General features: G+C 42.1%; 49 protein-coding genes, 8 long non-coding RNA genes, 16 other non-coding genes and 1 pseudogene across 115 annotated transcripts; 36 read left to right on the top strand and 38 right to left on the bottom strand.

Moving 5' to 3' along the window:
* The first annotated feature begins 32013 nt into the window (after nt 1-32013).
* Nucleotides 32014-41175, top strand: adgre5a (adhesion G protein-coupled receptor E5a). The gene is made up of 18 exons (XM_086184005.1): nt 32014-32256; nt 34363-34434; nt 34555-34707; nt 34781-34933; nt 35309-35431; nt 35605-35642; nt 35762-35833; nt 36067-36220; nt 36630-36752; nt 36842-37032; nt 38250-38414; nt 38518-38715; nt 38946-39163; nt 39247-39307; nt 39400-39491; nt 40015-40183; nt 40284-40379; nt 40919-41175. Exons 1-18 carry the CDS (start codon nt 32226-32228, stop codon nt 40958-40960), a joined length of 2151 nt encoding a protein of 716 aa, XP_086040131.1. The 5' UTR covers nt 32014-32225; the 3' UTR covers nt 40961-41175.
* A 2063-nt stretch (nt 41176-43238) lies between these two features.
* Nucleotides 43239-47812, top strand: ptger1c (prostaglandin E receptor 1c (subtype EP1)). 2 transcript variants are annotated; one of them, XM_086184004.1, is made up of 4 exons: nt 43239-43410; nt 44027-44140; nt 46195-47113; nt 47225-47812. In XM_086184004.1, exons 3-4 carry the CDS (start codon nt 46274-46276, stop codon nt 47471-47473), a joined length of 1089 nt encoding a protein of 362 aa, XP_086040130.1. In that variant the 5' UTR covers nt 43239-43410; nt 44027-44140; nt 46195-46273; the 3' UTR covers nt 47474-47812. The 2 variants fall into 2 exon arrangements, with proteins under 2 accessions (XP_086040130.1, XP_086040129.1); XM_086184003.1 differs by lacking the exon at nt 43239-43410 and adding an exon at nt 43421-43579.
* Nucleotides 47813-48137: 325 nt separating this feature from the next.
* On the top strand, nt 48138-55914 carry slc27a1a (solute carrier family 27 member 1a). The gene is made up of 13 exons (XM_086184001.1): nt 48138-48546; nt 48855-49022; nt 49116-49510; nt 50014-50181; nt 50915-50984; nt 51076-51167; nt 51256-51365; nt 51474-51683; nt 51762-51888; nt 51976-52113; nt 54112-54276; nt 54771-54917; nt 54996-55914. The coding sequence occupies exons 2-13, from the start codon at nt 48856-48858 to the stop codon at nt 55151-55153; spliced, it is 1947 nt and encodes a 648-aa protein (XP_086040127.1). The 5' UTR covers nt 48138-48546; nt 48855; the 3' UTR covers nt 55154-55914.
* Nucleotides 55368-58448, bottom strand: trim35-13 (tripartite motif containing 35-13). Its single transcript, XM_086184002.1, has 6 exons — nt 58189-58448; nt 57326-57421; nt 57018-57248; nt 56921-56943; nt 56702-56820; nt 55368-56623 (listed from the first exon to the last, which is right to left on the bottom strand). Exons 1-6 carry the CDS (start codon nt 58405-58407, stop codon nt 56085-56087), a joined length of 1227 nt encoding a protein of 408 aa, XP_086040128.1. The 5' UTR covers nt 58408-58448; the 3' UTR covers nt 55368-56084.
* On the top strand, nt 57258-58503 carry LOC147244973 (uncharacterized). The gene is made up of 3 exons (XR_015109941.1): nt 57258-57290; nt 57377-57460; nt 58361-58503. It is a non-coding gene; the product is annotated as an uncharacterized LOC147244973 (long non-coding RNA).
* A 3792-nt stretch (nt 58504-62295) lies between these two features.
* Nucleotides 62296-66034, bottom strand: vac14 (vac14 homolog (S. cerevisiae)). Its single transcript, XM_086184305.1, has one exon. It carries the CDS (start codon nt 65438-65440, stop codon nt 63071-63073), a length of 2370 nt encoding a protein of 789 aa, XP_086040431.1. The 5' UTR covers nt 65441-66034; the 3' UTR covers nt 62296-63070.
* On the top strand, nt 65620-69755 carry LOC147244971 (uncharacterized). The gene is made up of 4 exons (XM_086184306.1): nt 65620-66041; nt 66148-66266; nt 67617-67704; nt 67815-69755. The coding sequence occupies exons 1-4, from the start codon at nt 65774-65776 to the stop codon at nt 68591-68593; spliced, it is 1254 nt and encodes a 417-aa protein (XP_086040432.1). The 5' UTR covers nt 65620-65773; the 3' UTR covers nt 68594-69755.
* LOC147244970 (uncharacterized) lies at nt 69573-73880 on the bottom strand. Its single transcript, XM_086184307.1, has 4 exons — nt 73455-73880; nt 72848-72987; nt 72218-72323; nt 69573-72143 (listed from the first exon to the last, which is right to left on the bottom strand). Exons 1-4 carry the CDS (start codon nt 73735-73737, stop codon nt 71530-71532), a joined length of 1143 nt encoding a protein of 380 aa, XP_086040433.1. The 5' UTR covers nt 73738-73880; the 3' UTR covers nt 69573-71529.
* An 840-nt stretch (nt 73881-74720) lies between these two features.
* Nucleotides 74721-77457, bottom strand: LOC147244969 (uncharacterized). Of its 2 annotated transcripts, none has more exons than XM_086184309.1 (4): nt 76773-77457; nt 76610-76691; nt 76434-76521; nt 74721-75888 (listed from the first exon to the last, which is right to left on the bottom strand). In XM_086184309.1, the coding sequence occupies exons 1-4, from the start codon at nt 77066-77068 to the stop codon at nt 75227-75229; spliced, it is 1128 nt and encodes a 375-aa protein (XP_086040435.1). In that variant the 5' UTR covers nt 77069-77457; the 3' UTR covers nt 74721-75226. The 2 variants fall into 2 exon arrangements, with proteins under 2 accessions (XP_086040435.1, XP_086040434.1); XM_086184308.1 differs by having other exon boundaries at nt 76434-76530; nt 76773-77454.
* Nucleotides 76726-80478, top strand: pgls (6-phosphogluconolactonase). The gene is made up of 7 exons (XM_086184310.1): nt 76726-76913; nt 77005-77562; nt 77903-78171; nt 78314-78421; nt 78512-78613; nt 79623-79763; nt 80121-80478. The coding sequence occupies exons 3-7, from the start codon at nt 77908-77910 to the stop codon at nt 80265-80267; spliced, it is 762 nt and encodes a 253-aa protein (XP_086040436.1). The 5' UTR covers nt 76726-76913; nt 77005-77562; nt 77903-77907; the 3' UTR covers nt 80268-80478.
* Nucleotides 80479-81360: 882 nt separating this feature from the next.
* colgalt1a (collagen beta(1-O)galactosyltransferase 1a) lies at nt 81361-93824 on the top strand. Its single transcript, XM_086184255.1, has 12 exons — nt 81361-81787; nt 87515-87625; nt 87700-87817; nt 88351-88485; nt 89241-89445; nt 89523-89642; nt 89810-89886; nt 90019-90125; nt 90215-90347; nt 90429-90556; nt 91507-91713; nt 91801-93824. The coding sequence occupies exons 1-12, from the start codon at nt 81564-81566 to the stop codon at nt 92066-92068; spliced, it is 1833 nt and encodes a 610-aa protein (XP_086040381.1). The 5' UTR covers nt 81361-81563; the 3' UTR covers nt 92069-93824.
* Nucleotides 93825-93970: 146 nt separating this feature from the next.
* Nucleotides 93971-108038, top strand: gmip (GEM interacting protein). 2 transcript variants are annotated; one of them, XM_086185529.1, is made up of 21 exons: nt 93971-94276; nt 95391-95481; nt 95961-96051; nt 96252-96312; nt 98708-98833; nt 99860-99924; nt 100032-100139; nt 100242-100322; nt 100496-100657; nt 101083-101220; nt 102083-102273; nt 102422-102513; nt 102617-102679; nt 102791-102868; nt 102955-103097; nt 103206-103382; nt 103459-103596; nt 104168-104367; nt 104457-104763; nt 105314-105416; nt 106694-108038. In XM_086185529.1, the coding sequence occupies exons 1-21, from the start codon at nt 94207-94209 to the stop codon at nt 107317-107319; spliced, it is 3111 nt and encodes a 1036-aa protein (XP_086041655.1). In that variant the 5' UTR covers nt 93971-94206; the 3' UTR covers nt 107320-108038. The 2 variants fall into 2 exon arrangements, with proteins under 2 accessions (XP_086041655.1, XP_086041656.1); XM_086185530.1 differs by lacking the exons at nt 93971-94276; nt 95391-95481; nt 95961-96051; nt 96252-96312 and adding an exon at nt 96329-98258 and having other exon boundaries at nt 106694-108036.
* Nucleotides 108039-108127: 89 nt separating this feature from the next.
* On the top strand, nt 108128-125740 carry lmx1al (LIM homeobox transcription factor 1, alpha-like). The gene is made up of 9 exons (XM_086184334.1): nt 108128-108569; nt 110409-110497; nt 111129-111318; nt 121953-122185; nt 122797-122960; nt 123109-123186; nt 123335-123455; nt 123535-123690; nt 124176-125740. The coding sequence occupies exons 1-9, from the start codon at nt 108526-108528 to the stop codon at nt 124331-124333; spliced, it is 1233 nt and encodes a 410-aa protein (XP_086040460.1). The 5' UTR covers nt 108128-108525; the 3' UTR covers nt 124334-125740.
* A 376-nt stretch (nt 125741-126116) lies between these two features.
* On the bottom strand, nt 126117-127984 carry chchd5 (coiled-coil-helix-coiled-coil-helix domain containing 5). Its single transcript, XM_086185084.1, has 4 exons — nt 127860-127984; nt 127523-127663; nt 127294-127445; nt 126117-126458 (listed from the first exon to the last, which is right to left on the bottom strand). Coding segments are annotated over exons 1-4 (318 nt in total). The 5' UTR covers nt 127862-127984; the 3' UTR covers nt 126117-126435.
* A 313-nt stretch (nt 127985-128297) lies between these two features.
* Nucleotides 128298-138043, top strand: atp13a1 (ATPase 13A1). Its single transcript, XM_086185294.1, has 25 exons — nt 128298-128789; nt 129848-129937; nt 130221-130484; nt 130583-130738; nt 130847-130916; nt 130994-131100; nt 131206-131335; nt 131471-131526; nt 131610-131736; nt 131851-131988; nt 132083-132203; nt 132307-132464; nt 132664-132839; nt 132921-133031; nt 133135-133260; nt 133346-133454; nt 133579-133772; nt 133936-134032; nt 134138-134322; nt 135197-135311; nt 135423-135619; nt 135912-136054; nt 136138-136249; nt 136328-136471; nt 136559-138043. The coding sequence occupies exons 1-25, from the start codon at nt 128436-128438 to the stop codon at nt 136667-136669; spliced, it is 3591 nt and encodes a 1196-aa protein (XP_086041420.1). The 5' UTR covers nt 128298-128435; the 3' UTR covers nt 136670-138043.
* A 169-nt stretch (nt 138044-138212) lies between these two features.
* Nucleotides 138213-142536, top strand: dsn1 (DSN1 component of MIS12 kinetochore complex). Of its 2 annotated transcripts, none has more exons than XM_086185295.1 (11): nt 138213-138505; nt 138743-138779; nt 138856-139135; nt 139246-139319; nt 139507-139579; nt 139700-139781; nt 139886-139942; nt 140047-140118; nt 140201-140348; nt 140875-140962; nt 141063-142534. In XM_086185295.1, the coding sequence occupies exons 1-11, from the start codon at nt 138402-138404 to the stop codon at nt 141143-141145; spliced, it is 1098 nt and encodes a 365-aa protein (XP_086041421.1). In that variant the 5' UTR covers nt 138213-138401; the 3' UTR covers nt 141146-142534. The 2 variants fall into 2 exon arrangements, with proteins under 2 accessions (XP_086041421.1, XP_086041422.1); XM_086185296.1 differs by lacking the exon at nt 138213-138505 and adding an exon at nt 138515-138664 and having other exon boundaries at nt 141063-142536.
* A 1343-nt stretch (nt 142537-143879) lies between these two features.
* Nucleotides 143880-173135, top strand: pbx4 (pre-B-cell leukemia transcription factor 4). Of its 4 annotated transcripts, none has more exons than XM_086183900.1 (11): nt 143880-143898; nt 144544-144754; nt 146858-146971; nt 149632-149705; nt 165444-165688; nt 167164-167354; nt 167499-167634; nt 167775-167931; nt 169459-169529; nt 170492-170578; nt 171708-173135. In XM_086183900.1, the coding sequence occupies exons 2-11, from the start codon at nt 144570-144572 to the stop codon at nt 171795-171797; spliced, it is 1350 nt and encodes a 449-aa protein (XP_086040026.1). In that variant the 5' UTR covers nt 143880-143898; nt 144544-144569; the 3' UTR covers nt 171798-173135. The 4 variants fall into 4 exon arrangements, with proteins under 4 accessions (XP_086040026.1, XP_086040030.1, XP_086040028.1 ...); XM_086183902.1 differs by lacking the exon at nt 143880-143898 and adding an exon at nt 143973-144061 and having other exon boundaries at nt 169426-169529; XM_086183901.1 differs by lacking the exon at nt 143880-143898 and adding an exon at nt 144011-144155 and having other exon boundaries at nt 169426-169529.
* Nucleotides 169439-179617, bottom strand: lpar2a (lysophosphatidic acid receptor 2a). 2 transcript variants are annotated; one of them, XM_086183905.1, is made up of 4 exons: nt 178959-179251; nt 177727-178479; nt 175696-175958; nt 169439-175127 (listed from the first exon to the last, which is right to left on the bottom strand). In XM_086183905.1, exons 1-4 carry the CDS (start codon nt 178990-178992, stop codon nt 175026-175028), a joined length of 1152 nt encoding a protein of 383 aa, XP_086040031.1. In that variant the 5' UTR covers nt 178993-179251; the 3' UTR covers nt 169439-175025. The 2 variants fall into 2 exon arrangements, with proteins under 2 accessions (XP_086040031.1, XP_086040032.1); XM_086183906.1 differs by lacking the exon at nt 178959-179251 and adding an exon at nt 179428-179617 and having other exon boundaries at nt 169442-175127.
* Nucleotides 179618-183101: 3484 nt separating this feature from the next.
* On the bottom strand, nt 183102-201620 carry aclya (ATP citrate lyase a). The gene is made up of 28 exons (XM_086184625.1): nt 201464-201620; nt 197764-197965; nt 196445-196567; nt 194097-194159; nt 193780-193970; nt 192479-192558; nt 191812-191942; nt 190960-191078; nt 190382-190518; nt 190249-190310; nt 190052-190169; nt 189798-189952; nt 189118-189211; nt 188049-188190; nt 187776-187944; nt 187597-187701; nt 187320-187516; nt 187165-187246; nt 186973-187083; nt 186759-186886; nt 186408-186501; nt 185948-186102; nt 185711-185861; nt 185477-185620; nt 185053-185166; nt 184719-184801; nt 184404-184480; nt 183102-184309 (listed from the first exon to the last, which is right to left on the bottom strand). The coding sequence occupies exons 2-28, from the start codon at nt 197920-197922 to the stop codon at nt 184215-184217; spliced, it is 3279 nt and encodes a 1092-aa protein (XP_086040751.1). The 5' UTR covers nt 197923-197965; nt 201464-201620; the 3' UTR covers nt 183102-184214.
* Nucleotides 201621-202592: 972 nt separating this feature from the next.
* cnp (2'',3''-cyclic nucleotide 3'' phosphodiesterase) lies at nt 202593-208318 on the bottom strand. The gene is made up of 4 exons (XM_086185688.1): nt 208164-208318; nt 204546-205967; nt 204308-204435; nt 202593-204006 (listed from the first exon to the last, which is right to left on the bottom strand). Exons 2-4 carry the CDS (start codon nt 205933-205935, stop codon nt 203542-203544), a joined length of 1983 nt encoding a protein of 660 aa, XP_086041814.1. The 5' UTR covers nt 205936-205967; nt 208164-208318; the 3' UTR covers nt 202593-203541.
* A 1066-nt stretch (nt 208319-209384) lies between these two features.
* On the bottom strand, nt 209385-214194 carry odad4 (outer dynein arm docking complex subunit 4). 4 transcript variants are annotated; one of them, XM_086185556.1, is made up of 11 exons: nt 213953-214194; nt 213010-213141; nt 212741-212816; nt 212580-212641; nt 212224-212368; nt 211477-211701; nt 211193-211400; nt 211016-211102; nt 210688-210884; nt 210275-210375; nt 209385-210177 (listed from the first exon to the last, which is right to left on the bottom strand). In XM_086185556.1, the coding sequence occupies exons 1-11, from the start codon at nt 214076-214078 to the stop codon at nt 210142-210144; spliced, it is 1395 nt and encodes a 464-aa protein (XP_086041682.1). In that variant the 5' UTR covers nt 214079-214194; the 3' UTR covers nt 209385-210141. The 4 variants fall into 4 exon arrangements, with proteins under 4 accessions (XP_086041682.1, XP_086041683.1, XP_086041679.1 ...); XM_086185557.1 differs by having other exon boundaries at nt 212734-212887; nt 213988-214122; XM_086185553.1 differs by having other exon boundaries at nt 209389-210177; nt 212734-212887; nt 213953-214193.
* Nucleotides 214194-235889, top strand: LOC147244954 (uncharacterized). Of its 3 annotated transcripts, none has more exons than XR_015110131.1 (5): nt 214194-214270; nt 214359-214408; nt 217034-217255; nt 231952-232219; nt 234781-235889. It is a non-coding gene; the product is annotated as an uncharacterized LOC147244954 (long non-coding RNA). The 3 variants fall into 3 exon arrangements; XR_015110130.1 differs by lacking the exon at nt 234781-235889 and adding an exon at nt 232496-233506; XR_015110132.1 differs by lacking the exons at nt 231952-232219; nt 234781-235889 and adding an exon at nt 230428-231014.
* On the bottom strand, nt 215227-223280 carry dnajc7 (DnaJ (Hsp40) homolog, subfamily C, member 7). 2 transcript variants are annotated; one of them, XM_086185551.1, is made up of 14 exons: nt 223171-223280; nt 222396-222484; nt 222191-222315; nt 221462-221575; nt 219929-220003; nt 219723-219841; nt 219448-219601; nt 219070-219234; nt 218020-218111; nt 217804-217877; nt 217269-217415; nt 217006-217158; nt 216368-216430; nt 215227-216251 (listed from the first exon to the last, which is right to left on the bottom strand). In XM_086185551.1, the coding sequence occupies exons 1-14, from the start codon at nt 223242-223244 to the stop codon at nt 216214-216216; spliced, it is 1482 nt and encodes a 493-aa protein (XP_086041677.1). In that variant the 5' UTR covers nt 223245-223280; the 3' UTR covers nt 215227-216213. The 2 variants fall into 2 exon arrangements, with proteins under 2 accessions (XP_086041677.1, XP_086041678.1); XM_086185552.1 differs by lacking the exon at nt 223171-223280 and adding an exon at nt 222576-222858.
* On the top strand, nt 223058-226817 carry nkiras2 (NFKB inhibitor interacting Ras-like 2). 4 transcript variants are annotated; one of them, XM_086185558.1, is made up of 4 exons: nt 223058-223320; nt 223770-223888; nt 224118-224359; nt 225053-226816. In XM_086185558.1, exons 2-4 carry the CDS (start codon nt 223795-223797, stop codon nt 225293-225295), a joined length of 579 nt encoding a protein of 192 aa, XP_086041684.1. In that variant the 5' UTR covers nt 223058-223320; nt 223770-223794; the 3' UTR covers nt 225296-226816. The 4 variants fall into 4 exon arrangements, with proteins under 4 accessions (XP_086041684.1, XP_086041685.1, XP_086041687.1 ...); XM_086185559.1 differs by having other exon boundaries at nt 223318-223448; nt 225053-226817; XM_086185561.1 differs by lacking the exon at nt 223058-223320 and adding an exon at nt 223321-223344 and having other exon boundaries at nt 225053-226817.
* Nucleotides 230387-360736, bottom strand: znf385c (zinc finger protein 385C). 3 transcript variants are annotated; one of them, XM_086185549.1, is made up of 10 exons: nt 360630-360736; nt 314443-314772; nt 256304-256446; nt 250494-250604; nt 245892-246099; nt 239746-240108; nt 238784-238971; nt 236993-237091; nt 236414-236503; nt 230388-233707 (listed from the first exon to the last, which is right to left on the bottom strand). In XM_086185549.1, exons 2-10 carry the CDS (start codon nt 314768-314770, stop codon nt 233477-233479), a joined length of 1761 nt encoding a protein of 586 aa, XP_086041675.1. In that variant the 5' UTR covers nt 314771-314772; nt 360630-360736; the 3' UTR covers nt 230388-233476. The 3 variants fall into 3 exon arrangements, with proteins under 3 accessions (XP_086041674.1, XP_086041675.1, XP_086041676.1); XM_086185550.1 differs by lacking the exons at nt 314443-314772; nt 360630-360736 and adding an exon at nt 282544-282858 and having other exon boundaries at nt 230389-233707; XM_086185548.1 differs by lacking the exons at nt 250494-250604; nt 360630-360736 and having other exon boundaries at nt 230387-233707.
* An 18002-nt stretch (nt 360737-378738) lies between these two features.
* dhx58 (DEXH (Asp-Glu-X-His) box polypeptide 58) lies at nt 378739-384138 on the bottom strand. The gene is made up of 12 exons (XM_086184191.1): nt 383531-384138; nt 383154-383341; nt 382590-382794; nt 382272-382462; nt 381546-381659; nt 381327-381459; nt 381033-381218; nt 380683-380933; nt 380290-380601; nt 379833-380020; nt 379649-379745; nt 378739-379548 (listed from the first exon to the last, which is right to left on the bottom strand). The coding sequence occupies exons 2-12, from the start codon at nt 383328-383330 to the stop codon at nt 379363-379365; spliced, it is 2040 nt and encodes a 679-aa protein (XP_086040317.1). The 5' UTR covers nt 383331-383341; nt 383531-384138; the 3' UTR covers nt 378739-379362.
* Nucleotides 384139-388155: 4017 nt separating this feature from the next.
* LOC147244951 (uncharacterized) lies at nt 388156-388968 on the top strand. Its single transcript, XR_015109953.1, has 3 exons — nt 388156-388174; nt 388253-388384; nt 388506-388968. It is a non-coding gene; the product is annotated as an uncharacterized LOC147244951 (long non-coding RNA).
* Nucleotides 388969-389954: 986 nt separating this feature from the next.
* On the top strand, nt 389955-391690 carry LOC147244950 (uncharacterized). The gene is made up of 3 exons (XM_086184195.1): nt 389955-390498; nt 390643-390809; nt 391471-391690. The coding sequence occupies exons 1-3, from the start codon at nt 390312-390314 to the stop codon at nt 391657-391659; spliced, it is 543 nt and encodes a 180-aa protein (XP_086040321.1). The 5' UTR covers nt 389955-390311; the 3' UTR covers nt 391660-391690.
* Nucleotides 391691-392461: 771 nt separating this feature from the next.
* Nucleotides 392462-396069, top strand: LOC147244949 (uncharacterized). 2 transcript variants are annotated; one of them, XM_086184193.1, is made up of 2 exons: nt 392462-392922; nt 393150-396069. In XM_086184193.1, exon 2 carries the CDS (start codon nt 393846-393848, stop codon nt 394521-394523), a length of 678 nt encoding a protein of 225 aa, XP_086040319.1. In that variant the 5' UTR covers nt 392462-392922; nt 393150-393845; the 3' UTR covers nt 394524-396069. The 2 variants fall into 2 exon arrangements, with proteins under 2 accessions (XP_086040319.1, XP_086040318.1); XM_086184192.1 differs by having other exon boundaries at nt 393145-396069.
* A 2695-nt stretch (nt 396070-398764) lies between these two features.
* On the top strand, nt 398765-398955 carry LOC147244948 (U2 spliceosomal RNA). Its single transcript, XR_015110267.1, has one exon. It is a non-coding gene; the product is annotated as a U2 spliceosomal RNA (small nuclear RNA).
* A 956-nt stretch (nt 398956-399911) lies between these two features.
* On the top strand, nt 399912-400075 carry LOC147244947 (U1 spliceosomal RNA). Its single transcript, XR_015110257.1, has one exon. It is a non-coding gene; the product is annotated as a U1 spliceosomal RNA (small nuclear RNA).
* A 697-nt stretch (nt 400076-400772) lies between these two features.
* On the top strand, nt 400773-400894 carry LOC147244946 (U2 spliceosomal RNA; annotated as a pseudogene).
* Nucleotides 400895-405457: 4563 nt separating this feature from the next.
* LOC147244945 (U2 spliceosomal RNA) lies at nt 405458-405648 on the top strand. Its single transcript, XR_015110266.1, has one exon. It is a non-coding gene; the product is annotated as a U2 spliceosomal RNA (small nuclear RNA).
* A 208-nt stretch (nt 405649-405856) lies between these two features.
* On the top strand, nt 405857-414199 carry LOC147244941 (uncharacterized). Of its 8 annotated transcripts, none has more exons than XR_015110014.1 (4): nt 405857-407602; nt 407689-410093; nt 412887-413015; nt 413660-414199. It is a non-coding gene; the product is annotated as an uncharacterized LOC147244941 (long non-coding RNA). The 8 variants fall into 8 exon arrangements; XR_015110016.1 differs by having other exon boundaries at nt 405857-407834; nt 407975-410093; XR_015110017.1 differs by having other exon boundaries at nt 405857-407858; nt 407975-410093.
* LOC147244944 (U1 spliceosomal RNA) lies at nt 406606-406769 on the top strand. The gene has a single exon (XR_015110256.1). It is a non-coding gene; the product is annotated as a U1 spliceosomal RNA (small nuclear RNA).
* On the top strand, nt 411055-411245 carry LOC147244943 (U2 spliceosomal RNA). Its single transcript, XR_015110264.1, has one exon. It is a non-coding gene; the product is annotated as a U2 spliceosomal RNA (small nuclear RNA).
* LOC147244942 (U1 spliceosomal RNA) lies at nt 412228-412391 on the top strand. Its single transcript, XR_015110255.1, has one exon. It is a non-coding gene; the product is annotated as a U1 spliceosomal RNA (small nuclear RNA).
* A 261-nt stretch (nt 414200-414460) lies between the features above and the next one.
* Nucleotides 414461-431588, bottom strand: LOC147244930 (uncharacterized). 2 transcript variants are annotated; one of them, XM_086184742.1, is made up of 7 exons: nt 431465-431588; nt 418976-419054; nt 418766-418897; nt 418093-418644; nt 417822-417991; nt 417511-417677; nt 414461-417243 (listed from the first exon to the last, which is right to left on the bottom strand). In XM_086184742.1, exons 4-7 carry the CDS (start codon nt 418560-418562, stop codon nt 417055-417057), a joined length of 996 nt encoding a protein of 331 aa, XP_086040868.1. In that variant the 5' UTR covers nt 418563-418644; nt 418766-418897; nt 418976-419054; nt 431465-431588; the 3' UTR covers nt 414461-417054. The 2 variants fall into 2 exon arrangements, with proteins under 2 accessions (XP_086040868.1, XP_086040869.1); XM_086184743.1 differs by lacking the exon at nt 431465-431588 and adding an exon at nt 420519-421088.
* LOC147244940 (U1 spliceosomal RNA) lies at nt 420048-420211 on the bottom strand. The gene has a single exon (XR_015110283.1). It is a non-coding gene; the product is annotated as a U1 spliceosomal RNA (small nuclear RNA).
* LOC147244939 (U2 spliceosomal RNA) lies at nt 421186-421376 on the bottom strand. The gene has a single exon (XR_015110268.1). It is a non-coding gene; the product is annotated as a U2 spliceosomal RNA (small nuclear RNA).
* On the bottom strand, nt 422080-422243 carry LOC147244938 (U1 spliceosomal RNA). The gene has a single exon (XR_015110282.1). It is a non-coding gene; the product is annotated as a U1 spliceosomal RNA (small nuclear RNA).
* Nucleotides 423219-423409, bottom strand: LOC147244937 (U2 spliceosomal RNA). Its single transcript, XR_015110263.1, has one exon. It is a non-coding gene; the product is annotated as a U2 spliceosomal RNA (small nuclear RNA).
* Nucleotides 424611-424774, bottom strand: LOC147244936 (U1 spliceosomal RNA). The gene has a single exon (XR_015110272.1). It is a non-coding gene; the product is annotated as a U1 spliceosomal RNA (small nuclear RNA).
* Nucleotides 425750-425940, bottom strand: LOC147244935 (U2 spliceosomal RNA). Its single transcript, XR_015110262.1, has one exon. It is a non-coding gene; the product is annotated as a U2 spliceosomal RNA (small nuclear RNA).
* LOC147244934 (U1 spliceosomal RNA) lies at nt 427142-427305 on the bottom strand. The gene has a single exon (XR_015110265.1). It is a non-coding gene; the product is annotated as a U1 spliceosomal RNA (small nuclear RNA).
* Nucleotides 428281-428471, bottom strand: LOC147244933 (U2 spliceosomal RNA). The gene has a single exon (XR_015110260.1). It is a non-coding gene; the product is annotated as a U2 spliceosomal RNA (small nuclear RNA).
* LOC147244932 (U1 spliceosomal RNA) lies at nt 429175-429338 on the bottom strand. The gene has a single exon (XR_015110258.1). It is a non-coding gene; the product is annotated as a U1 spliceosomal RNA (small nuclear RNA).
* LOC147244931 (U2 spliceosomal RNA) lies at nt 430313-430503 on the bottom strand. The gene has a single exon (XR_015110259.1). It is a non-coding gene; the product is annotated as a U2 spliceosomal RNA (small nuclear RNA).
* A 666-nt stretch (nt 431589-432254) lies between the features above and the next one.
* On the bottom strand, nt 432255-442997 carry kat2a (K(lysine) acetyltransferase 2A). The gene is made up of 19 exons (XM_086186064.1): nt 442875-442997; nt 442505-442786; nt 442054-442177; nt 441786-441931; nt 441575-441664; nt 440483-440664; nt 439247-439438; nt 438862-438968; nt 438225-438329; nt 437990-438126; nt 437697-437905; nt 437499-437625; nt 437253-437363; nt 437015-437158; nt 436818-436932; nt 436703-436739; nt 434962-435025; nt 434487-434571; nt 432255-434380 (listed from the first exon to the last, which is right to left on the bottom strand). Exons 2-19 carry the CDS (start codon nt 442727-442729, stop codon nt 434187-434189), a joined length of 2394 nt encoding a protein of 797 aa, XP_086042190.1. The 5' UTR covers nt 442730-442786; nt 442875-442997; the 3' UTR covers nt 432255-434186.
* Nucleotides 442998-443726: 729 nt separating this feature from the next.
* On the bottom strand, nt 443727-454638 carry rab5c (RAB5C, member RAS oncogene family). Its single transcript, XM_086186066.1, has 6 exons — nt 454494-454638; nt 447814-448138; nt 446276-446427; nt 445976-446098; nt 445784-445877; nt 443727-445166 (listed from the first exon to the last, which is right to left on the bottom strand). The coding sequence occupies exons 2-6, from the start codon at nt 447977-447979 to the stop codon at nt 445039-445041; spliced, it is 663 nt and encodes a 220-aa protein (XP_086042192.1). The 5' UTR covers nt 447980-448138; nt 454494-454638; the 3' UTR covers nt 443727-445038.
* A 1560-nt stretch (nt 454639-456198) lies between these two features.
* kcnh4a (potassium voltage-gated channel, subfamily H (eag-related), member 4a) lies at nt 456199-473203 on the bottom strand. The gene is made up of 16 exons (XM_086184127.1): nt 472827-473203; nt 467316-467549; nt 466941-467072; nt 466657-466790; nt 465450-465696; nt 464574-464731; nt 464243-464450; nt 463339-463533; nt 463054-463253; nt 460817-461066; nt 460530-460744; nt 460301-460330; nt 458842-459209; nt 458630-458712; nt 457558-457634; nt 456199-457288 (listed from the first exon to the last, which is right to left on the bottom strand). The coding sequence occupies exons 1-16, from the start codon at nt 472900-472902 to the stop codon at nt 456311-456313; spliced, it is 3585 nt and encodes a 1194-aa protein (XP_086040253.1). The 5' UTR covers nt 472903-473203; the 3' UTR covers nt 456199-456310.
* A 2567-nt stretch (nt 473204-475770) lies between these two features.
* Nucleotides 475771-477442, bottom strand: hcrt (hypocretin (orexin) neuropeptide precursor). Of its 2 annotated transcripts, none has more exons than XM_086184695.1 (2): nt 477170-477442; nt 475771-476143 (listed from the first exon to the last, which is right to left on the bottom strand). In XM_086184695.1, the coding sequence occupies exons 1-2, from the start codon at nt 477224-477226 to the stop codon at nt 475787-475789; spliced, it is 414 nt and encodes a 137-aa protein (XP_086040821.1). In that variant the 5' UTR covers nt 477227-477442; the 3' UTR covers nt 475771-475786. The 2 variants fall into 2 exon arrangements, with proteins under 2 accessions (XP_086040821.1, XP_086040822.1); XM_086184696.1 differs by having other exon boundaries at nt 475771-476140.
* Nucleotides 477443-478254: 812 nt separating this feature from the next.
* Nucleotides 478255-551544, bottom strand: LOC147244925 (inactive phospholipase C-like protein 2). Its single transcript, XM_086185800.1, has 6 exons — nt 550669-551544; nt 506105-508591; nt 499974-500177; nt 496432-496507; nt 485362-485471; nt 478255-481150 (listed from the first exon to the last, which is right to left on the bottom strand). The coding sequence occupies exons 1-6, from the start codon at nt 550966-550968 to the stop codon at nt 480713-480715; spliced, it is 3615 nt and encodes a 1204-aa protein (XP_086041926.1). The 5' UTR covers nt 550969-551544; the 3' UTR covers nt 478255-480712.
* Nucleotides 551545-558984: 7440 nt separating this feature from the next.
* Nucleotides 558985-619830, bottom strand: stat5a (signal transducer and activator of transcription 5a). Of its 2 annotated transcripts, none has more exons than XM_086185802.1 (19): nt 619682-619699; nt 578457-578553; nt 578004-578160; nt 575999-576088; nt 572901-573075; nt 572504-572634; nt 572147-572298; nt 571550-571705; nt 569848-570027; nt 568268-568355; nt 567517-567639; nt 567336-567428; nt 565122-565328; nt 564260-564354; nt 563831-563973; nt 562487-562642; nt 562300-562351; nt 561655-561765; nt 558985-561434 (listed from the first exon to the last, which is right to left on the bottom strand). In XM_086185802.1, exons 2-19 carry the CDS (start codon nt 578504-578506, stop codon nt 561311-561313), a joined length of 2283 nt encoding a protein of 760 aa, XP_086041928.1. In that variant the 5' UTR covers nt 578507-578553; nt 619682-619699; the 3' UTR covers nt 558985-561310. The 2 variants fall into 2 exon arrangements, with proteins under 2 accessions (XP_086041928.1, XP_086041927.1); XM_086185801.1 differs by having other exon boundaries at nt 558986-561434; nt 578416-578553; nt 619682-619830.
* Nucleotides 619831-624007: 4177 nt separating this feature from the next.
* Nucleotides 624008-639437, bottom strand: stat3 (signal transducer and activator of transcription 3 (acute-phase response factor)). 2 transcript variants are annotated; one of them, XM_086185763.1, is made up of 24 exons: nt 639216-639437; nt 635733-635882; nt 634702-634945; nt 634487-634579; nt 634314-634395; nt 634115-634215; nt 633306-633457; nt 632717-632875; nt 632367-632459; nt 632201-632260; nt 632039-632068; nt 631834-631927; nt 631698-631745; nt 631476-631559; nt 630674-630772; nt 630447-630582; nt 630308-630360; nt 630130-630224; nt 629869-630008; nt 629561-629779; nt 629441-629483; nt 627795-627854; nt 625789-625886; nt 624008-625100 (listed from the first exon to the last, which is right to left on the bottom strand). In XM_086185763.1, exons 2-24 carry the CDS (start codon nt 635858-635860, stop codon nt 625060-625062), a joined length of 2352 nt encoding a protein of 783 aa, XP_086041889.1. In that variant the 5' UTR covers nt 635861-635882; nt 639216-639437; the 3' UTR covers nt 624008-625059. The 2 variants fall into 2 exon arrangements, with proteins under 2 accessions (XP_086041889.1, XP_086041890.1); XM_086185764.1 differs by lacking the exon at nt 627795-627854.
* Nucleotides 639438-639811: 374 nt separating this feature from the next.
* cavin1a (caveolae associated protein 1a) lies at nt 639812-658325 on the bottom strand. 2 transcript variants are annotated; one of them, XM_086184125.1, is made up of 6 exons: nt 658278-658325; nt 657873-657940; nt 657245-657343; nt 657021-657090; nt 655960-656464; nt 639812-643197 (listed from the first exon to the last, which is right to left on the bottom strand). In XM_086184125.1, exons 5-6 carry the CDS (start codon nt 656446-656448, stop codon nt 642430-642432), a joined length of 1257 nt encoding a protein of 418 aa, XP_086040251.1. In that variant the 5' UTR covers nt 656449-656464; nt 657021-657090; nt 657245-657343; nt 657873-657940; nt 658278-658325; the 3' UTR covers nt 639812-642429. The 2 variants fall into 2 exon arrangements, with proteins under 2 accessions (XP_086040251.1, XP_086040250.1); XM_086184124.1 differs by lacking the exons at nt 657021-657090; nt 657245-657343; nt 657873-657940; nt 658278-658325 and having other exon boundaries at nt 655960-656683.
* atp6v0a1a (ATPase H+ transporting V0 subunit a1a) lies at nt 658280-669750 on the top strand. 4 transcript variants are annotated; one of them, XM_086184121.1, is made up of 22 exons: nt 658280-658435; nt 659452-659613; nt 660115-660193; nt 660316-660413; nt 660494-660622; nt 661312-661394; nt 661932-662058; nt 662153-662235; nt 662335-662428; nt 662707-662919; nt 663612-663762; nt 663893-664032; nt 664153-664319; nt 664421-664511; nt 664692-664810; nt 664909-665125; nt 665207-665314; nt 665400-665507; nt 666119-666136; nt 666593-666710; nt 667062-667233; nt 668489-669749. In XM_086184121.1, the coding sequence occupies exons 2-22, from the start codon at nt 659497-659499 to the stop codon at nt 668580-668582; spliced, it is 2526 nt and encodes an 841-aa protein (XP_086040247.1). In that variant the 5' UTR covers nt 658280-658435; nt 659452-659496; the 3' UTR covers nt 668583-669749. The 4 variants fall into 4 exon arrangements, with proteins under 4 accessions (XP_086040247.1, XP_086040245.1, XP_086040249.1 ...); XM_086184119.1 differs by having other exon boundaries at nt 666092-666136; XM_086184120.1 differs by having other exon boundaries at nt 658311-658435; nt 659467-659613; nt 666092-666136; nt 668489-669750.
* An 11363-nt stretch (nt 669751-681113) lies between these two features.
* On the bottom strand, nt 681114-711792 carry stk17al (serine/threonine kinase 17a like). 2 transcript variants are annotated; one of them, XM_086184883.1, is made up of 7 exons: nt 711740-711792; nt 691203-691415; nt 686038-686182; nt 684619-684745; nt 684490-684538; nt 684081-684260; nt 681114-682864 (listed from the first exon to the last, which is right to left on the bottom strand). In XM_086184883.1, the coding sequence occupies exons 1-7, from the start codon at nt 711775-711777 to the stop codon at nt 682573-682575; spliced, it is 1044 nt and encodes a 347-aa protein (XP_086041009.1). In that variant the 5' UTR covers nt 711778-711792; the 3' UTR covers nt 681114-682572. The 2 variants fall into 2 exon arrangements, with proteins under 2 accessions (XP_086041009.1, XP_086041008.1); XM_086184882.1 differs by lacking the exon at nt 711740-711792 and adding an exon at nt 694693-695031 and having other exon boundaries at nt 681123-682864.
* On the top strand, nt 695202-699737 carry LOC147244920 (uncharacterized). Its single transcript, XR_015109935.1, has 3 exons — nt 695202-695218; nt 695790-695853; nt 699258-699737. It is a non-coding gene; the product is annotated as an uncharacterized LOC147244920 (long non-coding RNA).
* A 7091-nt stretch (nt 711793-718883) lies between the features above and the next one.
* hsd17b1 (hydroxysteroid (17-beta) dehydrogenase 1) lies at nt 718884-722696 on the top strand. The gene is made up of 6 exons (XM_086184317.1): nt 718884-719058; nt 719142-719303; nt 719386-719565; nt 719674-719767; nt 720008-720191; nt 720786-722696. Exons 1-6 carry the CDS (start codon nt 718959-718961, stop codon nt 720939-720941), a joined length of 876 nt encoding a protein of 291 aa, XP_086040443.1. The 5' UTR covers nt 718884-718958; the 3' UTR covers nt 720942-722696.
* Nucleotides 722697-723262: 566 nt separating this feature from the next.
* On the top strand, nt 723263-726290 carry LOC147244917 (coenzyme Q-binding protein COQ10 homolog, mitochondrial). The gene is made up of 5 exons (XM_086184923.1): nt 723263-723511; nt 724664-724816; nt 724955-725147; nt 725255-725356; nt 725797-726290. The coding sequence occupies exons 1-5, from the start codon at nt 723405-723407 to the stop codon at nt 725947-725949; spliced, it is 708 nt and encodes a 235-aa protein (XP_086041049.1). The 5' UTR covers nt 723263-723404; the 3' UTR covers nt 725950-726290.
* A 1394-nt stretch (nt 726291-727684) lies between these two features.
* mylk5 (myosin, light chain kinase 5) lies at nt 727685-737993 on the bottom strand. Its single transcript, XM_086184922.1, has 17 exons — nt 737642-737993; nt 734839-734988; nt 734540-734692; nt 734205-734387; nt 733829-733864; nt 732898-733025; nt 732648-732801; nt 731620-731919; nt 731425-731527; nt 730749-730952; nt 730454-730671; nt 730256-730379; nt 729508-729660; nt 729308-729434; nt 729131-729218; nt 728861-729001; nt 727685-728208 (listed from the first exon to the last, which is right to left on the bottom strand). The coding sequence occupies exons 1-17, from the start codon at nt 737769-737771 to the stop codon at nt 728003-728005; spliced, it is 2598 nt and encodes an 865-aa protein (XP_086041048.1). The 5' UTR covers nt 737772-737993; the 3' UTR covers nt 727685-728002.
* A 10023-nt stretch (nt 737994-748016) lies between these two features.
* Nucleotides 748017-751007, bottom strand: fzd2 (frizzled class receptor 2). Its single transcript, XM_086185073.1, has one exon. The coding sequence runs from the start codon at nt 750811-750813 to the stop codon at nt 749176-749178; it is 1638 nt and encodes a 545-aa protein (XP_086041199.1). The 5' UTR covers nt 750814-751007; the 3' UTR covers nt 748017-749175.
* A 1724-nt stretch (nt 751008-752731) lies between these two features.
* meioc (meiosis specific with coiled-coil domain) lies at nt 752732-760627 on the top strand. Its single transcript, XM_086185355.1, has 8 exons — nt 752732-752898; nt 753199-753310; nt 753957-754129; nt 754341-754442; nt 754760-756257; nt 756826-756960; nt 759073-759250; nt 759327-760627. The coding sequence occupies exons 2-8, from the start codon at nt 753245-753247 to the stop codon at nt 759515-759517; spliced, it is 2343 nt and encodes a 780-aa protein (XP_086041481.1). The 5' UTR covers nt 752732-752898; nt 753199-753244; the 3' UTR covers nt 759518-760627.
* Nucleotides 760628-760630: 3 nt separating this feature from the next.
* ccdc43 (coiled-coil domain containing 43) lies at nt 760631-764171 on the bottom strand. The gene is made up of 5 exons (XM_086185356.1): nt 763868-764171; nt 762852-762945; nt 762172-762307; nt 761480-761535; nt 760631-761346 (listed from the first exon to the last, which is right to left on the bottom strand). Exons 1-5 carry the CDS (start codon nt 764150-764152, stop codon nt 761159-761161), a joined length of 759 nt encoding a protein of 252 aa, XP_086041482.1. The 5' UTR covers nt 764153-764171; the 3' UTR covers nt 760631-761158.
* On the top strand, nt 764064-837899 carry LOC147244912 (uncharacterized). 2 transcript variants are annotated; one of them, XR_015110091.1, is made up of 5 exons: nt 764064-764238; nt 767679-767743; nt 791979-792038; nt 793328-793537; nt 837771-837899. It is a non-coding gene; the product is annotated as an uncharacterized LOC147244912 (long non-coding RNA). The 2 variants fall into 2 exon arrangements; XR_015110092.1 differs by lacking the exon at nt 837771-837899 and adding an exon at nt 794627-794835.
* A 4523-nt stretch (nt 837900-842422) lies between these two features.
* c1ql1l2 (complement component 1, q subcomponent-like 1-like 2) lies at nt 842423-862828 on the bottom strand. The gene is made up of 3 exons (XM_086185190.1): nt 862680-862828; nt 861748-862501; nt 842423-843688 (listed from the first exon to the last, which is right to left on the bottom strand). The coding sequence occupies exons 2-3, from the start codon at nt 862354-862356 to the stop codon at nt 843509-843511; spliced, it is 789 nt and encodes a 262-aa protein (XP_086041316.1). The 5' UTR covers nt 862357-862501; nt 862680-862828; the 3' UTR covers nt 842423-843508.
* On the top strand, nt 862106-873693 carry LOC147244910 (uncharacterized). Of its 3 annotated transcripts, none has more exons than XR_015110070.1 (5): nt 862106-862539; nt 870062-870130; nt 870249-870399; nt 871081-871180; nt 871519-873693. It is a non-coding gene; the product is annotated as an uncharacterized LOC147244910 (long non-coding RNA). The 3 variants fall into 3 exon arrangements; XR_015110069.1 differs by lacking the exon at nt 862106-862539 and adding an exon at nt 868582-869201; XR_015110068.1 differs by lacking the exon at nt 862106-862539 and adding an exon at nt 868582-869313.
* Nucleotides 873694-903837: 30144 nt separating this feature from the next.
* On the top strand, nt 903838-905909 carry LOC147244909 (uncharacterized). The gene is made up of 3 exons (XM_086184707.1): nt 903838-904003; nt 904191-904299; nt 905232-905909. The coding sequence occupies exons 2-3, from the start codon at nt 904196-904198 to the stop codon at nt 905659-905661; spliced, it is 534 nt and encodes a 177-aa protein (XP_086040833.1). The 5' UTR covers nt 903838-904003; nt 904191-904195; the 3' UTR covers nt 905662-905909.
* A 501-nt stretch (nt 905910-906410) lies between these two features.
* Nucleotides 906411-908071, top strand: apnl (actinoporin-like protein). Its single transcript, XM_086184788.1, has 3 exons — nt 906411-906550; nt 907027-907135; nt 907224-908071. The coding sequence occupies exons 2-3, from the start codon at nt 907032-907034 to the stop codon at nt 907678-907680; spliced, it is 561 nt and encodes a 186-aa protein (XP_086040914.1). The 5' UTR covers nt 906411-906550; nt 907027-907031; the 3' UTR covers nt 907681-908071.
* Nucleotides 908072-914486: 6415 nt separating this feature from the next.
* Nucleotides 914487-919143, bottom strand: ramp2 (receptor (G protein-coupled) activity modifying protein 2). Of its 2 annotated transcripts, XM_086184571.1 has the most exons (6): nt 918947-919143; nt 918458-918523; nt 918298-918333; nt 916094-916126; nt 915825-916002; nt 914487-915726 (listed from the first exon to the last, which is right to left on the bottom strand). In XM_086184571.1, exons 1-6 carry the CDS (start codon nt 919005-919007, stop codon nt 915477-915479), a joined length of 624 nt encoding a protein of 207 aa, XP_086040697.1. In that variant the 5' UTR covers nt 919008-919143; the 3' UTR covers nt 914487-915476. The 2 variants fall into 2 exon arrangements, with proteins under 2 accessions (XP_086040697.1, XP_086040698.1); XM_086184572.1 differs by lacking the exons at nt 918298-918333; nt 918458-918523; nt 918947-919143 and adding an exon at nt 916347-918288.
* A 3642-nt stretch (nt 919144-922785) lies between these two features.
* On the top strand, nt 922786-937967 carry ezh1 (enhancer of zeste 1 polycomb repressive complex 2 subunit). Of its 3 annotated transcripts, none has more exons than XM_086186263.1 (20): nt 922786-922943; nt 925006-925189; nt 925391-925516; nt 925962-926084; nt 926693-926810; nt 927017-927235; nt 927796-927898; nt 928173-928336; nt 928427-928518; nt 928611-928773; nt 930453-930637; nt 932680-932771; nt 933525-933553; nt 933664-933789; nt 934869-935047; nt 935135-935230; nt 935318-935399; nt 935824-935904; nt 936051-936177; nt 936284-937967. In XM_086186263.1, the coding sequence occupies exons 2-19, from the start codon at nt 925010-925012 to the stop codon at nt 936137-936139; spliced, it is 2247 nt and encodes a 748-aa protein (XP_086042389.1). In that variant the 5' UTR covers nt 922786-922943; nt 925006-925009; the 3' UTR covers nt 936140-936177; nt 936284-937967. The 3 variants fall into 3 exon arrangements, with proteins under 3 accessions (XP_086042389.1, XP_086042387.1, XP_086042388.1); XM_086186261.1 differs by having other exon boundaries at nt 936051-936135; nt 936284-937965; XM_086186262.1 differs by lacking the exon at nt 922786-922943 and adding an exon at nt 923097-923531 and having other exon boundaries at nt 936051-936135; nt 936284-937965.
* Nucleotides 937968-938309: 342 nt separating this feature from the next.
* On the bottom strand, nt 938310-958407 carry cntnap1 (contactin associated protein 1). Its single transcript, XM_086186260.1, has 24 exons — nt 957561-958407; nt 953299-953400; nt 952647-952840; nt 952211-952364; nt 951699-951902; nt 951299-951483; nt 951061-951210; nt 950721-950982; nt 950440-950589; nt 950183-950357; nt 949705-949811; nt 949461-949583; nt 948350-948553; nt 948104-948260; nt 947899-948026; nt 947637-947810; nt 946851-947069; nt 946534-946773; nt 946182-946421; nt 945923-946050; nt 945687-945780; nt 945342-945572; nt 945214-945258; nt 938310-941906 (listed from the first exon to the last, which is right to left on the bottom strand). The coding sequence occupies exons 1-24, from the start codon at nt 957619-957621 to the stop codon at nt 941722-941724; spliced, it is 3912 nt and encodes a 1303-aa protein (XP_086042386.1). The 5' UTR covers nt 957622-958407; the 3' UTR covers nt 938310-941721.
* Nucleotides 942089-952855, top strand: LOC147244905 (uncharacterized). The gene is made up of 3 exons (XR_015110239.1): nt 942089-942325; nt 946700-946787; nt 951692-952855. It is a non-coding gene; the product is annotated as an uncharacterized LOC147244905 (long non-coding RNA).
* Nucleotides 958408-959003: the final 596 nt, after the last annotated feature.

The following is a 959003-nucleotide window of genomic DNA, read 5'->3' as shown; positions in this document are numbered from 1 at the left end:
CCACTATCATTGATTATACTAAGCTAACTTGCGGCCAGCTTTGATCTCATCTCTCTAATCCACACACACACACACACACACACACACACACACACACACACACACACACACACACACACACGCACAAGAAGGGTATCCATCTTCTTATCTGGCTCTGGGGAGGAAATCAAATCAAAGGCATTTCCTAAAAAGTTAGCTTCGAAGTAGTTGTTAGAGATGTGACATCTAATCATAGAATGAAGAAAATACGTTTTGAAATCAGGTTAACAGCTTTGTTGCGCGTGACCCCCTGGTGTGTATTTTGGGGGAGCCGAAGCACACTCTTGGAAGATACTTGCACCTTTCTCTGTGGAAAGATTCCAACTCCCCAGCTTGCACTGAATAATGAAACAGCTATTATTGTTGTACCTTCTCTGCCCCACAATCAGCCTCTTCCCCTCCTTCCCTCCCCCTGCTCTATGATCTGTCTATTACTTTCAGCCCGCCTCACTCTCTTATTCCAGCTCTTCTACTCCCACCTGCTAATTTTCACTTCTTTCTGCCTTTCTCTCTCCCTCACTATCTGCTGCCTTCCCACTCCTTCCCGGCACATTTCTATCTCTCTCTTTTCATCTATCACCTCCTCTGCAATGTTCTCATTTAATCATCCCCTCAAGAAATATATTCACCTCCGAACAACTGGGCTCCTATTAGATCATATACGGCTGTTTTTACAACACTTATCATGGCCAATTCCTGTGCTCTCGGGGTGGCTTGGAGCTGCTGTGTAAACAGCCCACTTCAGGAAATGCACACACACGACACACACACACAAGTAAAGACGCGTACAATATGAAGCAGCCTATTTAAAGAACAATGGCAGACGACTGTTGATGTGAATGTGACTGGAACTCAGAGCAGCACAAGTGCAAGACAGACCCAGATGTGTTGACATCTCAGTGTTAACAACATTCTGGAAATCTGTACTTAAACGCCATATCAGCTTTCGCATCTTTTTCACAGCTCTTATCTCTGTATCTCATGAGAATTTAGGGCTAAAAGTATCTACCTGGTAGCATTTTGGTGTTTTTATATTCATAGTAGATGGCAAGGATAAGACTTTTTTTATTGATTTTTTTTTTGGCAACCAGAAACACTTAATAAAACATGTTCAGAGAGGTGCAGGACCCACGTGCTAAGTGCTTGTTGAGTCACCCTTGCATGTGTGGGTTGGAGTGAAAATGTCATTTTCCAGTCCACAGTCCAATGTGGAGTTGCGCAATATGGGTTGTTCTCCCACAGGGAGTCTCCAGCACTCCATGAGGCAGGTAGAGATCACACCAGGAGGAGGGGCAGGGTGAGGGGTAGGGAAGGGAGGGAGAGCGGGTGTGCACTCAGTCCCTCCAGACTGGCGTAATGAAATATCAGCTCTCCAAAAGGCTCGCATTGCCTTCGGGGTGGTTAGCCAAGGCTCGGGCTTACTTGACGGAGAGAATCTCAATCCCTGGCCCAGTCCTCCGACCGTGAGCTTTGCTGTTTTTAATATATATGGATCTGCCTTTTTAATTATGTCCATGTCATGTTGCAATTCCTTTGCACCTCCTGTGAAAGTAAAGACAGGCAAAGCATGGTTGCTCCCACTGCAGCCTTCCCAGCTTTAGCCACCCGAATCCCATCTGTGCATTTATTCACACTTGCACAATTGGCACTCGGCAGACACACCCACACACACACACACACACACACACACAAACACATACACGTTGTAGAAATAGTAACAAATGTACTCTTTGCAGCAAGCATACAACCATGCAAATGCGTATGCGAGAGCAGACGAGCATATGTAAATCAAACACATATCTAATGTGTTACATGGTAGGAAACCTGATGAACATAGGATGAGCACATTAACAGCGTACCATGGGCATGAACACGGATCTAAAGGGGAAAACTAAAAGCATGTGCAGCTTATAAACTGGCAGATATTCAATGGAGATCTTGCAATAATGTATCATGTGTGGCTAATCCAAGCGCATGTAGCTAATATGTTGCCATGTAAAGAATGTTTTCAGCTCTCGGCTCCCCCGTGATGTATCATAACAATAATCACTGTCATGCCCAGAATGAAGGTGTTTCTTTCAGAAAGGGGGGATGAAGGCAGAACTGTAGTAATTATGCAGCCGTAATAGAGTCGGTGCCTAGTGAGAGCCTAATGAGCTTACTGAAGTCATTCTCAGCGCCATTGAGAATTGATTCCTGGGAAAAGAAAGAACAGTTGTGCTTGCAGAAGGGGGCCAATGGAGGTGAGCTTGTCTCCATTGTTGTGCACTTAATTGACAGGAAAGCAACATGCACAGAAATTCCCCACGAGCAGTTAATAATAATGAAAGTGCAGACATTTTTTTTTTACACATGGAATGTATTGATCCAAAGGCTTTCACAGTACTGTCACCTGTCAGGGGGAGGGTGTCTAATCACACTCTGAATACGTGTGCGTTGATAAATCCCCCCCCCCTCCCCCCGTTAGGCTTTGCCTTAATGTACAAAATAAGATAAAACTGTCCGTATGAGCAGGGGAAATGGAGATGTCTATTTCCTGGTTGGGCAAAGCTGTCATACAGTTACTGCAGAGCATGAAAGGAGGAGCACTTAACCCTGAAAGCAATGAAAATTAATCTGACCTCTTTAAACCCGCCAAAGAACCAGCAAACAGATACTGTATGTATTCTTTTGCATTTGTTTGTGTTTATATAATGCAGACATAAACCTGTGAATGTATATGTTCAGGTTTATGTCGGTGTGTCTGAAGCGATTTCATACTTGCTGCTGAGATTCATATGGTCTGATTCTCATGTTGCAGGTGCGCATGCTGTGAGCTTATTTTACCGTCATAAGATGAATAACGTGATAAAAAGAACATCCTCGTTACCTGCGCCATTATTGTGTTTTCACCTGCTTCTGCATCTCGAATGTTAGAAGGATTACACAAAAACTATCAGAAGTACTTGGAGGGGTGGGGCACTAATTTGGAGCATTATTGCCCAGCCCTAGTTCAGAAGCTAGGGTAGATGACATCACACACACAGCTGAGGGAAAGGTGTCCAGTTTCTATTTAAGTCATCCACGCAAAGTGACTTTCTGTGCAGACAGACTCTCACCATGAACCCTCACAGTGACAGGACTAACCTCCAACTGCCCCTGAGCCTCCAGTGTTACGTGACATCAGCAGGGAAACTGAAAGGGAACTTTTAAAACTTTCTGTATTTCCCACATTTTTTAATGTCACAAACTACTGTATATCCCTGAGTTCAGGAATGTCTCACGCCTGTCATGAAAGACAAAAGCAATCTCGGTTCAGTTCCTTGTGAACCGTCTTTCAGCTGAATCTTTGTCTCACTCTAAGCACTTAGCATCACCACTTACTGCTGCAGGAGCTTCGGATTCAGACTCAGACATTTCTGTCAATCCAACTTTGATGTGAACTCATGTTATTGCTTAAACACATAATTTCATCATGTATGACTTTGAGGAGGAATGAGCTGGAGTCAGCGACCAGTGGGACCTGTCTGTACTCTGTAGAAAGGCATTGCTGCTTCTGCTCTCATGTATAACACAGTATACTCAAACATAGATATGCCACTCAACTGATATATTAATTCTCATAGATATATTAAACATGTATGATTCTTGTCTCTGGACGTTTTAATTAATTTATCAGGAAATATTACTCAGACCAAGCAGAGAACAGTGCCCTCGTCTTTCTCCATATTTTTAGTCGATGGCTTAGCCTGCTTGTTTTTGTCACTTTCCCAAAAAACAGGCTTGTATGTTACAGGCCGAACAACCTCGCTCTCAACACATTAGCCAGGCACAGACAAAGCTTTAAGACTCTATTTTCACACATACTTCGCTCAATAACTGCTCTCAGCTTCTTGCACCTTTTTCTTTCATTACCAGCCTTTTCTTTTTGCCTGCTTGCTTGCCCTATCTCAACAACTCTCTCACCACTTGTGTTTATCCAATTTACTTACAATTAGAGTGAGAGAAAATGAAAACATTTCTTTAAATTAAGAAAACTAAATTATGAAGGGACCAACTCTGGGGTGGCGGTGAACATATGGACACTGGAGATACAATCCTGCCAAGTAGGCCGGGAACAGATGCTGTAGACCAGTTTATTTTCCCTGAAAACAGGGATTCAAAGCAGATTTAGTGCATTCTTGTTAAGGATTTGCTTAATTTTGAGAGATAATATTTCAGAGGAGGAATTATTTCACTTTGGAATAAAAAAAGGAAAAAAAAACAGGTGTCGAGTTCCCGAAAGGGGCATAGTCTTTATGAGTCTGTTCACATTTGTTTACTGAATCAACTAACTTTGTCCTGTAAACCAATACAGGCATTAAAAACCAAAAGTTATATTGATCGCTGTAATAGTTATAAGCCAGTGCAGCTTATAAATTAATCCTAGATGACGTGTTTTTGGGGTAAACGTGAAGCTTAGGCAGTATTTTAGTGGCTTTATCAGAGGCTTTGCCGCACAAAGTCACATCCACTTAAACAGACCCCGACCCCCCACAAGCTCTTCGCCTGAAGCTCAGAAATTTCAGATACACAAAGCAAAAATAACTCAATGAATGCTTGTATATGTGCGGTGGGTATGAGCCACTTGACGGGTTAATTGGGGACACGTTGTGGATTTGGGGACAAAAGCTGTGTCCACAATTGGTCAAATGTTGGTTAGGGTGAGGGAAGTGTTAGTCAACTAAGTCTAAAATATGTAAATACCCCCAAACATGCCATGAACAGAATATTTTTCAAATATTCCATTTTCATGACACTGACGTGACCATGTGACTGTGGGACCATGCAAGGTGTCTGAAAATATGCTAAACTGAAATTATGTTCAGTGACCAAAACCTCTTAACATCACGTTTCATGGTGGTGGCGTGTTATGTGCTGCAGAGCCACAGAAACAATTCCAATGTAAATCAACTGGGTTCCTTTCATGGTGGACACATAAATTCCCTGGGTCAACCCCCTCACACACAAGGTGATTAGATGTTACAGATTCCAGTGCCTCTATCGATTCCACTTATTGGTCTGATCCCTTAACGATTCCCCTACAGATTTCTGATGAATTCTGGGCCAGGTGAAGCATTGCCTGCCTGCGCAGATTTTTCAGCATCAGCATAATTGTTTTATTACATGAGACTGACCACAGAGTAGAAAAGACTGCATTGTGACTCAGGTGTGCAAAAGCTCCGACAGCTGCAGGCTGCAGCCAGAGATTCTACTCAGAGAAGGAATATCTGCCTAATAGCATCTTAACATAAATAAAATAGATTAAAACGCTGCTCACTGCGAAAGGAGAAGGAGCTAATGGCCGACTGGAGATGCTGCAGCAACAATTGGACTGCTTCTTCACTCCATTGTTTTGCAATGCCGTCAATAAAATACGTTGAGAAGCAAGCAACTCTGATAAGATGGGACAATTTGGAACTGGTTCTTGATCTCAATTCCTATCGTTGATGTAGTTAACACAGAAGAAAGTCTGCACCAGGGGGCAGGTTGAGGGTCGGTGCACACCAGACTTTGCAGTGGGACGGCCCAATCCAGAGGAACCCGAGCGTTTCAGGCTACTAAACCTAACTTTGAAGCAGGAGACCAGCGGCGTCGGGAGCCCCACTGAAGTCCTGCTTCCAGCACTGTTTCCCAGCATTAACTTACCTGACAATATTTTCCGAACCCGTTGGGTTTAATACCCCATTCAAACCTGAACATAACTTTATTGATAGATCATAAAATAGTGGATGTAGTTTCAACAAGTGTTGTCAGCAAATAATGATAAAATGAAAGTTGTTGTTGTTTTTTTAAGACTCAAAACAATATTTAGTGATGCCCAGAACATGATGAATCATGGTGCCGATGTGTAATTTCAACAGATGTCCTGTGAGTTTGTGGTCATTTCATGTATTTTTATTAGATACGGTTCATCTGTGAGTGTTGAAATGCTCATACTGGGGTGATGTTTGGAGGATGTGTGTGTGTGTGTGTGTGTGTATTAATTACGCAAGGGTCTCCCCCTATGAGTAACACCACAGCACATTTTCAAGGGAATGTTATTTTCGCAATATTGCCAGATATGGCCATAATATATCCACAGGGGGTCTTGTGTGGTTTTTTGATCAATACCAGTGACTAAAAGATCCTTCCACTCCCACCAATATTCTCCTTTTCAGCTGCTAAATTATGGACGATGGCGTGTTTCACAATATGTCAGCTACAAAGGCTGAAAAGTCAAAGAAAAGCAAATGAGACGGCACTATTTTTAGCAATATTATTGCAGTGTATTTTGATGTTACCTTTATTCTTGTCTTTTGCAGGCTATTTTTGTTGGGGTCTCTGCTCTAATTAGCTCCCTGATTTATCTCACATGTGAATAAAGAGCTTTGGTGTTTGTTTCAGTTACAGACCACCTCGCACCAAGGGAGCTGCAGCAGTTTGGGATGTGTGGGGGTTGACTGTGTAGGACATGAGCTCTATTAATGTTATTGCAATACCAAGTGTTTGCCAATAGAGGTCGATAAAGGTCATACATTACTTAACAGCCTCTAAAAATGAGTCTATTGCTGTCTGAAGGGTGGAAACATACATCATAACACCGTTGAGGTTTTTTTCTCCTGATTTTGAATGTACAGGTTAGATGCGAGTACAAAACAGTCCTACAGATTAGCTGTTGTGGAGGAAATATCCAGGGTAAAGAATAAAAATGTCAACAGTGCAGCAGCAACAACAACAACAACAACAACAACAGAAACAGCTCAAGCATGGTGAAGACGAGTGTTATTATTTCTGCTAAGTGAAGGAGCACTTGAGGAGGGTGGCTATCGGAAAGCAAGCGGAGCTGATTTTACACGTTGGTGCATCGAGCCACAGAGGCGTGTTGCTATAGAAGCAAGGGCAGGTTTTACAAAGGGACATTGCACACCTACACACAAAAGAACTGTTCACTTAATGTGCTCCTGAGGGACTAGTTCGCTGCTGCACACTTTACCCCCCAGCCCCTTCTCCCTTTCAGTCATCATCTCCTGCTCTTTCGCTATTGCGCTCTCCCTTTTCTGTCTTTTAAGGATGCATGTGTCTAATTCTGTGAATTTAAAACTGCCTCCGGCCTTAAACTCTTCATATTTCATTTCTCTTGAATTCTTCCTGTTGTCTAAAATGTGTGTGTGTGTGTGTGTGTGTGTGTCTCTCTCTCTCGCTCTGACTCCATCTTTAAATTTGCACATTCAACAGATATCAGCTGTTGTGATAACATTTTCGTTTTGATCATATTTCCATATTTCCTCCCACATGCTCCTTCTGAATGAAGCTAACTGACAGCTCTGACGGCAAAAATACTTCACTATTGTGTGTGTAATCTTCGACCAGGTTATTAAATGTTTGAACAGGGTTCTCCACAATGGCGTGACTGGTTGGTAGAGGTTTCCTGCACGTGGGTGCGTCAAGGCCAAACGCTCATTATGACCTGAATGATTAAAAGAAAGATGAGAGCTCACTCAGAATATTAATCCTGCGTAAGAATTGACACAAGACTGGACAGCTTTTACAGTCTGGCCTCATCCTCCTTCAACAAGAGGAAAAATATACCAATCAAATGAAAAGGCTTTTAAAAGCTGAATTAAACAGTGTCCCTGACTTAATTAGGTTGCCTGTAGATACCAATGGTTTTCATTAAGCATTTCATTGAATCTCCCCACCATTCTCCAGTTTGACCCTGACTATTTCAACCTGCAGACTTTGTCCACAGGTTAAAATGCTATTCATGAGCCATTTCACTTCTCCATTTATAGAACCACTTTACCCCCTCAGGTACAGTCCAGTTCTTGGCTTCAATTCCATCCTTCCACTTCCATCAGGCAGGAGGAGGAGGAGGAGGAGGTGGAGGGAGGGAAGGAAGCAAGGGAGGGACAGTAAGGAGAGAAGAGAAGGTCTGGGGAAGTGCATACCCTTGTTGAGTCAAACAGGCACAAACATTTCAGGGATGCATTATGGGACCCTGCGGGACCACTGTGATTAGGACCAGAATGAGAGGGAAAGCGAGTCGCGGGTGGCAGTCAATCTCCTACAGGTCTCTGAGTCTCTCATTACTCATTGATTGGTCACCTGAAGCAGCAGCAGCATCATTCTGCAAAGAGCACCTCATAATTACACCACACTGGAAAAAATAATGCACAACAAACATCAAATCATACGTACGTGCGCACACACACAAACACACACACACACACAGACACGACACTGAGGTCCACCTGGAGATTTCCTGAGAGAACAGAGAAGAAAAACTGCAGTTAAGAGGAGATAGAAACATCATCTGTCACAGCAGGTACCAATACAACGCTTCCCCTTGGGGCTTATTTTTTTATTTATTGTTTTTGTAAATCTGTGTGTTCTGGGTTTTTTTTTCTTTCTTTCTTTCTGGGCTTCTTTCATGGTGGAGATGCATTGTCACGAGGATGTGTTTGAAGGTTGCAGACCCGCGTGGGAGATAGTAATTGGAGGACCTTGTGTTCTGATTTTTTTTTTTTTTTTTTTGGAAAACACTAATTATTTTCTCATTATAATCAAGAATAAGCCCAGTGTTTAGCTTAGCTCCAGCACTGATGAGGGTTTCATCTCAACATATTAGCAGCATAATTAAAACCGTTAGCTTGAGTCAGGGAGTTCTTTCAGTTAAAGTTACACGGGAAAGCATGTAATCATTACATAAAGAGAATTGCAACAAGCAGGAGTGTTACTCATGTCTTCCTCTTTTTTTTTTTAATCCTTTTTTTTTCCCAGAGATGAGTTGGATCATTTGCATGTAATGTAATTTTAATATGCTTAAAAACTCCAGGGAATTTTGTCACTTTGCAGTTCATGAGAGTTTTCGAGGAGGTGACACATATCCATTATTAATGATTGACCTGCGCTGCTACAATACATCACCTGTGCCCTTAACATGGCTAATTACGCATTCATGGCCCATAAGTAAGCAGGAAAAATGAACTGTCTGTGCTTGCATTGCTTCATACTAATTACCACAGTAAGCCAGATGCTAATTAGTTTTATTACCGTCCATATGCTTTGTTTTAATTTATCACAAAACCGGCGAATCTGTGCTTTGTCATAATGACCCGATACAATTAGAATATATATCCCAAGTCTAGAAGTAGTCACTCTCCCCGCAGATGAAGACATTTCAGGTCAGAATTTGGATTCACTGTAATTCAATTAAGACGAGGTCATGACAGACGCTCGCTTGGGGCAGCTCCTGGTCCTGGTGGCACAATAACCCCCACCCAGACAACCTCAGTGACAGACTCCCAAAGATCTCTGTGAGCACACTAGCTGCAGAGATAGAGGTCAGCCATGTTAACTGGCTCCTTGGAGAGCAGAACAGATCTATACCCCCACAGGCACAATGAGAGACCACCAGCTGCGACGGGAACCACGAATTACAGCTGACGTATGACAGAAAATAGTGGTCCAAGGTGGACATGAAGGCGATATGATGCACACCAACCCCTGACCGGCACAAAAACACTCAAAACATTGGAGGGAATAGAACATGGAACCCGGTGCAATGATAGCGTGGTGTCATTGTCAGACTTGAAACTTGTATATCCTAAAACCATTATTTGTCAGGAAAACAAACAATTGAAAACATTTTAGGGGGTCATTCATCTCAGAACAGTCAGACACAATCACTTTGACACTGCTCAACTTCCTCCAAGATGGAAGCAGGGTGGTGCAATGTGATTATGGGGACAGGGTATGATGGAGTTACCAGATTTGGTTATAAGCTTCTTTTTTTCCCCATCTTCATTGGATTAATATTTATAAAATACACAAACAGATGTTAGGAGTGACCAATACCACTGATTTTTTGATAAAAAACAAAGAGGCTTTTGGCCCGCGGCGATGAAAAACAAAATTAGGCAACAAAACTTGTGCTATAAATTAATTTTTCTCCCCCAAACTGTCACAGCATGAAAAGCAAATCTAGACATTTGCATTGGTGCATGGATGCAAGTTTCAGCTGCCATGCTGGCAGGAAGGAGCAGTTGCTGACAGACTTTGATTAAGCACCATACTTGATGAGATTGCAAATTACACATGTTCAGAGGGACCCCATCACAACCTGCTTTCACTCTCAAACTGACCAGTTTGTGGGCCAACCCCAAACGCATATGCTTTTTGGCATCCCTGTTCATGTCTAAACTGGATCACTTGTCACAGAAAACGCCGTGCTAATGTCATCGGTAAGCACCGCCGACTACCGGACTCGAAATGTCCACCATCGACATTAGAGGCACCCGTGCACGCAGGGAGAGGAGAACTACCAGCGGTGAGGTTTAAAGTCACTGCACAGCACCACCTGCTGGCTGCTGATTGTAGTGTTACAGATTTTACAGGAAGACTTTTGTCTAACAGAAAAGATTTTACTCCTGCAACGGGGCTGGTGTAAGATTACAGTTATCACTTACAATGGACATATTTCAGCCGATGTATTAAAATGATGGTTGAGTAAAACTTCTTTATTCATTTGGTCATTACCGACATGTTGACGTCGGCTGTATGACGACAACAAAAAAGAACAATATTCTACAGCAGCAATGAAGGGACTTTTCAGATCTAACCCAAAGATGAAAGCTCAGCTTACTTTTCTTCGGCAGCCTTCAAGTGAACTCCTTCAAATATTGTTGTTTGCTGTTGTATACAGACCAGACTCTGGAAAGTTACTGACGAAAAGTGAAAGACAAAATTCCATAATTTTCTGGCTATTTACCACCACTGCTGGCAGGTTGGTATATTCTGATTGGTAGCAGCAACATTATTTATTCTGTTAATAGTTGTCTCTATTGTGTACGTTTGGTTTTGGATCCTCTGTCAGCAAGACTGCCTACTGTTTGGTGGGCAAACATTTGAGGTCATTGGCGTTAGAGAGAACAACTGAACAGAGTCCACAGCACCAGATTAAACATTTGTTGAGTGCAACGAGTGTAGATTATTTATTCTATACTTCCAGCATGTGTTGCGACATGGTTTGGGAAAGAGCACGACTGTCGGACACAGGGGCGGAACAGTTCTATCACTTTGATCAAGAACGTCAGACCTTCTGTTCGTGAATGCTTCAATTGTTCCACGTGTCCAGGCTGCCCGTTACAACATTTTTCCCATACAAACTAGCATTGTATGAGTGTTCTATTGAGTTTAATGGATACTACCTGGTAATAGCATTACATAATCAACATTATAATGCTGTATTTTCTTCATTTTATTGTTCATAAGAATAAGTGAAAGTATATTATTTATTAATCTTAATAGCTTAGAGAAACTGTACAGCTGACGCACACATATATGTACAAGACCCACGTCAAAATGGTGATGGTAAAATCAGTTTGGGACATTTTTTTTTAAATCAATATTTGGATCACTAGGCTAGTTGTGTTTCCATTTAACTATCAAGCTCATTTTAAATAAAATTTGGAAATGTCTCAAAAACAGGAATTTATGCAACTAGGCTCCGCGATGGCTTCTTTCATCCGAATATGGCGGTCTGGGAAACGTTGCGTACGGTCCTAAAACATGGTGTTGAAGAAGAGGTTGTAAGGAAACAAAACTGTTATGAATTCCTTGAGGCCTCTTCCCATTTTTCCGTTTTGTCAAGCTGTAAACGTTCCTTCAGAGAGACGGGAAGACAATGGGAGACTCAGGGGGACACTCTGGGATGACTCCAGCAAAAAGAACAGTTAAGACACGAAAAAGATTCAAAAGGAGATTTTCATCTCCCATTTTATGTATTTATTCCTCCAGAAAAGGAAAAATCCATATCAAGCTAGCATAGAATTTCCATTTTCATAAAGAATGCCTGGTGTATCATATACAGGCCAGAGTATCACGATATATCCCAGCAGTCGAAGTTTGTCCCGGTGTGAAGACGATGCAACTCTACAATTTCTTATGACTGAAACATAAAATGAGATGTCATGTAATTAATTCTGAAGATGCCGAGCAACCATCCCTGCAACACACCTGAGCTGCGCTAAAGGTTAAGAGAGAGAAACAAGATGAGCCACTCTGGGCCCGAGGGCTAAAGCATGATGCGTCAAACCAAATTAGGCGGTAGACGGCGGAATGGGGAGGTGAGCTCTGAGGGATGCTGAATGCTGGAGGGCCCCTGGTCCTCCGGTCCAGCTCCCTGATGGAGGCTGAGTCTGAACACTGGCACTCTAATTAAAGATTATGGAGATTCCTCCACCTGCCCGAGCAGAGAGCAGGGCAGGACAACAGGGATACATATGTTAAGAGATACAATTACTGGAGCTCAGTCTGCAGTCGTGAGGGCCAGATGATATGAAAGACACTGAGGGTGTGTTAAAGTTTATAGAGGGAAAAAGGAATTAAGGAGTTTTTTTTTTCTCCGTTACATTTAATTGTCTCTTCAATTTATCTTTTTCATCTCCTCCAATGTGAGTCACCCAGACAAAAATTAGTTACCATGCAAGTTTCAGTAAGATACCAAATTAATATCAGTCCTGCTGTGTCACAGTAGCTGTGTGTGTGTGTGTGTGTGTGTGTGTGTCTTTCCCATATGAGGCCACAGAACTGTAAAAGTAGCTGCTTTTCCAGGGTTTAAGGTGCCTGTTAATCCCCTGCCTGTGTGGTTATGGAAGTAAAACACATTTCCGTGCTCATGCTCTGCAGCACCCTGCACTGGTGTGTGGCTTAAGCTCCAAGCAACAAGGAAGGGAAGATTCAGGGCATTTTTTTTTTCCTTGAGAGAATTTTTTTTTCCCGTAGTGCCGTGCTGTTAGACGCGTGTATTTTGGGGATTAGTGGCTTAATCGACCTTGTAATGGGGAGATCAGAGTGGCATGCAGGCATGGAGAGAAGTGCACACACATACACTCACTCACACATACATGCTGATACACACATTTACTGTATTCTCTCATGCACACAGTCATATTTAGGCAAACACACTTTTGCAAACAAATCTGTGTCATTACTTTATTAAAAAAAAAAGCACACGCACGCACGCTGTCATTGGACGTTCTCCTTTATTTCATAGGCTGCTGCACTGACTGAACAACCAACAGGGAAATACACACACACACACACACACACTAATAACCTCATACTTCTCCCCAACAGGCAGAAAATGTACTCTCACACCACACAGTATACTAGAGTAGAGTAGTAGTTGGACACCTTATCGCTGCTTCCACCCACTGCTCCCTGTGTAATATGCTGCGGCTGCACAGGGTACATTGCACTGCAGACTGAGGGCACTCCGGGGGTTCAGTGTATTGTCTCAATGAACAATGAGCAGTCTGGCTAATGCTTCTGTGGACTCCAGAGGTCAGCCCTGTGAGTCACCCTCCATGAATTTCCTACAGTGCACGTCCATCTCCCCTCTCTCACACTTTCTGGCTCTTTGTGAGGGTTTGCTTGCTCACTCTTGCCCTGTTCACTCCTATTTCTGACTGGTGTTGGTAAAATGTTTGTTTTGTTTTTTTGTTCTTTTTTTTTTAGGGGGGGGGGGGTTATGGGAGTAATCCGAGTGTTATCTCATATCAGCGGCAGTTGTGGAATCCAGTGCGGCGTGGCTGATAAGATGAACAAACAGTTGGGATCATTAGAGCGAAGACATTGTGTAATCACTGCCCTAATCTCCCTCTAATCCCAACATCTCCAACCTGCCAGGGGCTCCCAAGCAATGTGGGCCTATATGCACCAGTCCACCAGCTAGAACCTCTGTTCACACACACACACACACACACACACACACACACACACACACAATGCACAGGCAACATAAACATGCAAAAAAACAAGTAGTGAGCTAGGCAGCCGACACATGCACACAACTCCCTCCACATTTCTTTTTTTTTTGTTTCTAAACTAATAACAGCCTGTGCGCACATGGCCAGACCCAGAGGAGAAAATCAATACTCTCTCAGACAAAATCAAGATTTCTTTTATCCTCCTACTTTTTTTTCTCTTTTGCTTTTTCCCCCCATCGCTCTGGTTCCTGTCGTGCTCTCCTTCTCCCCTCCCTCAATTGACACTGGCAGCTTCTTGATCTCAACGGGAACTATTCACGCCACTCGCTGATCTTAGCCGGTACAACTCACTGAAGGTTGATCGATTAAAAATAATAAGCTTTCTTTTTCTTTTTGTTCCCATGATGCTCATCTTGTACGTGCCCTCTATTCCTCGGCTCAGTCCATTGCCGGTTCATCTTTGTGTAAAGCCGACTGACTCTAGGTCAACCCTCGAAAGCAACACCAGGATCACTTGCCCATTCATCGCCTTGGGAAATTAACAAAAAAAAAAAAAATGAGATTGGAGGAACACGATGGAAAGAGGACTGAGAGAAAGGGAGATGTAGACACCCTACAGTTGCGTCCAATCCATCTAAACTGGCATCTTTTCATCTCTAATGGGAACGACAAATTGAATATTTCTCTTTAAGAGCTCTTTGCAGATGGACAATAGAAGAAAAACACCCAAACAAAGGAGGCGCTGAAGAAGATGGGCAAGAAGGAAGGAGATAATTTTCTGCTGGCGGTAGTGATAGCGCACTGGCAGGGAGAACGCAGCTACGACAGGGAGGCGAGGAGGACATGAAGAGGCAGATACAGCCTGTTTTTTCTTTTATTTTCCCTCTCTCTCTCTTTATTTATTTATTTTTTTTAGGAAAGCACTGGCATCTTCAAAATGCTTCAGTCATGCCAATAAAGCCAGTTTGAAATTAATTGAATTGACAGAGTCAGCCAGCGTGACAACGGCAGAGAAGAGAAGGGAGAAAAGGTGTCAGAACGGCGGAGAAGGAAAACTCATTACAACTCCTTTTTATAATATATAGATCTCTGGTGTTTGTCTCTGCAGTTTGTTTTATTTATTTGAAGTTAGTGGCTTAATGAGATCCCAGTGGTACTACAATAACTAGAATGAGGAGGAGAGAGAGAGAGAGAGAGAGAGAGAGAGAGAGAGAGACGGGAGACAAATAATCTCAGGAAAAAAAGGGAGGGAGGGAGAGATGTAGGCAAGCACAGAAACACAAGAGAAAGTAAACGGCTGCAGATCAAAATAACAGGAGGAAGTGTGATGTTGGGGGGAAAAAAAGAAGAAAAAAAAAAGAGGGCAGGGAAAAATGATACCATAATGCACCAGGCTCACTGTTGAGTGCATTACAGTTAAGCTCAACAGTTGCTTTTAGTCTTAGCCCGTGCTGACAGATATACATCCAAAACTCCGGAGGAAAGACAAAGGCAAGTTCGGGGCTGTTGATGATGAAGCCCAATGCGGATTTCATACCTCAACTCCGGCTGAGAGCAATCGGCCACAATGCCACGGCACGCCGCCAGCTCTTTGAGCCGAGCAAAGGAATGGAAAACAGATGCCACATAAAATGCCCTGGCATGAGGGCTGTTTATTGATTCTGTATTTTCTCTCTCTTTAAACAATGCTGCTTTATTACTTAGCTAAACACACAGTATGGTTGCATGACCATGTGCGTGCGTGCTCGTGAGCCGGCTTCCGCTCGCGTGTTGATGCTTTGGTGTGTATCTAAGCTTCTTTGTGTATGCACAAAAGAGCTGTTCCAAAAATTCTGCAGCAATTCGGGGGGGGGGGGGGGTTTGAGGTGTCTGTGATTAAGCTGAGCATCGTTCCTTTTAAAGATCTGCTGGTTGATATTCCTACCTGTAATCTTTAAAATGCTTCTCTGCAAACTTGTTATCTAAAGAACAGGAAAGAGGTGAGACACCCTCCGGAGAGAGAACACTCTCCTGGAGCTCTGGGTCAAATCTAGAGTGACTAATTCTCACACTCTACTTCAATGTGTGTGTGTGCGGGGGGGGGGGAGGGGGGGGCGTCTTCTTCTTCTTCTTCTCACATACTATGGGAAAATTTTCTCCTCCAGTTACACTTGATCATGTCGACCAGAACTTTCTTTTTCCCTTCGTCAAGAGAATCTCTATGGCCTCTTAACATGCTTTTTTTTCTCCCCCCTTTCTCCCTCATCCTGAGTAATTGCCTTCCACCTGGCTCTTCAGTGACGTCCCGTTCTCTCTTATCACCTTCTTCCACTCTCACGCAGCACTCCACGCCGTGTACATTCATTTCCTTCGCCATCAGCTGGGTTCATAGCTGTCTCATAAATGTCAAGCTCTCTGTTTTTCCACCAGTAAGAGATTCTTTGATGCTTTTGCTACCTCATGTTGCAGCTCTCCATGAAGAGAGGAGGTATAGAGGGAAGTTCTCTTTTTTCTGTTCTTTTTGGAAGGGGCAGAGGGGGTAATGAAAAAGTGTGTGTGACGAATTGAGGCAAGGGGCAGAGAGGCAACGGGCAGAGAAGCAAGCCAGCGAGCGAGAGTGAGATAGAGAGAGAGAGAGAGAGAGAGAGAGAGGAGATGAGGGCACAGCAAAGGGGGAGAAAAAAATGCAGAGTTGAAAGGTTCTGGAAGAGCAAAATCAGCACTTATGCAAACACTCCACGGCAATAGCAGTATACACACTCACACACCTGTACACAACCTTCCCGCGTGTTTTGCTGTACGACCAATATCTTCCATATCAGGATGTCAGGCTGGGCAAAGCTGGTCCTCGGAACAGCGACTCCCTGTTGCACTGTGAGGCTATTACGTGGTCTAACAGAGCTCAACTAATAACACGGGCCGGATCAGCCACTTCCCACTTCCTCCTCAGATCATCACATATCACAGGAGTTTTGGCATTTTTACCACCCACTCATGCCTCTCCCAACCTTAATCCCCCCCCCCCCCGCACACACACACACACACACACACACACACACACACACTATTTGCAGCACACATCTTCTAAAACCAAGGCCTTGAGAGTCAACACTGGTGGGATCAAATCAGTCGACAGGTCTGCTCCCACACGGAAAAAAAAACAATAAATCAAATGGGAAATTTCCTGCTATTCTGAAGCATAAAAAGACTGATGTGATGTCATTATTTGGTCTTATCTATCAACACATTCACCCCATGTCACCTGCTCTCCCTGCTGTGTCGGCATGCTGCTCTCTCTCCCTCTCTCTCTCTCTCTCTCTCTCTACTCTGAAAGCACCGAACTGAATATCCATCCATCCATCCATTATCTATAATCCATGTACAATGAGGAAATTGGAGCCAATCCCAGCTGACATTGGGTGAGAGGTGGGGTACAGCCATGACGGGTAACCCGTCAATCACAGGGCTGTCAAACATCTCACACACACACACACACACACACACACACACCCTTGTACTTGTATGTCTGTGAGGACTTTCATTGACATAATGCATTCCCTAGCCCCTTTCCCTAAACCTAACCATCTAAATTGGCTGCCTGACCCTAACCTTGACCCTAAACCTAACCAGAGCCTAATTCTAACCTTGGCCCTAACCTTGACCCTAAACCTAACCACAGCCTTATTCTGACCTTGACCCTAAAACCAAGTCTTGACCTCCAAATGGCCCTTTGAAGGTGTGAGGACCGGCTAAAATGTCCGCATTCTGTTGGTTCAGTACATATTCTAGTCCTCAATATGTAGCAAGGAAAAGACCACACACACACACACACACGCACACACACACACCAATGTGGCCACTTAGATGCTCCAGCTAACTACTACTACACACAGGTTAGGAGTTTATCAACAGATGTTTTTAGAAACTTTTGCGTTAGTTAGCCATCAGTCTCCATTAGCTTCAAGCTAAATACACATGGTTGGCTCTACCTGCATTTTGGACAGACTAAGAAGTGATGCAGGAGAAAAAAAAAACATCTAAATGAACACAACACACCTATCTGTCAGTACTTGGAAAGAAAAACAAACGTTATTTTGGAGAAATATCACTTTAAAATTCAGCCAAAATTCTTAGAGAATAATGCAAGGACCTAAAACTGAAAAACTAAAATTTCCTGAATGTTCCTTCATATTCCTGTGAGCCATTATTATACGTCCGTCCATGTCAACTCTCCCCTCTGAAACTTCCGAGACTTTACTTTCGGGCGATGACGTCATAGAGACGCTTCCTGATGAAACCTGCAGCTAATTAACGCGGCCTACTGACAGCTAATTGATTAGCACTCGCGCTTCACGGAGAATGCACCACAAACGAAGTTTCACTCCACTCACAAGTGCAGACGTCGACCTACTCATTACCACAACAGTTCCAACTCCAACGCAAATGTTTTACCTTTAAATGCGTCTCCTGGCTGAGGTGAGGCGTCGTCATAGGTAGGCGTCGTCACGGGTCCGGTGTCACAACAATAAGCGTCCCATCAACAACTGAGGGGAATCTTGAAGGATCCTCACCAGTTTTCCGAGATTTAGTTCGTTCGTCAATGAAATATGTATTTTGACAGTAATATTTCTTTCTTTATGTGTTTGTTTGTTTGGTTTATTGTCAGGCTGTTTCAATCAGTGAAACCAGTGTTATTAAGATCAGCTGTCTCATAAATGTTAGGCTTAATGATGATTATGACATTTGAAAACAATTATTTTGGTTGTTGGTTGCATGTCACGCATCGAATGGATGATTTTTTTTAATAATTCTGTATACAAATTGGATATTATTGTATTTAGGGGCAGATACTTTGAGCAAATTTTGTTTTAATGTGTAGGGGGGGTATCACAACACACACACACCCTTCATATCATAATTCCAGCTTTGACTAAAACATGGGTCAGCTGGCGTCCATCCCCTGTCACTGTGTTATTGTGCTTTGTTTGAATGTTTGCTGTCGTTAATCTCTTTGGAAAGCTGCAGACAAGCTTTCCAAAAGCACTTTCCGCTGAATTTACTGTCTAGGTGACTGAGCACACATCTGTCCTTTCCTCAAACACAATTCAAACTCACAGTCCAATGTGCATGAACACCTCCAAAACTCCCAATCCCTGTTTGGAAATCTGTGTGTGAGAATTTGTGTGTTTGTGCATGACAGGTTGTGAGATGCTGTCTGTGTGAATTCTATTTGCCACTGAAAAGGTGATTTCTTTTTCTTTCTTTTTTCTTTCTGTCTTTCTTTCTTTTTAGTTTGTCTTATGCTTTGCTGCTGATTGAATCAATTTTATTGACTGACCTGAGCGATAAAGAGAGATGACACGTGAAAATCATGGTATTAAACAGTGAAGTCTCATTGACTCCCTTAATGTTGCAATTGCACAAAGCCAAAATGTCTCCTTGATTAGTTTTTAGATCACATGTACGACTAGCATGGCTATTAAAGGGATTCTCAAGGTTTGCTTCAGTGCTCTTTGTGGTGCCAAAATGAACCTTGAGACACAGAGCAGGGAATAAAGGCATCTTTTTTTTCTCTGCAAATAGCACACGAAGACGCATCGATATGACAGCTGAAAATGAGGTAAATATGAGATGCAGTGGTCTAATTAATGGCTTTTTCACCTGCGACACAATGCACTTGGCTTTAGGTGGCACAAGATTGCATAATAAGACAGTGGAATTTGACTACTGTCTGTGTGTTTGCACAGAAAGAGGTCCTTTGGGAGATTGTAATGGAACGCCATTAGTAGACTCACAAGCACCAGTCTGGATGGCTTTATTGCAAGTGGTGGCACACTAACCGCTGAGTGTCTTTCACCAGGATGGAGCATTTTACATGAGACGCACCCGCAGGCGAAATGTCTCTGTCCCTGTCTCTCTCATCACACTCTCTCCTGTCAAGTCCCCCCCACCCACCCTATCCCTTGCCTTGCCTCAGACCTCCATTTTTTCCTTCCATCAACTCAATGACACCCAGCAGTGGGCCGTGACATTACAGAAAAACAGAGCAATGGCAGGAGTTGGAGGGAGGGGTTGGATAGAAAAAAAGAGAGAGGGGAACATTGAGATTAAAAGAAAGGGTTAGAAGGGCGGAAGCTTAGAAAAAGATTGAGAGGGAGCAAGTGATGAAGTAACTAAGAATTAAGTGAGGGACGTGTGAGTGATTTCTTCAATGTCATGAGGCAACATGGGGGTGGCTGCTGCCATGGGTGAAGGAGCGGTGAAGCAAGCTTGATGGCCGACGCATACGATAAGAGGAACTGGTCTCCTTGAAAGAAAGAGCTCAATAATTCAAAGGGAGGTTAGGAAAGAGAGTAAAGAGGGAATGGGAGTGGCATTAAGAATATACTCTATGTAAAAGGCTGGAAGGTGGGTGTGTTGATCACCCGCAGGTTAAGTATCATCAGTCAGCACCAGACGTGCCAGAAACAGCTTGCAGGTGTGCCGGTGCCTGTGGTCCAGAGGTAGAATTCCTGGCAGAGCTGTACTATCGGTTCCCACTAAGATCTTTGTGCATTGGCATCACTTAGGAACAATTAATTCACAACGGCAGCTGCACACTGTGGCCACACTCGGAGCTGCCACCAGCCTGCAGAGCAGACACAAGCAGAGGAATTATACTCTTATGAAAGCCGCAGGGAGTCTGCTCAGGCCCCCGGTGTTCAATGCACAACTCTATTCTGTATCGCAAATGCTTTTGTGTTCAGAATGAAAGTGAAGAAAATTTGCTGCAGATGTAGTGAACTTCCATTTGCCTTGTGAGAGGTAAGACGCCCAGGACTTACATAGCATGTAATGAGGGTGCAGGAGAGTAGAATGAAGGGACGTTAATTCAGAGATTTTGCTCTTAGCTAAATTAATGTCGAGCAGGATGAGGATGAAAAAAGAACGAGAAAAAGAGCCACGGCGGGTGAAGCTGTGACAAGAGGACATAGATTAGAATTCCTCTTAATGCTGTAGCTTTAAATTTATTTCTAGGGGACAAATTCTATTCTGTTGAGAAGATTTAGAAATCTGGAATTGTTCCTAAGTTGCACGATAATAGGCAAGCTAATTATAAGCTGACTTCAATTAAGCATTAAGCAACAAGATAATCTCAACCATTTCTCCAAGCTCTAATTTGAGTGCAGATATTCATTTATGTGAAAAATGGTATTCATTTTCCCCACATACATAAATATTCATCTCAGGCTCACTGAAATGGTGCTTTTCAGCTTGATGGTTTTCCTGACATTAAAGGTGGTGCGTGACGGGGCTGCAGTGCATCCTGCTGGTTGAACGTGACCACAACAAGCTCACATCCTCCCAGACTGACTAACAAACATCTGTCTAATCCACAGTTTGTCACTTACAGTCGCAGCTGACAGCAAATAGATAGAAGCAAAATGCACAGCCTGATATCGAACAATAATCGAAAGCCCTTTTTTTTTCATTTCTCGGAGACTGTTAAAAATTGAAAGCTTTTGAATTATTTTTGAGTTGCGCTGCACTGTGAATAGATAAAACATAGTGACACCAGAACTGTGCTATTGTTGTTCTTGAGGTAACACCTACAGCGAATCTTCTGACAAGTGTGAAGCGTCTCCATTAATCCTACACGGAGAAAATGTTAAACATGTGACGCTTACATAACAAGAACACCAACAAATCGATGCCTCAGACATGAATTCAGATGCAATTTAAGACTTATTATGCAACAGCAGCTCACGTCTAAGGGTGAGATTAGAAAGTACAAGCACTTCTCAATCTAGTAGGAACATTACTTTAACATTCTTAAAATACGTCCGATTCTTATCGAGACGGAGCATCAAGATAAAGTTTAGAGTCTAATATCGAGGTTGACAGCGCAACATTTTAGGTAGAGCAAGCAGAATCTTGAAGCCTCTACCAGATTTAAATACTTTAGCACTTCTGACTCCTAAAAACATCAATGGCTGCAGGGCTGTGATATCCTCTTTACACACTCATGGTCACAACCGCCACTGTGAAGGTGAACTGCAATGAGGATAGCGCACTGGAAATATCACAAGTATAAAAGTTATGTTATTTATCCCTGGAGCCGTCCAAAGACGAGCAAGATGGCACAGTATGGCACGCAGTATGTGCCAGTATGGGCACAGAGGCATCTCTCTGTCCTTTGCACTCAGCTGTTATCTATAGTTGTTTTTTTTATGTCTACGTTTTTGTGATATTTCTTTAAATTTTGCTGGAATATTCACTGGGACTCAACCACTGACTGCAAAGATTTTGGTTGTCAAAGGTTGTATAAATGCAACAACCCTTGAGGGAAGTTCTCCAGTTTTGCCACAAGCAAACTAGTGGTCAAAGGTCACCGTGACAAACACCCATCGTGGAGGCTACAACCATTATGCTGCATTTTTTATTGCAATGCGCCTTGTTTTTGTCACCCGACTCTCAGTTTATTTGAATTTTTGATACTCTTTGAATTTTGTTATTTATTACCCAAGTGTTTACTTTTAAACCCTTGTTGTTGTGTTTTGTGGTATTTACAGTCGTCTTACACCTACACTGGCATTTGGACCCTCCTGTATGTGCTGTACCATCCATCGTCCATCCATCGTCATCTTCCGCTTATTCCTACACAGTAAGGGTCGCGGGGGGGCTGGAGCCTATCCCAGCATCAACGGGCGAGAGGCGAGAGGCGGAGTTCACCCTGGACAGGTCGCCAGTCCATCGCAGGGCCAACATAGAGAGACGAACAACCATTCACACTCACATTCATACCTACGGTCAATTTAGAGTATCAATCAGCCTCGTCCCCTCTTGATGTCTTTGGACTGTGGGAGGAAGCTGGAGTACCAGAGAGAACCCACGCAGACACGGGGAGAACATGCAGACTCCACACAGAAAGATCCCGTGCCCGAGCCGGGGCTCGAACCCGGAACCTTCTTGCTGTGAGGCCACAGTGCTAACCACTGCACCAGCGTGCAGTGTGCTGTACCACAGAATTGAATTTAAAGTGGACCTGAATTTGATTTTTTTGGTCATTTGTGTTCTCTAAAAACAGTACTTTTGCATTATTTCAGTACACGCTTGCAATTATTTCGAGGGTAATCAAGTTCAAATGTCTTTAGAGCAAAATGCAGTTCATCAGTTCATGGTGAAGAGGCTTTCTCTGCGTTGCTGCAAACAGCAATGAATGCTTGAATCCACTTTAGCAGCGGACATTGTTGCAGAGTAATGTGCAACTGATAGAGCTGTTAGTGGTTCAGTCTGGCTTTAAATATAGTACTTATCGCCAGAGATCCCCACTAATGTGACCATAATCATGTAATAATTATATTACTTTACATCTTTAGTAGGGTGTGATCATTTACTCCATACCTTAATGACAATATAACAGCTCCTAAATATATTTTAAGAGCAACACAAGAGCTTTTGCTCAAATAATACGGCCAGTTATTCCTTTTGGATCAGTAAGACCTTAGATATCCTAGTTATTAACGATTAAAAAATATGTACCGTTCAGAAAATATAAATCAAATAGATAAGAAGCAATAAATCTAGTAAAGTTAATCTGGCTAATAGCCTTAAACAAATTTGTAAAAAGCGTTTTGTGAATTATTTTCACAAATATAACTCAAAACAATAAAGTATGCATTGCACATAACTGGTGCAGGATTAGGATGACATGAATGTGGATAGTTGTGATTTAGAATGCAGCCATTAACATGATTACAGAACATTATTCCGCAGTTAAACTGGTGCTCCTGCCTAAGTCTGTAGTGCACCGAGACTTATGGATGTCCACAGATATCGAACAAATATCATATATCAACAGGGAAATTTGTTTATAAGATTTGTTAATCTTAATGTCTGCGTTCAGAGCGTATAATAAAACACAGAGAAATACAAATTTATGAAAGTCGTAAAAACCGGAAATGTAATTGTGAGTCATCAACCAAATCAACCTGCCTTGTTGCTTGGTAGTTTTGCTATAATGTGATTTATCATACTTACCTTCTCCTCCTCAGTGAGGCACAGATCCATTCAAACCTGCTATTGTGTTGTTGTCTTATAGTTACAGCATGCATTCCTTTAGGGGTATATTGTGTGCTCAGGCTGGCTGTCTGCTTCCTACGTACCCTCTTCCAGTCAGAGATGGTGTTTGGCAGAGCCTGAGGCTAGCAGAAGTAGTCCATGTGGATGAAGGCTTCACCAGAGATGAACTTGTCTCTTGAGCACCTCGGGGACGGAGCATAACCTCCGAGCCAATACTGTCTGCTCTGACAGCCGGGTAAATTTTGCAGCCTATGCGGTTCCTGTTCACATGTATAACAGATGTGAATATGGATGCAGGTTCATGTGTTATAGTATGTTTTGCTCAGCAAAAGAGTTTATGTCTTCAGAGGCATGTGTTTATCTGTATTTATGTCTGTTTGCATGACTTTCAGCAGGTTACGGCATCAAACTTAGTAGAGGGGTGTATGAGCCAAGCGCAGACTTGTCATAGCGCCAGCAGTTGGCAACAGGAAATGGCATTTGTTTTACACTTTGGTCCTCTCTTTGTAGACCAGATCCATCTCAGATGTGGTCAGACAACCTCAAGCACTAGGCGATGGGTGACTGTGAAGACAGAGAGTTTTTGTTGAGTGGTGTTACTATCGCACAGTTGTGCCAGAGAACAGGAATTGTACAAACTGGACTTCAGATTTTTTTCGAAACATCACCAGCTGGTGAGAGTTCCTGAAAACATCTACAAGTTAAATTACAGTCGTAGCGTCTCCTAATGGTTACAGGAAGTTAAACTGACTTAACAAACGTCACTGGATTTACATCAGAATTACATGATGCAGAGCAACATAGTGGATGCAGGATGTGATATTTGCACCATGGTGCATGCATTAGCCTGCTCCTTCATTTAAAATCCATATGTGATCAAGTTTCACCCCCCTATCAGTCTATGGAGCAGCGGCTCACCGCGGTGTGCACAGAGGGTGCGAGGACCCCCTCATTACCGCCTGTAGTTTATTTAGGGCTCAAGCACCACAGTGCCAGGGGCTGTAAGTTCACCTTGGCACTCTCTGAGTGCTTTCTAGTTTGATGTATAATCTCAATTAGCAAAGAATCTTCTGCCCCAGGTTCCTTTTTTTTTTTTTTTTTTTTTTTTTTGCAGCTCTCTGCAGATAATGACAGTACAAGGGAGGGTAATATCTGCAGCACTTCTCTGATTCATGATCCGACTGAACTGAATATAAAGACCCGACTGCATTTGAAGAAGATTCAAAATTCATCCACATTCATATCTGAGAACTTGGCCGTGATCCTCGGAGCAAATTGGACCAGTCCAGTTCAGTCTCTCTGTAGGGAATTAAAAGGGCATCTGCCACACAGCAAAGCCCTCTATTAACAGTAAAAAGCAGTCTTTAATGTTTCACAGTGACACGGGAGGAGTTCAAGTCAATAAGACTTGAAAAGGCCAAACACCTACTCTTTTCTTTCCGTTGCTGAGAACACGAAGGACAAGTCAAGTTCAGCAGCGATACAAAATCCTCAGAAGGCCCCTGCTTGCATTACAGAAAAAAATCCACCAAGGGAGTTCAAAGGAAAGCACAGACATTCAATCTGTTCCCTCGCTTATTCATTCTAACCATTTACCGGCCTTAATCTGTGGGGGAATTATACCTGCAATACAGCCCTCCGGATGCCTGACGTCACAGAATACATCAGTAAAACTACTTCCCATTACCACTGATTTTTCTTATCTAAATTATCAGATGAATATATGCTGTCTTCACACATAAGGCGGGAAGCTATTTTTGACCATAGAAAATACATACTATCTAATAATATGCTCTGATAACCAAGTTCAGTCTAAGATGTTCTGTTTAAGGGTGAGGAGTGTTTCCCTGTTAACATAAAACACGGTTGATCATTTGCCCTGGAGCAGCCCTCTGGCTCTGCTACATGTAAACTAGCATCTTGCTCAAAGCGCTTAAGTCAGCATTTTAAGAGTTTTATTTTATTATTTTACTTTTATTTTTTTATTTAAACTTGCCGAATTTGCTGAGTTGGTGGTTTTCTCCTAATTTCCGTCCCAATAACAGGAGGCAAATTGTTGTTCCGCATCGTACCTAATAAGAATACATTTCAGAACTGGAAATTATCAAAATATGATATACTGAGAAACCAGCTGCCCTCATCTGAACCACCAAGAATAATCCAAACAAATAAGAAATAGGGTGATAAATACATACATAGATGCACAACCAAACAACACGGTGGTAAATATAACCCACATTCACTCGACGCTCTTGTGTAATACCTGCATTTGTCCACAAGATCATGCTATTTTACTATTTCAACAAGGTGAGGAACAGTCACGCATTTCGTTTTAGCACTAATTTTAACTGGCTTGATGTGTGACTTTACTCATCGTTATAAAGCCTGATGAAGGTTTGAGGGTTATTTTTTTTTCTCTCCCTTTCATGAAATAATTTGTGATTCCAATGCAATCAGAAGAGAGGCCGAAAACCATGCCTGGAAATACTCCCAAATCGATTTCACGTCTTTTTTCATTCAAAGCTAACATCATGAAAAGAAATCAAGGGGGTAGAGAGTCTATTATTTTTAATGATATAAGACTTGTATCACTAATCAGTCGGGAGATAAACAAATAATGTTAATGTCAGAGAAGCACTTTTGCTTATTGAGCAACCAACCAAAACCAGATCTTTTAATAACAAATTTCAGTAGCTTCTGGGTATTTTACATTTAGAAATATACCTTAATTTGTGTTCATCACCTCAGAGCACATTTAGAAAAGGCAATGAGCTTGTCATCACTTCCTCAAATTTGTCAGCGCTCTCTTAAAAACAGAATGCATGGGAAAGTGGAAATCATTTGAGAACAGTTTGTCAGAGCTATAGAACAGAAATGCGATTCTATTGTTCAGCACATAATGTGACAGCAGTTGAAATCAAAGACACATTTGAGTTTTGGTGTCATTCAGCATTCATGAATATGGAAAAATCCGACATTTGAAAGAAATGCACTAAAATACATTTAGAAATGTAACTACTCAAGAAATACAAACAATAATGCTGACTTTATCTAAAAGGAACAAGCAGGAGAAAATTCTCCTGGCAAAGGGTTTGAAGTGTTGCAAGACATATCAAGGAACAGAGTATGTCAGCGTGCGCGAAGGAGACGGCACCAGTCCAATATGAGCTACAAATGTCATCATACTCAACTTCAAAAAGTACACAAATAAAGAAGAGCTTCAACTGTTTAAGAACTTTGATGCCCACATGCTGGCAGAGACCAGGAGAAAACACATGAACCCTTAATCTAACAAGGAGATCTCAAACGGTAACTTCAGCAAACCTCTAAAATGGCAGTGCTATTTGGCAACCACCGATTCTGCAACTTGTCCCACTTCAAAAGATGAGAGAGGTTTGTAATGATCATCGTAGGGACACTTCATTGTGAGGGACAGAATGTAAAAAAAAAAAAAAAAAAAATCCAGGAAATCACATTGTGGGATTTTCAAAGCATTTATTTGTATGATGGTGCAGAAAATAAGTATTTAGAACCTACAAACAAGCAAGAATTCGGACCCTCAAAGACCTGTTACCTCTGCGTTGAGAAGCTCTTCTATCCTCCACTCGTTACCTGTGGCACCTGTTTGTTTATATATATACTGTACGTGTGTGTGTGTGTGTGTGTGTGTGTGTGTGTGTGTGTGTGTGTGTGTGTGTGTGTGTGTGTGTGTGTGTGTGTGTGCCAGGCTAGTTGCCGGGCAGTGTTTGGATTATTTCCCTCGTCTCTAAAACATCTCGTGTACCAGCCTCATCTAATATGCTTGCCGGAACAAGCCAACCCATCAGCTTCCCTGGAAAAGGAATTTTATCAGTTAAACTTTCAAGGGACGGGACTTTCATGTTGATGCCTGTAAATATGTTGGAACAACAGACAGCCTGAGGATCTGAGAGCTGCGCGTCAAATGTAAAAAAAAATTAAATTAAATTAAAAAAAGCGTTTAAAAAATGCTTTTAATTAGTTTCCAATGTTGGAAACATCACAATGAGGCAATAAGGGAAACTGAACGTTCTGTCTTTATTTTTCTACAGAGGCCATCTCGCGCTCACGCTTCCATATCTAAACAGCGCCTACATTGTGGGCAGGATGTAACAGCTCAGCCAGTAACACCCTTCTACGTCAGTCATACAGCAACGCTTTATGCCACAAAACATTTTCTCTACTCTTTGTGAAGATGAGACAGAGTTTTCATAGCCAAATGCTGCCACATCCCTTAAAAAAGGTACAATTTTAAATGTTTGTGAAAGAAAAAAAATCATCGTCAAATTCTGTTTGCTTGTCATTCTTAAAGCTGATTTTACTGCCGATCATGACTCCTTTGAAAATATATTTTTTGATGCACTTCAGACAGCAGATCTTTGAAACAGAAATGAGTCTGAGCTGTGGTCATCACCAGACTCGCCAGTCTCCATCCTGACCCTTTTTGTCCACTGTTTGTCAGGAAGTTGTTGAGACAGCTGGGCTGCATTGCCGTGCCTCCTCATTGTTTAAGATTTTAGAAAGAAATAAACACAGCCAACACAAAAACGTCCAAAACTCTATATGCACACTATCTATGTATGGGCAGGAAGAAGGTCGTCAGATAACAGGATAAGCCCTGGACGCTTGCCACCATCATCTATTGGCTGGGAGCTGCAGCTGAGCGAGTGAGAGACACGCCAGCATTGAACTGAACGACGCTGGTTCACTCAGCCAAGTCAAGGAGAGCAGATTCATTATTTGAATACAGAGTACGAACAGGGGGGATATTTGGCATGTGGGCTCTGACCTCATCACCTCATGCAAAGATTCACTAGTGCAGCACAGGGGAGTGACCTCTGCCGTTTATCATTACACACAGCGCCAGACAATGACTATTATGATTGTGTGTATGGGTCAGCGATATCCATCACACAGTCGTTTCAGTGGCCTTCCTTGTCGTTGTGTTGCAGTGAATGGAGGCAATCCTGTAGTACTAATTTGTCCCCTTGTAAGGCATCTTCTTGCATAATTCATTGTAAACAATGCTCTGGATTCTTTTGTGAGAATGAGAGCGAAACTATACTCCTGGGGAGTATTTGTCCCTTTTTTTCCCCGCTAGCACTGCCTCATATGACATCTGTCACCAAGAGCGTTTAGATACAGGTTCTGACCTCCATAAAAAGGTTAACACCAGGACGTACCTAAATAAACAAACTGAGTCGGCGTACTAGATGCTGCTTCCAGGACAACCCTGGAGTGGCCACAAAGACACAAAATATGTTTGGTGTCCACAAGATACAGCTTGCTTCCTCTATTTGGTTATTTTGTGACCACAAGATACAACTTGTTCCCACAATTTGATTATTTTTGAGGCCAAAAGACCTTCATAAACCTTGCTCCCTCAATGTGATTAATTTGTGTGGAAAAGTTATATAAACATGGCTGATAGTTAATTAACTCGAGGGAACAAATTATACCTCACTTTTACTCACTTTTTTTTAATCTTATTGTTGTTATTGTTTATTTGGGTTATTGCCTGCTTCTGCATCTCCCCAGGTTCATTCGTACCATCATGAGTCATACTTTTTATTATTATTAATCACAAACAAAATTGAAAAAAGGCTGAAAAAAATTGTGGCCACTAATTAAATAAGTTAGGGGAACAAGTTCCATGTTTTCTCTCTATGGCCACTTCAGGACTCCATAGCTCCCAGTATGTGATCTCACCACATGTATATGCAACTTTTCAGGTGTAAATCGCCCTCATATGATATATATTATATATCACCCATAAAGACAGCTGATTGAATACATCAGGGGTCACCTGATCTGCCAGAACCTGGGAAAAAAAAACAATTTATCCAAAGTCATGAAATGTAACCTGAAAGGTTCATATAATGAAGTGAGTAATCTAGGGAATTAGTGGCAAAATGTTACTACACACAGATAATAGCAGCCCACATTGAGAAATAGCAGTTAAGCAAAAAAAAAGAAAAGAAAAAAGTCTACAGTTCTAAAAGGAATTAAAACACTGAATGATGATAGCATCTGGTGTGAACTTCCATAATTATATCTAGTGATAATTAAAATAAAGGAGAAGGAAAATATATGAAGTTTCCAGTTCAATATGAATACAGTCGTGCTGAGAATAAGAATAAGAATAAGAATAAGAATACTTTATTTATCCCACTCTGAGATAGTTTCAGCAGCACTGAAAGAGTAAAGAAGAAAGGATAATATTAATTAAAAAGAAAATACTATCGTAATAGTAATAGTAACGATACTAAAAGTGTTAGCCTGAGCCTCTTCAGATCTGCAGCCTCCTCCAGCACGAGACCACCAAGAGACTCAAGTTTAGTAACATGCATGTACGGGGTATGAATGAGTACAAAAACAGGTCAACAATATTAAACGTCAACACAGTTCGATTTGAAATCTTTATCAAAACATTTCGTGATGCTTGTTTTACGCTTGTTTCGTAATAGCTCTTCCTGATCTGCGATCGCCTGCCTTTTTTGAAGTAATACACTGTTAGAAAACTGACTTTACTCAGTTTGACACCGTAGGTGTGAATCAAAACACCCATGAATACCACATCACCAGTGGAACAAAAGTTGTAAAAACATTTTGAACACACACTATTTTAGGACTGGAGGTTGTTGTTTTTTTTGTCAGTATGTAATATAATGTCAGTACATTTCAAGGTCCCAGTGACACCAGCCCCCAAAGGCCTGCTGTCTGTACGCTACTTGTTCCCAGGCCCACCTCATTGTTTTGAAGTGTGAACTAATTCAACAACCGCCCTGCCTGTGGGTGAGCGCTGGGGCCGTGAGTTCATGCCTACAAATGACCTTGTCACTCTGTACAGGAGTCAAAGTCACAGGGAAAATTAAACCCTTTGTTTTCATTTCTTCTTTTTTTTTTTTTGAAACAAAAGAAGAAATTGCACTCACAAATGCCTACAGCACATCAGCAACAAGGGAGAATTTGTTTTGCGTCACAGTGAGGTGGCACTTTGTGGAACAGCTAACATTAAAAAAAAAAAAAATTAAGATATCCGGAAAAAAAAAATGTGGTCGTGAAAACTCAAAAGTCAAAAGATGTTGCCGCCTAAATATTTCTGCCTTGAAGGAAATTCTTGAAATTTAGCACGGGAAAAAAAAAAAAAGTCTCAAAGATTAACTGAAAAGATTCTGGTGGTCAAAGGTCAAGGTCACTGTAACCTCACATAAGTGGCATATCCACACACCACTGCCCACATTGCAAAAGCACACAACCATAACGTCCATCCATCCAGCCATCCATCCATACATACATACATCCATCCATCCATTTTCTACTGCTTATCCTGTTAAGGGTAACGGGGGGGCTGGAGCCTATCCAAGGAGCCTTTGTGCGTGAGGCGGGGTTCACCCTCAATAGGTCACCAGTCCATCACAGGGCCAACACCTATAGACAGACGACCATTCACACTCACAGTCACACCTACGGTCAACTTCGAGTATTCAGTTAACCTTGGCCTCTCTTGCGTGTCTTTGGACTGAGGGAGGAAGCTGGAGTACCAGAGAGTAACAGCAAAAATCTAAATTTGAAAATGTGTCGAAAACACAAGAGTGGCCGTTTTCTTTGTTCACGTTTTTCCTCGTGAAGCTCAACATAGCTGCCATTGTTACATTGTCTCAGACAGACGCATTCATGGGCAACAGCCGTATATATGTCATCATCATAGTTAGCAGGCTGTGTGCCATAACACTACTTATGGGAGTGTGTCCACCAGCCAGCTGGACTCTGTGGAACAATGACTGGTCACAAAGTCAAAACTCCTCATGAGGCCCCTCCCCCCACACCCGCATGGACTGTAGAGGACATAGATGATGCGTGGAAACACAGAGGAAGAGATATTATCAGTGCAGTTTTACACAATACTTGCTCAAGGTGTCATGCAACTATACTGAAGTTGCAAAGTAGACTCAGGTCTCGCTGTAATATGAGCCGAAGTTCTTAAAACGTAACTCCCACCTTAGCCGACCTAACTTATGTGTTGGAGAAATGACCTCGGAACCCCTCCCCACCCACCTACCCACCCCCCCACCGCACATCCCCTACCCCCACCCCCCCAAAAATCCAGTCATCTCAGCATGTTGCCTCAGCATTGAGAACAGATTCAAAGAGGAGGAACAGAGAGCGAGGGCAGCTCATGAGACGGGAGAGGAGTAACAGTTTTATTCTGTTTGTTGGCTTCAGCCGATAGAAGACAAGAGAGAAAAAAGAGAGCAGAACAGAAGAAAAGAGAAGAGAGATTTGCTTTTCCTGAATGAAGATTTATCTTTAAACTTTCATCATACAGATCTGGATAGTGTTGCCCTTTCCACCATGGCAGCCAGAACGAGCCTCCTGCTACTAGGTGAGTCATACCTGTCATCCATTTACACAGCAGCCAGAAAAATCAAATAAAATCATCTCTTTTGAGAAAGTGTGGTGTTCTGAGGAGGGAAACCAGGTAAGAGTTTAATCTAAGTGGCGTTGGGTGACATTAAAATGGAAAAAAAGGAAGTGGTAACATATGTTACTGTGTGTGGATGATCCATTTTTAATATTTACTCATTTTGACCTCAAAAACATCCTTAAAACATATCTTAAATATCATAAAACCTTATTATTTTCTCTTTGACAGAGTTGAATCAGATTACCCTAATTGACAGGCAAAGGGTTTCACAATATCAGGAATTTTCATTGTTACACTACATATCTTACACCCACATATGTAAAATCTTGGACATATAAACTCCCTGTCTACCTTTTTACCTTAATTACCTTTAAAAATCTTAATTTATGTTACAGATAGAAACATGAATTAAAAACAACAACAACAACAACAAAAAGGTTTGGCTTCTCTGTCCTTGCCGACTGTACTGCTCGTTAGATATTTTCTAAGAGAAGTAATGCTGAGCACATCAGCCTCCCCACAAATGTCTCACTCTCTGGGCTGAGCTGCTTTTAACGTGACATTTATAACACTATGAGGTCATCACCCTGCATTCACTTCTTTTTTTTTTAACGCCTGTAGTCATACACATCTGACCACAGAGAAGTTTAAAAAAACCAAAAAACACACACACACATTTTATATTCCAATGACACACGATAACAAGAGTGAGACACTTTTTTATTTGCATATACAATCCCATGCAGAGACTGTGCATCACAAGAAACATCTAAAGAGTTTGTGATTTTATAATTTAGATGATGAGTGAGCAACTTAGTCCAATAAACAGTTCAGTCAACAGTTAGTCGCCATACCAACAGTTAGTTGCCATACCAACAGGTACCCTCAAAACAAAATAAATACTGAAAGTGTAGAAAAGATTAGAATCACAGAAATCATCTTTCAGATTCTATACAGATTCTGTGTTGCCTGTCACTCACATCACAACCAGTTCAATTGAGGTTTTGGGGTTTTCTACACATCTGGTTTGATGTCTGTCAGTTTTTTGTATTTTCTGTAGTTCTTAGTACCATGATGTCAGGTGTACACACAGTTACATCAGCCAGTACAACTACAAAAGTCTGTAGAATCTGTTGAAAAATTCCACACCAAAAATAAGCCATCGTTTAATGTTTTACCACCTTCGTTCTGCGAGAACTTTCGTCGCCTCTTCCTCTAATTTGTTCTGACCCTGACTCGTTTCACACCACACACATAAACACACCAATATTAACCAATCAGAGGCCGAGCGGGGCCATGGGTGGGTCTACTGGTGATGTGCACCCAGTAGGCTTAAGGTCATTTCCTCTTAGGTCAGAAAAAAAGGCCCTTTTGCTCTTAATAAGTTGCAAACTTGTTCAAATATAGAGAAATGGTTAAGGTGATCTCATTCACCCACGGGAGCAGATCAGCAGCTGAAGACAGATTCACAGCTGTCAAAACTGTCCTCTCCTGGGCCTCTTGTGTCATTTCTGACAAAGCTAGCATTAATGTTAGCGGCACTGGCCTAGCCACTGGTCGCGCTAGCATCACCTGTAGATGAAGTAGAGGGGGTACATAGCAGGAGGTTGAATGTTTCTGACCAGTTTCAAATAGTTTCTCTTTATCTTCATAGATTAAAATGGATTCATTAGCTAAAGACATACTGAAAAACTCCGAACTGGTTAGCCCCGTCTTGAGTTATCTCGTCAAACACAGAACTGACATTTTGTCCTTGGAGAAGAGGATGTAATGCTATTTTATGCTTGCACAGTGCCAGTTGAGGTTTCCTCTCACACATGAGGAAGCAGAGTTCTCCGGACACCCTTTTGAATTATGGTGCAGATGGTGTTGGAACAATTTAAGGAAATGAGGTTAAAGAATGAGAACATTTACCTTTTGGACATTTTTTTTTTGGTGTTATTAATGTGGTGAGTGAAATATTACACAATGATTAATCAGGAGTTGGTGGAGAATAATCAGTGTGAGTTATCAACGTGAGGAGGTGATGAACTACATTTTGATGGTTCCTACCTTTCTTTTCAGCTCTGTACCTCCAGTTCTTCGTGGCACTGTGCTGTCCCCCGGGATTTGAAAAGGTGAATAAAGAATGCAAAGGTATGAACTTTTCATTTAGAAACCAGCACGGACTGACAGCATGTTGCTGCATGTATGTGAATATGTGAATATGTGATAGATGCATGAAACTTCTTCTGCATTTCTTAATTTCGGCTGAAGATATTGATGAGTGTACTGAGCATGACGACCTCTGCGGAGACGATGCTATCTGTCTCAACACCGACGGCAGCTTCAACTGTCAGTGTAAGGATGGTTTCATCTCATCCGAAGGGACTCCCATTTTTGAACCGGACACATCAGCAAAGTGCCAAGGTAAGTCAATCAAATTTAATCAAAGAACCATTTGTATAAGATTCTAATTTTTGACGCTTTTTTTTTTTTTAAGATATAAATGAATGTGCGGACAAGAACGACATCTGTGGACCGGGAGCCAAATGTTCCAACACAGCCCCGTACTACTTCTGTACTTGTGAAGCTGGATTTATGTCCTCAACAGGAGTAGAAAGTTTCCAGCAAGGTGATAATGTTACATGTGAAGGTGAGATGCTCATCATTAAAGCAGATTCATATATATATATTCATATATGTTCTAATTCCAAATTGCAGACTTTTTTCCAACATGTTTTTAAGGAGGATCGCTACTTCAGATTTGAACTTAGTAAATCCAAATGTATTCACTACAACTCCATATGGACAGTCCTGTTTAGCATATAGGGTGCTGCAAACAAAAATATTCAGAAATCGTTTCAAAAATGGGTTTAATGAGTGGTTGTCTTTAAGCCTGTTTTATGTATTGTTATTTTTTGATCTTCTTTTAATTTGTTCATTATTTTTACACATGAACTTTCTACAGCACCAAAATGTTTATCATTCCATTAGTGACCATTTTCCCACTGGTTTGTTTCCATTTTAGACAAATGTATGATTGATAAGACAATCTGTGGAAATGGAACCTGCCGCCCAGGACACAGCAGCCATTCCTGTGAATGTCACAAAGGGTTCACTAACTATGGCAAGGAATGGGCTCGATGCACAGGTGAGAATGCTGAAGCGCTTGTGTTTTTAGGGCCTGAGCCTGAAAGTACTTCAGGCGAAGACCCTTTTATGTTTTTCCAACTATGTTTGTTCAGTAATAGATGTGATTATTAAAAGAACAAATGAAGTAAAAGTATGTTATATATTCACCAGCATTTAAACCTCTTTCCTCAGCATTAAACTGCGACGTCTTCAAAGATCATCTGGAAGAGGTAAGTCTGCTCGTGAAGCGACTTTAAGCATGTGTCACATATGTAAAATGTCTATGTCCTCCTCAGCGTGTTTCATTCTCCTCTTGAAATCTTACATTGCTCCCGGTCTTGTGATGCAGTTGCACAGCAGTTGTCTGAAGCTCATCAACGGTGAGACTCCAACAGACCTGGATGCCATGTCCATGCTACAGGTATTTCATCACAAACATGAGCTGAAATGCAAGTTCTTTACAGAAAAAGATAATCTGGTTCTGCACAACTAGCATAGAAACAGGAAGTTCAACCTACTCCAAGCTCTGTCACGAGGTGTTTTGATCTTTCAGTGTTTATGCTGACCTGAGGTGGTGCAGCCTGAATGTCTGACTCATCCTATTCCTGTCTCACCCCACCCATGATTATTCCGACTCCGCTCGCCTGGCTCCAGATGCTCTTGTCTGTGATTGACAAGCTCTTGTCAAGTGGATCCTTAAATAATAACAGGAAAGTCTCCACCTTTCTTGACATAGTGGAGAATGCTCTGAGGCTGATAGGACCTTTCATGAAGACCCCCAGTTCAAGGATGAGCTCCAACCACACAGGTAATATACAGCATTTGAGTGCCAGACAGATTTCTCTATTGGAACAGTAAATTAGGGCAGCATGGTGGTGCAGTGGTTAGCACTGTCGCCTCACAGCAAGAAGGTTCCTGTGGAACTCTGAAGTCTGTGGAGTTTGCATGCGGCTTCTTCCCACAGTCCAAAGACATCAAGAGGGGACGAGGCTGATTGATACTCTAAATTGACCGTAGGTGTGACTGTGAGTGTGAATGGTTGTCTGTCTCTATGTGTTGGCCCTGCGATGGACTGGTGACCTGTCCAGGGTGAATGGATGGATGGATGGACAGTCGTCCTGAATCATATTATATCATACTGTTAGGTCAAAGTTGTTTTGTATTCTTATTTTGTGAGCAATGTTTATACACTAAATACTCACACTGTCTGTATCCAGAGCTTGACCTCAGGTTGCAAAGTGGGGTCACGTTACCCAAGGGAGATGCGACTTTATCATCCAAGCAAGCACAGTTGGACATCAAGATGGAAACAGCTGCAGGAGATCCCTCCATTTACCCAGGTAATGATTGTGTCTGTTATTAAAACAATTAGAACCAGTTTGCCTGAGTATCTTCTAAATCTAGTCTTGTGCTGTTGTTACCTTTCCAGGCTTTACAGTTGTGTCCTTGCTCAGCTACACAAACCTGCAAGACTCTGCAGAAGGCTTTTATAGTGGGATGAAACCAGAGAAAGACCAAACCTTTAAGATCAACTCCAAAGTCGTGACAGTCACCGTCAGTAACAGAGACACAAGCCACCTCAAGGAGTCTGTCATATTAACTCTCAACCACCTGAGACAGGTATTTTGCCTATGATTGAGGATTCTGCTGTTGTAACCTATCTCTGCAGAAAAATATCATGTAATGCTTTATCAAACCCTCTGACTTTACTCTTCCCAGTTCCCAAGCGCACCATGCAGTCCTCATATGTATTGTTCACAATTAAAGTGAATATTTTGGGGTGAACTAAAAAAATGCTAGTTAGTTCAGTCTTTGATGAATAAGTCATACATACCAAAAGAATAACAAAAATCAGCGATAAGCTGTTAAGCTCAAATAAGAGATATTGCATTTCACACTTCGCATTGTTTTATAGAATTCCATTCTGTTCCTCAAAACTACAAATACTAAATCGTAGTTGTATGCCTCCACAACGAGTGCCAGTCACAGTGACTTTTGACCACAAAAATATTTTCAGTTCCCGCTTGAGTCGCAGTGGACAAAAACTCGATAAAGACATTCCTGAGATTTTGAGTTAACGAGACTGGGATGGATCTCAGGCAAGCTGACATGCATGGTGTCCATGGGAGATGAGGGAGGCTGCCCTTTGAACAATTAGTCGTCAGTCTGGTACCAACAAAAACCCTGGAACAACTCATACACACAATAATTTACTCAGCCAATCAGAGAGCCTCACCTGCAGCTAACTGAATGAGTACCAACAAGTCCCCTAACTCAAACAACAACTCCTATTCTGACTCACTGATACAACACTCATGTATGTTTCTATGTCATAAAAGAGGACTGAGTCACATTCTGTCAAGGTCTGTTCAGGTTTGAGCACAGAAACTCTTGTGAAAGTTCAGAAAACATCATGACATTTGTTTCTGATAAGCACAAGTTAAAGTTAAAATCCTGATTTTTTTTTTTTAAAAAGACCTTTGTGACTGAAGTGAATGACTGTCGCCTAGTGCGCCGACTGAGAAACCGCAGGTGTCCACCCACTCCTGATCACAGGAAAAGATCAGCATTCTGCTGCAACAACTCTCAACACGGCATTCTTTCCTCGTCGTCGCCTGATGTTTGTGTGACCCATCCACCAACCCCCAACCTGCGCTCCCTAATTAGATTTTCTCACCTTACATAGATCTCGTCTACTTTCCTAAGATCTTAATTATGACAACGACTTGATTGCATCTGTTACTTGAATGTCCATATAAGCTGCTTTTTTTAAGTATCAGAGGACAACCTCAACGATGTACAACTGCTGGTCCTTAACTCTCAATTTTTTTCCTCAGGACAATCAGACCTCCCACATCTGTGTGTTCTGGAATGCATCAGAGGATGGCGGGTCGTGGTCCACGGATGGCTGTAGTGTGCTGGAATCCAGCTCTAACTATACTGTGTGTTCCTGCAACCACTTGAGCAGCTTTGCAGTGCTCATGGCCCTCTATGAAATTGAGGTCAAAACTCTACACAGACATGATGATGTACACCAAATCACAAGACCAACACTGTAGTTCAGTGTCATGTGACGTAAGCAACCTCTCTCTTTGTGCCTCACAGGAGGACAAGTTTGCATTGCAGCTGATCTCGTGGGTGGGTCTGTCCCTTTCACTCATTTGCCTGTTCCTCTGCATTCTGACGTTCTCGCTGATCCGTTCCATCCAAAGTCCAAGAACTACTATCCACTTGCACCTCTGCATCAGCCTCTTCATTGCCATCCTTATCTTCCTTGCAGGCATATCTCGCACAGAGAACCAGGTAAATATGAGCCCTGGAAAGTCCTACTTGCAGTAAAAGTTCCTGACACTCACAAACACAGCGGAGGAAAAGACAGAAACTTAAAAGCACAGATACTGAATGATTCATGTTGCTGCTGAAGATTTATAAACAATCATTTCACGAGTAGTTTCTCCACATTCTCGTGCTTCCTTTGTCCTTTTCCCCACAGCTGTCATTCTGATCCTCATCTCTCTTCCCTACGGCAATAGGTCGGCTGTGCTGTGGTAGCGGGGCTGCTGCATTTCTTTTTTCTGGCAGCGTTTTGCTGGATGTGTCTGGAGGGTGTTCAGCTCTTCAGGATGGTTGTCCTGGTATTTAACACCAGCTTCAAAACCCTCTACATGATGGCGGCTGGCTACGGAGTCCCAGCTGTTATTGTGGCAATCTCTGCTTCAGTTAACGCCAAAGGATACGGCACTAAGAAACAGTAAGTCGTCTACACTGATGCCTCACTTCCAGGTCACAGTACCTTGCAAGTGTCTGCTCAATAAACTCTCATTTGTATCGCAGTTGTTGGTTAAATCTGGAATTCATATGGAGTTTCATGGGCCCCGCCTGTGTCATCATCATTGTAAGTTACGAAAATAAATTAGGGAGTCGTATAATATCCCTACAAATTGAATCCAGACTTCTATTTAAAACTCTGTTTCTGTTGCTTTACAGATAAACATTTTCTTCTTTCTCATCACGGTGTGGAAATTGGCACAGAAATTCTCAAGTTTAAACCCCGACCTGGACACCCTGCATAAAATAAAGTGAGTCAGCGTTACTGTCTAAGCAGCACTGGAGTGGCATAAGGAAGAAAAAAACAACAACAACACTTTTAAAGCCACAAGATATGACTTTTTTCCCCGATGTAGGTAATTTGGACCCATGACATATGACTTGTTCCCTTAATTAAGTTTTTTTTTTTTTTTTTTTTTGGTTTGTTTTTGAAAAAGTTGTGTTTGTGGCCAGAAATGAATTAAGGTTAAGGGAACAGGTTATATCTCATGGCCTCAAAATAACATATATATATATATATATATATATATATATATATATATATATATATATATATAGTGTGTGTGTGTGTGTGTGTGTGTGTGTGTGTGTGTGTGTGTGTGTGTGTGTGTGTGTGTGTGTTTATAAAATGTAAGTGTATTGTGTGTTTTATATGTGGAACTAAACAATCTCTTTATCATTGCTTCTCCCACTTGAGGGTAAAATGCCATAAGTGAAGATAGAGTTTGTGGTACCTCAGACAAATGGGCTATGTGTCTTTGCTGCCTCCCGCAGGGCATTTACCATCACTGCAGTGGCTCAGTTGTGCTTGCTGGGTATCATGTGGATCTTCGGATGCTTTCAGTTCGAGGAGGGCACTGTTGTCATGTCGTACCTGTTCACCATCTTCGGCAGCCTCCAGGGGGTTATGCTTTTTGTCATGCACTGTCTATTTTCTAAACAGGTCAGTCACAATTCCTCTAAACACCAGAAGTGTTTCACGTACTAAGGCTTTTCAGCTCTACACGAGTGGTGTCAAAACTCATCTTCTATTCTTATTCTAGGTGAGAGAGGAGTATGCAAACATCCTGTCCAGATGCTGTGCACCTCAGAAGAAAAACTACTTGGATATCAGCCACTCAAATACTGCCAAAGCTCATGTAAGAATTTATTTGATATTCACTTTTTGTTTCCGGTGCAGTGACAGGCACTCCTGCAATCAATCCACTGTCAAGAATTGTTTTCCAAAAAAAAATCAAAACAAACAAATTTATTTAAATTGCAATACGCATATGTTCTGAATTCTTATTGACATGGTACGATGCCTAGTCATGAAACATATATTTTCTAAGTCAGACTATAGACACACTTCTTGGAGCGACATTTAAATGATGCAGTTATTGCTCTCTGAGCCCCACTAAAATTAAATCAGATAGTTAGTATTCATGTGGATAGCATAGTTCAACATCTGATCTGTAATGAGATTCCTTATCAAACCCAAGTTTTGTTTTGGACTCATTCCAGAAAGCAAACACAGTGTTCTTTTCAGGGTTTGAAGATGACAAGGTATGATATAGAGTGAGAGGACGTGTGAAGTCAGGCGTATTTTATCTCAGTGACAGCCTGTTTCGATAATAAATGAACACTGAAATTGTCTGTTGTGACTGATTTGTTTGTCTCTCCCTTCTGTTGTCCTCAGGCATCCAAGAGCAGCCAGGACACAGGAGAGTCTCATATCTGAGGAGGTAAACGGCAACTTGGAAGCAAAGTCGGACCCATGTGTTGAACTACTGCCCCCCTTTTTGCAGCTAAAGCACCAGTGAGCTTCTGTAGAAAACCTTTCATACACAATTTTTTTTTTTTTTTTTTTTTTTACTAGATTTTGTCCCTTTTTCAAAACTATCACTGTAATCCATCCTTCCATCCATTTTCTATACTGATTATCCGTTAAGGGTCGTGGGGGGGGGGGGGGGGTTGTCTGTCGCAGGGCCATCAGGAGCAATTAGGGGCTCTGTGTCTTGCTCAAGGACACTTAGACATGGTCACCAGGGGAAGTTAGGATAGAACCTGCAACCCCTCGGCTGCTAGACGACCACTCTCCCTCTGAGCCATGCTGCCTCATATCATCACAATTTCAACTGAGTTATTAATTTTTAAATGATCCAAGCGTGAGTCTCCTGTGCTCTATGTGCAAGCCAACAATTATTTTATTAGCATATTGAAGGAACACACTAACTTTTGGGAAATACACTGATTTGCCATCCTCCCTTTAACCAGACAAGGAAATAAATATCCTTCTCACCTCTGTGCATAGCAGCTGAGACCAACAAAGACCCCCTGACTTCTTTTAGTAGAGCCCAATGAATGGTAGTGGATGCTAAGTGTTAGCATACTTCAGTCAGTCAGCCAGAGGTCATTAAATGCACTTTTCTTCAAAACACTCTTTGCCTTCCTTAGTGGAACAAGACTTAGCATAATATTCTCAATGAAATAACAATTTACATGATATTGTAGTGTTAGAGTCAGACACATAGCCGGGACTGCTTTATAATTTGAGGCAGCGCCTCTTGTTGATGACAAGAAGAGTGGCTGATGCTGGTAATCTTTGAAAACTTCATCAGAGAGGATGAGGAGGATTACTTCATGATAAACTTATATCCTGGACCTTATCTACTTGATCAGCTCTGACAGATGTACGCAAACACTTCCCATCCACTACCATACATTGTGCTAAACTAACTGGCAATCAACTGGTCTCTATGGATTTCCGTTCCCAAATGAATACATGGAGGAAAGAAGGGTATCGATCTTCTTCTCTGGCTGTGGGGAGGATTACAAACAGACACATTTCCCAAAAAGTCTGTGTGTTCCTTTAACCAAATGGTAAAAGATGTCACTTACTTTGGAAGACAGAAATTTCCATTTGTTCCTTATTTGTGGGGGGAAAAAAATCCAAATAATAAATGACATTATGAGGCCTGTTGTATCAGGTTTATCTAATTATGATGTCATCAGGTACTATCACCACTCAGCAAAGATGACATGATCGCTACTTCTGAGAAAAGCACTTTTTTTTTTTTACTGTATATATAAAATTACAATTTCTGAAAATTGCCTCCAAAAGGAAGGCAATTATGAGATGATATTTTCAATGTATGTTCATGTATACATGTTGCTGTGCAATTTATATATGATGAAAATTTGTTTCTGCTCTATTCATTGTACTTTACCATGTGAAATATTTGCGTTATATTGATTTTGTCATTACTTTCTGTTAGAAAAGTTCATTTTAGCCTTGTACTGTTAAAAGCTCTGGTTCAGCACGTCTTTCTCACAGATGTTGGTTGGTTGAAATATATCTTATTTCCATTTTATGAATACTTTTCAGCATTTTTTTTCCAACTGTTTAAAACTAAATAAACATTTAAAGTGCCTCACGTGTGAAGGCTCATTCAACTACAATGTTAAGTGGAAAGTCAATTTGTTTTGAAAAGCATGACATCAAAGTTTTTCTTTGCACTTTATTACATCACAACTGAGGTTTGGGGGAAAATCTGTTTTTCTGATAAGTTTGAGGCGTTGCTAAAGAGCATACTTTGTTCCTCTCCTCCTTGAATCTGCATCTCTGACACTGTCACAACTCCACTTCGAGCTTGAACACTTATCTGCATCAAATGGATGTCTGCCACTTCCTGTGTATGTGAGGGCATAACCATGATAGTCTCAAAAACAACTTTGAAATCTCAATCGGCACTTCAATCTTTTTACTAAGAGCAGGCGAAACTGAGTTAAATATTTATCTGATAGTCACTGTTGATGTGTTTATACACACCTACTGAACTGTTTTTGACATATATAAAATATTCATAAATGTCTGTCAGAGAAATGCTAAGGGAAGAAAAAGAGTAGCACACAACATCATCCAAATTCCTTTCATATCTGTCTCTGTGCTTTTGTTTACAAGCTAGGAATGATGATAATGATTTTCAAGGTCGTTGTCAGATTCAGTCTCTTTTTGTTTAAGGAAATACGAATAATCAGACATGAGTAAATACAGTTTGAATTTTATCCGTCCAACTTGCCCAGTACTGAAAAATCCAAGTGATTGATGAGGTTCAAAGGATCAGCAGAACGGATGAATAGATGGAGGGTACATCCGGAGAGGGAAGGAGCATGGAAAATGCAAGTCCGGTAAGTCGAGGTAAAGTAGCTGCCAAGCCTCCAGAGAGAGAGAAAGCCTGACCAGGGAGAGATAGAAAGTGTCTCTTGGAGACAGGGAAAAGAAGGGGAGGAGAACGAAAGCAAATTATGTTGGACAATGGTGAAAACAGAAATCTGAGCCATTCGGAGACATCTTAAGGTACGCGTCATCTATTATTCATATCTATGTACAGCTTCATTTACTTCACATGTAGCACATTGTTCTTTGGTGGTAGATTACTATGAATACAGGCTATACAATAATATATAATAGTTGATTTCTATCGTCAATACAACGTTTTCATAACAGTTGTCAGATACGTTAATGGGAGACTTGAGGAGATCCTATCAACCTGATAACTGAGGTACTTGAAATATGAGGCAATAGCCAAGTGTTCTTTCATTATACTAGAAATGCTGCTTTGGTTAAAGAAGCGTAACAGGAAAAAAATATTAAACAGTCAAACAACAAGTCTCCTATTGTGTAAAGAATGTAGTAACAAGGCTGACATCTTCGTGATGATCATACTCTTTCATTTCTGACTGTAACGTCTGGGTTTGTTCAAAACAAATGTTCTCTAAATTTCTCCTTTTTCTGTCTATTAAGGGTAGAACAGAAAACCACTAAGGGAGAGGTAATGGTCTTTTATGATGGATGGACTTGTGATGCCCAATCTCACTCTTCGCAACAGTGCGAACGTTGCACATTATTTTCCTTAATGTAAGTGATGATTTAAAGTGATACTTCACAAAATGTGTATTTTTCCTTTCAAGTACTCACAAATAGGTCTTGAGTTCACAAAGATGTCTTTTTTTCCGCCCTGTTGTATCACTTCTACGTGACTCCTGAATGCAGAAAGAGCCAGCCACGTGGAGCTCCAGGCTTGTAGCCACCAACTTGACCAACCACTGAAAACAGCACAACTGCCCAAAAATGTCCGTTTGCAACCTTTCAAGTGCATCGTCTGGAATCATCCACATTTTCTATATCCCGCATTTTGCTCAGTAATCCAAAAACCCTTTGACTTGAGCTAAAAACTAACAAACGTTAGTTGACTTTGCTGGTTCAAACGCTAAAAGCGAGCACATTCAATTGAACCAGCTCATACGTTGTCATTCATGGGAGCACCTAATTGAATGTCTTTGTGCCTGGCTCTTTCTGCCTTCTGGAGTCAGACTCAAGTAAAGAACATTGGGGGAAAACATCAACCTAAAGCAAACTATTTGTAAGTACACGAGGCAAAAAACACACACATTTGGGCCGAATTGTTGCTTTAAACTGCATCGTGGAGCTTTTATTTATTTTGGAGTGCAGCAATTTCCACTTTCTCTGTGTTTTTGTGTGTGTGTGTGTGTGTGTGTGTGTGTTGTTGTTTTTTTTTGTTTTTTTTTTTGCTCTACATAATTCTGTAGCTGAGCACCCAGAGCTAAACTGGCAATTAGGGGATGTGCACCTGCTCTGCATCTTGCACAAACAAAATAATTTGTAAAATTAAAACCAATAAAAACTAAATGACTGTTTGATCAGCTGTGAATTGTTTGCCTGTTGCTGTTGTTTTATTTTTGAAGAAGCGCTATAACATGTCGAGGTTGCTATCCAAGCAGACTGGGATCAAAATAGAGATTCAAATGAATTTGTTGGTCATGTTGTTTCCAAGGAAGATAAGATAACCAGGTGCCATTTGGACCTCAATTTTCTTATACAAACACAGCTGCTGGAGCCTTTTGCTGTGAGATAGTCCTTTAATATCATCACCAGAACCAACGGGATGAGATTCTGGAAAGTGAGAATCCATAAACCTTTTTCAAATGTCAAGACCTTTTGAATCTTGTCAGACAACAAGATGAAATTTTCTTATGACTGTCACAATGATTTAAATTCAATCATGTCAAATATGATGTAGCAAAAACCTGAATTTGCAGTTTTAAATGTTCAAGTTGTCATGAGATTAGTTGGCATTATATTGGATATCTTAAAATTTAAAACACAATTCTGCTTTCATCATAAAATTGCGAAGCACATCACACGTGCAAACTGCTGCGACTTATCATGGCCGACTTTGTAAAAGAGGATGAGAAGGGTTACTTGTGGACAAACCAAGATCCTCAGCTTTATCTATTTGATGACTTTGGAGGAGGTATTCCGGTACTTACCACCGACCACCATTCATTGTGCTAAGCTAACTAGCTAACCGCTAGAGAGGAGTTAAGGGTGTCGATCTTCTTTTTGAGCTCTGGGAAAGATTGCAAATAAATGTATTTCCCAATGAGTTGATGTATTACTTTAAACCTGGCTAGGACTCGTATGTGTTCAAATCAACAAAGAATTACAACACATTAAAAAAAAAAAAACCTCTAACAGGCCTCATCTACAGCTGAAAAGTTGGAAAATACATGCCAATACAAGCATGCCATTCTGCTAGCTTGTGCTTGCATTGCAAGTAGGACAAAAAAAAACTGCTCACCCGGTGCTCTTCATTATTGCCTTGGCAGAAGTAGCTCTCCTAATTAAGGTCTAAATCTCAAGTGTCACTGGCAGAGTACTGACAATCAAGTCAAGCATGTATCATAGCATTCAGTGGTGCATGATTTTGCAATTAAGACTCCTCCCTTGTCCCCCTGTCTATGATTTACTGGAGACATTTTAGATTAGAAGAAGATGACGTGAGGATATTAGCTAAAAAATGATTCCTCTGAGGATTTGTACTAATGGATGCAAAGATCATATAAAGCACTTACTCAAAGTATTTTAACTTTGCCTGTTACTCCCTGCAGATGATGCCGAAGATGAGGACACGTCTTCAGTCATGACTACATTTTCCTACTCCCTACACCATCTATCCCCTGCCGCGACATGAAGATCAACTCCTCGTACCAGCCTAGTCCCTGGCTGAACAGCAGCACCACATCCACTAGGTCTTTGAGTTTGGGGATGTCCTGCTTCACAATGGCATTTGGTGCCATCTCCAACCTCACCGCTCTGGGCATCTTAGCTAAATCTCATGTCCGATTCCGCCGGCAATCCAAAGCTCCATTTCTGCTTCTAACAGTGGCATTACTATTGGCTGACCTTGGAAGTCATGTGATCCCAGGTGCCTTTGCCTTGTATGTGCATATGCATCAGAGGTATGAGTTGCAGACTGGAATGCCCACCAAGGTATTCTGTCAGTTTTTTGGGGCAAGTATGGTCTTTTTTGGCTTATGCCCATTGCTGATGTCTTGTGCCATGGCGATAGAGCGCTGTATAGCCATCACTCTGCCATTTTTCCACGCTGCTATGATCACAGTGGCTCATGCGCGGAGAGTTGTATTGTTTCTCTCTGCTCTTGCACTCGTGTTAGCAGTTCTACCATTATTTTCAGTGGGAACATATACTATTCAGCCTCCTGGAACGTGGTGTTTCTTGCCGATCAGTGGTTCGCAATCTAAAGCGGATAACGATCTGGTCCTAACCTTCTCCTGTCTGGGCCTTACTGCACTCATTCTATCCCTGCTCTGCAACATCCTGAGTGGTCTGGCATTGCTGCAGACCAGAATGAAGTCCCAGAGGGGTGATAGAACCTCAGCAGCTCACTGTAACCGGCGTGCATCATCTGCATCGTCTTCCTCTTTGTTTTGTTCACTAGATGTGGAGATGATGGTGCAACTGGCAGTCGTTACTGTGGTTTCCTGTGTTTGCTGGAGTCCTTTCCTTGTGAGTACTAACAGACTGCAAAATTTGTCTCTACAATATTCTGATATTTCTCAAAAATTGTACATGAAGCTGCATCTCATGTGTGAATGTGTGTTTCTGCTGCATTAATAGGTCCACATTCTTCTGATGCAGCACAACCAAAGCACTGGTGGATCAGTCCATCTCCCAGATGGGTTTATTCTTCTGGGTTTACGTATGGCCTCCTGGAATCAGATCCTGGACCCATGGGTGTATATCTTACTGAGGAGAGCTGTGCTTTCCAGAATTTGTTGTTTGTCTACACACCGAGAAACCAACATGGCAAATAGCTTTAAGGCAGACACACTCTTGGCCTTAACCCTCACAAAAGATGAATTGTGAGCCATGGATGAACCCATCAAAATTTGGAAGATATCTGAGTGAAAGGACAGTTGGTGTCATTTTTCTTATTTTTGTTTCATTTTCTGTGCAAAATAGGCCATTTTTAAAAAAAATATTCTTTTTGAAATATCACAAGGATAAAGAATGAAACTCATTTCCAGACTTACCACTTTGATATTTCTGTTAATGTATAACGAAGTATCACATGGACCTCAATGAGAAAATGAGAGATTATGGAGAATATTTATTTACAATGTTTTTTGTTCATATTTCTATAAAAGGTTATTTGAAAGTGGGCTGTTACACAATTTCTATTTCCTGTAATGTGATGTGTCTTGTGAAAAATGTAAAAAAAAAAACAAAAAAAAACTGACTTTGAAAACGTTTTTCAACTATTTTCAATAAGACTGATGATGCTCATATTCGGCAAGAAAAGAGACACCAAGAGAAGAGACTGAAAATGGCCACAGACTTTCACAACACTTATTTAGTAGTCTGTGCCGGTGCACTATCAGTAGCAGCCTCCAGTAAATCTAGTGGCTGGGTAACAGGGCGGGATTAGTATAAACCAATACAAATACAGGATCGTCTGAGGAGCGCTGAAATTAACCAATCACTGAGCTGCTACACCAGAAGTGGGCGGTGCTTCTTCCGGCAATGGATCCGTTCAATATGGAGTACAGAAAATAGCCAGGACCACTCATCTGCCCTCATTCAGATTTCGGTTTGTTTAGCCCACCCGGGTGAAAGCAATGACGTTTCGCCTGTATTAGCAAGTATAGAGGACTACCTCACGTATGCTTTACGTTTTACAAAGTACCATTTCTGTCTGTTTATTTGCAACAACCGCGTTCACGAGCATTGAGATGTGAAACTGTTTGAACTGTAAAAACTACGCGTTTTCTCAAAGACGCCCTACGTGTTATAACGTCTTAAAGTGAGCAAAACACGATTAAAGGTTTCAGTTAGCTCGACTTTTTTTTTCCACTAAAGAAAGGAAGTAACAAGTTGAGGATACCCGGGGCAGGGTTATCGGGTGAAAGGTGACATCACATCAGTCTATAGAGTTGTAGGTAAGTTTTGTGAATGCAAATGTTTACGTCAATATTTTTTTTTTACACCATGTGACCTGGAGTGACATCTGTGAGTATGAGCTGTTTGAAATGAGCTGAATCAGTTGAATCAGCTTTGGTGTGAATCTTATCCTCGTTCTGGATGTTTACACAATTGTTCTAAATGAATGTTTCTTGTAATTATTTTAAGCTACTTGTGAGCGTCAGCTTCTGTAGAACTGATATTCAAAGTTATGATTGAAACCTATTTAGGATTAAACTTGCCCTCTGTCCCAAACCCCATCTTCCTTCTTATCCTCCATGACCAGAATGCACAATGTGGCGAGTGTCACAGCTTCTCTGGGGTCCATGGGACTGTTGCGTCTCTGTGGGATGTCCTGGTCCTGGAGTCTGGCAGCAGGTCTTGGAGTCTATCTGGGCACAAGAAGCTGGAAGTACTTCTACATCGCAGCACGCACGGCTAAGAGAGACCTGAAGTGAGTCAAGTATGTTCAAATAAAGTTCTGCTCACTCTTTATTGGGTCTATTACTTACTTTCTTCTCATTTTCCTTTTTCTGTCCCTCTCCAGTGGCCTGTATGTGCTGCTGAGAGTGAAGCTGGCGTTGTGGCGTTACATGCGAAATGGGAGCAACATTCCCTCCATCTTTGCCCAGATAGTAAAACGCCACCCAAACAAACTAGCACTGATTTATGAAGCTACAGGGGAAACATGGACCTTCACCCAGCTTGACCAGCTGTCTAACGCAGTGGCGAATTGGGCCAGAGGGCAAGGATGGGTCTCCGGAGACGTGGTGGCCATCTTCATGGAAAGCAGGCCATTGCAGGTGGCGCTGTGGCTGGGCTTGGCCAAGGTTGGGGTGGAAGCTGCACTCATCAATTTCAACCTCCGGCATGATTCCCTTCTGCACTGTATTGGGGTGTCGGGGTCGCGGGCTATTGTGTTTGGAGCTGAGCTTGCTGATGGTAAGACTTGCTTGGTTAAAAAAAAAAGTTGATGCAGCTATTAACATTAAAATATTAAGCCAGTAGAAATGGTTGAAAACAAGCAAATGGTAGTTAGTAGTCAACATTTCCTCCTGGGTGTTAATATTCTCTGTGTGTGGAACGTATGAGGTCACTGTGTCCTGAGGTCAGTACATGCTTTCTGTGGTCACGTTGCCAGTAAAATTCCTTCTCTGCTGTCTATTTGTGAAGTTAACCTTAGCTCCTCTTTGATTCTATAACAACACACACTCCTCCACTTGTTGCCCGTGTGAGCTCCATCATGTCCTGCATGCGTCTGCTTCGGTCTGAATAACATTGATGGTGCCAACTTAACTCTTTAATGTTTTCATATATCTGTTTTTTTAAGCATTGTAGTTCTTCTGTGTAAATTATCAGGTGATGCCGTTTTTTTTTTCCTCCTTGGGCTTAATTTTACTGACACTAAGTGACCCCCCCCCCTTGTTCCTCTTCCTGAATGCCAGCCATGAGGGAAGTCAGTTCCTCCATCAGCCAGTCCATGGTACGGTTTTCTACAGGAGAACTCAGTGCAGAGTGTGTGAGCTCTCTGGGTGCTCTACCTCTGGACCCAATCTTAGCGTCTGCATCCAAGCACACTCCTTCACCCTCAGTTCCCCCTAAAGGCATGAACGGTGAGTACTTAGTGCTCCAAGGTAGCTGGAGGTAATCCAACAACTTAACTTTAATCAGCAGTGTCAGTGGTAAACATCTTCACGTTGTGACTGGTGGATAACTTTTAACATTGGATGTCACAAGATATCATTCTTAGCTACGATGTATCCCTCCATTGCTCCCTCCATTTATGTTATATCCTGTGGCCCCAAATCATTTTAATTAATGGAACCAGTTTTATTTTATGGCCTCAAAATAAGTACATTTAGGGAAGAAGTTGCGTCTTGTGGCCTTAAAAATGTCCAGGGCTCTTAAAATGTAGAACTACATTTTTGTATAAATGAGCATCCCTTATGTTGAAGCCCTGGCCAAACATGTCCTTGCTTTGCTCATTAAGCTCATCATCGTTAGGTAAATCTCTCTGCATTTCACACTGGGTTGAAATTAGATCTGTGGTGGCATTCCCACGCTGCTGGTCGGGTGCGTACTGAGCATGGACACCAGACACTCAGCTTGCTAAGCTGTCTACTTCAGGTTAGCCCTCTGCTAACTTGAGTGGATAAATAACTTCTAGTTCTAGCTCTTCTAGCTTTTTCTAAATGTTGTCAAACTAAATTGATGATATTCTGATAGTGAAACCACATTCAGAACTGTTCATTCACCGCTATACCACTGCTACAGTCCCAACAGTGCAGCCGAGTGCATAATTCACCACACAATAGCCTCACTGCTCTGTTGTGTTGTCCTCTGCAGACCGTCTGTTTTATATTTACACCTCTGGCACCACTGGACTACCCAAGGCCGCTATTGTGGTACACAGTCGGTACGTTTCCTTCAACACTCACTCAAAAAAAAAAAGTTTTCTGCCCAGCTAATGTGAGAAATTTAAAGATATGCCCGTGTTCCTTCAACAGTTACTACAGAATTGCTGCTTTTGGGTATTTTGCCTTCCGCATGCGTCCAGATGACATCATATATGACTGTCTGCCTCTCTATCATTCAGCAGGTACGTGACCCAAAGCTCTTCAGCTCTTGAAATACAGTTTTCACTGCAAGGTTAGCGGAACTGAAATGAGAGCTTTCTCTCCTTACAGGTAACATCATGGGAGTTGGTCAGTGTCTGATCCATGGCCTCACTGTTGTGGTGAAGAAGAAGTTCTCTGCCAGCCGCTTCTGGGAAGACTGTATTAAGTACAACTGCACTGTAAGCGCTTATAAAATGTTTTCAGTGCCACATCAAAGAATCGATAAATATAAATTATTCATTTCAGTCCACAACTGCCCACAATAACAAGCTCTCTCCCCTCTCTAGGTGGTGCAGTATATAGGAGAAATCTGCCGCTACCTCCTGTCTCAACCAGTGCGGCCGTCAGAAAAAGGTCACAAAGTTCGGCTGGCAGTGGGAAACGGTTTGCGCCCGAGTGTGTGGGAGGCTTTCACGGAACGCTTTGGGGTGGCCCAGATTGGCGAGTTCTATGGAGCAACTGAGTGTAACTGTAGCATAGCCAACATGGATGGCAAGGTCAGAGTGAGCGGTGTTACTGGTGGTGTGTTCGTGGAAGATACAGTGATTAGAGTCAAGCTCATTGTGTGTCTTCAGGTGGGAGCTTGTGGATTTAACAGTCGCATTCTCCCCAACGTATATCCCATCCGTCTGGTGAGGGTGGACGAAGACAGTATGGAACTGGTCAGAGACAGCCGGGGACTCTGTGTGCCTTGTCGCCCTGGTAACCAATACTGCAATAATTTCTTGCTCGATGAAGTGTGTCAGTGTCAAATGAAAGTACTTTATTATATTCTTCCATGTCTTCTAGGGGAGCCGGGGCTGCTGGTGGGACGCATCAACCAACAGGATCCACTACGGCGCTTTGATGGCTATGCAAACCAGGACGCTACCAGAAAGAAGATAGCTCATGATGTCTTCAAGAAGAATGATTCTGCGTATTTGTCAGGTTACCAGCTTTTTTTTTTTTTTTTAATAAAAAACAGTACTACTCAAATACAGCAACGTGGATGTACTGCATATTTAAGCGAAGGTAGAAAAGCGCTATATAAATTGAGTCCATTTACCATTTAAAGGAACATGCCAATGTTTTGGGAAGCAGGATTATTTGTCATACTCCGCAGAGCCAGATAAGAAGATAGATACCCTTCTCTCCTATGTGTGTGTGCATTAGGGAACTGAGACTAGGGTTGAGCAATTTTATCGCAATTCTGAGATATATATCGATAGTTTGTTTCCCCAGAGAGTATCGATACATGAAGCCCCATTCAAATCCCCCGTGTTCCGCACTTTACAGGAAGAGCAATTAGGTCTGCTGGCCACTAGTGTTGCTGTAGAGCATTTCTAGTTACCCCGACACCAACGCCTTTCTCATCCAGTTAGAGCTGAGAGATTCAGGAGAATGGCAGCGAGCATAGTTCCCTCTAATTTTTCATGTGTCTGGACATACACACAAGCAAGATGTGGCCACACACCTGTTCAACACCTGGGAGCATAGCAGGGTACATGGCTTATTAAAAGAATCAAATTACTGGAGCAACTTCTATTAGTTTACTTTTAATATATTCGGGGGTTTACAACTCAACCACTGGGCTAGCGTTGCCGTCTCTTATCTCTGCCTCACTGTGCTAACCCGCACGGTGCCACGGTGCGTATGGGCAGGGCACATACGCAAGCACTGTCACTGCTATGATTGGCTGCGTCGACTAAGTGAACCGTATCGTATCATTGGCTGGACACCTGTCACTCACTGAGTTTATGCGCTGCATAGATTTTCTTGTGCGCTGAAAATTTGCGAGCAGTGCGCGATTGCGCAAGTGTGCAGCTTCGAGAGAACATTGGCTGCAAGTATAAAACCAGCGCTTGCATCCTTAAACGCAGATGTGCGGGAGCATTTTGAGTTCAAAAACAAAAAAGGAAAGCGACGATTTCGACAAAAGTATGGCGGTTTGCAAACTGTGTCACACAAACGTTAAGTACTCAGGAAATACCACCAACCTGCGAGCCCACCTAAAACGTCATCACCTGGACAAGGAAATGCTAACTGAGACTGAGCCCAAGAAGCTGCGGTGCGACCCGAAACAAACCACACTGGACTGTGATGGCGGTGGTTGCCACAAGTTCCCATCTTCTTTACCGTGGTTGCAGAAAATTACAGAGTGCATTGCCTACTTTATTTGTCAGGATTTGTGACCTTATTCAGTGGTGGAAAACACCGGCTTTAGGCGCATGGTGAACGCAATGGAGCCCCGCTATGCTATCGTCACCCGCGAATTGAATTATCCAAACTACAGTTTGCACTCAGTTTCAATAAATTAAACCAATTTTCTCACCACATCTTTGATTCATTTTGTCCAGCATTTGCAAGCTGCCAGTCAGAGCCATATATTGTGTAATTGATGCTCTCAGTTCAATTAATTCAATCCAAGTCAGTGGAACACTCACAAGATGTCACCAAAATCACTTTGTCCCTTTAAAGTCTTTCATAAAAGGATGTAAGTGTATTGAATTGTATCGTGAGCCGATTATCATGTATCGTGGAGCATTGATTTCACACATCTCAAAAGCCGCAATGCAACTTTGGCCAGGAGAAGAAAATGTTTGTTGACAATTGATGCAGTTATGCTAGCACTGAACACCTGCTACCACTCACTGTGCTCAGCTAACCAGTAGTTTCTCCTGGAAGAGATACAGGTGTCTATCTTCCGCTCTGGCTCCAAGCTGTATAGCAAACATGCAAATCTCCCACAAAGTTGGCATGATCTTTTCAAAACAATCCCAAGGTTTTTTGTTAAAGATATTTTTAGCTTCTAATTCTTGAAAACTGAAACCATGAACAAGAAATGCAACACTGGATTTGCCCAACATTGCAGTGAAACTAAGCTGCTATTTCAGAACTTATGTCAAGCCACTCGCATAGATGATTTACTTTTCCTTTCTTCCCCAGGTGATGTGCTGGTGATGGATGAGCTGGGCTACATGTACTTCCGGGACCGCGGCGGTGATACTTTCCGCTGGCGAGGAGAAAATGTCTCCACTACAGAGGTGGAGGGCATACTCAGCAGCCTACTGGGTCAGACTGATGTGGCTGTGTATGGCGTGGGGGTACCAGGTGAACAAGTTCTTTATTACAATTTACCTAATATTGCTCTTCCATTTTCTTCCGCTTATCCTGTTAAGGGTCGCGGGGGGCTGGAGCCTATCCTAGCTGCCTTCAGGTGAGAGGCGGGGTTCACCCTGGACAGGTCGCCAATCCATCACAGGGCCAACACATAGAGACAGACAACCATTCACACTCACAGTCACACCTACGGTCAATTTAGAGTATCAATCAGCCTCGTCCCCTCTTGATGTGATGATGTGATGTGATGTCTTTGGACTGTGGGAGGAAGCTGGAGTACCAGAGAGAACCCACACAGGAACAGGGAGAACATGCAGACTCACACAGAAAGATCCCCTGCTGGAGCCAGGGCTTGAACCCATAACCTCCTTGCTATGAGGCGACAGTGCTGACCGCTGCACCACCGTGCCGGCCCTAATATTGCTCTTGTTTTGTTTGGGTTTTTTTTGTCCTACTTACACAAAGCTACCATGTCTCCTATCCAGGCGTTGAAGGAAAGGCAGGTATGGCGGCCATTGCAGACACTGCAGGGAGTTTTGACTGCAACGACTTCCTACAGAAGGTTCAGACAGCTCTTCCCCCATATGCTCGCCCAGTGTTCCTGCGCATCTCCCCACATGTGGACACCACGGGTAGATTTAAATCTGAATTCAAAAATTTTCAGCCGTCACTGATGACTTATAATAAAAAATTTCCACTTTCCTACACAGGTACATTTAAAATCCAGAAAACCAGGCTGCAGAGGGAGGGATATGACCCACGTCTCACAACTGACCGGATCTTCTTTTTAAACATAAGAGCTGCATGTTATGAAGCTGTAGACGAGGAGCTCTACAACGCTATAGTGGAGGGAAGAATGTCTCTATGACTTGGAAGATCTGGAAGGGCGGTTATGGGGTCTCAGGTAAACAGATGCTGTGGAAGGAGGACAGGATCTCGTGTCTACGCTGGAGTCGGCCTCAGTCTCGCCTCCCCGATTTGAACCATTCAGGGTTGAGAAGACTAATTACATAGGCAGAACTGTTACAGATGAAGTTTTTAACACTGTATGAGTAACACACCAAGACATAATGTAAGGGCATTTATTCCCTTTAATATGTATAATCGGTAAATCAACACCTCAAAAAGCCTTCAAGCATCACTGCACAGAGTGGGCATCTCCCGCAATGAGAAAAGGATACCTGTTACAAGTTTGTTGGGACTGTAGGTTAAAATGACGTGTGAAGCTATGGCGTTACTGCTGTGTGTTAGGATGAGGCTATAGTGATCAAACTTCAGGATGTAGTACAAGCAGGCTACTAGATCAAATACTAATCATAGAATCTTTTAATGCAATGGAGAGAGAGAAAACTAACCTCCGAGCAACACCGGCACAAGTTTGCAAATAGACAGAAGTTGTTACTGTACGTGCCTTATGCAAGTTCAGATCAGTTTTGTTTACTGGTTTGAAAGGAACTCAAGAATGTGGTGGTTTAGTTTCATGCAAAGCTAAGCTAAGTCACACATAGTGGCTGTTTTATGTAACATATCCATATCAGTGTAGTAATATATGGGTGTAAAAAGGTTTCATTCTCTCAGACATGTTTTGTCTTAACTCAATTAAAATATTTTAAAATACATCTTTAGTTTGTCAAGTCATTATTTTAAATCAACCGATTAATTCGTCCTTGTTTGTGACGTAGACTCTAATTAACACCCCACAACCTTGCAAAATAAAGAAAACTGCATCATTCAAGCGGAAGCGGCCCTTTGCAATTTCATATACAAACAAAAGTTTGGCAGCATGTCTGCGGGGGCAATTAGTAGTCCGTTGACAGGGATATCCTTGATGGTAGGATTTTTAATGGGTGGTCTTTGCAGGCAGTGCAAAAGTAGGGAAAGGCCCTGGGTGTAATGATATCCATGAAGGTGTAGAGGGGCTGCCTCACTCCAGGGTCATAAAAGGTGACCTTGGCACGGTCCATGTCCAAAATCACTCTGATCACTTCTGGCGCCTTGGTCATGTTGAGGGGCTCCCAGGGAGCTGTGCAGGCCTTGTGTTCTCCATTACGAAATCTTATAGTCCAGAATCCCTCTGCTGGTGTCAGCACGTGTTTGCCCTTCCTGCCGATCGATTCGCTGGCTACTCCCACTACCCAGTAGGTGTTGTCCTTCACCTCCACTTCCCAGATGTGGCGACCTGAGGTGTAGCCCTCTGCGGCCAGCATCTCAGCGCTGATGTCAAAGCGTTCCGGGTTGTCGGGTAGCTTGAAAATCTGCGTAGAGTTCTGCAGAACAGTGAGATCCTCAGACAGGAGGAAGCAGCTAGCAGCTGTGTTTGGATCCAGAATCACTGGGTCTTGTGACAAAAGAGAGGTAGTTTGTGTCAGTAAAGAAACTGGCCAAGAAATTAAGTGTCATCGTGTAAGAAACTCACTATATTTAACAATTCTCTTCATCCTCTCCCAGACTTTGTATTTCAGAGAACCGAGGTGCTTGGCTACGTCAATCAGAGCACCAGATATCATCTGTGGCTCCAGGGAACTTCGCCAAGTTCTGCAAAGATATTTTAGGAGTTAGTGTCAGCTGTTGCTGTTAATATGTATAATCCTAAAATGAAGATTAACTGGATCATTGTCATAGAAGAGGCACTTACCTCCTTATTGTGTCTTTGTATCTCTGAAACAACATTTAAAAGAACTCTTACTAAATTCTGCAAACAAAAACAAATCTTTTAATGAATTGTCCTCTACCTTAAGGAAATGGACATCTGGAGAGCTCATCTCCTGTTCCACTAATCTGATCATGTTAGAGAGAGACGATACTTCATGGCTCATATCCTCAATCCTCTGGTTAATCATCACATTCTTCAGATCCTCCTCAGCTCTTAAAGCGTAAAGTCTATCAGCTTCCTGTTCTCTCAAGAAATGGTGAAGAGCCTCGAATTCCGCTTTGATCTGTGTCTCCGTGTGTTCAACTTGGCTCTGGAAAGAGACGTGTTTAACGGACAATCTTCCACGCCTGAAGTTCGACTACTAAACACTGATTGGAATGATCGTACCTTGACATGCTCCGCCATTTCCTCACACACCATTTTTGCTTTTTTGCACAGCTGCAACTTCTCTTTCAAAGGCCGCAGTGCACTCTTCAGCTCCGCCTATAGAGACGGTGGGATGGCGTCACCATTAAAAACAAGGTCAGTCTGGCAGCTGGCCCAGCTGTCGGCACAATGACTGGTAGGCTGCATTCTCGTGCGATTGCATCAAAAGAATGAGACACATTTATGGAAAAGGATCTAATACACCTGCTGGTAACATAAGTAAACTCAGCTCATGCAACTTAGGTTACAAATGTATTCATTTCACAGCAGTATTTACACAGCAGGTTTCCAATTCTTGGGGGTGGAGGGGGTCATGCAGTAAAATCGATGTTGTGTATAGAAACCTAGAGAGGAGTCAAGTTTCTCTCCTTTCAGGACCCCAACAGCAACAGCAAACCAAAAATATAAATCTATTATTAGAATGTTAATAAACTCCGCCAAATACCTTCAGCACATCGGACTGTAAAAAGCACACAAATAGTTGTGTTTATTTAGAAACCCCATTAATGTATTTTGGTTGTTAGTCACAATAATCCCCAGACACAATGTGGTACTTTGTAGTTGTATATGACAACTTTTCCAAGGTAAACTTGGGCTGATTTTTGTCCAGTTTCCATTTAGATTCATACATTTGTTTAAATTGATCCATAAATAACTTGAAATGCTAATTCGTCGTTGAACCGAGTATCAGTGTGACATCGAGGTAAAAGCTTGTGGTACATTTCCAAATAGCTGAAGGCTCCAGTTATGCTATTCATCTCAAACAATCAAAGTGTGCTTTCATTGTTTAATACTGGAGGGAGCAACTATGTAACAATGCCTACCTTACAGTCCTGAGCCCCTTCCCCAATGGGGTAGAGCTTGTGTCCCTTGTGTGCAGCTGCTTTCCCACATAAAGCACAGATCGGCTCCAGGTCCTCCAAACAGAACAAGGTGAGCTTGTCTCCATGCTCCTTGCAAGCCTCGAGGTCATTCTTGCCTCTGTCGACCTTAAAGGAATCACAGGCCTTCTCCAGCACGCTGCCCACCACTAGTTGATCCATGGAGGAAAGACACCAGCACAGAGGACAGTAGTGTGAGTCCTTGCTGCTTTGTTTCTCCCACTTCTCTTTCAGGCAGGCTTTACAGAATGTATGACTGCAAGTGAGCACCACTGGCTGACTCAAACTATGCTTACAAATTGGACAGGAAAGGTCATCCCCTAGATGAGCTCGCCTGGTGGCCATTCTGCCCCACAGGACTTTGATGACATGGCAGGATAGGAAGCCCCTCCCACATCACTGGAAGACAACCTCATCTTAACCTCGGAAATAAGTGTTAATACCTCAAGTCCCAAAGGCATATCTGGTGTCATACTGTGTTGTTTGACTATGCACATTGCGCGTTCTCAAATAAACACCACACGTCCAAGTTAAACAAAGTAGCTTTACATGGAAAATACTGTGTTTGTGCAGAAGAGATCCCGAATAACTGGCTGACAGCAGGAAGTAGGATGATAGTGGAAAAGATGGTATTTTTATGACAGTTGTGACGCTATGATCACTGGCATGCTATTTGAGAAGTGTGTTGAAAAACTCTACCACGGTGTAAATTAAGAGTTTACACAGAAGCGTAGTCCAAAATAAGACTCTGGCTGAGGATACAGACAGAGACAAACTACTGACTTGGGCTCCCGTCATGCAGATAAAACAAAATCCACAAGCTGATTATTTTGACAGATTTAAAGATTCAAATCCCCCCTCTGATATAAAAACATAGTTCTCTTAATTAGTAAATTGGGATAACAATAAGAAATCCTTTATTTTCCTCAAAATAACTTTTCTAAGGGAAAATAGAAGGTTTTTTTGAGGTAAGCTAGGATAGAAGTATCTTTAAATGTCATTAACTGACTCATCTGACCTTATTTCTAGTAATGCAGTATTTTGTTGTGTCTGAAAGCGTTCCTAGAATGAACTCTGCATCATAAATATAGATAGAGATACATTTGAGGAATATGATCCAGCATTCCAAAACAGTGTTGACCAGCGCTGCTGCTGCTTCTGCGAACATCTCACACATGCTGGAGTGGAATTCTAAGAGGTTCCCTCGTTCAAATCACGTTATGTTAGATTTTATCGAGCTGCAATATATTCACAATTAGATAAAACTTTTAGCTGCATCTTCTAATCCCTTTTTCTTTTCGTGCACCATCAGATTGACTTTTTTCTTTGCCAGGTGTCGATTCTTATAACAGTGAAAATAAAAGTAAATTGAGCTTATCGGTGGAATATCAGGATTGATAACTCGATAACAGCTCGTGCGATCGATGTCAAACTTGTACGTGAGGGAAGTGCAGGACTGAGTTTGGAGTCTGGCAGCTAAAGCGGCTCTCAGGACCGAGATGACAGTCGGACTGGCAGACTGAGCTGATCAGATGGATCACTGTGATGACGGAGCTTTTGAGATGACAGACTGAGAGGACAGACAGGAATCTGGATAGCTCTGATGTTGGTCTGTCTGAGGTGATCAAAGATGACACAACCCGTGGCCCCGCCCCTAAACAACAGATGGTTGAAATAATGAAATCCAAAGTATGACGCATTCACACACAAACTGGCTACATACATAATAGCATCATAATATTAATTATTAATGTGTTTATGTCAGTTGAGGAGAGGCCAAAGCAGGAGACCAGAGGGTCAAGTAGAAGGCAAGCCTTAAAAAAACCCATCATCACAAGCATGAAGATTATATAAACTACTTGTGAAGAGTCCAATAAGAGTAATTTGATTCTGTGTAGAATAGTAAGTGACTTAGTCACTGGCCCTCGGCAGTCCCTGACCAAATTAGTCATCGAGTCCTGCTGTAATGCCAAAGTGAAAATTTGATTTGTGACCATGCCAGCAGTTAGAGCCAATGATAGTAACAGCCAAGTGTCAACAACCCCCCGTCACTCACACACACAGACACACTTATCCACATGCCTGTCATTGGTGATGCACAATCTTTTAACATATATTTTTGAATTCGATCATTTTGAAATATGTAACAAAAGTCCACTTGTGCAGTGACACAGGGTTGATTTTAAATATGCTCTGTTTGAACCAGGAATCGAATGAAATTCAAAAACAGTCGTGATTTGGTATGAATGTCAGCGCTTTTTAAATCTTCGGGTTCGTTACATGCTGAAGTTGATTTGGTTTGTATCTAGATCCTTGAGGGGACAGTCAGCTGGAACAGATGGATTGCTTTGCTCTGTGGGTTTACGTCCTCACACACATCTATGTGTGCATGCAGGCTTGTCACACAGATGCAATCAGAGATAACGAGGAGACTGAAACGTATATCACTACTTTCTTAGCTTACGAAGCAACAGGGTACAAAACAGAGTCTTGGAGGTCTAATTTTCTACATCCAGCATTTAGAACTATTTCATCATGGCTGAAAATAACAACCTAGTCTGTTTCCCTGAATTGAAATGAAACCTACAGATAAATGGGCTGGATCTTTACATACATGAATCTTACACTATGCCATCTCTACATATGTGAACCCTGTCAAAGTCATCAGACAACAAAAATGCACGCTGGAAATTTCTCAGTGAATGAAAGAAAGCTGAATTCTGATTATCCAGCTTACCTCACGGTCCTTGAAGGCCTACTTTATTGACTATACTCAATCCATGCATGTCGGATTTTTGGCAGCCAGGCTCCAGATCAGCTGCACAGAGAAGAAACACATTCTCTCTCTTTGCATTCTGATAATTCACGTGAGATGTGTTGCTGTCAATAACTTTCTTCTATCCAGAACTGCTCCAAACAAGAAAGCAGCAGCCATAGAAGAAGACCACTGAGGTAGAAACACACACAGCGTCCACGCACCGAGCAGACACGTCAGCCACCATCTGTGAAATTCAATGTAGCGCTGATGGCTGACCTGCGTTCTGTTGTTTATTCAGGCTATAGTGGGTTGCAGGGGGGTTCAACTACACACGGCCCTGAGGAATGGAGGAAGAGGAGGGGGAGCCTTCTTTGGCTGCGCCATAAATCGGTATGCCCCTCCAAGGAAAACCATTGAAGTCATGGAAGTAAAAGTGGAAATAATCAATGACAAAATCAGTGGTTTTGTTTGTCTGAGCCAGTTATGGTGGAAAGATATGCCAGACATATAAGCAACTCAAATTTTGAGCTCTACAAATAATTTAGGCAATGTTTTGACATTTTTCCTTATTAAATTTGAGTTAAATGTTACATCAATATCCAAATATTCTCTTTATCAACAAAATAGTTTGCTTTCAATGAAAGTTAAAACTGTCTCAGATATCAAATCACTATTAATTTAGATAGATTTGTGTAACCTTAACATGGTACTGTGCAATAGCCAACACTTATGCTGCTTTGATGGTGTATTACAGTGTATTCTAGTTTTTTACTGTAGTTTTTGCTATTTATTGCTCTGTACTTTTTCTGCTGCTACTTCAGTTTCTGCTGCTGTAACAGAGCCAATTTCCCCACTGTGGGACAAATAAAGGCTTATCTTATCTTACATTTTTGCCAGTATAAACATTGCATTTGTTGATTCAAAGTTTATAAAGTAATTTAGACAGATAATTATCGTTAATCATTAGTTCTGTAACAGATTTATAAAGACTGACAAAAAAAGAATTCAACTCATTTTTATTTTGGCTTCTTTGTACCAACTATAGCCCTTTATATTGTCATGACGTTACAGCAGCAAATGCTGTACTTCAAAAACAAACAAACACACATCCTAATCTTAGAGAACGGAATTAATACGTTTCCATATTATGTGATCCAAGGGGTGATTAACTGAAAAAGTGACCCAAACCAGAGTTACATTTAATTATGCACCTTCTTTTAGCGCCTGAAGAATAAAGAGCCCATCAGCAGTACTAAGTCCACATCAAAGTAATGACCACACTGAGGAGTATCTTCTTAATCACATGGTCCACTTTATTGATTTTGTTGTTGTTGTTTTTTTACACAGGAATGACAAAAGTGCAAATCTTTAAAAGAATAAACAGCTAAAACAAAGAGTAATGCACATATGTAAGCAAGACAAAGAATTAAAAGCTTCAGGTGTGAAAGGTAGTTTCTGATCAGTCGCCAGTAACGGCGAGGAGCGTAACATCATTCAGACCTGCAAACTATATCAATGACTTCCAAGCTCTCATTCCAACTCAGTCACAACTCAGCATGTGACATCTATTTTCTGGCTCATACGAGATTAAGGCGACCTTGAGGGCACACTCTGCTCACGCGGAATCCTTCACATCGTGATACGCCATGATAATGTGATGGTTTGCATGGACATTAAATAACAGAAGTGAGCTATTTAACACTGAAATGCATGTCGGTTTCACTTAAAATGATGTAACCTTTTCGTTTAGCTGGAGAGACTCTCAGCCGCAGACAGCACACGATAAGATACGGATGATCACAACAGTGTAACCAGCAGTGTCTTTTAGAGATTTTCTGTACATTCTCAAAATCTTCATAGAAAGCGGTTATTACATGACAGTCTCATCTTCATAAGCAAAGAAATTTACAAACTTCTTTTATCTTGACAAGTTTTAGGACAGTTTTTATGATGTGAACTAACATTTAATACTTTTTGGCTTCAAGAACATCATAGTGAATCAAATTTTTTTATAGTAAATGTCCCTTAGCGCTCTTCTTTCACGCTTCTCTAGCTGAGTCACGGGCCTCACATCAGCTTCCTGTCCGGGTGATCAGAGGCACGTCCGGAGCGCTGGTGTCTGACCTCTAGGTGTTTACTCTGGACACAGTCAAAATGCTGCAGCAGCTCACTGTAATCCACGTGAGTGTGAAATGCCCGTTTGATTGCCTGCTGTTTAGAGTCCATGTACTTGGACTCATCAACAGTCCTCATGAGATCTGGATTGGGGACGCATTCTAAACGGTGGGAGAGAAGCTGGAAGGCCTGGCTCTGAGGCAGCAGCATCAGCAGGCCGTACAGCGCCTTAATCAGGTAAGGGTTGTTCTCCACATCCAGAAGCTGCAGACGCAGGTAGGTGAAAATGGGGCTTTCGATGAGCTGCACCAACTTGTCGACCTCCATCAGGAAGTCTACCGTCACCTCCAGATCTCCGAACTTCTGGATGAGATCATAGGCGTGTTTGTAGTTCTGCGTGAGGAAACAGAGCGACACGGTGGCAACGGGATTGTGACACCAGGAGCGATACAGGCAACAAAACAGGGCGCAGCTCTCCTGTGTACGCAGATCCTTCAGCTGGTTGCGTAACTGGAAGAGCTCAGCAGAAGTCAGCAGGATGGTGTTGAGGGTCTGAACCATGGTGGAGGCAAATTTGAGATCCTCCTCCTTTAGCAAGATGTCAGCCATGGAGTGGAAGATGTTCTCGGCGTGGAGCAGCAGACACAGCTGCCTGATGATAAAGGCTCCTCTGTTCTCTAGAAGCTTCCTCTCTAGACTGAAGCGTTTAAGCAGATTGATCATGAACTTGTAAAAGTAAGAGTTCATGCTGGGGGTGGAGGGGGATGAATCCACCGCTTTGAAGCCTGTGCTGGCCTGCTGCCCTGGCTTGGTACCCTCTGGTACCTTGAGCTCCAGTTTGTTGTCAGTGCTGTCGCAAGATCCACCTTGATCCGTCTGGCCGGCAGGAGATGATGCAATCTCAGCTAACACTTCCAGATCTTTCAGTACGACCTCGTCAGACTCATCTGAAAGCGTTTTCAGCAGCATGGGAAACAGGCTGTCAGTGTGGCGGAACATCTTGCGTGGCGTCTTGATATAAAGATGGTATAGCCATTTTAGAACGGCTATGCGGGTCATCATGCCGGTGGAGGAGTCGTGGAGGTGGCGGTCCAACACCTGGACGATACCATCCAGGTCCAGAGTTACCTGAGGTCTATCAGAAACCACAGGAGTAAAGAAGCTGATATTATTGAAGCCAACGGATTCTTGTGATGCGTTCAGCATGTCACTACCGTCTGTCTCGGTCTTGGGTGGGCTGTCCTCCCTGGATGGCGACTCTGTGCTTCCATTTTTCTCCTCCTCCTCCTCATCATCATCCTCAGGTGTCACAAGCTTCATCAGACTATGATTACAAGCACTGGCTGCTTCTTTGGTGTTTTTCTTTCTGTCATCGTAAGAGAGACACGGCAGCACTGCAGTGAGAATCCCAGAGGAGTAGGGGAGCATGACGCGGCCTGCTAGCTGGATAAACTCTCTCATCCAGGTCATAGCTGTCAGCTGGATCAGGTCATTGGTCAGTTTAGTCTCATCCGCAACCTGGCAGTGGATGACAAGAATGTTGGCCATCTCTGCAAATTTCACGCTGGATGGTGTCTTCTTGATCTCCTTCAGGAATTCTCCCAGCACCACTTCACATGTTCTACGGATCTCTTTGCTGTTGTCTCCCAGAATCTGAAAGAGCCCATCTAGAATCTCTGGAAGGTAGTCTAGCAGATTGATATCTGGAACAGACTCCAGGACGTGGATCCAGGAGATGATGAACTGTCGGGCATATTGATTATTGGAGTAGATCCGCTCTCTCAGCAGAGGTACAAACGCCACAAGATCAAACTTGTTGCTTTCTGTTACTATGTCTTTAAGAAGCCTGTCCAGGAGTTCTGATCCACTTTTAACGTTGGGGTCTGGATCAGCTGCAAGCTTGCTGAGACCATCAAACAGCAGGTTGAAGTGGGGCAGCACAGCTCCCCTGGCCACTTTGACTATATTATAGAGAGCTTCACACGCATAATACCGCAAGCGGCTGTCTGAGTCGTTAAAACACGTGAGTACGGGCTCGATCAGCTCTTTCAGATACAGACCCGAGTCTTTGCCGAGGGCGATGGAGCAAGCTGCGAGTCCTATGAGACCTCCCTTGCGGCTGTGGGGGTGCTGGGAAAGCGCAAACTCCGAGGCCAAGATCTGAATAACATGACGGATTTGAGTAGAGTTGTTCTGAGCCACAAACTCCCGCACCAGCTTTTCAATTTCCAGAGCTGCGACTTTCCTCTTCTCGTACAGTTTGTCATTCAGCGCTCTGACAATATTGGGCGTCAGGGGCGAAAAATCCTTCTCCGTGTTCATGTTTGCGGTAACGAAGATATTCCCGTTTATTCAGTCTTGAAAAGCTTCTTTGATACGCCAAGAATCCCTCTGCATTTAGGAAAATGAATTAGACAAAACAGGGCTGCTTCACTAGCGGACCAGGAAACGTTTCACAGCACAACGCAGCTGACTGGCTGCATCCGCCGGAAATACCTCACGGTTGCCACATTTATTTAGGTCAGTAGTTCCGCTATCCTGCGTTAGCTTCTTTAGCTACTCGCTTTGGCATCCCATTTTCGTTTCTTTTTAACACCTTAATATTTAAACTCTAGGTGGAGCATAGGGCTTCCCTTCCAACCGCCGGCGTCAGCGATGGTAAGCCGCCTCTCGCTCCACTCCCAGCTCTCCTCCATCATGGAGACAATGGCGCGGTCTGCCCTCAGCCAGGTCTGCAAACTGGTGGACGAAGACTCGGCTGGGCTCCGGTTGGAGTTGTCTCGTCTCCTGTGTGCTAATTCCGCCCTGGCAGAGAAAATTAGCAGTCTTGAGTATGAGTTGACGGTGGTGAAAAGAAAAGCACCCAAGTTGTGTAAAAGTGTGGCTGTCCAAACTGACAAGGATGCCCCGGATGCTCTTCATGGTATTTTTGGTTCACGATAGAAGTGTCTTTCAACACCATCCATTAGCATGTCGCGTCTGTGTTTTGTGTTCCCTTGGTCAGGCCATTTGTTTTGACTTTTCCTCAGTGACCGGACCTCCAACTATAGAGGGGGTCTTTGGGAAGGAATGGTGCAGAGATCTATGGAAGAACAAAGACCCCTTAAGCTCTGAGAGAGTCATAGATCCCCCACAGACCAGTGACAAGGTGAGAAGCAGGCTCAGCTCGTAGTCTGTTTGGATCTTTATTCTTTTGATGTCATTTCAACTCTTAAGCGGCACTATAAAAAGATGAGATGAGTTTCTGACCCTCGAAAACTATCATCAAATAAATACATTGTAATGTAAAATGCTTTGTTGTGATGTGCAGATGTCATCATAATTAACACAAGATCTGTCGTAGACTGTTGATAGTCGTTCACGATTAAAATTCACCAGACATTGTTTGGATGTTATCAAGTTAAACTCTGAATATTCTTACAGGAAGTAGTTAGTCAGTCAGTTAGGTAGTTGGCTAGCATGTCTGCTCCTGGGTGAAGCATGTTTGGTTGCAATGCACCAGTTACCCAGGAGCCAAAACTCTGTCGGTTAGTTTTGAGTGACGGCTGTCGAAGGTCAACTGCATGTATTTGTGCGTTGTCAGAAAGGAGAGTGTGTCAGCGTTCCCTGCAGACACAAGGATTGACACGCGTCACGTCATCAGACACTGGCAGCTGCAAAAGAAGGAACTTAAGTCTCTCTACATCCTTGTTATTGTTAGCAATAGCCAGTATTTTTCTCTTGACTCAGTGATACATGGCTGTGCAGCCCTGGAGTCGCTGGTTGAATAAATTGGAAGAAGTGCAGCTTCTGTGTGTTCACCATGATGCGGTTAGTGGTTAGTTTAACGGTTAATTGGTTAATGTAGGCATCCTTGCTGTGTAGAAAAGAACTGAAAGGCAACACAAACATTGACAGTGATAGCGATGAATACTCCCAATCAAACGTCCACCCCAAGGGAAAGTATTTAAGTTTACTTGAATTATTAAAACAAAACAAAAAAATCTCAAGCATTCACAATTACATTTAAAGTGGACTTTTGAGTACTTTCAAAAGGAAAAGCTCCAGTACTGAACCTCAATTAGAAATCTGAGTGATATACTTTTACTTGGGGTGGAGTAATATTTGATCGGGAGTATTTACACTTTGACTCAAGTACTGGGGTTTGTGTACTTTTTCCATCTTCATATTCTGGGTGAACTAATCACTTCAACTGTAATCACGACACATGACTCTGCTCTCAGCGTAGTTGTGGATTCGTTGAGCTCGTTGTATTTGTAGGGCTGCACCATTTTGGAAAAAAAAACCTTTAATTGCAAATATTTTGGCTGATATTCAGATGTGATTTTTCTTATTTGACAGGGAGTGTTCATTTTTACGTTTTTTGCACATTTTCATTGAGATCCGCATGAAAATGACAACGGTGTGGTTTTGAACTGGTATTCTTACACACACTTAGTCTTTGCAGTGGGCCATATTACAATTTTGATTAATTTAGCAGCCCTAATTTATTTTTCAGTCTGTGGCAACATTGTCTGACCAAATTATTAAGGTCAAAGAGGAAGAGGAAGAGGAGGAGGATGCCAGCAGCTACCAGCCGACAGAAGGTAAATTACAGCAGAAAACCAGCTTTGGGGAACAAGCCTGTTCAGATCCACCAGCTTTAAATTGCTTTTTAATTATTTTTTTCATTTGTCATTTTATTTCTGTGTTGCAGAACGTGAAGAAGGCTTAGCTGACAAGCCAGAGTGTCTGCCGGTTGATGAAAGCCCCCGCAGCCTTTCAGCTGAGCAGGACACGGAGAAAAATGTGCTCACAGGTGGTGGCGAAGAACCATCGATGCTGCCGATATCTGACGACGATCCAAGTGAGGCCTTCAGCGCCCCAATTGAAGATGAGGATGATGTGGAGTTTGTTGAAGAAAGTCAACAAGAGAGGACAATAAATGAAGCCAGCTGGATAAGTCAGAACAACCAGGAAACCTTGTCAGAAAACTGCAGCCTTCTGGATAAAGAGTCACTCGACAGCAGTGATATTCTTGATCTAGAGACCAGCAGCGATCCAAACAAAACCGAATACAGTTGTCCAATTTGTGGCAGGACATTCTTTCATAAAGGCACCCTGACACATCACATGAGAGCACACAAGTCCAACTTCTGTAATATTTGCAAGCAACACTTCCCTGCTCGCAAGAACAAGCTAAACGCACACACGTGTGTTCCTCCGGCGTCTTCCCTTAGGGTCAGCAAGTCATGTGAGTTGTGCGGGAAGACCTTTGCCAACCCGTCGGCTCTGAGGATTCACTACGTTGTCCATACGGGCGAGAAACCCTACACATGCAACATATGTGGGAAAGGTTTCACCCAGAAAGGTAATTTGAAAAGTCACCATCAACGTATCCATTCTAGCGAGCGACCGTACAGCTGTGGTGAATGTGGGATGACCTTCACGCTGAAAATTAACCTCAACCAACATCTGATGTTACACAGGAAGTGATTGGAAATATTTGTGAAAGCCGTAAGTGAATTTGGGGGGTGGGGGGGTTGACCTCGGGCGGCACGGCAGTGCAGTGGTTAGCACTGTCGCCTCACAGCAAGAAGGTTCCAGGTTCAAGCCCCGGCTCAGGCATGGGGTCTTTCTGTGTGGAGTCTGCATGTTCTCCCTGTTCCTGTGTGGGTTCTCTCCGGTACTCAAGCTTCCTCCCACAGTCCAAAGACATTCAAATGTGGACGAGGCTGATTGATACTCTAAGTTGACCGTAGGTGTGACTGTGAGTGTGAATGGTTGTCTGTCTCTATGTGTTGGCCCTGTGATGGACTGGTGACCTGTCCAGGGTGAACCACACCTCACACCTGAGGGCTGCTGGGATAGGCTCCAGCCCCCCCAAGACCCTTAACAGGAAAAGTGGTAGAAATGGATGGATGGATTAAGCTCAGAGACTAATGTACTGATTCAAACGTGAGTCAAGTGTATTTAATGTCATGTTTTGATGTGTTGCACATCTTCAGTATAATAATCCAGCAGCCAGATGCATCAAACCCACTCGTGACTGGCAAATGCTTGCTTTTCTAACCTCATTTGTATGCACTGTTCTGTTCTACAACTGTCACTCATCTGTGTACTCGTGTACAGGTACACGAGGCTAACATCCACACACAAAAGGAAAATTGAGTTAATTTTCCATGTGAGTTGCTGTTGAGAATCTCTTCAAATGGTGGTTGCAGAGGCGGGAGGTTAGACTAGCCATCAGCGGTGGTATCGCCAGTCACAGATTAATTAAAGTTGGGGGAAATGACTGAAGATATGTGAATTCATAAGTCGACTTATACAACGTGGCACAAAAAGGTATAAACGACGGACCATTTAAACATAATGAATATGCTTATACAAACTCATACACTCAAGTCGTATAAATACTGACATTTTACAATTGAAATACTACAAATTCATACCTTTTGTGGTTTCGTTTGTACACATCGGTTGTGCATCTGGCTCAAGGAATGTGTAGCTACATTTCCTGTTTTATAACCCTTTTTTTAAACTTAGCACTTAATCATTCACTTTTTTTGAAATGAAACAATCTTGAATGTTCACGTTGAAATCTTAATTTTATTAAATAAAACATTCCCTTTGAAGTACCAATGGTTTTTTATTATTATTATTATTCAGTCCAAAACTTTGCTTGCACTTAAATAGTCAATCTTTACATATTCAGAAAGTAGACCTTTTAGGGGCTTTATTAGAGCATGCAGGTGTGAGTGACAATGGGGGGGGGGGGACAAAAACAGCCTTCACCCTGTGCATCGTTTTTTTTCTGGCCAGCTGAAAATCACAACTTAGTACATACAAGTGCTTTTTGGATTTTTTTTTTTTTTTTTAAAGAAAAACAGTAACAATATCATAGTGTAGTTCATTGGACATAAATGTTTAACATTTATGAAAATCAAACATTTGTATTTAACGTGAGTGAAGCAGCAGCAACATAAATTCATATCACTTAATAATTTGATCATTATCTGGAACTTGTGTGAACATTTCTGTTTTTTAATAGTTTCTACACACAAAGCTTTTAATGCCATAAAATGAGACTCCATATGAGAGAAACTCAAAGGACCTGGACAAGCTAGCACCTGTTAGCCTTGTCTCAGTCGCTGCAGCAAAAATCTCACAATTTTAAATTATTTCATTAAAATATTATGCAAAACATTATTTCTATTAATGCGGTTCAAGAACATGAAAAGTGTATCTGAATGCTTGACAGAGGTATGCTAACCTGCCCATCCAATACCATTCATTGTGCTAAGCTAACTAGCTGATCTCCAAGGGTCTGGGTGCAGCACAGAGGAGAGAGTGGTATGTATCTTCCTGTCTGGCTCTTAGGAGGACGTCAAAAGTTGGTGTGTTCCTTTCATCCCCCAGTAGAGTTTAAGCCTCTGGCTCATGCTAAGGAATTTAGCATTTCCCAGTTCCTAAAATAAGGCTCAACATCCCATATTTCTGGCCGTACGCTGCCTCGTTTGAGTGTGTATGAATACATGAATGAAAATTGCACTTTTAAGCAAACAGTGAGGCTTTATGAAGAGGTAGTTTTTATAGGTTTATGCTACATGTGTGCAAAGAATGGCGCAGTTGTCCAAAGCTTTTTTTAACGAGGAACTTTGTTGGCCTGAAATGACACTGAGGTATGCGAAACTTGAAACGGCAGACAGATGATAACATGCTATACTATTTAAAATCAGATTCACGGTATCTTATCAGTCACGTGAAATGAATATCTGTGACTTGTAACATTTGTAAGGGACCCTCTAACGGAGTTTGCGCACAACTGAAAAAAAAAAATCACAGAATTAGAAAATGTCCAAATTTTTGTTTAAATAATGAAAGCCAGAAAATTTCCATAAATGTTTCCATAAATACCTGAATACAACAGTGGAAGTGCTTCAGTTCAAATTAACAGAAAAATCTCATTTCGATTATTTTCATACGCATTTAAATTATGATCAAACCAGGTAGCTTGTCATTAATTTCAGTTTAATATACTGGTGAATTGCGAAAATGATTTCTGCATTATTATTTTTTTTGGAAAGTTTACACAGGTGTTTGTGAGAATCTGTGGTTGTGAATTATTTTCTGATGCGTGGAAAAAGTCATGGTAATTCAATTAAATCAACCAAAGCCCAACCAGTCTAACGGCACTCTTTGACATAAAGACTTGATGGCTGCTGTGACATCTCTATAGTATTTTTGGTTAAGCTAAAAACAAACAACCAAGACATTACAGCAGCACCGTTCGCCACATAGGGCTGTACAATATATTTAGAACTGCAGTGTTTCAAATCTATATTTTTCCATCCAGTTTGAGTTTCTTGTGTATGCTGGCACAAGCTGAGAGCACTTGAGTAACACTTCTGGTCATCGCGAGGTTTCACCGCTCAGTTGAAACACTGGTGGTGATTTAAACCATACTTATACGCATAACACTTCCCACAATCCACACAGCTGTAAGGCTTTTCACCGGTGTGTGTCCGAAGATGTATGTTCAGAGAGCTTTTCTGGGAGAAACTTCTGCCGCAATCTGTACAGCTGTACGGTTTCTCCCCCGAGTGTACGCGCTGATGCAGTTTCAGGTAGGTCTTCTGGGCAAACCGCTTCCCGCACACTGTGCAATTGAACGGTTTCTCTCCCGAGTGTCGTCTGATGTGGACTTTTAAGCTGCTCAAATAGTTGAACACTTTCCCGCAGAATAAGCACTCAAACTGCTTCGTTGGCTTCATGGGTTTTGGTTGCATGGTGACTTCTTTGGTTGGGTTCATGTGGGCGTTGTTAGGGAAGTCCAAGTATTCACCTGTGGCTGCAGGAGGGTTTGTGTTGTTGATCAACGTGCTCATGGTTGCATCCTCTATTAACTTGTCCATAATGTTCGGCTGTGAGCGGTGTTGCGTTTGAGGGTCAACTGCCAAACCGAAGCTGTTCAAGTCGTCCGAGTGTAGCTGCAGGTCACTGTCGGATCTATGAAGCATGTTGTCTGCTTCAAAAATACCAACGCCTGTCAAAACAGGACAAATGCATTTATTTCACAATAAAAGATTCATACTTTGAAGAATTAGAATGCAAGCTTACCTTTTCTGCTATCTGTGAGCCTCATCTGCTGTCCGATGGGATGATCGTCATACATTTCCTCCTTGACAAAGATGAGATCAGGTTCTCTCTCCATCAGATCCAGCACCTACCAACCAAGACAAGCACTTGTTATACACAAAGCCCGGGTTTTATGCTGTTTTATCAAATCACTGCACCCAGTCAAGAAAGTAATCCAGTCTTTAGTCCGACACTAAAAGTACAATTTCTGGGAATACCCCTCAACATGCACAGGTCTGATTCTATTAATGCAGGCAAAGACTGTTTTAGAGATAATTGTATTTGACGATTCTTGACAGAAGTACGCTAACACTTCCCATTCACAATCATTCATTATGCTGTGCTAATTAGCGGTCCGCAGGTGTCTATGACGAGAGAAGAGTATCAATCTTCTTGTGCATTCCACAAAAAGTTGAAAGCAGCGTATCAAATATTTATGTAAACATTGTTTATGTTTCCTTCTTACTGACATTTGAAACTGATTTGTTTGCAAAGGTGCAGATGAGAATAACATTTTCATATCTGATGTGATAATTAAGAATACATGTCATGGTATGTGGGGTGTCCTTGGTGGAAATGTTCATGTTACTGTGCAGCTATTCCTGCAGAGACCTGCGCTCCCATGCTTGACATTGTAGCTTGCTGCAATGTCTCCTTCCTTTGAGGGGGGCCTCCCTTGTCGTCTCTCCACAGGTCCATGCACCAGTCCTTCCCAAAGACTCCGTCGATGGCTGGAGCAGACTGCTGCTGATCTGGAAGGAGAAGATAAGTAATTATAATCCTTCAAATATAACTTTCCCTTCTTTGTCAGGTGTTCTAGCTTACATGAATGTGCTGCTGGATGGCAGATGTCTCCTAGTTCTCTATATTTGTCACTGTTTGTGCACTGGAACCACTCAAATTCTTCATTTCACTTGTGACTGCTGAATTTTGGATCGACTGCTACAATACATATAGTCACAAATCATGCTTGAGGACCAGTCTCTTGTAATCACATTTTCAAAATTTACACTTCCGCCACTGGATGTAAACAGTCCTCCATTGTCAAACTGCACCTACATGATCCTGCGTAGTGAAGCTCAAACATTCATTAATAGGAACAAGAAGTAAACACATCATAAACTTGAAGTGGAATCCTAATGATACACATCAGTACTCTTGACTTTTATATTTTTACAAGGAGACGTATCGTAATGGATGTGTAAGCCTGGAGACCCACCAGGTTTCTGGCCATCCTGTCCCCCGGGGTGACGGCGGCCACCGCTGTTGACAGGAGCGGGGTAATACTGTGCCTCCCTCGCAGCTCTCAGCTGGACCTCCAGGGAGTAGCACCTCTTCTTCAGGGCCTCGTTCTCAGTCTTGTGCTGGGATATTTCGGTTTGAAGGACGGACGAGCATTCATCGGCTAGGTTTCCTATTTCAACTAAAGCTGCCTTCGTTAGCTTGTCCAGTATCGCGGCTAACTGCGTCCGGAAACTTCGGTTAGTGGTGTCGCACATCATCTCGACGACGAGGCTGAATATTTAGAAAGTGTGTCAAGATTCCCCCTGTAGCGACGTTCCCCTCTGGAGTGAACAAAAGCTCTGCTTGAATGCTATTCTTACAGATAGGACTGTTACTGTATGGTCTGATTTAGCTGCGCCGCAAGGGATTGTGGGATTTGCGTCAACATTTTCGAGGTGTACTTGAAGGCAACATAAAGAAACAGTCAAAACATGTCGTTGTTTTTTTGTTTTTGTTTTTGAAAAAAACGGTAATTTTTTGGATTGCCAATAATACTTCTCACCCATATATTAATATTAATTATAATTAGATGATGTATTTAGTTAGCAAAATTCTAATACGTTGTCTTGAAGGCACTTCAGCACATATTTATGCGACAGCTAATTATCTGTAGTAAGATTAATCAAATTACTTCATTTATAATACTTTGTTTTGCACATTCTGGCAGTAACTTCTCTTGTGAAAATTTAGGAAGTTTATTATGAAAAATTTGACAGGAAGTGTCATTTGTGTATCGAACAGTTGTTTTGACTGCACCCTTGCGGTCAAAGTAGAAAATTGCAAGCCAGCATAACTCTTGTCATCGTGAGTGATAGTGACGAGTAGCATCATCATAATTACTGGCTATAGCTGAAATGCTGGTGTTGTTTAACATACTAGTTTGATATTCCAGGGATAATTTGCTGTTTTAGTTTGAATAGGCTGATATACAGACACTCTTGAATACTTTCAGAATGTCATCGAACCCGGCATAAAAAAACAACAAACAATTATGATTTAAATAAATGTTGTCTACTGGTGCAGTTAATGATTATACACCCCAAAATTTTTTTAATTCAAAATATTCTATTAAAATGTATAAGAAATACAGATGTGTGGAGCCAGAGCCGTTCTGCCAGTGAAAAACATAGACTAGCATATTAACACTTCTGCTCATTTTCCATTTTTTAAAAGAAATGTTTATAAGCCTTGTGATGTCACACTTTGTTTATTTGCAATAACAAATGTTTCTGTACAATGTCTCATACCAAAACTTTGAATCAATTTCCACCAATAACTTCAGCTGAGATGTTGCTCCTTTATAAAGAAATGTGGATGATTTCTGCTTTAAAGCATCATATTCTATTTACTCAATTTCTAGTACCTAAAGGACTTCAACTATGGCTGCATTTTTTAAAATTTACTTTTATATCTTCAACTGCTAATAAAACGAGAGTGTAAATTAATTCCCAATCTTTTTTTTTTTTTAATAGCTTACAAACAAAAACGTTTTCACGTACTGCAAATAAAGTGTTGAACTATGATATCAGGTCCCCTTTGGAGAATGTTGTGAAAAAACAAGATGTGAAAGTCAAGCAGTAGCGAACACATGACTGAGGTGTATTTTTTTAGAACAGAACATATTTGTGACCCAGACCTGGAGTAAATATCGCTTTAATAATTCATTGAGACGGCTAAAGACGTTACATCTGACTGTGCTACAACATTCTAAGTGGTTCCATTTATGAAAGTCCCACTAAACGTCGATTCACTCACATACACAGGCATCTCAGGCTCCAGGTGGACTGAAAGGTGTTTTTTCAGATTACAGTTTTTGGTAAAACCCTTCCCACATTTGATACACACAAATGGTTTCTCTCCCGTGTGTGTGCGCTGATGCATATCAAGAGTGCATTTCTGAATAAAGCCCTTCCCGCAAATAGGACAGCGGTACGGCTTCTCCCCGGTGTGTGTGCGCTGGTGTGTGTATAAATGCCCCTTTTGTGCGTATCTCTTTCCACACAGTGTGCACCTGAAGGGTTTCTCTCCTGTGTGACTCCTCTGATGTATTTCAAGCTGGCTAAAGCACCTGAAGCTCTTGCCGCACTGCAAGCATCCGAACCTCTTAGTGGTCGAGTTCCTCAAGTTGTGGATCTTCACATTTCTGAGCACATTGAAGTTTTGGGAGGCAACATTTAGAACCGTGTTTTTCCCAGCCTCTAGGTTTGAGTGTGCCGGTGGGAGATGTGGACTCCACTGTGTGTGTCCCCTTGCTGATCCGGTGAGAGAGGATGGTGTGTTCAGGGCCACAAAGCTGTCAGTAAACATGGGCCCCTGATGCTCAGAGGCGAGTTTGGACTGCTGGATCACATCTGGACTCTTCTGGGCATCTGTTGACAGTTAAAAATTGGAAAATTACTTATTGAGATGTCTTGAAAAATGAATTAAGGAAATACTCTGAGTTAGAAATTTGTTTTTACACACTAGGAGTTTTTGATCCTTCGATTTAGTCTTCCTTTTTTGAACTCCTTGCTCCTAACATCTATTGTTTATCTCTCATAACATTAATGTATTTGCAATCCTGGGCGTTTGGCCATTGCAAGTATAAACTGACAGACTTCATTTAACTCCCGGCAGCCATTACTAGAACTGAACCTTCATTAGTAGTTGAGGTCCCACTCACATGGTCCTTCTTTGAAGTATTCAACTGTTTTGAATGACCAAGCGCACCTCAGGCTTTTTGAGGCGCTGGCAAACCACCCTGACCCCTGAACCTTGTTTCAGTTTAAGAGCATCAGCTGCAGGTCCAGTGCCTGTGACCACATCTGTTCTGCTTTTGGTCCACTTCATGATAAAACCACGACGGTGTGTTGTTCCCGTGTCCCATTCTCAGGCGTGTTCACTGCTGTACAATCTAAACATGGTAAAAACTCACTGTTTTCATTGGTCCGGTGATGGGCAGCATCTCCATCGTCCACCTCTGTCAGCTCTTCTTTTATCACTATCATCTCATGCTGTTCTTTCTGTGGGAGCTAATGAAGAGACACATCAGTGTCAATAAAAACACACCGGTACATCGTGACACTACCGCAGGATAAGAGCTCATCCTACCTCAGATGCAGCTGTCTGCTCGTCATCTTGCAGCAAGCAGCTGGACTCGGTGGAGGAGCTGATGCTCTCCCACGGACTCTCACTAGGATGGAATAAACAAATAAACCACACAGCTGTGAGAAAAGCTCACCCTGATGTGTCACGGATCTGGTGAATCACGCACCTTTTCATGGCATTCCTCGTCCTGTCGAGCTCCACTCCTGCGTTCTCTAACCCGTCTCCCACCACCGAGCATGTGGCCGCCGCGTCCTGCCTGCCCCGCTGCGCCATATGAAGCAGTTTCTCCATCAGATGCAGCTTCTCGGTGAGGGAAGCGATTTCATTCCTCCCTCGGGTTATCTCTATTTTCAGCATCTTCGACTCGATCTCCACCAGTTTGCCTATTTCCATTGCAGCTGCTTTGGACAGAGCGTCCATGATGGACGCGAGCTGAGCCTGGAAGGAGAAGACTGTCGACATGTTTGTGTACTGTGCCACCCTGGACGCGGCGGGTTGTGGTATTGTTGACGACAAAATGTGGTAACAACAATGTAAAACACGCGTGAGTAGCTGCGTGTGTATCCACACAGGAAGCGCGCGAGTGAGAGTGAGGTTGGCCAGGAAGTAGCGATTTCCATCTGCCGGGTGGGGGGGCTGACATTCTCACACTCACACACACACGCGCACGCACCCACGCAACTAATATCCATATGATAATTAGTATTGACCTCGATATATGTGTATGGCAGCAAATCCGAGGGAGAGTCGCTTTAATGGCATTTAACACGCTACAAAGCTGACTTCGTCCCAGCAATAGAGTTGGAAACTCAATTAACCAGAATGCAACGCGATCTAAACACTGAATATGATTGGCTGCAGAAAAGCAGCTTCAGGAGTTTCAGGAAGTAGCGCATGGAATTTCATTTGCCGACTGAAAATCCTCATGTACATCCCCTCTTAAGACTCCACACTGGGTAAAACGGCGATTTGTTTTTGTTTTTAAATGAAAAAAGCTAGAGTTTGACCACAGTGCAGGATTATTTAAGACGACATGACATTTGCATCGCTCCTCCTCAGATTTAGCGGGTGATTGTAAATTTACGTCGTTGTAGGAGCTTTAATTTGAAATCTCGCTCATCTGCAACTTTGTCACTGTTGAGTTTGATTCATGATTTCACGCGTTTTAGAATATGGAGGAATATCCCAGCACCCCAGCTGAAATGTAGTGGAGGATCCAGTGCAGCAAACATCATGATGACTTGCAGAATGGTGTTGTTGGGTTTGACTTCCTCATGTTCCTCCTCCATCATTCAGGCAGCATGGCAGGTAGAAGAGTCGTGGTCTTCCCCTCCTCAGAAGAACTCGGTCCGGTACTGGCCCAGTTTGTGACGTCTCGGGCTGAGAAAGCCATCGGGTCTCACGGCAGGTTCACGCTGGGTCTCTCCGGAGGAAGCCTCGTGTCCATGCTCAGCAAAGAGCTGCTCGCCCTGCCAGACCTGGACTGCAGCAAGTGGGTGGTGGGTTTCTGTGATGAGCGAGTGGTTCCCTTCCATGATCCTGAGAGCACCTACGGGCTGTACGAGGTACCTGCACAGGGGTGTGTGTGTGTGTGTGTGTGTGTGTGTGTGTGTGTGTGTGTGTGTGTGTTGTGAGCTTGCATTTGTCATGGCTGCATTTGTGTTGTCATATAAGGATAAAATGGAAATCACTGCTTCTTTTTTGCAGAGTTGTCTTTTTTCTAAGGTCAACATCCCCGAAAGTGGAATATTAAGCATCGACTCCTCGCTGCCGGTGAATGAGTGTGCAGAGGATTACACCCGCAAACTGAAGAAGGTGCAGCATGTGTTTGATATCATATCTGTAGAAGGTTATGGCCGCTCACAACACATTGATTCTGAAAGTTGGTTACATCTGTCCACACAGGCCTTCCCGGATGATGACATTCCCATGTTTGACTTGCTGCTGCTGGGTATGGGACCTGATGGACACACCTGTTCTCTCTTCCCAGACCACCCTCTTCTAGAGGTGAGGACAGGGTCTCCTCTATAAAAAAAAAAGAATCCTGTGTCCAACACATACAGCCTTGATTCTTCAACACTGAATCTGAACTACATAAAAATATTTTTACGCATTCACTCCAGCATCATGAAATGCTCATACCTACATATTAGTTCTGTTGCATTCTTCATACCAGCAGTGTGGCAAAGACTTTGCCTTCCAAAAGAGGATGTGTCAAGAGAAGGGCCTGAACGATGCGGGGGTTTTGAGCCTCGCACTGATTTTAGAACAGAAAAAAATCAGGGTTTCTGATAAGTGCAACCAATACAGTGAATATTTGTGCTGGTTTAAAAGTAGACTGTCTTTATCTATAGTGCACCATTTTTTTTACTGAGATAACAAAGTGGAGGCTTATTTCTCAAACAGTAACTAACTTTATCAAAAAAAGTGTGTGTGTGTGTATTATGTATGTATGTATAACATTGTCCTACATAACGACTGAAATATGGATCAAAATTAAATAGTAGAGTTAACATCAATACTTTCACTTAGCGTTTTGAGTCCAGCAGGGATAGTTTTGTCTTACTACTGGAAGACAAAACTGAGGGCGTGAAAGACTTGTCATATAAGAACGCGGCCCATTGTTTTTTTATCCTTTCAGGAACGCCTATAAATTAGATTTTTCACAAACGTCTGTAAATGCTACCTCTCACTTTTAAAAGTATGGAATTTTCTAACAGCGCTCATTATAAAACCCCTTTTTTTTAATTCTCGCAGGCCCGCTAATTAAAGGTCTGGAAGCATGCCGGGGTTTGATGTGGCTCCTATTCTTGTCTGTACATTTCCAGACATTTCCGAGGCTATGTATGGATCATTGATAGGTTTGAGCAGATGTTGGACTTTGTGATCATCACTGTCAACGCCGAATCACAGATGTGACAGTTACAGTTTAGCAGGTTGTGGTTGTCACGCTGACACTTTACTACGATTGTATAGGTTACGTGTGATGTATAGTTTGGATGCACCCCGTATTTAGGAAACCAAGAAGATTGTGGCTCCCATCAGCGACTCTCCCAAACCACCGCCACAGCGAGTGACGATGACTTTTCCAATGGTGAACTCTGCACGCTGTGTGGCTTTTGTGACAACTGGCGGAAGCAAAGCACCTGTTTTGAAGGTACAAACAGATTTTATTGAAAATTCTCCCCTCTGAATCCTCCTGTTTTCCTAAAAAAGGAAAACTTCACGAGGCCATGCTAAGATACAACTTTTAATAAATATGAGATCAATGTGATACAGATGGGCTCTTAAATTGCACGGCTTGATAGGCACAGTTGATAAATTGCCTCTTAACTGTAAAAAAGTACAAGCCAGGAGACTAAAAATACACCAATTAAGCAAAAAAACATGAATATGAGTATACAGATGACTAAAACCACTAAAGCAATGAAGGGATGAACATTTTTACTGCCAACTGGCCCAACTGAAAATAGTTTCTCCTACTGAGTTATAACACAGTGACATTTTTATGCAGGAGGTGCTGGAGGGGGGAGAGGGCGCAGTGTTCCCAGCAGCCCGTGTTGTCCCAACTAATGGCGAGCTGTTCTGGCTGGTTGATGACCCCGCAGCTGCGTCTTTAACTATCCAGGTGGAGAGGCTGGGCTCTGGAGCCAAACTCTAACAGAGAATAAGGCAGGAAGACGGCGAAGTGACGGGAAAACGTACACGGTGCATTCCTACGTTTATTTGAAACAGTTTAATTGCGTAGAGAAGATGATAAACTACAAACACTGAGAGGTCTGTATTGTTCTGTGTGTGTGTGTGTGTGTGTGTTTGTGTGTCAGAGCTGAAACTGTATCCACGTGTGGTTTAATAAAATGACTGGAATTTGAGAAATACAAAGAGTGCTTTGATTTGCCTTCACACCTTTTGTAATATAACTAAAAGAGCTGTTAAAATACCCATCCAATTTCTACATTGCTTATCTGTGGTGGTGGTGGTGGTGGTGGTGGTGGTGGAGGTGGGGGGGGGGGGGGGGGTTGGTGCCTATCCCTGCTGACATTGGGTGAGAGGTGAGGTTCACCCTGGACGGGTCACAAGTCCATCCCAGGGCCATCAGGAGCAATCAGGGTTCAGCATCTTGCTCAAGGACACTTGGACATGGTCACCCAGGGAAGTGAGGATCGAACCAGTGACCCTTCGGTTACTAGACCAGACAGCCACGGTACCTCTGAGCCATGCTGCCCCTAGATTAAATATTATGATGCTGCAGAGATTTCTTGCTTTAACATCACCATCTTTATGTGATGCAGATACACAAAAAAGATCACACCTTGATCATTTCAATGGGGTTTACAATAAAATTATGATCTGGAAAGGAAATATTATCTTAAATGTACTGTAGTGACGATTATAAGATAATCACAATTCAATATGTGTTTTTTTTTTTAAATCGTGCAGCCTTAATTACAAGCGTAAAAACACTCTTAAAGATCATTTGGAGGTCAGTGAAAATGTTTTCATTATTTTTCACTTTTTTATCCACTTGATGATGATTTACGCTCTCATGAATCTCGACTTACTCTTCTCCCTACATAAAAGTCCATCAAATAAATCTACCTTGCGTTTACTTTGCGTCAGAGGCAAACGCTGCGGTCCGCACACCTCGGGTTCTATCAGCCTTCTTGATTTTTGTCAGCCGAGGCTTTTCTCAGCTATGTTTTCCACCGCTGGCAGCCCTGCGTGGTCCCTCCCCTTTAACAGCACACGCCCCTTTAACGCCGAACTTTGCAGTGTTGTCACATCATGAGCTCTCTTACACATTTTGCTTTTTTATGATGACCGCGCAGAGTAAGGACACTACTTTTCTGTAACGGTCTGCCACCACGGGTCACATTCTATTAAGATTTTTTTTTTATTGATAATTATATATATATACATATACATATTTTGTAGTACTTCTTCATTTATTTCTACCATGCACGGGCTCGCCTGCCTCCCCGCCGCCCTGCTACTCTGGCTGCTGTCCTGCTGCACACCGGCCCGGGGATACTTCGCGGAGGAGCGCTGGAGCCCCGAGTCTCCGCTCCTCGCTCCCCGCGTCCTACTCGCTCTCATCTGCAGGAACTCCGAACACTCCTTGCCCTACTTCCTCGGTACTATTGAGCGTCTCAAGTACCCTAAAGACCGCATGGCACTGTGGTAAGTTCATTAAGAGGAGTTATTAAAGTCAACGTCCCTGCTGCTAACGTTAGCTAGCATGCTCTTGGAGTCCAGGCATCCTTCCCGGGATTCTTCTTACAGCAGAATAAAACCGCATTCCTGATAGCTTGGTTGAGATGTCAGTGGAAGTGGGGTGGACCCGTGGAGATTAGAGGAGGAGGGTTTTCGTTTGTGGGATAAATGGTGTCACAGATTTCTTAACAAGTAGCTTAACTGTGAGGAACTTCTGCAGAGTTCTCCTCTGTGTGGGACACATCTGCATGGTTACTCGTTGCATTGATCTGTATACGTGGAGGGGAGGGGATTCCTCCCACAAGGAGGGGAGCTGACTAACTGCTGAGCCTAACCTTTCCCTCCATCATTGCCCCCAAGCCAACAGCCCCTCCTGACTACCAGGCAGCCCTCTGGTCCCCTCCTTTACCCCAGGAAACCACAGAAGACAAGAGCTGTTGCTTGACTCCGCATTCAACTGCAAGTATTTAGTCCAAAATGATGTCACCTCGAGGCAAAGTCCAGTAACCTTGATAGTAATTGATACTGGATGTATTGGGAAGTCCAGTGCTCAAAAAAATGGGGTCTGGGGGCCAAATTTGGACTGCCACTAACGTCAGTTTGGCCCATCAAATGTAATAAATGAATTCATACGCAAATAAATGTCAATTACAAAAATAATGATAAGAAAACAACAAAATAAGTTTTAAATATTTTTTACAACTGTGCTTGTTTTTTTGGGGGGGGGGGTTTGGAAATTCTCTTTCAATATTTTAAATTTTTCTCATATTTGGAAGCAGTGCGACAGTGACAGTGGGACGCAGACAAAAGGCACACGAGCAGCATGGGTTGTGTTGCTCATGTGTTGCTTTTGGCCCGGGGGGGGGGGGGGGGGGGGGGGGGGTTAAAGATAAAGTGCTCAAAGTGACAACATAAGTTGCAAAAAAGCAGTGTAAATGTAAGAAGCAGCACATGTTTGATTGAAAAAAGACTGGAACAACGAATGGATGATCAAAGTTCGTCAACTGATCGCCAGCTGTCAAAAGGATGGATAAATGACGTTGAGTATCACAAAACCCCAACAAAATGACTTGTGTCACTGCCCTAATTTGTCTACTTTCAGAATTTGGTTTGAAATGATTCGAGAAGTTTGAAAGTGTTGCACAATTGAACTATTTATACGCTTTCAAATTAGCGAAGCACTAACTGGAAGTAGCTCCAGCTGCTGATAGAATATGGCAGCCACGTACACAAATGCCATCTGGTGTGAAGAGACTTACCAGATCGCGGTGAGATTAATGAGCGTTGTATGAACTCATTTAATGAGAGCTGAATGTTGGGGGCGTTTAACATAAGAAGATACGACCCACTCTTGTAGCTGTCATCGTAGCAGCTCTAGCTAGCCCCACATCCTGAGAGATTGAGAAACCTGCTTTGATGTTGTACTATTACCGTCAATAAATGTGTTCCTTGCATCATTTTTCCTGCTCGTGCAACTCTTTGGAAGGCGTTAATCTAGCAGGAAGATTAAATTGATGTCAGGTAAATGCTTAGAGAGCTGAATGGGTGGTGCTCCCGAGCTATTAGCTAAACAACAAGCTGCAACAACCCACCCCTCTCGCACCCTCAGAGCATGACCGGCCTTGGCTCTGAGAGTTATGCTCTTCACCCCCGGACAAGATTCCCGTCCTTTAGCTGCTTCGTATGGGTGAAGTGGTTCAGTCTCTCCTCTAGTGGTTATACAGCAGTGTTGTTAATGTGTTTGAGGTAAGGACACTTTTGTTATGACCTGCTTAGACACATAACGCCGGGAGAACGCCAACAGCTGTGTGATGCTGTAAACACCACACACTGTATGTTGTTTTTTTTTTTTTTTTAAGCTGATGTTTCATGCAGCTGTCTGGCAAACGTGCCAAACTCTCTGAGCCTGAATTAGTCCTGATGTGATTTAAATCTTCAGCACCTGCAATTATCCCTGTTCTACTGGAGCCGTGTGAAACCCAACGTACGTGGAACAGCGCTTGTAAATGTTTGGTGCTACTTTCAAAGAAAAAAAAGGGCCTTATTCATTTGAGCTGAACATGGGGCGGATGTGTTAATGTTTGAGGATTTGGAATGCTGGACAGCTGGCGTGAGGGAGGAGGTTGTTTTAGCGAGGAGCTGCAGTGTTCTTACGGATCCATGTGAAATCTGTCGACAGGCTACTGCCTGGCTGTCGTCCCTTCCAGCCAAAAATATAAACTCAGCTGATTTAAGTGATTCCTGTGAGTAAAGACCTCTAGTAAAATTAGGGTTTTGGTTTTGCAGCATGGCTCTTATCAATATTCAGGCGAATGGAAAATACAGGATTTTCAGCAATAATTATAAATCCAGTGGGCATGTTTTGGTTGAGGAGACATGTTGCAATGCTAATTTTTGGGTTGGCCTACAAAACGACATCATCCGGCATCACTGCCGAGCTCATCCTCTTCATTGCAACCCCTGCTGTTTCACCATGCTCCCTCTCACTTATAATCTCCTGGAAACAGTTGGCAAAATCATTGTTTTCCTGACTCCCAAACTGCCACCCCTCATTAACACCACCGCCCCTCACAGAGCGTTGACCCCTGCGGCCCCCTCAAAACCCTCACACCCTCATATACAGATGAATACGCTGCAAAAAACACACACTTTGGGAGGATTTTGGCGCCCTTAGATATCCCTGTCCTAGATAAACTGGGCACACTGTAACCTGCTCTTCTGTGAATACACTATTTTTGTCTTTTGTGCTCAGACAGCACTTTTGTTGGTTCCCACCACTGCAGACAATGAGCTTACAGAAAGTTAACATTGTCCTGGTGTTACTTGAGTCGCAGTATCTACTTTCTGTCTTGTTGCTTGAATCCAGGCAGGTACTTGTACTGTATTCAGCCATCGGTACTGTATTCTAGTCATCGATCTCTGTTGGTGATAGCAATGACATCTTCTCTGATGTCAAATGTAGGTTTTTTTTGTTTTCTTCTGATAGCTGACTTTTGCAGCTATTTGTAATAATTCCCTGGTTTGCACGGAATGAAAGAGTTGTTGAAATAACGTCTACAAGGAAGGACAAAGAAGGACAGCGATAAAAGAAAAATAATGCAGGAGTTCTAACAAAATAGGGATGTTGCAGATGTTTGATGTACACTTGAAAAATCCCAAGTGTGAGGAAGGAAGTTTAAAAAAAAAACGGAGGAATGGGATAAAGAAAACAGGATTTGGGGCAAAGAAGTTAAATTACTAATTTTTAACCAATGTTAAACCAATACTGGTAATGACATGGTGATATGATCATCAAACCTTGCCAGTAAATGTAACCGAAGGACTACACACAGTATAAGATGACATCCTGTGTATTCATTAGTGCAGAGGCAGAGAGCTGCTCCTCTTTCTCCTGCTGTCCCCTTAAAGGAAAAGCATGATTTAGATGCACGGCTGGGAGGAAAAATAAAGTTTGTGCAGTAGTACAACAATCTGGGTACTGTTACTGAGCCTCATGTGGATGCCGTATGTAGAAAAGCTCAACAGTTCTTCCTTTCATCTGAAGCTCCGTAGCTTAGGCAGCAATCATATGAAAACGTTTTATCTATCAGGCCTAAAATTCACACGTCAGATGCAAAAGCTCACTTACCATCAGACGTATGAACAGGCTGCATATCAACAATGCCTGCAGCAAAACAGCAGGCATGTCCTTATATGACCTTGCACATCTGTATGAGGGCCAGACTCTGAAGAAGGCCAGTTCCACTTGGCTGATCCTCACCACTCCCTGTGCAAGGAGCTAAAGTTGCTTCAGTTTGCCTGCACATACATGCTACCAACCTGAAGAATCAAAACTTTAGCCCCAGCTGCCACTGGCCTCTTGATTTACTGATTGTGATTTTTATTTTGTGTCGGCCGTTCATGTATTTATTTCTGTTTATTATTGTCTAACCGCTGATCCTTGACTGTGGGAGCAGCTTTTACAATCTTGCTCCAGACTTCCTAAGCGTCTCAAAAACACCATCAAATAGGGCGGTTCTAATTTTAAAAAAAGGAACAACTGAAGGAAAAAAATCGACTTCTTACACTCTAAAACTGGCTGCAAAGTTATATGAACCCTTAACAGGGAGCCACATGGATGAAGGGTTACAGTTGGCACAGCCAAGCAGAGCTGCAACGAAACTCCTCTGTACCAGCCAACAATGTGAAGCCTGAACCGAATGAACAAACATACAGGGGCCTCGAAAAAAAGAAAGGAGGCACGTACCAGGACGTTGGATAGTTCAACACTAGTACCCCATGTCTTTACCATGTAGACTTTACAGTATTTATGGGGATCCTCTGCACCAGAGGAACTTGATCACGGCATTTGAACTGCTACATTTCGGAGCAGTTTACGAGGCGACAAGCAAGTCCATTTATGAGGAGTTGTCACCACTTGATTTCTGACCCCACATTGGCTGGAGAGTTTACAGCATTGTTAATCCTACCAATTTTGGAAAAGCCTCCCATACTCTGTTAAAATGTGGGATTTGTGTTGGAGAATGCAAGCAGAGGTCCAAAACCACATAATTAATTGGCCCAGAAAAGGAGCTGTGCAACTTCCTAGTTAGCTCAGTTATCTCTGGCTAATATCACCTACGGGAAATCTATTGTTTCCCCTAAATCAGTTCCTTAAGCCTACACAGGAAATTATACCTTTCTCCCACAGCAAACTTTTAGCATGGCAAAACAGACTCATGATGTTTGTTGTCAGACAGTGCAAGCAAAATATCAATACTTGTCTGATGCACAAGTTCTGTTATCAGGAAAGAAAAAAACAGAAATTCACATCTCTGTTTTAAAAAAAAAAATTGAAGCGATACTTCATCTGAAATAAATGATTTTGACTTTCAAGTACTCCCATATAAGTGTCTTGGCTGACATGGTGGCACAGCGGTTAGTACCTCACAGCAAGGAAATCTTGGGTTTGAGTCCCAGCCCTCCCAGGTCCTCTCCGTGTGGAGTTTGCGTGTTCTCCCCGAGTCTCTGTGGATTTCCCTACAATCAAAAACATGGTTGCTAAGCTAATTACCCCTGTCTGTGCTCCTGACCAGGGTGCTGGCAGAAAATCTGGAGTTGGTCTCGGAGCGCTGTGGCTCACTGCTCCGTAGAGGATGCAGGCAGCAAATTTTGCTGTACAGTGCACATGTGACAATAAAGGACTTGTTCACTTTTTTTCCTTCCTACATAACCTGTTTTTAACGTTGAGCTAATGGCGCTCCAGTGCCACAAACTACAACAACAGCAAAACTATGCAAAGCTCAAGCATTTTACATGTCATCAGAATAAGAAACCATAGAGTATTCTGGACAATCCACATTTTGCTGCCATTTGCATTATATGCCTATGGAGCTAGATTGGTGTCACACTCATTCTATGTGGCTAGCTCTTATTGTGTTCTGGAGCCACGAGGAAGTGAGGCAACAGTGACAAAACTTTGCTGTGAGCCCAAGAAACCTTTTTGTGAGTGCCCATTCTACCCAGAAGGGTCTGGGTTGGTTGGCAGCAAAGGTAGAGGACATGACATTGCTGGGAGTCTTAATTTTGTTTGTACCATTTGCTATTGTAATGGAACGGCTTCAGCGCGAACCGACTAACAATCACAAAACTGCTTTCAAACTGGGAGAGACATGGAGACTACCGGTAACGCTGATGTGTGTTGTACTTCAACAGGGTAGCAACTGATCATAACGAGGACAACACCACAGCTATTCTGCGCTCATGGCTTGTCAAAATGCAGAACCTTTACCATTATGTGGAGTGGAGGCCAAAAGAGGAGCCCAGGTCTGTTTCTAGTGTTGTTTGGGACATTTTGTGGTGTTAAAAACACTCAGCCAATAATCAAATATGTCTTGCAGACGTTATGAGGAAGAGGAGGGCCCGAAACACTGGACAGATCCTCGTTATGAGCATGTTATGAAGCTACGGCAAACAGCGCTGGAGTCAGCTCGAGAGATGTGGGCGGACTACTTTATGGTAGGTTAACAAAAAAGACCAATGATGCTTTTCCATCTTCAGCACGGAGCCAAAGGCCCCAAGCTGAAGTATCTTTAGTACATGAAAAGCAGGATAAGTACAGGGTCACTTTAAACTCTAGAAATTGTGTTAAAAATTGACCCAGTTACATTTTTCTGTTGCTTATGGTTAACGTTTATCTGGTGCGGTTCATGTGGAGTTCTTTACACTGACACAAGCATTGACCCAACATGACAGTTTTTTAAAGAGAGGTTCCTCTCAGATTTCTTTATGAATGCGCCAGGCCAGCCCATGCCCTGTAGCTTCAGTGGTGTATAATTTTCAAGCATGTTGCATCCAGAATGGCAATATGTTTGCACAACAAATCGTTAGAAATGCTCAGAAACGATTCCCTTGAGGAGAGACTTTGTCACAAAAATGAGTAGTTTGTGGGCTTTTTTGACGGTCGGTTTTATTGCCCCTTCGGGAGCTATGCAGCATTTCAGAGGAATCAATTGATGTTGCGCTACACGTGCTGTTCTCTCCATGTCTAGCTGGCTGACTGTGATAACCTCCTCACCAACCCTAATGTGGTCTGGAACCTCATGCAAGAGAATAAGACCATTATTGCTCCAATGTTGGAATCCCGGGCTGCTTACTCCAACTTCTGGTGTGGAATGACTTCCCAGGTACTGCTCTGATGATTGGTTCCAGATGTCCAAAGATTTTTTTTTGTTGTTTTTAAAGGAGCATGCAAACTTTTTGGGAAATACACTTATTTATTTTACCATTCTTCCCAGAGCCAGACAAGAAAATAGATACCCTGCTCTCCTCTGTGTGAGCGTCAGGGAGCCGAGACCCACAGAGGCCAGCTGGCTGACTGCTAATTAGCTTCGGTTGTGGCTGGGTTGTGTAGCATAACTCTGTCAAAATTCACCAGATACACCTCTTTGCCTGCATTGATAGAACTACAGCGGTGAATATGATTCGATATAAAATCATTTGAAATTGCAAGATCGTGTCATTTTAGTAGCGGATACATAGCTGGGTCTGCTCTCTTCGCTGGGTGCAGTAATGTGATGCAATACCGCAAAACTTCAACCAAGAAAACACAACGTTGCTGGCGGCTAGAAGCGCGACTTTATAAGGGGGGGTGAGGAGGATTCCTTTTCGACAAAGCAAGATCCTGAACTTGATGTGTGTGATGACATTTGATGGCGGTATGCTAACACTTTCCATCCGATACCATCCATGGTGCAAAGCTAACTGACAGTCAGCCGGTCTCTGTGGTTTGCAGTTCCCTCATGCACACACAGAGGAGGGAAGGGTGTCTATCTACTTGTCTGACACTGGAGACGACCGTGAATAAGCTTGATTCTCCAAAATTTGGTGAGCACTTCAATAAGTGCTCTGTCACAACTCAACTGTTAATCAACCTCCTCAGGGTTACTACAAGCGTACCCCCGCATATTTGCCAATGAGGAAGCAGATGCGAAAGGGCTGTTTTGCAGTCCCTATGGTCCACTCGACATTCCTAATAGACCTCAGGAAGGAGGCATCCAGGCAGCTGGCCTTTTACCCTCCACACCCAGAATACAACTGGGCTTTTGATGACATCATTGTGTTTGCATTCTCTGCTCGAATGGCAGGTACGTACATCTGAAGAGGTCACTTGGCATTTTAGCGCATCCAATAAGAAAGCGTTGACATCCTCTGCTCTCAACAGATGTTCAAATGTTTGTATGCAACAAAGAGACGTACGGTTACCTCACTGTGCCGCTACGATCCCACAACACTTTAGAAGATGAAGTTGACAGCTTCTTGCACTCCCTACTGGAGGTTAATGGTGAGTAGCTTGCATCCTTAATGAGGGCGCTACTTTTGCATTCAGCTTCTCTCTTCCAGTGGCTCTGCATTCTCCTCTCCACTGCTTTTCAATTATCTTGACTTCCAGCATGGGTTTCTATATATAATTTATACCATCCCGCATCCATCTTCCCCCTCACTGTGTAGTGCGAAATCCCCCAGTGATGCCCTCCAAATACATACCCGTTCCTAGCAAACAACCTGATAAACTGGGATTTGATGAGGTGAGTAATGAGTGATGTGAAGATGGTATGTGTATGCAATGGATCGCTGTCCACCCCTGTGCTGAACATCTCCCCCTGCTGATAGGAATATTGAATTACAATGACTGGCTCTTCTGTCGCCCCACATGCCAGGTGTTCATGATAAACCTGCAGAGGCGGACTGACCGCCGAGAGCGCATGCTGAGGGCGTTATATGAGCAGAAGATCGCCTGTAAGGTCATGGCAGCCGTAGATGGAAAGTGAGTTCATTCGCATATCATACTCATGCCTTAGAATTCACTCGTCTGATGAACATTTAGTCACATTCTGTTTTCTTGAATCATTTTAGAGCGATGAATATCAGTGAAATTCATGCTATGGGCATCCACATGCTCCCTGGATACAGTGACCCTTATCACGGCCGCCCTTTGACAAAGGGAGAGCTGGGGTGCTTCCTTTCACACTATAATATCTGGAAAGAGGTGAACCCCCTGCAGATTATTCAACGATCTGATATTTTGAGAAAAATAATGGTTTATAACTCTTCGACTGATCGTTCTCAGATTGTAGAGCGACGCTTGCACACCTCTCTGGTGGTGGAGGATGACCTGCGCTTTGAGGTCTTCTTCAAACGTCGTCTGATGAACCTGATGAGTGAAGTGGAAGAGGAGGCACTGGACTGGGATCTAATGTAGGTCAAAAGCTCCTTTGCAAAGATTATCTTTAATATTACTTTGATTCATTAAGAGATATTTCACCCAAAATTTGCTTTTTGTTGTTGTTTTTTCAATCAAGATACCTGTAATTGATGAAGAAGATTTTTTTACGCCCCTGCATGACTTCTTGGTTGCTGGACAGAAGATTTTGCAACAGCGAGCATTCAGTTTAAAAACACAATAAAATCAAAATCTTTCTTAAGTCGTAACAAGATCAATACTTCATTAACTCTTTGATTTGCTCTAAAAATGCCCTAATTAAAACGGCTCCCGTTCCGCACTCTACATGACAGTAGCCAGGCGCCGTGAATGTGAATGTGGCCAGTGAACAAGCTGGAACTGGAACATACTTTTTGTGTCAAATCAAAGGCCTCGTTCAGACTGCAGATCTTTTTCTGTCCGCACTCGGATTTACAAGTTATGCGATCAGATTTCTTGTGTCCAGACATCGCCAACCTATCGCCCGTTTCCATGTTGGACCATGCCGGGAGTGACACAAAAGAAACTTTAAAATCCTGTTTAAGCCTCCAGAGAGGGATGCGTCTGCCAAGATCTGCATTGGGTCAGATTAACAACCTCCTCCAAATGTGGTTTGGATCATGTGGTTTTTGGCTGTTCAGACTGTCTAGAATCAATGTGGCCTGGCAGTCTGATCAAGGTTGAAGTGTCTGTGAAGTATTGAGTGTCCAGCTGCATAAAGAGGACTTGGATTATAATGGATGATCTGTTTGAGAATTTGTCAACACATGTTTTGTATGAGGCCATTGTTTTCTGAATTCTGGATTAACCAATATGTCATGCGGGGGGGGGGGGGGGGGACTTCTGGATGAATTCAAGATTCAAGATGTCCACCTGCAACTACTGGAAAAATAAATGTCGCGTTAAGTGTTGAATCTGACCTCTTTTTCTTTTTTCTGTCTTCCAGCTATATTGGCCGTAAGAGGATGCAGGTGGATCACCCAGAGAAAGCCGTGCCTAACATTCACAATTTAGTGGAAGCTGATTATTCCTATTGGACTCTTGGATATATGATATCATTACAAGGTGCAGAGAAGCTTTTAAAAGCAGAGCCATTAAAGAGGATTTTGCCAGTGGATGAGTTTCTTCCTATCATGTACAATAAACACCCCGTGTAAGTGGCTTGTTTTTTTTTGTCAACTAGGACACAAATAGCACCTTATTTCCCTCTGATGCTCATGTTTTGACATTTCCTCTACAGGTCTGATTATGTGGAACAATTCGAGACCAGGGACCTAAAGGCGTTTTCTGCGGAGCCTCTTCTTGTCTACCCAACCCACTACACTGGTGACATGGGCTACATCAGCGACACTGAAACCTCCACAGTGTGGGACAATGAGAAGGTCCGTACGGACTGGGACAGATCACGCTCGGGAAAAACTCACAAGCAGGCCGAGATCAGCTCCGAGGCCCAGAACTCAGACGTGCTTCAGTCCCCGTTGGACAGCGCAGCCCGGGACGAGCTATGAGAGGAAAGGACTGAAAGAAAAAAAAAAAAGAAAGAAAGCCCTCGGAAACATTAAGAGCTGCATTGAGGTGCCGCGCTAGTTTTTACTTCTGTTTTTGGTACTTTTAATTTTGCATCACAGCAGGGATGGATGTAACGAGTTAGAAAGGGATTAGGTGAGTGTTCTCTGGTCTTTTTTTTTCATATTTGCTTCATAAAGGAACTAGACTTGCCATATTGAATGGCATTTGCAGTACCCGATGTCTGTCTGTCATACAGAAGTGAACCTGAATATGAGCAAACCTTTAAATCGGACTGTTACAGTTCATTCTTGACCTTTTATTGTCATAATGTGACGTGACGCAGTGAAACAGTAAACACAAACATTCAACCAGCACTTGGTCTAAATTATCGGTCACCATCGTCATCACAACCATCCGCCGACTGCGACAGTTGCTGCAGCAAAGGTTGCTGTTAACTCTGATTTACAAAGCTACGTATGTTGTATCGATCGTGTGTGTGTGTGTGTGTGTGCGCGTGTGTGTGTGTGTGCGCGTGCCTTCGCGCTGCAGTGTTATTGGTATTTTTCAGGGACAAATTTGGATCAAATTCCTTCAGTCTGGTGAAATTGTTGAAAAAGGAACATTTTAGGTTTCTGATAGCCATCTGGATCTTAGTGTGGGTAGACCTGTTTTGGACATGACGGTCGATATCTATAAAAACTGAAAGCATATTTTGAGGAAATTTACTAAGACCATCTATTTTGACTGGAGAGACTGAGTATTAAACCCCCCAGAGGTGGTTTGGCTTGTGTTCTGGATCGGTGATAGGACTGGAAGATCTCTTTCTGGTGGTTGGAAAGCAAAGTTAGGAACAGGTTTTGATGATTCTATGGTCTCTATCCATCTCGTAGCCTCATTTGTGGAAACATTCGTTCTTCTGAGTCTTTCAGACTTGCAATTTTTCTGTCCCTGGCTGCCAATGTGGATTGTTTCCAGATCGAGACCACCCAGCAGCTGTTGACAAGAATATGGGCAACACAAATCTGCCTCAAACTTTGTTGATTTGGGAGCAACATGGCAACAGATATCTGCACATGTAAATCCTCCAAAGCTCTGATCAGAAACCCTGCAAAGGATTATTTTTTTATGTTCTAGTCTTCCTTCTTCTCACTCAGTGTTTCCTCTGTTGTGTTATAAATACTGTGATGCCGATGCAACCACTCTAACTACCGATCTTAATGCACGCTGTGCCGGTTTGGTGATAACGCCAATAATAAGATGAGCAAGTGAGGACCAACATTACTCAACACAACCTTATTCTTGAGTGCAAATGTATTGAACTGTGTCAGAGCGCTGACTTAAATCCAAGTAGTTTGAGATCTGCTAACCACACACAGAAATTAATTTTCACACTCATGAAGCATTCAGTGACACCCCTCCGCCTCTCTGCACTTATTTATTCAGTTTTTTCCCTTTTTTTGTCTCTAAATTCTTCCACCACTTTAAATGCTCCTCAACAGTGGTCAAGCCCCCATTACACTCAACATGAATGATCCATGGATGATCAATGAAGCCGTCATTCTGTCTCTGCTGTGTGTTGTACTGTAAATGAGCGAGATGACAATAAAGCTCTACTTGAACACGATATCACTTATTTTTATTATTGTTATTTTTTTGTCTGATGTCAAGTGTCTTGCTGAAGAATACCTGCCGATATCAGTGTATCTGTAATTCGTTCACATACACAAAAAGCCCCTGAGGTCAGAAACACAATCTGAACACACACACCAGTATCTTCTAACTGTGTGTGTGTGTGACACGATAGAATAGGTGGGGCTTATCTGTATTGACAGTAAGACACACTTCCTCTTCTTCTGGTAGTGAGAGAATTAGCCAACCTCCACTCAAACAGAAAAGATTTGAAGAGCAGAAAACTCAGCTGCATTCTGATATTCTACCAGAAGTGTTTTTGTGTGTGTGTGTGTGTGTGTGTGTGTGTGTGTGTGTGTGCGTGTGTGTGTGTACCATGACGGTCACTATTATCACAACTACACTATGTGTCCTGTAGTGTGACCCTGAGGGTAGATGATGTGTGAGTGGTGTTAGTAGGCTTTGGTGAGATATATTTATATATATAAATATATATATATATATTTCTATGTATATTTATGTATACATAGAAATGGAGGAAGAGCAAGTTCCAAACAAGGATTTATCCCAGGATACAGGTGAGCACAAAAAGAATTGTTTTTTATAATTTACTTCTTCTTCATGAATAGGAAGAAACTGTTCCACATCTCCTATGAGCTCTACAATTCTCCTTTTTTTGCTTTAAAAGCTGCCACTCGTTCATGGAGTTTTATCAGTTGTAATAGCAAATGTACCATAGTACATGAATCTTGCTTTCAGACATGCATCACGTGGTTGTAGCATGTATAGAAAATAATGTGAGAATTTGTGGTGCTCCACCTCGGACGAAGGAATGTGATACTTCCTTAAGTATTTCTTTTGTTCCCTCACATTCTGTTTCTGCACATTTTTTTTCATGTGAATTTTGTAAACGTACTTCAATCTTTTCAAACTTGTCATTGCTAATTTTGGAGCATTAAAAGACTTTCAATTAATTTTGAACACCGGATTTTTTATATATATATATATATATATATATATATATATATATATATATATATATATATATATATATATAATTTTATTTTGTATTTGCTAAAACACATTACCTGATCTCAGTTAATCTATAAAAGCCAACCAAATCTAGCAATTAAAACAAGACTTATTATGCAACGAGTTAAACTGCAAGCAGGATGTGGTTGACCAAAATGGAGTTGTCTGTGACAAAGATTGCATTTTCTCATTTGTTGCACCACTTGTATCGTAAATCATTCGCCACTTTCTGCGGCTGTAGTATCCCTCACAGAGATCAGTTCAAAAAATAGAGCAAAACAGGTTTCAGTAAGTTTCATTTTATTCCTTGTGTGTGTATGTATATATATATATATATATATATATATATATATATATATATATATATATATATATATATATATATAAAATTCTTTTGTTCCTAAGAAATTGAGCAGAACAGCATCTTTTTAGCACAATGCTGCATGAATACTGCCTGGTCACGGTGGTGGTTTCAGTCTTCTGGTTGATTCCTTTCGTAGAGAACTTAGAGACATGGTGTGAAGGCAGATGAGGCCTCAATAATCTTGGATTTGAAATACTGCAAATGTATTTTGAGTGGTTTTTGTTGTAGTGAGAATAACACAAGAAAGTTGAAGACCAGATCGTGACTTGAAATAGCTTTCTCATTTCTGATTGCAGATGTAAAGAGGGTGCCGCATAAATCAGAAACCAAGAGATACAGTGAGATCTTCAGAGAATTTGATAATCTTGAATTATCTTTTATCTCTCTGTAAGTATGTGCAAAGTCCTGAAACATTCTCCTTGCTTAGTTTGATCTGAAGACTATGATGGAAAACCCTTTTTTTATCATTGGCAACCTAAGAAGATGAAACTCTCAGTGTACAGAATATTTCATCTGGCGTCTTTACTGAGTCGTTGTTTAGTGTCGTGCTTTGCAAGAATGGTTCATTTCTTTGGATATTTTCAAATTTAATGACAACAGTTGGAAGTCGCTCCTTTATAGGAGCTTCACAACCACCTGCTTGAAACGTTGGACACTGATATTTGGTGGCTTGTAGGTTGTGGGATTATTTTGATTCGAGTCGCAGCAAAGAATAACTTTAATATTCTACTTTCGAAAAGCTTTTGATCATTCGAATGACATGTGCACTCACTGTGTTGCCCTCCATCAGTTTGTGTGTTCCTTTGTATGAGCTTTTGTTTTGCTGTTTGTGTTTTTCTCTCTCTGCATGTTGTTTCTGTCCTCAGTGAAGGAGACGATCTGCTGTCAGACATTCAGTCCAACTGTGACTCCGTCACTGAGGAGAGCGCAGGGCTCGCAAAGCCGCAAGAGGCATCTGTAAGGACTTATTTAATTATTCTGTCTGTTGCTTATGTCAGTCATTAGGATTCTGCTTCTAAAATTACTCATCCGTCTGACACGATTAATAACTATATCTATATCTATGTATATACACATATATACAGTATATATATATTTTTTGCAGTGTTCAGGGACACTGATGCTTTATTGAGTTCACATCTGTACTCTTCTTGCAGTGTACAGATTTGCATCCCCATGTCCGCCCTGTCCTCAATGAAGTAGATGAAAACTCATCAGGTATGAGTGTGTGTGTGTGTGTGTGTGTGTGTGTGTGTGTGTGTGTGTGTGTGTGTGAGTGAGAGAGACCTTTTGTCGCGTAAACACTGACTTTATCGGGTACAGTAGTCCCCATGGAGCCCAGAAACTCTAACAACGTGACATTTCTGTTGTTTATATTTGAAGGTGATGATGGTTTGGGGTTGTGTTCAGATTCTAATGAGTTTGGTTGCCCAAGTAGGGGTTACGTCTGCCAGTGACTGGTTCAGTTTGTTTGTCTGTTTGCAGGTTTATGTAAAAAAGTTATGGTTTTACCAGGAATGTATTTGGGCCTGGAAAAGAAGCCATAGAGTGATCTTGCCTCTGGATCTAAATTGTTTTTGTTTTTGTTTTTTCATGGACGTCAATTGCGACAAATAAGATTTAGTTTTAATACTTTTGAAATATTATCCAGACATTAAGGAAAATTCTGGTCATTTTCAACCCATATTTTCCCTTTTTTAATGGTTGCAGCCATTTGTAGTTTTTTAACATCCCCCTCTGTCTCAATATTGGAACAATTCATTTAATTTTGGTGCTTGTTAATCCTTTTATGAGGGAGGATCTGGCCAAAGGTTGAAAAAAATACTTGAATTGTTCTGTTTACGATGACTCCAGTCCTGGACATAATACAAGGGTGCTCTAGTGGCCTCGGTGGATGTGCACACTGTCTAAGTACATTTCTAGTCAGGGCAAGTCCCAAGGAAATGTTCACCTGTGGGTCAGTGTGTCCAGTTGCCCACAAGCTCCTTCATGCCCCTTACTGGAGAGGATGAAGTTCCGCCAGGTTTCTGTCTCACATCCCATCTTACCATAACTGCAGAAGCTCGTGTCCGTTTGTGAAACTTGATGTCTCCCTTCAACCTTTATTTGTTTTACTTATAACTGGCCGTGAGTTGTAATTGCCCTGTTGTAACAAGATTAGGATAAAGAGAGAAGATTAAGCCGGAGACAGCTGCACTCTTTCACCTACCGAGGTGTTTCTGTTGTACTGGCTTGGGCAGTAAATACAGGGGAGGCTGAGAAAAACACAACACTTACTCACAGACCAAGAGGGGAGTGGCTGCCAAGTTCTCCAACCTCAGGTCACACAGCACTGTGGGAGATTAGCAATTTCAGAGAGACCACAGTGGAGCTCTGAGGGAAGAAATAGCTTGCACGATTTAATCTTGCAGCACAGAAACTCTGGTATACACACACATACACACACATACACACACACACACACACACACACACATATGACTTAGAATCTATATTCACTTTTAGATAATGCTTAAACTCATGTAATTGATAATAAGGTATATAAGTTCTAAGCAAACATTAAAATGTAAGTAATCCTGTTTTTTGTGTTCCCTTTGGTTGTGTTTAACACCGTCCATGCTGTCACACACCAGGAGGTAAACCTCTCTATGCTCCTGTAAAGCCCGTCACTCTACAATCTGGGCTTGGACAGACTAATCCTCAATCGCAGGAGAGTGAGGCCATAGCTCAGCACAGAAGCTGCAGGGAGGCTGATTTCTAAATATGCTGAGTAGGAAGGATGCACAATCTAGTCACAAGGCTATGACATTTTTAGAGCTGGCTGTTTTTTGTGGATTTCTCTTGAAAAGTCCTTTTTTTTTTACTGGATGTGGTGATGAACAACAGTAGAATAAAATCTGCAAGCCTGAGAGAGGAACTTGAGAAAGAAGTGCTCTTTGGCAACGAGTGCCTAGTCAGTCAAACATGGCTGAATTTTCTGAGCTGCGGACTCTAGGATGATGTGGAAATGTGCTCTAACCTTTAACTTATGGAGAAAATGGAGATTTGTTTAAAAGTGTGACATGTTGGTGAAAGCTGTGCTGAGATCGGAGGACTCACGGAACGGCAGGGAAAGCATGGGGCGGAGAGATCTTTGATGTGACAGATCATCCACCCTGTGTTCGTGTGAGTCAGAGACGGAGAACCACAGTGGCTGTCATATCAACGCCCTGTTGCATAACTTTCTGATTGGTGACTCTAGTGTCTAACTTTCTAGCTGGAAGTGAACAGGTATCTCTTCTTCCAGAGAGAGGAAGAAGGTGGAGGAGGGAAGTTATTTCACTAAAACTGTACATGGTACATCCCCATTTGTGCCCATTTGGACATATTGAGCTTGTTTGTCATCTATCACTTGCCACATGAAGTCATTACTTCCTGTTTTGTTTTTTTGTTTTTTAATTTGACTTAATCTGAAATTAAGGCTGAGTGGCTGGGGTCTATGTTAGATCCATGTGTTGTTGTTGTGTTTGAGTCCTCCGTGAGGGACAAACTGTGGGGTGCAGCCCAGTGGACAGCGTGTCATCCCTGAGGACGGCGTGCGGAGCCTCCAGTGATGCTGATGTACTCCCTCTCAGCTCAGGAAGGCGACCTGGCCCTCTGTCGCTGTGACGATGGAGTGGAGACGGCGCTGCAGTACGCTAAGATGTGGTGCCGCTACGCCAAAGACCTCCTGGCCTGGATGGAGAAGAGAATCAGCTTGGGTAAGCTTACGAGCTCCTCTGGACATAGTTTAATCATGATGAGCACTGTCATATCTGCTATGTATAATATCTATTATGTTGAATTACTGACAATTGGTCTATTTTTCATTTAGTTCTTGACTTATGTTGATTGTTTAATGGAAATCTTGTAATTTGGAGCAAAAAACATGGCAACAAGTTTTACATGGGTTTTTTTCTAAGTCAGTTACTTGTACATTACTACAACATCTACCACTGGTACAAGTGTTTGTGGGTTGAGTGTAATATGGATCATAGCACCATGCTGCAACCTGCAGTAACATGATCCGATCTTATTTCACTCAGTGTGGACATCTGTGGATTCACACACACACACACACACACACACACACACACACACACACACACACACACACAAGAATTAAAGGGTGGATTAATCTGGCAGGCCAGAGGAAGGACAGGATGAATTTGGAGTCCTTAGACAGCACACTGGGATGCCAGTTTGTTGACAATAAGTGCAGCTCTAGACACACTATTCACTCCCATATTCTGTCCCTGTTGTCTGGCACATTCAGTCCTTAGATAAACCTCTGTCTCCCAGAATCTGTCCCTAGATAAACCTCTGTCTCCCAGTATCTGTCCCTAGATCAACCTCTGTCTCCCGGAATCTGCCCTTAGATAAACGTCTGTCTCCTGGATTCTGTCCCGAGATAAACAACTGTCTCCCCCTGATTTTGTCTTTAGATAAACTTCTGTCTTATAAAAGATGTCTCTGGATAAACCACTGACCTGCAGAATCTGTTCCTCCCTCCCTGAGGTCACTTTGTTGTTTCGCATTAACAGCTGATGCAAACACAAAACCAAAAATATTTCCCAGACAACCGATTGCACTAAAGCGGAAAAACTCACACAGACTGAATCTGCTGGAGCTCCTGCAGGTTTGACAAAGGGACATAGGAATCTACATCATCCATTTGTGTGTCACTCACTTGTGAGGCACAATATGCTGACATAAATCAAACACCATTTTGATTTTTTTGTCGACAGAACAAGAATTTGTCAAAAATGTCACCAAGTTATCAGAAGGAGCAAAAGCCAATTTTGCATCACAGGTAGGACTTTATTTATGGATTATGTGATACATTAGCAATGGAGGAGTCCAACATTTCACTTGAATTTGCAATAGAAAAACTGACTAAAGTTGTCGTTACCTGTATAGGAAAAGATGCCCCTTCAGTACATCTACACCATGGCACTGGAGCAAGACATCAAGAACAGTTCCATCTCCAGAAAGACTTCAGAACTCATTCAAAACCGCTGTTACCAGGTAAAGTTCATCTGCACAGATCAACATTTCACTGAATCGTTTCTATCTTTTAGACCTAACTGCGATCTAAGGTGTCTTTAATCCTGTATCTCTGTCCCACAGGCGTTGGCGGCCAAGAGGAATGAGATTGACAAGTGGCGCAGAGAATTCAAGGAGCAGTGGGCCAAACAACAAAGGAGAATGGTATGCGTGGCGGGATTATTGTTCGGCTTTAAGACATTGCAACTAACCGGATACTTGAACAAGAATTTGATGCAAAAAAACATTTGTTTCTGTGAAGAAGTGCCGTGATGCACTGGGTAAACAGTCTCATCTGCGTTGTTCTCCTTCTATGTGTCTCCCTCCTGTGTTTTCAGAATGAAGCGGTGACGGCTCTAAAAAAGGCTCAACAGCAATACCACCAGCGCTGTGACGAGCTGGAGAAAGCTAAAGCCGTCACAGCAAAAACAGTGGATGACACAGCTGGAAACAAAACACTGGATAAGAGGAGGAAGTCCAAAGATGAAGCGCAGACGAAGGTGAACATCCCCCCAAAATGAAGTTGAATGCATTTTTAATATATTTTCCAAACTGCATAAGAGAGGATTAAGAATGACAATGCCTGCCTTTATCCATGCATGTTATGATCATGACAGTTTAATTTCAGACATTATTTGAATAATTATTCTGTGTCAGATATTCTAAATTTTGAGTTATGCCTATGAGAAATCAGGTCAGCTGAGTGGAGGTTTGCTCAAAGTTTTATGGATAAAGGAAAGTTTATTTGTTGGTAACATCTGTTGTAATTTGATTCTGTAAAAATTCACAGGATTTAAACTCACTGCATTAAAACCATTTTTCTTTTTTCTAATGCAAGAACAAAAACATAAAAATGCTGTAAGTGAGCGTATTTTGATGGAGTTTATAATCCCAGAGAAATCATCCAGCTGTTTTCTCCCCTCAGGTGTTGGAGACAGAGCTTCTGTACCGGCAGTGTGTGTCTGACGCCAGGATTCAGCAGGATGAGTTAGTGAAAGTCAAAGAGAGAATTATTTCTCACATCCGTAAGCTCATCTGTCAGGGAGACACCGTGCTCAAGGAGGTTGGTATCCGTGACACTGAACTTCTCTCTTCCTGGTTAGACCTTGTTATACATGCAGCATCCGTACACACGCTCGCACATGCGCGCGCGCACACACACACACACACACACACACACACGTGATAGTACTACCAAGTTTCAGTTGAATTATTTAAGCCCAGATACATACATTTATTATAGCATCAGGTGGAGCAGATATTCCCGGTGTTTGTAGCCCCGGACCCCAGAGATAAAGGTGCCAGAGACCCTTGTGCCAGTAATATTATCCAAACAAAATTCATTTAAAGTCAAACTGCTATTTGTAGAGCAGTTATGCAATTATTTTTATCATCAGAAACATTGAAGGTGTCGCAGGTTCATTTGCATTTAACTGTGGGGTCACGTGTTTGAGCCTCACCTCCTATGGTGATCGGGCTGAACTGCAGCCCTAACTATTCCAGATGTGGTTGAAAGGTGCTATGTAAGTACAGTCTACTCACCTTATTAATAATTTCTTGATCTTTTTTGATTTCTTCTCTTGCTACCACTCCCCACCACCCTCTATTGAGCGTTACAACTCCCTTTTTGGCAACCCGAGAACTAGAGATATTAAAAATCAGATGAAGTTCAAAAGCTTGTAGGAGCCTCACTTGTATTTGAAACAATCTACACTTACGTCTGAGATGGAATGATGGTAAACCATGTCTGAATCTTCACTAATGTGCATATTATGCGTCATACTGGCAGGATTTAGAAATCAACTGGAATTCTCTCATGATTTCACCCTTTTTGGTGAGAGAATCAATCAGCAAAGCAGGGTTCTATTATTGTAGATTACACTCATTATTATCATGCTATCTGCTCCGCCCCCTCTGTGCATCAGGCTACTGTCAACATGTTTCACTACCAGCGGCAGCAGATCGAGCCTGTCCCCCTCGGCTATCACAACCTAGAGCTGGCGTGTCGGTCCCTTGAGCCTGGCGAACCCTATCTGATGTACATCCTGAGTAAACGCCGACCTGAGCAGCAACTCCAAACCTTCAGCTTCCAGGAGTATATGGGTCAAGTCAAAAGGTGCGATCGGATGAGTTGTGTTTTGATGGCAGTAAAATTGGGGGAATTTTTTTTCTTTGATGTACACATATTTTGATATTCTATAAATGTAATGAAATTCACTTCTGGTCATTAACTAAAATGTTTGTCTTAACCCTTAATTTGAAAGGACCAAAAGGAAAACCAGTAATCCTCCTGGTTCCGTGCAGGATTCCTCTCCTATGATAGATGAAAGTCCCTTGAAACAACTTGGGGAATTCAGTAAGGATTACACATGATAATATATATAATAATAATATGATACACACATATTATCATTTTGTTTTTTGGGTTTTTTTTTTTAACACGTTTTGCTGCTCTTCAGGGAGAATAGGGTACAGCGACAGTGAAAGTATGGGAGGTAGCTTAGAATCTCTGTCCAGCCCTGGTAAGAATATATTAATGTCACTTTTATTTCATATTCACATGAAAACTTGTAAAGATAAATATATTTTATTGTTTCTATCTCTGTGTGTTCTGTGGGAATACATAATTGAAGCTCACACAAATAGAAGGCTGCCAAAAACCACTTTGTTCTCAGATGACCTGGACGACCGTGAGATAGCGTCAGAATCAGGTTGGTTGCAGCCTGTTCATATAAACATGGTTGGGTTTGTTTTTTTAAACTAGACTAAGCTCCGCGAATGTACCGTCTTCCTACAGAGTGCATCGATGGCCAGCCAGTCAAAGTGCGCATGTTTCCACGAGCTGCACTCACACACCGACTCAGGAAGATGAAGAGCAAGATGATTAAATGTAAACAGTGTGACAACTACATTGTCGTCAACGGGGTTGAATGCGAGGAGGTATGAAGCCAAATGGGAGATATATATGATATACACACACACATCAGTTCAGACTGAAATAGACAGAATTAATGTCGTTATTGCACTCTGTTTCTGTTGCACCACCAGTGTGGCATTGGTTTGCACAGGAAGTGCATGGAGGTGTGCCAGCTGGAGTGTGAGTGCAACAAGGGGACAGTGTTTGGCACTGACCTCTCCCTGCTGGTACGAGACAAGCCAGACGAAGTGCCGTTTGTGGTTCTGCACTGTACGTCTGAGATTGAAAGTCGCGCTCTTTCAGTCCAGGTATTATTTACCGACACCAAAACATGTAAATGGTCAAGAGATATGGGGGTCTCAACTGTTTTTGATTTCCTCGGAGGGGGTGTATCGTGTGAGTGGGTCCAAGCCTCGAATCCAGAGGCTCTGCCAGGCATTTGAGATTCAGAAGGAGCGGGTGGACCTCTCTGAGCTTTCCCCACATGACATCACCTCTATCCTTAAGCACTTCTTCAAAGAGGTACAGGAAATGTTGACACATGAACTTCACCAAATTTCCTATGATCACAGTGGTGGAAACAAAATTTTCCCTTCCAGTACTCACAAATACGTGTCTTGAACTCACAAATACATTTTTCCATCCAGCATTTCTTCCAGCCAACTGCGTATATTTAGCTTGAAGCTAAGTGTTGACTGACTACAAACAACTTTCTAAAAATGCCACTTAAAAACCTCTGATCATCCAGTATAAGCCACAGCTTCATGAAACCTACAGTTCAGAGCCAAAGTGTTACAATTTGATTTGTTTTTAGCTCGACTCAAGTGTTAATGGATTAATGAGCATAAGGCTGGATAAAGAAGATGTGAATGACACCTGACGATATACTTGAGGGTATATTTTTGGACAATTGGTAACCTTCAGTTACCATCAGGTTCAAGCTAAATATACATGGCTGGTTCTTTCTGCATTCTGGAGTGACAAATAATAAATGCAGGGGAGAAGAATGTAATTATGAGCTCAAGACACCTCAAAGGCAAAATATATTATTGGATTACGAATCGCTTCAACTTAATTTTTTGCTTGCTCTCAGCTTCCAGAACCTCTCCTAACCTTCGACCTGTACAACGATTTCATCGGGATGGGGAAGACCATTCAGCTCCTGAGTGAAAGGGAACCAACAGCAGACACTAATGAGATAATGGACATCGTTCACAACCTGCAAAAGCTACTACAAAAACTACCTTCTTATTGCTACAGCACTTTGCAGCACCTGATATCTCACCTGCTAAAGTGAGCGTGAAGCCGACGGAGCTCAAATGTTACTTTGGGGTTCTTTATCAAACTTTGCCTCAGCTTTCTTTGAATTTGTGTGTCCACAGAGTTTCAATGAACCTTGAAAACAAGATGTCCGCCAGTAACTTGGGTATTGTGTTTGGTCCGACCCTATTGCGGCCGCCGATCTCTACAGACATGCCGATGATTGCCCTGCTGGAGACCAGTTTCCAGGCTGTACTTGTAGAGTTCCTCATCACACACCATGACAAGGTTTTTGGTGTTCCTCAGAGACCGAGTACACCCACTCCTCAGGTGCCCACTGCCCCCTTTCCACAAAGCCCTCCTAAACCTCCCAGTCCTCCAGATGAGGGACAGGGCACATCCTTCAGAGACCGACCACATTCGCTTGAAGTAAGTTGTGTGACAGAGTTGTTGAAACTGCGGGAGGTTAGATTATTCCCGTCCGAATACTACTACTACTACTACTACTACTACTACCACCACAGAGCAGTTACATATATATATATATATATATATATATATATATATATATATATATATATATATATATATATATGCAGGGAGGGAGTTTGCACCCGAGTTACTTTTCCTGCTTAACTTGTTGTTTTAAGAGCCTTGACACCTGGTACTTTAACTACATGTTTATTCTGTCAGGATTAACAATCTGGACAGCTGCTGCTTTCCTACCGCTCTTCCTGCGTTCACTCTGTCCTTTCACACTCTATTATGTGGTTGTTTCACTGCTGGCGAGTAAAATCTGAGCAAAGTAAAGTCTCAAGGGAGGTGTAAATGCGGTCAGTACTGGTAACAACACAACCTCACAGTTTAAAATGTATTTATCTATAAAGCCGTGAATTGCTGATATAAATGGGTCAGTCGTCTGTAACAATGCAGTATTTTCGGTTTCGAGGGAACTACTCAACCTGTGTCATTCCAACAGAATCGAACAATCAAGAGAGAGTCAAGCGAGGGTTATATATCTGACAAGTCGTCGTCCAATGAGGCTGTAGACCAGCTCAGCCCTGAAGCCACTGACAGAGCAGGTAGGCGGGGATGTAGTTGAGAGCAGGATCATGATAGAATTCAATCTGTAGGTGTGATATCTTCGTTTTTTTTGTACATGTTGGTTTATTAAGATTGTTGTTGTAGTTTGTACCTTTGTTGCTTAAGGACACGGTTTAATTAATTCTGTGTGATTACTGTGTAGGTAGAAAACATTCAGCTTGTAAATTGTCTCTTGGTTTGTCAGTAACTCAGTAGCTGAGATGTGTGGGTGCAAAAGCGTTGGTTGCACTTCCCTTTTTTTCGCTGTTTATACATTTCCTCTAGTTATTTTTAGAAATTAGACTTCCTTCCATCTTTCACTGTTGCTACCTTCTGTCAAACTAGATGAGCTGAGTTCTTAAATGTTCTTTGGGATTCTGTTTTTCTGTGACTTTGCTTTTGTTGAAAAATCTTAGAGTTATTAAGAGAATATTCAGACAATTTATGCCACACAGCACAGACTTTTTCTTCAAGGAAATACTGTTAGTGCTGACTTGAAAGTCTCAGGTTTCATCTCCTGTTCTTTTGCTTTGCTCTTCTTGAAGTTCCGCTCCCTTCACTCTGGCAACCACAGCTTCCTGGCTTCAAATAAATACATGACACTGCAAAAACAACAAATACTGCAGAGTTTTTGGTCCAATTTTAGTTAAAAACAAAATCTAATTTAGAGAATCACTTAATAAGAATCCCATCCCAGTAGCATCAGAAGGCTTAAAAAAAGACAATACATCTTATTTCAAGAAATCTTTATACAAACACTGGTAGATTTTACATACAAGCAAAAACTAGTGGTTGTGTATCTTCGTGTTGTGTGGCTTACTGTCATTAAAATGTAATTAAATTGACCTAAATAGGACATAGTCCTGTAAATACTGCATTCTATATTAGTCTGTAAGTGTTTGAAAAGCCCGACATGTCCAAACATAGTACCTTACAACGCAATATATTCCTGCCATAAAATACACAAGACATGGATGTGGACATTTGTGTCAGTTGTAATGAAGTTTCCCCCAAAAATCCCTTGATAACCTCGACCTTTGACCACCAAAGTCTTTTCAGTTCTCCCTTGAGTTCCAGTGGACGTTTTTGCCAAATTAGAAGAAATTCCCACAAAGTCTTTCTTAGATATTGCAGTCATATGGTGCCACATTGGCCTTAACCTTTGACCTTAGGCCACCAAAATACTCTAGCTTGGGGTTACAAACTGCTCAAACAGCCTGAAAACAATGCGCAGATTAAGTTAATCTTTCAGTACTTTGATGTTCTCCCTCTTCAGCTCCAGTCCTGGCTATGAAGGGAGCATCAAGTGACATTCAAGGTGTGAACTCAGGGGAATCCATCTGTGTCTCGGTGACCAAGCCGCACTACCGCTTCACCAGACAGCCTGTGAAGTATCACCGTCATCATAAACCAGGACCTCGACCCTCCAGCCTGAGTCGTGCAGCCAACCAGGCGGCGACTCCAGTGAGGGACCTTGCAGGGAGTGCAGACAGCAGCCGCAGCTCCTCTCCTGAGCCCGGAAAACCGAGATTTTCCCAAAGCTTGGATCTCTCCTGTGAGAACAGCTGCCAGTCCCACCAGGCCTCCGTCACTGCAGAGAACAGAATGGACGTCCCGCTGAGCCCCCGTGAGGTGGTGCAGTACATGCTGGGACTGGACTCATCATTCACATCTACTACAACGTCCTCCAGTGCAACACAGGAGTCCTCTCAGGAACTGATGGCTGCGAGTCCAGAGGATCTAAATCTGTCCAATAATAGACAAAGTCCTGGGCCCAGAAAAGCTTTATGCCGGGCTCCAAAGACTGCTGAGCAGAACCTGACTTCACCGGCCCAGAAAATCCTGTCTGGTCTGAAACTGAGGCGCAGCCACTCGGGGAAGGACGAGCAACTTTTTGTCTGAAGGATGTAAAATCATTTCTACTGAGTATATAATAACTGCTTGTACAATGATATTTTCCTCACAAACTCCCTGCATCTAACACAAATTCCTCTCTTCTCACTCTCAAGTCACACTCTAATAATCTCCGTTTAAAAGTGTGTGATGCTGCAACCATATCACCACTAATCCACGCTAAGATTTTGATGTGCCGACCATCCAGCTGTCTGTGACGCACAGCAGATGTTTCTATATGTAACTGGTTTGAATATTTCTAATGTATTTAGGAATAACAAGGTATTTGCGGTCTAGAGATGCAAACTAGCTCATCAGCATCCATTCCCACCCCCCCCCCCCACCCCCCATGTTTATCAGATTATGATGGTTTAGAAAAAGGGCAAAAAACATCAAATATTGTATTGTAAACATAGTTTTATTGTCCATTCGTGTTTTTTTTTTCTTCTTCTTCTTTTTTCAATGTTGTATAGACTCCATATGTGCATGAAATCCCAGGCGGGCTATTGCACTTCTCCTAGTGTGACACAAGGGGGCGATGTTCTCTCGGTGTGAAGGGAAAGCAGATGGTAAAAGGGTCAATAAACCATGTATTTGTTGTTACAAGCGCTGTGTTTCTAGACGTCACCTTTTCTATCAGCCTTCTCACGCTTTGGTTTCCAGTTTCATGGAAAGGGATTTCATATTTAATGGCGGACTTTTATTGAAATGATCTTCAATTGTCTTTGTTCTTCTGGTCGTATTTTGCTTTTGTAGGTAGTTAATATCACCTTAAACGCGCAATATGTCGTCTTCTAAGTGGACTGGCGTTAAGATCTCACCGCGAACTTTCAGCTGCGCCCCTTTAAGTCTCCCCGTATCTTCGAACGCAAATCCAGGAGGAGAAACCCTCCTCATCTGAATGATCAATAGGCTGCATCATCGCTCATCTTCCCCACCTTTTCCCTCCCTCTCTGTCTGTCCATCTCCTCCCTCTGCGCCTTTTTTTTTACGCACAAAACAATTCCGAGCGCACACACGGCAGGCGGAGGAGAGACAATAGACAATAGTTTTGGGTCATCATGGTACTTGGATTTTTTACCTATAGCCATTATGCGTACCGGATTGTGAGGTATGACTAATCTGTGAAGGTGTCTGTTCATTTACCGGCCGAAAGTTTCCCCCAGTGTGTGTGGGTTTTTTGTTTTTGTTTTTGTTTTTTTGTTTTTTTTTTAAATGTTGCCAACCGAGATTTCAGGAGGAGTGTGTTTCACCTCAAGGTAAGAAGACAACTCAGGAACAGGTTGGCAGAGAAGACAGACGTGTGATTGCTATTCATGAATTAGCCTCTTTTTTAAAAAAAAAAAAAAAAACAATAATAATAATTATTATTATAATAATCTTGAGTAGATATTTTATTCATTCCTGCATCCGCACCTGCCTGTCGCAACGCAGGTTCTCCAAAAAAAAAAAATACAAAAAAAAATACGCAGGTGAAACGATTGATTCTGATCATTCCTGGCCTTTGGTTTGCTCAAATCACGTAGAACGAAACCCACGAGAGGTGGAGTGTCAGTCTCAAATCTGTTACTTCTGACTTTTACGGTGGAGAATATTTATAACAGCTGGGTCAGGAGAGGAGCAGAAGTTGTGTGTGAGACGCGGAAGATGCTCGATGCGCGGCTTCTCGCCTCATTTTGGATGTCAGAGGAGGGATGCTGACCGTTCTGACGGCGGCTTATCGCTCACGATGTGGCTTTTCTTTAAACACCTACATTTTAGTCTTAAACCTTTGAACTCCGAGGTTTGCGTATAGACAACAACTTTATACAGCAATTTTTCTGTGCTACGACAATTTTCTTTTCTTTTATCGGGAATTATTTATTGAACTTTTATTCTTTCTTTTTTCTTTTTTTTTTTTTTGGTCTCCCCAACAGTCACTCTGAGAGTTTCAGGCTGTTAGTCTCAACATGTAATTATTGATGCATTACACAATTACACAAACGTGTCACTAATGTATTCACCCGCCGGTTAGGCGAAACACCAAATCAGATTAGATCCATTTACATAATTCATTTCCTTTATTATTTCATTACCTAATGGCAATTCGACAATCAGCTAATATTCCATCATTTATTTTATATTTATTGGTTGGAGTTTACAAGCTCGCCGTAAAGGCCAGTCAGACGTTACTGTCGAAGTAATAGTCTATCAAAATAAAAAAGAAATATTAAAATAAATGTCACATTCAACCGGATTATGGGGATAAATATTATAATTGGAATGTAGAGTAACAGAAAAAAATTGCAAAACAGTCTAAATATCTCGCTCCTCTTAACTAGACGTGTGTTCCCTACGTTATCTTATTTCATGTACTTGGTCCTGTTGAAATAATTTTGCAAGATACAAATTCCTAAATGTCTGTAATACTTATTTTTTTCTGATTAAAATCTTTTTTTTCCCCCTCAAATGCAACGTTTGCGGGCCCAATAATAAGAAAAGCTGTGGTTGATGTGATGCATTTAGACAATTCAATTTTTAGGGGAAAAAAATAAACAAAACGTGCATATTTTCATTTTTATTTCAAAACAAACAAAAAAAGAGAGAGAAATTTGAAAAGTAGCAATTAGAAACCTCAAAAAATACGTCAAAATGGCGTAGAAGAGAGGCCGGTGTGTTGTTGTTGTTTTTTTTTTAGACTATACTGTTAACTTATTTATTTTAATAAAATTGTCTGATATCTAAAATACTGAAAGTGACGCAGTAAAACATTCCATCGTTAAATTCATGATCAGTTACTGCTGACTGAATTTCGTATAAAAATGAAGGTTACATCATTTTCTTACATTGATTATCAGTATTTATTTGAAAAAAAAATGTCTTTTTTATTCTTATCCTTTTTTCACTCTTGCTTCTGTTTTCAGGCCCAAAAACTGGTTGTTGTTGTTGTTGTTGTTGTTGTTGTTGTTGTTTCCGTGTGTACTTTCTTTTTTCCATCTCCGTTTTCTCCTTAGAAAAGAACGTGTGCGTCACCTCACGTGACATCACTTATTCTCGTGGCTTCATGATGCAGTTGTGAAGCCGAAGTCACAGAAATAAATTTTGGTCTCTCTGAATAGCGATCACACCGAGGGAAGGAGAGAAGGGATGAAAACAGAGGAGAGCCAGCAGTCCTGTCTGCAGCAGCCTCCATCCTCGACACCTTTTGGTGAGTCCAACTCAAATAAGCTCTTATCAATAAACTACAATCATGCCGTCCTGGGTCGTGCTGACATTTCCTAGCTGCCGCCCATGAAAATGAGTGTGATACCTGGGGTGGTAATCATGCCACGCTTGTTGAGAACGGACTCGGAGGAAACTCGTGGTGAGGCTGGACTGAATGTAAATAGAGGAATGTCAGTGACGCCATTTCAATACAAGCAGTTGATTTATAAGACAAAGACAGTTCAAAGTTCAGTGGAAATTGAGAATATGAGGTATTTTGGAGGTGAAACTAAAGCACGAGTTGTCTACACGAGGTGAACGTTAGAGGAATGAAGTATTATCTTTAAATCCCGAGCATATCAACAAAAACTGGACTTGATATCGTTTGTCTGCAGGAGGAGGGAAACAAGAGTTTGGTGTTAAATAATGTGAACTACTTCTCTAAAGTGAGGAGTGTGAAACTTTTCCAGTCTTTAAGTATAGTGACAAATCCAGGAGTCCTAATTGAAATTTGGGGCGGGGATTCGGACTCCAGTGTTTTGAATATCCGGGCTCCGGCCCTGCCTCTCTCTCTCTCTCTCTCTCTCTCTCTCTCTCTCTCTCTCTCTCTCTCTCTCCATCAACGCTTGCTCCAGGTCCGGACTACGCGGGAGGGGGAGAGGTTTGTGCGGGCTGCGAGTCTCCCATCGCCGACCGCTTCCTACTGCGCGTGAACGAGCGCTCCTGGCACGAGACCTGCGTCAAGTGCACCGTGTGTTTGAGCGCACTGACGGGGACCTGTTACTGCAGGGACCGGCTGCTCTACTGCAAGCACGACTATGAGAAGTAAGAGAGCCAACACACACACACACACACACACGCACACGCACACACACACACACACACACACACACACACACACACACACACACAAACTGAAGTCGGAGAAAGTGTTTGTTGTTCCTCCAGTGTGAGAACAGAAACACATCAGAGGGAAGGGAGAGCGACTGGGGTTCTCTGATCATCTCCTGCCTGGATTACAAAACCAGTGTTTTCAGAGTTTCTTGACTTCATTGATGCCTGATTTTTGTTCTTATCAGGGCTTCACGACATTGAAAATAAATCCACAAAACAACAGTTCTCTTCATCAAATAAATGTGGAGAATATAAGTATTCCCCTTGAGCAGTGAAGTAAAACATAGGCTCAAAATACTGCAAACGGCAGTGACGCATGCAGAACACTATCTGCCCATCACGAGCAGAGGCAGATGTTGGTCCTTTTCTAAATGTGTTGCTGTCAATTTGATGTCTCAGTCTCAAGTCTTCAGCTTTGTTCAACAGCTGATGAGAAGCAAACAATGAGCGGTTCTACTGTTTAAGGGTTTTTCAGCTGATTTGGAGATTTAGAACAGTATAGAACAACGTTTTTATGTGTTTTTTCAGTATGGAAATATCATATAAGCTTGTTTTTACATGGATCATATCAACAAGGGTAGTCCAAATACTAGCTATCAGTCACATTAGTTGTAAATAGTGTTAGAGCAGAAGGGGAAAAAAAATCCAATCCATTCCATTGCGCATCCCTGTGTTGTAGAAGATGAAGAATAACACCGGCCAAATTAATCGATTAGCAATGAAGGGGTGGAATTTTTTTTGTTGAAAAGCCTCAATAAACTGGAGACAGAAAGAAGCTGAATACCTCCAGTCAATAAGAAGCCACATTCACACGTTTGTATCAACAGCAGAGGCGTACTTCTACTCTCATCGTCCACAGCAGTCGGTGCAGGTTTGAGGGACAGTGGTTTTTAAGTAGCTATGTTAATGCTGCGAGTGTGTGCTTGGGGTACGGTGCATTTGTCATTGTTGATATGTTGCGGTCACACCGACACATACAACTACACACACACACACACACTCTCTCTCTCTCTCTCTCTCTCTCTCATTCTGAAAGTGACCCAAAACTAAACCAGAAAATCTAAGTGAAAATATGTCTCATATGTTGAGGCTGAAGTCACTTAAGGAGCTGGATGAGTCGTTTCTTCTACTTTCAGCACGCAGACTGACTCTCCAACGTACCTACAAACTGACCAATACTTCTGTCAAAAACATGTCTTTCTCTTTTTTTTTTTTAAATCTGGAGACACTCGCCTACGATTGCACGTCACTGTTGTATTGTTGTTAAAGCTGAGAGAGTCTAGGATCAATGACAGGTGCACAGTTCAGTCGTTTCAGGGTCCATGAGCCAGGGTAGGAATGCACGCTCAGCTTTGATTCAGAAATGTATCGTGCATATTTATTTTGAGAGGACCAACTTTGCTGAAAATGATTCAAGTTCAGAGTAAAAACTTCACACGTAGATGAGCCTTGCAGATTGTCTTTGCAGTGTTGACGTCACTTAATAGATTTTAAAAACCGCGCTCAAGAGATCCGGCCTTAGGAATTTTACAGTTTAGCTGCATATTGTTGAGATAACGTTGGATAAGTTTGTCTAAAATGAATGGAAATTTCACTATTATTCAGAATATGACCAAGATTGAAGTAGAATATAGGTCATGTGCTGTCAGATACAAATCCCATGTCATTTAGGAATTTCGGGAAATTTTGTGAACTTAAGGTTTTCATCTGCTCATGCTTTTTATGAACTCCGAAGAATTGCAATAGTGTTTTTTGTAACACCATTGCATGTGTGTGTGTTTTATAGTTATAGATTGTGGAAACGTACGTACATTAGTTTAGGGGTTCAAAAATGAGGGTTGGGAGCTTCTAAGGGGTCAGGAAATCATTTCCAAGCATTAAAAAAAAAAAATCAATACCATTATTATTGTCCCTAAAATTGAAAAAATAAATAAATACTGCGACTAATATTGAAATAGAAATGTAAATCAATTTAAATTTGACTGTGTGAGGATAGGGTTATCGATGCGTGTGTGTGTTTTGTGTGTGTGTTTTGTGTGTGTGTGTGTGTGTGTATATGTGCAATATTTGTGTACGTCAACCCAGTGAGGCCTGTGAGTGTCTTGCACCTTTATTTTGGGCTGAAAAGTTCAGGGATCCCTGCTAGTAACATTTCTACGGTGTGTATATTCACACTCATTTGAATCAACTGCATTTAACATTGTTTTTACATGTATAACAGCACAGCATCTAAACATGCATCATAATAATCTTTCGGGTAATTCCTGAAGTGCGTGCGCGAGTGTTTTATGTTCGGACTGTGAGCGTGACGCTGCTGTGGGAGCTTTATGGCGCTGGAGGGCTGAAGGACGAGCCTGCAGCTTGTTATCATTGTTTTGAAAAGTGTCAGACGGCATCCAGCAGCTCCCACTGTACCTGACATCTGGAGTAGCGAGACACGCACACACACAGACACACACACACACACACACACACACACATACACCGACACACACATACACACACAACCCTGGCTGATGATGAAAGTCCCATTGTGTGTTACGTTTATCTGGAAAAAATGAGTGGGAATGGTGCAGCGCTGGGTGTATTCCCAGTGATGGAATGAAAAAGCGTATTTGCTCTCCTCGTGTAATGACTGTAATTGAAGATCCAAATTAATAGTCAGCGGCTCATTCACAGCGCTGTTGATTTAGTCCCCTATACATTGCATATGGAGAGTTGCCTTTTTGTGTGAGTCGGTGCCAGACTTGGCACACAACTGCTTGTGACCTTGAGTGGATCAGCAACAATGTCTCCTTGTTTTCCCTGCAGTCTGTCCATCAGCGCCTGACACTACACCCCCCACATGTAGAGCAGGTGTGTGCATTGTAACACATGTCTACGAATTTGGACCATGTATAGAAATGTAGGTGCATTTAAGCCATTATTAGAAGAGGCTTATTTTTCTTTTAACACACATGAAGCAGGTATAATATCCCTTCACATCACTGTACTTCTCTCAGATATAAATTCATCAAATTATCCTTGAAGAAAGTGTATCATTTTACAGGCTTTTTTCTTTCTTTCTTTCTTTTTTTTTAATAGCTCATTCTGGGATATTTTCCATGTATCTGTCACCTTGTATCTTTGCCTTGTCCAAATATTTTTTTAATTTACTCTTTGCTGTGATTACATCACCCAGCAGACAGGCAGACCTCTCCTCCCCCGGCTCTCCCTCAACATGAACTAACGGACATATTGTAGTATTTTCTACGATTGTATTCCGTAGTTTGAATTCTCAAAAAGAACAAAGATTAGAAATTAATTCAAAATAATTTCAGGGAGATGAATGCTTCGATCAGTATTTCATGTGATGTTAGCAAAAAGGAAAAGAAATTAGTTTAGATTTTATTTTGAATTAAATGTTTGGAGCATTCGCATAATCTGAAGAACATTTTACTCACTCTTCATGAACATATTCAAGCACTGTACCTTCAGTCACATCCAAGTGAGTCAGGTAATAAATAAGTACCCCCCCCCCCCCCCCCCATCTAGCTGCTCATTATCTATGTAAAAAAACAAGAGGTGTGCCTTCAAGTTTTCCTGCTCTCAATCTGTTATGGAAATGAAGGGATTTAGACACCACAAACTGCATCTTGTGGATTTATTTTTGTTTTCAAACCTCCAGAAATTCTCTGGAACTCCATACTGTTATGGACCAGATGTTTAACAGGAAGCTTTAGTGAAACTTTTAAGGCAAGATTTCCCCCTACACTCTAAATTCTCATCAGTATGTTTTGAAGCACAGTGCGGGCGTCTTATAGGAAAGATGGGCAGAATGATAAAAATTTGGATGGGAAACACCGACTTCATCATATTGATAAACACGAGGGGGAAAAAAGTTGGATTCTGCACATTTGAGTGCAATTTATTTTAAACGACAACTTTTTTAATTAAAAGTTGCAGGGTGGCTGAGAATCATCCTGCTTGAAAATAAGACCAGAAAGACATGCATGAACACAGTCGATGCCTTTCACACAGTAGGTCAACATCATGGTTCCCAGCCAAACGGAGCAGCATAAGGCCAGTGTTTCCTGGTCAATAGTGCTGAGCCCAGACCAAATGGAGGGTAGCCTGGCTGTGAGGAGCCCGCAAGCCCCCTTGTAAGCCCCATAAAGGCAGCCTCAGCCCTGTGAAAAACAGGTCACCAGGGTGGATATTCACTAAACCTTGGGTTTAATACCTTACTCTGTGGGGTGGAGGGCACTGAGACGACATCTAGGTTTACAAACTCAGTCTCTGCAGACAGAGACTGAGAGAGAGAGAGAGAGAGAGAGAGAGAGAGAGAGAGAGAGAGAGAGAGAGAGAGAGACCCCACCGCTGCTGCCATTGGAATGGAATCTCCCTCTGCTGACTAAATAGCTATAGTCTAACAATAACACAGCGCAGCATATCTTCTCTTAGTGTGTGAGTCTAAGTCAAGAACACTGACGGTAGAAACTGCATCTTCTGTTCTCCAAACCCCTACCAGCATTTCTCTTCTACTCTCTCTATCTGTTACCTCATTCATCACTGTCTGCTTTCTAATAATATTTCTTTATTCCAAACCTCATTTCCTTTTCGTTGAGATTGATAGCAGCGATGACACCAAACAGTTTATCTCCCCGATTATCCCTTGTTTTCGCTTAATCACCCCCTCACACACGTGCGCGCACGCGCGTGCATACACACACACACACACACACTCTCTCCTCCCTCCACATCCTTCGCTCACATGTCCCTTTGTGTCTCGGGATGGCAGGAGGAGGGATGTGGGGAGGCTGATTGGGTACGGTGCTAATTACCCAGCGTTCTCTGGCTGTCCTGCCATGACAAGTCTGACGCTGGGCTGTAGGGAAATACTTTTAGAGAGAATTATGCAATAAGACGTTAACGGGACAACAGGGCCTCATCCCTGTCGGCTGGCTCCTAAACTCTGATGGATGAATGAATCCCACGTGTGTTACTTAGAGTAAAGTCACTAGGAATACTGACATTATAAATGGTGTCTCAGCTAAAATGCACATATTTCTCACTTCAAGTGTGTCTCTTACTGGTGTAGAATTCCCAGACTTCGAGAGTGGAAACAGGCATCCCGTAAATTGAATATCTAGCCTACTTTCTGCATATAGAAACATGAGAATTAAAGATTCCCTCTGCTCGTGTATTGATATATACAAAATATTCTTAACAAATTATTTAATGTCTGTCATTGTTTGTGTAGCTAAACTATAATTACCACATTCAAATCTTTAAAGCACATTGTACTTCTATATGTTGAATTCTGGAACTGGATGAGTTTCCAGAAGTAGACCCGCCACTTTTAATCAGATTTTCAATGAGTGCAGAGAACATTTGTACTTTCACGAAACAATGTAAGAACAATCTTTCATTGTCAAATGCTGCACCTGTATTATTCTACACAGTGAAGCTCCAATATTCAACTGTGCCAACAAGAAGAAAACCAGATTTTTACCTTTCAATTTTCTGCCTGTATTTTGAGTTGCAACTACACTGACAGCTCAGTTCTTTAACTGCTCTTGCAAGGTTCACCTAACTAACACATTGTAATACACCAGTCCTGTAATAAATCCCTCCCTCTCTCGTGAGGATTACACTGTTATGAATCTGTGTGATAGAGGTGTTGATATATTCTAATAGTCATTTTACAGGCTGGAATTTATGATGCTTTTGAAGTGCTCTGGGTTACGCTGGGAGGATTTCCTATTTTTTTGGCAACCTCAAATCATGCAGAATTTTTGGATGAAGAAAGAGGAACACCACTTCCTTCAACAGCACTCCAAATACCAGCCTACAAAATTAAAAATAAATCAACACCTCTCTTGATCATCCAATAAAAACTGGACAATATAATCCTCATGAATAGGGGATTTATTTTAAGGGTCCTGTATTATACTGGGTTAGTTTTATCGACATAATATGTTGGAAAGTGAGTGTATATTTATATAACTCCCAGAAGACTCCACATTAACACGTGCATGTTCTTACCCTGCAGTCTTAAACCAGCAGCTCAACAGATGATGGCTGGAAGTGTGTCAAAAGAAAGAAAGTACAGATGTTTATGTTTTATGGCGTGAACTTGAAGCACTGCATGTTTCTAATTCTGTAAATGATCGGGGATAAATGTATGGAGCAGTTCCAAAATGGGCTAAAGAAGGTAAAGACAAGGTGAGAGTTTTAGGAGCCACATGGATGGGCAGAGTGTGTGTTTGTGTGTGTGTTCATGGGGGAGAGGGGGTGATATTGCCACTATTTTTGCATAATGTGAGATGAGACCCCATCATCTTTCCTCCCCCACAACAATTTTATAACAGACAGCTAATAAATGTTTCATGGCAGAACAAGCTGCTCGCCTCGGCTTTATTAAATCTGAGATAATAAAAGCAGAGAGGAAGAGGAAAAAAAGAGAGCGGGAGGATAGGGGGGTCGCACTAGAGAGGGAGAGATAGGGAGATCAGCGAAGACTTTTCTCAAATCGACCGGCTCTATCTTCTGTTTCTGGGGAAACGGGTCCCGCTGTCCCCCGTCACCCCCACCACCCCCCCTCCCTACTGCTTCCCGCTCCGCCAGAGACAGACAGGAAATGAGAAATGGGCAGACAGGATATTGCGTTCTGGTGGCCTGGGGATTAACTGTTTTATCTAAACTAACACACGCACACGCCCACTCACTCACGCACACAAACACACATCTGAGCTACGTCCTGGCACATAGCATTAATTCGTGGTAGCATCAGGTGAAAATCACAAATACCCAGAGACATGCAGGTTTTTGCTGTTACTTTACTCAGGTACATTACATTTGCTCTAGAATGTTACAGGTTTTTCTTGTCGCTAGAGCGAAAGATTCACAGTGAGACATGTATTTAGATTACAATTAGAAAAAAACGTTTTTTTGCAAATTTTGTTGGGCGATCATTGAGTAAGAGGACTGTTTATGATGTTCATTTATGATATGGTGCCCAAACAACAGCATCTGTCAGTGTTTTATTGATGTTTGTGCCCAGGCACCTTATCTGTGTTTCCACAAACTGAGCATATTTGTGTTTATGTGTGCATTTGACTTTATATACTCCTAAGTGTGTATGTGCGCCTGTGCTGTTTAAGTGTATTTCTGTACATGCTTGTGTGTGTGAGTGAGTGAGTGAGTGAGTGAGTGAGTGAGTGAGTGAGTGAGTGAGTGAGTGGTGGCAGGGGTAGCGAGTATCGTGGGGAATGCTGGGAGATTTTAATAACACAGAAGCAGTGCAGGGAGATTTAATAAAAGGAGATGATGTGATTACTGAACCTTGGCTCTGAGCCATTTTGCTTCACAGAGCAATATCCGCTGAAAGTACGCACACACAGACACACATCCTTACGCACATATCTAAGAAATGGATACTAAACAGAGAACAACTTAAAAGTAAGGTTGTTGCATCTCATTTGTTGTTGTTGTTGTTGTTTTCAAGGTCCATATAACATGAATCTTGAAGTACTTTTATTTTCCCTGCTGACATGGCCATCCTAAACATGTGGGAATCATAAGCGAGGACATGAACGCCTCAACATATGACATGTTTAGATGCACAAATGCGCCATAAAACAAAATTAGTGATCAAACGCAATAGGAATCACTCCAAAAATTGAGTTAGTACAAGCAAAACGGCATAAATATTCATCAATTATCAAAGCAAATGCAGCAACTGTAATCGCTCTGAGACATATACATATTTATGAAATTATTGTGTTGCAGTCCAGACAATGTCGCGCTTGTCAGAGCTCACAGGCAAAAACAATGCCACATGACACGGCTTAGGGAGATGACAAAGATTCCGTTTGTATGCCTAAGATCTAAAATGCAGCTAGAAGGAAACTATAACCACCCAATACATCACCTTTTTTTCTGCGTGTTTACATTTGATCTCATAATCAGTGGGCTTGTAATTAGCCATGCCCTCTAACCCCTCTGGAATCCACATGCACATGAAGTTTCCCGCAGCCAGGCTTCTCTAAGATTATGTATATCACAAGCTCTGAAGACCGAATTCTATAGGCATTTCTTTGTTCTTTGCTGTGTGTATCATATGCAGACTAAAGCGCACACAACTTACATTTAGATCTGGTGCAACATATCAGCCACTCTACCTCACGGACTGGATATGATACCCTTGTTGTTTTTATTGACTTCTTTAAAGAAATGTATTGAAGAAAAGGGAAAAGGCAAGCATTTTTAAATAGAAACCAAAGGTGTATCTTTCTTTCAATTATTATTTAATCCCCCTGTCTGCTACGAAGGCAGAGAAATTAATGTCTTCATGCACTTGGCCACAGGTTTTTTTGTAGGGCCTAAATGTGTTTGATTTTTACAGACCTGGTCAATGAAAGGATGATTCTTTTTTTTAAATTTTAAATACTGTGCTGTTAACAGGAGATAAAACCACACACACACACGTACACACACACACACACTCACACACACACACACACTTCTATAGTATTTAAGTTGCAAATGACTCAGAAAAAATGTGTGTTTGGGGCTTGGTGGTAACTAATCTTAAAAAAAAAAAAGAGAGGACATCTAAATCAGAACCAGAAAAGCACATTTTACGGCTGTAACCATGGCGATGCAAGGGTGACCCTTTGAAAATAATTTCTATAGGAAACTGCAAAAAAAGTGTGAAAGTTATAGACCATAAACACGGAGTTTGTGTGTGTGTGTGTGTGTGTGTGTGTGTGTGTGTGTGTTTGTGTGTGTGTGTACCTAATTCACGTGGCTGCTCTTTAACCATTATGTCCATAGTGATTTATTGGAAGCGGCACCCTGGTCAGGGCCAGTGTGAATGATACTTCTATTAGAGGGATTAGGCTGATCTACTTACAGACCCCCCTCTGTGGCAGTTGCCCCAAGTTGCCTTCATTTGCCATGTTGAGTAAATTCCTACCGTGCTGTGTGCACCCCTATTAGGGAGTGTGGGACTTAAACACCAACATCATCAGTCTTATGTCAAGCAATCCTGTGATAATTCTGTTGCATTTTGTTCACAGTGAAAGGGAGTGTGTTTAAGTCTATTTAGATGGAGAAAGAGAGAGGGGGAGGAAAAGAGAGAGGAAGAGAAGACGGTGGTGTGATGATGTGACAATTATGGGTGCCATGACACTACAAGAATGAGTAAAGCTACTTTATCACTCAATGGCCTGTCACAATAGATCTGTGTAGTGCTGCTAACAGGTATACACTGGATGATAGGTTAGCAACACTGTCATTTGGGGAATTCGGGGAGCGTTTGGCAGATGGATTGAGAAAGATTAGCTGTAGCAGCTGCGTTTGGGACAGAATCACAGATTAGGAGCTCTAATGTGCAGACCTGGCTCCTTCTTTACACTCCAGATTTGGGCAACAACACCTTCCTATCACTCAGTCAGGGAGCAACCACACTTCTGTCTTCTTCCCTTCCTCCCCCTCTCCACTCCCCTCTCATCCCCCCTTTCCTCTTGTCCAGGTTTGTTGTGGCGTTACTGTATCTTCATCCAAATCTCCTCTCCTTGCAGAGTTGGTGATCAAAAATCTATACCTCCTAAATCTAGGTATTTTGCACCTTAAGCATGATGATATTTGGTGGCATGGTAGGTAACAAGCTCAATCGTGCAAATCCATTCATGAGCGTGCGTGTGCGTGTGTGTGTGTGTGTGTGTGTGTGTGTGTGTGTGTGCGATTGCCTATGTTTGTGTGTGTTTTAGTGTGCATAAGTGAGAGGAGAGAGATTAACCCCATGCTATCCCCAATCCCTGGTTATGAGTTTACAGCGTCTGTCTGGCCATCGCACTGTTTAAACAACAATCTAATTAATCCTGTCTTTATTAGTTTCAGTGAACTGGGGAGGCAGGCTGGGAGGGCGTGAGGGAGAACTCGGAATGCTGGCAGAAAATACTGGAGAGGGAGGGGGAGGAAACCTGGTGCAAGAGCAGGGATTTGAGAGGAATTTAATGGCAGAGGCCCTGTGAATGGAAAAGTGAAGTGATGGTGTGGCGGGAGAGAAATTGAAGCATCTCAAGAGGAGAGATGGACAGACAAAAGGAAGAAAGTGGTCATGGGGAAAAGCAATGAACCTCCAAAAAACTTATTAAGCTTTATTCATCGTGTTAAATCTGAGCTTTAAGACTGTGGGTGGGATATGAAGAGATTGCATTAAACAACATTTAAGGAAAGTCACAACAGGCTGCTCTAACATCAGCTAACTACTGCCATCTACTGTCATGAGGGAGAAAAGGAAATACAATATAAATATAATAATTGTAATTCCTTCTAGCAGATGTTCACCTTGTTGCTCTGTGAATTGGGTAATGTTTATACGACCTTTAATTAAGAGACTATGCTAATCTTCAAAATCATTTGAGCTGAGTATAAATGTGTCAGAGCTCTCTGTCTGTGCTTCCATCTTTAATTACCTCACCTTTCCTCCACTCTTTGACTGCCATCGTACTATGTTTTACAATTTATGTCCCGCACAACAAAGCCCATATGTCTCTCTTTCTGTGCACCTGCAGGCTGTTTGTGAGGAAGTGCAGCGCCTGTCTGCAGGTGATTGGACGTTCAGAGCTGATAATGCGTGTGCTAGGCCAGGTGTACCACCTGGGCTGCTTCAGCTGCTGCGAGTGTGAACGCCGGCTGCAGAGAGGCGACGAGTTTGTCCTGAAAGAAGGCCAGCTGCTGTGTCGCATGGACTACGAGAAGGAGAGAGAGATGCTGGCTGCCATCAGCCCTACACCAACCGAATCAGGTGAAGTCGGTTGGTTGTTAATCACGCTGCAAAAGAAAGCAAAGCTGCCAAATTTTATGAAAACAATCTTTCCTTTACAATCACGCATCTGCATGCATCACAACTCTACGCCACACACAAGTGAGCAGCTCCTGGAAAGCAATTAAAGCATGACAGACTAAAGCTGCTCTGTCTTTCAAAAGCTCGGAAAAAAGTATATATTAAACCAGATGAAACTGGCACTGACTCAATAATCAGTAGAATATGACAGACCGGTGATGTACAACACCAGTGCTTGGCATTAGATCATAATGCCAAGTAGCCTTGAAAGATAAAACCATGTTTTAATGTAGCTATTAAAGTATATTCATGAAATTCTTTCACATTTGGATGTTACTCCTAATTTTGGTTCTTTGGCAAAAATGTTTTTCAATGCATTCTGGGAATTCTCTGCAGTAAATGGAGCATGAACAATACTGACAAATAAAATTATAGAAATTCTTCAGTTCCTTGCTGCACTAAAAGGAAAGAGGGACTTTTTTTTTTAAAATCACGTGATTTAATACATCCCACCTGTTTTCTTTTGAATGTAACAAAGAATGATTTCTCTTTTTTTTTTTTTTTGCCTGCAGTGAAAAGTGAGGATGAGGATGGGGGAGGGGGCTCTGGTGGCGGGAAAGGTGGTGATGAAGGCAAGGAGCATAAGCGTTCAAAACGACCACGCACCATCTTGACCACACAGCAGCGCCGTGCTTTTAAAGCCTCTTTTGAAGTGTCTGCTAAGCCTTGTCGCAAGGTGGGTGGATCAGCTTCTATTGTCTGTGGGAATGTCTGCCGAGAAACAGTCCCTTACCTTAATATCTTTATTGTTCTTGGGTGTTTTAGGAGTTGATTCAGTCTGTCTTTGATGCTGTTGTTTTTATAAAACTGGCAAAAACCTGCAGGTGAGAGAGACGCTTGCTGCTGAGACTGGGCTGACAGTGCGAGTTGTGCAGGTGTGGTTTCAAAACCAAAGGGCCAAGGTTAGATGACTCATATTTCTTGAAGACACGTCCAAATACACAACACAGAGAGATTTACAGTGTGTGTGTGTGTGTGTGTGTGTGTGTGTGTGTGTGTGTGCGTGCGTGCGTGCGTGCGTGCGCGTGTGTGTGTGTGTTTGTGCATCAGATGAAGAAGATAGCTCGCCGGCAGCAGCAACAGCAGCAACAGCAGCAGGAACAAGAGCAGCTGGGAGGGACCAGGAGAGGACCGAGTCGAGGGGGTCGCCAGAGCAACGATGACAGTGAAGGTAAGAATAGAATGAAAGAATGAGTAAATATGAGGATCAGAGGCTTGAGGATGACTAAAGTGACTCTCCTCCCATATAGATGGCTCTAGTACCCACGGTATGGATGGGATGCTCGGATATCCTTCTCTGCCACGGCAGCAGCTACTCACTCTGGACCCAAACATCTACGGTGGAGAGCCATTTCGACACGGCCTGACACCGCCGCAGCTGAACAATGAGCAGCTCCACTCCTATGGTAAGAGAGCTGCAGGTGTAAAGGAAACAGTCACTTCATAAAAACTATTTGTTAAAGGGGAGGACTCTACAAATCCAAGTATTTCAGGGCAGCAGATTTGATTCTGCGGTTAATTTGTTGTCATGAGGTTTCAAAAGCTATAGTAAAAATTATTTTCTCTCAAAATATGGAGAAGGGGGATAGTGGGGGGTGAGGGAGCATTTAAACTCAGCTGTTGGTCAATGTTGAAGTATCTGATGGGGCTGGTTTCCAAATATTTATTTATGTCAGGGAAAGTTACATTATGATTAAGTTAGAAATTGATTAAACTCAGAGAGCACGTACCTCTGACAAGGTGACCTCAGCCAAACTCAATACAATAATGAATTTGCCCCAAAATTGAATGGCTTCCACCTCAGCCCATGCTACACCCCTTCACCACGTTTGGTGAAATGTTACCAAAAAATTATGGTTTTGTGTTTAGCTCTCCCTTTTGTTCACCACAGATTCAGAGACAGTGTTCCACGACCTGGACAGCGATGGAAGCCTCGGTCACCTTGGCGACTGCCTCTTAGCAACAGGGGAGGCCGGCCTCCTGCCAGGCCGAGTGGGAAACCCCATCGACCGTCTCTACTCCATGCAGAACTCCTACTTCACCTCCTGACCCTCATAAACTCTCACCCCCCCCCCCCTTCCTCTTCCACCTCTCACCTCAGAGATGCAGCTAATGGAGTCTGTCCATCAACACGTAGCCCGTGGGACCACTCTTCATGAAACACAGCGAACACATCGCTAACCACAGGCTAAAATCATCACAAATCATTGTCATAACACCACTTTGCAGCAGATTAGCATAATGTTTCCATCATCCTTCCTAGATGAGAATCACATGCTGGAAATACAGACACTGTAAATGTGCGAGACATGTGGAAGGACCTCAGTTCCTCCTGTTGTATTTATGGAATGAAACAGAGTTTCATGGCACTTTTAAACAACAACAAAATTTAAAAAAAAAACACACACACAAACAAAATTCAAACCTAATGATGTGTAAATCACGAATCACAAAAGATAATTGGTTGTTGAAAGTGAATTCATCAATCGATATATTTAAAGGCGGAACTTATGAGCAGCTGAGGATCTAAACTAGATGAGTATAGTGCATAAGATTTTTGACAGGACCAGTGATTAGTAATTGTGCGTCAGCGACTGCAGTGTATACAATACTGTATATTGATTGGAGTACAATTTTGCTCTCAGGTTAGTGTGTATGTTTGTGTCACCTGAGCCAAAAACTCAGGATATTGTGTTGGATAGGATTACAATGCAACATGCCCAAGGATTTTAAGCATGTTGATCGATAAGAAAGATGAAGTAACACTCTGCATAAAATTACTATTTCAGACTGCAATATTAGTTTTAAATGCATGACAGACATAAAGACAAGAATAACAACCACATTGTTTTTTTAAGCGTTTAGACAGGGTCATTTGAAGAGCCTTACACGGAGACAGGGTTGTAAAAGAGATTGTTGCTTTACCTTTTTAGCGTAGTAAACAACCGATGGATCTATATCCCCCAAAACGTAGGACACTGGGTACACAATACTGTGCTCCAATTGTAAATGTGAGTATGACTGTGTTATATTTAATTGTTGTAGTCCCTTTCTGTAATAATTTCCTCCTCAAACATCTCAAAATAAATGGTGTTAGGTAGGTATTTTGTACTTTCTTCTGTGCTAAACAACAAATATTTAATCTGTAGCATGATATTTGTCACAAAGTAGGTTTTTAATACATAGCCTCCAGACAAAAGTTGGCTAGCAAATCTTGCAGAAAGCATTATGATCCATGTGCGGTGCAGAATAAAATAGGATTAGAGTGTTTTATTTAGTGACACCTGAGTGACTGCTACAGCTTCTTTCATGACGTTATGTTCGACCGATCACTGACTCATGGCATTTTTACAGTGATACTTTTGTGAATGTAACTTATTTGTGTGGTATTAGAGTTTTGTTTATTTTTCAGTGACTACCAGGTGATGTGCTTTGAATGTAATGTTGCCGTATCTTCAATACAGTCTGCGGTTTCATCTTTAATGTGCCTTGTTTTTCCTAAATATGAGAAATAACGATACACTGAACACATCTGAAACGAGACACTTCAGAGGACTCTTTCTCTCTGTTATCTTCTTCAAAGATTTAATGATTCAAGCAGAAAGAAGTCTGTTCAGCTCAGTGGTCACAAGGCTCATAACTCAACATCCTCCCACCGTCTTGGTCAGTTGCCCTTCAGATTAGAAGTGGACGGTTTCCTCCTTTTTCCAAAACTCCCTATTTCTAAGTCATTGAGTCGTCAGGAGATTTTGTGTGGGAGTGGTACACTTTAATATTTGACTCTGACTCAACGCCGTCCGGAGGGACAGACTTGAGCAACTGAAAACAACAGGGGATAACCACACCGGATCAGTCACACACATTAATTTTAATGAAATATTCAAGAAAGGGCAGCCAAACTTCATCACAAGAAAGAGTTAATGTTCACATGAACACATAGGGAAAGTAAAAGAGCATCAGAACAAACAGCCATGCTGTATTGCTTTCATCTTTTATATATTTCACATTGAAAAGAGTCACATTGAGTCAAACTGAAAAAGGAGGCATTCTTCAAGTCACTCTGCAAAACACAAATGTGACTTAAAAATCAGCCATATCTGTGCTGCACTGGGACAGGCGAAACACCTGACATGATGGTAGATGGTCCAGTGCTATGATGGTTCTGGGTTTGTGGCTGGAAAAAGAAGAGAACTATGTTGGCCAGTAAAAACACAAAAAATTTTGCAATTTAAAATGATGAAGAAATGAAAACTAAAACTTGGAAGTTGAAAAGTCCAGTGCCCTCATCTCAAAGTCAGTGTTTTTTGTTTAGGTTTGTTTCAATGCCTGAAATATGCTTAATATATTTTCATGTTTTGTTCTAAGCATAAAGAACATCTGTAAACACCACCGTAAGCGTCTTGAAAAAAGATATTTGCTCACAAGTAGCTGCGCAAGACAACAGAGGTTGTGGGGGATATTATACGTCATCACGCCAAAACAGAAACATTAAGCTAGCTGAGGTGAGGTAGAAGTCATGCGACCGCAGGTAAGTTAAATCATAGCCCAGCGTTTGATTTGAACTTTGAATGATAGCATCCATGCTTCAAAAATCATAAATGTGGCGTGTATTTGTCGAGAGTATCTTGCCAAACTAAATTTGTAAGTAACTTACACTTGTTTATTACAGACCATATTTTCTCTCTCTATATACGTGCACATATATGTATACACACAGATACACATACATAAATGTATATACACATTTATATACATATATATGTATATATATATACATATATATATATATACACACACACATATATACCCACATGTATAGATATAAAAACAATAAAACTGACATTTTAACTTGTAATAATATCATATTACACTTCTTGAAACGTTTTTAAAGTTGTCACACATATGTCCATGTTCAATATGTTCATTTTTTGTAATATCTGGTGTGCAGCAAGCCTGTAGCCCAAGACAATTCTCTCCAACAGGAGACATCAAAAGGAACCTTGACTTACCGACTCCACTGAGGTCTACGGTCTCTGCACAGCCCAGAAACCGAACCGCATGAGGTGAGCAGGAGACCGGTGTGGTCGGGTTCTCTCTGAGACAGTGCTCAAACTGCATAAACTCCTTGGAACAGCTTTGTCTGATCTTCTGAATCACCGGCCTATCAAAACACACCAATGCAAGTATGTTTAACACAATTATTTATTCATGTAGGATGTCATCATTAGAGTGCCTTACTGAGTCGATGTGCACTGTGCAACCTTCAGCTTCAGTTCATAACACTCCTGCTGCCATGTCGTTGGGTGGGAGGCTACACAGGACCCATAGGCCTCCATCTCTTTTTGGCAGTACTTCGCCGTGATGTCCAAAGCTGCCTGCCTGAAAGGTAACAGGTGATAACAGGTCAAACAGGCCTTCTCCAGCTTTATAAGTTCACCGACAGCTAAAGGCTAACAGAGAAGTAGATGGGCATGCAGACATGAGCAGCAGGGTAGCTGTTTGTATCTACGTCACTGTCTGGACTAGAGAACAAACTGTGACATTATTGTTAAAATAAGCTGATCAAAATTCTTACATGTTGCTATTTTTGTTCTGGTCTCAAACGATGAAGCTGATCAATCAAGGTTACTACACTTCTTCATGAGGTGCCATGTCTGCGTGGTTTAAAAGAGCCCACACCTCCCGACGATCCTATTCGTCGGACGAAGAAAAAAATCTACAGGAAATATAGCTTTATTTTCATTGGTTAAACTTGGGGTCAATCTCATGTAGGCTCCGCCTTCTTCGTGACGATACATGTGTTAAAGAGACAGGTACATCTTGATATAATTAAAGCAATAAATGACAAATGTCAATGATATTCAGCCACATCATCATATTTGTAAGGTATGCACAGTTTAACACGAAATATAAAAGTGTGTGAAAGTTTAGAAATGTGTATTGTTTTTCAGTTCACTCTTGTTACGCCAAGAGTGTTACGTGTCTTTGCGTGTTTACGTATGCGGAAGCCACTGTCAGAGAAGGAGCGACTCGGTAGCGGATTCTGAGGACTGAACCGAGCGACGGTCCTCGGGTAGAATTGCGTTTGTAACGGTTGCAGCACGACGGGGTGGTGAATGATAGAGGGGGCCAAAGAGGTGAGCTAAGTACAATGAACGACGTAAAGAAAGAGAGCGGAATGGCTGCAGATGGGATCGGTGGACCAGATGAGCTGCAAATGGCCCCCTCTGTGAACCACAACCAACATGACAACGGGACCGGCGACGAGTTGGTGAGCTCGGTGACGCTGTACAGGCGTAGGCCCCGGCTGCTACATGGCACTGTCCTCCCGTTCCTGGCTATTCTCTACCCGGGCTGGCTGTACGTGTGGTTAGGAGTGTACGGTGCCTCCGAGTATCCGGAGGCAGGCCTCCTGGCGCTAGCCGCTATCGGGATCGCGCACGTCCTCACAGCTCTCTCTGGTTATTGGTCCGTCCACGCGCACTGTTGGCTCACTTGTTCCAAGGTAAATACTTCTGAAAGCAACAATAATACGGTGGTAACCCTCTGTCATTCATAGGGAACCCGGTGCTTACCCCCTCCTCTGTACACAGGCTTCAAATGCCAGGGTCAGCATGGTGTGGCGGTGAACCCAGTTAATGGTTCTGATGAATTTCTCCGTCCTCAAAAACACTAGTCAAGCACCCACTTAATTTTAAAATAAAAATGTCTTTGATTTGGACACTTCCTATTATCAATTGCATATTGTCTATCACTGTTTGTAATATACGTAGTGTTAATTTTCTGGGACTTGTGAACATTAGGGTTCAAACAGTCACGAAAATAAACGAAAAAGTAATCGAATTTGAAAATAGCAGTTTCCGGGCTTGGAAAAGTTTTTAAAAAATCTGGGAAATGTCATGCAATATTCGTCACAAATACTTTACCTGGATATTAGAGTACATGTGGTTCGGAATGACAGAGTGAAATTTAATCGATTTTCCCATGCATGTTTAGCTTGTCATGAGTTTTGATTAGATAGAAGCTGGAAAATTTTGATAAGAATTTCTTGGGTTCTTTTTCATGTGAAAATGCACTTTTCAGAGATTGTATGGTTATGAGAATTCCCAAAAGTCATGAAAATCTATGTGTGAAAATCTTCATGAACCCTGGAGGATAGTAGAAAATCCTATATCAGAATATTATGTTTCTAATCTGCAAAGATGGTGTAAAAAACTGTATTATTGTCCAGAAAGAGCAGCCTTGTGCTATCAAATTGTGAGGGACATAATTTGTGACGCATAATATTTGATGATACAGAATTCACCATATAGCTCCGTGTGTGAAGGCTTCCTCATAAGAGAATATAGCTCCTACAGATGTGTATTGTAGATTTCTGTCAACTATTTCATCTGGTGAAATTTCTCAAAGATACAGTGAAACGTTTTGAAGAATCTGCCTGAAGTTTAATTTGATCACTCACCTGTGTGTCGTGATGTGTGTGATTTTGGAGGAGAAAACAACAGCTACACCGAGATAACATTGACCTACTTAAGTGTGTGAATTTGTCTCCTGTTCTCTCAGGAACCGGACCCAAACAAGGCTACGCTGGCAAAGGTTATACCCACCCCCAATAATGGTTCTGCAGAGCTTGTCCCACTGCAGAGGGACCAGGTCAGTTTGCAGTTTTACTCTACTTAAGCCCTAATTGTTTTAAATGGGAACATGTAGGGAAATTGTTGTTTTCCTTGTTGATTATTTTGCATTTTTGGCAGAAGTGGTTATGTTTGATTTAGGATTTTACCTCAATGGTGTCTGAAAGTTTGGTATCAAACCTTTTGTTTCAAATGAAAATGGAGGACTGACCCTTTGTCTTGTTGTTCAGGGCGTAATCCTCCAAAATACTAATGCTGGTTTATTTATTTTTTTTATCTCCTTCCCTTCTATTGACCAACAGGATGAAAATGGAGATGGGATTCTATGTTTTGAGTTTCAAAAGATCCGTTACAACTTTGACCATAAAGAAAAGAAATGCTTCTTTCCAATAGCATTTCCCATCAGCCACCCGATGGGCTACTTTCAGTCCTGGCGTGGCTACCAGGAGGAGGCTGATCTGAGAGCTGCAGAGAAGCGATACGGCACCAATCGTGCTGAGATGGTTGTTCCAGATTTCCTGGAGCTATTTAAAGAAAGAGCTACCGCTCCCTTTTTTGTTTTCCAGGTGTGTTTTAATTCCTTTTTAATACATGTTTTTTATTTTGTATTTTTTTTCTATGTATGCCCACTTGAAGTTATTTATCCTTCCTCTGCTTCCATCAGGTATTCTGTGTGGGACTGTGGTGTTTAGATGAGTACTGGTACTACAGTGTGTTTACGCTGTTCATGCTAGTGGCGTTTGAAGCTTCCCTGGTCCAGCAACAAATGAGGAACATGTCAGAAATCCGCCGCATGGGGAACAAGCCCTACATGATCCAGGTCAGCTTGCTCAAAGCCACATTCGTTCCTGAGTCACAAAACTCTTACCTACTGCGAAGCTGAGATGTCTTTAAGCTTTCCAGTTTAATTTAGTGCGTTTCGTGGCAGGTGTATCGTAACCGCAAGTGGAGACCCATATCAAGTGATGAGCTGGTCCCTGGTGACATCGTCTCTATAGGTAAGATTCCCGTCGATGTTCTTTTTATGTTCTCAACAACGACATCCAGCTGAATGAGTGTTCCACATGATTTCCAGGACGTTCTCCCCAGGACAACTTGGTGCCTTGTGATGTGCTTCTACTCAGGGGCCGTTGTATTGTGGACGAGGCCATGCTGACTGGAGAGTCTGTCCCCCAGATGAAGGTTAGAGGCAGACTGCAGTCCCGATGGAGATACAGAACATATATATAAATGCAGTGGACTTATTTTGGGATTTTGTAATAACCGCTGATATTATGGGATGTGCAGGAGCCGGTGGAGGACTTGGATCCAGAGCGAATTCTTGACCTTCAGACAGACTCTCGACTCCACATCATCTCTGGAGGGACAAAAGTGGTCCAGCATAGCCCTCCATTAAAAGCTAGTGCTGGACTCAAACGTAAGGAACACCCTTACTACTCCCTTTCACAGACCCCTCAAATCCAAATGTGGAAGCATTTGGATTTGTTATAGTTCTGTAATTTTTTTGCAGTTTTAATTTTCCGTTGGTCTGTATTTTCTCTTCTATATGCAGCTGTAGACAACGGCTGCGTGGCCTATGTACTGAGAACAGGATTCTACACCTCTCAGGTTAGAATGTCTGTATTTTAAACCTCATGTGTCACGTAGAGTTGTAGCTGTGTAATAAATGTGGGTACAAATTTTCAATCTAGGGCAAACTGTTACGGACAATCCTCTTTGGTGTGAAAAGAGTGACCGCAAACAACCTGGAGACGTTCATCTTCATCCTCTTCCTTCTTGTGTTTGCCATTGCTGCAGCTGTCTATGTGTGGGTAGAAGGTGAGGAACACAGAACGTCCTCTTTACTTAACAGACATACTTATAGTCAAAGTGATAGCTTATGGATGTGTGCGTATGTTATTGATTCCTCTATCTTTGTTTTTTCTTTCTCAGGGACCAAGGACGTCAGCAGGAACCGCTACAAGCTGTTTTTGGAGTGTACTCTAATCCTCACATCAGTGGTCCCACCAGAACTTCCCATAGAGCTTTCTCTGGCAGTGAACACTTCTCTTATCGCGCTTGCCAAACTATGTAAGCCGCTGTGTGCTCCTCCATCGATGAAGAAGCCTATGTTCATAACAGAAGAGGCTCATCTGACACTTATTCTTCTCCTCCTCCTCCTCAGATGTGTTCTGTACAGAGCCCTTCAGGATACCATTTGCTGGGAAAGTGGAAGTTTGCTGTTTTGACAAAACGGGAACGCTGACTAGTGACAGTCTGGTGGTACGAGGAGTAGCAGGCCTCAGGTATATCCTTACCTCAACTCTTAGTGTTTTATTCTTAATGTAATTTTTGGGGGTTAATAGATGCCACACGATGCAATAGGGTTGATATTTGCATTTATGACAGAGAAGGAAAGGAGGTGATGCCAGTTTCTGAGATCCCAGTTGAGACACATCGGGTAGTGGCCACCTGTCACTCACTGGTCACTCTTGATGATGGACAGCTGGTGGGAGATCCTCTGGAGAAGGCCATGCTGACGGCTGCTGACTGGACGCTCACTAAAGGTACAAGGAGATGACAAAGGAGATTTTTGACTTTTAGTTGTACCAAACTTTTTAGATTGATGTAAGAATTTATTCAGCACATCTCAAAGAAATGCTGGTTCTCAAATGCTAAGAAATAGCTACACTTTTAAAATAAAGATCATGGAATCTTTGCCCTTAGAGGAGCTAGGTTTTACTGACTCGCTGTCTCTTTGATCAGATGAAAAGGTTTTTCCACGTGGCATCAAAACGCAGGGACTTAAGATCCACCAGCGTTTCCACTTTGCCAGCGCTCTCAAGAGGATGTCTGTTCTGGCTTCTTATGAGAAGCTTGGATCCACTGAACTCTGCTACATCTCAACTGTCAAAGGAGCCCCAGAGACCCTCAGAGGAATGGTACAGATAGAAGCCATCTTTTTTTAATTCTCCGCCTAATTAAGTGTTCATACTTGAGTATTCATGTGTTTGTGATTGTAGTTTTCAGAGTGTCCAGCGAGTTATGATGATGTCCACAAGGAAATGTCTCGAGAGGGGGCTAGAGTGCTGGCCTTGGGTTACAAAGAGATGGGACACCTAAGTCATCAGCAGGTTTTTATTTCACTTAACTCAAAAACTGCCAGATTTTCTCTGTGTTCTACTCTGATGAGAACAGGTTCTGTTTGAAACCAAAGTGGAGTGTTTTGTCTTGTAGGTGCGGGAGATGAGTCGGAGTTCTCTGGAATGTGACTTGAATTTTGCCGGGTTCATGGTTGTGTCTTGTCCCCTCAAGAGTGATAGCAAGGCTGTTATCAGAGAGATCCAGGAAGCATCTCATCATGTAAATAAACTGATAAAACACAAGAGTGGATGCAAACTCCAACTGCTTGATTTTTATTTTGATAATCTTCTTCTTCTGCTGGCAGGTGGTGATGATCACAGGCGACAACCCCTTAACGGCGTGCCATGTAGCGAAAGAGCTCCATTTCATCAAGAAAGAACACACACTTATATTGCAGCCGGGTCCCAGTCAGGGTATGTTAAGTTAAAAATCTAGAGATTCATGTATATTCGAGTAAGCTTGTAAGAAAGTAAAAAGCACAAAGGTTATTGGAGTGAATCTTTTGCAGAAGGTCATGGCTTCTTGGTTTGTTTTCAGGCCTGTGGCAGTGGGAGTCCATTGATGGTAGTGTTCATGTGCCACTGCCACCTCCCTCTATTTCATCATTCGTGCATCAGTTTGACCTGTGTGTAACAGGTGAGGGGCTGGCCAGACTCTGTTTTGACCCCCAGCTACTACACACCCTCTTGCCTCACATAGGAGTGTTTGCCCGCGTTAGTCCAAAACAGAAGGTAAGTGCTAAAGTAGGAGTTCCTGCCATGTTTAGAAAAGCCTACCATAGAGGACATAAATCACTACTAACATATCCACATTTGTGTGTGTCATAGTCTTCATTTTTTTCTTTATACGATCATTGATATGTGGCTTAACACATAAAACTCTCTTGTGTTTCAGGAATTTGTTATTACCAGTCTAAAGGGGCTGGGGTATGTGACACTGATGTGTGGTGATGGTACGAATGATGTTGGAGCTCTCAAACACGCTCACATAGGTAAGACTTAACTGTCACGTGGTGCCCTATTTTTTTTTTTTTTGGCCTCTTCTGATTTCATAATTTCAACAGTGTATAATTTTTACAAAATTTTCCTTTATTCAGGTGTTGCCCTGTTAGCCAACGCCCCTGAGCGCATGCCTGAGAAGAAGAAACGGGGAAGAGAGAAGGAGGTGTCCACAGTAGATCCTCGACCTTCACCACCTGTAGCTTCAGGAGGCAAATTGAGTTCTAGAGCAGCCAGACAGAGAGTGATGGCCCAAAGAGAAGAACAACTTGCAGCTCAAAAGGTGTATGTCTTTATGACTTGGTGGAAATTCTCCTTTGGGACATTTATTGTAGAATACTTCACTAGAAGTTAGCTGTCTTATTCCCGCATCCTAGTGGGTACTCCTCATATGCTCGTCAGTGCCTCTGAATGTAGCATATGCAGTAGCCTGCACAATTAATCAAAGTATAATCAAACTCACAATATTGCCAAATGAAATATCCAAATGCCTGGAACTGCAGTTTTAATTTGCTGAAGGTATTTACCGTCATTAAAAATGGAGCATCGTGGCGCTACAGAGGTGCCCCGGCTTTGAAATCGTATTTCCCAGATGTTAAGGAACAAGGCTGGTTTGGCACAGACCCCAGAAAAAGTCACATCATCATTTTTGTTGTCAGAGAAAATGAAAAGCAAAACTACTATTCCTACGAACATAATCAGTCATAATGCAGTACCTGTCAGATAGTCTCAATACAGTTTTTTGTTTTTTTGTTTTTGCATATTCTTCAGTTCTGCCATGCTCAGACATGACAAGGTCATATGCACTACTACCCCCAGTTTAGTCCTACAGACAGAAATCAAAGCCTGGTGAACCAGCTTTTAACTCCTTACCTCTGACATCTATTTTGTTCCTCTTGTGTCATTAAGGTCTTCATAGGCTTACAAGAGGTACACGATGGATGTCATAAACAAGGAGTTACACATTGCCACCAGGCTTGGTTCTCCTGTTCGTCAGACTAAACCGAGGGTTCAAAAGTTTACAGAAAGGCAAAGACATTTTGACGCAAGAACATTGCTTGAACGAGGCCCAGTTTTTCTCAAAGTAAATTAACCTTTGTTTGAAATGAAAGCATGGCAGGGCACTGTTCTGAACTTTGTGGTATGTTCTGTACCAGGAGAGGATCAGTCAAGTGCTGCGGGAACTCGAAGAAGACCAGGTACAAATAGTAAAGCTGGGTGATGCCTCCATCGCTGCCCCGTTCACCTCCAAACTCTCATCCATACAGTGCAGTAAGTAACATTCCCTCACTATTTTAGGGTGTAACATGGTTCACAAAGATCCAAACATAAAGGTCCTTCCACATTTGAAACCTGTTCCTTGCGGCCTTTGTCTGCCCCCAGTCTGCCATGTCATAAAGCAAGGCAGGTGTACACTGGTAACGACCCTGCAGATGTTCAAGATCCTCGCTCTGAACGCCCTGGTGCTCGCCTACAGCCAGTCTGTGCTGTACCTAGAGGGGGTCAAATTCAGTGATTTCCAGGCGACCCTGCAGGGGCTGCTGTTGGCTGGCTGTTTCCTCTTCATCTCTAGGTCAAAGGTGAGAATGTATATTAAAACAATCAGTGGTCCTGATTCACAAATTGTTTTTATGTACAATTTACTCTTGTACATTTTTTTGCATTGCAGAGATTTGAAGATTAAAATTGTATCGTAATGTACGATAAAATTGCTAAAAGAAAGTCCTAAAGCCTGTAAGGAAAAAAAAAAAAAACCTGTGCTAAGATCGATCTTGAATCGTCATGGATGCTTATATTTCTGTTAAGGTCATCTTTTCTGGTATGCATTTTTTAATAACAACAACACTGTTATTTTTTCTCCCTTTCCCTCAGCCTCTGAAAACATTGTCTCGGGAGCGGCCGTTACCAAACATCTTTAATCTTTACACGGTGCTGACAGTGCTGCTGCAATTCGCCGTCCACTTCTGTAGTCTGGTGTATCTTTACAAAGAGGCGCAGAGCAGAAGTCCTCCGAGGTAAGAGTAGGCAGAGATTGCTCAGCAGCCCTCTTCACCAAATAAAGCATCCCATTTGTTCCATTGTCCTTTCTCTGTTGCAGAGAGGAGCAGTTTGTAGACCTTTACAAAGAGTTTGAACCCAGTCTCATCAACAGCACCGTGTATATTATGTCTATGGCTATGCAGATGGCCACATTTGCCATAAACTACAAGGTACTTAATTCTGTTTTAATAGGTGGTTTTTGCACACTTGATGGTATAATTGACTGCATATATGGTTTTGTTTGATAGGGTCACCCTTTCATGGAGTCTCTCAGTGAGAATAGACCACTTCTATGGAGTATCGCTCTCTCTGGTTTAGCCATTGTAGGACTCCTTACAGGATCTTCACCAGAATTCAATGAACAGTTTGCTCTTGTAGATATTCCAACCGAGGTAAATTGACATTGTTTTTTATTTATAACATCTTTGTAATATTTATGTAGTTACCATGGTAACCTGCTTCCTCTTCCTTCCTTGCAGTTCAAATTAATCATTGCCCAGGTTCTGGTGATGGACTTCGTCACCGCTCTGCTGGTGGACCGTGTCCTGCAGTTCCTGCTTGGCAAAGGAACTCTAAGGCTGCCTTCTTGAACTCAGTGCCAACAGCAACCGCTGCCCTTACGAACCAAACCCTAAAGGGAGAGAAGACTTTGGAGAAACAAGAGAATTGAAGCTGTTGTGACATGCACAAGACAGCTGAGATAGTCATGGCGTGTAGTACTGTATGCTCCGTGCACCCGCTCCCTCATCCTGCTCTGCTCACCTCTGTTTCTGTATTTTCATCAGCTCTGTGTTTTGATTAGTGTCTTTCCCGTAACTTATACATTTTCTCTACACTTCTCGCTCCCTTCATCTTTCCCTCCCCCGCTGCTACACAAGGCCATGAAGACAGCAGTATTGAGTGGAGTGCAAGACTGTGTGCCAGCCAGAGTGAAACACACAGGGGGCACACGAGGGGGCATTCTCCAAGAGAATTACAAAGTGTTTTGTTTTCTTCTTTTTTGACTACTCTCCCTGATTTTGTAAAAAGTGAAAAACATCTAACAGACTTATAAAAGACTTACAGATAAAAAAATTAAGTCTGTCAAGTGTTTTGTCAAGATTTGATCTGCATTTGCAGCTGATTTGAGTTATTGTCAGAGATGGTAAGTCTTTGAATGAATGGGAAATGTGAATTCAGTGTAATTGTAGAAAATGGAATTGACCTGATGTAATTTTTCATCTCTTGGGACACACACATTAGGGCTAAAACTGAAAATGCCATTTCATTAAATGTTTTATTTCTAGGAGTTCATATTAGTCAACATTACCGTAAAAGCACCGGTGATTGATATCATGTCTCTTGACCAGAATATTCATAATATAATAATGAAACTTGTTATATAAGAATTTTAAAAAGCAGGGTGGACATTGTATATAATTTCCTAATTGGAAGCTGATAAATTTAATCAAAATATATTACACAAGACAATGGGACAACAGAACATTTAAGTATAATTTAGATGAGCCAATAACTGGAATCTGTAAACTGCTGCTCTTGATCTTTGATATGAACAAACATGTCAAATCATAAGAGCTTAAAATAACCTTTCCTCTGATCAAATGATTCTCATTTCCATGTCTGTAAGACTTCAGGAATATCACCAATGTCCATGGTATGAATGAACTACCTGTTAAAAAGCCTCAAGGAAAAAAACTTCATCACTGGAATCAATATTGTTGCACCCAAACTAATCAAAGCCAGTGTCCACTGTGATAAGAAGATGTATGTCTAGTCTAGAATGTATGGTTGCTGTAGTCTCACATCCATAACAGTCGACTTCACCATTATTGGGGCTGCTTTCTCACACTTTAAAAGACTGACATTTATGTTAGAGCCCAAATTTTGTGACTTTACACTTATGAGTATTATCAGATGCCTAACACCCCTTATTATTTTGTAGAACCAATCATAAAAACTCCCTGTAATCAGGAAAATCTTGGCCAATTTCTATATGAATCATTCAATATTTGATGCATTTTTTCATAGTAAAGCACTGGTAGTCTTGTAAGGATGTCATGTCATCTGGGTCAATGGAAATGGAATCTATGAAGCTTCACTGGAACTTATGCAGAACTGATCAAAGGTTCTTGGTACTTGAGAAAGTTGAAAATAATGCCATATTGAAACGGGGGAGAGAAAAAAAACATTTGCCACCCAAGCAGCATCAATTCTCCCAGGCAGATTTGAATACTTCTTCCCAGTTGTGTACCATCAGAATGATAATGTTTCTCAACCGTGCTTCGTCATAACAGAATTTACAAGTAAACTACATTTCCCAGAATGCGTAGTTCCGTAAAAGGGCTTGGCTTGTTAGGCGCGCGCTGTAGAGACAACAATTTGAAAGAAAAAATGGCGGAGAAAAATTCGTCCATCGGAGGAGACGGGTTTGTAGCTTATTTTTCATCGATGTAATACGCGAATTAACAAAGTTTTGGTGGTGTTAAGGTAACATTATACCAAGAAGTAGTTTTTTTCAATTTTTTAAAGTGTCATCTGAAGCTAACTGTTGGTTTGCAGCGCTCGCTACAACGTCAACATTAAATGTCAGCGAATGAACACAAACTTTTGTTAAAAAAGCATCTTTAAAATAGTAAGTTTGAATAACCATAATTGTGTTTCAGCTGTGAAGGTGTTGCCACTGCTGAGGCCAAAGATGAGGTAACTTTTTAAACTGTCATTTAATACCAACACTGTTCTTTCAGGCATCATAACCGATGCTACTTTGCTCTTTCAGTCTGCACCCATCCAAGTCAACTCAATGAATATGACACCCAAACGGTGTTCCTCCACGAGCCCAAGCACGGCCCCTCCACGCAAATCTCCCCGCACCGACTCACTGTCACCCACCACACTCACTTCAGATCCTGGAGAGGGACTTTTAGAGACAGACAAACAAGAAATACCATCAGTAAACACGGAAGAACCGTCGGTCAGCCCCTCCGCACGGAGGAAATCCTGGAGGAGAGCCACCATAACCCGACGTTCTCTCCCTGCCCTCCCCAACCCATATCAGAGTGAGTTGAGTGGCTTTTTTGCCCTCCTTGCAGTCAGTAAAGAATGGTCACTTGCTTTAATTTGTCAACTGCATCATAACTAATTGGGTGTTTTTTGTTTGTTTTTGCAGCTTTGAGCAGGAACATAAGTACATCCTTACCCCAACAAGAAAGGCTAGAAAAACTGATGGAGGCTTCGGTGAAGGTGAGTCCAGTTGAATGTTTTACTCTCACCCCCACTATAGAAGTGAGGAGGTTAACAAAACAGTTGGTCTTCAGAACTGACATTATTGCTTTTTTTTTTCTTCTAAGGCCACATATAGTTAATTTAAACAGGTCATAGCTAAAATTACTAATGTATCACTGTGTAATAACTAATGCTTTGTTGTTAGCTGGCAATAGAGCGACTGCAGACTTCACTCAAGTCGTTGCCAAACTCCTCACCGGAGTCTTTTCAAAAACAAGGTTTGTGAATAGATAATTTCATTTGCTACACATTGCATTTGGCTTTTTTTTCTAAATTGCATGGCTGTTATAGAAAATGTTATGAAGTCATTTCCGTGTTCTGTTCCTTGATTGGTGTAGTTGAGAACATGCAGAAAGAGTTAAGCTCTCTGACCAAAAGCACTGAATCCCAGAGTCAGCAACTCCCTGTTAGTGCAACAAGGTAATGCTCATGTGACTGTGCTTTCCTCTGCATGTATAGATTCACTTGTGCTGCAGCCTCCAAATTGGTATTTTATAATCTGTTACTGTGGCATTTGCTTTCAGATCAAGTGATCCTTCATTACAAAGAGCCATGGAAAACATCCAGACGGCCATCAACAGGTTCTTTGGTCATCTTTTTTTTTTTTTGTATTGTAAACCACTTATTCAAACAAAGATATTGTGAGCCAGGACATTGCTTTCAAACAGCCTGTGCTGTGTTTTAGGCTCCAGGCTGAAAGTGAGTCCTGGGAAGCACTATTAAACAAACACCGGAGCAGAGCAGAGGAATTAGACAGGTGTGTTCTGTCATTGAGAAATGCTGCACCATTGCTTTGGCTTCTCAGATTTGGGCCGATAAGTTGTCCTTGTTTGTTACAGGAAATTGGCACAGGGCCCAAAGAGTGTTGTATCATCAGATTGTACAACTATGGCCCAGTCCTCCCAGTACCAAGTCATTCAGAGTAAACCTGACTACCGCAGTCTCCTCTCAAGACAACAGCCTGTGCTTCACACCATGGCGATGATTGTATGTATAATACTGAATTTTATAGAACTACTAAAAGTCATTAAGAGCAAAAGCTGGAACTTAGAGTGAAAAACTATCCACAACATCAGTTTACCAACTCCCAAATGCATCATGTAGAGCTTTTCTGGTGTGGCTCCAGCATGACCAGCTGGCTCATTCAGCTGAACCAGTTCACTCATTTTATGTATTTTTAGCTCAAATCAAGGTGTTTGTTTCTTTGTCTACGATTATATTGTATATAATGATATTGCCGTCTGTCCTAGATAGAGTTGCAGCAATGATTATAGCCATAATTGACCCTGAACATATCACCGTATACAGAATTACACAATAACGATTTATGAGGGGTCGTTAGGTTCTCTGGCTGCAGTTGTTATCCTAAATATCATTAAAAAAAATGTACGCTATATGATAATCGTCAGAGTTTATATCATTGTTTACTATGGCCTGTACTGCTTCATTCCTGAATGTATTTAGATTTACTTTATTGTTTCATGTAATGATTTATTAATTTTCTAATCTATAGATGGACACTCAGTGTAAGATGGTTCAAGAGCTTCTGTCCATCAAGGAGCAGGCACGGTTAATGGTGAAAGAGGCCAGTGGCCGTTTGGGTAATGAATATTTCTGCCTTCATTCCTAACAGTAATTATTTTGTTACCCTCACCAGTAATCTCACAATTAAACATTTAATCTGGTTACTTTTCTTCCTAGCGGCAGAGGCAGGATTCCAGGATCTCTCCCCCAATGTCATTAAGAGCTTAATGATGGCACCTCTATCATCTGCAACCACATAGTCTCTCTAGCTGGAGGCGAGCAGGAGCGACCAATCTTCATTGGATTATTTTTTTTATGATCTATATATGCAGCTGATAGGTGTACTTCCTGGTAATTTTGTGAGCTGAGAACATAATTTTCTTGCTCTGTTTTTTTTTTTTTTTTGTCTGATTTTTATAATATCAAGAAAGGTCTGGCTTTTTCTGTATCAAAACAGGGTTTTTATCAATACTTTGTTGCAGTAATTCATGGGTTTAACCAGCAGGTGGCAGTGGCTGGCTATATAAAATTGTTACAAGCTTGCAGTAGTTTTTTCTGTTTTACCTTATGAAACAGTCATGACTGGACTGACAGCTGACAGAAATGGAAAAATATTCAAATGTTTTATAAATCTGTCAATATCCTGCAAAGCCAGGGTTCTGGCCATTCCTTTAAAGATGTACATCAATTCCTCACCTCTTGAAAATGATTATCTTACGAGGTTAATACCTGAGTAGTTTGAGTACAGTTTTATAAATGTCCCCAAAAGTGCTTAGATTCTATAAGAACACGAGGTATAATTTTAAAGAATAAAGGAGGAAAAAAAAGACATCTGACCTTTTGAAGACATTTATTTTTGTGTGAACTGAAACGGGAACATCAAACTAAACAGCAGCATGACTCTAGAAGGATCCTGCTCTTCAGTTGCTGTGTAGTTTATGTTCATTTCTTGTCCGTGCTCATCCTCAGTCACGTTTACTCTCTTTTTGGTGGTGCATCTATTTCACTTCATCAGTGTCCCCTGACCATTCAGGAGGAGGCCCCTCCCCCACAGTGACTCACCCCCATCTCTTGCATTTGGCTGGGTCACTGATGCAGAACGAAGCTTTGACATTGTACCAGTCAGTCAAAGCTTTGTTTGCTATCACTCCTATCTCTTGGAAGCCTTTATTCATTAATGTTCATACTTAATTTATTTTGATTCCAGCAGGAAGAAACACCGCTCCTTGACAACAGTAAATAAGAGTAAATGGCTTTTCTCCGTTGTGCTGTTATGATCTACAACATGGTGAAATTTCCTTGGGCTTTTATTCAAGGGAGTGACTGGGACAAGCAGAGAAGACAAGTGGGGTTGTGACCGTGAGAGTTGTGTGTAAAAGGAGGATGGTGCACAGCAGGAGAGATCGATTCTTATTTAGATGAAAATGAGGCTTGATGCTTGTGGGGTGAGAGGAGGGCAGCTTGAGCATCCAAATGAATAGAAGTTTCACAGAAATGATCCTTAAATGAATCACCAACAATAAAACATGAAGAAGTTTACAAAGCCACTGTTGTCTCTTTACTTTTGAGGAAGATTTCTCTTGACAGTGAAATGCAATTACCTCTGTATTAGATGGTAATCCCTTCAGCTTTTCACTTAAAATGGTGAGACCAACACTTAAAAAAAAACCAAACTCAGTGACCTATTTAAAAGTCAAGTGTTTGGTTTATGCATGTGGATAAAAGGGCTTGGGTGTGACCAGACTTTACTGGTTTCTTGTGGACTGTTTGAGAGAAAGAAATAGATATTTTTGTTGTTTTCTCAGTTTAATATTTACATTTTTATTGAGATGTTGATGTTAGAAAGATTACTGGTTTGTCCTAACTTTCTGAAAGCCATTGCTTGGTATACCTTACCAAGAGGCTTGAACTGTGAGTTTTACTAAATGCACATCACTGTATTTTTTATTCCAGTTGTCTCCCACTTTAGATTGATTAGCCACAGATTGTAGTGGATGGTTGTGTGGAGAGTCAGCATAAACCACTGCCAGTTTGGTCCCACTACCTTATGCACACCCATCATCTCTTCATAGAACAGCAAGGCCGGCTGCAGCTTTCCTCCACATTCATTCAAGCAGCCATTCGTCTTGGAAAGCTGTCTCTCTGATCTGAGTGATAAACTGCTGCAGAATTGTCCTGTTTGCAAAAAAACAAGGACACTTGTTTTCAATCTGTGCTGTCAACATTTTCATACTGAAAACAGATGGGATATTTCTTTCATCTGAGGTTTAGGACTAATATTCTTAGGACCTTTGAGATTGAGTGCTGTGTTTGATGTAAATGATCACAATTTGACCACATTCATTTTTGGGTCCAACTCATGAAATGACTCAGATGAGATCCCTTGTTCATTTTTCCACTCAACACTGAGCAGAAACAGATTACTGCGGTTTATAGTAATAAAGTTCCTCGTTTTGAATATCTTTTTATTTTGCAATTTTGTTTCACCTAAATTCCATGTACACACTCAGAGTTCATTTTCACAAACTGGTTTCGCATGTACCAATCAAATGGAAAACAGATTGAAGTGTGATGAATGAATCCTAACAATCATGCAAAGTCTAAAAATATGCACTGAAAATGAAAAGAATATATATGAAAAAATATATTAATAATAAAACCTCGTAAGTTGCTCAAAAACAAACTTGAGTTCTCTTCATAAATGCAAAAACTAGCAAACACAAGTACAGATGTTTACTACCATATAGTTGGTGGCCACAATATCCCCATTAAAACTGATAGATTAAATTAATATTAATTGTGAACGTGTGTGATTTCAGCCACCATTAATAGGAAAAATATTAACTTCGGAGAAATAGGCTTATGTTAGGACAAACGGTGATGACGTAAGTGGCTATCCTTATATATGTGAAGAGTCACCTGGAGGAATAATAGGAACATAGGGTGAAAATATTTTTACTTCTGTTACACCACATGACGCGAAGTGATACTTGGAAACGTATCTGTTTTTGGAGTGTGTATTCCACCGGGTGTAGTCTACCTTTCAAACCCACCCTCGAGCTCGTCGTTTTGTTGAGTTCAACGGTCAACGCGAGGCACACCGCCGCTCGCGCAGCCCAGAACATCCCACATACTCGCGCGACAGCAACAACAATGGCAAACCGTAGTCTGTTTTGGTAGGAGATTTCTGATTGGAGCTAGACGGTCCGTCAGCTTAGTCGCTGCGACTACGTCCTTTTTTCCCCCCCTTATTAGACTTTTATTTTTAAGGCAAGTGTTTGCCTGCTGGTATTTTTTTTTTTTTGGGAAAAAAAACATTTTTTTTTTCAAAATGTGCGAGGCGCTGTTGGCAAGCTTACACAGTCCGTGCATGTGTGTCCCCGCTGCTTTGCTGCTGGGTTAACGTTACAGCTACTAACCTAGCTGCTTTTCACTCGGTGGTTAGCTAACATTAGCCTGGCCGCGTTTATTGACTTGTGGGCAAAAAAAGACAAACGGATGTTTAGCGTATTCGTGTGATTTGTTTCATGACAACAGCTCTCAACTATATGCTAATCGTCGCTGTCGGGTTCGATAAGAAGTGTTGCATGATTTGTCGTGGAAAATAGTTTGCTGGCTAGCTAACAGGCTAGCTATTTGTGTGTATTCTTCGAATAAGGAAAACGGCGAGTTTCCTTTGAAAGTATGGATGACCAGACCAGGATGATGACGGGTCTCACCGGGCTCGGTGGACTACAACCAGCCGATGTAGGAGATCCAGACTCGGTTAGGAAACAGCAATCCCTCGGTCAGCCTCAACAAGACATAGGGGATATCCTACAGCAAATAATGGCCATCACCGACGAAAGCCTGGACGAAGCACAGGCCAGGTAAGAAAGGCGAAGAGCCATTTTCCTGAAATGATGGCTAAGCTAAACTACGCTCTGTGTCTCTTATTTTGCTTATGGACTTTCTGAGAAACGCAGGGTTATTGCAGCATTAATACAACTTCATGTTACACTGTAAATAAACAACTACGTTTAGTTTCATAATAACTTATTAGCATATCCACATTATTGAGCTGTAACAAAAAGGGAAAAAGAGACGGTTCTTTGTTAATATATGTGCTTTATGGCAAGTTGTTTGTAAAAATACACACTTGCTTTTGCAGAGATAATCGTTTTATCAACGGAGCGTTAACAAAGTTTGAACTTGTGTAGACACTGGTGGCCGTACAAGACTTGAGGTTGTACTTGCTTTACGTGGATCATAATATTAGGCTTCAGCAGTAGTAATACCTTAAGGCCTTCCATTAAACGTTGCATACAGGAAAAAAAAGTCTTATTTCAAAATTCGTTCTCTATATGGCTACATATGATCAGATTACACTGTAAAATCAATAAACAGTTGAGATGCCTGTCAACAAGCAGAATGTTACTTTAGTAAAATCGGGTACTCGTCATGTTGTCAAAAGTTTCATATAATATATGTTTGTGGCTAGTTAGATTTTTCCAGTCACAACAAAATGTATCAGATCCACATCAGTTGAGAATTGATAACCGTCACAGAAATGCAAATGACTGGCTAGATTAAGGTAAGGATTACTCAATAGCTCCAATCCAGGGTTGCCTGTGATGACAGCAGCCACTCATTCATATGACTCCTCACCTTGTGTGTGTGTGTGTGTGTGTGTGTGTGTTACTCCGTGTTTGATTGTTGAGGGGAGTATGTGCTGCAGTGAGTGAATTGCCCTCACTCATCTGCCATGTGGCCCACAGAGCATAAGGTCAGTTTCAGATGAAGCGTCAGTATCTCAACAATAGAAAACGGTCCACTGCAAGACTGTGGCCACTGTGTGATGTGTCATTAGCTAGTGATTTTCCACCCAACATTTGACCACCTGGTTCTCTTAATTAATTCACTCCTCTTTCACTCCCTCCCTCCCTGGTGTTCATCCTTTTCATTGTGTGCTGGGTGCAATCAATTCTCCTATAATGTGTACGCGAGTGCAGCTGTCCGCAAATCGAGTTTCTATTAATGAGGTGGTGGTGAGGGGGAGGGATGATGTTATACTGCCAGCCAGCACTGGGATATTACTTTTCTTCAGAACAAGTTTGAAGACTTAATCAAGCCGCATTTCATGATCAACTGCAAATATTTTTTGCTGTGGAATAGCTCCTGTAGTCCATTATTTTTTTAAATTTTTCTTTTTACCTTGTGGTTTTGTGCACACCATTTACCATAATGAGTAAAATGCTGAATTATAATTTCACGGATTTAAAAGGACAATTATATAACTGGAATAGCTATTCTGGAAAAGGAAGAAACCAATTAAAGGTGCTTCGGAATTGCCAGAGGTGTCCTTGTCATATAATGGTATTGATCTAAACTCCCACTCAGAGCATGTCCTCTTCATGCCATACGTGTACAGGATGAATACATAGGAGAGTGCAGCCTGCTGTAGTTAAGGGAATGTGACACTCAATGTATGGTAAATCCACCTTGTTATGTAAAATATGTACTGTATATAACCAATAACAGCAATTCCGTTGCTAAAATATTCATTCACCGTACTGTAGGTGTTTGTTTATGACAGCCTGGCATGCAAAGTGTGAGAACATTTGGCTGCTACCTTATTTGTCTCTTAGGTTTACTTGAGGTAAGAGGCCAAAATGTACCCAAACTTTAGGACTGCACATAACCTGTTGTTGTTATAAAATGGTTATTTACAGCAGTTTGTCTTAAACTGTGTAGTTCATATCAAAATAAGAAAATACTTTGGTCAAGTTTGTCAACTGCACATCAGTCTTTCAATCATAACCTACAAATGAATGTGTGAGATGGCTCACATGTGACCATGACACCCTTGTTGTGTTGGGTGGCAGTGAGTTGGGATGGGGAGTGGTCAGGGCAATGCAAGAAATGGGTGCTGCAGAGTATGCTTCCTGCACACCATGCGCCCTCATCCTCTCACCCTGTCGCCATATGTTTAGATGCTGGCCAGAGGATTCGCCGGCGCATTGGGGTGGATCAGACGACCCCACAGAGGGAGGGAGAGCAGGGGGGGGCATGGCAGGGGGTGGCCTGCCACTCAACTTCCAGCACAGGTCAGTACAGGACCGCATGAGCACCTCCTTCTCCCCCTCCTGCTCATACCCTCCATGCTGATGGCAGCCCTCCCCCCAACTCAAATCCAGCAGTGACAGAATTGGTGGACAAGCGATACATTTAATACCAGACACATAACACCTTACTTCATTCTGCCTCCATATACTCACAAAGAGGCGGTCTCTGGAGGCATATTAGGCGTGCTATTTGCTAGTCCCCACAGTCCCATCATTAATTCTGTAGTGGACATTCACAACTGGAATTGGTGTTGAGGTCAGGTGTAGCCATCTCATATTCATCTGTGGTTGTTTAAATGTGTGGTTGATGATCTTTTTTGGAAAATAAATGCTTTATTTTAGGGTTTTTCATCCTTTTCATTTCATTCTTATCATAACCAAAAGCTTCATGCTATTTTATTTTGTTTTGTTCAGACATTTACTGTATATTGCACTTTTTCTTCAAATGCGTATTAAAGATGTTACCAATGCAACATGTTTTCTCTTTAAACGATGTCTGTTGTGATTTGTAAATCTCTATAGAATGTGTGCTTGTGTTAGCTCAATCATAAGGGCTAGTCGTTAAGAATACTGGCCACAGAGTTACCATAAAGATGAAAATTCATCAGTAATGGAGCTTTATGAGCTACACAGTGGAAATATAATTTATTCCATGCGAGAGGTCTTTGATATGTGTGCCTATTACATTTTAAAATGTGAAAAACCAAGGCAGTGCCATGTGCTCAGCTGCTAATATACATCTGTAGGCACAGTCATTGTAGTTTGCAGACCAGTATGTTGGATTGAGGGGGAACTACCTGCACAAAAGGACTATGTAGTAGACATCAGTATGTTTTAATCACCTGAAACACCTTTTAATTTTTTGGCTTAGAATTGGAGTGGTGTTGTCCACAGTTGCAAGGGTCTGAGCATAGACTTTCTGATAACAAGCGCTGACATAGCTATGAATATTTTTTTTAATTGTTGAAAGAAACGTGCAGGATTTTTAGTTGTTTCTACATCTTCCTTTGGTACAGAGACGCAAATGAGGACATGGTGCCACCGTCTTTCCATCTCTGAGCTCCTAATGTCTGCTCATGCACTATGTAATTAAAGTTGAACAAAACTGCAGCAAGCGTTAAAGGTGAAATGTGTCTTTGTATTGTGTAATGAGTTAAGTTGATGACTTTCTGCTTTTTGCTGCAATGACTCAATGTTGCGTCTTGTGGAACAGCAGTAGTAGTAGACATGAGGCAACATTGCTAGCTTGTTCTGGCTAAAAGTTTTGTAAATTACATCATTTCATGCTGCTTTCAGGTTCTAGAAGTTCGCGTGATCCTCATAGTACAGACCTGTGGATGGAGGCAAAAAGACATAAGAGAAGGAGGGAAAAATACATTTACATACTGGTAGACACTTGGTGTTACACTAGCAGTTAGCAATAGAATTTTAATTTTTGACAATCATAAGATTGCCACAGTCACACCAACCGAACTCAAAATATATTTCCATTTCTCTCTGTCCCAGTGAAATTGGTTGTTTCACTTTAAACACATATTTCAAGAGATGTTAACTCCGTAAAATGTAATTTTAAAACAAACTTTATATGCGCTGCTATATTCACAGTGATTCTTCAAACTTATACCCTGCATGCCACCAGCTTTGCTGTCAGCTCATATTATACTGATGTGTCTCTACGGTTGTACAGAAAAAAAAATAAACCAAATACTTTTGTGTCTTTGGTTTCTGAAATTTACAAACTTGGCAGTGGATTTGGTAATGTTACTTAATTTGTTTGAAGATAACAAAGTGGTCGATTGTGCTTGCTATTGACCCATATTTTGATAATTGAGGATCATATACTCTTCTAGGCAAACAAGGGACAATTTTCATCATCATTGAAGCAAAAGAAACATGAATGAGCAAAATTAATATGTTGCATGCAATTGCTGAAAACAACCATAAGCATTGGTTTATCATTTCCCCTGAAAGTCATGAAGGCACTGTCGATCACCAGACTCAAAGTCCTGCACACTGCACCTTTAAATGATGTCATGTCATTTTGGTTATTAATATTTTTTTTTACTCTTTGCTTGTAACTAAGTTTTAACACTTGTGTATATATTTCTATGTGGGTGTATGACTCATATGAGCAGGACATTTTGTTGCTAGGTTTTCCTGATTTGATGGCGGTATATGTCCACAATTCTCATTTGCCTGTTTGCCAATAAAAATGACTAATTAAATTAAAATTGCCATTTACAAAGATTATCTCTCACCTTCCCCTTCCATGGAAATAAGTAGTTCAGTAAAAGTAGAAATTACATGTTTTTGTGTTAATTATAGAATCTGGTGCTCGATAATTATGACCTTGAGTTTTGGCATCCTTACCTGTCCCATGGTACAAAGCATCCAGATGACATTACTCTTGTTAGCTCAGATTGATGCTTTGGGGATGTTTCTGCACTGACGAATACATTTGGCTGTTGAAAATGTCTTTAAACTACGTGGCTCTGTTGCTCGCTCTACACTTTTGAAATGCCTCCTGCGTACAGCTTCTGTATCTGGGGGAAGACTTGGAACAACTTGAGATGGAGGTTCTGTTTATTGTAATCCTCCTCACTCTCTACACTTCTTATTCCCTTTTCTCCCTTTTCTTACAGGAAGCATGCCCTGAACTGTCACAGAATGAAGCCAGCCCTCTTCAGCGTTCTCTGTGAGATCAAAGAGAAGACAGGTGAGTTTCTACTTCACTCAGTTTCTTTGTATTCTCCAGTCTACACGGGTTGTAACCTAGTCTTGAGATGAAGTATGCCTCTGGCACTGAGATACTTTTTTGGCCCCACAGAGAACTCTTTTGATTGAACATTGATTGTATTTGTTGTAGAACTTATTGCTTTGGTTCTAGCTCATTCTGTATGTGCATTATTATTTGTTGTTTTGGCCTAGTAATTATGCAAACCTATTTTTGGCCTCTGTGCAGACTTCAAACTGAAACTGGTCTTTATGGATCAGCAGAACATACTACAGAACGTTCTAACCTATCATTTATTATACAGTATTATCATATACATATTTATCAGATTGTTGAATCTGCAGACAGGTCATTTTTAAACATAGCGGTACTGGTCGATACCAGTCTTCTCCTCTGTATTCATCATTTGTTTGTGATGAGGTAACAATCAGGCAATTCCAAAAACATTGTTTTTTTTATTGATAATATTGATATTAGTCATCAGCCAAAACGGTTGTGAAAATATCAATATATAGAATATTGATTTTAAAAAATCCCACATTGTGCATCCCTAATGTTTAGATTAATTCAAGCCTAATCCTGACAGAAAATGAATACATAATAGTTGACAGCATTCAGATATGACAAACTCCACAGGGGCTGATTTGCAGTCAGTGTTACACAGTGTAGTATAATTAATATCTGTGCATATCAATGCTGTACCTTCATCCGGACATCAACAAGAAACAATTCAGACACTGCTTTAAAATAAAAGCTAAATTTCCCATAAACTGTTGGAACTCTTTAAAATATTTTACATTTGCTCCTCCTCGTGAAATTATTCACAGTAAAACAAGCTGCTTATTCCCATCTTGTTAGCTATTCAAGTCAGCTATCTGACAGATTCTAGTTTGGCTCAAAGGAGGAGGCCTGCGATGGATGGCAGATTGATGGTTATGGTACTGTGGATGGGGTGGGTTTTTGAAGCCTCTCCCTCCGTGGGTCTCTCTCCCTTCTTGTCTTCCTCTGAGCTTCCCTCTCTTTCGCTTGCCTTGTGTATCTTCTAACTGAAAACCTCTCTTGTTCAAATACAATTTGAAAATGCTGCACTGCTGCCTGTTGTGGCCCTCTGTCAATAATGTATTATTGCTCTCCAGTGATTGGAGAAAAGTAAAGGCTAGGCTTGAGTGAGTGGGGCAGGGTACACAGTTTCCCAGGCAACCAGTGGTCTTATTTACCTTAATGCCATTCACTTTGATTTTCACATTTAGTCTCTCAGCAAACTGGCGAGAGCGTCGGTGAATACTCATACAGTAAGCCGAGCAGAAAAACAGACAAGACATGGTGGTAGTATAACACTACATGGATACTTGAGGTGAATATGCCAACCATGAGATATAGAGATCTTTGGCTTTGGCTTTGCCTTTACCCTGCTGGCCATCTGCCACGTAGTGCCCCCTAACGACACTGTGTACCTGCTTTGGCATTTCTGTGCTATTCCATCAGACCCCCTGCAGGCTCCATTATGTGCCCCAGGAATTTGAATTGACTTCTCTTCAGCACAGCTTTTGGAAGACCCAATCAGTAATCCTCTAGTATCTCCACAGATTTTTATGCTGTCTTTTTTTCACTATCATGCACTTGTCAGCACATTCACATACACATTCTGTCTCTCTTGCACACATCCGTGCACACTGAAGAGGGATAAAAGCAAACTCGGTCTTGGGTCTACTCCTACTGCTTCGGTGTTGTCCTCTCCCCCTCTCTCCCTCTGCCTCGCTTCCATTCTTGAAAGAGAAGACTTGCTTTGAACTCGGGGCTTTGATATGGTAATGTAATGGTGGTGGTGGTGGAGGAGGGGAAGAGGGGTGTGGGGGATGGGAGGTGAATTCCTCTGAGTGCTGCAGTTGGTTAGATTGTTTTCATTGTAAAGGAAATGTTCTGCGCAAATGCCAGTACCCCCTTCTTACCATCACCGCCCCAAACCACCCCCCTTCCCATTTTCCAACAGTGCCTGTGTTACCCGGAGCTCTCACATTAAACATGACCTCCATCTGCATGAAATTTGCTTCTTAATACTTTATTAAAGATACACTCAAAACAAGAATTAAAGTACTCTGAGAGAGACAGGAAATGATCAGAGTTGAGAGCTGGTGGCTTTGCTTCAACTCAGTTCTGTTCTCCCTTGCTCTCATGGGTATTTACTGTAAAAATAGCTCTTGGTGCAATGGGACAGCTTATGCCAAAATCTCTCACAAGCCACTGCAGTCACTCTCAGAAGTTTTTCATTTAGTTTGGGCATGTTTGAGGTGTTTCTCTTTACTTTTATGTTCTTTACACATGACAACAGTGAATCTGTCACTCACTCTGTTCTGTCACCCAGCTCAAGCCTGAACATTCCCGGTTGTTTATTTTTGGATAAATAAGAGTAAAATTGCTTTTTAAGTGGATTTAAAGCTACAATAGGCAGTTTTGTAGTTCGGAGATGGTACTGTGTATTAAAAATCCCCTTTTACCTCCTCCCTACACATAAGAAAGTTCACACCCCAATACTTGCCACTCAGCTTGATAAGCTGTCGAATATAAATCCTTGTGGACTAATGTCGCTAGTTATTACAGAAATTGTTGAAAACTAGTGAACATCCCATCTTTCTAAGACAGAAATAGCTGGTCTGTGTCGCCTCCTATTATTAAAAGTTAATGTGCTAGTCATCATGCTTACATATGCATGTGTCAGAACACCAGCATTGACATGGGCCATGTTTCCCTCAGGAACTACAATTCCACAATTTCATTTGGCAGACGCTTTTGTCCAAAGTGAAGTAATAACACAAGCAAACTACGATGTGGTATAAGAAGAGCATTGATGGAAAATCTGCCCTTAACCAGTAACAGTTTTGCTATTGGACTGATTGTTTAATTCATTCTATCAAACAAAAAATTATAAACATTGCCTTGTAGAGTCAATAAAATTTATTTGTGCATTTTCTGTTCTAAAAAAATCTAATATGAGTAATGATTTCTGTACAGCTTTTTCTATTGTGGACAGCTTTCATAGGCTATTTTTTGTAACTGAAAAGATAACATAAGCGTCAGCCCTCAGTAAAGGACATCCAGGTAGACTGGCCGATATTAACTTGAACTGATTGGTGTGGTGTCCAGCTGTCCCATGAGTGTGTGATGGACAATGGTTATCAGCTCATATGCGTCTTTGAATTGTTTCTGGTACTCACATGTTTTGAGAGCACATGTGTCAATATTCCAAAATTGACTAGGTAGCTATTGGGTTGGAAATACTATAACTGATTTGACTGTGATGTCTAATCATTCTAGCTGAAATCATATAAGCACTGAAACCTCTGTATCTATGTCCATGTCAAAAGCCAACAGCACTTAACTTGTATGTTGGCCAAACAATTAATGACTATCCATCATCACATCTGTGCAATGTTTTGACGAGATGGATGAGTGGTGAGACTTGGCAAACTCTATGAACTCGCTGATTTATGCTCTTCTGTGGTGGTTTAAGGGCCAGTTTATTTTTCGTTGGATGATTTAAATATTGTCATGAAGATTTATGTCAATTTGGGCTTAATCAAAAAAAAATATGGCTTGGGTGTAAACTTCCCAGAGTTCAGTACAATCCTACCTCGCTGTAGTAAAAGCCACCATGCAGCCTTCAGAGTGGTTCATATTTTATCTTCTGCCTGTAACCTGTAGCACTAACAGTACACACACATTGGGTATAATCCCTTTGTGTCTTGTAGTGTTAGGTTTATCTGAAGGGATTCTTATTGTTTCCTGTTAGCCTGAAGAAGTACGCCATCTCAGAGAGCAATTAAATATATTCACAGCACTCAAGTTCCTGGTATGCATTACAAATACCATTTCAGCCACCAAATGGCCCTAATTACATGTTAATTGAATTACAGCAGGCTTACAGTTGTAAAAGCACCAAAACAAACTGTTAAGTAACTCACTTGTTTATTCACAGGCAGAATAGACTCTTGAGGCTTTAGAAATCTTGTTTTAATTAGCGTACCTTTCATTTTCAAGTCCATGTGTGACATTTGACAGCAAAACTTCACATACATCAGAGGTTAACAGCTGGTAAAATCATTGTTTGTTTTTGTAGTAAATCTTCTCAGAATCACATGATTGACTTAGATCTTTCCCACCACTTTGATGTACCATTGTACGGAGTCCAATGAATCACATGCCTCATTATTGCAACTTAATTATTAGTTTTCAAAGAGCCCATTTTGGAACAGAGCTATAAAATGTTATTGTTGTTAGGAGCCTATGGGATGTCTTAATTAAATTTTCAAAAAGGAAATCATAAAGAAAGAAGATGGAAATAATTTTGGACTAGTCATTCTTACATGCAGATTTTGCAATACTGGCTTTTTTCTTATCTCTACATTTTACAGATAAGCTCTTTTCCTTGAAAGTTGATGGTGAGAACTAAAGCTGTTGTTTCCCTCCCATCAAGTTAAATATTACACAATTCACTGATTTAACAGTTAACAGTTATAATTTCTCCTTATGTGATTTCATAAAAGAAAAGAACGTACTGTGAAATGTTACCCTACTATTGTTTACTTTGTTATGACATGTTTAATGGTTACATAGGCTTTTGAATGTATTTTGGGACATCAGAGGAGTTATATTGCTTCTTAGCATTCTATATGGTAGCAATAAGCTAGCGCATTTATGCATTTGACAATGACGAGGTAAAAAGCAGTGTGCTGCAAAGTCTTAAACTGATGTTCAAACCCAGGATCAAGACGAATATTCCAAATAATTCTATGTGGATGTACAAATAAATGGTCCCTAAAACCAGCCTAATATTGGCAAATCCCACCTCGGACAAATTTGTTATGTGAGGTTTCCAAACCCGAGTTTTCATTTTTATCAGCACAGAGAACACTGGCTCAGTTTTATATGTACACCTATGCAGTGCTGCAGAATTATCTCATTGGGTTGTGAGGCATCTCAGTTGGAGGAAGAAGTGTCCTGCCAATCAATCCTGTTATTTTCCCCTCTCCCCTGCTTTGCAGAAGAGAATGGGAAAAAAAAAAGATGGTGTGTGTTGGGGTGGGATGGGGGGGGTGGGGGTGCTGGAGTGATACAAGGAGATTGATGAGGCAGTAAGAGCAGGAGTAATTACTCGATGTCCATTCCCCAAGCCAGATTGGCAGACGGCTAATATCACACAGACCCCTGGCCCTGACAGACGCCCCACCCCCCCTCGCCCCAACCACCACCGCCTAACTTAAAGTGGGGAGGCATAGCACCTCAACCTTCAGCCAAGGCCTGATGGTGTGGGGTCCAGCTGATTTCCCCATGTGGCGTTATTCCTGTAGGAACTGGGCACCTGTATATTAACAAGGGCAACTGCCGTCTGGGTTCGTAGCCCGAGACAAGCTGTGGATTTGTTTACCTTTAAGATTGCCTCAATATGATTTTGAATGTGATTTTACACGAGCCTGGATGTGATTGTTCTGTCACTCAGTGTTTTGAGGGGCATCACAAGTCGCTGTCAGACATGCACCACCTAATGCTAATCTAAAGGCAGTTTAACCCGTCAGCCTCACTTTCATACAATCTTAGGTTCATCACACTCATGTAACCTTTCCTGCATGAAACAAGTCATGTTTTACTGTTGTGATTTTTAGGTAGAGTGTGAGAAATGAACATTTGTTCCACAGTGTCCGATCAGCGTAGTATACTTCCATCGTCATCTCTTGTGCATAAAAGTACAAGTATAAAGTGATTTAATTAAGCCATAAAGTACTTTGTAAGGGTCAGTTTTAGTTCCTGATGAGGTTCTCCTCATTTCGGATCAGTCTATAAAAATGATTTCCCCCTTAACCCTCCAATCTTCATGCTCTTAATTATAGCCAGACTGATACAGGATTTTTGAGATGATTAGAAACCTGAGCATGACATCTTTTGTCTATTTATTTGTGACAAAGAGTTGGAAATGTGTTACATTTTTTATGTTTGACAAACCTGCACCAAACAACGTCTACAGTCTACTGGTAAAACCCCACCTTAGACACCCTGTCTGGCTGGCATTCCTCTGAGTTCAGATCATAATGAACTTGGACTGTGTATATTCAGTCACTAATTAATAAGGTTTGCAGCAGTTTGAGTTGGTGCCCTTGTATGCAGACAAATCTGCACAGCTACAACAAATTGCCTAATGCATGGTTGTCTTCTGGTCAATGTGTAAGTCTCGCAAACTGTCACATACTCATGGAAGAAGAAAGTAACACTAGAGTAATCCATATTGATTCAGAATTCTTGGCTATGGCATTTATTCATTTTTGGATGAAAATACCAATAGTTGGTTAAACGTCTGTGGTCTTTCACATTTTCAGTATTGGTAAAGTAAGACAATGTTGTGACCACCAGGCCTTATGCCTTAAAACCCACTTCTCTTCTTATTAGCCACTTTCCAGCGGCCTGCCAAAGGGCAGCAACCCTCTACTTGGTGGGCATGCTGTCCCTGGAGCTGACGACTCTATAAAGACAACAGTGAAGAGCTGGCAGTCGGCTCGACACTGGAGTAGAGAAAAAAGCCCTGTCAGAACTCAAGTGTTCAGCAGTCTGAAGCCTGAGTGTAATAGGTTCCCTTTATTAGCTGACATGCAATAATGGCATTATCAACTGATCACGTTTGCCAGTTCTGTGACATAATGAATCAACGTTTGATGATTGTCTTCACAGTTGGAAAAAATTATGGGGGTGGGGGGGGGGGGGTGAAACAAAACATGAAGTGGCATTTTGGTTTATTTGCTCCATATTTCCTTTGGGTTGCTTTCAGAATTGTGAAGGGCAGCAGATAACACTCAGCAGCCATCTGGAAGTGGACTCTCGTGGACACTGCTTTAACTGTACCGACCAGTGGGACTTCAAAGGGAAAATGTCCTGAAACTGTCCATGTTTAGTTCACTTCCAGCCAGGATTTGACAGCATTTCAACTGCAGTTAAATACTTACATAGCATAATTTGCTTACATAGCAACAGAGGCACATTTTTTTTTAAACTTTTATCCCATTATATTTCAAATGGAGAAAGTGTATCTTTTACCTCACTAATATTGTCTCAGCTGATGCACTACAAGTGTTATGTCTTAACTGAAATATTCCTTCATCTGTTTTCTTTTAAATGTGGAAATTCTAAAGCAATATTTCACCTCATTGTGATTTTCTTAATTCCCCAAATGTGGCTTTAAATTTACAAACAAACTGTACTATTACTTTTTGCACTTAAATCCATTTGATAGGTCTGACTTCACATCTTTTAGTAATGAATTCTGTGAGAACTTGATACTTTAACTGAAGTCACTCTGCAAAAACGAAACTGTAACTTAAGCAAAGACTGTTCTTATCTCTGCTGATGAATTATTTAAGAATCTACCCTTTTATGCCGAACAAGTAACCAGGAGACGATTGGCACTTTTACACTGAGATTACACAATACTTGAGTAGAATTATCCCACAATGATGACACTTTGCTTGATTACACAAAAATAAGCAATACTGGTGTGATTCCTTCCCAGTTTGGGATTTTAAATTACATTCTGGCATTTCATAGTCAGAAGCGGGGACAGTGTTTTTTTTCTAGAAGGAATTGTTCCACCGTTCTGGCCGTCCATTTCACACAGATGTTGATTCGGGGCTGCACCTATCTCCACTGTCAGCTCTGCGATGGAATGATCTGCCACGTCCCCGCCCCCCCCAATTCTGTCTCCATGCATTTTCATACAGATGGTGAGGCGTAACAGTGCAACATTCCCACCTTGAACAGACTGTGCAAAGGGGGCTATTGAGTGACCCATCACTCTTGGGCTAACATCAGCCACAGGGCGGCCTCCTACCTCTTCATCTCATCTGCCCTCCCTCTCAGCAGGTTTATGCCTCTCACACTGCTTTTAGGCTTTCCTCTTAAAGGAAGGTCTCTTTAATTAAAGATATGTAAATGCGGTCTCAGCTGGATTGCATTAGTTTGGTGGTGGAGGGGTGGGAGAGTGTTGGAGCCCAGATCCTAATCCTGACTAATTAAGGATTAATTATAATTGATGGGAGCCTTCCTCCCCTCTGCAGTAGTGCACATTGCTGTCACTGACAGTATGTTTATATATTTCACATTGTGTCATAAATGCAGGGCAGGAATCCAAACATAAGGGCTGGGGGGTTATGGTAGCCATTCTCTTGAGTATGTGGTTGAGGTTTTTACAAAAACTGATTCCCATGCTTCCTCTGAAATTCATCAGACCGAAGGGATTTATGGCATATTGTTAGCTAATCAAAAATAAGTCCATATTCTTGGAGGAGAATTTCTTTCTCTTTCCATAAGTTTGCCAGTGATGAATGAACTGGTTAGTGAATTAAGGACACCCTCCTGTAAAACTGCATAAACTCTTATCCTGATCAGCCTTACATATCATTTGTGCGTAGATTTTATTCATCACTAATTTTGTGTATCGGACCTGTGTAGACTAAGCATGTACCCACAGCTCTCTCTGACACTATCTGACTGTGTCATAATGCTTGTTCACTTGTTATAAATGGGCACTGCTCTTCTGATCTATCGCTTAATTGCAGCCTAATTTGCATAACAGTGCAAATTAACGACCTCTCAAATGAGCGTTCATTTTTCACAAAGTCTTTAGGAGCTCCTTAAGAGTCTGTGCTAATGAGCACAGGAGGCAGCTGGCCTGATGAGAGTTGACTGGGGGAAGATCCGAGCACCGCTATAACAAGCCTCCTGCTTAGGTGCTCTTCGTCATCCTCCTCTTCCTCTTGTGACATTTCAAATTCTTTCTTCCATGTCTCTATCTTTCTCTGGAGCAGCACTGCACTGGATCGGGGGCATCATATTAGAGATTCAGTCTCATGTCCTCAACAGCGCTGGATATTTATTTATACTTTTAAATTTGTTTTGGTACTATATAACACTCCAATATTTTCTTGAACAAGATATTACAGCACTCACTCACCTGCAGTAGTATATCACCGTGTGGTTGGTCTCTTGTTAGGCTGGCAGTATGCTCCCTGTTAGATTGAATTGAGCCTTTGAGCAAATACCTGTATACTCACTGTGACTACACACATCTGTTTATGACCATCCAGGCTTTCTGGAGGAGCCTGCAAGTCCGAGGGAGACCAAATAAAATATCCGCACAAACATTAGTCAAATATGAAATATACTGCGTTAAAATCATTCAAAATTCAACCACCTTGGCTGTCAGCTTGAGCATGCTCTCAAGCCAAGTATTTGATTCGGTTGTTTTTGATCATTTTCTGTTGCAATCACACAGAAACAGATTATCTTCAACATGCTGGTGTGATTTATGCAGCAGTATTTTTAAATTCAAGAATTTTAAAATCTACTTAAACATTTCTCTCATAAAACTTTTAAAGTTGCTGTCACTGAACATGATCATAATTAACAATCAAAATATGCATGTCCACACAGGAAAGCAAAAACATGTCAAAATACCATTTGATACATTTTGGTGCTGTAGAGATTTCCCTGCCTGCAAATGGTGATCCACAAACTTAATAAAAACATCTTTGTTTGGTACACAGGCCTGCAAATATCCCACCATTATCATTTAAATATTTTTTGATATAAATATGTGAATTTGGATTCCCTGGAATATTATGAAACTTTGCAGCCTCAGTCAAAATACTCGCAATTGTTAATTTTTTTTGAAATGGCTCAGCCCTTATAGACAGTACAAATGGATAATACATTATAAGTCCTCTTTTGCCTGAAACGTGTGCAGAGAAAGTGACAACACAAATTGATACATCTCTCATTGGTGTGTGTGTGTGTGTGTGTTTGTGTATGACCATTCAAGGACTCGTAGTCATCACTCTGGTGTCCAATTCTCTCTCTTTAGTTAATTAAGGGCTTGATTAATGATGTGTTGGGCTGAAGTGTTGTGTTTGCCCAAGGTGTGAGTTCTCCAATTCACACCTTAATCAGACCACGCTGTGTTTACTCTGAATGCTTGCCTCCTGGTGTGTGTGTGTGTGTGTGTGTGTGTGTGTGTGTGTGTGTGTGTGTGTGTGTTTATGTGCTTAGCCCAGTTCAGAGCTGAGTGATCTGATCACAAGTGGACAGCTCTATGTACGTGACTTCACACTTGGCATTAAAATTTGTCTCCATATGCGTCTCGAGTGACCACTTGGGATTTCTTGTTCTAGCTCTTTATGCAAGTAAACACTTGAATTATTTCCATTTGCAAAGGCTAAGCGCATTGTTGTTTTTAACTGGCACTTTCACCAGCAAATGTTTATATTTATTAAATGCAGCCCATGTGTGTATATTGTTCAAATCATTTGAAATCAAACATAGTATCCTCGTCTTGTCTATTTTTCACTGTGGGTGACTAACACATCCATTCACACTCACATTTTAATTTTGTTTAAGGAAATACCATCTTGTTTGGATGATCTGGCTGGATTATTATTTGCTTAAGTTGATTGTAGACAGAGAGAGAGAGGGAGATCTGATGGGTGAATTAGATTGACTTTTAATGAGCGAGAGAGTGGTACAGCAATGCTTTTAAAGTGACTTGGCAGTTGGAAATTTCAAGTAGACGGGCGATATCAAAATACAGACTGTGTCCATAATTTGCTCTATTCCAGACCAAATAAATTGACCAGATAAAGACATGTTCGGCACACTCCTGATATTGGAAAGCCTAAAGAGATGTATCACAAGATTTTGTGTACTGATAATAAAAATAATAGTATGCAGCCGCTGGCATGTAATGACCACACACTAAGTTTAAACAGTGGACAACATTTGATGATGCAGACCTTCATTGTGGCTCAGGTCCCATTTGTGTTCACACTGCTTTAACACTGAGACCCCATGTCACCCAGACCACCTCAGAATCTGTCTGATCAGTCTGAGTGATTGGATCTCAACTCATCATGATTGTGTACGTTCACATCTGATTGCTGAGTAAAGGCGTTTGTTAGTAGCAGGTCTGAACATGGTCTTTGTGTCAGTGTGGAGGGCTGCGTGCAACAGGGCTTCAGTCAGCTCCCCAAACAGATGCTGATTAACGTGAGCTGCTTAAAGTAGGAATGGACATATGGATTGGGCTTATTAAGTTGACTGTACTCCACAAAAGACACCAAAATGGGTATTTAGTTCCATATGAATATTACACCCCATCCAAGTATTCATTTGCCAAATACTGATGAGGGAAGCATCATATTTTATGTTTTGTTTTGTTTTTTTGTGGTTTGAATGTCAGATTAAACACTTAATTAAAGTCAGCATTTTAGTCACCAAAGCCCCTTGATTTGAGCGTTCTACCATGAAAATAGTGTGCAGAGTGGAATTTGTAAAACCTGCAGCATCAAGACTCAGATCAGTTCAGGTCACTCATATGTGCATGTGTGCATACACAGAATTTGAATTATTTGTGTTGCCTGGATGCTATTATATATCAGTTTTGCCTCTTTACGCCGGTTTTACCTGTTACGTCTCCAGAAATGCGGTTGAGATTTGTTTTTGCAGTTTTTGTGAGGTAGATTTGCATATTCATCATGTTCCATATTTTCATTGTGGAAACCATCTCTCCTTGGCCCAGTCTCTTTATCTGAGTTCTGTCTGTAATGAAAGGAAAAACTGTTTCCACAGTCCTATCTTTTCTCCCTCTCTGGCTCGCTCTTTCTCTGGCATGTCTGTACTCTGGATTCTGTATATTTCTGTAGCCTCTCTCTCTCTCTCCCTCTCTCTCTCTCTCTCTCTCTCTCTCTCTGTGTCTCTTCGTCTCTTGCACACATATCTTCTCCTGTGACTCCTTTTTCAATTCTCCTTGGTTCTCCTTCTACCCTCACTCTCTCTCTCTCCTCTCTCTCTCTCCTCTCTCTCTTCTTACCTTTTTTCCCTTTTTTTTCCCTTCCCTATCCTCCTCTCCCTCTCCCGCTCCCTTGCTCTCTCCCAGTGAAAGGCTGAGAATACCCAAGGGAGCTGATGCAATTAAAATGCTAATCCTGTCTGTCTACAGAGAGAGGGAGAGGGGGGGCTGACAGCATGAGGGATTGCGGCTCACATGGAGAACTCGACTGAAATGGAGAACAGAGGGGGGGAGGTGGGTGGGTGGAGGGGTGCGCTGAAAGGGAGAGGGGGAGGGGATGTGTGTTGGGGGGGCAGAGTGAAAAAGGGGATGCTAGCGAGGGAAAAGACAGACAAGGATAAAGCTTGTGCTGTGAGCTGAGCAATGATATACTGACTGCGTTTAAGTCTTATCTATGCCTATGTGTGGAAGGCATTACAGTTAATGTACATCGCTACAGTATTGGTTAGGTTGTTCACCCTTACTTACACCACTTCATGTACTGTGTGTTGCGTCTGCACGGCGCTCGCTTTCCACATCGCCAATACAGAAATGAGAATGATTATGTATGCAGCGAAAGCCCAGCTGGATACCCTGAATATTTCATAGTATATGTTGCTCGCTCAGTCTCTCAGTGCCACACAGCCCAGCGAGGGTGGTAACGTGTGCATAATGGTGGGGTTTCTAAGGACCGTGGATGCAGGCTGTGGGCCCTAAGCTGTCTTCTTCCTGGAAAAAAAGGAGTTTAAGTATCATTGCCTACAGCATCTTGAGTTTTAGTCTCTGAGTAGCTGAACCAGCTTACTGGCGGTGTCAAGAGACAGTTGATCAAAAGAAGACACTGCTTAGATTTAGAAGCAAAACAGCCTGCCAGCTCAACGACCTGTTGTTTTTATCATTATTTGTAATTTTCAGGGGATTCTGATTTTGGTTTGTGTGTGTTTTTTGTTTTTTTTTTGTTTTTTTTTTAAACCTGCGTCCACATTGAGTAGTCCTCATCTGGGCATTATCTTAACTCATCTAAGCAGCTGCTATAATACCAATAGACCACTAGACTGTGCATGAGTGCAATTGTGGGTAATCACAGCTTAATTGGAGTAATTAGGGGAATGTAGGGGCATTAGGCTACAGCTGGGGGCCATAATGAGGTGGGGGCAATGGGGAGGGGGGAGTGTTGAGAAGTTTCAAGAGCCACAGTTGCCCTCTGTACTGTATATCAGCTGTACTTTAGCAATGATACTAACCCCAGACACCACAACAGACATTCAAAACTGTCTTTAGCAGTGTGGGCTAATCCCTTTGTCACTACATGAAAAACTCCCTCAAAGTATCCAGATTACTTTCAGCAGTGCAACAGGTACATAACAAATACTTTTGGTGCTTGATGTCTGAATTATCTATAGGTTATCAGGCCAACTAGAGAAGAGATTGCTTTTGAATGACTGAAAGGAAAGAAAAAGAGGAGGGAAAAAGATGGGCGAATCAGGGTCATTAGTTCAGGCGGCAGGGTCTGCTGCATTCCTGAGCCCTAAGATGGGGGAGCAGCAGAGCAGGAATGTGCCTTGGAAAGAGAAGAGACCTAAGCAGAGGGAAAGAAACAGGCAAGAAGGAACAAGAAAAAAAAAGGGGAGGGGGAGTTGGACGCTTTGCTACAAGAGACCATAAATGGTGGAACAGACTCATTTATCAAATGAAGTTTGAAAAAGCAAAAACTCATCCGCTCCGTGGCATTTGGAAAGTTTAAGCAAAACTGTTTTTGTCCTCATTTTTTTCCACATCTGTTAGTCCTACAGTACAGCTCCGCTCATTTGTTCACTCTGACTGCTCCATGGCTGCAAACTTGTTGTTCTGCTTCATTCTGGATGGTGAAACTTTGACTTCTCCATAATAACTTATAAGATTGTTAAAGCTAACAAGGGAAGCTCTGAATGAATGAGTTTGTGCCCTTTGATGAGCTTTGACTAACTAGCGTAATCCTTTAGGAGGACAAGTGGCTAACACCACCCAGTTTCCACTGGGATTAATCTCCTCATCCATATTGTCACCGTCTGTCTCCTTTAGATGGACACTTTGCCTGGTTTCACTGCAATTTAAGTCGGCTTTTACCAACCAAATTTAGTCCTCCATAAAGACCAATATATACACAGGACTCTATATGTGAGCACTGTTCATCTACCTCACATGTACTGCTCGGTCATGATATTACTTCCTTACTGTCTTCCTACAGACATACACTAAATGCATTTATTGTTACAAAGTCAAGGTTGCATGTTATGATGGATTACTACTAATAGTTCATGTGGTTGATGAACCTGCTGGTGGAGTTGGTCAACAAATTGTTAAAGAAGGGAAAAAATATCCATCATGAGGTTGGAGTTGCAGCTGCAGGGATGAAACACAACTTACAATGACAATATCCACCTTCAGAAGTCATCTAATAGTGAGTGTGTGTTGAAGTGTTTGCTAACATTGAGGCTAATGGGCAACACAGGCGATCTTGGGAATTCACTAACTACAAAACACAGCTCTGCTACTTTCACAGCTTTAACTTTTATCTGTATCTTGATACTCAATACCATACATAGGCTCTCTCATTTGACATCACTCTCCGTATAATGTACCAAGGGAGTTTGTTTTCAAGCAGTTCGCCACGCTCTTATTAGAGCTAAAAAAAAATACATCATTTATATATATATATATATATATATATTAAATCAACCTCTGGTGAATATAATCTTGAGTCTGTGATCAATATTGCTTTCTTCATTGTCTCCATCTGCTAAATAATTGTTGTTCAATAATTGTGTTCCCATTGTCTGGTTAATTTAGTCATTGATATGTTTTATTGTGAAAATAGAATCAAGGTTAAACTGCTTGTTTTGTGTGACCAATAGTCCAAATCCAAAACATAAACATATTCATTTTCTAGAAATTCCTCAAATTCAACAGATTTGACCTTTTGGCTGTTTTGGCTTTTGTCTTTCTTGAAAAATGTTGAAATTGTCAGTGTTTGATTAGTTACCGTGCTTAAAATATAGGTGCGTTATATGTAGCAGTATGGCTTTTGTAAATCACAACTGCAATGAAGTTTTCCCTTGCAATTTTTAATTCCAATCTTTTGGAACTCTGCATTGTCCCATGGCTGCATATACCCTTATATTTACAGAATAAACAAACTGTTTATGAATAATGTACCCACAGCATTGAAGTGGAACACAAGGCCTCTTCTCTTACTTTCTGAGTTTGAAAGATTGTAGAGGCAACAACAACAAAGAATGTCAAATGCTTCAGGCTGTGAATAGAAGATGGTTGTCTGTACTAGAAACTTTCCAGTACCAGACTGTTATCTGTTGAGGGTGTATGTGGGAAAGAGAGAGATGAGAGCAAGGCTGCAGGCTGACAGAGGTCCTGGTATAATACAGTGGTGGAGAGCAGCGACTGATAACTATACTTATGGCCACTGGGGCTCATAGTGACAGCACATGCACTCCCATTACTGGTCCCATGCCTCATGCCCTTATCTCTGGCAGCCTGCCACCAAGGGACCACACTGCCCTCTGCTGTTGATATAGAAGAAGTTCAAGCTCATTGAGAATTCAGCGAGGCACTCATTGCAACAACTCAGGGGAGAAACTTGACTGGATTTGACAGGGCTGCACTTCTTTGAATTTTAGCAGCGATAAAGTGTATTCCTCTGCATCCCCAGCACCCACAGTATAGACGTCTCCTTGAAGGGCAAATGTGTGGTCTGTCAGTTTTCAGAAACTTTTAACATCTGGTTTTTGACTATTGTACAAAGGTTTTTCTGGTGTTATACTACATGTTTCTTCACTAACTTTGATTTTCCCTCTTCTCCTTTGCAGTGCTGAGTATACGAGGTGTGCAGGAGGAGGACCCCCCAGATCCCCAGATCATGAGGTTGGACAACATGCTGCTAGCAGAGGGTGTGTCAGGACCAGAGAAAGGTGGAGGATCGGCTGCGGCGGCTGCAGCTGCAGCAGCAGCAGGGGGCTCACCCACAGACAGCAGCATCGAACACTCCGACTACAGAGCAAAGCTCGCCCAAATTCGTCAGATATATCATTCTGAGCTGGAGAAATATGAGCAGGTGTGAGCAAAGAAAACGCAACAATAAATGTTTTTAAAAATACAGTAAAGTCAGTCAGTCATGGTAACAATCATGGGAACTATAAGCTCATTTTATTCTTAGAATGTAAGACAAAGAATGTTATTCAAACCATACAATATGAGAAGAATTACCTCTGTTTCTATGCATTGCAATAACTGTTATTAGCTGCTGAGATGTTTTAAAAAAATGCAATCACGTGCCTCAGAAATGGACAGTGTACAGGTGTCATTCAACCAAAGACCTTTCCTTTTTTTAAACCGAGATCCATAAGCCATTAAGACCCCTCAATGTGCCATCTTTGCTTGTTTACACGAAACCAAACCTGAAGAGATTTTAGATATCATGCACAAAGTCCAGAATCAGAGTCATGATGTGTATATCATATTTATGACACTCTCCAAATTGTGTATTGGTGATGCAGAGTTTAGCTCTTATGTCATCCAAATCCATATGTAGGCATAAATTATCCACCCACTACCCAAAGTTTCTGCAATTTATAACCTACATCTGCATGCATGGACATTTCATGCCTTTTCCACTCTGCATAGCAGGGCATGAGAGCCTAGTCAGCATGAGACTTGTGCACTTCTCAGCAAAAACAGACAGTGAAATTGATCTGTAGATAGTTGTATTGACATCCAACCACCAACATTGCACCTTTTACCACAGTTTCAAAGTCCATAGAATGTGAGAAAAACATACGGTTTTTATTTATTTATTTGTTTAGAAAATTAGTTGAAGGGAGAATTGTCCTGGGGCTCTCCCGCTCTGAAGGAGGGTACATTAAAACCTTGTGACTGTTTTCTGGTTGAAGCTCACCATTTTTCTGACCGCAATTTAAAATGAAATGAAAAGAAACATTGTAATATTCATGATCACAGTGTAGAAAGATGTAGCCACACTGTGTGTGTGCAGCAGTGTAGCCTTGGTGTTGTTTGTGTCAAAGTAAATCTGACAGCAGACTGCAGCTCCACATCTTGGACTACATGTGTAGTATATGAGCTCTGCCCTCTGTTCACATTTTTAAAAATTCTATTAATGATGTATCATTTCACCGCCCACTACCCATCTGCTATTAATCAGAATGTAAATTTTTATGACCTGATGTGCCTGAGGATATACCTTCAATCCCTGCCTCACTAGTGCGTTATTCTCCAGACTGCAGAGTTTTGACTTGAGGAGTTGGCCCTCCTATGGCCATTCCTCACTGTTCATAACAAGCAAACCAAACTTGCTATAAAGCTGAAAACCAAGTGATCTAATACCACCTGAGAAATCCAAACACGTACTATCTTCCACTCAGAGAAGGTGAAAGCATCTCATCTACAGAGGAGTCAGAAAGCTGAGACAGTGTCATTAAAGCCATGTCATGGCACTGGAGTGAATCTGGTCTTGGTCTATATATATTTTTTTACTATAGCATTAAAGTCTTCTCTCTCTGTCTCTCTCCCTAGGCATGCAGTGAGTTCACCAACCATGTAATGAACCTGCTGAGAGAGCAGTCTCGAACACGGCCCATCTCTCCCAAGGAGATTGAGCGCATGGTGGCCATCATCCACCGCAAGTTCAGCTCCATTCAAATGCAGCTCAAACAGAGCACCTGTGAGGCCGTCATGATCCTGCGCTCACGCTTCCTTGACGCCAGGTCTGTCTGTGTGTGTCTAGCTGGTGATTTAACTCTGTGGGTGTGGGTGATGGGTGGCTGTTTTTTCTCTTGAAGGGTGAAGTCATCTGAGTGACTTGCTGTACAGGCATGTCGGTGATAATCTCGTTTTTCTCTGTTTGTCAGACGTAAGAGGCGTAACTTCAACAAGCAAGCTACAGAGGTGCTGAACGAGTATTTCTACTCCCACCTGTCTAACCCTTACCCCAGTGAGGAAGCTAAGGAGGAGCTGGCCAAAAAGTGTGGGATCACAGTGTCTCAGGTGAATGACACTTAAACTATTGTTTTACTCTATTACTGTTAAGTAGAACCGACAAGCACAGCGATAATATTTTTAACTGTGGGGGTTTTTAACAACAGTGAGGCTACAGGAAGTTAAAGTGACATCCTTCTGTGTCCCAGGTCTCTAATTGGTTTGGCAACAAGAGAATACGTTACAAGAAGAACATTGGAAAATTCCAGGAGGAAGCAAACCTCTACGCGGTTAAAACAGCGGTGGATGCTGCCAATGTGTCTGCGCAGGCTAGCCAGGCTAATTCTCCAGCAACGCCCAACTCAGGTACCACATCCTTCTCACTTACTCCAAAAGTTCAAGAAATTCAGCCAATGTAGTTCATAAAATAATTTTATATAATCTGAAGCCTAGGCAGTCTTTACTCATGTTGTATAACTGCAGGCCAGTTGTTTTAGCCAAGCTGTATTTATGCATCATTTTTCATTTAAACTTAGACTTAAAATAAGGAATTCTAGATCTGCAAAAGAGGCAAATGCATGATTTGATGTGTTTGGCTAATGATATGCAATTATTTCAACTAGTACATCTTGATCTTCATTTTTTTTACTTTCGATTGTACTGATTACCTACCAAGTCTTTATGTCAGTGTCATTTTGTAGAAGTTAGTTTATAAAATGTTTAGATTGTTAAGCACATTAATTTGTTGGTTTTTCCCATCATGTCACAGATGCTTGTTGTGCATGCTGGGCAGCCTTGGTCTTTGCCTGTCAGTCAAAATTGTATTCATCTTTTGCTGTTTTCTCTGTCATTGTTTTCGACCATTTTCTTAATGCTTTAAAACAGACATGATTCTCCCAAATATCACAGGGACACGCTTTGAGGGCTTTCTGGCTTTCGTGGATTTATTTCTCATTACCTGCTCATCTCTTTTATTTTTATATGACCGCCAATCTATAAAACAACTCATTTTTAATCAGTTAATTAATACACACCACATAATGATATTATGACCTCAATGGGCCTTGTGATCATCAAGATGTTCCCATTAATTTATTTGACCTTTCTAAGAAAAAAAAAAAAAAAAGATCTTTATCCACTGAAAGTTGAGCAGATTCCGTTCCCAAAGATCCCCCCCCAGCAGTTGATCTCGCTCCAATCAGTCTGAACGTATGTGAGCAAGACACATCATCCAAAACAAGATCTTATATCCTTCCACACACAAAAAACAGACACACTTGATACTTTGTCATTGTGCTCGATATATGCAAGATGAATTGTAAAACAATTTTTGTAATGATTATAAACTGTCAGGTACAAATACAGCAGTTCAGTTCAATACAACAGTGCATTAGTAACATTAATAACGTAGGTTTTTATTTGCATATGGAATGGGGATGTGTAATATGATCACATTGGTTCCTCCTAGACCCGTGATCTGATCTCAGGACATATGTTCATGTATTCAGGTATGAGCTGGGACCGTCATTTATTTGGCATCTGTTATATAACCATTTTGCAAATATTTAAATTACAGTTTTAAATTACGGTTGTTTAGTTTATTAAATGAACCCTCAATGTTTGTGTCAATTTGTTTGAAAAACCCAGATTTTAAGCTTGTGAAGTGGCCTTTTAGAGACGCTGATACTGAAGCTAGTAATTAGATGGGATTCACTTCTATTTCTGTCAGTGTACATGATCGATAGTGACCTTTTGATCCCAAAGCACTGCCCTAGGGCTGATTGGATATATATATATATATATATATATATATATATATATATATATATATATATACATATATATATATATTACCTGCAGGGTCACCGGGGTCATACAGTTTGTCTCACACAGGCGACTCCTACCTTGGCCTGCGTTTGCTCAACGGGGAGGGTCTCAGCATCACCCCCTCTCTACAGCAGCAGGTATGCACTGAGGACAGCTGCAGAGTTGACCTCAATGCCATCAGCTACCTAGCATCCCAGGATAGCCACCCTTAGCTTAGCTCCTTTTGACTTCAACCTCTCCTCAGATCCTGTCCTGGCTTTACCTTTGACCCCCAGTATCTCTCCCAACACAAACACACACACAAACGGACCTGATTTTGTGTCATACAGTCAGTCCTGAGGAGTTTCTACTTCGCTACTTGAGATGTGTGTTTTTGTACTAGCTCTACTAGTACATGCGCATGTACTTCTTCAGAAAGTACAGGGTCATCCTCAGTTTTGGGACTTCCACAAGACATTCAGCTGGCAAATGTCTGCCTGTAAGTGCAGGAGGGTGCACCAGCGACACGCCTGGTTAATGATCCGGTTCTCTACCTCTTAGGTTGAGCTGCCCCTCTGAGAACACCTCTGCCTGATTAATCCTTGTTCTTTCCTGCCCATCCAAACATCCCTCCTCTCCTGTGTAGACCGAATAGAAATGATCTGAAACATCCCTGTGGGTTGTGTTCTGCACATCTCTACTGTGAACTCCACCTATTCCAGTATATTTTTGACTAACGACAAAAGTACAAGATTGGCTTTTGGCTTCCGTTGCAGTCTTTTATTCCGCAGGAATAAAAAAGAGAAGTGGTTTAATGGAGCGTCATTAAGTTGATGGGTGAGCCATAATGTTTAGTGGTTACACTGACCTGAAAGACAACAACTCTTAACTACAGATGTGAAAGTTCACTGCAGTGCACCACAACGAAAACAGTCCTGATGAATTAAAAAAAAAGGCTCTGAAATATGCTTTCAGTAGAGATTTGTGGACACACTCACTCCTCTGCTCAGTCTGTGGTTGTTTAGTGTGAAAACAGCCTCCAGTAGCATAATAATGTGTCTAGTTTTCACAATGAGGAAAATATGTATTTACATTTCCTGGTGTGTTTCATGTCTGAAAGGTGGATACCCTGCACCGTGCTACACACCTGACGGGCGGCTATGAGGAGCTGTCGGGTAGTGGCCTCTACACCCCTCATCGCCTGGATGTGAGTACCGGCTGCGTCTTTTCTGGTGTAACTTGTAGCGTCACATAAATGAACATCCCACACATCCTCTACTGGTGGAGTTCACAGGATGCTCATTAACCTCACTACCAGCTACTTCCTGTCAGCCCTCTGCTAGCGTGATTGTGGTTATAAATATATCATAATAGATCTTTTTATTAGGAGCTGTGTGACGCCAAAAACAATGTTCATACAGTCGTAATGGAAACCATAGCACATCCTATGATGTGAAAATACCGTACAAGGCCTTAGTGAGTCATGTTACCTTTGCTCAGTTTTAAATAAATTCTGAAAGATGTGACGATACAAATAATAAATTTTTATCTATAAAGTAGCCCCTTTCATTCCATAAAATGCTGCAGAAACTGCTTTGTAATGAAATCAATAAAACAATAGAATAGGTTGCCACAAAGGAAATACTTGACCTTCTGTCTTGGTGAATTGCAAGCTAGCACTGATTTAGCAAATTTCAGGTATCTTAAAATCCATCCATGTAATGCATGTACAAGAATTATTTAGGAAATCTGTATTTCAGCATAAACAACTGCTCTCATCTACAACAACAAAAAACACAAAATCGAATAATTTAAATTCAGTTTTTTGACTAGAAGGTTAAAGCTGTATGGACCCTGAATTATAGCTCATCAGTACGTCTGTGCTGAAGCTGCACCCAGCGGAAGGTCAGTCAATGTCCAGCACTAGTTGGCTCTCTTTCTGGCAGTTTCCCTTTTTGAATGTTGAATACAGACTACTGCCACCTGCTGGTGTGGAAGGGTATTTCCTCTCACACAGACCCTTGGCTGAACTCCTTCTAGACACCAACGACGCGGCGCAACAGTCAAGCTTTATCGGCACCAGTTCTTTGATGCTGGTTTGGTGTGTCTGAGCGCCTACTGGGATGTGACAACAAATCAATAGGTCTTGTCAGGAGAGGAGTTTGTAGACTTTAATCTCAGGATCATATTACTGGAGGCTGAACATTATAATCAATCAGCAAGTTTCTGTCATGTTTAATGAACCATTTAGCGGCTCTTAGAATGAATAGAATCCTTTCTGCTATCCCACGTTTGATTTTTAAATTCTACACACTCTCCCCTCTGACTGTTTGCAGGCTAACAGCTGGCAGGACACAACCAATCCCCCCTCTGTCACCTCCCCTCCTGGTCCTCCTGGCAGCGTCCACTCCGACACCTCCAACTGATCCAGTGGCTCATCCTGCCATCACATCATTCCCTCTGCGGTCCGCTCTGACAACCATCGTCTGTCCCCATTTATCTCTACTTGTCACAAACCCACACTGTGCTGGAACACAGGACAGCCGAACACCTCCACTTTCAACCCTACGAGCTCTGTAACTCCCAGTGAAAGAGGGACGGAGTGGTGAGACGAATAGGAACCATCTTTACTACCGAGGACTTTTTGAAAAAGAAAACAAAAAACCAACCAACCACTGACCCAGCTATGTAGATGATCATGATGTCTGTACATTATGTGTATATGCACGTTAAATTCACACGATACTCACACAGCTTGTCCATGTGACCTCCGCACTCAACCCTTTGCTTTGGAAAACTGTGTGTGATCGCCTGTATCTCTCGAAGCCTTGGCGTTTGAGCGCCAAACTGTTGATACGGATCACCAGGGAGCTCTGCTCACCTTTGCTCGTACCAAAGTGCTGCCCCACTAGTTGTCAACACACCCGTTCCTCTGAGATCTCCCTCTGCCAACTCAACCCTCTGCCAACTCAACACAAGACATTGTCGTATCCTCCTGCTCCTTCTAGCTTGACCTTCTGTTGGAGATTTCAAAGTGAAGAGAAAAACACACCCCTCTCCCCCTCCACAACTTCTCAGTCGTTTCCGAGTTGACATGAATGATGTGTCAAGCACAAAAGTTAGCATCCTTGTTATGGGTGTCTCTACCTGTGAGAGGGTAGTAAAGGGGATCACTTGGGCTGGTGAGAAGACGAGGAGAGGGCAGCGAGAGGTTGAGTGGATGTAACTAATCGCCCTTTTTTGTCGCTAACCAATAGAGGGCATCGGTAGACAGCTTGTAGACCTAACTTCTTGCTTTCTGTCCACTAGTTTATTTGATTGTAGGCTATTTTCTAATGCTGTTTCACCAAGAATGCACCAGCCACCACCAAAAATGAATAAAGCATCTAAATGACATTAGAAGGGTGAAATATTGTGGGGCAGTGATGTGTTATTGGGGACAAACATGACATGAGTTTAGAAACGTGACTGTCTTCCATGCATGTAGGACTTCTAGGCGTGATATTATTGTTTTCATTTAACCTTCCGAGTTTTTAGCTTCGTTTTTATTAACAAAAAAAATTAATAAAAAAAATAAAGGGTATAATTATTACAGTCAGACCAAAAATGGAAAAAGTGCATCATGTATTGCTATGATGTGTGTGTCTCTGTGTGGGCGTGTGTGTACAGTGTTCTTGGGATGTCTTAGTGATACTGGCTGGTGACCTCTGAGCTTCGTTACAGAGCGCTTCCACCGGCTAATGACACGCTAGGCGCCGGGGGAGGGAGGGAGGGGGGGAGGGAGGGGGCGGGTGGGCTGCTGGGTGGGGGGTTTCACCTACGATCTCCTCGCCATCTTGGAAGCTTGTGAGCCCCAAGGCAACACACGACAACCTTCTGTTGTACCAAAACCAAAAATACCACATTCAGTAATGTAATAATGCTACTCTGTGTCTCTCTCTCTCTCTCTCTCTCTCTAAAGTCGGTGCGCAGCCACGTTTTCAGTTTGAGGAGAGGAGGGGATTCTATTTGTATCTGTGTCTCTCTGTGTGGTGTCGTCATGCATCATTTGATTATTTTTAAGGGGGGGGGGGGTTGGTTGTTGAGGGGCTTTATGAGACTGACGTGTAATTTGATTGAAGGTAATACTCCCCTCCTCCTGCTCCTTTGAAGAACCAGTGAAACCATAAGGACATTTTTATTTCTACGGCCAATTGGGCAAGGGCTTCTCTCTCCTCTGTTACCAAAAAAAGAGGCAGCACCGGGTGAAGTAAACAAGACAACCGTCATTTTTTTAGTTTAGGTTTTTTGTTTGTTTGTTTGTTTTTTTCTTTTTTGGAGGGGAGGGGGGGATTTTCATTCTTTGGAACTGTTTTCTACATAAACTGTGATGTTAATTACAAAGCATTTTTGATAGTAAGGTGAAGCCTTATGAAGATTTCAGTGTCCGTCGAGACTTCGTTGAACCATGTTACAGAACAAAAACTGGTCAAAATGTGATAACCTACATGTAACTACTTGTTTTTGTTACTCATCGCAGTTCATACGACTGTATTTTATGAACAATGTTATATCGCCACACCAAATTATCACATGCCCCCTCCCCCTCCTCCACCCCTCCTTCTCTTTTTCTACCTGTTGTAATGGATGTCACTGTACAGTTTGTGTAATGTTTCAGTATTTTTTTTTTCTTTTATAAATTTCAATGTTTGGTTAAGATACCAGTTTTATTTTTGGCCTTTTTGTTTCACAGGATTCACTATAACTCTGTATTGATTGTTTGTTTATTCCTTTGGGTTTTTTTTCCCTCCAATATTATTTAGGTCTTTTGTTACATAACCAGGTGGAAGTAAAAGGTTTTACAGCTATTTGGTACTGTGGAAAAATATATAGAAATATATTATTTGGCACATTTTTATCTGGTTCTTTGCTTCAAATTCTCCTAAAGCTGCTGAGGTTAGTCAGTGGAATCGTTTCTGTGGATTGGCAAAAACAAGTTAATGCCTCTGCTCACCTGAATTAAGCAGAAGTGACGTTTGAGGATCTACAAGTGTGTAAATGTCTTCCACAGCACTAAAGAGCTGCGTAAACTCTTTGGATTTCTTTTTTATTAGTATATTTGTATCTCCCCTCTTTCCCGTGTATTTACCCCTCTCTACCTCTGTCTTTCCATCTCTCTTGTATATAACCCCCCACTGTTTTCAGACTTGTGAGTCTGTACGAACTCCTTTTATACCTCAACTTTAGAATTGTTCTAGAAAGAGTAAAAACACAAAAGGAAGAATGACAAATTGTAGTGTTCTTATTAGAAAAATTAATAAAAAATGATTTAGTGTGATTTTTTTTTTTTTCCCAGTATTTGATTTTCAGATTTTAGGAGTGTTTCATTTCATAATTTGTCATAAACGCTCTTGTGATAGTCAAATGTAATAAAAGGAGAGATTGCACCATCTGATGGTTAATAAGTGAATCTTATATGCAACCTTGATACAGAACACTTTCAGCCTTGCTTACATCGTTGGGAGAAAATAGTTTTCGTAGATTATTTTTGAGTTCAGGTCACAGACGTTGAGAAGAGGTAGTTTGGTACAAGTTGGCCGACGTCCTGCGAGGAAAACAAACGACTTCAGTTCTGCTGCCGCGCGCGAGTCCGTTTAGTTTTGCATGTGCAGCCTTCAGACCCCCAGTGTCCAACTGTCTTCTGTCTGTCTAGCGTCCGTATCCAGGTGTGAACAGCTGGACTCGTCTTTTGACTTCTGTACGCAATCAGGCTTGTCCTGTAGAATGGAAAAAACAAAAAACGGGATTATTGCATGTGACGAGATGCCGAAAGGAAAATAGGGATGGATTTACGATGCTTTCACAAAGAAAGGCAGAGTTTCTGACTTAACAATAATTTTAAAAAAAAGATTCAAAAATTCTTTTTTGTTCTCTTGATGACACAAATCTACCCCTAACTGCCACGTTATCATCCTCATGCTACATCTCTCCAAATTTGGGGAAAATTTGGTCAATGAAATTATTGCAATCCTGACAGACCACCAGACGCGGGTGAAAACATCGCGGCTGGATTGGGAAAAATTAGCATTATGGCCCAATTTTCTTTCAGTGATTCAAATATCAAACAGATGCAACATTTCTTCTTGTGGCAGGAGCCAGAAGAAAAACAACTTCTGAGCTTACGTCTTCGACAGCGGTAATCACAGATCAGACCTGCATATTTGTTCTAGTTGATCTACATCTGCAGGTACTGATAGAAGAAACATGACGGAGGACCGTTGCTATTTCACAGGTTGTGTCCTGCACCGCCTGGCAACGAGCTCAGCCTTATCTCGCTCGCGCTACCTCTGCCAGCGGGAACTCGATCTCCACTGCGGAGGGGTCCCTCTTCTGGTCTCCGCTCCTCCGACACAGACAACACAGGATGCTCTTAAACGTCCTGCTCATCTCGTCATCCCGTAGGGAATAAATGATGGGGTTGACCAGAGAGTTGCACTCGGCGATGACCAAGCAGTACTTCTCGTATGTGTTGGCGTGGCTGGCTTTACCCAGCAGCCCGTCCAGTAGGAGAGTCACAAGGCCGGGCGTCCAGCAGATAACGAAGGCTCCTGTAGATGTGGGTGAAACAGGTCAACAGAGGTGAAGGCAGAGAAACCGGTACTCTCAAAGTACAAGTACAATGAGTCATACTTGTACTCTGACTGCTTAATAAACCCGATGTGTCATTAGATACGTCATTAACCTCAAGGAGCACAGTCACCTGGGCAATCCTACGTGTCTAAAGAGCATAAATGGGATTTTAATTTTACCGTGGCACACAGGAAACTCCCGGCCACCTCAGGGAGAGAAAGCACGTATCAGTCTGGTACCCCAATAGGACCAGAGCGGCAAAACTGGTTTGTGATGGAATGCAAGAGTCCTAAGAAGAGTTTGTGCAACAGCAGTCTGAGCTGTGGTGAACATGGAACTGTGGTGCAACTCGACAACAACATGTCCCTGTGGTTCTGTGCTTGAGCGGACGAGTGTTTTCACAGAGGCTCACGCCGCCGCGGGCTGAACCAAGTCTGCCCTTCTTCACGTTACCCGATGCCACAAAAGCGGTTAGAAACCAGCACTGTTTTCCCCAATGAGCACACTCGTGTGAAAGAGGAAACGCACTCAATTACACGAAACACCATCATAACCGTAAATGTCAGGCTTAGAGGGAGACGCGGGGGAACAGTGAAACCAGCCAGTGGTCTTACAGAGTCAGTGTGAAAGCCTGAACAGAGCCAGATGCACAGGGATCGAATACCACGCGTCTGGTGAATATGCAGGTCTTTAAATACAGCACATTTGATACTTTCAACATCAAATCAGTAGAACAACTCAGTGGCTGCCAGGCAACCGAGACGTTCAATCCTCCAGTCCTGCAAACACTGAATAAATAAAATAAACCCAGCAACTGTCTCGCGAGCAAGAGCGGAGAGGAAAAACAACTTCCAGGCAGAAACCTGGAGCAGAAGCAGACTCGGGGGTGGCGGCCATCCACCTTGTCCTCGACCACCCCACGCAGCTGTAGGACCTGTTACGCAGTGCGTTCCCATCAAACCGACGTCCGTGTGAACAGTGCAACAGCTCAGAAACACAATAAAGACAGCACATTTGTACATCTGCATTTTAACAATTGTTTGTAAAACGCACACTTATTTTGGATTGGCACCTCTCGCACTTACAATTTCTGCTCGAGCGGCTTGGTTCCGAACACAAAAAAGATATAAATCTAAAAGAATGTGGTCGACTGGCATCTGTCCACCTGTTTAATTTCTTTCATAATTTAACGGGAGCTTGAAATTTTTTTTCTATGTCTGGTAAATAAAGTTGCCTCTGGTTACTCTGAACTGAGGCGATGGAACAGGAAGGGAAAACCTACTGCGCGCCATCGGTGTCGTCAGGAATCCTGTCAGGAATGAAAGGAAGTGCAGTAAAAATGCAGCTCGACCAGGTTTGCTGCAGGAAGTGAGCAGAGTTCTATGAACTCGTTGCTGCTGTCCACTGTGTTTTGTTCGGTTTGGTTCATTTTTGCTTTTCATTTGCCTTAAATGTGCAGTGTTAGTTCGATGTTGAGCCCAATCAAAGGACCGAATGATGTTGCTAGGCGATGGAGTGCATCTTATCATGGTGATTGTGATAATCTGCTGCTCTTATTGGCTTTCCGGTCATAATATTCTCCTGTAGGAGCGATGACAGAATGACTAACTACTACTAATCAGATCACACTTCCTCAATTGTCCTTAGTCTTGCTAGTTGAAAAAGCTTTTGCAAAACTTGACTTTTGACCTGCAGCTAGCCAACTAACACTCAGCAGCAGGTGACTGTGGAGGACAAAGGTCTCACCCAGGACCATGGAGATGGTCTTCATCAGGTTGACCACCGTCCGGCTGTGCAGCAGGTCGGAGGTGTGCTGTGACGAGTACCGACTCTGGTACCTTACGTAGACGAAGATGCGCGTGTAGACGGCCACCATGATGAAGAAGGTGAGCAGGTTGAGAACCGCCCAGAAGATGAGGAAGCGGCGGCTGTAGAGGGGAGCGACCGTGGAGCAGTCGTTCAGATCGCACTCACAGTTCCAGAAGGTGGAGGGCACCAGGCCCATGACGATGCTCACGGCCCAGATGCCCACGATGAGCAGCACCACGCGCCGCTTGGTCATGAGGCTGTGCAGCTGCATGGTGATGATGGTCTGGTGGCGCTCCACAGCCACAGCCAGCAGGTTGGCGACAGAGGCGGTCAGGCTGATGTCTATCAGAGCGCCGCGGATGTACCACTGCTCCTTGGTGAGTATGCTCGTCCAGGGGCCCGTGTTCAACATCAGATTAGCATAAGCGAGGCCTGCAAACAGGTCTGCAGCAGCCATGTTGCCCAGGAGATAGTAGATGGGGAAGTGGAAGCGGCGGTTCATGAAGATGGCCACCATCACCATCAGGTTGGCCAGAACCACAATGAGACACAATGTCAAGCCCAGTCCGATCACCACGTAGTCTCGAGGTGTCCAAGTGTCGCTGATCTTCTTTCCGACCCAGTTGTAGTAGAAGGTGATGTTGCGGCTGTAGTCGCAGGCATTCCACACGCTGCTTTCCATGGCAACCGCTGTGATCACAACAGAAACATACACGGCTGTCACACGTCTTAAACACGTGATGCGTTTATGTTCTCCTCACAAAGGATGTTCATGAGCCCGTGTCTCATCCTCACATCTCAAATATTAATACTGAAAAAGAAACCATGATGCAGTTCAGTCACAGCAACAGATAAAAGTCATTCCTGAATTTATCAATGCTTCACAAATTTAATCAATATTGATACAACTTATCTTTGAAACTAATGTAAAATCTTATCAAATTACCAAAAACACTGAATTTTTATTTTCAGGACTTTACCTGTTGTTATTCTCGACCACTACTCTACATCACGGCATATTAGAATTACTCTGATTTTATCTAAATTCCAAATGCAGAAATAAAATATAGTGTACATTTTAACAGCAGCTCTCATCCTGTAAAAATCTGTCGCGCTTAGGTCTTCTGTCACTTGTCTTTTATGCTTTTGCAAATGAAACGTTCACTTACGGTCTGAGCTCAACACGCGTGTTATCGTCTTCATCAGCGGATTCCAGAGGAGCAGGTGACTAATTTGCTCTATACTTCCATAATTATTTGATATTAACGCGTGTATGTCAGGTTCAATAGCCTTTACCAAAAAAAACAAAAAAACAAGCCCAATTCCCCAGAAACAAGAAGTGATATAGTCAAAGACTCCCGCGCTAACGATCCAAAATATTGATATTTGAAGACTAAAAGAAAATGTAAATCTTCATTTCTGATTGGACGTTAAACATAAAAAAAGCCGCGATGAAAACATTAAGTCTGATAAAACATTTTAAAGAAAAAGTACCCGTCAAGTTGTTGGTGCTTCACGACTCGGCGAAACACGTGCTATTTCTGCTGTTCTACGTCACTCGGTTCAGCTGTAATTCACGTGACGGTTTTTTATTTTAAAACTTTCATGAGAGGGTAGGTTGAATTTGACGGGACTTACCTCCGGTTCCACGGCCGCCTCCATCCAGACTGATCCCGATATGAAGTCGTAGTTGTTTCCTGCCGTTTGATGAAGTAAGCGGCGTCTCTCCCGGGTGCCTGCCGGTGTCGAACGCGGAGCTCCGAGTCCCGGTGAATCACTCACTCTGAGCAGCTGTACCCCGCCGACAGGTAGCTGACGCCTTCACGTACACGTTCATAAAAATCGGAAAATACAGGAACACGTCCTGGTTTAGTGACTTTGTGGTGCCCGAGAGAGATTTTTTTCCTTGAACACCAGTCAGATATTTAAGCAATGATTTCGCCATCTGTTGGGTAAAAATGGCTTCCTACTAAACATTATAACAATTAAAGTCGCTAAAGCTGAATGGAAATAGCTGGGAATGAAACAACGCCTAAGTTTTTGATGTGAATGATTAATATTTACAGTATTTCCGAAATACCAATAGAAATGTTTATTGTCGTGATAGTATAAATGTTATTAGTTTTACTTAATTTTTTATATACCGTTCGTAAATAACTTGAAATACGTGAGACAACGTCATTGGCGTGTTTATGGTGACGTGTTTTGTGTTTTGTTTTGGAGGTACGGACTGGAAGTTATCATATAGTATAATTTCTAATTTGATGGTATTTAGAATCGTGCGTGTTCACTGCCCTCTAGCGGTAAAAATGAAGTATAGCAACACCAAACTGGATTTGTGGTTAACAGTTGATTATAAATATAACTTCTATTAATATCAGAAGACTGTGGACAACAACAAATACTTTTGAAATGTATTAAGAGAATAGACCGGGTTGCACTTAGTCTAACCAAGGAAGCAATTAAAAGAAATTATGGCATTCAAGGACAAAAGCTGGACAACTGTTTACTTGAACTTAAATGTCCTTTTGACTGGATTGGACTATCAGACATAATTTAAGGACAAGATTCAATCTTGGTTATGTATTTATTTACAATATTTTATTTAAATGTTCAAATGCGAAGCACGTCATTCTCCTTTGTACTGAAAAAACAAGATTAGTATTTTTTTTATAGCCTCGTACTATATTTTATGTGAACATTTTAGTGCCAAATTCAGTGTTTTCATTAGTTTCCATGGCAACTGGGACTCCAAATCAGAACCAGCTTTTAGTGCTAGACTAGAATTGTAGGACCCTTGTATTTCTTATAATCATTCAGTTTTTGTTCTCCTTAAAGTAGCTTCTGTCACGTGACCTACCAACTCCAAACAAGCACAGTACTACATGTCGTGCTAAATGGTATCATCTGCTGCTTGCACACTGCAGGAGGCTCCTCTCGACTTACATCTCACCAAACAAATCTGAGCGTAGCGCCATCTTGGAGGAGGCAGACCTGGTGCAACTCGTCTTTGACGTAGAACTCCCCTGGACCCTGCAGAAAGTCATTCAGGTTCTGACCTCGGTACTAGTAGGAGGTTTTAAAACATTATGGCTCATCATATAGCGCGAGATGTACCGTGAAGTTATTGCCCTACGGGGCCAGAGTCCATCACCACTGATGCTGCTGATTTTAGCTGTGTAACATTGCTTCTGCTGCTGTTCACCGCCGGCAGGAGAAGCTCACAAGCTCTTGACAGACAGAAATTTAGTAGCACCAATAGAATCCCCACACAGGCAGCAGCATGACAACTTAAGTAACTTTATGAGAGCTGACGCCGCCAGTGAACGTTGAGGGCTTGCGGCTGACACTGCAGGCAGGCCGGGTTCTGGGGTATTGCTGGCAGTCATACAGGAAGTGGTAGGTGACGCGGACATGGCGGCCAAGGCTCCTCAGCAAGGAAGAGGCATAGGTGGCACTTCCTCGCTGCACAGTAGCGGCAGGCTTCCTTGTGATGGCGAGTGTCTACATTGTCTGAGTAACTCCAGCCTCTGATGATGAAGATGTTGTCCTCAATGTGGCGGGTGGCGGCACCCCTGATCCTTGCAACCTCTGATGGAAGGCTCTCCAGGATCTCATCAGATGTGCAAGCTGATTTTCTGTCTGGCAACCTTATCAGGCACTGTGCAGCTCTTTGGGCAGCAGGAGGCCGTGTGGTAGAAGTAAGCGGAGGCCACAGCCATCTGGAAGATGCAGTAGTTGTCAATGAGAGGCAGGGAGTCAACACCCTGCCACTCATGGCTCTCTGTGTCATTGCGAAGCGTCACTGTCTTCAGTCCATCTTCATCATCCGTTCTGGCAGGCGTGCCGTGCCGTACACATAGCGCTCCTCCACGCTCACGGCCTTCACATCCATCGGTCCAGGGTGTCTGTGTGTGCTGGACTGCACTTTCAGACAGTTGGTCAAGATCAACTTCTTCTTGAGACACCATAAAACTCCTTAAGCAGGATGAACCTGGAGCTGGTCTTGTTCTCTGCAAAGCCCCCCCAAGAGGAAACAGATCACACCTGTCCGCTGGTTTATGTACTGCATGCACATTGCAGGAGCTAATACACATTTCTCCAGTGTACATAAACTGGATGATGCTCTCCACGGTCTGTGGCTTCATCCCAGTCTCTGAGCTCCACTCCCTCATCTCCCCCCTTCTAGACAAGGACTCTGAGAACTGGCCTCCCAGCAGAGGGGTTAAATAGTCAGTTGCCGCAGCCAGGACTGAACTGTAGGCTGAAAACTAACGTCTGGACATCCACAGTGTCCAACCTTCTGCTGAAGGACAGCGTCACTTCGCAGAACACACCCTGCTTCCTCTGCTCATTCTGCAGCCGAGAGCTCCCAGGAGTGAGAGGAGGTGAGGTCCTCGTCCTCCTCCATGTCCCCGTCTCTGGCAGGGACTGGACTGCTGCCCCTGACCGATTCCTTCGAGTCAGGGGTTTTTACTGCCAGTGTGACGGTGAGCAGGTTTGGGAAGTAAATTGACAAGTGGCAACCTTAAAGGCTGAAGTCCAGAATTACCAAAGAAAACAAGCATGAGTTTGTTGAAGGCTACAGCATCAGAGTAGATCCTAAAGTGATCCCACTAGCACACTTGCTGCTGTTTCTTCACAGACTGAAGGAGCTGAGTGTGTTGGTGGGTCGTACATTGGAGCGCAACGTCAGACCTCTGAGACCAAAATCAGCAATTAGCCAACGACGACCACATCACTCCATGTCATCAGGGGACTGTCACATGACACAACTATCACTACTTGGGTAACTTCAACTTTAGATCTCTCAGAATGATGGTTTAATGCATTTCTTTTTTTCTTTTTTTTTAAAAAAAGGGTGTGTACAAAGACACTTGGTTACATTGTTCCTCCAACATCATGAAAACAAAATGCTAGAGAAGCAATGTGGGAGCAACTTTCTACCTCGTTCCCTGACAGCAGTCAGCTGTTCTTGTTTCTTTTTTTTAAGCTCGCCTCCAAAACATGCATCATCTCAAATGAGACCATTATCTCTAATTAGGACTTTGGGATTTGTCAAGGCGGCTCGCACATTAAAAGAGCTCACAGCTTCACAGCATAAATCTCACGAGGTCGACCTCCTCCAGTCTGTAATAAATTGAAGAACCTCATATTCCCTCTCTCAAAACTCTCATAAATATCAAAAAAATAAAAATCCTGTGGCTGAAAAATCAAAACAAAACCTGGGATTGGATCAACCAACAAGGTAGAAAAATGCTGTCTTACTGTAAATGGAACCCCAGCACACAAGACACAGGAGTATTCTAGTACTTGAATTTTATTTCACTTGATTACACAGTTATCGACAGACAAGTCAGTCAGTACAGAGGCACGTCAAACTCACACTGAAACACAAACATGGCCACGACTCCCATGGGGCTCCTGCTGTCCACAGTATATTTCAACAGTTCTGTAACCTTCAGTTACGGTAGCCGCCATGCAGGTTCTGGGACTCATGAGTTGTGAGAAAATGTATCAAATCTCTGAAATGTGTGTCAGTTTTTAAAGAGATTCACCGTTATTGGTTTTCTTAAAATACAATTAGCGAATAGATGTTAAAACATTTGCTGTTCAGTGGCCTAAAATCCCACTCAGTTGTCTTGTATTGTTAGTAAACATAGTAGCATTTTATCTTATTTTGATGGTATTAGAGCATTGATGTTGCAATCGAAAGACAGAAGAATTGTATATTAATATTTTTCCTGGGGACCTCTGGAAAAATACTTTCTTCTACTTCAATAATTATCGGAACAAAAAAACCTCAAAATAACACAACACGTTACTTGCACTTGAATACCACATTTCGTACCGACAGAGGAAAAATGTTTCCAAGAGTGACTCTTGAAGTTGTCCCTTTTGCTACAGTAAACTGACAGTTTCGACACAGGAAATCAAAACTATAAGGTTTTACCGTACAATATTCACAATTAATACAGATATACATAAATAAATCTATCATCTACAGTATGTTCTCATATTATCTGAGTTATTGCACTACATGTTCACCCTGTGCAAGCTCACGACTCTCAAATGTGCTCAATGAGGAGAGCTGCACAGACACACAGACAACAAAGTGATGGAGGAGTTGGAGCAAGTAGCCGTGGATGTGGACTCACCTGTATACATGGAGGCTATGTCAACAACCCCCCCCCCCCCACACACACACACACACACAAATACACACACTGCGCAACCCTGACAGGATGGTCATAGTTTAGCATGTTTCCAGTTTTCAGCTGCAACACTAACCGGGTCACAAAACTAAAAGTATCTATAGTGCCATCAACGTCTCTATAAGACGCTAATGTTTTGAGGTGATCAAATTAGGGGTGCGGGGGGGTTTACAGACGGGTGGAGGGGACGTGGAGCTGCCTCTCCCTGGCTTACATGGACATGTGCTCGGGGAGCACGTAGGAGATGTCATCCCAGGGGTGGCGGTACAGGCCCTGTTTCAGCCTCTTCTGGTCCAGGTAGTGTCCTGATGAGAAAAAGATTTAAAAGGGGTTTCTTGTTCAATGTTGTCAAAGGGTTACTTTACTTTCATGGATTGCCTGTAAGCAGTAACGTCTCACCGATGAATCCCATGCTGCGCCCCAGGACGAAGATGCCATTCAGAGCTCCGATTTCCACAAACTCATCAGCTTCATCCCTGCGGTTGAAGGAAGGACTTTTGACTAGCATATCATCTACATTGCTATTCATTCAGTCTTGAAAGGCTTGCTTGGCACTGAATGAGTTCAAGGCATGACACTCCATAATCTAGGAACAAAGCAACGACGTGCGCCGGTCACACTGACCTTGGACTTCTCAGAAAATACTACATCATCAAAAGCTGTTACCTTTGTGAAAGCAGCAGTAAACTACATAAAGAGCCACTGTAAATGTACCGTGTAAATCCACCACAAGTCCTGAGCAAGTCCACGAAGGCCACGCCGATGAAGCCGTCCACGTTCAGGATCAAGTTGGGTTTCTAAGACAACACAACCAACGCAGAGGTAAAAGACTACGACTTGCTTTATAGTCATTCAACAAACACACCATGGGTGCACACAAATGAAACGTCGTTGCTATTGGCTCATAGCATATATCTAAAAAAACAAAAACAAAACCCACTATGCAATATTCACAGAATATAAAGACAAAAATAAAAAGAGGAAATCGTGGAAATTAAAAAGGAAGCGCGTTAATATTGTGCGTGAAACATGAAGAAACACATCTTACTTTAGAAGTGGTGATCTTCTCCACATCGAGAGCGTAGTCCAGCAGCTGGTTGGAGGGAAAGTGCTGCTTCACAAAGTCCTTCAAGATCTGGACTCTCATGTCGGGATTGTTAATCTGAGGTGGTACAGAAAAATTTACCTCGATTTAAAAAAAAAGGTTACTTTAGTCCCTGCAGAGTTTCCTGTTTGAGTAGTAGTCGATATTTCAGGCAATCATATCAATTTAAATATTTAAAATGTAGACGTTCATGACACATTCTCACGCGCAAATTATCTAAACCCTCCAGAACAGGAAGTACATCTTGATGAGCATTTAAAAAACAACAACAACCACAGCTTCTTTCTCCTGACGTCTATGGTGACGTCTATGGTGACATCTATGGGCATCTTTACAAGCACACACACCAAGGATCCCTGCTACTCACAGATTTGACTCTGTGTCCGATGCCCATGATCAGCTTGCCATCTTTTTTCATCTTGTTGACAAACTCCATCGGTAGCATGCCGCTGTCGAAGGCTTTGCTGAACTGCTTTGCTGCAGCATCCAGAGCACCTCCGAAGCGGTCACCCTGAAGAACAACAGAGGGATTCACAGCAGCTCATGGTGGACTCCTTCCACTGAGCACTGTAGAAAATGCAGCTCAACGCTCGTGTCTTACAATGGTGAGGAGGCCGGAGGTGAGGCTGGAGATCAGATCTTTACCGGCTCGTGCACACACAATAGTGTTGTGGGCCCCAGAAACAGCAGGACCGTGATCAGCCGTCACCATGAGGCACATCTCGATGAACTGGCAGGCGTATCTGGGCAACCTGAGGAAACAACATGGAACCGTTACCACATTGCAGGTTTTCTAAGGACGACATTCATCATGACACGTGGGTTATTGATGACTGACCTCCTCTGGAACCAGAGTAGTCCCAGAGTTCCTCCCAAGCCTATCTCAGACTTGAAGACCTCAGTGATGGGCATGCCTGCATAGATGAGCTCCTGACCCCTCTCATCACAGATGCTCGTCATGAAAGAAGCTGGTTTACGGATCAGACCCAGCTCCTGCAGGACGGACACACACACACACACCACACAAACCTCTAACTGCTTGTGTACAGAACTAGGATAATGTTTATGACTTACACAAGTTTGTGAAAAGCAGTTGAAAAAAGTTAAATCCATTCTTGCTAAATTTCTTACATGTAGTATTAAGTTTGTGGTTTGTGGTAAATATCTGCTCTTTCAGTTTATTGTATTTCAGTATTTCCACAAACATTCATCGGTCGATAGAAAGATAGATACAAAGAACTGCTTGTTTATGTTGAAAATGGTGCCACTTGAGGTCAACTCGAGGCTGCGATACTCACTCGTGCCCAGGAGTAATCCATCGGTACAGTAGGAGGAGGAAGCTCCTCGGCCGGTTGGATGACTCCTTTTCTGACAAGGTCGTCATATACAGATCTACCAGGATGGAAAAGACATAAAGACCAAGAATTATTAGCAGAGAAACATCTGAGAATTATACCAGGAGAAATACTTCTTCTAAGCTGCGCAGACGCTGTACTGTTTTAAAAATACTGCATGCCAACTCAGAGTGTACAAGTGAATAGATGCAACGTAAAGCCAAAGCTCAGGAGTCACTGTTGGCACATAACAGACTGAAAATGACAGCTTACAAGGAGTTTTAACATAAACTGAAGAAGTGAACGTGCACTGACTTGATGATCTCTCCCAGCTCGTCAAAGCTCTTGGGTACAAAGGCACCGGCCTCCTTCAGAGCTTTGTTCTTAGCCACCGCCGTCTCAGAGGCCTGGTTGGCGCAGGCTCCTGCGTGGCCAAACTGGACCTGAGGTAGTAAAAAGGAAGGTCATATAAAATAAAGATACTAATCTTCTCTTATTTGGTAGCTGCCTCCTCTATCTGCCCTCTCACCTCTGAAGAGAACATGGTAGCACAGGTACCGATACACCAGCACACCACTGGCTTTGTGATCCGGCCCTGTTTGATTGCTTGGCAGATCTTGTATTCCTCTGTACCTCCAATCTGTAGAGACAAACACAGGCAGTGGCAATACAAACGCTGTTCTAAGCTGCAGGTACCAGTATGAGAAGAGCCATTCCTCACCTCTCCCAGTACAACAATCATCTTTACACCGGGGGTGTCTTGGTAGCGAAGCACGTGGTCGGTAAACACAGAGCCGGGGTATCTACAGGAGAGTCCACAATTACACACCAGATCAAACTCATGTGATCAGGTACTGCAGCAAAACAAACCCATACCTGTCCCCGCCAATGGCCACACCTTCAAAAACGCCATCAGTGGTGCGTGAGATTATGTTATTGAGCTCATTGGACATGCCACCTGAGCGGGACACGTAGGCCACGCTGCCTGGACGGTAGAGTTTAGAGGCGAGGATGTTATCTAGCATGCCTCCCGTGTTGCCAATCTTGAAACAGCCTGGTTTGATTCCTCCAACCTGGACAAAAGGGAAAAAAAGAGGTTTGCTGGTTTCCATGGTTGAGAGGAAACACTGACATCCTGAGCAAAGTGACTTACAGTTGCAGGTCCAATGATGGTGACGCCCTTCTCATCCGCTGCCTTAATAATCCTCCTGGTGTGGGCCTCAGGGATTCCTTCAGCAATTATGGCAATGGTGTGAATCTGAAAAATACAAAACATCCACTCTGTCAAAGACTTTGTGGCTTCCAGATGGTGCAGGAGGGAACAGAAAGTACCTGTGGGAACTGCATGGTCTCCATAGTGCTGTCAAATGCTGAGCGCAAAGATGCAAAGTTGATGAGCACATCCACATCTGGGTGCTTTTTCATGGCATCGCCCATGTTCTTATACACAGGGAGGAGGATCTCCTTATGGCCCCAGTAGAACTTCTGTTTATGGTCGCCTCTGAATGACAGCAATGTCGAAAAGTGATTGTCACACGGATGGATGGCACTTTTATGAGGAGATTCTTTCAAAGGAAACGCAAACTAAAAGAGGGGCGTGCTTACGTGAAGGGATAGACCATGGCTGCCACGGACGGCTCGTCCCTGGAGCAGACGTAGTCAAAGTCCAGCATGCCTTGGACTGCCCGTGTCTGCATACCCCAAACTATGGACTTGGTGTGTTTGCTGAAGAGGGTAGTTGCCTTGGCTACAGGGAGAAGAAACCTGTTACTAGTAGCAATAAATACGAAAGACCATATTTACTGTGCGGCGTCATAATGTGGGATTGCACATGAATGCACAGACGCAGGTGAGTGACTAACAAGCCAGGTCCTTATTATGATTCAAACAATCTACCAAGACTTATTATCATAATTACAACAGCACATAGGAACATGTTTCTCAAAACGCACTGTGGCACTGCAGGTTCCAGATCCCATTTGAGTGACCTAAGATAAATAGAAAAAGGTCCGTGTTTACACGCCGTGTGCTCAGTTGTTTTTAAACGAGGCACAGGCGTGTGCAGCCACACGCTGCCGCCTCAAGAGCGCTACACCCAGCAATTTTTTAAATAGCGCTTAGTCTGTAGGGACTGTAGGGGTGAGGACTTACCACCCTGGTAACTGACAACAACAACTATACATGTCTGATCCCTTAATAGAGCAAGAAACGCCAAAGTGTGGAAGCCAGATGAATGTTGGGAGGTTTGTGTGATGATCGCACGTCCACCATGTTCTACAGCTGGCAGACTGTAAAATTTCATACATGTCACCACTCTTATCATCATACTATTAGTTTTTTCTACAGAAACTGAAGAAGCCATTTTTTTCCCTCCTTCATATGTGAACAAACAGAAACTGTCAGCACCACAGGACCCAGGGTACTGCAGAGGTCTGATTGTCCACTTGTGATAACAAAGTCTTGATGCATAGTTGTTTTAAAATGGATAAAAAGGGAAATATGTTTAGTCATAAGAGCTCGTGGAGTCAGAAGTGCAGTGTCCTCTTGCTGTCTACAGAGGGAGCTATAAGTCAATAATGCAGTGCTTCTACCTCCCATTTATGCTTTCCCAGGGGGAACTAACGGTGAAAAACACGTCCAAGCATTCACAGTGCAGTGATGTGTGTTCCCTCACCAACTGGATGTCCACTTTTGACCTTTTTGGCTGGCGAGCCCTCAACTCTGGCTCTGTTTTCAGAGAAAGAGGCTGTCCTGCTGGATGCTGGGGTCTGAACATGCCGAAGAAGAAAAAAAAAAAAAAAGAAGCAGGAGAGCTCAACAGTGGTCCTTTATGTTTTCAGATTATTTTATAAGACATCACCCACAAACGAGGCACACAGTGAGTTTTAGTGTTCCTGATTTTCAGTGCCACTGGCCAGACAAGTAAAGCTCTGTGAAGGAAAATGAAAGACTTTATTGCTTGGAGCTGTAAAAATAGCTGACTTACATAGTTCTATAAAACATGGAGAAATGGGGAATCCATTGGAAGTAAGGAGGTAAATACATGCACGTATGTGCACACGGTCTCTTTGCTGACTGCATGCTGAACATTCTTAATGGATGCTTGAGGGCAAACCCGTCTGACTGTGGTCTCAGAAATATCTGAGTAAGAGGAGGCAACAATACCCTGAATGCACTTATACAAAAGGTCCACTCAGATTCTGATAACCTCACTGAATTCCCCTGTTCACTACAAAATAAGACAGACGAGGCTGTGGCATGTACGTCTCCTGGTCACGACTTAGATAAATGGAACAGGGAGCCCATACGACATCATGACAGCCTATTTGTCTGCACGGAGCCTCAGTGTCATACCGATGTGCTGCCGCTGGAGTTGAGAAGGAAGTTGGCAGTGTGGGCGGCAACAGGAGGCTGGTTGGGGATTGGCCGGTGGCCCAGTGCCATGCCAACAATGGCAGTCATGTGAGTTTCTGTGCCAAAGACGTGAATGGGGATCCCAGTGGTCTTGCCTGAGAAAAGGGTTTAAGAATTTGGAAATGAGCAGGGGTCTGTTGATGTACTTTCAAACTGAACAGATGATAGTATAATGACTGAATGTAAAAACGTACCAACTTCTCCCATCACTCTCAGGCCTTCTTGGTAGTTGGGGCCTCCACGGCGGACAAAAATGGCTACTTCATGCTCCTTTAGAGGCACCTGGTAGTCTCGAATAGCCCGAACAATTCCCTGCCAAAGACAAGGGAATGCATTGTGAATATTTTGAAATTTACTGAGGAATAATGAGTCAGAAAGGACGATACTGTACCTTAAATGTTGCAGCCACATTTGTGAAGTTTGCAATGCTACCCCCGATGATCAGAACTTTTCCTGAAAAACATTACAGAAAAATTACTTTTGAATGACACTTTGACTACAAAAGAAGCTTCAAGTGTCCCTACCATCAGGATGCTTCTCCCTGGTCATCAGAGACAGGATGGTCTTGGCGTAGTCGTAGGTTTGCTGTTCACTTGGTGCACCTGAATACTCCCCGTAATTGGCCAGCTCGTTGACCCCACCCAGGTCACAGATTGTGTCACTGTGAGAGGATCACACACAAATGCAACTATTAGAGCTGTGAAACTATCAAACCTTACACATCATTTTAACAAAAATGCCCAGATGTTAATTAATCCTGCACTGTAAACAGCAACTTTACAGGGCACAGAGGGAATAATTAGTCTTGGATGACAGGCCTGCATGCGTCACACTTCACCATTCATTCCTCCAGACTCTCACAAAAAAAATAAGGTAAAAAAAAAAAAGAGACAGCATTCAAGAATCCAATTTAGTAGGCAGCTAAATGGGCTGCAGCACCATCACTCACACAACCGCATTACTGGCATACTCTGCTAATGCTAAGCAGCCTGCAATCAATATACAGAGTCAACAGACAAGTTCGGTAACAGGGAGAAAAATTAGGTTCCAGATACATGGCTAATGGTGGCTTATCTATTCAGGCTGCTCAGTGATCCAGTACCTGTACACCACTGAAGCACCCCCCCCTGCAACCATGGTCCAGATCCTGCCTTGGGGGTTGAGCAGAGTCAGTTTGAGGCTGGCGCCACTTTTGGCATCCAGGTCGGCGATGTAGGCCTCCTGTAAAAGACGAGGTAAAGGTCAATGAGGAGGTGAGAGGATGATTATATGAACACAGCAGGGTGGAGTGTGTGATTAGAGCCTCAATCAGAGCCTGAGCGAAACAAGCTCCAAACCACGGAACTGCAGCTCATCATCAGGACTAGAGATACTGTTAAGAGCCATGGTGGATGTGATGCACATCAGTTTTTGTTTTGGCAGCCAGGACCACAGCTGGGGGCCAAGATGAAAAGCCTCCAATCAAAAGCTCCAACATCTCCACTCTACAATCACAGCAGTCCAATTAGACCAGCCCGTCTGGTACATACCGTCTGTCTGAGAGGAGCTGCTACATGCACCAGCATGACCCCGGAAACTGGCAGTTTTCTTTATTTGAACCCAATAATCTGTTAGTTACCAAACAACAGACCCACTTTTAGCAACAGTAGCTAACAATATATCATAAATGAGCCTTTTATTTGAAGTGGCCCTTTAGAAGATGCATTTTAACTCCCACAGAAATCAGCAGTTGAGCCATAATGTTGCCCTTTTCTCCTCTATGTACAGAATTTTAAATGACTGCTCCAACTTTACTTGTTTGCAGTCATATTTCCCAACAGTTTTTATCCTGACAGAGTGAAATGTGATGCATCTCTTTTCTTGCTGTGATGAATGTTTTTGTGCGCAGCCTTTTGGTGCACATGTGAGTGGACGATGCATTGCTAGCTTTATTTCCCAATGCCCCAACACTCACCTCAGGATAGGCCTCCCTGCCAAAGGGTGGAGGGAACTCTACGTCACCCCACTTAGCCTTGCAGATGTAGTCAGCCGTAGCGTCAATCTTGGCTGCCATGTCCAGCACGTAAACTCCATCTGTCGTGACCACTACGTAAAAAGAAAGACAAGGTATCTGGGTCTATACTTGGACAACACGCCCACCTGTTGAGACACACAATGTTTCCAAAGCTTTAAATAGGTCGGGGGAATTTGCTGGAGCCCACAAGCTTCCTGCTGTTCCTACAAGAGGTGGACAGCATGGAGGGAAATGAGGATGGAGATGAGTTCTGTATGACTTCAAAGCAGCAAGAGCCAGTCTCAGCAGCCCAGTCCCATGCACAGGAACAGCTGCCAGAGGGCATGCACTGGTGCCCAATTACTCCATTACAAACCCACAGTGCCATCATCAAACAGCAAGTGCATGAATTATTTACTCTTTTCCTCTCTCAGTGTTGGCAGAGTCAACTTCTGCCTCTGGTTTCTAGATGATAGTTTATAATTCGCTGATATTCTCTTCCTCAATTTCCTTTTGATGTCCCCATTTCAATTTCATAATCGAATAACATATTCATGAATGTTCTGTAATTAAGAGTGTCAACCATCATTTATTAAGTAGGATCTGGGAATAAAACAACAAAACCTACCCAGTGGGTTGATCTCCAGGTATGTGAAGAAAAGGTCTTCATAGAGGTTGAAGAGTCCAACGATGAAGCTGGCGAGGACCCTGCAGAGGGACCAGAGTCAACATGAGAGACTAGAACCTCAGGACCACTGGCTTCAGCTCCAGAACCCACTCCTATCATGAGACCAGCTCCTTCTAAATTTCCCTCGAAGTAATTTAATAAACTTGAGTCAGAAGTATTTACATCCAAGCTTTGGTGGAATTTAATATAAATGCTAAAATGTATATTGTAACATCCAGGCTGTGTTACATAATTGCCCTGTACGGTTTGCGGTGGTCCCAGTGCTGTTTTTTGTCGTCTAATTTCTTCATGACTCAGACTAATGACTACCTGCAGGCTTCATCGATGAAGGGTTGTTTAGACACAGAACAGTCAGCCTGCAAATTGGCTGCAAAGGAGGGAAATCTAATTGGTTTCCTTCCTCCTTCATGTGTCAAAACAGAGCAGTGACGGGTGGTTGGGGGTTGCTGTATGAGAAGGAGGGCTGGGGGAAGGGGGGGGGGCAGCGGCAGTATTTTTCTCTCTGGTCCTGCCTGTCAGTTGTGCAGACAGACAGCTCACAGCCTTTGTGACCACGTCAGCCGGTTGTCAGGAGTGGCTGACCCAGGAGAGTAACCCTGAGTGACTCAGCTTCTCATGGAAAAGCAACAAAACTGCTGCTTTTGTTTTCAATCAAAAGTGTGACAAGGAGGATGAGGAGAGAGTCCACAGAGCAAAGAAGGTGAGTTGAGGTAGGCGCAGGTATTCCTGGGGCAGCTTAGTCAATGTCAGCCAAGACGGCCAGCTCCAGCCAGAATCAGTGGCACTGCTGGGAAGATGGATGGGAGAGGTTGGAAGGGCTGAGACACACTATCATAGCCATCAAACTCAAAAGGACGTGCTCTGAATGTGGCAGCAGTGTTGGAAAAGAAAGGTCGGCGGGGGGGGGGGGGTGATTGAAGAAGGGCGAAGTAGCGGAGGGAGTTTGTCATTTGTCTAATGGAAACCCACTGCTCGCCAGCTCCTGCTCCCCCCCATTTACTGCAGTGTCAGAGCGCTCTCTCTCTCGTATGATGTGCTACTGTTGTTTCCTACCAGTGGTCAGATTCTGCAGCATTTCAGGAGGATTATTCAGGTAACGCCCAGCGCAAAAACCTCACGGTCACGTTCCTTTCAAACGGTGACTCTTCTAGCCATAAATATATGAGATTCCAGAGGTATCGTTTATTCCTGACAGAGCGCCAGAATCTTTCTACTCTGCCGTTTCAACTCCAATTACTCACACTTTCTTGTCACTTGGGACATGAGTAAGCAGCTCCTTCGTCACAGAGTCTTCAGTGATCTTTTCATCCACCCCAATTAGCAGCTTCTTTGCCTTGGTATCCACGTCCCCTACATCCACCCCTCCCTCGTGGTGAAACAGAACATGGTCCCCCTCCCGGGTGGCATAGATGCACACGTAGAACTCCTCCTCCTGAATGATGGAGAAATACAAGAATTCTTATTTAAAAAAAACAATGAAGGTAAAACTAAGGAACATTGGAGTTTTGTTTTGTTTGTTGTTGTTTTTTTTATTTAGGATGTGTGATGAGTGATTTACCTGTTTATGTGGGATGAATGGCTCGATGAGGAAGTTCTTGAGGATGCCTTTTGCCTTTCCAACCTGAAGATTAGCCAGAAAATAAGATGAAAACTCACTTGTTTGGTGAATAAGATAAGATTTGGCTCATGTCTGGAATGGTCTGATTGTTTCAGGTCAGACATGCTTTCCAAGATAAAAACTTTTTTTTTTTTTTTTTAGACTGCAACGTGGCCGAATTGAACTGACATTACAAAAAAAAAAAAGAAAATAAAAAAAGAAGGATCTTGATTCATAAGAACGAAAAGGGAAATGTTGTCACATCTTACTCCAGCCCGCTAACGCAGCTCATTCAGCAAGGCTCTAACCATTTCTGTTTAAAGGCCAACGGGCAGAACGTAACTAGGGACTGTCTGAGAGCAGCCAGCCAGAGAGAACAACAAAGAAAAAGATAGAAAGGACCGAGGGAGTTGCCATTTTGAAGAAGATGGTTGATGACTGGTGAAAGCCTATTTGACTGAGCCCACAAAAGGGCTCGGGCCACTTCCATCACTATCTCACAGAGAGAAAAGGAAAAGACAAAGAAATGCATGAATTTTGTGAATGAAATTTGTATGAGCATGATCACGTCTAAGGGTGGGAATCTAAGAGATTTCTCAATAGATGCTAGACTCGAAAACATTTCATCAGAATTTCATCCTAAAAAGGCAATAAAGTAGGAATTGCGCTTTTCTTCAGCGCACTGCGGTGTCAGGGTTGCATTATTTGACAACTGAGATAAAACAAAGTACAACAACAAGCAGAGAAACACAAACCCAACTGTTAGTGATACGCATTGTGTGTGATCAGCATCTTTATTCAGTTTTGGAAACAAATCGTGATGTTATTCACAGAGTCATGCACGGACCAGATATTGGAACGATGCTGCCGATCCACGAACGATCCCATGGATCCCGCTGGATCATGAAACTGCCATCATGTAACATGAGACACAGCACCGATTCATACAGTTTTAATAGACTTCTCTGGAGTGCACTTAAATGTCTTGCATTCGTGTAGATTTCTTGCTTGCTTTCAGAAAAGCTGTGGGGTTCACCTCAGACTGATGATGTATCTTTAAACTTCATACCTAAAAAATAAAGAGTTCTGGTATGGGACTTGGTATTGGTATCATCAGATGTGTATTCCTACTGGATTTTAACTGAAAAGTGCATCAGGGTAGAACTGCGACAAGCATTTGAATGTCCACTGTGGGCGGAGTTAACGGCTAGCCACAGCAGCAGGATCAGCACCACGGAGAGCGGTCAGTTCGTCGGCCCTCCTGCAGGCTGCACTCCTTCATGGCTCGAAGTAAAACCAACGCAGTTTAATTCAGTGAATGTATAATATATATATAATAAAATGGGACACTGAGACATTTACGGCCTTTGTTCTCGCAACGAAACCATGTATTTATAGCAAACTGTCAGGACTTTTACAGGCAAGTTCCTGGTGAAAAAAATGCTTCCTGTGATTCTTTGGCATTTAAAAAAAAACAAAAACACACATAGGAAAAGCACAAGTTTGGGGATTTGCAGATCAGGCTTGGCTAGTTAATTACCAACTGTTACAATAAAAGCATCCATATCAGTTGGCCGCAGCGCCATAATATCGTATCTCAAGAAGAACCAATCGAGATATATTGCCCCACCTTTACTAAGTTCTCCTCACATGAAAATTGATTTGATTTATTCTACTTAAATGCACGTTACATAATTGTAAGGCACTGGAGATGAAAATACACATTCAATCAATATTTAGTAGACATCGACTGTACTAACTGGAACTCTACCAAATTACTTCCCTGCCTTTTAAGTACAATAAATCCAAACCAATCACAAATATTGTGGCTCTATTTATCTTGATGATTTAAAGCCACAAGCTGCAGACAGTTTCATATCTCATGCGTAGAGAAATACACCCCCCCCCCCCCATCTCAGTGATGCTACTCTCTTCTTCTTCTATGGTTTATGGACATCTCTCTATTACTCGCGTCTTGGTTTATGAGGCAGGGCAGCGCCTCAGAGATGAATCTTGTGTGCTGTGTGCTATGCTGACTGGATGGATGGACTGTTTATTCAGTAGGAGCGTTTCCTTCGGCTGACTGGGCTGATTCACTAGCAGAGGACTGCGTCAACAGCAGGATGTGCAGCTGTTAAGAGACTAGCAAATACATACAAAATGCAGCAGGGCAAAGCAGGGATGGAGGGTGAAGAGACGGGCAGTGGGAGGAGGGTAGGAGTAAAGCTCCAGGATCATATTGATTGAAGGAGTGTTTGGCAAAGTGCACACTCTCAACCAGCAGGGTGGGGTGAGGGTAGATGACGTACCATTGTCTCCTTCATGAGGCGGGGTTTCAGCCACTCTCTGACGCCATTCAGATCCAAGTTGACACCAACTAGGCCCAGCTTCCCTCGCCTCTTGATCAGCTGGTCCGGCTTCACCACCAGCCTCTGGGGGAGGAAGACAAAACACCAGTGTGTGTCAGGATGAAAAAGCAGAAAATCCAACAGAGGATCCATTACCTCCACCAACTCAAAACTGATGGGATGGATTTTTATGAAATTTGGTGCAAAGATAATAGTACAAGGAACAAGTGATTACATTTGTAGATCCTGGAGACTGTGCTAATGGCTACATCTTGCCAACGCACTTCAGTTATTTTTCCAGACATGTAAGAGCACTGAATTCATGCATAATATTTGAAAGAACATTTCAACAAGGCCTATATTTGTAGGTTGGAGAGAAAATGTACGAACAGATTTTGACAACAGTACGTTCACATCACGTATCAAAGTAGCTTCCTTGAAGGAGGTATGTACTCTTCATTATTTCCATTTTCAAGTTAATTAGAAAAACGCAAAATCTGGAAAGAAAATTCTTTTCACGCAGCTCTACTGCATTTACACTGTCACACAATATTTGTGTGAGAAACAATCTGAAGGCGGCTCAAGCACCAAGACTGTTTCACTCATCGCTGCAGTCATTCTTCAGCAGACATGAATTCTATGTCTGAAGACCGAGGATTCTCTCCTGTACCCTTGTTTCAATGTGACGCAAATGCAAAGTCACATCCCACCCCCACCATTAGAGCCAGTGAGTGACTTATGACCGTGGAGCCATTAGTATCTGGGTGCTGGCCAGCAAGCAGAGGGCCGAAGTTAATGCAATTTTGTAATCAATTCCACCGCAGCACGTATCTCAGGGTATCTGCCCTGCACTCGCTCCTCCTGCCTCCGAGATAAAACCTTCAGACGTGAGTGAGGAGATCCAACATGAGTCACAGCGTAATTCACTTAACTTCTATTAGAACCTGTCTCTCTGCAACGCTATGAAGAAAAGTAAAAGCTGATCTGAGAGCAGGGTGATGCGGCAGGTAAGACCTGGAGGGGTTGGAAGCTGAGCCCAGCTCTCCCGTGTGATGAGGAATAGAAAAGAACGGTGTTCTTCTCTTCTGAGTTTCATGAGCTGAACTTGCACCAAGAATGTGACAGAGCAACTGGATGCGTCTGTGACGTCAGCTAACTAGCACCCAGAGACCACTCTGCCGCCAGCCTAAGTGATTGCTTCCATTAAGAGGAGATAGTTCCCCCGCTATCTCAAGAACAGTCTGTGCTTTAGACATTAATAAGTCATCCACAAGCCTCACCTCTGTAAGCAGCCATGGGTGCTCTTGTGCCAGTCGATCAAAGTCAGTTTCAGGAGTCACGTTGGCATAACGGAATCTGTTCTGGACGGCGGCGGATGTGCAGATGTACTTGTAGAGGAACTCCTTTCCCGTCTGCTCAGAGATGGCTTTGGCAGACATGACTGCTCAGGCACGACCGGCCGAAAAGGAGGAGTAGATGGACCTGGAGATACACCGACGCACAAGCAGTGAGAGATAAATGCAGAGCAGAATTAGTGATGTGGAGAGAAGGATGCAAAGAGAATTCAAGTGATGGACAGAGACGAGGGACGAGAGAAGGGAGGAGTTCTAATTAAAGATCTCCCTGTTGAAAACAAACACATAACTTCCTCAGTTACAGACAGCTAAGGTTTTCCTCCAGACATGTCTTTTTTTTTTTTTAAGTAGGCCATCAGGTGTAACTACAGCACGAGGAAACATCATCAAGCTATATTTGCCTACCTCAAGTAGCACTCTAGGATGAGAAATGTAGTGAATAAACTGTTTCAGTTACAAAAAAAATTGCACTGAATTAAAACCTGCAAAGATCGATTGAATGTCTTTTCCTGCAAGTTTTGTACGAGCCTTTTTTCAATTTTGCTAATTGTCTTTTTGGATACAAATGCCTTCGAAAGTGAACTGATTGAGTCCTCGCAAGCGTTTCAACTCAGGCTTATAAGTGTTCAAGCAGAATTCCTAAGCAGAGATGCATTTTTCTCAGTAAAGGCTGACACAGACACACAACCTTGCTTTTTTTACTCATGGAATCAAAAAAAAATAAATTGTAGTTTCAAAGTGAGCACTTTGTTTTTTTTTTTAATCCAGATTAACTTGTATTGTATGACCTAAACAAAGTCTTCATTTGTGCGATAGGACTTGCATACGTGACACAGCATGAAAACAATGACTCAGTGAGGCTTCCCACTCATCTGAGACACACCCAAAATCTTTCGGCCATAAGTTTTTATAGCTGCATCACAGTCAGGGGAGACATGTGTGATCATTTGTACGGTCTGAGGAGAGTTCTTCTCCTGCCAGTTGCATGCGTCATTTAACAGCACGTAGTGTCAAAAGTATGTCATTGTGCGGGATGGATTTCAGCAGCAAACACTAGCCGTTTGAATTATTTAAACCAAATGTTGCTCATTAGAGCTCCATGCTTCGACCTGAGTTATGTTTTCCTTTTTGAATGATGGCCATGTAAATCATGATCCCGTGAGTGTTAGCCAAAACCAGTCAAGCAGCAGGCAGGGTTTGTTTGACTCTACTGACATGAGAGGGACTCGCCTGCCACACAAATGATTGGATTTTATATGAGCAACAGAAGGAGAGTGATGAAACTACACAAATGCCCCGCTGACTTCATGTGACCTGTTATGACTTCTATTTAAAAACAGAAAAGATACAGGCAAGGAAAAAAAAAGTATCCATTGATTTTTGTTTTTTTGTTTTTTTTTGGGGGGGGGGGGTGCACAGACTCATTTCCTTGTTTGGGAGAACGTCACAAAAGTAAAGCAAGAAATTCAATGATGGGTCATAGCATCCATAAAATTTATTGCTCAAGGGAGGAGTTTTTGTGACCTTTGCACTCACTGGCGCGGCTCGATGAGATCACGCAATTTCTCCTCACACCGGGTACCCTTCCAGGATGAACAGCTCACATTAAAAAAAAAAAAAAGAAAGAAAGAATGAATCAAGCCAGCTGCAAGATTTTTTTTTTTTTTTTTTAATGAGAGTCATAAGCAGGAATCCTTTTGTTTAAGATCAGGAGAAACAGGAAAAGCAATCAATTGCAAAAATGGCGTGACCGACCGAACCGTTAATAGCCCAACAAACACCACATCTAACATCTGGCAGCCTGTAGGACTTGCAGGAAGCATCAACTCTACTCCTTGGAAAAACAAGGCTGATTACTGTAATAAAGGCATCATAGCCAGGCATCATATCAGCCATCACTCTGGGTACATTTCCACCATTTAAAGACGGTTTACACTTTAGTAGAACACTTACTCTGTAACACCTACAACAATTTGTAAAAGATAAAAAGTATGACTGTTCACTGAATTATGAATACAATTATTGCTACTGCCGAGCATCTGATGATTGTCCTGAGTGAGCGGCTTGCGTCTCTCGAGTCTGTAGTGATGTGATTCGTGTTTTACTGTCCTTGATTACTAGCGATGCGTCAATATATCGCCGGTGTTGTCGACAATATTTGCTTTTTTGGACTACAATCTGAAAAGAAGGCATTCAGTGATGGCAGCAACCAATGTTGATGCCTTGATGTTAAAAGGTTGTTTTGTTTTGTTTTTGTGACGCTCCCACAAAGCGGGATGAAGGTCAACATAAACAAAAATAAAAAAGCAATCAGGTTAAGTATCAGTTATCAGCCAACTTATTTCATCGATATCAGCCCGGAATTTCACAATCGCCTGCCATATTCCCATCGTCATTTATATTTACCATTGTAAATATTTGTGCTATCATAAAAAATTTTCACTGCTCTCGGATGCATAACATCAGGCAAAGGGACTGCCATTGAAAATGAGTTGACTGGCTAAGTGAAGTGCATTTACTTGGATGTTGGTTAATGTCCATTCTCCCTTCTTACAGACTTAAATATAGTTACTGCAGATACAGAAATAACAATCTACTTTAAACATTTCTAACTGCAATGATTTCAAAAGTATAGATCAATCTTCCTCTTCTTTGACTGAAAACATACTTTAAAAAAAAAAAACAATATTTGATCCAATCTGCTCAGATCAATCTAAATGTTCATAGACAGTTTCATAGTAAGCATGCTGTTGTATTCTCGCTAATTCTGCACAGACTCAGATGTTATCGCTGCATCCTTCCTCAAAAGTAAATGACAGCAGTACTGATAAACCAAGTCCTGTGACAATTTCTGTTTATTATGCAACCTTGAAGGGATGGAATACCTGCTCTGCCAGTTTCTCCTGTGTTTTTCATTAGGCCGAAAGCTGATGTCGGCTCAGGAGTCCCTCGACTACACAGCAGCCCTGCCAGCAATTTCTTAGAGGGAATATAAGGTCCTTTCTCTCTATCGATTATCATTGTCCCCGAGTCACTACAATGCTGCTTTCATAGCAGGTTTGTTCCTTCCAGCTGAGATAGATCAGCTATTTTCTCTCTTCAGCCATTCAACGTCGCTGTTCCACAACAAAAGCAGCAGCAGCAGCAGATGCACAATAACGTTTGTGAGCAGGAAAAACTGGTGGTTATCGGAAGGCAAGACATCGAGCAGCACAGGTGCCCATGAAAGCAACCAGGCAGGCATCGTGGAAAAAAATAGCTAAAAGTAAAGAATGTACTCCAACAAGTACTTTCAACTTTACCAGAAACATGCCAACCACCGGGCTTTAACTGAGAGCAGGGACACCAGCGATCGTAATTCACTCACTCATTCATTCATTCACTCGAGCAAAGCAGCCATGCGAGTCACCTGCACATCAACATCACTGTTACCAACTTTTTTTTTTTTTTTAGAAGAAAGATTTACGGAGAGTAAATTCTAGGTACATGTGGGTAAAGGTGGGCCGAGCAAGTTCAACTTGTTTTTATATCTTTTTCATCTTTTACCACCTCCACTGGGAGAAAGTTAAAGGCGGTAGCTAGCAAAACAAAGTTAAACATTATCCAAAAACCAACATGTACTCACCTTGTGTTTGAAATATGTCTTCCTGGGACAGCTCCAACGAGGTTAGGCGGTTGAATGAATCCGTTTTCTCCGTCGAGGAGCTCCAGCGTCACCTCCTACAGGGACCAGGGGTGCAGGAAACAAGAAGCCGCATGCAGTTTTGTCTTCTGTGTCCATCAGCCGACCTGCTTGGATCATGTCTGCTGGCCTCTGATTGGCTGATTCCACACCCAGTGTTTCTTCTGCCTTCAGGGAAAGTGGGAATTATGAGGACGTCGAGTCGTAGAACCAGCAACAAAAGTGGAACTGTATTTAGTTTTTGAAAATAAGTGTGACGCAGTAATGTGTGGTAATTTTAGAAACATCAATAATCTATCTTTTCAGCCTCAACTAGAGCCGATTGGGTTCATATATGATCGTTTTTCAATTTAATTTTAGTGGCTAATGCTAAAGGTGGTATTTCGCCTACTTGGTCTTGAACGTCCCATACAGTCCTCACACCCCTGGCTCACACACGCCACTCACACTGAAAACAAGGCAATTATTCATGGTTGACAATGATTGGTTGACAATTTTCTTTATGGGAACAACAGCCAATGAGCTAAATACTTGATCTTACACACAACCAACACGCTATTGTATTATACAAGCACTTTGAGGGTTAATGAATAAGTAGTTCGGCAGAATAAGTAGTTCATGGTTAGTTGGTGGTTAGTTCTTTCCTTGGCCTAAGGAGCAATGCAAATTATCTTATGTGACTGTTTAATAATAATTCATTTTTAAACATTCATCAATGATTCTAATCAAAATTGAGAGCAGTTTTGCCGTGAATGTTTATGCATTTTTATACTGTGAACAAATTTTCTTGGACTGAGATCGAACATAAAAACGAGAATCAATTCACCCCCAATCCAATGTTGATTACAGCTGTGCACTCTTGATAGTTCAGCAGCTGTCAATTACTGCACTTTGACTGAGATGGTTTAACCCACTTTTGGTTCAGTTTGTAGCGTGTAAGCTCATGGACAACGCATTTATTTTGCAGCAATGAGTGCCACCTGCTGGTTTACAGTATCACGTACAAAGGCATGCTGTGAGAAAACCACCTTATCTCCCAATAATCCTGAATACTAGAACACCAACCTGCATCATCAGCGCTCAACAGATGGGAAACAGCATTACTGGAGCAAAGCATGTTCTTTTTTATTAAGTGTACAAAACAAGTGCAAAAATAGTGATTCATAAGAGCTACACAAAGTGGAACTTGCCCTTCAAAAACTACAATCACAGAGGATACAAACCAAAATACAGGAAGTGCTGTTCAAAGAGGATAAAAGAGATCGATGGTGCAGTCTTGCGCAGTAGAAAAGATTGCCAAACATGGACTTCACAGCATTTGATAAGTGCTAAGTGCAAGCTGCTCAAACAAATGCCAAATTCATCAATTTTCCTTTTAAACGATGCACAGTGCAACGATTTATAAAGGAACGATCTCTATAAATGACAATACACTTAATCAAATAGATAACTTTGGCCCGTATGCCGCTGTAACAATTACTTTCTGGGCGGTGCGCGCGCAGGCGTTTGCAGGGAGATGACAGCTCATCTTTTTTTTTTTTTTTTTCTTAAACTCACAACTAAGCCGGAGACAACTATACAAATTGTATCAGAGCAATTTTAGCACGTCAGAAAGATGTTGATACCTGGGATGCATGCAATGAAAGTACATAGTTTATCATTCACATTTGAATATTGAGAAACACTGAAATGTAGAGAAGATGAAATCTAAGTTACAGATGACTGGCGCGGTGGGAGGAGCAGGCTATACTACCTTCATCTAGAACTGCAGCTAACAACATCTCAGCAGATGACCAGAGACTGCAACTCTGGCACCGATATGTGTAAGATTAATGAACAACATCAAGCCTAACGAGACTGAAGGCATTTTGGGTCGTGGTGCAAATAAACAGTAAAAAAGGCACACAGCTTGTGGATTTAGGGTGGCTACAACTGAAACCCTAAACACAGCACAAACACACAAACCCTCCACAGAATAAGCCTACATCAATTCAGTCATCCCAAGCATCGCTTCCTCCCTTTTACAATATGGTGCACTTTGGCTTCTTCTTCTTCTCCGGTTCCCTTTTGGTCAGCCCAGGCTCCTTGCGACCATAGAAGCTGGAGAAGCAGGCTGGGGCGGTGATGGGCTCTCTGAGACTGAGCAGCCACCTTCCCTCGCTGTAATAGGTCAGCGTGCCCAGCTCCATCTCCTCAACCGGCTCCCCCTGCTGGCCTGCCTGCTGCAGCGCAAGTATTTCCAGCAGATCCAGACCTGTTTGAACTGGCTCGACACCCTCCGCACAGCCTAGAGTAACATGGGCGCGGCTTCCCAGAGGCAGGGAGGCAGCTGCAGGGACAACCGACTCTGCCTCCTTCTCAGCATCGGCTGGCCACAGCTTCAGCTGCTCCTCGGTGAGGGCCACACGGGCACCGAAAGTGCGAGGAGTGACAAAAAGAGCACTCAGTGACAGCTCAAATGCTGAACCGTAGAGATCTCTGACAGCCTAGAGAACAGAGAAAAAAAAAACAGGAAATAATGAGCAAATACTGTACAGCTAATTTAGAAATGCATATTTACAGTACTGTCATTAAAATGTTTACGGATAGCCATTTCTGCAACATTTAAATATAAAAAAAAAATTGACGGTTGTACAACAGCTGTGATTCGATTAATCGTGCAGCGCTAATAAAAATTTTACACGCTCATGATGTTACACTAAATTATTCATTTAAAACTGCACAAAATGATTGCCTGCAAAAATACATTCATCAGATATGCAAAACTACATTTCTATGGTTCCTTACGGGCTTCTGTGCATACTCTTGGGCACCCTCTGCCTTCCCGTAGTTACAGAATTTGGTAGTGCAATGAAGGGTTCCTTTGGCTTGGAAGTACTGCTCCAGATCCACCTCTTTCTCAGCTTTTCCTGAGACTGTGAATACAAGCAATGATGCGTTACAACGTAGCCATATTATAGGTCTCAATTGGCCCTAAACATGTCCCAAGTATGGAAATACAGTAAACAACTTTAAAGACACTCACAGTCATTGGAGTTTTTCTTGAAGGCCTCCAAGGTGTCCAGCGTTTTCAGAAAGTCCATTGATGTGCATCTAACTTTTTCTTGGACTGATGACAGAAGAAACCAGCCAAAGTAAAGAGGAAGGGACACTTCCTCCAGTTCTTCGCTCATGGATTTCATCTGGACCTCTTCTAGTCCACGCTTGGTCTTGGGGGTCAGCTGTGCTAGGTCTCGGCTCCATTCTGTGCGCGGCTCCAAGAAGACAGCAACAAGATGGTGCTCCTCAGCAATCTCCCCCAGGCGGGCCAGCCGGTCCTGGGTGTGGTTGGTGTCATCCACCACTATCAGCACAGAGGAAGCACTGCAGCAGGCCACCACAGCCTCATCCAGAGCCTTGTATCCATCCGCAGACGAGCCTGGATTCTCTGGGGTTATACCATGGTTGTCAGCACAGATAACCGAGCAGTGGTCTTTGTAGGCGTCAGCTATGGCGCTGGCCAGGAAGCTTTTACCGCTTCCTGGAAGGCCTCTGAGGATGATAAGGGTGCGAGAGTTTCGCAGGGCGTCTTTGGTCTGCTCTTGTTCCAGGAGGGCAAAAGACAGGGAGCCGGGTGCAGGCACAGTATCTTCTTCCTTTTCAGGCTCAGCAGGTTCAGCCTCACCAGATTTTTCCAGTTCATCTTCCTTCTTCTGGTCCTCTGCCGGCGTCACAGTTTCAGCCACTTTCTCTGGCGTCGTCTCCTTCAGTGTCAGAACTTCTGCTGGCTCCTCTGAGGCAACCGCTGTCTCTGATGGTTTTTCATCTTCCTTCTTAGGTTCCATCACCTCTACTTTGACAACTTCTTCCACCTTTGTATCCATTACAGTCACCACTTCTTCTGCTTCCTTCTCCTCTTGGTCGAGAGGTGGTGCGTCTACTTGCTGCGGCAGCTTAGCCGGTTCATCAAATGTTTGCTCTGGTAGTTCAGCTTCTGGAAGCGATTTTGGCAAGTCATCTGGCTCTGGTACAGGAACACACTCTGCCAGAGGCGTTTGCTTGGACTCTGGCTTGTTCTCTGGCACGGGCTCTGTGTCCAAATCTCCAACTGGGTCAGTTTCAGATGACTCATCTGGTTTTGCCACCACACACGGCACAGACTCAGGTTCAGGTTTTTCTTCGGGTAAACTTTCCTCAATTTCATTTTCTGTCTTTTCATCAGACAGTGTCACATTTTCTGTCACGATCAGCTCTTCTGTATCGTGACCGTTTACAGCCAGCTGTTCAGGATCTTCCACAGCAGCTGGTGGCTTCTCAGGCTCCATGGATTCCTCTGGCGTCTCCACTTTTGACACAACCTCTTTTTCCATTACAGCCTCCTCTCGCTGCGGAGACTCTGACACATGTAAAACATCACCGCTCATTTCAGGATCCATTTCTTGCTGGGAGTTTATACACCAACATGTACCTTGAATAGATAATTAAAGAGAAATCGCTCAGAGCAATAATCATAAACGCTTGCATTTTCATCGCCTTTAGGAATAAAAAGACCTTAAGTTCTTTATTACTTATTTGACCATTCACAGGGTTACATACATTTTCATGACTGGGCAATAGTTTCATGATCATGCGTTCTCTGAGACATCTGTTTACGTATGAAAAACAAACATCCATGTCAAGTTCTACGTTTAACTAAAAATCAACAGCAGGCTACATAATCATGTATCAAAAACTGAACCACACATACTCCAGCACGCAGGTGTCGGTGAAACAAGTTTGTTTAACTTTTCCAAAAGTTTATTTTTCAAAAACTTCTCCAGGATGTGAAATGGCCACATTTAAATTTCATGACTTTTCAAGGTTTTTCCCGAAACTTTAATTTGGCAAATGGACAGAACACCCTGGAACAAAGGCAGGAGCTGGGTGTTACGACCATCCGCTTCTACTGACTTAATGGATCAAAATCGTGTGTTGAAATTGTTGAAAATTTTAAGTTTCGCAGAGTCACAAGTGATGATGATACACCAGCATCATGTGGATGTGTGAAGAACAGAATATCGGCACAGTGGTTTGAAGCAGAAAACACATTTAGGGCGGCAACTAACATTTACATTCATCATAAATTACTCTGCTAATTTCAAAAATTAATGGTTCAGTCATAAATTTCTATATTTTTTTTAAATGCTCAATACAATTTCAAAGTGACGCGTTCAAATTGCTTTTTTTCGTCCATCCAAAAGGTCAGAATTGGAAAGAAACTGTTATTTTCTGCTGTAAATGACACAAAAGCAACAAAAACAGAAGATATTGCTTAAAAAAAATAAACCCCTGAGAAGATTAATCATACAAACGCTGCAGGGTCATTGTCTTTAGACCAATCAATTAACTGCTTCAGCCCTCAACACAGTTGCCATTAATATGCATAATCTTAATTAATATGGCTATTTAATAGTTTGTAGTCAAACTGCCTCAGTGCACATCGTGAAACTAATGGTTGACGGGCCCTTTTTGAGGCCTTTATAAGAAAAATCACTTCTGTCGACATGTTCATAGTTCAGAGAGGAGATTATGGCCTTTATGTCACAAAGAAGGAGGTTAATCAGTATCCATTTGAAGATAATTGATGAACACATGGAGTATATTATGATGCATTCTACAGAGGGCTTCAGACCAAATTTTATTTCTGCATTTTACTTCAATTTGACATTTGAAACCTCATAATCTCTGTTACGGAAAGTGCAATCATGAAATCAAAAAGAAGGGGGGGGGGATAATAAAAAATGTTAAAAAAAATCTCCGTAATCCGAGTCAGCAAAGCAGACAAAGACAGGAAAATGTGATTACTGCCCATTGTAGCGACCTCCACCGGGCGTGTAGCAGGTTGTTTCGCCAAAATGCTGATAAAGGCTCGGTTTCACAGGAGGTGAAACAACATCGTGTCATGAGACAGAAGGGGAAGCTCTCACAAGACAAACAAGAGGAGCAACAAAGACTAATTAAACAACATTAAACGCGGTATCTTCTGTGTGTGTGTGTGTGCGTGCGTGTTTTTGGTAAAGTTTACATTGCACATTCAAGCGAAATACAAATGATTCCACGTTTTAAAAAATAAAAATCACCTCACCGGATTAAATTCAGAGGAACATCTTTTGATTCTTTTCCTTTTATCGCAAAGCTTAAGAGCAGTAATGGCGCAGTGTGAGAGGATTCTCTCTTCGAGCAAGTTTGGGACTACATACATTATTAACAGTTAATTTTTTGTCTAAGGCAGCTTCCAAGTGAGCTAAAAATGTTATTAAACAAATAATATCGATGTACGTGTTACTATCAGCACAATGTGGCCAGGCTGGGAGTGGCGTACCCCCACCGCTAGCATGCCAGACACACACACACACACACACACACACACACATATATACACACACAAACACACACACACACACACACACACACACACACACAAAAACACAATTTAGCCTGGCAGTCTAGAAATTTGGCTATGACAGTAGCATCTCCAGCGCCACGTTTGATGCTCTCCTGGCGTCCGTAACTAACGTCGTTTAGCTAAAACACTGACTTTTTAAAGCGTTTCTTTGGTTAAACATCAACAGGCGACGTGTAACAACGAGCGGAGGGGCTTTTGTCTGCAGAAATGCCGGCTTACCAGTGAGGCTGCAGGGAAGCTGTCGTGTGGTGCCGCTGACCACGCGTTTCTCTCTGGATACAATGACAAGGCAATCCTTGGCACCGCCACGCACCCGCTCCACTCTTCAAGGAGAGAAAAAAACTGGACATTTCCGGGAACGCGCAAAATGGGCGGGGCCGTGAGGGCACACCCTTTAGGACCGGAAAATGAAAATAGATAAATAAGTACAATTAAAATAAGATACAAAAAAATGTATGTGAGGAGTTGTTTTGCAAAAAAAAAAAAAAGATGTCATTGTTGACATGGATGTAAAAGGAATAAAACATTTTATTTGAATGAATCGTATCAAATCGATCATAATGAATTAGCGTTTTTTTTTCTTCATAATCTCTTAATGTTTTAACAGGCTGACTTTTAACTGCTTTTGCGTCATGAGTTTTATAATAATGTGGCGGCATAAAAGTTGGGGTTTACCAAGGCCAGGCGTGAAAATTATGTGAAGAGAACCAAGAAGCATACCACCGTCATCACCACCACCGAGATGCCCCTGAGCAGGACTCTCGATACCAACTGTCATAGCAAAGCAGTGGCCAGTAGATCAGACTGCGGTTGTACTGGACAGACTGGGTGTGATTGTGATCTGGGCAGTTGGTATCCTCTGAATACTTTAATATTCTGGGAAAAAAAATATGTTTGCACATTTCTGATTTTAGTTTTAAGAGCTTTCTTAGATAGTAGGATAATGATGGGTTACTCATGGATGGCTCTTTTTTTATCTATATTATGTAAAAATTCAACACACACACACACACACACACAAACACACAGGATGCATTGCGGGTACAAAACACAGTACCCTGTACTATGAGACACTACATCCCACTGAAACCCCTTACAGCTGCAGTTCTGTATCCCACTGCCACAAAAGCAACATTGGGGAAAATAAATGGAATATTTTTCTCTCTTTATTTACAGTATTTATTTAGTCTCTACTTGATTATGGAACACTGCAGGTCCTTAATATAAATATATGTAATTAAAATGGTGTGCATAACAGTATTTTTAATTAGTGGTTGTGTGCAACATAACATTAAAAACTACAATTCATGTGATTCAGTGGGCCTGAACCACCTCAAGACTCAATCACAGCAGCAGGTGCCGCAAACTTCAAACTTTCAGTGTTGACAAATCCCAGCCCCTGCCGGCTCCTGCGTGTGTTCACAGAATAATGTTCAGATTTTCTTCTTTTATTCCATACAGTCGCACTTATGGCAATTCTGACTTTTTGGTAAAACACAAGTGTGTTACCTTACATTTTGATAAAAACATTAATGTACAGCAGCTGCACGGTGGTGCAGTGGTCAGCACTGTGGCCTCACAGCAAGAAGGTTCCGGGTTGGAGTCTCGGCTCGGGATCTTTCTGTGTGGAGTTTGCATGTTCTCCCCGTGCCTGCGTGGGTTCTCTCTGGTACTCCGGCTTCTTCCCACCATCCAAAAACATGCAATTGGGGACGAGGCTGATTGATACTCTATATTGACCGTAGGTATGAATGGGAGTGTGAATGGTTGTTCGTCTCTCTATGTTGGCCCTGCGATGGACTGGCGACCTGTCCAGGGTGAACCCCGCCTCTCGCCCGTTGATGCTGGGACAGGCTCCAGCCCCCCCACGACCCTTAATGTGTAGGAATAAGCGGAAGATGACGATGGATGGAACATTAATGTACAGCATTCTGTGGATATTTGTTGAACAGGATTTTGGAAATTTTTTTTATGGATAAGAAAATGGGAAAAACTACTCAGGTGTGGCATGTTACTTCATGTCAGGTTCAGGTCATGTTTTATTGCTTCAGTTTGATTGAAAACTCAAATATCTTAGAGACCCATCTGAGGGAGATACAATTTAAGGGGCTTGTTGTGATGTAGCAACTCTCTTGTTTTGTCCTCTACTTTTCCTTCTGAAGTTCCACGCCACTTTTAGTTGGAGCTGTAGACGTCCTCATTGTGACAGGCGCTGCTTTGTTTCCTCAAGAGCCTGAAATTTTTTTTTTTAAAAGGGAGAAATGTCAGCAATCAGAAACATTTTCTAACAGAACGAAGAAGTGGAATCGCTGTGACGACAGAGAGGAAACCTTCTCAATTGCAGCCGTGGCGGAGTCGTCCTCTTGCTGCTTGGCGTGAGTCAGAGCTCTCTCGAAATGTGATACACACGATTCAAAGTTTCCGAGTTTCACTGAGATGAAAATGCAAGAAATTCACTGTTAAAAATCAGTAAAATAACAGCAGTATCACAACATTATAGTAGTTAGGGATGTACCTACTGTACTCTTATATTGTGGGACAATACTGATGTTTAAAATAATTTGGGTGATACTATTGGAGGTTTTTTTGTGTGTGCATTTTATTTTTGTTGTTAATACACAAATTATTGCAGCCATCAGTGACTATTATTTGTGATAGGTCTTGGTAGGCCTTCAAGACATACGGCTGATAAATCAGTGCATCTTAACAGTAGAAAAATGTAAGTATTAAAAGGACCACCTACACTCTGACTGTGCCACCAAAACGTTGGTGTTTATCAGCCACTTCTCATCTTTAGCTTCGTTAGCTGCAGCAGCTGAACGGATGCCGAAGTCTCGGGCTTCTTCGTAGCGATTAAGCTCCAGGTAACACCAGCCGATCTCATGAAACAACCAGGTCTTCTCCAAACCTCCGTGGACCAAGGGGATCTTCTTTTCCCAGCTTAGTTCAGAGAAGAAAATAGAATTTTACCATGAAACTTATCTTCTATCAGCACACTTTGGTATTGGGCGAAGACATCTGACCTGATAAGATATACGTACACACACAAGATTAACAGTTAATTAACTTACAACTCAATCGCCTGTGTGAACTGTCCAGTGATGGCATAAACTCGGCCGATGTTATCCAGAGCCCTGGACATTGCATCAGGGAGTTTGCTGCAGACATGAAAGATGACTCAACCTTCAAACGCTCGCACTTCTTTATACAATCACTCCTCTTCCTCTTTATTTCTCTCAGGTTCTCACCATTGTTCAGCCAACTCCAAGTCTTTCTGATGGTGGTCAAGTGCTTTGTCTGTATCTCCCAGGTCGATCAAAGCATTTCCCATGCAACTGTGCAGGCTTCCCACAACCTCTTTTTTATTAGGCACCTCTTTCTCCGTCCAACCTTGCACTTTCCTCATGACTTCTTCAGCCTTCTTGAGACTAAGTTTGGCATTTCCAGACGTCAACGCTAAAAACAGAAAGCGTACGACACGAATTCTTTTGACTAAAGAGAAAAAGCACCTTCAGAGGAGCGCGTACTTTACCTGCATTAACTTCTCCCAGCTTCTTCATCAAAAACTGCGCGGGTTCAGAGGGTGCACACTGGCGGGGCTTGCTGCATTTTTTGGGTATGGATTTTGGGCGCTTTTCCTGAGAACGGATCGGTTTCTCCCGGTTCCAGAACTCAGTGCAAGTGTCAAGGTACGTGAGGGAGCTCCGAATGACATCCTGCACTCGCTCTCCTTTTTTTGTCTTCCCTTTAACCAAATCTGCAGATCATCATACATCAGGTTCAATAAGTGAAAACAAAGCAGAATTATAACAGCCTTCATACAGATGTTACCACTAAATTCCTATGACTCTCTTTCCTCTGAGGAATATTTTCATAAACAGATTTTCTCTGGACTGTCTGTTTACACATGAAAAATGGAATTGATGATGGGTTACTTACTGAGTGGTTTTATAGAACAAAAACATGTACAAAACTGAATCAATGTTAATCAAAAGAGGTATTTCCAACTGAACCACATATATGCGGGTAGTTGAAGCATATTTCTGTGATGTCAAAAGGTTTTTGCATTTGTTCATTTTGCAAACAAAAAACAAAGCAAAATCCATACCGGGAAATTGATATTTTTAATGATTTTTTTTTGTGTTTTTTTCATTGAGGGTAGATTAAGATACATACACAAAAACAAGCGATATAGAGAATCAAAACCATAGTCATGAGAGGACAAAAGAAAGGAACCAAAGAAAATGTTAAAGGGCTAAATGAAGAAAACACACTCTACCTTCATCTTTCAGCAGTTTTTCCAGATATTTCTTATCATTGTAAAACTCTCCCAGCAGCTGTTTGGTTGTCTTCTCACTTTTAGGGCTCTTTAGGTGTTTTTTGGCTCTCGTCAGATGTTGAATAGCCGTCACCGGGAGCACTCTCTTTACCGGTCAGTCAATCAAGAGGCAAATACCGAGAGTGAGAGGGGAAGACAAGGCTGAGACTCATGTAGGTGCCAAATGTAATCAACAGGTTAGAAAACTGATCCTGTCTCATATTGGTTTTCAGTAGAATTGCTTGTTGGACGCGGGCCGGCTCCACCTGACAGATTTGTCCTTAAACGCTGGGTGATTTAACCTCATAAACACTCACCTCCTCATCTTTTTGGAGGAATGACAGGTCTCCCTTGATCTCTAGCTTTACAGAGGAAGGACCTGAAGAATGCCAAGAAAGAATACATATTTTAGATTTTTATATGTCAAGACTGAACTATAATATAAATCATGAAACACAATTAAAAACATACTACCAACGGAGTTTTCTATGGCCTCCTGTGCTTTCTGGATACCCAGTCTGAACTCCTGGATTTGAGGCCGCAGTTTTTGTCCTCTATGATAAAACACCAGCGCAAATTCAAATTCTCCCATGTAGTATAAAGCCTCTGCCTTCTGGTAGAGTCCCTTAAAAATACATTACAGGTTTCCATTTTCACAAATTCTCCCAAATGCTGTCATTATGCACGCAGACAGCAATTTCTTTACAGACAGTGGAAATCATAAACATCTCTTTGGCTGACTTTCACCTCAAAAAATGACTTGTCTTCTTTCAGTGAGGCCTCAGCATCTCTTAGTGCATTGTCACACTGTCCCATCCTCAAATAACACTTGGACCGACCCACAAAGCAGTTCTTGTCATCAGGCTTGAGAGTCAGTGCCTAAAGGAAGAAAAGTCGCACGTCATCTTCAAATTCCAGTGACCACCGTGAATTATGTGCTGCTGTTCCGAATCTTCATGAGGTCATTAGTGGGAAATAGTAAAATGAGTCATACTTTGCTGAAGGTACTTTGAGAGACTTTACTTGAGTATTTCCATTTCTGCTACTTTCTACTTCCACTGCACTACATTTTAAAGGAAAATACTGGACATTAATTTTGTTACTTTTTTTCAATCATGTTATCAGCTTTTGAATTGTAATACGTTGTTAAATAACAGCATCTTCCAGAGATCAGTGCGTGACCATGTCAGGTGTCGATTCCTTAATCTCGTTTCATTTCAACAACTATCTAAATGATCCATATCTCACCAAAAATAAATGAGAGAAAAAGAATGAGAGGGAAAAATAAATGCTCCTCTGACTGTGGTTTTTAACATCATTTCATGAACCCGCAGATTAATTTGATGGGTAAAACTGTATAAAACATAATCTATTACATCATCTAATGATATCACATTTATGAAGTCATCAATCAGGGGAACCAAACCTGTGCTTCTGTTGACTGATTCAAGCTGCTTGTATGCTTTTACTTCAGTAAGAGTTCATATCCAGGACTTTTACCTTGTGATGGAGTTTGAGGACAGGTTTTTGACAAGCTTTTGTTTGAACAGACAGTCGGCCTCGTTCATGAAAGGTTCTTACACAAAAAGTCCATAACATGAAACTTATAGTGCTCAATTTAGTCTTACAGCCAGAGAGCAACGCCCCAGGACTCGTATATGTGCTGTACTGTTGCATATCGAGGACTCACCGTCGTGTAGCTGTCTATGGACTTCTTATACTCGCCTTTCTGGAACAACCAGTCTCCGTCGGCCACCAGAGTAGAGAATACGCCCTTTGGCTTTTGGCCTTCGTGGTCTGTTACTGTCTCTGACATTTTTGGACAACTTATTTTCCAGGAAAATGCTAGTTAGCAGTAGCAGACAATTATCCATCCATCCAGCGTCCCCTGCCAACTTGTATCCTAGCAACCGCACCAACACAAAAGCGCGCCCTCTTCCGTTCAACACATCTGATACACATTGGAGTTCCCTCACCCTTTTCTCGAGGCAAATCCAAGCACTTCAAGGTACATTTTCAAGCTTTTCCAGACCCTTACAGATGTGGTCTCTGAATCTAAATCTCTCAATGTCATAATCCCAACATGAATTTTTCAGAGGTTCTCCAGCTGAACTCCCCAGGGGGACTCGGTGACTGCAGGGGAAAGGTAATTATTTATCAACAGGATAACGTTATTCAATGTCATTTAGTAGTACAGCAATTTCAGCCTACTTTCTTTTTAAACAATTTTCCCCCCATTTTCCAGGGTCAGAAATGTGTCAATTCACTAAGGATAGACTGTAGTGTAAGCTTTGCTTAGAGGGCCATGATGGGAGACTTTGAAAACCACTGGTCTATGGTGATCCTCACAGTCTTGGTGTCTTTAACGCAGTATTTTCGAGGGATTTTTGACAGCTGTTTCTTCTCATCAATTCTACAGTGGTCAAAATAGCTTCATTTTGAAGTGAATCTGTCTAACAAAAAGTGCTGCAACAACTTTCAACTAAGTTTAAAAATGTTTCACTGTCACAGAAACGTTCTATGCCAGCAGTGCAGTTACAAGCGCTTCACTCAACATTCAAGAAATTTGACGCCTGAAAATTCCAGATAAATAACACACTGATAACAATACTAACCTGATATTAATCTGCCAATACAAAAGACAAAAAAAACAAAACAGTTTTCGGGGAAACCCCAGGGAGGCCAACTTTATTGACATGGCAAGATAAAGACAGGAAGGTTTCACCGTAAGGGCAAAAAACAACGAGCGAAGTTGAGGACGCCTTCCTTGCTTCCATGAAATGCACCGACACACATGAGGAAGTAAATGAGCAGCCTTGATTCCACGATCACACGCTGCCTGTTTCTCTTGGATAACAGCAAACCCAGTCATAGTCGTTCTAACCATGTGCCGATTTGTGGCGTTGAGTTAAATAAAACTTACGTCACTGTCAAGGGACTCAAAGAGCATCATGTGCTTCTGTGCAATATTCCATGCAGACCGAGCAAAAAGCAACTTTTCTTCCTTTTGTGTTTAAAAATATGCCATTACTTGGTGTCTCTTCTAAACATTAACAGAAGCGCGTCCTCGTCTTACAATGACGTTCCTAGACAGCAAAATTTACAATAAATATACATAACAAAGTATGAAAAAAAATGTCAGCACAAGTCAACACTTTACATTCCAGTAAAATGTGCAATGCAGCAATCTGTGAATGGCAACATCAAACAAAACAAAACAAAACAAAAAAAACCCTATGACAACAAGAGGGGAGGGGAGTTTTGCTGGCAACATAGCCAACACAGCTGTCTCCGCTGCCATCTTTCTAATGTGCTTCGATACTGCTAGGCTCCGGCTGTCGTGAATTCAAAAAACACACACAGGTGATCCGTTGGTTTGTGACAGGGAGGCAGTTTCAGTGTGAATTTGTAGCAGCCAACTGTCTTTATGACAGATTCTTCAAAAAACATTGGAGGGCTGTTGCTTGCTCACTGATTTTCTTCAGAAATCATTCAGCAAGTCACTAAATTTCATGCAGAGAGTTTCAGCAGTGAGTTGAGACGAGCCAGGCGACAGCTTCGCATGAGTTTCACCAGGACGCCACTTCCTGTACGGATCCCTAAAAACGTAATACAATAGCTGCACAATCTCTCCTACCTCCAAAATACAAGAATGTTTGGACCAGTGTTGCTAGCCATTACTGACTTTCAAGTTTTTTTCATTCTGAGAGAAGAAAACCAGTAACGCTTTTTATCAACTTAGTCTGGGCCATCCAGGTGTCCTTACAATATGGGCGTTAAATATTTGCTGCATGTGGTTGTTGGTTTGCATTCATTCAGTCAATGGCATAGACAATAACCTGACTTGCAATCAGTCAGTAAATACAGATGTTGGGACTGGGGCAGGGTTGGGGGGTTGACATTGTTGAAAAGTCCTGATGTGGTAACTGTTAACGTAGATGAATCCTCCAATTACCCAAACTGGAAGAAGAAATTTCCTGGTCCAGATGCTGAAATGAGAGCACATGTCAATCACTGACATCATTTTCTCTAAATGTGAAGGTTATTCCAAATGATAACAACACATTTCCTGTTGCTTTTACGACATACAGAGGACAAACATTACCTTCAAAACTAAAACCTCCGGGGCCTCCAAAGAATGCTTTGAAAATATTGTTGGCATCAAAATCTGATGGAGACAAATATCAGAACCCTTAACAACTGTCTAGAGACTTCTCATCAGGAAAAAAGACAAAGACACATAAAGGCAGGTTACAGAGCGGCATATACACAGCAATGTTGAACACTTGGTTCCCTCGTCTCAAAGACAACAGGCTTTTTTGAATGGGTTTTCTACGGCATAAAACGTGTCAATAGACGCCATATTTGTGAATTTTATGTGTCTTAAAAAAATGGCGGTTGCTAACAAGTGGCTAAACGAGACGACTGAAGTCATCTTGGATATTAAATATCATAATGAAGCAGGGTTAAAAGATGCACAAAACTTTCCACTTCCAACAATTGCATTTACACTTCAGAAAAAAAAAAAGAAAAGTTAATCTTGCTCAACTAAACTTAGAATCTCATTTGGTTTGCCATGGAGCTTATTTTATACAACAGGCTGAAATCCAATGTGAAGATTCCTTTTGGCTTTGGTTTGAAGGAACCCTTGACGATGCTTAATTCTGCATTGGCAAACAGAAATACATCATAGCTGCGTCACTCTGTTGCGTTCGACATCGGTTCACAAGCCTGTGGACTAACCTCCCATGTTCATGCCGTCATCCTCCAGATCCTGACCGCTGTCGTAGCGAGACTTCTTCTTCGGGTCTGAAAGCACGCTGAAGGCTTCACCCACTTCCTTGAACTTCTTCTCCTCTTCCTTCTGCACCTCTGGTGTGGCTCCACTGTGACGGTCTAAAAGGAGGGAGAGAAAGAAAAAAAAACCCACACGGATGCACTTGAGCCATTTGGATGTGAAAACAACATCAAGTTGGAAGATGTATAAATTGTGGTGAGTCAAGCACCTGGGTGATGTAAAAGGGCCCGTTTACGATATGCTTTCTTAATCTCATCCTCTGTGGCGTTCTTGTCCACCCCGAGCACTTTGTAATAATCTTTTCGCTTGCTTTTCTTTAACTCCAGCTGAGCATTTTTTAGGAGGTGTTTGTGTTCTGAGGGATAAAACAGAAGTTAAGACGCAATATCATTAAGCAGTGGAAAGCGACGGATTGGAAATACAACTAAAGAGTTTGTGATGTGGGGCTACACTGCCAGCAAGAAGGAATCTCTGGTTGTTTGTATTCTTCACTTTTTTCATCAATGCATGTCTTTTTTTTTTTTCTTTTTTTTTTTAAATCGCAGTTGTGAGTATTTCAAGTTGTTTGGATAGGCACCAAATATTTTTGTAATAAGCTGCTTCTTTTTCTGTTACAGTTTCAAGTGGCTAACTGCATCTGCTAGCTATCTGGCCATTTTTCCTTAAAAGTCAGAAAACAGTTGCACTGTTCCACGCGCTGTGGAGTTGGGTGGAGTTGGGTGTACGCAAAGCAGGTTTCTCACCTTTTGTCTTCTCTGTCTGGTAAACTTTCTCATAGTCACGAACTGCCTCTTCATACTGTTCTGTGTCCATGTAGCTGCAACATCATAAGCATTTATGCATTAGTATGCAAGTGTTCATTGTTTCTTTACCTACTTTGAACAATGGAACATAAGTGCAGATGATAAGAACGAACTTAATGCAACATAAACTCTTGTCTTGATAAATTCTGCACCTACCACTGCGCTCTCCGTAAATACGCCTTGATATAGGTCTCATCCAGTTTGATGGCCTTCGTGCAGTCTTCAATGGCCTGTTCTAGTTTCCTCAGCTGTGAGAGAAAAGGTGCAACCATGCAGTGAAATATAGAGGAAAGGTGTATCGGCCTACTTCTGTTGCACAACAAAGAAAAGTATACCATGGTAAAGTGTAGCAGAGGTAGGGGACAGTCACCCCATACTGGTCTCAAACCCAGGCCTACAGGGTGCTTAACATACTCACAGACCAACCACTAAAGAGCCAGGCTCATTAGCATGCACGTTTAACTCTGGTGATGGCGTTGGCACACCACCACGGAGAAAATAAAATTCTGTACTGTTAAGTTTATGTGTGACTGATTTCTAATCTGTGTGCCTACTTGAATCCTAATTGTGAATGACAACGACAAAGATTGAGGTCAACTGTGCAACTTTGCTGAGCTATTAAGTCCAATATCCCTTTCCAGCACTTCAGAGGAACACATTAGCCTCTGCTATGTTTCATTCTACTGCTGATCACCTGGAGGTGTGGTTCCTAACACCCAAACCCCTGAAAAATTCAACCTGCTTCAGCTGTGTACCCCTTCAGATGGAACTAACACCACTAGTTGCTTGGTCAGTACCTCTTCCGTTGTTGCTGGCTCTGTCAGACATAGCACTGGAAGCAAATGGTGTTTGCCAGTCTGGAATGTTTCTGCTGCCATGGTGTGGGGTGAGATTGTTTCAACCATTTGTCAATATTTAAGCAAGTTAGGCAACATATTTGGGGCTAAAGGGCCTCTTTCTGACCAAGAAGGAACTGGACAAAGTGCTTACTGAGTGCATATCCCCAGAAGACCCATAGCAGCCCTACTCTGCCTCTGATTGGCTTGTACCTGATTATGTGTGTGGAGTGAGGCAGACGCTGGTCTTCCCACGTTTAATTTCACAGATACTCAAATGGTTTTTATGCCCCATGTTTAGGCATTACGCATCCATAACTTGCCAGATATTAATGCAACCAGCGTTATCGTTCCCATGCATGCTGCTTACCTTGGATCCAACCGTGGCCCTATTACAGTACAGCTTGGCATTAGTCTTGATGTTGTTTGGGTCTATTGTTAATGCCTCCGAGTACAGTTCATAGGCCGCCTCATAGTTTCCCTCCTTGAAGGACTTGTTTCCCTCCTCCTTCTTGGCTTTTAGTGCTTTGGCATTCTAAGAAACAATATATATATATATATGTATATATAGCATCTTTAAAAGCCACTCTGAGCTACTTTAGCAGCAAAGTCAGTCACAGTTCAAATGCTGCATCTTCTTTGGTAATTAAACAGTTCATATGAAGATAGATATGCCATGGCTGTTTTTACAGAAATTGTTACAAAAGAACAGTTTAATTATTAAACAGTCTTTCACTGTGATACTGACTCTACATGCAAGCCGGGCTTTGTCGTGATCAGGAGCCATACGCAGAGCCTGGACAAAGAACTGGACCGCCTTGTCAATGCAGTCCTCATAGTACAGACAGAGACCACGCACGTACAGTGCATCCGCATTAGTGGAGTCCATTCGCAGAATATCACTGAATGGAACAAAATATTTAAAACCATGAGCAAACAAACATAACGCTGGCATTTTGTGTCATGTTTAACTTAAAAGATTATGATACAGAATAGGGAGCATCTATCAAAACGCTGCCTTACCTGGCAACAGACTGAGCCTCTGGGTAGCGTCCCAGCAGGGCTAAGCACTCTGCTTTCAGTATCTTGAACCTGTGACAGGCCAAGGCAGACTCCAGAGCTCGGTCCATGCAGAAAACAACCTAGAGACAAGAAAACCACAGCGTATTTCCCATCTCTGCTGCTTGATATCTCAGTGCCCATACGAATGGAACCAGCGGCTAGCTTACCATCCTGAAGTCCCTCTTCTCAAATCCGATCTCTGCCATTCGCTCATATTCAAGGATGGATTCTGCATTCTTCAGCTGAAAAAGCAATAAACACTATTCACTGAAACTGTAAAAGATCCCCTGCCACCGCTTAACGGTCGATGTGTTGTTTTATGTCACAGTTTACACTTGTAAAATCTAATCAATCACACTGTAACAATAAACTAGCCTGCTCAATATTTAACAGCAGTAAAAATCCTCCTCGACGTCCAACTTTTATAATTCATTTGAACAAGCTAAACCAAATCCTTTCAGGCAACAGGAACATGAGTGTGACATCTACTTTGACTTGTATTTTTCATTTGTACACAAGTGCATTGGGCAGGCAAGTGCTGACTTCCTATGCCTACATTACATTCATAGCTTTGGCTAATCGACATTTATCAGTCTCATTACTTAAGTTTTAATCAGGTAATTTGTAAAATAACCGCTACTTTTATCCCGTCTTACCAGCACCTAGTTGAGGGTAAGGGCCTAGAACCCCCCAGAGGAGGGATATATACATATACAGTATATATACACTATTACTACTAAACTACTTTGCCTCTTATGTATTATGAGGCCTTTAAAATATTCCTGTGCCCTAAAGCGAAGGTCCCTTCTTGAGTCCTGATTTGAGCTCACAATGACCTCAGTGCAGGAAATGGGAACATCAGTTTGTCCTGAAAACAGTTGCCCTTAACGTGACAGAGGAAACTTAGAGTTTGTCCTGTTGTACAATCATGCAAGTGACATGAATGCTAAGTGTCAGTAATATGTGTTGTATAGTCATGACTGAACAACTGCATAATGCCAGGTTCCTATGCTGATGTTGTATATATTTTTTTTGTAAATGAACACCAGGATCCCTCAGCTGCCCGAGTCACTCGGTTCACACACACACGGTACTAAACATGCCTCCAGGGTGATCTGGTCACAGGTGGATCATTCAGAGACCAAGTGTGAACACACCAAAGAAGCATACAGAGGTAGTTTTGGACCACAGGAGGTCACATTCCTTTCGTAGTGTAAACACAAATGTGATCTGTGCCATACTGAAAGTCATCCAATCACCAGTTTTCTCTTGTTAAAATGGAAACACAAACTGTTTAACATGCCAGTACCAGCATATTATTATTTTTATTATTACTATGATTATTATTATTGTTATGATTATTCCTCAATCCTAGAACATTTTTGAAGTCCTGTAGATTCGATTTGTCCTGAAACACGAAGGACGTGACCTGTCTTCAGTGTTCTAATTTGTTTTTTTTGCTTTGTAGTCAAGCCCAGACGAGCATTTTAGCCTCCTACCATCAAAAAAAACAAACAAACACATCTTTGCAAACAGATGTGATACAAGCCTTTACTTGCATATAGAGAAAGGAAGTCACATATGATCGCACTTCGAGATAGCCACAAGTGACAGGATCCACTACTGCACGTTACTGCCAGGCCTGAACAGGGTCTGTTTCATGTTATCAAATACAAGTTCAGATCATGAGACAAACTCACCTCCTGCAGGGCTTGGCTGTTGTCAGACTCCAGCTCTAGAACCCTCTGGAAACACCGGCTGGCAGCCATAGCATTTCCAAGGGACAAGTGGCACTTACCCTCTCGCAAATGGCCCTGTGATTGGAAGACATGCAGTAAACACATGGAAGCGATAACATCCCTTGAGTCCCATCCACAATTTTTATTACATGAATGTCCTTGTTAACTCAGTTGGGCCCTGGGAATCAAAAACTAACTAAGTATTGACTTTACTTCTTCTTTGTGTGATTTGCCTGTTAGGGTACTTGAACTTCAGGTGCTGAATCTTATGTAGCAGCAAGCTACGATCACAGCAACATGTACTAGCATAAAACTACTTATTCCTGCAGATCAAAAAATAGGTAATTAATCAAGGCGCAGTGGATTCAAACTAGTACAAGGCTCAATTTCAAAGTGTTAGATTAATTAAGTAAATAAAGTCTTGCTGTGAAAATTAGTCTTTCATAAAGTTTTCAAGTTTGTTTTAAGAACAATTAATCCTTGTGATAACCTCATCTTTGTTTTTACTTCTGTAATTATTATTATTATTAAAGCTGCGGATATCTACTCACTCAGGCCTCTAAGGCTTGTCCACAGCATTACAGTTAATATAGGAACATTAACAGAAGTATTCACAAATTAGAAAACATTTTCATCAAAGACAATTGTACAACGGAGTGTACCTACTCTACAATGACAAACACATCATACCTTCATAAAAGAGTTATCTAGTCGAACTGCTTGTTGGCAATCCTCTAATGCCTCTCTATACCGACACAACATCATTAGTGTGGCGGCTCGGTTTCCATAGTAACTGGCATTCTTTGGACACATGTCTGCAAACATAAAAAGTTACTGTTATCCATTTAAGACAGACAGAATCCAAAGAGAGAAAATTATAATAAGAAATAATTACCAATGGCCTTGGTGTAATAGTTGTATGCTTCTGCATAATCCTTCTTGATATAAAAAGCATTGCCTTGCTCTTTGAAGCCCTCCGCTTCCCTGTGACAGAGACAAAAAAAACAGGTAAATTCAAGTGCTCTTGGGTACTTCCGATTGGCTGGGTTTGTACACATTTGAGGTGACAAATCACCTTTTGAAAGTATAATGCTGATCTCATAATTGCGAGTCGAACTTCACATTCATAGAAATGAATGTCTGTCGAGGATTGTGAGTGACAGTGAGTAGAGAGCTAAACATAGAAAGCCAAATCAGCCGGACAGAAGTGTCTATACCAATCAAACACATAGCTATTTATTGAAGCAGCCAGGGAAAGCTGAGCCAGGAACATATGACACCATGCTGTGGGCAACTGCCATTACTTTTTTGGAAGCTTGTCATATTTGAACGTAAAGCTTCATCACCACGGTGTCATAATGGTGATTATCAGGCAACAACTGGAAATAACACAATCATTATAAATCAGTAACCCTAACATGCTAAACTTTCATACAATGACAGAAACCTGTGGACTGTCAAGATGACAGGCACAGGAGCTCGCTAGAGGAGGACACCCATGCTAAACGCTAACCGGCCAAATATATCTTAGCAGGGCTGGTGCACTAGTTAGCTTCCATAAGTGTGAGAGCAAAATGAGCAAGACTGTGTCTGGCAGATTCACGCATGAGCACACGACTTTGTTGCGGCTGTATTTCAGGTGTTGTCATCATAAGCTTCATTTCTGGTACCTTTCTAGTTCTTCGTCACTGAGCATTTCCATGTCAGGGTCCATGTTCACAGCATCGCAGTGCTCCATCGCCATTTTGCAGTGGAGAAAGAGGGGCGGAGCCACATACTGCAGTCGTTACGTAGAGTGTAAACAGGAAGTAGTGCTGTTGGTAAGTCAAGCGGCTAGCTTGGAAGTAAGAATATTATGTTACCCAATACATGTCTGGCTTCTGTCAAACAAAACCAGCGCATATGATCTTGAATATACAATTTACATAGAGGTTAGCTGTTTCGCACGGTAAGCGGTTTGGTATTATATTGTGACTTTGTATCTCCCCGAAAGCTAATGCTAAGCTAATTTTAATGTCGCATATCTGGAGAGTTAAGTAGTTAACATTTCGTTCTCTGATAGCTGATTACGATTGATGTCACGTATAGCTTTTTTTTATATTTTCTTGCTTGCGTATAAGTTTTAACCATAAATATGGAGTCGCAACGTAACCCCCAGGTAAACGTCTATCTAACCCACGTACAACGCTATGCACTAGCATTGCTGTACAAAATTTGTTGCAAGTTCAGTAATTGTCCATCTTAATACGTTGTCTTTTCAAATGTGCAGATTTTCTGACCTGAGGGTGACAATCATGGGCAAAAGCTGTAAAGTGGTGGTGTGTGGCCAGGCTGCAGTTGGGAAAACAGCTGTTTTGGAGCAGTTACTCTATGCCAATCATGTTGCAGGTATTTCTACTGTTACACTGATATTACATAGTTGACAGCTGCATGAATATAAAATCACAACACTTAAAAAAAAACAAACAACGCAAATACAAGACTGTCTTTTTAGACCTGGATTTGTGGGGAAATATTTGATATGTTTATGCTTAAAATGCTGTTACAGTTTCCTAATTACACATACCTTTCCATCACATCTCAAAATGCATGCCTGACTCAATACATCAACTGTTAGGGTCCGAGCCCATGGAGACCCTGGAGGATATTTACATCGGTTCCATAGAAACCGACCGTGGCACACGAGAGCAGGTGCGCTTCTATGATACCCGTGGACTCCGGGATGGGATGGAGTTTCCTCGACATTACTACAGTTTTGCCGACGGTTTTGTGCTCGTCTACAGTATCGATAGCAAAGAGTCTTTTAAGCGGATGGAAGCCCTTAAGAAGGACATCGACCGTCACAGAGACAAGAAGGAGGTGAGCACTGAATGAATGTATGAATTTGGAAAGCTTCTTGACTATAGCTGTGTTATTAGAGGGAGATGAATGTCAACATTTATGTTGGTACACACACTTGTCTCATTAAGATATATATATATATATATATATATATATATATACTGTAGATATAGATATATATAAATTATGTAAGCTTCCTCATAACAATGTTCAGAAAAGAGACTCTTTTGGTTACTGTTATTTTCACATAGTCATGTGGGTCAGCAAAGTATGTCTGGGCTGTTTTGAGACAAACAAATTGAAAAAATAGAGCACAAAGAACATCAGTCCCGCTGTGTCAATCTGCCCATCACTACAAAACATACTTCATTAACTTGCTTGTCAGTGTTGTAGTCTTGAGGGTTGCTCACTAGACTTGTGTTCTCAAACCGGAGAAACAGATTTTTTTTACAAATTGATGACCTAAAGCGTTAGATTTTTCAGGCCCAACACTGGTTTCTAGAATTCAAACAGAGTAATTCAACTTCATAAATATTTAATGATCTTCCCTAGGCATCAGTGTGTGCGATCCATAAATGATTCATTTAAACCATTTCCTCAGTTCTCTTAATTGTGAATATAGCTGTTGCCATTACTAATTCTTTGGCTAATATATTTAAGTGCATCAGTGCAAAATATTTCGCTGACTAACCTAATGATCCTGATCCACAGGTGACCATTGTTGTGTTGGGTAACAAGCTGGACAAGCAGGATGAGAGGAGGGTGGATGCTAACATGGCCCAGAACTGGGCCAAGAATGAGAAGGTGCGTCTGTGGGAGCTGTCAGTGGTGGACCGGCACACACTCATCGAACCCTTCGTCTACCTGGCCAGTAAAATGACCCAGCCGCAGAGCAAGTCCACTTTTCCTCTTAGCCGTAATAAGAATAAGGGCAGTGGCTTGACAGACAGCTGAATGATCCGACACCCTTCATGTTTGACAGGGAGAGGAGCCGTGATAAAGGGAATTATGTTTTGCAAAAAATGATTAAGGACTGAGAGTTGACTTTGAGAATGTGCAAATGATGTCATGAAAGGGCAGACTGATGGTATTTATTTACAGAGGGCCCTGTTTGTAGCGATACAGCATTCCTAGTGAGGCTTTGATTATATATTTACTGAAGAATTTCAAGCTGTTTTATGTCGTATTCTTTTTTAATTTTTTTTTTTGTGGTATCATTTCAGCTATTATAACCACATCATATTTTAGTGATAATGGGCCACACTACTAATTCAGGAACTAAAGTGGCAAACCTGGGGTCTGGACTAGGAAGCAGGATTAGCAGGTTAACTTCAGGGTCAATTTGGAGCTTTCTGTGCTACTTTCAACGAGAAAACTTTTCAGCTGAGCTTATCATGGAAACATACGCTGCAGACCTAACGTGCTCCTGCTTCTGGCTTCTGTCTCACTGCCCCTGGTGCTCATAAGCATATATGTCTTGCGCAAAGGCAATAATCAAGGAGTTATTATGCCCTTATTTTCCACTACTGCTTATCAGCACTAATCTCTAGACTCATGCCGTGAGGGTCTTGAACTGATGAAGCAGCAAATCATGTCAGTCTACTGAGAAACTATATTTTGATCACATGACAATTTTATGACGGAAACTTTGGACCAAGCACAGACTTGTGGGCCATTAACCTTCAATGTACGCGCCACTAAGACCGAATCAACAATCACAACAAAAGTTACCTGATTTTTGCTTCACGCAAATGCTGAATTTCACATGTCGGCAGAGACATAACAGGATGTCTCACCTGTTACGTTCTTGATGTACAATACATATGCAGTTGGCGGCTGTGGAGATTTGTTACACTGCATCACTGTCGGATGTTGTTGAGTGAATTGTTGACATTCCTTACCACAAATGGCCTTGTGTGCAGGCCTTTGGAGCTGAAAGATGTTCAGATGAAAAGCATTCTCGGCAAGTGTTGCTACTTTCTGTTGCACATGAGACAGAGCACAGTATAAAGTGTTTAATCATTAACAGCATGTGACAGTCAGTTGCAAGGCTACTGTTGAAGTTGGTGCTGAGCTAGTAAATAAAACCCATGTACACAGACACATCATTGGATTGTATGGTTTTATTCAGGGAGGTCAAGTATGTACAATTCAATGAAAATGGGAAATGTATTGATATTGAATATTCAAACTTTTTTGTTAAGATTGACTGTTAGTGTATCTGTTATTGAAATGCGCTCACTTGATATTTGTTTGCATGTTTTGTAAACAAATTAAAAGATCTGTTTCTGTGCCTGACCAGAATTGGCCCTTCTGTCGTTGAATAACAGCTTCCCAAAAGTTCTTACCTCTGAGTTGTGGCCAGCTGAGGAGGGACTGGTGAGTTGTCTGTGGACTGAAGCGGTGGTTGAGTTAAACTGGAGCGTAATTAGAGAAAACGTCACGTATATCAGTGCAACACGTGAGAGTAAACAACCTCTACTGTTTTTCATTTGTCATAAGATATCACATGTCTTCCAGTAAAACTGTGGATATTCTCATGAAAGCAGTTGCCCCTGGAGGCTCTGAAGCGTCTTGTCTGAGTTTGATTTTAAGGGAAGTTTGTTTTGGATCTCTGCATTAGACTGTAACTCTGTGGCAACACCAGTCTCTGAGGAAGTGCTTTGATTTGACAGTTGCAACGGAAGACCGATAAACATACTTCATATTTTCATCACTGGACACAACTGTCCGTCCATCCTGGTTGTATATTAGACAACAAGGGTGAATTATTAATGAAATGTCCACATTATATGAAAGAAAGCTGATTAAAATCCAACATTTACATCGACTAACATGGTTGCTAGACCTCTGTAGAAGAGAATACAAATTTTTGTCATTTTGTATAGAAATATAAAATGAGATTAGGAGTGTGTCTCCTTTTCAACGCAAAACAGTTCAATTTGTGGTGCTAAAAAAGACAAGCTGTTGCACACAGGATGACATTTTTTTCATTAGTGTTAGTTACTACACTAAAAATACTATTTTTGAATTGAGATATGAATTGTATGTTTCTATTAGTAATAATCCCTTTAACTAACAACACATTGGTATCAGCTTTACACTGAGGCTGTTCGGTAAATGTAAAAACAACCCTTTCCTCCCCTCCAGTGGTCGTAGACAAGAACTGCAACACTGCGATGTATCTCAACACATCTGAAATTGAGCTAAAACACAATGTGTCTTCAGCGCAGTCATGCATCACTTAATCGTTGTGTTCAGGCATCCACGATGATATGGAGGACATCACGGAATGTTATTTAAGTGAGTGGAATTTAGTATCTATTTGTAGTATTCCTCTGGAGCCCTAGACACTGTTAGAGCAGATAATCTGTACCTAAAAGATTAAAAATATCTTAAGAATTCTCATTCTTATAATGACAGGCCTTAAATTTAGGGTGCCGGGTGACTACATGCGACATAACTGTTTATATTCTGTTTGCCTGTTGTGACTGAAAGGGCAAATCTTCTTAGGTGTTCTTATTTTACCAACACTTTCAATGTCTTCTTCTTCTTTTTTTTTGCACCAAACTATAGCAGTGGTAGTAGTATAAGCTTATCCACAGGCAGTATCAATATGATCTAATCCTAACTAACTAATGCACTGATGTGCATTTGTTTTGCTCTAGAAGGGCATAACATCCTCTATTTTGGTCTCAAAAAGCTATTTATGTCAAAAATTTAGTATGTATGTGAAAATGAGAACCAGTGCAGGGGTCCTGGTGAATTGATGGCATTCAGACAAGGTCAAACATGTTCAGGCGGTGAAAACCATCTGCAACTTCCACATATGCCAAATTGACTATAGAGGTTAATGCATGATAATGAGAAAACCTCAAGTGGAACATCTATGAAATGACCCAGTTTCCCCAGAGGGCGCTATCATGTACCATCTCATTTCAATCATGATTTTTTTGTAATGAGTAGAAGTAATGCAGGTGATGTTACTTCACCATTGTATCACAGTGGACTGAAAACACACAGCCATGTTAATTTCATGCCTCTGAATTCAAACGGCGAGGAAGAGAATTCTGTAAATTGTCAATATGTTCTATCAAAGCCAATCTGTGTAATGACTCCCGCAGCTGGTGGAAAACAGAAGATTCACCCAACAAGATGAGAAATTCTCACTGACTGAGGCAGACTTAGAGATCGATATGTCACTCGCCTGTGTGATTTATTAACCTCCTCCTTTCTTTGGACTACGCCGACAGAAGAGAAAACTCCACTTGCTTGTCAGTCTCAGGGCAACAAGGCGATGCCCCTCTGCTGCTACCAGTAATACTCTTTTACAGTTGCATTAGTGTGTCTCGTCACCGCAGGTCTCCCGGGGAATCCGGCAAGTAGAGAACATTTTAAGAGGAAATAGATCTCAAAGCTGGAAGCTGCTGTATTATAGTCACGGCTCAGCCATCATGAAGTGTCAGATTAACAAAACAATTCCACGCAGCAGTGAACACACACACACACACACACTTTTAATGACAGCACCACCTTTACTCCCTGAGAAATCAGACTGAACTGGAAATATCAGCTACCCTGAAGCCATCAGTTATGTCAAATGTTAGCTGTCATGCTAGCTGCCCACAAGCGTCTGAGACAGATCATTTGTCCTGGGAGCAGCGAGTGATTTCATCTGGGATAAGTCGAGCTTAAGGCCATCTGAAGCGTGCAGAAATTGGATCGCAGTTGTTGCTTACAGTGCGTGTTAAACAGCACTGTGTTTGTGCATTCACTGAGCATGTTTGGTACATTCAACATCATCCAGACAGGCATGTTGACACATGGCTCTCCACCAATCAATAGAGATACCTATCAAACTCAATAAAGGATTAAATAAGGTGGAAGCTGAAGAATAAATGGATTTATTCCTCTCAGCAACAACTGTGTTCGCCTTTTTGACCCCAAGTGCAAATTTGCAGTATTGAGGGTGATTGTGTAATTCATGACATAATAGAATGTATTTAACATTCTCAAGTAATATGCAAAAGATGAACTACCTCTGGTAAATACCAAAAACATAATAAGTCATACTATTAAACAATGAATACCTGCATTTCACACAATGACATACAGTCAATTTAGGAGTTAGATTTACCTAGTCAGTAATCTTAAATAAATTGAAGTATCTTGTAGTCAGGGGAGGAGTTCATTTCCAACAATAAAAAGCCAATCCCATTTAATAAATATACATTTTTGTTGTCTTATTTTGTCGTGAGTATAACAATTTCTGAGTAATATGCACTTTTATATTTATCAATTGTAAGGATGGCTCTTATCTGATTTACACAACTTAAACAAATACACAACTTGCTAATTAGTGTATTATCTTCACATCTTTTATGCTGTTTAGGTTAATAAACTGTGGCACATCGATTATTCAGTTCAGAGAGGCTCACATTTGTGTGCCGAATCTGTTTTTATATGGGGGAACTCTGGACTGATGGAGCTGCGGCGAGCCATCACTCACGGAGTGTATTAAGATAAGATAATTGATCAATATGGCGGATACTCCGGTGTCACAGCTTGCAAGGGCATCATGTCCTTCTGCCATATCGCTGGCTTTGGGGCTGCAGATCCAACAGCTTTGCTTTGATTGGCACTTGATGTTGTGCTTATCTGCGGTTTCATTGAAGGATTCGCTGGCACAAGGTTGCCGAGAACATCATCAAGATATAATCTCAGGGTTTGGCTACAAATTAACAAGACGACTGGAAAATTAAGACAGAGCCCACTGAGCTAAATACATGATTGTTCAGTATGATAAAAGCACATCTCATCCCACTTAGGAGTAGAGGGGACAGATAATCCTCTTCTCAGTTTAACTGTGTCAAAGTTAGTTTGACAGGGAGCTCCACACAACCGGATCAGGTTGGCTAACAGCGGTCCAGCTCCACAATCCAGGAAGACTCTGTATTTAGTAGCAAATCTTCCTGCTGGACTCTGGAGATAAAGCAGATTAAACAAATCAGCCACTGGTGTATTTTATTTTATTACTCCTCTGTGTGTACCACAGTTGCTCACACACATTTTTTTTTTCCCCACAGTTGTGTACGAGCTTAACAACACTCCTGCTGTCACATGTTGTTTCTTAAAATGGCTGAAAAATTAGTAGCTGCGTGAACAGACGCTGTGAAGGAGTCGTGCACATACAGACCTGCACCTGCATCCTCAGGATCACCGTGATTTCTATCAAAGCTGCTTATTTCCAGACCGGATCTGCACCAGCTTTGACAGCCTGATTAATAAATGGTAGTTTGAAATGTTGTACCGAGAGTAATTTTGTGCATCTTTTTGAAAGTGAGCATTCGTGTCGTTTTCTTTTTGTTACACGCCCACAGACATATTGCTATTTCTCACTGATCCGACTCAACTTCTGGGTTACTTTCATTTTTTTGCCCATAGACACATGCACACACACACACACACACACACACACACACACACACACACACACACACACATTTACTTGATTTAAAATAAAAATAAAACCTTTTTACCAAGTTCTAAAAGCTTTATTTTCCAAAATCCATCCCTTATCCTCACTATGGTACAGCACTGTTTTATTATTTTTTTTATTTATTTGAATCCGTCCATGCGTACAGTGTTTCCTGCTCTCTAGAGCTATGGAGGGATACCCTGAATGGATGGTCATGTCAGCATTTGCTCAACCTGTCACCCCTGAGAAGGCCTGGTTAATGTGACTTTAGGATATTTTCTTTAAAATAAAAAAAGGCCTTGAATTATATTATTAATTCAGTCACCATCAACAAGGAAATAAAAGATCACTCAAAAAAAATTGCTTTAAATATTTTCTCTTGTACTTAAAAAAGGGTAACATCATGTAGATAAACAAATGAGAGAAAAAAAAACATGTTTCCTTTCCCTGTATGCCGTACAGAGCCTACAATAACATAACCTACTCTCATCTATGATAGCTTCTGATACAGATAACAATAGCAAATCTGATAAAAGTTCTATAGTTACTCTATGATTTCTACATATAATTTGCCTTCTCTAGATTCTTTATTTTTAAGAAAGTTTCAGTTCTTTAGGTCAGAGTTCCCACTGAGCAATAGAAACAAACAAACAGTGAAGATTAAAGGCTGGTTGGTTCACTGAGTTGTGCGACTGGGGTGGTGGAGGTTGGGGGTCTTTCTTCCAGAAAGACTAAGGGGGTTGTTTGGGGGGGAGGGGGTCCTTAAACAGAATTTATAGAAGCACTAGTACTCGCTATTACAGGGTTTTCACGACAGATGGCACTGCTGCATCACAAACAACTATACATATTGCACAATGAAAGATGCATAGGGTTTTTCCTCCATTACTGTATTTAAGAGAACATGATTTGGTGTTGAAGGAAGGATGACATGTGCGCCCCAAGTCGTCATGAGACCTTGCCGACAGTCTGTTTTGTAGGAGAGAGGGTTGAACGTCAGTAGATAATCCCGCTCGGGTGGGTGACACAGCACACGTGGGGTGGGGGTGGGGGGTGAATATGACAGCTGATGTTGCACTTGTGACTTCTTATCTCCAACGTAGCAATTTTTTTTTTTTTTTTTTTTGCTCAGTGTAAGTCGTACAAGAGTTCTCCTCCTGCTTCACTAATAAGTGAAAACAGCAATGTCATACGGCGCTGAAGTACCCCTTCCCAACCGTGGGAGAGCGGCTATAAATGGAACTGCTCAGCCCAGAGTCACAAACAATGTGGAGACTGACCGTGAGCATCAAACATCAAGGGCAGCTCTGTCAGGACAAGCCATCACTTCCAGTGACTCCTCCACGCTGACAACTCAGAGTTGGCCCTTGGTTGTGTTGGAGTCCATAATAACATTACAGGTGTGTACAGTATAGAATAGATAAAGCCACTGACACTGAAAACACAACATAAACATATTGAATGTATTGCTTTAAATGTGAGATTTGTCTTAGATATTGTGATCATTCTCACCTGATTGTTTTTTTCCCTCCAAAAAAAAAAACATTAAAAAAAATAATTAAAAAAATGAATATCAACACAAATGTCATTGCTTTTGTAAGTAAATCAGTTTTAAGGTGCTTTTAATGTGGTTGCCATGGCACTGTGCTTTGTTCCCTCCCACGTTGTGTATGCAGATGCCGCAACAAGATGTCAATCAAGTTGGGACTTGAGCAGCACCCACTTGTCATCCGAAACTTTACTCCCAACAAGTCTTCAAGTTATTCTCTGTGGGTTTTCTTATTTTTTTATGATGATGGTGAGTGGATGCTGTGCGCATGTTTGTGTGAGTGTGTGTGTGTTGGAGGGAGGTTTTTTTCCCCCCGCCACTCCTCATCATCTCATAGCGAGGATAAGGTTAGAGAGCATCAAGGGCAGCAGTGAGGTGATGACAGCGGGGTGGAGGAGAGGAGAAAAGAAAGAGGGGATTGTTAAAGGAGCTTGTGGAAACAGAATTTGGGGCTTGAGGTGCAAAATGGTGCAAATGGGGTGTTGAACTAATGGACATAGAATGTTTAGATAGAGCTCCACATCCGGCTCACAATGAGGACTCACATCTGTCCTTTGAAAGCTGAAAAAGAGTGCTTGTCCAGTTTGATAATCGGGTCCAGCTGCTTCAATGACCTATTCTATATCTATCGTATATGATCACCCCAGTTTTCATAAAACCCTCCCAGACCAATAAGTTAAAAATGTTTTAAAAGAGCATCAAGTAAAGGGACCTTATTTTGTGGCAACCACACTAAACATACATCTAGACTTGTCTATATTTGTTCTCTAATAAATTACACATAAATCCAAACGATACTGACCCATGAAATGGCTATAAAAGCGGCCTCTGTTTACCAGTCACTGTCTGGAGGCCTGTCCTGCTCCTTAGGTCATGAGAAGAGGAGCAGAAAGAAGGCATGATGGGGGATCTTGGCCTTTACGATATAGGAACACCTCTGAGGCCTCGTGGCCGACCGAGTGTCATGACTTGTGCACTCTTTCCATCTTAAGTCAGGCAGACTGCATAGTTTGCGTGTGGCCTTTGTCTTGTGGGTCACACTAGAGGAGGGTTTGATAAAGGGATGGGGGAGGAGAGAGGGAGCTCAAAGGGGAAATGAGCCAAGTCTTTAATAGGGGGAGAAGATGATGGGGGTATGTGTGGCCCGCAGTGGGCCGGGAGCAGGCCGAAACAGTGCCGGGCCCAGGAAGGGGGTCTGTATGAACGTGGTGGTGCCCACTGGGTGGCGCAGAGCCAGTGGGTTAGTTGCCACTGTGCACAGAGTTGGCGGGGTGAGGTGGCTGGGCAGGAAGCCAGTTGTCAAGCTCTTGGTCAGCTGCTTCTGCAAGGCCAGTTTGGTCTGGAGAAGACAGGAGGGGCAACGGTGAGAAGTGAATAAAGAACACAGTAAGGCCATGTTTACTGTATGGGACCGTGGTTAGAGTGAGAGCGGTGAAATATGGACACATACACACTGACACATGGACATGAACCGCCTTCACACACAGCATGATATATGCCAGTGGTGTGAGTGTGTGCTTGCATTAAAATACAGGCAGCACTGCATATATCCGGCAGTGTGTGATGGTGTTGGGGGTGTGTTTATGAGATCATATTTCAGTGCGTATATGTCCGTATTTGAATTCTTTGTAGTGTTGCAGTAGGAATGGCAATAAATTGACTTCTGGACACCCTGAAAACAGTCTGGCACAAGCTCCAGCACATTTTATAATTCCCAAGTTTTATGTTTCTAATAGTAAATATTATAGGTATTGGTGTCTTGATAATATAAAAACATTTAATCTTAAACCATATCATTTAATGGATATAATATTGTACGAAGATATTAATCTAGTTAGAATACTCTGCAGGGAAATAAAGATGAAACGAGTTGTTATGGTTTCTTTTCTTTTTTTCACTGTTGTGTTGTCTTCATGTCGACTATACTTGTCCCCCCTGGTCAAAAATGACTCATCATGATTTGACGGTTTACAAAGCATGAATAATCACCAAATTCAGTGTTACACCATTTTAATGAACTTCGGAATTCAGGCTGAAAATATCTCATTTATATGAAACTTGACCTCATTTTTTTCTTTTTAATTTTTAAAAAAAGGCGTCAAATTTGACCAGAGGACAACATGAAGGTTCAAGGTTCATAAATTGTCAAAAACTATTGGATTACTAGATTGATATTAGTTGGAGATTACAAATTGAATCCAGGTGATAAGCAAAGATTTAACTGCCTTCCGTTGCATCACAACAACTGCGCTGATTTTACACGCACATGCTCAGATACTCCCGCAACACGCACACAAAGAGCATATGGCATGTGAAGGTAGTGGGATGGGGGGGTGGGGGGCAGTTGTGGGGTTCAATGCAAATGAGCTCATATTTCAATGTTTTCATCCTGATTTTTCCTCCCATATTTAGCAGGAAAACATGTTCCCCAAATTCATGGCCCTTGTTTCAACACACTGCTGGAATACATCGTCCGCGGAGGCATGAGAGGTTCATACCAGACAGAACCGGATTCCTGATAGCTCTGCTGCGTGAACACTCATCAGACACACATACAAGCTATGGACCGCCGCGCTGACATTCCTACGCCGGCTGGACAAGTGTTAAAAGGCATGCATTTACTTGAAAGCTCTCTCATAAAAAAGGACATATAATCTAAGGAGGTGTGATTTACTGACTGGCTGTAATAGTGTTACAGGCTGGATAAGAGTGAATAGTGCTCAGACTTCAGCTACACATGTACGGTTTTGCAGAGTGCAACATTTTTTTTGGGGAAAAAAAAAAAGATTTCAGGAACTTTCTTTTGATTTTCCAGCCAGTCTCCTGAGAAGGGCTCAAACTACTGGTCTGCTTGACAGTCGTGTGCATGCTTGTCAGCTTTTCTTTGAGCGCTTTGTGCAATCTATAGTTACCCATGACACCCTTGTGGAATAATCAACAGATCTTGCTGGACACTAAGAAGCCAAAAGCCTTTTAAACCACGACAAAGCTTTGTAGGCTTTGAAGGTGCCTCTGATAAAATTACTGTTTGTAGTTTGTTTCCTCGCAGAGGAAGACAGCAACGGCGCCAATAATTTCTTAGCTCAGCATTCATAAATTCACCCCTTCTGTGATTCTGCCTTCTTGAGGCGTCCTTGGCAATATTGTACCTGCAAGGCATGAATGTATTGTGTATTCTGTTGCAGGAGAGATTTGAGAGGACTTTATATAAATGTGTCTTTTTGTTTTATCACTGTTTAAATCCAAAGTAACTAAATAGACTGTTTGTTGCTCAACACAACATCTTTTTCATGGTAAGCCAACAGCTCAAAGAGATTATGTGCTTGGTTAAGTTCGTTTGTTGTTGCTTTTTATTGTCTGATAGGATTAAGTGAAAATTTCAAGGCCGATTTCGACAACACTTGGTGGAAAGGTGTAGCACGGGCCACTGAAGACCCACAAATTAATATTTGGGCCATATATGTTTGGCATAGCAAAAGGCAGGTTTGGTGGGGCTTTTTCACACCCTGGACTGTGTTAGTATGAATAAACGCAGTTAAGTGAATTATTTTCAGTCTGGTTGTTATGGTGCTGGAGTACCACTGGCTTTGCTAGTTGTGTTTCAATTCAATTGTCATCCACAGCCGTTCACAGTACAGTAAATATTTAGAAAAGGGCCTCCATCTCTCTTATCACAAAACTCTTTTTCCGAAAATGGACAAAATCCCCCTCAAGTGAGCATAAAAACTTTTGAGAATAACCGAGGGAGTTTTTATGCTGAATTTTGCCATTTCCATCAGCTTATTCTAATTTGATATTTCAAATTGTTTATATAAATGTGCTGATGGAAACACGACTAGTTTCACAAAGCTCGTGCTGACGATGGAGATCCTAATGCACGTGCACTGATAATTCCACCATGAAGCAACAAATATCCCTCTAATAGAAAGATGATCTCTTCCTCATCTTCACTCAGTCCCCCGACCATGTCCAAGCCTAAAGTTCAGCCAGCTGCGGTTCTCGCCCTCCAACCGAACCCCCGGGATGAGCCTCTCCTGCCACTGACCTGGGAGGAGAGCGAGGTGAGGTTGTGCTGGCTGAAGGCTTTCTTCATGGCAGACACAGCCACACCTGCATAGCCACTCCATCTCACGCTCTGTAGAATGGAGGAGGAGGAAGAAGAGGAGAATTTTGGAGAGAAGGAGAGATGGAGAAGTGCATGTGACAGGAACAGAGAAGTGATTAATCTGGAGTGCTGATTCAGGCTGCTGTTGTCAGAGCTGGTCAGTTGGGGTGAGCTGGACTATTTTAGACCTGTCTCAGGGGTAAGGGACTCACTGACTACATGTGTGCACTTAACCTTTAAAACAGAACAGGCACAAAGGCACACACACACACATGCTACCACAGTTAGCGTATGCTTAACTGAGTCTGTCAGGGTCATTCAGTTAACTCTACATTAATAAGCAATAAAATGAAGATAAATTAAAACTTGTATGTATACAGAATTGAATCCAACAATTGGGCATGTGTGCAGCATTTTCCCTCTAAAAGGAAGGGAATTATGTTTTGTTTGTCTTCTTGGAGTTTGTGCATCCGTATTTGTGAGGCAGCGTTTTGTTTGTGTCTTTATTCCGAGACTTACCGCTAAGCTGGAGCTTGGCTGGCTCTTGCTGTGGGGGGTAAATTTAGGTTTGGGTGGTTTTCCAGCCAGCCTATCCTTGTGCCTTCTGCTATTCATGTGCTGCCGAGACCAGAAGAAATACCATTAGCAAGCTAACAAGCATCTGTTATACCACAGTGGAACAACTTCAAATGTTATCTTCTGAATTAATAATGGATACACACTGAGTATGACTGAAGTGTACAGAAATTACATCACATTACTTTCTACCACCGCCATGCAATCTTCCTCCCCGGCTGCAGCACTAACAGGCTTATGTCCTCCTGGGATAGGGGATGTTTATATAAGGCCCGCGGAATGCAGTTAAATCTAAAGCAGCCTGGATGTTCACATATTCCAGCATATCCTGCATCTTTTTGCTATGGCACAGGCAAAGTTTCCAAAACAATCCCTTTACTCAGGGATTTAGTATTTAATGAACATCAAAGGGGGAGAAATTACTTTCCCAACATGATTTGATGCCAACGTAACCAGAAAATTAAATGCAGGAGACATTAGTAGCATGTAATAATGAATGGTAATACAGTGATGGGCTTCACAGTTAGTTAAAGTGTCAGTTGACATCTGTCTAATATGGAAAAGTAGCTGCTGCTCTCAATGGCTTCATTTATGAATCCGCTGCTTCTAACAGCTGACCTCAGCACACACACACACACACACACACACACATCCCTGATCAAAGTGGCGTTGAAACGGCTTTTCTTTACAGGACTCGCATTTATCATTTATTTCCATTTTTTTACATTTTTATTATTGTGACATCAGAGGTTATTCTAGTCAAAGACCCATGTGGAGTATCAATCGCAGTCAGTTCTGTTTTCTGATTTATTCTGTGGCCACATCATCTGTTTGTGGTTTGAGGGTATTATATGCACTATTTTTGCCACCGCATGATGAGTTTGGGCAAGAGTGTTTTTCTCTATGGATTCAAAAATTCTGCTACGGTCTTTTGGAAGTTATTTGCCCTCCATTGACGGTTTTCAGCTGAAACAGAAGGACACACATCTGAAATATGCAGGTGATAGGCTATCTATCATGCTACAGTAGGCAAAAAAACTGCCTTTTTTAAAAAAACATGTTCAATGTCTGAGTGGCATAGCGTTTGTATCGGCGTGGGTAAATTGCTCATACTGTGCAAAAATGAATCGTATCATATCGATGTTCTTTTTTTTTTGCTATGGGTTGTGCAAAAAAAAAAAAAAAGCATCCATGAACTTGGAACACTGACATTTTGATTAGATTTTTAGAAATGCCAGCTTGTTTGCATCAATATGAGATCCAGGAGTGTTTCTGGTTTACAGCAACGTGAAGCGTGTTTATGTTGCAAACAACGGATGTAAAGTCCTTTTCTTTCTTTGTTATCTGTGGGAAGCAGTCTTCCTTTTTGCTCAGTCATTTTTTTTTTTTGACATGGCAGCAGTGTCAGATTTTTTTTTTCATTATGCAGTCAAACAGTACACTGAATTATGCTGCAGAGAGAAATTTTGGATGAGAAACAGGCAATGAAGTTACATAATCCTGCTTCATATTGAATCAGTATATGCAGTTTGATCGGCGTATTTTGAGCTGACTGCCCTGTGCTGGATGGATTTCATTCATATTAAGTGTGAATTATGCAAATCCAGATACATCAACTACTGTGTTAACTTGAAGTGCTGTATCCATCATGGTTGGATCACCTGATCTCCATAGAAAATGAAGAGACTGATTCAGTGTCCCCGCACCATAAAACCAGACAGAGGACAGACTCACCTGGCTCAGCTGTGTCTCAGAGTTCACAAAGATCTCACACACTTCACACTGGAAATTCTTGCTGGGCACCCCGACACTGCCTTTGCTGCCCAGCCTCTTGCTCTTACAGCCGGCACGAGACGCCACCACTTTGCCCCTACGTCGGGGCAGGACGCTGTGACCTTCCAGCATCAGTTTGTGCTTTGTACCTAGTGGAGGGAGCAAGACCACTGGTTGATTTATTGTGGTAAAAAAACATTTTTTTAATCAAATTACAGTGCTAGGCAAGTTAATTCAAAGTTAGTTATGTATATATATATATATACATACACACACACACACACACACATATATACATATATATATATATATATACACACACACATATATATATACATATATACACACATATACACACACACACACACACACATATATATATACACGTACAAAAATAGTAAGGAATAGTAGAGGATGGTAGGGATCGATTAAATACCTCTACTTGTAAAAACATAAATTAGTAACTACACTCAATTACCCAGGATTCTTTGCACCTCAGGCTGCCTCCTGTAACAGCACCGCTTGGTGGACAGTGTCATGTGATGCAGTATGGCGGTGTCAACAATGATTTAAGTGGTAAACTTGTGCAAAAAGTGGATCAAGATTCGCAAAAGATGTTCAGTATCATTACGGATCTGTTAAGCAACGACTCCTAAATTTCATTCAAGTTCCAGGCTGCATTATAAATTTAGAGGGAAATGTATATAAAAATAGTGCAGCACGCAGCTTCTGGAAGCATTGTGCTTGTGCATTGGTTATTCCATTGCAAAATAATGAGTTAACAAGACATGTATTCACCCCATTTTGTGTGGTAACATGTTATTGGACACAGTACAGTAGTAATATTAATGAACGTTTACTAGAAACATTATTTAACTCTAACATTGTCTAAATGAGGTTTCAGAGTTGAGGTATGCTCTTACCGCTGTTATGTGCTTCCAGTTGAGAGACAGAGTTCACTGTCACCTTACAGACGGGACAGTGGAGGTGAGCTTTGATCTTCTTGTTGTCCTCATCTGTCGGCGCCTCCCCGTTTGTGCTGGATTTGTCCGCATTGCTGCTGGACTCCGTGGTCGGGCCAGCGGCCTCTGCAGCCTCTGAGACGTCAGGGTTGCTGGTGTCTGATGCGGTTTCGGAGAGCTGCGATGAAGGTGAAATCTGAGGAGGGGAGAGGGTGACCAGCTCCATAGAGGACACGTCAGATACCGGCGTCAGCATAACGGAGCTGCTGGGACTCTCCTCCAGCTTCACATCCACACTGGCTGGTTCTAGTTCAGACTGAAGACCTGCCATGACAGTAGAACAATGCAGAACATGAGCACATAATGTTATTGTGATATTTTAAAGCTTTTTTCTACTATGGTTAATCAGTCCAAACAGAGAGCATGGTTTTGTATTTCAAAAAAAGGAGAAAAAAGCACGATAATTACGAAAAGCTTAACTAACTTTTTACACGTGAAAGCAAATTGAAGTCGGCAGTTTATCTCAAAATTACCATTTCGCTTTTAATATTGCAGCCACCATTAAGAACCCTTTTCAAGTTCTAGCTTCGTGACATTTCCTGATAGAACATCAGTCTTTGTTTTCAACCATGTGGAACAGACTTGATTAGTGCTGGTTTTGCCTCCTTCAAAATGCACACATGCGAGCTCCCACACACACTCACAGGCATGCGCACGCACACACACAGATACACGCACACACATACACACTTCACCTTGCCTTTATTCTCCCTCTCTATTCAAATAGTGGACCCGGAGTCTCAGTCAATATAAACAAACCTATCGACTTGCCAGCCGAGCCGATAAGTCACTGGAGTTCCATTACACATTTCCCCTTCACCCCCTCGCCCTCCCCAGAGAGTCGCACACTCCACCCCAGAGCAGTGAGAGCTACTCCCACCGAATATCTCCATTTCATTTGGTGCTCTTCCTGCCCACACACACAACAAATGTTGCTGCATTGATTTTCCCTTTTAGAGTAAATTCATCATTGGAGATAAGGATCTTCCTCTCTCGTTCCCGCCACAGAAAATGAACCTATATAGGAACAAGATTAGACAGAGCAATGAGAGTGACCCCTGGAGGATTCAAGCTGCTGGGGGTGGGGGGTATGAGTTTGAGCTTATGAGAGAGAGAAGACCACCTGAGAGGTCTCTCATGGGGAGTGATATTGATCGAGGGAGTAACCAGGTACCTTGCATAGAATGACATGGAGGGTAGTAAAAAAAATATCACCCTCCATGCTTGGAGCATGACAAAGTTCATTCAGCAGAGATGCATTTCAGAGGATTCTTGAGGTTTTCTCTCTCTCTCTCTCTCTCTCTCTCACTCTCTCTCTCACACACACACACACACACACACACACACACACACACACACACACACACACACACACACACACACACACACACACACAAGTCCCCACGAACTGCCAGAGCTACAAGCCAGAGGACTGAATATCTGTAGAGGCAAATGAGAAAAAGTAGAAGGGCATCCGGAGAGTGCAGAACTAAACCAAGAACGATGGCCCACTGTTGAATGCAAAATGTCTCCTGGGAATTCTGCCACATCACGGTGGTCCTTCTTACCTTTGCTTTCTCACTAGATGCGCACTTGGAGAGCACAGACCTCCACCAGGGTCATTTCCCTATGAAATTAATGAAAATCTCTGGATCTGTTTCCCCGTGGTCCATGCTTCTACTGAGCTTCCTGAAAATCAGTCTAGCGCATAATCCTCCTGATGGACAAATATACACAGACGGACACTGAGGGGGTAAACAGAACCTTCTCAGTGGAGGTAACAGTCCTAAAATAATTAGTTACCTGCATCAAACAGACTGTTTTTTTTGTCTGTTAGCAGAGTCACGTAAAACCTACCAGGCTGATTTTTACCAAACTTGGTAGAGGTGAGTACTGTAGCACGGGCAAAGGGAAAAACCCATTAAATTTGGGGGCAACTCTGTTTAACTTTATGAATAATTGTATTTTACTCACAGTACTTTGGGTTAGGCTGAATTTGGCTTGGTAGAGATATGTGCTGTTCCAGTTTATGAATTGGTTCCCGATTCTGTGGATATATTTTTTTTGTCCATTTAAGTATTTATCAACCAAAACGCTCAACATTGCTGGTTCTCACTTTTCAAGCGTGAGGAAGAAAATAAATGCTCTGCATATCTTTTGATCCAAATGTTTTCTAGTACTTCTAACATATTAAAGGCTAAACAAGTAACTGATTTGCCACCAAACGACTAAAAAACAGCAAAGAAAATGGTCATTTGGGACATTAATCTTTAGGTGCAGGCAAAATCAAAAGGAAGCTGATTTGAAGCAGACTGGGGTAAAGATCTAGGACTTTCTCTTCCTCTGCTTGCCGCTCGTCTGTAGTTGATTCATTCATCTGGCCTTCAGAGCATCTAAGTGATGGCAGACATCATTGTCAGGCCAAAGGCCAGCACATTGGCAGTGCCAGCACCTCTGAGCAGTCAACTACACGGGGCAGCAAAGGATAGATATTTGAATTGATATTGTGTGGGTGATCATTAGTTTTCTTTAACTTACTACATGATCAATCCACATTTTAACAGTTCAATTAAATCTGGCAGGTTTTGCGTGTGTAAACACAACTGAAGAAACCTCCATTCAGCAGATTAATCCGCTGAGAACTCACACCACAGCCAAGCAGCAAATGAATATGAATACTGAACTCATTATGCACACATACAGATGCCGAGCACTGATCCAAGGCAGCCTCAGAGCATAAACCACTTCCCTGGGAGAAGGAAGTCTTTCTTTACTGTAAATCATCATTACTGTGGTGACACAGAGAGTTCCAGCGAAGACAGATTCAACAGTGGAGTCGATCAAAGCCGAGGGTGATTGATGTTTGTCACTACTGGTGCAGGCACTCTGTCTCTAGGCGTCGCGCTCCTTCGCTTGCTCACTTGCTGTCTGCTCACGCCCTCTCTTTGTTGGCCAGGGACTTGCTTTATATGCATCGATTTGTCCCTTTGTAAGATTGAAAATGTTGTTTCTGCTGCTCCTCCATGATTTTGTGTACAAATTATTGTGGTAAACCAATAATCCGAATATCTGCTGAAGCAGAAGGGGAATTTTTTTGCATCTCCCAACATGGGAATTCTGATTAAGAAGGGAAAAGTAGTTGAACTGAATAAGTAGAAGGGCAGCAAGGCCACTGGCACACTGTAGCGTTTGGCAGAGAGTCTCCTGGGAATTCTGCCACATCACGTTTGTCGTACTATATCACTTTCATTTGCCCAAGCTGCCAAAAATTCCTTTCACTCACAATTCCGACGTCACTTTATCTGACCAATCGGCTCTTTGCCTGTGTTCTCTGACCCCGATGGGCTGTGGTTGCTGTCCTTTAAATATCTTGGTGTCAATTCTTCTTCATGTAACTCATCATCTCCGTTATCTGGTGTAAACTGGGGTAGCTGATGTTTCCTGTTACTGAGCTGCTAATAAAACAGAACGGAGGAGTATTGATTGGTTATTTAATTGAATCTCCCACATTCAGCTAAGATACGAACTGATGATAGGGTAGTTGGTGCGCTGCTTACAGATCAAATCAAAATGGATCTGCAGAAATGTTGTCAGTGCCGATTGCCTGTTTGTTAACAGGAGGACACAAATGAGACGGCTTTTCTACAAGCTTGGTAAAGGGGTGTCGTACAGGCCAATAAAGACCCCACTACATTTGGGAATAAAGATCCCACTACATTTGGGAATAAAGATCCCACTATATTTGGGAATAAAGATCCCACTATATTTGGGACAGATCTGTTTCAAAAAATTGAATTTCTTTTACATTAGAGTTAGCTGTGTTCACCATGGGGGAGGTATGCACTCTCTACTTTAAATGTATTTGGTTCCACTGGATTAGAACTTTTATCAGTATCGACAAATGTACACATGAATGCATCATTATAAGTAAGACTGACTTTCCTCATCTTAGATTTTACTGAACAATTCCAAATTTCTCGCAATTTGAAAAGAAGTAAAAAAATTAAATTCATTCTTTCTCGATCTGTGATCCAAGCCTCCATCAGCTTTGATGTAGTATTTGTGTAATCAAACTTAGAACAAAGAACCTCTTGGTTCTCTTGGGATATCCACTTTGATGTAGATGTCTTCCTCTAATGTGCCCCCCAGAATTTATTGCCATTAATTCCATAGAAATGTTTCGCTATTTTCCTCAATTACATCTTTGTCTCACTATTACATGCAATTTGTCAGGCACTTACACTTGGAACTCCTTGCAGCTTAAAGTTGCTATATGAATAGCAGCGGCCTCCCATGTCTAAATATGCATTAGCATAAACTGTAATGGAGATGAGGAAGCTGACCTTGTGGGAAGCCTGTTTATTCAGAGTCCGACGGAGCGTTCAGAGGAACAGCCGACAGGTGTGTCACTGGCAGACAATGTGGGCATTACTCTTCGTCAGCTCTCCCCCAGCTTTCACTTTCGTGACACACATAACTCATTTCATAGAGTGTTAATTTGGAGCACTTTTCCATTACAGGTTGGCATTGTGGTGCACGCCACCACTGGCTCACACTTGCTGCATTTCAATTTCACATGAGGCCAATCCTATAATTGGGCTTATTAAAGAGTGTTCCTTCTCACAAAATTGCCCTGGAACTGTAAAATTATTCACAGCATAAAAAAATATCTACGACTTATCTACTTTCTCTCTCCACTGACCCCCTCCTTCACTTTTTCAATTCTCCCTCCCTCTTTCTCTCCCTCTCTCTCTCTCTCCCCTGCATTCATTTAATCTTATCTTTCATTTTCCACTCATCTTGCTTCGTCTGTGCTGCTGCTTTCCTCTCTTTCAGAGCTCTGCTTTGCAAAGGCAGAATATTAAAATGAGATTTGATGAGAGTCTTATCAGGCTCCGAGTCTTTTGTCCATTTTCTGCTTTCTGAAGGAGACTCTTAAAGCTCAAGGCAAGAAAAAGTGTGCATGTGTGTGAGAGTGTCCATGTGCATATAAGCTGGTCCATGAGCTGGAGCTGAAGTCTCCCTCCTCCTTTCGCTTCATATTTCTTCTGTGATATTCTGTCTCGCATCCAAGCACATTTTTAAAATTCTGCTCAGATAGGAATCTTCTCTGGGGCAGGGGAAGTGAGAAGGGGTATGAAGTAGGAAGAGAGTGGGAGAAACTGCTTCACCACTCCCGCACTCCCATCACCTAGGATGGATAAATGAAAAGTGTGTATCTAGACAAGTGCAACATGAGAAGGTAATGGGTTCTAGTCAAAATGCCAGCGGAGCAATTTATGCTCTTCAAGCTTAAGTTGCAGCCTCGTCTTGTGAAAAAGGCAACATTCATACTAAGGAGGAAGAAAACTGATGCACTCTTCCTCCTTTATCAGAAGTTAAAATGTCTATATTTAAACCACAAAAAAGATAAGAGCCTCTTTCAACTTTATTTGACAGACCCTTAAATTAAACCTCTGTCACCACCCTTTTGCTCCCTCTGATGTCAACCAGCACTGTGTCATTCTTTTCATGCCAAAGAAATCCATTGATTCTGGTTCAACTCTCCAACCACAGAAAAGAGAAAGAGTTTGGAATAAATGTGAGTCAAGCAGTGGAAATTAAGAGACCAAAGGGGTAAAAACAAAAATGACCCCGAAGGCTCCAAACGATCACAGCCAATGCTTTTATTTTCACATCTCTTGCTTTCAGATATTCCCTAGCTTCAGAAAACCTCCATTCATCACAATGTAAAGGGTCAGAAGGCCGGAGCAGTTTGGGGAATGGGGGGCGGGGGGGGGGGGATAGTTAGGTTTGAAATTGCTGAGGGGATAGGAGGGAGAAGAAGATGTAATCTCACGCAATGGCACAGCAAGACAGAGATAAGGGATGCTCTGCTATGGAGGCAGATGAGCGCTCCCAATGATGTGAGATAGAAGAGGAGGAGTGGTGGAGGAGGTCTGAAAAGGGGAATTAAAGTATGCAGAGTGTTAAAACCTGAAAGGAAGTGGAGAAGTGACAAATAGCAAACAGTTTCCTTCCTCCAATCTCTCTGTTAGGTTACGTACTTGTTCCCTCTGCTAAGCTTGTATCCACGACTGTAGACAGTGCCGTCTCGGACGTCTTGCTCCTGTCCCGCTCCCGGTCTCGATCTCTGTCTCTCTCCCTCCCCGTGGATGAAGCTTCCCCGGCTCGTCGTTGCCTGTTCTTCTGGGCCTCGATGGCTTTGAGCTTCCGTGCATGCTTGTGACCCTTGTAGTGGGCCTCAGCTTGGTTCTGTTGGAAAACAGAGAAAACAAGGTTAGAAGGAAAAGGGTAGAAAGGCGGTTTTATTGCGTGCATTATCTAATGGACAGACTGGAGCCCACGTGCAATAAATGTTAAAATACTTGCCTGAATTCTCGCTCTCATGCCGACATACACAACCTGCAAGAGTCTGTTTCCACCTGATAACAGCACCAACACACTGGGAGGCCAGAGGTATAATTGCATGTGTAATATGCAACAAGAGAGAGGATTCCATCTCTGCAACTATCCTATTAATGTGCACTATGTGAGGTAGCCTCTGCAAATCCTAGGCAGACATGGCAGTACATACTAATGTCACACACATGGATCACCAATAGTGAACACTTACCCCAATAGAAACACATTCAAACTGATCGCGACGCTACAATAAACACACAAATTTCCCCCTGGGTGGATCATGATTTACCTACCAATCATTCTCACGGCCCCATAAAATCCGAGAACAAAGCCCCTGTTGTCAGAGCAAGTACAGATACACAGAAGTAGCAGGGAAATCAATACAGAGATCACTCATTAAAAGCCAAAACAACCATCAGAATCAGCTCTCATCAGATCCTGGCCTGTTAGGATACAGATGAAGGAGCAACTCTGACCCAGGCAAAGTGTGGGAAAAAGATTTATGCCAGTTTTTGATTAGTAGATTTCCATAGTATGCAACCATTACTCTCCAGATGGGTGGACCAGGCAAGAATTACATTTTTCTATTCATGTTTTAATGTTTAGTCTAGTTTGGGGTGATCATCACAGTCTATATTCTCCATCCCTTCTGCCCTCCTCATGAAACAAATACCTCTGAGCCAGTTAGCAGTCGCCCCATACATGCTGAAAAAGGCATGATTTGACAAAGATGTGGATCAAGCAATAAGGCAGGTCTGCTCCCTTCTTTTGGTGAAGAATTGTAAGATATACACAGAAAATATAAACAAGTTTCCGTGTAGATTCCTTTGACATTTGCAAGGGCTGCATCATATTTATCCTTTTCTCCACAGTTGTACATTTTCAATACACCCTGACAAGTTCTCCTCGCCGGAGGATGCAGAGTGCGCAATTTCTATTCCGTTCCTCCATGAACAGGTGCCCAAACAGACCAGAGGAGGCACTAGAGTAGCAACCCTCAACCAACTTTCCCCAGACACACAACCAAGCTGGGGGCAAGCCAGGGGGCAGAACCAGCATCTTTCATGATGGCAGCCACCCTACTGTAGCAGAATGATACCATATTGAGCCACATCACCTCCAGATGCCCTTTCTTGCAATGCGAGACTACATTTGGAGCCATTCAAGTGCAGTCACTCCTTCAAAGTACTACTGCTTCCATCTGAGAAAGAAATAAATCATGCAAATCCACACGAGCTAAACAACTCAGGTGAAGGATCTGGACGAAGCTTTGAAGGACTCCCACTGAAGAATAATTAGATGTAGAAATGACAAAGAGACTTTCAAAAACACATGATGAATTTCTCATTAGAAGGGAAATGTGGATTCCTCTTATCAATAAAAAATTAGGCTCCATATTAAAGAATAAAAAAGATGAGTGAGTGCACAGAGATGTGCACACACCGTCACCACCAGCCGATGAAAACACCAGCAGTGGGAGTTAATCACGTACACTTCACATTATCAAGCCTAATGGTGTGATATACTGAAGGCTGAAAATAATGTGGCTGTCAAAGCATCTGTAAAAACAACTTGAATACATCAGAGCATCGTGCGACTAATCTGCCGTGAAAAGGCTTCAAAGATTAGTGTAATGTGACGAATTCACCCCCGGCCGACTCCACTGGCAGTCTCTCTCGTCCATTTGAATCTCAGTGGAGGCACAGGGGACAAGGTGTGAAATGAGCTTTGGTTTTCACATCGCCAACCAGCAGGACTACAGGGAAATACAGTGCTCATGTAAAGGGTTCCCTTATTGTTCAATAACTAAACGATTCCTGGGATAATGTAATTCCTGTACATGCTGGGGGATGCGGGAACTGTCTCGCTACATAATGACCTATATAATGTTAATCTTACAGTTGATTGGCTTTCTTTATGGCACTCTTAGCTGCCTGTTCTGACGGTGGATGAGTTCCTAAGAATAAAGGATTGATGTAAAAACTTCCTGCCTCAACAAACCTGCCACTCAGGTTTGCGAAGAGGATATTTTTGCTGATTTATGCTATAAATAAATGCAGCCTAAATGTGTTGTGTTCTGTTATGACAGTGTAGAATATATGTAGAGGGAGGATAAAGAGTGAAATGAAAACTTTTGACAAGTACAAGGGCATAAGGCAATGAACCCAAACTGATACATTTCTAGTCAATACCTACATCTAAAGTGCCCATGATTTTAAATCAACATAGTTCCTGGACAACAATATGCAATAAGCTTCTGATAGTTGCGTAGCTTCAAATATTTTCATATTTTCTAGTTCCCATTTTTGTTTGGCGGTTGCGTTGCTGTAGGTATGACCTGACCTTATCGTGCTTACTTATCACTGAGCTGTAGACACATACTCTAAAGAAAGGTGAGATGTTTGCCCCCCTGCATCATAGCCATGAGTAAGGGTTAGGAAGCACTGATGTTCCTCAATGGGTTCTCTGGCCCTCCACAGCGTGAAGCAGATGGACTTCCCAAATTAACTGCAAAATTGTAGGTATTCTAATTGGTTCAAGACAAATTATGTAGTGAGACAGCGTGGAATGTATCCTTTTAGTGGGCTGAGCTGCCGTATTACGTCATGTCCATGTTCTGCAAGACTGCAACAAGTCCCCCTCTTCCAACTGTGCCCAGCCCAGAAAACATTCTGTACCTGGATGCTAAATGAAGTGAACGCGAGTCAAACAAATTTGACTTTGGAGGACAACAGATATTCCAGTGTGAGGAAACCTGCAGTAAGGCTAAAATAAAAGGTCAAGTTTGAGAGTCAGAGGACTCCTGACACATGCCGCTAGAGCATCTGCAGTGATTAAATGCAAAGAAGGCAATGAATACATGATCCAGGAATTAAGAGTTGGGAATAACAAATGTAAAAGGCTGAAAGCTGACAAGATGTGGTTTAGTCAAGGCAGGGATCCTTTTGTCTTTCGCCGTGATGACTGAGAAGGCAGCATTCACCTTACAGCGTTTCTGGTACAAAGTATTCAACCAGGAAAGTGAGCCTAAATGAATTTGAGGGTCGGTGACTTCATATTGTGTTTCACAACTCTGCATTCCTTGTTGGAGTAACTGTGGACCAGTGCTAACATTCACCTCCCTAATAAAAGAGAGACGCAATGACCTGCCTCATCAAGGTACACATGTTCTACTTTTTGCGCTCCTGAAACCATCCACACATACTGAAGCAGATGCCTGGCAGTGTGGTGAGATTTAAACCACTGGAGGTGTGTAAGAGCAAGAGTTTCAGTTCCTGTCGAAGGTCAGGAGTAGATGAAGCTTACTTATTTCCCCTTAGAGCATTACGCATAAAGATAACTTGGTATAATATCTGAGCAAACTCTGAGGAGGGTACATGGAAGTGTTAGGGAAGGATTCATGCTCTCAGAGACAGATAAGGCTACAGTCAGACCTGACAGTGCTCTTTAAGTCTATGTGTGGAGGCAGGGAATGGGATTTGCTCTGGTGTGAAAGAAGCACGTCTCCCCCCGCTCCAGGTCTCCTGTGTCTTAGCCCTTCTTTGAAGATGGAGAGTAAAAAAGAAGCGTGTGCGTGTACGTTTTACTGTGCCCAGACCTGAGATGTCTTCAGGCTGTCTGTACGAGTGTATTTGTTTTTGTGAATATGCATGAAATGTTGTGAGCTATTCAATTCATTTTATGCGTGTGCGTGTGTGTGTGTGTGTGTGTGTGTGTGTGTGTGTGTGTGTGTGTGTGTGTTTGTGTTCATGCGTATACAGTATGTGTTTGTATTTGTGTGTGAATACGACCTCCTGCTGTGGTCGCTGATTGTTTCTGCTCTTTGCTGATAAACGGCAGCTCTCCCCGCTGTCTAATTCCTCATGCTAAAACAACAAAAAACAGGCACTGGCTGAAAGGAAAATCGACCAACTTTTATAACAAGAAAAAAAAACTTTTGATTTATGATTTAAAAAGGAACATACATTTGTAGAAAAGGACACACTTACCGTTTGTTTTCTGAATATGCTCACATTTGCTTAGCTGCAGGGTTGATGCAGGCAGAGTGAGCAGATTTTCAAAAATCAACATTCAAAAAGAACAAAACAAAGAAATGTTCTCTGAGGCTACACTCACTTTTTGCTAGATTGTTTTCATGTGGTAAATTATACAGTCTGGTACACTGTTTTGCTTTCTCTTCCTTTTTGTTTCTCACCCTGTTTAGTGTTCTCATAAACACCATCATAGGAATCCACTTTTCTTACCGTTGAGTTAAAGCGCAGGTGGCAAATGTTGCAGGATATGATCTGTTTCTTCTTGAGGGGCTGTGGGACACCAAATGTGTGGTTGATCACTGCCTTCTGGACAGGGTCCATCTATAAGACAGACAAAAATGACCAGTGAAGCCAACATTACTTAGGTAGAGTGAGACATTTCTGAGCGGCCAAAAGGTGAGATTGTTCCGAAGCAGATTCAGTCTTCACTGGCCTGGTGGGTTAACGTCTGGGTTCACTACTTGAAAGTTCAAGACAAAAGTGCGAAGGAAACTACTGCAAAGAGAAAGAACCAATTTTCTTTTTTTGGGGGGTGTTCAGAGTAAAAATGCCCAGGCGTGCATCACAGCAGTGATTTTGTTCTTTATAATTATTATCATCCTTTTGGAATTCTTGATGTTATGGCCACATTTGACTTTTTTGTCCGAAACCCTGACGTGTGATTTTTCTGAGGTCGCTGAAGATTCCTAGTCATCCAGGTGAAGGTATATCTTGAAGAAGTTACCCCTTCTTCTGGTCCACATTTGATTTTAGATTTGATTTCATATTGTATAGACAACAGCTGTTGTTTGTGTGGAGGCCTTGGGGTTGTCTGTCTATCTGTCTGTCTGTCCGATGTTCAGTAACGTGATATCTCAAGACTGTCTTGATGGAATTGCTTTAGATTTGGCAAAAACACTGGCTAGGATTCAAGGATGAACTGAAAAGATTTTGGTGGTAAAATATAATGGTAGCGGTGCCAGACGCACATTGGAAATCCATTAAAAATTCTCTTTTCTGGAATGTTCCTGTTTTTTTTTGTTTGTTTGTTTTTTGAAGGATATTTTGGTGTGTTTGTAAATTTCCATGTATGTGTCGTAACTGATTTGAACAGGCCTCTTGGTGAAGTGTCCCCTACCCTCTAACGCCTGCTAAAATGAGACGCAGCGTAGCGAGGTGGGGGATGAAACACAACAATGATAGCGATACTTATGCTAACAGGATAAACAAGTTTCCTTACACTGCTTCGTGCTGACAGAAATGATTTACTGAGATGACATTAACATCAAGACTTGACAAGACTTCTTCTGAAGTTTACTGGGTGCAGTGCTCCTCAGCAACTACCACATCAACTGATTTGTAAACAGTAAGCCTTCATGCTACACTGTGCACAGCTGTTTGATCACTGCACAACAGTCGCATCCTGCTGGTAAAACACTAGCTACAGAATGTATTTTGCTCTCATAAACGTGTCTGACTAATGCATTAGGAGTCATCGCAGCCCGCTGGGACATGTTTCTGGAGAGGTTATGGACAGGCTAATAGGGAAGTTGAACTGTGAAAAGATTGCGGACAGTCCCAGGACAGCACGCTATTAAGAGCAGAATGAAAGCTGAGGCTTCATTATGAGGTCTGCATTCCTTGATGACAGTTGATTTCACCGCAGCAACCCTTCAGCATGGTATCACATTTAACAGACATCTTGGATGTCTTGCCAGGCTGGAATAAGGCCAGTTGGTTAGGTTTGGAAATGTTTTTTTGATCCGTGGAGGCTCTGTATTTGGAATCTAAATGGGGAAATATGACAGTGGTGTTTTCTGCATTTATACTGAGTCACAAAAAGTGACCAACACTGTGTTTTGTGGTCAGTGAATGTTTGTTATCTACAAATTTGGTTTTGTGTTTTTTAAGTGGTTGCAAAAAGACATTGTGATCTCATGATATAATGATTCTCTGTAGATTTACTGCCTCAGGTGACATTTTCCTAATGAGTTTATGTTGTCATTTGATGGCGACAAGTGTTCTTCAGCACAGCACATGGTTGCTTAGTTTATTACGGTCTAGTTTAGAGTAAAAAAAGGAACAAAGCTGGATATCCTCGATGGCATGGCTACTTTGGGAAGAGGAAAAAAGCCAAGATGGTTAGACAGCAAACGTTAAGACACCAAAACAAGGTTTCAAAGTGGGAGTCCACAAACCAAAGGATGACGTCAATATGAGAGACACTTTTGTGACTCATGAGTTAGCGGAAAGGCAGAAAACCGTGGTCAGTCAGTCCCAAACCACTACCATCCCACAGGTCCAAAAATATTCTAAACTGCTCTCATGCCTGATACACTCCTTCTCAGATCGGAGAATGTGTCAGCACTCACTCACTGGGACCAGCAGCAGTGCAAACAGACCCAGCAGCCTACAGATAAAGGTGTTGGTTGGCACACGACCTTGCTTTCTTTCTAAAATACACACCTGAACATCAGCTTTTTCCTTAGTACAAAGAACTGCTCCATGCATGAAGCAGCTGCCTCCCCTGCCAGAGGGAAGTCTGTTTACTACGGATTCCTCAAAGCCAGAAAATAAAGGTAATATAAACACACCTGACATTGAAACTTCCACACTGGTGGTACAGCTTTCCCTCAGGGCTATCTTTGTTCCTTTATTTTGAGGTTTTCCACATGACTCAAAGCTACCTCTGGGAGCAACTGACTTTTCACTTCACATGCCGAAGCCTGACTATGGAAACCTCGCCCTCTCGCTCCTGCTGCCCTCTGTCCACCTTAGCAGGGCAGCCTGCACACAGCTATTTGTTTTAGGAACCCAAAGAATGTGCTCATTGTCTGTCCGCAGCCATCCTGAACTGACTGCTATAAATGCATCTTTTGTCTACAGCCTCCACCCTCCCCCGCCATCCTAGTGCAGACAGACCTTATCCTGCGTAGGGCAGCCTAGTAAGTGATGAGGTTTCAGGATACACACACACGCACGCACGCACACACACACACACACACACGCACACACGCACACACACACAGATGAAGAGTGAATGAGGAGGGGGATGGAAGAAAAAGGGACACCAGAGGAACCAGATATTTCATTTTGGAGACAGGTGCATACACCCCCACCCCCGCTCCCTGCACACGTCCGGGACAACATGGACTTTATCAGAGAAAACCTGAGGCCCCCTGATGAGTGGATGCAGTGATTCACGCTGCAGCTGAGCCGTCACGCTGTGTGTTCAGGAGGCTAATCATCTCGTTCAGGGACTGGAGTCACACTAGTTTGATGTTATTGCTGCACTTATCATGATTTCGGCATCCTGGTTGAGGTGGATTCCACGTTCTACTGCCAGTTAGATTCTGCTTAACAAAATACATCAATTAGACTTCCGCTGTACATTTCTGCTTTATTCATGATTAATGGAGAGTTTTCTCACAAGATTAATTTAATTTTAGTAATGAAAAAATGAAGAATAAAAGTACTTTAAATTTTAAAACAGAATTGCTCTGCGGTGTCGCTGATTATTCATGTCATTGAACTTGAAAATAGATCTGAGACGAAGAAATTTTAATTTAATGGATAAATCTTCAGCAAAACATAGACGAAACCTGTGTGGAAACTTTCATAGTTTTAACTGAACTGATTAATAATATTTGGAATTATTCTCAGAATAATGGTTCAGCTCAACTAAACTTTTTTAAGAGGAAATTCTTTTATCAGCTAACTAGAAACAGTGTATTTTGTTTTGTTTGTGGATAAACTTGAATTTCAGTACAAGCTAAAAGTACCTACTGTTGTCCTGTACTGAGTAGAGAAGTGAATGACTGAGAATTGCTAATGTTTGAGTGATTTGCACAGTTTGGAATGCAATTTAACTGGTAAGAGACTCTCCGTGGTAGACCTAGAAGATTCCTGAGGGGCTGTGTGTTGCTGAGTAGGAGGTCGTTGGGCTACTTCACTCAATCAGCCTTTGATTTAAAAAGAAGTCTCCCCAGACTAGACTGAAATAACAATAAAGAAGACTAAAACTAAACAGCATTTTAACTGAAAGTCCAAAGAAAGCAATGCTGCTAACATAACAATGATAGTGTTGGAAGAATCGGTGTTCTCCGTGCTGCCTTCGCTGCCAGGCACGCTCAGTCCTCCGTACAGGTGACACCATGACCCCAGAACAGTGGGCGGTGAAAAAAAAAGAATAAACAGCACTTTTAATTCATCAGGCTGAAGACATTTAATGTCCACAAACACATGTCAAACAGTGCATGGTTATGTCTCCTCCACCCCCTCACATATGTGCTCAACAGTAAACTCCAGGTGTCTGAATGGCACCTACCTTCTTCTTTTTCTCTCTTTTAGTTCTCTTTTGTTTGGTCTGAAAAGATGTGGAGTTTATGTTGGAGTAAAATCTTCGGTTTAAGCTTCATTTAAAGACCACTGAGGTGGGGATGGTTTCGAGAAGTGAAAATACACACGCGCGCGCGCGCGCACACACACACACACACACACACACACACACACACACACACACAAACAACAGGAGTTGTGAAGTTGAGTCGAGGATCAAAGATACTTTAATTCCAGGCTCTGAGGCAAGGTGAGCGTCAAGGTGCTTCAAACCTACACACTTTACAACTGACGTTCCAAACAAAGTTATGAGGCTCCTGTAGAAACGCTGAGAGGTGAAACACAGCTTGAATGAGTATTAGCGTGCCAACTGCAAGATACAGCCTCTGCACAGAGACGTTGCCAGAGTTAACGCTGAATAGCAGCATGCAGCTAACATAACGGAAATGATTTTCTCTAAACAACCCAAAGCAGCATGAAGTTGGAATGGTGATGCAAAATTTATATGGAAGAAAAAGACCGAGCTGTAACTGTTTATAAGCAAAAAAAAACACACAAAACAACCTGCAGGCATGTTTGAAAGGTATATTTTCTTTTCTTAAAAACATATAAAAACACCAAATTACACCATTTATTATAACCAGAACCTGTAAAACACAGTTGCATCAGAATTTCAACTTTCAAACGGTCCTTGAATAAATCTCCTGTCATAACTCACTCCTAGTGTTAGATAAGAGAAGAGTAAAATCCAACTTTCACTGAACAAAATAAATCTTTTGCATGAACCAGATCTTGTGAACAAAACATAAAATTCTGCACTTTGTATCGCAGCTGGTAAGCCATGACTGACACAACTAATTCTGAATCAAGTCATGTGACAAAAACGAAAGGTCATATTGGCTTCAGACTGTGAAAAACTGTGAAAACGCTTGTAAAAATGTAAATCAGTGTCATTATTCAGATACGGGTAACACTTTTAGGCACTTGGAAAAAACGTTATGTGTATGATTCCATGTTTTCAAAAAGTTCTTTTAAAAATATACAAGAAAATCAATCTTTTACATGACTGGTAGCATTGTAAATGTGATATGAAGCTCAAGAGATATGCTTGAGTTCTTCTAGTGATGATTGTGCTGTTTCCACTGAGGTCTTCATATCGCAGCAAGAAAGAAAAAAAAATGTTGGAGTTCAGAGGGTTAAAGGTATGAATGCTGCCTGGAGAACAAAATTATGTTAATATGGCTGTTGGATGTTGACAGGGTTCCTTATGAAAAAAAAATACTGACTGGAAGAATTTTTTTTTTCCCAAGCAATTTTATCCTTTTTACTTTCACTGCTCCTGACTTTTTTTTCCCCCCAACACGTTGCATTTTCAAGTGCGAGATGAAACGAGACAAAATGTTGAAAGATATCTTATTCTGAAGCTGAAAATAGCACGTTACCAAACAGTATAATCATGATATTTTTCTGTGGTGAGACGGAGCCACCTCTATACATGATCTTTCTGCTGGGTTTCTGCTCTAATTAGCTACCTTTGACTTATTTTTGTCATTTAAAGGAATCTTAGCCTCAGAGACCTTTACTGTTGTTAGAGTAATTGGATCCACTTCATTATCTCTGTTTATCCAATTGTTGTTTTTCATGATATCTAATGAACAATGCTTTGATTAAAGCAGCTGAAGAAGAGAAACTATCAGACTCACCGTGTTAAAGTTAGGGAAGAGGCTGAGGGGAGAGGAGCCGTTAAGTCTGAAGGGCAGGAGGTGTTTGAGGTCCAGCTGGGGCTGCAGCGGCCGCCCGGGGACAGGAAGGGAAGCGAGGAGGGGGCTGCCCTGGGTTGATGTACCTGGACATGAAAAGAAAGATGGATGGTAGAAGTTAAGAAGCAACAGGAAATGTTAACTTCAGGGCCTTTTCACTCCCAGTGTGATTGCAAGAGTGGAACTGAACTGATGGTTTCTGAGAGGTCAGGTGCTGCACTCGGAGGATTCATTTGATGCTGGAGGCACTGTCACTGCTCCAGCTGACATCCAAAACACACTCAGATATGTGTGTGTGTGTGTGTGTGTGTGTGATTCATTTCCATGTAGACAACAGGAGGTGTACATATTTTTTGGGGGTTGGGCAGTTTGGCTCGAGATTGAATACCCTCATCACCCCAATTACCCGGTCTGATCCCCCAAGGACATGCCCGTCCCCCTCATGTAAATACACACACACAAACACATCATTTAATTACTGATTTATTGGCTTGCAAAAGGTGGGCGCATGAGAGGACGATGAGAGATATCGGGTTTCAAATGGATCAGGGATGAAGAGATTTCTAATTTTCCGCCTGGCTGCGTTTCAGTGGAGCGGCGCACTCAGTGGTGCGCAGACACTTATCCCAGCAGCAGGATCAATCATTGATGTCAGCTGCAGGTCACCATGGCCACCCAAAAGTGCGTGCGCGCGTGCGCACACACACACACACACACACACACACACACACACACACACACAAAATCACACACACACAAAATCACACACACATAGCAAGGGCTGAATTTTGTGACAAATTACGACAGAGAAAAAAAAGAAATGACTGACCTTACAATAATAGCTTTGTAGAAGAATAAAAGTTTAAAAAAAAGAGCTCAAGATGGGAAAAAGCGAGAGATATCAGAGACGGAAGGTTAGATTACAGATGGCTTGAGGCAAACGCCGGCATCATGATGAAAAAAAATCAGTGACATATTTATAACTGGGTGCGCATTTTATGGCATTATTGTGTTACAGTGAAATTACTGAAGCACCATAATGAGAACAGAGTTAAATACTGAGTTTTATTTCCACTGACCAGTTTGTGGTGATTGTGGTTGTGTGCCTCCAGCCAGCCTACCTCACTGACCTCGACCTTTGCCGTTGAAAATCTTTTCGATTCATCCTCAGCTACCAGTGAATGTCTGTGCTAAATTTGTAGAAATTTGAGAACAGGACAAACTGAACTAATAAGAACGTGACACTGGCTAATTCCTGGTTCACCCAAAACTTTTGATCACCAACTCCTGTCCAGAAAAAAAGCCTGTGTTTGCAAAAAAAAAAAATCGGATTATTTTGTCCGTTACTTCAACTGTGATATGATTAACACCACTAGAATAAATCACTACTCACATTTAACCCAAACTAAATTTAGATTATAAGTATTCATTTATTATAAATAAATTATTATTGCCACACAAAATGTTTTCTTAAGTCTGTAAGATACAATTTAGAAGGCTGGCTATCATTGCAGCATTAAAATAGTTCATTTATGCTGGGATTTTGGCACACCTCTGATATAATTTCGATTGCTGGTTCAGCTCAACTCTAGCTTCCAGCACAAAAACAGACCTTCTCCAGTTTGCGCTTAACAGAAATCCAAGAAAGAATTAATGGGCTGCACAAAATATGGAAGGTTCCACTTCCTGTTCAAGCTACAGCTCAAACAAGATGTCACATTCAACAAAATAACAACAATGGTTAAGAGAGTGCAGCAGTTCTTCTGTGTATTTTTATTGTGGCATTATACAGCACTATTTGTTCACTTAGCACTAGCTTGCAAGCTTATGGCATGACGGTGATACCGCTGCATGTTTTTTGTGAAGTAAAAACAGTGTGAAAGATGGACAAATCTGTCATTAGTCTTGGCTGCTGGCTTTCTGCAGCTCGGTGGAGAGGGGGGTGGAGCGGTGGGCTGAAATGCTGATGCTCTGAGCATATGCTCCTGAGTGCTGGGCTCCACTGCTGTCTATCTGACAACCGGAGAGTCACAGCAGAGGACGGTTGCAGCCTCCAGACATGTGGGCAGCAGCCGGCGGTAGATCACTCACACATGCAACACAGAAAAGTGCACTCAGAGAGACCTCCACTGCGTTTTATGTAAAATGGATCTGCCCCCAAATTTAACAGGTTCTTCCTGAGCTCTTCACCCCCTTCTACCAAGTTTTGAGAATATAGGCCTTTTGGATAATCCTGCTGACAGACAAACAAACAGCAGCGAAAACCTCCTTGGTGGAGGTAACAAGGCAACGCAAAGTCTTCTCTTGGCAGGGCTTTCAGAGAAAAGCTGGGCTTGCAGGGAGGACGGTTATCAGCTGATAATGCTTCCCCACCTCTCTGTGACTCCCGAGGCAGCTTATTAAATCAGGGGTTGGCTGTTTGCCTCTTTGGATGATAAAGCTGCCACGGAGGCACGGCCCAAATTCAGGCATGTATGACAGGAAGCAAAGGAGTGTGTGTTCTCCTCACATGTACTATTTCACACACACACACAACATAAAAACATGATGGTCTACGGACCTCAGATAACAAATAGTTCCTTGGGGAAGAGGAAGCTGGTGTGTGATTCTGGTCAAACACATTTCTTATATACATTTGTATGTGTGTGTGAGTGTGTAAGGGTGTGTGTGTGTGGTGGTGGTAGTGGTGGTGGGGATTTTTAGCTCGCAGCTCTTGATAACCTCTTTCTATCACACTGCTTCATTTTCCACTCATCTAAAGTCATACATTACACGCATGCATATGGTGTTATGTGCAAATATGCTCTTTGCCACGTCTTGCATCAAAGCTCACATTTATTTACACTTCACTTGTGGTCCAGACAACCTCTGGCAGTTGAGACATGGCCTGAAACCAATTGTCCAGCCTTCTTTCTCTCTTTCTCTCTCTCGCTCTCTCTCTCTCAGATGATCTGACTGTCTCTGCCAGTCTTTCCCCAGGCAGGCCTCTTCCTCCTCCTCCTCCTCCTCTGACCATCACAATAACGCATGCCTCCCTCTCATGACTCACTGGGCTTGGTTACACAACAGCCGCCGTCACATCGCATCTACATGGATGTGAGCGTGTTTGTGTGGTTTACCCCAGTGGTAGAATTCAAAGGTATTAATTATTTTCTACTTGTTCATGTGAGAAAATAATTGATTCAAACAAGCAAATGCATTCTCTCCTCCTCATTCCTCCTTACAGAATTAGCAACTCAGAACCTTCTACTGTAATTCTCTCGTCATCATTCCAGTGCTCCCTTAGCTTCCTGACAAATTACCTCACTTCTAAATAACCCCCCCATGCACCGTGTTTCCCTGCAAACTGCAGCTGAGTGTTGAGAGAAAAGTAAAGGCTTAAAGACAAGAGAGAAGTGCTTCTTTATTTGTGCCCTGGTGTAATTATGTGGGATAGATGCTGGCGCAGCAGGGTCTTGGAATTGGCTGAGTGGATCTCCACCTTTTCCTTCTGCTGGTGTGGTTTCTGGCAAACACAGTCGGCTAATTCCTTTTCTTGTAAAGTTGCTTAAAGCAGGTTTTCAAAGAGACGAGATCTCTCTTCAACCCAGCCCCTGGTTTTACAGCCATAACGCCACTACAGGAGATCATGAAAGATCTTTAAATTTCATAATTATCACTTCTAAATATCTATATTAGATACAGATCGAGAAATGAGGTAGTACTGAACTCAATCAGCTCGACTGAAAAACAAAAAGTGGATTGCGAACGAACAAGAATACAGCGGTGAAATGAGAAAACACTGTCGTCAGCAGTGTCGCCTTCCAAGGTTAAAATGTTTTATCTTTTTGTTGTCCTCTGGAAATGAATTTACTCCCACACAAGAAGAAAACATGGCTGATGTGTGCAACAGCAAGCAAATCATTTTGGTGCAACCACCAACATAAAAAATTATACAATAAGAAATTTAGACCCAGGCACAAAATGAGTGCAGTTTCTGCTTTAACAAGCCATGTTGCAAATGTATGAATGAATGAATGAATGAAACTTGGAGGGAATTTAACATCTCATACATTTTTGAGGGAAACAAATAATTTTGTTTTCAATAGAAAATGAAAAGAAGGCTTCCTTTTTAGCGATCACGTAATGTAGACCCAAATATTTTTTAATGAATTTGATTCCATTAGCTTCTAAATGTTTAAAACTAAATGATTATGTATCACTCCTAGCATAATGTATCTGTTCTGGGCCTTCAAGGTGGTTTGAATTCATTCAAATGAAAAAACTGAACATTCTGTTGGCTTTATGGCTACTGAGGAAGTGTCCATACACCGTTTATTTATGGTGGGGTTAAGTTAAGCACAAAACCAAGGTTAGAACAACATCAAAGCTTGGGTTAATAACTTTTTATAGATGCATGACCTTGCCGCTCAGGTTTCCAGCAAAAACAATGTTTGGTTGCAAATGTGCATCTTGTAAATGTGACTCAAACAGCGACTTCACACTCCAAAGCTGTGTGTTTGTTTGACCCACCCACCCAGGCTAGTCTGAATTTCTTTTTTACCACAAGTCTGCACTGTCCAAGTACTGTAGTTTGCTGCCATTTCCTTATTTGCATCAAACATATGGCCACTAGGGGTCAGTATAAGGTGGCGGGCACCTACTAGCCCGTAAGTGAGGCTGACGCAATCGTTTCCAGCACAAAGTGATTGGACAAATAAATATTTCTATCACTGATGTGTGCTGCTAACTTTTCGAGGAGGAAATAATTTAACTGTATTTCTGTTCCAATGATAAAATATTGCATAATATTCCAAATATTTCTATGGGAGATTCTGACTGTTGACAGTTGAAGCAATAAAGTTGAGATGTTCTCTTTCCTTTAGAGGTTTGTTGTGCTCATGCCAGCCAGGACAAACTCTCTACAATGCAATTTTGTAGCACTCAAGAGACTGAAAACACATGAGAATTGTAGCGGCACTTCTTGATGCGCCCTCGCGCATCCTCTAGGACCCCCGATGGGACTTTGCTCATAAAAGCAGACAAAAAAAAAAAAAAAAAAAGCTGCTTGGTCAGGTAAAATAACATGCAAGGCTTTGTTTAGCGAAGGAATAAAGGGAGTAAATTTGTCTTGCTGTATCCTTTGGAGACAGATGGTAAAAAGAGGAGGGTTGAGGGACGACTGGATAAAAAGCCGCTGTCTGTATTGATATCTGCAGAATTCAACATCTCTGCTGCACAGCAGTGATTCCCTGCTACGTAACGGTTCGACCCTCGCCATCAGGCCTCTGATCTGATTACCCAGCTGTGATAATGAATATCCCCACATCTAAACATGAATGTTCTCACCAGGGAAGCGGTTGACTGGTAGAATGATTAGCTCTAAAGTGTAGGCACAATATGAGCATCATTACTGTACCATGTGATTCTGCATGTGTTCAATAATGACCTCCCTTTTTGATGATGCAGTCCACACATGCTGCTCTCAAATGTGCTTCACGCTCTTGACAGTGGGAGTTGTTGCTCATTGTGCATCTGCCTCTGTTTTGACCATCCCCCAGCTGTCCCACTAACTTCCAATAGCAGTCGCTGGCATGTGATGGGACTGGATCTGACAGCACCGGAAGAACCAGCAACTACAACTCATAGAACAGAGGCCTTTTTAAAAAAAAACTGAAGCATGGAAAAACCTCAAGGCATTCTGTACAAATGGCTGTCCCACACATGCAGCGTCTGGAGGCTGTAAATTAGAGGCTGACAGCCATTTGAGGATACCAAATGGAACTGAATGCCTTTGGATTTCTGAACATACTCGAGTGAGTGAGAAAGATGGAGAGACAACGAGAGAGAAATGCAACAGCCAATTAGCTCACGCTGGAGCAGAGGTTGGTGTTAGAGCCACGGCGGGAACCATCATTGCATGGTTGGAGAGCACTGAGCTTAGTTTTAATTAAAGAGCGACAATTTTTACTCCTCTCCATCACATGGCCAATCCTCCCCCGCTCCGATGATCATCATCTGTGAACCTGATTTGATGCGACTCGAAAGGAGCTTCAATCAACACTTGATTTGATTATTTAAATTTTTATGAAACTGGTGAGAATTCCTAGCGTGTATCGCTACGGCGGAGGATATGGAACAGCATTATTGTAAACATGAGAGACAAGCTAGGAAAAGTGGTCAAATAAACACAGTATTGTAGCTGCCTCTGCATTCAAATATTCAAATTGAGCATTTTTTTTATGGGAGACTTCCATTTCAGCGAGCCCACTTTTCTATTTCCCTGGAGAGAACTATTTTGAATGGCATGCAATTTAAAAACCCTCTCATTTTATCCATCCTCTTCTCACTCCCTCATTTCCTCGCTTTCCCTTAAAGCTTTTTAAAAGTTGTTTATTCAAATTACATTTTATCTTTTTTTTTTTTCCCCCCGGGTCAATCGGCGTGCTGTGCTAGCAGAACTGTGAGCGTATATTGTGTAGTGCAGTGTTTAAGTTGACGACTACTGTACGTGAGCTGCACATGACGGTTCTGGTGTGAGGCCCTCAGGCAGATGCGGTTTATACAAATGGGAGTGACGAATGTTTGGGTCGTGACTTTAGGAGACTTTGTCGTATTTTTGGTCTGAATTTTGTCTTGGAAGCTCCAAAATGAAGAATTTCAAACTTTATTAAACAAACTAATGCTCGTGAATTGAAGGCGATGCAGTCACACAGGTCATTCATATACTAAACAGGAGATTTAAAAGTGGGAGAAAAATCCCGTTGACATGGATAACAGTGTTCTGCAATTGCTTTAATAGCTCTAATTATTACATCACATTACATGAATCAAAGTGCAAGAAGATAAACTAGATAGAAGGGACTGGAATAATTAAAGACCGTATATTGATTAGCGCCGCTGTTCATCAGTCCTTTTTAATGTCTGATGTAATTAATTACCTCACTTCAGCACCTCCTCTTCTCTGTCAGAGCAGAGCGCCCCCATCCATCCCGTCTCTAGCTGCAGTATTGGTTTCAAATCCACAAGACTCCGTGTTTTATTAGATATCAGGTCCAGATTATGGTCTCACCTGACCAGACTCTGGTTCTCCTAGAAACTCTACTTTTCAGGTTTGACTGAGTGGTCCGACCTTCATTCCCGCCGTGCAGCAACATGTAATTTTGCTTCAACACCCTATCATGGAGAACAGTTCCTGCCTTTCTTCCTCCTGGTAAAAGTGTTAGGACAGTTCTCCTGATTGAGGGTCTTAGGACAGATGATGTTGCATTGTCTACAGCTCTTAAAGCCACTCAAGGCAAATTCAGATTCATGATTTTGGGCTTTATAAATAAAATTAGGTTGATTGATGGATCGTGATGAATTTTCAGTACATCTGCAATATAGAAAGTTTTATATTTTATTTTATTCTATTGGAAAATGTCTTGATAAAGCACTGGTATGTAAAAACAGATCTCTCAAAATCAGAGGGTCTCTGAAAAGCTTATTTTCAACCTCGCTTTTAAACTTTAATTTCTATGTGTCTATAAAAAAATCAAAAACCAGAATAAAGCTTCCACCTTTGGCTTCGATGTAAAATGACTAGGCTTTTCACGGTTTTTGAAATATTATATTTAAATGTTCAAAATCTATCCATAAATTGAGGTGAATATCTAATCACGTGTGCGTGCAAACATCGCCACAGTTTGTAAAGGTATACAGAACATTCTAGTAGCTTCAGGTCCTAAATTTCTGGTGCTTGAGACTTCATGGTGAATTTAAGCTAAATTGAATTTGACATAAATGCCCTTTTGATGAGATGAGATATTTCCATCTGATTCTTTTTCACTCACACACGTTTCTTCTATTCAGGTTGGAAAGCTGGAAATCTTAAAGATCCCCATAACTCTGACGGATAAAGAGGCAGGCCCAGATACTTCCAGCCAAGATGATTCCTATAATAAGGTTGCAGAGATTTTTTTTCTCTAATGAGGATTAGATTATCATAACGTTTAATCTCAGCACTGTTACCGCTTTCATGCAACACTATTTTAAAGTAATCTGCTCTCATATGTAGTTTTGCCCTCCTTTCTCCTTCTCTAGATTGCAGGAGGTAGCAGACTGCTACATGTGGCCTGATTATATGCAAGGCTAAGCACAGTTTGACCCATCACTGAAAATAGCGCACTCTCACGGTGGGAGATGACTTCATAAACTTTCAGCACTTTACCTCCAACTTTTGTTGAGTTTATTTCTGTCAATCCTCAGCAGCAGAATGGCATCATATGAGGCGAGATAAGCGAGTGTGAGAAATTCAAGAGCAAGTTTGGCGGTTAGGTTGCAATCACAGAACGGATAAAGATGCATAGAGGTACTTCAGACATTGATGTCTAAATAAACGATGATGCTGCACTGACTTGGCACTTAAGGTTAATCAAGTTTATCCATAAGTTCCCTCTTATCAAATATTGAATCATAGTTGGAAGATGTGTGGAGACTGCTTGAAAAGCCTTAAATCAGCTTGTATTTCTCTTCATTTACTGAATTTTCCACCCAGACATAAAGCTCATCCATGAGTTTTCTTTTAAATATCCTCTTTCATTTTGCTCCTACTTTGGAGTTAAGTAATATCCTGTATAGATTTTAAGTTTTCATGAAGCATTATGTCGTTTTTTTCCCTCTACTGATTCACTCTAATCTGTTCATTTCTGAACTGTCAGAGTGCCACACTTTTTTTGATCATGCTTGATCGTACAACAACACATTTTGACAACAGGACTGTGTCTGGACTGTGAGGAACAGAATCCCATTAATCATGAAGTAAAATGACTTTTGGCTCTACTGTGACGTCCTTCCTCTTATGACTGATCGATGCAAAGCAGATTGATGTGATTTCTGGAGAACAATTTTGACTAATATGTCTTCTAGTACCTGAAAGCAGCAGCACAAGCTAGCAGGAGTTTTGCACCTGCTCAAATCACTTGCAAACAAAGACATATGGTGCTCAGAGGAAGAATTAAAGAAGTCGGTGCGCCATCAACGCGATGTTGAAGCTATTATTTCAATCTAAAAAAAAAACAACAGCATTATGCCAATCTAATGGATTTAATTCATGCATGTATTTGTTTTTGTAATTCATGCAAGGAAATATAATATTTCATTGCTTTATTTTTACATTGGTTGGCAACTCTTTTTATTTCAGACCGTAAAACACTTTGAGCTGAATATTTGTTGTATGGAAGGTTCTGTAAAAATCAATAAAGCTGAGTTGAATTGAGTGGCAGTCCCGCGGTGGAACGAGGACCGTGTGGAGATGCTTCTTCTCCTGGGGAGTGTCTATAATGAGTTCTGTCAGGCACGCAGCGAGAGGCGCGTTACTACCGAACCCAACCTGAGCAGAAGCAAAGCCCATCTGTCAAACAGAGACAATAAGCCTCAAGCCATTCAGAAACAAATTGCTCGGCTTCCACACTGTGAAGCCCTGTGAGGCGGTCGGCAACAGAGATGCTACTAATTCCTGATGCTACTCAGGAAAGAGGAGGAGGGAAATATCAAACACATTAATCTGCGCGCATGGAGCCAGTGGCCAAGCATTGCTCTGCAGCAGCAGAAAAAAGAAAATGATAAAAAAATGTATTCAAAAAAACTAAAAACAAACAAACAAACAAACAAACAGAAAAGAAACACTGTGATTGTTTTTTTAAATATCCTTCTTGTGTCTCAGTGTTGCGCTTTCATAACTGAAGATAAATCATGATGCAGGGTTTAAATTAATGATGCAATCATCTCCTTCTTCATGTCAAGTAACACTACCATCTTGCGGAGCTCTTCCCAACCCTGCGGCATATCAAAACACAAACAATGATCTAATTCAAAGTTGTGCACACTCATTTGCAACAAGCCATGTTTAGGAATCTTGCGGGATTGACAGGAGCTAAGATGAGGTTCATTTCCTCTGCAAATTGAGTCATTTGTGGAGGCGGCATCTAGTGTGACACCATTTTTAACATGAATAAATATCAGGCTGGTCAACCAAGCGTCACACAGCCATCATGCCAAATGTGACAACTCATTATCAATTGATTAGATATGGTTGGTGTGCCGGGCCAGGTGGATGTGGTGTAACGGAGTGAGTAAGCGACACGACAGAGGCTGCTTTCTAATTGAAACTCCTCAGTTGATGAGATGAGAGGAGCAAAAACATGAAAACACAGAGAGGGAGAAGGTGGAAGCATTGACGAATGTGCAATGAAAAAAAGCTGAAGCTCTTTTGAATGGAGTAGAAACGTCGTCAACTTAATTCTCAGCAGACACACGCAGAAAAGAAACAAGCAGCTTGAACTGTGCAGTGTTTGTGCATTATTAGACTCATTGTTAGGGCATACGAGCTCTTGCTAAGCCGGTTGATTTTGCAGGGAGCCAATAAATTGCCTTCAAGAGCAGTTTTTTTTTTTCTTTCCTTGCCATCAAATAGTCTGCAGATCATGTGCCACCATTACACCTGACTTTGTTTTTCAAAAACAACAAAAATCTTCTGATTCTGTGAATCCACTCAAGGTGACCCCAGGGCGTGTTACATGATGTGTGTCACATGATGCGTGACACACAGTATAGCAAAGAGAAGTTGCCAGATTTGATGGATTTCCAACACATTTTGACTTAAAATAGCCTTGATTTATGTGTATAAGCGGACAGGAGGTGCTCTTTATGCTGCGTAATTGCAAAACCAAAAAACGCAGACACTGACATTTTATGGCTACAGATACACGGATACAGTTTCTGAAAATGTATCTTCATATGTTGAATATTATTGTTACTGCAATGATTCTTCAACAAGTTCCATTCAACTTCAAGAGATAAATATTAGCCAAGTGACATGTCTTCAGTAGTGTAACTATTATAGGCTGTAGCTGTTGCCTCTTAGTAATATATGTTGAGTGATGTAGGAGATGTGTGTCTCAATGAAAACCATTCAAACAACTCAGTTGGACCATGTGATTGTGAGGTGGTGGGACCCAAATACAGCCTGTGAATGGGAGACTTTTTTTTTCTTTTTTTTTAATAATAAACCTAATTTGTATTCTGCTGTCAGGCATGTGTCTTTGTCCAATTAAAACTATTAGTAGAAATATGTACTTGCTACAAAAAGACATTTTCATGTTCTGTGCATTAAGGCCCGCAGACAAATTTCTGCTTCTTAACACATAGCAGGGAAGAGGGAGACACCTCTTACACTGACATGAGAATTATAGCATAAAGGCAACTGTGGTAATAAGGAGCCTCCAGCTGCAAAGGCTAGTATGGCGGTAATGCATAAATTAGCATAGTTTCTATAGCGTAGATAATAGCGGGGAAAAAATTAATGCAGTGACAATTCAAAGACAAATAAATTCTCAGATATTTTTTCAATAAACTGCATGAGCTCACAAAGTCCTAAGACATATCTAAAGCAAATCTGACAGTTTTAAAAATGCCCACGCTCAGGTTGAAAGATTGGCTGAAGGGTAGCTGATGTTAAAAACCAATTAGCCCTCGGTTGCATTTTAAAATGCCCTCACTGTCAATCGGCGACAGCCTTGGGAAATGAACGAGCTAATTTTGCCCAACCTGGGCAGTAATTGTTTCAAATCAGCCTCATGCCTCAGCATCACTGCTACAGTAATTGCTCATGAGCAGGAAGATTAATCTACAGAAGCACATCTGTGGGACTTCATTTACGGGACTCAGCGCCATGCCTTCTGGATCTGTGTGACACATTTGAGTTTCATTCCCGTACAGCATAATCAGCTGAGCAAAGGTGGAATAATGCGTGGGCGAATGACTGGAAACAAGCAGACACAACGAACAAACGGATCAATATTTGTACACAGTCACGCATGCAACACATGCATGAATACGTGCTCCTTAAGTCAGAGGAAAGAATTCTCACTTGGCCTTCCTTTCTTATTCATGTTGATAATCAAAAAAACCTGCTTTGAGAGGATGATCTGACCTTTGACTCAACCACAAAAATGGAATCATTTTCCCCCGGGTTCAAGTAAACCTTTGAAAGAAATTCTCTTATAGGAGGAGGCTCTCTGTGGAGCCCAGCCTAAATGGATCTGCCATCACATTTAATGAGTCCTTCCTCTATCCATTCTACAGCCGAGCTGTGATAATCGGCCAGGTAGTTTCTGTGTAATCTGGCTAACAGAGAGAATAGCTTTCCAAACCTCAACACCTGCTAATGGATGATAAAAGTCAGACGGAGTCAACAAATTCTTACAAAGGCAGAAAAGTCTCATCTTTTGCCAAACACTGGCCTCCAATCAGCATCAGCAAAGAAATCAGTGTTTGGATTGTGAGCTGCTTTTCGCCTGACGAGCTCTCTGAAGGGAAACAGCTGTGAGCTGAAAATTGGAAAGGCTTTGTGAGAACGGGCTCGGCCCTTGTTGGTCTCCTTCCTCTTCTCCTCAAGACGCTGGCATGCAGATGTCTCCTCTCATTCCTCATGTGTAATTACAAAGATAAAGGGATGATTCTTTGTGTGAGGTATTGTGCAGCAGGCGGCACACCAGAGCTGTTTTTAACTAGGAGAACATCGCCACAGCACAGGATCTAACACATCCTGCTGCAGCTGCCTACTTCCTCGTGCTTCCACACCCTCTCAAATGTGACGCTGAAAAGATAATGTGGTTGAAAAACAATCAATGTGACCACCCAAGGTGGTTTATACACCCTCCACAGAGGCTCTTGCTCGCTTGGGTGCAGAGAGGAGACACGAGGCTGAACAGATAAGGATTCTTATCAGAGTCTTTGCAGGTGTTTGGTGGAGCGAGGCCATAACAGGATTCTTAAGTTACTACTAGCCAGCAAGATGAGCAAGATGAGAAGAGTAGGGAAAAGAATCACAGTGGGATGGATTGCCGGAGTGTGTGCGTGTGTGTGGGTGATGGGTGAGCCCGTGGCCAGAGTGTTATAATTGTGAAACCCCTTCGAGTGCTGCAGTACAGTGTGTCTTAGACACCTGCTGGTGAGGTGATAAGGAGTGAAAAGCAATCACTCCGGCTACCCGCCAGCCCCGACTGGCATCTTTCTGCCTCTCAAACTGCTACCTGGGTATTTCTCTCAAATATAACTGGCTCTCTGATATAGGTCATCTCTCTCTCTCTCTCTCTCTCTCTCTGTCTCTCTCTCTCTCTCTCTCTCTCTCTCTCTCTCTCAGGAGACACCTCAGGGGAAAGGAGTGAGAGGAGAGGTCTGCTCCTTCATTCTTATGTTGACACAATCTTGAAACTTTATAAAATGCAAAGCAGCGCCTGTAGCAGCAGTTTCTCGTGCTTCTACACTGCCATTTCAAACTAACTTTATCACCCACAGAGGTCAAGGACATGCCGTCTGGTTCCAAGTGGGTCCTCAGTATCTGTGCGGAGCATTTCTTATTATGATGATTCCAGTTGAGGATTATAACGCGAATCCTTGGGATAAATCTTTGCTCGTCACGGAGGGACCATCAGCTGTTGCAGTCAACCAGCACGCTGACTCTTGAATTATTCATTTCCTGTTTACAGCAGGCGACAGGTGCGTGACCTCTGTGATGAGAGCCCATGGGTGTCTGAAGAAGTGGTGACAAGGGAAGTGGTGGTGGTAGGGGCTGGCAGGGACAGCGCTGGAGACAGAAGGAGGAGGAAGGGGGATTCAGAGGAAACGGCCAATTTGTCAGACTCAGGTGCCTGCTGAGGTTTGGGGCTTTTCATTGCCTTTAATTTGAATTCTGTGGCATGAATACAGAACACAGTATTTACCAGACTAACATCGATAAATATTTTTGGATGGAAAGATGAAATGCAAAAACATCATGTGAATGTAATGTTCTACAAAAAAAATGTTTGAGTGTGATGGGGGGGGGGGGGGTCACAGGGTTGGAAAGGTCTGCCAAACTTGAGCTGCACATCAGCTGTGTGGCATTTACTGTAACCTTTCACCTGGCTTTCACAACTGGCACAGAAACACCTGAGACACGGATCACTGCAGCTTACTGGGAAAAGCAGTACACAGATACCACAACGTTCCTGGACACACAGAGACAATAAACCCTCACGAATGGAGCAGTGGAGCCGCTTCACTGACCACGGGAGTCCCCCCAGACACACGCCGGGGGAAAGCAAAAATGACATCTTTCATATAAAATAACAATATCATAATAATTTTTTAAAAAATGCCATACCATATTGTATCAGAGGCATTACAAGAGAAACTAAATCTATGTGCTTCATAATAGTGTAGTTAAAATAATCGATTTAGATGCAGCACAGCTGATAATGTCTGTGAAAGACACTAGTAAGCAGCAGATGAGTCTCCTGCTTCCTCAGTAAAGCCCTCAGAAGTCTCCCAGAACCGGTGTAGTGAGTAAAAATGTGCCGTCTCACAAATAAACTCCCAATGTTGTCACACCTTCCTTCTTCAGTCCCCTAGATTTAAACTCCGATGCATTTTTCCTGCTTGGTCTTTTTGTTTGGTCGAGTGTCAAACTGGGTCGAGAGCTCTTCAACAAAGGTAGGCTAACCAAAACGGCTTCTGTAACCAAGTGTGCTTTTCATTGTTGGATGCAGCAGACCACAACAGCATTTGCAGTAGAAAAAAAAAAAGTTAAAAAAAAAGAAGAAGAAGAAGTATGCGGTAGTCCAGAGCACAGGACCTTCTTCATGTATTTGTCATCTCTCTACGGTCCTGTAACTTCAGCGTGAACATTCTCCCGTGTCGTGTCGTGACATATTTGGGTTTTGCTTGGATGTTTCTGAGTATAAAACGAAGGGAAAACATTACAAGTTCACTCTTCAACTGAATCAAACCACAGCAAACAAACTAAAGGTGCAAAAACGCCACGTTGAGTGTACTCAAGTACAAATTAGATTCAAGGAGGTACAGCAGCAAATAATAAGAGGAGTGATGCTGAAAACAAACAAGGAGTGATGAAGAGAGGAAGAGATAGAGAGAGAGAAAGAGCAGAGGCTGGAAATAAGCGGATGTTGTCAAAAACCACAGGCAACCCATCCAGTTTGTTTAGTCGAACACCGATGAAATACCAAACTGGATTAAAGGAATTCAGTCTGGTTCACTCAGGCTGAACAATAGCCTGTGACACGACATAGCTCAAAAATAAACCCACCATTTATGCACCCTTATTGATGTGGACATCTGCATGAACACGCGCGCACACAAGAATGCATGCAAAGCAAACAGACGCGCACGCTCTCTGCAGAATGATGCACGGCTTTAACCTTCAGGCAACACTGGAAAGAGACATTTCTTGCTTTCGGCCAAGTCCTGCTTCAGGAAAAATAAACAGCTGAATGATATAGTGAGCTGTCCCCTCTGGTTTCAACGCGGGACTGGAACCACATTTCTGAGACGGCAGCTACAAATGGCCCATCTCTATAACTGCCCTGCCTCCCATTTTCTCAGTTGTGCATCCACAGAGACCTTGGCACATCTCAAAGACAGATTCATTTCGATTGAAAGCTGCTGAAGTGTCCTCAAGCACCAAAGCATTACTACTTATCAAGAGAACGTAATGGAGATGACGCGATGAAAAGACAGAAAATAAGCTCTAGGGTCATTTAGGATGGATGAACACCCACAAAGAAGTTTGTAAATTGGGCACACATACTAGATTAAGTCCTCGTCATGTGAGGTGAACTTCCTCCCTGCCTGCCTGCGGTAAGCCTTGTTGCTGCTGTCAGAATGGCAGGAATGTGACGTTTCCGCTGCTCATGTCAGTATCTCGATTCTCAGCTGCTGAGAAGAATCTTCTCCTCTGTCATGATGTGACATGATGTCACTCTAAGCTAATACCGCCCCATACCACCAACTGCAAACATCACAATTGTCCAAAAATCTGTCAGTTTACAAAGTCTCAAATGCCTCATCCTGTATAATCCATGTGTTTTTTTTATCCGGCTGTATCCTCAGTAATCCACAAACACTTCATGAACGAGTGTGAATGAGTTGGTTCACTTGAATTCTCCAGTTGGTCAAGCTGGTCCACTCCTGTCGGAGGCAGTGCCAAACCGGGTGACACGCTTGACAGTTTGTGAACTGACATTTCTGGACGGTTTTGCAGTTGTTTGTCGTCACTGGCGATGAGGTGCCATTTGCTTCAAGCTAAATACATGTGGTTGGCCTGGTCTACATTCTAGAGTCACAAAGACGCGATGCAGGAGGGAGCTCAAGACTCTTATTAATGAATACTTGAAAGGCAAAACACACTTTTTGGTGTCACCTTAAATAACTCAATTATAAGTAGAAAAAATGTTAAATTTGGTTTATCCAACTGATACACCGTATTTTAGTCTATCATAGACAGTATGACATCATTATTAATAATGCAGCATTATCATGTTAGCATGCATGTTACTGTTGTAGCTTCTGGAGTGAAACTAGCTTAAATTACTTTAGAAAAGAATTTTACGAACAGGGCACCGGATCAATTAGAGGTTCTGATACAAATCTGTTTTTCAGATTTGGGGCTTTTTCCTCTGTTCTTTATACTCAGATTATTTTAACATTTTTTTGAACAAAGAAGTTTTTTTTTTTGGGTGGGGGGGGGGAGAGAATATCAACATAAACATGAAAAAAGGCTTTTTTTCGTAGGACATCACATCAGCCCCACAGGTGTGAAAGAAGTGATATGAAGAATAAGTTTATTCAAAAAGCTTTTTTGTATCATTCAGAGTGTGAAACATTCATATGCAAAGTAATTAAACCTGCCATATAAATTTGTGGAGTAGAAAGAACAATATTTCCATCTGAAATGTGGTACAAGTATAAAACAGCATGAAATAGAAATACACAACGTGCTTATTAAATGTACCTTGTTCACTCGATGATTGTAGCTCTGACTTTACACTTGCTGACAGGTTTTATATCCTGCCTCCAAAGCTCTAGATCAGAGACAAATCTGTGTTTGATTGGTTCTCACAAGTTGCTGCTGGATTCAAATCGATTGTGGCATCTAATCCTGGACTATACCATATGTTTAACGACAAAAAAAACTACGCTATTTGGCTTAAATGGATCCACAGCTTCTTGTCTTTAGGCTGAGCTTTTATGTTTCCGTTGATGAAACGAGATGAGTTGATTTCGGACTCATCATTTTATCATCCTCGCCGATGAATTCGGAAGGGAAGCGCGAGGAAACAGACAAAGAAACATCAGGAGGATTTTACCGCAAGTACAAGTACAATGCCCATCATCAAAAAATAAATAAAATAAATGAATTTGCCAAACACACATAAGCAGCAACACTCTTGATCAAAACTATTCATTACCACTAACTGCACATTTTTACACTTTTTCTTTAGTGTGAGAGATGTTTTCAATCTCAACATCTGTTGTGATGTATCATTATTCATTAGTTACTGACAGGTTTGTGGGATTAGTATGATATATTCGGGCCTACACCAGGCTACAAGTGAGACTGAAAAGACATCGTGGAGTGTATTGCATGAAATTTTGTAGTTAATTTCTTCATAATTGATTAAATATTAGTATATTATATAAAGAAAATGAGTTTACCTTTGATCACACCTACTTTCAGATCTAATCCTTGTTTTTGCAGAGACACTTTCTTATAATTTCCTCTCATACAGCACAGATACAGGTAGGCTAATGTTCAGTTGACCTTTGGTAGCCCCAGTGTGACAGCGCTCACCTCCGCTAACTCACTCTAGTGCGTCTGCTGGCGTCTGCTTAGACAAAGAGGATTTAACGTTAATCTGGCCGTAACAACAGCAGGAGCGCATACACTCCACAACAACACTCCAGAGAATAGCACTAATCAAGACATCATGAACATCAAACAGGGAACAATTACTTCTAATAAAATCTATTTTACTGATTGACTGTGAGGAAGAGAGAGCTGACACAGTTATTTGATTAGATTTGATTACACTGGAGTGTTTTGGAAAGGATCATGCAAAAAGAAAAAAAAAAATCCCCTCAACAAAAACAGGATTTGTGTCCAAAAAAATGACCCCGGCGGGGAATCATTTGAATGCAACAGAGCTCACATTTATGCTGTTTTAAGATAGTCAGATTTATTTCAACATAAATCAGACAGATTTTCCCACTCATGCACGTTGGAACCTACAAAACAACAACATATGAAACGAGCTCGGCTACCAAAAAGGCACAGGAAGCGGCTGATGAGGTGACAAAAAGAGGTTTGATTGTAATGGAGAACAAACGCATTTGATTGTAGTAATTAGCAAACGGTTTTAACAGGTGGAAGTGTAGCAGGGGAAGTGTTCAATTCACAATCCCTTCTCATTAGTAAGCAAATGAATTCAATCACCTCTCTTTGGTAAGCGGCTTGATAAATCCCTGCAAAGTGGTGTCTGGCTTCAACCGCCGCAAACAGCTTTAATAGATGCAGAGCTGCTAATGCATCGCTCTCATTGACTCTGCACTTGCCATTCCACTACCATCAGCCTATTGTTGGCCTCAAGCAAACAAACCCCAGTCAATGAGGTCGGCGCTCCGCAGAGAGCAGTGAGGAGTATTTTTCCGGTGCTGGTTCCAACAGCTTTACAAATTTTATTCATATGTCCCTTGAGAGAACACTGTGCTTGTGCCGGAGAGGAGGGCAGGAGCCCCAAGCAGGGAGGGCAAGGTTGGAGAGTGCAGATCTAAGGAGACAAACTGTGTCGAGAGCTGGGGCAGACAACTACAGGAAGAGAGGTTTACAGCCGGATCAGAGAGGACCACCTGCTGCACCGATCTATGCTGCTCTGTAAGACATGACAGGCAGGTTTAAACCATCGGAGACGGGAGACAGAACAACGGTAAAGTACATAGAATAGAAGCAGGCCTAATATTCAGACATTAAGATGTTCTGAAGGGTGTAGCATAAAACACACCTTCAAATATTCTCATTCACTCACTCATTGTAATTGACAAAAGTAAAGCACTGTCCTTCCTTATATTATCACACTATTTCTTATATTACATTATCTTATGATATTCCGTATATTCCTGAGCCAGAGGCAAGATACAGTAAAACCAGCTGTTCTAAGTGAGATGTCAGAACACTTCCAGACATTTTTTATTGTAACTCAAACCACGATTTTCCCTGGCCAGGTGTTTTTATTTGTTTTTTGTGGCTACACCAGACCTGGTCTTTACTACATCATCATCACAATGTAACATTTCCACTGAGAATAACAAGAACGTGCGGCATTTCGCTTTGGTTTCCTACAGCACAGGTTTGCGCAGATCTCAAACTTGATGACAATGGTCAGTGTCGCTGCTCCAGCTGAATTCAGTGAGCACCCACTGCTTCAACAACCTTAACGCTGATGTGACGCATCGTGGGTGGTGGTGTATTACGGCTTAGATATCCCATGACCTGAATGATGTTCTGTTACTTCTGCAAAAAAAAAAAAAAAAAATGTGCATAACAATGATAGCTTTGACTTTTATGATGCTGGAGGCCAAATCGATAGTTCTGTTGTGTTGGAGAGGGTAAAAAAAAAAGTGCAGCATTTGGCAACGGCTCAGACCGAGTCAAACACAGACAAAACTAATCTCTCCATGCCTGGCAACAAATCCACTCTGCAATCTTAATCAATTCGTTAGACAGCTTCTTCTTGAACGCACACACATATGCACACACACGCGCGCGCGCACACACACACACACACACATACACACACACACACATGTGAAGCATGGTGATGATTAGCTTGTCCCACTTAATCACTCCCTATTAGAGGCACCTGCGAGGCTGCAGTCGTCTCGTGTGATTATAATCATAGAAATGTCACATTTGAATGATAAGCAGCATGAGACGATGGCTCTAAACATGATGATGTGCTGCATATTTACACCATAGAATCATCAGCTATTCTCACACACACAGGAAAGACTTAGAAATATAATCTCTCATATGTAATTTTGCATGTATATGTGCAGGCGTATAAATACACACCAGCCTCCACATTGGTTTTGAGGTTGGGAGGGATGGGGGGGGGATAAAGCCTATCCGCTGTGGATAAAAGACGTCCCTTATCAGCTTCCTCATAGAGGCGCTGGGAATGAAGGCATTTACTCAAATGAAAGAGGCAGCTTCTGGAGATAAGCCGAGAGAGACGGAGCTCAACTAAGCTTTCTGATTGGACTGGGCCTACAGAGGGAACAGAGGGAAAAAACGGGGGTGGGGGGGCGGACGGGCGGACGGACGACTGGATGGACAGGTGGATGAAATGACGGGGGAAGGATCTAACAGCATGCATGGGTTTTGTCTGTGATCAGACAAAGTGGGTGTTAAATCTATTGTGTTGACCTCAGTCTTTAGTCTGTGCAGGTGTGCACATTTGCTGTTATGCCATCAGTCTGTCCCTGCACCTGCAGTTGCCCCTGTCTGCACACAGAGCTGGCACATCGTCTCCTCTGCGCTGGGCTGTGAGCCGTGCCAGAATAACCCACTTCAAAGAGACCCATTGTCACACTCTAATGTGGCGAACGGCAGCTAGCGCTACAAAAATCAGCACACACAGACTGGATATTCCCTCTGAGTCTCACAGAGATGGGTGAGGAAGGGTGGCGTGGGAGGGGATGAAGGGGGGGAGCGAGAGAAGGAGAGGGGGGGGTTTGTTAACAAACACACTCCCTTGCCAACATTAATCATGTAAACTCTCATAAAATCATTAGAGCTGATCATTCTCAGTCAGGCTCTCTCGCTCTCTCTCTCCGAAGCAGTTCAGCGCTGACGAAAAGGAGTGTGCCAATTCCTGTCAAAGATACCAGCCAACACACACACACACACACACACACACACACACACACACACACACACACACAGATGTGTGGAGCAAAATATCGACAACGGTAAGTGGACAGCAGAACTAAACAGAATTATTAGATGTTCTCATCATGTACACATTCTATTTTTCTTGCATAGCTTTTTGGTGCCCCCCAAAAATTACATTTACATATACTCACATCATAATTGTTGTAATCCAGTTCTACAAATCGCATTCACTCACTTTCTCTTTAATTGCATGCGTGTGAAAACAGCGATGTCAACATGTCATGTCAATTTCACATATACATTCATACATATACATGTATATCTATGTTATTTCTTACACACTCTCCACACTATTGTGTTCATTTATTAGGGCAGCAGTTGTGGTGGTTTTTGTTTTAATGAGGAACAGATCCTAGTGATCTGAAAGGTCCGACATCCACACTCCAGTTTCAGCAATTTCTGTATTTCCTCTATCTTTTCTCATACTTCAGTGTGTAACTCTTTAAGGCCTTTAGCTCCTTTCTCACTCATTTACGTCAAGGTCAGGCCTTCAAGTGGAAGACTTGACAGCCTCTTCAGCTGAATGCTCGCCTTTCCTGCAGAAGACTGATGAATTCACAAGTGTAGACAAAACACACACTCGCACCAAGAGGTGATGCGCCGCTGTTTCCCTTCAAGGCCTGCATCTTTAGCTTTAGCACCTAGGGAATGAAAGGCTAAGTGGTGAGGTTTTGCTGCTGCGTGCATCACGGGACCATTTCTCATGTTGTCAGAGCTCCCGCTGGGCCTCACATGCGCCTGCAGCTCTAAGCATCCAGAAGCCCTCACTTCAGCGGGCGGGCCAATCAAACCCACACTGTCACTTCAATCAAATGACTTGAACTGTCATTCACATGCAGGCATATGCACCACGGGGGTGTGAGGGAGATGGGGGGGTTGGACCAGAGGTGAAAGGAGGGGTAGATATATGACAAATGCTGTAGATGCAAAAACAGACATATGTAGCTTCTGAGATGATAAATCCCTCATTTCCACACGAATAACTGCCGAGATCGTGCATTAATGTCTCTCCAGAGGTACAGAGATGGTGGTTGCAGCAAACAAGCATGAAATTAGCACCTTTTCAGGAAGTTCACTGACCTCTGCTTTTGTTTGACCTTTGACCTGTCTGAGAAGCCCTTGTGACTCCCTGCAGGCAGGTCTAATCATTAAGGTTAACACCGGCACACCTCGCCCTCCGCTCCAACCTCTTCTAATGACTAATGCATGAATAAAAATCCAATCACAACATTTTTACACAGATGAAATTTGCACAGTCACAATTCTGCAGTGCAATTTACTCATCTTATAACACATCATTTATTAGCCCTGAAATGGGACCCTGTTACTTTCCCAGTTATCTCTAACTACATTCAGGAAATTAAATCGTCTTTACTCCTCTAAAAAAGTAGCCTACACAGGAATTTGTTATGTGCTTCCTTCTGCAATCATACTGCAGTACAGTAGATTCTTGGAATGTAACAGCCTGCCAGAGCAAGCGAAATGTCATCGACGTGTCCGGTATCAAGGCTGTAGTTTGGAGGGTGTCTGCTGAAGCTCTATGGCTGTATTTGTCCCTTTTTTTACATCAATGGTGGCACCATATCCCTTCCATACAGCATGTGCAGTTATTCCGAATCAGGAACATCTCTCTGTACTTGTTACATAGTGTGTAGTGATTTTATTTGGATCGGCAATCAAATTTCCAAAGCACCTTCTGTCAGGTTTGTATCTGCTGTGCTCCACTGAACCACACCAGGGAGCTCTTCTTCTACACTCACGCTTCATATTTACAACACATTCTGTAGACAGCCACAAAAGATGGATGCTAGGCTAATAAGAAAGTTCCAGCTAAAATCACAGCTAAGAACAAAACTTATAAGTTTATAGCAATTATTCAAAATGTGCGGTCGCTTTTTTTTTTTTTTAACCTTGCACATAATTTATCATTTCAATAATGTCCAGTAAATAAGGTTGCAATTTATCATATGTAAAAACCTTTGAAATGGCTGGTATACTGTTCATATGCCGGAAAATATAATGTGATGTGGAATCAAAATGGTTGAGAACATTCATTCGTCTCTTCATGATTTATAGATACTGTAAATCCCATTGGGAATTAGATTGCAATGGTTTTTCATTTTTTAAAAGTAGGACATCTAAAAAAAAAAAAACAAGCAGGAGACACTGGTGCTGTGTGTCACTAAAAACTGTGGAACAACACTGTGGAAGGAGAACATTTTTTTTTTTTTGGTAAATCTTGGAAACAGCCAGCCTTTTAAATCCAAAGACAAAAAAGGAAGGAGTGAGTAATACAACATTAATGGTCAACATCAGGATTTGATGCAGCTCAATCATACACAGATCAAAGTCTCCATTCAATAATGCATTAACAATACAAAAACAAAAAAAAAATCATTGGGAGAATAGTCAAAAATAATATTTTCCACAATAGTCCCAGCAGACAAGAGAACAATGCCATATGACATGCTGTATTATGAGCAGAAGATATGACTCATGCTCGAATAGCGACGTTTTATCACAAAACAACTCCTGAAAAGCACTGAACATCAGAGCTTGATGATATACTGTTCAACGTGCTGAGAGCAGCCATGAATAGAATCCTCTGCTAAACTCACTCACCTCCTGGACTGATCTCTACAGGGAAAGATAAAACAAAATCAAGAACAGTGAGTATAGCAACAACGGAGAGGAAGGAGGAAAAAAAAGAAAGAAAAAGTACGGAGCGGAAATGTTTTGGAGCGATAACAAATCCCATCGTTCCTGTACCTGGAAGCGGTGGCTGACTGGCACATTAAAGTGAAAAAGAACCACACACACACATATTGACGACTGAATAAAAGTCGAATAGAACTTTACTCCAGCAGGACAACTATAAAACACAGCAGAAGGAGAAATAATAAATACTAAATAATGTATACAGCATCACAGATTCATTCTCTCTGGAGTCTTAACTGAAATGATGGGAGAGGTAATGAAAAATAAAAATATGACTGCAGATTTGTCATTTCAGCTAAGGCGTTTGTTAAGCTAATAAAGCAGTGTGCCATTAGTCTTTGTAGTGTGTGTGTGTGTGTGTGTGTGTGTGTGTGTGTGTGTGTGTTTGTGTGTGATTGTCAAGAGGTGTAGAACAAAAACCGTTCTCATCCACAAGGAGACATTTAGGAAAAACACACACTTGAGGACGAGCTCGTCTGATGTGGAGCTGGTGGGAAGTGGACCAGAGCTCTCAGTCTAACAGTGCTGCCTTTTCATTAACCTCATCATTTACAACACCCCCCCCCCCTCCCCCCGACTAAAACAGCCTAACTGCAGCCTCAGAAGTGAGGGCAAGAGGACGCAGATGTCTCAAGGTCAAGAATGTATGTTAAATTGGTACCAAATTGTAAACATTAACTGAGGATCAAACCTGCTTTTCAACCTCCTCCCAGTCCTTTTTCACAGCCGCCCTCTCAGGGTGTGGTCAGCTCCCATTGAGCGGTCACAGACTGTAACTCTAACCCCATGTAATTAGCCCCGATCAAGCTTGGGGACCCTGTTTAGTGCAGATTAACCCTGCTTCCCATGCCTTCCCACCCCCCACCTCAGATCCTGCAGATAAAAAGGTGCGGAAGGGGAAGAAATGGCACCCACTCCCAGAGGAACAGGCCTATAATCAGGCCTCCTGCAGTACCACAACCTGTCCCCAGCCTGGGGGGTGGGGGGGGGGGTGGCGGCAGGGGGTCGCAGAAAGATGAGTGAAGTCAGACAAGGTTGAGTCCTCTCCAACCAGATCCTCAACTCTACTGACTGGAGGACTAAAACAACAACACAGTGAGAAGAGGACACCGTGGCCACACCACTCCCTCATGACCTGCCATAATGGTGGAAGTGAAATCAGACTAAAGGGAGCACTCAGCTGTGAGAGGGAGAGAGACAGCATTTCATTTAAACTCCCACGTGCATCCGTCTTGACTGCTGGAAGGTGAAGGAGGCTGCGTTTTGGGCGGAGAAGTAAATAGCTAGAAATGCTAATGTGGCCTCCATTTGCAACAATCATTGGCCCGTGTGCGCTGAAACCATTGGAGCGCACCGACATCTTTAAGCACCCCAAATATCCATCATATCCAGAGGGGTGTGTGTGTGTGTGTGTGTGTGTGTGTGTGTGTTTGTGTGTGCGCGCGAAACCGTTACAACCAAGTCAGTGAACAATATCAGAGAGGCCTCTTTGGATATTTGTAATAATCTCATTTTTCTTTGTGTTTATTTCCCTGAACTGGAAGGCACGGCTCCAAGCTCAGTCAGAAATGTGGATATGAATAGTCGCAGAGGCAGCGGCAGCATTTCAGGTGAAAAAGGTCCATTAGTTACACCTCAGCTCACTGCTCACAGAAGAAATCTTCATCCTCTGATGTGATTAGGACGGGACTCGCAATGCAAATGAAGAGAACTCCTCTGTTGTGAATATTGTGGGTCAATTTTGTGTCAAATAAAAGTAGGAAACATCAGAGATTTATACTTTTTCTTTCACCATTACAAAAAAAACCCATTCCTTTTAAGCTCGTCCTCTGAGTGATAGATTTCTGCCAACAAATAAGCAGAAGGGACAAAAAAACCCTTAAAAATCTTAAAGATAAATGAATTTATTAATAGCGTGTATGAGAAAAGACAGCCTAGTATATGTATAACCTCCGTTGATTCCACACAGTCAAATCAATAATTCCATTCACTTCTTCTATTATTCTACTAATTGAGAAAAAAATAATTTTCATTCTTTGTCTGACTGGTGACAGATTGTTTCGGCCTATTTTCCAAAACTCATGATGAACTTTAATCCCTGAAAGAGAAAAGAGTAGCCCCCCCCCCCCCCCAACAAAAACCCAAATACCAAAAAAAAAAAAAATCCGAGACTAAACTGATGCTTCCGCAGCAGCAGCAGGACGCAAACATTCTGTTTTCACCGATCCATCTACCTGAACGTCTATCGTCCATTATGGCAGGTGTTCCGTTCTTCACACTAACCGTTAGCATGGATCCAAGTGACCGAGGTTACTCAAACATTTCCGTACATTCAATCACGGACGGACTTTGAAGCCTCAGCGCGCACCCCGGCCAACAAGCGACACAATCTTCTCTACTTCCAGATATTGCCACACCGACTTTCACTTCACCTCTGCCGCCCACTTGTGTGTGTGTGTGTGTGTGTGTGTGTTGTGTGTGTGTTCGATGGGTATTTAAGGTCCAGATATTTCTTAACACTAACGCCTTCATTGCTTCTGTCCACGTGGAGCTAAATCCGTCATATTCCATCACCAAATTCTCCACACTTACACCGACGCGCCGCATCCTCTCCGGGAAAACAGTGAACAGGTACTGAGGATGTTTTCGCACTTACCGATCAGCATCGTTGTGTCCGGCTCCGTGTCCGCGTCTCTCTCGAGCTCACCGTTCTACCGTGCGTAAAACCCGGCAGATTTTTACGCACCTTTATCCCCAGAGAACGAGAACATACACGGCGCGCAGGTGCGAGTGTGAGGCGTCCTGTAGTTTGTATCGACTTTGGTCCTGACTTATCTCTACAGTGACAACTCTTTTCTCTGCGATGATGTATCCTTTGGAGACCAATCCCAGGCGAGAAATGTCAGATCCTACTGATGCGCGTTATCCTCAGTTAAAAAATCCTGCTGCTGCTGCTGCTGCTCCGCTCGGCCTGAAGGAGGCGAGGAATGGGGTTGTTGGAGAGAAACTGGGTGTAATTGCCTGCTCGCTCGCTCTCTCTCCCTCTCTCTCTCTAGCTCCTTCCTACTCGCCATCCCTCTCTTTCACCAGCCCGTCCTCATACTCCCCTCGTCACATCGCGCACCTTTACATGTGGATATTAGTTGGCATTTTCTCAGAGTCTTGATGCCTGTGCAATATGACATTATATCAGCATTATTCAAACTATTTCAACACATGCCTGACATATACGCGCAGAGTAGGGAAAAAAACATCAAAAAGGTGGAATTGGAGGAAGTGAGAAGCTTTGGGTAGCAGAATCATAATGGCCGCACTGTAAATATGAAGCGAGTGAAAAGAATATATTCCATGCGTGCTTTGATAAGGATGATTTGTGTGCACTTGTCGAAGCGGCTTCTTTGTGTGCACGAGCGTGCGAAGGAAGAGTGATGTTGGAGCGACTGCCAGTGATGATTTCTCACAGCAGCCACCTCTCTTTTCAGTCTGCTCCTCCTTTGTGTCTCTTGTCGATGCATCATTTGGTGAAGCTGACACATTTTTCGAGGATTTCGGAATTGGCTAGAGAGCAGAGAGAGCTTGCTCGTATTGAATTTGTGTATGTTCACATGATGTGTGTGTGTGTATGTGTGTGTGTGTGTGTGTGTGTGTGTAAGCAGAGACTGTGGGTTGAAGAGCCTTGGTGCAATGCTTAGCTGTCCTGGAGCTACGCCAAAGAACATCTCCCAGGGTGCTATCAGGAACTTAATTACAGCATTAAATAGCTCCCTCTCCGCCCCTCTCCTGCTCTGAATTCACTTCCTCTTCTTTCCTCTTTTCCACCCCTTCCTGCTCTTCTCCTCTCAAACATCATCTTACACTTGCCCCTCTGTCTTTATCTTGTGTTTCCCCCTTTTTTCTCTCCCTTGCTTTCCCTCTTTCCTCTTTGCACTTGCAAGCCCTGTGAAAATGCTTGCTGGCCCATCTGAGTTGACCATCATCTCACCACCGTGAGAAAAGGCTTTTAAAAATGTGTTTCTATTGTCTGACACTCAGTGTGCAACCGGAAACAATAAAGAACCATCTGCTTTACTGTTGCACCTCGAATGGCCTAATTCGACTCATTCCATTCATCTATCCATGACACTGTTTACCCATCAGCTTGTAATGATGGAGTTAAGGGTGCTGTTCCACAGGGTGACATTGCAACTGGGAATGTGGTGACAGCAGAGATCAGATTGCTGCTGGAGAGTTCCCTCCAACATGAAATATTGCCTGTGACAGAGTGTTAAGCTGGGTGTGAGCTACCTTTCCCCTCTGATGCAGGTTTCTATTCCTCGCCACTCACAGAGGGAGCAGTGGACCCAGAAACTCTCCCCTGAGGCGGAGTGGAGGACACATGGGGCAGCTGCGCTGTCCTGCTGCTTCATGCCAGCCATCAGACTGCTGGCTGGCACGCCAAGGCTAATTGGAAACACAGGAATGGCTCCGAGCTTTACATCAGCCAGCCTCAGGCGAGATGATTTGTTCTGGCCTATTTGTTCTATATTCTAAAAGATGGTCAATCCACCGGAACATGGCTGCATATAAAAAGTCTGCTTAATATCACCATGAGAGCTCACTATTTATCATACAGAACGCTCCTCAAGCTGTATTTCGTTGTGGAAAAAATAACACAAGTCATATGAACATTTATATAAAATGCATTATACACACCGTCACTGAAGGAGTCTGAAATATGAAGTGCTAGCTTGTCCAGATCACCTACAACTTGTGTGAAGACTGACACCAAGTTGGAAGCACTGTACTGCATTGAGGAAAAAAACCACGAGATGTGAAGATAACGGTTACTGCAAGGGTTAAAATAGTATTATAGTGAAATGTACGATCTGATCGTCATAGCTTATCCTTGCGTGTTCAGGGGGAGCAACAGTGTGAGAGGTATCGTGCAACGAGTCAGCTTGTTAGATCAAACAAACATGAGTGGGGAGGGTGTTAAACCCACATTTAACAACGGTGGACTTTGTTAACACTACTGGTATTTACTGGGTTGCTGAGAGCCGAGTAGCTACGGTGATGGGTGAAGGACCCTGGAGAGAGGAGAAGGTCAAGCTGTCACACTCCAGTCTGGCGAAATCGTGTTGTCTTTGCACAACTTCATTATTTCTTGGTTGTTCCTGCGCTCCTAAAACCTACATCCGATAGATAAGCTGCCTCTGGAATGTGATCACAGCGTGAGAGGAAAAAGCACATATTTTTATATGGTATTTTCCATTGTATATATTGCATATTGTGTATTTTGTTGTATATTGTGTCTTGAAATACTAATTTGATCCTGATTTTAATTCCCTTTCAAGATGGTAGGCGATCTAATTCACTAGAGATATTGGCTTTTTGGGGGTAGAAAGGCAAAGTAGAAGAGGTGAGCGGCTTGTAATTATCATGCACCGTGTGTTCTGCAGCGTGCCAGCCATGTCACCACGGTGGACTGAGTTGTTTCAAGGTAGAAGGGCTGTGTGGGTGAGGTGCTGCGGGACATTATGACGGCGAGGGCACAAGACCTGAAGAGAGAGTGTGAAATATGGAAATGGCAGCTCAGAGCAAAGCCATGTGGCATCTTTTTAGTGGCGGCATCAGAGCTTCACGACAGCGCCCTTCCTTCCCTCCCTCCCTCCCTCCCTCCCTCTTCTCCCTGTCCTCACATATCACAACTTGCACTAAAGCGATACTTCACCTGAAATATTTTTTTGTATTTTAACTTCACACAATTAAGTGTCTTGAGCTCACAAAGATGTTTTCTCATCACTTCTTTGTGCCTCCAGAATCCAGAAGCAGCCAGTCACGTACGTATAGCTTGGAGCTAATAGCGCCAAATAGCTATCAGCAACAAACAAAACTGTCCAAAAACGTCAATTTACAAACTCTCAAGCATCCTGTCCGTTATAATCCAAGTGCTCTTTATCCAGCCGCATGCTCAGTGACCCGCAAATACTTTGATTTAAACTGAAAACTGCACAAACAACGGGATGAAAAAGACCTAAAATGCAAAATACGCATTGTGAATGAAGCAGGGCTTTAACAATGAAGTGTCTCACTGATGCGACCTGATCAATATGTACTCTACAGGTCAAGCTGGGACAGTTTTTGATATCCTAATGTTTGCTTTCCCACTAAGCAAATGACATGCTAGAATGTGATGAGAATGTTTTTGATGTGTTGGTGCGTAGTAGCCGGAATGAAAGTCTGGAAGTTTCAAATCTGCCTGGGTCAACAGATTTTGATGCAAACCAGGGCTGCAAATAATCATTATTTCAACCATCGACTGAGCTGCTGATCGTTTAAAAAAAAAAAAATTTTCATATGTCAAGAGAAAAAAGAAATTCTCGTCACACTTTGCTTGTCCACAGTGACTTATTCAAATTCCTTCTTTCCATTCCAACAACCAAAGACCAAAAGTTTTGTCATAAATGACCAAAAAGAAAGGTGGCACAGTGGTGCAGTGGTTAGCACTGTCGCTTCACAGCCCCGCCTCTCGCTTGAAGGCTGCTGGGACAGGCTCCAGCCCCCCACCCCCCCCCCACCCCCCGTGACCCTTAACGGGAAAAGCAGTAGAAAATGGATGGATGGACCAAAAAGAAAGCAGAAAATGTCAATATTGTAGCATCTAAACGTTGTAGATAATTAACATGATCAACGTAATTTATTTTCTTTCAACAGACTATTCAATTAGTTGCTGCAGCTTTAATGCAAAGGCCACAAAATGGCCACTTTATCCTGCTTGAGACAGAGTCTTTTGTGGAAGTTAGAACCAGCTCACAGTAAATTACATACCAGGGAATGTCTATCCACCATGCAGCTAGGGCATATGAGCTACGTGGACACGTGACTAATGGCAACAATTTTAGAAACGGTGTTTTCTGATCCCATCCACATGCCAACAAGACATTATGAGTGACACACTAATTGATGAACAAAGAGGAAAGCTAGCCACGCTTCTCCTGTCGCCGTTCCGAGCCACCGGCCTCTTCAATTAGAGCCCACTCTGCCAACCTGCTGCCGTGGCTCGACAAGGTAATGACTGGCAGCAGCAGCCATCTATCTTTCACCTGGACCCCCCCCCCCCCCCCCTCCTCTCTGCTCCTCTCCCCTCTGGACTAATCATTTTCCTTTTTCTTGCTTGCTTTCTTCACTCTCCAAACTAACCGCTTTTCACTCACCCTCTTTTCTTTAACAATCAGCTTTCTCTTTTGTAAATTAAAAGCTCAGTCAAAGTCAATTCTTTTGCTTCTCTTTCAAACTGTGCTTTTTTACCCTCTAATTTAACACTTCTCTATCTACCTTTCTCACCTCTACCAATTTCACCAACTTTTCACAAGAACGAGGTCCCGTGTTTTTTTTTTCTCCTCGCTCTCCCTCTCCACGAACCTCTCTCACCTCAACTCCTTCTCTGAAAAACAAACAAACGAATAGAAGAGCAACGGGAGGGAACAAACCTCAGAGCGTAACGACTCGGACGGCAACCTGACTGACTGACGGAGAGTCTAACTAACTAAGTGACAGAGAGACTGACAGGAGGTTGGAGGAACGTTGAGGGGGTTGACAGTGAGACGCTAAAGTAATTTAAAGATGGGCGGACAGGGAAGACAGATACTGATGGGTGATGGCGTGTGATGCCCAGACCTATAAGAGTACCTGAGGCCTACACTTACAGCCGTGATGTTGAAGAAAATATAGGCTTTACTTCAGAAGGAATACTAGCAGGAAAAAGTAGAAACACACAGATAAACCAGTATTCGAGGAAAAGTATCTATTCAAAATTCAACTTACTGTACTGTAAGTAAAAGTGGATCTGATAGTGAGTTTAGTTAAGCATCAAAAGTCTACATGATATCCGTGTATTCCAGTGTTTGGGAGCGTTCAGCTTTAAATTTTGAAGTGTTGTGTGTTGGTCTTGAAGTTTTCAGGCTTCAAATACCAAAGTACATCATCTTCATTACATAACACCAAGTTCTCGATGTATAATCTTCAAAATACCAAGTAGATGATAAATGTAGTGGAGTAAAAAGTTCTGGGGCTCCAGCTTTCACTACACGTGATTCTTGTACAGCTGACTGCACTAACTATGATAATTCTTGACTTTCTTAATATTTCTTGCAGTCTTAGTTTTTACTCTTTTCAGTTTTATTATATTTTCTGTTACATGTCTGCATGATCCTTTTATACAACTGCAACAAGCTGAAAACAAAAAAAGGGAGTTGTGGTTTCGAGGCTGTAAAACTCTTGCAGTGCTTTGTTTTGTGAGCTTAAATCATTTAATCACTTAATTCACCTTCAGTGAACATCTGTATAAGAGCTGCGGAGAAGAAAGAAGTACACTCATTAACTTAGAATAATAATTTGAGATGCCGACGAGGAATCATCTTGCACAAACGCTGCAGCAATACCTTCTTAAAACATGTAGTTACAGTGGTTTACAGCTGGTTCATGCTGATGTATCATAGATGGTGACCTGTGGTTCTCCCAATTGATCCAAAGTCATTCATAAAACTACGTGGAAACCAGTAATGACGCCTTTAGAAAGAAAGTGGGCTGCCAGTGAAACGCCTTTGTGGCACAGTGATGAAGCCCGTCACTTGTGCTCATCAGTACCATTAAATATGTACAGATAACATAATGTTTGGATTCACCAGGCTTCCCCTGTTTACATAAGACACAAATGTTGTGGGCGATGGCCAGTGAGAGTGTGAGCAGCCAACAGTCGCCCTGCAGGGAAGGAAGGAGCAGACTGTTCCAAATATAAACCTCCGTGCCTAAGATATGTGGAGTTGATGCTATTTAACAGACTAAATGTGAAAAAACTAATATCTGTCCGTTACTAAAAGAGCCTCAGATAACACACAAAAGGAAAAAAATGGCGCTAATAGTGTCTGGATCACACAAGAGAAAGAGGGAGAGAGAGACACAGACAGAAAGACAGAGAGAAAGAGAAAGAAGGAGAGAGAGGAAGAGAGAGAGAGAGAGGTGTTTGTGGCTCTTGTAAGCTCTGCCACCTGCACAACAGGAGAGAGGACGCCCCATTTAGCATCACTGTCACATATGGTTTAACAGACAGACAAACACACAGAGAGACAGAGTGAAAAGTGTGTGTGAGTGTGTGTGAGAGTGAGAGTGAGTTGTAAGGAAAAGAGAGGAAAGATGGGTTCCCTAACATAAATAAATCATCAATGTGTTTCGTCGCCTTGGCTGGGTTCACTAGTGGAGGATGGAGGATGAGGATGAGGTGAGGCAGAGTTAAAGAGATCAGGAGGAGAAAAGGGAACCGCTCGAGCTGAAGGGGAACGAAAGGCAGGTGGGAATCCTATTGTCTGCTTTGTTCTTCAAATGAACAGACACACACATACACACACACACACACACACACACACACACACACACACACACAACAAAAAAAGCAACACAGGAGCATCTGCAGTCAAGCTGACGTAACTGCTCCCAAAAATAACCGGATGATTTGGCTGATTAAGATCTGTTTGAAAACTCATGCAGACTCTTATATAATATTGTAAAAGCAAAGCAAACATTTGGTTTTGGATTAACTCGACCACCTCGTTACCTTTTTATCTTGGTGGAAAAGATCCTTTAATGAGGTATAAGGGGAGTGCGAAATCTCAGAAGGATGCAGAGTTTCATACGATGTAATTCATTATGATCTGTCATGGTTCAAGGTGGTTTTCCAGGGATTTGAAGCACTGTCGTCTCTGCTCACAGACTGTCAGATGCACTGTGATGGCTCCACAGGTCGGTTTCAGGGACATTAGAGTTGGCAGTCACGGGGACGAGTGCTTCAGAGGGATTTCTCTGATGTTCTAGTAATTTCTTTACGACTGTCATCTCACTAAAATGGCTCAATGGCCGACTTTTCATGTAGTAAAAAGAATCTTGTTCTTCATCTCTTTCAGAGGGTCCTCTGAACCGGCGTCACTGCGCTAAACTTTGAATGTTAAGTTTTAGCCTGACAATTAAAACCACAGCTTCAAATATGAATAAAAAAAAAAAGTTCAGAATTTTTGGATTATTCTTTTCTAATTTCCAGAATATTTTCCTCCAATTTAATGGGGTTTTTTTTAAGCTAATTAGCTTTTGCCTTTTTCCCTGTGTTTTTGAGAGAAATCAAGAGAATTGGAAATCACTAGAGATTTACAAAAAAACAAACAAATAAAAAAAAAACCTTAGCAAAAACAAGACATTCCAATTAGGAGAGAACCTGACAATACTGAAAATGTCTAAAAAACCCAAAACAAAACAGGAAACATAAAAAAATCATTAAAGAATTGGCAAAAGCAAGACATTTAGCCAACAATTAGCAACAAAACATGAACATCAGACAAGGAAAAAACAAAACGTAAAGACTTTTATGAAGTGGGTTTTGTTTTCTGGGTCAAATCAGAGACGCTTGATCAGATTTCTTTTGATTAAAAGCTTGTTAAAGTCTTCTGTACCACAGTTTCTCCACACAAGGGTCCCTGTTGAGCTAAATCATTTTAAAAAGGGGTCTGCAGCTTGCCGGCCCACCTTCAGACCACGTCAAGGTTTAGGACCCCCTGCCTAGTGGATAAAACCTGATGCTCGTGGGGACCCTCTGACCTTTCCTTTAGCGCAACAATTAACGCCACATGACGTTTCAAGATCTAATCGACAGGTTGCCATCAAATTTGATGGGCACATTTACCGTCCCATTAACCCATTCCACTTTTAATGACCCGGTAGTAATTCCTCTGGCCCCAATCAAGAGCAAATCCAACTGACGACAAAGATAACGGACTATATTGATGACGAGCTTGTATCATACAGCGTGAGCAGCCCGTTCACCTCGGTTATACCACCTCCTTACAACTGAAATTGTTGCGCATCAAAACTAGAGCCACTTCAGAAGCTTTTGTTTTGTCTTGTGTTCTTTACTCCCGAGCCATTGTGAATCTGTCTTTAAAGTCCAAAAAGATGAGTTACTACAAAGTTTCATGTTTAGAACGTTAACTTGACCATGTGGCTGGTGTTCTTGTTGCGCTGACTCAGCCTGACCCACGACAGGCCTGATTTCTAACACTGCTAAATTCATTCAAGCTGTCGTACAGCAGACTTCTGCCTCGCGGTTCGAGGTTCTTTTGCTCATATTAAAACGCACGTCTCTCATACATGATCTCAATCTAAACATTATCACACAACATATAACAACAGTACAATCAACAGGAACATTTATGAGCTCCTAGCTGTACTAAGTACGAATTCATTCTATCTCCGACCTGGGCAGTGGGAGTGAAGTCACACCCAAGTTGACCATGTAGAAGTGGAGTAAAGTAAAAAAATACAACCACACGCACCGTTTTATGTCTCAGCCGTCAGCAGCAGCAGTCGGTAGCTAGGTTCTATGCTGTATTTTGCTCATGTAGACGTCATATAGCAACATGTCTATGGATCAAATATGAACACTACTCTGTGCTTGACCGATTTCATGTGAAAAAATTATACATAAAAGTGTTCAAATCAATTCACGTGACTGATGCACAGAGCGGCCATTTTGAATTGTGATTTCAAGGTTGGTCAGAGTTTTCCAAGTAGGAAATTGGACCTCAGGGTAATGTTTGGGTTGGAATTTCCAACTGGGAATTGGAAAATTCCAACTTCCTCCTTCAGCTGCAATGCAACATATCTAACTGCGCCCACATTTTTGAATATTTTATCTTAACCGTCAAGTGCAGAATGGACACAAGCAGTTCCGTCAAGTGTTACTGCCTGGTGCATCCGAATTTGAGATAGCAGGATTAAAAAATAAAGCTATTTTATAACCTGAAATTTGGAATACAAAACATTTCAATGATCTAAAAAAAAAAGAAAAACACCTCTATAGCTCGGTATTTATTAAGAGCTGGTTCAGACATCTTTTATCTGCCAGCCTCCTCGTCCATTTGGGCCAGCGAGAGTGACAATTGCAGGACCATGACTAAATACTGCTGAATTGTACTTTTATTCCTTAATTGCTGCCTTAGTGCCTCCAACTGTAATTGAAAGAGGTTATTCTGGCTTCTGCTATGCTGCTGGAATTAAATTGAAAGGGAACAATGGGAAATTGTAACCTTACAGGGCTCTATTATTATGTATTTGGATGTCTCAGCTCATTTTATCATACATTTATGAGTCTAAAAGCGAAACAAAAGACTGGTTTGCTTTGTATTGTCAGGTATAGCGCTCCCATGTGTCTGTTGCAAAATATAGAAAGACGTTGGAATTGCTTATTTCATGAAGACATACACTGATGACAGATCTTTGCTCTATTAACGAGAAAAAAGTGGATAAATGTCTGTTCGCGTGGTCATACTTTTAAGGGTTTTATTGTCTTAAGGCTACAAATTGAAAAAAAAAAAAGCTCAGAGACTGTTTTTGGATAAAATCAAAGGAACAGCAGAGAGCATATAACTTCTGATGATAGACGATGGTTGTGCGAGTGTATAGATTCGGTAAATATATTTAGGCCCAGTAATCACAAAAATATTTGTCCATTTTGGTGTCATTCGTGCTGAAAGTGCTTTGTCTTTGGGTTCAATAAATAACACAAAGAGGCTGTCAGTGGATGCTCGTTGGCTCAGATACGAGGGAGAGAGAGTCGTTGTAGTGGCAGAATGCTGCTTCGCAGTCTCAAGATAAGGCTATTCAGAGTTGAAAGCAAGGGTTTGCACATAATAAATGTGTCTAGTGTCTATCTTCACAGCAAGCAAGGTCAACTTAACATTTATCTAGGTAAAGTGAACGTAATAAAAGGGACCATATGAGGCACGGCAGGCACTAAATAACAGCTAACTTATGCTCGCATGCAAATATTTACCTCTGGATAGGATCTAATGGTGAGTGTCTGTCAGTGTGATTGTGCACTTGGCAGATTTTCATAAAACATAGGTGGAAGAGTCGAGCATGGCTCAAGCAAGATTCCATTTTGGAGTAGATACGTTTAATAAAAACAACTGCATTTGTTTTACATGCAGCTCTGTGCTCCAACAGCGCAGTTTATCCTGATGATGAGCACCATTGTGGTTTTCAAACATATATTGAACAAGGCTTTGTGCTTTTTAGAAAATACTGCACACTCAAAACTACCACGGAGAGTTATTATCGCTGTATAGTGGTTACTGTGCACCACACACATCAAAACTACAGCGGGAGTGACAGTAAAAACAGAAGAAAAGAAGCTTCCTCCATCTCCCGGTCTGAGACTTATACAGTCTGTCAGTATGGAAGTAGACCATCATACAGTGGACGGAAAGAGATGCGCAGAGAGAAGAAACAGCTACCATTTGAGATGTGATTCGGTCTAATATGAAGAAAGAGGATATTGGAGGTGAGAGGGAAAAGAAATCCACTGAAGGGTATATACGCAATGAGCCACGGACACTCCAGTGGAAACACACAGCTCTGGAAATATGACAGTCTGACGCACCTCATGGCAAGCCTGGAAAAGTCTGTAAAAAAAAAAAAAAAGGGGGCCCATAAATGTCAAAGGCTATAGGGTTTAGGCCCTGGAAAAAAACCCATACATGCATGGTTTAGCTCCCCCACCCAGCCTATAACTCCCGTGTTTGAGGAGGCTTGCACTGATGGCATTTTGCTGCACTGGGAGACCATTTCTCATGTTCCATCCATCCATCATCTTCCGCTTATTCCTACGTTAAAGGGTCGCGGGGGGGCTGGAGCCTGTCCCAGCGTCAACGGGCGAGAGGCGGGGTTCACCTTGGACAGGTCGCCAGTCCATCGCAGGGCCAACATACAAAGATGAACAACCCTTTCACTCACATTCATACCTACGGTCAATTTAGAGTATCAATCAGCCTCGTCCTCAATTGCATGTCTTTGGATGGTGGGAAGAAGCCGGAGTACCAGAGAGAACCCACACAGGCACGGGGAGAATAATGCAGACTCCACACAGAAAGATCCCGTGCCCGAGCTGGGACTCGAACCGGCAGTTATCTCAGTTACCGGCCATAGGGCTCTCACTCAACATTGAAACAATTCAAATAATTTTGATACCCATCAATCATTTGACCTGAAAACATAGGAACATGAAAAATACCCTAATTTTCCCGAAGGTTCCAGAGATTTTAACAATCAACGCAACCTATTCTTGCAGCGGAGGTATGCTTTTGTGTCCATTTCATAATTTGATTTGGTGCAATTGTGTTTGAGCTCTCGTGTGTGTGCATGTGTGTGCGTCTGTTTTGGTATGAGTTGAAGCAGCTGAGGCATGTGAAGACAATGGCACAACCCTAAAGGTCCAGAGTCAGACACGCTGAGATTCATTTCACTGTCATCCAACCAGATAAAATATCGCAGCAGTTGTGGACTGGACCTAATGTCATTGTCTGTGTGGGTCTGTCTGTTTGTCTATTTGTGTATATGTGCATGCCAAGGTGTTGTGTCTGTGTTGTGGCAGGCAAGGCTATGCTTTCTTCCTCCGCATCAGCGAGGACACGTCGCCTTGCTGCCTTCTTGTTTTTCCATCACATCCAACAGCTCCCCACTCGCCCCCTGCACGCCCGATCACATGGGTGCTGTGGGCAGTTTCACATCCCTTCATTTCCCGTGGCTGACTGTCGGGGTGGATCAGGGTGCCACGCAAGTCTAATGCTGACGAGCTGAGACAGCCCCACTCTGACTGGGAGGGGTCTACTGGACCGAGCACAATCTGCAACCACCACCCCCTCCTCTACATACAAACACACACAAACAAACACACAGCAACAGTGTTTTAGCAGCATAGTGCAAATCCAGTGTGTATGCATGCGTAACTGTGTCACTACAGTACAAATATGAGTCATTCCGGAAGGCATTATGGCAGTTTATAAATCTGGATATATTTTTGTAGTACTGATTACCAGTTTTTACTGTTTCTGTTTGCATCATCATTGCAGTGATAACATTTCATTTTCTGGAGCAAACTTGCAAGTTGCATTACTGCAGGTCAAACAGTAGCCAGACAACAACAACAATAACACAACTCACTGGCAGACACACAGTACCGTTGTATCTGAAGGAGGACATGGAAAAACCAAACTGAGAGGCAACCACAGAGAGTGAGCTGTGTCACTGGAATCCAGCCTCGGCTGTTACATATTACAGACTAGAGGAGACAAAGGCCTGATATCTGGACTATGTGACATCTTACACCTGCACACCATCTGTGCATTTGTGCAGCGAGCATGCGTGTGTGTCTGAACTTGCATATGTGAACTCATCACCGGGAAGGTCCAGGACAGACACATTACTGGGTTGTGGGTTTGCAATGACAGATGCTGTTATATATGATACAACAGGCCCTGATGTAGAAACTAAGCAAGTGTCTGGACCGAGAGCAAGGGGACGATGTGAAGACAAGGAATGAAGAAGTGTTTGACAGAAACAGGCTAACAGCACGCAGAGGAAAAGGAGAGAGCAGGGGAGACTGATAGACAGATGACTTCAAATAATGGATAGAGGCAGTGACAGGGAGTCAATGTGATGGTGAGACAATAGACAGATCGACGGTTTCTGTCAGGGGAGAGCGGTGGAGGGAAGAGTGGCAGAGGGATGCAGTGGCTTTTTGTTGAAATTTTGATAAAGTACGTGAAGGGCTCCATCTGCCCTTGTAACACTCTATTATAGAAAGACAGAGGAAGGCTCGGGACTACAATGCCATCACCCCATTCCATCCTCTCCTCTTAAAGGCTGTTATGGATTATTGATTAATTAGCTTGAAGAGAGGACAGTGAGCGAATTCTGTTAGGGTGTCTGTATCGACTGGTATTGAATCACTGTTGCACTCAAGAGCCTTTTTTTCTGAGAAGGAAATCTTAAGGTTGAGCAGAAAAAACATATCCTCTTGGGTTTGGTGGTTAAACCTTATGTACTTAAAAATAGCAAAAGTGCTTGCTTCATTGCCATCATGAGATAAGTCAGCTCTGCATATGATAATTTTCTGGATTTCATTGGCTACATGATACGTCATCTGTACAGTCAGCTCCAACTAGGTCGGTCTTTGCATGAGAGAAGTCGGGTGGGCTCTGTCATTCAACAGAGACTCTCATTGGTTATTGTAAGCTGAAGATTGGACATGGGAGCATCTATTGGCTTAAATGAGGTCTCAGTGAAAAGGGAAATTGTGCACGCATGTTTGTTTACATGTACATGGAATTAAGACATAGAATACATGCATCTGTCAGCTAATTTGAAAAGAAGCATCAGTCAGTGAGTGCGTGGGTTACTGAGAAGTATATGTGTGCAGGGCTTTCTGCTTGTGCACCAGCAGGAGTACGACATGGAAATACATGTCTTTGATGGGAGGGGAAACTGGAGCACCTGGCAAAAACATGCAAACTTCTCCAAAAAAAGAACCTGGGATGGCCAGTACTCAAATCTGAGACCCTCTTGTTCTGACACAGTAGAGCAGATGGTTTGCATCAGTTGAAATGCCAGGATCTTAGTTTTCCAACAAGATGTTGCATCAATGACCCTTCAAACACAGCACATCTGTACACAGCATCGTGGACACTGTACTTCCAATGGCTCACGAGTGTCAGTTTGTCAAAAGGTTAACCTCTAAACTACTTGAGTAAAATTAACATCCTCCTTTATTTACAAGGGAAAGGTGATGGTTAAAGTGGAACTGACCATCGATTTGCATGAATCCTTCTTGCATTGACACCTGATAATGACATTGGATCTTCATTTTTCATTGCAGCAATTCCTAAAATAATTTCAGAAATGGAAAAACACAAACATTCCAGTAGTTGTTAGAGGAAGTATAAAACCTAGCCTGCCCATGACAACAAAACCCAGTTCATGCTTTGTGTTTTGAAAGCTGGGTCTAGTGTAAATGTTTGTTCCATGTGAAGAGTGACTGTTAAGATTGGGAGTGCAAGAGGGATTAAAACTGCATTTGCATTAGTTTATCTATCCATTTCTCAGCTTTGCTCAACTCATGCTAAAAAGCATGAGATGAAGGCGTGATGACCAGTGGCCTCCTCCTCTGAAGAGTGTCTGATTAATCTGACTGGTCAGAAATGAACGGTGCAGCCTGACATAGCGCGAATGGCTGTGACACACAGTACACGCCAACAATCACCTCGCTGCAGTGTGACATCTGCCAGCCATTTTAAATGCAGCTCTTGACAGGCAGGGAGGGAAGAGAAAATGGAAAAGCTGCTTTTCTGTGAAAAGTTTCAAATCATTTCAATGCAACACGCATGTCCATTTGAGGCTAAAGGATCTGATCGTATGTCATGACATGAAGCCTCACAATAGCGTCATCTTTTAAGCAGCTAGAAGTCCTTTTCCCTGATTACCGCTCTAGAAGGAGACTGGGCTGGAGATTAGAGAGGCAGTGTAAAGAGGATGGGGATTGCTACATGACAGACAACGACTTTATTTACTCTTCTCCCCTGCTTCTCTTCCACAGTCACTGTTCTGTAGCGAACCACTGAGAGAACCTTAGATTTCTTCTTCACTAAAGGTCTTGCCTGTTTTGCACACATGGACATTCACTAGGGGAAAAACACAGTAGGTCTTACATGCAGTGGAAAACCTTTCTTGTAATTTTCGTCCAAAATAACATCAAATTCATGGGTCAAGTGAAACCAAACAAATTACCCAGTACAGGTCTTGGCAGGAATGCCACAGTGACATGACGACGTTGGCAGGTACATTATATTCTCACTGGGAAGAAAACATAGAGACGGTGATAGGATCTTTGTACTTCAGAGAGAAGTAAAGGTAGCTGGAGATGTTGGCATGCCCAGGACCTTTCCCCTTGTGTTTTCTGGAACTCTGCCCTTCCTGAGAGCATCCCAGCCCTTAAACAGTTGCACTGAAAAAAAATATAAGGATTTTTAAGAGAATTATTCTGAATCCATGTGTCTAAATTGACTTTTCCATAATATCAGACAAAACAATTTAGCCTGCAGACCCAGAGAGACTGGAAATTGTGTACAGTAAGTTTCCCCAAATTTCTTGGCAGTCTGAGATGGCAGCACAGAAGTGTTGACGATGGAGATGTCTGTGACATTAAAATCTTTCCCTGCAATCTCCATCTACCAGGAGGAAGTAAAGCTGAGATTAGTCAGCATAGCAGTGGCAGGAGAAGCAATGAGCTAAGCTTACATGAGAAGGAGAAACCTGGTTAGAAAGTAGGACTGTGCAGGTCTAGTTACTACCAGCTGGTCGGAGACAAAGATTTGTTGGTTGGCTTCAATGGTGTGAAGAGCAGTGGCAAAAACCCCTACCCTTTATGACTGATCAAGAGCATGCTTTATTGATTGTTACTCAGTTCCCATACTGAAGTATAATTGAGACATGAGAAAAAAATGTGTTTTGTTTTAAGGTGGTGAATATGCTTTGCCACAAACATGTCAAACATCGACAAACTTTGAAGGGGTTTGCTTCAGGGACTGCGACTGGGTCATGCAACAGTGGATGTGTCGCTGGTGGGGCAGTGTCCACAGGTACAGAACGGCAGCATGTCACCACCCAAACTTGAAGGGCCACCCCAAAGACTTTGGATTGGTTCTGCAAATGCGCTTCCACCCCCCAAAAAAAATTCTGTCATTGTTCTCTCCCATCAGCAAATCTTTGGAGGAGGTGCTCAGTCTCTATGAGTGAAGTGTGATGCGAAGTGTTAACCTCCCATTCTGGAGAAATAATCAAGATAGATCATCAGTATGAGGCCTTTTCTTTGTTGTATTCAGGTTGAGGAAGATCATAGTTGTCTGCATCTCTGACCTGGGAAACTGTTGTTTTTACAGAGAAAACTAAGATAGCGTGTGTTGAAGTTGGAGAGAAACATGTAATATTCATGGGGAACCTACTTCTGGACCTTGACATGACCTTCAATCTATTGGGATAATCATGCTTGATTGACTCTGTACTTCAGAGCCCACTCTTGATACAAATGTCTGTCCTTGTGTAGTGAATACACTACATAGCCTCTCTTTCAGAGCTCTGGACAAAATTGTGTTTATAATTGGAAAACTATAGAGGTAAAAATGAAATGAGGCTTTGTGCTGCGGAGGCAAGAGAGAATGAGAGCTGCTCTTAGACCTTCTCTGTGGCGTAGGTTCGTTGACAGGATAGAAAGGATTGACTCTGAGTTAAAATTACATCCACACACATACAAACACAGACTCTCACATGTATATAAAAAAAAGCCTTGCTGGCTAATCCATGCTAGCTGCAGCAGGCCTATAGGGGGCTGGTCTAATCCTGTTATCAGGCCCAGCAGATGCTGTTGACAGAACAATAAGCAGGGGGCCAATACGGCAACACGGCCCTGAGGAGGTCATGAGCCAAACTCATCACAGCAGCAGCCGGATCATGGGCTGGCTGGAGCAAGCTGGACCCTGCGCTAGTCACACACACTAGACGGTTGAACGAAGACACTGCGACAGCCGTTCACAGTGATTCGTTTCTTGGTATGCAAATCCCATTTTGTTTTGACTGCAGTGTTTGAGAGTGTAGAGCGTGGCACCTCTGAAGCTGGGAACTGACCTGAGGAATGCTAACAAAAACAATAGAGAGCCCAGACATCCCACACCTGATCAGTCAGAAGCACGCATGAAACATCAAAGTAAAAACAGCAGATGAAACACAGTGTTGGCTATCATTAGGTCTGCATCTGAGAAATTCCACAATTACATCAAAACATAGAGTCCTTTTTTAATGAACGCTTTGCTTTTCTCGAGTTGTGTTGTAATTTGAGAGGACAACAGCTGAAATATTTCACTTGCAGCAAGGACTATGAGTGCAAGGTATCAGCCCAGCAGTTTTTCTTCACTAAAACCTGAATGAACTGTATTATGCAACAATACCACTGTATTGATTTTCTCCTTTCAGACATTTTTTTTATGTCTCAGTTCAGTAAAACTGGTGACAACTGGCCCGCAAAGCAAACATGGTGAGTGCTTTAACATTCCGCGGTTCACCTTTTCTTTTGACGAATGGCTTAAACCCCAGTAATCACTCCTATCAAGCAAACCCCATCAGCCTTAATGAATTCCCTCCTCTTCGTTCCAGTCACGTCTATTTTGAAACATCAACAATGTCGTATACAGAGTCATATGGCTGTAGCATCTTTTATGTAAGTTGGCGCCTCAGTCGAACTGTGATGTAATCTCAGACAGACGCTGCCTGCAACTGTTATCTTTGAGTCTCAAGTTCCAGGAGGAAGGTGACACATCCACACAATACTCTAAGACTGTGTAAAAAGATTAATGTCCCTACAACACATGGGATACTGGGTATACAAACATGATTCCACCTTCAGATCTGTGTAGCAGAAGAACACATGTGTAGATCTGAGAGTCTGGACTGCCAGGTCTTTGCCTGAACTAAGCCACTCTGATGTGCCAACTCACCCTTCAAATTTACCGCAGTCCCTGCTTGTTCACGGTTGACAGAGACATGTGAGCAAGGAGAGGGGAAAAAAATGACCTTGTCTGTTGCAAAAATAAACTCGTTTTTATATATATATTGTTGGTGTTGAAACAATTCCTAGCAAAAACAAAAGACAATTTATCAAGAGAGATCGTTTGCCTTGAAACCTCATTTAATCCATTTTACTATTCAGCGATGTGTTCAGTGGTCATGGCGGATATGGTACATCACTCTTACACTCTGGATAAAAGATGTGAAGTACAGTTTCAAATGAAAGTGAGGAGCACGGCGAGAGACCTGACCAGAGACAATGAGCAGTGTCCAAAGTTTGACCTGCTTTTACGCTGAGCTTAAGCTTAAGCTTATAGTAACAGCACAATCTTAATGATTCTTGGCTAAGCTAACTCTAGCATTGCAACTTACTCTCCTAACCGATGACTGGAAACTAGTTAGCATGCATTGCCATTGTGACTGTCTTGTATAACCTGTAGATAGAAGGTCCAGGTGCACTTTGCTGTTTCTGGGGCTATGAGCAGGTGTGTTTACACGGCAGCCAATCTATATTGCTAATTAAGGTGTGAAAATTTGCAAAATTAGCGCATCCATGAAGCTGCCCATCACTCCTCATCGAACCTTAAGTTGATACATACCCACAACCAATGCAGTCACTTGACCCAGGACCAGTATGAAACTGAATTAGCCACATTTTGTTGAAGAAAATAACCAGTTTTAGTGAATATTATACGCAAATCTAAAGAAGAAACCCTTTGTATATACTATTGATCTTTAAATAGGTAGATGTATGTGATTACTCAATTTATCAGTGGAATACTAAATCCATATGCACAGCCCTACAGGCTATAGCACGCAAGCATGTGAGCCAACAGAGCAGAAATAACAGTGACGTCAGCTGTGACAATGAGGAAGTGTTTTTCTCCCCTCTCCATGACTTTCTGGTTTGTGTCCCAGTTTAACTAAATCCCATTAAAAAGGCTTTCATCTCACTGCACTTCATTACTGGCATAAATGCTACGGCTCACCACAGAGAGGGGAAGGGATTAGACAAGACAAGCTCATCTAAAATGTTACGCTTTCGAACCCCAGCAGCTTTTTTTTTTAATAAAAGACACTCACTTGAAATTCTCCATATTGGATTATCCAAATAGACCCTCCAGAGTAGAAGGTGTCATGAAGGTCAGACTTGTTGTGTTATGTATAGACGAGCGAGAGAGAGAGAGAGAGAGAGAGAGAGAGAGAGAGAGAGAGAGAGAGAGAGAGAGAGAGAGAGAGAGAGAGAGAGAGAGAGAGAGAGAGAGAGAGAGAGAGTCTGTCCTTATGCCCTTGTACACAGACTGGATTAAAACTGAAGATATGTTTTCTTTAAAAATGAGGCTGAGAAGACCAGTATAGTATAAAATGTTAACATATTCAGAGAAGAGACAAATGGAGAGAAGGGAAAAAAAGACAAGCTTTGTAGGCATGAGGGGAAAGCAGGAGGGGGGTGGCAAGTAAGTCGAGCTCGGTATTGTGTGTGTATGATTGGATGCAATGGGTCAGAGGCTTTCACACGCATTTATGAATGCTTATTTTAAGCAGAGCCCAAGCTGGGCTAATCTTTGCTGCTCGCCTGAATGAGGGTGCTGATTAAAAACTAATTATACGCTACAGATTTGGCCTCTGGTGAAGACTCCACTGATTTGACACGGCTTGGACTCTGGCCTGGGTGCATGCCGGCGGGCTTCAGCTCCAGATAGTCATGCGTGTGTGTGTCTAAAAATCTAACGGAAACAAGACGTCAGCTTGCATGATGCTATGAGGTTTACATTTGTAGTAGCGATGTCCTTGCATAAAGGAGTCATTTGTAAAAAAACAAAATGGTAAAATGTTAATGACTGAATGATATACCTGAGAGTTTGCAGGACTAGGGTGAATGGGCATTTTTATTTTCTCTCAACTCTTATCCTTTTTCAAATCACATTCATCCCTCTTTCCTTCCCCTTAAATTCTAAATAGCTCCGCATGAGGACTGACTTTCATCTCTGTATGAACCCTCCCAGGACCTCCTCTCCCCTTCGTGTCCTCTGCAGCTGCCAACGCTCCAATCATGCAGACACGAGGGGGTTAATAACGCTTATAAATGCAGCAGGAAGAGAAAATAGAGAGAATCCTTCGCTGCCTGTTAGCATCTTGTCGTTGACATCATTCCTCCTCCGGCATGGCAATGCTCAGCGTCTATGACCCTCCCTCAGGAAGTAACCCTGGTGCCACACCACAACACACACAGAAAACAACATGTCTCACAGCCAATTGCCTACTGGGAGTCTTACAGTCGCTGTTTATTTATGTCCCGGGCAGTGACACAGTCAGTTTGTTCAACTGCTTATTTCCCTTCCAAGGCAGCACTACACACAGTAAGCATCTCAATAAAGCAGCACATAAAAATGTATTAGCATCTTAGCAGCTGCCTGACGGAGATATTAGTTTTATGTATGAGCTGAGGAACAACAGTTGATGATCAGAAGGGTCAAAAACGCTCGGCTCACACCCTTTAAGTCTCATCATGGGTAAATATAACTGGTGGTTGACATATTGAGTGTGAACTGTCCCATGGGTAGCAGGTTATGGGTTCGCCAAGTATCTTGAAGTGTTTCCACTTCTAAATCAGCGTCTACAGACCGATAAGAGGATGAGGAGCCTGCAGCGGCTTGTTAACAATTGAGGGGGGACAACTGTACACGCTCACCTTCATGTCAAGGACACAATCCTTCACAGCTAGATCACACCTGGGCACTGTTTGTATGTGCTTGTGTTTGGAGGGAAGGGGGGGGGCTGGTGTATGACTGGAGGCATCTTGACAACTCCACCCCCCCCCCCGACCCCACCCTCCCCTCCTACTTTCTTCCTCCACCCTCTTTGCCTGTCTTTATTATTAGTGGCAGCTAGAGGCAGTGGACCGGAAAATTCCCATCGAGAAACAAACCCACATCTGCATATTACAGCCCTGTTTCACGTCTGCCATGAGCGAATAAATTAATACATGAATAACAATGAAAATCATCCATGAGTTACCTCGCTCGCTCTCTAAATGACAGTGTGTGTGTGTGTGTGTGTGTGTGTGTGTGTGTGTGTGTGTGTGTTTGTGCGCGCGTGTGTGTGAGAGAGTCTGCAGGAGTTGCTGTTGTCTTTTTTGGCCATGCTCACCAGGGGGACTGAGTGCATTTGCATATAAAACCTCCAAGAATTGGCAAACTTACATCACATACGATCATAAGTTGGGTGGCGGTGAATGTTTGGACTCAGTTCCTGAGAAACAGAAGGAGCATCACAGTCGGACCGAACCAATTTCCTGAAAATGATATTTCCCTGGTTCGTGATGATTTCAGAGTTACTTGTTTGAGCTAATAATTGTGTAAAAACTACATCAGTGAGTTTCAAGAAACTTGAAGAAGTGGAGCAGGGACTAGGAAACAACCGGGGGGGGGGGGGGGGGGCATTTCCATCAATTAATTAGGAAATATGATATGGACCTTTATGAAAATGATAAGGCTTTTTTTTGCATTGATAATACGCATTAATGTGAAAGATTGTCACAAAAATTCTCATACGTTTTCCCTGGATGTGAGCAGCATACGTAGCGTACACTGTTTCATCCCCTAAGCACTTCTGGCATTTTATGTGTTAAAGAAAGAAAAATAAAAATAAATATAAATTCAAATCACAGATTTCAATTTAATACCAAAATGGAACAATGAAGGTTGTAAAAAAAAAAAAATTAAAATAAAAAGAAGAAAAAGTGGTTATAGATGAGCAGTCATCCCGCACATATCATTCTCCTGGCTCTAACTTTAGCTCTTTTTTATTCTCAACTAAGGTCGTGGTAGGTGGTCTTCCTGTTTGATAGGCAGGAGACTCACTTCATGGGTCTTGTGGAAGTTTGCACTGAATGCATCTTGTGCAGTTGATGGATGGATTTTTTTGTCTTTAAGTACATTTGACAGAACTACTGCATCTTAGCTGTATTGAAACTGCATTTCTTGTGTTGTTTTGTATGTTTTGTATTCTTCCCCTATTAAAATCTTGAGACAGTTTTTCATTTTCCAGTACAGTCTGCAGTTTATACTGTATATGTATATTATATTGTACTGTACATTGTAAAACTATACTTTCACTATAAGTATTTATATGTCAAATATGACATACAGTACACAACATTCTCTTATATGTCCTTAAATATACATATATGCATAAATATACACACACACATATATATACACACATTTATATACACAAAATCATACAGATGATCAGAAAATGTGCTATTTTTTAAAGAGTAAAACAGTCTGTTAATATCTCATTATTTTGTTACGATTTCTAGATCATAAAGCATTTTTATCGATTTTATAAATGTATTCTGTGGGTGGACATCTAAAGGGGGTGATGCCATCATTTTCCCATGTATCCTGCTGCATAAACAGTACAGCGATCAAATATTTGGTGCATACACACTTGTGAAAAACATGTTTGTTTGTCGGAAATGAAGTAAATGCATCAGGATGTGAGTGTTGTGCTTTGTGCAAGCGATAATCTACCATCACAGGGAGCTGTCTCTTCCTGTATTTCACCATGTGCCCTCCTCTGACACTCAACTCTTGTCCCATTTCACCTACTTTACATATGTTTACTAAACCGTGTCTGCTTCAGTTTCCATGTACGACACCATGAGGGTCTCTGGAGGTCCACCATGCTGCCTGCTAGAGAACGCTCAGACACTCCCGCTCATTCTTCATCACATTACGAAACATGATGTGTGAGAGAGAGAGAGAAAGAGAGAGAGAGAGAGAGACAGAGAAGGAGAGAGAGGGAGAAAGACAGCTCAGTGACCAGCACCACGCTGGATCTGGCTTCCCATAGTGCTTCCTTGCATTGGCAGGCATGAGTGAACTTTAGCAACTGTGAGACAAACTTTGAGAGGCCATATGTCATGCATCCATTAGCAGACAGTTCTACCTCTCTTGCTCTGTCAACGATAGTGTTTGTCTGCTTCTTGCTCTCCCTAACACCATCAACTCTCTTGGTCTTCAATCTCATTTCAAATCATGCCTCTAGCTCAGTCTTGCAAGATGGGATCCCTCCCCTCTCAGGGCCTCCATTTCCCTTGTTCCTCTCCCTCATCTACTTGATGATTCTCTATCTTCGCTTTCCTCCTGCCTACCTTTCCTAACCTGCACCCCTGTCTCTAGATACAGCTGGTAATAAGTCACTCAGCTGTAATTTTGCCCTTCTAAAGGTCTGCAATGATAGGGTTCAGGGGATGGCTAAGGTGGAGGCGAGATGAGGGGATGGGGGGTGGGGGTGGAGGGTTATCACCTCATCTGCCCAGAAAGAAATCCTTTCATGGGCCATTTCGCAGTCGACCACTTGGAGAAGAAGGCAAAATTGACAAATGGATGTGAGTGAGATGCTCATCAGGCTGCATTGTTGTTCTTTCTTTATCAAATGAGCAACATTTTCCACCCAGCTCCATCCATTCAGCCATTTTCTATACCGCTTATCCGTTAAGGGTCAGGGGGTGTGGGCTGGAGCAGGCTGGACGGGTCGCCAGTCTGTTGCAGGGTCATCAGGAGCAAGGAGAGTCTCAGTATCTTGCTCAAGGATACTTTGACATGGTCACCTGGGGAAGTGATGATCGAACCAGCAACCCTTTGGTTGCTAGATGGTCACTATACCTCTGAGCCATGTTGCTCCCTATCTATCCACCCAGTTCAAAAATTAATATTCTCCGTGACACACACACACACACACACACACACACACACACACACACACACACAATCTGTTTGTGCCAATGACGCACAAAGAGATGATGTGGAGCTGGAGAATAAAGAAAATGAGAACATGACGGTTATATCAGGTGACCAAATAGATAAAATGCTGTCGAATTATTTTCTGACATTTAACCCTTCATTTCACTGATACGTGTGCTGCTGTATTGTTGCACCAGACATGCCAGATAAGAGCTGATGGCCAGATCAGCTCCTGCATAGACAGAGGCAGTTGACCTGACAGAACCTGCATAAGCACAGACGTCCGACAATTTCTCAGAGAAGCGCCCTTCTTCTCCCTATGGCCCTATGAGCGTCGTTTCTCGCTCCACTTGGCCCTGTGCGTCGACCTGGTGTGCCTGTCGACCTTTTCCAAGAGTTTGAACTGCTGTCACACGAAAGGGCGCCACCTGGGGCAAAGGAGGAAGGAGAGCGGAGGGGGAGGTGGATGCAAAGGGCAGGCCTCCATAGCCACGTTGGATTTCAGGAGATTTATGCACACGCCAACCTCATGAAAATGAAATGAAGGTGTGATTAATTCATGTAGACATGAAATTGGTCACTGCAATCAAGTGTGTTTTGTTACGTATTTATTTTTGCAAATACTGATTTCACAGTTGTTATCCAAGAGGGAGCGACTGTTTTTTGGAATTAGATACTGTTGTACACCATCAGAACAGTCATTTCTTCAGGAAATGATGAACTGATAACAAATTCATCAAATACAGCAATCAAAAGACCTAAACACCTCACACATTCATTTCACTCTGCTGAGGAAAAAAAATAGGAAAAATGGCAAGGCAGCACGAAAATATAACACAGATGCGCAAATGGATTCATGCAGAAAATCCTTGCCTTTAATCCAATTCCTCACGCTTTATTAAAACAGAGCTGGAGAGATAGCGTCAGACAGGGACCATGATGTGGAGGTTCACATAACACACACACACACACACACACACACACACACACACACACACACACACACACACACAGAAAGAAATTGCAGAAATCAAAGAGAAAATGAGATATGGAGGACCGCGGATGAAAAAACCAAATGCAAATTCTCTCTCCTCCTCTCACTTTCACAGAACACATCCACACATGACACATTTATACCTCCTCACAAAGCTAAAGAAGATTAACACAACAAAAATACACAACAGCCTAACAGTGTGTCATCAGACTCTTAGATTTATAGATGCACAGGCACCGCTGCCAAGTCATATTAGGCCCGGCTGCTGTCCACTCTCTTATTCTCTCTCTCCACCCTTCAATCATCCTTTGATCATCTGCTCTGAAGCGGAGGCTGATTTATTGTAGGCCCAGTTCAGCCACTAGTGTGTGTGTGAGTGAGGAGGGGGTAGGATATGAGTGTGCGAGTGCATGTACGAGGCCATTCCATCACAGTGTGAGTGTCAACATGTGTTTCATAGGACAAAACTCATAAAAACACTAATTAGCTGTATAGCAAATTGAGGGCTGAGTTCTTCAAAGAAGAGGACTCAACCAATTATTGGTTGGTCAGAAAAAGTTTCTGCAGGGAAAGACAGCACTGGAGGACAAAAGGACAGAGGTGAAGGGGGAAAAGGAAAAGTCTCTGTCGTTTTGTCTTGGATGAATTTGTACTTCGAATGTCAACTAACACAGACGAAGACCAATTCGTAAAGGTTAGTTCAGATAGCTTTACAGCTAATGTGCTGATTCTTCATCATTTTAACTGGAGCGACAGTGTTTTCTTTACTGGATTAAAATGTCAATGTTTTGTGTTCGTGATAGTAATTTTTTTACCGTAAGTGTTCGAATATAGAGGCATTTTTTGGGACGCAAACTTGGGCCTTCACTGAATGTTGGACAGGATGAAAAGTGGGGTCTGATTGCCCCTTGGACCCCAGTTTAGGCCATGTGAAGAGCTTGTTTTGATCAGAAGTCAAAAATCCATCAGTCTGATCTGGCTTTGATCCAGGATCAGATTGGTTGTTTTATTTGATCTGTTGTCACACAACGTCAAAGCTTTCCAGGCAATCCCAATGTTTCACCTGGCTACACGCTGCACCACAACTGATATCCGATTCACTCGCTCAATCCCACACTGGCCCCTATCTACTTGCCCTTCACTATGAGTGTCAATCCGTATGAAGTCACACTTGTGGCCACTGAACGATGCTCCTTACTGAGAGGGAAGGGAGTCAAAAATGTTGGCAAAATCTTGACGCTTTCTCTCGGAAACAGGAAGAAGTCATCACCATGGATATGTCAAGGTTGTTTGGTTCCAGCCCCCCTGCCATGACCCCAGACAGGATAAGTGGTATAGAGAATATGTGTATACTTTTACTATTGGTCAAAAGCAGCAATAACTGCAGAACAGTCAACAATACAAAGGCTGTTTTGATTGATGCTGTATGTTGTCCAAGTCAAGTGCATTTAGGGAGAAAAGTGAAACATCCCAGGCACCATGGCAGAAAGGGATGGACAAAAGGTATTACACGTTATCATGATTTGTTTTCTATCACCAAGTTGGTCACAAGTTTGTTTTCTAAAACACAGTTTATGAGCAACGCGCTAAACTCCCATCACTCAATTTAAAGGAATTAAAAGGATATACAATCAAGGTTTGTTTAACACAATCCAGAAGAACCCAATTTCACAGGTAAAAGCCTTTATCTGGAGAGATGAGATGTAAATCTGGAACACAAACACACTGCGTGTCATTTGAAGATGTACTGTAAACATGCATGTGTGTGTTTGTAGGCACTGCAGCTTCACATCACACATACGACTCAGTGACACGGATCATGCTGCAGCAGAGAAATCTCAAGCAAGACGTTCCCCCTCGAGACAAACACACTGAGATAAGGAGGACAAGAAATAGCATCTGGACTCAGTTTCTCTTATCAGTTTGAAGTTAGATGGCGAGCCAGATTCCGTGAGTCACCCGGGTAACCGGGACTTCTCTGCTTCTATTTTATGCAAATAGGAGTGACAAAGGTTGGCTGGAAAAAGCAGCCAAAGTTTCACCTAACTTCAGGAGGAAAAGATAATAGTTGTTGGTGAGGAAATGCGACTGTAAAAGTGATGTTGACACACTTGTCAAATAAATATATCTTCATCTGTTAATTACCATTCATCCACTTGCAGCTCTGGTTAAAAATAGCCATGAAGTGGCATCATAATATTGCTATTGTTGGATGAGATCTATCCATCAGTGAGGGTTTAATTTCCGAAGGTTTGTGTGTGTGTGTGTGTGTGTGTGTGTGTGTGTGTGTGTGTGTGTGTGTGTGTGTGTGTGTGTGTGGGTGGGTGGGTGGGTGGGTGGGTGGGTGGGGGGGGTAAAGAGGTTTTTTTGTGATATCTATAATTATGGTGCACTGCAACAATCATCACTGCAACATTGAAAGATCTGATATACGATGACCTTGAAAAGAAATGTTAAATAACTGCAACTATGAAACTTTTTTTTTTTTTAACCTCTATCTAGTTGTGAGTATCTGTATTTGTACTGCCAGGAATTCAGGTACTAAAGTTCAAAAGTCCTTTATTTTTTCAGCACTTTCTTGATAACACAAAAACTAATTTTAGTTTTAAACAAAAAGAGTGCTGCTAAGTTAAGAGGATTAAACCCTTCTATTTCAGGACAGAGAGCGGCATGGCTCAGAGGTAGAGCGGCCGTCTAGCAACCAAAGGGTCGCTGGTTCGATCCGAACTCCCCCCCCCGTGACCATGTCCAAGTATCCTTGAGCAAGATCGGTGACCTGTTTCCCCCCTGACCCTTAATGGATAAGCAGTACAGAAAATGGATGGATATTTTAGGACAGTCTTTGTTTTATTGGATGTTTTCTCAGGTAAGCCCTGACCAACTTGCACCAGAGACATTACAAAGTGTTGTCCAGCTCTTTCTTTATCTAACCTAAACTCTCTAAATGCTAATATGTCCTGAAAACTGGCACTGACCGATTTATAGTGATCGAAGTTTACTTCCAACTTGACCATCAAGAGTCCTTTCTTTAATCTTTGAACAATCATTTCAACCATATTTGAAGAACTATTCTTAAAAATCCTTAAATGACATTTTCCCTGGCTTATGCAGAGGAGCATGTTCATCATGCCTGAGTCACGTCTGTAATCACCATCAGCCTGAGTTAAAATCTAGGCCAAAATAAAAAAACAAAACACCCACTGCTTCTCTAATGCTTAAATTTCTGAGAGTGAATTTAAATAACTGATGGTGACTCAGATGATCATGACATATTAATCAACTCTGACCTTCTCCCATCTGGAATAAATTCTGATTATATTTCATTTGAAGCAAATCTTTTGGCCTCAGTGTAGTTGATGGAAAGACATTGTTCATTTTAGAGTTTTATTTCCCCATAATTTCAAGTAAAAGCTTGTATATTACAGTGAAAAACAAGCCGGCCGGAATTCACTCTGAATTGTTAATGTTAGTCAGTGTGAAACATTCCGATATGAACGGGCCTACAATGCATAAATGAACAGCTGAAGTCATCTAGACTCTGACATCAGTTCATCATTAACATCTTTTCATGGGACTGTCGACCCCACATGCTGTCCAGCCCAGCCGACAGAAGGAGGGGAAACGGAAGTGTGCGTGCGTGCGTGCGTGCGTGCGTGCGTGTGTGTGTGTGTTGGGGGGTGGGGGACCAGAGGAGCCCAGACCTACTGTCAGCTCATTGAAGCAGAGCAGGGGAGAGACACATGCCGACATAGATTCACTGAATACACGCACGCACAAAAACACACACACACACACACACACACACACACACACACACACACACACACACACACTTACTCTGAAAATAAAAGTGTGTCTTGTTGTTTTAATGTCAAATCAACCAAACTATAATCACACCTTACTGTACCAAATCACTTATTTATATTTCCACAGCACAAGTTAGAGATGCTGCAGCATGAAAAAAAAAATCTAAAAATATCTGAAGCAGACATGCAGGAGGCGCACATACACACACAAAACAGGGCAGAGGAGACATGGTGGAGCTGAGGACACAGCAGGGCTGGCAGCCTGGGGGAGTCAGCAGAAGGTGAGCAGAGATAAGGCTATGTGATTGTGACTGCGTGTCAGAGAGAATCTGCACAGCACAACAGTTCAGCATGCCCCACGCCTCACACACACACACACACACACACACACACACACACACACACTAAACAACACATAAACACAACCTTTTATACATGCAGATTACATCACCTGCAGCAGTGCACCAAAACAGGGAATTTTGACCAAAAAAAGCATGTGCTCTGTATGCAAAAGTTACTAGTACACAATATAACTTTATTATAGGTGTACTTTGCCTTTGAAGTACTCAAGTCAGATGTTTATCCACCTCTGCATCACTTCTCTGAACAAGAAGTGTCATGGTTTGTTTGTTTTTGGCTCAAAAGTGGAAGTGACTTACTGGGCATACAACTGAGTAAAGATGAATTATATTGGCTGATGCGTTTGAGAGTTGGTGACCAAATATTTTCAGGCAGGTTTTCTGTTCTTAGCCATCGGTTGCCATTAGATTCCAGCTAAATGTACGTGGCTGGCTCTTGCCTCATTCTGGCATTAGAGTGAAATGATGCAGATAAAAATTCTCTGCAAGGTCGAGACACATAATTGTAAGTAACTGAAAGGTAAAACACACTTTGTGGATGCAATATTGCCTTGAGTTCCTTCCATGTGTGGCTTCATGTAAATTTTCTGACACATCAAGGCCACCACAAGGATCAAACACTCTGCAATGCCTCATTTCTTCCGTTAAAACTTGCTACTAGACACAGAAAATACTGACAGTTTGGTGCAATCTGACATACACTGGAAAAATAATCCAGTAAGATGATTTCGAACTCATTATCACAGACAGAAAAACATAAACAAAAGCCCATAGTCCCATTTGAGAGCAGACCCACAAATACTTAATTGTTTGCCCTTTTTTTTTTAAACTGATACGTTTAGTTAGTTGCCTTTTTATTGTGAGAGGGAAAATAAAGAAATTATGGAGAAGAAAATCAAGGCGTTTTTGCAAACAATGAAGTAAAGTTGCAGATTTGTGAGGCTGAACAATCAGTCAGACATCTGCATCTCACCCCCGCACCAGATTCAACACGCTTATCAGCTAATCAGAGACAATAGTGTGTGTGTGTGTGTGTGTGTGTGTGTGTGTGTGTGTGTGTGTGTGTGTGTGTGTAAACGCTAATGTAGATATGGTGAACAACTGAAAAGAAATGAGAGCTAATTGATCGCTCCATTGCAACATCGACAGTACAGCATTGTACGCCAATTCAGAAAAACTTAATTACACAAATTGGCAAATATGCATTCGCTTATCAAGGAACATTACAGACTTCTGTCTCAACATTGTGTTTTTGGTCATCTCATCTATCACTCTGTAGATGTTCTGTGCTGTTCCGTTTGGCACTGAGACCATTTTGGACTGAATCCGTCAGAGTTTCCCCTCTTGAACTTGTAGTCTCTTAGGTTTTTTTTGTCCAGTTATGTGACTTTGTACCTCAAGAGACAACACATAAAGATCCGCAGCGATCGCATACTGCAGCGTGTAGCAGCCGTGGCTGTAGTAGTTCAGGGACGGTTGAGCCCTGGTGTTTTCCCTAATGCAGCATCGCAAAGGAGCAGTGGTTAAGACCAGCTGACTTAGAGAGAAAAAAACAACTCTACAAAAATTAAAAGTTCATATTCTAAATAAGTCAACATTTCCTGCCATACTGCCCCCTAAGGATTTGGAGAGGATACTACAAGTATTTTGGGCATCCCTGATTGAACTCTGCATACCCTTGGTGATGTGCCTGTCCTAGTTCAGGAATCATAGATTTATTCTTTTTTTTTTACAAAATGCACTGATAACTACTAGATACTGTGATTAATACCTTTTGCCGTTTTGTGACTGTCACAAAATGCACTCCAAAGTGCTTCAGAATTAAAATCCATATTTTGTATGAATAAACAGTACCGACCACAGGCAGAGAGACAGTACCCAACAGGTGGCTTTTTAATTTTGTCAACACTGTATGCTTATACCAGGATTTGTTTTGTTTTCTATCTGCAGCAAAACATCAGTGGGAGAAAAAAAAAGAAAAAGAATGTTCAAGTCCCTGTCAATTAATTTGAGATTATTTGATATGACATACACATTAGTTGTGGAATTCCTGAGTTGTTGCCAGAATAAACCAACAAAGCCTAAACTGAGCTAATCCAGGCTAAAGATTGTGTATCAGTGATTTACAGTTCAATCAATTCACCGGGGGGAACAGCTGGCCCGTGCGAGAGAAGCTTTCCAATTTCACTTAAGACCCACTGATTAGTCATTCACCTTGGTACAAAATTCATTGTCATCTTTACATCATGAAAACTCCAATATACTGAATACTTGTGCTTTTCTACCTCATGAGTGTATGCAGGCATTCGACGTACAGTTATTTTACGGTCTTGAGTCATAAAAATTTCTCAAGAAATGCAATTACTACAAATCAAAGTTGCTGAATCCATGTGACTGTGTTCTTCACCCAGGTGATTATGGCTTTGGATACAGTACATGGCATGAAGTAGCAACATCGAGAGAAAAAATAGCACCCAGAAAACCTGCAGTGCTGAATCACTATGTTTCTTCCTGTCAAGAGTGTACTAAGCAGCCAACTGTGACACTTAAGTCCTACAATGCAGGATAACCTGTCAATACTCATGATTGTACTTTCTTTATATATTTTTGCAGCCTATGAACTTTTTGCCTGTGTGCACATTTTGATCGTACTGTATGTTGAGGTGAATTTTTTTGTGTGTGCATCCTTCTGCAAAAGCAAAAGGAGGAGTCAAACCTAAAATGCTTCTCATGGAGCAGCGTCCTAATCGTGGCTGTGACCAGAATGACAAAATGTCCAACTCCACTTCAGCTGCATCACTCCCAGGAACACAACCATCAAACATGACCAGTACTTAATTAGCTTCTCACTTGCTGACTTCCCTCAGTTGTGTGTATGTGTGTTTTGGTGTGTGTTTTGGTGTGTGTCCTCAGCCCAAGGCTCCGTCTGAACAAATTTCAGCAAATAGAATCCAATTTGTTTAACTTCTGTTGAATACAAAAGGAATGGGTGTGTGTGTGTGGGGGGGGGGGGGGGGGGGCAAAGAGACTTGTGGCAGTGCACTGTGAACAGTGTGTGGGTTTCTGGCCTTATTGTACAAGACAGTGTTCCCAAATCCCATGACACAGCATTATATCCACTGTTCTGCTTTTATATCACAAGTTGTCAGTCAAGCAGCGCTCCAGGCCTACCTGTGGTACTCGGCACCTTTCCATTGCTGATCTGCTTGAGTCTTTTCTGGTGGGATTTGCCATTGTAGTGAATCTGGGCCTGCGCGGCTGAGTTGAGTTGGATGTTGCAAACATCACACAGCGTGTAGCTCCGCTGCTTTCTCTCCCTTTTGGGTCGGTAATGCGCAGAAGGCAAGGCGCCCCCTGGTGACTGCTCATCTGGTGCTGCAGTTCCATTCTGAGTAATGCAGCAAGACTCGCCGTCCATCTGCACCTCCAACCCAGCATCAAACACAGTCCTGTCCTGCTCGGTTTTGGTCACAGCTGACTGGCTAAACGGGCGTTTCATACCTGTAAAGGAGGAAGCGATTAATATCAAGAGTAACAACATAATAGAGAGCATCATGTAGGGGTTATCACTTCGCACCATCGTTGAAAGACCACATGTCTGATGCCCCCCACCAGCTTATACTGCGTGCAACAGCATGCAGCAGCTGTGTGCCCAGTGGATGTAGGTGTCATTTTCTCAAGCTGGGTCTGACCTGGCTCAGCTATCAAACGAAACCTTTCTGGTAAAACCTGATATCCACAGAGGACGCGCTAGCGAGTATACCCCTGATTCCCACAGCTTTGTCGGTGCATGTATGCAACCTGACCCCATTCCTGCCCCTTGTAAGTCATGCTTGTCAGCAGACTCCAAATACACTTACACCCACAGAGCTCCCACACACTTAAAAGACAGCCCAGGCACAAATGATGACACTGTACTACTTCGAGCAGCAGGACTAAGTGGCGGTGGTCCTGGGGTGCAAAGAGGCACCACTTGGGGGAGACAGAGTGCTGCAATGTGGCTCTCTGAGGACCAGTGAAACCCCTCCGTCAAGTTGTTACACTTGTCATGACTCCATGTAGGCCTGCTGTCTGGGCACCCCTGCAAGCCAAAATGCTGCAGCAGCAGTGAGGCTGCCTCTGCAGAGGATGTCAGCCAAGTGATGTCTGGATCAGATAGAAAATCTGGAAAACAACTGAGAGTCCTGTGAAACAACTCGGCTGATGTTTGCCGACATGACTACTTGGGTTCACTTTACATCAAAGGTACATTATAAACAATAAACTAAGTATTAACTAACAATTACTTAACAGTTCACTGTGCATCTAGTAGTCATTTCCTAATCGTATCTATGTTAAATTAACAGGTTACAGCAAAGATGGATGGAAAAGCTGGGGTGAAATGTTACTTGAGGGTTTCATGTTTCCACTTTACAATAAGGGTCAGAAAGAGCATTAATAAATGCTTAACTGTGTATGAGTCATGCTTATTCACCAATCGGACAGAAGAATGAACTCACCATTATTATGTAGCCTTCGTGTAAAGTGCATCTTTTTACTTGTGTGAACATTCAAAAATGAAATGAAATCAAAAATGAAAAGCATAATATAAATTTGACATCTTTGAAAAAAAAAGAAAGACAAAGGCTCCTTATAATAATGTAATACTTTGAATTACTGACAGTAAAACAGGAAACTATACAGATGTGCAACTCAAAGCTACTGAGGAAGAGCAAATCAATGCAGTGATGAAGACAAACCCCCCAGCTCTGAAAGTACCTCCGGATAACAAGAAGCTAGAAGTACAAATCCTTTAATACTGTACTTGAGTACATTTTTCAGGTGTCTGTATTTTACTTGCGTGTATATTTTTCTAACAACTTTTGACTTTTATCACTTTTACCTCTATTTTCTACCTCTTACATTTTCAAAAACACACTTATTAGAACATAATTACTTTTAATTGGCACAATTACACCTTCCAATTTAAACCACATGGGAACAAACAACAGACATCATCTAAGCTTTTCTAAGGCTTAATTAGAACTGGCTTTGCCCAAAAAAAGTCTGTCAAGATCTTATTTATATTTTCTGGTGACACATTTTGATACTTTTGTACACTCTTTTTACTTACTGATTACCTCTCAGAGGCTGTACTTTTACTTGGGTGGATAGTTTGAATAAGTAGAACTACTTTCACCAGAGTTATTTCTGTCTATATAAGTAGAGAATGTGGGTAGTTTTGTCACCTCTGAGGGTGAGAGGGTGAGATGTATGGAGGGTCAGGGGAAAGCAGAGCAATGATAAGGGAGACGAGTCAGAGTGGCAGTTGAGTCAAACAAGGATGCTACTGGAACTCCAACGTGTTTCCAAGGAGGGCTGCGGTCAGTGAGGAGACCTTTCCAGCTCAGACAGCCAGAGAGAGGGGCTGTTTGTTCCATATGCAGCTTCTGTCACTATGAATAAATGAAGAGTTAGGTCTATCATAGCACCGTGTGTGTGTGTGTGTGTGTGTATGTGTGTGTGTATGTGTGTGTGTCTGTGTCTGTGTGTATGTAGGATTGAGACATCACCATTGGAAAATGTCCCTGAAATACACCCAGCTGTGCATTTCTTATTCTGGCTTTTTGCCTCCGCCTGGAGTTATTTACGTAAATACCCAAACCACTTGTGCCCGCGCACACTCACGCACACACAAAAATTCTACGACGTAAACATACCGAAACTCATGAAAAAAAGACACACAAATGTACGCGGCTCACACACACACACACACACACACACACACACACACACACACACACACACACACGCAGAAACACATTAAGGCGAGCAGTCTCCATGAAAAGCTGCTATTCATGTTGCCAATCTGGGAGCACTCAAGAGGCTCCATCAGATGTTTTCTCAAAAGCTTTGAGCAATGCTGCACTCTGGCACTGAATGAAAAAAATCTCTGTGGTCCTTAACCACGCAACCTCCTCAAACTCTGCCAAACTACTCAGCAAGCCACCCAAAATTAGCATGGTTGTTAAAACAAAAGCCTCAGTGAAGACCTTCACAAAAGAACATACAGAGACTATTAGCACCCTCTGCCCTCCATCATAACCTTTTATCAAGACACAGCTCCTCAGAGAAAAGCTCTACATTCAGATATTTATCTCGAAGGCGGCGTGTGAGGTTAAAGATTACGTCCTGTATCTTTGTGCATGGCTCTTGACTGCATTATAATCGCAGGTCCTCTTGTATCAATGAGCTCTTAAGAGACAAAAGGCCCTACTGGCTGGTTTGTTGTTACTTTAGCCACTTTAATGTGCACATGAATGGATTATTGAGGAGTTTGGGAGGTGAACCGAGGGACGAAACAAAACATATACACATGGGAGTATTTTGTATGTTTACTTTGTGTTTTATCATTTTGAAGACTCTGTACCGGCACAGCTGTGGGCCAAAGGCATTTTGTTTTCAAGTAGCCTGTCCATCCATTCTTTCATCCGTCCATACACCGATTCGTCCATCCATTTGTTGATGTCATATTTGAGACGATTTCCTCAGATTTGGTTGGCTGGGATTCAAGGATGAACTGAAAACGTTTTGATGGTCCCACTATCTCGGGAACACCTGAGGGAATTCCTAATTTGCCAGAAACTTCCACTGGGACTACAGGATGAGCTGAATAGATTTTTGTGGTCAAAGGTTTAAAAAAAACAAACAATCGCCTGGGTGGTCCACACCTCACTAGCATCAGCTGTGACTGCACCTACAGGATGGAGGCTTTCACCTGCAGGTGTGTCATAGCTGTATATGACAACACAACTCTCAAGACTCTTCAGGCTCTAGGAAGAAACTGTGCAAGACCAGAGCCAAGCCGTGTCTGGACACATGGATCTGATCTACAGGTCCACACTAGGACAGGATATAGTCAGGGTGTCACGTTCGGGGAGGAGGACGAGGGGAGGAGGCTCTGCCAGCATTGCCATGTCTTCTTTTTCCGCTGTCTGATGTACCACCCACCTTCAAACACACTTCAACTGTGCCCCCTCTCACATGGCAACCATCAATGCCTGCTGCGATCTTGCTGAAAGGCCCAAGCTCACTCAGCATAGCAGCTCAGCAATAAAAACTCTATTTATGATCTTGTGTCTGCTGCTATCTGGTCCTAAAATACTATAACACTTCCACCGGCTCAAACCAGCTCCAACCACCGGCCCACCTTGAAGAGCACCCCCACCCAGCCACTGCGGCCACAGTTGGTGCGGGGGCCTCGGTTTTTCCTGCTGCAGGCTGAAACGGGCCTCCAGATGTACCAAAACAAACACTGAATGGGCATGTTAGCAGCTCCTAAATCACTCTGACCAGAGAGGGACAGCCACAGCAAGTGCACACCAATGGCACGTTGAGATTATGACAAAGGTCACATGACCACATGCAACGCGAGCTGCCAGGAAAAGCGTTTGTGTTCAAGCTCCAAGCGAGCAATTACAAAAACATAAATAAATAAAGATTTGAGTGAAAATGTAAATTAAATACATTCTCTGGAGTCCTGGAGTGCATGAACTGACAACTACAACACAGTAAGTTGTAAAGAAAACATGAAATCCAATACATTTAATCTCTACATGCAGCATTAAGAGATAAAGATTGCCCTGTTTTCCCATCTGCTGTTGCCCATGTAAACAGGGTTGACCCCCAGATGCCACTCATCACTTGGTTCCTTCTTGTTTTTCTTTGACAGTGCGTTATATTTAGGTACACAGAGGCATTAATTGTGTTGTGTATATTGTTTCAGCTGGAGATTTTTGTGAACAATTGTATGGCTTATAACATAAAAAGGCCCTTCAGTGTTCTTTATAAAGCTCCTCCTGTCCCACCAAAGCTACATATGTCCAAACATCGTAGCAGGAGTTTTGTTCCACTTTTGAATTGTGGGGGAAAAAAAAGAAAAAAAGCTGCAGCTGCTGGTTGTTGCGTTCATGTTACGCCTGCTTGTTCCCTTCATTCATTTCTTTGACTTGCTTTCATGTGTGGGTCATTGTTAGTGTTCATCCATCAATCAAGGGGCCAATTTTTGTTTTTTTAAATTTTTGCCCTTCACTGAAGCGTTTACTTGGCTAAGGGGGCACATGATGTCATCATATGTTGCCATGTTTAATGTCATATGGTAGGCCAGTGTGGTCCCCCGAGCTTAGTGTACAATCACAGACACCTCCTGTTGCTAATTTGATGGAACAGTGTTTCACATTTCCAGATCCAGGGTTGTGTACTAGCAGATTTCTTTCCATCACACACAAAGAAACTGCTTTGTGAGGTCTTTGATGAACTGATGAGTTTTGTTTGGCTGACTCCACCTTTGAGCATTGAGGTCTGTAAACAATGACTGCAGGTGAGGACATTTTGTCTGGTGTATGTCAGATAAGTAAAGAAATCGGACAATCAGCTCGACTTCAGGACACCTCAATTATGTAAATTAGACGGAAAGAGAAACACAGAGGTGATAGGAGGCGGTGAGATGGTAACTGGAGTACAAAGGCTCAGTTGAAATTGGTGTAATCAAAGTATCATTACCGTTATCACTGCTCTATCGTCATTACTGCTACCATAGAAGGGGAGCAAGGTCTTAGAATCATGTCTTTGTGTCCAGTGCATCAGAATAGATCATATAAGGGTCTGACTGTGATTCTTTAATGGGTGTAATTATACAGGAATGAGTTTTTTTAAAAGCAGCTTCAAAATATTGTGTGGCTGGCTCCAGAGTCCAAAGCTATGACTTGGCACACACCCCCCCCCCCACACACATACACACACACACACACAAACACACTACCAACCCGACCCGAGCCTGAGAGTGAATGAAATTCAGTGGCACATGAATTGATGTGTTCGCTCTAATCTTTGTTTGCAGCAGTTCTTTGGCAGCACACACAGAGGGCATTTGCTCACTGTGTGTGTTTAATTTTGTCCATGCGTTTGCTTGTGCATGAGGTTGTGCTCTTGTGTGTCTAAGCAAAAAAAAAAACTAAAAAAAAAAAAAAAGAGAGAGGACAAAAAACCCAAAACAAAGCAAAACATCCCTACCAAGGGAAATGCAAAGAGCTAACACTGAGACTGGATGTGTGTGTGTGTGTGTGTGTGTGTGTGTGTGTGTGTGTGTGTGTGTGTGTGTGTGTGTGTGTGTGTGTGCTTCCATATACCGTGTGTGTACACTGCTGCAAGGTGACACACATAGGTGTGATGTAATGGAAGACACATAGAAAAAATAAATTAGTGCAAAAAAAAAAAAAGACACTCATAAATCCCAATAGAAAAATCTATAATTTTTACAAGAAAAAAACGCAAACACATCCGTTGTCCACTGATTCATTAGAGAAAATTGTGCAAATATTTGAAGTGAAAAAAAGTTTAAAATTTATATTATTAAAGAACATGTTATACCAGCGGGATACGGAGGAGAGCGCGTTATAATTTACTCCATCAATTCATACTCCGCTACCATTCATTTTAGCTAACTAGTAGTCAGGTGGTTTTCCAGCTCCCTGATACACAGGGGAGAGAAGAGTGTCTCTCTTGTTGTGTGGATCAGGGAACATTTCCAGAAATGTTGGAGTGCTCCTTTAAGTACAACTCAAATGAGCAATAGAATCGTATGAATAGTCTCACAGACATGGAGTATCAGGTATTTAACAGCACATCTATCAAAGGTTGATGATACACATGTGCTCATTTGCATGTAATGGAAAAAGACCAAATCAGTGCCTATAGTTCAACTTTAACAATGCACGTATCAGATCTAACCTTAAATTATGCTTCATAAAGCTGTCAAGGTTTCATAATTTGTAACGCCATAAAACCGCCTCACATCCATTGTAACCCAAGTCATTTTTCCCACTACTATCCAAACATCCGTCGGGTATAAGAGCGCTAAAGTTAGCCCGTACAGGAAAACAGACCTTGTTCACTTCTCACCACAAACTCAACTGGGGAACTGCCCAAAAGGAGGAACCACGGAAATAGGGAGAGGTTCCATTCAACACTCGATATACATAGACATGTTCAAACCTCAGAGAAGCCACAGTCACAACACACTGCACAGTCAACCAGCTGCACGCCCACACACACATACACACACAGATGAGAAGCTCACTGGAGGTTTGGGATAGCAATTTGTGCAAAGGCCTATCTAAGTGGTGTTTATTTTACGATTCAGTGGCTGTAACATTTTTTTGTCTGTCTCAGCAAACACCTGACACAGTAATACATGGCTTTATCTTTACAGGAATGGCTCCTATTAATATCTCAATAAGAGGTCACACATTCAACCCTGGAGACATCTGTTAGTTCAGGTGTTACCCAAAAAGCTGGTGGTTGTGTTAGCCATGCCAGCAGTGTTTGGCATACACTCAAGTATTCTGATAGCCAAATTCAGAAATAGCATAAAGCACATTGGCTACCGCTGGCTTAAACATGGAGGGCTCAGATAATCAGTCAGAATTATTAGTAGTGACAAGCACTGGCTTTCCCTTAACTCCCTTTTACTGTAAATCATCCCAGTAAAAGCTGTGTACAATCCCAGAGGGAAGTCTTGATGCTAGTTATTTTTCTCGCTGTAACCATAAATTATATAAATGTACAGCCAACTGTATCAGTCTGCAGATTGAGGAGGTGGTGTGTGCCAGTCAGATGTCTGGGGAGTGGGATTGAATCAGCTTCCAGGACAGAGATCTTGCAGAAATGGATTTGTGCTTTTAGATAAAAGACACTAATCCTATATATAGAATATATACAATGACAGTGGAAGGAAGAATGATACGCCTCTATCAAGCCATCGCCGTCTCTAACCACCAACGCTCCAGTGCTGCAGTTATCTGCTGAGCCCATACAAGCTCCCACACTTGAACAACAGGACCATGTAATTTTCAAAGACAGCTTGTGTGACAAAGATGTAATACATGCACTCGGTAGAAAACAGAGAGCCCTCGCCTGGAGTCCATGACTGATGGAGATGGGAGGAAATAGTTTGCCTTCAGGAGAAGAGTGAGGAGGAGGAGGAGGAGGAGGAATGTTGGCCAGGTGCAGCGCTATGTTTCATGCTGTTGTGATAAAACCCTAAACAGTTTTTTTTTTCCTCTGGGAATTTCCCTTTGTGCTTTCACAGTCCTGCAGAGGTGGCAAAAGCACACTCATTCTTTACTTAAGTACAAATACTAGGGTAGTATTCCTCTGAAGGACATTCTACTTGCAGTTTTGTGCTAAGCTAACTATCAATATATGTTTAGACATCATCTTTTCTTCCCCTTTCGGATTCTGATACTTGAATTTATGTAATAGCCAATACAAAGTTTGTTAAAAATTCTGTATGTGTCAAAGTTTCTGTACTACTACACCATAGTACCTGACACAGGCTCTGGCTCAGACATCCGGAAAATGAAGAAAGAGAACTTTGTTTTGTTATTTCTGTCGACAAACTACAACCTTGATCGCTTCCATGGTTTATTGGTGGCATTTTCAGATGGAAAATATTGCCCGACAAATGTTAAATATCAATAAATTATTCTCGATTGCTAGAAAACAGTCCCTGCTAACCAAAGTGGAGAATTGATTTCCTGCACATAATATTAGAAAGAGATAATTGAGCATAGAAGATAAGATAATATAATGAGAGCACACTTCAGGTCTAATTAGCTGAGGGGGGTAAGATGTGGATGCATGACATACAGTAGACTGATGGATCAAAGCAGGATATTATCCACCTGTTACTGTAATGTCCATTTAGCAAGTAATAAAGTAGTTTTTTAATTAAAATAAAGACTGTTTTGAAAATGTAAGGAGTAGAGAGCACCGATTTGTTGAAACCCAAGTAGTTCTAGTTGTAAGACTAAATACTGAACAACAGATACCTGAATCCACCCACCTACATTTCATACACACACACACACACACACACACACACACACACCTTTCCTGTAAACATGTTATTCCACTACTTGGTTTTAAGTGGGAAGATGATTATGTCCTTGTTTAAAAATACCCCACAATGAATCACTTTTTCTGCTCAGTTGACAAAACGTGTAAGACAAACATTCTCTCATCCATTCACTTGGGAGAGATACAATTACTGCAAATATCTGATTACCTTCACTTCATGCCCACCTGTTGTTAATGACATTGGTTCAGTAGGAGGGAATTCATTAAGGGCTGAGAGTACACACGCGTAGTTGGACACACTGACAAGTTGCCTGCTTCATTGTAAACAAATGTAATTTATGTGTGTGTATGTGGGGGGTGAGCCTCTGTGTGTGTGTGTGTGGGGGGGGGGAGTTATGCAACAGCAACATAAATATACAACTCAAAGCATTTGAAAACAATAATGCATTATTTACGGGAAAGGAAGCAACATTGCTGATGTTTCTGATGAGGTGTGTTCATATGAAACACATGGATGCACACACAGACACACACACAGACACACACACAGAGAGTCAGAGCTGCAGGAAGTGGCCTCAGAGGAAAGACCAAAGGCAGAAATGTCCCAATGAAGAGAGATAAAAAGCATTACCGTTGCTGATGAAATGCTGCTTCAGCACGTGGTGGGATTTGGTTGTGTGTGTGTGTAACAGTATTATACTGGGATCAACTATGGTGTTGCATGCGAGCTGTCCTTGCCAATAAGCTGCTCCTGCATCCATCAGTCCCACCACCCTCTCAGAGCCAGACTGACACCAGAAAAGATTACCTGAGCACAGCTGCCAGGGTTTGTTATTTATGTCGCCTTGTTCCTCTGAGGGACAACAAAGAATAAAAGAATGTAAAGGCTCTTTCACACCTATGTTGCCCTGACCCAAATCAGTCCGTCAACCTGGTGCATTTCCCTCTTAATATGTGATCAAATCCAAGCCGACTAAAATGTCACCACAAATCATATTAGATGGCTGTAATGTTGGTTTACTGACTGCCAAAAAAAAGGACGGAAAGAAAATTCTTCCACTTGTTTTACTGGTCAGATAAGTCATGGACAGAGTGAGAGTCAGGAGGAAGGACAAGAACAAACGTCACAAACTTGTGTGACGTGACTATGCAGAATTCTGATGCGTCCAAAAATGGTAAGTTCCAGGTGTTGTTCAGGCTCTCATGCACCAGGTATCAGTTGATGGGTATCAGAGGCAGCGTCACGGCAGAACAAATAAGGTAACTGCAACATCTCTAGTGGACTTCCGTCGTTTCGAAGTAAATTAAAAATATGAATTTGGACTGGAATGAAATGCCTACAAATTAGCATGTAGATGGCCACGACAAAGCCCTATCAGACATTAAAAACATGTAAAAAGAAGAAGAAGAAATTAATTCAAAAAATAACATTTATGAATGAGAAATGAAACCCTTGAGGCCAGATTCTCTGATGTATCATTCACAATTTAATATCTTCAAACGGGATGACAAAGGAAATGGTGCTTTGATGGAGAGTTATAACAGCGTACAATGTACAACACCCACCCCCCCACCCCCGTCTGATGAATCAGGCCCAGAAAAGTTCCCAGGCCAGATCAGACGCCTCCAGAGTATTCTGGGTCAGCAACAAGCCCTCTCACCGGTTGGATGTACCTGGACCACCTTCACTGGTTGATGCCCTCCTCACCACATACCTGAACCACCTCAAACCGACTCTTCTTGACATGAAGGAGCAGCAGTTCCACTCCAAGTTCTGATGTTCTCATCCTAAATCTCAGATTGCCTCAAGTATGAACACCTGTTTTTTTTAAACTGAAACACAAGTCGATATGAGACTATTAGAAGATATCTCAGCCAAATGTTCCGTTTCCTTTCTGACTGATTGTATCGTGAATCTACTTTACACATCTATGGCAAACTTGAAAGGATAAGAATGACAAAATAAGAGCAGAGTCTCTTCAATAGATTTTTTTTTTTTTTTTTTGCTGTGTATCCAAGAGAGGGAAAAAAAAACCCAGCAGGTTAAAAGGAGAACAATGGTGGAAAAAGAGAATGAGAGTATGCGTCACTTCAGTAGTGATGCATACTCTCATCTCTCATTCTCTGCCGAGTTCATTTCAGTGGACCAATACACATACTATCACTGGCCATGGAGCTCCCACAGCACGCACGCACACACACACACACACACACACACACACACACACACACACACACACCACCAACCATACAGAAAAGAGTTTGGCACACAGTGGTTCATCACTCTCATGTTCGCCTGCATTGCTGTTCTTTTATAATGAGGACATACGTAGCTCTCTGACACCATCATATAAGTGAACCTAATTCCTGATCAGGCTGATTCATCCGGTCCTTTGTGAAAGGACAAAGAATGACGCGCTGCCACTTATGAGTCGTTCAAGCTGGATCTGAAATAGCAGAATGATAGCATTTAATATTAAATGTCAATTATGTACAAAAAAAACATCATTATTCAACAGCTGCTGCAGATTTTAAATTATGATTGTATATTTGAGGACATAAATGGCCTAGAATCCTTATTACGTTTCATAATTCTCAAGAGAAGGTGCCATATCGCCAGCTTTCTCCCTTTGAAAAAGAAAGAAATCAGCAGCATTCACTTTTTAAACGTGTAGAGGAGATTATAATCAGGTCTCTGGTAGTTTGAGCCTGAGCTTTCCCCTTGCTGTGATCGACAAAGTCACAGCAATCAGAGCGAGGCTGCCGGCTGCAGGGAATCTGAATGTAATGGCAGGGATGGAGAGGTGGTGGAGAGAGGTGGGAGTGAGGGTGGAGGGCAACAAGCATGCTCCTGTACTCACAGTGGCATCCATGCTTGGGCGTTTTCACAGCTATAATTTGTTTGTTCTGTTCCGAAACAGTTGATGAGTTGGTAAACTCTGAATCGCCTTGGCTCACTTTCTTTATGTGCGCGCACGCACACGCACACACACACATATAAACACACACACACACACACACACACACACACACAAACCACGTGAGAACATTCCTGCTGCTTCTTACTCAGATGCGTCTGGCAGGCGAGAGCAGTACCATTCATAGAAGGTCCTGTGTTCTGGACTGGTGAATATTTCTTGTTTTTTTTTTCTACTACACAAGCTGCTACAGTTTGTGTGCTCTGCCACCCCACCCCTCACCCCCCCCCCCCCAAAAAAAAATTAAAAAAGAAAAACACACCTGGTTACAGGAGCCATTTGGAGTTCACCTGGTAGCTGGATCACTTTTAAAACTAAACACAAATGGTACCGAAGTTTTTTGTAAGTGAACCAAAACTGCCTCCTTGTAAAGCATTTGGCCTGAGAAACAACTGCAGTGCAATAACTGGTTTCACGCCTATAAAAAGAATCGCACCAAAAACACACCAGTTTGACTCAAAAGGACTAAAGACGGCAGTGGTGACAACTGGGCTCATTGTGTGTTTGAAGGGTTTCCAAAGAGTCTTGCAGTAACTTGTGCGAGGTATCTGGGTCACACGCAATCATTCTGCAGAGAGAACCACGGCTCGTCTTGGGGACACTGTTTTTCAAAGATTGATGGCTTGCAATTACAGAAACACACAGATGAATGTCTTAAACACACATCCACACGCGCGCGCACACACACACACACACACACACACACACACACACACACACACACTTGAGCTCCTGCTTAAGTCCTTCTGTGACTTAAGCCAAGCTGTCATTAGAGCATAAAACACACACTGGTCAATTAAGTGAACATTCCTCGCTGCACTGTGACCAGATCTGTCGCTCAAAAGCTGAACGTCGTGTCTCACCCTTCACTTGGTACGCTGGACTCCAAGCACACGAGAGGAGTTTGCCTCCAAGGCTGTCAGCCAGAAAGACTGTCTTTGTAATACGTGGTTAACATTGACATTGATATTCCACCGGAATAAAGCCCAGTATACGCTGATATGATTAAATGTGGCCATGTCTTATGGTCCTACATCGCCCCTGCGAGAGGGATTCAAAGACTGATGTCATCACGGTTTTGCAACCAAACATCCAAATAGCTGACAGTGGCCAAAATTTAGGGTCGACCCATGTGTGTGATTTTTTTTTTGTGCGTGTGTGTGTGTGTTTTCTTTCCATGAGCATGAACGCCACCAATGCTTGATGACAGGTTATCGGCAATGGGATTTACCATCGCTGTAGCAACAGAATACATACCGATGATGCGAATGACACAAGAAATCAACTTTCCTTTGATTCAGTAGGTCACCCACAGAATATGCATCAGATTGCTGTTCCAACCCAAGATTAGCAGATCCTTGTTGTACAGAGTGGCTTGGTGGAAGCATTACACAATCCTCTGAATCCACACACTCTCAAGTAGACAGAATTCTGTAACGGCTGACGTTTTTAGTCGGAGTAAAGAACAATCAAATTACGATGTGAAGTATTTCAATCTTAGCCACATTACTGAAATAGTAATAGTACACACCATAATTGTGTGTTGAAATCCTACCGGCGTTTCAGCAGAGTTTTGAATCACAGTTTTTCAGTACGTTAAAAAAAAACTCACACACAAAAACACTCCACATACCACCGTAGCAACATGACGGTTACATTTCAGGTCAAATTATGGGAGAAAACTTCAATGTAAAAGACACAAAGTAGGAAGTCCATAACATGTACAATGAATATAACTGGAATACTCTAGATCCATCCATCCATCCATCCATTTTCTATGGCACTTATCCGTTAAGGGTCACTGGGGGGGAGCCTATCTCAGCTGTCAATGGGTGAGAGGCAAGATTCCCCCTGGACGGGTCACCAGTCCATCACAGTGCCATCAGGAGCAATTAGGGGTTCAGTATCTTGCTCAAGGATACATGGAAATGATCACCGGGGGAAGTGAGGATCGATCCAGCGACCCTTCATTTACTAGACAGCCACGGTACCTTCAAGCCATGCCGCCCCTGTTCCAGAAGAAACTAATTTACAAATCTTTAGTGAAACATTGTGTTACTTACAATAAATAATTACTACTGTCCACCTGAATGTGGCCATAGAAAAAAGCTGTGTTTTAACCCAAACCACAATGTTCTCCTAAAGTGGTTTGGTTGCCTCTGTAAGAGCTACAGAGAACATTAAAGCTATAGTGTGTAATTTTTGTCTCCTCCTGCTGGGCCTGAGTGAAATCACAACCACACGATGTAAAATCCTGGTCACGGATCCACCAGAGAGCATCCTGGTGCGTTTCATGTCACGACAGGCGATGTAAACTCAGTTATTCAGCTTGTGCACTGTCAAAGAGACGGAACAGTTACTTATTTCCTCAAAGTTGCCACAGATAAAAAACATTCAAAATTCCATTTAACGTGAAACGTTGAGATATTTACCTGGCGGCGATAAGCTTAATGAGCTGGGTGTGAATTCAATTGATAAGAAATGTACACATTATAAGTTTGAACAGAAAGAAAGAACAGGCAGAACTTGCAGCTGAAAGCCTCACAAAGGATTCAAACCACTGTCTTCAGAGCAAAAATCCTGTGAGATCCTTTACCCACATGAACTGCTGGCAAAGGGACTATTTATAATTTGTCACCTGACCTCCTAAAGTCTTCCAGATTGAAAATCTCAGAGACAAACCTCTCCCATCAAGGCTTACTGAGCCTTTGGGCATAATGCAGAGGTCGAGGGACATGCTAAGAGAGGGGTCAGGTTATACTCAGGAGGAAAAACTTCCGAGCATGTGTGTGTAATGAAATGATGCAGTACTACAAGTACCAGCTGTGCTCCTACATGATATCACACACTCACACACACACCTACATACACCAGCACACACACCCTCCCCTTCTCTCCTTGCTGGCACATCTCTCCCGTTTCTATCAGTGAGTTAAAGACCCCGAGGAACCTATTATCAGTGTTAAACTAGGCTAATTATGTAGCAGACACTTTTAACACTTGGAAAGTGTGCAAGGAAAGTGCGCGCACATGAAATGGGTGTGCGTCAGGAAGCTTGCCTGATTGTGTATGGCATGTGTTAACGTCTGGGTCGCTGATTGCTCTCACAGCAAGTGAAGCGAATCAGTCAGGTTGCCACTCACAATTACCAGACCATTAATATCAGTTGTCTGTTGCCTCCAACGCAGCCCAGAACGACTCCAGTAGGAAAATAGTTTTAGCACAATATCAATTATTCAACACTTGGCAGTAAACAAAAATTTGCATGCTCTTGGTGGCTATAGAGAGAATTCACTCTTGGTTATGTATCTATTTGTTAATGTATTTTTGGACAGCAACAAGGATCAAGGGCCCCCTCCGTCACTGTCTTAGTCGTAGTGACACAGCCAACTGGTGCACATCCGTCACATGCTAAACTGGAGCAGTGGGATAAACATAAGAGGAGCGATTTGGAAGCAGAGGAAAAAGGGAGTAATAAAATAGTGAGCGCGTACGTTTAAAGGACCTGCGTCAAATGGATCGTATTTCTATTTCATTAAGCTATTAGATGAATTAGGAAATAAACAAATTCTATTCTGTTTGACAATTAAAAAGCTGCCCAGACTACAAACTAGAACATTAACTTATGAATAAAACCATTCCAAATTATAAATGACTGAAAGATATGTCAATCACAACCCTGCACACATTTTTTATACTATTCAATAAAAAAAAGAACAATCAGAAAATATAAACATTTTAAAATGCATCGAAGTGAAAAGAACACACAAGAAATGACAGGAGTTTATTCATCTTTTTTTTTTTCTTTTTGCATTTGGTCCCATTTCATACAAAAGGCTGAGAACAGCTGTGCTTGTAATGGTTTTTGTAATGCTGTTATCTTTTAACGTCCTCCAGATAACCAAGGTTGTTTTCTGATTCCAACAGGTACATTTATCTGATTATCTCAAGAAAAAAGAAAAAGCTGCTTTCACAAGATTCATTTTACGCTGTAATTAATTTGTGATATTGCGATAACAGCACCAGAAGAAAAAAAAAATCATTTATTAGTCTTTTTTTTTTTGGAGGAGGGTGAATTTTCTGTTCTACAACCGGCCACCTGAGGGCGATAAAGATCTTTAGGCTTCACTTTTGCTGAGCTAGCAGTTGTCTTTCTATATACTGTAAATATCTATGTTTTCAGTTCAATTTTAAAAAGGCGATGATGATTTTTGACAAACTATTTTTAATGCTGGACAGTTAAAGTTTTTAAGTCATGAAATGTCATGTCGTATTACTATGATTACACAGGATAAAATCCCAGCAATTCAACACAAACATTTTTGACAAAACTCTCAAGTTTTCATATTACTTATAATTTGACCCAACACCCATTTATTTTGTTTATATTCTGAATAATGAATTTCTACATCTCCGTATTTTAACTGCATTTTTAACCCAAACAGTTGGAAGGTTTCTTTTATCCCCAAGATTAGTGCATACGTGACTTTGGCAGCAAATCATATGGGATAATCAAAGACATCTCTCCAGACTGTCTGGCTACCAGACGTTTGCCACACCAGGAGGTCAGTGTGACAACAACAAGCTCTCGTTGCTGTTGTTGTTGCACATTAACTGGCTATTATACAGGACACGCTCTTAGAATAGTGTGATGGATCAGCGGATACGCTGGTGACAAGTGAGAATGTCACCGAGTGTCTCAGCAGGCCTATACTTAGGTCCTGTGTGATATATAACTATACCACCCCGGAAATTTGGCTTTGCCTCACTGCTGTTGGATGAACAATAAATGCAACACGATCAGGCAGAAGCGATGACTTCTGCAGTTACTGGGAACCTGACGGCCATTTTTATTTGATTGATTCTTTGGGGGTTTTGGTTTTAAAATGGGGGGGGGGGGTCATTAGTTTACACACATACATTCACGAGGAAGGCTAAGATCTGAGCTAAACTAGCCTGCTGGTACGCCACTGTAGACAGGCAACAGAGTGTATGTATAAACTCTCGGTGATAGGGTTGGACAAGGAACAGACTCTGCAGCCATTTCTTGATCAATACCAAAAACACAAAGAAATGTATTTCTTCAGTTGATGACATCAACTCTGTCTGGACATTAAAAAAAAAGGTGACTACTTTAATCACTGCCTCACAGCCATAGATGTCAGTCTCTCTCGCCAGGACCAGAACAAACCCTGGAGCAAAACCTTCCAGGCCACCTGCATGAGTGGAATATCAACTAGACTAAGACTGACACTCTGTGTTTGCCTTTTCTTTAATATCTAATACTGAGAAGCATTGCTGGCTGTAAATCTGTTCAACGGGGAAAACGCACCAAAGCTTGAGAAACCCCAACCAAGAAAAGCCCCGAGGAAAACCAGCAGAAAGCAGAGCTTTAAAAGAATCAAATCACTTGTCTGGATTAGTTGGTTATAATGTCTGCATCCATCCCATGAGATTTCTGCCTTGTGAGAACTAAGACAGACATCTTATCAGTCAGCGTGAGTGTGGGTTCCTTTTGAAAGATGATATAAAAAAATAAAATCAAGGAGATGAAGTCTAGCATGAGTCTCCCAGCCCTCCAGATGTTTATACAGAAGATTAAGCCTATGACAGCATCCTCCACCCCTCTGCTACTCCACAAAGGAGATCTAACAATTCCACTACCTGCTGCAGTCTCCTTTCTTAATGAGCTTTTGCCAAACTTCATCTGTAAAGCCGTTACTCTTAACTGCCTACGGCCATGAAACGCCAGGGGTGGATTCTTTTTAGCCACGGTCCATCTCCGTATCTGGGGCAGCACAACACATGAGCATAGAAATTTGGTGAAAAAATGACGTTGAGCTCCTAAACAAACATTTAAAATACCCATTTTTTGCCTCTGAATTGTTGTCACCGGCTGAAAGGTTAAAAAAATGCTCGGCAAGCTTTGTGTCCAGAGAAGGGAGTGCAAGATTCTTTTCAGGAAACGGCTGCTTGCTGCAGCCAAAAACCTTTGACGGAAATTTGCTAGAAAAGCTGTGTGAAGCCAGGGAAGCAGCAGCTTCACCCACAGTTCTCTGCTGGTTTGTTAGAGTGGCAAACAGTGCTGGTTGCTACGGTGTACCATTCCACTAAAGGTTAATTAACATCTGATTAACTAAAGTAAACCAGTTTAATTTTTTTACCTATAAACCACCAGTTGCCTTTTTATTTTGTTTTTCTATTTTTTTACTATTACCAGCAGTAAAACTACTTACCTGTTGTTTGAAATGTAAACATTTGACCATGTTGAAACAATAAAAGCAACATTATGCATCATTTTTCAGCTTAAACTGTTTCAACATCATTTTAATGGTATTACGGTAAGGTGTGGTGTCTGGTGCTTTTGTATGCGATGTGCATGAAAATGAAAACAATCATGCTAAAAACTCGAGAGAGCACTGAGGAGAACACATTCCTCCACAAAGGAAGAGACGTGGATCCAGATTATGAGCACAGTATCACCAATATCATAGTTGTTTTTTTTTTCAAAACAATCAAATCAGGCCTTCTGGGTCACTTGATCGCGACCCACACCAGTACCTTTCTCACAAAAAGGAATTAGAGCAAAATATGCTCAGATTCTGAGGGATGGACTGTTCACGATGATTTCAATCTATCCATTTCCTATCGCTTTAAAGCTGACATTGGGCGAGAGGCAGGCTTCGCCCACGACAGGTTGCCAGTAAGATGATTTCCCTAAGGCCAAACATTCTTTTTTTCCCTGTGATACACAGACCCAAGGGATTTGATTCAATCAGATATGAAATGTCAAAAATCAAAAATACCAGCTATCCTGCCTGTGGCCTGCAAGGCTTTTGAGACACTATGACAAATGAAGATACTTGAATGTAGCTTAATCTTACATTATGCATGAATTTGGGGGATGCTTGAGCAAGTTCTGGTAACACTGGGGTGCAAGTCATTGTGCGTGCGCATGTTTTGAAAAGGAATTTACATCCACAGATTGAAAATGGATTCTCTCTCTCTCACTATCTCCCTCTCTCTTCTTTTTTAAAAGCAGAAAAAATATTTTAAATCCTGGCATTTGAACAACTTCATTATGCTCCAAAGACCCCTCATTCCATTTTAACAAGCTTCTTCTCATGAGACTTGTTGGCATGAGCTGTCTGGCTTGATTGATCAACAACTTTTCAGTATCAGTATTGATCAATACGGTTACACAGACTGCAGACAAATGACGACAGACGGTTATAGAGAGCGACTGATACACAACTTGAGGGGTAATGATTATGATAACAATAGCTGTCAAAGTAATCGCGAAAATGATGATGATGATGATGATGATGATGATGATGATGGATGGATGGATACTCACTGCACTGTCTACACCCAAATGGCGGAGAAAGATTTCCCATGTTCATAACTCGCCGGCTGACAAACAATCTGTCCAGACACAGTGAGCACATACTAAGTCTCCAACCAATTATGCCATTATCACCCCATTACTCATGATCTCATTCAATTATTATCCCAGGTAGGAGAACAGCAGTGCATAGCCATTACAAGCTATTTTGCAGTACAAATGATAACAGCAGTGGGGGGAGTTTGAATGAGAGGAACGAAATGAAATCACTTTTCCAACACGAAATGGACTGTCATCTACAACCAGGAGTGACTGTGATTGTGTCTCTCCATCAGTGAGAGAAAGAAGCAGAGGAAGAGGCTGTATGAGAGAGAGAGAGAGAGAGAGAGAGAGAGAGAGAGAGAGAGAGAGAGAGAGAGAGAGAGAGAGAGAGAGAGAGAGAGAGAGAGAGAGAGAGAGAGAGAGAGAGAGAGAGAGAGAGAGATAGAAAAGAAAAGAAGGGAGGGTTGGACCAGAGAAATTAGATGCCGTCGTACAGTGATTTGGAGCAGTCCAGGAGTGATGAGCAATTGTGATTGGCTGTGGCAGATGCTGGACACACACACACACACACACACAGATGAAGAGAGCTAATGATGTGTGAAAGAGAATTACCCCTCTCCTCCACAGAGGACAGTCACTCGGCTTGTCACATGGACAACACTTATTTCAAATGACCCTACTATCTATTCATGAGGTCTGTGTCTGTGTGTGTGCGTGTGCGTGTGTGTGTGTGTGTGTGTGTGTGTGTGTGTGTGTGTGTGTGTGTGAGAATACATCTCTTGGGTACACGACACACAAACGTCTCTCTTACACCCATATTACACTGAGATTTATGTCATGGCTTGAGAGAATTAATCTTTTCGACATTTATTTATTCAAATAGAGTCAAATATTCAGAGTTGCTGTTTCCAGATCAAATGACCAACAATGAAGTCATCTTTAGGCATTCATGGGAAAATCTCAGGCACCAGTGTTATACATACATACCTACGTCCTATATTAATTAAACTGGTTACTGCCCTCTGGTGCAAACACCTATTCTTGATGCAGTTGGCTTGTTAAGGGATTAACAAGCTCCAGGCCTAGTTGCAGCCCTCCTGCTCAAAGAGACACGCTCTCATATATCTGCACAAATCAATAATCCCAGCCTGAAATAAAAGTAACAACAATGAGGTGTCTGTACAAGCGTGCCAATCAATACACAGTAGATGTTATTTCTTCTCAATAAATGCAGCGAGACCCCCGGGCCTCTAACTCGGGGACTCTGGGGATTCAACAGGTCAAAGTTACTGTCAGCATCAAGAAAACCAGATAAAATATCAAAATTTTATTTAGATGTACTTTAGAATGTTTAATGAAGAATAACCCCAGACTTTTCAGCATTCTAGGGACCTTTTTTTGTTTTGTTTTTTGCAAAGTTTCTGTAATTTATATGCCTGTAAGGCACCGAATGGTTAGAGGCGCAGTTTGTATTACAATTTTTAGGGCATAGATTTGGTATCAGTTTGGTTTATTTGTAGATTAAGTAAAAGAAAAAGATTCCAAGTGAACAAGTGCTGAAATGAGTTAATCAAATGAATAAATACCACAAAAAAACATGGTCGCGACCGTGTTTGGTGTCACTGGTGGCTGCCATTGCACTGATGCCTCAAGTATTCGCTAAGCGTGTGTGCCGTTAACCTCCACCACCTCAAGGAGAGGCAATAAGCAACAACAAGGGAAGGGTCTGACACATTTGGCATCACGTTGTTTCAAAGAGGGGTTAAAAAGCGGCATGGGAAGAGTGTGTGACAGGAAAAGGGTAAACCAACTGTCTCAAAGCGTCTCAGCGTGATGGCTTTGAGGGTAAACTGTCCTTGAGATACTGATCTATTGCTTTGCTGCCAAGCCCACAAACACGTTGATGAAACGTTGCTCAAAAAATAGAGGATGTCTGTCCCTGAAGCCCATCGGACCATCCCCGGTCTCCGTCAGTCGCAGGAGAGCCTGAAAAAGCAGATGAAGTCACACAGAGGGCAGGAACTCTGATGACAATTGATATGTTTGTAAAAGCAGTTAGGATTTACGTGGATGTATCATGAGATAGTTTGGGCAAAAAAATCATACGTGGAAGTAAACACACCCTGTGGATGACTTTTTCCAAGTGAAGGGCAGGGGATTACAGGCTGGTGGGAGCTTAGCATGTAATTCAAACCATTTTCCATCGCATTTGTACTCACTTCAGTGATTAACATGCCAGAGAACGGGGAAGGCACCTGCTGTAGTGACTGGGCCATCAGCGTGGAGCGCCGCGGAGCAGAAACAGTGACACATGGGTGTAAATCCAAGCGGATAAACATATGTCATCATTTTAACCACAATGATAAAAGGTTTACTGATCGTTTAATTCACGGCGAGAGGATTTTATGCCCGAAATACCTCCTTTATTGTGTCTTTTATCTGATTCAAATCACACACCTGAAAGGGATAAAGTAGTGAACTTCTATTTTAACTTTTCTTTTTCTTTTTTTAAACGTCTCGCCTCCATCTCAACATCATCTGCACCTCACTGATGATCAACTCCTCCGTCCTGTCAAACCACAACCCTGCAGCCAAGCATTTTCTAGTGGATTATTCTGGTTTAAATTCACACACACACACACACACACACACACACACACACACACACACACACACACACACACACACACACACACACACACACACAAGGGATTAAATAAAAGAGTGCGTCCCTCCAATCATTTTCACAGTTATTACAGTCTGAGAATGTGGCAGAATCAGATCACAAGTACAACATCAGACATGGAGCACGCTGGCATTCCTGGATGATCCTGACTGTATTTTAGGAGGCTGTTTTGCCAGTTTCATTATAGGACGGTCTCTCTCTATATATATACATACTAGAGCCAGTGATTATCGTTCATATAAGTTTGGAAAGACTCTGGAAAATTGCTTCCCAGGCGGAGCTCTCTCCAATATGCCTATGAGGCTTCGGCTTACATTTCATCTTCAGCGCGCGAGCTTAGGGCAACAGTCAGAGCCGCATGACCTCAGTCAGCTAATGGTCCTTGCACATATGGGGAGACTGCAACAATAAAAAGGTCAGAAGGTAATTGGTTGTATTAAGGTGGGAGTCTGGAGGGGTAATAGCTGGAACAACACGACAGCCATGGAAACATTAACATTTAGACACGTGTGTGCCTGAGAGACAAAGTGGAGAAAATGAGTTTGCAAAGACAGCGTGGGCAGTGAAAAGAGCTCCTAAGTCTATTAACCAACATACAGTAGAGTGCGTCCGTGCTGACTTAAGAACTTAAGATTCTGCTGAGGAGTTTTGAACCGTATGTGTTTAAAGATGCAAGGACTTGATATACGTAAAGCCTGTTTGTAAAGTCAATTCTCTTGACTGCTGCCTCTTTGCATTGCATCATTATGGAACGTGTTGTTGCCCTGTTATCATCCCGTTTTCCTGACAGCCTCTTGGGAACGTTTTAGAAAGTATTGTCACGATACAAGACATCAGAAATCTCTGCCTACTGAAGTATATGAATGCAAGGTACCTGCTAACAGACCCACATCTCTTTTATTCTGTCCGCAACAGGCTTGACTAGAAATCACAGTCAACCCACTTGCTAATTTGTAAAATGGAGAAGGAACTAGTCCAGCTAGCCAAACAAATTGCACCCTACTAGCATGTTGTGCCAGGCAATCTTGTACCAAGTGTTGCTGGTGAACGGTCTTCTTCTGCATGTTATGGCCTAAAAACTTTGGATTGGTTCAACATTCCAAATTCCTGTTTCTGTATTTGCTGCCTCACACATTTACTGTAGGACATTGTCCTCTAGGAGCACTTAGAGCGTGGACCTGTGAGTCTTTTCGGAGAATGATTCCGTGACTTCTGCTCCGATCGTTTTCACGCTACAGTGACAATGCTGTCGCCTCTTGAGGACAAGTTCAATGGTGGAAAAACAACAATCCCATGAAAGATTTACAAAAAATAACTGCACTTTATAAAGTAAACCTATCAAATAACACAACTATTCAATAAGTGCATCTTAAACTCTTCTAATTGCATGTTTAACACAACTGTCATTGGTCTGGAACAACACGACTGACCCAATATGAAACATTTTAAAAGCCCTTTCCTTGTGTATACATACGAACCAAAGCCAAGCTGACATTACACGGTGTGGACTGGTACATTCTCTACTGCTGAGGAGACTGAGTCACACATGTCAGACACACAACCTTATTGTAGAACATCTGCTGGCACATTCAGTGCTCCCTCTCTCAAATGATGTTTTTCTTGCTTGACATTGAAGCGAGCAGCTGGCTGCGTCACACGATGCTAGCTGATGGGGCTGAGGACTGGCCTTGTGCAAAAGAGGCAGGAAATGAGTTAATTGAGAACTGTGGCAGAGGTTGGGGTAATTGATATTAATTGTGCTGGGTAAATAAATAAATGATGTCATCACTGAATTAGTCGGTGTGATTTGGGGGGATGAAGGGTTACACGACTAGTGAACTTCTGGTAAACAAAAAAACAAAAAACAGAGAAGAATATTATTTTACCGTGAATCAACACGATGCAGCGTATCTGACTTAAACTAAAAGTTTCGACATCATTCTGACACGTGAAGGAGGAGAGTGGTGTCACTTTACCTCCTCCTCTCAGCAGCATTTGTCTTATCTGCACTAATTTGAGCTTCCCATGCATGAGAGAGACCAGTGTTCACATAACCCTGTTTAAATTCATCTAACATAAGCACCACATTAGGTAGACTGTTCATTCTTCTTCTATCCTTTCATTGCAAGTTGACATTAATGTGAAATACAGAACAGATACCACAATGTGCCGGAGTTGCTCTGCCAGCCTTTCAGACTGGCGCTCAGTCGCTGTCGAGTCTCAGAGCATTTGCACTAAATATTTCAAGCATAGTACCATACTTTTGATGACAAAACCATGTTTTATTTATGTTATCTAAAAAAACAAAAAACTCCTGAAGAGAGTAAACTTTCCAGCTTTATGTATTTAAGTATCACAGCTTGATTTACATAACTGTTTATTCCAAACACATGTTGAAATATGAATTGCCGCCAAACCGTCCAGCAATAAAAAGGAAAAAAAGCATGTTAATTGGGGTATACATCTGGCAATAACTGATATGGATAAGTTGCAGGAAGAAACTAATGCTCTGGGGGAAAAATCAACACGTTGAATGAAAGTTTTGAGTCCCATTGAAAATATCAAGACATCAGTTTCAGTCATAGGTATGAGGTACTTAAAGCACGAGTCCCTGCAGTCTTTTGTGGAAGTCAGATCACACAATGTCAATGTTGAACGCACCATCTCAGTGCCAGCACCTTGTCAAACTGCAGGTCCCAACCCCCAGGAGTCAGAGGGCACAGGGCAGACCTGAGAAATGGATCTAAGCCTCCCACGCTACTTCTCCTCCTGAGGCCTCTGCTCTTTTTCTAATAGACAGAAACACTCCACTGAGTCAACCCACACTCTGCCGTCAAAGGAAGATGCTCCATGAGCCTTCCACGGTGCCAAAGTTTTCACCCAGCTCCGCGAGGGAGTCAAAACACTTCAACAAAAGGATCAAAATTGTACAAGTCGGGTTCTATAAAAGCCGTACAAGTCAGAATAAATACTGAAGCTTTGAGATACGACGCATGTGTGTGGGAGACTGTATGGACTATAAACACTCGAGACCCGGCACACCACAAGACACGGCACCATTTGCTTGGAAGGACTCAATATCAACAGTCTAAAGAGGTGGAGAGGTCATGGTGAGACAGAGAAACTTTTGGAGATAGCGACACAGCTTTAAAAGTTGCCTGATCTGACAGTTTGATAGAACACATTTCTAACACAATCTGGTTAAGTTTAGACGCAGAAAACATTTGGTTAGAGTTAGCAAAAGATCCACTCCCCATCGGTGACCGAATGTCACAGCTAAACTGCCCCTTAGTGGCCATGAACATGAAATTCCATGACTCTCCAATCAGTAATTTCAAAGTCTTTTGCATTGAAGTTGCCAATCCATCCATCCATCCATCCACTGATTCCTCAACCTCTGGATACAGGCTTTTGACTTTGAGGTGATTTGGGCTTCAACTACCTTTATGCACATTAATTAATTCTCACAAAAACAGAGCTTTCCTTAGCCCCACATTTAGCTTTAAAGACAGGAAATAAAAACCTGATACCCATTTGTAACTCCTTGCCGGGACATTTATGTTGTACCTCTTTTGGCTGGCAATCACCCAAGCTTTAATGTGGCGTAATTCAATTTTACCTACGCAAATAACTCTCCTTTATAGGTGCAAATTACAGATGTATTTAAAGTCTTTCAATCCAGTGTGTGTTTAAATATACAAATAAGACAGAAATAGGAATTCAAATACACTCAGTGAGAAATTTGAACCATTTAACAGTCTGAACAAGACTGAGTTGTGTACCTTGTCCTTGGGACACTGTTGGACAACACTGTGGTCATAGAAATTAGTATGTTTTAATTGTTATATGCTGCAATTAAATATATTATTTTGACATTTGAAGGAGGTTAAGTGATGCCAGTTACTTGAGGACTCTGTTATTTACCTCTGTTTGACAGGATGAACATGATCGCCTCCAAAACCATCCGGATGCATAAATACAACCGGTCACATTGCAACATCTTCTAAGCCTGGCTGTCAAGATAAGACCATTTCTACGACTAAAAACCTTCGCTCCTCACACACAAACATCCTCACGATTTACAGAGAACAAGATATAACAAGCGTGGAACATCAAGTGCGATCAACGCCTATAAGGAAAAGTTTTGTCAGGATTCAAACTCAATCAAGACAAACCCAAACTGCTTTTCCTTTGGATGACAGGCAGCTTTTGAAATGACATTAACAGTTGGCTTCATTACGCTCGCCCCCTAATGAGACCCTTTGCACAAACAGACGAAAATAAACAATTAAAACAGGAAGCATGCAAGCACACACCCAGACACATGCACTGCTCCTCTGTGTATTTCCGTCATGTTAAATCACCCTCACAGCACCCTCAGAAACATGGGTGTTAGATCAGGCCGTTCCCTGAGAATGGACATAGCATAAGGGAGAGGGAAGCGCAGCCCCTCCCCGCTGTTTGTTTTTTGCTGGAAGTGGAAGGCAAAGGGGCTTTGACAGTCAACCATGCATGCAAGGCCGGTCTGTTGTCATTTAAAGGCTCACTTGTTTAATAAGCTAGGTCGTCTAAATTTGTGCGCTGTGCAGAGAAAGCAATGAGGAAAGGGCCAAAAAGTTCAAGGCTGAAAACTTTTTTTGTTTGTAAAGTTTCCTTCAGAAAAATCAGGAGAGTGGAAAAAAAAACTACATTTGCATTTTCACTTTGAGGAAATAAATGTGTCACACATCACTTTCCATATGCAGATAGGCAGTGCCGCCTCCACACTCAGGAGCTAATTAGACTTGATGTTCCTCAGTGCATTTTTCCTGGACACACAAAGACACACATGGAAACTGTACACATTATCCCTGCGCCTGAGAGCTGTTTGCTAACCACAAAACTACAGACCAACATCTGCTAATGTACAAAACACATGTTAACTTTTCCTTTTACTAGACCTGCTTTATATGTAAAGTGCTCTGGGATAACTTTGATTAATAAATTGACTGGAAGCATCAATGGAGGCGCTGAGATGGTACGAGGAAGCTAACTTGATAACTAATGGCTAGTTCCCATTAGCGGATCCAAAAAATGGACTCTATCAGTCTAGCCCCCCCCCCACACACACACACACACACACACACACACACACACGATGAGGTCCCAGGAGACGCCGAGGTAGAGAGTTCTGTGTTTTTATTAAGTACTAATAGCAGCAACGCCTTCTCTGTTCATATGGAGTCAAACAATTGACACGTGAGATCCAGCAATGCCGAGAGATCCTCATTACACACATTAGGATTCCACTGTGCTCTCTTCAAATCGCTGGCCTCTCTGGTAGCATAATGCTGCAGGCACGGTCAAGCATTGTGGGCCAGCCACCCAGCTGGGACAAATGTCTCCACATGAATTTGCTTTGAACTGAGCTCAATTGAAACCTACATTTTTCTAATGATAATGTTACTGCATAGCCGTCTGATATTTACCTCAATATGGCATGGAAAAAAATAGTTTTTTTTACCTCTATTTATAGTTAATAATGTGAAAATAGAGATGAGCAAGATTAAAATCTACCTGTGGCCATGATTGAATGAATGAGTGTCAAAAACAGTGACACAGAGGCAAGTAGAACCTGAAAAACAATTGAGTTTATTAATTTAGCAATGTACACTAAAACCTGTTTGTTTGTTTTTGTAAACTAAATAATCTGACTGTACTGGGATGAAGCATGTGGTGTTAATATTGACATTTCTACCTAACACACACACACACACACACGTTTCCATCTTATGGGTTGAAAATCACTCCGTGCACCTTCGTCTACTATTCTCAAATCAGCTCTGAATCTATAATGTGAAGTCTGCTGACTCTCCACATCATGACTTTCATATAAAAAAAGGAATGTCACCATCCTTCTTGGCTGTGCTGTGATGGACTCTAATCAGAGGAGGGCGGTCCAGCTCTCACCCTCAAGTGGGAGTGTGTGACACGTTTAACATCAACCGATTCCATCAAAACACTTCACTCACATTTTGCCCAGCGATTCTCAACTGAAATAACTTAGAATCTGTACAAGGAGGAAATGTGTCTGTCATGGCAATTGTGACATTTATGTCTAAAAAAAATTAACTGACTATTAGGATTCCCTTCATTTTACTACATCCATCCATTTTCTATACCACTTATCCGTTAAGGGTTGCGGGGGGAGAGGGGATGGAGCCTATCCCAGCTGTCATTGGGTGAAAGGCAAGATTCACCCTGGACGGGTCACCAGTCCATCACAGGGCCATCAGGAGCAATTAGGGGTTCAGTATCTTGCTCAAGGATACATGGAAATGATCACCGGGGGAAGTGAGGATCGAACCAGCGAGCCTTCGGTTGCTAGACAGCCACTCTTACCTCTGAGCCATGCCAACCCTACTCCATTTTATTTTGTCACTGAAAATGCAAGCACACAGTCCTCCCACCTCGGCTTCCAACCCATCCCAGCACCACTTTTTTTAAAACATTTTTGAAGATTATTCAGTGGCTGAGGGGCGGCTCAGACCTGAGGGTGAATTTCCAATTAGGAATCCCTGCATTTGAGGCTGAACTGAACTGGAAAATTGAACAGAGAATGTGACAAAAGGAGAAGGAAAGCGTGGAACTGAAACACAGACTGACCTGACTACGACAACCAGAGACAAGTGCGGGACGTGAGGGCAGATGAGGAGCTGATAGGGTGAAGGGAACAGAGTCAGGACAGACAAAGACTGACAGGACAAGACAAAGACCACAACTCACCAGTCCTCAATGAAGAAAGTGAAGCCCGGAACTAAGAAATACCTTGGGTCTGCTCATATTGTTCCCACAGAACATTTGATTTGATTGTTTCTGTGACAGAGAAAACAATGTAATCACATTTTTAAAACAAAACGAAAAAACAGCAGCCACTTTAAAGTTAAAGTTCATTGAGGGTAAAATACTATTTTCCTGTGAAATCTTATAAACACATTTACAGTTACATATTCTGTGACTGACTCAGCAATATGCTCCCTGGTGTCTATAATCCCTCCAGATAAGGGATGTGCCTAATATCATCCCTGAGAAGATGAAAGTTTTCATATCCTGACTGAATACTGGAGGAACAGCGGCTTCTTATAATCACACAGCGAATGTGCTGAACAGTGTTTCACCTACAACTGATCCAGGAGCTGCAGCTGACAGCACTTTAGCCAGTCAGCCTACCTGGAAAACACACATGTGCAGCATAACCACACACAACCCACACCCCAATTTTTTTGCTCTTCTTCCACAGCACACCAGTCAGTGTGTGAAGAGCCAGGGCCCACACTTATCCTACTAATTAGTGCAAGGGATGGGCAAATAATCATACAGAAATCCAATCTAATCATTGTCAGCCTGGCTGCATCTGTTGTTCAGCCTTGTTACAGTTATTGCAAGATCAAATTTGGAGAAGTAAAGCAGCAAAGATGTACTGCAACAACATAGTTCATCACATTTGTTTGTATTTTCAGTACGGAGCTTGTTAGGACAGCGAGGGGGAAAGTAGATATTTGTTCAATCCTCAAATAATCAAAGTAAAAATTTGAATCAATCGTGACAGTGATTGTAAGTCATATCGCCAAGACATTTTATCAAGCAAGCTGGACAAGACAGAAGGCAGACAGAAAGAGTGACCCTCCCAGAGCTGCTGAAACAGCACTGCAGGCAGAAAAGGACAGCTAACGACAGAAGGATGGAGAGTGTAAGGACAGAATAATACACAGTTGGTGGTTTATGTTGTCTTTGATGTTCTTCTTTCCCCACATTTTAAAATTAGACACTAATCATCTCTGTGTTTTGTGTTCGCCTAATCACTGCGCCCCTCCACCTCTTCCTCCACGCAGTTCCTGCTCCCTCCCTCACTCTTGTTTCACTCTCTGGATGATGAGTCAGAGAAGTAGCAAGGGGTCCAAGATATATGCATCAGTACCTCACCTCATTTTCTTTTCTAATAGGACACAGAAATAGGGGATTGTGGGGGGCGGGGGGCAGGTGGGAGGGTGTGGGGGGGGGGGGTTGCAGGTGATAGATAAAGTTAGAGGGATGCAATAGTCAGACAGACTGAAAGATGAAATGTGTTCAATAGGCTGGTGGGCACCAGAGAACACATTAGCATTAAAATAGCAAAAAAACAAACAAAAAAACAGCAATGCAAATGATGCATGTTTCCACAAGTGAGTCATTTGTAGCCTGTGTTGATTAAAATTGAGGTAACATTGTGATTCACTGCTGCTTGTGACTACATCAAGCTGGACAACCCCTCCTCCTCCCCCTCCTCCTCCTCCTCCTCCTCCACTTGGAGATGCTAGAGAGTTCACTGATTCATCCAATTAGATAGTTGCTAGTTCTACACGAGTACTTGTGTGTGCGAGCATGTGTGTGTGTGTGAGATGTAAGCTTTTTTTGGTGGTGGGTAGTGAAGCACCGGTCATCAGTTCACTGCAGGAGAGGAGAGGAGGCCCACACATCATCCCCATGACAACACTGAGCTTGTTTGCCAATATGAGTACCTCTACCCATCGAAGTCATTAGGCATGTAGCCACTGATGCAGCACCCATTATCAGATGGCACATAACAAGCAGCTAGTCTCTCGCAGGAGAAAAAAAAAAAAAACAGGCACCAAAAACAACAAAAAGCAATGCAAGCTGACAGAGACGACTGTTGAGATGAGCCACATTCTGAAGATCCCCTCCAATCATGTCTGAAGGCATTCAAACACTTTACAGATAAAACACAGACATTCCCCAAAGCGGGGATCCAGACCCCCTGAGGGCTGTAGAACACAGATGGAGGATGTGATTTCCAGAAATAAGAAATATTGAAAAAAAATTAAATATACATACGTTATCACAGCTGTATGCCTCTATCACGTGTGCCTAAACTTTGACCTTTCACCATCCAAATTTTTTTCAGCTCACCCTTAAGTTCACCATTGATGTTTGTAGCTGGTTTGGAAAAATTCCCTCATGGTTTTCCAGAGATGTCGTAGCATGAACAAAAATGTGACAGATATTGTGCACACGCGAGACCACAGCGACCCTGCCCTTTGACCTTTGACCACCATAATGTTTTTTAGTTCATCTTTGAGACTCAGGGGACATATGAGCCAAATATGAGGGAAGTCCTTCAAGACTTTGCAGAGTAACTGCTGGCTTTTGTCACAACAATGGCATCAAATTCAAGAACAATTTTAAAAAATATCCATTTAACACAAATTAATTTAAATCTGTCTGTGTTTGGAGAGGCCTTTTAGTGAAGGGTGGGTACCGTTTATATGCTTCAACCACCTTCAGGGGTAACAGGAGTTTCAAGTACGGTGTCAAGTCTCAGATGAGTTTGGGAACCCCTGATTTAATAAATACTATCATATCAATGGTTTTACAAAAAAAAAAATAATAATAATTTCAAAAATTCCCGCTGAGCAATGGATTGTCCTACAAACAGTTAATGATGTCACAAATCGTGCTTGTAAGCCTCCCTCTTAAAATCAGATTTCAAAGGAGTATGGAGAAATTTTACGCTTTAATCAATGAATGTGAAAACAGCCTTCTGGCGTCCGCACGTATATCATTCGGCACGGTGAAGCTCAACTGTGGGAACAAGAATAAACACTTTTTGGACGGGAGGGGGATTTTAACAACCTTTATGGTTCCTAACGGTGTTGCTAACATAAAACAGCAAAATAGATGCGATAGATCCCCGTCCACATGTGCCACGCCAGCCCCTTTAATGGTCTATCACCCGGCTGCAGGAAGAGGTTTGGACCTGGCAGCATCCCTGTCCGCCATCCATCTGCTATGACAGTGCTTGGAATGTATTCAGTGTGTGTGTTTGTGTGGTTCTGATTGGAGCAGTGGACAACTGCCTGCCAGAACCCTGGGGCTGCCACCACATAGCATTATTGCCCTCTGAGGCAAATGGGGTTTGTGTGACAGCGCACACACACACAGCAGGCAATAGGTTGGAGGGGAGGGGGTATAAGTGGAGGGTAAGGCCTCTGTGACGATTGCAGGAAGGAAGGGAGGAACCGAACACGCTGGGAACATCCATCACAGGCTTCTGATTAGTCTCTGGATTGGGAAAAAACAAAATCCTCCTTCAGACCACATCGCCCCATTAAGCCCGGAAAAATGTAATTTAGGAATTCAGTATTGTAATTTCATTAAATTAAGGCCCTAAAAAGAGAAAAAACAAAATGGTCAAAACCCCGTCTGTGTGCTACTGAGGATCCAACAGTAACCTCAGCATTATTGGAACACGTTATTGCGCACTATTTTTGCCTTCAAAATCTGTTGGAACTCCAAAAATGGGCAATGTTTTAGTGACACTTCGGTTAAATCTTTTTCCAATACCAGTATCGAAAAATACCCCAGTTCTGAATCTGAGATTGTACTGAGTATGCAAGTCTATGCATTGATTAGATATCACGTAATTTATAAGACCTGAAACAGGATGCTGCTATTTCCCACTTAGCTCAGTTATCCGACTAACAGGAAATCAATTCTTCTTCGCAATTCTAAAACAGTAGCTTAAGCAGGAAGTTGTGCTGTGCTTCCACTGCTGATTTAGAACAATCTATGTTCATTCGAGACAAACAAAAAAAAAGCTTTGGAATATTTTTAATTTGAAAAGCTTTCTATATATTAAGCCCCAGCTTTTTCTACGTTTTCCCCAAGAGCCACGATTCAAGTGTTTATGCAGAGTGGTACTCCGATCTTAAATTATAACTTTACAGAGGTCTTTCTTATTTATCTGTTAGTCATCAGGTAAACAACAAAAAATGACACTGAAGGTTACACTCAAACATCCTTAAAAGCTGATAATGTCTACTGCATCTTCAGCATCGTGCTTGTTCCCAGTTAAATATCGCCTCCTTGAACCATCTTTAATTGGGATTGACATTTAAATGAAGTATTTAATGTGTGCCAAGGACAGAGTATGCCATGTTAAACAATTAAAATGCTGCTTAATGGGGCATGCCAGAGCTATTTTGAGTGCATGTTGTGGGAGAAAGAATAGGGCACAGTCTATTAGTCAGAAACCAGAGCGCTTCCCCGAAGTGGGCCAAGGTCAGAGGCACTCCTTCGTTTCTAGGCTAGCTGCTCATCATCCAGGTACTTGAAAAGCTCTGACTGCAGTCATTAACATAAACAGCAACCTGGGAGAAGGCTTTTAGCTTACAAAGAGTGGCCATTGAGGATATTTTGTCATTTATGTAACACCTCTCTTGGCATGCAGAAAGCAAGGGCGAGCAGGCTTACATGAGAGCTGAGAAGTGCCCTCAGGACCCATTACTCCTCTCTTTGAAAGACAGGCCTCCTCTTCCTTCTCACTCTGTCTCTCTGGTATAAAGCCATAACGCTGTTGGGAGGACTTCAGCTTGCTTGTACCAAGGAAGTTGGATCAACTTGGCTGGAGCTTATGGGCTTGGGAGATCACACAGAAGACATGAAGAAAAGGCAAGAAAGCAGGAGGTACGGTTCTAGGTGTATCAAAGGTGTGTGTGTGTGTGTGTGTGTGTGTATGTGTGTGTGTGTGGACAGAAGGGAAATGGGATGAAGCAGAGAAAGGCCAATGCCAGAGAGAGGTGGAGGAGGAAGTTAAATGCAAAAAAACACAGAGCTCCAATGTGTGTCCTTCCCGCCAGCCATGTCCTCCGCCCCTCATCCATCTGAAGGCTCCAGTGTGCCTCCACATCCCAGGCCTAAGGGGGAACAGGGCTGTTCTCTGTGTTTGCTGTATGTTGCGAGGGGTCAGCCTTCAGTGTGTGCGCATTTGTGGTTAGACTGGTCCCAGGGAAGGCTGTGTGTTCATGTGCCACAGAAAAGTTTAGCCAAGAGGAGCACCTTGATAGGGGCTGTGAAGTGGGTAGGCTGCAGAGAACCAGCAGCAATAACAGAGTGGTGTTGACGAAGTATTTCACTGCTGAAAAGATCCAGTAGAAATATTTTTGAAATTGGTACGGGAGGGGATGTGGGAATCCTTTTTGCACTAAAAGTAGCAAAACTGCAACAACTAGAATTCACCAGGCTTGTTTTCCTCCAAGACAATTCGAAAGTCAGGATGCTGTAATACTGCCATTTTATACACAAAATACTACTGTTTCGTACTCAGGGAAGTTAAACATTTGCATAAAATTGCCCCCACAGATAGTTGAAATCACTCCCTTTAGGAATATTAAACACATTTCTTGCACTTGCTACATGTTTGCATCATGTTGTCAAGAGGATTTTAGGCAAACTCTACATTGCAAAGCGTCCACAGAAATTAAAGAGACCCATGACAGTAGATTGACTCCATCAAACAAGGTGATACTGCGCTTGAAACCAGCAGAGGTGTTTGTGTTTAATGCATTTGTTCTCCAACCTGCTAATAGAATACAAGAATTGATCATTTTTCGTATGGGGGCACTGGCCAAGACAGTTCCAGCCACGCTCACATTAAGGCTGGTGACAATAGAGGGGAGCGTACTTGGACTAGCGTGGGCTCACATTTCCATACTATTAGGGCTTTTTGTGATACGTGTAACCTTTGCATCCACAATCGTTGAGAATCACAAACAGATTTTTCCTTTCTCCCTTTTCCTAATTTTACCTCAACTTTCTTCATTAGCGAGTTCAAGAACATGCTTATGCAGCAGTAGGAAACAGGCTTGTACGTGCAAACTACAATGAAAACCAATTGTCAACTGCCTACTTTGATCTCGTACGACTCGATGCTAAAAGGACGTGCTGCCACCATTCATTCATTGTACCGACGGGTTTCTTTCTGCCAACAGGAACAGGCTTTATCGAGAAAACATATTCAAAGCTTGTCATTTTTGTCAACTTACATTTGCCTGTTGTAACCAGCACTGTTTTCATACCATTTTGTGTGAATATAGAATATTTTATTTTGGTTTGTTTATTTTTTTAAAAAGGGAGAGGTGGGGGGTTCAGTTTGTTTTTGTGTCTTTTATAAGCTCTAGAGGTGTAAAATGAAAGCTGTGAAAATAAGAAATTACTTACTACAACCGCTCCCCAAATAAATTGTGATATAAGGGGATTATGTCCATCTAATGCAGTAAAAATATAACAGGCCTTAAATAAATAAATCCACAAGTTTCAGTTGTTATTCGGTCAGTCTTGAGAGAAGTGCTGATTTATTGCAATGGTGCTGTTGAACAGGTTATTTAAAGTGGTGTTCCTAATACTTTTTTCAACCCTGATGGATGACACTTCTCTCAGATCGGTTCTAAAATATATAATCCTCATGAAAGGAAGCTTCATTTAAAGGGGGGGGGGTATTAAACGTCAGTAGTTTGATCTTACAAGCAAACACGTAAATAATGTGTGTTCAGCTCAGCTCAGCTCCAACCCGCCGACTGTCTGGTTCAGATGTTTCCTTTTCCATCAAAAAACATTGGCCAAAACCAAAGCAAGCGTATTCTCTTGCAGCACAGCCATATTGATTTCCAACAGACTTTTGTGTTTCATTTTGGCTGTCAAGAAAAAGAGGAGCACCTTGTTTAGGCTCTTGCTTTGTTCCTAAGACCAGGGTCACCGAGGCGTCGCCAGGCAGAGGCTCCTGCACAGCCCCGTTCACAGCACTGGGATCATTAAGACTCAATAAGCTCCCTCTGGGAACAGGAGGTTTTTGTTTATTTGTTTGTTTGTTGTTGGGTTTTTTTTGGGGGGGGGGGGTTCTGTATGTCTGCTGTAACAAATAAATATTTTCACTGTGAGTAAAAAGTCTGAATAATATTTTTGGAGAGTAAATCTTAGATGCTACAAAAAAAAAAGCAGAAAAAAAAATCAAAGCTTGACCGTGGTGTGCTTGAGAGTTTGGAAGTGTTCGCATTTTTGCTGTTGATTTGTTGTAGTAGCTGCTGTGAGAAGTCAGTAACCATTAGCTTCAAGCTAATACGTACATGGCTGGCCCTTTCTGCATTCTGGAGTCAGCGAGAAATGAAGCAGGAGGGAAAGCAAGCACAGTTTTAGAGGGGCTAAGTCCACTTTGGTGAGGTATTGCTGTGATTCTGCAGACCATCTAGCAGTCTGACCCCCGAATACTCAGTAGGCCTGTCATTTACTGTATTGCACTGGAGTTCAGATCTCAAAAACACACCATGTAATGTTTTGTCAATTAAAATAAATGTGAGCTAGTGCTTGAAGTTGGGGGGTGGGGGGGTGGGGGTGGGCGCTAATGGCTTCATCTCTACTCCCTTCCCACCTACTCCCACTGAGTGTGCCTGGATTTTCTTGCTAGGTGTATATTTTATATATATATATATATATACACACACACACACACACACACACATACATACACACACACACACACACACACACACGCACACACACGTTAAAAGGAAAACAGACACTTACCACTAACAATCTTGTAGAGTTGTTTCTGGAAGCTTTAAGTCAGTATTTTCCTCTCAGCCCTCACTCTTCCCAAGGCTCGGCTGAATTAACTATTATATGGTTCTCTCAGAGAAGAGATGCATCCATCTCTCTGTTCCCTTTATCTATATTTTCGCTGTGCCCCCTCTCTGACAACAGTGTCATTACGATTGTTAACCTGACCCCAGCAGGCCCTGTTTTGTCAGCAAAAACACTCCCCGGAGAAGGACCCTGAAAGATGCCCCTTCATCTTTTTACTGAGGAGAAAAATATATGGCTCAATTATAGCGTCTGTCAGGCCAGTATGAGTATGTGATGGCTTGAACTGAGTCAGGGAGAGATAAAGTCAAGCCATTATCTAAAGGAGTCTTGACAGGTTCAGCTTTTGCCGCTTCATTCAACACAGTTTCGTTACAAAACTAGAAGAAGGAGAAATTAAAAATGAATCAATGGAAGAAGCACTCTTATTCCACCAGTCGGCTCTGGGTATGCTGCACAAGCTCCGACTACCCGAACAGGTAAGAAATGAAGAGAGAAGCACTGAATCAATGCAGGTAACAGAGGTGATTTAGCAGCATCAGTAAGTGGATGTGTGCAGGAGCCGTGTGAGTTGAGAGCTGATGTCCTGGCTGCTGCTCAAAGACTGCTGCTACTACTGCTATTAACGTCAGCACAATTAATGATAGCAAGGGGTGGAACGCTACACAAAATCCATCATTGAGATTGAGTTCCAATCACAGCTTCGGGATCATGGTTTTTCGTTTTTATGTGTTTGTTTTTGTTGCTGTTTTAATGCTAAAAATACAATTGATCAGTTTACGAAATACAGCCTAATAATCCAGCACTTGTATTTTGAAGTCTGTCATTTTAAAAAGGACATGTAATGTAGATAATTCTTTTTGTGCTTGTGCATGTGTGTGCATGTGTGTGCGTGCTGCGCACGTGTGTGTGTGTGTGCGTGAGTGTGAGCAGCAAATAAACACAATCATATACAACTTTTGGGTCCCTTGGGTAGGGAATCAGCATTATTACTTCTCTCAGTGTATCAGCATTATCAGTATTGTATTGATATCAGTATTATTAGCACTTTGTCTATTAGCTTTGCTTTCATATTACTGTTATCATAAATACTGAATTCATATTAACATTATTAGTATTGTAAGAGCATTAGCATTATTGGATTACATTATAAATTAAATTATATTTATTAAGATCAGCATTAATATTGTACAAATATCTGTAATAGTAATATATATTAATATAGATATTCATAATTGCATATTATGCTTGAGAATGTTGCTGTTTGTAGACATTCTTGTTAGCCATATTTCTGTTATTACAGCCACTACTGCTGTTGGTTTTTGTTGTTGTGTATCAACCCCCTGTCCCATCTCTTTGTCTCTCTCTCTAAGTCTCTATTACTCTCTCTCTCTCTCTCTCTCTCTAAGTCTCTATTACTCTCTCTCTCTCTCGCTCTCTCTCTCTGTAAGTCTCTGTTACTGTCTCTCTCATTCTCTTTCACCCCAGCCAGTCAAAACAGATGGCCGCCCACATAGAGCCTTGGTCTGCTCGACATTTCTGCCTGTTAAAATGCAGTTTATTGTCACCACTGTCACAGAACTGCTTTCTTATGGGAGATTTTTAGCTCCCTTTAAACTAAATTATTTCAGAAAGAATGGCTCTAGACCTACTCTATTTTAAAGTGTCATGAGATGACTTCTGTTGTGACTTGGCACTATATAAATAAAGCTGACCTGACTTGCTTTTGCCTCTCTGAGGCTACGGCGGGTTTTTAACTGGATGGGGTGCTGAGGGAGCGGTGGAGGTGGCCTTGCTTCCTTCATCCAACTCTCAGCCCACCACTTTAATACAGATGATAAGAGGCACCAAACAGTGCAAAAACACATCACCCCCACACACACTTGTGCAAGACAGAAATGAAAACAGCAGCTGAATGATATAAGCAGTTCTGAGTCAGCTGCTACGTCAATAGTGGCATCACAGGCCCACTAAAGCTTGCAGGCTATCTGGGGCGACCTGAGCCACTCCCATCAATATCCAGCCTGCGTTCATCACAGCCTGCACGGTTCAATAACAGACACAGGCAGACGAGATTGTGTGCCTCAGACACAGCCCTCCAGACGGTAGAGGTTACTGTGATCAGCATGGATTAGATGTCTTTCCAGTCTGATCAATGAGAGAAGGGACGGGGGGGGGGGGTGGCTTGGAGGAAGCTGTGGTACCAACTCCGGCCGGCTGTAATGACTCTGATAGCCGATATCTGTAGTTGCGGGTGCCCGATGAGAAGCTGTTTGCTGTGCAGGAGATAAAACAGATGCTTCTCCCAAGAGGATGAGCGTGTGAATGTAAGATGAAAAACCACAGAAAGACAGCAGCACTGTGGCTTATTCAAACATGATGGAGCTGGATAAGTAAAAAATAAATAAATCAATGAAGAAAACATTAGTACAATCATTTTCAAATGCAATTTCAACATGTTTTGTGGGAGATCTGTCCTTCATCAAGATATCAAGTGGAAGCCGAGCGTGACACTTGAGAAAATTACACATCCGCTTCCCTGACAAGGTAACGACGGTTGTCTGCATAACCTCCAACTTGACTGTTTAGTTCAAGAGCAAATACTTGAGAACAGGAGATTCCCCCCCTCTTTTTTTTTTGTTGAAAATACCTTATGTTTTTTAACAAGATTTCATAACTGCTCCACAAAGTTGATACTGTGATTTCATGTAAAAGTTCAATTCTAATTCATCTCAAGCCCCTGATAGCTGAATGTTAAATAGATGCTGGTACAAATACCAGCGGGGTGCCAGCCGAGCCTGATGGCTGCTTGTTTTACATATTCATCATCACCTCCGCCGAGGAGGTTAATGTGATCACCGGCGTTGGTTTGTCTGTCTGTCTGTCTGTCTGTCTGTCTGTTGGAAGGATAATTTAAAAAAAAAAAGTTGTGGGTGGATTTTGTTGGACCCTGGTAGGATGGTTGATTTGAGGAATAATGAGGTCTGCTGCATCTGGTGACACCGTATCACCTCGGGGGAGCCACATCCTCTCTGAGTTTGGTGTCACGTTTGGATGACTGCAATGACAAGAAAATGTCTTCAACCCCCTGATAAAAAAAAAAAAAAAAATCAGGCCTCATTCACAAACTATTTTAAATATTAAATTTCTTCTCATACAGCAGTCGACACAAGCCCAGCTTTCTATCCAAATGCTCAGCTGATGGCACTCTGCTGTCTTTCCAATAACCGCTCTGACACGCTGGTCCGGACCAGACACTCTGAGATGTTTACTGATAGAAACCCCAGTGAGTGGAGATTGCAGATTTACTCTCTGTATGCATTGAAACACATCATCGACAAAAATGGATTGAAAAAGTTGCATTAGCTACTTAACCTGATGTGGTTTGTTTTGAGACACAGACAAAAAAGAACAGAGACAATCAATAATACCTAGCAGGTGATATAATGAACCATTTGTCCGTATTTCTGTCCGTCACGGGTAGTTCAAGATCAGTGAACTGACGTGGAAACCAAAGGAGGTCAGCAGAAGAGCAAAAATGTCCGTCAACATCGAGAAAAGCCTTAAGCATTGCTCTTTGCTCTTCCTTCAACAAAGAAATGTCCTCCAGTTCTACAACAGCATCGCCCTCACTCGTGCGGAAGCAGCCACTGTTGTGTCGTAGTCATCACCTAGATCTCCTCAAAGGATGCTGATTGGTCGAAACAAGGCCATACGTGCATAACAGAAAGCTGGAGGAGATGGCTCCGAGTGCAATCTTAGGAATCCAGCTGCCAGGCAAGGTAACACAAGCAGTCAAGGAAAGTTAGTTTCTGCTTTTGTGAAATTGCTGTATTTTACATGAAAAAAATCCATTTACATTTGAAGACTCGATGATGTACTGACGGTGAGCTGAAACCATAAACTCATTGGAAAAAGAAATTGGGAGATGATGAATCAAGAGAAGTTGAGTCATTTTCTCAAGGACCAGATTTGCTTTTGGAACAAGACGAATCGCCCCCTGCTGGCCGGTACAAAGAATACAGCGTTAACCCTAAGTCCCTTCTAACTTTTGCTTTTCACACCACTAAAAATAATGTGTAGGCACATGTTAAATACGAACCTTCCATGAACTGACATAATCAAGTATCACACTGATTTTATTTCTAAAGCTTTTAGATGGAAGCGTGACCCTCAGCTGCTGAGTATCTTTTATCTAAAATACTACATGTGAGTCTTTCACATGTAACCATCGAGTAAAGCTGGCTCGTGATCAATAAGAAGATTATTTTTGTCAGTGCAGCACTGCCCTCTCTTTCACAGTTAGGTATTTCCTACAAAACCACATGAAATGCCTTCACTAATGTTGCCATCATAACCCTGCCAGTGAAAAACCTGCAGCGCTATCAGGGACATGGGTTCAACACAAACCGTCAAGACTGAAAAACATGTCTTCTCTGCTATAAATAATCCTGAGAGGAAACAAATTCACTTTTTCCTTCTGTCAATATTGATGACTTTTACACCCTTAAGCTGGCAATTAACCCACAGCTGCTTCTGAAAGCTAACAGTGAGAGACTGGCTGTACCGGGTGGCTCGCAGGTGTCGATGTGTGTAAAAGACGGAATTAGGGGGGAAAAAAAGTAATGCACGCTCATCAAGCCTAACCTCCATAAATACGTGTGAAAAAATATCAACACCAGTTGCCACACAGATTGCTGCTCATAACGTCCTGCATATTCATGAAAGCCACTTATAGCAGCATATTTCTGATCAAATGATTTGAGCCTCCACCCTTCCTGCTGAGCGTAGCTGGACCCAAACAAGAGCTCTATTTAGTGTTTGTTGTTTATGCAGGGCCGGTTCACGAGGCTTACCTGGGCGAGCACACTGAACCAGTGTTCAACCTCAGAGCACCTTCATTCAGCCGCAGCTCAATGGCACAAACGCTCCACTGTGTGCGCACGTGTTTGTGTAAGTGAATGCAACACTGGGGACACTGTCCGTGTGAGTCACAACTGACTCACATCTGTGCGTATGTACCTACGGCTCACGGCAGTCAGGCAGACTTCTGGTGCAACAAATCAAACGAGATCAAAAGAAGCTCAACGCAGAATGAGCCACTGATGAGATGCTGGCCTACGCTTCTACTGGAGGTGAGAGGCTCAACTCCTACTCTACACCAGCTCCTGTTCTCTTCTGCTCCAGCTGGAAGTATGAATAGGTTTCATGAAATGGGTGAGGTGGGGTAAAAACTAACCAGGTGCGCTTGGCCCGGCTGCCTTCTACAACTCAGAGGTGTGATTGTCCCTCCTCTCCGCTCCCCCGCCGGGCAGCACTCATGTTGTTCTGGGACTGAACGGGCCTGAGACTGCTTACGTCAAAACTAAGCTGTGAACACTTCACTGTGTGATGAAACTTCCTGTTTTGAAGAAGGGTGATGTCTGAACAATGGAGAGCAGCACAAAGCTCATGATTGTAACATTACTGACATTCAGGATTATTTGGACTCCTTTTAGTAAGAAACACCACTCTTTCCCACCATTGTTCATCAATGGTGTCACATCCAAGTTCTGTACTGTTTTGAAGCCCACATCTTCCAACCATGCCAGGGGGGCAAAACTGAACTTAAGGCACGTTTGTAAAAGTAGTCCCTTAGAACTGTTTTAAAAGGAACCGTGGAGGTTCTGTTGAGGCCTGTAAACACCTGAGCAGAGGCACCACAGTCGTGCAAACTGCAGAATTTCAGCGAGATAGCCGTCACACTAAGGTGCAGGTAGGAATGTACAGCCCAGGTGTAAGTCTGTTCTCCTCTGGGTCAACAGTGTCACCTCTCCAGCTCCCTGCTGCGAAGCAAGCCAACCTCTGCTGAGTCTTTCCCTGGGCTGGTCACCTCCATCCGGGCCTGCCAGTCAGCCAGGCAGGGGGCTGAGGGAGGCGGGGGCTTACAATGGGAAAAGGGCAGCCTGCATGCCCTGAGGCAGGCTCTGCGCAGCTGTCAGAATCCCTAACCCCCATTGAGTGCACCCCCACTCTGCCTACTACCTCCAGCCTCACATAGGGCACCAACCAGCGGAGGGGCAAGAGGCCGGGAGGTTACCACCACTCTGTCACTCCTACCGGGACAGAGGGACAGCATGGCTAGGGGGGGTCATGCCTTTTAGATATTTTCCTTTTTCATTTCACCCAGGATGCAAAGTTCTGCACAGCTGGTTACTTGTCTGTCACTCCAGCCCGACTCCTGGGGGGTGCTGGCAGGATTCATAATTTATTAGAGCTTTTTTGTTCAAGATATTTCTGATACATCAGAATAAATATGACATGTGGGAATTTATCAAGCGCTTTCACTTTCTCCTCATCCTCCCTCAAATGACATGTGAAATAAAACCCTGTGTAGATAGCTTAATGTTTAAGCAATGACTTTTCAAGGAGTAGAACCTTCTGATTAAGCGTGCTTCAAATAATAAAACCCCACATACAAGTATGTCATGAACCAAAGCTATGATGTTTTTGTTGTTTCTTTTCATGTTGTGTTTTTACATGAACAATTTTGTCCAATCATGCAGAGCAACAGGCTGGTCATGACAGGACAGCGATGTCCTCCAGAGCCAAGTTCCCCCGGGATAATTGGGAATTAACTGTGTGTTTGTACTGGCAATTGAAATAGCGACCAGCAGGTGCGTCACAGTTTTAGTACAAAACTTTTCACGGAATCCCGCTGAAGGTCACTACCACTACTCTGATCGTTTTCAGCGAAGGATAAAAATCGAGACTAGCTGTCAAAGAGAGAGGTCATCAAACATCCAAAACTCTATCGTGGGCCTCCAGCTGTGTGTATGTGTGTGTGTGTGTTGATCAGTGTCACCTTGGCTCAGCAGGTAATGATAGCAGTATGTAGAGGGACAGAAGGTCAAAACAAAATAGCGAGAAGCAATTTGAGCAGCAGCTTAGCAAAACGACAGAGAAAATTATAAGGTGAGGCAGCGACATGAGTGACAGCTGACAGAAGAGCAATTATATATACCAGAGAACATCACCCTGCTATACCAGCGGGTGGGAACCTTCTCTTCTCTATACATGATCATTTCTGTCACTACTAGCTACTTTTAAAACACAGAAGGAAAAGGAAATATGAATTATTCAGGATTGAATAAAATAACAAGAAATGGGAAACTTGAAGTTTCTTTTTGCTGTCACAATCTTTTAAAAACAAGAAAAGACGCAAAATGTTTTAATTCAACTTTACAGAAGCAAAGATTCTTCAATACTTAGGATATGGAATTTGGGGAAAATTTCATGTTGGAACCTCTCAATGGGAATATACTGTATGAATATCTTTCTAAAACCTACAGGAATTATTTTCAAAGTATCGCTGCAACTCTGCTTCCTATTTCACGATATAAAATTAAATAATAATTCCAATTTACACAACATTAAGCATCATCCCGCCACCCGCGTACGCCAGCTCAGGAATCGTGGATTTAGAGGATAAGTTTCCCACTGATCACCCAAAGGTTCGAGGTGAGTCTGAGGCCACACTAGCAAGACAGAGGTGCTCCATTACATCATCAGATCAAACCCCATTGAACGCCAGTCCCCCCCCCCCCCCAATTGTGATGAACCAAAGAACAAAAGCTTTGTTTTTTTTTATGCAAAACAGGAAGTCGACTACAAAGGTACCTGAAATGACGGTTCTTATGTTCTTCGCGATGGATGCAATTACACGATACTGGAGGAATTAGAGTGCGCGTTTGCGAAAGAGGTCAGTTTTTGAGTTTTTGTTTTTGCCCAGAATGAAAGTACTAAAAACATTGGTAAGTATTCAGTAAAATAAGCAATTACGTGCGATCCAGCTGGCATCAGCTCCAGGGGACACAGCAGCAAAGCTCAAGCTCCTCTCCAGGAGAATACGCGAATGCGGTTTCCACCAGTACATGTTTCTGTTCTGCTGTAATTGACTGTAAGTGTAACAGCAGCAGGCAGGAGATGGAACTGGTACGAGAGGCTCCTCTCATCTCTTCTATCTCATTTGTGGTCACCATAATTATACCTGAGTCGACCAACTAGCGTTTCTCAGTCACAGCCAACCTCTCATACGGGGCCAAAACTCCTTCTGGATTTATGATTTTTGCTTGTCAACATGTACTGTATTTAAATTTTTTTTTTAAAAAAGGCTTATAACTGACAGCTCCAAGCTACTGGACTACTAGACACCATCTTTCTTTGGGTAGGAATTGCTCAAACATCACGACAGCAGATGACACAAAGAATTGCGGTCTACCAGCATATCTGACTTTTTCAACACGGAGCGATATTTGCTTCAGGAAAATACAATTTTGTTTGGTCCGGAACCCTGCAAACAAAAGAAGAAGAAGAAGAAGAAGAAGAAGCAAAACCCCCAGCATTGTCATTTTAATTTGATTCCCTCTGTTATGAATCACTGCAAGTGACATATCAGACAAAATAATCTGAATTAGACATTTTCCTCAGCATCGCTCAGCCTTAAAAACAATAAGAAGACAAAAGACCAAGAGAAATGTAGGGCACACTTTATCAAAACAGCAAGACAGATTGCAGCGGTTATCAGCCATTCGGCACAGAAGCCAACTCAAAAATCTGCTGCCTGTACAGAGCCGCCGCCGCCACCGCGCCACCGCCGCCGCTATGACAGTTTCTCTTTATCACACCTGTGATTTCTCTCTTGATTTATCACACTCATTTCTTCTGACAGCAACAAAAAAAGGAAAAAAGAAATTCAATATAATCACATTTCCACACACTGGAGATGATGTCCTCAAATGATCCTCAACCTGTGTACACAAACAGATAACTGTCTGTGCAGCTACGGCTATAAAATGTCCTTATTAGTTACTTCCTGTTTTGTTGTTGTTGTTGTTGTTGTTGTTGAGATAATCACTGGTGGAACTTCAAGGATTCCTCCATGAGCAGAGGTCTGTTAATTCTGTCAATATATGTGTCCCAGTGGATCTGCATCAGAGGCAGTGGGGTGAATTAATGCTCATTATGAAAACATGTCCCATATATATATTTTTTTTTTTTAAAAGAGTGCGTACTGCACAGAACAGCAGTAATAATATACTGCTTTTCTAGCAGCACCTAAAATTCCACAGTGATCATTAGTATTAAACTCAGATTATATCCTCAAACTACTGAAAGAACTATGACTTTCATCGCATCACGCGTTTCAATAAAAAATCTGTTTTAAGTGATTTCAAGTGATTATTATACTTTCTAAAACAGCATTAAAAGGTGATAAATGGGTTTAATTGCAGAAGAGAGTGCACAAAGAGGTCAACCGTGGAAATACAAGACCATATGTCAAAATGGAGCTGTAATTTTGGGTAGAGTGGAGAAAATGTTGCCCAAAAAAAAATAATAATCCACCCACAGCAGACTATAACACGTTGCCACCAAAATACTTTTTCATGCTACCTCTTTACTTGTTAGTGTCACCAAAAAAACAACCAAAAAGAAGATGCACAAATCAAGTTGGAGCTGTGCTGTGACGGTTTTATGGAGCTGCCTTCGTTGTCTTCTACCGCCTGGGTTCCATTCAGTAACTCCAAGAACATTCGTTTAAATCTTCCTCACTCAGCAGACACTTCCCAGTGTCGCTGCTCCGGGACGACAAGTGGGAGAGATTAAACGTCTGGCGCGCGCTCCTGATGCCCAATTACGCATCAACTCTCCAATTAGATCAAGACGCGCAAATCCGGCGATAGAAGGGGATAAAAAAAATCAAACTTTACAAAATAATATAAAAAACACACACACACATACAACCACAACCGTCGCCGTCTTGTCAGAGCCCCAGCGGGACAACACACCTGAAACTAATACATACACGCACAAACACACAAATTTCAGCTCCAAACCTCCAAACAAAATTCTCACGCATGACAATGACGCCAGGGAGGGGAAAGAAAAAAAAAAAAGAAACGAAAAAACGTTGACTTACCGGCGCCGTTCCGTTTCCCACTTTCCCGGTACGCTCGTCAGTGCCCAGCAACTGAGGAAACAGATTGTAAAGACTGGCTGCCAACGAAAAAAAAAAGAAAAAAAAAAGCAGAGCTTCCCAATGCAGCGGTTTGTTCAAGTCAAAAACAGCGAGACAAGATTGTACCGGAAGCCTGCTCCAAAATAAAAGCATACAAGTATCCAGCGCTGCGCCCAGACAGAAAATATTGCCGGACCGATTTAGCTGAAATTGTTGATCTATCTAACCTCCAAAGAGGCTAAATTTACTCTATAAAATATATGTTACAGCAACAATTACTTGATAAACGGGTATATGTAAACTTTAAAAAAGATTTTACAACCCGAATAAATCAGATTTTAGTTTGAAATTGCAAGCCGGATGTGCAGTTTGTCGGTTTTGCTCGACACGAACTAATTGTTCACCCAACTGCTGTTTGAGGCATATGTGACTGATTGTTATGTGACAAATATTACTCGGTAATTATTATCAATCTAAGACGAATATCAAACCAGAAACACGTTTTTTTTTCCATTTTATAATTTTGCAATTATTTTTTCCAAAAATGTGCATGGAAGTCCCAGACCTCATTCCTTTAGTGATTTGAAGGGTTTGTTTTTTTTATGACGTTATCTTGTTATCCTCTGTAAATAGCTCTGCATAGTTCATTTCATTATTCTTAACATATGTTCTCTAAAGGATCTTCATAACTGACTATATTTCTACTGTCTCGATGAATTTGAAAATTCATTTTGTTTTCTTGAGGTATCAAAACATACATTATGTGTTTTCTTGAGGGGGAACAAAAAAAGGCTTGAGTTAATTCCCATGAGAAATCCACGTCATCTGGCGGAAAAATAAGCCCGTTGCGAGTTAAAACAACAATGAAGTCAAAATAGCTTAAACTAGTACGAGCTGACCTCAGCCGCAGAAATACAGGTTTTAATTAGATTCCTGGTTTTTGTAAGTCGCCATCCATTTTACTATAAAATGTTTGTTTGCTGCCAAAAATGAAAGACTAAGAAACTGATCCGGGGTTTCTTTGGCATTCACACTTGTCATTCACCTCCCTTCTGGTGAAGGTTCCCCAGCTGCCTGTTAACACATCAGAAATGACTGTCAGTATAATGTCTGACACCGTACTGCCCTGGCGTGTTGTGAATGCTACTTGTAAAATCCAATGTGACACACAGTGTACGGTCCACTCACTTTGGCGTTTGCGCTGGAAGCTCTGAAGAGTTTCCCAGACTCCTAAATACTGAGCCGACTGCAGGAACAACAAACATCCCGGGATGCCAGCCTTCCCCTTCTCATCCAAGCAAAACATTATTTAGTACGTCGAGTTTGCTGATGATGTGATTTAAATACTTGCCAGTTTAATGGGCTCATCATAATTCATTGGTTTCATTAGATTCTACTTTCTATTGGCTTGTGCGCTGACTGTAATTCAACCTGATGCATGTTGTGATTAACAGAAAGGTCAATTGCCCTGAATATAGTGTGCTAGGCTCATTTACAGAAGCATGACTCCAACTGGGAGAGATGCAAAGAAGGGGTTGTCACCAGTGAGGTGATGAACACTTTTGGCTCTCCTATTGAGCAGCAGATATGTCCTTCTTTATGCAAATGTGCTGGCACTCAAACAAGTAGAGATCATAAAAATAACCCACAAGAACGTAGAGACCACGGTGAATGAAACACAACACTGCTGTGTCTCCCCGTGGACGCCATCAATCTCTAAGATGCCTCAAAGTCTTCAGTCCATCAATCTAGGGTTTGTTTTTAATGGTTCATGTAATGGTGTCCTTCCTTCAAGGGATCTCTTAAGAATCTTTGTATTCTGGATGATTTCTTTTTGTTGTTGTTGTTTATTTGGTTGTCGTTTTCCAAGCAACAGGACCGGTCCCCTCAATCTGCAAATATTACTGACCAAAGAGCAGGATGTAAGCCAGATTCAAAACCCTAGGAGCTATCTGATTGGTCACGGTCCAAACCCTGCAACCCATCCACCCAGCATGCACCTGCCTCGCATAAGGTTCCACTGCTCTGCTGGTGCAACTTGCCCTTTCAGGCCTGACAGGGCTGATTATAGACTAGAACCAACCGTGACCTTTGTCAGGTGGTCACCATTAGGGAACGACCTCCAGTATGAAGACAGAGAATGTTTGATAGCATAGAATAAACAATTGGAATATCACACAATATGGAAATCGAAAGTCACTGACATTCATTTCCAACAAAACAATAAAGCACTCAGGAAGTTTGTCTTTCAACCTTTTGACATAGACTCACTTGTTGTGTCATGTCCAGAATTATACAACTAATTAATACTTGCCAAACGTCTCCAGCGTCCAGATTGACTCCATTCATCACTCATTCCTTTGGGTGAATATTCCAATGAATTTCATTAAATTCTGTCCAGCAAACAAACAGAACTACAACAGAACTACAACAGAACCACTACAGAACTACTACAGAACCACTACAGAACTACTACAGAACCACTACAGAACTATTACAGAACTGCTACAGAACTGTGGCAGGTTGACCTTCTTCTGGCCTCTATGCTTGCAAACAAATACCATCTTCCATTATAAAGAAAATCGTGTCATGGCAACCATATTTTGACTTTGACTTTTGACCTGAAAAACATTTTTATTCCTAATTCCCAGTGGACAGTTGAGCTAAATTTGGACTAAAAACTGAACTCACATTAACCAGAATGGTCTGTGTAGCATTGACAACCCGAAAATATAAATCCTCCAGTCTATAGAAAAAAATAATTAGGACCTGATTAAGAAAGATGAATCAAACAATACAAATGTTACCATCAACAGGGGAAAAACATAATCCAAACATTTTATTTTTCAAAAGCATCATTTAAAAAAAATATACCTGACATTTGTCACAAATCAATATTCTTGAAAATCCTTTGTAGGTGCATTAATTGTGGATAGACCTCCTCCTGTGTGTGCACAGGACAAGAACCAACCAGGAGGTCATGGTTCTATCCATCAGTCACTTTTGAATAAAGTGATGGAAGCAGAGAAAAATGTCAAATGAAAGCACTAAACGATAATGTTTTTAATTCCCTTAATGATCATGAAACTATCATAAATTAGATTTATTTTAGCAGACTAAAAAGATCCATATCTCTCTACTGTAATCTAGAGCAGGATGGGTTTTTTTCACCTTGCGTCTTTATTTGCATACAAAGTGTTTCCTCCCCTGTTGGACAAATCCCCAGTGGATGTGTTGAGCTGTACAGTGCGATCCATAAATCTTGACAGGTCTCTATAGCCTCTCCAACTCCCACTCACAATGTTCTCAACAACCTGTCCATGCGTCAACCTGGTTTCCACAGCAACCAAAGTGGCAAGCTGAGTCCATCCAGCGTGAACTTAAAAAGCCAGCTTTAAATGGAGCCCTTGATGGACGAGAGTGAGCCCAGTCAAGAAGGAGCAAAACAGAAGTAGGACAAGGACTAACAGCACTTCCGGCAGCTGGTTAACAGCGTGAGTGCTGTCAAAGTGTATAAAGGAAGGAAAATTAATATGGAAATATTAAGGTTTGGGCAGCAGGAAAGCTCTTTTAAGTGGCTAAATTTACAGTTGAATTTTTATGGACTTTTGATTTTACAATCCCGTGTCTGTTTCCAGCCCAGTATGGACGCCTCGAAAAATCCATCAAATTTAGATGTGGTAATAAAATACTTAAGTGTACTTAAACACGTAGATCCGCGCTCCCCTCTGCAAGAGAGGGTTTCGTCATCTGAAAGCAGCATAAACAAACTACACTTCTTCATCTCGGAGTATTATCTACTCCCTTTAGACGGTTACTGGCTGAGTTGTTTTTTTCCTGATGTAATGTCTGGGCTTTCCATGACGGGAAGAATTCCACTTAAATCAAATTTTCAACGCCTTTTTTTAAGTATGGTGAAAAGCGAGATATTTCCCGCCTTTGAAAGTACTGTTTTGCATTTGACAAGGACTGTTGTGTGAAAGTGTTCCCTGGAGAAGCAAGTCCTAAATTTACATCTGACCACCCTGCAGGTATTAGAGAAACACGAGCCCAGTTAAAGTAATCCCATAAGCCACTGCAGCATTCAGTATCGTTTACCTGATCTGTTTTTTCACACCAGGGGTTTCCTGGCGTCCTGTTCACTCGCCCTCTTCCGTGGTTTTATTTTAGATTTTGTTCACTAAAATAAGGTACAGACACCAGCAGTCCGTCTTTGCTCGCTCTTATGCGTTCCCAGAAGCTACAGCTACTGTTTTTAGGTGCTTGGGGTCATTTCAAAAAGTTGCGTTGTCCCAATCAAGCAAACGTTCCCAAAACTTTAGTTCCAGGGGCCTTAAAAGATTCCTTAGGCCCAGTGTGTCAGCAGCGGTCTAAACACCCATCAGGAAGATGCAGATTGGTTCACTGGCAATTGAAAAACTCTCCACTTCCTCGTTGCAGGTCGTGTGTCTCCCGTCGTCTTCTGCATGCGCAGCTAGCCAGGCCCGAACCATCGACAGCAATATTAAACAAGCTCAGTTTGTGGATTTTCTTAATCACGGCAGTTGAATAGCCTGCAGAAAGTATTGAAATAACCAGAGAAGTTCAGAGGAATAAGACCCACCCCCTCAATTCCTGGGACTTCTGAGGTGACCACCTTCTTCCTGGAGTAGATACAAAGGTAGCGTCCCCCGAACCCTCCTGGGGAAAGTTGCTCAGGGACGAAAAGGAGGTTGTCCAGCATTGTAGTCTGGTGTGTCCTCCAAACGGAGCAATTCCAGGTGTTGTTCCATTTTCAAAAGTTAGAATCTGGTTGATTTGAGATCAATCCAATGTAGGAATGTTTCACAAGATATTGTGGTATTAAATGACTGAACTGGTCTGGATTCCAACCTACCTCTGCCTCCTGTAAACAAATATGATGCAATTATTTTCATTTCAATCGAATAGAAAGATTTACTCTCAAGATAGAAGATGAAGACCGTCTCTTTTTTCTTTGTTGTTGGAAATTGCAGAGATTAGAAGGACGTTCATCCTCAGCATTTAATTCATGTTCTGAGGAGCAGCGAGCAGCCATGTGCAGCACCCTGGGGACCTGCTCTGATACTTTCTAGTGTCTTGCTTGGTACTAGAGTATTAATACGTCTTAATAGTGGAGGGAATTGCAGCTCTCGCATGAGAAAACCCACACAGACATTGGAAGAACATCAAAACACCACACAGAAAGAACCTGGAACCTTCTGAGCCGCCACACTGCCCCAATTTTTCATGTTCCAACAACAGTTACTTCTTGTTTTGACAAATCCAAAATGTCAGCGATCTGAATGCCCACATTATAATGCATCAGTGACAAAAAATAGACATCGTGGAATATTTCCAAAAGGCTCCATAATTAATTTCATGATCACCTCCATGTTTTGTAATGAGTGCAAATCAAGTAAATCTTCAAAGATGAATTAAATGTGCACTAATTTCATTAGCATGCACACTCCAGGCCTTTAGACAACAAATGAGGGGACATTTTGTTTCTAGATCAGGTCCCAGAATATATTACTAATCAAAGGGACGTTGGTACGGTGGTGTTAGACGGTAGAAGTTGCAGGACTGGAGGAAAGTCTTTCACTGAAGCCATAGAACCCATAACTGAACTGTCTGCTGTGATTTATAACTCAGCAATTAACCTCCCAGGGATGTTGTTGATATTCAGGGCATTTATCCCAGTGAGCTGCAAGGCCTCCCAGCTCTCACACTACCATTACACACGAGTGCTGCTTTATTCCACCGGGAGGACACGTAAGAAAAGACGACACATAGCAATAAGTGGAAATGCCTGTTCCCACTCTTTTTTTGGCCAGGAAGCGAGTTTATGGGAAATAGTGAGAACTGCTTGAGCTGTTAAGCGTCTTTCGCGTCGTGGCAAGAACTCTGCATGAGAGCTCAAAAACTGGGACCTTCTCATTGTTTTACAAGGATTTCCTCAACATTATTAATCGTCACAGTGCTGAAACCATCCTCACATTTCATTTTTGTTGCTATCTGGAGTCCAGAGAGGAAGAACTTAAGACGTTTAGGCGGTCCAACTTTAGCGATATCCCATTTAATATGTATATCCAGCTGAATATTGATTTGAACAAGATGATACGCATATTTCAATAAAACAATTTTCATGATGGCCTCGAGAGCTCAACGTCCTGCAACTTAAGAGAGAACGTGTAAATTCAGACGACGGCTTCGTTATTTTGAGCAACGTTGAGAAAACGCACCGCAAAAAATCACACAACGCATTTCAGACACGCCGCAAATGTGATTAGACGACAACAAGAGCGATTCCAGAGGGCATTTAAAGCGGCGAGCACATCTGGGCGTGCTTGATTTTATTCCTATTTTGTAGAATAACTGTGAGGCTGAATTTTACCAAGGTGGGGTGTTGTATGAGCCGAGGAGGAACAAATTATAGTTTGGAGCGGTTCTGTTTAACCAATGAAAAACAGCTTCTTTTTTTAATATTGAGTTTGGCTGAGTTTGCCAAAGCGGAGGAATGCAATTACCATCCAGTTATATATTGTAATATTTCTTATAAGGATGAGACTTGAGGCAGATGGAGCTGCAGATCAAACCACCAAAAGAAGATTCATGGACGACCTGCTCTACAGTCAGAGCCAAAGCTGCCCCCAAATCACAGAGGGCTCATCTAGAAATATATGTTAGATCCCTGTATAACACTGGATATTAAATGAGGAGCATGCAATGAATGGCGGACTAAAATGAATAATGAACTGAAGCACATCTTGGCCTTTTCAAAAGTAATAACAGTCACAGTTCATGAACCAAAGGCCTAACTTAATTACACGAGAGACAGATTTATAAGAAAAGAAATAGATTATTGTAATGAAAGTGTCTTTACAAAGTCTCTTCATTTGTGAGTGTGATACAAGAAACCTAATACATAGCAGAACTCCTTGAATGTAAAAAAAGGTCATTTATAGGAAATGAGACGACTCATAATCAGGGTCTTTTAGCTCTATTTACTGATAGAATCAGACCTTTTGGCTGCACAGTCCCATAGTTAGGATTTATTTTCCTACTGTTTCTCCTGAATTCTCAGCCTTTTGACCGTCTGGTAAGGTTTCAACCAACAACATCTGATATGATACTGTAATAACGCTAATAAATTTGAAGGCTTATTATCAGGAAATGGGATATTGTATCAGCAGAGGCAGAGCGTGAGAGAGCAACAGCCTAGAAAATACAAAGATTTACCCATGATGCATTGTTTCCATGTCAGTAAGAAACTTTCAAACATGTTCGTGGATTTAAAATCGGACTTCCTGTCTGAGGACCCGCAAGTCAAATTAGGTGGGGGCTAAAACAATATGGTGGACGAGCAACCTGCTCAGTGTGTCATCCAGCACATGCTGGGATGGAACCAGTCGTCATGCCCCTAAGATAAAATAAGCTTATGGAAGTGTGCATAATAGAACTATTTCTAATTTAAGGAGATTATATTTTCTGTGCCATCTGTCAGCGTCAGCAGGGTTACGAAAAAACACCACAACCAATTTGCACTAAACCAGGCAGAGTGATGGAGCCTGCCCCCGAAAAGAACCTGTTCATTTACAAATCCAGATCACAAGGAGAATATTTTTCTTTTATGAACTTTCTTGGTTTGTTTTTTTTTGTTGTTGTTGGTGTTGTTGTTGTTGTTGTTTTTCTTCCACAATCTTGGTTTCCAGGAGATATGGATGTTAGGCAAATGAACAAAAACAAAGAAGAAGAGGGATATGGTCAGCGTCTCCATCATTTGAAATGGGTTTCATTTTGTGGGAAGGGACAAACAGTGGGATAGATAGATGCATTTATTGAGACTCATGTCTTAAGAGCCCATTATAAACACTTGAAAACTGACTCAAAACAACAAAGAAATCATAAAAAGAGTTGAAGATTAACTCAGTAGCCCGGAGCAAATCAACCAATCACTGCTGCTCAAACAAAGACCGTTATAATGTCGCTACAGCAGCTCGTGATATGAGAACTGACATATCAGTGATAAACAAACTGACTCACGAATCTGCACATTTTTAATTTCACATTTCTAAGGACCTTCGTGGAGAGCGTCACCTTCCGAGCGCGTTTCTAGTGTTATGTGCCGTTTAAGTTGCTAAATCTGTTTCAGAATCTCGCTTTCACCCAAAATCCGGGAAAATTTGTGTTCAAGTAATTGATGGAGATAACCGGTGGTTGTTCACTCAAACGAGACAATAACAGGAAAGGGGACACTTCATGCGCACGTATCAGGTTAACTGAAGAATGAAATATTTACTCAGACTGCAACTGCATGGCTATTATGATTGCTACATGTGTGATTTATCTGTCATCCACCAGCAGAAGGCTCAAGGCTGAATGACTTCACCAGTCAGAGCTAAAATATGTCGCTTAGTGAACTTTATAATTGCAGATGAGATGTATTTGTTGGCCTTGTCAGGCATTAGCCGCCATTATTCCCTTTATTTGCCTTGTTTTCTACCCATGGATGTGAACTCCTCTGGCACCTTTTCCTGACCTCGAGACCATTTGTGTCTATTTCTGTCCATCTTTATTGGTCTCACCCATCCCTTCTCCCAAACTCAGTTTCCAATCATTTGAAATTCTCCCATGCAATCACTTCCCTCGCTTTCTGCCTCACCTCTCGCTCTACCTCCCCCTTTCCATTTTACCTCCTTTTTCTTTAATCGTTCAGTTTTCTGCTGAAGGTTACTCTTGCCTGCAGGGCTATGAAAATGTCAGAAAGGCCCGCTCCATTTTAAGCTATGTAAAAAGAACCATTTCCCGCCAGAGCAAACCCACTTTCCCCGAGTCGGCCGCGATGCAAATCACACTCCCTTCGTCCTTCTCTACACTACCTGAGCACAATAGCGAGAGAGAAGACGACCAGCGCTCCATCATTGCTTATCTGTCATTTTGATATAATGGACTCCTGCCAATGTCCTCGGCATTCATCTCCTTCATGTTCAACCCAGACTCACGAGGGAAAAGCTGAGTGACATAAATTCCAATGACACAGCTCCCATTCATGATTGGCCACATCATATAAATCCACTCACGTCTTGTGACTAAAAGTCTATTTTCGCGACTGAAAATGACAGCTCTGAAATATTTGTCTTATGTAAAAAAAGAGGAATATTATGTGAAACCCGTTTCATGGTGCACATCATTTTATCAAACTGCAACAAGACAAAATGTTTACGGATAACGAGAAAAGTTACTGCTGCTAATGATCATGGTCAGCTTTGTAAGATGAGGAGTTTTTCGATTTAATTAATGTAAACAGAAATATGGCTACAGCTCTCACCCACTTCCATTCCTTGTGCTAAGAGAGAAGGGAGAAGGGAATCTATCTGCCCCGCTGGATCTGGAGACGGCAAAGAAGCACATTTCCCAATATGGAAATGTGAATTAATTATATAAGTCTGGATTAAAAGGTATCTTAATTATTTCTTAAAACGTGTTTGAATTATTCAAATATATATTCAAAAGCTACGTTGAAATAAAATGCAAATGTCTCCTTTGAGAGCAGAAACAGATGCATTAACGTTGCCTCAATCCACTTTGTTTTCACCAGCCTAAATTCTCCTGTCAATTTAATTCATCAGCACGGGAAGAAAGTATGGGAAAGTATGTGTCCATTTATAGACTGAAAGTACTTGGTGTAGAAATGAATGACAGCGTGCAAAAGGAAGGTTGTCTCTCCTCGTCAAGTTAGAGAGCTTCAAATCACATGTTGGTTCCATTTAATTTTGCTTTTAACACAAAGGGCAAATGCTCTCAGGGCTTACTGAATGTGTTTGGTGTAATTTTTAAAAGGTTTAATGTTTTCCCTGAATTAGAAGAGAGCTTTTGCAGCGGTGAGAGGCGGCGTGGGTGCTAGAAAAGGATGCTACAGGAATATTAAACCTGGATTTCTGCCCAGAGTCTTTTTGTGAATAAAAGAAATCATCTATTTGATCTCTCGTATTTTTCTAAAACAACTGCCTCCTATCCTCACACATGGAGCTCCCGCAGGTCATGAGAGGCTAGTTCATTTCCGTGTGCCGTGTCCCAGAAAACCCTGACATACCGTGCGTCATTCTCACGCTCCACCTCTTCTCCCCTGTCGCTAACAATCCCCTGATCTTCGCTCTCAATTTCCTGCAGCTCTGCAAGAGAATAGAGAGCAACATCAAAGGCCTACATGAAGGGGTTGACGGCTCACATCAGCGAAAAATGAAACCCCCCAAAAAATAATACGCAAATTTTTGGCTTCTGACTAGTCATCATCTTCCAATGTGGTAACAGAGGTTCCATCTTCTCAGGTTTCTAATGAGAACAAAGAATTCTGTTTTCCAAATGAAGATGTCACAAGCGCAACGACACTTTGTTCTTCGACCGCCAGGTGGGCCTCGAGTCCCAGTGGACACGTTGGTCAAATTTCAAGAATTTCTCCCAAGATGTTTCAGAGATAATGTGACCATGAAAAACAGGGTGTACAGATGGACATGATGGCTCTGGTTTGCTGGCACAGAGTCATAAAATGAACCTGGAAGTCTTTTTTGTAATAACACTGTCCATCTTGTAAAATAAATCCAAGTCACTTGCATTTATTTTTAAAACAACTAGAATATAATTTGTCTGTTTTTGTTTCAATAATCTTTCAAATATTGTATTTCAGTAGCTACAACAGGTGTTTAGTTTTCCAGGGTAAAGCATGGAGGAAGTGATGTGTGGTGGTGAAATTGCAGGGTGTTCCCAATGAAGGAATTTGGTGAAGGGAAGTTCCCTGGGCCGACATTCCCTGAACAGGGAGGAGGGAGAACTATTTGTGTATTGATTCCTGCCACAACCCAACATGTTCTACGCTGAATGTGAACACACATACATGGCTGGGTAGAGCAGAAATAACTAGGAAGCGATGCATTCAAAACATTGTTGAATAGTCCAGATTAAAACAATTATATTTGGATTTCTTCAGGCTGATGGGAGCTTGGTTTACTCAGTGTTGTTCCTCCTAACAATGGATGTAGTCAATGCTGTCAGTCTGCCACTGCCCTCCTACAGCGACTCAACAGCCTGATCGAATTAATTGGCTCGACTGTTGGGCTGAGGGTGCATACATGGACTGTCAGCTATTGAAAGACTGACAAGCGCGTTGTTTCTTAAGCATAATTGAGAGGGAGGACTGCGGCCGGAGTGAGAGTGAAGGCTGCACAATGAAACCAGGCCCCGGAAGAAGACAAAAGAATAGATTTAGCAAAAGTGAGGTGGCGTTGTTTCCCCCTGCTTTACTGTAGCCAGATGTTTTGCTGCGCTGCGTCTGGTGAAGCAAACTCCCCTTTCTTCTCAGACACAAAACCTATCATTTGGACCTTTGTGGAGAGACTAGAGAAATGCAGCTTTACCAAAGACAGGAATAGACGCAAGAAAAACGGGTGGTCATGTGGTGGCAGCATGAAAACTCTTCATCATATAAAACATAAGTGCTCAAATGAAGGCACTAATTGCTATTGCATTAATGTTCTTGTTGCCACTGAAGCGATGAATGAGGTGGTGGATGAGCTGGTGGGACGTCTGCATGTCTGAGGGCTGCCTGGAGGGCAGGGCAGTGGTCGAGGTGTGGATCTCATTGTAATTGGATCTGTCAAAACTCCCCACCAGTTAATGTAGTGCTTCTATTAGGCAAAGCTGCAGCCCGTGACCTGGAGCTCTCCGAACGTGATCGATGGCTCTATTTGTTATTTTGCAGGGCTTTTATTGAGAAAAATTTTTTTTTGCTCCGTTTGTTTTTGTTTTGTTGATGATGACGATGATGATGAAGCGGTAAACAAAAGAGCGGTCTCGTCAAATCACCGTTAGCCAAACCGCGCGGCTCTTAGTCACTGTTGCTACGGCTGTCACCGTTTTTATTCTCGGAAGAAGCATGCAGTTTACAGCGGGAGCAGCACAATTTTACCCAGGAAATTCTTGGTTCATTTGAAACAATGGTTCTCGGGTTTCTGACAGAGGGAGCAACCCCTGTTGTGCAGATCTTGTCCGTTTTAAGCTACTAAAAGAACGTGGAAAATATGAAATCTACTCTTCTGACTTGTTTTATAATGAACCCTTTCATTTGTCCTTGATTTAAATGATGGGTGCTGTTTCGCCATGCAGATGCAGGTAGAATTGGGTTGGACTATACATCTTTCTGGATATAATCTAGTTCTGAATAACAGAACCCTTTTTCTATCTCCTTTTTACTTTCTCCAATTTCTCTCTTGACTATAAGCTGGCTTAAAGCAGCGTCGTACAGAGGCTGCTGCTGCTGCTGATACCAGCCTGATACCTGATAGTAGCACGCAACCGTAGCATGGAGGGAGGAATGGGAGAGTGGGCAACAGAAACGTGCTGAACAAAACTTCTGCTTGGTGGTGATGATCGATCTCATAACCGTGAACCTGAACATCTTTGAGCTAGGGGATGAATTTACCCGTTACAAAAAAAAAGGTTATTTACATTAATGTTGCTTTTCCTGGTGCTACCATAGAATTTTACTCCATCGTGTCCCTCACTGTACAGTGCAATGTGGGGAGATGTTTTTGACCCTGGCGAGCGAGAGAGAGCTCAGAGGACGAATGAAAGAGGTACCGTTCTACTTATCATTATTTAAAAAGACGTTGAAACTGTTAGTACGAAGCTAAAAATGTTGCGCAAGCTTTCTTCAACCCTGTGAAGCTTGGTTTGTTGCTGCGGTCACGTATTATCCTCCAGTTACGTTCAGCTTGGGACCAGGACCAACCTACGAACCTGAAATGTAAGTAAGCTTATCTGTGGTTTGCTCTTTTACCAGTTCAGATGGGGAGAGGGATCAATATCTTGCTGTGGCACAGTCTCATAAATCTGTAGAAATCATTTTATGCTGTATGAGCCCTCTACTTATCTCTGGCTCCAACTGATAGAAAGAAACAAGGCCTTTTCTGGGTTTGGCTTGGCTTCTCCTGGGTTGTAGCAGTGTGTGTATCAACTGTTGTGTTGTCTGTTTTTCATCAGATCTCTGGGAGTTTGTCTTTGTCCTCATAAGGTTGCGAATGTTCAGTGACTTCACTTTTATCCTGTATTCCTCTCTCAGGACCTGCACTGTCTTTTCCTTGGCTCTAATTGAACCTCAGACTTTCCTTCTTTACAGCTTTCCACACCTTTGTCTCAATTCGTTTCTCTTCGTTCTTCCTTCAGTACTCATTATTCTCCTTTCCATCCCTTCACTCTGTTCACTTGTCTCTGTTTAACCACATGCATCATTTTTCTGAAACAAATTTAGGGCGGCAGTCATTTTTAATTTCATCTCATTCAGCTCATGAAACCCTAGAAAAAAAATAGAGCTTGCATGTCTTAGCTTTTCATACTTTTCATATTTTCCTTTTCACGGCATAATCCATACCCCGAGCAGTGACCTCGAGGATAGCCTCATATAGACAAATGCTTTTGCATTCCTCTTGTGTGCAATTATTTCAACCCATGCAAAGCGACCCCCCCCCCCACACACACACACACACACACACCCTCGGCCTTGCCACGAGAACAGACTCTTGTCACATGAACCCCCTCTGCTGTAAAACTCACACACAACGGTAAATACATGAACAACTTGTGTATTTAAAAGTCGCTCACACACAGTGACAGCGAGCAATGCAAAGTGCAGCTAAAGAATATTATCATTGCTGAATAATTGTGTTACAAAATGGAAGAACATTGAGAAAACACTTTTTTAGTCAAACAACAGTCTGAAACCCAAAGATATCCGATGTGCAATCACATTAAACAAGTGGAAATGAAGCAAGTTGTCTTCTTTCTTTAACTTAACTGAATGAAAATTACAGGGAAACCCATTTTTTCCTGTAAAAGAAAAAAAAAAGATGATGAAAATATTCAAATAGGAAGAGAAAGTTGTCAAATTTAAAAAGTCAAAATGAAGTGACATAACTGCAATTTTCTTCTCAATTATTATCTTTTTTCCCTTAGTTGACGAGAAGGGACTTCCTATCAGTTTCCTGCCCACACTGAAGGGTGTTAGGTAGACTTCCATTAACCCTTACATCCATCACATCTCCTAAATTCATACACACTCTTGTATGCAAAGCAGACCACACACTCACAATCCTCCTGCAGCGATCAGCTAGAGATGACTAAATAAATAACTGTGGGCTGTCAAACAAGTGCACAATAATCCCTCCCTGGCTGAATGACTGAAACGACTCAACGTGGATTAATAATAGAGATTAGAGTGACACAAACTGCAGTCAATGGCAGCGAGGGAGAGAAAGAGGGCAGGAAGACACATTCATTTTAGTTCAAACCAAATCACCACACAACTGTGCACGAGGGTACGACAAATCTGAAGCACAACAAGAGCGTGGCAACAGCCGTGTCTCGCAGGCACGTGAACCGTCATGCTTGTGCTTCTGTTTTGTCGCGATGTTTCATGAGCTGAAACAACTTGTTTGCAGTTCTTTTACAGCTGAAAAGAGCAGAAAGGAACATTAAAGATCCTGACTCCAACCTCATCTATCTTCTAGTTTCTCCAATAATCTTCAATAAGTACTTCTGCTGAGAGCAAAACCGAAGAAAGGACAAGAATGGGGTTTAGACTAAAGCCCGGCCACAAAGAAGCAGACTGCAAAGACAAGTGTTTCTTTAATCTGCTCTATAATAAAGCATGAAATACGCTGGTTAACTCTCGAATCAGGCACCGTCACCATTGCTGCAGTCCACTTCAGAGAGCTACATCCTCCATCAAAGGAGACATGTGACTACAAAGATGCACTCTTCACATGCAGTAATCGCTTTCATGTTGCCCTGAAAATACACACAAACATGTTTTCAAGCATCTGGGCGTTAAAGAGAAAAATACCACAAAATTACAATGTAGAGGGGAATGTAAAAATTCAAAATACTCTCCATCTTTAGTTCACCCGTGAAGCTTTTGATGTCCCTGACACACATAAAAAAGATCTGAAGCTTCAGTAGACCTGGATGTGACAGATGACCGCACTCGCTCGAGTCTGGCTGGAACTACAACCAACGCTCAGAAACACACAGATGAAACGTATAAATACGTGGATACGACCAGGGGGAGTCTTCAAACGTTACCACCCTTTAGTTCATTCAAGTTAACCTTGCTATGCTACAATTCCAGCTGCTAAAACGCAACTTGGCGCCTCTACCGCCCAGGCGGCTGGCTGACAAGTGTCTCAGAGGAGACGGCCGCCTCAGGGCTCACCTCGCCGTAGCAGAGAAAGACACTGCGATAATGATAAATAACTTGACCTGCGATGTTGAGATATAGACATTAAAAAAAGCCTTTTCACGAATCATCAATCTCATCTTCAGCGGAGGGACACAAGAAAGCAGAAAGCATCTTAAAAAAACCTGAAACATGGAGACAGCAGAATGTTAACCGTACTTTAACTGGCAGTTAATGTTGACTTCACACACTCCAAAAATTCTAAAAATCCTTCCCACTCATTTTTGTTATGATTTTTTTCAAATATTAACATTTACACCTCTTTAGAAGTCCCTACTGTTTTGGAACACTCAGCTTTTCAACTGAATACTTTTTAAATAAAATGAGAGATGTGGAAAGCAGAATGAACACTTACAAAATTAGAGCAGGCAGAAGAGAGTTCAAGCCACTTGACATCTGTCCATCCATCCATTTTCTTCTTGTTAAGGGTTGGAGGGGGCTGGAGCCTGTCCCAGTGGCTATAGGTGAGAGGCAGGGTTCACCCTTGACAGGTCACCAGTCCATCATAGGACCAACACATAAAGACAGACAAACATTCACACTCACAGCCACACCTACAGTCAGTTTAGAGTATCAATCAGCCTCGTCCCCTCTTGATGTCTTTGGACTGTGGGAAGGAAGCTGGAGTACCAGAGAGAACCCACACAGGAACAGAGAGAACATGCAGACTCCACAAACTCAACACAGAAAGATCCCGTGCCGGGACTCGAACCCAGGACTTTTTTGCTGTGAGGTGACAGTGCTGACCACTGCACTTGGAGCCTGTTTAATCAAAAATCACAAGTTCTGTTACAATAAAGACAACGCGAGTTTACAGGACACAAAATCCTCTACGTTTATATTCATATATGAAATCTGTTGTTGTAAACTGGGACTGAGGGGAGGCGATTAAGAGCTTAATTTTTCTACGAGTGCCTGTTGTAGTTCAATCATGCTCTCCAATTCAAGAGCAAAATTAAAGATTCTTTGTTAAATTTTCTGTTCAGTTGGTCCTGGATCATTTGCTTATTATGACCGATCCACATTTTCAATTTTATGTTTCCTTCCCTGTAGTTTTGAGTTACGCCTGAGTTCACTTTTAAAGTTTAGTCTTTTTTTTCTTTTTCTTTTTTTAATTTTGTAGAACTTTTGAATCACATCACAATCCAGTTCAGTGGCTGCTCGTTGTCCGTACGTTCAGGTCATCTGCCTCCACTGACTGATTGTCTTAACAAACTACATTTAAAGCCTTCCTCGTGATACACATGCTATCGCATGGATAGCAGACGGTACAGTAAGCAGACGGATGCAGTGGCAAAAGGATTAATAAAAATGAGTTACATCACTAAAATTCACACTACATACTTGCACGCGCACACACACACACACACACAGAACCAGCACTGTCATACTTTGCTCAACTTCTCTAAGCTCCTTTAATTTTAGAAGACAGCTAATTGCAATTAGGATGCATGGGGTGTTTAGCTGGGATGTAAAAGGAAGTAATCAGTGTTGATTATAGACCCTGAGCCTGATCAGAGTAAATCATACACTGTTCGTCTCCTCTCTGCCTGCCTGGATCCGAGTCAGGCATGACACCAGGAAATCAGCCTGTTTTCAGTGTGATTATGTCCAGCTCCTACTCCAGCTCTCTGCCAGATTTGAAAGGATTACTTTGCATGTCACAAAAAGGGAGGTTGACCTGATCATCTTGCCCGCAGATACCCACGAAGATAGGCAAAAATGAATGCAGCTGCCAGCTGGAATTTAATAGTTTCAGTCCAGTTTAGGAGAAATCTGGGTTATGGTTCAACTGCTCATTTACATGCAAACACAGGAGGAAAATGCAAATAATCCAACAACAACACAACCCCCCCCCCCCCTCCCTTTTTTTTTTAAAGTGATAACTTCTGTTTTGGGGATTGTGTGATGAAGCTGAGACGGAGCTAAATGATCCAAACTGAAAAACATAACCTTGTATTGATCTGGTGAGCTCCAGCAGTCACTGCAGGTCTGCTGAGGTTCTCCAGTCAAATACTCAGTGCACGTCTTTAAAAACTGCTACAGAGGCCGTCGCACGCACAACTGTCCCTTCACCTACAAGCTTTGCAATCTAACCATGTGTAATTCCTTTTCGTTTCCGCATTTTGCATTTGAATCTTTGCCTGGCAACAAATGAGACCTTCCACTGAAGCAGGCCAGCATTATTCTGTGTACATCAGCAGGTGTTTGAGTAGCGCTAGAAATTCATTTCCCCAATTTTCATTTACAGTACGATCTGATATCACCATGCTGTTTTTCTCCGATATCAACTCCAGTGAACGCTTCATTGATTTTTATGATGGATTGAACTAAGATGGGCTGATCTGTGGGATTTTTTCTTAACTTGAGGTGTTTGCATGCCCTTATTTTAATTATTTCCCATCAAGCGTTTTGACACTTACTCCAATCGTAATCTTTACGTCAAAGGAAAACCTCAGCGTGTCTTATGAAAACTGAAAAAAAAAGGCTGATGAATATCACAAATCCAAAAATAGAATACGCTGTTCAAAATCAGTTCTATCTTAATTACAATTTCTCCAAAATCATGCAATCATAACTTGAGAATTTCAGTTGTGCTGCCAACAAACCAACATCAGTGATAGCAATCATCCCCAACTACGCTCAAAGACCCAGATCTTTTCAGTCTGATCAACAGCTGTTCACGTTCAAATCCTGTTTAGAAGTGTGCTGAGCTTTGGTTTCACCATTCCCTAAACAATAGTGACACCTAGTGGCTTACAGAAGAAAATTAATTACATAACATCTGATGAGCAATTTTATTTGAATATGTACACAGGGCTTCAGGAGGAGTCCATGGCATTGTGAAAAAAAACAAAGGGTGGAAATGGAAAATAAATAAAAGACATTCAACCACTAAATCAGTGACCCACTAAAAGCATGATATAAATTTTAATAATCATCATAATCATTATTATTTTTTTGAACTCAAAGTCACTTATAAAATTCTAAAAGAGTAAAACAAAAATAAGTCAACCTGAGGTTGTATAAAACTAGTTCATGAGTAGTCATCTGTGATGACAAGCTTCGGGTTGATGGAGATGGCGTTGGAGTTCAAATTCATGTTACAGAAGAGTTGTTTTTTTTTTTTTTTTCCTGTGCTTGAATGAAGATGAAGCAGAAGACACAAACACATGCAAATCCAGTTAAGACCTTGGGCATAAACAAAGCTGTCATGCTAATTTCAAGCATGACGGATGCACCATGGGTTTCAGCACCCGACTGCCACACTGGCCTGCTCGCACATTTAAGTGCGAACTATGTGGACAGAATTTTTTTAAAAGCATGTTTTCTTATGAAGTACATTGATTGATAGAATTATAGTTCTCTTCAAGTCAATCTTTTCTTTTTCTTTTTTTCATTTCTGTTTCAGTCAAAGAGGTCTGGCATGTTTTCTTGGCAGTACTCTTCAAGGTTGAACTCCTCCACAGTGAAAGGAACATCCTTCCACTGCTTAACCAGCAGCCTGCCGCCAGGTGTCTCCAGGACAAAATGCTTGATGGCTACATTTGGCAGCAGGACGCTCCCCTTGAACTTCATTTCATATCCCCATTCCTAGGAATATACATGCAAATTAAACTCAGACCACAACGTGAGCATAAAACAATGTTATTGTTGAAGCTGCTAATGAGCTGACAGTGATCAGAAGGCCCACCTGGTTGCATTTGCCCGCACAACGGATTCTATGCCCAGGCACCCAGTCATCAAAACTCCTCTCCAGCACGACCAGCTCACCCAGTGTGTAGTGCTTCCTGAGAAATACAAACAAGCCATGATTTGAGCAGAGTGGATATTTTCTAAAGCCTTGTCTGACCTCTTAAAAAAGTCGTTCAACTCACTTGAAGTCAGGGCTGATGTTGACATATGTACTTTCGATACGTTTAATGTCACTGCCAGACGCCACCGCCGTTAAACAGTTTCGACACAAGAGCTTGATACTGGAGGCAGCAATGGATCTCCTCCTCTCCTGTTTCCTCTTTTCTGCATTTTTACAGTTGATAATTGCCTTCTCTTGAAGCTCAGCAATCTGCAGACAAAGATGAAGTAAGTGATTGCGTGAACAACTCAAGAGCACCTTGAGAGCATGTTCCTCCACCAAGGGAATCTTATCCAAACACAATGTGAAAAATGCCATTTTTCAGTTGATCTGCCCCCAAAATGAAATGGGTTATTTCTCGGCCCATGCTATACCCCTGCATTTCAAACAGACAGATATAGAACAAACACCACCAAATACAACTACCTCCTTGGCAGAAGTAATAACCGGTGAGAATAAGGGATGGACTGCACCCTCACCTTTTGGCGAAATTCAGAAGTGCTCATCTCTTGGACCTTAGCAATTGCTTTCCTATTAAGTTCCTCCAGGCATTCATTGATGCGCTCTCTGCGCTCTTCCCGCCCCCTTTCCTGGGCGACCAGTGAATACTGGCTGTCTTTTGCCCGTGCTCGTCCACTGGCCTGCAGCTGGGCAATCTCATTTGTAAGCAGGCCATAGCGCACCACCAGGTTGCATTCAGGGATGTCAAGTCCTTCTTCAGCCACGCTAGTTGAGATAAGGAGGTTGAGAGAACCCTGACCAAAATGACGAATTGTTTCTCCCTGCTCATGCTGGAAGGAAAGGACAGAGCCAGTAGAACTAAGTCATTTAAAACAGAAAGAAGAGAAGTTGAAGATTGTATGTCAACACACTTGTGTCATGTGACTGTTGCTGTTGCCTGCCCCAGTCAAGATGGCTGCCTTGACACCAGCTTCCTGTAACGCTCTACTATTGAGGACCCAGTCACTTAGGCAGCGGGTGCTTTTACGGGTTTTACAGAAGAGGATCCCTCTCGAATTCATCCCTGGACCAAACTGCTTGAGTAAAACCTCCTCAAGCTTGGCCATCTTCGGGTTCTCGTACCGCAAATCCATTGCTAGTTTCCTCAGCTCCACCTGATTCTCTGCATAGATGTGAGAACGATATGATTGCTTGCATCATAAAATATTACACATGTTGGCTCAATCAGCAAAAGAAATCATGTAAAACTTCTCAACTCTACCTTGGAATAGTCCCACCAGGAAGTAGTCGGTTCCATCTATGGCTGAGACAAACTTAGTACTGTAAAAATCCTCAAGTGAATTATACGCATCCATCATGCGCAGTGTATCATTGATGAGCAGGGCATCATTGTACTCTCTGAGGTGGATTGCACACTGTTGTAACAGTCTGTTGTGCTCTTTTATTCCTGTCCAATAAATACACATCGTGCAGTTGTCAGAGGCTTTGCTTCATCTTGACATTTCATCTGCATTTCTTTCCCACAAAGAAGCATAACAAAGGACTGTGGACGAACCGTGTTTCTGTAAAGCTACCACATCCATTTCATACTCTTGTGTGCCATACTCTCTCAGTTTGAAGTCTGAAGGTAGGTTCATGTACTCATGGATCTGCTGCATCAACCACTTCAGATGATCCCCAAAAGGATCCTTGAAAAAAACAAAACATGCATACTGTTGTGATAACAATGTGTTCTATTTTACATTAGGTCTGATTAGCGGGTATCCCTGCTTACCTCAAGCCTTTTTTCAACAATGTCGTAAGTCTTTCTGGGTCTGGGTACCCGCTCCTTCAGCTCAAGAGCACAGGTTTTAGTTGAAACTATGGCTGAGTCCAGGTTGGCACAAATCTGAGGAGAGAGATAGAAATCCAGTTGTGGTCTAAACTCTGCAGGGGCAATTCAGGGGTCAAATCTGGCAGTGGGGGTGCTCAGGGTTTATGCCAAGGCTTCAGTTCACTATATGTAAATGTACTGTAGGCCTACATATACTATCAACCCAAACTCTTTCAGGAACATTTTCACCTACTCTTTCACTAATTCAACAAACCTCATCAGTAAGCTTAGAAACTGGCAAGTGTGCATGCAGCACATCAGCTCACTTTCTTTGATTTACCAGACACTTCCTGACTCACTGACATGATCAATGTGACCCAACCTTCCCTGTTGGAACATTACACAATTTTATTTGCTAATGAGTCAAAGAACTTGTGTTTTCTTTGCAAGAGTACCTTTTTTTTCCCAGGGCTCCAGTTAGGGAAGGCCCTTGAAACGTTTGGGAGAAATGGATCAATAAAGGAAGGGGTCCACAGAACCTGGTTCTGTATAGGGCCCAAAATTTTGTACTTTATCAGTTTCGCAAGATGAGTGCACAGGTTTTGACACTGGGGGAGACAGTTAAAAAAAATACTTTATCTATGTAATAAATAGCATAAAAAGCTAAAGACAACACTGGATCCTTACCTGCAGTACATAGTTCACAGCCTTTTCCAGACTGTTTGCATTCCCTGTCCCTGGAGATGCAGTGAGACCCAGAATCTGTGGCAAATTTCGTTCTCCTTGCGACTTTTTCTTCAAATACTGTTGCATAATCTTGTTGTAAACAGCCTCCTTCTTGGTGTTGTGGCACTCGTCAACAATCAGAAGAGTAATCTCTGTATGCATCCAGGAATCCATCAGGCATACATGTTCAAAAAGTAGCAGATAATTAGAAAATGTATCCCACACTGAATTTAACCTCACCTCCTCATCAACACATCAGAATTGTTCAATTTGACTGACCTGAGAGGTCCACATGTTTGGCTTCCTCCTTGCTGGTCAGAGCATTGTATAATAACTCTGCGGTGCAAATGATCACACCTGAGTCCCGCAGCACACTACCAAGGAAGTCCTTTTTCTCACTCACTCCAGTGATCGGCTCCACGATGAAAGTACTTCCCAGGTGAGGCTTGAACTCTTTAGTGTAATGTTGATCCACCAGATGAACCTACAAGGTAAAGTGAACCAGCAACACATTTTATACTGAGGTAAGAACACAAATAGATATGACGCACAAACCTGGTTATATGACCGCAGACAAGGCTTTTTTCAAGAAAAAAACACATTTGATTGCCTTGACAGAGGTACCCATCCACTGCCACTGTCAGTGCGTTAAGCTAACTAGCAGTCATCATTTTATCTATACTCTTGTCTGGCTCAATGGACAATAGTAAAAAGCATACTTTCCCTACAACATGGGATTAAACTTGAATTGATGTAGCGATGAATTGATCTCTTAGATAGTACCCTGCTTTAAAGTTAAACTGAAATTATTAGTGTCTCCTTTTTTTTTTTGGAACAGTTTACCATGTTCACCAGCATCACGACTTTAGCCTTTGGGTTGGTCTCCAGGTGTTTTTTGGCCACATACACAGCAACACGGGTCTTTCCTCCTCCCGTTGGCAGCCAAATAATTACGTTTTCTCCTTGAAGAGCCCTTTCAGCAACTTCTTCTTGGTATGCGTACAATTGTAAATCTGCCATTGTTTACGTTCCTATTAGACAACAGAGTTAAAATTACACAAAACTAAAACATTGTTGAAAAAAAAAAGACACAAGTTCACACTGCAGTGCATCACAGCTGTGAACATGATCATAGTGGAGAATTGAGAAAAACAAGTGCTTTTTCAGAGGTGATCTTGATCCGAACTGTTTAAAGTCGTTTAAGGTGCTTATTAACTCACCAGTCAGCTGTAAAATTGCAGTGTAGCCTTTTGATGTTTCTTCGTCCACAGTAAGACAGTGGGTGGTGGGGTTTTATTCTCCCGATCAGTTGCATGACGTAGAAAAAGGAAAATGAAAGTTAACGCCTCCAAGACAAGTGGCCCTATTGAGGGGGATTCTGGAGGTACAACAACAGGGCTTAAACATGCAGTGACAATCCTGGGTCTTTTATTGATGTATACAATAACAACGACTAAACATTATTGAAATAAATAAATAAATACACACACACGGGCTTAGCACTGTGACCTCACAGCAAGAAGGTTCCGGGTTCAAGTCCCGGCTCGGGCGCGGGATCTTTCTGTGTGGAGTCTCCATGTTCTCCCCGTGCCTGCATGGGTTCTCTCTGGGTACTCTGGCTTCTTCCCACCGTCCAAAGACATGCAATTTGGGGACGAGGCTGATTGATTCTCTATATTGACCGTAGGCATGAATGTGAGTGTGAATGGTTGTTCGTCTCTGTATGCTGGCCCTGCGATGGACTAGTGACCAGTCCAGGGTGAACCCTGCCTCTTGCCCGTAGATGCTGGGATAGACTCCAGCCCCCCCGCGACCCTTACGAGTAAGGAATAAGCGGAAGACGACGATGGATGAAATGTTATCCCTTTTTCACCAGGTCAAAAAAAAAGCCCCCCGCAGCTACTAGACTGCTTTTCTTTAACTTTTACAATATTTCACACAAATTCAGGCACCGGTCACAGCGACAGCAACACACAGACGGCGTTCTCTTTGGAGCGGGAGCAAGAAGGAGAAAGAGGGGGTCCGACGACCTCCCTTCGAAATAGTACCATGAACCCATCACGTGTCCAACCTGCTATATGAACAGACAGAGAGAGAGAGAGAGAGAGAGAGAGAGAGAGAGAGAGAGAGAACAGGACACGTCCACAAACACAAACGCATCATGAACTTGCTATGGGTACTTTCTTGGGAAGTTATGATAAATGCTGTAAGAACAGGTCTGTTCATGAATATTCCAGAGGAAACTTGAAATAATTATGTGTGGTTGCTACGGTGATAAACTGTACACAAAACATCTTCACTGGCACGATAAGAGACTAGACTTCTTTATTCATCATTTAAGTACATCACCACCACAAAATCAAAGCAAAAAACACAAAACCAAAAACAGAGCCAAAAATAAATATGCTACTTAAAAAATAATACACATTTATGATGCATAAAAAGCCTTCTGTTGCATGTTAACCTTTCAGCTGATTCACTGAAGGTACTTTAAATCTTGTAATGATAATCTGCATGAGTCAGAGAAACAAAAGTGAAAGGGTTAGGGTTCTCACTGAGTGATTCTGAAGGAGGACTGGAGCAACAATGACAGCCTGAAAAAGAGACGATTCATAAATATAATATAAAAACATATGAATACTTATTAATTTGTTCACTCCGTTGAAGTGCTTTTCCTGAAATTGTGAAAACAGGACAACTTTCAAAGATGAAACTTACACACTTTCTCATCTGTTCAGACAGAATACCCTGACTGGGGCCCTTCTGTTGCTCCTCCTTCTATCAGGAAAGCAAAACTTATTTCAACAGGCTCAAAACAAGAGAAGAAGAATCTCAGTTACTGAAGATATACACAAGTCATGAAAACTTAAATAACCTGCAAACTCACAAGGGGTGAAAGGGTGGCACGTTCAAAAAACAATCCCCTGTGGGGGAGTTGATGGGTCTCAGAATATTGAAAGTATTTTTATGTTGCATTATTAAACAGATAGTTCAATCAATGAAAATCTAGTCATTATTTACTCATCCACACACTGTTGGATTGCCATGCCAAAATACTGCAAGAGTTACCAAGCACCAAGTATATATTCATTGTTTTCAACTTACAAATATTGTAACATTGTGTATATATATATATATATATATATATATATATGGAGAGAGAGAGAGAGAGAGAGAGAGAGAGAGATACAGTATAAAGTGAGTCTGCCTGTTGGAGAAATATACAAATTACTTTTTCTCTTTCTTAAAATAAAAAAGATTGAGACATATTCATCAAAAGGTCATTCCGACATACCTTACATGTGCAATAAAAATTGCAACCAAAAACATGATGGTATGACCAAATGAAAAAGCTGGAAAGGCCAGTGTGCTGTATGGAATGAGTGCAAGTTAATCTTGAGTGTAATGGCACACATGAAAATATGGTAGCAAATGCTATGCCACATAGTTTAAAGGCATACACTTTGATGGACTTTATACTTGACACCATTTCGATTTTTGTACAACACGGATATTTTGCATAGCCAGTACAGCAATTCCTTCCTCCATTGACATTCAACATGCACGTCAGGGGAGAGCGCGAACGCAGTCCCCCACTACCAGAAATTATGCAGTCGAGATTCCCACATTTGGGGAGCTCACAGACGTCGGCCCGTCGAAGGTGCAATCCCGCCTCAAACTCTAGACAATGCATTGGTCGAGATTGGTCGAGAGTCTACCGTTTTTCCCGCCCGATTGGTCGAGAGTCTACCGTTTTTCCCGCCCGATTGGTCGAGAGTCTACCGTTTTTCCCACCCGATTGGTCGAGAGTCTACCGTTTTTCCCGCCCGATTGGTCGAGAGTCTACCGTTGCCGTGATGTCCCGCCCCCTCCGTTTCGCTTATTTTAAGCTTATGTTAAACACCGCTCGGATTTAACCCAAATATGTCTCTTAGTTTTGTTGTGAAGCTATCCCGCTTAGTGCCTGTACACATTAACGTTGTACGTTTCAAACACGTATTTTATCAATGAAAGTCCTTTTTTTCATATCACGTCCTTGGTACTTTTTTGGCAAATTGGTTAGCTTAATTTAAACACCGGTGCACTGCGCCAACCAACACCGCTGCGAATTTAACCCAATTACGTCTCAATATCACAAGTATCAAATTGTTGTCCATTTTTATGTCTGTAAACTGGAAGTAACGCATTTCCAATATGTCGATGGATTGCAAAGCAGCTCCCCATTCAGCAGGTAAGTTTTTTTTTGGGGGGGGGGGTGATCTTCTTCTTCTGGGTTGTGTAAACTTATTTGGACAAATGTATTGTTGTAACATGCATGCAAGATATATGTACATGTTACAAATCGTGCATTTCAAAGTTTACTAAATAAGTATGTAATGAAAGCCAGGGGGTAAAAAGCTGTGAGAATGAGAATGTCGTGTTTTTCAGCCACTGCTAAACGTGCCACAGACCCACTGCTGCCAGTCTTGTGCATCATGGACCCCACTGTGCCACAGGACAGGCAGCAATGTGTGCTGAAGGCCACGAAGGAGGCAAGGGGCTACCAGTCTTCAGGACAGAAGAAGACTGAGGACAGCAGACTAAAGGACCCGAAAATGGCCAGCGAGGAAGGTAATAGCTCTTTCATTAAGAGCATAACACATATTGTCATCAACAACTGCACAACTGTAACAGAAAAAACATGTATTTTTGTAGTCTAACAAAAAATGAAATCAATCTGACAGGTAAATGTCATTACATCGAGCAAAATGTTATTTTCAAAGTCTCTATTAATCATTCTACTGCATAATTCCTCAGCTCACCGGAGATGCTGCATCTTCACCTCCTCCCCAAATGAGAAGCAGTTGCTTGGGCAGCACACTGTCACATTTGGGAAGTATGCTGGCAAGACCTTCAAGTGGCTGGTGGAAAATGATGTTGGATACATTAAATAGTAAGTAAATTTCTCCTGAATAAATTCAATTCCCAATAGATTTTTAAAGGGGGGCAGAGGTCTGATGACTGGATAAAGGATTCCCTGCGGAAGTATGTGGAGCTGATCCCTGCAGTCTCCTGCCACCTGGAGGTGAATGTGGACAGGGCCATTTATGGCCAGGGGCGATTTAAATCGTTCACCTACCAGGAGATGTGGCAGTGGTAAAGCCTCCACAAGGTGCTTCAGCAGGATCCGCAGGCTGGAAGCGACCATGAGCGCAAGATGGCACAGGAGGCCTTCTGCTCGGTTCGTCAGTGGCTGGTGATGAAGGAGGAGGACATCAGTGCCAAGACACTGAAGCGCTTCAGACTGTACATCCTGGAGAAAGAGAAGGCGGTAGGTGAAAGTGCTGTAAGTCAAAAGCAGGTTGCTGTTCATGAGACAAGTTTCAAGACTGTATTTAAACCGTACTTTGCAGAAATCTGATAAGAGAGTGGCCCCACCTGCACCATCTGCTTCAGCGGCCCCTACTTCAGCATCTGCTTCGATGGCCCCTCCTTCCCCCTTTCCGCTGAAGTCTCCAGCTTCTCCATCTCCACCCCCTCCTTCACCATCTTCAGTGGCCCCCCCTCCTGCCAGCGACAGCTTTTGGAAAGACGATGCTGCTCTTGTTGAGGCTCTGACCAGTTTTGAAAGTAAATCAGTTTTTGGATTTTATTGATTGCTTCTATTCACAATTATAACACAAAGCACATATAGACCTGTAATACATTAATTATGAATCCAGAAGAAAAAAAAGACCTAGACTACTAAAGATTAAAAGAGGATGACTGAAGCTCATTGTCTTTATTTTATTTTATTTTTTCAGGAGAAACAAGGGCTGCCAAAATTGTGGCTGAACCAGACCCTCCACAGCAGCCACAGAGAAGAGGCTGTTCCATCACTGCCAGTAAGGAAATAATTCACAGATCAAACGTATCAAAGCCATCATCACACAGGTTTATACTAATGTACTTACCTTTTAAAGGCACCTCCACCAGCTTCACCTGGAATGACGGTGACAAAGCCACAGCCCATTGCAGCAGCCACCACGGGAAGAAATGCTGCACAGCCTTAGCCCGTTGCCACTGTGATCCCTCCCTCAGCTTCTCCACCTGAGGTAACACACTAACAGCACAACACAATGCAGCTTAGTAATGTTCAGAGAGTAAATCTGAGAACAGCTTCACAGAGCACCCAGTGGTTGGTAAATAAAAGCTTTGTCTTTGTCATGCCATCAGGTGTCATTTGAGGGCTGGCACAAGTTGTGGGAGTCTGCTGCTCACGGCCTCCCCAGTGCCGACATCAAATGGCTGAAGGAGGATGCAGAGAGAGGGCTTTTCCAGAGAGATGTCCTACGAGGGAAAGCATGGCGTTAAAAGAAGGAAGGTCCTCAAGGATGACCGGATGTGGTTCTATCCCCCTGATATTCCTGGGCTGGTGGCAGGGGGAGTGCCCTCCGCAGACGCCTTCTTCCGCAGCCGTGTTTTCTTCTGGAGACCAGTGGGTGTGTGGGGATACAGCCTTCGCTGTCCTCGGTCCGAGTGCCCTGCAGCAGGCGATGACAAGGCTTTCCTCTACTGCTGTGGATACTCCAAGACTGTGCGACACATCTGCGACGTATCCGGCTGGTACTCGATGCTGACGGAGGTCTTGGCTTGCAACGCCTGCTTGAAAGCTTCCAAGGAGTCGGAAAAACACTCCATTGGCTGCTTCCTGGCATGGGACGCAGCCATTCTGAAGCAGCTCAGTCCAGCACATCAGGCGGTTTTCCCTGCAATTCTAACACCAAAGTAAGATTCTGTATTATTTCACAATATCTGCAGTTCAAAACAAACAGTTAAATTAATGAGCATAGTCGGACCTCCGCTTCACCTCAACTGGCTCCCCCCAAGGCTGTGTGCTCTCCCCCCTGCTCGTCATCCTCTACACAGATGACTGCCGATCCACACAGCCCAACTGCCACCTGGTGAAATATGCTGACGACACAGTTCTCCTGTCACTGCTGTCAGGCCCAGCACAACATCATGGACCCGCTCTTCAGGAGTTTGTAGAGTGGTGTGACAGCTCCAAACTAGAACTGAACGTCAGCAAGACCAAAGAGATGGTGGTGACCTTCTCCAGCAAGCAGAGGGATCTGGCTTCTGCTGTCATCACCACCATCCACGGGAAGCCAGTGGAGGTGGTCGAAGAGTACAAATACCTGGGCACAATCTTTGACAACCTCCTGAACTTTTCTGCCAACACAGAGGAGATTCTCAGGAGGTGTCACCAACGACTGTTCCTCCTCAGGAAACTCAATTCCTTTGGAGTCAGCGCACCCATAATGATGACTTTCTACTACGCCTTTGTGGAAAGCATCATCACATCCTCCATAACCTGCTGATTCCACTCCCTCAGCCTCCAGAACCGGAACAGACTGCAGCGCACTGCATCAGTGTGCTCCAAATTCATCGGCCTGCCTGTCAGAACTCTTTCACACGTTTACAGCCAACAGGCCCTGAGACAGGCAGCCAAGATCATCAAAGACCCCTCACACATACTCCACTCTGCATTTGAATGGCTCCCCTCTGGGCGACGCCTCCGCTGTGTGGCCTGCAGAACTGAGAGGAGGAAAGCCATCTTTGTCCCCAAAGCCATTCTTTTCTTTAACTCCAGCTGTTAACACCTTCCCCACACCAACACCCTACACACACACACCTACATACTCTCCCCGGACTACTCAATATCCTGTCTTCACTGTTACACTGTTTATACTGTTTACATTGTCTGCACTTTATTCACTCACTCCAGTCACCTTACTCTTCATTCTACATTGTGTACATACTGTATGTAGTATATTTATTGTATTTTTATCTTTAATCTTATTTTTATTCTCTTATTTATTCCCACTGTCATGTCCGTTTTTTTTGGGGTTTTTTTGTTTTTTGTTTTTTAATGTCATGCTGCTCAGTTGTACCGTATTTTAATTGCCCCTCGGGGATAAATAAAGTCATCTGAATCTGAATCTGAATCTGAATCTGAATAGTTGCACTGACATCACATAAATGTGCTGTAATTTCAGACGGGGCGTGGACGAGCAGGTCATCAGACTGATGAGGGACCGGACTGAGGGAAACACCATGGAAAAGATCTGGAGGCAGGTCCAGGAGAGCCACTGCGAAGATTATCTGCAGAGGAAGGATATGTACACGACCCTCCTCTGCCAGAAAAACAAGCCTGGAGGGATCATTAGTAAGTCAAATATGAGTTATTTGTTGACAGACGTAAATTAGTCATGGCACAGTCTAGTCTAGATGCTGTCTCTCACACAGACACACTCCCGCTGTCTCTCACACAGACACACTGTCTAACAAACATCCCCTTCTCTGTCTCCAGGGACTCTCGCCCATCAGTTCCAGCGGCCACCGACTCGGAGGGAGCTGCCGACGCCAAAGCTGCTGAGAAAAGCCTTCCTCATATCTGAAGCAGACAACATTGAGGATTACCGGACCCACATCTTGTCCACGTTTGGAACAGTCCTAAAATATGACTCCACCAAGAAGGTAACATCCATCCATCGTCATCTTCCGCTTATTCCTACACATTAAGGGTCGTGGGGGGGCTGGAGCCTATCCCAGCGTCAACGGGCGAGAGGCGGGGTTCACCCTGGACAGGTCGCCAGTCCATCGCAGGGCCAACATAGAGAGACGAACAACCATTCACTCTCACATTCATACCTACAGTCAATTTAGAGTATTCAATCAGCCTAGTCCCCAATTGCATGTTTTTGGACTGTGGGAGGAAGCCGGAGTACCCGGAGAGAACCCACGCAGACACAGGGAGAACATGCAAACTCCACACAGAAAGATCCCATGCCCGAGCCGGGACTCGAACCCGAAACCTTCTTGCTGTGAGGCCACAGTGCTAACCACTGCACCACCGTGCAGCCCAGAAGGTAACATTGATACAGGAAATGTGTTTCAACAACAAATAGTCTCATTGTGCATTGACGAATAAAAGAAAAGTGGTTTCATCATAGGTTACTTAAACTTTTGTACTTTTGGATTTAATATTTATTTAGTCCTATAATAGCTTGTAAATAAATGATTAAAGACATAAGGCTGACTTGTTAAATAAAAAAACCAAAAAGGAAGCAATTGAAAATCAGCTTTACTGTGTATTAAGCTGAATTTTTGACTCACTCTGTTTTGTGTTCTTCATCAGATCTGCAAGAAACTCTCTGGCCAGGGGAGAGGGACTGCAGAGTGGTGCACAAACGTGGCCAATGAAAAGGGTCAGATCCTCATGTCTGTCTTCACATGTGAGGAGTCGTTGGACAAACTGAGGCCGATGGCGGTGGGTCTGATGGACCGTTACAGGAGAGCAGGAGAGGCACCTCCTGAGCTCATGTAAGTCGACCGTGGCTGCTGTCGAGTTCATGGCATCTCATCGTTGGAGCAGCTGTTTGACGACTGGGCTCAGAGAGGAATGATGGTGTGGCTGGACATCTTCCACTGGATCATGAGATTCAATGCGGCCATTCGCACAGACCACCACTCCAAATATGGACTATTCAAGTCTGCCCTCTCCGCTGCTGTCTTTGCATATAACAAGGATGACATGGCGCTTCTCCTCCAGGCCGTCCGTGCAGGTCATCCGACCAAGTATGACCCCCTGTCTGATGCCGAGGTCATTGAGCTGCACGTGACCAAGTACGATCTTCGGCATCACGTCAGGAGGATCACGCTTGGAGCACAGGAGACTTTTGCACGTGTACAGAGCGTCATCGACATCTTAAAGGGAGCAGCGGGAAAAGACGAGAACCAGGTGCATCTGTTTAAAGACCCGGCTTCCATCGACCAGGTCTGGGAGAACCAACAGAAGCACCTGGAGTGCATCCAGGATCCGCCGGGGCGAGACATGTACACCACAGTCAATAGGGTGGCCATACGTCCGGATTTAGGCCGGACAGTCCGGAATTTAAATGCCTTGTCCGGCGTCCTGCGCAGCCTCAAGCCGGACGCTTATTTGTCCTCCTTTTTGGAGTTGCACTTGAAGGCAACGCTGCAAATCATCCAATGATGTAAAACTTTAAGTGATTGGTTTAAAATATGATTGGCTAAAAGCGGTGTCACTCAATTCCCTGATTTCTCATTGGTTAAAAATGTAAACAAGCCGCCCCCTGTTCCCATGTGTTAGCCGCTGTGTCGTCTCGTTTCTCAATGTTAGCATGCCGAAAAGACGGACTTTATTCAACGCGGAATGGTCAAAGGAGCATACATTCATAAGCAAAAGTAGCAAAGACGATCTGCATGCTTATTGCACACTGTGTCGCTGTGATGTGGACGTCAGCACACAACTTGTGTGCTGGAGCGGTATCTGAAACTGTTTTCCAAAGCAGATGGACCACTTGTGAATCTCAGGAAGGTCAGCTCCTACATTTTCTCCATCCCATGCAGCAATGCACACACAGAACGAGTCTTCTCAATGATGGCATCTGCATGGAGAAACGAGAGGACTCGTCTGGATGTGGACAGCGTTAAAGCAGAGCTCCAAGTTTGTGTCAACTTCACCTTTCCCTGCACAAGCATGTACCAGAAGTTCCTTGGAAACAAAAAACTCTTGGATGCTGCCAGAAAAGGCCAGAAGTATTTCAGATAGAGGATCAATTATTTGGTGAGTACAATATTATCGTCTTTGGTTTGTCACTTGTGTACTATATTTAATTAAACAAATATACACAACACTTGTAATAAAACATTTTGATTCTATGCATGGGCTTTATAGTTAAGAAAGGAACTTCTGCATGGGCTTTATGAAATGAATATGTACTAGGTTTAACACAATACAGATTTTTGAAGGTTGATAACAGTATTTTTGCTATGTTTTTTGTTGCAGTGCAGGCTTGGCTATGATGAACCTGAAGGTGCTGCTGTCTCCTGAGCTGCTGCAGCAGCTGAAAGTGGATTTTGCTGAGGGCTGAGGCCATAATGAAGAACAGGAAACTGAGAACAGGATACTGAGGACAAATCAGTTAAAATACAGGTGGACTGCTGCACACACACCTACATAAACACAAATATGTTACATTTTTTACACATTTTTCAGGTCGATATTCACCTGTTACATGGTGTTTTTTCTCAGTCTTTTGTTGTTTACATAAAACAAATGTTCTTTATGGTTGTTAAGACCTGGGATGTGTATTTTTTGCATTAATTAATTTATTTTTTATGTCAATTTAATGCCAAATATGCTTTCAAAACATGTGCACTTGAGGATTTTTACTTATTTAAGAACTGGAATGTATTTTTTTTAACATTTATTTATTTTTATGTAAATTTATTATTTGCACATTTCAGACCATACATGTTCTGCTGTTCTGGCACTGCACTTTGAATGATGAATGTATTGAATAAATTCAAATAGTGTGAACAAAGACCTTTCACCTTTCACTTACACATAGACATACATCATGATATATGATAGATAAAATTGTCTTGTGATGAACAGCGTACCTCAGAATCACTGTGGTATTGTAAATTATATTGTAGTGGGTAGTACACTAGAGTTGTATGTTGCGATTTTTCTTTTCTCACTAAATGCTGCAAAGTGTCCTCCTTATTGGTGTTGTGGAAATGGCCACCCTAACAGTCAAGTACGTCAGCTGTAACGGTGTGAGGCTGCCATACTACGTCACCGTGAGAGGAAGCAACAGCCTGGAGGGTTTCCACTCCTTTCTGCCCAACAGGTTTCCGGGACCCCGCTGTGCTGCAGTCCCCTTCCAGGTCTATCTCCTCAGTGGGATAGCACGTTGGAATTCAGACCAGGAGTCCGCCTGGGTGAAGGGCCAGAAGGGACGGCTCCACATGGTGTACGTGTCCCCCCTGATTGACCGCCTGAACAAGAGGTTCCAGGACCTATTTGGTGAGGTGGAGGAGGTGAATTTCAGGCCGCCTTGTCCTCCTGGTGACAAGTGGATTGGACTGGAGTACCTCTTCTCCCAGTCATCTGCACCGTTCTCCTCTTTCGAACATTATGCCTGCATGAGAGAGGCACTGCAAGAGGAGGACGAGGAGGAGGGGGAGGCAGGTGGTGACACATTGGAGTCCACGGACGAGGACGTGGGCTACGTCACAGACGCTGAGGGGGACAGTCTTTCGCCGCTGAGGAAGAACCTGGTCCTCACCAACCAGGTGGTGGCTCCTGAACTGGACCCCTGTGTGGAGGACGTGTGTGGGCCAAACCATCTGCCGGCTACCAGCATGTGGAGCAGCTGAGCGCTGTCTTAGTTGAAGTTGCTTTGGAGGAGGGAAAGCTTGCCCTCAGCGCCTGTAAGAGACAGGATCATCGGCGCCTGGAGCAAGCCGGAACTTCACGACCGCAGCATCAAACAGTTCGACACCCTCTACTCAGCACGCTGGGGTAATGCACTGTTTGGCCGCACCAACGGCGATCCGGCTGAGGCTTCGATGGTGCAAAAATAAAAATTTGGGAAGCGGCACACAGCTGCCCACCTGGTGGATGCGAGGAAGAACCGGCTGATGTACTGCATCATTAAACAGCTGTGGCTTCACCCCGACTGTCGTCAGAAGGCCCACGGTTCCCCGCTGAAGCAGTACATTACACAGCTGTACCAGCGGGTGCAGCAGCGTCTGACTGTGGACGACCCTGAACTCAGCAAGCTCGGGATTCCAATCCTGAAAATCAACACAAAGAGCATTGCTGAGTTCATCAGAAGACAGGAAGCCCTGTCAGCCAGGAATGTGATGGACCAGGGCTTGACCATCCTCCGTCGTCCACAGAGCGTAGCCAGCCTCAGCCAACCGCCTGCGGCAGAGCTTCCAGATGAGAGGCCGCACACCAGCCGGCCTCAAGTCCAGTAGCAGCTCACTCCATCCTTGGCAGGGACACGGAAGCGCAAACTGCGGGTGGACCACTTTGCTGCTCCACCAACACAGCCACCAGGTACCTCAGCAGGACTCCAGCCTGGCCCCACTCTTTGCAGCCTGGCCCCACTTTCCCCTCTTTGCAGCCCAGTGCCACATTCAACCCTGTTCAGCCCAGTGCCACATTCAGCCAGCCCACAGCAGCAGCAGCAACACAATTGGCTCAGCATCCCCAGCCGCAGCCACTATTTGCTGTGCCCCAGCAGCTTCCTGCCCGATCCACTCTTTACAGCAGGAAAAGGTCACAGCGCAGTGGCACTAGTGTAAAGCTGTACTCCAGTACACTTTGTGGCCAGTCCACACAGGGACATCTGAAATACAGGAAGAAGACATATTGTGAGAGGTCAAAATCGTCAACTTCAAAGGGACTGTCTGGGAAAACTTTTGCCTCTTTCACAGACTTTAAAAAAGCAGTGGAAGAGCTCCTGGCCACTGATTCCCAGACCCCTGAAGCTATCTGGGCAGATGACTGTTTTGAGCGTCTGCTAAAAATGGCCTTAACTATGTATATGTATGTATATATGAGTGGTTTATTTGGTGCGTTTGTTCTTTGTATATTGTTAACAGATATTACATTTCTGCACTATGTTGTTTGCTGTGCTTTTTATGTTTATGTTCTTTTTTTCAGGCACAATTGTTATTTCTGCACTTAAGCCACTGTCTTTGCACTGTTTTGGTTGAAATGCACTACTTAGTTTACTATTTTGCACTAAAAAGATCTATGGAGCCTTCTAATTTACATTCTATTCTATGATGCATAACATTATTTTTTGCCTATATTAGGCAGCTATAATTGTTTTTAACGTTTGTCTACGTAAAAGACCACCTATGTGTTTCATTGTTGAAAATGTGACTTATAAAAAACAATGGACAGCAATTGAGTTCTCTGAAATTTATTGTCTTTCCATTCAAAGAATAGAAACATCACAAACATAATACCAAGACATAGTTACACAGGATAATTGTTATTCTAAAGAAATATGTTAATATAATGTATAATAATTATTTATGATAAAACATCTAATATATATATATATATATATATATATATATATATATATGTATATATATGTATGTGTATATGTATATATATGTATGTATATATGTGTATGTATATATGTATATATGTGTATGTATATATGTATATATATGTATGTATATATGTATATATGTATATATGTATGTATATATATGTATGTGTATATATATGTATGTGTGTATATATATGTATGTGTATATATATGTGTATGTATGTATATATATATGTGTATGTATGTATATATATATATATGTATGTATATATATATGTGTGTATGTATATATATGTATGTATATATATATGTATATATATTTCCTATAAATATATAGATACATGAAATTGCAGGCTAAGGGGGAGCAGAGCACAGTCACAGAAATTTCACAGCGAGTGAGTTCAGTCAGAATCCACCTGTTAAAACAATCAAAAAATCCTGACTACAGCCCGATTTATGCTTCTGCGTCGTGGCGACGCCTACCTACGCCGTAGCCCCTACGTCGTCATTGTGCATTTATAGTTCTGCGTCGAGGGAACGCGTTGCTTTGTAATTTACCACAGAAACTTAAAAAATAGCGGTGTTGTTGTGCTGAAAGGGAAACGTCGTGTGAGCGGACCAATCACAGTCCGTTGACGTTCACGTCAGGATTTTTTGGAGGTGCACGTCGGGCTACGGCGTAGGGTCTGCGTTGACGGCGTCGGTACGGCGTCGCCACGATGCAGAAGCATAAATCAGGCTTACGTCGCGTCGACGCGTAGTGACGTAAGGTCAACGGACTGTGATTGGTCCGCTCACACGACGTTTCCGGTTCAGCACAACAACACCGCCATTTTTAAAGTTTCTGTGGTGAGAGCAACACGCAAAAATAAAAATGGACCAAGCCGAAGAAAGAGTTATCGAGGAGGTTCGCAAGTATGACCACCTTTACAACTTCCATTGTTGTCTCTGTCTCTGACCCATGTGCTATGACCGGAAGAAAACTAAGGAATTCGACAAGAGTCCCCCAAAACCATACGAAGATAAAGCCACACCCCTCTAGTGGCTTGGCGGTGAATTACAGAGCAACGCGTTCCCTCGCGAACTACTATAAATGCACAATGACGACGTAGGGGCTACGGCGTAGGTACGGCGTCGCCACGACGCAGAAGCATAAATAAGGCTTTAGTCGTCTTCCTGCTCACGGTAGCCTGGAGCTCCTAGCCATGTTTCTCAAGAAACTAAAAAGTAAGTTCTTCCCGACTGAAACGTTGCTTGACAGAAAATCAAAGTGTCCTACGTATAAAGGCTGTGATGCTTTCACTTTTTTCGTGCAACAAAGGTTTCAGCAAGTTGCCTGCTTGATATGCTCAGACCGTCCAAAAGTGACAGGTGAGCTCCCGTACAGTAATGGTAGAGTTCCCACATTTGTCCATGTATATGTCCATGGCCAATTGAACTGACCTCACTTTGTCCGTTGACATTTTGTTGTTTATTTCTCTGAACACCAGACACGGAATTAAAACAGTGACGTGTGTAGCTGTGCACGCGCTTCGCGGTCAAGAGCGCCTGGCCGTGGCACCTCGACGGGCCCCATCTTGAGAGTCCACTCGGCAAACAATTGAATGTAAGTTCACTTTTACTAACTGGTTTACATTTTTTTTAATTGAGCAAAACGTTGTCTGTTGTTATCCACAAGTTCATAGAAATGACGACAATTGACTATTTCGGGCATTTTTTTCAAGTTGGGTCGGCAGTGCTAGCGCTAGCTAGCATGAGGGGAAGTGGTTCACGCTGACTATATATAGGCTAAACGTTGCAGGGGGTAAATGATGTATGTCAGTATCTTTGTCAACATTAAGACCTACTGGCTTTCGGTAGAATACAATAACTGCTACTTACAGAGAAACAAAGTTTGCTGTTGTATTCAGTTCTTGACTTGCTAGTTAGCGGTGGTGATGTGGGGCGCCGCTAATCATCCCATCGACTGGTCTCCTTTTTTACATTTATGCGGAGCAAAGGTTATTGGACTCTTACATTAAAAAAAGCTAAATTGAACTGGTAAAAAGCAGACTGAAAATCGTTTTCCATCCTAAATCCAAATGTGATGCTTAATCGTGGATAAAATTGTCTGTCAGGACACAAGAGAGGAAAGGCAGTGATGGCGGCCTCCACTGGGGGTTGCTAGAGGAACAGACATTTTGTTTAGCTGAACATTATGTGATTAAAAAACATTGTCTTCCATATGGAAGACGGATCACTCGTTGTAAAGTCCACTGTCTTGTTTCGTCGTTGACTGTAAGTCCAAGTGTGGAAGGAAAGTTCGTTTTTTGTATTCGGAGCTCCCTATTGGACGAGAGTGAACCACGTGACCAACCGGCAAAACTGCATTTGCGATGTCTTTGCTTCCAAACCAGCATTTGACTAAAACAGCACCACCACTTGTGGAGTATTTCTAATACAAGTTTCTTGCTACTCCCTGTGTTTGTAGTTATTATGCAAACCCATCACTTAAGACAACTGTGTGGGGAAAGACGTGCTCCTCTCTGACTCCAGATCAGTATCGCTTCTCGGCCTTTTGGCTAAGATCAAGTGTAGTATCTGTTCTTATCAGTTTAATATCTGATACGTCCCCTACCCGGGGACCATATATTAAATTGATTTTTGGAACTGGGAGATGGAATAGGGGCTTGCTCCGTCCACTCCACGCATCAACCTGGTATTGCAGTACTTCCAGGAATGGTGCACCCCCATATTCTGTTCATAACAAAGCTGGTCATTGTTTCGGATGTTGCCAGTTTCACCATCGGGAACAACGTCGTGCGGATTTGAGATTGAAGTTATTGTATCATTAAAGTTAAAAATTTTTGTAGGTAAAGCTTTTCGTGGTAGTTTGAAACCATGGCTCATTCTTAACATCTCTTTAGGTACACTTAGAAGCGCATTTCTGGAAAGTTCTGTTCTCTCTGATATTGCAGCAATAAAAGACGATGATTAAAACCTTTCTTGGCAAAAGCGCGTGACTACAGGCTGTCGTTCCAACTCTTGTCAGAGGGTGGCAGCAGCTCTGTCAGTGTGTCTCTGCTAGTAACGGGGGATCTGACCCGAAGTGACTCTGCCAGATAGTCTTTCTCTTCCTGGTCTGTTTAAGTTCCCCATTTGAATAATAAACACATAATACGGTTCTGAGAATAACAGTTTACTATTTTGTGAATTCGTGGTGGATAAATCAACCCTCGAAAACTGTCATAAAATTCTGGCAGCCCAATTGTTGGGCAAACTTCTTCCAGGTTGCTGTACAACCGGAAGTGGTGGCTGCGTTTGTGAAAGGAGGGAGGGGGTGTGGTGTTTTTCTTCATTTCTCTGAATTTCAGATGTAGATGAAACATCTTTCGGCTGCATGTGATTTTAATCGAAGCTCCTTTTAATCTATTGGTGGGTTTTATTGATTAGTTGGCAGGAAAGTTGATACAATGGCGGACTTTCAGATGAGCTTTTGACTTGGAGATGCAGCATTGCATGATGGGAGAGATTTGCCTCAACTTAAAAGTAAATGGATTCATGTAATGATTGTTCGTCTTCGTACAAAGTGTCTGTTTGTAGTGACGTTGAGCAGCCCTGTTCAGATGCTAAATTTGGGAAAGCATTGAACCGTCAGACAACCTGGTATGTGACTGAAAGACTCCACTGTATGTGAAGTGTTCAACTCATACTTACCTGGCAGGGGAGATACCATGATCAAGAAGGTGGTTCACCCAGGGCGAGGCTCAGCCATTGCACTCCGGTTGTGCTGACCCCTGCGAATTCCCCAAATGTGGGAATCTCGACTGCATAATTTCTGGTAGTGGGGGACTGCGTTCGCGCTCTCCCCTGATCTAATGTTGAGAGAAAAACACCACAAAGACTAAAAGTGGTTAAATAGTTTTCTGAATGTTGTCTGGTAAAGGTGGTTTCATCAATTAAAACCGTTCTGCGGCTATTGATGTTCAATTCGGTGGGTTTGTGTGTATAGTTGGAGGGAAAACCTGCAAACGCATGACTCTCAATGGCACATGATTGCCTACCCCTGGCTTTAATGACTAGGAGAATGTGTTGCACACCTACACATGATGTTGTGCTAGTGTTTAGATCCACTTTCAAGAAAAGCAGGCTCATATGACGATGTTACTGGAAGGTTATGGAGTGGACTAAGAAAGAAAAACAGCACTCTCTGAACCACCATCACAATCACAATTAGCAGCTGCAGTTTAACATGTACACAACAGCCACAAATCTCTCGTTGTAAAGTCCACTGTCTTGTTTCGTCGTTGACTAAGTCCAAGTGTGGAAGGAAAGTTCGTTTTTCATATTCGGAGCTCCCTATTGGACAAGAGTGAACCACGTGACCTAGAGGCAACACTGCATTTGCGATGTCTTTGCTTCCAAACCAGCATCTTACTACAACAGCACCACCACTTGTGAAGTATTTCCAATGCAATTTCTAGCTGCGACCTCTGTTCGTAGTTTTGTCCAAACCCATCACTTAAGGTAACCGTTCGGAGAATGACTTGCTCCTCTCTGACTCCAGATCATTGTTGATCTTCAGCATTTTGGCTAAGATCAAGTGTAGTATCTGTTTTCATCAGTTTAATATCTGATACTCCTTTATCTGGGGGTCATATATTAAATTGATTCCATAGTGAATCACACCTTGACTTCTGACAGAATATAAACCTTTTTGAAATGTATGTCTTCGAGCTTTGCAGGTGCAGGTCCTGTGTCCTGTTCCTTCCAACCAACTGAAGGTGTGAAGATCCTTTGAAGTGACCTCCTCTCCGTTTGGCAGACTCTGCAACCGACTTTTTTAACAGGTGGATTCTTACTGAACTCAGTCACTGTGGAAATTCTGTGACTGTGCTCTGCTCCCCATTAGTCTGCAATTTCATGTTCACCTCCTCCACCTCAACAAACAGGTCTTGGCACCTCTTGTTCAGGCGGTCAATCAGGGGGGACATGTACACCATGTGGAACTGTCCCTTCTGGCCATTCACCCAGGTGGACTCCTGGTCTGAATTCCAACGTGCAATCCCACTGAGGAGATAGACCTGGAAGGGGACGGTAGCACAGCGGGGTCCCGGAAGCATGTTGGGCAGAAAGGAGTGGAAACCCTCCAGGCTGTTGCTTCCTCTCACGGTGACGTAGTATGGCAGCCTCACACCGACTTTCACACCGCTGACGTACTTGACTGTGGTGTACATGTCTTGCCTCGGCGGATCCTGGATGCACTCCATGTATTTCGGTTGGTTCTCACAGACCTGGTTGATGGAATCTGCGTCTTTAAACAGATGCACCTGGTTCTTGTCTTTTCCCGCTTCTCCCTTTAATATGTCGATGACGCTCTGTACACGTGCAAAGGTCTCCTGTGTTCCAAGCGTGATCCTCCTGACGTGATGCCGGAGATCGTACTTGGTCACGTGCAGCTCAATGACCTCGGCATCAGACAGGGGGTCATACTTGGTCGGATGACCTGCACGGACGGCCTGGAGGAGAAGCGCCATGTCATCTTTGTTATACGCAAAGACAGCAGTGGAGAGGGCAGACTTGAATAGTCCATATTTGGAGTGGTGGTCTGTGCGAATGGCCGCATTGAATCTCATGATCCAGTGGAAGATGTCCAGCCACACCATCATTCCTCTCTGAGCCCAGTCGTCAAACAGCTGCTCCAACGATGAGATGCCATGAACTCGACAGCAGCCACGGTCGACTTACATGAGCTCAGGAGGTGCCTCTCCTGCTCTCCTGTAACGGTCCATCAGACCCACCGCCATCGGCCTCAGTTTGTCCAACGACTCCTCACATGTGAAGACAGACATGAGGATCTGACCCTTTTCATTGGCCACGTTTGTGCACCACTCTGCAGTCCCTCTCCCCTGGCCAGAGAGTTTCTTGCAGATCTGATGAAGAACACAAAACAGAGTGAGTCAAAAATTCAGCTTAATACACAGTAAAGCTGATTTTCAATTGCTTCCTTTTTGGTTTTTTTTTTAACAAGTCAGCCTTATGTCTTTAATCATTTATTTACAATCTATTATAGCACTAAATAAATATTAAATCCAAAAGTACCAAAGTTTAAGTAACCTATGATGAAACCACTTTTCTTTTATTCGTCAATGCACAATGAGACTATTTGTTGTTGAAACACATTTCCTGTATCAATGTTACCTTCTTGGTGGAGTCATATTTTAGGACTGTTCCAAACATGGACAAGATGTGGGTCCGGTAATCCTCAATGTTGTCTGCTTCAGATATGAGGAAGGCTTTTCTCAGCAGCTTTGGCGTCAGCAGCTCCCTCTGAGTCGGTGGCCGCTGGAACTGATGGGCGAGAGTCCCTGGAGACAGAGACCCCTCTCACCTCTACTGTACTTCAAGGTTAAAGGTTCAGCTTCCAAACAAACAAACAGCTACCGGCAAACCGACCAGACACAGCAGTGGTGGACAAACAGCAGAAGAGGGCAGTGGCGACAGATGTGGTGATACCAGCTGACACCAACATCAGGAAGAAGGAACATGAGAAGGTTGACAAGTAGCGGAGGTTAAAAGAACAGCTAGAACCAATGTGGAAGGTCAAGGCTGACATGGCCCCCTGGGTAGTAGGAGCGTTGGGGCAGTGACCCCAAAATGGGAGAGTGGCTTCAGCAGCTTCCAGGACCATGACCTGAAACCTCAATCGAGAAGAGTGCAGTTCTGTGGTAGAGAACTGAGTCAGAAAATAACACACAACCACCCTTGAAGGATTATGTAATGTATCCACCCATCCACCCAGTGAAGGGCTACAGTGGGGCTGAAGCCTATTCCAGCAGCCTTCTGGCAAGAGGCGGGGTTCAGCCTGTACATGTCACCATTCCATTGCAAGACCAACACAGACGGACAGACAACAATTCAGTCACTCCAAACATACAGAGACACTAACAAGAATTAAGTCTGTACAGAAGTCTGACTTCATCCTGACAGAGCTTTTGAGTCTGTTATCTCGAACACCACACCGTTGGACCCCAGTCTTCAAGCTCGGCAAGTCTTTGAGGATCCTGTGATGGGAATTCCCCAAATACATGTTTCTCTCGCCGGCAGTCATGACAGAGTGCACCCATGGCCTACAGCTCAATGAAAAGTTTGCACATTTTAAGTGTCATTATTAAAGTAATCACACATTAAATGTCTTCATGCCTACCTTCTTGCTTGAAATGCCATGATAACACGTTGTAGGACAACAGCAGCAGCAGCAGCAGCAGCTGTACTGCCCTCCTCTCTGCAAGAGCATTCTGACACTCATTTTCATAATGGGCTGTCTCACAATGAGAACAAACCTTTGAGTGATTAAACTCGTGTGAATGATGCAAACGAGAAAGTAATTCGGCAAAAAACTCATGTGAATGAAGCAACGTTCAACTGAGCAACATAGGACGATGTGATGAACATTACAGTGCACAGTTCAGTTCTGACCCGGAGATGAAGAGAGAAGGAGGCCATACAGGCAGCTGCATTCAAAATGCTGCAGATTAAAAAAGAAAACATTTCTTTAAAAAAAAACAAACCGTGGTGAACCAGCATAATTTTCTCGTGAAAGGTGACCAATGTTTAAAGGCACCACATAAAACTAAATTCTTCCATGCTGGTTGTCCTAGGTAATCCATCTGTCCTGGTGTCTCAATGTGCCAACAGTGATTGGAGAGCTCTCTCAACCGATGAAAAGCAATCAACATTGATTGCGTGCATGTCGTTCCCATGCAGCCTGTTGCAGTCGCTCTTGCTCCTCCTTATCAACAATGTCCCGCAAGGGATTATGAAAGGATTTCTGATGCCAAGTTTAACAAAAAAAAAAATCACAGCTGCCATGTTAGTCGTCTTCCTGCTCACGGTAGCCTGGAGCTCCTAGCCATGTTTCTCAAGAAACTAAAAAGTAAGTTCTTTTCGACTGAAACGTTGCTCGAAAGAAAATCAAAGTGTCCTATTTATAAAGGCTGTGATGCTTTCACTTTTCTCGTGCAACAAAGGTTTCAGCAAGTTGCCTGCTTGATACGCTCAGACCGTCCAAAACTGACAGGTGAGCTCCCGTACAGTAATGGTAGAGTTCCTACATTTGTCCATGTATATGTCCATGGCCAATTGAACTGACCTCACTTTGTCCGTTGACATTTTGTTGTTTATTTCTCTGAACACCAGACACGGAATTAAAACAGTGACGTGTGTAGCTGTGCACGCGCTTCGCGGTCAAGAGCGTCTGGCCGTGGCACCTCGACGGGCCCCATCTTGAGAATCCACTCGGCAAACAATTGAATGTAAGTTCACTTTTACCAACTGGTTTACATTTTTCAATTGGGCAAAACGTTGTCTGTTGGTATCCACAAATTCATAGAAATGACGACAATTGACTTTCGGGCATTTTTTTCAAGTTGGGTCGTCGGAGCTAGCGCTAGCTAGCATGAGGGGAAGTGGTTCACGCTGACTATATATAGGCTAAACGTTGCAGGGGGTAAATGATGTATGTCAGTATCCTTGTCAATATTAAGACCCACTGGCTTTCGGTAGAATACAATAACTGCTACTTACAGAGAAACAAAGTTTGCTGTTGTATTCAGTTCTTGACTTGCTAGTTAGCGGTGGTGATGTGGGGCGCCGCTAATCATCCCATCGACTGGTCTCCTTTTTTACATTTATGCGGAGCAAAGGTTATTGGACTCTTACATTAAAAAAGCTAAATTGAACTGGTAAAAAGCAGACTGAAAATCGTTTTCCATCCTAAATCCAAATGTGATGCTTAATCGTGGATAAAATTGTCTGTCAGGACACAAGAGTGGAATGGCAGTGATGGCGGCCTCCACTGGGGGTTGCTAGAGGAACAGACATTTTGTTTAGCTGAACATTAGGTGATTAAAAAACATTGTCTTCCATATGGAAGACGGATCTCTCGTTGTAAAGTCCTTATGGTAAAGTCCACTGTCTTGTTTCGTCGTTGACTAAGTCGAAGTGTGGATGGAAAGTTCGTTTTTTGTATTCGGAGCTCCCTATTGGACGAGAGTGAACCACGTGACCAACCGGCAAAACTGCATTTACGATGTCTTTGCTTCCAAACCAGCATTTGACTAAAACAGCACCACCACTTGTGAAGTATTTCCAATGCAAGTTCTAGCTGCGACCTCTGTTCGTAGTTTTGTCCAAACCCATCACTTAAGGTAACCGTTTGGAGAAAGAGCTGCTCCTCTCTGACTCCAGATCGGTATCGCTTCTCGGCCTTTTGGCTAAGATCAAGTGTAGTATCTGTTCTTATCAGTTTAATATCTGATACGTCCCCTACCCGGGGACCATATATTAAATTGATTTTTGGAACTGGGAGATGGAATAGGGGCTTGCTCCGTCCACTCCACGCATCGACCTGGTATTGCAGTACTTCCAGGAACGGTGCACCCCCCTCTTCTGTTCACAGTTAAATTGTTCCGGTTGTTGCTAGTTTTAAGAGGGGGCAAGCATGTCGTGCTGATTAAAGATTGAAGTTATTGTTTAATATATCATTCGAGTTTGAAAGAGCTATGTAAGTTAAGTTTTTCGTGGTAGTTTGAAACCATGGCTCATTTGTTTACATCTTTTTGGCTACACTTAGAAGCGCATTTCTGGAAATTTCTGTTCTCTCTGATATTGCAGCAATAAAAGACGATGATTAAAACCTTTCTTGGCAAAAGCGTGTGACTACAGGCTGTCGTTCCAACTCTTGTCAGAGGGTGGCAGCAGCTCTGTCAGTTTGTCTCTGCTAGTAACGGGGGATCTGACCCGAAGTGACTCTGCCAGGCAGTCTTTCTCTTCCTGGTCTGTTTAAGTTCCCCATTTGAATAAAAAAAAAATACGGTTCTGAGAATAACAGTTTACTATTTTGTGAATTCGTGGTGGATAAATCAACCCTCGAAAACTGTCATAAAATTCTGACAGCCCAATTGTTGGGCAAACTTCTTCCAGGTTGCTGTACAACCGGAAGTGGTGGCTGCGTTTGTGAAAGGAGGGAGGGGGTGTGGTGTTTTTCTTCATTTCTCTGAATTTCAGATGTAGATGAAACATCTTTCGGGTGCATGTGATTTTAATCGAAGCTCCTTTTAATCTATTGGTGGGTTTAATTGATTAGTTGGCAGGAAAGTTGATACAATGGTGGACTTCAAGACAAGCTTTTGACTTGGATATGCAGCATTGCATGATGGGAGAGATTTGCCTCAACTTAAAAGTAAATGGATTCATGTAATGATTGTTCGTCTTCGTACAAAGTGTCTGTTTGTAGTGACGTTGAGCAGCCCTGTTCAGATGCTAAATTTGGGAACGCATCGAACCGTCAGACAACCTGGTATGTGACTGAAAGACTCCACTGTATGTGAGGTGTACAATTCATACTTACCTGGCAGGGGAGATACCATGATCAAGAAGGTGGTTCACCCAGGGCGAGGCTCAGCCATTGCACTCCGGTTGTGCTGACCCCTGCGAATTCCCCAAATGTGGGAATCTCGACTGCATAATTTCTGGTAGTGGGGGACTGCGTTCGCGCTCTCCCCTGACTGTGTGGTTAAAGGAATATGTAGTAATCCCATTTTAAATAAACTGTATGTTTAGAACAAAGTTAATAATTAGCTGATAAATATGCGTGCGGTAGTCAATCATTGGTCTTCGTATTTATTGTTTCCTCATTGACGACTTGTATTTTTTCTATAGACACTTCTGGGTCTTCTCGCTGTTCCTGCAGTCATACCATCCAAATTTTATTTTATTTTACACATACGCAATATATAGAATCGTGAATCAGTTCCTCTGTTGGAAACAATGCAGACTATACTTAGTCTTCAAATATTTCGTTCATACTTTCTGTCAGCAGATGGCAGTAGCACGAAGACCAGTTGATCACTTTTTGTAACACATGTCTTTTAATTTAAAAAAAAATTGAACAGGTGAAAAAACAGATTATTATTCATATGTCGCGCTGTGTGTCATCAGTCCACATGAGAGGGAAGACATCGATGGTGGCCTCGTACAGGGGCTGCTGGAGTAGTGGACATTTTGGTGAGGTGAACATTAAGTGATGAAAAACTGTGCATTTGCAGTGGCTTATCTTCTAAACCAGCATCTTACCAAAACAGCACCACCACTTGTGTGGTATTTTCCAATGCAAGTTCTTGCTACTTGGTGTGTTTGTTCTGTTTGTAGTTTTATGCTAACCCATCACTTAAGACAACTGTGTGGGGGAAAAGCTGTTCCTCTCTGACTCCAGATCAGTATCGCTTCTTGGCCTTTTGGCAAAGATCATATGCTAACTATTCATGTGTTGTGGGATAGAAGTGAAGGACCCTGATGTGTTATGTTGTATGCTGCAGGACCTTCTGGCCCAGGTGAAAGGTAAGAGCTGTTTTGACAGGAACACACAAATAGGGGAACTGCCAGTAAATGAGATTTTTAGACTCAATTTTACTCTCATCCCACAGCTTTTGATGCTTGTTGACCAAAACCCCATGAGTCATCTCACTCCTGTCTTCTCTAACACCAGACTCTTAGAGACTCTAGACCCAAGACTGAGAGCTCGGCAGTCTTCAGAGATCCTGTGATGGGAACTCCCCAAGTGTAGGGTTAGGTACCAAAAAGCGGTTCCAATTTGGTACTGTTCAGCAGCTTTTTGAATTCTGATTCTTTTTTTCATATCCAAGTGCCTGCACAAGTTTGTTTTCGGGATGTGTATCTCACTCTGCTTGGCATTTTCTGTGTGTCCGCTAGCAAGAATATCAATCGTCTGAGCATGGACCGCAAAAACACGCGAAAGTCTTGCTTCATTTTAATTTGAAAGAGGACAGACTATTACAATGCAACATCTGCGAAAAAACAACTTCTGCCAAAGGAGGATCACCACAAACGTGACAAAACACCTCAACCAACAACTCTGTGTTGTTAACAGAACCCGGTAGGTGAAAAATTATGGTTGTCTCATTCTTAACAAACCTGCTTCAGTGATAGATGACAATTCTTAAAACTGTGTTTATCTGTTTTATAGTTATCTGTTTGTAGTTGTTGAACGCTCGCAAAGTGAGGCTAACGTTAGCCAGTCACAACCTGCTGCTGCTGCATGAAGCAGCAGCGACCCCAGCCAGCAGACTCTACATTCATTGCACATTGTATCGTTTTCCCACACTTTGAACCCCGCGGCTTATACAATCATGCAGTTGTCATGGGGTGCAGGAAGTGCAAAAAAGGTACGGACGCAAGAGTCAATGAAAAGAAGAAGCTGCTAGTTTTTGGTTCACTCATTGCAAAATGCAGCACGACACACACAAACGCAAAATAGCAGCCTGGAGCAGTGTGAAAGAATCCATGATGAGCAACGGGTTTTGAAAGGCTGGACTTCTGCGTCAAGAGAACAGCACAACTGCAGCGGGAACTTCCTCATGATGAAAGTGAAATTGAGAGCGATCCTGACAACAAGACTGAAAAGGTGTGTGATGGAGATGTTCTGAGGCTCCAACTTCAGTGGTTTCAGTGCTCAGGAGGATAATGAATAAAAACATGATTTTTCTGCCGTTTTACTGCCATGTTACAGGCATGTTTGAAAACAATTAACATATGTAAACATACATGTACGAACTGTAAGTATCTTATTTCACAACGTATATATCTGTGGCTGATTTTTTTTCTTTGAAAATTTGGTAGGCGCGGCTTATATTCCGATGCATTGCACTGGCAATGTGAATCCATAAATTGGCCTGTGTTAAGACTTTTTCAAACAAACAAAAACCCTGATGAATAGACTGTGACCTGTTGCCTTCCATCACAAAGAATCGGAATCAAGAATCGTTTAGAACAGGGACCAATATTGAGAATCGGCAACAGAATCAGTCAAATCCAAATGAAACCAAACCCAACCCGACCCAAATGCATGTTTCACCTCTTACCAGCAGTCATGACAGAGTGCACCGCCCATTGCCAACAGCTCAATGAAAATTTTGCACATTTTCAGTGTCATGAATAAAGTGGTCACATATTTGATGTCTTGATGCCTACCTTCTTGCTTGAAATGTCTATGAATCATAGTAGTAGGAGGACAACAAACAACAGAGGTCGACAGAACAAAGGTTTGTGTGATCAAACTCGTGAAAGATGCAAATGAAGTAATCAGCAAAAAAAAATCTTGTGAGTGAAGCAAAGTACAAACATGCAACAGAGGATGATGTGATGAACATTACAATGCACAGTTCTGTTTGACCCAGAGATAAAGAGAGAAAATTGGATTCTAAATGTTGCAGATGAACAGGAATGAAATTCTTAATGAAATTCTTTTAAAAAAAAACGTAGTAAACCAGTATAGATCTTACAGTGAAAGGTGACCAATGTTTAAAGCCACCAAATTTAACTAGTTAAATTTTTCCATGCTGCTTTTCAGAGGTTATCCATCCGTTATGGTGTCTCAAGATGCCAAGTTGCTTTGAAAAAAACAAACAGCTGCCATGTTTGTCGTCTTTCTCCCCAACAGTAGCCTGGAGCTCCATGTTTCTCAAGAAATAAAAAGTGCTTGCTTTACCAAAAAAACAAAAAAAAACAAGTTTCCTATGTATAAAGGTTGTGATGCTTTCACTGTTTCCGCGTAATAACTGTTGCTCAGAACGTCCAAAAGTGACAGGTGAGCTCCCGTACAGTAATGGTAGAGTTCCCACATTTGTCCATGTATATGTCCATGGCCAATTGAACATTTGTCCGTTGACAGTTTGTTGTTTATTTCTCTGAACACCAGACACGGAATTAAAACAGTGACGTGTAGCTGTGCACGCGCTTCGCGGTCAAGAGCGTCTGGCCGTGGCACCTCGACGGGCCCCATCTTGAGAGTCCACTCGGCAAACAATTGAATGTAAGTTCACTTTTACCAACTGGCTTACATTTTTTTCAATTGAGCAAAACATTTTCTGTTGGTATCCACAAGTTTTTAGGACTTAAGACAATTGACAATTTCATTTATTTCAACTTAGGTCGGCGGAGCTGACGCTAGCGCTCTCTAGCATGGCGGAAAATGGTTGGCGTTGTCCAAATTGAGGCTAAAAGTTTCAAGTGGCAAATTACGTTTATCAATATCCTTGTCAGTATTATGTTAAAACCAATTGGCTTTCGGCACAATAAATAAACTCCGAACTCGAGAGACACGAAGTTTGCTGTTGTATTCAGTTCTTGACTTGCTAGTTAGCCGTGGTAATGTGGGGCGCCGCTAATCGTCCCCTCGATTGGTCTCCTATTTTACGTTTATGTGGCGTAAAGATTATTGGACTCTTTTAAAACAGAAGCTAAATTGATCTGGTAAAAAGCAGACTGAGACAAATCGTTTTTCATATTATTCGTGGCGGTAACTGTGATATTAAACCGTGAATTGAAGTGTTATCCAAAGGTAGTGATGGCGGCCCCCGCCAGGGGCTGCTAGAGGAGGGACACTTGGTGAGGTGAACATTGAGTTATGAAAAACGTTGTCTTTAGCATGGAAGAAAAATGACCCATTATGAAGTCTCCTGTTTTGTTTCGCAATTGACTAACCAGAAACATGTGTTGACGAGAAGGAAACATTGTGGGGTTTTTCAATACTCGGAGCTCCCTATTGGACGAGAGCGGACCACGTGATCGGGAGGCATTAAAACTGTGCATTTGCAACGTCTTTGCTTTTAAACCAGCATCGTACTAAAACATCACCACCACTTGTGTCGTATTTCGAATACAAGTTCTTGATACTCCGTCTGTTTGTTCTATTTGTAGTTTTTTTTATCCAAACCCATCACTGAAGACAACTGTGTGGGGAAAGACGTGCTCCTCTCTGACTCCAGATCAGTATCGCTTCTCGGCCTTTTGGCTAAGATCAAGTGTAGTATCTGTTCTTATCAGTTTAATATCTGATACGTCCCCTACCCGGGGACCATATATTAAATTGATTTTTGGAACTGGGAGATGGAATAGGGGCTTGCTCCGTCCACTCCACGCATCGACCTGGTATTGCAGTACTTCCAGGAACGGTGCACCCCCCTCTTCTGTACATAAAAAAATATGCAAGAAAGACCCCAAACTTATCAGTGATACAATTTTCGCTGTGACTTGAATTATGGATGCCTGTTCGATATGTTATTGAAAGTTGTAAGATCTTCGTAGGTAAAATTGATCGTGGTAGTTTCAAATAATGCCACATGTACAAATTGTTTACATCTTTTAGCTACACTTAAAAGCGCATTTCTGGAAAGTTCTGTTCTCTCTGATATTGCAGAAATAAAAGACGATGATTAAAACCTTTCTTGGCAAAAGCGCGTGACTACAGGCTGTCGTTCCAACTCTTGTCAGAGGGTGGCAGCAGCTCTGTCAGTTTGTCTCTGCTAGTAACGGGGGATCTGACCCGAAGTGAGTCTGCCAGGCAGTCTTTCTCTTCCTGGTCTGTTTAAGTTCCCCATTTTAATAAAAAAAAATACGGTTCTGAGAATAACAGTTTACTATTTTGTGAATTCGTGGTGGATAAATCAACCCTCGAACACTGTCATAAAATTACTTTATTACAGGGAGGTTTTCTGGCAGCCCAAGTGTTGGGCAAACTTCTTCCAAATTGCTCTGGAACCGGAAGTGGTGGCTGCGTTTGTGAAAGGAGGGAGGGGGTGTGGTGTTTTTCTTCATCTCTCTGAATTTCAGATGTAGATGAAACATCTTTCGGCTGCATGTGATTATGATGGAAGCTCATTTTAATCTATTGTTGGGTTTAATTGATTAGTTGGCAGGAAAGTTGATACAATGGTGGACTTTCAGACAAGCTTTTGACTTGGATATGCAGCATTGCATGATGGGAGAGATTTGCCTCAACTTAAAAGTAAATGGATTCATGTAATGATTGTTCGTCTTCGTACAAAGTGTCTGTTTGTAGTGACGTTGAGCAGCCCTGCTCAGATGCTAAATTTGGGAACGCATCGAACCGTCAGACAACCTGGTATGTGACTGAAAGACTCCACTGTATGTGAGGTGTACAACTCATACTTACCTGGCAGGGGAGATACCATGATCAAGAAGGTGGTTCACCCAGGGCGAGGCTCAGCCATTGCACTCCGGTTGTGCTGACCCCTGCGAATTCCCCAAATGTGGGAATCTCGACTGCATAATTTCTGGTAGTGGGGGACTGCGTTCGCGCTCTCCCCTGATTTCATGTTGACAGAAAATCACCAAATAGACTAAAAGTGGAAAAATATTGTTCAGGAGGTTGTCACGGAGAAGGTGGTGTCACTGATATAAACTTTTCTGCGGTTATTGATGTTCAATTCGGTGGGTTTGTGTGTGTAGTTGGAAGGAAAACCTGCATACGCATGACTCTCAATGGCACATGACTGCCTACCCCTGGCTTTAATAACTAGGGGAATGTGATGCACACCTACACATGATGTTGTGCTAGTGTTTAGATCCACTTTCAAGAAAAGCAGGCTCATATGACGATGTTACTGGAAGGTTATGGAGTGGACTAAGAAAGAAAAACAGCACTCTCTGAACCACCATCACAATCACAATTAGCAGCTGCAGTTTAACATGTACACAACAGCCACAAATCTCTCGTTGTAAAGTCCACTGTCTTAAAGAACAGACCTTGACTGCTAAAGATTAAAAGAGGATGAAGTTAATTGTCTTTATTTTATTTTTTCAGGAGAAATAAGGGCTGCCAAAATTGTGGCTGAACCAGACCCTTCACAGCAGCCACAGACAGAGGCTGTTCCATCACTGCCCTTAAGGAAATAATTCACAGATCAAACGTATCAAAGCCATCATCACACAGGTTTATACTAATGTATATCGATTCATGTAATATTGAATAGTCTTTGTACAAAATGTCTGTTTGTAGTGATGTTGAGCAGCCCTGTTCAGATTCTAATTTTGGGAACGTGTAGAATCGTCAGACAACCTGGTATGTGACTGAAATACTCCCCTGATAGCGAAACGTAAATCTCCAGCTTATCTGGCTGGGGAGATTCCTCGATCAAGAAGGTGTTTCACCAAGGGCAAGGCTAAGTCATTGCATTCCGGTTAAGCTGACGACTGCGAACGGCCCTCGACTCCTGCGACGTGCAATACCTCGCGAAGAATGGTTACTCGGTGTCATTGCCCTTGTGATTATTATGTCCCTATAATATCCCTGTTCCACAGAAATTTTACAGGCCTTCTTTTCAGCTAGATTTGCTAATGTGATAATGACTGTGAATTACTTTTCTGATGTTTGTATTGACTAACATCGGAGCTGTTCAGAAGTCACTGAGGTCTGTCAATCAGCACCCTCCAGTGGCAAACTGTATAAACTGAACTTCACTTGTGCAACGTGTGTGTCCTAATTATATTTGATTATGTGAATATTTTAAAGTGTTAATTTAAGACAAAAAGGTGGTGTGGAAACAGAATCTAACTGCGTATTCTCTCCTTCTTTAGTGTTGACCAATGGGAGAGGTGTCATGACCTTTGATGTGTTTGTGCATCACCCCCCACCATCAGACCTGTCAAGCACCCTTCTACTGCACACACAGTGTCCACCTTGATGTACATAAACAGCAGTGGAGCAGGTCCTGTATCCTTTGCCTTCTAATCAAAGGGAAGGTGTGAAGACCTTTGAGGGGACATTAGTTGATCTCCCATCGTAAATCACACCTTGACTTCTGACAGAATCTAAACCTTTTTGAAATGTGTGTCTTTGAGCTTTGCAGGTGCAGGTCCTGTGTCCTGTTCCTTCCAACTAACTGAAGGAGTGAAGATCCTTTGAAGTGACCTCCTCTCCGTTTGACAGACTCTGCAACCGACTGTTTTAACAGGTGGATTCTTACTGAACTCAGTCACTGTGAAATTTCTGTGACTGTGCTCTGCTCCCCATTAGCCTGCAATTTCATGTATCTATATATTTATAGGAAATATATGCATGTGTGTGTGCGTGTATATATATATATGTATGTATGTATATATGTATGTATATATGTGTGTGTATATATATATGTATGTATATATGTGTGTGTGTATATATATATGTATATATGTGTGTGTATATATATGTACATATATATACATATATATATATATACACATATATATACATTTAGATGTTTTATCATAATAATTATTATACATTATATTAACATATTTATTCAGAATAACAATTATCCTGTGTAACTATGTCTTGGTATTATGTTTGTGATGTTTCTATTCTTTGAATGGAAAGACAATAAATTTCAGAGAACTCAATTGCTGTCCATTGTTTTTTATAAGTCACATTTTCAACAATGAAACACATAGGTGGTCTTTTACGTAGACAAACGTTAAAAACAATTATAGCTGCCTAATATAGGCAAAAAATAATGTTATGCATCATAGAATAGAATGTAAATTAGAAGGCTCCATAGATCTTTTTAGTGCAAAATAGTAAACTAAGTAGTGCATTTCAACCAAAACAGTGCAAAGACAGTGGCTTAAGTGCAGAAATAACAATTGTGCCTGAAAAAAAGAACATAAACATAAAAAGCACAGCAAACAACATAGTGCAGAAATGTAATATCTGTTAACAATATACAAAGAACAAACGCACCAAATAAACCACTCATATATACATACATATACATAGTTAAGGCCATTTTTAGCAGACGCTCAAAACAGTCATCTGCCCAGATAGCTTCAGGGGTCTGGGAATCAGTGGCCAGGAGCTCTTCCACTGCTTTTTTAAAGTCTGTGAAAGAGGCAAAAGTTTTCCCAGACAGTCCCTTTGAAGTTGACGATTTTGACCTCTCACAATATGTCTTCTTCCTGTATTTCAGATGTCCCTGTGTGGACTGGCCACAAAGTGTACTGGAGTACAGCTTTACACTAGTGCCACTGCGCTGTGACCTTTTCCTGCTGTAAAGAGTGGATCGGGCAGGAAGCTGCTGGGGCACAGCAAATAGTGGCTGCGGCTGGGGATGCTGAGCCAATTGTGTTGCTGCTGCTGCTGTGGGCTGGCTGAATGTGGCACTGGGCTGAACAGGGTTGAATGTGGCACTGGGCTGCAAAGAGGGGAAAGTGGGGCCAGGCTGGAGTCCTGCTGAGGTACCTGGTGGCTGTGTTGGTGGAGCAGGAAAGTGGTCCACCCGCAGTTTGCGCTTCCGTGTCCCTGCCAAGGATGGAGTGAGCTGCTACTGGACTTGAGGCCGGCTGGTGTGTGGCCTCTCATCTGGAAGCTCTGCCGCAGGCGGTTGGCTGAGGCGGGGTACGCTCTGTGGACGACGGAGGATGGTCAAGCCCTGGTCCATCACATTCCTGGCTGACAGGGCTTCCTGTCTTCTGATGAACTCAGCAATGCTCTTTGTGTTGATTTTCAGGATTGGAATCCCGAGCTTGCTGAGTTCAGGGTCGTCCATAGTCACACGCTGCTGCACCCGCTGGTACAGCTGTGTAATGTACTGCTTCAGCGGGGAACCGTGGGCCTTCTGACGACAGTCGGGGTGAAGCCACAGCTGTTTAATGATGCAGTACATCAGCCGGTTCTTCCTCGCGTCCACCAGGTGGGCAGCTGTGTGCCACTTCCCAAATTTTTATTTTTGCACCATCGAAGCCTCAGCCGGATCGCCGTAGGTGCGGCCAAACAGTGCATTACCCCAGCGTGCTGAGTAGAGGGTGTCGAACTGTTTGATGCTGCGGTCGTGAAGTTCCGGCTTGCTCCAGGCGCCGATGATCCTGTCTCTTACAGGCGCTGAGGGCAAGCTTTCCCTCCTCCAAAGCAACTTCAACTAAGACAGCGCTCAGCTGCTCCACATGCTGGTAGCCGGCAGATGGTTTGGCCCACACACGTCCTCCACACAGGGGTCCAGTTCAGGAGCCACCACCTGGTTGGTGAGGACCAGGTTCTTCCTCAGCGGCGAAAGACTGTACCCCTCAGCGTCTGTGACGTAGCCCACGTCCTCGTCCGTAGACTCCAGTGTGTCAGGGAAGGTGGAGAAGGGTTACTCCAGTCCAATCCCCTCATCACCAGGAGGACAAAGCCGCCTGATATTCACCTCCTCCACCTCACCAAACAGGTCCTGGCACCTCTTGTTCAGGCGGTCAATCGGGGGGGACATGTGCACCATGTGAAGCCATCCCTTCTGGCCCTTCACCCAGGCGGACTCCTGGTCTGAATTCCAGCATGTTATCCCACTGAGGAGATAGACCTGGAAGGGGACTGCAGCACAGCGGCGTCCCGGAAGCATGTTGGGCAGAAAGGAGTGGAAACCCTCCAGGCTGTTGCTTCCTCTCACGGTGACGTAGTATGGCAGCCTCACACCGACTTTCACACAACTGACATACTTGACTGTGGTGTACATGTCTCGCCTCGGCGGATCCTGGATGCACTCCAGGTGCTTCTGTTGGTTCTCACAGACCTGGTCGATGGAAGCCGGGTCTTTAAACAGATGCACCTGGTTCTCGTCTTTTCCCGCTTCTCCCTTTAAGATGTCGATGACGCTCTGTACACGTGCAAAGGTCTCCTGTGCTCCAAGCGTGATCCTCCTGACGTGATGCCGAAGATCGTACTTGGTCACGTGCAGCTCAATGACCTCGGCATCAGACAGGGGGTCATACTTGGTCGGATGACCTGCACGGACGGCCTGGAGGAGAAGCGCCATGTCATCTTTGTTATACGCAAAGACAGCAGCGGAGAGGGCAGACTTGAATAGTCCATATTTGGAGTGGTGGTCTGTGCGAATGGCCGCATTGAATCTCATGATCCAGTGGAAGATGTCCAGCCACACCATCATTCCTCTCTGAGCCCAGTCGTCAAACAGCTGCTCCAACGACGAGATGCCATGAACTCGACAGCAGCCACGGTCGACTTACATGAGCTCAGGAGGTGCCTCTCCTGCTCTCCTGTAACGGTCCATCAGACCCACCGCCATCGGCCTCAGTTTGTCCAACGACTCCTCACATGTGAAGACAGACATGAGGATCTGACCCTTTTCATTGGCCACGTTTGTGCACCACTCTGCAGTCTCTCTCCCCTGGCCAGAGAGTTTCTTGCAGATCTGATGAAGAACACAAAACAGAGTGAGTCAAAAATTCAGCTTAATACACAGTAAAGCTGATTTTCAATTGCTTCCTTTTTGGTTTTTTATTAACAAGTCAGCCTTATGTCTTTAATCATTTATTTACAATCTATTATAGGACTAAATAAATATTAAATCCAAAAGTACAAAAGTTTAAGTAACCTATGATGAAACCACTTTTCTTTTATTCGTCAATGCACAATGAGACTATTTGTTGTTGAAACACATTTCCTGTATCAATGTTACCTTCTTGGTGGAGTCATATTTTAGGACTGTTCCAAACGTGGACAAGATGTGGGTCCGGTAATCCTCAATGTTGTCTGCTTCAGATATGAGGAAGGCTTTTCTCAGCAGCTTTGGCGTCGGCAGCTCCCTCCGAGTCGGTGGCCGCTGGAACTGATGGGCGAGAGTCCCTGGAGACAGAGAAGGGGATGTTTGTTAGACAGTGTGTCTGTGTGAGAGACAGCGGGAGTGTGTCTGTGTGAGAGACAGCATCTAGACTAGACTGTGCCATGACTAATTTACGTCTGTCAACAAATAACTCATATTTGACTTACTAATGATCCCTCCAGGCTTGTTTTTCTGGCAGAGGAGGGTCGTGTACATATCCTTCCTCTGCAGATAATCTTCGCAGTGGCTCTCCTGGACCTGCCTCCAGATCTTTTCCATGGTGTTTCCCTCAGTCCGGTCCCTCATCAGTCTGATGACCTGCTCGTCCACGCCCCGTCTGAAATTACAGCACATTTATGTGATGTCAGTGCAACTATGCTCATTAATTTAACTGTTTGTTTTGAACTGCAGATATTGTGAAATAATACAGAATCTTACTTTGGTGTTAGAATTGCAGGGAAAACCGCCTGATGTGCTGGACTGAGCTGCTTCAGAATGGCTGCGTCCCATGCCAGGAAGCGGCCAATGGAGTGTTTTTCCGACTCCTTGGAAGCTTTCAAGCAGGCGTTGCAAGCCAAGACCTCCGTCAGCATCGAGTACCAGCCGGATACGTCGCAGATGTGTCGCACAGTCTTGGAGTATCCACAGCAGTAGAGGAAAGCCTTGTCATCGCCTGCTGCAGGGCACTCGGACCGAGGACAGCGAAGGCTGTATCCCCACACACCCACTGGTCTCCAGAAGAAAACACGGCTGCGGAAGAAGGCGTCTGCGGAGGGCACTCCCCCTGCCACCAGCCCAGGAATATCAGGGGGATAGAACCACATCCGGTCATCCTTGAGGACCTTCCTTCTTTTAACGCCATGCTTTCCCTCGTAGGACATCTCTCTGGAAAAGCCCTCTCTCTGCATCCTCCTTCAGCCATTTGATGTCGGCACTGGGGAGGCCGTGAGCAGCAGACTCCCACAACTTGTGCCAGCCCTCAAATGACACCTGATGGCATGACAAAGACAAAGCTTTTATTTCCCAACCACTGGGTGCTCTGTGAAGCTGTTCTCAGATTTACTCTCTGAACATTACTAAGCTGCATTGTGTTGTGCTGTTAGTGTGTTACCTCAGGTGGAGAAGCTGAGGGAGGGATCACAGTGGCAACGGGCTAAGGCTGTGCAGCATTTCTTCCCGTGGTGGCTGCTGCAATGGGCTGTGGCTTTGTCACCGTCATTCCAGGTGAAGCTGGTGGAGGTGCCTTTAAAAGGTAAGTACATTAGTATAAACCTGTGTGATGATGGCTTTGATACGTTTGATCTGTGAATTATTTCCTTACTGGCAGTGATGGAACAGCCTCTGTCTGTGGCTGCTGTGGAGGGTCTGGTTCAGCCACAATTTGGCAGCCCTTGTTTCTCCTGAAAAAATAAAATAAAGACAGTTAACTTCATCCTCTTTTAATCTTTAGCAGTCTAGGTCTGTTCTTTAAGACAGTGGACTTTACAACGAGAGATTTGTGGCTGTTGTGTACATGTTAAACTGCAGCTGCTAATTGTGATTGTGATGGTGGTTCAGAGAGTGCTGTTTTTCTTTCTTAGTCCACTCCATAACCTTCCAGTAACATCGTCATATGAGCCTGCTTTTCTTGAAAGTGGATCTAAACACTAGCACAACATCATGTGTAGGTGTGTATCACATTCCCCTAGTTATTAAAGCCAGGGGTAGGCAGTCATGTGCCATTGAGAGTCATGCGTATGCAGGTTTTCCTTCCAACTACACACACAAACCCACCGAATTGAACATCAATAACCGCAGAAAGGTTTATATCAGTGACACCACCTTTTCCGCGACAACCTCCTAAACAGCATTTTTCCACTTTTAGTCTATTTGGTGAGAGCAAATATATGACTTTAGGATATTGGAATATAAGAATTGAAGCCTTACCTGTTGGCCCTCTGGTTCTGAATGAACAGCGCTGCGCCGGGTCGTAAATAGCTGCCCGCAGATGTGCCTGACTGAAAATCGGCGCGACCAAATTAAATAATGGGCCGATGCCGATTTACTAAAAAATAGCAAAAATCGGCCAATTTAATCAGCCGGCCGATCGATCGGTCGACCATTACGTCATATGAGCCTGCTTTTCTTGAAAGTGGATCTAAACACGAGCTCAACATCATGTGTAGGTGTGCAACACATTCTCCTACACATTAAAGCCAGGAGTAGGCAATCATGTGCCATGGAGAGTCATGCGTATGCAGGTTTTCCTTCCAACTACACACACAAACCCACCGAATTGAACATCAATAACCGCAGAAAGGTTTATGTCAGTGACACCACCTTTTCCGCGACAACCTCCTAAACAGCCTTTTTCCACTTTTAGTCTGTTTGGTGATTTTCTATCTACATGAAATCAGGGGAGAGCGCGAACGCAGTCCCCCACTACCAGAAATTATGCAGTCGAGATTCCCACATTTGGGGAATTCGCAGGGGTCAGCACAACCGGAGTGCAATGGCTGAGCCTCGCCCTGGGTGAACCACCTTCTTGATCATGGTATCTCCCCTGCCAGGTAAGTATGAGTTGTACACCTCACATACAGTGGAGTCTTTCAGTCACATACCAGGTTGTCTGACGGTTCACTGCGTTCCCAAATTTAGCATCCGAACAGGGCTGCTCAACGTCACTACAAACAGACACTTTGTACGAAGACGAACAATCATTACATGAATCCATTTACTTTTAAGTTGAGGCAAATCTCTCCCATCATGCAATGCTGCATATCCAAGTCAAAAGCTTGTCTGAAAGTCCACCATTGTATCAACTTTCCTGCCAACTAATCAATTAAACCCAACCAAAGATTAAAATGAGCTTCCATCATACTCACATGCAGCCGAAAGATGTTTCATCTACATCTGAAATTCAGAGAGATGAAGGAAAAACACCACACCCCCTCCCTCCTTTCACAAACGCAGCCACCACTTCCGGTTCCAGAGCAAACTGGAAGAAGTTTGCCCAAGAATTGGGCTGCCAGAAAACCTCCCTGTAATAAAGTAATTTTATGACAGTGTTCGAGGGTTGATTTATCCACCACGAATTCACAAAATAGTCAACTGTTATTCTCAGAACCGTTTTTTTTTTTGTTTTATTCAAATGGGGAACTTAAACAGACCAGGAAGAGAAAGACTGCCTGGCAGAGTCACTTCGGGTCAGATCCCCCGTTACTAGCAGAGACAAACTGACAGAGCTGCTGCCACCCTCTGACAAGAGTTGGAACGACAGCCTGTAGTCACGCGCTTTTGCCAAGAAAGGTTTTAATCATCGTCTTTTATCGCTGCAATATCAGAGAGAACAGAACTTTCCAGAAATGCGCTTCTAAGTGTAGCCAAAAAGATAGAAACAATTGGGACAAATGACATTGTTTCAAACTACCACGAACAGCTTTGTCTACGAAAATCTTTCAACTTCTACTGATATATTAAGCAATCAGTGCAACAATTCTGCCGCTGGTAAGGTTGGGGCCTTTCTGGCATAACTTTACTAAGTACAGAAGAGGGGGGTGCACCGTTCCTGGAAGTACTGCAATACCAGGTCGATGCGTGGAGTGGACGGAGCAAGCCCCTATTCCATCTCCCAGTTCCAAAAATCAATTTAATATATGGTCCCCGGGTAGGGGACGTATTAGATATTAAACTGATAAGAACAGATACTACACTTGATCTTAGCCAAAAGGCCGAGAAGCGATACCGATCTGGAGTCAGAGAGGAGCACGTCTTTCTCCAAACGGTTACCTTAAGTGATGGGTTTGGACAAAACTACGAACAGAGGTCGCAGCTAGAACTTGCATTGGAAATACGTCACAAGTGGTGGTGCTGTTCTAGTAAGATGCTCGTTTGGAAGCAAAGACATCGCAAATGCAGTGTTGCCTCTAGGTCACGTGGTTCACTCTCGTCCAATAGGGAGCTCCGAATATGAAAAACGAACTTTCCTTCCACACTTGGACTTACAGTCAACGACGAAACAAGACAGTGGACTTTACAACGAGAGATTTGTGGCTGTTGTGTACATGTTAAACTGCAGCTGCTAATTGTGATTGTGATGGTGGTTCAGAGAGTGCTGTTTTTCTTTCTTAGTCCACTCCATAACCTTCCAGTAACATCGTCATATGAGCCTGCTTTTCTTGAAAGTGGATCTAAACACTAGCACAACATCATGTGTAGGTGTGCATCACATTCCCCTAGTTATTAAAGCCAGGGGTAGGCAGTCATGTGCCATTGAGAGTCATGCGTATGCAGGTTTTCCTTCCAACTACACACACAAACCCACCGAATTGAACATCAATAACCGCAGAAAGGTTTATGTCAGTGACACCACCTTTTCCGCGACAACCTCCTAAACAGCCTTTTTCCACTTTTAGTCTGTTTGGTGATTTTCTGTCTACATGAAATCAGGGGAGAGCGCGAACGCAGTCCCCCACTACCAGAAATTATGCAGTCGAGATTCCCACATTTGGGGAATTCGCAGGGGTCAGCACAACCGGAGTGCAATGGCTGAGCCTCGCCCTGGGTGAACCACCTTCTTGATCATGGTATCTCCCCTGCCAGGTAAGTATGAGTTGTACACCTCACATACAGTGGAGTCTTTCAGTCACATACCAGGTTGTCTGACGGTTCACTGCGTTCCCAAATTTAGCATCCGAACAGGGCTGCTCAACGTCACTACAAACAGACACTTTGTACGAAGACGAACAATCATTACATGAATCCATTTACTTTTAAGTTGAGGCAAATCTCTCCCATCATGCAATGCTGCATATCCAAGTCAAAAGCTTGTCTGAAAGTCCACCATTGTATCAACTTTCCTGCCAACTAATCAATTAAACCCAACCAAAGATTAAAATGAGCTTCCATCATACTCACATGCAGCCGAAAGATGTTTCATCTACATCTGAAATTCAGAGAGATGAAGGAAAAACACCACACCCCCTCCCTCCTTTCACAAACGCAGCCACCACTTCCGGTTCCAGAGCAAACTGGAAGAAGTTTGCCCAAGAATTGGGCTGCCAGAAAACCTCCCTGTAATAAAGTAATTTTATGACAGTGTTCGAGGGTTGATTTATCCACCACGAATTCACAAAATAGTCAACTGTTATTCTCAGAACCGTTTTTTTTTTTTTTTTTATTCAAATGGGGAACTTAAACAGACCAGGAAGAGAAAGACTGCCTGGCAGAGTCACTTCGGGTCAGATCCCCCGTTACTAGCAGAGACAAACTGACAGAGCTGCTGCCACCCTCTGACAAGAGTTGGAACGACAGCCTGTAGTCACGCGCTTTTGCCAAGAAAGGTTTTAATCATCGTCTTTTATCGCTGCAATATCAGAGAGAACAGAACTTTCCAGAAATGCGCTTCTAAGTGTAGCCAAAAAGATAGAAACAATTGGGACAAATGACATTGTTTCAAACTACCACGAACAGCTTTATCTACAAAAATCTTTCAACTTCTACTGATATATTAAGCAATCAGTGCAACAATTCTGCCGCTGGGAAGTTTGGAGCCTTTCTGGCATAACTTTACCATGTACAGAAGAGGGGGGTGCACCGTTCCTGGAAGTACTGCAATACCAGGTCGATGCGTGGAGTGGACGGAGCAAGCCCCTATTCCATCTCCCAGTTCCAAAAATCAATTTAATATATGGTCCCCGGGTAGGGGACGTATCAGATATTAAACTGATAAGAACAGATACTACACTTGATCTTAGCCAAAAGGCCGAGAAGCGATACCGATCTGGAGTCAGAGAGGAGCAGGTCTTTCTCCAAACGGTTACCTTAAGTGATGGGTTTGGACAAAACTACGAACAGAGGTCGCAGCTAGAACTTGCATTGGAAATACGTCACAAGTGGTGGTGCTGTTCTAGTAAGATGCTCGTTTGGAAGCAAAGACATCGCAAATGCAGTGTTGCCTCTAGGTCACGTGGTTCACTCTCGTCCAATAGGGAGCTCCGAATATGAAAAACGAACTTTCCTTCCACACTTGGACTTACAGTCAACGACGAAACAAGACAGTGGACTTTACAACGAGAGATTTGTGGCTGTTGTGTACATGTTAAACTGCAGCTGCTAATTGTGATTGTGATGGTGGTTCAGAGAGTGCTGTTTTTCTTTCTTAGTCCACTCCATAACCTTCCAGTAACATCGTCATATGAGCCTGCTTTTCTTGAAAGTGGATCTAAACACTAGCACAACATCATGTGTAGGTGTGTATCACATTCCCCTAGTTATTAAAGCCAGGGGTAGGCAGTCATGTGCCATTGAGAGTCATGCGTATGCAGGTTTTCCTTCCAACTACACACACAAACCCACCGAATTGAACATCAATAACCGCAGAAAGGTTTATATCAGTGACACCACCTTTTCCGCGACAACCTCCTAAACAGCATTTTTCCACTTTTAGTCTATTTGGTGAGAGCAAATATATGACTTTAGGATATTGGAATATAAGAATTGAAGCCTTACCTGTTGGCCCTCTGGTTCTGAATGAACAGCGCTGCGCCGGGTCGTAAATAGCTGCCCGCAGATGTGCCTGACTGAAAATCGGCGCGACCAAATTAAATAATGGGCCGATGCCGATTTACTAAAAAATAGCAAAAATCGGCCAATTTAATCAGCCGGCCGATCGATCGGTCGACCATTACGTCATATGAGCCTGCTTTTCTTGAAAGTGGATCTAAACACGAGCTCAACATCATGTGTAGGTGTGCAACACATTCTCCTACACATTAAAGCCAGGAGTAGGCAATCATGTGCCATGGAGAGTCATGCGTATGCAGGTTTTCCTTCCAACTACACACACAAACCCACCGAATTGAACATCAATAACCGCAGAAAGGTTTATGTCAGTGACACCACCTTTTCCGCGACAACCTCCTAAACAGCCTTTTTCCACTTTTAGTCTGTTTGGTGATTTTCTGTCTACATGAAATCAGGGGAGAGCGCGAACGCAGTCCCCCACTACCAGAAATTATGCAGTCGAGATTCCCACATTTGGGGAATTCGCAGGGGTCAGCACAACCGGAGTGCAATGGCTGAGCCTCGCCCTGGGTGAACCACCTTCTTGATCATGGTATCTCCCCTGCCAGGTAAGTATGAGTTGTACACCTCACATACAGTGGAGTCTTTCAGTCACATACCAGGTTGTCTGACGGTTCACTGCGTTCCCAAATTTAGCATCCGAAAAGGGCTGCTCAACGTCACTACAAACAGACACTTTGTACGAAGACGAACAATCATTACATGAATCCATTTACTTTTAAGTTGAGGCAAATCTCTCCCATCATGCAATGCTGCATATCCAAGTCAAAAGCTTGTCTGAAAGTCCACCATTGTATCAACTTTCCTGCCAACTAATCAATTAAACCCAACCAAAGATTAAAATGAGCTTCCATCATACTCACATGCAGCCGAAAGATGTTTCATCTACATCTGAAATTCAGAGAGATGAAGGAAAAACACCACACCCCCTCCCTCCTTTCACAAACGCAGCCACCACTTCCGGTTCCAGAGCAAACTGGAAGAAGTTTGCCCAAGAATTGGGCTGCCAGAAAACCTCCCTGTAATAAAGTAATTTTATGACAGTGTTCGAGGGTTGATTTATCCACCACGAATTCACAAAATAGTCAACTGTTATTCTCAGAACCGTTTTTTTTTTTTTTTTTATTCAAATGGGGAACTTAAACAGACCAGGAAGAGAAAGACTGCCTGGCAGAGTCACTTCGGGTCAGATCCCCCGTTACTAGCAGAGACAAACTGACAGAGCTGCTGCCACCCTCTGACAAGAGTTGGAACGACAGCCTGTAGTCACGCGCTTTTGCCAAGAAAGGTTTTAATCATCGTCTTTTATCGCTGCAATATCAGAGAGAACAGAACTTTCCAGAAATGCGCTTCTAAGTGTAGCCAAAAAGATAGAAACAATTGGGACAAATGACATTGTTTCAAACTACCACGAACAGCTTTATCTACAAAAATCTTTCAACTTCTACTGATATATTAAGCAATCAGTGCAACAATTCTGCCGCTGGGAAGTTTGGAGCCTTTCTGGCATAACTTTACCATGTACAGAAGAGGGGGGTGCACCGTTCCTGGAAGTACTGCAATACCAGGTCGATGCGTGGAGTGGACGGAGCAAGCCCCTATTCCATCTCCCAGTTCCAAAAATCAATTTAATATATGGTCCCCGGGTAGGGGACGTATCAGATATTAAACTGATAAGAACAGATACTACACTTGATCTTAGCCAAAAGGCCGAGAAGCGATACCGATCTGGAGTCAGAGAGGAGCAGGTCTTTCTCCAAACGGTTACCTTAAGTGATGGGTTTGGACAAAACTACGAACAGAGGTCGCAGCTAGAACTTGCATTGGAAATACGTCACAAGTGGTGGTGCTGTTCTAGTAAGATGCTCGTTTGGAAGCAAAGACATCGCAAATGCAGTGTTGCCTCTAGGTCACGTGGTTCACTCTCGTCCAATAGGGAGCTCCGAATATGAAAAACGAACTTTCCTTCCACACTTGGACTTACAGTCAACGACGAAACAAGACAGTGGACTTTACAACGAGAGATTTGTGGCTGTTGTGTACATGTTAAACTGCAGCTGCTAATTGTGATTGTGATGGTGGTTCAGAGAGTGCTGTTTTTCTTTCTTAGTCCACTCCATAACCTTCCAGTAACATCGTCATATGAGCCTGCTTTTCTTGAAAGTGGATCTAAACACTAGCACAACATCATGTGTAGGTGTGTATCACATTCCCCTAGTTATTAAAGCCAGGGGTAGGCAGTCATGTGCCATTGAGAGTCATGCGTATGCAGGTTTTCCTTCCAACTACACACACAAACCCACCGAATTGAACATCAATAACCGCAGAAAGGTTTATATCAGTGACACCACCTTTTCCGCGACAACCTCCTAAACAGCATTTTTCCACTTTTAGTCTATTTGGTGAGAGCAAATATATGACTTTAGGATATTGGAATATAAGAATTGAAGCCTTACCTGTTGGCCCTCTGGTTCTGAATGAACAGCGCTGCGCCGGGTCGTAAATAGCTGCCCGCAGATGTGCCTGACTGAAAATCGGCGCGACCAAATTAAATAATGGGCCGATGCCGATTTACTAAAAAATAGCAAAAATCGGCCAATTTAATCAGCCGGCCAATCGATCGGTCGACCATTACGTCATATGAGCCTGCTTTTCTTGAAAGTGGATCTAAACACGAGCTCAACATCATGTGTAGGTGTGCAACACATTCTCCTACACATTAAAGCCAGGAGTAGGCAATCATGTGCCATGGAGAGTCATGCGTATGCAGGTTTTCCTTCCAACTACACACACAAACCCACCGAATTGAACATCAATAACCGCAGAAAGGTTTATGTCAGTGACACCACCTTTTCCGCGACAACCTCCTAAACAGCCTTTTTCCACTTTTAGTCTGTTTGGTGATTTTCTGTCTACATGAAATCAGGGGAGAGCGCGAACGCAGTCCCCCACTACCAGAAATTATGCAGTCGAGATTCCCACATTTGGGGAATTCGCAGGGGTCAGCACAACCGGAGTGCAATGGCTGAGCCTCGCCCTGGGTGAACCACCTTCTTGATCATGGTATCTCCCCTGCCAGGTAAGTATGAGTTGTACACCTCACATACAGTGGAGTCTTTCAGTCACATACCAGGTTGTCTGACGGTTCACTGCGTTCCCAAATTTAGCATCCGAAAAGGGCTGCTCAACGTCACTACAAACAGACACTTTGTACGAAGACGAACAATCATTACATGAATCCATTTACTTTTAAGTTGAGGCAAATCTCTCCCATCATGCAATGCTGCATATCCAAGTCAAAAGCTTGTCTGAAAGTCCACCATTGTATCAACTTTCCTGCCAACTAATCAATTAAACCCAACCAAAGATTAAAATGAGCTTCCATCATACTCACATGCAGCCGAAAGATGTTTCATCTACATCTGAAATTCAGAGAGATGAAGGAAAAACACCACACCCCCTCCCTCCTTTCACAAACGCAGCCACCACTTCCGGTTCCAGAGCAAACTGGAAGAAGTTTGCCCAAGAATTGGGCTGCCAGAAAACCTCCCTGTAATAAAGTAATTTTATGACAGTGTTCGAGGGTTGATTTATCCACCACGAATTCACAAAATAGTCAACTGTTATTCTCAGAACCGTTTTTTTTTTTTTTTTTATTCAAATGGGGAACTTAAACAGACCAGGAAGAGAAAGACTGCCTGGCAGAGTCACTTCGGGTCAGATCCCCCGTTACTAGCAGAGACAAACTGACAGAGCTGCTGCCACCCTCTGACAAGAGTTGGAACGACAGCCTGTAGTCACGCGCTTTTGCCAAGAAAGGTTTTAATCATCGTCTTTTATCGCTGCAATATCAGAGAGAACAGAACTTTCCAGAAATGCGCTTCTAAGTGTAGCCAAAAAGATAGAAACAATTGGGACAAATGACATTGTTTCAAACTACCACGAACAGCTTTATCTACGAAAATCTTTCAACTTCTACTGATATATTAAGCAATCAGTGCAACAATTCTGCCGCTGGGAAGTTTGGAGCCTTTCTGGCATAACTTTACCATGTACAGAAGAGGGGGGTGCACCGTTCCTGGAAGTACTGCAATACCAGGTCGATGCGTGGAGTGGACGGAGCAAGCCCCTATTCCATCTCCCAGTTCCAAAAATCAATTTAATATATGGTCCCCGGGTAGGGGACGTATCAGATATTAAACTGATAAGAACAGATACTACACTTGATCTTAGCCAAAAGGCCGAGAAGCGATACCGATCTGGAGTCAAAGAGGAGCACGTCTTTCTCCAAACGGTTACCTTAAGTGATGGGTTTGGACAAAACTACGAACAGAGGTCGCAGCTAGAACTTGCATTGGAAATACGTCACAAGTGGTGGTGCTGTTCTAGTAAGATGCTCGTTTGGAAGCAAAGACATCGCAAATGCAGTGTTGCCTCTAGGTCACGTGGTTCACTCTCGTCCAATAGGGAGCTCCGAATATGAAAAACGAACTTTCCTTCCACACTTGGACTTACAGTCAACGACGAAACAAGACAGTGGACTTTACAACGAGAGATTTGTGGCTGTTGTGTACATGTTAAACTGCAGCTGCTAATTGTGATTGTGATGGTGGTTCAGAGAGTGCTGTTTTTCTTTCTTAGTCCACTCCATAACCTTCCAGTAACATCGTCATATGAGCCTGCTTTTCTTGAAAGTGGATCTAAACACTAGCACAACATCATGTGTAGGTGTGCATCACATTCCCCTAGTTATTAAAGCCAGGGGTAGGCAGTCATGTGCCATTGAGAGTCATGCGTATGCAGGTTTTCCTTCCAACTACACACACAAACCCACCGAATTGAACATCAATAACCGCAGAAAGGTTTATGTCAGTGACACCACCTTTTCCGCGACAACCTCCTAAACAGCCTTTTTCCACTTTTAGTCTGTTTGGTGATTTTCTGTCTACATGAAATCAGGGGAGAGCGCGAACGCAGTCCCCCACTACCAGAAATTATGCAGTCGAGATTCCCACATTTGGGGAATTCGCAGTGGTCAGCACAACCGGAGTGCAATGGCTGAGCCTCGCCCTGGGTGAACCACCTTCTTGATCATGGTATCTCCCCTGCCAGGTAAGTATGAGTTGTACACCTCACATACAGTGGAGTCTTTCAGTCACATACCAGGTTGTCTGACGGTTCACTGCGTTCCCAAATTTAGCATCCGAACAGGGCTGCTCAACGTCACTACAAACAGACACTTTGTACGAAGACGAGCAATCATTACATGAATCCATTTACTTTTAAGTTGAGGCAAATCTCTCCCATCATGCAATGCTGCATATCCAAGTCAAAAGCTTGTCTGAAAGTCCACCATTGTATCAACTTTCCTGCCAACTAATCAATTAAACCCAACCAAAGATTAAAATGAGCTTCCATCATACTCACATGCAGCCGAAAGATGTTTCATCTACATCTGAAATTCAGAGAGATGAAGGAAAAACACCACACCCCCTCCCTCCTTTCACAAACGCAGCCACCACTTCCGGTTCCAGAGCAAACTGGAAGAAGTTTGCCCAAGAATTGGGCTGCCAGAAAACCTCCCTGTAATAAAGTAATTTTATGACAGTGTTCGAGGGTTGATTTATCCACCACGAATTCACAAAATAGTCAACTGTTATTCTCAGAACCGTTTTTTTTTTTGTTTTATTCAAATGGGGAACTTAAACAGACCAGGAAGAGAAAGACTGCCTGGCAGAGTCACTTCGGGTCAGATCCCCCGTTACTAGCAGAGACAAACTGACAGAGCTGCTGCCACCCTCTGACAAGAGTTGGAACGACAGCCTGTAGTCACGCGCTTTTGCCAAGAAAGGTTTTAATCATCGTCTTTTATCGCTGCAATATCAGAGAGAACAGAACTTTCCAGAAATGCGCTTCTAAGTGTAGCCAAAAAGATAGAAACAATTGGGACAAATGACATTGTTTCAAACTACCACGAACAGCTTTATCTACGAAAATCTTTCAACTTCTACTGATATATTAAGCAATCAGTGCAACAATTCTGCCGCTGGGAAGTTTGGAGCCTTTCTGGCATAACTCTACCATGTACAGAAGAGGGGGGTGCACCGTTCCTGGAAGTACTGCAATACCAGGTCGATGCGTGGAGTGGACGGAGCAAGCCCCTATTCCATCTCCCAGTTCCAAAAATCAATTTAATATATGGTCCCCGGGTAGGGGACGTATCAGATATTAAACTGATAAGAACAGATACTACACTTGATCTTAGCCAAAAGGCCGAGAAGCGATACTAATCTGGAGTCAGAGAGGAGCACCTCTTTCCCCACACAGTTGTCTTCAGTGATGGGTTTGGATAAAAAAAACTACAAATAGAGCAAACAGACGGAGTATCAAGAACTTGTCTTCGAAATACGACACAAGTGGTGGTGATGTTTTAGTACGATGCTGGTTTAAAAGCAAAGACGTTGCAAATGCACAGTTTTAATGCCTCCCGATCACGTGGTCCGCTCTCGTCCAATAGGGAGCTCCGAATATTGAAAAACCCCACAATGTTTCCTTCTCGTCAACACATGTTTCTGGTTAGTCAATTGCGAAACAAAACAGGAGACTTCATAATGGGTCATTTTTCTTCCATGCTAAAGACGACGTTTTTCATAACTCAATGTTCACCTCACCAAGTGTCCCTCCTCTAGCAGCCCCTGGCGGGGGCCGCCATCACTACCTTTTGATAACACTGCAATTCACGGTTTAATATCACAGTTACCGCCACGAATAAAATGAAAAACGATTTGTCTCAGTCTGCTTTTTACCAGATCAATTTAGCTTCTGTTTTAAAAGAGTCCAATAATCTTTACGCCACATAAACGTAAAATAGGAGACCAATCGAGGGGACGATTAGCGGCGCCCCACATTACCACGGCTAACTAGCAAGTCAAGAACTGAATACAACAGCAAACTTCGTGTCTCTCGAGTTCGGAGTTAATTTATTGTGCCGAAAGCCAATTGGTTTTAACATAATACTGACAAGGATATTGATAAACGTAATTTGCCACTTGAAACTTTTAGCCTCAATTTGGACAACGCCAACCATTTTCCGCCATGCTAGATAGCGCTAGCGTCAGCTCCGCCGACCTAAGTTGAAATAAATGAAATTGTCAATTGTCTTAAGTCCTAAAAACTTGTGGATACCAACAGAAAATGTTTTGCTCAATTGAAAAAAATGTAAGCCAGTTGGTAAAAGTGAACTTACATTCAATTGTTTGCCGAGTGGACTCTCAAGATGGGGCCCGTCGAGGTGCCACGGCCAGACGCTCTTGACCGCGAAGCGCGTGCACAGCTACACGTCACTGTTTTAATTCCGTGAAAAGTTGTTCTTGTTCATCTGCAGCATTTTGAATCCAACTGCCTATATGGCCTCCTTCTCTCTTAATCTCTGGGTCAGAACTGAACTGTGCACTGTAATGTTCATCCTATCGTCTTCTGTTGCACATTATTTTTCACAGTTTTTGGCAGGAGTTCCTTATTTTTTTGTTTGCATCATTCACATGAGTTTGGACACTCCAACATTTCTGCTCATTCACCCCTCATGTAAAGTTATGAAAATGAGTGTTGGTATGCTCTTCCAGAGAGAGGAGGGCAGTCCTGCTGCGGCTGTTGTTGTTAATAGCACACATTTTCAGCAAGAAAGTAGTTTCGATATTTAATGTGATTACTTCATCCACAACACTTGAAATTTGCAAACTTTTCATTGAGCTGAGTAAAGGATCTAAGATGTTAGGAGAGCAGAGAGATTTGGGGTCTCATCACTGACAGGAATGACAAAATGATGGAGATCAAAGTATTTTCAGGTATGTTTTGTGATGTCACAGAACTCATGGTCCCACCATTCATGAGCACTATCTGAGGGGACAAATGGGTGGGGCACATCACCGTAATGATATCATATTATGCTTGAATAGGTTTTAAATTGTGTGGCATCATGAGGCCCCTTCAAAACACCAAGTGAACCAAGAAGTGAAGATTTTGAATTTCTTGTTGAAAGTTTTATTTTGGTGAATCAAGTGCACACTTGTTTAAGCGTTTCAGATCTCATTCCAACACCAGCGACAATGTGAGACATTTTATTCATATATAAATTTTAAACCTTCATTGTCATGAACAGTTTTAACATAATTAATTCCAACCTGGAGTGGAATCATCCTCAAACAAGAGGAAAGACCTTTTAAATTGTGTCTGTAATGCAGCATAATTATGGCCGTTAGTCATGACTCAAGTACAAAAAAAAAAAAAAATACACCTTCACACAAACATTCAAGTCATTGGACTCATCAAACAAAGTCTGCCAACCAATTGAAGTGCTGTAAAAACCTGCAGCATTGATGATAAATGTGAAGTAGAGCTGTTTTATGTTCATGAACTTGATTTTTTTTTTAATCAGACAATGAAGTTGTTTGTATCTCTGGCGCTTGTTTGTTATCAACGCAAAAAATTGTGGATGGCTTTAAATTTAGTTTGGTCGGATGAAACCGTTTCGGTTCATTGTGGATTCTGGACTTCATCCAGGATCAGTTTTGTTAAAGTCAGATTTCTATGGCAACAGTCTGCACTCTTCAAGGGCCCTTTGTTAGGAGGATGTGACAAGCTAATTGATCACATGCATAGTGGTGAATTTGATGGGAAGATCAGGTAAAATTATGAGGAACAAGTGATCAACTATGTGAAGCTTCTGGATCACATTAAAGCTCCTTTATCTTGAAGGCTTTTCTAGCCCATTGGCAGGGCATCACTACGAGTGCCATTTTCCTGGACAGGTCGTAGGCCAATTCAGACCAAATTCCTTGAGTCAATGGGAATTGCTTGCTCGCTCATTCTTTGGATCTGTGACCTCGAAGACATGTCTTTCATTTCTCTTAAAAAATTTTGAGAATAGGTGATGAAATTTTTGAAGGCCATGTATTTTTAGAGAAGACTTAAAATCCCAAAGATGGCATGGATCATGTTCTGATCGGTGAAACTGAATAATTACTTTTGGCAGTGGGGAAGAAAATTATTCAACAGATTTTGATGACATTTTAATCCTGTTACGTATCCATGGCAACATTTGCTCTCTGACTGGAAACTTCTTTCCAAACATTTTAACTTTTGGAAGTTTTCAGGGGTGAATTTGCTTCTATTACAACCCTCAAGTGGCCACTGGAAGGATTGGAGGTGCAGACACGTGCGACCACAAGGTAGAGCGCCACAAATAAGATTTAACTGTGATGTTATAATATTTTATTGTTCAACATAATAAATTATATCACCAGAGGCCAAATAATCATCTTTACATATCCCATGGACAATTGAGGGGCTACAATGAGCAAATACCTGCTCTTGATGAACAGCAAATGTCTTTTATTCACTTCCACTAAACTATTCGGCGGATTAAAACGGTTTCAACACTACTCAGCAGAAAAGCCCAGACCATCTTTCAAGGTATTCAGAGGATTTTCCCTCAAATGTGTATCTCTGCACCCAAGAGAAAAGGACACAGATGTTTTGAGGACGTGTCAGTAACTGAAGGCAACGTGGCTTTAGGTCCCAAGGTCCAGCTTTATGTGTGAGCTCCCCATTACCTCAACATCAGTGTGACAAGCATGACAACATAGGAATGAAGTATTGTGATGAAATGACATCAACATAAATGAAGGTGGCATTGGTTTAAATTGGACCTTTAACTTTGGTACACTTCATCAAACGTGTATAATAAGATTATTAAACCACTATGAGTGCTGGAAAAGAGAACGTGATGAGTTCAGGGACAGGTAATGCCGTTATGACACCAATGCTCAAGCGGCTCTTTTATATTTGTTCAAGTCCAACAGTTCCTTCTTAAACCTTTCAGTTGTGTAGGTATCCTTTTATTAACTTCCGCTTGCAGCAGCATTGAGAGCCAACTCCTTTTCCGTTTGGAAGCCAGTAAATAATTTTGTTCATTTCTCTATCAGGCCTCCATCTTTTAATTTGAAGTAGAAGAACTTCTCCAAGGTGTTGGCACATTTGCAGTACTCGCTGTCTGGAGGGTTGTACTCCCGACAGTTGGTGATGATTCGCTGCAGATCAGCAATAAAAAGTTTCTTGGTCACATAATATCTATTCTTCAGTCTCTCTGTCATGGTCTTCAGGTCTGCCGGAACAAATAAAGAGAACAAGAACAACAATCTCTGTCAATTACTCACAAACAAAGTAACAAATAGCTCGTTGGTGAAAATGTAATGAGAAGGTTCACTCACCGATAGGAAAGCGAATGATCTCGTAGTAATCTGGTGCTTCGGATTTTTTCACTGGTTCCATAAAGGGCCAGGCATCAGGATGAGTCTGCTCACATGAAAAAAGTTCACACCACAGGACATTCAAAGTTGATAGAATGCTGTTGAGTTCAGACAACACAACTGTCCACTTTGAACCACCTTTAAGTACAGAGAAGGTGACAGGTGACATATTACAAGACAACACTAAAGATACGTGGCGTGCCGCTATTTCGGGCGACTCCTTCAAATACATTGGTCTTGCTGTCACCCCCCCAGAATGTGCTTGTGGTCTCGTGACTGAGGCTTGAGCACGCTGGAAAGTGTGTGTCTTTCAACAGTTCACAAAAATGCTTCAGCCCTGTTTTGGCCAGCAAGCTTTAAAAGCTGTTGGCGGGGCTAAAAATCGTATATACTCTCTGTTCCCGTGTTTGTGTGCTGCTGTCAAAACAGCTCTCACCTTGATCTGGGCCAGGAGGTTCTTCAGCATATTATATAACACGTCAGGGTCCTTCACCTCTTTCCTACAACATGTGAATAATACTTACATTGTTATAAACTTCACTTAGGTTTACATGGTTAGCATACAGAGCAGTGTCATGTTTACAGCATTCATCCTGGCAACACAATTAAAGACAAATGAGCAAAGTCCTGCACGAACGCAGCAAAACCTAGAGATACAGCCCGTTACAAGATGACAAGACACCAAGGGAAACTTGGTTCCACTGTGACATCCTCGGATCTTACGGTGGATTTTATTACCATGCCTGTCAATCTGACAACTACGGCTGTTGTGTACATGTTAAACTGCAGCTGCTAATTGTGATCATTACATTATGATAGTGATTCAGAGTAGGTGTTGTTTTTCTTTCCTAGTCCACTCCATAACCTTCCAGTACCATTCTGAGCTGAGAACTTAGAGCTAGCTTGTAGAGCAGCAATACTGGCTATCAGAAATTTGATGCATTGCAAACTCCAAATACTTAAAAGCGGGCTTCTCCTCCTCGGACTTGGAGGTGCCCTCACATACCGCAAAATTGGCAAGACGACGGCTGCCACCAAATCTGGATCTCCACACCTGACTGTCATCTACAACGCAATTAACGAGGTTGGCAGAGCGGTGCAACAACTGAGTGTGTTAACTCAACGCAAAATGGAAACCATCTCGGAGGAGTTGGCCGCACTGCAAAGAGAGTGATGTTGAAGACCAGAAAATATAAAATATAACTTTTCATACAATTTGGATTGGACTGAAAGAGAAGACGGAATGGAATTTGTCCTCCTCTGCCCTTACACAAACACAGCATCCTTATCGGCTACTGAAGGTCATCTGCCCCATTGTTTATCCTCCAGGAGAACTCCACCTGCCTTGGTGACGCAAATGGCACGTACTATCCTCCCCTCCCCCGGTGTGCTCCTGACCCCCCTCCCCCTCACCCCCCTTCTCCTACCCCAAATTCCAACTCTGCCCTCTCCACCTCCCTTGGGGTGGCAGCGCCGACCTTGGCTGCAGCCTGCCCCGCCAAGCCTGGGCGGCGCGGCCCATGCTGCGATGCCTCACTCTCACTTGCCTCCATTGGGACAACGGACTGTTCAAGTTTAGCGTACATACACAACAAATGTATACGTGCTGTCGTTAATTCTGAAGTGTACCATTATTACGATCAATCTGTAATAATTGTGACCGTTTGTGATAGCTGTACCAGGCAATTGAGTGTGTAATTGAATTTCGCCCTGGGCTCGATCCCTTGGTGACAATAAAGTCTACTCCACTCATAACAGGATTCCATGTTCGGAACTCAGAGAAGAATGAAAAGGCAACACTGCACTCTGGTGAAGATTACACGAAAATGATACTGCAATTGTTTATTCATGCTAAAACCACAAAATATCTGATATCTAATAAAGCTGGATGTATTTTTCCCCTCCCGATGGATTAATCTATTGTGTTTTAGCATACTGTCCGACAACAAACTCTGCACGGGGACTAGTGAGACATTTTAGTTCTTAGTGCAGCCTGAAAATAAGCCACAGCTCAACAGGTCAAATCCATGTGGTGCAGAATTTCAATTTTTTTGCCTCCAATCAGAGAGGACAAGGCTGCAGACTGCGATGGGACATCTGCAGCTTACTATTACAAAAGAGGGAAAGCCAGCATCTTACACTACAACAACCATTTTCAAAAGCATGAAAGGGCTTACCCTTTCTCCTTGCTGCTGGGTTTCCAGCCTGTCTCTCCTGAAAGACAAATATCTTAAAGTAGTTTGGGAATATTGATTTTTATAGCTTTTGACTGCGTATAAAGCAAAAACTCACGTATGCCTGGAATACTCTCCACCGGGATCTGCCGTACGCCCTCTTTGAAGCAGGTGAGACCTGGATAAATCTTCCTGATCTGACTCTGTTTCCTTTCAATGAGCTTCTTAATGATCTGAGGTGACATTTTCAAGTTACCAATTAATAAACAGCGAGGACAGCACAGCAGAAATGACTTTAATGAGAAGATCACACACCTCTTTCTGTCTTTTAATGATATGAGACAGCTCAGTGTAGGGGATTCGAGGGTTCAGCTCACACTCCATGAGGGTTGCACCTTCGTAGTCTTTGATATATCCCAGGTAACGGCTCTTCGGTACTTTGATGTCTTTGGAAAAGCCCTGCAAGGAGAGAAAAATGACAAGAAAAGTTGAAACGGACAGAAAAGGTGGGGGGATGAGAGCAGCGCAAATGTCCAGGTCAGGCCTGCCATACCTGCTTCTTGAAGTAGCCGATCGCATACTCATCAGCGTATGTGAGGAAATACAGGATGTTGTGTTTGATGTGGTACTCCTTCAGGTGGTTCATCAGGTGGGTACCATAGCCCTAAGAGTAAAAGGACAGAACAGAGAAACAAATCTTTCCCAAAAGTCATATATCATATCTTTAGATGTATTGAGTTTTAAAGCTAGTAGTTGCTGTGAAGCCTCCACAAACTCTTGGGAGTAAAAGTAATCGTACCTTAACTTGTTCATTGGATGTGACAGCACAGAAAACGATTTCCGTGAAGCCCTGAGTAGGAAACATCCTAAAACAGATGCCTCCGATGACACGGCCATCTTTGATTAGGGCGAGGGTCTTGTGCTTCCTGTAAATGGAAGGGACGTCAGGATGGTGCTGAGGCATTTGACCAGCAAGAAGTGTGACACATCCACTTACGGGTCAAACACCAGTCGTGTGATGTATTCTTTGGGCATGCGAGGTAACTGATGGGAGAAGACGTTCTGCAGGCCAACCAGCCACATCAGGATCTTTTTGTTGGACTTCTGGGAAAGAGAGTTTCCGATGACATGAAACTCTATGATGCCACGCCTCTCCTCCAGCCTGGCAGTCTCATCACGTGCAGCATTTGGCGTCAGCAGATTTGTCTAGAAACAGAAATGTTAACTACAAGTGAATTTGGAACAACATAGGTCGCTTTAATCTCTTCAAATCCCCAGACATGGACTGACCTCTGGTCCGAGCATAGCAGCAGGGTCAGTAATGGTCATCATGACCTCATTGACCAGCTCCATAGGAATGTCCCCCATCACACGGATCCGTTTGGCATCTTCAAGAGTCCATGCCTCAGGAAGTTTACGTTTCTCTCCTGACAAAAGAAAATATACATGAACAAATAAAGATAAAAAATAATAACAACAAAGCCATTTGAGAGGCCCACTGTTAAGAGAGCAGAAGCTCACAGACCTGTGATGGGCTCTGCACCTCCAGCGTCCAGACTACTCAGAGACGAGCCGCTGGTCAAACCCTTGGAGAGTGCAGGGGGGCCAGACAATGCAGCAGGGCTGATCACTGCATGGGGAGATGCAGTGTAGTTTAAAGTGCTTTTCAGGAATACTTTTATAAGGATAAGATGTAAATACAGTTAGTCAGTATCAGTCACAACACCACCTCAATCAGGCTTCCACTCCTGACTAAACACATTTTTCTCTTTGACTATTAGTGCACAACATACTAATCATAATGGCCTTAGAAAACTTCCACAACTTCCAAGATGATACGCCATTTCATTGTGCTCTTCTGAGGTGTGTTTGTGTAGAAACAGCTATTCATCCAACATCTTCAGCCTGTTTCTTGAGCTCATGTAGCATTTACCTGTCTCAAGATGAACCCTGAACATTAATCAGAATGTGATGGGATGATTTCACCGTTAGTAGTCTGCCCCTAAGCTATTCATTTAATCAAACTTGCAAAATCTGTAAACCATTTTAGACTAGAAGTACATTCACAGTCCCGTGGGTCTGACTGATGAAGCGAGAACTGAACTTTTCACTGGAATCATTATGAATACAGCTACCAAGCATGTTTCAGCCCCACCCCCCACCTGTCTGATGTCCCAGCTGCGTTCCATCCGAAGCCGGCATGGTGAAGTCAGCCTCCCAGATGGGGGAATTTTCTCCATAGATCTCTTCCTCCAGCATGGACAAAAACCTGAAAACATTCATTTTCAAATTTCATTAACACATGAAAGCGTGGAAAGTAATGTTGCGGTACTTCTACTTGTGCACTTATCTTTTACTGTCCTTTTAACTCTTGAGACGCACACATACATATCACACTGTAATCAACTAATTCTGTTTGATTATCATTGTTTGATTGTGTCCGACGTTTGAGAAGAGGAGGTCGAATGAAAGATACATCTGATGCTTTCCTGGCTTCAAACCTTCAGTTGTCATTAAGTCAGGTATGCACCATCTCTCTGCCCTTACTTGGGGAAGTGCGTGAGGATGAGGGTGCGTTTCTCCGGCAGCAATTTATCCTTTTCCACCCTGAATTTCTCCAGCAGCTGGCGTCGTGTCACGGTGAAGATGGACTTGAGTAAGCTGCGGCCGAACACCTGAGTGGTTTCGTAGCGTGGCAGGCTGTCGTTGCTCTGTGGCACATGGCAGTAGCACAGCCACCTGGAGGAAAAGATTCAAATTCATTTATGTCGAGGAGTACAGCGTTTCCTACAACATAAATGACATGCGTACAACAAATATTAATCAGGCAAATACTTCGAATAATCGATATTCAGATTAATTAACATTCAAAAAGTAGTGGGAAGCAGAAAACTTATTTAATCTCACCCGTTCCTCATCAAGAACGTAACAGAGTTTTTAAATACTTTCTCCTGTCTTTTAACCCTAAACCAGAACAATGAATAAAAAGGCCTATCCCAGATTATAATAACATTATTCCACAGTATTTGCTTTATATACCCAAAAGGTGTGTCAAATAGCACATTCGTGGTGGTATTACCATGGGTGACAGTTTACCGCTACCTTACATTATCAATAATTCATACCAACAATGGTAACGAGCAGCACATCCCAGCAATGCCAAGAACGACGATACCAGAAAGGTTGTGGACATTTCATACTGATTTAGTGAGGCACAACAAGCAGACATCGACATTTTCATCCAGAAATTGGTTTAACATGGAATTAAGACCTGCTTTCTTTCTCCTGTGACCAGACCATATGTTTATAAAAAAGTTTAAATCTGTGGATGTGTGCTCATTTCTTGTGTTGGATATCCCAGACTGCTCCAAAGTTTCACACCACACACAGACACACAGTAACTTTTCACGTGGTTCAAACTTTGGTGATAGAAAATCTCTATATATCCTCTCACATTATGAGTTCTCACCCCGAAATGTGAAAAAAAATCTTGTATTGGTTGTACTTGGTAATAATTTGTTGAATGCTTTGAATATGATTGATGTATGGTATTTTAGAAGATCATGGATTTATGAGTGTGTTCTAGAAATCCCACCTTCTGCCTGATCTGTGCAGCTCCTTTCTGTAAAGTGACTCATGAATTAATTGTGCTTTGGAAACCGTTTCCCCACACGTCAACACAAACTCCAGGAGTGCAAGCATGCATCAAATGAGATATTAACAAAAGAAAGATACCTTAAATGGAGAGACTGGGTTAGGTTTAACGGCAATGAATGCACCCACCTAGTGTAGTCTACTTTGTACGCGGTCCCGTCGTCTTTCTGGGTGCGCTGGCGGTACTGTGTCGGTGTCTCCAGCTTCCAGTAATTTAGGCACAAGAGGAACATCTTTGACAGCTCAAACATGGTTTGTCTTTCCTTCGGTGCCAGGTGGCTAAACTTATACTGGACAAAATTCAAAACTCCCTAGAAAAAAAATGAAAACAATCCCAACAAGCAAGAATAAATTCATGTGAAGTGTGAAGAATGTGTCAACTGAAAATCCAACGAACCTATGTGATTAATTAGTGCCTATATTCCTTTTAAGTCGTGTGACATGAGTGACTGTTTGAACGGATCATCACAATTCCAGTACTGACCTTATTCTATGCAAGGCAATATTGCAACTAATCTGTTTGTATCAGTGTCTTACAGGATATTCCATTAATATTCCAGGTGCAACAATGGACAAGATTTAACTACAATCTTCATAAATTTTTCATCAAATTTTTTGGTCCACAACTCTGGAACTCAAAGAGCACCTTTAAGTTCCTATAATCCTTCAAACTCTAGTCTCAAATTATAAAATATCTTCGGACTAAACAAAATCATCCTCAGCATTATAGAATTTAAAACGAATCTGTGATTGTCGCACAAATATCTTCCCTCCGAAATATATATTTAATTTACTCGAAATGAGCCTGTGATTTTATTAATTTTTGTTGTCATCTTTTCTCTTTGTTGCTTGCTTGTGTATTTTCTTTGTCTCTTGCCTCTTCTGTTTTTTTCTTCTCATGTACTATGTGGCTGATAGGCTTTGGTGATTTTGTAACTAAAGAGGAGGATTTTATATGAGCCCACTGGGCTTCTTTTCCTCTCCTGCACAGTTATTTGCCTTGTTGTTTGTTTTGATTATTGTGCATATGAATAATTAAATAAAAACCTTTTCTTCAGCTATGAGATGAAGGTTTAAACGTGTCAACAACACGTCATCCTGGGATGATTGCTACCAATGTAAACTTAACCTTTAAAAACAAGCAAGCACATCTTCAGACACGAGCCATGTGATCCTGTTTCTCACTCAGTTACCAGGGCATCCTGATATTTTCATGTTCACCTGCTCAATGTTGGGCTTTTCAAAGGGAGGACTACCCAGGGACCCCTCTACAACTGGCTGGCTCATCTGCAGGATGCATTTCCTCAACAGCTACAGAAAAAAAAGGTTAGAATTTGAGAGCATTTTATAACGTGGAACATATTTTGATCGAGGTGAAGAAATATAAAGCAAATGGATGTAATATTAAAAACTATCTAGATGTTTCGCTCACCTTGAAAAGGTAGAAGTAGACCTGTTTGGTGTCGGTGTCCTCCTCTTTGTGCACAGACATAAAAAGGTTCTCAACATCCACCACCATTCCCAGCAGCCTGTTAATCTCATCCTCAGACACGTTCTCCAAGTGGGACACATGATCAGCTGTGGACATCAGGAAAAATAAACACAACATAAGGAAAGTAGAGAGTCACTGCAACTCCAATACCGGTGTATTTGCTAAGGAAAGTGCTAATGACTATTCGTGGAAATGGGTTAGTTAGTACCCAGGGCATGTCCACAACTGCGGCACGGCTCGCTCAGGCTGGCTGCTTGCTGTTGCAGATCCATACGAGGAGCTGATGGTGGATTTGGGTTTTTCCATCCATTACACTTGCATGTATCACTAGCCTGAGAATAAACATGCACCGAATAACAGTTACCACATAAATTCACATAAACTGTAACCCAGTTCCCGGGATTATCTGCATACTGGCGACTACACAACTAAGCTAGCTGATGATGAAAGCGTCCTCAAATATTTAATGTGAGACACAAGTAGCCAGGAGATGGTCTAAGCTAGCTCCCTACAAAAGTTAACAACTACATTAGCTCACAGAACTACGTGTCTGTTTTTTATTTGCGGCACCTTTAGTGTGCTATCAATTCCTACTATGTTAGCGCTAACAGTACCCGGAGAGTGCTTTGTTGTGAACTTTGGCTAGCTAAGCTAGCTACCTTGCATGCGGAGAAAACGCCAAGTTTCTCAAGCTTTTTCGCCCGTGGAAAGGCTCGAACTTGGGCTTTCTTCTGGCTTGCACGTTGTTGCTGGCTAAGTCCCGGTCTGGCCGGATCGCTGTTCCCTGACCCGGAGCCTGACGTGGCTATACTGGACCCAGCTGACCCAGTAGACTGGGTTTGGAGAAGCCGGGGTTGCAGGGCCTGCGCCGCCGGGTCCGACATGTCCACGCTGCGTGACTCTCCCCTGCTCCTGGTTAGCTCATATGCTGCATTCAGATCCTGTCGGAAAAATTTAAACTGAGGTTTCCATAGCAATGTTAAGATAAAGATATTTTTCCCAAAAATTCAACTAAAAAGGAGGAATTACCAGCAGAAATAGCAAGGTTAAGCTTGTCAACTAAACGCTTTTGATTTTAGTCTTGCAGTAGACTATTACTACGGTCCAGACCTTTCAAAGTAAAATGTTATAACTGGCTGGAATCAAACGGCTGAAAAACGGCTGTAATGCCGCATCACTTCTTCCTTATTCAATTCACTAATTTTACTACTGGAATTAATCAGTTCCCATTTGTATGTTTTGTCTGCTCTAACCTAAATTACTTCATTTTAACAACGACACTTGAACACAACACGTTGGGTGATCATTGTGGGAAATGTAGTTTTTTTAACAAAAGCGGTTAAAATTACAAGTTTTCACACGAACCACGGAAAAACGAAATCTAAGGTGTTTTTTCAAGTTGTACGTTAATCTTAGCTTATCTCAGCGTAGCTTACCTTAGCTGACCTTTAAGCACCTTAAATATAGGTTGACAACATATGTTTTAAAATCACAACAGAGCAGGAATAATGCTTACCAAACTGAATGAATTGAATCCTCATGCAAAAAAAGTTGTGCAGTTTATGTTTTCCAAGATCAAATTGTGGACCATCAGGGCTGGCAAAGACACAACAGATGGAAGATCAGGAGCTGAGCAAAGGGTAGTGGTTGAGGGAAGAAATTCTATAGTTTGCTGACTGGTTTGGAACAGATTCAGAATTTTTAAATGGTTTAAGGGCCAATTGGTCATATTGCCAGTTGGCACTATCAAACATAACCATGCCTAATTCTTAACATGTATATCAGATGAATTAAACAGTCATACAAATATAACTTCCCCTTGTTTATTGGTAAAATTACATTTTTTTTCGTCTTTATTTTTCACCACCCATGACCCCACCCTCCCAGTCATCCCCCACCTCACAGCAGTGCCTGATGTGTAGATTGTGCTAGTTGTTAATGCCATAACAGGATGACAACACTGTTGAAAGCAATCCCCTCCCTGATATGAAGAGTGAAAATAAAGAGCCAGAAAAGAAAAAAGGAGGAACGAAAACAAGAGGATAACATCTCAATTCACAAAGATGATGAGACAGAACCAGTGCATTTAATACCATAGATCTTCAGAAAAAAATTAAGACATTAAAAAAAAAATCCATCACAAAATAATGCTGACAAAACATCATGTAGATTGGGAAGTTACTGTTTTTGACAATAAGTACTGATTGATTATAAACTTGAAAAGTCATACAAATACAACAATATGCTTTCAATACACAGTTGTGATTTTGGTCGAGAAAACAAATCTTGCTTCATGTATCTGTCAATAATTGAAAAATATTACATTAATGCTCAAATTACTCATGGGTGACAATGTTAATAAAGTACTACTTACTGTATATGGTCTGGTAACATAGATGGATGATTGTAAAATCTCAGGTAGTCTAAGCTTTAAAATCAAACTGAACAGGCTGTTTTGAAAAAGAAGTAATAATAGTGATAACAATAACAAGGTAAGAATTCAATCTACACAGTTCTATCAAGAAGGAAATCTCTGTCCATTCCCGTTCTCCGTTTACGAACCTTCTCCCTTCATCTTTTTCCAGGAAGCTTCCCAGGAACAAGACAGAAAAGGGAAGGGTTGCTGCATGCACCTGCCACCCACTAAGAAGGGAAACGAGTCTGAACAGGGTCATAAGACCATGATTGAAGTACTTTTAGAAATGTGTGGGAAAGCCGAGGGGGTAGAAGAGAAAGGACAGGGCCAGTGAGCTTGTTTTTATTCCTTCTTGTTGCATTATTTTTTAAATTTTCTCTACACAAATACAGAAACAAAAGTGAGCATGGTGGCCCTACTAAGTGCCATTGGTAATGACTTAACTTTTTTTTCCTTTTTCCACAAGTGGGATGTGTTTTTGTTTCCCCCCTAAAGGTGACGTCAAGTGTCCATCATCAATGGAGAGGTCAAGGACTGGCGAGTCCTGGGGTTAAAACATGATTCTGTAATTAGGGCTGTTGGTTGTTGGTTCAACATTTTGAACCATCAGTGGGATCTGGCAGTTTACTGGCCAGTGGTCTCATTTGCCAAACAGTTAATTGGTGCCGTGTTGCTCTGGGGTAGTACGTCTGACCAATGCGACATTGTTTGACAGCTGGCTAATATCTGGTCTGGTTGATCGAAGCTGTAAATTGGTTGGATCAGCTGACTCGGTGGTTAGTTCCCGCCCCCACAGCACTGGCCGCTTCTGCCCTGTGGTGCAGCTTCCTGCAGGTCCACGCCGCCTCGAGCTCGTCCGCCGGCTCCAGCACCGCCCTGGGGTTCGTTCTTAGGGAGCTTCTTGGCTATTTTGGATTGAGAGTACAATGAATTAATTTCAGCACAGTGGAGACATATTATTGTATTGGTTAGTAAACACCAGGAAACCAGAATGAAATGATCACAACTAATAAGAGCTCACAGTGACATCATCTTCTGGACTTTAGACAGAAACATCTAGAAGACATACTATTTCCTCATTACTTGACAGCAGATAACACTAAATGTGCCACTGGAGAGGGATGTGGCAAATTGATGACAATCCTCAGTAATTTGTCTTCTATGTCAGGCAAGATCTGGATATGTTGCCTGCAAAAAAATCTGTTGCATGGCAGTTATTTTCCCTTCAAAATAAAAGGAAGAATGCTTAATTTGGCATCTCAGAGCTGGCTTTGAGACCCTTATTCTGAAAAATTCTGACTGGAAGTCAAGGATTTCTGTTGCTCACTTGTTATTTTCAGACAAACTAACATCCTGCCATCTCTCAAGCAGTCTGTACTGTGTATTTACATATTTAAGCATCTCTCTTCTGTTTTTATCAATATTACGTTTGCCTTTTGCGATCGGTAAATGCCACAAACACGATGACTAGCAAAACCCTGCGCTGTAATCACGCCTGGTGTTGGCACCGAGGAGTCCTTACCTATAGCCATAAAAATCTCATTGACATTCATAGCAGTCTTGGCTGAAGTTTCCATGAAGAGCAAACTGTTGTCATCTGCATATGCTTGTGCTTCCTGAAGAAGAAAAGAAGAGCACAGATGCTCAATCTGGCGTAGACTCTTAAATCAATGAATATGTAGTTCATTGTCAAACAGCAACAATCCTTCCTTACCTGGAAATCTACAGCTCTCTTGTTGGCCAGGTCTGCTTTATTCCCTGCCAGTGCAATAACTATGTTTGGGCTGGCTTGTCGCTGAAGTTCCTTCACCCAGTTCTTCGCACGTGTGAAGGTATCCTTTTAAAAAGGAAAACATTGAGCTTTTAAACTTTAAAGAGCTGTGGAAGGTACATACAACCAATATTAATTAACACAAGCATCCAGCTGTCTCCTGAAATAAGTAATCATCAACCGAAATTGGAGAACAAGGGTCAACAGAGCAGGTCTTAGCTGGTCCTCTGCAGTATAACTTACTGTATTGGTGATATCATAGACCACGATAGCCGCCTGGGCTCCCCGATAGTACATGGGTGCCAAGCTGTGATACCGTTCCTGTCCTGCAGTATCCCAGATCTCAAACTTGACTGTTGTGTCATCCAAACATACCGTCTGTGTGAGGAAGGCAGCTGAGAAGACAAATATTACATACAAAATTACACATTCATTGAAAAATTGAAGTTCCATATTTCTGCCTAAAATGCAAATGTCAAGTCTGTAATTCAGACACCAAGTCTGGCTTGGCCTGTATCTATGAAGCACTGAGTCTTAGAGAAACTCTCAAATACGGTCAAGACATAAATGCTCTGCCATCTAACTGATATATAAAGTATAGAGATGCTGCTTCGAGGTAAAATAGTGAGTGTGGCACACACCACTAGAGGTCAGCAATAAGAAATACAACACAGGACAACAAGGTAATTTTAATATGTGGTTACCACTGATAAAGTTTAATTCTAAAGCCAAAGATACTGGTTCCATTGACTGAACTAAGTACTTTTTTGCTTAACAAAAGAAAATAAATGTTGAAACCTGATGATAAAGAAAAGCCAGCCGACATGGACAAAGCAGTTTGCCTTAAGAGGGTTGTAGCTTTAGCATGTGAAAGCCAATGACCTATTAGCTGCAATTGGAGAGCAACTGCAAAAACATCAAAATTAAGGAAACCTGTCAGGAAGGGAAGAAAATCAACGTGGGTGTAGTTTACGGAGGGATGGAGGGGCACAAATGTATGGGACTTGCTTACTCAGCCCACTATCACATGACAGAGGAAACCAAGCCCTCACTTACACGGTGCATACTTTAGAGCTTTGTAATCTTTTACCAGTCATGCAGCTGACCAAGTTCAACAAAATATAAAAAATGCTGACTGGCTTTTGAGTCACAGGCGATTGTAAGCCCCCAGCGTCCTGTCTCTACATCCAGAAAATTTCTTTGCAGTTTGAAAAAAATAAAAATGAAAAAGAGATGTTGCTTCAACATGAAACAAAATATACACGTTAAAAAATGATTGGACAATAATTTAGGGCCTTCATAGCACTTATATTCATCCATTGAGAATGCATATGCACCGTGTAAAACTCATACAAAATATTATGTTCCTCTGATCAACATCACCAATCTGCAGTAAGGAGCCCCCATTATGATCTAAATTCCTTCCTTTTTGACTGCTTAAGAACTGCTGTGCTATCATATTTGGATATTTTTGGCTATTTATTGTCCAAGTGTCTGCCATGCTTGAGGGTCAGCTAATCAGCCACAAAGAACTGGTTCTGCCACATTTCCTGTGCTCACTTTGACAACAGAGATTACACATACAAGGGCGTCTGTTTTTCTGCTTCAGTACTCACATTGGTTTACACATATGTCAAGAAAAAAGTTCGAGTACACAAGCAAAAACTGTATAGGTTTTGTTTAGTCCCACAATGTGTTTATAACTTTCATATGAAAAGCACAGGATTTGTATTAGAATATGGTCAGCAGAGACATTTCAGGAGGAAACACAAAGCCCTCACCTCCGATAGTGCTCTCCTGGTACTCGTGGAACTGGCCTTTAACAAAGCGCAGGACCAAGCTGGACTTTCCCACCGCTGACTCCCCCAACAGCACTAACTTAAACTGGCAGATCTTGTTGCTTGCCGCTGTGCCGTTGGTCCGTGCTGGTCCGCCTCTCCCTGCCATAGTGCAGTGTTGAAATTTGTGAGAAAGTAGGTGGAAGAATATGTGGAAATCTGGTCGATGTAAACTTGGTGCAGGGCTGGTGAGGCTGAGCTAGATGGAGGCACGCTCAGGTAAGGCAGGAAGATGAGCCAAAGGAAGGGGAGACCTCACCAATGGGGGCTAAAAACACACACAACATGAAGTACATGGTAAATTTCAAACATACTCTGTTAATCAAGTTAAATACTGTCCAAATAAGCAACATTCCAGAACAAAAGCTTTTATTTTAGAAAAAAATTATTGTAAAGAGATACTGACTTTAAATTGTTGATGTAGAAACCTGCAGCATACTGGACGTTTAACCATGCTTAGTAAAGTTAAGTAGTGGAGGTTTCTCATAACAACTGAGTCCTGTCTTTCTCCCACAGGTGCACTGCCAGTGTGATGAGACATGGAGCAGAACCGTCCGTACAATGACACCCTTATGTTGGATTTAGTTCATTTGATAAAAGACTACAAAGACTCCATTGGATTAAAAAACAAAAAAAACATAAAATTGCACATCTTAATGTTGCTGAACACATCTATGATGCACAGATCGTCTATGACACCATCCAAACCTGCACATGCACCTACTGTAACTTGTTCACCTGCCAAGCACCTGACGGAGTCATTTTCTCATATTTACTACAGAAATCCACAAGCATGGACATGTTACTCCACCATTTCACACAGCTCACTGTTAGATGATAACATTTAGAAAGTCCAGAGGAGCTGCACAATTCAATTTTTTTATACACATTTAAGTTAGCAGAAGGCTAAATGGGGGTACTGGCCACGTGCTGCAACATGCAGAGAAATTTACCTGGCGGTGATGAGCTCAACAGGTATTGTGTGAACTGTAAGAAATTTATATGAAAATGTGATACACAATATCTTTAATATTTACAACGAGGCAATGAAAAAACAAACATGAATGAATAATATACCCAAGCTATACTGATTTAGTGCCCTTTCTCTAGCCATCTTTGTGGCTATGTGGCAACACCAGCAAACTAGTTAATGAACTCGGTATGAATCAACAAATGTAAGTAAGTTATGATTTTTTTTTTTTTTTTACCCTATATTGTCAAGCACATGAAATGATCCGAGCCCATGGCAAGAACACACTTACTTGGGCCAGCTTTGTGTATCTGAAACCTTGCCTAATCCTTTTTCAGTTGAGTGAAACACATGAGGTCAGCCAGCTTCTGCTTGGTTAAAGGACAGGAAACACAACTCAGCTCAAAGCAGGAAACGAAGATTGCAGAAGATGTTTTACTGCTGAGCACATTAAAACTTGGGATAGCCTCTACTTTGTTGCTAGGACAAATAACTACATAACACAGAGCATTTTGAACACCAGTGGATGAGTGGAGCAATCCTGGCTGAGAAGGGAAATATGAGGAATTAGTTTAAAAAAAAAGACATCAAAGCTGATAGTCTGTAGAGTTTGGTTGTGCTCGGCTTTTCTAGGCCAACTGCTGAGCCAGACTTAATCTTCAGCATGTGACTGGAGATCATGGCCCTATCCATGAAATATTCAGAACTGGCATTTTTCATTTACAAATCTACCCATCATGCTACTTTACTCTCGATATTCACTTTTGCAGTTATGTGCATTATGTTTAAGAGTGAAGCTTTACATTCACTGTCAAAGTGCAATGGGGAATAAAAATATAACAGTTCCATTTACCCTCTTTCACTCAGAAAAGAAGTGTCTAACTTAAAATAAATTATTATAAATATTCTCCCAACTGCTAATAAAATTAGGTTTTGTGCATGGAAGTAGAGGATCTAACGACAGAACTACACACTAAACTCTCTCTGGACTCCTGAACTAGACGATGCACATTCCCAGAGGCTGCAGACTTGGCAAAACTCTTCGCTGGGTCAAACTGTTAGTGTGGTCGCACTTGACTTCACCTGTTCACACTCCTCAGTGGGTTTACTTGCATGATTACAGTTAAATTGAAGTTACTGCTAAATTAGGCCATTTCATTTGGACTACTGTTGTTATCCCAGTATACATGAACAACGAGGAACCCACGTATTCACTAGCGCATGTCCTCCTCCAGACTCTGGTGTAGAAGTGTTAATGTCCAGTTCATCTTTTTTTTGTTACATCAAAAAATGGTCGACCAGCAGCATGCTTAACAGTGGAATTACATTCAAAGACTAATAAAGACAAACAGTCAAGCTGAGACAACATCAAATTTGTATCTTTGTTCAGAAATGGGTTGTTTTCACCATACTTTGGCTAGGCACGATAACTGTTAGCTGCTCAACTACCAGGTTAAACACTACAATAGGACCTTCATAAAATGTACAGAATGCCAGGCTGATTAGGAGTCAACTGACGCCTAAACATGTTGGAGTAATTTGATTCCTCACCCCAATATCTATGAATCTTAGTCCGATTTTGAAAAGTATAATTTTAATCAGATTACCATGTTTACCGTCTCTGTGATGACACTGATAAGAAGTGTGTTTAAGAGTAGTGTGCCCATATCAAGAGCATGCCTTAGCTAAAAGGTTAGATGGGTTTCATGGGTTATCAAAAAGTTATGGGATGACAAGTAACTTTTGCAATTCAAAGAAGTTCATTTTCAGTCAGCAACTACACTGTAGGACTCACATCCAACTACACAGGAGGAATGCAGTGGAGGGGCTGAACTTGTGCTATGGGCTTAATGATCATGTCCCTTTAGCTCCTGATAAATACTGTGGGATGCAAGCATAAGTGGAACAAATCAAACAGCATTGGATCAAATCCTACAACAAAAATGTGCCACCTGTAGATTGACGATAATAAGAATTTGCTGCCAGCTCTGATGCCTCTCACAGCATACTATGTCTGTCAAAGGTGAACTTGCAATCAGAGAGACGGAACTGCACACACTTAAGTAGCATGTGATGGATGCTTTGATGGCATCGGTAATGGGCCCTGGAGACCGGCACGGGGAAGTGGGTCAGAGAGAGGGAGAGAGAGGGAGAGAGACAGTAGGACACGGGTCAGAGAAAGGGGGAGAAGAAAAGGCAGGCAGGAGGAGCAGACTACAGGCACAGAGCCTGTGAAATATTCATAGTGGCCTCCTGTGTGTGTTGCTGCCAGTTTAATATCCATGTTCTTGATGCGGATTACAGTGGACACCTGTACATGAAAATGTGTGCAATGACTGAATGCATGTCTGGATATGTGGAACTTTTTTTGCGCTGTGTCAGTGAAATCCACAGATAATCTGCAAACAAATTGCAGGTAACCTTTCAATAACTGGTTGCTGTTAGACTCTAGACGGTGGAACGCTGGCTCGACGCATACGATGCGCTGTGGTATTACATAATAATAGACGCGTCATAGAATGTAGTATTACTCATAAATGAAAGTTTTTATCCAGTGCTTCTCAAAAACTGACACTTCTCCTACGATTTCAAAAAAAATGCAAGTTTTCTGGAGATTTTATATATATATATATATATATATATATAAACTACCTCTTCCCAGGTAAAAAGGTGTGTCCTATGAAATCAGTCAGTTAGGAGATGCGTGGCAGTGCAAACCTGTTGTAACATGAGTGTTTAGACAATGTTGAATCACTGGCTGCCATCTGCTAATCCTCAGTGTTAACTAAATATAGAAGAGCAAACTGGGCAAGCCCAATTAATTTAGAGCTGTTTTGAAATAATTCAAAACAATTTGGTCTAACATCAGTTATTTGTAATGTGTGATCTCCATGCAAAACCTTTCAAATTATTCATTCAGAGTACAGTAGGCGTCACAATATTAGAGATTAGTATTTGAGGCACAAACACAGCTCAATATCCACTGGGAGCCATTTAACCACTTCTGGAGGATCACTACTATGGTAGTGGGCATGGTGTATGTGGGTGTGTGCGTGTCTGTGTGGGGGTGAGATGGTGCAACTGCACTGAGAGCAGATTCAAATTTGCACTGATGAATGAAATACAATGTTAAGGATTTTTTTTTTCCAATGCATGTTAAGACACAACAAACCAGTGTGTATAAATTATGCACTATTGAGAAACATGTAACATGAAGGTCAACATCAATGCTAGAAACGCTGTTTGCATCAACTTCAGCCCAGAAGAACTCACCAAAATCTCCCGTGTGCCTGTTGATTGAGGCCTACAAAGTTCAGCTACAGATTTTGAATCTGACTGCTTTACATCTGGATCAATTCGATCACAGATCAGTCTGTACTCATTTTACAGCTAAACAGTGGGCTCGCGTTTACTTCTGAAAACATTTACAGTGAGAAATAGGCAATGCAGTTACAGAACTGTTGCAGAATTTGTGGAAAAAAGATGGAACTTTTCTGGGATGAATAATTCCACTTTTCACAAATGTTCCACAAAAACAAGATGTGACTTGAATATCTCTTTAATCTACCATCCTTCATTTAAATGAATATTTAAGTGGGGTGAGAACTGATATGAGGGCCCGTGTTATGATCCTTTGATCTGTTATTCCAAATGGTCAGACTCATCTGGGAGGAACAATTTTCCAAGCACAGTTAAAACTGTGTATTGAGCACTAAGGTATTGGTGGACAAGACTTCTTTTATTTTTAGACAATAATTTGACCTATGATAATAATGATCCATCAGCATAACTATCCTTGAGTTATGGAATGAAACAAGAAACGTGCTTGATCCAAGATTAGCCCTCCAACAATTCTGCTTCTTATAGAATGGATTCGAAGGTCCACCCAAATAGCCTACACATACCATAACCACAACATCAATGTTTCGATTCCACCAGGGGACCAACTGTTGTCTGCTGTACAGCTATTTAATCAAAGTAATAAACAGCCCTTCCCAACAAAAAAAAAAGAAGAAAAGAATGGCAAAAGTGTGGATGGGAAACTGATAACATAACTCAGGAAAAGCTAACGGGAAACTCATCGCTACGAGTTGCAATGCCAATAGGAAATTATGGATGCTTCCTCTTGTGACTTCCTTGAGAAAAGCTCAGTGGCTCAACAAAGAATCAAAACCAAGACCTAACCCCAATTGAACTGTGTTATTATTATTTTGTGTGTGTGTGTTATTTACAGGAGAAAACAATTTGAGGCACAGTTGATGGCAACCCTGACTTAAATACAGTTGCTCAGACAATAAAGCTTTTTAAGACACCCTAAATGGACATTCAGACTAAAAAGATAAGCATGTGGGTCCCAGATTAAACCATAGATTTACAATATGTATCCAATTGAGAGACAAAAAAATTCTAAGTCTTCTGTTCAGATCTGGTTTTCCAGCTATGTCACCACTTTGAAAGGACAATGTCCAAACACCATAAAATTAAGAGCTCTAGCAAGTGGCAGTAAATCTCATCCCTGTCTGAAAGGTCCAAGATCTGTTCCTCCATAAAGTCGTAAACATGTCCCATGAAGTTATACACACGAATAACTTTTCACGTGCAGACCAATTGTACCCCAACATATCATAATACGCTGACAGACATGCCAACCTCACAAAAACTACAAATAGCAATGATACTGTGAGTGCGTTGTAACATCAGTTTGCTTATCAATGAGGTAAAGCTGAGAAACACATTAACTTACCCTGACAAGGAAACAGGTTGCTAACGGATTTATAAAACTCAAGAGTTTCACATGAACAAAACAAATTACTTGCCCGACACGATGAACTCCTGATAGACAAGACGGAGAGAAAGCTTCCCCTCAAAATTTTCAAGTTGTTAGCTTAAAATGTTACTTCTGTCTGGTTGCTGCTAATGTTAGCTTTAGAGAGGTACGAAAACCCATGTTAGCACTAGCGGCAGTTACAATGTTTGACACCATGAGTTTTATTAGTTGGACCTGTGCTAGCACGTAATATTAACCGTAAACTTAAGTTTGGATAGTCAAAATAAATCAAGCGACATTAACAACTTTGGCAAGAAACGCTTCTTGATATCCATGCTAACGATACGCAGTTTGCTACCTAACTAGAAGCTAACTTGGCTAACTACCGTTTTTCTTTCACTTAGCATTCGCGCTAGCTTGCTCGTGCAAATTGACAAAAACAAACTAATGCTACGCTTTGCAAACGAAAACTGGACAGCGTTTGCGTTAGCTAGGTTTGCGGCTAAGTTAGCGTTATAGCAAAGTGTCGAAAACGTCATTAGCTTAACAACTTTCCGTTTCTCGACCCCCGTGTCGACAGCTGTTTCACATTTCGCAAACGCCGGCATGTTATTGAGTGTGTCAGTGGCGGAAAACAGTGTCACATGCTGATGAACAATCGCGGTGTCGTTAATTTTTGGTGGCGTTTGATAAGGTCCTGCAGGGCTGGAAGCTCATCGATCCTGCTTGATGGACATTTCGAGTGAGCCTCGGACTTGTCTGATCGGTAATATATTTGACAAACGTGATCCAAGTATAATTAACAGCTCGCTGACAAAAAGTCTAACATGTGTTCGCCATTGTCCTTTCCCATTTTCATCACGCATTTCAAGTTATTTGACTTACTATACTTTCTCTTCTGGTCTCATCGGCGGCGGCGGCGTCTGTCTTCTTCTTCTTGGGCTCTGGCCTTTCCTTCCGGTTAGCGATTTTTCCGGGAGCCTCCCACTGTTAGTCACCGTCTGTCTGACCAATGGCAGCTGCAGTCTACACAAACCGCTCTCCTGCAGCAGTCCAACGTGTTAGCAGGCTCTTCACTTGTCTGTGTCCCAATTTTATTTTTTTAATATTGCAAATATGAGATTATTAATGGGGCTTGAATCAACGATATCAGTTAGCCTGAGTTCAAAATCGAACCGTATGTCTGACATAGATAACACAACTCTAGTCTTTGCATATGAGGACGTCAATTCACTTTTTAAAGTCTTTTAAGTGTTCAACATGACACTAATCTTACCTCACGTTTTCAATGCATATGATTTGATTCAAAGTGAGAAAAAAAAGTGGAGAAGTGGACACATGAAATCTTGGGAGAAAACTGATCAAATTCCATGAATTCCAGAATTCATACCAGATAGATAATCCAGCAATGATTATAGTTTGAGATGCATTCACACTTGTAGACTTGCACAATTAAGCAAGCTTTATCAAACAAGGAGACTCAGAGACAGATTTCCTGTTTAGTAATATAATTCTGATAAATATTGTAACCCAGTGGATGTTTGTGTTTGTGTGATCTGATAGTTTGTTGCTCAAGATAATCATAAATCTGTACTAATGTTCTTAAACACTGATACTTACTGTAGTTTAAGATGTATAGTACGAATAAGCCTTTGCTTCTGCCTGAGCCTTTTTCAGTCAGATTGTTTAATTTGGCTACTTCTGTTTGTGCTTTTTTAAGTGTGTAAATAACTAACATAAATGACTGGACTTAACTAGATGGCAACATGTGTCCCTTACACAGACATTTTCCTTTGTTAGAGACAAATAGACAACTACATTCTTAAAAAGAGTGTGCTCTTAAATTCATATTGTGCATCACACACAATATTGGAGGTTAGTGGCCTAGCACAAGGGAGGGAATCTTTTTTTTGTGGTCATAATTAACAATATAACACTGGGAAAATGAGTTTCTGTGTTGAGTCGAGCATTCTTGATCACCATACATTTAGGGTGTACAGATGTATGTGCACCACCACCACCACTTTTGTATAGAATGTGAATAAATGCCGCTGCTTTGCTGTGGTGACTTATCACCACTGAGTGGTGCTGCAGACTTGTAGCTTGGTCACAACAGCAGTGGTGAAATATCTTCGGTAATCTCCTTCGGGCAGATGTCATGCAACACCGACGCATATTTTCAACACACTTAAAGCAGTTAACAGAGGTAGGAAATAGAGCCCGAGCGTGGCGATGGAGAGAATGCTTTTTTTGTGTGCAAAGGGAGAAAAAAAATACACAATTTGAGGCTATAAGATTTTCATCTTGTTCCCTCAAGTTCATTCATCCATAGCCAATGAGATATGTCATCCCCTCAATGTAGTCATTTTATATTTTTGATCAAATTATACCCCGTGGCCTTGAAATAACTGAACTGAGGTGACAAGTCCTATCTTGTAACCTGAAAATGTTTTGTTTTTTCCCTTCTATCTGACACTACCCACCAAAAATGATCTCTTTACATCCACTCCAGGGCTCCTTATGCTCACTTCTACCAATTTATAAAATAATGTCATTGACAATCATTAAAGAGATATTTTATTTAGTCGGAGTGGGATCATTCCAGTTTATGTTATGGGACTTTTAATTAACATAAACTTTACACTTGAAGCTTTTAAAGATCTACATCATCTTTATCATATAGGGATGCTACCTAATACAAGTCACCAGTGTGGGTCTTGTGGGTCCTGCCTGTCCAAGAGAGGTAGTTGAACTTCTATGGTTGGTGCACTGCACTCAGTACCCTGAGATTCTGGACTGTCTGTCCTCTCATGAAATGCTGCTGCTCTATAGGCTCTGTCAGTTTCCTGCCCCAGCAGAGAACAAGCAAAGTCCTGTGTGTGGTGAACAAGGCTTGATCCAAGTGGATCAATTTGCCTGGAACCGTTCATGGAGCCCTGTTGGCTCGGACTGTGTCCTGTGCATGTTGAGGTGTGGACTGCTGAAGGTGTGAGAGAGCTGAAAGTAGTGTGGAACTGTGGTTGGCTGGTGGGGGTGACGGAGGAATGGATGGGTGTCGGGGAGTTGGTCTGATTATGTGCAGGATCTGAGCTGGTTTGAACACTCACAGGAGGGTGGGAGTAAACAGGATATACTGGGGAACACATTGGGTGAGAGTTAGTCACTGTGGGAAGAGAGGCATTGTAGCCCACTTGTGGTGCCTGGCAGATAACTGGAAAGCTCCCGAAAGCTGAACTGAGGCCCAGAAGAGATGGACCACCCAGGGGATGAAATTGGGTCATGTAGGGGGAGTTTGAAGTTGCCCTGGATGTCTGGAAAGGGCCAAACTGGCTCTGCAATCTGTGAGCTGTGGCCCCTTCTCTGTCAGTGCAGCACACATGCAAACAGGATGACATAGGGCTAGAGGAGCACAGCAAGGTGGGATTTCCCTGAGAGGGCATCTCACTGCAGCCCCATACATTCCTGGCAGGGTGGCTAATTGTTTCATGATTGAGGTGCAGCCCAGTGGCTATATTTAGAGGGACGTGGGGTTGCCAGTCACTGGAAGCAGATACACTTGGACTGGCACAGGAATGTGTGGACACTGGAGACTTATAATGGAGCATATGAGACTGGAGGAAATGCATGATGACATGGAGCTCTTTGCCCAAGTTGGACACTTCTTGGTTTAGGATGTTTACCTATGGGGGAAAAAAAAAACAAAGTTCACTTAAGAACAGGTTTTTTTTTTTTTTTCCAAATTGAAAACCCTCCCACTACAAAATAATACAAGAACAATGCATGCAATATTCTTAGATCATTTTCTGAACAAAGGATTTGTAGCTGGGTACCTCCTTGGTGGAGGTATTAGAGCACATTCCCACAAGTACATTGTATAGATATGGTAGTATATATTTTGTGACCAAAAATAGATAAATAAAAAAACTCACTGATACTTAATAGAACACACCTCTTTGTTCAGCTTGCTTACATTCTGCCTCACTTCCTCCGTCTCCTGAAGCAGGTTCGTGCTGACGTGGAGCTGGTCTGAGAAAGAATACAGACTGAGTTAAATTCTTTCTCACAACACCACGCATTAGATGGTAAATTAGTATTGCGCGCTACACGCATCATCAATAAAAGTATCAGACATAAATGAATAAAACAAAACAAACAAGACTCCAGTGAGTCAGGCTGCAGTGGCTGCAGGCACTAATCTTTTACAAGCCTTTCTTACACTTCAGGGACCAGTAGATGCCCACACCCAGAGGGTAGTACAGCGAAGTGGTGATTGAGTGGGTGTGCGATGTTCTTTGCTATTGTGTTTCAAATGTGTATTATGGCTTCACTATTGAATTTTGAGAATTTTGGTGTTTAGTCTTGGCAGCAAAGGAAAGAAATATTTGGCTGCGATAACATTACACACTTCACCGCAGAATGAGATACTTCACCCAAAATGTGTCAAATTGGATTCAACCTCACAATTAGTTTTCACTGCTGCGTCATGTTGTTGTGACTCCAAAATGCAGAAAGAACCAGCCACGTACACTATACGCAGCTAATTAGCCCCATTCTGGAGTCATAGAGAAGTGATGCAGTAATAATTAAAAAAAGAAGAAGAAGAAGAAAAACATCTCTGTGACCTCAAAACATCTAATTGAGAGTACCTGAGAGGTCAAATAAACCTTTTGGATGCCATATGAAAGGGCTTCTAATTCGCTCATCTATTAGCCAATTCTTTTGTATTTCCCTGTTCAGTCAAAAATTGATTACTTCAGACAAATAATAAGCAGTACTACTGAGAGAAACTTGTAAGATCTTGCACTAGGATGAGGTCAAGACAGACAAGGGAGGGGAAGACTATTTCGAGTAGCTGAATTCAACATGATAAAAAGATACAAATAAATACATAAGGCAAAGAAAAGAGCACATTTTGAATTTTCCTTTGCATTGTCATTTCTTCTGAACAGTATTTGTAATCAGTCAACACTTTTTTTGTTCCGGTTCAATATCTGACTTTTCAGAATTTCTGGAAAACGTACCTGTTATGTTGTTTTTTTCCTCCAATGTTTGCTCTACATTAAAATGAAAAGTGTGGCTGTTGTCTTCAATTCCATCCACGACCCTGGCAGAGACAGAGATACATGTCACGTACAGATGCAAACTCAAGTCATTTTGGGATTCAGGTGGTGTGTATATATGTATATATACAGTATATTCATTTTTATGTATGTATAGATACAGTATATAATACCTGGGGCTCAGGTTGAGAGGACTAACGCAAGGCAAGGATGGTATAAGTAGTTTGGCTGGCAGATGGGTTGAGCCTGGGTCATTGCAGAGACTTGGCATTGGAGGAGAAAAGCATTCATCTTTGGTGAAGGGCTGCCGAGAAGGACTGGTGCCTCGACCTCCCGGAGCAGGTGAGCGACACAGGCGCAGAGCATTGATGTGGCGAAGTTCCTCCCTTAACAGGCTGCTGAGGCAGGGCTGATGAACCGGGCTGCCCGTCGCATGCAGCAGTGGAACTCTCCTCTGCTGGGACTGTGTCATGTCCTCTTCATGTTCCGCATCATCTGCCTCAATAATGTAAGGCAGTTTATGGTCCATAGAAACGTGACCCTTCAGAAAAAAAAGGTTAATGGAAAACATTCTGTTGTTCATGTGAGAAAGTAAACAGAGAAAAGCACACTGGTGATGTCAGGAAGCTATGGAGCTGCAGAGGGGACAAAATCAATAGCTGAAAAAAGTATTTGTTTTTTTAAAAAAAGAAAATCTTTCATATAATATATATGAACTTCTGGGACAGCTTAGAAAAGCTACTGAAGAGTCATTGAATAGGATTTGGTTACTTTTCTTAGTTCAAAACAATTGTCTTCAGTTAGATTGTCTTCAGAATTGTTGCTAATAAACTCAACCAGAGTTCCAAAGTATTCTTTTAAAATGTCTCTCACGAATCTGAAAAAACACACCTACTGTCAAGCACAGCTTCTCTGTCTTTATATTTCAAGCCTAAATCTATAAATCAATCAGTAAATCTTTCCCTCTAGTGCACACAATCCATGGTTGTCTTTCAGATTTCAAAGAATCTGAAGAAATCATGCTGTCATTCTCCTAGTGAATAATTTATGGTGTCTAATACCAAAGACTGGAAACAAACAAAAAAAACAAAAACACAACAAACACAAACTGTGTGTTGCATCAGGAAGTGAACTTCTGATATTATCAGCACATGAGTCAGCCAGCAAGATAAACCGCTGGAAATTAACCTCAGGCATATCATGCAATAAATGTGTAACCAAACTTGAGTTCTAAATTGAAGCTCAGCCCATTGTAAAACTATTAGTATTAGTATTAGTATTAGTATTAGTACTATTATTCAGTTGATGGTCAGGTTTAATGGACCTATTGTAGGTGATTATTGTGGCTAAGACAGAATCCTTCGCTGACTTTTTCACGGAAAGATCCCTCAACTACCTTGTTGGTCTCAGCTGCGTATGCTGTTTCCCTCATCTCTTCCTCCTTCATGCTAGAGCGTCATGTTTATCTTTGTCTCAGAAACATATCCACAAATTTGATGCCATTTTCCACATTTGCAAATCCTTATTTTGAATAAAGCCTTATGATATCAACCAAGATTTTACGGTAAACAATTACAAATGTGTCAACCAGATCAAGGCTGCCTTAATTACCTTAATGAGGCACACACATACCTGCCTGGTAGACCATGGAAACTTGATTCCCTAGGGAGACAGAGCAGTCAAAATAAAGAGGGGATTTTACACACACACACACACACACACACACACACACACACACACACACACACACACACACACACACACACACACACACACACACACACACACACACACACACACACACACACACACATATATATTGATGATGTTGACATGTTTGTCTCTCCCTTCAGTGTCTTACATCGACTTCACTGCCCTCTCTCAGGTTGTAGGTGAGGTTGTGGTGGATGTCAGAGCTGAACCGGCTGCTGTACTCTGGGTACAGCCCAAGTACTTCCCTCAAAGCTCTAACACTGATGTACTGCAAGTCACAGTAGGTTAGTGCTTTAACATCTGCGTTGGTCTTGATGACTTGATCATGTCCTGGGAGATCGGCCCCGATGAGGTCCCCTTTACCTGCCGAGAGAGGGGTTATTTTGGCAGCTTGGGAAAAAATTAGCAAGAGGAAAAGTCTGAGTCCACACTAACCCAGGATAGCCAGAACCATGCCATCTTTCAGAACCTCCAGGGAACCTGAACAGACAAAGTAATTGGCTTGGAGGGCATCTCCATGGCGAATAAGATATTCCCCCGGTGCACAGAAGGATGTCTTAATGTGCAGGGATAGTGAGCGCAGACACCCTCTGCTGGCTCGCTCAAACACAGGCAGCTGCAGGATGTCTTTGTTCAGATGCATGGCGATGTCAGCTCGCAGCTCATCTGGGAAGTCGTGTAGCAGCTAAGAGAGAGGATGGGGAAAAAGTTGGTACTTTGATAGGACAGTGGGTGTGACACAGCTTGATGAACCAAGAAGCCCTCAAACTCCTACAGCTATACAAGTCATGTGTTCAGACCTACTGAAAACAAGTATTTCCAGTCTGGTCTGGTTTTGTCTGGGCAGAAAAAGATTTAGAAAGAATCCCTGGTTGGGTTTCAAATGAGTACCGTTTTGATAAAAACTGAAAGCCAATCCGGGTAACATGAAGTCAACAGCCAACTACCATGGCAGGTGCTTGTCATCCACTCCCTGCCAGTGACTGCACCAAATCCAAATATCCAAACAAAACAACAGCGGTTCAGCAGCATTGAGCATGGATCCCCTGCCCTGCCTGTCTACAAATCCAAAACATACAAATACAGACATACCTACATGTGGTGGTGTTTTTTTAAAAATTATTATTACTGAATGAAACCACTCCTCAATTAAAGGAGATTACTTGTGGTGGTATATCACTGACTTTTTGTCTTTATTTTACAGCCAAATGTGCTTTGCACTTTAAACTATGTAGGAAAAAGAAGTCAAATGTGGCTTTGAAGGTTTATGTCTTGACTCGATGAGCCAAGCTGCTCAGTGAAAACAGCCATGAGGTGTTAAACCCAACATGTTCCCACCCAGGAACCCGAATACCTTCAATTATGAATTAATTATCCACAGATGGTGGTGATGGGGGTGTTAATGAGTATTCTCTCTATTTCTTCTCCTACTCTTCTAATTACAGGGAACCTCTCCTAGATCAGTTCTGGCATTGTTAGCAAATGTTCTATTTGTAACAAAGTGCCGTCTACTTAAGGAAATAGAATACGGCTCCTGAGAATTTTCATGTGACCTATATTCAAAGGTTGACAGGTTTCTGACTCTAGAAAATGGTACCCACGCAAATGTATTTTTCTCTTTGTGAAGCAAACCCACCCAGGTGAATGCCAACTCTGTAACTTATTTGGGGTATAGATTATTAATAGATAGCAACCCCCTTTTGACTTGAGAATAGGAAGCTAAATTCTGAGCTCCCTCTGGAAGTCTGAAGCCCCCAGACAACTGATGGAGAAAACTCATTTAATCTACTTCTGTGGTATCTGCTTCCTCAGCCCACTTAGGTCACGGTTGGAATGTTGATTTGACTGGCAAAGTGGGAGATTTGCATCTGGTGCTATGCCATGCCGGTCTGTTTGTATTTTGTGGACTTTGAGAGGCCTGATGTCCACCTGGGTGTCTTGTGGCAGGTGCTGTTGGAGTTTTCATGGGGTAAAGTGACCATCTTACTATGTCTATAAAACTTTGTATTTTCCCAGTAGATGATCAACCTAAAATACCCTTTTCAACTGCAAATATCTGCAAACATACAGGTTTTCTAAACCCGACAGACCCGTTTCCTACTGAGAGTAGAAGAGTTTTCTTTCTGATTATTTGTTTGCCTGTTCTCTTCTGGAGTGCCATATTTGATGTCACAAACGCATCTGAATACAGATTAAACAGACTAGTACAAAACAGCATGATTACTCGTTTGCTGCGGTCAGTGGAAGTCTACGTGGTAGAACAATTTTATGCTTCAATACAGATGAACCGAATTTGAGGTGCAGATGACAAAAAGTTGCAGAAGTTACCAGAAGAAGGCACAAGCTTTCCGTGCCTCCATGGTAGGTTTGTATTGTTGACATTGGAGCCCTGACCATGCATTATAAGCAGGCCCGCCAGATGTTAGCAGGTTTTTTTAATCCAATGTAAAAGAGGTTTAAGTTTGTCTGTTCATGATATCTATGGACATGATTTCAATGTAGGTGACTCTCAGCAAGCGTTGGGTCAATCTCTGTTGAAGAAGATTGAACTGCTTTCTCCAGATTGGAGATAAAGGAGGTAGAGTAGAATATTATACGATACATAACTGCCAAATGATAACCCAAGTTATATCAAACATTAGATCACTTCTAAGTTGTGATTCTTTACCCACCTCATTGGCATTGATGCCATTGTTGACCGACCAGGTTGCCTGGAAGTACTCCAACATCCTCTGCTTTAGCTGTTGAGGAAGCCGGTGCACACGGATGAAGTCTTTTATGTCCTTCATTCGAGTGTGGTACAGTGAGCGTCGTGAATACATGCGCTGAATGATGGCTGTTACGTTCCCAAAGACCACAGCGTGCATCAGTGCTAGAAGTGAGAGAGGGGAACATAATGATCATCTCAGAACTTTCAATGAGTCTGGGAATTTTTCTGCAACTGTCAGTTAACTCACCGCCCATGAGCATAATGCAGATGGAGAAGATTTTCTCTGCATCGGTGTTGGCACATACGTTGCCAAACCCAACACTGGTGAGGCTGCTGAGTGTGAAGTAGAGAGAGGCGATGTAGGCGCTGGGCGTGGAAGGACCACCCATGGTGCTGTTGACGTACGGGGTCTCCAGGCGCTTCCCCAGCTCCTGGAGCCAGCCTGGTACAAGGTCAGAAGATGATCACGACTCATGCGGTTCAGATCCTGGGTCATATTGTTCACTCATTCAACAATATATACTAGCTTCAATCAACTCATGTAGAGGAAAGTATGACCTGTGAGAACTTCAGATCATAGATGAAACATTTGATAGATGACCGCTTCAGCAATACTGGGCACAAATTGGGCTTTGTCTCTTCCTGACAGACGCTGCTCTCTCATCAGCGTCATCCATCAGGACCTCGCTTTTATTCTGTCTGACACACTCTGCATACACCCAGCATTCTAATCAAATTCCCCTAACATTATTTCCTGCCTCTCTATGCTGTATTACTCGAAAATACACCACAATACCGCAGTTAGACTTTCTCAAAATGTTGTTTCAACTGAAAATACATCTGCATTCGTTTTGACTCCGTGTCAGTGGATGACCATTTTGCTTTTGATATCATGGGTGACACACTGGGTACAATTATAATGCATTACTGGTGATATAATGGGACTGCTCTGTGACCTACACATCCTCTGCACGGAGAATACAAGCTAGATGTTGAAATGATGCTAATGCATTCAGGCATTTGAGCAGGATATGTTGTGCTGGCCCACTGGGGTGCCAGGAGAGTGACTAAAACAATTGAGCAAATCCACAGAGTAATCATTGTACTCTAAATTCAGTGATGCAGAAGCCTCCAAAAACAAAAATGCTCACCTATATCCCAGATCACTGGGTCACTGCTCTCTATTTCCTTACGTCCAATGACGTACCACACACAAGCCATCCAGTGAGCCAGCAGAGCAAACACAGACATTAGCAGGGTCAAGACCACAGCGCTGTACTGAGAGTAGCGATCCAGTTTCTGCAAGAGGCGCAGCAGACGCAGCAGGCGGACCGTTTTCAGCAGGTGCACCAGTGAGGTCTGGACACAAGTCACAACACAGATATAGGATCAGTTTCTACATCACAATCCTTATTTGTGTATTTAATCCCTTTTTCTTCCAGCAGGGATATAGACAAACTCTAAAATATGTAATAATCTCACCACTGTGATGTTGAAGGCATAGAGGAGGTCAAAGGGCAAAGCTGCAATCAGGTCAACAAAAAACCATGTTGTGCAGTAGTGGAGGTAGATGGATCGGGCGTCATACACGACCTGACCTGACTGACTTACATAGGTGGTACGGAAGTTCAGGATAATGTCTGGAAAAAAATGAACAAGTCAAAAGATCAAAAAGGAGAAATAAGATATGCAAAAAGAGCAAATGGTGCATTTGGGTATTAATGAGAGGTTTGGATTTATTTGTACTTCAAAATGATAAAATAGTTCATAGCCATCTACGATATCCTGGTTTGTTAAATTCCAAATTCCAAAATATGTACATTTCAGCCTCTCTGGTGAAATCACTGAGGTTTTATCACATTTTCTCCAAAAGCAAACAGCAGGGCGAGCTAATTGTGAGCATGAGCATCATTGTCCCCAGACAAAGTTGTTGAGGGAGAGGAAGTCAGAGCCTTGTGACAGATGTGCTATCACACTTCCTTTAGAGGAAAACTGGGACAAAGTGAGAGAAATCTAATTATGATTCGTAACCTGGGGCAACAGAGATGGCGTGAGTGGGCGAGAAAAGGTAGGAGGTGTAGTCATGTGTTCGCCATCGCCAGGGAAACCACTGGAGCTGCACTGGGAAATAGAGTTTGTCTTGTTGTTTTCTCTTCGTGCAGATCGAGATGCTTCACCTAAAAGGCCATCTGGTGTGCAGCAAAGTCCTAGTTTAACATGATACAAGCTCAAAGTTTGACTTCCTGCTGCCTTGGAATTATAATAAAGTTTCTATTTTTTTATTATAATTGGAAGGCTACAAAGTGACATGTCTCAACAGATCTTTGGTTTTGATGGGAAAGATGAAACGATTCATACCAAGTATGAAGAGCATCTCCACTGCGATGTCACTGCCTATCATGCTGCGACTGACGTGGTTGTCCCCGCCTCCATTGTGACTGACGAAGCAGACGTCGTAGGGCACCGTGACAGCGACGTAGAAGGTCGCCAACAGGATCAACCAATCCCACAAGGCCTTGGAGATGCTGTAGTGTAGCAGGATGAAGCGAGACTTCTTCACTGCTGCCACCTTGTACTCAGGCAGAGACGGTTTCTGGAACACACTCTGACAGAGAAAAGACCAGACGATAAGAATTGATGGATTTAACTCTCTCAAGCATATCAGGTTTGAGACTGAACTCTTCTCCTGCCATAAAACAAGAGTTGGACAGAGCAGGCTTATTTAAAGATGATTTGGGTGAGGGGCGTCTCAAACTAGGGATCCTACCAGGTATTCTGCAGGGTGTTTCAGCAACAACAACAACAACAAAAAACAACCAAGATTGATTACTCTTTTTAAAAAAAAATGCTTTTGAACAATGTTGAGCCTCTCAAAAGCATTTTAAGGGAAGAAAACACTATAGGCATCATTGAGCTGCCATTTAGATAAATAAATTCAATACCCAGAAATGTCATTTTCTCATCATTCAAAGAAAAGCCTCAGTCTCAGGTCATTTTCTGTCGTGTTTCACTGATTTACCGCTGCTTTAATCGTGACTTTTGTTTTGTCAAGAAATCAATTAGCTTTACTGAAGTGAGGCTACAAAAGTTCATGTCAGTTATGCTTGACCTGTGCTCCAATGCTTACGACAGACATTTGAATGCAGCCTGTTAGTGTGAAAGAAAAGGTCTCTTTTGAACAAAATCCTTTCAAATGGGAGTCTGTGACCTTGAAGAATCATTGTGGGGGTCAGGAACATCAAGAAATGTTCAAAACCGCTTGAAATCTCGTTTTAAAACTTAAAAAAAGTACATTTTCTTCATTGAAAGAAGCAACATGAATCGCCAGTAAACCTGACAATTCATGGTCATCTCAATTATGGAACAGTTATGGAACAGACACAAATAACCAGCTTGTGCTCAAAGCAAGGTCGCTGTTTGCTTCAAAGAAGGTCATGAGAGGACAGGTGTATTTCTGGATCCTTTGTGTCAAAGCATTGTCCTCAAACCAGTAATTTACTTTCTTTTTAAAAAAAATGTTATTGTATATAGTTGATTTAATGAAAGGCTGGGGGTTCATGCTCACATTGGTCAGTTTCTTTTTGCCCCTCTTGGTGAACAGGCTGGTCAGGTTGTGCAGAATGGTCCTCCCTCTGACTCGAGCCTGAGAAAACTGGGAACGTTTGTTTTTCCTGCTCCGACGAGAAGCTTCTGCCACACCTGTTCCAAACACCCCCCCCCCAAAAAAAGCACCCTCTGAATAAATGTAGATGTAAATGATGTCCATCCATTAAGTATCATATTCTTTTTGTGTGACTTTTAAAAGTTATTTTTCATTAAATATTTCAGCAGGGAAGTGTACGGCCTCACCGTCTCCTTGGGCACATTGGTGGCTTTTCCCATATGACTCGGTGATGTCTTTGAAGGATAACAAGAACAGCACCACCTCTCCTTTCTCATTTTTAATTGGCACAATATCCAGGAGGCACCAAAACTGATATCCTGAGGAAATTAAAAGAAGTTATTATATTGTGCGTATACAGCATCATCACTACAGACCCCAAAATGATGTTTGGATTTATTTGAACGCTGGAATAAGAATATCTGCCTTTTTTTCCCTTCTCTTCGCTCTCCATAGTGTGAGATGTTCCCAGAATTGCACAAACAATTCTCTTTATAGACTTTTCGGTGGTTTTGATAAGGTTGTAATACATCAAACATCGAGGATGTGTGTTGTATCCTCACCGTTCTTCTTGTAGAAGCAGACTTCTCCCTGGTATTCCTGCTGGCCCTCCAGAGCTTTGTCCACCTGCTGGATCACGCTCTCACTGGTCTCAGCCCCGTGGAGGAAGCTGCAGGTACAAGTTTTCTGCATCACCTCAGTCCGAGCAAAGCCGGTCAGCTCGCAAAACCCGTCAGAGCAGTACACGATGGGGTAACCATAGCGACCCTGAGCATTTCCCAGAAGGAAGTTACTGTCTGCAAGTGAAATAAATAAAAAGACCTGTGGTGAAGCTACAGTGTGACCTTGACAGGTGAATTTTTAGCTGTAAACATAGACATGCAGCTTGGAGTGTAATATGGCCACCAAGCTTGGTTTCTGATATAAACTTTAATCAAGTTTTCAATCATTTGTTGGTGCACCCACTGTCATTTCTCTCTCTGTTTACCAACTCAGAGTCCCAAAAATAGTCTAGTGTGCATCAAAGAAGGCTTTGAAGTATGCTGGTGGTGTGTATAAGCTCTCAGGATATATATGCAGGGGTCCAGCTCCATGGGGGACCAGTGCCGCTGTGAGACTCAGGTCCTTAATTAGCATGCAGGTCATGATTTTAAACACACACCCACACGCACGCACGCACGCACGCGTGGGCAGCATGGCTCAGGGGTAGAGTGGCAGTCTAGCAATCGAAGGGGTCGCTGGTTCGATCCTCGACCCCGGTGACCAGGTCGAAGTGTCCTTGAGCAAGATACTGGACCCATAATTGCTCCTGATGAGTAGTTTGGCACCTTGCATGGCATGGCATTTACCATTAGTGTGTGTGTGTGTGTGTGTGTGTGTGTGTGTGTGTGTGTGTGTGTGTGTGAGTGGGTGAATGAGATGACACTGTAAAGCGCTTTGAGTGCTGCTAAGGTAGAAAAGTGCTATATCAATTGAGTCCATTTACACATGACTTTTTGGGGGGCTTGAAGGGACTTATATCAATTTGCTGGAGATTCAACCTTTCTACTCCTTGATAAACTCTGACCATAAAAATAAGAATAATAAATAAAAATCAGTATGTTACGATCCTAAATCTGGTCTGATCTTCTTTTTTTTTTTTTTTTTTTTAAATCAGAATATTTTTCATGACTCTATTATTACCCCAGTACTGGCTAACCCATGGAAGCAGGGCAGACAAGCAGGAAACACAAAGGTAAGAAGTGGAAATGAAACTGAAGATTCCAAAAATACAAAATTCTTCACGATTTAAGAAGCCAAATTTGGAAAATGAATCCTTTAATGAGCCAGAATCTAGCACAGCATCAAAGGTTACATTAGTCATTATCTCATGCATGCTCCCTCTGAAGACTGTTTGTGAGAGGGAGATGTCATGCTGGAGAAAGACTGGCAAAGAAAATCTCTTAAAAACTACTTCAAACAGTATTAGAGATTGAACGGCTTGTTTTAAAATGAGATTTTTAATTGCTGGCACTGGACCAACGGAAGGGTCACACCGGGGCAGGATGTGTAGGTGGTGAACACAGTCACATGACCCGAAGCATGTAGATGATTTTTTTTTAGCAGCAATAGTAGCATATGATTATAAATAGTTACATCAGGATGAGGGTGGCTTCCATGTGCACCAGAAGACATCAATAATGCTTGTAAAAATCTGCAGCTCAACATATATCCATATATGTAGATGTATATATATATCTATCTGTCAGCTATCAGTATAAATACTGATTAATTGTATAAGCTTTCCTGTGTCGTGTGTACAAATCCCTGCAGACAAGCTTTTATTCCTTTACATACAATCCACATTATGATTCACAAGAACTGACAAGAGCCATCGTGAGCTGAATAAATCCTGCCTGCTCTCCTAAAAATGAATCCGTCAGTATTTGATCAGAAGTCCACTGAGCGGTGTCATCTTTCATTTATTCATTATGTTCCTTTTTTTTTTTTTTTTTTTTTTACTTGAAGGCAGATAAAATGTCATTTGTTTGTGTGGCTGAAAAACACTCTAAAGATGATGAATGCACTGAATGCTGCACACCTGCGCTGCCGGCAGTTTGAATGACCGTAAAGCTTTGTCTTCTGTCTGAGTAAACACGGGCTTGTAGAGAGGAGTTTATTCAGACGCGGGCGTCTAAAGATTCACCTGAAGCTTTTATAAACCAAGGTGGCAGCAGGGGGGGGGGGGGGGTTAACAGGTTCCAGAGGAAGAAGATATGTGATTATTTTCCATCTGACACATCTGCCGTTAGTCTCACAAGAAACTAAATTAAGAATCTCTGTGCTCATGTTGCCATAGCAATTTGTGTCCAAAAAAAAAAAAAAAAAAAACATATGGTAATGCTGCGATTTGCATTTATGGGGTTACCAAGACAATGTGCCCTGTGAAACAAAGATGTTGCTAATAAAGGATCTGCAGTACATCCTCAGTTCATTTAAGGGATTTAGATGGCTGCTTAAAAGCTTACAGCGTGAATGAGTGAGGATTCAATCATGATGAAATAATCCCCTGGTACATCTGCAGTTCCTCGAGTATTTTAAATTACACACATTCATCAATATGGATTAAATCAGTCAGCATTTTTTGGCTGCGATATATGAGTTTTTACCACGCCTTGATGACTGTAGGAACAAGTTCCATCTGCACAGCAAGGGAACAAATGATTTCTCATGGCACATAAATGATCAAATTATGACAACAAGTTATATCTCTTGGTTACAAATTAATTGTGATCACAATCTTTATCTTGTAACCACAAATATAATCAAACTTGGTAACAAGTGAATTTGTGGCTACACAAGAATAAAACTCTATGAACAAGTTCAATCTCGTGGCTGTGATTTCATCAGTCACATCTTATAACACAGGAACAAGTTATGTTCTGTGACCACAAATCAGTCAAATTGAGGGAACCAGTAACATCTCCTGAAAACCAAATCACAACAAGGGAACAAATTGTGTCTTGTGACCCGCTGATTAATCAAATTGCTGGAACAAGTTATATGTTGCTGCTATATATTAACACAGTTGTTTGTAGGAAAAAAGAAAAAAGTGTGTCTTATGGTCATGATTTCAGAAAAGTTTGACAAGTTACATCTCATGGCCTCAGATTAATCAAAGCAAGGGAACAAATTGTATCTTGTGACCACAAATCAAACAAATAGTGGGAACAATCTATAACTAGTGGCCACAAATTAATGAAGTGTTGGAACAAGTTTTACCTCTTGGAGAAAACTGAATCAAATCGTGGTAACAATTTGTACCTTGTGGCCACAAATTAATCAAAATGTGGGAACAAGTTACAGAATACATGTTTTTCTCCCTCCTTTTCTCTCTCCTTGGCACAGCAGATTTATGTCTATCCTTGACTGTGCGGCCGTTGTGGTTTCTCCTCAGTATCTGCAGGGACTTCAGATTTGTACATGAATTATTATTTCATAATCCAGTTCTTATATCTCAGTACCACTGACCACTCCCCGAATGTATTTCACCCATGCAGTCAAAATGATGGCACTCAAACACGATGAATTCAATCAATGACAGCACTCGTCGGGGGGAGAAGGTTGCAATTCCAGCAGTGGCCCCGGCAACTGATAATAGGGCTGGAGAGCAATAAGCTGCAGCGTTCTATGCCTGCCGCTGTGCGTTAAATCACTGGTACAGTGGAGCAATCTATATCTAGATCTGTGTCACACCAAGTCACAATATCAGATTAAATTGCATCATTTTGCTCCAAACTAACCAATTAATTTTGCCTCTCACTCACACTGTGAGACGGCTGTTGATTCTATTAATCATTTTTCTGCTTTCAAAGGGGACGACTGAGAAAGACCTGTGGAGAGATTTGAGTGGCTGTTGCCTCGCTTCTGAATAATTCATCTCAATTAATCCGCCTGCTCAGGGTCATGTAGATACCAACTTTAATCCCCATTCTGAGGATATTTGAATGACGTCTTTTGCACAGAGATATGAGTTGTAAATAGATGTTCAGTTGTGTCTCCTTCATCCTCACACACACACACACAAACACAAAAAGAATATTCAATACAAAGGAGACAGAATCAAGGCGATGCCTGAATTCACTGAATTCACCGCTTTACTTTGAAGACGTCCCCCCTCACCCCCCGCTCAGATATTTGGTGAGTCCCGCCATTTGCATATCTGGTGAGGTTCTGTTGTGGAGTATTGAGATGTCTGCTGTACACGCTATATACATGAGATCAACATGGCTGTGTGCGAGCAAAAGCGTCACCACGCTGCATTTATAAAAAAAAAATTGTAAGACGGTGTCACACCTTCCATCATGTTCAAGGAGGAACTGTCTATGTATCTGATTAACTGTTTGAGACAGAATATACACCAACAAAAGAATGTTAAGGGTCAAAGTCAAATCTTGAATTAATATAATAACTGCAGAAGCATGCAAGCAAAGAAAAGCGAAGCTGATATGGGCAAAGTCCGTGTGGGCGGATGGTCATTCATATTCAGGTGCAGGCGCACAAAGTGGAAGTGAAATAGTCTAGAAAATCGGAGCACAAGTTGTCTGCAGCCGACAGCAGGAAAGAATAAATTCCAAAGGAACTCAATGTCAAACCAAATGAATATGAAAATAAACCACAAACATATACACGATTAGTATTTGTGGTTCTTGTTCAGTGCATGTTTATTTCCAAATTTGCTTACATAATTGCAGCTATTATGTATTACATACCTATTCCTGGCATTTTTAGTTCTCAATACCTGCCAGTGGAAATCACATAATAATTAAACTGACCACATTGTGATGGAACAGATCCAGTTTATCTTTTCTCAGGAGCATCTAATTGCTCAATTTCGACTAAACAGTCCTCCCTCAGCTGCCTCATTTGAATGAAACTCCCATTTCGTTGCACCTCTCCTCTTCACAACGAACAAATACCACTGGCAGGAAAATATTTACATCCTGAAATATTCTTTCTCCTGCCATGAATGTTTATGAGGTCGTTGTGATATTAACAGCTTGAATTAAGTTGAAAACCTGCAATATTCACAAGTAAAGATGAACGAGTGCTGTTTTACTGATCTCCTTCAAGATTATGTTAGTTTATAAATGTCTTGAATCCTCAGAGTGGAGCAGGCAGCATCATTTTACTACAGCACATCTCAGCAAGTGGCTATTTAGCTCCTATATATCATCCTCGGGCTGCGCTGTCTCCACTTCAAGTTCATAACTTTTAATTGGAGCTCGCTACTGTTGGATGCATTTGTCTAAAGTTGTGTTTTCAAGTGCCACTCACAAAGTAAATGAAGCCTCAAAAAAAAAAAAGAAGAAGAAGAAAAAAAGGTTTGGCACAATGCAATTTCTGGTTTGATAATTAGCATCCCTGGAGGAAACTTTGAAGCTTCTGAATGAGAGAAAACAGCAGATAGAATGTCCACGATGTGGTGTATAATTTAACCTGCACCAACACAAGCCTGCGGCGCCCACACAGGTGTGCCATTGAGGCTTCAGAGCATATTATCAGGTTTAGGAAAAGTGTGAAAGCAGACTTACGAGTGCCATCGAAGTGGTTTGCAATGGTGTCCAGGAATGTGTTTTGTGGAGCGAGGAGGCCTTTCATCACAGGCATTTTGTTCTTGAGGAGGTTGTAGACTCTCTGAGGAGGAGGAGGAGGAGGAGGAGAAGGAGAAGAACCTGAAAGAGAAGCACGTTATCTTTCCTCTGGCTAGCTTATAACGCTTCTTCCAAGTTCTATTCTGTTGTGTCGAGAGCAAAACTGCCAAATCACATATACAAGAGGTGTTGTTGTTTTTTTTTTTTTTCAAATAAAATAGTCTAGCCTTAGAACTAAGTCAGGAGATTTCAGGTCCAGCAGTGTATCCTTCTGCTCCAGTATGACAGAGGAGCCTGAGCAGCCTCTCTCCACTCTACTGTAACTCCACTCACTGTGGTCTCTCTCATCTCGGAGGACCCTGCCTCTTTCTCTCCCTCCCTCTGCTTCTCATACAAAAGCCTGAACCATCCTCCCCCCACCTTTCCTGCACACCAGAGTTTATCAGCATTCTATCCAGCCTCTTCTCTCTTTCTATTTATCAGAAGCTCTGTCCTTCTACTTTTCACTCCCTCGAGAAGTTATTAGAAAACACTTTGTTGTCACTCAGCTTTCTCATCCTCTGCACCGTTTCGCTAAGGGTAGAGGATACATAGGAGAATCTTGCTCCTATATGTCCTCTCCTAATGTTTGGTAAAACTAATAAATAACTTCCTTTTTTAATGGCTTTGTCTCTTGATAATGAGCTATTATGGTGTTATTGATATGATATCCCATATCACAAGCTAATGAGGCTTATTAATAAGCCTCATTAGCTTGTGACACTTTTGGTGTCTGTGGTGTGCAAGCTTGAAAAAAAATACATTTTCACTGAAAAAGGATATTCAATTAATTCACACAATAAAAAAGCCTATTTACATATCCCCCCATTCAATCTTGTCTAGTCACATGATTCGACCTGTATATCTTTTTCCTGTAGATTTATTTCGCATTTACCCATATACTTATTCCTATTGTTCCTTCCCCATACGCTATTGAGGGGCCCAAGGGATTTGAAAACGTGTTTTGGACAGCTTCAGTCGTCTGGGGAGGTGACGTTTATCTGGCTGATGACTCTCATGCTGGCTGAGGCAGGACACCGATGTACATGTGCCGCTAACGTGGAGCTTAATGTTAGTCAGCTGCTGGAGGGCTTCCTGAAGATCAACTAACACCCCCAGTTCACAGAAGCTATAACACATCAGACCACATGTGCATGCAAGCATTCCTGAATAAAAACACACACCCTCACTTTGTGAAGCATCGTTTTTCTCCTGATATCATTTGGGTGTGAAACGGTTACATGAAACAAATCACATATCCATAACTAGATTATTTATTTTCCTCCATGAGAGAGTCAAAAGCCTAGACTGTTAGAATCGTTTTTACACACTGCGGCCTGATACGTCTCAGAACAAATGTGTGCTAATGGTGAGTTTTGATGTCAGAGGGAATTTTGATTTGGACGGCAGATATTTTTGGATTTTCAGTCAGTACAAATGGTGAAGCGCAAATTGTTGTGCTAGTTTATGTATGGATCTTTCAGGAAAATATTGCTTTTGTCAAATATTGCATTCACCTAAATGAAATATCGATTTAAAAATTGGGACAACTTCATGCAACCTTTTATATTTTGTTGCTCATTCAGCAAGATTCAGAATCAGTTGGCTCACATGATCAACTTGAATGAACAGAAGAGGTGACAAAAAAAACTAACTCTTACATTCGTTTTAATCCAGTGATCCAGAAGTATCCCTTTGAACAATGACATCATCTTGTGAGGGGGAGTTGCAGGCATCCTTAACTCCCTTCACTTTTCACTATCAGTGCCATCTTGTGGACTAATTTATTCCATCTGGCCTTTTCTGTAAATGATTTATCCAAATCAGTGAAAAGTGACAGAAGGGGGAAATCGGATTAATGAATAACGGAGCAGACTGATGTGGTCAATGTCATTAAAAAAAAAACACTTCCTAGGTCCACTAGATGGCGGTCGAGCACACACTCCTACCATATGCCATGTTGAAAAATGCAAAGGTTGTTAGGTTATGCTTACTTCCTGTACACACCCGGTGGAGGACATGGCTTAAATTCAGCCTCAGGTCGGGACTCTCATCAATCGTGAAATTTAGAACAGATCAGACCGTGTGGAGTTCCAACCACTCTGGGTTTGATGGTGAAATATCGTAATTGGCCGCTTCGCCATGGTAACACGAACACTCCCAGTAGCCCAGTTTGAAAGGCATTTGTGACTGAAAATGGGATGAATCTGGTTGACTCACCAGGAGGAGTATATCAAACTGCGGATAAACCCCACAAAAAACATGTCATTTTCTGTTGTCACTGGGTGGCGCTATGACAGTCAGCCTCCAAAATTTTACTGCTTTGTGTTAAAATGTACGGAAGTCAGAAATTGTCGGGCAAAAAAACAAATAATTGCATCATTTCGGAACACACACACACACACACACACACACACACACACACACTTGTGTTTCTGTCTTTGTAAGGACCATCACTGACTTATAGAATTCTTTCACCCCTTACCCTGACCTTAACCATCACAGTTAAGAGCCTAAGCTGAACCCGGACCATGACCCTAACCTACAAACCCTAAAACTAAGTCTTGACTTTCCAACAGCACTTCAACTGACTGTGAGGAATGACCAGAATGTCCTCTTTCTCAAACACACACTTTTTTATACCATAAACCAACCAATTAGCGAATAAACATGTTTGAATTTTTTTTAATTACAGCACCAGACCCTTTCCACACTATTTACAATGTCACACACCCCAGAAAATATTAAAACAACCACAGTTTAAACGAGCAAAAATGTACATTTTTTTGTAACAACACTCACCACATGAGTGTGACTCACTTTTATTTAAAAGGATTCCCAGTAAAATACCATGAGGTACTTCAAAAAGGTGTTATAGTGCTGCGTCCTGACTGTGCCATCCAGGCTGTGTACTGGTCTCTGGCCCTCTCCTCAGCCCTCCTCCCCATCGTCAGGATTCCTGCCGCCTGGTTCCTGGACCCATGGAGGAGCTGGTGAAGTCGACTCTGCAGGCGATGCTCGTCTTCATTACGTTTGCCCAGAGTGAGGATGCCGGCAGCTGCGTCTCCTGTGAGGGATCCCCCCAGGCCTTTGCTTCCAGAACGACAGAGCAGCTCATAGAAGCGACAGGATGGTTGTCTGCAGCACTCTGACACGCTCTCAGCATTGCAGGCCAGCTGAGAGAGCAGCAACATCAGCACCAGCACCAGGACTTTCTGCTGGGCAAAAGACACAAATACAAGAATTCAATCACAAAACACAATGAGACAGTTTCCAGTTGTAATTTTTGTCACTGTCAGACGAGTTTTGCCAAACTCACTTCAGACAAATTCATTTGCAAAAAAGAACAAAAGCAATTCCTAAATGTAATAAGAAAATGTTAACCAAGATTAAACACATCGTATATGTCATATAATTTTGTTTCTTTGAAATATGATGGCGATCGTGCCACTCTTTTGCCTGAAGCTTGTTAACTTTGTTTGTATTGATGCAATATAATGAAATAAAAGCCCTAAGACAATTAAATACAAAATATGAGTAATTGTTAATGTGTGTCAATGTAGACGTAGAGACAGGTAGTGGAAGCAAATTTTTCTACTTCCTCAAGCGCATGATCAGTTGCAGCGGTGTACATGGAGAGTATAGATGCAGAGAAAAAGATATAAAAGAGAGAGAATAAAATATAACAACATAAACAAAAGCTCTGCTGACAATAATCACTGTAGCATTGGTGATTTTATGTCATCTATAGCATCTGTTGAAAAGGCTGGGCCACACCCAGACCAATCAGAGTCCATCCATCCAGTTTCTTCCACTTATCTTATTACCTATCCCAGCTGCTTTCAGGTGTGAGGCGGGGTTCACCCTGAAGGGGTCACCAATCCATCACAGGGCCAACACATAGAGACAGACAACCATTCACACTCACAGCCACACCTACAGTCAATTTAGAGTATCAATCAGCCTCGTCCTCTCTTGATGTCTTTGGACTGTGGGAGGAAGCTGGAGTACCAGAGAGAACCCACACAGGAACAGGGAGAACATGCAGACTCCACACAGCTGGGGCTCAAACCTGGAACCTTCTTGCTGTGAGGCGACAGTGCTAACCACTGCACTGCTGTGCTGCCTACAGAGAGACAGTTCTCTAATAAAAGGTGTCTGTGTTAGCACAACTCTAATTTACGCAAGAAAACTATTGGATTTCTTGTAAAAGATAGAAACTGATGAAACTCAAACTGCCTTACTCTGTTTGAGGAGTCCATCCCAGTCGCCCTCTGGAAGTTTTTGGGGAACCACGTCATCTTCTGGCTTGTGTTGTAGGCAGTTATCTGATCGTCTTACCTCCAGCAGGACAGAACAAGTGTCTTTTATATGGCTTCGCTCTCCATGACGTCACAAACATGACTTCAGACAACCACCTCTCATTTGTGACTTGCTCATTTTGATGTCCGGCTGGCTGTAATTAGTCTTCAATGGCAGATCATCTCCCAGGTGTTTTTCTGGACCTTTGATTAACTACAGGTATCTCTTTGTGGCTGCGTGCCAATGGTTTATTAGGACATACCATTATGGTGAGTTGTGAGGAACAGAAGTTAATTAGCTGATGGGACAAACAAGTTGTGATATAGCAGACAAACACAGAAATGTTCTTTTCAGTTCTAATGACAAATTTGTTCAAAAGTCATGCTAATGAGGTTCTACTGGCTTTATTCTGTTGAACAAAAGCAGCTATGGTGAATCCCGAAACAAAGATTTGCTATCGTGACAGAGGATGTCATGTTTTCAGTGGCGTTTATCTCTAAACAAGACTACGCACAAATCCTGAAGCTGAAATTCACCAAACTTAGTGTGTGTGTGTGTGTGTGTGTGTGTGTGTGTGTGTGTGTGTGTGTGTGTGTGTGTGTGTGTGTGTGTGTGGTGGGTGGGGTGTGCAGGCAAAGGAAGAAGTCTTTAAATTTTGGGGTTGATTAGTCACAGTATGCATATGGCATCAGGAAATGACATATTTGCGTTCACATTGTAGTTGTAGTCAAACTGTAAACTACACACAAATGTATAAAAATAAAGTATAAAAGAATTTCATGAACGTAAAGTGTCCCAGTTAGTATACTACCAGTACATTACATTAAAATTAGCATACTTGGTCCGTAAGCATAACCTATACTTAGTTGAATTTTACTTTGTCTACCTAGTAAAACGAAGAGTAAACTTGAAATGTACTTGCTTTTTTCTAAGGGTAAGCAAAAAGTGGAAGCAAATATCACAACCCTTAAACGACTATAACTTGTGATCGTATTTAAACTGCCTAAAAAAGTGTTTTTATCATTTCTGTGACAGACTGCACATTTACATTGGAAAGAGCCATTAAAGAAGAGGAGTCAGGATAAACAATGAAGCCAGTTTTTAATGGGCCACTTCAAGGAGAGCTAACAGAATCCACACTCACTTTGCAGTGAAACACATGTCAGGTGCTTGGACCATTGTGTTGGTGCGTGAGCCTGTAATCCCTCATTCCAATCCAACATGCATTGGTTGTCCTGATCTGCACCACAGAACAACAGGTGTCAAATCACTGTATATGTGGAGTTAATGTTAAAAAATAATCAGAATATCAATGTAACTAACAACAATTAGAATATCAATCATTAATGTCTGTGTCTACAAGAATCATTATAGCAATATATGTTCCCTTCGTACATTTTACATACAGTTTACAACTATATTCACTTTATGTTGTGTTTATTGACAGCAGAATCACATTCCTGTTGACCTTTGACCTATGGCCACTAAGTCAAAATATTCCAGTTGTGATTGGCTGGTGAGCTCCACCAGTTAAAGACGTGGACTAGCTCCACCCTGGGGAACAAGACACCAACTCACGGCACATCACACACACAGCCCCTGGGGGGAGGAGACAAGGTGATCCTGTGGGGAGAGTCCCGTAATGAAAACTTAAATCCTATGGAATGACACAGGAGATGCGTGGAGCCCGATGGCACCAGCCAGGGATGCAAGAGCAGCAGTGTGACACTAAAACAGCTGCAGTTTGTCTCGTCTATGTTAGCTCTACAGCTCGCTGCGTCGCTCCGAAATCCACTGAAATATGGGAGTCCAGCCTGGTCGAGCTTGTACACATTGAGTATTTTTTTAAAAAAAGAAAAGAAAAGAAAGGAGGGTTGTTAAGTTGAGATGGAAAAGGAAAAAAGCGTAAGTGTGACGAAATAAAGAAGCTAAAAGACGTGCCGAGGAGTCTCTGGAAACACAAAGGCAAATTTGCGGCATTAAACGCAGATGCAAGGTAAAGCCTGTACCCACAGAGCTAGAGTGCACAGTGGAGGAGTGTGTAACCATCGCTACCCAGAGAGACGGAGGTATTTCACTCACCCACCCACCCACGTTCCTGACCAGAAACGCACCGGAGAAGACAGAGCAGACCTGAATCTTAAAATGAAGGAGGCCTTGTTTAGAAATGTATGATTGCCAACCTTAACCTTTAGGGCTTGTGTCCACAAGATGCTTTTTTTTTTTTTTTTTTTGCACTGGGAGCATCGGTTTCTATACAAATCATATGAAGGTCAACACTGAGCGTGGTCTCCTGCAGCTCTAATGGCTTTCTCAGTAGGAAACAGCCACAGCCTTCAGAAAGCCAACAAGCCTGTCAATGTCAACTCTCTCTCTCTCACCCGCCAATGTAATTCAAGAAGAGGTGCAACTGTCACCCACACTGTCAACCGAGACGGGAAAAGAAATGGCTGTCAAATACTACATTTACCTGCATATTAAGATTCCGCTATCATACAGAAAATCATCATTTCAGAATTCTGCGTGGAATATTAATTTTCTTTTAGCCATGTAGACACCTTAATGGTAATATTGTCCTTTTCTGCAAAAACCACAGTAAACTTGTACAATGGTGTACATGTAAATATAGTTACTGCCAAATCAAATATGCATGATGGAGTTCGGGGTGTTCAAACTTTTCCCTCGTAGTAAGAGGTTGGCCGGGGCCAGCAAGCCCGTACTCTGTCATTAAAACCCCTTTTGGAGATGTAAGAGTGACTCTGCTGCCGCTCTACATCCTGAGCAAAGTCTCACTCTGCTGTGTGTCCACATTTTGAAAAAAATAATCACAAAGATTTTACATATTTGTTGTATATCAGCATAAATAGTAATTTATGGTGTCTTTTTTTTTTTTTAAACGGACGTCGCCTCCCTACTCTCCATTCTCACGTCTCAGGTTGCTAAGAGCTCATTTGAATCTGAACTGGCAGTAAAAGAGGGCAGGGCATTGTGCTACTTTATAACAGTTGTGAGATTCTTTATGATCTAATGTTGAGGTGTTCGCATGATCCATATTTGAACTCCAGAGTGTGGAGATGTACCGCGTCTGTCGGGATGTCAGCTGAAAATCTTCTGTTTCATTAAAGTCAATTAGAGGAACTTGATGTTAAAAACAAAGCAGTGTGGAAGTAAAAAGTCATTTTTGTTTACATTGGTTTTGAACATGAGGTTGTTCGATCGAAAAACAAAAACAAAAAAAAGCACCTTGTGGTCAGAGGTCTTAACGGCTCCTTTCAGACTTGTGTCTCACTGCGAACACGACGAGTCCTCCTCACCATCATCATCTCTTTCACTTTCTCCATTATTTCCTCCATCTCTCTTTCTTTATTGGGACAACTCACTGCCTCCAGCTTGTCTTCTACATCTTTCTGCTTCTCTGTTTTCTTCTCTATCTGACTCTCTCTGTCGCTCTTCAGGTAGGGTTCTCTGTGGGCACAGGCTACGGGTCAGCAGGACCCCGCAGGGTCATCACTGACCATCTCTTTCTCAGAGGTGGAGTCTAGAGGCGCTGCTGCCCTCTGCTGCTGGCTCTGGAACTGAAAGTGGGGTAAGGGTGGAGGCTGGGTATACGCTGGTGGTTTTAAAACAGTTTGAACCAGCGGGAGAGCTGGTAGCTGGAAATGAGGCTGAGGCTGGGGAGGGACAGGCCCGGTTGGAGCCTGGGGTTGAGTTTGTGGTGGGTGCAGAAGTGGAGGCTGTGGGGGGGCCTTGGCCTGAGGCTGTTGCTGGATCTGGACGTGCTGGGACTGCTGGAGAGGATGATGCTGGAGCTGAGGGGAAGCTGCTCCGTTCTTACTGAGGCCACAGGACTGAGCTGCACAGTGGATCTGACGCAGAGTGTCCAGAGCCTCGCTCTTGGCGTGCTTCAGCAAGTCTGCCTGGCCCTGGCATGGACGCAGAGGGAAAGAGAGAGAGGAAAGAGAGAGAGGAGAGACACAGGCAACTTTAGTCTCAATGTATTGTTTACTGCCCCCTGGTGAGCTGAGAAAATACTGCAGATAAATCAGGAGAATTCATACTCCATAAATACACGGATTTTCGTGGAGGCGATCTGGCTCAATAAATCCTGGATCTTGATGACTGTCTCAAGCCATTTGTAGGACATGTGTGTTCTCAGTATGTTTCATCTTGGTGGAGGTACCGTTTTCAATTATCTGATGTATTTTTGATTTAAAACTTTTCTTACATTTTGCATTGACAAGGAAAGATTTCATGTGTGATGGCTATCAGGTGGCAAAAGCAAGGCTGCAAACAGACAAACGGACTCAACAAATAAATCATCAGAAAATCTCAATCTGTGAATAATGAGCAGAAGATTGGGACCAGACGTCTGTGCTACATTTAAAATGCCTGCAAAAGATTCACCGAAATCCTGCAAGCAGCTCCACCATCTAGAAACTACATCTGGGCGGAATTCATCCAAGACTGGAGAATTTCCTGATGTCATTAATGATTTAGGTGGACTGCAGAACATTTTCAGAGTTCAGACGAGGCAGTTTGGGACCAGCTGCATTACAATATCAGATATCAGACTTATGACTACTACCTCACAATCTGTCTCTGTGTTGCCTTGGTAGATTTTTACCTTAAAAGGCCCTTTACATAGCTGAATACAGACTAACTTACTTTGAAGCGCATTAACTACAAAGCTCCAGAAGGGGGTAGTGTAAAACCACTGAGTGAGGGCCTTGGCGCGCTCTCAGCTGGTGATCAGTGCTGTTGTATCCTGGATGGTGATGATGTTGAACTACATCTCTGCAGCTCTTAGATGAAGCTTTGCCAGATGTGGAGGAAGTGTTCAGGGCCAGCATCCTTTGCTACTTTGCTACTCGTTTGTAAGTGGTGCTTTCATGATTAAAACTCACCCCCCCACACACAAAAAAATGGAACTAAAGGAGACCTCATGTTTTGCTAACACATCAAGTCACTTGTAAATTCTTGACAACACCCCTCAAGCATGTCTGCCTCAGCACTCCCTTTATGCCACTATTCCAGTTAAATGTGCCCAAAGTCGAGTTGAAAGAAATCCCTTCACTAAAGAGAGTCTGCATATTTCTCCTCCCTCCTGCTGAACTTCAGCCCGGACTCTGTCTGACCCTCTGTGGCAGCTTGGCAGGTTAACACGCCTGTGAGGAGTCGGAGGCAACAGCAGACCAAGGTGTAAAAAGAAAATGCTTCTTAAAACCACAAGGTGCAGACAGCAGAGTGATAGATTACAGCGGGAGTGAAGACGCTGCCCTGCACACAGTGCTCGTCGACGAGGTGATGTTGCAAGCAGCTTTTTACCTGAGACACTTGAGCACGCAAACCACGAGCATGAATAAGTCATATGTTTGAAAAGTACAAATTATATAAGTCATGACTCACCAGGCATAAAATAAGACAGCGAGAAGCTTGTACTCTGCTGCAAGAGACAAATCACGACGTGCTTATTCGGGTGTATTCACCCCTGCAGCTGGACTAAGCTGTCCACGGGGGGCTAAGTCCAAGCAAATCCCACTACCAGATCCTCATTAAATTCTCTCCTAATCTCCTCCTTGTTTGTCACCATCAGTCCATCCCTTTGATAGATAACAGGCAGCGACTAATAACCTTTATTATATAACTTTAAGGTTGTAGACGCAGGTAGAGAGCAGAGCATCGGCGTGAGTCCATCTGCGGTGTGAGCAGAATCCCAAATGATTCTGATACGGGAAGCAGCATTTTGTCCGACAGTGAGTACTGATCTGAAACCAGTGTGGTGAACAAATGCTGCACATGCAGTTGTTTTATTGGTGGGACATGTGATATTGGACTGAAGCTCCATATTAATTAATTCCTCTCAATGCAAAATTGTAGGTGCCAGTACAGGCACAGCCCAACTTCCTGTGTAGGGCAGCGACGAGGAATTCATTTCCTGTATGTGAGGTATTAGGCAGAGATAATTGAGCTAACTGGGACGTAGCAGAGTCCCATTTCAGGGCTAATTAAATGGTTTTGGATCGTGCATAGACTTGATTCCTCACCGATACTGATCTTGCACTTTTAGCCAGTAACAGAGGCGTTTGATATACAGGTATAGGAATCGAGCTAACTCATTAGTTACTTGATTAAAAGCCACAAACAAAGAGACAGAGATAATTTGTAGAGGGGTGATTCAGGAGAAAACAAAATATATGTTTTTGTGGTCTGTTTTTTTTCTTCCCAAACCAGGATTATGCTTGACTGTGGCTTCAAAGCTTCTCTTTCTGTCTCTGTGACAAGGAGTTAAGCTGAATGACAGCTTGGTATCACTGGTAGAAATGGGCAAATATCTTATTCACCATGAAAGCTCTTTTCTCACTGTAACTGTCAAAACGAGGGTGGAGAGGGAGTTTTGGAAGACAGGAAGAGCAAAAAAATAAATAAAAGGAAGAAGAAGAAGAAACCCCCCACCCCTAAAGAACAAGAACAAAAAAAAAAAACACAACTCTTTTGCGCTGCTCTCCACCATCTATCTACCAGTGAGCGCTCCCAGCCTTAGTCGGGGATCTGGAGAGGTCGAAAGGTGAAATAACTGAGCATGACTGTCAACCTCGGCAACCAGGCTCTCACTGGATGTTAACTATGAGACACAAATTACAGATGAAGAATGGGAGGAAGAGAGGAGGAAGGAGGAGTGTTGCTACAACTTTAACATCACTATCTGTATCTGACAGCTTTATTATTTAACAAATTATGATTCTTTGCAAATAAAAAAAAAACATACAAGTTAACTGACCTCAAGCTGAAAATTAGAGTTCAGAAAACATTTTACCGTCTGAGCTCCTAAAAAACTTCGACATTTACTGGACAGCTCCCCTTAGGAATTATTTTGACAGATTTTTTCTGATTAGACAAAAGAAGCATTATGAATATATCACTTGGAGCTCTCCATTTTCGTAATTTTTCAAGTCTAACGGTTACAGAAGACACTTTCTCTTCCACTCCTTTATGAGTCAATAAGTCTGGAATCCATTTTGACGATCAATTAATCATTGAAGTCATGACTCTACCAAGTATAACATGAACTATTTCCAGCTACTTAAACGTAAGGATTTGACAGCTCCAGAAGATCGTAATCTGTATTTTTCGGACATTATTTTGAGGCTAAACTATTCGCTGAAAACATACCCTTCAGATTAATCGTTAATGACAATAACTGTTAATTGCAGCCCTCATCATTAATTTCTGCTGTCCCCCATCTGGTGTGTCAGAAATGAATAAAGACACCATCTATCTATCTGTCTATCCAAACACTCAAGCGTAAAGCTTAGCCGAGAGAGCTCCTTCACTCAATACTAAATGATTTCAGGGTGATGAGTTGAGATAAAAATATCCTGGCTGCTCTGTCCTTACATAGTCGAGCAGGCCCACGCTGCAGTCTGAGCAGCATGTGGTGTTTTATCAGCTCTGGTATTACCGTCAGCGTTGAGCAGCAGTGAGTTGAGGGCAACTTTATCTCCTGTGTCATGGGGCTTGAAGAGCAAGGCAGTTTTTTTTCCCTTCCCTGTGCTAATTGCAGAATAATAGCGCAGCGTGGGTACGTCTACAAACAAGCGGAAGCATTGTTATCATGTTAAGATACTTATACAGGCAAATAAATAAAACAGTACTTGGAATCAACAGTATTCAATTAAGAGATTTAGGGATTAGAGATGAGGCGAATACAGTTAGTCCACAGAGCTTTCTTAAATCTCCATGTAGTTTAATCTCAGCAAGCGTGCCTGGGATTGTTTATCCAGCTGGTTATAGTATAAGCTCACATCTTGACATCCCAATATCAGATGATATTAGCCAATACTTAAGAGAAGCTGGAGGCGATCGTACATTTATTAGGGTCTTTGTTGTTTATTTTGGTCAAAATCCCAACAAAAATTATCGCATGACATTTTACAAGAAAAGAGGAGGTTCAGAATCAGATAAGAAATCATTTGGAGGGAGCAGCGATGAAAAACTGCCTTCCAGGAGGCAGAAACGCAGATGTGCGGCTCTGTGCGGGCGGCCATCTGCCTCATGTGCGAGGGAGAAACAGATAGAGGGTCAGAGACAGAAAGTCAGACAGGAGGAGGGTCAGGTGTGGTGGACCCCATCTCACCTTGAGCACAGTGATGTTCCAAGCGTAGCTCTCCATGGCCTTCTGAAGCTTGCGACCCTTCAGACCCTCCTTTGCTCCGATGCGATGCAGGTCCTCATGGAAATCAAGACCTGGACGCAATCAAAAGTACATCTAAATTTCTGAATATAAACAACTTAAAGTGCTGAAAAGACTAAAACATGACAGTATGATGAACAACAAACCAAAGTCATTCATCCATTTTCTACACCGCTTAAGGGTGGGGGTGGGGGTGGGGGTGGGGGTGGGGGGGGCTTTCCCAGGTGGACGGGTCGCCAGTCACACCAAATTCAGAATGTTATATTTGTTGTACAACAAACATCAAGGCTAAGCAACTGATTGGTAATTGTTATGGCTTTGATTCTTAAAGAGAATACTGCAAATGTCTTGAACAATACCTGAAATCTGTGAAATTATGCACTAAACCAACATGTAAACTGTTTTCCAGTTTGACCACAGTAGCGGCCCGTCTTACCATGTACTGCATTAATAATTAGGGTTGGACTGAAGCATTGCAGCACAGGCTGACCTCTCATTAGTCAGTAGGTCGAGATTTATTCAAACATTTACTAAGCCTGGGTGCTTCAATAACAAACATGTCCAACTGACTAGTCTCAGCCTTCTTGTCTGTCTTTCTGACCTTCTTCTACTCAGCTCTCTCTCACTGCAAAGACAGTAACAAAGCATTATACAACGATATCGACATAAAGCCACTGTAAGCCATGCAGTTCTCAGCTCACCTCCTCAAGGGAGTCTTTTCTTTACGTCATATTGGATTTATTGATGGATTTTCTCCTATAAAAATACCTTTCTGTCAGGTAATGTAGTTACATCACCTGCCGCTAAACAAATCCATTTATTTGCAGCAGTGTTCTTGAGTCATTTCCCCACGTGTGCCTGTACAACTCCTCGTCTCACCCGACGCCAGGACCTTTGTTGTCGTTCATTTTGATGACGAAATAGTATTGCGGGATATCTGTTTGAGCAGTTGTGTGTTAACAGGGTTTAAGGATAATTTGATCATGTAATCAGGTGTAGTTAAGAGGCTGTTGCTGGTGCAGAGCTGAGCCGAGGAGGTCTGTGTTCACAGGGGAGTGAGGCACACAGGGAGCCGAATATGAGATGAAATTAGCTGGAGGCAGCTTGTCGCAACACAGCCTCTTCAAGCATTTAATTTCCCAATTATTAAGCATTTCCTTTCCCCAACAGTCACACAGTTGCTGTTCCTTACTGTCACTTAAACTCTTTGAAATGTGAGACGATAAACAAAATGCGGGCCCCACTGCGCGCACTTTTGAGACAGGATCTTATGCTTCACTTCTCTGGTGGAAACAAAAGGAAGAAGTGCAAGACGGAAAGACAGAGAGGAGAACTGAAGACACAACAGGATGTCTCTGATGAGCAGACACGCACACACACGCACACACGCACACACACACACACACACGCTGATAAAACACACAAACACACCTTAGTAAAGGCTACAGACATGGTTTTGGTTTCATAATAAGATCTCTTCTGCTTCAAATATGCAGAAAAGGAGACAGGAGGAGAGAAAATTGGCAAATGACAAAATCAAACAGAATGTCCAGATATGATGAAAACCCACAGTCTGATACATCCAGTCAGATCAATGTTTCAGTCATTTACGTGAAGGTGTGAGAACTGCGATCAGAATACGATACATGGGATTTTCCTGCAGCGGTAGCGGTGGACCAACAATGACTTTTCAAATGCAGAGAAAGAAGGAGACATCTTTATCCCTTTGGATTTCCATGGTAATGGAATCGACACGGACTGGCCTCAAACCATACCAACACAGCAAGAGTCAGGGAGGGAGTGTTTGCACGGAAAGGACATCAATAAATAAACACTGTCAGGGAGGCAGAGGCTCCCAAACCCATACAGTGTGCTCCTGGCCCAGCATTTACATGTGAAGAGGCTACATTCAAACCAGCACGCCTCATAGCCTGAACACGAGACACACGTCGATAGTGAAGGTCAGTAGACTTACATTATATGAGAAAAAGTCCATCATTGTTATTAGTCCAACAAGAACTGGACTTTGAAAATAGCTGTTAATCGTGCTTTGCAAAGTCAAGCAAACCTCACAAGATAATGCAGTTTGGGATGGATTGTGCTTCCTAATAAGCACCAAATTGGGGTTCCTGGGTGCCTGTTATCATGTGTTCCATGCACCATTTGACCGTATTCAACCCAGGCCAGGGAGGTTTCATCACAGCAGGCACTTTTGGACTGATGAGGGGACTTCAACAGTGCTATAAATTTGTCAAGTTTTCTTTACTACCCTCTGAATTTATGTCTTTTTCAACAGCTGCTAGCGAACTTGTTTGGCATGCGATGCAAAAGGTCAGCAGGATGAAAGTCTGATTGCAACCAGTTGTAAGGGTGCTTCCTGTCAATAAAACCATTCTTCCCTGGTTCTTGTATACTGGGGTGACACTGGTCTATTAAATGACCTCATCTTCTGCAACTGGACGTGTAAACCCACTAAAGGTCTATAAGTCCGAACTGCTCTGTAAGATAGCGTACCATAGCGCTCCCCCCAGTATCCCGCCTCACCAGTCCATCAAGTGGATCTGTCCATGTCTACCCAGGTCAGAGGTCAAGCACAAATAAACAAATGAATCAAAACAGAAAGAGTGGCACAAAAAACACAAATCTGCCTGAACCAAAAACACACATCTTCACCTTCTTAAAATAACTGCCTAAGTCAACCATCCATCCATTTTCTATACCGCTTATCTTTTAAGGGTCGCGAGGGCTGAAGCCTATCCCAGCTAACATTGGGCGAGAGGCGGGATTCACCTTGGACAGGTTGGCAGTTCATCGCACGGCCATCAGAAGCAATTAGGGGCTCAGTATCTTGCTCGAGGATACTTGGACATGGTCACCGGGGGAAGTAAGGTGATAGAACCAACAACCCTTTGGTTGCTAGATGGCCACTCTACTCCTGAGCCATGCTGCCCCTGCCGACGTCATTTTTGTCTATTTTTTTTTTTTTTGCTTAAATCAACTACATATGATGTTTTGTCTCTTGATTGTGTGTTTTCTGAAAAACTTGTGAAAAACTTGTGAAAAAATAACTTATTAAGAAGGTGATGATATGAAATGAATAAAGGACCAATTATGAATACTTTAATGGTGAAGTGTAGTTGGAGCGTGGGCAGAGACTACATCCCATTGTTTAAGGTTTTACATTAAGTCTCTGCAAAATGGCAAACAGGACAAAGTGCAAGAGACTTTTATTGATATACGTTTTCATGCAGATTTGTGCGTGTAATACTCAGAGGACTGAAAAAGATTCCTTAACACGGTCCAGAGGAAAGTTAGGAGAAAGTTGAAACTGATTTGATATGTGTTTCGCAAACACCATGCGTGCGCGCGCACACACGCGCGCACACACGCGCGCGCGTGTGCGCACACACACACACACACACGGAGGTAGCATCTGGAGGTGCCAAAGTGTGCATCCCAGCTGTCTATCTGGCCTTCCATTAGCGATGCGTGATGGCGAGCCTTCAATAGTGCCCGAGGGGGGAATCATCCAACACCTCTCCATACTCATCAACACATCAGTGCCACTGCCCAAATTAAACTGTGCTGCAATAATGACTGGGCATAAATTGAACACAGGAAGGGGAGAGGATGGGAGGGGGAGGGGTTGCGGGGTAGTAAGACTCAGTGCAACCTACAACTAACGCGCATCACTGTTCGATCTTCTCTGTTTGGGATATGCACTGCTTTAAAAATGCTCAGATTTACAATGAAAGGCAACGTACAAGGTAAGAGGTGAGTTCAGGTCTGTCATTGTACTGCCAGCGTGATTATGGGTTTGACACAACAGCATTTAGCTGATGAGCAGAGCACACTTTTGATGGCTGGGACAAAAGTGTGAGCTCCAATCAACAGCCCTAAATTAAGCTTGGATTCAGAACACACACGCACACGCACACGCACATGCACACGCACACGCACACGCACGCACACACACACACACACACACACACACACACACACACACACACACACACACATCCTTGTACTTATATCTTTGTGAGGACTTTCATTTAAGTAATACATTCCGTAGCACCTCACCCTAATCCTATCCATCTCAACTGACTGCCTGAGCCTCAACTTGAACCTAAACCTAACGTGAACCTTATTCTAACCTCAACCCTAAAACCAAGTCTTGACCTTCAAACAGCCCTTTGAAGAGGTGAGGACCGGCTAAAATGTCCTCACTTCCCAAAAATGTCCTCACTCTGTTGGTTAAATATGTATTCTAGTCCTCAATATGTAGCCAGTACAAGAACACACACACACACACACACACACACACACACACACACACACACACTACCCTGCCCTATCCCATCTTCTCCCCGATGCTGACAGCCCTCTAATAGCACCTTTTTCTGTGCCTCACACAGCCATTACAACAAAATTATACCTTTTGGCTTCCAGTTTGATCACAGCAACAAAACCTTCAATTCCATACCAATCCAACATCTCACTGTGAATCTCTGTTTTTGAGCTGTTGCTTTTGTCAACGTCAGTCTGCACATAATCATATGGCTTATGAATGGAGCATTCAGTGCCTGTCAGTCCATCAAAAGATTTAAATTCAGCCTTTTTGAGCTGTCTGAAAGATGCAGTGTTTTGTCAGGGTAACATTCCACTGTCCTTCGTGGTTTTCCAGTGGATAGAACTACTTTTCATAAGAGCAAGGCTAAACAAGACAACCAGAAAGAGCTCATTTAGCATAGGAGACAGTTGTGTTGTAGCATCTGTGCAGGTGAATCAGTGTAACATTTAATTAGCCACGGGCGATAAAACAATAGCAATATGTGAATGCAATAAACACTTTATCAAAAATAAGAACATCGTTCAATTGCCTGTTTAATAGTTCCATCGAAATGAACTGAGTGAAAACTGCCATGAAAGCACATAAAGTTGGGTTGTGTGAACAAACCAAACATGTGCTCCCTCTCTGGCTCATAAACACCCGATCACACCTTTGATAACAGAGTGAGCTGCAAGTGACACGCAAGATCAGAGTGGGACAATGAGTACGGACGGTGATGACTGCCGACAAAAAAGAAAAGGCAAGCTTGCCAGTATTGCAGGTTTTTTTTTTTTTTTTATCATTGCTATTGACTGAAGAAGAAAGTCATTAATCAACCAAATTAGCCAAAAAAAAACAATCCTAAAAATAAATGCTTCAGCCTTTTCATCCTTTGTCACTTACGTCAGCAATACTGTATAGAACAGTAATATTTTCTTTCTTTCTTTCTTTCTATTCCACTCTGTCACTTCCTTTCTCCCCTTGACTCATCCCTGGGGGAAGGGGTCCTGCTTATCACCCCTGTCGTACCTCGTTGCCCTCATGTATTCCCTCTCTTTTAAGGCACATTCACATCATGCCATCCGTATCGTCCCCCCCAAAGTCCAGTTTCGTGTGGTCCGACTTCTTGGTGATTCCAATCAGATTCCAATAGGTGAGCTTTGCAGCATGAAATTCCAGTAGTCCACCAAATAGCAAAACTACAGTTTTGGAGGACAAAAAAAATCATCTGCTCCACTGGATAATGTTCCTTGAGTAGAGTTGGCCTACACCTTGTCTTTACATTGCCATGCTGCAAACTCTAGAGTCTCCAGCTCAGCGATGAAGTAATTGTGCTCAGATCAGGGTCGCAGCATTGTGACTGAGAGAGGGACAATGGTGTGAGGCCAAGTGTGAGAATACCCTCTGTCCTCCACTTCAGCATGGAGTGGCGGTTTTTGTCAGAGGAGTCTGCTTTATCTTACGGTCTGTTTTTTTTTTTTTTTTTTTTTTTTTTAACTCTATGCTCCTGAGTTTAACCAAGAATTTTACTTATCTTGTAAGAAACATGAGACTGTCTGTCGCTATCTTGCGTTCGCCTCTTTCAAATGCAAAGCAAATCTGTTTTCCTTTCTCTTGCGTGCTTTTGGAAGCCATTCCCTTTCATTAAAAGACACCGAACAATTATTCAGAAGATTGAGATCATTCAGAAGCCATTCTTACCAGATGCAGTTAAACAGTAAACGGGTCTCCAATAACTTAGCAATGTGTGACGGAACACATCAGTCTAGTTCTCCTCATCAGGGACAATTCTATTGTTATAATGCAGCACAGTGTCACGTCATTCTTCATTTGCACTAAAATGTTCTGTTCGCAACTACTTTAAAAACTTCATACACTGCATATGGAAAAGCTTTGCCTTCCTGAGAGCGACATCAATCACTGCACTCTTTAGCATGCAGTGCAGACAACAGAGACCTGATGAGACAGGAAGCAGATGGAGATGACAGAGGGGGCAGCGACTGGTGGAGCGGCCGTCTGCAGTTCTATCTTAGTCATTTGTTTATTAATGCAGGGGGCAGATTATGGTGACAGATTTAAAAAAAAAAAACGTTGATGTACAAAAGCAGCATTACAACACAACTTCAGAGAGATCAGTTGTGGTTTGAGGCAGTGGCGAGTAAAACGAAGGGGACCTATTTGATTGATTTGTGCCGTCAGGTGGTTGGCGGATGGTGCCATGTGTGTGCTGTGCCTTTTCGGGGGAGTGTTCAGCCTAATTTTGGTATTTAGAGGGTGCGTCGTCAGTCAATAGAAACCTAAACATTCGCAGGTGTGTTTCAGGCGTGACATCAGTCAAACCATTCAGAGTGCCTTGTGTCTTTCAATTTCAAATGCAGGCTGTGTGTTGTGATTTCAATGGCGGAGGCATTTCATCTCGGAGTAGCGAATGCTTCTTATCTGGAAATGAACCACCTCTTGCACCAGGTGAAGGCGCACGAGCACATCCTATACAGGAGCAACCAGAGGGAAGATGCCCTGGGAGGAGGTGGCGCCCAATGTTTCTACAATATCAGGCATCAATAGAGCCGCATTGTAAAGCCGTCCATCTGCTCCTCGGCCTGTTGTGCCCTTTAAATAGCACTTCATAGATAATGCCATTGACAAAGACCAGCCCCCTCTTGGTCTACGGCGCAAATGTTTTGTGGCACCCCAAAATAGCACCAGACTGGCCTCATTAACATACTTAAGAATACAAGCTGGTGCAGGTGGAGTGCAAGTTCATTTGGTAGTTGATCATAGTATCGAAGTAACCCTCACCCCATCGCTTTACTTTATAAAGGGATTCTGGTTTTGAGGAATGTCATGAAGCCTTTCTGTTTGGAATCATCACAGGGAGGTCTGCAGGACAACTGATTCTGCTCACGGTGACATTTTGTGTCGATGAAAAAAGTGTCACTTATAAAATGTGATGTTTTAAACAGACGGGAGAGCTGAACTGTCATGACAGCTGGAAAAAAAACAAAACAGCACACCCCCTGAAAGTGAAAACAAAATGTAAACACTCATTTGGAGAAACCAACAGTCACTTGACTGCTGCACCCATGGCACAACTTCTTTGCTCAGTTACTCTGCAACAAACTCATTTCTGGTGCTGCACCAGAAACAACCATTGGATTACTGATCAGCAATGTTGAAAAATATTTCTCGGGCATCTTGTTTTAAAGCAACACTGAATCAGATTATATACTTTTAAAGCTATGATATTTTTAATTGATCTGAGCTACAACAAAGGTCTCAAGGCAGGAATGCTCTGATATGGGAGTTATGTACATTTGAAAACAGATGGAGGCGTGAATGCAGGGGAGTGGGTGACAGGGCAAAGTCTTGTGTCTGGCATGCAACTGAGGCCCCTCGGGGCTGTCGTTCCGGCCCTCTGCCTCTCTGTATTGTTCTTACATAGATGTACTATTGTGAGAACCCTTTAATTCCACATTTGGGAATTTCCATGTTTTCACTTCAGTTGGATTGGAAGGATTACATGGAGCTTGAGAACACGGTTTCCATTTATGGGCTTTTGAGGCCCTTTATTCAAATTAATTCACTTATTTGAAATAAACACATAAAGCAGTGTTGATTTCCTTGTAGGCATTGAGAATATTTTTTTTTTTACCTGACAGCAGCGAGCTAAACATTGGCCTCCAGTCCCCAGCTCCACTGCTGTGAGTGAGGCGGTGTGGGGTTTAAGCTCTGCTTAACTCTGCAGTCATCTCCTTTGAAGATGTTTTCAGCTCTGGGCCGGGGAACCTCGGGCCCAGGGGACAGCTCTGTGATTGAAGCCCCAGTGTTCAACCTACATCCCTGGGTAATTGCACAACACGGCTATCTTGGTGTGTCGCTGGTGCTGAGGGAAGCATATGCTTGCCTCTGTGTGACGCCGGGGAGGAACGCTGGGCATAGCAGGCTTAAATTGGTTTATGGAACCCAGGATATTGGGTTGGAATGAGCAAGCAAGCCGGTCTGTCTGGTCAACATGATCACATCTCACCTGTTTTTACTCCTTTACACCGACTCCTATTTCACTCTAGAATTGATTTTAAGAGCTTCCCGATTACTTTTTGGGGGCTTCATGGCCACTCACCCTCCTACAGTATATGTCTGACCTCGAAGTATCATACAAACCTGTGTTCAGTACCCTGATTTTACTGCCCTTGACCTGCTTTATCCTTATTTCTACTATCAGTGCTCTTAGCATTAACATATATCTCATAATGTACTTGTTTTTACATGTAGTTTAACCACCCCTCCCCATGTGTGACCGGGTTCTCTCCAGGTACTCAAGCTTCCCCCCACATGTCAAAAACATGCAAGTTAGGTTAAATGGAGGCTCTAAAATTGCCTGCAGGTGCGAATGTGACTGGACGTCTGTCTCTATATGCGGCCCTGCAATGGAGTGGCGACCCATCCAGGGTCAACCCTGCCTCTCGCCTGGTGGGGCTCCAGCCTATAAAAGGTTGACAACGGATGGACAGATCACTACACTTCCTCAGTCAAGGAAGGGGTGTTTTTAGACTTAGGCTCACTTTTGTTCATTTTTGTGCTTGTTGTGAAACAATTTATTTTTTTTACCTATAATACTTACATTGTATTGTGCTATAAATTAAAAATCCATACAATAATAAGCAAAAAAAACATTCAAAGTAATTGCAAGTGTCGTTCTGTGTTTGCACCACATATTGACACTCCAAAATTCCCTGTTGGATTAACATGCAAATTTCTTAATATATATATATATATATCAGCAGTTAAAATACAAAATATCTGACTTTCCTTGAACAAATTATATGTGATGTATGCCTTTATTCGGAAAATAACAGCATCTAAGCGAAAAATGATAACATCTGAGTGTTTTTATTCTAAAAAAATGACTAAAAATAAACCATTTGCACTAACCAGATCTTCAAAGAATTCTGCCTGATTGATTCAGCTGAGACATGAAACATTCATCAAAACTGCAGGATGTGAAAACCTGTAGACAGCTGAAAACTTTTACTTTTTGTAAAATAAATTATGAAAGAAATCTATTTTATTTCCTTATTTATGGCATTATATTTGTATATTTGTACAGAGTTTTCCAATCTCCTGGCCATGAATGTGCTGTTTCCATAGAGGTGCAGGATATTGTGGTGAAGAATGAGCCCATCCTGAATAAAACTGGAGCAAAACAAACAAACAAACAAAAAAACACCCTGAAACGGCTCGGGAGGGTTGAAAAATCTCCCACAGACCTACATCTGTCAGTTGTGGTTCATTTCAGAGAGGTCTTTATTTGCCTGCTGCATAAAGATGTGCAGCAGGAACATGTAAAATATGTTCCTATGTGTCAATTTTAACCTCTCCTGGAGGCAGGAGGCTGGAGCTCTCACACTAAGCTCCCTGAAAAAAAAAAACAAAAAAACATGACAAAAGGCTTCTTTAGTTCCATCCTTTTCTCTGTTTTGCCATCCTCCCCCTCTCACTCCACACTCTGTCAAAGCTATTCATTTCTCTCCTCTCAAAGGAGGTTTCTGCTCTACGTCCCTTTTCTCCTGCAGCCCTTTATCTGTGTGGCTGGCTGATTGTTTTCACCTGCCCACTGACATGATAACTACTCCGCGCTGATTCACCGATGATGGCCAATCGACAACAGCCCCTGTTGTAGATGTTGAGATGTAGTAGGAGTGGATACACTACGCTCGCTCTATTAGGCAAGAGGACACATAATGCATTTGAAGGCTGCAGATGAGCGCTCTTCCACTATATGAGTCATTGAACCGAAGAGAACGAGCCTGTTTGGCGAATGTCGCTTTTGTCTTGTGGTTTGCTTAAGCTGGTGCGCATTAGCGGCTGTTCAAATCGGAGCCGAATTTAAAAGCAGAGGATTCGATCGAGATGCGCGACCACACTCGCTGTCCATCCCCCAGCGTGGCGACTCCAGGGACTCCAAGATACAGAAACTGATTAAATGTGACTTCAGGATAAAAAAAAAACAACAACATAAAAAAAACAACAGCAGCAGCATGGAGGTGGACAGTCATTGTAAACTGGCCGCATTGCTCGTGTGCAATATGTTTTGCAGAGAAAAGCAGAAGCAAATGTGGATGAAGTCATGAGAAGACTGACTCTGTATGGGTTCTGTTTTCTGTTTAAATATGTGGTCATATTTGTTCTTAATATTCATGTTATTTTTTGTGTGAACTCCCCCATAGACTTCCATTGTCTGAGCACAAAACGCATCATGTTAGCATACTGAATGACTTAAGAAATGGCGTGCCATTCATGCAACATTTGGTGATACAAGCCTGGAGTTACACTTCCGCCCAAGGCGCTACGGTTTGGTAGCTGTACACAAAATATGAAATAGTTTCTCGATCAACTTGATCTCATTGGCTACTGCAGGTTTCTGCTCAGTAATACATAACTTTTCCTTTTGATGACGAGGGGGTGGGAGGTTGACTCAGACCCGAGGTCAGCCTGATTATCCGGCAGTGTACACCCAGCACAGAGAAACACTGAATGGGTTGTTTGGATTTATCCTTGAATTGTAAGAGGCACCTTCAACAGGGAACTTTATGCCCTCCACTCGTCTCACCTCAGTGTTACAAACTGATCACCTGTGCTTTCACCTGTTAAACACCTTGTTGTTATCAACATAGGTCACCCACCTGCCCGCTGTGCTTGTGTGAGCTTGGAGTAGACCACGTCGGCCGACTCTATCAGTGTTCTGCTGGTTTGGATCATCTAGACGAAAACAACAGGAAAAGTCATTATCAGTTGGCATTGTTTCTCACACCAGCATTTCCTGGAAAGCACACTGGGAATTTTTATATCACATGAATATGACTCAAATGGAAAGGAGGAAGGAAGTCACTGAGAGGTGTCACTGTTTATTTCAACAAGTCAGACAAGATGTATACGGCAGTATAACGCTGCCAATATCTGTGAGATTTCTACGCGCAGATGTAGAGGACTCAACTCAAACAACCACACATGCATATGATTTTTGCAAATGTTTTCACAGCATTCACACACATGGAGCTCATCTGCGCTCACAGTTACTGGCACTGTTACACCGCCATAAACCGAGCTGTCATGCAAGCGCGTTTGTCTGATTCTCTTAATTAGGATAAGATCATAATCACTGAAAGCAGATTACTTGTGTACAAACAGCACTGTCAAGTTTATTTGCTCACTGTTGCTGTGTCACATTTTAAGCAGTGAGGCTGTTTCGCAGTGCAACAACTGTTTCTTCAAACATGCGGCTTGGACTGTGCCTGCGTTTCCACCTCTACTGTCGTCTACTATCTGTACCGAAATGGCACGCGTACCGCGAGGAAGCAAAGACTGGCAGTGATTCAGGTTCCAATTTTCACCTCCTCACTTCCAATCTGACCAACATGCTGCTGCGCGGTTAAAGACTGAACCATCAGGTCACAGGCTGACAAGGAGCAGCTGGATCAGCCCTGCAAAATTGAGGAGGAAGCTAAGCGAGCAGGGAGACAGGAAGTGCACTCTCATATAGCGTGTGTGTGTGTGTGTGTGTGTGTGTGTGTGTGTGCCTTGTCTTGTTTCCTCTCATTTTGGTTTCAAAAGCTTGACAGTTTTGTACATTCCCTATTATCAAATAAACACAGAAGCATAATTGTTTTTTGGGTTTGTTTAGTAAATCTGTATGGAGTTGTAGTAATAATGAAATTGAGCTGGAAAGAAGTCTTGAATGCAACATTTGTAACCACACTACGCCTTCCTTGATTTCTGCTTCGACCGAGTGTTGACGCACAAGTGCTGACTCTCGATGAGATGCTGGTAAAACTAATCTGAATATTGACAGACAGCTGCTGGTTTACCAAGTCTCCAAACCATAATTTTTCAGCTGAAAATCTGCTACAGTCTCTAAAGTCTTGAGAGTTGAAATTAAAAAAAAGAATTCTACATATTGTGCTCGAACTGTGCAAAATGACTACCCGCAGCTGGTTGAAACCTGGCTATTGGAAATTAATTTTCCTATTGGCTGATTTTCTGTCAGTAGTGAAGAAGAGGCTCGGCAGCGAGTCGTGGGCACCCTTTTTCAAGTCTGTTAAGATGGAGACGAATCATTCACACCAGGTTTACGTGCTCTCGCCTCAGCTCGAAGAGGCTTCTGAGACGAAGCTCAGGGGCATGACACTGGTGAAAGGGAGTTCAGCCCAGAATGACATGTATAAAAACTCTTGATGTAGTCTTAAACTCCAGAAATTGTTGTTTTCCTCTCAAATCTTCATGAATATTTTTGAAAAATCCAGTTTAAGAGGCTTTTTTTGGGGGGAATCTATAAAAACACCCATTGAAGAGCGTCTCAGAGTACACTTGTACATCAGGTCAGCAAAACAAGATTTTCACTCGGTATTTTTAATCTTCCCTTTAGCATGTCTGTCCCTCCCCATCTCTGTCTGTCTATCTCTCTCTGTCTCACTTTCTCTGATGTCTTCATGTTTGGGTCGGCTCTGATGTTTCTGCCTCCGAAAAGAGAGCTCTCCATCGCTGCTGTCACCGAGTGTTTGCTCAGAGTGTGATTCTGAATCTCCTCTGAAAAATGCCATGAAATAACCTCTGTTGTGATTTGGCGCTTTAAAAAAAAAGAAGAAAAACAAAACAAAAAAAACCCACACACACACACTGGGCCCTTTGTTCTTGAGCAGGAGTGTGTCAACAGGCCAATTTTTAGAAAGCAAACGCAAAAACAACAAAAAAGCCCCGACATCCAGGAGTTAATGAGCAGTACACTTCCTCCTCAGACGATATCATCAGCTGTGAAAAGTACCATAACAGGCATGACCGACCGGAACAGCAGTCTTTGTCTGTGCTGGAATATTAACAGCCTGCCTGTAGCCGCATACTGCAGAATATCAGCGTCAAAACGTCCCAAAAATAAACAATTCCAATCATCCTTTACAAAAACATTTCATTGGGGTTAACAAAAATTGGACTTGTGGGTTGAAAAACCCCCCCAAACAAACACTGTTAATAATGCAACTCTGTGCGTTTCTGCTTGACCCCATGGAACGGGTTTGTGGACTGGAGCATGGGAGCTGCTCTGACAGCCTCTCGGTCCCAGGCATCATAAAAGCAGAAGCTGATTCTACGTGGAGCCGCTGCCGCTGCTTCTGATGCCTTCCTGGAGGTGTTAGAGGCGGAAGCAGCATCGACCCCGGCAGCATGGGAGGCAACAACTCCGTTCCTTGTTTGTGACCCACTTCAGCAGCTAAACTTCTAGCCTCAGAGGGGACGGGGGTGATAATTACGGACAGAATCCTCAAGCCTGTTTTTTTTTTGGGGGGGGGGGGTGTGTGTGCCAATGTCAAGAGGTGAAGAACACAGCCTTCTTCTAAGAGAGGAGGCAGAATGAGAAGGACTTGTCAAATTATACAAAGACTGGTGCAACTTGACAACATGATGGGGGCGGGGGGGGGGGGGGCTAAGACACATGTGAGGGCTTCTGTGAGTGAATTAATCAAATGAAAGGAGGAGGGTAGCACAAAATCAACCGCTTTGTATGATCCTTGTTCGATGCCCAGAGCAGCACAGTGTTTGACACTTTATCTTGGAGTGTTGCTGTCTCAGATGCATTTATGTGTCTCAACTAGATTTTTTTTTCTAATTAGACTTTGGTAACAAATATTGTTTTGTTGAAAGTATTGCAAAGGTATGTTAAGGAAATTTGATGCACTATATACCATTATTTTGTTGTCTGGACCATTGCAAGTTTTCAGGTGCGTGATGTGTGTGTGTGTGTGTGTGTGTGTGTGTGTGTGTGTGTGTGTGTGTGTGTGTGTGTGTGTGTGTGAGATTAAATATTGACTTCTTAGGACATATCAAGCTGCTAAAACACTTTCCATCCACTCCAAACAGAGGCAACATCACATGTTGTTGCGTGATGGGTCACCTCACACATCCTGGGAGATTTCCTGAGTGGGGACATTGAAATCCACCAAACAGGCAGATGAAATAGGTGTCTAGCTCAATTCTCAGCCTTCCAGGCACAGCTGTGAGTCACATATAATCCTGTGATTAGAGGGAACTGAAAGCAGAGACGCCACAGAGTTGGACAACAGTTGAACCGCATTTTTGTGATAGATTCTCACAATAACATGAATAGAAACAAATAGGTGAATGTGATGGTGCATTTGCAGACTCCGTAGGGGCACACATGTGCCTGCAGGATATTTACCATGTCGTAGGCGTTGAGCACTTTGCGCAGCAGCTCCGGAACTGGACCCTGAGCCTCCATGGTGGGGTACGTCTCACTCAGGTCCACTGTCACCCTCAGAGATCGCTCGCTGTTCATCAGCCAGGAAGACACTGTCAGGATGCACTGCTTCATGTTGGCTGCTGGCGTCAGACCACAGAGCTCCTTGAATGACACCATGGCATTCTGAGGCGAACACACACACACACACACACACACACACACACACACACACACACACACACACACACACACACACACAATGGGTATATAACTTTTTAAAGCAAGTAAACAAGGCTTAAAACATGAAGTAGAGCACAAAAAAGCCCAGTAAAAACCACCTAAAATGGCACAAACCTTGCCTCGGGTCTTAAAATGTCTATCTTGATTAATATAATGCTCGGTTGAATGTTATCTCAAAATCAAAATTCTTCTACAACCACATCTGCATTTTTCTTCCAGTTTGGCTTTTCAAGAATATCTTGTGCCATTCTGTTTTATTCCTAACATCTTTTATCACTACCACCGCAGTCAGTCTCTGTTTCAATGAAACCAACTAAATCAAGAATCATACTTTCTAAATAAAATAACTGCAAAGTTATTCTACGGGGCAAAAGACAGACTGCGAAGAGATATGACACACACAACAGTCACTTCAACAGATGACCTTGGGATTGAAGATTTAATGAGAGGGACTGACAAACTCTCCACAGAGCACAAACAAGATAATCTGTCTTGACAAAATGATCAGTTTCCCATAACGTCAGTCTGCTTATTCAACAGCCCGGAGGCTCTGAGGCGCCAAACCTCGGACCACAGCCAGGAGGTGCTAATCACATTTCCTCGCTCATTCCTCTCTTTCTTAATTTCTCCTACTCATCTATCCCATTATCTACAGCTTTTCCACCACAAATATTTTCCCTTCTTGGGCGAACTAAACTATCAAATTCAATACAAATCACTCCTGCGGTTCGTCTCTGAGCACAAGAGACAAATGGACCATTTTACATTTTAGCTAAAATGCCGCGACATCTCTCGTGTATTTAATTTATCACTGATGGGAAATCTTTTCCCTTCATCAAGGGCAGATGTGTTTCATTCAGGGGAACTGGTCAGCCGTTAATCACAGCGCTCAGTTTCTACTGATGTGTCCTTGAGAAAAATTGGAATAAAAAAAAAAAATATATATATGAATTTAAGCCTCAAAAAAAGGAAGTAATTTCATCCAAAACAAAGAGAAATCTGTTTCTGTTTTGTTTTTGTCACTTTATGATGGTATTGTTTTCTTGAAAATGTCTTTTTTTTTTTTAATCTTGTTTCAGAATGTGAGAATTTCCTCTAATTGTCAACCTACACACCTAAAGTCAGGACTATTTTCAAAAGCAGCTTCTAAACCTTTGCAAAGACACATTTCTTCATGTATTTGGATTAATCATAATCTCAGGGCCAAGCCTGCTTTCCAGCTCACTTCCCTGAGAGCCCAAAGTCTCTCCGGCACCCATTACATTCTCCTGCAGGCATGGGAATTCAAGCAAAGTAACCAGGCCAACTGCTTTTCACCGTCCATCCGGTTAATTAGTTTGATTAATGGACAAAAAAAAAAAAAAGAACGGAGAGTGAGAGAGAGTCTGAGAGTGCAGGAGAATGGTGTGATGCTGATGATGATGAGAAGTAAAGGAAATACAAGCCAGGTGACAGACAGAAAGAGAAAGACAGAGAGACAGAGAGAGAGAGAGAGAGAGAGAGAGAGAGAGAGTGAGAAGGTAAACTTGGAGAGGTGGTGTTAATATTTAGAAAACCGTTCACACACTCAGCACTCTGCAGTGTGGGAACCAGCTGTCTCCCCTGGCTAGACCTCCAGGCCTGCAGGAAAAATCTACATGGCCTTCCCCAGAGGATTTGCTGTCACCGCGGGGCCCGACCTTCCTGTAGACGGAGAGTGTGGTCAGGGGATGCAGTTGGCATCTATATGCTGAGCCTCAGCCACAGTTAACACCTCTTGCGCCACTGAAAGCAGCTACTGAGGCACACAATGGTGGAAGCTGGGCATCTCTGAGGTGCTGGTGCAGGATTATGTGTGTGCGTGAACCAGCGTGTGTGACGACATGTGTTGGCGTCCAGCCGGGGGTCCTGGCTGAAGTTATTAGCATTCATTAGGCTTTGTAGAATTCCACGTGTGGATGCATGGGACCACAAATGTGTTTCAGTCACTGTGATGCAATAAAAGGCCATACTGTTTCCAAGCGATGTTACAAAACCCAATGAGAGGATTGTGTTTTTAATTAGTCCCCTCCCCCCCACGTAACTCCCCTTCCAACATTCCCCAAATGAGAGCTTTGTGTCCCGTTACAACACTGCTTTTGTGTTCGTCTGCCCCCCCCCCGCTCTCTGACCGTTTCCCTCCTTCTATCTGTGCATTCTCACTTCCTCTCTTGAGGGAAACAGCATTGAGTAATGGTGAATGCTACAGAGCCGATGAGGAAACCCATACTTTTCAGCAAATTAAAACAGAAACTCCCTCCAGGCTGGCAGCTCTGCTCCACTTCCATCAGCACTTTGTAAAGTTCCTGAGCAGCAGCGGCAGCAGCGGCAGTAGCACTCCAGGAAGGATTCAAGTCGCGTGTAGAAGTAATTGATTTGTTGCTCTGATCCAAAAACAAAACACGGCAATCCATCTGTCCACTGGTCAGTGTCTTTTTATTAGTCGAATGCCCTTGTCTCTCTCTGTTATTATTCAAAGCAAACCACCTGGAAGCTTTGCTGTGGGATGAAAGAAGTCTTAAAAGCGCTTGGCGAGGGAAAAAAGAAAAATTAACAACAACAAAAAAGCCCTCTTGACGGCAACATCTGATGTGTGTACGTTGCTATCGAGGCATAAGATCATTTTAATTTGTGTACCGGAGAGGTTTCTTTTCCTCACATTAATATCTAATTTCCGGTCAAGGGCGGTGAGGATTCCAGAGCTGTCCAGCTTCTTGTGTCCTCAATATCTCGCTCCAGATCCAAAGCACCAGGATCAACACAACAACATTACCTTGAATTTACATTTGAAAGGCAAAAGGACTTATTTACAAAACCCCTTCATTCACCCTCTTTCATTCTTTGAATCAACTTTTATCTCTTCATTTCAAAAAGACACATTTACATTTCAAACCTGTGGAAAATGTGTTGTGTTGACCAGTTGTTTGATCAGGTTAAATGCAGACTGATAGACATGCAATCGTCTATTCCCCCAGCACTTTTTTTCTCTGAGCCTGTCGATTAGATTCTGAGAGACATTCGAAACAGACACGAGTGTCAGCTGTGACAAACGGCCGGTGATTTATCTCCATACTTAGCACGAGATCCCCGATTTGAGTTTCACCATAGCAAGGAGAGCCTGGCAATGAATCAAAATTTAAGTTCCACTATAATTTAGGCTTTCAATGATTATACATCAATTTTCTACCGCTTATCCGTTAAGGGTCACGGGGGGGGGGGGGGGGGGGGGGCTGGAGACGATCCCAGCTGGCTGAGCAAGAGGCAGGGGTTCACCCTGGACGTGTCGCCGGTCCGTCGCAGGGCCATCAGGAACAATTAGGGGTTCGGTATCTTGCTCAGAGTTAGGGTTAGGGTTAGGGTTAGACACTTGGACATGGTCACCGGGGAAAGTGAGGATCGAATCAGCGACTCTTCGGTTACCCTACCTCCTAGCCATGCCACCCCCTGCTTTCAATGATTAGAAAGCAAGATATTCAAGATAAAATGATTAATGTGTCATATTCTGTTACACAATGATGGTGTTGTATTGTGAGGGTATGACAGAGGAGGAGCTTCCAGTAAAAAAAAAAAACAACAACCAAAAACTACACAGCTGTTAAAGTAATTTTTCAGTTTCAGTACACATATACGTATATATATACACGTATATACGTATATATACACACATATATATACACACGTATATATACACGTATATACGTATATACATACGTGTATATATACATATATATACATATATATATATATATACATATATATATATACATACACACACACACACACACACACACACACACACACACACACACACACAGAGCGAGCTTTACCCTCAACAACAGAATGCATGACAGCATGCTGCTGGGTCTCTGATCACATCTATTTTGTTTTCTGCACCATTACACTGAGGTCACTGCTCACTGATAATGGATACAGCTTTTTATGACCCGAAACAGATGAGTCTGTCTAATTTTATGTCTTTGCACATAGCCAAGCATCAACATTATAAATCTGATTATGTTAATCCTGTCTTCATCCAACACATTTTAAATCAAATTAAAGGAGCTGATCGACAATTTGATGTAAGTTAGATAGCAATATTTATATCAAAATAAGTCTTTATGGAGGGAACTCTGTCAGGCACCATGTCAGGCGATGTCATCTTTCTCGCTAAAAGTTTTAATTATCGCTTAAATACAACAGATCATGGCCTCTTCTTCTCATTCCGATCTGTTGCACTCTTGTCTCATTGTAACATCTATAAATCTTACATTTTTGCTTTCATTTTTTTGGTGCTGTGTCAACAGTTCAAAGTGGAATACTTCTTTTTAAAAGTTGTCAGAGAAACAAAGAGCTTACCTGACAACAGAAAAACAGTACATAAGAGATGTAAAAGGTGTACGAGCTTTCCTTATGTCATGATGTGTACACTGAGAAAAATGAGACATGCTTTGTATTTTTTGTTCTTAGCTCATCACAAGCTAAATTATAAACAGTGGTGACAGGCTTTTGCCAGTGTTTGTCTGTGGAATACACACAGAGGTTACTAATCTTCATTTTCTCAGCTGGTGGAGTTTTTAAGTAGAACACTAAATGCCTAGCAACTCAGACCTTTCCCCTGGGCAGTAATTGTCCCTCATTAATGATTACACTATTCATAAACCTGCTAATTGCACACTAATGTCACTTTATTGCCGTTCTCTTATGTAACATTAATTGAGCACAATCGCCGACAAGCCTGTACCCACAACAGCAGCTGAACTGAGTTCCGCTGGAATCACAACCATTTAGATCTTCAGCGCAGACATGCTGTTATATTTGGAGGGAAGGGTTTCTCTGATTTTTCATACATTTTTAGACATTTGACATGTTTGACTTCATCAAGATATGTGTCATTCTCATCAGTTAGATGTATCCTTTGCATTTCTAAGGCTTTATTAAGACATGACAGGATATTTCAGAGCCACATTTTCACACAAATAAATGACGTATGATGCTCCTGAGGGATCAAAATTCTGGGATAATGAAGTAGACGTCAGCATTTGTTATTTCTTAGGCTCCACTGGCAGATCATATTTTGTTGCTGGTGCTGTGTTTAATGTCGTGGTTGGGAGAGACACTTGACCCGGCCATTGTTAACAAGAAGTAGACGTAGCCACCTGTTGTTTGTGGACTGTCTTAAGTTTGGCATTTCGTCCAAGAGCCAGATGACTCTATATAATACATCTGTAGTTCCCTTTATCATCATATAGCACACAACTTAATGATATATGATAATACGGGGAACTACAAATGACTCTATATAATACATCTGTAGTACCCTTTATTATCATACTGTATATCATTAAGCTGTGTGCTATTTTTTTGTTGGACTTAAAAAAGTTTAAATTAACACGATAAAAACATTATTTAAGAGAAAGAAATTAACAGCTGAGAACACACCAGGTACCTGCAGAGCCTGCGGCAAATACTGGGGCGAAAAAAGAGGGGTCATCACAAACATATCAGAGACCCTGATGGTTCCAGAGACAGACTTCTGGTGTATTATACATACACACATATACATGCACAAATGTGTACATACATGTAAGGGGAACACTGAAAATCAGTGTAGTGGTAAAGTACTCAGATGTAAAAAAAAAAAAGAAGCAAAGTTTGGGAATCAGTTAAAAAAAAACTTAAGGCACTGATAGCAAACAAATGCCTGGCTGCATAACCCCAAAATGTATAAACACACTGATACTGAAGACATCTAGGACCCAAAATTTTAAAACAATCACACTCGTCAAATCATTGATTTAAGGTATATCAACGGCACAAACTAGTTCATGTTTCACTAATATATTGTTCCTTACCTGTACATTTTCTCTGAGGTCTGTGGCCTCCCGCAGGGGCTGGGTGGAAGCTCTGAAGAGCTCATCCACAACTTTTATCCCCGTAGTCTTGGTGTTGGTGTACTCCCGGGCCTTCCTGCTCTTCCTGACAGAAATACCTCTCTTATGACCCTTTCCTCCACCCCGTCTGTTTGTGATAGCTACATGGACAAACAGGGTGGTGTTTGGGAGGAACTCCCCTGTCAGGGATTGTAGGGGTACATGCCTATAGCCTGGCTGGAGGCACTCAAAAGGGATGGTGTACTGGCCAATGAACTCGTCTCCGATGTAGTCATCATCCAGCACCACAAAGCGAAGTACAGAAAGTTCCGGTAAGTTTATCTGAAATTCAAAACTCTCATCAAAAATAGGATTGTCACCATTCTGGGAAACGGTCTTGGTTCTTTGATCGGCACAGTCCGCTGGGATGCCATGGATCTCCACATATATGTAGGGTTCCACCACGTCACCCTTAGCGGCAGAGCCACGGGGCTTGGGAAGATTCTGCCCGCTAATGACCTTGATATGAAGGAGCTGGGCTGATACCCCTGGCAGGGAGTCCCGAGCATTGGCACTGAAGTAGGACACCTCCTCCCTCATGATGGCTGGCCGCAGCACATACCCGCAGTTGCCATTCTGCCTGAACCAGCCTAGGTTGAGGTCCATCATCAGTCCTGGTGTCTGGTAGTTCATAGCCACAATCTGACAACCACATTTCCAGAAATCTTGAGGATTCATGTTACTGGCATCTATCCTCATGGGTGTGGGATATACCCTGGAGAGAAAGCGCTTGTTGTAACAGACAAATTCCTCTGGAAACTCATTGGCAAACCTGTTTGCATCCACCTCATTGAAGGAGCAAATTTCCCAATATTTTTGGTCCCTTTTTGAGATCTCGAAGTCCCTGAACTGAACTGATTTGCAGAGAGATACAAGATCAGAGAGTTCCTTGCACAGCCTGAGTCTTTTGCAGCCCAAGCCATTTAGCTGGTCCTTCTCATCTGCTCCCACTCTCCTGGACATTTCCAAACCCTCCTCCTCCTCTGTCACATCCCCCTCAGAATCAGTGAAGCTTGGCGGGAGCCTCTTACCCTTGAGGAGGATTTTACCTTTGAGTTTCTCAGGAGAGGGTAGGTAGTTTTCCTCTTTGTTGGGGGATTCAACATAGAGCTTGTCTCCAAGTATCTTTTTCATGTGCTGGGCCATAACCCTCTGCTGGGGGATACAGCAGTGGGCCACCAAGCAGAGAATCAGGGGATATTCAGAGCTCTCAAAAGCATATTGATTTATAATGTCCAGGACCTTTGAGAATGCTAGCTGTGAGGCTACAGAGCTTCCTACATACACCACTGGTTCATTATCAGGGCCATCCCATACAATAACCTCAATGCTGCGACAGCCCATCCTCAGAACTCGAATGTAACTGCTGATGTCTGACGAACCCCAAAAGTGGTCTTCCAGAAGAGAGGCATTATGTGAGGAGTTGATGTAGTAGTGGGATAGGGGCTGAGTCATATCCTGGCACACTCGTTTGTGCTGAGGGTCAAAGATGTGGCATTCAGAAGAGAGGAGGTAGTGTGTAAATCCATCAATGGACAGGTAACTCCTTTCCCTGCCTTCAGCAGATGGCTCAAATTTTTGAACTATATCCCTGCACATGTCCTCAGTTACACCTTCCACACCCTGCTCCACCTCTACGAATAGTATCAGATCTTTACTGTCCAGATACTCCTTGTTGCTGGAGAACTGCACCAGCAGGAAGAAAATCTCTGGCCGTGTGCAGAGCTCACAGTAGGCCTCCACAAAGGTGTCCATGTTAATTCTCTCTCCATATTGTTCTTTAGCTTTCTGGAGTTCCTTGAACTTCAGTTCTATCCTGGACTCTTTCATTCCAGGGTTGAGCCCCTTGATTATCTGAGTGGCCCTAAACAGGTCTATGTGTCCTTCCTTTTCCATATCTGCAAGCTCAAACACTGAGCCAATCCAAGAAGTTCGTAGACTTGGCTGACTTGGCTCCACCATGTCTACAGTGTGCCGACCATAAGACACAAGGTACCTTAGGCCCATTACCCAAGTGCTGACCACATCTGCTGTACTAGCTACCAAATCTAAAGACTCATAGTTATCTCCATAGATGATTGAAAAGGCGCATTCATCAGGGAACTGATCTGAGAGACCATTGCTGCGAAGAACTGGAGTTTTCTTTCCTAAACGGACCTCTTTAATGCTCTTGATCTCCAGTTTTGCCTTCTCTGAATCCTTTTTGGATGGCTCCCAACGAAGCCAATGCATGTCTGGATCCAGAAGGAAGTAGCGGTTATACATGCGTGAGTTGGAGCGCACTTTCTTCATCTCACAGCCCTCCATCATGAAAGCCATGCAAGCAGCTGTGCTGTTTATCTTGCGATCACTTGGCATGGTGCTGAAGGAAACTGTCTTCTTCCTCACCTGTCTCTGCTTGGAACCATCCTGTAAAAAGAATAGGGTGGGGGCATTTTGGGTGTGGAAAGGGTTCTTTGTTAGACTTGAATTCATGAAACAGCTGTGAATATTTATGGAATCATATTGTGTGTGAGGAAGGAGGAGAAATTCTGAATTTGTGGTTATTTTCATTGCAGAGCAACTCTACAATTTTATAGAACTACACCCAGAATTCTAAATTAAAAAAAAGATCATTCAAAAAATACAAAAATCTGTTATCTGTTATGCTGATTTAATATACCACTTACATGAATGAGCTGCGCTGAGCTTCTTAAAGAACAAATGTAAGTGCATTCATTTAGTGCCATGAGATGGTTATTGTTTGCTTGGTGGGATTGTTTATTTTCTGTTTTTTCTTTGTAACAAGTGACTCAACATGCTGGGACTCATATTTATGGAGATGGGACTCAGTGGGTTATTTGCCCCATGCAGGGACTGATTTGACATTTGAGTATAAAAACGGGAAAAAAAAAATTGACGTTATTTAAAAATGCATTGTGAACAGGTAAACAGCCTGAAGAGTAAACATGCATGTTTTAAAATGCGCATCTCCCTGTTTTCTAAGATTATGAATTGCATAACATTATTTGAAAGCATAAAACACTTCTGAGGTTTTAACTGCAAAAAAATGTAGTATGCTTCGCAACATGATGGCTGTTTCTTTTTAAAACAAGGCCACTTGCTTTAATAATAGGGTACAAAATTGGAAATGAAATTTAGGTTTGGCTCAAATCAAAAATTGAGGGGCTTTAAAATCAGTTTCACATTACCTCACAACTGCAAATGAGGTTTGCTGGTTGAATATTCATCCTACATACAACCTCACATAGGGATGTTTCTTGCAAACCAAATCAAAGGACAATATTTGATGAAGCTCAAAGGGAACCGCATCAAAGCAAAATTTGTGAAAGTAGTAAAACAGATGTTCAACCTGTCACAACATGGCTGAACGTCTACAGCCTTGCTGGCAAACAGTAGGCAGTCAATGCTACCCTACAGTATGTCCACCCAGAGCTGTGGTTTGCTAGAAAGCCTGAATTCAGATGCCTTGGTTTAGGCCTTCGAAATGTGCCTGTTGAATAATGCACACCGCAGAGTACAGGCCATTAAAATCAAACCAATCCACAAATTACAGTTCCATATTAAAAATTCTAGACCGCAAAACCTTTGAGAGTCATTGTTGAAACTAAAACCAAAAACAGTTATTTTGCTAAAACATCTAGTACCACAATGACATCTCAGCGGAGATGTTTGTTTACTACTGGCAACACATCTAATGTTAAATTAATGCGACCATAGCCACCTTAGTTCTTGCTTCATGCATTTGACAGAAAATATGTCTCTACCCAGAGAAAGCGGACGATGCCTGCACTGATCTGACGGATCTCCCCAGAGTTCAACTACAGCAAGATTGGAGCATCTCAGGTCTATTCATCTTCCACCTGACGGTCAGAGGCAGATGACGCCTGGTACATCATCCTGATTGATGAGCATCACTTGACGCAAAGCCAGAGAAATGACCTGATCATCCCTCTCTATTTTTGCCCTTGTTTGACGACCTCTATCTTCACTATCCTTCAGTGATGGAAATAAATGCAATAGAAAACGCAAGCCATTCTAAAATAAATTAAAACAACTTGAGGAAATTCTACAGACTTCTCTGGTCTTACATTGATGGTTACGCTGTGGCAACGTTGACCACCAGGGTCAAAAAAGAAGCTCAACATGTGTTCAAATAAAGTTAACCACCAATTTATTTTCTGCAGTTCAAAACGCTGTTTGCATGCAATTTTTGTGAGAGCTGGTGCTTAAACCCACAGGCACATGGCTGAGAGGGCAGGAAGAATGCTGGTTTAGCAGCATATCCAGGCCTTACCCACCATGGTGCTTGTAGAAACAGATGAATCTTGAATCAAGAGATCAGATTGCAACCCAAATGTCTTTAATCTCACAAGCCTGCTTATTTGTCTCCTAGCTGCGACAGAAAACTACACTTATAAACTCTATTTTTAAAACAAACCCCAAAAAATTCTTGGTTTCCTACATTTTGCAACTTCGGGGCCGTTTGCGAAATTGACGAGAAGGACATCTACGCTGACTGGAGTATTGGGGATATGGAACAAAAGCTCAGCGAGACAGAAAGCAGACAAACAGAGCAAATGTTCAGGTCTGATTGTTTCCAGCCCTTCTTTGGGGAAGTGCTGTAGCCACAGAGGGTCAAAGGATGTGAGGGTAATCATGGGCCTCATTTACATACTGTTACAATTAACTGAACGGTCCAGCAAGACAGCCACACTTCCAACTTCACAATCAAAGCCAAGAACACAAAATATGTTTGCCAGGAATCATTTCATGTACTATGGAGACAGAGTTATATTTTCTCATTTTACAGAGGCATTTCTCTCTTTTTATAACTCTAGGAAGTCTGTGCAGCGGAAATGCACAAATGTTTTTCAAAATTGAAAATAGAACCATGGAAAAAAGGATTGGATATTCCCTTTTGCTCAAGAGGTAGAAAACCTGACCAGAATGCAGAGGGCTTAGTTTCTTCCAAGAAAACTCCTAGGTCGATCTAAAAAGAGTGCCGTCACTACTGCACTTACTCTATGTCCTATACGCCAGACTGTTTTGATATGGGAGCTGCGAGGAGTTGTTTATGGACCGACTGCCCGCTGTGGTGGGAATAAACTAATCTGGACTTAAAATCTGTGGTTCTAATTACATGTTTCGAGTCATTTGACTGACTTTTATCCAAACAAGTGCACACAACTTAAGGGGAACAAACAGCTTTGTGAATTTGCTAAGTTTCCTGGCATGGATAAGGCTGGTAAACTATAAAGATTTCATACTGAAAGCCATTGGTTGTCTTTTTATGAACTGAGTGACTGCAGAACTCTCACCAGTGTTTGGTGGTCTTCCCTGGTATAGATGCCAGTTTACTGATCATGTGTACGAGGGCTTTAGACCAAACTGTTTCTGCTGTAACTGAAGTGATGCTTAAGTATTTTTACACTGCACCTACCAATGTATATACAGATTCTTGAAACCTGGTAAATTTGATAAGAAACAAACAAAAAAAAAACCCAAACAGATTGATACATTTTCACTGCTCATAGACTTGCCGCTTCGCTGGGTGTTTCTTTCTGGTGTATTATGTTCACTTTCAAATGTGCCAGAAAACAGGGCAAGCAAACAGTACAGTGGAAAAAACAAATCAAATCAAATTTGAATCCCATGAAGCCTTCAGAATGTTAAAATGAGTGTAGACAAACTGAATTTGAGGCAATGACAAAAAAGACGCATAACTTGCGTGCGCAAATTATGGTGTCCACTTGGATTTTATATTTACTTTAATATCATTCAGAACCAGAGCCCAAAAAAAACAACTTGTCTCCTGCAGGAACTATTGACCTTGGACTGGCCCTTGTTCCAGGCTGCGTGAAGCTCCGCCAGTTGAAGGGACGAGGGTTTTGGGAATGTTACGGATGTAAAACAAACTAAGGCAATCTTGTTGCATTTCATTTCCACTAAATAAAATATAAAAATTTCTATTTACATATCTGAGCCCTTGGGATGTCAGATGTTAAACTGACCATATTGCTGAGCTGCTCAACCTTCTTTTGAACACACGGAGGATGAATCTCTCCCCTCACGACCTTCCTGGGGGACTCTGAATATAATGCTTCTTTCACTACCATGGCCTACTTCCTCCCCAGCCCACATAACCTCCAAATACCCCACCTCCTCTTCATGGATGTGCTGGCTGTCTGCCATTTGCAACTCCTTGCTCCTCTTATAGCTCAACTCTAAAAACAGGTCTGCAGAACATAGTCAGTCTATGTTCCTCTCGCCCACAGAGCCACTGTGTCATCTGTATTTGTGCAATGCGAATCAGTGAATAAGGCAACCAGGGAGCGTGGGTAATGAGAAGTAAAGACAGAACAAAGCTCTCTTGATGACGCGCTCTCCGTGATCTGAGTCACAGTATGTGTGTTATGGTTGACTGCATGTGTGCTGGAGGATCTTAGGATCAATGTCTGCATACGCACAGAACACCCTGACAGACAACCAGTCACAGCTAAGCTACATTACACACCAAGTACACACACCAACATGTCAAACACTGAGAAATCAAACACATGCAGCCACCACAAAGACACATGCTTACAGCTTTGATGATAAAACATCGCCACCAATCACCATCTCTATCACCATCTTTGACCGTCTTTTAGCAGGTAAATCCAGAAATTGTGGATGAATTCTGATCACATTTAGAAGAATGATAGAACTGGTTGGAGATCGATCGATCAGATTTTGGAATTGATCGGATTTGAACAGAATCGGGATCTGATGACCTTTGTGGGAGGTATGAGTGCTCTGATTCCTCATTTATGATCTTTTTTGGTTGAGGGAAAAAATCATCAATCTGATGACCTTGCATGTTTTGATATGGCACAAGAATCCACTGCCCACAATCTACTGATGGAATTATTAGTCAAAACACTGGGTGTTTGGCCCCAGGCTAAACCGTTGGTACCAACTATGTGATAAACATTTTCACTGTGTGATATTGTTCAAAATAGGGGAAAAAACATAAAAGTCATATTTGCACGAGGTCACAAATGAGGAAGTCATATTTTTTTTATTGGTCTGGTGTTTGACCTGCTGGTTTGAATCATTGTCAACTAAGGTGTGCCAGCCTCGGCTTCCATTTTATATAAATTGAGTATGTCTGAATTTATTTGAGAGCATCATTTGAAATAGGCTATTTCAAAGGACACACAGTGCAGAGTGTATGTGTGTGTGACTGTGTGTATGTGTGTGTGTGTGTGTGTGTGTGTGTGTGTGTGTGAGAGAGAGAGAGACAGAGACAGGCTTGGGTTGCACATTGGCTTAATTCTCTGCAGTATGTGTGTGAGAGACGTTGCAGCATGTTTTGAAATTTGAACTGTGTGTGATAGTTGACGTCACACTCACATTATCAGGTGTGCACATCATCGATGGTGTTCTGAGGGGCAGTTTTATCTGCCTCTCAACAGATTTGAATGTGACAGCGTTCTGTATTTTACCACTTGCGTTGACAGAGGTTGCTGCTGCTAATCAAATCAAGCTACATCCTGTTAATTCAATACCAGACCTTGTTTGATCAAACCCAGCTCTGTGTAAGCCCAAAATGTGAAGGACTAAAGGTTTATGCCTTAAAGGATTTTACTGCTCAGTGAGTCCCCCGTCTACTTGGATGAGGTACAGGCAGGAGGTCATCATAAGAACAACCCCACTCCCTCCCCTCCCCTTTCCAAGCCTGCGCTGCCCACCACTACCCCAAAGGCACCAGTGCCTCCTCCCTCCCACATCTAAGATGGTTACACACACTGACATCTGAATCCTGCTGCACAGAGCTAAAGGCAGCCATCATTCACACCCTAACAGACTCTAGTCCCTAAAACTGCCTGGTAGGAGGGAGAAAGAGAACGAGGTATGAGGCTGTCTGGTAAAGAAATTTGAAAAACAGAGTGAACAGATTTAATGTTTACTTGATTTCTTTATCATTTTTGGCAACGCTGTGCAATCTCAAAACTAATAAAGCAAATGGTATCAAAATGCTAAAACAATTCTAAAAGGAGGACAAGAGAAAGTCGTGCCATTGTTAACAGTCACACCAATATTAATCGTCTTTGTACTGAACGCAGATTTTGGAAATTGTAGAGGGATGGCGAGATAAAGGGAAGACAGAAGAAGGACAGCGAAGTCAGGCCTGTCACCATTTGTCACTGTAATCTCGTGTGGGCGGCTGCAGTCCCAGCCGCACATTGTGCAACTCATCCCACCATCTTGGTGTGAGTTTTGCAGGACACGAACATAATGTGTGAATAAGTGAGAAAATTGAAGGTCTGGGAGGGATTGTGAGGCGTGTGAATTGTGTGTGTGTGAACATGCTTGCGTTTTCCCCGGCGCACAAATGGATTAACATTTTCCTTCAGGTAGTCCTTTGTGCATAATGCTTCCTTTGCCTCGAATGTAAAGCTCTGTTTGTGTTGATTACACGCTGCCTGTACTGCCATAAGTGGAAACCCTCCAGAGAAGTATGTACAAGTCAAAGACACACTAAACAATCTCACTAATTACTGGCCCACAGAGAGCGAGCTGGTCAATGCTATCGAGCTGTGGAACCACAGAAAAAAGCTGCTGCAGTCCAGCTTAGATACTTAGTACAGTCACAGCACATTTGTGTTGAAGCGCCTGTTTATTTTTGGTGACAGTCACAAGGGTGCTCAATACATTTAGTATGGAGTATGGCTCCGGTCATAAATCATATCACACTTTTGTGAGCTCTCCATACATTTGAATGCACGCATGCACACGAATATCAGGGTCTCCTGTGGCTTCTCACACTTCCCTCAGTGTCCCCAGCTGCTTTTTTTCATGCTTTCCATGACCTTGCATCACCAACGGGGCCAATTATTTCTCAGAGAATCTCACGAGTTTTCAGGTGTGTGTGTGTGTGTGTGTGTGTGTGTGTGTGTGTGTGTACATATGTGCACATGTTTAGCTTGTTGCTAAGCATGAGTGAGTGGAAAAGAGTCTCTTTTGCAGGGTCAAGTCACATCCAGTTGAAGATTTCCTCAGGGTTAACTTCCTGTCTTATCAGTCTGTCGTCCTGCTGTTGACAGTCCGTCTGTTAGGTCATGTTGCTAATTTGGTAGCTGCTGTGTTAAACAATAACAGAATAATCATTCCATAAGCAAGACGGAGACACAGGACAAGGTTGTTTGTCCCCTGGATACAAGCCCCTGCTGATGAAAGTCTCCCTGGTATAGTGGAGGATATTTGAAGCATGTTCTATCAGCTCATATTCATGATTTCTATCTTACACCTCCACCACACACTAAGCCAACTGCTCTGTGCCCCTATTCAATTAATGTGTCCCAGAACAGAATGTGTGATGACTGCAGGGCTCAGCTTCACACTGGGAGCCTAAACATCCAAAAACACATGTGCGGTCGAGCATTTTGGACAAAACCATATACAATGCGTGAAAATAATGTTAATTGAAACCATCTCCAAGCAGAGGTTTCCAGAGGTACGGCACAGACTTTAATTAGCAAACAATCTCCATTTTAACAAAATGCTGTTGTGGGCAGCAAAAGAACATGAGAGGCCCTGTTTGTTTGCTTTATGACTAAAAGTGTTTATTATTTTGCTATGAGGCTTGGATTAGTTTCTTCCTGCACATGAGGAGGACTACGACAACAACTCTATCTACAGTATGGGAACACGCCGACACCATGTGGCCTGAGTCATGAGCACGATCTCTTATCTAATGCAGATCTTCTTTGGAAACAACACAGATAAAATATCCGTTCACTGTTGCTCCTTCAGATACTTCTGCAGGCTTTTGGACTTGTTCTATATGCACAAAACATTCCATCGCTGTTCAAAACATCTAACATTCTGATTCAAGCATCAAAACACATGGGTAACGAATATAATAAGCGTGCATAAATAACACATGGAGGAATAGGAAGGATTCTGAGCGCACAATAGAAATTCATGGGGCCAGTATGCATGAAATGTATCATGAATATTAAATGATATTTGCTATATTGACACGAAAATGTAAATAAATATGTATCATGTACTGATTTTATACACCGATACATCCATGCCAAGGTGCCACAATGAAGACTTCAGTATCAGACCAATGTTGTGAATTTTGTTTTCTGGTATAAATTGATTCCTACACAGTTGCTGTTGAATATTGAAATACTTCATGATATCAGAGGCGGTGTGAAGCAGCAGAGCGATGTAGTGGTTGCCCCCCCCCTCATTAATATTCATCCAATCAAATCAATACCTTTACATTATTGATATAATACATGCAGAGAAATATCAGTGAAAATACTACAGGAGAGTGCTGAGTATCTGTAATATTCTCCTCAGAGAACTCAACAACACACGGCTAGGAGACAGCTGCCCGCAGCTACTGACAGCTAATTACCCGCTGCGCTCCAATATCATGCCGCTTTACCAATGTGTTTTTGGCATTTCTTTACTATTCAAGTAAATTCATACAATTTAATACAATTTTTTATGCTTCAACTTCCTAATTTGAGAATGCAGACGCAAGCAAGATGCAGGCAGACATCAGGATAACTGAGCTGCCAAAATCAGAGTAATCACTGCTCCTCTCAGATCAAGATCAGATCAATCAACTCCTATCAGATATAACGTTTTACCTTAATTAAACATAATTAAATAAGGTTTGTCATCTCAAAGCATTCCTTTCACTGCATTCATTAACACCGCGTTTTCTCGATTTCCCAAATGGTTCTCAGCCATCAGCTCAAGGATGTTGGCTGCCAAGTATATTGGGGATGGGGTGGATGCGGTTTGCGTGACTCCTGATGATAACTGATGAGAGTATAAGAGCTGACACTCTTGTGATGACACTCAGGTCTTGTCACTGGTCCCTTTTTGTTGATTGCTTCGCCTTTCACTCTGTTTACTTTCCAACTTTCTCTATGTCACCCAATCTTCCTCTTCCTGAATTAAATTATGGTTTTATGCTGTCTTGTCCTCTCCCTGTCCCTTCATACAAGCGCCAATAAAGAGATGAGATTGATACGGGAAACAATTAAGGTCAGACTGGTGGCGTGTTGAAGTTTTCCACCCTCTGGGAAATGATCTATCACTTCCTCAATAACATCTGAGTGGGGCAGCTGTTTCAAACCTGCTCAAAATGAATCGTCTCCTTCCGATGCAACTGAAGAAGGAGCCAGGGGATTTCTTTTGGGGATACACAGACACACATACACAAAGGATGTGGAAATTTGGCCGTCCCACCCTTGTTTTTTCTCAGTGAATCTGTGCAAGACTGCAACTGGCTTAGAACAGGAAGGGAGAATGTTCCAGTGGCTCTTCCGTGCAAGGCTGCCATATGTGGCCATTCTCTGATTCGCTTCCAACAAAAACTAGCACAGGACCTCCCTGAAGCACTGACCATACATAAAACCTGCAGTCCTCCATTGTTTCTTTCAATTGGCATTTTTTTGGCTGTGCCGAGTTAAACCACGCCACAATGATTTGCGCTGAGTTGAGCTGCGTGGACATGGACCACCAGAATTGGGAGGAAGCAGACCGGACTGCAGTGACCTGTGAAGGCCCCCTTCTCCCCCTCAAACAAGTTACTGCAAGACTGGACTCATGTCTGTGACACAGACCCAAGCGGAAGACACTTCAAGAACAAGTTGAATTGATCCTCTGCATCTCTGTTTGTAACCTCTTTATTTTCATTTCAGCCCTATAGTAGTCGTGTTATTTTTAATGAAAAGCCCCAAATTCCTGATTTTGCTGCATCATAAAAAAAGTTTTTTTTCAAAAATGTATGTAAATTTCTATGTTTCTCCACTGTTTTAGAGATGTTCCTTCGGCCTATACTTTGCTAATCTGAAGCAGTTAGTCACACCAAGCCAGCACACGGGTATAGAGAAGGACCGCATGTTTCTGTGTAGCTGAGACTGAAATGATCATCACAGCCAGACAGCAAAAGGTGAGGTTGAGCGGGGAGCTTATTAACAAGTGCCAGTCTCGTGCCACACATCTTTGACATTTACCCTCCACCCCAGACACAATGCTTGTTTGAAATGACAGCCTGCCAAAAGATTACAGGCAACTCTGCAGCAAAGAGGCAAATAATAGAAATGTCTTTTGCCCCAGCACATCAGATACAATTGAAGGAGATTGTAAAGGATTTGCAAGTCTGAACATGAAGGTTAATTAGCTATAAATAAAGCCATTACAGGACAATGAAGCCGCAAGTTTTCGGAAGCTTAATCGTTGTCTATCTGACTGCCCTCTTCGGCATCCTCTATTCCGTCAATGCGGCCACACAGGCATAACCTTGACTACCGTCTGCATTGCAGTGAATGGAGGGGAGAGAGAGGTGTCCCCGCCTGCCACCAGAGAGCTATGCTACTACTGCAGTACAGGACACCTCTGGTACACTTCCCTCCCCTTCTCCACCCTCATGACACCTCATTTTGTTTTATTCCCTCTCCTGTTCTCCCTGAACGGGAGCGGGAGATAAAGGAGGCACAGCCCCCTGTACTGTTCTCACAAATGTAATTTGTGGTGTTCAAACATAAACACTCACACACACACACAAACAAAGACACACACATTTGTACAGTTATCTGGGGAAATTCACTGGTATGATGCATCCCCTCAGCACTCACCCTAACCCCAACACCTTCTCATAACTTTAACCCCTGCCTCTGCCTCTTACCCGTATCCTGACCACACATCTTGAGATGAGCCGGCTCCTCTCATTAAAGGCGGTTATGTCAGTGCCTTTGAGCCTTTTTACCAGGATGTAAGTAGGACAGATACTGAGCTCCATCAAAAGTTGTGCTCTTAAGCATCTTGAGGTCAGTCCTTTTTTACCCTTCAACGAGGGTTCTACTTGTCATTTTGCCAAGCTCCACTCGGGGGGTAACATAGGATGAGAGGACCAAGGATCGGACAGTGAGTTGCCTTTGGCACATCATCTCAACTGCCGAGTTGCTCGATGAGGAAGGGGATAACCCTCAATTCTAAAACCTAGTCACTGCCTTTGAAAGAGTGGATCCCTGGATTTAGTTTTTTTTTAATTTATTTGGGCTTCAGGGTGGTTATACAGCTTTAAGCATCCATCTGAACTACCCAGGCATAGGATGAGGCCAGCGGTGTCATGAAGTAACCCTAACTACCTAACCTGAAGCCCATTATAATCTTAACCCTGAAACCCAAGCCCTACCAAAAAGTCCTCACCTTCCCAAAACATTTTCACTATGATTTAAAATTCAAACTGGTCCTCAAAAAGATAGTGGTTCAAGTACACGCACGCACTTGATCCTCAGTCTCTTTTGAGTGGACAGGTGCAAACCTAAAAAGGTTTCAAAATTTTAAAAAAGAGGTCATCTTGTCAACGCGACCTTACAAAAACATGAGAACTCTACATTGCTTTAGTGGAAAACCCACATATGATGTGGTGACACACACTGGCCTCCATGTGGAGTACATTGACTTTCCAAACGCCCACTGTGAGTGTATTTTAAACACGAGAAGCTGAGAAGCTATTTAAACGCTGGAGTAGAGAGAGGAGAAGGAGGCTAAAATTGGCGGGTGATCAGTGAAGTCCGGTCACCTGTGTAGGTGTAGAGGACTCCGTGTGGGTAGAAGAGCAGGCAGCCTTACTATAGCACAGCACACATGGAGCCTTTGGTAGGCTACTGTTTTCTTTCAAACCCCCATTTCTGCTTGGCATTTGGCAAAAATAAGACTACATCTCTGAGCAAGCTTTGATCAATGATGCATCTTCTCTCTGACACATTCCACGCCTGCGTCCGTGAAGCCCACTCAGCTCTATAAATAATACCCGTGAGCCTGATCCTTGGCTGGGCTCCTTCTGTCTCGTCAAGAGGCTGGCAAACCCACTCGAGGACTGTGCCAGTGAAGGAAAAAAAAAACACTGTTCCTTCCCTTTTTATATCTATAAGACAGTCATTATGTGGTTGATCACTCATTGCCTTGAGTGCTTTAGATTACCTCTAAAATTTTTTATCATATTGCCAGTTGGGGCCGATAGTGAGAGGCAACCGAGTGAATTGACTCCGATACTTCACTTAATGGCTCTAACTCCTGCACCTTATTTGAGTTATGCCACTTTTTACTACTTTTAACTTTGACTCCATAGGATTTAAGAATGAAATATTATTTTTAAGCACGATACACATTTGATGAATATAGCAATTATTCAAAATAAGCTTTTTAAATCCTACAACTTAACAGCACTCAGCACATCCACCAGATGCGCATACAGAGTACCATAACAGTCCCATCAAACATCACAAAACGTGGTGTTGCGACAAATTTGTTAGCATACATTAGTCACAACTCCACATTTTCTATGTAAACCACAAGAGAGCAGAAAACAGTATTTTATTGAACAGTAGACTGTAAATGGGCGGCATTTGTCAGGTGTTTTTCTCGACTAGCGCCCCCTCAAAGCTCTTTACAGCACTGGCACATTCACACACGCATTCATACACTGTTGGCAGAGGCTGCTATTGAGGGATGGACTGCATAATTCTAATTATATATTATGGTATGGCTAACACATTTGAACATGTTAATAATACGCAGATGGTGAAAGCATCAATTGGGGACACATCAACACAGCCGCTAGAGGAAACAGGGATCGAACCAGGAACCTACCATTGACAAGAAAACCCACTCCACCCTGTGAGCCTCAGTCAAGCAGTAATAACACCCACCTTATCTAATATAAAATAACACGTTTTGCACAATGAGAATTTTGTGTTTGACAATCAGTATTTTTAACCGACATAACTGTATACTTTTACGTGAAAAAAACAGTTCATGTGAGCCTTTTCTCCAAGCTGTAGATGCAAATGTAGGACATGGAAGGAGATGGGTGTGTTTGTGTGAGTTTGCATAAATGCACTGTGAAGGGAGGGTGGAGGACATGGCACAGTGGTTCAATGTTCCCACTTTGGGGAAGAGCTCTGGGTGAAGGTGACCTTTGTGTTTGCCCGCAATGCCTGACTGGCAGGACTGCAGTGAGGTAAATCCTCATCTGAGTGGGTTTGCTGGATGGATGCAAGTGATGGATTGGCAGAGGAGAAAGGTGCAAAACTGAGGGTATCAGGAATAAAGAAGTATCTTGTCATGCATTAGAAGAAAAAGAAGAACAACGCCTCCTATTTTTAGGTCTGGCCTCTCTCCTTTTACAGAGAAGAGGGGGAGTCAGGATTCCCTGGGCGAGAAGTGAACAGCATGAGGGAAGATGAATCTGACGAGGATGTGAAAGAAAGACATGCTGAACTCCATGCCATGATATGAGCTGACCCAGATACACCAAAACACAGAGGCCACCATGTCAAAGTGAAAACATCTTTGCAAGCAAAAAACACAAACTAAAGCATGTGACAGAAAAAGGATGAGCAGAAAGATCAAGCGTTAAATCTGCTAAGGTTCTCTTTACAATGTTTGCTATTCAGCCATTTGATGGAAACAATCAACCCATTCTCTTATGTAACATGATCCTTGGAGTGTTTTATATAAAATGCTGGATAAAGACCAGCTGAGTAATCGTACGGAGGAAAATTAGAAAGATCTTGGCCACAATCCTCACAGGACCAGCCTCCATTAGACCCACATTCTCAATATTCATTTTCAAAACGTTAACCCGTCTCGGCTTATTTCATCTAACCACCTCGTGTAATAATGCGAACGTCTCAATGCAAGTACATGATCCCTCACAGCTACAGAGGGATGCTGTGAGCTCTATCAAAGGGAGGAAGCCCACCTTCAATGAGTTTCATAAGTGAGCATGGATCTGTTAAGATATTTTGGTCCTTCACCATGTTCTTCATGTGGTTGACTTTAAAGCCCCCCGTGGAGCACAAAAACCTAGTAAGCCAGCAGCCAGCAGCCACAGAAGCAGCAGCTCTGTCAGGAGAACCACATCAGTGTTACGGGCAAGAACTGCCCCAGATGGGCCCTCAACCCCTGTCATTACCACTCTCCTTTCTCCACCACAGGAACTCGTGACCTGCCCATGCAGGATTTCTTTCAGGGCTGTTTTTGGGGGTGAAATGAGTACCTACTCTAGGGAGGGCTCTTCTGAGCTGCCTTGGAAAAAAAGTGTCAGGCAGGAGTTTAAGCAGACGTCATGAGCAGAGTTACGAGTTGATAAAATAATTTGGAAAATGCTTCAAGACAGCGCCAAGCCAAAAACTGGATATCTTTCCAAACGATGCAGGGAACCGAGATGTTGTGTCCTAATTTGCTCTTCTTCTGCTTCTTACTCTGATTCTACATGGTTTTGGACAACTCTGAATTTAAGCTCTGATAAAAGACTGGTAAAAATTCTTTATTATTAAGTCAATTAATGAGTCCACACTATAATAGAGACAGAAAAGCTGAAAAGGCCAAAAAGAGGTCAGTCCCGGGAAACGTCCACACCACCCAGACTTCCTGCAGATATCTTTTCATGACTCCTTCCCAGTCCCTTACTTTTAGATTGAAGCTCATGGACGCTAACTAACAACAGACAGTCTAAAACGCCTGTTTACAGACTCTAAAACACATCAGCCAGGATAATCCAAGTTTTCTAAATCCAGCCGTATGCTGCCATACATCAAAAACACTCTGATTTGAGTTAAACCAACTAAAACCCTCCGAGTAGGCGTGCCTGTGAGGAAGCGTGAAGCACCAGCTGTCACATTCAGGAGAACCAGTTCACACTTCTCCACAGACACACTGAACCAGAAGAGTTCTAGACGCTTTAAGACCAAGAGGCAGGAAAACCCAGTGTAACACAGAAACCTAGACAAGGGCTTTATTTCAAAGTGAGAAAATAAACCCAGAGACACTGCATTACTCATAGCTCTCCAAGGACAACAAAGGTTCTCATTGGGCATTTAATTACGGAATGAAAACAAGTGCAGAATGGGCAACTCGGTGTCCTTCAAAAGAGAAAAATGAAAATCCAACTGCAGAGTGGCTTCTTGACATACCAGGCTGGACTGTGTGGGTGTTACAAGGGCATAGATGGAGGAACTGGGGTTAGAGGAGCTGTTCGGGGCTTTTGGGGGAGATACAGAAACAGAAAGCTCCATTAATTCAATACGTAGCTTCCATCTGAAGTGACAAATCCGGCTCTGCTATGGTTGAAAAAAACATCTGCATTTAAGAATGGAAGATGGGAGATAAATTTAAAGTAAAATACTAAATGAATGGATGCAGAGAAAGGGATGAGCTTGAGATGCAACTGATTTCTTCTTAACACTGAGTCTGATACTTGAGCTTGCATATTCAAGCGATACTTCGAATGGATATGATACCCTCGAAACTACATCTTAACATATTTGAATACCTTTGCTTGGTTTTCTTGGTGGGATTTGGTGGATGTAAATTATTGCAAAATTGCCCAAAATTTTGCCTGCTCCATCCAACTTGTGTTTCAAATCAGACATCCATTCTTCTTTGCATTTTTGAACCAGCAGTTGCCAATGGAAGTACAGCGCAACCTCCTGATGAGTGAAGGAAAAATTGATTCCCCGCATGCAATATTATTCAGCGCTAACTGGGCTACCTGGGCTACCTGGGCTAACTGGGAAAAAGCAGTGTTCCATTTCAGAGCTAAAAAAATGATGTGTGAATCAGTGCATTCTGTGCCATTTATCTCCCTGTCAACAGGATTTCTAAAAACCTAAGGGGCCATTTTTCACCGAACTGGAGTGACGTAGTACGGGGCAGAGAAGAATCCACTAAATTTCTGGCGATTAATCATAGCTCCACCTGGTGGCAACAGGAAATTCCATGCTTTTTTTCCCCACACTTTGATGTTCTCTTCCGATTGGGTGCATTCAATTATGTCAAATTCAGGCGGAAACATTTAAAGAACATGGCGGATGTTCACAGTGAAAACTAGCTTATTGTTTTTTTCCCTTGCATGTGTCACTATCTGTATGCATCAAAGACAACCTGTCACTGAAATTAAGAATCTTCTTTCAGTATACTGAAGTCAGCAGCATGAAGCCAGTCCACCGGATGGTCACATGCAGTAGGCTTCCTACGGGGCACTCGCTTCTCTCCTCATCCATCTGCTGCTCTCCCCCCACGACCCTTTCATTGCTCTCTTCCCTCCCCCTTTCCTTCCTATTTCTTTTCCAGGTCTAAGCAGACTCATCTGCAGGATGTCCCATCCTCGCCAGAGCTAAATATGACCGTCTTGTGTTTATGGTGTTTCACACTGGCTTTGCTGTTTACCAGGAGGTGGTTTAATCACTGGGCTGTGGCAGTGGAAGCTCCTTTGTCACATCCTGTACAAAGGGCTTATTGTGCTTTAACATGCTGCATCCATGAGCGTCCTGGCTGATTTACTGTACTCATTAAGGACAACTGCATCGCCAGCTCTGCACTGCTCCACTGTATATAGGCTTAATGCACAGGAGGGATTTACCAGTATTTTAACACTGCAGCAAGATGATAACATTGTAACACCCATGAAAGTTTTACAGCCCGTTTACAGTGGATGTTGGGAGATCGTCCGCAACACCCTTGTCTTTTACTTATGTCTTTGCTCATCTCCTCTCTCTTTTAGCTCTCCTTCTGCATAGTGAGGGCATGTGAAGGACGACAAGTGTCCAACACACACACACACACACACACACACACACACACACACACACACACACACACACACACACACACACACACACACACACGGTTGTGTTTCCCTAATCATAACCTTAACCACAACGCTTTGTAGCCTCAAACTAGCCTGACCTTAACCTTAAGACAAGTTGTCACCCTAAAACTTAATGATTTATGTCATGGAGGCTTGTGTTTGTCCCAAAAAGGGAGGCGAGTCTGCACAATGTGACAGTGTAAGCAGATTTATATCTCCACAACACAAGGAATGCTTGTTTTATATACACACACACACACACAAGTAAAGCAAACGCTCAGCACCTAATCTGATCAAATTTAAGAGAGATACAGGGGAAAGCATGCAGCTGCATGATTCTGCTTGACATCAGTGAGCAAACATTACGTATGTTAAAGGAAGAAGAAACAAAAAAATCCTGAAGCATACAGAGTTCTGAACCGGAGCAGCAGAGACTACCTGCTATAGCGATCATCATCCAGCCTATCGATTTTACAAATGCTTCCCCTAGCAGAGCCGACACCCTGACCAACTCCATCTGCATCATGTCCTCATTTATTGCCTCCACGAGTTTGCAGCGCAAAACGTTGTCAATCAAAACACAGTTAGCAACGTTTGAACCCAGATAACTATCATCCGCCAGTATTTCTGCTGCATCAGTAATTGAAATTCATCAGCAGTGACCTTTCTTCAGGGGAGCGATGCATCACTGCCTCACGCATTTTATTTTATTTCCAAACATGACTGTGACAGATAACAGGGAAATTATGAGCTGGGGGGGGGGGGGGGGGTGGGGGGGGTGGTAAGAGACCTTCCAAACACACCAAATTTATCTCTCTTTTTGAATACTGTCAACACATTAATTACAGGATAATGTCAGAAAGAGACAGAGATTTAGATATGATCAGGCAAATATGGTTCAGAGGAGACGATAGCAGACCTCATCAGGTAATGGAGGAAAAATAGTTTGTCAGATATGGAACAGGGGTGTGTGTGTGTGTATGTGTGTGTGTGTGTGTGTGTGTGTGTATGGAAGCCCATTTCCACCAGTGATAAAAGGGAAAAAAAAATAACCTTTTTATGTTTAAACTTTTTAAATTGAGGTTATAAAATCGGATTTTTTTTTACTTGCCGCTGTCATGTGACAGATATGCACACATGAGGAATTGTTGGGTCTCTTTAAACTTATTTAATTTAAAGGGTGTGGTTCTAACCTATTCTGTAGGTAAGTGTGGTGAGATAACTATTGTTGTGATTCGATGCTACATGAATAAAACTCAACTGAAACATGAAATCATATAAAAATAATAGTTTTAATTATATAATACAACTGATAGCAGTTCAAAAATTTCTTTCATTATCTTGTAATTTTTAATTCCTGTCACGTTACTTCATTTCATTATCTAACATTTACGACTTATTGGAATAATTTGATTATCAACGTTTTGTTGTTGTTTTTTTTAACAAGCAGAACTTCCTGGATGCTAGGTTATGGTAGATTAAATGTAAATTAAAAAGACAGACGAACAATAAGATGAGGAACAACATTTAAAACTGCATAACTGGGGTTCCCGTCTGTCGTCGGAGCTGCTGTGGTCTTCCCCAGACTGCTGGGTCACAAACGGCAGGGGACCTTGATTTGGGGAATCCCTGCATCTCGTTAAACCCATGAACCTCTATGCAGACATGGCAAGGGGTCAATCCAAGTACATGGTAACTGGCCACGGACCTTTAAAGGAGGGCTGAGTGGAGCACTAAAGATGCCTGATCCTCTTACCTCGGTCATGAGAAGAGGGAAGCCTTGTTTTTTTTTCCTGATAAGACATTTTGTGTTGTGTTTCCTCTCTGCCAGACGCTCAGCCTATTGACATTCATACAACTATCAGACGTGAGAGCTTAAGAGCTTACATGTTCTGTGGAGACTAAGAAGCCTGCGTCCCAACCTTCCCCCCAAAATATTGTCAACCGCCCCCTCCCACCCCCCTCCAACTACAGTAGCCTTGTTACTGTCAAGGCTTAACAACAGTTAGTACACATTTTTTTTCATTCAAAATATTGATATGGAGTAAGAAAACAAGGCAGATATTTTGACCCCCAGATGTAATACAGATGTATTGCAGAGAGCACATCCTAACACTCAAGTATCTTTTCTCATCATCTCAATTGTATCCTAGGGACTCCAAATCTGTACCACATATTAGTAGTAGTATCACATAACTGCCTCATATTAATATTTTTATGTAAAATGTAATGACTTTTGTTTTCATGTCCTGCTAAATTAATCAGTTTGGATTTTCACTACTGCAAAAATTCTTCTTTTAAAAAAAAAAAAAAGCTTTCATGTCGTGTGACCTTGGGAAGTTAGTATGCAATATTAGTCCGGGGCAGAAAATACAGGACACACCTCTTTTAACTGCACTTTACTGCCTCCTGCATTCAGTATGAATATTTTTATGCAAAATAAACACTTTTTTTCATTTCATGTTTTGCAAAATTCTTGTTTTCTTCAATAGCTTTCATGTCATGTGACCTTGGGACTCCAAATCCGGACCAGAGAAAATGTTAGCCACACCTCTTTTGATTTCAAAAACACTGCAACTGAATGAGTTCTCTAGTAGTTCAAAATGCAATTAATTTGATAATTAACACTCACAAAAAAGAAGAGAAGAACAACAGTAAGAATGAATTCATGAAAACTTTTAGGAACTATATAAGGTATTTCTGCTGTTCCACATTTAATTAACACCTTACAGTACGCCAAACAGATCTGTAACAGAATTCAGTTACTGTAATTAAATGCAATAACATTAAGAAGACAGCCAAACAGCTGTAAAGAGATTATCTAATATTCGCTGCTTTCAGCATTTAATATTCTATGAACAGTAGCATTATGTTTACAATCATCACCTGATACTAAAGGGAAATAAGATGAACTCTGCGGGGAAATATCATTGTGGATTATGAGCATCAGCGAGGAAAAAAAATGTATATCATGAATGCAGATGAGAGCAATGGCCAGCTCACTGATGGAGGAGAAGAGAGTGGAAAGCTACTGCACTGTGAGCCTGGTACATCCAGTTCCTAAGCTGTGCAGAGGTGGTCTGAAGGACACCAATCGCAGTGTGTAGCACTGCTGCTGCATGAGGAAAGCAATGGACACCGCAAAGTGACTCATCCTGCTTTAACTCGACCCGAAACAGTACGAAAATGCACAGAAGACACGACGCGCGTGGTTGATGGGAGCGTGAGGGAAGGTGGATGAAGTTGTGGGTGCTTGCTTGTTCCAGCAAAGTGCTTATTTCTGACAAGAGTCAAAGGGTCCATAGTGAAAGCACAAAGGCGATACACATGGAGCTCTGTTGAGAAAAAGAGGGTTAAATTGCATGTTTGAGGTTCAGACCCCCCCCCCCCCCACACACACACCCATCTGTCTGACTTTGTGTCCCTGTTTCTTTCTTTTGCAAATGCTGAGTCAGCTCGATGCCTGCATGCAAAGCATAAAAGCAACATTAGCAAAAAAAGGCTGCACACTACCCCATCAGCTGGTCAAAGGACAACACACAAACCGCTATTAAACATCAGGGCTTGCACATTTTTTCAACTTTGCCTTTGGGTCACTGTTTATCTTTTCACGAAGTGTCCAGCTGTCAATTTGTCTGCTTTGGAGCAAACCACATCCCTCGTGCCTTCAAAACAAAGTCAGACAAACAGAGAGGGCCTTATGAGGCATGACACGATTGTCTTATCTCTCAGACTGAGAAATACAGCTGAGGATTCTGCTCAACAGTCGACTTGCCACTTTTTACGGCTGATTGTTCAGCTTTCAGCTTCTACTTTTTAAAGTAACTAGAAAAAAAAAAAGCCCAAAAAGCCCGGCTTTCACATCCTCTTGCACTTTCTGTCATGCTCTTTAACCAGACAAAGCTGTGATGTTGCTCACCAGACGCAAATAAAAAGCCATAAATATCCATGAACTAAAAACAATTTTACAAGGTCGTGGGAGAATTTGTGCGTTCTCTAAGTTTTCCTTGAATAATTCTACCCAAGATTCCACCTGGTAACAGCCACCCAATTTACATGAAAAATTTAAATGAGGAGGTCATGTGTAGCCACGGGTGAAATAGATTTCCATTACAAGACACGACGTGACCTCAGCTCGCTACAGCACTGGTCTCTACCACTTCCCTGTGCCATTTTTAATTAAACAGCCTGCCAGGAATGAAGAGCACGTAGGAGTTGTTCTGCTAACCTGTCTGGCTAAGGGTCGACAAGGCAATGAGGACATCAAAACGCACTGAATATCCACCAACCCTATCACTGATGGGAGTAATCCCATAACATAGCATCCTTGAGCTTTAATCATCAACGGAACGAAAGCGTTGAGAGGAAATTCACAAGTCAAATCAGTCAGGTCATAGAACTCCATTCCAAGGATAACTGAGAAAACTCAACACTCAGGACTTCTTCTTGTACTGTTACATAGAAGCATAGAAGTCTGGTTATGTTTAAAGGATATCTTGTAATGCGGTCCCTTCAATTAATTAACCTCAAAGTTCTCCTTTTTTATCTTGGAAAGGTGAAAGACAAGTTAAACTGCCTCAAGTGTCCAGTTCACTGCAGGAAAGTCATGTTATAAAACTGGGCCAATGCAGCACGACTAGAGAGAACAGACAAGAAGGTGCAGCGGTACTCGTTTTCACTCTAAAGGTAGAAAACATACAACAACCAGAATGCACCGGGGTCTCTCGCTCCCTCCTAAAGTTGGCCACTCTGCTACTTTGCCATATTAGTGTTGGCTGTGTCTGAGTTGCTCCAAAACCACACTATTCCTAAAGAAACTGGGGGCTCCGGCTCATCCACAAATCCCCCCTTAAACAGACTCTCCCCTCCTTCCGCCCCGCAGCCTCCGCTCCTCTGATGCCTACTTCCTCCGTCCATCAATCAGGACCAAGCACTAACCTGAGGTGACAGAACCTTTTATATAACCACCTCCAACCTCTGCAACTCTCTGACAGCAGTAATCTATCCCAGGTCAAATCACTTTTAACAAAACTTGTCGTCATTATCAGGTTCTGGAGCAGTGAGGATGTTTAAAAAAAAAAAAAGATTTAAAAGTGTATAATCACACCATTACAAACTCTTTTCCTGCCACTGACATGATTTTCCAACAATATTGTGGGAGGTGCGACTACAGATCATCCAAGAAAAATAATTTACACGATAAAGAAACAGGACCACCATGGCAGCTACCAGACATCTGTGTTCCACGGAGCTCAAACAGCTGCAGCAGAGACCAGGTGGAACTCTTTTGTAGCCAAGATGGAGATCAAAACGCTCAGCTTGTGATGCTCAAACGCGTTCTCAACATTCTGACTTGTAAGTTTGGCAATTTTCATTGAGAAAAAACACGTTAAATTAACACACGTTTATACTTGAAGCTCTGTTCTGTACTTTGATATATTCCATGTACACATATTCATCGCACTGTCCCTATCCTGGGAGTATTGATGTAACAGCAGCAGAAGGCTATCAAGTGTGATTTTCTCCTCCAATCAGGATTACCGACTCTTAAACCTCTTATTGTTATAAGTTGAGGTTAACTCAGGTTGCATCAAGTTTAGCTCTCAGTAGGCTATTAACAGTTGCTAGCTATCTCTGCTAATGAGATGCAATTTTAACCAGTGGCAGGGTTTGTCATTGAGCCCTGAACAGAAGGGTTCTATTTATCCCCTCATGCCCACTTCCTCTGGATTTCCCACCATTCCGGCTCAATCCTGCCATATCCAGTACGTGTCCGCTCCTGCCAACATTCGTTGTCACTTGTTCTCCTTCCCTATGTACTGTTTAAGAAACGGCGAGGAAAAAAATTCTCGTAAATATGATTTTTTTTTGGAATGGTTAGTAAATAAAGAAATTGCAAACTGCCCCAATATCAACTTTATTGGTGGTCAATGTCTAAACTATGACATGAATATGTACTGAAAAAACCTGTTTTAGGGACCCCACCCCCACCCAGAGACTATACCATGGAGACCCACCATGATGCAGCTGTACTCCGTGCTTTACAACCCGGTTTAAGTCAATAACACATCTACACAGCCTCAACTTCAATTTATTTCCAGTCAAGAACTCCATCAATAAGGGATGTAGCAATTGACCTGATACCATAAGCGCACTAATGGCTCCACATACATGACAGCCATAACATCCCAAGCTATCACAAGGATGGCCAGGCAAACACCCCCACGCTGGCGATCGCAGCTCCCATCGGTATGAAATCAATACTTGAAACAGCGGAGTAGATTGTGTATTGGGCTGGGCTGAAAGATGCTTATGACTGATAGCCGGCTAAGGGTCCTATGTCACTTATGCGGCGATGACTCTGGGAAATGTGATCCTTTCCCCTCCTCTCTCGTCTGGCGATGAGTTGGAATACAGGATGGATGGGTGCTGAAGGAGAAGTGGTACATCCTCTTACAAGGACAAACGGACAGGAGAGCATTAACAACATTAGCAAACAGTGCACGTGTGTGTGTGTGTGTGCGTGATTGAATGTATGCTTGTGCTTTCAGTCTAAAGGCGCCATGAGATGTGCCTTTTGGCCTTCACCTGTGTTCCACTCTCGTATACTAACGGCACTGTTTGATAAACTGGCCTCTAATCAGATTGCAGTGCACATATCTGCTCATCTCACGGTGCCAAGCCGTCCTCAAGATTTAGCAGACTTCACTTTAACCGCCTCACTTCTCCGGTCCGAACCGCTCCCTGGTGCCCGTGTTCCTCAGCTGTCCTAACTCTTCTTCTAATCTTTATCCCACAGACACCATCAACCCCACCTAACTTTCACCTTCGACCTTTTCAAACTCCTGCTCGCGCTCTGCTGTTTTATTTGTACCGCTCACAGTTGAGGGGAAAAAAACCCCATCTATCAATATTCGGCTTTTGTTTTCTGGAGGCACAAACTGCACGTGTTCTCAGATCAAATCACTCATTGTGATATGGACAGGAGTTCATCAGAGCAGTTCGATGCCAGCGGCACGAGACAAAAAAACTTGTATGAGGTCACAAAAAAAAGTTTAATTCACGTTATTGTTTTTTTTGCCTTTTTTTGAAAGAAAGCAAAAAGCCCAAAATTGTCTAGAAGTTCTACGTAGCGGCCATTTTCCTGGATATTCTCAGACGGGCAGCGTGCAACATGGTCAACAGTCGCTGACAAGAAGCTATTCCGATTTATCAAACCGTACTTAAATCTTCAAGACCTCGCTCACTCGGTGGCTGCAGATGATCAAGTCAACCTTGTTCTTCTTCGAGGGATTTAGCATTCATGTTAGCCCTAAAATAAGTTTTAAAAACACATATTAACTGATTGAAATGTCTCGCAGGGAGGCTTCAACACTGCACATCTTCAGGAAGTCACTCAGAAAAAAAAACAGCAACAAAACAAAAGCAAAACAGATGGGCAGACCTTCCTACTGGTGATGGGAAAAGAGTCAAAAGCCTATTTTTAGCAGGTTAAACTGAGTTTAAAAACAAGTACATGTGTTATCTTTTGTAAAATGCTCCAACTTTGCCTAATTTCTGGAAATCAGTCCAACTCTTCACCAAACGATGTTGTTTTTCTCTTACATAATTTCCCTGCATCCTTAGCCAAGCCCCCCCTCCCCTCCCCTCCCCCCCACCATCCTTTCATCTCAGCCCCCCCCTTGGCTCTGTCTGGTCGTAGGCAGCTCCATTGTGGTGCCATTGTGTGAGCTGGCGATGGTGATTTGAAGCTACACACAAAAATGCACAAACTCACACAAATTTTAGGTCCAAGGGTCTCTGGAGCCTGGAGTGTAAGTGGCAGGTATGAGAGAGGATGCACCACAGGAGCTGGCGTTGTCGTCCACACCGCTTCTTCCACAGTATAAAACACACACGCACATTCTACCACACATTATACCCTCCTCATAGCCACAAGCAAAGTAAACAAAGCCAGGCAAATGAGGATAGCACACCTGTTTTCACTCTCTCTCTCTCTCTCTCAAACACACACACTAACACACACGCAGCCACATATGTGAAGCCTGAGGGAGTTTTATCAAGCGCAACATGAGGTGTCTGATAGCCGTGTGAATGCTAATTATTTTGGGTGAGGGGGAATGACTGACATGTGTTAGATGCGGCTGCTGTTTCTCTCTTTTACCAGATTCAGCAAGTTTCCTACACCCACTACATTTCACTTAAAATAGTGACAACCGTCGCGCTCTTTGAAAACCTCTGAGCACACACTTGCATGAAAGGAATTCTAACAAAATGGTGGATTCAATGAGACGAGAGGGTTGCCTGGAGAAATCAGTCATGCCCCACACTACTACATTGTCCTCTTTCCTTCCCACAATGTTTCCACTCCAGATTTAAAGATTAGAAGCTCTAACAGGGTACAAAGTGAACTCTTGTCCTCTTGTTTCAAATATTCACTCACTTTAAACTTGAGTGGTTGTTTGACCTTCATGGACAGAGGCTGTGGATGTTTCTCCAGCATGTGTGTACATATGAACATGATTTATGACATAATTTTTGTCTTGACCTTGGCTCGTTATACTACAGCAGCGAGCTGCTATAGCATGAAGAGCCAGAAGGCTGCACCTATAGTAGTGGAGTTTACTATCTCTCTCTATCTCTCTGGAGTTCTTCACCCTGCGGCAACACAGCCGATACGTTCCACACGGTTACAGCGGGAGGGAGCAGCTGCCTCAACACAGCCGTCTACGCTGGGACCTCATTTTGACCGCATTCTCTTAAGTCGCTTACTAAAGTTTAATCACAGGTAAATTGAGCATTCCAGCTCAGGCTAAAGATGTTAGCGTCCCTCTGTTTCTTACAACAAGAGTCAACACCCTAAATTTTCTGGCGATACGCTGCTAGTTGGAGTGTGAAATATGAAAGCAGCAACAAATACCTTTTCAGGGAGGTATAATACCTCAAGCAGCAGTTTCATATTTGGCATTCAAAAGGGGGAAAATGGAGAATCATATCAAGAAATAGTGAAAGAACGATAAAACTATGCAATGCGCTGAAGTATGTGAATGTGCGCTAACAGTGATGACGTGTGTTGCAGCATCCAGCAACAGCGGAGACAGAAAAAAGGAATGAAAATTTGTCAGCGAAATAAAACACATAAAATCACAAGCAGATCATCAATCGTCACCCTACAGTCGGTTCCTCAAACATGAAACCAAGCGAGGGCGTGTGTAAACTAGTATCACAGATAGTACATTTGTTTTTATTGTTGTGGAACAATCAATAGATCACTGGTTTCCTGTTTCAAAAGATGCACTCTTTACTAAACCCACTGTAACAGATACAGTATATCGCGGTTGAAACTTAATCAACTTGATCGTTACGTTCATCTTGTTCAATACACTGCTGTTCTCGCACGTGTGGCCATCAACTGGGAGTCTCCGGAGTCGACCCTGCCCTCAAACAAGCAGCATTCTTCTATCCCAAAAAATATTTCAAGGACGGAGAGACAAGAACGACACTGTCGGGTTAAATGAGGACAGCGAGATAGAGGGCGAGCACCCTCGTGGCTTCACTGAAGCATGAACATGCAAAATGTATGGCTCGGTTTCTTCACTCTCTCCCTTCATCTGCGTCTCTCTCTCTCTCTCTCTCCCTCCGTCTCTCTGCATCCTTGTGCTTCGTGACTGGGCTGTTGGGAGAAGACTGCAGTCCTCACTGTTCAGGATTGCTGCCAACGGAAGGTGCTAATGGCCTGTAGCTGTCAAAACTGGCACTGCCCTCTCAGGTCTTCTATTCCTCTGGTGCCTCTACCTTGTCATACTTCTCTCCATCTCTGACTGACACTCTCTTTCTTCTCCGTCGACCCCTCCGGACATCTGCAACACTCAGGGAAAATTCCAAAGAAACAAACAGGGAGGCAGTGGTGGTGTTTAGCTGGTAGCTATTTTATGTCTGGTGACGAAATGATGTCCAAGCGAATGAGCCGATTGTGTGTCTGAGATGGTGTTACATGGAGGGGCGATGAGCTTTCACCGCCATGACGTGTTGTGGATAGTGGAGCTCTGAGTTGTCATATGCAGGTCCAAGACTGGAAGCGCAGGAGGCCATAAATTACTGCATTCACCCAGGCCCTGTGCTGCCATTACAGCCGATCAGAGCAGATAAACAGGCGTATCTTCTGCAGGGTCGTCTCTCCCTCTGCAGGAAACAACCAGATGTTTGAAATTGTTGAGACAGGGTCAAAGGATTGATGAATCAAAGCAAAATCCATCACTCATTCACACTTTAGAATGGTAAAAACCATAGTTCCATCTTATCTGTTAGGGGTCTCGGCGGGGACTGGAGCCTATCCCAGCTGACATTAAGTGAGAGGCGGGGTTCATCCAGGACGGGTCACCAGTCCAATCGCAGGGCCATCAGAAGCAATTAGGGGCTCAGTATTTTGCTCAAGGATACTTGGACATGGCCATCGGGGGGAAGAGAGGATCAAATGAGCGACCCTCCAGTTACTAGACAAGACAGTCACTCTACCTATAAGCCATGCCGCCCTTAATCAGAAGTTACCCATGATAATTTTGGTCATCTATTTTCTTTAGGTCAAAAAATAAGCTAAAGTCCATTTTTACATGCAGGTGATGCAGAAATCCTTCTCGTTAACCCCATCAATGCTCTCCAGGAGGCCCCGAGCAGGCACGGTGAAAGCTGAAGGATCCATGTAGCGCTTTGTTAATGTCTGAGTGCTCAACATTGTCTTCAGTTCTGACACAGAAAAACCCTTGATTTACAATCGAGATAAACTTCCTTAAATGGAACTTTCATTATGATTTTGTCACATGTGAAACTTTCCGTCTGAAACAGCATCAACACGGTGTCAGTTTGAATCATGCAGCTGCCACTTCTGAGTCGTTATCGACATAACAGGATTTACTTCAGAAAAATCGGGTTTGGTAATGACATCATTTCTGGCTTTGTGACAACATTAAATCCAAGCAAGTCTGTTTGTTTGAATGATCTGGTAATCTGGTCTAGAGTGGGAAAAAAAACAACCGCTAAGCAGAAAGTTGATGAACTTTGATGCAAAAAAACATAAAAACAGTGATTAATCTTTTGTATGCTTGCATCCATCAGTGGGCTCAATGGTGAGCTGAGTTGATCTGAGATTCTTAATGTTTATTTTTGGTGCATGCTGTGTGCTACCCACCCACACACACACGCACAAATACAGATACACACCATTGACCTTAATTCTCCCTTATTACCAAAGGCACTGGCCTGCTGCAGAAGAGTCTGACCTTTTCACACACTCATACAATCACACACTCAACTTCACACTAGTGCATACATCCACTCCTCTCCTACACACTCATGACAACAAGTGTCCCTCTCACACACGTAGTCAGGACTGTTGACAACTGGGTCGCTGTGTGCTGAGAGTTTGTTCTTGTGCTCAGGCTAATTGGAGGTTGACATTATGCAATGCCATTAATGAGGTGCCCACAGAATAAGGACGGCTTAACCTTGCTGGGCTTATGCGTGCATGACAAAACTAATAAAAACTTCAGTTACCAAAAAAAAAAAATTTTTTTTGGAAGATTGACACAAGGTCCTGTGAAAAAGAACTTCCAATGGCTTCTGTCTGACTCCCAAATGAGGGAGGGACTTGTCAGGGATATTGATTGGTGTTTACATTCGCCAACAGTGTTGAACGTGCATTCACTTTCACAGGGATTTCAAACTTAACCGAGTAATTCAGCGCGTTCTCTCTTCAATTGCACGGACGTTTCCCTTGTTTGCTCCTTATGTCTGCTGGCAGTCACTCATTTTCATTTATTTCCCAGCTTCCACATCTGGCGTGAAAAACTACAGTCCCTGTTGAGCTGCGTTGATTATGCATGCAGGGATTGTGTTGCAAACTCTTGCTTGCGCATACTTTCATGTGCTCCATGTTGCTCCAACTCCACCATAGCTGGATGAAGCTCCTTTCACTGGGTGGCCACTATAAACACACCAGCAAGCTTCCACACAAACTTCCCTCTACCAGGCGGAAGCAGAACCTTGAGTGACTGGGGAAGAAAAGAAAACTGCAGCTCTCGAGCTTCTTCGGTGGATTTCCTTTTTGTTTTTTGTTTATTTGTGAATATCTTTTTGTCATTCACCCTGATGTTTCAGCAAAAGACCTTGGAAATACATACATTTCTACAAAGTAACTCATGAATATACAATAGAGCTTTTTTCTTCTTCAGGAACGTCAGCGTTTTCATACAATCCCTGCTCATGTTGTTTCTCACTGCCAAAGGCAAAACGACAGAACCAACATAGTCTTAAGATTCAGTTGCTCCAGGAAGTTGTTTTTTTTAACTCCAGGTTACAAAAACAAAAAACAAAAAAAAAACGCAATTAATGTTGGGATGATGATGACGGATGTCTGGGAAGAATATGACATTACGCTGTCAAAAACATCTGTCAGTAAAAGCCAAAATATGAAGGCAAATATAAAAAGGTTTCAGAAGACACGACGCACCGGGGACCCCACTGTAAGCTTGCAGTTCTGAAAGGACGTGGGCTTCTCCTTCACTTGTGCTGCCACTTTTATTGACCCCTAGCTGCAAAATAACATTGCTGAGAGATTCAGCAGCAGCCACAGAAACTGAGTTCAACCAGAGCTGAAGTAAGTTATTTAACATGCAGCGTCGGCTGTAGCGCCGTCTTATGCAAAGACGATGTGGTTGCAATGTCAAGGTTGAGGTTGACAACACGTCATATCATTTTTTTGTTGTTTTCTCTACTTTGATGCAACAAATCGTGTATTTCACATTTCGTTTCCTTTAAATGTTTCAGGTTGCTCTGCCATGTTCAGTCAGACGAGTCCCTGAGTTGGCAGTTCATTATTGTAGAAGCCCGACAATAAAGAGCATTGCTTTTAGTCTTTATATCTTATATTCCAATATAATATTTGGAATGTAGCAAAATGACAGTCTGGTTTCTGATCATTTTCATTTATATAAACTTAAAGTATTTAGTTTTTTTCCCCAATTCCAATTTAAGGAAAACTAGAATCCCTCAACTCGTCCGCTGGCCTCCTGCTGTTTTCTTTTTTTTTTTTTCATTTTTCCAGCTCTGGGGCCGAACTCACACTATCACATTTCCCCCAGGCTGACTCTATCTCAAGACCTCTACATGTGCAATGCAGAGAACCTCATAAAATCCCTCACGCCACCTCCCTCTCCCTCAAAAATTGTATACTTTCTGATAAAACATAAATACACAAACTGATTTGTAGAAGCATCAGCAGCTGAGGCCTGCTGGAGCCCCGACAGTGAGAGGGGCCTGGATCCACATGAGCCCCCCCCCCCCCCCCCCCTCCCAATCCTTGAACACATATCTCCTATACTCTCAAGGCTGACTGAAGCCTGTCTCTGTCAGTAACGACACAAATAGTACAGCATTACAAACAGGCCCCAGCTCATCTGACACGTGTACACCAGAGGAGCGCTGAAGACATATGACAGTGTTGAAAACGCAGAATGCAAACGCCATGATTTCATGTCGCCCCCGAGGAGGAAATCGAAACTCAAGAGGAACAAACTGACAAACGCGAGTCATGTGTGTTGGTAAGTTTAGAGTATCAGTGGAATGTTTGAGTGACATGCCTGTGCATGTTAGCTAACCTGAAGCAGAAAGACACCCAGGGGCACCCCCCCTCCCACACACACACACACACACACACACACACACACGAGACTACACTGCACTACAGTATGTGATGTCAGAGTAGCAAGATCTTGAAAACAAAGCATGCAGATGACCCTGGTGACAGCTGCCTGAAATCTGGGCGGAGCCTATTGAAGAGCCGTGACTTCATGTTGAGGAGTTGTGCAGGTGCCATTTTAAAATCTGAATCTAACTTGTAGAGGTTAAAATCCAACACTGGAAAGAGTTCTAAAAGGCCAATCCCTAAATTTACCAGACGGGATTTTTCAGAAGTCAACTGCTGTCCTTAGAGCCAACGTTTCCTCATCCTCTACCATCTGTGCCATACTAGGACTCAACCATAAACCATCTGTGAATCCCTGGCAAGGTTTGTGTACCAGTGCTTCATGATCAAGTGGTTCTCATCTCACACACTCTAAAAGAGATGAGGCGTATCTCTGCCCATAGAAAGACACAAGAGGTTATGGCTCATCTCAAACCTCCAACTGTTATGGAACCTCCCACCTAATCTAAGAACCTCCATTGGGTCCCTCAACAGGTTTAAATTTAGTTAAAAAGACATTATTTTACCATCAAAACGCCCCTTCAGGAGTCACTACCTTTGACGTTCCAGGAAATATAGGGATGGGCCGTTTTCTGAAGAACATTTCTGATTGGTTCAGTGCTCGCCGCCTTTTATTTCATCCGCCATGTTTATGCAAGTCAGAAAAACTGTCTTTATTGTTGCTCTTTTACAGCTATGTCATGGAGCAGAAGAGGGAAAAAAAAGCATATAGATGACGGACCAATGATGAGTGAACAGCAACTCATCACCAGAAACTAGGAGCATTTTCATACGGCAGTAGACTAATTCACCAAATATTCCTTTGTCCAAATTAATATGCTTGATATACACAGACAACACCATGCCAAAAGGAACCATTTTAGCTCCAGTCTGGTGGAAACGTTGGCTTTAGGCAATAGGAAAAGCAAGTGGTCAGCACCGTTGCCTCACAGCAAGAAGGTTCTGGGTTTGAGCTCCGGCTCGTGTGGGCACGGGATCTTTGTGTGGAGTTTGCATGTTCTCCCTGTACCTGAGTGAGTTCTCTTTCCACAGTCCAAAGACATCAAGAGGGGACGAGGCTGATTGATACTCTAAATTGACCGTAGGTGTGACTGAGTGTGAATGGTTGTCTGTCTCTATGTGTTGGCCCTGTGATGGACTGGTGACCTGTCCAGGGTGAACCCCGCCTCTCGCCCGAAGGCTGCTGGGATAGGCTCCAGCCTATCAGGATAAGTAGTTAGAAAATGGATGGATGAATGGAAAAGTGTTTGGGTCAAGTGACTAAAAACTAAACATCACATGATCCCATCACAAAATCCATCAACGGTAACATTGGGGGAAAAAAATCCAGCAGCTCAGTTTTGTAGACCTCAAAAACAAAAAAGCAGATCTCGATCAAGCCCGTGATTATAAACTATAAATAATCTGAGGTCTGTGGCAGACTGTCTTAACATGGTCGAGGTTAGACGGAACCAATGTCAAAAAAAATGAGCGGCAGAGCGAGGGAGAGAGAGCGAGAGACTAGAGACGGAGCCCAAGAAAAACATGGCATCCACACAGAGGGCGGGGAAACCAACTCAGACCCCAGACAGCTGGTGCTCCTCACAGTTTATCGTTTATATGAATTAGGGCTGACAAGATGGCACCTCTCAGATTAACGGCACAAATTACAGCCTCCAAAATGACCTTTAAAAACAAATTAACACCTCCTTCAAACACTCGATAAAAAAAGTTCTGAATATCAGAATCCTGTGGCATTACTTTTACATACAGGTAAAATTGTGATGCCTCTTAAGAGCAGAGCATTGATACACTCACACCAAATATTAATTTTTTTGGTTGTTCTGGCTCTAAATGAAGCCTGGTGTATGACTGTGTTCTAGAGACACTCAGACACCAGTGAATAAACACATGACTCTAGTTTTAAGGTGTTTTTTTTTCTCCATTTAATAGACATCTTGATGTATGAACTTACAAAAAGTAACAACTATTGGTTTCACAATTTATTCCTGAGCTCCTGAAATAACGACAATGAAATCGGGGGGGGGGGGGGGGGGGAGAATAATTTAAATGAATAAATAAAGCTGATTGCCGAGCTGCCATTCATCTCGTGCTTTATGCATTCATGTGCGGTTCCTCAGCTCAGCAGGCAGCTTTATGTTTGACTGCGTATTTCTATGAACCTATTCGTTGACTATTGAACATCCTGTGTTGTAATCATTGCGTTTCTAGGCACCAAAGAGGGGAAAAATTCAGAAAATCATTGTACTGTATGAGCCCATAATGAGCATGGTGCCGTCTCAGAATGAATCCATATTCAGATATTCTGTATATCACAACAGACTGATGGTGACCCCCACACTAAACCTGGGATATCACTGCATGTGACATTTCTGACATTTCCACCTAGAAACAGAAAACTTCAGCCAATCATAACGCACATCTGGCTCGCCGTGGTATAAATCCAACCAAAGGTCGGGAGCATAACTTGCATGGCTTCCTTCCTCCTGTAATTCTCTGGCTATGAGCAGTTTTACGTCATGTTGGTTTATTCTCTCAGGAAGCAGTAGTGAACGCTTTACTCTTCAGTCCTGACCAACTCTGTTAGTAATTTCCTTCTGCTGTAGTGAGAAAAGCTGCTGTGCACTTTGCAAGAAGCCTGCACATTCACATTAATATTCACCACTGTCACTCTCTATATCACAGCAACTCCAACTGAATGTGGCCGCATGCGTGCGCGCGCACACACACACACACACACACACACACACACACACACACACACACACACACGCTCCTAATTCATCCATCACACTCTTCCTTCTGTTAATTGTCCTCTCTTCTCCGTTCTGATCTCGAGCATGGAGATAGCTCCACCGGACCACCCCGGGCTGCAGCAGCAGGAGCATCAGGAGGAGGAGGAGGAGGATGAAAAAGTGTGGACGTGAAGACAGTGTTCTCCCTTCAGCAGGCCTAACAGATTGACTGAGTAAATAAAGCCAGGACTGGCTGCTGTTTTAACCTGTAACGATCCATTATGGCTCTTATTAATTCAAATTAAGTAGTGTGATGAAAGAAACCTGAAGAAAACAGATGCAGCTCCACTGTTTCCTTCACATCAGCAGGATTAAAAAGAGGAAAACCCAGGATTCACACTTCGGTTTTACACGGTAGGAAATGTGAAGCACGAGCGCTTGACATCGTGACTGAGAAAATGTGGGTATGAGAGTAACAGAAAAAGAAAAAAACAACTCATCTCAGAACGGAAACTATTCAAAATCCCACATTAGAATGCACTGAAAAGATGAACAGTTCAGATAGTACACACATCACCACACACTTTCACAGCAGCGTCTAACAAATGAACAAGAAATGGCATTGTTTTGGTGACTGCAAACGGTTTTGTCTTCATTGCTCTCCTGATTATATTGTTACATTTGTTTCCTGTCTTACTGCACATTTAGATGAAGAAAAACTGCGCTTGAAACAAAGCGCCATATGGTTCTGCAGGCAGTAAAAAACATGTCAGAGCAGAGCCAGGTGGAGCTGGCTCGAGCTGACAGATTGTCCTATTCATCCATCACACCCTTGTTCCCCCAGTCCAGATGAACCTGGGAAACATCCAGCCAGACAAATCTAAATGAAGTATTTACTCTGATGTCTTTGAAAGGCTATCCTGGGACAGCCAAGAGTTGAAATACAACATGTTATCAGTGAATCATCCGCACCCCTCCTCTGCTGCTGTCATCACTGCTGCACTGTTGTCCCACAAGGATCATCAAGATAAGACATAACCCCAAACACACCCCGGTGGTGTCCAATCAAATCAATTGTTCTCCTTTGACAACCTCTCTCTTTGTCTGGGACCCAATTTGATACATAAGTAATTGAGGTTCCAGGCCAAGTCATTATCCTTTAAGGGACTAAAGGAGGAGGAGGGAGGATTAAGAAGCAACTTTGGGCGCCCTGCCTCCCACCCAGCTACCCCCACCCAAGACACGCGGCATGTATAGCCTCAAGGACATGACTGTTTGCTAACACGTGTCTGTTCATTTCTTATCCAAAACTGTTATTAAAACTAAAATCCCAAAAAGAAACATTTGCTGTCAATGTCAAATGAATTTAAAATGACAAAATACTGTTCATGTGTTTTCATCCTGCAAGACAAAGATGTACAGCTTCAAGTTAGAGCCGTACCCCAATTAACCAAATTTAAGTGGTCGTCTTAGTTTGGTTGCAGGGGGGAAAAAATCCACCAGCAGCACTCAGATATACAATTCATACATCAAAATTAGCATTTTCATAAAAATGTATTAAACATAGGCAAACATCCTAAAACTGAACAGCTGACACTCTCAGTTCCTTTTAATCACTCAAGTGTGTCACATTTTGTTGCGTCACACTGTCTCTGGTGCTTCTGTTGGTACCAAACGTGAGACACTTCAGAGGTTAAAGCATTTTATGAAACATCATCAGAGTTAAGCTCGCTCAGCAGTAGCGGCAGTTAGCATGTGTCGTTAGCGTAACCGTGCCACGCTGTGAGCAGCGGGAGTCAAAGCACTGCAGTGAATTAAGATGTAATGTTGTTGTTGTCAGTGTTGTGGCGGTAATGTAATGTTGTTGTTGTCAGTGTTGTGGCGGCGGTGGTGCTGCCGTTGTCATCAACGGGCAGCTCGCTTTGAACGCGCACCATCACACGTCTTGTTTCTTTACAGACTATAATTACTGCGGTTTAGTATTTCCTTGTGACGCAGCGACGCCAATGTACAAAAAGTGTTTCTAAGCCTTGAAACTCAAACTACTTTCTTAAATTAACACTATCAACTTGCAACAACTGGTCAACTAATTTCCTGAAGACTCAAGTCTATTGAATATCTCCGGCAATACAAGTTAATTTAAGAAAAACGGATAACAGCCTTCCACTGATTGAATTTACTCCACTGAGACACTAATCACTCAGATTCTAGTCTTTGTCCGTGCTGACTGATTGACCGTCATGAAAGTGTTTATGATTTTGCACCCTGGTTGGCAGAGGATCCAAGCACAACGGGGCCCATTTGAGATGTTTGTATTTTGCAGATTGCTGCTTTGAGAGAACGAGCCAAGAGAGAGCAGTGATTCAGCAGCTCTAGACGTCTGTAATCAGCACTTCACATCTCCTGCTGCCTCCTTTTCAACAGCATCCAGATCTCTGTTTTCCAGAAATATCTGAGGGTTATGGGCTGCTGCTGCTGCAGGAGAACTGGGAATTGCTCATGCTCCATAAAATCTTTCAACGAGATGTGCATTTCATACTAAATTTTCGGATCTCTCTCCGTATTCCATTACCTTAAATTAAATCTCTGGAGGGAGCTCATTTTCCGTGCAAAGCCTGTCATGTAATCATTGAGGCGTGGATCGGCTCTTATTCTCATCACCATCATCGTCTCAGATGATCCCGCTATATGTAATCAGCGTTATTGGGTCAGGATTGTACCCAGGTGTCCTCAGTCCTTGAGAGGATCAACCAAAGCTCACATTAGAGAAACAATAGCTAGAGAGGAAGCCTGCTGGTGGGATCCATCAGGGGGTGAAATTCAAGAACATCTTGCTCCTTTGCAACAAGTAGCTTTGCATCCAGGGGTCAGGCAGGTTTAGAGTAAACATCCGAAAAGACAGGAAGAGACATTTGTTGCCTTTCCTCCATCAGTAAACTTCCTGAATTGTACTGCGATACTAAAATATTGCAGCTAAATCAAGTCCTTCAAAAATAGTTACTCTGCATTGTTTTCTGCACACAGCTGGTGCTGCTGACAGTGCAGGAAAATCCCCACTTATAAAGTGCTGGGGAGCCTTTCATAGCTTAATCACGGACAAATATGGTCTTTTGTTGACAAAATAATTTCTCCCAAGTGTTCCGACTGTTATACTGGTGATGCGACACCCAGATAATCAAAATAACCAATTTAGATGTCAGAGCAAACCCACAATGTGATGCCGAGAACCTGATAATGCTTGTGGTCAAAATTCAGATGCAAAAAAATACAAATTGTCATCCTTCCTTCACTATTTGCATGAAGTCCAACTGTCAGCGTATAAACACTTGTTTTACAAAAAAAATAAAAAAAGACTAAAAAAAAAAAAAAAAGGTCCCCACCTCATCGGATAGCCAAGACAGTCATTCTGTGTCCAGTACTTCACACCTGTGGAATCAATATCAGACACTTTCACATCTGAGCGCGACAGGTTCCCCCTTTCAATCTGAACCCTGACGGGAACAGATATTTACAGAATTCGCCACCAATCAACCTTATGAAAGTGCCCTGGGGTCCGTGTGGCCAGCTTCAACACTGGGACACTTGGGTTCCCGCGCCGGGGCTCACTGGCCTGATGAGCGGCAGCTGCTGTCGAGCCAGAGGTGGTCAAACACAGTTCAACAGCCATTTCTGTGGTCACAGGCTGTTAAGCAGCATTTTGGAGATATTTGTAGAAACTACACATCTCAAGGTGAGCAAAAACTCCATCTTTTGCCCGCTTTTCTACAAACAAAAGAAAGCTTCTACAAACCTGATTTTACACCCAGTATTCTGTTTTCACAAGTCTCACGGGTCAATGCATTAATTTTATGCCATCTGTGAATCAAGTCTTTCCTCCCCTCTCACCTTCCTCCTCGAGGGGGTTGTCCTTCAGAGAAGCTTTCGTTGTAAGTCAGCAGGATTTACTTCTCCGTAAGCCAATCATATACACCCCTGTTTACGCTAAGTTTTCAAATACGTCTTGGATGATCGCATCACAAGCGGATCGCTCTAAATACAGGTTGAGTAAATGACCACCAAGACGTGTTATGATTCCATGATTACCCATGTCAATGACCGCATATTATACTGCGAGTGGGTACCAGAAAACTGAGTAAGGGGAAAGAAGTCAACAATGCAGGGGTCAATAAGAGTTCTCTGCCCATGCTGAAGAAATCTGGTGACTCTTGACCTTGTATTGTTCTGAAGCGTGACCCCCCCCCACTCCCCTGGGCCTAACCTGGCCGAGCATGCTTACATCATCAATGGGCTGAAAACACTGTTACACACACTGTCCCGAAAGGTGACAAGTTTGCACTGCAACAGCATAGCCGTAAATAAGTGCGAGCTTCGGCCAACTCAGTGCTCTGTGGGGTCTCCGGTCTTCTGTAGATCGGATGGACCACATGGAGCTCGCAAATTTGACGCCAAAAGGCAAAGTTTGTCGCTTTGTTTACGGCTGGTGATCTCGATGGAAGCGTTGTACCACTGAATGTATCATTTTTGTATGCTGAGCTTCCAGATTACGTCATGTCCATATTCTGTGATTCTGTGACTGCGCTCTCCCAACCCTGCCCAGGCCAAGAATGTGTCCCTTGGCTGGGCGTGGTGCTGAGTGATCATACTCTTCAAATGAGCTTGAGGAGAAATATTCCTGGCCATGCTACTAGTCGCCCAGAACGAGCAAGCTCATAGGCCGGAACAAAGCCTGCACAAATGCGGTTTATAAATGCGTCTCGTCTGTCCACTTGTGTGATCGCCACAAGGGACGAGTTTCAAAAACAACCGCTTACGTCAGTCCCTTACTACATTTTGGTAAACTCTCAATGTGGTGAGGACACACTGGGTCAGTTTAGCTCAAATCTGTTACATGAGGTCATCAATGAGAGGATGACTTGTATCTGGAGGAACTGCGCAGCGATGTTGGGTGGGGGGGTCTTATGCAAGGGATAACGTGTGATCTATATTCATCTTGTATTGCCAATGCACATTCATAGTTACATCATTTATTTTTTGTTCCTCCCATTTGGATTACTTTTAACCCAACTCTGAACTGTGAGGGTTTTTTGTGTCAAATCTCTTCAAATAAACGTTTGATCTTTAATCTTTTGCTAAGGTTATAGACCCTGTCGGGCAGAGGGGGGGAGGAGAGGAGGAATAACAGACATGACAAACGCTTTGGAGAGTCTTTTTAACGGGGCACTGCTGTAATCATTAAATTCTTGGTTGGCTTCACTAGTTGTGCTGGTTGTCAGTTCCCTCCACCCAGCAGCCAGACTGGAGCCAGCCTTGCAGCTGTCCACAGTCCAGCATTACATAACAAAGCTGCATCACCCCCCTCCTGCAGCCACTTCGCAGCCTCTCCAACATGACTCTGTCAGCCCGCTGAGGAAATGGCAAGAGGACAAAGTTGGGATGCTCGCTTAAGGGGCAGACACACAAACTCCTCTCCTCTAAGGTTTGCATGTTGAGGGCCCAGTTAATGAGGTAATACAGAGCTATAATTGCTCATTTGTTTCAGTATTCCCATGGAACCGCAGCCCCCTCACCTTTCAAACCTCCCCTCAAAACACACAGGCGAGAGTAGGTGGTTGTGCTGGAGCTTTACATGAGCCAAATCGGGCCGACCCAGATTTCACTCTGCTCCCGTCACCACCGTATTTTGACGATGGTAGAGGTGTTCAGACAAGTACTAAAGATAAGATGTCTTAAACAAACCGTAAGGCTCAAACCTGTTGTACGAAGCCATCATGTGATCTACAGCAAACAGACACCAACAGTTGCTAACAGGACACAGCCAAAGTAGTTTTGTCCACATGAAATTAACCCAGAAGAGAGAAAAGTTCAGAAATGTGCTGGAATACTGCTGAAGGATGGGAAACAGTTTCATCCATCCATCTTTGTATCACCAAGGACAGGGGTCCCCAAACTTTTTTCCGTGAGGGCCACATAACTTTCCCCTTCTCAGATGGGGGGCCGGGGTCAGTTTGTAACAGAAAAAGTGTGACGATCATGGGTTTGCCTAAACGTAAAAATGTATTCTTTTCCAGAAAGCCACACAACCAAATAAGCCTCTCTGGGTTCTTCACAGAAAAAAAAGTCAGGAAATCTATAATGACACTACCAAATAACCCTCTCTGGGTTCGGGTCGAGGATTTTTTTTCTGGGGGTTGCTAGATAGGGGCACAGACTACAGAAGGATGGAATAGAATGTCACCTTCTATGCGTGTGTGAAATAGTTACTGACTCTGTTCACACCGAACGGCAATGTGAATTTTCGCATCGCTTTATTCGCGAATATAAACATTGATCCAGCGATCAAATTCGCACGAATAAAGTGACGTGAAAATTCACGTTGCGTTTGGTGTGAACATTCGGGCTGCAACTAACGACTATTTTAACAGTCGACTAGTCACCGACTATTGAAACGATTAGTCGACTAATCGGATAATTATTAATTTCTTAAATTTAGCATGAAGTTGATTTAATTATGTGGCAAAAGATAAACAAGAAAGATGGGTACAGTGAAAAATACATCTTTTATTGAACATTCATTAATTTAAAACATTTGTCAGGCACAGTCTGGCATAACGCTGGAGCTCTCTTTTATAGCGAAAATACGCTTATAAAATGTACAATGTGTGTCATAAAAACCGTACTGGCTTGAATGTTACTTGAATCTCACCGAGGCGAGTCAGACTCCGTTTCGTTCAACTGCCCGACGGGCTTCTTTAAACGTTCGGGCATCACCGCCATGATACGCGCGGTCTGCTGTGCAACCTCTACAAGTAGTCTTTATATTCGCCGTATTCAGGCTAAAATACCACCAAACTTTAGAAGTTTTGGTGCGTGCACCTGATGTTGACGCCGCGTTCCTGTATGTTACCGCTCAGAGACAGAGACGCTATTGCGCATGAGTGACTCTCGGCAGAGATTGTAGTCAAGAGATGCCGCACTCTGTTGGAAAAACGCGTGTGGCGACAATAGTCGACAATGAATTCATTGTCAACTATTTCTATTATCGATTTTTGTCGACAACGTGGACTAGTCGTTGCAGCCCGAGTGAACACACCTTAATAGTTAATAATGAAAATAGTAAAATTGATAACTAGCTATGAACTATCAAATGCAAATACACATATGGAAAAAAAATCAAAATGCGTCTCTGGTATTGTTCAGGGGGCCGGGCCAAATGTGGGGGCAGGCCGTAGTTTGGGTACCACTGACCAAGGTTGTGAATGACTTAGCCGAGCGAGTCGTTACATCACACTGGACTGTAGAGCAGTGTGAAATCACTTCCTTCCTTCCAGGCATGAACCTGATGAAGCACTTTGCTGGAAAACACATTGTTGACTTTATGGGACTGCAGATAAAGACGGTTCACTGAAGTCCGTTTTCCCTCTTATGCCTCCGCACTGCTCTGGCTTTGTGGGTTTGGGTTGTCCATCCTATTCTCATTCACGCGATATCTCTGGAAAGCCATCCACTGAGAGTCGAGGATAAAATGAAAAGATTTTGGTGGTCAAAGGTCAAGGTCATCATACATGAATGCCTGGAGGTTTTTTTATTTTTTCAGATTCGGCACAAGTTTCCTCTGGGATTTAAGGATGCAACAGATTTTGGAGGCATACAAACAAACACAAGAAAGTAACGCAACATTTCAGGACAGAGGCCCAGTTTAACACAAACCCCACTACGTAGTCGGCGCTAACCTGGTGAACCTTCGCCCTGCTGATTGTGGTAGTTTTACGAGCACCAAAGTCAAGAAAGCTCAGTGCCCTCATTTGCTGCAAGCAGCAGAGCAAGGAAATCTTGGGTGTGTGCAAACAAGATACCACCAGCACATGGTTTTGTTTTTTTTTTTCAATCACTTCAAAAAAAAAAGTGCATCACGCAAGTAAAGGTGTTTTTTTTTTTTTTGGATCACTTTTCTGCAGCTCATCGCCAAACTAAACAAGCAGCAGTATCACTTTCTAACATCACAGCGTTCAGAGAACGAGCCTTTGAAGATGCGGTATCAATCATATTTTTAGAATGTGCTATCCCCTCCAGCTCCCCTGTCACGGTGTCGCTCACCAGCTTCAGAGGTCGACTGATTGTGGCGAAGGGATTTAGAGACTTTTTCAAAAGAAAGACCAAATGTTTTTAGAAGAAGCCTCAGGATTAGAAGAAGGAGCAGCGAGAGATTTGGATTTTTTTTTTTTTTTGAGATTCGACTGAACATTCAACCAGCAGCAGTTTGTGCAGCCATTGTTTGATAGAGTGGAGCACTGTGTCTGCACATCACCACTGGGAATCCAGTAATGTGGAGAACAAACTATTTGGTGTCAGATGCTCAGTAAACTAGGTCTGACGTGACAGAACGCAACCCTCCAGCCTGTCCCACCCACGACACGACCGCTGGGACCTCGTAAAACCGTCGCTCAAAGACATTTGCGTGTACTTAAAGCATCACACAGGATATGCTACTGTAAACTGTGACAGAAATGTAACCACAATGAATAAATAAAGCACAAATGCAACTGCTCAATCACTGTGATACTGTAAAGGCATTGATATCAGAGCTTCTGCGGAGGAACTGACATGGACAACATTAATCAGGTGTGTTTCAACATTCTTCTCCTGGATGAACATTACATCTGCATGTTTATCAGTATACAACCACGTTTAAAAAGTATCTGTGCTGGTCCAAAAGAGTGAAACTGGCCTGTGTATAAACAACTGGTGGTGAGGGAGAAATAAATATGACAAACAGACCTTTACAAATGTTTTGGAAATCAAGGACAATTGAACTTGATCAAATTCACCATGTCTACATGCATTTTTCCTGTGTTTATACAAAATTAACTGTCTAAGAACTTGTTCACTTGTTAAAAAGACCAACACTAATACTCATATTGGTCATTAAATCAGCAAAAGACAATTTTATTTAAAGTAATGTGATCTGGACTATGAGGTTTGAGGAGTTCTTGCAGCACATAAAGCAAACTTCCTTTTGGCGTGGCACGTGCAGGACCAGGAGGTCTCCTTCCCCTGAACTGAGACTTGGAGATCTGGTGTGTGCAGAACTCGAGGTAATTCCCTGATTCATTATCTCGTTGGGGCAAATTTAGGAAGGAGATTTAGTAAAGTAGCTTAATTCTCATTTATTCCGGGGACCCATTCAAACTCTGGAGCCCTGCAGGTCTCCTGGCCACCATTTACCGAGCTGGTAGGGTCTTAGTTAGGCTGCACGGTGGCACAGCCGGTGTGTCACCTTGAGAATTGTTGACAAGGAGAATTTATTTCAACCAACCTTCATGATGCCGCAAGGTGTGTTTCCACCTCCCTGACCTCTCTCGGTGGAATTGTCACGGCTGCCACTCCCGATCCGAGGGCTGCCGTGCTCCCTGTACCGTCCATTGGTGTAAACTCCCTCAGCTCCGTAGCCGTGGGCAGCGGCCGACACCTCCAAGTACGCCCGGGTGCCAGTGGGAGGCAGTGGGGCCGCATCGCCGGTGATCCCCGCAGCGATGGTCGCACCCTGTGCCGGTGGGGCGCCGATGGCATCCAGAAAATGTCCCGACACGGCATCCGAAGCGTGTACCCCTGCCATGATTCGCCGGTGTTACAGCAAAACCCTCCCCTCCACGATGCAAAAATAGCCCATTTTCTCAAAACAACGTGGACTTGTTGATGTCCAGGATGGATCTTCTTCACGACCGCCGGTCCATCACCGGAGCGTCTGATCCGGTGAACCGTGAAATGAGCAGACGGTGTCCCCCAGCACGCGACCTCGTCCACCTCCTCTTCCTCGGGTTAGCCTTCTGGAGGTGTAGCCTACTTCAAATGCGGGGAAAGTACTCACTCATCTGGGTGGGGACCCTTCCTCCTTGGACGGTTCCTCTCCCGAACCTCACCGGTGTAGACTCCCCTTCTCCTCCGCCAAGCGCATCGTCCTGGAGCCTCCTCACTTCTGCGGAGCTTCCCCCTCCGTCCTGTCAGGCATCCGCGGGACAAATTCAAGACTGTGAGAGCGCAATCGCAATAAACCCACACCCCGCGTGCACGTCGGTGTGGGATTCGGCGTGCGCGCGCACGGGCTCCCCAACAACTTAAAGCAAACTGGAGCGTTTCAACCGCAGAGGACACGAAGCAAAGGAAATGTTCTCCCTCTGTCACTGTGTTGCACTTCTGTTACAGGGATCTACTTTATTTATGTTCCGTAGTGAAACACCCGGTGTTCTCTGGTTCTAGGGGAGCTTTCACTTTTAGGGTTGTTCGTCTTTAATAAAGTGTTTAGGCCATGTGGAGTATTTATAGTCAACACAAACCTAAAGATCCCCTCCACGCGTTTCCATCTTTTTGATTTATTTATGTAAATCAGGGGAATCCCAAGAAGATAGACTAGTTTTAGACAACAATGCAATAAGAAAAACATGTTCAAACCACCGCAGAACTTTTAGTCTGAAAAGAGACACTACAATTATGTAGCAGGTATCAACGAATAAAAACTAATTGTGATTTTAGTGAGTTTTATGAATAATCGACTGATCTGGTCGCCTTGGTGAGGCGAGGCGGTAGCGAGGGCAGGAGCTGAAACTTGCTGGTTTGTTGATTTTCCATGAAAGAGCAGAGAAATGCCTTCACAGTGGTGTAACTATCACTTCCTGTAACCACCAGGTGGCACTATGACTCCCTTCAGCTTGTAGATTTCCTCAGTTGGAGATTTTTACCAAAGCTATGAAGTTTGGAAAAGGTCGGAGCACGTGGAGTCCAGTTACAACAGTTTCTTCTTCTATGGTGGAATACTAGTTCAGGAAACATCAGTCTTCAGAGTAATGCATCACCAACTTCTGATAGCATTACAGAAGTCCCTTCCTGTTGCCACCTGGTGGCGCTATGACTACTTCCTCTGCACATTCTCAATCCTTTCTTTGGTTGAAATCTGCTCATACTTTCAGGTCATCCTGCGTGTTTAAACTTGAACTTGGTGGAAAGGTTCATGGTCTGGACCGAGGAAGTAACATTTACTTCTGGGCCAGATTAGCAACTGCAGTTTAGCTGAAGTGACAAGGTGCCCTTAAGCAGGGTTCTGAACCCCTGACCTTTCCTGACGAGTAGGTCGGTACCTTACGGGACGTCTTTGGCTGTCAGAGTATGCGAATGGGGCGACGTTTAGAGAAGAACCTCATTAGAACGGTGTGATGTGAAGTCCGTTTACCTGTGACTGAAACAATAGGAACTCGTCAGACGAACAGATTCATGAATGAAAGTTACACCTTAAGTTGGGGGAAACCGTACTGGGAAGCTCTAAACCTGGGCTGTAGCCCCTCACCCGCACGACTGCGCAGGGTTAACTCCTCTCTGCAAGAAAAAAAAAGGCACTCTCATTATCAAACATTTAAAATCTCGTATGCTGTAAAATGTATCATCTTCAGCATATAAAACCAACAACATCTCGAAGAGCAGCAACAACGTGACTCTGGCTGCAGATGGATCAGTGATAGCCGTTTCCAGCGAGGTCATGTATGGTGATGTTGAGCCACCTGCCCGTGGCTCCTGCTGGAGCTTTGTGTTGAACTGTGGTTCCAGGGAAATCCATCTCATAAACGAGCCCAGAAGGGACAAATAATAGCGTTGCTATAATGAGGCGCTCTGTGTATCCGCCTCTGGAGCACCTTTGTAGAGGAGTTAATATTTTATATACATTGCCTTTGCTAGACATACATTAAGATTAAAAGAGCTAATCCAGCAGGTCACATGTATCGTCCTCATCAAAGATGTACCCACCCCCCCCTCCCACCTCTTACTGATTGGAAGACAACCACCAGGAAGAACCGGCAGAGAAGAGAGTGAATAAGTCCCTTTCACTGTCACTCAGAGGGGTCTGATGGAAAGACTGCGGTTGTGCAACATCCTTTCAAGTCGGCTGGCACCCCAGTTTCTCACTGTGATGGTAATCTGCTCAAATTAAGAACGCAGTGGTCATACGCTTCTCCTCCTACAAGGTGAATTTTGGATTCCCAGATGGATTTACGACACACAGTCAAGCGATTGAGCCGTAAACGCAAAGAAACCTGACGCTTTCATGCCCCGATGACTGCGAGCGCATTGATAAGCACTGGTTATCTAGAGGGAGTTGATGATCCTGCATGATCAACTGATGCCCGAGGCCTTCTTGGTTAGAAGAAGAACAGGCAGTCCAAATTAGATAGAGCGGTGAACAATCAGCCACACAAGTTAAGAACAAACATGATATGTAAGCAGAGCAGATATGACCGAGCAGAACAAACACAACAACCTGGAAATGTACCATTAGGATCAAATCTGCCATAAACGACCCACAGCACCATCAAACTGAGGCTAAGCTACGTGGAAAATGCATTTAAAATGGCACCATGCAAATCTCCCACACCAGACAGCCAAATCCAACCACGTATGGAGGAAGTCACGGGATCTAGAGAGACCAGAATGATCAAATCTTACCAGAATTATGAGAGCAAAACCTTCCCGTCACTATCAGACTCAGAGTTGTCAGATAACCTGATCATGGCCGGCGGGGGGGGGGGGCGCACCACCTGTGGGACAGCAGTGCACCTACAAGAACAACTCCAGGATTCCAGTAGAAAACTGTACAACACTACTTTTGTAAGTGTCAGACAAGTTTCATGAGCTCTTAATGTGAAAACTTCCCAGCAACTTTGGCTTCACCCTCTGAAAGTACCTGATGTACCAAGTATTTTTTTTAAAGGCCTTGTGTGTGTGTGTGTGTGTGTGTTGGTTAGGTTGTTTGGTATGGGTTGTGTGCGTTCGTGGAGAAGTAGCCAAAATGTCACAGTAGAACCACCACTGAAATCTATACTGCATGACAAGTACTCACATTTCTGAGGAAATACTGTGTTTTCTATTCCCCTGTATCAATGTGAAGCCATCAAATACTTTCAGGTTCGATTTTGTTCAATAAAACCAGATGTTCTTTCAAATGTGAAGCTCTTACTTCAAGAGAGCCCAATCAGAAAAACATCAGTTTAACATGACCTTTGGAGGTTAACGGTTAGAAGACCGAACGCTCCCGAGCACTGGAACACACAAACATCTTGTGAGTGTGTACTTTTACCAGCAAGGTTTAGTGGAAGCAGGACCCAAATAAATGCAGGCAAAGTTGAGGAAGTCAAGAGTTCTCAAGGATGAAAAGTAAAGAAAATTTACAAAAACAGACAGGTAAACTAAGCAGATGATGTCACACTGACTCCCACAGGAAGCCAAACTAGAGCACAAACACAACTCATGACACAGAAACAGGTGTGTGTGTGTGTGTGTGAGATGGGAACAGAGCTGTGACTGACGAGGATTGATTGGCAGACAAGACACAGGTGGAGGACTCAAATGCAAAAAGGTGGGAAACAAACAAAGACAGGAAGTAATACATCGTTCAACACGGGAGGGGAGTATATTTCAAAATAAAACAGGAACTGGCTAAAACTGGGGAAAAAAAATCAGAGCAAAGTTAAAAAACAGAAGAGTCCACAAAGATACAAAGTCCAAAACTATGCAGCTCTGTCCAGATGGGACTGTGACATGCACTTTAGAAGTTTTAATGAATACTTTTACTACTTTGTGCAATATAATACATAGAAAACACGTTCTCTTGCGTCACCTAGTTTTACATTAACTTACAGTTCCCCTTGGCAGTTCTTTGTGTAAATGCTGCTGAGTTAGGAAATACACACACACGTGGACACGTGCGCATGCACACACACACACACACACACACACACACACACACACACACACACACTGGTGATACAGGATATCATGCATTTTCTCAGTGTGGAACTATGTTAAAGTTCTTACTGGAGGGTGTGTCTGTTCCCACAAGAGCAAGACGTTGGTCTCATCCTGCAGCCAAAACACAAAAATCCTCTTAATCACTTTTGTCAATAAGAAGAACTTAAGAGACCGAACCAAAAGATGGAAACATAAATGATATTAAAATAAAATATTCTTGGTGGTCGGCTGAGACAGTAGATGTCCTTGAAAGAACAGACAAGGTAGATTTTCATGCCCCCCCTCAGCCCCCACCACCACCACCACCTTCCTTCCTCCCTCATGCACTCTCTGCTCAACCCCCCCCCCCCCCCCCAACCCGCCGTGATCTCCCCGGGTCATGTATTATGCATTCTCAGGAATTATTTAGCTAAAGTTCTACTTTTAAAAGCTCGCCGCCTGGCCCAGCTGTCTCCCATGAATATGAAAGCGGCTCTGACGATCAGTCCCTGAACTCAACTTTAACATGGGTCCACAGGATGTGACAACAGCCAAACACACACCTGCAAATGTAGCGTGCATGTGTGTGTGTGTGTGTGTGTGTGTGCATGTGTGTGTTGACTGTGCGCCTGCTTCCTGATCATCTGAGGGTAAAGAAGAACTCAGAATTTAAAAACAAACAAACAACAGGGAAACACACACTGAAATGGCATCAGCACTTAAAAATATCACACCAGTGTTGTTTTCCATTGAGGTTTGCAATATAGCTTCCTGTGGCAGGATGTCAGCCATGGCTGCGTACGCTTAGGCGCTGCTCCCTACTGCTGCAGAGCCTGTCAGGCTCAGACCAATGGATCCCCATCGCCATACCTTCAGGGCTCTAACCGCTACCCCCTCCCCCCCAGGGACCATCAACAGAGGCCAGGCTACAGTATTGATGACAGCTAGCTATTGATCATGTCTCCTAATCCCAGCAGGCTGGGAGGAGAGGGAGAAAGGTCCAGGAGTTATTACAACACAACATAACCGCCGTGATTCTCATTTCCACGGGGCATCAGAGAGTTTCTCTTGTACAAAGTCGGACACGACAAAGAAACCTCAGCGTTTATGGAAGGTGTGTGAAATGTACATTCAGTTTTTGATAAAGGAAGTCCCTGATGCTGGCAGCGGTGAAGCGGCGGGTGTGTCCTCCTCACATTTGCCACTGCGCTTCCTGTGCTCGCTATCATCAGTCCAACAGGAACAGAAAGCATTAGTCAAAAGCTTCCCTAAAAGGTTTCATGTAGCTGGTTTAATGTTGCCCGTAGAACACGAGAGCCCTGCTGTCACCCCAAAACTGCCCGACGAACAAGGACTCACACACAAACACAACTCATTTTGCATGATGTTGGTTGCATTTTTTTAGTAAAGGGAAGCAAGATTCGATATATTTAATGACTATTAATGCACTCAAAAGGCTGCATGATTAAAACAAAAAAGACTCTAATTGTCAGAATACATCTTATTTTTTTGTACCTAACTCAACTCAAAGTTGATCTGTGAGCTCTGGTGTCGGGATTATGAGTGAATTAATTATAATAGCTTTTAACGGCCCAATTTCTTGACTCGATAGAGATGTTACCTTATATTTCCCTTGCAAGTAACATTACACGCATACTGGATGTAAATCTGCTCCTAATGATACATATTTGTCTAAATAACTGATCAGGGAAATAAAGCAGGCTGTATAAATGTTTCCTCAAAACATTGATTTCATACATACAACATGAATAAGATATATTTTAGCATTTAGGAAGGACATGTGGTTACCCAGTCTCAGATAATGCCAGGGGTGTTAAAGCTGGAAACCAATATAAAGGTGGTGACATAACAAATGTATGAATACATTCCCCTCATGTTGTTAAAAAAAAAAACCAATACATTTACACATACAATTCAAATGTGACCTTCGTAGCTCTCAATCGATTTGACAACATTTACTGTGTCAAAGATGAGATTTCATCTCCCAAAACCTCCAAAGACCAGGCTTCTTCTCTGATCTCCTGGACTTTTACTGCCATCTAGTGGCGATATTGCTTAGCTGTTCAACATTTACAACCCAAGCATTTGTTTCCAGGGCTGTGAGACCCCAATCTTTGCTCCACTTTTGTCTTTAAATCTCCAGGTTAGAAATTCGATAATTAAATAAAATGCTGGCATTTACCAACATGATTACGTGGTTATTTTGATTCCATTCTGAGCAATGAGCAGGATACTTGGACGGAGAAAAGTGTGATTACAATTCACTCGTATTAAGATGTTGGTGTCACCCTAAGGTCGTAAAATATTGAACCAGTTGCCTAGAGATGAGGATAGGTTGGAGAAAGGCTTTAATTTTGATTTAATACAGCTTTGCTGTCATGAAAAACATTAAATGAAATTACTGTCTGACTTAATGACCAGCTCTATGTCTGATGAACGTCCGGCTACGCAACAAAAAGAGGTTTGTTACGGTCTTAAAGAGCACCATTAAACTGTTATAATGCACCTCTGATGGCTGACGTCAAATTTAATGTTTGCATCTCTTATTAAAAAAAATAAAAAGTGAAAAAAATCCCAGGATTCATGAGAACCAGAGGATATGCAACAGTAGAAGTGGAGTAAGGTTGAACTCTGCAGCAGCAATTTATGGCCCTCATCTCTTCAAATTAGACAAGAGGCTCTGAATTATGAAAAAGTTATGATCACATGTTGTTTGTTAGCACACACACACACACACACACACACACACACACACACACACACACAGTCAGGGCCATCCACACATCAATTTAAATTGATTTAGAATTGTTCAGAAACAATTAACGGCTATTAAAAAAACAGTTTTTAATTTCTGGGAAATCATCTGCGCTCCCCCCCCCCCCCCAACTTATTTCATTTACTCTGATAAATCTGCAATTAATTCTTATCAAAGCGCATTTCAGTGTTGAATTGGAAAACATGTTAATGATTTCAGCTGACCTTATGATATTAGCTGGCAGCGGCTGCCATAAATCAACTCCCTTCACGAGTGCAAGAGTCGAACAACACCACCAAGGTGGAAGAGCACTTCAGCAGGTGGTCGTTTCCAAGTAACACCGCTGACCTCCAGAAGCCTTTATCATCGGATTACTGACCTGCACACTAACAGTTCTCAGAAGAACCTGCAGCAGAAAACCTTTAAGATGGACCCTTGCATGCATTCAGTCAAGCACGCTTGAGAAATAGTACAAATGTTTCAACTTCAGCGGTGGGATTCCAATTATTCCACCAATCATTTCAACCTCTTGCAGTAAACATTTACGGTTCCATTTTTTTTTTTGTTGGATTGAATCCCATGAAATTGCGATGGTCTGGTCACCTTCCCCAGCACCATCCCACCAGCCAGGTGTTAAGGCTGTAGAGGAAACAGCTCCCAACACGCGAGTTCTCCTTTTGTCCACCAGATGGCAGAAGTGAGCTTGTCTATAATAACTGGATTGAGATTGGTCATAAATTTTCTGTGGTGAAAATTATTTTTTGCAAACTATTTGCAGTGTGATTTCAATAATTTATTTTTTGAGAACCGCATTTTAAAAAAAAGTTGCTTTTACATTTTCTGAGTCTGTTATTTTTTTTAAAAGAAATTATACACAATTTACAGAGGCATTTGATATTCTCTGCTTATTGAGAGAAATGTATTGTTCTAATTGATACTCATTTTGTCTTAAAATGGTATGAAACGTGATGTCACAGTTGTTTGAGAGGCGCGACAGGAAGACTCTGCACTTTATTGTTCAAGGTGTGATGACGTGTCTTCATTCTACCTCATTTAATTGTTCTTAATTCCAAGCACTGCGCTCATGTCCTTTAGCCTTATTCTAATACTTTGTCTGATTCTTATCTACTTTCTTTCACCTAATGAACTTTACCAACATGATAAACTGGTCACAGTCAGAGGCTAAAATAGTCTTTCTTCACATTTTTTTTATTAGTTTTTTTTTTTTTTTAATACAGTTTCCACAATAACAGCTCAGGAGGGAACAAAAGGCTGGTGAATAGCTTTTTTTTTTATGCACGCAGTCTGGACTGTATCTGCTTGGAATAATTGGATTAAAATTATTTTATATATTACTCTTAATTCTGCGTAAATCTGATATTTAACATGCATACATTTATCTTTGCATTTCCCAATTGAATCCAAGAAGGCCAACTCTTCTGTTTGAGGATTAAATTCATACTGGTGACTGCACACATGAAAAAAAACAAAACGCATTTATTATGTAAGTGACATCAAGATTTTCTGTACTTCTACAAGCAGAGTTAAAATTATTTATAAAACTTTATTTTCTTCTTTTCAACTCAACAGATTTTTCTCTTGGAAAAAAATTCCAAGTGATAAACCCAAACAACCACAAACATGGTACATACATCGAACATCACACCGTCATCGAGAAACACAGTGGAACGAAGCTCAAAAATATGAGAGTAATGGAAATGAAGGATATATCACAAGACTGCTGATGTTGCTTGAGATTTCAAAAAAAAGAAAAAGAGCAGAAAATACAAAAATGATTCGAGAGACGAGGGAATCTTTTAAATACTGTTATGAGTGTTGGACAAACACAAGAGTACATTAGAGAAACCCTGATTTACAGTTTCTCTCTGTCCTTTTCAACTTTAGGTGACTTGAATCTTCGGAGGTATAACCAAGTCCTGAACTACGTCATGCAAGGGGAGGGGAGGGGGGGGGTTACATTCAGTGGGGGGAGTGCCAGAGAAACCATAATAAAATAGAATTATGATAGAGAAAATAAATTCATATATTCTGTATACATAAATCATTTTCTTTTTTTGGCATATACATCAGCTAAGCAAAGCGATTCATTCCTGAGGTGCAAGGCTGTGTCCATGACATGGTTTCTATTCAGCATTTTGTGTGTGTGTGTGTGTGTGTGTGTGTGTCACAGAAAGGAATCGTGTAATTGTCTCAATAATTTGGACTGATGTTTGTTTAGACGTAGCACAGAAGACGCGTGATGAAAACAAATGACTGCATCGCCTTGAGTTTCTAAAAGTGGCCCAGCGGCTGGTGGGTTGCTGCAGGCATGCAAAGCCTGCGAGTAACAATCTAAACCTTGCACCATCAGCTGCTGGTGTGGTCATACACAGAGACAAGAGCGTGCCGGGTAAGCTGCAGTCTTGTGGACAAGTGGACAGATAGGATGGATAGAAAAGCACAGCCTCAAGTATTTGACACTTCGGAGCTTGAGGGCTGGACAGGTCAGAGATTTCAAGCATAAAACAGCCGACAGCAGAGCAAAGAGTCTCACTGGTGATGACCGTACCTACAGCGCAAAGGGAAGCGAGAACTACAGAATAACGCGAGGTAGCATTGATAAGGGGAACCAAGGGACCTGAGAGGACAAGCAGGCAGCGCTGGGTAAATGCTTTTCAATTTGCATTTCTGTGTACAAACAGAGGAGAAAATAGCCCTGTGAGAGTGAGGAAGGAGCATAAACCACCCTGCTACGATATGGAACAAATCTGGACTTTGTGTGCAGAAGTGTGTGTGTGTGTCTGTGTGTGCGCGTGTGTGCGTGTGCGCACGCTGGCAGTTGTCAGAGAGCAAAACTGCTTTTGGGTTAGTGTACATGGATGTGAGCAAATCTGAGGAGCAATGTCAAGTTAGAGAGTAAAAGCAAAACTCTGTTAAAGTTTCAGTTTTTTGTCAAAGGGCAAGATCAATGTCACTATCAAAATACTGACAATCCATTTACAAAGAAGAAAATGTAACAAAATAAAAACATTTGACTATTAAAATGACTTCATACAGTAGCATATGTTTCTTTTCTTTTTTAAATCTAATGGAAATGCATGCACAATGTGAATGAACATGTTTTCATTTCTTTTTCACAATACTGTAACACTGTAGGGTTTGCATTATACCTAAGTCTGTTTTACATACACTTATGGACACAAAAAAAAACCTAAAAGAAGTCACAGACATGCATGCCCTCATGCTGAGAAGAAAAAATAAAATCACAACCATTATTAACATTTCACATTATTATTAGCTATCTGAAAAAAAGACGAGAATGGAATTAAACCATGAGAAATGTCAATGTGGGTGGGGCAAGTTGAGAGGCAGGGTTCATTTGGTGTTGTCACAGGGGTTAAAGAGTCAAGGGTCAGGACTGCTGGCCGCCCCAATGGCTCTCGACAGGCCGTCGGAGGAGTTCCTCTACGTGCCTCGCCACATCCATGGTGTCGTCCAGGTCAAAGTCTCCATCTGGATCCAACATGGAGTCACTCCTGTCACAGGTCAGAGAGAGAGAGACAGAGAGAGCAAGAGAGAGAGAATATGCCCACATTCAGACTAGCCAGCAGGAACACACTCATATCTCTCTCACTCTCTCTATCTCTCTGTCACACACACACACACACACACACACAAACACACACACACACACACACACACACACACACACACACACACACACACCATTCATGTTTGAATGGCTTGTTGACTCACATTGGTGGGTATATGCCATAGGTGTGAGGGTGACTGACAGGTGCTGGAGAAGCGCCGTGATCCATATAGGTTGGGTTCCCACTTGCTGGGTCTGGATTGGCTGTAGCAAACCTGTAGAGGATCAGCAGCACACACATACACACGCACGCACACGCACGCACGCACGCACGCACACACACGCATGCAAGCACGCACACACGCACGCACACACACGCATGCAAGCACGCACACACGCACGCACACACACACACACACACACACACACACACACACACACACATGCACAACAAAAGCATATGAGTCTATGTTCAGCAGTTGCCTAAGCAACTATCCACAGCATGTTTTCCAGGCCCCACTCCATCATTATGGCTGTACCCTGTACAGCGGGCGAGCCAACCACCGAGACAGGCAGGGAGCGGGGGCTTCTGACTAACAAGCCTAACTCTAATGATGAGCAGAGGAGAAGCTCGCTCAGGAACCCTAGCTACTCTTAATTGGCCTCCTCCAACTGTAACAGCTAACTAATTGCTGATCTGAATTCAGGGTCCAATATTTAGTGATTAACTCTAAATGTTGTCACACAGGAGAAGCTGGTGTGAAGAGGAGGAGGAGGAGGTGGAGTGGGAGAGGAAGTTGGATACGTACTCAGGCACCACTTGTTTGATCTGCGGCTTCACGTAGCCATCCACCGCTTTAGCTTTAAAACAAACAAGCACAGCACAAAAGAATCATGGATCAACAACGGAGACATCTGTTCCCTGGGCAGGATAAGCAGCTGTGATATGAAGCTCTGAAATAAACAGTAGCCTGTAAAAGCAAGGAGGTTGCTTACAGAGTGGTGGGGTGTAATATTTGGAGAAAACGTCATCCTTGGGCCTGTCAGGGTAGAGGAACAGGAGGTGATTGAGATCGCTGATGCGGTCAGCCAGAGAACGAATGGAAAAGTCTTTGGTTGTGTAGGGCATGAGGTTCCAGACCATTCTCTCCCCTGGAGAAACACACAACCACAACATCATCAATATTATTGTATTCTGTGTTTCCCCACAACATTTTCAATTTCACAGAGAACAGGTATCAGGTCTAAAGTTACCTGAATACTAACTAACCTACATGGCAAAGTGGAGAGGTGAGTGAACAAAAAGCCGGTCACACAATAGTTTCATTTCAATCTGTCTTTTTTTGTGTGTATTTTGAATCTGCATGAAGAAAAATGGAGTGGAAAAGCAGAAAATTTGAAATATCGCTTGATAAGGAATTTGAGTCGCTATCCTTTGTTTTACCTCTCTTGTATCTCATCCTTCGAATTCATCAATATGATTAATCCCTGGTCTGACCCCAGGGCCTTGACCTGGGTCGGAAGTGAACCTGTGGTGTCTTTTCATCATCGTAAATTCATAGTTAGAACACTTACTGTTCGCGAAGCTGACACTCGCGGCGCCAGCGTCGTCTCGATGCGTAGCTGTGTTTAGACTACGTGAAGGTCACATCTGTGCAGAATGTTCTCATTCTGTATTACTGGGAGTGCCCGACATGATAAGTATGACTGTTTACCAGGGGTCAGACACAGATGTTCAGGAGGAGCTGACTCAACCTCATCCCACAGCGAACCTTGTACATCTGACATGGACGTCCAGTAAAGCGGTCCTGTGTAAGCCGTCTCTGAGTCTCCAGCCTGTTTCTTGTGTCTGACGAATTCCTTCACCACACAAAATTCCTCCACATCGCGCAGAGTAAGTGCACTTTATTGTGGAGTTCTTCTTTTGCGAATGACTTTTGATGCTGACAATTAATGCACTTTAATGACATGGAGTGAATAAAACAGTCTTCAGCTGTGAAGAGAACGAAAGTCAGCGCTCGTCCCGACTCCAAGTCCGAACATTTGCATAAATAGTCCCTACACTGGATTTTAGATTATTGAGGGAAAAAATAAGATCTGTGGCTAACAAAAATGAATGAATGAATGAATGGAAGCTGGGCCATTGCTCACACTGGAGCAGTTCCAGAAAGGACCATTGCTCACTTTTACTAAAAAAAAAGTTAAGAAAATGGTGTTCAGGTTGAAAAACAAAACAAAACCTGAAGTTCCTCTTCAAGCTCATATTGACCATAGAAATGTTTGGGCTCATCAATATTTTGCTGATTGAAATGAGTAAGAGAATGAATTTCCATATCATACCTGCTTTGTTGGGATTTTCTGCCACCCATGCAATTGTAATTCCTCCAATCTCAGAGTCACTAAAGCGCAGGAGAAAGGTACCGTTGGGTTTGGACATCAGCATATCCTGAGCCTGCTGCTTGTTAACAAATCCTAAAATGGCCCTGAGAAGACAAGGGAGAAACACTGAACTGTGATGTGTTTTCTCTCACCACTCTCCTCCATTTCAGCCCTAGTTTACTTGAGGCAGCAGATCAGGTCTTCAGGTTGCCATGGAAAATCATGAAAGAGAACCATCGCCTGACTTATCAAGACTGACAACATTGGAAAGCATTTAGTTTTACAGAACAAGTAGTCTAGCTGTCAAATGAGAAAAAAAGGCGGGTGTTTTTTTTTCCATTTCTTCCTCAACAGTCAGATAAATCTTGAGACTATCTAGAGTTTCCTTACCCATCATTCCAGTGTGGTTTAAGATGCTTTTTTGTGAGTTCCATCACACCATCAAACCACTGCCAAAATGTGAAGTTCCTCCCTGGCAAGCTTTCCTGTCGAGGAAATGGGGTTTTTTTGGAGGAAAAAAAAAAAGTTTTAGAAAAAAACAACACTGCATTAAAACAGACGGGTACATATTTTAAAAGGATTCAAATTCCCTCATGCCCGTGCAGGCCTGTTTATCATGATATATATTTAACCAAATGTGTGTGTACGCTCTGTGCAACCAAGAGGGAAAAAGCTTTGTGTGATACATACATGTGTAGCCAATACACACACTGACTGACACACACACACACACACACACACACACACACAGGTACGCACGCGCTGTGAAGCGACTGAAACTTGATGTTCCTGTAATCTAATGAAACTGATGGTGTGTGCTGAATGTGAGTGCGTTCTCAGCCATTGCCAGCTGCTTTGAGCCAGAAAATGAGGCCTCCAGCCTTTCACTGTGTGGACAAACAGGCCCATTAAGAGGAAGACCAGGCTACCAATGAGGTTTTCTCACTCAACTAGACTGCAGAATAGGGCTGTGGGGACACTGCAAATGGAGCAAGAAATATTTCTATGTATGAATAACCAACAGTAAATCACTCCATGGGGAACAAGCATTCGGCTGAAATGGCATTCAACAACTGGCCAGAGGGGCAATTTAGAAATGCAAAGAAGGAAATTCCGTCTTTAAGAGCGACGTCATAAATTATATATTTACTTGTGATAAGAGGTCATTGTTATGCTCATTATAGCAGCTGTGTGTTGACATTCATAGAGTATAGAGAGACAGAATGACAGGATAACAAGGACACCAACTGACCCTGTTAAACTGTGACCAAGTCATCGTCATGTTGCGGTCGTCTTCGAGGCAGCTGCTGGAACTGCTGAAGGCTTTTTGAGCCAGGAAGACCAGATTCTCGTCAGAAAGGCCTCTGTTGCTCTGCACCTCAGCCTTGTACTTCATGTTGATGGCCTCACACAGCTGAGGCCAAAGCACCTTATCTGGCACAACGAAAGGCACCCGTCCCTGTTGACACAAGAGAGACAGCAGGGTGAGCTTCATCAATGCAAGTCAAGCAGCAACAGAAAACTGGAAACTTGTTTTCATCATCAAAACATTGATTTCAGAACAAAACCATTGATTGCAAGTTCATTTAAAGGGCAAAGTGTAAAAACAAAAACGCGTCTTTTCCCGTTGCAACCATAGGTGGCGCTATGACATCTATCTTTTTTGGGTGATTGGTTGTTCTTTGGCCAATACAACACACCTTCATCATGTTTAGTGAGATCTGTCATAGATTTTTTTTGCGTAATCCAGCTATAAAACACACACACACACACACACACACACACACACACACACACACACACACACACACAAATACCACCAAAAATATGACCTCCTTGGCAGAGGTAGTAAATATGTGGTTTTGCAAAGCCAGGTGTTGCTTGAAAATCCAATAACTTAATCCTGTTAGCCAATGAGAGCTACATAACAGAAGAGGAGGTTCTGGAAAACTGAAGAACATTTGTTGTTAATTAGGGATGTAGTTTCCCCACCTGATTTTATCTTGCAATGGCACCACTGCTGCATCCTGAACTTAGCTCCGCCTACAATAATTAGGACTAGCTCACAGAAACACGAATGAACCAGATCTTCCTCTTCTTACTACAACAGCAGAGTGATACCAGGCTGAGCCAGATGTCTCTCATGTGTTTCACAGCCCGATGAAAAGAAAGCTTCAACTAACTCCATGATTGGTGAGGGAGGAGGTTGAGAAACCCTCTGAATGTTATGAGTGATGTGGACTAGGAGGTCAGATGAGGACAAAATCTCTCGGAGGTGAACGCTGTCTCTTAACCGCATATTCTTGATTGGGTATGGCACCCAAGACAGAGGCTGGCATTGAAGTATTCTGGCCCTTGTAATGTTTGGATGAACAACCCCCACCATGTTTGAAGACTGGTTAATTTCCTCAAAGTTGGAATGGGGCCCGTGATGAGTGCATACAGCGATTGTTGCTCCAGTAGGAGGTGAAAGACTTAAAAAAAAAAAAGAAAAAAAAAAGATTTTACTGCCAGTTTCCCTTCACGGAATGTCAAGGGGCCAATGTGGCAAATAATCCGCATATTACTTGGATGTGTTGACAGAACAACTGGCAACAACTCCGTTAGCTTCCTGACAGATGTGTCAGCCACAGTGGATCATCTTTGCCATTCTTGTTGTTTATTCTACTCCTGCCTAGCAGCGGTTTTGGGGCTATTTCTTAAGTTTTGGTTGGCCGAAATACTCAAGGTTTGATTAGCTTCCCTGGGCTCAACATTACCACACATTTCAGTCAGAGTTAAGAGATCGTACCTGCTTTGCTGTGAGAGCTGTAAACAGTGAGAAAAAAATTGAACAAAAAGAGCGAAAATAAAGACAGTCTGAGCTCGATCTGCCTTTAGTGCTTCACTTTCGAATGATTCCGGATATTATGCAGCTACAACATTAAAAACCTAGAGAAACTGCAACATTAACTGGAATTTCATCCATCTCTCCATCCATCCATTTTCTACCACTTATCCTGTTAAGGGTGGTGGTGGGGGGGGGGGGGGGGGTGGAGCCTATCCCAGCAGCCTTCTGGTGAGAGGCGGGGTTCACCCTGGACGGGTCGCCAGTCAATTGCAGGACCAACACATAGAGACAGACAACCATTCACACTCACAGCCACACCTACGGTCAATTTAGAGTATCAATCAGCCTCGTCCCCTCTTGATGTCTTTGGACTGTGGGAGGAAGCTGGAGTACCAGAGAGAACCCACACAGGAACAGGGAGAACATGGAGACTCACACAGAAAGATCCTGTACTCCAGCCGGGGCTTGAACCCGGAACCTTCTTGCTGTGAGGCGACAGTGCTGACCACTGCACCACCGTACCTAACTATAATGTCAGAGTTTAGGTAAATGTAAAGTGCTTACCAAAAGAGTTAAAAAGAAAGGTAATCTATCTTTAAATCACATCGGAACACGTACAAACAAACATTTACTTACCGGCTCTGCAAACGCGTTGTCCCACAACACAGTCGCTGTAGCGTTATTGTCTTGGCTACCGTGAACTATTACCACTACAGGAAGTGACAACGTCTGTCCAGAGAGAGGTGAGAATAACAGATCAAAACATTCAGCAACTACTCACTCTTTTCCTCTACCTCACCTGCCCACTTCCTCTTACCTTGACTTGAAAGACAAGCTCATTGCCTCCAACACTAAACTGGGACTCGAACAGGATTGTGAACTTCTCCTCTGTGACAGATTCGGCTCCTCTCCTGTCCGATCGCTTAATCCTCTTCAAAGACTACGTGAGAGGTGACATGGGAGAATGAGGGGACTGTTGTACATTTGACATGCTGCTTATGCAACCAGACTGGCAGTTCACTTGTCGTCATACTCTGTAATACATGCATGTATGCTGCACTCTGACTCACATCACAGGGCTGTAAATAATCCAACGACGCCACAGGGAATTGTTGCTAACACTGCATGTGATGTTGCTCGACCGATGCCTCACACTGATCCACACAACCTGTTTTAGAACATAATACCTAATACTGCACGCTAACCCTGGATGCAGCTCTACAACTCAACTTTTAAACAAAGTGTTAACCCTAACCCGGGTAGATACTGTTCCCAGCAACTGCATTCTGAAAGGCAACTTGTGTCTTTGACTGGTTGAGATGTTCTCTAGGTTATTTGAGGTATTTCACTCAGTGTAGTCAATTAGTAATGTGCACTGAGGCAGAGAGATGGAGAACAGGAGGCTAGGTTGAAATATGCAGATGTGCTGAATGCTTAAAGATAATTTTTCAGGCACTCTCTGCAGTGAGAAGGACACAATAGTTTATAGATGGCCACTTAACTTCCTGTCGACTCTGTGAACCAACGCTAAACTCATCTGCTTGTTTTGTCCGTGAGGCTTCACTCACCATGTTCCTGAAGTGAGCACTGAGAGTGCCTGTCGTCTGGTGGTACTCCATCACACAGTTGTTGTTGAGAATCTCTCCACTGCTGTCACTGAGGGAAAGGATCAAGCAGTCAGTCAGTCAGCTGAACTGTTTGTTGCTTGACTACGTGCAACATGATGTCCATTCTCCTTTTCTGCTAGACTGAAAGATGAATGACTATCCTGTCCATCATCTCTGTGGCCAAATGAGGGGAAAAAAAGAAAGAACAGATTAGGTGTCATACAAATTAGTTTAAGGTGCGAGGGATGATATTAGACTTAACAAGCTCGTGCCAGTTCATCAAGTAAGAGGAGGGTCAAGCCCAACCAGACCCATGACTGGACCATGAAGTTATAATAAGTGGACTCTTCACATGCCAAGCGAGAGTCACTGCAGCAGCATGAAGGAGCACGGGTCCACACCTCATCCTCGTGAGGACAGCTGGCTGATTGGATCAGCAGCAATACATATTTTATTCCCACGGCAATTATCGGCGTGACTAATCTTTTCAGCTGTATTCTTAACGTTTTTTGTTCCGTTTTATGAAAGTGGATTTGTTGCCTTTAGTTATCGTAGTAGAGTTAAATATTCAACTGTTTTTGATATTAGTTTATGAACTGGCCTTAGTTAGACACCAGGAAAATCATTTTCATGAATGAAGACTTCATGAGAACATACAAAATTATTGTTTCAAAATTGCAGAACGAATTTGGCAGATATTGTGTGTCACACTTCTCAGGAAATCACTACCACGTTAATACTGGTGACACTTCCAACTTCCTGAGGCCACGTCTTAAACTCATAGCAAAATAAGTTGAGATTAATTATAAAAAAGTTACCTTATGCAGCTTTGAGAGTGAGTTGTTCAATGTTGACCCTTTCAAGGATGAAGATCTTTTGCTTTCTGACAGTCCATTCCCCAAATCAACACAAAAATTAAGATTTTCACCCCAAGCTAGTGCTAACAAATTTAGCATTTCATTTCTTTAGTCCAACAGCAGCCACTTACTGGTCATATGCTGTCCTCTACTGATGTGTGTATATGTAATATGATGCTTATCCAGATCACACACAAATTATAATTATACTTCTTTGTTTTAAGTGGTCACCAATAGAACCGCGAGTTCCCTGGCTGACCAGCAGTCTCGGAAGGTTGCTATTAGCCAGGAAGAATGTGGAATGAGGCTAAATGTGGATTCTGCATCCACTCTATAGATTCCTCTGTGGCATTGTTGGAGTTCCAGCCTCGACTCTGTGGTGAAGTCTGGAAACACACAATGCCAGAGTTCATCCAGGGATCCAGTCGCTGCTGCAGAAAACCTATAGCTCCCTCATCTTAATGGATCCATGGGAGCTCAGAGTAATGTTCCCTCTCAAGGGAGTGGGGATAATGAAGTGTGGATGTATTTCAAATAATATATTCAGCAAAGATTTTCGCTGCAGTACAAGGAAAAAGTTGACATGTTTCCACAAGTGATGTTATCATGTGGCCAGTCAAAACCTTAAAAATAAATATATCAAAACCTGGATTGTCAATCTCGCCTAGAAAAATTAAGACTTACTTTCTTGTGTTCTCGTTCTTCAAGAGGGCCTTGGCTTGTTGTTCACTAATGATGGTGGCCTTGACCTGTGGAGGGTTCATGTGCACGTTTAACTTCCCCCCGACTAGGAGGCGCACTGTGGCTGCAAACTTGGTCTGGGTCTTCAGAACCTGTGGTGGCTGTTTCTCGATGATGAAGGTGCTGTGGAGGCAAAAGCAGAGTTAGACTGAATGACACAACATATTTCTTGGAGCTTGGAGACTCAGTTTAAGAGTAAATAAATGACAACTGACAACTGTTTTTTGCAACTCCTACATTATTTGTGTGCTTTGCATCTATTATACCAAGACAAATTCCTTGTAATGTGGAAACTGTCCCCAGCAATAAAGCTGATTCTCTTTATTCTTCCCATTTCAGCATCTACTGAATGTAACTAAAATATGTAAAAATAAAAATAAAAAAATAGTAATATCTTCAAGAAACTCTTGAAGTGTCCTTAAGTTTCAACCACTTGTGGAGCATAAAAAAGATCTTCAACCAGGAGGAGCATTCATCACATCAATTGCAGCCATGATGGATTATCTGCATGCATTCCTAAACAACATTTTAAATGAAACCGGTTTCGATAATGGTTGACTTCTAAATAAGGGATGAAAGGCTGCAAAACTAAACACAGGTTGTTCATAGTGCAATTCTAATAATAAAAACAAGACTATAAATGTTTTCATGATGAAAATGCTTTACTAGATTTTTAGTACACACGCGTTCAATTTGCATTCGAGTGAAATGCAAAATATGAGTTTGATTCCAGAGAATATTCCACAAACTGCCTCAGCGGACTTGAGAACAACCAACATGTTTAACAAGACCCTCTTACATTATTATTCTGCTCTTAAGACGCACTGCCGTCTAATTTTCATGTTTGTGAATGATGCGTCATGTTAAGAGCCTGCCGGCAATCTGGATCGCAACTAGACTGAGTCAGGATGAGAAAACAGCCCACTTCATGTACCAGCCATTCTGGGCTTCTGGGGAATTGAGGAGCTTTCGAGGAGACCAAACTTGTGTTTATCTTGTGCATGATAACTGCAGGATTGTCCGTGCCTAGTCAGAAATCACAGCAACAGTGACTTGACTTCTCAATGTATGATTGGCTCCAGCAGGATGAAAGTGGGAGTGGTCTGTCAAATTTTTTTTTTAAGACTTCCTGTTCAGCGATGCTGAATGGCAAATGCAGATGTGCCTCTGGGACCAAAGAAGATGTACCTAAACGAGTTCAGCACTGGAATTTCAACTTGAAATGTTAAATGAAGTGATATACGGTTACATTTGTTGGTTACACTGTTGAATTCTTTAACCCTCAACACAACCATCCTCTTCTGGATTTAGATCAACCAAACCTTAAATGTAGTCACATAACTTTTAGCAGACTTAAACGCTGGTGGACATTTGCCAAAGGAACTCTTCAATCACGTGCCGTAGCCTAACTCACGTGAATTCAATCATTAGTAAACTAGTACCTGGGTAATTTAATTTTAGTAATAGATAAAATATTGTTTATTCTGTAGACCACCAACATCAATGAGTCAATGGAAGTAAGACTTGCTCGCAAAGGGACAACACAGACTGCCGCACAGCAGGGGTTCTCAACCAACAGATCTACTACTTCCAAAGAGCTTTTCAGTACTGGAGTTGTTAGAAGATGAACCTCATGAGAACACACCTGGTGACCAAAGCGGAGATGATATCTGTGATGGTACTGTTGAGCTCATTGAGGAGTTCTTCGATGGGGCCGGGGATGGGCAGCTGTTGTCTCAGGTGCTCAGCCCTCCGAATCTGCTGCCTGTTCTGCCAGATAGTTTCTGCCAGCTTCTCACACCTTACACACACACACACACACACACACACACACACACACACACACACACACACACACACACACACACACACACACACACACACACAAGGGTACAAACATGAGAGGTAAAAAACAAAGTACATCCCAGCAAAGACATCCTCAGGGCTTTTGGATTTTTTTCATTGCTTGTCCATTTTTGAAAGCAGACAACTTTAGATTTCTGATTTGCTATCAACACAAAAATGGTATCGGCGAGTGTTTCTGCTCCAAATGAAAACTGAAAATAAGAGAACTGAAACAAGACATGTCGACCTGGTCCACAGACGTCTCTCTTGTTAGGAGCCAATAAACACTGGAAATAAACCCAGCAGTAGTCAATTGCAAGCTTGTAAACCTATGACCTCGGGTTTGTGAGGGAGCGTACTGGCTGTGATCTTGGTGGGAGGTGGAGGGAGAACTCACCAGGACTGCAGGACGTCTAGGCCTCCCTCTGGCGGGCCCCCGTTGCCTGCCAGCTGTTGCCGTCTCTTCCAATGGATCAGCTCATCATCCAGAATGATGGTCTGTTGCTTCCTCAACAGCTGCAGTGTTTTCTGGTGTTTCTCTGCTAAGTCCTGGACACAACATTGCAGAACATTTTTTATTGTTCCTCTGAGAGAAACAAGCAGAAAAGAGTTCCACTCACTTAGGTCATTATTTCACAGTATTTCACTTTATCAAGTACTAGCTTTCGCTGAGGAAAGTTTATACACAGACAGATATATATACACATAAAAATGTGAGCAAACCAGATGTTCTTTCTTAGAGTTCTTGTCCTACCAGTCTGTATTTCTGTAGTGTGTTGGCTTCTCTGGTCAGCCATGCCTCCACCGTGGCTCTCTTGTTGATAAGTGCGGGCTCTCGTAGTTGTCGGTCAGCAGGGGGCAGTGTGGCCAGGCTGGTTAGCTGAGCTATAGTGAGGGATTGGTGCCATAAGAGAAGAAACTCTTCGGATGTCATTTGTTGTTGTTGTTGTTGTTGTTGTTTTTTCTTAACGATAAATATATGTAGCGTTTGCTGGGTTCAAATTTCATGGCTCAGTATTTCAATCATATATCACTTTCTATATTTCAAATTTATCAGACAAATCCTTTTAATACCATAACTGCTTCTTCCAGCTGGGAGTCAAGAACAACAACAACAACAGCAGCAGCAGCAGCAGGTGGTCTTGTCTCACCCTGGATACGGAGGCTCTCCTGGTACTGGATGATGAAGTACTCCTGGTTGTGCTGGAGCTTGCGCAGGTCGTTCTCAGTGTCCTGGGTCAGCAGGCGAAGCTCCTCAAAAGCCTGGTTGATCTGTTGGTATTTCTGAGACATGCTGTCCATCATCCCGCCCACTGGAGAGTTTGACTGTTGATTACAAAAGGAGATTGAGAGAATGTGGGTTAGGGAACAGTAATTGGAATTTTCCATTGATAGTGCAAGGCCAGGATGTTGTCTGACACTGCATTATTTATGACAGTTGTTAAGGTTGCAAGAGGCCTGTATCCTGAAGCAACATATCCAGAATATCTTGATGTGTGTGGGTAAACAGAGTCAACTTGTTAATTAAAACAATTTTTTTCCCCACAGTGTGCAAGTGTGTTACTATAAAAGAGTGTTGTTGACCGATCACGAACATGGAGAAGTTTCCCTCAATAAGAAAAGTAATCCTTAAATACAAGGAATAGAAATCCATAACACAGGCTACAAGCAACACAGTCACTGCAGCCAAAACCAAAACTGAAAGCTGGCAAAAAAAAACTGCGGATTGTGTGGATTTGTAATTTCATAGACTAATAAATATGACTGCATCATCATTAAGACACAACTAGATCTGACTAATCACAATTGTGTATTCCATTAAATGAATGGATTGCGAAGATGTATTCTTGTGTGTAAATCAGTGTAGGTGTCACTCCTTCATTGGTAACCCCGGCAGTGCTAAACGGTCTTTAGGTCAAGCGAGGAATAAATCTAAATACATAACTAAAAACCAGAAAATATATTCGCGTCAAAATTTTATGAAGTCAAAAAGGATCCATTCCAAGAGGACTGACTGGTCAGTAGGTGCTTTTATAAGTAGTGATCTGTTACATCTGGAGCAGGAGAGATCAGCAGTACAGTCTGACTGATATTTATCTCTTTGGCCTATCATAGATGTATATTTACCCGTTTCAACACAAGTCCTGACTGATTAGTTGGCTGATTAGTTGGCTGATATTTGTCTATTTCAAGCATATTGGTATTGGCTAGGGTCCATTAATTGGCTGATGTGCACAGATGTGATTTGGGACGAATTATAATTTATTATTAAATAGTAAAATGTTCTGCCTTCATCAAGTCCAAGAACAGATTTCGAGAATTTTTTGAAGAATATATAAATAAAGAATATTGACAATTAATCAATTTCCAGAATTTTTGTAATCCGTAATGTTGGCATCAGCCCCATCCATCCATTGTCTTCTGCTCATTCCTGTTAAGGGTTGCGGGGGGGGGGGGGGGGGGGCTGGAGCCTATCCCAGCGGCTACAGGTGAGAGGCGGGGTTCACCCTGGACAGGTTGCCAGTCCATCACAGGGCCAACACATAGAGACGACAACCATTCACACTACGGTCAATTTAAAGTATCCAATTAGCCCAGTCCCCAATTGCATGTCTTTGAACGGTGGGAAGAAGCCGGAGTACCAGCGAGAACCCACGCACGCGTGGGAGAACATGCAGACTCCACACAAAAAGATCCCATGCCCGAGCCGGGACTTGAACCCAGATCCTTCTTGCTGTGAGGCAACAGCCCTAACCACTGCACCACCATGCTGGCTGGCATCAGCCCCAAAAATTCCAAATCGGTTTGGCTCTATAGTTTTTATTATCGAGTATCATATTAAAAAACCTCTATCGGTCAAGTCCTATTCTGCAGGAAAGTTTACCATGGTGATGAAATGTGAACCACCTTCGTGACACTAAAAATCTGCTGAACCTGAAGTTACCTCACTGACCCTCAAATCCCGCCCCATGTTCCAGGCCCCCAGTCAATACACAAGAGATTGAGAGGAGATACAAAAAGCAAGCTGGACATGATACGCTGACCCCCGTGTGAGCCAGTTGGGCTTTTTTACTATAAAAATCCCCAGTGACCAAAAACCTGATGGGACCAGTGCAGATAGAGAAGGAGGAAATGCATTTGCTTATCTTACTTAGGCAGACTGCATGGTCAGTTAAAGCTCTGAAGGAGAGCGCCCCAAGGTTCAGACTAAACAGGGAGGAATTCAATCAGGCCACATGTACATTCTGCTAATAGAAAAGGCATGTTTTGACTGGAAATCAATTCACACCAGGAGTTGCTGAGAGTCAGATATTTTACGCACTGCTGGCTTTATGGTTTTATAACACCCTGCTTGCTATAAATTATGAAATATTTGACTTCCATTTTAGGCTGTTGCAGGGCTTTTAAAAAGACATTTCACAGCGTTATTGGTTGGTGCAGGTCTTTGTAGGTATCACATTTCTAATAATGCAGGGGAATGTGAAGACCTTGGGAGGATATGTTGAACAAATATGCAGTAGTTGCCCACTTGTTATACTTACACTACAAAAAACAGTCTTAGCAAGATCTGTTTAATTTTTAGTAAAAAAAATATATCTTGTAATATTTATTAGAATCACTTAAAAAAAAGCTTTTCAGTACAACGCAGGGTCTCGCGGTCAAGATAATATATCAAGAAAGCCTCACAAGTAAGCTTATAGATTGGCTCTTCAAACCCCCTGTTGAGAATATTTGAGCTCATGAGTAAAATATTCTCCCCAGTGCAATAAGCAAAATGTACTTGTAAAGATTTCTTAAGGCTTTGGTTTTGTTGCGTGCAAATGAGAAGCTAGTGAAGGACTTGTTGCAGTTGCTGTGGCCAATAGCATCAGCCTTCAATGTGTGACGCCCCTGGCAATGACTGACTAATGCCAAAAGAGCTTGCACCAGTCACAGCATCCATACAGCTGAAATATTGAACGATCGGACCAAGCATCGCAACTGAAAGGTTTAAAAATAGGATTTTCCATTTCAGCTCAGAATCTGGATTATAAAAGGTGTAATGACTTTTTTTTTTTTTTTACAAGAAATTTGACAGGCGGTGTTTTCTGCAGTGTAACTAAAATCAGAGTCGTTCTCCCTCATGCAGTTGAGAGTCTCCTCTGTTACCAGGCATAGCACAAGTCATGAGAAGAATAACGTATCCAGAACCCACAAGTGTTTGTCCAGGAAAGACAATTTCAGAGCCCACACATGCCCCCTTACTTACATTGGTGGCCTCTCGGACGAGCCTCTGCTCCGTGTAGAGGATGTGCTTGATGCATCGGACCAGCTCCAGAGGACATCGGTCATACGTGCTCTGAAAGACAAGGAGCACATGTGCCGTGTTAAGGCCTGTTAGCGCCTGACGAGGAGAGCAGACGCCGCACTCAGGACCCGCCAATTTAGTCACATCAAGGAAGCTCACTGTGTTCTGGAGCCAACACCTCGGACACACTAACACCCATTAGACGAACCTAATGACACTCTTCTCTGAAGCACGGAGCACTTCATATACAGACATGACTATATTAATACTTTTCCATTGATGAGAAGTCCTAGCCCCTTTTCCTAGTCTCTCTCTCAGTTTAAAAATAAAGGTATTTTTGATGTTACTGCTTTAAGTGGAAGAATTAAACTACAAACAAAACAGAGCACTAAGGGTATCACTGGATAACAGAACACATCCAATCTGTCATTCTCTACACCAATACACTCGAGATCACAAAAGGGAAACAGAGTGGTTGGAATTTGGGACTGCAGTTTTCATTTTGTAAAGCTTGTCCCCTTCACCCAGTTTCACTGCCTGGCTTCAGGGAGGGGAAAAAAACAAACAGAAGAATGGATCTGTGAGCAGGGAGCTTGATCATAAATAGCAGCACTGGCTAGCTACCAAGGCTCTCACTTGGGCTGTTCTCGTGTTTTCCTCATGGTGGATACAACCTGTTCTAAAACATTTTGTGCTCTTTCTGGGAAGCACAGCAAGGGAAGTGTCTGGGCTGGTGAGTTGTACCTTCCAACTACTTGCTTCTCACCGTGTCAAAACAAAACAGGTAAAATGTGTCACTCTGGGTCTTAGGATTTGATTTCCATTAACAGGGTAAGGGTTGTTTTTGGCTTATGTGATTATATGAACAGTTCTGGCAAAATTAGGCAGATTATTGGGTCTGATATCTAACAGTTTTAGACACTTTTCCCCACATAACACACAAAATAAATACACCAAAATAATGTGCGACTTTGGCTCTGCTCTCTGTTTATAAGTGATTACACATCACAAGCATTAGCTGATCAAAACTGACGGTTACACATTAGCAAAGTAGAAAAGCTCCATTAAGCTGAACAAGGTTCTCAACCTCTAGTTTGGGACCCCCGTGGAGGTCGCACAAGAATGCAGGATCACCAAATGATTGTGTGAGAATAATAAAGCAACAGTTGTAGACCAGAAACCACTTTTACATTCGAACACCTCCAACATGTCAACGTGTTCATGCACTTGATGACTATGAAAGCTATAGGATCAGTTACAAAAACAGTTCTTAAAATTAAGCCTGTGTAACTATAATTCCATTATAGTTATTTCCACGCCCAAAGTACCCATGTTGACAGAGTAATGCTGCAGGTATTCCAATAAATCTAAACAGTAAAGCTAAATGGAATGTATTATTCTGTCTGTGGGCAAAAAAACTGCAGGAAGCAGGTGCAAACAGGGGTCAAGACTCATAAAAGATAAAGAACCGGTGAACTAATGAAGCGATGTGAGTTAGAAGAGGAATCAGATATTGCCAAAGCTGCAAATTTTCCACTCCTCCATGCTGAAGATGCAAGAAGAGTGCCAGCTCATGAACTATGATGATGGCAGGTATGGCCAATCACTGTTATAACCCATAATAGCTGTGAACTAATACGAAAGCTAATGTTGCGTCTTGTAGCTCTAACTTAAATATTCACTTGAAGCAAAGACCTCTTGTGATTAAACAAATGCACAAAAGTATCAAATTACTTTTTCTGCAATGTGTATCGGCTCCAAATGTCAGTTTTTTCATTTAATAAATATCAATATTGGTAGTGGCGTTGAAAAAACATCAGTAGAAACCCTGAATAGCACGCAAACATGGTTCAGTTACTTCAGCTAAAGTAAGCATCAGAAGTCAGTTGAAAGATGAATGTCAATCATGTCTGAAAACACAGAGTGCTTGCAAAACATCTCTGACTTGGGAGGTGTACGTTCATACCTTGAGCTGGCTGGCATAGTGTCCCAGTTTGATTTTCAGCAGGAAGCCGTCTTCTCCCACCTGGTGCTCAGCCTTGTTCTGCAGCTCCTGTATCAGACTGTCCAGCAGGCGTTTGGCCTTGAACTCCTCCTGTGGGTTCTCCAGGTCTATGTTATCCCTATCAACACATATAAGCACAGGAGTTCAGCAAATACATAGACATGTGTGTAAATACACAAACACTGTTAAAAGAAATCTGTTAAAAGAAATGACCTGCTGAGAACTACAACCAAAAAATGGGGACAAGATGCAGGAATTCAAGCATAGATGTTGGCATAACTGTACACACACACACACACACACACACACACACACACACACACACACACACACACACACACACACACACACACACACACACACACACACTCACCAGAGTTGCCCCTCTATCCACTGGGACAGATAATGTCGCACCTCGATGGGGAAGTGCTGACCATACAGAGACTGCATCTGGTGGAGAGCATCTCCCTGGAGCTGCTGGGCCTGGATCCACACAGCCATCTTCAACACCCTGACAGAGAATTTAGGAACCAATTAAATGTGCACTGTTAAGAATTTCAGACTATTTGTGTTTTTATTAATTTAAAATGGAGTTTTTATGTCTGCACACAGAACCCAGAATGGAAAAATAAAGATTTTTGTGTTTTGTGAGGGCTGTAGTGGTTACTCCGGCCTGTCCTCTTATGTTATATTTGTTTAGTAGTTTATTTAAACTGCTCTCGTTTAAACAAACTAGTAGAGAGTGTTTTAGCTGTGTGCAGAAACTCCAAATTTTTTACAGCTGATCAAATGGAAGCTGGCCAACAACAGAGAGGAGATTCAAATCTTCTAATATGCAGGCAATCTGAGCTGACTGGATGAGCTGGAGAGGAGTCGGAGGCAATTGTCAGGGGGGCAGGAATAGATCTGACAATGAGAGGAAAAGAAGCAACAGGTTTGGCCCTTTATTTATCAACAGATGGCGCCATCCTGCAATGTTGCTTCAGCCCAGATGTTGACATACAGTCTGAGCTGCTGGGCTGATGCTACAGCCAACCTCGTACGAATGAAGTGGTTCTTTATGCCTTCTCCCATTAAACTGGTAACCACTCATGATCAGATTGTTATCGTAGGACTCAAGGTTCTGTAATCCAGCATTTGCTTTATGATCTCGGAATACTTCAGTCACACAGGACTGGACAATTATTTCTGCATATAAGAAATCATTGGTTAACAAACACTTCTTTTCGACATCTACAGGATCATATGTGAACTAGCATGCTTGGAAAGGGAGGGATGAAGCAAGGGGCTACAATATGGAAAGCCACCACTAGATGTCATGAGACCCCACCACCATCACCGGTCTTTCCAAACGAACACAGCTTAATGATAACGCCACAATGTTTTCAAAGTGCGTCTTAAACAATACTGACACATGTTTACATTCTCACCCCTTTCCCACTGGCCGAAAAAGACACTAACATCAGGCATTTGTGAGCAAATTTAAAGATGTAATTGCATTCTATCATGTGTCTAATGACTCAGCAGAGGACACCCATGTTCATCAGTGCCCTGCATCATGGATGGGAAAACCCAGGTGAGTAACGAGCAGTCTGAGCTTCCCAATCACTAACCTTCACGGGGGCAAAGAAAGCTCGTCACTTCTACTGGTAAATTCCTCAACTCGCTTTCATCCCAGCCAGTTTTCGGTTCTTGTAATCGTTTCTATTCTTTACTTTGCCATTAAAAGATCCCTCCTTAACATGTCTCCATTGTGAGGGCAAACGTTTAATCCACATTCTGTGCAGAAATACATTCCATATATCAGATGCAAGCATGAAGCTCCAGCAGTCAGAGCTAATTAAATCAAGCGGCATTCTTCCACATTTCCAGTCTTTTAAAGTACAGAATTCAGTCTTTGTTTTTCCCTGTGCTGAGCTGCAGTGGAGAGACAGAAACAAAAGAGTGACTTTAGAATTAGAGGAGACTGAAACTTTGAATGCTATTAATTTGTCTGAGGCTTCATAATATCGTCAGATAAACTTTGGTTTGTTATTGCCACACAACAAAGGACACTAGAATAAAAAAGAATGACTGTTATGAAGACTATTATAAAGGTTTCACTTGCGTTGAAGCAAATTGAAGGGCGTGGACCTCACGGATGTGTGGAGAAGTTGCTTGACTGCAAATGAAGTCAAACTAATTTTGACTTCCAGGTCATTCACACTGTGCCGCTGGTAAAGCCAGCAAAACATGAGACATCTGCTCATTTAGCCCGAAGCTACAACAGTGACTTAATTTGGCTTTCAAAATGTTTTGGGACCAAACTTCTATGCACCAGCCATCATGTTGGATCCAATGGTGATCATAATTCCTCATTCCATGAAACACAGCAATTATTTCGGCAGACATTTAAATGCAGGAATGTCACATTTTATTGGGGCTGTGCAATAAAAGAGTGAAATATACTGACATATTTTTTTGATATTCCCTAGCAATATCACAATATATCATGATGAAATTGTATCAATATTCAAAATTTCTATTCTAATTTCAGAATACTATACATAATACTTTTGATTTAATTTATCCCTTGACCTAAATATTTATTTTTTTTTTACTACCAAGGCTGTATTTTATTTAACAATGTAAGTTATAACCATATTTATGACGAGGTCCTCACGAATACCCAACCCACGAGGAGAGCCTAAAAATATCGGGAGGTCACTTTAGGCCACACAGTTGTGAAACTTTCACTTTACCTGCTTGGCTTAAAGATTCATGAAACAGGGAAACAACCACAAATATTTAGACATTTTAAAGAAATCCATACTGTGAATGGAATGGAGGAAAGAGGGGAGGGGAGGAGAGGAGAGGAGAGGAGAACAGAGGTGAACTTTCTGATGGGTTACTGAGAGTTGTTTCCAGTCAATACACCCACTCACCCTTCTGAAAAGTGGCAGTCACTGTCAGTAAAAGAGTGAGCAATATGAGTACGAGGGAAGTTTGTGGTAGGCGTGTGTGTGCGCGTGTGTGTGCTTGTGGTGTCAGTGGCTAAGCTTGACTGTGTAAGCAACTGTTTTGTTTGTGATTGATAAAGCAAACCTACAATTAGCTTCAAGTGAGCTATAAAGCAGAACAAGTTGACGTAGCATACATATTTCATCACATCTCTAGTCTATGATTTATCCAATTAATTTCGGCAAAAAACAAACATACATACAAACAAGCAAAACCTCATATTTTGGTTATCTGACATTTTAGCTCAAGTATTGGTCATGATTTAAGATAAGCGCAAATCATACTTGCACACATGTCGTTTCCAAACAAACTGGTGATGTCGTTTCATCTCTGTCGTAGATTACATCACAAAAATGTCATCGTTGCGAAATGATAATGCTAATAATATTACCGTGCTTATCTCATTTCATAACCACTGGAAGCCAGAATTCTAATTTAAAATAGAATTCAGTAAATTTCCCAAGCTCTATTTTGAAATATCTGAACTAAGCTTAGTGAGTTTCCATTATTTCCAACCTTTAATTCCTTTGAAGTTACAGAAGTGAATGAGCAAATGAAACTGAAAATAGCATTTGATAAAAAAAAATTCCCCCAGCTGTAGTTCACAATATCTACAGTGACGTCCATGAAGCTGCTGCAAAACATGGTGGTGTTCTTTTATTTTCCTTATTGTTAACCTTCATTTCCTCTTCTGGTACAGAAGTCAGTCAGTAACTGAATCTTCAGTGCACAAAAAGAAAAGTGTGAAATTGAGGAGAATCTCATGGCGAGAAAAATGACCTTCAGTCATCATTCTGATGTCACCACGAACCAGAATAGTAGGTCAATTAAATGAAATCACCAGACAAATGTGTGTGTGTGTGTGTGTGTGTATCATTGTTGATAGGCACACGACTGTATCTAGGTGAGATGAGCTCAGAAAGATAATTCCACTCCTTATGGTATTTGCATCTGTTGACACTAATCCTGTTGGCTTATGTAAATGCTTCTGCACCCAAATCACTCTGAATGTGTCCTCAGCTTCAACCTTTGACCTTCCAGCTCCAGTTCCTGTATACCCGCTGGAGGTTTCAGACTCACATTCATGCTGCTTCGCACTCACTGTCAAAATGTCTGAACCCTCAAACCCTGGCAGATGGCCTCGGTCAACTGTGTGTGTAAATCACAATAATTAATCTGGTTAGTTGATCTGATGTGACTTGTTACAGTTAGAATAAACGCTTCTTGGTCTGGTTCATTACATAGCAATATCAAACGTGGATTGGACCAGTGTTTGCTTTAAAATATGCCTTAAAACATTACAAAAAAGACCCCGTTAACACGTCAGTACTTCCATCCATCCGTTCTTCCATTTTCTATACCCTTATCCGTTGAGGGTCGCGGGGTTGCTGGAGCTTAACATCAATACTTCATTTCTTTAAGTGTACATTACCTTTCAATGACTCACAATTCAATTTCTTTTAGTCACAAAGATGTTTGGTGTCCCTTTCATGAGTTTGTCCATTTCCAAACTCTCAAAGTCCTCATCCAGTATAATCCACGTCTCATCCAGCCGTAGGCTCAGTAATCCCCTTTGATCAAGCTTAAAATGACAAACTGGGAGACTTCTGGTTCACAGCGACCATGAACGAGCAAGTTTAACTGAATGCGCTGGTTGGTTATGATCTTTATTTGTTATAACTCAACAAATATCAAATTAAAGGGCTTTAAAATTGGGTTTTACCACTTCACCAGTTTCTGATATAATAATAAATTCTATTTTGTTCTGAACTGTTTGCATGTTTGGACATGTTTGCTTTAACCTCACATTAAGCCAGATTCACTTGTTTCTGAAGCGTTCTCGGTCATAAATTGTTTGGTTGTTTTTGCTTTATACATTATTGGTGCTGTTAGAAATTCCACAGGATTGGTGAATTTGAAGGTCCTTGACTTTAAGATTAACAAGTTTGTGTGATCATGACATCTGGCGTAACCAATTATTGTCGCGGCTCTTTTTTCTGGAGTATAGTTTAGGATTGCGGTGAACCTTTAACAGCGTTTCTGAAAGCACTGCAGAGTCAATTAGATACAGTAAAACCAGTGAAGCGTACAGAATGTGGAGTGATCTGCTTTGTCCCTCTGTCATAAAGGCTAAAAGATTTGCATGGAGTTTTAACGGTCAGCACGTCTAAAGATGTTACATTTCTGTTGTCTTCTGATGCACAAATTTGATGTTTTTAAGCACCAGTCGGTAAAGTAAGGATATCTCATCTTCATATTCATGTCTAGCTACTTGATGTTTGATGTGAAACAAACAACCGCCAATACATTCTTCCATACATGTAAAGGCTCCACCATAGCGTACTCAGTGTTACAGCTGTGAAATGGTGGGAAAATGGTTTTGAGTGTCAGGAATGTGTTCACATTCAACTCCATATCCTCAAAATTAAACTTGACTTTAGTTGTGCATAGGGTCCACCCATGTCCCCACACCCTCGCCAAATGTTTAGACTGCTGCGGTGGTCTTGCTGTGTCATTCTGCAGTTACACCACTGAATCAATAGGAGGCACTGAACTTCGATTACCATTGTGCTGACTTTCTTTGTTGGGTGTCAACAGTGGTAATTCAAACTCAGTTTCAGGTTTTGCAAAAATAAAAGTTAAACAAGTTTCATTTACTGAAATAAATTGCCCCAAAGAGCGGTGATCAGAGAAGGAGATGGTAGGAAATGAAGGTGTGGAAATGTGTAGGAGGAAATGTTTGTTTTGAGGTGGCCCGGCTACAGCTGTTGTGGTTTGCATTGATGCGGCACAGAGTTACATTTCAAAGAAGGCGCACGTCAAATCAACGCCATTAGTTACAGTATCCATGACGTACAAATATGCATCAAGCGTGACCTGGCAGCGTTGAATTTAACGAGCGCTGCGGGAAATCGTTCGGTAAAAGCTTGGTTGTAAGGGGCGTTCTTTTATAAGAAAATATTATGCACTTGCGAAGCAGTTAGTATCCTGCACATATCTGTTCCGTGAGGCAATTAGTAGCAAACCTGAGCACATCTGACTGGAGGAGGAGCCTGACAGCAAGGGCAAAATCCTCTGTAACTCCCACTGTGGATGCAAGACTGTCTTTCTGTACCATCCGTTACTACGCACACACACAGCTTGTGGTGGAGGCTTGAAATTGCTGCACAAAGACAATGAGACCAGAAGGTTACTGTTGCCTTCCTGGTTGTTTAACAGCTCTTTGTCTACAGCTTCATTCTCGGCTCCAGCAGGAGAATGAGATGCTCACTTGCAAAGGTTTCGCCAGGGTTAAACTACAACATCCAACTGCCCTGGCATGACCATGACTTCACTCCTCCTCTGTCATTTCCTCTTAAGAAATTCAACAGGAAAACTGAAACTCACATCGCCTCTACAATCATTTTTTTTAATCAAAATTTCACCTTACCTCTTGCCTTCAGCTCTTTGTCACCATGTAACAGCGGGATTTTAAAGAAAAAAGCACCGCAAACCTTAGATAGACAGACAGATGGAGAGAGAGTAAGAGAGAAAGAAGGGGGGTAGAAGGAGGAAGTGAGTCAACTTTGGGTGCTTGTGAGGAAGCTATTTTCACAGGGACGAGATCACTCATAAAAAGCATTAGAGGTTGAGTGAGAGAGCTGAGAAGGTGAAGGGGAAAGAATGGCAGTAGATTTCTCTTTAATCCCCTTGTCTTAAACACACCACCATAGCAACCTACTTTATGAAAATGGTAACATCCAGTCCTAAGGTTGAGAAGCGCCTTTGGATAGAGGGATTTTTAAAGCCGCTGCAATTACAAGATTGTGGTCAAATGACAAGACCCACAGAGATTCAAGTGAAGTGACCTGAAAGCCTTGTTTTTGACTGAATTAAATATTAGTCCCTAAACTATTATAATAAGTAAAGGAAAAAAATGCGGCCTACAGCCACAGCGTTTCTGGGAGTCATTTATGAGTGGCGTCATCTAGAGCTGGTACCTTTGGGTCTTCGTTGGTGATGACTGAATTATTTTCAAACAACTAATGACAAAAAAGGTTTTGGACCATTATACATTTCTGCACTTATGAGTGTCCAGCTGGGAAAATTTTCATGAACAACTCCTCATCCTGGAAAAAGATCTCTGCATTTTTTTGTAACATAAGTTGCAGAGTTGACTTCACATGCAGAAACACGGCAGCCAAAGTCAGTGTTAGTAGCCATGTTAGCAGGTAATGGTTATCAATTAATGTATTGAAAATCATTTTGTGATCACATATAATGTGAATGTATTAACATTAATATTAACTGCTGTCTGTGTAGAGTGAGTTTGATCTGTTAGAAAAGCTTTATTCATTAAACCAGATGGTAAGTCAGTTAAAACAATATTTAATCGTGGAAACAGCGAATGAAGTCTTGTTTAAGGACTCGAGATGCCCTCACGTCACTGCCACATTGCCTCTCCAAAGCTGATGAACTCAGACATAACATGAATTTGAGTCACCATCATTCAGCCAATAACCATGCAGGACTGAGATCCAATAACACTGCTAGTGATTTCTCTGGTTGGTGCATGTTATGCCCAGTGTTGAAATAAAGAACATTTTTATCATTTGTTCTTTTATATTGTTGAATTAAATGGGAAGGAAATAAATCAGTGGAGCAGCTCTCATTCCTGGCTAGAGGCAGAACATCAGGAACGCACATTGCTGGCAGAGTCAGGAGAGAGAGGTAGGACCCAGAATGTGTGATCCACTACAGCAGCTCTCCCATGAATTCTGCCTTTACAAAGATAATAATGTTCACTTTTGATTTGACACGATCTGTATCACTTTCACCATGTTAGATAAAAAAGTAGACTTGTTTGACATAATGAAGTCAAAACTGCAAAAAAAACAAACAAAAAACAAGTACATTAGGATGGAAGATCCCCCCCCCCTCCGCATCAACTCACAAATAGCAAACTAAATTCAGACAGTGTCTGTTTTCCAGCTAATGCACCACAGGAATTGGAATGATCTCTGCTTCACTGCTTCATTTTTCAATTATTATTTGTCCACTCACAGTATTTATGAGTAAAAACGCTTATTTACCTTCAAAACAGTTGTTTTCTTCTATCATTGCTGCTTTTCTTTTCAGAGAGAAGGACAAAGACCTTGGCTGTGTCGCCTCGTACATTTTGTGACTTTACGACCAACAGCCCAGCCGTCAGACACACCGAGACACTAACTCCTGCAGCTAAACTGATTCTACACCATGGAAACTCTAGAAATTCAACTCATGAATCCCCAGTTAAATCAACGACTCTCTGTTGGCTTCTGGTGTTTAGTTCTCTCAAAGGCAACAATTCACTCTTTGACATCAATTTAATCAGTTTTCTCCCACCGCTCTCTCTTACACAACATAATCTAGGATGCAAGGCAAAAACTATACTGGTTTTATTTTTCACCCACTGTGCAAACCGTTGGCATATTTATTGCTGAATAAGTAAAAAAAAAAACAGCAGATTGAGTTCCAGGTAGAATGATGAAATGTAAAAAGCAAGGAACTGACCTCACTGCAAAAGGTTATTCATATTAGGCTGCAATTTCGGATTTAATCCCAAGTGTACGAAAGCAGGAACTGTCCCAAGAAACATAATGAACACTTTGTTCTCACTCAATATCCTCACCCTGCTTTAGGGAATACAACTTATTCTAGAAACCAACATCCAGCCATAAATCACTGCATCCTTTCAGACTTTAGGGTTTACATTTCAGAAAAAAATATAAAGAAAAGAAATATATATATATGTGTGTGTGTGTGTGTGTGTATATGTATGTATGTATTATGTTTATATGCATATACACACGTGTGTTTCTGTATGTATATATGCACAACTACATACATATATACATATATGTGTATGTATGTAGGTATATGTATATGTATATATATAGAGAGAGAGAGACAGACAGACAGACAGACAGACAGATTTTAAATCATTGGAGCTGGGGGGATCCAGTGAAGCAGGTGGGTATGATTAGAGCCTGGCTGTGTTCAGGTGCCCTGGGGTGAATGAGTGGATAGTCTGAGGGCATCTGGTGGGCAGGTGGAGAATGAAAAAAATAATGCCTCAAAAGTTCCTTAAGTTCATGTGAGAAAGGTCGAGAGAATAAAGACAGAGATAAAGAGTTTCTTTATCGCTAAAATGTTAATACTATGCGAAATTATTTTTACACAAATAACTAACTTCAACATTTGGTAAATATCAGCTGTCTCTACGATCCAAATCATGGAACCTGCTGGGACACACTGGTTCCTGTAGCAGGTGGAGTGCTAAGCAGAAGAAATATTTTGTATAAGTCAATCAGCTCTCAAGAGTTGGAGAAACAAAACAAAACAAAAAAACCTTCTTACTCTTGGAGTAAATCAGCCAGATGATTCAAAATTGTTTGGCCAAATCCTCACGGGAACATAACAAAGACGTAGGACACTGGAAGCTCCAAACAGGGCCACGTTTTCAGTGCAGGTGCTTTTTAGTGGAAAAGACCGAACAATGTAAATAGCAGACATCCTCTCCTGCTGACTGACATGTTCCAACCATCTTCACTTATGAGACACAGTGAGTTATAGTACAACTTTAGCTGGCCAAGAAACACACACCACTACAAACCCCATTTGTCCTAAATCATCCTCCTCCTCCTGCGACTATCACAGACCAGGAGTGACATTTAAAGCCCAGCTGAGAGGGTGTTCAATTCCCCCAGGCGTCACAATACGCCGGCATGTTCATTTAGGTGGCAGAGACATGAAGAAAACGAAACACAAACACGTATCACCCACTCTTTCCTCTGAGGAAAAACTGCCATTCATTAACGTAAGCACTTCCTGTTAGCAACTGAAGTGCCACCCACAACTCAGCGTAACCTTACCACCAGGTTTATACCAAAGCTCTGAAAAAGCCAGCATCAAAAGGGCACTCACTCACGGTGGAGCTCACGTCATAGCGCTGTTTAAAGAGAACTGGCTCTTGTGCATGCTTTATTTGAAAGACAAAAAGAAAAATATGCAGCGTTATGGCGGAAGTAATTGCAGCTGGATGCATTTTGATACAATCATAATGAAGACAGTATCTTCATTAGTGGTTTATTTGTATAATGACAACAGCTTTATTGCAGAAGTTTAAATAAGGGGACCAAATAAGATTTTAATGGTGTTTGAGAAGCGTTTGACAGCAGCAGGAAAAACACATTTCACTAATTATCATATACCTTTGGTAAATAAAAGAGACCTAAAATAACACAGCTGACTCAACCTTCTTCTCTCTCTCTCTCTCTCTCTCTCTCTCTTACAGAAGCAGAGCATTATCACTCCCACCCTTTGCCAGGATATATAAATAACATCCCTGAGTATAACTGCCAAGTGTAAAATTCAGGCCATAACTTACATCCTGAGTAATGGTCACATGGTCACATATCTTAGCAGACCAAGTGTGATCTCGTCAGGAATATTTGTTAGGGTGTTTTCAAAGTTTAATTTTTGAAGGCTGGAAGCGGTTGATGAATTTATAACTTTGTAGGTTTTTTTGGTTTGCCTTGAAATCCAAATGAATTCAAATGTGTCGCAACATATCAAGTGGGAACATTAACTGGATTGATTGGTCAGGAAGAAGACAGTGAATAAATCTCCTGTTTTGTAATACATGTGTCTAAAACAATTTCTTTCCTATTTCATTTATTTCACGGTTTTGTCTTACAAGCTTGTGTGCTCTGTTGCATCAAAAATACAAAGCAACCTTGGATTTTTGGCCATTTAGCTTCAAATTGTAGAATTCAGTCAAAGGATTCTCTGGAAAACATTTGCGAAATACCTTACAAAAAGTTATGCATCATTTCAGAGTTTATGTTTTAAGTACCAGGAATTTTAGCCCTGCAGAAGAGGCAGTTCCTGGTTATTTCTGTGTATATTTGAGTGAGTCGTGTTCTGTGCTCGACCCAAAGTAAATGCACCTCCAGAGAACTCGCGCTGATTCACCTGACCTTAACAAGGAGGATGTGAAAGCACCTTTAAAATGACAAAAAAAAAAAGAGGGGGACATCTTTCGTGAATCACATCATCGGAAGGTACAAAATTGACAAATAATCAGATTAATTAACTACGCTCGAGAAAACCAAAAGATGAGGGAGGGTGGCAAGGTCAAAGGTTTGCCAACTAAACTCTTAATTCCTGGGAAAACATCCTCATTACATCACCGACACAGATCTGTCTGTCTGTCTGGTCTGTTGCATGCAAACACTAGAGGCTGGCCAAAGTACACGCTGTCAACCCATCAACTTTTCCAGCACACAGGCAGCACAAACATAATGTTTGTGAATCATCTCCAGACTAAAATATGACTATTTCAATTCAAGTTAAATGCTGACTCCAACAACAATTCAGTAAAATATGGAGAGAATAAAAGTAAGAGAGAGTAAAAATCAAATAAAAAGGAAAACTGAGGACGACTTTGACAGAAGGTCAAAGAAATGCAACAGTCAACTCATGGTGAATTCACAAAATAAAGCGCGATAGAGGACAAAGACATGGGAAGCTTGTTGTCACAGAGGAGCACATGACAAGTAAATGTGCCTGCAGCTTGAAGGGAGGAGGTTCTACAAGAGGGTCTTTGTGCTGTGCAACCTGCCCTGAGGTCCTGTTGCTATGCTCCAACCCACATCCCATCACGATGTCAACGTGATGAAGATCACTCATCACTCGCTATTGTCCTAGAGTGTACTAGCGCACACAAACAGGTTCCGCAGGTGGTGACCTGTCTTTAGTCTCATATTTAAAATGTGAAAACTTTTAATATAGTTCACAAAAACAAATAAATAAAAATATGCAACCCATTTGATTGTTAAATGGCTTCATGAGCCCAACGTCCAACAGGGCTCACCTAGCCAGACGCACCTCCACCACACTGTGACAACATACAGAATCCTGGCTCAGACAGCCACCTCGAGTCCAACTGCTGTAATCAAATGATCGATTGTAATTGTGTCAGGATTTGCAAAATTAGAGGAAATGTTAAATTTTACAGTATTGTCATTTTCAGTGCTTTTTGGGGGGATCTGAATTACATTAAGTCCTGTTCCTAAGTCTGTACAACAGAATGAGTAGGAAGGAAATCTCTACAGGACCACAATATTCCATTTCCATTTTAATTTTGACACAATTTTATTTTCAAAACACATTTTTGGTCCTTTTGTGTTGGTGATGACATCAGAAACAGTGCTCTTGATTTTCTCCGCTCTTAAACAGAAGCTTCATGACAAACATGTGACAACATTTAAGATCGAGACTGAGTGACTGTTCAAAAGGAAACATCCACCCAGTAATAGTGTTATAGAACAGGGGATTTCACACGAATGCTGGAAGTTTCTGTTTCTGTCTATATAAAGAAGATATTTAACTTTTGTACAACTAAATCATATTTTGGTGCACGCAAAGAAAAAAATTCTGATTAGTTATGGGCCAGTAACAATTCTCATAGATTATTGATATCTGACTGAAGAACTTGCCAAATTCGAGGTGGAAAATTTGATGGTAGGTGACATGACCCATGACTGACATGCACGCGAGTACAGTAAGCATGCATGCACGCTCACACACACACACACACACACACACACACACACACACACACACACACACACACACACACACACACACACACAACAGAAAGGGCTCATGGTAGGTTGTGTTGTCGTTTTGTAAACGATGGATGTGTAAATGGTACACAAGGATGCCCGATGTTCTTAGGGAAAGGTTATAAAATGACATCATGTCAAACAAAGAACAACATTCATGACTTCTGTATGTACTTTTAAAGGCCAACAATATTTTACAGCAAATTTAGGGCATTTTTCACTACAACAGGCAATAAACTTGCAGTATATCTGAGCAGAATAGTATCATTCATCTGAGGATAGCTCACAAACAGACTGAGCCGCAACCTCAATATAAGGGTAGCATTAGAACCGTGAACTTGAACTTTACAGCAGCACACACTACAGCGAAGCCCTGTCGCTGTTATTTGATCCAAGTCGTACGCCAGACCTGAGGCGGAAATATAAATGGTACTTAAGTTCATGTACTTACTGCTCGCTGGCAACCAAATCAGTACAATTATTCTAGCAAACAAAGTTCATGCTGCAGTTTTTTTTTGGGGGGGGGGGGGGAATTATTTCAACAACGATTGCACTTTGAAGCACGTCTTTCGTCGTGATGATAAACCTAACTGCAGATATTTACAGCGACTGGCTCGATCCACCTCCACCGCACCTCCATGTTTCAAAAACTAGGGGCAGCAACTCCCTAATCAACATGTTCGGATGGAGAACTTCTCTCTTCTCAGCTTTATGATGTGTAAAAGAGACACTTTCAACTTGTTTCACATGCTGTCAGCTATATCTTCAAAAGGCTGATTACTCAGTCAGGCTCAGGTTAAAACAAATCGGACATCCAGAATAACAGCGGTGACCGCTAACCAACACTACAGGTAACAAATATTCATGACACGATGTCCTTTTGCCTGTTTGAACATCAAAGGCTGCTGCCAAAACTGAATGAATGTTCTAAAATGAACTCTAATATATTAAAAACTAACAAATCCTAGATTTCATCAATTTGATAATCAGATTTTTCAGAATGTTTGTGAAAATGTAACTCTCAGAGAAGTTTTTTTTGGTTTGTTTTTTTGTTTCAAGCTCAGCACCAAATAGGACTCTTTTGTTTACATGCAGCACAAGAGGGAGGGCAATTGAATGGTGAAATAAGACAAAGACGAAGTGAAAATGTCACATTTAAAAAAAAGAAAGACCTCGACCATTTCCTGACATCTAATCTGAATGAGTTCAGCTTCAACAGCCTTCTTCCGTCACTTTGACAGGAGAAGACCACGCGATCGCGTCTGTCATTATGTTGGAATAAAAGCACTTACGTATGAGAGAGGGCTGTAATTGCACCTCTTGTATTGTGCTCTTAGATACACAGACATTTAAGACAAATAGACCAAATGTAATTGTGAAAAGAGGCAAGAATAGCCTACACATGCCCCCAGGAAGCCAGTTACCCACTGGGCTTCAGCAAAGGACACTGAGGATGCTCACTGCAGGCTGTGATGTTGAGTCACTCCAAAATAAAAGGACAAGATCAACTCTGACAGACTCAAGTACGTATTGTCAAAAGTGTGGCTCAACAGTTTTGAATCAACTGAAACTCTGTAGGTCTCAACATGCTCGCTAACAACAGAGTTCTTGTGAGGGCCTCTGGTGTCAACGGCCTCAGTCTGTGTCTGCGTGACAGTTTTAGCCCAGAATTCTACAATACACCTTTGAATCTTCATCATTTTGGTTTTGGTCATGAAATTTTAAGAGTTTTAAAGGACAATGGCAACTTTAAGGGAAATAGGCTTATTTATTTGCCATCCTCCTGAGAGCCAGACAAGATGAGATATGTACACTTCTCTCTTCTGTGAGAATTATGGAACCGAGACCTGCAGAGACCAGCTGACTGCATGTCTAAAGCTGTATTCTGATGCTAGAAAAATTGCCCGCGCAGGATATTCAGCCATGATCCAAACCATGGACAACAAACATGGTCAGTTACAGCATGGACTTATCAGAGATCTCATTTGCCGGCCCATTAACTTTCTAAACTCTGTTATGTAATCAAGACGACAAGGATGGAAAGGGATATTGTTCCATTCAGATCTGGTGGTATTACAAGTGCACAACTCCATGTACAGGTGTGAGTTGAGGACTGCTTTTTCAACTGCTGTCTTCTGCATGAGCCGAAGTACATCCATTTATTATTGGTACTACACAACATCTGATCTTCCCAGAGAGATGAATTTCAAGTGCTTCAAACATCTTGGGCGATTTGGTTTGCCTGGAACAAGTCATGGAATAAATCTAATCGAAAATGTTTTGATTTCTTCTTCTTTTACTTTTAATTTCTGGCAAACCAGGGACAGGAAGTACTGTACATCGTGGCTCCCTGATGGTCAAAAACAAAACCTCCTTTAGTCATTGCAAATGGAAACATGTGCATGTTTATTTGCTAACAGAGCCTAGAAGTGTGACCTGATCACTTGCAGTGACTAGAGACATGTGGAGGTGTAAAGGTAAGGTGCTGATGTGTGTTCAGACTATCTGGTCTGGACAGTCTCCTTGGTGGATGAGGCTCTTGATTATGATTATTGTGCATTACGTTACTGTTTCTGAAACTTGATGAGTTTCCCCCTCAGGCGGCTAGATCCTACCTAGACATGCCCTTTATAGAAAGAAATGTAGGCTCCATCCAAATATTTGATCGGTCTCCTGAAGAAACCTTTATACCAAACAAGGATGGGGAGAATATGTGGGCTCCGCACAGAAGGGTAGAAAAAAGCTCAAGCTCTCCGGTTTAACTGGAATAAGAGACAAATATTACCAGCTGTTTCAATCATTGTGGATCGACTGCTGCCACCCGCTTTCTTAATGAAACACCAGACCTAAGAGATCTGTTATTTCTGGCTGGAGCTATGGTAGCGCAGAGAAGCCCAGCAGGTTGACTGATGGAGCAGCAGTCAGTACGAAGTGGGATCAATCAAGGAGTCATAATGTACTGCAGGTGACAGCCCCCTGCTGGTCTCTGCTATCCGGCATAGAAAATAACCTTGTGTGTGTGTCAAGAGAAAGCCTGACACCAACAATTTGGATGGTTCCTGGCTGGAAATGACTCAAGCAAGTCAAACATTTTAGTATGCAGATGTACACCTATCTAGTCCTGTTTTGGTAACAGAGACGCATCAATTCACTCGTGATGACACGGAGCGATGGTGACCGGCCACATCCTTGTGAGAGCAGCAGACTATTTAAAGGAGTTAGCCTGGTACAGAGGGGCTGCCTTCCATTCTATTGTGACTGTAACCTCAAGATAACAAACTGGCTCTGAAAAAATTTTAGTGTACTGAAAGTCTGTTTTTAAACAAGACTGGTCAGTATTTTCACTTGATGTTAGGGAAAAAATTGACTTTATAATATATGAATACATGTTAGACAGACTGAAATTGTAAAAACTGATCAGTTCAAAGTGGAGAACTACTTAGTTTATGTGGTCAAGTTTGATTAGCTCAGGATTGATAACCCCAGCATGTACAATATGTGATGCAACTGGCCCAAAACTGGCCTCGGCACTTGGCACATGTTCTGCAGGTTCCGCTGCAGTATTTAACCAAAAGTCAGGAAGGCATCACCATCATCAAAGAAAACACTTTTCAGGACAACAGAACAGAGAGTTGCTCATCTTTATTATGTGCATCAGGCAGTTATTGTTTTCAGGGCAGTTTGTCCGGTACAGACCCATTACATTTTGAAGCGTAACTCTTTACAATAGCAAAAACTGCCCTTTTGTTTTTAAAATTTGGGGTTGGCTGTGGTCTTCAGTCTCCCAGGTGTGTCAGAGTACTCTCCAATTCCTGAACAGACTTTAAATTTTAATCCTCTGCTTGTCTGGAATACAACTTGCTTGTTTGGTTTGCAATGCAAAGGGTCAACCAGGAAAATTGTGATTGCAACCAGTTGTGATGTGCATGTAAACCCATCAATAGCTTCGAAAACATTACATTCTAATGATTACTCAGCAGACATTTTGAATAAAAGTACTGGAAAGGTATTTGCAAAAGGACTTGTCCTTGCTAAAATACTTCAAGTCTTTACAGAATAACGCTAAATGCACAATATAATTAGATACATGCAGCATGTGGTGTTATTCAGTGATTCACATGGAGGGAATGAGCGCCGCCTCATGCAGATCTCTGCTGGTGTACTCTCTGTGCTCACTAAGTCCCTGGCAGGATGACCTCATTGAGCTCAGCTGGCCTGCTAGCCTCTGAACCCCGTGCCCTAAAGCCCTTCCTGCCAGAGCCTGACCAGCCAATGATCTCCTTTGTTCACCCAGCTCACACGTTCTGACCATCTGGGCAGACGCCTAAGAGCAAGTCAGGGTATTTGAGGTGAGGCAGTCTGCAGACTATAAGTGAAAAGGAAACCATGTAGTTTTTAAATACTTTCAAGTGCGAGACTGCAGAGTCCGCAAAAACACACCAGCCAAAAAAAAGGGGAAAAAAGTAGTTGACAAGACGTCTCCCTCCAGCCCCTCGAAAGGAAATAATTGTGAAAAACACCAGTTCCGCTCTGAAATGAAAGTGAATTCTTGGTTATGAAACCTAAAATGTCCTTAATGTCCAGTATCTCTTTGACACAGTATGTCTTTAATTTTAAACTATGCATTTAAGACAATTAAATATAAAACTGCAAGACCTCTCTATCACGTTTACTCCTTTGAATCCTTTTGTTACCAAACTAAGTAAGAAAGTAAGAAAAAAATATACTGTATTATTTGTCTCATCCACTGGCTGCCCTGTTCCTCTCCAAATGTTGTATTTGGTCCCATTTCAGAATTCCTGCATGCGCAGACGGCTAAAGTGTACGTTTGTGTAATTGTTAATGTATGTCTACCCATATGTGTGCATCCATGCATGCTAGTGTCGACTACAGAGAACCAGTGGGTGACATTATGTAACACGAGGCCCACAGGGAGTGTTAAATGTGTACATGTCCTGAGGCTCAAGTGCACGACAGAAGGGATGCCAGCTTGTTCGAGTGGAGCCACTTTAGGAGCAAAAGCCTGCAGCCAGAAAACCGCTGTGCAGACACAGACGGCATGGACGACCAGCGAGCCAGTTGTCACTGTCCTGCAGTCTGTGATAATGAGACATCGCCGCAGGAGAGTCCACTTGTGAAAACAGACATCAGTTCTAAGCCACAAGTGTGACCCTTTATAGCTCCCTACATGACCAACCACATACCAGCAGCCACTGCTGAGTGCAGGATGCACCGGGTGCAATGCGTGCACCGTATTTCCTAAAAATCGTATTGTAAAAAAGACACATGTTAAACTGTTGTGCATGTGTTCATGTCTTAGTTGCATATTTCCACATTCCTCCTCCCATGTGAAATATAATACTCATCAACACACAGACTGGTTGCAAAACCATCTCACAAATGTTCCTTAGCTCAATGTGGTCTGGCAAGATTCAAGCTATTTGGTAATATGGGCCGACCAATGATAAATAGTGTTGTCCTTAACAGAAACATCAACATGAAACCAGCTGACACCTGAGCTGTTACACACACACACACACACACACACACACACACACACACACACACACACACACACACACACACACACACACACACACACACACACACACACACGCCGCTCTCTCTGCTAACAATGGTCCTCGTTTCCAATTCTAAAACTGTACAAACAAAGAGGGAGGCTGCCAAGAGTCAATTAATCAGGAAAAAAAGAGTCTATACACTGAGGGTGGACTCCCACTGCCACACTGACAGCATTTTCATTTGGTTTAACATGTTAGGATGCAAATATTTGGCAACCAGTACTAAACATAAAGTACAGCTGAGGTTGGTGGAAATGTCATGAGTTTTCAAGTATTTTCTCTAATGTATTAGAAATAGTTCACTATGAGCTGATGGTACATTAGACTCATCATTGCTGATACAACTCATCCTCTGGACCATGAATGTGACAACATCTCAAAGCGATCCATCCAATAGTTGTCGAGCTGTTTCTTGACTTCATTTTGGTAATCTGAGGAAAATTTAAGTCTTTAGAGCATGTTCACAAGGCATTTTGATTTTTATATTTCATGAAGGTCCTTCATACAGCAACTTCACATTCACAAGAAGACTGACAAGAGAATTGAAATCCATTCTAGCTGCTCCGCCAACTACACTCTTAGCATCGATGATAAAGGCGGGGACAAGTTTCATGGTTGTGTTCTCTGATTCTTTACATGGGAGAACAGTGACACTCTGCTGGTCTGCATCACATGGTTCATAAGCATGAAATTAGCCAGAGCTCAACTTCATGCCACTTCCTCACTGAGAGATGCCGATTGTGGAAAATTAATGACTTCCGCTCACTTTATTTATTTAAGCTGATCTCAGAGAAAGAGAGGAAGAGAGAGAGATCCATTGCTGGGCAAGCCAGATTGGCTTTTAATTAGAGAGCGAGCGGCGTTATACAGCAATTCCTTTCTTGTGAGTCAGAAATTAAAAGCAGATAGGGAGAAATCAAAACAATACAGAGTTGGTTGGTTTGTTGGCTTGTTTGTAGCAAGCCAAACCGCCCTGTTTGGTATTAACAAACATCCTGAGTGATCAGATCACAAGTGGACATCTCTAAGAATAGGTGTTAACACACTCAGGAGACATACAATCACTGCGACCACAACCGGAGGTAGTCTGTGCCGTCTGTTGCTGCATTCTTTTAGTCGTGTAAATGCAAATGTGCTCTGGTTCACATTGAAGCTACCAACTCAGAGTGATTTTCAGACTGCTGGCAACATATTATTACTATACACCTGCTGATTGTGGAAAATCAGATTTACAAAGTGTGTCAAACACACCACGAAATAGACCCAGTATGTGCTGTTTTGGTTTCTCCCTATCAGTTTGTATTTTCCTATCAGTAGACAGACCCAGAAAAAACATGGCTGTGCCCCTCGCCCTTTTAAAAAGTCAGTGTCGCTCACCATGCACTCTGTGTCTTTTGCAACTAATATAATAATAGTAAAAAATCACTGAGATTCTAAATGAAAGGATGTGATGGCTAACAAAGCACAAATAAACAATGATGTGGAAACAACCTTTTATTTCAGGACAACTTGAATGACAAACAGAATATCTGAGTGTCACTCCTAATAAATACAAACTTTCACACAACATGTGTGTTCAAAATGTGCAAATCTAGTTATGTATTTGTTTATTTGCATACAAAGCAGGGAAATGGTCATGTGGTCGAACTGCTGTCATCTGAATCACTTCCTCCAGCACCCCCCCTGACCACTTGTCAGCCCCCCCACCTCCTCCTGTTGTTATAACATTAAGCCATTATCCAGGCTATTCTACCGTACTGTTCCACTTAATTCCTTAACATACCATCTTCCAAACACACACGTACCACCAACATAGCTACCAGGGTACTTTGGTCTTACAGAGCCACTCTATGATGACCTCACACCACTAGCCTCTGGATGCAGGTCCAGGGTGCTGAGGTGCAGAAGGGTTCACTTTGGGACAAGCTTGGTTCCCACAGCTGCCCTAAACAGGCATGAGTGTTGACTGCTCTGTCCTCTAATGTCAGATGCTTTTACTGTGTGCTACTGTGTTTGAATTTTGTCTGAAACTGATTGTCTGTGGAGTAAAGTGCTGTAAAAAAAAAAATTTCTCCTCAGGGACAATTCTCAGGGATTCAGTGGCACTCTTGCTGGCCCACTGTGGGATGTAATTGTTGTCAAAGGGAGGTGAAATGCAGAAGTTAAATCCATTGATGTCAGCAATAAATTCCGTAAGAATCCATCTAATATTTTAATCTGAGATATTTCAGTGTGGTGGACAGACAGACCGACTTTTCCATCCCACAATGTTTCTGAGTAAACCGAGAGGCAACCAGGCAAATCATCATCACATCCGAACAATTTCCATATTCCATTGATTCGTGTGGTCTCCTGCAGTTAGGTTCAGTCGATACTCAGAATCTTACTGATTGCTTCAAATTAATGTCCTTCACTTGTCAGCACCCATCTTTACAAAAATGGCCAACATCTTTTGTACTTCATCGTTATATAATAAACAAAGCAAATTACTGGCAGGGAACCTCTGCAGATTCTGGGATGACAACAATCATTGAGCCAAAGCCTTTAGGCTCTCTGGTAAGAAAGAAAAACCCTGTCTGAAATAATCAGCCAACAAGAAGCTTAACCTAAATACAGCATGAATTCCCAACAAAGAACATGCAACAGACCCAGACAAATAAGTTCACTGGTCCATGTGTTAGCTGGCACATGGGTCCCCGGTCCCCTTCCCTCCTAAACCAAACACAAGCAGTGGGAACTCTGGTGTGTTCACATTCATGCGGCATGAAAGGATGTGGCTGTCTGCATTCTGCGTCAAAGGCATGTGAAGAATACCTGTATACAATCTATAGATAATTTGATATCAAGCTTAATATAACTCTTTCATTCTGAGTGGGACTTTGATACTTACTATTTGACAGTTGTTCCTTTATTCATCTTCTACTATAAAACAAAAATGTTAACTCAATGGCAGCCAAGTTAAATACACGTGTTCTGAGCAGATTGGATATTTGTATCAAATGTAATGAAAATCTATCCAGTAATATTTGAGATGTTCCACTCAAGATCAAAAAGGAAATCCTGCTGGTCTAAGTCAGGGTATGACAGAAGTCAATGCAATTCATCCTCTGGGTATCACTGATATTTGTGTGTGTGTGTGTGTGTGTGTGTGTGTGTGTGTGTGTGTGTGTAGTTTCATATTAATGTGTTGAAAGAGTAGCTGTTAAAATAATTCAATCCAGACCTGAGTAGTGGACTGGTAAATGGATCAACCGGGACTGCCGTCCCTGGAGCCATGACGGCTAAAACAATTTGTTATTTTTGGCTGATTCATTGTTTAATCTGTTCACAATTAAGACAGTCAGATGCAGCAAAATTCAGGATTTCTGATCATTAAACTGAAATGCTTTTCCTGAACTAGTGGAACACAGCGAATCATCAGCGGTGATGTTATTGTTCCGAGTCGACCGCAGGTTGTTTTTTCCAGGGCTGGATGAGCAGGACCTCATGAAGCCAAATTTGAGTCTGGCATGAACTCTGATATCTCTGTACAGTTCAGAACAAGTATCACCACAGGGGTGGATTAAATAGTGAAAAGGGAATTTTTCTATGCTTTCCCCAATGATGAGATTCATATTAACACACCACACAATAACAACTTGCTTATAATGTTTCCAAGAAACAGTTTAATTTCATACAATATGATGTTTGCAGATACTTTTTTATGGAAATGATAGCTTTTGTTTACAATACAATGAGTATGATTTACACGATACAAACACATCCACTGACCAGAGCACAAGTTGTGTCATATACTTTGTAAGCTAATTTATACATGTAAAAAACTGCCCACTGTAATGGGTTTGTTTGCATCATTGTGGAACCACCAATATTTAATTCATGTTTCTCGTTTAATGTGACATGTGAATGTCTTCTTGACAGTTATTAATATTAACGAGACATGGTCAATTCAAGCCTTCCTTACCAACAATTAAACACCCAGCCGAACTGCTTAAACATTTTTCTATTTTGGTTTAAAATGATGGTGATGACAAAATGAGAGACATCTACGAGAATAAGAGACAGAGTATTGTTTAATTTACAAAGAAAACATCCTTCTACCCACCAGACCTCCCCGTTAGTTCCCACCCCCCAGCCTCGTCCTTCCAAACAGCTTGTAAATGCCATCTGACAAGTGAACAAACATCACGGGGCGGTCTGCTTCGAACAAGGGCTGGGGTCTTGGGATGGCTCAGACAGGACCAGGGTCTCGGAATAATTTAAGACATGACAGAGGTTTGGGGATGCCTTAGAGAGGACCAGGGTCTTGGGATGCCTTACACAGGATCAGGGTCAACAGATACATTACACAGGATTAGGGTCCCAGCATGCCTTGGATAGGACCATGGTCTTGGGATACCTTACACAGGATCAGGGTCAAGGGAGGCCTTAGATAGGAGCAGGGTCGTGGGATAACTTGGATAGCACCATGGTGTGGGATGCCTTGGCTAGGACCAGGGTCTGGGAATGCCTTGGATAGGACCAAGTTCTTGGGATGCCTTGGACAGGACCCTGGTCTAGGCATGTATTCGATAGGACCAGGGTCAGGAGCTAACTTAGACAAGACCAGGGTCCAGGAATGCCTTAGAAATGACAAGGAATACATTTTTTTATGTCAGCCTTTCCAAGGTGACATTAATTCACAGCTGTTGGGTCTAACCTTGGGGAGGGATGGGGGAAGCATGTTTAGCTGTTACAGCATTGGAAGAGTGAAGGTCACTCTAAATCCTGATGCATTACCCCGTTGTTCTTTGTTTCAGCGTAAACGCATAGTGTCTTAAAGGTTCCATGTGAAAAACTGTTAACAAAATTTTGACTGAGGAAGTGTGATGAGGCCCCAGTTGTTCATAGTCCTGTTGTGGGGGCCCTACTTTAAACCCCCTAATCTAACAGCTCTTAGCCTGTCTGAACAGAAGATACAGAAGGAAATGAAACTGATGGAGATGAAAAATGGGATTTTATGAATGAAGCAGGCAGTCATGCCTCTTCAGGAGCCTGACTGGGGATTTCCAGAATAAATATTTAGAGCATGCATGCACATTACATGACCATTTCTGATTAGATAGTGGAAGATTCTATGAAAAACCCTGGACACTACTTAAAAGAAAAAAGAAAAAAGAAAAGCAAACGCTCTGCATTTTTTGAGAGAAAAACAAGATGCTCCCGTGGGAGCTTAGCAACTGCTTTACACCACCTACCAACTAACTGCTATCACAGCTGCTCAAAGTGTGACAGCACAGTTTGCACATATGCCCATCCGTGCTGGAGGTGACCATAGCACTACCTGGGCAGCCTGAGATGCACATTTTGAAGTACTGCATTGCAAAAGAATCAGGGAAATGGCAACAATCCCTCTTTATGTTTCCTTTTTTGAAAAAGAGAAAAAAAAAAAACTTAAAATCGGGACTGAAAATTTTGGATAAGCTCCAACTTAACTACAACATGATTGACCAGCTGTTTTTGCTGTTTTCCCAGATATTACAAGTTTGTTTTTTTCCCCCCTCCAGACAGCATCCAACATGGCAGACACTGGCACATAAAAAAATCAGAAAGTTATTCCCCAAGACTACTAGTGCTGGTACATGGAGGAGACAACCGATGGTCTTCTTCTACTCTGATGAAATCATGCATACATTGCCTGTGCCATAGGCCAGCACATATCACTATTACTGTACCATTACTGTGACTGATGCAATTCCAGTATGATTTCTGATATCATGAATGTGTCATGTAGACAGAACAACCCTGCAACATCACGATATTTACTGTAATTTTCATGGTATTTTGACATACCATTAAACTAAATTGCCCCTTCCTGCAATTTGAAAATTGCAGAAACACACATTATGGATTTGATGAAAAAAAATTTGATTAATGGCACAACTCTACAATACCTCCATATTCTAATGAAAATGCATACTCACTTCAAGCCAGTTGATGGAAACTGACATTTCCTTTTTTGTAAAATTTCCAAAGTTTGTTCAAATTTACTTGTCATTAAAAGGACAAAGAGCATTCTGCTGAAAGCTCCTCCCCAACAACATTTGAATGCTGCCCAAATGTCAATGAACTAATAATTATTAATGATAAACAAACTTCTACACTTCAGTGTTGTTCATGAAGGGTTTGTGATAGTAACTTCTCTGTGTTAAACTAGCTTCTAAGGAGTGATCCTGGCTGAGATACAGGCTAAAGAAAGAGCCCAGGGCCAAACTTTTCCTGCCTGGTGCTGGAGCTAATAAAAAACTGTCACACTGCTCAAACATGCAGCTGCAAATGTAAACTATGTACTCTGTCAGTGCTGTCTGAGGACATGAGACAGCCAATTACATTCTCTATCGATCTGCCAGCCAACAAGAAACAATATTGGCTCATTTCCACGAACACATTGCTTATCAGGACAGCTGACTGCTTGTCAGCTGACTGCCTGCAACAAGCTTTGCTAGTTTATCTAACAGGGTGTCTGTATGTTTTCTGCTGTAATAAATATCTAACTGAGATCCCAGACTACTGTAACTTGTAACCAATGCCCTGCAGATATACAAGACGCTCTTGCTATGTTCCCATGGTTGGTATAGAGTTTGCCATCCTGCTGCTGTGAGGGGTTGGAAGGAGATGAACTCCTGCTGCATGACCTCACATTCAGGAAGAGAATAATCAGCCAATTCACTAAGTCAAATCAATGTTTTTCATCATCTGTAAAGAGATTGTGTTGCTTAATTAGTTTACTATTTAAACAATCACTTGGCATTTACATGTAACTCCATTAGTTAGCTTACCTTTAACACAGTTAACCTGAGAAACTGTCATCAAAGTTCAACCTAATTCATTTGCTAACTCAGTTAAGCCCTTCCTCCAGTGCTGACGTCCAGGGCATCTTCCAGTCATGCCAGCTCAATTTTTTTGTGACCTCTACACCCACTGTAGGAGAGACTTGTTGCTGTAACGGGGGAGAGGAAGTGTATATGTGCTGTGAGTGTTTGTTTGTGTATGGGGTAGTGGAAGGGTGGGTGGTAGGACAAATATGGGATATGTATTGTTTCAACATCTTCAAACTGGTCTAATGAGATCAGACACAAGCAATTTGTGAATTAAGTCCACTCCAGTGCTTTTTGTTGTTGTTCTATATTTAATATGCTGGTATTGGCCTTTGTCCTTGCTCTTTTCCTCCACCAATTCCCCTTTAAACACCGATGCAAGCAGCTTCTGAGAGCTCTGCCCTTTGATCTTCCCAGCTTGTCATGTGTCAGAGGTCAGATAGCTGCAGTTTCTCACACAGTATCTAAACAGCCACCAGAGATCTGGACCCATCCCCCCATGCCATTGCTCCACTCACTTACCGTGTCTCCCCTCCTTGAATGCCCAGCCCAGTGCTTTTACTAAAGGTCAGCTCCACCTTTACCCCACAGAGGTCTTTGGCCCACAGCAACAACAGAACCAGCCCCACTTCAAGACAGCCAAGACTGATATCAAGCATTAACCAGTCCCACAGCTGAGAACCCACACCCTGTAGGCTGTATAATGAGGATGACCACACACTAAGCTCGGAGAGTGTATATTATACATGTATACACTCCCAATCTGTAATGTGTGCTATGAGCAAGATACACTTGAATTCCGGACTAACATCAGCTCACCACCTGCTTGAGGCAGTGGAGGCACCACCAAGCCTATAAGTCACCCACCTATGTTAACCTTTATACGCTTTCCACACACCGGTCCAGGCAATGATATGTCACATTATACAACACAGAGTAAAACAGTTAAAACAGTACTCATTCTTCCTACACACAGATGCATGTAGTTGGTCATAAGTTAAACTCACATCTGTGTAAAAGTTAGCATGATGCAGATGAAAACACAGAAAGCTGGTGGACTTCGATGTCTGCCGTCATTCGAACCACTGTTCGACCATTGTTGTTGATGTAAATCACAACAAAAACTTCTGGCTCCCTTCCGCCAATAACTTTAGCAATTCTTTGTCATTTTTGACATGAACTCAACTTGTTTGTGTTCTAACATTGTTCAGTCTGCAATAAGATGGAAAAAAAAACAGACTGGAGCAAAAGATCCATCCATCCATCCACTTTCTACCGCTTATCCTGTTAAGGGTCATGAGGGGGCTGGAACCCATCCCAGCAGCCTTCTGACGAGAGACAGGTTCACCCTTGATGGGTTGCCAGTCCATTGCAGGGCCAACACATATAGACAGACAACCATTCACACTCACAGTCACGCCTACGGTCAGTTTAGAGTATCAATTAGTCTAGTCCCCATTTGCATGTCTTTGGACTGTGGGAGGACACTGGAGTACCCAGAGAGAACCCACGCAGGCACAGGGAGAACATGCAGACTCCACATAGAAAGATCCTGTGCTCGAGCCAGGGCTCGAAACTTCTTGCTGTGAGGTGACAGTGCTAACCACCACACCACTGTGCCGCTGGAGCAAAAGATATAGATTAATAACCGCAAAACCAATCTACTTGCAATGAGAAAGAGGATAATCTGGGGTTGTACTGCACACTTTAAAAAAAACAACTTGTACTCAGGTATGTGCACTGAGAGAAGCATATAGGGTGGGAAAGACCCGTTGTGTAACAGAGGCAATAGAGAGTTGCATTTGTTTGTGCATGCAGACAGTTGCTGGTAAAAACAGACAGGTCAGCTAACCAGTAGGTGACGTGAGCCAGCTTTGCCTGCAGTTCTCTTCTCTCAGGAGATCTTGCCTTAAGGTGAAAGTGCAAAATCCCACAGAGCAGTCATGCATGCTTCAGGACCTCAGGGTTTATAAATTAGGCACTGCCTCTCAGTGGAGGGAAAGATTAGAAATCACAGGAGTCCCACCAGTGCCAAGTTAGAATCAATTAGATGAGCTATAATTTATGTTAAGGAAGTAATGACATCTATTTTGATTTGGTTTGAACATGTATCAAGGGGGAACTTTCAGTTGGCAGAAATTTAGGTGGAAGGAATAGATATTCATAGAAGTCTATCAAATCATATTTCATCCACCTCTGATCCATAGTTTATACTGTTTTTATAAGGCACAAATTATGGGATACCCCAGTCATGAAAGTCTAGATGTGATGACGTTGTGTGTTGGGAGCCTGGTGCTGGCACAGTGGACCCTGTAGGGTGGGCCATCCTGCACAAACAGAAAAGCAGGACAAAGCTTTCATCTCTGCCACATTAAACAAGGAAAACAAAGGCATCAGCCGTATGGCGCTGTATGCATGGTAGCAACTGAGTGATTATGGTAGAGACCGAGGGATAATCTGGATAAGCTGGGCATGGACACTGAGGTAACACAGAGTGCCACCCCCACCCCCTTTACCCTCCTTTAGTTTCGCCACATGAGATCATTTCCTACATCGTTCTGAGTCTTCACACATGCAGTCTAAGTCCATATATTAGGTTTCATGACATGTCTGTGAGTCTTTTACTTGCATCCCTTCCTCATTACATGTGTGGTCACCAACAAGCAGCATATCAGAAGCAAAAGTGGTGTGGTGTGTGCCTCTGTGTGTGTGTGTGTGCATGCGTGTGTGTGTGTGTGTGTGTGTGTGTGTGTGTGTGTGTGTGTGAGTGCGAGAGAGAGAGAGAGAGAGAGAGAGAGTGCGCGCGTTGGGTCGAGAAACGAAATATGGTTCAAGATAGAACCCATTTAATTTGAGGGCAGCTTTGTTTTACAAAATAAATGAGAGTGGATTTGGAGAACACGTTCCTCCACTAGGGTGACCTCAGCCAAAGTCAAAGGAAAAAACAACAACAACAACAACAAAAAGTTCCCAACATTTTCATAACATTCAACAAATCTGCCCTCAAAATTTGATCTTCCTTCTGACCTTTCTTGGCCCGTGCTACACCCCTCCACCAAGTTTGGTGAAATCCAGCTTTGTAAAGTTTTGAAGTAATAACAAAAATCACTAACGACTAGTGATTGTTACCAAGGAAAAAGCACACAAATTGCAGACAGTTTTGACATGTGTACCCCTCAACTCACACCACACAAACCAAAACCAGCATAAAAACATGCAAAAACCAATATTTGTGCAGTACTGTTTTCAAAATGATAATGTTTTACTGAAACTAAATGAATGTAATCGAAACCACTCGGCTCAATTCTGCCGTCTAGTTCTTGATTACTGCACATTATCGACACAAATGCACATGATGAAACATAACATTCGACAAATAGAAGAACAGAATAAAAATAAGTGATTCAATCTAATCCAGTGAGCAGATGGAAAAATATATTTTGAGAAAATCCTACTTAGGAGAATAAAGATGTCGTGCATTGCAAATTAAGCATTGTTCCAATTACTATCCGACATACAAACTAGTTTGAGGTCATCCCAACAGTTCTTTGATCTAAACTAAAATAGGCTTCTATTCTATGAATGTCTTGGTTGATCTCCATTTACATTTGTGATTTACATCTCAACAAATATGATTACAGAGGTCAAAGGTCAAAGAGGCCAATCTTTTCGCAGTCACAAAACAGGGAATGCTGAGGAGAACAACACAAGCCCTCCATTGATAGAACAGCTATTTTTTTTCCTCGCTAAAATGCTGCCTCTCTCCTTGTTGTGCAATAAACAAAAGGGCAGGGATAGCAGATCATGTGAGGATGGAAAATGTGTTTAATGAGGTTTGATGGTAATGCTACACATCCTGAACCGTGGTGATGGCGCACACTGTTTTTAGACAACATGCACTCAATGTCTTGTCCATCCCCCATCTCTCAGTGTCTATTGAACATTGCATGTGACGTGACTCACATGCCCAAATGCCTCAAAGGGAAAGCAGACGACAGTTAAGAGAGCAACAGATGGGATCTAATAGTCAAAGATCTCTTGTGCTGAAATCCTTGATGCTTCTTTAAATTTAAGATCTAATCAACTAAACCAGTGGATGTCCTCAATAAAATTACACAAGTACTCCTTCCTTTTTACTGAAAGCAAATAAAGTGTTTGTTGTGGGAGTGCCATGGTGGCAGGCGGTGCTGTGGAGAACTCATCTGTTAAGCAGAAGCTGCTGCATACACAGATGAACTCACAGGATCAATACTGGATAACAGCTTCACAAATCCAAACACTGACTTGGCATAATATTGCTCCTGAGCCACTACAAGCCAGGAAAAAGCACGGATGATCTCATGCTATATCATGTTAATTTTTTTTAAAAATTAAAAAAAATCACCAGTTATATTTGTGCAAACCAAGCAGAACATTAGCTTTTTTTTTTACAGTTTGGAAGATAGTGTTGTTATTATAGCTTAACATTGGTAAGAAAATTAAAAAAAAAAAATACATGGATGCAGATGGGGGGGGGGGGGTGTGAACGTTCTGCAACAGAATTGCAACCATGAGTGTGTGAAAGGGACAGTCAGACAGGTGAAAGGGTTCTGTATGGTTAAAGGCCAGTGTTGTCTCACTACTCAGTGCTAATTAAAACCATTAACTGGGCAGGGCTCCACCACATCATGTAATCTTTGACATATCACTAAAGTCTCACCTGTGGTTTTCCATAATCTCATTATTGGCTTGTTTAGCAACATCTTCAACAAATAATAGCAAAACACACATTGAGTGGAAATTCATAAATAAAATGAATTAATTACAAATAAACAGTCCAATTACAGCCTTTACTGCCATTTGTGGTCTGCTGCTAGTGCCTGTGCACTTTTCATGGAGGATGGTGCTGCACACAGCAGCTACACACAACCACATATGTGGTGGTTTTTCTGTAGGAACCAAAAAATTGACTGAATTGGGGTTCAAGTCTGCCAGCTGAACATATCAGTGGCATTGAGTATCAAATAGTTCAGTTTTGCACTCTACAACTGGTATTTTTTCAATATTTGAATCATATTTTATCCACTACTACTTCATCCAGACATTGCATTATGAAACCTGTTAGTACTGGTATTCAATATAAGTACAAGGGGGTACATTCAAGGTATCACAAACAAAGCAGCGTAATGATAGCATGTTATTTAGTAAAAGAAGCTGTTAATTCATAAATTAACAATAAAAGAAGAAGACAGCATATATGCATGATCATCCAGTCCTGTTTCATCTGATTTTAAAAAATTAGAAATGAAACAAAACAAAACATAATTTTTTCCTTGGAATTCCACCAGAATCATTTTTAATCATATGGTTCTTAACAGTAATCTTACACAGATGTTAGCTCTATTCCCCAGACACAAGGGAGCATCCATGACCTAAATCTAGTCAAAGAAAACACAAACACACACACACACACACACACACACACACACACACACACACACACACACACACACACACTATCTCTCTCTCTCTCTAGTAAGGGTCATGAATAATGAGAAGTGACTATTTGTGTTGGTCTGTGTAAATACATTTGGTGACATTAATTCACTCATTCACTGCATGTAAACCTGTATTTATCCTCCTCGTCTGCCTCTGAACATATTTATTTGTCTGTAAGGTACCATTGGTTTTCCAGTCCGTCTTGTTTGCTGTAAGCCTGTTATAGGCTTTAACGTAGAATTGACAACAGCAGCCACTTCAGATCCTGCTCAATTACACACAAGTGTCTCCATGCAAACTCTACAGCAGCAAAATAGAATAAAGCTGCAACGCCTTTATGCAAAAAAAAAAAAAAAAGAGGATAAAATCTCTGAACTTGAATCTACATTCAGGAGATATAGATGTGTATTTTTCAACTCAACATTAATATGACACTATGTAGGCCATTTGGGTATTAATTATACTTAATCTTTGGGGCTGTGACCCTATATGGCCCTGGCTGTCTGAAATTGCCATGTTGAATCAGCATCAATGCAATCTTTTTCCTCTTGAGCTTCGAACTATCTAATGTCAAAATTCACCAAAAACATTTTAGCAAAACCAAACTCTGAAAAGCAGAATTGTTTTTTTGTTGTGTTTTGGAGAGAAACTTGGTATAACTGCACATTAAATCTCAGCTGGAGGCAGCCATCACTCAAACAAAGTTCCTATTTGTACTCCTACTTCCATTTCATCGTCAAACAAGCCATAAGTATACTGTGGATAAGAAGCCAAAAAACAGTGGGAATGCATATTCGATGAATTGCCACCAACTGGGATGGAGTCAATAAAAAGGCTGTGTGACGCTACCAGAAGACGGCGGTATAGCCAACATTACATGTGGCTGTAGCTGAAATAGTAGAAGAAGAGCCATCTCTCAGTGGTAAATGGAGACAGGAGTTACCTGCAGATGGACAAGTTTTAATTATACTGTGTAGCAGCTGGTAATGGATAGGCTGCATGCCCTACTGAAACCTCTGGGGAGGTCCGTGAAGGTGACAGAGGCAGAGCTGGCCATCGTGTAGTGTTAAAGATCCACTGCGTCCCAATTACTCTTTAGAAGATGGCAAAACATTCAAAAATTTTAAATATTTACTGACAATGACATTTCCATCAGCCTTTCCGAAAGGGATTCCTAAAATGTGTATCAAAACACATCGATGAAAACACGATTTTTGTTGCGCATCATTTCCACTGCTACTCACAGTGGAAACTTATTATTTTAACTGCTTCCTAATGTTTTACACCCAGGCTTGTCGGCATTAGTAATAAGGCTACTTTTATCCTGGTTGATGAAAGAAAGAAATTGCAGAGAAAATCAGGATGCCTTAAACAGGTACAGCAACAGTCTGACCTTCTGGCCCTCTAAAGGACACACCTTTGTAGGCAGCGTCCTGTGGAGGGCCAGACTCCTGGATTGAGAAACCGTTTCAGTCATGTCACACCTGCACATAAAAACTTGTCAGTAAGTTCTCCACCTCTGATCCCCCGACTGGGTTTGTCAAATGTCACCTGCTCCTCATTACCTATTTTGGTTGTCTACGTTGTGTATAGTTGCTGCCAAAAGCATTCAAGCCATTCCCGATGCTTGCCAGTTACCTATTTTCCAAGAAGCTGCGGCTAAAATCACACTTGCCTGTGGATTAGCTGACTTGCTTTCTGATTCTTCCTGCCGACTAGGACACAGACCAACATTGAATCACCTTAACCCTGCCTGCTGAGTCTTGAAGTCCCTATAAAATCTGTCTGCTTCAGTTCGGCACCTGTGTGCGATCACCTCTGCATCAGGTGAAAAGACTGTGTGATGGCAGAATTTAAAAGAAAAGAAGCCAGCAAACATGCATTGCTAAATGTGGCCTAAATGTGTCTTATAAACTGCTGACTGACACTGACACCTTTCATCCATGCCATTAAAACATTTATAATATATTTGTTGGATCCAATGAAAGCAAAAATCAAACAGAGTTTAGATTGTATGCCCTAATATACATGTAACTACGCAGTACACAGTGATGTCTTTACTCCACTCCAAAAGGGCTTATTGCGTTGCAGGGATTACTCAGAGACTCATCTCATCACTGAATATCAGACTTCTACTACCCTGGGACACTCAATAAAATCCCAGTTCACTACTAATTTTTTTTTTTTTTTTAACCAAAATGCCCCAGTTTCACCACAATCAAAATATTATAGTTTTTACAGTGCAATGTATATAGCTGTTTGTCATGTTCTATACTTATCAGTATTGCCTAATCCTGTACAAAACATCTAAAAGACTGATTCGTCAATCACTGTCTTGTTTGGGTGCTGCAAGCCTGTGAGTCATGAACGTGCGTCACAGGCGGCTCTTTCTGACAGCACCTGTCAGCATGCTAACCAGTTAGCTGTCATACTGAAGAGAAAGTCAGTCTTCTCAAAAGACTTCCAGGAAACTGACTTCCTTTCCTCTTCCTTTGTAAAGTACCCAGCAACAAAACTCCATAGTGTCCGTAGTGTTGAGAGGTGGTTATGGATGATGCATGCATACGTAATGGTACGATCCACATCAGCCCTGATTTATATGGTCACCCTTCTATAAATACTTCTTGAACTAAAACATGCTGTCAGATGGCAGTCTACTTAATACTGCTTGCTTGTTACTTCATGGGTGATAAATTACACAACCTTAAGAAGTAGGCCAACAGGTCAGGCTAAATAAGGTCATGACCCGCCTGCATGAGTAGGGTGGGAGTGAAAAGTTAAAAAATAAAGTGCTAACATTGTGAAGTGCATCACGATACCTGTGCTGTAAACATGAGAGGAACTTGTACATTATCCTGTATCCTAAAACAATAATGTTACGCGGTTCCACAGTAAATGACATGGGTTTTTTTTCTCCACGTTGATGTTCTCCTCCGAGTGGGTCCACTTGATCCGTCTCAAATTTGGTCAGCAACACCTTGAGAACTTGGTGATGCATTACTGTATCGACCATTTGGTTAAAAAAATGCCATGGTCACAGTTTTGATATGTCATCATACAGCAGGAAAGTGCTTTACGGGTACTCCACGTGGTCAGATCTGTTCCAATGTTCTTGTTCAATTAGAGTCCTGCTATCAAGACATTTACAAATTGAATTTAAGTCATAGCATCACCTTGTGGTCACAGGAAGTAGGTAGCATCATCATGTACAACCTCAAAATTGCACTGTGTTGTCTCCATGTGACGTACGGTAAAATAATATGTCAAGTATATGATCGTGTACATTTCAAACATTTTCAGGTTTCAGCTTCTGCTCACTCTGCAAACAGCTACACACCACAATGTTCGGGGGTGTGCGTGGGCCTGCTCATTATGGATTGTTCAACATTGGGTTTGGTTTGCCTTAGCGGACATATCTCTCCAAGTTCCCTGTAGTCTCTATTTCATTTGGGAATACCTTCGACCATCTTGAACCGTCTTATCTTTTCAGTTCAGTTAATGCGCACTCAAGAATATTGATGCTGTCTCCATAAGTCACACTAAAGTCTCAGAAATCATAGTAAGAATCTGCTAAGGGTCATATATCCAATTGTCAGCTGATTTTCTCCCACAGTCTAACACTGTGAGCAGAACCACACTCAAGGTGGATGGATATCATTTCATAAGTTTGCTTGACTGAATTAATATTTTTTTCATTTTTGTGCCACAAAAGAAAGGATAAATAACAACAACAAAACACACAAGAGAAAAGTACTCACATCAAGCCAAATTCTCATTTAAACATTGGTATCAGTATCAGTTCAGAACTTCACAATCATTCACACTGACATTTGACGATTACACAATTACCATCAATATGTTCTGCATATTTTCATTATTTAACAAACTACAAAGATTGCTTTCATTTTCATTCAACACTTAACATGATGAAATGTACTTCAGGGCCACAAAGAAGCAATTCGTTCACATAAATCACGCATGAGAGATCAAGCATGACTCAGGGCTCAGAGCGCTAATAAAACTTGAGTCTGCTCAGCTTAACTTTCCAACACCAAAGTGAGAGAAGTCAGGGATCGATAATTCACTAAATGACTAATCCAAGATTCTAAGCTACATTAGCCTTTTTATTCTAATCTGACTGAATAATAACTTCATAACTGAACTCAGTTGTGAAGTCAGTGACAGCCCAGCGAGGTGTGCATTCACATTCAGCAACATTTACGCATAGTGCATCACCAAGCGTCTCTCTGAGCAACTCAGGGGATAAAATTCTTGCTTGAGAAAAACAACTTCTCTTTTCTTACTCAGATTTTTCAGCTGCTCAGGGAATTCAAAAGGACAACTTGCCAGTCATTCACAAGCTGTCCTTTGCTAACCTTGTGGGCCCTCAGCTGGGTGTGTGTGTGTGTGTGTGTGTGTGTGTGTGTGTGTGCGCGCGTGTGTTTCTACTGAAGCATGACATAACAACATCAAGGATGAGCGATACTGTCAACGAGCAGATTTTCTATCATCTAAATAATTGTCAAGGCTTTTTACAGTTGTTATTGGAATTTAAAAAATGAGTGGGCACTTAAATTGAGCAGCCTGATTTATGCAAATTAGCTGTATGAGCCAAGTTCCCACATTAGTATGGCAGAAGGAAGCTGCAACAGCATTTTGTTTGTTTGTGTGCATGTGTGTGTGTGTTTTCATGCTAGCAGAAGAGTAAACATGAGAAAAATCATTAAACCAGACCGGGTATCTTCATTCTGTGTCTATTCTATGCTAACCTTCCACAATTTGGTACCACAGAAAAGGGAAGCACTCGGAGTGACATTTATGGGAAATGAAGAGAACAGTTTCCTCTTGTGACTTGTAACTTCCTACATACTGTATGGCTGCATGAAAACTTGCCTTCAAGTCTTCTGGCTATCCTTGTTGTGATACTGAGATATAAATGCTGCCTTGCTCAGTTTATGTCATCGTGTTGGAGTGTTCTGCTTTGCAGTTCACATGTCCGAATAATAGAGAGATTTTTATAAATAGATAGAGGTGCCTCTAATGTAGCCTTAATCCTTTATAAGAGCACAAACCATTGGGGGTACATGATCTTTCTTATACTTTTTCTTTTTATATATTTAGCAAATGTTCTATATAGTTTGGATTATTAGTAGCTATGCAAAACATAAACCGCAGCTTCAGCTGAATGGTAGAGTGTTTAACCGCTGTTTTGTGGTGTATGGACGACATGCAGGAAATAACAGAATTAACTGGACTTGAACAATGTACCGTGGAGGGGACCAGGAGGGATCCTTACTAGATTTCCCAACAACCTCAGTTGGCTCCTTTGTGTAGAGGAACAGTGGCTCTACTCCGAGTACCTGATAGATGAGTGAACTCACTCTCTCCCCCCTCCTCAAATACACATTTTGGCCCCTTGTACAGGAGAAACTGGTGTTTGGTCATAACCTGTATTTCATGATCATAGACTAGAGCTTCATCTTCCTCCTCCTCACCTAGCGTCATGGCACACCAACTGAGGTTGTTGGGAAATCTAGTAAGGATCCCTCCTGGTTGCCTCCCCAAGGAGAGTTTCTCGCCATGTCCAGCTGTGAGGAGGAAAATAAAGCATGACTGGAAAGACAGTACAGATTACAGGCGGGAGACAGTTGTCGAATCTCATGAAAGTCCCGATAAAACCCTGCAGAAGTAACTTATGGCAACCACATCAGAGAGAGTGTGAAGCAGGCCATGACCATGGGACAGGAATACATGCTCTGGATGCCAACAATCAGCAACACTATTCGACAGATGGATCAGAGCCCTCCTGGCCCAGACCAGACTAAAAGCTCATGGTCACATGACCGGTGGATTAGCGTTAGCCCAACTGAAAGGGGGTGGAGGTTAGGGGGCATGTCACCACATGCTTCCTGATCACTTTCCTTTAAATGTTTCCCTTTCTTTTTCACTCTGAATTCTTCTTCATTTGTATCTGATTAGTCAAGTGTTTTTTAGAACAATTGCAGAAGTTACACCAAAATCTCCTTCCTACTATCTACCACACCCATCCAGCTATCCTCCCCTCCCCTACATTGATGAGAAGCCAAATGCTAAACAGCCATTAGCACGGAAGTCTGACACCTCTGACGTATAGCGCAGTCAGACGAAAACCACAACTCTAATCAGCTCACTTCCAGCTACTTATGGTGCTGAGAACATGTCTCCTGAGAGCACACGACTCAGTCTTCTTGTACACATTAAACACTGGGTTTCCCCTCACTGCTACTCCTCCTGCATCTGGGTCTTTCTCTCAGGACACAGCCAACATATTCATGGCTGGCTAGCACGCTGTGTCCCCGCACCAACCCAAAACAGCCTCATTTTCACAGAAGCCTGGGACAACCCTCCCTTTCTCCTCCCCGAGTTAGAGCACAGGGAGCATCCAGGGTAACGTGGTTCCTGCCAACAGGGTTAAATGCTAAAAGGCTCTGACTATTATTTCCTGTAGATAACAGCTTGACTGAAATGTTTTATTGATTGTGAGAGCATGTCAAAAAAAGATAATAGAGAATTGGAAAGAACAGATCATTATCAGCCGGGGCTATGCACAACGATTGCACCTAGAGTTATTGTGTTTCCAATAATTTATTTTAAAAAAAAAATGTGAGAGCACGATTGGCATTGAAGCAAGTCTTTACACTGATCCAATACCACATCACTCATTAGCCCTAAAACGGGAGCCTGCTATGAATTAAGTTCAGCTATCTCATATCATACGTGAGCACATCTAAGTTCTGCAGTGATTCAGTCGGGTCATGCGCACACAGATCCAGTGATTTTTGGCAAGAATACATGTACCAGTATTCCTAATGGCAATCCAGACTCTGTAATATCCAGCAAAGACTTTTTGCTAATGTCACAACAAAGGATGTGACAACAACCGTCATTTAACACATCGTTTTCAAGTCAGCAGTAAAAGTAGCAATTGGAAAGTTTGTTTTTGGCATGATCCTGGATCAGTGGCTTATAAAATACATGCAGTGACTTTGAAAAATAAAACCTGCAAAGCACTGATATTATTATGGTCTGGTGAGAGGTAGTTTTCAGAGACTTTTTCTGAAAGACTCTGACCAGAAGTCGTGATTTTTTTTCTCATTGCCCACTTGTTGTTGTTAGCTAAGCTATGTTTCGTCACCTTTGTGCTCTCTGCTGTACATTTAGTCTACTGACTCACCTCGCTCTCGTCATAACTAATGTTGTGTCACCCCTTCTCCCCCATTACATGGAATATCCTGGTCTCCACACGTTTTTCTTCACTACTCTCCCGCCATCTTTCATTTTTGAGTAGTACAGTAACGTTAATTAACGTTTTACAAAAGAAATCATCCTTCTTTTAGCCAAATCATGGATGAAAGCATCAAAAATTAACAAACCTCTCCCTCATTCATATTCCTAATCACTAAGTTGTTGACCTTTGAAGATACAAAATGTTCTCCCTTATCCTACCAGACATTTATTATCACAATAAGTAAAAACATGTTCTGTGAGCTCCCATTGACCTTTGACCATCACAATGTAATCTGCTTTTTCTTTAATGAAGGTGGATGTTTGTGCTAAATGGGGAAAAACAAAAAATTTTATTCTCTATGCATGACTGATCACAGCAGCAGATTCATCAGCTACCTGCTTTGTTCTACTCCAGAATATCAATGTATCAGCCTTCAAAAATCTAAATCCTGACCTGTATTCTCATTTGTCAGCAGCAACGAAGTCAATTCCAGAATGGTACACCGCTGCTACGTCCAAAGGAAAACTCAAATCTTATCAGAGCAATGTTGCATTCACAGAGCAATAAAATAACAAAGGATAAATATCAGGAATTTACAATCAGGTACACTCATCTGTGTAAGGCCACACAAACACACACACACACACACACACACACACACACACACACACACACACACACACACACACACACACACACACACACACACACACAGCAACACCAGAAATTACATGTAGGCATCAAAGCATCCGTGACATTTCAGTTGTGTTTGTTTGCAAGCACAAACAGCGAGGTCTCCATTCAGGAGTTACAGCTTTGACAGTCAGCCTCCTGCTGACATTTATGAACCATCCTTTTCACACTTTTGCGTTGCCTCAACATTGCCAATTCATTCTCTGCTGAAGTGATAGACAATTCCAGTGCAGAGAAGAGACCAACAGCTGTAGACTTGATGATGAAAATTTTGCAGGAACATTAGGTCACATTCTTAAAGATGCATCTTTCGAGCTTTTGATTTAAATATTGCACTGCTTCAAGGAATGTATTCATAGATGTTGGTGACATCATTAGATTGGTTGTCTTCAATGACGCCATCCACGGAGCTGTGGACACAGTGACAGCAGGAGCACACTCCATAGCGGGGGATCAGTCTTCAGCGCCTCCCTCCCTCCTTGCCACATCACCTGTAACCACTAGAGTATTTCAGAGTACTGCAAATATGAGGTATTTCTAATCCTTAAAAACAAGTGTTACGCTATGAACGAAATACCTGAAGACGCAGGACTTCAACATCACCACAACTACCTCTTCCGCGACTGGAATTACACTAGCAACCTCCATTTTTAAGACATATAAATTCTCACTCGTAGAATAAAATAACACACAGCTACTGTTAACCACGGATCTTATTTTAATCTTTTAACCAAAAACTAATTCTACGCTCCCATTGGGTTGAAGAGGAGGGGACCGGACGTTGCTTACTTATTTCCAGAGGTTTAGGACTCATTCCTGCACACCTCTGTAGATGTATTGCTACTAGACCTGGTCCGTGTCTGTACGGTTGGTAACTACGGCAGTCTCTGTGGAGCCTGAGCTGCTGTTGTGTTCAAAATCTTGTAAAATTCACAGACACGGACCAACGTTATCCCCACATTAAAAGCTACACCTGTATCTTCGAGACCGAAACCGACTTTGGTCGATGACAGACCAAAAACCCCAGGTAAAAAGAACAACATGTTTTTAATGAGAATACTTGTTTAGACGAAAATACTAACCATCTAGATTTTTCCTGGTTTATCATGGAACCAGTAACTGATTCATCTCCTACCACTTGGGAAATTAAAGAGTATAAACACGGACTGAGGAGATGCAGCAGAATAAAATCTTGACATTTTACATTTCTGCAGAGCGGCGTTACTGTCAAGAGTAGAAATCCTGGGGGAAAAAAACTTTTCTTAATAGAATTAATTTACAATGGAAATATGAAGACTGGGAGTTTAAATGATGCTGAGAGGGGCAAACTGGGGTAGTATCTTATTTTTTTGTTTGTGTATCTTCATTTTTTTTTACAAATTGAAAGACATTACACAACGAAGCCCGTGATACTTGTTCACATGAAAAATGAACGGATTCTCCACGGCTGATGCCAGCCCGACTCCATCGCCAGCCTGGAGTCTTTAATGCCATAAATCAAGATTTCAATTTCATACTGGGCGGCAGACAGAACAGCACAGTCAAAGTTAAGCTCAGACCGAAACGAAGACATGACGTTGTGCAACAAACATGAGGATCAACCAAAAGAAAAAAAGTGCCTATTCTCTCGCTTTAAGAGTTGTTTTTAAGCTTTATTTCTCTGACATCCGCCTGAAATTCCACTAAAATCAATGTTTTTCTGATGAATTACGATAATACTGCATCAGTAGAATCATACTATTCACACATCCGGTATGACTGATGCAAAGTACTTTACACGAGTTCAACATATAGAAGAAGAACAGAAGAATATAAGACTCCATGCATGTACGGCCATGTGTTTGTTGTTCAGCACTCACGTGTGCCGCTGCAGGTGACGTCATCAACCGGTGGTTTTAACTGTACACATGTTGCAAGTTGTGTGTTTGCTTGTATGTGCAATCTATCAGATAAATATCCCCAGTGAGCAAAGTACACAACTATTTTCAAAACTGAATCATGAAATCGTGAAAATTATATTCAAAAAAGGAAAATGATCTCGACTTAAGATGTCACACATATCCGGGTTCCAGTATCTTAATTTAAGCTGCTTTGGGCTCATTTTCTTTTGTGTTTCTAAATAATTTCGCCAATAAAATTTCACACATTTTCATTTTCAAGTTCTCTGGAATGTGCATTTACATATGAAAGATAAACAGAAAAATCTGTGTCCAAAAATTTCCGGTATATATTTAACTACATTTAATAAGAAAGCTACATTTGATAGAACCTTAACATGCATTCATGTAAATGAATATTAATTAATCAAAAAAGATACTTTTCTCAGTTGCATCAACATATACTCCAATTTGTAGGTAATTTTTGAGGCAAATTGTGGACTTTTTTCCAAATTCTATGGCTTCATTAATAAATTTAAATTACTATTCCATGTACTGTCATCAAATCCATGACTCCCCCCCCCCCCCCCCCCCATCAGAACCCTGTTTCTTGGCATCTTTTGAAGTCGGTTCATTAATCACAGGGTAAAAACAAGGAGATCCAACTCTTTCTAACACTAATAATCTGCAGTATTTGAAGAACACATAGCCACAGATTGAACTCTTGGAGACAGCGAGTCAGTTCTGTCCAGCAGCTGCAGCTGCAGCAGCAGCAGCAGAGTCACGTTTTCACCTGTCAAACTCCTGAAACACTAGAAGATCAAATACCACTAAAGTGACGGGAAAACTCCCTTGCTTTGCTTCTTGTAGGCTGACATGGAAGCTTCGGACAAACTTAATATCTTAGAAATGTAGAAGCACAAACAAAAAGACCAACAAGTAGGAAAAATAAACTCCTCAACAGCGACCGGCCTGTTGATTCAGCTGCTTAATAAAAGTAGAAGCTTGCTTTGGTTGAAGGTGGAACCGTCAGCAGCACGGTGTCATATTTAAAGTGTCTTCCTCTTAAACAGCGGCAACAGACGCCGCCGCTGCCGCTGCCGCTGCCGCACTCGCAGTTTGTTTACAAAGCGCTATCAGAATATTCTTTCGCAATGGGGAGCGTCAGTGACACGAGACGAGTCCCGTTAAACGTGGACAAAACACACGTAAACACGTAAGAACGTCCGTCTTACCTCTGTGGAACGACCGCAGCTGCTGATACTGTCTCATAAAACGCAGGGAGAGGCTGCGGCGACCCGGGCAACCTCCAACAGTCGGTCCGTCTAGTTTCCAACAGTTCTCTCAGTTTACTGCTCTCTCTCTCTCTCTCTCTCTCTCTCTCTCTCTCTCTCTCTCTCTCTCTCTCGCGTTTACAAACCGCCCACTTCCGGCGCCTCTCGCACGCCTGTGAGCACTCTTGTTTATTTCTGTCACAGACGTTCGGATTGACAACCGACACCGAATACCAACCGATATCGGCTGAAACTTTAATATGCCTTTTCCTTCTACGGTTTCAGAGGGCCTGAATTTAAAAAAAGAAAAAGAAACAAGAAAACAGGCTCTTTTCGCATTTATTCAGCATCCCAGTTGTTATTTCTCCTGCTAATTGAAAGAGGCGGGGTCTCTAGGCTACTTTGTGACATCATAAATATTCGCCAGGGAAGTCCTGCTGTACTTAATGGTCAGCCTGCACAGGTGTGAGGTTCAGAAAGTTTACAACAAAGAATTGCTGTTACATTTGTGAATTTAACATTTATTTTGTGGTGTACTAAATAAGGGAATGAAATGTAATTATTTTAAGTGGAATCATTATATTCTTCCCCAGCCAACAAAAACCACACAGACACCCACTTAATCCACTTCTTTTTTTTTTAACTGGAGGGGATTTTATTCACATGAGAAGCTCAGTGTATTCGTTTATTAATACTAAAGCACTTTGAGCAGCATTCACTCTATGAGAAAATACAATAAGAAAAAAAAATCTAGAAGACACACTGGCTGGAAAATGTATGACATTTCTCCTTTGCACATTGGTATTCCTTCACAGAAAGAGTTCATGCCCTACTACACAGTAAAGAAGAGGAAGAAGAAGAAGAAGAAGAAGAAGAAGAAGAAGAAGAAGAAGATTTATTTCTATACCGTGTGGGGGGGCTGGAGCTCTCATTGGGTGAGAGGCGGGGTTTGTTCACCCTGGACAGGTCGCCAGTCCGTCGCAGGTCCATCAAGAGCAATTAGGGGTTCAATATCTTTTTCAAAGACACTTCAACATGGTCGCAGGGGGAAGTTATGCTCGAATCCACAACCCTTCAGTTGCTAGACGGCCACTCCACCTCCGAGCCATGCCGCCCCTCATGTTATGCAAAAAAAAAAAAAAAAAGACCAAAAAAAAAAACAGTTTAATTGCCCCCACATTGCTGCAGATCATCATTAAACCTCCTGAGCACATTCTTATGATCAGACCAGTTGACTTGATTAAATATAATAAACTCAACAGTTCATATCCAATTCAGCGCCATGCTCACTCCCTCCTTCAGTCTGGAGAACAGCGACCCCCTCTGGCGTAAAACAGAAAGAGTCTCATGGTCCTGACGTGTGTTGAGTGGAAAAACACACGCAAACAGCCTTTGTTTAGATTATTCTTTATTGTTCATGAATTGATGTTAGGTTTAATTAATCTTTTCTATTTGTCAAACTGTTATGTGGGCTGACACACACACACACACACACACACACACACACACACACACACACACGCAGATGAGGTGGCAGGGACTAAAGATAAACCCGCTCAAATTAATTAGGGGGCAGCGTTTGCCTGAGGCTCGCCCGATTAACAACACAGACAAATATGAGACAGAACAGGAAAAAGACTCGGTCGCCTGTGAAAATAAACGTGTTGAAGGAAAGATGTGTTGTTTTACTGCATTTTTTGTTACACTATTGACCACATAGATACACACAATGATTATAATCAATGGGTGGAATTGAGTTTTATTAATGGACTTGAATAAAAGAGCAGGAGGGCTCTATGCAGTCCAGCCCTGCCAAGCTTTTGATTAAAAAAAATAGAAATGTATAGGTTCTGTTAAAGTGGCAACGCATCTGTTTACACTGTAACTCCATAACTTTCAGTGCTAACTACCTGCGGCAGCCATGTTGGATTTCTGGATCTATTGATGGTTTTAATCTATTGATATTCCTATTTTAGTTCAACAAGATGGGGGGGGGGGGGAGGGGGCTTTTGACCAATGTCTGATCTGACATTTTTAATCTCATGTGGCAGCCACACTGGATTATTGATTTGAACAAGAGGGGAGGAGGAGCATGCTGTGTTTGAACGATTCCTCTGACAGGTTGAGTTGCAGACTGTGGTTTCAAATACCTGATGTCATATCTAACATCTAAAAGTATTCAAGCGAATACATAAATGATATTCACATGAACCAAGCTCATGTCAAATCAAGCATGTTAGCTGTGGAAGCACCACTGCTTGCATCTCGTCTGGGGCCATTTTGACTTTACTGCAAACAAACAAAAAAACAAACAAACAAACAAACAGATAAACATTGAATGTTGGTGCTGACTGTTACTGACCTGAAATCGTCAGCAACATTTCATCAGCAGCCCCCCCCCTCTCTCTCTCACACCCACACACACACACACACACACACACACACACACACACACACATTGCAGCCTCATTGATTCTCCAGATTAATTGGCTGTGGGCCAGATTTGAAGGGTGACAGTTGCCTCTCCAGACAGCTGAGTCAGCAGCTGCTGACAGCAATAGTTACTCCCCCCACCATCATCACCACCGACACTTCAACCACCACTGCCACCTTCCCACCCCTATCTCCTCCACTAGTCTCTGTTCATTTCCTAGCACCAAAACAAACAAGAACAAGCGGTCAGAGAGTGAGAAAAGCCTGTTGAGCAAGTCAACGATGCAGAAAGGAGATCCGTTTGTCTCCATTTGTGTAGCTGCTTCACTTCAGCTGTCACGCCATCTTTACAGGACCCCTGGGACCCTCCGGCAGTCACATCAGATCTGAGGATGCTGCACCGCTGCACACACCCAGGACGGGTTATTCAGTTGGGGAATCCAGTGATCACGTCTTCAGAGATCTGTCATCAATGGCTGAGAGAAACCAGTGTTTTGGTTGGACTCAAGTTGTAAACGGGAAGCGAGATCAGTCCTTGTCCTATGCATGTGTGTTAATGTTGCATTCAAGTCCCCGAAATAATAATAGTCGTAATATTGATAACAAAAATAGTGAAAAAAGCACTAATGATGCTTGTTTATAAGCTGTGGAGAGACTTAAGGTCACTGAAACAGTCCAGTTTGCTACCGCACAGCATGCCAGAAACGTATATATTTACATTTTGTACACACTGAACACACGTAAATGTTGTGAGTTTTGAAAAAAGTAACACTTGTCTTTTTTTTCCAAACATTAACCAAAGCCAACTGTTGCTTCATTGAAGATGAGCAGAGGAGAGAGTGAGTCAGTATAAATATCCATGATAAGATACTGCTATATTGAAAACTTTTTTTGGCAGGATGATGCCAAAACTACCGGGCCGATTATCACCAGACCAGAGGGATGCGTCATTTCTCAAGAAACACAAGGAAAAAGGAAAATTGAAGCTGAAGGAGCTCTGCACTCTCCGCTTCAATGTGTCTGCATGTTTCATTGCTTTTGGACAGGTTGTGTCCGACCCACAGGGACCTTAAACTTTTCTTGGAGATCCACACGGTGATAAAATCTCTGGTACTTGCATGTAATTTATCACATGTTCCTTTACTGCTTTAGAGGGCCACCATGTTAACGATGTGTTGTTGCAGGTTTCCTGTTTGATTCTGTCTTCCTGTTGCTGGTTTTTATTAGTTTTCACTGACCATCCCCCCCCCCCCCCAGGCTTGAGTTTGGTCCAATGAAGCCTGTCTGTCCTGCCTTCTCCCCGTCTAGGACTCTGACCCACGAGCAGTGAAGGCCAGCAAACACTAATATGTCATGTATGCAAAACGTATTCATTGACTATGCAGTCTTTCAGCGTTAAAGTGCGTCGGTTTTTGACCGAGGCTGCACATCAAAGGCAGTCCTCTTTCCTTATTGAATCTTAAAACGGACCATTAACTTAATCATAGCCCACTGTGTTCAGTAAATGATCAGTTATTGGTCCTTGGAAGTGTTGCCTCTTTCTCATTTTCTGGTTCATTTTTTTCCTGTTTCCGCAGTGACATGATGAAATCCTGCTGTTAAATGAAAACATTAACGTTCAGGTTAGCTTGAGACTGAGGTTTCATTTGACTGCATGTTTACAACTGAGGTTTGATTTTTCAATGGTGTTGAACTGAAAGGCCTGTAAAAGTTTGGCCACTCAGATTGAGTACACCAGCCTCCATTATGGAATCAGTAATAAACAAAGAATTATTAGCTTTCTAGCAGCAAAACATGAAAAATGACAGATTTATTTTAAATACAACAATTGAATCAGGAGACAGACAGACTTCATTTAGTGCTAATTATTTTTATTGCCTAAAATAATGAATAGTTACAGCATATTTTACAGAAAACTTCTTTGACGTGACTCCAAAAAAGACGAAAATGTATTGCATGGCAGACAAAGATTGGTGATAATCAACCATCAAAAGTTTAAGGTTTAAATGTCAAACACCTAAATGTGAAAACTCTGTTAGAGTGAAATATCTTTAACATCAACGGTGATTTGGAATAAAATAAATGCTTCAGAGAAGGATTTAAATTACACATCAGAACATGCCAGGTTCATTCAGGCAGCACAAGTACGAAAAACTGCAACTTCTTGTAGGAAGTGCAAATCACATGATCACAAATAACAGATGAAGTCAGAACACCGGGGATTCTCTTGTATTTACTCACGATACTGTGATAAGAAAATAAAACTAACAAGAAAACAACCTTAAAGAGACAAAATTGTCTTCTTTTCTCTTTTTTATAATGCTCTGGGTGGCCATGTGTAACAAATACTCTGATATGTGTATAAAATTGTTTAAGAGCAACCAGGGTGCTGTGAACAACTCAGAATATTTCATTTGGCAGAGCTTCAAAATGAGACATTTTAAAAAGCAGTATAGCTTATTGAACATCTTTACATTTTTTTTTTTTTTTACAAAGAAAAGCACAATCCATTCATCTTGATCTATTCTAAAATTCAATAACCAAAATTACAATGTTTTCAAAAAAATAAATTTCCAGATACGTGAATTTACTGTATGTAAAAACCACTTAGGATGAGGGAGTACTGAATAGGACACTGCATTAAGTACGACAGGTCAGTGCCAGTAATACACGACAGCTACAGGTGGCTAAAACCGCTCAAAAAGATCTTTGAGGAAAAATTTCACTTAACTGTGTGGAAGAGAGTCATCTTCATATCGCAACTCATCGCTGATGTACAGCTGTGTGTGCTGAGGCATTAAATCATAATAATCAAATCCTCAGGCGCAATGTGATGACAGAGTGACGCAATCGCGTCGAAAAGGTTCAGGAGAGATAAAAGAAGAGGGAGCTGAAACGTCTTTCCTTCACATTGGTGATGCTACGTCCATGTCCAGAGTGAGGGATTCTGTGGAAGAGATACAAACGTGAATATGTTCACGTCTTTACCAATGCCAATGAAACTCTGGTTCACCATGTGATCACAGGTCTGTTTGCAGGATCATACCTCAAAGACGGGCAGATTTTTAGGAGCTTTGGTGAAAAAAATAGTCACGATTATGAGGGACGAGGCTTTTTTTCGGCAGGTTAACACTGTTGGCAGTATTTTCTGGACGCGATGAAGCATTTTGGATTGAATTCCTTGAGTCTATGTGAAATGGTTGCGTAATTTGATGAAATGGGTTAAGGTTATACATTTCCTTCGTGGTGCGGATGCTTGTCTGGATTGGTTGTCCAGAGGAAACACTTTTGGTGGTTGACAACAAATTTTTACGACCAGATCTGGTTATTACCATGTGACACTGAATGGCTTTGAAAAGTACAAAATAGCAATTATTTTGAATGATATTGAAATTGTCATCTCCATTTAAAAACAACAGTTTGACACAACCGCTGACAAATATTGCACGTTCCCGCGATTTGAAAACTGCAGTGGTCCACTTTGGGATTTCGATTATGATCAGCCTCTACAGTTTGGTTGTTACGATACTTCTTCACCGTTAGGTTTAAATTAAAGTCAGACTCAGGTTAAGTTTAAGGTTAAACTTGCATTTGTGATAAGAAATCAGCATCTCTGAAAATACACAAAGACTCACCCAAGTGTCCTGGATTAGCTTCGGCTTCATTGTGCATCAGGGAATCAAGAGTACGAGGGGACATGGGGAATAAGTCACTGGTGTTTCCAGAGTTTGTACTGTAAAAAATAAAAAAAATGCACATTACAAACTGAAATATGCACTGACGGTCATGAACACATGTATAAATAAACACAGAGACTCCAGCAGCCGTACGTTCCTCTCAGTTCAAATGCTCTGGGTGTAACTTCAGTGAGTGTATAATTGTCAGCCCACTTCACCACCAGAGGAACACAACACTCGCTAACTTGTAAATGAGCGTTTGTCCCCGTCATAATGACAGCCGCTCCATCACAAGTAAACAGGCAGTAATTGCTTCATTGTTTAAAAGAGGGTTTAGGATACTTTTCTATACAGGACACATTTCAAATGATACCCAACCCTTTTTTGTGAAAGCTGAAATCAGTTTGTTGTGGACAGAACGTCCGTACAGGGACAAGACCATCAGGCTTCTTCAAGGACGCCTCACAAAAAGTTAATTTTTTTTGTTATGAAGTTTCATTTGATTGACTCTCTGAAGGAAGACATGGGGCAGCTGATGCTCTGCAGGCTGCTGCTAAAAGATGCTGCTGTTCCATGTTTAAAAGGCCATGGTGGCGAGGGGTGAGAAGCCCAGCCCTCTCTCAGCTGACACTGGGTGAGAACCCTACACCATGGACAGGTACCAGTCTGTCACAGGGCCATCAGGGCCAATTAGGGGCTCAGTGCATTGCTCAAGTATAGTTTGACATGGTCAACGGGGGAAGTGAAGATCGAACCAGTGACCCTTAGGTTGCTAGACGGCCACTCTCCCTCTGAACCATGGGAGGCAGAAGCTTTATACAAAAAACAAAACCTTATACCACTGAAATATTTGACACTAAATGGCTTATGGCAACAGTTTTCGTGCAGACAATGGGAGGATTCAATGTGGCTGCAGTATTTAGCCTGAGTAACACACAGCCTTGTGGTGTTATTTTCAAAGTTGCCCAGAAAAAAAATGTCCTCTTGACATGTCACCTCACTGCTTGCAAAGAAGAAGTAATCCAGGTAACTGGGAGGGGGAGGACAGGTGGAAAAGAAGATGCAATATTGTTGGTGGTTACTTAACCATGCTGCTAAAATGCGCTGCAGCTAATGACGCTGGTAGTACGGGATATTACCCATCGACACCTTGATTATTTATGGACCAACACCTTGTTCTGTTGCTTTATATTGAATGACATCACAAGAAGCCCCACAACAGAGTTAAAACAGCACTTATGTCATGATGTGAAATCGTGCCCAAACAGAGACAGTAGATGAAGGGTAACATGGATTTGTAGGAAAAAGACATACATACAAACGCACTCCAATTAAACCGAGGCAAACCAGGCATATTCTGAGCATGGAACAAAGTATGTGCTGTGCTTCTATTTTAGAAAGCACTCCACACACCGGCACAAAAGGCTTTTATGTTAAGCACTGAGTCAAATCGAAGGATAGTTGCTCAACAAGTGTTGGTTCGCGTGGTTTACAAAGCTGATCAAACAGGCCATTTCTCAGTGAACAGTCCAGGATTTTGACACAATTACGGACACTCGTTTTTGTTTATTTCATTAAAATTGGCAGTAATTTCTTAAAATATGGAAGAACAGAAGACTGTTTTGATTGTTTACTACTGCTGTTTTATTCAAATCTGTCATGGATTTTTCCTTAGAAAATCGGGACAGAAACCCTTTGGACTGTTTACTTCATTCACATGAATTTGATTGAGAAATTAAGACAACAGTGTGTGAACTAAAGGAAACCAGATGAATGTCAGGGAAATTCACGAGTATTAGAGCCAGGAGGAGTGGTTATGAGTTAGAAACAAAAACACTTATTATGTTGGTGGGGGGGGGGGGGTGTAACTGCACCATCATCCTTGAAACCCCAACATCAAAACAGACAAGGTCAGTGACAAGATGCACACATAACCCTACATGCTGCCTCCCCCAAGCGCCTACCCTGGGAATGCGTTCCCAAGCAGCTCACTGTCCGGCAAGTCCATGAACACCGAGGGACACCTAGGGAGACAGGTCAGGATCTCACTAAGCAAACCTCACAAGGCACCAGTACGCTCCCACACCAACCAGTGACCACAGCACAAATGCCTGACTGACCTCACTTTCTTTTATTTTCATGTGGTTAGAATACAGATGTAGCTGAGGATGCTCCACAGGTAATAGTTAGCATTAAAGTTAACTTTCTTTCTTTTTTGTCTAAGTGAGTGATGGGAGCAATGAGGTTTCTCCAGTATGGAAAAAAAGCACTTTTGGTGAGCATAATTTGAAGGTAGCCAGTTGCCCCACTGGATTACATCATAGTGTGCTGTTAGGCTTCAGGCAGCTCCTCCACACTGGAGTCATTTGGAATGGGAACATAGACTCATTGTTTTATTTTACTCGACTAATATCATTTACTTTAATAAATGTCAGCATTTGTTCATTAATATTAGTTCCTTTGTCTCAGCTGCCTCCTGTTGGAAGCATTGATGTTGCTGCACTTTTGACTCTTGGTTTCAGATTGCAAATGTACACATTTCTTAATAAAATGTGTCTGATACTACATGGACAGCTCTGAATTCAAGAGTGATTCTCACCAAAACACACTGCCCATTGTCTGAAGACAAGGAGGTCCCCTCAGGTTCTTCTCTTTAAGTTCTTCCACAAAGCAGAACTAAGATGCTAGGATAAACCTTCTAAAGGCTATGAGAGGAGATTAATATATTCAAATTTTTTAACAAACTACATAAAAATCGTCTTACTCTCACTTCTGTTCAGTTGTTTTAAAACTTGATTCCTTTTTTTCATCAACACTTTATCCACTGAGAATTTTGATTAATTTCACTTTATTAAGATTTGACTTTTACTATAAATTTTTGATTTACTTAGTGCAGTATATATTTATATATATATATATAAATATATATATAAATATAAATATTATATATATATAAATATATATATATATATATATATAAATATATAAATATAAATATATATATATATATTCCTAAAAGTTTATTTGTATCTTCATCTTAATCTTGTTTTATCTTGTACAATTAATGTATTTTTGTGTTGTTTTGGTATGTGTTTGTCTAATTTTAACATCAAACCTTTAGTCTTTCATGCAATTTGTTTTTTGTAATAAGTTCTGCATAATAAAGTTTGATTGATTGGTCAATGTTTAAGCCACGTTTGGCAGGGACAAGATACTAAAGCACATGACCTACTTGTTCTATCTGATAAGAGGACATGTATTCAACTGAAAAGGTTGATTTGAAGGAAAGTAGACGGTATTTCTTGATTGTTTTGATTATGACTGCAGGCCCGATCAGGCGTTTTCATGCTACTCAAATGTGGTTGCTCTAGCAAAAGTGATGAAAGTGGGAGTGAAATGTGCTCGCTTCTCACTTCCTTGAATGTTCGGAAACACTCTATAAAAATAAAGTATGAATGTTGTGCAGTCACTGAGGTAAAAATTAACAAAACAAAAACAAAACATCTGTGTTAATGTAAGAGAATTTCAACAGCGTGAGGCGAGATCTGGCGTAAGTGGATGTCTGGCAGTGACAGGAGAGCTTGTTAATGCTGAAATAACAGATACTTACGGGGTAACACAGATGAACTTTGTCTTCAGGTAGGGCTGAGTAGCTGTTAAAGAAAACACAATGATATTAAGAATAAATCATTTTTGCACAGATACCGAAGGACACAAAGCAGCAACTTACTGCTTGTAGAATCTCCAATCTCGGCTTCAGGAGCTGCTTCCGGCCTGCAGTACTTTCCAAAAGCTTCCTCTTTGGGAATCTCAGGGTAGAGGTAAACAAGTGGTGAAACCAGGATGTTGGTGGCATCCATGATTTTGTAGCCCATGATGATGTCAGCAAAAGACATGCTGTTGAGCTGTTGCTTGGTGTAGGGCTCCACCGACTGGATCTGAGTTTTTCCTATAAACATTCAACAACACTCCGCGTCACAACAGATAATTAATCCAGATTATTGTGAGAAGACAGAAATGAAGTCCTTAACTACTCACCGCTGATGTCTTTCTCTACCCATGTGAATGTAATACCTCCCTCCTTGCTGCTCTCACTGAAGCGCAGAAGGAAAGTGCCGGGAGGCTTTGGACTGAGAATGGCCCTCTCCCTCTCCTTACTGATGAAGCCCATGATATACCTGTAGTGAGGTAAGAGAGAGAGGCGCATTTGTAAAGATTGAGAGGCTTGCGACTACATCAGGGTCAGAGCTGGGTGACATGGGAAATCAGAAGCAATGGTGTCGAAAGCTAGTCTCTCACCCTTCGTTCCATAGTGCAAGGATATACTTCTTCACCAGGTCAATAATGTTGTCCAACCACACCCAGAAAGAAAATCCTTTGCCTGCCATGTTTTCCTGTGAATAAACATCTTCAACTTAAGCAACAGAATGGAAACACGGTGGGCTGAAGCGTGTGTTTGGTAGAGTAAGTGATGTACCTTACAGAACTTTGCCCAGGTAATCTGACAGCCCGAGTAGTTAACACAAGGCCCTGTGTGGACAATAAGAGAATTATTTCACACACGTATTTACAAGACAGTGGATAGTTTTTGGAGACTTGTGGGATTGTGACCTCACCTAGCAATTTTTCAGCCAGTGTGGTGAGCTGTTCAATGGTCAGACCTCTCTTGGTGGTGGAAGAGAACTGCCAGCTAAGCACCTCAGCAACCTGGTCCCACGTCCCCACTGGTGGTTTGGTAAAGAAGTTCACATTCTGCACAAAGAAACCCAGTCCCATCATGTCATTAAATCATGCCTCAACAAAACAGTGTTCCATGGAATTCCACTAGGGGGTGCTGTCGTACCTTTGGTTGGTTGGTGAGCATATTGTACCACAGGATGGAGGCCCAGGCGTTGGGCATCTGGCAGATGTTTGAGATGACTACCACAGGCAGGGAATGAGTCTGGACAGGGGGGCAACTGAACTCAGTGACTTGACTTCTCTCAAAAATTTCAGACATTGCTTATTACATAAAATTTTGCTTCTCTGTGCATCTCCTCAAAAATTCCATTATTACTTCTCCAGAATGTCCTCTCGATAAAACTGCCACCCACGCGAAGCTAAGCGTTTTAAGATACTTAGCTTTTTGAGTGTTGACATTATCTTACTATGTATACATGCAAATACACACACACACACACACACACACACACACACACACACATCTATATGTATGTATATTGTGAAATTACGATATAGTATTTGTTTATTCGTTCTACAGATGAATATTTCGCAGAAGACAAACGGATCCATAAAAACGGTTGCACTGCATCTTCTGACTGATAACGGAAGTTTCTCTCATAGCTGGTTTGAGAAAATACACAGGTATTTAGTGTGTTAAGATCACGCAACCTACAGGATTTGAGAAATTAGTGACTTAGGTGAAGTGTCTTGGCTGATGGAAGATTTATTTCTTTAAACAACAGCTCATTTAGTCGCTCGAGAGATGACAGTCTGTGGAGGTGGAAAACTTGTTTGACTCATCTGTCTGCTATTTGACTTTCTACGGGGTGTCAAAGGGCAGCCCTGTAGTGTATTTCTGTAGAATCCTTGTATTGTTACTATGCATACAGAAACGTTTTCAAATTCAAGACAGGGGCACTGACCTCCAGATCAATCTTCAGACCTTGGTGGTAGACTTCTGTCTCAAAAGTGATAAGATGAAGCTCCTCTGTGACAATCAGAGACGCCTACGGAGAGACAAAGGAGATCTTACTTGTGTGTACCAGAGGTGAAGAAAACTGCTAAAGCAAAACAAAATCATTTTAACTCATATGACCCAACTGAAGTGTGAAATCATCACATTTTGTGATGAACTTTATACTTACATCACTGTTGGTGCGACCCCCATTACCACATCTCTGTTCCCGCAGGGTCTGTAACAAACAGGAAATCAGTCCTCCAGAGCAGGTCTTTACCACATTTCGTCTTTGAGAGGATCCAGCCCTCTAGAGTAGAACTCACCAAGTGTTTAAACTCTGCTGACAGGCTGCCATTGTTGGACTCCTCCATATTCATAACTTTGGTGTTGGTACCAAGGATGTTGAACTTACGTGAGCTAAGTAAATCAAGAAAGAAGGTAGAACACTTGAAAAATATTGGACAGCAGATGAAAAACAACATAAGATTGCAGCCACAGTCGCCTGGAAAAAAAAGATCCAAGTCTTACCCCCGAATGGCAGCCACATCCCCAGATTCTCTAAAAACAACAACAAACAAACAAACAAACAGTAAAAAATGAAAATGAATGGCTTATCTATAAATTTTTGTTTCGTTACTGTTCATGTTATATTGTTCGATATTAAGGGATACAGATTAAGACAGAACTCACTTATCTATGCAAACTTTAATTTTCAGCTGGTAATTCAATTCAGGAAATTTCACCAGTAGCCTGGAAAAAAAAAAAAAGTATTATTAAAAGAAAGTAGGACGTACAAGCATGCAACTCCTGCACTCCTCAAAATAGGAAACGATTTATGTTTTGAGTTTTTCTTTACCTGACTTTATTTGTGAACTGAACACCTGTTTTGATGACCAGTGGTCTGTCTGGATGCATGGGCATACAAGGCTGCCTCTCAACCACAAATGCACTGGGGGGGGAAGAGATGATAACGTTGTTCCAACAGTGAGGTCAAAATTGCACATACTAATTATTCAGAGCTGTGAACTCATCTCTTAATTTTTAGTCAGCAAATGAAGTAGGCTGATGAATTCTCTATCAAAGTGAATTCTGACTGCGGAATGAAGAGGACGAACGTGCTGCTGAAGGCTTCTGATCACTAATAAGTTGAACATGGAACTAGGAGACACTAGACTGAGCAGATACACATTCTTCTGTATGCATTACCTCTTCATGAGGTTTCTAAACAAGTCCACAATCTTCTCCTCCAGAGCGGGACGGTGCTGGATGATGGGGTCTCCCTTATAGGACACCTTCTGTTGAAGCTCCTCCAGCTTCTTGATCTGCTGACGGATCTGAAGTTGAGACTCAGCCAGTGACGTGATCCTGGTTAGGAAACAAACCCGAAGTCAGATATCGTTAACGATATATCCCCCTTCAGGCTGTCACAAATTCATCATCCATTTCTGGATCTGTCCTGTCTTGAGATGGTCTTGAAAAAAGCCCAGAAAAAAAAGCTTAGTTCACCTCGGATCTTTCGGAATAACATTCATGGGAAAACGTCAAAACTGGAGTGTCAATTCTTGAATTTGGGCCAAAAGCTTGTTTGGTGCAGTCACAGTGACTGTAACCTTTGCCCACTAAAATTTAATCTATTATATTATCAAGTTTCCTGCAAATACTTTTATGCCAGTACATGCAGGAGAACATCAGCTGTATCTGTGTTTGTGTTTTGGACAGGTTGGTGGTGTGAGGGTGGGGCAATTTAGACACCAGAACTGAACTGAATTGAAGATACATTCTCAACATGTTTTACCATGTTTCAAGGCGGTCCAGGCAGATGTTTGGAGGACCCCCAATACAGGCGATTTGTTGTCTTCGCTTCCAGTCCGCCAGTTCTTCATCTGTCAGGTTCTTCTGTACGTAATCCATGGCCGTCAGCAATCCGCCCATTTCTGTTACAATTTGCTGTGAAATAATCAGTGTACTATACATTTAATATGGGCATTATTAGTTATCTTTTGTTGTTTTTTTAAGTTGATGAACAACAGGGCATTCAGAATATCCCATTGCTTCAAAGGTGTTGGTAATAACTGTAACTGAACATGATGACATATTCTTATATTTACCAAAAAACTAGAACAAAACATTTGTGTGACAAAAAAAGTGTGTATATAACGAGAAGTGCAGCACAGAGGAACAGATGTAACATTCAAACTAACTGCCCCCAGATCTACTAATTCCCAAAATGGGGAACAATAATGTATAACAGTAAGTATAACGTTATTTCTTCTAAACAGATCAAATCCTACATATAACTTGAGTAGTAAAATAAGCATCCCAAGTTTTGATGAAGAAAACAACATCCAGAGGAAAGCTACAGCGGATGCGTTGTAGAGGTAACGGAATGAAAGGTATCTTTATAGACTTTCTACCAGTCCACCAACAGGAACAGAGACAGCTGGCAGTACAGTGCTGATTGCTTCTACAACGACTACATTTGGGTTCACACACAGAAGCCAGCATTTATATCCTATTTTATTATCCTCATATTGGTCAGCAATTGTCACCAATAACACTATAATTTACTGATTTTAGTCTTGACCTGAATGGACAGACACTCACTCTCCTGAGCTGGTCCAGGGCGCTCAGCATCTGCTCCAGCTGAGCCATCTTCTGTCTGGTAGCAGACGCTTGGCTGTTCCCATTTAGGTCCTGGGACAACTCTGGGGGGGGGGGGGATTATGTCCCATTATCATAAGGTTAATAAAAATGTCAATTTAAGTTGATAATAATGCTCTGAACTCATCAATACTACTCATACCTCCTTGGCTTTTAAGTGTCTTGTAATTGAAATCAAAGTCATCTTGCAAGTTCTCGAGCATTTTCATCTTCTGCTCCATATCCTATAGGGGAGGACGTCAAAATGTGAAAATTACATCCGGTGGTTAAGGTCAAGCTCAGTCAGCAGCACATTCAGCTGTGAAGTAACCGAACCTGCACTCGTTTCCTGATGTCTTGAAGGTTGTGCTCCAGGATCTGCTGCTTCTCAGTCACCACTGTCCCAGTGGGATGGGCTGCCTGTCCGTCCTAGCAGAAGAGAAAAATACCAAGACACATGAATTAATTTACTACCCTGAAATCTGTCTCATTTAGTTTAAAAAGGTCAATAACAACAAAAGTCGGACTATCTAAGCTTCATAACTGCATACCTGTGCAGCAGAGGTGGCAGTCTGCAGCAACCTTTGTTCCTCCCACAAGCAGCGGGCAACAATGCGGGCGATGTCCATTGGCTTCTCCAGGTACTTGCTCTGGAGATGCTGCTTAATCCTGCGCAGGTTATGCTGGTAGAGGACATTGTTCTCCTGAAGGAAACGGCTATACTGCTGGTCTATCTCTCCCAAAAGATTGTGGAACACCAGTGTGGCGTGTGACTCCTTGTTGGCAGCATAAGCCCTTAAAAAAAAAGACAAAAGAAAAGAAAAAGGTTTTTTTTTGTACGATCAAAACCTGATACAGGGAACATAAGCTGAAGTGCTCCGTTTAAGTTACCCTGCCATAAAAATGTCATCTAGCCTCCCAGTACAAAGGCAGTACTCAATCATATAGAAAATAAATAACAAAAAAAATAAATACAACAACGGCGCAAACACCCTAGAGCAACCAAAGATATATGGACGATGTGCAGGTGTATGCTTTGCGAGGCTACAAGAATATAATAGCTATATAATAGCCAACGTGTCGTGTTCATGTGGTGTCACGTAAATAATAAACCCAAGGACTACCAGTAGTAGCACATCAGAGACGAAGAGGGCCTGTCAAATAAATTTAGTTTTTGCACTTTATTTTATTGTATGTCATGTAATTTAAGCCTAATTCTTAATTACTGCCAACCAGGCTCAAGTCAGGTATCAACATTCTAGTTCCTCGTCCAAGGTCTGAGCAGTTTTTGGTAATTGAATAAAAACTAGGAACAAAGCAACTGGACAGAAAAAAACCCCTCTTTACCATCATATTGCGATTTGGCTTTTAACACAACAGCTAAAAAAAAATCGTTTCTAAAGAAGGCATAATAAGATATAGGGAGACAAAAGTGTTCTATCTGGAATGAACGGCAACTCACGGTGTTGGATGACTGCCAGTTTGAAGATGGAAAATATAAGAAGCAATTTGATAATGCCTGTTGGAAAACGGTTGAATGGGAATCACCTGAATTTAGGTAAAGAATTCAGTCATTTCTCACCAGTCCTGACTCTCTATCCAAGGTGCAAGGAATTGCCGGAGCTCCATTGGGAAGCTGTCACTGTACAAGTGGTAGAGTTGCTCCAGATACCTGGTCTCCAGCTGCTGTAACTGGTTCCACTGTGCCATCTTGACAAACACCTCCTAGAGCCTACATTAAAAAAAAAAAAACAGATACAAACAAAAAGAATTTAAAAAATGAAGATCTGTGGGGGGGGTTCTCACACACGCTGCCACATGTGTTAGCACATTATCTCTCAAAGCGACCTGAGAAAAATGGCTGAAAGCAGGCTCCCTCTGAAAATAACAACAGCTTCTTCAGAGACCTCCTACTCATGGTGGCAACTTCCTGTTCAGTGAAACACAATACCGTCAAGAAAATTACATGAATAGCTGCCAACTCCTGATACATAATGGACTTTGTGATCTTTGGCGAGCTCCAGATTTCAAGCAATGATTAATAGATCCGGTTCTTAGCGGGTGAAAAGCTATAGTTCAGTTTGAATTTGAAACCAGAGAAGCATAGAACTGGATGAATAACTGCCTCTCAGCTGCATGGGAAGAGAGCTGTTGTCCATCAAACCCACGTGGCACGTTCTGTCTCACGTTACCAACAGAGGGCTACTGTCTGTTCCCCAGAGGACTCCATAAAAATTCGCTCTTCTAATTGACCACAAGCGAATACGTTCACACCAGGCCTTTGTTAGAAGCTCTTGCATAGACATGCAGAGAAACTGCAGTTCTAAGCACGCATGTTAAGTACAGCTGAAACATATATCACATCCCTGTTTGCCAAATATTGAAACAAGTAATAAACTACAACAACAAAATTCGCAATTTCCATGTTTTTTTTAACCTTATTCTAACTTCATCACCTGACTTTGAATTTAAATCCATTTATTTATTTGTCACTTTAAAAAAAAACCTGCCAAATAATCAAACTACCACGCTATCTGAATTCCCTTTCTTCCTCGAGGCTTTTTCTGTTGTGCAAAATACTTCAAACTCAAATACCACACCTGTTAGATCAGTCGGCTGCTTGCGCGTCATTTAAAAGACTGCTCGTGAACTTAGGGGTGGGTGACAGGAGTTTGATCATGCAGCCAAACTTTCTATATATGCGAAATGTCATGGGGGTTTACATTTAAACTATCAAACAGTCCATCAAACAATTTCCTTACTTCCTATTATCTATTGCCTGCACGCATGACATTTATCGCCCAGGGCTCAGAGAAACAAAACATATTAATGACACAATCCACCTCTCGCGAGTGTGTCAGTGAGTCATCCTCACAAACCAGTTATGTGTAACAGCAGTGTTCTATTGGTGACATGTGTGTTTAACGACTTTAAATACCTACCATGGACAGGCTGGGACTGTATAGCAGGTGAAACGACATAAACTTCTTGCTCAGCATGAAAGCCCATCTCATCTATCAACTACTTTAGGATTAGACGCTAAATTTCATTTCGATCAGGTTAACAGTCCCCAGAAAGCCACAATTGCTGGTTCTCTCATTCAACACCAGTGATCATTTTCTTTTCCAGCAATTACAGTCAAGAAATTCAAGCGTGACATATCATACGACATCCTTCCTCTTTCAATGACAAGTGAAACATCTACTTTGAGGTGAAAATCTGTTCGTGTGAATCCCCTAAGAGGATGATTTCATTTGCAGCGGAGTCACGATCGATCCTGTGAGGGCACGTTATTGATAATATGAATTAGGGTAGTCAACCAGTTTTCTTGCATGAGAAAGAGGAAGTCATCTTCAGTTTCTCAGTACACCTCAGTAACACTGCTCTACCATTCTGGGAGTGCTGCGATAAAAGGCTTCAAGATGATCACGTTTCACAAATGATTGATCCACGTGCAGCTGTCTGTTTTACATGTTGGCCTGCAAGCAGTTTTTTTTAACCTCATTAAATTTGGCAGCCAGTTTTATTACCTGTCAAGTCCGCCTAGCCAACGATGAGGATGCCAGCCTGTGCAATTGCATACCCGCAAAAACGAAACAAATGACAATTGGTTTCAAATATGAAGGACGAAATGTTACAGAAATATTAATAAGGACATTTGCTCTAGGTATTCTTTTAATTTAGTAAAATACACTTATTTGACAAACAGTGCATCCCAAATGTTTGTATGTTTGTGTTTTTAATTCTAGCTTAAGTTTGCGTGTATGAATTAAGCAATACCCACTTCAAAATTTTCAGTTAATTTGCGAATTTGTCAGTATCATACCAGACAAACAACATCAAGAAGGATTTCTGCCAATCTTGCAGCACTATGATTAGCTGACAAATTATCAACTGTTCCATTAAAGACAACAAAAAGTCTCTTATTCAGGCATCACAAATGGGAATATTTTGTTTTGTTCCCCCATCTGACTATGGCAGCAACTAAACTGAGAATAATTTTTGGGGGGGGGATTGACATTTCTCACCATTTTTTGTCATTTTACAAACCAAACAATTCGTTCATTAATTGTGTGATGGGTTCTTTTACACTTGCACTCACTGCGGTCCAATGGTATGCTCTGTAAATAAATCATGCCAAATAAATCCAACAAATGTAGAAAGATTCATGTATAATGACAAAAAGTAGTTGCAACCCTACAATAAATCCCAGTTATGATTCCAATAATCACCTCCAGGGAGTACGGAGAACAAGGAAGAAAAGCAGTGTTTGTTCTACTGTAATCTCTCTGGCAATAAGGGACTACTTAACAGTACAAATATAATGTTCATGGCAGTCATATTTTGATTCCAAAACCAACTGCAACAATGCCAAAAAAGGGTGTAGTTGTCAATCAGACACATTATATCATGAAACAACAAAAATACTTGCACTGAATATCTGCTTTTTTCTTCTTTCTTTTGGACAACCCTTCTGTTCTGACTTGAACTCATAGTCTCAATAACCCTACAGTGTGGCAAGGTTTAAACCCCGTACCAGATGTGTGAATCGTGACGGCCTGCAGTGGGGATGGAGATGGGCGTGACAAGAAGAGACCAACACAAAACAATGACATTGAGTTTCACTGCGTCCAAGAGTCCAAGTTAATCCAATTCTAGGAAACGTTTAGATCTACCTACCTCCTGATTGCACATCATCAGTGCGCTAAATTATTGAGAGACAAATACATAAACAAAAACAACAACAACAACAAACAGACTTGTTAATAGACTCATTGGACCCAGCTAAACGGAGGGACGGACAGTGAAGCAGTACAATAGCATTTAAATAGCTTATGTAACAACGTATTCATACAACGGTCACTCCATCATAAATAACTGGAGGACGAGTCGCCATTCTGAAATCAAAGTTTGCTAACATTGAGGATAATCGAGTTAGGTATGAGTGAAACTGTAGTTTTATTAATTCACAATGATAACAAACTCAGTCTCATTTCTAAAAAAAAAAAAAAAAAAAAGACGTTGAATGCCAAAAGCAGAAGTTGCTATATAGTTAGCTTCTTACCTGGTTCGTAAAACCCACTCCTTTGTAAAGTTCCTCGATGAGGTATCGCTTTAAAAAGACTGACAATAAAGGTCAGTGACAACTTCGCTACAGAAGTTCCGAATAAAAGCGACAGGGAAGACACAAATAAAAACGCAGTTTTTCAGGGCTTTCAGAGCCAGCACGGGAAACAGCACCCCGCCTCACGTACGGACCTCCGCACTGAAACCATCCAGAAAGACAACACTGACTGACAGCTGCAACAACCAATCATCGTCGAGATATAAAGTACAGCCAATCAGAATATAGTTTGTTCCAAGAGAGGCGGGACATCACGCTGGAGCAAGTCGAGAGAGTCGTGTTTACAGCTGTCGCAACTGCGCTGTTCCTTGATGACAACCCTCCCTCCAGGCAAACCAATGAGAGACTGGCTAGCCTTCGTAAAAGCGGGAGGGGGATAGAATAAATCCTCAGAACAGCCAGCCTGGAAGTCATCTGAATTACTGGCAGTACTGACGTCATCAAGAGTTTAATAACGCCAGTGCAGTGCTGTATTGACCTGTCGTTATCATATTTCAGCACGGGTGAATTAATTACATCTTCTTCTACCGAGTATTATTATAATTTTTTATTTTATTATTATTATTATTACTATTATTAACAACAGCAACAACAACAACAACAACAATAATAATAATAATATGATACACCTCAAAATTACATTTGAACACTACACAGCAGAGTTCATGCATCATTATTCATTTAATTCAACCATCTCTCACAAATGAGTTTCATAAGAGCAAAATAGAAATAACGGGCAGTGTGTATATATTAATTGGTAAGCTTTTATTTATATCAGAGTGGTTAGGCAAAGGATGCCTTTTTAAACACAACAGGAAATGCAAGCTCCTTTATTTGCGTATGAATCAATAACACTAAGAGCAATACGTATCATGTTGCAGCTGTGACATTGTCTTCTTAACAGCATCTCTCTTCAAGCCTCACATGATCTCTACTTTACGCATGTTGTTATAAACCAGCAGTTTAAAACAGGGAGAAATGTACATGGTGACAAAAAAAACTTTAAAAGGTATACTATCTAACATGTGCAAGACAGTTCAAATAATTTTGTCTAGAATTAAATAAAAATACAAGAGCAGCTCAATCATCATTTTAAGATCATGTGATGCAAAACAAATGATGTTGTTGCGCTTAATTGAAAATTTCACTCACTGCTAACATTAATTTGCAGCTTTATCAAAAACATTAGAATGGATATGCGGTATGCACAAACTGTAGTCATCACGATCACACACACGCGCGCATACGCAAACTCTTTTTTTTTTTTAGTTCTCCCTGTTCTCTACCCTGCTCGTTGCTCAAAGGGAGCACTCTCCTTAATTGCATTCTCCAGCCCATTGATTATTTTAATGGTGTTCCATGCTACACAGCAGGCTTCTGCATGACTATACTGCATCAAGGTCACAGTCTCCAGGGAAGTAAATGGAAGCGTGTCTATCTTCTTCCTGTCTGGAGCTCCGTGTGCACCAAAGTGCAGTGGCTGAACACTTAAGAGCTGATTCTGGCTTTAAAAAATTTGAATCCATTCATCATTCTCTGATCCTTCAGAATATTTTCTTGTAGTTTAGCATAATTACATGAAATTATAAATAAGAGTGGACATTCCTTTAACAGGTCAGACATACACAAAATTGCACCTGTCACTGAAGAACGTTCTGGATCCTGCTACTTTGGTGTTTTTACATTTATTAAAGTGCCTTGCCATTCATACTACCTGACAGTCTGCTGTCTCACTTCAGCTGCATTTGGGATGACATTTACATCTCAACGTTATGTAGTCGGCCATTAAACTGTCATCTAGCTCTTCAGACTGTTATTTCTCTTATTTGAATTAACATTCATGGGGAGATTTTCAGAAGGATGTGCAAATGTACCGTGATGAGATTCAACCGTAGTGACGCGGTCATTTTTCTTCTCTTCTGCAAAATGATCCTCCATGTGGAACTTGAGTACAGCATGTCCCGATCCAATAAATGTGATGGGTGAATATTCTGTACTTTAACACAATACAGTAAATTATGCTCCAAGTTCCAATTGCAAAGGTAAAAACAGAAATTATATGATTTCTGGTTACATAAAAGTAGGTACAAAACACACACAACAGTGTCTGAGTCTAAATATTCTTATTGTCAAAATTCCTAATGTTATGTTCATTTCCTGTTCGGTTGTAATCGAGTTTAGTCTTACATTTGGATTTACATTTGATTGTCTTTGTGCTTGAAACATTATGCCGCAGCATTTGGAAAATGCCTGAGCAATTGATAACGTATAATGTTAATAATATTTTTCTTTGTGCAGATCGGGAGTAATGTTTTTGTCAAGGCTGAATCATGAAAAAAAACAACAACAAGGCCATACTTTTATGCCGTTACCTCATGACCACACAAAATTATAAGATAACGCAGCTTGCTATCTCATGATGAGTCCTTACTCATACATGTATAACTGCACTCCTTTTTCTTTTTTTTGGTTTTGTTTTCTGCTTTTAAATGACTTCAAATCTTTATAATTTCACTCTTCTATTCTGTTTTTAGGGTGACTTTGTAACATCAATCCTGAAAGAGAGTCTCCCAGCTAAGTCTGCCACATTTGCAGCAACGTTTATTGTCCCTGTGAAATAAATGTTTAAATAAAAATATTCCCATTTGCCTCCTCTGCTCCTACTTTCTTTTATCTTTATTTCAGTCAATTATTTGTTCATATCACATCACGAAAACCATCCGCATCAACATAAATCTTGCCAACTTCCTCTTACCAAACCTATCAATATGCATATCTTACAAGGCAAATATTAAAATCAAACGTTACATCTCAATAGCAAGGACTATTTATACCTTTTTTTTCCTTGAATAGCCACTCTGTTTATTAAACCAACAACTAGCCGTTAGCCTGCATATCTCGCAGTAGCATATTTCAAACACTAGCTTTGTTTTTTTCTTTAGTTTTTCTTTGTTTTTATGCTAAAGAGGAGCAAATATGAAAGGCATCCATTTTGGATGCAATAAAAAGAGAACAGAAAAGATTAGTTGTGATAGACTGTGATCACGTCTAGGAAGTCTCTACGGTTAATATTGTGTCCTTATGGTTAAACTCATTCATCAAGACTCCATTTTCTTCTTCATCCTTTCTTTGGAACCTTCACAGCCGGGACGCTCTATTCTCTTTGGGTCTTCTCTAAGTGGTCTGCGTCTACCCTGACCAGCTTAGAGTCCTCAGCCACATCCAACAGTGCTTCCATCTCTGGGCTGTCTACACTCACCAGCTCCCCCTCCTCCACCTCCACATGCACACCCAGCCCGTTCTCCTCTCCCTCTGGCAAGCCCACTGCCTCGGTCACCTCCACCATTTCTGTGTTCTCCCCAACCTCCACCTCTCCTTCTCGGATCTTCTTCACATGGAAGGTAAAGGGGGGCACGCGGTAGACGCTGGTTTTGGAGCGAGCGTAGACTGTGTGGTCAGGGGTGAGAGACTTCTTCATCTTCTCCTTAGAGCTCTTCATCTTCGCCCTGCGCTCCTGGTTGGGGGTCATACGGGTCCCGAGCTTTCCCATCTTCTTCTCCAGGCTGTGTTTTGTTTTCTCCAAGTTGTCACGGGTTTTCTGTCTCGTCTTCTCCAGATTTTCACGGGTTTTCTGCTTGGTTTTCTCCAGGTTCTCCTTGGTCTTTAGTTTGGTCTTCTCCATTTTCTCTTTGGAGAAGGCTTTCTTTATGTTATCCACTTGTTTCTTTGTCGAGCGTTGGAGGCGTTTGGTGCGAGACTCTTCAATGATCTCCTCAATCTCCACCTCCTCGTCTGAATTGAGATTGACTGGTTGACCCTCGCCCTCCTCCTCAGCTATCTGCTCAAGCCCTTCCACTGCTCCATCCTCAGCCACGATCCCTGCTGTCTTAGGTTTGGATGCTTTTGGGGCCTTCACTTGGTCCTTGAACAAAAAAGGAGAGATAAGAGATTCATTAGACTGGTGGCAGTATATTAATGGATCGCAATGTAGGAAATGAAAAACAGTCTCAATTTAACATTTAGCGGAAACACTTACGGTATTGTATGATAAATATAAATTATGACATTTCATTTAATGTCATGTAAGAAATGACTGCTGTGAGAAGGTGTAATTACTGGCCTTTGACTGTGAAATTCAAATGAAATGAAATAACGTGCTTTTACAGATTTATATATCATCTTTATGGTCAGTACATACAGTTACTGCTAGTGTAGAGTGCCATCTAGTGGTCTTCAAGGAAGCCTACATTCCCCACATCTCCACAGACAGACTGAAACTAAATTTTCAGTGGCTTCTACCCAGAGGTGCATTTCCATTTGTCAAATTATGCAAAAGTTTCGTTTGTCTTTCTTGACTTAGTGGGTAAAATTTCACCTCAAGACTTCAGACATAACTGATATGTGTAATATTTGGAAAAAAAAAATGTTTGTGTCATCAATTTTTAATGCTGCTCAGTTTACTGGAAAGACTTCACAGGATTTCAGTGCAACTTCCTTGTCTGCATGTGTCAACCCAGAAACCAAGGCAGAGACATGTTTGTTCCTGGTTCCTGGACTCTAGAGCATGAAGGAATAAATTGGCTGCAAGTCAACACACACAGTAATAAGACTTTCCTATGACTCAGTGATGTCATCACATCGTGTAAAGTTACTTAATTACCCTTGTAATCAACACGAGTGACAGAGTGACACTTCTCACTAAGGGATTTACATATTCTTGTTTTTTTTGTGTGTGTCTGTGACCTCATAGAAATCCAAATATTGCACACGTCTTGATTTAATCATCACGTCACTACCATCCTCAGAGAGAGTATTGTTGATACGTTACGGAAACGTTGGTTTGTCTGTTAGTGAGCAGAGTAATTCCAAAAGTCGGGGATGGATTTTGATTTTATTTGTCAGTATTATAGACCTCAGGTACAGGGTGAAGCTTTTACTGTGTGGAATTGATGATGATATCGCGTTCCGATGACATTCTGAATTTTGTCTCGACACATTTTTTTTAACATAAAGAAAGTCTCAGAACGGGATCACACAGTGGAGCTCATTTCATACATTATGCAGAAGGAGAGTCAAATTTGTTTTTCGGCTTCAAGCAGAAATTTGGATTAAAGTGTTTATGATGAAAAAAATCCCTTTGGTTTTTGGCCTCTGAGTCTGTTAGGCAGCCTGTTTCAACATGGCGCCTGGAACATGAGAGGAGCGATTCCACAGTCATTTGTCCAACAAACAGATGAATAAGGCAGCAATAACATGTCCGATTAATCAACAAACGCTATGGCAACAAAATTACATTTACGACTGAAACAAGGGCTCATCTTCATCATCTGATCTCATTAAAATACTAATGACTTCCTTTAGACTGGCTGTCACATGACATAATATCATGTCTCTTTCTGCACTTGATTTTGTAACACACGTTGTTTTAACTTGCGAGCACACCAAACCTTTGTCTTGTAAAAGCTCGAGATGTGTCTTGGCCTGTTCTCAAATTTAAGACTGATGGTGGAAGAAGGTAAGTGTTGTAATGCTACACTGCTACCCTTTAGTTGTGGTATTTATAGTATATGTACAATAGAAAAACATAATTTTATTCCTGATATCTTTGCATGTCTGAAAGACAGACACCTGTCAGATCACGTGATTGGATGAGATCCCAGGGCAGTTTGAACATCGTCATGTGATCCAATCATAAAATGGACATTGCATCCATATCTGGCGTTGTGTATAGAGTGGGCCTAGCCGTGCGGCTCTGTATAGGTTTATTTTGGGCTGGCCTTTCCCTCTCTCCGGATTCCATCTACCATTCTCTGGCTACCTGCCAAAGGAGCGTTCAATCCTACGGACCTAGTCCCACCGCCACCACACGACACCCTCTCCTCCCACACAGCAACAGATAAACACAGCGCTCTGTCACCATGGCAACCAGCTCCTCATGTCACCTCTTGTGCATGCTGAAGTTTAGCAAGATAAACAGCTGATGTCTCTGTAAAAATATACTAACATGAGGTTCTCAATCATTGTGAGTGAATCACAATTAAACTAAAATTAAACCTGCAGCTGCTTTGCAGAAGTGCATGCCAAGTAAAAGGAGTATTTCAATCTGTTGGCGCATAATTACATGGCAACAATTTTCCATAAAGTCTGACAGAATCATGTAATGGAAGAGAGTAAATGTGTAAGAAGTTCTAGCAAACCTGTATACTCAAAGTGACTGTACACATGCAAACACAGCACATAGTTAACATCAATCAGCAGGTGACCTCATATGTCCACCAGCTGGTAAAACATGTCAGTGTTCTAAGTTTGGCATGTGAGACAAAATGGGTAGTAAGGTATGTATTTCTATAAAGGAGTGTCTATCCAGTTTGAAAAAAATGAATGTGTAGCTCTTGTGTTGGTGGTAAACAGCTCTTATGAAAGACTGCATTTCCACCTAATACCCAATTGCTCAAGTGTACGTGAGTAGTCATGCAAAAACCAAACCTCACACACACACACACACACACACACACACACACACACACACACACACACACACACACACACACACACACAGTAATTTCCATGAAGCTAAACTGTGAGCACCTTTCATTAGAAGTACTCTGATGTCTGAGCAGGCCACGGCAGCAGCAGCCAATGGAAAGAAACGCTGGTTGGGAACAGCTGAGGTCATACAAAAACCTGAAATTATGACATGGTCCTGGATCATGTCAGTTTCATGCTCCTCCTAAAGCTCTATAGTATGTAATTAAGATGCTTTGAAAAAAATAAAATTAACACAGTGCAACTCTCATGGCCTGAATTTGAAGAACAAGAAAAAATAGTACACGACAAACGATTTACATTTTTCTAGAATTTTCAAATTCTTTATTTGGGGGCTGGACATCAGTCAGGTTTACACACACACACACGCACACACATATATATATATCTATATATCTATATCTATATCTATATATATATCTATATATCTATATATATATAGAGAGAGAGATAGAGATAGATAGATAGATAGATAGATAGATAGATAGATAGATAGATAGATAGATAGATAGATATAGAAATAGATATTTATCCAGAAACTGAGAAAGCTCCATGAGTGTGATGACATATTATTTAAATGTCTTCATATCTTTAGCTTAAGAAAACTAAAGTGGTTATCACGAGATAACGAGCTTTGTAAGATCGCCAGAAAACTAACCTGTTATCACATTTCTTAGCTGCTGCACAAAAACTTTCCATTTTCCTTTACTGACTTTCAAGATCATTTCATAATATTATGGAATAAAACATAAACCGTGTATATGTCAACAAACATCTATATCAGTGTACACCTGTCAAAGCTGCGGTTATATTAGTATACTATCATGACATCATGATGATGTCATGATGCAAAATAATTTGTGTTTTATTATATATTTCAGTTATTCAACATTTTCATGGTCAGTAGGAACTCCTGTGGAAGAGAACAAACACTGCATGGAAAATGGAAAATTTCGTTGTTTGCATTCTTAAAAGTTGAGTTAATTCCACCCAACTGCGGTGATTGCGATAAAATCAGCAAATGTTGTTTGGGTTCCACTGCCTGATTACAAACAAAGAGACACAGTGCTCAGAGTTCGAGGAAGACCATGGTGAGTCCATTACTGTCCCCATGTTACCTTCCTGTCTCCTCCCACTAACCAGGGCTGGAAAAGTCTGAAATCTTTCTGTGTGTGTGAAAGTTGAGAGCTGAATGATGAATGAGTGTGAGACTGAGTGAGAAGGAGGCCTGTTGCTCATGTTTCTTTCCTCTAAAGTGGAGTAAATCATAGCTCATGGAAAAGTTGGAAAGATTGACTGGGAACTGCGGGTGTGTGTGTGATTTCCTTGAACAAACAACAATGCTATGACCTGTTGAAGCTCAGGCGATGTCATGAAAAGTGCAAGCAGATGAAGGGACGAGCAGCTATGACTACAATGTATTGAGAAAATGCAAGAGAGGCAGGAAAAAGAACTACAAATCGTCATCAGCGGGACTTCGAAGTTGACTCCTGCATGAATTCTCTCAATCTGTGATGTCATTGAAAAATCCATTAAAAAAACCTTCCATTTTAAAGTGTTCAACAGCAGCAAATTCATCATCCATACATTAACAGAGGCAGGATGTTGTCTGCCTGCGTCATACAGGGGGCTCAGGGATTATTTAAACACTGACGGTTACCATGGACAACGGTGCAAATAGTGTTCTCAATCAGCACTACAGCGGGAACGCAGCAGCTCTGATGAAAGCCACTGGCATGCATCTTTCTCCATCCATCCGACTGTCTCTCTATCTGATGACAGGTAACTAATCCTCCAAGTCCAATATTCTTTTTGTTATCCAAATATGTTGCCATGTCCTATACATTAAATATGCTTTAATAACATTGGATTTTTAAGTATCTTTAAAACAGACTGCACTGTAAAAAGTTGGCCATGTGTGTTTCAGTTTGTTATGTATAACTGATGGAGAAATAAGTTCACTATTTGCATTAAAATATACAATAAAAGTGCACGTTATATGTGATATGTAATACGATACAGTATATACATTTAAGATCAGTTTCTATTAAGACTTTGAAAAAAGGAGTGATCCTTTGAGATAAGTCCATGCTCATTAACATTCCTGACTATGATTCATTTGCATACATACAACGGACACTTAGCAACACACACACACACACACACACACACACACACACACACACACACACACACACACACACACACACCATCACCATCACCATACACCATACATACACACTTCCTTTTCAGGAAGGGTGATGAAAGGGCTGGACAGTGAGTCATGAAGGAGCAGCTGTCCCATCCTGTCCAGTCCTTGCAGCTGTGCATTTAGCTTTCACAATGAAAGCTATCACAGGCAGGATCGGAGAAGGCCAAACAAGAGATGAAACACGAGGTGAGCGTGATGATGCTTTGATCTCTAGAGTCCTGCTAGACTAAAATAAGGTGTTCTGGTGATTAATATGGACGTTCAGCAACAATCCTCTAAATAAAGCTCAGACAATTGACAGATGTCCCATCCAGCTGCCTTGCAGGGACTCTTATGGCTGAGTGCACAATGAAAATTCTGTTTAGTGAAGCTCACTCAGCCCTGTAAGTAGAACCTGATCTAAACGGAATGGAGTGGAGTGGAGTAATGGAAATATTAGCAAATCCTGTTCAGTCTCTTAAGAGAGGCCTCTGTGTGCCTCATAGCCAGCACGGAGATGGCGTGTTCAGGGTGTACACACCACAGTCAGGGAGTTCCTTGGTTTTCCTGTCACAGTGATGTATGATTTCATGAATGGGGAAGCCCTTTTCTACAGCTCAGCCTTCCCAAATTCATGACCCTGAAACCACTGGAATCCCAGGGTTAGTCCCATGCAAAGACAGAAAATTGACTTTTCCCTTTGCGTCTGTGCAAACTGGCAGTTATATGGTGATGGAATTTATTATGTAATGATTTCCTTTCCACTCTAACGGTGCCATTCATATTGACACCAACCCGATGTAGTCAGAGTCATTTCTTCTAAACTCACTCACTTCAGATTTTCCATTTGAGAGCTTGGAAGACTGGAAGCACAGACTCAGACATTTGGCTGCAGCAAGGATGAAACAATTACTTATTGTAGTTATAAGTATTCAATGATCTGTATGGCTTACAATACAGTGCCAGCTCAGACCTTTATTACAGGATCAATTAGGGAATTAATTCTATTCACTCATTATATATCCTAAACAGGGTTACAAGATATGTGGGGAGAACATGGACACTCCACACAGAAGGGCCCCAGTCAGGCAGAAGGTTTGAACCCAGAGCCTTCTAGCCTACTGCACCACTGCAACACCCTGTTAGCAAATAACTCCTGCTGAAAACACCTGAGGACACTGGCTGAAGGGGATCCAGTCAAAAACCTAACCAGCTGGACAGAACATTCATTCTCTCTTGGCTGCTCTGGTGCAGTTTTCAAGAATCACTAACATCTCTATAAATCTACCACTAAGCTGCGTCTGTATTAAATTGCGATATGTAACTTTTCGATGTTAACTGACCTTTTTTTTTCTTCAATTTGTAAAAACTCTCTTGTGTGAACCATATCCTGAAAGACATTAGGCTTCTGAGTGAGCAGTTAAAACAAAAAAAATATGTACCAATAATCTGAAACATTACAAATATTCGAACAGCTCCCCTTCAATGTTTGCGTGTTCCACTTTTATATTATTTATAGATATAATCATCCTGTGCATGCAAAATCTAATACTAAAGGGTACCCAAACCCCAAAGGGTATCCTGGCACTGCATCAGCGACAACCTACGTATAAATCACAAACCTGTTACTGACTGTTGCATGAACCAGACTTGGCAGACTCACCTACAGCCTCTTAATGTACTGTCTGGATACTGCTTTAATAGCAGTTTTATATAAAGAAATACTTGTAAAGCATTCATAAGATAGTACTTTGTTTTTCAGAATATTTAGTTTTGAGATGTTGGCTAGCATTTTCTGTACTGTTATGCTTTCACATGTGTTTCACAGTAGCCAGGCAGCATTCACAGGAGAGCCTGTGTCGGTTTGACCTACAACTTGGGAACATAACGGGGAAAGAAATTCACACAAAGAAATAGAGGCAATAAATCAATCAATTGGTGGATTGGATTGCTAAATTCAGACCCACTGGATGAAACTGGACACATCATATCACTGCATTGCTGCTGCTATATTTATAATCAAAAGCAACATAGCAAACTGCCTTTATACCAACTTAACTTGACCAAGCTATCCAGATGAAGGGTGTGTCTACAAATGTTGTATCGACAGCCCCCACAGCGTCGTGGTGACAACACATTTCTGTTTACTGGCCAAGAAGCTGGTCTACAACTGCTCAAATCAAGGGGCTGGGGGGGGGTCAACCTATTCCAGTTCCTGACTGAATCCTGTCTGCTGCTTTAGGATGAGGATGTTTGGAGATACAGAAAGTCAACTGGAAAGTCAACGGGGCTACGGTGGCCCTGAGAGCTCAAAACGCTACAACTTAACCCAACACTAACAAATTCTGAAACACATGCGCAACATTTAAAAACTGCCCAGCTATTGTAACTCACACTAAATATTAGAAAATGCTCCAAATTCCTGTGAGTGTTTCCAAAGGGCATGTAAGACTATTTCTTTCATAATTAATTTTTCTGCAGTTTGTGAACTTAACACATCTCGTGATCCAGATCGGTGTTGGAACATAAGCTAAAGCAAAGTGATATTTTATTTTAAATTTGAAAGCTTACGTAGAGATGTTCATCGCCTTTATCTGCCCACTGGAAACACTTTTTCTTCTTTATATAAACGAATATTCAGTGTTATTATACTGTGTTTACAAGTGTGAGTTTCCAGTTTGTTCTCTATTGTTTATATTTTTGGCCATTTTATATCTGTATTTGAAGGCAAACAGTCAGGACATGTAGGAGAAAAGAGAGACAAGGAATGACCTCCAGCAGAGGGCCCATGGCAGATACTGAATACTCAGCCTCACAACAGGGACCAGACACTCGACCGAGTCGGTGCAATTCCAACCCTGATGTGCATTTTGCTGCAGATTCTCATGGCCAATTGATGATGACATTTTCTAATTTGATTGTATTTTGTGCGTCTGCAACTGTTTTTTTGTTTAATGCTGAAGTATGTTGACCTCGCAGGGCCACTGTATCCATAATATATAACAAAAAATACACTGCTACAGAATCGCAAGTTGTCAGAATATTACAAATTGTGAGGTAGACTTAACTCCAAATAGGTCTAATAGTAGTCTTTGATAATTGTCACGTTTCCATGTGTTAGGACAGTACAGGAAAGAATAAAGCAACACTGTCAGCATGTTCACATCCTATATATTGTGCAACCACACCAGAGTGTTGTAAACATGATCTGAAAAAGAGACCCAACACCTGTTGAACTCTGGCACACCAACCCTCGCTTCTTATTGACTCTTAACTGTTAAAACTGGTGGCACTTGAATATGCATTACTAGAAAAAAAAAAAAGAAAAAAAAAAGAACAATAGCTGAGGATGCTGCTGGGACATTCTCAATGACTCATTTTGCACAGTTGCTATCAGCTTTTAAAGTGTCATTTTAATTTTGATCTGTATAAAAAATGATTTTTCCAGAAGTTTTTTGTTTGTTTGTTTTTTTTGCTTCAATAAGCGAAACATCCAAATTTGGCACAGCATGCCAAATTAAATATTAATCTAAAAGCTAATCAAAGTGTCTTTAGATTTCCAAACTTTCCAATGGAGACGATAATGCAGTCTATAAGTTATAGACAGCTCTACACTCCATGCCTTAAATAAGTCTTAGTATATAATATTTTTGGCTTCATAGCAGCCCAGAATTACCTGAAATGTTTTTCCTTCTCATATATGTTGTAGAATGATTTTTTTTTTTTTTCCAGCGTGTAAAACAGGAAGTGCTGGACAACAACCATGAAGAGAAACTCTGAGCTGAAACTGAAGCTTACATGTCAGGGTGAAATGTTGAGCCTGCCACATATCTTTCCACTAGCTTAGAAAAGATGTGAAGACACATACTGCGAAAGAGGCATCGCAAATAGTGAATGAGACATTCTGGATTCAAGGTCTGAGTATAGTAGTATGGGCTGAGTTGATAGTGGGAGAGATGGCGAAGGGAAACTGAAGAAGAAGGGAGGAGAATAAGCTGGCATCCTGGCAGGAGAGGCGGAGATGCCAGTGACATGAATCACAGCACTAACTTGGTGTTGCTGGTCGAATGCTTTTGGTGGTCCTCAGTTTAAGGGCTTTGCTAAGTGCTTCATGACTACCCTCTCTCTAATGGGATATCTGATTATGCCTCTATGCTCAAGTGGCCATAAGTTGAATCACTATGGAGAAAGTGGGATTGAGTTATTAGTCTACATAAAAGTGGGCTGTGGCTGGTGGCAAGGCTTGTTAGCTGCGACCTGAGCTCAGGAGGGTCTGTAAGTGAGAGGTCTTACATCTGCCTGATAGAGTTGACCACATGGGTATCGGTGGCCTCTGCTGGAGCCAAACACTCCCCAATTCCAGACTCCCAGCAGCACTCTCTTACACTATCCCATTGCATGAACTGGCATTATCTACATAATTACACAGATAATCTACTGTACATTATGCGATACATGCAGGTTCCTCTAATTGGGCCGTGCCATTAAAACACCTGACTAGAGCACAAATGTCCGTCTATAAAACAGAAATGGACATTCACATTGCTTCACACTTTTATGGCAATATTCAAATGTTCAGACAAATTTTTAAAAAAGGAAATAGAAAAAAACTAGAGAGTTGCACACCTCCACCGAGGTGAAAACACCTCTAAAAGCTTTGTCATGCCAGGATCTAGGATCTCCGATTGATTCAGAACGCTTCCAAAATTACAAATGAATCTCCTGTTCTTTATATTAACTCCACTCCTAAATGAGAGCTATCACAGAGACGGGCTACACAGATCAAAGCTGATTTGCTTTGTTCAGGTAAAGGCTGCAGCAACTGCCATGATAATGACCATCTCCATACAAACACAACGGTGAAGAGATGCAGAAATATTTGCAGTGCAGTCATAGGAGAAACATGCAAGCAGGATGTGAAAGCAGCCCAGTTGACCATTTATGGTCCACTCAGCCCTGATGACAAGCTGGAAGAGGTCTTGAGGGGCAGAGGGACCTTCATCTGCTGCATAGGCCTAAGACCCAAGCCTGGCCACTCCCAATAGGGACCAACTGTTGACTTTAATCTACATCATCAAACTAAACTCCAAAAATTCTAATGCAGTCTTTTATCTTTTTTCTTTCCATTGCTTTTATTTTGATCCCACTGAAATCCCAGTAACACCATTGTTTTATCCTTCGTCAGGTAACATGGACTGGGATCTAGTTTGAGAGGATATGATTAAGAATAGGACATGCCAAGTAGTCCGATTTCACTTTTGATTACATTTTTGGTTTCAAACAATTATGAAAATAAGACAAAGATATAAATCATTATAGCACTTAGGACTGATCATCCTCAACACAATCCATCCATCCATCCATTGTCTTTAGCTTATTCCTATTAAGGGTCACTGGGGGGCTGGAGCCTATCCCAGCGTCAACGGGCGAGAGGCGGGGTACACCCTGGACAGGTCGTAGGTGGATTATTCACGCAAACAAAATAAATGGACACATAGGAGAAATGTAATCAAAACCTAATTGACGTGAGCAAGATCAAGAGGGTCTAAACCTCAATTTCCTGCGCATTCTTGGGTCTCTGTCCGGCCCTGTTTGATACCGTCTGATGCTCTCATTTGTCTTGAGTTATGAATCCAACAGGTTTCTATTACAGTGGTCGCTTGGGCCGCTCCCTTCAAGTCCATAGTAATGTCTGCACCATAGGCCACAAAAAAGTGGTTTATTTAGCAAATATTTCTTCATCTATTTAATTGAAATGTCAAGAAAATCCTTTTCTGAAGGTTGTATCATATTTCCTAAGTCAGCGAAATATCACATTAAATAATCGGCATCGTGATTTTTTTTTGCCACAATCCATCAGAGCTCCATGACCATGGTTTATATAGTGTGATGCATACATGATATGTGATCTGCGGATGTCTGCATTGCCACACCCTGATTTTGCATGGGGACCCTGTGGGCTACCATGACAGCCGGTTTAATTATAAAGCATCAGTGTCAAAAGTCGTTCCGGATAGAAACCCTGGACTATGTGGCTATTCTCAGTGTACAGAGTTACATAAGAGTTAAAAATGGCACCCATAGTTAATACCCATGGTTAATATCCATGTCAACTCAACAAAGCTGAGGGTCCTATACAGAAGATATAAAGCTTTGAAAATGTTTCACCTCAGTTCTAACCTTGCTTGACACCCACACCGTGGGCGGGTGGGTGGGTGAAAGCCAATATTGGCCAGGAATGGCCACACGCACACTTGTTGGTATCACTACACTTGTGAGGACTAAGCCGTACCAACGACATGTCTACAACCTTAACTCTTATCTCATCCATAACCTAATTATGAGTCTAAACTTGTCCCACTATAAAACATTAACACACACAAACACACCGAGGAAAGTCGCGAAACCTGACTGAGAGCCAGTGTTGATCTGCGCTGTTGCCAATACGTGGTCGGTGTAATTAAACGGGACACGGCACAGCCATTCTCTGGCAATTAATAGAGCTGAGCCTAAAACAGGTACTGCAACGTGGAGGCTGGTTGCTTTAGCGTGACAGTGATAAGTCAGATGAGAGGATTACAATCTAGATAATACCAAGCGGAAATGGTCTGAGACAGCCTGTTGAAGCATGGCTGAAAATAACAGCAAAAAAAAATCACAATATTTATAAAAGACATACAAAGTGTGTTACTGTTCATCAACAACTCTGACAATGGCAGACACATGCACATCGACAGTAAACCATACTCGGGTCAGAGTAAACTATACACTGTCTCAAACAGCAGGAGGCACCTGCTCTACAAGTGTAATTTATCAAGGCCCCAGAGTCTATGATTGGATTTCTGCTAGATGCCAGTAGTGTAACCTTCTCCCACAGTTGACATCCCAGGCGGGGGATGTAAAAAAATTTATGCTTGCCAAAACAGATCCTGGAGTACTCACGCAAGCCTCTCAAATTCCCTCTTACTCATGTTTTTTTTCTTTTAAGAAAAAATTCACTCTTGTCCTGCATGCAAACCGCTGACATCAAGTGCGTGAAGCGGCTGGGCTTTGATGTGAGATCTTGTGACAAATTCCAGAGGACACAGCATAATTTTACACACAAAAGAAAGCAAAGCCGATGTGTTGTTGCGCACACAGGAAGCTAAAAATGTCTACCAGACGTGACAGCATGTCCTGATGAAAACAGTCTCATATTCAAAATGCTACTCGGTGGTCCTCTGTCACGCCCTCACACATCAACCCTGTTACAGAGGCACACATGGATTGAAAAGTGCAAATGAATCCACTTCTGATAAATATTTAGAATAAAAACTTCAGCTCACATGGCAGCAGCCTGCCAACCACCTGAGCATTCAGAGACAGGGCGTTGGCTCTGTCTCATGTAGCACTTCATGACAGCGTTAATACGCCTTATATTTTTATTTACACCCACTTCTTTATATAGTTTTTGGTAGGCTTGTGGAGCTGCAGAGATCAGTGCCTTCATTATGCTGGGGGGGGGGGGGTAACTCTCTTGATTGGGAGGAATGAAAACCTCACACTAATACTAACATACACCTTCTGAGACACGGACTGCAGTATCTGATTCAAAAGAAAAATCAGGTTCTTTATGTATTTATGTCATGGGAATAACAGAGCTGAAACTTTGGAAGGCATTTGCAGAAGCAATAAAGCCCCGTTTCATTTTCAAGGGCCAAGTTGTACCACAGTGCGACTGCAAGCCTCTGAAATGAGGGAGGCTGTTCTGATGCTCTGATGTACTTTCAGGTGGAATTCACACTTCCTTTCTAATTTCCTTTGCGATGTGGGGAATGCAACACGCCTGGTGTCAGGATCATTCTTGCCTCTTTACATATTCACCACATCCTCAAGCAAAGAATTGTTTGCTGTTTTGAAGTCTATGTGGGAAACATAATAAAACTGTTGTCTGTTGCAGCACTCTACCTGATAGATGAGGACTTTGAAGTTGCGCCTCTTCAGCAGTTCATTTTCGTTGCTCTCCAGTTTCTTGATCTGGCCGGCCTGCTTTTCCAGATTGCTTCGCACCGTCTTGACATTAACACTGACTTTGCGTACCTTTTCCAGCATTTTGTTGACAGTGCTGGCGGTGCCAACATGATTCTTGGACAGTTTGGCCAGCTCCCCTTGGATGGTTGATACTGATTTCTCCATGGCCTCCTGTCGTGCCTCCAGCCCATTTTGGGTCTGCTGGATCTGATCTACCACTCCAATAATCTTGTCAAGCAGGGACAGAACCATGACCCCATTCATCTGAGCTTCACTCTTGTCTCCAGAGCCAGTGGTTAACACCAGGTCTTCAGCTGGGTCATCTACTGCTGGCTCTGTGGCGGCACCCACCAGAGCAACCTCATCATCATCATACGACACTTCTTCCAGGGCTGCATGCTCCTTCTTGACACCTGTGTCCGCCATGGCTGTCAACTCCAAACTGAAATATAAACTACAGGAGCAACACTGCACAAAACACACTATCTAATCCCTTTTCTTTCTTACAGGAAACTTTCTCTGTACCCTTCTACCTTCTCTTCGCCCTCTGTCTTTTACACTAAACCCTCTCTGCCTCTGCTCTGGGATGCCAGCCAGCCAGCCAAGGGGAGTAGGGCCTCTCACAGCTGAGGCATGTGTGCCCTGACTCAAATGCCTCTGCTCCCTGTGAAACCACCCAGCCAAACTTTTCCCTACCTACCCCCTCCTCCTCTCCCACTCACCCACCCTTTCTCATTTCCCCTGCTGCTGGGGCTCCACCCCTTTCTGTCCCAAGCACATGGGAAGCATATCTCAAAGTCCCAGAATTTCCAGTCTCTGAAATCATGGAAAATCATAATTTAAGGAAATAAATATTTTGAAGGAGGAGGAGATAAAGCGAATGTGTGAAACTAAAATGTGGATAACTACACTGTTCAATTTCAGCTCACTTTGAATTCGGTTGATTTTTTATTCATTTATTTGAGTCTAGACTCCACAGCATTATGTAACACAGTCACCTGTTTTGTTCAGTAAGTCAGAAATTATGACGCATTATGACATCACACATGATGATTCCACAAAGTAAACCTGTGGGGGGAGAGAAAAACATTAACATCAACATTATGTAGACGGCATGAGAAGATGCATTCCCTCATCATGATGATTAAAATACAATCAAACGTGGTAATTGGATTTGTACTTGGTTATTTCAAATATGAAAACATTCACTGAAAACAGCAACCTCATTAAAAGCTCCCGCCAGTCAGAGATGTGATTCCATCCTGTCTCTATGCCGCTGAGTATTTAAACTCCACTCTTGTAGAAGGATACACGTGTGGAGCTGGAAACGAGAGGGTTGTGTTCACATTGACGGATCATAAACACAGCAAGTGAAGTAAGAGAATTCTTGTATGATATGTGTATTTTTCAAAACTTTTCTGGTAACTTTTTTTAATCCAGGAAAACCATGTCATTTTTAAAAAATATATATCTTAACACAACAATTTATTTCTTAATGATATTTTTTGCTCTTTAAATATAACTGAAAAATTAATAGACTCTATTAGTACATAGCCTGGATGGTCATCTTAATTACTAAACTCAAACCAAAGGGAAATTGTGGTTAGTTTAGATTTATTTTGAAAGAATTTTCCAGGAGTGTTTATTATTAGCGTCTGTAGTCTTGCAGTTGCTCATCTCCACCGGTAGAGGTCAGTAAACAACCACCAATAACAAACGCTTCACTCGTCAATTAGTATTTCCACCTGCAAAATTTACATATGCGGACATTTTTCTTGTTGGTCACAAACTAATTTTTAGAAGAAAAGAACTATTTTACACGTTCTGTCAATTCATCATCTGCTTTTTACCGCTGTTAAATGACTCCAAGGTCTCCGTCTGCCAGTCCCACGAGCCCTCAAGTGGTCACATGCTGCAACTGCAAAATAAACGTCGTATATATCAAGTTACGTAAAATGTGGCCAAATATCCTGGTCAAGACTTTCAAACTAAAGTGGCAAAATTAATCAGAGCGGTCTCAAGAAGTCACTGGAGACGTTTAAATTCGACGTTCATCCCAATAAATAGATACGCTAACTCTGTTTGCTTTCTCGACAGTATCGATTCACGTTTGTTTGAAGACACAGATAAAACCTATTGAAATTCATAAGCCATGAAATAAAATGATTCACAAAAAGAGCTCAGAATAAACACTTAAAAGTTTTTGTCAAACTAAATTTCGCATTGTAATATTGTACGCAGTAAAACGCACTGACCCATTGGACCCATGGTCGAGGGTCACGTGACTGATACTACTTCCGCTTTGAACGGCCTGTGGAGTGGAGCTGCTTCACGGAGTTGTCCATAACAAACAGCAAAGAGCAAACCAAGAAGGGAAGGAAAGAGGGGAGAGAGGAGTTTCTCCATCTAAATAGTAAGAACTCTACGTTGTTACCTATCAGTTTTTTATTAGTGAGTTGAAACAATATACGTGAATAACAATAAAATATGGGCTCAATAGCAGCATTAGGATTGTTTAATATTAATCAACAGGTGCGCTAAGTTAGCTATCATAGCCACTGTAATTTTCAAACTCAGCCATTTTAACTAAAATCTGAATTAGCGGACACTTTGCCATTGCTCAGAAAAAAAGTTGATAGTACTCTTGTAAACATTGACGTTAAAAAAAAGATATAAAACCGGGTTATTAAAGTTGCATTTGCTAATCTGACTAGCTTCATCGAGCAGCTGTTTACATTGGATTACCGGTATTTTAGCTGACAAGCTATTCCTGAGTGATTTTCCGACGTTATTGTGTTATGCAGCGTTCATACATTTCCTAAAAACCAAATCGTAGTCAGCTGGGTTAATATAGCCATTAGCCTCCAGAAATTCCCAGTTTTGACAGGTGAAGCAGCCAGACAACGTCATTCGTAAGCGATTAGATAATTGCATCAAAATGTTCAAGATGCTCAGTTTAGTCGCTTAAATCTGGTTTAACCGGTGATATCAGTGAATTTGCCTCCGTAGTGGATGTAGTTGGAGGCTCGGTGGAGCTACAGGTCACATGCTAGTTCATAATCCACAGATAAGCCTCGTGTGGTCGTTTTACAGTAGGAGGTTCTGACACCATAGTGTGAAGGCACGCTTAGAAAATCTGCCTTCTTTGTTTTTAAACATTTCATTTCACACATAATGGCCATTAATTGTATTTCCTGTCCACAGTAATAAATCAATAAATGAATAAAGCTTTAAAAAAAAATCCTGTTTTTAGTTATTCAACTTTATTCAGTAAACTAATTCAGTCCTACCACATTCCTGTACTGATCACGAGACCATCAGCATGGGTGCACCCTGATATTTCTTTTGTGTCACATACCAGCAGCTTTTCAGGCTTGTGTTAAACTGATGCACTGTTGACACTGAAGGATAATGTTTGCTTTCTGAAAGGTGATTTTGTTGTAGAGGTGCTGAGCTCTCTCGCTCTCTAACGACATGGGGGAGCTCTTCAGGAGTGAGGAGATGACGCTGGCTCAGCTCTTCCTCCAGTCAGAGGCTGCGTACTGTTGTGTCAGTGAACTGGGAGAGATTGGGATGGTGCAGTTTCGTGATGTAAGTCAATCTTGTACTCTTCTCTTGACTCTGTTCTGGGTGTGTCACTCCTTGACTGGTATTTTTTGACTACCTGAAACTGGCATCTGAATTTTAAGTGAGAAGAAATGATAATCACAGGTATTGAATGTGTGTATGACCCCATCCATGCTGAGAACGGACACGCTTCCTGCTTCATGTTGATCATGTGCTCACAGCTGACTCCTCATTCCACATATAAGACAACACATTCCCGACAGTCCTTGAAGGAAGCATTGTGCTTAAATACTGGAATGGCCGCAACCCAGACAGCATTTGTATCCACATGTGATCCATGTTAATCATGCCATACCTCGAAAAACACCAAATGTGTCGTATCTGAAAGATACTTAAATGCTGTATCGTGCAATCATTGATAGGCAGCTGTGCCTAAACTGTGAAAGCTGTCAGTGATGTGCAATTTTTGGTTTTGTTTTTATTCTCAAATCCGTAACCCATCATTTGTCCTTTATTTTCTTGTAGTTAAATCCTGATGTGAACGTGTTCCAACGCAAGTTTGTCAATGAAGTACGACGTTGTGAAGAGATGGATCGCAAACTGAGTAAGGGGGCGTTGATATTTCTAGCTAGAGATTCCTCTGCTCTTGTTATTCCTTATCCTGGTTCAATGTTTTCAATGCACTGTAGTTTCCTGTTAACAACATAGATTACTCCTTTCTCACAGGGTTTGTGGAGAAAGAGATAAAGAAGGCCAACATCCCTATTCTCGACACGGGAGAGAACCCTGAAGTCCCCTTCCCGAGGGATATGATTGACTTGGAGGTGAGGACTTCCTTTACTCTCAAAGACGATTATCATGGACCGCTTCCCTCCTCTCACTGCTCTGTGTTTTCTGTTTGCAGGCCACATTTGAAAAGCTCGAGAATGAGCTGAAGGAAATTAACACCAACCAAGAAGCGCTAAAGAAGAACTTCCTGGAGCTGACAGAGCTCAAGCACATTCTGCGTCGCACACAACAGTTTTTTGATGAGGTCAGCTCAACTGTGCACCCAGGACTTGCAAAACAATGTCGTCTGGTATTTTATTTTCTAACAGTGCAGTTCTCTGGAACTCTGCTGTGGGAGCTGGTTGCAGAATATAATAGCCGGAAAACTATTTCCACTTAGTTGCTCTCATGGTTATGACCTAATCACGTCAGCTCATATTTGTCAGTGGGCTCTCTTATTACTGCTTTATTTTACTTTGCACATATTTAGTTGTGCTCACACTGTTCATTTCTCAGAGCACAGCCTTTCCTGCACTACTTGGCCCAACATAATTTTCACTCCACTGCCTTTACAAACAAAACTGGGTTGACTTTGGATGTTAGGTCATCTCTAAAAGGTGTTAGGAGGTTTGATTGAAGTTAATCATTTAGCCAAACTTGTAGCTTTTCAGCCATTAACTGAAGGGAGTCACTGTCTCTGCTGGAACTTGCCTCGGTCCTTTCCCCCTTTATCTCGTTTTCAACGTAATTCTATTCATATTTAATCTTTTTAAAAGCGGTCGGCCTCTTTCTTGTAAAACATAATCAAATAAAGACAATAAATGTCAGGAGCGAGGAGTTAAAAAAAAGACATCAGGCTTTGCTTCCTGTCTGTGCTTCCTGAATAAGAAATAGTAATGCAGAGGTGATTGTGTTGCTTTGAAGCTGATGATTTGTTAACTATCTGTCATTTAGATGGAAGACCCCAGTTTACTGGAGGAGTCGTCCACTCTGCTGGACCCTAATGATCCTCATCGAGGGGCCCCTCTCAGGCTGGGGTGAGTCTGTTTTTGTGGTCCTTTCTGGTTTAAAAAGATTCAGCTTTTCTTGTAGATTTTCATCCTCTAGCTGTCTGTATCTGAAACCAAGAGTGTAAGAACCAGCCAGTCATCAGCCACGCACCAGCTGAGCCTGGCTTCATCAGGTGACAAAGGTCGGCTATAACGCAAGTCCACCAGGGGATCTGTCATTTCTTCTTGTGTAGACATTCCATTTTATCACTTCCTGATGACTCGTTGCCAGTACCAAAGAATAAAGTCAATCAGCAGCAGTAAACAGACATTAGACAACAAGTGGAAAACTTGTGTTATTACGCAATGAAAACTCTGACTGACATTGCAGTCAGCAGTTTAGAGTTATTATAATTTAAATACAGAACTCCTAATTCCCAAGGTGGACTCCTCAAGCACTTGCTGTCTAAATGAACATTAATGCTTAGAACCAGTTTTTATTTAAGTTTTCTAACACATTTAAAGGTTATATCCAGCAGTGGCCAAGCAGCTCCATCAGTGACTGAATGTGTCTGTGTGGTTTAGCTTCGTGGCCGGAGTCATTGGAAGAGAGCGTATTCCCACGTTTGAGAGGATGCTGTGGAGGGTTTGCAGAGGGAACGTGTTCCTCCGACAGGCAGACATCGAAGATCCCTTGGAGGACCCTGCTACGGTAAGTAGTCCTGATCAAACAAAAACAAAAAATTTGAAGAACAATGGACATTGGTATACTGATGTCCATTAACTCTGCGACTCCATCTGTTTAGAGTGACCAGGTCCACAAGTCGGTCTTCATCATCTTCTTCCAGGGAGACCAGCTTAAGAATCGAGTCAAGAAGATCTGTGAGGGGTAAGCGACTTAGCAGTAATCTCACAGTTTATGATGATTTTTTTTGTTGTTGTTGAGAGATTCTTATTTGTGCTTTTTTAAAAAAAAATCTTTTCTCAGGTTTCGAGCAACGTTGTACCCGTGTCCAGAGACTCCACAGGAGAGAAAAGAGATGCTGGCTGGGGTGAATGCACGAATCGATGACCTGCAAATGGTAAATATACCAACATTCAAAAGCTCCATGAAGTCAGTGAAAATACAAGCACTAGTATGTTTAAACTTTTTTTTTTTTTTTTTTTAATTTGTCTGGGCTTAAACTGATTATTTTTGTACGTGGGTCATCCTTGAAAATCAGATATCGATGTCAGTGAGACTCTCAGTTTACATAAAGGATTAAACAAAATAAATAATTGTTGTAATTATGTGATGGCGCTTGAATTCTTCGTCTCCGAGACTCTCGCTGGACTGATTTCCTCTGGTTTGTCTTTGAAGGTGCTGAACCAGACAGAAGATCACAGACAGCGGGTCCTGCAGGCTGCGTCCAAGACAGTCCGAGTGTGGTTCATCAAGGTGAGGAAGATGAAGGCCATCTACCACACTCTCAACCTCTGCAACATTGATGTCACTCAGAAGTGTCTGATCGCTGAGGTGTGGTGTCCCATCTCGGACCTGGACTCCATTCAGTTTGCTCTGCGCAGAGGAACGGTGAGTGGAAACTACTACTCGCTTTATTTCTTATCTCATTTGTGTTGATAGTGGATCTCGATTCAAGCTCGCCTGGCTTTATGTTAAATGTGGTACATCTGGTTTGAAACCAGACAGTGTAAAACTACATCAGTGCAGTAACACTTGAAGTGTGCATTAAGTTATACACATGAGGTTAGATGTCGCAGCAGCATCTTCCCATAAGTCCGCTGTTAGCTTCAACTTTCAACTTTTGAAATTAAACTAATGTGTGACATCGCCCTGGCAGAGTTGTGACCTGTTATGTTTCCCATAAAGACTTGGGGCGCTGTTCAGTTCCTGGTGTTGCCGTCAACTTTGTGGAGTAGCTGTGTCTGTGGGTGGGAAGCCAGATGAGGGTGTGTCCAGGTCATGACACTAGGGCTTCCTCTGGTCAGCTGTCCCGCTTGTTCAGGTGGGACGGGTACTGGGGCCAAGAGGGGGATCTTCCCAAACATCATGTATTCTTGGTGAAGCTCTTCACATTCAATAGAAAGATGTTGTGTCAGCTACATGTGAGGGAGGAAGCATATGGCAGTCGGCAGTGCTCCCAGAGGAGCAGAGGGGGCGGCTCAGTGACCAGGACAGGACAGGGTGAATTGAAAACAATCAAATGAAGAAACAGAAAAAAGTTTGGTATAACGTATTGGGTTCCACTATGTTCTGCACTTCAGGAGAAGAGCGGCTCCACTGTGCCTTCCATCCTTAATAGAATGCAGACCAAGCAGACCCCACCCACCTACAACAAGACAAACAAGTTCACCTCAGGCTTTCAGAACATCGTTGATGCCTACGGAATCGGCAGCTACCGTGAGATTAACCCAGGTAAATGTGGCGAGCCTGACATTTATCTTCTAATCAGCTGAGCGTTTTGCTGTGAGTCTCTTCCATCAGCCATCAATGTGTATCATGGTGTTTCACTCGTCTATTGTTTCCCTCACCCCCCCGTCTCCAGCACCATACACTATCATCACCTTCCCCTTCCTGTTTGCCGTTATGTTTGGGGACCTGGGCCACGGGGTGCTCATGACCTGTGCTGCTCTGTACCTTGTGTTGAGAGAGAGCAGGCTGATAGCCCAGAAGAACGATAACGAGGTATCGCTCCTATCATGGTCATCTCACCAACCCTGCATATTCCTTGTCTGTGACACTCCAGACCCTGACGTGCACAGGACATTTCATATTTTAAAAATCCTGATTATTATTTTGCGGTAGATGTTCAGCATGGTGTTTGCGGGGCGCTACATCATCCTGCTGATGGGAATCTTCTCCATCTACACGGGTATCATTTACAACGACTGCTTCTCTAAGGCCCTCAACGTGTTTGGCTCTGGCTGGAGTGTCCGACCCATGTTTGACCCTCGAGTTGGAGGCAACTGGACGTGAGTGTCTTTGCCAAACACGGTTTGGAGCGTTGATGCTACAACTGTTGCAATTTTGACTTTGCCTCATTTCAGTTCATCTGTGATCTCGTTTTGTTCAGGTTTGAAACACTTGAAGGCAACAAGGTGCTGCAGTTGGATCCAGCCATAGACGGAGTGTTTAAAGGGCCATACCCTATTGGCATTGATCCAGTAATAAAATCCCCTTTAATTTGTGCAGACATCATTCAGAGAATAGAAGCGCTAACAAACCTTTTAAAGGATGAATTCAATCCCAATGAAAAAAAAACAACTAGTAAACTGTAATATCTAGAATATTTTATTGTAATGGTTTAACTGGGCTCACTGCTCACTCCGTCTTTCATCTATCAGATTTGGAGCATTTCCAGCAACAAGCTGACTTTCCTGAACTCCTTCAAGATGAAGATGTCTATTATCCTGGGAGTCATCCACATGCTGTTCGGAGTCACTCTCAGTCTCTTCAACCACCTGTGAGATTTCTATTCACGGTGGACATTCTTGTGGAATTCCTCCTTCTTTGAATTAATAAACATTTAGGGCTTTTGGATCATCTGTGTTTTTCCCTCAGGTACTTCAAGAAGCCTCTGAACATCTACTTGGGATTCATCCCAGAGATCATCTTCATGGCCAGTCTGTTTGGCTACCTCGTCCTACTAATCTTCTACAAGTGGCTTTCATACAGTGCGCGCACCTCCAGGGATGCTCCTAGTCTCCTCATCGCTTTTATCAACATGTTCCTCTTCAACTACAACGACCCCAGTAACAAACCTCTCTACACAGGGCAGGTCAGAAGCACCTCAGAGTTCTTTTTTTTTGTCCCGAGGTCAGGCTAGCAAGCCAACAGTCCTCCTTTTCTGTGTCTTCAGATGGGCTTACAATCACTGTTGGTGGTCGTCGCCTTGGCGTGTGTTCCTTGTATGTTAATAGTGAAAACTCTGGTTCTGCGGAGACAGTATTTGTGGCAGAAGAATCTGGTAAGATACAGTTTGCAAAAAACTGTTACTGTAATCGTAAATATAAGCCAACTAATTCTGTTGTTTTACGCCTCTTGTGCAACAGGGAACACAGAATTTTGGAGGGATTAGGGTGGGCAACGGGCCCACCGAGGATCAGGCTGAAATCATCCAGCATGACCAGCTCTCACAGCACTCAGAGGAGGAACCTGAGGTAAAAGAAACAAGTCATTAAAACTGTCTTCCCAACCAACTCTCCCAGTTCTAGAGTAGCCGCAAGCTAGCAGGTGGGCGAGAGGTGATAGGATCTACAAACATCTTTAAATTATTCAGCTGAAATGAGAAACCCAAGAGTTTCCACTGCTCCTGTGTCACATGAAAGCATCAATTATGGATGGTGGTCCCGATTAGTTAACACAAAAACTAAGTTCCGTTGGGTTTTATTTTCTGAATCCCTCCTTAGGTTGTTATAAATATTATTAAAATATTTTTTTCTTATTTTGTTATTTGCAGTGTAGTTCTGAGCTTCTCTTTCCATTCACCATGTGTGCAGTTTCTTCTTCTTGTTCTGAGCCCAACAACTTTATCATTAAACTGATGCAATCACCTGATTCTCACATTTCTCGACTGTGCGTCTGAGACCAATGTTGTCTTATGTTGATCTGTTTCCCTTTCAATTGAGTAACTTGTTTCTTTTGTTACTTTCCTGTGTACTGACATCTGTGCGTGTGCGTGTGCGTGTGCGTGTGCGTGTGTGTGTGTGTGTGTGTGTGTGTGTATGTGCTGTCAATAACCAAGCATTGCCTTTTGTCACCTGCTCTCAAGGCCCATGAGGAAGAAGAGGTAGGACCGGTGCTCACGCCGCACCTCAACCCTGCAACCTATCCTCTCCCGTCAATGTGCATGTCCCGCCATCCTGTCACTCTCTGTCCCTCAGCTTTGTTTCATGTATATGGCAGTTTCTGCTGCTCCAGCTGGATGTGTTAGTTGTTGTGTGGTTGGTGTGTATCAGGAGTGGGCTGCCTGGGATTTATTGCGGCATCTTGTAGAGCAGCAGTTCACAACTATCTCTCTGATGTGCATGAGGCATCAGCAGGGCATTCATGGGCTTACAGGCAACAGCAGTCTAATGTGGTGGGGTTGCCAATCAACTAACGGATTCCTTGTCAATGACCTGGATGATTACGCACTCACTATTAACCAGATCTCTGTGGGCCTCGGGACGTGGCGTAGATCTGTTGTATCCTAGGTCCCTACTGACTGGCGGTTACATGTAAATGTTGTATCTCTGTCCCACAGTTTAACTTTGCAGACGTAGCAGTGAACCAGGCCATCCACACCATAGAGTACTGCCTGGGTTGTATCTCCAACACTGCTTCCTACCTGAGGCTCTGGGCTCTCAGTCTGGCTCATGCACGTAAGTTATGCTGTGCACTTTTTGTCTATTCATCTTTAAGCTTTGACTATAAGTCAAAGTGTATACAGACACGTTTATTGGTGAATTATTGTGAGTGACTGTGTTGAGTTGCTGAGTGATCAAGGTACACCGTCTGTGTGGCCGGTCGAGGTTTAGAGGTTATCGTTGGATCTGATCGTTTCACCAGCTCGTACTGGGACCGTTACAGAAAATCTAGCATTTGATATCCATGAAACACATGTGGAGACACTGACCACCCCCATGATAAGCCACAGTTTCTAGATGTCTGACTAGATATTGACCTGTTCTTATTTTAAAAGAAACAAACACATTGTCTTTTTCTTCACCCAGAATTGTCGGAAGTGCTGTGGTCCATGGTGATGCGGATCGGCCTTTCCTCAAGGAGCCTCGGAGGGTTCCTCCTTCTCTCCATAGTCTTTTACTTCTTTGCAGTTCTCACAGTTGCAATCCTTCTCATCATGGAGGGCCTGTCAGCCTTCTTACATGCATTGCGACTGCACTGGTGAGTGGAAGACTGTGTTGCTCTCGTTGTCCCCTCATATATTACACACTGTTTAATCACACACAGAGGCAGCAACCCACAAAATCAACAATAACTCAAGATTAATCCGGCACAGCACAAACAGAAGGGAGTCAAGTCAGACTCATGAAGGGCATTTTAAATTTTCACAAAGGGCTTCTGATTAGTTTCTGTGACTCAGTTATGTTATGGTAAACTATGTCGGTGTTTTAAGCCCCCCCTTGTGTGTCTGTGGTGTGACATTCTGCCTCTGTTCTGATAAATGAATGTTGAAGTTTTCCAGCAATCCCAGGTTCCATACAGAAGCAGTACTTTATTTATATTTTTTTTGCACATTTTAACTTGAACACCAAATGACTGCATGCTCACCCTCAGAGCTGTAGCTCCATCCGCAGTTTAGATAAGGTCTCCATTCTCAGATTGTGTGTGTGTGTGTGTGTGTGTGTGTGTGTGTGTGTGTGTGTGTGTGTGGCTCACATCAGCCTATGTTGTCTCCTCATTATTGTCTTTGGCCATGTTGAATTCTCCCACCTTTATGATTCACTGGCAGGTTGACAAAAGCATGACTTTGTGTTCTAAGCGTTGAGCACACACACACACACACACATGGAGCTCTGCTGACGCAGCTTTCACTGATGAGGTGCAGTCAAACGCAGTGCAATGAGCATAACAATGAAAAAATACATCATTACTTATGAAATAATAAAGATGCAAGTTTGCCTAAGTAGACACCAATAGTCACATGACCTCAGTCAGTTATAAAGGCAGTGTGAGATTTAAAATATTCCAGGTGTGGACGTGTTGACTTCATAAAATGTGTAATTCCATGCAAATGTACATCCTGGTACAATTTCTAAACCCTAAAGAGCAAAGACCCTCATGCTGACCACAGCGGAACACTTCAGAGGATGACCCCCACCCCCACCCTCCAGCCCTGCTGAACTGCAGGTCTGCCTGGCCCCGCAGTTAAAAGGTCATCCAGCCATCATGTAGCATTGAGATCTTTAAAAATAGAGCCTGATCATTTTCCAACAGGGCAGAGGCTTGGGTGTCTAACCCCTGGACCCGGTTCAGGATCAAGTCCATACAGGCAGGCTGGCTCTGTTACAGAGGCGGCCTGTGGAATGGGTAGCAGGGGTCATGAGCCACAACTGCTTGGCTCAGCAGTACTGAAGCCTCCACATGTCCTCGGGAGAGTCTGAGAGGTTTCCTGATCATTGTTTTGTTTCATCTGCAGGGTGGAATTCCAAAACAAGTTTTACTCTGGTCAGGGCTTCAAGTTCCTCCCCTTCACCTTTGAAAGCATCCTGGATGGGAAGAGTGAAGACTGAGATCCGACAACTCGTCTGTTAAAGCGCTCCTTCAACCAAAAAGTGAAACTTGCCTTTGAGTTACTCACTATTTGGTGTCTTGATTACACAGAGATGTTTTACTGGTTTGAAACCAATGGAAACTGACAAATGTGTCCCAGGTGCATCAACCAGTATAATCTAAGCCTTCCGAATACTGCGTTTGAGAGTCTGTAAGCTGTTACTGACAGTCTTACTGTTGTCAGCAGTCAGTCTCCATTAGCTTTAAGCTAACAATATACAGCAAGAAGTTTTTGACTTCTGGGGTCTTCTGGAAAATAAACGTCTTTGGGAGGTCAAGACACTGACCTGTGTCTCGCTAAGTGACAGCTTGAAAAGCAAATGACACTTTTTGGGTGAAGTGAGGATGGAACGTCTGTTGAGAACCTGTGAGGTGTTGAATAATGATCTTTTTGTGTACGTCTGTCCAGCTGCCATTCTTTTTAAACTTCTCATCCTGTTTTAGAATCAGTATCTAAATATGAATCTTCAAAATCACCAGTCCTTCATTTCTCACACTTGTCGGTTCGCCTGTAATGTGCTGTGTCTTGTCTTAGTCCTTTAACTTAGTTTAATATTATTTATGCCCATGTTTCCTCTGTGTGAGTGTCATTAATGTATGCTAGTGTTGACAGAAGCTTCTTCAGAGGCGGTGTTGTATCCAGGTCGTCTTTTTCTCTGTATTTGTTCTTTAGCACGGGTGCCGTAGCTCATCACACCCGTCTCTCCCTCTCTCTCTCTCTCCCTCTCTTACACACACACACACACACGCACGCACGCACCTCTGTTTCACTGAGTACTGGTGTCACACACAGGATCCAAAGGGAATACAGCCAAACTGGCATCAGGACAACAGTCAACTCTCTGAAAATGAAGACAGACGATTTAATCTGCTGCGATATTGCCTCTCACACCCCTCAGCGTGTATTGATCTGTTCTCTATCGATCTACATGGAGCGGAGGAAGGTGAATGTGTAGATGGATGTTCTTTGATAAGAAAACTTTAGAGCTGTCGTGGGTCCTTAAGCTGGTTTAATTCACATTTAAAACACTGTGACCGAGGACATTCTCAGCAGTGTTGTTCACACTCGTTAATCGTCTGTCTCTGTCAATAAAGTGGAAAGAGCTGGTTCAAGGTTTGGGTTCATGTTTTTTCCCGACGGAGAGAATTTGAATGATTTTGTTATGATAGGGATTTATCCAACCTAATCCGAAGTAGTTTGCTATCTGTTTTTCACTCTTGCCTGGTAGGTTCATCTATATCCTGCCTCCTTTTTATCCTCCAAGTGGTAAAACAAAATACTACATTTTCTTTGTGAGGGATCAGACAAATAATTGCAAGGTTTGAGGAAGAATGGTTGATCCTCAAGATCTTGGTGCAACAATTTTGCCGTGATTATGATAATCAGCTCAGCAGTTAAAGAAGAAGCAATTTAAAACTTTCCATCATATTGACTTCAAAGGGCAGTCTGTGAGATTACGGTTAATTATGAGTGGAAATGGAGTGAAATTGCATTTGAAAGGATTAATAGTTTCCGTAAAAGGTTAAAAAATTTTAATAGAGTTCGTTAAGTTTAAACCACAAATGGTCTTTCACATAAGTTTCTATTCCAATTTTGAAAGTTTAGTGCGCAGTCGTGTTCCTATGTGCATTTACTCTCTGTCCCACTGAGCTGTTGCAGCATTTTTTGGGGGTTGAGGTCATCTGCTTCCCAGATTTGATGCAAAAGTAAACCATTATTGACCACTTGAGAGTTGACAGCCATAAATCCCTCAGAAGTACTGGATTCAGATGCTAAGAAACTGAGGAACACAGAAGAAAATTTCAGGCTGTGGTTTGGTACCAAAAACTTTTGACATTTTAATCTTTTCTTCGTAGAAAACGATGATGAAGTGCTGGGAACTCTTGAAAATGTACCTTGAAAGACCTTGAATATAACTAACCCTGAGGGAAACAGGTTAAATCATGTTTAAATTTATGAAACAGAATGCATTGAAGATACTTATTTCTTGACCTTTCACAATAAAACTACGAGTCACGGAAAAACAGCTTCATTAATTGTCTAATAAAACGCTGAAGCACTAAACTCCTGTACCTCTGTGGTGAGGTTTTGGTAAAACTCCTCTTGGTGGTGCTGTTGATCAGGCTGTGCAGTTAAAAAGCTCCATGATCCATTTATTATGCTCCCCCTCCTGTAATCTGGAAGCTGTAACACAAGCACCCACCCTTGTCTGTGACAGATGAATTATTTTCATTACCTGCTGTGCTGTTGAACTTCGTGACTGAAAGATGATCCAGCAGATTATACGGCGCTCTAAAAAGGAAATTACCCATACGAGCTCTGACTGGACGTATAGATTCGGAGTGAGTTCGTAATGGGCCTTTTATGTCAAATGTAATTTATCTCCGTGTAATCAACTGCTCAGTTTTGCCATCTAGAAGCAATTATGTTCGAATCACTCCACGCAGCCTTTTTTGAAAGTTTGACCTCGGTAAAAGCCGCAAACCAATTCAGCTTTACGCAGTATTGCGATTTCATAATTCAACCCATGGGGGGAAAAAAAAAAATCCAAGTGTAACCTGTTTGTTGAGGTGTCACAACCAAAATAAACTCTAACATTCAGTAGTTTCCCATCCTGCTGCCAAACTATCAAAATCAGTCACCCAAGCATGAGGAACATCATGTTCTCTGTCTGGTGTTTTTCATGGAGGCTGTAGCTGCCATTAGCCACAGCAGCCCGGCGTAATAAAAGAGCTCTTTCTTTATCGGATCGCTTTTTAACAAGCTCATTTAATTTGATATTTCCCAGAGTGTCATATATGAGCAGGGATGAGAACACGCTTGCATAAGAAGTCCTGCCGTGTTTACACATCCAGGGACTCTCCCTCTCTGCAAAACATAAACCTCTACCAGACCCAGCTTATTATTTTTGCTCCTTTATCAAAGACAAACACGAAGTGCACTTTAGTTTGGCAGAAAACTCTCTCTAGGAATGTTGTGTTTCTGCTAGGGTTGTAGTTGGATTTTTCTTTGGGATAACAGGAATGCTTTTGCAGCTGTTCTCCTGTTTTGGGGTCCTTGGTGTTCTCTTGATCCGGTCATCAAAAAAGGAGTTTGGGATGTTTTATCAGGCAGTGGCACTTGTGACAACGACGGGTGGTTATATGTCACCGACATGTTTTTAGGCTTCTGCACGGGCAACAGCTGAAGGTCAGAGGTCAAGTGGTCCATCCCTTTTCATGTTATCTCAGGAGCACCGAAAGGGAACGTATTCAAGGATGGACTGAAAAGATTTTTGGGGCTCAAAGGTCAATATCTCCTCACATAAATACGATGTATCAACATCTCCTTACGGGAATTTATTCAAATGTTTCACAAATGTGCGTCATCTTGGATGAATGAGAAGATTTCGGTGGTTTAAGGTCAAAGTTCAAGGTCACTATGACTGAAGATAGATGCATGTCTGGTTACAACTCAAGAAGTCCCTCACTCGTATTTGTGGAATTTCACATAAATGAAATGAAATGATGAAGTGTTGATGTCTTATATCCAAAATAGGTCAAAGGTCAACTCTTATGCGACATCATATTTTAAAAAAGAAGGTACTAATTCATATGCCTCATTTCAATGCCTCATAGCTCTGTGTATACATACTGTGTGTGTTTTTGCTCAGTCTTGAGGGAACCTCTGTGGTTTCCATGTCACAAAACTCTTTAATTCTCAATCCATCATTTTCCTCAGGTAAATTGACAAAAACTACACTTTTTCCACAGATTTTGGGAAACACAAACTGGGTGTTAGCTCTCATGCTATTGCTGTCTCTTCAGCTGTACCTGCAGGACTCCTTGCACATATACCACATGACCAAAATGGCGAAAACCAGACAAAATTAGCCTCACACCCTAAGCTACGCAGGTGGCGTTTCCACGATTAAATGCATTAATTTAGAAATTGATAATCTGTGTAAGATATGAAACACAGGCAGGACACCAGATGAATCCCCCCCCTGCAGAAACATAAATTCCCTTGAAGTCTGGACCACATATGGTCTCTTATGAGTCTCGACAAAATGCAGCTCCAAGATCTCAGTGAACAGTGTGTGTCCGTATGAATTCAGGGCTCTCTGTATTCCATCGATGCAGGATGAGTCAAGATTTCAGAGAAGGTACTTTATGCTACGCTGCTTTGAAATAATATTGATGTTCACTTTCCTTCTGTTTTTCCCCTACAAACACTTGCAGTGTTCAAACAACTGATAATATTTCAACAGCAGCACATACTTCTTTGCTGTTGTAATGAAAAAACACGGTGTGTGTTAAATCCAATATAAGCATTTTGGTAAATCTTTTTTTTAATCCATTATTTCTGCCCAGAGAATCCTGGATCACCTGAGGCGTGGAAACGCTGGATGAGCAAGGGTGATTTTTCCATTCTGACCCAGTTCATGATGCCTTTGCTGCAGATTGCTTAATGAACAGCATAAACACTTGTAAAGTATTTAACACATACATGACCGAACGTCACGTCCATCCAGCTGATAGAAGTCCCAGGTGAGTCTGGGGCATCGTCTCTTTCCCCAAAGGCCTTGTACCTTCCCACATCACAGGGAGTTTATTAGCAGATCACCAGATAACATTGTTCTTCCAACAGTTTTCCACGACCTGTCCGACCCCCTAGCCATTGTTTCCAGGCTCTTTTTTTCACGCAGCAATTTGGCTAATTACATCAGGAAGCATCGGACAATATGAAAATCCGACAGGGGTAAAGAATGTCAAGCACGCCCACAATCCTGCACACATCTGCATACCTCTGCAAGGGAGTTGCATAAGATGAAAAGTCAGGACATCTTGAAAAAAAAAAAAAGGAGAAGAAGTGACAGTCGTGTAAAATGACAGCCGACTTTATGATTGTTCCAGACTACAGGAAACCTTGAAGATTTTCCTGGAGACAAAATGTTCCACTAATAAATTCCAGAAAAAAAAAAGACATTTTAGCTCTTGAAATATTCAGTCACACACACATAATTCATAATACTGACAAATCAACAAGCGCCAGTTTAAAGAAAACAGTAGCAGCAGACAGAGACGTTATTAAAGAATATCCACACTTCTCCAGTCTTGGAAAATCTTCTCTAACGTCCTCATCTTTCCAGACAACAAATCAAAGCAGACAGTTCTGCTAGAATACACAGTGGAACGGCGATACGGAGAGAAAAATATATTTAGTACCCAAGAAATACAGTTTAATTCTACAATTTGATCAATTTATAGCCGCCACAGTATAACATTTGTTCATACATTAATCGGTTTGGGAAAAATTTGTATTGAGTTACAAATTTTTAATTAGATTTTGCCACCAGGTGTAACCGGTTTTCGCACTTAATTTTGGGGTCAAGTTTCTTCTCGTTCATTAATCAGTGTTGGAAAATCTTATATGGGGAAATTTGTTCCCACAATTTGATTATTTTGGGATCATGAGATATGTTTTCTTCCCACATTTTGATTAATCTGTGTAAACAATTAGCCTATTGTGACCACATATCAATCAGTGTAGGAACAGTTTACATCTTGTAGCCTCAATAGTAGATTTTCTCTCTCCATGGCCTTCTGGGCTCAGTAAAATCAACCATTTATCTTGTTTAAAGTTATATTAAACTCTTTATACAAAATAAACGAAAAACCTGCCAAAGTTATTTCACTGCAGTCCAAAATGGTGTTTAGAAATATTTGAGTTAAACGCTGATATCAGGCTGGGAACATTATGGAATGTTGCTTGAAAGAGGATTTCCAGTGTCGATTTGTGTCTGGACCCATGTACTTTTGTGTGTTTGTGTGGTGTGTGTGTGTGTGTGTGTGTGTGTGTGTGTGTGCTCCTAATAACCTCCTAATCCACTACTGTAGTAAACAAGTGAAGTGGCGTGTGTTGAAAATCAAGATCCAGACCACCAGTTCTCTGTCAGCCCTCAAGATCCCGGACTCCCTCCCAGGATTGTAGCGAGTCAGTGGGCCGAGTTCACTGTGGGTTCTCTGGCAGGTGTGTGTGTGTGTGTGTTTATAGAGTTACAGTTAGACTACATGTGAGTGGGCATTCGTGTGCGCTGCGTCCTCTAAATCCAAACAACAGAACTGGCAGCGTGTTGTTGTTTCTTTTCCATGAGCTTACCCACATTGAAATTGAACCTCTTGAGGATTAACTTAGCAGTGTCCCTTGTTTTGGTTGGGTGCTTTACACAGATTTTGAGTTGAAAAGTTCTCCCTCAGCTAAATGCGCATCTATTGTGTGGCTTGGGGAGTCGGCTGTGATTCGTGCCAATAGTGCCCCCGTGTTGAGGGACGATGCAGCCACCGCAGACGGAGGAAAACAGGCTGCAGCATCAGGTCATGCTTCTCTTTGTTGAGAATGCTTTTGTTGTTCTTCGGCCGTTACCAGGCACAGAATAAATAGCTCTGCTTAACCAAAGGCATTTGCCTCCCTTGCTGCTATGAATGCACCGCCATGAGAAACATATTACCAGTGGTTACGAGTGTTTAGCTTTTTCTGGAAACTCTTTTTCACTGTTTTTCTTTTTGCAACTATTGCTGGAACACGAGAGAGAAATGCTCCGTTTGTCCCGGCAAACTTACAAGATGTAGAATTTCCTGCAGGCTTTGATTTGTCATGATTGATCTTATCTGGATGACCCACAAGAGAGGAGCCCCCTGTCACTGATGATTTGCCCTTGTTTTGCTCCTCGTCTGGTCCACTTCTACTAACCGCTGATATCCATCAGCACTAAAAGTACTTGAACTTATTGTAGACTTTGTGTTTGCACCGAAAACTTGAGGTCAACGGTGGAATGTAGCGGGAGTGAACTAATTTAGAGGGTGACACTGAGAGGTCGAAGCATCGAGATTCCAAAAGGATGACGGAGAAAATGACTTGATTAGCCATACGTTTAATGATTACAGAGACAATGATGTAAAGTTCAGCTGAGGTTATTAAAATGCTGAAAATGAATAACCAAGAAAGTAGGAGAGTCTGTTTTCCAAAACGCATCATATTTTAGCTCACCTCCAGCATGACCCCCATAAAAGCAGCATAATCAGGAACATAAGCGTAAAGGAATTTCCCCATTATGTAAGGTGTGAGGGGAACCACTTCTGAGAAAGCTGCTGCACTGAGAGAGATCTAGAGATGGTAAGATTGGGACGGACAGGGAGAGCAAAAACACGACAGTTAAAGGAGACAGAGAATGACAACTTGAGCAGGAGGTCAGGCAGAAGGAGAGAGACTACCGGGAGATGGGAATGTTCCCATTATGTCTTTCTGGGGATGGGAACAGGCCACTGATGGAGACTGCAGGTAGATATGATGGGATAGAAATCTGTATACCCTTCAGATGAAACTTATTGGCCAAACTAGGAAGAGGAGGAGGAGACGGAGGAGGAGAGTCCTCTTTCTGCAAAGCCAGCATCTGTGCGGTTGGACATCAAATCCATGTGTATGGGCTTTAGTGTATCAAGTTAGAGGACATGTATCAATCATCGTGAATAAGTCAAAAATGTTCCCTGCAAAGTCACGCATACATAAGAAACTGAGTTACACATTGCACCTCCAGATTTTTCGAGCGTCGGCATGGACAGAGGCAGGATTGTTTTTCCCTGCAGCAGGTAAATAGAGTTGCTCGTCAAAATAAACGGACGGACTGAAGCACCAGTGGGGCGACAAGCTGTAGTCAACACAACAAATACAGCTAATTGTAGTCTAACTAGCCTGAGCTGACCGCTCATGTCGTTAGTGGCAACTGTAGACTTTTTCAGCAGCGCGTGTTGTGGCATGCAATCCCCTCGACAGCCATCATTGCAAAAGCTTCAGTTTCCTGTGCCCCACCCCCCACCACGGGGACCATGACCCTTAACCATTAGCTTGGTTAGCTCATGTTATGTGTGTGTAAACTTCGAATTTCGGGGAGGTTTGAGTGGTGTTGGGGGGGGGGGGGGGGGTCGGGGATAAAGTTCAAGTGTTACGTAAGGGGATACATGGTCCCCCCTTTAAACCAAAGGTCACAAAGAGCCTTGACAACTGATGCTTATTCAACTGTGTTATATATAACTAATAATATCTGCCATTATTGTAAGGTATAACATTATTTTTGTCAGATATGCCAATTGTATGTCAAAATTAGTTTCAGTACAGAGTACAGAGTTAGTTCCAGGGATAAAAACAAGAACAACGTGGTGAATGACTGGATCCTGCAGAGGCTCCAGGCCCACTGTGAGGCTTGTGTGGTGGCCACTGAGACAACAGCACTGCACATGGCCTCACATAATGCTGTTTCTGTTGGACCTCGGAAGCAAAGCTCCGGTTGTTGAGTGGTTCTTTGCTGCAGATGCAAACGGGCAGGAGCACAAGGGCCAGAAAAAAAAGCGTTCTTAGATAGCTGTTAGATGGCTCTGATTATTTAGAACAAAGTGCAATTTATCACAGAGTTACACAAAGTACAACAATGAGTACAAAGAAGTACTGGACATGCTTTGCACCAATAAACCAAATGAAAAACCACCTAAACAAACAACAATATGATGGTTGGAGACACATGAGAGGTTGTTGCAGTTCTCCTATTCATAGTAACTGATGATATTGTTGTTTTTTTTGTCTTTTTTGGTAAATGTGTTCCCCTGGAGCTGAAAATGATCTTTTACTCTGTGATACAAATACAGAGTCCTGGAATGGCCATAGAGGAACTGTGCTCTTTTGGGTTTTTTTTTTTTTTAGGTCAAAGTACGACTTGTTCAATAACCACATGAATTACTCAACTGAGGGAAACAGGTCATATCTCTTGATCACAAATTCATCAAACTGAGGGAACGAGTTCTTGTACATCTTGTATCCTACAATGAAATCCTGGAAACAAGTTATAGCTTCCGCATACAAATTAATGAAATTGTTGAAACAGATTAGATCTCATTGCCTCAAAAATAACTAAATTGAGGGTACAAGTTGTATCTTGTCGCATCAAAATATATGTAGAGTACATTTTCTCCATGGAAATTCCAGAGCTCAGTAGCAAAACTCTTTTGTCCCGTTGAACTTTCCTCGGTATTTTGACTCAGTAGGTAAACTGACAAAATTCTCTTAAAACTTTCAACATTTCCAGTGCCATTTTATGTTGCTCCTGGCTCGGAAAACAGGAAAAAAAAACGGAATGTTCTCCTCATACATTCAGATAACAAAGTGTTTGACATTGACTAGCAGACGTGCTTTACATAATCAAATATTTGAGCAGTCGCAGTCATGATACCACGCATACAGTATGTTCCAAAACTACCAGCAGAACATAGACGATAAAGTCAAAGTAGTGTCCAACAATCTTTACAGCTTATATAAGAGACTGTTGTGACGTAATGGTGTTCTTATATTCTGTTCTTTATATAGACTCAAGAGATTTAGGAAGAAAATGCCATCTTTAAAAGCAATTTGTTTTCGTTTAATCTTTAAAAACCATTAAACTGAAGAGTTTAGCTCTAATCCAGGGAGTTTGTTGAGAGCAGGTTATCTGGATGTCAGCTTTGGTCCTCTCTTTGTTTGGGTTTGCATGGAGCCAAATGGTCCTTCGCTACATGGTCAGATTTTGCAGCCAGGAGACAACACACGTACACACGCACAGTCTGCACATCTGTCTTAAATCATCCTCCAATGGTGGCCCAAAATATTAAGAGTCACATCAAGCGATCCTCAAGAGTACTTCTGAGAAACAACCTTTTAATCAACCACTTCAATAATGTGGATAAGTGTGCGTGCTGCAGAAACCGATGTTGCCCCCCACTGAGAAAGCAAACCCCATGAGGAGGGGAAAAAAAGGCCTAAAGGACAAGGTTTGAAAAAAAAAAAAGGAAGGAGTTATGAACATTTCTGGCATTCCTCAGCTCCACACAACAGCAGGATTTTCTTTAAGGGAAGTAACCAGTCCGGCCAAGAGCCTTATGGCCCAGAGCAGAGCTGGACCAGCCTCCGACTGACCACGCAAGGAAGAGCACATTAAAGCAAGAATTCCCGACAGGAAGGGATATTGTTTAACCTGACACAAGTAAACAAGCACATGTGTGGTATTGAGAGGAGAGGAGAGAAAATAAAACAAAAAAAAAGATTTTTTTTTCAACCACAATGGAAAGCATTACTGTGTTCCTCTTCACAGGATGCTGGCATTTCCTGTACGGAGGAGCTGCGGGATATTTATGAGGGACGGGCCCAAGAGGGAACTTTTGTTTTCTTACGATTCTCTGTTTCTCAAAATAGACGGAAAAACAGAGAGGAGAATCTGTTGGAATGTAGTAAACAGATCATCAAAAATGTACTCAGGAGAAATGGGAACATGAGGGTGTAGGAGTACGGCAAGAAAAATGTGACAACTCAAACACGTACTTACACAACTTTGGTCATTCTAATTCAGTGTTTCTCAACCCTGGTCCTGGAGACCCACTGGCCTGCAGGTTTCAGTAGTTTCCCTCTTCCGACACACCTGATTCAAATGATCAGCTCATCATCCAGCTCTGCAGAACCCTGATAACGAGCCAAGAGGGGAAAGAGGGAAACTACTGAAACCTGCAGGGCAGTGGGTCTCCAGGACCAGGGTTGAGAAACACTGTTCTAATTGGTACTGGTGGTGTCTAATACAATCAATTCAACAATATATCTTTTTCACTGTTTTGTTTCACTGTATTGACATTCAAGCCCCTTGTATCATTTGATACATTAAAAAAAAAAAAATCTGAAAACAGGATCAAGCCCGATGTGCAGTCCAAGTAACAAAGAGCTGAGATTAGTGGCTGGTAGCAATTTGAAAAGCTTGACACAGACCTATTGTTTTTTTTGTACGACAGAACGCAAAGTTGGTGTCAGGGTTTTGTGGTGAAGCTGGACCCAAATGGAGGGACAGCAAAGAGGTAGGCAGTGACATTAAAGATCTAACCACTGAAATAGGAAGGTTGAACTCAAGTGAAACAAAGATGAGGACAGTGCTGACAACAGGTATAATATGAAGCGCTGACAATCACACAAACATATAAACTCAACTAATGACACAACAAGAAGCAGGTGAGAGAGCAGGAGGGCAGGGAAGGATCTGATTGGATAAGAGACACCAGGAACAGGGCTGTGACTGATGAGGACTCACAGGGACAAATGAACTGACCAGATGCAGGTGAGCCACAAACAAGGAAATTCCATCCATCCATTTTCTTCCACTTATCATGTTCAGGGTCGCAGGGGGGCTGGAGCCTATCCCAGCGGCTATGGGCGAGAGGCGGGGTTCACCAAGGACAGATCACCAGTCCATCGCAGGGCCAACACATAGAGACAGACAACCATTCACACTCACAGTCACACCTACAGTCAATTTAGAGTATCAATCAGCCTCGTCCCCTCTTGATGTCTTTGGACTGTGGGAGGAAGCTGGAGTACCAGAGAGAACCCACACAGGAACAGGGAGAACATGCAGACTCACACAGAAAGATCCCGTGCTTGAGTTGGGGCTCGAACCAGGAACCTTCTCGCTGTGAGGCTACAGTGCTGACCACTGCACCACCGTGCCGCCCGTTAACTGGATATTGTATTTCTTTGTTTCCTCCGCCAAGCTGGTAATGTGATCACTGGCACGTGTTGACAGGAACGATCTGTATGAATTTAATGAAATTTTGATGGAAAAATAAGTCATACATGAACAAATAATTATCTTTGGGAGGTATCCTGAGTCAAATTATAGATCCTGGAGACTGTTCTAAGACATTGGCAGGATACAGAGTAGCTATTAGCTTCATGTCACAGCTGAGTTTTCCTTGAGTCCATATGAAAGAGTTGAAAGAACATTCAGGCTTCTGGAAATCATCCTGATTTCTCGTGTGTGTGTGTGTGTGTGTTTGTGTTTGTGTGTGATAGTTGGGTTGTCTTTTAGTGTAGGTGATTTATTGTTGTACTCACTTGAAAGGAGTTTTTAATCTCAGTGAGAATCAAAAAGAATTTCCACAGATGTGAGTCAGCCAAACTAGTTTAGTGATTTCCTCCATATCGCTCTCATCTACAGATGGTGTCAAATAAATGGAAAAAGCAACAAATTCTTTAAGTTTCCGCAGGCCACCATAAAAAAGCAGGAATCTACAAGTGTGTGGAACTCTGCTGGAGGGATGAACGCCATTCCTCTTAAAATTATATAATTTTTGATGACGCTCGTGATTCCAAAGGGGGTCACAAGAACTCGTAGCGTCACAGCCCACACACACAACCCTCTCTGACTCACGGAACCCTTCTCGTGTGTGTATCCTGTGTTGATGAACCGCTTGTAAATTCAATTTCAACACATTTCTTTATGACGATTTAGTTTTAATATTTCAAGATCTATTTGGCAAGCAGGTAATTTGCTTGAAATTCACCATTTCAAGAACCTTTAAATGTGTGCAGAGTTTATACATACTGCATAATCATAGCGATCCACCGTCTGTTCGTTCAAATAGGACCTTCATTTGTAAGTGAGTGACGGAACCAGATTTTAATGTCACTGTTATTCTGAAAAATGATAAAGACATGAGGCAGCAAAATAGTTTGATACAAAATGTACATGTATTTTTTTCTCTTCGATACATTTTGCAACACATGCCGAATACATTTAATTCATTTTTAACAGAACGTCCACAAGGACAAGTGCAAACCTGTCTGAAATTCAAGAAAAAAAACACGCACGCGCGCACACACACACACACACACACACACACAAAACACAAAAAAACTGGAATAAGTAAGTTACTGAAAATCAGACAATAAGATGTTAACATTCATACATTGGTAAAAAAAAAAAAAACAATTATTTTTACATATCTTAATACTAATTCACAATATTATTAATTATTGCTAGTCTTTCTGCTCCCGAGCATCTGAAGGCAAATATGTATTCAGCTCCGGGTCCTTCAGCTGACCACATCTTTGTTCCTTGTTGTTTTTAACCCCTGCGATTCCTGCTTTCTGTTCACTTTGAAAATTGTGAAAAGCATGAAATCTAGTGGTAACTGGTTAAGTAAAAAAAAAAAACAAAAAAAAAAAAACTTGTGCAATAACCCGCAAAAAACCCCAATAAGGAACAAAGTGAATATTCAAAAATGTATTAACACAAAAGTGAGTTTGACAATGTGGCACTGTGTGTAAAATCATGTCGGTGGCAAGAGAAGAGTTAATATGTACAGTACAATGAGTGACAGCTGACTGTGCTTGTTGAAACTTTAATATTATATGAAATTCCAATAACAAAATAAAAAGTGCTCAAGATTGTACTTAAAAAATAAGAGTGATATAAGTTCCATATTCAACTCAGGCATTGATGAGGCTCTGTATATTTAAGGGGCTGAAGTTTTATATTAAACAAACATAAATAAACATATAAAACAGTCAACTTCAGCGTATAGGTGCTGCTGCCCTTTGCTTTTATTCCTGTTAAGTGGAACCATCTGTCTTTACTTCCTTCAACACAACAGAAAGTATGTCGGGATCAGCTGAAGCAAAAACTCATTTCCCAAGGAGGCAGGAGGCCTCCTCTGCTCTGAAACCCAGTTCGAAAGGCTGATTGGGTAAAAAGAGAAACCAGTGTGTGTGCAGGAGTGGACAAGCCACAGTGTTAAGCTGAGTCCAGTTCTGTCACTTTTAGGACAGCAGTGGAAAAAAAAATAGTAACAAAACAAGAAACAACAGAGTGCTGCATCTTCTCCCAGTCTGTTTCTCTTGCGTCGTCATTCCCTCTGTGCAGCCAAATGGAGTGCAGAGTGGCAGGCATCATTGAAACACATGAGTTCAGAGGTATGAAACTACAGACGTCACAGCAGTGGAAGCAGCAAGCGTACAGCATCTATATAGCGTGGCCCTGATAAAGACCACAAGGCTGCAGGCTCGCTGGCGTTCAGCGTCTGCTTCATGGAGTTCCTTTCAGTCTCTCGCCATCTGCGAAACGTCACTCAACAGATCAGCTCCTGCTGGATCTCAGGCCGTGTGGGGAAGGGCGGCTCACTGAAAGAGAAGGCGTCACGGCCGGTCTTCAGCTCGCCCTGGCATGGACACATGAGGTACGACTCGATCAAGTCCAGCTCAGGAGAAGGAGCCGGGCTTTCAGGCTCGGACTCTGACTGGCTCGTCTCCAGCTCATCCAAAGAAGAGGCAGATCTGGTGTGGAGGTGCGGTTGGGAATGGGGATGGGGGAGCGGGTTCAGCCAGGGGTGGTTGAGGCATTCTTCTGCAGTGGCTCGTTTTCTGTACGCAAAAAACACAACAACAACACGCGTGAGTGGAAATTCCCGAAAAGTTTACGTAACCGATGGATTTCCAGTGAAAAGAAAACACCTCGTGCACTGAAGTTTTCCCCTCCATCCATCAATGATTACTAAAACACTCAGGAATCTTCCTCTCTGTCCAATACCACCACTAATCTACTGCATGGCTCTGACACGAGACAGAGGCTGCTGCTACCTTTCATCAACAACTGCTGATGAATTGAAGCCGCATTACGTCGTCTTCCTGAGCAGCAGCGTTCTCTGCTGATACCACTGATAGACTAAAGGAGCCTGACACACCGATCTGTGAATGAACTGGCAGAGCACTGCACTATTGTGACAGGATATGACATAGGACATGAGCACGAGTGACAAACCTTGGTTCTGCTGTGACACCCGTCATCCAGTTTTCTCATGCTCCCCCACTTTTTAGCTTTTTTCATAAATGTTCTGAAGCCAAGTCAAGCCAGCATCTCGTGATGGAAACCAACACGAACACTTAGCATGAGTTTTGTGCACAGTTGGCGAATGCTACATGAAGTAGGAACGCGCACACGAAGCTCAGAGGAGGGATCAAAAAGGCACCATTCTTACCACAGGTCAACAACGCAGACAATAATATTAATGAACGTGTCAATGCTCCGTATGTCGCTTGAAGAGATCAGATTCAGCATTATTTTTTCTAGAAATGCAGGTACCCATGAAACCCATGCTAAATTCAGTGTTTGGTGTGATATCAGAACATTCTGATCTATAAATTTACTAAACTGTGGTTCTGCACGTTGGGCCCTGGGATTGTCTTCAAGGGTTTCTCCAGAAAATGACTGATAATTTCACTCTTACACTATTTAAAAAAAAAAAAAAAAAAAGTAGCCATTGTACAAGCATCTATTCACAGGAAATCTGATGCTCTTTTAAAGACCGTATTTGGGTGCAAATTTTTTGACAAGTGTTCTTTTCTTTTTCTTTTTTTTCTTATTACCAACTTCTTGCAAGCCTTATTTGCAGAAAAGGAAATATTTGTGCTTAACTGACGCAAATCATGTTACCACACACTCGTTTAGACACAAGGATGTACTTCCTCCCATTGCTTCTGTGAATCTGACTCACATCCTTTGTGAGTGAATCAGCTCGACGCGATGCTGATGCAAAGCCTCGCAGTTTTAGCCATCAATCAGACGATCTGATCATCTCACCTGGGGTTTTTAACCAGCAAGGACTTGATGAAGTCAATGGCAAGGGAGGAGATCCCATCAAACGTGTCTTGCGAGTACTCTACGTTGACTTGAGAGATGTTGAGAAATGTCTCCTGCTTGTCATCGCCCAGGAAGGGAGATTCGCCAGTCAGCATGACGTAGGTCAGGACCCCGATGCTCCTGAGAGAGGCAGGAAGAGAGAGTTTATAAGCAAAGATGTCATCTTTGACAGTTGCTGGAGGTTTTTGTTGTTTTTTTTTTGCAACAGATCGATCGTTGCCTGTGCTGCAGTTTGGCAATAATTAACTGTATGACACAAAGACATGCCTGTGGTCAAAGGTCTAGACTTGAGACTGATCGGGATGTGATGTCTGACTTCTGCGTGACCTCCACTAAAACACACACTCACCACATATCTGTCGCCGTGCTTATGGGTTCATAGTTCAGGATCTCTGGCGCTGCAACACAAACGAAGCCCAAATTAGCAACGACGAATGGCAGACGGATTGGAGTGGTGGTTCGGTGGTGGTGGACTCACCCACATACTCTGGAGTACCCAGGATCTCCCTGACTTCCGTGATGTTGTCCATACGTCTGGACAAGCCAAAGTCCACGATTCTGATGTCACCGAGAGGTTTGGCGCAAGTCAGTAAGACGTTCTGGGGCTGGAGGGTAAGAACACACAGATTAGAAAGAGGTAAGTTACATAACAGCTGATGATTATTCAAGAGGTCTCAGGTCATTAATTATAAGTCAGCGTGAACGCTACTTGGCATCAGTTTGGTATTTGAGGTACAAGCTCCCAAGGGGATTTGGTGTTTGTTCCATCAGTCAGCATCAAGCTACTCCTCTGATCTCAGATCATCTACTAAGCCAATCAGAGGAGACTGAAAGCAGGTAGGATATCCCTGCCAACTACTAAGACAGCTCCATGGCCGGCGTACACTAACGCATCAGTGCGTAAAAGTGGACTTTGTTGCCAGGTTGGCCTGGTGCCACATTTGGTTGGAACATCTCAGATAAACATGAGCCAGCTATCACGTCTGAGCCAATAAGGTCCACAAGAACATCTGAGGAGTCCATGAGATTCACCTCTTGAACTCGCATCGCTACGCAAACTAAAACCTTTACACAACCAGGACTGATAATGAGAGATGTGGTCCCCCCCCCCCCGAATCACATACTGCTCTTTAGTAACATTCATTTTCAATGTGTTTTATGCACAATGAGAGACTTAATGTGAGGTGATTGAATTCAGATAAGAACTAGAGCCTCACTGTGTTCCAAAATGTGTTTAATTTAATATAAATAGGCTGTAGCCTAGTTTTGTATCCCTTATTATTCTATTAATTAGTTTTTTTCCCAACAGGTGACTGTTTTTTTTCCAAGCTCGACACATCCAGAAATAGTGCCCCACTATACAATCTGTGATTAACGGACTTGGGATGGACGAGAGGTCACGGTGAGCTCGATCTTTGAAAAGCAAAACCTTATCCATTCATACATGATTCCGAAAGGACGTTTGTGCCAAACTTGAAGCGATTCCGTCGAGGAAGATTTCACATTGGTGTGAGGTGACAGTGACCTTGACCTTTGACCACCAGAATCTGTTTAGTCTTGAGTCCAAGAGAACGTTTCTGCCAGATTTGGAGAAATTCCCTCGAGGGGTTTACGAGATATAATTCAAACGAAAATGGGACGAACGGATGACATAAAGAGCTGTACGTGCAACCAGGCAGAAGAAAAGCCTTCGATGATAAGTGCGTTGTTACCTCAGAGCGCATGAAAGATAACAATTTGTTCAGTCAGGTTGTGTTACGGACTGATTCCTCATGGGAACCAGGTTGTAACACATTGAATGAGGTTAGGTTGCGCAACAGAGATGATATCACTCTCAGTGTGCCACTTGAGGGAATGGGTCGCCCAATTTAGATGTATAATATTTCAACGCGCTTACTTTCAGATCCAGATGCACCACATTGTTCCGATGCAGGAAGGCCACTCCGGCCAGGATCTGCCTGGCCAGCCGGATCACGTCTTTCTCTGTGAAGGCCTCATCGTTATCAGCAACACATTGGTCGAAGATTTCACCACCGGCGGCGCTGAAAGGAAAGTAGAGGAAGGGAAGTTGAGAAAACAAGGGGCAAAATGAGAAGAAAAGAGCTGCGCTGAACATGAACAGCCACCCAGTGAAGTTTAGATTGGCTGAGGTTCATTTTTGATAATTCGTTTTTAACTTGTCATAATAAATTACATCTTAAATTCTACAAACACACCCTTCCTTTCAGTTTTAATCACACAAGCTGACAATAGCAAATTCCAACCAGTCTGGGTAGCAAAATGCAGGGGAACCGACCCAGAGTTATTTCCACCTTCTTGAGTATTACGTAACCCCACCGTTGTGTACTTTGGCTTAATGAATAAAGTCCATCCAAATCTGCACAATGCAAAATGACACAGTAATTTTAGGTCCCATGCCTTTTGTACTTTCTCAGGAATATTACTGCAGATAAAAAATGGTGCTATCAGTTTACCGTAGATTCAGATAAGAACTTCTACAGCCCGATATCGCAGGTTACCAAATCCAAGCAGGGGAGGCAGAAGCAGCCATGAAATCACTACATATTTTATTAAAGTTAAAAAAAAGAACTGAGCTAAAAAGAGATGAGAGGAAATGACTAAAGAGTGGCAGGGGAGTGAAATAGCCTACATTTGCGCTCAAAACTACCGAGGGATTATCCTTTTTTTAGGAATTCAGTTATTAGTGACTTCTCACATTTTCATCAGAGAAATAGTCCTGCCTGGTCTTGCTGTGGTCTTGTGTAACAACGCTAAGTAGAGACATGGAGGATTTACATTAGATGCTCCATCAGTCAGATCAATGCCTGAAGCTGACAGTTCACCCAAAAATTTGAACCATGTGTGGGGGATTTAGATGCATCTTATCGTCGGAGGAAACACTGTGACCAGGCCTTGGGCATGTCTGTTACATAACCAGCACCACCCAATCCCCTGTTAGCCTCCTAAACCTGCACCGTTTACTAGCTTCAGCTGTGACAATAACGCTCATGTTTTGCTGGATTTTGAGGATATCCGTCATTGGTTGATGTAATCTTTTTGTGTTCCTTGTAGCAAATACTTGACCTGCCACCTACCCCGATTGTTGCAAAAATGTATTTAATACCACCTAACAATGCCAGAGGAGTTTAAAGGACTATGCCAACATTTGGGGGGGGGGGGGGGGTACACTTCTTCGCCATCCTTCCCAGAGTCAGACAAGTAGATACACACTGAGACCCGCAGAGACTGGCTGGCTGCTAGTTAGCTTAGCGCAATGAATGGTAGCGTTAAATGCAATCAAACAGATGGGTTTCAGAATTTTGATCAGGCCATCTAATCCTCCACCTCATCTTTCGACAGAATCAGCCATGATTAGTAGTAGTTTTGTTGTCTGCACCAAATCACTGCGCTTCGCTGTTTGCTAGCTAGCTAGCTAGCAGTAAGCTAGTCATTAACTTACTCCTACACGCAGGGAGGACAGGGGGGTATTGAGCTTCCTCACTTGAGTTTGTGTGAATATAAACTTCAATCCTTTAACAAGGCAGAGATATTGATATTAGCATTCACCTGTCTGAACCATCGATGCCAGGAAAAAGGCCTGAGAGGTTTTACTATCGTGACAAATCTTGTTTAAGTACAACAGAAGAGCAGACAATCTGGCCAAGCACTTAGGGAAGTTAGTGATACCTCCCTTAAGTCTAAATATTGTCTCCCTGCTCTCCCTCTTTCCACAGAAGTTAATGTTCTTTAGTGTGCGGACAGACATTCTCCCCTGCAGTGAACCGCAAGATTAAACCAACTGTAGCCAACATGAGAGACGGCACGGAGGAGTTAAGCAGCCGTCTGAAAACAAGAGCTTGTACTTCTGCAGGAGGAGCTACTTGGTCATCGTGAAGCCGCAGGGTCAATCGCGTCACCTTTTAACGGCAGCTTGTGAATGAGTTTCGGCGAGCCTGATCTGCCTGTCGGTCTCTGGATAGCTCTTTTTAGTCCTTAATTCTCAGAGTTCAGATTAAATATAAGGAAGGACATAGAAATATCAAAGTAACAATGTAAAACAAACATGATAATGTTCTCTGCGTGGAAAATGTTAAGAAAAAGGAAGGGGAGCTCAAATTTAATTCAAGTCATGCTGCAGATGGAGTGGTTATATGGTTGGTAAGCTATAAAAATGAAGAAAAAAAACAGTCAGAGAAAGGTATGACTGATATTACTTGATGCTGCTTTTTAATAAGATTAAACTTTTCTGTCGGGGAAACACAAACCAAAGACTCAAGATTTTTGAATTCATGATACACTTATTTGTGAACCTTATCTTTTGTCTCTCATCTTTTCGTTTTACGGAGCATATGCCACTGAAAAATTTAAAAAAAATAATAACTGGCTACATGTCAACTACTGGGGTTTTGATGAATTGGGTTTTAAATTCCTTCATCTACAGAAGAAACCTCATATTTATCCAGAAGCTTGTATGCAGCTAAAATTGCTTTATTGCTTTCTGTCTAAGCAGGAAATGAAGGTCTACGCTGCGCACAAAAGGTAGGTTGTGTTATCAGATGGTCACAAAGTTGAGGAGCTCTAAAGTGATGCGCCTTCATTTTTCATCTAGTCAGTCTGAAACTAGTGATTACACCGGGGCTTTCTGTGGTGCTGCCGCACGCTGGTGCGACATGTGAAATGACGAGAAGGCTTTAACTTAATTCATTCGCATTTCTCTGACATAACCAAGGAAGCGGTTGTGGCTATGAGAAGTGTGTGTGTGTGTGTGTGTGTGTGTGTGTGTGTGTGTGTGTGTGTACAAAACACTTTATGTCATTGCGGTGCCGTGCTACTTTTGGGAGTCTTACTTGCTGCGTACATTGAAAGCCACAAGAAATGGAAAATGGTTTGTGATTCTTGAACCTTGCGCTGATGTCAGACAGTTTAAATAAGCAGCTCATCATCAGTAAAAAGGTCTCACACTGTGCGCCGCTGCAACTTTCAGGAAAGTGGAATTGATGATGACAGACAAAAAGTGGCATTTAAAAATGACGCGAGTTAAGTACGAAGACATTATAACTAGAGCGTGTGCGGGCGACTCATTGAACGCGGAGAGATTCAGCGCAGCTCCATTTGGCAGGCAGGGAGAAACGGCGACCCCGGTCTCGGCTGACCTCCTGTTATGTTTTCTCTGCAGGCATGCGAGGGTGAACTGTGGCGCTACTTCCCCTTTCACACTTCAGTCAGAGGTCAAACATAGGCCCCCCCCCCACAGAGAAGCCTTTGTTCTGCAGAAACATTCCATGTCTGGGATGTGGATGACTGGCAAGGACTGGGCAGGAGAGGGCTTCCTGCCCGAGCTACGGGTGGTTCAGTTACTAGGTCAGAGGAACGTAAACGAAATTACCCCATTGTCACTCTGTAATGAGGAGAGGGAGGTAATTGAGATGCTACGGGTCCTTTCCAAATCCTAATTAGAAGGTGTGATTAGAGCAGTCAGACAACAACATGTAGCACGTCTTTTAACACCCAACCACAACAGACCCGGGCCAGACGGCCAGGATGACCTTGCTGGGTCAGTCAGCAGCTCCACTCAGCCTCTTCACCTGCATTTCGCCATCACACTGACTAGAGTAGTTGTGGTAATTTTGACAGCTATTCATTTAGTCAGCCTAGTGTCAAACATCATTGTTAGTCTAAGTCACATTTAATTATCTTGGGATTTTTAAGTGAAGTTTTAGCGGTTAAAAGCGAGCATTTTAGTCTTGGTCTAAGAAGACCTCAACTATTTTAGTCTGGTTTTATTCAATCAGTAGCTTTAGATGCACCGTTGCAGTAGATTAAGCCATTTGATCGGACCTTTGTTCCATAAGAAATAGGGAAGAATCAATTTGATGAAGTATGTGCACCTCCAGAACAGTAGGTGGCACTGTGGCCCTTACAGCTAGCTTCACTAAAATTCAAAAAAATATTACAGAAAAATATATTACTTTGCAGGACCGTCTTCAACTCATCCATCCAAAAAAAAAAAAAAAATGCCTTGTTTTTATTCTTGCTTCCACCACGATGAAACCATCTTGGCCGTTCGACTTTCAGGTCAAAAGCTGAAGTTGGAACTGCGGCGCACGTGCAAACACCCGGGCCGATTTGGAGTACACTGAAATGTGCACATGCCAGATGCCAATAATCAGGGTTACTTTGAAAAGCACCACTTTTGTCGAGGCCAACGATAAACTGACTTTATCTACCATCGCGTAAACAAACTGAATGAAAACTGACCTTGATTTCTTTGTGGTGAATGTCAATGTGTCTTTTCTTTTTTTGTGAGGGCTCAGTTTAGTTTGCACGTTAGTTTAAATCACATTGTAGTCACTGGATCATTGTTACTCTAGTTTTCATGTACTGAGATGTGAGCTCTCATGGCAGGCTCGTTTGTAGCGCTACACTGTCACACCAGTCGTGTGTGCGATTCTGCTGCACTGGTATTTAAAGCGAGTCCGACAGTCATTTAGCTACTGAGGTATTGAGGTTATATGAGACGAGCATACAACCGCAGAGAGAGAATTTCCTTTTAAGACAGCGTTGAGGGGACAATAATGCACAGCTATGTATTTCACGTGAGTGTGTGTATTTTCTCTTTTTTTATTCTGAGGTGAGAAAAACTTGAGGGACTTGCTCACCACACAGCTACAGTTTCTTCTAAACTGATCAGACAGACTAACTGTGAAAAACCTCCAGCAAGTACCGTCATTCTTGTAACGCGAATGCAGGATGTGACACGGCATGCAATTCTGATGTGCAGACTCCAGCACAAAGAAATTAAAAACACTGCATTGAATGAATATATTAGGCAGTTCTTGCAAAGCTGGTTTGGGTCCCTAACATCCCTCAGACTCTACAAAAATGTGCAGTGATGGAAAGTTAGCTGCAAAAATGAGGGAGGTTGAAGGACAATTTAGACTTCCACAGCCACTTTTATCTCTAATGGGAAGAGCAAATTGAAACTGTGTGCGTGTCTCTTTTCTCTGCAATGACTTTTTAAATCTCTTTTTGTCATTTCTTCAAAAGCGTCTATCGTCTTACCATTCCAGCACGAGGATGATCTCGGTGTTGGTTTCGTAGACCTCGTGCAGTGCTACCACATAGGGGTTTGCTTTGGCTGATTCAAGCACAGCGATCTCGTTCAAGATGTCCATGCGGCAGTCCTCGCCCTTCCGTCGCTTTCTCAGGAACTTGGCAGCGTACTGCTTCCCCGTTGCCTTCTCAATGCACTTCTTCACCACCGCAAACTTTCCCCTGGGAAAAAAAAAGTGAGGGGAGAGAGTGAGAGGGTGATTAGTGAGGAGGCAGAATAATCGCGACCACATTTCTGGCTATTTGAGCATATTTGGTCAGAGACAGTTCAGTTCTCTATCCAACAGGGGCCACTGGATCATATTTAGGTCATTGAAACGGCAGCAGCAGAGGGCTAAAATTACTGGACAAACCAAAGAAAGTGAAACTGCCATGAGGTGAAACCTTGATTACAGTGTAGGACATTTGGAAAAGCCCGCCGGCAGACCACATGAGCAACAATGTGGGCGAGGTTTAAGAACATTCAGAGATAAGAAGAGTAAGTGGCATCATTTAAAAACACTGACGCTGCTATTGACCACTGATATGCTCATCTGCGATGTCACCAGGCTTTTTCTTCAAGAGGGTCTGACAAGAGGCAGATAAGGTTGACAGTTTTGGCAAAGGCAGCTGTAGAGCAGGCCTGATAAGGCTGACATACGGTCAAGCAAACACAAAGAGAAGTAACATCTTTGTATCTGGTATCTCTTCTACACTCACAAGCATTTCATTTTCTTCATATACACACGCACTGATTCATTAGAGGTGTTAAAGGTCAGCTGTGACTGTGGGCAGGATGTCCGACATGTGCAGAATTGCACCTCTGTGTCATGATGACCACAACCACGAGCCGTCCCTAATGAGACCGCGTCCACTTCCCTTTCTCCACAGCTGACAGCAGCGGGGACAAATGGGATTGTATTGACGCCTCCAGCCAGACCCTCAACCAGAGCCTGCTTCTTCTTTGACAGTTGTACAAAAGCTGGTAACACAGAAGCCTCGAGACCAGGACCACCCACCTGATTGGGGTTGGGTAGGCCAGGCAAAGGGGGTCACTGCTGCTGTACATTCAGGCTGGAGCCTTAAAATGGACACTGCAGCCACTGCATTTATATAAAGCAAACTGATGTTGCCATTTTTATGAGCTACGAGGCAGAAAGCTGAAGAAAAGCGGCGTGAAAAGATGATTGAACTGTGCAGAATCTGAATGAAGCGAGTCAGAGAGGTCCAGTCAGCATGGTGCCAGTCATTTTCCCACACAGCATTACTCCAAGCCCTTTGTGCTGTGGACCAAAAACAGCAACTGCTCTGGCCGGAGCCTGGTTCTGTTTTGGCTACCACCCAGGCACTGGAAGCCCCGTTCCGTCTGTTTTGCCATTTCCCAGTCTCACAGAATGGTGACGACTCATTGTTCAGAAAGAAATGCAAAACCCGTCACAGCCTTTTCATCCTTAATTAGCCAAGTTCAGAGCAACTCACTGTGGGCTGGGAACTACATATGGGCTGAAAAGAAGTGACCGCTGGCCACGGAAAGGAGCAACAAGAAGTCTTTTGAAAGGCTGACAGCAGGTCAAAGGTTACTCGACACAGCCATCTTCCATATTCACGCTGTTGGCAGATGCAAGGCCCTTTAATGTAATAATAACGTCATATAAATTTGGTTTCTTATTGCATTTAGACACATAGCTGACCCAGTTAACAGCGCAAACGCTCAGCCAAACTCCGACCACCACTAATGAGTGTTTTCTTAAAAATCCTGCGTGGATCCACAAATGCAATTATGCAGATCAGATAGCTCATTTGCAGGGTTATCCACAGTGGAATTTCCCTGAAACTGGTCTGTCATCAATCATCAACTTTATTGTGCCACTTTATTTTTTATCCTTCCTCTCTCCTCTTCCTCTCGCATACTGAAGATGGTGATAATTTGATTGAGAAAACTGGTTTCCTGGGGAGTCTGCTACTGACTCATATCTTAGGTGTAATGGGAAATGATAGCTTTCATTTGCCTGTTTCACAGACAGACATTCACACCACTTCCTCTTCCTGTTTTCAACATCATATTTTGTCTAAAGTTCTGCAGGGGACCAAATGCTCATAACTCAAGAGCTTAATGGCCTGCACCAACCTGAAAAGTGCTGAAAGATTACAATTTCTGGCATCAGCACCAGCTCTAATATGGTCAACATCCCGCCAATGTACAAACGATAAATCTGATCCCCTGGAATGCAGCTCTACACACTGGCCTGCTTAATACGATTATGAGGCCTGATTTCAGGTTGATGTTGGGTCAAAGACGTGGCAATGAAGACTATGAGGCTCAGGTATTAAGAGGCTGCTCTGTCCTGCACTTCATTTACAGCCTCCAGCCAACAACACTACCCCCCCCCCCCCCAACACACACACACAGCTCCTGGCTGCTGTCCCAGGATATCCCAGGGTGTCTTGACAAGGAAAACTGGCTGCTACCAAGTCTTTATTTAGCCAGTTACTAACTCTGCAGAGATGCAAACTTATACTGTGGCAGCCGCAGATGCAAAATTGGTTATTTGGGCTGCTGTCCAAATAAAGGGTCCGGGATGTGGAGGAACTAATGCATCTCAATAGTAAATCGTCATGTGGAAAGTCATTAATGTCCTTTATAAAAGGGGAAAAACCTGCCTAAAGACCACTGGAATGTGCACATCAGTCCCACTTATTAAGTGTAATGCATTAAATGGATTTAGATGAGGAGAGAGAGATAAGATGATAGATAGCATATTTAATGCTGCATCTAACAGACATGAAAACTAAGAAAATACATCATAAATCCACAGCACACCCAGTCTCCAAAAGTTGTGTCCCCCCCCCCCCCCTTTAGCTGTATATTGTCACTTTAAATAATAATCGAAGCATGACAACACTACCAGACACAAGTGGACATCAGCAGAAACCCAAACAAAGACTGAGCTTAAAAAAAAAACACTGATGTTATCAGGATAGCAACGAAATGTCGTTAGAGCTCTTTTTATGTGTGTGATGTGCATCTCGTCACCGCAGTCACACAGGACCGGCAGAGCAAAGGTTCAACCGCCGTCTCCATCCATCAGAAACTCTCTGCATTCTTCACGCACAACTCGTGAAACTCCGACTCACGTTTATAATCCAAAGAAAGCAAAAATCAGACGCAGCCAACAAGGCGCACAAGAAGCGCATTACCATTACGCATTCCGGATGCCAGTGTCCGAATCCATCAGCGGCTTTCTCCCCCATCGAGATGGAATGCGAGATTGGAAATGTTCAATCAACACGCTCCCAGTTAACACGTGCACAGAGTAAATCTAATATGATTAGCGGATTTTAAACAAGATTATCGAGATTATGTTGCGTAAATCCTGCACAGCAAACAAAGTCAGCATCAAGTGAATGAAACAAACACTTTTTTATTTCTGTCTTTTTTTTCTTTTCTTTTTTTTTTTACCTGCCCAGTTCTTTTCCCACCAACTCGTAATTGGCTGTGAACGGGTCTCCTCTTATCCTCGTGTGGATTTTTGTCAGCATTCCGTTCTTGTTCATCTTTGTTGAATTTAACATTGAAGCCGTGCTTGAAATGAGAGAATCCATCCACATTTAAAAAAAAAACAAACAAAAACAAACCAAAAAAAATAGAGCAAAAACTGCGACGAACTTTCTAATCGGTTCAGGTCAAGACTCGCATTCTAAATGGCTCGTTTGGAGCCCAGCTGTGTGAAAGCACCGGGAGATAATCCAGGTTGAAGAGGACGATACCCGGTTGCCGTGAGGTGTGTGAGACAGACGGTGCGCTGAATTGGTTTGAGCGCTACTACACATTCCTGATAATAAACGCCTCCGTTTAGCTCCACCCCCTTGCGGTGACACTCGGGGGTAAGAGCCAATCAATTCGTAGCAATACACAAAGGAGGAAGGACTCAAGGTGCAGTCAGCTGGCAGTGTTGCGTTCCAGTGCCAGGAGCTTATCGGAGCAGGTAAACAAACAGGTTTAACCTTAGTTCTAGTGAATGATTATTGTGGTGGCTCCAAGATATAAAATGATTAAGATACATACGTGACCACATACGTGGTCAAACCACAGTGTACTTTATCCCCTCATAATTTAAGGCTGTTTGTTGCATTTTTAAAGAGCTGTCAGTCTGAACTAAACGTATTCCAAAGACGGATTTATGGCACTTGAAACTACATTGCCTCATATTTTTATGTAAATTAACAACTCTAACATTGAAACCCTCGAAAAACCTGTTCTCATAAAGCTCATTAAGCTCACAGCCACCAAGGAAAGCTTTGCATTTCAAAGCACATGGAGTTATATGCAACATTCCCATGCTACTGAGACGGTGTAAGGTTCATGTTCTTGCTTTGACAAAGGTACCTACTTCTGGTTAGCCATCTGCTAATGTGAATGTGTATAAATAATTTCATCATGGGGCTCTTCTGGACTTTCCAAATGTTTTCAGACCAAATGGATCATATTCTGATCGTGTAATTTCTTATTTGTCGAGGGCTGTGTGAGGCAGGGAATAATAATCCACTGTTTTACAGCCACAACCGTCAAGTTAACATGGGCTGCGGCTGAACCGTGATGTCATGTTCAACGCTTTAAATGGTAACTGGACCTCAGGTTTGTTTTTGTGTTTGATTGGCCCGTGCTTTCTCATGTTTTAAACTGCAAATGACGTACAGCATCTACAAACCCACCATGTTCACATCCTTTTAGAAATGCACACACACTCACATGTGCTCGCAAACATTCGAGGCATGCAGGTTGCCATCATCGCTGTGTGTTGTGTTGTGCTGTTGCTCAGGGATAGGCGCTGCCACAGGTGAGGCTTGGCTTTTTCTCACACTGCCTTAGTGACAAATCTGAAGCTCCCCTCAGGCCACAGAAGCATTCCACATAGGGTTTCTTCTATCTCAACTGTGGGAGAGTTGCTGCTAATTGAACCTGTCTGTTGTTAAGGAAGAATTCAAAACATCCCAATTAGACGAGTCATCATCAGGCATGCACAGCCGAGGTCACTCAGCAGGAAGGCAGGGTTGATACAGGCCTATAAGTGCTCCAGGTTTCTGTTTTCTGGAATATAAAACCCAACATCAGCCTGTAGCCAGGATAATGAAACTAAAGGAGGAAATGAGGAAGTGGGATTGGTATTTATGGCCTGCAGAGTTGACCAATGTGACAATGACCTGGACTCCATGGGAAATGTGTCACCTAGACTCTAGGGGACTTGTTGAAACTAAAGCCATGAAGCCGTCATGCTGTTAGAAAGGCCAGGGCCCGGACTTGCCCCGAGGACAAAACACACACACACACACACACACACACGCTATTCATGTATTCGTGCGCATTCCCTGGCCCTCTACTCCAATGTTAACCATCACCTCTGAATGGCTTACTCTAAAATCTGTGGTCTATTTTTTATACAAGGGTGCGGGGGCTTGGTCTGATGTAAATCTCAGTATCTGGGGGTGTATACAGAGGGCCTGTGTACACGATGTATGCAATTGTGCATTTGCTGGTGAGCACAAAGGGATCCGAGATGGATGTAGCTGTTAGCTTATACAAAAATGGAGGAGCTAAACAAATGCAAAGCCCTAAACTTGACCCTTAATCTAACCTGAGCCCTGAAACTCTTCAGCTTCAAACAGCTACAGCGTTTGCTTGAGTCACTTCGGGTACTTGCAGTTATTTCCTGGAGACAACCAGGCCACGACTCGCCTTACCACAGCTGCTAACAGAAATCTGTGTATCCCCCAATGGGGGGGCTCGAACAGGGAAAATGATGCGAGACCAGTGTGAGACGTTGGCTGCTGACAGACTCATGTTCCCTCATCTCCATCCAAAGTTGCGTCGGGCAATTAATGACATTTTTTATTATTCCATCTAATCAACTGACATATCAGTGATTTAAATCACTATGTTTTTTTTGATTGTATAAAAGGTTATTTAATAAAATGTTTCAGGGCATTCGTCATCTTTACAGCAGTGACATAGTTATCCTGGAGGAAGAGATAGACTGATTCTGGCCTGTATGTTATATCATTCTAAATGAAGAGTTGAGTATTTGTGCTGCCTCTAGGGTGAAAGGAAAAAGGATGACATCTCCTTCTGTACTAGTTTTATGGCCCACAGCTTAGTGCGTATCTGGTGGTTGGTCACATGCCCTACATAGCTGTTATCTAGCACACAGTGCAGGATTGTCCCATCTTACCATACCAAAGCTAATTTTGTTGCCACAAACAGCAACTGATGTAAAAGAGACCTATTGAGAGTGGACATTCCTCAAGCCCCGCTGAGTTGTTAGTGTCCAGGAACACGGTTACATAACCTGTCACGCCTCTTCAAATTTTACCTGAAGTCCTGGCAGGCCCACACTCCAAATCCTTGACCCTCTTTCTCGGTCTGCCTTCCCATTAAACTAGGGGTCAAAGGTCAGATGAACCACATCAGTGAGCCAGCTCTACCTGGCCTCGCAGCCCTAATGAAAGCACATACCAGCTAGCCATTTAGCTAACATAAATATGTGAAGTTCAGCTGTGACCTGAAGAGCACCACGGAACAAATAGTCCCAGTCTTGTTCTTGACAAGAGGCTCACTCATAGATCTCCCCCCATAAAACAGCCAAGATATGGATCTAATTGACGTAGAACAGGGTTTTAATCGCAGTTTAATAAGTGCAAAGGTGTGTGATCATGCTTCAACCGTTGCCTGATTTGGTTTTTATATCCTATTGGAGATATGCGGCTGTAAACTGGCATCCATACCAGTCCAATGAAAAGTACCATCTCTCCTCTGTGTCATTTGGTATCACACCTGCATGATGGATGGATATTCAATGGTGCACCTAGAAAAGCTGCCTCAAGAGCAGGTGGAGGTAAGAGCTTTTTGGGGTGCAGAGCAAGCACCCATCACAAGATCAGGGTCAGTGTACACTATTAAGCTCTCTTATGACACCCTAAGGTAAATGTGTCAGACAGACAGACAGACAGACAGTCTTTTGTTCACAATTCAAAGACATCCTGCCTGTCCTCTGGTTTTTGTCACCCATGGCCGTGGGTGTGTAAAAAGAGGAGCGGCTCTCATTATGTAAGCACTCTCCCTCCTGAGACTGTTAAAGGTTTGTTGCTGGTCTGCAGGACTCTACCACGAATCAGTGCTGTTATGCTAAGATCACTTGGTATGATAGCATCCCAGACCTTTCCTCTCTGTTTGAACAACCACAATGACACGCATCCACCCAACGCTGATTAAAATGAGGAGGCATGAATGAGGAAGTAAGACATTATCAGGCACCTTCCTCTGTGAGGTGGAGGACGATGTTTCTTGCTTTCACTCATAGAATTTCCCTATTTTGCAGTCTCTGAAGCTTCACACACAACATTTCATGAGAATAAAAAAAGCTACAAAACTTTTTGACTCTTAGGAAATTTACCTTGTTAACCAGGTCATAAAGACTTCAACCGCAAAATCCTAGAGCCTGATTGCTTGCTGTGTAACATCTCTGTGTATGGTTTTAAATTATAAACCATAATTTACGCCAAAAGAAGATTCCATGTAGTGAATAGGTTCAAGTTGGGAGGGCCACTTGTTGATCTCACCTCAGTCATTCCTTTTCTTCTTTGGTTGCTTCAGCTTTCTACATCTGATACGGTCTGATACGTCATGTGATGTGCAACTGGTATTGAGAGAGCAGCTGATGTTCTTGTGCTGCTCAATCCTCATTTGGTGGATAAGATAGTGGCACTGTTGTAAAGAGGCAGAGCATGATGTCATCCTTTCATTTACTCTATACATCATTTCGTGCAGTGGTGTAATGATGACGAGGCCCGAGTCGCACGCTGGTGTGATCTCCGCTCCGTTTGTGGTGACCTCAGTCTGAAAGGAGCAGCAAAGGTCTCACACCCCATAAAATTAAACAGCCCAATAGCGCCGGTTGATTTAGATGCTCAGCACACCACTCACACTTAAACCCCCTCGTCTCTCTCTCTCTCTCTCTCTCTCTCTCCTAGCACCACATCGACTAATGCGGGCAACAATGAGGACAAAACTCCTCTGTGGCCTTACATAGAAGGATCAGGGGGTTCCCAAACATTGGCGCTGGATGACTCTCGCCTCTAGACTGCAGGGTGACGTACGGAGCTGACGCTCGAACAGTATTAAAAGATAAGTTCCTAATCCTTTTGGCTGCAGGGGGAAAAAAAGGAAGGAGGGACAAAAATAAGACATCAGAAGAGAGCTGAGATCACATTTCCTTGTTCATCGTCTAAAGACAGCGCATGGCAAACAGGCCTGGAGAGAAAGTGGCGTGTGGCTTCTCTGAGTATCCTCAGCACGAGTTTCTCTTCAGGTTTCATGATGAACTAACAGGGCGCTGCAGCTTCAAAAATAAGCTTTCAGTTAGCACCCTGCACCCTGTGGTCTCAAGACAGTAAGTTGAACATGTTTGTAACTCCTCTCGATCCCCTCAGAGTCTCATTTATCAAATGCCTTCCCCCCGACACCTTGGGTGCTGCACTCAGAAACAGCCAGTCACCTTCATTGTGAACTAATATTTTCAAAGGGGTGCCTGTTATGGAAGTTAATCAGATTTGACTAACTGGTTTTGGTTCATCTCCCCTGACCGGTGAGCCTACAGGGGAAAAACTGGCTTGACGTTTTGGATAATTGCAACAGATCAGGAACCACTGGGTAAAGACAAAGAAATGCATTGGGAACGCTTGTGTTTAAAGTGCAGACACACTCATTCCAGTGGAAAACTTGAGTAAGATATCTTTTTTTTTTCTTTTTTGCAGAAATTCTGTCAGTAGCAGCAGCTGATTTGCTAAAGCTCACACTGTGTGGGCTGCTGAACAACAGATAGCAGCACGCGAAGAGAGGGATGAGAACAGGGTACGAAGATGAAAGCTTTACCCAAGCAGAGAGACGTTTTGCCACATCCTGCTCACTTTCTGGCAGCGCATGATGTCCCAGACCACAGGAATTCATAACGATAGCTGTATGCACGTCTGCTGCACACTGTTTGCACGTAAAAGCAGTGATTGTGGTAAAGTGCGTATTTCCTTCAGACAAAAGAGAAAAACATTTGCCTAAAGATGCAGCTCACAGGTGGCTGAAGAAGTGCATTCTGTGTTAAGAGCCATTTTCCACTGGGAAAACAAACGCTAACGCTTGCTAGCTTCTTGTTTTTTTCTGCAGGGTAAAAGATTCCTGCAGGAGATGCGGGTATTTATCAGTCCTGGCTCCGATCTGTATTGATGTAAACACAAAACCAGCCTGAATGCAGTAATTTGTGGCGAGTTAATGTGTGATTGGTGAGTTTTTCTCATATCAGCCATAAGTACAAACGTATCAAATAGTAACACCATCACTAATGTCCACGCTGCTTTCAGTGACAACAAATGTGACCACTAGAAATATCTTTCAAATCAGGAAGTCAACAAATCTATTCACGGCTCAAAAGCAGTTTGCTTTTTCTCACGGGTACACTGAGGTTTAAAACTGGTGTGTCTGCCAGCATGTACAGCTGCAAAAGGGAAACAGTGATTGTGTGACAAAAGCCTAGCACAGAATAAAAGGTATTGGATCATCGTTTCATCTTTTAGAACAAAGTATACCACAGAAATGCAACGGCTGACTTAATCGACAAGAATGTTCCAAAATCCCAAACAAAACGTGCCTGGATTGGCCAAAAGAAAATAAAGTAAAAGAGAAATGCTGATTTAGATATTACACCACCCTAAAGGCAGTTGGGGTGTGGGCACCAACAGATGCAGCCAGGCTTAATCATGGGCAGACACACAGAGCAGACAGACCAACTTAGAAAATGAAAGGGTTTTCTCAGCTGTTGCAATGGGCTGCTTCTGTCTCCGCTCTCCTCCGGCCCCTCCTCACACCCACATTACTGTCTCGTGAATCTAACAACATAAAGATTTCACCAGCCAGTTCACTGTACATGCTTTACATAGCCCTCACATTGCTCAGATAGTATCAGGTGGCATTCATTTTTCGGGGATTTAATAATAGACATTATCTCCTACCAGATGGAAAATAAATCGGATGAAGAGTACCGAGCAACTCGTGCACCCGTGGCCGTCCATCACAAGCTTATCTGTGAGGGTTGGCTGGCAAAACAAATGACTGTTGTCTCAGTTGGGTCTTGATAAAGTTGTAAAAATAGCAATTGGAGTCTGACAGTCATAAACATGTTTTTTTTTTCTTTTTCCCCTCCCAGCAAACCAGTTTGGTTTCTCACTCCTGTCTGAAATAAATGGACAACTAGTCAGCAAGACTTGGACAAATTTCAATGGCAAAGATGTGGAGGAGTGATAGAAGAAGACATGCCAGCGGGTTGAAGAAAGATGAGGAAATGGGGAAACAGATCCATTCGGAATGTCTGACTCAGGATCGAAATGGAAAAAATGTATTTTAACTGGCGACTGAATATGGGAGGTAGGACTTGAAGTATTATGGAATAGGATGGTGTTAGTCTAGCAGACAGGAATGCCAGTGACAGAAAAGACAAATCGTAAAGGGAAATCAAAACAATAGGAAACCTGACTGCTTAATAAAACCCCGTCCTAAATTACGTTGTGTAAATCTGACTTTAAGATACATACACAAGATGAATGGTTGTGAGGAAATTAGGCATTTGGGATTATTTCTCTTGTATTTGTTGTGGCAGGCTCTTGCCAGGGGGATTTCCGGATCATTTTTAAGTGGGTTTCTTTCACAAAAGAGTAAAGAAATATTCTCTAAGTAAATATTCCCTTGTTTTGAATGTCACTCAACCTCGGCGAAATGACTTGTTTCACTATTAGAATTTGATCCGTTTGGTGTGGTTATTTTTGGAAGGTCTGGAGGAGTCAAACAAATAAGTTTCTTATGCATATTCAAGTTGGCCGAGGGCAGACTCTCTGCCGTGGCAGAGGTTACTGTTAAGTCTGTAAACGGTGGCTAAAACTGATGCATTTGGTCTGACGATTTGTGGAAGTTTAGAAGAGCTAAATGATTTATGATTTGTCCACATTCCTGCTAGCAGATGCTAACAGGAGCTAGCCATCCTGGCCGATGTAAGTTTCTGCTATTGGCCATCCTCCCAGAGAGATTTCAATATTTGTTGTGTGCACTAATTTAGCATTTAAATGTAATAGAAGTTCATTTGTATGAAAAAGTGCTGCCACTGTAGCTTTAATTGACACCTTGCATCTACAAGTACCAAATCGAAGTGGCACTGCAGGTGACTGTGTTCCACCCCACGTCCTGCTGCTCGGTAACAGCCCAGTGACTCCAGTAACAGCAGGTAGATGTGGCCATATGTCACTTAAGGCATGGCAGGGTTCAAAGATCAGCTTGGTACTAATGATTACCTGCTCAAGCGTGCCGCTTCGGTTCCCTGTTGGGACGTAGCCGTGGCAACAGTGCAACATGCTGCTGCATTAAAACGCAGCACACTTCCTGTTAACACAGTGAGCTCAGAGACAAGAATATTCACAAAATAAAATCTTGTTAAACAATCGCATGACTTCAACACCTAACCAGGCTTTAGATTGTTGCTTCAGATAACAAATTTATCATTGAGAGCCCTTTAAAGCACCAGAGGAGATGTATTAAAGAGGTCAGCCTCGGCCATATTTTCATCCCGGCTTAAGGCCACCGGGGAGAGCTTTTGTGGTTCGGGTTTATGTGAAGGTCTGAACTTCAAAAGGGGTGAAAGACAGGCAAGAACCATTACATATCTCATTAAATGCCTAACAGTAAAACATTTGTGAGGTGAAAATAACACAAGATAGGTCTCAGGAACTGAAAGATTTCCCAAATATGTCCTACTGCTGCATAATAATTCAACCAGTTTACACAGATTCTTGCATGATTGGTGCTTGCCTCTTTCCGTGTTTGTGTTGATGTTTTGTGTTTAAAATCAGTGGTCAGCTTGCTCTTTCACTGTGTGGCCCTTTGTGTTTTGGCACATTTACTGAGGTGAATAAAGGTTGGGGTCAAAGGTCAGGCAGCGGTGGAAAACCCTCTTTCATGCTGCAACTGTCAGCTAATCATCCATTCTTACGGTAAACACATGCAAAGACCCTTGTTATGTGCTTAACTCATCATAATGTACAGCAGGCACATTCAATTTTACACTCATTTCATTATTTGTTATTTTTTTTAGCTCTTCTTTGTGTTTCTATCGTCTTTAGATGTGTAATAATCCTGAATATAACTCTGGTTAGACTGATCTAGGTGTATTCTACATTGTGAAATTTTAAAGTAACGTAATTTACAGATTTTTTTTAATGACATTGTTCATTCTTTTGGCCACGATTGGTGAGCGTATTGAAAATTGTAACAACTAAAACCTGAAGATTTCATTAGTTAATCCATGCTTTCAACGGATGAACGATCAAACGACCAAAAATATTAATAAACCAGATTTAGTTGTACGTATTTTTGTATAATTATAAACTGTTTTTCCTAAAAATAGCTTCTTTTTTTTCTGCAAATGAATTTCATGTCCTTTTTATGCTCCGAAGAGGTGAAATGATGATTAAGTGGGCGACAGAAATCATTCAGCCCTTCTTTTAATGCGGCGTCTCTTCGTGGCCTCTGTAAATTCACAGAGCAGCTCAAGACAACCATGAACTTAAAGGAGAATCTGTTCACTCCTTGTCCCCCATAATTCTATATTCTGCTCCCTCTGTCTTTAGTCTGTTACCCCTACCAGACCCCCCATGGAGACACCAAGTGCCTGTACTAGTTAGCACACAAATACCCCACAACTTTGACTTACAACTCACGTCAACAGCCAGTTATTCATGTGTCTCTCTGCCTCTGTTTATTACCCTTCTCAACTTTTCAGCAGATTCAGTCACAAATCGGACCCACAGCCTCTAATTAATCATCTCTAAAATTGCTTTACCCCAACAATATAATGTTCCACAGGAAGGCATTTGTTTTTGGCTTCCCTGTGATAGAAGTGAACATTTTTGTTTTACAGTCCCACGAAGGGTTTTAAATGCAATTTTGAGCTGAACTGGTGGCAAAAAGAAGTCAAATAAATCGGCCTTTAAATAATTTGTTAAGTGTCAGGGTAGTGTGAAACTCCTTGTTCGGGCTGAATGGAAACATAAAACACTCTGGCAGGGATTCAGATTCAGTTAGACCGAGAACCGCCCCCCCAGCCCTCCAGAGTCTGTGGCCACGCTGCGGGTGAATCCTCGTTCTGAAGGAAGCTCTGTCCCCGACAGGACCGCCTCTGAGTCAAAACCCCAGACCACCACACATAAAGGCAAGGCTTAGCACCATCTGTTAGGTTTAATCTTCACAATCAATTCCAATGATTTTTCTGTATAAATGCTTTGTCTCGCTTGATTTGTCTTTCCAAGTGGAAAACAAAGTTCCGATTTATAATGAGGATCAAATCTTCATCCTCATTCATGTATTTATTATAAAAAGAGCCTCTTGTGTTAACAGGAGAATCATTCTTTTGTCTGTCCTCCTCATCTATTAAGTGGACTGTCTGTGAGGAGACGGGACCGTCGTCTCTCTTTCTGCAGTGGGGTTATTCGGTCCTGTGGGCCATAACTCTGAGCTGAGTGAGCGTGTTTCTCACACCCCTCACTCCAGCTGGGGGACAGGAAACAACACTGTCTGCCACTGCAGCTGTTTGACTGTTGAGTCTCGTGAGCGTCGCGATGGCAATGTGTATGGGCAGCAAGAATGCAGCACCCAGATGATGGATCTCGAGGAATCCCCCTGCTGACGCAAGGCCGGGCAAGAGGAATCTGCTGCCACTCCCCTGCTAAGTCAAGACAGAGTCGGGACAAATAAATCCCTTTTTATTGACGTCGTCAAATTCTGGTGCTCGCAGAAACTTTTAATCCGCTTTAGCAACTATTTCTACCAGTTGGACTGAGCAGGCTCTTGTTCTCATAACAGGGCTTCCCATTCTTATGCTTGATCACACACTTTCACCATGTGCTATCTATATTCAAACACCCTTAGGTGAGCATGAGACACATTGTGCTTTAAACTTCTTTTCCAGTGGTGGAAGAAGAAGAAGTACACAGCTATGATCCCCCTCCAGTCACAAATGTGCTTTTCTTCTTGTTCCCACAGCTGAATGTTTAATATTAGCTGTGTAGAAGGAGGAGTTGTGAGGCCATGAAGCCGACCAGTCACAGATGTGTCGCCAAGATGAGAAGTTCCATTTTTTGGGAGGCGCACATCAGGGTATGTCACAGGCCTTACGTGTTGAGATTCCTCAGACTCATGAATACTTGAGACCTTTTTATTCTTCTTAAGTCCAAAGTAATATAATCATTTCTCAGCTGCTTTACATCCCTTTGCCATCAGGATTGTTACCCTCAGCTGCACAAGTCCTGAAGGAAGTACGACGCCAAGTTTACACATGTAAATGTTTAGAAATCCTTCAATACGAAACGATATGAAATGGAAATTACTTGCAAAGCCCCTCTTCTCATTTATGTTAGGTAATCAAGCTAAATTTTTCGAAACAAAAACTGAACTTTTGCTTGGCTTTGGGAAGCCCGGTGACAGCGTGATAGCTAAAACAAGCTAACAGGCTACAAGTTGAAATGACAGGCTTTTGCTATACATGCCAGTGTTGCAGCTAAATGTCCCTTGTCTCTAGGTGCAGACAAAAAGACAAAAAGAGCTTGTCACAAGCTAATGAACGAGCATTTGATCACCCTTCAGGGGCTTACTCTGAGTACTACATGAAGTTACAGACATTAGACGTCCGTTTGTGGAAACGAGGCATAAAATATCCTTTATTTTGAGACCAATGCCCCTCACTCCTGCCCTCCATGACTGCTTCACCGCATGCCATCAGGATTGTGTATTTATTTGCAAGTACAACAAGCAGGAGTTTGGGTTTATTTCAGGAGCCATTAGATTTGTGACTGTAGCCACACTACAAGAAACCACTGATGACATCTCGCACTCTGATTCCTCTTCCGCTTTTGTTTGCCAGATGACCAGCTGTAGACTGGCCACTGCTGTTCACATGTGAACACTTCAATGTTTTTTTCCTGACATCAGGTTTTTATTATAGATTTATTTGAAATGAGTAAATGATTTGTATATGCTCACTTCTTCGCCAAGGCGGTCACCTCAGACTGCTCCATCAGAGCGTTTAGAATTGACTCAAATAAAACTGAACTGAACGAAGCTGCGTAAAGCCAAAGAGCAGCCGGGTTCTTGAAAGGCATTTCTCCTATTATCATTACTAGGATCAGTGACTAACTGAGGAACGCTCGACTTTTAAAGATGTTATCATCAGTCGAGTATATTGTTAGGCCAAGTCTACATTTTGCAGGAGTATAAGGTTGCCTAAAGATGATTTTTACGATCACACAGTGTTTACTTCCTTTCCCTAAAAAAGAAAAAAAACCAAACCTGTGCCGTGCAAATCCTATGAAACTGAAACCTCCTCAAATGCAGCTTGACATGTCTCTCCTGTAAGAGTTTTCCAGCAACTTTGATGTAAATTCACCTTTGTCTCCAGTTGTGTTAATGAAAAGACCAGCATATGTCAACTGCAGTAAGTGATCCGCAGCGCTGATCAAAGCCCCTGGAGACTGATCAGTCACATGATCCGGCCTGGCTGAGACTCACACAAGCCAAGGCGGTCCTGAATTAAATAAACTCTTAGCTCACTAAAGAAGAAGAGGGGGGGGGGAGGCACACATGTTCAACAGCTGGTTTATCAGAATCAAACAAGCAGTGTTTGTTCTGCGAGATTACATCCTGATACCATCAGCTGAAGAACGAGGTGGTAAAAAGATTTACTTACACAAATGGTATTTACTGTAGGTCACAGGGGCCCTGGAGGGTGCGATTAACTTTCAGTAAAAGTGATAATTTGTGATACTTAATTTCGGTTGTGCGGGCTGTGAAAAATCCCATTTGGCTACAGTTTTGCTTTTCAACTTGAAAATCTCCTGACCCTCTAATCAATGCAAAAACCATAGTTTCTCGACGCCATTTCTGCCTGCAACTTCAATTTTGAATTTCATTTGAATTTGTATGTGTTCCCTGGGCTTTACGCTTCTTAAAATTTCTTTGACATTCCACAGACATCCTGAAAGTCCATTCGAACCTGTAAAACTCACGGCTGCCCCCGCTCAGCGTTCACTATCAACCTGCTGCATCACCTCCACTCACCTTCCGATTCAAATTTTTCAATGTATTTTTCTTTGTATCTTATTTTCATTCATTCATTTTGCACTTAATAAATTCCGTAATAACCAACAATCATTCAGTTGAATGTATAAATTTTACAGGTGGAGACAAGAAACACCAATGGGCTTATAACTGTAAAAAGACCCCTCCCCCCCCCAAAAAAGACAAAGGTATTTAGTTTCGTGTCCTGATTGCCCCAGAATTTTAAATTGATGGAACTTGAGAAGACATATTGAGGAAATTTCGTAAGAAAAGTTTATCTCAATGACTCAAAATGACCTCAATTTGTCTTCTCAAGTTCCATCAACTTAAAATTCTGGGGCAAATGGGACACTAACTTTTTTTTTTTTATTCCCCCCAAAATGTATTACAATGCACAAGTTTTCTTACCTAAACTAAAGCAATTACAGGGAGTCTAATCCACACACGGGGGATAAAAGATAAACAGAATGTGTAATTTGGTGTTTGTTCTCTCTGGAATTTAAAACGCAGCAATTTCAAAGTCAAACACTGCCCAATTAATTGGCCTCTTCAACTCTGAAAACAACAACTTTTTTTTTTGGTCTCTCTCAGAGAAAGTTATTTATCATCAGTTTTCACTCCAAATAAACAGGGAGTTTATTCATTTACACAACCTCCTACTCTGAGCTAAGGTTGCACATCCCAAACATTTCCCAAGGACCATCTGGGTCTTATCGCATCTCAACATCACTTCCTTCACATAAAATGGTCAAGACCAGGAGCCAAACCCCTGCACTGTAATACGTGCTTATCACAAATCACTCCCTGTTCTGGCATGGTTGCAGCCCTGCAGTTCTTGCTAATGATGAATGAGACTTTCCACTGTCCTTGTCCTCTTTCACTAATGTTCTGAACGTACCCCAACACTGCTCTTTGTGAAAGCTAGTGCGCATTTCAAAGTGTGAGGAAAAAAGGGGGTCGCACTTGTCAGACAGCAAACGACTCTATTTCGTGGTTATGAGACGAAAAAGAGCAAAAGGTCAAAAAAATCTTGATATGGAGGTCCTCAGACACGGACAGAACCACTTTGCTATATCTGGGGCAAACTGGCAATTTATCATGTTACATAAGAACCTTTTTTTTTGTGGCCTATAATTTGTGTTTATAATGGAGACTTGTGGGGGCAGCAGCTATCAGGAGAAGGAGACCAGCCCAAAGTGATTATTATTGGCTACAGGTTATATAAGACGTTGTTTTCCGTGACATTCCCTAACCCAAGCGAATCAAATAAAAGAAAGACATGCTTGGCATCTTCATAGCGGGAATGTCGGGAATGCCGTGGCATGGCGGCCTATTATGGGCATTGTAGTGAGTTGAAGGGCCAGTTTCATTCTCAGTAAGATTCCATCTCCTCATAGTTTCACGCTCATCGTGAACTCACCTTCGCATTCCTTCCTGGTTCAAGGCTGCTTTTGCAAACGGTGACAGGATTAGTGCGTCTGAGAGAAAGGGTGGTGTTCATACCATCACAGTACATCAAAGAGAAGTACTACGAAAGAATGAAGGTATGGACGGTTGAGAAATTTCTCCATGTCCTTAAAAAAAACAAAAAGCAGGTGGGATGTTCTAGACCGGTATCGGTCTTTGAAGAGTTTAATTAAACAGAAAGACTCTCAGGAAGATTGCGGGATTAAACTGTTAATTACCTTTTAACTACTTGCAGAAGTATCTTATTAATTACTTTTAAACTCTGAAAGAAATGCTTTCTTCTCTATTACTTCTCGACTGTCGGCTCTTATAAGTACACAGGGTGGCACGTATTTTGAAACGGTTATGTCTTATAAATGCTGTTACATTGTATGCTTGGTTATAAATTGATGTCCATATTGATGGCCTTGCAAAAAAATAAATAAATGCACAAATACTTCATTACTGTTCTTAAGTAGTTTTTCAGGTATTTGAGCCTTACTTGCCTATTTATTTTTCTAGCTTTTATCTTGTGTGACCTTCATCTCGACACAAATATTTAAAAAAGAAAAGAAAAGGGAAAGCATGTCACTTTAGTTTTGACGTAATAAGAAAACACAGATGAGAGATTTGATGATGGAGGCAGATTGTCACTGTCCAACAGACAGTAGGTGGCGCTGATGCCGGTAAATTTTGGTTGCTGTTTGCCCAAAATAATGATAAGAAGTCTGCCAAACTTTAAGAGGCAAGAAGACACCGGTCACAATACTTGGTTGAAAAGAGAAGGACTTATGGACACGGAGACAAGTGCAGATGAAAGTGAACTGTTACTGAGCAGAACCCCCCCCCAGTACTTTATACTTTCGAGCATATCGAAGAGCAGGTACTTCTTTACATTTCCCCAAATAAATTGGTTAAAACAGAGCTTCCACTTCATGACTTTTTTTTTTACAGGAGTAGCTGTACTTCTACTAGTGATAAATGTGCTACTCCTGAAATGAGTTCAAAGTACCTTTGTTGTCAATATTAACTACAGAATTCTACTTAAAATAAACCAGGACCAAGTGATGTACTATTATTATGTTACAATTGCAACATCTGACAATGACATCAGTTGTTTTCTTGGAACTGAGCACATTTCACTCGATCACAATAGCAGTGAGCTTTATTCAGATGAATTGAAACACACAGGAAACTGAAGCAGGAAGTGGAATAGAAAAACAAAGTCCCCTAGGCATTTATACGACTAAAAATATACAAGCAGTTTTTATTGTAGGGCAAGGCTATCGATGTGTCATTGCAGCTTTTTAAATGTTACAGCAAACAAACCGTAGCAGATTCAGCCAATGAGAAAAGCTCACATTTGGACAAAAACAGTGACAGGCAGAACGAGGTATGTCAGAAATGAAGACAGGGGACATTTCTGTCTGATCGGGAGTGTGAGAAAAGTATTTGTTGAGGTAATAACACGGATTAGATCTCGACTGTGAGAGTGCGGAGGCTTGCGCCAAGAGCACATTACAAAAGGTGCAGAGGAAATATGATCTTTCAGTCAATTAGAGAACAAGAGAGAGTTAGGCAGCTTTGCATGCCACAGGTGCAGAACTTTAATTTCATTATGTTCTTCTTTGTATGAACCGAAGGTTTCAGCGATGAATATGCGACGTGGTACGGGATCGTTGTGCTCACGTTGTTCACGTACTAACGAATGTTCCACAGCAGGCTCCCTACATCAGGAGGGTTATGCAAGCTCATAAAATAGGTCAGGTATTCAGCAAAAAAACCCCAAAAGAGCAGCAGCATCGTGAGTACTGAGATGAACTCATATCAGAAGCAGACGCGGTCAACTTGCCAGTAACTGTCAGGGGGTGTCATCCCAGTGCAGCAGTCTCATCCTAACACCATTATTCAACCACCCCTCCCTGCATGCCAGGGATACAATAAATGTCACAGTGCGGAAAATCTATCAAAGAGATATTAAAGGCCTCGTGAAATGGGAGAGAGAGCGCTTTTTGTTTCAGCGTATTTACGTGTTTCCGTTAAAATCATGACCATAGGGAGGAACTCGGCACATATCTTCGCTTTTTTTTTTTTAAAAAATATGCCGCTAATGCTGAATCTGCATTTGGAACATGTGTTTTCAGTTTCACTGGACCTTTGTTCGTAAAAATCAATAATCCAATATGGCTGCCACAGGAAGTGAAAATGTCAGATCACACTCTTGAAATATCACTTCTTCTCAAATGAAACATCGACAGCGTTGAATAACTGTCTAAAATATGAGGCAAATCTATGAAAACCTAGAGACATTCAAGACTGTGTAAGAGTAAATACAGCTACGACAGAGGGATGGTTGGTGTGTTTTGGCGGATACACCAAGATGTCTGCAGGTGTAAGTTTGCATACCCTCACTGCTGAGCACGCAAGTCTTCTTTGTGTAAAACACTGTATGTGTTAGAGTCAGAGGAAGTGGCTTTGGTCTGCATTCGCACATGAGAACTCAGGAAGGAGCGTCAGGGTCATGCAGGGCCCTGCCAAATGACAAACCGACAGTTCTTGCAGTTGTGTGTTTATGTTTGTTGGAAGATGTGTAAAGGAAGTCTTGCCACTTGACTCTGTGCATGCTTACACAATGCATCATGTTGTGTCTACACAGTGTGTCCAGACCCAGCTGTAACCAGGTGGTGGTGGGTGGGGTGAGCCTTGGGTTTCATCATTATCTATGCGAGAATGTACATGAGCCGGCAATTCTCAGGTATTTGTGCAGAAACCATGAGACTGAGGTCGATGAGCAACAGATAAATCAAACATTTAAGTGAGCCCTGTGCCAAGTGAGAGTGCTTAAACACGCCTGGTGGGTACATACCGGCATGGATGAGTCACCTGCCCCAACGTACCACCCATCAATCCATGGTAACACAGGTGAGGCACTCGCGCATGAGTGCCTGGCATTCTCCAGCTGCTGCACCTCGGGCGAACGGACAGAGAGCCAAGAAATAAAAGTTACAACATGTGGAATGTGAGTCCAAACCGAACACTCACAAATCCAGCCTGGCAGTGCGAAAGGGATATGCATATTTTCTGTTCATTTATTTCACATTTGGAGCATACACTGTGCCATTTTCTCTCTTTGCAAGTGTATTTTCCGAAGCTCACCCATGAACCCAGTAACCTTGTGCTGATGAGATCTGTGCCTACACAATCAAAATTTTGCTGGTGAATATTATCTAACAAGCTACATCTCACAACAAAAGATGCCTCCGATTCATTGTTTAGATACGTTTGTGCCCGTCGATCCAACAAAAGTACCCACGATGCTGCATCTGGAGGAGGTATGTGTGGGATTGTGCTGCTTCGGCTGCCAAATTTCAATGTTTTGAGTTGAATGCACGAGACTTAAGCGCATTAAAAAAAAAAACAGAATAGAGAGGGAACAGGATGTCCCCAATGTAACAAAGAGAGAGAATCGAATCAAGACGAAGGGGACATTTCCCATGACACAGCCTCTGCTATTTACCCTGCTATTTCCTGGAGCTCTTAGGTTTTGTACACAAACTGGTTTTATGGAATTCCAATCCAGCAGGTCAAGCAGTGGCCCTGAGGGTTATAGCTGACGTTAAGGCTCGCGTCCAGTGGGCTGCCCGCCATCTAACCTTGCATCATCTCTTATATCAAAAACTCTGGGAAAATATACAAAATATGATTCTTTTATTTCCTTCACATGACCGGGACCTTCCTGGACCACCATGAAATGTCCTTTATATACTGATGAATGAATCTACACGCTTTGGTCCCGCTGCAGCTTCTGGGAGACTGACTGAACATACTTAGAAGCACAAATACAGGAACTAAGTATTTTAATCTAGATCTGCTAATGGAGTTTCATGAAGTTCAATTTTCCTTGATTTCCATGAAAAACAAATAACTGTGCACATGCCAATAAGGACATCGTCACTAAAACAAGTGGATATAAAAAAAAAAAGAGGGTAAAAAGGCAAAAAAGCAGCAACTAGAGAACAACACAAACAAGAAATCAAAATGCTTGGCTTTGGTTCTTGTGGTAGTAGGAAGCATTTGTTACACGCGTGTGTGTGTGCTTTTTTTGGGGGGGGGGGGGTTATAGTTAAGGAGAGGATATGGGGAGCACGAGTTAACCAAAAGAAGACAAAGGAATATACTGATAAATATGTAAGTGAAAGATATGTGGCCAACCAAAGTACTCACGATGCTGCATCTGGAGGAGGTGTGGTGGTGGTGGGGGGGGGGGGGGGGTGCTGGGAGTGGATCTGGAGTGGTCTGGACCAGAATGTTCGGGTCAGGTCAGGGCAGGGAATTTTATGCAAATGCTTTGGTTTCCTCTTTGTGCGGCTTAATTTCTGTGTGAAGGGCAATGCCTCTGCGCTGTTTAGTCCGTGCAAAAATCCTATCAAATCCAAGGTTTCAATCTAGTTTTTCGACTATAAATCATAAAGCATAACGTTCATTTTCTAGATTAGAATTCTCATCTGCCTCTGTGTGCATTATACAGAGTTCTTCATACTTTCCACACAACCTCTCTTGTTTCAGCCATGATGATTTTACCAGGAAGAAATGCATCTTTCCTCTATATGACCAACCGGCTCTGCTGAGTTAAACCATATTGTGTCAGAGGCACATTTCTCATCAGTCAGCAGTTATTGATGAAATTACATCTTCCTCATAGCTTTTTTTTTTTTTTTTAATCATCCTAGATTTTGATCTCTTTTGTTTCTCAGTTGACTTGTTGACTGAACTGATGACGCAATCCTACAACATCTAATGCCAGACTTCAAAACTGAACTCGTTACGTTTTATTCACACACGCCTGTGAGGAGCGAAACGCATCTTCCACGCAGCAGCGAAATAAGAGGAAACTCTTGAGGGCCACCAGAACTAATTTGACTCCAGGTAAAACATTCAGCAATTGCGAGAGCTGATAGACTGCAGACTGTGATGAATTCTCCACAGCTGAGGAGAAGGGTGCGGATTCGTGTTGAGAAGACAGACAAGAAGAAGTCACAGACGATGAGTAACACGGCCTCATCAGATGCAGACGCACAATCAAACCCATGGAGCCGAGATCAAAGCGGTTAAACTGTGGTTTGGTGAAGAGGGACAGGCAGGTAGAGATGAATCAGCTGGACGTAACGTGGCTGGGATGGCACGGGTAGCACCAGGAGTAGTTCTGCATCGTTACATCTGTTAATGTAGTGGATAAATATTTCTGACTTTAGTATAAAAGAGTGGATATCCAGTAGAGCGATGGAGGATAATGTGACCCACATACGCCACTGTGTGCTACATCTGAAAATAGTTGTAATGTATAATTTCATCATGTGAGAACTCAGAGGATTTGATCTTACAGGTTTAGAAAACTTTTTTTTTTTAAAGAACAGAAACTCTCTGAACCAGTACAGCCAGTACACTGAACAGTTGCAGCTTCTTAACAACTCAGCATTTGTGGATTCCACTTTCTTCCACCCCCCCCCCCCCCGCCGGAGGTTTAAAGTTCCAAAGGTGCAGAATTAGATAGTATAGAATAGCTCTGCTCCACCAGTAACCAGTCAAATGATCATGCAGCATTGCACAGATGCTACAGAAGCAACAAGAGGTGGATATTTAAAAACTATCAGGGTATTTTTTGAGAAATGAAAGTAGATTTTGAAAACAAGTCAGCATGCAGTCTTGAAAGTCCCACAAGATTAGATTTGCGCAAAAAAAACAGATGAAAATAGGATTCATAAATCCAAATTCAGAGATTTTCACAATATCAATCCATCCATTTTCTTCTGCTTATCCTGTTAGGGGGCATGCGTGGGGGGGGGGGGGTGCTGGAGCCTAGTGAAGTGGCTTTCAGGCGAGAGGAGGGGTTCACCCTGGACAGGTCGCCAGTCCATCACAGGGCCAACACATAGAGACAGACAACCATTCACACTCACAGTCACACCTACGGTCAATTTAGAGTATCAATCAGCCTCGTCCCCTCTTGATGTCTTTGGACTGTGGGAGGAAGCTGGAGTACCAGAGAGAACCCACACAGGAACAGGGAGAACATGCAGACTCCACACAGAGAGATCCTGTGATGGAGCCGGGACTCAAACCTGGAACCTTCTTGCTGTGAGGCGACAGTGCTGACCACTGCGCCGCCTGAAAATATCATGAATATTTGTAATGAATTTGTGTTATGATGGCACAGGCCTAAAGGAAACAATGACTTACTTCTTTTCAACTTATTTAGTTAAGCGGTGATCTTTCCTTTTTTGGTTTGAATCATAACAGGAGCTTCATGTTTCATGGATGGATGTTTTTACTCTCCTGCCATGAACCATGACAGCAGATACAAATATAGCATCCTGATCCTGAAATGCATGTCAGAAGGTATTGTTTAACATAAAACACATGGTCTTTCTTCCCTGGATGGTAAGCTTGTTTTAATATTGGAAATATTAGAAGGGAAATGCTTGATTTCCAAGTAAGTGCTAATAAAAGCTCTTGACTCAGTAGCTGAGAGGAAGAACAGCTGACTCAAATTGATGGACTCGAAACTTCTGATGGTTTGCACAGTCCAACAGCATTAGCTTCATTTCACATTATCAACTCAACTGAACTCCACCACGTTCACCCCTGCGCGTGTCGCGGCTCTTTTACTTCTGCTTGTCCCTCTCACATGAGACATCCCGTTGCTGCTCCTGAAGCTTCTCTACAGTACGATGACAAACCTCGCATTGTGTCAGAGGACATGCGCTCGCTAACATGTGTCTGGTCCTGAACACAAGGACCCAGTGTGACTCTCAGTCCTCTGCAGGGGGAAACACATGAATGGCCTGACACCAGGGAGCGACTTCTCATCCTGAAGCGATAGCAGATCCTTCTTTCACTGTTTTCACTGCGGTTACAGTCTAGAATCCATTACTGCTCCATCTCATCAATCCCCCTTTCTTGAGCAATAGCCTGGCTTGTTGCCTCAACCACTTCCAAAAAGAAAAAAAACCCTCTTGTTTTCCCCTCAAACGCACATCTGAACACATCCTCACTCTTGCCCTACTACTACTTCTCTGCTGTGACGTCAGTCTCGTCCAGGAGGTGTTTTTGAAGGCTTTCGCAGACCTCCGACCTGAGAGGAGGCCACACACGGACAAAATGTCCTTAAAGGCAAAAAAAAAAGTACCAATCAAAGGCAGTGATTTATTAACATGCAAATGATTACGAGTCTGAACAAGTGCAAGAATGGACATCTGAATATTGAGTCACAAGTGTGTTGGCAAAGGCAGCATGTTTGACATGCCAGAGGAGCATTGCAGTGTTCAAGTAGTAAAACATTGAGATGTGTTTCTGAGTGTGCCAACCAGGTCACAAGTTTGTCATCATGGGAGAGTTAATTGTATTTCAACTTAATTGCTGGGCAGAATATTTTCATAAAGCAGAATCCAAGAATTGACGACAAAAGTTCGCGCACAATCTCACCAAAAGGACTAAACCTTGCAGGACCTAAATGCCCAACGTGTTGCCCCTGATTCACTTACTTTATCGTAGTCAGTGTGGGTCTGTAGAAAAATGTGGCTGAGCTCTGGTGTGAGCTACGTGTGACCAGAAGCTGCTCTAATAAACGGACTCCGTCATGATTGAAGCAATTTAATGAGCTTGACTGTAACTATCATGGTTTTCCCCTCAAGATAAAACAATCTGAAAGTTCTTTGCCACCTTCTCCTCAGTATGTAGCATGTGGAACCGGATCGTTAAAAACTTAAACAAAATCGTAAATCCGAGATGGAAACGGGAAACCAGACAACAGGTCAACTGAAGGAACTAATGACAGAATGAGAAACAGGAGGGAGAGCCCTCCTCCGGGAGAACCTGAGAGCAAACGAGGAGCTGATTGGGTAAAATGAGCAGGGCAGAAAAAGACTGATTAATTGATAAGACGCAGGTGAGGTGAAGCACACAAACACAGGAAGTAAAGCAAAGAAAGACCCAATTTCAAAACAAAACAGGAAATAACAGGGTTAGACCACACATAAAACAGGGGAACGGACACTAATTAACAACAAATGACCCACTAGGAAGCACCATAAAGCAGCAAAAACCCAACAATGTTTCAGGTCAAGCAGTTCAAGATTGCTCAGAGTTGTAGATATTTGTAAGAGGTTCAAGGCCTGCTGTTATGTGTCCCCCCCCCCCTCCCCCCCCCCGACTCCGGGACAGCAGCCAAACTGATGCCATCTCAAGGGGAGGAACGCAACAAAATGACCGGAAATTCCTATTTGGTTTCAGCAAAAGGAGTTCTTTTAAATCAGGCGTCTGAAATGTTTTGTAAACAGTTCTTGCAACTCAGCAGCAGAATCAGAGCTTGAAAGAGGATTCAAATAATCGCTGAACACAAAATATCATCATTCCTCATGCAGCGTTTTACAGGACAAAAGTTTCATATTTAATGTTAAATGTACAACGGGGCATTTCTTCTACACCCTGAGCCCTTCTTTTATCTAATAATTCCTCCATCGTGTTATGATGGTTTCTAATAGGATCATGCAATGATCATGACTGTTGCACCTCACACACATTTAACACACTTATCAAGACACGCAGGACCAAGCTGTGGTGGAGGAAAAGCAGCCGCTACATGGTTTGTACCTGAGCTTTTGTCGCCACCTAGTGAAAATCCATGAGCATGGACGCATGTCACCTACCGTCACATTACATGTGGTATTTTCCACCATTTTCTCTGCCAAGACCTTGAGGATTCATTACTTGTACTTGTATTATCTTTGCTCTCACTTAAACTTCTTTTGATATCCAGGTTTCAAATAGACGCACCTGAAATTCCAAAAATAGTATTTAATTTATACAGTTGAAGTGTTAGTTTAGTGCTTGAGATGCTCCTCAGAACAGCTAACTTGATTAATGCCTTTCTCCTGATCCAGTTTTTTGCGTCATCTGTGACATTGTAAGAACTGTGAACTGAAGAACTTTTCTGAAGTTTTCATCAACTTCTGAACAAATATTTAGTTAAATTATGAAAAAAAAAACACATCTGAAAGCTATTATTGATCCAAGAGCGGCATCAAAGACTCATTGCTGAGTCAAGAGCTGTCAAAGCAAAGTGCAGTCAAACCTTTGATCATATTAATTCCATATTGAGTTGCATATTTATTGTAATTATTTCATATTTGTTCCAGGTCTGTAATCAGTGCAGTTGCACTATACTCTAAAGGTGGAATAATCCATTTTTTTAATCCTTTTTTTTTTTACTCTATTAGTTGCACTATTGTTTTTGTAGTCAAAAACACAAGTAATTACCCAACTTTTCATATAAATGAATAAATTCCTTTTATGTCTGTGTGCACATTTAAAAAAAATGTGAGTTTGAAATAGTAAATGTGCAAGCTATGTTTATTTGTCTACGTTAAGAACTAGCGGGATGGTCTTGAATGAGATGTCTCGTGTAGGAATCGTCTGCAACAACAATATTCCTCCACAGCCTTGTGAAAAGGATGCCGAGGCCTCTAATCAGAGATGATGTGAGAACACGGCTATTTCCTTCCTACATCCCTTGAACCCATTGTCACTGAGTTCATGTGGTCACCGGAGCCCTCAGAGGTCAGTGTGGCTTCATTCATGGCTGGCAGAAGACGGTGCTGTTATGCCGCCCCCGTCTGGTGACTAGTGGAAACCAGGATCTCTATGTTGGTGGATCAGGTTGTTTTCCACGTGATATGATTTTCAAAAGCAATTTTAAATTGGTAAATAAAGCGCTACTATCTTACAGCTGTCAGAGCAAGCCTGTATATATATATATTTTGGTCATTTATATCACATGTGCTGCACACATATGAATAAAAACAAGCCATGCTTACAAGGACATGAGAAAAAAACAGGACTCCAGGTGGCAGATAGTAGGAAGATGTTTAGGGTTAGCCGGCCTTGTGAGAGTGTAAGATATGAAAACACTGAGAAGAGCTTTCCCATGCCCCCATCTCATGCTGCTGCTCACTCCAAAGTGTCATCCTCAGTTCACTCCTGCTGCTCTCTCCAGAAGCGCAGAGGTGGTGGTGCTGGTGGTGGTCTCCATGGACAAGAAGAAGGTGGTGCTGATCACAGGCTGCTCCTCTGGCATCGGCCTCAGCCTGGCTGTCCGCTTGGCCTCGGACCCGCACAAAACATATAAAGGTAACCAGTGCTGACATCATCAATGCAAGCTTTGGTGTGGGTTCTTGAACCGGGTCGGGAACTGTTTTCATGTATGTGTTCAGTGTACGCCACCATGAGAAACCTGGCCAAGAAGGAGCGTCTCTTGGAGTGTGTGAAAGGACTGCACAAGGACACTTTGGATGTTCTTCAGATGGATGTGACCAATTCACAGTCCATCCAGGATGCGAGGGACAAAGTTGTAGAGAAACAAGTTGACATCCTAGGTACGTGTGTGTGTGTGTGTGTGTGTGTGTTCAGTTTAGACCCCTATTTGTGTATTAGTGGACTCTCCTCTGCTTCGTACAGTGTGTAATGCTGGTGTGGGTTTGATGGGTCCACTTGAGGTTCAGTCGCTGGACTCCATGAAGCAGATTTTAGAAGTCAACCTACTTGGAACCATCCAGACCATCAAGACCTTCCTGCCTGAGATGAAAGCTCAGGGTCAGGGTCGGATCCTGGTCACTGGCAGCACGGGAGGTCTTCACGGTGAGACAAGTTGGGGATTAATGGCCAGTGTTCTGCATGTGCAGTTTGTGGAATGATTTTGCTTCTGCACATGAAGTTTCCAAAGTAACCCACCGATCTCTCTCGCAGGGCTTCCCTTTAATGAGGTGTACTGTGCCAGTAAGTTTGCTATCGAGGGGGCATGTGAGAGTTTGGCTGTTCTCCTGCAACACTTCAACATCCAGTGAGTTCACCAAGTCAATCTGCTAAATATAAATGGTTAATTAGTTCTATTTATGTAGGGCCTTAACAACACTCCAAAAGTTTCATGTTACCTCATTCAACTATCCACAGCCAACCTGCTCACCAGGAGCACTTAGAGGTTCACTATCTCAACATGCCCCCCCCCCCCCATTTATCCATGTACAATTTTAAAAATATATTTCAATAATTATACATTTTGACTGCATGTTTCATCCTGCAGTGTGAGTCTCATTGAGTGCGGTCCAGTTAACACTGACTTCCTGGTTAACCTGAAGAAGGCCGAGCTCGGGGATACAAACCTGCAGCAGGTGGATACTCACACGCTCAGCCTGTATGAGAAATACCTGCAACACTGCGGCTCAGTTTTCCAAAACGCTGCACAGGACGCTGAGGACATCGCAAAGGTAGGCCGCATGTCTATGGAAGAGCTCATGTTTCTAATAATGTGGCTCGTAATGGTGCAAGTATTTTGGCAGATTACGCCACCTGTGGAATGGAGCCTGTTTTTTAAACAGAATAAAAACTCAACAACAACACCTGAATCTAAATGATTCTGGATTTTGTCTTGAATTGTTTGATTGAGGAAGGAAAAAGTTCCCATGAGACCCCGGAGACAAAGTCGATGTGACATCACAATGCTGAAAAGAACCCAATTTTTTTGGCCGTATTCAATGATATTTCAGTACCACCTTGAGTTTTTTTTTTTTTTTATGTCTCTCTATTTTTCGGGGGGTTGCACTGAATTTCTCTAATCTCCCTTCAAATCTGCAGCATATAAAGAGTCGGGAAATACGTGACAGTAAACTGAAACTTGATCGGCTTGTGGAGGATTACAACCTTGAAGCAGTCATTTACTTCTACAAATAGTTTTTTTAATACAATTTTGACTTCTGGACTTTCTATTTTAAGAGTGTATTTTCATTTTGCCGCATTCCTTCAGTAAAGAATCTGAAAACTTCTTACTTAACCACCAGAGTGTGTTTGTTTTCGTCTCCCAGGTGTTTCTAGATGCCATACAGTCGCCCAACCCTGCCTTCAGATACTTCACCAGTGGTGTCATGCCACCTCTCACCAAACTCAAGATCACACAACCAGACGGCCAGCAGTACATCAGCGCCATGAGCAAACTCATTTTCTCAGCCGAGGAACAATAAGTTTCCTCGCTTTCAGACAAACTTCATGTGTTGACTGGCTCTGGGTTTTGTTTTTGGTTTTTTTGGTTCCTTTTTTTTTTTAACTTTATGAGTCAGGTTAATATTGTTTTGCTTGTCAATTTCAATTCCTGGAATGAAACTCACACACACACACACACACACACACACACACACACACACACACACACACACACACACACACGTGCACTCTCTCAGCTGACTCACTGCCGTTGCTCAATTCAAAGGACGTTGAGTTCACAGCTTTGGGAGTAAAGAGGGGAGTGACTCCGAGAATTAAACCTTATATTCTTCATCACTCGATCACATCGTCCTCTCGACCTTTATCCCAGCAGTCTGCACAAGTACTGCTTTTATGACCATAAAAACATAAATAAGAACTCCGTTCGGTTCACATTAATCTGGTGTGACCGTAAACCAACAAGCAAACGGATGTCGTTAAATTAAATTCGCACCTGCTCTGCTCCCATATGCAAAAAGGTCTCTCTTGCTGCACCCTTTGTTAGAAGGAAACGTTTACATAATCTGTGATGAGCTATTCTCAGTGAACAGGAACAACGTCCTCGTTCCAGGTCTGGCTCCCAGGAGTTACTCCAACTGCAGTATCTGAAATGGTCGATAACGGCTGAAGTTTTTCCCAAGTCTTAACGCTCTGGTTCCAGTTAATCAGGAACCACTGTGCTAAAGGACCCCAACCACGTCAATGTATTGTCAGGGTCATGTTGGAGGCTGCAGTTCCAGCTGTTTGGAAGGTTTTACCAATCGGGGTTGAATGTATTTTGACAAATGCATACGTCCTTTTGACTGGACGACTGTCAATGATTAATGTCTGCTAACGTCTGTTTAAAAAAGCACGAGAGCTGAAAACTCTAGTTCAGTGACATCTTTGCAGCGACGTCAAAAAACCCTGCCTTCATGACGGCAGCGCTTAGGAGGAAGTCCCGTGACAGCAAACTCGTGGGATTTATTTTAAAAAAATAATCTCACAGAATTGCTGCGATTCAAGATATGAAAATGACCTTTAGCAGTTGATCTCCATATAGCGACCTGAACTCTCCAAGGAAATGCTTTTCTTTTTTTAAAATAATCATTGAATGGTTTTACGTTTGTGGATAAAGACTGTAAGAGTGCTGGAGCCGCCTGCGTCTCTTAAGCCCTGGACTAAGTTCTTTTATAGCCGGAGACTTTGTTAACATCTACGTGTTACGTTTCCTGCCCGTCTTTGATAGGCTTTACTCTCAAATCCCTCCCTGATCAAGTGGCCTAATTCCTGTCTGGCGTCCTGAAATGGATCCTGAACAGCCAGTTCTGGTTAGAACCTGCTGAATTATATAAGTCCACTTTTAGAATGTTCCAGCTTCCTCATTATTCACTGTAACCATTTCCACTTTCGCTTGTTGGAAACCTTTCAGAATTGTCAGTTGTCATTTATTGCAGTTTTTCAGTTACTCCAGTTTCTAATTACAGTCAAAATGATCTCATTATTTCACAAGATGATTGTTACTGCTCGAGTTTAGCACTGCAGTTGGTTGAGGTGGAGGTCATTTGCAACCGTTTAGTATCCAAATGCAAATAAAGGTCATAACTTTCACTAACTGGTTGATTGTTGTCTGTTAACTCATTGATTAATTGACAATTTTTTTAAGGGAAGTGTAATTTTTGACAAAATATCCTACTGCATAAACTTCTTGGCTGTTTTAGGTGGAATTTTTTTGGTCACATTTTGTTTTCTGTCCAAAATGTATTTTTAAATTTAAAAAAAAAAATGCATCAAACAAAACAATGAAGAATTTTTTTTCTATTCTAAATGTCACATTCCTCCACCACTGCTACTTGTCCAATAAAATAATTCTACTTTCAATGACAAATGTTTATGTTAAAACACCAAAACAAGACGACGTAATAATACATCTGTTTTTAAAGTCACTGAATGGTGAAAGGTGTGTACAGAGTTTGAAGTATCCTCTATATTTTTGGGGTTTTTCCTTTTCGTAGTATTTAATCATGCACATCTTTTTCCTATCCTTTGTGCTACTATATCATGTCATTTTTCAATTTTTTTTTATTTTAAGTATACAAAGAATCCTCCAAAAACGATGATAAGATAACATTAACCATTAAATCAGTCTGTTAAATCCAGTGGAATCTCCAAATCACGTTTAACCTGAAGGGTCAATTCACCCACGATTAAGCAATAATCTACCGGTGATTACGCTTTTGAATTGTTCCTCTCTCTGATTGGCTGGAGCCAATGTCGTGTCCTGTGACGTCTCCTTTTTTTTTCCTCCGTGGGAGGAAATCTTCACCCCAGGTGAACAGAGTCGTCGGTCTGGTGCCGCCGCCGCCGCTGCTGCTGCTTCTGCCGCTGCCGCTGCCGAGTGGAAACTGGAATATCTCCGAAAGTCTTGTAGTAGTTTTTTTTTGTCGTTAGTTCTAAATATCAGTATGAGCAGTAGAAAGACGTCTCAGCTGCTCAGAACCCTGCTGGACTCCTGTCAAGTTCACGCCGCCAAAGTTCAAAGAGGGAAACTTCAAAGCGGACTGAACGTCAGGTGAGTCGGGACTTGAGTGACAGTGACATGAGAGCCGGGCGAGCTGCTGACACTTTACCGGTTAATGGTGAGATAACTTCTTATTTTGTTAAAAAAAAAAAAATCGCCGGTCCTTACCTTTACCGGGTCACGTGACACTCAATCAGAAACCAGGTGCATTGCGTCCTCTTGACGTCACATTCACGTGAAGTTGTCAATACTTGGTTGTTTTTCTTTGTCAATATTTCTTTTTTAAACACATCTGACCAGTTACTAATATTTGCCAATGTCGTCTGTCAAAAAAGTACTTTTATGGTAACTACATTTTCTGGAAAACACATTGGGATTTTAACAAAAGTAATTAAAAAAAAATGTCATACCAAATGGAAAAGCCCATAAATCAGAAATGTACCGCATTGTTTTCTCTTCCTACACCACATTTGGTGTTCAAAGAAGAACATTAGCAAAACTGGATAGGATAAATATTGGTTGTCTAATTATTTTTTTTAAAATGGGGGGGGGGGGGTGAAAAAAGACCAGTTCTGCGGATGTGTGCATCTACATGGGATATTAATGTTAATATGAGCAAGAATCCACCAGCTGAATGAAAGGTAATCAAGCCTGCTGCCGTCTTTCTCTTTAAAAAAAAAAAAAAAAGTGATAACGGTTTTAGAACTGCACCACAATATTTGACCATGTTTTTGTCAAATTTGTATTTGCCATATAAACGCACCACACACCTTTTTGGTCCCAGATCACATCAGCCTAATTCTTTAGAGCCGTGCCGCTGCAAATGCAAGGATGGGGATTCGTTCATGATGAAATGTACCAGTTTGTTCTTGGATGCTACAGTATTTAGCAAAGTCTTGGCCAACTTTGGTTGCAAAAAGTACACAATAAACGTCAGGACCGAGGAGCTCTGCGTTGCATTCAGGCTTTGCCTCCTGCCTGTAAGACTCAGTTAAGGGTTAAGAGCATTGGTCATCAGCAGTACTCTCATAGCTGGCTAAATGAAAACTCAAACGCTCACAAAGTTCACAATTACCCCAGGAAAAAAAAAAGTTTTTTCTTTTTTTTTTTATCTGAGCACAACATTGATCATGAGAAAATTCTAATCAAGGGAAGATTTTTAACCTTGCAGCCCTGATTTATTCATAGATATTCTTCTTTCAGACACTTGGGCTCATGTGGGGTACTGGCTGTGAGGCGGGCGAGTCTACCTGTCTGTCCCTCCACCCCCATCAGCACACCCACCCGCAGCTTCCTCAACCTGGCTGCTCCCATCAGCAGCCGCAGGATGGAGTACACCGAGTGCAGGACGCTGGAGTGAGTCTCTCAGTAGAGCAGGACCACTAGGGTGCACAGTAACATGAGCAGTTAAAAAGAAAAAGACATTTGATTTTAAAACAAAAGTTGCATTCATTTTGTTTTAAAATATTAAAGTTGGATCTGTGTACCGCTCAGGTATTCTCCCCAGCAGATGTATAATGTGGTGGCCAGTGTGGACCAGTACCAGCACTTTGTTCCCTGGTGTAAGAAGTCTCGGCTCATGAAAGGACGAAACGGTGACGTCCTGGCGGAGCTGGTCATAGGTTTCCCCCCCATCGTGGAGCGCTACACCTCTGAGGTCACTGTTGTACCAAACCACCAAGTCAGAGTACGTTGACATCTTGTACATAAAATGCTGTATTTATTCATTTAAAAATAGTTGATCCAGCTTTTGAAAGCGTGTGACACAAAGACCCTCGATGTGTTTTCAAACAGGCCTTGTGTACGGATGGAACCCTCTTCAGCCATCTTGAAACCATTTGGAGGTTTGCACCTGGATCCAAAGACCAACCAGGCTCCTGCAAAGTGTATTTCTATGTGAGTGTGTCAAGCTGATGTGGGGGGGGGCGGGGGGCAGGAGTTTGAGACTGAAACATTGAGAGACGGTAGAAAAATAGAACTCTATAATAAAATGGGAACACAACCACATAGCTGGTATGAGACTAATTCCAAGGCCTCTTCTTTCTTCTGCTCTGAATTGATTACTGACTGACAGGAAGTGCTGGGTGGAATCTCATTAGGCTCTAAATTTAGTGTCGACTAGCACGCCAGTGACCTTCTGGAGGCTTGAAATAGCTGCTGTGGCTGAGAACACAGTTAACGAGCGTCTGACAGTAGTTTGACCTTAATAGTTGCTGGGATTACCGTCCAGGAAACGCTTACACCTTGAATCAGTGACGTTGCAGAACTGATGATCAATAAACTAATTTACCCAAAGTTTTGTAACACGAGTGCCCTCTTCTCTCTGTCCTCTGCAGGTGTCGTTTGAGTTCAAGTCTCTCCTGCACTCCCAACTCGCCAGCGTATTCTTTGACGAAGTGGTGAAGCAGATGGTTTGTGCGTTCGAGTCGCGGGCTGCGGCACTCTTTAGGAACCAACAGGAGGCGCCACTGAGGAGACGGTCGGCATGATGACGGCGACCCTCGTTGAGCTCCCCTTCATTTGTACCCCACCTGCCTGTTGCTGCTACCTAACATGAACACATCTGACACGGGAGACAGGGTCTTCTTTATGCTGTCATAAATAAGTTGCACATGGGGCATATTTATTTGTAAGCCACAAATTAATTTATTGACTCTTGTACATGTCTATTTTTAGGAATAGTTAGCAACAGGGATAAATGAACGGTACAACATTAATTTACACATAAGCTCTTTTTACATCTCTGGAGTGACTCTTGCGCTGTGTTTAAAAATGGGTTAAGAGCTTTATTTTTTTGTCAGCGGAATTAAAAAGCTCTTATTTTGATAAACTCGTGTCGTAGCTTCGTTTGTTACATCTTTTACTTTTACTTCTGCCTGAGAGTCCCTTCTTCCATCTCACTGAGCTCGGCTGTGTGCTCGGTAAAGGTGGTGATCTGTTTTCATGTGGAGGAGCAAGTACACGTGGCGCTTGTGTTACATTCCAAATATCTCATGACCGTTTTAACCACACAAAAGGTCAGTTGGGATTCGTTCACTGAAGTTCAAATAAAAGTGAGCCGAACAAACATGACAGCTGTCATTACAAGGATTTTTGTGATTGTTTCTGGTTCACAAATATTCTGTCATCAGTCTAATATGAAAATGGGTAGAACCTGGATTTAAATTAATTAAATGTACTAATAGAAAGTAACGTCGGCAGAGAGAAATGAGGTCAAACCAGAGGAGTCAGTCTAGAATGAAGGGAGCCATTAACTTTAATTCAAAGTGCTCCATTCCAGTCTATTCAATTCTGAGAATTTTTTTTTTTTTGGCATAAAGAACTCAAAGGTGTGGCCAGTCCTCTGGCATGTGGGTACTTTCAGTTTTCAGCTTGTTTAGAAAATATCTTAATTCCAGAAACTGTGTTGGATGTAAACTGAAGTAGCATTTTCTCTTTCTCAAGAAAATACTTTTTAACAAATTAAAAAATACGTTAAGCGCTTACAGAAGCTCTCCAATCGAAACTGGCATTTTTTTTTAATAGAATTCTTGAGAATTATTGACATCTCAAACACACATTTTTACTTTGTTTTATCAGCATCTTACGTTTGGTTTCTTTGCTTATGAAAAGGAGTGCATCATAAATCTATCCTCCCGAATGCTACGGGAATGAGTTTAGTTTCGTTCAGGTTCCTCCTCTTTTCTACCTTTGTGCTGAGTCAAGTCACAGGAACGTCTCCTGGATAACAGGGAATTTTCCTTCTGCTTAAATGTTCCAGCGTTGACCAAATAATTGAAAAGATCTGATCATTTATTCAACCCTTTGACATTTCTTGCTTTGGCATGACTTTTTTTTTTTAACTTAATGCCACCACCTACTGGAACAATGTTGTAAGTGATTCTATAGCATTTTTGTTTGTGTGCTTAATTAGGGCCTGAGCCTGAAGGTACTTCAGGCGAAGACCCTATTATGTTTGCTCGTTTAATGTTCTGTCTGTTAAAAACAGAGAACATCCTGGGATGGCAAAGGTAGGAGGAGAATCTAATATCAAATCAAATCAACTCAAACTGACTTTTAAGTTCATTTGATTTTTGAGTGTGACATTGATTCTATTGAACATTTTAAAAAGACTGGAAACTACTATGTAGAGTTTAATTCAACTTCTACTGTTTAATTATTAATTGAAATTCTCCTGTATTTTCTCCACAGAAAAAAAATCAAAAATATCACACAAAACATTTGATTCATCCTCCAAATGAGTCGAACGGCTGCAGAAACGTGCTTCTCACTGGCTGACAAGACTGAAAAAAATTCACCCAAGGGCCAAAGAAAATGTGTTGATGTTTTTTGTTTTTTTTAATGGCGAACGAAAATATAAATTGCAGTTTTGTTAAAGATACAAGATCTCACTCTGTAACAATATATTTCCAACCACAGTGTCTTTTTTTTTGTATTTTCATAGTTTTAAAACAACACTCAGCACCCTGCTCAAGATTCTAACACGTCAGGTTTACATCGTATATCTATCAAGTGTAGCATGCATGCACAGGTGAAATTCATCTACTCTCCAACCACAAGTTTGGCTGTGCAGGAAGTCTCTCCGTGGTCATTTGTGGCTCTACAGGTGTAACTATTGGTGTCCTCTGGACCAACTTTGGCTAAGACCAGGGTGCAGCGGCCATCTTCCTCATATTCTATCTGAACTGAGGATGACTCCATCACAGGCTCCTCCCCACACAGCCACACCACATCTGGGTCAGGGTATCCTGTAGTACAGATAAGATAAGAGGTGTGAGTGCAGAGACAAGATGCCAAGTTCAGGTGAAGTTACGCGTCTTGATGAGGTAACTTCAGGTCAAGATTTGAGTTCTCCTGAATGCTGATGAAAACACAGCATCTGAACCCGGCAGAGATTTATCCTGTGAGGAAAAAGTCCTGGGACAGCTGGGAAAGTTAATTCACAGTCAGACGACACTACCATCGTCAAACAGAAGTTAAACGGCATGCGGGGAATGAAAGGCCCCACTCAGCTTGATAGCAGGCACATTTGGGCCTAACATGGGCCACTTTTGGCTGAAATGCTGCCTGGGCCAGAGCCGAGTCAACACTGTCATTAAAGGCCAAATATTGTCCGTATAAGAAATGGAAAAAAAACTAATTGGGTCACATTTGGACCAAGGATTCATTCTTATTTTGGGAAAGTCAATCTAACATATAAGAGCACAGATCACTGCAAATACAAATTCGAAATAAAAGGAAGAAAAAGTTTTAGCAAATGCAAACCAATGTAGCAGAAACTTTCATGAATACTTTCCTGGCCTATGCTACAAAACACCACCAAAACTCACCTTGTTAGTTTTTGTGTTAACCTTCTAACAGCACAAGCAGATGTGGGTGAAAAAAAAATCCCGTCTGTACCTGTGAGGTGACAAGAGAGGCGGGCGCTGGATCCCTGAGCAACTGTCTGATCCTCCAGGGTCTGAGTGAACCAGGGTGGCCCCTGCATCTGGCGCTCCAGAGACTTCAGGGCATGCTCTGTCTCTGGTGTCAGGGGTGAGTCTGGTCCGGGGCAGAGAAGGCAGATGAAAGACAGATTAAAAACCAGAGGAGGAGTGAGGTAGCCAGGTTAGTCTTCAAAGATTGGTGTGATGGGAAGATAAGGAATGATCAGGAATGTGGGTGTTTCACCTTCTCCAGGGCTGGTTGGAGATGCAGAGCCGTCACTTTTAGACAATAAAGCCATTCTCTTCAAGGCAAGCATGGCCTTGCCTGCTTTCTGACAAAGGGAGAAATGATTTAAAAAGTCTTTAGCACAAAACAACAACAGAGAGTCATACCATAAAATTCCTTTTCATATCCTCTTACCTTCCACTTCTGCCTGGCTAGAAACCTTTTCATCTTCTCCTTGGACAGACTCTTGGTGGTAGTGTGATCTCCAGAGTCAAATGTCATCCAAGGGTGTGTAAGCGCCTCTTTACATGACATCCTCCGTCTGTGGAAAACAGAGAGTGGGTAGAGTCAAACTGCATCTGGAAGCCGGGTATGTGATACGTTTATGACATCACCTGGTGTCCTTGTTGAGAAGGGAGCTGATGAAATTTTTGGCCTCGTCTGAGATCTCACCAAAACTCTCCTCATCAAACTCCCACTGTGCAGCAGTGACCAAGGCCAGGGTGTCTGCATCACTGTCTCCCTGGAACGGAGACTCACCACTTAGTCTGGCAGGGCAAGAAAAGAGAGAGCATTGTCGTTATACGGGCAGTGTCCACTAGGTGGTGCTAAAAGTCCAATAATTTTAAAACCACAAGCGGTCAATACATGATCAGCTATCAGTACAAGCAGTTTATTATGCCCGATTCTTAAAGGGGTTTTCTGGGACTGCAGTCACTAAGGCCCTCTAAACCAAGAGGTGAAGGAATGACTAAACCTATTTTATGCTCATCTTCATGCTAATGACTTGTCCCATAATACCACTTTGTTCCACAAGAGGAATTGTAACGGTAAACGACCTATTTTATAACTCTACTCTGGAGCTCATTACACAGTAGCACGAAGAAGCTGCATCTGCAGAGGAAATTCCATTTGTATGATGGGATTGGCTCAATAATCAGCCTGAAACCAAGTAGCTAACATAAACTTCTGGATTGGAACTCCATCTGTTACATTGGATAATGCTACAGAGGACCAAAGACCCATTATTCACTAAGTAGCTGGCTCGCTCTCATTGATGGATTATGTTTTAGGTGTGCAAGAAAAGCAAACATAGAAGTAAGTTTAAGTAGAAAAGCCTACGGGAGTGAAAGCAGGACTCACAATATGTAGCAGATGACCCCGATGCTCCACATGTCAGTAGCAAAACCCACAGGCTCATAGCTGATCACTTCTGGTGCCACAAACTCTGGAGTTCCTTGCATGACCTTCAAAGGTATGTTTTTATCTGTTGAATATAAAACGAATCAAGTTTACGCCAGAATAATTAGCAAACATGGATTAGAGTGTCGTTTCACATACCAAGTTTGCTGGCTAATCCAAAGTCAATGATCTTTATGGAGGTGCCAGTGGTGTTGACACATACAATGTTTTCTGGTTTGAGGTCCAGATGTACAATGTTCTGCTCATGCATGAAGGCAACTCCCTCCAAGATCTGCTGCATGTAGTTGACGCTGGCTGGTTCCGTGTGCTCAAAGTTGTCGTCCACGATCCGTTCGAACAGTTCCCCGCCTGCTATACTGCAGAAACAAACCAGAGCTGTTTATATGGAAAGAGGAAGAGGCTCCCACTCTTCACCTCTGATGATGACACTTACAACTCCATGACCATGACCATCTCAGGCTTGTGATCATATGCTGCCAGACACTGAACCAGTTTGGGGTGGTGGAGGTAGTTCATCAACTCGATCTCTTTTCGAGCGGCATCCCTCTCCTTGGTACGGCGGCCTTTGTAGAACTTCCCAGCACACACTTGTCCTGTCTCTCTGTGGGTTAGTTTGAACACAAGGCCAAACTTGCCCCTAATGAAGAAACACGTTTTGACACTTTATGCTTCAAATGTAAAAGAAAAGGGTTGGGTGTATTTCAAAATAAATGCAACGTAAACGGGAACTTGGCTAAGCTGAGCATGACATGATGTTCCAGCTAACTTTCATTAGCTTCCATGCCAATAATGTGTGGGCAGCTCTAGAGTGTTGAAACCAAACGTGGTTCTTAAACAGGTTTTTCTAGAGTACCGTGTGGCTGTTTTAAGTTTCCGAAGAAACACGGAGGTATAGTCTTCCATTGGAACTATGTAATTCCAGCACCTCCATCTGCAATCACTAGTATTGCCAAACCTTCACTGGTTGGTGCATAAATGTTAAATAAGGTGACAATCATGTCTCCACATGCACTCAGTTTAATCCACTTGGCAGGATTTCTAGATAATCCAAACTAATCGAAGGAAGGACTCTCACTCTAAATGGCAAGTTTCAGCAGTCAGATACTTACATTCCCAGTTTCTCCTGCAAACAGTAGTGATCTGTGACTTTGTGTGAAGAGTCAATAGTGACGCAGGTATATGCTGGAGGGGCTGCTGCCTCTTCTGATCTTTCTAAAAGTACACATAAAAACACAATCGCTGCAACAACAACAACAAAAGCCTAATATTTGCTGCTATTTTCATTTATGTATCAATCAGCTTACCCTTGCTATGCTCCATCTTGACCAGTGGTGACGCTGGGCTGGGCTCACTCACGCCCACCGTGTTATAGGCCCTCACTCTAAAACAGTATTCCTCTTGTGGCTGCAGCCCAGAACACACTCTGTACGAAGTGTTCTTACACTTGGCAGTGAGCTCAGTCCAACTCCTTTGGCTCTTTACCTCGACCACATAACCTAGGACAGCACTGCCGCCATCATAGCAGGGGCCCGACCAGGACAGCACAAGGCTTCTGGCTGAGATGAGGGAGACCACCGGGCAGGAGGCAGGAGGCTGCGGCCTGTCTGGTGAAAGGAGGATGAATACACCGCTCAGAAAACTGCAAAATTAGGTTACACGGTAAGATAGAGAGGTCATGGTGAGAGAAAAACTACACTTGCTGGTCACAAGATGCAAACAGTTCTCACACTTTAATTCATTTGTAGCCACAAGATATAACCTGTTGCACAAATGTACAGAAACTCTGAATTTTTTACGAGGCCTAAGTCCAGCAGTAAGGCTGCAATGACAGCATGTTATCGTGTCAGTCATTCAAACGGTAATGTTGTGAAAGAAGTTTTTGCCGGGTCAGATGCACTGTTCAGTGATTTCAAGAATAGATCTGAGATCACGTCTGCTATTAAACATGTCCCCTTGTTCAGGAATACTGTTAGATGGCGGTTGGAGGCCGTGGCTATGATGGAGAAGGACACTGAGACACATGAGTGTCAGCTGATGGCACCTGCACAGTTGTGCTATTTCCACTTGTCTGATTTGGGGAACTACCCTTTATGAGGCTTACATCTGGTTTAGTTTGTCATTGCGCGTAATATTAACTACTATCAGCAGTGGCTACACCTCAATATGCAGAATGAGAACTGTGTGTGTGTGTGTGTGTGTGTGTGTGTGTGTGTGTGTGTGTGTTTGTGCATGTGCGCATGGACTGGAAAATCTCAGCAGACTGGCAACTTTAAAAATAAATCTTTGTACAAAAAGGTTGGCCACTCCTGCTGTACGGTGTGTGTTGCCTTACCGATGACAGAAAGGGTGAGTGTGTGTTGTGCTGAGCTCTTGCGGTCCTTCACCACAGCCGTGTAGCGTCCTGTGTGTTGGGGTTTAGCCTCCGCGATTGTAAGCGTGCTGCTCCGATCAGTGTTTTCTGTCCACAGCTCTGGACCGTTCACTATCTGCAACAACAACGGTGTTGGAGTAAACAAAAGAGAAATCATTAAAACTTTTTGGAGAGTGAACGTTTTGTCCAGCGGCCTTGAAAATGACAGCACCTGCTCTTTGTTTCGAATCCAGCAGGACACTACAGGGGGGCTGCAGGTGAAACAGCACGTCAGATGGGCAGTTTGTCCCACCTTCACCTCCAGGTGTTGTGGAGGGTTTTCAAATCGTAATACTGGACCTGCAAAGACAAAAAAAGTGCACGTTTTAGAGTCCGACTACTGCTGTGTACTATTAACAGCAGGGTTGAAACCAGCAGATAAACGCCAGCAAGGAAGCTATCCAGTGCGGTGTGCGTCAGATAAGACAGAAAATGTCTGTGGTATGTGGTTTGTGCTGTAATACTGTCACTTACCCTAGACCCTTATTATTATCACACACAAGTGTGTCAAGTGAAAACAAATGCAACACACAAATCGTCCCCTTTTGTGATCACATGTATTAAAGAGGCTAGTTCACCGATTCTGTAGAGACACTCAAAAACTCATTTATTTCTCTAAAGGCCCTTAGAGGAAGCGGGTATATGCTTCGAGGAAGAACACATATTCAAAGTAACACAGTGTAATATGTTGTTATCATCTCTCGCAAACTAAAAATACTGCAGCATCTTGGTGGTGAGTGTACCATCTACAGCCTAAATTCATTGTGGTCGTTAAATTATGCGGTTGTGACATGTCCTCTGTACTAATAACCAACATCCAGACCTCATTATGTAAGCTTTTATGCTTTTAATATTGTAGCACACACCCCAAAGATAAACCTGCTTGTGCATGGAAGCACAATAGCTCAGGGATTGATGAATAAAGGCTGGAAAAGAGGGTGTAGTTCAGGTGCAAACCACAACATCACCATAAGCAGCACATGAACAAAGCAACTCATTCAAACCGCTGAGTCACATTGATGTAAGCAATAGAAAGAGAATGATGAGAAGGAATGGAGAGACAGGTACATCGCTGAAATGAAATAAAATGAAAGAATTCTCACCCGACCCGGAGTTGGCTCTCTTCTTCGGGACGACTTCTGCAGGGAAAGATGAAGTGCAGGTAGGTTTTAGTTGAGTGGGGAGGACAGAGGAGTGGCCTTGTCCTTCCTGCCACTATATCAGCTTACAGACTTTTACATTGCTCTGTCCACCTCCCAGCTCGCTTGGGAGTGAAAACTTTGGGTGAAAAATCTCCATTGTTTTGGATGTCCTGTTTAACTTCTGACCACTCAAGGATTTCCTTTATATAAACATGACATCCGATGAGAGTTAAAACAATTGCAAAGTGGTCTTTCCTCCTGCTAAAAATTTGGACACACTTCTTACTCGACCTTCTAATGACGACAAATCAATTGTACTTGTATGTAATCTGATTACCTCGTGGAGAAGAGGCAGGGCTCTGCTCATCAGAGCCTGTGGGAGATGTACAAACAGATCCTTTGAAATGTTGCACCTCATCTTTGGGAGACTTTTGTGATCGTCCATTTTCCATAACGCTCTTGGATGCAGAAGTGGAGATTCTGAAAATGCGATTGCGCTCACCACAGATGGTTTCAAAGTCTGGATAGGAGAGAACAAAAAAAGATTATCCGAAATGAAACTGAACAACTTCTGCATTCAAAGTCCTCAATGTTTTGTTTCATAAAAATGACTGAGAAAAAAAAAAGTAGATTGGACGGTAACTGTTCCACAAGCAGGATCCACCTCCTCACCTCTGACAAACACAGCGGCGCAGCAGGAACTCTTCCCTGCAATGTTTTCTGCCAAGCAGGTGTAAGCGCCAGCATCTTCTGGCAAGCATTCCGTCACCACGAAACTGACAACATTACCATTGAAGGAGGGATTCCCAAAACAGGCCGTTTCACCTGCCCATAGGAGCAAACACACCAACTAGAACATTCTCAATCACTGGTATTGTGTGCAAGAGAAGTTATGAGAACAGTTCCCTCAAGAAATACATTTATAAATAAATCAAGCAATTAAAATGAAATTTTTCATCGTCCGTCCTCACCATTGTGCAACCAGGACACTTTGATTGGGTGACTTCCAGTGAGAACACCACGCAATGTGATGTCACTTCCTTCATCCACACAACAATCTTCGAGGGCCTCTATGAAGACGGGGGGGTCCAGATGTTTACGAGTAGAGAGATACCCTGAATCTGGAGGAGAGGAAGATGTCAGGTGCAGAACTTGAACTTTGACCTCCAAAATGTCGTGAGGTCGTCACTGTGCCCAGTTTTGGCTAATTTGAAGAGATATCATGTTCAAGAGAATGGGATAGACGTGGTATTCATGTTAATAACCTTGACCTTTGACCTCCAAATGTGTGTGTGTGTGTGTGGGGGGGGTTTGCACTATAATTTTCCCACCTCCAGATTTTTATTGTGTGTTTGACTTGCATAAATGCACTTAAGAAAAAAAAACATGCAGGTCAAAGAGCTGCGTAAATGACAAGGTCCATAATTATGAAGTTCCACTGTGTCATCGTCAAAACAGCTCATACCTCATTATCTCTTTTTTTCTGTTCTTCCTTCTCTTTTTTATGAAAAGTATCTCTCTGTACAGGAAACCACATCGTAGACCGTCATTTTTCTTCCTCAGTCTGAAACTCATCAATCACGCTAGCTGGACTGTGTTTAATTCTTTTTTTTTTTGGTCTCCTTTCTTTTTCTGTGTGCGTCCTCGTGTGTCTGACAGGGAGTAAATTCCTCCTCATCCAATGAAGTTTTATAAAGTCAAGAATGAAGTTGTTAATCACAAAGTAGAGCATTTAGTAAACAAGAGTGATTGTGTGTAGACGAAGACGATGAGTTGACTGATGGGATGTTTCACCATCAACCTTTAGCCTTTAGGAGTCCACACGAGCACCGCTTTGACTGGAATTTCCTTCGACAGTTACACTCAAGGGTAGATTCTCACACCTCTTTCAGAACTTGATGCTTTTATAAACTGCTTGGTGATGTCACTCAGCTGAAGTGTTACAGGATCAAAAAAACAACAACAACAGCAACTGCTTCTTGAGTTGAAAACTGAACTTCTAAAAAAAAAAAGCTTTGAGCAGTTTGCTTTTTTTTGTCCTGACATTTTGACAGTTTGGGCATAAAGTCCAAGGTCTCATGTGGTGGAAAGATGTGTGTGATAATGTATGGTTCCCCCTTCTTCACCTCAGCCCATGTGAGCACCCCCCCCCCACACACACACACACACGCACACACACATTTCGACGGATTTTCACATTGTATTACATTTTTCTACACACTGCAAGTTATTTGTGATTCAGGCCCTTCAAAACTGTAAACAATCTACATTACCAAATATTTTGATTTAAATTCAGATTTTTCTATCAAATAAATCCAGTAAATGTTATAATTTTATCTTGTGCAAATCTTATTTTGACAACCTAAGAACACAATAACTCTTACGCCCCCGCTGCGGGCTTTGGCATCCCCCGTAGAGAAGCTTGGACCACAGGTGAGAATAGTTGATATATGGCCAAAATATAGCCCACATCAGGCAGCACGGTGGTGCAGTGGTCAGCACTGTCGCCTCACAGCAAGAAGGTTCCAGGTTTGAGTCCTGGCTCGGGCACAGGATCTTTCTATGTGGAGTCTCCATGTTCTCTCTGTTCCTGTGTGGGTTCTCTCTGGTACTCCGGCTTCCTCCCACAGTCCAAAGACATCAAGAGGGGACGAGGCTGATTGATTCTCTAAATTGACCGTGTGACTGTGAGTGTGAATGGTTGTCTGTCTCTATGTGTTGGTCTCTATGTGTTGGCCCTGAGATGGACTGGCGACCTGTCCAGGGTGAACCCTGCCTCTCGCCTGAAGGCTGCTGGGATAGGCTCCAGCCCGCAACAGGATAAGCCAAAGAAAATGGATGGATGGCCCACATCAGTGCCATAACTGAGCAATAAGGGCCAAAAATAGTCTGGATTAGGCCCAAATACCTTGCAAATGTGCAGCAGAACTCTGCAATTCTGAAGTTTTATACATGGAGTGTCCAAGGCTACTTCATGGGAGGTCTGGGTTTATCTAGGTTGCTGGTTACAGTTGATTTTAGCCACAACCACCCTCCCCCCCATTAGCAGACAAATGTAAATGTAATTATGTACCTGACAAGTGCTAGTTTGCTCACCCAATATAAGCGAGTGAGAAGAAGTTTAAAAACTTGAATAAGTGAAGAAAAAAGTAAGATAGGTGGGTGGAAAACTGCCCAATCAATGAGATCCTCATTTTAGATATCAGAGGCAGCCTGGGCTACCAAGAACCCCCCCCCCCCCCCCCCCCCACACACACACACACACGCAAATGTTATGACAAAGCCCTTTACATACAGATAACAACATCATTTATGCAGCTGCTTAGTTTTTTTAATCCAGACTTTAAGATTTCACCACAATCAAAAACCCTTTTTTAAAATCATTATCATCATTAACTATTACAAATGATAAAGAAGTAAAAGTGATAATGTTCCATGTGCATGACCATGCAATAAACAATCAGATCACTGAGCTACAGATATTTACTTGCAACAACGATTGTCCAAGTTCAGTTTCTATAAAATTAACGTGTTTTAACACCAAGGACAAAGTGATGCAAGTCTCTGGGAGTCAGCACACTATTATCAAGTAGCATAGCCATGTTCAGACCTGTCTAATTGCTGGCATTAATAACAACATGGCAGACTGAACCAGTTCAGCACTTTACCAACACAAGGACGCAAGCTTCACATATTAAACTCTCTCTCTCTCTCTCTCTCTCTCTCTCTCTCTCTCTCTCTCTCTCTCTGGGCCCCTGTCTCTCATGCCCTTACCTTTATCTTTGTCCGAGGTCCTGGTGTCAGGAAGTCCTGACCCGTTCTCTGCTACAGATGTAGCGTGGGGCGACCTGATGTGCAACCTGAGGGTTGACACATAACGCTGTTTGCCGCCGTCACCGTTCATGTCTGGTGTCTTAGCAGAACAAATAATTTACAAAGTCATTTCCCAAGCTGATTGCCACTCTTCCTCTCTTTGTCACTGCTCTCGCCACTCACTGCTCTCACTCCTCACACTTCCTTGCACATGTTGGAGTGATCTACACTAACTCCACCTACATCACAAATCTCTCTTATTCTGTTGCATTCACAGGCAGGCATCTTATCTCCCCATGGTGACTCTAGACCAGATCCCCCTCCCTCAACACAAACCCCTACAGTATAAAAACAGGGCGTGAGTCAAACACAGGGACAGCACTTATCTACACACCCAGCCAAAGGTTGCTGTTTGTTGAAAATGCCTCACTTTATTGATCGCCCTGTTTGCTTCATCACTTATCAATGCCACAACTGAACTTTGTGATGCCAGTGACACCTTCATTAGAAGCCGTCATTTCACACCTGTGGACTGTAAAGCTGTGATTTTGAGCAACAGGCTCATAAATCCTCCTTGACTTTAAGTGTGAACATCTGCCCCTGTGCACAGTTTGATCCTAGTGTTCGCGAGCGCGCACACGCGCACACACACACACACACACACACACACACACACACACACACACACACACACTCATGCACACAGAGGGTAGCCGTTTCCTAGGTTATGTTGTCACTTCATCAGCTGCTGCGATGATTACTGGAGGATGTCTCGAGAGGGGCTTGCAGGTCCCACAACGAACATATGTTGTTGAGACAGTCAACCTGATAATAGCACTAAAAGTCTGTATAATCTATCAACACCGCTGCACTTAACATGTCCGAATCTCGGTTTCTGCATCGGGGGTGCTTAACAAAACTGAGGTGGGTCTCTTTCCTTTCCCACCCCGGCCTCACAAATTCCACAACAGTGATTACACAGAATTGCATGCTGGGAGCCTTGTTTTAGTTTCTGTGAGGAGAAAATTCCTAAATCAAACATTTACCAAAAGGCTGCGCACACAGAGGTATCATGTTGGATAATATTAGTGTTACTTTAACATTGTGTATATTTTTACCACAGAAGCTTCCAAATAGCCTTCTCTCATGTAACATTAGGACACGTTCCAGAGTCTACTTGACATCCTTCACAAATCAATGAATATCAGCAGAACGGGTTTCAGGCACATTTACAATGTAACAAACTGCCCTCAAGTTCTCAAGGGATTTTAAAGTAACACGCTAACTTTTTGGAAAATTCATTAATCTGTTCGTCATCATCCCAAGTGCCAGAGGAAATGACAGAAAGCTTTCTTCTCTCTGTGCTGAATTTGGAAGCTAAGACCTGCCGACCGCAATTTAGCTTAGCACAATGAATGGTAGCAAATAGGAAGCGTTAGCATACCGACATCAAAAGTCATCAAACACACTTTTCTTAAATGGTGACACAGCAAAATCCTCAGTGTAAGAAGAAACAGACAAATGTTTGTTGAGAAGAAGAGGAGCAATTGCTTTCTGAGGGGGATTACACCAAGATCCTTATCTAATTGATGACCTTTGAAAGAGATATCATCACCCGTCCCGTCTACTACCATTCATTATGCTAAGCAACCACTGATCAGTTGGTCTCAGGTCCTTCGTACACACGCAGAGGAGAGAAGGGAATCTATCTTCTTGCTTTTGTCTGCGTGTGGTGCTGCTGCTGCGGATTGTATCTTGGTAAATGATGTGTGAATGTCACTTGTCCTCGGCCTTCCTTACCAGTTAGATCTTCACCTCAGTGACTCTAAAGTAAATACACCATGTGATCTAAAACAGCAGATCCTGTGAGACATATTTCAATGGAAGCTGCTGTGAAAGAAGCCAAGCACTTTCATCTTATTTTATTTTTTTTCTCCATGTGTTGGTCCGAGATAAAATGATTTTGGCATCGGATGAAGCCAAATGGATTCACAAGAATTTCACTGTGAAAATAGAACAAAACCACCGGATTACTCAACAGTTACCAAGACTCCACCACGATCAAATGACTTGCTGCCTTCTGCTTTGCTTTCATGTCTCATTTTGATTTACAACATTGCCAGAGGCTACAAACCAGCCTTGAGTGATGAGATCTTGAGATTATCTGTCAACCATCATGGTCATTCAGACCACACCTGTCCATTAGAACACCCATTAGAAGGCTCCGGTCTGATTGTAACGGTGGTGAGGGCTCCCTATTGTTTTGATACAGAAATAGCTCTGTGTTTCACTCTACGAAAGCAGATCAGTCATAGTTTTATATTGGTGGACACAATGCATAATAAGGTTTGACACAAATCTGAAAATAGAACATGACAGCTCCCTGAGAAAAAGAATACACACGCGGAGAAAGTTGGCAGAAACTCTGAAGCTGCTGATCTGCTCATTAACAGCGATAACACTGCATTTCTCCCACAGAGCTCCAGCCTTGTGGAACATTAGTAATGTCATTCAGGCTCAGGGCCAGTAGCTGTACACAATAGAAGCTGAAGCAGAAGGAGGTGGGGTGGGGGCAATGTTGTCTACCCCCCACCCCCTACCTCCACCGCCACTGCACCCATCTTTAGGCTCCTTGCTCTGACCAGATGCTGGTATGCAGATGCGCGTACAGGCCATCAGATCTGCTCTCCATCCCCTGAACAAGTCTGATTTTAGTAAAAGCTCCCAGGTTCTGCAGAGGTATCCAGCATGACTCGCAGTCTAAACAAGAGATTTGGACTGGAGATAGTCACAGCAGAGCGGAGAAAATGTTCAGTCTGCTGATAAGAATCTTTTACATTTCTTTAAAGGGAGACTGATGCAGTGTGGGAGATTTTAAACCATAACAATTCTATTTAGGAAAAAAGCAAGAGACACAGTATCTGATGACCTCATTTTTATTCCCGATAAGAAAACAACAAATCTACAGTCATAAAGAGGGAATGATGTGTGCTGGGCAATTTATATTTATTGTTAGTTTCAGTGTAAGTAATATACAGGTTTTTGTTCTTTTACAACATTTTCTGCTTTTAACAAACCTGATACAATTTTGCATAACCGTTAACAGAATAGATGTGATTTAATTCAGTGTATGCTCATTAACTTTAACAGATGTGTTATGAATGATATTCCATACATGTAAATAAGAAAGTCTTTAATATTATCTACATGCTCAAGAACGGTTTCGTTTGCTGAAGTTTATTTTGTGCAATTGAACTGCAGCGCCCTCTGTTGTCAAATCTAAAAACGTGATTCTTCTCATTCTCTGAATCTACTACGCATTCTTACTATGTTGTTTCCTCTCGGCCGCGATGATAGAGGTAATTGTGTCATATTAGAAAATATCCTCTCAACATCTTTACCATATTTTCTTCCTCACCTCCTCATTAAAGCTACAAAAAAATAAACAATTATACATGATGGTTATATTGGTAATCGCAATTAAAAGTTGAATAGAGAATAAACATACGCTTAAACAAGATGGCACAGAGAACATTTCAGTGCTGTGCAAAGCCTTAAATTTGGTTTTATAAAAAGCAGAAGTTTAGAATAAAAGCTGCTTTTCCATGTTTAGTTCTGGATTTAGCCCAAAAGCATTTGGTACTTCATGAACTGACAGCAGTATTTTAAAAGATTATATTTGACAGACAGGAAGTCAGCGCAGAGACCTCAGTACTGGAGTTATATGATCCACTTTTTTGAAGACTGGAGCAGAGCAGAGTTCTGAATTAGCTGCAGCTGTCTGGTATCAGTACACCAGTGTGTGTGTAGGTATGCCACTGCAGCTATCCAGTCTACTGAAGGACTTAAATTAGAGCTCAACCAACTAAAAGCTGTATAAATCTATACATTTTTTGCAGCTTGACCCAAAATGTAAGATTACATCAGCCCTGTTCATTTTTAAACCTTTCATTGTTGCAGTGTAGGAGGCAGAACAGCAGGGGGTGTCATTCACCACAACTATATCAGCTATTTTTGTAATCAGATCCTTGAATGAAATGTTTGAGACACAGAAAGCCCAACTTGCACTCCAAATGCTCATTTTCATTCTCACTTCCGATCAAGTTACACTTCCGCCGTCTTTGAATTACCCTGACTTGTCCATACTTACTTCAAATACCACCTTCCCTATCAGGATTTCTTACACCTTATAATTTCCCCTCCTGAAATAGCTAATGACATGTGTAGAGGTGTCATTAAACGCTGACCCTGTCGTGCAAAAGGTCCTGTTGTTTTTCGCTCAGTTGGTTTAGCACATTGACCGTGACTGTCTGGCCCAACAATCCTGGGGCCATTCCAGCCGACAGCTCAACATATGTAACGGGAGCCACCGCAAAACACATACAGGGTGTGAAGGAAAACAACTAACAACTACCTCTAAAGGAAATTACTCTGCTATTTCACAGATGGGGGGGCGTTGGAATAATAGGATTTTTATGTGCTACATTCATGATTTATATGCAAAAACTCTTAAAATTGAATCATCAAGTCAAACAGAATTTATCTCTATAACCTCAGAAAATGTGGAAAGTCTTACAGTGGGTTTCTTTTCCATGACTATATGTATAAGTCTATATTCAACTCCCACCTTTGCAATGAGGCCCCTCAACTACACTGTTGTTGGTGAGGGCTCACATGGAAGTGATTACGCCGTGCAGAGTGAAATTACAGAGAAAGATCCTACAGAACTGGAGCCCTCCTATAACCACTCACTCATTCACTTGGATGTACACCCATGAACACCAGCTCAGAGAGTGTGTGCAGCCAAGTGAACACACACGGAGATCGAGAGAAATGGGCACAAACACACACAAACGCACAAACACACACAAACACACACTCTCAAACAGAAGCTAATGCTGCCACCTTGCCCGGAGCTGTTCATTTCCACTGCTGGCTGTGTTAGGACAAGGCCACAGTGTGCTTCCCTCCCCTGCCTTCCCTCTCCTGGACTGGAGTGGGACGGGGCCAGGGCTGTAAATTCCTCAGAAAGAGCTGTTAAGAGGGCTTCCATTAAAACAGGGGGGCCAGCGCTCGCCAGAGAGGAGCCGACTCTGTAAGTCATCATCAAAGCCTCAGGCCTTACTAGGGCCCGCGGGGAGGAACTGACGTGGATCAGACCCGGAGATACAGGTGTCCCCAGTCTGTGTGAATGGACCAGAAAAAGTCACTTTTACTAGCCTGTAAAAAATCTGTTGCTCATCAATGAAACATACAAGATTTACCGTCACAGCCGTTGATCTCTTTATCCCCTGTTGGAAGAGGAGTTCCTGCTGCTCATTGTTGTTTCAAGACATTATAATGCCCTGTACATAATTATTGATATGTCATGCATTCCCCTTTATAAAACATTTTAGTTCATTCATTGAAGAAGCAGCCCAGCAGTCTTGTTTGAGGTGGGTCGTATGGATAGTATGAGACTCTAGTATTTCATTAAATGAGACAAAATGGCAAAGGGAGGAATTTTCTTGCACATGCAATATGATTAATTGTACTGGGTTGTATGCATATAGTTTTTAGAGGAGTTTGCTTGTCTGTGCGCAGGTTTCCCCAAAAACTATGAGGATGATTTTTTCTGAACATTGTTGGAGGGGTGTAGAATCAAATTTTTTTTTTAAATTGCAATTATTGGGTAAATATTCAGATCAATCTCCAACTTGGTCAGAGAGGCCTTAAAAACTTGGCAAAGGGTTACTTTGAAGTCAGAGAGTTGTACTTAAATCGCAAGGTGGCCATATTTGATATTTCTCTTCAGAACGGGACACTGTTACAAATTCGTGTGGTCAAACCTTTTCCAAAAGGTCGTATGTTTGATAAGAGAAGACATCTACAGGTTGAACTTGAGTTACCTCGTTGTTACAGGAAGTAAGCCTGATGAACGAAAAATTTGATTAATATAAAAATTACACTGGGTTGTCTTCACATGATGTACAGCAACATAATACAAACTCTGTGTGTGCTCTCTCGCACCACCTAGTGGATACAGGAAGTGACTTGCACCACACGTAAATCTGCTCCTTTGCACAAAATACAAACATGAGGTTTAACCTCCCTCTTACTCTTCAGAACAACCACACAGGATCCACACAGCGCTGCTTGTTTTACAATGGATCAATGCAGAGATTTCAGTGCCACCGAGTTATGATTTGTGTCAGGCTGAATATAGAGCATGGATAGCTGTTTTGTTCATAAATTGCAAAAAGTTATACATATAGAAGTACAATAGTCTTAATAAGTTATACATAAGAAAAGGTATAGGTGTAAATCAGAGTAGACTTCTTCCTAATCCTACGAGATGTTTAAGGTGGCCTATTGGGTTTTTTAATTTCCTCTTGTTACTTTTCTCTTTGTATTTATCTTTTCCATTCAAAATCAAAACTTCATTCATACAAAGAATCCGGCAACATATTCTATTCATTAAACACGACTCAATTCACCATAAAATCCCACATCAAACCAGAAATCTTTGCGTATTCATGTTCATATTGTGTGTTTGGATGCCATTACCCTGATCATACCAGATAAACACTGTGTGTCTAGTTTCTCTGCGTGCACACATTGCGACATGACCACAGCCGAAACAAATTTCAACAATTGGAATGAAATGAGAGAACAATGAGTGATCACAGCAGCCCAAAACACCAGACACTGCTCTCGTTGTGTTATCATTTACTACTTGCGCCATCCCCTGAAGGTTTATGAGTGGCATGGTTGTGTACACACTGTGGTATCAGATGCCCATTAACCATTCCCTTACCTCAACACTCACACACACACACACACACACACTCACAAACACATGCTCACACAAACACTCGCACGCACACACGCACACACTCCTCCCAATCAAGCCCATTATTATCCCAGGCATGCTGCAGGCTCCCAAAATATCTGTCAGACAGCTGCTGTCGGCACCTCTCTGCTCAGCAGCTGGAGAAGCTCCGTAGAGTCGCTTGCTTCTCTAACCTGATAACATATACACCCTGGAGGACAAGGGGGGGCCAAGAAAAACCTTCTATACCACTGCAGAATTAGTCTCTCCCAGTCTGTTGTTTTCTTGTCAGAAAATGGTGTGTGTGTGTGTGTGTGTGTGTGTGTGTGCGCGCGTGTGTCTGTGTCTGTGTCTGAGTCATAAAATCCCAGACAAATGGTTTAAACTAACCGGGTTTTAAGACATTTGTCACATGTTTTGATAAATGTGAGGGATCATAACAATTTCACGCTTTTCTGAGGGTTCACAAGCTTTTCTTAATATATTTACTGTGTTTAAAGGAGTTTTTTTTAAATGAAAAACAACAACCAATTTTCTGTGCCGTTATAGTACTAAATACATCTAAATCATTACACAGTAATACAGCTAAATCCAAACCGAGCTTAATATTATTTGACAGAAAAGGAAACACTGTTATAGTTCAAAACAAACAACTGCCTTATTGGATTCTTGCTCACTGAAAACAACTTTTGAGCACCCTCAGGAAGTGTTCTTTCTTTTGATCTGAATGTAATTTGAAGAGTTCTGTAATCCACTAAATTATAGAGCATGTGATTTTTATGAATTAATGATCGGTTAGTACATTATAATAGGGCTCAGCTCCTCTTTTTTTGAAGTGTAAAGATTGAATTTGGGCTGATTTTAAAAGTAATTTAGTGACTGATAATAGCAGGACGCCTCCTCATGGTGAGTGTCAGAATCAGTATTAGCGGTGAGAGTCTCTGGATCAAAGTCGGAAACTGATACGTGCATGTGAACCTTCACTCTCCTGCCAACTTGTTGAGCTCCATCCCACTCACAGCGGCCGCCTTTGAAAGCATCGATAGGAGGAGAAAGAACATATTGAACTTCCTGTTGAGATTTCAAGGGATAGCTAGACAGAAAGATGAGTGTGTGAGTGTGTGTGTGTGTGTGTGTGTGTGTGCGTGTGTGTGCGTGTGCGTGTGTGTATGCGTGTGTGTGTGTGTGTGTGTGTGCGTGTGTGCGTGTGCTCTGGAAAATCTCAGCTGCTCTCCTATGGTTACGATAATGTATGACTACAGCTAATCCAGAGTTAGCCTTTGGAGCACGAGTTCTTCTTGTGCCAAGATTTGATTAGAAACAGGCTTACTACATGTCTGGGCTGTTTTTTTTTTTTCTTTACTTTTGTCCTTCATTGTCCCCCTCAATTCTATTTTCTTTTGTTTTCTATGTTCTCAACAGATTTGATATGATAGCGCCGCTCAAGAGAACTAACAAATTTGTGGTGTATTCATTTAAACAGTGGCGTTTTTTTTTTACGAATAACACAAACTTTTTGTGAAAGGCCCTTTTTCCAATAAGAACGACATCATAATATCAACTGCAGAAGCATTCTTCCTGTCTTACCCCTGATCCTCGGCTTGTCCCTTCTTGCCCTCAAGCAAGCAGGAAACGGCTGCATGCAAGATTTAAGATCTGACTTCAACAACATTGGAGACAGCTGCCACAGAGAAACTGGGCACCGACATAAGAGAGGGGGAAATTGAAATTATCTCCTCTAGAGAACGACCACCTCTTGTGCTATTTAAGTGTTTTATTATAAAGCTGAATGTTTATAATTAAAATTCTCTACATGTAGAGAAGGGCAACACCAGCGTGTGCAAGATTTTCCTAGAGGGGGCCACGTACTTCTTACCTGGCAAGAATCAAAAGCAAAGCATCTGATTCCATTTAGTTGTGATGGTCTGACATCCAAGCTTTTTGTTGACATATGAACAAAATCACAATCAAGTCTCTCCTCATTCAGATTCTTCCATTCTTTATTTTTCCTGGAGGAAGACAAAAGCAACCAAATAATGCTATTTTCCATCACGCTCTCCAAAACCCCTCCTTCCTTTTAACCCCAAAAAACAATCTGACTCTCTTTACCACCAGCACCCCACCCACATGCTGCTTCCCTTCATTCTCTCACTCGTTTCTCTGCTTCAGTGCAAAGCCAAACAAGCCAGCCATTAAGTTGAGTTAAGCGCAGGAAGTGGGCCTTCGGGCCAGGCGGCACTGTTTACAAGGAGCTAGTCAGGTTTCAGCAGCGCTTTGAAGTGAGCAGCACACTGGAGACTGTCTGTCACTAGGCAAAGGCCCAGCGCCGCTCCACTGACTCACTCGCATTCCCCCCATTCATCTGAGCGAGGAGAGGGAAGGCGGGGAGAGGAGGGGAGTGTAGAGCAGATAGAGGCACAGGTTGATTTATGCACTGTAAATCTGTCCCCCGTCCCTCAGACTATCTGTACTTACCTTTAATCGATTTTAACCGTGTGTTATTAGAGCTCATCTCTAGCAGGGCACAAGAAAGACGAACATAAACTTGTCCGTAGGTCAGTAGATACACAGATTGATAGGATGATGCAGCTGTGGGATCGTGCTAGAAATTAGAATTATATGTATTTGTAAATATATATATACACACACACACACACACTCCCCAAGTACTACCTCATGCAGCTGCTATAAATATGCTGCACAATAATACACTTCTCAAACTCCTGTTTCTAGCCCAAAGCTTGCGCTCTAAGGCCGGAGGATCATCTTTCTCCAACACACCCATCTACTTCATGACATCACCGCGGCAGAGATGGTTCAATTTCAGCCATGTGTGGCTTGGGGGATTCCAACTTGGCAGAAAGCAGAGTGGCTGCAGAGAACTGAAAGCCAAGATGAACCACCTTGTTCTTTTCTTCAACAAACAGTCAGGCAGGCAGGAACATTTCCTCACCTATCCAACTGCACTTTTCACCAAATGACTCCCCCCCCCCCCAAAAACGCCTCTTACCCTGCTGATCCCTCTGTAACAACAGGGGAAAAGCTTTCCGTGTTTTGTTTAGCACTTGATGGTGATGTTTCATGTGAGGTTACCCACCATTTGGAGAGGCCTCTGTCACATTCTTGAAATTTGGTGCCACTGAGATGGGAAATCTTTCAGAATACGTTAACAGAAAGGTTGATAAGTGACTGGAGGGATGTTTCGCTTCCTCCTGATCCCCAGAGAGTTTTATAAGAAGCTATTTTTCATTAAGAATTCCAATAATCTCCTTTACAGTCGTCAGCCAGTCTGACGCAACAGGTGTTCAGGTGTGACCCCCTGGCAAAACATGGACGTACTTTAAGGAAAGAAAATAACTCATCAAGACAGGATTTAACACTAAACATTTTAGGGCAAAGTATATATATATGAACCATACAATTAGGAATATGATTATTTGATATTTTTAAGGGACTCGCTATACTTTGTCAGGGTTCATGCAACATAGTTTGCTAATAAACTTCCATGACTTTTCCACACCCCCTGGGCAAATTTTAATGACCACACATTCTCTCTGTGTACATATGAAAAAAACGGAGGAAAAATATATTCACTGAAATGTATGACGAACTACTCGGTTTAATACAAAATAAACATTTATTTAAGTACATTTTAATCCTAACTGAACCACATATACTCTAATATACAGGTATTTGTGAAGTTAATTCTCAAAAACGTTCAGGTAGGGATGCACGAAGTACCAGCGGTCTTAACAGTATCGGCATTTATCAGTTCAACGTCCCTTGTAAACCCCCAGATGTTTTGGAAAACTTGTGTTAAATATATGATTTATTGGCTTTTCCATATGTTTTGGTACCAAGGACGAATTAGTAACATTTACATATATTTTTCAGTGTGTACAAAATGTAAATATCTCATCAACTCATCAATCAGCTATCAGCCTTTAACATGAATGGTACCTTTCATGTTAATTACACTACAGGCGAGACTTGATCTCGGCAATGAAGTGTGGGGAAAAATGTGAATATATCAATATTGTATCAGCTAAAATCAGTCAACATATTGGCAAAAAAATATCTTACATTGTGCATCCCTATTTTCAGGGTTTACTTACTTACCAAAATGTTTGTTTTTTTTTACTGACGTATATAACCTTTTTTTTTTAAGTTAATAAGGAGCAATAGTGTATTGAGTTCAACTGGAAAAAAATCTCTGACATAGTACCACAAAACTGAAAAATGAACAATCATTGAATTTGGTTTAAAAAAAATGGAGCATGTCTAGATCTACACGATGTGACTTTCTAACAGTGCAAAAGTGAAGCAGGTACACTGGCAGATTTTTTTTTTTTAAATACAAATATATAATTTCATGTTTTTACAAATACTATTTACAGTGTAATTTAATTACAAGTGACATTAAGAGAGCCATTCTGTATTCTGTGGCTGCTGGATCATTGCTCCCCTCATGTTGGTTTTTAGAAAAGGAGCCAGAGGGGGAGGAGAGCGTTTCAGCACATGACATCCCGTAGCCATGCTTGTTATTTGTTCAGACAGTCAGGTTCATTCCATGTTTATCCAGCGTGGCCTTTTGTCAACCCCCGAATGCTTAGAATGGCATGTATGAATGGCTGAGTCAATTGGAAACGCTGTAAGAACATGTAGGTAAGAAAGTCCCTTTGTTCTACACAGTGGTCTCACCATGTTTGCCGTTCGTCAGCCTTGTGTAGAATTTGTGCCAGGAGTGCAGCGTCTTCCCGGACCAGATCCAGAAACCGGAAGTGATGCCCACTATGAGGGTCATCAGGTACTTGATCATGTAGACTGTAAAGTCCGGGGTCATACGGGGTCCACTGTGCATGGGGCAGGGGATGGCCAGACTTCTGCAGTTATGGCTGACCCAACTCCGCTCCCAGTGGGGGCGAAAGGCCTGTTCATAGAAGAAGCAGGCGATAACAATGGTGGCAGGCACCGTGTAGAGAACGCTGAACACCCCGATCCGCACCATCAGACGCTCCAGCTTCTCCGTCTTGGTGCCGTCGTGTTTCATGATGGTGCGGATGCGGAACAATGAAACAAAGCCAGCCAGCAAAAAAGAGGTTCCTATGAATAGATAGATGAAGAGCGGGGCCAACACGAAGCCCCGTAGAGGGTCCAGGTTGCTGAGGCTGACGAAGCAGACGCCGCTGAGCACGTCTCCCTCGATCTGCCCAATGGCTAGGATGCTGATGGTCTTGACGGCAGGTACCGCCCAGGCCGCCAAGTGGAAATACTGTGAGTTTGCCTCAATAGCCTCATGGCCCCACTTCATACCTGCTGCCAGGAACCAGGTGAGGGACAAGATGACCCACCAGATGGAGCTGGCCATGCTGAAGAAGTAGAGCATCATGAAGAGGATGGTGCAGCCTTCCTTTTTGGTGCCCTGGACTATGGTCTTGTAACCGTCAGGGCTGAAACTGTCATTACACACCACCTTGTCTCCCAGGAAGAAGCCAGCTATGTAGGCTATGGAGACCATAGTGTAGCAGCCAGACAGGAAGATGATGGGTCTCTCTGGGTACCTGAAACGCTGCATGTCCACTAAATAAGTAGTAACTGTGAATAAGGTGGACGCGCAACAAAGGACGGACCAAACCAGAATCCATATACGGGAGAAGTGGATCTCTTTGTCACTGAAAAACATGTAGCCGCCGCTCCGTGATGGCTCGCAGGGAGCTGCACAATCCTTCTCCTCCAGAAACCTGTAGTTCAAATAAGGGGGGACTTTTAGAGCAGGGGGACAACGGAAAGGTTTGTCATGTGAGGACACCACAGGAAGATCTGGGGTTCCCGGGATAGGCACTACGGTTGGGACAGTGGCTGCAGATGAGTCATTCTGTCCCACGCAGATTTGTCCATCTCCCAGCACAGGGAAGTTCTCGCAGCGCAATCTGTCCGGCCACTGGAAGCCAAACTTGTTCATGAGAGCCTCGCAGCCCTGTTTGGCTCTCTCACAGATGGACCTGCAGGGAGGGATGGCCTTCTCCAAAACAGTGCACACAGGCGCATACATGGAGCACAGGAAGAATTTCAACTCCGGGGAGCACTGTACCTTTACCAGAGGGTAAAACTGGTGCACCTCGAGTCCTGCGTCCTCCTGGTTGTAGTGACCCACTAGATTAGGCATGATGGTTTGGTTATAAGCAATGTCCGTGCATAGAGGGATTGAAATCGGCTGACAGAATCCATGCTCCGGGATGACTATTCCGTTGTCTCCATGATACTGGGATGATATCAGAAGAGGCAGCAGGAGTATAACTGACCAAGTCTTGCAAAAAGTCATCTTCCCAAGTTTAGGACAACTTCACTCAGAGAAGTTTGTTGTAAACTTGTGTTATTACGTAACACCAGATCGGCGAGCAGCTCTCAAGTAACTCACTAAGACGGAAAGGTGATGTTCGGAGCTAAACGCCGTCCTCTTTGTGTAAGCTCTCCGCTTTAAAAGCAGCCTGATGACTTTTTCCTTTCTCCAAACTCCGTCTCTTTCACTGCTGTCTAATCCACGTATTTAGGTCTGAGATATCCGGTAAAATCTTTCAAAAATAAAATACTAACGGCCAGAAACTGGTTACATCATTAAACTCTCTGTCATATCACTGCACAAAACAGGACATATAAGAATAGCATTATATAGCGTAAATGATTAAGCCACTTCGATGATGGATTTTATTATTGCTTCTTAATTCTTGTAAATTGCATACTTTCGGCACTTTAGAGGTGATAACACTTAATGTGAAAGGGGAAAACCACGATCCCCTGTACACTAAATTCCATGCAGTGATTGCATTAATAGAAATGTAAACAGCAACTTTTCACTATCTCCTCAACTGGTCAATTACCCCAAGTTACCACAACACTCGGTAAAATTGCTCTTATTTTGAAAGAAGAGTCACATGTGATCCGGTAATTCGTTCTTACAATGAGAATTGACAACTCAGCTCGATTGCGTGGCCTGGACTTCACGGTGCCCAGTTTGAAGAAGAGGAGAAGATGGTACACAGCGCCTCCTATTGGCTATACTATGTTCAAGCTCCATGTTAAAGTGTGACAGTGTATTTGGTAAAACGGTCTTCATATATTATTCTTGTATGAACCTGGATTGGAATGGGATTAATGTGAACGGACTATGACTATATTTGTCTGAACTGGAGAAAGATAAACTGAATGTGATGAAAACACTGGAGTCATGACTTGATTCTTTCACTACGAAGGCTGTAAAACCCAGGTAGATGCGATGACAGGACAGTCATTCAGCAAATACTCCGTTACTTAAATAAGTACCAGGACTTGATTACTTTGCTTTCAGTGTACTTTTTACTCCCATCCACATTAACTTTTTTTCTACTCCTCTACATTGGCTTCAGACTTTGGCATAGCAATTATTTGTTAATTAAAATCATCCTTCACCAAGTTTTGATTAAGTTTCAAAGTTCTCCGCCGGTCCAGAAATGTGTTTTTCTTCTTGTTCCCACAGTTGAACACTTGAGCTTCATTTGTAAAATGATTTTTTTTTTTCTGTTGAGTGTGACGCTGGAAAATGATGGAAAAACTGTACATTTTCTCAGTGCTCAATGACAACCAGATTTTCAAAAGAAGAATTTTTGTGACATCATGAGCGTTGGAAGCTATTGGTACAAAATTCTGTACACACAAAGAGTCAAAAATGAGTAAATTTAATGCCCTCAGTGCATAAACGTGATAGAAGGAGACATTTTGTTTACAGTGGTTAAATGTGTGAAAGGAAAATGATCAATATTACGGAATTTTTTTTAGGGCTCTTTGTGTGTGTGTGTATGTTTGTGTGTTAATTATGTGTGTGTGTGTGTGTGTGTGATGCTGCAAATAACAATAATTAAAATTATATTAAAAATGTCATAAACACATTTTTTTGTTAAATTTTAGCACATCTTATAGAAATGTGAAGTTTGGGGTTGTTTTTGTTTTTTTTAAAGAAGGCCAAGGGTGGTGTCAAACACGCACCACACACATTTGTAATACCACGTTCTCCCCAGTGTCAGTGATAATCTCTAATGTGTAAATATATGGTAATTGTATCTGTACTTTATGAGATTTACTCAAGAAAATTCACTAATGGGTACTTCAAGAGGAAGGAAAGTACTTTCACCCGTCGAGTACTACTATCACTGTCACCGCTAGGGGGAGGTGCAGGCCCAGATGTTGCTATGCTCTTCGATCTCTTGCTGGACGTTAATTGGACCACAAATAAAAATCGTTGGGCTCAGCCAATGTGCGCTCAGGCGTCTGAGGAGGGGTCGAACCCGGGAGGGGGGAACCGCGGATACAGTAATGTAAAACCACTTAGGGGAACTGTTAACATTTCCAAGTCCCTCTCAATTCGCATGTAAAGGTAGGTTGGGCCAGTCGTTAAATTGGTTGAAAAGTATTTTAAGACGCAGTGAGCTATAATGTGACAAGAGGGTGTAACTTTTTTGTTGTTGTTGTTTTTGTTTTTTTCTGGTTCCTTAAGAAAACGTTTAAAATCCACTTTAGCCGAGGAAGCATGGCACGCGCAGCTAACCCAACAACGGCTATGTTAGCTAGCTGCTGACGGGGCCGCAGTGGCGTCTTCCTCTGACATAACAGTTTGTAATTGATCTGTAAAATTATGTAATGTTATCTCCATAACTAATTTCACGTCTTATACCAGATCACCAATGGATTAAAGGATTAGTTCAAGTTCAAGGGACTTAAGAATGGCATTTGACGGGCTCCAGAGCACGTTTTCGAATTCACTCTTTCCCTCGTTCCAGCAGCGTCAGGTAATTTTTGATTTTAGTCTCATAAGCACTTAGACCAGCACAGTTACTGCAAGAATGACTGGTTTGGGGTTTTTTGATATTAGTAAAAACATTATAAAATACTTATAATTGGATAACCTATGATTGGAAATGGGACGATCATGACCTTGATCATTGACCTCTTGATAGGAGGCATAAAAATCCTGATTAGATTTAAAAAAACAAGTTGATTAAGCTTCTGAGAAGCTTACATTTGGGCTTAACAATTCAGACACGGAAATCTAATTGCTATTATTTTGACTGATTGTAAATATGGTATGGTGAACAATTTTAAAAAACACAAGTCTTAAATATATTGAAATGATACTACATTATCATTAAAATTGATCTCTCAGTTTAGCACATGGCTAAAACATCCAGAGAATTTTAAGATTATTGTCTTGACTTTGTTATTGATCTAGTTTTGGATTATCTCTGTTAATCTCATTTGTGTTAGAAATGTCCCTGATGTTTTCTTCACCCTGCAAATAACTTCTAAATCAATTATTCTTTTCGTGTATTTGCTTTTGAAATCACTGTTTGGAAACAATATTAAAAGTTTTGTTGTAAGGTGAACTACAGCTTCAGATAAATACATTTTTGCCTTTTTTTTTTTTTTCCTTCTCAGGCTTCTGTAAATATGGGTCACAGAAGCAATGGAAGTGCTGGATTACCGTTTCTTTCCAGCCCGGGTGTCTCACTGCAGGAACAGGACACAGGCTCTCTCATGCCCTGGCCTCACAATGCTCATGATGATCCCTGTGAACTTAATGATTGTGCTCCGAGCGGCGTTAAGACCAGGTATTCATGAACCATCCCAAATGTTGTTGAGTGTCAATCATGCTGCTGTTCTGCTACGGCAGCACAGGTTTCTGGTGTAAGGCTGTTATTTGGAGGTTAGTGATATGTTGTATTTGTTCAAGTCTTAATGTGGCAATGACATATTGATGATTTGAAACATATCCTTGAGAGTAATGAGTAATGTGTTGTTTTTTGTTTTTTTTCCTGAAAGGAAACCAAGTGATAAAGCTGATGACGGGGAGCCTGATCTACTAGGTTTAGTGTCAAATATCTTGGGTGAAGATGATTGTCAGGACAGCTGCTACACTGAGGGGTACGTTGAAGTTCTCACAGTGTTGGTGGTGGAGGAACATATTCAACCATGCATTGTAAGATGTATAATAGAGGTGTTTGTACATATTTGTTTTACAACTTGTCAATGATTGTATATTAATCTAAATTGTCGAGAATATTCATAGTACAGACCTTGTCAGAGAACTAGAACAGTGAAATAACAGTTGAGTAATTGCAATCCAAGTTAAAGTTTAAGGTCACATCTCTCAGCCCTAATCTGTCAGAAAAATCTATTTAGCACATTTGGATTAGACTGGTATTATAAATACCTACAATGAAAACTCTCAATCCTTTCAGGAACCCACCGAGCTGTAACTCTGTCTGGTCTTCAAGGACATTGAGAGAAGAACTGCTTAAGTATTTTCAATCAGAGGCTAAAGCACAGTACAGCTCCATTTTTCTACCCAACTATGTTTCTGTGGAGGATTTCAACAAAGCACCGGCAGAGTCAGTGAACCAAGATCGTGAGGAGTTTAGCCAGCAGTTCAGCGGCTCTACTGCTTATCAACAGTGGTGCAACAATTTACCAAATGGAGACAGGGACGGCGTCATCAGCTATCCTCAGAGGTTGCCACCAGGTCTACCACTTCCCCAAGTTGGAAACGTGTCACAGATGCAACATAGCAAATATGAGAACATATCAGGTGATAAAGACAGAGCAGATAGCCAGCCTATGAACAGCCTCTCTGAAATCAGTGAATTCTTCCAACCACAGACTGAGGTGAACAGCCCATGCTTTCATCGTTACTGTGAGGACCACTACATCCAGAACAGTGCAAAGCCCATTAGCAATGAACTTGAAGCCCCACAAGACATTAACCAACTGGTCAGCAGCTTTCAGTCATTCATGGCTAGTGAGCATGATAGTCACGGAGAGTTTCCAAACATGCAGAGGAAGGCGGTTTACCATGAAGACAGTCTGCTCGAACAATGTAAAATTACCAGCCCAGCAATGTCAGCACAAAGCCCTCCTGCAATGCACACCCAAAAACAGCTGTTTGGTGAAGTGCCGAGGGAAAGAAAGGGAGGAATGAGGAAACAAACATTTAAGCATGACTTTTATCAAGATCTACCAGGGTTCAGCAGTCAAAACATAGAATACTTCCAGCCACCAAAGCCAGTCTCTGCGTCTTTAAACCTCTTAAACCAATATCCCAAAAAGCTGCACGGAGAAAATGCTTTGCTCTTCATGAATACCAGCATGAACCAGTATTCAAATCAGCAGATGAAGCAGGGCCAGATCCAGAACATGACAAAGCCACAGCTGCAGAAGGAAAAGAAGAGGATGCACATGTCTGGGTTTGTGGGAGAAAGCTTCTCCGCAAGACCTCAAACTGCCAATCACATGAGAGAGGGAGATAAGAAACAACCTCTCTTACACAACCCATACTTCAATCCCTGGAAAAGTGTTCAGAGATTTGATGGAGAAAACTGCATGACCAGTTCAGGGAATATCCAGCAGTTTGTGCCTCTCATATATCCTGCAAATGACCCCAGAAGTTACTCAAGGCCCCCCGTCAATTCGTTCAACTTCAGCACAGGACATTCTTTTCCTTATGGAAGTGGTTCTCCTGGCATGTCTCCGGGTGACATGCTGTCTGCCAAAGAATGCGCAGCATTTAATTCCTATCTCGGCGACACTTTGGCCAACCGAGGAGAGAGCATTTATCATGGCATGGCCTCAGCGATGACACCGTCACTGGTGATGAATCACGGAGGACTGGTGACCCAGCTTTACCTGTGTGTTGACGAATGCTATGAGCAGTGGAGGTGTTTAGAGAAAGAGAGAAAGAAGGTACGTTTTGAAAATAGGAATTTGGTTTTCGCTGTGTGATGTAAAAGGGTGGACTTCAAGGTTGGCACACCAAGAAACATGTTATTTATTTAACAGTATCAGCTATATTTCAGGAGCTATATTGGTTTTTGTTACCGCAGAATCCAATAAGGGTTTTTATTAAAGTGGAAATAAAAATATTTCAGACCAGGTTTGGCAAATACTCTTTATTACAGTACTAGATCTTGTGTATCTGACAATTTCTTTGGTATTTATTGAATATTAAATCTATATCAGAAGTTTGTGTATTCCAACATCTTTTTCACAGACGCACTCAAATGTACAAAATGAAATGACTGTCAATGACCATCAGTGACTTTGTGGACCCCATAAACTAGTAAACGTGAAGTAGAGTGTTTATTATGACTGGGAGCCATGCACACATTTTATCTCATAGCACATTAATGTTCAGACGAGCAGATCCAGCTATAACAAATCCAGTACTGGCTTCTCTTTGTTTTGGGATTTGCTATCTGCCTGAATGTAATTCAAGTGTTCGCTCGTCATTCTCTTTTGTCTACTATTTCAGGCAGAGGTCATCCTTCCAAAATCGTTTCTTGGGAAACGGATGGCGTCAGTGACTAACACCCAACTACCCAAGATTCCGCCCAACGCCACTAGAATTGACAACCTCATTGTGAATCTGATGAGAGAACAAACAAGGGTGAGAGCTTCAATACTGCCACCTACAGGGGAGCTTTGTGTTAGCAGCTTTAGCTTCTTCAAGTGATATTTTCAGATTCATTTTATAATAAATGTCATATTGATGTTTAGTGTGGGTTTGTGTTCATCTATTAAGAACCATGTCTTTAGTGTAAGAAGATCCTACTTCTGGGCTGCACGGTGGTGCAGTGGTTAGCACTGTGGCCTCACAGCAAGAAAGTTCCGGGTTTGAGTCCCGGCTTGGGCACGGGATCTTTCTGTGTGGAGTTTGCATGTTCTCCCCGTGTCTGCGTGGGTTCTCTCCGGGTACTCCGGCTTCCTCCCACAGTCCAAAAACATGCAATTGGGGACGAGGCTGATTGATACTCTAAATTGACCGTAGGCATGAATGTGAGTGTGAATGGTTGTTCGTCTCTCTATGTTGGCCCTGCGATGGACTGGCGACCTGTCCAGGGTGAACCCCGCCTCTCGCCCGTTGACGCTGGGATAGGCTCCAGCCCCCCCGCGACCCTTAATGTGTAGGAATAAGCGGAAGATGACGATGGATGGATGGATCCTACTTCTAAAATCTGTGTTGATTGGGTGTCCCAGAGTACTCTTCACCTGTTTCCAGGTTTAATGTTAATGAGTACTACTTGGTACACAGCTTAGTCACAGTGACCTCGACGACCAAAGTGCTTTGATTTCATCCTTGATTATTGATAAGGAATTTCATCTGGTATCTTTTGTTTTAACTTTCTTGGTTTTATCCTCATAAATCACGGATGGAGGGTGGCCTTAAAATAAGCTTAGCTGACTGGCTCACTGAAAGTGAACCCAGAATTTTGGTGAGTGCACGTACACATGCTGACTTTTGCAAAGTGGCCACCTGTTTTCAGGAGAATAAAGAGCCAATGCTGAAAAGGTTCGCTGACACATGGCATCACCATGCAGGTATGAAATTAGAAAATCGCTAACGCGACGTGGACCACTATGGCGTGGAATGCTGTGATCACGGCCCTTCTCACAATGTATGGAAATCAAATTTTTTCTTCTATTACGCAGCTGGGACAGTCACAAAGAAAATTGTATGCACAGGCTGCTCCAAACAAAACACAGCCGAGACCGAGGGAGAGGCAGAGCATGCGAAGGAGTCAGATATGATATCTGAAAGGAACTTAGGCGCTCCCCGGGACTTAAAGCATCACATCTCAGTGCACCTATAATAATGATAGGTACAATGCCTGCACTAAAATCTTGGACCCCTCTCATTCATTTGTGTTGTAAATTTGTTTAACCCCTCGGGATAAAAAGGAGGGATCTGATTATGAATTTCATCTGGTGTCCTTTGTTTTAACTTTCTTGGTCTTATCCTCACAATTCATCTGTAAGGATAAGAGCTGATCTGAGCCTGCACCTTGATCTCGGGCTTGAAGTGAACCTGCGGCGTCTTCCATAAGTTCTTTTGTAATAGTAAATTTGTTGTACTACTGATAGTAGTTGATGCTTATGACGTCTGCGTTATCCTGATGCGTAGCTGTGTTTAGACTGTGTTAAGGTCACATAGTACCAGATGTTCCAGTTAGGTGTTACTGGTAGTGTCCGACATTACGAGTAGGACTGTTTACGAGGGGTGGAACACAGATGTTGTGGGGGAGCTGACTCAACCTCATCTCACAGTTAACCTTGTACATCTGTTATGGACGTCCAGTAAAGTGTCCAGTGTGAGCCATCTCTGAGTCTCCAGCCTGATACTTGTCTGACAAATCCCTTCATCATACAAAGTTCCTCTACAAGTATCGGAGAATGTTTGTGGAAAATTTTGAGAATTTTTCTCCGGGCATTCCTGAGATGTCATGCACATGTGAGCTGACAGTACCTCTTAGCATTTTACCACCACTATCTTTTAGCTCACCCTTGAGTCCCCTTGAACACTTCTGCCAAATTTAAAGACACTGCCTCAAGCGATTCCTGAGATACTGTGATGCGAAGTAGCAGTGGCTCTGACCTTGGCCACCAAGATCTTTTCTAAGGTCATCTTTAAGTCCCAGTTGACATTTGAGCAAAATGTGAAGAAATTCCCTCAGAGGTTTCCTGAGATATCACCTTAATATGACATTGTGTGTTTTTGCAGGTGGTGAACCTTATGGATAGAATGGAAGGTCTATGGAACATCCCTCTCCACAGCAACATCCACACAGCACTAAACAGACATCACATGGCTATTTGCAACAGCCAGGCCAGACGCAGGGAGGAGCTTGAGAACACGTCCAGACATCAGCAGCAGAGGTCTCATTTCACAGAAGAAAGAGGTAACTCAGTCAGCCAGGTTTTAGGTAAAGGTACATCCTCCAAAATGCTGCGGGGCCTAACTCGCTTCTGTTTCAGATACCCTGTTGCTGGTCATTGCTCTCACGGACCTCGCTGCAGCCACCAGGAAGCTCCGCACAGCCCTGTGGTGTGCTCTTCAGATGATGGTGCTGAAACCCATGAAGATGCAGGACCAGCAGGTTGACAGAGAGGAGGCCACACACGCAGAGAGCCCTTCCCCACACGAGGGATACTCTTTTAAAATATGATGTAGTGGGCAACGAGCATGAGTTCAAAGTCTTGGTTCAATTAAAGCCACAACAGAACTATTAATCCCCATTGACAGCATTCAAAAAAACAAATTGTCGTACTTGCCTATAATCCTAAAGTGACATTTTACAATCAGCACAGTGATCACTGCAGAATATGAGATGAGCAGTTTGCAGTTTGGCACCGACAAGCTTGCATGAAATGTCATTTAACCTGCAGCATCTTAACTTCATTTAATTAGTGTCAGTTCCAAATTAATGTCAATCTTGCTCCATCACCGTTATATTTAAAAGGCAATATTTATGTGGAAGATTTCCGTGAATTCTTCAATGTTTTACTTATTTATTGGAATGTAATTGAACCTCTGTGCTAGGTTCTCCCTAGCAATAATTGAATCATAAGGGCAGTAGTTTAAAAAGTTATAAATCGTATAATTTTTGAAATATTCAAGTGAGTATCTACAACTTTAATGTCACCCAAGCGTGCTGTATTTGCTTAAGTTGTATTTATCTTCAATTTGGTTAAGTTTGAATTGTGCCAAACAATAATCACAATTAAAAAGTTAAGTATTTTTAATTCAATCAATCACATTTCCCATTACCAACTTAGTATTAAACATATCACTATCAAGGAGTTAAGACCAAGTTAGACTACGTTAAGATTCTCAGGATGCAGTTCAAGTCTTTGTAGATCGACTCTCAGTTGTTGAAAGTGAAGAAACTAAATTATCAAACCTTTTCTGAAATGTTCCATTTTCCATCTGTTAAGAATGTATTCTTAAAAACCTATTTATATGGAATGTGCTCACAAGTTTGAACGACTACACACACACTGAAACTTACATTGTGATTTTAATTTCATTTTGAATTTCAGATGTTTTAATAACATTTAAGATTGCTATGAGCTATTATGCCTCTGAGAAATGGCAGTTTTCAGTTAAGAATCCAAGCTTCTATGGAAGCTTTTGTTGGTGCTTTCTCTGGGTCAGCGCTCCTCTGACTATTTGAAAATTAACAGGGTTGTTCCACTCCTCGTCATTTTAACGTTCATTTGTTTCTCTTTCCATGTTTGTTCGATAGATTGAAACAAATAAAGAGACATTTTAATTGCTCAAAATGTTTTTTTTTTTTTATTAATTTAAAAAGATGTTGAGGCCCATCATTATAAACACTGATGCTAGTGTGTGATTTATCTGAGGTATAATTTCTCAACCACCCCTTTGCTCTCAGTCTCAGACAGAATGAGTAGGCAGCAGAAATAAAATGAAAGCAAAGAACGTGAACACCTGCCTCACTTACAGGGCAGAAATTAAAAAGGCATATGGAAGATGTTGACATAGCGCTAAATATCAGATAACCAGTCTTACTGTCATCATGTCTGGGTATCGTAATATTGGGAGCAAGTCCTCAGACTGGTCATGATCAACACTCTATCCTAGACATCTTTATAAATCTAGAACAAATATATGAATTCTGAACCTGCACAGCTTCCAATACAGGTTTCCCATACTGAGAGCAGGAAGTAACTCAGAGGGTCTGATGACATCACAGTGAAGGGAGGTTCTCATCAAGAGGCAATAACTGTTGTTTCATTTGTCATGTGGCAAACCACCTTCACTCTTAGTGTCCGCTCTCTTGCTTTTATCTTTTACGTTCACCTTTCTGTGTGCGCTTCTTCTCCTTCTCTTTCCTGTCTTGTTTGGCAAGTTTGTCCTTTTCTCTCTGCATCTTGTCCATTTCCTTCTTCTTCTGAGCGTCTTCGCGAGCCTGGTCCCGCTTTTGCTTTTGCCTGGTTAGAACCTCCTCCACGTTAGTGTTCCTAAACAGGGCTGACGTGTGGAGTGAAGGACACAGTTGTAAACGATGGGAACATTGTTATTGTGTAGTTGCACGTTCATGTAAGTCGTGCATCAGCCGCATTTGAGTAGTGGATTCCAACAGCTTCAACTTTTGAAAGGATACACTTCTCAGGTCCAGGCAGGTTATTTCCACTTGGTAGCTCTTCTTCTTCAGCTTCAGTGCTCTTGTCAAGGAAAGAACTGACATCTCCAGGATCATCAGTCAATATCTCTGAGGGAGAATTTCACTGAAGCAGACAACCTTACAGAACCCTGGGGTGGCCACAGAGAGAAAATCTTGCATGTAGAAAAACAAACTATAGAACTTGTTGCCTCGATTGAGTTATTTTTGAAGAAGTGTAACACTACCTGTTCAAAAATATACAATAACCAATTTTAAGGGAGCAAGTTATTCCTCATGCTCGGTATTTCTCTGTCTTTTGGTCTTAAAAAATTTAAATAATCCCTCCATGGCCAGTCCATGCCTGTACAACTTAAAAAAAACCAAACTGTTCTTCCTGTAAATGAGATCTTACTCAGACACTACACAAGGATATAGGGCCCTCAGTTTAGTTTTACAGGTAGGAAAAAAAAAAGCCTTGAGGCTATTTGTATTATCTTCTGCATAACTCTTAAAATGTAAAAACCTGGATGACTGCAAAGTACAAGAGGTACACAATGGATGCCAAGAGCAAGGACTTAGAAGTAACCATTAGGCTTTGCTTCCTTCCTGCAGGGCTAAATTGAGGGCTTAAAAAAAGTCACGAGTGCAGAATACTCAGTGATAGCAGGTCACCTTCGCTCAATCAAGGATATTCTTCTTCATCTGTGACGTTGGCGTACTGAGCAAGCAGGGCTTCTTTCCTTTTCTTGGATTCCTCTGAGACTTCTTTCTGCTTCACCACGATTTGAGCCTGTTTCTCTATCATACTGGCGATGGCTTGGACCTCAACTGGAGGAGAGAAATAAAGCCACGTCAACAGACGTGGAGGCGTTCCTCAGAAAATAAACAACCTCTCCAAAAACACTGACAGAACAAACTGAGTGGGAATTAATTCTTGCATGACTAAACTCTTTTTTTTTTTTTTTTAAACAGTCTGAGGAATATGTCTGTTTTTTTTTTAATGGAAATCTCTCCCCCAAATATAGGTGATTTAAAACACACAAGTGCTAATGTCTGTATGTTTGGTGTTAAAGGTAGTCTTGCTAGCTGTGTTGCTACGTGTGGTCAGACTGACTGTATGAGCCTTCTCGCCTGAGTTTCTACTGCTCTTTGTAGTGCTTAAATTCATGTGTGCAAGTTTGGACTTCATTGTTGCAATACTCATCATGTCAATGGTTCAACTGTTCCGCGTATGGTATACGCTATCTGCTTCACGTTACTATGCCGACCTTGGTAACCAAATCATGTATTGTTTATTCTTAAAGCTTAGATCAATTGTTCACCAACTGGGATGAACTCACAAATAAGAAATGAATCAAAGCTGAATCAATACCATCTTCAGCATCTCGTTTGGCTGCGGAGCGGCGGCGATCATCTGCCCACTGCTTGATGATCTGTTTGCAGACCTCTTCCACAGTGTCCTCGTCCTGCACACAAAGGACAAACAGCCTTGAAGGTTGACATGACAGTCGGGCAGTTTACAGATAGTGAATAGAGCTCAGGAATAAGCTAAATTACATTTTCTAACAATATATACTTGTCAAAAGGTTTTGAAATTAGTGCGGAAGACCAACATTATCAACAGGAAGTCAAGTAGAAAAGCCTCAACAAGCACAACTTGATGAAATAGACCATTCAAGGATAAAGCAGGAAATGGGAAATTAGTATTTGAGCACTTTCTAGGTCAATATCATGAATGCACATGGAAATACTTTTTTTTATTTAGTTAGTAGAGCCAAACAGTGTAATTACCTTCACAACTTTTGTGTTCGAACAAATAACATTCTCAAAAGTCCTCAGACATCCAGGAACTCATCAAAACTAACCATGTAAAACAAACAAACAACAAATTATGCCCAAGAGGAAGACCGCGGTCTTTAAACTCATAATAAGAATCATTGCTAAAAAAGGTTGGTGCATTGTAAATAAGGAAGGCTACCAGACCTCAGTCAGGCAGCTTAATCTAAATGAGCTGATAAATGAATCCTCTACAAAGTAAAAGACAAGTTTCAAGATTAATTGAAGTGTGTGGAAAATAGATTGGTAATTCTTTCATGAGCCGAATTTACAAAAACACCACAAAGAACAGTGTTTGGTAATAACTGACATAACAGCGCTGACACAGGCTCCCGTTCAATCAGAAATGTCCCTATTTTAAATCGGGTTTGGTGTGGCGAAAGACAAACCCACTTCCTGGTGGTTTCTGGACCCTAAATGGGAGACACTGACGCGTAACTCCACAAATAACAACCGACATCAGCGCCGTTACCCAGTGGACAGGACAAGACGTAACAAATGGCATAACACTGCTCGAGTGGCTACGTGCGACATGCCACTTCACATATTCACCAGAAATGCCGATAAAATTCCTTGAAGCGCATCTTCTTTCTCCTCGTCACTCTCCTCTTCTTGTAAGACTCCTAAGATGTATGCGCCATACACCTCACGGTCAACTTCTAACGAGTCGAGACGATCATATAGCCAGCCTTCGAACTCGCCGGCGTCTGTCTCGGGCGCCGCCATATTGGCCCTATGGGGTCTTTCCGTGGCACACGACTGTCCTTTGCCATTGCCTGTAGAAAAAAAAAATCTAACAAACAAATAAATAAACAACAACAAAAAAACTAGAAACATTAGTAAGAAGGAGGAGGATAAAGATAAAGCTACACGTTTGGTTCGTGGACGTCAGTTTTGAACAAGGATTAAGCTGCCTAAGTCAGGTAAAGTAATTAAGCTGTCATTTTGTTTGTAAAATTTTGGACACATAAAAGAGTTGAAAAACTATTAGCTAAATGTTTAGCAGCTACAACACAAATGAGAAAAAGAGATACCTCATCCACTCCACGTAGACGCGCATATTCTGGTATTGTTTATGGCAGTTTTATTTGTTTGTTGTGTTTGGTTTTAATAGGTCGCTGCAAACTGTCTAGCAGGATTCAAAATTCTGTGTCACTTCCAAGACTTCACCAAGTTTACGACATGTTTGCTTAAAAATAGCATCCGAAACATTAATAAATTAATCACGACGGAATCATTTTAGACTTAAATTATCATCCGAAAGCACCTGCTAATCTGGTTGAGTAGTTCATCTAACTATAGGGCTAGAAAAAGCATTCAAGCATTATATGTTAATACCATAAATGTTGAGTATTGTAACGCACATTTTTTGATATGACGGCATCTTACAACTAATTTGGCTGACAGCTCATCTTTACCCAAGTTGATGTTATCCTCATGACGACGTTTATTTCGCATACAGTTTAGTAAAAACCCAGAAATCATATAGCCTATGTACATGATAGTTTCTGCAAAAGAAGATACTTGGCAAACACGTTGCAAAAATGACTGGTATCATCTACCTGTGTGACGTCTGCATAGTCATATTCAGTAAATTGACTCTTCAGTTCCCTCAGAATTTCACAAACCATAGTCTACAAACATACTCCATAGCTTCTGAATATAGATGTGTTAACTTTGTCACGATGCTAGCTTCGCCAGCTTGTTGTAAAATTCATTTAATCTGCCAAAATTCTAATCAGTGCTAAGTGCTTAGCATTGGCAGTCCACAAACTTCCCTGGGACACTGCCATGAATCCAAAAATGCCCTGAAAAAAAATTAATATTTGATTGTGCCACCCAGTCAATAGAAATACTTGTCCACTCACTTGCAGCAGCTTTGTGGACTACAAGCCTCTTAATGAAATGCCGATTTTCAAAATAATCAGCTATTCTTTTTAAATCAGTGGGCAGCTGGCAGTTAAACAGCCTCTGGCAGAACAAAATCATGATCAAAACACCCTGTTACTGAAAACTAAAAGAGAGAGACTCTGATTATCAACTTTCCCCCTTGTAAATATTAAAGGTTTTTCATCAAGTCAAAAGTTTAGATGTGATGAATTACACATGATTACTTTTAATTTGACATTCCCGTCTGTAAAAGTGTGGGGACAAATGAAGTCCAGATGCGTGGTAATCAGACACAATCGAAAGGAGCATGTCATACTACTTTTAGCCGCTGGGTGGAAGTAGAGGACATAGAAAAGTTCACTCCTCTGCAAAGTCAGAGAATCAGTCTTGGAACTACTTTTGGATTGAGTTGCATGACATTCGGTTGGAGCTTATTTAGTATGTGATTCATTGCAAATTGCTCCATGCATGTGTATCAAGCTCAGTTCGTTAAAGAAGGGTTATAAACAGAAAAAGGCCTTTTCATTTGACACTGGGACAACAGACAACACCTCCCAGCTGTTTGAATATATTAAATAATAATTCCTTATGAATGGCTTGATCATGTTTCCAGAGAGGGACTTTGTGTAAGGGAGGTAGGGTGTAGGTGGTGGGGTTATTAGTTATATAGCCCCCCCATCCCACAGCTCCTACGAAATGGCTTCACACTTCACCGGCCTTGCAGTAATGAAGTGTGAAGCTTCTGCCGCGCCACGGGGAAGCTACCGTGTGGAAATGTACTCTCTATTTTAGTGCACCACCTTCAGTTCCTCACAGCCCGCACATTCGCTCAAAGATCTGGTTCACTCTCTACAGGCAAAATTCCAACTTATTTACATCAAACACCCTTTAACAATCATGAATCCAGACTGATGAATCGGTGCACCACGATCTGGACTCCCCGCATTTGCGCTTTTGCTCCAGTGGTGTTGTGCGGATGGTTAACCTTTCATCATATCAGTCTGTCATATAATATTTGATCATTATTTCAAAAATGCTGAAAAGAGTCGAGTGCCAACAAATAATTGATTTGTCAGATGAAAGAAAATGAATAATTTAAGTAACTTTTTTCTTTGCAAAAATGTCAGACACTTGTTGATTCAATATCAGGATTTGTTGCTTTTTTTCTCATTTATGATAGAAAAAGGAGAAATCCTTTGGTTCTGAGCTGTTGGGTGGACAAAAGAAGCAATACGAAAATGTGTGTTGGCTCTGTTCTTCATTTTATAGATGAAATATTGCATTGGTTAATTGTGAAAATATTTGACAGATTAGTAAATAATGAATGTAATCACTGGTTGCAGTCCTGTCGGCAGATGTGGGTCATTTTTAATATCTCATAGTAGCCCTGACTATTTTGCTACGGCTTTTTTTTTTCTTGGTTCATCATCAATGATGATGAGAAAAACAATAAATTGATAATTTACCAGCATTTCCAAAATGTTAAAATTTTCTAATTTATCTTTTTTTTTTTTTTTTTACCAGTGTTTTATGGCATGCGCAACATGTGAATATCATATAAACTTGTTTGTATGCCAAAAATATAACACCAATAAATATGGCTAAAGACCAAATTGGTTGTAAAATATCATTGTATCAAGTGTCTGCAATTAAACAAAAAAAAAAATCTTGCATCCCTAGTTTTAGTACCATGTATACAATAAGTTTGGGAAAGACATTTAAAGACTGTAGCTGGTAAGTCTCACAGATGTCTGCTGGCTTTTACTTGCCGTCTGTTATTAAAGACAGTATAAACTACATTCCACTAATGTTTACTAGCTGCAAGAGAAATGCCCAGTTAACAGAAACCTCCATTACAAGTGGCTGGAATGGTCATATTTCAAGCAGAGGGGCCCTGGGTTGGTGCATAATGCCATTGCTTCTCTTAGCGCTGTGTAGCTTTAGGATGCCTGTCCTATTTATATTGAGGGGCTGTAGATTGATGCGAAATGACGAGGGCCGCGAGGCTGCTGAGTGGGTGGGCATCCACATGCTCCACTCCACAGGCAACCCTCTCCCTCTGTACACGCAAATACACACAGACACACACTTGTCTTCCTGTCCCAATGCCACCAGCCTTACAAAAGCCCTACAGTCCCAATGTGCAATGTCCTCTCTCTGTCAACATATCCTCTATCGCAGTGTTAATGTGACAGAATATAACCAGAGCCTCGAACAACCAGTCTGTGTACAGCCATGAAAAACAGCCTGTTTAACAGGCATGTTTGCTTCCTCATCTCTTGTTGTCTTGCTGATGCTGATTTACTTGATTGAATATGGCTGTTAAAGTAGCTGGAGCTGATAGTTGTCCAGAGATTCACATTCTTCACTGCTTAGCTTCAAAGATAATTCTCAATGAAATACATTCGAACCATGGATTGCGAGACTTATAAGTAATATTAAATGTTTTGGTTTTTTTCCTCAATCATTTCAGGGCACAGAAGTCTTCAGGGATCCTGCGCCAGAGGAGATGGGGGTTTAAACACAGGGGAAATGAAGGCAAGTCCTGTGTTTTCTTCCCTGAATGAAATGACATGAAAAAGGTTTGTTTTTGAAGGTTTTGAAATTTAATTTAATAACTACCAGATACAGGATGATAACAATGTTAATCATTTTATAAACAATGCTAAATTTCAAGGAATCATACGATTATTACTCTATTTTTATTCTCTTCCAGTTCTTGAAACTATCTTACACACTCTCTCTCTCACACTCTCTCTCTCTCTCACATACACACACACACACACACACACACACACACACACACACACACACACACACACACACACATGCACACAGTCACTTTTTTGACTCTTTTGTTTTGGTCCTCCGGATACATTGAAAACATTTTAACTTATGTGGGGGATTTGGGAGGAACTGTACGAACAGTTTGCTTGCAAAAGCAACAGTGTCCCAGCAAAACTGGATGCTGAAAAACACAAAATCAGCCCCTCACCTTGTTAGTCTGCTAGCTAGCAGGCGACGTTTCCATCCAGTCATATAGTACATTATACACAGTGACAGACATTAGAGCAAACTTTGTGGAAATGAGGTGTAACGGACTGTGAGATTTTTGTAATTTTCTAAGTTTGCTACCAACAAACACAAGTCTCCTGTATGATGAGACTCCTGGTGAATCATAGGCGACTGTATGAGGCAATCGTTTTGAGACATCATTAAATATCATCAACTTTGCATGAAACATGTAGTCTTTCTGCATCATTGCATTTGAGTTTGGCGCCTGTGTCGTCCTTTCATGCTGCATTTCTGTTGATTGGGTATTTAGATGCAGGTTTTAGCAGCAGTCACATTGTGAGAAGATATTCTTCACACCTGCAACACACTTGAGATGTGGGAGAAGTCAGTGGCATGTATCCATACAGGCTCAGTTTGTTTTGCACACCCTGCAGCACAAACTGAGTTGTTTCCAGAGATTTTGTCATTCTAAATTCCTTGAAAAACTACAGTGTCTCACCGGGAGACTGCAATGACAGCTGCTAAGCTCACATTGTGTGTACTGTAGCAACTCTGTCAGAATCTGACCGGTCAGAGCGCGAGGACGCTGTTTTGGAGCAATGACCTCAGATATTACCAGGTTAGGCACCTCTTGTCTTGGACAGCCCAACAGCACCTGGTCAGTGCCCGCCTTGAAGAGTAAAATCTTGCCTTTGCAGTGATTTGACCCCTCAACTTGCTGCTGTGATGTAGCAGGGTGTTCAAGGTTTCGATGTCATCAGAGGAAGGTGCGGTTTTGTGTGAGTGACCCCACCCAAACACGCCCGCCATTGATGTTCTGCTGTCAGAGTTTGAACAGGTCTGAAACTTTCATCCAGAGAGGGCAGCAAAACACATCGCAATGCTTTCCAGGCTGGTGTGAAGTCCCTCCAAGTGTCCCCATGGCAGAGATGCGAGGCTGTTCATCAGCTGGTTAGAGCTCAGCGACTGCCTCGCATCTCTGGAGGAGAAAAATCAACTTGCTGCGGGAATAATCTGGTTATGTGTAATGAGGCCTCTTATTAGTAGTTATGCGTCTTTCAGGTTGAGTATGCTGGTGTTGGACTTCCCACATTGTTCTCTCAGGAGGCACGGTGCTTTCACTCCGCTTTTGCTCATCTAGCTTTTTAGTCTGAATGTAGGCAATTAAATCCCTGCCATGTGACGGTGGAAAAAAGGCAATGAATATGGAACACTAACTCACAGAAGTCTGCAGAGACCGCTCGTCGAGTTCTGAGGGTTCCTTTCTCCAAATCATTGGAAGCACAAAGACCATTTGACAGCGCTTTTTTTTCTCCCATCCCTCACTCGGCTGTGCGTGTGTGTGTGACTCCACAAATGGCGACCCAGAGGTTTTAAAAATGCGAAGCCCATTCTTTCCAGGTTGGTGAACTTCCGTGACCTCTGGCAGTGAGGAGAAACTTTTTGTCGTGGGTTTGGCGCTCTGCCTGGCTGACCGTGCCAGCTCTTGCCACTTCTGAGCAGAACAGAGGAGTGATGGGAAGGGGGCTGAGTGGATGCGTCTAGACAGCCAAGTGGAGGAGGGCAAATATTTAGCCATGCCACATGGGGAGGGGCTTTGGGTCTCCTCTCCGTACTAAAGCATGCCTCTTAGCCGCAGAATCAGGCCATGTCTCTATCCTGCTCCCTGTGCTGCTCCACACTCTGTATTCAGGGTCACGGATCTCATTTCTTGGATAATATTTCAAGCTTGCCACAGATGGCGAATTAAATTGAAGACCTGGCTTCATATGGGGCATAAAGGATGGATTTTTGGGGGCATCTCAGAGAGATGATACGAAAAGGAAATGGATACTGTACTGATTTAGCTACGCTACTGTTAAGGCTTTCGGTAAATGAATGAATGAATGAAATGCTTGCTGAAAGAGGAAGAACCCACCATCCTCACTTATTATCTAGTGTGACACACTCATCACCTCATTTTAAAATGAATCCCTCTTTTGCTCTTGATGGCTGAATGCAACCCCCCCCACACACACGCACACACACACACACACACACACACACACACACACACAAAAGAATGTCAGGATGAGATTTGACGGTTCGAAAGGTGTTTACACACAAACCTCAGTACCAATCCCAGCAAATTCTCATGGATTTACTCTTCCCTATTGCCACGTTTGAATATGTCTCTAATCAGATGAATTGCTGTCAGATGACGCCCTAAGAAGGCGTCTCAAATCAGGATAAATATTGACTCAAGCGAATCAGCACATGACAGTTAGTGGCGACACCGTGTTGCCACGCTGACAACAATACACATGCTCCTGTCACTGTTCTAACAGGATGGTGACACAAATAAAAGTTGGAGAGAGAGAGCAGTCCAGCGAGGCTTCTCCACAGTTGCTCCTGCAGATGGTTGGTTGGTGCCGCGCTGGTGTCGCGTCTGCCGATGGGCTGAGTCAACCGCGCTCTGCTGGTAGCCATCGCTCACTCATACGTCAGACAGTGCAGTGCAGTCTCACACCACCTGTGTTCTCACAGCGTCTTTAGGTTTGTCTGAGTCTCTGGACTCGTGATTCTTCATCTGGTGGCCCTGAAGGGTAAAACAACACAACACTTCACCAAGCACAGCAACATTTCAAAAAAGACAGCAACCCTTCCCAAAACAACAATTAACAAAGCCAAACATTTCAGAGAAGATGAAATGACACATAAAATTGTGTTTTGCTAACTGTTGTGTGTTGTGAAATGTTGATTTGGAATTTTTTTTGTCAATTGCAGAGTTTTTCCCTGAAATATCTTTTCTGAAGAACCATATTTTGTAAAAATTTCTTTGCCAAAACATAGTGTTTTGTTCAGTAAATAACTGCCTGAAACGGCTGTTTTGCAAAGTGTTGGTTTTTGTGAAATGCTTTTTTGTAAAATCTTGTTTTCAGAAATGTTGCTGCTTTTTTTTTTTGTTTGTTCATGTTTCATGAATTACCATCATATAGGGTCCCTTCTTAAATGGAGTCATTAAAAAGAGCTTTTCTTGGGTTCTTGACAGGAACTAAAAGTAAAGGTGAATTAAATAATCCATCTAATTTATGTATTTTGTTCAAGATTTAAACGTTTTTGCTTTGTGTGATTTGCACACAGTTTTACTCCTGATCTATGTATTTTTTCTTTTAATGTCGCTATATGGTCAGTAAATGTTATAATAACTCGCTCTGGTTGGACCAGATCATTGCGCTTTTTCATCTCTCTCAGCTCCAGTGAGTACATCTTCAGCATGTATCCTGGGTCTTAATGTCAAGGCCTACACAGCTTAATGTAAGAACTCCCTGGATATATATTAGGGTATCCCATCCTACTTAGACAATGTCCTCATTCATGTTACTGGGATGTAAACCCTTGTAGGGTTCACCCATCTGTCTTGTGCTGCTTCAGTGTGCCATCAGACTCTACAACAGCAGATTACAGCTTATTAGTACCAACACCAGCAGTGACAACATTTATCAAGGAAAACATCTCCCACTCTCCCTAATTGTCCCCCTCTGGGCCCACTGTTATGGGGACCGGTATCGACAGCCAAGCAGTCATTAGGACATCACACTTGAGCTGATGAGCAGAGAATTCAGGGGACATGTCCACCCTGATTGGTTAATTTGATGTGAGTATAACACTGCGTCTGGAACTGATGAGGTATTTATAGTCCCGGTGTGGACATACAGACACAAATGTTTGTGCACTGCTTGTGGACTCCCGATTCTGCCTGCAGGGTCCAGCGGTGAAAGCAATACGGGTTATGAATAGCTAACGGGAAGCATGGTGCTCGAGTTGGAAAGGGCACTGAAGTTTATGTGTCAGAGAACAAGAGGAAGTAGCTGATATTCAAGTATATCTGTCAGTCTCTCCTGGCCTATGAGGGTAAGTGAAAAAAGGCAGGTCAGCCCTGCCAGTCTGAGCCTTTTTGTCTCAGCTCAACAATGGGATCTTGTCTGATACAGATACGCAGCCTGTCTGTCACTTTTAGTCACTGATATTCTGTCACTTTTGTCTGTGCAGCCAGTACTGCGAGAGGCTGACTCCTGCACCCTCATATAAATGTCTGTTTGTGTGTGTTGTCAGATTGTGATCTCCAGTCAGGTAGAGTTGTCCCTGCTGCCGCTGCCCCCCGCTCATTGTGATACCTCCCTCCTGCCACCTTCCACTTCACACCGCGAACGTCTTCAGGGAGTGACAGATAGAAATCTGAGTCTAAAGCCCGGCTCTCAGCAGCTCAGCAGCCCATCCGACATCCGCTCCCAAATGTTGCAATCTCTTAAAAGGTCTTTGCCTCTAAACTCCGAGACACCTCCCGGCCCACATCTCCCTTTCTCATCTTCCCACTGCCAGTCGTAGGATTGTGCACCAAAGCATTTCACCTCTTGTCCATTCCAGTCTCTTTCACGTTCACACCAGGCGCTTACATCCCATCATTTCTCACATGGTGTTATACCACCAACCATGCCCCCAAATCCTGCTTTTTTCCTCTCCAATTGTTACGGTGATCAAGCTGAACTTTTCTTTCCAGCCAATTAACAGGCTTTGATGTCTATCTGTAGAACGGGTGAGGCAAGAAAAGCATCTCTCTTCTGCTGCCTCTTGGCTACCAAAGGCCAAACTTGTGCTGGCAGAGGATAATCAGCAGTTCTCACACAAACAAGATAAAAATAAAAGTGAGAGAAGGATTTACTCTCATCCTGCCTATCAGAAAACCCACTGACGACAGGGGAATTATTTTGGCAGCAACACTAATGTGGTGACGCTTGTTGTTTCCTAAACTGATTTTCTTAATCCTCCACTTGTTCCACGCTTTGTAAGCGTGGGGCTTGATTTTGTAATCTGGGAGGTCCCATTAACGCACACACTCCTGCACACACCAAGAACGTGTCCCTCTAACCCCTCCTAGTCAGCCACTGCCCTAATTAGTCAGAATTAAGACGAATGCCTGGGCCTCCCACGATCAATTGGTATCGAGCGGACCTTCGCTCGCCCTGCCCGGGGGCCTCTCTCAGTCGGCAGATCATTTATATCAATAGCTTTTGTTTTTCTTTCCTTCCCCGTTCCCATTCTTCTGTTCACCAAGTGTGAGGTTCAGTCTATTGGTTGCAGAAGGAAGGCTTTTCTTTTTTTCTGTTTTTTTTTGCAAGCCCTGACACGCTACATGCTACAGTTGTACTGATGCCACAGCGACACGGTCATCAAGAACACTCAGGGACACATGTGGCCTGTCAAATGAACATGTGTTAATCATATTGTCTGTCTTTGGCTGAGAATTGGAGAACTTGGGTTTGTTTGTTTTTTTTATTTCCTCCCCTTGTGCTAACAAGCTCACCCTTTGAAGAAGGAGACCCTGCCCTTCTTGTTGCCCTTCTATCACATCTCTCTCTCTCTATCCTTGCTCCCTCTTGGTTTTCATTATTTGTTACTGTGGGTCAAGAAAGAATACATTTAGTTGATTTGGACCAATATAATTGCAAAAATAGCATGTTTGTCAAGTTCCGTCTTTTTTTTCCCTTATCCTCTTTGTACATATTCTTTCTTTGAACCTGTTCGGGGTTCCTGGCATTAACATTCACCTCGGTTTGATCCCATCACAAGTGGACGGTTCTAAGCAGGGTGGTGTCACATCCCGAGCGACTGCTTGTTATCTGCTTCAAATGCAAGTGAACACATAGATATTTTCCATCCTGCAGGGACCAACCAGTTTGAAGGGTTAATTCACCTCCCTTGTCTAATCTGAAGGAAATTTTTAAAAGAAGAAATCAAAACAAGACAGACCAAGGCTTTTTATGGTCTTTTCTCAATTTTCATACATTATGTAATAATAAACCTTTTTTTTTTTCCTTCAATCTTTTTTTAACCTGTTGAGTCCCAATAACATTAAGAATCTCAGAGTAACAGAGACACAAAGGGCGACGAAATTCATTTAACATTGTAACACTGATTTCTAGTCAGTTGCAAGCATCAACATCCTATATGGAATGACCCTGATGGGGCATGAATGAGGACATTCTTCCACTTGAGATGAGGGTGTCAGTTTAGGAATGGGGCTCCTTCGCATGCAGACTGCTTAAAGAATGTAGACACATGCAGCACAGACCATGTCGGATTGCGGTCTGAGTGATCAGATCTGAAGTACATTCATATCTGTACAAGGTTAGAGTTGTCATTTGTGATCCTGTCACCCAAGATGCATGTGTATGTACGGGCCTTTGTCAGGGTTTTTTTTTTTTTTGCTATTTGTATTCCCGGCAATGTGTGAGGACAAATGCAAAACACAGAAGTACTCCAGCCGTTAGATGTCTCATTCTGCAAACTAGAAGGCATCTCAAACCACAAGTGAACCACTCAACACTGTTGTTTCTCTTGAAATTAAAAAGAGGATAATTGACTTTTTGCCTGCTGGAAAACAGAGCAGTGTTGTCTCTTTTGTCGTGTGTTTTGTGTTGCAGTGATGCAGCTCGCCAGTCCTGCTCCACTCTAAAACAAATGGTGTTTTGTTTTTTAAAGGCAGTGACAATTCAATATATTAGCCTGCTGTTTGGAGATGAATCCATGCAGATGTCTTCATTTAGTGTCCTGATGATGGAGGACATAACCTTCATCTCTTTGAGCTGTTGCTCAGAACTCCATGAGAGATTATTTAATTTGGTTTTTAAAGGATTGTTGATTGGCAGGCACAATATCTTTTTTCTTCTGTAACCCATTTTCAACTTGGTGCCTTGAATTTTCTTTTGTAAGTCCAGTGGATTTTTTAATTATTCCAGCATTATTATTTGGCCCACTCAGACACAGCACCTCAGGGAAATTCATTTATAGGACACATTAAAAAGAAAAGGGAAAGGGTACACTTGTATTCGTTCCTTTCTCCAAGGTTAATGATACAGTGGTGAATTGCCACTTTCGCATGTAGGTCCAGTTTGTCCTCATGGAAGAGTGGCTGAGTGTGTGCTGTGGTGCACTACATGCTAGAAGTACATGAGAGTAGACTGCTTCCTCCCTGGAAATGAGTTAAAACCTTCTTAGCTTCCTCTTCATGTTGCTTGCCTGCTGTGTGTGTGATGTTGCAGAGACCGGCGATGGCAGCAGTACATGCATGTGCTGCCAAGCTTGGATGGGACACCACAGCACTTAAGGCATCTGTGAGTTGGCAACTGGCTCCTTGGTTAGTGGCCTCTATTCGGTGCGGCAGCGGGTACATAAGGGGTATTCCTTTGGTACGAGCCTCTTGAATGTCAGGCCAGAGGAATAAACCTTGCCTAACTGACTTCAGCTCTGTCGCCAGGCTAAGACTAACCTCAGGCTGCAGTTTAAGCTCATATAAACCAAGTGTGGCAGTGCCAGTGAGTTTTTGTCATGCATCTTTATGTCTGCGAGGATGCAAGCACAACACACACGGCAGAAAGCATGCATGAGGTGTTTGAAGGGGTTTAATGAATTCTTTTGGGGGGGGGGGGGGCGGACTCTCAACCCCCATCTCCCTGACTCGTACCTGAGGCTGTCCCAGCACAACAGACTGTTCACAGGTATTGTTCATGCTCATATCTGCAAAAAGTAAAAGGCTACCATATATAACTCACTTAATTAGGAAACGGGAGTCTTTGGGACATTTGTAATCTGGCAGCTGCAGGCACAATGATTTTTTTGTGTTGGTGGACATTCATAGGATTTTGCACGAATAATTGTGCATCACTTTTTGTAATATATTATAAAGAAGCTGCATTTGAATACCATAACAATCCTCCATCTTGTTCTCAGTCTTTTTCTTTGTTTCTTCCCCCCCCCCCCCCTATTTTATTCAGTGACAAAAGGTTGACCGACTGCCTCCTCCTGTTCAGTTTGAACCTACTAGAGAGAGGCCTCATTTGTACAAAACACAAATCTTGATCTGTGGTTTTGCTTTAAACTCACTATCATGAGGTTGCGTAAATTAAAGAAGGGAGAAACCAGAGAGACGGAAGGAGGGAGTTTGTCTATGGCGTCTTTAAGGATTAATGGTAGGAGAAGTGGGGTTATTAATCCTCCTCCTCTCCTTTGCACTGTAGAATATGGAATACGATGGTGACAAAGTGCTGTGTAAATATTAGCCAGTGTATCCTTTTATAATTTTGCCCATTCACCTACATTTTCTGCTTATTGTCCGCTCTATAATGAGTCACAAAGGGGAGTCACATTGTCTTTGTGTGTGTTTGTGTGCATGGCTGATTGGGTGGGGTGTTTGGAAATCGCTTCTGTATTTCTGCCTAATTTGCCATTGTGAATACTATTGAGTTAAGTGGCCTAAGTTTGTTTTGCTCCCTAGCTCCCTTCTGCGCTAGCATTACTATACTCCACTTGGGCTATAAGCAATCAGAAAGAGAGAGAATGAGAGATGCAGGGATTTAAAGGAACAGAGACTGCAGTGGCATGTTCTAACAGAGGAGCGCATCGAGTGATGCTGATGAGGAGAGATGTGGTGAAGGGAGACGAATGCCTGGGCCCTGAAGTGTTCTAACAGTTTCAGAGATGGTCCCTGTGAAGCCCCCTGTGGTGGAGAGTCAACTGCCGCTAGTCTGAACTCCTGCCAAGCTGACTTGCTGTTTGAGTTTGTGCAGATGGCACACAGTAGTGAGGATGTGTCTGGGAAGCAATTATGGAGAGAAGAGAAACTGATATACAGTAATATATATCCTTAAAGCTTCTTCTGAGGGAGGTTGTTTGGAATTGAGTCTATTTGATTGGTAGACCACCCCCCAAATGCCACATGCTGGTACTTCAACAGTTGATTCTACACGCCTGACGAGGCCAGCAGCTCACCCTTGTATGAGAAAACCTGTAACTGAATTGATCCCTTTAGTCTGGATATATTTCCAAGACAATTATAATCCAGGAGCACATTAGTGGTAATTACAGGTATATAGTGTACAATTTTGGTTACATAATTGAAAATCCCATTCATATTCTCTATAATGGGCGGCACAGTGGTGCAGTGGTCAGCACTGTCGCCTCACAGCAAGAAGGTTCCGGGTTTGGGCCCCAGCTCCAGCACAGGATCTTTCTGTGTGGAGTCTGCATGTTCTCCCTGTTCCTGTGTGGGTTCTCTCTGGTACTCCGGCTTCCTCCCACGGTCCAAAGACATCAAGAGGGGACGAGGCTGATTGATACTCTAAATTGACTGTAGGTGTGACTGTGAGTGTGAATGGTTGTCTGTCTCTATGTGTTGGCCCTGAGATGGACTGACGACCTGTCCAGGGTGAACCCCGCCTCTCGCCCAGTGGCTCCAGTCCCCCTGCGACCCTTAACGGGATAGGCGGTAGAAAATGGATGGATGGATGGATGCTGCAACCTCCAAGAGGAGACTCAGCATCCAAATAGCAGATGTAATTCACATAGAAACCTCCAATTTGTAACCTAGTAAGCTTTTGGTAGGAAAAAACACGTTTTATGTGGGATCTGTCTGAGAAGTTCAACACGACTGACAATCCTGAAGTTCAGCAGCAATGTCTTTGATTGCTCTTACAACAGTAGAGTTACTGGAACCACTGAACTTTTTCTGTAGCGTATGTTTACTGCAGGTTTGTATCTTTGAGTTTTTTTCTGTTTTCCACATTTTTTTTGCTCCAAATGAAATTTCTTCGTCACAGTTCACCTGGCAGTTAGCTGGTAAAGTTTCAGGCTTAAAACTGTGTGTACAAAAATTTTCTGTAACGTCACTACATGGAGAAAAATAATAGGAAATTGACTTCCAGAACAGGAGCTGTTCTGGTGGCTGAAAATATAAAAAGTCCATGTTTTTGCTATGTGATATTTCTAAGAAATTCTTTAGAAAACATGAAGATGCTTTCTTAGTAAACTGTGCAACTTCATGAGAGGTGGCCAGCGGTTTTTGCATATTCCTGCAAACAAATAGTGAAAAGGTAACTTCTTTAGCAGAGCTAAAAATAAAGGTTTGAGTTATGATAAGCCATTGTGCATGATGTGCTGATATAGTGTGTGACAGTATACAATAATAATAGCATAACTCAAAATAACTGGGTCTGTTGGTCTCTGTCTCAGTGACACATGATGATTCAGCACAATCTCTGGAAAAATAGGGTTGGCCAGAATTTAAATTTCCACTCCAGAGTTGTAATATTTTATGTTTTAAAACAATTAAAATGATGGTTACAAATAAAATGCTACTTGTATAAAACACAGCAGTGTTAATGATACTACTGTCAATAAGCAGTGCTGAGGCATTGAAGTAACATCGTTATGGATCAGTGGATAATTTTGGTGTGAGTATTCTACGCAATCAACAGCAACCTCAACATGACAACATAAGAATAAACCAGGACTATGAGGAACCAAATAATGCAATCAACAGTTCGGTTTATAGGTGCTCTGCAAGTGCAGCGTATTCAGAGAGAAAGCAGTACGGCCCATTCTCCCTTCTTCATGATGTATTCACGTCCAGGACATGTTGTTTGGAGAACCACATGGCAGTTTCCTGTTAGCCTAGATCCTGAATAATCAGCTGTTGCTTCCAGCAGGAAGCCTGTGGGGCTGCATAGACTTGCCCGTCGAACCTCGGGGGCCTCGGGAAGGGATTGGGGGGGGGGGGGGGCTGCTGTCTGACTGTTGCGTCTGTCTATCAGGAGATTTGTGTGGATGCTCAGGGCACAGAGTGGAGACATTGTCAGGGCGATACCCTTGACGGTGATGTGATTGAGTAGACAGCTGCGACCCGGCCCGTTCGTTACCCACCACCCATCTCTTTCCCCCCGATCTCCACCCACTCCTCCTTACAACAACATCTCCCCAAGAGTGAGCGGTCCCTTAAAATAGCACTGGTTATTATACCTAAGCACATCTTAGTAATTTATGCATGATTGTCTGGCAATCTGAGGCCATTCATCATCCTCTTTCCTATCTTTCTTTTTTTAATCTGTTGGTGTCTTGTTCCTCTGGACTTTAATCTATAGGGCTATTAAGAATGCCTGTGTAATAATGGCTCAGCTCAGGTGACAGCGTGACATTGGCACCGTCATTGCCATGCGGATTTGGGATCCTGAAGGACTGCAGGAAGTGAAAGAGGGCAGATCTGGCTTTTATAGCTGTTAGACTATTTGTGCACGCTCCTGTCAGGAGGACCATGTGAGGGTATTTGTCTGCATGAAGCGAAAACATTGTGTTGTATCAGGACTGTTTGATCATTTGCACGCAGATGTGTGGGAACAAAACATCCAAAGTCGTTCTTGCTTTAGAATTTTCTTGGGTATCAGCATTCCAAATCAGCAGTTTTTGAACAAAATTGAAAACGGTAAAACCTTTGAATTTAATCGGTTTTAACTTATCATTACAGTTAATATGAATGTACAGTATATACAGACATTAGATGAAATTTTTGTTTGTTTATCGGTGTGTTTGTGAAGTTTACGTCACAAATGTATGGCATCAACACTGAGAACCTGGCCAGCCGAATCAAAAACATAATGATACGGGTTTCTGTGCATACGTTATGGCTGATGTTCCTGCCGATGACCCAGTGTGGAACAGAGGTGTTAACAGCAGCGCTACAAGCTGACCCTTCTGTTGTGGAGTTATCCGTCTGTGACTGCAAGGTGTGACTAATGGAAGCTGACCTTGCCCCATGTTCTCTATCTGTTCCATTCAGCATCTATCAACCCAGGGATGTATCTTGATTTACCCCCTTGTCCCTCTTTCACTTCCTGCTTGTAAAGCGGAGAGCCAGATTGCACCTCGGCCTGATGCAGGCCACTGCAATCTGCCTGGGCTCCGTGGAGGCTGAATTAAGGACTAACAACAAAAGCATGAATGAGACAACACAAGGCACCAGACATTGAGAGAGGCACATGGGCCAAAAATAATTGCTGGCTTATTTTATGATAATTTATATTGGAGCCCGACCACTGCTGGATTTTTGGGACCAAGCAGCACAGCGTCTATCAACTGACATATAGAATGGAAAAAAAAAATGTTTGACTGTCCAGTCATGGACCAATTCAGAGCAATATTTGTCATTTTTATTAGTCTTTTGACATGTGTGTGAGCATAATATGTTAGAGTATCATAAAAATATGATACTGTTGAATTGTCAAATCTACATATAACAATGCATTTACATAAAAAAAGATCACTTGCGTAATATTTCCTTCAAATTTAAATACATAGGTAGAGGTACTTGTTTTACATAAGTACATCACTAAAATAAATATCCTTGGTTACACTCGCCACCTGCTCTCCATTAAACCACCAACATTACCTCGTTAAGGTCGTAGATTCATTCTTCAGCCATTCTTCTTCTGACCCATTACATTAAGTGTATTGATAGTTAGCAGTAGCGAGCGAGCTAATATAACAAATATAAACACGATGGCTGTGACAGGAGGATAAAGGAGGCAGTTTAAAAAAAAAAAAGAAGTTCCATCATAGCATTTTACTGAACAGGAAGTAGCCACAGGAATCCAAAATCGAACCTCCTATTTATACCATTCATATTTCTACAAACAATTTAGCAATTTACCCTGAAGACTCTTCAGTATTTCTCTGCTCGAGCATTCCATCAAAGCTCTTAGATTATTTTAAACATCTAACTACACTTCTAAAACACCAAAGCTTCTTTTCTGTATTCTAATCTGTAAAATACAGAATTTTCACATTGGTGAATATTGGCCAGTATACACAGACACCTGTTCATCCGCAAAAGTCCAATACTGGTCAAGATAATCAGCTTCCCTGATAATATTTCACATGGTTTGCATTCATGCTAAATTAAATAAAAAGCTTTTTATTCACAATAGTAACGCTGCCTTGCGTGACAGCAACCCTAAGCTTAAAAATGACATGAATCCTCAACAGTTTAGAGCCATTTGCTGATCGTTTAAAGAGGTTTTTTTTTTGTTGCCCTTTTTAAATGGTGTAAAGTAGCAGCATCTGAAGAGTAGATTCTTAAACAGGCTAACCACACTGCACCTGAGCAGGTTCTCTTCCTGTCCTTATTCTCTCACGCATGATGATGATCATGGTCATCGTTATCACCATGGTCATCATCATTATTCAGCTTTATTCTTCTGTCTCTCATCTTTCTGCAATTGTTTTTTTGAAGCTAAATTTGACTTCCAACGTGTTTGCCTCTGTAAGTCGAATTCCTAGTTCGGGACTTGCGTGCTGACACAGATGGTTGGGGTTATGTTAAGAACACCCAGATGGTGTTCAGAAATCGATGAGTCACATTGCCGTAGCTGTGTTACAGTGCAGAGCTGCATCTTCCATTTACCCTGGTGTGAAAGTGAGGAAAGTCTAACAAAGTCAAGTGAAACAGGTAAAACACTTCCTTCACCCTAAAACTTTTTTCATGTTTAGTTTTAATCCCCTAGATTGTTTTCTTGTGTCTTTTCTCTTGATATGGAAACACTTAAAGAAAGCAATCTCACGGGTCTTAAAAGTCACTTGCAATGAAGAAATCCACCACCTTGTTGATTTGTTTCTTATTTAATTGTCCTTGTTCCTGCGTATGTGCAAGTGTGTGTCCTCATTTAGTTCTTTTCATTTGAGTGTGAAGCCACGTGGGTATGTTTTTTTTTAGTTTTTTTTTTTTAATTGCAGCTCCAAACATTTCATTGACACTCACAGCAGCAGTCAGAGCATTGATTTCCCATCGGTCGATAACGGTTGAGTTTACAGAAGGAGGTGCAGAGGTAAAGGGTCTGCTGTTTCTCCCTCCCTCTACAGCGGTCACACCATTCTTTACTTCTTTCAAAGAACATGGCAAAAACCCCTCTTTGCAAATATTGACTAAGATGTCTATTGCCTGCAATACTTAAGACACATTTCATCTAAGACATTAAAATTTAACAGCATCGGGTGGCTTTTTTTTTTTTTTTTTTTCCTTTTTCCTTCTTTACCCTGGTGAACACCCACTGTGAGATTCTAAAAATCATTCTGCATCACATTTTACAAGAAACAGAAGTGGTTTCTTGGCTTCCATCAGCTTAGAAACAAAGGGACGCAACTGCCTTCTCTCTTCCGTGCCTTCTTAGATAATTGTTGTTTGTATAGGAATCTTCATCTTTAGTGTAAGGTTAATTTATGGACAGATATACAGCCTGAAGGATTGATACATAAACCACGTAAAGAATGTATATATTTTGTCATAGGTTTTTTTGAATTTTTTCCTTTAGTTTGTGTACTCTGTCTAGACATTTATCGAATATTTAGAAATGTCTTGAGGCTTTGGGTCTGTTCTGAATTCAGCACGGCGCTCCTAGAAAATGTTATTTTTCCTTATGGTTGATAACCATTTTTAGCTGTTTTCAATGCCATCTGGCTCCTTGTAACTGGGGAATTTTAAGACAAAAAAAGGAATACAGTACTTTACAAAAACGGGAATGTAAAAGTATAAAAGTAAATATAACTAAGTACAGCTTATACACTGAATAACACCTGGTATCATATAGTGAGCGAGCAAACTGTAGCAGATGGAGTGCCAAAGATTGTCCATATAAAAAACAAGCACCATTGCAGCTTGAGGAAGGCTTGAGTATATTTTTTTTTGCTTTCCCTCTGAAAAAGAGTGGTGTCTTCTGTTATTTATTCATAATGAACCTAAGTTTTGCTCCTCAGCAAGATCCTGTATCAGCAAATATCCTCCTGTTTTTTCACCATCTTCCCTCTTGAGTGATGAGTGAATGAGTAACTGACATAAGAAAAGAAAAATAGTTTGGAAGTTGGAAGCTGAGGCACAGAGCAGTTAGGAATCTTTGCCTGCTCACTCAGATCTCATCTAATTAGGGACTGATGTCAACAGGATTCTAGCGTAACGTTTAGAACACAAAGAAGATAGTGCAGTCTTAATGTAGTGCCGTAAATTCCTATCGTTTGTATGAAAGATTCATGATTAAAGTAAATCTTACCCCTTTTGTCATTGTTTGCAAAATCCAGATTTGTGCCTCAGTGCTCGACAGCTACTGACTCAACACAACACTGCTAGCTGGATGCCGAAGCTGAGAGGTCTGTCAGTCAAAACAAACGCGCTGCCAAAATACCTCTGATTAATTTGTGACACTGTATCATTTCCCTGGAATAATAACATGCCAATGGTAAATCAGAGGGAGTGATGTTTCTCCTGATTATGTAATTATAGTAACCCTGAAGGCTTTTCACATTGATTTCACATTGTTCTGAGCCAACATCCAGCAGCTATTAGTTTCGGTGGGCATGCATTGTTCCATGGTTTCTACATTTTTCAACTCTTATTATCCGATTTGGTTTGATATTCAGCAAGATCATGATTGACCAATCTTAGCTGCTCTATTAAAGACAATGTATGTTACTACAAAACAACTACAAACAGTAGACAGCCGCAGACTCAAAGGACGTGAAAAGCTGAAGGCCCCACGGCAGTCGCGAGGCTCGGCACTGTTGGGATTTGGCTTCCTTGCTGGTGTTTGTTGCCCTCGGAGCATGGCTGGTCCTCAGAGGCCATCATTGTGTACTCCATCTTCTTCTCACATGGAGCACCAAGCCTGCTGGACATCTATCCCTGTTAGTCCCGTGACAATTCAGTGTGACAAGTTCTTTCATCTATGTCTCACTTTCACTTGTCATCCCTACTTTTTCATCCTCCTGATCCGTATGTATGTATGTATGTATGTATGTATGTATGCTTGAGACTGCAGCACAAGCAGCAACTTGTTCAGTACAGTTATAGAGTACATGTGAAATACTACTGCACTGTTTGCCGTTTCCATAACCGAATGGACTTCTTCATGTTGGCACAGTCACATGGAAAAGGAATCAAAAGTTTGGCCGGCAGGATAAACTTAATGTATTTGCCAGCGTGATGGCATCAAAGTCATACAGGTAATGAATTCAGCACCAGTAAAACTAGGGATACCGTGTTGCAGTTGTGTAGCTCCACAGTGTGTGATTCACAGAGACCCTTGCTGACCTTTGACCATCAAAATCTCAGTTCCTCCTTGAGGTCCAGTGGACATTTGTACCAAATTTTAAGACATTTTCTCAAGCCGTTCTTGAGATTTTACACCTGTAAGAATAGTACGAATATCGCCTGTAGCAAGCTTGACCTTTGAAAACCAAAATGTCATCACTTCATTCTTTCGTCCCAGTGGATATTTGTGCCAAAGTTGAAGAAATTCCCTCAATGTGTTCCTGGGAAATCATGTAAATGAAGATGAGAATGAACTAATGTCCCACAGCTGCTGCCGACATAGATGCTATAATATACTTAGAATTATCATTCACTTATTTTCCATCAATCCTTTCAGTGATCAATCTTCGCTCCCTTTTCATGAACAATGTTTGAGGCTGGCTTTTATATTTTTCACTTGTTAATTCTGTTTTTTTATGTTTTCAAACTAAAATAACGTCATCTAACACCTTCATAGGTTGTTGACAAACTGACAAAAACAGAGGATCCCTGCTGCAGTCTGTCCCATCCCATCCTGTCTCTCTCACAGTCTTGTGATGCCTGTTCTGGTTTTTGGCCAGAGCCAGCAGAGGAGGTTTATAGGCAACGGCTGCATCTAAGGCTCAGACAGAAGATAGTCCAGAGGTGGCGAGGGAGACTTGCTGTAATCGCACAGATGGAAGAATAATGTCAATCATAGCTTCTAGTGGCCTGGTAGAGGAAGGAGGCCAGAATCGAGGGATCTTTTGAGTCACTGTAGAAGCCATGCTGTTTCTCCTCAATGTCCAAGACGAATAAATCTCTCCTGACTGTAAATGCACTCATCCCTGTCGTTCGTCATCCAACTTTATCTTCCTACCCATCCTCTTTGACTCATTTTCCTCTAAATCAGAAGTTGGACTGTAAAGTGGCAGACAGTGTAGAATGAGTCACTCATATTCTCCTTTTTTGTTTCCAATGTGGATTTCAGAACTCTTCTGCACTTAGATAAAGTCTTGAACTAGGCTTTAATTAACTTACTGACTAAGAATATGCAGCAATGCTGAAGCTGTTCTGTGAGGCTTTAATTTGGGACAATAGTGCTTTTAGTGAGCACCACAGCACTGTAGAGTGCGTACTTCTGCCAAGGCCTTTGTTAAAATAAAGCAGTATTTATGCCCTACATGCCAGCGACATTGTGTTTTTGTCCCATTCTTCTCCATGCCACATCTACGGCCTACCTTGAGAGAAATGCTCCAGATTTGGTACAGATGTCAATAGGGACTGAAGGAAGAACTGAAAAGTGGTTTGGTGGTCAAAGGTCAAAGCCATTGTCAACTCACGTGAGCTCATTATCCCAGGAATGCCTGAAGGGAATTTCTTCAAGTCTAATGGGACCCGAGGATGAACTGGAATGTTTTTGTTGTAGTTCACTGTGACACGCACACTTCGTGGAGGCTTGCAACTGCAACACCATATTTGCCCCCATCAGTTCCTCTTTAACACATTCACCACCCATCCTTCAAATTTTTGTGAAAATCTTTCTGGATGACAAATAGACACACTAAATAATTCATATGTAACCTTTTTATATATTTCTTTCATTTCAGTTCTCTTACAAGGGCTTGCTGTGGTATGATATCGAGGAAAATCATTGCCATCAGATACTCTTCAATAACTCTAAATATCACCAGAATAAGTATAAACATTATCATTTTCATACAACAAAATGTCAGCTGCATTCTGTTGTGCTGCAGTGTGTTTTTGTCAACGCCAATGGTGTCCCATGTCTTTGCCCCTCCCTCTCAGGGACGCAGGGAAATAAAACAGAGTTTGATTTCAGACAGGTGTTTTACTCAAGAACCTCTGTGGGGCCTCTGCTGACAGAGTTACTTCAAATTCTTTTATAAAAAGTGAGGCGGGGCTGTCACCAGCAAATCCCCACTGATGTGTCAGACAGCTTCAAACTTTTAAGTATTTACTTATTTATCCATATCTGTTTGTCGCCTTTCCTTTAGGGCTGTGGGCAACCTTCATAATCAGCGGGTTCATTTGGTGTCAGAATTTTCTCAATAAACAGTTTAACTCTCAAATCTTTGCCTTTGTTTACTCCCTTGTCCTCTTCCATTGGCAATCCTGTTTTGGGCCAAATTTGTTGTTAGCTTCAACTCAAAGAAGGAAGCTTGATCTTGTTGAAAGATTCTCTGGCCTCCCGTTTTTGCCAAATACTGTTTTAACAGTTTATTTAGTCTGACTGGATCCTTTATGACCTGTGATGTGAAGTGAAGCGCCATCTTTGGGCTTAAAAGATTACACTCTTCATGTTCTGTTTTAAGATTGCATTTTGATTTGTAGGTTTGATGTATAAGCCTTTGGTGCCAGCCAGTCTTATTTTCACAAGCTTTGACTGACTGTGTGCTGAAATTAATCATCGACATTGTACCACTGAGATTATTAATACCTTAATAATAGACAGTTAATTCTTACATTGCAGACAGGATATACTGATTTTCTCTGTATATCAGTGAGTCACTTCTGGCTGCAAGATATTGACTGGTTTGGTCATAATTCATCAAGGATTCAATTGGTTTTTCTGTGACATGAAACTTCACCTGGTTTCTACAATGTTCCCAAGGCAGATCTTCATTCTTAGAGTCGCAGTTATTTAAAATGCTATTAAATCTCCACACACAAATTTGACATCACTCAACAGATTATTTTCCTCCTCCCATGATTCTCCTGGATTTCTATTCTTCTAAATCTTTCTATTCGGTCTTACTCTCCATTTTCATGCATCAAAAGATTCTGATGTTTTGACAGGACAGACCCTGGAAACTTGCTATCTCCCCCCAGACCCTCCAGAATCTCTGCTCTCTCATCGAACAGTTATCTGCCCCATTTTTGGGCTTTTCCATGGCAACTAGGATCCAGTGAGCAAAAAGAGTTAGGTCTCCAGTGGAAGCAGCATCTTGTCTCAGACAGCTGTCTGCTGAAAAGATGAAGAAAAGAGGGAAAAACAAAGAGGAAAAAGGAAAGCGTTGGGAAAGTTTTCCCATTTCAGTATGAAAAAGAACGAAAGCTGATGCAGTTCATGATTTATAATTGCATGAGGATAAAGGTACAGTTTGTAAAAGGATAATTGTAGCCTGAACTAGCTTGTGGCGGAGGGATCTTTTGTTTCTCAAGAGGCGCCAGGGAGTCGTTATACTGCACCAATCTCTCTTCAGAGCTTTTCTCCTGCAGTGGGTTAACATGCACAGTTGCTATTTAATTTGACTGCTGTTGTTTTCCCAATATAGAAGATCCAGGGAAGAATTGATTTATTGATGGAAGTATGTGTACCTCCAGAAAGTAGGTGGCAGTATGCCCCCTTACACCTGGTTGCAATCGCACTTTCTCTTGCTTCACCTACTGTATTGTGTGACATAAGAAATAAGTTAGCCTTTCAAACAGCGGCCTTAGATTCAAACATTTAAAGAGCACTCGTCTTGAGGCTTCCACCCTTGACTGTTCAACTCCCAGGTCCTGAGCAGAACCTAAAGAAAACATGCAAACACCTAAGTCAGTTTGGGATCTATTTAATCATATACATTCCAGAGTAAATGGATGCCCAACCGAGTTACCTCGCTATGCTTGTTCAACTTTGCACAGATCCACCTAGTACAACTTTCCTCGAGGGAAAAGGAAAAATGTACAAGCTGTGGATCATTCCTTTAGCAGACCATCTGGCTTACACTCATTTCTTCTGTAGTGTTACTGTTCTTTCAGTCTCTAACCAAAGCTTGTGACCATAGGTGATTGTCGGAATATGAATCGACTTGTAAAAAGATCTCAGCTCATGCTAAAAAAGCTAGCATTTCAATTTTTCTTCCAATAGTGGTTGACGCCTTAACTTTCTGTTCACATTCTGCCCCCTGTTGACTTGCAGTGTAGAATATGAGGCAACAGCTTGTACAAATTGTACCTGTATGCCCACTGACCTGTATCTCACTGTGTTTTAAGGACTCTGTTGTGCTGACAACAATATAACAATAGCTCTCCCCTTGTGATTGGTTTCTTAGCAACCTGCTTTGATACAAGCGCCAGCTACTGAGTGACAGTCCTCAAAGTTTCATCCATGGGACCTTCTCAGTGGAAGTAACCCACATTTCATTCTATTTTAAGCTTAATGTCAGTTGTAAGGTCTTAAAAAAACATATGGGTCTCTCCTCTCAACATATCAAATAGAACCTGCTTCCCTAGAAAGTCAACATGTAACCTTCATTTTTTTTTTCTTCCTCCTCCTTAGCCTCTCCTCTCTTGGTTTCTTACTTGTGGATGTGGAACGACAAGGCGACTTTAAAGACGGGTTATGCCTGTTCCTTCCGTAGGATTACACCACAATCCCAAAGGTTTAAAACAGTCACACTCTGCCACTCAAAGCCAGACATTTTCGTTTGGAGCGTTTATTAAAAGAGCTTGTGAGTCTGTCGTGACAAGTGAAGCGTTTTGCTGAAATGGAATGAGGGATAGAGACGAAGAGAACTCAGCAAGTAGGGTTTTCCGTTTCAAAAGTTTCAGTCTCAAGATGCTCTCAGCCATTGTCAATCTGTTTAGAAAGACAATCACAAACATGACCCCGGTAGCCCCAAGGCCTCAAGGTCCAGGAAGCAGAAGCAATAGCCATGATTTTACGTTTGCCTTATATACTTATATATCAAGTTAAGATTTTTATTGGGGACAGAAGAAAGGAGCCAGCTTCAGTGCCTATAAAAGGTTGATCTTTCCCCTCCCACATCGAGTTTAATTGAGCAGGAGTAGATACTGATGAGTAAAGATAAAAAGCATCTGACCAGTTCTAAAGGATGGCACTTTCCTCTGAACCCTTTTTCTTCCTGTTACATTTTTACTCACGGAGGGAACAATTTCCCCTGGAATATTTCACAGTGTGGAAATGGCATCACGGCTGTAAAAAGGGCTTTAGCACCAAAACACAAGGGGCTGCAGATTTTTACTTTTTTTTTTTTTTTTACATTTTGCATGAATTAAAAACCATCTTAGTGTATTTTACATATTTTTTTCCCCACAATATCAAGATTTTTCACATCCAGGAGACTCTGGTTCAACCAGATTTTGTTGAAATTTGGTCACATGACTATTTAATCTCAGCTGAACTTCCCGATTCCACTGAGAAATAGATTTTTGTTGTCGTTGTGGTTTTACTGGATCTGGTTTGCACAAACACTTCATTTTTTACATGTATCTTACTCATGTATTTTAATCACAAGTTGTTGTTTTTTTAGGTTATTTTCCAAAACAGAAGCATATGATACTCAAATTATTTGGAGGCTGTTGGAAATTTTAAAATCTGACCATTCTTACAGCTTCATGAATATGATAAATTGCATAATTGTGGCACAGAAAGCAGTCCTTTCAAACCCTTTAGTAGGTTTTGTGGTTCAGGGAGGCTGTGCCTTGTCTCATCTCTTGTACATCTTTTTCATGTTCTTTGTCCAGCAAAAAAAGAGGGCAGTGGAGGCACAAAACAACGGATTAATCAACGTAGTTCTTTGATAAAAAAACGTTCTGTTGGATATGCAGCAGATCCACATGTGCGCAATCTTGGTGATGTCAGAGGAGGAGTATACTCCCTACTGCACCAAACCTAACTTACAATAATATTTTTGCAACATTCTCAGAAAATTTAAAATTGGAGAATTTTTCATCTTACGGTAGCGGTGAACTTCTGTACACGTTTTCCAGGAGTGTAAACAGAGAAGCAGATTTGCGAACTGCCGTCTTCACTGTTTATCTTGTGTTTCTGTTACTCGCAGCTCATCAGCAGATTGGTGGGTGAGAATATGGATCCAGTTCATGACAATCCATCTTTTATGACAAGAGCTATCTATTTTAAACAGCGGGGTACGATGCTGATGATGCACGGCAGAAGACGGTACACTGTGTACACACTCATGAGCGTGGATATTGACAATCAATCTTCTTCATTTTAAAAACTGCTCAGAAAAACGACAACGTCTGTACAGGAGTCACACTGTGTTGTAATCTTTGAGTTTCGTGAACGACGTATTGTGACTTTTGCGTTGATATTTCAAAGATTTTAGAGTAGAGGAGAACTGGTAGGGACTGAATTGAAACATTATGATTGAGACGCTTCCCACAAACTCTCCTTAGTCAGGATCCATCGTATTAGTCTGAACCATTTCGTTGGAATAGAGAGGAACAATTCTCTTGGCCAATTCTGAGTACAGAAGACTGACCTGGCAATACTAATTTTGTCTGATTCTGATTGTTTTTTTTTTTACTTTTAAACCTATAATTGACTGCATATAACATGTTCGTAACTTTTTGATTGGATAATTGAAATTCCCTATCATTGCTACAACTATCACGAGCTGCATGGGGTTTTTGTTCAGGCTTCACAAAGAAACAAGCATGTTGTAGTCTGGAACCCAAAGGAGCAGGAATAGAAACTCAAATCAAGCAAAGCCTGACACTCATAATTGATACTTTAGAACTCCACTTAGTAGCAAGTACATAGAAACTGAAAAGATTCCATTTATTTATACTTACTGTATATCAGAATCATGGTGCAAGCAGCTCTCAGGAATGACACCAAAACTCCTGGGAGAGTTTCTCACCCAGGTCTGAGTCTGTGCTCATCTGATAATGGAAGACAAACCCCAGCATACAAATGGAGCCTCTTTGCAAAATGGTTGCACTGCAGAAAGAACCAGCTGTAAAATGATGATCATACCAGAAAAAAATTTGGCTCCCGGCGCCGCTCAATCAATGCATCTCTAAAACTGAAATAAATAAAGAAATAATGAAGCAAACGTGCCCAAAGAGGCAAATCAGGAGGGGCTTTGAAATATCATACTGGTTGAATATCCAGATCAGTCATGTAGTATGAGAAGGGTGATGAACTGGTTGTGGCGTGTAGAATGGGGATGGCGAGCCGCTGCAATTTAAAGGGCAAGACACTGGGTGAGGAGAAACCTCAGAGTTATAACATGAACATGGTATTGCCTCAGTTGTGGAAGACTCTTAATGTGTGACTTCCTGTCACTGATCAGCCATGTAGCGTCCTGATTCCAGGACAGCACATTGTGTGGTGTGAACACTACAGCAATCTGACGACTTTAAAAGTCATGTATTGTGAACATAGCACAAGCTGCCAGTGCCTGCTAACCTAAGCCTCTCGTTCTCCCAGTGTCTTCCAGTATCCCATCATCACCGTCTCATGTGCTCCCAGTGGCAGTAAGCCTGTGAATTCCAGACCCTTCTTTAGAGATCTGTAGGCTTTCTTCTTCCTCCCAGCTCCTATTGCTACAATTTCAAACTGCCTGATGGGTTTTAGGGGCTGCCAGGTGCTTCTGGCTGAACCATATGTCCTCTGACACTCTGTCTTGGGGATGGAGGGGGGAGCTGAGGCGGGGGGGCGGAGGTAAAAATGAGGCTATCTGGCGTTACCTCTAAGAACTACTCTCACTGAAACTCAATCGGATGACATGTGGCAAACACACAACCCACAAAAACCCCATCCCTAATTCCTCGTTGTGCTAGCCCTGAGCGAGGTTCAGATATAGGGATGGCAGTGACTTCCTTACTGGGTTCCCATGGGGTCCGAACAACAGATCCTATTTCAGTGAGCCAGTTGGCTCCGTGTAGCGCAGTGACCACATTGCCATCTTCAGCTCAGAGTCTGTCAGTCAGTCACAGTCTGCTGGTCTGCGGGTCCAGTGGTCAGGCTGGAGTTCATTCTTTTCTCGTGTCTTCGTATGCACAATTCTCTGACTGTCACACAGTTCAAGTCTGAAACCTCAGTCCCTCTCTCCTCTCTCTCTGTTTCTGGTCCAGGGCTGCGATTCTGTGCTGAACTGGTCACACCATCGGATCAGCTGCTCCTCCTGCCTGCAGGTGAGGCCTGTAAGCCTGGTGATAGTTATGCTTGTGCAAAGGCAGAATAAAACACACACACATACACATGTGCACACACATACACAGTTGGTGTTACTATGTTTGTTGGGGCTTTTTCTTATCTCAATCCCAACCAATCTTGTTAATAGAAAATGTTTCCTCCTACCCCTGACCCCTAACCATCTTGATTTTGTTAACATTTCTCTAACCCTAACAACTTTGACAAAACCACAGACTTCATACTTCATTTTTTTTTTCAAAAATCCATCATTTTGGAATGGATTACAACTGATGTGATTACAAATGCAAATTCTGTTAATGCTATATATAGCTCAGTGATATAATTTGATATTGTTAGCAATATATTAAAAGTAATCTCCCTTTTCTTTATTCCCTATTCTAAAACCTAGTACACACTTTGGATTGCTCCAAGTACTCCAACAGGCATTTAGGGCGTGATTCCACTGGCTCACTTTAGCCCGGGTTGGGTTGGTTTGGCCCTGTTACCACTGGCCCCAACCTGGTACAAACAGTTACCATTTTGGTTCCTGCTCTGCTGGGGTTCCAAGCGAGCCAAGCGGGGACTAAAATGTGGCGTAAACACATACTGATTGGGTAACTTACCCGCTTACATCGTCCACTTCATATCATTTTGGCCTCGGTGGAATACTGCTTGATCGCTAGGTGAAGTCTTTTCTACTTTCTTGAGTGTTCTGTTTTGCTTCTTGAAGCCTTGCCAATCTGTTGTCCCTTACTTTCAGTTTAAGCAAAAACCACAGACCGAGCAACAGGCATAACGCTGCCTCCATGTCGTCCATTGTTGTTGTTGTGTCGCACACAAATTACGCCGGGGAACTCTCAGCTGATGAGTCCACTCACGCTGACGTGGTACCCAGTGCTAGTAGAAACACACCCGTATCGAGCCGTCCTGACCCGACACCACTCGACCCGAGCCGAAGTGAGCCAGTGGAAACGTGCCCTAAGAGAGGTTGATGAGTGACTTTAGCCACAATTTACACACACACACACACACACACACACACACACACACACACACACACACACACACACACACACACAAATGCATTTTGTGACTTGACAGCAGAGTAGGAGTATAAAAAACAGCCCCCCCTTGATTTGTATCCTGAAACTCTCTGGTGTAAGCGAGGCTCTTGTTCACAGTTTAACAGAGTAAACAACAGTCACAACAGGACTTTTTATGCTGAGACTGACATGAGAGAACAGCTCTCTCTTATTAAGTGTCTGCTTTGCCCTTTGTCACTTTGTAGCACCAGGTGCAGATTTTCCCAGAGGTCTGAGCAGTGCGGCAGTATCCTGAAGTTGGCAGGACTGTGGGATGTACATTGACAGTCTCCGAATGCGAAGAAAAGGAGCCCTCATCACCCATCACCTCTGTGAAATGAAAGGCCCCGCAAGCAACCCACCACCAGGCTGGACACAGTTCAGCTGTTATAAGAAGTGTTTGACAGAAATGGCAGGTACTTGACCTTCTCCTTGGCTTTTTCTCTCTCTTACTTCCTCTCTTTCACTTTTGCTTGGTGTCGTTGCTTCGCCACTGGCTGTCCACTCTCACTGCATAGATGGCCGAGTGCAGTCTGCCTGTTTTTGCTCCTATCCCTATTTTCAATAAACACCGTCTTTGTGCAGTAAGTGTGGTGTGCTGCCTGGCATCCTCTACAATATAATGCAGAGGTTAAATTCTCAGGTTCCTGAGGAAATTGCAGGTTATGTTTTTGTCAAAGGTGACGGTGGATAGAGATGGATTGCTGCTCAGGAGTAAGAAAAAACTTAGGCGAGAGGGCTTGAATTCCACTGATGTGGAATTACAAGATTATGACAACATCCACCGGCAAAATCAAGGGAAATGCACAGTTGCCAACATGGTAAGCTGGTTACAGTATTCTGAGCCCACATCCAAATGTCTGTGAAGGAACGGCAGTTGAATTTTTAACAGGCTTGATGTGCATTTCCATTTTTTCCGGCAGACAGTGTCCCATGTATTCATCTCTCCTTACAATGGGTGAAATGTTAGCATACTTTCAGGCTGCTCTAAATTAAACATTCATCCCCTCTGAGTATACAGCTATAGAACTGTTCCTGCATCCCCTCCCACATTATTTTTCTATTTTCACAATAAAGGCACTGGCTAAATAAGAAATATATTCTCTTACTTTGGACTAGATAATAATGAGGTATAGAGATTGTTTTCTTTCTTTTTTTAAAATTCACAAATATATTAAACTTGCTTTTTTTTTGCTCATATCCAAAAAAGACCGAGCCTCATTGTGTGTAATGGTCAAGAAAGTTGAAGACAAGACATAAGATGGGGAGAGGGGATATTTTATTAATGGGAACCATTAATATTCCATCGCAGTGGGACCATGGTGTGTTTCTTTTTGCAGAAGCATAATGAATAACTGAGCACCTCTATGGTACCCGGTTCCTCAGCATGAATATTCAGACACTGAGGGTGTATCATGGGAGTATTGCCAGTCTCTTCTTTACCCTGTAGTGGATCACACCCAGGCATTTTGCCTCACCTCTTTATTCTCTCGTTTTTCCTCCAGCTCACATTCATGTGACCAGGACCAGTAGCATCTTTTGAAGCAGCGCTTATAGATCAGATGCTTTGCTCTCAATAAAAACCCTCCAGAGAGGTGGGATTGATTGATCACTCTAGTGTGGCTCTGTGTGTGTATTTCATTGATTGATTAATTGGGGCCCGAGCGGTGAGATGTGATTGATTATGAGTAGTCAGCAGTAGGTCCAAGTTGGTCTTTCATAGCCCATAGAGGGGGGGAGGTCAGCTCTTGTAGCTCCTGTAATGGTCATTCTTTTACCCAGTAATCTCAGGTTCATCTCTTATGCTTGGGACAGTCACTTATTGTCCTTGCCCTGGTCACCTCTCCGGAGCTCTTATTCTCCCTGGTTTCAGTGTGTTAAGCGTCTGTTCACATGTGGTGTTGCCTGGAGCTCTGTATGTCCTGTTCTTGCCAGGAGAGTGTTCAATAGTATCAGGTCCATGGTATTCAACGGATACAACAAAGAGTTCTTTACAAATCTCAAAGATGTATCATTCCTGGAGCCTACACAAAGACACGGTTAAAAAAATAAGAGAGTAGAAACAAAGGCCTTTAAGGAACATATGTGACAGTGAGGAACAGAGGAAGAGTGATCCCTTCTCCCCTTGAGAAACCCCGTTCAGATATGACGGTGACGAAGAGGAACAAGAAACCAAAGGAAAAAAAAACATGAAGGATGGAGACAGAAGGAAAGAATCAATTTGATAATAGAAAATAGGAAAGGCATACTGTTAAATGCAGTGGAGAAACAAACATTTCAACAGTCAACAAATAGTTCACTACGACACAAGGCCAACAAAGAAGCCAGTTGTTTACCTCCTTGGACATAACTTGGCTGACATATTAAAGTCAAGTCACAGCGCAAAGAAGAATAACACTCATTTCTTTAAGTTTCAATCTGATCTGTGTTGTTTCAGAAAGATTAACAGATGAACAGATAAATTAATTAAGAGACAGACTCCGGCATGCGGATGGAGAGTGTCTGCGGGTATCAGTCTGTATGTTTATAGCCTCCCTTGGACTAAATCTCTTTTTTAAAAATCCTGCGTCTGTGCTCAAAGGGCAGGACAAACATTTTGGCAGTTTAAGGCTTTGTCTAATCACTCGTCAATTTAAGGGATAAAACAGGAACGGTTGTTTATTGTGCTGGACATGATTCACAGAGAAATGTCAGTGGAGGTTGGGAAGACACAAATGTGTTTTGATAATACAGAATAAACCACCAGGGGCACCGGAGAATGTTGGCAACTGAGTCCAATGTTTTTTACAACTGCTGTAGAATCTCTGGCCGCTGCTCTTAGGGTTGCTTTAGTTAAATTACAAGGCAATCTTTTGTAATCAAAAGCTCATCTTTTTTTCCCGTCATCACTGATTTGAATCACTAGTCACTCCCATTTTAGTTTTTTTTTTCATCTATTCTATTTTTCTATTTCTTTTTATTCAGGAATAGTGACAACAAAAGTATGTTACACACCACAATACAATCAGGAGGGACTAGAGGAAGAAGGGGAGGGAGAGAAGGTGGCCAGTGATGGTAAAAAGAAAATTAAATAAAAAGAAGCAATAATCTTATTATTAAGAGAAAAAAAATTGACCTATTTTAGTTATATATGTGGCAGCTGGTTGTACAAGATCAGTGTTACAGAAGAGGTAGTGAGAATACAATTTTATTTCTTTTTTTATCCATTATATACTCATTAATTCTGCGGATGATGGTGATAGAATCATCTTTACTTACATTAATGGTCACTTAGTAAGGTCCTGGATGAAGCATATTTGTGGAAACTTTTTCCTTGGCCAGTTGTTTTCAGTATTACTTCAAAAAAGCATTTTTTTTCTTTCTGCTTATTTATTTGAGATTCTTTCAGTGGGTGTTTTGGTTTGTTTATTTGTCAGCCAGTGAATAGACATTTGGTAAGTTCCCTTCATCAGTATTCTTTTGAGAATACCTTTCATTATTCCCTGCAGTGTATTTTGTCCTGCATTGCTTCCTTTTCCAACATGTAATGAAACATTTGCACTCTTTGCGCTTTTTAAATTGAAGATTGAAATGCAAAATAACTTCTCTGTCCACTGAATGTCTGGAAGCTACTTTATTGGGTCGAATAAATAAATAAACTAAGCGAGATCCACGTGTTTAACTGAAAAATCAAAGTGCTCTGGTGTAAGTCCCAGGAGCCCGCTTTCAGAAATGACAATAATCCATGTGCCGTCAACTTGAGTGGCCTTGAGACGAGAAGTGATAATTCTTCAGTAGCTGAGCAAAGTGAATAGCTCGAGTTGTGTAGAAGCCTGAAACTTGTTAGGATCTCTGAAAGACCTCTCAGCATCAACACAGCAGTGGACCAAAAGGTTCGCAGCCACCCCCAGCATGTCCTTGTGATGTCTTTTCTCCCTATTCTGAACGGTCACGAAAGAGGTGCCTGAGTAAGTTGTCTACTACGCTCTACCAAATCCAGTGTACGGAAATATGAAGGTGGCTTTATACTATTAAATTATTCTGCAGTGGAACACACGCAAATGTAAACCTCTGATAAGAGAGTACGCGCTCATTCAAACAGCCTCCCTTTAAACACTGTGGGCGTTTTTACACCTGCCTCGTTTGGTCTGGCTGAGTGGTACACTTCCCCCTTGGTGCAGTACTTTCGGGCAGGTGTGAAACTTGCAATCACACTCAGCACCTGAAGAGGCGGTCCTGGTCCGGTTCGAAAGAATCTCTGGTACAGTTTGTTTGTGGTATGAATGTGATCTGACCTCAATCCAAACTGAATTAATGAATAAGTATGACAGGTTGTGGAGGGCTTAGAAGGTTATGACAAGGAGTTGGACTCATTTTGGGACCGAGAGCCAGTGCAGTGGGTGAGCGGGCAAGCAGCAGAGCTCTGTATGTACTGAGGTCTGCTGAAGATTTTTGAGGATGTAAGACAGTGTTGCAATTGTGGAGGGCACTTTCACAACAATTGTCCGTTTGACTTGATAAATCAAATTGAAATGGATACATCTGGACCTTTTTCTGTTTTATGTGGTACAGTTTCACAGTGAACAAATTCAAATAAATGAAAGACATGTGCTGTGGGGTGTGTCTGAAGGAACAGAGCCGCAAATGTGCTCACAAGAATCTTTCTCAGCGAGTAAAAATGTAGGGCTGGAAAATGTAAACTCTTGGGGGTCAAAGATCAGATTTGAGCAGAAGTCCAAGTCAGTCCTCACGCTGCCATCTTACCTATTCTTTCGTTTACATCTGAACAAATTCAGCAGACAGCCAATAGTCCCCTGATTTTGGTTTTGCTTCCTGCGGTTTGGTCAGATCAGGGGTGCATTGTGCTCTCGCTGCATTTGAACCGTATTAGAGTTCACTTGCAAATAGACCAAGACTGCATGGGAGAGGTGGACTTGGGCCAGTTGTTTTGGTAGCACCAGAGAATTTCTGCTTTCACAAGCAGCCAAATGAACAGCACCAGTGGTTGAAATGGGGCCGGTTGAATCCTGACTAACTGATGGGTATTGAAAATGCCTTTAGAATGTTCTTTGTATTCAAACAAAACAAACCCAACAAAGGAGAAAAACAAAATTTCCAGCTCATGGACTAATTTAGATTGTGGAGATTAACTGTAGGTCTGAAAACACATTAATGCACATAAATTCATGTCCTGATGCTAAATTATCCCTTTTTAAATATGGATTACTGCTCAGCAGGTGACAGACGACTCGGTGCTGTTGAATAGCGTGGCATCATTTGTCTTGACAAGAATATACCCAAAGATAACTGTGATTAAGGTAACTGGTTCCTCACAGCTGTCAGGTTCACATATGTCTATGTGATAGATTTTCTGTCCTGATCATATGGCTCATGAAAAGCCTAGAGTCACTGTTGGACCCTTCTCTTGCGTGCAACTTGAACTTGTCACAAAGTACACTGTAGATTTCATGGACAGCTGGTGGACTTGCTTGGACACTGTGGACAAGAAAGGTCCTGTCATGTGCTGCAATTCAAATCAACACCATCAGGATATAGCCTCAGGTCTGAGCTGTGATGAATATGCAGCTTAAATTAAATCAAAGTCTGAGGCCGTGATGACAATCTCTTCTTTTATTCCCCATGTCAGAACTCTGCCTTCTATTCCTATCTTGGAAATGAAGGCTGGTCGGTTTTGAGTTCTTGTCAACATTTCTTAGGTTCTAACTTGAGGTCAAACTATTTCTTTATTTAATAAATGTGCTTCTCTGTCACAGCAAGTGTAGAATCAGCAGTTTACTCTCCATTTCCTATTTTTACCAGTTGTCAATTTAAAGCTTACACAGTATAAATGTGTCTCACTGAACACAAACCATCATGAGACAAATTTGAGACGTGGAGAATGTTGATTTAAATCGTTTGTGTTCTGTAGGTGCTTTTGTAGAACTTTCCTGAACAATTCAAGTATAAGTGTCGTATTTGGTGGTGGTTCGTACCTCAGAGCAGGGGGTGCATCAGGCTTTTGTTTTGGACAGGCTGTAAGTTCCCAGTGGCATCCAGTGGCAGAAGCAGTAATGGAGTGAATGCTACTAACCCTTCCTACCTCCATTAGTGACAGAAACTAGAGGATTACTGCCAAGGGCAAGGCTAATGACTGTCATGGCCACAGAAAGCCGATTTACTGAAACTGTGGCAGGGAGGCGTGAAGCCAAAATCTCCCACTAAGACCCAGTGTGAGAGGCCTTAATAAAGGAGACACTCTGCCTTATCGTCTGCTTTTTGTGTGTGTGTGGAAAAAGTTGAAAAAAACAAACAAACCCTGGGATAAGATCAAAAATCTCTCATGATAATTTCAACCACTGTTTAACCAAAGACTGAAAAAAAAAAAAAACTACAAAAACATGCATGATAAACCTTTTGTTGCTGCTAAAACTATCATATTCACTAGCCATGGATGAATAAAACACTCTAACCATCATTAAACTCATAAGTTACTAAAGATTATACTGTTATTAGTTCTGGGAAGTTAAAGAGAGTTATTTCATCAGTCACAGTTACAATACAGTCGAGACACCTTAAATTAATAGTGTTTGAGGCTCCACGCATGCTTTGCAAATAAAAACATTTTACTTAACAAGGCCGTAATCATTGGTAACACATGAAAATGCTTTTCTGTGGCACATTAAAGCGTAACATCCAATGTGGAGCACATAGCAGAATATAATAAGAGCCATCCCTGCTGCCATTGTGCCTTTATATTCCACACGACACTGTCAAGAGACACTTCAGCTCTGTGACATTTAAGAATATCTGATCTGAGGAAGTTCTTATCGTTTACTGCTGCTTCTCTTATTTCCACCATTCGCTCTCTCTCTCTGTTTCTCTCTCTCCTTCTCTTCTACCCTCAGAGTTGTCCTCCCCTGCTCCCTTTCCTGTCTAAATAACACACACATACACATACACATGCAGCCACACATGGCTCCTCATTGATTTGGCCAGTTCGGAGTGCACAGGGGCAAGAGAGAGCAGTCATGGAGAAGTTTGTACAATTGATCTCTGGAGGGCTTGAGATGCGGGACATGGTCTCCTCTCTTCCTCTGTCTCTCTCACAACCTCAACCTCTGTTTTTTCTCGCTTCTGGGCCTTTGTTACCAATGGCTAAATTTGCATTTTCTGGATATCCGCAAAGGGAGGACATCGATGTTCCAAGCTTGTGGGTATGGGAACAAAACTGTGAAGTTTGAGCTGAAAAGGGGGTAAAAAGTGTTTTATCCCTTGAGGAAATATCACAGCAGGACTTATGATGTTACACAATGTGTGTCAGCTTGCAGATTAGTTCTCTTAGTGGCCTCTCTTTAAGAGAATCCAACATTCCGTAGTTAAAATAACATTACGCAACTATTTTCCCATACGCTAGAAGATTCAAAATCAATTTGATGGTGTACAGACTCATGTATTATGGAGAACAGCGTCTCTGTCATCCTCACGCTGCAGCATGAACACCTGCTCTTGCACGGTGCAGCTATCGTGTCCCATCACCAACTAACAGTACGTAATGCTTTGCTGCACTTTAAGCTACTCAGACTTCTTGGTATGGATAGTGAGGTGAGGCGAGAAGAGAAGAAGCTAAGAAGTTCATTCAGTCATTCATTTCATTGAATAAAGCTTGAAATACTTGTGTGCCTGTCACAACGACCTTGACCTTTGACCACCACAGTCTTCTCAGTTCATCCCAATTATTTGAAAGAAAATCAGCCGAGGCTCTCCTGGGTCACTAGACGGACAAACGTGCCGGTGCAGAGACATCGGAGGTTGTCAATGATTTCCATGATAGCCCATGATTATCATAACATTAACCATGATGGTGTAACAAAGCGTAATGCATATATGTGACAGGAATATTTTGCCGCTGTTGCACCTCGGAATCTGTACTAAGATGCACCAAGACACAAATGGGGGAACATAAGGTTCTGCCGCTGAGCTGGCATTGGAGGTTGTCACTGTGCTGAATCAACATGTGTGTAAAAGAGACAGTCAGAACACAGATGCTGTTGTGTTGCACGCCATACCTCCGATTGTGGTTAATATCTACAATTAACTGCCAGGTCAGCATTATGCCAGCTTTTTGGTTCTTTAAAAACGAGTGAAGTGTCATGATGGGTGGATTTTTATATGAGTTTTGTTCAATGTCTGATGTGGTTTCTGTTACTGATACATTTGCAGCCATTGCCAGGGCCAAAACAGGATTATATCAAATTGAATTAATGATTTTCAGGCTTCCTTTTTTCCTCCTTCTGGTAAGACGTCGCAACGATGATAATGCACCACATGATGTCACAATACTTTTTTTTTTTCTGCGTTGTAGTCTTGCTGTGAATTATCATTCAAATATCAGCAATTAACATCAAGTATCCTACTTTCTTACCATTTTAAAAGCTGTATATAAGTAGCTGGAATGCCTCTGTGGCCATGTGACGTCTGCCTTCATTTTCTCTAAAATCCTTGTGTATTTGTGAAAGAGGCAAGTCTGGCAAAGGATTAGGAGAGAACAGCAAACTGCCAAATTCTGCACAGCCTGTCAGAGTTTGGAAAAGAAAGAGACAGGAGAGGGAAAAAAATGTCAAGGAGGAGACTGCAAATGAGGCTTGTTTCAATAAGGGGATCGATGGGGATGCAGGAAAAGATGTTGTGTGCATCGATGATAAGTGTCTATTGGCAAACACAGAGAGATATATGCGTGTACCGGGGGATGTTGAACACTGAAGGCAGTGGGAGAGAAAGGAGCAATGTGGACCACCAGAAAGGGATACTTTTTTTTTAAGTAGATGGAACAATTGTTAGCGGAAGCCATTGTTTGGTGGGAGACACAATAAGTGAGACATTGAAAGATTGTGATATCTATTTTATTTTGGCATTATGTCCCTTTCACATATTATTTCAGTTTTATCTGATGCCTTGATGATGATCATTCATGGCTAGTGTAGTTAGTGGGGAATCTCTGCAGGCTTGATAATTATTTTTAGGCTGTTGCCCTTTGTGTTATTCAGTTCCCTGGCCTGGGACTTTTTGAGGAAGATGTGATTGTTGGGGACAGCCCTTCAGCAGTTGTCCATGTCACAGGGCCTTGTGGGGGATGCACTTTTCACCATAAGACCCATCACAACAGACAGTGTTCTAGTTATTCTATTTACCTTATTCTGGGAGTTAATAGTTATTCATATCGTACATATCCTACAAAAATATTCAGTTAATAATCCACAAAAAGTAAGAAATATTGTATTAATGTCTCACCCAAGCTGCCTGAAATTCACAGCTTGTTTTTCTCACATGAGCATCTATGGAATTGGACAGGTATGTCGCCAGCCTTCATGCCAGCTGCACCATTTAACTTATATCCTTAATGCTGCCACCTGATATGTTGAGAAGCCACTGACCTGGGCCTTATGGATGAGCTACTGAGTGTATCGCTGCCATCTACTTATCATGTCATTACTCATTTATAGTCTCTGAGGTTGAACCTAAAAGTGGCTTTGGAGTATTCCACCTCATACGGTGCCTACTTGATATGGTATTATAATGACTGAAGCCAGAGGAGCTCAGATTGTGGGAATATTATATTGGCTATAGTATTAATAAAGAATGCAAGCACCAATGGGGAATGCGCCGAACAAAAATATGAAGTGCACGCTTTTACTTTTTTTAAATTTTTAATTTTCCAAGTGATCCCACAAAGATTTGCTCTGTGCTTAAAGTTTTCATTTCTCTCAAATGCTGTCCATAAAATTTGCCCACATTTCCTAACTGTAGGCAAACTTTACTTCCTAAGAAGATAATCCACCTCTTTCATTTGCATGAGTGGTTTGGCTCACCTGAGAGAAGCAAGCTTATGTGCCTTTTGTCCCAATAGAGGCCTTAACCTGACCGTGTCAGACTGGCGAGGAGGAAGGTTGGACAGACACAGGCAGGAACTGATGATGGCATTTATTAATGCCAAATGAAGTCGAATTAAAGGTCTATGTCAGCAGCAGCGAGATGCTAAGAAAGTAAATTTCAGAGAAGCACACGGGGAGCAAGGAACAGAAAACATAACTGACTATCGATCACTGAGAAAAGGGAAAACAGGTAATACAGGAAGTAAAGCACATCGAGACACGCGAGGGAAGGGATTTCAAAATAAAAATGCCAACCGGCAAAAGTTCTGATTGATAACACAAGCAGACACAACAACACAGCAAGAAACGACACAAAGATCAAAAGTAGCCCATAAAAATACGAACATCCGGAAGTTATTCAATGTCAGTGTCAATGTCAGCGAGAGTTGGCGAGTGCCTTGCTGATGGGAATGTCAGCATTGGGCTAAGTTGCTCATCGTGGCGGTGAAGTTAAAGCCTAGACGCAGCCGCAGATCACTCAAAGGAGAAATGTGTCTGCATATATGTCGTTTTTTTTTTTATTGTATGCACCCACATTATTTGAAAAAGTTTATAAAATGTGAAGTGTGAATATTTTTTTTCAGTGTAACTTTTCCAAAGGAAAAAAAATAGGCAGATATTTAGATATTCATTGATAGCTGTCACTGTCCGTCAGCAGCTCATGTACTGATGTGTTTGCTCTGACAATAGGAGAGATTATTTGTCGGTGGCACAGTTTTATGCCTCTATGCTAGCTGGAGGCCTCATGCTTTCATCTGTCCTTCTGTATTTGTCTATTTGTCTCAGTTTTTTTGAAAAAGCACAAAGTCCACTTGACTGAAGCATAAACTCCTGAGTTTGTTGTGGCCAAAGGTTAAGGTCAGTGTGAACTCAGAAATCCTGTTTTTTTGCTGTAGCACAAGAACTCGTATGCTGAGCACATGACTGTCGACTCAAAAACTTGTTTCAGGATCTTTCTTAATGACAAAAACATGTATGAGATGAAGTAAGCGCATCGTTGCCACACCTCGCTAATTGGAAGGAATGTTTTCTGCTTCACCATATTGATATAGAATTGCCAAACTGGTGTGTTGCATCGTCAGTAACCGGAATTGAGAATGTTCCTCACTATGGAAGTAAACCTTTGTCCCAAACTGAAAAGAACACAGGATAAGGACGGAGATAGTGGAGGCTTAACAAGTCCCTCATGCAAAGGTCCTCTCCTCTTTAGCTTCTGCCTGCAGTGGGGCTTTTGAGAAGGCACATCCATCTTCTTTTTTTATCCCAAATTACTGGCTGTCTATGATTGTTTCTCCCTGTGAAAATGAAGTAGATGTAGGAGGGCTGAATAGGGCTAATGGATCTCATTAGAAGCACTGTATTGATAATCAGCTGAGAGAAAACAAGATATGAGGAAAGCGAGGAAGTGAGAGAGTAAAAAAAGAGTAGTGGTGGTGGTGGGTGGGGGAAAAAGCAGCATCTCTGTTCACATTGGCAAGGTGCCCTTGAGAGACAGAAGTGTAAGACAGTGGGAGGATGAGAAAAAACAGAGACTGTTGCGCTGTCACAAATGTTGCAGTGATGTCACTTTTTTATTTGATATATCTCCATCAGAGTCTGACTGACCAGAGAGGCAGTTCCACTTGTGTGAGCTGTGTGAAACTCCATGTTTACTAAAGGCTAAACATTCATAGCACTCGGTCTGCCTCTCTCTCATCCCACCGTCCTCTTCCTCGCCATCCTCAGGCTCTCCTTTCATGAAGTGAGAAAGTACATATCTTTATCTATAAATCAACATCCATATTTTCCACTTGACCTGTTTAGTTACAGTAACGGCTCACTTACTTTTTTTTTTTAATATATTCCCTCCGTATTTCTCTTGCAAACTGAAGGAATTCAATTTTTTTCCATATGGGGGTGCAGTTTCTTTAATTCATTGAAGTCCAACAGCTTAACTTGAATGATGTATATAAAGCACACATCTTCAACACATCTACCAGTCTTTGCTGTCTTGAATAATGTACCCCCTTTAGCACTTATGGGGCTGGATTCTTTGAGGTGTCTGTCAAGGTTTTCCAGGCCTCTATAGGATGTCTCCACCCGCTCAGATGTTCAGCTGAGTGATGGAGGTAAATACATTTTTCCCTCCTCAAGTGATTGAACATGTATAATATGTATCTTATATTTATGTAATATATTTGATGCATTTTGACCATCAACACAGTCAGTTTCCATTTGATACAAATAATGTATCCACAACTAACAAACTGCAACAAAAAGAAATTATAAGATTGGAAGATTAATTAAGCCTTTAAAATGTCAGCCGTCAAACATAACTAAGTGATCAGGTGATGTTCTGAGCTTCTGTGCTCGGCCAAGGGATGCAAAGGCCTGTTTCATTCACAAGTTTTTGCCTGTCAATATTGTGATAAGTCGGCTTAGTGAAAGAAGCGTACATAGCCCCCTTGACCAGGAACTCCAACAGACCAGAGGAGGCGCTAGAGTAACAAACAGTACACACCTTCATTCAGCTTCACACTCTCAGACACAACCAATTGTGTCGGTACGAACGCTTAATCAAGCCGGTCTAACCTTCTCCTGCAGACCCAAATTTGGGTCGTTTGGATAGCAGCTCTAGCATGGAACCCCAAGCCTCCCTTTCCTTGGCCACATCAACCAGCTCTGACTGGGGAATCCCCAGGTGTTTCCAGGCCAGCTTGGAGATATAATCCCTCCGCCTATCCTTGGTCTGCTCTGCCTCCTCCATCCAGCTGGATGTGCCTGGAATACCTCACTCAAGGCACCCAGGTGACCATCTAATTAGATGCCTGAACTTCTCACCTTATCCCCAAGAGAGATATAAAGCATCCTCCAGAGGAAATCCATTTCTTCTGCTTTTATTCACAATCTTGTTTTTTTTTGGTCATGACACTTATTTAATTCTGATTTCATGACTGTAGTTGATTGCAACCAGATACTTGTTCCAAACCTGCATAGTGTTAGTACAAATAAGAAACTTAAGACCATTGACATTCAACTTTGTTGCATTTCTGCATGAAATACTCCTACACTGAGCCTTGTGTACTCAAGTTGAGTGCTTGAGTAAATTTGCTTTGGTACATACCTCCAGTGTTGAACAGCCCCCTTGTAAAAGTCATGTACTGTAGTAGGCCCATGCTATTGATGGAATAACTGAGATTTTCTCTCATTTGTGAATGCCACTGTTCCGATGGAATTTGTCCATTTTCCATTCTAAGATCCTTAAATCGCATTTCCCTTCAATGCTGCTGGTGATATATTGAAGGCTTTGGAGGCCAAATTACCTTACAATTTTGTCTTCGCCTTGAGTGGGTTTGAAAATATTAGCATCATTTTTTGTGTCTCGCTGTGTGACTACTTCATGGTCACCCCTCTCATCTCTTTGCGGTGTGCTCTCTCAAGGCTAACTTTTCCATGCCTGCAAGTTGAGTTGAGGTGATGAGGGATCAGAGTAGTAGAAGAAGCATTTGGTGCTTGTACAGAAGGTATTATACACACCCTGGTACACTGCATGCTAGAGGAAACACACTTGAGCCTATAAGCTTGGCTTTATTAGATCCAGGCATAAAGTGATGTCGGTTACAGCTGGCGTGCAGACTTTATGTAATCGCACAGCCTGAGCCAATCAAACAGCTGCAAACACACACACACACACACACTCCCACAAAATTTCATATACAAGCCAAGTTGGCATGTTTCATATTATTGTAACTGTGGTAGGAAACCCATACGTGTCCAGTTTTGTTGATTAATACTTTTTTACTTTGGTTGAAAGACTACCATTCTCAACCCTCACAGGGTTATAAAATCTTTTCAAACCTCAAAAAAATGTATTAACACCCAGCTGAAATAAGGCTCTTCTTGTTAATACCTGAAAAGTTGATCTCTTGACTTTTTTTTCAACAGCAACAAAGTCTCGATTCCGTCACAAATCACTAAATTCAAATACTTCCCTGTCATCTAAAAGTATGTCTGAAGGTTTTTGGGGATTCCAGGATATCTTCTTTGTGGATGATGTGGTTTTGCTTGATTTGTGACCTCTGGTGAGGATTGAGAAGGAGCTGAAAGAGTGAGATTGTGGATACAAATGCCGAAATATTTGATCCCTAACCTATTTCCCCAACCATCATTTTAAGATTGTTTAAGAAATTTATACCCTACCTTTAGAGAGAACATTCTGGGAACAAATTAAAAATTTGCCACTGAAGATATTCCGCGAACACTGCACATAAGGTTCTCAGAAAGGTTTTGGAACCAAAAACGTCTAGCTGGGAGAACTGCTGCTCCTTCGTGTTGAGAGGAGTCATCTGAGGTAGTTTAGGATGCTTCCCTCTAGAGGTATTCTGGGGATGTCTAAGTGGTAAGAGGCCTCATGGTAGACGCAGAACAAGCTGGAGAGATTATATATCTTTTTTCTGGCCTTGGAAAACCTCAGCATCCCCCAGGAAGAGCTGGAGACAGGGATGTTTGAGTTGCCTTACTCAATCTGCTTCCACTACGATTAAGCCCCAGATAAGCGGCAGAAACTGGACGGATGGATGTTCTTGGAGGTTTACTGACCTAGAGTACTGATGTTTGTTTTGCTGAAGTAAGACAAGCACTCGGAGGGAACCGTGTCTTTACTATTTCTGAAAAGTGGACAATGTTAATGTTAGCTTGTGAATGGAAAATGTGCAGATGGAAAAATACAAGGCATGAAACGTTCTCTGACATGATGCCTCTATGTCATAGCTCACTGGACCCAGTCTTCTTACGGGACTTCTCTCAGTAGATAACTCGTGAAAAAGTGGGGTTTTAGTCACGGACTACATGGTAATCTCACGATTACTTCCAACGGGCTTCTGTTTTCATAATGAGCTAAACTCTTTTTATTATTCATATCTTTGGAGGAGATTTAAATATCAGTGATGATGAAGTAGTTGTTATGTGGACTTGTTTCAACCTGCTCTGCTTGCATGAGTGTTGAGGACAGACAGCTTCTTTTAGTTTCTCCGCTGGGTCAATTTATGTGGATTTAGTTCTGTTAGATAAATGAGAAGTTGACTCTGCAACTGAGAAAGTCACGGCATATTGCAGATTATAAAACAAAGTATTAGCTCATGTGAATGAGACGTCTGGGGACATACACGTGCTGCAAGAGTTCACTGCTGATGTCAGCACGGAGAATCTGGAGGAACACTGAGTCTTTTGTCTGAGTATAGGTTTGTTGAAAAAAAAAAAACCCAAAAAAACAGATAAATGTAATGCTTTATTTCCCAAAAGGGAAATTGCAGTGTTGCTGAAGCAATTCCCATAAATCACACACACAAAAAAAAAAAATACATAAATTACAAAAGTACACAACAATCCAGGTACACCCTCACTGGCCAATTTGTTATGTTAACAAAAAAAAACCCCCAAAAAACGAATGCAGTGTGATACAACAGCAAATGTCCGTTTTTCATTGAATATGTTGGCAAGAGGTGTGGACTTATTTTAAAGGTTAATTTTGGAGTGAATGATGTTGTGGACAGGAATAGGAACCCTGGAATTAATGTAAGACAGTAAAAACAAACAGGTTCTTTCACACTCTGTGGTTGTCCACTTTCAAACTGAGAGTCTTAAATGAATTAAAAATAAAATTAGAGAGTCATAATGTTTGAGGATTGATTTGACAGAAATTCTTTCAATATTTCACTGAATTGACTATTTTTTGATACATGTGAATGCTGCGACAGGAAATCACTTGTGCTGCACTTTACACAAGGAAAGATGAGGCGTTCCATTTTGATGTGCAACAATTTCAAGAATTTCATTTTTGTATGGTTTCCTTTTTCTGTCTGCTAAGTTGTCTTTGCTATGTAAAAACATGCAGCCCGAAGCGAATTTTTCTTATGCATTCCTGTCTCCATACACGATATAGGAAGCATCTGTGCCTGTTAATTAATGGAGTGTCAGTGTCATTTAACATGGTTCAGCCGTTAATGTGTCTGATTAGAATAAGAGAGCATAGGTGATATGGTATTTTCTCCCTCTAAGCTTCTGCTTTTCATGGCTTCTAATGAGAAAATCATATTGTAGAGAAGTCAGAGGCACTTAAATGTCATAATTTATCTGTCATTTAAATTGATTTGTGAGCCGTTTTGGCATTTATGTGACACTGATAATCAAGAATGTCTCCAGTTGCAGGTGGATGGAAATGTCTTGACGATTGAGCACGCTTATTGATTTCGATGCAAGTGGCTCCGCGAGCTTCCCCATTAAATGAAATGTCTGAGCACATGAGTTTGACTCTCCGGAGTGTGACTGTTTTCTTTTCCGGTGAGAGGGGGAAAAAAAGAAAAAGAAAAAGGCGCCTCTTGAATCAGTGAAGCGTGATGCATCGGTACGGCAGCAAGTTGTGCCTCTGCAGTGACACACATGCTACGACACCCTGCTCTGCAAATGTCAGTCCCATCCAATTAAATGGTTGAGTGATGCAATTTCCCACAAGGGGATCCCACCAATAAAGTTCTGTTTGATATCAGCTTTGTTTCCTGTTTTTGTTTTTTTTTTCTTTGTTGGAGACACTTCATAGTCATAGGTATACCCTCCCACACACACACACACACACACACACACACACACACACACACACACACACGCACACATCATAGACGATGACACTCATGAGCCAATAAAGGAGTGTCTTTCATGCTGCAGTAGCCTCCTGCTGCTTCGGTGACTCTCTCGGGTCATGTCTCTGCTTGTTTTTATCATTTGCAAGCAGTTTTGACCACCTACACAATAGCTATATTTACAGTATTGTCAGCTCGTAGTCTGCTCCGGTGACTTTGCTTTGATTATTGGTCACTCAACTTTGCTGTCAAGCACCCACATTATCCTTCGTGGTTGTGGTGCCGAAATCCATTGGTGCTATTTGAGAGCAGCGACATATTTTAGTTTTATTTCCCCTCTGCCTGGTGATAGATAAGTGAACACTGCCCAAACATGGCTCGGTTATTTCCCCACACTATTTCTATGCTCGACTGTGTCTGTTGCAGTAGACAGTAGAAACATAGCTGTGACTACTGTCTTTTGTTGCCTTGGAGATTGAGCTAAAAATGTATTTAACATTTGCCACTTATGTCACAACAGTACAGTCAGACTATCATCCTTGGGTTAACTTGAAGAAACGGTTTTCTTTCTCTTTAGAAATCTGTTACATTTTGATAAAACTTGGATGTACTGAGATTCCTCAGGATGTATATAAATGCCCCAAAAAAGCCAGGTCAGTCACTTGGAAATGTTCGAGCACATACTGCACGTACTCTGAAAAATATTGCACATAGACTATAAATCATAATGTGTTTCTTCTTGGCTGGCTGTCTGTGCAAAGAGGGGTTGTTTGCCGAGGAGCAACGTGTGCTCATGTAAATCCCTCCTTACACGCCACAGCCATTTCCACATATTAATTCAGCCAAGTTACAAACTTGCTGCTAGTAGTAATTATGCCAATCTGTCACTCTAACAACAAGAAGATAAGGCGGAGGAGCAATGTGCAGACTTTCGCTGTCTCTTACAAGAGAAGTTCTTAATTGGTAAACTTATATAAATAATAACATAAGGTGCTGCTTGGATCTCCAGGCAGATTCAACAGATGCTAGGCAAGGTCCTGCCCCTTTCTGTTGGGGGAGGATGCATGTTTCACACCCGCACTAAACTCATTAGCCCTTCACACATTGGCATGAAGAGACTCTGCAGGAAAAGGATTTGAGAAGTATCTCATCTTGTGCGCCCAGTTTTTTTCACCATGTGTTCAAAGTGATGTTTGAAAATTCAGCCATATAAAAAAGGACGGTCTTGGCCATAGGAGGGTTTTAAGCTCCCTAAAAGGAATCCGATGTTCATCACAGCATGTTAACGGTCCACCTGTGCAAAATTGAGAGTCCTTTATTTTAGTGAAGTGTTTGGGAGAGGGGCTTCTCTATGGGTCAGTGGGTAATGCCAGGAAAATGGGTTTCTCATTTATTCAGGGTTTTGCCTTTAATATTCTCAGAGTATAACAGCATTGTATCTACCTGCAAATAAGAATAATAAGTTATGAGGCTACATTTCAGCTGCAAGTGGCAGGCGCTAAGTGATCTGGAACTGTTGGATTTGTGTGTTATGTAATGTTTGGTAATTGACAGTGCGAAGGCCTGGCTGTCTGTGGCTTAGAGAAGCTCAAACACCTTGGGACAATTTCAGCAACATTGCTAATCCCATGTCTGAGCTGAATTTAGGGCAGTCTTTCTTTTTCATTTTGGCTGGCTGCAGGACTGTTATAATTCAAGAGGAGAGGCAAATGGACTTTAAACAAAATTAGAATACAAAAATGTCCACTAAATGCCAATTGATTAAGAATCTGTGCGTAACAAGTTCACATAATAGTGCATTCTACGAGATTTGAATGACTTTTTTGTTTCCTGAGCACTTGCAGTTGTTATGTACTGTAGATAGATATACATGCATATGTGCACATGGACAAGCTTTAGAAAATCAAAATGAATACTTCCCGAAACATGTTTATTTATGACACAAGGCAACTAACAGGCATAAAAGGCATAAAACCAAGGAGGCATTAAACATTTATTTAAAAAAACAATGAGAATACAAACAAAATCCACACAGATTCACAGAACCACATCACTTATTTAATGTTCTTGCATTGTTCTAAACCCTGATTTAAGAGCCCTGAGGTGCTCTGGAAGCTTGCTCCAGAGAGCGTGTAATGCATTATAGACAAGTAAAATGATTTTGAAATCTGTCACTTGACACACCGGAAGCCGTTGAAGTGATTTAAAGAGCGCTGAAACGCGTTCCACTTTCTTGGTGTTAGTGAGGTATTAAGCAATCGGAGAACTTCATACCTTTTTGTGATGTTGATCTGGTTTTGATACAATCGCATGAGGCAGTAGATTTCAGCACACAATGTAGGATTTCAGATTTTTTTTTAAGTATTTGTTTTTAGGTAGAAATTGATGCAGTGACAGAGGACACTCTGAACCAGCAGAGCACTGGAGAAATCTTTCAACGCGTATAGGTGCTTGTTTTTTACAGTCAACGACAGACATCAATGATTCCACTTGACTGGACTAAGCCCTCGACTGTCAAGGTATCCTGGTTCCACCCTTCAGGCACCAAAAAACACACAGCTGGGTGGAAATTGAACATCCCACTGCTTTTGTCCAGATAAATTAATGTGCATTTGCTTACATCTGTGTGTTCATTTTCCCAGCATGTTTTTGATATGGCATTTATTTATAGGTACTCCCTAAACACACTAAAGTGTCTTTGTATGCAATAAGTCCAATGTTGTACATTTGTCTCATTTCTTGGCAGATTATCTCAGTACACTTTATACAGGAATGATGACTGACCAGAATCATGCAATGGATCAGAAAGATTAAGTTGCTTTATTATGAGAGGAGTGAAATCCTTTTCAGGAATATGCTAATGATGAAAAACTGGGCTTGCTACAGCTACAAATAATTTCACATTGTACAGGAATTAAAAAAAAACAATCAACCTGACGTTTTTGTCTGTAACCGGTAAAATAATCTGGTAATGACATCAGGAAAATGTACATAATATTTCTTGTAAAACGTCTTAAAAATAACCAGTTCTCTCTAACTTGGATGGCGTTTGTCAAGTTGTTGTGTCTCATATTAAGTGTTATGAAACCATCTTGACTAGAAACTACATATGGTAAGATTTTGGTTTTTGCCAGATTCCCCCTGGAGGTATCTTCTTGATGATTTCTCAGGTGTTTTGAGGGCGAACAAGTTCCGCTGAGCTGCTCAGAGTGGTTTTCAGAGTTTGTGTTAGCAGCATGCCCATGTATTGGAACATTAAAACTGGAATTCTTACAAAGATGTGAAACTACATGAGGTCAGACTCCAAGATTAAAAAGCAATGACTTGTACCAACCAGTTGAAGTAGACAAATGCGGTGAGTCCTGGAGGGGTTAAGGAATGTCAATCAGCTGTCTGGCTTTGCCCCGGCCTCGAGCCTTTCCTATTCTCTATCAGCTCTCTGCCCTTCAAAGTGTCAAGTCAGTAAAAAGTTGCTTCAGACAACAGATAGTTTCCTGAGTGAGTCCGGGTATAGCCTGAAGGACTTTTATTGAATTTTATCATGTTGAATTAATGAATTGCATTGACAAAGTAAATATACTGGGGTTTTTTTTTATCTGGAAAAAGCAAATAATTCAATTTAATTACATTATAGAGTAGTTACCTTTTTCATGCGTTTCTTTATTGCTTCACACCACCTGACATGAAGTACGATTTTAAAGATGAATTCCGAAACAGACCACCTGAATTTATTAATTACCTGCAGTTATAAAAGTCCTAGCCGGTATCGCTAACCCAGTATCCTCCAGGTTCTTTCAGCCTTTGTGTCTTACATGCCCTGATCAGGAACCTCCATAGACATAAACAGTTTGTACAATGGTGTATTATTCCCGTCTTTTCAGAGAGACGCATGTCCCTGGCCTTTTGCCCTCATAACTCTGAGTCTTTGTATAATTCTGTCTTTCTCTAAATGCCTGCCTTTATCTTTCACTGTTACATAAATTGCTATTGACTTCAGAGACTGGGCAGCGTTGCTTATCAACAACATCAAGTCTGAAAATGTTTATTGTGATTTGACATCACTCCTGACAGCGGAAGTCTTTATTGTTTGGATATGAGACGGAATGTCTGATTGGATAGCAGATAGTGGGAAGAATCACGGAGCTGCTGCACTTCTGTTCTTTGTTTTCTGTTTTTTGCAAAAGTTGGGGGAAAAAAATGTGTGTAAGAATTAAATTGTCATTAACCAGTTTGATCAAAATAATTCTATTTGCTGTTAGAGTTATTAGTCGGTCACAAATGTGGAAATTATGTTAAGTCAAAAGGCAGTTTTGTTCCCACAAGATCAAATCAACACTCTTGCTGGTTGAGCTGGATACTTCCATTTCTATGGATAAATAATCCCAAAAGTTCCGCAAATGGATCAGTTGTGCATATCCAGCATTTTACGCCCGGAATGGTAACAACATACAGTAGTAGGCTACACTGGAGCCCATGACATAACAATGTGTTATCAGTTGTTTGCATTAACTGTCGCTCGTTGTTAAATAGATGGAAATCGGCTCTTCGCGATCGCTCCTCAGCTTTCTACCTAAAAGGGCAGTCCTGACACGAAGAGGCAAAGAGTGATCTCAGAGTGGGCGAGAGAGGAAGGAGGAATGCGAAGGAGTGACATGCCTTAGTTAATGGGAAACCCTTCAAGTGAGACAGTAATCTGGCCAATATGTCAGGCTGCTTTCACATGAGGGAGCTTGATGTTTTCCCAATTAAGCAGGTGCAAAAGGCAACTTTTCCCCTGATTGTTTAATGTTAAACCGAGCAGCCATGCGGCACGACCTGCACGTGCATCCTGTACATCACAGCATGGTGGTAGACGCACGTCTCTTGATATCTTGAGTTTTCTACGCCCGTATCTGTCTCAGCTTGGACTTGTATAGACACACCTGTGGCTGTGTTTAAAATGAGGATGGAGTGGAGTGAATGAAGCTGTTATCAATACTGGACATTATCAGACATGAGTCATTTTGAAGGAGTCCATTTATCTTCATTAGAACTCTAAATATGTCATTCATAGATCAGCTACAACCCTGGTATCGACAAAATGGACTAATACAAATGGACAGTGAGAAATTAGTCTAATTTGACTTCTCCATTTAACGTAATAAAATACCCGTGTTCCTGTCCACCCTGTCTGTTCCTCCAATTTCTGCAGTGTGTTGAGTTTTACTGAGCCATTGTCACAGAATTTGTTGGGCTTACAGAAAACAATTGCTCGGTTCCCGTCTTTTTTCAACGACTTTGGAGTGGTTACTCACTGCTGAGGTTTTTTTGTGTGTGTGTGTGTGTGTGTTTGACCAGCTTAATAAAACCTTGATTTCCCAAACTCAGTGTCTGTATGTTTCTTCTCCCATCTCTCTACTGAGAATCTCCGAGCTTGAGTCAGTGAAACGAACTGCCATTTGGTTTTGTTTGTCGAGTGCTCGTAGCCAACTGAACCAACAAGCTGACTGATTAAAATAAAAATGGACCCTCAGTCTTGGCTCTCTATTTTGTCTCTTCCCTGCTGCATGAGCCATACTACATAAATCGACCTCTCGGAGATAACAATCATAAACCACAATATGTACTATTCTGCTACTTGAAATAAAAACAATAATAAAAGCTAGTGATTTTGTGGATGTCTGTATGTGGAAGCTTCTGTCTTATGGGACTTGAGCCACAGCTCCTCTGCCAAGATTGAACTGTGGCGATTGGCACACCGTGCAGCATCGAGCACGCAGGCGTGCCTTCCTCATCATCACATAATTATTGTAATAGATGTTTGGTTTCCCCTCTCAAGATGAATATATAATATGATGTCATCAAAGAAGTGAAAATTGGTTTTAGGAGGCTGACACAAGGTGCCACGTAAAGAGAAAGTCAGTGTTTGAAATTAGCGTCATTTAGAGGCATCTCTCACAGTCCGTTTTTATACTGAGGTGTTTTATGAGGACACTCAAATTTTAAAAAGTACACTGTTGTCATTTGTTATACGTCTGCAGTGTGTGCCGATCACAACAACTTTCAACTTTGATCACTAAATTCACTGGAGTCCAAGTGGACAGGCAAACTTGGAAAAAAGTACTTTGAGGTGTTCCAGATGTATCATTTTTAAATTGGGTGACATTGACCTTGACATTTTACCTCCGACATCTTTTCAGGTCATCCTCGGGTCCCCGGGGACATTTGGGCCAAATTTGAAACAAATCCCTCAAGAAATTCCTGAAACAAGAATGTGATTTCTGTCGTGGACACGTGATGTGACGCTGACTTTGAGATTTTATCACTGCATTTTCTTTCACTTTATCCTGGATGCCAGTAGATGGTCACGGCAAACGTGAAGAAATTCCCTCAAGGTGTTAAAGAAACCTTGTGAAACTGATCATTGAACGTTAACCACCTAAATCTCTTCGGTTCATCATTGAGTCTCTGCGGACATCACAGCAAAACTTGTTAAAAAAATGTACCTGTGACATAAATTACCAACATCAACAGAATTTTTTTATTAAATGAGTTGAAGCCGAGCTTCAGTGTAAAGTTTTGTGAACTTTTTGGAATCAGCAGGATAGGAAAGCTGTGATGCAGCCTCTTCTTAGTGGGTTGTTATATGTCAGATTTTGACATGTCCTCACCACATTGGTATGATAGGCTGTAGGTTGAAAATTGGCAAAGTGGCAACTGAAGTTATGATACAAAAAAAACTCACTGACTCAAAATGACTAATAGAGAATGTGTATCTGGAAGAGGATGAGAAATTAAATATTAACTTCCACCAAGGAGCGAAATCACACCAGACACAGGAAACTTGCCGGTCAAATCTCAAAGTTTCACTCCTTTAATGACATCTACTTGAACCCATGATTTTTTATTGGAAGATGACATGAAACCACACAGCCAAAGGGGCCAGGGTAATGAGCCAAAAGAGGAAGCTTAGTGTGTTAGTTACATATTTGACATGGAGCTGGTCATGCAGCTTGAATACTTTTTATCATCATCCGTTCAGCTTCTCCTTTGTTTGCTTTTCTTTTCATTCATTTGTCTGCATGGACCTTGGCAGAGGTCTGACCATGTATGTTCTCAGCAGTACGACAGCAGCTGCTGTCACGTTGGTCACGACACAGGTAAATGGACTGCCTTGGTAGAGCCTGTATCACAGTAAGGGCATGTTTCCACTGGCTCACTTAGGCCCGGGTTGGGTTGGATCGAGTTGGTTTGGCCCTGTTTCCACTGGCCTCAACCTGGTACTAACTATTACCATTTTGGTCCCTGCTTGGCTGGGGTTCTAAGCGAGCTGAGTGGGGATGAAAATGTAGCGTAAACACATAGCATGGCGCTGATTGAGTAATTTACCCGCTTACATCGTCAACTTTGTATCCTCTTGGCCTCGGCGGGATACTGGTCAATCACATGGTAAAGTCTTTTATACTTTTCTTGGGTGTTCTGTTTTGCCTCTTGAAGCCTTGCCTGCCTGTCCTCCCTTACTTTTAGTTAAAGCAAAAACCACTGACCGAGCAACAGGCATAACGCTGCCTCCATGTCGTCCATGTCGGCTGTTGAGTCCACCCATGCTGACGTGGTATCCAGTGCTAGTGGAAACGCACCCGTACCGAGCCGTACCGACCCCACCCAAGCCGAGCCGAAGGGAGCCAGTGGAAACACCCTACTTCACTGGTTTAAAGTCAAATAACTGAGACTGAAACATCGACTTAGGAACACAGAACAATAAGGTATGATTAAGAAAACATTGATGAAAAAACAAAAATCACATTTATATTTTCTATTTTCACTCAAGTGTCCCTCTCTAACAAGGCTCTATTGAATCATAGCCACTCAGGTTGGCACTCAGACAATCACAATGATCCTCTTCAAACTTTCGGGTGTTGCCCTCACAAAGGACAACAGCCGTCCACTTTTGCTCAGCGATAGAGAGCTACATGGATAGCTTCATCAGAGCTCTCTGCAGAGCTCTGTGGTTCCTGCCACAGTTGACTGCGCTGGCTGCTGAATGTGCAATGGCGCTGAGCACACCCCTGCTGGTGTCATACAACTTTCTCAGTTACAAGAGCCAGCACGACATTTTGTTAACAAAAAATGGGATCATTTCTCTCTGTCCTCATCCAAGTGGATACCATTTAAAGCTAGAGTGCAACATACTTCCCTCTTAATGAATATCCTTTACAGTTAAGCCTTTGCCAAATGAGTTTGTGCAATCTTCATTGAGCTCATTGCTCCCAGGATGAATCTCTCGGCATTTCCGCAATTCCAGGAGGATGTTAACATCAGAGACTGACTTGCTTAAACCGGTTACTTCCTGTTAACCATCTGCGAACTTGAATGTGGATAAATAAATCCAGCAGCTCCAAATAGATCAAATTCTGATAGGGAAATAGAAGTTTTGTAATGCCACAAATGTGATGTTGTACAGCCACACCAGTAACCATGGAGTAGGCTACAGCAGAGCTGATGTTCTAATGTTCTATAGCTTTAATAGCTATGGCAAGTAATGCCATCATCTGCTACAAGTACATTTTACTGCATGTTCTTGTACAGTATTGTCAAGGTCATGTCCTGTGAATTGACACAATAAATATGATTATAGTTATGTTAAATGTTCTGAGGGGTGGGGCACTATAAAGAATTTTTGCGATACAGTTCCGTTCTTTTGTATTATCTCAGCACAATCACAGTCAACGATCATTGTTGCCTAAATGAGAGATTTTAATGGGTCCAGAAATTCATGCACTAGCCCCCAAAAAACTGAAAATGTCCTGAACCACATTTGAACTGGAACCATCTATCATTTTAAACATTGGCTCTGACCCAGTACGGAACTGAGAATTGTAAGTAAGGACCAAAGTTGGGCCCGTCTATTATTTGTAAACTGTGTAGCGGAGCAATGCAGAGAAATGACAGACCCTAATCCAGTTGGGAGATACAGATCCAATTAGCTGACTTCACAGCTGATTGCTATGTGATGAAACATTATTAGGTTTCTCCCCTGTGTCTGACCAACGCATAAATCCATCCGCTTTGCCAAGAAACTTTGTCAAATACATCCTGGTTTTCCATTATTCTTCTGCTGCTGATAGAAACAGCACAGCGATCATCATTTAATCGTAAAAGTCAACTTGCTGGATGACAGACGCCCTTTAAGAATAAGCACAGAAGGGTTTTGTTTTTTTTTTGCGTCAAGCTTAAAAGATAACTTGCACTGTTTGCCCTATTTGAGTTATAATTTGACGTTACTAATCTGCTATCATCTGCTTCTCTTGTCTGACCTCTGCTCTCTTTAACCCTCCCTGAACACAGCAGCAGATGCTCGCGCTGTCTGATCACAGCTTGTTATTCTTGGGTCAAACTTTTCTGACATGCTTATATTAGTTCTACAGTAGAGTACATTAACTTCATCATCACATTGCTGACAGTTATTGTGCACAAACCGCTTATTCTAAAGCCCCTTTTACGCATATTCTTTGTATAGTAAATGTTTTTACTTTGAGAAAATTCATGCGAGGAGCAGCACGGTGGTGCAGTGGTCAGCACTGTCGCCTCACAGCAAGAAGGTTCTGGGTTTGAGCCCCGGCTTGAGCATAGGATCTTTCTGTGTGGAGTTTGCATGTTCTCCCTGTTCCTGCGTGGGTTCTCTTCGGGTCAATCCATACTCTAATTTGACCGTAGGTGTGGCTGTGAGTGTGAATAGTTGTCTGTCTATATGTTTTGGCCCTGCCATGGAATGGTGACCCGTCCAGGGTGAACCCCGCCTCTTGCCCGTAGGCTGCTTGGATAGGCTCCAGCCCCCCTGTGACCCTTAACAGGATAAGTGGTAGAAAATGGATGGATGGAAAATTCATGCGAGTATGTAGCCTCTATTTTCTATAAACTAAAGAGCTAGAATATATAGAAGTGACACTGGAGCATATAAGATCAACATTATTGATCCAATAAAAAGTTACAACAGCTCAAACAAGTACAGGTAGGTAAGTTGAATGAGGTATAAAAGAATACTAATAAAATAAAGTGTGTATACCCCCAAAAGTGCAAAGTTCTGGCCTGTTGTAGCCTCAGAGTTTTGTGTAATGCTGCTCTTAAAGACCAAAAATACAGAATATAGAGAAAAAATAAACACACAGACTATATACTCAATAATTAGTACATTTTTCATTGTTACAGGTTAGAAAATAAGGACATTTGAACATATGTTCCCTAATGATGTGATGCTTATGATGGCAGCTGATTGATATACAAGTAGGCAGCATGTTCCTCATGTGACACTGTCATTGTAATACGAGTTTCAAAAGTCATGCATCACATCAAAAACGTAGCTCACGGTATTGGTGCTAGACCAGCTGCAAATGAGCCCACGCAATTGCACAACTTTTCCTCTGTCACCCCGTTGGACCAAACACATGCTGTGAGTTTCTGCGCTCATCATGATCATAGCCCTTTTTGTGTGACACCACAGGGCACAATGGGTGACATCCTTAGTAATCAGCACCTGCTGCCTGTGAAACAGAGGTATATCGGGAGATGACATGTCATGTGGTCACACACTGTGTCATGATGTGTGGGTTTGAGAGGAGAGAGAATAAAGGTGTGAGTCCAGACATGAGAAAGACAAGCTCTCAGGAGGAGACGGAGAAGCAGTGGCTCACATGCAGAGCTGGTGGTTTGTATGAATGGCTAATGATGAACAGGGTGGTCTATGATTCTCATATGGGATAGGAAATCATAGGCGTTAGCTAGCACCCTTCCAGATGCACCGACGTGTGAATATCTCTTGTTGGCAAACTGTTAGAACACCTCCCACTGTTTGCGCAGATTTGATTTTGAGTGTGTTGGTGTGTTTGTGTCTAAACCCTATTTATGTAGAAAACCTTTAATTATGTTGCCTACTCATGAGCATTTGTCTTCACTTTTAAGAAATAAACCTGCACATATGTGTAGTGTATGGCTTATAAAAAGTGTATGGCTTATAAAGAAATATCATTTGAGCATTCTGCTCCAACAGCATTGTTTCCCATACTCTTTATCTGTTCCCTCTCCATGAACACGGGTTCAATTAAATCCTTCATTATTATTTTCTGCTTACCTTTGGGTTGTCAGATGCATATTGATCCTCTCTTTTCTACACTTTTTAATCAACATCAGCCTGAAGAAAAACAATGCCTCCCACAAGGTAACACTGTTTGTCTTCCAATACGCGTAAATCAATTGGTCCTGCATTACTCTGCAGTGTCCATGCACGTTGATGGTGCTACAGCAGCAGATAACTTCCAAGGGCTTTGCCCCTTGATCACTGTACACCCCGGTGTGGGAATGGAGTTGTTAGCTGAATTCTGGAGAAGCACACAAACACACAGTGTCATTGGGTATTTAGAAGGCTGGCAAAGACAGCCACTGCAGTAAAGATGGGGGAATATATGTATTTGTTTTGTTTCATTTCTGTGGAAAAACAAAACAAAAGCCAATGTTGCAAATGAGAATATGAGAGCAAAAACCAAACAAACAAAAAAAAACAAACAAACAAGAAAATAACATGATTAGAAACCTGACCAATCAGATTTGACTATGACAATTCTTCGTTGATGACACCCTTCGTCTTTATTCAACTTTCACTCTGTCTCCTGAGCCTGACAGGCCAACCACTACACTTTGTTCACAAGGGACATTGTGATATGAGGTGTGATATGTGGAAGCCTAATATGTATGTTTTAAATACACGACAGGGAATTTAACCTGCTCTGTTCTTTGCCTCTACCCATGACGGTATGTTCCCTACAGTGAAGGGGATGTTTTATGTTTATTCTCACTCAATAGTCACTAAAATGTTGATTTATGTTCAGTGAGTGTCAATAAACACTGTATTGTGTTTTTGAACATTCTCGCCTGCATCCTACTACTACCGATTCAGCAGAATGTACATCGACTAGAGGCACGTGTTTGTGTGCATGAGTGTGTTTTGCCTTCTGGCGTACTGCAGTACATATACATTTTGCATAAAGAGCACCCTGATTACTTATCATATGAGCTTTGGCTAAGGCTGTTCTCTCTTTTTGTGTGTGTGAACAATTTGAACATCCTAATCGCCTTCACTCAGGCTGCCTCACACGACCACATCTCTGGAGGAGGAGGATTTAGTGTTGTTAATCCTGGAAGTGGACAACTAGGGCAGCAGGATATCATGAAAATAGATCAACCGTGTCCTGGTGTTCAGATCGTACAACGGCAGCCATTTTTGGGAAAAAAAACGTTTTTGGCAGCCGTGGGACCACTCAACAGCCCTCTCCCTTATATTTAGCCGTAACTACAAGTCATCAGCAAGGAGTCAAGTTGCACAGCATGTTATTGAGGTCCTTTTAAGAGGCTCTGGCTTAGTTTGGTGATTTGATCAAGACAGAGCTCAGGGGAGATTGATGTGTTTGAGACATTAGACTCAACTTGGTTTTCAAAAAATGTTGAAATCTTCACTCTGTTGAACTGCTTGTGTAATCATCGCATTTATCTTTAATTATTTTATCATTTTACACTTGCACTCTGTTAATTGCTCTTACTTCATACCAGGGACAATTACTTTTGCATCCACGTCTGTGTGTGTGTGTGTGTGTGTGTGTGTGTGTGTGTGTGTGTTTTGTCCTGTCTGTTTTGCATCTGGTTGTGAAGCACTTAAATATGCTGTAGAAATGAATCTGACTCGACTTCAATTGATTAACAAGGAACAAAAGAACATCATCCCATGACACCTCCTGCATAACAGCGACGTGTCGTTTAACGTTGTTACTATGGTTACTGTCACTAAGCAAGAGACCAGTAGTTCAGTTGCAAAACAGTTGACACTTGCATGCAGTTCTAAGCAAATGTTGCACCGCTTCAACAGCACACAGTGCAAGAGAGCAGTGCAAACCCAGAGTTTGAGGCAACTCAGCTTGAATTATTTTTCAATAGCGGTGTGACAGAGATAATCGCCTGTCGGCTCATTATCAATTTTCTTAACTAAACCGATGATAAAACATGCAACAAAGTTACCCTGTTTAACCTAAACCATTTAAATAATTAATCCTTTGATCGACTCAACTTTTGGATTTTAACAATCTACATTTTGGCCAGAAAGGTTAAAATTGAGGGAATGTTGTCTGGAAGTAGACAAATATGATCGTAAAGAGTTTGCCCTCATGACAAAGCTCAGTAATTCTGCAGCCATCCTCAACATATGCTGTGCTGACTTATTTAAGACAGGTTAATGATTAAAATGCTTTAAAATATGTATTTAACCACTCAGAGACCAAAACTATACAATGCATTTTCAGCATTGCTAAGATTTTTAAAGATTTTCAAATATAACCTATGGAATTGATGAGTTTAGTCAAACATAAAGAACTGCTGCGTTAGCGCTGCAATGTTTGGAGGCTGGACAGGGAAAATTCAACAAAGGCTGAAATAACTCGAGTGAATAATTCCGCACTGTCTTGCAATGAGAAAGTACCTTCGAGCATAAGCAATCATTCTGGATATGTTTGGCCATTACTGTGAACACATGGAGAGAGATACAGCTGTCAAGAAGCCAAATGGGGGAATCAAAGTTCAGCATCAGGTCAGCCCGGAAACAATTCATGTTAAAGTGACAGCATTGTCATCAGTAGCTCCATTCAAGAGACACACTAGCGCAAGTCATTAGGGAGACGTGTTGAATGTCATGTTAGTAATCCTTGAGAACAGAACACATCCCAGTGTTGATGTTGTTGTTATTAATATTCTTGTAAATCCCCAGTAGGACTCTGGAGACAAGACATGCATGAAAAACATTCACATAACAAGAGATCTCTGTGAAATTGCATTCAAAGAGATGTGTATTATTTTGTCCAGCCTCTTTGCCTCCAATGGGACTCACGTAACACAGAAGCTGTTTGGAATTTTGCATGAAAATATTCAAATAAAATAGAAATATCAGTATCATTGAAAAAAAAGAAAGAGTTTGAGTCCTTTTGATAATGAATATACGTGTGTGTGTATATATATATATATATATATATATATATATATATATATATATATATATATATATATGTGTATGTATATGTGTATATATATGTGTGTGTATATATATATATATATATATATATATATATATATATATATTATATATATATATTATATATATATGAAGATTTCAATATTCATATAACAGTGAGTTTAGTAATAATATTGGGTGTGGACTTGGAATCAGTAGGTTGCATGACTTTGAAGCTTTTGGAATAAACTGATCAATTTTACATGAAAATATAATATAAAATACAATAAGTAGAAAATCCAACAACATAGAAGGAGGAGTGTCTTATTTTTCCAAGTGTAGTTAAAAAAATGAAGTCTTTGAAGCTCCTGGGTCACATGACCTAGAATTATTTATAAGAAATATAAATGACACTCTTGAATATTTAATCAAATGTAAGAGGCAGTCAAATCCTGTTAAAAGAGGTGTATCTTATATATCTGACTTAGCAGTTATAACCGGCCTTAATTTGGAAGTCCCTTGTTTACACAATGTAGAATTTATTTTTAAAGAAATGTGCATGAAAATATTTTATATAATAAAATATACAGAGATATCCAGACAATGAAAAAAAAGGTGTGTCTTATTTTTCTAGTTAAGCAAAACAACAAACTAGATTTAGAGCCTCCTTAGGTTGCGTGACCTTGAACCTTTTCAAACGAAAAAGAGGAATTCGACATTAAATTATTCATATAAAATTGAGATATTAGCACTGCCAGTCCAGTTGTGTATTAGTTCACATTCGAGGCCAGCAACAGCAGACAGAGGATCATCATATTTACCTCTCTGCTGAGAGCTTTTCAGCTTCAGCTGTTCTTCACCTTCCCTCTTGAATCGCTGCCTGTTGCCCGGAAGGAGTGCGTCCTCATATTGTGGAGGAATAGCCAGCAGATTCTAGTTTTAAATCATAAGAAAGGGCCAAGTTTGTATTCTGGGTTTGATTGTTGAAAGGAAATCACAATCTGAAAGTTGTCATTGAACAGCTAAGAGAACTGAGGTAGTGAATGTGCATTTTGGTAACTTTTTAACATATCCAACATTATTGTCACAGTAGGAATTAAAGTAGCACACATGCTAGGCTTTCTGTCATGGCTCACACTTAGCAGCCCTCTATGAAACAATGAACACCCATCCATTTTGTGCTGCATATCCTGTTAAGGGTCGCGGGGGGGCTGGAGCCTATCCCAGCAGCCTTCAGATGAGAGCCGGGGTTCACCCTGGACAGGTCACCAGTCCATCGCAGGACCAACACATAGAGACAGACAACCATTCACACTGACAGTCACACCTACAGTCAATTTAGAGTATCAATCAGCCTCGTCCCTTCTTGATGTCTTTGGACTATGGGAGGAAGCTGGAGTACCAGAGAGAACCCACGTAGGAACAGGGAGAACATGGAGACTCCACACAGAAAGATCCCGTGTCTGAGCCGGGGCTCCAACCCGGAACCTTCTTGCTGTGAGGCGACAGCGCTGACCACTGCACCACAGTGCCGCCCCACAATGAAAACCACATAATGGAAATAATACCTCACAAAGCATGCTATGATAAATGCTTATTGTGTACAAAGCTTCAACTACATCTGATGAATTACTATACAGAGGTTTATTCATCTGAGCCACAGAGCTTATCAACACGGACATTATTTATACATTACGGTTTTATACCCAACATATGCTGCCTCTAACAGACAATGAAACGAGGCATTTGGAGATAACCAGAAAGCAATCAACATTTGGCAGCAGTTGTCAACTGGCGAATGATTTGTGTCAGATTGCTGCTCTGGTTTGCCTATCCTCCTGCCAGTCAGCTGCTCGTGTGCTTCTGTGAAGCAGAGGTGCTGCTCACAGTTTGATTGGAGTGGCGTGGAGCTGCGGCTCATGAAAAAAGAGCCAGTGTCACCTTGTCACTCTCTGGCGTGCTGCCAAGCTGTTGGCGGGGGGTTGGTGCGGGCATGTTGCCGAAGAGGGGTGTGTATATTGGTGTGTGTGTGTGTGTGTGTTGAGCACTGTGGTGATGAATCATTGTGCTGCTTGACTCTCTCTCTCCTCATTCTCCCCCAGTCTGTCCCACACTCCACACTTGCCTCACCCCATCACTAACACTGTAATTATCTGCCTGTGGAGGGTGGGGTATCTGCAACAACAGTCGACTTTGATCATTTGTGTGTGTTGTACATAACAAAGACTCACTATGACATGGAGAACGCTAATGGAGAGGCTCATTTTTAGGGTTGTGCAACTCACCCGCTGTGCTGACTTCATGAATCTAGGCCCTGTCACAATGCAATACACCTGTGTGAAACAATAGAATAAATACAACATTCAGTGTAGATGTATCGCAATACAGAAACAGTACTGTGTCAATGAAGTATTTCCTTTTTTAAACCAGTTTGCACTGAAGTTGATACTTGCATCCTCATGCAGAACTACAAGTCTGCAATGTTCTGAAACCTGCCAGTTTGCACCACTGCATCTGATCCAGACAGTTTATCATTTCCATAGCAACAGTTCTCTTCACCTCAACTCTGTCAGCTTTTAAGATTGTTTTATGTTGGGCCAGATAACTTGTTACAGCTGAAAAAAATGAATGAGGATAGTAATAGGGAATTTCTAGCGACAGATGCAATCCTTGTAAGGAAACGGTGAAACAAAAAATAAGAGGGAGGAGAATTCAGAGGTGTCCTGGGACTCTTTGTCTGTTTTTTATTATATTTTATTGGGGTTCAAACTTTTTGCTACATTTGTTTCTGTGAACAAAAAGAAAAGGAAACATTTAAAACCTCTTTTGGCAGTGAAATGATATGATACTCATTTTGGTGGTAGAATTTGACCATGCTGAGTAAGATGTCACTGCTACCTTTTGTCCTTGAAGAATTGGAACTACACAGTCCCAGCTGTGCATTTGAACCCCCTCCTCCACCCCCCCACACACACACACACTCTTTTTATTTGCCAGGACTATCCTGCTCGCTATGGTATGAAACTCTGCACAACATCATGTAAAAATCACGTCGTGGAGTCTGGCCACTGAACAAGCAGGAGGGCATTTCAGCTGAAAGCTTGTCAGGCTCTGTCAAACTTCCGCTTCAGAGTGTAGAACTGCAACTATTGTTTTCATCTTCTGTGTATGTCTGATCCCTGCCTAATTAACTTCTTCATGAATTTATGACATCTACCGAGTACTTGACTTCTTGAGTACTTAAAAATGATCAGCTTTTCAGTCCCTGCTTGTGCTGTGGCAGCAGCTGGATCATTCTCGAATCTTGTAATGATGACCTGCGTGGTTCCTCTTCGCTCTCCTGACCCAGAGCACAGCCGTCGCTCAATTCTCCCCCAGGTCGTTTGCTCTTACTGAAGATCCTGCAGCTTATCAGCCCAGGGTTTATATATATAGCACATCTGATCAGAGACGCAGTGTTGAATGGGAAGTCACAGAAGATCAAGGTCTGGGCTGAAATAGATGCTCCCATGGCAGCAGGGTTGTCACAACAGCCAAAGCTCTGAGGTGGAGAGAAGAGATGGGTAGATGAGGGACTCAGGGTGTTGGTGACACACGTGCTCAGTCGCAGCAATGGCTGCGGACAATCAGGAGTGATTGTGATGGGTTCTGATGCTCTGTGGAGAGACCCACACTGGCTCTCTGATGGAGCAAAAAACAAAATGCTGCTTTTAAATAACTTTCCACTCCCAATTGACCATCAAAAATGGTTTGCTCCGACCCTGAGAGTTGAAAATAATGAAGGAAGAAGAATTTATGAAGGGTCAGTGTCAAGGTTCAAGTTTGGTCAGGTTTAAGCACAAAAACTCTGCTCAGGCTGTTCTGATTCATTGCTTACTTATCTCTATGAAATATAAAGCACTATAATTTATATATCCACACAATTTTAAGACAGGAGTGTGTGTTAATACATTAGCATATATATTCATGTGTGTTTTATCAATGGTCGTAAAATTAAGTTCTGATTTTTATAGCCATCATTGCCTGGGATCAGTGTCAAGTTTTCCAAATTCAAAATGAAAAAAAAGAGCTTTCTACATCTAAATTTGACACATCAATTAATTCAAAACCATCCAAAATCTATTTGAATCGAGATACTTTTAATAATTCACATTGTGGGGGTTTGCAAATGCATATTTTGACTGCTCATGTTGCTGGACATCTGTAGAATTATGCTTCAAACAATGTGCAGAAGAAGGTTTTGGGAGAACATGTTGCTTGGTACAGAAGGACAGGAATCGAGAACTAGTTCTAGTTTAGAACTGGCTCCAAATTGTCTGATCCATCAATTTCATAGGCATCAGAGCTTATCAGTTCCACTCATCTGCATGTTTTTCTGACAGCTGACAAAGACATCTTGCTTGTATGTCAGTGATGCTGGTGAGAGGAAGCATTTCAAAGCCCCTGACCTGCCTCCCTGCACTGACCTTCTCAATATACATTCACGTCATCTGATTTTCTACTTTCCTGTGGTCATAGTCCTGCAGTAAAGCTCCTCGTCAGTATTTTTCCCTCAAATGTCAAGATAGGCACAGTATGCAAGTATAAAAAATATCACTATACTTCATAAAATCATCCTGTTTGCTTCTTTTCTCTTTTGCCAGCAATAAGGCATAAAAACTACTTCTGTCCCTCTTCTGATGTGTGAGAAACAGAGTAGGAGACTGAAACTTTCAAGGCTCGCTCTTCTCCTCGTCAAACCTCAGCAAGGTCACTGACCTGCCGCTTTAATTACCACCTGAGGGTGTTCACTCTTCTCTGGGGAGTGGGAGCCTCCATTGCCACCCACCCTGCCTGCCTCTACATTTACTGTAGGACCTGGAGCAAGAGTGTGTGTGTGTGTGTGTGTGTGTGTGTGTGTGTGTCTGTCTCAGTCATACTGTATGTGCTCAGTTATAATAACATTTGATCACATGAATGGATGGACTCAAAATGTGTGTTCACTGTGAATGTAATGATCTCTAAACATGAAGCTAAGGGTCTAGTTAAGTTCTTCTTAACACAGACCCATTTTCTGTCTTGTCTCAATGGACCCCCCACTGAACCCCGCCCACCCTGATTTCTGTGAAATGAGACAATATGAGAGACTGGCCGACATCTCATTTGAAGACTAATTAGGTTATTCATGGGGCAGGCATTGCATTGCATTAATGTTTTAAAATGTGCTCTTTGAGATGAATACTGAGTCACACTTGTACTGCACGGGTGAGTGAAAATACATCAACAGTATGTGTGTGTAGCGTAAATGTTCCATTGAGATCCTGGTGGAACCGATCTACATATCGCAGCGTTGAAATTTTTACAACTTAATTTTTTTTTTAGATTGACTGAAAAACACAGCAATATGTTTGCTGACACACCAAAGATAAACGTGAAATATATTTAGACAGCAGAGCCAGAAATATCTGTGTGGACGGGTGAAGTTCTACAGATGAAAACAAAATCTGCTTTTTCTTGTCTGTCCGTCTCCTTTCACATATATAGATGCAACAAGGTCACGAGAAGGTCATAATCCAGAGCTTTTGCTACATCCAACACATTCTCATCCATACAAGTGTTTGAACTTTATGTCAGAATTTATCTCCATAGCAACCCACTTGAAAATGACCATCTCATGTTAGTTTGTGTATGTAACTATGGCCAAGGTCAAGTGTTTCCATCAAGGTAGTTATGCGTTTGAGTCTAGCAGCAGACGGTGCTTACACACAACACAGGTTAGGTGGTGCCCTGACCTGGATTAGAGCGAGGTGTTGGGGGCTGAGCTTAACGTTGTACATTTCCCTACCCAACATGTCAAGAAGGGCAACAACGATCAATGCTAAGCGCCGATAGGTGCATCTTGGACAAGGACATCTACAGGCTCCCTCATATTTTGTTCCATGTTTCACTGAGATAAAACTGGACCAATCTGGACATTCAAAACTTTTTCTCGCTGACACAATAAAATACTGCTAGCAAAGGCAACAATGCAAGCATGTCATTGTCAAGGTCATGCCTGTAGTTTGTTTATCCATGCTGAATTAACCTTTTAGCCAATAGATGTTTGTTGGCTGCCCATCAAGAGCATGTGCTTTCCTTCACAACTCAATAAAGCAACGCAGAGTTTCCAAAGGCTTTTATTTTCAGGCTTGAAAAATCCTTATGGAAAAATGTGAAATTGTGGAAAATCATAGTGGATGAACTTAACTTCAGCAGCCACATTGGGTAAGATAATATTAAACTTCCATGCGTGTTATCCCGATACTTCCTGACACTTCACCGCTAACTGTTCATCTCTATAAGAACAGCACAGTAAGAGTTTGACATGTGTCGACATGATAGAAAGAGAGAGACGACGTAACCCCTGGAGGGGCAGAATGGTAATAGGAGATCCTTCATATGACCTCCTCTCACTGGTGCTACATGGAGCACAAACAAGGGCATGGCACCTAGAGGATATGGAGATTTACCCATGTCAGCCATTATTATTTATGGCAGCTCATGGATTTGATGAAAGGGTCTATCCACGAGCACCTAAGTGGAGAAGCCAAGAATAGAGACAAAGGTGGGGAAATGAGGAAGGAGTAGAGGGAATCCGACAGTGATAACCTCATCTCATAACCTTCGCTGTTAAGCCATCAGTCTTTCTGACCCTTGTAATTAGCACACAAAGCACAAGGATGGAAAGAGCTAGCTCAATTGGCCCCTGTGAGACTCTGGTCTCAGCCTACAAATAAGATATTGCCGCATAGACAGTATTTTACCGAAAGCAGAGAATAGATTTGTCTCCTGGCAGACACAGCAAATATTTCATCCAGGGTATGCCTGCGGCTTAGAGCCTTGTTGCGCCAAAAAGTTGTTGGGAGCTTACAGTCCACATGGGAATACTTTCACGATATCAATTACTTCAAACACACACAGGCACTCGCAGGGATTTTTACACACATTCGCCACAAGCTACCAGACAAAGAAAAGGGGTAACTAGGTTGCTGGCGTTTAGGGAGATGACATGGCAACTGCTTTTTGTTTTGTTTTAATTGGTTAAATCTCTTCTAATTCTGTTCTATCATGGTGGGAAATTAGTCTGATGTTGTAGGGAGGGCTTTCCCTGTAGGGAGAAGGCACCTCCACATAGCACAACCAGCTTCCCTGATAACCTCCACAAGCACGCAAGGGAGGCCAACCAGGTGACGTAATTGAATAACCAGCCGATCACTATTTGGCTGACTCTATCTCACTGGTTAGGTGGGAGTGCTTCAGTAGCGCTGGCAATCAGATGAGTGGTAAAACCTCAAGAGTGACGATGACGGTGGGCTGTGCTTTACAGAGCTCGATTGGAAGACGAGAAGCATAGTAGTGTCACTAGGAACAGATTTACCTCCATTTCTAAGTTCTTATTATGATGTAACTAAATAACTTGCAGAAAATTACAAATTAAAGGCTTTGCTGGGTCAGGCAACAGTGTTTTGGGGAGGGAGGCAAAAGTCTTTGTCGAGTCCACTCTACATCTCTCCTGGTTCTTTGTCTCTGTTCCTGTGAAAAGGACAGGAAGTGTGTGGCAGTGTGGAGGAACTAGTTTACTTATTCATCAGGTTTTCAAGTTCTAGCGGATGCAAGCCTTCTCTGGGATGATAAATGGCACCGGAAGACCAATGTGGATGGGCAAGGGGAGGAGGTAAATAATGGAACAGCCTGACAAACAGAGGAGGCTCCATGATGCATTGTCTGAATGTGAAACAAAGCCACAGGTGTGTGTGTGTGTGTGTGTGTGTGTGTGTTAGCAGGACTTTCTTTAACTTTCCTTGTCTCTTTAACGCTGCCAACCCCCTGCAGGAGTGTTTAAGAGTCCTTTGGAGTGAGCCTTGCGTCACCACCTCTGTGAATTCTGTGTGTGGATGAAGCCTGCATTTGAGCAAGGATAGAAAATAGAACAAATAAATATATAAAAGACGAAACGCTCCCCCAGAGTGGAAATGTAACTCTAATGCAGCAGGAGGAGGTGGACAAGAAAGCTATTAAGGCTAAGCGAGGGCCTGGGGTCCACTCAAGTTTTACACTCCCACTCAGGGCTGCACCACACACATACGCACACACACATGCACACACATCCTCAACCTCCTGTTCCAGCTCCGTTCCATCTGAACTCTTTCTCAGCGCTGAGCTGACTCAAGGAAACGGTTCATTTAAATGTACATAATTTGCTCTCGGAGGCTCACTCTTGGTCTCACTGTTCCCCCCTTGGCGCTGCAGAGAAAAAAGCCCAGGGGAGAAAGACGGAGAGAAAAGATTTTATCCAGGATTAATCCAGCGGTCTGGACAGAAATGCTTGCTAGTAAGAGGCAGGCAAGCCGAGAGCTTCAGGTACACTGGACATTTATCCCCTGGAGACTTTGATGCCAACACCAGTTTTCATCTTGTCTCACCACCAGATTTCATACGCTGGAAAAGCCCAAACACAGTACTGTGCATTTAAGAGTTATACAAATTTAGAGAAGCAGAACGGAAATTCGCTGCCAATTGTATCTCTCTTACCTTCAAGCTCTATCTGACTGAAATTGACTTCCTTTACTATCACTGGTCACTTAACATCGAATTGCCCTTCCACCAAATTGGTGACACTTTGAAGTTGCTCAACACGGGGATCTCGCTCACGTGGTTATCAAAAAAATAAATGTCATCAAATTTTGTTGATCTGCTTGTTCTTGTTGTTTCTATTGGAGGTCTGTCTGTCCAGGCAGAGAGGTGAGGTTTTTTTTTCCCCTGTTAAAAGGATTTTTTTGGGGCTCATTTTCCCTCTTTCTGAACCAAGGGACAAAAGTTCACCTTGTACTGATGATAAATCCTCTTTGGGCAAATTGTTATTTTGAGCTGTATAAAACAACATTTCTGGTCTTTTCTTCCCAGTAAGACCCAGTAGGATGTGTAACAGAGCTGAGCCATATATCATCAGTGGTACATCATTCGACATCACCCCCAGGTTAATAACTGTTCATATCAGCAATATTGTGCCACTTTCGTCATATTTCCACTAATTCAACATTATTTGCATTTCCACAAAATACCTGTTGTCTTATTATAATCGAGATGAACAACAACATTGGGACATCATCAGTATCTGCATATATTGGGCTTTTATCTTTTAAATGATCGGTATTTGACCAGTTTTGCTCAATTCTCATCATTAGGTGAATGTAACATGAACAGATAACGTTGACGATTGTAAATTTGAGCTATCAGACAAAACAGTCGTTAAATATTGGATATCAGCAAAGAACAGTCTAATACGCATCCCTAACTCAAGTTTGTGTCTTCAGTTCCTTTGGAATTTTGATTTGTGAATCGATCGGTCTAACTGGTCATCGGTACAAGTAATTGATGATGCTCACGTTTTTTTTTTTTAGATCAATGTTTTCTTCAAAGGAATAGAGTACAAGTCCTCCTCCTTGTTACTGTTTAAACGTGTAAGAATGCGCCAGAAATGATCAGATGATATTTGAATGGTCGCACTGACACAAATGCTGTGAAAACAAACCACCAAGCCAGACTGGTAACAGGGCGAGAGAGTGAAGCGAGGAAGACAGGAAAGACAGGGGATTGGAAGAGTGTGAAAAGTGACTTGGCCTTTGTCAAAGTCAACACATGGCCTTTTGCGGATCAGGAGGTGATTGTGTTTCACAAGCTTGTGTTGTGTTGCGTGCAGGATACACGTTTTGCCGGAATAAATGCAAGAACACCAGAATATCAGTCATCTGTGTGCTTTTTACTATGTGTGTGAGAGTTTTCTTAACCTGTGGATTTATACAAGATTAGCCTCAAGCTAATACTCACCCATATTAGCCAGGGGAGCAGCAGAGCTTTTAACATTTGTCTGCTCGCCAAAACAAAGTCAACAAAGAAAACAAATCCTCATAATTAATTCTATTTGGGCTCAGTCAACTCATATCAAATAGTGAGTAAACAACAAGAGACATGAGAGATAAAAGATGTGTCTTTTGCACATCTTTTCAGCATGAATTTCAATCACTTGGATAGCGAAAATAAACCAAGACAACATACAAACGAAAATGTTGTTTTGCTGGGTATCAAGATGGTGGCCAGACCTAACGCGCTACCAGGGAGAGGAAAGAAAAGTAGAAATATTCAACTGAAATACACATAATCTGCAGGATCATGAGATGCATGAGTGCATGCAACATGTTTCAAATTTATGAAGATGATTTGAAAATAGATCGAAATGAAAAAAAAAATTAAAAATTATTAAACATCTTCCATTCTGGGGTTATCCCAGTATGTCTCGAAATGTAGTGATGTTTGAGTGACCTTTGTGTACGTGCTTCCATGTAGTGCCAGGAATTCACACTCAGTGTTGGCAGAAATGTCAATAACATTCATGAAGAGATATGTGTCTGGACAATCGATCCGTTGCTTTTACAGAGTGTGGGGGTTACAAGGTATGTACCAAACCTTACTGTTCCTTATAAATGGCCAAATGTATAAATAAATAAAATACATTTTTGGAACATTTGTTATATGGTCAAAAGCTCAAGAGAAGGTGAAAAAAATGAACCTGTTCCTACATAACTATATTGGTGCTGCACTCTGCTGCTAGATGTTTATCTGATGGGCAGCGTAACAGAAAAAAAAAAAAAAATCACAGAAACTTCAAATTATAAGGGTAGAGCTTTCATACCAACCCATGAGCCCCTGCTGACCCAGCTAGGAAGATCTTTTGGTGGATCCGTTCCACTAATTTGGCTTGTAAGATCACAAGGATTCTGATGGGTTCATAGGACTAAAGGTACATCCGCAACTTACATCCATTTCCCTCTCCTGTTGCCACTCCCTCAGTGCTTCCTCCCTCTCTGGATATGAGTGTGTGCTTGATTGCTTGAGTAGAGACAGGTGGGCTGGAACCAGAGCAGTGTCCCACCAGCTGCATCGCATTCAATAATCAAGACGCCTTCATGCTAGATTGTAAAACCTGTTTTGGCAATCTACCTTCAAGCCATTCCTTGAGTATTTGCCTGGGACATTGAGCTCGACGTTGTGTTTTTCCGTCCTTTGTTGTTCCATCTGCTCTGCTCTGGCCTCTGTCTCCAAACCTCAGCCTCCCCGCTCGGTACCTCCGCCTTTTGGATTCTAACCTGGCTCAGCTCCTCCCTAGATAATTCCCCCTGGCCTTCAGCATGCATCAACAAACTCCCCACTTTATCTCATTTTCAAAGCCTGAATAAATGCCTCTCTGTTTTCAACATTTGGATTCACTAGTTTTACCAAAAAGGAAATGGATATTCAATCAAATATATATCAGATACAACAGTATAATAAAGCATTATTGGTCAGAGTTCAGGCAGCTTCTGCTTGAATCATCAACCAACTTATTTTCATTAAATTAAATGTGAGTACTGGCTGATGGAAGGGGCTTTCTAACGACGCGTAATCAACGGGAGGACCTGAATGTTCCTTTCAGTACTTTATACTTCCTTCCATCTGCCCACTTCCTCAGGTTACTCTGTCTCTAATCCTCACATATACCACAAAGTGTTTCAGACTTTTTCATTCTTAACAACTTGCACAAGTGTTACTGACTCCCTTTTTTTTCCCCCTAATGTCTCTGGAGATTAATTAAGATATGAGATTGTTATGTTTACATGGCAGTAATGTTGTGAGATTGAGCGTGTATTTATAGTCTGCACCTGTATACAGTCATACCGTAAAACACAGGCTCAATTAGCAAAATCTGCTGTCTGGATGTAGCACTGTAGTCCTTGCCAAACTTTGCCGGCTGTCATGGCAACGGGTGACACTCTGACATTTTCAGTGGGGCGCGTTTATCACCTCACATCCTCCCTGCTATGTACGCCTCTGACATTTTGGAAGGGGTGGAGTTGGCACTTGGTACAGAAACAGCTCTGGCTTAGGAGCCTCTCCTGGCACCTTCTCCTGTTTTTATTTTTTTAATGAATGGAATATGATATATGTCTTTATGTAGAAATATGTGGATTGACTTTATCATGTGTTACCCTCAAGAGTGGATTTCTGTAAGCTTTGGTAATTTAAAAAAATAAGGACTCTGAAGGAGTGGTAAAAGAAAAAAATATCAGTTACGGAAGTATCAAAAACATGGTTAATTTCACTTCATTATGAGAAACGTGTATTAATACATGTATGCGTATGCAGACCTTGTGCTTAAGCCTCAAGCCCAGTAATTGAAAATTGAATAGAACAGTGAAGTTGTGAGCTCATGGCTCATGGCCGAATTTGGCAGATGGCTCACTGAATCTCTCCATGGAACCATTCCCTCCAGTGTGTGTGTGTGTGTATGTGTGTGTATGAGTATTTCTGGTTTTATAACTCCTCAGAGACAAAGACTCCTCAAAACGTCCTCTTAACGATTTAAGTTTAGATGAGGATCAGAACTAGAAGTGGTTGGTGTTGGTTTATTTTCCTCTCTCAGGAACTCTTTACCTCGCGGGGGGTTCATCGCTGCCTTTGTCAGCCTCACCTGGGTCTGGGATATCGGGGAATCATCCTTGTATGTATGAAGCAACATCAAATGAGAACAAAAAAAATAATGATCATATGAGGTCACAAGCTACTGCAAACACGCTCCATAAATCAGCCATTTACAAGTAGCGCAAACAAGTGACTGGGTAGCAACATTCAAAACTAGAAAAAGAGCACGCATCACGACAAGGTGAACTTTCAGCCTCTGGCGGTTTCATGCTCAGACCTTAATTAAAGCTGCAAAGAGCAGCGATGAGCGGGCCCTCACACCCCGCCCACGCCGGAGTGTGTGTGGCTGTTCTGTAGAGGTGAAGGAAGGTAAACCCTGATAGTGTTTGGTTTTTACATGAAGGAGCAGAATGATGCTGCACTGTGGTGTAAATATCACTTCCTGCATCCACTAGTTGGGGCTAGAGAGCGCACACACATACTCTTGATTATGCTACAGCACAGAACAGCACAGTGTAATTTCATTATAAATAAAATACTGTTTCTTACTTCCAGCTTACTCCTTGTAACCCAAAGGTGGCGCTATGACTTAAATCCACCTTCAGGACGAGCCTCTCATCAAATGTGAGGTTTGGAAATGATCCGACCGTGTGGATTCCTCTTACAAAAGTTTTCGTTCTGTTGGGAAATATCCAACATGGCTGCCTCTCCATGGTAACACCATTTAAAAAAAAAACAACTCTTGGGTCTTCTCAGTCACTCATCATCAAGTGCTTAAGGAGTTTCTAACCAAATTCAAGATGGATCTGGTCAATCCACAATGAGGAGTGCATCAGAGTAAAAAAAAGAAGAGAAGGAATTCCTCTTTTTAGGTGCCATTATGACTAATTTACTGCAGAATGTAATCAGCTCCTCCTAACCCCATGCTACACCATTCCAACAAGTCTTGTGAAAATCGGCCTCGCAATTTCTGCTGACAGATAAACAAACCTCATTTGCAGAAGTAATAAAACTGGAATAGAAATTTAAAAATGTATAATATTATCCTCATAAGTCCTCATAAGTGCGTGTTTTTGTGCTTGTGTTATAATGAGAGACAAAGAGAGCGATACCATATGGTATTAGAAGAGAATAATGCAAATGTCTTTCCGAGCCCTCAAAGACTTCTTGAATTGGCCTGTCTCCAGAGCTGCTTTGAATCTTTCTCCGTGTGATTAAAACAATTTATTGTTAAAATGCATGTCAAATTGGAGGTGTGAGAGGAACACGTGTATCAGGCAGTGTGTGTGTGTGTGTGTGTGTGTGTGTGTGTGTGTGTGTGTAGAGCGCATGCACCTGTTCAGACAGCTGCACCCCGTTCACTTCATGATAAATATTTTTCGCTCGTCCAGTTAATGAAGTTCTGCTCTTGCAGCGCGTGCACTCACCGTCCTGTGTGAGTGTGTTGGTTGGCTCATCATGGCCTCTCCAGATTTCCTCATCTCTTTACTTGCGTCTTTATTCGGGCAAACTTGTGCTGTCAGGAGCAGGTTGTGTGTGAGCGTCTCCCAGTGCGCCTCCCAGCAAATGCTCCTCACTGACACGTGTCTGTATGTGTTAATCACAGATGTCTATTTCTCCCCAATTTTAGCCTCCTCCAGACCTCCTGTGGCTCTCTCCCTGTCTCCGTGCCCGGAGCGAGCGCAGTACAGGTGACACAAAGCGGCATGATGAGCATGCCACACATCCATCAAGAAGCAGCAGGAGACAGACCAACAAGCTAAATTTGGTTAGTTATTACTCAGTAGAGTTGGAGTTATGCAAGAATCTGATGTCTTTTTTTTTTATTTCTGGGAAACAGAAAAATTAGATGTTTCGCATGATTACTTATATCTCACTCAGACATCTTGTTAAATTATTGTGTATTATTCACATCTCACCACCCATCGTGACTCCATACTCATAAGTATCTGTTTTATCTGCATAATGTCTGCAATATTCTGTGTAAGCGTCCCTTCTGTTCGAGTGGGAGTAATGTGGAGGGTGTCTCCTCTTCGACATCTGCCCTCTGCAATTCTGAGCTTCTCCACCTCGCCGCAGGCCCTGTACCTCTGTCTGATGTCAGCTCACACAAACACAAGTGCACTGTGCACACTTGAGCATTTACACGTGCGCAAGACACGCACAGAGATTCACTGCAATTAGATTTGTATGGTGTAAGCTTACTGCCTCCCACAGTTCTAACCAATAAGGTCCTTTTATATATGAAGAAAACAAATACTTCCATTTCTGCAAGATGCTTATTTCCAATGTACTCTACAACTCTGCCTTTTTTCCCTTGAACAAAACAATGCATTTATCTGATTCTCACCTTAAGTCTCGCTGATATTTGTATGAGAAATGAAATGTGAAATATAATCGTGCAGCATCTCTGCAGCAACTTGTGCATATTTGACCACAAAGATGCCTGTTTGTTTTGGCTTCATAATTGAATACCATTAATACTGCAAGTACTGCCACACAGCCAAGAAAGGGTTTGATCTTTGTTAAAAGTGTGTCAGCTTTTTAGCCCTATTAGTAGTTTGTTCTTCTTTGGGGTGTGTGCAAAGCACAAGGGAGACAGCACTTTAAAAGGTCACTAATGCACCCAGCGTGCCGAAGGGGAAGAAGGCATGTTGGATGTTTGTGTGTGCTGTAGACTGGTTTGTGCTTCTTTTTTTCCTTTCTCTCTTTACAGTGAGTTCTCCGGAGATGCAGTTCTTCAGCATGCAAGGATGCCATGATGTTTTCTACTATTGAGGAGGAGGAGGAGGAGAAACACTTACTGCATTGCATTCTGGTCTGTTTCTGCCTGCAGCTTGTCGGGGCAAACGCAGGCCGTGATTAGACATTTGGGTAGAAGAATAAAACAAGGAGAGAAAGGCAACAGAGTCTGAGTTGGAATGAGAAAAGAAGGTGTCTGAAGTTCTATGAGTCAAGTCTCATTCAGCTGTGGCCAGCAATATGTTGTTGCAGTGTTGAATAAGTGTAAACAAGGCAGTGGAGCGGCAAGGTGGGGTCACGGTGTCACCCAATCTGAGGGTGGGCTCGGCCGGCTTCCCTGGCGCAAGGAGTGACTGCAGACTACACCTGGTCTGGCACCTTTAGACCATCCAGGGACAAATGGGAAAGGCTTCCGCCTCGGCCAAAACCCAAACTGACAACAGGAATCATGTGCAGTGGTTGGAGCAAACAGAGGAAGTTTGACAGTGTTAATGTGTGATCATACAGAGCAGTTTGTGTGTCTGTGCATGTGTCCACAGTTACAGTGGAAGCTCAGGGCAGTAGGAGGAAGCCGGCCTACTAACAGCTGTCTACTTTTCTAACCTTTGTGTGTGTCATATCAGGTTAAAAAGCAGGGCATGGTAAGGAGAAAAGAAAGTAGGTGAAAAATAGAAAGTGAGACAAAAAGGTCAGGCTTCAATGCAGAGAGAAACTAATGGTGCTCCAATTGTAAAAGTTCCCAGATAGTGCTCCTGTTAAAGGTGGCCATATAAACCATATATCCGTTTTAAAAATAACTACCCAAACCTCATTCATCAACTCTCTAGTTTAATTAGCATCACAGATGTGAGAAGGGGAAAGAGGGAGAGAGAGAGAGAGAGCGAGAGGGACTTCACTCAATTTAACTTTACTGTTGGCCTCTTGTTCATTTCTTTTCATGCCTGCAGAGGCGGGACTTGTGAAGCAACATCCAATTAACAGCAAGTTTAGTTCCATTGTCTCTGGAGAAGCTGTGCAGTGACAGAAGCAACTCCCTCCCGATGTGAAAAAGATGCAGTCGCAGGAAAAGCATGACTAGACTGCTTAAATGTAGATTTATAAAGTTTTTAAAACGGCAGACTTACAGAACAAGTCTATGTGACTCCATGTTGAAGGCTTTTTAGATTAGTTCCGGCTTCGTTGTGGCACCCTAGACTGGTAGTTTTTTGCCACCCAGTGAGGGTTGTTATATTGCGTTCCTTCAAATGAATATTTTCTTTCTGCACACACTCCAGTCTTATGTTAGACAGCAGACCGCATTCTCACCCTTGCGCCTCCTGCGCTCCTGACTTCACAGGTGTGAGCCTTATTTTCTGGATTTAAAATATTTGTTTCAGAATATGAGCTTTCATATTTGTTAAGGCCCTTTGTCCATGTTGCTCCCTCTTGTAAAATGAATGTGTTTTTCACAAGTGGTGAAAATAAAAATGGAACCGGCAGGTGCGCACAAGAGGATTTTAAAACCTAAACTGATTTTAAAAATGTGGGAGATTAAACATATATATTGACAGTGGTAAACTTATTCTAATCTTAAGAAGACACTTGTCAGACCATTCAATTAAGATACATGACCAGTAGATATCGGTCACATTTCCAAATATTTTGGAAATGAGAAAGAAATGTTTACATGTGTTTTTCAGTAAATGTCATTGTTTTATTACTCATGATATTGACAGTAGTAAATCTCAGCCATTGGCAAAATCTCTTCAAGCCGCTCCGTCATGCAACATCCGGTTGGTGACGCTTCCTGGTCCTCTCACTCTCACTATTGTGGTTGTCTGATTGTGTTCAAAGACTTTATCAACATGTTTGATATGTATCATTTTAGATGATGTGGGAAAGAAGTCAGTCAGAAATGGTCCAATTACTGGACGTCTGTAAGCCCCCTCACACTGCTGCATCTTTTTGTCAGACAATTTGTTCAGATCATCCTTGGTGGAAGGCGCAAATCCAGACTCCAAATGGGCCCAGTCGTCCTGCAGTGTCATAATTCCGGTTTAACAAAAATGGATGTTGTGACCTGTAGAGAAAGCCTCTACGTTGTGGTTCCTACAAGTGTTTGTGACTGTGATTAGCTTTTTATGCGCTAGAGGGAAATGGATAAAATGATACAGTGAGGAGTGACTCCCTCCCTCAAGAGAAAAGTAGTGCGGACAAACACAGAAGCCAGTGTCACATCCCATTTCTGCCAGGTCTGAAGAATGTCCAATCCTTGACACTTGTCCAATCCAAGCTATCTCCAGCTTCACGCCAGCTAATCTCTCTTGACACCTCACACAGCCCCGACAGGGAATCACTCTACCCTGAAAACAATCCAGCCCTCCTCCCTCTCCACCCCTAAATCGGCACTGGTCCTCTGCTCCTTCTCTCTGTCTTCCCTATATTCCTCTTCTCCATTACTTCTCTCTGTCCCCTACTCTCTGTCTTGTCTCTCCATCTGTCTTCGTCAAACCATATTCCGCTCCTCCTCTATCTTGCTCAATCTTTCCTCCCCTTGCCTCTCGCCTCGTTCCCCACTTTCTCGCTAGGTAAATCACGCCGCTGTTGATGAGAATCTGGGAGAAGACGCTGTGATTGTCGATGGAGGAATAGCCTGCATCTCCTTAAGGACTCGTCTGCATTTAAAAACGGTGTTTAACTTGGCTGTTGCCAAAGCTGGAGGGTCTCTATCTCTCAGTACACATTTACAGACCGAGAGGAGCTCACTTAAGGATGGGACGGAGGGGAAACAAACACAGACATCTTTCCCTCGATACCCATCACCCTGAATATACTTTGAGGATTTGACATTTTGAAAAGAAACGAGGGATGTGGGACTTGCTGATAGGATCTTTTTTTTTTAAAAACAAAGACACCGTTGTTAAAATTTTTAGTTGAAACACATCTTTCCAGTCATTCTGTTTGGCTCTGCAGCTTCACAGAGCGAATCAGTTACAAACTCGTTTCTCCAATTAGTGTATTTGCAATAGAAGAATTCTCGTGAGACAAGTCACTCAAAAAAATCCCATTTATTATTTAAATGTATTCAACAATTCCAAAAGATAGACAAACATGTCATAGATTTCATTTACAAGCTGTTTGTTCTTCTCATATCTATAGAGGCTCTCCACCCTACAGAGCACAATCTCATTGGCTGCTGAATAAAATATCCGTCATTGGCTGCAGCACAGAATAACTCTGAAAATGTCGCTATGGCACGGCACATGCTAAAATGCAGACGCTCAGTGGTATGCACAGATACTCACGCGTGAACTCATTCACACACATGTGCAGTCATAATAGGCCGTGTCACTCATCCAATCAATTTCATTCTCAAGCAAGCAGTCAGGCCGCCATGTCGAGTAAATATTACCATAATGCCTGTGTGTGTCAGTGAATATGCAGCTAATGAACAGATGACAATCAGTGAAGCTCAGAGACACTGACACAGAAAAATTGCCCACTCACTGCTACTATGCTTTCATACCACCCCACCCTCCCCCCCACCCTCCTACCCACCCTCCTACCCCACCCTCCCCACCTCCTCACACATTTCTGACTGTCTTTGTAAGACTTTCTCTCCCTAGACTGCTTCTTCCTCTTCTTCTTCGGATTTTTACAGCGCTAGAAGGTCTGGAGGTCGGCACAGTAGAGAAGAAGAAATGATTGCTCTTAAACCTTTTTGAATTTTCGTTTCACAGCATGGCTGGCTGTGCTGAGTAGAGCATCTACATAAAACTAAAACATCCAAGAGACAATTTGAACTTTTAATCTGAGCAGCAGCAACATTGTGAGTGTATGAACAGAGTTAGGTGGTTTGCGGAAACCATGGGATGATTCCTTTTTTTAGATACATTGGAAGGTACAGTGCATAATGTGCTGTTATTCTCCATATGAACAATAGTTACCTCGCAACCAGCATGGAGGAAAAACACCCACTGCTGACTGAATGACTGACAGTCTTGAGTTATCTTTCTTTTCCAGCTGTTAGGTCTTGGAACTGCATCACAAATAACATCTCTCTGAGCCAAACAGGATATCTTCACAAGGAACAAATATATTATTATTATTTTTTAAATCTCATTTGTGTAGAATATAATGCATGTCTACAAAATTAAAACACAATCTAAGGAAAAATTGCACGGAACAACACTACGAATTTCAGTCGATCATGTCCACTGACAGTAGAGCTGACTGCCGCCACCGTGGAGAGAAGAGGTGAGATCATCCACTTTTGCAGGGTTTTTCATTGTTTTTCATATGTTGTTTTTTTTCTGTGCAATGGAGCAGGGCTGAAGAGGAGAGACACTGAAGGCGAGGAGCTTCTGACACGTTGGCACTGTGGCGAAGAATGCTGCACCGCCACCTCCACCCCACGTCCCACTCCTCCCACACCTCCCGCCCCAGCCAGTGTGTCCTCAGGAGCGTTGCATCCAGGCTCAGCTACGTTGCCTGGACGACTCGGCTGATGGATACGAAGCAGAGGTGTCCATGATGATGGAGAGAATTAGGGAAACTAGAAAGCCTTGAACACACACACCCTCCCCCCGTCGTACAACTCTCGTTCTCTCGTCCTGTCTGACTGACTGTCTCTGAGTCTGTCTGTTTTCAGTCTGCATAGAGAATGAAGCCAGAGAAGGTGCTGTACTTGTTGTTATTGCCTCCATGGGCTTTGCCTCCATCCAGTTTGATGTAAACTTCATCCCCTGCGTCCAGATGGAGGATGACGCTGTTGGAGGCGTAGTCATAGTTCTGGTCAGCGTCTTGGGCGATGGCGCTGGCTCGAACCTGGAAGACAGAAGAGCAGGAAGGAGAGTGGGTAGGCGTGTTAGTTAAGTATTTTCATGAAATTACTTTTATCTGTTTTAACTGTCTTAAACAGGAAGAACAGTAAACACTGTTTCCATTTTTGGCTTTCCTACTATTCTGTGACCTCAAAAGCATCGTCATGTCTCTGCGGAGGCTTTACAGTCATCTAAATTTGTGATTCTAACAATAGAAATTCCCCCTTTTCTACATACAAGTACACAGTGGTGAGATGATGATCATTTTTATCACTAGCATGTGCCCGATAGCAGAATATCTGAAAAAAACTAAGGGATGGATTTATTCATAATTTGGTGGAAAGATGGGTAACATGAGACGGAATATTGGAATTGATCTGGATCAAATGGTGGGTCCTGAATCCTTAGGACTGTTCCTGTTCTGATGTGATTCATTGCTAGGTTATACCTGTTAGCAGTATATGTATTAATATGTCATAGATGAATTTCCATCAAAGTGTTAAGAGAAATCTTCCAGAATTCATGATATAACTATATTTTATTTAAAGCCACCTTTGATGACACTCAAGGTCACCTTACACCATATAAATCAAAATGCAAAAATCAAAGTACAACATTCCTCAATGAGTAAAACCCATCACGACAATGATTGGAATGATCGTATCGCCTATTGTCTATGGTGGAAATGTCTGAAAAATGATGCAGAAGACTTATTTTGGCGAGACAATTTCAGAACAGATTTTGAAGATACGGATGATAGGCTGTCCACAATATTGCGTACTTGGAAATAATTCTTGCTCTCTGTATATTAAATTTTTTTTCATCACTTTATCTTTAGTTCATGAATAAAATGTCAAAAATGTTTAAATCGCCCAAATCACAACTCCAGGAATGAACAGATAAGCAATTAAATCATCTTGCTATATGTACGTTTCAAACAAAAGATAAATACTGTGTTTGCACGGGGCACCAAAGTGAGCCTACAACCATCACCAGTGAAAAATCAGTGCATATAAGAGATTTTCTAGATGTAACTCATATCTCAAGAAGATTTTCATGGAACTATTGGCTACAATAATGGTGCAAATATTTCTTTTTACTGCTATTAAACCTACAGGACAGAGCGGAGGGTCAGTCGAACCTCCACTCAGTCAAACAGATTTATGATTCCAATCAAGTCAGCAGTCTTTCACACAAGACCCGTGCTGAACCTTCCAACTAGAAGTCCAGAGAGAGAGAGAGAGAGTCTCATAAACTGAAAAGTACGGTTTCATTGCGAATTAACTTACTGAATAATACCAAAAAATATCAAGGACACTCACTGAATATAGACTTTTGGTTACACATGATGAGGAATGGCAGAAGTCACTGGAGGGAATGTGCATGAAAAGAAAAGGAAGATTTTTTTGTATATATATTTTTTTCTTTCTCTTTGTTCACATCTGCATATTCTCCCAGCCTGGCTAAAGGACATTTGAAGCTGCTTTTAAATAACCTGTCCTGGCTACTTCAGATCGCTGTTCTCTCTCGGGAGGAGAGCAAAGTTGCAGTGCCAAACGTGTGCTGAAACGATAGGTGTGCTTCCGTGCAAGTGTGTGCGTGTGTGTGTGTGTGTGTGTGTGTGCGTATGCCTGTCATAGAGAGAGACAGAGAGAGAAAGAGAGAGAACGAGAGAGACTCATACAGTGGTAGATTAATTTTTCAAATTAGCAGCAGGGCTGATGTCATATCTGCAGCTGCAATTTTTTTTAAGACACCTAAATGCTTAGCCTTGTCTTTGCTAAATTAAAGCTGGAGTGCCACCGCTTTAGTTTTAATTAGTTGAAAGTGACATATAGTGAAGGTCATATCACCAGCGTGTCTAGGTCTGCTGAGCCACCATACCTAATTAAATATGATTCCTCACATCAGTCACGAACCTAAACCTGATCTGGCATCTATGTTGTCCGTCATGTGCTTTTTTATTGGGTTGTTTCAGCTCCTCCACATGCTGAGTTAAAGGCTGTTAACACCCACAGTGGCTGCAGTGAAGTAGCTACAATCAATACTTTTAGCATTAGCATTTTAGTATGAAATGAAAACATGTAATGTGAGAAAGATCACTCATAGCTGTGAGCTAACAGGACGTTATCACCAGCTTCCCACCGCTCTGTGTTTAGCTGTCTGGCTGCGACTTTGCTTCACTCTCACCAGGCGTTGTGTCGTTTTGCAGCGGGCAACTTGTTATAGAGAAAAACTCGCGTGAGCCACTGTACACAACCTGCTGTGCACCCAACAGGCACAGCTAGGGTGCACATAGTGGAGCTGTCTCCCGGGTGTTTCTCCCATCCTTCTAATGTGTCACAATTTTGTCAAACAATTGGTTTCTAATTCCATTGTGTCATTTTTTTTCTTCTTGTTGCCCTCTCTAAGGTAAGCTGATTATGTTCAAGGCCCAAAATACAATGTCAGATTTAATATCATATTATATTTAATAAGAATACTAATAGTGTTTGTTTTTGCTTTACAAATGACACTGATCACGTAACTAAAGATGATATCAATTCCTGCCATCTGCAGGAAGCCCATCATTGTAGGTTAAATATGATTAAAGCAGCGAAGGAGTCAAATATTTCCCTCGGGAGGTCATAGAGACCAAAACTCATTCGAAAAGAGAGGGAATATTAGACACCTGTTCACCAGTTGGACAGAAAAATGATTCCTATGTTGATTTGGAAATTCGCAGATTTTTGCCAATTTATTCGTTACAACCAGATGAAATGAATGTGATAGAACACTACAGCCCTGGAATGAATCCTCCCTTCATGGGGATTCTAATGGTCAGTTTCTATTAAAGATGGGTTATACTCTTTGTCCCATTTATTCTAATTAGGGTTGAAGTTGGGTGTTGAAGGTTTTCTCACCAAACAATGTACATATTTACATTTAGCTTAGATTTATTCACATAAAATTGGCTATTAGAAGAGCTGTAATTCCCAAACTCGCCACCTTATATCAGTCATAAATAAAAAATGCATGTGTATGTGAGCATTTTTTAATCCAGGGTGGAGAGGAAAAACAAGAAGCGCGTACCTCAGTGCTGTTATAGACACTGCTAACAAGGAGAGCTGCATCAACCGCAACTTTAGTAGAATTGAGCAAGAAGATCATTATTTTCTCTTGAAATAAAAAAACACAAAGCACTGTACATCCCTTAAAGTAGCCACTGGTTAAATTAGCCAATTAGTGACTTAGTCCGGTCAGTAAGGGTGAATCAAAATCAATACTGTACTTGTATGTTGAAGTGTTTTCTTGTGGCTCATTATCAAGTCTCTAAAGTCCATAGTGGTTCTTCCTTTGGTTTAAATCAGGGCTTTTACAAGCCAGTGTCGACTTGTAAAGGATTGCCAATAATTAGTTGGCCTATTTAAGGAGTACAACAGGCATATTGACAAATGTGAGGCCACAGACTGAGGCCTCCTGTGTGGAGAGCATCATGAAGCAAAGCATCATGAAGCAAAGCCTAACAGGGACACTGGAACAGAGTCTCCTGACATTTATGTTTATTTATTATGTTCCCATTATAAAAACTACTGCTTTTACCCAACTTATACAGTATTTACGGTATCCTTTAACAGTGTTTCTCATGCTTGCAGACATAAATATATACATAATACATTAACAAACATCCACATTTAGCCTCATGGACACAACAGCCCTAATTTCCTCTCGTCACATAAATATATAACTGTATATATTATTGAACAAAGTGATTTACAGATTTATGGAGAGAATATGCACAGTCTGCTCGAGTATTGTTTTCAGTTTTTTTTCTCCTCATTTTGATGTTTTTTCCTTTTTTGCATTCCTCAGATTTGACTAGCAAGCATATCTGTTCTGTTACTGAGGCAAAATTCTACTTTCACAAGGACAATAATGTTGACCCCCAGTTTATATCTAAAATAAAAACATTTGGAGAGGGGTTAGGACGTCTTATCAAAGATTGCAAATATTCAAGTGTTTTGATTACTTTTACATAGTGATAATGTACGATTGTATGTTTTGAGGCTGTAAATGCTGTAACATAATATGAGGGGAACTAAAAATATCTTAGAGGAAGCATTGAGAGTCTTGAGTGCCTCTCCGCTGCGTATACAGCAAATGACAGACACGATGCAGACTTACACTGGAGTCTCGAGTGGGTCATGAAATCAGACACAAAATACTTCCAGCACCACTACTGTTAAAAGCATTTATGTGTTAAGGTGCCATGTCTTTAACGCTTTACTTAGAACCTGGCAGATCCGGGCTGTGTGCTAGAGAATGTAAGGTAATGTTGCATAACAAAGTAATTCTCCACAGTTTTGACTGGCGTATAGGTGGCGGCAGGAACATCACGCAGAAATCAAGATCGCAGTTGTCGCCACGGTGTATCTTTGTGTCTATTTTACTAGTTTTATTCAAATGCGGTACTGCAAATGTGGTCGTTTTTCAGTGATGAGAGAGCCAGCATGGGCTGCAAAATTTGGTTCTTATACAACTCTACAGACCCGGATACATGCAAGTGAGGATATATGTTGATGAATAATATATTCATCTATCTGCGCACCATATGTCTTACGCAGCAGTGCTATCTACATGCACTTAATGAGTTGATCATTTTGAGTGTTCCAATAAACAGGAAAGAAAACCCATATGACAGCCAGTAGTGGATGGATATTTCAGCTGTAATTAAGCGTTTCATACGGCAGACTTCAAACAGAAATGAAGACCAGTTTTGAAATATAAATTCACGAAGATGCAGAACACGTCAAAATTAATTGTGATTGAAATGGGTTTGTGGTTGGAGTAGTAACTGTTTTTTTGTTGTTGCAGGGATCGTTTAAACCCTTATAAACCTGCTAAAACACAAAACAGACTGACCCTTTTTCCATTGCAGGTAGAGTCAGCTTTCTGTTTTTTTCCCTGGTGCATCACTTTGGACGTCATGAACTCGGCCAACTCACTGCAAAGTGTAAATAAACTGCAGCGTATAGAGCAGCATGGAGGGCAGACACTCTCTGTGGATTCTTCTCTTTTTACTACTTTTGCTGCAGTCTTTTTTTTCCCCAACTCAATACAGACTTAGAGCTCTGCATGAAGGCACTTTGAATTTTTAACCAAGATAACAAAAAGTTGCACGTTTCAGGCAGGAGCAACAAGCTTTCATGGCCTCGTTGGTGTAAATTGTTCACAGTGAAGCCCTGGCTGCTCGGAGCACGTGAGCTCGAGATCGCTGCAATTTATTGTATTCACCCAGTTTTGTTTTTTACATCAACGCCAGTTGGAGCTGAAGCTGATAAATATCCGTGTTTACTGCAGAGTTATTATGATTGATGTTCCCATTGCAGACAAAAAAGGGGTTAAGGTGCTGCTCCATGCTTCTGTTACAGCAATGGAGAGTAAGTCAGGCAGTCACAATGCCCCTTAAACATTTTTTGAGGGGGTCTGCCTTAGATTTAATTTAAAAATATATCTTCTAAAATACTACGCTTTCTTTTTCTCTCCAATTGTGAAGTCTTCCTGCAGCCCTTCAGACACTCAAATCTCTGAATGCATTTCAAAGAGAACGTTTCTTTGCGTCACCTTCAGCTCGCAAGCACAGAATCACGGGAGCAAGGCTGACACTTCTTCAGACCTCTTCACGTTGTTGTCAGTAATTTAAAAACTGCTTTATAATGCACAATGAAACAGATAAGAAAGGGAATATACAAGGCCTTTACAGTGAGCCAGACCAATTTAAAAGAACATCAAGTGGGTGAGGCTGCTGAGGCACGTCAGATCACCTGGCACAAACGTGTCTCTGACAAGTAACCAACATCTGGAGTTGTGAGGGAAAGATTTGTGAAACTTTGACAGTGTATCATGAGCAGCCAGGGCCGCTTTGAAATGTGTGTGTGGTGTAAATTACTAATCTGGATAATGAAATTCTGAGAAGTTTTAGGTTGCCGGAGTAATATATAAAATATTGTACATTTTTTTTCTTATTGTTTATCCTCCTGATTAAATCTAGCACAGCTCATATCGATGTGCAAACAAAGCCTCCTGTTCTGATTCCGTGATGCCGGCATCCAGTGCATATTAATATGATATGATGTGCCCTGAGCATGCAAAGTCAACACCGTCTTATTAGAGGGTTACTGCTTTGGGTTTGGTGGGGGAGCAGGTGACGCTGTCTCAGGAGGATTTGTCAGTTGGGATTTTAATGAAACTTAATCAAAACATTTACTCTGCAGGTGTTCACACAGAACCTTGGAACCTCTCGCAATGTCGCAGATGTAATATAGCTTAGAATACTCTCATCGTATACTCTCTTCCACTGATTTTATGATTTCCTTTAAGAGGATTTTATGTTTTGTGGGCTGTAAAAACAAATATGATATTTTACTTTAGTGAAAGGAAATTTCCATGAGCGTGTGTCTGCACTGATACATTGTTTGTATGAGCCAATGCATCGGTTGATAAAACATTTTTAAAAAGGGGAGATATCCTATCTGATTTGTGGTTTTTCCTGTCATTCTTGTACCTTATTAGGAAGAAGAGCCGGAGGGTTAAATGCAGGGTACGCCACATGTATAGCGAGACATGTGCAGGACAAACAGCCAACTGGCAGTGCGTGACCTTGACACAGAATATGTAGAGGAACTTTGACAAGACAAACAAAGCATGAGGCTGGAAGCGCGCGCTCCAGCGATGGTAAATGAGGTGTCAGGCGATGTTGTCTTCCTTGTGGCTGCTCGCGCGTGGTTTTATCTGTCACATTGTCAACATGATGGCTTTGATTGAATAACACAGTATAGCGTCAGTGCTCGGGCTTAATAGATAATGCATGCCTGGAAGAGTGGAGTGTCGATTGTTTCAAGTCATTCTCTGGAATGAACATCACATTTATCAATAATGGCTGTGTTTATATGAAGAAAAATGATTTATGTAACATTTTAAAACATGTAACAGTTATAGTGTGGAGCAGTGATATCCCCCTGAAATCTGTTATAGGGATGTTCAGATGGACCCCAGCAAAAAATGAATTCTGGAACTCAATATGCTGCCGGGGAGGAAGACGTATGGGCACCATTCACATTGAACAAAAACCCAAACCAAATTTGTTTGTCTCTTAAACGTGGCACCCAATCATACCAATTTTCTCTGATTTACCCTCAAAAAAGGTAAAGAATTTTTTTTTTGGAACCAGGACAGATACGTGAACAACATTTCAAGTGCAACTGAAGGGAGATCTTTGGTGAGGTTCAGGTTGTGTCATGTTTTTCCAACCTTCAATCTGAACTGTGGACTAAGACCAGACTCGCTCTCAGGAGCACTGAAGGTGCGGTGGGTAAACTAACCCTTCCTTCTCTGATCTCTCTCGCCCTGGAAACCAGTACGCTTTTCCTTCCACTGGTCCTCTTGCTTACGGCTGTAATACAAGCTCCAGCCTGGTCCCGAAAAATGCTCCTGACGGTAATACAGATGATCTTAGAATTCTGGTCTTTTACATCTGAAGGAAGGCATTATGGAGGTCAACCTGCGTGCTCTCTGTTGCTTTCCGGTGTTAATCCAACACCAGACTAACTGAGGAGTGCCAAGATCAGCCTTCACATCAATCCCAGGTAAGCGCTTGTTTTTGCATGAATGCGTGGCACCGGAAGTGACCGCCCATGTTGGTGTTGAAAGTCAAGTAACGTTGAAGCACATGACCATCATCATGTTGCTATTTTTTGTTGTTGTTTTTTTGATTCACAGTAGAGAAATTTGACGTTAATTTATCGAATAGGACATTCATAAAAGTACGGAGCTCGTAGCCACGAGTGAATAACTTGTTACAAAACTACATATTGATGATATGTGTTGGTCCACATGATCTGACGTATATCTGAATTCCCTGTTTTGCTTTGCTATTTGAGAACAGGATGACTACAACTGAAATGTGGCTGATTAAGACATGTGAAGCAGCAGTCACTTTGAAGAGCTGTTATTCTGCACTGTTACATTTCTGATTGAAGAAGCGTCAAGGCATTAGAATCACTTTACACACAACTAAACAATAACAGATGTTTGTGATTTTGAATATATTTAAACCTACTGAACATCACTTACAGGCAACAGAATATCTTATCGTCTCTTACTTGTAGCAGACAGCAGCTCTGCTCTGCCTCTTCGTAGACACAGGGAAGGGTTCGCTTCTGTTTGTGGCTCGTTACTGACAACACTCCTCTGAAGAAAGGAGTTACTGTTTGTCCAAAAAGTTGTTGAATTTGTCACAATGTGCTTTTATGAACCAAAGTTTCCTAAAATGTTCTAAAAGAAACTAAAAATAACAACAAACTAAGAGTAACTATACGACTTTCTTAAATTGGCACTGTAGTGTACCACACAGCTTCCTGCAGCCTCACAGACTGCGACAGCTCTGCCTGGGCTGCTTAATAACCTCCGATTTTTCTGACCTGCATTTCCGCGCTGTTTTCCTCTTTTGGTCAAAGCTCTTCTCAGCGTTATTGCTATAACTGTTTCTCAATATTTATTAGCTTCAACTCCAAAATGCTTTGTTTGAACTACACAAGGAAATTCAGCTCAGTGGAATAGAAGCCCCATCGCCTGCTAGTGTTTCAGCAGGAGTGTAAGCACAGTATGACGCAGAATGCATGTGCATTAGGGTTTGGCCAGCAACCACTGAACCCTCAACCCTTGTGAATTTAAAAGCGTTCTGTATGTGAGAAATTGTGTCCCCTCAGATTTGCAGAACATTTGTCCCACTTTTGACTTGTGGGTGAAGCTGCAGCTGTTGGTTGTAACATTAATCCTCCATGTCCCGTTTAGTGTTTTCTCGTCAAACCTGCTCGGTTGCCCGTACCCAAGACACTCGGCTACCACAACAGCTGCGTTTATTTCCTGCTGGTTGTTGTTAATGTGCATCTTTCAGTCAAGCATCCCTAGTTTTTAGCTTAGCTTCTTCAGTATAGCTAGTTGGTTAATGTTTTTATTGCACCATGTCTGTAACTTAGCTGTTGGACTTGAAACGAAGAGACATTTAAACCCAAGAAGTGTATTCATGTTGAGCAGGGTGTGAGTCCCTTTGCTGGTGTGTGTTTAGGCTGAGTGAGATGGATAAAGGTTGCTATCAGAGCAAGCGGAGAGCAGGGGTGAATAAAGCGCTGAGTTGGTGAGCAAGGACCCCCCCCCAAAAAATGTCATCCTCCACTTTGGATGTTTCACTGGGGACATTGTCATATGTCAGTGAAGACTTTGCCCAATCCTTGTCCACACAGACCCAAAACAAAAGTATAAATCAGTTGCAGTTACAACAATTTGGACAATGGTGATTCTGCAAAAAAAAGAAAAGAAAGTACCTGTCAGATCTGGGGTGACCCTGCCCCCCTTAGTGTCACACCCTGAAGTGCAGTATTATATGGTTGACTGGAATTCTTTTGCATTATAAATGGTTGTTAAAATATTCATGTGAAAGTAAGAGAAGTTTTATCTGCGTTGTCTATTGCAGGCGGAGCCTCTAACGTCTCACTGGGACAGCGATCTTACAAGAGGCTTTGTTTCACTGACAAGGACACGTCTTGTGTCTCGTCTGACAGGGATTTGTTGACTTGATGTTGAGCCTCCATTTTGGATCAACAAGTCTATTGGTCCTCCCTAAATCAAAGTGTACTGCCATCTAATTGTGTTTGAACGTTCCATCCGTGAACTGAATACTTAAAAGCAGCTTAGATAGCTTGCCATTGCTATTAAGCCTGGTCCAACATCTCACTGCACAAACACACACTCAGTGACAGAGACACACAAACACACACACTCATCCACATGCATCTCCGCGCACACATAGACACAAGAGGCAATTTTACTCATTCAAGGAGAACAGGATACTACGATGAGCTGAGTATTGTGGTGTCAGGGCGCATCGAGCCTCCGTGTGTTACAGGTTTATTTGTCGGAGGAAACTGAGTGAAAACATGATAAGAGGAATGAAATAGTAACAAGAGATTTGCCATCTGTCAGAGGAGTGCAGAAAGACGGCCTCCTGAATTAATTCCACCAGCTGTTCTCTTTGTATCTGTCCAGCCTCCTCCTTCAAGCAGAATGGCTAAACTTGCCAAGCCCCTCACTGTTTATGAAATAATGTATACAGTAACACTGGAGGTGAGTCTGGTGCATTAGTTCATGAGTTCACCATGTACCACTTGATCCAAATTATACAAACGGAATTGCAATTCAGCAAGGCCAACAAAGAGGATGACATGCAGACAACTTCTCCTGAAAAGAGCTGCTGAGAGAGAGACGTGTCAGAGTGATGGAAAGAAGAGGCATCAACTTTGACCCACAATCCCGCTACTCCTTTCTTTCCTGAGTCTGACTCATCAGGCTCAGTTAATTACTAAGGTACACAGCGCCGGCTCCCTGGAGCCCCTACACCAAAAAAAACGCAATCACTGCTCCTGGCATTGTCTGAAAAGAGACTTTTACTGGAAATTTCTCATCCTTTGTTCACGTCAAGTCTGTTTTTTTTTCTTCAGCGTGCTTCCTATTAAGCCAGAGGCACTGCACCCCATCGTGTTTATTTAATTTAGAAATATTCCTCTAGAATGAGGCAGAGTGATTCTCCACATTAACCTAGTATGGCCATGACTTATTTTTGGCAGGACCAGTGACAGGTCAGCATTACGAACAGGTTTGCCACTACAAATAGCATTGAATGTCAGAGGTTCCTATTGGCTGTTGCCCTGTTAAACGACATCGGCATGATAGCGACAGTGCAGTAGCGAGGCGATACTTTCCCGGTAGAGAGTCCAGGCAGCAGCGCAGGGTGAAAGGCGCATGCTTGCATGAATAAAGTTTCTGCAGAGAACTGCTGTTGAAAACTGCATTCATTACACTCAACGACAGTGAAAACTATGTGGAATTTAAGAGGAGTTTTTTTTTTGGGGGGGGGGGGTGCAACATACAAGCTGTTTTTGCTCAGTTCTGAATCAAACAAAACAAATGTCACATAGCTCAGGCACTGCTTTTTGCTCATAATAGGTCTTAATGGTGACTCAACATAGAAAGCACCAGTGAGCACGAACTTCACGTTAGCCACAGCAAAAACACACAACACATTATAAGTGAACTAACCATTCAGATACATCTAGCTGCATCTTCAGTAGAGGACTCCTTGGTCAGGTTCTGTGTCAAACATCAACAGATGAATCCCAGCGTCTCTACAGCCTTCTGAGCTGCGCTCAACTATGGAGGCGCAGCAGCAGCATTGGCATTTAAAGCTACAGACACGGAAACAAAATTTTTCGAAGTGCACTAAAACAGGAAGGTGTATCCGCATGCTAAAATGTCTGGCTGGAATGTTATTGTAGACTTCCACTAAATTAACTTATCAAAAAGGAATATAATATGTGACCTTTAAAGCAAACCACTGCTTATAAAAATATAGTCTTCCGTCATTGATGGCACACAATCTAAAGTCTGAAGACTACGAACTCTCTGTGGACTCTGTGACATTTCTGGAGACGACTGGTCTTAAATCTACTGTTTATTGATTATGTTCCCACATTTAATGGAGTTGCAGTAGTAGAATTGCAGCTGGTGTAGTCATAACAAAGTGATGATTCCAGTGATGGAACAACTAATAACACAAAAGAAAGCATTTCCATCCATCTAACCATTTTTTCCGCTTGTCCCGTTAAGGGTCGTGGGGGGGCTGGAGCCTATCCCAGCAGCCTTCGAGCGAGAGGTAGGGTTCACCCTGGACGGGTCGCCAGTCCATCGCAGGGTCAACACATAGAGACAGACAACCGTTCACACTCACAGTCACACCTACGGTCAATTTAGAGTATCAGTCAGCCTCGTCCCCTCTTGATGTCTTTGGACTGTGAGAATAAGCTGGAGTACCAGAGAGAACCCACACAGGAACAGGGAGAACATGCAGACTCCACATAGAAAGATCCTGTACTGGAGCCGGGGCCCGAACCCAGAACCTTCTCGCTGTGAGGTGACAGTGCTGACCACTGCACCACCGTGCCGCCAGAAAGCATTTCATACCATGAAAAATAGATGTTTTGACCTTTTCTTGTTCATACAATCGTAAGTGGCAAACTCTTCAACACACAACCGCACGTTCATACACTGAGGTTGAATGAATCATGAATTGTTCAGTATTTCGCTCAAGGACACTTTGACCCTTCGTTGGAGAAGCCAGGGATCAAAAATTCTGATTACTAAATGATCTGCTCAACTTCCTGAGTCACAGCTGTTGATTAATTCTCTCATACTGGGAAGATTGTTCACACACATTCATAATGTTGTGTGTGTGTGTGTGTGTGTGTGTGTGTGTGTGTGTGTGTGTGTGTGTGTGTGTGTGTGTGTGTGTGTGTGTGTGGTGTTAAGCATGCTGACTTATGGAGCAGATTGTGAGTCATTTGAAGCTGCTGCTTCCTTGTGAAGAGGGAGAGGATAATTGCGGGTATCACTGAAGACTGAATTTGGGGGGGATGTCTAAATGTCAGGGGCGTGGGGAGAGAGACAGAGAGAGATGTTTGCATAAGAGGGCCGGGAGCACTTGTCTATCTCCCATATGACCCTCATTATAATGAAGAAGCCTTGTGAGTCAACACTATAGAATACTTGAGTCAGCCAGTCACAGGAGACCATCCACTGCCTATTTTAGACTATATGATTGTGGTCTCATGATACATATGAGACATTATCTCTTCGGAGATGCTAGTTCAGTACACGCGAGCGCTCGCGTGCGTGCGTGCATGTGTGCATGCATGCGTGTACTGTAATAGAATCAAAATAAGTCATAGAAGTAGTAAGTAATAGAATAAAATTGGAGGAGATCACATGTTTTTAGAATTATTACATTCAAGTTGTGGACAGTTTTCGAGCTTTCGAACTTTACCAATAAATGATTTTATTCCCTGCGCTTGCAGATGACAGCCCGATGTCATCTTGACATTTCCAATCTGTGTGGTATTTCCTAACAACATGGGCCAATCTTCATTTAATAGCCCTCACATCTAATTAGGCTAGCTCTAATGTTCCACTCGGCAGAGTGTCAAATCCAGTGTCCAATTACACAGCAGATCAAGGCCAAAGGTCCGCCTCCACTACCTCTCGGGCTGATTATAGAAGAAGTGCCATAGTATACATCACACAGAAAGAAATGTAAAAAAAAAAAGTGAGAAAGCGACACACGTATGCACACACATATACGCATAAGGAGATCAATACCGAGGAGGCTGAGGGACTGAGGGTGGCTCTCTCAAACCCTGTCTGTCTATTGGAGACAGAGTCTTTCTGTTACACTGGGCAGACACACAGAGGCCTCTCAGTGCTGAAGTCAGACCACGATGAAGAATAGCAGCTCCAAACATTACCAGAATGTTAAAATCAATCAAGTTTAGGTCTTGATGTATCTGGATGTCACGGCTAGGAATAAATCTGATGTGTCTCATGCTTGCAATGGGCATTCACACATTTTTCTTTCAATTTCAGACTGATAAATACGAGAAAATCCATCAATTTTTACCTGGCAGGGGAAAAAAATCAACAACAGCAGCCCCTTCATCAGTAGAAAGTATCTCCAACGTCTTTGTTTGTTATTCACATCTGTCTTTTGAACGTATGACAACAATCAAATCAAACAGAGCAGACCTTCTTCCAGATGGCTCAGCTCCTATATTTAATGTAGAGACTGACACCACATGCTAAACACAACGCGTGGGTTTCACCTGAACACGCAGCAACAACATCAACAAGCTACTGAAAACCCTCTGGAGGCGTCATCATGGCTAGGTTGAGGCAAATGGCACTGCAGGTGGTGGCAGACTTGGATCCATGGTGGTCTGTGGGTGGCCAAGGGCACTTCTGGGCAATCCGTTTTTTCGGATTGCTGTCTTAATTGTATTGCGCCATATCAAAGCAAAAGCGATATCACAACACTTCACATTCGAGCATTTAAAAGAAGCGCCTACAAATGGAAATGCTCTTTATTCATTTATATTTTAATTTGGCTTGACACCCGAGGTGGCCACTGCTGGACGCCCCTCTATCTCCGCTAAAAGTAGGGCGAGAAAAAAAAAATCGCACTCAAGTGCAAAAACACCACACGTTCACTCATTCAGTGGTTGACTCGGGAATAATCAAGAATTTTTACGGCCAAGTTAAATGAGTCTAAAGTCCGGTTACTCTTCTGTGTGTGGTGATGCTCTTTAATGCCTCCACCAAGGATGTTTTCCACATCGTTTGGTGAGTGAGATATTCAAAACTATTCAGTCAAATCTACCCAGCTCATTTTTTTCAAAACTCAAAACTTGTTGAAAGTCGAGCATGTAGGAAAAAAATAAGCCATTTTTTTTCTCAAAGAAAAACAATTTTTTGAGTGCGTTTCTGTTTTGGTTTTTTTTTACTGCTTTTTGCATTTTGTTTAATAATCCAGTTTTTTGTCTAAATGATTTGATTTACTAATGTATGGATTAATACCTACTTATGCTTATCAAAAGCTTTTTTTCTTGTATGTCCAACCGTTCTTTATTCTCACAAAATCCCATGTGTCCCCGAACTCACAGCATAGGACTGAAAGTCAACACACGGCTGCTCTTTGTTTGACTTATTCATCCTATTGGTTTCAGTGGAACTATCGAACGCCACAATAACACCAGGGAGAGAATCTTTTAAAGTCTGCTTTTGAACTGTGTGAGGTAAAACAGTCCACACTGAGAATTCAGTCAGCAAAGTTAAAGGGAAAGAACAGTTTTTCCTCTTTGAATTCACTTTTTTACTCACAAAACTTTGACCCTCCTGCTAATTTATTCAAACTGTGGTAATGTATCTTTATGGAAAAGGTGTAAAGTACTTCTAAGGTCTTTGCAATATACTGAAAACCGCAACTCACTTTCTTTTTTTTAATCTGTGGCCTTGACGGATGTATATGTGCTCACATTGCATAGGAGAAGTTTTTCCTTTTAGGATGAACTTTCCACTCCTGTAGAAATGTGAGCTCCTGCCGACCCGACATAGAGGAGAGATGGAGGGCAGTGCACAGTTGGGGTGGGTTGAGCCAGTGGGTTAGGAGGATGGGGTGGGGGGCAGCGGTGCACGTATGGATGTATGCGAGCATGTGCCAGTGTGTGTGGATGTGCGAAGGAGACTGCAGCGGTAATTGCTAGGGAAGTGCCATGTGCACGAAGGACGTTGAAGCTTATTAAAGGAGGAGACAGAGTGATTATTCACTATGGTCCTCTTGAGAGAGTGATGCTGAAGTCATTGCTTTTAATTAACTCTGAAACGGTTTTTGCGGATTAATAACAATATTAAGAAGGGAAGGGAGAGGAGAAGCGCAAACACATCCTGGATCTGGTTCAAGCTGTTTAATTACAATTAAATAGATACAATAGCATAATAACTATGTCTTTTCTGTCCTCGTTTTCTCCCCCCCCCCCTCGTCTGCAACATCCAATGAATCCGTCTTCATTGTCGCTAGCTTGTCTCTCAGGATGTTTCCCAGTCAGGTTAAAGCAAGGCATTGATTTATTGGAGAGAGTTTGGGATTGGTTGGAGTATTTGGAGCGTGAGTAAAAGAACAGGCGATGAAGAAGCCGAAAGAGTGCGCGGAGAGGAACTCAGAAATAAGATAAATTGGCTGGGCTGAAAATAGATTTCCTATTTGTTTGTTTCCCCGAGAAGCTCACTTTTTGGGTTTCTTTTTTTTTTTTTTTTGGGTTGAGGTAGAGACGTGTAAAAGTTCTGGGGACAGTGCCGGGGTTCTTGTGCTGCAAAGAAGATGAAATAAGGTATAGATGTTAGAGCCAGAAGCCCTGGAGTCGCAGGAGCACACGCTGGGGTGAGACAACACTGCAGGGCCTGGAACCCTCCTGCTTCACTTCAGCCAAAAGATGATAAAATACTGGTATTGTCTGCAGCTCCCTGGCCTCCCCTGTCCCAACTCACAGTGCAGCTTTTTGCAGCCTTAATGAGCTGAGGAAAGCACCAATGTGACTGTAGGAGCTTCGCTTTCACTCTCAGCACTTCATCAATGATGTAGCATAAGTTGGCCCAACATTTATAACCATTCACTGCCATTTGCAATGACTAAAGCGCTTGGGTCTTCTCAATCAGCCATCCTAATAAACACCACAGCAAATGCACTACATGTTTATGTATAAGCTGTATGGGACAGAGGAAGACAGTCAAAGAGAGACAGTTACCACTTTATAAACATTATGTGGGTCTCGGGAGATGCACACTGTGTGCGTCTAACTTAAGTACCTCAACACCCTCCTCTTGGGAGCACAATGAAGCGGCAACAGAAGGCGTTTTATAGGAACATATGCTCTTCTTCCCCTATTATATATCAATTCTTTTACGCCCACCCATAAACATTACTGTTGAGTGAGACATTATATATTGAGGGCGATTGCTTTAAGTGTTTTTCTTGTTGGGCGTGAACTTGAAGAGGGTAAAGAAATTAACCTCTGCCTGCCTTAGTGAGCATGCAGGGTCACCCCACAGAGCTGTTAGTCCCACTCCCATGTCAGCTTTTGTAATGGGAATATTTCACTGAATTTCAGTTATTAAGTGTGATGATTAATTTGAATATTAATCTTTAGTTGAAACAGGTGCATAAATGAAAGATAAGTGAAATAAGTCAGGAAATGATGTGACAGAGTACGCTTCTTCTTTTTTTTTCTTGATCATAGTAAGTTACCACGTTACATTTTACAGCTCTTTCTTTTCTGAGTGAACAGTAACAACAAAATCTCAGTATTACTAATGTTTTGTTTGTTTTTTTCTTCCAGTATTCTTAGAAAACATGGCCCTATTTCCTGCAAAGGTGATGCAGGTACACTCCAGTGCAGCTGAGTTTGTTAAACATTTTAGAGGCTGGCAACCTTTTTGCAATATTTATTGTATTTTGTTTTGAAAAAAGCAGCAATTGAGCTCCCTCATGTCCTTGAGCTTCACATAAATTAGTTGTATTGTTACTTTTTCCACATTTGAACTTTAGTAAGTGTAATGGGTGTTTCATGAACATCGCAGGTGTTTATTATTGCGTTGTGAGCTTTTGCTTTCTCTCTTTTTGAGTTGAATTTGAAGTGTTTGAAATGGCACCGACGACAAAACGTGACTCCCTTGCAACCCTGAGCAAACAGTGGTGTCCATTTTTAGCAGCTAAACCATTTTCTAAAGCCACTTTGAAGATAAGAGATATGTGACCGACGATCGGAAGGCTGCAAACTACGCTGGCACACATTACACCGACCCGAGAGGACCCTCCCGGGGCGCAAAATGAAATTAGAGCCCCATTAAAATGATGCATCGAAAGAAGCTGAGAATAGATAGATGCTTAAAACAAAACACAAAAAATAGACTGTGGAGACTGATGGATGCAGCCGTGCGCAGACAGCATGATCCGGTGAGTTTGAGCAATCCAATTGTCTGAATGTGTTTTCGAGCGATTTTTAACCTTTGTTCTTTTCACTGGCGTAGCGCAACAAGCCATCACGTGCGTAATTATGAACAACAGCTCCAAATGAATTAGAAAGACAGCTTTGACTGCGTTAATATGAATAAAAGTGAATCCCAGGCGAGCCCACCTCTCTCTCCTTTAGCTTTCAAAACTAGATATTTGGTTCTAATGTCACTCCAACCTTCCATGTGAATTTACTGGCGATGTTAATCCCATAACTGGAAAAAACAAAAAACAAACTCCGCGATGGCTGATCATTCTCCAAATATCACAGCGCAAAGCATTAAAAAAAAAATTACGGCATGAACTCGCTGCTCAACCCAGCCGAGGCTGTTCTCTGGACCCCAGCAATGAGAGGACGCATGATAGGAGGAGGACGCGGTCTGCAACCAGGCAACACATCTCCAGTGCGCGCTGCGAGTCTATGAATACCTGCCTCACGTGTCTTTTTGTCTCTTTATTGGCTTTAAGGATATACTTCCATACAACGTATTGATTTAAAGAAGGAGGAAGTGCAAAAGGAGGTGTGTCATGGGATTCAGCTTATAGGACAAAAAAAAGTCGCTCAAAGTTTCACTAACCTGGCCATTTTTGCAAAGGTCTGCCCACATGCTGGTGCCGTCCCCCCCTCGCATCAGCACGTGGTAGATGAAGAAGTATGTGCCCGGGATGCTGCAGATGAACTTGCCAGAAATGCCATCGTAGTTGTTGCCAAGGTTGGTGACCACATCGTCAAACTTGAGGATTTCATAGCCTTCGTGGGGGTTCTTAAGCCCGGCATAGAAGGCCACCCGAGGCACCGTGTTGTAGGTGGCGGTGCTGATAGCTCCGTTCCCCCCCAGACCCAAAATCCCAGTCCTTCCCTGATCCCCTCTGTCACCAGGAGGCCCTGCTGGTCCTGGTGGCCCTGGTTCTCCTGGCGGTCCGGGTGGTCCAGGTTTGCCCGGCCTGCCAGGCTTCCCCTGTGGGCCCTGCAGTAAAGTGGAAGGTGGAAGCACATTGCTGTGGTCGCTCAAGGCTTCAGCCTCCGCCTGGAGACCAGTGGAGCTGGTGCTACTGGCTGGAGTCCCCTTGTTCAGGTAGCGGTCACACACCATCCGACAGGTGCCCAGCATCTCATAGTGGCTGGCATCTGTACCCACAGAGCTGACGAGCACGGGGATGAGCACCACCAGCACCAGGACCAGCATAACCCCTACGGCAGCCGCCACCAGGGTCTTCCTCCCGATGCTGAGTCGGGGAAGGGGCTGCGCTGCCAGCGTGGGTCTCCCGGGGGCGGAAATGGTGACTGGTTGGTGTGGGGAGCCTGTCACCGAGGAAAGGGATCCAGAGATCCTGAGAAGAGTTGCAAGAGGAGCGGCGAGTGTGTGAGGGTGAGACAGAGACCCACATACACTTGATACACCTCACTGCTCTGCTCAGTCACACCAAAGTAGCCAGCCAGTCACTCACACATACGAAATGACTTAAAGAAGCCCAAACATACAAAGGGAGACATTCAGTGCGTACTTACAAACACAATCTGACTTGTGAGAAGAAGTAAGAAGGATGCAGAGCCCAGAGGAATGAAGTGAGAGACAGAGGGAGGGAGACGGTGAGAGAGAAAGAGAGAGAGAGAGAGAGAATGGCGAGAGTGGGTGAGTGTGCGAGCTGGAGCAGCCTCTAGATGTATGTGTGTGTGTGTGTGTGTGTGTATGTGTGTGTATGTGTGGTGAGTTTGTGGTGCTGGATTCTCAGTCTGGCTTTTTATACGGCAGTAGCAGTGGGGACCCCCTCCCCTCTGCTCCCCCATCGAGAGAGAGGTTAGTGTTTTTATCTCTCTCCCTCTCTCTCTCTCTCCCTCTCCCTCTCCCCAGCTCACTCAGAGGAAGGTCTCTCAACACATTGCTTTTGTTTCTACCACTCTCCAGAATCCTCAGCAAAACCCACCCCTCCAACCCCCCGACCATCTTACTCATCCACTCATCCCTCGCTTTTTCTTTGCTCTCCTTATTTTTGATGCCATTTCTCTCTCCTTTGCTTTTTTGTGTCTCTCATCAGCATCCAGCCTCTAAAAATAAAGATGGGAGCTGTGGAAAGACAATCTCTTTTATTTTTTTTTCTGGAGGTGGATTCTAGAAATTCATGCATATATGTGCACAAATATGAGATAATACTTAAATCTGCTTTGCCAGGAAATGGCAACAGCTTCACCATTGCAAGAAAAAAAAGTCTGCTCATCAAAAAAAGTTCACGCCAGGAATTAATTCAAACAACTTGAACCGTGTATGAAACACCGAACCACACATTTGAAAACTTGTTCAGAGGTCAGAACATTGTTGTGCTGCAAGCAACTCTGCGACTGAAATCAACTTATATTTCCAAAAACAGTGAGAAATATAATGTAACATTAAAAATAGCTTTTAATCTGATGGTGAAATTTAGAAAAACAAAAACAAACAAAAAAACTCCTTGGTCTATTGTGTCAATCCGGATCAGTCGATACATCGGGGCTTCGTCCTTGCGCAACCATGCATCCCTCCATAAAATTTCAGTTAAATCGCTCCAGTAATTTTTGTGTACTGTTGCTGACAGATGGACAAAAAAACAAACAAAGCAACCAACAGACGCAGGTGAAAACCTCCTTGGCGGAGGTAATAAACTTGGCAGCACTTCACACAGAGACACCTTTTAAGGGCATAGGCAGCCATTCTGTCCTTCTGGGACCACCGACGCTGATGTTCTTTCTACTGTAGTTATTTTATTCCCCATCTTTGCCTTTCCCCTGTGTCAATAACCCTGTTTCTCTCCCTGAATCCGTTGACACCGTTTCTTATTGGTATCTTTTTTTAGCCATTGATTTCATGGTTTTTATCAAATTAGGGCCCGTGGTTGGGAAGGGGGAAAAAATCTATGTGTAGCAGTGATGTCATTTGTTTGACATTTTCATCCCATGGAGTGATGAATGGGAAAGTAAGAAAGCAAATGGCAAAGTTTGTAGATGGCAAATAAATATAATGATGGTGTGAAGTGTGTGTTATGTTTACATAGGGCCTGTCATCAGTGTTTTTGATCTAATGCGGCTCAGAACACAAACAGCTGTATTGATCGGGGGGGGGGGGTGCAATTTACATGTAAGTGTGAACTGGGAAAATGAAGCACGCCAGCATCAGGACAGCAATGGTTGAACAGGAGATGAGATTCATCAGCGTGAAGGTGCCACAACATCTGTTAAAATGATGTGCCAGAAACAATGTCAGTAGAAAGTCGAGTAGGTGGTGGACACATCAAATCCCTGGTTCAGCAACGTAGGACTCTCGGTATTCACCAACATCAGAAATAACATTCATGATTGGAAAATTAATAGTTAAGGTGCGGTAGCGTTTTAGACAAAAGAATAAAAACACTTGGTTAAGAGGGCGGGACGGTGGTGCAGTGGTTAGCACTGTCGCCTCACAGCAAGAAGGTTCCAGGTTTGAATCCCGCCTCTCGCCCAAAGGCTGCTGGGTTAGGCTCCAGCCCCCCCGACCCTTAACAGGATAAGTAGTAGAAAAATGGATGGATGGACTTGGTTCAGGTTAGAGTAACACTGTGGGTGAGGTTTTGTTGTATTGGTTTTTGTCTGATGGTTCTGTGGTTGTGGCTGTACAACAAATTGACCTTTGGGGAAATAAAGTTTGATCAAATTCTCCTCGTCTAACAGCAGTCTGCCACAGCAAAGTCCAGAATTTGTTGGTATTGAAGCTGCCGACCTGATGAAGGCTTTCTTCTTGAACGGAGGAAGTCCTGTTTTCACCTGGGAAAAGGATTCAAATGGATTTATGAGACATTGTTAATCATTTTAAAGCCGACACATTTTTAGCATGGTTTTGTTTATACTCTTAAAAGTAATTCAAACTAACTTTTAGAATATTCATTAAAAGTCTGGTTGTGGGATCAAAATTCTTGATTTATTTAAACATTTTGAGTTCCAAACATACAGTAGCTTAGATGAATTGTTTATAATGTACTGTACCTAAAGAATGGATTCTTTTGTTTTTCAATTGTTATATGCTCAATAGTGGACTTGTGTATGGATGTTTAGCACTAGCTAAATCATGGTTTGGGATCGTATGGCTGTTTTGACAAAAAGCAAACGCACAAATGGCAACACCAATTCAACAGATACGCACTGTAATGGTGTCTAGATGTCCTGACACAACAGCATTAAACAGCTGTGACCAACTGTCACTGAGTGACTGCGCGAACTGTAGCGAAGTAGCATCGTCGTAGCACCTCCTGTATGGAAGTCAGTTAGCAGACCGCTAACTCAAATGTGGATGAGTAATTCAATTGTGCAGCTTCTATAGACTCTCCATATGTTATCAGTCCAAATGGATCAAATCCCTTCCAATGGAACTAGTTATTGCTTGGAAATAGTGTGATAATTTATCCGCCACGATAATGACAGAGTAGTCTACAGCGGCGCCTACAGTATAAGCACCCTTATACCTTATTTATGATAACTCTCACTACCAGAAGACAAAAGTGCTGCACTGTCGCTTTAACATATTATATTCCATTCCATAATGCAGTGTTAAGAAGATGTGGTAATTTTCACAGATTTTCTGTGACTTAATCTCCGGCTTTACTTAACTGAATACAATTTATGTGCAGTTCAAGGTGACAAAAAATAATCAGTTTTGTTCTCTTATATGCCGTTATGTTGATGAAATACCTGGTGTTGTATGTTGATTTTACATTCATTACAAAATATGATTGAGGTTGTTTAAATTTGTAAAAACAAAACCAGTGTATAATTGTTCAATCAATGTTTTTTGCGCCAAATACTTCACCTCCAAGTGAGTTTACAGGTTCTAGTCAATGACGTGTTCCAGCCTCTCTTGTAAACTTGAACTAATTAGTGAAATCATCACTCGTTCAGACCAAAATCAGCAGGCGGGAGCTTGGCTTCACTAACAGTCGACTATCCCTGGCTTAGATATGGCTGCTGGTGACTGAGCTGGACTGAGCTCCTTGGATGGATTGAGACAGATCAATGAGCAGGATGCCTGGCTATTTGTCAGCACCATACTGGACATATCACCAGTTATTTTACTGGATCTGCCTCTCTATCCTGATAATACCTCAAACTTATGACATCACCAGTTGGCCGTCTATGTTATTACCGAGGAGAATCTGTGTGACATACGCAAATAACTTTCATGCCAGGTGTGCCTGCGTTGCATATTTGCCTTTTTGTTTTATTCCTCATAACAGACATGGAGTTTACCTATATGAGGGAGTACACAAGCCATAAATTGGTTTTACGGTTTGTTTAGGGGGCCGCTATTTGTTTTTCACACCTGCTGGCTGTACCTGCCAGTCAGATCGCTGTGCCCCCAAATCTCCAAATCTCTGAACCGCTGAGATCATTGCGTATTGGGGAGGACAAACAGAGAGCGATAGCGATGAAAGAGATGAGAAAGATGGGGGAAACAAGCGGAAGAGGGAGGAGGTGGGGGGGGGGCAAGAGGTTCATCATGGAGAGAGAGATTTAACTGCTGTGACAGCTGAGCTTTATATTGATACAGCTGGTTTGTTTTGCTTGCTGCTGGAGCAGGTAGGATATAATCTGGGAAAACATGGTTTAACTCCTGTTTGTCTGATGAAGACTAGAAATGATATAGAAAACTTTTACAGGCCCTCAACGATTTTATCCGTCACTGATGGGTGAAAAAGTAGAACGTTTGGAGCATTGTTGGAGTGATGGCGACTCCTCCAGCTTGCGCGGATGGGAATGGCGTGAGCGATGTGTATGATGGGATAGTGAAGGGACACTGAAATATTATTTCATAACCTCCAAGTGAAGCAGACAGCTGACAGGTGACAAGAAGTGACTGGCAGCTTTTTGTCACCGGCGAGTCTAAGAGGGAACGCGTCTTTTTAGGGCTCTAAAAAAAATCCAGCTTTTCACCCGTCTTTTCCAATTACCATTTACAGTATATCTTTCTCATGACAGCATTACACCCTGTCTAACTAAATACCAAAGCTGTGAGGTTTTTTTAAATTATATAATACATGATGTATGTGACCTACATACCAAAACAAGTCCGTCACCCAGATTTGTCATAACAGTTGTAAATTTGTATGTTACGACATCATCATTTTAGTTATTTATGTTTTCAGTCAAAAATAATATCACCTTATTTCTAAGCATCCTGGAGACTAAATGTATCCTTTCACTTTCAAAACAAATTCTCTGACAAATCAATCAAGCTTTTTTCCCAGTCTGAGCACTTGGTTTTCACTCCATCAGTACTAATTATTGATTCAAAACCCTCAAATGTGTGTCAGGTTTTAAAGTTTTTTTCTGAAACGTCTCTTAGTCCTGCAACATGGAGATAAATTTATATCACACTTTTCTTCTTCTACGAATTTCTGCTCGGGTTGGGAAAATTCATGTATTCAGATTGATGTTCTGCATGGTGACAAGTGTTTGACAAGTTCATGAGAGGTCATTTTTGTAGCCGTTTCAGAAATATTTTTGAGAGAAATCTGACTTACTATCTGCCTTTAATAACCTCTTTCAACTGCAAAATAGTTTATCAAAAGATCCATAACAAAATATCACAGTTAGATGATATTTGATAAATTGGCCAGAAGCAATAGACTGTTGGTATCTTCATTCAAACCACTGGTACATCTTGGTGTTTTTGACTGGTAGCACACACACACACACACACACACACACACACACACACACACACACACACACACACACACACACACACACACACGACGTTCACTCTTCAAAACTAAAGATGTTTTATTATAAGTCAGCTGAGTTGTTATGGTCTTTGGTTGAGATGTGGAAAAAGCCCAGTCATTACTCTAGCAGAAGTAAAAATACTCGCGCAAAGAGACTGATACAAGTAGAAGTACCAGTTCAACATATTTACTCAAGTTAAGAAGTATGGGCCCTTAAATCTCACTCATAAAAGCGAGATCTTTTCTCAAATGGCGGTACATTTTTGACAAATATCATCTTTTTTCCTTTATAAATTTTTGCAAATTGCAACCAGTTTATGTACATTAGCGCCACCTACCGTAAGTTGTAGAGTGACCAAGTGATTGTGTCCCTTTAACAAACCTCTACTCTGTGTTCTTTAAAATGAGTGAAGTACCAAACGCCACCACCGCAACCTTCCTCCTAATGGGGACTTCCTCACAACGTACAGTACATAGATGATGTCATATTTTTACCTTGTTCTTGTTTGGTGTATTAAAATTCAGAGATATCAAATATGTCTGTGGTTTTACAGAAACATACAATACCAGCGTTTCGTTTTGGCACCTGGGCTGAGAACATGCTTCCTCCGAGCACCACAATTCAAAAATCTATTGTAGCTGTGTTTAATAATCACTACGCCCAGCAGAAATGATGAGTAACGCCACAATTTTACTTGTGGAGTACTGCAAGTTACATGTAGGTATTCACGTGTGTGTGTACAGTACCACCGATCAGACTGTGACAGGTTTTTACAAGCTCTCGAAATGAAAAATAAGTTCGCGGATGTGAGGACCAGGCAACAACAGGAAACCACTGCATTCAGGCATCAGCCACATCCAAGGACACCTCAAAAGCATTTAATCACTTTGTTGTTCTCCCTGGTTAAAAAGAGGAGGCAGAACAAATGTGTTTCCCAGAGTTTCACAGGTGCACAAGGGAAAACCACAAAACATGGAAGAGTAACAATAAAAAAAAAAAAAAATTCTTTCAAGGATTTGATTTTTTTCCCTTTCTTTCGAAGAGGAAAGTTTAACAGGTCAAAACAACAACACAAACACACCAGCAAGCACAGTAGATGCCTCATCTCTAGTTGAGTTTGTGTCTCTGATTGCTTCCCTTGTGTTGCTCCTGGCCGAGGCTTATCAAAGAGCTCCTTTCATAAGTGCCAGGATCAAGCCACTGCTGTGACTGCTTGGCACACACTGAGGTGGTTTGGAGATGGGGAAGGGAGGTGGGGGCTTCAAAACAAAGACGGCAAGGCAGAGGAAGTCAAAATTGAAGATGGTGAGTGATGGGAAGATGGTGAATTTGTGCATTTAGAGGGAAAATTGGAAAGGAAAACGGCAGAGTTCGTAGGAGAATTGCACTTGGCCCCTGCAAAGTGGAAGAAGTGTGTGTGAGTGTGTTTTCCTTATGAAACTGTGAGAAAGAGGGTGATCTTTGAATCTGGGAGGAGTTGTTTTATATGTGTGCTGAGAAAATTAATATGTATTTGCTTGAAGCTTTCGCTGCCTCAGTGATTTCTTGCTGACGTGCACTGTAATATTCGGAGTATCCAGGTGAATGCAGAAACAGTGAAGGACATGACTCCGGAGGAAATGAGCAGCGCTCACACATACGCACCCTGAATACCCCACGGCCATGTGGTTTTCCTCACTATTGCGGCCACGGTTCTATCAAGTGTGTCCTGTTTACTAAGGCATGTGACAGCGGTGCATTTTTATAAGATGTAATAACAGTCTCTGGCCAGGCAGGACTCCTTTTCGAAGATGCGCAATCTGGTGTTGTGTCATGTTTGTGGGTTTGCATGTTAGATCCTGATATCAAAGTGATTACACTATGTTGTAAACACATTATGTCACACTGCTTCATTGCATGCACTTTTTAGTGCAGCGAGGTGATTACACTTGCATGCTCTGTATGCAAGAGGATGTAATATTTATGAGCTGATTACACAGACACGCTGATAAACCTATGCAGGATACTGTACAGACGATTTGTGAAGATGTTCAGGGCAGCTGAGTTTTGTCACCCATGAGCGTGACTTGGTCTTTAGTCTCTGTTTACACGTTGTCTTTTTTCCTTGAGTGAGCAGCAGAGCTCCAGGGAAATTGTTGTTTCACTCGACGTCTTCCAATCTGCAGAGCGAAGACAAGAGAGACATCACAGGCTCGCAGCAGACTGATCTGCTTCAGGCTGGCATGTATATCCAGGTATCATAATAAATGTGGGGTATTATGTGTGTGTGATTCATGTGTGTGTTCTCACTCCGCCTTGCCTGCGGCGAGCTGGTTGTGGCTACACTCGGTCTTGACTCGTCTCTCTCTCCAGGCTTCCAAATGATGGGATGACCTTTCCACCTCAGCCAGGACTGCAGTGTCACTCACAGCTTGAACTGAAAACTCATCTCCTCACTAAATGCTTCACATTGCTCTCCTCTCTGCCTCCCTCCAATGTTGCATCTGATTTTCTCCTAAGAAAGGTCAGAATTATATGTCTTCCGCTGAAATATAGGCAGTGTTATTGTCTGTGCTTTGACTTTTGAAGTGCCAAACACAAGCATTACCTTATAACAACGTTAAATATGTAGGAATCCTCTTTCACCTTCACTGCAGCCTATTATGTTCTTATATTAAACACATAAAATTCATGTTGCATTTTATTGATTTATCCTTCCCTTGCTATTCTGACCCGATCATTATGTTGCATCACTAATGAAAATATATCATTCAAAGTTTATATGCATATTTATGTGGTGTCTGTTGATGTGGCCGGCTTTGTTAATCCATCGATCGATCAGGCAATCCACGAGTGACGAGCTCAAAGATCATAAAACGCATTGAAACCAGGAGAAAATGAAATTATACAAAATGCTTGTTGAGTTGCATTGCGCCTCACTAAACTTTGTTAGGTTACTTCATGTTACATTATTTGACATTACGTTACATAACAGTACTTTATGTTGTGTTGTGGGGCGTTGTATTCTGCTACATTACATAACGTTTCCTAATTTTATGTCACGTCACATTACGTCACTGAACAGGAGTAGTCATTTTAAACCCTGCCATGATGTGTCTCTGACCCAAACCCACTGTTTTTGTGCTTTAACCTGACTAAAATATAACCGTTATATTCACGCATCATCAAATGTGATTTTTTTCAGGACAGCAATACTCCAATTATAAGGTTCTATGGCCTACGTGAACTCTGGATCGGGAGCATGGCTGAGGACTGGGACTGAGGACTCCTGTCTCTCTGGCTAGGTACACATTCGCTGATGAACCCCTTTTCTCTGGTCATAATTACTGCAGTCACTAGAGGGCATCTGTCACTTCAACTACAGCCTGTAGACTCAGCCCATTCTATCTGAAATATATGCTCCCCATTGCAGCTGATAATGGCCATTTAATGGGCTTATAATATCTAAATCTGCTTCCACGCTTTTATGAGCATTCTCATAATGAACCAACACATCACTGTACAATTTGGTGTTTGGAGTTACATTGATGCCTTTCAGGGTGCTACTTGGGGCTGATAAGTGAACTGATGTTCTTCTTCTTCTCTTCCTCCCTGTGTTTGTTCTACTTCTTGTCTGACCCAGGGGAAGTCCCAGGGTGGTTTCCATCATCCAGGCGTTGAAGGCAAGAGGCTGTCAAAACCTCAGCTGGAGTCCAGCAAAGATTCTCTGTGGTCCGGTCTTGCTCCCAGCATGGCACGGTTGCAACAGAGAAGCTACACGGGAGTAGAGTGTGTTTGGGCAAGGGGATGAAGCCTCTGTGGAATATATATCTTCCCCAAAGTTGAGAGGAAGGGAAGAGATGAGGAGCGTGAGGAGTGAGACGTTTCAGCTCCTGTATCAAAACCCCACTTATAATCCAGAAAATGAGTAGCTTGCAGAAAATAAATGAATCTATATCATCTCAGTGATAGGCTTAAAATAATTGCTAATACATGGATGCAATGAAACTGTTATTTTTTCTCCATATCCTGTATGACTAACATACTGTACATAGTGTGATGTATTGAAACAGCATTCCATAGTCTTGAGAACCACCTACACAAACTGCTGCTGTTTTTATTGACTCATTTGAAAATGTATTCACATTTTTAGTCTCCTTTTTTTTTTTACAGGCGCTTGGTTTGCCCTGATGTTTTGCCCCCATCCTTAAATAACTCAAAGTAAAATGCAGTTGCTCTTAAATTACTGTAAATTATTTTAAAATGATGATAATGAAAGATTAGTATAAGAATATTAAGTTATAATTGCACCCCTCCTTTAGCATAGCAACAACAAATTTTCAAAAAGGTCAGAATGGGAGAGAGATGCAAAAAGAAATCAGTGCATATTAAACTGTTAGTCTGCTGGAGGAAGCTGGACCAGATGCATGTGAGCTTGTATGTAGTTTATGGACACAATAGAGTCCTAAAACCCTGGGAGTAAGTTAACACTGTGGAACATCCAGTTCCCTCCACTCAAAGCCAGTGGGATTTTTGAGAGGGTTTTTGCTTAAATTCCTAAAATAAGGTGAGTGTATTCACTTACTTTTAAACTTTTTTTTTTTGGGCAAAGTACAACACATCAGAAAATAGGGCAACTGGGTTTTGAAGTGTCTTTATGTCTTAAGTCTTAAGGTTCTAAGTGGCTAAACAAGTCTAGAAATCATGCTGAAAACAAAAGACGTGCAAGGCGAGTTGTGGAGACAAAGCCACGCATCTGTTGTGTAGTTCATTCATTGCATAACTTAAGCTTTGTATCTTCCAGTATTTGCACTTCAAGAACTATTGAACTTGTGTTCATTTGTGGAGATTATGAACAAAGATTCAGACATTTTTGTCTAGAGCTATTTTAATTTTTGTTCCTTAAAAATGAATCCATTGAACCCAAGGAGACGCTAACTTGCACTTGCCCTAGGGTGCTGCAGGGACAGCTCATGCCAAGCTCTTGGGAAAAGAACTTGTTCTGCTTGAATGATGTTTGATTGCGATGTTAGCATAGTCGCAGCTGGAGACGTTAGCCACACCAGCACTAGCTCATCATTTATGCTGCCAGATATCAACCTTAACAAGTGTGGCTGTACAGCTTCTATTCAATTATTTATGAACAAAAGTGAGGCCACTTGTACCCTTAATGTCTCTGTCGTCCATCTTGTTGTCCCACTCTCAAGCGCCAGAGTATAGCATCACTTGATTGCATGTATCTAGGCAACATAGGAATGTCCTGAAGGAGCATTGCACTGTGGCTCACTTACCAGCAAAGAGGGAATTATACTCTAAATCAAATGTCATCAATGTCACGGCGATGCCTATTGGAGTCGTCCTCTCTCCCTTCTCTGTGTCAGGCAGCCACATGTCCCCTCTGACCCCGACCTCCGACCCCAGCAAGTTACTCCATTTCACGGTACAGATTGTCTACCCAGTATCATTCAGTTAATGTATATCTCTGTGAACCATGTTCAACGTGGGAGAAATTTCTGATGGACGTCAGTGTCCCTGAAGCCCTCACATCAGTAGGACGGTCTCCCGGCTCTGTTTAATATCCTACAGCCGTTAGGGAGGAGAGAGTACAGTACAAAACATCATTAATAAGAAAAACATTAATATGGATCTGAGAGCAGTGAGTGCACATCTTGAACTAATGAGGAGACCCATGATTAGTAATGTTGTATCTCCACATTTGGGTACACATTTATTATTAATCACTGAAAAACAGCAGGAAACAGTGCACATTTGCAATATTTAAATTAAATATGGATTTATATTTCTATGCTTTCTTTTACTGCAGCCACTTTTTCTTCACAGCATTATATGGAGTGCCAGTCCATTTCTGCACGGTAACTACTGACCTTCACCTTGGATGTGTCTTTCATTGTTTCTACTTTTTTTCCCCTTTCTAAGAAAAAAATATGTCTGGATGAGCATATTTTCCAGTGAATTCGTCTGAGCTCAATGTGTGATCTGACCACCTGACAACACACCTCGATCCTAAAAAAATGTTCCAAAGTTCTCCCATGAGAGAGGGGGAGGGGAGTGCAAAGGGGAGTAACCCAAAAAGCAGCGGTGCCCTTCCTCCTCCCTCCAAACAGCATGGCAGTTAATTTAAATTCTGCAAGGAGACAACCCATAAATCACCTCCATTCTGACTAATGGCTTCTGCTCTGAAGGAAAACTCCTGCCTCTCTACCTGGAGACATTCTGCACGGCAAAAACTATACGCTATACTATATATATATATACGATATATATACATGTACGTATACACACACACACAAACATATACAGTATGATAGGTCTGACAGACAGTTTTTAAAGGAGTCAGCAGCACGACTAACCCTTCCACGTGAGCAGCTTTCACTGGAGGCAGAAATCCCCCCTGTGCTGGTCCATAATTAGCTCCCGTAACTTCAGCGTCTGACGTCAGAAGTGTGTGACAGAAAACTAACCTTGGACTGGATTCCAAAAAAAAATCACCCACAGCACAGCTCACCCAGTTTTGAGTCATAAAAGCTTCTGTAATTGTTTTTTTCTTTCTTTATTCTAATGGGTATTATCCCCAGAGATTTGATAATGACTTCACAGCAAATATTTTGTGTATTTGCTGTCATATTCTCTTAGATCATTTGTGTATTTTAGTTTTCTTTGTAAAACTGTAGGACTTGTTACAGGATTGTTTTTTAATCAGAGATGAATCGACAGTAAAATATACAGCAACTTTCATTTTTTAAAAACAATCTCAACGTAATCAGCCCAGAAAACAGGACAAATTATCATTCGATTCAGTTTTCGATAACGGATATCATTATGACACTTGTAAGTTGTATACTTGTATTGCATCTGTTACTTTTGTATAACAGGTTTTCTCACGTTATGTTCCAATATATCATGTTCAATATGCACACATTTGCATACTGAATGTTTCATTTTGTTGACCTGTTAAGGTCAAAAGGTTACCGAATAAATCTTGTTATCACTTTATAAACCTAAAATACTGTTAACAGGCATTAACAAAGCCACGTTTGTACAAATACACCTTCTATAAAGCAGCCCATGACAGAAAATATACGACCCGCCTGCTCTGTTGAAACCGAGATTTAGAATTTGAGATGTGAACCTGAAAATTTGAGAGAAAAAACAATTTTGATCATAAAACTGCACAGTTTTTTCCAAAGATATTGTCATGAACATCCCCAGCTGACTAAATTACATTAAGACAATCATATTTTATTTATTTTGTCTGAGATATGTGCAAATGGTCAGAGAAGAAATTTCAATATAAGATAAGAACCCAAATGTGTCTTTTTTCAACTGAGAAAAATAGACCTGAATCTGTATGTTGAACTTTGTTTGAAAAATCAATATTTTCAATCAGCCAATCACACTTTACTTATTTATCACTTTTCATAAAAATAAAATGGAATGATTAGGTTTTCATACAGTAGGAATTTGATGTGGCTTGGGTTCTATGTTTGATCTTTTTTCTGAGAATGTGAATAAAGCTGCTAAGCCGCTGCAACAATACAATTTCCTGCACAGGATCAATAAAATATCTGTCTGTCTGTTACTTTAGAATTGAGGCATTAACCAGAGGACACTTGGGAAAGTGCATTCCTGCATAGGAGACCTCAGCCAAACCCGACGTCATTAAAAGCAGTTTTTTGCTACGGTAAACTGATCTGACCTAGAATGTAATGGGTTCTTCCTTGGCCCAGGCTGCCCCCTTCCCTGTGTTTGATGAAATCTGCTCTTGCATAATCCTGCTAACAGACCAACTGCCCCACCATTACCTCACTGCCTGAGCTCATATGGACGTCTCAGCGACAATTAGCTTTCTCATTAGAGGAGGTATGTATACTTCATTAGCGCCATTTAGAGCAGTTCATGCATTTGTGTATGTGTTTGTGGCCGTGGATGCTCCACGCGGGGATGTCACATGTTGATGTTGGGGGTTATCATGACTAGGCTGCAGCAGACAGATGGGGTAGGCTGAGGTGCATTATGTGACTCCTTGCTCGGGGCACTTGTTTGCTTTTTGAGTTGGCTCACAGATTCCTGTCAGCAACGCCCTTTGCTCTGGGATGAGACACAGCACCTAGGGGATCTTCATTGCACCCTCCTGACCTGTCACTACTCATCTGGCCATGCAGTGGCAAGACTGATGCAGAGCATGCACGGTCGCTAAATACATTGTGTGCCATGATCTATCTCATGCACACACAGTGAATCAAAAACAATCTTGTCCTGTGGAAATACCACTTGGTCTGTACAGTGCAATTTAAATATATCTTATGGCCTACTGCTAACACAAATATGCTCCTAATTTGACTATGCCTATTTCTGGTTGTGCTTAGGATCCATCGAGAGAAGATGAAAGACTTCAGCTTTTATTGTCTACCCTCCAGACAAAAGGGGTGATCGCAAGCGCTGTGACCTGCAGCAACCCTCTTCAGCCAGCTATAATTCCCTCCAAGTAACACAGATGTGATTGGGGCTTCCGATCCCCCTCGTGGGTCACATGTCTTTTAAACCTCGACATTGCTCTGTCATGCCTCCCCAACTTGTCTATGCTTTCCCCTCCAGTCTATCTATCTTCTGCTTCCTGTTTTCACCCTTGGATATTTGCTGCTGTTTTCCTTCTAGGAGGTTGAAGCTTTGGGGTGTGACACAGTTCACCAGGGTGAAGGAGAGTTCCAGTCCTCTGGACCACAAATATTCAGTATGAGGCAATGGCATGCAATAAAAAGTAGTGTATCCTACATTTCAAGTCCAGTTCTGATATCTGATGTTGATTTGGAGTCCCAAGATCACATAGAGGCTATTGGAAAAAAAAACATTGAATTTGGCAGCATATGAAAAAGAAGCAACAGCAATGACATTGGCACTAAAATATTCATTTAAAATAAGTAAAATGCCCCCAAAAAATGTGTCCTATACTTCCACTTAACTGATATTTGGTACTGATTTAAGACCCTGCTGCTGGTCACATGACATATAGGCTGTATAAAAGAAGAGATGCATTCTTTTTGTATTTTGGGATGTGTGTTTTGCATTCAAATATTTATATAAATTATAAGGGACATTAAAATGCAATAAAGAGTGGTGTGGCCAGTATTTCCAATTAAGTGCTAATATTTGGTATTTATTTGGAATCCCTAGGTCACACAACATGGAAGCTGTTAATCAATGCATTTTACAGTAAGTGGAAAGAAATGGATTTTGTTCTTAAATATTCGTGTGTAATAAAACGGGCCATTAAAAAAGAGGCTTGTTGTCTATTCCGATCTGGTATTTGTTTGGAGCCTAGGTCACATGACGTGAAGGCCATTGAAAAGAACAACAATGAATTTTGCATTATGAGTCACGGTTTTCAGGGGTAGAGTGGCCCTCTAGCAGATGAAGGGTCGCTGGTTCGATCCTCACTTCCCCCGGTGACCATGTCCAAGTATCCTTGAGCAAGATACTGAACCCCTCATTGCTCCTGATGGCCCTGCGACGGACTGGCAACCCATCCAGGGTGAACCCCGCCTCTCACCAAATGTCAGTTGGGATAGGCTCCAGCCCCCCCATGACCCGTAACGGATAAGTAGTATAGAAAATGGATGGATGGAAGGAGTCGTGGTTTTCCCTCTGTGCACAGAGGGAGCACAATGAGTCGCCCACATTGCTGTACCCTCCTGGTTTCTTTCCTCTGCTTCCTCTGTATGCTATATGGGACACTGAAGTCACTGCAGCAGCTCACAACCATAATCCCCTGCACTCCTCAGCTGTCCCATTGAACAAAAAGGATCAATCATGTGACTGACTTTACTGCTATAACATCACACACAATAAGACCAAGGGTCACCTGGACATCATGCCATTCTTTTGCAAGCACTGACTGTAGATTCTTCTCATCTTCAACCTCTTTTCTTCTTTCCCAACATTAGACCCTCTGGGCTTGTGTTTCCCCCTGTGAGTTTTCCTTCTCATCTCTGAGGCCCCTGGTCCTGTAATCCAATCTCATTAGCCCTATGAATGGAAGGCTCTCAGTGTGAATCCATTAGGAAGGCTTCTCTATGGCTCCCTTTCTGTAATCTCTCTAACCCTGTGGGATTAATCACCTACAGAGAACAGAAATCGATCCATTTAATCACTAAAAGATGTGACAAAAACGCTGTAACTCTGGGATATGGTGGGAAATTATTGGCCAATTGAAATTCATTGAGGGGAGATAGAGAGAAAGAGAGAGAGAGAGAGAATAAAATTTGTGGCAAACACTCCTCCGAAGGAATGATAGCCTAATTATGTTAAGCAATCATTTCAGTTATTTGTGAAATGTGTTTGTGTGGTGAAAATAGGCTGCATGTTTTACTTGCTCTAGAAACTAGCTGCAAAACACTGGAGCAGTTTATATGATTTATATGTGGCCACGAGATCCTGCAACCTGCTCCTACAGTTGATTAATTTGTTGCCACAACATATCATTTTGTGGCCTCGCCTTGATTCGGTTTTGGTCACACGAGAAGTAAACAACTTGATTCATTTTTTTGTGATGGAAATTGATTTCATGATTTGAATGTTTGTAGCCACGGAGTGTAAACTGTTCACGTCATCCTCAAAATGTATTAAATAGTGGCCACAAGATAACTTTTCTTATATTCGGATTTATTATTGGCCGCGAAAGACACAGTTTGTTCCCACATTTTGATTTATTTATGATCACAAGCTGTAACTTCACACTGTTTGATTCATTTGTAGCCGTTAATTCATTATATTGTGGAAACAAGTTATATCTTATTATCACAAATTAATCAAAACGTTGAAAAACATTACAAATTACATCCTCTCCCTCTCCCTCTCTCTCTCTCTTTCTCTCTCTCTCTCCCAGCACAATGAATTTGACAATCCCATCGTGTTGTCTTAAAGAAGACTGTCATTTGTGAGTCCATCCCATTTAATGCGACTCACTGTTTGTGTGTATTCTGCAGATGTGTGCATGGGAGAAATGAGGCCAGGGTCTACCGGTTGGATGACGCCTCCATGAGCCCGTAATGAGAAGGAATGAGGGTTGCAAAGCGACGTTAACCCTCTAATACAATCTGCCTCCGTTTAAAGGGTGTTTGAAAACCACAATTACTCCCCTGACATTTTTTACCTCATGATTTATGAAGTGAATTTTGCATCTTCCTCTCGATCCTGTTTTTGCTGCTGTGGAGTAATAAGGGAAAGTTAAGGGGTAGTATCGATTTGCTAAAATCTAGTAAGAGGAGAGAACTATTGAGTGTTTCTCTTCCATGTTTCTGCCCCGTGCAGCCCCCTGGCTGTCTGGACGAACACCACGTGTGAACAAGCTCTCAGCTCACATCATCTTCTCCACTTCCTACTATAATTGGCCATATGTGTCACCAGCATTGCTGCTGCTGTAGCCGCTGCTGCTGGAGGGGAGGAAGGAAGATCACAGCTTTGACAAGGTGATGGTTGGATGGCTCTTTGCTCTGACATGTCAGGTGAGCCGCATCTTTGGAAACACCTCTGTGCTCCTCTGCCACTTTAATTAGTATTGATTGTTTCATAACGATCATATTTCGGACTATGCGCAATCCTAAACTGCTCTGGCGGTGTCGTGAGAATATAGGGGGGGATATAATGCTGTGGGTTTAAGCATAATAAACATAAACATGATGAAATATTTATGCAGTCTTGAGAGGATGTGCCCACTTGCTTTGCTGTGGATAGGAAATGTACAGTAGATCATCAGTTGGCCAACTACTGAATAAGCTGAATACATAATGGAGCAAAGAAGCCCATGGCATGTGGCATTCACTGAGCATTCATTAACCTTTACCGCAGCTGCAGTTACCTGCATTAAGAACGACAGTAGGGTAAAGTATTCAGATAGATTATCAAGCAAAGATCATTGGGTAGAGCAGACTCGAACATACTCATGTATGCAATCAAATTTTATCTTTAAATCTGTTTGAATTCCTGAACATGACTGACATTGAAATTGGCTGTGACTACATTGGCCATGCCAGAGAGGGAGAGAGAGGGGGCCAAAAGGTCAGAGTTTGGATAAAGGTTTGTCCCCCTTCCCTCATCTAAATGGCAAATGTCAGAGCAGCCAGCAGAGAGGGCACTTCAGAGTGCAGGAGAAGGGTCATCGGAGGGTAAGGAGAGTAACAAGAGCGAGACGAGGCCGGGTACGGGAGGAAGAGGTGGACTGGTGCAGAAGACGTGAAATGCTGCTAATTGGGTAAATGCTAAGTGGAGGTAGTGATTGTGCCGAGCAGAATACCAGAGCAGTCAACCCGATGAGGATTTGACCATGGGGGGGTTGAGGAGCACTGACTTGCAGACGCAATGTGCTTTCCCTGAGGGCCACTGTGCAGTTTACCCTGAGTGCAGATGAACAGCTTTAATGCCTTAAGAGCTGTTGAATCGTGTCAGAGTTATCGATTGTCTTTTTTGACACTGAGACAGGATTTAATTTTCTCATTTGTTCTATTTAATAGCATAAATATACAGTAATCACCCTTGTAAAGTCAAGGAGGATTATGCCATGAAGAATTGTGACTCTGCATTGCAATTTGATATACTGCTTTCAGAACTGGCCTATAATGCAGTCGGATCTCTATCGTACATGTCAAGTCAAAAATAGGATCCTTCTATGGAATAGACATGAAATCCTGGGGAACTAGTGTGATCCCTTCATGGACAGGGGAGGGACGTGGTAGTCCACAGTGTAGGGGGACTGGAAAATACTTTATGATGTGTTAAGACAGTTCAACTCTGGTTAGGCACAAAAAAGTACTTGGTTAGAAAAGTGTTTCAGTTAATGTTATAGTGTTTTAAACGAGGCTTGAACACCCTTTATAAAAGATTCCACATGACTTAGCGTTGTCTCGTGCCACAATCACACAGCTTTAACACACGTTCCACCAGACACTATGTGGTCATGGATACTTCTAGTACTCTCTGAGCAATGACCTCAGCCTATTCAGAGAGACCCCAGTTCTTCCCTCGTCTACACAGGAACAAACATCATTTTAATCTGAAGATGCACCTACTCGATGGGGAAAATTACAGGTTCCACATAACAAACTAAAATAAGGGGAACAAACAGTCTGGCAAGTGGGATGGTTTGATGGGTTGACACTGTCTATTTTGTGCCATCAATTGCCTATAACCACAGAGTACAAAGAGAGTCCTTTCAGGAAAATGAAGTGTGTTTTGTCCCATAGCAACACATTTCTCTGCAGCCATCTGGCTGACGTATGATGGATGCAGTGAAGCCATGTTTGTTCTCAGGCTTCTCCTCAGCTTCTAATCTGGTGGTGATCTAAGAAGAGGCTGTTACCTTCACCTTCTGACACTAGATGTGTCAACAACGCAGCGTGTGACAAGCTGGTGTGTACGGTGTCTAATTATGGCATGCCAGCATTCTGATGGGCGTATCTGAAGAACATGACACTTTCTCTTAATCTCATATGTTCAGGTGCAGTTCGCACATGTATGAAAGAGCCAGAGCCTGTTGGCTCATCAATCCTCAAATTAATAGTCTCCAATAACATGCTTAGTGATCACATATGCTTTTTTGCAGTCAGGTTTGAAGCCCTGAGCTGTTTTGGAAATGTATTTATTACATCCATCAGGTGATCGGCTGATGGCATTATAAATCTATGTTTGGCTAAAAACACTGCTCCATTTGTTCTGCTTTCACTGCGATTTCTTTGGTTGTTGTGGATCTCGGACAATGGTTTTGGAGGCAGACATTCTACCTTTTCCAAGGTTTTGGTCCCATTGGCATGGTTCTTAAAGAACCGTGATTTCAAACACCATCTGGACATTGCAACAGGGACAGAAGGCCTTTGTCTTGTTCCCAGCAACAGGTTTCAGACATCCCTTGAAATTGGGGTCTAACTCCCACACGGAGTGGTAAAGCTGCACTCGGTGTTGTTTGGTCTTACGCCCATGTCTGTCTCTCTTTGAAAGGCAGCATGGCTGTACTCCGAACTCCTGTTCAATTTTAATGTTAACTGAAACAACAAATGATCAAACAGAGAGCAACAAACTTCTACAGCTGTGTAGATGTAAATATAACACAGTTCATGTGACTGCAGGCTTTTTTCCTGCTGGCTGCAGGTGATCAGGAGCTAAAATTAACACACAAATCCAATCATTATTAGCCAATCATTTGTCTGGCAACTCTGCTAGTCATTGACTTTACTGTGCTGCCTACATTCGAAAAAGTGTTTCTTGACCACTGGCCCGAAGCCTATGGGTGGGCTTTCTAATGGGTGCTTTAGTAATTCTTCAAAACGTTGAATCGATCTTGAAGTAGGACAGAATGTATATGATCAAACCCTATAAAGTGAACAGAAATGTTAAATACTTATTTATTGGTTCTATAAAATCCATCTTCGAGCGACATCATCTCCTTGAGGGGCACAGTTTGGCAAGCTAGCAGGTAACATTAGTTATAATGACCCAGCTGCCTACACTCATTCATCATCGCACCAAACTGGAAGTGTTGTACAATTTTTTTTCGCTCAAATCAGAGTGAAAGCAGCTGCACAAAAAAGACTTGGATGATAGAGAGCGATGCCTTCAACTGGTTGTAATTTGACATGTTGTTGTTGTTAATAGTGCATATGTCTCAGGCTGACTAACGTCCTGAACCTGACCTAGTTGATGCTAATACTTTGCACACACTACCATTCACTGTGCTAAACTAACTCACATCTGTATCCAGGGACAATGGGCAATTAGAGACTTTCTTTCGAAGTTAAAGTTCCTTTGATTAAATACAGTATGTTCTAAATGAGAGAGTGAGTTTGTCTGCTGCCTTTTGTGAACCTCCAGAGAACTCAGAGTGCACAGACCTCCACCAGTATAAAAAAGAAAATGTCTTTTCATGCTATCTTAAATGGATCTACCTCCAAATTTAATGGGGTCTTCCTTGGCCCAGGCTCCACCCCTCCACTAAGTGGAGTGAAAATTGGCCTTAAAGACAAGATGATCACATGACCTGCTTGGTGGAATGAATACAATGCAAAAAGAGCAATGGACATTGTAGAAATTCCTTTGAAAATTAAGTTCTTTGGGCGATGTTTATGTACTCACATAAGGGAAACAAACATTCTGAGACACCGTTTTATTCTTTTCTACTTGCAGTGCAGCTTCGCATCCATCCATCCAGCTCTGTCCTATGGGCACATAACGCTCGTACAAGTTCTTGAAAGATAAAGGCTGCCGTGAGTGTGTTTCATAGCACCAAATCTTTCATAACACACGCTCCCTGTAAACACTGTTATATGATTATTACAGCAGTTGTTGATGTGATCAACAGATAAATACCGTCTCTATCAGCCTGCCTATGACTTCAGTGCTGCCCTATTCATTGCCTCGTTTATCCAATCTCTAGTTGCACATCGTCGCTTTATTACTGCATCAGTCCCAGAGCTTGAATCATAATATGAATATCATAGTTATCATAATTAATTTTTTCTTATTAAATGGGAACAATAATGTGTGCTGCACTTGCAAGCTCTTGTGCTGATTCATATAAATAGGACTCATTGTCATTTGTCAGTGTAATATATGGATAAAACCTCTAATGGCTCTATAATCCTGACATTTCAGACATCAGACGAATTGCATATTCATATATGATACAGTATCATCTGCCAGGGACTGCATGATTCATTTTTGTTCGGTTATATAGTTTTTATGTTTGTAAATGAGCTCATCATCATGCTTCTGTTTATTTCCCATTTTAAGCATTAGCCTACTTGACTATTAAGAGTCTGCAAAATAAGAGGATATTAATGCATATAAACAACTCTATATGTTGTTTGTGGACACTTAAATAACACATTGGTCTCCCCATTAGACATTCTTACCCAACTAAATGAAAAGAAATTGCTTGAACTGCCATTGTGAGCATATTGGGCTTAAGTTTTGTTGTTGTTGTTTTTTTTCAAATCTCTGGGATTTCTGTGGGTGAACAGCTCTACATATTTGGATGTAAGCCACAGAACAGCCAACTCCCATTGTTTCATTCATACAAAAAAAAACCCAAACAAACAAGGGGCAAGATAACAAACGGAACAAGAATAAATATGAATTGAACCGCATCTGTAGGTTGTATGCTTCCAAGGCTGCAGAAATGATGATGAGTCAACATCCAGTCTTCTAGGAGAGATTCACTATAAATCAAATGTGTTTTCTTTTTATATTGTTTACATGAATATGGAGGGTGTTTGTGAATAATGATATTTACATTTCCTCAGATGAACAAGAACTGATGTTTTGTTCTAAAAAGTTCTTCCTCATTTCAAACCCACTCAGTTCTTTAGAGGGAGATAGCACCTGGGAACGTCCAGCCGCATCAGAAGTGGAATCAGGCCGAGACATCGGGGAGGCCGAATGGGGTAGTTTCATCCCCCTCTAAAGGAATGGCAGAGGAGGGCGCTGGCGTGGTGTCTGGCCGCATGACTTAGTGAGACACGTGGGACCTGTGGGGACAGGCCACCATCTGGTGTCTGTCATTGAATTACTTTGACGCCGTGATGAGAAGTATGGATACTTTTCAACGTATGTCTTCCTCCCTTTCCTACTGTTTGCGTCAATGGGTTGGCCTCACATAGACTGTCATCCTACTCCTCCCTTGTCTCCAGCTCTACCCCCCCCCCCCCAACTTCTCATCTCCTCTATATATCTCAGTCTGGTCTGAAGATAGACGAGAATCTGCTATGGGATTATGTACTGCAAGCTGCTAATAATGTTGAAGAGCCTCCTGGGCTCACACTCCCGAAGCAACGGTGCAATAAAGCCAGAAGCTGGGAAATACATGGCTATTTAATGGAAAAGGAAGCTTCTGAGCTGCTGTGCTATATTTACAGGTTGCCTTTCTGCCACCGCTCTCTGCATCTCGCACCTGTCTGCTTTGCCTGCCTGCCCGTCAGCCACCTCGGCGGAAACCTGGCATCTGCTGTTCCCTGTGACTCCCCTACAGCCACCCACGCCACTGCCACAAACACGCTTGTACAAGCAATACAGCAAGAAATAGTGCAGGTATAACCATTATAATTGCTGTTAAAAGTGACATTTGGTTATGCAACACAAAACCGGTGACGACAGAAGCAAATGATAGTTTTATTCGCGAATGCGGGGAAGGACAGTGCTCACTTAATCACACTTTGTTGTTTGTTGTGCTTATTGCTGCTGCCTGGTTTCCAAACTATTCAAATCTTGCCATTTAGTTTGTGCCATCTGTCTCACACCGAAGTCAGAACGGGTATGACACAACAGGGCCACTGTTTTGTTGTCTTGTCCTATTTATTCCTCGATAATGAGAAATCAGCAGAGAGACTGGCATGGTGCTTGCTGCCGCACGTATACAGCTATGAAACTCTTCCTGGTCCATATGGCTTATCTACAGGGGGCAACTTGACTCTTCTGACTCCGTGACACCAGAGGCACAGATCTTGATCTCTCTTCTTCAGAGAGTTGTCATGAATCCACTGGTACGCATCTCGGTTGAAACAGAATAACTTCTCTGCAGTGTCTCCTCTGGATACTCTGTCATCTCCCGGCAAGTGTTTCTCCAGTAATTGACAGGTGCTTTGATTGTCAAAAACCGGCAGCAACAAAATCAGTTGGGAACACATCTTGGAGAAGTGATGCTGAGAGATTTCAGCCGTCATAATTGTCCTTCCTCTTCCCCAAACGTTTTGTCTATATAATCCAGGTTTTAGCCTTGTGTGTGTTTATTCTCAAAGAGCGAATGAGAGAGAGAGAGAGAGAAAGAGAGAGAGAGAGAGAGAGAGAGAGAGAGACGCTCCGTGTGGCTAATTACATACTCTTTGAGTGTTTGAAGGGGTACAGATTGTGGATTGCATGCATCCATTGTTTAATTCAGAATCCCGGCATGAAGACTTTTAAATCTAGTGCCGGCCCGCCTCTCTGTGGCAACAGGCTCCAGCACAGACAATACTTGCATGTAACCCCCAGTGCTGCAAACAAGAATGTACTCTCTCCCACAGTACAGTGGTGTGAACTAGTTGTACATGACTGAATGCACACTCAAGTATACTGAAGTTAACAAACACATGTCAGATGTAGAGTTGGTTATTTAAAGTTGCTGACAGTTTTGGGAGTGTTTTTCTTTTTTTTGTTGTTTTTTTGATTGGGTTTAGCTGAGTTCGTGTAAGCGGAGGTATGAATCCTCCGAGTGCCCTCTGGTTGAGTGATTGTTTTGGCTGTTGTGCTGCACGTACACCGTGTTTAGACTGTTGTTTTCCTGCAACAACTCACGTCTGTGGGATTTCTGTTACATGTCACACGCAAATCTGTTTCTGCAGGGACCGTTTCCTCAATGACATGATCTGAGCCTGTCTAAACAACTGCACAGGGACCTTACATCAATAATTAGTGAAATTAATGAATTGAATAATTAAAACAACAGTTTTGTTGCTTTTTTTCAAAATCATCATACGTATCGATCTGATTTTACAATAGTTTTTTGTCTGTGGTTTACATGAATGTCTGAAGAGATGCTATAATCTATTGAGGCAACTTAAATAGTGCCATCTTTGCTCAGGATATTTAAATGGTTTCTGTCACAATGAAGCCAATAAAGCCACGTTGGATTTTACAACCTTTAGCTGACAATCAGATTTCAGTTGTGGTCAAAATATTAACTGTCGTGCTCCAAATCACTTGAAAACATCCAACTAATAGCTTCATTTCCTGGAGCTATTTCATCATGGAAAGCTTTTTAAAAACATGGCGTGCTTAGGGTCAAAAAATTAATTTCAATTACTCAAGCACATGAACACTATCAGCTTTAAATATCACAGGATTATTCACAATACGGCTTTTATCTCCAGCCACGCGTCATTCATTTCTATATAACCAGGATTCTGTTTTTGGACCCATCCATGCAAACATGCACGCACTAAACTCAGGCTTTCAAGTAGTATACCTCGGCAAGTAAACACAGCTTACTCCGCCAGACATGTAACAGAGCAACTATGCACAGATAATCTCATGTCTTCCATTGGTGGAGAATATGAAGAAAGAGGAAAAAAGAGAGAAGTTCTTTCACTTAACAAACATTTGTTTCTCTCCCTTGCATCTGGAGGAGTACAAATCCCAGCGGGTAGCCGCCTCAGACACAACCATGCTGGGCAGCACACCCCAGTGAGACCAATACTCACAAATAAAGAGTGAGACCCCACGGAGCACACATGTGGAGATAAGGTCACAGACTCTGCTGAACCAGCCAAATACAAACAGCATCATCCACCCGTCTGAGACCACATTTTGTCGGGCCGCCCCCTGGTTTAGATTATGGATGTCCCCTGGTTGGTCCGTGCTTGTCAGGGTGCATTACTGTCATCCTCGCACTGTGTGCCCCAACGCTCACCCTAATGAAAATGTATGGAGACATTTAAGTCACATAAAATCTATTATTCTAACAAGACTTGAAAACATGCATCCATATCTTTTCCATGCGTACAAGCAGTCCTTGTGCATCTGATATGTTAATCCTGATTATCCCAGATGTGCTTGAGGGAAGCTGCGTGGATTTACAACCCCACTCAGACACATCTCAGCATCCTCAAGTATCTGAGCCTTGAGCTGTTGACACCGCATCAATTAGGCTTTGAGTCGAACGGAATCCTGAACTTTCATTCTTCCCGTAAAATGTCTCCACGCTGGTGAGCTGTCTTTAAGCATTAGTCCCTATTGTAAATCACTATGTTTAAGTTTTATTCTGAAGTTTCTCTGTTATCTGACAAACTTTTGTCTCAGCCCACCCAACCAAAGCAAGTACCAAAATACTGGGTCCTACTCCTGTTGGTACTGAGGACTATTAAGGTTACCACAGCTAGCACACGTTTGCGGATACCTTTTTGCATTTTTAATGTTATTGTTAATGCTATCAACACTAACAACTTCAAACAATCCATATCATCGGCCTCACGATTTTTTTTTTTACTTTGTGACCAATTTTTCACTTCTCTGCACACTTTTCTTTCTAGACATCCCTTGTTTGTTTCTGCTGGGCCTCTGATAGTGCAGGGATGAATCAACTTTCAGGAAAGGGGGATAGCAGGCTTGAGACTCCCTAAGACAATCATGAGACCTTTTAATTGTTTCGTTGTACCGTCTGAGAAGTTGTTCATGGAAACTGTTTGGAAAAGCCGAGACACAAAAAAATACTAACTAACTTCAACCAGTTCTTCAACTAATGCTAAGCAGGATATACGCTAATGTCTTCAGTAGCCACCATTGTTGTTTTTAACAGACAGCTGTGGTGTCATCACATCTAAGCCACGCCCTTTTCTCCTGACAGGATTCAGATTGGCCAAAGTACTTTTGGTGAGGACAGAAGCACATTTGTTGGAACCAGCAGGATGGATTCTTGTGTGATTTTGTACATCTGGCTGCCTCAGAAGGTAACAAATATTCAGCCCGCCCACTGCTGCCACACCTAGCCACGCCCCCACACCCTCAAATGGCACTGACTGGTCCAAGCCACAATTTTGGACTTAAATTCATCATTTTTAGCCTGAAGCAATATTTTCTTGCATGCAAAACCAGGTCCTCTGCAAGGTTAGCCACAGCCAGCAGGTCACTTTGCTTCCCTCAGGCCTTGATGGTTACTCTTTGTTCCGACCCCTCTCTCATTTGCCTGATTATCAGACAGTTATCTTACCTTCACAAAGCTAACATTCACCTTATGGTTGCTATTTGTTCTCCACAAACTAGAAACAAAACAACAACAAAAATTACAAGCTTTCGGTTATGTTTCAATCCCCACATATTCAACTGATTTCAAACTATTCCCACAGAAACTGACTGAAGATTTGTGGGACACTCAAAGTGACTCGCCTTACTGTCAAAGCTACGATATTATATGCACATTCCAGGTATTTATTTCATGTGTTAGTTAAAGTGTAAAATATTGCTGTGCTCTCACAACACAATCTGTGGAGAGGCAAATCTGAGTGTGATTTTAAGGTTCAGCACTGATACATATATCTAAGTAGGTGTAAAGGAATTATCAAATGTGTTGTGGGTATGAACAACCCACATGCATCCCTGTAAATCTCAGCAGCAGATTTGTCATGCAGCCAAAGTGCAGACTTGACCAGTTGCCAGTTTGTTTTTGAGGTTAAACTCTTTGGTTGTTTTCTTAGTTACATCCAAATGCTGAAAAGTCATTCTGGCTTTCAAGGGTACAGGGGAAAGCTAAGTGTCAGGATTCTGCAGGCTGACAGCAAAGGGATGAATATTGTTCTGAAATGTAAACCATGCTGATGGGTGCACGGTACGCTCCCAATCACCCACCCTCCCCTCCCCCCAGGCGCGCCTCTGCACCGTGTTGGGAGACTGAGTGACATTTTTAACTGAACTCACCATTCTTACCCGCACCTACATTGTCTCTCAAGAGCAACTGCTTTCCCATTTAGCGCCTGACAATTTCCAAGCTTTCTATTCATTTCCCATCTTTCAAGCAGGAGGAAATGAATCACAGGGCTGTCAGGGAGAAGCACAAGAGCAATAACAGGAGTGTGAGAGAAGAGAAACTTTGATATGTGAGGTTTACTCACTCTTTATTTCTTGCAGACCCTTGGGGTATGTTATGGGATGTCACACTGCTACTAAAGCTAACAGACCTGCAGGTGTAATTTCATCTGTCCATCTCTTTTCTTCCCTGCCTCTGCCTGCTTCCCACTTCTTCTGTCTGCCTTTCTATCCTTTTTTCTGTCACCCAGGTGGAACGATTGTCTGTTCAGTGATAACGCTCATTGGAACCACATTTGAGGTGCTGCTGTAAAAGAAAAACAAACAAACAGGGAGACTAAATAATAAAAAACTTTATGACTTAGCCTTAATTATTTATTAGCAGCCTGTGTATGCAGCAAAAATGTTTTAGCAGTTTAATTGAATCATCTTGTCCTCCAAATTAAGCAATAAGATAAACTGATTTTGCCCATGTTTTCAACATGACGCACGCATGCATTTCCTGCTCTAACGCCACAATCCACTGGTTCCCTCAATAATTGTTTTCTGTTCCAGCATCACTGTCATTAAAGTTCTGTTACGTTTACACTGCAGAATAAGAGCTGATTACAACACCTTTATTCCCACACATTTTTTTAAAATAAAAATGAAACCACGTTCACTGAGGAGGAAAAAAATGTCATCATTTAAGATGATACGTTTGTTCGAGTGAAGCAGCTTCCACGTTTATAAGACGAGTAAAATATGAAGCAAATTTATCAAAGCATATGAGGGATATTTTGGCAAAAATAGAATGTGCAGGTCGTTAGGAACGGCACTCAAAAACAATAAGGATAATTGTCCATCCATCCATCCTTTTTTATATACTGCTTATCCAGTAGGGGTTGCAGGAGCCTGTCCCAGCTGACATTGGATGAGAGGCGGGGTTCACCCTGGACGGGTTGCCAGTATATCATAATTGTGATTATTAATTCAATAATCAATATCATGTATGATAATGTAATTATTCCTGACACTTTTCAATGAATTTCTTCTAATTATGGACACAAACAATACCGTCTATATAAAATACAGTATCTAAACCCTATGACCACACACATCATCTCTTGATAGTATGTCTCTGGTACGGTCTAACATACAACTTAATATAACTTACATTTGCTAGCATTTCTGTGAAATTTCAATGATGTACCTGATATTAATGGTGCTTGGATATATTTTTCAATTTCAATTTCCAACCGTTCTGTTTGCATCTGTGAGAAGCCGCCAGAGATCTCCAACAATTGCATGCTTATCTGAGCGCCAGCACCATTTCACATTTTGTTTGCTCTCCTTTGACATTGTGTTGGTGTGACTTTTATTAAGGAGCATGGTGTTTCACTTTCTCACGCTCTCACCTCTGTGAGAAAACTGTTATTTTAAGGTCTGCCATCTGCACAGGTGCCAAAACAGCCTGGGAGTTCTACTGGATGTCTACGGATCAATTTGAGATTATTCCCCTGCTTCTAGCTCGAAAGATGGCTTGTCATGCACATTCGCTCACGCGCAAACACTATCATGCACTTACACACACACACACACACACACACACACACACACGTACCTCCAGAGTAAGCTGAAGTGAACAAAATAATTACGTAAAGCCTGCAGCATCTAAGTGCTTTGGTTAAAGCTCAGTAGCCTAAGGGGAAGTGTGGTGGAAACTGAAGACAATCAAAGAAATCAAAAGGGAAGTGAGTAAAAAGGCGCCGTGTATTTATTCTGTAGCCTCGGGCACTGGTGTCAAGGTTATCTGAGGGATCGCATCTTGTTTTTCTTAAACACCTTTGTTCTCCAGTGCAAGTGCTGAAAATGGCTAAAAACAGTAGATGCTAAAGATCAGTGGAAATGATATTTCAAGCATTTTATCTGTCCTCCTTCTTTTGGTGTGGGACATGAGAAGAAATGAGTTCTTATTTAGCTGAGGTTTCCTGGAAAAGGTCAGTGTAATTATGTGTAATTATGTAACAGCAGTGAAAAGGTGCACTTGACTATCAAAAAATCATCAGTATACACTTACCCATTCACACGTTTTCATACAAAAATGAACAGCATTCTATCAGCGCCTGACCTTTTTTTTTTTTTTTTACATTTGATAAATGCTCACTTTTGTAGCCTTTTTGTTCGTAACAGAGTGCTGCTCTTATTTATATTTGGTGTGTGTATTAGTGCCAGTGTCAGCAAATCAAAGTGTTGCTCCCTGAATTTGAGAAGATATTCTTTGATCGAAGTCAGCCGTGATTTAAAAATAATGTCATATTTTGCTTTGTGCTCCTACTTCATCGACAAGCTGTTTTTTTTTGTCAACTTGAAAGCTTCAGCAGCAGGAATGGAAACAAAAAACACGTGCACACACACACACACACACACACACACATATGCACACACACATACACTTGAGTCCCTTGTCAGGCAACTCTGGAAAATATGGCTCCTATTACAGGCGATCAAATGTCAAAAATTGGGGTTTAAATTGATTTTGATTCTTATGCGTGAAGAGTGCATTAAAAAAAACATAGAGAAAATGTTCACCAGTAATATCACACTTAATGGACATAAAGTCACTGTAAGAGAATACAGGGAATGGTGGCAGCAACAAGTCTGCTTTCGTGAGAGACCGTTTGTACGTTTTCTTCAGCTCATATTTTTCCTGAAGATGTTGCTGTCATTATTATTGTTGCCACTCAGATTTCCTTCTCAGTTTTGTTTCTTCCTCTTATTGTCCTGTGTGTGCTGAAAAGTACTTTGGATCGGTAAAAATCCATATGAATAATTTTTTCTTGTGCTATCGTGTCAAGGTCGTATTCACTCCCAGCAATTCACATTTGTTCTGACTTTGTTTGTGTCAACACATAGCTGTTGTGTTAACAGATCGTGATTGTGTACCGCCATCGGCAGTCAATCAATCACTTATAACAGCAGCATCTCCCTGTTTGCCTCCCCCGTTCATGTTCTCCTCTTTGGAGAGATGATGTCTTGCTGAATACCTGAGAAAAACTGAACTCAGAGTCGCACTAATGCCAATAACTAATTGTGGCAAAACAAATTGTTTGTGAAACAGATAGAACGTGAACTATTTACAATGTAACAGTACTTCCTATGCCCATAGAGGCGCTGGTATTTACATAGATGTACAGCACAATCAGCTTTAAAAAAACAACCTCCCCCGGGGCCTTTGCTTTTTATGATGAAATTTAAATTAAAACAAAAACAAAGTGCAAGTTTGCGTGCAGCCCTCTTCTCTATTCCTAACTCCCTTGAAAGTCTGGTGAATTATAGTCCATCATCTTATAGTCCCGATCTTTAATTAAAGCACATTAGTATTAAATTACCCTCCAGTGTTGGTCATCTGAGTGGTCAGCGCTGACGTCATTGCTGCTGCTGATCTCTTCCCGGTAACATTAGAACTGGTCCAGACATGTGCAGCGAGTCTCTAATCATCCTGACATTCAGCTGCCTGAATGAGGTTTGAGGTATTTTGGGCGTTTACACACCAATGGTGTGAGTTCTTGCTGGATCTGAGACTGACCCCCAATGTTCTCAGACCAGAAAAAAAAACCCATCACCAACACTTTCGCTGTACATGTGAGAAATAAGTGAAAACCTTAGTGATCCTCCTGACAACACACCTCTGGTCGGTGACGAATAAAAGGATTTCAGAATAGAAGCAGCTTCCTGTTTCTCTTACGTCTTTCCTAGAGCTGTCAGCTGCGGTCTCATACACTGCTTGACTGGTCAATTGATTGAAGTGCAGATTTTCTTGGTGGACATAATGAAAACTAGAAAAGCAGCATTGCAGTTGTGACGTTGACCTTTGACCACCAAAATCTTTGCAATTCATCCTCAAGTTCGAGTGGAAACCTGTGCCTAATGGTGTCCCAGAGATGTTGGGCTCAGCTGAATGCGACAAAACGACTATCAAATGCAATCCAAAACAAATAGATGTAGTCGTTGACGGCACAGGCACCAGACGGACGGGAAACCACTAATACCCACTCTTCAATAGGCAAGCCAGCCAGTAAGAATTTGCCAAACGGCAGAGACACCACTCAATGGCAGAAAAAAAAATTGTCTAAGATGGCACAATAGAGGCAGGTTGTAGCTGCCTCAGCAAACATAATGATAAAAGCACAGATTTGGAGAAAATCTGTTTCTGAATTTTTTTTATTTATTATTATTTTTTTGGCTCTTGCTCTTTTGAGATTCTGGACAAGTTACACATTTAAAAGAACAAATAAAAGCACATGCTTGATAACCCTCTCACATTAGATGATGATGATGTGTTGTTCCAATGGAGCAACATTAGGAATGCGCGTTTGTCTGATGACTCAGGTTTGCTTTCGTTCCAGCTCTTCTTCGATCAATCTAGTAACCTTTTACTCCATTAAAAGGGAACTTCTTTGCTATTTCCTTCCTATATGGAAATAAATGCGTTCCCCTCAGAGGGTGAGTCAGTGTGTTTGGATCTGAAGGTTGAGGCTGGAGAGCCGCCTGATTATTGCTGATTGGCAACAATGACGGATCAATGTTCCGGTCAGGTCATTTTGGTATGTGATGGATGGCATGCCACTCATGATTTATCCATTCATTCAATGGATAGACACTATATCCGTCCCATGCAAACAGCCTGTGTACTGGATCACATGTCATTTCATGAGAACTCATTTTTCTTTCTCTCTTTTTCTTAGCCTCTGCTGGAGTCATTCCTAACTTAATAAACGCAGGCGCTTGTTCTGTGGCTTCAACCTAGGATTGTGTCGGCGCCCCTTCAAGACGTCTAAATGTGGCCCATTTCCTCTTCCCTGCCCTCCACAGATGAGAAGTTTTCATGTGGGTTAGTAGTTCGAGGTATCAAGTATTGACATCGCCTTTTAACAGCTCAGTTTGTTTTACAGGTCATTAGCAAGAATGTGCCTTTGACCTGAAAGTCTCTGTTTGTTCTGACTTTGCGCTGATCAATATTGTGGGGGCATCCCTGTATGTGTGTGATGTCAGGGTTTAGATTTGTGTTGCTGGGCAGTTTCTTCTTCTTCTTCTTCTTCTTCTTCTGTTTTTCCTTCAGCTCTTTCAATGGCAGTTAAACTTCTGATGACATATCTGTGTTTCTCTGTAGGAAGGCACTTAATTTCATAAAGTTGTTGTATGATTTTATCTTTTACTTTGTTTTCCAAAAGGTCAAAGGTCAACTTGAATATGGCTACATAATATTCTGAAGAAAAAAAAAACTGTTTTCTGACTGTATTGATCAAGTCATCTTAGTAAAACTTAGAGGGTTTTTTTTTTGTGTTGTTGTTTTTTTTCCAAGTCTGCACCATATACAGTAAATTATAATTCTGATTGAACATGAAAGTAAACTTCAACTTGCCTGGCTGGTGAAGGCGTACAACCATGAGGCTATAATTTTACTTTATGGGCATCCTAAATCTGTTATTAGAGATAGAACATGTTAACCTAAATGCACTTCAGTTGCAAGAAGTAAATCCTGTACTGGATAATAAAAATGTAAAGGCTATAATAACTCCTGCTTTAAACCTGTCACACATCAGAGGAACCTTCCATCTGACTGGAAACCCAGAGCCTTACTGTCTTGTTGACAAATGAGGACGACACAGATGGAGCATTAGATTCCCTCACTTTATCAAAGGTACAAAAGAGAAAAGGGTTAAGAGAAAGGAAAACCATGGAAACAGAGAAAAAGCCATCCGTTTTATTGTGCCCTGTTATAATGTCAAGTAATGATTTAGGAAGAGGCGGGGTGTGGGGCGCAGTCCCTCACGGCGAGACCACGTGACCTCTGGAGGAGGCCAAATTTGAGTAAAAGCGTTTGTGGACGAGTGTAGTAACATAAGGGTACAAATAAATCCATATCTCCGCCTGGGTGCTTCTGTCCGTCCTGTCACTCTGAATTCATCATCAGTCAAAAGCGAAATGTCACAGCTTTCATCTGCTCACCCTGAGCTGCGGACTTTTAATTGCGCGAGTGTGATCGAAAGGAAGACAGGAGTGGGCTTTAGCAGCGGCAGCAGGAGGGCCAGGTGAGGGGTGAGGGCTAGCAAGAAAGAAAAGAAAGCAATAAAACAGATAAATGATGCCAAGACACACAGATACACCCCCCCCACACACACACACACACACATTAGCAGCTTCACCCAAAATACCCTCACACACACACACACACACACACACACACACACACACCCCCATCTCATTAGAGGACTGGACAGCTCTTATTGAGCACTCGTCTGTTTACAGATCAACGCTTCCCATCAGGTTCTGGATCAATGGGATTATATTTCTTATAAGGCAGGACGAAGCAAAGGAAGGTGGGGGGCACGGGGTTGTGGGGCTTATGAGAGGAAGGCAGAGGTGCACGAAGGCTGTCAGAGGATGCCATGACAGAGTGACAATTTTGGGTAAAGCGTAGGATTGGAGGGTCGAGTGAGGAAGGTCTGAAAAGAAGAAAAGCGGATGCCTACAGATGGGATGGAGGGTGGGGAGCTTATTGATCTCCTGCCCGTCTTCTCTTCAGAAGATCAGTGGCAAACAGAGGCCCTGGTGTTTATCATTTAGTCAATGCGAAGATGAGGACGCTCTGTCTGGGGATATGAAAATGTACAGCAAACTCTTCAGTGTTTGCACGAATTCATGCAAAACATGCAAGACGTCGTCCCAAAATGCCTTTGAGAGATAACGAAGCCAGAAAGAGCAAAAGTCAAGCTGTTTTGTTATGTTTTTTTTCAGGAAATATAGATAGCAACTAAAGGACTGAGAAAGAAAAACGTTGAATATTCACATTTGTTAATGAGCGGAGAGGCTGCAGGATGAGCCCGTCGTGAGGACAACAGATTGGTTTTCATTTCAGTGGGGTTTTTTTGTCTTTTTTCTTTTTTTGGTTTTGATACGCTGTTGAGAAAAAAAAGACACAGTTTCTGGCTGAGTTTCTCCCTGTAGAATTTGTTTGAAATGTTGCGTTCTTTGTGTTCGCTGCTTTCCAGCATCAACGTTAAATATAAGTTACTCGCAAAGTCTTCCCTCAAATACTTATTAAACAAACAAAGAATATTCCATCTTCCATTTCAATAGATTGATATTATACGGGGGTCAAATGAAGGGTATTACATGCCAAAAAAATGAGATGGAAAAATGCTTACTTGAACAATGAGCGATAAATATGGTGAATATATTTACATATTTTGAGCAATCAAATGCTAAAGCTTCTAAAGTCTACACAAGTAATTCACATCGGGCTGTGAGAGGACACAGAAGGGGAGCGAGGGTTCTTAATCATGGGCAGTTTTCCAGGACGAGCATCCTAACCACTTTAGTTGTTGGCTTGGTTTTTAGTCAGTTTGATGTGCATTGTCTGAACCTGCTTCTGATCTGTGTTTTCACTTTCTTGTCCCAAAGAGGGGACACAAATGTATTCCTATTGCACAAGGTGCTATTGATTTTTCTTAGGCGGGGGAATTAATTCGTGCTGAGTACAAATCATCTTTGAAGCGGGCGTTTATTCCCACTCTCACCTCCAGTGCAACACCTCGGATGTGTTTTATCTCATGGTAATTTGAGCGGGTGGATGCACTGGCATGCTCTGTCAACTTAAAGCCCTCTTCTTCAGTCCTTGCCCTCTTGAAAGCAACACTCCAGCCTCCATAAACATTCATACACTCGTGCACATGTATGCACAGACACACGCACACACAGATTAATGTCAAGGACTTTCCTATTTAGAATTCTAAAACATTATACATGCAGATTAAAACCACATTTCTCCCTGCACCTACTCTGCTGTGGGATATTCTGCGGGCTTGTCCCTTTTATTTCCTCCCCTCCTCAAAGCGGCACCAAATGTAATCCTCCTTAATGGATGTGTAATATTTACACTTATACCATAATCGCTTAAACATTCATTTACGAGGCCATATTTGGTTGTTCGTGGCCCTGACAGCCTATTCATCAAAAAGTAAATGTGCAGAACCTCGCACCCCCTGCAGCAATCAATCAATATGCTCCTCTCTCTGCTACCATCAGTGGAGATACGTCTCAGACCAAAATTAATCATTGTGAAGTTTGCATAATCCCCCCCCCCCGCACTACCCCGCCCATGACTCCACATTGGAGAACCTTTACCTTTGAAGACCATTTTGATGACTGTAAGGATTAATCAGACTCTCCTATTCTCCAGTCTAATGAAATTGTCAGAGTTTATGCGGTGATTATATGATATACATAAAAGGTATTCAGTGATTGGATCTCTACCTTAAATGAGAGAAATGGTTCTACAAGAAGCGCCGCCTTAAACCTCAAAGCTCCATCCCAGCATGTGAGGCTTAACAAGAAAACCTGAGTAATTTATGTACGATCAGGGAATAAATCAGAGCATCCAATTCTGATGATTTGAGGTTTTGCTCCCGGGAAACACACCGAATAGGTTGCACATACAAGGTTGATGACGTACTAACTTGAGGCTTCCAATCTCCAAGCTCACTGGCTGGTTAAAACTAATCTTCTACAGAGAATATGAATGAGATTTTCATTTCCAGAACCTCACTACAGTATGGAAAATCTATGTTAAAGACTACACCTGGAGCCTTTCTTTTGAAAAAATAGAATAACAAACAAACATTTTCTAAATAAGATAACGCACTGTAATATTTCAGATCAATAATTGTGAAGTTTCTTCGCAAAAGTTAGAATCATATAAGAGGGATGCATATTTTATTATAAAGTATTTTCTGACTGCTGTTTTTATCTACCCCCCCCTCCCCCCATGTATAACAGCAGAAATTAAAAGATTAAGAGAGAACCCAAGTGTGCCCTCAAGGGAAAGAAATGCCATTAATGTAACACATCAGAGCTGCAAAGTGGGTTGACTCCATACTTTATATTGTCATAATTTTATATTCCTGAATGGGACGCACTATGATGCAAGGTTGTGCTAAATGTAAAAAAAATAGTCCTTTGAAATATTACCAGCTCATATTTTCGTCTCCAAATGGTATCAATACTGGAAGCCTCAATGGGTTTTTTGTGATATTTTGTTTGTTTGCTTTTTAAAGATGGTAAATGTGCAGTTATATCAATTTTGTCACCATCATATTTGAGTCAAAAGACCACGATTGCGCATAAAAACAACAACACAGGAATACACAAATTTTTAAAGCACACATCTTATTTATACTACAAAACAACAAATATTTGGGCTAAAACGTACTGTATGTGGTGTTTGCAGTATTTGCATGTGTGCATGTGTTTGAGTTATTGTTCGATGTGCTGTTAAAGCTAACCGAGTCATATAACTGGCGTGTAAACTGATAAAATAATTCAGTGAAATTCAAACGTCTGCTGAGACTCTCTGGATGAATGAGCATTCAAGCATTAATGCTTTAAAAACCTCTTTTTCAGCGATTTGACTAACAATGAATGTTAGGGGTTTTAGGTTCCTTCCATTGTGTTATAAATCGGTCATGAAAAATTTCTGACAATATCTAATCTGCAGACAATTTTTCATGAATGAGATTAGAGAGCCTGTGACAGTCTCATATTTCCACACATTATTCTACATGACATCAAAATTATTTGTGAATAATGTACTGACGTTGCCATGGCAGCTGCTCCATTCATCCATCCATCCATCCATCCATCCATCACTTCTTGTGATTTTACCAAGACTGCTTGTTTTACCGGTGCAGCACGGTGGTGCAGTGGTCAGCACTGTCGCCTCACAGCAAGAGGGTTCGGGGTTTGAGTCCTGGCTCCAGCACGGGATCTTTCTGTGTGGAGTCTGCATGTTCTCCCTGTTCCTGTGTGGGTTCTCTCTGGTACTCCAGCTTCCTCCCACAGTCCAAAGACATCAAGAGGGGACGAGGCTGATTGATACTCTAAATTGACCGTAGGTGTGACTGTGAGAGTGAATGGTTGTCTGTCTATGTGTTGGCCCTGCGATGGACTGGCGACCTGTCCAGGGTGAACCCTGCCTCTCGCTTGAAGGCTGCTGGGATAGGCTCCACCCCCCTGCGACCTTTAACAGGATAAGCGGTAGAAAATGGATGGATGGATGGATGCTTGTTTGAGCTGCACTGCTATACCTGCCCACCAGGTGTCCTCAACACAACTCATTTTCCTGTCATGTCAAGCCTCTCACTGCCCATTTGTCTCAGTAGCAGACAGGAACACAAACGGACCTGTCTCACCTTTCAACATTTGCATACGTCCCCTGGTAAAGAACATTCCAGTTCACCACTGCGCCATCCTTCGCCATCGTTGATGTTATCAGCCCCAACTGTGCTTCTCCTGTTACGACAAGTTAAACTATCTGTTACGACTGACAACACTGCTGTGAAAAGTGTCTGTTCCAACATGATGCTGGTTGTGGTGCAATATTTTACAAAATGAGCTTGCTGGTAATGGCTCAGCTATTTTCCGAGCAGTGTAGCTGTCACTGGTGACAACATACTGACATCGCATTTCACTTTACAGTTTAATCATGGCTGACTAGACAAAAGAGTAAACAACCATTCTGATTAAAAAACAGTGCTCAGTAGTAATTAGTGGTTCAAGCCTGAGTGGGCTGAGGGCCACGCATGCAAAGCGGTGTGGCTCCCAGTCGCAGCGGTGCTGGGAACCCTATTGTAATTGCTCAACTTTTTATTATGTGCCTGCTGAGCAGAGTACAGAAGGAAACACAGACTGGTGCTGCTGGAAAGAGGTTTCTGATGAGCCTTGTGATCAGTTTTTAAGGCATCTCACCAATAAGGGGGGCGGTACTGAATGTTTTGTCACTGGGACTATTCTTGATTTTTTTTTTTGCACATGATGAGAAATCAGGAGATGTTGGTGAAAACCTCTGCAAGATGGTGGTCTTTTAAGTAGTCTGATATCTTGAGGGCTCAGGACCGGTGCCGTACTGCTGGAGAGGAGGCGCTGCAGGTCTTGCTCTTACTCGTAATTTAACTTTGCTCTGTGTATGCATGATGGAGTGGCAACACATCGAGGGTTGACCCGCCTCTTAACCAGCTGGATCAAGCTCCACCTGCTCCAGTTCCTCCTCTGATCAGTTGGACAGCCTGGTCTGTGAGGTGAGGGGAACCAGAGTACACACCATTCTGCTTATTGAAAATACCATTCTGTTTTTTTCTCTAAAATTCTGGCAAACCTACAAAAGTCTAGTAAACACAAACTTACTGACAGAGACAGTCAAACAAGGATACTAGCTAGCCTGGCTTTTGACGTGGCGATCGGTGAGCGTGTTTGGAACCCTCGGAACTGAACTCAGGTGACCACGCTCTTCCAATTCTACAATAAATGTAAATTCAAACAATTTACTGACTGTGGGTGAGAACAAAACAAATCTGGCAGCATTTCACTCATGAGGATCATTAATCATCTCAAAGGCAATTCAGTGTATAAACCCCAGAGGTGGCGCCAGGTTTATTTTTTTGTTCGTTTCGTTCAGTCCTTGCTATGGGCGTGTCCATCTTTTTTTGTGATAGTGCTGCAAATTCATGTTTTTTTTTGTAAATTTGCTGCTAATTCCAACACTGCACCAACAATATGAAACTTGTGCTCTGGCTAAAATGGAAGCACATGTGAGGTCAAAAGGTAAGTCCACGCTGCGTCATCAGCTGAATTTGTCACCTGCATTAATTTTTTTTTTGTTTTTTTATTTCTTTGATGAAAAGCTATTTCTTTCTTTATACATGTTTTAATTTGATGTAGGCTTGAGAAATAAATACCTCAAAGTGATGTTAATTTCTGCAAAGGGTGTATCGTTGCCGCCGAGGCTCTGTAGCAATTTCATGCAAATTTGCCACCAGTTAGTGTTTTTGTCATAAGTTTATAGTGACAGGTATTTTTTTATGTAGCTCCTCTTTGACGTAACTAAGAAAATGAAACTGGAACATATAATTAATAAGACAAAAGAAAGACATCTGCTCCAAATTCCATTCTGATTCTGCCCAAACTCAAAACTTCTGACTCTGAGGCTCCGTGCAAAATTGGGTGCATGTTAGCTACTAGCTGGTACTTTGGTACAATATTGGAAATATGCAAAAGAGTTTCAAACTAGATGTATCCCACATATCCAAACTGTATTGCACTTTGCAGTAGCATTTAATTACATCACTGCTCCGCAGCCTGCTTCGCCCCTAATCTCTGTCTGCAGGTCTGGTTAAAATGAAATTCTGCACAAGTAAAACTCAGATTTGAGCTTGACGACGTCTGTGTGGTCTAGTGTGTAATGCGGACTAAAAGAATAAGTTACGTGAGTGACGCGAAGATCAGATACTGATTTTGTAGCCACTATATTGTATGATCTCATCTTCGACGAGCATTTATCTTTGTCATGATAACACTAAACAAGCTGCATGAATGTACATTACTTTTGTCACCTTCTTAATTGTATCCTAACCACTGCTCTCAGCAGATAGCTCCATGGGATGATTCGCTTCAACTGACAGGTGATATACATGCAGAGGAAATTTGGCCTTTTTATGACATAATCGATATGGCTGTCAGGGCCGACGCTGGGGGCCCAATCCCTTGGAGGGTGTAGGGGACTGTGCTTGTTTATAACGGGGCAGCATGGTAAGGAGGTAGGTGGGCTGTCAAGTTACTGAACCCCAAATTGCTCCTGATAGACTTCCTGGATGTCAACTTGCACCGTCAATGTGACTGAAGCAACACTTTGCAAACCATAAAGATATAAAAACAGTCCAGGTCTGTTTCAATGGTTGTGATTTCATTTGCTGCATTTATTTAGGATGCTGGTAAGTGGTTGCCTGTTGATACATGGCTATTTTATATGAATATACAGTGGGGATATTTGGAGATATATTTCAATATTGTGAAATATGTGTCCTCTCCTGTATACACTCACCTGCCACTTCATTAAACACACTTGTATGATCTAACATGATCCCGTACAACAGCCCTGAGATCAGTTCTGCCTTTAAAAATATAATAAGGTTCAGTTTTGGTTAATGCTTTCAGGAAGAACTATGATAAACATAAAGAATCATTCCTTTCCTGTGTTGACAAAAACTGAAAAATTCTAAGCTTTGTAAAAGTAGAACTGATAGCAGAGTTGTTGCAATGGATTACACTGTAGAGGTGCAAATAATGACGTGGTTAGTTAGGTGACTTGTACAATTGCAACCCTGATGAGTAATTAAATGAGTGACTGTGTGTTGCAGAATGCTCCTTTTTGCACTCCTGTACCAAAAAGGAGCCATTAAAGGTATCTTCAATCACTTGAGATCCATTAAAATGCTATTTCAAACCCTTTTTTTTTTTCTTCTTTTGTTTCTTGTTGCATGCACATTCTTGGACATCTTGAGCCATACATCATAAATAGAATAACCACTGAATGTAAAACTAGTTTGTTATTCTTGATATGTACGCTTCTTTTCCAGCTACTTAACTTCATCCAAGCCCTCAGTGCAGGACACAATGAAGGACATGTATGTATATATAATTTTGTTTTTGTAGTGATTTTCTGCCTCGGTCACTGCTAACCATCAGATGACAAACTTACTAACTCTGTGTAATGCAAATGTAATTTTGCAAATGCATGTTGGGACCATCTGGTGACTTCAAGCATTGAAGATGAAGGATTCAATTCAAGTTCCAACTGCCTGACGTATAGAGAGGAACAGCTGCCATCATGTTACTTGAATTGGTTTTTGGTATAATGAACACATCTCAAAAACACACAAAGTTTGCAAAACATACTTAATTGGAAAAACCCTGCGGCCCTCCAGTCCTATGGATAAGTACCGCGCTCTGTTACGTAATACCTTGTTGTTGATCCTAAATGGGAGTGTCTCTTCTTCCATTCTGTCTTCCGTTGGGAGCAGATTGGGAGCGAGAGAATTAGTAATATAAAAGTCAGACAGTGTGTGGAAATTTGTGACTGATGTAGGGAGGGTCCCACAGGAATCTGTCGCTAGCCATCACCTGCAGCAACAACAACATGCAATCAGTTCTGCAATGCCGCGGAGAGAACAGTTTTCATTCTAAGCAAGTCAGAACATGAACTGTTCAGAAAAGATCTTGATGAAATACATGGGAGTGAAAAATGACAGGGTCCCAAAAGGCCAAAATGATGAGTTCATTGAAGATTCAGAAAATTAAATGTAGCTTGTTTAAATTAGATATTCTACAAAATATACTGCATAAAGTTGCACGTCAGGGAGGAAGAGTATCATCCTAATACTTCCATCCTTCAATCAATACCACCAAAATATGGCCTGAAGCAAATATTCTGACATGGAGATTACTATAAATTACCTCTGTAACACTCAGTAGTTTTTTGCACCACTGCTGGTACAATCATGAGACGGTAGGTGGCTCAGGTGCTTCATTTTGAGTTATGACTTGTCATCAGGGACGGCGTTTGGTCTTCTCACTGTGGACACGCCTGTTCTTGTACTGGAAAAATAGAAGTGGAGGCGGCTCGTCGCCTTTTCACAGGATCTGAGATAAAGGAACTCTGACGCTGGTGTCCAGCACAACCTCGGTGTTAAAATCCAAAGGTGAATATAATTTTATTTATAGAAGGATGGTTTTTAGATACATTTAATTCATTGTGTATCTGTGCTGTGTAAGAACAAATTACTGATTGTGACATTTTAACTGTCATTGTTTTAATCTTAAAAACCTCATAAACCTGCTGAATCTTCTTCACAAATATACTGTTTTAAGCTTTTCTTCCTCTTGCAGCCAAGATGCCAGAAACAGCAGAGGCTGTGTCAGCAACTCTCTCCACAAACAGAAACTGCACCATAGAAATAACCAATGTCAGCGCTAACTACTGCCTCATCAACCCAAAGTAAGTATGTCATTGTATTGACCAACTTAATTCACAAAAAAAAGCAAACGTGAGCAACACAAAAAAAAAGTATTCATGATGAGTTATAGGTGTGGCTTTATAAGGTAGTTCAGTAAAAAAAAAAAAAAAAAAATGTCAGCACAATAATTCAGTTTTTGTAATCCACCTGCAATTAGGCCTCCGTGGAAAAACTATTTTGAAAAGTTACTCTCATGTTTATTTGCTCTCTGTTTCCGGGCTCATCTCTAAATCAGAGGACAACGCAGGTTTGTCGCATCCGTGTCGGCAACTGTTTTCCGCTCTAAGAGATAGTTGAATGTCACGGCCTGCGTGTTGACTCAAGTTGGATTTGTTCAAGGGAGGAGAGATCCATTTATTTTCACGAGGCTTTGAAGTGTTTCCAGATTACAATGGCTGATTAAAGTTCCAAATCATCATCGTGCCGCATCCACCAGCTGTTTTCCTCTCAAGTCTCAACGATATTGCAGGTGTAATGTCTGCACTCATTTATTGTTTTGTTTCGCCACCAGTTTCCCAATGCATTTCTTCCGCTTGTGTCAAAATAAAATAAAAAAGGATGCGTCGGTTGCCTCCACATTTATCTAGTAGCAGCAGGACAGGCCATATCTTGGATGGGTGGTTTTCATGTGTGACATCACTTCGCTGAGCACATCCATCTATCCATCATGCAGTGACACACACCGCCTCATTGCACATCGCAAGCAGGTACACTCGCTGTTGCTTTGGAAGTCCACAGCAGTGCTTGCACAATCACAATTCATCGATCAGCCTAAGGTGTTAGACCCTGGGAAGCTCATGAAGTACACTTACACAAAAACTTACCACACAACCTAGAAACTTGTTTTTCTTTTTCCTGAAAGAAACCAGACTGAATATGTGATCCAACAGTAAAGATCTGTCTTTCCTTCTAGAGTGTACATGTCAAGTGGCTTCAGTCACCACCCGCCCCAACCTACCATCCGCTCCACCCTTACTGAGGTGTGCTCCTTCATCAAGGATGACCACACTGCCACCGGCGCTGTTGGCCTGCTGACTTATGACCTGTTCCATATGCAGAGCCGGGTGTGCTCTGACCGCGTGGCCATCATGTTCTCCGTGCCCTATGACCATAACCTCTACAAGAACCGTTTGGCCGTGGGCGTGTTTGAGACTTCCCTTGCCTGCAACAAACAACTGTATGAGCAGATGTATGATGGAAAAGACCTCAGTAACATTTGTCGTTCTGAGGAACACGGCTGCGGGCTGCTACACAAAGCGACATATGTTGATTTGAGGGCCACGATGTCTTCTATCGGCAAAGCTATCGTTAAAGTGGAGCTCTACGATAAAATGGGTCGTTAGAGTTAAAGAGCTGTTCTGCTTTTTTTGTGTCACTTCTGTTCCAAGCAGAAGAAATAAATTTACATGTTGTCATAGTCGAGAAAAATCCCTCCGAAAGGAAGACTGATTTTGCTGTCATTTTGTATTTTGTATCCACTGAAAGATATCAATATCTGACAGCCAGCTCATTGATTCTCTATTAGCTTATTCCTTGGGTTTGTGTGTATTGTACACTGTCTTTTCTTTGATTACAATAATAAAACATTCAGACTGGATGCTTCTGTGGTTTTTACTCGGTGTGCTTTCATTATTACTGATGAACGACAATCATTTTTTAAAATCATTTAGCAGATTCCATTCAATTCTAATGAGGAAGAACAGATGGAAAATCTGCATAGATGTTTTTTTTAATAGGCGATATAACAATGTTCACTGCTGTCAGAGTCTCTATCATGGTCCACGTCAGCAGCTTATATGTGGTATTTGGAATGCAACAAAAAAGAAAGAATTTGAGCCCCGGGCTTCTGTCTTAACTTGTCTTTTCTGTTGTTGTAATAGTGATGTTGCACAATGCTTGGAATGAGAACCACTTCAATCAGTCAGACATCTGTGTACCCACAATCCTTATGGATCATGTGCTCAGTGAAGGACTCACCTCACCTCTCAGGATCCAATAGGAAACTTGGACTAGGGTGTGGTTGTTTCATCCCACAGGAATGACTATATTTGCTTGTTGTTATGGATGACGGCAATTTGATAATTGTGGGTGTGTACTGTAAACCCGGATTGTGTTTCAAGTGGGAGGTTTTCCTGGGCGGTGGCGATCATCTCTGTTTGAGGGAGAAAAAAAAACACACTTGAAGTAATTTTTCCCACAGGACTTGCAAGAACCAACAGGTATCCTAAGCAGGTAAGTTGCTCCTATGGAAAAAAAACATTTTCTTTATCGACGGTTAAGTTCATGACGTTTAAGAAATTAGCAATTTGTTGCTACATACAATAACGTGATAGGGCATTTGTTTGATTTGTATCTCCTATCTGTTGTGATCCTCCTCTCTTGTGCTTTCTCTCCGCCTTAATTGTCGCATGGTGCTTAGAGCTGTAATTGAATAGGTACGCTCTCTAATGAGGCAAAGAGAGTCTGCAGCCATTCTCTGGTTGTTAACAGCAGTTTTAAAATCTCATTAGCCTCTAAAAGCCATCATTTATACTCAGAATCTGTGCCATTGAAGGTCAGTGTAATAGCAGTAGAGTGCATCAGAGTTCAGATCAGGAGGATATTTTGTCCTGTAATCAGTGGGATTCTCCTGATTTTATATATGAGGTGAAAGTGCTTATTCAGCGGGTTAAATTAACTTTTTATTTATTTACTGTTAAATCTCACAGCCAACATGACGGAGTCAGCTGAAGCTGTAGCCGCTGACGTGACACGCAAAAGAAGCGTCACCATTGAAATCTCAAATATCACCAGTAACTACTGCCTCCTCAACCCCAAGTAAGACCCACCCGCCTTGTTTGGAGTGAGTTCATGCTCGTATGTTTCATGTCTAATGGGGTTTTTTGGTATTTTTTGGGCTGGTTAGGGTCTTCATTGAGAGTGGGGAGACATACAACCCACCTCAACCCACGGTTCGTCCGATGAAGACAGAAGTCTGCACTTTCAGCAAGTCCACTGGCAAAGCAACCGGCAGCGTCGGCGTGCTGACCTACGACCTTTTTGAGAGGTCAAAGAACGACGTCATCGAGATTCTGGCCATCATGTTCTCAGTTCCCAAGGACTACAACCTGTACAAAAATTGGTTTGCTGTGGGACTCTATAAAAAGGATCGTAACTGTGATAACGCTTTGTACAAAGAAATGTATTATGAGAAGAAGCAGCTTGAGCACGGGTTTGTCAGGGAGGAAGCCACTGGGTCAGGAATCAATTTTGTGGGCAACTATCTAGACATCAAAGCAACCATGGGGCCCCTGGGCAACGCCATCATGAAGGTGGAGGTGTGGGACAAGCGCTTCACTCCCATGGGCCAGCAGGCGTTCTAGACAACCCTCCTACTTCATGTGACTGGAGAGCGAATTAATCCCTTCACCTAAAGCTTTTACCGTCTGTTTTTCGGCTGACTGTTTACAGACAACATGCATGATTTAACAGATGTATTGTTGCTGACATGTGCCTGCATACCTGGGTATTACCCTTCAGTAAATCAGCTTAAGATCAGAGTTTAGTTTGTTTATAAATCCAGGCAGCAACACCCCCCCCCCTTAAAGCTGCCGCTGTTTCAATAGCATCCAGTTTTAGAAAGGCATCTTTAGAAATGGAAATCAAAGGATGACTCACTAGAAGACGAGGGCACACAGCTTAATAAACCACACCGAGAGCTTGTCTGTATTTACCTTGACACTGTACTCGGAGGAATAAAATAAACGTTTTTGTTGGAGCTATTTGTGTATGACTGTCTGTTGGGGTAGTTTAGCAGAGTGCAAAAGTTCTTAAATATCAGATTGAAATTTTACGAATACAAAATGATGTTTTCATGCGTGCATATAATCCATAGCATACCCGCGTGTGTGCAGTGTATTCAAAAGGATCACTTTGAAGTGGAATTGAAAGTTGATCAGAACTAAAGGCGGCAGTTTGATTTTCCGTGTGTTTGTGCAGCAAAAACGCTTGCGCGCACACACGCACACACACACACACACACACACACACACACTTTCTCACAATGCCTTCAAAGTACATGCATTATAGTTCATAGTATATTAACAGATGTAAAAGCTGAGAAAAAATGCCTTGTTTTTGTGTTTCTGAGTTGCAAAAAATCTCAATTATCCATAATTTTTACAATATCATAGAAAACACATTTGCAGTCAAACGATCAAAAACCTAGAGGGTGCACACAGTGCACGTACCTCAGCCAACGCTACATGACATCATCTGTCGTGGATCTGGTTTGTCATCTTACCACATCAAAATCCATCCGCTGACTTTTGAGTTATCCTTTTAGCAAACAGACCAGCCTACACCAGTGATCACGCAAGCTCATCGGTGGAGCAAAAAAACAAACATACATTTGGCTTAATCATGAAATTTACCGCAAGATTTTAGTACATGATATTTAAAATAGGGCCGACATGGCTCAGAGGGAGAGTGGCTGTCTAGCATCCGAAGGGTTGCTGGTTCGATCCTCACTTCCCCCGGTGACCATGTTAAAGTATCCTTGAGCAAGATACTGAGCCCCTAATTGCCCTTGATGGCCCTGCGATGGACTGGCGACCCGTCTAGGGTGAACGCCGCCTCTCACTCAATGTCAGCTGGGATAGGCTCCAGTCCCCTGCAATCCTCAACGGATAAGCAGTATAGAAAATGGATGGGTGGGCATTTGAAATACAACAAACTCCGGGGACAAATTGCTTCAAATCAGGTTTACGCTCAATCTGTTGCTAGTAACCTTTGTTTTCTTTCTTTTTGTTACCAATTATGCTGTTGGCATGATAAGGTAGTGGCGCCAGAGAAAGGAGTGGATTTAGGTCACGACCCCATTAGACTGCAGACCAACTCATTACATTTACTAAAAGCCTTATGTTTCTTTAATTGGAGAGAAATGACAATCTTGATGTGTTATTTTGACATTAAACAACTCGATTTGCAATTACTGTACCACCAAGGCAGTTCTGGGTAGATTCCCTCATTAACCTTGGACGAATATGAGGTTCTAAAGCAGGAGTCAATATATTAGCTCTTAATTTACATAGAAGGCAAAGTTATCATGTTTCCCGATTCTATTTATAATGTCGTATCCCCGATTCTGTTTTGCTCGTTTACAATTATGACACCCGTGCCGCATCGACTGTTACAGCAACAAAGAAGCCCAGATCAAAGGTTTTTGCTCTCTGTCACCTTTGAATTTGCATGAAAGTGATACATAATGTAAAGGTATAAACTCAGGTAGCTCAATCCCTGAAGAATTATGGAGAGGCGCGAGGAGGAAATGATGCACGGCCCTTCTAAACAGATGGGAACACATTTGTTTTAAAAGCTTTAAAACGGGGATGAGTTCATACGAAATCCTTTTATACATTCAATCTCCTCTCTGTGTTTACTACACCTGCATATAAGTCCTCTTTCATGTTTTGTTGCTGAATACTCGTGTTTGTGTCTGCACTTCTACATGCGTGTGTGTGTGTGTGTGTGTGTGAACATTTCTGTCACATATGAAAAATGCATCTTTCAAAAACAGAATGGGATTAGACTTCCTAAAGGGAAAATAAATGAACTGTAAAAAAGAATGCTCTTTTCTTTTGCTTTTCTTTTTATCTTTTGCTACTGTGTCGATAAATTTAAGGAGCTCAGGATTTGTGCATTGAAACTGATTTAAGGAAATCTGTTTCAAATGGTTAAAAAAAAAATCCCTCTTAGATATTAAGAGAGAAGAGGAGAAGATGCGGGTGCACCTCTGAAGTTAACGCATGTCAAACCAAACAACTCCTGCTAAACAAGTTGGAGGAAATGTGTGGAGTTGAATGAGAAGAAATTCTTGTTATGAACCAGCTTGCAAGAAGGAAAGGTCTTTAAGTAAAGGTATCACCTATTAATGCCTTTTAGAGCTGTGCACGCGTTTTTTTAATCAAAGTAGCATGTCTCTCTCTGTTTTTCGTACTTGAAGTGTGATCTCTTACAACCTCCTCTTCACCTCCTGTTTTTTTTCTTTCTCATTACGGAAAATTAACGCAAACCTCATCACGCTTTGAGCAACATTATGTAATTAAATTAAAGCTTCCATGTTTTATGGGATGCCACTCGTATTTGCCTAGAAACACATCCTGTTCAGCACGGAATGTTGACTCAGACTTGGAGTGTCTAACCAGAAGCTTCAGATGAGGGCTTGTGTAAAGTGCAAACATGCTTTTGACCAATGATATGATCAGAAAGATGATGCATATTCCTCTCTATCCAAGTCAGTCCAGGGTTATTTTGAGCAGAGTGCAGTTTGTGGGAGTCCTCAGCTACAATAGGCTCTCAAAGGCTGCCATCTAGAGGCTAGTCATGTTAACAAGTTTACACAATTCACACCTGAACTGCAAACCTACTACTGGACTGGTAAAATGACAGTAACAGTGAATACAGTAAATTATAATGTATTTAATTCTGGAAACAGCTGGTTTTAATTAGCCATGTAAGTCTCCTCATTATGAGAAGAAAGTTATGGAATATGGCTCCCCATCCTGCTATTCTCAGCTTCATCTAAGTATTAACATCCAGCAAGGTCAAGTACTCTTATCTTGTTCACTCTGCTTTTGACTTGACGCACTTCAGACTGGCATCCGACGCCTACGGCCCCTTCATCGGAGCTCAACTGCAGGCCTCAATCTCATTCAGGTTGCCCTCCAGAGAGTCTGAAAGGGTAAAAAAAACACAAAGTCCAATAAAACTGAGTTGCATCATTTTGCACGTTTGCTTTGTTTTTCAATTTTTCTCCGGGTCATGGACCGCAGACTGCTCATAATTCACTCTGCTGAAATGTGAATGTCAAAGGCTATGTTATTCCTGGCAGCCTTTGGAAATTGTCTCATCCTGTTAGTTTGTTATTTTGGAACTTCTCAGCATGCAGAGTGACACAGATGTGTGTATCATGTAACAGTGCTGATAACCTGAGGGGGGGAAACTCAGAATGTTTTCTAAGAAACGAAGCTGCCGTGCTGTTTCTTTCGTAATGGTTTTATTGCAGAAACTTTAGCCAAATGAAATAGATAATGTAGTTGAAAATAGGACAGAGAAAGACATCCGAAAGAATACCAACTCTACACTTGGTCACGCTTTGTCTGTTTTTACCCGTTTAGAATACAGTATACACACTGAAAACATTTGATGGAAGGGCCAATGCAGTGATGAAACACAACAATAAAAGAAGTCAAAGGAAGTGATTCCTTTAAACTTCTTATGCCGGGAATTAAAAGCTTCGTCATCACTTTTTTTCAGCTCCTGAACGCAGACAGAACCACTCACATTGATTATGAGGCGGGCTCTCACTGCATCCTGCAGTCACAAAAAGGTGATGACAAAGCATTTTAAATTAACGTCTCTGTAAGCTTACTCTTTTTGGCTGAAGTATGAAATGAGTCATGAAGAAGTCACGTGACTTGACTTCCCATAATGGCAGCTAATTCTACCTTTGCATCGATGTGAATCTCCTTGAATGCTCGGTATGACATCAGTTCGTCCTTCTTAATCTTCACACAATGTTCAGTGCAACCAGGTCATTCTCACTGCATGTTTGTGTGTGGGGACAGTTGTTTGTAGTACCAGTTATTACCAGCAGATGGAGAGAAAAGTGCTTCAGTATAGCTTTAACACCAGGACAGGGACAGATTCTTATGATACAAGGAGTCTTGACCTCAACGGATAAAATCCGGGTTTCTTTTCCTTATCCTGAAGAATTCCTTCAGTGAATAATAAATAGTATTTTGTTAATTCTGACTGATGGATCAGTCATTTTAATGTCACTTGAGTTTGTCATCATGTACTGCCAGCTTGGTGTCATCCAGCTGAAGGGTCAGCTCTGACATACTGTAGCATCGCCAGCTGTCTGGATCCTGCACAACAAAGTAATTACTCATGTCACACTGAATGAATCACATCAGTGGCTACAATCTTTTAATTTTCATTAAGTCTGACAAAAACTACTGTGCACATGCTCCACTAAAAGAAAGGTGATGCAAAGACAGTCCTATGAATTAAGACCTTTGGGTGTTTTATTGATAATAGACGGTTCAGGATCTCTTGGTAAAATGTTGACTCTCACCTATTCCACAGTGTCTAGATTCAACAGATTGGCCTCTCCAGTTGGGAACGGACTCTCTCGAGCAAACAGCCTTCTCTAGCTCACTGTTGAGGAAGATTTACTTTTATGGATGCTGCTGAATGCAGCAGTAAAGTTGACACAAACGCCACCTTTCCACCAGTTGCTCCCCTGCCAAAACACCAGCAGTTGATATACACAGTTGCCCTCACCCGCTGTTCTTCCAACTTCCTCTCTGCCAGATCTCTTGGACATAACGGTCGCTGGCTTCTGCTGTGAGAAGACCCAGAGGCCCCCGAAGAGGCAACAGAGCCAAAACCCACCACCCTGCAACTGGAGACGCAGCTGCGGGATCACGGCTGCAGATCTGGTGAATACACAATGCTGGCTTTGTCTCAGCTCTAGAAAATAAAATAGACACTGTCACAGATCACGGTGAAATAAATATAACAAATGCTCTTGAAACCACCATTACCAGGAAATAGTGCACAGCCAGCACCACATTATGCCTCTCAGATCTGTTTCTTTTATATTTGTTTGGCATTGGAGAATTAAGCTTCACAACACAGTTGATTTCGGTGACCTTATTGTCTTTATTTATTTAGAAGAGTTGCACTCAGCTGACTACTATTTGTCTCGTTTTTGTCATGTGTCCTCTATAATAAAACTCTTTAACTGCTTTGCATTGTGCGCCCTAAACATTACGGAGATTTGTTCCACTTTTTCAAGACATTTGTCAGTTTTTTTCTTCTTTTTTTTACCACCGCAATGAAAGTAAAGTGAAGCGTTGGTCTGACTGTTGGAAGGATAACACAAAAAGTTGCAGAAGGATTTGGACAAACTCGGCAGAATGCCAGAACTTAGGTTTTGGAACAATCAATTACGGCTCGAAGTACACAACTGTCTTGCAAAAGGGTACAAGTCAGGTACTGTATACACTATCGGGTGCACACTGGTACTTCTATTTTTCAAGCGTCGACCAGGTCATTTTGTAATTGTATATCTTAAAAGTATCTTTGACTTCTTAAAATTCCCTCATTTCTCAATCAAAAGAAATAGATTTCACATCAAAATAACTTTAGTCAGCGCTTTTCAGTGTCAGAAGAGATCATTCAAACTGTGGTGAAAACAGCTGAGGTACTGAATAGCAGAGAGTAGTATGCTGTGGCATTATTCCTGGTTTATTTCACTGAAGGTTAGTGTGGGTATTGATGTATCCAATATGAAGGTTATATGCACACACAGAATAACAGCTGTTTATCTGTTCACAGAGATAAACAACAGTGTTCAACGCAGGGTTTGCTGATGCTATTAGCCCTGAAGCAGAAGCAATCTCTTCATCTGTGCTTAAGTGTTTTACCAATGATAATCAGTTTGGTAAATGCTTTTATGGAAACTTTCTGCTGAGTCATGAAACCATTTTTCACCATATCACCTAAAACCACCAGAGGGCAAAGTTTACTGACAGAAAACGAATGTAAAACTGAGTATGACTACTTTACTTTTGTAGTTTATAATGTTTTCTGAAGCAATTCATGTAATGTGACAAATGAAATATGATTAATACTGTTTTCACAATTTCATGTTGCATAATGGCAAGTCTTTGGCTCGTTGCAGCAACGAGGAGTAACACACACTTGGATGAGATCAGAAAGGGGTGGAGACGAGGATGACCCTGCATCTAGAGAGGAAGAAGGTCATCAAACAGACTTTCCCATCCAGCCCTGCCAGACACACACACACACACACACACACACACACACACACACACACACACACACACACACACACACACACACACACACACACACAAATACAGGCCCACCCTGCAGTGTTGTGTTTGCCAGATGAGGGTGTGATGCATGACTGCTGTCAGTGCTTCCTTCACTACATCAGCCCTTACACAGCATAGCAACTGCACCACAGTGTTGCGCCCGCTGAAAATACAGTGAAACACTACCTGACACATAAAGCAAGGCCATCTGCATTGCACTCAGTGGAAAAGGAGCATTTAATCAAATACTGTCATAGGTAAAAATCAAGTTTAAATTCATTCCTGGGAGCCCAAATGAGTAAACACTAATCCAAACGTAGTTTTAATTGTATAAAAAATTATTTCTTTTATTAAACTGCATACAGTACATGATATGAGAGCAGGCAAGCATTGTATCTCTCAGGCAGTACAGTAAGTCCAGAAATATATGAAATAAAAGACAACCTATAAATACACATTTTGTTCCATTTTCTGAAAGCACTTTCAATGGCTTTATCGTCATTCGTTTTTTTCTTCTTCTTCTGTCGTTGCTCAGTGCTGGAAGTGCGGACAAGAGACATGTCTTTTGTCTGGACTGGGATCGTGATATCAAGACAATCAGCTCATCATATGACCATGAGGATTGTCGGTGTTGGGACCGAGGAAAACACTCTTCAAAACAGACAATACCAGGAAAGAGAGTTCCTTTTTGGGGGGCGTACTCACATAGTATGTCCCATCTGTAACCTCTGACACTTTCCATATGCCATGACTCACTTTATTTTCCTGTCCTCTCTAAGGTTTCTATACTTCATACCTGCATTTAACTGATAGGTAGCATGGGTCCTCCTCTAGAGGCCCAAAACATTCAGTAATAAAAGAATTACCTTGTCTGTCGTCAATACAATGAGGAGAGTCAGTACAAATATGCTTTAATTTAGCAAGCTTCATAGCTTTTGTCACCATAACTCTGAATACTGGGTTCTTCTGTCACAATATTCTGTGCAAATTTAATAGAGATCAGGTTTTGTTGCAACCTTTTCTTTTCGTGAGATACATCAGATATTTTGATAACAGATGTTTCCAAGGTAAGTCATTGAAAAGTCTTTTTTTTAATGCTACCCATTATGGCTTTCACTCTGAATTAGTGGTATCTCCTTTCCAGGTTCCTGAAATGCCGCTCTGAGAGGGATTCCATCCTCCGCAATGTCAGCAGTGAGATGAATGTGCAGCATAAGTCTGTGTGTTGACAAGCTGCCGCCCTGCAGGTGAGGACAGATGAGGGTTCATCAGGAGCTTCCATCCCCGTTCTTGGTCTTGAGCACCACTAGGCTAACCATGACAGGGATCAGGCAAATGGGAGTGATCACCAAGGCGAAGATGATGACTGGCGCTGGGTCGCTTAACTCCTCTGAGGGACAGTCCTTAAAAAACTTGAAGTGAATGTTCACAAAGGTTTGTTCCACGAGAGGGTTGGGCCATGGGATCAGGAGACAGTCTGATATCTGCTCTGTGCAATGGCTCAAGTTACTGTACAGTCTGCAGTGAGGGGACAGGGAGAATATGTAAGATATTTGATTTGTAAGATATATGAACATTTTTTAAATCTTAAATATAGCAAAGCATTTTCTACTTACCCACTTACATTACCCCAAATGCACCAGTCTGCGCTGTTTAGTGATGTCATTGCATTCCCAAAATTGGAGAGACATAGATGGTCTAAAAGGTTGTAAAGGCAATCCATTGATGTTCCATTGTAAAAATGATAGCAGATGTTGCAGTAGTCCATACAAAGGTGAGAATTATTCCCACAAGCTGCATGAATTAAAGGAAAATAAATTAAGTTGACGATACTGATATAAAAGGTGTATGATCAATATTATCATAATGAGGTTACAATGCATACGTAATGACAAGGAAGGATCTCCATAAGTGGCATCTATAAAAGGAGAAAAATCAAAGTTTTAGAATAAAACTTTTACATCAAACATTATAGCACTGACAGTCAAGAAAAGACTTTGTAATTAAGTTAAATTTACATGCATTCAAACAGATTTCAATGCAAACAGTATATTTGTTAATTGTAGCTCATGTGCTCCCCTGATATTTCAAGCAGGGAGGAAGGCATTTGCAGCTGTGGACTGGGACCACACACTCACCGTAGAGAAAAGAGAGGAATACCCCAATGAAGCCAAGCGCTCCCTTCATGTCAGAAAAAATGAATAAAGGTGCCTTTTCCCAGACTGATGACCATGTATGATAAACCTAAACTTCTTAGACTGTGTACAGCGAGGCATAACAGGAAACCCGACAGGATGGAAGAGACGCAGTGTAACCTTCCGTTACCAGATGTCCAAACAGTGCTACCCTCGGTTACCAGATGTTCTTCGAAGATCAGTCTGACGGCCCTGCGCCTTGGCAGCAGCTCTTCCTCTCTCCAACACACGTTTCTTTAAGATTTTCTTCCTTTTTTAAGGGGGTGGAGGCAACAAAGATTGTCCTCTCCATTCTCCCAAATAAAAGGGAGCACACCCAAGCTGGGCTGGACTCACATCTGAAAACCCTTTAGTCTTTAACTCTTGTTCTGCTTTTTAGTCTCAGTTTCTCACAGTCGAAGGCCTGGCCAGCTCACAGCATGTGATTTATTTGCCTTTTGGGCTGCCTCTGCCAAATAGGAAACATAAGTAAACATTTAGGGCTTAGCGTTTTGGGGTGGATGTAATCATGACTCGGCAGGGTGTGCTGTGCAGACAGTCATGATTTCATATCTAGGTTAATTTGACCAAACCTGGAAGACGTTGCTGACCAGATGCTTAAAAGATCTTTAAAGTCACATGCTCCTAAAGACATGCACATACCACACCTATTGTAAACCTTTTTTTATGTCACGAGCAGCTAATGAGCACATTGTATCCATATCATTTCCGACTGTCACTCTTTGAAAAACAGCGTAAGAGAAGTGGTGTTGTTGCCGTGAATGAAACAAAATGTATGGTACATGTTTTCTCAACCAGCTTATTAATTTACGTCACCACATGTTGGGCCTCTCACAACATCTGTTTGCCGAGGAGCATTTGGATTTAGTAATGACATCAGGAAATGTGTCTTTTCAATAGAGGAGGAGCTCAGAGTTGGGGGAGTTGGCAGGGGAAGGAGGGGGGACAGTCAGGGGAAAGAAAAAAAAAGGGAAGGCACTGGATGAGGAACAGTGGAAGGGGCGCTGCTCCAAAGTTCCAGTTGTTTCACAACTCAGAGTTCATGCGTTGATCATAGACGTTGCATGAGGTGAATGACGAACGAACTCAGGAAGTTGAGTCAGGTGGGGGCTGTGCATAAGAAGGTTTCAGTTAACCTTTCACCCCTGTTGACCCCTCGCTGGTAGAGACCTCACCAGGAGTTTGTCTTAGATTCTGCGATAACACACACAAGGAGATCTTGGCAGCATCGTAGAGCTCTGCTTTTTGTTTTTGTCATTTCCAAGCAAATGAGCTGAGGCTCCAAAACAATCCAGTGGAGCATGAAATATTAAATGATTATATTTAATTATAAAGCACAGATGAGGTTATTTTATTACTTCCACCAAGGAGGTAATACTTGCAGTGGTGGTTGTCTGTCAGCAATATTACACAAAAACTGCTGCGCCAATTTTCACCAAATATGGTGGAAGAGTGCAATGTGGGTCAAGGAAGAAATCCTTAAATTTAAGGACAGATGAGTCATAGCACCATCTGGTGGCATCAGGAAATCATATATTTGTTTTGGTCTTTTATGTACTGACATCATATGGTGAGATGCTTAGATGATGAGTTCCTGAGAAGTCTGTGACGTTGGACGGTTTTATTGTGGTGAGGCAACCAGTTTTGAGCTTTCGCCATAGAGCTATTGAAACTGTCCTCGCTGGACTCCACACGCTCAGATGAGGCTATGAGGCTGAATATCACCAAACGTGGGGGAGGGACGTAGCGCAGGCCAAAGAAGAACTTGTGAATTGGAATTGGAATGTAATTCCACTTGATATATCTCAGGGGTGCGCTCTCTTGTATGTACGTCATGCATTCATTTGTACTTTATCAGTCTCATTTGTTATAGAAAGAGGATTTTGAAACTCACTTGCAACGTATTGCATCCCCTCTGTTGATTGATACCCTGAAGAGAAGAAATGTCAACTGAAATTATTTGTCATGGTCCATGAGATGCTTTTTTTTTTTTTTTTTTCAATTTTGGAACAACAAAACACACACACACGCACACACACACACACAAAACACACCTATTGTTGTGGCTGGTTGTACTGATAGCTTTTCGTCAACCAGACAAACTACCGTTGTTTGTCCTGCTGTAGGAAAAAAAAAAGGAATTAATATAACAATGAAGACAAAATTCTCCTGAAATAAAATAGAAAATCCTGTATGTGAATTTTGAAAAAAAAAAAATCAACTTCTCTTTTCAATTCTTTAAAGATATTTCAGTGTATACATTCTAGGATCTACAATAATATTCTACTAATAATATTCTCAGCAACCAGCAATACATTCTTTTTTTTTTTTTTTTAAATATGAAAATCTGTCTGGCCAGTCACTCTCCAACCCTTTAACTGTTTAACTATAAAACACAATCATGAGACCAGCTAAGCTCCTTTCTGAAAGCTACTCAATCACCAGAGCTCCTCAGCATTCCTCCTGAGAGGTGAGATAGAGGGCGAGTTAAAATTCAAAAAAGTTCTATCATGAGAAAATGACAGCGCAAATCCTCCACTTACCCAAGATGAGAAGCATCATAAAACAGCCAGAAAACATAAGGGGGAGAGAGTTGGATGTCATTTTGCCTGATAATGCTCTGTCCGTCTCTCTTAGAGGGGTAGGGATTACATAGCTCAACCTTTTTTCCTTTTTTTTTTTTTGCAGGAAGCCTCTATAAAACAACAGGAAGCCTTTGTTTCCTAGGATGGGCGTATTCCCACAATGGGACATGGAGCTTCTGATAATGTTGAGGCTACTGTGGCCTACTACCATCCCTCTCTCCTAACCTTTCTTTTTTTCATCCCACCCTCTGCTTTCAAACACAAAGAGAGAAATTGCAGAGAGCTGAGCCATCACCTCTCACAGAATAAGCGTCTTTATTTTTATTTTTCATTTTTCATTCTTTAGTTTTAATTTGCTTCTTGCGCTTGTAAACAGGAATCTGTTCATCAGTGAGGGCAACTCAAAAGTTAAGCAATAGTGATCCGAACGCATTGCTACATTCCCAAAACAGGGTCAAAATGAATAAACAAACATTCGGAACGACTTTTTTCGGCCCGATTCGTGTCACTCTGTCAAGCACTCTGAACTGAATCAGACTTCAGCATTCTGCTCCGAACACCCACTTGCTGTTGGTGACGGTGTCTCTGCCCTGTGCCTGATAGCTGCGAGGATACCTTAGTTGCAAGGGGAACAACCAATGAATGAATGAGCACTGATTTCAACAGACTTTGAACAAGAGTGCAGCAGGCTTAGTCTAGTTTACCAGAACTACACTGTACGTACAAGCTTGGCATTGAGCATTCTTTTCATTAGGCATTTCCTGCCCTCTCTGTTTTTTTTTTGTTTTTGTGTGTGTGTGTGTGTGGGGGGGCTGTTCTGCTGATCTCAAAGTCTTCCTCGCTATGTGAAAAAACAACAAATTCTAGCTAACTAGGAACAGTCTACATGTGGAAAGTAGCACATGTCGATAAGATCTAGGTCAATCCTTGAATAAAACGTGATCTACCCCTGCATTATTGTGCAAGGGCGCCACCTTGGGTTTAGCACCACCCACCATGAATACAACTTGCTCACGGTGCTAGCAAAATGACAACCGGTTGACGTTTCTCCTGTGCTTGTGCAGCGCAATGGGGGGGGGACTTGCTACGTAAGACAAACCCGGAGGGGCGATTAAATGAATCACATTTTAAAAGAGACCAATATTACAATGTCTGTAATATCCTATGCCGCCGAATTCCAGAAAAACTATGAAAACTTAAAAGCTACGATATATATGTCAACTTATAGGAATAGATATTGCAATGTTTGTCTCTGAGCCACTGAATCGTCTGAAGAGAGACTTTTTTTTGGATGTTGAGTATAAAGCCGATGCATCTGTTAAAACCAGTAAAACACTGTTCAGTGCTTTTTTCTTTTCTTTTCTTTTTTTTACATGTTTGTTGTCATTTTTAAAGCATCGTGAAAAATCCATGTAGCCAAATTTCACCAAACACAGAGGAGTGTCGCACCATCACATTTGGAAGCAGATCCATTCAACGCATCGAGGGAACCTGCCATTTTATTTTCAGTAAAGTGTTTTCACATCTCAACAACCTGGTATGTTTACCAGCTACAATATGAATCTTTTCATCTCTTATCTTTTTTTTCGTAGATCACAAAAGCTGAAACATATCTGAAGACCTGGTTCCCAATGGCAGGTACCAAGACCAACACACACAGTTTACTTTCTCAAGAGCATAAAAACTTCCTGCTGATAAGTCCTTGTTCTCAAGCTTACTCCCCAAGTGTGTTTGCTTTTATTTGAAAGTTCTAATGCCACTGTAAACCTGCCAAATATGCTTTTTCATCTGTCCACGGAGTTACATAACTGGTTATCAGGGATGCAAATCGGAAGCGTTGAAACCAGTGATGAAACATGAGTTGCAAAAATATCAGTACAATAAGGTTAGCGTAGCATGTTAGCAGTGCGCTTCATCCGAATCAGACACATAAATTCACTGCCAGCGCTTTTATGAACTTTATCACTGTGTTGGATGAAAAGTAGCTCAACGGTGCCATCTTGTGTGTCAGGAGAGGAGCATGTCAGTGCTTCTGTTTAATGTTCAAACTGATTAATGGACAATAAGAGCTTAACTCTTTACGGCCTGTTGTCATCCACAGTACCGTGTTAGTTGTTAATGATGAGAATGAAAATAATGATGATGATGAATCTGGATCTTCAAATTATTTCCAAGTTAAGTAATTTTTAGATGAGGTACGTAAGAATGTGAGAATTTTATTCAAATGTGGATTTGAAAAATATTTATATTGTAGTGACTGCTGATTAAGAACAACTTATACACATTCGTCAGAAATATTTTGCGGTCAGGTGGTGCATAGCTGAAAAAAAAAAAATGTTCACGGCCTGAAAAGGCATTATATTGAAATACTATAATGTTAGTCCTTAATTTTTTTTTTAAATCTATTTTTTCTGTTGTCATTTTGACCAAGAATCTGTTACTTTATAGAAGCAGACTGTATTTCTCTTTAAATGTCTTTTTCAGATTCAGATTAAGATTCAGATTCAGAAAATGTTATTTATCTTCGTTGGGAGCGTTTAAGGGAGCGGAAAGCGGTACAGTTGGTTACACAACAACAACACAACAACATACATTTGGTAAGGAAGTGCAAGGAAGTCTATACCTCCCAAGGTCAGCAGCAGTTGCCTAGTAAAGTGCATGATAGAAGTGGTAGTGCAGTAGAGGTGGTAGTGCCGAAGAAGTAGTAGTGCACAATACATAAGTAGTATGATTATATTAATGAATGAGAGGTACTTTGCAAATACTGTGGTATGTACAGGATGAATCGTAGCATGAGTAGAGTACACATACATACACACACACACACACACACACACACATATATATATATATATATATATATATATAGTTGCAGCATATACAGGAAGTACAGGCGTACACAAAGTGTATGACAAATGGCAAGTGGCAATCTTGTGGGTGGTACGAGGGGTCAGAGTGCAAATTTTCAATAAATTGTTTAAATAAAAACCTTTTCCTGAGACAGATCTCAAGGGGCCCCGAGGCCTCCTCCCAGTTGGACATGCCTGGAACACCTCCCCAAGGAGGCATCCAGGAGGCATCCTCACCAGATGCCCGAACCAACTCAACTGACACAAGTCACAACATTTGAGTAACAGGTCGACTTGAGCCTGGAACAAACTGGGCCTGGACAGGAGTTAAGAAAGTATAAAGCACAAAGTATACGGGCAAAACCTTTTGAGAGCCATTGACCTGAGTAACTCCTGATACTATGAAAACACTCTTGGAAGCTTTAATTGAACTATTAAAATGAGCGATTATCCAAGAAATATAGGGAAAAAAATATGCGTAATAGAATTGTGTAGACAACGGAATAAAGTCCTCCTGTTGGCCCACTTCACACCTGGGCGAAGATCACCTGCACCCTGTTTGACCCACTGGTAAATGAGCGATGACACAACCCACATGTTACCATTCATAAGAACCACGAATGAAGGGTAAGTATCTTCATGTCTGGTTGATGTGTTCCTTTAAATTTCACCATTGGATGTGACTTTTCACCACTGGTAGTGCAACCAAACAAACGTATTTAAGACATTAACTGCTGCTCCTTTTTTAAGAAAAAAAAATCTAATTTGCTGGGTTTTTTTAAACAAGAATAATTATTTATTAGTCAATTTAGGGTCACCAGCTTGTGATTTTTACGTGGTGTACGTGATGGCATCAGTGGTCCAGAAGGACCCTCATCTATCCAGCCCTTTCAGGAGGAGGAGGAGGAGGAGGAGGAGGAAGAAGAGGGCTCACCCTGCAGGAGGATTGTAGAACAACAACGGAACTATTTTCCATCCGACTGACGACCATGGGAATGTTGATGAAACTGTACAGGCTAGACTTCAACTTCTAATCCATTATTAGCTTATCGATTCACAGATAATTGTTTTTATTATTATTTTTAAACCGTCAAACGACCTGGCAGGTGATATTTTTTTGGAATATGAATATATTTTCTGGGTTTGTTTGTTTAACTAACCAAATCACGATACATATTTTTTTTTGCCTGCATTTGCTTTATGTTTGACTCAGCTTGTACTCTCACTTTTCCATCTGCGGTACAGAGGAATACCAGCTTTGGTTTTATACCGATTAAAACCCACTGACGCCCTCATGCTCCTCGATGGCGATCACTGTGGATAGTTGCATCAGTTCCTGCGTGTGCGTTTAAATAACTGCGCCGTGGCTGCTCCATGCTACTTTTTATTCCCAGGGCGCAGAATAGTAATAAATCCTCCTCTGCTAGGAAAGGCATAATAAATACGTCACCCTCCTGCTCGCTCGGGCTGGCTCGGCCAAGTGCGCAGCTATTTGTAAGCTACAACAACAACAACCTCCAGCGACACCATGCCTATGGATAACCGAGGGGTTTCTCCAAGAACGCGGAGACCGTATCTGATCCATAGCGAAGGCAGCTTATAATTCCCTGGATCTCTTTGCTTAAAAATATCCAGAGGGACTCGATCGCGTCATCGGGGGGGCTTGTCGCAGCAAACAGGACGTGGATTTGAAGGTATTTAATAACTGCGACACGAGCTGTAGACGTGCACACGCGTCTCGTAGGATAGTCACTGTGGCGCATATTAAAGTCTTGCTAATTTAAATGAATAGCGTGTGAGAGTGTGTTTGTGCGTGAATAGGTGTGTGTCGGTGCGAGGCTGCATCATGTAGAGCACTTCGTAGCTGAGACTGTGCACGACTCACAGTCCACAAATATCACGCTCCACCAGCTTCCCTCGCTCGGTTTTACGTTTGTACTTATTTCTGATGATGTTTGGACCGAAACGTGGAAGTTAATATCCACTGTGGTGATACCGAAAGACGGAAAAACTGTACTACGCACTTTTCTTCTCCGCTTCATATTGCATTTCTGAAGAGGCACGCCCACTCCTGAGCAATGTGGATGCCCCGTGGTGTTGAATTAGGACTTTCTAAATGCGTGTGGGTCCACTCGTGATGTGTGTGTTAGTGCATCGTTTCAGCTGGAGGCTACTCGGGATTTCGATTGCTAAGGGCAGGCTCACCCGAGCAGTTTAAAGAACCAACGGAGGGCATCTTTCTTACTAATGTCAATTTTGTTTTGCCAACACAGGGGGGCGCTGTTTCAAATAGACAAAGTGGATGAAGGGGGAAGTTTTACAAACGCATGTTACGAGGCTGTATATTGATTTTACAACAATTATATAGAAAGGGACATACACGTTCATGAGTAGAATAGTTCTACATCTGCAAAACCTCAACCAGTGCAATTGTTCTCTTTGTAACCATGGTTATATAGAATATTTAACTAATTCGTTTTGTAGATAATCGTTTCTGTGGATAATCACTCATATAGAACTATATAATATAATAAAGAACTTATATCTCCACTCATAGATTTACTTCCCTAAATACTGCTATTAAACAACAATGTGTCTCTAAAATATATGTTATATTCATCAGTATATATCACATGTATGTCCTGCACCATATTTCACTAATCTGAGGGTCTATATTTGTACACACAAATATATAAGTACCAATGTGGACCTTAGAGGATGCAAATGCTTGTCCCTGGTGGTGTAGGGACTCTTGAGAGACAACCGTGGACCCCTCAGTTCACTTTGAACTCTTTCAGTCAGTCAGTTGAAGACGAATAAACTCACCTCTGAATGAACATTGTTCAACAGCAATAACCTCATCTATACCTAGATTTTTGAGCATTATAACTATTTTACTAGTTTGCACAGGTTAGGAGTAAACCTGCATTTCATCGTAGATGTGACTAGGTGATAAAAATCGCTCATATTCACTACTATTAGTTACCACATAGCCTTTGTGCTGTCTTTTCAAAGTACTGTCACCTGGTGAGAACATATGATCAAATCTGTTCCCCTGAACCTTTAGTGGGATGAATGTAACAGTATATAACCCATTCACTGGATTTAGCATTGTCTGAGTTTGGAGTGTTTTTTTTTTTTTCAAATGGTGTTTCTGTCCTTTTATAGACTCATGGAGGTAACCACAGCTGATGCTTCAGCCCCTGCCACTGGCACTCTCCCACCAACCCCGAGACCTCAGTCGTCCTGCTATGTGCCCTCCCGTAGTCTGCTGGAGTGGAGACGGAGGGTCAAGTCTGAATATATGCGCCTTCGCCAATTAAAACGCCTTAAAAAAGTGGAGGAAGTCAAGGTGGGTTCATTTAGTAATGCATAAAAATGTAGAGGTGCAATGCTGCTCTGAACCAGGTGTGTGTGTGTGTGTGTGTGTGTTTGTGTGTGTGTGCGCACTTACTCTACATTTGTGTTTTATACGAAGCACTCCCTGTGAAAGGGTGTTGTGCGTTTGCATTTTCGAGTATGTGTCAAATGCTTTTTTCTTCTGTGTTTCTAGACCCTGTTCATGTCTAACAGGCAGAAGATTGAGCACCAGGCAAGTATTCTGAATGAAGATTGGTCCAAGCTCAGAATACAGACCATCCCTTTGTCATCTTCAAGCGGAGCAGTGGCCAGTAAGAAGGTGTGTTATAGAGAGACAGAGGAATAATTACCACACGTAACTCAACACGCTGTTCGAACTGCATTGGCCTGCTTGTTATCCGACAGTTATTATAGGGTAAAAAGAACATCTCATGAACATCATGTCCTCTTCAGGGTTCTGCTCTGATTCCCACTAGACTCTGAGGTATTACTAGAATATCTTAGATTCTCCCAGAGGTGGATCAAATGGCAGCTTCATTCTGGTTACCAGCACCGTGGAAGCTCATAACACAAACAGCTTGAGGGCATAATAGCACCCCCTCTTCGTACATGCCGTCAGGGTCCACTGTATTGTCTTTCCTGGGTTTATTTTCCCGGTGGGGGTTGGGCGGGATGCCTTTTTGATTGTATAGATTTACCTTTATCAAATAATCCTGTGCACATACTCTATTGTCTTGTCATCTCCACCTCGGGTTCTGCTGCAGATGTGCACAGTGGAGTCTGGCTTCCCAGCATTTAAAACTCAAGCCATCGCCATGAGGCCGTTGTCAACAGTGGCAGGAATCCCCTTCATGTACTCCTGGTCACCCCTGCAGCACAATTTCATGGTATGGGACAAAGATTTTGTGTTTTGGGTGTGCATTTTACACCATTCCAGTATTTTTCAAAGTGGAAAGTTCTTTTTTCATGTCATCAAGCTAAACAGAAAGCAAATCCTTTTGGATTTCATAGTTCTTAATGGAAAATTAAATCATTCACACTGCTCTTTCAGTACCACATAGCACACATCTATTCAGTCTCTAGTCTATTTGTGTATCTTTGGCACTGACACTTAAGAGTACTTGTTTGTTACTTTGGTATTCTGGGCTGCAGCTCCACAGAGGTGTCACAGGTACGAGTGTGCCTCATGTTATCAGGTGGTCACACAACTGTCTTCCTTGGCTCAATGAAAAAATGCTATTCAAGGTACTTGTACTTTGTTTATACTGGTGTATACTTCAGTTTTATCCTACCGTCCCCTGCGACCCTTAACAGGAAAAGCGGGAGAAAATGGATGGATGGATGGATGTATACTTCCACTCTACTACATTTAAGAGAGAAATTTCATATTTTCTACTTCACTACATGTATTTGATATCAGTAAGATTCTGTGCTATGTAATTGTGTCAAGCCTTTTGCTTTAATTTGTAGGTTTCCATTTTGTTTTGTGTCGTAGGTAGAGGACGAGACGTTCCTTCACAACATTCCATACATGGGTGATGAAGTGTTGGAGCAGGACGAGGCCTTCCTGGAGGAACTCATTGACAACTATGATGGTGTCCATGGCGACAGAGGTGTGTCTTGCATGCTCTTTCCCATCATGTTGTCTCCACAGACACCATCCCATCATTGCTGTCACTCTGTATTTGGGTTGTTCAGGGAACTTTGTATTATTATATGCTGATGACATACTGATGACTCTGGTCTTCAGCATCTAAGGGAGCTGCTGGCAAACACAAATGCTTCAAGGACATGTGTTGACAGTATAATTGTCTTCCAGAGGGGGGTTTCATCAGTGATGAGATCTTTAAAGAATTGGTAGAGGCCTTGAGCCAGTACTCTGACCATGAGGAGGAGGAAGAGGAGGAAGCAGCAGCAGTTCCAGAGGTAGCTGCAAAGAAGGAAGAAGAGAGAGTGATGAGGAGGAGCTCTGTGGAAGGCTCAGAGGAGACCAAAGCTGTGGCATTCATCAAAAGGAAGAGGAGGAGTGCCATGGAGGGTGAGAGTGCGAAAGTCAGCTTTGCATTAGGGGAGTTCAGACTTTGTCCTGGTGGAGAACAAGAGGGACCGTGGCACGAACAAGGCTGGTACTGTTTGTCTTCTTCGCAGTGCAGCTGCCGCAGGTCACCCTGCCACAGCAGCTCTTCCACTGGCATTGTTTACTTTAAAGCTGCGCTGTGTCCCTGCATGGGTACTGTCTGTGAGGGAACCTGTTTGTCCACGACACTGATATCACCCAGCTCTTATTACAGGGCTTAATGACCTCTCGTACCAGGATGTATGGGAAAGTAGGTTGCCCATCCTTAGTTATAATGTAATAGAAGCAAACCTTGACAAAGTAATTCAGCAACCAACACATGCATTGAAGCGTAGTGGAAATAACTATACTGCAGTCATTACATAACGTTACAGATAAACTGGCCTTGAGCATGGAGAACACTTCTGTACCATTGCAACATGTTTGAAAGAACATATTACACAATATTTATTTTTGAATGTGTATCAAAACCTGACGTGCACAAAATTTGTATATCCTCATCTGTTCACTGTCCCCCACAGTGAGGGACCTGTCCGGCAGCAAGAAGATCCCCAACGACAAGATATTCACAGCCATCGCCTCCATGTTTCCTTACAAGGGCACCACGGAGGAGCTGAAGGAAAAGTAAGAAAAATGAAATGAAACTGGGGATCAGTGTGCACAATACTGAATAGACCGTTGCTTAGTGTTCACCATGGAGACGCAAGCATTCGGGGAAGAAAGTAATAATGGTGGCTCCCTCTCAAGCTCTCAGACTCAAAGGGGCGTTTGTGTTAGTGACTGAAAGAGCTACTTAAAAAGAAACATCTTGCTTAACACCGGCTTCAAATCAGCATAAAAACTGTGGTGCAAAGAGCGATACACAGGTGACTGCTAAAACTCCCCTCTGACTCCATAGGTACAAGGACCTCCTGGAGCCCTCCAGCCCAGTTAAGCTGCCCCCTCTCTGCACCCCCAACTTGGATGGACCCTATGCTAAGTCTGTGCAGCGGGAGCAGTCGCTACACTCCTTCCATACGCTCTTCTGCAGACGTTGCTTCAAATACGACTGTTTCCTCCACCGTAATGGCTTGATTAGACTCTATTGTCATTTCCCCTACAGATTTATTTCACTTAAAGAAAGTGAAAATCTGTTTGTTTCTCCTCATTAAGCTTTTCATGCTACACCCAGTGTTTACAAGAGGAAGAGTAAAGAGATCCGCATGGAGACAGAACCATGTGGTGTAGACTGCTTTCTGTTACAAGTATGTAGAACCCAATGTTTCAATAGCATTTTTGAATGCCGTTGATATCTTGCTGCTAACGCTGTGCCTGCTTTTCCTCTCCTCTTTTGAAGAAAGGGGCTAAAGAGTTTGTAGATCAGAATATGCTACGGTCACAGAGGTCCCGGAAGCGACGGAGGCAGCAGCGTCCCACCAACCCGAGTTGCCCAGGGCCGTCTGGGTCTGCAGAGGACAGCAAAGAGTGCGACAGTGACCATGAAACCACCTCCTCCTCAGGTACTACGCCAACCCGAAATGACCTGGGATCTCATTTTTTTAAACGGTGTGTAGGATTCATATTAAAAGTGTACGTCCACAAAAAAAGCAGAAAAAAACTTCAGTTATAAAACTGTGCCAACCTGCAATAAATCACAATCCAGGTGGACTGACTCACATTCCACAGTAAACCATAAATGGTCAACACAAAGCAACTGATAAAAACTGGCTGAACAACAGGAGCCGACTTATCAGCGGTTCTTCACAAAGGAAAGAATTGTGAAAAAAAGTGGAACACGAATCATTACGCGCGAGTTTGAACGCAGTATTCACGTATTTACGGCAACCAGACTGACAGCTCCATACCGGAAGAAAGTGATTGCATCAGTCAGTGGCGTCCTGATAGAATCTAGTGAAGATGTTTGATGGGGTTGGTGAAGTTGATTTAAATAAGTGTTAAGGTTCATCTGTGGCTGTGTTGCAGTCATGTAGGACTGATGAGGAGGGTAATGACTGGCTTCATATACAGACTTTTATTAATGCATGGATCTCTGCTCAAGTGATTAAGATGAGACAGATGAAGGTGTGATTGGAGTGTGTGTGTGTGTGTGTGTGGGTGTTTGTGTGTGTGCCCTGACAGCTGTTTTTTCCAGCAGCGAGTTTAAAATCTGAAGCTACATGTAAAATATGATTAATTCTGGCTGTCCACTTCAAGCTCACTCCAGCATAGACATAGTTGATTTAATTGCTCCGTGAGTCACTGTATGACTGAGTGGATGCATCATTTACCATAAACTCCCCCAAATCCCTCCCTTTCCCCCAAGTCTGTCTGCCCTGGCTCACTGCAGCCCCACAGACGAGTGTAATTTGGCAGCAGATGATAGCTTTCAAGTCATATCCTGCTCTCCCCTCTGTCTCTCCTCTTCTATCCTCACTCAATATCAACTCCAGCTCGCCAAGTAAAATAAACCAAGCACTGGTTTTGCATGCTTCAGCCCCCAACATAAACACTTTCTTCCTTCTCCCCCTCCTCCTACTGTGTTTTACCTCGTTTTTTTCATTTCTATTGACATCTTCATGTGGAGCACAGTTGGAGGGAAACAAGAGCAATCCCCCCTTGGCTTCTTATCTTCTTCTCCACCCCCACCCTCCCACCCACCCCCCCAAAGCTCTCAGATTGTTGTTCATCATCATCACTGGAAGTTTTGGAACTTCCAGCCTGTGACTCAGCAGACATTCTCTCTCTCTTTCTCTCTCACTCTCTCTCTCTCGCTCTCTCTCTCTCTGTCTCCCTCCCTCCCTCTCGCCGTTTCTCTTTGTCTCTCTCTTGCACATGTCAGGAGAACGTGGAGGAAACATATTGTTGAGCAGATTAATAAAGATACTCAGTGACGGAGCATGTGGCCTCAGCAATGCTGCATTCAAGCTGTTGCCAAGCAACGTTCGGCTCTCTTCCTTGAGTTTTGCTTGTGCAAGCATCAGTCTTGAATATCCAAAACAAAGCCCACTGCTCAGTGCGTGTGAGTGTCTGAAATACTGATGTGCGTGCATCTCAAGATAAAAGCTTATAAAACTTTAGCCTCTCTCAAAAGTCTGTGTGCCTCTGCTCATCAATGCAACATTATGTTTGTAGATTTCAGTACTTGTAGTCAAAATTACACTGCAATACCACAGTATGTGTGTTTGTGTGTGTTTTACAGAGGGGAATTCAAGGTGCCAGACTCCCACTAAGCTACGTCCAGGGGATGAGGATGTGGAGCAGCAGGCGTGTTGTGTGGTCGAGTGGAGCGGGGCGGAGGAGTCGCTCTTCAGGGTTTTGCATGGCACGTACTTCAACAACTTCTGCTCCATCGCTCGCCTCATCGGTACAAAGAACTGCAAGGAGGTAAATCAGAAACAAATCTTACAATTTCCCCATCTCAGCATGTTTCTGCCAGACCAGAAAGTCAATAAACTCCGTAATCATTTGAAAAACGTATCAATCAATCACACACACTGTATTTTTCAGCAAATTCAAATTTATATTTAAAATTTTGTGTGTGTGTGTGTGCGGCGGCACGGTTGTACATGGGTCAGCACTGTCACCTCACAGCAAGAAGGTTCCGGGTTTGAGTCCTGGCTCAGGCCCCGGATCTTTCTGTGTGGAGTCTGCATGTTCTCCCTGTTCCTGTGTGGGTTCTCTCTGGTACTCCAGCTTCCTCCCACAGTCCAAAGACACCAAGAGGGGACGAGGCTGATTGATACTCTAAATTGACCGTAGGTGTGACTGTGAGTGTGAATGGTTGTCTGTCTCTATGTGTTGGTCCTGTGATGGACTGGTGACCCGTCCAGGGTGAACCCGTCTCTCGCCTGAAGGCTGCTGGGACAGGCTCCACCCCCCCATGACCCTTAACAGAATAAGCAGTAGAAAATGGATGGATTGTATAATTTTTATGTGTCACCAAAGTTTAGTTAGAAAAAAATCCCAATTATTATATTGAGGGAAAGATCATCACTTGGGTTAAAAGCAATACTGTCAAGGCTAAATTTGGATAAGAGGTAGCTCATGCTGCAGCATATTGTGATGCAACCAGTCAAAGCAAGTGAGTCAATAATGAAAACAAATCGAATTAGGAGGCTGTATGCACCTCTACCAAGGCAAACCCAGCCAAACTCAATGTAAAAATATCCTATTTTTCACTATGTTTCACAGCTCTGCCCCCAAAATTCAAAGGTTCTTCTTTGATTCATGCTACAACCCTCGACCAAGTTTGGTGAAAATCTGCCCTCTGTAGTTTTTTGCACAATCCTGTTAACAGACACGTGACAGTGAAAGCATCGTGTCCATGGTGGCGGTAGTAACGAGCGCGTGTTCTCAGGTAACGTGTTCTCAGCCACAGAAATAGCTCTAAAATCCCTGAACGAGAACCTTTTGGAAACGGATGTAAACAAACATTTGCTCCGGCGAAAAAGGAATTGTTGAAACAAAGACAAGCAACATGATTTATTTGCAACTTTAATTTTGGGGGAAAAAGCCTTAACATTAACAGTGCTGCAATTGTGAGTCGTAAGCGGTTTCATCTGTTGTTTGCTGGCTTTATTAGCCATGAAATTTGGTTGTGAATGTTAAATAATGATTTTGGATTAATACTTTTGAAAACTGATCCATAGATGTTGGTAATAAAATGGACAACAAGTTGTTTTTGCTGATTTCTGTTGTGTTTGTGTCAGCGCGAGTGTAGTAACACATGCATCCTGTGCCTGTGGTTTTATGGTGCGGGTAATTGGGCCGACTACAGAGAGGATAGCATGTGGCACCATCAACAGGAATGCTTACCAGATGTGACTCCTCACATACTTTCTCACGATGAAGTCATTCGGCCGTATACATTCCCAACTGTCTGTCAGTTAGACGTCATATATAGTGGGAGAACAGGATACAGCTCTGAATTTCAGATTCTTAACTCCTGAGCAACCTGATCCAAATAAAGACGTGGAAAACAAGGCTGCCGTCCTTCCCCATCCAACCCTTGGAGAGCCTCTTTCCTATGGCCTGACCAGCCTGTGTCTGTCAAAGTCTCGCTGGTATCCTGAGGGCCCTGCCCACTGCTTAACTGAGTGGAAAAGCTGAAACCTGCTGCATCATTATGTACGTCTGTGTCCTAGGGTAGAGGCCAAACCTGAGCTTTGGCAGGCACAAGTGGTTGAGTGTGCGTGTTTGGCTCCTGCAGTGGAGTTTTGATAGGAGAGGATGGGGGGGTTGCAGGATGTTCTCTTACATAATCACAGCAATGTGCTTTCCAGCTTGGGAGGTTCTATATTTCCCAACATAATTGTGATGAATGAAAACAAAACTAAAAAAAAACTAAAAAAAGGGAGATCATCATTACAGCTGTGTGTTACTTTTTCACAGTGTGAGGTTACTCATGTCATTTTTATCCCTCCCAGGTGTATGAGTTTGCTGTGAAGGAAGTCCTGATACATCGTGTTCCCGTGGAGGATGGAGGTATCTCTCCACAGAAGAAGAAAAGGAAACACAGGCAAGATGTCACCTTGGGTTCTTTTTTTTGTGAATTATGACATGATAATAACCTTGCCTGTTGCAAAAGAGAATCACAGTTGCTGCGTTTGCAATATTCCCTCAGTCTGACTTGAACCCAGCTGGTTACGTGGATGCTAAATAAAGTGATCCAGTGGGTTGTTAACATGACCTGGAGTATTTTATGAGAGCACAACTTTTTTTTTTGACATGGAGGTTTTACCTTCTTGTAACCATGATGAGACATCTAGAGCCAGAGATACAACAAAAAGGTGATCCTGGAGGGTTCCATCTTTAAAAAACTTCTTTGAAAAAATAGTTATTTTGAGCTTTTTGACAACAATTTCTAAAACAATTGTAAGGTTGAAAGCAAAAAAACTGCATCTGCTACAGTCCAGGTGTTTTCGCAGTGTCCCACAAACTTGATTACATCACCTATGTGGGTGCATTTTAACCAGACAAAACAAGCAGATTTGGCATTAGCATGGTTACTATTTCACGATTGAACTGATGATCAAAGGTTTGCACCAAGGTGCTACGTGAGTCATTTTCAGTCTAAATGGGTAATTATTCAAATTTTTATTCCAATAATTGGGTCCATGTAAAGGCAACTGACTGAATAAAAAACTGAAGTGAAAATAGTTTTCTGCACTGTCGCACTGCTTTTGATCTCCATAAATGTTTGATTTCAACTATCCAAATGTCTATTATATATAGGTTATAGGAGTTTTATCATTTTTCTTTGATGTGGCAGGTTGTGGGCAAAGATTCAACTGAAGAAAGGTATGTTCAGCTCCCAATAAAACATCCCAGCAGGACTATTAATACACCCGTACCTTTTGAACGTAGCTTCCAGTGTCCGTTGAAGACTCCTCTGTCCTCTGTTGCTCCAGATAACTCCTCCAATCAGGTGTACAACTACCAGCCGTGTGACCACCCGGACCACCCATGCGACAGCTCCTGCCCTTGTGTGATAACCCAGAATTTCTGTGAGAAGTTCTGTCAGTGTGAGCACGAGTGTGAGTCGTCTTTGTTATTCATATTTGTCACAGAGTCTTTCTTTCCAATGCAAACGAAGACACACACCTAAAAGCTTTCGTTTGTCATAACCAGATTTTTTTCCAGTGAGAACCACAACTGAGAACGTCGGTAGAATGTAAAGTAAGTCAGTATCATTCTTTTGGAGTAGTCAGAGGGGAAGCTGTCCTCCAGCAGGGATAGCTCGATGTCTGTTTAAACACAGAGCTGCATTCACAATGAGGCATTTACTGCAGCAGCACCAGTGACCCAGAACTGTGTTTCCTGAAAATGGCCACATGGTGGTGGAATTCATTTTATATATCTCACCTTCTGGATTTAACTATTTAAAAAAAAGAGGGAGAAGATGGAGAAAACATCCTGGGATGGTTTGGAAAAGATATATTTGCCTCATTTGATCATCTGTTGTGATTCAGTCACTTTCTCTCCCCTCTCTTCCACCTCCTCCTCCTCCTCACCCGACTGCAATCACGCCTTTTTCCCGTAGGAGAGGAGAGCTTGAGCCAAACAGGAAGCAGCCCTCAGTTGCACATGTGTGCGCTCTGAAGACTTGGAGAGGAATCAAAGGGATGTGACAGGCTTTGTGCCTGATATACAACATAATTTCCAACATCAGTATGAGTCAGACAGCTACAGCTAAACAATGCTTGATGATGTAGACACATAAAATCCACTCCGGCTGAGAATGGGAGGTTAAAATTGCAGAGACAAATGCTGCCTTGAGCTCTTGTTGTGGACAGTTTTCCCCAGGCTCAGGCTGCTGGAAAGACATTCTTGCCTGATCCTTGTGTTCATCTGCCCGGAGGGTTTTATATTACTCTCTGCAAAATTGTATTGCAGCATATCTGCCAGCAGAGGTCCCTGACTGATGTGCCTCTTAGCATTACTCAGCCTTGGAGCTTCTGTCCTGCAACTGCATTTTGAGATGAAGTTATTCATCATTATCCTTTTGTGTTCAGCCAAATCCTATAATTTATTATCTTGCAGCACTCTGCACGCACTCTGTTCCCAAACCTGATCAGCACTTTCTGAGCAGCTGTGTAAATTTAATGTTTTCCAGGCCAGAATCGCTTCCCAGGCTGCAGGTGTAAGACACAGTGTAACACGAAACAGTGTCCCTGCTACCTTGCCGTGAGGGAGTGTGACCCAGATTTGTGCATGACCTGTGGTGCTGCAGACCACTGGGACAGCAAAGTGGTCTCCTGCAAGAACTGCAGCATCCAGAGGGGCCTTAAAAAGGTACACTGGTAGTTTTGAAGGTCTTACAGTTAAACGTACAATCTGATCTTTTTAGGAGTCATCTAACCTTCATTTGTCTTCACCCAGCACCTGCTGTTGGCTCCATCGGATGTTGCAGGATGGGGAACCTTCATCAAAGAGCCTGTACAGAAGAATGAGTTCATCTCTGAGTACTGCGGAGAGGCAAGTCCAGGCTGTTCAGTCATTTTTCTTAGGTTCTCAGCTTGACTTTTGTTGTGTATTTACAGTGTTTTCTGTGTGCGTTTGCAGCTGATCTCTCAAGATGAGGCGGACCGACGGGGCAGAATCTATGACAAATACATGTCTAGCTTCCTTTTCAACTTGAACAACGGCAAGTATTTATCACACATCTTCCAGTGAGAGGAGCCGACTGCACATTTAAAAGCCACGTCCACACTAAAAGAGTTCATTTATAAACTTGAACTACATTTGACTTTGAATCGGCATGACTCGGAAATTCAAAAGCAGGAAACGCAGACCTTTGAAAATGGATGACCCTTCATCAGTTGGAAACCCTGGAGGGTGAAACTGTGGATTCCTGAACACAATGATGTCACCATTCCAATGAGGTCTTGATGTTTCCCTCCATGATTCGTGACTATTTCCCAGAAAAGAATAACAATCAGCCTTGCTTATTTGAGGTTAATTTAACACGGATAACAAATTGCTTATTAAAAATAACAATAAACCTCATTAGTGTGGATGCAGCTGCAGGATGTGAAGTACTTTCTAATGTATTCTGCTTTTGTCAGCAGACTTCGTTGTAGATGCCACACGAAAAGGGAACAAAATCCGCTTTGCAAATCATTCAGTCAATCCCAACTGTTACGCAAAAGGTGAGTCACTTTGTGTGTGTGTGTGTGTGTGTGTGTGTGTGTGTGTGTGTGTGTGTGTGTGTGTGTGTGTGTGTGTGTGTGTGTGTGTGTGTGTGTGAGAGACAAGTGTGATGGCTAATTTTTTAATCACTATCATATCATCTTAGTGGTAATGGTGAACGGAGACCACCGCATTGGAATCTTTGCTAAACGAGCAATCCTGCAAGGAGAGGAGCTCTTCTTTGACTACAGGTAGAGTCACGGACCTCTTAGTGACTCTCCAACACTTTCAAAGTAAAATAAAAGACAAGGTTGCAGTATATTGTAAGTGACTGCTTTGAAATAAAAGAAACTGATTTCTGCTCACTAAATTAGGTTTATTTTGGTCTTCCTCCCGCAGATACAGCCAAGCCGACGCCCTCAAGTATGTGGGGATAGAGAGGGAGGTGGACTTGACTTAGCTGCAACTGCTGCCTACCTCCATTAGCGCCTACCACCACAACCACCACCCCTTCACTAACACCTCTGCCCCCCGTCTGCAGCATCACATGAGTTTCCATGTGCAGTCACTGTCTTTGCTCTCTATGCTGCACTTCCAAAAATAGGAAGTCCCCTTCCCTGCTGTTTGCAGGTGCGTCTGCCTGCAGGCAGACGTACCGCCTCCCTCAATGTCACCTCCCCTCCTCATCCTCCTCATCTCCTTGCAAGACAGTATACACACAGCTTATGAAACTAAAATATTTAAAGTGGAAAACTATTAATCTGTATTGCTTAGTGCACCAAGGGGATCACATTACTTTATTTTTGTTGTCAAAGCAAAGAGGCTGCAATTACCCATCATACAGTGTGTTACTCTCTCTGCAGTTCTGTTACTGTACTTATAGACTGACTTTTATTTGACATCTCAATATGTAACGCAAGCTTTTCCATCATACCTATTGATGATCAGTGAAATGCATGTGCTCTCTTGGATAAACAAGCCACAGCAGTAGCTTCCGTCAGACGCTGTCCTGTGCAGTATTGTAGTGTGACGTCAACTACCGGCAGATTCGACAGCTTCCTCTGTGAACTTTTTACCGTGGCTATAGCATCACCACCACATCTTCCTGGTGAAATAATTTATTGTGCATTTATGTCATTGTTTTCTGGGTTTTTTTTGTTTGTTTTTTTGTTCTGGTTTTTTTTTGTTGTTGTTGTTTTTTTGTTTTTGTTTTTTTTTTGCAAAAAATAGGCAACCAGACAAGAAACCGACTGACTGAATGTAAACCGTAGCTGATGGTGAAGAGATCTCATCCCCATTTTTCATTTATTTACCCGTTCGATTTGGTACACCACGCAACATTTGTCGTCATCGTTACATCTTCTTGAGGCCTTTTCAATCCATGAGGCAAGCAATTAATGATCTAACCAGTCAAAACAGTCCGTCAAATGTCTTCCTTTAAAATTATATAGGTGCCAAATGGTTCCACGCAGAAAGAGACTGATGCAGTGTGGATGTGTTGCATTAACAAAGATTGCAAGGTTATGATGATGGGAAATTATCAGTGTTTAACCAAATATTAAAGTCACCCACAATGTGAATGTAAAATATAATTTCTCATCCGTTCTTTTTTTTCTGTCATGATTTGTTACTCTTTCTGTTTATTTTCCATTTATTAAAACGGTCAAGTCAACTTGAAATGAGATCTTTCTCAATAGAGATGAACAAAATGGAGTTTACGGCTATGTATAGTATGCCTATAAAAATAAAGGTTTAACTTTCTACATTAAAATGTTCTGTTCTGTTTCTTGATTGTGTAAAAACAATCACTGTGAAACAGGATAGCAGGACTTTCCATCAAGCTTCTTTTATTCAGGTGAGTCTGGCGTTGCTTTGACTTACACAGTAATGATCATTTACAGTGACAGTTTTACAAAACAAATTTGAGCATAATGAAGAACAGAAACAAAATTGTAGTGTGACTACAAACACACAAACACAATTGAAATCATAATTTTTGTAACCCATCACGGGAGGATTCAGTTTGTTGGTGCAGATTCTCTTAACATGTCTCACTGATGCTTTATCACCAGATTTTATTCATCACGTGACTGCTGACAGGGCATCTGCAGATTCTTATTAAGTGCAAAACGTACTTGAGACTTTTATCAAGGGGGGGGGGGGGGGTCTCAAAGTGAGGTTCTGGAGATGTAAGGGGACCGCTGAAAATCTAACAAGGTAGCAGCAAAATCCAAAGGAGTTTAAATTGACATGTCCGAAAATACACATTCACAGACAACCAATCGATTTTAAATGTCAAATTGTAATAAAAAAATAAAGTTATCTTGTCATTTTTAACAAATATTTTGTTCCTACTTTTCTTAGAATTTTGTATTCATTTTATTTCATCTATTTATGTAAGTGAATTTGAACCAATTTCATGGTAATTTTCTTGCAGTTTCTGCAGTTCCGTGAACTTGCATTCAACTGTGGGGTCCAGAACACACACACACACACACACACACACACACACACACACACACACACACACACACACACACGTATGAGAACCTCTGTTTTATAGGTATTAAAATTTCTTAATATCCATTTTATGAAGACACTGAACAGAAGACTTTGCGACATTTAATTTTACTGACAAATACGCTAATTCAAATCCAGATGTTGCTCGAGAATTGAGGAAAGACTAACAAGCATTTAATAGATTTCACATTTGGTAAAATCAGCAGATACCCTGTCTTAACAAACAACACCCTGCAGGCCGACTCCATCTAGTGGACATTTAAGTCATTGTCTACATCCTTGCCTCAGCTGTCAGTATGCAGGATGGACTCTCCAGCATCACTTCAGCGTTGTGTCTCTTTCAGATGCCTGATGCCAGAAAATGGAGAAGCTACTCTACTTCTATGCTACTGTTGGTGCACCACAATTAGTGAGTTGCAGACATCAGTGCTCACAGTTGATTTTATCACCAGTGGAATGTTGTTGTTTTTTCTTTTTTTTTTTTTTTATGGTGGTCAAACTATGAATACACAAACCTTTCATTCACACAAACACACACTTCAGGGACCACGCATGAACTTGTGAGTGAAATCAAAGTGATGGCCTGTGATTTTGTGCATTTACCAGTTAATACAGTGAAGTGTACACATTTATATGTCACATAAGTCGACTCTTTTCAAATAGGCAACAGGTTTGTTGAACGTGTGTCAAAATATGAGCTTCGAGTGGTGATTGTCCATTTCACCAAAACCATTCACAAACCAACAATTTCAACATTGTGTTCTCGCTTTTCATTCCCACTCATCTTATTGCGGCACATTCTTAAAAATATAGCCGAATCTGTACATTTTCATACATTGTTATTAGCAAGTTATGGCCTTTGGCTGTACAGTAATTGCATTTGTTTTAACATCTACTGTACATCCTTTCACTGTACAATATGGTACAGTCCTGCCCATCTGTAACGGAAGAAACCAACAAAGCTTCGGAGGCCTATTAGTGCTACAGACAACAAGTACTGTACTTTCTTTATCCTGAGCATTCCAAAAGAAAAAGCTATGATTTATTCTATTCTCAGTGATAAGCAGCCTACGATGGAAAAACACAAGCAGGTCTTCACTGCAGTGTCTGCTCATACATTACACAGTCGAAGGAGTACATTCAAAGCTCTAAATTTAACAAAGTGGTACAAACCATAGGAATAAAAGTCGTATTACACATTACTCATATAGTCACATATACACTCATTACATCCTAATTGCTATTGTGCATCTGCAAATTAAACGGGTGGCTGCAAGAAGCTTTTATTATTGCATGTTTCTGCAAAGTGTGCTCATGCTCTACGCACAGCAAATATGTAGTAAATTCTTTTCTTTCATTTTTTCCCCTTTTTTTTTTCCCCACAAAGACAACAGTGTTTTAGTATTAAGAAGAGCTGCGGTGAATGATGGGCTCCCTAAGCTCTGGTTGCACCACAAATCAAATGAAGTGTCATCTTGTCAGAGAAGAATGTTTCATTGGACTACAGGCGGAATTTTCAACCTTCCACGGAAAAGCGGCTAGACAAGCAGCAGCAGCAGTGATGACAACGTGGTCAGCCACTGTCCTACAGCGTATGCAAAAATATTCCAGCGATGTGAGTTTGCACTGGTGTGGTCCTCTGTACATATGTATTTGTGTGTGTGCGTATGTGTTTGTATGCTTCTCCACATGGTCATAAAGAGCACAAAAGATGTTTGTAATCATAGATGGAAGAAATGTAAAGTCCTGCTGTAAAAAAAAGTACGATGACAAGCTGTTTGAGCTTAAGGTATTGTTTGTTTGAGTAGTTGTAATTACACTGTGAATAGTCAGAGTGATAGTTCCAGATAGTTCTGTGTGAAAAATATTTTTTTATTATCATAATTACTTGTAAGTCAAGTATCAGATATCAACAATTTAATTTTGACTTGTGATTATTCCAATTCAAGTTTGATCCTTTTTTTTTTGGATTGTTTTCGTACATTTTGTTGCAGACATCAACAATCAAGGTGTAACAAGTCAGAATGTAGATGTTTTGATGTGGAATGATGAATAACAATATTTCTTATTGCAGATGTATGCAACTGAAATGCGCACATCTGCAATGAGTAGCTAAAGTAGACTGAGTCTTACTAGTCAAAATCTACTATGTAAGGTACGACTAGTGATATTATAATTACAGCTATCTTGAGTTTGAGCTTTGACTAGCAGACATCAGTAATGAACATCCGTAGTCTAGTTAATAAATGTTGAAAAGCTGTGCAATAGAATGCAGAAGCACCAACCCATTGGCAGCTCCACCATAACACAGTAGAAGGAAAAGAAGCAAGACGGATGGAAATTGAATCTTAAGGTCACCCTGTCTGTGACAAGTTTCATCACCTCAACGTTTGTTTTGACTCTGCAGCAACAGTCATCCCTCACAACGCCAACTCCCACACCTACAGCATCTTCACAATCGTCATCATCATCATCACATTCTCCCATCTGAAGCCCCGTAATGTGTTCGCAATCTGAGCATTCTGTAATTGGCAAAGCTGTAATCTACTGACACTATTCCGAGCCTCTTACATGTGCTTTTCTGTATAGGTAAAGCACTGTTGTAGACTGCAATACAACATATATAAGCATACTGTATATACCTCACACAATCTGTATATGTTTCATCTCGAAGCTCCATGCTCGACTGTATGTTCCCTCGTCGGTCGGTTGTTTTTTTTACTCAGGAATATCAGTTGGTGTTTCTTTGATTTTCATTGCACCGGAGTGTGTTCAAACCTTTATGAGCTATGAGAGATTGTCTTCCAAAGGTATATATTTTAGATGGTAATAATCTATATGTATTAGAGGTCATCAGCGTTGACTGGTCTAAAAAAAACAGGCTCAGGAAAGAAATCGATAAAATATACTTTAAATCGATGTTCCAGCTGTCCCTCCTCTGTCACACTAATCCCTATCTGAATAAGCTGTTATGGTCACTTCAGATCAAGCTTGCTCAGATGAGGCACTTCAGTATTTCACCCTGCAACACAGTGTGAGACTTGTTGGCTACTCACATAACATGGAGCTTGATTTGAACTTTGAACACAGCTAAATTAGAACTTACCAAAATACATACTATGTAGAGCACCAGGCATCCAATCCCACATAACCCGGGGGGGGGGGGGGGGGGTAAACCAAAATGTTAAAAAAAAGAAGGACAACAAACTGAAAGAATTAGAAAACTAATATAGGTATCTGTGGTTGTTGTTAGTGTGATTTCCCACTCCCTGACCCACAGTCTGCCCACTGTCCCACGGGTCCTGTGACATTCGGAACTATTCGTCAATTTCTGGTAGGTTCTTTTTTTCTCTCCTCAGGGTTTCGGTCAGCGGCCTGGCACTGCTGGGCGACTCCAGGTTCTTGGGTTCATTTGTATGGTAGCTGCCCTTCTGCTGGTACGCATAAACATAGATGCTGTACAAGCCTGCGAAGAGCAGCAGCAATGCCAGGAGGGCAATGACTGAAGGAAAGAAAGAGAACAGTCAGAAGTGGGAGGTGCAAGGATTAAAGATCAGTAGACACAGAATGGATTATTGATTTTAAGTTTGGGATATGATCATAGAATCGGTTTTGGATCAAATTTTTAAAATGTGGGCCTAAATCAATCCCTTCCTTGTTTTCTTGTTTTATTTTGAAGTCACTTCCCTCTTGGGTCTTTGTTTACTTCACTTCCTGTCCCTCCATATTCGTGTGATCACCTGTTTGTTGATTAGTCCTAGATTTTCCTCACCTGTGTCTTGGTGAGAGTTTGTGTTGCTGTCATACTGCAGGGATGCTATAGGCTAACCCAGTAGTTAGCATGGCCTTCAGTTCCCTCGCTCAAAAACCACTGGGATATTTCCACTGGGTGTAGGATTATTGCAGAAAATAATCTCTTGGGTAAGCAAACTGCTATGACTTTCATTCTGCAAGATGAACTTCACAAATGAACACAACTTTTGATTTTTGAAGTGTAAATGCAATTGTTGGAAATACAAAGCTCCCATTATGCCATACGCAAAGTACACCTTAAACGCATGACTTTAATTTCACTCCATGCCTCTGTTTTTGGCCTGTTGCTGTTGCCATTTATGCAGACAGATTTGAAGACACATATAAAGGTTAAAAAATAACGACTGTAGTATCTGCTGACATATTTTGGGCTGTGTATTAATTTTTTTAATTGTCTTAAGTTGTGATCTACAGACCTTATTTCAGGAACTAAAAGAATATATATTTTTCTACTTATCTTTTATATGGGGGAACCCGAGAATGCTGACTTATTTAGTGGGGATTCCTGCACCACTAACTGAAGCAGCTTAAATATGCAGCAAAATCCAAATGGATCAGTGTTATTTATTATACATTAATTCGAGTGCTGCAGCAAAGAGAGACATTTGTTTAGAGCATATCTGACTCCTCTCTATTATCAGCTACATATAAACAAGATGTATAGTGTCCCAGTTGCATCCTGGGCACAATATCAGGTAGGGAGGATGTCTGATAACTAGGATGGACAATTGTTTAGATGGCTGAATGGCACACTAATCTTTAATGACAAGCTGATGTCCAGCATTAGCATAATACCTCTTGAATCTGAATGATGTATTAAGCTGGAGCGTCTATCAATGATGAACAGTAAGCTAGGCCCATGTGGACTAAATATAGCTGATCCGGTGAAGGTCTCAGACGAGGCTGGAGCTGGGAGTCAATGTGTGGCAGTTTAATCCTGACTGAGACTGCAGCCTCTCCTGCTCATCAGGGGGACCTGCTCTAATTTTTCCACTTCATCTGTAATACGGCGCTGCGGGCAGCTCATCCACTAATAAGGTGAAATGTTAACATAGGAATTAAACAGATGAAATGCTTTAAAATTCTTCCCAGATATTCAAAGATATGAAGAGAAAATGGAGAGAACGCCCATATTTTCAGCTTCATTCACTCTTTTAGCAGAACTAATTGCTATATTGGTGGTAAATCTGCTCATTAATGTCATTTTGCGATCAGATGACTCAGCTGCATTATATAAAATGGATTAATGATGTGAGAATGAATGAAACATCGATGACTAATTTACTAAGCTGGCAGCATTGAAAGTTGTCTGTAATTAGATTAAAAAATGTTAAAAGCTGTAGTGCACCGCATTTTCATCTTTATGAACATCCCATAATGCTCATAACCTCATCACAGCCAGATGAATCCCTCTGCATTTCATGGTATATGGAATTTGACTCTGCAGGGACATTGTGGCTCTGCTAGGAGGATGCAGACTACAGAGACTTGCACAAAATGGTTGGATTGAATTATGCTGCTTTTTTAGATTTTCCAAATGTTGCCAGACTAAATGGATCTAATTCTAACAGTAAAACAATTAATTCTTTGAGCTTTGTGATCTGTAAGATAATCTATGCATTGTTTTACAGCTGAAACTGTAATGCCGCAGTAGGCGGAGCCTATGATGTAATCAGGTCAACAGTTTTCATCCGAGGTGTCGCTACAAGAAGATTGAGACAAACTGCTTTGGATTTAATAGCTTTGACCCCATTTTAGACTTTCTAATAAAGTTCATTAATGAATCTCTTTAAAATATGTTGAAATGGTTCTTTCTTTGGATGCTGCTATATTAGGGCTGTAGCGATACACTAATCTCACGGTGGCCCAGGGGTTGAGTTGTAAACCCCTGAAAATATTAAAAGTAAACTAATAGCTGCTGTAATTTGATTCTTTTAACAAGCCATGTACCTTGCTATGCTCCCAGGTGTTGAACAGGTGTGGGGCCACATCGTGCACAACTGATGTTGCGCACATTGATCCTCAGTGTGCTCAGGGAGCTTGTGTGTATGTCCAAACACATGAGAAATTAGAGGGAACTATGCTCACTGCCATTCTCCTGAATCTCTCAGCTCTAACCGGATAAGAAAGGCGCCGGTGTCTGGGTAACTAGGAATGCTCTAGAGCAACACTAGTGGCCGGCAGAACGAATTGCTCTTCCTGCAAAGTGCGGAACACGGGGGATTTGACTTGTATCGATACTCTCTGGGGAAACAAAATATCGATATATATCGCAGAATAATATATATAGAATAATATATATCGATAAAATTGCTCAGCCCTATGCTATATGCGTATTGAACCCATGGTTGACGATCCACTTAAGGATTTTACTGTATACAGTACAAATATAGAATCTCTACTATGTACTTTTGGAAAATCTGAAAAATCCGTTTTACTGACACAACACGCTTCATTGAAAGGATAATGTGTTATCAGCTAAATTAATATGAAGATGATATCTGGTATCAGCTTCAAAAAATACTGTAGAAATCCTGTTCAAAGTAAGTTTTTTGTTCTACAAGTCGTGGATACTTAATCCTGCAGTTGAAGGCTTGAATAAACTTTGAAAATCCCACGAAGGACTCTGGCAAACCTGCTGTATTTCAGGATTAAAGGATTTTAAGAAAAAGTAAATAAAAAAAGGTTGATTTGTGTGATCTAGGACAGGATGATGAGTTAAAGAGAAATGAGGGAGGGAACAAAGTGAATAAACTCCAAAGTGTCACACAGCTTTTTGAATGCATATATATATATATATATATATATATATATATATATATATATATATATATATATATTTTACAGCAACATCTGATTAGAGTATTAAACACTTTCAGAAAATAAAGTACGTCCTTGTGCCTTAAGGTGCACAATGGGTTGCAGTACTTTTTTTAGGGGTACAAAAAGGACTAGTAGTAGTACTTCCTAGAGTGAAGAAGAGGGAAAAATATTACCTATAATCCAAAACAGGCCCAGGTCATCATGGAGGTATATGTAGTCTGAAACCGAGAGGTACAAACATTAGAGAATGAACAGAATTTATATCCTAATGTTTTATTCATGCTTTGTGATATAAAGTCACCTATGCTTGTAAACCAGGGGTCTGCTTCCCATGGTACATAACCCAGGATAGGAGGGAAGGCACCACAGTTCGACTCGGAGACGTAACCTTGTGTTGTTACCGGAGGGTCGGTTTCATTCGGACGGAATAAGGCTTTTAGAGGGGCATAGACATTGTATCTCACTCCAGAGATACAGCCAATGAAGCCTGGAGCATTATGGCGCTGGATCTCATATTCAATGTCTCCAACCTCTGTAAGAACACACACAAACAGGAGAACATCAAAATCTTTCTTACATTCATAAAATAATACATGATTGGAAGATTAGTATATCACATATTCTTATCAGCAAGTGGTAAATTTACCCATCACTCTGCCCAAAAACATGGACTTAGGTGAGTCAAACCTGGCATCTTCCACTAAAGTTATCTTCTCTACTATTGGCTCCATGTAATCCACCTGTGGGTACAAAGAGAAGTTAAGATACATCATCAACACTGGAAGGGAATTGCCGTGTCTGAAAGAAATGACTTAAATAGCATAAACCAAAGTCGTTACAATCACATTAGCATCAGGGTGTAATGGCAATGGGAGCATGGACCTGGGTTTTGATGGTCCTGTTGTGTCTAGTTATGTTGATGTAATGTGGGAATCCATCAGCCAGGTTTCTTTGAGTCAGCTGGTACTTGTGAGTTATGAGTCCCAGTTTATACCTCAGGTCTACACTACCTGTGTGGGGAGACAAACAAGAACATCGATCACATGTACCTGCACTGCACCGGTCTGGTTGATTAGCGTCAGGTTCTAATCAATCAAATGCTTAAAAAGTTCTCAAAAACCAGTTTCTGAGCATCTTTTACCATCATTCCTGAGGATGACAGCAATGTAGTCTTGGACAAACGAGCTGATGAAGAGCAACACAGCTGGCTTGTGTACAGTACTGAAACTGAACTCTATGTCATCTGACGTGTCGTTGTAGCCCAGGCTGAAGTTGTCATAATGCGGGTCGATCCAGTTGGCCCACGCCGCTTCGTCTGATATCGGTTTCTTTCGTATGTTGTACCTCAGCCATGAACCAATCTCAAAGTGGGCTCCGATGTCTTGGAAAAAAGCACGGTGAAAACTACATCAGTCTTATCTGTCCTAACTCATTCATTATGTTAGTTAGTAAGCTCAGATTTTTTTTGTCCAGATCTGGATGTGTGAACTCACCTTTATGGCAGTAGAAACCGTCGAAAGCTGTGTTATTGCAGTCACAGGTGTAGGAAGCATAGCCCTCAATACACTGGCCACTATTTCGACATGGTATGGTGGCATTGAGACACTGTCCAGTACAGTTCCGTCTGATTCCCTGTTCTTCATTTACTTTCCCCTCTAGATCCAGTGGAACACCGTTCATCCGTAACCCTCGAAGACACCCCAAAAACGGTTTTTCGGTGCGGTTGCCTGAACCTGATGCAAAAAAAGTAAGTCTTTTAAAGAGGGCACACATGCTATTTACGTGCTTGTATATAAGTTAGACAACCTACCTACAAGGAGTGGCTGTGTAAACCTCATGTTGACGTAAGTCTGGCCAGGGAAGCGTCTAACAGTCCAAGGCTGATAATCAACCTTGACCCGGGCCAGTTTCACATTGAGTTCAACCTGGACAAAGTGCCATTCATTGTCATTGAGCGGCACAGGGGACTTGAGGGTCACGTTAAGGATGCCATCACCAACGTCGAAGATAAATAGAAGATTATTGGTAGCTGGGAGAAGAAAGAAGACGGGAGAAATGACAAAAGACTCGGTTCTAAAACAGGTAATTTTTCACTGCAAAAACTAACCTACTTTTGCAGTTCTTTTTTTAAACCAGGGTCAACAAGCTAAAACAAAGGGAACTGATCCCTTTCACATTTCAAACAGATGAGTTTCCTCCCTGTGTTGTGCATCGAGTTTGACATTACTTAGAAAACAGTCTTGAGAAAGCAGCATTGACATTGAGGGCAGTGACGGTGTTTTGGTGGCTATACATCTTTGGTCCAGTGTTTTTGTCCGACTCAAAGCAGACAGAATGATTCATGAAGATGATAAAAGGTCACAGAGGTTACCAGCAGAGGCAACAAACACTTGTCACCGCCGCTTCTTCTGTGAGGTTGTTGATGAGATCAGAGCAGCCAGAAGTGGGCCACAGATTACTCCGTCCATCCGAATTTTGAGTTTTGCATCAATGCCGATGGGAGCCGTACTGTGAGGTCTTCAACTCAGGATTGAGTGCCAATTGAACCATTGTCTTCATATAAGGACATTAGCATCTTGCTAACAGGTCAACTCACTATTGAGCTCAAGCCGCATGAAGTTTCGACGGTGATCGTCAGAGCTCTCCAAGAAGATGCCGTGATCACGATAGGTTTTGAAGTGGAAAGAGATGTCGGCGCTTGTGCCAGGCTTGAAGACGGGGAAGGTTATGTAGGTGGGCTTCACGAAGGCGATGGTATTCCAGATGTTTCCTGGGGGAAACATTAACACGTTATTAGGAATTCATTATTGTCAACTGTCAGTTCATTTAACAATGCGACCCTTAACAGCTAAGCTCACGGTCGCCATGGCAGCGAAGGGGTCCAACGGTGAATTGTGCTTCCGAGCCAGTCCTGTTAGTGTCCCCGATCACCAAACTCCTCACTGGCAGATGATCTCTGAAGTCCAAGTAACCCTTGTCTGAAAACCTAAAAAGCAGCGTTGAGTATGTTAAGACGTTACATCGGAGTCAGACACAAACTTACTCCGTTAGTCCTCCTCCTACCATTGTCTATAGTCGGCGTCACAGTTGCATTTGAACCTGGGGTCAGTGCAGGTTTGGTTGATTGCACATCCACACATTTGGACCTCTCTGAATGTTCCACCCCAGTAATAATGGCTCTGATTGTTCCGGCCGATCCAGTAAGCAAAAGGTCGTCCATCTAAACATATTTTGTGTTGGGTGAGTGTGTCATCCACCCCCACTTTCTTGTTTACCTTTTGCATGCTGAATTAATAGGTCGGCACTTACTGGGGGTGTTGAGGATACGGGACTTGTAGCAGGAGTAGTCGATCCACTGCTCGCAGTACACGGAGGTGTTTGCAAGGGCACTGACTTCATCCCAGGAAGCATTCCAGTAGTTGACATTTCCTATGTACGGGCGGTCTATTGAACTCCCAGTCACCTTAGTGCCATCTGCACGGTCATGCATGATCACCGTCCAAGCTTTATATGCTGTGAAGAGGTGTGACAGATTTAGATCACAGTGAGAGATGATGGAGAAAGTGATTAAGATGTGATTAGGCTGTCAGCAGACAGTCTAGGGAACTGGAGGGAAACAGCAGATCTTGATACTTCTGCCAAGGAGGTTCTGTTTTCACACACGTCTCTTGTTTTATACTGTGATAAACTGGCCACCGTGGAGGTTTGCACTGTACAAAGTGACTTTATTACCGCCACAAAGAAGATGAGGGTCTTCAATGAAAATGATTTCTTTTCTTTCTTTTTTTATTGTCTGTGAGCCAGCTTGTGCAAAAACTATGACAAATTTCATCAAACTTTGTTGGAGGGATGTAGTATGAGCCAAGGATGAAACCATTAAATACTGGGGCAGATTAGTCATTGCATCACCTGACACCTGGATGTACCTAGTGGGTCGACCAGATCCATCTTAAATTTAATCACAGTCACTTTAAGAACTTGGTGATGGGTTACTGTGAAGTCTTGAGAGTTTATGTAACACAATGGTTCTGTGGCGAGGCAGCCAATTTTGACATGTCACCATAGGAAAAAAAACAAACTGTTGCAACTGGACTTCACATGGTCAGATATTGTCCAAGGTCAGAGTGAATTACACTGTGTTGTCTTCTCTTGCACCACCTTAGGGGTTGTAATAAGTGATTATTAGCACCACTGTGCACACATTGGCCTTCACCCCCTTTGCAACATCCAGATATCATCAGGTTCCCTCTCACTCTGCAGAACAGCCAAACACTCTGATGTTTGTGGGCGTGCGAGGGTCCTCTCAGCTCTGCTTACAGCTTTAGTTGAGGCCTGAGCCTGGAAGAGTCCAACTGAGAGAGATCATGCAGCATGCGCACGATGCTGCTGCTGCCGTTTGGCAAAGACAGTGATTACTTACACTTCATTTTGCAGTACACTTCAAACGGTTTCAGCGGTCCGCTGAGATCAGGATCGATGGTATAGTTTCCAGACCAGTACTTGCCACTGAGTCTGTAGGCCTCACATGACTCTTTATACACCGCTGAGAGATAATAGATTTGGTGTTAGTCAAGAGTGATCGCCAGTTCCACTGTACTTAACTGTAATTTTTAAAATAAAAAAAAAAATTGCTAAACTCCTTAAAAATGCTTGCTAGTACTTACACATGTGACACACTTCTCCTTTATAGCCTGTGTTTTCACACAGACAGATAAAGTCATCCCAGGACTGGATGCATCTGCCTTCATGCTCACATGGATTGGGAGTGCATCTATAAACAGAACACCTCGTGAAGTTACAAAAATAAGATGCTTACGTAAATGTTCTATTTTTTGTTTCCACTTGCACGCTCTCTCTTTTCTCTTGATATTTTGTTTGAGAGTCTTGTCTGATGAATTTGATCTCTGACAGACAATTAAATGAAAGAGCGAGTCCATGATCATCATAATGAATTACAAGTCCAAAACTGAAAATAATCTTCGTCCAGAAGGAACTGTAGCAATGCAATACGAGAGAACTAGGCTACACAATTAATAATGTTAAATCCTTCATTTGACTAAGATTAGATGTAAGAGGATTTTGCTGTGTTTTCTGCTGTTCCTCGTTCATCTATTGTGGATACTAATACTTGATGATTCCCACCTGTCAGTGATGCCACACGTTCCTAGCAGTAGTTCGGCGTAGCGCCCCCACTGTCGCTGCAGAATAATGTCGATATCGAGCTGTTCATTGTCTATAAATATATGCTGCATGCACCCATGGAAGCGGTTCAGCTTGGTCTCACACTTCCGTATCGTGTTATTGGTTTTTGGACAACCTGAAAGCAAATTCATAAATTGAGGAGTACAGATTTGTAAATTGACACTGGTGGATGTCATTAATTGAAGGCACTAGCTCACCTCCAAAAAAGTAGCGGTCCCCTGTCCGTATGGTGAAGGGGTTGGTGATCTTCAGCGGGGAACCTTCCTCTTCATCAATTGTGAGGGTGAGCAGATTATCTCTGGCTGCCAAGTCGACCGTATGCCAGTAACCATCATTGAGCCTGTACCCTACAGGTTGGAGAAAATCCACAAAGTGGTTATTCTATTATCATTAGAGAGGTGCAGCAGGTTCAAAAACCTTTCAGTTCAGTCTTTCCTGTCATATCTGACTGCAACATCATAAAACACAATCCACCCACCTGCAGCAAACTGGAGTTTTTTCTTGCCAGGCTGAAAAATAGTGACATTAATCTGTCCCTCGCTCAGGCCAAGCTCTAGAGCACCCAGGTCATCGGCGAAGCGCGTGAACATTAGCAGCCCTGTGTAGTCCCAGGAGCGGAACTTAAACTTGACAAACATGCGAGGCCTCCGGAAGAAGCCTGGCACTTGCAGGTAGTTGTTCGGCCCGGCAAAGGTCATCGGTTTGAGAAGAATGTCCCGGCAGGCATAATGCATCTTTTTCTGAAATAATTAAAGTTGTAATCATAAAACAGATTTTCTGACTGACTGAAGCGCTGTAAAAGAGAGGACAGGCCTCACCTTTCTTGGTATGCGGATATCAGATTCCTCTCTCTGAGCCTTTTTGATAACATTGACGCCGTTAATAAAGACGTTCTCCAGGCAACCCCGGAAATTTGGTGTGGTAGGTAGGTGAGGCATGTTTGGCTCTATCACTCCTCCTACATATATCTAAGAGACCAAATTAAAACAGTCAGCTTCATTAAACCTATCATTTATCAATACTCAAGCTATGTACTGCTAACAGAAGCTAACATACCTGTTTATCCAGATCCAGGTAGGTAAACTCCCCCTTACAGATGGCGGTCACTGTCTGACTGTCCACTGTGAAGTTTACCTGTCGACCATAACGCTTGATGGTGACATAGTGCCAGTGGAGGTTATCAAGAAGGCTGCCAGCAGACAGAGTAGTTCGACCATCAACTGTGTGTACGATGCTACTTCCTGAAAACACAGAGAAAGAAAGTGCTCCAATAAGCCGTCGGCTAACAAAATGAGCTAAGCTGCTGACACATTAAAAGTAATTAAGGAAGGGCTCCAGCTATTAATCTAATAAACTCTATTGAAATCCCCAGACAGTAACAGCTTAATGTCTTAAGCTAAGGAATGAACATCTCCTTCCCTCTGTAGATTTTATCTGTTTCTCCAACAGGCTGTACCGAGGCTGATGTGCAGGTAAAGACGTCCTTTCTTCAGCTCAAGAGTGAAGAGGTCTCCCTGAACCCCCTCACTGTGTAGCAGAAGACCATCCTGCTCCAGAGTCTTGAAGTTTATGGCAATGTGGTCGCTCAGTGTGCGTGACCTCTCGTCTGGGTACGTGTAGACCACTGAGTCGTCCCCGTTGTACTGTAGCACATAGGAATCTGGAAAGTGGAGGCAAATTGTCAAACTGGATTCAGGATTTACAAATTTGGGTTGTTTGATGAGAAGTTTTAAATCTTGTGTGGCTTTATTGAGCTTTCAAGAATTATCAAACTAAGTGCTACAATACCTCATTTACTGGAACTATTGTAGGATGTGTGGGCATATAAAAATATTTAATGTAGGAAACAGATCAAGTGATACTGAGCATGCGCCTAAATGTTTTGGCATATTATCTGGTTTGATAATGCACAGGAATTAAATAGTGACCACAGATGCAAATGAGAAGCATATCGCCCATCTTTTTTACCATAAGTGCAGCCAAACAGCTCCAGCCTCACTCCAATCTTCCCTCCGTTCTCTGTGTTCCACGCCAGAGGCAGCAGGCGAATGTGTTTAGCAGTAAAGGCGTAATGGAAGACATTCCTCTTCACCTGATAATAATTCCAGTTTCCCGGCATTGTCTACAGGCAGATGAGGCAGAGAAAGAGGGGGGAGAGAATAATTGAGTCAAAGCAACAGCGTTAACACCTTATTAAGAGACTGGAGATGAACCGATGATGAGATTAGCTTTGTCAGTGTTGAGGGAGATAATATGCTCTTTGTTTCTGTGCCAGTGACAATGAGCATAACAGAACTGCAGAATTGTCTGTAAAGATTACGTTAGGCTAGTTAATCATGTCCTCATCCCTATTATGGCCCTCATCCCACCCCAACATCAACCACTCTCCGTCAACGGCACATACAGAATTGCCTCCTCTCATGATGTACGGCGTCCAGGAGTCCGGTCTGTCTCCGTAGAGGAGGGTGTACTTGCTGACCCAGTCATAGGAGTTGAAGGTCCCCTGGGTGGCAATGGCCACCAGTCTGTACTTCCTACCCAGGTCTACCTGCAACCATGGCTGCCTGTCCCGAGGGGAAGGGGACCAGCCACTGCTGCCTAGGAGGGAGAAAGAGTGTTTGATAGGGTTTGTCAAGAATTATAATGACCATAATAATTCATCTTGGACTGTAAAAACAGTAATAAACAGCAGACTCCTCAACTTAATTCAGTTCTAAAATTGTTCATTAAATGGCAAGACTATGTGGTCTGATTTTTAACCTCGGGTCTCTGAGAAGGACAGACAAGTGAGTTTAATGTTGCCATTGCGAGAGTGGCCATTTTGACCTCTAAAAGACGTGTAACTAATAACATCATGCATCCATTAGGCAGGCCAGAGCAAAGGCCTTGGTATTGTACTTATTCCACCTAAATGGAAGTGAGCCATCATTTATCTTGTAAGCTGCACCTGTGCTTTTCCTGCTGTGATCATTTATGACACTTTTTGTGAGAAAGGCCCATGAGGGGAAGGGTCTAAAATCATGTATAAACGCTAGCAAAAAAGATTAAAACCTTACCATACAATTTGGCGAAATTAGCAGAGTATAGGAAGTTATATCTGGAAGAGGCCAGGAAGGAGGAGGCATAGAGCCCAGAGACCAACGGATCAACACATTCTCCTGCAGCAGCAATAAAGAAAAGAGTCACCATTATTAAAAAAGAACTTCTCAGAATGTAGCATTTCTACATTGTTTTCAATACAAAACACTTCTGCACAGCAAAGAAGAGACCACTTGGGTTTTAATTAGATGTACACACATCACCAATGGCTAGAAGAAAGAAAATGAAGTCATATTAAAACAGAATAAATCCTCTCTCTGCCTATAAAAGTACAGTATACAGGCATAAATAACTAAAATGTATATTCCTCAGTAATGTGCCATCTCTCAATAGGAGCAACATTCATAAAACATTTTTACTCAGTGTGCATCGTCCTTTCAATAGCTGCAGTATATGACACCACACCACACGACATGATACGGACACAACACGGCACAAAGCGATGCGACACATGAAAGGACACGATACGATACAACACAAGATACGACATGATACGGGGCGATGCGACACGAAACGACGCGACGCGACGCAACACGACGCGACACGATACAACTGATGATGAAATGATAGAATACGACACCGCACGATATGATACAATGCGATGTGACACAACGATACGACACAACAGGACATGATGACATGACACGACACGATACAATGCGATATGAAACGATACGATATGGTACGACACGGCACATGATACAGTGCGTTATGTTGCGATACGATAAAATACTATAGGCTAGAGTATCCAAACAGTATCATGACAAAAATACCCATGCACATCATTTCATGTGAGAGGTATACGGAAGGCTTATGTCTGTGCCATGGTGGCTATATGCGAAGGACGGGACTGTCACCCATCTGCTCAGGCTCAATCCCCAGCTGCTGGCTATTAAAACTGACCATAACTCTACCTAATCTTGCTGGTGTCACTGCTGAGGATAAATGTACAATGCCCTCACCTCAAATGGCAAGAAAAGTATTGTCTCATCTTAAGAGCCAAAATGTGTTCTTGAATAATCTCTTGAGATTTAATATGGATAGAGGCAAGAATATAGACCTTGGGTTGTACTTTAATATAAATGTAGATAGATATAAAACACCCTTAATGTTTTAATCAGACAGCGTTACAAAAGAAATCATCAATTCAGCATCTACAGTCATTACTGTAACTAGTCTTTACATTTTGGATGGTAGTGACATTGTATCCCCCTGTCCTTACAATGCCAGAGGTCATGGTGCACAGGAGAAAGGTAGTAAACAGTGGGTATAACAAAAGATGTTGGCAGAATTAGTATGCAGCCTGCAGATGAAGACAAAATGCAGCAGACTGTGGAATCATAACACATCCTTACAGTGACGGAATGAGGAGGTATAGTTTTTATGAAAAGCCTTCAACTATTCAAATGGTAAGGGCAACTGCCAAAATAGTCATGAATTAGCCATATCCTGCCTCTTGTGGAAGGAACGCGTCACTATGATGAGCTGCCACCTTTCATGCGAGGACACGGTGTTCAGAGCAGATGTGCTGAGCAATGAAAAAGCGACCTTGACTTTCTGCTCTTCCTGCCTCCCTGCACCCTGCTGAGAGGCTTTCTCACCGTCTTCATCCTACAATGCTGTGGGTGATCGATAGCAAAGCTCTGCTGCATCACCACTGCACATTCTCACAAAAATATTTAGAGGCTTGATGCTGCACAAGAGCAAACTTAATGTCTTAAGATGTAATGATTTGTTCTAATTCCTGAGCGTGTGGTAAAAGGGGAGGATTTTGAATTTAAAAATGCAGACAGCAGCTTCACCCTGGTGTACAGCAGGTTAACCGAGGCCACTCAGCACCAGTCACGCACTCCACACCCCCATCCCCTCCCCTTCACTGTCTTGCATCTTTTCCTTCATCCTACCTCCTCTCTCTTGAACTCCAAATTTTCCTGCTCTCACTGCAGCCCATTAAACTCCCTCCCGTTCTATTTCTGTGTTCTTCTCTCTCTCTCTCTCCCTCTCTCTCCCTCTCTCTCTCTCTCTCTGTGTGCCTCTCCTCTCCTGCCCAAGAGGGCGTTGTCAGGTTGCAGTAGCTAAAGTGTACCTGAGGCCCGTGTTGAGCATCCACTCACCACGTTTTCACCCCAATCTTTGTCATCCTGCATCCACCCCCTCCCTCACTCACATCTCTGCACCACACACTCTCTCTATTTATCATTAAAGGGCTGTGGAGAACAGTGTGGCTGTGCAGAGCTCTAGCACCACTCCTGCTGATTCATCAGTCTGCTGTAAGTATAGGCTGGCCCGTCTGGGCGGACACATATCCTGCTGGACGTATACAGTATGCAGAGAAGCACCTCGTCCAGCTCTCAGGAGCTGACGATGCATGAATGACGTGGGTTCATGCTCTGTACATGTGAAACTGAATGGCAGGAAAAAATAGTGAAATAAAGTCATAGTAAAATATAGCATGTTCCATTGAGGCTGCAGGGCTAAATTATTCATAAGTTGAGCGGGTGGTGCCTCCAGTCAAGGATAAAAACACATCAGGTTCATATAGCTGCATCACTCACCCTCAAAGAACAGAAATGCAAAGTTTCCACACTGCGCATCTCCTCCCTCGTTTTTTTAACATCCTCCTCTTGCAATTTGGGCTGCTAACCACGACAAGACACACTAAAGAAAAACTAGAGGTTCATGCATTCATATCACACACCCCTAACTCAAGCACACACACCTCTTTATGTTCGTCTCAGCCAACCCTGACTTGAACTGGGATCTGAGGATCCATTTTAATTTGGCTCAGCTCCAGTGTGCACATGCACACGAAGTACAGCACCCACAACGAGCCAAACCCACAGGCCTCAACTTAGCGTTTCCTCAGCTAATGTACAAATAGCTTCAAAGAAACTGCAGTTTTTGCTATTTATTCACTCCGTTAACTCGGTTAACAAAACAGCCCCCTCCACTATTAAAAAAAAAAAAGTTACAGAACTTCTAATATTCAGTTTCATTGTTGTCCTGTAAAGAAATGATCATAAAAGTTCTCTTACAGAGGCTGAGGAGAACAATTTAGAAAGTCTGTGCTGATTATTATTTAACTCAAGTTCGTTTTCTCATGATAACGGATTTTTTTAACATAAGAAAACAAAAAGTAGATCTCTTGCGGTATTGTCAGTTAAAAAAAAGGAATCCCAAGCATGGCTATTCTAAACTTCCATAGAATTACAAAGGAATATTATCACATACAATATGTGTATAATATTTATGTTCAGAGCCTTTCATTTACACCCACACCACATACTGTAACACTGGCTCCTCAAAACATAGCCAGATACACTGACCTGTGACCATCGCTATTCTTCCCTCATTTTTGACATCCAAAGTTCAGGTGTCAAAGTACCCCCAAGTCACATGACAGCAGATCCCACTTCCTGGTGATGAAACCAATGAGTTGTGCAACAGGAAACTGTACAGGGCCAAACCCCTCTTTTGACAAAGACATGACTCATAACTTATCTAAAGCACATTCACTCTTTCATGGATTCACAGCAACATCCGTCCCAGTTACCCCACCCCCATCACACCCAGAAAACAGCCCTGCTTCTGTCTTGCTGAACCAAAGGGGGACATAGTAATTGGGAAAATGCACCCCAAAAAAAAGTACTGCAGTGGGCTGATCCTGATCAGGGCGTTGAATCTGCTCTATATCTGTTTAAAAATGTGGTTTGTTTGGAGGGGTGGTGGGGGGGTCTCCTCAACAACATACTATGTACAAGAAGCATAATTATATCTTGTAAAGAACCGCATGTCTCTCGATCATCGCGCTGTGCAAAGAGTTTAACCCACACGGTGCAGAAACTTGCGTGTGTAGGAAAGCACTGCAATGCAGACAGTCCTGTCCGTGCGCAGCTTCTGCGGGACCGATGCTATTTTCTTCTGCACTTTTTTTTGACGCAACCCCACAAAACAATACAATTGTAGCAAAACAGCAAAGACCAGCAGTGCAATTTAATTGTTTGTGTTTCAAGGTTATTTTTATCGCAGTGTTGCCCTTCAAGATCATCGGGATGCATTGAGCCTGCTGGTGGTATTTTGCATTTAACATTATCCGGCAACTTTTAAACATCAGATGCGACACAATATGCTGATTACTCGTGAACATAAGCTACATCTTGAGGTATTTTAATAACAACAACCGATAAAAGATGGACAAATACTGCCTCGCAAGACTTACGTGATGAGCAATGTTGAACACCCAAAAATAAGAGGCATATGCTCAGTATTTTGCAAGTCATCCTTCACATAGGACACGTTTCTCCGCATAGGCTATGTTAATTAGATCGTAGATTGTTCTGCAGCATCCTCTCACCCCCCTCTTGCCCAACTTTAACTCGCGCGGCTCCAACTCCTCTTCCCGGGATCTCGGGCAGCCTCTACCGGGGCGGGGACGCGCATCGGTTGTTGGCGCTGATCTTGCGCCGTTGCGAGAGCGCGCACTTCTTCTTTTATATCCTTAAAATGGTTTAATTTACATGGTCTTCGTATAATAGTGCAGCTTGGTCAATAATCTTCACATTTTTGTAAGTGAGCCTCATCAGCACAACTAGTGTAGGCCAGGTGGAAGTGTCCCGTCCCTTCTGCGGGGATCCGGATCAGATGCAGAAGAGACTGAAGGGGGAAAGTTTTCAGTTTGCTGCAGATGGATTGTATTATTCAATTTAAAACAAAACAAAACATAGAAGTCAGTTCTCCAAGCAAATCTTGCCAAATTGATAAAAGGAAGAGGATCATTCCATTTTCCAAAAGATCAGGGAACTACTCAAGTATCCAAAACAAAAGATTTATTCCTCTTCTCTTCTGCCATATCATATCCTTCTTTCACACATATTCCACGCCAGCTGACCAAGTGGGCAAGTGAGGGGGCTCTCCCTCTAGGAACGCAGACCTTAACTTATTCCAAAAATAGGGCGGAAGTCCTTTTAATGTCCTGTATCAGCAGCAGCACCATAGAGGCTGAGCACTGCTGCTGACGAGCAGGCTGCACAGTTCTGTTCGTGACCTTGTCCAGGTACTAACTTCATGCCTCACAAATGTTCCCAGAACAGAACAGGTTACAGGATGATGATGATGCCAGCTGTGCCTGAATATACAGACTCATCCCTGCACACACACACACACACACACACACACACACACACACACACACACACACACACACACACACACACACGGGAATGTGGGGGCAGGGTTAGACTTAGGCATAGGGGATTTATAGCAATGGGTGGCACACTGACCACAAAATAAAAAGGCTTTGGGATTAAGAAGTGGGTTTATGGGACGTCAGTGTGTCAGTGATGATGTGAGATTGAATGCCCTGGCTAGTGTGGGGATTTACTGTGTTTTCAATCAAATCAGATTGTCAGTTTGTAAGCCTCCTGCACTGGTCAACCCCCCCCCCCCCCCCCGAAATACCATAAGAGTATATAGAATTATGTCTGTGTGGAGAGAAGGTAATGGAAAACAGGAGAAAATGACATGGCAGAGTAAAGTAGGACACCAAATCAGCAGGGAGAACTGGCTGCAGATGTGGCGTCACTGCTGCAAAGGTATCCATTCAGCTGACAAGAGACTTGTATTAGCTGATGTCATTTATCCCACCCACAGTGAAAAATCAATA

The sequence above is a fragment of the Aulostomus chinensis genome, chromosome 18, assembly GCF_037954235.1.
Source record: "Aulostomus chinensis isolate RoL2024-O1b breed Wild chromosome 18, RoL_Achi_v1.0, whole genome shotgun sequence".
Lineage (NCBI taxonomy): Eukaryota > Metazoa > Chordata > Actinopteri > Syngnathiformes > Aulostomidae > Aulostomus > Aulostomus chinensis.
This window is presented reverse-complemented; position numbering and strand designations above follow the sequence as displayed.

Bases quoted from the DNA above. Each gene is read 5' to 3' on its own strand.
- ramp2 (XM_086184571.1), bottom strand. From the start codon at position 919,007: ATGACATCCAACTCTCTCCCCCTTATGTTTTCTGGCTGTTTTATGATG. The intron at 918,334-918,457 runs GTGTGTTTTGTG...TCTTCTCTTCAG, and splicing joins ACAACCAGCCACAACAATAG to GGTATCAATCAACAGAGGGG. The intron at 915,727-915,824 runs GTAAGTAGAAAA...CCCTCACTGCAG, and splicing joins ATTTGGGGTAATGTAAGTGG to ACTGTACAGTAACTTGAGCC.
- LOC147244950 (XM_086184195.1), top strand. From the start codon at position 390,312: ATGTGCTGTAATTTCAGACGGGGCGTGGACGAGCAGGTCATCAGACTG. The intron at 390,499-390,642 runs GTAAGTCAAATA...CTCTGTCTCCAG, and splicing joins CAAGCCTGGAGGGATCATTA to GGACTCTCGCCCATCAGTTC. The intron at 390,810-391,470 runs GTAACATCCATC...GTTCTTCATCAG, and splicing joins AATATGACTCCACCAAGAAG to ATCTGCAAGAAACTCTCTGG.
- atp13a1 (XM_086185294.1), top strand. From the start codon at position 128,436: ATGAACGACGTAAAGAAAGAGAGCGGAATGGCTGCAGATGGGATCGGT. The intron at 131,527-131,609 runs GTTAGAATGTCT...TTTTCAATCTAG, and splicing joins CAGGATTCTACACCTCTCAG to GGCAAACTGTTACGGACAAT. The intron at 133,455-133,578 runs GTATGTTAAGTT...GTTTGTTTTCAG, and splicing joins GCAGCCGGGTCCCAGTCAGG to GCCTGTGGCAGTGGGAGTCC.
- LOC147244917 (XM_086184923.1), top strand. From the start codon at position 723,405: ATGAGCAGTAGAAAGACGTCTCAGCTGCTCAGAACCCTGCTGGACTCC. The intron at 723,512-724,663 runs GTGAGTCGGGAC...TTCTTCTTTCAG, and splicing joins CAAAGCGGACTGAACGTCAG to ACACTTGGGCTCATGTGGGG. The intron at 724,817-724,954 runs GTGAGTCTCTCA...TGTACCGCTCAG, and splicing joins ACCGAGTGCAGGACGCTGGA to GTATTCTCCCCAGCAGATGT.
- atp6v0a1a (XM_086184120.1), top strand. From the start codon at position 659,497: ATGGGGGAGCTCTTCAGGAGTGAGGAGATGACGCTGGCTCAGCTCTTC. The intron at 662,059-662,152 runs GTAAGTAGTCCT...CCATCTGTTTAG, and splicing joins CCTTGGAGGACCCTGCTACG to AGTGACCAGGTCCACAAGTC. The intron at 666,137-666,592 runs GTAGGACCGGTG...TCTGTCCCACAG, and splicing joins AGGCCCATGAGGAAGAAGAG to TTTAACTTTGCAGACGTAGC.
- odad4 (XM_086185553.1), bottom strand. From the start codon at position 214,078: ATGTCAGAGACAGTAACAGACCACGAAGGCCAAAAGCCAAAGGGCGTA. The intron at 210,885-211,015 runs GTAAGTTAATTA...CTCTGAACTAAG, and splicing joins TTCACACAGGCGATTGAGTT to CTGGGAAAAGAAGATCCCCT. The intron at 210,376-210,687 runs GTAGGTGGTCCT...TTTTCATCTCAG, and splicing joins TTTGGTGGCACAGTCAGAGT to TGAAACTCGGAAACTTTGAA.
- stat3 (XM_086185763.1), bottom strand. From the start codon at position 635,860: ATGGCACAGTGGAACCAGTTACAGCAGCTGGAGACCAGGTATCTGGAG. The intron at 634,396-634,486 runs GTTCGGTTACTT...CCTCCCCTATAG, and splicing joins ACATCAGGAAACGAGTGCAG to GATATGGAGCAGAAGATGAA. The intron at 625,887-627,794 runs GTAGGCGCTTGG...TATTTTTTACAG, and splicing joins CTTGGGAACGCATTCCCAGG to TACAAACTCTGGAAACACCA.
- hsd17b1 (XM_086184317.1), top strand. From the start codon at position 718,959: ATGGACAAGAAGAAGGTGGTGCTGATCACAGGCTGCTCCTCTGGCATC. The intron at 719,304-719,385 runs GTACGTGTGTGT...TGCTTCGTACAG, and splicing joins GAAACAAGTTGACATCCTAG to TGTGTAATGCTGGTGTGGGT. The intron at 719,566-719,673 runs GTGAGACAAGTT...TCTCTCTCGCAG, and splicing joins CAGCACGGGAGGTCTTCACG to GGCTTCCCTTTAATGAGGTG.
- pbx4 (XM_086183902.1), top strand. From the start codon at position 144,570: ATGGATGACCAGACCAGGATGATGACGGGTCTCACCGGGCTCGGTGGA. The intron at 146,972-149,631 runs GTCAGTACAGGA...CTTTTCTTACAG, and splicing joins CCACTCAACTTCCAGCACAG to GAAGCATGCCCTGAACTGTC. The intron at 170,579-171,707 runs GTGAGTACCGGC...GACTGTTTGCAG, and splicing joins ACACCCCTCATCGCCTGGAT to GCTAACAGCTGGCAGGACAC.
- stat5a (XM_086185801.1), bottom strand. From the start codon at position 578,543: ATGGCTGTGTGGATCCAGGCCCAGCAGCTCCAGGGAGATGCTCTCCAC. The intron at 563,974-564,259 runs GTAAGGAAACTC...TTGTCTTCTCAG, and splicing joins AAACCACACTGGAATGATGG to GGCCATTTTAGGATTTGTTA. The intron at 561,435-561,654 runs GTGAGTCAACAA...GACCTGTGACAG, and splicing joins TATGGCATATACCCACCAAT to GAGTGACTCCATGTTGGATC.
- dhx58 (XM_086184191.1), bottom strand. From the start codon at position 383,330: ATGGCAGATTTACAATTGTACGCATACCAAGAAGAAGTTGCTGAAAGG. The intron at 382,795-383,153 runs GTAAACTGTTCC...TTTACCTTGTAG, and splicing joins TCGTGATGCTGGTGAACATG to GTTCATCTGGTGGATCAACA. The intron at 380,934-381,032 runs GTAGAGTTGAGA...ACATCTATGCAG, and splicing joins CCTGGTGGGACTATTCCAAG to AGAATCAGGTGGAGCTGAGG.
- kat2a (XM_086186064.1), bottom strand. From the start codon at position 442,729: ATGTCGGACCCGGCGGCGCAGGCCCTGCAACCCCGGCTTCTCCAAACC. The intron at 441,932-442,053 runs GTACTAACTAAC...TGATGTCCACAG, and splicing joins CAGTTGTGGACATGCCCTGG to CTGATCATGTGTCCCACTTG. The intron at 436,933-437,014 runs GTGTGTGATCTT...ATGTCACCTCAG, and splicing joins TCATTAAAAGACAGAAAGAG to ATCATTAAGAAGCTCATTGA.
- kcnh4a (XM_086184127.1), bottom strand. From the start codon at position 472,902: ATGCCTGTGATGAAAGGCCTCCTCGCTCCACAAAACACATTCCTGGAC. The intron at 467,073-467,315 runs GTGAGGATACAA...TAATTTCCTCAG, and splicing joins CTGCTTCTACAAGAAGAACG to GATATCAGTTTTGGTGCCTC. The intron at 465,697-466,656 runs GTGAGCATGAAC...TTTCTCTGTCAG, and splicing joins GCAAAAAGAAACTGACCAAT to AGTGTGTTCCAGAAACCGTC.
- gmip (XM_086185529.1), top strand. From the start codon at position 94,207: ATGTATATTTATGTATACATAGAAATGGAGGAAGAGCAAGTTCCAAAC. The intron at 100,658-101,082 runs GTGAACATCCCC...TTCTCCCCTCAG, and splicing joins AAGATGAAGCGCAGACGAAG to GTGTTGGAGACAGAGCTTCT. The intron at 101,221-102,082 runs GTTGGTATCCGT...TCTGTGCATCAG, and splicing joins GAGACACCGTGCTCAAGGAG to GCTACTGTCAACATGTTTCA.
- mylk5 (XM_086184922.1), bottom strand. From the start codon at position 737,771: ATGAACGGTGACGGCGGCAAACAGCGTTATGTGTCAACCCTCAGGTTG. The intron at 734,693-734,838 runs GTGAGGACGGAC...TCCTATGGGCAG, and splicing joins AGTGTCCTGGTTGCACAATG to GTGAAACGGCCTGTTTTGGG. The intron at 730,380-730,453 runs GTATGTGAAACG...TATATTCAACAG, and splicing joins TGGATTAGCCAGCAAACTTG to ATAAAAACATACCTTTGAAG.
- hcrt (XM_086184695.1), bottom strand. From the start codon at position 477,226: ATGACGTGGTTCCCCAAAAACTTCCAGAGGGCGACTGGGATGGACTCC. The intron at 476,144-477,169 runs GTAAGGCAGTTT...TCTTTTGCCCAG, and splicing joins GGATGGACTCCTCAAACAGA to CAGAAAGTCCTGGTGCTGGT.
- adgre5a (XM_086184005.1), top strand. From the start codon at position 32,226: ATGGCAGCCAGAACGAGCCTCCTGCTACTAG. The intron at 39,308-39,399 runs GTAAGTTACGAA...GTTGCTTTACAG, and splicing joins CCGCCTGTGTCATCATCATT to ATAAACATTTTCTTCTTTCT. The intron at 40,184-40,283 runs GTCAGTCACAAT...TTCTTATTCTAG, and splicing joins ACTGTCTATTTTCTAAACAG to GTGAGAGAGGAGTATGCAAA.
- trim35-13 (XM_086184002.1), bottom strand. From the start codon at position 58,407: ATGGATCAACTAGTGGTGGGCAGCGTGCTGGAGAAGGCCTGTGATTCC. The intron at 57,249-57,325 runs GTACGATCATTC...GTCTCTTTCCAG, and splicing joins AAATGGCGGAGCATGTCAAG to AGCCAAGTTGAACACACGGA. The intron at 56,944-57,017 runs GTAGAGGACAAT...ATGTTGTTTCAG, and splicing joins CAGATGTCCATTTCCTTAAG to AGATACAAAGACACAATAAG.
- rab5c (XM_086186066.1), bottom strand. From the start codon at position 447,979: ATGGCAGGGAGAGGCGGACCAGCACGGACCAACGGCACAGCGGCAAGC. The intron at 446,099-446,275 runs GTAAGTTATACT...CCTTTTTAAAAG, and splicing joins TCTATGATATCACCAATACA to GATACCTTCACACGTGCGAA. The intron at 445,167-445,783 runs GTAAGGACTCCT...AATCCAAAATAG, and splicing joins TGAGATTTTTATGGCTATAG to CCAAGAAGCTCCCTAAGAAC.
- LOC147244969 (XM_086184308.1), bottom strand. From the start codon at position 77,068: ATGTCGACAGTCTTCTCCTTCCAGGCTCAGCTCGCGTCCATCATGGAC. The intron at 76,692-76,772 runs GTGCGTGATTCA...ATTCCATCCTAG, and splicing joins ACGAGGAATGCCATGAAAAG to TGAGAGTCCGTGGGAGAGCA. The intron at 75,889-76,433 runs GTGAGTTTTTAC...AACTGTCAACAG, and splicing joins TCACCGGACCAATGAAAACA to ATGCCCAGAAGAGTCCAGAT.
- c1ql1l2 (XM_086185190.1), bottom strand. From the start codon at position 862,356: ATGCTGGTCCTGGTGCTGGTGGTGCTCATCCCCGTGCTCGTCAGCTCT. The intron at 843,689-861,747 runs GTTAGTGAAACT...TCTGTCTTCCAG, and splicing joins ACCTTTGCAAAAATGGCCAG to GTTCGAGCCAGCGCCATCGC.
- znf385c (XM_086185549.1), bottom strand. From the start codon at position 314,770: ATGAAACGCCCGTTTAGCCAGTCAGCTGTGACCAAAACCGAGCAGGAC. The intron at 256,447-314,442 runs GTAGGCCTGGAG...TTTCATGTCCAG, and splicing joins AAAGGTGCCGAGTACCACAG to GTACATCAACCCAGGGCAGC. The intron at 233,708-236,413 runs GTCAGTGGCAGG...TGTCTTCTCCAG, and splicing joins TCACCTCGCTCTCCTCCCAG to ACCAAACTGGCCTTGCAGAA.
- cavin1a (XM_086184125.1), bottom strand. From the start codon at position 656,448: ATGGCGGACACAGGTGTCAAGAAGGAGCATGCAGCCCTGGAAGAAGTG. The intron at 643,198-655,959 runs GTAGAGTGCTGC...TTTTTGTTCAAG, and splicing joins TCAAAGTCCTCATCTATCAG to GACCAAGTGAAGGCCCCAAA.
- stk17al (XM_086184882.1), bottom strand. From the start codon at position 694,841: ATGTGGATGGATTCTCTCATTTCAAGCACGGCTTCAATGTTAAATTCA. The intron at 691,416-694,692 runs GTAAAAAAAAAA...TTTTTTTCCCAG, and splicing joins GTGGGAAAAGAACTGGGCAG to GGGAAAGTTTGCGGTGGTGA. The intron at 684,539-684,618 runs GTGAGTCCACCA...TTTGTGTTGCAG, and splicing joins GGGTACTCCAGAGTATGTGG to CGCCAGAGATCCTGAACTAT.
- slc27a1a (XM_086184001.1), top strand. From the start codon at position 48,856: ATGCACAATGTGGCGAGTGTCACAGCTTCTCTGGGGTCCATGGGACTG. The intron at 49,023-49,115 runs GTGAGTCAAGTA...GTCCCTCTCCAG, and splicing joins ACGGCTAAGAGAGACCTGAA to TGGCCTGTATGTGCTGCTGA. The intron at 51,366-51,473 runs GTAAGCGCTTAT...TCCCCTCTCTAG, and splicing joins GTATTAAGTACAACTGCACT to GTGGTGCAGTATATAGGAGA.
- LOC147244909 (XM_086184707.1), top strand. From the start codon at position 904,196: ATGCCAGAAACAGCAGAGGCTGTGTCAGCAACTCTCTCCACAAACAGA. The intron at 904,300-905,231 runs GTAAGTATGTCA...CTTTCCTTCTAG, and splicing joins TACTGCCTCATCAACCCAAA to AGTGTACATGTCAAGTGGCT.
- LOC147244970 (XM_086184307.1), bottom strand. From the start codon at position 73,737: ATGATGTGCGACACCACTAACCGAAGTTTCCGGACGCAGTTAGCCGCG. The intron at 72,988-73,454 runs GTGGGTCTCCAG...TTCTCCTTCCAG, and splicing joins ACAGGATGGCCAGAAACCTG to ATCAGCAGCAGTCTGCTCCA. The intron at 72,324-72,847 runs GTCTCTGCAGGA...CTTGGTTGGTAG, and splicing joins TGTCAAGCATGGGAGCGCAG to GTGCTGGATCTGATGGAGAG.
- pgls (XM_086184310.1), top strand. From the start codon at position 77,908: ATGGCAGGTAGAAGAGTCGTGGTCTTCCCCTCCTCAGAAGAACTCGGT. The intron at 78,422-78,511 runs GTGCAGCATGTG...CTGTCCACACAG, and splicing joins ACACCCGCAAACTGAAGAAG to GCCTTCCCGGATGATGACAT. The intron at 79,764-80,120 runs GTACAAACAGAT...ATTTTTATGCAG, and splicing joins GCAAAGCACCTGTTTTGAAG to GAGGTGCTGGAGGGGGGAGA.
- fzd2 (XM_086185073.1), bottom strand. From the start codon at position 750,813: ATGACTTTTTGCAAGACTTGGTCAGTTATACTCCTGCTGCCTCTTCTG.
- apnl (XM_086184788.1), top strand. From the start codon at position 907,032: ATGACGGAGTCAGCTGAAGCTGTAGCCGCTGACGTGACACGCAAAAGA. The intron at 907,136-907,223 runs GTAAGACCCACC...TGGGCTGGTTAG, and splicing joins TACTGCCTCCTCAACCCCAA to GGTCTTCATTGAGAGTGGGG.
- vac14 (XM_086184305.1), bottom strand. From the start codon at position 65,440: ATGAACACGGAGAAGGATTTTTCGCCCCTGACGCCCAATATTGTCAGA.
- cntnap1 (XM_086186260.1), bottom strand. From the start codon at position 957,621: ATGACTTGCAAAATACTGAGCATATGCCTCTTATTTTTGGGTGTTCAA. The intron at 946,051-946,181 runs GTAAAAGATGCT...CTCCCCACACAG, and splicing joins TGTCATCCTCAGGAATGATG to GTAGTGTAGACCTGAGGTAT. The intron at 941,907-945,213 runs GTAATATTTTTC...TCTTTCCTTCAG, and splicing joins GGGCCTGTTTTGGATTATAG to TCATTGCCCTCCTGGCATTG.
- ptger1c (XM_086184004.1), top strand. From the start codon at position 46,274: ATGAAGATCAACTCCTCGTACCAGCCTAGTCCCTGGCTGAACAGCAGC. The intron at 47,114-47,224 runs GTGAGTACTAAC...CTGCATTAATAG, and splicing joins TTTGCTGGAGTCCTTTCCTT to GTCCACATTCTTCTGATGCA.
- cnp (XM_086185688.1), bottom strand. From the start codon at position 205,935: ATGGATCCTGAAATGAGCGGTGATGTTTTACATGTGTCAGAGTCTCCG. The intron at 204,436-204,545 runs GTGAGTGTCTTT...TTGTATTCACAG, and splicing joins CAAGAAAAACTCCAATGACT to TCTCAGGAAAAGCTGAGAAA. The intron at 204,007-204,307 runs GTAAGGAACCAT...TCTGTTCTCTAG, and splicing joins AAGAGTATGCACAGAAGCCC to GCTGTCAGAGATCTCTACGG.
- aclya (XM_086184625.1), bottom strand. From the start codon at position 197,922: ATGTCTGCCAAAGCCATCTCTGAGCAGACGGGAAAGGAGTTCCTCTAC. The intron at 191,943-192,478 runs GTAGGTTTTGTT...CTTTTTACGTAG, and splicing joins CCTGGAGATCAACCCACTGG to TGGTCACGACAGATGGAGTT. The intron at 186,887-186,972 runs GTGAGAGGGCAG...TTACTACCTCAG, and splicing joins CTACCATGTTCTCTTCAGAG to GTCCAGTTTGGCCACGCAGG.
- meioc (XM_086185355.1), top strand. From the start codon at position 753,245: ATGGCATTTGACGGGCTCCAGAGCACGTTTTCGAATTCACTCTTTCCC. The intron at 753,311-753,956 runs GTAATTTTTGAT...TTTCCTTCTCAG, and splicing joins CCTCGTTCCAGCAGCGTCAG to GCTTCTGTAAATATGGGTCA. The intron at 756,961-759,072 runs GTGAGAGCTTCA...GTGTTTTTGCAG, and splicing joins TGATGAGAGAACAAACAAGG to GTGGTGAACCTTATGGATAG.
- lpar2a (XM_086183905.1), bottom strand. From the start codon at position 178,992: ATGAAGACGATAACACGCGTGTTGAGCTCAGACC. The intron at 178,480-178,958 runs GTAAGTGAACGT...TTGTGATCACAG, and splicing joins ACGCGTGTTGAGCTCAGACC to CGGTTGCCATGGAAAGCAGC. The intron at 175,128-175,695 runs GTAGCGCGAGCG...TCCATTCTACAG, and splicing joins TCGAGTTCCCGCTGGCAGAG to GACAAGCCTGATTGCGTACA.
- colgalt1a (XM_086184255.1), top strand. From the start codon at position 81,564: ATGCACGGGCTCGCCTGCCTCCCCGCCGCCCTGCTACTCTGGCTGCTG. The intron at 90,126-90,214 runs GTGAGTTCATTC...GAATCATTTTAG, and splicing joins ATGGCAGCCGTAGATGGAAA to AGCGATGAATATCAGTGAAA. The intron at 91,714-91,800 runs GTAAGTGGCTTG...TTTCCTCTACAG, and splicing joins ATGTACAATAAACACCCCGT to GTCTGATTATGTGGAACAAT.
- LOC147244925 (XM_086185800.1), bottom strand. From the start codon at position 550,968: ATGGCAGGGGTACACGCTTCGGATGCCGTGTCGGGACATTTTCTGGAT. The intron at 508,592-550,668 runs GTTGGTTGAAAT...TTCTTTTTACAG, and splicing joins CACCTTGCGGCATCATGAAG to GATGGTTCCAAGCAGAGACA. The intron at 496,508-499,973 runs GTAAATATCCTG...GTTTTCGTCTAG, and splicing joins TGCTCAACGCCTACGACATG to ATGATCCAAACCAGCAGAAC.
- dnajc7 (XM_086185551.1), bottom strand. From the start codon at position 223,244: ATGGCGATGGAGCACTGCGATGCTGTGAACATGGACCCTGACATGGAA. The intron at 219,842-219,928 runs GTAAGCTAGCCG...TCTTGTCTCTAG, and splicing joins AGAAGAGGGACTTCAGGATG to GTTGTTTTCTGCATGGACCG. The intron at 217,416-217,803 runs GTGAGAAACCTG...TTTATCCCTCAG, and splicing joins CCAGACAGAGAAGACAAAAG to AACACAAACACCTCCTAAAA.
- nkiras2 (XM_086185559.1), top strand. From the start codon at position 223,795: ATGGGCAAAAGCTGTAAAGTGGTGGTGTGTGGCCAGGCTGCAGTTGGG. The intron at 223,889-224,117 runs GTATTTCTACTG...ATCAACTGTTAG, and splicing joins CTATGCCAATCATGTTGCAG to GGTCCGAGCCCATGGAGACC. The intron at 224,360-225,052 runs GTGAGCACTGAA...CCTGATCCACAG, and splicing joins GTCACAGAGACAAGAAGGAG to GTGACCATTGTTGTGTTGGG.
- LOC147244971 (XM_086184306.1), top strand. From the start codon at position 65,774: ATGGTAAGCCGCCTCTCGCTCCACTCCCAGCTCTCCTCCATCATGGAG. The intron at 66,042-66,147 runs GTATTTTTGGTT...ACTTTTCCTCAG, and splicing joins TGCCCCGGATGCTCTTCATG to TGACCGGACCTCCAACTATA. The intron at 66,267-67,616 runs GTGAGAAGCAGG...TTTATTTTTCAG, and splicing joins CCCCACAGACCAGTGACAAG to TCTGTGGCAACATTGTCTGA.
- LOC147244930 (XM_086184742.1), bottom strand. From the start codon at position 418,562: ATGCAGAGAGAGGGCTTTTCCAGAGAGATGTCCTACGAGGGAAAGCAT. The intron at 417,992-418,092 runs GTAAGATTCTGT...CTGTAATTTCAG, and splicing joins CCTGCAATTCTAACACCAAA to ACGGGGCGTGGACGAGCAGG. The intron at 417,678-417,821 runs GTAAGTCAAATA...CTCTGTCTCCAG, and splicing joins CAAGCCTGGAGGGATCATTA to GGACTCTCGCCCATCAGTTC.
- ccdc43 (XM_086185356.1), bottom strand. From the start codon at position 764,152: ATGTTTCTAGTTTTTTTGTTGTTGTTTATTTATTTGTTTGTTAGATTT. The intron at 762,946-763,867 runs GTGAATATGTGA...CTTTGTGTGCAG, and splicing joins GAATTTTATCGGCATTTCTG to GACGAGGACACTGTGGAAGA. The intron at 761,536-762,171 runs ATATCCTTGATT...TGACAAGAGCAC, and splicing joins AACGTCACAGATGAAGAAGA to TGAAGCTGAAGAAGAAGAGC.
- chchd5 (XM_086185084.1), bottom strand. The intron at 127,446-127,522 runs GTAAGGCACTCT...GTGTTTTGATAG, and splicing joins GCACAGTGCACATCGACTCA to GCCGGTGATTCAGAAGATCA. The intron at 126,459-127,293 runs GTAAGTCAAGGT...TTCTTTTTCCAG, and splicing joins CGTAGACCTCAGTGGAGTCG to CCACAAACCCAGAACCATCA.
- dsn1 (XM_086185295.1), top strand. From the start codon at position 138,402: ATGCGTAGTTCCGTAAAAGGGCTTGGCTTGTTAGGCGCGCGCTGTAGA. The intron at 139,580-139,699 runs GTTTGTGAATAG...TGATTGGTGTAG, and splicing joins GGAGTCTTTTCAAAAACAAG to TTGAGAACATGCAGAAAGAG. The intron at 140,119-140,200 runs GTGTGTTCTGTC...TGTTTGTTACAG, and splicing joins AGAGCAGAGGAATTAGACAG to GAAATTGGCACAGGGCCCAA.
- ezh1 (XM_086186261.1), top strand. From the start codon at position 925,010: ATGGAGGTAACCACAGCTGATGCTTCAGCCCCTGCCACTGGCACTCTC. The intron at 933,554-933,663 runs GTATGTTCAGCT...CTGTTGCTCCAG, and splicing joins AAAGATTCAACTGAAGAAAG to ATAACTCCTCCAATCAGGTG. The intron at 935,400-935,823 runs GCAAGTATTTAT...TTTTGTCAGCAG, and splicing joins CCTTTTCAACTTGAACAACG to ACTTCGTTGTAGATGCCACA.
- LOC147244949 (XM_086184193.1), top strand. From the start codon at position 393,846: ATGCTGCAAAGTGTCCTCCTTATTGGTGTTGTGGAAATGGCCACCCTA.
- lmx1al (XM_086184334.1), top strand. From the start codon at position 108,526: ATGTTGCCAACCGAGATTTCAGGAGGAGTGTGTTTCACCTCAAG. The intron at 122,186-122,796 runs GTGAAGTCGGTT...TTTTGCCTGCAG, and splicing joins CCCTACACCAACCGAATCAG to TGAAAAGTGAGGATGAGGAT. The intron at 123,456-123,534 runs GTAAGAATAGAA...CCTCCCATATAG, and splicing joins GAGCAACGATGACAGTGAAG to ATGGCTCTAGTACCCACGGT.